Genomic DNA, 1,016,963 nt, shown 5'->3' on the forward strand with positions numbered 1-1,016,963 from the left:
CAATTGGTACAGTTTCAGGCAAGTGGCGAGATGATAACTGACCGCCCCGCTCTGCCCTGCTGGCAAAGAAAGAAAGAGCAAACATGGCGTTTGAGACTTGAGACTTGTGGAAGGTTCGCCCAAGTTGGTTACTGACTGGAGAAAAACGAGAGGAGAATCCATTGCCACGAGCCACCCTCTCCGCGGCCACGAGCTACACTAACTAAAACCATCGCCCGTTTTCTTCGGAGAATTTTAAAAAAGAGAAACCGCCCCCCTGCCTTGCCCACGAGGAGCAAACCTAATGCAGATTCCCCCGCAGTCAGTTGATCGAGACCTCGTTGGCCTGGATTGTTTTAGTGCGCCCAATTCAGACTCGAGAGTTGGGATTTATCCAGTTCGGTCATGTAGCTAACCAGAGCCGTACTTTATTAGTGCGGCCCATGTCCCACCCACCATCAAGCACACCTCCCGACCTACTTTGTCTACATGTATGTGCACAGTACGTATGTATGTACGTACATAACTTACAGGACTCTGCAGACACAACACGAGCGAGAGCGAAGGCGGGAGCGTGCCGCGCCTGTTGTCCCCCCCTCCGTCTGATGGATGGATGTCACCTCAGGATGACGGTCTCAAGCCTCGCCGCCCGCCCCGGCTTCTGTCGGTCACTGGCACAGGAAGTGATCCTGCATCTGCTGCTGTCTGCATGGGACTTACCGTGCACGGGCACCATACGCCGTTTTCGGGCAAGCTAGGCGCCGTTGCGAGTCGACAACCCCGGAACGTGCATTCAGCCGACCGCGAACCCAAGTGAATGGGTCACTGAAGCCACCCGCAAGGATCAACACGGTCCGGCTCGCTGGGTCCCCGGGGCTGCGATGTGGTTAATCAAGAAAGACAATGGCCGCGCAACAATGAACCCCACCCTCCGATCTCGAGAAACTACGGGAGCTGGGACATGCTCGATCCGGCAGCTATCAGCAGCGAAACAAGCAAGAAATCCAAGTAAACGACGACCTTTAACGAGATTGAACGAGCTGCTGGATCGACCCCCTCCGCTGAGTGAGCCCTTGACCCTCGAGGAGATGAAGGGCGCTACAGCCGAGCATGTGCGACTCGACCGAGCAGCTGAACATTTACCGATTATGCGTCCCATTCCCAGTCCCAAGTTGCGCGGGGGAGCTGGCCGGTTGGCTGGATGGGCCCAGAGAGAGGGAATGCGACCCGACAGCGTGTTTCGCTAGTCGTTGCCGTCTCGGTGCCCCTGTCCAAAGGGCTGTCGAGCAGTCCACCCTGCCTATAATACGCTTATCATATATGCCCTAAGGCATGGATGAATAGATCAGCTCGTGGTCTTGCGACTGATCTGAAAGTGCCATACAGAAGCGAGGGTGCTTTGCATGCCGTCTTCAATGCGGTTCAGGTGCGACGAACTGAACAGCCTAACAGCGTACCATTCACGCTGCTGTTTTTGTTGTTGGAATTGCCGAAGGGGGGTTCGACACCAATTTTGCTGTCCCATGTTTATGACCTGCAACCAGGGGGGCATCGTTCCCGGCAGCATGGCTCCTAGGGCCGGGTTGTTCGCACGGCTAGATTGCACCTTCATCGCCCGGATGCAAGATATCGCTGACGGAATGAGAAAAACCCGCCGGGCTCCTCGACATCGATACAAATCCGCGGAATTGACAAACATTTGGTTCGGGGATCTGACCTGCGCAGTCCATAACGACTTACACGGAGGAGAGGTAATCACCGTTCTCCTTGGAATGGGAGATTACGTTCATAGCTTCAGGAAGAGCGATGACCGTCGGCGTCGCAAAATTCATTTACTTGGTGCTGCGGAGCCAAGGCGAGTCACCTGGGTTTTCGTTGCATTTTGAGTCTCCCATGTTGTTTCTAACTTGGCTGGTCGTTCGTACTCGGATTGCGGTTATCCAAAGAAATGCCCGGTTCGACGGGGCTAGCCGTGTGGCATGGGCCTGGATGGGATGTACATACGGCAGCGGTACGTGTGTACGCTGTAATACGGGTATCTAACGTGCATCCAGGGGGGGTTGTAACGTGTTCCCTCCATCTCTCCCATCCCTCCCCCCCCAGAGTTGCTTGGCAGCACTCGCCTGGGGGGCCCCTGTCGGGTTCAACCAGGCCCACATCCCGGGCGAAGTCGACAGGGCCCGCGTTAACCTAACGCCCTAGGTACTTGCTGCCCACCCCTCGGGCGTCGACCCTAGCAGCCGATCGTCTGGACATGGACCGCCTTGCACTCACTGACTGATCACTATTGCTCTCCCCACGCCATGCAGATTGCCTTGGTGTACTTGGTATATGACCCCCCCCGCCCCCCTCACACCCCTCCGTCTCATCAACTCTGTCCAGTCCATCGGTAACCCGTACACACTACTTGAACTCGACATCCACAACTCAGTTCTGTCTTGGATATTTTTACCATCATCAGCATTAACACCCACACGTACATTCCCACAACATCAACCTCCTCCCTCTGTGTTAGCCTCGCAGAGACGCACATCTCGACCCGGCTCTTGAACTCCTGGACCTCCCCAGGTTAACAACATCTTGAATCAACAACCCCACCACCACAGCATCAATGTTATCGGAACAGGCTCTCAACAAGCGGAACTGGGAGGGGAAAGAGGATGTTCTCCTCCTAGAACTGCACTCCGCTTATGGGCCGAACTGGACTCGCATCGCAGGGGGGATGGGCATCCGGTCGGCCAAGCAGTGCCGGGAACGGTACACACAGCACCTCAAGCCTGGGCTCAACCGGTCTCCCATCTCAGATGACGAAGGGCGGCAGATCATGAGGATGGTCAGCGAGAGCGGACAGCGATGGGCACAGATCGCCAGGAGTCTGGGCACCAACCGCAGCGACAACCAGATCAAGAACTGGTGGAACGGAGCGAAACGCAAGGAGACGTCCAAGAGACAAGAAGCGGGCCAAGAGCAACACAGCCAACGTCCTCCATATCCTCAAGATCTCTCGCCATCGCTAGGGCTCGCTGCCCTTCCCGAGCGCCGCGGGATCCTTCCCCCGGTGCCTCTCGACCTCCCCTTCGAAGTTGCCCGCTCCCGGTCCTCGCCAGCTCGCTCCTACGACTCGGAACGGCCCCCGTCCCTTGTGTCGGACAACGGGTCATCCTGGAGCATCTCCCAGCCTGCTTCGGCATCGTGCTCGCCCACCACTTTCTCGCTACCGCCCCTTCTCTTCGCCCCTCCGACACCACCAGCAGGCAGCTGCCTCCCCGCTCCTGCCCTCCTGAGCCACGGCTTTGGGCCGGGGCCCATTCGCCGGTCATCCGAGGTCTTGCAGTCCAGCAACTACTCCCCTCGGTGCCACTACGTCACCACCGCACCCAACACACCCATCGGCCGGGCTTCAATCTCCTCTTCTTCACGCTGGGAGCCGTACCCAACCAAGGGGCGGAGGCCAAGCACGGGGTATTCCTACCAAGAGCACGAGCACGACAGCGAGGGCGAGAGGAGGGACAAGGGTTCACTCTCGTTCCTGCTTAACTAAGAGGATCTACCACATCGTGGTCCTTTTTCCTACTCGGGCTCTTCTGCTAGATGGCGTACACGGGTGGCATCGGCGTTTGTGTTTCCCTTTTCTCTTTTGGGCTTTGGTTTTCGGGGGACGGTTTATCACGAGCGGATACCTCTCACAGGGAGTGAAAGACAAGGGGCATATGTCGGGTTGGTTTACTGTTTCGTTTTAGGATACCCAGTTTCTGTTTTTGTTTTCTTTCTGGTTTTGGTACATCTGGTCCAAGCAAACGTCGGTCCTTACCACCCAGCATCCTCGTCTTTCTTGGATGACCTTTTTCCTTTGTCCTATATCATGGGGTATATGTGGATGGGCAGGCGGCAATGTTACGGAAAATCGGGTACGAAAGTGGACATGCCTTGTACAATAATAATTGGGACTCAGTGCTAGTGCCCAGTAGGGAAGAATAACCTACCTACCTAATAACCAGCGGCTGACAACCGCGCATTTCTGATGCAAGAACGATATTACATTGCAGGCGGTGGATGTAGACCATGTAACTTTGCTCAGCTGTCAGTGGAGTGCCAGTTGTTCGGATGCATTTTGTTGGGCGACAGAAGACGGTGACGACTGCCCTCGTTCAAGGCGGTGTCAGAAAAAGCAAGACCCTCGAGTTTCTCTCCTCGAAGCGAAGGCAGCAAAATGTTCGCTTCAGCCAGCCAGCAAAACTGGAATGGAAGGTGGCACTCATGCGCATGAAACTGGGAAGGGCCGACCTGACCGAGTTTGCCGCCTCCCGTCTGAACCCGGGTTCATCCCGAATTCACAAATGCTTTCTTGGGAAAGAGCAGTGGATGCCAACCTGGACGCCAACCTGGACGCCAACCTGGATGCACCAGGGCTTCTTCGAATTTGATTGGGGCCTCGGCCTCAGTGACCGAGGTATCAGACACTGAACTGAACATGGGAAATCCCAAGAATACCATCATCAATACTTCGTACAGCAGTAACATGGAAGCGATCGTAAACAAATCTTCAATGGTTATTTTTATTTATTTTTATTCTAGTGGCCGTCGTGACCACCTGGATTTTCACTCCGTCTAAATTTGCAGCGTTACTTACTATTTTCCACTCCCTACTGGTAACTTACCGCCTCACCTCTCACAACCCACCACGACTCGAAAGGCAAACAAACGGCCATGATCGAACCAAGGTACGGAATGCTACCCACGATCAACGCACACTCGATGACATCGTACCTGGGTCACACGAGCTGAGCCAGCCGAAAAGCAAGAGCTCCCAACCACCCATCGAGACGATCAGATGCCTTGCAGAAGAAGATCGCTACCACTTCAACAAGCCTGCAAGCCTTGTTGCTGTCTTATGCTATTCGTTACACAAGGGTAATATTCCCGTAACACCACCACGTCAGAGCCGAGCTGGCGGATCAGACCCGTGTTCCGTTGTTCCGTTTCGGCGCCGCCCAAGGATGATCGCCGGTATCCTCGCCGGCTGCCCCGTCTTTGAAAAATTCACTCTGCATCGCTGCGAACGCCCAAACTCCCGTCCCTCCCTTCCCAGACAGCTGGGGCGAGCTGAAAAGCGGTTCCAGGGAACGAGATCACCCGCGCCTCGACATGACATCCAAGGACATGAATGGCTGAAACTTGCCAGTCCCGCCCACGATCCGCAGCCCTGACGCAGCGATACCCCGGCATTGGGGACCGGGGCCACAGGGGGGGGGGGGGGGGGGGGGCCGTGGTTGATCTCAACGGCCCTGGTCAAGACTTGCTAGCGCTGCTCCACCGAAACCGCCTTGCCCTTTCAAAATCCCGGAACAGCGGAGATCGGGGCCAGTGTGACGCCCGCACTATCCGCTTCTTGCTCCCAAACGCTGCCATCTTTTGGAACGAAACAGCCCAGGCCTCCCCGCGGAAGCAACGCGGGGTGGTATTTACTTTACCAATGCAACCTCGGGAACTACCAGGTCGGCGACCTCGCAACGCACGGGTTCGAATACTTTATACCGTCTGTGCAACCCAAGTTGCAGATCCCGCGATTGCGACAGAGCACGCTCTGTTGTCACACCCGGCAGAGGAAAATGCTGCGAGAGCGAGTGTTTGCGGGGAACTGTCGCCCACTAACCAGGCGGAGATATCGTGACCGATACCTCGATTCAATTTGCTTTGCGCCGGGGGCGACGCCATGGCGCACAAGGCCGTCGTCGTCCGGTTTCCTGCAGGGTAAAAGAAAAACCAGCACTTTGGCCGTTCGGATAGTTACATGGTTACTGTGTAAGAAGAGCCTCAGCGGAGGAAGACGACGGAACATTTGTTTGGCTTTCCCGAATCCTTCCAACGCCCCAAAACACCGGGGCAAAGAAGCCACGGCAACGCCCCCGAGATCCAATTCGATTTCACTGCAGGCCCCGCATCGTTTGCAGGCGATGAAGCAAAAGCCTGCATCCGTCGAGATCACGGAGACCGATTCCCGGGGTGAAACAAACCCATTCGCAGAAGAGCGGAGAAGCATGACGGAATGGGACCGCCGACACGGAACCAGCAGAACTCGGCGCCAATCTGTTCTTGAAGAAGGATCTGCGCGAGGATTCCACAATCGTTGGGTCCCTTGTTGACAGAGATCGATCCGGATAAGTCCACGGCTCACCGGATACTCACACGGCCTCTAGCCGGATCCAGAAAGTATAACAAGGCCACAGCCGTGTCAAAATTGCAGTGGGAAGATCATCCCGCGATGGGACTGTGTGCATGGCATTTCACTCCCCCAGGGATTCGCTCAGCTCGCGGCAACTTCCGGCCGATTCATGGGAGTGCTTCTTCCCCCGACCCCCCTCCCCCGGCGCAACGAACCGTGGATATATCACCTGAGACGCTGCTAACTCCGGATCAAGCACAAATGGCATTGTACTTGGTAGTTAACGAGGGGCCTGTATCCATTGTGGGCTTGGTCGGGCCCACGGGCCTCGACTAGGGCCCGGGTTCCCTCACACAGACTTTGAAATCCCTGTGTGCTTACCAGAAAGTTGACCCGACCACAGCTTGTCGTTACACCAGAAGGATCATGAATCCGGCAGCGCAACAAAATTGGTGACACGGCCGCTGAACCCCGCCGATCAGCTTTGCGACTGTCTGTCTCAAGAAATCCCCCGAGATGTTGTCCCTTGCACGATGAAACAAAACCATCAAGCCAACGGTTCATCATGTTTTAACTAACTACTACACTAACTAACTAGTATCCACAGGCAAACCGTTACCAACGAGAGCATGCTATTGGTCAAAATACGAGCACTCGACGAGTCGTGACGCTAGGCAGCGCCGTTCTATTGTGAATGTCTCGCCGACATGAAAAATCCCCGTCGCCATGTGCGCACTGAACACAACGGTGGCCCGTTTCCCCACCTCCGAACGCCGTTTTCTTCAATAGCGCGCCGATAGCGTCCCGGGCCGGAGCCAGACAGCATACGCACGGAAGACCGTTGGGCCGGTTCTGACCCCTGTTCTCTTTTGTCTGGACCCACCACACTCTCAAATGGGGGGGAGGGGGGGAGAGGGGCGGGAGAAGTTTCGGCCCTGAGCGGGCACCATCCGGGCGAACCCCTTTTCAGCACCGCAGGGAACAAGCTTGCAACTAAAAACATCACAACAACTTCTCCGATGAATGAATGCAAAATGGGGGAGGGTCTTGCTTGGCGATCCTTGTCTGTGGGGCGCGCTCTGTTTCTCCTCGGCTGTCTGGCTGGGTTCAGAGAGCGCACCAGCCACCAGCCAGCCCCATTCGGCACATAACTAGTGTACTGTCTCCTTTTTGGGGGCCAACGGCAACGACGCCAATAACCGGGGGTGCCGATCGACGATTACACAGGATCTCCTCGGCGTGGTGGTGAGAAGGGCCGATCGGTTGGGAGTCGGTGCCAGAATCGCACGCGGTGTGGCTTGTGCCAATCACCCGCGCAAACCGCGCGATCGGGTCGGGGGGGGGGGGGAGACTGTGAAGTGCGATCGTCATGCTTGCGTTCTCGTTGGAACGGGGAGCCGTTTGCCCAACAGAGGGTCACAAGTCAACAAACCGCTCAGGGGAGTGGCTCGAGTCGGGCAGGTGGAGTCCCGCCATTTTTCGGAGTTCGGCCAAAAGGGCGTTGGGGGTTTCCACTGATGCACGGCTGAACGAACTGCAGGCGGGACCCCCAGAGAGTTTTTTATTCTTTCCTCCCGCTGGTTGAGCATACTCCGATGCCATGGCGCAGTCCTCTGTTTACGGACGGCATCGGCTCCGGACGATTACTCATAGAAATGGTTGACTATGGACGACTAGTCTTTGGTAGTCATGTCTAGGAACGCCGCCGCTCACGTGGAGGAGATGACCGCAGTTCACTCCGATGCCCCCCGGCAATACAGAGACATACAGGCAAAACACAGAACCGAGCCCAGTTTTCCGGCAAGTGCCGTGTCAACAACCCCTTGCCTCACTTCACGGTCATTCACCGGCGTCTGACTCGGGGAACAGGAAAAGAGACGAAATGAAGATGGTCTCGAGATTTCAAGCACGACAACTTCCTAAGAGTTGGCGTATACCATAGCACGGAAGCAAACAAGGATGAGATTTTGAACAGCGCACACGAAAACGGGGAGACCGGATATTTTGACAGCCCAGATCGGAACCCCAACGCAGCCAATCAGACAACATACCCTCCATACCCACGCGCTTGCTGGACCCCCCGACCCGGCGATCTGGGCCCCAAAACGGCTTTTCGCGTATCGGGCCTACCAGCGACCCAGCCGGTCCCCCGAAACTGACGGCCACCGGTGGGCGAGCGATGTCGGATTGGCGGGACCGGCATGGGGGGATGGGGTTGGATGAAGTCGCAGATCCCGGATCGAAGAAAAGTTTCTCTTTTTGACGGGGTTTTAGTTATCACCTGCCTTTTATGGTATTTTTTACGAATACTACATACGGGAGAAATACCCCATCGTCATTCATCTCGCCTTGCGCATGGGCGTTGATCGGCTGATGAACTGTCAAGTGCCGTCGGAAGCTAATCCCCAAGCGCGAGGCGGCTAACAATGTAGTGTATTGTGTATTATTTATTGTGTTCCTAGTTTGTACATTCATACATACATACATAGCTATTATATTGTGTATGCATGCAACGTGCCGTCCCGCGCCGGGGATGCCGGGGACGGGGGCCTCGGGTGACTCGGGGCACACACGGACAGGACACAATACAAACAAACAAATATCTCTCTTCACAATTCCATAGTTGGTTACGAAGTACATGACATATGACATGGTTCCGAAATGTGATAGCGATAACTAGCGCCCGGCAGTAGACGCCCCGTGAAGCACACCGGTCGCCATCGTGGCGCGGAATGATCGGCCCGGGGTTAGTTTAGTTAGTCTACTTACCCTTATTCGTACCGTACATACCTCACCTATCATGTCATTCCCCCATTCCCCTCATGGCACATGGCGCTTGTTTGATGCGGTTTGCGTGATGCGCCATGCGCCATGCGTGGGTGATGGATGTGATGGCGATGGCTGTATGCATGTGTAGGTGTCTGTGATGTGTGATATGTGATGCCGGGCGCGTGCCGATGATGATGATGATGACAATGACAATGACAATGTAGAATACATACATGTGTGCTCTGCGCTACCGCTACCGCTGCCGCTGCCGTGGGGCGCCGCTCGTTCCGGTTTGGGACGGCGATGTCGATCTTGGGGCGCCCCGATCGTAAACTATATTGGCTTTGCCGCGCGGGAACGTGCAGGTGCGATGGGTGATTTGGGAAATCGGTCGGCGGTGCGGGGGTGGGCTGGTGGTTGTTGGTGTTTGCCCATCCCATCCTGGTCATCCCCTCCCATTGTCTCGGCCCGGGGACAGGTCCTCGGGAATGGGGAGGTGGAAGATGGGCGATGGACGGGCACGCCGACGGGTAGGGGCAGTTCGATGAGGGTTGGGGGGCTGGGATCGGCTGGGTTGGGTCGGGTTGGGTTAGCTTGTCTTGCCTGCCCTCGCTTGAATATCGTGACTTGGCTGTTGTTGGGTAGGTATCGTCCGGAAGGAAGTCACTTGACTTGGTGTTTTCGGCCCGGCGGTCTTCGGAGTTGGGCTCCGGGGGGGGAGGGTTGATGTGATATAACGCTGGGAGGACGGTTTAGGATAGTCAAACTAGCATGGCCGTCGCTTATTGCGGCTATCCTCGCCGGCTGGTATGATGTATCGAGGACTTGTGAGTCAGGGGCTCATGTGAGCAGGATAGGGGTTCTGTTTGTACGGCGGTGGCCGGTGGCCTTGGAGGATCCCGGTTAGGATGCATGCAATGCGGGTGAGACGAATTAACCAAATGTAGTGAGCCGCGCACTAAGCATCTCAAGGGAAGCCACAGGAGTACAATGGGTTTGTGTATTGTATCACCGTTTCTAAATATTGGTAAGGCCTGCTAGGAACCACTTCCGCGTAATATCACACCCCGAGATGAGGAACAAGACGAAACTAGAAGGTCACTGTCCTCCCGTTGCACACACACTGTTGATGAAGTGACGAGTGTGATGGAGGAAGTTAACTTGTGTCGCTATACCTCCCTTCTAGAAACAGAACACTCAATTACAGGACAACAAGTCATTAGATGGGGTATTAAGGGGGGGCAAAACTCCAGCGTCGGCATAAACGGTCATGGAGTCCGTTGTTTAGATAAGCACCGTGATGTTGCAACTATCCATAGGCAGAGAACCTCAGGAAACCTCTTCTTACTGCTTGTTTGCTTCCAATGCCATCAATAAATAATGTCCAAAAGCATAAGACAGCCGGGTTGGCAAGACCAAAGTCGGGCCAAGTCGAAGAAGTTCTGGCACAAGACGCCGAAGACACCAGAACACATCATTAGAACTGTCGTCGTGCAAAGGAGTTGCTGAGAATAGTATCGCAACCATCGCCATATCATAAGGCCTCCCCATCCCGCAGAATCCATTCTTCTCCCTCATGCCAGCGATTCCTATCCATATGTTCGTCAGCATGCCACTTATAGAATTGCTATGTTGGCAAACCTGCTGTATTCCCTCCTTAAATCGGGCCCAGCCTAACATTGATGCTCCTACATGTTTTATAACACATCAAGCTGCCCGCCAGAACGAGTAACCTGAGTAGTGATGATCCCATGGTATGTACACATCACGCAGCCACTCAGGCTGTCACTCACATCCCATTGCAACAGCTGAACCGATAGGCGCAGGAGGAGAAGGGAGTATATATCACCAACAAGCCAACAAATCGGTATCTACCTCCGTATCCCACCCTATCCCATCCCGCTGTTGCAACCCATCCCAACCCACCACGCCGGCCCTTCACTCCGTAGAGCCAAACCAAGGCCAGTCGCACCACCCACTCTACCCTTAGAGAAGCCGCCCAGTAACAGCGGTCGGGGGAACAAGAAACACACTCTCGCTTGCCCATGCTATGATAGTCGCGCTATACATAAACCCAACATAACCCTCCGCCCATCCGGGCCGGGCCAGTCCATACCATGCTATGCCATGTGCACTACAATATACGCCTTTCCTCCTCTCCGTGAGAGAGCCCATCATACCAACAGAGATTCAACGCCAACACCAACATAAACACCGACATCAACACCAGACATGGCAACTCAACGCGAGGCAGAATCGGCCCCAAAAAAGCCCGGGGGGAGCAAAATAAGCTAAGAGGGGGGAATAGAGCATGGTCCAAAATCGCAGCTCGCGCTTCGATCGGACTTCCCGCCCGCAAGCAGATCTTTCTCAGCAGCGAAAGGCGCCGTGGCATAACACAACCTCAACAACAACCTGAAAAAAAAATCACCGCAAAACGCAACCGGCAAAACCCAGGTCTAAAGTAACCCCGTCCGTCCATCCATCGCCCGGGCATGCCAGCCCAATGGATCCCCCAAAAGCCCAAGTCTTCCACCCAGCGCTTCCCTTTTTCGTCATCGCATGCCATCCATCGCATTCCCATGATATGATGATCATTAAAGCCAAAACAGGAGCCAAGGCCAAAAGCCAGCACCAAAGCCAAAGCCAGAAGCCATTAACGCCGCATGGCTCAAAGGTATATATCGCCCCCTTCTCCTCTCTCCCACCTGCCCCAAGCAATGTCATATGCCTCCTCCAAGTCCTTGACCCACCGCCGCGTGTCAAACAGCGCACAGGTCCACTTGCTCTCGAACAACAACCTCCTCAGATCGGATAGCCTCCCGACCCCCTCTCTGTACCCTGCACGTGGCTGATACGCCAGCCCGTTAACAAGCTGCACCGCAAACTCCTCATACTCGGCCTCGTCACGCGCGATCAGCTCCTGAGCCGCTCGCTCGCCTTCCGGCCCCTTGGGAAGCGCCCCCTTGAGGATCGAGGCCGCCATGCGCGAGCACATCTTATACTCGTACCGTGGCAGCGTTAAAAGCGGCGTGTTGGACCAGAGGATGTCGGCAGCGGTGGTGTGGGCATTGCACTCGGGCGTGTCCAGGAACAGGTCGCAGACGCGCGCTCGCGAGATGTGCTGCAGCTTGGGCGCGACGTCGGTGAAAATGATGCGGCTAGCGACGCCCTCGCCGCTCCAGTCGCGCGCGGTGCGACGTAGGTGGGTCTCGCCGAGTTCTGGGAAACGAAGGAGCCACAGGTAGGCTTTTGGCGCGGCTGCGAGGATGCGTAACCAGGAGCGGAAGGTTGTCGGGTCGATCTAGATGTGGTTAGTCGGGTGATAACGCACGGTGACACAGAGTTATGGGCATACCTTGTAGAGCTGATTGAAGTTCCCGAGAAGGATAGCATCGTCCGGGAGACTCGGGAACAGCTCCTTACGCATTTTCCACCGCCTTTGTTGATCCTGTTCCCACGTCACGTCCCGCTCATTGTACCCGTCGGCAGACTGTGCGTGGTCGCAACAGAAAAAGGTGTCGCGGCAGAAGATGATGTTCTCCGAGTAGATCCAGTCCTCGGCGTCGGCATCTTTCTCATCGCGGAAGACGTCCTCTAACGTCAGGTTGCTCCGGTGCGGCCGCAGCGTTGATGGCGGGATGGCGGTCGCATCAGCCAAGAGATAGTCGCACCACTCGGCGCCCAGTGTGCCCGCAAAGCCCATAAACGACATCTGGATCGGGGCGGGGCGAGCGGCAAAAACCTCGTTACGGGCACCGCGCGTGTAGCCGTTGAGGTTGACCAAGATATGGATCTTGTCCTGGACGATCTGCTGGACCAGCTTGTCCGGGGAGAAGGCACTGACATCGCGGAAGACCGGCGCTTCTCGCTCGATTTGCTGACGGTGAATGGACCTATCACTCGCCGTCGTGGCATAGCAAAACGCTTTCACACGTTTCGGATTGTGCATGCCAAAGACAGATTGCATCCTAGGGGTGTTAGCTAAAGGACAATCAATGCATCTTTTGAGGACTTACAAATGCGCCAAGGGATGGTTATTGAAGTCAGAAGAAACGTATCCCACGTTCAGATGCGGGCTCGGCGGATCTGGGGGTTCGTAAACGACTGACGGGATCCAGGGCGACCTGAGGGTCAAAAACGATATTCTCAGAGCGTTCCTTTGCGATATCGTTCGGACATCCTTCGCCGGCAATGGGCACGTGAATGTGTGGAAGGGCAGGACTGTCGGAGCTGACGGGACCGACAGGCTTGCTGGAGGCTTTGGGCGGCGATACCCGGTGGGTGATGGGGTGCCGTTGATGTGCTTATCTTGGTACCACGAACGCATGGCAGCGATCGTGGACCGTTCGATGAGGCGAAGGATCCGGTAACCCTCACTCGGTTTCCCAGCCCATTTCTGGAGTTCGGCTTCCAAGTCGAGGAAAGCGTCTGTGATACCGGCTCCGGCATCTCGTAGTTCGGTTGCCAGCTGAAGGATCGACCGCTCCTGCAAAACCCCACAGCCCCATGTCGACGACTCTTTGAGCTGGCGACCGACCATGTCCACAACGCGCTTCATCAAACCGCTTCCCTGGCCCTGGCCCTTGGCGTCCTGGAGCATGCCCTTGTCGTCCACATGCCACCGATCATACTTGCCATTGGCAAGCAAGACGCCACCGCGCCCTCTCCAATCACAAACCGAGTTGAGGGCAGTCGAGAGACCGCAGACTGCCTCGGCAAAATCTGGATTCGCCGCCACGGCCCGTTGGTAATATCTGATAGCATCGTTGACCCGACCCCTGTCCTTGACCGCGTTTGCAAGATTGGTTAGGGCAATGTCGAACGACCCGTCACACGCCACAGCCTGCTCGTACATCGAGATAGCCATGTCTAGCTGACCAATGTCCTTGAGAAGACTGCCTAGATTCGTATGGAGATGGACATGTTTCGGATCCAACGTGAGTCCATACTGGTAATAGGCGAGTGCGAGCGACAGGCCACTTCCGGGAACGATTCCGGGAACGCTGGCAGCAAGGCCCATGTCGGAAACCGAGATGTATTGTATCGGCGCTGTTTGCTGGACACCGGCGAGAAGTATCCCCACATTGTTGGCGGTCGACGGGCTTTCCTGCAGTGACAAGGATAGGTAGTAAAGGGATAGGATGTCGCCGACACCAGCAGGCTGGCGGATCAAGCCGGAAGTTGGACCGCCATTCGACATCGCGTCTTGGTAGATCTTAGCCAGAGACAAAAGCGAATTGCTTGTTGTCGCCACCACCGATCTTTTGTGAGCCCCTTCGGCCATATGCTGGAGTCCGGGTAACTGACCGCCGGTGGGAGCAAAGACGTATTGAGCCGTGAGCTTCGCTTTATCCGGAGGGAGCAGCAGGGGGATGGAAAGATTGCTCCCCGCAGAGCCCTGGCGATGTCCTGACCGAGGATCACGGGGCGCTAGAACTGTTTGTATCCTCCTGATGAGCGGCTTGACTCCCTGAACCTGTTTCCCAGCACTGATCATCACAACCTCCTCAAAGGCCTCGGAAGCACGGTCGATATCCTTCAACGAGTATAGCATGTTCCCCTTGGCGTGAATGAGGAGAACCATGCGGCCATTCTCGCTCCCCGGAATGCGGTAGCCGCTGGAACCGAAGCCGGGTGACTTGCGGTCCTCGGCCATGGAAGCGAATCGTTGCTCTGGGCTATCGGTGCTGTCGACGTCTAGCACATATGGATCGGGGGTTGACTCGGCGAGTGTCATTGGCGAAGCAAGATCGGCCTCGCTGGCGGTCTCGCTGGCCTGATCCCGAGGCAGATCTGGCCCCGGCATTCTCAAGGATCGTTGGATGAACTCGATGGCGTTCACTGCCGCGCCGTTCCTGTGCAACGAGCAGAGCAAACTGACGAGATGCTCAACCGCTTCCAGGTAGCTCGGGCGCAGCTTGATAGCTTTAATCCAATGCTGCTCTGCCTCCTCGTGCCTATTCAAGCAGTACAGGGTCGCGGCTATGTTAGAGATCGCTTCCACATGGCTGGCAAAAGGAGTTAGTGTCCTGTACGTATCACCAGGCGGTGGGGAATGTTGAATTACCTTGGGTCTAGGTTCACAATCCGCTTGAACCACTCCAGGGCCTCCTCATAGCGCTCCAGGCCATAGTGAAGACACCCTCCCAGGAGCATGCCCTCGACCCACTTCCAACCGCTTTGCTCACAAAGTGTAGATAGCATGTCGAGTGAAGCTCTAGCGTTGAGGACAGGCGAGCCCATCTCATGATATCCGCGCTGCTGGTGGTTGTGGGTAAATATCCGTGCAGCCACCTCCTTCTGGACCATTTGCTGCATGTAGCCTCCCGCTGGGTCCGCAAAGGCGGACGACGGCCGTGACTTGTTTTCGCTGCTGCTGCTGCTGCTGGTAGAGGGCTTTGGGTAGACCATAATCTTCGAAGATGGCCTAGAGATGGAGCCGTTGCGTCCATGGTGCGCCTTTTTGGCGTGGGTCAGATGGAGCAGCAGGTCATTATACGCCTTATGCGCACTTTGAAGCGCCCTTTCCTTGAATCGGGTTGGTGACCCCGGTTCCCCGGCGCTGACCCCTTTGGCGAAATGTCCTGCACCAGACATCATCGGCATGAAATTCCGTCCAGCATTGGCAGCATAGTGTGCCATGTGGTTGGCACCATAGCGAGCAAAGCCATCGTCGAGAGGCTGACTCGGCAGGGGTAGGCCAAAATGGTTTGCCTGCCCTAGTCCCGGGGCATTGAGCAGGCCGTGGTGTATTGTGGATTGAGGCCCCATGAATGCGCTGTCAACCGAATTTTGCGGTGTGTAGTTATTCGCAAGGGGGATCATCGTCTGGTAGCCAAAGTTTCCATCCCTCCATACCGCAGGCTGCTGGAAGCTTCCAGGACTGTAGACTGTTTGCGACAATGACTGTTGATACCCCGGACCAAAGAGCTGCTGTTGCAAGTTGGGCGCGCCGTGTTGGTTATGCTGGGGAATAGGCTGGAGAAAGTTGAGCTGATCTCCCATGCCTGGATCCAACGCTGGATTCGGCGCTTTCAACCCCCATCCGCTCGGAGTTCCAGAGAGGCCGTTCATGGTTGCTATCCCGGGATCAAAGTTGGCTGCAGGCATAGGTGCTGAATACCCCCAAGGGCCCGGGCCCGCTGGAGGCTGTTGCAGCATACCAACGGGTTGGTTAGGCGCTCGATGAACGACGGCAGTTGGGAAAATTTTGGACGAAGCAGGCACAATCATGTGCTTCAGAGGCGGGGGACCAGAAGCCAGGTGAGTTAATGACCCATCGTACCCGTTGTCGATGGTTCCACTGGGGGTCTTCCGCCGAAGAGAGTGCTCGGCCTGGTCGTGCCCGTGCAACCTCGTGAAGCTGGTCGTGATGCGGTGGAGGGCTGGGACATGTTGGGCGCTGCGGATGGCGAATGCTCGGGGCGTTGAGTTGTGCGGATGATGAGATTGTGATTGTTGTTGTGTAAAATAGGATCCGTGATGATGTGACGGATAGTCTGGCTTTGGGTGGCCATGATGGTGATGAGGCCCCAGAAAATCGAGCGGGGGTTGCACCATCTGGTGCATCTGTACTAGAGGTAACATCGTGAAATGCTCATCAAGTCGGCGAATTGGATGTTGAAAGAAAAGAACCGAGGGATGAAATGGTGAATCGAAAATCAAACTAAGGAGCGACAGTAAGTACGATTCGCAACCGGATGTGAGGTTAGGCAGTATTCGTCATCGCCCTATGCTGCCGGGTCTAGCCAGAGCGTAGGTAGGTAGGTAGGTAGGTAGGTCTGTCTCGTGGTACTGGCGGTTATTGCTGTGGTTGTCGGCGACGAGTACGATGTCATAATCGAGCCCTCAGCCTTGAAGATACCAGTGCTCCATCTGGGCAAAAGCCAGAGAACAAAGTAGGGCGTTGTCCCAGCCAATGCCGCCCGGCACCCCCTTGACCATGCAGCACGCAACACGCGTGTCGGCTCTGGTGAGTCTGATTCGCGCTCGAGATGGTCGCAATCGTTGAAGTTCGCAAAGAGAAAAGGCCCCGCTTAGTTGCTGTCGATGGCAGCAACAACCAACACCTCAGCTCCACCTCAGGTCGATTCCACCGGTTTGTTTTCTTTAAAGCTGAGAAGATCCGGCGGGGTTGGGAGTGGAGTTTGTGTTGTTGAAACCGGTCGAAGAGGTAGGTCGGGAAGGAGGGGTGCAGTAGAGGGCGGGGAACTTGCAAGTCGCTGCCGATCGGGGCGTGCCTGGGAAGAAAGCGGGAAGGTGCAAAATGTGATGCACCCAATTATAGCCAGGGGCCCTTTTCCTATTGAATTCTTTTCTCCTCTTTTGATTTCTGATTCCGAATTCACTGGAATCTCCGATGTTGATGTCGATATCCACCATGCCCAGCTCAAACACAACAAGACGGGGCGTCCCAAGAGGTTCAAAAGTGGAACAGCGCCAGTCGAAAGCCAGGCGGTGCACGACAGGCTGCGGGCTTGCCCGGGCCGTGCAGGGCAGGCACAGGGCATGCGTGTGTTTTATACGGGACGCCCCCTCCATACCGAACCCAGACCCGTGGGGGCGCTAGGGCCCATGCTGCAGCACCATGCAGCACCACCTGGCTACCGGCCGAACAATCACAGCGGGCCTTGCGCCTAACACCAATCTTGGTGGGTGTCAACCATCTCCAGTTAAAGTGTGTTGGGCAACGCCATGTCACCCTCTCGAACATGGGTTGCATCCTGGGGTGTGCTTCCTTTCATTAATATTGGTACCACCAATCCAGTTTTTAAACCTGATTCTCAACCCTGCCGCCCCGTTACAAGTCAGATGTGATAGGCAGAGGGTGAGCAGGACAGAAGGGAGCCCAGCCTCGGAAAGCTTCTTCGCTTTCTGCCACGCCAGTTGTGCGACACGGCGAGGCAGATCATAACGGGCCTTGGGCGTGGTGTTTTGCGGTGTGTGTGTGTGTGTCGCAGTGCTGCACAGCGTGTGGCTGCCGCCAGCCAAGAGGCCCCCTCCCCCAATGGCACCGCAAGGGTCACAGTCAGATAGGCAGTCAGACATGCAGCACAGCAGATCTGTTCCTCCTCGGGGAACATGGGAGTAATTTACGCATGAGTTTTAACACCTAGGCAACCCCCGATAATCAGACACATCTCGTACACTGGTCGTTCGAATGTTCTCTAACTAGCTCTCTGTCTCTAAACAACTGATCCCTCATCTTTTGGACCGACAGAACAGTCGATTACTCCCTTCCACAGCCAACTTAACCCATAACAGGAACAATCATGCCCTGTTGCATGAGCAGATCACCAACAGACTATCTCTTGACCCCACGGCTAACCCTCCCGCAGCTGGTCGATCAGAAACATGCATGCGCACACCAACAAGCCTGACCAGTCGCCCCGCGGATTGTCAGATCAGCACGCCCAGTGGCTGAAGCCACCCTCGCTCGGCCAGCCTCTCATGCCTCGCAAGCTCCAAGTCACACTTCTTTTGGCCCGAAGCGTGACAGCCAGGCCATGCAGCCAGCCAGCCCGTGCCAGCCAGACGTGCCCTATGGGGGACTAGGAACGGCAGGCCGAGCGAGCAATCACTTTCTTTTCTTGGGGGGACGTTGGGAGTGGACCGACCGGTAGGGCCGGCACGCCGCTGGCTCGCCGCTTGCCCCCCCTTGGCCACAGGCCGACCTGAACGGCTGGCCGGCATGAGATGGGGCTCCACTCGGCTGTCCGCTTGCTTTGCTTTGGCTGCTTGCGTTGCCTCTCCATCCCGCTTTTCCCCAATCTCATTCCTCCCTTGCAGAACCCCATCCCGAGCCGCCTTTGCTGTGACGAAATGGGGCCAAAAAGGAAAGAAGAAAAAGGAGAAAAGAGGCGAGTTGTTATGCGCGAAATGGAGCAGACGACAGCTGTCATTTCGGCGTCTATCCCCTCCAATCCCATCAACACCCGTGAAGCTGACTCGGGGGGTTGCGACAACAACCCCCCTCCGTCCCCTCTAAACATCAAATGAATCCCAGCAACTACCCCTGCTGCGGGAAAGGATGGTGTGGGGACGCAAACGGCTGCAACGCCGTGACGCCGCAGCCCAAGCGGCAGCCAAGACACCAAGAAAAGTTCCAAGGATGAAAGGGCCCTGGCGGGAGACCAAGTTTGTTGGACAGGTTGATTCAACATTCGTCGACGCTTCAAGATGATGCCATGTGTCCTCATTACCCGCGACCGTTCTCTCATCATGCCCTGACGCCTACTATGTATTGGGCCCCCCTCTCGAATGAGAAGCCAGAAAGAAAAACAAAAGAAAAAAAAAGAAAAACAAGCTCCCTGACGTGAACACGAGCGACCTCCTTCGTAGTCAGCAAGAAGCGATCTGCGGCTGTCTGGCACATGGCGTGCCGAGCGACCAAACTGACGACGATCTCCAAACCCCCCGAGCAACGGGCACACGACGGGCGCAACGGGCACCAAAAACCACCACCGTTGGAAGAAAGCAGCCGCTCCACGTTGCAGCAGCACCGGCGATCCGAGTCAAAATGAACTTCAGCACATGTGCCCGGCCAACCAAGGTGATGTGATGTCAATCAAGACAGGGCCGAAAATAAATAAAAAGCGAGGTGTGACTCTGGGAGAGGTAGCCGTGACGGACGGGCGAACGAACGCATCGAACCAACCCCAGCACAAGTTGAAACACAACTACCTAACTACCCCCTCGTTCATCAACCAAAAACTCTCTCATTCCGAGGTAGCAAACCCCGTCCTCCGAATACATACCCAGTAGTTATTCCTAGAAGAAGTGTTGCGTACCCTCCAGCTCCAGAGCTTCCAATCCATGCCCCATGCCCCCTTCCCCCGTCTCACGCTCACTCTCACTCTCACCCCCCTCTCCCCCCCAGGATGCTGCAGCAACGAGCGGTCCAGCACCACAAGCGAGGGCGATCAACCACTGCGCCGACCCGCGTCATTCATGCGCCCAACCATGGAAGGCCAGTCAGCCCGCCAGCCAGCCAGCCCTCCTCGGCAAGGCGAGGCGGTACATACCAACACAGTTATGAATGACCATACATAACTGCCCAAGTTTTTTAACCTACCGTGCCTACCTACACAGTAGCTCTCTATGCAGGCGGCTGCAGTCGGTTACATGGACATACATACATATAATGCACGTCGCCGTTCTAAAAGAAGTAATATCGTAAATTGTGTTTAAATAAGCCGGGGAGAACAAGGCGAGCAGCAGCAGGGAGTGACCTCTCGGGAAGGTGGATTTCGAGTTTCCACTGCCTTGGCCTTGTGTTATCTACACATGCCTTACTTGGCCCGCCTCGGTCTCCTGCTGCCGCAAAGCTGTGCCACTGGATGAGACCCGAGACATACGTTGCTGTGTTGTACAAGGACGACATACGAACACAACCGGGGGATCCAGCGACGAAAATACCTCTTAGCTTCGCGGGAAACTCTTCAGCAAGGTCAAAAACCACAATAAAACTGAATACATTGGGTTATTTGGGTTTGGAAAACCGGCTGTGGTGCACAACTGGGATAAGACTTAAGACACATGACAAGGCGGGATCGCCGCTAGGAACATTCGGAAACACAGATCATGCGTCCCAGCCCTATCCGCCTATGGTGGGTAGCTCGGGAGGTTTGAGCAGCCCGATCCGCGATCCAAAACCATGGCAGGGCTGTCGCACAGCAGCCAACGGCGGTTCGGGAAAAAGGGAAATGTCGACCTGAAATATGGACCTCAACTTCCATAGCACAAAGTGCCAACGAAAGCCGTGGTGAGTAATCGGACGCTAGACTTTGATCTCCCTGCGCACAAAGAGCCGAAAGGACCATGGGAGAGCAGGTCGTTTCCGGAGTGAACAGCCAGGGGCAACTCGGTTGGAGTTTCTTGGGGGATGGGGTGGGGGAGGGGGGTTGATGTATGGATCGGATACCGTGTCGAGTTAGAATCTGCAGCAAAACCTCGATCCACGCAGCCAGGAGCCGAGTTTTGACAGGACACCCACACTCGGCCATGAAATCGTTCTTTTGATTTGTATTGCCGTTGTTGGCAAGCCTGGTCGAAAGCAAGCCCTGAACTCCTAAACACATGCCAAGAATCCCAAACCGACCTTCATTGATGACGAGTTTATTCCTCAGGAACTGCGATATGGTTAGCGAATCGTTTCCCATTTGATAGACAACCACCCAACAAGCGCTCTCGTGCCCCAAAGGAGAAGTAGGCGTAGGAACAGAGGAAACATACTGTCGATCTCGCCCTCCTCAATGGCGTCGCTGATGGCCCTCGGGCTCTTGCCGTCTACCTGGCAGCCGACGCTGAAAGCAGTACCCAGAATCTCCTTGACACACCCCTTCAGGTCCTTGGAGAAGGACTTGTACTTCATCGTCCTCGCAATGTCGATGATCTCATCGAGGGAAACCGACTTGTTGTGCTTGATGTTCTTCTCCTTCTTCCGGTCACGGGGGGGCTCCTTGAGCGCCCGGATGATGAGGGACGACGCTGTGGGAACGACCGAGACGGCGGCTTGACGGTTCTGGATCGTCAACTTGACGGTCACGCGGAGACCCTTCTGTACATTGTCGTGCGAAAATCGCGATCGTCAGAAAACCCGTAATTCTTTCCAAGCTCGTTCGGGGGTTGCGGAGGGGTATTCATACCCAGTCACCAGTGGCCTTTGCGATGTCTTCGCCCACCTTCTTGGGCGAAAGACCGAGGGGACCGATCTTGGGGGCGAGCGCCGAGGAAGCACCGACCTCACCACCGGTTGCCCGGAGGTGGCTGTGAGCGGAACCATTGTCAGTTTCCTGGTCGTTCTCGTCTTTTCTCTCGGGAGAAACGCGTTCGCGAATAGGCATGATTGGGAGCTCGGAAGCCATTGGAGCTTACATGATCTTGATCTCGTTGGGGTCGACCTTGGGAGCTGCACAATTGCGCAAATTAGCAATCCGGACAATTCCAGAAATAACGACCAGCGGGCAATGACTTACGCATGGTGACGGCCGGTTGTGAGAAGAATGGACTTGTTGGTGGTGTTCAAAGGGTGGCAGCCGTATCAAGACAGCGAAATCAAAAAAATCGCAGTTGTGGGTTTTCCCTGGCTGCCCTAAGATTTTGGAGTGTGTGGCTGGAATTTTTTGGGCAAGCGGGGCGACTGGAGGGGCAGCCACAGTGTGATTGGAGGGGAACACCTCTAGCCACACCGTTGGAGGATCTTGGCTTCTCGCCAAGTGTTGACCGAGGATCCCCCTGCGCAATGAACACGCTCAGAGTCCCGTCACATTAATAAGATGGAAAGCAACGACATTTGGGGGAAGCCGTTTATTCTTTGGTAATATCGGTTTTGACATATAACACTGACGCTGGATAGTCACACAGAACCTTCTCTAAACACGCCCTCAACCGCCACACTCATTCGCATCCCATCTTTCCCTCTTTCTTAGCCCCCCTGGCTCTTTCTACTCCCCATCACATCCAGACCCAGGGCATCTAGTTCGTGCCACTAACAGCCAGCTTCATGAGATGCTCCATAAATGTTTGCAAGGACACATCGTCTGTGAAAATGGTCTGTGCACTCTGCGCTCCAACGCCGCCGTAGGCCCCGGCACCCGAGGTATGTGTCGTGGACGGGTTGAGCTTGGAGAGCAGGAAACGCGCCTGCGAGCCGCCGTGGTCGCAGACGATGAAACGGGGGAGGGGGAAGCGGTCGGTGATGAGATCCTAGGCGATATTGTCAGTAGCAAATTCGTCGGTTAAACCAAGTCAATGGGTGAGAACATACCCTGGCATCTTCCTTTGGCTGCTCCAGGAGAGAGGCAAAGTTCTCGTATCCCTCTTGCTCCTGGTAGCCTGCCTTCCGCCATTCGGCAACGGTCTCGCCGTGGAAGATAAGGATGTGGAAAAAGGTGTCGAGAAGGAGGATGTGGGTTGGCTGAATAGAGGAAGAGTCCAAGAGCACCGGCTGCCCACCCTCCTGGTCAAAGGTGTAGGAGTCGAGTGTGGGTTGGATCATGACCAGGGAGTTGCTGACATCTTCGTGGTCGAGTACGTGCCTGTAGAAGGCGGTCTCGTCTGGCGAGTTGTTGAAAACTTGCAAGAACTGACTCCTCCGCAAGTGGAACATGAACTGCGGGTATAATGTGAAGTTCTTTTCCAGGCGGAAGGATGACGGGTCGTCCTTGCGGTAATCCGCAAACCTCGAGCAGAGCCTGATGAGCATCCTATCAACCCAGCGAAGCACATCCGGCCCATCGTCAACCTCAGCCTTGAAGACAGCGATCCTGGACATGAGAACGGCGGCTGCTTCTTGGTCGAATGAATGGGCGACCGCTGGATCGCCGGCCGGCCCACTGAGGTCCCGCGCAATTGTGGTGACGCGGAGATGGAACTGACCGGACGAGTGTTGATAGTATGTCAGGAATTGGATCATACCCTTTTGGCTGTGCTGGTGCTGGGATGGGCCGCCCTGGGCAATTTCGAAGTAGACGCCGTAGCTAGCCTTGGGGTCAATACCACACATCTTCCAGGAGCAGGTATTGCCGATACCGCATTCTGTCTCGCCCACTGAGGTCGATTTCTTGTTGAGGGACACCGCATGGCCGATGAGACCGGTGACCTTGAGCTCCTTGGTGGTTAGCACCTCAAGAACAGCGTTGAAGCCCATCAACAAATTGTCATCTCCGTCCTTCTCGAAAACGCGGATGAAGGATTGTTTGAACATGGACGAAGTGAAGCTGTCCGTCAGGATCATGTGGCCTCCGGTCGAGTTGCAGAGACCCTTCATCTCCAAAAGACCGACCTGGTCGAGACAGCCGGCGAAGATGTCGATTGTGTGGCCATTGTGGGCGGTCCTCTTGGCGAGATTATCGTAAAACTGCCGTCGTGTTAGTTACCCCCGTACTCCTCCAGTTTCGGTTCTAGCATGGTTGTACACATACCTTGAGCGCCTTCTTGTAATACTTGACGTTATCACGATCAATGTCGTGATGCGATCGGATAGGCTCCCTCAACTCGGGGCCGACAACCATACCGGGCCCTTCGGTGGCGGGGCCGCCGGCGAAGAGCATGATGCGGCCGCCGGCGTTCTGGAACGAGGTCTCGAGCAGTCCAACGGCGACGGAAAGAGCAACGCCCGTGCAGCGCAGGTTTCTGCGGTCGCTGGAGATGGGCCAGGGGTCCTTTTGCAGCTGCTCGAGCGCCTTGGTGAGCTGGAACTCGGCCTGGGTAACTGGGAGCAGGAACCGAGAGGCGGGTCCCATGGGCATGGGCCTGCCTGGCTGATGCGCGGGCATACCCGGGCGCATGGCGGGCTGTATGAGACCCAGCATCTCCTGAACCTGCTTGGCGGCGTATTCTTTGCTGCCCCGGAAAACGTACGACTTGGCACACTCGGTGTAGCCAATCTCGTGCACCTGTGCCATCGTTCCGTAGGTGATCAGCCCGACCAGCGCATTCTCGGGCAGGAGACTGAGGCTCATGATGAGCGACTCCTTCAGGGCAGCCAAGCTGTCCTCCTCCTGGCACGTATCCACGACATAGAGGAAGATGGGCGGGCTCGGTGCCGGTCGCGACAGCCTGTACTCGATGGTCGTATTGGAGGGGTGCAGCTCAGGAGGGATGGCCTGGGCTGTGATATCCTTATAGTGCGGCGGAAGCGGGTTCCTCGAGAGGCAGAAGGGGCAGATCCAAAGGCGAGCGCGCACATCGACCTGGCTGTGGGGGTTGTCAGCACCATCACCCCGGTGATATTGGGCAGGGGATATGCCTACCAAAAGGGGTTCAGGACCGAGCGGCAGGGCTGCTTGCAGGTGACGGGCTCGAACTGCAGCAGGGGCGTGTCGGGCTTCTCCTTCAGAGGGGTGTAGAGGGCTCCAATGGGAACGACCAGTCTCGACGCTTCCTAAAGATGCATCAGTTTCCGAGAAAAGAGGTATCGCTATATCATGGGATCGGTCGGACTAACCATGCGAGTGCTTGGGAAGACGTTCCAGCTCAGGCGGACTCCATCGCGATCCTCGACCTCACCCCACTGCTCCTTCAAATTGTCGTAGTCCATTGCGAGGGATGACGTCGACGCAGTCTCGGGTAGTTGATCTCTGGATCACGGCTATGCGAAGGCCTTGAAGAAGTCGAAGAGGCTAGGAACGGAGATGTGGCTGGTGGGCTATATGCAAGCTGTCATCAGCGCCGATCCGGAATGTTGAACTCAAAGTGGCGGCGCACCTTGCGAAACTGCGAAACTGACCAACCTGGAAAGTACGAATACCAGGCACCAGGCGCTCGTGATTTATCGGTAACCTCAAAATTAGGATGCCAATCAAGCACGGCCGCAGCTTCACTGACTGGTGTCCAGAGGAGAGTCGCTCGAATGGCGGGATATGGTGGTGAAGTTCGTGCGCCGCTTCGCTTCCGCAACCTAGCTTCGGGCGCCGGATTGTTGTCCCCTCACTGAAAAGGACAAGTTCCAGGTCCCAGGTCCTCCCTCGCCTCGTGGCGCGTGCTGTGGCTGAACAGGTAGGCCTTGGCGAGGCCTGGAATTGATCCACAAGCCCCACAATCCCCCCACTCCCAACTTCTCAACACCAATTCATGAGCTTCACGAAGATCACGAGAATTTGAACCATGAACAAACCGGCGGCAAATGCGATTTTTTTACTTGTACTTTATTTTATATTTCACTCAACATCATCTGGACCCGTGTTGTTTAAGATTGACCGCCTTGTTCTACGTTAAATCCGCTGGCTGCCATGCGTATATTTTATTTCCATTTACCAACCAAAGCCCCTAATGGAAAACTAGCGTACCTACTGTATTCCGCGCTCCAACTCGCTTTTCCGGTACAGGCTAGCCCCACATTCACTTTGTGGCTCGATGCCGGAGCTTAGTTTTTGGTTGGCACCATCTGACCAAGTTGGCATCAGAAACAGAAACAGACGCAGCTACAGACGAACCGTCATGGCCTACACGGTATACTATTAGGTCCCACCCCAGGGCCTGAGCTCCGGTTTTGGACAGCCCGTGTATGCGTTTTTCTCGCCGGTCGAGCTTGGGGCCTAATTGTTACAACTTGACGATTATCCGCAACCGCCAGACTGTAATTCTTACAGACACTACTACTATGAGACGGCACTCGTGAACATCAGCATGTGAATCATAAGATGTGGCAAGACTTGTCTTTCCTAGCTGTGGCTATCTGTAGCCCCTTTTGACCTACTAAGGGCCGGTCCGTGATGACCGCCAGTCCAGGAATCAGCCAACGGGTGCTGGCGAGATCCGTGACGTACATCCGTACGTCGGCTCCTTGGGATTGTATGTCCACCTCGAGCAGTTCGCAAAATAGGACGCCGTGGACGCTTTCCCATAATGGGCTCATAGAGGCGTTCGCGGGCGACGAGGCGACCTCGCACGCCACTGGGCTCAGCACATACCGGATCAGCACTGCTTTGGGATATATCTGCCTGTCTCTTGCTGTCTGGTACGCCAGCATCATCAATTGTTGCATGCATACCAAAACTATGCGCATGTAGCTGGTGGGAGGGCCCATGCCAGGAGCACGGCATCGACGGGGTTGGTGGTCGGGAGATTGGCCGCGGGCGAGGGAGGGAGAGTTCTTGTCCTTGCGGTCGCACATGCAAGAGATGGAGGTTAGTGAGGAGGGAATCTCGGGAGTGCGGGCGAGGGGTCTTCAGCTCCCGTTCCATTCGCCCATTATTGGCCTTGGTCTCCCGCGCTCGCCGGTTCCTGCAACCACTGGCCAAGTAAGTCCTCCCCTTGCCCTCCCGTCTACCTACCGTGGAATACCAACCCCTCCGCGTCGCCACCATTAGGGGCCCCCTCCTACGAGCTGCATGCGTCAGCCTGCTTGTGGCTGGGCGTGCGCCGGCAGAAAGGCAGCCCAAGCAGCAGCGACTGGGGCAGCGAGGAGGAGGATGAGGAGGATTGGTGGTCCTCTTCGTCGCAGTCTCTATGATTCCGGCAATTAGCGCATCAATCCTGTCGCCGTTGGGGAGAGCCGTGGCGAAAGTAGTGGATGGAAGGTGCAACGGGGGAAGGGGGAGGACGAGGATGGTTGGTTCTCCCGTTAGCGTTGTCGACGATGCGGTTGATATCTCTATCTACTTCATCACCGTCAAGGAGAGCCATGGCGAAAGTGGTGGATGAAATGTGCAGAGGAAGCTTGGTACATAGCTCTCTCGAAAGACGACGAGTCGATGGCAGGCTAATCGCCGGCTCACGGGTGTAAGCCAAACCCCCCCAGGTTTGAACCCATTAGAGGACTTGAGCAGGGCCTGGGATTTATACAACCTAGGTGGGAGTACAAATGTTGTCGCTTGGCTGGACGATGTATTGCTCGTTGGTGGTAGTCGAGATGGAACTTGCGTGAAAGGGATTGCTTTGGCTGTGGTTGGCGTGACGGGTAGTGGGAGTGGAAACGACAGCGTGCACGATAGCGATGGGTAGGCTGAGTGGTGGATTTTTAATGCGGCAGTGTGTCGGGTGGGAGATTTTGATGTCGTTGCTTTGGCGGGAAGGGGTAGTTGATTGGGGTGGGTCGGTTTGTTTAGTCAGTGGGACATAACTACATTCATGTCTTTAGAAGAGGGAAGTTATAGCCATAGCGGCGCATGGATGGAATGAAATGTTGGATAACTTTTGGGTATGAAGTTAACAGTCTAATAAGTCGCCGCGGTCATATCTGTACATCGCCAAAGCCAGAACGCTTCCCCCTCCAATCTACCATCACTCTCTACCAGTTGAGGGCAAAGCCCAGAGCAGTGTACACAGATGTACCGATCAGGGTGAGGTTGATCAACGACCCAAGCGCCGAGCCACTAGAAAATATAGGTTAGCAAGGTAAACCACGATTCCCAGAAAGAAAATAACTTACACAATCCTGCCCTGGGGCCCGTTAGAGGTGTAGCCCACGGCGAACAGGACGCGGGCGAAGGACCAGGCGCCACCGAGGCTGGCGGCGAAGACGGGGTACTTGAGCCCCGCAACGAGGAGGGCGCCAAGGAAGGGGGTCAGGTTCTCGGTGAAGTTGTTGTGGGCACGTTGGGCTGTTTCCTTGTGTCAGAGTGTGTTCCCATGGTAAATGTGACAAGAGAAAAAGGGGGTTAAGTACCGCAGTTGAAGGCATACGCCCGGGGGTCCTTCTCAGCCACCTCAGCCGAGGCATAGCTGGTGGGGTACTTGATGCCGGCGGCCTTGCGGGTCCTGCTGGTCAAGAAGCCGTGCACGATGTTGACGAAGAAGGTAGAGGTGGTGGCCAGGAGGACGTAGCTGGGTCGTGTTAGTGTGGGTTTTGAGATGAGAGTATGAGGTGTGATATTCCTTACCCGTAGTCGCTGGGGAGAGTGATGGACATGTTGGCGGTAGGTGGAGTGATGGTGATAAAGTTGAGTTTGAAGTTGAGTTTGAAGTTGAGTTTGAAGTTGAGTTTGAAGTCGAGTTTAGTAGTGTTTGTTTGTTTGGTGTTTGTTCGGTATTCGTTGAGAGGTTGTATTTGCACGAAACGATGAGATGAATGAGGAGTTGAGTAGTGATGATGAGAGAGCTTCTTTAGATGAAATTTGACCAGTTCAAATAGAAAAGCCAGATCATGCCTTAGTCTTCTGTTCGTTTCGACTTGGAAATCATTACTACGTAACTCGATCGCCTGGCTCCATTTCAGCGACCCCGAGCGGGCTTTTTGGGGTGGATTGGCCAATGAGATGGCGACCACGGAGCTTAGACTGCCCGACGCCGATCAGAAAGTGTCCGCGATTTAAGTGAAGCCAGTGCCGAAAGTTAGCGTATTCACCCGACGGGCAGCAAATCTGACGGAATATAGTCTCCATTGCTCTTCCGAAGGCCGAGTCCGGCGGCGCCACGGCTTGATGAGTGAGGCAAGGTAAGGCGAGGTGAGGCAGTGGTGATGCGGTCAATTTAAGGTCGTTGGGGGGGATGGATGGTGGATGCAACTGTGCCGTGCAGCACCGGGCGGCTCTTTCGGTTGGGCGGCGGCAAGTCTCACTTCAGCGCATCAGAACCAACCATCAACGATCACGATATGCACCCCCCGATTACACCATCGCCAAAACGGGGTATATTTCCAACTAATACACATCCAAACACCCTTATATCTTCACCTTCACCCAGTGCACCTTTCCTCAGGCGGCCGCCACTCCAAGCCCAACCCCTCAAACACCCTCCGCTCCGCCGTCAACATATCCGGCGCCGGGCTACCATCTGGACCACTCTCCAAATCTACCCACGCCCCATCCCGCCGACTGCGCACGCCACTACTATCAAACTTAAGCATCCGCTCCCGCTTACAGTACCGCCTCAGATCCCTCTGAAACGTCGTCCCGCTCGTCCACCCCAGCACCGCGCAACCCGCCGTCTTCCACGGACTCACAATGATATCGACGCGGCGGTGCGGGTTGGGGTTGCGCGGCTCGCCCGCCCCCCAGACCGGGTCCTGCCAGACGACCAGCGCCTTGTCGAGGGTATCAAACCCCGCGCCGCCGGCCCTCCCACCACCACCACCGCCGTGGCGCGGGGCATTGCCCTTCCACGCGACGGGCGCCTGGCCGCGCTCCGAGTTGGTCGTGGCGAGCGAGAGGGTGTGGGTGATGTAGCGGGCGCGCTCCAGGGCGACGACGACGCGGCCGACCACGTCGTGCGTGGCGCGCTCGTCGCGGTGGCTCAGCACGACGTCGGCGTCGCCGCTGAAGGCCTTGCCGCGCCGGTAGCCGCCCACGATGACCATCTCGAACCCGGGCCGGATCTGGTTGGCGTGCGCGAGGATGACGCCCGCGATGGACTCGACTTCGGTGCGTGGGATGGGGAGCTGGAGCTCGTCGTAGTACTTGACGCCGATTTGTTGGACGCGCGTGAGCGTCTCCCACCCGTACTCGACGATGCCGTCCAGGTCGCGCCAGCCGCGGTTGTAGAAGTCTCGCGCGGTGGTCTCGGCCACGCCCCAGATGTTGTAGAAGAGCTTGAGCACGGCGAGTTTGGGGTTTGATTCGTCCTCGCGCGCTTCCCTGATCTGGCCGGTTTCGCGGAACTCCTGGAAGAGAACGGCAATCTTACTGCCGCATCCGGGGAGCCTGGCTACTTCTGTGAGGCGCTCAGCGGTTGGGCTTGCTATCCAGATGGAATTGGGTACATACCCTGTGCTGTTTGGAAACTGTAGGGGTACGCTGCGATGGTGGCGATCGCACTCGAGTACGCTCGTACCCCTATCTTGTCCCCGGTCAATGTTCGAGCCGTCTTGATCTTGGTGAGCTCCTCGATGAACGTCTCGTTGGGTGGATGGTTACGAGTCGGACGTTGGCACGAGTAAGTGGAGTGGAGGTAGTCCGGTACTGGCGGCAGCTGTGTCTCTATCTCGTGCTCGGATGTGGTCTCCCGGAGTAGGGCGGGCCGGACGGGATGGCTGACGTAGGTCTCACCCCTTCTCGCTTGCGATGATCTGGGCCGCGGGCTCTTTAGCAGGCTGCCACCAGCATCCGCAAGAGCGCGCTGCATGATTTCTGCTGCCTTCTCGGCAGGCCCGGGTTGCGGTGCTTCCACGGGCGCCTTTGGCACCTTGCGGCCTTGGTAGACAACATAGTCGTCGATTGGGACTACCTCCCCGGCTTTGATCGACTCGGTGAACCAGGTAAGCTTGACCACCTTGACCGTAGGCGCGACAGGAGATGGCCCTACCAGGCGCCGCTGGATTTCACCATCCGATGCCGTGTCCGAGTCGATATCGGAGCTGGCCAGGGCCGGCGTTTGCAGCCTGGCCCGTTTCCGGTCAGGGGTCGCAGACGGGGTGCGCTCTGCCGGATCGATTTCCTCGGTGACGAGCCTGTGTTTTCTGAGTTCAAACAACGCCCGTTCCTTACGGGATATCTTGCCCAAAACAACCTCGGCTTCGTTGATGTCGTACGTGAGTGTGGGTATTTGTTCCTCGAGGTCCTGCAATTCCTTCGATCCGAGGTTGGCAGATAGAAGAAATATGATGGGGAAATTGAGGGTCATGTGGCTAGCCGACCTCTTCCGGGAGGGCGTATTCGAGTCCATAGTCACAAACCCAATCCTGTTTCGCTTGTAGTAGAGCAACGAGGTTATTGCCAGTGGCTAAGTTGGACCTCGTCATCTCAGCTGCGGTGTTTTAAAAACCGGCCACAGCATGAGGCATTTGGGCGCATTAAGCAAGGGAGCAAAATTAAACCATGCAAAACTGCAGAACTGCAAAACTGAAAAATGGGCATTGGGAACAATAGCTTCAAGCTACGAGTGTGACAAAACCGCCGTTAATGGATGAAAACCGACAATGATGCGGGTCATCATGCAAGAACCAGAAAGTCAAGAACCACCATGGCCATTGTGTGCACCATCCCTACCGGTTTCAGTGACGTGCATGTCGAAAGCGGATGGATGCAGCCGCAAGAAGGCGGGGAAATCCTCGGATTCGAGAAGTCCTGGAGAAGCTTTCACCTCTGGTAACCAGGAAATGCAACAATGCGGCGGCGCCTGCAATGACGGCAGGAGAAGAACACCAGCGCCGTGTGGAAATAACGTCTGTTGTCCGGAGCACACTGTGTACGCCGAAGCATGAACTCAATGTAACTGCCTAGTAAGTTATCAGAGCACAGATATCCGAGAAAAAATAACATAGTAGCTAGAGATAATAAACTTCCAAGTCGCATTGCATTAAATATCTAACCTCCCTATCATCAGAACCTAACGCACGGTGCTGCCAACTGCCTCTCGCTACACAGTACCTTGGCTCGCCTTTCCGCCTTACTAATAAGGCCGCAGAACAAGAACCTTCTGTGCCCACCGTTTCTCAGCCCAATTCCTGTTCAGCTCGTTTTCTTGGCAAGCCAACCAGGCAAGCCAGGCTGATAGACCCCTGTTCTTTGACAGACGTCTCACTTCCACATCTTCCTCGCACTCTTCAACCTACCTTAGCACACACACCTCCGGCTCATCAAGAGTCAAGAGAAGTCTCTCGTTGGTATGACCTTCGTCAATATCGAACGCTCCAAATGAAATAAAACCGAAAGACGAAAAGAAAAAGTGATCTCACACCTCGCGAACCCTCTCCTTCTTCCCTCCTCCTTCCTCCTCCTCCTCTTTCACGACTCGCTCTCATAACCACCACTCCCTTCTTCCATAGCACTCCCATTCCGCCATCGAAGTGAAATCAATATCGCAACGATGGAAATCGCCCAGACACTCGTCCGCGCCGTCATGCGCGCCTTCTACAGCACCCAGGAAATCTTGGTGGTCGAGGCGCTGGTGACGCATTCCGCCCTCCGCGATGACGAACTCGCCTACCTCATGAAGATGAACCTAAAAGACCTACACCGGCTCTGCGCCTCCCTACGAGACGCCCGGTTCCTGACCGTACACACGCGACCCGAGTCCCAGGATGGCAAGACGCGCGCGGTCAACCGGACGCACTATTACATCGACTACCGCCAGACCATCGACGCCATCAAGTGGCGCGTGTACAAGTCCGACAAGGACATGCAGGGCAGCGTGCAGCCGGCGGACGAGTCCAAAGAGTACTCGTGCCCCCGCTGCAAGGCCCAGTGGACGCAGCTGGACGTGCTGGACTCAGTATCCGCCGACGGGCGCTTCACGTGCCGGCGGTGCGGGGCCTTCCTCGAGCGATCCCAAGAAAAAGAAGCCCCCGGTCACCAACAACTCTCACGCATGAACAACCAATTCAAATTCATGACCGACATGCTGCAACAGGTCGACCGCGTCGTCGTGCCCGAGTGCGACTTCGACAAGGCCATGCTCACCAAGCGGCCCATCGTGCGCGCCGCGACCCACGAGGTGCTCCCCAGCCTGCCCGTCGACATGGCGGGCCTGGGCAAGCCCTCGGCCGTCAAGGGCCTCGCCAACGTCGGCCCGCGCGCCATGCACGTGACCATCTCGGACAACAACGAGCAGGAGCGCAACGAGGAGCGCATGCGCAAGGAGCGGCTGCTTAAGGAGAACGCTTTACCTTCCTGGATGACCGAGAGCTCCGTGCCGACCAACGGCATCAGCAGCAGTAGCAACGGCCCGACTTCGGCGGTGGCGTCGTTCGAGGCTGACCCGCAGGACACCGACATGATGCCGGCCAAGCGCGTCAAGCTGGAGACGGGCGACATGGCTGACGGTGGGAGCGGCATCAAGGTGGAGGATGAGGAGGAGTCAGACTTTGAATTTGAGGATGTTGTCTGAGCGTTGAGTCGAGTGTTGAGCATGGGGAGACAACAACGACGACGAACAAGCACAAGGACAAGGCAGGAAGAGTGGGGGGGGAGGGTTCGAAAAACAAAAAGACAAAGTAGGAAGTCGAAACGACTTGGGTCCATTTCGGCAAACCAACGCCGGGCACAGCAGGGTGATACCTTTGGCCTATGGTGTGGCTTGTCCGTTCTCTCCGACAGGGCATGCAACTGCAACTGCGACTGGGACTAGGACTGCGACGGGGTTTTGACAATGAGCTGTGTGCATCAACCGCACCGCATTGAAAGAGGGACATCTAAGGGGATGACAATACCCGGAGAAGAGGTGGACGGGCAAAAAGTATGGCAGAACGCCACGGCCCAACATACAAAGCGGAATAACTTTATCTGGTAGGGAGAGACTTTGTATATACGTGACGCTTGGCCTTATCATCCACGGCAGCCACAAATATTTCGGGTGCGAAAGGGCTGCTGGTCTTGTTATACATGGAAACCAAACACTTATGGCGTTAAAGGACGGCAAAAAAAGCTGCTCGTTGGGATAGAATAATAAAATAGAGCTTAATAAACCGTAACCAGTCCATATTCGCCATGTCAACCCCCGTCCCAGAAGGAAGAAAACAACTGCTACCTGCCTACAAATACCCCCCTCGCACCCACTTCCCTTAGCTCCAAACCCCACCCCCCCTTCGCAACAACCACCGTTTACCGCCCATCCCCAGCACGTTTCCATCATACATAGTTCCGCAGCTGCATCACACCGGTTAGCAAACCCACAACATACCATGACCGCATGGCCAGGAGACGGGACGGGGGGGGGGGGGGGTACTTACATCCAACGTCAACGCCCGCGAGCTATTCACCTCCTGGTCACGATAGACGCCCACCAAGCTCTCACTGTCCTGAAACAGCGTCGGCTTCAGACTGATAACAATAAACTGCATGCCGGGCCCCGCATGCTCCCGGATATACTTCTTGATCTTCTCGACGTTCGCATTATCCAGCGCGGCATCGACCTCGTCCAGCACGAAGAACGGACTCGGCTGGTAGCTGTGGATGGCGAACAGCAGGGCGAGGGCGGCCATGGTCTTCTCGCCGCCGCTGAGGTGCTCCATGTCGCGGAAGCGCTTGAGCGGCGGCATGGCGTGGTACTTGATGCCCGACAGGTAGGGGGTGTCGGTGTCCTCCTCGATGTCCAGGTAGGCCTGCCCGCCGAGCGGGTAGGCGTCGGACCGGGTTAGGTCCTTGTACACGTGCGTGATCTGCTCCTGGATGTGCGCGAAGGCCCTGTTGAAGAGGTCGAAGCGCTTTTCTTTGACCTGCGTGAAGGCGTCCCGCGCGGAGCGGAGGGCGGCGCGTGAGTCTTCGAAGTCTTGCTCGGTGGACTCGAGGCGTGATTTGACGGACTCGAGGCGCTCCATGGCGCGCATGTTGGGGTTGAGCTTCTCGAGTTCGGTGGTGAGGGAGGTGATCTTGTCTTGGAGCTTGTCTTCGAGGTCGTCGTCGGGCTGGGGGAGTTTGTTAGCTGTTTGGATGGTTAGGGAAGAAAAGAGAGAGAGAGAGACATACATTCTTGAGATCTTCGTCTAGACCGTCAAAGTCAATCTCGATGCCGTAGTCGTCCATGGCGGCCTCGAGCACTTCGTCTTCATCGGCTTCGCCGTCGACATCCATGGCGTCCTGGTCCTTGCGGAGCAGCACATCCTCGTTGGGGATGTTGTCGAGCGAGCCCTCGCTCATCGGCAGCTGAATCTGCTCTAGCTTGCAGCGCCGAAGCAAGGCGAATTTCTGGGCGCTGTTCTTCTGCACCGTGCCCTCGAGGTTGCTGATCTCCTTTAACCTTGACTCTATGTCCTTGGTCTTCTTCTGTAGATCCAGTTTCGCATCGGCCACCTTCTTTGACTTCTCGGCGTGGCTGGCCTTGACCTCCTCTACAGACTCCTGAAGCGCCTCGAGCTCGTCCTGGTCCTGCGCCTTGGCTTCCTCGATGTCTTCCTTCTCCTGCTGGAAGGCCCCGAGGTCTTTTTGGTGCCTCTTCAGGGTTGTCTCCATGGCCCGCACCCGCTCGTTGGCCCCGTCATGTTGTGACGTCTCCCAAGACAGGTTGTTCTGGATCCGCTGTTTCTGGAGGTCAAAGTCCTGACGCTTCTGTGCCGCCTCCTGCTCGAGGCTCCCCTGTTGGGCTTCGTAGGCGCGGATCGTTTCGTACCCGAGACGCTTGCAGAAGGAGCTGAATATCTTGTCCTCGACATCCGAGATGGCCTTCTCGAATTTCTCGACGGTAGCCCGTGTCCTCTGCAGTTCGCCCTCCTTGTCGGCGTACTTGGGCTGGTAATCGCGGAGCTCCCGCTTTGCGTGGTCGAGCTCCTTTTGTTTGCTCTTGAGGTTCTTCTCAAACGCAGCCAGTTCGCTCTGTTGAAGTAGAAGGCGCTGTTCGAGCGCACCAATCTCGATTTGCAGACTTTCTTCCGCAGCACCTCGTCTCCCTGGCCTGGGCAATTTGGCAATCTCGTCCCGGAACTTCTCGGCCAACCGCTGCAGATTCTGGACGTCATGCTCCTCGAATCGTCGTTTCCCACCCTTATCCTCTGGTAGCCGGCCACCAGACATGGTGCCACCCTTGTGAATTACGTAGCCCTGTACGGTCACCGCCTTAACCTGGATCTTCCTGCCGTACACAATATCTTTGGCGACCTCCAAAGTGTCGCAGACCACGGAACCGCCGCAGGCATAGGCGATGGCCCGCTCCAAAGATGAGTCGAAATCGATCGTGTCGATGGTTAGCCGTGCCCCCGGGATCCCCTTGATCGCAGAGTTGGAGGTGTTGACCTTGATGTTGTCGAGCGGAATAAAAGTGACTGGGGGGAACCGCTGGTCTTTGAGGTACTGGACGCAATCCATGCCGGTCTTCTCCGAGTCCACTACAACTGCGTCGAAGTCGCGGCCCAGCGCAGTGATGACGGCCTCGTCAAATTTCTTTTGTTTGGGCTTGCACAGCTCGCCCACTCGGCCGCGCACTCCCGGGTAGATGCGCTTCAGATCGCTAATCATGTTCCTCATCCTGGTCTCCTTCTCGTTTTGTCGCCGCCCCATATCGGCATCGTCGAGTTTCCTGAGCACATCACGGAGTTTCTCTTCCAGCTCGGTGTGAGTGTTGTTAATCCTAATACGCTCAGACTGAACGCTGTTGAACTCCTTCTTCTTCGCATCGATGTCGCTGGTTATTTGGCGAACCGAGTCCTGGCTGCCATTGCGGCGATCCTTAATCACTTGGACCTCGCTCTGCAGCTTCTCGGCGGCGGCCTCGAAGTTGTCGATCTTGCCCTTGAGACTATTTACCGTTACTTCATCGCCTTTTAGTTGGCGTTCGAGGTTGGCCAGTTTTGCGCGGTTATCCGACGTCTTCCTCATAGCCTCGGCCTGCAGTGTGGTGTACTCCTTGCGGTCTGCGTCACTCAGCTCCTTGCCCTGCTTCTTCAGCGTCTCGGACCATTGCTTCTCGAATTGCTGGTGTGCTTTCTCGACCGTTGCCAGGTCCTTCTTCAGCTTCTGGATGTTTGTCGCCTTCTCGTCACGGTCCTTCTTGACATCAGAGATCCGTTTCCGCAAAACTGTCATATCCTGCGAGCTTTGTGTGATCTTCTCGTCGATCGGAACAAGGCTGTTGTCACGATCTTCGATGCTCTTCTCTTTGTTCTTGATGCTCTTCTCAATCTTGCTGACCTCGCGGCCAACGGTCGCTTGCTCCTTACGCGCTGTCTCGAGTTTCTTCTCAAAGGTTTCCACGTTACGGCGGAACTCCTTCAGGTTCTCGTGATGTTCCTGGATCTGGGCGCTGGACTCGTCCATGACACGTTGGAAATGGTACAACTTCCACAGGATATGGCTGATGACAGCCTCGTCCCGTTCCTCCGTCTTCTTTTGGAAGTTTTCCGCTTCCTTTTTCTGCTCCTGGTATTGCTTGATTTCCGAGTTGATGCCTCGCCTTCTGTGAAGCTGGAAATTTTGGTTCTCTGCGGCCTGCTCGGCGTCCGCTTGGAGCTTCTCGTATTCCGCCTTGTACTCGAGGCTCCCCGAGATCTGCTCAATTAAGCGCGTTAGGTCCTGGGGAGACTGGGACGCGATGGCCTCGACGTCTCCTTGGAAGACCAGGAAATTCCGCGCCTTGATAAGGATGTTCTCTTCCTCGAGGGCGTTATTGTACTGTTGGGCGGTAACAGCGCGGTCGTTAATACGGTATTCGCTAGTGCCGTTGCTGGTGATGCTCCGTTTCCACCTTTGCTCGTCCCCCGCGTCGTCCTCGTAGACCGCCATCACCCATGCCGTTTTGGGGTCGTTCCTCGACGCCCGTTGTGAGGAATCCTCGTCATCGCCATCTTGGTGCCCGTTGACTTGTCCGTTGGTTGCCGGTGCCGCGGTTCCGTCATCCTGGATTTTGGACGTTTTCATTACCCTCCCGCGGTAGACTAGGTCGCGGAGATGTGATGATCGTAGTTGTGAAGACTTGATTCCCAGGACGAACGAGATGGCGTCCATGCTAAATAAGAGACAGGTGCGTTAGAGCCGGACAATATGCTGTGCATAGTTAACAACAGGTACTCACGAATTAGACTTTCCCGAGCCATTAGGACCGATGATAGAGGTGAAATAGGAGTCGCCAAACAACAGGGTATGGTGGCCCTTGTAGGACTTGAAGTCTATCACCCATGTAAGCTTCAAAACTACGACAACGATTGATTGGAATAGCTGTGGCACGCACTGAAGAGCTCGAGACGAATGAGCTTCCCCATGATTTCGATTTACTCCTTCGCGCGGAGCCTTGTCTCGGTCCGTCGCGTTCAGAATCAATCGGTAAAAATGGGATAGTACGATGAACGGAAGTCCCCAGAATTCCACGCGATCATAGGCATAGAAACGCGCTTGGATTTAAAAACAAATTAAATCTGTAGTTGCTCGTACTGCCTCCTCGGTCGCGCCAGGTCCCGCCTCGCAGATGTCGCGACCAGTCCCGAATTTACGCGACACCGGCGTTCTGGTGGTGGGGGGAAGTGCACGGGCCTAGAAATCAGGCAGACTGTCAATTTGGGGTTAGGGTTGTCGTAAGAAAGAGTGGGAGGCACCCAAAGGTCACAAACCAGGAGCTTGCCTTGTTGGCCCAAAAGTGAGGGCTTCCTGAAACGGACCTTATCTTTTTTGCCCTTTTTGGCCATTTGTCCACTTCGCCGCTGGCTCACCACGGTGGCCAATATCTGGCCAGTCATCCTGTAAAAAGTTGGAGGCAGGCACCGGGCACATTAACTACTAGGTAACTACACTAGTTGTGTACTTTGTTAGTTTGAGGTCGTAGTTAGTTAAACGCCAATGCTCGTCTCAAATGTTCACGTTGCCGAAACAAGGGATCCAGAACACGATTTTCAAAAGTCTGATACAGATTAGCCAACTCCCGAGACCCCCTCCGATCACTCCGATATCAGCAGATCCCGATCTAGACGTGGTGACTGAGCTGCAAATGCGAGACTTCCCCAGGTTGTCGCAGCAATTCTCGTCCAGTAAAAGCGGCGGATTTAGACACGCCAAGTTGCGAGCCAGTCGCAAGGGTTCTTTGACACGCTAAAACCTGCAGCAAGAAGCTCAACACCTTTTTCTGGTCAGTGGTCAGCTGGGCACTCCCTGCCTGGCATCACAAGCTCGTGCTGCCTCGACTCATGCGCCAAAAAGGATGGGATACAACCGATAACCCCCCAATATCTCAAAGTGTGACAGTTTACCGAGTCCTCCTGACCATTCAACTGTTCCTCGCATGATTCATTCCGTCAGCGTAGCCTCGAACCGAACACTTTTAAAAAGCAGACAGCTTCCTTGAAGCTTCAAGACTTGCTTTTGTGCAAAGCTGGCTCGAGCCACCCACCGCCCCCCGGTCCAAAGATCGCACATCATCGGCCGCATTGAGCAATCTTTTCGACGCACCGAACTCAAAGCCGCGACACTCGAGCCGAACAAGGGGATCTAGTCCGAATTTCAGCTTTCAGTGCACTTGGGCTGCATCCGATCACCTTTGTTTCGCGAATCTGTGTAAGTCTAGCGTCCCACCGCTTCTTGATGATCGGTTTCCTTTGAAGAAGTGGTTCTGTGCACATCAATGACGTTAGATACCCACCACCTTACGCGCCCGTCTTTTGTTTATAATAATCTAAACCTTGTTTGTCAGTTTTTAGCAGTTGACTAACGTTCCTCCTTCCACAGCTCATCCCGACTCCGATCTCCCCTCGTGTATTACAAGCTTCTTTTAATCGGAATTGGCCGACGACCCTGACAAGGCAACATGGCGGACTCGGAAGACCGCAGCAAGCCTATATCAATCCCAGGCAACAACAATAGGTGGGAGGGCGCTTCCACCGACAGCGAAGCGATCCTTACTCCAGAACTTAGCGGCTCACCCCCCGACGACGACTCGCACGAACATGCCGTCGTCACGCCCACCTTGGGCCCGACTGTCCCCACCAGCCCACGCCTCTCTCGCAACCCATCCTTCTCGGGGAGTAGCTCCTATCAGGAAGACTGGGACCCATTTCCGCCGCTGGACCGTTTGACGGTGCTCGACATCCTCGATAATTTCGCGCTGTCGCAGCAGCTTGAGAAGCTCCAGAAGGGTATATCCGCCCAGACAGAGAAGGTGCGCAAGTCGCGTCAAGCGTTTGGGAACAAGAGCCGTATCGCCCGCGAGCGGATGGTAGACGAATGGCGGCGACGGGTGCCCTCGGCTGAGGAGCAGCTGGATCGGTACCGGAAGCGTATGCGCACGAGCGTCGAGAAGCTCGGTTCGCGATGGAACGACACTAAGGCCATCACCCTGCGTGAGAAGATCTCCTTCATCTGCGGCGTCATGAACATCTTCGTCAGCGGTTACCTGATCGGCGGCTACCCGGAATACTTCCACCTTTGGTACACGATACAGGTCCTCTACTTCATGCCCATCCGCTTTTACACGTACCACAAGCGCGGCTACCACTACTTCCTTGCCGACCTCTGCTACTTCGTCAACTTCCTCCTCATGCTCAGCATCTGGGTCTTCCCCAACTCCAAACGCCTCTTTACCGCCGTCTACTGCCTCGCCTTCGGGAACAACGCCGTCGCCATCATCATGTGGCGCAACTCGCTGGTCTTCCACTCCTTCGACAAGGTCACCTCCCTCTTCATCCACATCATGCCGTGCGCCACCCTGCACTGCATCGTGCACCTCATCGACCCCGCCGCCCAGCAAGCCCGATTCCCGGCCATCTGGACCATCAAGACCTCCCCCGCGGGCTCCTCCACCGCCTACGCCAACGTCTTCTCCATGCTCGCCTGGTCCTCCATCCCCTACGCCGCCTGGCAACTGATGTACTACTTCTTCATCACCGTCCGCCGGCGCGAGAAGATCGCCGCGGGCCGCCCCACCTCCTTCACCTGGCTGCGCAAATCCTACAGCAAAGTCTGGATCGGCAAGATCGTGCTGGGCCTCCCCTCCGCCCTGCAAGAACCAGCCTTCATGCTGATCCAGTACATCTACGCCGTGCTGACCATGCTGCCCTGCACGCTGTGGTTCTTCAGCCGCTGGGCGTCGTCCCTCTTCCTCATCGTCGTCTTCGCCTGGAGCGTCTACAACGGCAGCACCTACTACATCGACGTCTTTGGCAAGCGCTTCCAGAAGGAGCTCGAGGCCATGAAGGCCGAGGTCGCCAAGTGGCAGCAGAGCCCGGACGTCTGGCCCCACGAGGACGGCTCCGGCACCGCGGTCGTGTCGCCTGTGGCATCCCCCGCCGCTGGTGCGAGCACGGCCGGCTCGCTGGCTGATGGTATCTCCGGGAAGAGGCTGGATGATGATGGCATGCGTGGGGTGAGTGGGGTGGATAACATCCCGCTGCTGAATGATGAGCGGCCCGCGGCGGTGCTGGCGACGGGGGCGGATATGGATATGGATGGGGGCGCGAGGGATGTCGCCCGCGAGAGGCGGACGGGGAGCGGAGAGTCCCGGTGATGGTTTACTTTTACTTTGGTTTTTTTTCCCTTTTATGTAATACATGGCATGGTAACGATATCCCGGCTTGTTTTTGTTAGCGGGCCTTGAACGATTGATTTGTATAAGGGGGAGGGGTGGAGGGGTCGCGGGTGGGGAGGGCGCTGGATAATAGAGGTCAAGTCACTCACCTTTGGGAGGTGGATTTTGGCCATCCGCTCGTTTTCTTTTTACATACCCCGCGTTTTCTATGCTAGGTGGTATGGTATAGTATGATATGGCCTGCTGTTGGATACAGACATGTGGCGAGATTGCCAGTCCATGGTAGATATGAGGAAGGATGGGGGAGAACAGGACCAGATTATTGCACCTCTTATGATACCCCCTGCTTAGCACGATTGTTTCGGTTGTTTTTACTTGGAAGTGTCCCCTCCTGTTTTTGAGTGTATGAGGTCGTTTACTCCGGCTGTTGTTTGCTCATGCGCTCTTGCCTACTAGGACCGCTCTTTTCTGTCCGACGGTGGCTCAGATGGGATTTGTTTATACCTATGCGTTGCGCGGTAGGCATCAAGGATTCCCTTAACATGAGACTGACGAACACCGGGATGAAATCAAGATGGTACCTGCACCCCTTCTTTTTGTCCTAAAGCGGTGGTTGAGCTAAGCCATGCCCAGCTGCCTTCTGTCCGAAGATCTGATGGTGAAACGTATATGTTGGATGGAGGGCTAAACCGCAAACTACTTCACTCACAACAAACACAAACGTAAAACCACCCCAACAAACTTACGGTTGATGTCATCATAGCAATCACCACAGAGCACGTCAAAACGGCAAACAAAAGTGCGTCAAGAGGTTGGCATTAACAGAGTCCTCGACCAGGGACGAAGCCCCAGCCATCCCACCCTCACCCCCTTGAAGGCCATAGCCACAGTCCATAACCACCCGGATGCCCAACCTCTGACGCCCACCCAATCAATAACCCAACACAAACAATTACCAAGCCGGCTTCGCTATCGCCATCGCGGAGGCCAATCCCTTTATGTACACACCAAAAAGCAATCCACCCATTGATTGATGAGACTCCCAAACGCCTCCCCAAAAAAACACCATTTCGATTCGATCCCAAACACAAGCAGAATTCCCCAAGCCGCCATGCCGCTGAAAGCCTCCCCCCCCCCATCCCAAGGCGCAAAAATCCCCGTGTCCCAGATCGCATCCCATTTCCCGCTGTCCAGTGCCGTTCAACCAACCAGCCGACCAACTCCCAACTCCAGCCCCGTTCCTATATCATCCCGCTCCCATGCCTAGCTCGCTCGCTGTTAAATCCCACAAAATGCAAATCATCGCTGAATTCTCCTCCTCCTCCTCCCCCTCCTCCTCCCCCTCCTCCTCCCCAGCCACGAAATAAAAGGGTGGCTAGCCCCCCCCAAAACTACCGAATAACCGGCAAGTCGATACTCCCACCCAGCAACCTGATCGGCTGCTTCGGCTTAAACACCTCCCAGAACCGCAGCGTCTCATCCCCCGCCCCCGTGACCACCTGCGTGCCGTCGGGGCTCATGGCCAGATAGAGGACACGGTAGGTGTGTCCCGTGAGGCTGGCGACGCGGGTCATGGAGGGGTACTTCCAGACGACGAGGTTGTTCTGGATGTAGCCGTGGGTGGAGACGAGCTCGTTGGAGTTCTTGGACCACATGAGGTTGCAGACCTGGCTGCCGGTGTCGATGTCGTTGCGGACGGTGCCGCGGACCGTGTCGTGGAAGATGATCCGGCGGTCGGCCGTACCGCCGCCGGAGGCCAGTAGTCCACGTTGGTGCGGCGACCAGGCGAGGGCCTTGACGGCGGCGATGTGCTCGTTGAAGGTCCAGAGAGGCTTTTGATCCATGACTTTGTCCCAGACCAGGACTGTGTTGTCGTTGGATCCGCTGGCTAATTGACCATCCTGGCAGTTCCATTTCAGGCCGCACACTTCTTGCTTGTGCCCTGTTAGCTGCTTTACCCACTGGTCCGGCGCGCGGACGTCGCGGTGTAGGATCGACCGATCGCGTGACCCGGTGGAAAGAATGTGAGCATTCCACGCCAGTGAGCCAACCCGCGCAGTGTGGCCCGTCATTGTTCGGAGCCTCTTGAACTTCTGCGCATCCCAGATTTGTACTAGCCCCTTCTTGGTGCCGACGGCGATGTGAGTTCCCTTCTGGATCCAGGATACACTAGTCACCTTGTCGTCCTCGAGGGTGCACAGCTTCGCCACTTTGCCGTTCTGCGCGTTATACATGAAGACGCCAGTGCCGAGGCCGACGGCTAGCACATCCGAGCTGCCCCAGTCCATCAGGTTAAGATAGAAATCCTCGGCCAGGTTCGGTGCATCTAGGACTTTGATCGGCACTTTAGCAACTGTCCTGTGTTGGCGTCGCGGGGCAAGCAGCATCTGTTGGCTGTTATATGAGATAGGGGTCGTGCTATAGGTGTCTAGGCGCGGATCAGGGATTAGGTTGTGCGCCCTTTGTGGTGTCTTCCTAGGTGTGGAAAGACCGATGAGATGTTGATGTCGTGGTGAGACATAGGAAAATAGGTTCTTCTGCGGAGTTGCTGGGAGGGAAGGCGAATTCCTGGGCGGTGTGCGCATCCGGTCATCAGACGTCCACCTTGGAGAAACCTGTGGGATACTAGCATCATCAAAAAGCTCCGCGCGCAGTAGCTCCCTGAAGGTCTCGTCCGCTTCCTCGCCTGCAGCATGTTAGGTACACATGAAACACCAGCTCTCGAGAAAAACCACTTACTCTTTTGGGAGCGGTAACCCCTTGGCGGGCTTCTCGGCCTGCCCCGCTCCGGAGTCGGTCGCGGTGGCGGAGGTATCAGGTGAAAGCCGGATTGCAAATCGCGTCCTGATCGCGCCGGAATGAAACTGCGCAAGGTTAGCATCGATCCGTAGACAATGGAAAAAAGGTTAGCCATACCGGTCGGCATCTATCCTCTGCCGTTTCCTACGCGGGCTTCCATAGAGTCGACTCCCCTGTGAGTCGAGCGATCGCATGGTGGCAGGGTCGTTGTGACTGGTGTCGGCATTTGTTGGACGGACCTGTCCAATGGTTGTGCCGTTTCTAGATGATGGTGTGCTACAGGGCAGGAGGCCTGAGGGCGGCCTCGCGGCAGCAGGGTGAATAAACTTTGCATTAGATGATCCGGCGCCGGCGCCAGAGGCAGACGCCTCGCCCTCTCGGGCGATGTTGAATGACATTTCGATTGAAGCCAATCAAAAAGTGACGAATGCGAAGTAGGTGTGCATGCGTTTGAGGGTGGGTGGTTGATTGGGGCGGATAGTTGCGGAAAAGCGCGTGCTGATATCTTAAATCGCGAAGGCAACCGAAAACAGTAACTGTTGGTTTGTTCAACGGACTAGACTATTGTGTGCGCCAAATAGTGGAATGTAGAGCGAACGAGACTCGAGAGCGCGTAGGTCCACAAGCGATTGTTCGTCCCGAATGACCCTCCGAAATGACTGTGTGTTCGCCAGACGCCTGGTTGCCAAATGAATCCAAGGAATGGTGTCCGTGGGAGTTGCGGGGGCCGTTGAGGTAAGCAGGGGGTTATCGGCGGAGCGACGCGACGAGGGATAAAGGCGCGCAATCGTTGGGCTCGCTGAGGTCTGCGCTCGATCGATGGCGGGGCAACGGCACAGGGCAAGGGCCCAAGCACTTGCTGCTGATAGGGGTTATCCTGAGGATCGCGATGTCATGTCAATCGCGCAGTTTCGTAGGGAGTTCGGTCGGGTATCGCGGGGGGCGAGGATCTCGAGATATCGACGGCGACGGTGATGATGTGTGTCAAGGCGGAGAAGTGTGGTTGAGAGAAGGAATGAGGTTGGAAGGACATGGGGAGGGTACCTGCCGCCCCCTGCTTGGACCTTGGCTAATGTGGTGGGCCCCGTACAACCGCGACCTGTTGTGCTGGCGATTTCTATTGTCTTACCGTATTAACCGCCGGTATGTTATTGTTCTCCTCAGAGTTGCTATTCTTGGCGGAAACTTTCCGTCCCAATTCCAGTCCCTTACACCAGTTTGCAGGTGGATTCCACCATTCCAGAACCGCGAACAGCGGGCCTGTCGTCGCGCTCCACCGCTCATTCGCCCTTTTGGGCCGGCCATCCTGGAATGCACGAGCCATCAACAAAACATCTACAACTCGCGGCTGCAACGTGCTGTTCGAGGGCCGGCGCTGTGCAACTTGGCGGCAGCCAGCTCCAGCCGCACCTAACCCAGGACCCTTCCCGCCATGGTGTTTCCTGTTCCCTGTTTCGGAACCCATTTCTGCACATCATGTATCCAACACAGACAAGCTGGACCCTAGAATCAATCATGTATGTGTGTTGGAATATAGGAGGTGCGAGGACACACAGCTCCTCCACCATAATTATTTATCCCTGATCAATATGAGATGATTTCTCCTAACACAACTAGATTATTAAACGCTGCTGTCGTTTCGAGTCGCAATGTGGGGCATCACTTGGCTTTGTGTGTTTGGAAACTCCCGGTCGCAGCCAAAAGCGGCCATCCTCATCAAGTGCGTCTCATAACCGCCGTAAACACAATGGGCATCTCTCCCTCATTATCTTTTCCCCTGCAGTCACGAGCCGCGGTATTTGTTGTCCCCTTATCCGACAAGTGCATGGGGTGAGGAGGTTGCGGCCAACCTGAGTGGACGGTCGTGCATGGCAGCAAACCCAAACCCCCTCATTTGGTTCGCCAGCGGCCGTCGGTTTTGTTGATTTGTTTTGATTTCTGCCCAGCGGCACAAGCCCATGTGCCCCATGTGCCCATCAAAGGTGGGGGTCAATCGAGTGGCTGAGAACCCTTGGCCGAACCAAACGTGTGCCTGTTGCACGGGACCTGCCTTCCCTTGCGTTGGCCAATCTGCGGCGCGTCTCGTTCACGGGTCGCCCCGCGTCGGGTTCGCGTTCCCAATTAAACACAACCCCAGCCCAGGTGCCTAGCCTCCTTTCGAACACTCACCCCGCACGCCACACCTAACTCCTGACCCCTCCCCCTGCGTTCGATCCAGCGTGTCCCGCATCCGCATCCCTCGATCTCAAAAGGCGCAAAGGGAAAGGGCGCGTATCTGCGTGCATGACATGTAGGTACCTACCGTTGAATGTCGGGCAGCGTAAGAAATGCAAAACATGCAGTGGCATGACGGTGTCGTGACATCGGTCGTGGTCACCTCCGAGGACATACACCATCACGACCGAATCCAAAAGAGGCATACTTTGAGACGGTAAAGACGTCGAGTGGATTGCACGGGCACGTAGCTATTCCTCCCTTACGACAGGCAGGTGGGGGTTCGCCTAGTTCATCCATGTCGTGATTCTTCGCAACAAACTACACTGTTGAGGGATTCGGGCGCTCATGTTGTTTGTTGGTTGTCTACATACGATTCAGAAGGAGGACAAAAAGCCAGCACCCGAGTCCAGAATGCTTGTTCCAGCCCCGGCCACATGATTAAAGGCCCCATCTATTCGTACTACTAAATCCACATGGAGCGTGCCGAAGCCGGAGTTCATCGCCCCTCATGACGTTGGTGCGGCTGGCCATTCTATAAAGAAACCAATGACGTCGGGGCACGAGAATGGGCTTACTTCGCCTGGTTTTGCAAGCACGGCATTGTTTTTATTGTCCCTTTTTCTTTGCAGGAAAAGGGGTATTTGTTGACCCTTGGCACGGTGCCCCTATCCTCGATTTAGTGTTGCTGTACTCCCTGTCTCAAAAGGAGAACCGCAATTATATAGTCTCGAACCAACGACAAGTGGAAAGACGAGGGAGCCACTCGACACAACAATGGGCAATCGGATGCTCGGTCATAGCAAAGGAGTAGAATGCGCAAGCATGGCTTGCCGCCATGTCATCAATGATGGCGGGGAAGAAGGTGCATTTCGACGGTGCGAGAGAGCCTGGAGGGTATCTAAAAGAAAGCCAGGCGCCCGAATGAAAAGCAGAAGAGACCCTTATTAAATACAAATCCAGGAGGTGGAGCTCCTGAGTGCAATAGGAATGCAAGCTCCTGAGTGGCAGCCAATCCGAACCAACCAACCAACATACCACGCAGATGCATGTCCAACATTGAGCGTTTCCCCAGATCCTTAGGCCGAGCCGGGCCCGGTGCTGATGCCGGCCTTCTCCATGAGCGGAGGGGGCTTGGGAATATCCTGGCGGAAGATGTGTCGCTTGAAGAAGTAAGGGACCGAAACCTTGAGCTCATGGCTAATGAACTGGCTGGTTGGGACGGAGAAGACCTCTGTCGAGAGAGTTAGCATCAAAATTTTGTCGCCAAGATAAAACAGTGGGCGGAATGTAGTTGACTTACGGTCGATTTCTTCTAGCGTAAGCTGCTTGGTTTCTCGGACAAAGCAGAAGATCATGAACCAGGCAATAAGATTCAGGGCAGCGTAAAACCCGACTGTCGATCATTGTTAGCGACCGGGCGACGACATAGCGCTAGAGCAAGGAGGAACTTACAAGCACCCGTGGGAGTCATGACAGTTTGCATACGAGGGAATGTAAGGCCAAGGACACCAGCTGTTGAAGATTAGGGTTAGCAGAATGCACTGATGGATATCGAAGCAGGATAAGCTTACCGAAGGTGTTATTGATGCACACGGCCCAGGCCATGCCCTGCTCACGCTGGATGGTAGGGAACACCTCGGCAGAATACTGGAAAGCAACCGGTCCTTCACCCAGGGAGTAGGCAATCGTGAAGAGATAGACAAACAAAACGACGGGGCCGAGTTTGGCTGCCCTGTCGTCCGTGGGGTTGAGCAGAGAGAGGCCGCCCGCAAGCAAAAAGACACACATGAATGGGAACGTCTGAATGGTGTGGGGAAGTGCAACGGTTAGCTCTCTACTACAGTATCAGGGGGGGTTCCAAGGAGTGGGAGTTTACGATCATGCACAGAGTGCGGCGCCCCTTGGTATCAATTAGGAATAGTGTGGGGATGGTAGCCAAGACCTGAACGGCACCATAGCCCAGAGAGGCGTAAAGGGCGTCTTGAGGAGAGTAGCCGACGTTCTCGAAGATGCTGGAGCTGTAGAAAGAGATGACTGCGAAGTGTCAGCAGATCTGTCTGCATGCGAAGCCGGGGCAGAAAAGGGAAAAACACACTGTTAATGCCACACATTTGCTGGGCAATCATGACTGTCGAGGCACCGTAGTTGGAGCGTCTGATCCTAGGAACGGCAAAGCAGTCCCAGAGACGAGTAAAGTAGGTGGAGCCGGCGGCCAGACGGGCTTCCTCCTCATAGATGACCCAGGAGTAGTAGTAGTCCCTGACGCCGATGATATCGTGAGCACGAAGGCGACACATGGCCTTGAATGCCTCAGCCTGCTTGCCGTGCTTCATGAGCCAACGCGGGGACTCGGGGCAAAAGAAGATGCCAACGGCGAGGATCAACGAGGGAATGAAGGCAGAGCCGAGCTGCAGGCGCCACTCGAGATCGTCGTCGACGCCCAGGACGGCGATATTAGCAAGAAGACCGAAAAAGATACCTAATCAAAAAAGTTAAAGATGCGTTCAGACGAAGCTAGAACCGATGTGATGAACAAGGAAGCTTACCGATAACGACCCAAAGTTGCCAGAACATCACGAGAGCACCTCGGATACGGGCAGGAGCCATCTCAGCGGAATAGATGGGAACCGTAGCGTTCTTTGCACCAATACCGATACCCATGATGAAACGGGCAGCAAAGAGACCTTGCCAAGACTGCGCGCAAGCAGATCCGATCGGGGTAAGGGTGAGACAGACAGCGGTAATGAAGATTTCTCCACGTCGGCCGAAGTATTTGTTAAGAGGATCAACGATAAAGGCACCACTGTTGTGACGGTGTCAGTCGCATTGTTCTGTTGGGAAAGGTCTTGCAGTGGGCAAGAGGAACTTACATGAGACCAGCCGTCAGGAAGATGATAGAGTTGATGAGGCCCTGGATCCACTGGTCCGTGGCCGAGTTCACAACATCAAGGCCAAGTGACTTAGGAAAGGTCAGGTTGGCGCCGTTGGTACCGGTTTGATCCCAGCCTTGGGTGGCGGCGCCCATGGCGCACAAGCCGATGGCGTACCAGAGCATTCTGGGGCCGTGCCATTTGTGATCTCTCTCGTACTCCAGGGCTGCGAGTTCCTCTGGGGTGAGGCCGGGGACGTTTTGGAAGTTATCCATGTCACGGGCGACGAGGACACCACGCCCGAACAGATCGGCATGCTCGGCCATGCCATGTTCCTCGGCGAACCGCCTGGCGTCAGCGACCGCCTGCTCGGCAGAAACGCGCTGTTTGGTTTTGTAAGCGGCTGTACTACCGGGGAAGGGACAATTGCAGTTTGGTGTCACGGGCAATGGGTAATGAATGGCCTGGGGTGAGAGGACGGCCGGGGACTTGAACCTACAGTGAGCGGATTCTCAATCACATTGAGGGCGACTGAGCTGCGACGGCCGCCCGTAGCCTTCGGGTCTTCCTGCGTAGAGACCACTGCCTCCTCAGAGGACACCGGCTTCTCGACATGCGAGGCCGGGGGATCGGCCGCGGTAGCGTCTTTGGCCATTGTTACTCTGCTTCTTCTTCTTCTTCTTCTTCTTCTTCTTCTTCTTGGGCGTGGAATACCCTATGGGCCTCGAGATTGTGGAGGTGGAGGAGGAGGATGACGGAACATGATCGAGGCTGGAATGACGGGTCATTAAAAGCTTAAGAAGGCTCGGACTTGAGCGCGTGGCAATGGAGCATTCGGAGCGGGCGTTTGGCTGGGTATGGCTGGGTATGGATTCGAAGGTGCATGCGGATGCTTGCTGATGCATGCTGATGCTTGACAGTGCTTGACAATTGGAGTGCCGATTAACCGCACCTTCCAAGGCTGGCAAGCATACCCGCCTTGGAAGAGATCCTTCCCCTCAGATCGTCGCACCAAGATGCTCCTTCTGGTCGGCAACATGCCATGAATGAAACCATACAACGAATCAACAGTCATCCCAAAGCATGGGGCCCCGCCGTTTCCCCGGAACCCCGTCTGTTTTTCCCAGTTTCTTCTCCATCCTGTGGGAATCCTTCGTCTTGGCGATTTCGAGGCTCCAGGCCTCTCCAACAATCCGAGCCTCGCGCCCCAGGGAAAGACGAACAGGATAATTTATAGGTATGGTTTTGTGTCCATGAGTACAGATCACATGGGTTCGGTTAGACGAGTGAGACAGGCGAGAACAAGCGAGACAGGGTGATGAAGAACTAACGGCCGCCGTTAATCGGCCCATCGCCAACCTTATTTTCAACCGGGAGAGCCTTGGATCGTGCCGGTCAACGGTTCGGGCGATGATGTGACATTGTGTTCCTGCGAAGGACCCCTCGCAGCCTCGCACTTGTTCTGGCCAATCTTTCATTTTACTCGTCAGGATTCGATACAACGTTCGACATTCCGACAAGTACAACCCCGAATAAAAACACAATTCCCTTTGTTGAGTTTGGGGTATCATGACAACCCAACCAAGCCTCATCTTCCCGTCTCAAGCTTTTTCTTGTCATCCCAAGCATCCCAAGCATCGCCCCCAAGAAGCCACTGCCGGTGCCAATCCCGATCCCAAGGAATTTTTACCCATGCCCAGGACAGAAGACCAGGGTTACCAAGCGAGTACCGAGCGCGCCAAGCACAGGCATTATCCCATAACTCCACAGGTACCGTCCAGACCCCAAGCCCATCGCACCCCGCACCCCACATCCCCTAAACCCCATTGACAGAAGTTCCCCAAACCCCAAACCCCAACCCCACCACACACGCGACACTGACACCGACACCGACACCAACCCCCCCCCCCTCAATCAAGCAATCCATCAATCCATCAACCCATGAATTCAATCATACTGAAACAGCATACTCACACTCTCCCCATGATGCACCCTCCTAATCGCCTCCGCAAACGTCGCACTAACATCCAGCACCTCCAGCTTCGGACACATCTTCCTCCTCCGCGGGTCCTGCGGCACCGTATCGGTAACAACGACCGCATCGAGAGCAGACGCGTTGATGCGGGCGATGGCGTCGCCGCTGAGCACGCCGTGGGTGAGCAGGGCGACGACGCGCACGGCGCCCTCGCGCTTGAGCAGCTTGGCCGCGCGCGTGATGGTGTTGGCCGTGTCGGCCAGGTCGTCGATCAGGATGCATACGCGAGAGGAGACGTTGCCGACGAGCATCATGGTGGCTTTGGGGGCTTGGGAGATTTTGGGGGGGCGGCGTTCTGGGAGGGAAGAGATGTTATTGTTAGCATGATGGTGCGGTGTGGCGTGAGGTGAGGAGGGAAGTGAATATACTCACCCTTGTGGATGAGCGCAAAGGCGAGCCCGAGGCTGTCGGCGATGGCGGTGGCGCGTTTGGCACCGCCCGCGTCTGGGCTGACGATAACGGCGTCGCGATAGTTGGGGATGTTTTGCTGGATGTAGCGCTTCAGGAGAGGTCGAGCGTAGAGGTTGTCCACTGGAAGGTAAGTCAGGATTCTCCTCAGGAGTGAGCTTCGTGGGGTAGGGGGAGAAGACATACCGGGAATATCAAAGAACCCCTGGTAGGCACTCTCGTGGAGATCACAGGTAAGAATCCGGTCAGCTCCGGCGCACGTCAACAAGTCCGCGACCAGCGACCCAGACTGAGCCATGAACTGCTTATGTCCCGGCTTGGCCTGTAACGCCATCATCAACGCCGGATTCTCGTAGTCATGCGTGGTGTAGCTGTTAAGTTGTTGCTGTTGCTGCTGTTGCGGTGCTGATGTCGGTGCCGACGTCGGCGCCGGCGAAACCCGCCCACTCCCTCCCTTGGACCGCAGAGACCCCATCATCTCAACCATATCAACGCCAGCAGTGCTCAGCCCCACCGTCCTAGGGATATTGGGCCCCGGCGTAGCAGGGACACTCTCAAACGTGTACTGGACCGTCGCCCCCTTCCCCTGCTGTTGCTGCTGCTGGGCCGGCGGCGTCGGCATTCCAACCAACGGCGCGCCGACCTTGGAGAACGGCAGGTCCGGCTGCCGCGAGTAAGGGAACAGCGGCAGCACCGCGGTGACCCTCTTTGCGCTGCCCGTCTTGCAGGCCGAGATCATGATGCACAGCTCGATGAAGTAGTCGTTGACCGTGTGTTTCTGCCCGGTCGGCTGCTGGCCCTCCCCCGATTCCAGTCCCTGGTCCACCCCATTGGTGCTGCCGTCGCCATCGTTACCTGTCCCAAAACTCTGCACGATGTAGACATCCTTGCCCCGGACTGAGTCGCGGATCTCGCACCGCGTCTCGCCGCTCGCAAACTTGGTGAGCACCCTGCTGGAGGGCGCGACGCCAAGAACACTGGCGACCTTGTCGACGAAGGCCGGGTGGGAGGAGCCCGCGAGGATGACGATGTTGCGGACCATGGTTGCGTTGCAAGTCGCTGGCCTTACCTCGTCTGGATTTTGAAGATGCCGGTTGCTTGGGTTTTTGATGGTGGTTGATGGCTGGGCGATTGTGGTGTTGACTGCGTTTGCTTCGTCTTCCCAGTCAATGGATGATCAGGTTGGCATGGTAGGAGGTATCTATGTAATTATTCCTCTGGGGACAGTACCCGAGCAAGGTGTTGTTGGGCCGCGTCAGGTCAGCACACAGCCCGGACGATCAAACTAAAAGAAGGTATCGATCTGTTTGCTCAAACGAAGAAGGGAAGCAGGAAGTGAATGAAGGAAGTATGTAGTAGAAGTTCGGTAAGCACAAACACACAAATGATTGGATTGGGCGCCGAGACAGTTTCACCCAAAAGGAGAGAGCCAGGTGAGGGGCACACAAGATAGGGAGACTCGCACACGCACGCACAAACGGAAACTCGCACACGACCAGAAGACTAAATGGTGTGTGGTGAGTGAGTGTGTGGCACGGCGTTTCTAGTCCTTTCCCAATCCCGGGTTCAGCTCAGCCCATTCTGGTCCGGTCGTACAAAGAAGGAAGCGGATGAGCGGATCACGGACAACTAAGTCAGATCATGCCAGAACTGGCCAAGGAGCGTCTGGAATGGTGGAATGACATAGCAAAAGCGAAGACAAGACAAAAAAAAGAAAGGAGCAACTTAAAAGCAAGTCATGAAAGCTAACCCCTACCAGCAAAATCAAAATAACAGAAGAGAATGGAAGGTGCTGGGGCTACTCTTCGTCAAGTACTTATGCATCTCGGTGCCGGAAAGGGAAGGGAAGACGCCCTAGCGGTCAAATGGGGCGTTAGATGGTGCGGGACTGGCCGAGATGCTCGGCGTGGGGGACCAACCACTTAATCGATGCGGTCATTCGCCGTCGTGGAACCCGGTCTTCTTGTGTTCGTCACACTGGTTACCCACAGATGATTATTATTGTTACTGTACCCCTGACCTCCAATGAAGTCAGGTAACCAACACCGAGGAGATCACCCCTGACAGATACCCCAATATTGTATCACAGGTTTTCAGGTTGCTTGGTTGTCTCAAAAACATACCAGGGAATGGATAATGTCTTCAATAATCGATCAATATTACAGGAGGCACCAATTCCAGGAACAGACATGTCTCTATTCGTCGTTTCTATCTATTCTCAATCGAAGGCTCTGCCTCAAACACCATTTTTCTAAAGCAACGGGAAGAATTGAAAGCACCGCGACATCGGTCCCCAAGGACCCTCCGAAGCCTTTAGACGATCATTTCAATCAAGGCCGAGCAGAGCCTTCGCACCCGGCTCGCTGCACACGTAGATGACGTCATGGCTGTTGGTGAACCCGTTGAACGTGGTGGCCGAGCACTTGGTATAGGCTCCCATGTCCTCAAAGTACAGCCAGTCGCCCACATCCAGCAGCCGGGGGAACCTGATGCTCTCGGTGATGCGATCAATACCATCGCAAGTGGGGCCCCAGATGCTGTATTCGATGCCGTCGTCAGTGGCATCGGCGGCAGGGGTGTTGTACATGGTGCGGCCACCAGAGCGCAGCACCTTGGCGATGGGGTGCTGGTGGTCGAACATGATGCTGCTGAAGTTGCCGTACAAACCGTCGTTGACGTACACCATGTAGCTGGCGGCCGACACGTCCTCAATGGTACGGCGGGCAATGACGTTGCAGGCCAGGGTAAAGGCCGTGGAGGCGTAGTAGCGACCGGGCTCCGCAATGAGGCTGATCCCCAAGTGAGCGGGGAAGTACTCGTCGAGAGCGGCACGGAGCACACCGGCCATCTGTTCAAAGGTGTTGTCGCTGCAGAAACCACCACCCACGTCCAGAGTCCGGAGCGAGAATCCGTGAGAAGCAGCCTGCTGGAAAACCTCGTGGGCATCCCGAACGGCCTTCAAGAATGCACCGGGATCAGAGGCGCCCGAGCCGACGTGGAAGCTGACGCCCACAACATTGAGTCCTAGTTCGCTTGCCAGAGCCAGGAGGCTGTCGGTGGAATCGAGCGAAGCTCCGAACTTGAGGCTGAGACGGCACAGCGAGGAAGAGTCGTCGGTGAGGATCCGTAGGAAGAGCTCCGCATCGGGATATAAACGGGCGATCTTGTGAAGCTCGTCGGCGTTGTCGAAGGTCATCTGGCGCACGCCTTTCTGGGCGACATAGCGCACATACGAGTTGGTTTTGCAGGGCTGGGCATAGATAATGCGAGAGGGGTCAACGCCCAGGTTTAGGACCTGTTCGATTTCGGACTTGGAGGCGCAGTCGAAACCGGTGCCGAGGGCGGATAGCAGCTCCAGGAGTCTCGTGTCGGGGTTGCACTTGACGGCTGTGAATAGTTAGTACGGAAGTCAGGATCAAGTTCAGGGAAACGGGTGGGTCGTACCATAGAACGGCCTGACCCGCGGCAAGTTCAGTTTCCAGCGCAGATGCTGGCGATAAACCTCACCGAGGTCGGCCACGAAAAAGGTGTCCTCCTCGCCGGGTTCGCAAAATTCGTGATCAACGTTTTCGACGCGCTCCCGAAGCGCGTCGCCAATCAGCTGCTTGGCTGAGTTGAGCCTGTCCCCGTCATCATGATGGCCGGGGTGGCCATGCTGGTTGTATCCAAAGACGCCATTGTTGTAGCTCTTCATAAACACATGATTATTCGTCAAGTCCGTATAATCAAGTGGTGTAAATCGATCGGTGATGAGCGTTGGCATAACCATATCCCTCGATTTCGCGAGTGAACGATGTATCGAAGGTGTGTGTGGTGTGTTTAGCGGGTGGAGACTGGTTGTCTGGTTCGCGTTGGCTGTGGTAGGCTAGAGCGCGAAATCGAGTCTGTGGGAAGACAGGAGCGAGATTTATAGCACGGGTGCTCAAGCAGGTTTTAGGGAGGTCGAAAGCGGAAGCAGACGGTTCCCTGGTCGGTCTGACGAGACTTCGTCGACTCTTCCCCGGTTAGAGGAAGAACCGCACAACTCGTCCTATGCGGCAGCTGGTTGGGGGAGTCGAACTCGGGGTTCTGGTGGCAAAGGAAGTCGAACAAGGAAATCTCGAGTTCCTTAGGCGTCCTCAGCAGGCGGTGGTAGTACGTTGATGATATGGAAGGTTTTTTGGAGGCTGAAATCTTCGTCCGAGGTAACGGCTACGGCCAAGAAAGCCGTAGTCGAGCAGGTGCCTTTGTGGAGACCAAAGGCAGTCGAGGTGTGACGGAGCAAGAGCCGATCCTGTGAACAACCCACGTCAGCATTCTGAACAATGCGCTATTGTACTGCATAGACTCGTTTTGTTGAAGAACAAGGCCCCTCTCCAACACGTGACGGGGGTGAGGTCAGAAGATCCGGGGAGAGAGAGGCACGCGACGTTGTGTAGCCGATTCCGACCCTCTGGGTTGTACCTCGTGTGGCGCTCCTTGCGAGACCTTGACCAAAGAAATGCTTAAATCGATGTCGAACTTACACAAGAAGCAGAGTATGAGAATCGCAATTGTTTCGGGATTCGAAATAGGCGGAAATCGATGGAGAGAGGGAGGCTGGAGAGACGATGCGAGACAAAATGTCGGAAAACCGTTGTGAGTGGAAAGGTGAAAGTTTGGAAGCTGGGTCGGAGCTTCTTATTAATTGAGGGGCGTGCAATGGGTGTGCAATCAGTGTGGGGATCAGAGGGTTCTGCTCAATTTTTTCCTTGATTTCCATGGCCAGTGCACAAAAAAAAGGCTCCACACCAAGCTTGTGAACGGGGATAAGGCGGGGCCACCATGATGAAGGGTACTTCCATCAACACGAGGATGACCATCACATCGCGATGAGCCAATGGATTGGGATGCGAAAGGTCCAAGGCCGTGATAAGCTAATGTTTTTTTACTTGCATTTTTACTCTCTCTCTATGGCGAGTGGAACTCTGTAGCACATAAGGTTTAACACCCAAAATTTCAAATTCGAGATCACACCGACCTGTCAGAGCCGCCTGCGGTTACTTGTTGTGGGCCAACGGCGTTGTAGACATCGCGGGGCCAGGTAACGGGGTCGGCAACGGGTCGATAACGGCAAGGACCCGGAGTGGCTTGTAGAGAGGCCGCCCACCCCTCTGTTCCTTCAAGGACACGAATCGCAGTCTCTGAAGGTACCTGTCTGTTGGTGGCCATGCGAGCCATGCGAGCCATGCGAGCCATGGCAGTTTCAAGCCGCAACTTGCGGTCAGCGGCAGAGGAAAAAAAAAACGGAATGCGGGTCTTGCCCTTCCCCGCTAGACACCGCTAGACATCTCGATCCTACCCGACCGAGGAAGAGGAGGGAGGGGGACGGTGAGCGGGTCGCGCGGCCGCGGCAGCAAAACCACCGATATTTCGATAGCCAGCGACACCGCGTCAGTCATAAAAAAATCGCGCACCGACGCCGTCCTCAACATTAGCCTGTTTCCCTATTCGTGCCCGAGGTGTGATAAAAGCAGTGTGCCCTAACAAATTACACCATCGGAGAGTGACCGACAACTGGCATGAGTCGCGGCCCTGACGAAGCACTGCATGATGGTGCGCATTCAGGATGCCCGGGGTCCTGCGTCGAAGCTGCATGCCATGGCTACCTAGCTGCCGCTGACTCCATTTCGCACTTCTCGTCGTGGGACCTGAAGGGAGGGCGGAAATCGCTCAACATCCCATCCGTCAGCTGGGTCGAGAGAGGGTCGATGCACCTCGAAGCTTCGCGACGGCTTGTCTTGTCGCCACCCTGGCCGCCGATGAAAACTCAGCATCGAGGTTTTGACACCTCCATGTACCTGCGCCGGTTGCCGGCATGAACTCAATGGGGATTGGCCACCATTGTTCCCAGCACTGCAAAGCTGATTGAGAGCCAGTCGGATCTGGACCGTACCTACATGATGTAAGCAGGGGCGGCAAGATATCCAATCGCCAACCGCAAGTCACATGTGAAAATAGAGGATCAACAATCACAGCATGTACTCTGTTCTTTAGTCCGCGAGTCCAAAGCTGTGGAGAGCGGTTCTGAGAGAACGAGCCCAGGCCGATGCTAGACCGGTGCCTGTGATCTTGATCTCGCGCCATGTTGTGGTCTCAAAGCTATCGACTGAAGCAGTGAGACGTATCGTATCTGGACGCTGCTACGGGGAAGCTACCGAGGTAGCACGGTAGTGGATAAATCGTTGTTGGGCATGGAGGGGCAGAAGGCTTTGCGACTGTGGCAGCACTGGTGAAGCGTGATTTGAACGGGCGGGGAGCCTGCGAGGTTAGAGAAGGGTATCATCAGTTAATGTTGTACATGTTTTTAAGAATACATCCACTTCTAGGCAGATCCGTTGATGTCCATCTCGTTGATGGTCCAGGACTTGTCGACAAAGTCGCGCTTCTCGCCCAAGAAGACGAGGCGTTCCGACTCTTTGCTCAATGCGTTGACAATATACTTCTGGGCGACGTCGCGGACCTGGTCCTTGGTGACATCGAGGAGTTGCTCACGGCGAGCTTGCTTCATCTCTTCGGTGATGCCGTAGACGAAGGTGCTCATGCCCTCTTGGTTAACAGCTTTGGGGGCATCAACTCCTTGGAAAATCGAGATCTTGGCGTCTTCAAGATCACGGTCCGACCACTTCTTGTCAACGGCCCACTGGCCGGCGTTCCGCATGATCTTGATAGTGTTGAGCGGGTTCGGGTCGCGGTACGAGTAAAAGCCAAAAATGCCGTCGATCGCCCGCGAGTATGCGCCCCCACCATACGCCCCGCCCTTCTCGCGGATCTCGTGATGCAGGTGCTTGTGAGTCAGGAGAGAGGACAGGACCTGGAGAGGGGCATTGTCAGGCGACGTGTAAGAAACGGTTGGCAAGGCAAGCGCGCCATAGTAGACCTGGTAGGGCAAGGGGTAGAACGATTTGATGTTCCTGGCGAAGTCCCGGTTTTGGCGTGCTGGGAAGTTGACCTTATGGGACGGGAGCGAGCCCAGGAAGCTTGAAAGGGCGCCTGTGTTGTTGGCGGTGCTCTCGCTATCGCATGTGATGGAAGCCCGCATGGTGCCGGCGAAGGCGAACTGCTGAATCAGCTTCAGCTTTCCGATCACATCTTCTAGCTTGTCAGACTCCGGCCGGTTTGCCAGGCTTGTCACCAGCTTCACTTGTGATAAGCCGTTGACCTGCTCCCTGACGAAGGCGTCCCACGTCAGGCCGGCTTCAGCGGCCCTTCGAGCATAAGCATGCCCCGATGAGGCAATATCATTTACGACGCCGTCCGAGGCGGCCTGCAGAAGCTGCCGGATCTGCTGGGCAGCCTCTGGGCTATCGAAATTTGTGTCGAGGATCAGTTTGCGCAGGAGGTCAAACATGACTGGAACGTTGCGATCCAGAGCCATCCCGGAGAAAACAAGACCCTCCTTTGCTTGCGTGTAATCTGTCGGCTGCGATGCCGAGTGGTAACCGACTGACACGCCGCCAGTCTTGAGCTTGATGAGGTCCTCGAGCTGCTCCATGGTCATGTCCTTGGTGCCGAGGCGCATAATGGCATCGGTGAAGAGCGGAATGAGAGAGCGCAGTTCATCGGGAAGGTTCTCTAGCGTGTTGATCGCCCGGAAGTAAGTCAGGCCATTGGTTGGCGCCTCGCGCAACTGGAGCTTGACCTCGCCCACGGTCTCGTTTCGCAAAACGATAGGCTCTTTCTGGCGCGGAATATCTTGGACATGAACGCTTGGTAGGCAGCTCAGATCTTCAGTATTCGATTTGCCCTGCTCGGCCAAGAGCGCCAATTCCCGCGTTTCCAGAGCGGCCTGAGCCTGCTCCTCGCCGCCTGCAGTCTCGACAGCCTTAGAAATCTTGGCTTTGAGGCGGGCTTCCTCCTCCTTGGCAAGTTCCTGCACGAACTCGGCGGCTGGGGCCATGGTGAACGTCAACGTGTTGTCGTTCATCAAGTACTTCTCCATCAACCCCTCGAGATAGCCTTTCTTGGCATACTCGGCCTCAAACGCAGCAAGCGTGTCGTTCCAGGCAAGTGAGTCAAATGGATCGACCCCCGTGAACCACTTCGGCTTCAGCCGGTGCAACAAAGACATGCCGAAGTTGGCCGTCTTGTGCTTGAGGCCCAGTTCGAGCTGATGCAGATAGCCGTCGATCTTGGATCGATCAAAGCCCTTCTCCCTCACGCCGCGGAGAATGTCTTGGATGGCGGGTTTCAACTTGGACACATCTGCCTCTGCCACGCCTGTCAAGCCGATTGAGAATATCCCGACCTTACCTGAGCTGTCGTGACCTGAATTAGGACTCCAATCGGTGCCAAGGCCGGTCTCAATGAGACCCTTATACAAGGGTGAACCGTAGCCATCCGTCAGCAGGGCGGAGATCAACGCCAGAGAGAATGATTCGACAACGTCGGAAGTATCGCCTAGAACCCAAGACACAGATGTCTTCACCTGCTTGTTCAAGTCGACTAGGGGGTCGATGGGGCCCTGCAACCGCACTTCCTGCGGGCCGTTGCTGAGATCAATGGGGCGGTGTATCGCCATATCACCCTTGATCCGTTCGAAGACGCCAAGCTGGGCGTCAATTTCCTTCAAATGGTCTGCCAGCGGCATGTCGCCGTATGTGAAAACCTTGGCGTTGCTCGGGTGGTAGTGCTCGGCATGGAACTGCTTGAGCTGCTCGTAGGTTAGGTCGGTGATCTTCTGGGGGTCGCCGCCCGAGTTGTTGATGTCGGGGAAGATGTGGTCTTGAAATCTGATATAATACAGATAGCCAGCGTCCGACATCTGACCCTTCATCTCGTTGTACACGACACCCTTGAAAACGAGCTTCCGATCCTCCGGTTTCACTTCGCCGCCAGCGGCAAGAGCCTGGGGGTTCTCGGGGCCAATCCGCCATCCCTCCTGGGTAAAGTCCGACTCTTTCAACAAGGGTTTGAGGGTCGCATCGAGGTATACGGACATTAAATTTTTGAAATCCTGGGCATTGGTGGTGGCGAACGGGTAGAAGGTGTGGTCCGAGGCGGTAAAGGCGTTCATGAAGTTGGACAGGGTACGCGGCAGCATCTTGAAAAAGGGATCCCGGATTGGGTACCTGCAGGGTGTTAAAAATGTACAAAGGCCGGGACTCGAGCAAGCACGAACTTCTCACTTCCACAGAGCGTGGTATGCTCCAGGATATGTGGGATGCCGGTATCATCTGGGGGGTTAGTCTTGAACCCAATAGAGAAGACATTGTTGCTATCGTCGCGAGCGATGTGGAGATGTTCGGCGCCTGTCTTGTCGTGCCGCAGGTGCAGCGCCGTCAACTCGAGCTCGGGGACATGCTTCGTTCGGAGAAGGGTGAAACCATGGAGTTTCTCGCCGGTCTTCGGAAGCTGGGAGAGGTCGGTCGCAGCTCTTGCGGCGCGTGTAGCCGTGCTACGAAACATCTTGAGAGGGCCGGCCGGGGGTAGCGAAGGGGAACTCGTCGCTGGGTCGGGTCGGTTTGGCGACGGCTAGGTTGGCATAGGACCTGTGATAGCTTGTCTTGATACAGCTTGTCGAAATCCGGATACTTTTGGAAGTGGAGCGGAAAGCGACCGAAGCCGAAATTGGGCTCGGCTTGGTCGGAAAGTGGAGCGGCAGAGGGGTGTTATCGAAGCACCACGCAGCACGTCACAGATTGCCGCATTTGGAACTAGTCTGGAGGTACCGTCATATCTGCCAAGCAAGAGTTTTGCCCGCCACTTCCCCCACCGAGGACAAACCCGACTCGATGGAAGGGGCAGGGCCGAGTGCTGTGAGTCGCCGCGGGTGAATGCACCGATTGTCTTGTCCACGCTCTGCCACGGCATGAATTGGTACTGCTCCACACCTGAGTTTTAGCAGCGGTTCCAGGTTTCCCCAGGGCTGGACGAGGCTAATGCAATTGCGACGACATTCTGGAGACGCAGGAGCAATCTCTGCAGTTGCTCGCCTGCTCAACCACCAGCACCTACCTAGTGCGACCCTAACACTCATTCTCCTCTACTCTCGGGACCCCTGCTCAACTGCAGACGGCGCAGTATTGTAACTAACGCGCTGAGGGTTTTGGTTAACTATAACCCACACACGTTCCCCTTCGCAGCGGAGCATCCATAGCCTGCATTCCGTCCCGAGTGTGCATCACTAGGTACCTGAGGGACACATGACGCCCCCCGCTGTCGTCTGATTGAATAATCCGTCCGCAGTGCTTTCATCAGGGTCCTTTCGTCTGTAGACGACGTCGGGACTCTCAGAGCGACTGGCAGTTACGAGGAGGAGGACGCTCGGTCGCTGTCCCCCGCGCCCAGGCTACATCGCCACTACCAAGGTTAAATAGCGTATGGGATACCGGATTTCCCCACGACAACGGTTCTTTTACTCACCACTTGTTACTTTGTATATTAGGCCTCGCACAGGCAGCTATCAATGTCCTTGGCCAACCCCACGATGGCTTCAGCAACTGTGGTACCCCGACCCGCGACCCCCGTGGCGACTGGAACCCCGAATCAACCACCGCCGTCCGACCCTGCCCATGCGACTAGGCATAATGTTCCCGGCCATGACAACCGACCCGCTCCGGCACCGCCTGCCGTTGTCCCTGGAAAGAAGGGGAGGCAGAAAAAGACACCCGAGCCGAACGAAGCGTCCAAGCTCATTGCGCAAAGAATTTCTCAGCTCGAGCACGATGCCGCCGGCGAAAAAGACCAGGAGGCTGATATCGGTGGGTACAGGTCCCTATTTTTACTGCAGCTGCTGGGTTAAAAGGGCCTTGAGCTGCTTTCTTTTTGACCCCTCGTCTTGGGTGGGGTTATGAGGCGGGGAAGTTGTTGCCGACGTAATGCTCTCATGGAGCATTGATGGTAGAATGACGCGGGGAGGGGGCTCACTTTGGGATTTGACAACTGACTAGTGGCAGAGCGGGAGGTTAAAAAGGCGAATCGGGAGCTGCACAGCCAGACGGCGAAAATGAGCGAGCTCCAAAAAATCGATCACCTAACGAAGCGATGTTCCGATCTTCTCTCGGATATGAAACGACACGAGCGCGAGAGTATCAAAAACAAAAAACGAGGGGACCAGTTGCAAAAAGACAAGGACACCAGCAGGAACGAACTTAACAAGACCGTGTCTCTCAAGGAGAAGCTGGAGAAGCTCTGCCGCGAGCTTCAAAGGGAGAATAACAAGTTAAAGGTGCGCTCCCCTGCCGGAGGGTTGGTTGTTGGAAGCCGGTGTGCTGATGGAATGGCTCGGGCAGAACGAGAACAAGACTCTTTCCGACACTCAGGTGCGAAGCCAGAATACCTGGGACGAAAGATATTCGGGCATTCTTAGGCGGATGGACGACTATCAGGAGGAAAAGGACAATCCGCGCAAGCAGGTGGTGGACATGGAGATGGAGGAGCTGTACGTCGGCCCTGTGTGCTCCCCTGACTCACAGCTCACGGTTCCTAGGTTCTGTCAGCGCTTCAAATCCTTCATCGACCAGTACGAGCTCCGGGAGCTGCATTTCCACTCGCAGATGCGCACCAAGGAACTCGAGGTTCAGTACAACCTGGCGAGGTACGAGCGGGAGAAGAAGAATTATGAGGCGGAACTTGGGCGGTCGAGGCAACTCAACGCGCAGGTGCAGACGTTCTCCAAGACAGAGACGGAACTGAGGCAACAGCTCAACGTCTATGTGGACAAGTTCAAACAGGTCTGTCCTGTCCGCCGCCGCCAGCCGAGCGCGCAGACTGACGCGCGGGCACAGGTCGAGGATACGCTCAACAACAGCAACGACCTATTCATGACGTTCCGAAAAGAGATGGAGGACATGTCTAAGAAGACAAAACGACTCGAGCGCGAGAACGAGAACCTCAAGCGGAAGCACGACCAGGTCAACGGCAACATCCTCAAAATGGCGGAAGAACGGAATAAGAACCTGGGCGAGATCGACGAGCTGAAGAAGAAGCTCGAGAAGCTCAACGGCATCATCAAGCAGATGCAGCAGCAGGGTCGGGGCATCCCGCCGGGGTTGACGGGCACGGTCGATAACGGGTATGTGGAGGGAGATCTGGACGGAGACGAGAGCGAGTATGAGGACGATGAGTACGACGAAGGCGAAGACGAGGAGGTTAGTGACGATGCCGACGAGTACGACGACGAGACCGAGGACGAGCTGCACCAGCAGCCCCAGCCCCAGCCGTACGGGCCCGAACGACCCCCTCCCGCGCCGGTCGCCGCTACTAATGGCCATCGTTAAGACGCTTTTGGGGAATGTATGATTTGCGGAATAAATAAGTTACGAGCATGCGGCTTGCGGTCCAATTTGTTGGCGAAGCGAAGGATATCCTGGCGTCGGCGTCCACTCAAATATTTTCTTCGCCTGATCTCACTCACCTCACCACTGGGCCATTACCCATGACAGACCCTTGATCGAGCTCACCAGCGGGTATCCTAGGTAGAGCCACCTAGTTACTGTACTAGGTAGCTACATAGCGTGACCCAGTATATTTTGCAAATACTGAACCCCATGTTCTTCAGGCCGTGCGCTGTGCCACCTGGCTCTCTGGGATTTTGGTCGATCTGTTGTGATGCTGTTTGAGCGTTGCGATGATCTCATCGCCAGGTGGCCCCGCAAGGATGCTCCGATTTACCTACGATCCGCCTTCCGAATCCAGCTGGCAACCAGTGATATAGCGGGGCTTCCCCAGTGTCTCACCTCGGGCTATGCATCAATCCATGATTAGAACGGCGCAGCCCGACCGGACCTTCTTTTGCCGGCATATGGGAATGCGGCCCTGAAACAATCCAGTTGCGGCGGGCAACCTCTAACGACGAATGACCCATCATCGATTGCGCCGCACGCCACGACTCATTTACGTTCTTGTACATTCCTTTCGCCGTCGGATTTTACTGCCCGGACCAGATGCCGACTCCCTGGCCATCGCGTCCGCTCACTCCAACTCGACCGCGGGCACTAGCTCCAGCGCATTTCATCCCATTCCATTGAACAGCCGTCGCCGGTTTTCTTTCCTCCAGATCCGAACACTGTCACCACTCGTCAACAACGGGCGCACCCCAACTGACGCAACAAATCGATATCTCGAATGTCGCCCCTCCAGCGGCTCCAACGTCAAAGCGACCGCTAGCTACATAGCTACCACCCGACGACAGCTACGCCCGAGTCCATCGTCCCAACCACCGACCGCAAACCCACCAATTCACCCACACAACCACAACCACACTCCCAAACCAACTTAATACCCCCCAAACAACTCAACCACAACCCATCCCACACACCCCCCCTCTAAAAAAAAAACAATGGCCTTCATCCAAGACCCGCGCCTCCGCCAGACCTGGAACCAATTCTCGCACACCACCGAAGCGGTAACCTCGGACGCCGCGGCCGGCATCTGGACCTTTGGGCACCGCTACATCAACCCCTGCCTGGCGTCGCTGGCGGGGGCCGTCGACTCGTGCACCGCCGTGTGTCTGGGCGATCGCGACGAGCGGGCGCGGCGCGCGAGGGAACGGGATAGGGGGGCGAGGGGGTCGCGGAGGAGTGTTGGTGTAGGTGGTGGGGTGGCGCCGGAGTATAGTTTTGATTTTTATGATGATTGGGAGGAGGATTTTGCGGATGAGTTTGAGGTTGGGGTTGGTGGTGGGGGGGAGGATGGGGGGAGGGGTGGTGGTGGTGGGGGGAGGGGGATATTGGGGGGGGATTGGGATCGGTTGTTGGCTGGGACGGGGTCGGGGAATAGGGGGGGTTCTGGGGGAGGGGGAGGGGGGGATGTGGTGGATCAGCCGCGGCGGAAGAGGGGGATGAGTTATGGGACGAGGGGTGCGGTGGGGAGGAAGAGCTCCGGCGAGGAGGATCCGAATGTTATTCCCAGGACGGCGCCGTTAGGGTTTCTGGGGAGGCTGCCGTTTAAGATTGTGGGAAGTTTGAGGTACAAGCCGTCGGCGGCGAATTTGAGGGAGCATCCTGGTGGCGGCGGGGGGACGGAGCAGGGGTATCACGGGGAAGGGCTGAGGGATGATGAACATCAGCCGTTGTTAGGAGGGGGCGATGAGAGGAGCCCAAGGCCTCAGCCAGGGAAGAGGCCGAGGAGCGATACCACGAATTCAGGGGATACGTCAAGCTCTTATCGGTCAAGGGGAGACTTATTCCCGAGCGACGGGGAAGGGGATGAGGACGCGGTGCCACTAGATGACGAATTTACGGTGGCCCTGGAACGAGTCGACGACCGGGGTAGTACGAAAACCCGCAGCAGCAAGGGGAAACGACCGGCCGATAGGGATAGGGGCTTATCAAGGACAGTTTCCCGAACTACACTATCGTCAACAACTACACCGGATGAAAGCAAGTGGGATAGCAACCCGGTATCTCCCGTTCAGGAAGTGGAAGCCGTGGAACGAGTCCCCTCGCTAGAGGATCTCCGGCGGGAAGAGGAACAAGCCGCGAAGGAAGAATATGAAGAGATCGAGAGGAGGCGGAGGGCCGCGGCGCAATTGGCCATGCAGAAAGGGCTAGGCAAAGAGGATGCCGAAGCTCTGAATAAGTCCGATGAGGCGGCAGACGACGCCCCGATTAATCAACTTCAACATATCCCGGCAGAGGACCTCGCCCCGAAGAGACGCCGACCCACGATGGAGAATGATGAGCTCGAAGAATTCGAATTTAAAGCACCACAAACAGCAATCCGGGAACCCAGCCCCATACCAACGAAGGAGGCTAACGGCAAGCTACAAAATGAAAACACCTTTGTGCCAGCACGGTTGCCGCATTTTGGTTGACTCCTTTCGACTAATGAAGGGGTGTTTAAAAAAGGACCTGGGACGAGTATCTTTATGAGATGGCTAATGGTTGCAACGCTTTACGACACCGGCCACACTCTCTCTCCCTTGAGTTTAAAGGGGTCAAAGGAGGGGAAAATGCTATGATACCTTTCGGGGATGTGTAACTTTGACTTGGTTTGATATCCCGGCGTCGGTCTTCTAGATGGGTGAATGGTGAATGGTTTATGATAGACGCTGCATGATTACCATGCGCCCGGCTGGCAGCATCATTGGGATTAAATTGGATGATTTGTATATATATATAACATATCAAAGGCTGAATACTACCGGAAGCCATCAAATTTCAGCGCCAGTTCCTGATATCGAAGATTGAGGTACCCAGTTGCACCGTAGTTGACTTGCAGCTGGGAGAGTAGATGCCAAGGCCCCAGCCGGTGACTTGCAGTTGCCTCGGCTCCTCCCCGCTCCCCGCATCTTGGCTTCTCGGTTCGAGCCCGGGTGCCAGGTTGCGGACTCCACTCAGTGGGCCACAGGGGCATCTTCCCCTGGTCTTGGTTGCTTGTTGGGGAAAGATGAGGGACAGAACTCGGTTTGATGTGTTGTATCGAAATTGCTTGTGATTCCGACCGTTTGGTATTTCTATCTTGTTGGCTTTTTCTTTCTTTCCTTTTTACCATCAACCCACTTCCCTCGCTCTTGTTCTTTTAAGCGCTCGGCATAGCTACCCTTTCACCACTAGGCCAGCCATCGGCTTTCATTCTCGCTTCCACCCTCCTCTCACTTACACCCCAATCAACCTCCGAACAACCCGCGAACCACAACCACAACCACAACCACAACTACAACCACAACTACAGCCGCTACCACAACCACAACCACAACCACAACCACCCCAAACCGCCCACCATGCCCACCACCACCACCCCTAACGCCCCCACCGGCCCCATCACCACCCCCCTAACCATCCTCCTCGGTATCCGCCACCCCATCCTCCTCGCCGGCATGGCACGAACCTCCAACGGCCGCCTGGCCGCCGCCGTCTCCAACGCCGGCGGCCTCGGCGTAATCGGCGGATTCATGTACACGCCCCCCCAACTGCGCGAAATCGTGGCCGAGCTCAAAGCCCACCTCGCCTCGCCCGACCTACCCTTCGGGATCGACCTCGCGCTGCCGCAGGTCGGGGGCGGGGCGCGCAAGACGAATCACGATTATACGGGGGGCCGGCTGGAGGAGCTGATCGACATTACGGTGGAGAGCGGGGCGAAGTTGTTTGTGAGTGCGGTGGGGGTGCCGCCCGCCGGGGTGATTGAGCGGTTGCATGGGGCGGGGATTTTGGTCATGAATATGGTGGGGCATCCGAAGCATGCGGTGAAGGCGCTTGAGTTGGGGGTGGATATGATTTGTGCGCAGGGAGGGGAGGGCGGTGGGCATACGGGGGATGTGGCGAATAGTGTGTTGATTCCGGCGGTGGTGGATGTTGCGAGGCAGTATAGGCCGAAGATGCTGGGTGGGGAGCAGACGGCGCTGGTGGTTGCGGCGGGCGGGATCTCAAACGGGCGGGGGTTGGCCAGCTCGCTGATGCAGGGCGCGGCGGGTGTGTGGGTGGGTACGAGGTTCGTGGCGAGTGTCGAAGCTGGGTGCAGCGAGGAGCATAAGAAGGAGGTGGTGAGTTGCGGGTTTGAGGGGACCGAGCGGACGCTGGTGCTCAGTGGGCGGCCGCTGCGGATGAAGACGAATGACTACATCCGGAAGTGGCACGCGCAGCCGGACAAGATCCAGGAGCTCTGCAGCAAGGGGGTGGTGCCGATTGAGCATGACCTTGAGGAGGGAAAGGAGATTGATGTGCCCCATCTCATGGGGCAAGTGGCCGGAGCCATTCAGAAGATCCAGCCGGCTGGGGAGATTGTGGACGAGATGGTGGCCGAGGCCGTCGACATGCTCAAGCTGGCTAACGTATACTTGAGTGGGGGGAAGGGGAGCAAGTTGTAAGCTATTTGTGTGTACATGGTTGAAGTATCGCTCTAGGCAGTTTAATGGGAGTTATGGGAATATCATGTTTGTTGTCTACTCTGGTATAACCTAAATATGGGCTGTCCCAGCTCGGAATCGCACTCGCAAGTCCAACGATGGTCTACTATCCAAGAGCGCCATGTTAACATAGTAGGCGAGGCCGGTTAGCAACCCCCTAAGCCCAGAGTGAATGCACATAGCGCAAATCAACGCCAACATCGTCTTCAGCTTAGTAAAACCGTTGCGGCTCGACGGCCAGGAACGTCCCGTGACATTCAAGGCTGAATCTCGAGCGACGGGTGAGGTCAACACACCTTCTGTTGTCTGGGGGATGGTATCGTGGTGCTTCGTCCGATTGCGATGGCGGGCCCCCGAAAATCGGAAATATGGGGAAGTTCAGGCAGTCCCTTGAACGCAGATCGTGGAGGGTTTAAACATCGTTTGGGAAGCCATTTGCCTGCTAGCCGTCTTCTCGTCTGTCGGCTTCATAGAATGCCGTGGGTATTTCATATACCAAGATCACGGCTGCATCATATGGTGCCCCAGTCGACTCTCCACTTCGAGGCGTATCTCAATGGCAGCTTGGGCGACGAGCCAGAGCAGCTCTCACCACACATCGCTGGGGTCCACCTCGTGCTTCTCGCCGTCGTCCCTCACATGTTGCCGCTTTACGTCCCTCTTCATGGGCTTGCGCATGTCGTAAGCGTCCTCGCTCGACAGATTCGGGTCGGTTGAGTGCTCGCCATAGTAGTCCTTGACCACCCGAAAGACGCTGTAGCCCATGTTCTTATAGAAAGTGATCGCCTTGTGGTTGCTGACGCGCACAAACAGGTCGACGAACCAGGCATCGTTGGCATCGGCAGCCACCTCGAGCTGCTCCGTCAGCAGCTTCCCGATGCCGAGACGGCGAGCCTCCGGAGCGACGGTGACGGCGGTGATGTGGGCGTGCCAAGGAAGGTAGTGCTCCGAGAACTGATAAATCTCGGGCGAGGACTCAAGCTTCCCCATGACTGTAGCGATCAGCGGTCAGCGGCCTGAAGAGCAAGCGCAACAAAATGGCCTATCCCTACTATAACCGATGATGTTGCCGTGCTGGTCCTCGGCGACCTGGAAGAGTGACGGCCATTTCGCGTAGTACTGCAGGTAGAAGCCGAGCTCATACGTTTCCGTAAATGGATCGAGGTTGCATTTTGAGAGCTTGTTCAGGTCGTCGGGCCTGAACCTACGGAAGTTGGCCATGGCACGAGCAGAGGCTGCGTTGTGGGAGTTGTCGGCCTGGTTCGAGGGGAGCCTGCGGATATTTTGTTAACGAGGGTCCGCAAGCGTTTGAGCGCACGAGGAGGGGCAGTGATCATGGAAGGTCATTGTGGGGTCTTACAGCAGTTCTTGCTAGTTCCTTCATTGGTCAGCTCCTTGATTAACCCTGCATCTGCCCGCCCCTCCATCGACCTGTTCCTGAAGACCTGAAGAGGCTGAATCCGGTCATTCCGACTTTATTGCCCGTTCCTGGAAATAATATCGAAACCGGCATGGGGTCTGTAATTTTGAGCTTTGAGCTGCTTCGTGTTTTTGTTATTTCTTCTCATTTTTTCTCAGCTCTTGATCTGAAGTGCAGAATCGGAAGGCTTAGTGCAGTAATTTGTACCACGCAAATTCATGCGAACCGTGGTCGTCGTCTCGTTAGAGGTGGGGACCCTGCCCATCTCGGTCCTGTAATCCCATCCCCTGGTCACCCCCCACCGTCAGGCCGCTGTGCCGGCCCAGAAACGGGATTTGGAGTCTTGGACGCGGAATGCTGCATGGCTTTTGAAGAAAATAAAAACTGCGGCCCGACGACCGACCGCTCACCGCGGGATCTGGAGCAAACACTCTCTGCTATTTTAAATCCCATTGCTTTGTCGACGTGACGACTACAACACGACGTTCCTTGCCTTGCGTTAACCACCTCAACTCGCTGGCCCAGTCATTGAAACAATCCGGGGTCAACTTCTGACACCAGCCCGTAATTTTCTTTCCATTAACACCCGGGACCGCCTGTCTATTATTGTATTCGCCCGCCCAGCTATAGACCGCCTGGTCTGATATACCATCGGTTTTCTACGAGTGTTTCTTCGCGGCTCACCGGCGATTCGTCATTCCTGCGCATAACCACGGCAACGAACGACTCCAAACGTCGACTCACTCTACTATCCCGCGAATCCATCATTACATCAACCCATCATTACACCGCGGTTGGGACATCGGCGTACGGAGTGACGGGTAGATAATACCTTGACAACCGTGGCAGCGACTGTTTAATTCGCAAGCTCAGCTCCCCGAACGCAACAATCTTCGATACAGGCAGACCGCCAAAATGTCCTCCCCACGGACACCGCACCACTCGCCCCACCCTTCTCTCGACCACTCGGCCGCCTCCTTCGCTTCGTACTCTCCACAAGAGCGCCGCCAGTCCAAAGCTTCTTCATTCAACGAATCATCCGTGGACCTGGCACTGCCTAGTGGCGGCGGGATCAACGATGCGGGGGGCGGAGGGCTGGGCAATCTGGCCGACGAACTAGCCGCTTTCTCCGACGAGGAGGATTACGACGGGTATGAAGAGGGGGACTACGATGAGGATGCGGCAGATGAGCAAGGCAGCGAAGGGGGGGCACCAGGGATAAGCCTCGATACTGCCGTGGACGACGCCAAGAAAGAGGAGGGGATCAGGGACAGCGGCGTGGACGTCGAGAGTCTATCAGGCTCTGGGAAAGGGCACAGCTCCAAGGGGAGTCTAGCTCTCCCAACGCCGAACGGGAGGGGGCATCGGAGGAAGGGCAGCGAGTACGACGGCAGCGAGTACGGGAGCGAGTCTGACCTCGAGTCACCCGGGATGCCATCCAAACTCGTAGAGCAGATGGACGAGGTCGAGTCGCTTGCCCGCCGGGGGACAGAAAAGAACGGCTCCTCCACCGACGGCACATTCAAGCGCGTAACCGACGGCCTCCGCGACCTCGGCTCCCAAGCCAACGTCGAAGGCGGCGCCACCCGGTAAGCCAGCCCCATCCCCTTCTCTCACCCACCCCTCCCATTCCACCCCCCACTAACCCACCACCCCCCCTCACCAGACTAATAACCGCGCACACCGCCCTCACCACCCACCTCACCCACCAAACCCGGCAACTGCACAACCTCACCTTCCCCCTCCTATCCCCCCTCGCCGCCCCCCCCACCGAAGAAACCCTCGAGACCCTCCTCCCCATGCTCCTGACCCTCACCGACAGCATGCCGCGCCCCAGCACCAGCGCCCTGCAATCCCTCTCCTCGCTGCACACCCTCACCGCCGACCTCGTGCAGACCCTCAACTACCTCTCCGACACGCTGCACATGTCGCGCCAGACGACCACCACCGCCACCCGCCGCCTGCGCGCCGCCCGCGAGACCGTCGCCGAGCTGCGCCGCGACGAAGAGCTGCGCGAGGAAGGGGAGCGTTGGCTGGACCGTGGGGGGTGGGGTGAGCGCCTGCAGCGAAGGGAGTGCGCGCTCGTGTGTGGGGATGTCGTGGGGGGGTTTGAGAAGGTGTGTGATGATTGGCGGGAGAGGCTGGTTAGTCGGCTGCAGCTGGAGGAGGCGGGGCAGGCTTGATCTTGATTTTTGGACGGTCGAGTTGTTGCGAGTTGGGAGGGGGTGAAAAGGGGGTTTGGGATGGATTGAGGGAGGGAAGCGTCGTCGTCTTCTTTGTTTTTGTTTTGTTTGTGGTGCTCTTTTGGGCGGATGGGATGCATATACGACGTTGCGATGCGAGCGGCCGCGGCGGGGGTGGGATAACGAATGGTCTGATACACACACATATACATATACCATAACGGCGTTTTGGGAAGGTCGATGGAGCGAAGGGAGACATGGCGATGGCACAGGTCTGGTGGGATCAAGAACGAGGGTTATCGCGTCCTTGTGGACGGATGGCTGTTGGGTTGGCATAGAGTGGCAGGGTTAGATTTCACTACTGTGTTATTGGCAGGCCAAGTTGGCTGCGCTGGACACTTGGGCAGATGAGTGATGAGATTACAGATGTGGCCGTTGACATCCTACGATGCGTATCTGTGGCCGGGACGGTTCACTACTGACCCTATTTCGTGGTATTTCTCGCGTCTGGCAGGTGGGAAAAACTGGAACTACAAGTCCATGACAGACAACCAAACCTAACCACACATCGAATGAATCAAGCATGCAATTGCGAAAGAGATCTATGCGATATCTACGACAAGCCTAAGCCGGTCCAAGATTTACCCATCTCAATCAATCCGAATCTTCACCCGACTCTGACCCCTCGGATCCATCCTCCATCTCCTCGTCTTCGTCATCTTCCTCCTCCTCCTCCTCTTCCTCCTCATCCGCCTTCAGCCCATAGTCGTTATGGAAATGCGACAGCGTCTGCACCTGGGTCTTGTACCCAGCGGTGCCCAGCGCCTTGACCATGTTCTGTATCATCAAACTGTTAGCCGTTTCTCTCCTAACCACCACAAATCTCAAGAGCAGGGACTCACCTCCTCCATAATCGGCGCGCACGTCACCACCACGTTACTCTTCCCCGGCTCAAACACCGGCATGATAACCTCCCTCATAACAGCGCGGATCTCATCCTCAGTCACATCCCTCACCCGCGCCAGGATCTTGCGATTCCATCCCGGCTCCAAACCCCTCACAACACCCACAACATAATTCTGCTGCGCGGCCGCCGCCATAGTCGCCTGCTCATCCGCCGCGCCAAACACAACCCCACTCACAGCACCCTCCACCAAATGCCTATCCAGCGGCACCTCGCCGGCGGCCAGCTTGGCGACGGTGGCGCGGCTGGCCTCGATGGCCTTGCTGGCGTCGGGGGAGCGGTAGACGCGGAACTGGATGTAGCCGGCGTCGACCTCGCGCGAGAAGGACACGCCGTAGGCGAGGCCGTTGCCGCGCACCGCGTTCCACAGCGGGCCCTCGACCGCCTCGAGGTAGCCGAGCGCGACGAGGTACGCCGGCAGCCGCGGGTCCGAGTAGGATGTGAAGCCTGACGCGGTGCTGACGCTGTAGGAGCTGTCGAGGGTCGTCATGGGGATGACCACGCTGCCGAAGGTGCCGGGCTTTTGGCCCTCCGGGTTGAGGAGGGAGAAGAGCTTGGTGAGGGGGATGATGTCTTTGGTTGGGTTGAGGTGGGGGTTTTTGGTGAGGGTGTCCCAGGCGGCGACGGGGTTGTCGAGTTTGGCGATGTCCGCGGTCACGAGGACGCGCATGTTGTCGAAGGTGAAGAGGCTCTTGCGCAGCTCTTCGAACCACGAGACCACGGTTTCGGGCTCCTTCTCGATGAGCTTCTTTAGGCGGCGCAGATACACGGCCTTGACTAGGGTCCGCTTCGCCGCGAGGTATGACTCGGGCTCGAAGTGGATGGCTATCTCGACCTCGTGAGCCATGATGCGTCCATCTCGCTTCGCCTCCGGGATATCCGCAAGCGCCTTGACAATGGCCGCCTTGATCCTGACAGGGTCAAAGATGATGTCGAACATCAGGGTCCGCAGCCAGCTGATGATGGTAGTGTATTTTTCGCGGTCGAGCCGGAACTGGATGGCCACACCCTCGTAGTCGCCCAACCGGGAAGACGAACTGATGTGGTAGCTGATCGTATCCTTCTCGAGTTGCTTGACCACTTCCTCGAACTCGATACGCTGGCCGTCCCTTGTCACCGGGGAGTTGAAGAAGATATCGGCAAACAGAGGTAGGAGCGGCTTGTACTTGATAGGGGTCTGCGACATGCCTAGGTGGACAGTAAGGTGCACAAAACCGGTGGGGACATCCTCGAATTGCACAAACAGCGGCAGTCCTTGAGGTGCTGCGTCGATGGCTTTCTGCGCGGCGTTATCCAACACGCCCAAATTCCGAGCATTGCCCGACCTCGCCGTTTCCGACTCGATGAAGTGGATAGATGTGGTGCCTGGAACTGGCCACTGATCGAGCACATCGGGCGGAATCGGCTTGTCGTTGTTCTTCTTAGCGTTCTCGAGCTTCTCGCTCAGCTTCTCTAGACCCTCTTTCCCGAGCTCCTCTTTCCTCTTGGCTAGCCGCGCCTCCTCGTTTGCTTTGAGGGTTTTGGCGAGCTCCATGGACGGTTTACCCAAGATGGAGATGTGATGGGCATCCGAGATCCATTTCTTCAAGAATGCTCGCCATTGATCCTCGGTCCAGCCATCGAGGATATCGTACTCGCTCAGTGAAGATAGTTCCTTCAGGGTGGCGCCATTACGCTTTCCAAAGAGGTAGTCGGTAATAATATTAGTGGCGTAGAACCCCTCCGAGCCTTCAGCTTGAAGCTTCACTTGGCGTTTCTCGCGCTGCAGGCACTCTTTGATGTAACCCATGTCCAGGGGCTTCGATGCGACCTCCTTGAGAAGATTGATGAGACGCTGCTCAACAAAGGCGAGCTTCTCGGTAGCAACACCGGTTGGCTGGAACCAGATAACCGAGTTTGGCCTGCTGTCCCACCAGTATGAAACTGAGCTCGCAAGGTGCTCCTTCTCGACCATGACGTTCTCGATGACCGACACGGACGACCCGCAAAGATATGTCATGATAATGTTCACGGCTGTCCCCTCGATCTGGTCGATGCAGCTGGGGCCGAAGAAAGCCACCACAATCTCACCCGTCGACTCGTCTTCTTCCGGAAACTCGACTGTCTCGACGATGGTCCTCTCTAGTGGCGGCGGCTGGGCGGAATCCACAAAAGGACGTTTGAACTGGGGATCCGGAGGTGGGATGTCATCCTTGATGCTCTCCTCGAAGTCGTCCAGTATCTTCAAGAGGTCGTCGTGATCAGCTTCGCCGATGATAACGATGGCAAGGTTCTGAGGCTGGTACATGGCCTTGTGGAACTCTCGGATACGCTGTGGGGTCAGAACTCTGAGTGCTTCCATCATGCCACCGGTCTCGTATCTAAACCCGATGTTTTCCGGGTATAGTAGCCGGCGAGCCCGGAGATCCATGAGCTCGTTGCTGCTGTATTGCAGAGCCTGCATCTCGGAGTAGACGACACCAGCATCATTGCCCTCGCCGTCGATATGGTGGACCTCGGTCACGCAGGCATCGTCGGTGATGTTGGGGACGACAACATGTTCGAGGTAGACGGGGAGAATCTGAGCAAAGCCCTCCCATCCGGCCGTCTCGAGCGTGTAGGCGGTGTGGTCGACGGCAGTCCAGGCGTTGGTGTTGGAATAGGCCCGACCGGCCAACTTATCCAGCAGTCCCTTGTATTTGTAGCTCTTGGAGCCCATAAAGACAAGATGCTCGAGGGTGTGGGGAGCGCCTGAGTCGTCGAAGATCTCGGTGGCTAGGGTGAAATAGCCGTTGATCTTGGGCCCTTTGCGGTCGGCCACAATGACCTGCATGCCGCTTCTCTCCGACTCATACTGGGTGATGGTCGTCGGGGCATAGTCGGTGCTGAAGCTCTGGACCTTGCGGAACCGGGGTCTCTGTTGGGTGGTCATGTTCCGGCCTGTCACTAATTGCATGAGACCCTGAAGGTAACTAGGGGATATGTTAGCAGTTGAGCAGCAGGGTTGCATTTTGTGTCTGCTAGGAATCTGCCCATCCGATGGCTATGGTTGACATATCATCGCCGGGGTTTAAGTGACAACAACAGCAAAAGTTCGCTGTAAAGCATACCCAAAGTCCAACGACTGCTCCGGGGTATCCCGTGCCGAGACGACTCTGCTGATCGTGAACGCGAACCACAGGAGCAGTGTCCCTAATATGAAACTCCGGGAAGGCATCTCGCCGTGGTATAGGAGATGATAGGCAGTATGGTCATCGGAGAAGGTGAGGCAGGAGAACGGGGGGATGAGGCTTTGGGGTTGACAAGTGCCTCATGCCATGAAGAGTTGACGATAATGATTCTGCCGGGGAACCACAGATATCCTTGTCTCACCAAATGTGGTACGCTATTGCGACATGATGTGGATAGATAGATGGATAGATGCTGACAGACAGACGTACGTACCGGGTTGGTGAATGCAGGCTGCCAGCAAAGGGTCGCCTTGCTGCCTGGCCGAGGAGTTGAAGACCAATAGCGGTGTAGCTGCGTCCTTGCAGCTGATCGCTCTGGGGGTAGTGGGATATGGGAAATTGTCGGGGGCCAAGGTTTAGGTCTGGCGGGCTCTCGGTCGATTAGTTGTTGTGTGCGGGGAGTTGTGTGGTTTTGGTAGTTTTCTCTCTCTCTCTTTTTTTTTTTCCTTTTTCCTTTTTCGGAGACTAGAATAAACGTGGAAACACAGTAATGGTTTCAAGTTTTCGTCACAATTCCCATTTCTGTAAGACGCCGTAAAAAGTCTTACCGAGCACGGCAGTTGTAGCTCATGGACAGCCAACAGAAGGCGCACCTATCCACAACCCAGTTGCAGCCCTGTTGGTTGTTGTACGGTGTAATCGTGAATCCCTGAATGGCGGGGCAGCGGCCGCCCGGGTGTGTGCCCCGCAGTGTCAGCTCACAGTGAGGGTCCACAACCACGGCGTCGGTGGGCACAGAGTTAGGCTGCGATGGTATCTGATAGAGGACTGGTTCCCGATTGGCGCCGGATCCGAGGCGAAAAGTGGCAGGCCGGATGAGGGTCGGTATAGTGCGCCCCAAAACGACTTGCTATTGCGACGGCCGTTGATGACTAGGTAGCGATGGCTACCTACGTAATGGGTGACAGTGCTAGGGTATATTCACATTCGCAGACAAGAATATGCAAGTCACTTGGGCAAGGTTCGTAAAATTCACCACACATTTAACATGTTAAATAGGGTATCAAGACAACCACGAGGCCGATTTTGGCCTGGTCTAGATAGCGAGCTCTTTCTGAGAGCAAGGCTAAGGGCGCTCGTCGGGAGAGCAGAGCTCTCTACACCGCTGTCCCTCCCCAGGATCTGTCGTCAAATCCCTCGGCGTCCACCTTATGATGGCATCCCAGAGTAGCGGACGGCACTTAGTGGCCGGCACGGCGAGACTCGGCGATGACACGGTTCATGTCCTCGACCTTCGCCTTGGCACGGCCGAAGGTGCCCAGCTGGTAGGTGGTTAGCGGTAATTCGGCAAAGGAAGCCATCGAGCACGCCTACCTTCTTCTTGGCGAGCTTACGGGCACGCTTGTCCTTGCTGTTGCGGAGAAGTTCGATGATGCGGCGCTCATAGGGAGCAAGGCTATTGAGTCGTCGTTAGTCCCTGTTCAATTCACCCATGAAATGCTATAGAAAAGAAAACGTACCCAGCGACCTCCTTGACGAGCTCGCGGACGAAAGAAGTCCGCTTGCTGAGGTGGCCCTTGGTGCGGCTCACACGCGGCTTGCTGACGCGGGCGGTGGTCTTCTGTATTCGGGGAAGAGCGAACATATCAGCCAAGGTCCATCATCCGCGGATATGCTTCGATATATCCCCGAGAGGATGAAGCAAGTGCGGAGATCCTCCACGAGGTGAGACAAGAAAGGCTTATCTTACGTGGCCCTTGTTGAGACCCTGTGAAATCGCGAGTTAGCATTTTTGCGGTTTGGAGATGTGCAAAACCACCAGCGACAATTGAAGCCGCGCAAGATCGCGCAACTCCGAATTGCGAGGGGAAAAGGGAACAAAACTTACGGTTGCCAGCCCGGTGCGGGGAGTCTCGTTCTTAGAAGCGGCCATTGTGACTGGTGATGCCGTGGTGATTGTCGTCGTGACGCTGAGCGGAAAAAGAGAGGAACAGAATTCGAGGTTTAGTTTTGTGGGTGCAGGGCAAAAGTTCGAATAAAGTGGAGCTACAAAACCAGCTGGCATCAGCTGTAGCTTTTGCAGTGTCGGCCCAAGCTTGGTGGGGCTTCTCCAACGGCCCAGAGCAGGAAGGGCAGGGATTCGGTTCGACAAGGGTCGAAGCTTTGACGCCGACTTCCAATTGGAGACAGCTTTGAACTTTGGAACCTTGGAACCTTGGAACCTTTGACAGGAACAACAACTTGACCTACTTGGACTTACCTCGCCAACGTTAACACGAAGCTCTTGCGAAACGGTCGGCTGCACGGCAGTAATATATGGGTATCTGTTACCGAAGTTACAACCAACTGCGGAACGCCGCAACTTGGTCGAGATCGCCAACTCTACAACGGTAGTCAGGTGTAAAGTTGGAGGGGCCTGGCTTAAAGTGGCCTCAACTCGACAAGTTATCCTGGGTTTCGCTGGCGCCACGCTCCAAACATCATACCTCCTGAACTAGCCATGGCAACTCCCGATCCGCCAGCCGCGCATATGGCGCAAGCCCTCATCGATTTCTCCCTTCTCGGCGCGTTCCCCGAAGACGCTGTCTCGTCACTGCCCATCAACGCCGAATCCCTACCCACGGCCATCAAGGCACTCGCAGACGCCAAGGCAAAGCTTCAGGTACGAGCCTATACATATTGGGAGCTGGGCGCTTGCTAAGCACCCTCTTGCGTAGGCCGAAATACATGCCATCAACGAGGAGACAGCCGACGACGTGAAAACCTGGCAGACGAATGCGCAATCCGTCCAGGACGACATTCTACGATCCAAAGCTCTCGCAGCCGAAATAGTCAAGGCCTCCGAGACCCCTGCCGTGTCAGGACGTACGGTAGACGAGATCGAAGCGAAAGCCGACTTCCTGATTCGCGAGCTGAACTACAATGCCCAAGTCCACGAGACACTCAAGGGCATCAAAACCGTGAATCGGACCCTCGACGAGGTTGAGCAGGCGCGGGATGAACGGCGCATTTTAGATGCACTACACCTACTTGAAAGTGAGCAATGCGCCTATGAGCTTCGCTGGGCGCTGCTAATGTCCCCTAGAGTCCTGGAAGCAACTAGATGTCGTAGGAGTGAACAGGACCTGCCGTGCCGTCAAGCTCCTCGACATCAGGGCGTTCGAACTGAAATCAGATGTGCATGATGTGTTTGATCATGTGTGGAACGCACTTATCAATGTCGATGCGGAGAGCCAGAGGGTCTCAATAAGTAGTAGTCGAGAAGGTGAGTCTTGCCGATGCTGAGTTGTTCGTAGACGGCTCTGACCTGTGTAGATGAGCCAATGAGCCTTGAAGACGCCGTAATAGGCTTGAGGGCATACAATGAGGTGGATGAACGCATGAGCCGCCTCTGGCAGGACATCAACAAAGCGATCCTGCTTCCGAGGATGGACATTAGCAAGGAAACTTTGCCTAGCATCCACATTCAAGATGTGAGTGGACCGATGTCTTTCAATCATCACCTACTCACGTCAGTACAGGGCGCACTTGAACTACGAGGCACGTCAGACAAAACCTTCCAATCTCTCTTCGCAGACCTCGAGCAGGCCTTCTCTTTCCTAGTCCAGCGGCTACCTCCTGACCTTATCGATACTATATCAGCCACCCTACTACCGGAAACAATACACAATATTACGAGTGTCTGGCTCGACTCAGCCGTACCATCATCTCTCCGGGACATGGACAAGTTCCAAGAGGTTATTGAAGCTGCCAAAGCTTTCTGCGCAAGGTTAAAAGCACTTGGCTTCACTAACCTCGGTGGTTTGCAAGAGTGGGCGGACAATGCACCGAAGGTCTGGCTCGCAAAATGCAGAGAAGCTGCGCTAGATTCTATGCGGGTCAAACTTTCTCGGGGTCTCGGGGCCCCGAAGCGGGTGGAAAAGGTAGAGAAGCAGATGGTTTCGAAGTCAGAAGGCCAGCAACTCGTCGCTAATGGCGCTGTCGCTTCTGCCGACGACCACGGCTGGGACGCTTGGGATGATGGCGAGCAGGCGGCCCCAGGAGAAACAGCAACTGGCAAAGCCGACGAGGCCCCGGATGGTGATGACGACGGTGCCGATGCGTGGGGTTGGGGAGAGGAGGAGGCCGCAGCGGAGGAACCGAGCGTGGAAGCTGCGGCGGCACCTAGCGAGAAAAAACCAGACGAGGAAGAAGACCCGGGGGAAGCTTGGGGATGGGGTGACGAGGGCGGCGCCGAAGAAGCCGAAACTGCAGGCAACCCTACAGCGGCCCGATCAGAACCACAGACCAGAGAGTTGGTCCTGAAAGAGACTTACAGCATCTCTTCCCTGCCGCAACCAGTTCTAGACTTGATATTCGCGATAGTTGAGGACGGTGCCGCCTTGACGCACGACAGCCACGCGAGCAGCCCGGTCGCAGCTCAAGCAGCAGGATTATTCAGTCTCCCCACGCTCGTCCTGGCCATATTCCGGGCCATTTCGCCTCACTATTACTCTCCGGGGATCGGCGGAAACATGTAAGTCGGACCCTAACGAACGACGAAACCACGCTAATGGTCCTAGGTATCTCTACAACGACGCAGCCTACCTGGCAGAACAGCTCTCTGAATTTGCCACGACCTGGAAGACACGCAGCGACATCAGCACGCGAGCCCAAAATATGCTGCGGCTAGACAACGACATCAAATCCCTCCAATCCTTCGCCAACCGCGCCTACACCAACGAACTATCCATCCAAAAAACGGTCCTACGTGACCTGTTAGGGGGTAAGCTTCCCTCCCCCCTATCCTCTCCATCCCACCCCCACCTCCCCAAGTGCTAACCTCCCACCCCCCCACACCCAGGCGAACAAAACCTCCTCCACCAACCCGACACCGCCTCCGCCGTCTCCTCCGCCACCGCCCACGCCCGCTCCCTCGCCACGGCCTGGGAGGCCATCCTCGCGCGCTCCGTCTGGCAGCAGGCCGTCGGCAGCCTGGTCGACGCCGTCGCCGCCAAGATGATCGCCGACGTCATGGACCTGCCCTCCATCGGCCAGGACGAGGCCTACAACATCGCTGGGCTGATCTCGTCTGTGGAGGAGTTGGACGATCTGTTCCTGCCGAGTCGGTTGGCGGCGGATTCCCAGGGGGGGGAGGTGAAGAAAGAGGGGGGGGAGGTGCCGGTGACGGCGCAGTTCGCGGGGAATTGGCTGCGGTTGAAGTATCTTAGTGAGGTGCTGCAGAGTAACTTGAAGGATGTGCGGTTTTTGTGGGTGGAGGGGGAGCTGAGTCTGTATTTTACGGCGGAGGAGGTGGTGGATTTGGTGAAGGTGAGCTTTGAGGATAACGTGAGGACGAGGGAGGTCATTCGCGAGATTAGAGGGAATGTGCAGCCGTTGGGGGTGTGAAGGGGGTGGTGGATGGGGTGTTGTTGATGGGGTTGTGGGTTTGGACGGCAATGGATCTTTTACAGCAATTGCGTGGATATAATCGCGGTTGGATTGAGTCGTTTCGCTTGGAGTTTTGTTTTTTGGTGTCGCCAGTCATTCAAGTCCTGCCGAATGCGGTTTGTTTACTTACCCCTGAATCCAGAGCCTCGGCTAGCTATTCCCGAGCCTCAGCTGTTTGTTTCCACCACAACTGCTTCGGGGTGTCCTGCACTACAACAGCACGCGACCTCCTGCAGAGAGAAAGAGAATTGGCAATATCCGGCCTCATTTTTTCCACTACCGCGGTTACCGCGACTCGACAACGCAGCAATCCCCGAATACAGAGAAGACCGCATCCCCAATACGACGTTGCAGCTGTATGTCTCGCGGTCGCCCTGTCCGTGGCCTGCAGACGGCACAGTCCGGAATGCACACGGCGAGGCAAATGGAAATGCGGTCTGCCACACTCAGTCTCTCGCCGGTCTCAATCCTTGGCCTCGTTTGTTTACACACATACAAAGTACGCACCTCCTCTGCAGGGTTGCCTTCTTCTGGCCTCCTACGCAGGGGGCGTGCATATGGCTTTTCCCTGTTTCCATCCAAGTTGATAGGCAACGGCGCATCAAGCATTTGATTGCAGCTTTTTTTTTTTATTGCGGCCGCCCCTCGCCGGCTTCCATCGCCCGCTATTGTGGCGGCGCCAAGTCATGCACGGCTGTCGCCTCATCCCTCGTGTCGGGATGCAGAGGAAGGGGGTCAGGCCATGCTCACGGTACCTGGCTGTACATACGTGGACAAGTACCCGGTTTGCGAGGGCGAGGTGGGGATGGGGAAGGCGGAGCCGAGGCTGGAACGCCGATGCTGTCAGGTACTTTCGGTGATCGGGCCGGGCTGATGGGGAGAAGCAAGGTCTGTCTTGGTTTCTGCGGCTCGGATTGGGTATGATCGGTGATGGGATTCTGCACGGCATATTAAGGCGTAGCGTGGCATGGTGGACTAATGGTCTCGGAGGGCCGGGGGAGGTTTTGGGGAGACCGGTGAGGCGTGGTGGCGTGTGGTCTGGGCTCTGGGCAAACTACATGTACGGTAGGGGCGTGGAGCAGGGGTTGGGGGTGGTTGTTTGCTTTGCCTAGCAGTCTGTTTCCGTTCTCCCGCTTCGGCTGCCTGTACAGTATCCGCCCACAACCGAGTCTTCGGGTCAAGTAGCTTGAGGAGCGTTTTGATGGCGGGTTTCTTGGCTTCTCACATTTCTTGTCTATCAAAAATACCAATTGTGGTGGCTAAGCTAGTGTAGAGTCATTGTTCGCCTCGGAACCGAGACTAAGAATAGAAGACTCAACCGACGCCCCCTACTTTTGGTCCTTGACTATTGGATCAACAAACACCACTTCTAGTGTACGCAGACCTCGCCGATCAACAAGCCACATTCAACAGATCGGGCAAACTGTTCAGAGCCAAGGCTTGTGCGACCCGGGACAACGGGGCAACGAGACGACGTTGGCTCCTGCATCCAAGAAATAGGCGAAGGATTGGACTAGAGAACCGAGACACGGACTAAGCTGGCATGTGAGCAAGGGGCTAAACGTATTCGTCACGAGCAAGAGGGGCTGAGGGGGCTCTCGTGAGACAAAACCACTGGATTCGGAAGCACATGGATATGTGTATATGCGATGGATCGGACATCGAGAAGTCGTCTTTTGCCGTGACGGTGATGGAATGTAGTGGGCCTGATCAAAAGCATGCTCCTGCGTCATGTCTCAACGCTAGTCCTTCTAGGGTCGGCTCAGCCTGGCTGATGCCATGTTAGACGGCGCAGAAAAAAGGAGCCGTGTCTCACTTGTGCGTACAGCATTGGCTAAGGGGAATACAAGCGCATTTCTCCCACGCCCGACTCCTGTGTCGGTTCCCGCAACCCCTGTCCTTGTACATACGCCTTGCTATTGTGTTCCCTCGACAGGACTGGGAGTGGCGCCAGACGAGTTCAGTATATTGATGTCTCACCCTGCTTTGGCTTCTCAACTCTTCTATTATGGACACTGCATGTGCATGTACATACCAAAAGAACCTTGGCTCAAAGCGGGCTCTTCTCGCTCACCGGTCTCTGACCGACCAAATTTACAACACGAAAAGTCAAACATTGATCGATCCTTGCCTATATCAATGAGCTGTTCATTTGTTGCGTGCTGGCCGGTGAGGCGCCCACTTTATGGGCGTCGAGTGTCTCAATGTTGTGTAAGCAAGCAGTGTAATTGACCCGTCAATGACACCGATCTCCAATATGGAAGCTGTACAGTGTTACTGACGCTGCCCTTTCTCCTAAATCCCGCATGTTGTGATCTGGAAAAGGGGGTTGTTGTCTTACACGATGCTCGGTTGGAAACTAACGGATAATACACATCAGATGAAGGCTTGTCAAAGTCTTGCTCCCTGCCATGCCAAGTTCTGAGACGTCAACACTGATGTCGAGAAACGTGACTTATCACGCCACTTCGCCACCACACATACGTGGACATGCTAGGTCGGAGATCGTCCAGGACGGAAATATCAATCCGGCTGATCACCCCCAAAAGAGGCAGACTAGGGCAACACGAGATGCAGATGCAGCACCAGCACGCCGATGAGGCAGGAAAGCCCAGACGAGGCAACCAAATCTCACGAAACACCTGAGGAGTGCATGACATCTGCACTTGACACAGGCCGTGATAGGTCTTGCACTGCCAAAAACCCCCGAGGCAACCGACTGTGTCCGGGTTGTCCCTTGTTACCTCTCGCTTATCTGAAGCTCTTTTCCAAAGTGCAGCAATACTAACCGTGTATGTCCAAGCACCAGCTGATCCTCAACGATCCCCAACTCTCGGCGACAAGATGCCGTATGCGACTGAGTGACAGGGCCAAGACGGATAACTGCAGATAGGCCACACATCGAGGCGGCAGGCGGCGTGTCAGTTGCAGCCAAGCAAGCAGGAGGAGCTGGCAATGCCGTGGTACATGACGCCTTCACACGTCTCCCATCAAACTGCTTTCTGCTGTCACCCAAAGCTCTCGGCGAACTCGGCGAGACGGGGGTCGAGTTTGCTTGGCCGCCGGCCCTAGTCGGGTTTGTTAACGATTCTCTTATCGACGCGGAACGGCGGTGTGTAGTTGTATACCCCAAGTCGACGACAATCCCCGTCCCGAATCCAGGGCAGGTCACCAGGATAGGATCGGGCACGATCATGAAATGCACAACCACATACCTCCCACCCACTCACTCTACTTACCTTGACGGCCACACCGCCAAGGTCCCACCGTCTGCAGAGTCTCTGCATATCATCACATCCCCCCTCCATCCCCTCCTGCTATCCACATGCCGGTATATAACACACTAACACACAGCATAACACGCCCCATCGGGGTAGGTTACACTCTTCACACTCCATACTCATTCCCGGCCCGACTACACACTGAGCCTCCAACCTCGTCAGATGACGCGTCCAGTGACCAAGTTGCGTGACATCCATCCAACTTACTGAGGGCGAACAGAATCCGATATCATATCAGCCCCAAATAACACTAACACTAGCACTAACACTAACACCATCACGGGAATGATGGCGCTTGTTATAGCTCACTCCTGCCTGGCCCTTGTGACACCCCAGTCAGCCCAACCAGTGCCGTGACCCAAACCCCAGCAGTTATCGGTACCGAATGAAATTGGGAGGGGGGGGGCTCATGGTCTGGGGTAAACAAGCCATACTGTGTAAGCCACGAGAAGTGTGTGTGCGAGAAAAAGAAGAGGGCGGGTGCACAAAGAGGCCCGGCTCGGAAGTAGCCGAGCGTGGGAGCCATGGAAGCAGGGGGGGGGCAGGGAGGGGAGGTCCATGGACGGGGCCCGGCCAGGGCCAGCCAGGGGCATGTTGGGGATTCGAGGTTTCTGTTGTTGTTTGATGTCAAACTCTTCTCCAGGTGGTGTGCTGTGTATTGTGCTGTCGTACCATTAGAGTGTACGAATACCCAGAGACAAGGCAGCCGAATAAGCCGGTTGCGAGGCACGGCGCGGCTTAGATCGAGTCAGATAGGCAGACACGGGTTTCTATTTTCCGATTTTCCACTCCCCCCATGTGCGCAACCTATCTGCTCATGTGTGCGCGTGCGTGCGTTCATGCGTTGCGTGTGTTATCGTCTTGCGTGGCTGCCATGGCAGAGTCGTATCATCGTATCACATTATCAGCTATCTGAAAAAACGTACTGGCTGGATGGGGTTGACTGTCAGGTTAGGTCAGGTTGGGAAGCTGACAATGCGGGCAAGTCGTCGGCCGGAAGGAGATGCCCCATCCATTTCCATTCAGCCCAATCTTGGTTGCCCAGCAGGGTGAGGTACCCGTACCACCATCTACTGACAGCGTACGAACCAGCCAACCAACTGCCCAACCAACCAGCCAGCCAACCATTCACCCCGCCGGCCAGCCAGCCACGCAGACGGCTTTGCATATGTCACCCAGTCATCGCCGATAGAGGGAAGCCGCTCCATAAGCAGAAGCAGAGGGCAGGGTGGCATTGTGAGAGCATAAAAAAACTGCGCTTTTGCGATATGCATGGCTGAAAGGGCCGACCGAGCGGGCAAACCAACCGACTGACTGACTGACTGACTCCTGACTGACTGGCAGATGAGACTGCAGGCTGACTGACACTCGGGTATCCCACCAATGTGCCAGAGGGTACACATACCAACCGCCGACGTCACCCCGTTGGCGGCGCAGTCAGGCTTCAGCCGTGGAAGCGGGTAAAGAACGAAAAGAAGCCCTCACTCCCTCCTTAGATCGACGAGCTGTGCCATGGGAGTGGAGCGATTGGTATGGGTTAGTTATCCTATTGTTCGGGATTCCCAAGGATCCGGATTGGGAAGAATTGAGTGAAAAAAAGGGGGAGGGGTGGAATCGGGAGGGGCGGGTGATGGGCGGAAGGTATGGAAGCACCTCATCAACCCTGCCTCATGTGATCTCTCCCCGCCTTATTTTCTTATCTTCCTTTCTTCCTTTCCTTCTTCTCTCGTCATCACGGAGGCTTCCTCCCGTCTGATACCGCTCTGGAATGGTTTGTGATATCCTGGGGGGGCGCGAGTGAGAATTTGCTGATTCTTTTGATGGGGCTGCGAAAGTCCGAGTTGAAGGTTTGCAATGAAACCCAGCCAGCCAGCCAGCCATGCAGATGCAGCTGGTAATCTGTGCGTTGCGTGCTCGGGTTACACAAAGACAAGGTCTGAGTGGCGGTTATTGGGCGTTGGGTTTCGGTGAAGGGGAGAGAACTCAGCTGAAATGGAGTTGCGGTGAACGGGACTGGTTCACAGTCGAGGAGTTAGATTGAGCAATTGATAGTTTCTCTCCCGTGATCGCCATTGCCACCCAGGGGGAATGAGAGCGAGATGTGGTTGTTTCACTTGGGAGTACAAAGTTGGGATGGGAGCGCCACCAACAACATGCTTACAGCAACATCAACGCGCTTATGGGCCACTCAGCACTCACGAGAAATAGCCCCCAAAAAGGGCCAAACAATAGCAGGGATCGACCTCGAGGTTGTTTCGAAAAGTCCAGTACATATCAATAGCACCAAAAGATCCATCTCCAAAAGAAAAAGCGAGGCTTGCCAAGATGTAGGTCCCGCCAAGGGGTGTGTGTGTAGGTGGTGAGCATGCATGCCGAGGCAGCGACCTACCTGGGTACTATAGGTCCACGGACAAGTAGCGTCACTCTTCGGTACAAAAGGTAGATATGTAGGTCTGATTTGTAAAAGTTCGACGCAGTCAGCCGTCAAGCCACGTCCGCATGGGCGATCGGAGGGTCAGGGGGCTGAGGTAGGCGACCCTAAGCAGCCGTGAATGCTTGGAGTCGTTGCCGTTTTGGGGCTGGCGCAGGAAGGAAAAGGGTACATGTACGTTCGAGGTGACGAGCCCCCCCTTCGGTTGTCCGAGAAGGTTTGAACGCCCGGTCGGCCCGGCTTAGGGCTGGAAAGTCTTGTGAGCTGTCACTCGCTGACCCGAGCACACCCACGACATATGCACGGTCTTGCATGGGAGGTGGGGAAGACCGCGTCCTTGGGGTTGAATTCTTCGGCCCGCAGACTAACTGGCTTATAAGCGAAGCCGGCGAGGGTTTTAATTTGGGACCTTGTCTTTTTGTGGCCGGCTGTTGGGGTGGGGTGAGGCGTTGAGAGATTGGTTTGCTTTACGTCCTCGAAAAAAGGTTAGAGGGAGTGTTGTGTGCGCAGATGACAGATTTTGAGCTGTGTATATGTGACTTGACCTCCGTCTCCGTCTCGGCTTCGGAAAGGGAAATTGTCGGTTGAAGTTTTAAACCACCTGATATGTACCTGGATGGGTATCGCCAAGTAACTGCGGCGATGTTAGCAGACATGGTAGGTACGGTACGGTACTTGGTATTTCGGTAGAACCTGAGCTAGGCATCTCTAGTCTCTTGTGCCCTCGGGGTTGCCTCGATCCTCGATCGGTCTCCGGGTCCTGGAGGGCCCGAGAAGGAGAGGATCGGGTTACGCACCCAGAACCAAATTAAGCTCGTGCATCTTCACCACCTCCGCGTGTTTGGTCACACCATAGCTACCGTCGTCAGAAAGGTGAGGAGAAGGCGGTCCAAGGTGTGGGGTAGGTGAGGTTCGTGTAACACGAGGCTGCGGCGGGGGTTAGAGATTGAGTTGCAAATGAAACATGACTGCAGCCGAAGTTGGCGTTGCTATGCGTGCGTGCTTATTTTCGTCCCATTGTCAAATCACCGGAGCAAGCACATGACCTCTGTGCATATACTGAAAAGACAAAAGGCTGCATCAGTTTTGGCCAATTCGGGCCAATTTGATGGGTCGTCTTATTACCCGGGGAGGGGTCAGCGCGGGCACGGTTGGGTAAGTAGGCATGTCAGGCAGGTCAGGTTGTTTTTGAAGAAGCGAGGAATTGAAGCGAGCTCAGCAAGGGAGGCCGGAAAAATTGTGGTGGTTCTGCTGGGCCGTTGCTGAGCCGTTCCTTCTCTTCCAATCCCCTGGCGCAGACTCGGCAAGAAAGGAAGGAAGGGGACAGTGCATGTAGGAAGCCCACTGTGCATGCGTATGCTTGCTCCTTCATTATTGATGCCTGAGGTGGCTCACGCCAGGAGGAAGAGGCAAGCACAGGCAAGCTCAGGCAAGCCAGGCTCTTTCCCACGTGCGCCGACGTCATATTACCGGCCCCACACACTCTGCAACAGCGAAACAGAGCGTCTTGGCTTCCTTCCGACACAGCCGAACTGGCGGGTTTTTGGTGCGATGCAGGGATGTCTTTTGCGGAGGCGGAGCCCTGCCAGGATGGAAGGATTCTAGAAAATCGCCCCTTTTGTTAGGTTTTTTTTTCTTCGTTTCCTGCTCCTCGCTTCTCGGCTCCGAAGTGATTGCATTCGCTGGTTGGCTCCGTCGTTAGTCATTGGCCAGTTCATCCAGGACGCGTTGACCTGTACGAATCCCCATCGGTGCATTTGATCGCTAACTTCATGGAGCGAAGGCCCCAATCAACAGCCCTCCCAGAGAACATCCAATGTCCTCTGAAACATGGTGCCTCGATTTTCCTGGACACGGCCGACAGCTGTGCCTGGGGATATCAGGGGCTTTCCCTGTGGTTGGTTGACGGATTGGGAAGTTCTCCTGTCTCCTGATGGGCAATCCCGCCTTTTGGCATTGAATTTGGAGATTTGGATTGACCCTCTGTATTTCTCAAATCTCTGGGGGAGATGATGGTTTCGACCTGGTGAAACGGATCTCTGTCTCTCCCCCGCCTCCCTCGTCCCGTGCGGATGATCCTCACCCACCCATGCTCGCTGCAACGGAAATGATGTGCAGCAAGCCAGAGGGGGGTTCGCGGGGGGGTTGGGGTTGGGGGTTTAAAGACATGGTTGTTAAGCTATGGTGCGGGGGTTCCATTGGCTATGTTTTGGCTGCCCACGCGATAACTACTACAATGGCTCGCAGTCAAGGGCTCGAAGGGCAAGGACAAGGACGAGGACTTTCCCTTCGCGCCCCTTTCGAGGGATCTTCTTGAGCCAGAGCCCCTGACCAAAGCGGCATCTCCTTGCCGATACGAGCTGCTGCATTCTGCAGTATGCGCGACACACCTTTGTCCGTCCACGAGGGCAGTGCGTAATCGAGATCGTCTCGCCCGATGGGGTCATACTCGCAGTAACTCTGCCACGTAGACAAAATTTAGGGCTCAAAACACAGGGCGAAGGAGGCAGCTCGTGACCGACCTCCCTTTGCCGAATTGAGCTCTCTGCAGCCCATGCTCGTCTGGCTGCGGGGGACGGGCCCAATTGAAGGGTGCCGATGCGACCCCTCGCGATGCTTCCTCAACGTGCCGGAAACCCCTCTTCGGCCTGGTGCAGCCCTGCTTCTGGGTAGCAATCGAGGAATCGAGAGTTCAAAGGCCTCTTCCTGCAACTGGATAACGTCATGATGGCCGAGATATCGTGGGGTGCTTGAAGCCCACAGACCGTCCGTCGCGAATGATCGAGCTGGAGGGGCGGGGGGAGCGCGGGTGTAACGGGGGCCTCCATCGCCGTCCTGGCTGGAAATCTCGATATTCTGCGTTGGGAGGCCGATCGGCGTCGTTAAATCCATCCTGCGAGCTGGTATCATGGGCCCATGCGCGGCAGCGGCCGGCACCGGCACCGGTCCGCGGTTGAACCATTGCAACTGCCGCGGGGGGAGGAGAGGAGGGAGGGGGGAGCAACAGGAAACCGTCAAGTTCTAATCATGGGCCGGGGCAGTTGGCCTCCTGAGATGTTGAGTTGCTTTGCATATTTCATGCGTGGTGGGCGCGGGCGGAACCTTGGGGAGGTTCCGCGAGGTTGCAAGAGATCAATTTCGATCCAAGCTTCGCTTCTCAACTCACCCCGGGCTCTGCTGATAGAGGGGTAAAAAGACGATGCGCCTGCAACCTGCAGACGTTGATGGCGCGCGCACGCAACGGGCCCTCCCGTGGAGGTTGCCGTGTGGCGACGGCCGTGGCCAGTAAGTACCCTTATGTAGTTATTCCGTGGGCAAAAAAAAAGCCGAACTAAAATGTTGGTAGGGTAAAAGAAGTAGGGACGTGATAGTGAATGAGATGTCGACTAAGCGAGCTGGCCTCGATTGTAGAAACAGAACAAGAAACAAAAAAAACTATTACTGCGTCCGACTCTCTCTTCTTTTACTCAATTTCTTTTCCTTGATTTCTCTGCCTGATTTATTTTGCCCTTTTTATTTTGCCCGTTTTATTTTGCTCGTTCGTTTTTCCTGCTTGGGGCTTGGGTCCGGCTTTTTTTTTTTTTGGCTAGAGGGTGGTAGTCTATGTTGCGGCCCGGCACCAGCCCGCTCATCCCCGGCGCCGCTGCGGCAGCAGGACGAACCTACCAGACACCCCGCGCGACGCGGGGATTCAATAGCGAAAACAAAAAGGTGCGAAAATCGGTCCCAAAAGCCCGGGCTAGCTAAAAGCAGGCTGTGTTTCCGCGTCGGGTCGCAGAACGGGTTGAGCTCCTCGCGATGCCACGACATTTGGGGTCCTGCCGTGGGATGACCAAGTTCCCGCACCAAGCTGCCAAGCCATGTGCAATGTATGCGTGCATGGGGAGGAGCTTTCGATGGCGGAGGAGAGGAGACAAGAGGAGACTCGGTGCCGAAGCCGTCCAAAGGGGAGAGAGTGAGGGGGATGATGTTCTCTTCTACCCAATTGCCGTCATCCAGCGGCGGCGGGCGGGCGGCGGCGAAGAGCGGAGCCCTTGGGTTTTTCGCCCGGATTGCCCGATGGATGGATAAATCTGGCACTTTTTGGACCAATATCCAAAGAATTGGTTGACCTGGTCGCGCGAGTGACGAAATGGGAATAAAGGGTCCATGACACAGAGCCCTGTTCCCAAAGGACGTCATATCCAAGCCTGGGGACCCTAGGGATCACAGACATGAAACAACACAGGGCCGGGCAACGGCGCCTAAGAGCGCAATCATCGCCGATCCGTAGTGGGTCCCCGGGTTTGACGGCCACTCAAAGCCGGGGCTGACTACATAGTTACACAGCCATGACAGGAGGGAGCGGAAGGGCTGGTGGTGTTCGGCATCTCTAGGTCTGATGGTGAAAGCGGATCAGGATCTTTGAGGATGCCAATCTGTCATTCCTCGTTTCCCTTCTGACCAAGGATCTGCGTGGCCGCCGTTTCATAACAGGAACATCACCGTGGTCGTGGTACCTAGCGCCCGGCTGGCAACGAAACGGGAATGAGCACGTGGAGATGCCCCGGCTCCGTGCTGGCTTCCGGCGGCCACCAAGGCTGTTGCGCCATTTGCCAGTATCCAACGTCGGCGCGTTACACTCGCAAGAAAAACATGAGAAGGTTGTTGGGATCGTCTGTGTCGCCCACGGGGCCTTCTCGGAGAGGGGGCAATGGGACGGTAGCGGGTCGATACCAATCACAAAATGGAATCCGCTCTGCTGGAAAAGACGGCACTCGGTTTGCTGGAAAGAGCTCTGCCGAGACGGCGTCAGTCGCCTGTTAGGTCGCCATCATTGGTGGGGGTTCGGGATAACGTTCAGATCCAAACTGCTCAGCTCCTCCGCGGCAGCAGGGGCTTCGCTATCGCCCTCAGATAACTGGCGCCGAGGGTTCGAATTCTGTCCTCGTGATGATGCAGTCCGAGGCGACCCTTGCCCCGTCAAACTGCCCGAGACCCCCAGGCGTCCAATCACGACATGATCTGTATATAGAAAGTGCCCACATTCCTACGGTGCCACGGCTTGCTCCCGCCGCTCGCGACTTGGAAGAAAGGAGGACACTCCTGGCGACGCAGTTTGTGATCAGACGAATGGAAAGCCTTGATAGTCAGACGTTGGGAAAACACGATCTTCGCCTTGGTCGAGCCTGACACATGTTAGTAGCCGGGGTGTCGGAAACAGATCACCGTTTGTACCCGATATTCCGGCTTGGGAGTTGAGAGGAGGGGGGGGCTCTTTTTTCCCCATGAGAGATGGGGGGTCGATTTTGATGCGATGCGATGCCGTGCATCATGCCGATTGTGTGCGTCGCGTTGCGCTGGCAAGGGCGGTTGGTCTTCTTGGCAGGCAACAAAAGCGCTTCAATGAAACCGAGGCTCTACGCAACCGTCGTCTGTGCCTGGCAACAATTTTGACCAGATCCACGGGCCCAAGCTTTGGGTTTTTGTGGCTGACCCGGAAATGTCGGTGAATGTGATGTGTTGCATGGATACAATGGCAGGTGTCCAAGGTAAACCGATGTTCTTTGTTGCTGAAAATCCAAATCCACTTGCGAGATGTGAGTTTTCAGAGCGGGAACCCCGAGAAATCCGACCACCCGCATTTCAATTTGGGCATAGTTGGAATGACCATCAGGGATTAGAGCCACGTCAAAATGGTGCACCAGCAAGGAAATATGTACCATGTAACGTTAACATACCGAGTTCCTATGTGAAGGTGTTTACGCAGTACCTATTTTGCGACCTGTCGGTGTGCTAGCGAGCCGTGTTGCCGGGTTCTTGGAGCGATCCTGCCGGCCAAGGAATTCATCCCGATGCGGATTGATGCAACCACGGTATTGTGTATCTACGTAATCCGTAATGTGTATTGGCCCAGTTCAGGGCCAACCCGTAATTATACATACCAAGTATACGTGACGCCCTTTGAGCTCTGCCACCGTTCGGCTTCCCGGCACAGGCGGCTGGGTGCCTTTTTGTCGTATGCATGTATGTACATATGTACTTCGCAGCGGGTTGGAAACGAGGGGTAGAAACAAACCCGGGCCATGTGGGCAGCATCCAGGGTGTGTGGGGAGGAGGGACATGAACAAACCACCCAACAGCTTGGATCCGCTTCCCGTGTCCCTCCAGTTGCCCAGCAGCAGGCTCATGACGGCATGAGGTAAACCTCGTCGGGTGCCTGCGGTGAAGAGCCGGGATGAGAGTACCGCAATAAGAAATTGCGGTAAATTAGGTGATTATTCACTGTGGTGGCTTGCATTTCTTTGTTGACGTCGCCCTGCCCCGCTGGCGTCAGAGCTGTCGTCCGCTTGTCGCTTCTTGTGGAGCGGGGTTCTTTGAACTGTCGTCGGCCAACAAAGGATTTCGCGGGCGTATCCATACCCTAGCAAAAAGTGCCAGCCTGTCAGAATTCCGTCTTCTAGCACCATCCATGGGGGTAATTAAAAAAGGCGAAAAAAGGGATTGCTGGAAGGGACGTGACAGCTAGACCCCCGCTGTTTGGTCGTCCCTGCTGGAACGTTGGCATTCCGATATGTCCGGATCAGGCAGGCTCGATGCGGAATTCCCGTCGCAGAGGGGACAACTTCAAAGTTTCGACCCACAGAATATTCCTGTCTCCTATGATCTCATCCCGTCCCCCATTCCACCCCCCCATCGACCGTTGGCGAAAGAGAACGATAGCGAATGAATGAGAATGAGTTGTGGGGACAGTTCGTGGGGAGTGATATGGAGCTGGCTGCAAGAATAGCATCGTATTGACATGGACCGGGGCCTGAGAACGCGAAAATACGTGTAACAAAGTATCTTGGACAAGGTAACTTCAAGGTTTGAGAGCTTGCCTGATTCGGGCGGTCTGACCTCACCCCACAGAAGCGAGCTGGGCCGACTCGGGGTGAGGCCGAGGGACCACTGGCAGTTGTCAAGGTGCTTTCCGTATGTACCACAGCTCCGCCGATTGGTGACCCATTGAAAATTTGCGCCTGGGTTGAATTTCCCAGACGTCCCCCGTAGCAGTCCGTTCCAATCGACGCCGCTCTTCAAAGAACCGCCCCGTTCAGATCAGCGGCCAACAGGTCTCATGTGGTCTTTGAACTGGGAACAGCATTGGAGTATCCGGTACCTCGGATGCCGGGCTCCCAGGCGCTCCCAGGCTAACTGCTGGGCAGTCCTGCCCAAATCTGCCCAAGGTGAAACAAACCGTTACGGCACGTCACGGGGGGTACTTGTATTTCACACCCGACCGACACTGGCATTTTTCTCTGGAGTTCAACATGGAAGTTGGAAGGTGCGGTGTAGGCAGGCAGGTAGGGCCAAGCTGCCGCCTGCCCACTTCTCTATGCCCGCTTGCCCGAGGGGCTCCGCCCAGACGCGGAACGGGGTGTAGGTTGTGCTGAGCAGTTGCAGTTTTTCCCAGAAAAGGGAAGGAGTAGGTTGGGGGGACACGAAATCCCAGCTGAGCCAGGCTTGCACGGCTTGCCAGTGCCAGGCTGGGTTCCATGCCGGGCTTGCCAGGCTTGCCAGGACAGCGCCCCAAGGTGCCCAAGTTCCCGTCTCCCTTGGGTCTGCCCGTTTGCCTCCTGCCAAGAACATCCACCACGCTTTGGCCCGTTGGTTGTGGTGACGGCAGTGCTGGCTGTACGTATAGTACCTATAATAATAAGTACGGATGACACAATTTTCACCTTGTCCCTGACCGTTGTTTCTCCTGTCGATGATCGACCTTGCACCAAGCGCCCCAACCGCCCTTGTCCTGGCCATGACTCCCGCACCGCCCACACCGTCGACCTCCACACTAAATATTTCCGGGCATTGCATTCTGGGACGCGGCGAGACAAAAGGACCATCCGCCCTCCACCACAGCCCTGAAATAAAGTTTATAAGCAGACGCACGCATCACCCTTGAATCCAGCTTCCCTCTTTCGGACCAACGACTGCGCATCTGTCTGTACTCTCGTACCACGCACGTCATTACCTATTACAAGTTACAGCACACGCACACGCACACGCACATAAACCACTTTTCGACAGGGAGAGCGAGAGAAAAGAAGGAGGCGAAAAAGATCAGACGAAATCGAAGCAGCAGCAGCAGCAACAGCACTGCCGCATTGGCCATCCACCACTGATCCCGGCCGTCATATCCGTTGCCAACCCTGCAGGTCCATCACAACGCGGCCGAGTCATTCACCATCAAACCAGCAGCATTCCTCTCGACAACATTGTCGACTCACCCACACACACACACACGCACGCACACCACCGAAAAGCAACGCGCATCCTGCTAGATTCGCCCCCGCTTTCGCAAGCTCATTTTTATCAATTTTTAACCCATTTTTCATCAATTCGACAGCCGCATTCGTGGGTGGACACCGTTTTAGCAGGCCCTGCAAAAATACGGACATCCCGCGGTACAAAAGTACAAATCATTGTTCGGTTGTCTCTGCCAAGCAAGCAGCTACCCGGGACAGCTGCAACTCGAGGCGCCCGAAAAACCCGGAGACGGACGGACGGACGGCTTGCAGCGAGACGCCGGCCGCCTTCGTCCCAAACCGCCAAGAAGCACGCAGCAACGAGGGACACGGGAGGTCGCCTTTTTGCTGCTCGATCTGAACCGAGCTGGACTGGACTGGGAGTGCATTGGGGACTGCATTGGGACTGCACTGGGACTGCACTTGCACTGGACTTGCTGCTACTCGTGACACGCCGCCCGACTCGCTTCTCCCCATCGGCACCACTGTGGATTATTTCGACAGGTCAACAGGTCGACAGGCAACCTCAAAAGCTCCCCTTCCATTTTCTGGCTGGTTCCTCTGGCCTGCGCCTAGTTTTTGTGGATCTCTTGAGCAACCTGCCACCCCCAGAACCGGCATCCTGGGAATGCCAGTGCCCTAAACAGCCACTTGCATACGGCCTGCCACCTCATCTTCTGCCGTGAGCGACCCGGGCTGTCACCACACGGGCCACTCCCGACCCATCCTCCCCAGGAAATCGACGCAGCAAAATCGTACGTACATGTCGGTACCTGGGTCGTCCTTCGTACCTGTACCCACAGATACACCTGCACGACCAAAGGCCGACTGGCTCGGTTGCGCCCCTGCGGCTTGCTGATCTCGCGTCGACTCGTCCTGCTGGTCATCCATCGACTTGCGTCTACAGCCCCGGCGGCCACTCTCCTCCTTTAGACACATCTACCCCCAAGGGACCCGCCTCTGCCGGAATCATAGGCTCGTCTATAACTTTCCCCGCATTTTTGATCGCCAGAAAGGAAGGCCGGCTTTCTTAGACACCACTTGGGAAAAATGCGGCGGAAGGCGCTTCGTCCCATATAATATTCAGCATTTCTCTTCCCAAGAGCAGCCGTGGTGCTCCACACCCACACGCTCAGGCCCACTCTATCACTCGACCTGATCCACCAGCACGGCCCTCACGTTATCCGGGGGGGCCTTCTTTCTTCTCTTTCAACCGACACCATGACAGTTACTATCGACTCCAATTCATCATTACCACCTGGCGCCCCGGTCATGGCGTCCGAATCACTTCAGACGCGTCGGGCACGTCCCAGCCAGGTCAAGACGGACCTGCTACCGCAAACACAACTGGTCTTGATACCACCCTCGGCCCTCAGCAATTCTTCTGTATCACCCGCCTCGCAACATGGCTCACCCGCCGAGACCGTCGGGACCGGTATCACCACCAGCAGTTCTCTTCAAGCGTCCCCCGAGACACTGGTGGCTTGCCAAGAACAGGGGCTAGACGACCTCTACCAGATGGTCGCGCCTTTCCAACTCCCCGAGTCCATTATCGCCAAGCACCAGCCTGAACAGACCATCACTCAGATGTCCAGGAGGACTAGCACTGCCTCGCTCAGCCAACCCACCTTCAAGACGGCTGGCACCCTAGCCATGGGGAATATCGTCCGGCGCGCCTCGATGACGGTTCGCAAGGCCGCCGGCTTGATGAACAGGCGGCCGTCCTCAACTCACCCGAGGAGCCGCGACGGGAGTGTGGGTCCCGGTGTAATACGCCGAAGAGGCAGCGTGAGCAACCCGAACACGCCCTATGAGAACATCAGCCCCTTTGACAGCGAGTCGGACAACGAGGCCGCCGTTGTCGTAGAAGATCGTCCCGGTGACGATGCGACGCTCCAGGAGACGGGATCGATCCGTTCGTCGACCTCGTCCGATGGTTTTGGGTTGATCCCGCTCTCCCTCCGCCAAGGCATGAGCCTGACCAAGGTCTCCAAGAAGAAGAGCACCAAGCGGATCACCTTATACCTCGATCCCGATACGGCTAAGATCTGGTGGGACAGGAACAAGTACCTCTACATCGACGACATCAGAGAGATTCGCACTGCCGAGGACATTCGGCAATACCGGCTCGACTCGGCGCTCCCCGAGTCTGTAGAGCCTCGCTTCTTCTCGCTAATCTACACGCTCCCCAACAAGACAAACACCAAGCTGTTGCACCTTATCGCCGACAGCGACGAGTCCTTCCAGCAGTGGATTGTGGCCCTCGAGACCATCTCCAAGCACCGTCAAGATTTCGCTACAAGCCTGATGTCCTTCAACGACAAGGCTGTCCGCGCGTACTGGGGGATGGAGATGGAGAGGCAGTTGGGGAAGATGCGTTCCGCTGAGGACGAGCACATCGATTTCGCCGGCGTCGAACGCGTGTGCCGCAGCCTACACATCCACGTGTCCGTCGATGAATTACGTAGGAAGTTTGACATGGCCAAGGGTCGACGGGGCAGCTCCGACGACCTGCCGTCCAGCCCGAATCACGGGTCTCGGCTCAACTTTGACGAGTTCATCGAATTTGTGCGCCTCATGAAGGCCCGCAGGGACATCCGACGCATTTACCACACCCACGCGAAAGACACCGCATCTGGCATGACGAAGGACGAATTTCTCCAATTTCTGCGCCGCGTGCAGCGCGAGGCTGTCGACGACGATCTAGCCTTTTGGGAGCTTGCCTTTGCGCGATTCGCCCGCAAGGGGAAGCTGAGGGACACCGATAAGCAAGGAATCACGGGCGAGGAGCGGTTGACCATGTCAGAAACGTCATTTGCCGGCTTTCTGACGTCCACCTCGAACGAGGCCATCCCCAAGGAGCCCCAGGACTACGTGCTCGACCGGCCCATGAACGAGTACTACATCTCGAGCTCGCATAACACGTACTTGATCGGCCGCCAGGTGGCCAGCATTTCCAGCCACGAAGGTTACATCTCGGCTCTGCTGCGGGGTTGCCGCTGCATCGAAGTCGACTGTTGGGACGGAGAGGGCAATCAGCCAGTCGTGACGCACGGCCACACCTTGACGACGAGCATCTCGTTCCTCGAAGTCATCAAGACCATCAACAAATACGCTTTCGCCAAGTCACACTTCCCTCTGTGGATCTCGCTCGAAGTGCGCTGCAGCCCGAACACGCAAATCAACATGGCCAAGATCATGATCGACATCTTCGGCGACAAGCTGGTGCGGACGCCCCTGGACCCATCCTCTGACCGCCTGCCGTCACCGTCGGAGCTGATGGACCGTATCCTCATCAAAGTCAAGAAGTCGGACGAGTCTGTCAGGAACACTGACCGGCCCACCGGGCGGCGGCGTGGCAACAGCGTGCCTTCGCCGTATCTACGAGCGCTGGCCATGGATAACGTCCCTGTGCCGGTCCCGTCGAGTCCCCTTCTTAGCCCGTCCCCGGCTTCGAGGTCCAACCGGCAGATCAACACCATCACCGAGGGCTTGGTCCACGAAGCCGTCAGTAGCAGTCCGAGCGAGTGCGATAGCGAAGGCGAACTGGGCGCCGCCAAAAAGGCCAACAGCAAGATCCATCCCGTGTTGGGGGAGCTGGGCGTGTACTGCATGGGCATCCACTTCGATGGCTTCGACAGTCCCGACGCCAAGAAGTTCAACCACATCTTCTCTTTCAAGGAGAAGACGTTTGCGGAGAAGAACCAGCTGAGCGAAGGGAAGAGAGCTCTGTACCGCCATAACATGCGCCATCTGATGCGCGTCTATCCCAACGGCGGGCGCATCTCATCGAGCAATTTCGATCCTCTCATCTATTGGAAGCGCGGAGTGCAGATGGCGGCCCTCAACTGGCAGACTTTTGACACGGGCATGCAGCTGAACCAAGCCATGTTTGACGGCGGCACAGCCCAGTCAGGCTATGTCCTCAAGCCCATCGAGGGGCGCAAAATCCAAGTGAGGCCTAACCTGTCCCCCGACGAGTGTGTCGGCAGGCGCGTGCGGAAGAAGATCGCCTTCGAGATCAAGGTCATCTCTGCGCAGCAACTGATGCGACCCTCGAACCTGGGTGAAAGGCGCACGGTAGACCCCTACATTGAGGTCGAGGTGCTGATGGCCGACGACAAGCGGAACAAGGCGGATGCGGCTGCGTATGCCGCAGCTCAACAAATGCAGCTCAAACAACGCACCAAAGTCGTGCGCGACAATGGCTTCAACCCCGAGTTCAATAAGGCCTGTACCTTCGATGTCACCACCAAATATCCCGACTTGATCTTCGTGCGGTTCAGCGTCAAGCTCGCGGACAAGGGCGGATACAACGACAAGGCCCCCTTTGCTACTTACACGGTCAAGCTCTGCGACCTCAAGCAAGGCTATCGCACGATCCCACTGTACAACCACAGAGGGGAGCGTTTCCTATTCTCGACCCTCTTCTGTAACATCAAGAAGGGCCCGGTCACCGAAATCCTGGTCTCGTACCAGGAAGAAGCGCCGCTCAAGAACGGCAACAAGCTCAAGAACATTGGCAGGAATGTTTTTGCCAACACGAGCCCGAGCCCTAAGTCCAGCATGGACAGCGGCCGAACAACATGATTACCCCGCCTCGAAACATCTGTAACAACACTTTGGCTGCGAGTGGAAGATTCTGCGGGCATGTACCAACACCATATTTTTGCAGCTTTCTATCACATTTCTCCGGTTCAAGTCCACCTCGCACCCTCCCCATCGGCAAGGGAATGGATAAAGGAGGGGAGGGGCATCATCACCGTGGCAAGACCCGGACACCATTTTTTTCATTTGTTATTCATCACCGGAGGCGTTTTTTGGGTGAAACAGGAGGCATTGCCGAGGGGATTCGAGAGCATTTGCATGCGCCGTCGACACGTCCTGGCGACCCACACGGACGGCCTCTGATACCACCATGATACCCGCATTGCGAGGCTTACATTTACGAACTGGCGCGAAAGGGCTTATAGACAGGGAAGAAGCGCGAAAAAATTAGGCGGGCTGTTGGTTTGATGATTTGCAATTTTCTTCTCTTCTGCTTTCCTCCCTCTTCATGTCACCGAGGGCTTTCACTTGTTTCATCTTTTCAAAAAGGGGGGGCGATGGTGGCCATCTGGTTTGGCGGCGGATGAAGGATCATGGCGACCTCTCCGGCGAGGCTCCTACATTACATGGAACAAAATAAGGGACGGATAAGACATCATAAACAAGGACTGGGATGGGGACCGCAGAGTGTGCATCGATCTCCCTGGACGGCGGGACCTGGGCATGTTCATGTACATCGGAGGGTTGGCTTGGGTTTCGGCGGCGCATCTCGGCACGGCAGGGCAGGGCAGGCTCGCTGCTGGGCACCTTTTCCTTCTATTTTTCTCGCTGCTAGTCAGCACGTCAACTTCGCCTTCGATGAACACATTTTCTCTCTTGTGGATACTGAAAGGGGTTTTGGGCGGCTCTTGCATCCTTGCGCCATGTTCGGTGGGCGCCAGGCGTTTGTCATGATCTGTTTTCTCTGGGACTCCGCGGCATCTACCTGTTCTTGGGGGCCGTCTCTTTCGGCGGCATTCATTGAAATTGCATTTGCGGCTGGGTACGCCGGTGGTGTAGGCATTTTGCCTTTGCGTTTTTTACAGGAGTTCTACTGCATACATCCCCGTCGACGGCGGGTGATTGATGGGATCTGTACACTGCTTACTACCAGCGACTCGCGCTGGGAAAATCGAGACATATCTCCTCGCTTGTTCTGTGCTCTGTCCCTGGTTGACCGTGACATGATGGTGTGAAACCTGCCCTTCTCACACCTTGCCACTTTGACCTTCTCGTTGCGTTACGCCGACATTGCTTCATATCGCGATGCCCCCCCCTATATCGCGCACCATTAATCAACATTGGTACTTTTCGATCCTACACACCAGATCGGGTACGGGACCAACCTAGCCATTCAAACCCCAGAGTCAAATCAAGCCTCCCAAAGCCACCCGCAATCTCGGCCTTAGGAGTAACAGCGCGAGTGCTACCGCCGCTTACCACATCACATCAACCACACTGCCCACCACCACACACCATCCCCCTTCCCCCACGCCACATTACGCACCATCCACAGATGGCAAGCCGGCCCCTTCGAGATAAGTCAGAGCCGGCAGTGATGGGAGGGTACGGGACGGGATGGAACGGTGCGATCAGCTGACCCCCCCCATCCCCCCATCCTGTGACACCACACCTGTCGGATGATGGGAAAGGGGGGTGGGTATGCTACCCGACGTGCCACAAGACAAGAGGTAAGCAAGATAGGCTTACTTGCACGGTTGTTTGGGGTTGTTGGATGTCGTTATCAGGGTGGGTTATGTCGAGTTGTAGTTGGTGTTCGTTTGTTTGCCTCCTTCCTACCTGGGGAGGAGGATATAAGCGGGTTGAAACTGCTTAAGGGGTGGGATGGTAACAAGAAGAGAGAAGATAGGGAAGGGCACCAGAGAGTTGGAATCGCTAACTGAAGACCTAGCCTCGGTCTTCATCCACCATCTATACATATAATATAACGTTATTACTAGAGCAAAAATTACCACCCAAAAAGTCCGCTTCAGGAGCCCGCTTTGAGAACCCGCGTTTTACCACCGCTTGTTGAAACGCTTGCTAAAAGCAACAATCCACCTCCCACCTCCCCTCCCACCGGAAAAAGGAAAGCAAGGCCGGGTTAACATAGGTAACCAAGAGTAACACAACCAGCCAACCAACCACCCCTTCCTGCCTCTACCCCACTCACAGCCACCACCCATACCCCATACCCCATACCCCATCCCCCCAAAACTACCCCCCAACCACAAACCAACCAACCACCCACCCAATCACAAAACAAACAAACCACCCAATCAATCAACCCCATCATCATCCCCATCATCCTCCTCCCCACCGGACCCACTCCGACTGCTCAGCATCGCCGGCGACACAGGCGACGCCGCCCCCCGGAGCAGGGTGCTCGCGCTGGGGCTGGGGCCCGGGCCGGGACTCCGGCTCCCCCAGCGGGCGTTGGTCACGACGTTCAGGGCGCGGCGTTCCGCTTCGGCGCGGGGGTGTCGTTGGTTTTGTTGTGATCGTGGTTGTTGTTGTGGTTGTATTTGGTGTCGCTGTTGCTGATTTTGCTGTTGCTGCCCTACCGCACCTCTTCCATTCCTCGCGCCATCATCGTTGCCATTATTATCATCATTAGCATCATCATCATCACCGTCATCAGCGCGGTCAATCTCGTCCAGCTCGTCCTCGATGGTCCGCCCCGTGGCGGGGCTCAGCCGCCGGAGCGAGACTGACTCGCCGTTGCCGCCGCCGTCGGCGTAGAGGTTCGGGTCGCGGCCGAGGATGCGGTCGGCTTTGCTGGGGGTTCTGCGGCCGGCTGCTGTGCTCGTCGCGGAGGAGGAAGGGAGCGGCGAAAGGCTGTTGTTTCTGGCCGGGTTGTAGTTTCGCCCGTTGGGTTGTTGTTGTTGATGGTGGTGGTGTTGTTGTTGTGGAGGGCGAGGGTGGAGGTAATGTCTCCCTGCGCCTCCCTGCACGCCAAGCAAGCCATTGCCCTCCCCGTTATTATTGCCATGGTCATCGTCGTCATCATCCTCGCCGTCATCCCCCGCGCCCCACCCGGCGACCCTCTCCCGCTCGGCCTGCTGCTCCCTCTCGCGCGCCAGGCGCTCCCGCGCACCCACCCACGCCGGGTTCGGCTCCCAGCTCCAGCCGTCGCCCGTGGTGTTACTCACGGGGACGGGCCACAGCCACGGGTTGTGGCCGAACAGGTGCAGCAGGTTGCGGCGGGGGCCCAGGTCGAAGGCGTTAGGCAGGCGGGTTGAGTCCTGCTCGTCCAGGTACTCCTCGTAGCGCTTGCGGGCGCGGTAGCGTTCCATCTCGTCCGGCGTAAAGCGCCGCGTGCCAGCTTGTAGGTCGGGCTCCATCCCTGTTCGCCGAGACGGAGAGCCGTACTCAATGTCAGGGGCGTGGTTCCGCCGCGGGCTGCGTGACGGCTCCGGGCGCAGTTCCTCTCCTTCTTCCGGGCGGGTTATGCCCGGTAGGGCGTTCTGGTGGATGTCGAGGAGCTGTTGGCCGTAGGAGGGTAGGGCGACACCCTGCCCGGGAGTGTGCTGGTTGATGTAGGTCCGGTGCATGCTCTGGCGCAGGGGCGAGAGGTAGCGCGTCTTCTCGAGGCACTCGATGGTGGTCTGCCCCTTGGAGGCCAGGTACACGTGCCATCCGGAAAAGGCGCCAATAACTATCCCGATGATGCCGGAGATGATGGACAGCATGATGTAGTTGACAGGCATCAGACTCTCGACGGTAGTGGTGTTGGTAGCGAAGATCTCCTCCCACACCCAGGCGCCGGACGCGACGAAGCAGTAGAAGCAGTAGAGTGTGGTGTATATGAGGAAGAGTAGGAAAGATTTGTGGTTGCGCAAGCCGACGCAGGTGGCTAGCCAGGGACAGTGGTGGTCCATCTTCAGCACGCAGCGGCGGCAGGTGGAGCAGTGGTGGGCGCGGTCGGGCTTGCGGGCCTGGCACTTCTTGCAGAAGCGCAGCTCGCCATTGGACTTAACAGTGAAGGAGGTGGCGGTCGGGGCAGCGTGGGTTGGGAGCGTGCTGTAGCCATTGTCGTTGGTGGTGCTGCCCGGGGGGGTGAAGACAGCGGTTGTGTAGCACCAGTTGAGGAGGAGGTAGAGGGTGATGCCACCTACGGCAGTGGGTGTGCCTGGATTGGGGAAAAGAAGGTCGGTTAGCAGGCGGAAAACAAAAAAAACACACAAAGTAAAAAAAAAGAAGGGGGCAGGGGTAGGGTTGGCCGAGAGAACTCACCAAGCCAAGTCACCTTGGACGGATTGGAGCAGAGCATGATCAGGACATAAGCGGCCCAGGTAGTCAACCCGTAGACGAAAACCAAGGGAAAGTATTTTGCGCAGGTACAGCATGACCGCTCAAGCCTACGGGCCCAGCGGCGAACCGAGCCCATAGTGTTTGTGTTGATGTTATTGTCGGTGATGTTGGTGTTGGAGTTGGTGTTGTTGGTGGCCGCGTAAGGATAAGAATAGGAGGGGTCGTCGGAGGGGTCGGAGGGATCGAACCGTGTTAATGGCGTCGCATCCATTAGTCGATAGGTGTAGCGGGTCCGGGAGGTCGGTGCGCGTTGTCGTTATCGATCCATTATTATCGTCAGGGTGTCATGTCGTGGGTTTGTGAAGGGGAGAGAAGGAGGTCCAGCAGAAATCCCGAGCCCATGGAACCCCAAACTCGGTACAGGGGTTCTAGGTCGCCGTTAGCTCAGCCTCAACAACCCTCAAACTTCCCCAGACCAATGGCGCTGCATTGCGGGAAGAATTGCTGCTTCCGCGGAACGCTCGGACCAGGAAGACCCTGTAATTATGCAACAGACTGCCCGTGGTGAGTTATTCATTGCTCACTGTGCATCAAAACATGAAGGGCAAATAGCATCAGCTACCTACTGTGTATTAAAACAGAAAAATTGAGCGCTATTTACTCAAACAAAACAAATAGGGACCTATCCCCCCCGAATTTGGTCCTTGGCTCCTTTCTTCTGATCATAGGTCGCTTGGCTCTAGATCCCACGCGGCTTTACCATTCCACTAGTCTTGCTTCGGAGCTTGCTCGTCACTTCCACCCTCCGCCTTGTTGGAGCCCCAGCCGTCCTGCTGGTTGCGTTGTTCCGCAGCCCACTTTCCCTGCGAGGTGCCGAAGTACTGGCGAGCAGTGTCGGGGACTGTGTATTTTACCGTCCCATCCTCGTGCTTGCCCGCCGTGTCGACGATACCCGCCGTCATTTGGTCGATCAACTCGCGGTAGCCGTTCGTCGAGCGGAGGTCGCACCGCGCGCTCTGCGACTCGGCGTGCGCCGTAATGGCCGCCATGGTGTTGAACCATTTGAAGCATCGGGGGCACTGCACCTTGTGCTGGCCGATGTGCGACGACGAGAGGTGGTTGCGAAGACCTCCCTCCCTCGGAAACGACTTGCTGTGGAACTGTCAGTGCGCTTCTTCTCATCTGCACCAGTGGCTGATATGATGCTTACGGGCAGCGGTCATGTGGACACTTGTACTTGTTAAGGTATGTCACATAATACTTGCGGGCATCCCAGCCCGGATTGCGAGGATCATGTTCCGACCATTTCGGCTTCTTTGCCTCAACCGGCTGCTGAGCATCTTGTCTCCCTTGAGCCGGGCGGACCGGAGCGGGTGCCTCTGGGAAGAGGTTCTTCTTCGTAGCCCATGCGCTTGCGGGCTGTTTCTCTGCTTTGCCACCAGGGCCGCTGATGGACAGATCGGCTAGTTTGTTACCCAATTGAGGAAACTCGGTCTTCTTCGTGAGCAATCCGGAAACCTTCGGCCGCACGGTGTTCCTTGTCTCCGGTGAAGGGGTTGCGGGACCGGAAGGGGTCGCGGGACCGGACGGGGTGGAAGGGGTTCTTGTATCGACATCCTTGGCCAGGGAGAGATACTGCGTGAAGTTGTACGGCGCCTTCCGGACGGCTGGAATATTAGCTACCCCGGGACCCCCTGGAACCGGCAGAGTAGGGTTTTTGAATTCGCGACGTTGCAACTCTCGCGTAAAGGCGAGTTTTTCTTCGCGGCGGGCGACAAAGTCATCGTTCCCAATTCTCGTGCAGCGGTTTTTCTCGATATGCCCAACCAGAGAGCTGACCGACTGGAATCGCTCATTGCAACCAGGGCATTCGAGGTCCTGCTTGGCCGCGTGGAACTCGAAAAGGTCAGCTTGGAATGGTTTCCGACGGGAATGATTTCGACGAGCCTACCTCCCTCTGGTGGCGATCCGCAGTCACCGAGGCGTGGAATACCATCATGCACTGGGTGCAATGGTAATGCTCTTTACCCTGCTCCCGCTGCCCCTGCCAGTGTTCCACGAGAGCAGCCCTGCTAGCCACCTTGAGGTCGCATTGTTTGCAGGTGAAGGTCATGATGTCGGCAAGGCGCGGTTGATTCAAATAAGGTAGGTATCAGAGGATATCAAGTCGAGCAGTCGGGATCGTAGAGACCGCCCAAAAAGGGGGACCGCTTGAATGAGGAGGGATACCAAATAGGGAGAGAGATGTAGGAAATAATTCAATCGGGTATGATTTAGGATTTTGGGAATATGTGTGAGTAAAAGAACACATCGGGGCTTGACGACTAAGCACGACTAAGCACAGTTCGCACAATACCCCGTCGCCAGGAAAGAACGACTAAGCTAACTTCTTTACATGGCCCAAGGAGAGGGAAGGAGTACGTTGTGACATCTTAAACCAGACACATGGCACTATCTTGAGTACGTTATGTGCCTTAGATAATTCCAGGAGAATGTTAATCTATAATAAAGTTTATCGGCATATAAAGGGGGAACATCCACGAGTTTCGTTTATAGTGTCACTAGTTAACGTCCCAGTCATATTAAACTGTGAGCTCAGTGCCCATGTTGTTTGATTCCTTTTGAGCTGAAGCTAAAGAAATAATCTTGAGGATCCATCTTTGATTAGTTTTCGAAGTTAAGCCTGCCCATATGTGGTTGGGCACTTCTCTGGGTAGACGGCATGGTCTCGGGGTAAAGAACCTTGATGGTTCCGGTGTGGGTCCGGGAGATGGTGCCAAGCACGGGGCAGCCCGAGTCCCACCTCCGGCCGGCCCGCAGTCACCGATAAGGCCTGGAAGGTGATCTGTCACAGATAAAGCATTACTTGGTGGGATGAATGCCAGCTAGCTTGACATGAGCATGTGCATCTTTGGCTAAATGTACAAAATCATTTACAAATTCCAGTTTACATCTTGCTTGACTACATTTGTACCCAGCCTTTCAGAAATCTTTGTTTCCAGGCGCCTTCAGGCTCGGTAGTGTCGCATCCTTGCTGGAGCTGGGCCGCTTTGTCCCTCCTTCGTCATCAGCCGCGATTGCCCACGCGCCGCATCGGAGAACTTGACAGATCAACAACTTTACACTCTAACTATTTTCCGCAATCATATCATTGACTTCAACCCACCACAACCTAGATACCCAACAAATCAACCACCCCACGACGGACACCACCTCCCGATCCAAACCCCCATTTCTTCCCTTCGCAATCCATCACATTGCGCGCAATGTCAACCGCAACCCCAACACCAAAATTCAACTCCAAATCCCCCACCATCCGCCGCATCCGTACGTTTTACCCGCCCATCCAGCCCTCCCCCCCCCCCTCTTCCCTCACCACGCCATCCCCAGACCAAACCACCCAAACCAAACCACACCAAACTAACCACCCCACCAACCCCCAGTCCGCGAAGCCCACGAACTCACGACCACCCCCTCCGCCGACTACCACGCCGAGCCGCTCGAAACCGACCTCTTCGAATGGCACTTCACGCTGCGCGGGCCCCCCACCTCCCCCTTCGAACAAGGCATCTACCACGGGCGCATCGTCCTCCCGCCCAGCTACCCGCTGCGCCCGCCCTCCTTCCGCTTCCTGACCCCCTCGGGCCGCTTCGAGACCAACCGGGAGATCTGCCTCAGCATCTCGGGCCACCACGAGGAGACGTGGCAGCCGGCGTGGGGGATCCGCACGGCGCTGGTGGCGCTGCGGACGTTTATGGAGACGGATGTGAAGGGCCAGTTGGGGGGGATGGAGGCCGCGGAAGGGGTGAGGAGGAGGATGGCGGGGGAGAGTAGAGCGTGGAGGTGTGGGGTTTGTGGGGGCGGGAAGAGTAATGGGGAGATTTTGGGGGAGTGTGAGGAGAGGGCGAGGGAGTTGGGGGGGGAGGCGGGGAAGGCGGAGGAGGTGGTTGTGCCGGAGGAGTTGAAGATGGGGTGGCGGGATGAGATGGAGGCGAAGGGGGGGAAGGGGAAGGAGGGGGACGAGAAGGGGGGTGGGGATGGGGAGAGTGAGAGTGCGGCGCTGGCGGAGGGGTTTGTGCAGACTGCGCCTATGCTGTCGGCGTCGGCGTCGTCGTCGTCGGGCAGTGCGCAACGCCAACAGCAGGCGGTAAGAAGAGGGGGCGCGGTACCGCAGCCGACAAGGACGGTACCGTCGCCCAGCCCGCTTCCCGTGGCGGCTGGTCCGCCGTTGCAGCAGATCCAGCGAAGGGCGGTGGACGAAGGCGCAGTGTGGCTGGACCGGTTGATTGTCGCCGTCGCTCTCTTGCTGGGCGCCGTGATTGCCAAGGTCATGTTCGCGTGAGTTGATGGGAAGGGGCCGAGTAGTCTATTTCCTACTATGCACTGAACTCACGGCCGGCATGGGCATTGGGACGGAGTTCAGGCGTTGGATAGACAATCATTATCCGTATTCTAACTTGGATGTCACTAGGTTGTCAGCCCAGGACAGCGGCTTATAACAAGCCGTTGGTAAGAGGGCAGCGTTGGTTACAGCACCACGCATAGCACAGGTCAAGGTGCAAGGCCTTGGGTTTCTCGGGTACTCTATCTGACGCTCGTACCATGATGGAATTTTGTAAATAACAAGGTCTCCGCATGACTTCCGCTACCCTAACTCCTGGTTATGCGATGTACACGAAAAGGGTATCGCACTCCAACCTTTGACCCAATCACTTTTCCCCCCCTTGGTAACCATCTCGGGGTACCCCAAAGGCCAGCCACTCAAAAGCCAAACTCCAAAGCAACACCCGCTTCTTCGCATGATCTTATCATACAATGCGCTCTCCGCACACCCTCACCCTAGACCCCTCTTCCCCCTCAAGCCTGCAGCTCCCCGCCGTTTTCAGCACCCCTCACTGGCCTCCCCGAGGGTAAAGCCTTCCTCTGCCTTCCCCCATATCCATTTCCACTCCTACTCCCACCCGGCATGCCCATACCCGCCCCCCTACCACTACCACCAACAGTGGCAGCAAAAGCAGTCGCCGCCGCCGCCGCCGCCGCCGCCGCCTCAGTCGCCTCCATCCCCCGCAACCCCTCACGCTGCATCTCGACCGCAATCCACCACCACTCCATCACCGCCGGCGCCATGCCCCGCAGCTGGGATTTCAGCAACCCCAACTGGCCAGCCCACTCCATGATAAGCTCGGCCTCAAACACCATGATGACCGGCTTCAGGGTGCGCGCGAGCTCCTCGGCGCGCATCGAGCCGCGCGACGCCAGCGTGATCAGCACCGCGCTAAGGTACTTGAGCCAGCGCTCCGCGTCGACGCGGCCGAACACGTCGCACCACACGGGCACCGCGCCGCCGGGGCCCTTGGTGGGTGGCCGGCTGGCCCGGATGCGCGCGCGCAGGTCGGTGAGGGTCGTGTCTTCTTCTTCTTTTTGCTCATCGCCGTGGTTCTCTGTCTCTTCCTGGTTGTCGCTCTTCTTGGTGGGCGCGACGGGTTCGTCGTAGAGGTAGGCGTCGGTCGGGAGGACGTCGAGGCGGAAATGCATGTATTTCTTGGTGTATTTGCGGGTTTCGTAGTTGCCCGGCTCGTGGCCCATGGGCACATTCCGCTGGCCTGTCGTTTCGACACGGACACGGCCGTTGGCCTGCAGGTTCAGGAGGGCCATGATCATGCCGTCGTTGGTGATGTAGGTCACGCGCTTCTTCGTCTCACCCGCGCGGAAGGCCTGGTCGAGCTCCTTCTTGAATTCGACTGCCCTGGCAAACTTTTGCTGCTGCGCAGATTTCTCAAGGGAGTCAAGAACCCGCGTGTTGAAGCGCCACCGGCGCCCGTTGGACCATTTCGACGACGACTTCGAGATGACGCCCTGGCGCTGGAGCTGGTCGACGCCCTTAATCATCAACTCAGTAATCTCCGTTTTGATCCGCGCCGGGAACAACATGTTGCGCCTATGGAGGACGGCATCGGCCGTGTACGCATCGACCGGTGTCACGCAGAGCGACCGCGTCCAGGACATGGCAATGATCATGTCGGTGCTCAGCTTGTGATCGCCGCTATTATCAACGGACAGTGCCAGTGCTTCAGAGGTGGCGTCCTGGAACTTGTTGAAGATGGACCGTTGTGGGTGATAGAAAGCCTCCCTCCATGGGCGGTTGCCGTGTTTGAACTTGGACACGGTGACGGTTTTATCCAGCGTCTTACGCGTAGATGGCAGCATCCGCCACTCGGCCATGTCGAGCTTGGTTGTCCACTTGATCAAGGCTTTCCAGTCATAGGCCAGCACGTTGTCGAAGTCAATGGGCGGGACTTCGTTGTTCTCGTACGCCCTGAGAAAAGCCCGCCTGAACTTTTCTGTCAGACCGACGATGGTCGACAACCGATCCTTCTTCAAGGCACACCAGTAGTGACGGAGCTGGCTAATACTGTTGATTGTTAGCCAAAGCACATATCAAAACAGCTGGTAGTTAACTCACGTCAGATCAGGCACAAGCCTCAGCATCAACCCCCAATCCACAACCCGGTCCACTCCACCAAGCAAAGTAGTCGTCACAATGAACGCCGCGAGCCGGACGTTCTCGCTCGACCAATCGAGGTCCTCTTTATCGTACCGCAGGAATTCGTCCGCCGTCCTCGGGTATGCCGTGTGCTCGCGTATCGTCTTGATGGCCGCAAGCTTGAGCTTGGGCGGCCTGCCCGGTAACCGTTTGACCTGGACCCCATTGGCCTTCTGCAGACGACGCTTCTTGGGCGACGCCTCGTCTTCCCTGGCGGCCCTCTCTGCGTCATCGACGTAGATGACATCATCATAATCGTCGTCTTCGAGGTCTTCGTATGGTAGAGTCTCGAGGTTGTACTGGGTGTCATCCGACCAGCCTAAAGTGATCGGCCGAGCGTTCGTCCTCGACAGAGGCGAGGACACGTTAATAAAATTGTAGTCAGGGTACAGATTGCTGCCCAGCATCACCGCGGTGCCAGCCTTTGATTGTTCCCATGCTGCACACTGGTTGACAGTCGAACAGAATCTGGCATAATCCCGGTCGACCCAGTCGCGCAGTCGGATCCTATCAGCCTTCTGCTTCTCGGCCATGTCCTCTGCGCTGGCTGGGAAGTTCTGACGCTGGAGCCACTTGAGGCTAGGCATCCAGCCGTTGAGAGTAAAGCTGCCTTCGTAGTGCTCGAAGAAGCCAAGGGGTTGGTCAGGCCAGGCGCCCTTGGAGACGGGCTCGAGAACGGCGGGCCATGCGAATCGGAACGTCTTGGGCGTCTCGATTACTTCCCCGGAACCATCCTCAGTGCTAGCCTCGTCAAGCGGATCCTCGGTGCTCTCCCGACTCGTAGTCTGGCTCCGGTCTTGGTCTTCCCCAGCCTCTTCCGCTTCGTTCTCTAGGCCGGTGTTGGGATCCAGGATCAAAACTACGGGCGAAGCAAACTGGATCGTCGTCAGAGCTGAATCCCCGCCAAAGAACCCGCCAGGCAAACTTCCCAGCCCAGGGTTCCTGATTCTACCAAGCTCGGGGGGTAGTTTAGCCAATGGCTTGTACGGGTACGACAAGCGTCGCCGGCCGCCGCGCGGGCCCAGTTTCGCCGGCATTAAGCTGTACGCCTTGATTGCTTCAAGCACCGAAGGGCCGTCTCGCTGTTCGTATTGTGGCTGTGACATGGAGTCTCCCAGAATGCTAGGATCCACTGGTATGTCGTCGTATCCATCCTGGAAGCCATTCCTTGCCTTCTTCTGCGAAGGTCGCAAGAAGTCGTCGTCGGCTGGCCGTTTTTCTCTTCGAGGAATGAAACCATCGTCAACCAACCGCTCGGTATCTCGGATCCAGAGAGGATCTCTCTTGGGCCCGACGACAGGAGCGGTGTCCATGTAGTAAGGAGCATCAAAAACTTCGATTTCCTCGATCTTGCGCCTACTTCGGAACTTCTGGCCATTGGCATTCGGCTTGACATTGTCCCTGTCGGTAGATTTCCTATCGAGTTCCTGCAACAGGACCAGCTCTTCCTGTGTTGGAGAGAAGGCAGGCGGGATGAAGATGGCCGGGTAGGTCTCTCGCATCTTCTGCTTCATCTTGGTTGCGACGATTCCGTTCGGGTCCACGCCGGTTTTGATGAGCAAGGTGCATGTTTGTAGCCTGCCCCTTTCGGTTTTGAGCATGTGGGTATGTAGGGCCGCGAGCTTGCGAGTCTCAAGTGCCTTGACCGCACTGGTGCAATTTTTCCAGGTAGGCGGCATCTGTTTCCTAAACTCTTTCAAGAACACGTTGGTCAGAGCGTAGAACAGAGCCTTATCGCCCGGGAATACGCCATAGTTGTTCTCCAGGAGGTAGTGAATGATGTCGAAAGCCTGAGCGGTTCTCCTCTTCGCATCGCTGGTCATGCGGCCATAGTTTGACGAGGGGGCGAATGGTTTGTAGCGGTTTTGGTCGCCCTGTGGTGCTAACGCCTCTGGCCCCAAACTTCTTCCAAATTCCTGCCCATTCTGTTGATAGGGAATGTCTGGGTATTCACTCTGGGCTACCTCTGACTGACTCGCCGCGGGGGACTGTCTCGACGGCGAGACATCTTCGTATCGGTTGGAGCGAGGTGTTTCGTTCGTCGGTCGCAATGTGAAGCCCTCAAGGAAGCTCTGAGGGGATCGCTTGTCGTTGTACACATCATTAATCGCCGGGGCATCCTCGGGAGCCCGGGAACGCGAGGGCGTAGCGGGGGCGGTTGGCAGGGAAGGTATTTGATCTAAAGCCTCGCCGGCAGTAGTCATATTGATAGTATCCTCCCCAACCGCCGCTGGCTTGTTTTGAGTGGCGACATTCTTGACGGCGAGCGAGGCTTTAGGACATGGGCTATCGCCGATTGAGGGAGGGTGAGGTTCAACGCTAGGGAGCATCAAGGTATGTGACGGGGCCGTGAGGAGAACGCTCTTCCCGATCGAACCGTGCCCTTCGAATCCAGAGGGTCCCATAAGTATCCGCTTGGGACGCTCTGACTCCCAGTCTGCCGACCCCTCCCCGTCCTCGACAGTAGGGATTTTGAGGCCACGGAACTTGTGGGCTGGGTCCTGTGTAGAGCGCATAGCAGCGCGGACTCTGTGTTGCACCCGAGGGCCTCTCTTCTCGCTCTTCTTTCCACCCTTCGCTTTGCGCGTGCGTTCCGGGCGCTCTTCATCACAGACTTCAGAACCGACAACGGACGGAGGGGCTGGAGAAGGTTTGCGACGTTTCCGGGATCGCTCAAGTAATATCGTAGGGTCGAAGCTCGGGTTACAAGGGACTTGGGCCTTTTGTTGGTGGTACTTGAGACCCAGGTCGTTCTTCCAGGCGCCGCCACATAGTTCACAAACGTATGGCTTTGCTCCAGCAGCTAGGGCTTGTCCCTTCTTGCCTTTGCCTCGGCCACCCCCACGCCCTTTACCGCGAGCGGCTCCGGATGAAGCAGCCGCAGCTGTGATTTCCGCGGAGGCGGCTGTAATCTCCTCGGGAGTGGGCGGCTGGTAATCGGGGGATCTCAATTTGATGACTTCTTCCTGTATCCAAACAGCGTTGTTGTCTTGGCCTTCGTTGTTAAAGACGAAGACAAATGCCTGGACTTGTGCCCCATCTCCTTGCCCAGTATTGATCACCAGGCTTTTCTCATCGGATTCTGGAACATCTTGTATCATTGGTTCGGCGAGGCCCTCGTCGACGGGAATGATGACGGGTTTTTTCATGCCTCGTCCAGATCTCAAGAAAGTGAGCTTACGGTCTTGACGGTGGACCTGTAGCTTCCCGGCAATGCCGTTGTACTGTACGTTCAATATCAACTCTTCGTTTGTTCGCACCCTGGCGGTTTCGTTGACCGCTGTGGGATTTGGCGAGGGGGCTTGTTCATGGTCATCTGTTGGCTCAACCGCGCTATACTCGATACTCTCAGCACCGGTCTCTATTTCATCGAAGCGACGTTTTGTAGGGCCATTGCCATTGGCCTCGGCTGACTGGCTGCCTGAGTCGACAACAGCGGCGTTCTCTCCGGTGGCAATCTCGGGAGCGGCTTCGGCGGCAACGTCGGGAACAGTTTCGGTGGCAGCCTCAGGAACAATTTCGGGGGTAGCTTCGGTCGTAGCTTCAGCGGCAACCTCAGCAGCAACTTCGGCTGCAATCTCAGCAGCGGCTTCGGCGGCAGCTTCGGCGGCTGCAGCCTCGGCGGCAGCCAAATGTTGAGGTCTGATGCGAGGCAGAAGTTTCCGCTTCGATGAAGGCTTCGATCTCCTGGCGGCCCGCGACATATCCGCCAGCGAGAAGCCCTTGTTTGCATTGAAAGCCTTGGGCCGAATCTGGCCAAAGCCGTATGGGCTAGTTGATGTCGCGTTGGAAGAGCTCTCAGCAGCTCCTTGATCCTGTACCAGTTCCCCCACCTCGTCAATCTGAGGAAGAGCGGTCTGGCCTATTGCATTGGGGGCAGAGAACATGTAGGCGGAAGTTTTACCGGTGCGAACAAGCTTGCTGACGACTTGGAACTTTTTGAGATGCAGAGGTTGCTGGGTTTCGGCAACCTTGGTAAGATAGCTCGAAAGATACCGACGATGCTGGTAGCCGACTGTGGCCACGCTAACCTGGGGGTTGGAGGCGCCTCCGGAGCCGGCGCTCTGGATGACTTCAAAGACAGTCTGAGCGAGAGGCTTCTCGGGGATCCAACCGTTGAAGATTCGTTTTGCTTTGGAACGGGCATCGCCGCTTCCCTGGCCGTTCTCTCCCGATTTTCCGTAGAGAGCAAGCGCATTCGGTTTCGGCTCACGATGCCTCGTCGGGTCCGAATACAGAGACGTCTTCTTTCCAGTCGCAAGAAACTTGTCCCACTCCTCGGCATTAGGCTCTCGCACAAATTTGAGGCAGTCTTTGAAGACCTTGCGTGTGCCGGGGAAAGAGGCGGCTGTGTATTTCAGCACACCGACATCAACCAAGCGCTGGCAGTTCTTGGCCAGCGTCTTCATCTGCCACCTTTTCCCCGAGACACCCATCTTGAGCCGTAGATCCGCGTACCGTATAACGTTGAAAGCCTTGACGACACCCACGGCGGTCCTGCCGAGTGCGTCCATGTCAATGTTATTCCCAGTCCAACGCTGGTGCCAGGGGACGGGTTCAAGATTTTTGCTGAGCGTTTCCGGGGTCAAGTCAAGGCCGCATGTTTCTGCCTCGACAAGGGGAGGGGCGAAGTCAATCAACCACAATCTGCTCGTCTTCATCTTCTGCACAACGACCGTCCGCTTAGCGATGTAGCCCTTCCGAGCAAGTGAATCTGTTCGCTTCGGCAAGGACCGTTTGTCTTGATCAACAAGTCGCCGGAGATCGCTCTGGAGGATGCCCTCAGCCCTAGCTGATGCCACTCCTTGCAAGCAGGCCCATTCCAGAGCCGGAACCCGCTTATAGTCGACGCCATGGCGAGTAAGAGTCTGCCAGACAAGATCCTCGGCAGGGTGAATTCTGGGTCTGGTGGTGAGAACCTTTTTGGGCTTTTTTCCCTTGGTTTGTTGGGTTCCTTGGGGTTCGCTCGGAACAGAGGCAATCGCAGGGTCGATAGAGCCGGCATCTGGCAGAGCTAGGGCCTCGCTCAGCTCGAGCCGATTCCACCGCTTGTTTCCGTTGATGAGAACTTGTGGTCGAGAACGCAGCCAGTCCCAGGCCCAACGGGCCGATGCCATTTCGGCATCTGTAAGTGATTTCTCAAAGTCGGCGTCGCTGACTGGCGCCTGCAACCCCCCGGCTGTGTCGCCTTCTGTTGACGCATCTTTTCCCTCAAGGCTAAGGTGATACTGCCGTACAATTTTCAACAGCTCGGTTATCGAAACTCCTGCAGTTGAGTTAGCACGGGTGTTTCGCCTCGAAGACCGTTACAAAAATAGGGCATCCGGCACAAGATTGAACTTGATACATGAGACATTTGCCAATGTAGCATCTCTAACTCAATATCGGTGTGCAACTAAGGGTGTTGGAGGGCCCCGGTCAAGAGCATGCGACTCACCTTTCTCTCCAGAATATGCGATCTCAGGAATGAGGTCCTCCAGGAGAACCTCGAGACCAATTCCGCTCATGATGGCGGTATACCGTGTCTCATTATCGATAAGCGAAAATTTAGCGATTTGCGAGTCGATGCGGGGATTGAACGCTGATGCTCGTCGTTCTTGTCGCGGATTTTGAGGAAAAGTCGCGATGATGCGGGAGGATTTTTGGAGGGGCAGAGGCGAGGTGGGGTGCGTCAGATGCTTGAAAGGTACGTACCGCGCCGCCTCCGAGTGCGTTGCACAATGAAACCTGGGACGCCACTTTTGAAGTTCTTGAACGGCACGGGCCTGCGCTGGGCAAACCGCAGCAAAATAATGTAGATGCAGGCAAAGCGTCCCACCCTCTCCACGACTTACACCCAATAATAAATCACAAATAAGGCTTCTCCGGGGGGCTCGTGGGTTCTAATTTTCAATTCAGCGACCCCCATACTCACTCGTATCGACCTACCGAAAAGTATATTATTTAGGTACCCACGGCAGGTCTCCTCTCGCTCATCATCTTCCTATACGAAGCCACCACCTCATCCCGAATCCCCTGCAACTCTTCTCTCTGCCGCAAGCTGCCCGCCGCCTTGGGAATATTTTCCACGGCCACGGCCGCCCCACGGACAAGCAGATTCTTCTTGGGCAGCTTCAACTCTGGCGGTGCCTGCGCGACCTCGTTAATCCCAACCTTAGCTTCCCCCCTCTTCCTTTTGATCTCCTCCCAAGGATCCCTCTCCGGGCCGCCCTCTTCGCCAATATACTTCCCCCTCTTCCCCTTCTTGCCCTTCTTCTTCCCCTGTGTCTCCAAATCCAGCTTCCACGACACGCCCGCCGCCTCGTTGTCCATTTCCTTCTCTTCGGCCAGCTCGCGCTCCTCCTCGCGGCGCTCCTTCACCTTGCGGTCCATCTCGCGCCACTCGGCGTACATGTTGTGCATCTTGCGCTCCTTCTTGGTGCGCTTCACCTTGAGGCCGAGCGGGTCCTTGCCGTTCTTCACCGTCTTGTTCACCAGGCCGCTGATGGGCAAGGCGGCGTCGACGCGCTGGTTGAATTCGGAGATGCGCTCGCCGGGGCGGATTTTGAGGTCCTCTCTCGGGGTCGGGTCGGAGGCTGGTGGTTTGGCCGTTGTCGCTGCCGCCGTTGCTGTGGTTTTTGTTGTGTCTGTAGGCTTGGCTTCCGACTGGTTCTTATTCTTCTTCTTCCCCTTGCCTTTTACCGGGGCATCGCCGTTGTCGAGACCGGACCGTTGTGGTTTGCCGCTGGCGAATGCCATTAGGCGCTTGAACGCGCGGGGCGCATCGTCGCCGTCTTTCCCCCCCCGTTTCCTCTTTTGGCCATTTTTCTTTTGGGCGTCGTCGGACTTCTTTTCGGCTGCCTTCTTCTTGGAGATAGTTGTTGGGGGGAGCGGTTTCGCGAGTTGCGTTGGAGGGAGGTCGAAACTGCACGTTGTTAGGTACGGAGGAGCATAGCTCCGGGTGAGGCAAGAGCTCCTTACGTCGACTCGTCCTGGTCTCGCCGTGTATGCTTATGCGGCATTGTGGGCAAGTGATGCTGCTTGGCTAGGCCTCTGTGCTGGAAACTTGATGCTGGGTTGAGACAGAAGGCCATTGATTCCAATGGGAAAAAATTCCCCACACGCCGCCGATAAGATAAAGCCCTCCAAGAGACGATCGATCTCAATCCAGATGTTCGCATAACTACCTAGGGTTAGGGTCAGGCAATCACCTCTCTGTCTCTTACAAGACCGAGCAAGATCAAGTTAGGAAGTGGTTAGAAGTGGTTAGACTGTTTGAAAAAGAAGAAATCGATATAATCAAGGGTATTCTAAAAAAATCCTCTTTCTTGTTAAGCAGTTAATTTTTACACTTCCCGGACCCAAATAATGAAGTGTTCAGTTAAAATCATACATAATTTACGTCTCAGTTGACTTTTACTAGAATTCAACCTCTAGACAGTAAATGATGCGAATTGCAATGCCTATAGGTAGGGTCTTAGGATTGTTTCTCGCCAATTATGGTGCCGTTATTTAGCCCAGATATCTTCCTTTTTTGGTCATCTGCATCATTCCAACCGTCCCATCTACCTTCAACTTGTTGAGGACCGAACTTGGCACAACGCCGTTGAGCTGGCACTTCTAGTCCATCTCGGAACCGATAGGATTACCTTGGTACCTGTATGCTATGCCGGCGTAACGTCTAGATTCATGGATGGACTGAACAAATAATTCCGCCGTATCAGCCAACGTCACGGATCCTTCGTCCCGTTACCCACCTGACACCAGACACTTCGCTTCCCGAGCAACTAGCTCTGAGCTTACGTGCATGTAGCCGGACAATTATTGACTCCTTCAAAATAGGTATCAACTGGCAGAAGAGCCTGGGAGTCAATATTCAATCATTACATACAATAGAATTCAAAATCCCTTTAACAGTGAGAGCCGAGTACCAGACAACAACACTCCCCCTGACAGAGCCAACACCAAACAATCACATCACCACACACCCACCGCCCTCATTCCTCTCCCTCGCCTCCGCCGCCTCCCTTTCCAACCGCTTATTATCAGCCTCCTTCACCGCCAACTGCAGCTTCAACTCCATCAACGACTCATTCGCCTGGTTCGTCGCCTTCTCCCGATCCAGCTGCGCCTGATACATCTGATTCGACAGCTGCATCTCGCGCTCATGCGCAGCCGCGCGCTCGTTGGCCAGCTCCTCGGCGCGCTGCTGGCGCAGCTCCTCCAGGGTGACCCGCATCTTATCACGGTCGGCGCGGTCCTTCTTGAGCTTCTCCTCGAGGTCGGCGCGGACGGCGGCGATCTCGCGCTGGGCGCGCACGTCGTGGTCGCGGCGCGCCTCCTCCATCTCGCGCCGCAGCTCGGCCATCTCGGCCTCGTGCTTGCGCCGCATCGTCTCCATGTTGGACTGCACCTCGCGGCCGGCGGAAGTTTCGTCGAGGGTCTTGCCGCTGGCCATTTCCTTCTGGATGTCGAGGTCGATGCGCCGCCGCTGCGACATGATGTAGCGCATGATCTCCATGGCGGAGACGGCGCCGTTGTCCTGCCGGAGCACCTTACTGCCGCGCTCGACCATGCCGGCCCAGAACTCGGGCTTGGTGATGAGCTCGTGCTCGCGCTTGGCGCCGTCTTCCGGGGAGGGGATGACGTTCCACATGGTGGTGGCGAGCACGACGCAGGAGAGGGCCTCGTCGCCGCAGAGCCGCTTGAACATGCGCAGGTTCTTCATGGCCGAGCCGCTCATGCGGTTGTCGGCGATGCGGTGCAGGTAGATGATGCCCGAGAGCTTGATGCGGCTTTGGTAGGCCGAGTTGAGCCAGTTGGCAACCTCGCGGAGGATGTCCGTGTCGGAGCGGTGCGTGTCGTCGAAGCCGGGTGTGTCGATCAGGTAGACGGTGCCCTGGCCGATGGTGGCTTTGTGGATGTTGACGGTGGAAGTGCCTGTGACTTGTTAATTCTTCCCGTCCCTCCTGGAAGGGCGGTTATGATCGGTTCCGGCTTACATGATTCCAGCCCGTGGCCGATCCGTGCACTCGGGGCAAAGTGGGAGATGAAGGTGGTCTTGCCCGACCCGGTGACCCCCATCACCGCGATGACAACATCGTTCGGCCTGGATAGCTGTTAGGGTGTATACTTTTGGTTACGCTGGTAAGGGGGACGTGGGTACTGACGTCAGGGCAGGGAGTTCTGCGGTATCTGAAGGGGGGTTATCGTTGGGGACCCCATTTTGAGGCCGAGTTGGCGGGTGTCCGTCATATCCGGTCATCTCGGTGATTTTGGGGTATTTGGTAACAATAATCGCTAGAACACCGACAGGATGCTTCGTCCCAGTTTCCTGACTGCACGATACGATCGGATCACACCGTGGTAAGACGCGGAGGAGATTGCAAGTCGATGAAAAGGAGGGGGGAGCGGCCACGTTCTCAGATATATCACCCACCGGGTGGAGGCAGTCCGGGGAAGATTCCGTTATCTTTCGAGCAAACAAGGGTCAACGCATATGGCTTGGGACTCGTGTCGTTCTGTTTGTCATTTCCCGCCCTGCAACGAGGCCTACCGTTGCCAGGAGGCCTACCTCTGCCAGCTGGTGTGCGTGGATACCCTGTTGGGTTTCAATTCTGAGCTGTACATCCGATGACCAAAACCGAAGCCCAACAACGGAGCCTCGCCTTGTTTGGGCCTGAAACCCTTCCCTCGGCATCTCGATTGGCTCTATCGAGTAACGTGAACATGACTAGCATGACAGGGCCTAGATCTGGGGGAGCGTGGGGAGCAAATCACAAACGCAATCTCGAATCTAACTTGGCTCCAACGGGTCCACGGTGTTACGCTTCAGGGCGACAACCGACAGGCCAAGAGGTCTCCACATGGCGTTTGCTGTACAACAGGGCGGCAAGCCACATCAGCGAATCATCGTCAGCATGGAAAGCAAGGCTCTTGGTATGGGCAGTTGTCCCAGCCTTGGGTCTCGTTAGATCAGTGCGCACATGCTTAGGCATTAGCAGGACCCTCGGGGTTTGGGCTGCGAGAGTTTACCGAGCAATCTGGCTTATCACTCATTGATTCACTCGTCAAACTAAAGCCAACCACCACAATCAATCCCCCCTTGATGAATCTTTGAATTATCTCGTCTTTTTCGTCACAACCCCCTCCCGACAGGATGGACGTGGATAACGACGTCTACGTTGACGCTGCCGAAACGCAACTTGGGCAGGAAAATGATGAAGCGCATTATTCGAGACTCGAACCACCCGTGGCTGTGGCCTCGACGGGCCCAGATATGGACCTGGACGAGAATACGGAGGCAAGAGATGTTGTCTCTCTGAGGTACGCTGAACGGTTACTCCTTCTCTGCGGGCCAGTGATGCTGATAGCACTCATGCCACAGTGACGATGACATTGTGATTGCTCTCATGGGCGTCACCGGCTCCGGGAAGAGTACTTTCATCTCGCTGCTGGCGGAGCAGTCGGTCCAGATTGGCCACTCCTTGAATTCTTGTATTATGCCCCCCTCCCCCGCACCACCACAGACAAGAGGATATTCTTCTCAAATCACGACGGACAGAAACTTACCATGTTCTTGCAGGCACCGCCGATATTGGCATCTACAGTTTTCAATACGGCGACCGGACGGTCTACCTTATTGATACCCCGGGATTCGACGACACCTCGCGTTCTGATACCGAGATCCTCAAAGAGATCGCCTTCTTCCTTGCGGCCATTTACTCAAAGAAGGTCCGGCTTGCAGGGATCGTCTATCTCCACCGCATCACCGATCCGAGGATGCAAGGGTCGGCGCTCAAGAACCTGCACATGTTCCAGAAGCTGTGCGGAGATCGCGGCCTCTCGAGCGTGGTGCTCGCCACCACCATGTGGAAGGGCCTCGACGCCACGGAGGAGGGCCGACAGATTGGCCAGCAGCGGTCGGAGGATCTTCAGAAACCCGAGTTCTGGGGTGTCATGATCAAGCGTGGCAGCCGTATCGTGAAGCACGACGGCAGTCCCGAATCAGCCAAATCGATCGTTGGCAGCCTCATCGACGGCGCAACGAATGGCGCCGAGGGTCAAGGTTCTCGAGGTGCCGTGCTAGACATCCAGGTTCAAATGGTGGACGAAGGGAAAACCCTCGACGAGACGGCTGCTGGCCAATTCGTCCAAGCCGAGATGCTTGAGGCCCGGCGCCGCTTTGAGGCCGATCTGGTCGAATACCAAGCTAGCATGGAGATGGCCCTCCAGGAGAAAGACACCCAGATGTTTGAGCTCCTCCGCAAAGAGAAGGAGGATGCCGAGCGGCGAGCTGCCCAGCTCAACACCGACCGCGACCAACTGCGTGTCTCGCTACAGCAGCTGGCGCGCGAAAAGGACGCTAAATACCAGGCGTTGGCAGCAGAGGTCCAGGCGGAACAGGCACGACAGAGTCGGGACCTCGATGACACCGTTACCGCCGTCCCCTCATCGGATCTTCTCCGGCTCGAACAAGAGATGGCCACTATCCGCCGTGAGCTCAGAGAGACCGAAGCCCGTCATCGTCACAATATCGAGCGGCAGCGATTGGCGCTTGAGCACCAGCTGGAAAGCGGCGTCCATCAGGAGCGCGTGCGCGGCACAGAACGCGAGGTTGCCCTTGTTAAGCAATTAGCTGAGCTCGAGAGCAAGTTCGCGGCCGAAAAGCGCCGTAGCAAGAAGAAGAGCCGGGTACACCCAATCGTTGCCATATGCCAAACGGTGGTCAGCAGTGTCGTTGGGGGTGGCAGTCAGGACCTCGGCAGTCTGGCATATGGCGCGTTCAGCCAAGCTTCCAGAGGAGAAAGGGAATCTGGCCGCTCTCATGGTCGCCATTGATGGGCATTATAGCTGCTTGTGTATCTAGGGAGGGTCGGAATACCAGTTGGGAATGGTTGTAATTAGTTCGTTTCGTCCTTGTTTCCATCACATTGTCTGCCTGCCTTGATGGAGGGTAATCGAGAAGGGGTCAAGTGGTATCGCCTCTGCTAAGGTCTTAGACAGTTCAGGTCTCCTGACCCTCGTCTTCTTGAAAGCCAGTCCCCCTCAGTCCATTCCAAAGCTCTCCAATGGAAGCCGCGGTCTTCTGATGATGGATGGCCTACGTTGCAGTGACGCGGGGCCGTGGGCGGGAGACTAAGATTGGAACTTCATCTTGGGCGTATATGCGTTTGGAAGCGCAGCAAGGAGAAGATTAGAGATTTCAGGTATCGATTTATCTGAACTTGTGGTTACAGTGCAGAGGAGAGAGAGAAAGAAAGAGGAGGAGAGACAGCTGGCGGGGTCATTCCCGATGCAGCTAGCTAAAATGGGGCCCCACACCTGTCCTTGCCCGAGGCTACCTTCCTATGTTTTGACACGCACAGTATGCGGATATTCTGAGCGTATTTCACAAAAGAATGTCAGCGGCAATACGCCTCGATGGTTGAGATAAAACCAATTGGGTCGTTGCTAGTCATAAATTACCACCTTACGTGCCGGCGAATTAACCCTAGCGTGACTTCCGAGGGCTTTCTACCAGGGAGCCAGCATGCTGTTCAACGTTTACACAGTGCATATAGCAAGGCCGTTTTCCCAAGGAGCGCCCTGGCAAGGTTTGGGTCCAGGTGCGGTTCACAGTTTCCCTCTTTCTTGATTTCTGCCTTTGGTTCAGACGAATCATCGGGGATATTTTCCGCACGCACGGCAGCATTTGAGAGGAAGCGAAGGACAGCTCCTTTTTCTCAACCACCACACCCTAATGTTAAAAATATTACATAGATTGCTAGCGCTCTCAGAAGGGAAAGTGATCGAGCGGAGCGGATCGGCAGGCTTGCTCTCCGTTGGCGTTGGACAGCTGGGCTGACAGTCCAGGCCGCTCTTTTGGCGTTCACTGACGTTTCATCCCCCATGTCAGCAACTGAACGAACTGCGCTTATGCCGGAGCCGGAGCCAACTCGACTACGAAGTAGATATTAGTTATATAATTCCGTGCCCGTCTCCGTCCTGCTTTCCTTTTATTGTTGTTGGCCTCTCTTCCTTTTGCATCTGCATCGGACCTGCTCGTCGCAAGCAATTGACGCGCCGCAATTTGCCCAAGTAGAACGACGCGTCCCTAAGACACACCTCCCAACGATTTCCGACCTTGACATCGAACGTGATCTCTCTCGGCGCAACCCACCCAGACACGCTTCGGATCATGCGGCCGGAGTCTGTGGGTCCAGTGGAGGGGAGGGACCGGGACTCGGCGGAAGTAACACAAGTGGGGGTCACAATCCTCGGGGACCGTCCGTCTTCTTCTTCAGGGGCGCGCCCACCAAGCGCCCTCCATAACGCTCAAGACAGGAGGGACTCTGACATTTTTTCGACTTTCTGGTCAAACATGGTTCCATGGAGGACGGAAAAGCCAAGGCCGGCAGCGACCGACGAATATCTCTCCGTCGTGGGGGACGAGGAAACCGAGGACGGTGTAAATGGTGACAGGATTCGGGGCGGGAAGCATAAGTCGGGGATACAATGGACATGGCCGACATGTTTCTTCGGCTTGATCTTGGTGTAAGCCAGCCAACCTTACATCACATCACATCCCCTCCACACACTGACCTCCCCAAAGAACGGTAACATATCTCCTTGTGAGATCTGCCGAGGCAATGGCACATCGCTTCCTTGGAGTGCGCAGCAGCAGCGGCGATCCATTCGTGAACTGGGGCAAACCAGGCACCGGCACCGAAGAACTCGCCTGGTACCCAACGGACTTCCTCCGAGACGTCTTACCCGTCGCCTGCCACTCACACAACGATTACTGGCGCGAGATCCCCCTGTTCACGGCCATCTACGCCGGCTGCACCGGCGTTGAGTCCGACGTCTGGCTACGCGATGGCGATCTCCTGGTCGGCCACGACACGGCCAGTCTACAACGCAACCGGACCTTCCAGAGCCTGTACGTCAACCCCCTGGTCGAGATCCTCACTCACCAAAACCCGTCGACGTCGTACTACAACGGCAAAACCAACGGCGTCTTCGACACCGACCCGGACCAGCCGCTGGTACTGCTCGTCGACATCAAAACCGACGGCTCAGAAACCTGGCCGTGGGTCATGAAGCAGCTCGCCCCGCTGCGCGAGAAGGGCTGGCTCAGCTACTACGAGAACGACCAGTTCCACCAGCGGCCCATCACCGTCGTCGGTACGGGCAATGCGCCGTTCGACCAGATCCTGGGGAACTCCAGCCGTCGCGAGGCCTTCTTTGATGCGCCCCTAGACAAGCTGGAGAACTCGGGGTATAACTTAACCAACTCTTATTATGCAAGCGCCGACTTCTGGAAGGCCATCGGCGCGGTGTGGTGGACGCAGGGGCCGAGCAAGAGCCAGCTGGAGAAGATCCGGAGTCACATTCGCGAGGCGAAGAACAGGGGGCTGGTGTCGCGGTATTGGGGGCTGCCGTGGTGGCCGATCCATGCGAGGAATCAGGTTTGGAAGGTGCTGGTTGATGAGGGGATTGGGATGCTGAATGTGGATGATTTAGAGGCGGCGACGAAGAAGGATTGGACGAAGCGAGGGAAGTTTTAGAGGACAGCAGTTGATGGGTTCGTTCATGGATAGAAGAGGCTAGGAAAGACTTTGGATGGTGATGGCAAACTATTACTAATAACAGAGAGAAGCCCGATAGGATAGGGTTGGTTATGACACACAAGAAAGAACTGGATATCAGATTCCGTATCATCTGATGTTAGCCCCGCTCCCCCGAGTTTCCGGTTGATCTCCTGCGGGGGATAGGGTCCTTGTGCATTCATCCACCTGAATGTGGGGTTAGTGAGCTCATACGTCCCATCCACCAGCAATATGCGGCCACAGCAGAGGAGGGGTTCGAGGGGTCCATGGGTCCATGGGAGTCGTACATGTAGAGGGGTCGTGTTATAAAGTGCCAGACTACTGCGTCAACACATTTCGGTCAACACCAGCCGAGACACACATCTGCATCACAAGCACGCAAGCAGCAAGACAGTCACTCATCACTCCTCGTCACTCCTCAACCATCCTATCACCATGGCAGACCCACGACCCCGCCGCGGATCCATCATCGATATCGCCGAGCAACGACAGAATCTCGCTTCCCTCGATGTAAGCCTCACCCCGCCACGCATCCCCATCACGCATCTTCATCACACATCCTCATCACGCAACTCACCTATCTCTCCCTCCTCACATCACATCTCACCAATCATTTACCAAACCCCCCCCAAACCCCAAGAACCAAATCCCGACTAACACCACCCCCCCTAGTCCTCCATCATCGACCGCCTCCCAGCCTACTCCGCCACGCTCTTCGACGCCAAAACCCAAAAACGGCTCACCTTCGAAGCCATCGCCGCGCACCTCGGCCGCAGCGAAGTCGCCGTGGCCGCCATCTTCTACGGGCAGGCCCGCGCCTCCCCGGAGGACGCCGAGAAGCTCAGCCGCCTGCTCGGCCTGTCGGCCGAGTCCCCCATCGCGGCCCAGATGATGGGCTTTCCTGATAGGGGGAGGGCCGGGCCGATGCCGCCGGTGGAGCCGTTGATTTATAGGCTGTACGAGGTGGTGCAGAATTATGGGTATGCGTTTAAGGCGGTGATGAATGAGAAGTTTGGGGATGGGATTATGAGTGCTATCTGCTTTAATAGTAAGGTGGAGAAGGAAGTGGTACGTTTTTTGAAATATTTTTCTTTTTCTTTTTCTTCTTCTTATTCTGGCGGCTAAGATCGGATTGTGTCGTCGGATGGCGGCCGTTCCGTCTCTGGCTGGTGTGGAGGTGGGTGTCGGATAGGGGGAGGCTTCGGGCCCTGGGCTATCTTGGGCCGATGGGGATTGTGTGAAAGGCGGGTGACGTGGCTGACGCTATTGGGCAGGATGAGACTGGCGCTGCGTGGGTGGTGATTACGCTCAAGGGAAAATGGTGAGTTATCATCCTTTTCTTGTTATTGTTCCTCGGCTCTGGGGTGTGATGTGAGTGTGGATGTGGGTGAGGAACTTTGCTTCACTGGTGTGAGGCAGGTATGCATCCTGCCTGCTGCGCTCTCCACGGTAACGGCATACCGAGTCTTGTCGGCTCCTATCATGTTGCCTCGGGAGAGCTGTGGCCTCGGGATATCTGTCGCCTCATTGCAGGTCATGCCGCTCCGCTCACCTCGCTTCCGAGCCGTGTGGTCCGGTCTGCCGTGATTCTGCAACTCGATGCATCCAGACACCTTTGCTGATTACTGGCTGGATGACTAGGCTCCCTTTCAGTCGGTTCTAGATGCCCAGTCGGGAACATTGCTGCGTGGGGCATTGGCGAAAGCCGTTTAATTGCTTGGAACGGGCCATTCAAAGGGGCCCAAGGTGGTCTCAGACGCGGTAACGGTTTTTTTGAGGCGGTAATGTCCGAACGGCAAACACCAGTTGTTTTTCCTCTGTCGGAAATACAGTAGAAGGCGAATTGGGTGTCGCTAGTTTCCTTAGTTAATTATTTTAGGGACTGCGGGGTAGGCCTGTGGCTGATGTGGCTTCGGGATGTGACTGTCGTAGGGAGGTACTCAGCGAGCAAGTCCTAACAATTTCTCGGCGCATGGGGCTTGCGTTATCTTTGGCGCCGACACCGTCTGCGTTTTTTTGGGCCGCCCATAGACAAATCAGAGCACGGCCCCACATTTGCTGGTCATTTTCCGACCACCAAAATCCTTGATTGATGATGTCGTTGGCCTGCCTTCCAGCACTGTCCCTCTTTCCTGTGTGTATGTCCGACTTCTTGACCTGTTTGTGTTTAATAGACCTGTTGATGCGAGAACACCAAAGCCAAAGAATTCGACGCTTCTTAACCATGTTCATTTACGATCTGCTCGATGTTTTTTGACCAGGAGCGCCACGCGGCTCGCCGCACAAGGTGAGTGGCTGCCCAGTCTGGCGCCCAACGAAACGCTTCGTTAACCTCGCAAATCGACAGTTCGCTTGACGACCATACATTTTAGATCGTGACGCCATGGAGGCGGTGGGATCCGCAGCGAGCATCATCGCTGTGATCGATCTGTCCACAAAAGTCGCAGCTCTTTGCTTCCAGTACTACTCCGCTGTCAAGAACGCCAGGTCTGATGTCGAAAGGCTACAAGGAGAACTTGAGAGGTTGAAAACGACCCTGCAAGGTGCGCAACGGCTTCTTGAAAGCCCAAACGGCAAGAGGCTTCAAACCTCGCAACGCTTGTCGGATGGACTCAACGGTTGTTTTTCCCAGCTGTCACAGCTGCGATCGAGGCTGGAGAAGAAACTCAATCCTGGGCCTGCGTGTAAGGCGATGAGAAAGTTCGGGCTTCGCGCTCTCAAGTGGCCCTTCGAGAGCAAAGAGATCGACAGTATCATCAACAACTTAGAACGGTATCGAGACACACTGTCTGCGGGTCTCGCCGTCGATGGAACGTAAGTTACAGCTGTATTTCTCCTTCGTTTTCTTCAGTCTTACATAGATGTAGTACGCAGCTCCTCCATGTCGGCCAGACACTCGTCCTTTCCAAGCTCCCGACCGCAAGCAATGCAGCCTTCGATTCTCATGCGGACGAGCACGACGCACGTTGTTACCCCGGAACGCGAACCGACCTCCTCGAGCGTATAACGAAATGGGCCGGCAATCCTCACGGCGAGATCATCTTCTGGCTTAACGGCATGGCAGGGACCGGGAAGTCTACTATATCACGAACGGTTGCGCAATCTTTTGCCGACCGAGGACTTCTCGGTGCCAGCTTCTTCTTCAAGAGAGGCGAACGAGACAGGGGTAACGCGGCCCTGTTGTTTACAACCATCGCCGCACAACTTGTTGCTAAAGAACCTGACCTGGCGCCGCACGTTAGGGCCGCCATCGAAGATGACCCTTCCGTCACGAGCAAGACATTGAGAGAGCAGTTTGAGAAGCTTATCCTGAAGCCGTTGGGAAATTTGAAGGGCGGAACGGACGACGTCAAAGAAGTCGTCCTAGTGATTGACGCTCTTGACGAGTGCGAGCGGGATGACGACATTAGAGCCATCATCTACCTGTTGTCACAGGCAAAGGCTCCGAGTTCGATGTCGCTAAAAGCCTTCCTCACGAGCAGACCCGAGCTGCCGGTCCGGCTCGGCTTCGGCGACATCAAAGGCAAATACCGCGACCTAGTCTTACACGAGATCCCAAAGCCAATTATTGAGCACGATATCGCTGCATTTCTGGACTTTGAGCTCGCAAGAATCCGAAACGACCATAATTCTCTATCTCCCGCCGACCGACAGCTCCCACCGGATTGGCCTGGCTGCGATATCACCCAGGCCCTTGTCGAGATGGCAGTTCCGCTCTTTATTTTCGCGGCCACTGTCTGTCGGTTCATCCGGGATCCAGCATGGCGCGACCCCGGTGGCCAACTAGCAAAAGTCTTGAAATACCAGTCGAGGACCCAGCAATCTGAGATCGACAAGCTGGATGCGACTTATCGCCCGGTCCTTGATCAGTTGCTACCGGATTCTAAAGCAGCCAAGAGATCCATTGTCAATGAGTTTCGTACCGTTGTAGGTCCGATTGTTCTCCTTGCCGAACCGATCTCGATCCGATCCCTGGCCCGTCTTCTTGGTATTGCTGAGAATGTTGTGTTTCGTCGGCTCGAGCCACTCCGCTCTGTTCTGAACGTACCAGCCTCCCCTGAATCTCCCGTCAGGATACTCCATCTATCGTTCCGCGACTTCCTCGTCGATCCCGAAAAGGCCGATGAATTGGAAAAGTACCCATTCTGGGTTGACGAAGGAGAAACTCATAAACGTCTGGCGGCTCGGTGTCTGGAACTGCTATCGACAGAAGATAGACTCAAGAAAGATGTCTGTGGGCTCCGCCTGCCAGGGACGTGCCGGTCGGAGATCGACCAGAAGACCATCGACACCAGCTTGCCGCCCGACGTGCAGTACGCCTGTCGGTATTGGGTCTACCACTGGAAGGAGAGTAAGTGCTTGATACGGGACGGCGACCTTGTCGAGCATTTTTTGAACCGCCATCTCCTGCACTGGCTCGAAGTGCTGGGTCTTCTAGGATGGATCTCGGAGAGTATCAGCATGGTGGACGACTTGCTGGGCTTGCTTGATGTACGTTGCTGTTTTAGCTATTCTCTTGGATGATGTATTGACTTTTCCATAGCGAGAAGGAAGCGACAAGGTCTCGGCGTTTCTGTCTGATACCAGGCGGGTCATTCGAAGTCATTGCTCTGTTCTCGATATATGGCCTCTTCAAGTCTACTATTCGGCTATCGTATTTGCGCCAACGCAGAGCGTCGTCCGAAAGACGTTCGAAGATCAATTTCCCGCATGGCTTGCTCTACCGCCGAAACTTAATTTAGATTGGGATGCATGCATCCAAACACTCGAAGGGCATAGGCGCTCCGTCTACTCGGTCGCATTCTCCCACGACTCGAAGACGCTCGCGTCAGCGTCGGACGATAACACGGTCAAGGTCTGGGACGCGGCAACGGGCACTTGCACGGCAACACTCAAAGGGCATAGCAGCTCCGTCGCCTCGGTCGCATTCTCCCACGACTCGAAGACGCTCGCGTCAGCGTCGGACGATAACACGGTCAAGGTCTGGGACGCGGCAACGGGCACTTGCACGGCAACACTCGAAGGGCATAGCCGCTTCGTCAACTCGGTCGCATTCTCCCACGACTCGAAGACGCTCGCGTCAGCGTCGTACGATGACACGGTCAAGGTCTGGGACGCGGCAACGGGCACTTGCACGGCAACACTCGAAGGGCATAGGAGCTTCGTCAACTCGGTCGCATTCTCCCACGACTCGAAGACGCTCGCGTCAGCGTCGAACGATAAGACGGTCAAGGTCTGGGACGCGGCAACGGGCACTTGCACGGCAACACTCGAAGGGCATAGCCGCTCCGTCCGCTCGGTCGCATTCTCCCACGACTCGAAGACGCTCGCGTCAGCGTCGCACGATAACACGGTCAAGGTCTGGGACGCGGCAACGGGCACTTGCACGGCAACACTCGAAGGGCATAGCCGCTCCGTCAACTCGGTCGCATTCTCCCACGACTCGAAGACGCTCGCGTCAGCGTCGAACGATAACACGGTCAAGGTCTGGGACGCGGCAACGGGCACTTGCACGGCAACACTCGAAGGGCATAGCCGCTCCGTCAACTCGGTCGCATTCTCCCACGACTCGAAGACGCTCGCGTCAGCGTCGAACGATAACACGGTCAAGGTCTGGGACGCGGCAACGGGCACTTGCACGGCAACACTCGAAGGGCATAGCAGCTTCGTCAACTCGGTCGCATTCTCCCACGACTCGAAGACGCTCGCGTCAGCGTCGTACGATGACACGGTCAAGGTCTGGGACGCGGCAACGGGCACTTGCACGGCAACACTCGAAGGGCATAGCAGCTCCGTCAACGCGGTCGCATTCTCCCACGACTCGAAGACGCTCGCGTCAGCGTCGGACGATAACACGGTCAAGGTCTGGGACGCGGCAACGGGCACTTGCACGGCAACACTCGAAGGGCATAGCCGCTTCGTCAACTCGGTCGCATTCTCCCACGACTCGAAGACGCTCGCGTCAGCGTCGTACGATGACACGGTCAAGGTCTGGGACGCGGCAACGGGCACTTGCACGGCAACACTCGAAGGGCATAGGAGCTTCGTCAACTCGGTCGCATTCTCCCACGACTCGAAGACGCTCGCGTCAGCGTCGAACGATAAGACGGTCAAGGTCTGGGACGCGGCAACGGGCACTTGCACGGCAACACTCGAAGGGCATAGCCGCTCCGTCCGCTCGGTCGCATTCTCCCACGACTCGAAGACGCTCGCGTCAGCGTCGCACGATAAGACGGTCAAGGTCTGGGACGCGGCAACGGGCACTTGCACGGCAACGCTGGAGGTAGGCAGGGTAGTCAAATACCTCGCATTTGACACCACCGGTTTTTCTCTCCTCACAAACATCGGCGCTTTCACACTAAACAACCTGTCATTATCGCCAATGGCTTCGACAGATACGCCAGCGCTTGAAATATCAAAGGCAATAACTAGTCCCCTTCCGCAACACGTCAAACGTTGGGGCATTGGCCTCAGCGAGGACAATGCATGGGTTACCTGGGGTTCGCACAAGGTACTATGGTTGCCGCCGACATACCGGCCAGGAACGTCGAATACAGCAGCGTCGACAGTGGCTGTCGGATGCCCTTTAGGACAAGTTTTGCTTTTAGCGTTCTCGTTCAGTTACGACCTTCTTATGTAGCTCGTTATTCTTTATGTAGGATGGTTCTCGCCATAGCTAATTGTCCCTTCTTTTTTTTTTTTTTCTCTTTGCCTTTTCAGGGTCCAAGGGGCTGCACTGAATATATATCCATTGGTGGCGACTTGGAATGTTCCGGATCTCTATACTATAAATACTGAGTAATCGTTCGCCTCTCCCTTGCCTGAGATCGGTGGTGTCACGACTTAAGGGGTGGGTCATAAGGAAAGCCAGGTTTGGGCAGGCTCTAGAATTAGCCAACCGAGGACCAAATCAAAGCCTGTGGAAGCCAGTAGAAACCCAGAGGAACTCCGCGGTGGTCATGTGGACACCTTTGTCGCCAGCGGCAAGCGAGGCAGCAATGCAGCGACCGACGCGGCTTGTTCTTCTGGTGGGCATTTCGCACTGTTGTCTCTCCTTACGGATTCTCTGGACGGCGCGCATGGTGCACGAGGTTTCTAATGCTATTGGCTTGGTCTCAAATCCTTCCATTAGCAAAGTTCTGATCAGAATACGTTGTGTAGCATCCAGTTGCGGCGCCATGATCGTAGTGGCATAAAAGCGCTAGGGATAGAAGAGGGGCAAGAAAGGACAGAAGGGGGAGAGGGCAGATGGTGAGAGGGACTCTTTGGACGAGTGGGGCAACAGCCAGTTCTGGCTCTGTTAGGTATTGCTCCTGAAGTAATCTGTACTTCTCCGCTACAGGTGTATACGCAAAGCCACATCAGCCACAGGCCTACCCCGCAGTCCTTAAAATAGTTAACTAAGAAAACTAGCGACACCCGATTCGCCTTTTACTGTATGAGTATGGGATAGGGCTAGTCGAACTTGGACGATGGAGGTCGCCTCAGCGGATTTGATGTTTTTTGCGGGCCGGGGTTGCACATGACAAACAAGGACCGGGGTCAACAATACTAAGGGGTTCAGGGGGGAACAATACTAAGCCCCACGCCACCACGACTTCAACCTTGGCAACCTGCAAGGCATGTGGCAGCTTCTCAAATCCGAATCCACCATTATGGGCAATCAAGCAGATCGAGGAATGTAAACTAATGGCGACTCGTGCTTCAAACGCTGTGCATGTTCTCGGGAGAGAGGTCTAGAGGCTTCCTATCGCATCACCGGCACCGACGTCACCTTGTTTCGAGGGGACAATACTAAGCGCACAATACTAGGACCTTCGCCCCTCACGGGGGGGTCTCTTTCTGCATGTTTGTCCTCCGGAACACCAAAGAGAGGGGTGTCAAAGAATGCGATCGGGTCGAGAACGCTTGCCATTATCCGCGTAACGTAGGACAACGGGAGGGATAGTAGCGATGGCCATCGGAGCGAGGGAGGGAGGGACTTTCGAGTGTGGTCTCAATGTTCTCGAGATAAAGATATAAATTTCCTCTTCGTCCTCGACCCAATATCAGACTTCTCCTTGTTCATCAGAGCATCATCACAAACATTCAAGACATCAAGACAACTACAACTCTTCAAACAACCCCCCCCAAACAACAATCAACATGCCTTCCACCACCACCCAGACCAAGGTTCCCCAGACCTCCACCAACTTCAACGGCTACTGCGTTGTCATGTAAATGACAACCAGGGGCAACCCGGTACTGGCGGCCGTGTATGAGCCGCATCTCCTGCCTTTCACCACAAGAGGGTCCTTATGACCTCTTTTAACCACCAAAACGCAACCCATCCCTCGCTCAGCACAAGATCACAACCACCACAACCCCAAGGGAACAGTCCTTCGATACTCCAGGACCTTTCCCCAGCCCGCTGAGCCCCAGGGAACCAGGAGATGCCCTCGTCACGCCCGACCACCACCACCCACCACGTCAAACCGGCTTCAACAAAACCCAAAACGTCAAACCCGCGACCCACCAACCAACCATCAACCCACCGCCCATGCCGCCATTCTCTTTTTTCTTCTTCTTCGGACTTTTTACTTTTTTATTATACCACTACGGCGACCAGACCTCACCCGTCTCGCCTTCCTCTCTTCTCTTGAGCCCCTTGCTCTTGACAGCCTCGGCCACGACCCACAACCGGTTATTCATCAGCACCCTTTCGTCACTACTCTACCTGCCAGCGGGGCTAGTTCGCGATGTCGTCTCGCGGGCGGGTGGAAGATGGGGATGAGGAGATTCGCGCCCTCCTTGTTCTCGTTCTGAAGTGCTGGATGGCCTCTCTTTTTGCCTTGGGATGACTGGGGGGAGGGGATGAGGGACAGGGGGAGATGGTTTGCTTTTTTTTCTCCCTGGTATGTGGAGGAGGAATGGTATCTAGTAAATTGAAGCCGGTTTTGACACATTTTTGGTTTGCTGCGCTGTGAGTGAGTGACTGTTTGCGATGAGTGACTTAGAGGTGAGGTTGAGGGATGTGGTCGCCCACGATCGGAAATACCACCACAAACAGCAATAGTAATCCAATTCTTCTTATCACAGATGGAGCATCTTGGCCTTGATTAGCACCAGAGTAAAACATTTTGGCAGGCCACGGATCTGTAAAACAATTGGCCATCTGGAGGCTGCATGCCAACTATTCGAGCGACATTATTCTCACCATCATCGCCCTGCACTATGACCAACATGGCGTGAACCATCCATGGATCTCCCCGACACTGCATAATCACCCTCTTCCCCTCTTGTTCACGACGGCCAAGTCCGACCATATCCCTGAGCCCCGGAGAGCGAGCCTTGACTTCGAGGGGTCCGGGAGTGTGGAGACTATATAGGTTTTGCTTTTCAGTCCTGCTTTCACAGTTAAATGCAAGCCCGCATGGCTCAGTGGTAGAGCGTGTCACTAGTAAATTCTCTATGACAAGGTCACTAGTTCGATTCTGGTTGTGGGCAGTAAACTCCGGAAGGAGTTCGCATAACTTTTTCCACATGTCTTTTTTTTAGTCAAATTTCACGCATACCTGTGCTCGGTGTCCCTTTTTTAGCCAGCCGGTTGCTCTTTACCCCCGGCGCAGGATCTACCAATGGTCGGTTTAATGCACGGGCCAAACTTCGGTTTATCTTGACACCAGAGCACGGCTGCAGCCAACCCACAATCCCCGACAAAGAACGACAGACAGTGGGCAGGACCCAGTTAGATAGTCGACTTAACATCTCAACGGTCTCTACTCACCCCCTAACCCAATTCTTGAACCTGTCAGGCTTTTAGACAGCTCGAAATGAGCGGCCCGGGTGGTCACTTGCACAGCGAACATCGAATAGTTGGTTAGGGGTTAGGGTTGGAGCTGTGTTGGAGAGTGCCGGCCGGCCTTTGCCTGCCCCACCATTCCAGGTTGTAACTATCTTATCTTATCGCTCAATCGCAGCAGCCAGCCAAAAAAAGTTTCAGAGGCTGGCTTCTCTGCAGATTGCAGGTGCATCAATCCATCGTCCCCACCATCATCACCAGCAAAATGGCGAAGAAAGGCGCGACACAGTCCCCCAAGGCCGGGCCGAAGTCCAAGTCGCAAGTCACGAACAGCAAGTCAAACAAGCAAAAGGGCAACAGGAGAAAGTCCAATGAGCCGGCTGTGGAGAAGGTAGTCGAGGAGGAGTGGGAGGACGACAGTGACGAGGAGGAGCTCGAGGTCAATGGCAGCGGCGCAAACAAGAGGAAGGCTGAGGATGAAGCCGACGTAGATAGCGACTCAGATGAGAGCGGAGACGACCTGCACGGAGGTATCGACCTGGCGGGGATAGACGACTCCGACTCGGAATCGGAACTCGATTCGGATGGAGGCCCCGAGAACCGCGACGACGATGATGACGAAGAGGAGGAGGATGAGGAGGAGGAGGATATTGACGTCGACGAGCTCTCAGAGCTTGATGAGGAAGATGAGGAACAAATTGCCGCCGGCACTCGCGTCCGCCAAACAATCAATAACAAGGAAGGGCTCCTCGCCGCGCTCCGGCGCTTCGCCCTCGATACAAACCCCAAGACCGTCCCCTTCGCCTTCCACCAATCGGTAGTTTCCTCCAAGATTACCGAAGAATCTATCCCCTCCGTCGAAGACGACCTGCAGCGCGAGTTGGCCTTCATGAACCAGTCGCTCGAAGCCGCGCGGCAGGCTCGCACACTGCTCCGCAAGGAGGGTGTGCCCTTCACGCGGCCGACCGACTTCTTCGCCGAGACGGTGCGCAGCGACGAGACGATGCAGAAGGTCAAGGCCAAGATGGTCGAGGAGGCGACCGCGAAGAAGGCGTCGGCCGAGGCGCGCAAGCAGCGCGACCTCAAGAAGTTTGGCAAGCAGGTTCAGGTACAGAAGCAACAGGAGCGCGCCAAGCAGAAGCGCGACACCCTCGAGAAGATCAACCTGCTCAAGCGGAGTACGTGCCCCCCTATTCCCTCGCCCAAACACTCCCACTCTCAAATACTAACATGGCTCCCCTTTTACAGAACGACAAGAAGGCGGCTCCTCCGCCCTCGGCCCGACCGAAGCGGACGACCTCTTTGACGTCGCCGTCGACAACGAGCTCAAGTCGGCCGGCAACAGCAAGAAGCGCTCCGCCGGCGGCGACAGCCGGGGCCCGCCCAACGCCAAGCGGCAAAAGAAGGACGCCAAGTTCGGCTTCGGTGGCAAGAAGCGCCACGCCAAGTCCGGCGACGCCATGTCCTCGGGCGACCTGAGCGGGTTCAACGCCAAGCGCATGAAGAGTGGCGGCCGGAGTGGTGGCCCCGGTGGCAGGCCGGGTGGTGGTGGCGGTTCCGGTGGGCCTAAGGGCTCGAAGCCGAGGTTGGGGAAGAGCCGGAGGCAGGCGGGGAAGAGGTGAACGGAACGGTGATGACGGGGTTGGTTAGGTGGCCGGAGGGGAAGGGGGGGAGAAATATTGTGGATGTAACAAATACTGCTTAGCTGTCTAAATAGCGGGCTGGTAATGTTCGAGGTAGCTGCTCTGAATGGCGCCCGGTGTTTTGATGGAGTAGGAAAATTTAGTTTCAATACCCGCCTGTGATGTGTGTGCTCAAGGGTGTGCTCGTTGCCTTGTCCTGACTCAGTGGCCCTTTGTAAGCCTGACAAAGAGGAACTGGAAGCGTTGGATGGTTCTCGATAACAAAGGCATCTACCCCATTGTCTGGCTCCCGCTCTTTCAGCCAGGGACACCTCGAGGCAATAAAGAAGGGCTGTAACAATGCCAGGGGCATACCAGGCCCAAGTTGGTCACGAGGCATCGGGGACAGGAATGGCCCGGCAACTTCAGAAAAGAGGAGTCATTTGGAGATGCCCGTGATAGCTCACTCCCATCGTATATACACGTTGAGCCACCTGGGCTCCCGTAGCCCTGCTTACCTTAACTGCCTGAACGCTAGCCAAGTAGCTACTCGTCCAGAGCAACCCAACACAATGTAGGCGGCAGCGTTCCCATTCTCGCCAGCCACGGTATCCAACGCCCGCCCACCTTCGACAGCCGAAACCAGTCTCTGGCTAGTAATCACGACGCAGGTATCCCATCCAGCCGCGCGCCCAAAGCACACTCGCACCTCGGGGTATCTGTAATTTTGCATGCAACAAGCAATCGCATCCCCGCATCAACCCCAAATATTTTCCAATCATCCCATCCTATCCCCGCCCTCACTAGCGTACTGTGTGTAGAGGGGCCCAACCATGTGTTCATCCTATCTCTTCACCCACCCTCGGAAGCAACCCCGACCGTTCCCAGCCCGCAAATAGGAGACCTACAGCGGGCAGAGCCTGGTATCTTGGGCTCCCAGTCCCAAGCGATGACGCGTTAAACAAAAACGCCTCAAGTCGCAAAACCAACCAACAACAACACACTTTTCCATGCCACCACCCAGTTGGCAACGGGAGTTCATCAAGAAAATGAAGAAAGAAAAGGGAGAAAAGGAGAAGGGGAGTGGGTCAGAGATTTCACCGTTAGGCCATGCACTTAGTCATATCATAGGGGTAGAAAAGAAAGCAAGCAAAACAGACCGGGAAAAGTGAAAGAGAAAGAAATAAGACGAACGCCGCGCTAGTGTTGCTCCCGCCCAAGATAATAATAATGCCATATACCTCCAGCCCCCATCGATCCAACTAACCGTCCCATACTTCCATACCCCTCCCCGAGTTAAAGTTAAGAGAGCACAATTTTACCACATCACACAGACACACACAGACACACACAAGAGATCACCCCATGATATAAAAAGGTAAGCACCCGTAGTAGGTTGGGAAAAAAAAACAAGAGGGATTCGTTCGTTTCGTGCCTGGCTACGGTACGGTACCAAGGTATGATGAATTCCATGCGCGCCCTGCCATTGACTCAAAAAAAGCTCAAGTCGAGTTTGCTAATAGGGAAAACCAAAAACCAAAACCAGAAAAAAGAAAGAAAAAAAAAGCGGCGTCTGCCTGCCTGCAAAAGCCTGAAAAAGCCTAGACGGAAAAGAAATCCTCGTGGTATCGTGCAACGCCAACCATGCTCGCGGAGGTAGCCGTCCGTGTGTGTGAGTGTGGACTGATAGAGAGAGAGATATGATATGTTGTGTTGTGCTGAGTTGTGTTCGCCATGAACCGCCATGCTGCTTTGTTTTGCCGGAGTGCCCGCTCAAAAAAGAGATGGCCAGATAGATAGACATTATGAGGATAACGCCATGAAAGGTGAAGGCTTGTTGTATCCCGGCGAGAATGACTCGAAAAACGAACCGGGGGGTATCAATAGAACGGCCATCATGCCCGATACCGGATAGAAGCGACAGCTTCGTGTGCTGCTCCGGCTCCGGCTCTGGGTCTACGTAGTTTTCCGACTCTGCGTAGTGTCCCAAATCTGTAGAATGCTCAGAATCTGTAGAATGCTCCGAATCTGCGTAGTGCGCCGGCTCTGGGTGCTGCTCCCGGCCTGCGTACTGCTCTGGCTGTGGTCCCGGTTCTACCTAGCGTCCTGACTTCGCTTGCCCCTTTATCATTGCGTAGCGGCGATGCACCAGTGGCGATGGAACGCCCAGGCGCTCTTCTGGCACTCCTTGCTGCAGTATTTGGTTCGGCGGCAGCGGCGGCACTTTGCGAATTGGCGGGTGAACTCCTCCCACTTGCCACATTGGTAGTAGGCGCACTGCCGGATCCCCCCCCGCGTGTCGTCCTTGCGGCACAGGTTCCTCATAACCACCCCCGCCCAATATTGCATGTCGGTGCTGTGATACCTGACAGTGAACTTCTCCACCAGCGGGAAGATGTTTAGGTCGTTGGGCAGGCAGTACTCCTCCTCGAGGGGTTCGTCGTCCTGCTCTAGTTCGGCCTCGAGGGCGGCAGGGTCGGCGCCATCCAAAAGCTGAATCTCTTTCCCAATCTTGAGCTTGGGGACGAGATGGCTCCTCTGAAAATATTTCCTTAAGTTGCAGTACTTGGAAACGTATGCAAGAAGTTGTAGTGACATCAAGACGTCTTCTTCCCGCGGCATGGCGGCAAGCACTTGCGGGTTGGGGCTGACCTGACGATCGAGGAGATAGCGCGGCACGCTCGCGTTCGGCATAGCTGGTTGCGGCGGGGTCACCAGGGTTGGCCTGTTCGGGGACAAGCCAATGTTGGGCACAGGCGTCGGGGTAGTGTTTGTGGGGACACTGCCGTCGACCGGGCCCTGATGTGTGATGTTGAAAGTACCGGTGTCCTGAGCCTCGGACGCCGTTGGAGTTGTTAGGTCAATAGCCCCGCCTGCCATGATGCTGTCTCCATCTTCCACTGCGACATCCTGAACGTTGACTTCCGGTTGCATGTCGTTCGTGCCAGACATCTCGGCATCTGGCGAGTCTTCCGAGGTGATGCTCTCCGCATTCATATCATCGGGCTCGGCGGCCGTCGAGTGTTGGTGGCGAATAGAAGGTCTCCTCCTAGACCGAGCCGTGGCAGCCAACATGGAGGTGGGCCGCACGGTCGGAGACCGAATTTGTGGAGGCGGGAGGGGTGTTGTGGGAGAAGCTGGCTGGGAGGTGATGGCGGATCGGGAAAATGGAAGCATGCTGCCCAGACGGTCGGCGTCTCTGATGGGCCTAGCGAAGCCGTCGGCAGCATCCATAGACGGGACAATCGGGGCGAGCGGTGCGGTCTGAGGCCCCGGAGAGGCAACGCGATGGCGGTGGTGGCGGTGGGCGGTCAAAGGAGCGCGGTCGGCGGGAGGCGTCACTTGGAATTGGGGAGCGGTGGGTGTCGGGTCGGCATTAGAATGAACCACCCCCGTGGACGGCCCGGCCAGGGCCGCAGACACATCGATGGATGGGGGAGGCGCTTGCCTGCGGAAAGTCCGTTGGTCCACATCCAGTGTCCCCGATCGGGAGGAAAAGCTGGATGATTTGTGCACGCGACTGCTCCCGCCTATCCGGTGGCGGTGATGGTCCTTTTGCTTGGCTTCCTCTGCCTTTTCCCGGACCTTCTCGATGACCTTGATGTAGTTGTCGAGAATAGTCGCAATGACCGGGACCATGTCGGCCTCCACGACACGGGTCCGGACGGCCTCAGTGCCCCTAACTCCGATGTTGACGACACATTGGAAAGCCAGATTCCACTTCCACATGTCCATCATATCCTTGCTCCGCCCCTCTTTCAGGATGCAGACCAGCCTTTCAATGCCGCCATCGACGGTAAGGATGTCGCGGATTCTAGCCGAAGATGTGGTGAGGTAGGCGAGATGGTTGAGGGAGTTGATCAGCGGGAGGGTCGAGGTGCAGTCGAGGGCCCGTCGGTCATACAAGGCCGTGGTGATGCCCACGGATGCCTTGTTGACATTGGGTATGCTAAAGTTGGCTTCCCTCATATTGGCTTGCCTCTACGAAGCACGAGGTAGGCGCCGGGGTAGGGAGAGGGGGGTAGGTGGACGGCCGACGAAGAGGAGGCGGCCGTGTCGTTTTTGATCACCAAGAACGTGTTTGTCGCGGTCGGGGAGCGGCCGAGATGGGTTGCCCTGTCTGTTATTAAAGAAAGGTTAGAAATGAAACGCATTTCCCAATATTATGCGCCTGTGGATGACGGGGGGGCGATCGTACCCGGCTCTGGCCCCAGCGGACTTGTGGAAGGGCGGAAACTCGCTCGATGTGTCGATACCGAGAACGCTCGGGCAGACAAATTGACTGCAACGGGCAAACGCAAATAGGTCGGAAAGGAGAAGGAAGTATTTGTTGAATATAACGGTATGAGGGAGAGAGAGATGGAAAGCCAGGGGCTTTTGTTGGAATTGTCCGTCGGCCGGGTGCGGGCTGGGTCGATTGATGGGCGGCGGATCGAGTCAGGGTCCTCCCCAAATGCCTCAGCAGCGCGGCAGGCAATCGATAATGCGTGGATTCAAACAACGATTGTGATGGGATGCAGGTAAATAGGGCTCCCCCAAAAGGCGCAGATGGCAAATGCAGAAACCGGTCGCTGCAAGGAGGCGGTGGGATGGAGAAGAGGAGATAACCGGTGCTCGCCGTGCCTGATGCAGGTAGTATGAGAGGCTGGGTGAATGGGGTTTGAACAGCAGGCAGAGCGGCTGGTTTTTTGCGTCCAAAGCCGGCCCTGACCCCCGTCTTCAACACCGTTCCAGCTGCACAGTGGGTGGATCAGTTGCTGCCTGAGGCTGCAGCAGGGGTTCGTCTGTTCGATCTTGGAGTCTTGGACCCTGAGGGTACTTTTTCTAGTGCATGGAACAGTAATATAAGTTCTCAGCCCACTTTTTAGACGACATGCATTTTATTTGAACTGAATTCATGAGATGCGACGAGGCAAGAGTTGAATTAATACCTCCGTGGTAAGGAAATCCTAAGCTTCCCGCAACCCCGATTTGATGACGGATGTGTCTCCCGAGGCAAGAGCGGAGACCACAAGTTTGAGGTTGGGCTCAACCGTCCAAGAAACGTTGGAAGGGGCAAATTCACAGCTGCGGGGGTAACCCGAAGGGAGCGCGATCACCCACCGATTCTTGAAGAACAAGAGGCAAGCACATGATGAGTATGTACACTAAGCTAGTTTCATGGGCCTTTTGTTCAAGCAGATTGCAAATTGCAAGGCCATTAATGGCTTGCTCGCCGACCTAAGCAATCCGGCGTGTACTAGGTAACTTGAGTTTGGGCGAGGCCGCTTTCCGTTCCCTCTGTAGCCAGATTCCGGGCCTCTTGTCCTCCTCAACGACCGCGATCGCCGTCTAAGTGGCCACAGATCACGCGTGCAACATACCGATGGCGGCCGAAGGGCCAAGGAAGCTGACCTCCAGCTCCAGCACCGTATGGGCTGGCATTTCCCGGGCCGTTTTATATCCACCGCTGTTCTGGTTCGCTGGTGGTGCTGTTTCGCGAGACAGCGCTGAACACCCGCTCGCTTCTGACAAATTCAAGGGTTTGGCGAGTCTTGGCGCTTCGTGCTTGCAGCATCCCCTCTTGCCGAGTGGCGCGTCTCTCCACTGGCCACGAGAGGGCCGACGCTGTGTGACCTTGACCAACCGGCTCAGTCGGTTGCTAGACACTGGCAGTTTGAGTTAAACCTCCCCTCAAGTGGTAGGTAACCTTGATGGCCTGCAGAGGCTCGGAACTGGGCAAGCGGTCAACGGCCGTCTGAATCTCAAAAGGTCGATCTTCCGCTCTGGAACCTGGCAAAGCCTGGGTCCCCACCACAACCTATTCACGCCACGAGCCCGTGCGCACCATGGATACCCTCGCAGGCCGAAGAGGTCCGCCCGCTCTTCAAACCAACCCCCACTCCGGAAACCCTTGGCGACCTGGCGACGTCCGAAATCGCCATCCCACTGAAGCCTGGACCTCCTTGCCTTTTCAAAATTGCCCCTGACAGCGTGAAGGCTGATCCCAGGTTCAGTTTTGCAAAAATAAATGCAAAATTTCCATCGTCGCGCCACCTCGGGAGGACGCCTCGAAGGAGTCACGCTATCACAAAGTGTAATCTGTACGAATAAGTTCTGGAGCAAAGTTGCTTGTTGTCTCAGCTCAGCCCTCTCGGAAAGATTAAAATACTCGGCCACCCCGTTGCAGATCACGGTCAAGGCGAGCCCGAGCCCCGTCCCAGTACGGGCCTACAGGGTAAAAATAATTAGCTATGTCTCTACCTGAAGCATAGTTCATCACCACACACTCGACAAGTAATCAAAACATCGAACATCGGTTCATGTGTGTGAAATGGCCTCCATCACACAATTGATATCGACGGACTTGTCATCAACAATCGCCTCCTCCGGGCTGGCCAAAACGGATATGACGTAACGGCCAGATCCAGTCAGCGTCCAGGTGAGTGTACCTCAGCGGATACCTCCACCGAACGCCACGCATGGGGTCACCTCACCCACCAAGGCCACCCACCAAGGCCACCCGGCCGGGATCGCCCCCAGCACGGCAGCGGCTCAGACTCGCATCAAACTCCAAGTTCGCCTTGTCGCCTTGTCAGCAAGCAACAAGCGCGCGCACACGCGCCAAAGGCGTTCCTCCAGGCCACCAAACCCCGGGATTTGTCACGGGAAGAAGCCACAAAACATCACAAAGCACAATTCCAACTATTTCGACAGCCGCGCCCAAATTAGCAATCACCTAACTCGCTGAGAGATGGTGACAAGAGCAGTCACTAAGTGAGCTTTAGCTCTGGGGGCGAAACCCCTGCATGTCCCACAGCGCTTAAATCGACAGCATCGGGCCCAATCAACGGTCTGTTTCAAGGTCAGCAGTGACTTGGGTCGGGGTGCACTGCAGCACCCCAATCGCGGAATGTATGCAAGGGAGAACAGGACGGGACCGGGCATGCGGAATTCACAGCTCGGTTCCATTGCTGGGAGGGTACAAAGTACCTCCCAACCTAACGCCGGCCCAGCCAGCCACACGCAACGACGACGATGGACATGGTGTGTGTGGCTGACGACAAACAAACAAACAGAGTGCAGACTCAAGCCTACCAGGGCTACATTGTGCTAACTATCTGATAGAACCAGCTATAACTAACCAACTAAGTAGGTAGGGAAGTACTAAAATAAACCATCATCACCAACCCCCTCACCGCCGATACTCCCCCCGATACTCCCCCCGATACACCATCTGCACCGGCTCCGCCACCACCGCCTGCTGCCTTGTCGAAACCGACCCGCGCCGCTGCCGATACTGTTCCACCGGCACCGGCACCGGCTGCTGCTGCTGCTGCTGTTGTTGCTGGGGCACGGCGGTGGCGCCGGGCACGTAGTGGGTGATTCCGAAGGCGTCGGTGCTGATGGTGCCTCGGCGCTGACGCTGGGGCTGGGGATGCGGCTGGGGCGCCGCTACTGCTGCTGCTGCTGGTGCGGCTTCCGTGTAGCGCTGCGCGGCGGCTTTGTAGGCGAGCCAGGGGTCGTCGGCGTCGGCGTTGGGGTCGGGGAGGCGGCGCGCGTGGGCGTTGGCGTTTGGGTTTGCGCTGGTTGCGGCCAGGTACGCCGCGCGCTGCTTCTTGGTGAGCGTGGCGCCCGGCCGCGATCCGGGACCCTGCGCGTCTTGGGCCGCCCGCCGCTTCTGCCGCTCCAGGACGGTGGTCCATCGCGCGTGTTCCTGCTCGCGCGCCTTCGTGGCGGCCCGGTCGCGGTGTTGCGCCTCCTCCGCCATGTACTTCCGGGCCTGCTCGCGGTCGAAGTCGGCCTTGGCCTTTCGGAGGCTCCCGTGCTTGGCGATGAAGGCCTTTGTCCAGTCGCAGTTGAGGACCCAATCGCGTTCGGCGACCCAGAGCTCGTACAGCGAGTTGACGACTGAGTGGGAGGAGGGGCGCTCGCGAGGGTCCCACGCGAGGCACTCGTCGAGGACGGCCTGGAGGTTCGGGCTGTAGATGGTCGGTATCCGGGGGAAGGCGGCGGCCCCCTGCGGCGCGCCTTGGAAGGAGCAGAGCGAGAACATGACCACGCCGATGCTGTAGACGTCCGCCATGGGCGACTGGTGGTTGTGGAAGAACAGCTCCGGTGCCGAGGTGCCGACCGTCCACCTGGCGCCCGGGGCCATCGAGTACGCCGATCTATTGACCTCGTCCTCCTCTATTCGGCTGAGGCCGAAGTCGGTGAGGACGACGAGTCGGTCGTCTTTTTGGAATATCAGTCGAAGAAACGCCTTCATGTGGGACTCCATATCTGGGCTGACCCTTCTCGTATTTCTCAGCTCCCACAGGGCCAGGTTCATACGGGGCGTGATCTTCATCGTCAGAAGGGCGTTGTCAGGCTTGATGTCCCTGTGGAGGATGCCGCGCTCTTGGATCTCGGAGAGTCCCCAGGCCAGCTGCAGGGATATGAGGTAGACGATGGCCGGATGGAGTCGCTTCGGAAGCTTGTAGGTTTCTATGCTGCATATGAGACGGTACAGGTCGCCGCCCTCGAGCAGTTCCGTGTAAATACGGATCTCTTTGGTTCTTGGATTTATCGAAGCGTCGTACACCCTCGCCACGTAATTTGTCCCCTCACATGCCTTGCGCCAGACATCGAGCTCCCGCTTTCTAGACCAGTCTTGATTCGTGGTGGTCACTATTTGTAGCTTGCATGCCATAAGCTAGAATGGGAATGGCAGTGTGTGTCAGTTTGTTCAAGTCATAGTTACCTATGTTCAGAGTTTGGAGAGGTTACCGAGTTGTCTCTATAGTAGGTTACCTTGAAAACCTCGCCGTAGCTGCCCTTGCCCAGGGTCTCTCCTCTCTGGTAGTACCTGGAGTCATCGTCTTGGATCACCCTCAGAAAGTCATCATTGGAAGCCCCAGCCGACATGGTAGGGAAACTGGGATTGAGGGGGGTGAATGAGATTGTAGAGTAAGAAGTGCCCGACTTCTGTTGTGTTGCGTAGCTGGAGTAACTTAAAGAATAGATGAAGAGGAAAAGAGCAAAAGTTTGCGGTGCCAGACCACGAATTGTTCAACGGATTGAATGAGGGCGAGTGACGAGAAGAGTGACACAGTACCTATTTCAGTTCACTCGAATCACGCCCTCTTTATACCTTCTTGCCCACCGTACCGCCAACCTAGAACGTCTTCTAGCTGCTCGTAAAAGGTTGTGAATTAGAAGTTTAGGTCAGTTTCATGGGCTGGCCGGGCCATCTTCGCAAGACGAAAGTAGCATGAAGCTCGGGTGCATCTATAGAGATATCTGGAATCGAAGCATTTCGCTTTCTATATCTGTCAAGCGGATTTGTGGGGCAGAGTCATCATCGATGCGTAGTTGTTGTATCTCACATCGAGGTTGGCGCCGGGACATGAAATCTGACAACAGGCCTAGGCCGTGGAATGCGAGACAGTCGATGCGGCAGCTTGAATAACAGTTGAGTGTACATGTTATGTTGGGGTTTGATGTTGGAAAGATCGTAATTGAAAAACACCAAGTGTTTGTTAGGAAGTCAATTAAAGTCAAGCAAAACAAAACAATGACGGTTGATGGCTGGCAAGGGGAATTGACACTGTCAAACCATCCCCCGGGCTTATAAGTTTGGTTTCGGCAACCAGCCTTCAAGTTAGCCTTTACCAGGGGCCGCCTGGTCGAGTGGAATTGCGTTGCGCTCAACGCAGTACGGTTGCCCAGAAACTGTCGGGTGCCCATGCGCGGTATGGCAGACAAGACGGTTTCGTAGGTCGCCTGGTTCTGAGTTCGATTCGGATTTGGGCCAGGGGACTGAGCTTTTGCCCTCCCGAGCTTTTTGTAACCAATTCTTTCCGCACTGGGTGGAAGGGGCTGGGTGGACGAGAAGGGATGGAAGAGAAGGACTCCCGTTCTTGTAGATAGGCTCTCACAACCTCTGTCGACTGGCATGTTTTCTATCCCCCAACCAGCAGTAGTAGCCCGAGTGATGAGAACACCATCATTAGTCCATATTAGATCGTAGAAGCCACGACTCATGGGGTATATCTAGTCATAACAGCGCACACCGACGCCAAATTAATAGTCCCGTGAAACCCAACACGCTTCCATTAAGCCCCAAACCAAAACACCAAAACCCCCAACTTCTATGTAGCGTAGTATGTATATCCACCCCCAACCCTCACTCTCAATCCCCACTAACCTGCGCATGCCTAAAATACTTCATCCCCGTCCACGCCACCACCACCCACACCCAGGCCATGACGCCGGTCAAGATCATCAGGGCCGGGTAGTACCCCACAATGGGCAGGGTGGGATCGTCCTCGAGCTCGGGCGGGGCGTAGGGGGTGGTGCCGACGTCCCAGGCCCAGCTCCAGACGCCGAGGCACGAGCCCATGCCGATGACGAACACCGTCCAGGTCACCACCAGGATGATCCAGCCCCACCACTCCGTTTCCGCGTAGTCCCAGTCCGCGTCGGCTTGGGGTAGCGGCGCCGCGAGCGAGCTGAGCCCCAGCGGGGACTTGGCCCGCTGGATGGTCGCGCTGCGCCGGCGTTGGAGGGATGGTAAGGTGCCGATCGCGCTGGAGGCGCTGCTGAGCCCGGGCGGCCGGGTGAGGTAGTAGGACTCGGAGCCTGAGGAGAGGGAGGCGCGGTCTGGGCGGAGGAGGCTGATGGCTGATGAGGAGGAGAGTGAGAGCGAGGGGGTGGTGGCGCGCGGGATGGCGAGGGAGGGTGGGCTGGGCCGGGCCATGTGTAGGGTGTCTTCGTCGTCGGTGGTGCTGTAGCTTATGCTGGGCCGCTTGTCGGCGGCAGTGATGATGGGAGGGGTGGAGGCTGTGGTACCTAGGTGGTTGGGTGCTAACGCAGCGGTGGGTGTTGCGTCGGGGTCCGAGGTCGAGGTGTGCCCGTCCATGCTGGAACGAGTTTTCTGGCCCGTGATACCAAGTCCGTATGGTTGACCGGCCCCGTCGCTCTTTGGAATCGGAGTGGCGTTGGGGCGTCCGTCAATGGGCCCAGGACTTGATGTGATGGGCCCTGTGCCTGTAGCAATGATCTCGTAGGGTGTCCCGTTGCTCCCGTCGTCGAGTGTAGTATCAATTGTTAACCCCCGTCCCTCGCGCCGCTCGCGCTGGGCGCCCCTTCCGAGTAACGCAACTTTCCGCAATGACCCCCTACGTCGTCGTGTTTTTTGTTGCGCGGTTTGGTGTTGAAGTATATGAGGCAGCGGTGCCGTCGCGGGGGAGGATGCAGGGACGTGGCTCTCGGGTGCGTCGGCAGGGATCGAAGTGAAGGATGGTATCGGCAGTGTCGGGGCCGGGACAGCCGGGTCTGTCTCGATGGTATTGCGTCGGGATCTCGGTCGGTGTTCCCCTGTGGAGCGCATGAAGGGAAGCTTGGACAGCAGCCCACCTGCCCCAGACGAGCTCCGCTTCCTCCCCGGAGCTGGTGGGCGGTTTGAGTTGGAGGCGGGAGGCGCATCGGGTGTGGTGGGCGCTGACGTAGGTTGTTCCATGGCGAATGGAATTTGGAGGTCGCGGTGATGGGGTACATCCAATGTACCTTACGTATCCGTACTCCTCTTGCTTGGTGCGCCGGTGTGTACAGATTTCGTCTGTACCAGTTGAGCACCTGAGACACACTGGTCCCTCAATTCCCGAGCACTCTTGCTTGCAGTTTACGCCTCCAAACGGCCACTGCAAAGCGCTTGAGGCTGGGACACCCCTGACTCCGGCGATCGAGGATGGAAGGTGTTGTTGACGGAGTCGTGAGGCGGCATGACGTGAGTGAGTGAGGTGCCAAGTGCCTTGCAGAAGAATATCTAACCCCTGCATTCGCGAATGCCCATTGAAGTGGATCCTGCAAGAAGGGGGCGGACCTCGACTCCGGTACGGCAAGCGAGCCAAGACCACACCCCTTGTCACGGCCCGCTCTGGTGCCCCTCACGCCCCACGAGGAACATGGCCGCAATTGTTGGCCAACGGCTCGAGGGTGCTTCGCATTTTATGAGGTTTACGGAAAACGCCGTGCTAATCTTACAAGATGTCGCCTGTTAAGATAGGTACGTAGGTAATTATAGCCACACGGGATGGGCAATCTTCTTTGTAGGTCAATTAAAAAGACAAGACCAGTCCTCAAGGTATGAAATAGTTTTTTTTGGGACTCGGCAAAAGTCCAGCTTCTCCAGATGCACTAGGCGCAAAACGGAACCCCCTGTTCTTCAAGATCCACGCCTGGCTCCGCACCCACCTTGACGATTGCCCGCCGACAACGACGGCGCGCAGGGGTAGACGGCACAACCATTGAGCGACGTGGGATCAAACAAGCACATGGCTCCCAGCCAGCTTCTTCCCAAACCCCAAGGGACACCGCCAACACCGGCCATTGTCGCGCCGGACGACAATCACGGCGAACCCTCGTTCCAATTCACTTGCGACGACTACGACGGCGATAACGACCAAGATCACCATCACGATCACGATCAAGACGAGCAAATCATTGAACTGTCAGCCGCGAATCCCCCGGAGCGCAAACATTCTCTTAGCCCGGCTACCCTCCTCCACCCCCACCACTCGCCTTCATTGCGCCCACCGGCACCCGAGTCTACCTTCGCCATGGCCACCGAGGATGGGCTTGCCGATGGGGGTTCAAATGGGCCTACCCCGAAGAACCCGTTCAACTTTCAAACCCAATTTATCTCCTCGGGCCCAGTCAAATCAGTACGTGAACGTCTTTCTCTCCCAGGGTCCTACAATTGGATGCAGCTATTGGAGATGGGGTGTTGGGAGCCTTGAGAACAGGCCAGCTAACACCTTCTTTCTGGTCTAGAACATTGGGCAACGACGAGGCCACCGTTACAAACACAGCTCGATAAGCGCACAGCACCAGATCTTCCAAGAACCACCTCCGCGACCACCTCCCGTACTGCCGGCTTCCCTTCCCATACCAACACTTCGAGAGGCATGGGCTAGCATGCAGCGCGGCCAGCGCGCCCGCCTCTGGTGGTGCTGTTGCCACGCGGCCATCGCTATGTACGTCTTTTTCGGCGCCGAAGGCTCCCTCGCCATGACGGCGCTGTCGCACCTTGTCTTCTTTGACGTCGGGTCGGCTGCCGTGTGCGTTGCGGTCGACGTGCTGGGTAACTTCGAAGTGTGGCGGCGCTCCAGCATCCGCCACCCCTTCGGCCTGCAGCGCGCCGAGGTTCTCGCGGGCTTTGCCATGTCCGTGTTCCTCGTCTTCGGCGGCTTCGACCTCATATCGCACAACCTCAAACACTTTCTCGAGACCGTCGGCGACCACACCCCGCACCACCCCCCCACCACCTCACACGCCAGCGACGGCGAAGCCCCCTTAGACAGCCACGGCCACACCCACGGTGTGCGCTACATCACCCCCGGCACCGTCGACTTCACTTGCCTAGCAGCAGTAGTAAGCACGCTCGTCAGCGCATACGGGCTGCGCAACCACGGGCGGATCCGGCGGGTGATGCGGGTGCCCTTCCCCTACCTGGCACGACTCCTGCCCGGGGCCGGGATCCTCGCCAACCCCTTCCACTTCCTCACCCTCTGCTTCTCCTTCCTGATGCTCCTCCTCCCCCTCCTCAGCGTGCCCCACCTCGTCTGGCTCGACCGCCTGCTCTGCGCGGCCATCGCCGCCAGCATGTTCGTCCTCGGCACCCGCCTAGCCGTCGCCCAGGGCCTCATGCTGCTCATGAGCTACAGCGAGCTGTCCGCCTCCCCGGCCGCCGCCGCCGCCATCAACAACAACCCCAACAACCCCACCAAACCCGCTCTCATTTCCAGCAACAACACCACCAACATGAAACTCCACAAACCCGACCCCGACACCGCCACCGTCTCCTCCGTAGTCCGCGAAATCGAGTCCGAGCCGCACGTCGCGCGCGTCGAGGAGGCCCAGTTCTGGCAGGTACACTACGGGCTGGGGATGGCCAACCTCAAGGTGCGGGTGGTGGGGGCCAACGGCAAGGGAGGAGGGGTTGGGGGGGGGAGTAGTGGTGTTGTCAGCAGCCACGCGGGGACAGACGACGACGGGGCGCTGAGCCAGCTGCGGGCGCGGCTGGCACGGGTGGTGCAGAATCGGCTGGGGGAGGGGTATGGGCGGGGAGGGAACCTGCGGTGGGAGGTTACGGTGCAGACGTGTAGTGATGGGTAGGGGTAGGGGTGGGAGTTGGGTAGCTAGCTAGGGTGTTTTTGTTGGATGGTTTAATATCACATCACGGGTTCTTGATCATTATTCTGAGCGCATCCATGAGTGGTCTAACCATGCGCTGGTCTTCGGCGCAAGAGATGGTCAAAATCTGGAATCGACATGCTTTATGCGATGCTATGAACAGCCAATCTGCCCGTATCTAGGCAAGGATTTTTTTCTCAAGCAGAGTACATCACTGATGAGGAACCCCCTGAACCCCGATAACAAACAACAAGACATGCAACTTGACAAAAGGCACTCCGCCTGCTACTATGCTGCGGCCATCCCATGCCTGCGCCAAACGCCCAACAATCTAGTAGCCCATAAACAACAACGCCCGTAATGCTAAGAAACGTCCGGCCAACTACCTCATTGCAAAGCCAACTCAGGAAACATGCGCGCGATCTTGTCGGGGGTCCCAAACTCGGTCCGCACCGGCTCCGGCGTGATCGGGCTCGTATCGAAGTACTGCACCAATCCAGCCGAGCCCCCACCGTGTACTGCTTCCACCGCGCTTAGCGAGGCCCTCTTCTTCTTGATATTGCCCTGCGACGGCGGCTGTTGTGACGTGGCCCGAAGGAGAGGCGGCGCCGTAAGCGCCCTGACGTCCGTGGGCGGTGGCTGTAGGGATGCCGGTTCTGGGGCGACGGTCTCGGCGTGGGAGAGCGGCGTCCGGGAGCGCGGCAGGGTCGAGGTAGAAGAGAAGGTGTCGAGCACGCGAGGTGCGGAAAGGCTGGCGGGAATGGATGGGATAGTTGGTCCACGGAAACGCTGTTTGAGCGGTTCCGGGTGGTCGGGGAGGTGCGCTGCAGCAGAAACGGCCGGGATGCCCGCCGGAAGACCAAAGGGTGTGCCGGCCCTGGAGGTACCTTTCTCGTTGGCCGAAAGCCCCTTTGTGCTAACAAAGGCGGTCGAGCGGCGGTGTTGCGGGTTGCGGTCGTAGTACTGGTCCATAATCGGATGCACCATGACCGTCTGGTTGTGGATTGTGAGGATCGAGTTGGTTGGCACGTTTACCCAGTTTTCTAGAAACGGTCAGTATTAAACCCCATCGGCTTGCTTTGGCTTGAGTGGACGTACCTCGCTCGAAGGTCAGAGGCTCGCTCGCCACTAGGACCACGTCTGCGCCCTTGTCACTTCGCTCCATCTGATAGTCCCGGCTATCGGGAGTTGGTGCCCTCGTTTCCCACAGAGTGCCGGACGAATAATACAGACTGGCAGCCTCATCTGAGGAGCTTCCGATGTACCGAGTGCAGATGATGGTGTGGCCATCCGAGACGGAGAAGTTTAGGAGACTCCTGGTGTCGACGTTCTCGGCGTGAATGACGCTCTCGGGAATGTTGTCGATGAGCTCGTTGATCAGCGCAATCGTCTTGAGCATTGCCTTCCTGAGGACTGTCGGCCCAAATCCGCTCTCGGGCTGTGAGCTGGGATCGTGACCCATCCGTTCCAGTGTGTCCAAGAACAGCGCAAACGCCCACTCGCTGTCGGTACCGCCCACCACATTCAGATACCACTTGTCGGCCAACCGCTCACCAAGCCTTCGCTTGATCTGCTTCCAACCGCCTAGACCACCATTGTGCATCCACATTAAGCTGCCGTGGCAGAACGGGTGACAATTGTCCTCGCTGAGGGACCCTTCGGTGGTGGCTCGCACATGGGCAAAGATCAATCTCGACGCAGTTTTGGAGGCAATTCGCTGCAGGTTTACGCAGTTCCAGGCCGGTGTGGTCGAGGTAAAGAGGCACGGGGCGGCGCCCAGTCTTGCGTCGGTGTAGAAACCAAGGCCGAAGCCGTCGGCATTGTTCTGTCCGCGGCGAGTATCCTGCAATCCGAGACAAATTTATTAGTCACGAATCATAGACACATGCGGAATCGTGCCGACTCACCAGTCGTAGGCGCGAGTCAAACGACTGCTTGAGGATGGAATGCGCCGGGTCGAGGACGAGCTTCGAGAGGAGGATCTCGTCGCTGCCCTTGTAGACCTGGATAATGCGAACAACTCTTAGTAACCATAATTCCAAATGCTACGTAGACGTTGGCGTAGCCATCTTACCAAAAACCGGCACATGGCGGTCGGTGACGATGGTGCCCAAGATCAAGCGGTCCGAGAACGGGCGGTGGAGTCGAATGGGCTGTGTCCAGAAGTTCGGAAATGGTCTGCAAAAAGAGTAACTTCCGCCTTTCGAATATTCGAGTAAATTCCAGTTAAATCCCGAACCTGTCCCCGATGTTTGCGATCGTGTGACAGATTAGCGCATGGGATAACTGCAGCAAAGTGTTCGTAGTTTGGGTGTTGAAGGTGTTGTTGGTCCACTTAAAGAAGGAGTCAGGAACGGACAAGGGCATGGCTCGAGGCAAGTTCCCGGCGGCAGGGCTGACGGAATCGGCTGAGCGAATGGCGGAAGTGCCTTTGTTAAAAGTCGAGTGCTTGGTATGCCACTTTGGAAAGAGACGATCGAAATCAGTTTGCAACCCTGTAGGGTAAATTAAGGTTAATTGTGTTGGTTTAATCCCTCGCAACGAAGAGTGACATCCCATGTCAATGCATCTGGTCCTTTTGCAACGCCTTGCTTGACCTTACCTAAAGTTGCCTCGAGTCGTCTGCCAGTGCCTCAGCTGTGCTGCACTAACGTCAGTTGGGCACCCTGCAGCCGAGACCGGGCCAAGCTGGATGCAGCAATGAGCTGGATCTCAAGAATGTGGAGAGACCCACAGCTGGCCCGGACGGGAGCACACTGTTTCATCGGACGACAACCTCGCAAACACAACGTTATTCCGTCCGATCAGGTAGGTATATGACGTGGTTTTGGATACCTACCTTACATGCCCTGGCTGCCCAACGCAGAGCATCCCTCCCGGAACTTCATTCCGTAAATTTGATCGTGATCGTGATCCCTATTCAGTTTGACGGCTTAGCTTAGCGATAACTACCATTCCAACGCCGCGGACAAACACTCGTTCTCACATCTTAGGAAATGGAGATTCTGCTCACTTAAACCCTGTAAAATTATCTGGACCCCTGAACTGGAACTCCTGTGTCTCGAATTTTGCACATCGTCTAAGATATTAATTCGTTGGACCTTGGATAGTTATGCAATTAAACCGTAGATTAAGCTTGAAGGTGGGGCACAACTCCCGGTTTATTCCTAAGAGGGAAAACGAGCAGAGTCCTTGTCATCCCACTGATGCACGCTGCCCGCCAAAAGCACTGCCCGATTAACAAACGCACTGACGATTTCGACTCCCCCACCCTTATTTGCTCGACAACAGTGTCGACGTCCATGCTGCCGTATGACGCCTAGATCCTCGCTGCTCGGTTCACCACCATGAGCGCGCAGCTCCGTGCAGTCGGGGCGATGGCCCCCCTCCCCCGCCGCCTTGCCGTTCGGGCAGTTCGACATTTCCACCAGCTCCCGACCGGCGGCATCCAGCGGGCCGACCTTGCCGCTCGTAGCTTTAGGAGATCGTTGCAGTTTCCGTCGAACGCCTACCACAATGCCGTCATCGTTCGAAATGCCTCCTTTGCTCGCATGCTGCCCAAGCTGGCCCTCAAGTTTGTTAGGATCCCCGCCCTGTTCGGCGGCGTAATGATCGGCACCGTGGGTTGGGTCCAGTATCAGGCCATTCGTAAGGCAGACCTGGCCACTACCTAGGCTTGGATGGGTCTTGCTAACGGGACGCAGAGGTCAGCAACTCTGCTCAGGAGATGTACAGCAACATGAAAAACACCGTCACTTCTACCGCCTCAACCCTGTGGGGAGGCGCCAAGGATATCGCCGGACAAACGAAACAAGGGTGGGACAACACGAAAGAGAACTTCGAGATACCGGAATGGCTGGACAAGATTATGAAAGGGGAGGGCGATGCTGCTTCTAGCAAAGGAGGGCCAGGCGGGCAGGGCGGGCCGGAACCGCCCAAGCAGAGCAGGTCTGGAGTTGCCGCCGTAGCAGGAGCCTCGGCCGCCGCCTATGGCCTTGACCAGTCTGACGAAAACGACGAACGGACACCCGAGGAGGTTATCAAGGACGACCAGATGATGTTCATCACCAAGAAGATGATCGAAATCCGGAACCTGCTACAAAAGGTCGGCCAATCCAACACCGTCACGCTGCCGTCTATTGTTGTTATTGGCTCGCAGTCGTCAGGAAAGAGCTCCGTGCTAGAAGCCATCGTTGGCCATGAATTTCTGCCCAAGGGAAGCAACATGATCACCCGGCGGCCGATCGAGCTCACTCTTGTGAACGACCCCGAAGCACGGGTCGACTATGGCGAATTCCCCGATCTCGGCCTTACCAGGGTTACCGACTTCTCCCTGATCCAGAAGACCCTCACAGAACTCAACCAGTCGGTTCCCGAGTCTCTGTGTGTTTCGGACGACCCGATCCGACTTACGATCCACTCGCCAGGGATACCGGACCTGTCACTTATCGACCTCCCCGGTTACATCCAAGTGGCCGGAGAGAATCAACCCCGGGAGCTGAAGCGCAAGATCTCGGAACTGTGTGACAAGTATATCCGGGGCCCCAACATTATCCTCGCCATCTCGGCCGCCGACACCGATCTGGCGAACTCGACCGCTTTGCAAGCCAGCCGTAGAGTGGACCCGCGGGGAGAAAGGACTATCGGTGTTATCACTAAGATGGACTTGGTTGAGCCGGACAAGGGCGCTGATATTCTGAGCGATCGGAAATACCCGCTGAGGCTCGGCTATGTTGGCGTCATCTCCAAACTGCCGACCCAGACAGGTCTCTTTAGGAGGGAGACCGGCAATCTCTTGGCGGGTATCACCCGGAACGAGAGATCCTTCTTCAACACATACCCTGCCCAGTTCGGGCCGGAGGCCGGGGTCAACACAGGCACAATAACGCTTCGAAAGAAGCTTATGCAGGTCCTGGAACAAACCATGTCCTCCAAATTGCACGAGACCACCGAGTCTATCCAGCGAGAGCTCGAGGAAACCACTTATCAGTTCAAGGTTCAGTACAACGAGCAACCTATGAGCGCCGAGGCGTACCTGGCCGCGAGCTTGGATGAGTTCAAGCACCAATTCCATGCTTTCTCGTCGTCTTTTGGCCGGGCCCAGCTGCAAAGTTTGCTCAAGGATGCACTCGACCAGAAGGTTCTTGACCAGCTTGCCGCCAGATACTGGAACAGGCCGGTCGAGGATCTCTCCGTGGCTCTGCCTGAGCCGGACAACATTGCCGACCTCCCCACCGCTGACCCGAAGTCGCCCTACTGGCACCGGCAGCTCGACACCGCCTTATCCGGTCTTACTAGGCTCGGCGTGGGCCGTCTCGCAGCAACGGTAGCCGCCACAGCCGTGCAGTCCAACATTGACAAGCTCCTCGACAAGTCATCCTTCTCCAAGCACCCGTCAGCCCGCAAGGCCATTAGCGAGGCCGCCTCTACCGTCCTCGCTGACCGATCATACGCCACAAGCGACGGCATTGAGATCTCCCTCAAACCCTACAAGTTTGACCCTGATATCCAGCCCAACGAGTGGGCCCAAGGGCGCGAGCACGTCGTTGGCGTGCTCCAGGGCGAGCTGGAACAGTGCCAGTCGGCCTTGAAAAGCCTTGAGAGCGCGGTCGGCGGGAGAAAGAAGCTCAAGGAGGTGATGACCTTCGTCGACAAAGCCCGCCGCGGTGAGGTCATTGTCGAGGGCGACCACCACCCCAGTGGGGCAGGCGGATTTAGCGCCGCTCTCCTCGCACGAGGTATGTTCTTCCCCCTTTAGCATACCCCCCCTCCCTTCTGCGTCACAATACTAACAGCACCAACCAACCAACCAGGCCGCGAAGCCGCCTTCCTGCGCGACCGCGCCGACATCATCAACATGCGCATCACCGCTGCCAAGTCGCGCAAGTGCAAGGACCCCGAGAACAAGTACTACTGCCCGGAAGTGTTCCTCGACGCGGTCGCCACCAAGCTCTCCCAGACGGCCGTGCTGTTCCTCAACGTCGAGATGCTCAACGACTTCTACTCGCGCTTCCCCCGCGAGGTCGAGAGCAAGCTGCACGAGCATATGGCCGCGGGGGGACTCGAGCGCTTCGCCCGCGAGGACCCCAAGGTCCGCAGGCACCTCGACTTGATCCATCGCAAGGAGCTGCTCGAGCTGGTCCTGACCAAGATCGAGGACCTGAACCGGTTTGGTGGCGGCGCGGGGTCGGGCCGTGGTGCGGCGGGGGGCCGGGAGCTGGCGGAGGCGGGGAAGAAGAGGAGGCGGTTCTTTTAGAGAGGGTAGAGAGGGGGGGTGGATGGGTGGAAGCTGAAAAATGTGGTGAGGGAGGAAGGGAAGGGGGGGGGACGGGGAGGAGAAAGAGGAGGGGCAGGGTTTGCATAGCTGCTTACTTGGTTGGTCTTGAGGGTCATGGCGTTTGTTGTTGGGTTGGCTGGGCTGGCTGGGGCTGTATGGGTGTTGGTTGTGTGGCAGGCAGCGCTTTCTGGGATTCACTCGTTTATACATCTCTCTCTCATTACATTCCTTGTCTTGTGATGAAAAAAATGATCGGCTTGGCTTGTTGGACTGCTTGCTGGGCAAGGTAGACGCGGTTGCGGTGTACACCCCCTCTCGATCCTTCCAATGCAGTGTTAAATAAACGCTAGATGCGCGTGGCGTAGCGCAGAGTGAGAAGATTTTCAAAGCGTACATGTCGTGTTCGATATTAACGATATGGCGCGTTATACACAGTACATACAACGTTGGTTAACCAGCTGGTCGGGGTAGACAAAATCAATGGCGATGTAGAAGATGGAAACTCCAAGAGGACGAGACGCCTTAAATTGACAGTTATATCAAGTCGCTTTCCGTTCCCATCCTTTATCCCCAGCCGAACCACTAGATGTACAGGACGAATTACACGTATGATTTTAAAACAAGCGGCGAATTACGCAACGCGTCCTTTCTCCTCCTTTTTCCTTGAGGCCAGCCAACGCGGCGCGCGCCGTCAACCAATTCCACCCCCCAATCATCATTCAGCCAACTTCGTTACACGAAACCCAACCCATCGTCCAAACCCACACACACAACCTGGCGCGGCACGCGACACTAGAGAACACGACACGACGGGAGCTCTATTTCGTCTTGCCGCTAGCGCTGCTCTTGACGCGGCGCGCCACGGGGCGGTTGATGTGGTGGTTGGGGATCCAGCTCTCATCGTAGCTCTTGGAGCCGTCGCCGCCGCTGGTGGCGCCGGCCGAGTCGTAGCCGGACTGGGGCTCGGGCTCGACGATGGCGGCCTTGCGCGCGGCCTTCTTGCCGCCCGTCGGCGCCACCTTGGCCTGCGGGAAGAGGGCCTCGATCCAGGTCTTGTAGACGAAGTAGAGGGTCGCGCCGAACGCGCCGGTGAGGAAGAGGTAGAGGAAGATACTGCAAGGGGGTGGTTCGTTAGTGGTTGTTTTTGGGTGTGTGGATGGGTACGGAACGGGCGGGTGGAGCAGAGCTTACATTTGGGGGTCAAACAGGCTGGTAGGCGGCTCGACAATGCTCGCGGCGCCGCTGTGGGCCTGGACCTGGAAGATCTGGCTAGAGGCCGAGTTGGTGATGATGGCGACCAGCTCAACGAGGACGTCCTGCGGCATCATGTCGAGGACGAACTGGAAGGGAAGCTGGTGCTTCTCACCAGCGGCGATCGAGACGTCGTACCGGACGGCCGTCAGGTTGCGGATGATGGCGGCGGAGGCCGGGGCATCCTCTGGCAGTGGCTTGGTGGTCTTGAGCATGCCGCCGACAAAGGCCACGTCAATTGGCGTGTCCTCATGGTTGGTGATCTCGATCAGCGCCTTGGTGACACGGCCATTGACGATCTTGACGCCGAAGATGTCGGCATCGGGGAAGGTCGTCTCGATCTCGGCCTTGAGCTCGGGCTGCTCGACCGGAACGGCGGTGACGGGCTCGGAGTCGACCTGGAGAGGTTGCACGTGAGCAATTGGGCTTCTAGAAGCTGCAGTCGAAAAGGGGTTGCTCGTGATGATGCATGAGGCAACTTACATCTTCCGCAGCGAAGGCGGTGGCGACGCGCAGGGCGAGCAAGGCGAGAGAAGACCACTTGAGATTGACCATGATGCCGGTTTCCAAAAGGAGAAAGGGGGTTTTGATGAAGAAGAGAAAGAGAGGCAGAGATGGGAATTCAGGAGAAGTCCAAATCCCAACTCGAGCTTGGAAGGAATCGATGTCGTAAAAACGTGGTGTGTGCAATCTGGCAACTGGCACTAGCGCCTCAGCTCCTGTGGTTCGTGCTTGAGCTGTTGGGGTCAAGTGTGGCGTTACCCCAAATATGCAGGTAACAAATACTTGGAGCGAGTGGGGTTTGTTAGCGAAAATACGGTATCCAGATGGACGGCGGAGACAGTCAGGTAATTTACCGAACCCGTTTCTCCAATCACTGCCGGTCCGTTACCAACGCTTGCCAAATTTCATTCAAGACGTCCAAAAGCGCTCCCCTAACCCGCGACAGCCAAACACTTCCAGCACATGCCAAGGCACCTTGCTTACAACCTCAAAAACACAGCTCGGAATCCGAAGCACATGCTGCATCCATTAACAAACACCCGTTCTACAATTTCATATTCTACTTAAGGCGTCGCAGTGCTTATTTACCCTGCATGTCCAATCCTCATCTAAAAATATGAAAGCGGATGGCCGTTCTCGTTGAGAGTCGTCCCGTCCGTGGGGGTTTTGGCAACCAAATTTGAAGCATACACAGCAGATGCAGCATCGTTACTCGTGAGCCTTCTCGGAGGCTAAGGAGAAACATGGCTTACTAAGTGAGCGTTTGTCATGGCCAAACCTTGAGGGGGTACTCTAAACCATTGACTATCATACATTCTCCTCTCTATTTTCGGGAAGGTGTCAGCAGTCAGTGACTGAGACAACAGGGTAGATTTAGGACGGCCCTCGGCTTTCCGTTCACCTAGTGTAAACATATGCCATGAGACAAGTGCCGATCTTGCACCACCCCCGGTCTCATCCAACTGATGTCGTGGGTGGCTTGTTAGTGAGGTCGTGCATGGTCAACGCTCCTTGCCCCTTCGAAGCAGTCCACAATTCTGACTCAGATCGCTAACACGTTGGGCAACCGGAGAAAGCATGGAGCAATCCGCCGGGCGAGCAGTTGCTCATTGCTCACGGGCTACCACCCAAGGATTCCTGGGAGGCATCGACATTGGCTTGCCACCTGAGGCGGTTCGTCCTGTGGGAGTATGCACGGCTTCAAGCAGCGGCCACGATCGGCGATCTGGCGCCACTCTGAGACAATCTCGAGAGAATTGCCATGGCAGTGTGCGCACTTGGAGTTGGGGCTGGGCAAGCCAAGGCAGGCATGCAGGATTGGCGTTGAGGGCGCTCGCGGAACATCGGGAAGCCCGTCAACTTGCTCCATGAATTCAACGGATGTCCAGGTATACCTGACGCCGTTGGCCGGGTCATTCACAAAACGGTTAAAGGATCCGCGAGTTACCCCTGTCTCCCACCCACTTACCCCAGTACACAGTATTGTAGACGATGCTATGCCACAGTACGGAGACGGCCGCTGATCTCGGACCCAAATAGAGACCACGGTCTTGACGTACCCCAGATTCAGCCAATGTCCATCTAGCGCGGTGGCTGGGGTTATGTACGTGCAACGGTCGTACCGCGTGTTGTTCTCGGGGGGTTGAAGACAACCTGAGGTCTTGGTTTTCGCCTTCGCCTTCTTCGACCCCCGGCAGGGCCGCGGCGGCAATGCGTAGGTGGCAGCCGAGATGTCGTCGTGGTAGGTGATCTGGCCGACCACAATAGGTGCGTGATAAACGGCGTGTCGTGGGAGGCGTACTTCAAGACGGATGGAAACGTAAGGGGGGCTGTTCGAACGTGTGTTGGGTGTGAGTGTACCGGGAAAACTAGTAGAATACCAAACAAAGTACCTTATTTATTATTGACAAAACCACAAGAAAGGCCCAGTTAAGCATAGCGAAATGAGAAAGATTGTGTGGCATCATCTATATCGGATTTTATCTGTTCGCATGAGGAGGATCGTATGGATTCGGTTGTCATCAGACTAAGGCAGATTGTGCCTGGTAGGGTCGATGTCCGAAAAGGGGACGCATATAGAGACGTACTCAAGATCTGGTAACTTATAGCTGGCATATTCAACAACAGACCGGAATAACTCTCGTGTTATCGGGCAAAGACGGTTGTCTCGGCCCTCTACCCCAGCGTTGGACAGCCCCTTATTCATAGTCATGCGTCCATCTTTATAGTGGCGGAGGATTTCACATATCTGTACAACTTCGCTTGGGCGCTGTTGGGAATCGGGAATGCCTTCCCGGGGCGACGGAATGGCAACGAGCCCACTCACCCCAAACACCAAGGCATCTTCGTGCTCGAACATACTCTCAATGGGGGAACCGTCACGGGGAACATCATCTGGAACCATGATTACCAAATTGGCAAGCGGCCCGCCCGCCAAGATCCAGCCGACTGCCCCCAGCTTTTTTCCCTGCTCCCCACTAAGGTACGCACCCTGTGTCTGCGCTGAGGGAATCCACTTGGCTCTCTCCAAGTGATTTTCATCCGTTAGATGAATTCGCCGTACTTTGGTTCCAAACAAACGGCTGATCGTAGAAAACAGATCGCCCAATCTAAAGTTGAACCTAAAGTCGTGGCCTAGCGTTTGCAAGACTAAGTCCTGTGTAGCGCCCTCAAAAAGCAGCAGCTGCGGGCCGTCTTGTTCGAACTGTTTATACTGTTGGCGGGATTGACGACCTGAGGTTTTCTCGAAAACGAGCCAAAATACCTCGGTACCCAAAACTGCCGCTCGAGTCATCTTACAGGCCTCCAAGAACGGTTCAAGGGATTCGCGTTGCGGGACACTGCGGTCAGTCTCAGCCCAGGACCACGTCTTAGGCAGATCGTACGGGTTCTTAGGATCCTTGACTTGCTGAATCGAAACCAAGACACGGGTTGTTGGTGTTGGATATCGCCAAGCAAGTCTTTCCGTCGCTGCTTGGATAATGCTAAGCCGAACTTCTGCGGGAAGTCGACGAATCCATGAATATGGTGCTTCCATGGATTTCTGGTTACGAGTAGGAGATGCCATGAGTACAAAGAAAGCATTGATGGTTGTATAATAGAGATTGCGGTGATGGTGATAGGGCCCAATGTGGCTGATAACCGCAGTGATGGGTGTTAAGTAGGGCCAGGGGTTCTGGGTAAAGGGAACTGTGTTGTAGGTTCTGGTCCCCTATACGGAGAACATTGTCCGTCTTTACAAGGCATTTGTCATGGTAGATTTGGGATCAAAGAAAGCGATTTGATTCTTTTCCAACCGACGACACCAGACGGCAATCCCAGATATCGACGTGACCCCCACTCATCACCTCACCTTTTTTTTTTCAAGATCAAGTACATACCGCGGCGGTGAGCAATCGGGACAGCCGTGCATCGAATGGGCGTTTGTGGCTCCCGAGGCGCCATCCTCTCCGGGAAAGACCGCAGCCGATCTCTCGTCATGTGGCCTCCCTGCGAGGTTAATTCTGGAGGCGTGAATGCTACCGCGAATCCTCCTCGTGGTACCTGTTTTCCTGGCCCGGCCATCGTTGAGCTTGCAGCAACGGCGTCAGAAAAAGTGGCCATCAATCATAAAAGCAAATGAAGCGAGACGTCAAGGTTCGTTTAGTTCCGGCATGATCCTCAAGAGTTATCGAGCAAGTCGTGGAAGCCAGTCGAGGCACGACTTGGGGAAGTTTCGAGGTTGAACCACGCCACGAGGCTAAGTCTAGAACCAATGTGTTGATCGCTGACTGCTAGGCTCGAAGAAGTTGTGAATGGAAGCGACGTCCTGGGGTTGGCCGTTGACGCTTGGCAGACCGAGTGTTTTCTGACTCCACTTCTTTCCTTGCCTGGTTGAGCCATTGGCCAATCATTCTACACGACCGCAAGGCTTTGCAAGTCAAGTCCCCACAGCGGACACAAACCTTGAACCGCCGAGGCCTCTTTCTCTTTCCCGCCTTGTAACTTCGGCTCTAAGAAATCGGTCAAGACTGCCAACAACAAGCGGCGAACAACTCGGCATGTCCTCACAAGTCGTCTTCAGGACAGATGTACGTTGCTTGCTACCCTGACCAACTAACCAGTCAATTGTTGCCGCCCTGGAGTCACGCAGTTGCGACCCAAGCATCTGTGCACTTGCAGAGTTGAGACGAAGAAGAGACCATCCATCCACACGCACACATAACATGGCTCAGCGGGATCCATTTTCTGCGGATTTCTGACAGATGTTTGATGATCTTTCCGTTCGAACAAGAAGCCAGCTTTCGCGGTAGCCCCCCATTCGTAGAGCAGGAGATGCCAGATGGCTCGGCTACGTTATCGCCTGCTTTGATGGATGGAATCGAGGATTATCAAGCTTCCGGCAGGCCTGTCAAGCTGAGCAGATCCGACCGATCGGCCGAGCCGCCCGATGAGGTGCCGAACATTCCAGCCCCTGCTTTCGCCCTCCATTGCCATTTTGACTCGCGCAGGGGTTCGAAAGCAGCCGCGCCTGTCCCGTTAGGAACATGCCCCCCTCCCAAGACGCCCAAATAAGCGAGACGGGAATACTCGACAGATTCGAAATTCCAGAAATCTTTTGGCTCCTAGACATAGGTACATACTGTGCGTCCCGTTACCGAGTCCGGGATAGTTACTGCCATGGATGCAAACAGGCGCAAAGCGCCGACGAAGATCGCCACCAGGGGGCTTCCACTAGCACGGGTCACCCTCGGTGGCATCACACTAGCCTGGTCCGGCCCAAGTACATACTGTGTACATCTCCAAGAGTGCCGGCGTTGGCCATGGCATTCCATGTGTTGACGGCCGGGTTGGTTGCGAACAAAGGCTCGGCCAGCTAAGACGTCCGCTTGTCTCGCAACAAATCGGGAGCAGTCCGGCTGTTGCCACCTCTCAGCGGTTGCCTCAAGTATAGAAGCATGGTGGAATTACACACCTTTTGGAACCTGGGGTCGCTGAAGCCCGAACCGTCTTGAGCCTGCCGAATCGGGCGTCACGGTGGCCGATACTCCCGGCGGCTGATCCCAGCAGAACCCAGAAGAACCCAGCGGATGTGGCGCGTCACCTGCATTCCCAGGGTTGCACCCCGTTGAAGACCGCGGGGCAGCGAGCCAAGGCTGGCTGTGGTGGGAGCCCTCTGAGGACTGCTTCAGGCCGGCAGTAGTCCTGTTTTTTTTTTTGTTTTTTTTTTTAACCTTTCCAACTTCCGTGTAATGTTCCGTGCTCGAAGGAGCAAGGTCACAGCTCGAGAAAGCTGAATCGCGCGCGCCTCGGCATCTCGACATTCCATCCGGGCACAGCTGGCCGCAACAATGGGGTCCAGCGGGCCGGGCGAGGTTATCCCTGTCGGCGACGGATCTGCGGAAAGGCCGTGCTGGATCTTGATTTGCGGCCAGGTCCCGGACCCTAGCCCCTGGACACTTGGCGGAAGCCCATCTTTCAGGGTGAGAACCAGACCTCCGTCCCACTCCGGCTCGGCAACGATCCGCACATGTCGAGATGGGATGGGATTCCGGGGCCGGCTGCCGTCATGTCTCGCTGCGCAGGTCGATTTGCCCATCCAAGGTCAGCGGGAGCGGTGTTACGACCCCTGCCCGCCTGTTCTCTCATATCCCTCTCCTCGTTCTTAGCGGAGGCAGCTAAGTCTCACTATCATGGACCCTTCATCCACTGGGACACCTCTGGCACGTTGACACGGCCAATGGAAAGCCGATGGGCCGCCATCTACGTTCCGATGGACCCTTCTCTATCTGAGTTGCTGAGATCGGGTGTCGGATAGGAGATCGTAGGAACCAATGTGGTCGTTCCCTACCCCCTCCCTACCCCTGTTCACCTCACGTTCTTCATGGCCCACCGAACAATACCTACCCTGCTACCCAGCCTTGATGATCACCATCCCCACAACCATGGCAGCAAGGTACCGCGGCCCTTCCATGCCCATCAGACTCAGTTCAGCTGCACACTGCAGCCGCATCCTCACCTTACCGTCCGGCGTGGCCCCGGCCGGGGTTCCTTAGCTATCATGGTACTATGTAGACAACACATGTTCGCCCCTGGCTACCACGTACTTTCTATTTTTTTCCCCGACCCGGCAGATGCACATCATCCCAGGCCCCGTCGAGGTGGACGGCTATATGAAAGTGCTCTGGCCCCGGTTGTCTCTCCATTCGAGTACTTCATGACCTTCCTCACTAATGTCACTCCTTCGTGTTATTATTGTGGCGGTTGGAGCGAAGCACACACACACCGCTTGACCATTCCGTTCATCTCCGCGGATAGTACGTTTTGGCACCTGAATAAAGGAGAACGAACAGGCCGGCCAGTGCTCGCTCTGTAACCGGGCAGGAGATCTTCAAAACTGGGCGCTCCTCTAGTTGTAACTCTCCAGTTGTTTCCCGCCGTTTCCACTTCCGCCAACCCACCGGTGTAGAAGCAACGCCAGCTGTCCGTCGAGGGAGGAAAACACCATCTACCGTCAACGTCCTCTTGCTTCGCCGTCGACACCATGGCAGCAGCCCCGGGAGGCGGAGGCCACCACCCCTTCCAAGAGCAACAGGTACGCCTTCCCCCGAGGCTACCCGCGGCTCTAGCCCACCCTCCCCAATATTGACCTCCCATTCTCCCCAGTCCTTCGTAGACGACCAATTCGACCTCTTCGACTGGCACCCCTACTTCCTCTCCTGCGTCCGCTACTTCGTCGACCACGCCCAATACAACGGCCCCGTCCAGGCCCTCGCCGCCTTCATCAACATCCAACTGCCCTTCCAGCGCGCCCAGGCCCAACCCACCGCCCCCCTCCGCGGCCCGCCCAACCCCAGCGGCGCAGCCACCCAACCCCACCACCACCACCAGCCGCAGCAACCCGTCTCACTCCAACCCTACCTCCGGCGCCTCGTCGCCACGGGGTTCGACATACCGCCCGTGCTGCACGGCTTCTTCGGCGACGACTGGAAGCTGGGCCTGGCGCCGCTGCACGAGCAGGAGCGGCGGAATTTCCTGTTTGCGGCCAAGAGTGCGTCGTGGCTGGAGGTCAAGCGCGCGTATGACATGGGCCCGGACGAGGCGCTGCCGTTTTTGAAACCGTTGCGGAATGTGACCGAGGCGGAGATTGTGAATGCTGAGGTGGGGTGGAGTGAGTGGTTGGCGATGCAGGATTGGTGAGTTCGTTCCCCGGGGTGGGTTGGTTGGGTTGTTTGTTGGTTTGGGGGGAGGGGGGTTATGGTGCGGTTGGGTGAGGTTGGGTTGGGTTGAAGAAGGGATATCTTGCTGACTTTTGTTTCCGTGGTGGTAGGATGCTGGGGCCGAGGTCGGTCGAGGAGGCCAGGGGGAGTGAAGCGGGGCCGTCGAGATCGGGGTCGGGCGGTGGGGTGAGGATCAAGAGGGAGGAGGAGTGAAAGGGGCTATGGATGATGGTTGCGGGGGTTGTATGTGGCTGGGACCGTTGGAACGGGAGCCAGGCGTCCGGGCTGGATACCGGCGTGCCTGTGGGACTGGGGATAGGTACGGAGATAGGGGTAGGGGTTCGTGACATCTGCATGGCTTTGGGAGGTAGGTCTCGGAGGGAGGTCTTTTCTTTCAGCGTGCATGTTTTTTATGTACAACTCTGTATCATCTAGGGGGGGTATTTGATGTATGGGAAAACCTTGATGAATGGATGGGGTTGTGGGAGGGGAAGTGAATAGGATGGCGGAGTTTATAGGTAGGTTGATATCATGATGCCGAGATACCTGCCTGCCTTACATAAATAACTAGGAAAGGTTAGGCACGCAAAGGAGCAATCTACACAGTAATGAAACAGTTTCCATCTCATAGATGACGATTCTAGGTGAAGTACCTACCTAGGTAATGGCGGTATGACCACAGCCATTAGTTAGATACCCAGGTTCTAACATGGAATGAGAACATAAATACCAACATGCTGCTGTTCACCTCAGCAATGTGTGTGCCGCATGCCTAGTTCCCCAAGCCCTTTTATCATGTATGGGGGACTTTGCTGCATAAGTCCCCATTGTCTGGGGTCGGTTACGGAGGTATTCGCTGTAATTACGCCCGAGCGCTGAGCGCATTCCCCAGCGCCCCACTCTTTGCCAGGGTTACTCGGGCCCATCTTCCGGCGCGTTGCAGCTTGAGGTCATCACATCTTCGTCCTCCTCTCTTTTCCTAGTTATCGCTTTCAACACCAACACCACAAACATGTAACACCCTTAACAATTGCTTAGCTACCATATTCAACCTACAGAATAGTGATACCGAACGACGTCAATGCCCCAACCATGGACGCAGGCACCAAGAAACCAAGCCTGTCGGCCGCCATAGCCGCATGGTCAACCTTTCTCCAGCGCGTCCTCGTCAAGCGCCTCGATCAGGACCGATTCGCCGACCTTATCCCCATCCACTTCGACAGATTCCCTCTGCCGGCCGTCATTATCGCCGACGAACTCCTGCGCCCGGCCGAGCGCCAGCGCTACTGCCTCGACCCCCGCGTGCACCTCTACCTTGACGCCCTACTTAAACAACATCGCGTCGATCCCGCCGCCGTCCTGCGCGCGCTGTTGAAGTACTCGTCCGCGAATTCCAAGGTGCAACCGCCGGACGCCGACACTCTAGCCGGGGATGGCGTCGAGAAGGGGAAGGGGGGAGAGGGAGAGGGACAGCAAGTCCGAAAGCTCATCAGGTGGCAAAACTCGTACGATGACGAGGAGAGGATATTCTGGCGTCTGGCCCAGGCGGTACACCACAAGTCTGGGATCAGGACGGTCCGGAATGTGGTGCAGGTGGCCAAGATGTTGGCCAAATGGGCGCGCATGTTCGCCGAGGCCGCGGCCGTCCTCTCCAGGGAGGCTTTTGGCTCAATACACGGCTTGCAGGCGAGAGACGAATTGGCAGACGCGAGGACCGCATTTGTTCTGTTACTCATTGCGTTCAGCGAGAACCGGCTGGCTCGATTGACGTTGAGCAGGCGGCTCTGCAAAGGTAGGCACGCGACCCTGGCCAGCATCGGGGTTGAGGTCTAGAGCTGGGGCTGACGACGGCGTAGATCTTTGCAAGGAGCTCTCTGACGCCTTGCAAACTTTCATTCCCTGCGTGATGCAAGTCCTGCCTGAGATGGCCGGCCGACTGGAGCAATTCCGTACCGAAACGCTCGGCCAATATCTGCCTGCGGAGAAGAAAGACGTCGAAGTAAACAGTTACGTGGACAATCTCATCGACATGGACAACTTTCAGATACCCGAGATTCCCCTCGTTAACTCGCGAGCCGGCCTCTACATCTATCTCAGCGCAGCGGTAAGCCTTTACGTCCAGGAGAATACCTTGGTTCATACTGACAGCCTCCAGCTTGTGGGCCGGCCCATGGTTGACGATAGCGCCCTTTTTACATACTTACAAAACAGATATCAGGGAGACATACAATCTACAGCAGTACAACTTATCTTAGCATCCTTCGACCTCCTGGCAAACGCTGTCTTCCGCAACGAGAGCCCCAAGACTGGCCACTTGCTTAAGTCCTTCGTGGTTAACAAAGTCCCCCTAATCCTCGTCTCGCTCACGAACTCGCCGACTATGTATCCTTTCAACTCGGAGATGTGCATCAAGGAAGCCCTGGCGCAGGTGGACACCAACGTTTTCCCTACCCTATCCGGCATGTTCGAAATGTCCAACACGAGTTCCTCCTTTCACGACTCTGTTCGCCAAGACTTTTGTTTTTCCTGCCAGCTGCACGGCCTGCTCTCCCAGACGGCTATCGAGAACTTGCTCGGCGATATTACGTATCAGTCTCTACCGGACGAGGGCCGTTACGTAAAGGATAATCTGGTCCAGGCGTGCCTCCTCGACGTGGACAGGACCCAGAGACTGATCGGAGAGCTGGACAACATGAACGGGAATGTGGGTGCTGCCGCCCAGGCCATCATTGAGGTATGTGGATTTTGATATCGCTGTTCGATATTGTACTGACTCGCCTAGGTCATCGGAAGCCTGTGCCGGGGTAAGGAGACCATGACTCTCAAACAGCTTTGCAGTCAACTTGCGGCCAAGCCTTTGGCCTTGGATGTCTTGTTGCTCTTCGACAAGCCACAAAAGATCTTGCATCCATTATGTGATCTGCTCGATAACTGGGGCGGGTACGACGAGGACCAGGGCGAGTACCACCCGGTGTACGAAGAATTCGGGTCCATCCTCATTCTTTTGCTGGCCTTTGTCTACCGGTACGATCTGTCACCCGCCGATCTGGGCATCCGCTCGCCGGACTCCTTCATAGGGAGGCTATTGGGCGGCGGCAATCGTTGCCGGCCATTGGAGGGCTTAAATGAGCAGGAGAAGGCACACCTGAACGGCTGGGTCCATGGACTTTTCGATACAGACGCTGGCGGTCTCGGGGACGACCTCATGGCTTTGTGTACACCGCAGGACTTCTACCTCCTTATGCCTACGCTGTTCCACCAAATCGTCGTTGGCTTGAGCGCGGGGTACCTCACGGACGACGTGCTTAAGGGCGGTCTCGAGTGTAAGTTCTTCTGCCCTGTGGAAAGGAATCGATACTAACCGTCATAGACCTGGTCGATGTTCTCCTGTTGCCGTCTCTGGTCCCCGCGATACTGTTCCTTTCCAACCAGCTTTGGGTCACCAACCCGCCGATGCAATCGGCCATCATCAAGATACTCCAGATCATCATCCGGCCCAGCTCCATGTCCAACGAGGCAGCTAGCATGCTCTCGTCGGTGCTCAACATCGTGGCCAAGCCGCTAGAATACGCACTGCGGTCCTACCAGCGGCAAGATCCCAAGTGTCAGGAGGTCGAGCCTCTCCTCCGAGCCATCAAGGAGAACCTCGCGCTGTCCCGCCGAACGGGCGGCGCGGGCCACACCGAGCTCGAGTCCTGGTGCACCACGCACGCCAGCAACGGCGCGGTCGGGACCACCCTGCACAGTGGCCTCTCTACCGCGATCCGGCACACAGCCCAGAACCTCATACAATGGGCCCAACACCCGCCCCTAAACGGCATGCCAGCCACCTACACCCACCGCCAGACCCTCGCAGCCGTCAAAATCCTCGGCGCCAAACACCTCCTCGCCATCCTCCTCGACGAGCTCAAAGCCGCCACCGACCTCTCCCAAGCCAGCATCGCCTACGACGTCGCCACCGCCCTCATCTGCGCCCCCGACGTCACCAACGACCCCTCCCTAGCCCCTCCCCCCTCCCAACCCTCCATCTCCACCACCACCCCGCAAATCACCGCCCCCGACGACCCCATCACCCCACCACCACCACAACGCGACATCTCCCTCCGCGACGCCCTCAAAGCCGAAGCCGACGACTGGAAGAACACCCGCAAAACCGACCCCGCCCTCGCCGAGGCCATCGTCCGCCTCTACCGCCGCGTCGAGGCCCAGATGACCCCGCCCCCGCCCTCCGACGCCGAGGCCGCTGCTGCGGCCGCCGCCGCCGCGATGCTGCAGCCGGAGCTGGGCGATGTGGGCGTGTTGGGGGATGCGATTGCCGCGGCGGCCGCTGTGGCCGGGGATCATCATCATCATGGGCTGCATGGGCATCATGAGGGGATGATGGATGTGGGGGGGTTGGAGGCCGAGTTGGGTGGGCTTGGGGGGGGAGGAGGGGATGGGGTTGCGGGGGGGTCGGGGTTGGATGCGGATGGGCTGTTTGGCGGGTTGAGTACGGGGAGTGAGTTTGGCGCGGACTTTGCGTCGTGGGATATGGATTTGTCTTGAGGAGGTGGAGGGGGATGGGGTTAGGGTGGGATGGGGACATATTCTGGAGTCACATATCGGCGATCGGGGTTTGGATTCAGCGCACTGTCGCTTTGTTTTTTTTTGGTGTTTTTTTTTGGATTATGTATTCTGTGTGTATAAAGATGAGACGCAGCCTCACCACACCACGTGTTGGTGATGTCGCACAGAAACGTGGTGGGTATGAGCTACCTCGCTACAAAATCAACCCGCAGGTCTCAGTTTCACGGGATCTCTTGGCTGGCCATGATCTCTGCAGCACACCACGTGTATGGACATTCGTACGAGCGTCACAAACTTATTAACTACACTACCTGAGGATCTTGTGTCCCACAGCAGTGACGAATCCAGGTCCACTTTCCTCTCGTTTATCTTTTCCCCTCTCGCAACCAACACGGCCTCGCCAGGCTCGGATCTTAAACCCGATCACTCACAGTTCTCTCGCGCTACTCTCCATTTTCAGCCTCCCGCCGGTGCAACGTCGAGATTCAGCCAAGCGGGCGTGACAGGCGGCTTGTTTGGTGCCAAGGCGCCATCCGTCCCGAGCTGGGTGCCATTGGCGTCCGCGTTGGGTTTGGCGCTTCAATAATCCACGCAGCTTTCACTGATCAAAGTCCCCCCCAGACTCGAACCCCGGGTCGTTGCTTACGGCTGATCGGCGGTGTTTGCTTGCGGGGGTGGGTGGCACGGCGGGTTTTGGGGGATGGGGGTGATGGAATTTGCAGATATTCAAGAGAGATCTGGGCGACGAGGTCATATTCAGGGGGTGTTCGAGAGGGAGAGTCAGAGAGAGTGTGACGAAAACATCAGGAATGACAACAAACCTTTTCTCTCTCTCTTTCTCTTGACTATTTGAGCTGTCACTGCCACGCTGTTGCTCGTGACCCCGCGCCACCGACTTTCCTGGCCTCGGTCCCCAGCAAGCCACCATCCGCCAATAACACCGGTTTGCCCCATGAGAAGACTGGGCCCAATCTTCAGCTGGCCGCCGAGTCTGGAACCACAGAGCCTCATGGCGCCAGCGCTCAAAACCGGGACGCGGCCGTTGCCCTCCGCCTGGTCCCTGGCTCCCCCGTGAATTATTTTGATCGAAGTATTCCGGTGGAGAAGCTTGCCAATTACCTCCCCCAGGACTCTTTCATGTTGTTGAGTTGATCTGCTACTGCCAACACCCTCGTTTTTCGCATACCATCATCCCCTAGGCATGAAGAAGGCCGTCGGTTGCGCGGCCTTGAGCTGTGCTTTCGGCCTGGCCCACGCCAAAGCGCTGAAATGGAGTGAAGATGGCCCGAGATGGGCTCCCGCCCAGGAGACGGGTGCTATCCACATGCTCGCGCTGACCATGGACCCGCCAATCCCAACGCCTGCGCCAAAGCCGTCGAGGGTGAAGGCCGTTCTGCAGGCCCGTGATTCGACGGACAATACCTGCGGCTACGTGAGCGGGATTCCCAGTAAGCCGGTCTCTTAGTCCCTGAGGTTGAGGTGCATGTATGTATGTCTACACACTTGGACTAACACGGCATAGCATCGTCCCTGTGGTGTGCCCCGACCGCTCAGTGCGTTTACAACTCGTTGAACTCCCACATCGGCTGCTGCGATGACACGACGACCAACTGCCCTGTCTGGACAACATGCTACGACTCGACGGAGCGCGAGAGCTTCACCACCGACAACGGCCTCACTCTGTGGTGGTAAGTGTGGCCCGGACCCAAGCCGCATAGACAGGCGCTGTTAACACACACCCCTCACAGCGGAAGCGCCTCCTACCCGCACTGCTACACACATGTCTACCAAGACTCGAACATCATCAGTGGCTACAAACTCCTTGGCTGCGCGGTAGCCGCCGGCACAGGTCAGGTGTGGTACTCGTCGACGCCAACGAAATCGAGCACGAGCACAACCCCCATCACCGACTCGACCAGCACCACCTCAGACGATCCCACCTCCACCACAGCCAGCAGCAGCGGCAGCACCACCACCACCGCGCCCCCACCCCCCGCCGAGTCCTCCACCAACATCGGCGCCATCGTAGGCGGCGTAGTCGGCGGTGTCGCCGCCCTCGGCCTCATCGCCCTCGGCGTCTGGCTACTAATGCGCATGAACGACAAGCAAAAGAAGAAAGACGCCGCCACCGCCGCCGCCGCTGCAGCCGGCACCCAACACCACCAACCCCCTCCACCCCACCCCAACAACGGCGGCGACCCGCACATGTCCCAACTCCACCAGCAACAACAACAACCCCCCTACTACGGCGCCGCCGCCACCAACCCCGGCTACGGCAAGCCCCACCACTCGGTCGCGTACAGCACCACCACGGCCGGCGGCTACGACCAGTCCACCATCGTCGGCTCCTCACCCCCGGGGTCCCCGCCGCTGTCGGGGCCGTACCAGAATATCCAGGGCACGCCGTCGCCGCCGCCGCAGCAGCAGCAGCATCAGCAGCAACAGCAGTTTGGGCAGTTTGCTGGGTTTGGCGAGCAGGGTCAGCAGGGGTATCAGGGACAGCAGGAGTATGGGCAGCAGTTTGGCGGTGGGTCGCCGGGGGCGGTGTCGCCGGGCACGCAGGTCGGGTATGGGGGGCAGCCGCAGGGGCAGGGGCAGGGGCAGCAGGGGGGGCAGGGGTTTGTGGCGGAGTTGCCGGCGCAGAGGGGGGATGGGGAGTTGAGGGAGTTGGGTGGTTAGTGGTTGGTAGTTAATGGGGAGGAGAGGGTGATGGGATGGGGTGGGGTGGAATGGGGGTGTGGGTTGTGTTGGCTTTTGGGGATAGGAGAATTAAGGAGGGGGGGTTAGTTTATATATGACGGTATGATCTGGGTAGGGTATGGTTTAAAGCGGTCTCTTGTGTGTATACTTGGATCTCGGTCAGGGTTTCTACAACATGCATCATGGTAATAGATGAATTCTTGCACAGGTACATCCAGCTGCCTGTCTCACACATTTAGCATGGGGTGTCCGAACGACCTCTAGGCTCCGTAAATTAATGGACTTATATAACTCAGCCCATCCCAGACTCAGAGCTTGCTTCTCCTCCACTTGGCGTATGGATGCTCCTCGCTCAGGCTGTCCGGCACAAGGTGGTCGATGGCCCTCGTATTCAACAGCCCCGGGTGTAGCTGGTCCAGGCTGGTCACACCGCACATCTTCATTGTCGTGACCAGCTCGTCGTTGAGTACTGTCTCGTCAGCCTCGGGCGGGGAAAAGGGGCACGCAGACTAGACACCACTTACTCTCCAACACCCTCTTAACACCCTCCTTGCCATATCCCAACCCTAAACCACCAAATTGTCAGCTTCAGCCTCCAAACAACAACAAAACAAACAAACAACTCACCATACAACACCGCCCTCCCCACCCCCACACCCCTCGCCCCCAAACACAACGCCTTAAACACATCCACCCCCCTCCCCACCCCCCCATCCACAAAAACCTCCACCCTCCCAAACACCCACGGACAACACCTCTGCAACTCCAACAACACCACCACCACCGCCGGCGCCGTATCCAGACTCCTCCCCCCATGATTCGACAACAGAATCCCATCCGCCCCCGCCTCCACCGCGCGCACCGCGTCGGCCGCCGTCTGGATGCCCTTGATGACCAGCGGGGTTTGGGGGGGCAGGTGGCGGCGGAGCCAGGGGATGGTGGTGGCCCAGGTGAGGGAGGGGGATATGTAGGAGGCCATGAGCCGGCCGAGGGCGGAGCCGTGCGCATCGGTGGTGGGGGTGACTTGCGTGGCCATGGGGGTGGTGGTTTCGGGGGATGGGGTTGGGGGGTTGGTGGTGTAGGCTGGGGTAGGGGGTGCAGGGGCGGAGGGCACGCGTTCGTCGGCTTCGCGCTTGCCGGGGACGGGGGCGTCGACGGTGAGGAAGACGCCTTTGATCTTGGGCCCGTTGTTGGCGCCGCTGGGCGAGGTGAGGGAGTGCAGCAGGGCTTCGGTGTTGGGGGCGTGCTTGTCGACGTAGAGCTGGAGGAAGACGGGGACGTTGTCCGCGTCCGGTCCCGCCGGTGACGGGTGGTCGAGCGCGGCCTGCACGACGTCCGCCACGGAGAAGCTTGCGCTTGTGCTGATGATCTGGGCGACGCCGCCGAGCTCCCGGCAGGCCCGCGCTATCTCGCGCTCGCCCTCCGGGTGGACCGTCTTGCCGAGGGAGGTGGGCGAGACAAAGATCGGGGAGGACACGCGCTGGCCGAGAATCGTGGTCGTTAAGGATACCGGCGAGGAGACGTCAATGAGCACACGCGGGCGGAGGGTGATCTCGGAGTAGGTGGTGCTGTTACGGCGGTGGGTGTGGCAGTCCGTGGCGGCCGACGAGACGAAGGCGAGGGTCTTGGGCGGGAGGAAAGTGTGGGCGGCCAGACGGAAGTCGTCGACTGAGATTAGGCTGGATAAAGGGGGCTTGCGGGTCATAGATGACTGTGAGGTGGGGGGACGAGGAAGCGGGAGAGGCGAGGAGAGTGGGCCGAGGTGTTTAGATGCCGGGAGCATGGACTTGAGCAGAGAAGGGGAATGGACGGCCAGATATGGCTTTGTCCCATCTTTTCCTGCGTTCTCAAGAAGAACAGACAGACCGCCGGGATGGGTCGGGGCAAACTCGGTAAAGTCATACACCACGCCGTCGATGGCGATCCACAGGGAGCCGAGCGTGTTGTGGCCGGCGAGCTCGGAGGGTGATATTATTGGTGACATCGTAAGATATGGGTGCAAGGGCGATTGGAAAGCAAAAGGAATCATGCAACCAACCTTTGCCCCGGTTGGCCCTTCTCTTTTATCAACCCCGGTGCCCGAGACTCCGGCCGGGGCACCGGAGCCGAGAGTGGGGCGATTCGGGGCGGATTGCACCGAGAAGTGGAGCCACATCCCGCTCGTTGATTCCGGCGCTTCAAGTTAGCGTCCTTAGAGGGCCGGGGCAAATCATGACAGACAACAACCGGTCGAGTGTCACAAATCCATATTACCCCTTATTCGGCATCCCCCTCTGCCATGATGCGGTATGGCTGCGTTCCTTATTTAAACAAATGTCGGAGTTCTTCTTTGTAGCTCTGATGCTCTTCTACCTTAGTTTGGACGACCTGGCTCGCGTCTTCAGACCAAAACTGGCCCAGCAATTCTTCCTCTTTAAACCGAAGGCGGTGAGGTAAAAACCTGGGACGGATGTGATGCGTGAAAAGAGGATACATGGCATTCGTGGACATAATACTGTACCAGAACCACACGCCCCCTGATTCCCAAGATCCGCGAATAAGCTCTGTAAGCGAGAGACGGTGCTCGGCGGCGACGGACTTGCGCTCTTCCTCCTCAAACGCCTCCATAAACTCGGTGCGAACAGTGTCGTACTCGGCAAATTCCTTCCGTATCCTCTCGATGGCACACCCGCTTAGCCAGTCGGGCGCAGCCAGCATTTCTCCAGGCAAGGCACATATCCATTCTAGGTCGATGAGGCAAGTGATGTTCCACTGGTCGTCGACAAAGAGATTGCTCGCGTGGAGGTCGGTGAGCTGGAGGAGGAAAGGCCCGTACCGAAGATCCCGCCGGATATACTTGTGTGCAAGGGCGCGGAACATTACCTTGGCGGTCATCTCGCCATGGCAATCTTTCTCATCATAGATTGCGTTTGGGTGGCTGAGAAGCCGTGCATCGTGGAAATGCAGCATGTCCGCCACAAAGGGCCCCATACACTGATAGGTATCGTCCGGCTGCATTGTTCTCGGTGTGCCGTCGTTCTCGAGTATCATGGTGGTGCAACTCAGCGGCCTATTTGTTAAAGAGACTGTACCGTTATCATGAAATCGAAACGAACCGATCCGAGGCTGGGGGATGCGAGCAAGGGAGAGCATCACCCGAGCGATGCCTCGAAATAGATTTTGCCTCCGGGCCGGGTCCCCTCGCTGTTTCTGGAACGTTTTCGAAAGCATCTCGGAAGTACCGTCGGAACCGACATGCTCGAGGAGCATGTACGCTGTGGGGAGACGGTGGGCAGTTGGCTGGCTGGTATAACAAGAGACAAGCGTCGGAGACCCGAGGAAGCTATGCAGCAGGCGGCGGAGTCTGCACACAAGGCGGGTATACCAGGGGCGATACGCCTCGTGCGTGAACTGCCAATCTTCAGTGTGAGTATCCCGGTGGCAGAGGCCTGTGACGGAAAACGAGGTTTTCTTACATGACGGTGGTCGGAGAAGCCAAACCCGTAGAGAAACGGGATGCGAATATCACGGCATTTGTCTTGCATCCATGCATAGGTCCCCACTTCACAGCTGACCTTCTCATCAACGGTGCCTGGGTGGCCCGCTTCGGCAAGCTTGTAAGGCATGGCGCAACGAAACATGAGCTTCCGACTCTGGCCATGCGATTGCACCTCAATTGGAATGCAGACATTAAAGCTACCTCGCAGCCACCGACAGGTCGGGGCGACGACACAGACATCCCCACGGCCAAGGCCTAGATGATGTTTGGTCAGAGCTGCAATCGCGTCTCTCGCTTCCCAGAGCCGAGCATCTAGGGCCGCGTTCGACGCAACGTATGTCGCCTCATGAATGATGTTCTGATCATTGTGGATGGCCGACTGGTAAGAGATGGGGCCGCGGAGCAGCTCGATGGTGGCTTCCTTGGATCTTGCCCGAGTGCCCATGGTGAGAAACGCGGCTTCCGTCAGTGTTACTAAGTCACCGCGCTCACATAGTTGTTGGGTGGAGCCGGATTGAGATTACTCAAGCGTCCTCGGAAGGAACGCCGAGCGGGCAGTCCGGTCAGTAACGTAATGCGTAATTCACGACAACGCATTGAATCAATCACTGTGTACCATACGAAGTATGCCATGGAAGGCAGGCTCAAACACACCAAAGACAGCAAGAGGACTCCCGTCGAGGAGACAAATAGAAGATCAACAATAATAAAACAACAGCAAAACGGAAGAAGACTTATTATGGGCTCTCACCTCACCTGAGCCCTGTGTTAGGTACCTCCAAATCAACGCCAATGTTTTCCGTTAACGATAATTACCGTTTCCTATTTCATTCGTATTACATGCTTCGTAACTAGCACGTTGCCATGCCCGAAGAGACGGAAGTTGTGCCATTGGAGGTTCTGCCGTTGGAGGTGCTTCTCCTAGTCGTCGAAAAGGTGAGTCTCAGTTAGACCACTCTTTCTCCCCAACAAAAATCAAAAATCACACAAAAATTAATCATGCGAATCTCGAGCAGTTAAACACAGCGGACCTAAGACAGCTCACCCTCGCCTCCCGACGATGGCGCCAGATCACGCTTAAACCGCTCTGGGAGTCAGTCACGGTCACCTCCAATGAAGAAGTGCAGTTGTACCGCAACAACGCTGCACGCCTACCGAGAGGACGACTCCAGTTTACGGAGGAACTCTGTTTTGACGCTGAGTTTTATCGCTGTGCCGTCCAAGGTCGATGTCCCCATGGAGTACATCCCTGGAACTGGAACTGGATTGACCAGGACGCCCCCGAGGATCGAACGCGGCCCTTCGACCGCCTTGCCCTGGCGGCCGAGTCGGTCCTCGAACAGTTCCGGGACAGCCCGTTGAAAACCTTCAGGTGCTTCCGCCCTCGGCATTGCCAGTCTCAACCTCGAACTATGCACTGACTTCACGTAACGCAGCTGGGGCTTGGGCGCCTGTGTGCCCCCCAGCATTCTTGGGCCGCGCGGGCTCGTCACGCGAAGGTATCCCTCGTTGCAATCCCTGAGCTTGATAACTCAAACCCATTGCACCTATGGACTGAACGCGGGCTGGTGTAGTGTGGACTTGTCGGCATTCTCTCAGCTCCAGAGTCTATGCTGGATAGCCCCTAATGCTGTTGCCCTCGATACCTTGTCCAGCGCTATCCGGAGAAACTCGGAGCGGCTGCGGCGCCTCGAGTTGGACTTTGTCTGCTAGGAAACTCTTTGGATGGACTTGCGTAGGAATGAGGGGGTGCAGTGGGAAGTTTGGTGTGACAAATTCTTTGGCCTGACAACCCAACAACCATCACGGCTTATCTTCCCGGTCATTCGTGAGCTGTCCCTTACCGACGTGCCCCTCGCGGCGGGCATGGCACGCGCCGTCAACTTTGGCACCCTCAGATCCCTCACACTGCTAAGGTGTCAGGGCTGGTATGTTTTTCTGGCCTGGGCCATTAAGCTCAAGCTTCCGATACGGCTCAAGACATTCGGGATTCACATTATCGATAATACATCCCTTGTTTCGAACCGTCTCCTCATTGGAGCTTTTCTGAGCAGTTTCAAAGGACTCGAAAATCTATTTATTGACGAACCGGAGAGACAGGGACTCCTCGTATTCTGGGACGCTGTCGCCTGTCACCAGCCAGCTCTCAAGAAGTTTGTACACCAGCAGCGGACGTGTCCGTCCGACAGGTATGCATTCAGTTCAGCACGGGTTGTGCCCAGGCTTCCCCTCCTTAATCTTGAGATGCTTCAGTTACAACGTGGACCTTTTGCAGCCCAACTCTGCGATCTCGATCTCGAGTTCGTGGGCCTGCCGTGCCGCCCGTTGCTGCTGGTAAGGAGTCCAGCTCAATATCCACTTGCCCGGGGCCACAGTTATAAGCTGACGATAATATCTGTTCGGCAGGTACCTGTCCTCTCCCTTTGCACGCGCAAGACTTCACTTAAGGTTCTCCACATCCGCCAGCCAGCTCCGGTGCGTTCTGGGGTTCAACCCTGCTGGGCCCTGCATGACCGATTCGTGGGCCGCCACCCGAGCCTTGAACTTCGAAGCACCCCCAGTGAGATAAACAACGTCATCTCAGGATGCCGTGACGAGACTGCCGCAGCCAGCCTGTTCCGATCAGGGCTGCGGTCCGAATTCCGCGACTTTGCCGAGTGGGTGTTCGGCCAGCATGGGATCGGCTCGCTTCAGTTCCTGGTGTTCGGAGACTATAGCTTTGGCGGCCGCAAGTCTGATAACAGGCTCATTCTCTGCCGGAACCCCATGCTGGAAAAGAAGAGCAACTTCCAGATCCTCACCCGGAGCGACACGGACGTATATCATCTCGACGAGTACCGCGACGCGCTGCGGGCGTGCCCCACACATGCATTTTTTGACCATGTCTTTGGGTTATAAGGACAACATTGGCTGTAGGGTTGTGACCTTTGAGAGTCCTAGTTGACCGGAGCGAGGGGTTGTTTTGGAATCATAGCTATAGAACTGCGTTTGAAGCGAGCAATAGTGGTCAAAATGTTCTCCGTTGATGTCTCGCCGTGTAAAAGTGACAAATGACGGTTTCCGATGAGAATGCAAGGTCATCCTCCATTCCCACACACAGAAAAATTAAACGGATTTGAAACAAACCCTCCATTTAACACGACCTCAACCCCAAACCAAAGTTCAACCTGACCCCCCCTCCCCTCGCCCCAGCCATCAACCCTCTCCTAAACTCCCCTCCCCACCCCCTCCTCCTTCAAACCCCTCAACTCTCACCCTCCCCCTCCCCCTCCCCCTCCAACGCCTTCCCCACCAACACCCGCGCCCTCTCCCCCAACTCCATCCCCAACGCCAGCTCCCGCCCCCTCTCGCTCATCTTCCCCCACGTCTTCCGCAAAATCCCCACCAGCTTCGCCTCCTCCACCCCGCTCTCCCGCTCAAACCCCTCCAGCTGCCCGTCCAGAAACACCAGGCAGGCGACATCCTCCAGGATCTGTGTCTCCTCGTTGGCGTTGGCGCCCGAGAGGCCGTCTTTGCGGATCAGGGCGGCGATGCGGTCGATGGTGGTGAGGGGTAGGGGGGGTTGGATGGTGGGGGTGCTGGTAAGGAGGGTGGTGAGTTGCGTGGCGGCTTGGGATTTTTGTTTGGCGCGCCAGGTTAGGTAGCCGGGGCGGGTGGGGGGGTGGGAGGTGCGCGGGAGTTCCCAGCTAGGGGGGGTTAGTGGTGGTTTTGAAGAAAGGGAGGGGGGAGGGAGGTAAGGGGAAAGGGGGTGGGTGGGTTAAGGGTCAAGGGGGGATCGCATACCGACGGAAGTGCTGGGCGCGGCAGGCAAGTTGCAAGGCGGGCGAGGCGTTGGGTTCCCGGACGGCGAGCCAGCGCGTCATTTTGCGGGCGTAGTCGAGCTCGAAGGGGATGGGGGTGTCATCGTCGGGGTTGTTGCTGGGGACGGTGCGTGGGTCTGCGGCGTGCGCTTCGTCGATCAGCTGGAGGGCTGTGGCGTAGTTTGGTTCGAGGGGTGGTAGGGAGGTCATGGTGGTGAGGTTGTTTGGTGGTTTGGTGGTGAGTCGGTGGTGAGTGGTGAGTGGTGAGTGGTAAGTGATAAATGAGTGAGTGAGTGAGTGAGGTTAATAATGATAAATGATAGGCCGGTGTCGGTTGAGATAAGGAGGCGGCCAGCAGAAACTACCCCCATCTGCTGAGTCAGCAGCATCATGATAACGAGCTTCAGTTCAGGGCAACCGCAGGCTTTGAACTGCCTTCGCTGTCAAGGATGCCAAGCTCAAGCCCTTTTTGGTAGTGGATTATGCTGTTCTCTCCCTAATACGAGCCACAACAGCAAGCTACACGCCAAGTCGGAGGCCAGTTTCGGGTCAAGGCAGCACCTCATAGAGCATGGGCGTCTTGAGAGACTTGAGGGCTTTTTTATTTTATTTTATTATTATTATTTTTATTTGCATCTTGGCGATGGCCTGAAGATGGCTATAGTCTCAGTCTTGAAGTTGATTAGCTCTTCCTTTGTGCTTTCCAGGATGAAACGAACCACTCGACCAAGTCACTCTTGCCTCCTCCCAGTTGGTCCATTGGTCCATTGCTCCATCTTCTTCATCGACCCCAAACAGAATGTGAGTGATCATCTTCTAAGCCTAAACTGAGAATTCATTCCGCAGGAAATATCACCAACATAGCATTTCAAAACATGTGCCACGCAATCATCTGGGAACTCCCCTGCGGCCACCGCCGTGTCCTGCGCACCAACTGCGACGACTACTCTTCCGAGTCAACCCCGCTGGGCTCGTCCTCCTCCTGCCCCACGTTGTTCAAAACCTACGGCGACCTTGACAATAAAGGCGCCTTCTGTACCGAACCCAAGTGTCAGTACCAGGGACGAGGCTGGTGGTGCTGTAGCTGCCTGGGCCGGAACGTCGGACACTCAGGGGTCGTCTGCCGGAATTCCCAACCCCCTGCCCTCGTCGGCAACCCGCTTCCCGGCCCTTCTAGGGATGAGCCCCGCCCTTCTACAGAGCCCGGCCCTTCTACGGTCGCATGTGACCATCGTCGTTGCGCCGGGTGCACAAGCGACCGTCTGCAGTAAGCTTCCCCTGTATCGTCGGTGGGTCTCCACGACTTGTGTTCAAGTTTGACTTACATGAGTTTGCCTGGTGCGTTCTAGTCATCGGGTAGTGAGCAAAATTGAAGAGATGGTGGCAGCGCATAAAATCGACGACAATGGAAACGTAAATGAGAATGAGGATGATGGCCAGGCAGGCAGTAAAGAGGGCGGATCAAACGACGACAATGAAGGCGTGGATGAGGATAGGGATGATGGTCAGGAAGACAGTAAAGAGGGCGGGGCAAACGACGACAGTGGAGGCATAAGTGAGGATAAGGATGATGGTCAGGAAGGCAGCAAGGAGGGCGGGACAAATAACGAAAAGAAGAAGGGTAGGAGGCAGAGAAAATGAGGAGAAGAGGCAAGAAAGCGAAGGGCAAAAAGGCGAAGGGAAAAAAAAGCAGCAAAAAAGAGGTTAGAAAAGGGAAGCAAAGAGACAACAGTGGCGGGAAGTCAACCGTAAAGACAACACGGCATATTAAAAAACGACGACAGAGGAGCGAAGGAGTAGCAGTTAAGAGATTGCTGGGGCTAAGTAGCCAGGCAAGGCATTGGGAGCACAATAGAACAAGTAGCAAAATGGATAGTATGTGTTAGGCACGCTACCTTATATATCATCCCATGGTGTGAACACAGGAGAACCAGGAACTGGACCGACGTTTTCCAAACCCCTCATGTATCATAACTATGTCTGCTGTACCTTACTCACTAGGAGGAGGTATACCTACTATGTAAAGTAGGCATATATTGGAGACAGATACAGAGCTAAACACGTTATGGCTTCTCTCCCGGCAGGCACGGAACCAGGGTTACATTGGCGCTCCCGGCATCTCAATATTCCACACCGTAAATAAGCTCAGAGCTGTCTCACAATATTCACCGCACTGTATGATGCTGCTTCGTCCCGTCTAGTCTTGACCCCCTACCCGGATGTCTGCGACATACATCCAATACTATGCGCCGTATAGCTGAGGTGACACAAGACAAGCTCGGTGACTCGGAAAGATACAGCAACCTGTATAATTGTTTTCAATACCCATAAAACCTGTCTCTTGGCAACTCTTTTCGGACCTTTCTGCATCAGGAGCACAGCAAGGGGCTCTCGATTTCATCATACACAAATTATTTCCGTCAAATAGTACGTTGCCCTGGCGGTAAACCACTTCTCACAAACGACACAACATGCCTTCCAGGACTCTCAAGCAAAGCACACAAAACGACATGTCATCCAGGGGCTGGGCCTGTTGCAAGTGTTTATACTTGAATTCTGGCGGCCGCCACGTTTGTCAAGGGGCCCTCCCTCTTGAGGGAGTTTATGACGAAGCCTGCAACCACTGGCACTGCCCTAGTTGCCGAGGAGCAGGCAACGGTGCGTTCTCCATTGGGTCCTACCTAGCTTCACCATCCACATGGCGGAACCACTGACCTCCTATCAGCCCCTCCCAGCCATACCGAAGACTTGCATCCAACAGCTACAAAGCACCTCCCCTTCGCCAACCCCTACCGCCCCTCTGGACCCTCGGAACCACCCCCACAGTTCGAACCACACTCTCACTCCCGCTCTCACTCCCACTCCTCCCACTCTCATTCACATCCGCACTCACACCCACCACATGCACACACCCACTCCAACCCTCGATACCCACCCCAACGACCCTCCAACCCTCGACCCCTCTCCCAACCACACTACCACCCCCAACCACACTCACACTCACACTCCCACTCACCCCCCCACGCAAACACACACCCACCACCCTCCCACCAGCAACAGCAACAAACCCCCCACCACCACCACCACCACCACCACGCACCCTTCGCTCCCTTCTCCCACACAACAGCCTACCTCCAGTCCGCCGCCCGCCCCTCCACCATAACCTTTGCCGAGGTCTTCCCCGCCCCCGTCTCCCTGCCCTGTGTCGAACCGGTGTTAGCGCTGGCGGGGCTGCGGTTGGATTACTCTGTGGGGAGGGGGGGTGTGGGTGGTTTTGAAGGGGTTGAGGGGATTGGGGAGGGGGGGGATAGGGATGGGTGTTTTGGTGAGGGTTGGGGTGAGGGTGCGGATGGAGGTGCGGAGGGGGATGGGGATGGGGATGGGGAGAGGGATGGGGACGGGGGTGAGGATGGAGGGGGGGTCGGTGGGGGGTTATATTGGGGTGGGGGCGGGAGTGCGAATGGGGATGGGGGTGGGTATTGTGGGGGCAATAATCATGGATGTGGTCAAGATGGCAATAGGGATACAGAGGGTGGGTGGTGGCACGAAACGCAAGACGGAGAGAAAGGCAAGGGGAGGGAGCAGGAGAGGGGCGGAGAGCGTGAAAAGGAAAGTGTCGGGGGGAGAAACGAAAAAAAGCGAAAGGCCGAGAAGGAAAAAGGCAAGAACGGGGGAATGTGCAAAAAACTGGACAAGGGAAAGGGAAAAGGCCGTGAAATCGTGGGCCGCAAAGTAAAGGGGAAGGAGAAGGAAACGAGACGCTGCCCGGGAGTAACCTCCGTGCGCTATCCTGCGGGGTACCAACCTGCGAGTGTGGAAGATGTATTTGATGCTGGCCGAGAGGATGGGTACGAGTATGACCACGGATACGGAAGGTGGGACGAGATGGAGAGGGAGTGGTAGCACGGTTTGTTGACATTCAGTTCATTCAGGGGTAAAGGGTTAGGGTTGTTGGTGTTGGTGTTGCCGGTGATGCCCTCTTTGTACGAATTACTTGGTGTGGTTCAATCCTGCTTCGATATCTTGGCTTGATTGACTGCATCTGGCCACTCTTACCGTATTCGACAAGCTCCCTTCCCTACCGCACCACACCAGCAAGCCGACCTAACGGCGCCTGCCTAGAACACAACACACACCTGCCCCTTAGACGTAACATACGAGGAGTGCAAGGAGTCGCGACACAAGCGCCGCCGTCCATTCATAAGTAGCTAGATAAATTTCCCACTTCTTTGAAACATTTTTGAACTCTCCAACCCCTAAATTCTAGTCTAGCTTAAATCCTGTCTTCACCATTTGAAGCATAACCCTCCTGAGCGCGCCTTCTATCTTCATTCACCGCTATGCGCATTCACCGCTTGACGCACTCATGGATGGCGGCGAACAGACCTAGATGTTCCAACGCACCATTCCTGCTCAAAATCGAGCTGATTCTGGGGAATCCGCTGCATCGAGCACTCCGGTAACCTATGAACGAGGCGACCTGCCAGGGCCCTTGCGGTCGTAAAAGAGACCGGCAGTTCTTCAGCATGGGACTTTTGTGAGTTTTCCGTGCAAGTTCCGACACCTGGTTGTGTTTCTTAATTACGTCATGTAGTCGGGGGTGTCTCCATTGCATGGAGTGGAAGCCCAGAGGATGAGGGAGACTGGGGAGTCGCTGCCGGCTCCAGGCGCCCAGTTGTCAATCGAGGAAGTCGCCCTTCCGTTGAGAAACAATTCGACGTTCACAGCTATGGCGCGGCCGGCGGCAGAATTTAGCGGCGATCATGCGCTTCGTGGAGTCATCTCGGCGACTCGGCGGAGTTGCTTGGTCTCGGTATCAAGCGCAGCTTGATAAGAGGTGTCCGATCATAATGAAGGAAGCGGTGGTCGCATTCCATGCTGCACAGGGCGTCGCGGGGCCAGCTACCTAGTTAGTGGGCTCGTCTGGAGCCGAGGCCGGACCTTGCAGATATCACCCTAGGACTCCTCGGCCGGTGTCAGCACGATGATGTTCACCAGCGAAGCCATTGATTACCAGTGGCATTTTTATTTGTTATACTTGGGTTGGCGTGATGGTGGGAATTCTATTCCGTGCCAGGGGATCAGCGTGTGCAATCTGGGAGGTGGACGAGCTGAAAAACAAGTCGCCATTAAAAAGATCACCGGCGCGCATGAGAAGGCCGTCGCGGTCGCCTAATCTCGAAAAGCTGGCCCAAAGACGGCGGTGGGCCGGGAATTCAAGATAACGGTGGTCTTCTCTAGTCCCGGTCAATGTTACTGCGGTGTTCCGTTTGGGTCGCTGGTGGCATTGTGTTGGTCCTCTTCGGCTTACTACCCTCATTATTGCCATCGACAGCATCCCGGCGCTGTATCCCCAGACGGACGCCACCGAGAGCGACAGACGACTCGGTCGAGGAGGTGGTGGACGCAACGACAGGCGTCGCAATTTAGGAGCCGACAATGTCGACCCTGAGAGGAGAGCCTTGGGCTGGGTCCTCATCAATACACGAATGGCGCGGCGCAGAAAAGGAACGGCAGGCTCAAGTCCATTGACACAGCCAACAGGAAGCTTAAGAATGAAGAAGCCGAGCCGATTCAGGATCAATAGATTCCCAAAATCTGTTCCGGAAGCATAAGGACCAGACTCCGCCGATGTAGTCACTACCCTGCGCACCTACGCCACGGCCGCGATCACCGAGAGACAAACGGGTCGCTCGAGGATGTGGCGGAGGCGATGGCTCGCTTCGACATATTAGCATCAGCAATGCCGACCCAGGAGGAAGGCCTCAGGTTGGGTCCCCTTCCCGACGGTTGCGGTCTGGGTGAGGAGATGTCAGGGATGGTCGATTACGCCCCTCTGGTAACGAAGGTCACCGCCTCTACATATCGCTTTTACATCAGTGACTCTAGATAGGGAGCGCCGCCAAATGCTATCAACTCGACCCCACATATGATGCTGTTGTATGTTCTTTACCCGCTACGAGCGTGTGACAAAGCCGCTTCGGCAGAGCCGCCAGTTCCCAGTGGCCTCGGTTTCAGTGTGACTAGATGCGTAGAATGATACACTGTTTGCGACGACGATTATCACAGTGAAGCGGGTGAAATGACTGCTAGGAAGATTAACACGGGAGGCATAACAACGGCAACACCACAGCCATGATAAAAACGAGGGCGGTTCACTCTCGGAGCCTCAACGGTAGGTAGAGTTTGGTCTTGTATATCAAAGGCGACAGCCCCAGCCTTAAACAACAGCACCTGTCCCGAGGCGGGAGGCCCGCAGATTAAAAGAAAAAAGTAAAAACCAAGAATATAATATCCCCGTTTACACACACACAGGCCCCCAAACCCTCCAAAGCCTCCCCTCAAAAAACCCCGCTCGCCTAGAGCTTGTTTAAATAACCACAAGTACATACAGACAACCCAAGCCAGGCAAAAAAAGACACCGTCGCCTTGCTATTGACGTTCCGGGTATCATTGAAGAAAGAGAAACGAAGAAATGGTCCTGTCCTCAGAGAGGCGACGACGCAGGATATGGAACTCCCATAAACGGAGGGGATATGCAAAACATTAAATGACATGGCGGTGATGCGGCACGGTGGGTTGGGCCGTGTAGAGCGACGGTAATGGTGGTGTCGGTGGTGATGGTGGTGGTGGGTATATACAGTGTCCGGGAACTGGAGTGTGAGTGTTCCTGGGATCTAAGGGGGTGTGAGGTCGATGCTGCCGCGTGACTGGGCGGCGGGTGGGTGGATGGGTGGATATATAACGGTGTTGGTGTCGGTGTTGGGGGAGGGACGACTCAATCATTGCCTGGTTGGTGTGGATAGGCGTGGAAGATGGTCATTATCGGGGTTGGCGGTATATGTATGAACGGTCGTTTCGAGAGGAACTATTAGTGGTTCAGGCGCTGTTGATTGAGTCGGGGTGGTTGTTGGTGGACCGACGGCTGGCTGGTGCTATATCATGCCTGGCGGCGCGCTCGCCTCGGTCTGCTCCGTCCGCGGCGTCCCCTGAGTTCCCTGTGTCCCCTGCGTCCCTATGCTCGACCCGTGCGCCTTGCTCCGCAGGGTTGTGTTGGACCCCAGCCCGCGCTTCATCATCTTCCCCAGCACCGTCACCAGCTCGCACGCGTCGTTGAACATGTCGTTGTCGATGCCCTCGGTGGCCTCGTAGACCTCCGCGATGGTCTCCTTCGCGATCTGCCGGCTGCTCTCGACGTCGTGGACGCATTCGTACAGGAAGGCCGCGTACTCAGTTTTGACGGACAGCCGGAGCGAATGCGACCCCCATAATAATTCGTCGGCGAGGTGAACGGCCTCTCGGAAGTATTGGTGCGCTTCTGGGAGATAGTCACCTGGCCTCATGAGGAAGGCTGTTGGTGGTGTGGGTCCGAATCCCGGTGGAGGGCCGACTGGCCCGCCCTTGGACGTACTCCCGTCCTCGTCCCTCGCGACCCCTTTTCCCTTATCGACGCGTGCTGATGAGCCCGGTGCGGTGGTTGACGAGGTTTCCGGGGTGTTAGGGCCCATGGCGGGGACGGGTGGTGAGTTGTGGAAGAGGACAAAAATGTGGTAAAACGAAGCACGCAGTTTGTACGCCAGTACTTTGAGCTCGACGTAGTTCCCGACCATGGGCAAAACGTATTGTTGGAGCAAGACCAATCCTTCACGCGAAAGCCATACGATATGGTAAGTTAGGTCCAAACTGGATTCTGCTTGGGCGGCATCTTGTCGCCGCTGTTTCCGCGCCTTGATCAACTGAGCGGAGAGGTTGATGGAGAGGCCCAGGATCCTAAACAAGACGGACGCCAAAAGGGGGTTGTCGGGTTCGACTGCCTTGGCGAGCTTCCCAAGGAACTTCTGGTCGATCTCCGAGGAAGCCATGAAGACACCACGCCGGAGGGCGGTCCGGACTGTCGCGTGGTGTTGCCGGATGAAGCTGGGGACGGCGGAGGGATGGGGATGGGGGCGACCAGGGATGCCGCGGATCGACCAACTTCACCGTGCGCAACAAAGCTAATCTCCACCCCGCGCAAACGCAACTTGAACGAATGAATATCGGTCGGTATCCTCGCCGGCTACACCGGTGTTGCCAAATGAGCGGGAGACACGGCAGCCTAAAAATGAGGCCTGTCGGTGTCTTGGGCTTCAACGGTCCCCGGCTCGGGCCTCTCGACGGAGTGGTTTTGTGCCGTTTTGATTACACAAGACTGCAATCGAGGCATCAGAATATTGGACAGGGCCGAGGACTGGAGCCATTGGAGGAGTACTGACCAATATGATACAGCGAAGAAAGTAACGTTGAAAGCGGCAATTTGTACAGGGCAGAGGGACGAGCCGATGGCGAATCAGCAGCCGCGGAGGACACGGGTGGACTAATAAAATGAGGACCCGAAGGAGAGTTGAGGCTCGGAGTTTGAGGTGGGCTCGCGGATGGTGACGCAGGGCATGGCGGCGGCCTCGTGGTGCGAGCGGGCGGGCGAGCGAGCGAACGAGCGACTTGAGTGAGCGGGTGAGAGTGAGGGTGGTTGGTGTTGACTCTGCTCGGATGAGATGAAACGAGCACCCTCTTCCCCCCGGGTTTCTGCAGCACAGAACACGAGACCTTCTGGAAAACCGCCGGCAACGCGCGTGGTCGGTCGGGACCACCTGGACACTTGGACAATGCTCGACCGGGGGTCCTGCACTTGTTTTTTAGGGGAAACACAGCAGATTCGGATCTGTCGCAGTGGAATCGGTGAGGCCAAGCTATGCAGCCCTGGGGGCTGGGAGATGTGCGCGGCGGTGGAGCACGGGAGTTCGGGAGCTGCGACAGGCGTCTGACCGCAGGCCTGAAGCCGATTCGAGGCTACGGGTGGGTCAATTGGCGGAATTGGCGGTGCGGGTTGTGCCCGGAGCCGGGTTCGGAGCGAGATCTCGATGGTAGGGTGCCCTTGTGCCCTTGATGCCGTGGTGCCGGGGTGGTTAAGGGGACCAGGGAAAGTAAACAAGGTCAAGATTCGGGCGGGCTGGATTTGGGGTCTGAGGATGTCTTAAAGGACGTGCGAGAGTAGCTGCCGCAGCAGCAGGAGCAGCAGCAGAGACAGCAGTAGTGGCAGAAACAGAAACAAAAAGTAGAAGCAGCAGAAACAGCGAAAGGAGCAGAAGCAAGGCACAGCGAAGGTCTCATGCATGAACGAGCAAAGGCACCTAGTGGATCCGCTGGCCTGGATTCGGCCTGAGAAAGGCTTTGACGATGCTAGAACAAATCAACAACGACCCGACTCGGCGGCCAGCCTAGTGCATCGGATGACGCAGACGCACAATGCAAGGCAAGGCAAGCAAGAAGTGCAGCTCGCCGTCGACGACCTGATTCGAGTATGGCACGCTAGATGACTGGATCGGAAAAGGAGCGACAATGCCATAGGATAGACAAAGAGAGTGATGACGGGGGGTCCTGGTTGTCCACCTGGGTCTGGCGAGTCTGGATTGGAAAACGAAGGGAAGCCGTTGGAGGACTTGCAGATGGCGCGCTGCAAGGTGAGTTGTCCACCACCACCCTCAATCACTGGGCCGAGTGGGCTGCCGCGAGAGACTGGGGATGCAAAGCCGCAAAGCCCCACGGCTCCATTCGGGCGGGGACAAGACCGGCGATTGAAGTTGCAATGAAGCAGGGCCCGAACAGGGCTCAAACAGGGCAGCCTGGCCAGGACGAACAATCGAGACGCGCGAGACGCATCAGGCGCGATGCATGGCGTTAGTGAATCCGGGGACCCGCACGTGTTTCGGCACCCGCCGGTTTTGTCTGGAGTTGAGAGACGGACGAAAGTGAGAGTGGCTGTTGAAGAGACAATCCGAATTCAAGGATGGAAGGAGGCTGCTGGCCCCCAATCCCAAGGCGGTCCCCTCGATGAGGGCCCGGGGTGCATCGGTACCGAGGTCAAGGCAAAGCATTCAAATCGGGAAAGGGCGGCTTCAGATGGAGCTGGAGATGCTTACCTAAGTCTGGATAAGAATTAAAGAACTTGGAATAAGGGTCGGGTGCACGAGCGCAAAAGCACTTTGGCACTTCAGGTTCATCCCAGCGCGACGACCTGCCCTGGAAGTTGCTGCCGGATCGCCTGAACCTGGAACCCTGCCTCTCTGCCCGATTTGAACCTTGTCCAGCGCCACAGGGCTCATCAAAAAGACCCCGGCCACGGACCGGACCATGGATTGTTTCTGTTTCCAGTCAGCCAGTTTCCCAGCCATCGCATTTCTTGCGCAAATGGCAGCCAAACGACCCAAACGACCCAAACGACCCCTAATTGGTGCCAGCATCAACCACCCACCATCCCACCATCCCACCATGACCGGGGCGACGCATCGCGCCTGGTCTTTAACATGCGGCCACCCTCCCACAACAGACCTCGCAGCGTGTCGAATTTTACACAACAGCCCGGATGGTGGCCGCTCGCCCATGACAGCCCCGCGCGGCCTGCCGTTTCCGTGCTCTCGAAACAAACAGAAATGAACTGGCGGTGAGCCGAGTCCGAGGTCCCCTGAAGCTTGCAAGTTGCCACCGACACCGACAAAAGTCCCCAATCCGATCGCCCCAGTTCGTCTGAAAAGGGGACCGATATCCGTTTGCCTCATCAGCCGCTCGACAGCCCCAGCAGCCTCGACAGCCTCAACCCGGGAAGGTTAGCGAGTGTAATAACGAAATACGGGGGTACCTTGGCTATCGAAAGCCCACAAGCTCAACACGGTCGACTCTGCGATTCAAGTCCTCAAGAAGAAAATGACCGACAGATAACAACTGGCCCGGTCGTCGACAGTCGAGTCCACGCGGCCCGATCACAAGGATGATCACCATGACCATTACACGGCGTCATCTGCTCTCACCCTGCAGCCCTATAAGAGCAGCGCGCTGTTTCGGTATCCTGGGAGTCGGTTCTTGGCGCACGCCCATCTCTTGCGCGTTGGGGTCCATGCAGGCGCTGGATGATTAGGTTGGTTGCACAACTGACAACCCAGCTCTTGCTCTCTCCGAGTCGTATTCCTGTCTCGGAACTTGACCAGCGACAAGTGAAGTTGAGAAAAGTTGACAACTAGCTACACGCACCTCTGAGGCACATCGCATGGGTTGAGCCGCTCGGTTTGGCGAAATCGTACATCTCGCGAGTCGGGGCACACCGGGCGCAATATGATGGTCGTATTTTCCTCCGACTCTCCCCGTCCGATTGTGGTAGGTTACCACCAGTAGCGTGCGCGCGCTGTCATAAATAGCATCACCAAGCAGCCGGGCTCACCTGTGCTCTCGCACTCGGTGTCACGGAGATTGGTCACCCGCAAAGTTGACTCGGCCCGCGGGGTCCGCGTGTCGCCTGAGATGAGGTGTGGTGGTGTGAGGCTGCACGGGTTCTGCTGTATCATATCGCAGCGCAGTTGAGAGCTGAGCTGAGCTTGTCAGATTTATACGCAACCGACTAGCAGCTGGAATGCGGATCTGCGCTGCACAGGTAAGGCGAGACTTGTTATCGTTCAACTTCAGCTGCGACCATTTTACGTTTGCAGATATGATCACTTCGTTTTCTGTCTTTGCGATTTGTGAGTAATCGCCTGCCCCGTGGTATAAGAGTCAGCCTCGCCCGTGAGCCTCAAGTCAGCACGGGGTTGAGATATCATTCAAGTGGCCAGTTGACCGAGGGTTCTCTTAATCCAAGCCAACAACAAACTGCTGCCTGCTCCTTGGGTATTTCTTGTTAGATTCCTCTTGGAACAACACAGTTTTGTTCATCACCTACGCATTTACCTCTTTTCCACCCCTCTGGCAGTCAGATCAATACATTATAATACCATCATCGCCAAACCCATTATCCAAAACCCTATAAGCACCACCTCAACTCAAGCCAACCCAGCTGGGCTCAACACCAACTCAACTCAGCCCGACACCACCAACCACCCATACCAACAACCCCCTAAAACACACCAAACAAAAACAAACCCCAAGAAATAAGGAGAAGAAAAAAAAAACCCCCCCCCAAAAAATGTGCCGCTACTACGCCCACCAGCACACGTGCAAGCACACGTCGCTCTCCTTCGCCGCCTTCTGCCCCCCGGCCTCCCTGATCCAGAACCCGTGTGCCGAGCGCCACATCTGGCACACCATTTCCGTGGGCGAGCTGTGCGAGGACTGCAAGGCCGTGGTCGTGGCGGTGGCATTTCAGGGTCAGGGTCAGGGTTGGGGGGGGCAGTATTAGTGTTGATTGATGGGTGGGGGTGATGGGGGGAGGGTGGATGGATGGGGGGATGACGGTTTGCGTTGGGAGAGGGTGGAGAAGTGTTAGGGAGGGGACGGTAGGGAGGCTGTTTACTTTAGGTCGGGGATGGAGTGAGGGTTGGGTTTAGAAGGGTTTTCTTTTCTCCTTGGGAAGAGGTTGCGGAGGTTGGTTTCATTGCTTTTACTTCAATGCGCTGTATTTCCCTTTTCACGTCTCTCTCTCTCTCCCTCCCCCTCCCCCCCCCGGCGGAACGGTCAAAATCCCAAACTGCGTACAAGTTTACGAAGGTTACGAATGGGCATAGCGAAGGTCACGAAGGAATGGGGATACATACGGACATTATCTAGGAGAAGGTCTCACGACCATGTTTGTTGTTTTTGTTTGTTAAGAGTTGGTCGGGTAGAGGCACATAGGTATATCACATTTTGTATGGGAAGAAATTCTTTGCGCAGGACTAGGTAGTCTCGGGCGCATGGAAACGCCAGAGTTTGATGAACACTTGGAAGACACACGGAACGGTGGATTTGTTCTTACTGGTAGTTAGAATACGCCACACAGCTCTTTTCCATCTCACCTGCACAATGGTATACCTTCTCAATGCTAGGATGGCGAGCGGTTGAATCTGCGGGGCGTGAGGGTGCTTAGGCGGAATTGGGTTCCCAGTTTGATACTGCGGCCGAGGCTATTAGCGGAGTGCCTACCTGCAGAGTTATATCTGCCTCCTATCGAGTGATATCCTAATTCGTGAGCTTTCTGTGTTTCCGCACGACATGGCCATACATAGAGCTGCTGTAAACCAGCGTCGAGGCTTGTTGGATGCTTCATGTTGCTTCCGCAGCAGAGAGGGGGTGGCATTGTGCGAGCTGCAACCCTTACTGGTCAACCGAAGGGGTACGACGGACAAGGCAACCAGAAGGCAGAGTTGCCGGCTGACGCCCTGCGGCCCACGCAACAGAACAATCGGGATATATACATCGGCGTGCCAGCGTCGCAAAGTCCATTGAAACAATGGCTGGAGCCCGCTGCTGAGCGGAAGGATCAGGGGACCATTGACTCAACCGCGACTCCAAGTCTACGTCCGGAAATGTGAGTTTGAGACAGGATGGCCCTTGAAACGGTTGCTAGCGTCCTCACACTTTGGGACTTCGTCCTAAAAATCAACAAATTACGCCTGGATATCAAGGACGCACCCGAGGAATCGCAGCGGTACAAGGATGGTCTGCGTGGGATTGCTTGTGTACGTTGACAGCTTCTTGACCATCCATCAGCTCCGTACATCTAACTAATTGGTTATACAGATTCAGACAGTGCTAGAAACCACTATCAACAGGCGCCCTGATATTCGCAGCCTTGACGTCGAAGACGACGGGAAGCAACGCCCCTTCGTCGACTTCATCAATGCAAAGTCGAAAGGGTGAGAAACGATGCAAGCGATCTGCTCAACCGATTTGATATGACGTCTACAAGCAAGTCTGGCAAGGCAAGAGGGTTTATAAACCGGGTCTTCCGTCGAAGCAAGAATGCTTGCGGTTTTCTTCTGAATAAGGATCAGATCAGTGGCATGGTTCGTGACGTTGAACACGCCCAAAAGCAACTCTCCATGGCGCTCACGCTCGCGTCGATCAATGCTTCCGAGTCATGGTAAGATCCTTTCTGACAGCTACATTGGGAGTGCGGCACGGATCGAACTGACTCCCGTGTGTCCTCAAAGGCGATCAAATGCAAACCAGGTTCTCGGCACCATAAAGGCCGAGATGGTAAACCACGGGAAGACGCTTGAGAAGATTGAAGAAAACGGGAGACTGCGGCGTGCAGTCCTAGAAGTCGACCCTCAGACAATTCAAATACTCGGGGGGAATGCACCCCCAATTCCAGCGTCAACAAAACAGCCCGGTAACCCGGTTGACTTTGTCAAGGGGTTTGGGAACGCTATCAAAAGGAAACTTACCAGGCAGCCCCCCAAGCACCCACTTAATCCCAATGGCTCTGTGAATCGAGCCACGGGCGGTACAGGCGACGACACATACGAGGCGGACAACGAGTCAGACGACGACTGCGAGCCTCCCGCCCGACAGCCGACAGCCGCAACTGTTCCAGCAGGGGACCCGTGTGGTAGGGGCCCAAATGTTGTGGAATACGGGCTCATACTAAGGGATGGAAAATATTTCCAAGTGCCTCTCGATTCGGAGGAGTACAACGCAGCCGCCGGGCCTTCTGGGAACGCTGGTCTTGGCCTCGACCATTCACCAGCGGCTATTCGAGTTGACGAGGTTGTCGAGTCCATGTCGGACAAAGAACTGGATCGCGCACAACACCGGCCGCTTGAAGAGCTCATGTCGGGCTTCGTGACCTCAGCCCCCATCACCTCGTACCCCTCGGACGCGGAAACGGCTACGGACGAGCCCCCCGCGGTTACGATCAACATCCGGCCCCCAACGTACGTTCTCGTTGCCGAGAATGTGAGCCTTGCGTCGTGTAGAGACGGGGAAGGCGCAAAGCTTAGCGTTTGTATTGCCGATGCTTGGGTTGAAGGGGTCTTTTGCATTGTCGAACCCTGTTCGGCCGAACTCAAGGACAAATGCAGGCATATCACTCTCGAGCTTGAGGACGGGCCCGGCTTTGCTGAATCACCACCTTGCAAGATCGGGTTGGACGGCATGCGTTTTCTGGATGAGGCCGCCGGGAATGTGTCCAGCAGTGGCCAGTCAGCGCCCCCCAGTTCGGTGCTGCCGTCGACTCGCCAATGCTTCCGGGGCCCATGCTACCACACCAAGCTCCTTGATGCGCAGCACAACCGAACCCGGTGCGCTTTGCCCATCAGACTCTCTGCTCGTGCCGTCTCCTCAGAACTCGCCGCCCCCCCCGTCACGCCCGAACCCCCGGCAGAAGCCGGCAACTTCGAGTGGTGGCTCCGAAACGCAGACAACCTGGATGTCGCCGTGCGGAGAAAAGCCAGGGAAGTATCTCCAGGATCCAAATCTAGCCGATTTGGACCGTCGGACGAATCTGACGACGATGAATACGTATGCGAACTGCTGCAGGAGGTGATACAAGACGAAGCAGCTGAGATACCAGACAAGATTGAGTGGCATACATTCGTTCAGTTCCTGGTTCTGGCTCACAAGCGCGGATGGCAAATGCCAGAAAGACCCTGTGTGCAAGCGCGGCGCTGGGTGTCTTTGTTCAAACCGCCTAGTTCCTTCGACGCCGACAACAACAACAATAACAACGACGACGGCGACGACGACGATGACGGCAGCGGCGATGCACTGGCGTGGCTTTGGGTAATGTGGAAACTACAGATGGTAAAGGAGTTCAGAGTGCTCTCGTCAATTGTACAACGGCAAGCCCGGAACCCAATCTCACATTGCTGGCAAGCCGGCCCGGGAAGTAGGTTTGGCATCGAGCTGCCAGACACCGTTATAAGTATGTTGAAACCCATGTTTCGTTCTGCCGATGATTGACTGACACCGGCATGTTCTTAGGACCCCTCGATCAGAAACGACTAGAAGCCTTATCTAGAGTCAGAGACATGGTGTCAAGAGAGATAGAGCAGCAGCGGCAGACTTACTTGCAGGTGACGGCGGCGCCTAGGTCCTTGCCTCAAGACATACGGACGTTGACCTCCTCGCTTTCATTCGGCTACCTGACCCTAGAAGGCGAGAGATGGCTGCCGGGAGATGATCCAACCCGCAGTCTGCCCGAATTCTCCGGGGTGAGCTTTGACGGTGTCAGCGCAGCGGTTCGGTCAATGATCGACTTGCGCGGCTGGGCCGTTGATTGGGTTCTACCGGGGGGGATGCCTAACCGCGCGGCCGCGTTGAGCATCTTGGTTTCGGTGGCAAGCCCGCTTCTACACACATTAACAGGCCCAAACCGGGACACGACTAGCCATCAGGTTATAGTGCAATATCCGGAAAGCTCCCCTGTTAGGTTTGCCGCACTCGTCGAGCAGGTCGAAAACGAGGAGTGGGGAGTCGACCTCACTGCGACTGGAAGCTGAGAGCTTAGCATTGCTCGCGGAAGAGGTTGTTATTTGCTTGAAAAGATCTTCAACGCGTTGGTAAAGCGAGTGGTTATGGTTCATAAGCCTGGGTTAGGGCCATGGGGTAGTACAACTGGGAACGGGGTTGGAATAGGCTACCGTAATTATGCCCATATATGTATATATAGTAAGAACCAGCTCTCCTCAATTAGGTAGAGAGTAATTTGGACCGCGAAAATACCAAGGTACAAACCGAACCTAGATTCACATGTTCGTTCTTGTTCGAAGCTCGCGGTCCCTTGTCGTTGTGCCTACTAGTTCTAGCCCTGACCCACGGCACCAACGCTAGATTGACTTCAGTCATGTGGTATTCAATCATTTCAACTCCCTAATAGTCACTACAAACCCAACCGTTCATGAATCCTGACCAGCCCATCTAATAACAAACACCCCCCCCCCCTCCCTTACTATAACTCATCCAGGATTCCCATTCGCATCCCCATTCGCATTCGCACTCTCCCTCCTCCCCCCAGCACCGCCCCTCCCCAACCCAGCACCACTCCCCTTCTTCCTCCTCCCTCCCATACCCATAACCTGCTGCAACTGCAGCCCGTCACCACCGATCCCCAACCCCAAACCCACGCCCATGCCCATCCCGCCCAACGACCCAGCCCGCCCCTGATCAAAGTACTCGTGCCCGGCGCTAACCACCTTCACGACGTCGCCTAGCCCGACGGCAACACTCATCGTGCCTAGCCGCGTCATGGGGCCGAGTTCGGAGATCATCAGATGCGGGCTGCTTGTGCTGGCGTCGTCGTTAAGGGGGCGAGTCTCGAAGTCGGATTTGGCGTCCGGGCGCAGGTTGAGGACCCAGGCTTCCCAGGCTTGGCATTGGGCGTGTGTTTCTGGGGGTGTGTTTGTATGTTGTGTGTTATCTGAGTTGGAGCGGCCGGCGGTTCGTCTGCGCAGCGAGTTGATGGAGGGTGGTGTTTTTGTTAGAGGTGAGGGGGTGGTTTGTTTCTTGTGGACGCCGACGATACTTCCCGAGGGGAGTGCTTCCCACACACCTGGGTTTGTGATATGTCTGGTAACTTTCCTTGTTTGGCTCCATGGGTTGTGCGAGCCCGATTCAACTGGGCTAAAGGGGGGTATTATGTCGGTTTCTATATCGGGGAGATACGTATCAACGACGAGGTCGCCGCTCTCGGCGCTGGTGTATGCTAGCGTAAGGGATGCGAGTCCGGGTTGTTGCGCTGGCGTGAGGGAGATTTGCTTCAGTGTCCGCGGCTGCATCATCTCTGTGTGGAAGGTGTGGATGACTGTTGACGAGTCAAGGTCGACTAGATCGACGGATTGAGGCCGGCCGATCAGGTACTTGAATAGTGCGGGAATGGGAAGCAGGGAATGGATGTTCCTTGTCCCTGTACTACCCTCAAGCTTTACTTCGGTCGATACCCACCCACTGTCTTGCTGCCTGACAAGGTGAACGCAACTCTTACGCGAGACGGTGAGGATGGCAACAGGGGGGGGTTGCTGCTGGGGGTTGTCTGCTGAGAACTATGAGAAAGGGGAACTTGCGGCGGGGTGTTTGGACTTACGCTTCTCGGTAAAGGATACCACCCAGATTAACGGCGTCTTGCAGATCAGAAAGTCCCGGGGACTCTCAGCCGTCATTGGCACCTCGAGGCCCATACCATTTCTCCTCACTAGAATCAGGGACGGTGCTGCATCCGGGGATTTCGCCACGAAGAACACCGCCTCGGGCCTGTGGCCGCCTAGATCAGCATCTCTAACATCCGCCCACTGCTTCTCCGCCACATTCCAGATAAACACCCTCTGCCACGATACCAGCGCCAACCACTTCGACCTGTCGTCGAGCGCTACGTTCAATACGGGAAACGGATTCTCCAGTGGCACCTCGGGGTCGGATGGAACCAGGTTCCTTGAACCCGTCGGCACATCCCAAATCTGAATGGCGCGATCAAGCCCGACGGAAACTAGCTTGCCCCCGGGCGATGCAGCCAGCATGGCAACGTCCAGCGTGTGCCCTTTGGTCAGGGATCGGACTGACAGCAATGGCTCGTCATCCGGGTGGTCGGATCTAGCGTCATCCTTGAATTGGTCCTTAATAAGATGGTTCGTGAACAGACGCAGCGCCGCCACCATCGTCAATAGTGAGGCAATAAACAGCGGGATTTGGTGGTGAAGGAAGTCGTAAACAGCGGGCAAAAATCTCGAGTCTTTCGTGTCGGGGGTGCGGTCAGCCCCCCTCAGCACGAATATGACGGGGTCGTAGACGCGGGCCACGTAGCTGTGCGCCCACGGCTTGATGGCCTTGATGACCTCCCGCGCCGTCTCGTGGTCCTGCATGCGGAGCCAGGAGGCCGCGCTCCTGACCTGATGGATATCGATCAGCAGTGACGATTTCGGGGTGCTTCCAGCATCCCACCAGGACCAGCCGGAAAGCTGGTTCAGCCATTGATGGCTGCCTTCGGAGGTGTAATGGGCCTGTGCGATGAGAACGAAACCTATCAAGACAATGGATCCTGCGATCCTCGTCGAGATGGCCGTATCGGTCAGGCGAAATGGGTAGATACCGCTGATCCAAGGTTGCTTGGGCAGCCCGCCCTGGGAGGTCTTGGCCCGTTTTAGCGAAGCCTTCTCGAGCTCACAGAGCTCTCTTTGGCGTACATCGACGCTAAGAACGGCGAGGAAGAAGGTGGCAAGGTAGAAGAAGTCGAAAAAGGTCGCAATGGTGGCAAAGGCACAGAAGCTCGAGACACCTAGCGAACCGGTCTTGGACAGACCGTAGAGAATGAGCGAGTTTTGAATGGGGCTGGCAATGGCGATGTGAGCAGTGGTACCAAAGGCTTCCCCGATCCTATCGCTGATGCTGATAGCGGAGGACGTCATAATAACAGCGTTTATCAACCGGAATGAGTTTTCCATACTGATGGCAAGAATAACGAACGGATAGGTCTGTAGAGGGACGTGCGAAAGATCGACCTTGAAGATGGCGCAGACGGTGAAACTGGAGACGATGGATGCTGTGATCTGTGCCAGCATGGTGACCATCAGGCCGACCCTCGACTTGACGGCGCGCAGTTTGGACAGGCGGTACAACAGGTAGTAGATGGGGATGCCGTAGGCAGGTACCAACATGGCCCAGTCATACCATGTCATTGGCTGAAACTGGAACTGGTACAGTTGGTTCCCGATGCTTCTGCCGTCGGGTGGGATGATCTGCCACTTGCTGTCCTGTTTCGCGCCCTGTGCTAGGGCTTCGAGCCTTTTGACCCATTGCCTGCCCACTGGAGACCGGAGCTTGTGGATTAGGGTGATGACGAGCGCATCGGCAGCCACTATCTGGCGTTCCTGGAACCGCTTGCCGCTGAACACGATGGAGTGTCGCAGAGTCGTATTGACAAAAGTCGACTGCGTCTTCTTTTTGTTGACGGTAGAGACAAGGTCCTGGTCCGAGGCGATGTTTTCGGCAGAGCCTGACCAGTACTGCAACGGGGAGTGGAAGAACCACGATTGGTTGGTCAGGCCGTTGCTGATGTGGAAGGCGTCCCGTTGCTGGCGGTCCAGGTCAACGTCAAGTTCAGGGTCCGGGTTGGGCAGCGGCGGAGTGCCATGCGGCTGGCGGGGGTAAAAGTCGGTCGTCGGGCCGAGGATGGCGTCTTGTAGCTCGAGGGCGCCGAGCAAGACATTGCGGTCAAGGGCCTTCATGTAACTGCCATGTACCCAGATCGAGCGCATCACAACATCGGGCTCGACAAGGCTGCCATCCCTCAGGGGCCGGGCATCGGTCCAAACATGATGAGGGAGGGGTGAGGCGCCATTCGTAATGTTGGCGGAATCGAAGGTGTACAGAAAGGGAACGAGATAGAGGAATATGAAGACCACGGCGCCGGACAGGGGCAAGACGGTTTTGACATGACGGGCGACCCAGGTTCCATATTGCGTGAAGAGTCTTCGGAGAGGATGACTGGGTGCCAACACAGGGGCCTCGGTCGTGCTGTAATAACCGTGTTAGTGCTGGGGCTATGAGCGGATTGGTAGTAACTAGTAAAGCAGCAGCACACACCCTCTCAGCGGGTAAAGAAGATACCACAACATAATATCTGGGGGTCTAGGTGACCATGTGTGGTGTCTTGATAGGGTTCAGCGGCACTCCGGATTTAGAGCCACTGATGTAAAAGCGATATATACAAAATAGGCGACCCTCAATACGGGAGATGTCTGATCGAACGAGGCGGGCCACCTCCAAGAGAAGGACAGCGGAGCTAGCTGCAGAACATTGTTCTCGGCCGGGGTCGTCCGCCAGTGTGTCTTGATAAGTGGGAGAGGTGGCGATGAGACGGTGCCAGAGCAATTGACTAAAAATCTTGATGTCGCAAAGAGATTCTTTAATGGCCTACCTGGCCTTGTCAAGAATGAAAAATAGAAAAGGAGGTTGCCTAACGCGCGTCACAGTGGTGATGGTGATGGTGATGGTGATGATGTCGACGATGGAACGGCTCAGATAGTCAAAATGACGACGGCCCGAGAGCCCGGCAAGCACGCGACTCTTCGGGTATCTTAATTAGGTGGTATGTTAAAGGTTTGTGCTTCGGCGATGTCCATGTACGTGGAAATGGGGTACCTCGGCCAGGGGTTGATGGAGTACCGCTCCGGCGTTGAAGTGACGGGCATGTGCTTCGTTTGATGATGCTGGTGGTTGTGACTGATGCAAGAATCATCCAAGTTTCTCGAGACATGGAATAAGTCGATGATGAAATGGACTGATGGTGACCAGGAGCTTCCAGGTTGTGGGTGGAGCCTGCCTGGTGCAGCGATGCGCTAACGATGATGGCCCATTTTAGGAAACGAAGTCTTGGGATCGATTGAAGCAGTGGCGCTGTTAGACGCCACGCAACTGTGCGACTCGACTAGCAATCGGAGCTCCTATAAGTGTTTTAGGTGACAGATTGCCAATGTATGCAGTTGCCAAAAACAGACAATTTTGCGGCAGCTGGGCTTTGATTTGAGTTATGCTTGGAGACATGGAGGAAGGAGCTTGGGCCGCTGCCGCTCTTGGGAGACCCCCTGAAACTGGCCGAGTGTTTTGCAGCATGCACCTCAGTGTTGGTTAGGGTTAGGGTTTAATTAACCGTATCTTTAGGCAAGTAGAGCAGGAAAAGTGCAATCATGAGAATAACCACAAACCATCTCACAATATCAGAATGGAGGACCTCGAACCCAACGATCCAATTGCAGAGCTCATTACAAACTACCATGAGCTCAACAGTTCCATCATCGAAGAGCTCGACGAGGAGCCGAGCGCACTCGAATTCATGAGATATGTTGCTCGAAACACCCCTTTCGTAGTGAGAGGCGGTGCGGCCGACTGGCAAGCAACACGGACATGGACAGTGGATTATCTGAAGGACTTCCTCGGCGATGAGCTAGTCAACGTTGCTGTAACTCCAACTGGGTACGCCAGTTCTCACCCCTCCTCCCTCCACCTCCCCTCTTCACACCCAAACCACTGATAAGACATTAACACCCCCCCAGCAACGCCGACGCCCCAACCCTCTACACCTCCCCCACCTCCCCCACCCCCACCCTCGTCTTCGCCAAACCCCACGAAGAAGACCAACCCTTCAGCAGCTTCCTCACCTACCTCACCACCCCAACACCCACCACCACCAACCCCCCAACAACAACCCCCTCCCCCGAAGTCCGCTACGCCCAAACGCAAAACAACAACCTGCACCACGAATACCTCCCCCTCCTCTCCCACCGCGACATCCCGTCCTCCATCCCCTGGGCGCGCGTGGCGCTGGCGCGCGACCCGGACGCCGTCAACCTGTGGATCGGCAACGGGCGGTCGGTGACGGCGCTGCACCGCGACAACTACGAGAACGTGTACGTGCAGGTCGCCGGGCGCAAGCACTTTGTGCTGCTGCCGCCGGCGTGTCAGGCGGGGGTGGGGGAGAGGGGGTTGAGGGGGGCGGTTTGGGTTCGGAGGGGTGGCGATCTGGAGAAGGAGGGGGATGGGGATGGGGATGGGGAAGGGGGTGGTGGTGGTGGTGGGTTGGAGTTGGTGCTGGAGGAAGGGGGGGAGATGGTGCCCTTTGCGACGTGGGATCCGGATAGGCCAGAGGAGAATGCCACGCCGTATTCGCACCTGGTGCAGCCCATGAGGGTGACGCTGGAGCCGGGCGATATGCTGTATTTGCCTTGCATGTGGTGAGTTACATATTGCTTCGGAGGATGATAGATCCTTGCTTTATTCAGGGGTAAACTGACAGATGATAGGTACCACAAGGTGTCGCAAAGTTGCCCGCCCGACGGGGTGTGTATCGCCGTCAACTACTGGTATGCCCTCGCCAACATCTTATTCACTCACCCATAATGCTGACTCGGTCTGGGTAGGTATGATATGGACTTCACCGGGCCTCTCTACCCACTGAGCACATTCGTCAGGTCAGTGTCAAACCAGAAAAAGTAGCGAGCAAACCAACGCAATGCCGACTTTGCATCGTTGATATTCCAACCCAAGGCATTGTGAGCCCCATGATACAGCCCATATACTATAACACCCCAAATCGTCCACCGCCCATCTACTTCTTCTTCGCGATCCTCTTCAGCGCCCGCATCTCCTTCTTCATGCGCGGGTCCACCATCTTATACCTGCCCTTGACACCCTTGGGTCTACCCGACAACCCGCGGTTCATGCCCGCGGCCTTGACCACCTTGACAGGCGCCTTCCTCTTCTTCCGCCCGGCCGCAGACATGAGCTTGGCGATGCTAGAAGCCTTCTCCTTCTCAGACATTCCCTGTGGCGGACAGTTAGCAACAAAACTCGGAATTAAGAAAGGGCGTGTAACAAACCTCGTCGCCAGCCAGCAGATCAGCCTTCTTCTTGAGCTTCTCGAGCTTCTGGGCCTGCTTGAACTTCTTCCGCGCCCGTGCCTCGGCGACCTTCTTGATCGGCCTGGCGTTGTACGCCCGCAGCTTCTCCTTGATGGCCGCCGCCGCCTCCTTGCTGATGGGCTTGTGGGGCTTGTCGTGCTGGCCCTCATCGTCGAGGAACCAGTCGGGCAGCCCGTCCCGGTCCTTAAAGGCATGCTTGTTGTACCCTTCGTCGATGATATCGTAGGCCGACTTTTCGCCGCGCGCCAGCTGGTGGGCTAGCGTCATGGCCTCGGCGGTGATGATGTCGATGTCTGTCCCCGTTAGTATCGGAATGAGCTCGCTCAAAAGAGGTAACTTACTGGGCCTGCCGTCCTTGTTCTTCTTCTCTGTCTCCTCCCAGTCGTCCTCCTCATCATCATCTTTTTGTTTGACCACTTCAAAACCCTTCTCCTTCTCCTTGCGCGCGGAATTCTCTTTGCGCATCTTCCTTTGCTCCTCAATAGTCGGCAGTTCGTCTTCAGATTCTTCGATGTCGGAGGTCACTATCTCGTCGACATCCATCGTGTCATCTTCGCTCGCTTCCTCACTCTCCTCCTCTTCTGGAACGTCCAATATCCCGGGGATACTCTGGAAGATTTCCTGGCTGAAGAAACCGCGGGCCCGCTTTGACAGCCCGGCCTCGTCCTGGGGTGTGTTGTCGAGGTCTCGCAGAAGCGGCTTGTTGGTGTCACCGCCCTCGTCCGAATCGGAGTCGTCGCTGCTGTCCTCCTCGAGCAACTCGTCGTCGTCGTCGCTCTCCTCCTTCTCGCTCGCCGACACGCCCTCCCACTCATCATCCTTGTGCTCTTTCCTAGCCTTCTTCGCCCGGTACTTAGCGTCGGCGGCCGCCTTCTTCTCCCGGTAGTTGTCGTACATGTTGTCCAGCTCCCGCTCCAGCCTATCCTCTTCCTCGTCGGTTTCGTCATCCGTCTCGCCCGAGGAGCCGATGCCTGAATCACGGTTCCTCGCTTCTTCGGCCGCAGTGATCTTGGTCATCTTGCCCTTGGCTATCCTCCGCAGAGCGTCGGTCTGATCGATCGCCTTGAGACGGAACATGGAGTCCGCGCCCCTGGGACCCTCCTGCTCCATACCGATATCCATGGGTGCCGTCATGTTCATCTGCATGCGCACAATGTCTTTTTGCTTCTTCTCGTTCTCCTTCCGCCGCTCCTTCTTCTTCTTGGATGACTCCTTGTCCTTGATCTTTTGCAGCTCCTCCTGAATCTTGAGCTCCTCGTCCATATTTTCCACCTCGGCCACCTCCTCTGAAAGTGGCGTCTTGGTGGTCTTCTTGGTGGGGAACCCAAAGATCTCCCGAACCTTTAAACGCCATTTTAGGAGGAGTTTGAACTCTTTCCTTCCGAGAACTTTCAGATCAGCGCAGCAAAGCCGGATTTCTTCTGTTGTCCCGGGTAACTTGTCCAAGGCAGCTAGCGCTACATCGCCGTTCTTCGGTTGGTCGAACGTGAGCCGGTTGTACTGTCCAAGAATGGCGATTGGGTCGATTGTCTGGATGAACTCGCTTGCAGCAATTTCTTTGTATTGCGTGTCTATATCCGGTCAGCAACGTTGAGCGAGGAGTGAAACAGGACCACGTACAGTCTCCCTCCTCATAACCCTCTCTCTTCCTCTTCTTCACCTCTGGGTTGTACACCTTGGCCTCGTTGTTCGGCGCCGGGTCTGCCAGGTCTTCGAAAACCGAGCGAGGGTCGAGCAGGCGTGGGTCAATGCGCTTTGGCGCCTTGAAACCGAGACATACGACGAAGATTTCGGCCGAAACGTTACGAGAGGAGGGCGGCTTTGTCGCATGGACCTTGGTGAACAGCTGGTTGAGAACCCACAACAGGGAGTTGTAATCCTTGGACCTGAAGACCTTGGTCTGTTGAATGATCAGTATCGCCCAACGACTGACCCCTCATCCCTTTTCTCAAACATACCACAAAGGCTCCTCCTTCGATCAAGAACTCGGTCGCCAGCTTCAGTGAATGGAGGGCGAGCTCGGCCTGGTTGTACGAATCCTGCACCCACGCAGTACCGACGTTGGGCGCACCGTCGTGGAGCACGCAGTCGGCCTTCCAGGTCTTTAGGTGTGTCCGGATGGTCGCGCGGCACTTCTCGGTGGTGATATCGCTCTGGAAGGTGATAACCTTGGGAATCGGCTTGATCGGGGCGAGATCGACACCGACGATGATGCTGTCCTTCGGCATCGTCTCGGCGCACACTTGACACCATGACTGGGCTTGTTAGCTCAGGGAACACTTGCGACCACAGACCCAATTGCAATTGCACATACCCCTGGCGCAGCGCAAAGATCGAGCACGACTTTGCTTTTCTCGAGGAAGCCATACTTCTTGTTGAGTTGGATCAACTTGAAAGCGGCACGCGCACGATATCCCTTTTCCTTGGCGAGCTTGTACCACTTGTCGAGACGGCCTTTGCCGTGCTTCTTTTGGATCGCCATGGTATGGGCTGTTTTGTCGCAAGCGATGCAACCCCTGGCGTGCTGGCTGGACCCTCCTTCTGTCGATGGCTTCCCGTCTTCAGCGCTTCTGCGGTTCTGCCCTCTGGAAATTTTTGGCGGAGAACCAGGCCGATAACCGATAAGGCGAAATTGTTAAGCTCACCTGAAAGTGGGGTGCTGTTCGTTGTTTGGTTTGGGGTTCTTCAACGCCAAGCGCCAAGCGTTATTGGGAGGCTGGCGGCTTCGGCCCCGCCCTAGGCGCGATTGGGATGACTGATTGGCCCAACACGTCGCTAGATCGGCAAGCCAGCATCTTATAGGGCGCCCAGCCTCAACCACTTAAAGACCCCTGCACGCCTAGCGCGTCACTACACCGCGAACCGCGTCTTGCAGCAAATTCCAGGTTCTGGCAGGGGCAGTGAGCGGCGGGGATTCCAGGTTGATAGACCCTTTTTCTCCCTCTCTTAAGTGCTCACCGCGGGACCTCTCCAGCAGACAGCAGACAACGAACGGACAAACCTAGAATTACACTAGACCTGACATGATTGGAGTCTGCAGGGTGTAATACTTTCTCGATTCCATTCTCGATTCGATCCTCGAGTCTTGCCATCTTTCGCTTTCGATAATCTCTAATTCCTATTTCTATTCTTCCTCGGCAAGGCTTATTACCTAGGGATCCACGATCCCTCAGGGCCAAAAGACGGCCATTGACCTGACCCATTGACCCATTGACCATGGCGGACAAGATCCCTTCCTCCCCTGCCAGAAGGTCGGCCACTTTGAACGCCACTCTCCTATCATCACCCCCGAGGGCGCCGTCAACCCACGGCAAGGAGCGAAGAAACCCGTCAATTACACCTAGGAAGTTTCAGCGATTCTTCACTCCCCGATCCCGAGTCTCGTCCAAGCCAAGCGCTGCCCGGAAAGCCCTCTGCGACCTCACGGCCCCGGCCCTGAACCGCTGCCAGACACCGTCGAGCCCACTCAAGCCCATCTCGGAGGAACTCTACCTGCCCCTGCCCCAGGAAGCCCACCGGGGAAAGCGCCGCAAGTTCAACCATTCCACCCCAGAGAAACAGACAAGTTATTTGCCGTCACCGCTACAGTCATCACCACTTCTTCCAACCGCAGACGTGAGGCCCGGCTTGGCGAGCCCCATCCAGTCTCTAAGGTCCCGGCAGGCTTTGCAAGACGTTGTCTACAGGGATGATGATGTTTTGGAAGACGAGGACGAGGTGCCCGAGGTTATGGCAGCACCATTGAAGGCGCCTGTACCGTTGCATCGCCGGGGGTTGGGGGCTCAGCTGGTGCAGAGGATGACGGGTGCTATGCGCTTTGCTAGCGAGAAGGCTCTGGAGTGTCCTGTTGCTGGTGAGTACTTTACCGGCATTTTTCACTCCGAGATGCGTTCTAACCCGTTCATTTAGACTGGAGGACGGAGACGGCCGACTTCCAGAGCCGGCCAGAAGATGCCCATTTCTCGTCCAGCCACGAGGGAGCACCGCGTGCCATCCCTTTCTGTACAACTACCTGCCATAGTGAGTCTATGGAACCAAGTATCTCAGTGTCCGGTTGGCTAACTCGTTGTAGAAAGCAGTCTTGTGGCAGTTGGTGATGAGGAAGGCTATGTACGCCTACTGGACTCGAGTGGAGACTTCTCGAAAATCCACCTGTCGTTCCAGGCCCACGGTAACGCCATTATCGACCTGGATTTCTCCGAAGATGACCAACTGTTGGCCACCGCATCGGGAGATCAGACCGGCAGAGTTATTGATATGCAAACACAACGACCCGTCTCCATTCTCGGCCACCACACAGCGTCCCTGAAGCAGGTGCGTTTTCAGCCCGGCCGCGGCTCTAGTTGCGTTCTCGCAACCTCTGGTCGTGACGGTAGCGTTCAGATCTGGGATCTGCGGTGTCGAGGTGGTCCCGTGCAAGACTTGGGTATTGTTTCCGAGGCGGGTTTACGTCACCGTATACCAAAGCCGCTCAACCCTGGTTGCGTCGTCAACAGCATTTACGACGCGCACGCACGAACGACTAGACAGGGCAAAGGTCACCTGTCCTCTTCCAACCCCGGCGACGTTGCCCGTCTAGGTGAAGTGCCAGGCCGCTTCGGCGAGGTCTCGGTCACGGCAATGCAATTTCTCCCTCCCGGCCGCGAGCACCTCCTCCTCACCGCCTGCGAAGCCGACGCGAGCATCAAGCTCTGGGACATCCGCGCAGTCCACACCAGCCGGCACCACAAAGCCAGCACCCCCGTCTCCTACACAGCACCGCCCCCGAGCCACGTCGCCTTCCGCCCCTTCGGCATCTGCTCCATGACCCTCGGCGGCGACGGCACGCGCCTGTACGCCCTTTGCAAAGACAACACCGTCTACGCCTACAGCACCGCCCACCTCGTGCTCGGCCACGCCTCCGAACTGACCCCCGCCCTCCCGGGCACCGAACCCCCGCGCCGCCGCCACCACCCGCACGGCACCGCCCACGAGGGGCTCGGCCCGCTCTACGGCTTCCGCCACCCCCTCTTCCACGCAACCAGCTTCTACGTCAAGACAGCCATCCGGCCCGCCGCCGAGGGCCGCCCGGAGCTCCTCGCTGTCGGCAGCTCCGACGGCGCCGCCGTGCTCTTCCCCACCGACGAGCGCTACCTGCGCGACGCCTGGTCGTCATCATCATCATCATCATCATCATCATCCCCCGACAACAATGAAACGTACTACGTCGGCGCCCCCACCGACAAAACCCCCTCGACGCGGTCGCGGCCGGGGCTCCGGTCCGCATCGGCCGCGGCATCGGCACCGGCATCGGCACCGGCACCACCGCTGGCGCTCAAGCGCACGAATAGCATGAGCCAGCTTTTTGCGCGGCAGGCGGACGGCGCCACGCCCGTCGTGCGCAGGGGCACGCCGCTGGTGCGCGGGCATGGGAAGGAGGTGGGCGCGGTGGCGTGGACGAGCGGCGGGAAGCTGGTTACCGTGGGAGATGATTTTATCGTGCGTTGCTGGAGTGAGGATAGGGAGAGGGCGGCGGATTTGAGGACTGGGGGGGAGGGTGAGGGCAGGAGGTGGGGGTGTGGGTGGGCGGATGTGGGCGATCAGTGGGAGGGGGATGTGGATGATTGGTGATTGTTTGAGGCGGTAGGCTGGGGTGGAAGAAGGTGGTATGGGTTTAAGGTGCTGGGAAAGGGTGTTCGGTGTTTTGTTGGATTTTGTCCAGGTTTGGCTTGGGTCGTTGTTTGTTGGGTTATTGGGTTGCTTCTATCATACCACGGGAACAGCGGTTATGGCGTATGGGGCGGCATTGTTTTTGTTTGTTCTAGCATTACAGGTGTTCAGGTAGCTGGGCCGTGCCATACCAAGAGCAGCTAGCATGTGTTGTAAGCCATGGAAATAGTTAGTCGTATCATTCTATGAGTGTTTACTGCTCAGGGCATTACGGAACCTTGAGCCCTTCCATCCGCACATCACTTCCAAGCATGTCTCGCCCACAATCCAACAAGGGCGAGTAGGGTTCCCACAACCAGGTACCACGCTCCGAACCCAGTGGCTGGCTCGACACCTTTCCATCCCGTTTTACCTGCTAGTTCATCATCCACGGTGGGTGTCCCTCCCCTCCGCTTGACAGCTCCCAGACGATCCGAAGGCTTATTCTGCCCGAGCATGCCGTCAAGCTCCTCCACAAGCAGTATCATATCCTCGAATATCGCCCCCGCCTCCCTAACCACCTCATCCCTCTCCTCGCTCGTCAACACCCACCCCGCCTCCCCAAACCTCTCCTTAAACTCTACCTTCAGATCCTCCCCATCCCTCGGCGTCTCAAACCTGAAAAACCCCAACGGCAACCCCTTTTTCTTCGTTTCCAGCCCAGACCCAGCCTCAACAAACCCCCCATTCTCAGCACTACCCCCAACACCCCCAACATTACTACCAACACTCAAACCACCGCTTTCACCACCCTCAACATCCCCCCCAAAACCACTCCAAAACCCCTCCCCCGCCCCCTCCAACAACCCCCTGAGCACACGACCCCCAGAAAACAGCGCCATGTAAAACACCCACGCATACGCCAGCAACACGTGTGGACGAGCGCGTACCGACTGTCGGATGCGGGCGAGGAAGACGGCTTGCTGAGTGGTGGCTTGGTGAGTGGTTGGTGGGAGGGATTGCTGGTTATTGCCGTTCGGCTGGCGGGTGATCTGCTCCTGCTGGTAAGAGGAAAGGGTGGCGAGTTCGGCTAGGAGGTTGGTCGTGGTGAGGGTAGGGGTGGTAGTGGTAGGGAGTTGCTGGTTGGTGAGAGCGTGGATGTCGGTTAGGAGGGGGGTGGTGCGGCTTAGAAGGGGGTGATGCAGGGTTTGGAGGAGGGCGAGGATTCGTGGTTCGCATGATGGAGGGTTGGGAATGGTTGGTGGTGAGGGTGTGGCGTTGGTTCCGGGTTGGGAAGAGGGGGTATCGAGGGACGGAGGTCTGCTTTCGGGGCTGGGGTTGACACCGCCGCGGTTGTCGATGAGGTCTTTCCAGAGAGATTCGAAGGTGAAGTAGATCGGGGCGATGCGAAGGAGACCCGTAGCGTAGATGGACGGGTTGGTGGCGTGAGGAGGTAGGGCTAGCGGGAAATGCTGGAGAATTGCCTTGTTCAGCTTGGCGTGAAGCGCCCTGGTGGCGGTGTTGATGCTATCCCCAAGATAGGGTTGGCCTTGAGGCCCGTGGACGTTATCTTGGGAGTTCATGGCAGGATCTATCCAAGTTCGGAAGCGTGGTAGCTTGGTATCTAGGATAGAAGAGGGGGAGTCCTGCTGTTGAAGGAATATCGTACGGTTTGTAAGAGTCACCGAACACTGGGCGGGAGATTTATGACAGTAGCAAACTGGGCAAACTATGATTAAGCAAGCGACCCCGATAACATATTCTACTCTTATGGAACACATGTGACTCGGACCAAACAGTAACGAAAGTTGGGAAAACAAAGCAGGGCTGTCTTATCTCATCTAGCTTTATTTACTCCTTGAACCCGCCAACCAAACTTTGTCCACCCTCGGAACAAAAACAGCACTTGTGTCCCAAAGGTGCTGGTCGTTCCACTACAGCAAAGCAAGGCGAAGGAGTACTAGGTCGGATACGGGAGCAGTTGTCGTGGCTCTACGGCCATGTGGAAGTTGCTTGCCGGGTTGGCGAGCTGCAACGTACCTAGTGAAACCTTGGGAAGCTTCAAGGCAACAGGAGTCTCAGGAGCAGCTCCTAGTAGGACGTTGATCGTGAGCGAGCGCTGGTAACCTAGGTCTATTTTCCTCTAGGTTTCAACTTCGTGTAGAGCACAAGGCTAAAGGTAGCCTCAAGGTTCCCCGATTCTCGTGCTATGCTTCAAGTTGAAACCACGCTAATTTGATAATTGGTAGACTCGGCCACCACTGGCGGCCTGCGGTGGGCATCCTAAATTACCATCTATGCTCTAAAATGGTAGCCTGCGAAGAACTCTGCGTCCTCTAATGAAGTACCAAGAATCTAATGCTATACCGCTGACCTCTCGGCTCCCGGAGCCAGGTCATCTTTCCCGTCTGCGCCATCTTCATGGCTCTCGTTGTTAACAAACAAAAACGATATGAACACCACCCCAGCACCCACCCAGTAAAGCCAGCTTGAATACTGAGAGTACTGGATCATCTCGCCGATGAGCGAGAGGGGGATGTTCAGGGACAAGCCCACCGTGACAACAAGCGGCGTTGTGAGCAACATGGCGTATGCCCACAGGATATCGCTGAAGAAGGACGCGGCAGAATTCACCTGAGATGCGTCAGTAGGCTTCCCTTCGTACGTTACTCGTAAAACTTACCGCGATAATGGTCCACACACTGGCGGTGGGGGGGAGTTCGAACGGCTCGATGCCGGTGTAGTGCAAGATGAAGAAGCCCGGCCAGAGAAACAAGACGTTAAACAGGCCAACCAAGCCAAAGAACAGCGGCATATTCACCCGCTCCTCGTTCCCGACCCTCCGCTTCATAACCGTGACGTAGACACCATAGATAATGGCACTAAAAAAAGCCATGGCATCCCCGATCGCGATCTGCGCCGTCGTCTTGTGGGGGAAACTCCCCCGGTTGTCGTCGTTCGCCCCAGACAAGTCCACCGACGAGATAAGCACCACACCCACCAGCGACGCCAACACCCCCACCAACTTCCGCACCGTAAACCCCTCCACCTTGGTGATGGCACAGAAGATCAGCGTCCAAATGCTGCTCGTAGACGTCAAGATGGTCACGCTCCCCACGCTCGTGTACTCCAGGCACGCCGACGCAAAGTAATTCGCGGCAAACCACAGCATGGAGAACTCCAGGCTCAGCCGCGCCGTCTCGCCCACGCTCAGCTTGTCGTCCCCACCCCCCGGCGGCACCATGTCCAGCGCCTCCATGCTCCCCTCGTCGTCCACCAACAACCGCTCCCCGGCGTCGTCATCACCATCACCACCGCCACGGCGGCCATCAATGCCCTCTCCATCCCGTGCCCTTAGTAGCGTGAAGCCCGACCTCCGCTCCCGCCACAGCTGTAGAGCGGAAGCCAGCAGCGCGTCCACGCCGTTCTGCATGACATAGCGAATGGTGAGCGGGATGAGGGAGATGGCGAAGCACGAGGTGTTGACGTAGACGAGGAAGAAGGGCTTGTTGTAGGTGCCGTCGGAGAATATGTACTGCGGGCACCATGTCTTCGTTAGTAACCCGACTCCGAACCTATCTGCTCTCCACCACCCTGTCATGGTGGGGGGAGGGGTATGGGGAGGGGTATGGAGAACTCACGCTCGCCAGGAAGTTGGACGTCGTCCACAGAAACACCACAACCAGCAGCAGCCCTATCCCGAGGGTGCGCCGCGCGACACCGCCGAGGCCGAGCTTCTCGCGTAGATTGCTGATGCTTCCTCGTGACACTGTTGTCCCTGAACCGGAAGTCCTTGCTGTGGACGGGGAGCGGGAGAGGGGAGGTTCGGAGTCTGTTGCGGATAGCATGCCCGCGGTGACTGAATGCGACCTGCGCCGGGACGAAGAAGAGGGGTGTGTCTGGGTGGAGTGCTGGGCGGTCTCGTCTTTCTGTTTATGATCCGGCGCTAGCTCCCCCGGGAGGAGCGGCTCGATGGGCGCCATGCTGTGTAGTCGTGTAGTCGTGTAGATAGCGTCTCTCGCGGTTCCCGTAGATCAACCCCCGGCTTATAGCACCAGGCAGCCAGAGTATGGAGAGGGGTATGGAGAGGTATACGGGTCGGTCGGTAAGCCGAGTGTCGTGATGCTATCTTATCGTCGCCCTAGGCGTGAAATCAACCCCGCGAAGAAACAAACGTGCGCGGACCGGCGGACGGAGACGGCCTTGACGGGTGCTGCATCTCCGGGCAAAATAAAACCGAGGATGCCGAGTTCAAGCGGGTCAACAAATTGAAGTCAGGTTTGAAACGGCAAGAGGCCGATGGATGAGGTATGCATTTGTACTTCGCAAAGGCAATAGAAAGCAAAAGGAGCGCAGATCCTAAGTATAAGCGAAGGAACGTCGTCGCACAGACTACCGCGACACCCGACAGCAATGTCTCAAAACACCGGGGCTTTTGGAGGAGCCAAGTTAGGGACTGGACTTTGCGGGTTGCAAGCTTGCTTCTGGTGCACGCGACTGCGACTGACCAAGAACAGAACATCGACGCCAAGACTGCCCCTGACCATCCCTAAAATGGCGCGAATTCGTGATGCGGGGTTAGGGTTAGCTATAGCAGACAACACTGTGTATTGAAATGGCGTAACTTTCATGTTAAGCTGTTACGTCTTCATGTGGCTTCTCGTTCGAAGCATGTGCCCAGTCGAAATATTAGATGAGCCTGCCACGGTGTGGCACACTTGTACAAAGTACTTGATACCATATACCATTTACACCAAGGCTTCCACCTTTATGAGGCATCCCAACAACGCTCTCCCTGGGACAGAAATGACAACCCGACTCTCCCGTTTGGGACAAAAGCAGCCAGACACACCGGGCATGATATCATACAAAGCACATAACCAGTAAAAAAGTGAAATCCGAATCAATTTTAGTTTCCTCCCTGCTCAGCACGCGCAACCGTCCCGGTCGTTCTCGATGTGGATGTTGATAGGGTCCTGGAAGTCCCCGCTGAATTCCTCCGACTCTTCTTGAAGCAGCGCATTCCTTGCGATAACTATGGGCGGTCAGCTGTAGCTCTCTCTCGCTGGTGCCGATGGCAACCTACCTTCGAACGCCTGCTCTACGTTGATCGCCTCCTTTGCGCTGGTCTCAAAGTAGGGGATGCCTCCTTTGGACTGGCAGAAGGTCATAGCCCTCTTAGTTGAGATCTGAACTTGGTCAGCCCCGCTCTCGCTCCCGTCCACTCCGGCAGACCCCCAGCCGAACTCACCACTCTTTTGCTCTCCTCCACATCGATCTTGTTTCCAAGCACCACGAACGGGAAGTTATCCGGGTCTCGTGGGGATGCTTGGATTAAGAACTCGTCCCGCCAGCTGTCGAGTGCGTCGAAGCTCTTGGAGTTGTTGACGTCGTACACCAACACGCAGCAATCGGCTCCGCGGTAGAAGGCCACGCCGAGCGACTGGAACCGTTCCTGGCCTGCTGTATCCCAGAGCTGTCATCAAAACCTTATGTTAGCGCCCACGCCCACCACGAATAAGCCAAGCTCTTGGGCCGAGATCGTCTGCGCACCTGCATCGTAACCCGACGGTCATCCACCATCACTTCCCGCGTCAGGAAATCAGCCCCGATTGTGGCCTTGTAGCTGGCGCTGAACTTCTTGTTGACCTGTGATTCGAGACAAAGTCAGACATTGGATCCGTGAGCGTCGAGTAGCGGTCGGGTAGGGGCATCGGCAGCGTACATATTGGTTCATCAGACTCGTCTTGCCGACACCGCTGTCGCCCAAGATGATGACCTAAAATCCCATGCCATTAGCAAGCGGCGCAAGCGCTGTAGTCATCTCGGCGCATCCAACCTTCAAAAGGACCTTCTTTTTGCTAGACATAGCGCCGGTGTCTTCGCTAGATCGACGATGATGTGGGGAAGGCGATCCGGAGAGTTGAGTAACGTCGGACTGGAACACTGCTGATGCTAGGATGTGCTCTCAGATAAAGCGATAATAGGTGGTGCTGGCGTTCTAGAATTCACTTAATTCAAGGGCGCGAACAGCGTATCGCTAGGAATGAACAGTTGCAGCACTGACGAACGATGGGGCTTGTTGTTGGGGACTCGAGGGTTGGAGGAGTGACGCTGGCAAAGAGCGGAGCCAGATGGCTGGCAAGCTGCAAGGCAGGGCAGGCAGGCATGACCGGATTGAAGCGAGGGCCAATCATCGGTCTGTAATGTTGGTCCGCTGATGAAACCAGGCAACTTTTGGCCTAGCGGTGATGCGCACATGGGGAATGCCCCATTGCCTGTTCCCGTTCCCGCTGAATTGGCCTGAGCTCCCCCAAGCGGCACAGCGCTGAGCCGAGCTTCGGTGGCAACCAAGCCGAGACAGAAGCACACGAGCGAGCAGCCACGACGACAATTCGAGCCGGAAACCCAACACCGTCATCCACGCGGGGAAAGACCAGAGATGGCAATACAGCATATGAATTATCAGGCCATCGACGACAAGGTGTGAAAAAGCGGCAAGGTGCGGCAGGATTGGGGCGACTGGGCGAAAGCTTTGGCGACGCCTGGCTGTAGCTATCTGCACTTCCCAACCTTGGGCTGCCGTCATTGCGGCTTGTTAAGGGCTGGGTTGAGACCTTGGAAGTCGGCAGATCTCTAGGAAATGGCGGATGAACAGCTCCTCGACAAAATCCACAATCTCAGCGACCTGGAGCTCGCAGCCCTCCTCGGCCTCATCGCCCGCGAGCACTGCCTCGTCAGCACCGAACCGGACAGCGTCGACGAACTCGCCGAGGAGTTGCGCCTGATCGCATCCAAAACCTTCAACCTTAGCTCCGCCATAATCAGCTGCCACGCCCACACCACACTCGACGAGTTTGCGACAGGTCTATGCGTCCCTCCGAACCGAGCACCGCCGTCGCCCGGCAACACGCGCTCCGTGTCCCCGTACCGACCGCGTCATGAGCAGTCGCAGCTCTCCGTGGGAGGCTCTGGGCCTTCATCCGGGTCCTACTTTCCGCTAACGTCATCTCCTCGAATCGGTGGCGGCGTAAGCCCAATTTCGCCCGGAAGCAGCTCACAAACCCCACAACCGCGAATCGCCAACGTTATCCTGGCGAAGGACCTAGACCGTGCTCCTCGGGCCATCCAAATTCAAGCCCTCGAGCTTCTCCGCACGCGCCGCATATTCACAAGAACAAGCGTACAGACAGCGCCAAAGCAGTTCCTCTTCATTGCTGTAGTTGGCGCCAACGGCGTGGGACAGGCGCGGGTCACCCCCCATCTGAATGATTTCTTCTACCTCAGCCACTGGCATGACCCGGAAGAGGATGGTTTCCCCTATCTCGACGAGGAATACAGCCCTCAACCCCAACCCTCACACGACGACAACCAGGACGACGCCGCCTCCACGAGATCTAGCACTAGCGTTGTAAAGCTCAACCGGCACGCCTCCCTGGCCATAACAGGCCTCGGCATCCCAGCCGTCGACCACCAAGACCACTGGCGCCCTCGCAAAGACAGTACCGCTAGCAGCGTCCGAAGCGGCGGCATGCCCTCCCTCCAACCCCAACAACACCAACACCAACAACACCCCCCAACCCAACCAATCCCCCAACACACCCTCACCGAAACCGAAATCTCCCACCTCTCCCAACTCTCCCGCACCACGCACACCTCCATCGCCCTCACGCGCTACCAATCCAACCTGATCTCCTTCCTGCGCACCCACCGCGCCGTCGCACCGGGGTGCGTCTCCCCGACCGCCACGCAGCACCTCGCGCGGCTGAGCGCGTCGCTGGCGCCGCTGCACGGGCTGGATTACGTGACGCCCGCGCTGGTGGCGCTGGCGCTGCGGAAGGTGTACGCGCACCGGGTGAGGGTGGTGGGGGCGGAGGCAGGGGAAGGGGGGGAGGGGGTGGAGAGGGAGAGGAGCGTGCAGTGGGGGAGTGAGGTTGGGGTGGTGAGGGGGTTGTTGGAGGGGGTGGGGGTGGAGGAGGTGTTGGAGGAGGTGTTGGGGGCGGTGAGGGTGCCTGCGTAGTTATCTCTGCGTAGGTGGTTTGGTTGATTTGGTTTGATTTGGGAGTGGAAGGGGATATGGTGTAAAGCAAGGGCATGGATGAGTGGGTGTGGATAGGGTATATCACTGTAATAAGACCAGTAGAAAATAATTGGGAGACCACCGTTGGTCAATACCATACCCACACTGCATTAGAATAAATAACGTTGTCTACCCCTTCGTTTCCGTGATGGTTCTTATTCAGCCGTACAAAATCAGAGCATTACGCCTTGTCGAGCCCGATGTTCTATTTGAACACATAATCATGTTTCCCTCTGGACCCAACCCACCGGCCAAATCATGTTCTTCTCGCTAATGTGTCTCAGTAATTCTGCACTCCCATCCCGATCCCTTTGAAAGCAGCGGCAAGCTATACGCAAACGAGTTAGTAATCATAAATCAAGAAGCAACTCCACAACGATAGGAACGGGGACAAAAAAAAAGGGCTTACCTGGCGCCCAAGCACCATCCCAGCTCCTTATCCTTAATCTTCTTAGCAATGCGCACCTCCCGGTCCAGCGGCATCTCGTAGCCGGTATGCGACAAGGCCAGCATAAAGCTGAGGTCGAGGCAGTGCTCGGGGCGGCCGCGCAGCTCGTCGACGGCGCCCGGCACGCTGGCGAAGACGTCCCAGGTCTCCTCGCCGCCGCACACGCTCCTAGTGAGGTCAGCCAGCTCGCGCAGGGTGAAGGACTCGGGCATGCCGAGCGGCTGGGTGCGGTCGTAGAAGTAGGACAGAAAGAAGATGTCCTCGCGCGCGAAGGTCTTGGCGATGGACGGCTGGTGCACGCCGTTGAAGGAGCACGGCGCCAGCTTGCACTCGGCTTCCTTCTTGAGGATGCGCTCCGCCAGGCTGCGGCACTGGCTCGCCCCCGCGGTAGACGGCGCCGTCATGGTCAAATCGATGGTCGTGCCGAGCGGGTGCTTGTCGCCGAGCTTGACGGTGACGTTCTTGGACGTTCCGACCGAAAGGCAGGGGTTGACGACGGCGTTTTTGGTCCAGGCGGCGTCGTCCTTGTTCTGCTCGTGGAGATCATCGACGAGCGTGAGGTGGATGGCCTCGCGCGCCGCCATCAGGCCGTATCCCAAGTGAGAGTGCTGGTACAGACTGAACTTTTGCCCGCCGAAGTTGAGATCGTACTTGTGGTCGCCCTCGGCCAGCTTCTCGGGCATGCCGCCGGAGCTGAGACCCTCGAAGGTCGGCTGGAAGACGATCTGAGTGGAACCGCCGCCGAGGTCGAACACGGCAGCTGTCTCGCTGCGGTCGGGACCGCCAATCTTGCCTAGGAGATAGTTCACCGTGACCCAGGCATAAACACCTTCGTCGGCGCCGTCCATCATGGACACGCCGCCCTCCTGCTGGGAGACCACGGGGAAGGGATACTTGGTCTCCAGGCGGTGCCGGACGGCCTCCAAAATCTTTGTGCTCTTTTCAGTGCCGATCACGCGCAAGCCGGCAGTCGCCTTCACGGCGATCGGGCTGCAACCCTTCAGCTTGTCCGGAATGACCTTGAGAGCTGCGTCGAGGAGAGGTTCCAGGCTCCCGGCGGCAGCCTCAGGGTCGTCCTTATACTCACTCAGCCCGCTGCTCTTGCCCTCGATCTTCTCGGTCATCTTGAAGAGGACTTCGCCCTCAATCTCGGGGGTGGCGCCGCAGTTGTTGAACTTGTAGACGTGGATGCGCGAGCCAGTGCTGCCAGCGTCGATCATGGAGACGTACTGCACGATAGGCTTGTCCTTAGAGAAGGACTTGGTGCATTTGTCGGTGCCATAGGAAGAGTCGGAAGGTGTTTGGCCTTGAGATGGCGATCCGGCATGTCCTACAATGTCTGATCCTTAAACCCCAGGTTAGCTCAACCTCGCGCAAAGTATACCCCTTCAGAGCCAAACCTACCATTGTAGATATCCACCCCTGACGGTGAGAAAAAGTAGAAGATCAAAAACACTGTAAAAATGATGGCGCCGGTCTTGATGTAGCGCGCCCGCTGGGACTGCGATACCCAAGCAGATTGCATCTTCATGATTAGGCTCTCGTCCCGGTTTCTGTCGTATCGGTCAGGTTTCTCGTGAGGATCGTAGGCAATGTGCTTCGTCGGCAGCGACACCGACGTGCGTCGCATAGGGACGGGTTTCGGATCCCTGAGGAGGCGAAAGCTGAACGGGGGCTTCGAGGATCAAGGGCTCGAGGCCAAGTCGCACATGCCAGCCAAGTGGCGATTAATCGAATTGAAAGGGCGTTAAACGAGAGACATGAAGACAGTTGCGGGCAAACACAGGCACTGCAAAATCAAATCGCAGTGGCCGCTCAGGAAGTGCAACAAACAGCAAAACCTCCAAGTGAAAAACGTGGAGGTTGTGGTAGATGAATAGGGGTTGGTTGTCCAAGATTTTGGAGATTTGGCTTTCCAGACCCGGCAATCCATGGATGGATGGATCTCGATTTTCTGACAGCCCGTTGGGTGAAACGGTCCTACAAGGAATGACGCGACAGGCCACAAGACACCCCTGCCATTGGGTGGGTCAGTGGTTCTTTACAGCTCTGATAGGGTGAGCTTCAGTTCCATGACCAAATCTTTCCACTTTTCATTCAACCTTTCCACCCGCAGCGTCAACAACGGGAGTGGCTATTTGCACGGAGTGCCTGGCTAACTGCACGGAGTAACTAGACCTTATTACCCAGCAGTAGGATAAGCGCACCAAAATCTTGCGGCGCCCCCAAGTTGGCCTACCCGGTGGTCAGGTGATTTAAATTTAAATCACCTGACTACCGGGTACCTCACCACCAAATTCAAAAGTTCATCGCACCACCAACATCATTACCCACAGCCCCCGTTGAGGTTATCGCCATCCAGCATATAGGACTTTTCTAGGCTTAGGAGTTGGCCACCTTCTATACAGGTAAACCCGCGCACAGTTCACCTTTAAGCCTTTGAACTAGGCCAATATAAGGTAGCGAGGCCGGTGCGGATAGCGATGGTTAGCTTCAATTGAGGCTGTTGGTGATGTTTGTGGTGGGATTGACTGTTGAATTTGGTGGCGAGGCAGGTCGACTGAGTGATAAGACTGTAAAATTTTGCGAGTGACGGTTCCCTGACCTGCCGGCTACCACGACAATTCAGCAGCTGAGAGGAAGCATCCGAAACGCTCTGCCATCGAGACCGACAATTTATCACGTGAGACCCATTAAATATGGTAAATGTGGCCCACTATTGGTTATTCCCTTCGCCTAGACTGGGGTTCCAGGCTACGCGGTGCAAATAGGTAGCCAGGCACACTCCGTGCAATTAGCCACTCCCTCAACAACAACAACAACAACAACAACAACAACAACAACAACAACAACAGCACTTCATCCCATCTCTACATTCTCTGTCGTTGCACCCACCACCAGCTTTTGTCTTGAAAACCAGCATGGCGAGTTTAAACACTTTCACCTGCTTTCCTAGCCTCCCCTTCGAAATTCGAGACCTCATCTGAAAAGAAGCGCTCTCGGTTCCAGCTGTCTGGGCCACACATTCGGACTGGGACGACCATCCCCCGGCAATGACCTTCATCGGCTCCGCGCCCTTCTTGGTAGGCCTCTCCTGCAAAGAAGCTCGGCGGGTCATGGAGAGATCCTATATTCAGTTTGACTGTTTAAGAGGCGGCCCATCGACATACCATTGGGTCAACCTGGACAAAACACTTGTCTATTTCGGCAACGGCATTGATATCAAGGAGACCTTCAGCCCGGAGGAGCGCGCTAAGTTCAAAATTGTTGCGTTGGACTGGTTGACTGTGACGAACCTACTTCAGGATCCTATCCTGTTAGGGTTCAGCTTCGTTGAAGGTAATCTCTCGAGGATGCTTAGGTTCGGTGCAGCCAAGGGGTGCACAACAATAGACTTGTCTCAACAGTAGGCTTGCGAGCTTGTAGCGAACTGTAGTTGTGATTGCTAACTGGAGAACTCCCAGAGCTCTCCAGAACGGGTGACTATATACCTATCTAATTCCTGGGTGCTCAGTCTGCTCAGTCGTCGAGCACACTGAGCACGCTGCTCACCTTGCTCAGTTGCTGAGCGTACTGAGCAACTGCTAATTGGTTATACTAACGATTGGCTCGGGGCGTCCCGCGCCCCACTTCATCCGGCACAGTGGTTGTGACATTGACCCTGTCGAGCCAATCACTCCCTCTTTTCCCAAATCTAGAAAGCATAACCGTTGGACGGACTGGGATGGTGCGGACCACGCGACCACTCTACCCATCGGTTCAAGATACAATTACTGACGACATACTTACGGTACGTTTTGTGTGTACTTGGCCGGCTTACCTCTCAAAATACCTATAGTTACCTGTGTACGGTGCTGACGGGATCGGATCAGCGAGATGACCGACCTCAAAGCCGACGGGACATCAGTGAGCCGCGTACGATTTATCCCGCTGAGGAGTGGTTGTCTACCTTAATTTTGTGAATATTTTCAGGATGCACCTAATGATTGATCAAGGCTTTGGTGGTCATCTTCGGACTTCGACTATGAGTTCATACACGACCGACACCTACACGGACATGTATGTATCTTACATAGGTAATTACCATGCAATTTCATAGGCGTAACATACCTACCAGTGGCAATGCCAGCCTAGAGGCTTCCAGAAGCGGTAGGCTGGCCTCGTAACCTCTCGCTGCCTTTCGAACCGGACGACCTCTGATCTAAAACTCGACCACCACTCTTTCTAACCTTCATCCAAACCAAACTTGACCCAACTTCGCTTTTTTTAAGGTGTCCCGCCCTAGACCACGAGGAAGGACGCGCCTCATCGCGGTAATCAGACTGTTTGTTGTATCGCACGAACCCGTATAACATCACCGTCGTCATGGACATACACCTTCTTGTTTATGACCTTTCAAGAGGCCTCGCGCGTCAGATGTCTCTTGGCCTACTTGGATTTCACCTCGATGCCATCTACCACACGTCAATACAGTTAGACGGGCGAGAATACGTGTACGATGGCAACATCGTTGCCATTAGACCAGGATCATCGCACCTCGGGCAACCCATGCAGAAACTCCATCTTGGGAGGAGCGAGCGTATGTATTCACGATTACTCTTCGGGCATCCTTCGAAATGGTGCTGACCCAAGTTATAAGTTCCTATGGACGTGATTGAAGAGTATCTAGACTCGCTGCGGGAAATTTACACGGTCGAGGTAAGTTGGCCAACGCCTTCTCGTGGCTTCGGACATGAGAGAGCTAACACTGACGACTCCAGGCCTACGACCTGTGGAGGCACAACTGCAACAATTTCTCAAACGACTTCGCCACGTTCCTCTTGGGCAAAGGAATCCCTAACCACATCACCAACATGCCTCAGGCCGTTTTGTATGTCTCCAGCCGCCCGGCCCAGCGTCTTAGGCGAGCCGAACCGATAGACTACCTAAGGTACTAACTTGTGGCAGAGATTCGCCATTTGGCCAGATGATCATGCCTACACTAACACAGCAAATCAACGCCAACAAGCGCGGAGGCAACATTCTCGGCATCGAGCAGCAGACCCCGGGCAGCTCGGTCAAGCCTCAGTCGGAGCTCCACCGGCCTCTCGGAAAAGTCCACACTGTCTCGAGCATAGGGCAACTCGACGAGCTGTTAGGAAAGTTCGATAAAGCGTGCGCCGTCGTTTTCTTCACTTCGGCCACGTGCCCTCCTTGCAAAACCCTCTATCCACTCTATGACGAGCTCGCGGGCGAGATCGGGGAGAAGGGCGTCCTAATCAAAGTTGATACTTCGCAAGCCTTTGACGTTGGCAGCCGGTACTCCATCTCGGCGACGCCGACATTTATTACCTTTTTAAGAGGTCAGCAGGAGAACCGCTGGAGCGGTGCGGACCCGAGTGCGTTGCGAGGCAACGTGCAACTCCTCGTTCAGATGGCATGGCCACCACACCCGCACCAAACCCTTGACCTACCGACCTTCTCCAATCCCAGTGCCGATTACGTTACCTTCACCAAAACCCCGCCGCTGCCGAAGCTCCTCGCAAAGATGGGCGCAACTGCAGCCCATCCCGCAGTACAGAGCATCAAGGCCTTCATCGAGTCCCGCGCCTCCGACGGACCAGCCGAGACGACCCTCCCTGACCTAGCCGCCTTCACGGCCCTCATCCGCTCCTCTCTAACCACGCTCCCCACCGACCTCCTCTTCACCATCATCGACCTCCTCCGCTGCGCCCTCATCGACCCGCGCGTGAGCGGCTACCTAGCCGAGGAACAGCCCACCCCCCACCACACCATCACCTCCATCCTCAACCACGTCACCACCACCCTCTCCCCGACCACCTGCCCGTACGCCCTGCGCCTGGTCACCCTCCAGCTCGCCTGCAACCTCTTCACCACCCCGCTCTACCCGCCCGAGATCCTGACCCACCCGCCGCTGCGCACCGCCATCACGCAGCTGCTCTCGTCCAGCTTCCTCGACGACGCCCACACCAACACGCGCGTCGCCGCCGCCGGCCTGCTGTTCAACGTCGCCCTCGCCAACAGCAGGAAGCGCCGGGGCGGGCCCGGCGACCTGCTGCCCGAACACGACCAGGTCGAGCTGGCTGCGTCCGTGCTCGAGGCGATTGGGCAGGAGGAGGCGTCTGTGGAGGCGCTGGAGGGTATGTTGCTGGGTCTGGGCTGGCTGGTGTACTGCGCGCCGCTAGACGGGGAGGTGGCGGATCTGTTGAGGATTATGGAGGCGGGTGGGCTGGTGCTGGGGAAGGGGAAGGGAGAGGGGGTGGGGAAGGGGCTGGGGTTGGTGAGTGAGGTTGGAGGGGTGTTGTTGGGGAAGGGGTTGTTAGAGCGCTGATGAGGACGGGGTAGTCGGATAGAGGGTGTTGGTGGTTTTGGGGAATGGGGGAGTTGGGTTTGTTTTTAAAGGTAGAGAGGGTATTGCATGCATGAACTGCACGGTAGATATATTGGATCTTATGACTGAGGTAGACAACCTATTTCGATAGGAATTCTCAGCAACACTTTCAGGGAGAAAGTACTGTTTAGGTAGCTAGAACTCTCCTCTTTTGATTGCTGTGCTCTGTTTCCCTGTGTTGTTTAACCACTGTGTAACCAATAACCTCGCGAACTCGATTCACTCTCGACGGTTCCTTGCATCGAAGACTCTGGTTCGGCATCCAAGAATACCAGGGAGAGCGGTGATGTGCATGGATTGAGTGCTGCCAGCGCATCACAGCGACCCACGCCTGGCGGTGAAATGGCCCACCTTTCCCCTGTTTTAGCGCAGCAGCTTGTCGCCAAGATGCAACTGCCAGCCCACTGAGCGCCCAGCCAACCCCTGCACATGCGACCGCCCGCATCTGCTCACCCCAGCAACTGCAACCCCCCAGCCAATGTAAACAATCGCCAGGAGGAACCGACCCCGTCCAGGCAAGCCACCGAGCAAGCGCCAGCTGGCGATCCACAGTCGCTTCCCAGGGCCCTGCGCATCAGTACTAAATAACTTAATGTACAGCAACCTCGAACAACGCTTCCGAGACGTCGTCGGCGATATCCATGACACCTTGATTGGCATTTCGCTGGACCCGCGCCTGATGCCGAACTCTGCAGGTTACCTCGACGTCGCCCAGCGGCACGTCCACTCGGGCGCGAGCACGCCTTCGTTGCGATCTCGCGATGGCACGGTTCCGCCGCATGCTCGGGTGGATGGGGGAGGGAATGTGAGGGTTGTTGTGAGGGTGCGGGCGTTTCTGCCGCGGGGTACGTTTCTCCCTCTCTAATGCTCTGCTTTGCGTAGTGACGCTCTGTTGCTCTGTCTCTCTTGTTCGACAATTGGAATTTGGCGGATTGCGATGGCTGACTCCAGCAATACACAGAAATTCATCGCGAAGCAGAATGCCTCATCCACATGGACCCAATTTCGCAGGAGACGACACTCCTAGTCCCTAACGACTTCGACCCGGCCAATGCACGCGCGCGCGCGCGCAAGGTCCTGGAGGAAAAGTCTTTCACCTTCGACAACAGTTTCTGGAGCCACGATCCAGAAGACGAGCACTATGCGACACAGGAAGATGTCTACGATAGCTTGGGTGAGGAATTTCTGGATCACAACTTCGAGGGGTACCACACATGCATCTTCGCCTACGGCCAGACAGGCTCTGGCAAGTCTTACACCATGATGGGCACGCCAGACCACCCGGGTTTGATACCACGGACATGTGAAGACCTGTTCGAGCGCATTGCGGCGGCCCAAGACGAAACGCCCAACATCAGTTACAACGTGCGCGTCTCCTACTTCGAAGTCTACAACGAGCACGTGCGCGACCTCCTCGTCCCCATCATCCCGCACCAGCCCCCATACTACCTCAAAATCCGCGAGTCCCCCACCGAGGGCCCTTACGTCAAAGACCTTACCGAAGTCCCGGTACGCAGCTTGCACGAGATCATCCGGTACATGCGCGTCGGCGACAACAACCGCACGACGGCCAGCACCAAGATGAACGACACCAGTTCGCGCAGCCACGCCGTTTTCACTATCATGCTCAAGCAGATTCACCACGACCTCGAGACCGACGAAACCACCGAGCGCTCCAGCCGCATCCGCCTGGTCGATCTCGCGGGCTCCGAGCGCGCCAAGTCCACCGAGGCCACCGGCCAGCGCCTGCGCGAGGGCAGCAACATCAATAAATCCCTGACCACCCTCGGGCGGGTCATCGCCGCGCTCGCCGATCCCAAGCAGCAACGCCGGCCAGGCAGCTCCCGCAAGGACACCACCGTCGTGCCCTACCGCGACAGCATCCTCACCTGGCTCCTCAAAGACTCACTCGGCGGCAACTCCAAAACAGCCATGATCGCATGCATCGCTCCCTCCGACTACGAAGAGACCCTCTCCACGCTCCGCTACGCCGACCAAGCCAAGCGGATCCGCACGCGGGCGGTGGTCAACCAGATCGACGCGGTGTCGGCCGCCGAGCGCGACGCGCAGATCCAGGCGATGGAGGCGGAGATCCGGGCGCTGCAGCTCGTGGTGGGCGACTCGCGGCGGCGCGAGAAGGACGCGCGCGAGGCCGAGGAGCGCCTCGAGGAGTACCAGGCCCGCGTCCGCGGCCTCCAGCTCGCCATGGCCGAGCGCTCCCTCCTCGCCGAGGGCAAGATCCGCTCCCTGCAGACGGAGAACGAGGCCCTGCGGCTGCATCTGAAGTTGGCGTTGGAGAGTTTAAGGAATCCGATTCCGGCGATTCCGGAGCCCGTTGCCGGTGATGACGACACTAATAAGGAGGATGCTGGTGCGGATACGAACGATGATGATGATAATGATGATGGGTATGCGTCGGGCGGGCCGGAGAGTGAAGAGGAGGAAGGACGGAAAGAGGAGGAGGAGGAAGCGGCCAAGTATGAGCGCAATGCGGATGACATGCATGAGCACATGAGCGGCCTGCTGAAGGACCTGGATATGTTCCGGCGCAAGATTGGGGACGACAAGACGCGCTTTGTGGATGAGCTGAGTCGCCGGAAGCCGTTGGGGCTGAGGTCGAATATTATTTGAGCGGCGAAGGGGCGGGGAAGGAGGTGTGTTTTGATGAATGTGACGAGGAGGAGGAGTGTGTTTTGGGTGTATGGGGTGGGGATATTGTTATGGCCAAGGCCTTTCTCGTATGTTTTGGTTTTTTTTCTCTTTGATTTATCATGTTTTCTTTTTATGACAGACACGTCGGATGGGAGCGGACGAGCTTTGTTACTGTACCGTTACTGCGCTGCTGCATGGAGTTTGGGCGGTCGGGGGTTGGTTAGGATAGGGCAGGTTACGTCAAGAAGGATGATTAGGTATTATGAGTAGATGGGTTTAGGATTAGGGAACTACTATGAACGAGACAACTGCTGGTTATCACACACGTAGCATGGATCGGTGATTTGTTTTGAATGAGGTATTGTGTGCTCTTCTATCGCCCTGGGTGTTCTAATGCAATGCGCCTCCCATGTCGGTTCTGGTGCCCGTGTCTATCTATCTGTGCCCATGTCCATGCCGTTGACTGGACGTAAACCTAAGAAGGAAAAGGAAGATGCCACAAAAGAAACGACGCAGGTAATGTCTAGGGTATATCCGCCCTGACCCAATGCCAATCAATCTCAATGCCGCCAGCTCCATAGCAAACTGCCGCCCGATCAGGCCCCGTGTTCCCTGTGTACCATGCAACGCCGGCTCCAAGCCAAAGCCGTAAGTGAACTAGTACTCGCCATATAGCCATCCATAACGCCTCATTGTTGGGAATGTGTCAACCGATACCATGCCAAAAGAAAAGAAATGGCGTGACAAGTCGAGATATGCTTTGTCCATCAATCGAGGTCGAGAAGTTCACTCCACTTCCTCGATCAACGTCTTCCTCTCCGCCCGTCGCTCCCTTTGGACCATCTTGATTTTAGTCCGACGACTGGAAGATGGGTTCGGCTCCTGGCTATTTTCGCGCGAGCCCGCCTCCGACGTCAGCACGGGGTGCCGCAGCATGATGATCCTATCGGGCGAATTGGACCGCGAGCCGTCGGGGCTGCGGCTCGAGACGCGGATTCTGGTGATCGGCACTCGGCCGCCGCTGGATGAAGAAGAGGCGCTGATGTTGCTGCCGCGGCTAGTCGGCCTGTCATCTGTGGCCACAGTGATGGAGTCCTTGTGGGCGGCGGCTGCGGGCATGTCGGGCAGGGACTCGAACGGGTCGTTGGCAACGGCATCCGGGTTCGGCCGGCTCACGAGCTTGCGCCGCTTCATGTCGAAGTGTCGGATCTTGGGGGTGGGGTAGCGGTACTGGAGGCGGATCTTGTTGGGCGGGCTGGCAGCCTCGGAGTCGTCGTCCTCTACCGACTCTGACGCCTTGCGCTTCCTGAGGTTGGCGTGCAGGCTGGCGGTTGTGGATGTTGAGGCATCGGTCTCGTCACCGCTGTCCTCGTCGGTGTCCTCCTGGCTGGTGTGTCGCGCACCGCCAATGCTGCCCTCATACTCGCTGCTGCCTTGCTGGGGGGTGTCCAGAGGCTTGACGGCGAGGTCACCGGGGAGGATGATGCGCTTTTGATGTCTCCGTTTCTGAGCCTCAACCAACCCGGAATACAGGTTCATCTCGACGTGCTGCTGGGTGGCAGCCTCGTCATCGTCAAGCTCAAAGCGGACGGCGTCTGGGTTGGTGGCCAGCGCTGTCTCGGTCTCGAGGTTGGCCCGCGCCAGCTGGCCGAGGAACTCGGGTAGCGTGCTCATCAAGCCTGAGCCGCGAAGCATGGAAGCGTCGACCCGCATCGTCGGCTTGGTGGTAGGCGCAGTGCGGCGATTCGGGAGGTCGATGATTCGGTCGATCTCAGCATCCGAGGCAAGAGTGGGCTCGGCGAACTCGGGGAAGACCTCAGAGTTCATGGCTTTCCGCTCAGCGCGGCGGAGTTCTCGAGGGCTGGCGCCCTCGGGCTCGGGAGAGGACGGCGGGGACATGATCTTTGGTACCAGTCGAAGATGGGCTGCAAGGTTGTTAGTGAGGGGGCCAAGTTCGCAGGTGGAAAAACGCGTACGCTCGATGCTCAAGTTGAAGAGGTTGGGAAAGGTTCGCAAAAGGGCAGTTGGCCTCTTCGATGCGTACGGGTACCCTTTGAAGTACCGGTCCGCCCAGAGTCTGGCCTTAGTTGTTAGCGACGAAATGGGCACGCTGCCGTCGCTATTGAAATATTCGAGAGCGATGTCAAGCCCCAGCCGGAGCATGGCCAGATCGCCCCTTTTCGAGCGAGGAGGCTGCACCGACTGAACCGCCTTGACGGCGGAAAAGGGCTTGACAGGCGCCCCCGTCGCGAAGAGCCCTCTGTCCTTCACCACGATCCTGATGTGGGGAGCCATGGCGGAAGGAGGATGACCAAGGGTGGGAGGTGGAGATGGGGGAAGAGAGACACAGAAAGATGGATTCCCAGACGAGCGTTGAAGAGTGCTGTGAAGTTTGACAGACGGAGAAAGGAATCTGAAGTGTCGATTGACGGACGGAGGGGATATATGGGAAAGTCGAGCGATGCGCCCGGGAACGCTAGGAAATAGAGAGCCAGTAAAGGTCAAGGCATACCTGGTAGTGTCGTTATTGTCCACGTGCGAACAATGACGTTTGGATTTTGAATAACGCTAATCAAGGGGGAGAATTAACGTCGTGGTGCCCAATGCCAGCTGGCAGGTGATCTGGTGGTCTGGGGTGTGAAGGTTGCAAGGCAAGGCGAGGCGGAGGGCGACGTGGTGGTCTTGCGTGGCCCAGATTGTGGGAGCTGCAGGTTGCGTTTTGAGGGTCGAGGAAAGGTCGAGGCAAGAAAAAAAAATGACCAAACGGAATAAAAGCTGGTTCGGTCTTTGATCAAAAAAGAATCAAGAGTTTTTTCTCTTGCGGTACTGTACGGACTCGTGGGGCAGAGAAAATAACGGACCAAGCAAATGATGGGAGATGGCGATTGAATGAGATTGAATGCAGATTGGAGCTGGCCGGGGGGCGCTGAAAAGAGACTGCAAGTGCTGGAATTCCCAGGTAACTGGAACCAAGCAGCTCCCTACCTGCGCAGGAAGCTAGGTCTGGCAACTGGCCAACTTCAGATGAACCTAGAAACCCCGCCCCCACTTCCTGAAAAAGGTCACGGTCGGGTCAGGTGTGTGTTTGAGATGTCTCGCACTTTGGCAATTCGTTCCCTGTATTTCCGGGCAACATTCTCTGGTCGGCCATCTTTTGCTGCCCTCATTGATTCAGTGTAGGGCTCGAAGGTGGTCGGCGTGACCCACTATGTCAGGCACCTTGCATCCCGGCCGGCAAAGCCTCACTCGGTCAGCTCGAGCGCCAAGACCCAGTTCCGTTATCTCCCCAGTTTTGTTTCTTGCCCTCTCACCTGCGTTCTGCCCACACTTGCGCGACCACAGCCCCAGGCTCTGCCAGTCTGGGCAAATCAAATAGGAAAGATGCAAAGGCGAAAAAAACAAACAGAAAAACAACAGCCCAACTATGCGAGTCATCGACAAGCCAACAAAGGTTGACACGAAACTCTGATGGAACCCTGGAAGGATCACGGGCAGGGCACAGGCAGCCCGACCCGGCCCGAGGCCGACAATCCACAGAATGCATGGGACCTTCGTTCCTCGCCCCGTGCATAACGCCATCGCTGGCAACTCTATATTCCCTTTCAGCCAGCTTGGAACACCCAAACTGGAACCTTTGGTAGAGGGCCAAACCACGTCACCATGAGCACGAAGAAACGGTCCTAGCGACAAAGGAAATAGCGCCGCCAAGCCACCCCGCAGTCAAGTGCCACTCCCATGTCTGCCCCTTTGTGACGAGAGCTTGATGGAATTGTGTAATCTGTACGAAGTACTGTGTAGCTGTCGAGAGATGTCATGCCGCGATTGTGCATGGCGGGTAGAATGCCGAGCGACCCGAGCCTGACGTGGGTACGAGAGCTGCAAGGAGCAGGGCCAAACGGAGAAACAACACACCAACAAGCGAGGAGGGTACCTTAGAAGCTTGGGTAGAGGTCCCTCATCAGACCCCTCTGCTGGCAGTTAGCCCCACAGCGCCTCACTCAGCTGCCGGCCTCAGTTGAAACACACACGATGCCCCACCATGCCTGTTTCAGCTTGGGGTCCGACAGGGGAACAAGCCCGCTGAGAGGTGGGGGATTGCTCCACGTTCCCCGGCCTGGGATTCCCTTCTCAACCATTCAACCGCCATTCACCAGGCCGGTTGTCTCGGTCGTCACCCCAACCGCTCATCGCTTCTAATTGTGTAGCAATTGACGCCCTCGTATTGTTGCCTCTTTCTTTGTGTGTGACGGCCGTGATCCCATAGGGCAGCAGACCGACGAACACACCTGACCACCTAGCAAGAAGGGCAAATTACCGAGTTGGGTCGTTCCCCCACGCGCCCACCACCACACCTTGGCCCTGCCCCTCGTTTCGTTGTCTTCCCTCACCTGACAATCGACGTTCCATCGCAGCGTCACAACCCCTGACTAGCCAAAACGACAACGTACCTAGACGAAGCACCTTCGCTTCGGATGCAGCATATGATTTCGGCAAACACTTGCTAAGCCGACTAGTTTTGAATATTTTATCTCCTTGGGTTGTTTGCGGCTCTGCGTCGTCGTCCCATCTTTTTGCCCATCTGTTGAAACAAACCGGGAACAAGACCGGCCATCGCCAACCCGCCGCAGTCACGCAGGCCAACGTTGCTCTCGCCCACACGGCCGCTGACGGACGAACTCTGATGACGTGTATCCTCCGCGTTCGTTCCACTCGTGCCTCAGCCTCAACGGGTAGCTACATCTCGGTAGATATTCTACCCGACTCTGCCCTTCGATTCACTCTCTTACCTCTATCCCTTCCTCCAGGCGCAGCGCAGTAGGGCCGCCACCTCCCTACCAACGACAAGACAAAGAAACCCCCACCCCCCCCGCCGCCGCCACCATGTCGATGCGCCCTTCCCTCTTCACGCGCGGCCTCTCGGGGCTGTCGCAGTCCTCCGACCCCAACTCGCCCATGAGCGGCGTGTCGTCGCCCGCCGAGCAGCGCAACGACGCCAAGCACAACTTCCTCAAGGCAATGCGCCCGCTACCCACCCAGCACTACTGGAATGTGTGGTTCGATCGGCAGCAGAGCAAAGACCAGCAGCAGCAACAGCAGTCGGGCGACGGCAACAATGGGGAATACCATGCGGAGCTGGAGCAGCTGGGCGCGCCGATTGAGAGCGTGCAGGACTTTTGGCGGTACAACAACAACACGCCGGTAGACCAGATCAAGATGCGCGAGAGCATCTACCTGTTCAAGGCCGGGTTCAAGCCCATCTGGGAGGACCGCCGGAACGTGCTGGGCGGCAGCTGGACGTTCCGCGTGCCCAAGAGCAACGGGCCGGACGTGTGGAACCGGGTGCAGTTGTTGGCCATCGGGGAGAAGCTGCAGAGCGTGTTGGAAGACGGTATGTTCATTCATTCAACCCTTGTGATTCCTGTATATCGGTACCGGCCACTAACCTCGGGGGATATGCAGGCGACCAAATCTGTGGCGTCGGTCTCTCGGTCCGCTTCAACTCGCACCTCATCTCCATCTGGCACCGCGATGCGTCCCGCAAGGCGTCCATCGACGCCATCGTGCAGTGTGTGCTCGAAGAGCTCCCCGCTGAACTTCGTCCGAAGCCGGACAACTACTTTTATAAGAAGCACTCGGACCACGCCGGGTTCAAGGTCCCGCCCGAGCTGCAGGTCGTGATTGACTCACAGCGCGCGTGGGAGGCCGCTGCGGCGAAGACGGCAGAGGAGTCAACGACTGACTCCAAGCAAGGGCAAGCGCCCGAGATCGTGGAGGTGCCGCCTGCGGAAGACCAATGAGTATAGGGGAAGAAGCCATTTCATTATTAAAGGCTCGTCTTTTTCACAACCTCAGCCATTTATCGGATCTGGAAAATATGGTCTGCATATGGCGGCGTTGCGTTGCATGTCGACGGCTGTATGGCCGCAGTGGATATGTCCACTTGATTACAGAGAGCAGTTATATAAATAACTAGGGACCACCCCGTCCTCTCATGTATTCTCATTCTGACGGCAAATGTGAACACGTGGCCCTGTCGTAGCGTTGTCTGTGATTTACTCGTTCATTCAACCTGGTTAATAGGAAGTACCTCACTGGGTATCCATCCGCCTAAAGAGTGATCTCTCCACGGTCTTGTTGCGCATCCTCCCCGCCTTCAACTCGCGGCCAGCCTTATGCCGGTATTCGATCCGTAACAACACTGCCACGCCGACATGCCGCAGTTTATTCTTGGCTTCATCCTCCCCGTCGCCGTCCCAGTATATACCCGCTTGGTCGCCACAGACCATACCCCAGCCCCCCAACCGCGGCGCGTCATTGAATCATCCATTTGCGTCCCTTATATCCGTCCATCATCACTGCACCATCACCACCATCGTCACCGCCAAACCCCCGCCCTCCTCATCACCCCATCAAACTCCTCCTTTTTCACTCCCCTCCCCACCCCAGCACCCCCATTCGCCTCCAAAATCATATCCCTCAACACCTCCTCCGTAACCACCAACCCATCCCCCTTCCCCTTCCCCCCACCTCCACCACCACCACCACCCCCCTCCTTCCCCTGCCCCTTAGCATCCAACCTCAACAACGCCGCCACCCTCCTCAAATCCCCCAACGTAATCACCTCCCCCCCCTCCCCCTCCCTCCCACCCGTAAACAACCCATACGCCTCCTCCAACTCCCTCCTATGCCCCTCCCCACCACCCCCCTCCCCCTCCTCCTCCTCCTCCTCCTCAAACCGCCTCACCTGCATCTGCAGCGCACAAACGCCCACAAACGCCTCGTACGTCGCGAACCCCTCCTCGTCCGGGTCCAGCGCCGCGGTCAGGTCGGCGAGCTGCGCGGGCGAGGACGGCGGGATGCCGAGGGCGATCAGCGCGCGCCGCACGTCGCTGATGGGGATCACGCCGAGCGGTTCGGTGGCGAGCGGCTCGGCGAAGAGGCTGAAGGCTTCGTGGATTTCGGATTCTTCGAGCGCGGTGAGGTGGTGTTCTTTGGCGAGTTTGGAGGGGCGGGGGGTGCTGGTGGGTTTGGGGGTGGTGGTGGGTGGTGCGCGGCGTCGGGGTGGCTGTTGGGGAGGAAAGGGGGAGGGGGGTTAGTTGGTGCGGTGGTGGTTGGCAGGACAAGGGGGGGGGGGTTGCTTACCATTGTGGGTGGTTTGGTTTGGTTTGGTTTATACAAGTTAAGACTGATTTCAATGTCTTGCGATGGGATGCGACGGCGCGCAGGGTGGATGGAGGTGGAGTTGATCTCCCAAGGTGGGGCGGTCATCGCCAAGTGGGCGCCTGGCCACGTGAGGGCCGAGTTTAAATACTGGTCCCGCTGCATTGAAATTTTCCTCTTTCCAACACAAACTTCGACGGAACCAAAAGGGCGTGAACCACACCGAAAGCTGTCTGTATCAAGCCGCTCCCTCTCCCTCGCTGCTGAAAAATGCTGGCAGGTTGTTTTTACAGAGAAAGGCATACAAGGTAGGTCGGTAGACAGACATCGGTGGTATCATGTTCCGTGTTCGAAGTTTTTGTGCCTTCCCACGGTACTGGACATTTCAGTCAACCGCTTCAAAATTTGCTAGAGCTTGCCGCCTCCATTCAAACCCAGGGCGAGCAAGTGTGGACAGTGAAGCAATATTAAAAACCCCGTGCCTCTCTGAGACGCGTCCGCGAGTTCACTGCGCCTGGATCCTGTCGGATTCTGGTGGTATGGGCTCGTGGAGACATTCCAACATGCTGGACTATGATTTATTGGGAGTTTGGCCACTCAAATGTGCCAAATGTATCGATTCATAACTAGAACGACGTTTGTCATGCCCATGACATGCTCGCGGCTGTTTTTACAGGTTGGGCTTCTCCACAACCACCTCCCTGATCACGCCCCCGACTCTTGATCAACCTCGTGTCCAGTATCTGGGCACTTCCCAAGCAGGCCCGGGACAGCCGACTCACTTGAAGTTGTTCTTCATCTCACGCAGCTTGGTCATGATGGCAATGGGATCCGTCTCGCCTGTTGCCTTCTGGATCTCAGGGTCCTGTCTTGGGGTCAGCCGCCAGAGCCGCCAATGTTCACCCGGTTTCCTTACCTGAGGCCGCATAAACACATTGTGGTTCTTCTCGTCGCCAATTGTGAACTTTCCCTGCGTTTCCTTGTTATCCTCGGCGAACGACTGGAGGGCCTTGACCGCCCCGCTGGGGAGGACCGAGACGCCGAATTTGGCATTGGCCCCGGTGTACTCGTGGCCGGGCTTAAAAACGATTAGTATTGTGGCCGGTAGGTTGTGTAACTCAACTCACAAAGACCCGGGTGTCGTCAGGGAGCGAACCCAGCGTCACGTTCAGCGCCTTGTGCATCTCCTCGCCGTTGCCCTCAAAGAACCTGCCGCAGCCTGTCGACAGTCAGGAAAGGTTGATCATAAGGGTCAGGAGCAAAACAAGGACTCACCTCCATGGAACAGAGTATCTCCCGTAAATACGACCTTGTCGTTGCCGTCCTGCATGAAAAAGCAGATGCTGTCCTGAGTATGGCACGGCGTGTGCAGCGCCTTGACGGCGATGTCGCCGATGTTGAAGGTCGCGCCGTGGGGAGGCGTCTTGGTTACCTTCTTGCAGTCCTTGCCGCCGATGATCTCGAGGGGTTGGCCGAGCTCGGAAAGCTGCAACGGTCAGGACACAGTCAGTCCGCTTGATGGTGAGTGGACAACTCACGAGCTCCTCGTTTCCACCAGCATGGTCCCAGTGACTGGAGGGTCAGCTTCCCATTCTGTGTATCCGGATCCTATGGATACTCACTGGTGGGTATTGATGATGGCTGTGAGCTTGATTGACCCGTCTTGGATGGCCTTCTTCAATACTGGGGCGACCCTAACAACGTAAGTTCCTCCTGCCTAACACATCTCATACGGGGCCACTCACTCAGCCGGGTGTGCCGGATCAATGACAACGGCCTCTTTAGACTTCTCATCGACAACAATATAAGCATAGTTGTCACTCTTCCCCACCCCTTCAATGATATATTAGTTTTGAGTTCACTTTCAATTGCAATGGGCCACCGCTGAGACAGACTTACACATAGGAATCGATTGGATATGCATTCTGCGAACGGTAACCGGCTGGGTCTCACAATTCAGTTTAGCATCAAGGTGAAATGCGGAGTACAAAGTGCAGAAGCTCACGCTGGCAGTTAATGAAGAGAATCTGTTTTGGAAGAGACGTCTTGCAGCAGTGAAGGCGGACATGCTCTGTGAAATGCGGAGTATGGGCACAGTGACACCGGAACAGTTACGCCGGAATGACATGGAAACTACCACTGCTTGTATAAGCGGGGAGTTAAACCTAACAAATCCGGGTCATGACAACCGCCGACGGACAGAACAGGGCAGCTCGGCAAACAAAACGACGTGACATTATCATTGGACGGCTCACTCCACAATCACATGACCACCCATATCATGACTATTTGTGCCCCTGGACAAACTCAGGGGCAATGGGTAAACAGTGCCTTGAACTGCTTGGATGTGCTGTCGAGCTGCAGATAATTGCTGCAGCACAAGCTATGCCGCCTAGACCACCCCAATAGGCTTCGGCACCCAAGCCTCCTCCTGATACAGCATCCAAGCCGGCTGTAGCTCAACCGTCGTAGCCTCATCCACACCAACCTCGCCTTCCTCTATATCTTCCTCGTCCTCCATCACCACTCTCCCCTCCACCTCATCCACCTCAACATCTGACGATCCCTGCTTTCCAGGCACCTCATCTTCCTCCATTCGGTCCCCACCCATTCCGTTTAGCAAAATATCCCGCTGTAACGCCAACGCCCGGCGCATCACCGTGCTATCCCTCGTGCTCCCCGATATAGAATCTAACACACTCAGAACCAACCCCTCGCTGAACTTCCCAATCTGCCCCTTGAGGTCCTCTTCCCCGCCCTCGAGATACCTCCCCAAGAGTACCTGTAGTTCCGCCTCCCCACCGCTGACCTCCGTGGCCATCCCGGCCCCCTGCCCTTCCCTCTCTGCTCTGACCCGGCCTCCTTTTGTCCGCTGTAATGATGGTGCTGCCGCTGCCGGTCCAGTACGCCCTGTCCCAACTCGAGTGGGCTGTCCACCCCCAACCGCAGCCGCAGGCACCGGCCTAGACAAAGGCAACCGCCCAAACTCCCTCTCCCCCTCCACTTCCTCTTCCTCCTCCACCTCCACCTCCCCCCCTTCCCCGTCCTCTTCCTCTAAACCCCGCCAGTAATACTCCCAGATCCACTGCAGGGCGCTGGCAGCGGCGGCGCGCAGGCGGGGCAGCGAGGGCAGCTGCTCGTGGGTGGCCTGGTGGCGGAGCTCGACGAAGGTGGCGGGCAGGCCGACGCTCTTGGCGACGTCGTACATGGACATCTTGCGCTGCTTGTCCTGATGGGAGTCGAGGAGGCCTGTGACGAAGCTGTGGGGGGAGGGGGTGTTAGTTGAGTTATTAGGAGGGAAGGGGGAGGTTGGGTTGGGGTGATGGTGGAAATGGGGATGTGGTTGATGAGAAGTAGACCCTTTCATCCCTCGTAGCCCATGCATAACATGCTCCTCCCCCTTTCTCCCGACCTCAACCCCTTGTTCATCTCCGTTGAACCACCCCCACCAAGTCACCCCTCAAACCACCCTCCGAACAACACAAAACTGCCCAACCCACCCCAAGACAAGGAACAAACTCGAGTGAAAAAAAAACCCAAACAACTCACCGACTAAAAGCAGCCGAGTACGCCGCACGCACGGCATACGCCCTCGAAGCCGCCGCCGCCCCCCTACCACCACCACCACCACCATCCCCAAACCCACCCTCCTTCCCTTTCCCACTCTCATTCCTATTCCCAAACCCATACCCCTCATCACTCAGCATAGCCGCCATCAACAGCGCCGTCGACTCAACCATGTGCGGGCACCCGCCGCGGTGCATCCACATGGACACGTGGGCGACAGCCTGCTGTTTCGCTGCGGCGGTGGCGGCAGTTCCTGACGGGTGGGATTGAGCTTGGGTTTGAGATTGAGATTGCGATTGAGATTGTGATGGTGGCTGTGACTGAGTTTGAGACCAGGGTCGAGAACGGAGGCGGGTTTGCGGTTTCGATTGAGATGGGGTTTGTGGTGTTTGGGGGCCGCGGGCATGTTCATGGTGGTGATGCTCCGGGTAGAACTGCGCCCGCACGGCGAGCAGCTCGTGGCGGTTGCGCCAGGGGGTGAAGATGTATTGTACCATTAGGAAGGAAGGAATTTTAGGTGGAGGGTAGGTTTGGCTTGACTGGTTTGGGGCAAAAAGAAATATCGAGGGTGAGTGTGATGATGAATTTAAGTACAAAGTCAAGTGTTGATGTAAAAGTTGTAATTACACTGTAACAATAACTGCTAGTTTAGCACTAGTGTGTTAACAAATATGGGTCTATTTTTGCCAACATTGGCGGATCAATCTTCTTTTACTGTTAGCGCACAACAGTCAAGGGCACGGCAACCTTGCTCAAGTTACGGTAACAGTACAGCGATCAAAAGTGAAGAGAACAGACAATACATGCTCATCTGCTGCCAAAACAGAAAGTTTGAATACGAGAATCATTTTATCTATCCTCACGCATTTATTTTAACCATTTATCCTAGCAACCAGATCACTCACGAGATGGTCTTCTCGACCATGGTGATCCCGTACTTCTCCTTGAGCTCCTTCATCAGCGGGTCGTTGATCCGCGAGCTCATGGGCGCCAGGATGCCCTTGTCCTGCAGCTGGCCGCTGAGGACCTGCTTGACGGCGACGGCACAGGGCACGCCGACCAGCTTGGCCATGGCGGAGTAGCCCTTGGGGTCGCCGTACTCGCACAGGGTCGAGGTGCGCGTCTCGCGCGAGCCGTCCTTGTGCTCAATCTCGAACTTGTGCTGCAGCATGACCAAGTCGCGCTCCGACTCCTCGTACTGCATCTTGCGCTCGAGCGTCGCGCACAGCGTGTCGAGCGGGTTGCCCTTGGGCGTGACGACCTCGTCCGAGAACAGGCCGATCCAGCGGAGCCCCGACAGGATGCGCTGCTTGTCCTCCTCCGACTCGAAGGTCGCCTTGGCGAGGATAGTCGCCTCGAGGTCAGCGGCCGAGGACGACGGCGCGCCGATGACGGCCTGCGTGGCCTCCTTCCAGGCCACCGGCTGCGACAGAATGCCAAGCGGGGCGTCCTCGAGGAAGCCGATGTCTACGAGCACCTTGATGAACTGGGGGAAACCTTGGTAGCGCAGGGTGCCGCGGACGATGGTCTGCGCCTCGGGGATAGCGTAGCGCTCTTTGTAGGGGGTGGAGTCGCGGTTCGGGTACGCGACGAAGGCGAAGCCCGGGTAGATGAAGTAGGGCTTGGCCGTGTTCATCAGGTCCTTGCCGGCCACCTCGACGACGGAGCCGCCGTGCCACCACTTGCCCGCGTTGCGCAGGGCCAGCAGCACGCCGCGCGACGACCACGAGAACTTGTAGCCGAGCGGGTTGTCCGAGTCCTCCGGGGCGGGCTTTCGTACAGGGTTAGTCTTGGTTTTGTTCTAACCCCCTCTACAAGATAAAAACCTACCAGACCGCCGCAGTACGACAGGAAGCTGAGGATCTTGCCGCCCTCCTTGTGCACCTCGTCGATGGTCTTGATGGCGTACAGGTGGTCGATGCCCGGATCCAAGCCGATCTCGTTCATGACGGTGATGCCGGCGGCCTTGGCCTCGGCATCGAGCTCGAGCATGGCCGGCGAGACGTAGCTGGTGGTAACGACATTCTTCTTGTTACGGATGGCCGACTTGATGACGGTGGCGTGGAAGGTGTAGGGGATCAGGCTAATGACCAGGTCGTGCTTGGCCACCTCGGCGTCCAACGCCTTGTCGTCGGTCACGTCGAGCGAGATGGGGTGCGCATTCTTGACGCCCTCGGATAGCTGCTGGGCTGAGGCCAGAGTGCGGCAGGCTGTGTGTTACACAGTTAATGGGATGATTACCCTCAGAGAAATAGAGAGGCTAGACAGAGGGTGTGCTTACCAACCGTCACGGGGATGCCAGCATCGCTGAGGATATCAAGGGTAGGCCGCGTCACGAAGCCCGCGCCGAGCATCAGCACCTTGCTAGAGGCGGGAAGTCCATGTCAGCCGCCGTCTGAAAGGTGGTGTCCCTGTGTGCCAATGTTTGGGCGTGGTGGATGGTGGATGGTGACATGGCAAGTGCGTGGTGGGAGGGAGGCAGGGAGGTGGGAGCAAGGTGGGGGCAGTTTACTGTTGCGAAGCCATCTTGGTTGTGTGCAGGCTGTACGACTAAGGTAATCTCTGGGTCTGCCGGGAAATTCCTGCTCTCGCCTGGCAAAATATGGTCAACAAAGTGACGATTGATTTTTGTGTTTGTGGTTCTTGCCGCTACTTGCTTGACTCACTCCTGCCAGGACTGCCCACTTGCTCCATCGCTCTTTCCCTCCCGTGTTCCGATAACGGCCCAAGATTTTACTGTTTGGCAAACAATTTCGATGAGGGGTACGGCGGGTATGGCGGGGTACGAAGGGAAAAAGTATGGGGGGGGAATGGGGGATGGTTCGGCACGGTTCGGCGGGTTCCCGTTCGACTTAGGCTGAGGTTTGCGAGGTACAAAGCTGCAAGTACTCAACCAGCACACTCAACTCATGGAACCTGCGTTTGCGCAATCTTACCGCAGCAATAACAGCAATAACAGAAAATAGCGGCAGGTGCCCCGGTTTCTTTGGTGGCCTCTCCCGTTTGAAGAGGCCACCATCCATCCATCCATCCATCCATCAGAGATGCATGCATGCATGTGGCCAAGTCACTGTCACTGTCACTGTCACGGGCAATATTGGAGGCAGATGAGAGACAACCAAGCAACCTCTATCGGGTTGAGTTGGCAGGAGCCGCTAATTAAATGTTAGGCATATTTATGCCAAGTCATATTTCTTTATGTAGTTAATGGGCCTTCGGGCGCTTCCCCGGGTTGTGAAACCCACATGCGTTGGCTCTGCTTCTCTACATGTACACAGTAGTGTCATCTCCGAGAAACGCCAACCTTTTTCTCGCCGTCCCGTTTTATCCGTTTGATGAGTTGCCTGTCTCGTATCCATACCCGTACCCGTACCCAATGCCCATGCCCGTGTCCCTGTCCCCATCCATTCCATGACCATGCTGTACGCCCGTAAAAACACCTCGCTTGTATGCATTAAACACAATAATAAAAATCAGAAAAGTACGGGAGAAAGTGGGACAAGCCCAGTCACGTAGCCAGCGTGCTGTTCAGTCATCCTGTCCCTCCCCGTCGTCGTCTTCGTCGTCCTCCTCCTCTTCATTCTCATCATCGCTGGCGGGCGGCTCCCAGGCATCCTCGAGCTTGAGGCCCAGCCCCTTGCCCGTGTCTACCTCTTCCTTGTAGTCCCTTGTACCCCCAAGTAGGGAGTGGACCACGGATTGGTGCAGAGAAGATTCCTTGCCTTGAACAGGCGCATCGTAAAGCCCCATGCCGTAGAGAATTTCGCCTTCAGGCTCGTCATCGTTCTCGTCGTCATGGATGAGCGGCTGATACGCCTGCTGAGCGGCTTCCGACTTTGTCTGCTGCTTTTGTTGTGCAGTAGCCTCCGTCATTTGGTTAGGATCAAGGCTGTAAGCAAAATCCTCGGGCGTAGGGGGCGCTGTTTGCCGGCTAAACAGGGCTGTGGTGTCCTGGTGATGATCCCACACGATCGTGTCGTCTGTTGTGTGGGTGAGGGGTAGGTAGGGGATGTCGGAAGATGCTACAACCGCGGCATAGTCGGAGGAGCAGGTAGTCGATGCGAAGGCATCAGCCTGTTGTTGATGCACCGACGGTAGAGGCTGGCTCGCAGGCGAGTAGATCTGTTGTTGTGATGTGCTGAAGCTCGAGTAGGGAAGCGAGAGCGGCGAGAAGGACTCCATCGGCGACGTGTAGCCCGAACCGGGCCCCGGTGTGGGAGGGAACTGTTCCAGGCTTGCCAGGAAGTCGCCGTAAGTCCCACAGGGGTAAACGTTCGCGTCTTGCTGGGCATAGAAGGGCTGTTGTACGTTTTGTGAAGACGGATGCCAGCTCACAGGGCGTGCCGGTCTCGGGGTTTCCTGCTCGTAGAAGTACTGGTCTGGGAGTACTGAGTCGGGAGTAGGGAGCTGTGTCTGGTGAACCGCTGGAGATAAGGTGGGAAGTCCGCCTCGCAAAGCATCCCCAATTAGCGTCCTCCTCCGGGCCTGCAGTGTTGATGATCTCGGGCTGTTGCTGGCGCTGCTGGGTTTGGATATCCTCATGGCATTCCCGCCTCTTTGCTGCCCGTTTGCGGCCCTTGAGTACCTCCTGGTATGCCCCATGAGTTGCCTCGAGAGTTCGTTAAGCATCGTATCGACGGTGTATGTGCCGCTGTTGGAGACTTGCTGGGAGACTTGCTGGTGAGGCACGCCGACCATGTTGGTGCCGACGAGTGATGGCATCATCTTGATGTAGGCAAAATGGGTGCTACAGTCCGAGCATGGACTGAGAAAACTGAGAGGTGGAAGAGGCAAAGACTTTTTTGCCGGACACTGGGTGGTATATCAAGCCGGGGGTGGGTTGATATTGAGGTATGTGGTGGTTGTAATATGTAGAGGTCGAGGCCTCGAGAAAAGAAGACGGGCTTCTTGCCGGGGATAAAGGGAAAACAAAAAAAGGTCAATCAAACCTTGTCTGTAAACGTAGTCTCCCTGGTCATGTTGGACGCGGAAAGGGAGACAATAAGACATGCTCATCTGGGTGATGGGGAAGCCTCCTGTTGCCGCTTTGGCATGCTAAGGACGGAGCGTGTCAACGGGAGCTGTTCCATGACTCTGGGGCTCTGGAGACCTGCGTCATATGCATGTGCAGGGATTGTTTAGCCTGCCCGACCCTTGGGACGGGGATCTGGTGAAGTGGTTTCGGGCCTCTGGTCTGCACCACAGTGTGCTCAGGTCATGTACTTCGTAGTGTACTTCGTACATTTCGATCTGTGGTCCTGCAAGGCCCAAGGCGACAGGGATGGGTGGGGCCCCACCATCCATCATCGCTGAAAAGGGGCGTGCTGGCGCAGGGTTGCAGGGGCGAAAAGTCAAACCGATCTCCTCGCAGTGGGCTGCCCGTGGCTGGTTGTGGATAGCGCGATGTTGCTGTTGGAGGATTGGGGTGTCGGGGGAACAGTGGGCGGTCAAGCGGAGGCAGGTGGATGAGGCGGCTTGGTTTTGCAAGGTTGGTTTGAAAGTCATGCCGCTGCCTGTGTAGTGCGTGTGTGGTCACGGTCGCGAGCAGACGAACCCCCCCTTGACCTGCAGGTCCTTCCGAGCATGGGCTGGCGCCTCAAATTGAGCCCCATGGCACGCAGACCGAGACCAACCCGCCCTGCGATGCGGGCAAGCGGCTGTGTCACTGGAGGGCAGGTACTGTCCAGTACGGGGTCACCTAACCGGTGCTGAACAGAGGATGCAAGGTATGTAGGTAGGAAACAAGGGGGTGGGGAGCGACGTTTTAGCGCACGAGGGACATCACTCGCTCGCTCAAGTCGAGATTAGCGCGAGCTCACTGGTACGCGCTGGCAGAAAGGGCCCGCTCCGCATGGGGTGTGCGAGGCGTGTCGAACTGATGGGGTGTGGCAGGGAATCATTTTCCTTCGGTGCTGTGGAGGCAGGGAGCCGACCGTCCAGAACCAAGGGGGCGTGTCCGAGGCCGTGATCGTCCACCAGAGGGCAAGGTGTGTGTGGATAATCTGAAAGTATCCTCTTCGGCCTTGCCAAGGATCAACGATGGCGGTTGCAGCATGAATCCAGAGATGCACAAGTCCAGAGTACACAAGGTGCATGAGCCTACTCTATTGCCGACTGAGGTACCGAGTACGGGCCACGGACAGGGGTGTGAAATCTCGCTCGACGGCTTGGTGCAGCATCAACGGCCTGGCATGGCTCGGGCTCGGGTCGGCCTCAAACGGCACATTCCTTGCTGGCCTGGAATCTGCGGGATGCCAGATATCAGACATCTGTGCCACGGACTCCACTGACGATCACGACTTTTTGGTGACAAGAACTGGCAAACGCTGCGCCACCCTGGGTTGGGTTCCGATCGGCTCCACGGCGAAGTTGCCATCGTCGTGAGGAGCTCCGAAATGTTCACTCCGCAGTTCGATAGTCAATCAACGCTAGCGTGGGAGTGGTTGCGTAGGCCACTCCATCTCTTGTTCACAAGAACTCGTCCCGCTGTTTCCCAGGACATTTCGAAGCTGTTGGTTGTGTCACCCCAACACTCAAATTCGGACTGAAACGCCAGAACGAAGGCCGGGCGCAAGGCAGAGTAACTGGTCAGAGCGGGAATAAAATAAAAAATAAAAAAGAAACGAAGAAAGAGACTGCTTACTTAGCAGAGGGATTTGTGCTGATCCTTACTGGGTGTATTAGTTAGTGCCGCTCTGTGTCGAAAATTTGAAAAGTGGACAACCTGGAAGAGAGGAGGTACGAAGTACTTTTCGTGCCTCTTGCGGATGCTCGCCGCTGGTTTTTTTTTTTTCTCTCGCTCACAACGGAGTTGCAAGCGGGCAGGTACCCCGGGCCATGCGCAACCAAGAAACCTCGACCCACCGCCGGGATCCTTGATCAGATCGCATCTTCCCCACGTCTTGCCTTCTTGTGGTTAAATGTTGCTTATTGGTCCAACAAAGTGGGACTCCAACCGAAATGCCAGGCCCTCTTTTTCCTCAAAGCCCGCCAAGCTTCTATCCCAGCATCCGGCTGCGGGCTGGAACTATTTTAATCGGGTGCCGCAAACCCCCATCCCACTTTTTCCCTTCGTCGCCAATACCGCATGACGGCAATGCACCGTCCGGTTTCCCGCCTGTCTTTTTGGGGGTCATCATTTCCAACGGAGGTGCGACAATTGTCATCAACACCCTGGTTTCGGGAATCTTGCGACCCTGCAGCTTCCTCTTTCCGCAAATGCGTGTCCATCCGATGCACACAGGAGGTATGTACCGATGTGCCGATGGACCAAGAGAAAGCAAAAAATGTGTTTGACGTACATATTACAACATGATGAACCCGGCTGTGGGTGGCCCTCCAGTGTTTCGCCGCGACGCAGTAGGATTCGCCGCTTTGCGACTCGTTTGTTGGTGATGGTGACCCAGCAGGCCCCCGGGGATCGTCAGACAGAATTGGTGCTTGACAGGAACAACCTAACTAGCCCGCCGCCGCCTCGCGAAAAGGTCTCATTGGCGGTCCCGCGCTGCAATGGAAATGCCGGTTGTTCTCCGTCATCCTGACCCAGCGGGATCAGGAGATGACGCCGCAAACCACGCCCCGGCCGAGTCATGATGGCCACCCGTCTGCGCTTTGGGCTCTTTCGCAGCGTCCGCACGAAAGAAGTCCGGGCCTCCACAAGCTCTCTCCACCTGGCACCGGAGATATCCATGCGCGGCTCCCCTGCAGCACACTGGGTCAGGGGAACGCTAACCGCCAAGACCTTCCCAAACGGGGCGCACATTGAGGAACGCGAATCCCGTGGAAGCCGCCGAAGCGACCGGCGAAACAGCCCTGTGCATGAGCATCCCAACGATGGCTTCCGGGGTCCCATGTGATGACAGGATGCAAACGGGAAGAGCTCGATGGTCTCTTCGGTGACGGTTCCGCCCAATGGCCGGTAATCACCACTTCTTGGCTTGGCTTGGCCTGGCAAGCCTGGCTGGCACGGCTGGGGACGCATCGGCAACAGGGAGCTTGGAATTCACACGAACGCCACGACGCCTGGCTCATTCCTCCTCCAATACAACAACATGCATGGGCTGATGGGGAAGCGCGAGCGGCTGAACTCCGGCTTGTTTCGACCGCCAATCTGCCTGGAACCTCATGACGCTAGTTAACTAATGAGAGGATGGGATGAGCCTTTTCTCTCGAGCGAGCATGCTGGCATGCTGGCAAGCTGGCAAGCTAGTTGCCTGATTCAGACGCAATTTTCGAGGCCCAAGCGGCAGAGACCAGCGGTGGATGTTCGCCTCTCCCGAGGTGTCGAGGATGAACGAACGAGACGTTGTGCCACTTTCAAAATCTGCCAAGCCGCCTCCGACTTTCATCGAACGTCCACCGCAGGGAAGTGAGCAATTCGATCATGTCTTTCCGTCAACAGTGGGGGTTCACAGAGGGTGACCAAGACAACACCCCTGCAGGTACTTTATTACTTGTAAACGCCAAGCAACAGGCATCGTTATTTGCATGCAAGTCCGAGAGAGCCCCGGGTGAGACTCGCGTATCACATCCCTGGTCACCAAGGGCCGTGGATGGAACGAGGTTGGGACTCAGCTCGACGGCCCGGGTTGCAGCAGCACGCCCGCTGGTCTTCCTCCCAGCGGCAATCGGGCCTGGTGCAAAGGAGCATGCTCCTCGGGCATTGGAACCACTCCACACACGAACAGTCCACTGCTGGGCCTGGTAGTCCCCCCTCCCCCGAGCGCCCCTGTGACGGCCAATCCATGGATCCCGTCGGGGCCCGGAACGCACGATCCATGAATGAGCAATCAGCTTGTCGCCCACACACCCAGAGCCTGCGAAACATTCCCACTCGTTGGTTTTTCTAAACGGGATGCAACAACAGAAAAACTGCTCGGCGGTATTGCCCGCCTCGACGGAGCCAGAGAGAGTCGTACGTCACCCTTGGCCCATGCCAAAACAGGCAGTCCATGGTCCACTCCCTCCACCGCTCGCGCCCCGTTCAACGTGCTCATCAAAGCACCCACTCATCCTCCACAAACGGGCGTGGCACAGAAAAAAGGAAGCTTGCCGAGAACGCCAGCGCAGTGCTGGGCTTGCCCATGCCTCCTCCGTTCCATCGTCAGGATGCATCAGGCTCCGAGGCTCGCCGTTCCATCGCTGCCACTTCATTTCACCGAGATGGCTGAGCTCACATTGCCGATCCGGTCATGCCTTGTGCCCCCTCCTCTGCCGCCTCCGTTCTCACAATCTCCCTGGTCCGGTTGCGCGTCTCTCTTGGTGGCTCTTTGAGTGTTCAGGAGAGCCTCGGCTACTGCCCGACATGCGACAGGTCGTATCAGACCAAGGGACCGCAGTTGCCTTGACCGGTTTTTCCACTCACATACACGCATACACACACCCACGCACCCACGCACCCACCCGTGCTCTTCCCTTCAGGGCAGCCGGATGGGGTGTTGAAAACGCAACCCTGAGCTTCCGCCTCTTCCAGGTGTGGCTATTTGCTATCTGCAGCGGCATGGGTCGCCCGTTGTTCTGAACTCCACAGGCTAAAAAACTTTCCCGTGTGGAACTGAGGGGAGGGCACACAAGGGAACCTAACCTCTGTCCAGCGCCTGCGTGTGGGCGCCGTTGCCCGAAGGATAGCCAATTTTTATGCAGGGTGAGTGCCGCGGACCAGTGTCCAGGCTAACACACCCACTAATTTCACCGCCTTTTCCCAGCACAACACAGACAGTTTGCAGTCATCGGCGGGTTACTTTCGGCGCTTGGCCGTGTGTTTTTGCCTTCTGACCCGTCTTCACTCAGCTCTGGGAACCCCGCGGCGGGGACCGCTTCCGGACGGTTGATCACGAGAGCCGTCAGATTGCCCCTTTTCTTTTCGACGGTCCGTCCAGGCCCTTTCACAGCACAGCGCACATCTTCTCCCCCTGCCGTCTGCCACCTGCCCGATTCCGATACCTTGCCTCTCGGCCCCGTTGACTCGCCGGCGATGCGGAACTGGGACTTTCCACGTCATCACGAGGGCACTGACAGTCAAAGTGAGCCCAAAAACCAGACTTGCAGCGCGCTAGGTTACCAGTCCTGCAAAGCCCTCCGTTTGGACCTTCTTGGTGGCCAGTCCTACACCGAAGGCGAGCTTTGTCTCACGGCTCCAAGCGTCAGCATGCAGGCCATACAGCATCGCAGCGATGAACGTATCACCCGCGCCGATAGTGCTGAAACCACACCACCCAACGGTTAGCACAGCAATTTGAGCTTCGGCGGCAGCTTTCGACGGACGAAATGCAAGGCGGCTGCAAGCCCCGCCGTCCGCCCCCAACTGCTCGCAGTCTGTTGTGCTTGGTCTCACTTGCAGCAGCAGCAGCAGCAGCAGCAGCAGCAGGAGGAGGAGCAGCAGCTCACAGCAACGCTCTGCTCGTGCGCCACCAACCACAAGCGGGGATGGATGGCCACTTACTCGACCACTGATATCTTCTCCCCAGGCGGAGCTGCAGGACGGTGCATGTATTCGCCACTTGGGAGCGCAAGAGCCCCGGCGCCCTGTTCTCCCCACGTGCACAACATGATTGAGCTTTTGTAGGTGTTCACGACGTGTCAACAAGCTGCAGCACACCCCAAGCGGCGAAGGGCACGACTCACGCCTTTGACGATGATGCCGCCTCGGCTCTGAGACAAGATTCCGGAGTTGTGTATCCTCGGCTCTGAGATGTTGTTAGCTAGCCGACTCGCGACCCGCTTCGCGCGAAGTGTCACAAGACGTCAAACACATGCAACGCGGGGACACGGGAACCGACTCACCTCAGCCCAGCTTCTCGAGTAAAAGACGGCGTCGGCCTCAGCGGCAAGCTCGACCAGGCCTTGCCGGCCAGGCTTCTCGACCTCAACGCTGATCGTGCTCCCCGGCGTAACGCGGCGAAGGTAGCGGATGCAACGGAGCGTTGTCTCTGGAAGTCGGCCCTTGTCTGGGTCAGCAGCAATGCCACGGCACGCCCTTTGTACTCCGAGACAGACAGAGCAGAGGGGTCCATCGTGAGATGTTTTCCCGCACCTCGAAATGCCACCAGCACTCGTCCCCGTGTTCCGTAAAAGCGTCGGCAATCTCCTCAAACTCGCCCACGGTCATCTCCGGCAGCTCGCTGAAGTTCACAATCGTCCGACTGCCCGTCTCACCGCTACGGATAATGTAGCTGCTCGCCGGCTCCTCGTAGCCCTCGCGGTACAGGCAATGACTGAAATCGATGCTGTCGCAGCCGGTGCCATCCACATCGCCGTTGCCGAACGACGATAGAATCTTGCGCGTGGCGACCGACCCCGCGTCGGGCAGGCATGATACTAGGTGCAGCTTGAGCGGGAGCCGCTGCGGGCCCGCGGCCACGAGCTGCGCGAGCACCTCGAGCGAGTTGGGACAGTTGCCACCGCGCCGCACCTGCAGCGCTGTCGCGCGCAGCTTGGAGTCTTCGTCAGGGAAGTGGGGGACCCTGTGTCGTTTGTGCGTGAGATTGTGAGATTCATGTTTGTTCATCTAATTATGTGCTCTAGTGTGTTGTGCTGCTCATTATGCCGCCCCAACCCCCTTCAAACGTGGATGAAGATGCTCTCCAGATTATTTGCGTATGCAGGCAAGTTTAGGCCACTCACGTCAGGATCGTATCCAAGTAACATGCGCCTACGAGGATGAGGTGCTTCATCTTGTCGCTTGCCGCTGGTCCCTGGGTCATAGCGGTTCTTCGAGGTTGATATGGTACGTACGAAGTCTACGTGACGAGATTTGGTGTTTACCTGAGGCCGCCGCTGTAATGACCTGGGTGCGTTGAGGAGATTGACAAATCGTCTGAGGAGTGCCCGCTCGGCTCTAGCTAGGTCGTACGATCGTGAGCTTCAAACATCGGCTTCTGGTAACCAGGAAGTGATCTCAATCTTTCTGTTATCTTTCATTTTTTATTTGCTTTTCGATTTCATCTTATCTACCGGATATCATGCAGTCTTGTCATCACTCTCAACCTGCCTACCATTTCCGTTTCTCCCGTTTTTCACGCCTCTCCGTCTCTCATCCGCAAGGAGTGGCATGGTCCAGAACAAAGAGGCGAACCTTTCTCCTCACGCCTCCATCTCCGCTTTTGGGCGGGCCACAAGCAAGCAGGAACCTCCCAGGCAATTGCAGTAGGTATAAAGAAGGCGGGGTAGCTTTCGAGAGCTCACGGTATCGATTAGTAGCCACCCCGCTATGACGCAGTGTACCGAAACCCCCAGGGTACCTCTTTTCTCTGACGTCGTCGCCTCATGCTTCCCGCTCCAACACGCATCACGCCATGATTATTACCTGGGGGATACATACAGGAACAACCTGGCATTACCATAACAACACCACAGTAATGAGTCAGCCTACCTTTCGATGAGCGATCAGCAAGGGCAACGACCAGTTATGAAAAGATTGGGTGAATTGGATGACAGTCTCTGAATTGCCGTAACCACAGGGCCACACTTTACCTACTCTTACTGTACTGTATCATCAATTAAATACTTCAATACTCTTGCACTGCATATCGCATTCCATCTATCGAACTCCATCAATCCAATTGCCTGGGAATACCGATCATGGATAACCCAAGCCCTTCAAAACGAGTCTCGTTTGAGGAACCGGCCCCGTCGTCGGGAAGTGACGAGGACCGGTATCCAGTCGAGGTAAGAAGCAATCCTACCTCTACCACGACACGGTATCTAATTTCTGAATAGGTTGTCTTTGATGAAGCAAACCCATACCGCCGCAAGAGCTCCCTGGTTGCGAGCGACGCAGTTCCCCCACACCTTCGCCGGGTACCACCACCACTACACCACAAGACGGAATGTCTCGTCCACCAGTTTCTAGCCAACCAGCAGAAGGCCAAGGCCCATATTCCAACACGTCACCGACACGAGCACCACGATCACCATGGCCACCATGACCACCATGACCACCATGATCATCACGATATTAGCGACGAAGCCGGACCAAGTCGTGCTGTCGAGCCCAAGAACGGCCATGCCAACGACCAGACTGCCGAAAGGGATTTTGGTAGCCACCTCACACCTGGAAATAAACAGCAACCACCACAACAGCAACAGCCAGAGAAGATAGAAGAAGACGAAGAAGACGTGTGCAACGAACAGCCAAACCGCCCTTGCGCCACCATCCTCCGCGACTCACACACCGCCAGCGAGGCCGAAACCCCCCACCCACGCACCTACCCCGACGACGGCGACGAAAACGCCGACAGCGCCGGAAGCAACGCCCCATCCCACGGCAGCGGCAGCGGCAGCGGCAGCGGCGGCCCCGGCCAAGCAGACGAAAAACAATGGCGGCGATCGATGGTAGGCCCGGTACCCATGCCGATGCCGCCCACACCCGCGCAACTAGACCGGCAGACGGCGTCGCTGGATGCGCCCAACTCACGCCTGCTCACCAAGAAGCAGCTGAGCGAGATGGCGTGGGGCGTGCGCGAGCTCAGCCGGCGGCTGGGGTCCATGCGCCTCAAGTTCCGCGTGCGCACCATCTTCGTGCTGACCAAGATCTATGACCCGGAGCTGATTGGGAAGACGAGGGAGTTGTGCCGGTGGTTGTTGGATCGGGAGAGGGATGTCAGGTATACGGTGTATGTGGATCGGGAGTTGAAGGAGAATAAGAGGTTTGATGCGGCGGGGTTGGTGGAGGAGGTGAGAAGGGATTATGTTGCGGAGGGGGAGGTCAGTGAGGAGGCGAGTTGGGACGTGGCGAAGCGGTTGCGGTTTTGGACCGAGGAGATGTGCAGGGCTCGGCCGCATACCTTTGATTTTGTGATTACCCTGGGCGGGGACGGGACGGTGCTGTACGCCAGCTGGCTGTTTCAGCGCATTGTTCCGCCCGTGTTGAGCTTTGCGCTCGGGAGTCTGGGGTTCTTGACCAAGTTTGACTTTGAGGATTACCGGAAGACGCTGACGAACGGGTTCAGCGAGGGGATCACGGTTAGTTTGAGGCTGCGCTTTGAGGCGACCGTCATGCGCAGCCGGAAGACGGGGTCAAGGCTGAAAGAAGACGGGGAGCACGCGGAGCATGTGCTGGATGGGGATCATGATGGGCCGCCGCGGGATCTGGTGGAGGAGTTGATTGGGGAGGAGAAGGACGATGAGCACACCCATCGACCGGATGGGACGTATGAGGTGCTGAATGAAGTGGTGGTCGACCGCGGGCCGAATCCAAGTGAGCCTCTCCAGCCCTCTTGCTTCTGTGCACTTACTAACACAACCCAGCAATGTCCAACGTCGACATCTTCGGCGACGACGAGCACTTCACCTCCGTCTCAGCCGACGGCATCTGCGTCAGCACCCCCACGGGCTCCACCGCCTACAACCTCGCAGCAGGCGGCTCCCTCTGCCACCCCGAAAACCCCGTCATGCTGGTCACCGCCATCTGCGCGCACACGCTCTCCTTCCGGCCCGTGATCCTGCCCGACACCATCGTGCTGCGCATCGGTGTGCCGTACGATGCGCGGGCCAGCTCGTGGGCGAGCTTCGACGGCCGCGAGCGCCTGGAGCTGACCCCCGGCGACTACGTGACAGTCAGCGCCAGCCGCTACCCCTTCGCCTGCGTGCAGCCGCACGGCCGCCGCAGCGAGGACTGGATCAACAGCATCAGCGCCAAGTTGGGCTGGAATACCCGCCAAAGGCAGAAGGCCTACAAGGAGTGGGAGAAGTAGGACTTTTCTTCCCACGGGGGGGCTGTTGGGTCGGCGTCGTCACCGTCGACGTCGCAGGGTAGTAGCTCGGTGGGGGTTGGGCCGTCGCGGACGCCTTCGTCTGGGTCGGATCCCGAGGCGCGGCATGAGGACTTGATGGCGGTGAGGGAGATGCTGCGGGTCGTTGGCTTGGATTTGGATCATGCGTCGCGGGCGGAACCGGCGGGCTGGCGTTGTGATTGTTAACGTTATACATACTTTTTGGGCCGGTTGGTCACCGGGAGCCGGGCTAGGAATCGTGGCCTGGCGGTCCTAAACATTGGAGTTATTATATCATAGTGTACGCTTGGAATACCGCAGCGTAACTACTTCACAATTCCATCACTAGTGCTCCTCTGTTTTGAACTGAGAGAGACGCCCTCGATGCGCACCTCCCGGTATGGGTCTCACTTTCTCCATCGTCATTGAGTTTCTATTTCCGCAATCTGAACAAGTCGGATCCCCAAAAGAAGAGGAAGCCCTTCTAGATTTCCACAGCTGGTACCTCTCTCGACTGAACATTTCCACCTTTCCACACGCCTATAGCCCTTCCAAATTTGTGATTTTTCTGTATTTTTCTCTTCTCCCGCTCGACACCCTAAACTCCATAACTCCCAATCACAAAATCAACCAGCCCAAAACCAACGCAGGACGACGCAGCCAAAGCAAAACACATCTAAAAACAGCAGATCCCAACCAAAGCAACCTAACCACGCCTCTCCAGCCCTTACTAACCACCCCCCATTCACTCAGCATCTTCATCTTCATCATCATCCTCATCCACCTCCTCCCCTTCGTCATCAAAAGACTCAACCACAGTCATGGTAACGCCCGCGTCACCGTCGACATTCAAGTTGACCTCGTCAAAAGAGCTGACGTCGCGCTTGGAGAGGACGACGGGCGGGGCAGCCTGGGCGGCGGCGGCAACGGCGGCGGCTGCTGCGAGAGTGCTTTCGTCGGAGCGGGAGTTGAGGGCTGGTTTGGGAAGGGCGGGTTGTTAGTATGGAACTTGGTGTCTATGATCCGTCTAATCGTGGTGGGGCTAGGTAGGTGGGAAGAGGGAAGGAAGGGAAACCCAGGTGGGTGAGGAGGGACTCACATGCGGGGATGCCGCGGCGGATGTACATGGTCGTTACTTTCGCGCGGCGCCTTGGAGCGGTGACCTCGTCCGTGTCGCGTTTTCTAGCCGCACCGGCTGCTGTGTTTGAGGTTAGCGCTAGTTGGATTATTTTGTGGTAGGGCTTGGTGAGTAAAGGGTGGTGACGGTATTCATGTTGGTGGGCAACTAGGGAGCTGGCGACATACCAGGGTGCTCGACGATGATGCCAACACCAGAGCCCTCAGCACCGGTGCCCAGCTCGACCTTGGGCCCCTTAACCAAGGCAGCTTCGGCGTAGGTAAGAGCCCGGTCAAATCCGGCAAGGTCTCTCTTGCCGACTTTCTCGGCCTCCGTACCAACACGGGGCGCGATAGCCTTGCCCAACCCTTGGAGACCAGCTATTTGCTGGGCCTATGAAACCGGATCAGTGGCTGACACTCGTACTCGGGAAGTCCGGGTATGACTGACCTGCTCGGTGAGGACCGGGTCCGTTGACGCCTGCTCGACGGTGTTCGGCACCGGTGCCGGGGCGGAAGCGGCGGCGACCGCTGCGTTGTTGGCAACACCAGCTGCCTCGCTAGCTCCGCCGGCTGCATTGGCTGCGCCTGCGGCTGCGTTAACCGCAGCGCCTTCGAGCGCAGTGATCAAGTTCGACACGTCCTGCCTACCTCCAAAGCTGATTTCACCATCACCTGTTGACTTGTCAGATCTTGTCCTTGGAGAACACGGCTGAGTGGGAGAACATACCAACAACCAGGGCTGGTGAGTAAGCCCCGAGGTTGATATTCAGCGGCAACGCTGCGGCCAGACCGGCAAAGGCAACAATAGCGTACCTGACCATCTTGAAGAAAGACAGACGAGGCTATGGAGACGGATTAAAAAATACAAAAAAGCGACCAGCGACTCGACCAGCGGTTGAAGCGAAGATAAGAAACAACACGGAAACGGAACCGCAAGATAGGCGATGATTAACGAGCACAGCTCATGAGTGAGAAGGAGGGAAACGAAAAAGGACAACTACCACAGACATGTCTATATAGACTATCAGACGGAGTTGTACCCCCAGGCAAGGAGAAGTTGAAGTTTCCTTCTTTGGGGGACCCAACGCTGGCTGCTTCACGGAAACTCGGGAGAGGCTTGGCAGGAGAAGAGAAAGGGAGATATCAAGCTGTTGAAACGGACGTGACACTTGCCGGGACAGTCCAGCGAGAAACGACGGCGGCAGTAGCTGAGTGTATCTGTCCTGGGGCTCTCAGATGCCGGCGGCGTGGTCTTGGCATGTTGGAGTGCATGGGGTTGGTGTAAGTGAACATGGCTGAGGAGAGGCAAGTTCAGGCGAGCGTATCGGGAAATGTAACCCTTAGACAAGGGTTACCCCGCGTAGACATGCCCTGGTCTTGTTGAATGCCGATTTAAGGTGGGCGGTCATGGCTCAATCGCACATGAGACTCTGCCAAGCTCTTCGATGTTCCAGGTAGCCAAGCCATGCCGAGAACAGCCTTGTGCTTCCCGCTTCTGGGCAGCGCTCGGGCGTGAGCTTGATCTCGAGATCTCCTGGTTTAAGCTTCCTTGGCCAACGAGAATCGCAACTGGGCTGGCCATGGTCGCGGGGTTGCAGGGGCATGAAGCATGGTCGTGTTGCCCCCCACTAGAGGGGACTGCGGAGTGTATCCCCACGGGCTTCGTCTCAGAACCAGCCGCAGATCTTGAAGTCCAGTGCGAGTTCGTGTCTCGAGCATGGCGAGACGAAGCTGATAACGCATTGCCGCGATCGAAACCGCCGTTGGCAGTGTTACGTCAGATAAGGAAGCGAAAAGCGAAGGGCGCTCTAAGAACTATCGGGTTGATGACTGATGGCGCAACCTTGACGAGAGAAGTTGATCTTATTGTGGTCTTAATGTTTGGTCAGCACCGTTGGTCATATTTATCCCCCCATAAAGGGTCGTGCGGTGTGGTCGACGGAACGGCCTTGTGATTCCTATCGGCATCGTCGCCCCGAGATGCCTTTACTACTTTGAAGCGTGCCCCTGGGCTCAGAGGTCTGTACGAGTAGGTGTGACAAGGGCCCATATTCTCGCCCAAACCGGAGGGATTCATGCATCAAGCACAAACTTGGATAATTCTGAAAGAGTGAGACATCGCTGGAGTGGGACTAGACTCGGCATACCGATGTTCTAGCCCCTCCCGATTTAGCACATGGCCAGCGACAGGGCAAGGTGTTCTTCGCCGAGGGGTCTGCAAGCGCGACGTCTCACCATCCGAGTGGTTGTCCATTGATAAGAATATCGCCGACCGGCATTCTAGGGTTCCGGCTTTGGGCAATAAGGCTTGTTTGGATCCCTTGCTTGTGAGCCTAGCCACATCCTCCCATGTCTGGTTCTTAGTGGGGTTGGACTGGTTGTCGTCCACGATGACCCAAGGCATGGGCTCGGGCTGTATTATCATGTTGCAAGACGGGTAGCATTACCATTATGAGGATCACAGCGTGGTGGGCAGCCCTAGCCGGATCTTAGGTCGCGTGCCGCCGTGCCTTCGCGAGCACTTGCCATCTCTTGCCGGATAAATGAGTACCGTAATGTTATTTTTGGGACATCGACGCCTTGATCGATCCCTTAAGAGCGAGGCATGGTGATAGCATTATCGAATTTGGCGATCCAAGGCGACGATTCGCTCAAATCTTCGGTGCCACCTCGAGATTGTAAACCGGATCGCCACCGCTGATTTATCGCTGCGCTTCAGCTTTTTTTAACTTCTCTAAGCGAGGCTATAATCCCCTGGCGACTGGATCATCAGACGACAATTGGATTGTTTTGCGACGAAGACACTCGATATGTTGGTTTGGAGCTAGCTTCACCTAAAGGGTTGTTAAGAGAAACGCTTAAGTAGCTGAGCGGTGCTGAACTGGGAAACATCAATGTTTCCCATGTTGGTAAAAAAAAAAAAAAAAAAAAAAAAAAAAAGGAAAAGAGACAGAGAGCCAGATACCTCTATGAATTGGAACTCGCTAACTGCTGCTAAGGGAATGCGGGGTATCCTCGTGGATAAGCACTCGTTCAATTCATTGACGCAGTCCAGCCGCATGTCATCAAGCAGAATCATAGCCCAAAAGAGTACCTCTAGGTAAATAACGAGGCTTGATTACTTACCTACTTAAGTCTCTTGAGGGACGCGGATTGAATCGCGTTTCTTTGGACGGTCAATTCCAGGTCACCTATCTTTGCGCGAGAGCACGTGAAGACGGAAGCTTGGTGCCCGCTTTGGTGCAGCACGAGACGGAAGGCGATCCGTGCTGACCCTTGCCAGTTGCCGAATTTTTGGCACAGCCAAATTTTCCGCTTGGATGCTCCGAGTCCCTTCAACAGCTCGACAACTGTTGATTCCACATATCTGCTCCCTCCACTCTTTCGGTGTTTTTGCGAGCGATTCTCAAAATGCCTGCCCTACGGACCTTTGCCCCGCTCCTGCGGGCGGCTCGCCTTTCTCTCCGTCAAAACCAGAACCCTCTAGTCTCGCTGCAACGGGAGACGAGGACACCAGCCCTCAACTTCGCTCGCAACTACGCCGTCTACGAGCGCACCAAGCCCCACGTCAACATCGGTATGCCATTGCGGGATCCCATTGGAGTTCGGTTGCTAACGGTGGTGGCTTTCCAGGCACAATTGGTCACGTCGATCACGGAAAGGTCCGCCAAACCAGATACCCCGCCGCAACCTGCGCTTCAAGCTAACGAGGCTTTTGCAGACAACTCTCTCCGCCGCCATCACCAAGAGGCAAGCCGAGAAGGGCTTGGCCAGCTACCTCGACTATGGCGCCATCGACAAGGCCCCAGAGGAGCGGAAGCGTGGTATCACCATCTCGACCTCTCACATCGAGTACTCGACCGAGAACAGGCACTACTCCCACGTCGACTGCCCTGGTCACGCCGATTACATCAAGAACATGATTACCGGTGCCGCTTCTATGGATGGTGCTATTATTGTCGTCGCCGCCTCCGACGGTCAGATGCCCCAGACTCGTGAGCATTTGCTCCTCGCCCGCCAGGTCGGTGTCCAGAGGATTGTCGTCTTCGTCAACAAGGTCGACGCCCTCGAGGACGCTGAGATGTTGGAGCTCGTCGAGATGGAGATGCGCGAGCTGCTTACCTCGTACGGTTTCGACGGCGACAACACTCCCGTCGTCCTCGGTTCCGCCCTCTGCGCTCTTGACGGCAAGCGCCCCGAAATCGGCGAGTCCAAGATCGACGAACTCATGAAGGCCGTCGACGAGTGGATCCCGACCCCCGAGCGTGACACCGACAAGCCCTTCCTCCTCTCCATCGAGGATGTCTTCACCATTGGCGGCCGTGGTACCGTCGTTTCGGGCCGTGCGGAGCGGGGTACCCTCAAGAAGGACTCGGACGTCGAGATTATCGGCAAGGGCACCGAGATCATCAAGACCAAGGTCACCGACATCGAGACCTTTAAGAAGTCGTGCGACGAGTCGCGCGCCGGCGACAACTCGGGTCTCCTGCTCCGTGGTGTCCGCCGCGAGGACATCCGCCGCGGCATGGTCGTTGCTAAGCCCGGCAGCGTCACCGCCCACAAGAAGTTCCTCCTCTCGCTTTACGCGCTCACCAAGGAGGAAGGCGGCCGCCACACCGGTTTCCACCAGAACTACCGCCCGCAGATGTTCATCCGCTCGGCTGACGAGGCCTGCACACTCCACTTCCCCCCGGGCACCGAGGACGCCGACTCCAAGATGGTCATGCCCGGCGACAACGTCGAGATGGTGGCCGAGATCAACCACCCCATCGCCATCGAGGCCGGTATGCGTGTCACCATCCGCGAGGGTGGCCGCACCGTCGCCACCGCCCTGGTGACCCGCATCGTCGAGTAAAGCGAGACATGAGCTAGCCTACGGCTACGGCCACGGCAGGAATGTACGATTGCGATGACCTCGAGGGTTGGGCTGTGGCAGGATAGACACGGGGGCAAGAGGATACCCCTGCTGGGTCTGGGCCCCTTCGTCCCGAAGGGCGGTGGGCGGGCAGGCGCCGTGGAGTCGGAGAAACCACTCCTGTACAAACTTGTGATGATGTATTTATGAGGCGCCACTTCTGGGAGCCGTTTGACTCACTCAAGGGCCCGCTGATCTCCCCTCCCCTTCTCAAGTTGTCTTAATCCTGTACTATAGAGATATATGAGGCAATAATGAAGGTTGATGATGTATGTTGGAATCAGCTGGTGGTCGGTTACTGTGAAGGGTGCTGAAGGGCGCTGGGAGGAAGATACTCCGGCCGGCAGGATACATTTATACGTAGCTCGGACGCCTTCGACCATGCAGCGGAACTCGGATATCTGGAATACGCCGTCTCGCAAACCTACCGCCGAATTTTACAAGCAGCAAGGAAAAGCAGGAACTAAACATGGGAATCGATGAACGTAGCAAGAAGTTGCTGTCCCGTAGACTACCCCTGGCAACGCCGGTCAAAGTTTAGTCCAGTTCCCGAGCCAAACCTGCCTCCTTCTCTCCATCACATGTCAAAACGCTCTCAACACGACAAACGACAGGACCAAAGCCAGCGGGCGTGTAGTGAGTGGTGGATGGTGGATGGATTTGTGGATTCGTTTTTTGCATTCCCCCTTGGCCCAAAGTCATGCAAGATGAAGACTGCCCCCAAATATGAACTCCAAAGTTCGCCGTGGTTCCTGTTCGTCGGAATCGGAATCGGGTTTCCTCGCAAACCACCCCCGCCCTTGCTCCTCCTCCATCCATCCGTCCATCCATTCCTCCTCCCATCAGACTCGACAACTGACTGTCATGATTCGTTTACCGGTACTGTGGAGAATCGGGAGTTAGAAAATGGGGTCCCTCGATGTGGATAGTGTAATAGTGTATGGTGTTGTGGCTGTCGCCCCGGGGTCGGGTTGCGTCGTATGTGGGACGGGGGCTCGGGCATACCTTGACGAAGCCAATGTCGGCGGCCTTCTCGCGGAAGCACTGACGGCAGATGTTGAGGCCGTACTTGCGGATGAGACCGGCCTGGTGGGTGCAGACGCGGCTATTCGTTCCCGAAGAAAAAAACCGTCAGCATTTCTGTTCTTTTTTCGGTGCCTATCCCTCGTCCTCCAGCTCTATTCCCTCTTTTTAACCCCCCCCCCGCGGACTGCGATCCGCCCCCCTCCTCCGTTGGGTTGGGTGATGGCCTACCAAGCGCGGGAGCCCTTGCCGTAGGTGCGCGGGCGCGAGTTCCAGACGGATTCGTGAGCCATTTTGATGATTGGTTTTTTTGCTTGCGTGAGCAGGAAAAATCCGGTGATGGCTTGGGTTAGGCGGAGTTTGGCTGTCGTCGTGGGAATGGTCGGCCGAAATTTCAATCTACAAGGAGCTGGTCGAAATTGGCGGAGACTTTTTTGTGCGGGAGGGCTTGCCGGTTGGTGGCTGGTGTGGGGTGTGGCGCGTGGAGCGTGGCTGATAAAACTTAGTTATTGGGCTGAGCCGCTTCCATGCCGTGTCGTTGGCTGAGACAGTGTGAGGAAGCGTATCACACGGTGGTTTCGCAGCGGGGATGCAATGCAGGGGCTCAAGGGGCAAGAACAACGGCAGGGGTGAGCTCATGCTTGTCAGCCTGTTGCTGGGGCGCAAAGTGGCATCTTTTGGCTGCGATTTCAAAGCATTGCCTTGTCTGCTGCCACACCGTTTGTTTGCTTCAGATTTATCCATATTTCTTCTTGGTGACTTTCTGCTGTTGTTATACCATCTTGAAAATTGCATTGAGGTCGCCTGCGCCGAATCCGTCCACTTCACATCGAACACAACTAGACACCATCACCATGGTGCTCATCAAGAGCTTCGTGCTCGCCAGCCTCGCGGCCGCCGCTGCCGCCAAATCGGCGGTCCTCGACCTCATCCCCGACAACTTCGATAACGTTGTCCTGAAGTCTGGCAAGCCGACCCTCGTCGAGTTCTTCGCTCCCTGGTGCGGCCACTGCAAGACCCTCGCTCCCGTCTACGAGGAACTCGCCCTGGCCTTCGAGCACTCCAAGGACAAGGTTCAGATCGCGAAGGTCGACGCCGATGCCGAAAAGGCGCTCGGGAAGCGTTTTGGCGTGCAGGGCTTCCCCACGCTAAAGTTTTTTGATGGCAAGAGCGACAAGCCGACCGATTACAATGGCGGGCGGGACCTGGAGTCTCTGTCCGCCTTCATTACCGAGAAGACGGGTGTTCGGTCGAAGAAGAAGGCGGTCAAGCCCAGCAGCGTGGCCATGCTCACGGATTCGAACTTCAAGGAGCAAATTGGCGGCGACAAGAACGTCCTGGTGGCGTTCACCGCCCCGTGGTGCGGACGTAGGTCTTCCTCATAACCCGCGGTAGAGAGGACCGTGCTAACCATTTACAGACTGCAAGAGTCTCGCGCCGACCTGGGAGACGATCGCCGAGAACTTCGCCACCGAGTCCAATGTTTTGATTGCCAAGGTCGACGCTGACGCTGAGACCGGCAAGCGCACCGCGGCCGAGTATGGCGTCACCGGCTACCCGACGATCAAGTTCTTCCCCGCCGGCAGCACCACTCCCGAGGACTACAACGGTGGGCGATCCGAGGAGGCGCTCGTTGCGTTCCTGAACGGAAAGGCGGGCACCCACCGCGCTGTCGGTGGCGGTGTTGACTCCACGGCCGGCACCATTGAGGCGCTCGATGCCATCGTGGCCAAGCTGGTCGGCGGAACCACGCTGTCGGAGGCTGCGGCGGAGGCGAAGAAGACAGCTGAGGAGCTCAAGGACCAGGTGCAGGCCAAGTGGGCCGAGTACTACCTGCGCGTGTTTGAGAAGCTGAGCAAGGCCGAGGGGTATGTGACCAAGGAGCTGGCGCGCCTGGAGGGCATCATCAAGAAGGGTGGGCTGGCTCCCACCAAGCAGGATGAGCTGGCGAGCAAGGCGAATGTTCTCCGCAAGTTTGCCGAGAAGGCGACGGGCGGCGAGGAGAAGGAGGAGCTGTAAACCAGGCGTGCATCTTGTGGCGTAGGTAAAGCAACAATGTATGGATAATGACGGTCTCATCAATCATGGTTTCCCCGAGTTTTCAGGTTCATAGTTAAGAGAGGTCTTGTTTCCTGATATGTCCCCCAATCTGACCCAACTCCCATTACCGCTTAAAACGCACGCTCACTGACCGCCTGTCTTGCACCCCAACATCAGTTGGGCCCAGAGTTTTTGTTCTTACTCGCCGACAATTGCGATTCCAGGTTGTCAAGACGGCGGGACATCTCATCCACTTCTCACTGTCAGCTTCACCCAACTCACTCTCTACCTTGTAAGTTTAAGGGGAACCTACTTTTGGCGAAGATTTCGCTCGATACTCCGGCAAACTTGTTGGACAAGGTGTTAAGAAGGTCCTCAACCTGGGCCGTCAACTCGGCGCGGGGGTCTTCGTTCGTCTGTGGCTAGCCATTAGAGATCGGTGAGTGAGCTGGGATGGAATGAATGTCTGTCGTTTCGAGGTTTATAAACTCACGTTTGCTGTCTGCGCCGCAGTTGAATCGTTGTTTGAGGCCATGGTCGCCAGTGTCCCAGATTTGACCTGGTGTACCCTTTTTGTTTGTAGCTGAGCTCTAGGTAGTTAAGACCACAGCTTACTTGCTGTAAGGACTCGAAGGGACAGCACAGTGCTGTTGCGAGGCTACGGCCAAGCACAACAACAGAAGCTAGAAGCGGGCGGTTGGGGGCGGTGTGCCAAGCATTTGACAGCAGCGCGGCACTGTGTGGTTGTGATGGAACGACACTGTGACAGGGAGCAAGGCCCGGCGTGACAGTTGCCGCAACATCTCGAGGATGCAAACACTTACTTGATTGAGATGACTTAACTACCAGCAAACCATCAGATGTCAAACGTACATAGACTCATAATCTCGATAAAACCCGCCCCACACAACAGAGAACAACGTCAGAGTTTAAACCGATGAGGTAACCGAGTCACTAGGTTCCCGAATCCGGGCTCAGCTTCGTCATCTCATGATACTTGAACCTTACTTTCGACCTCTTCTTGTCTCATCGATAATTCAACATGATTCTATCAGTTTAAACCCGAAAACATCACGCACAAATTTTACGGGTTGATAGGCCCTACCTCTGCCCATCATGCCTACGGTATCGCGGGAAAATGCGCGCGTATGGCTACTATTCGTCATCCTCTTCATGACCCTCATGTCGCGGAATGACGCCCCCGGCTTGATCACAGGTCCTTTCTTCGGCGGATCCCGCTTCGGTCGCTTACGAGACGCCCACGGCATATTAAACAGCACCAAATGGGGCGACTTCTCACCCGGAAAGGCGAAGGACGGTGCCCCGCCGTGGCAGACACCACGCTACCTCAACCTGACGGGCTTCCGCCACGTCGACGGCTACGCTTGGGACGATCTCGCCTACTTCAAGGACCGCTGTCACCAGTGGAGCCGGCACGCCTATCCACCGCCGAAGGGGTCCGGGGATTGGGAGCACGGCCCGGTTAGCAAGACGTGGCAGAATGCCACCGGCACGGTGCACGGCAAGTGGGTGCGTCGCCCGGGTTCGGTGGTGAAGCACGCGGGGAGCTACAATCTGAGCGCGATTGCGCCGGGGGTGCACTGGCTGGATGATGACGCCGAATGGGGCTGGAACGTCACGGGCTCGCATGGGAATATCTTTATGCGGCTGTCAGAGGATGCCAAGGATGCCGTGTATGAGGAAGAGACGGCTGAGGGGAAGCAGCCGTCGTCAGGGGGGCTGGCGAGGGAGATATCGGCCGTGGCTAATATCCAGGACGAGGAACACTCGGCGTCCAGCTTTGCCGTCCGACTCCACGGCGTGCATTGGCCGAAGCAAGGCTCGATCCTCATGACCACGACGAGCGAGAAATTCGATGGTGTCTTCGGCCTACCCCATCTCGTCCCCAGCTCCGAGTTTTACCATACGGGCCAGAACCTTCTAAATCGTACCCTAGGTGAGGTCCTTACCAAGAAGGAGCAAAGCAGGTTTTCCGACGCAAGCAACCCCTGGACGCCTGTGGTCGAAGAACAGCTATCCATTCCATTGCCGCGCTGCGAGTACATTATGTATCTGCAGCTACATCCGCTAGACCCCCTCTACATTGGGGAAGACGGACTTGACGGCCAGTTGGCACCGATAATCGACCAGTGGGAGAATGAGCTCCGGTTCCCCACCGGCGCCCCCTTGAAGGGGAAGCCAGACCTCCGCATGTCGCTCGTCGCCTGGTCTCCCGACTGCGGCTACTACCTCGAGTCCAAGGGGCCGCCGCTCTTTCCTTCGGTCGAGGGGAACCACCTCGTTGGTGTCAAAACAGAGATCTTGCTCTCACGGACGAAGTCGTGGATGTTTGGGTTCGCTGCCGTCCTGATGGCGCAACTGTGGCTTCTGAAGACCCAGATGAAGGAGTCTAATACACCCTCTACTCTTGGGCGTATCAGCTTCCACACCGCCGGCATGATGCTCCTTGCGGACGGATTAGTGTTTGCCTGCTCGTCAGCCTGGAGTCTCTCAGCAACCAACACATTTCTACCGTCCCTCATGCTCACCTTCGCCGCATTCATGTCCATGTCACTCGGCGCGGGCTTCCTATCCGAGATCTACAAACACCAAGAACCCGAACGGCGGCGCGAACAAGCCGGCCCCCGAACAACCCCACGAACAACCACCCCAGCCGCCGTCCCTACTCCCACCCCCCCTCCAACCAACCCCCCCGCCCCAGGCACCCTCCCCCTCCCCGCCACCGCCACCCCCCCTCGCCCTCCCTCCCCACCCATCATCATCCCCTCCGACCAAGACATCGACGCCGAAATCGCCGAAAACACCGCCCGCACCGGCGCCGCCGCCCTCCCCCTCCCCGCCACCACCACCACCACCACCCCACCCCCGAGCGGCCCCCGCGTCGGCGCCTTCGCCTCCATCACGGGCACCTTCGTGCTCCTCGGCATCGGCATCCTGCTCCTCACCGCCATGTCCCTCTCCTGGCCCCCCCACGCGCGCTCCATCTTCTTCCACGTGCTGGCCTTCGCCTACCTGTCCCTCTGGACCCCGCAGATCCGCCGCAACATCTGGCGCAACAGCCGGCGGGCCTTCGCCTGGCGCTTCATGGCGGGGCAGTCGGTGCTAAGGCTGGTGCCGTTTGCGTATTTTTATCTAAGGCCGGATAATGTCCTGTTTGTGGATACGGATCCGAATGCGTTTTTGGGGTTGGTCGCGTGGGTGTGGTGTCAGTTGTTGGTGCTGGCGGTGCAGGATGTGTTGGGGCCAAGGTTTGGGCTGCCCGTGGGGTGGATGCCGGCGGTGTGGGAGTATCATCCGGTTTTGAGGGAGGGGGATGTGGAGGCTGGCGGGTTGCCGATTGGGTTGGTGTCGTCGTTGGAGGGGGTGTTGGCGTCGCCGGAGGAGGAGGAGGAGTCGCCGGTTGTGACGAGGCGGCGCTCGAGGAGTTGGTCGAGGGGGTCTGCTGCTGGTGGGGGTGGGGAGGATAGTAGGAGGAGGAGGGAGCGGGAGAAGGAGCTGCAGAGGCATGGGATGGTGGTGAGGGAGATTGATTGTGCGATTTGTACGGAGGTGCTGGAGGTGCCGGTGGTGAGGGCCAATGCGAAGGATCCGGCCGCTGCGGGGGGGTTGGTGGGTGTGTTGGCGAGGCGTACGTACATGGTCACGCCGTGCCGGCATATCTTTCATACGAAGTGTTTGGAGGGGTGGTTTAGGTACAAGTTGCAGTGTCCGATTTGTCGGGAGGAATTACCGCCTTTGTAAGATGAGGCTGGGCTGGATGTGGTAAGAGATACTTAGGGTATGTAGGGGATAGGTAGGGGGTTGAGAGTGTATATTTATTAGGCGTTGATTGTTACGAAGCGGCTACTAACCGGTATACTAATGGACTGTGCCACGGAAAGGAGCGTGGATTTAGGTTGAACAAAATCTAATAAAAACCAAATGACAATCAAGGTGCTCTGTTATGACGAAAGTGATCATGTGGAGCATCACGTTATGTCGGTGGTCTGAGGTATCTAGGACAGGGTTGGTTGGTGTGAGCAACATGACGGAGTGATTCTGGCAGGCTGGGAGCCTTGCCTTACTTACATAATGAACAACGAGGCTGATCAACATCAAGCAGGCTGCCTAAGTACCTAGTTACGTCCGTTCGTCATCCAATCCCGGCTTTTGGTTTCTTAACCCATTTGCCAATTCCGCATCTCACAATCCTCTTTTCATCGCCCGCTCCCTTGCTACGCCAAGTCAACTCCCCCAGTGTATGCCAATCCGCGAGGCACAGCGAATATACCGACCTATGGCGGAACCAAGTTCAAACCCCGACACGGAAAACGCCCCACCAAGCACGGCGGACTCCTACAGCGTACGTCATGAAAGCATGAGACCTCAAACGCACACTTGAAGCCCCAAGTACCTAACAGCCCACAGCAACCGCTTCCAAAAGAATTCCCCCCAGGCTACGACCTAGTGGCCTGTTCATATCGACACGAGATACTGGCCATGGTGCCCCAGGCCGGCGAGGCGGATGTTGTTCCCGTTGCGCTGTGCCACTGGGACCCGCCAACCGTCTCACACGTAGAGGTCATGGCCGAGTTGTCGCCGCGCCTGTTCTCAGTCATCAAAGACTTCAAACCCCTGGGCACATTTATCTTCCCAGAGTACCTCGACATCGCCACGACGCTCTCTGACCTCCTGGCGGCCCTCCACGAGGGTTCAGAGCCGGCGGCGGGGTCAGAACCAACGTCCCAATTACTAGCGGACCTGATTGGCGGGCTGGAGGGACTTGACGAAGGAACTTCTTTGCAATTCTTCTCCTTTCCCCTGTACAGCGAGAGTCCACGCCAAATTCTTGGCCATGGCCTTTCTCCCATCTGGAAGTGGGCCAAGCCCGAGAGCATCTACCGCAAGGAGGGTCCCTGGGAGACGTCACTGCACCAATCCCTATATGACGGGGAGTGGAATGGTGGCAGAAATCTGCTCTTGCTGACAAGAGGGGTGTCGGAAGAGGAACTGAAGGCCATGGAATCGAAGGACGACGAGCCTAGTAGTCCGGGATCTTCTTAAAGGGGTAGGAGTACCTGTCTGTTGTAGGGGTAGTCGGTGCTGGTGGGAGGATCGGCCTTCGGTTATCTGAACAAGATCTTGAGTTCCACAGGCCAAGCTCATGAGAACCCGGGCGTGCCTGGGAACCTGGCCTGTCTGGAACGATTGCGGCGTGGGTGGCGTTGCTTCCAGGTTGTTTTTTTGATCCAACAAACCTTGAGCCTTGTTCCAGTGTTACGAGTTGAGTTGCACTGTCAGATTTAGAGGCTGAGCCGGTCCTTCTAGGAAGACCATTTCTTCTCTCAGCCCTTCTCGGGGTCGTTTATTGTTTATTTCTGGCTTGTGACTGAAAAAGCCGCTGCATATTCGCGAAATAAGCGACATGATTGCCCGGCTCTCACGGCACGAAAACGGAAAGACATTGTGTTGAAAGAGGGGTCCTTGAGATGCAAGTTCATTGCCTCCCCTCCAGTGCCCCACCACAACGGCATCGCTAATTCTGGGCGCTATTCAGGCCCCCTGATAGGCTGCCGCCGGGCCCGTTTCAAGGTTCCCAGGGGCCGCCCCACTAATGACGACACAGGATCGACAGGCGGGCCTGGGCAATGGAGGGGTTTGTCGACGAAACGGGCACGGCAAAGTGTTGGGTTTCGCATTCGGCGTCGTTTTTTGACCCAGGCACAGTCCGGGAAGGAGGGTATTTCCAGGAGGGGCCAGGAACCAGCGAGGTATTTATTTGACCAGTTTTAGACTCAATTGACTCATTTCCACTACTTTTGTCTCCTTCAACTCGCAGCCTCAACAGCCAGATCAAAAACGAGAACCAAAACTCGACGACATTGACCATCGACGACCCTATTTGTCAATAAACAAACACTACAATAATTGTCAAGAACACCTCCTCCAACCGTCACAATGTCTAAGGTAAATAAACCACCTATTTATTTACCTTTCTTTGGCTTTCCCAACTGACACCCGCCCCAGATCAACACCATCCTCCTCGACTGCGACAACACGCTTGTCCTGTCCGAGGAACTCGCTTTCGAGGGTTGCGCGGACCTGATCAACGAGATCGCCGCGGCCAAGAAGGTGCCCCTCGACAAGCCCTTCACGGGCGAGTCGCTCATCATCGAGTTCGTCGGCCAGAACTTCCGCGGCATGATGGTGTCGCTGCAGAAGCGCTTCGGCTTCACCATGACCGACGACGAGCTGAACGAGTACGTGCGCCGCGAGGAGGACGTCGTCATCGCCAAGCTCGAGGAGAAGCTCGTGTCGTGCCCCGGCGCCGACGACGTGCTCGCCAAGCTGGCCGCCTCGGGCAAGTACAAGCTCGCCGTCGTCAGCAGCTCCGCCCTTCGCCGCGTCAAGGCCAGCGTCGACAAGGTCGGCCAGTCCAAGTACTTTGGCGGCGACATCTACTCCGCCGCCACCAGCCTGCCCAAGCCCACCAGCAAGCCCGACCCGGCCATCTACCTGCACGCCATGGAGAAGCTCGGCAAGAAGGCCGAGGAGTGCGTGGCTGTCGAGGACAGCAAGAGCGGGACGCTCAGCGGTGCGCGCGCCGGCCTCAAGGTCATCGGCTACGTCGGGCCCTATAAGGAGGCCGAGAGGGAGAAGATGGTCAAGGTCTTGACCGAGGCTGGTGCTGTCATCATTATGGAGGACTGGAGTGAGTTCGAGGAGTGCTTGGCCAAGGTCGAGCGCGGGGAGGTTTAGACTGTTGGTGATAATTACTGGCGGGAAATGGGCGCTCAAAGACGCTTGCTTGGGATCTTTTAGCAAGCTTTTGGTTACACATTTGGTTTTAGCATGATAGACTTAGCGCAGAGTTGGGGTAATCTTATTTATTTTCTTCATTTTCGCCAGTCCATCAAAAAGCTGTTTACACTTTGTAGTGTTGCTCTGCTGGGGTTGGCTTCAGGGAGTGCCGTGACGATGTGTCCCAACCTGACCCGGATGGCGGCCTTGTTAAACGACACCTCCTCATCACCCTGCCGCACGTTCCCGGCGTCGTCAAAACACCAACAGTAGATCGCCAGAGCGACGCCAACCGACAAGTCCTTCCCAGACTCGCACAGCACCACCACCTTTTTGTCCAACGCGCCAACCTCCTCCGCCGCGGGGGGCCGCCTCAAGAACGCCAACACAAACTCACAAACCTGCGGCAGCGCATCCCTCAACAACCGACTCGCCGTCTTGCTCTTCCCCAACCCGACCTCCAAACACCCCTTCCCCCTCACCCACTCCTTGCTCTCCATAACCCTCGGCACCACTCTCACCACACACACCCCCTCCCCCAGCTCCCCAAACTCCGCAGGAGAAGAAGAAACATCGGCCCCCAACCCCCCCACAAACACCACCCCCCTCCCCTTCCCACTCACCACCTCCTTCACCCCTGCCCTCCCGCCCTCCCTCTCCGCCATCTCCCCCCTCACCACCTCCTCAATCACCCCCCTCACCTCCCCCTCCCCCACCCCCAACAACACCCCCTTCCACCGCCAAAACCCCCCCGGCGTCAACCCCCCCGCCCAATTCTCCGTATCGTCCCCCGCCCCCTGCACATACCCACCCCCCCCTCCCTCACTCACCTCCCCTGCCCCGGCTCTCCTCGACGCCGTGCAGCACACCACCGGCAGGAACCCCGCCTCGCGCAGCCGCGCGATGCCCGCCGCTGCCAAGGAGAGGTCGGGGTCGGTGGCGAGGTTGTCCGGGGTGAGGAAGAAGGGGCGGAGGGGGAGGTGGTGGGTGGCGGTGAGGAGGGGGGCGGGGTTGATTTGGAGGGCGTGGAAGGTGGTGAGGAATGTGGGGAGGAGGGTGGTGATTTGGGAGGATTCGGAGGGGGAGACGGTGGAGGGGGGCGTGTAGAGGGCGTGGATGGGGGAGGGGGTGGTTGTGGTTGTGGTTGTGGTTGTTTGGGGGGAGGGGGTGGGGAAGAGGGCGCGGTTGAGGACGGTGCACCAGGTGGGGACCGTTTTGCTGAGCGCGTCGGGCATGCCTGGGAGGGGTGGGTTAGAAGGGGGTGTTGGGGAGGGGGGGAGGGGGAGAGACGCGGAGGGGGGTTGGGGAGGGTAATAAATAAAAGGTGTGAAAAAGGGGGAGGGATAAGTTGATCTGTTTGGGGGGGGGGGGGGGGGGGTACGTACGTTTTCCTCTGCGGGTCGAGTCGACTATAATGCAGCTATGGGTGCTGTTAGTGGTTGTTTGTTTATCCTTCCATGCAAGCATTTGAATAGGGGTGGCTGCAGAACGGAAACAAAAAAAAGAACGGGCGAAAACAGATGACTTGGTAACATAAGAGAAAACAACTACAAATCCAAACTCGACAAAGTAAACAAAACCTCACCCATTATTTTCCCCAATCAACTCCAACAAGTGCAGGTTCAGCCTCCTCGAACTAAACTTCCACTGCCCGGTATGCCCGTCCGTACTCTTAAAGTACGCCGAACCGGCTTTCCGGGCTGGGTCAATATACCAACTCCCACATCGCTCGTTCGCTACGAGCGGTAGCTTCAACGCATCGGCAACCTTCTCGACAAAAGCCGCGTCCTGGGATATCGACGCAAGCCTGTTGGTGATGAAGTTGGACCGCTTGAGGTCGCCAAGAATGTGCGAGAAGTTCTGGCTAGCCTGTTCGGGGAAGATGATCTGGTCTAGTGTCGGTGGTGGCATATTGACACTTGCTTATGAGGGTTGCGAGTTGTGATGGAAACTTCTTTGGAATCTTGGTTACCGGATATCTCGATCTGGAAGAAAGTGGAGGTTCGAGACTTGTGGTTGGCGGTTAGGGCGGGTTTAGTGGGGGCACCTAACCCATAGGGCTGCCGGAATGACTTGCAGGCCCGGGCCGGGGCCCGACACCCGAAATGACGGAAATGGAGAGGCGGACCAATGGTATACACGAACTCCCCTCAAGAAAGGACTGAGGATTCTCTTCATCTCGCAACTTTCATCTGCCTACCTACACAGTAATGTCGTGAGTCCATTGTAGCCTGAGCTACGAAGTACAGCCTTGGTATTGCCATGTTGTTCCCCTTTGAGATAAAAAAGTTGGTTCGCTCATATTAAAATTCTGCGCCAAGATCTTACTGCCGACTGCAGTGATCTGACGCTGTAATTTGCTACCGGCTCGACAGGAAGGATTCAGCCATCCCGCAGCGGTTAGGGAGGACTCCAAGATGTCGGTATCCCGTCTGGGGGTTACATACCACGTTGCGTCTAGGGTTACCAGGCAGCAGAAGCCCTGACTCGTGTCCGTGGTTTTCGGAAGGTTCCGGCAAGGGATAAATAACATCATCATCTGAAGAGGCCGGAAGGTCCAGTCCCCGAGAAATAAAGGATTATTTCCGCCATGGAGATCATTAATTGTGTAATTGTGTCGACTCTCATCGTGACCCCCATTGTTCGCATCAGTCGAAGTCAAAGAAGCGGGACCTGTGAACAGCCACCACACAGCACAGCCCAACCCCACAACAGGACTGCAAGCGACAACAAGCATGAGTCCCAAAGGGAGCTCTCGCAGGCTTGGCGTCGTCGGATTGCTTCAGGTTCTCTGTGGCTAACGTGAGAGAGAGCTTGACGCAGCTTGTCGACGTTGTCACGCTTCTCGGCTAGGAGGTCATTAGTAACCTTGATATCGAATGTTTTGTTGTTTGACAACGCATCGGCGATAACTGAGTGTGGAGCTTGGTAGGTGCACCGTTGGCCGCTTGCCGCGGGAAGGACTTCCGTGGGGCTGTTCCAGAATTCCTCCGCCGCTAAACCCCAAATCATCCCGCGCTTCTGGGACTCACCGCCCTTCCCCTGCCGAAAGGAAGCACAGGATAACCTCCAGAATGTCACCCCGTTTCCAGTTTGTGGCGCAGCGGGTTCTGGACACTGAGGCCGCCGCCGAATGATGCTCATGAGAACTAGACTAGTGTAGTTGACTAGACGTAGTGTAGACTCAGAGCAGGACGCTTTTGTGGGGAAGACTCGGGGAAAACGAGCCAAGAATGGATCGCTAGACTAATACCTAGCAGCCCTGTCCATGAAACATGCTTGGGGTCCCAGCGTCGCGACCGCAGAGGCCAAAACCCGCGGTGCCGCGTTAAACAGACAAAAATGCCCCGTTTGGGCATCAAGTTTCGATCCTGGCGACGGGACAACTTGTTCCCGTTCGCCGCGAGTCAAAAGCCACGCCGCCGTTCGGCCGGGGGGTGAGACGGCGATGGCCGACCCGAAGGGCCAGGGTGGGTGCCAGTCGCTTGGCAGGGCTGAGTTCGCGACTGCGAGAATCCCTCCGCCCATCTGCCTGGGGCAGCAAATGATGTCTGGTTGCTGGATTGAAGGATGCTTCTGCGTCGATCGACCGCACGCGGGAGGCGGCGGGGATTTGGTCGGGTCTGTAATAAGGACCAATTAGCACGGCAGAACCGAGACGCAGATGGCCACCCCCAGATGCGGGCCACCTCGTAGGGCTGATGAGATGGAGGGGTATCGGTGTCCTCCAGAAGAACCATGCTGTGTGCGTCTCTTTTTGGACCCCGCAGATCCAGACTCCCGAGGACGGCCTCCTGTATTCTCCTACAAGGGATTGCCTCGGTACCTAGGTACTGGCGGGAAGGGCGCGCCATCGACGCGTGTTTCGCAGAGAGCGGCCTCGGGGGAGGTCAAGCCAGACAAGCAAGGGAGCGGCACATGGTGCTGTGTGTAACCACTGACAACATCGAGGGCCGGAGTCAGCGGCCAGGCCAAGAAGGTGTGGTGGAAACCGGGGTAACGGTTCCGCGCACATCACGGCGGCTCCAGCAAATTACCAGGCTGCAAAATATACAAGGTGGGGAGTTGTGATCGCACAGTTGGAGGGGTCGTTACAAGACGTGGATGACTTTTGCGTCATTGCCGGTGATGGCTCACGGTCTACACCGGGTGGCGTTGCGGATTACCGCGGAGGCCAGCAATGTCTCTCCCAAGGCACCAAATACGAGATGCCTTCTTTTTTGTCTTAGTCGGGCCAGAAAAGAGTCATTTTGCCGAGCTTGCCTTCTACCTAGTTTGGAGCCGCAAAGTTGGGCGGAGTTCACTAGCCTAACATTTTGTGGCCTTGATTCTCGTGCGGCCTCTCCGTCCGGGATGGATACACCTTCCCAGACGAGACAAACTAACACACAGAGTGCAGCAGCCGCCAGTGAGAATCTCGGCAATCAACCACACCAACGTCAGCCAATCCGTGTCGCACCGTGCGGCCACCAGAAGTACGCAACAGCACACTTTTGGAGTGGTACTTTGCATGCTAGGTTCAATTTTTATATTATCGCGCGGTTCGGCGACGGAAAAGACTGGAAAAAATGACCTGGACCCTCAAGTTCTCAGCACTAGTCACCTACCTAGTCTGCGAGAATAATCGTTGTGGTTTTCTTCGGCTCCCACCAATCTCACGATCGCATCCTAGCAGCTTGGAAATCTGCATGTGCAGCCAGGGTGTGCCCAGACCCCTGCGCTAAAAGCGACCGGGGCCCTGGAAAAAGTGGGGGCACCCTCCCGTCACAGGGGACCAACAACTCGTGCTTAAGGCCAGCCTCGCCCCGGATCGGCCCTTTACGCCCCATGTCCCATCCTCCGACGAGTTCCCCTCCATTACTGACTCGAGCTCCTAGCTAGAGGACTGCTTCGGTTCTACCTGACCTGACATTGATTGCTGGATTCAGATTCATTGTCTGACGACTCCCGACTCTCAACGCCCGCATACATCATCCGAACCCTGAGCCAGGGAGCCACACCAACGTTTTTTTTTCATCTCAACTTCCGGACGAACTCCCATTGTTGCCCACAAAGACACGAAATAGTCACGAAATAGTCACGGCGCAATTCGGTTGTGGGGTGAACTGTCGCGGGGTAGGATAGAGACAGAGAGCGTGCTGGTGTGCCGCAATTGAACCCCCGAGTATGGCGTCGACAACACGCGCAACGCCGCCTCAAACCTCATCCGCCAATGGCTCTGGCGATGCTCCACCGCCGAGGACGAGGAAATCACTCCCAAAGGTAGGATTCTCGGGAACTATTTCAAATAGCCGCTAACAATTCTTTCAAGGTAAAAACGGGTTGTAGCAACTGCAAAAAGCGGAGAATCAAGTGCGACGAGCAAAGACCAGCTGTATGTCAAACTACACGCCCTGGTTCTAGCAATTAACTAGCTGACACGTCGCGAACACAGTGCCGCCGCTGTGTCCTTTCCGGAAAGATATGTTCTGGCTACCCGCCCCCGCCTCGGAGCGCAAGGCCCTCCGAGGCGATTAGGATCGCACCAAAACCCCTCGTGGCCATGGCCGCGGGTGCGCCACCACCCAACCATGAGCCCGTCCAGCTTCCCCCGAGACGAGTCGCGAAATACCAGCGACGTACCACCCCGCCGATGACGCCGAGCACGCCGAATCCCATGACTGTACTGTACCACCCCTCAATGGACCTCCCGTTCAGTGACCAGGAAGGCCAGTATTTCCACTTGTTTCGTGAGCATACGGCGAATGAGCTCTCTGGCTTCTTTGATTCGGCCTTTTGGACTCGGAGTGTTCTGCAGGAGTGTCATTCGGCAACAGCAATTCGCCATGCCGTTGTCGCGCTGGGCGCGTTATACAAGACCCTGGAAAAGTCGAACGAATCGCCGCCGACATCGCCGTACCCGGATAGAGACCCCACGGATTCCGCAATACGGCACTGGGAGATGGCGTTTAGGCAGTATTCCAACGCCTGCAATGCGTTGGTGAAGACCGAGACGGCCGAGTCCACCTCGCACCGTACCAGGTTAATGGCAAGTGTCCTATTGGCCTGTTTCGATTCCTTCGTTGGCGACCACAGACAAGCCATTGTCCAGATCCAGACCGGGCTAGGGTTACTGGAACAGCTGCGTGCTGAGAGGAGGCGGGCCTTTCTCTCTTCATCTGACGAGCCCGTCGAGGAGGAGCTGACGCAGATGTTCACCCGGCTCGCGATTCAGGCCAAATCCTACGACATGGCCTTCCACTTTCCTCAACCCTGGGTCGTGCGCTTAACTGCAAGCCAGGGGCAAGACCCCGCCTCCCCTGCATCGGATGCCGCGTCGCCGATAAGCATCAACCAAGACCCCTTCCCGGACCGCTTCGCATCCGTCATGGAAGCCCGACTGGCCTGGGACAAGCTGTGCGAGCGCATCTTCCGCTTTACCGAAACCATGTTCGCCCATGCCCAGAACGGCGTCATGGGCGTCCTACCCACGTCTCTACAACACTATGGCATCTCATTCAAAAAAGATATCGAGGCTTGGTCCCAGGCTTTCGACCACATCCTCGCGTCCAGGACAGCCCCCGGCGTAAGCAGCCAGGAGAAGGCCGCCATTGCGGTACTCAAGATGTTCCAAATAATGAGCAAAATCCTCTTCCTCATGACCTTTAGCGACAGCGAGATGCATTTTGACAACTTCACCCCTTACTTTAAGGGTATCATTGACCTCGCGCTCGAGGTAGTCGGCGACGAGGAACGGAGAGCCGCAGCGAGGAGGTGCCCCGACGGCACATTCTGCCGTCACCAAGACCGCTGCGAGCCCGACATCTTTGGTGGTCACGAGTACGCCGCTCGCCACATCAAGCCCAGCTTTAGTGCCGACTTGGGCATTGTCCCGCCGCTCTATGTCGTCGCCACCAAGTGCCGCGAACCGCACATTCGCCGGCAAGCCATCCAGCTGCTGCGGAGTAGTGCCCGTAGGGAGGGCATGTGGGACAGCGAGCTGACGGCTCGGATCGGCATCTGGATTGCCGAGACCGAGGAGGAGGACGTCGACCTGTTCAGTGGCGGCTACGGTAACAACATCCCCACACCCGGTTCCAGCCCCGTCCAGACCCACTCTCGCCCGATCAACGGCGGCGAGAGCCCCCAGTCACAAACGCACTCGGAATACAGCAATGGCCGTTGGGAGAAGTCTGTGTCCCCCGGTGCGAGCTCAGCCCGCACCTCTTTCTCCTCCGTCCGCTCCCCGGAACAGCAACGCAAGATGATACCCATCCCTGAAGAGAAGCGGGTCATGGTCAGAGCCGTCGAGTTCGATCTGCGGGAGCGTTCCGCCGTCATCCAACTCGGGTCAAGGAACCTCAAGACAGGGACACCAGACCTGAAGACGAAAGTGACCAAGATTACGTGGTAACGGCGAACTATCACCATCCACCGTTCCGTTCTTTGTTGATATTGACTTTTTATGCTTGAACATTTATTTTCTCATATACCCAAAGATGGTGGATATTGGGGTTGGAGACGAGGGCGGGCTGTATCAGGCCTGGATTTGCCTTTACACCTTGTTTCCCGAATACACAAGAAATCAGCACTTTTTAGACTGCTCGAGTTCTAACAAAAAGTGGCCTTTCGGCCCAAAACAACCTACACAACACAACACTATAAAACGAGCTTGGATCTCGGTTGGGTAGCTTCGCTTCTATATTTCTTTCTACCTGTGGTCGCGCATGGCGAGACAAACTTGACAGCGAAGCTGGCGCGCTTCGTCCCTTCTCGAAACGGATCTGGAATCTGGGCAGAATGGAACGAGAGATGATGGAACAAAGGCGTGGGACGGCGCGGATGGCGTCGGTATGGTGCGTTACGCACCCCATGCACTCTATGCACCACGAGTTGCCGCGCAAGGAAGAGAAGGGGTTTTGGACTCTGGAAAGAAGAAAACCTTGTCTGGGAGCAATCCTCGGAAATGAACATAGTGTGTAATGGAAGTAAATAAAGCAATTCCCATCAGCCACTGCCTTGACTTTCCATCTCCAGGGGTCCTCTTCACCCACATCGCCCACCTCATGGCCTAGGTGAGCTACCCAGCCATATAAACATGAGTCTGCCACTGAGACGCCAAATCGCCCTATCGTTGTCAGGCCATATGTCATCCAAAGCTAGCTCTGTGGCATGATACCCCAGCATTTAGTAGACGGCAAAGGGGCTTTTCCCACACATGTCAGTCAACCAGAGGATATCAGCACAAATTCTTGCAAGTTAGCTGCATCACAAATGAGGCTCTTTACAACTAGCGTACATATTTGTATTTCTTCTATCCGGGAAACCAGCGTCATATTTCACTCTTGTTTCATTAACCAAGCAAACAGCGGGAGTCACACCACCACCCTCACACAACCCCCAAGTCAGCCAGTGGATGGGGCCATCTCATCTCATCTTCATTGATCATCAATCTTCGTACTCGTAAAACGAACGGCCGTTAACTCGAACCCAACGCACTCTTTCATCTCTCTCTTTGGTCGTTCAAATTTAACCCTCCCACCCCAATCCATCCCCCCGATCCATCCCTCCGATCCATTCTTCCGTTCCATCCCACCGACCCATCCCCCAGGTTCCATCCCCATCCCCTCCATTCCGTCCCTAGACTCCCCCCTCCACCTCACTCAGCACCAAAAAAAGCACACGAAACAAAGGGAAAAAAAAGAGAGCATGCTCACGACACCCAAACGCCCCTTCATGATATGATGTAATATACTACGACGCACAAACACACAAAAACAAAGCCTAAAAAAAAAAAAAAAAAAAACCCCGATTCAACTCCAAGAAACAGCCTACTACAAAATCTCCCTCAACGCCTGCTTCTGGGTCGGGCTCAGCGTCATGGGAAACCGGACATGGTACTTGACGACAAAGTTGCCGCGCTGGCCGGGCTTCTTGGAGATGGGCATGCCGAGGGCCGGGTAGGCGTCGGAGGAGCCGGGCTGCGTGGGGCCGGCCTTGTCGATTTCCAGGGTCCGGCCGTCGATGGTGGTCACGGTGCGCTTCCAGCCCGTCAGGGCTTCCTTCAGGTCTAGGTCGACCGTGTGTACGATGTCGTCCCCGTCGCGGGTGAAGAGCGCGTGTGGTTTCTGTGCGTGGTGGGTGGCCGGGTTAGTGGGGGTGGTGGATAATTGGATGGGGGGAGGGGGGTGTGGTGGGCTTACCTCTTCGACGATGAATACCAAGTCTTGTTGGCCGCCTTCTTCCTGGTCCCCGACGCCCTTGAAGCGGATCTTGCTCCCCTTCTTGAGACCGGGCTTGATGGGTACCTCCAGGACGGTGTCTGTCGTGGTGCGCTTGCCGTTCTCGTCGAACATCTTACGCTTGATCTTCATCTTCTTGGTGACGCCGGAGAAGAGGTCCTCGAGCGACAGCGGCAGCGGCCGCTCGACCGTCGTCACCTCGGGCGTGGGCGCGCGCGGGGGCCGCATGCCCTCGCCGAACGAATTCCGCATGCGCCGCCCGCCCGAGCCCGAGGACGCGGCCGACCGCGGCCCGGTGAAGCCATCATCAAACATGTCGCCCAGGCCGCTGTCGCGGAAGGTGGTGCGGAAGAGGTTTTCGGGGTCGGTGAAGCTGTAGCTGGCCGAGAATCGCGTGCCACCGCCCGCCCCGGGGCCCCCACCAGAGAAGAAGGAGGCGAACCCATCGGGCATGCCACCAGCACCAGCCCCGGCGCTGGCAAAGGGATTTGGGCCGGCGCTGGCACTCTCTGGTGGCGGGACGCCACCGCGCAAGATGAATTCGAGCCCATATTGATCATAGACCTTGCGCTTGTCCGGGTCGGATAGGATCTCGTAGGCTTGGGAGCATTCCTTGAACTTTTCGGCGGCGTCCGGGTTGTCCTTGTTCTTGTCGGGGTGCCATTTGAGGGCTGCTTTCCTGTTGAGGGTTAGCAGTGGGTTTTAGGATACATGATGACGATGGAGTGGGAGGAAACAAGGCGGGGTGAAGCGGGAATGGGGCGGTGAACTTACCTGTATGCCTTCTTGACCTCGTCTGCCGTAGCACTGGGGCTGATGTTCAACTGGTCGTAGAGATTAGTCTCCTTGACCATCTTGGATGGCTTCTTGCAACGGCGAGGTTTGTTTTGGGCAGGATCACTTGGTGTTTCGTCGCCGTGGTGTTGTTGTCACTATTCTTGCGGGCGTTCTAGCAGTAGGTCGGGGTCATGCGTGGAGTGAAGTGTCCTACGTCTGTCTGGCGGGTCGGGTCGCAGCAAGCTGCAGGTGAGCTGTCGATGTCGAATTGGAAGGTCCTAAGTGTGGAGAGGTGATCTAGCTGCTGCACGTCGCTCCTTGCGGCGAATAGCCGGTATCGCTCGACAGGAGGGTCTAGGTCTAGTCTCGAGCTTCGTGGGGGTTTCGATTTCCAAGCGGCCACGACACTCGATCTCGGGTTGCAAAAAAAGGCGAGAAGGTGTGGTGTGAATGATGGAAGAGGCTATCACTGGCACGGCTGGAGGCGAACGGCGAGGCTCTGATCTTCAGGTGCCTTGGCAGATGTCGTGTGCTCTCGTCGCTTGTGGAAGATTCGATACAGCCTATGACGCAGTGCAGCGCTCAGCGTTCTCGCTCGAGTCGAGTCGTCAAAGCTCACTTCTACAACTAAGTCGGACACCTAGGTTTAAATTTTACAGGTGCGAGGCCTGTATAATGGTAAATAATGTATAAAGGTCCTTTGTAGATACTTTCTGGACATGTTCTGGTTTTTCAAGGCATCAAAGACAAATAACGTTACCTCGTTACCCCGTTCCTTTTGTCTTGTCCCTCTTGCCCCTCGGTACCCCACGAAGGCGGTGAATCGAGAAGGGCCAAGCTGTTGCTTGGGTGGGGGTGGGGTACAAGTGGGCCCTGTGCGTGACTGCAGCGCTTGACTCGCCTGCCCCTCTCGTAGGATGGAAGAGGGGGATTCTTCGAACCGAGTCTCATGTTCAATGAAAGCATCATCTCTCCAATACTTAATCAAACACTCGTTCTCTATCTGTTACTCTGGGCCAGTCCGTTATTAATATTCTTCATCTTACTCTACTTCTGTTTGTCATCCTACCTTAGGCACGTCCTGTATGTAGACAGAGCCTGGAGGTTTTAATCACTGGTAGATAACGTAGACAGCGGGGATGATTGACATACGAGCACAACAAACCCATGGTAAAATGCAACTATCAGACACCCGTAATCACCACCCCTCACCCCTCAACCTCGGACGTAAGGGCGCCTGACCTCGCTTTAATCAAACGCCAAAGGCGAAGTGGAGGGCTAGGTTAGAAGATTAGGATGCTAGGCGGCTACGGCGGTTCGGCGGAAGTGGCCCCACGGCTGTCTCAGAAGGGATAACCGGCAATAACACAGCTTGCCCGTAGATGTTTACGGCCAAAACTTGACCCCCAACCGCATGAAATCCGCTAGCTCAACACTGGTAGGTGGCCCTCTACGAGTAGCCAAAAGTGTACTTGGCGGAGAATGATGGTGGCCGTGGTAGCAGTCTTGAACCACACAATACTCTCCTCGTTCTCGTAGAGGCCATCGGCGACGCATGCTAGCCCAAAACCTGGCGCTAGCGCCTTCAATGATCTCGCCGATAAAATCATCAACCAGGTCGCTACACCCGATCTTCTTGGTATGATCTCGGCCGGGCAGTTGGCAAGCCCCTTACGAACTGAGAAGACAGGGTCGCTAGGAAGGAGCTGCCACGACGGGACTTGGAAGGCGGTGGTCTTTAACGGTGGAGATCCCCGCTGTATGTTGTTTGCAGCTCTTTAATAAACTTGCCCACAAGGGCTTTCTACTCGGTAGTGTTGGCCCGGGTCTTAACGATCGAGGACTAGGTCAATGCTGTTTGTGTCCTCGGGGTGTACAACGCTTACTATCCGCATCGCACTAGATGGTCACCCAAGCTAAGTTCTGAAGGCCCAGTGCGATCAAACTCTGCTCAAAGACAGACTGAGAGCTTAGAGACGAAGATTGGGGAAAAAAAGGCTCTGAGGCTCCACAGCGGCGCGGACATCTCATGCGGGGCCAGCAGGCTCGTAAACGTAGAGCGTCGAATTCCATTCGTCGGGCAGAAAGAAGAGCCGTAGCTTGCCGTCAACGATGGCGACGTCCATCGGGTTCTTGGTGACCAAGACACCGTGGTCGGACACCATCGTCAGCGGCACTTCATACAAAGGAACCATGGTCCGCATGTCGACCAAGGCCACGCCGCCGATAGTCGTGCCGTAGAGGCTCGTGATGCCAGAGCACAGCATGACAGGCCGGAACTCATATCGCTGAGAGTGGCCCAGGAACTTGCAGTCCTGGTAGTCGGTGTAGTGGCTGGGGTTCTTGATCACGGCGCGTGGGGCAGTGAAGGCGGGTGGGGTGGCGGGCTTGTAGTTCAAATTCCAGAGAGACGCACTGCGGGCGCCCCAGTTGAGGGTCAGAATGTCCCCGGTGGAGAGATCGTGGACCACGGCTCCCATGTGGTCAGCGATTCGAAGCATGGGCTCTGGCTGCAAGGTGTCCGGACGCATCCGGACGAGGGTGGCGGTCGAGTCGGGGCGGTATTGAGCCAGGGTCGTCCATATGTACGTCCCGTCGTATTCGATACCACCACCGTGGTACTCGAGCGCCCCGGGTTCCGTGATCACGGCATCCGCGAGACGTCGGCCGTTTCCATCGAAAACCAGCATATGAGCAAATCCCTCCCCGTGGGTGTCTGCCGTCCTCGGGACGGTCCATTCGCCAGCAGAAACAAAATACCGGGCGCCATCCAAATCGTCGGCCGAGTTGCCAGCTATGCGCGCGATACCCTCGGGCTCAAAGGTATCTCCTTCAAACTTGACCCGCTGGGTAAGACGCCATTCCGTCGACCGGCCGAGTTCAACAAACTGGCGAATAATCTCCTCGCCTTGGGAGGAAGCGGCGGGCGCAGGGAGAGGAGACGGTGCAATAGAGATCCCAGGATGGTACAGCGTGACGTTAGCGACAGCTGGAACGGCGGAAGTGACCGATGAAAGCAAAGCCAGCAGCGCCGACGCGTTGATAATCTTGTTGCTTGGGGATCCCAGCACCCATTGCTCCGAAGCGGCGGGCAGGGCTGCCAACGCGTCTCGAATCCGGTCGGTTAAGGATGTGAATGTCTCCATTACGCTCAGAATCTCGCATGAGCCGTTCGCTCAATTCAACGTAAAATTAGGTAACCTACCTAATTGCGCTTGATTGATCTGATCAATTTTCTTTGAACGGAAACTACGAGGGCCCCAGAAAAAGATGAGACCGACCCACTCCAGCTGCCATTTCATTTCTCCCCCCCTGGCCGCAATGAACTCTTCCTCCATCGATCGGATGAACACATCGACTCGAAGATGAACCCAAACTACAGACATAATTTCAGAGCCTACAGATCGGGCTTCCCCCATAGAAGGTTTCTAGAAGAAAAGCAAGAAAAGGGCCACGAAAAACAGGTGTCTGAAGCTCGGGTCACTCGGCCTTGGCAATTCCGGGGGCACCGTCCGAGTGCCGTCTCCAACCCGTGGCATCGACTCCGGGACCCACTCTGTCCCCGGATTGATACGGCATGGTCCGTAAAGGTGCTCCGGGCCTCAATTATCGAATTATTCCTTGGGTAAAATGGCAATATTGTGCAACGGTTGGTTTTGTGTCTTCGGCAGTAATTCCTTGCCTATGGGATTTGCAAGAGTCCCATTTCACGGTTGTAGGGAGAGGCATCATTAGCCAGCTTTAGCAGCTGACTCGGAGAGATATGGACGGGTACCCTCTTTTTTGGTAGCTACCTACCTACCCAGGCTACGCCGGGGCTTTCGAGAAGCTGCCTTGTCGTAGCACACTCGGCTCCGCTGGCTGGGTACAACGGCTTCAGCTGGACACAAGGTCACGAGGATTACGACTCTGTGGTAGGGAGACAGCTCGAGATGAAACAGGGACGGACACATGGCGAGTCACTCGTAACACGACAGTTGTTTATGGGTTTTTTTTTACGGGCTTAGGGTATTCTATTCTCCTTCCTCAGAGTCATCAACCACAAGACACGTCGTCGGCTAAGGGGCCAGACGGGCACGCGGAACCAGCACTGCGAACCGTGGTACCAAAAAACAAGCAATCGGATCATGGCGAGCCCCGAAGTTTGGCAAGGACGGGCCGGTGGGCAGATTACGCAAGACGTGGAACTGCAAAGGCCGAGAAGGACGAACACGGTGGCAGCCGCACAGACGGTCATGAGATTGCCGCGGTTAGGTTCAGACGGTTGCGGTAAGTAAGTGGGTAACAAAGCTGATATTGGGACGGTGACATCCGCAATATCGAGGTTTTTGTTTGCCTCTTCCAAGTGTTCTCGAGGTCCCAGGAGGGATGTTGCCCGGTCACTTCCGGGTTACCCACCCATCACATGTGAAGTGGTGAAGTATTGAGGTTGTATACTACCGAAAAGAAAAGTCCGTCGCGGCCCGTCGCGCGGATACTGTTGCATTACACCGGCGCAACCAGGTCCATAGTCGTGTAGTGTATAACCAGCAATTTTGCGCCACAGCCGCAATGGTTCTCGGCCCAAGTGAGCGGTACCCTGGTGTGGCAGTGTGGTGTTCGATAATTGAAGATGGCGTCAGTCTGCAGGGGAAGCTGTCAGATTAACCAATAATGCGTCTTCCCCTGTGCGTTAAAAGACCCACATTGCGTCACCTTTTCCAGTTCAGGAGCTGAAGACCGGAGAGTTGTGTCCGGTTGAATGCGGCTTGCGGCCCCACCTGCCGGACGTCATCTATGGCCTTTATGTTAGATGGCAGGCAAGAGCTGTGATTCGGCCATCAGGGTTGGTACAGGTTAGGAAGGGGCGAGAATCGATGCTCGAACTTGGAAGTAACCCCATCAACCAATCACTCCACCATGTCAATGCAAGTTGCAAACTTCATCCATCAGATGCCTTTGAACGTGCTTGTATGACGTAGTTGATTGTACGCAAGCACCCCTCTTTCCATGTGAACATGGCTGGAACATGACTTCGAACAGGCAGGAACCCAGGGCTCAATGAGGACCAGATTGTCTATATAACATCCCTCCTCCCACCACTCAAGCCATCTCTCTTTCTTCATCACCATCATCACACTCACACAACTCCAATCTTCTCAAACAACCACAACTTTCCACACAAACCAATCTTCAAAAACCCCCAACTCAACCAAAATGGATACCATCAAGCAGGCCGGCAACTACGTCTCGGACAAGATCTCGGGCACTACCCACGAGGCTTCCAAGGAGGCCAACAAGGAGGTCGCCAAGGACAACAACGCCGGCGTCGGCACTCGGTAAGCACATTCTTCCCCTGGTGTCACAGCCACACATCTCGACCTTTACCTACTAACACCACTAAATAGCCTCGAAGCCGCCGGTGATGCCATCGGGGACAAGGCCAAGCAGCACAAGTCTGAGGCTTCGGCCGAGGCCAACAAGCAGGCCGCCACCCACTAAAGGAGATATCCGAAAATATCATTTTCCTCTCCGCTCGCCAAACCAAACCGGTCACGGTTCAGATCTCCCATCATGATGGTTCCGATCGGGGCTTGATTTGAGGGGAAAGGGGGCGGAAGCAGGGACAGGCGTTGCTTTGGAGGATGGAGGGATAGGTCTTGATTTGCAGATTCCAATTCCACCACCCCTTGGTTTCTTCTCTTTTTCTTTGTTCGGGTTTTCGGGCTGGGAGAGAGGAAAGGAGGATCGCGATTACCAACACAATACCCCCCAGATCGAACTGGCTTTTTAGCTAGCCAAAATCGATACTCGCTGTCAACCAAACACTTCTGAGTGCCTTGAAAATGCTGTGATTTGTGCTGTGTTTTGTGTCTGTACTATCGAAACTTCATGGCGTGGAAAAGTCAAAAAGCGGCTTCTGTCTCTCGCGACCAGGTGTCGGCTCTGGCGTCGGTGGAAGCGTCCCCCGCATACTCTCCATGGAAAAGATACTCGTACTCCGCCCGGCAGATGGACTACCGGGACAGTCCAAATTTACCCCTCCCGGTCTCCAGAAGGCCCCTGTCATATTGTTATTCCCGAGTGACGGCGGGGTAGGCGGCATGGTAGCTCCCTGAGCGACGCTGGTTGGTGGCCATGTCGGGGGCGTGCCAGGTGCGGCGAAGCTGAAGCGGAATGGGGACGGCTCGAGCTCGACTGGCTTGACGTTGGCCGACTTGAATTCGAATCGTGTGTTGGTGAGCTGGTCGTCGTCGCCGCCTCTCGTCGGGGGGTAGATCCATGACCGGGCCACGGATTCGAAGCGTGTGAGTCCCGGGGGGGTTGGTGCCGGTGCGGCTGGCGGCGGCACTGGGATATTGTATTTGCTTTCGGGGTCTGGGAGCTTCACCTTGATCCTTCCCCCCCGTACCCAGGCGTACGGTAGGTAAATTCCCTTCTTGAATACCTCCCTATGCCTTAGTGGAGGGTGGGTGCCGCCAATCCATGTGGTAGTCTCTGGAAACGGCCCGGGTTGGGCCCAATGATGACCGAGACCGGTGTTTTGGTGAGTTACCCTTAGCACCCTTGCTCCAGACGCTAAATCCTGGAGGACCCGGCTCGCAGGAATCTGAGGTTTGGGGCTCGTTCTGCGCTGTGGGCGTGGAGGAGTCGATGGCGGTTCCTCTACTACAGGTTCTTCGTGTGTTCTGGGCTCTCCCGGTACCGGTGATTCCTCTGCTGCCGGTTGCTCCTCCATTGACAGTTCTCCCTCGATCGTTTGGGGTCCCCAGGTCAAGGCCCCCGTCCATGTTAATGGTTCGTCATCCGTTAAATCTTCACCTATTGACTCCTCTTCCTCAGTGAGCTCCTCCGGTCCTGGGGATCCTTCCCATGTTGATTCGTCTCCAGCACCCAGACCCTCTTCCCTACCAGAATGCTCTTCAACACCATGGGACTCTTCGTCTGACACCTCCTCTTCGCTCTCCACATCCTCTTCGCTCTCTACGTTGTCTTCCCTTCCCACACCCTCTTCACTTTCCACATCCCCGTCATTCTCCACATCATCTTCGTCCTCCACATCCTCTGAACAACCCAAACCCTCCTCGGCGTCCAAACCGTCTTCACTCTCCAGCTCATCCTCACTCCCCAACTCATCCCCACCATCCGACTCTTCACTCCCCAACTCCGGCGTCGACATCCCATCATCCAACAACGCCAGAACCGCCTCCCTCACCTGCTCACCCACAGGCGGGGCCGGGACCAGATCACCAGGCCGCGCATCCAGGGTCAAGTGAGCGAGCGACGGAGCCAGACTCGCAGTCGTGGCCTGATCATCCTCGACTTCGCCCTGCCCCGTCGTTGCCGTCGCCGTCGTCGTCGTCGGGTATTTGTATTTCCACAGGTCTATGTACGCCGAGATGCGAGGGCGCTGCTCGCGCATGGCCCACGTGTGCGTGTTCTCGAGGATGGCGCGCAGCTTGATCAGGTCCGAGACGAGGGTCATGTCGCCGCGCCAGATGCAGGCCATTTTCTGAACACGTCCAGTCGATTAGTGGGAGGGAGATCTCTTGGGAGGGGGTAACACAGGGGCTACTGACGTATTTCGTGGTGTCGTTGTTGTTGTTGTGGTCGTCTGACTGCTGCTCGCAGCAGTACGTGATCCACACCCGGACAATCTTATCCACTGTTGTCATGGTCACGACGGGCGGGATGTACTCGTTGGCGGTGTGCTCTTCGACCCCGGGGACAATCCTGGCTAGGGTTTCGAGCATCATGACGGCGGCTGTCCCCGCGTTGGCTGCCTGGCAGTGGCACTTTTCTTCGAGCGCCATCTCACCTGCCTTTTTGTGCTCGACTATCAGCCAAGGGAAGCAGAGGCAATCGGACATGATGATGTTTTTCAGCGTTTGGTCTTTTCGGAAGATGTTAGCCGTGTTCGATTGTACCCCGTGCCGAGCCAGGTGCTGGAGGGTTGCGGGGGAGAAGTTCTCAACCAGGGCTGGCTTCGGGTCTCTCATCAGCTGCCATCGTGTCGATGTCGGTATCCTCTCGCCTGGGAAGTTGTAGATAGGGAAGAAGGCAACCCAGTCGGGCTTGGGTTCAGTCAGATTCTCCCGGTCATCTTGCCGGAATCCTTTCTCTCTGTTTTCGTCCGAGTCCTCCTTTTTCTTCCTGAAGAGGGTCCAGGGCCGGGATTGTGCGCTGGGTAAGTAAGTAGTGTTAGCTCGGTGCTATATCATACCCTTTCTCGCGTTTGACACCGTCTCATTTCTCACAAAGGTAACAAAAAAGGTGAAGAACTAGTGCCGGGGTGGTGGTAGAAGCAAAGCTCACCGGCCAGATCCCTGAAGGGAGGTAACCGGTTACGAAACCCGTTAGGGTTTTCTTTCGGGGAAGTCCTTAAGGGGTACCAGGCCCCCGTCGCTTTGATATGGGCTCATAAGCTCACCTTTCGAAAAACTCGTAGTAGAATTTGGCACGCGCCACACTTGTAGATGTCAGAATCAATACCATTGTGGTGGAATTCAATAAACCCAGACTTACTTCCGTGTATCTTCATCCCTCACTCTCGCCTCCTTCACCAGCGGGCGGAAGAAGTTCATCAGAAAGAAGGTCTGCCATTCTGCCTCCCTGTCTCTTCCCCAATGCAGTATCCTAGCATCACTCCGAATGGTTTTATATTCCTCACGGAGCTTCCTGTCAGCATATTCAAGATCCCGACGTTCGAGAACATAGTCCTCGATACAAACATCGCCGTCCTCGTCTAGGCCGTCGACAAGCGTGCAAGCAAAATCCAATAAGAAGGCCCGCACCCTCTCGATGTGCCGGGGCAGATCCCCTTTGCGGGCTGGCACTTCGGAAAGGGCGATGCCGTTTTGTTCGAGATCCTCGATCTTCATTTTCTTCGTTATTAGCGGTTGAATTACTTACATGAGATACGAATAGGAGATGCCAAACTAGAACTACCACATTTCCTCAAGCAAAGCGAACACCCCGCTTTTGAGCTTCCCAAAGCTCAAGGCTGTGAAGCCGGCGGCCTTCAGCTGGGGGCTGGCGGTTCACATCGCGCCTTGGCAGGTCTACCTCATGCATGTTGGTGGCTCAGATCACAGCTAACAAATGTATGGACATGGGGTTCGGGCCGCTGCGGCGGGCTGCTTTTGTCCCAACCACCCACACCGAAAGGGTCTGGGGAAACGTGAGCGAATAAAAGCCGCTCAATCCACCCCGACTCGAAGCTGCAACAACTTCCTGGCGGTAAGTGTGGCACACGCCTCTCGCCCACCCCTGAATCAACTCCCTTCAGGATCAACCCTCAACCCTAACCCTGTTATTCTTCCACACAATCACCGGTGCCCTCATGCCGTTTGTTCAACTACGTAGTTTGCCCATCTTTCTGCAGCCGGTAAGCGATTCTCATGTGGCCTTGTGATCCGTGTTAGTTCCCTAGCGTAGGTCCTACAGCCTCATGCCGAGAGCTTGACCAGTACTCTGCCCCTGATTTCGGGACTGTACTAGTTATGGCCAACCAGTAGCGAAATGAATTGTATCTTCTAGCTCACAAACTTAGTTTGGCTTTGGGCCTAGAGTGTGGGCTTAGAGTGTGGGGAGGGATGGGAATGTCTAAAGGAGTAAGCAGATGATGCCCATCAACCCATGTAAGACGTGTGTCGTGAAGACGTCATGAGAATGTGATGTGCAGGCGGTTGCGTCTGTAGATGGTTGCCCCTGGTATATGATAATACTTGAACGAATCGCTCCAGCCCAAGCCACAGCCACAATCACTCTTAACCCAAGCCCCCGGGGCAACCACTCTCGGGGAGAACGTGGCTTGACCTTGACTGGCCAACACAAAAGAGAGGCAACCCACGGACCGCAGAACTTGGTTGCTCTCTAAGGATTTCGTAATCTCGGAACGATCAGCTTCCAGGTTTTCCGGCCATGCCCTGAAGCTTGGTCCTCTCCTCCACGGGTGGGTAGTGGCGGCCGCTAAGGAACCTGATTAGGAAGTCCTGTCAACCTTGTTGGCCAAGATGGTGGGTTCTCAGACCCGACCGTGCGCTTGTTCATATTCTCCGACGAACTCCCCTCGGTCACTTCCGGCCGAGCTGGTATTTTGGGTGGTTGCTGGGGGCCGGCCGTTGTTGCGATAGGCTCTGGTATGTCAGTTTCGAGTCGTCTCCAACTTGTACAATCTCGTTGAGATGTGGTCCGGAATACATAGAACCGATCTGGGAAGAGGCCCGATTCTTGACCTCCTCCGCGAGGAACTTGCAAGACAACGCCGATAGCAGCGTACTATGTACATTGGTATGTGAAGCCGAGTGTTGACGAGTGGCAACCCCCCCTGAACGGGGTCGAGCCCTTGCCCACCAATCCATGGGAAGTGGGCTTTCCGAGAGTTTGATACCAGGGGTCGTATTGCCATGTCATGGTGGAGGGGCAAAGCCGAGTGGACGCTAAACTCCGAAGAGAGGGACAAAGTACCCGTGGGACAACGCCTTGGTCTGTCAAGTAGGGTCAGTGGGCACCGGAAATATTTTCTTATCGGACGGTTTCCCATGGGAATGTTTCTCCAAGGTGGACCAAAAGACGGAAAGCCGTCGGGAGCCCGTGGAAGTGGATGGGGCTAGGCCTCTATGGTAGGTCATCCATCGACGCCGAGAACGCTATCTTGAGACGAGGATGGCCCTTTACACACGTGGATCGGCGGCCGTATGCCACTTCGGTGCTCGCCGGATTTTGTTTCGATTCTTCAGGATTGTGTGATACAGTCAGTGTCATGTTTGAGGGCTCTGCCATCTCCTCGTCGAGACCGACTTTAACATACTCTGCCTACGTATTGGAGGCAAAATAAGTTCGATCAGCCGATTCCACTGAAAGCATAAAGAATCTCAGAATGACTGACTCTGTGGCAGAATTTGTGTTTTTCTAAGGAAACCATCACCTTTGACTTGGGTGTTGAGGTTTGACGTGGAAGGAAGGTTCGCTGTTTGATGCGCGACCAGGGCCATCCCTGCATGAGCTCCAGAAGCTTGGCGTTGAAGGATGCGGTCCCACCCAGGAGCTTGAGCCAAGGGTGGTTCCTGCAGGAAAGCGAAACCTGGGGCTGTCACAGGTCTGCCTCAACCGCACGGTGCAACTCATGCCTGGCACTTTCCCCGCCAATGCCCGTCGAGCTTGCCGAGCTGACTGAGCTTGCACCCCGAGAGGTCGAACCTGCCCGGTGTAGACTCGACACCGGATCGAGCTCTTTCCATCGCATCCTAGAAAATCACACTCCTAGCACTGCCCCGCCAAGAAGGCACGATGTTGCTCGCCACTCCCCAGAACGTTGCGTTCCTTGCCAACTTTGGCCGTGCCGTTCCCACACTCTCCAAACCGCCATCTTCGTATCCCATCTCAAGACGGGCTTCATGCCATCCACCTGCCGTCTCGGCACCTATGGATGCGCCTGAGTGATGGCTTCTCAGAGGCCGTGTGTTCGTCTGGTGTAGGAGGGTGAATGGGACCAACCTCGATGTTGGGATTGACTCCGTCTCATCTCAACAACAACAGGAACATATCCCAAGAACCAAGTTTCTACACAATGGCTTCTCCATCATAATATCATGAGACATCCGGTTCTCCCAAAATGCTTGGGTAGAGCGTGGCACAGCAACGCCACCGCGGGGAAAGCAAGTGCTGGACCTGCTCGTGCTTGTCTCAAGCTTCATGCATCTTGACCCTTGACCGGCACTAGTATCCGGCGACTTCTGGAAGGGGACTCCACTGTCAGGGGGGCTACATGCTTCCCGTTCTCGACCCAGCCGTCCTCCCCTGGCCCTTGTCACAGTCCCCAGGTGGAGGGCGAGCAGGCGAGTTCTGGGTTGCTCAGGCATTGTTTCGTCTGGCCCGTGGTTGAGCTCAAGGTGTGCCAACCCCTGCTCAGCCATGGCATCGCCCTTGGGATGGATGATACCATTAACGTTACTGTGCCCTGCACCTCCTCTCTCTGTTTACCGCACTCTCTCCCTTCCCTTCCTTACCCATCGGACGACGACGACAACGACGACGACGTGTCTATGAGATCGACGTGGTTTAGATGAGTTAACGACAGGAGAGTTGTAAGGCGCTACCACGGCTTCATCGCCATCGCCAGCCTCGTGGCCGCCCGCCGAATCAGCCCAATGTCGCCATATCCATATACCGGAGTCGCGGGGGGTGCCGGGTGGTTGGAGTCGCGGGACGACAACACGGGGTTCATGCCGCAGGGCAACTTCAACAGGTCGAGGACTGCCTTCAACTCAACCCAATTCGCCAACCAGCGAATGTTCTTCAACGAACTGAAGTTTTCCGCCGCCAAATCCATCAGGACCTCGGCCATCATTCTGGCCTCTTTCAACATCATAGCTGCCTTCGCTACCGCTCTAGGTATTTTGTGCGAATCGTACTTCCGGAAGAAGAGGAACGACAGGAATTTTAGGTTCTGGTAGGATCCCGGCTGGTTGTTCTTGGGTCGAGGCGGTCGCTCACAAATCCTAGGCGTAATGGCTTCAACTTTGTTACCGAGGCCGAAACCTTCCCCCTCGTGTTATCCGTCGGCATCTTCTTTCAAGGCTTCATCTTCGCTGGCGTTCAGTCTAGGGGATTGGACAGCTTCCTAGGCAGGGGATGCATATGGATCGCGCAACTCATGCTACCTGGTAAGCGAACTGCCGCTGCTAGCGGATCGAGGGCCTGCCTGCTGACACTCTGGCAGCCGTGTTTATTGTCCCCTACTCGCAGCTTGTCTTCGGCGCCGAGATCGCCATCAGAGCCCTTCAAAAGAAACCCTTCGCGCCCAGAGGCAAATACAACGTTTCCATCTGCTTCTCTATCCTCGCGATGCTTCTCCTCGCCAACTTTCTCGTCGCCGACTTCGACCAACCTGCTGATTTCTGCATAACTTCCCTCTTTTGGTTTATTTCTCATTATTCAGTCATGTGTTTCGGCCTCCTCGTCGCTATAGTGTCGACTGTGCTGGCATCTGCCGTCACCGTGTTTCTTCGTCTGCACCGCAGCATCAACGTCGAAGTGACCGCCAGAGTTGCCGCATCCAGAATGGTATACTTTCTGGCCCTCGGAGTCATCTCAAACGTATGTTACCCACTGGTCACCCACATTTAGCCTTCGTCGCTTACCTGTTGCAGTCGTTCCTGATTCCGTTCTTTTTTGTCCAAGGTTTCAGGGATACGCCTAGAGAACCTGGGCACAACGCCCCGACTCTCGCCATGATCGCCTCGGTAGCGGCCAACGTCTCGGGGCTGATGAACGGCGGGCTTTATCTGTTCCTCAAATCTAGCACCTCGTCGACTGTTGGGCCCAGGAATAAGGCCGGAGAGTACGAAAACAGAAGGGCTCGGTACAAGGTCGAGCGCCAGGATTCCAACGACCCCGATGACGATTTTGATGGCCAGTTGATGAATCCAGTGGCTGGCCCGCGGGGCCTGCGCCGAATGGGCAGCGAAGCGAGCCTGATCACCACCGAGAAGGAGGAGGAAGCACTTGATGGCAGGAGCATAAACTCGACCTCGTTTAGAAATGGCAGACGAAGCCCGGACTCCATGCGCTCTAACAGGCTGGTTTCGGCCGTGGCATCAGTCCTGATGCCCAAGGCGCCAGAGCCCGCACGCATCCCTCAGACAACTGCGGGCCCCCACATGCGCAAACGCTCATATTCATTATTCCCAAGAGGTACCATTTCTTCAAAGGCGTCGTTGCTACTGCCCGCTACCACGTACTCACCCGCCGACAACCTCAAACCTCCACCGTCGATGGCCAACCTCTCAAACATGCGTCACCGAAGAGACTCGTCACTAGTCTCTTCGGCCACTGTTCAGATTGGAATTCGTCTTTCTTCAGTTGACGACATGCCTCCGCTGTCCCAAAACAAGATTGTGGGTAGCGATCATGTTGTCCACACCCTCGGTTGTCCCAATGCACCCCCGGGCCTTGACACGCAAAGTCCCAAACGCGCCGGAGCCGTTGGTGCTTCTGCCTCTTTTGCCGAACCGGCAGACCAAGAGCCCCAAAGAGACCCCGTCAAAGCCGTCAAGATGAAGACCCTCCCGCCCGTCCCGAAAATCAACAGCCAAGTCCCCGCAGCCGAGCCAGCGGAGGAGGAATTCACCCTGAGTCCAAAAGTCTATAGCCCTAGTTCACCGTCCAAGGCGAGGTTGCCGAGCCCGAAGGGTGTCGGCTTCAGCGTGCCGGAACCTAAGGGGCCCGGCAGCCCTCCCCGGAGCCCACCACGGCGCCGTGGGACCGGCGAGACTACGCCGCCGATGATGAACGCCAAGGGCGACTGGATATAAGCCTGGCCGGCAACCAGGCATAAAAATAGTGCGGTCTCGTGTGCGAAGCATTTCTTAGGTGTTAAGGGGGTTGGTCATCTGATAGACAGCGCCGCTTGGTACGGCCGATTGATGCATATACCCTACCAACCACCTGATACCATATAGTGCCAGCGGCATTGGAGCTTGGGATTAATCCTCCTTTTTTTTTGCAAGGCGTTGTTGAGGAGTTGGGGAACCAGTCTGTCTCGAGACGACTACTTTTATTTCTTTTTCTTTTTCTTTTTCTGTTTCTCCCCATTTTCTTTATTCTTCGGTGTTGAAGGGGGCATTACTTTCTTTTCAACTTACCCATTGCGCAAGCCGCATGTATTGGCAGCAGTTGCTGCCGCTGTTGGATATATCACGGGACATTGTCAGTTTCACTTCCACGGTCACTTTCACACCTGCTCTGAGCAGCGGTGTTTTTTCTTTCCTTTTACGAAGCCACACCCGCGTGACGGGAAACATGGAGAACAAGCGGGTGTTGCCAGCCATGCTTTGACGAGCTCTGCCACTGCTGCAGATGCTCGTCATGAATGAGTTGCCTCCCTTATAAAGATAGGGGGGGGGGGGAGAGGAAGGATATGTATGATGAGATGGATCATGAGGCAAATGAAGCAAATAAATGGATATCCTTTCTTCACCATCCAACCTCAGTCCCACTGTCGATCCTGTGTGTTGAGTACAAGGAGTGGGCGTTCGCTGATGCGCTACAATGGCTGACGGAGTGACTAACAGTATCTGGTTCACTATTCCCGGTCATGCAGAGGACTCTGTCCCAGGGAATGGCTTGCGCCTGTATACTGACATAGCGCAACGCTACCAAAACAATTACTACATCTAGCCAGCCAAACCCATACCCCTCTCTACCACCCCCTAGGTACCAGCATTAACTAACCTACTAACCCACTACCAACCGCTCTCCTCCCACCCCATCCCCCCCTCCCCACCACTCTCCTCCCCCCCACCGCCATTCCCCCCACCCCCCCCCTCCGCCAGCCAGCTCCAATCCGCCTTCTCCAACTCCCGCACAAAAAAGTCCTGCTCCTCCCTCATCGCCTGGCGCATCAGCGCCGCCCCGCCGGGCCCATTGCCCCCCGTGGTCATCTGGTCCGGGTAGCGGCGCAGGTTGGACCAGTGCGTCAGCGAGCGCAGCGCCTGTTCCAGCGGCACGGCGTCATCGACCTGGTCCTCGACGGCGGAGCCGACCAGCCACTCGTCGCGCAGCTCCGGGCGGCAGTGCAGGTAGACGGCGGTGATGACGCGCATGTTGGACTGGCGCCACTTGCGGCCGGTGTAGGGGACTTGGTTTTTGAAGAGTTTGAGGGTGTAGAGGCGGAGTTCGTGCTGCGGGACTTTGAGGGACTTGCGCAGGATGTTGGAGGACTTGTAATTCACCATGAGGAGGTTGCGGTGGGCGCGGTTTTTGCAGACTTTTTGCATGATGCGGAGGTAGTTGATGAGGGAGAAGAAGTTGCGGCGGGAGAAGTCGGTGATGGGTTCGGTTGGGAGCGGGTTGATGGGGTAGCCGAGCTCGTCGACCTCCGGTCGGGGAGGGGGGTCGGTTGTTGTTTCTGTCGTTTCCGAGGTGGCGGTGGTGGATGGGTCGGATGATCCGGGGGGGGAGGAGTCGGAGGTGGCCTCGCCTTTGGAGGGTGCATTGGGGGGTGAGCGCTTGCGTTTTATGGGAGGCGGCGCGGCGTCATCGTCGCTCATGTCCTCGAATTCGGTTGCGGTTGGGTTAGGCACGCTGTGCTGCGGGGGTATGACACCCGCGCGGGAACCGCAGAAGTAGAAAAAGCTGCTTCTGTTAGCATCGCTAACCGTTGCGAGAGGGGCGAACGAAACTAACCTATGCTCCAGTCGGTCCGTCCTGCTCTCGACGACCTGCTGAACATCGTACATGCCAAAGATCTTAAGTGCCATTGGGAGATAGTTGAGGTCCAGCAAGAGCTGGGTCATGTACTCGAACTTGAGGACATGGGAGAGCTTGAGCCACTTTAGCAGCAGTATCAAGGTACCAGTCACGGCTTTGGCAGCGATTTCTCGGCTCCGCAGCTCGTCGACGTCCGCGTCCAGCGGCGAAGACGGATCACCCTTAGGAGCACCGTTCTGGCCATTGGGTGCGTTTTGCTGGCCTCCATTTGGGCGCGCGCTGGGTGGTCCTTGGGGCGCAGCAGTCTGCGGCGAGGCTAAGTTACTAGTCATTGCCGTGATCTGCCTCAGGAGGACAATGACCAGCGACTGAAGTTGCGGCAGTGCTTCTTTCTGCGGGGCTGTTAGCTTGGGGGAGCAGTGTGAAGCATTCGGTCAACTCACGTAGAATTCCTCCACGGCATCCAACCGCCCCTTTACTTCTTGACTGACCCCGCGCGGTCCATAGTCTGGCCCAAGGGTGGACGGGGCACGGGGCCTGTCATCAACGGACCTGATCAAGCCCAGTTCCTCCTTCTCTTCGAGGGTCAACGACGACAGGTCAAGCTCATCGATGATGTCGTTGTCCGCGTCGTAGCCTCGTTCGAACTTGAGGAACTCCTCGCGTTCATCCCACAGCTGTCGAGTAGCGCGGCTCATGCGCACTCGCTTCGAGAAGAGCTCACCAGCCTCCAAAATGGAAGCCGGCACATCGCTGCCCTCCCATTTCCTGCCAACCAACAAGTCCTGTAGCCCAGCACCGCCCTTGCCGCCCGCGCTGTTGCTCGAGGCATCGAGGGGTGGGTACATGAAGGGAAAGTTCTGGTTCGTTTGGTAGTTCTGCTTCTTACCGCCTTTACCACCAACGCCAGGGCTAGGTGGCGGCGACGGAGCAGGGGTGGCGATGTGGACTGGCTGGTGCAGGATGGAGGCACCCCCTCCCGGGCCAGGGGCGGCCGGGTGGACCCCGTTTGATCCGTTGTTTCTTACCGGGTGGTTCTGTAGCGGGGGGATGATGGTATTTTGTTCTGGTTCCAGAGGTAGGAGAGGCTGGGGAGGAATGTAGGCGGGATACTTGGAGGTGATCTCCTGGCGGAACGCGTGGTAATCAAGGGGTGACGCCGTGATGGTAGCCTTGTCCTCGCAACCCGTCTGCTCGCTAGTGGCCTTCTTTGCCTCCGCAATTTCTTCAGAGCCGCCGAACACTAGCAAGAGAGACTTCCAAAAGAGGAGGAATATCTAAACGGTCAGCATCACGAGTGTCACAGGGCGCGTGAGAAGTACCTGAGTCTGCGGGAGGATATTCGTCTCGTCCCATCGTAATTTCATGATGACCTGAAGCATGAAGCTAATCAGGCCGGGATTAAGTGCAACTATTGGGGGTTAGCAGTTGGCATCCGCGGCGGGAGTCTGCAACATACGTAGTCTGTGCCGGACATCGGCCATCCCCTCGGGATTATCCAGCACCTCTTGGATGGCCATATACAGGACGGTCATCAGATGGATAAGCTCCTCGGCGGCCATCTGCACGTTCTGCGGGAGTTCATCGGACCTGTAAAGTCAGTACCCAGCCCCCATATTCCCACCCTCCGCGCTCGGCACTCACCAGAACAGCTCAAAGACGCCCCTCAATACCTCCCACACGATCTCTAACCCGCCGCACTCAGCCACCAACTTTACCCCCTCTTTCATCGCCGCTAGCTGTTCATCAGTCGCAGCCGACTTCGCCTTTCCCTCGAGCACATCAGCGTCGAGCACACCGGCGCCCTTGACCGTCTCAGTCCACCTCCCCAGCACCAAATACACCACAGCACCAACCGCCTCAGCCCTAGCAATCCTATCCCCCCCTTTAACACCCTCCAACAACGCCGTAACAAACGTCCTCCTTCTCTCCGCCGCCGCCTCCACCCCACCACCCCCCTCACCCTCCTCCTCCAACCCATCCCAACTCGGCCCACCACCACCCCCCTCCACCGACGCCGCCGCCGCAGCCGCCGCGGTGTCGGGCGGGGCGAACAGGCGGACCCAGGCTGTGTAGAAGGCGCGGTTGGCGGCGTTGAGGCGCACCCACTGCCAGAAGTTGTACATGAACCACTCGTCGATCTCCTCGCGCAGCGGAGACGTGTCGGCGTAGACGTAGTCGTAGGCGATGGGCTCGGCGCGCGGGAACTCGGCGACCACGCGCCGGAGCTGGGCCAGGGAGAGCGAGTCTTGTGGTTGGGTGGGTGGTTGGTCTTGTTGTTGTTGGTTTAGCTGCTGCTGTTGCTGTTGCTGTTGGTTTCGAGGGGGGCCGGGGGGGAGGCCGAGGGGTACTTGGACTTGGAGTTGGGGTGGGGGGCCATTGTTGTCGGCGGGGTTGGTTTGGAGCTGGAAGTTCGGGGGTTCTGGGGCGGAGGGTGCAGCTGGCACTGGGGGAGGCGGGACGGAGGGATGGTTTCGTTGGAGAAGTGGTCGCTTGGGTGGTTCGGGTTCGGGGTTCGAGTCAGTCATGATCGTGTCTTCGGTGGTAGAGGCTGTCGTTTCTGTCATCTGTTCTGTCGTCTGTTCTGCCGTCGTTTCTGCCATAGTTTCGTCTGTTTGGTTATCGGTTGACGGCTTGTCGCTTGCGGCGGCGCCCCCATCGGGCGAGGCACGCGATGACCACAGCGCGTTCATGGTTGTTTGGCGGGGAGCTCAACCGCTTCTTGGCGGGCGGCAGCGGGCGAACAGTGGAGGTCGAGAGTTACTTCGTCGAGGTTGCAGGGTTCCATGTCAAGAGCCAAGAACTTGGGTACCCCCACACCTAACCCAGACCCACCTAGAGCCACCAACCTGACCCGTGTTAGCGCACCGTGAAACCCGAGTACCGACAACACAGTGTGATGAAATCAAGTAAGACCAGGGAGCTTTCTGTGACTGTGGCGTGTTAAGATGGAAGTAGATTTAACATGTCTCATTTTTTGTACTGAGAGGGCGCATAAATCTCCCTTAAAAACATCCTCTCATTGTAGACCATTCCCTAAGGGCTAGCAACTATGGGAACGAGGGTTATACACATCTCATTATGACCCTTACTGCATAGCTGCGGTTCCTCCTGTTTCTCGTACACCGTCTGTTTACACCACGACTCTAGCCTTCGTCCATCATTCCCCGCCGCTCCCTTCCGAGTCCGACCCGGCCGTAGCCCCCTCCCCTCCCGCCGCCCCCTTCGCCCCCAACTTCTTCTCCTTCTCCTTCATCCTCCGCTTCAGCTTCTTCTCCCTATTCAACCGCTTCTTCTTCTCCTTCAAATGCTCCTCCTTACTCATCTTCTTCTCCGCCGCCGCCACACTCTCCTTCCTCGCTTTCTCCCTCTTCCTCAACACAATCCTCCCCTTCTTCCCCAACCGCTTCCTCTTCTTCACCCCCTCCCCAACCTTCCCCTCCCCCCCTTTACCCACCCCCTTACCCTCCCCCATCCCCTTCCCACCCGCCAAAACCCCACCCCTTATAACCCCACCAACCCTCACAACCCTCCACGGCACCTCCAACCCCCACGCCCTCCACCCCGCCCACTCACGCACCTCCCGCCCGGCCACCGCCACCGCACGGAACTGCTCCCGCTCGCGCGCCGTCAGCTCCCCGCGCAGGTAGTGCGAGAGCGGTCGTTGGGAGAGAGCCGGGCCGTCATGCCGCATCTCGGCGTCGTCGGGGAGGAGGATTACTTTGGGTGGTGGTGCGGTTGGGTTGGTGGTGCTGGGGGTGGCGAAGAGGCGGAAGGCGAAGGAGGCTCCTTCTTCTGCTTCTGCTTCTGCTTCTTTGAAGGGGGTGGGGTGGGTTTGGTGGGTGGTGGTGTCGTCGTCGTCGCTGTCGCTGTTGCTGTTGCTGTTGCTGTCATTGTCGCTGTCACTGTCGCCGTCGTTGTTGTTCCTAGCAGGTTTGGCTTGGGATGTGGATGGTTGTGTCGTCGCCGGGGCTGGTGCTGGCGTGGTGTGTGTTGGGGCGACCCCTAGGTCCAATGAGAGGAGGCTGGAGAGGCGGGCGTTGAGTTTCGCCCTCAGGGCTGCGGCCGCTTCATCGTCTGCCTCTGGGCTGGAGTGACGATCCGAGGATGAATCGTAGAGATCCTCTCGTCGGACGCTGGAGGGTTGAGTCAGTTGATTGGCTTTGTGGTGGCATTGGGTGGCGAAACTTGCCGTTTTGCGTCTGGGAGGTCAAACATGGTGAATGAATCAAATGAAGGTAAATTCTAGAATTGAAATCGAGATGCTGGTGAGTGAGTTCGGGATGTGAAGCTTGGTGTTGAGGATTGACATCGCATGCAAGGGTTGGCAATTTTCGGCAGCTGGCAAGCAGATGTCTGCCGGCTTGAGGCAAGGCCAAGCTAAACATCTGATATTAACCCTAACCCTGTATATCTGATGTTCCCAGCCCTGGATCCAAGCCCCTGAACTCAAAAGTAACTATATCCTCCTGCCCACAATGAGCGATTCGGAGATGGCCTTCCGTCATTTACTTCCGCCATAACTTGCACACCGCTATGGTCCGTTTTCGGAGGCTCGCCCGAACGGCTCGGGAATAGCACCAACAAGGACAAGTCGAATGGCCTCGTGATGTTTCCCGGAAACAGGCTAGAGCAAGAGGTTGAGCCCCTGTGGGTAACCGGGTTGAGTCCCGCATAGCATAGTCATTTCCAGTGAAACCACGCCGTCGTATACCCAAGGTTGTAATAACATCGGTAGTTGAGGTTGACGGCTGAAGGCAATCTCTGCGGAGAACCTGGGAAGATATAAATAGATTTCCAAGCCCTTGAGCCCCATCGGAGCACGTTTTGAACAAAATGCACAAAAGCTATGAAACAACGCTTCGCAGAATTCGTGACTCAATATGTTTCAATTTTAGCTCGCTATGTACAACGCCGTGCAAGCGATGGGTACACGGCAATGCTAATTTCGCCCACCCCTTTCCTCCAGCCAGTACATACACGCCAATGAAAGTGGCAAGGAGTATCAACGTGGTTTGACCCAAGCGACAGACAGTGAAGGGGAATCCACTCAAAACTCATCAGTCGTAAATGCAATGTAACAGTAAAGTAGAAGTGTGAATGGGGTAACATAACAGGTGGTATCAATCCAAACAGCCGCTGCTTTGCTCTCCATGAAGTGTAAATGTAGACATCACGAGTAAAACGAAGGAATGGGGGTAGATCGGGTAATGGACAGAGCCGGTGATGAAACATGTCGGAACAGATGAAAGGAAACAAGAATAGGAGAATAAACGATCACAACCTCCCCGCCCCCCCCCGAGCGCAAACCAAGGTATTCTGCCTGCCATGCGAAACGAAACAAAACAGCAAACAGAAAACTCAAACACGGCAACAGTTGTTTTTCGAAACCGAACCGAGCCGAACCCCCCCAATGTACCGCCAAAAAAACACACGACCCGATTCTGTGTGTTATCGGTACCGTAGCCCCCCTTTTGTACTCCCCCCATCCGTTTTCCAATTGTATCTTCGAATCGCATCGGTTCGAATGTGTTGAATGTTTTAGGGCAGCAGCTGCGGGGAAAGACGAGCTGCTGATCGGAGCGACGGTGGTGTTCTCCTTTTAATAGTGTACAAATCTGTCGGCAAGTGATATGTTGATATGTCATGTTGACCGATTACGCGGGAGTGCCCGAGTGTGTGCGCGTGTGCCCTTATGCCGTGTTCCACGCGTAGCCATACCCACCCTGCGGTGCGGCCTGCGCAGCACCCGCACCCGCATGGGGGTGCGTCTCCGCCTTCACCCCGTGGTGATGCCCGCTGGCGCCACTCCCGGCAGTAGCAGTGGGATATCCGTACGGCCTCTCCACGCCCTGCCCGGGCCCGCCAGCCGCGTCTCCGCTGCCGCCCGCGGTTGTTGTCCAACCCTGTGACGTGGGGAAGTAGTCCCGAGGCGGCGGCGCCTGCCCGCCGGGTCCGGCCGCCGCCGACTGCGAGGCCCCTCCGTCTTGGGCGTAAGCCCCTTGCTGTCCTGCCCCGATCTGCGGAGGCGGGGGAAGCGCGGGGTGTTGGCTCTGCGGGCTTGTTTCCGGGGCTGGGTAGCCGCCGCCCTGCGTTTGGGGAGGTGGCGGGCCGTAGCGGTACTCGCCCGACGCGGTTTCGTTCGAAATGGACGAGGTGACCGACTGGTGGCTCGCATGGCGCGGCGACTTGGATGGCCGCGGGTTGGTATCGCCAATGTAGCGGGGCACTGCGAGCGAGTTGTCCGGGGAGGTGGTGCCCGTTGTTGATGAGAGGGAGAGGTGGTGCGGCGGGGCTGAGGTGTAGGTTGCGAATTGGGTGCGGATCGGGGGTTGAGGTTGTTGTTGGTGGGGATGCTGGTGGTGTTGGTGTTGGTGTGGATCGTGGGATGCCGAGAGCGGGAGCTGGACTGAAGGCCCCATCGAGGTCGGTTGCATAGGCATTTCTTGGGGTTCGGCCGTGAAGGTTTGAGCCCCGGATAGGGGCATCTTCGGGTATGGATCTGCGGGTATTGTCGAGGCTGGGTAGGTAGCCGACCCGGGAGTGTGCGGCATCGAGACTTGCGGGGGAGGGTTCCATGTTGTTGGGTAAGAGCTACGCGTGTTTTGTTAGTTGATTGCCCCCTTCTCTCTCCCGCCGTCGCTCATCCTGCTCCAGCGTAAGACTTGGGGTGAAAACTCACTTGGACCGCATCTGCATCGGGCTCTGCGGCATTTGCTTCGGCGCGGTAAATGTGAAGGCAGACCGGGGTACATCCAAGCTAGACAGCCGCGGGCGCGAGTCGTATGGGGGCTTGTTGAGGATAACAGCCTGCGCGACGATACCATGGCCCGTCTCGACTAATGTTTGCCCCCGCGAACCCGCACTCGACCCAAGGAGCGGGATCTCCTTCCTTGCCTGGAAATTCCTCGGACTCCGCCCACGCACAACAATCGGCGCTGTTGTCATCTCGGAGAGCACTAGTTTCTGCCCGTTGGCCAGGGTCCCGTGCAGCTTCAGGTGTAGCACAAAGTGCTGTTGGAGCTCCTTCCTCCTCCCATTGTTTGCCGTCGCTCTGGAGTCACGAGTTAGCAGTTATCTTTTGAAACCTGGTCGGTGCATGCAACTTACATCCTGAACTGCAGCCGCCTCCAGCCGATCGGGTAAATGGCGTAATGGTCACCCCCATTTTCCTCCTCCTCCTCGGACGGCGGAATCAGGGGTAGCGTCGGGGGCTCTTGGTCCGGCGCCTGGTTCGTCTCGGGCGAGTTCGGCGGCGGCGTCTTCCACGGGATCACGATAAGGCGCACAGGGTGACCGTCGACGGATTCAATCGCCGAGATGCTGACCTCCATGTTCTTGATCTGGCTGGTCTCGCCCGACTCGAGCAGCACCGAGAGTGGGATCTGCGGGAAGCATAGGCTGCCGCTGATCTGGAAAAGGTTACGCCGGTAGCACGTCAACTCGGCGTTGAGCGCGTTGCCGTCACCAGCTCCGGAGGGGAACTCGGAGAGAAAGAACATGCCGTGCAGCTGCGCGTCAATCTCCATCTCATGGATCCGGCCCTTTGCGTCGACGATGGTGTGCTTGTCCCCAACCTTCTTGAACGACAGGAGCTTTTGGTCGTGGTTTGGCGGCTTGTAGTCATCCCGCAGGTCCTGGACCATCTCGGTGTACGGGGCCTGGTCTACTTGCGAGTATGGCCGCTTGAGGCTGTTGATACTGGGGATGTTCATTGATGGGTGCGGGTATCGGTCGTACGGCTCGCCCTCCTCTTGGCCGGGCCGGCCAGGCTGGTATTGCGGGTAGTCCATGGTGTGGTGGCTCCTAGGACGCACAAGATGCGATGATGATGGTGGTGGCACCGATGCTGATGGGTCCTGCGGGTTAAAACGGCCGGCCATTTGTACCGGATTTCCATAGTTGGACCACAGGTTGCCGTGTTGCGACTCAGCCCTCAGCTCTGCCATCGTGTAAGTCGCTGTGGCTGACATGGAAGCATTCCCTTATCCCCAGGAGCAGTCAACTCTATCGCCGCAAGACTCGGATGGAACAAGCAGCTAAACTGTGACAGGACCTGCCCTACGCCTCCTCTCCTGTGTTCAACAGTACGGCGTATTGTTAGTAAGCGTGGAAAGGTGGACCACTCTGAGATCAAAACAGGTCGGGTTTTGGTCTGGCGGTCGAGGGGAAGAAATGGCAAGAATGGACCGCAAGCCACGACCGGGTTGTAGGGGCAGCGTGTATGTACTTGTATGTATAAGCTAATACTGCCAGGCGCTGGACGGGGCCGTTTTTATGAGAGGCTTCGGCACTGGCCCGAGGGGGTGCGGCAAGGACACAGAGAGGCGAGGCCAAGGCTCCCCGAGCGGCTTCTCATGGGTGGGCTCCGAGGGGAGTGTTCAACACCGCTTGCAGGGCCGGTGCAGAAGCGTTCCAACCATACAGGGAAGGAGGTTGAGAAACGGGGGCGATCTGGCAGGCATGCCCGAGGCCCCTTGCTCTTTCAGATGGGGCAAGATACCGGCCGGGGCCCTGACCCCATCAAGGACCGGGGTGTGATTGCACACCTTCTCAGGCATTAACTGCTATGGTTTGTTTCTCCTGGGCTGATGAGACAAAGAGGTCCACGGCATAGGATAGCATCATCTTGATCTCGGGCCAAGCAGTCCAGTCCCAGAGATCTCATAACTCACGATCCCCGGGCAGTGCTTAGAAACAGTACCGACCACCAGCTTCGAGGTGACGGGCGAACCTTGAAAGGCAAGGGCAAGGGTGGAGGGGTGTAGCTAGGTACCTCGATGACCATGCAAGACAAGGTCAGAGATGTTCAAGACAGCCCTGCCCTGCCTGACCTCTGCCGAGCGAGAAGCAACATCAGCAGCAGCAGGGCCTTCGGACACTCAGTGCGCGGGCTGGATGAGGAATGGCCCGCCGAGCAGAACCATAACCAGCAGCAGGAGGATGGGGGTACTGTGAATGGCTGCGAAAAGGGGGGGCGCATCTTGCTACGCCAAGCGATCAGAGGGGGGGGATGGCGGACAAAACGGCACGTCCGCCCTCGGCCCCTCCTCCATCCAATCCTGGTTCAGGCAGCAGGGTCCCGGTTCGACCTCCAGGTTCGGCCGAGGAAACAGGGGCATCTGATTAGCACGAGAATCCTCCGAGGGACTCTGGGTGGGCAGCTTTCGACCCGCAATTTTCTAGAAGACCGTTGGGTGATAAACGCGCCGACGAAGGGCCCCGTCCTTGAGAGGGGGGAAAAAGTCGGTTCACGAGATTGCTCTCGACCAGGGTAGACAACGACGAAACCGACTGACCCCAGCAAAACTCGGCTGGCGGAGATGCGCACAGTCCACCCTTGCCCTCCCCCGCTCTATCGACATCACAGAGGCAATATCGGAGTCGCTATAGATGGGTTCAACCGCCGTTGCGAACGCCTCTTTGACATCGCAATTGGTAGGAGAGGCTTAAACGAAATCACCACTACACACAAAGTAGCCGCCACTCTTGTACGCCAGGATATCGCCGTGGTTTGGTCATGACCCGCAACGTCCAGACCGAGCCAAATGACGGGCTCTCGCGGCAGAAAGAGGAAGTTGGGGCCGTTGTGGACCGAGGCAAAGTCTCGAGTCTGCTCCGCGTGCACGACGCGTTGTCTTTCGCTTCCTCTCAAGCAGGAAGGACACACAAGCGATCGGCGGAATCATTTGTTCAAGGAAAAACGAGGAACGAGAGTTGATGTGTCAGGACTTGGTCCTGTTGTGCGCGTGCCCCTAAAAAGACAGTCGACGAGCGAGTCGTGCAAGAGTCGTATCCGCATGTTAGTTATGGTTGTCCCAAGCAGCTGGGTGAGAGTGCACCGTTGCTCGCCTGGTTACCGCTGTAACTTCATTGATGATGTGCGTTTCCTGCTGATGATTCTTGCCCAGGGGGGCTCACAGCGGGAGCCGAGTTCCCACAGCCGGTGGGGGGCAAGCTAGGGGGGGCCCGGGCTGCGCCGCCCGATCCGGTCGTAGCGCGGGCAGGGAAGACGCGCTTCAGCATCCGAAAGTCTCTCATGACAAAAGCAAAAAAGTGCGGAGGAAGCAAAACGGCGCCGCTTGACGACATTCCCGAATGGGAACTTGGTGCCTGGGCCCGCTTGCGCCATGACTCCGTGGAGACAGTGCATCCCGGTCCGCTCACAAGGTGGCTCGCGGCGAGACAAATCCACAAATCGACGTCGACCTCAAATCGAACTGCCATTGCGTTGCAGGTGTGGTGGCACGGCATCCCCATACATGTACGAAGACGGCAAGACGAGTTGCAAATGTCTTGGGTGCCGGCATCTTCAGGTGGCTTGTCGAACCACCGCCACTCCCCGATTATCAGCCGCGTCGAGCCCGGTGTGTGGTCGCTCCTCGTCTCTCCCTTGCCACGGCCGCCGGTCAGCCTGGCGATAATGATGATAATGATGATGATGATGGGCGAGGTCACGCCACAGCGGATGCAGGCCATGGCTTGTTGAATGGGTTGCTTGCTGCGTCCTGCACGGCCAGCACGACCTCGCTCTGATTGGACCAGGCGCGCGGAACCGAAGGTACTGGCCAGCAAAGTTGACCTCTCAGACCCTGTTCAACAGCATGCCCCGTGCCGCATCGTGCATAGAGACAATGGAGCAGTGGTGCAACTGGCTGTCGTGGCAGGGAGTGTACTCCGCGGCATCTCGATCTGCGCAAGCTGCGTCGAGTCGCTCTATCGAGTTGAAGCCCCGAGGACTGCCTGCTCGATCAAAACGGCTGGCCCGCCGCAGGCAGTCACTGTTCGTCAAAGTTCCGGATTGCAGGGCTCGTCAGCTCGTCGTTCTTGGCGGCGGTTGACGGTGTTGAGCACTGAAATGGATATCGCTCGGTCACAATTTGGTCTTCCGGGGGCCACACGTGCAGCATTGAGGTGTGCGATTCAATGAATTTTAAATTACCCTGCAGGCTGGGGAAGGGAGGGGGGGAGGAAGGGAAGGTGTCCAGCCGCCGCTGTTTCTAAAAACGGACTCGGCAACGGGTGACGGGCAACGGCGTGTGGGTGACTGTCGACCTCAGTTGCGACTGCCGCCGCCGCACCTTCCAGGAGTTAGCCCCATCGCCGCACCTTCTCAAATCTGGAATTTAGGTACGAAGCGTGGTACGGTGTGGAGGGGGAGGAAGTCACGCCCATCTCACGGCAGTCTTTTCTCGCAATCGCCGAACCTGGAAGGACCAGTCATCTCTCCTTTCCCCGTCCTCTCCCACTTCCTCAGCTCTCAAATTCTGACAAGTCACTCCTCGCAACTCGTCACCCGACTGCAGCTCCCCCCAAAAAACAATCCACAACCACGGTCCGCGCGAAGCGAACCTCAAAAAGCCCAGCGCAGGCTTCGGAAATACCGTATTTCTCACATCCGGCCGTCTTCGTCCGGATGTGGCGACGCTAGTGGTTGCTTGGCCTCCGGGATGGAGTGTGGGTGAGCGGGTCCCGTCACACCAGGATTTAAACTTTCCACTCCTCGTTCTCCTCTCTCGTCATTGTTGGTCGGCTGCTCGACACACACGGGGAGCAGGTCGAGAAACGGCGGGCCCCACCCACGTCAAGGACAACCCCGTCCGGCTGTTACCGGTGGCTGTCCGTTGCAATTGCAACTGTCTGAGCTTGTTGGTGCGTGGGCGGACGTTGCAATCGCGATCGCATCGGGCAAAGTCAGGGGACTGGCGCGGAGGATTTTGTGAGATCTGCCCAGGGCAGCTACGGATGTGACCTCTGTTCCCGCGCGCACCTCTCTGGCGCAGCCAGATCCTCTGTTGCTGGAAACATCGCGATAAGCACGACGTCTTGGGAGGAAACAAAACGCAACGGCATGGGACATGGGACAGGGGCAACTGGCCGTGCGTGCACTGCAAAGGGGGGATGCCACGTTCTGAGCAAGTCCCTTAGTGAACCATGTGGCATGTGCGGCCAAACGGTTGCCCGTCGAGTCCGCGCCAATTGCTTGCCAGCTGCCCTGGCGTGCCTGGATAACGAAGGTGACTGGGTTCGCCCCTCGCATCTTTTCAAGGGTCGGCGTGTCTCATTTCATCCTTCAAGCCGCCCAGGTTCTCGGAAAAGGAAGCGAGGCTCGCGTTCACACAGGCTGTCAAGCTTAACAACGCGGAATCAACTCCGTGGGGTCAAGGGGCCTCGGTGTGGGGCTTGGACAGGACGCAGGAGAAATTTACCTTCTTCAGAACCAATACTCAAAAGCCGACGGCACCAAGGCCCGCTGACACTTCGCCTACCTACCTCAGCACGCGACAGGGTACAAGATGCAGACCAGCGTTTCTACAAGCACGAGGCTAGTTTTGTATCTCGTTTTCCCACACCTGGCATCACGCAGCCAGCCGCGCCAGCGAAGGGCCAGGGTTCGAAGGACTGTGTAACACTTGCCCGGAACTTCAGCGACCCAGAATCTTCATGCGCCTCGATCTTCTCACAGCCGGTTTAAGGCTATATTTGCTGGCTAATATAGTGGCCGCCACACAGCTCTCCTTGCCATTCGTCCTCGCCCGGCCGAGCCAGGCTTGCAATGCTCTGGGCCGCCTGCTGCCTTGTTTGCAAAACAATCGCATCTTGACAATGGGGAAAAACTATGCTACACTATCTGTCGGTCACGATGCACTCCGCAACAGCTACAAGTGATATCTAGCATTGGTGACCGATGTGACATCTTGTTGCTTGCTTCGACAATGATTTGACGTTGCAGTGAGCCCGGCTGTCAACTCTCGGCTACACTTATCCCCCGCACAACGCACCCCAGCACAATTCCCACCAGAGTCGCAAGATCGACTACTAGCCTTCTTTCTTCTCCGGACCGATGGTGGGGAAGCGAAAGACATCTGACGCAAAGACATGGTCAGAGTTGTCAAAGAAGAGCTGGGGCAATTCAGTACGGGTGGCAAACCAGCGGCGGCACCTCAAGCGCTCAGAAAGGGCAATCGCACCACGATACCAAGACGCCCTTCATGACATCGCGTTCGACCGACGGAAGGATTCGGACGGCAGCTCAAATCTCTCGGTTGACCAGGCGGATGGTGCGCTAACCTCCTTTTGGCAACATCCTCCGGTTCGCCGAGCAAACGAAGATCTCGGTCCCCACCCTCAACACAGGAGCTTGCTCGATCGAGCAACGCCTCCTGCGGCGGACATGGCTGAATCATCGATGTCCGTCTCGAAACGCGCCAGCCGATGGAAAGTGCTAGCAGCGACTTTGATCTTGGCCGGACGGATTATTGGCGGCTTTGCAGCTTCTTCTGCTTCCCGGCCAACAAATTAAGCCTTCGCAGCTTCTCCTCCTCACAGTTGGCAAGAATGGCGTGCAGCAACCCTCTACCCCACTTTCACAAGCTTTCGAGCTGCCTGCTCAGCCCGGATCACCAAATTGCCCACCCCAGGGAGCCCGTCTTTCGATATTGAGGGCCTTCTAAGTAAAGAAACTCGATATTATCACGCATCGGCCGTCTCTACTGTCGATAGAGGAGGGGGGGCGGGCTGCAGCCCTACCCATCCCAAAATCCCAGCTGCCGAGTTATCGCGAGTTCTCTGGAACGCCGGCCGCCTGGTCTCAATCTACTTGCCACAGATTCATGTCGTCGATCTTGGATTGAGGCGTTTCTGGGAGTAACAGAATGATAACGAAGCCTTCTAGAAACATGGCTACAATATCCCACTGTCACCCGAATATCGAACCTAGAGTTAACTTGGTAAGAGCCTCCTCGATCGCCAACCATCACGATGTCCACATGCACCCCGCAATTGGAGGCCCAACACAATGATATGCAGCCGAACTCGCCCGGAACGGCCGACCGAGACATGGCGCACTTCCAGGTCTTGCGCCAAGATTTGGACGGCGCCAGACGGAAGGAAGAGGAGTCGGCAAATTTTAAACAGAGGGCCCGTGGTCGTCAGCTCAGTGTCAAGCCTGGCCGGCTGCGAAACACACTGGTTGTTGACCACAATAACTATCCAGGGTTCCGGGAGGCTGGTGTTTCCCCAGCGGTGACAACGTTACTTGCGAAGTGCCAGTGGGTGCGGGAAGCCATCGGCGCCATGCAAAACTCCCTCACGGGATGATACCCTGCCAATCGAATCCGGGGGTGTCTGCCGTAGGCTATACAAGAGGGGCGCCGTTATGACCGAGCTAACGAGTTTAGCCTGGAAGGGCCGATTCGGCGGCACTGGCAATTTCCCAACCAATGGCAGTTATCAATTACCCAGCTGGAGAAACAAGGTGCGGCTGCGTGGATCGTGGCGCACATTCGCTCCCACTCTCCAGGCCCCGTCCCCTTGCCTTTTCTGTCAACCACCTGTCTTCTTTCGCTTGAAGGCTATCCGCAGCAATGATTGGGCTCGTCCGCCTCGCTTGCGCACTCCTCGCAACCGCCATGCTTGGGTGGTTGTCGACAAGCAAGCAACCCTAGTAACTATTCCCTTGACAATCGACATACATACTAACGATGACGCCCCCTTTACGAAATAGACACCCCTCCCCCACACCACGAAATGATTGAGGGATTGCGTCTGGGCCGGAATCTACTAACTAGCGTTGAGGAGGATTTCGCGCTGAAGGGGTTCGTTATCTCGCAAGCTGACCTCGCAGCAGCGGAGCCTGTGGCTTGTGCTCGCTCGCCTGGCCCTGGTTTGCCGTGGTTCCGACGAAATTCGTCCAAACTCCATGCTAACTAGCTAGACCCCGGTTCGTGTTCCTGGCGGCAACCCGAGCTTATCCGTCTCCGTCCAAACTCTTTTTGTCAACTGACAAAGCCGATACTAGTTGCCAAGTTGGGCACTCCGATGCTGACCAAGAAGGATTTCGATGACGGACAGCGTGCAGACACTCCCGGCCTGCCGAGACCGGAGCCAACTTGCACACCACATACTTGTTGTGGTAACTGAGTCTTTGCCTTCACATCGCTCCTCCGTTTGATAAGCAACCGGTTCAATGCTTGAACATCACATGGGTTCTGTCAACCGAGGACTGGGTCGACTTGTCCTGTTCCTCAAACAGGCATGGCGCTCCATGGATCGAGAAATGAGACAATGCGGGCAAAAAGGACTTTTCAGATGGCCCTTTTCCAGTTCCACATCCATTATGACATGGATTTCCACTACCCTCTCCACCAGAACTTTTGACTCTTGTTTTAAAAGAGGTCGCTTAACGTTAGGGAGTTGATCATGGAGTAATAATTTCGGCACTGATCCGAGACATGAGGAGCCGCCGTCGTTGGAACCGTGTCATCACAGGGGGGCGATCGGGACGTCACTACACAGCTATCTTGCGATTCTGCGGCTGGGACTCTTGGTGGGCTTCCAACGTGAAACATTGGCGAGGTTCGAAACGCTCGAAACACTCGCGGCAATGGGCGCGCGCTGCCTGCTTGTTTCCAGTTTCCCCAACCGGCGACAGGGCTCTCTCCTTGCCCTGACCGTTCGTCTTCCATTTGCGGAGACAATGCCGGTCGAGTGCAACGCTAACTCAAACCCATGCCCTGGTTGTTCAAGCTCGAGTCGAGGTTGCAGCGCCAGCGACGGGCAAAACTGTCACACAATAACTACACTCCACTCGCGGCGTACCTTGCAGCCCAGGAGGGCATGTCTAAACGGTGCCTAGGGGCAGAAAGAACGGGGCCCAATTCAACATCCGTGATTCGCGACCCGCATAACCCATTCTTCCCTCATCACGGTCGCCGTCCCATTTTGAACGTCAACTCCGAGAAGAGATGGGCCACCACGACAGAAAAGGCAAGCAGCGACAGAAAGTCATGACGATGGAGATCGATGGAAATCGCATCTGCATCATCTGCTCACCCCCTCTCCCGGGCCGAATGTACCCAAGTTAACGCCCAGGGCCCCCTGGTTGGCTTGCGGAAAAGAGTACCGAAAGGGCGCCATCCGTGCCCCCTTTGTGCCCCGACCGCGTCTGAAAGTGTCAAAGACAGGCTTGTTGATGGTCACACCGACAAAAGGAAATCAACAAACTCGAAAAAGGTTCCCCAGAAACTCGGTACCGGTCAATATGGTCGAGGAATCATGGATGGAAAAGGGCGCCCGGGCCTGGCTCGTCCGCCTCGCGTCTAGGTCCGTGGGAACGGCCGACCATGCAATCTGTCTAACTTGGCTTGTGTCTGAATAACTGACTACTGAATAGCAAGCAAGTGGAAGGCGGACGCCGGTTTTTGTTTTTTGTTTTGTTTTGTTTTTTTGGTCAGTTCCCACGCCCAGCCAGAAACGAGATCGTCGTCTGTATGGACGTCAGTCCAGACGCAGTGCAGTTACATACATACGGACTGTTTGGCACATCGCACGATCTGTGGGGAATGTCGCAACCCCGTCGGGTACCACCCGAGCATGCTCCAGCATGCTCCCATCCGACCCTGTCCATGATGGCCATCAGGGTTGCTTCGCGAGGTCAAGAGCCGGAATTACACCACCACCGGCAGGCAATGCCGCGGGGTGAAGGGAGTAAGGTAAACAGACTGCGGACGCAAACGAAGGGCCGCAAACGACAAGAGACACACGAGCTCTATCGTCCCTTTTGTTGACCGACCACTCGCCGCATCCAATTACACAGCATGCATGCTCTTTGCATGGGCATCGGATGCCGGGGCAAGGCCAAATCGGCGCATCTCGCAGGCCGTTGAACTGCTTGCTTTCCGCACAACTCGGCATGTAACGCTTTCTCTCGCGATTATCGCAGGGGGCGCCGCAGTATCGCGACAGGGTACGCCCGGGGGCGGCAAGGGAGGGGACGGGGTCTTCATTGGAAGGAGGTGCCAGAGACAGCGGTGGAAAAGCGGTGGGTGAGGGCCCGCTCTTGCGCCGCCGTTGATTCCCTCCCGTCCGGTTCTTCCTTGCCACTAAACTACCACTCTGTTTCTTGTCTCCCTGGATGGATGGGGCAAGACGCGAGACAAGAAGAGAAGGTGCCCTGTTTCTGGGCGGTGGGGAGGCGGCCGAAAGGGGCAATACACCTCCTGCGCGTGAGATTAATCGAGCCGTTCGGTGGGCGGGGATCGAGCGGAGGTGATAGAGGCCGAACTTGGCCCGTCTGTGTCGAGCGTCTCTCTGTGGGTGGATGTGGCGGATGCAGGGAGGGGGGGAGGAGGGGGGTGGAGGGAAAAGTCTGGGACGAACTGCGTAGGTGGCTCAGGGCGGATGGAACGGTGGAGGAGACGGTGGTATTGCAGGTCTGCTCGTCCGCGCGTTTGTTTGGCTGGTTGGATGGCTGGCTGGCTCTGTGTTTTTTGAACTTGACTTTTTGATTCCGGCCGACTCAGCACCGATCCACCACATGATGGGGTCTGGCTGATGAGGCCGTTGATTTGCCGCCCCAGAGCGAAACCTGCCAACAAAAACCGGCTGGCCAGTATGGTCATCGTCGATGGTGCGCGGAAGGGGCAAAGCTCAGCCCCCCTCACCTGTCGAGGAAATCTGGACCACATTCTCTTGCATATCTCGCAGATGCTGACAAACGTGAGGGGAAACAGCTCCCATTTCCTTCAGTCTCTAGGGCCAAGGAATTCGGCATCTACGAACGAATCGCGGAGCACTATGTACAGCGGAACAAGACTTGATAGAACAGAAAATCAGACTAAACACAGACTAACAAAGTACGGTCCCATATCAGCCAGCAGAGACGAAGTAACACCGCAGAGCATCCCATTTATCCCCTCGTGGGGAAGCCAATGTCACCCAGCCATTGCAGAAGGATTATATTTCCCGAATCTCTTTTTTGGGATACTACGCTAGGTCAAGCAGAGCACAGGATGCTCGCCGAGGAGCGGAAAGGGCAAGAAGGCGCCAACCTCATAGGTTGTAACCAGACAATGAGTCCAGATGGGCGATATCCCCAACGTGCCCGGCAAGCAGCAATGTTGGGAATCCCCCTGACTGGCGCGCCTTGTAAAATCCCAGCAAACTAAGCAGTTAGCTACCTTCCTCACACACGCAAGAATAGAAACAATAAAACACAAAACAGGGCAGAAACCCAAAACCATCCCAAAACGAGTTATGCGCCTCGCAACCTCCCCCCCAGCCAGCTCAAACCAGACTGGATATGCACAGGACGAGCAAGAGCCGGATGCTACTCGTAGATCAACCACGGCTCCTTTGTGGCACCGACGTACATACCTATCTAGTTACGTACTAGGTAACTAACTACACTATGTGACCAGACGGACAGCAGCCTACCTGCGGCCCCCGGAACCAAAGACCGCTGTATGCAGGTTGTGGTGGAGGGAGGGGGCGGGCGGGCGAGGCAACTACACTCCAAACAGTCGAGACAGGCTGTGTGATGAGCGCTCCCTTCCCTGCTTCGCCTGCCTGTCCTTCCCTGCAGAATGCGGGCAGGCTTCTCTGCAACTGCAGTGTCCCTACAAATACAGTACATACATACATACCTACATGCCTACTACATACATGCCTGCTCGCTGCTGCGGCTGCGTGCGCTATGGTCGTCCTTCCGTGGCTGGTTTGTGGATGGAGGAGATTAGAGATACATTGCAAGAGAATAGAGTGCTTACACAGTATGGGGGTGTGCGCTGTGTTTGCGTGCCCATGCAAGTTCCGTGGTGTCCGTTTCTGAGGGCACGGTGGCAGCGGAACCTGCAGCGCAGCGTAGCTGGGGTGGGTGGGCTTAGCCCCAAAAGCTGGAGGGAGGTGATGACCGCCACGGCGCAATATTCCGCGTTTTGACAGAATTGGGTGATACTGCCGTAATAGTGTGCGCCGTGGTAGCGTAGTGTGGCAGTAGAGGGGAAGGGGGTTGACGAGCCACGTTGCGCTGTTGCGCCGGGCGCAAGGGGAGCGAGTGTCACGGTGGGCGTCTCTTCGTATGAAGTTCCATCTATCCATTCTTTATGCTAGAGAAACTTGTGTGTGTCCGGTTGTATCCTGTATATTTTTGATGTCTGAGAACTTTGTCTCTACGTATCATCTCATCATCCATGGGTATCTTAGTGGTGTAGTAAGCAACCCGCTCGCCCTGTGACATGAAAGGAAGTTGCTAAGATCAGATGTTATTGCTGAAATCTCCTCCTCAAAAGAGTATATCCTCCTCGTCGTTTAGGGCGAGCCTGACGAACTGTCTCACCCACGCTTGCTGGGCTGCATCCAGCTCGTCGTCCCCTTCATTTGCTGGATGATTGTTATTTTGCCGAGGAGCAGGCCTTGCGCCGCCGCCGCCTCGTCTCCGTCCTCTCTGATTCCCGGCGGCAGCACCTCCTTGGCGCTGACCTTGCTGCGCTGCTCCCCCTCCTAGACCCTGAGCGGCTTGTTGGGGTCTTCCGCCTCGTGCCGCGGGTTGCTGGTTCCGTGCTGCTCTCGCTGCCCCTCCTCTCGCTGGCCCTGGTGCTGGAGGGGCTGGGGGTTGCGGCACTGGAGCCGCTGGTTGTCGCCCACGGGGCCCGCCACGTCCAGGGGCGGCGGGCTGGTTGGCAGCTATGCGAAGAACCAATGGACCTTCCCGCGCAATGCCGACTTGACCGCCGTTGGCGTGTGCATCATGCTGTCTTGCTGCTGCATCTCTAGCAGCGCGGAGTTCTTCCTCATCCTCCTCAGGCTCCTCGATCTCGGGGATGAGCTCTTGGGCAGGCATGATCGGAGCGGGAGGTTGGCCGACGCCCCCACCAGCACCTCCCGCAAAGCCGATACCGACATCATCACCGTCCCCTTGTTCCAGCTCCCAGAGACGCATATAACACCCCGTAACACGACCGTCAGGGGCTTCGTTGAAGTGCTGATATGGGTTGCCGGGGTCGAGCCAAGACGAGCAGAGATAACAGAAGTGAGACTGGCAGCGGTTGCAAATCATGTGGTTGCAGCCATGCGTCTTCTGTGCCGGCACTCCACACGTAGGGCAGGGCGTGGTGTGCATCCTCATGTATTCGAGCGAAGCCAGTTCATCGGCCGTGAGCTCTACCTTGTCGCGCCGCGGGACGCAGCGGAAGAAATCACCGTGCCATGACTGGTAGCAGCGACTGCAAAAGGCAAAGCTGCATTCCTCGCAAATGGCCAGCAAATCATCGACCGGTTTGTAGGGCTTAGACTTTCCCTCTCCATCAGGATGATCGTCATCCTCGTCCTCGTCGTCCTCATCAGATATTGACTCGTCCGGGGTTTCGGCCAACTCCAGACCCTGGGGTTTCTTGTGCTTTTTGGACCTTGCCGCGCCGTTGCACCACTGCCGTGGACAGTAGATTGTGTTTTTGTCGGACTCCAGCTCAATCTTGTACTTAAGCGTCACGTAACGTTTGACTGTCTCCTGATCCAGTGGGATCTGCAATAGCTCACTGGGGTTGATAAAGGTCTTGGGCTTCTTGCGTTTGCGACCTGAAGAAGAGGCAGCCGTTGCGCGTTCTTTTGCGCAGTTGGGCGCCAGGCATTTTACCGCCGTGATATCTCCTTCTTTGATGGCATTATTGTAGAAATCCTGCAGGCATTGGACACAAAAAACGTGCCCGCAGTCCAGCATTCGGTGGCAAACGGTGCCCTTCTTGGGTTCTGGTATTTGTCAGTAAAATATAACGGGCTGGAAGAAACAGACCAACAAGTTTACGGGTTCGGGGACTCAAAGAAAGCCAGATTCTCTGCCAACCGGAAGAGATGTCTGACAAAGACGGCAGTACATACCTAAACACACCCCACAATCAAAAGTCTCCTTTTCAAATGCCGCCCTTCTCGCCTTGATATCGTAGTCCAGAATCGCAATCTTGTGGCTCGGGTCGACTTCGAGAGAGCCCTTGCTGTCCACGAGCCCGAAAACACCGTCGGCTGCTTGTTGCACATGGTCGATGTACGTGAAGCCAACCATATCCCGACCCATCTCCTCCCATAAACGGGCCGCATCGCCTTCCAAGCGTTTGATCGTGTCGGTTGGAATCCATGGGGGGTTGGTCGAGATACTAACTTGCGGCGGTTGTTCGGCGGGATATTGGGGGCCCAGCGTGATCTCGAGGTGCACCGAGGGCAAATGTGCTAGCTCGTGGGAGTCGACGCCACCCTGCTGCCCGAGGCCAGCGGCAGCGTCGCCATTCTGTGCGCCATTTGCACCGGGGAGTAGCCCGTCGTCGGTGGCGGCGGGGAAAAATACGGTTACGGCTTCTGATGGATTGACGGGAACGTCGAGGGCGACGGTATACGGGTCGTTAGGATCGAGTTGTTGGATCTCGGGGTAGATCGCGGAGAGGGAGCTAAGCTCAACGTCGCGAGGATTATCGAGGTCGTCGACGTCGGCCATTTCCCTGTCAAATCTTCACGCTGCCCCCCGCACGCTTTCCAAGGTCAAGGCGAGACAAGTCGCAGTCGTTGGCAGTATGTGCCCCGTGTGCTGCTACCTAAACCCGTAGTCCCAACGCGACAGCGTAACAGCAATGCGCAAGGTTTCCATGCGCAAAGGTGCTCTAGCGGCGTGGTTCGTTTTCGTTTTATGCCGAACAAATTTCGTTGGATTCTGCAAATCGTCGATTGTTGATAGCTGCATGTAGTCAAACTCGCCCCCCGCTTCGAAAAGAATTTGCCAGAAAGGCGTAAAATAGGAGCTAGTTCTGTAATGTCATGGTGGCATTTCGGAGACAGGAAACTGGAGCCAGACCGAAGAGGGGCAAACCAGACCTTCACTCTTCAACTGCTGACTTGTCATTGATGTTGCCAATCTCAAGTTTGAGCGAGACCTGCAGCCGATGACTCGTCTCGGCCGCTGCGGGATGCTGGAGTTTCTCCACATGGCCCACTCAACTAACGAGTTGTAGTGGAAAGCTGCAATTATGGAGCCGAAGCAAGCGGCCTGAACCGATTGGCAGCTGCAGGCCGCTGCGACCAAGGACCCCAGAACTGAAAGCTGTACTTCGTAGTTTTTGTTGCATGTGCTACCAACATCAGCTCATAACCACGACAACTTTGGCGCAAAGTCACGATATCGCCCTAGGAAACCGACCGAATGGAAAACCCCTCGAATAGCAATGCGTTGATAATATCATAAAACCTCACCTCGCGCCCCCAAACCGACGTCCTCACCCATCATCGACACCGGCGCATTCTCTCCAAGTCTCGACTCAAGTTGCCCGCACCCAAAGTCTCGACCAAATCCACAGCCCAACAGCCTCGCAACCATGGCCGACGACATAACACCGCTCGCCTCCCTCTCCATAACCCACGTCTACTACGTTAGTAGCCCCCCCCCTTTTTCCCCCTCCCTCTCTCCACACCCAACCCACAAAACTAACCACCCCCCCCTTTCCCCCCAAAACAGGACCCCACCGACCCGCTCTCCACCCTCGCCGCGCTCCTCTCCCTCCTCCCACAAGGCCTCTGCGTCGTGTACGCCACGCTCCTCTGGTCGACGCGCGAGGCCGAGGTGCTCCTGCTGTTCGCGGGCCAGCTGGCCTGCGAGGCCGTCAACCTGGTCCTCAAGCGCCTCATCAAGGAGGAGCGCCCGCCCCACCGCCTCATGGGCCCCGCGGCCGGGCGCGGGTACGGCATGCCCAGCTCGCATGCCCAGTTTGTGTTTTTTTGGGCGGTGGCGGCCGGGTTGTTTTTGTGCGTGAGGCATCGGCCGAGGCCGTTGAAGGCGGTCGGTGGTACCGGTGGTGGTGGTGGTGGTGGTAATGGTGCGGGTGTCGGGGATGTGCACCGCGCGTATAGGGTGGGTGGGCTGTCGGCGGCGGCGGCCTCGATCGAGGCGTACTCGCACTCGCACTGGACGCTGGGGCAGCGTGTTGTGGTGAGCGGCGGTGGGCTGTTCGTGGCTGGGCTGGTGGCGTGGAGCCGGGTGTACTTGGGGTATCACAGCGTGCGGCAGGTGCTGGCGGGGTGCGCGGCCGGGGCCGGGTGCGCGGTGGCTTGGTTCGCGGTGACGTACCTGATGCGGGAGATGGGGCTGGTTGCGTGGGCGCTGGACATGCCGCTGGCGAGGTGGCTCCGGATGAGGGATCTGGTCGTGGTGGAGGATCTGTGCCAGGCTGGGTGGGAGAAGTGGGAGGAGAGGCGGAGAATGGTGCTGGAGAAGGATCGGGCGAGGGAGAAGGCGAAGGCGGGGAAACGCCAGTGAGGTTACCGAACATAAAATAGAAATCCTATGCATATTCGACAGGTCGGCGTGTGGTTAGAGGCAAGTGCTCGCTTGGCTTCTATTCTCTTGAAAGGTAAGGTCTAATTCAAACTCGTTCGGTAAACTACATGTAAAGCCATTCACCATCTTACACCTCCGATCGCTAACTCGGCTCAGATTATCGCTGCGACCTATTTCCCCCCTATCAATATCAATACGTCCTGTCCGCTTTTATAAACCCCTACCGATACACACCACCATTGTTTTCGTACCGATACCCCGTGCCCGTGTTCGGATAGCTCTCAAGGGGGATGCTGTCACCGTACTTGCTCGTGCCGTTGCCCAGCCCACCATATCCGCCGCCGCCGCCGGTGGTGCTGCCCACCCGGGTCTGCTCAGTCGCGTAGCTATGGCGCAAGTCGTCCGGGGTGGAGTGCTCCGGCAAAATGTTGGGGTTATGAGCGGCGTCCGCGTCCGCCGCGCGCTTGCGGCCGAGGCCGAAGAAGTTGAAGCGCTTGCGTCCCCCGTATCCCTCGGTATAGTCGTTGGCAGGGGACGGGCCGATCCGCATCTCCTTGCGGCGGTGGCGGACGAGGGCAAGGCTGACGAAGGGGGAGAGGGCGAAGAAGATGCTGTGGTGAAAATCACACGTCAGTTTAAGGGTTGCATAGTATACAAGGGCATGTGGTACAAGCTTACACAGCGACAATCGATACGGCCAAGCACGCCGTCTCCATTTTGCACGCCTGTCTCAAGCTGGGCAGCGCCGTGAACCCACCACTCCCGTTATCCACCACGTTGGTATCTGCGTTCCCCTTCCCAAACGCCGTGTCGACCTCTCCGCTGCAGGACGATGCCCCGCCACGGTTGACAGCGGCAATGTAGATGAAGCCGCCGATGAAGGCCACGTCGAGGACCATCATGACAAAGGACGGGAACGAGCGGCCGGGTATGCAGCAGAGCATGAGCAGGGCGAGGATGGTGTAGAGGACGCCGACGCCCGATATGCCTTCGACGGCCCTCACCCACACGCCTATCGGCATGTTGTGGTTGTGGAGGGTGGCCAGGAAGTAGGAGAAGAGAGCTAGCACGATGGCGGCGCAGCAGAACTGTATGAAGCGGATAAAGAATTGTAGGCCCCGTAGGGCCATGCCTGCGCCCGCGCCCATAGTATGGGTTGCTGTTGTTGTATTGCTTTCGAGGTCCTGGTATTCGATATTCGAGGTTTCGGGAAGACCGGAATGTAGCGTGAGCCCGGGGGATGGTTACGTCGTTATTCGAGAGTGTAGGTTGTAAAAACCAAAAATCAGCATTTCACGAAAGTTGATGATCAAGTGCAAATAAGAAAAGGAAAGAGTTCCAAGTTCCGGTTGAGTTTAGGAAACAAATGGCTTCCCCACACCACAACTAAAGGAAAGCGGCCACATGGATACGGTGTGGGGAGGGCCTCAATTACGGGCATGGCTGCAGCGTTTGCGGCCTGTTGCATCACTGTCAAAGAACCACGGATTGGCCGTCTTGAGACCATCAAAGGCCGCGTTCGGGGGCCCACCAAGTCGCCCATTCGCATTGCGATCTGCCTTGCTGTTTCCATCCCCCTTGGAGTCATCCTGTCACATTGCGAGATTCCCACAAGCACAGCGGGCCATCCACAACCATCGCAGATCTGATCGCTGAAACGCCGCCGTTTCCCGTCCGCTGCGCCTGATCCATGACGAATCTTTTCCATTGTTTCGTTGATCTGGGCGACTTGAGGTCCAGTTCAGGGTCCACGGTGACGTAAGTTCCCATTCCAATTCTTGGCATGTGGTGGGGCAGGGAAAGGAACGCCACTCTTGTGCGCACAGCCACTGTGGCGCAATCTGAACCACGAGCCTGAGCCTTTGAAAGAACACTTGCCAAAGTCTGACAAGGGAATGTTTTAAAGAAATGTTCGAGGCAGAATCTAATGTCCCTTACAAGCTTCCCTTTGGTCCCTTTGGTTTGAAATAAGATAACGAAAGTTTGAATTTGGAATCCCCCATTCAAATCTTGGTTAGGTGGTCAGATAACTTACGGGAATGCACTATTCTGTGCCAGTACTACTTTCATAAATCTAATATCTAATGTGTTATTTGGAAGTTCCTAGGTTGTTGATTTGTCGAAGTGTAGGGTTTATTGACTCGGGCTATGTGGCCTCTTGGGGGACTAGTAGGGTGCTTCTGGTTATACCGACTACAGCACATCAATGTCATGTATGATCGGCAATCCATGAGTAGGCGTTAGAATGAATTTTAACAGGAGGTTCCTATTTCCAAGTGGTGCAATGACTAGCTGCCTAGTGTGAGCTTTGCAGGTCCGGTAAAAAAGGGAGAGCTTAACAGGTGCTATCTGTAGTGATGAGGTAGCAAAATGTTCATAACAATGTCGTGAATGAAAGAAACACTGCGCAAGAAAAAGGGGTGGATCGTATCTAAAGAAGTCCCAAGTAAATACCTAGTACCCTTCAACCAGGCTGTAATGTTGGGAGATTGGGTTGTCGTTAAGACGAGCGACGTTGATATGAATCGTAGGGAGCAAAATCTAGGGGTGAAGTCGAGCTTGAAACACTGAGCTAAGTTATTCGGGACATAATGTGAGAATTCAACAAAAAGAAACACCCCTCCGGGGAGTCGAACCCCGGGCAACGGAATTCGAAATGAGAATCCGCTATGTTAACCGCTACACCAGAGGGGTCTTTGTTATTTGTTGGAGATGGGAGCAGGAGCCCTAATCATGAAGACCGGAGAGGAAGGAAGGTGGTGCTCGTTGCCTGGCTGCCTGAGGAGAGTTGGGTGGGAAGGAGGGAGGTGGGGGGGGGCAGGGCACCTGCCGCTTCCCGAGAGCAAAGGGCCAGAATGGGAGAGGGGTAGAAGTACTTGCCTTTGGGTATCACTCAAACAAACCTCTGAGTTCTTTTGTTCCAGCGGGAGTGTGACATGCCATATTCGACGGGCGATAGGCTCAGCATGATAGCATGTACACCCCTGGGCAGCTTTGTGTCCTTTTATGTTTTCATGTCTCCCATATTTGGTAGTCATGAAACTGGGTTGCCCGAAACGAGAGCCATGTCACTTGCAGCTTCTAGTGGCCGTCACTGGAGACAGGCGTCGCCTACCTATCTGTAAAGTAAGTCAACAGCAGTTAGGTTCATTTCCCGGACGTCCCACAGTAAATTCAGCTTTGTATCTGAGGGTTCGACCATTTACGCCGTCCTCTAGGACGCCACGAGTGCTACACTCCTAACCTACAAGCTTGTCTCGTGGGGCTGGAAGAAAATGAAGAGGAGAATTATGACCGGAAAATAGGCTCTTCTGATACATTGCCTCGACATCTAGGCCTCGGTCGTCGGCGAAGCCCGTTTCGTGCGACTCACTCTCGTTCTCTAACGTGGTCGACAACCTGACAAGGAGCCAGGGAAGTCCGGAGGTAACTGTAGATCCCACCTAGTCCATCAAGTTTTTATATTTGACACACCTGGCAGTTTTGCCTCACCTTCTACATAGAACCCGTCCAGTTACACATACCAGCCTACACGCCAGTCGAGACATGTCTTGCAAGACCCCGTTTCGGCACGGCGCGGCACGACTCCCACGTGGGATCGGGCGGGACATGAGAACCGGAGCGTGCCAAGCCCGCCAGAACCAAGATCGGATGGATACGTTGCGGCGTGGGGGAGGGAGATCGGCGTCGATCAGGAAGGAGGATCTGGAAAACCCCTCTCCGTGCGACATCCTTCAGCTGCATCCCAAACCACGACACCATGCAGATTGCGAACACGAGCAGCGGTGGAATCTTCATTGGAGATTGCCAACAACTTTGACAACTCCCATGTGGGCCCATTGGCCCCCCCCCCCCCCCTTCGGATGCCGGTACTGCTGAGAAGAGAGACAGAGGTGATTCGCCGACCGTTGGAGTGGGACGAGAAACGCATTGATCCAAGACCTGTCGACGTGGCTTGTCAAAGAAAAACGACGACAGCCCACTGAGCCCACAGCGCTGCAGCCCAGAACAGCCGCCGTTCAATAGTGTCGGGTTTGGTGACTATCCGTCAATGCCCAGACCGCAAGCTCCACAAGGCACCACGAACCCCAAAAAAAGAATGGAATGCGGCTGGAGCTGGAATCGATAAGCTGGTGTTCAGCCCAATCAGACGAACTGTATTTGGGTGGACGCAGGGCTTGGCGTCTATTTGGACCTGGAAACATCGAGCCGAGACCCCTGTGGAAATACGAGTGACAGGGGGGATGTGATGGGATTGGATGCAAGGGGGTCACATCGTCCCGCCGAGACACTCTCACGCCGAGCTGAGCCCTAAACGGCCATGATGAAAAACACATCAACGCCCAACACGCGTGTTGTTCCAAGATGCAACCAGCGGTAGCCATCTCTCCTCGACCTTGACCGTCTCGGTCCCCAACTCTCGCTTTGCCCTAACGCCAGCAGTTTGCCTTGCCCTATGGATTCGTTCCTCTAGAGTAACGTCTCGATACATTGTCCGGATCACACCACCCAGACCGCCAGGTTAGGGGTTGCACAACCGGGTTCTGTCCGCTCGTTTTGATTCCTCGAGAGCCCCTTTACGATTATACACCTATCCGTAATCTAATGTTTTGAATCCTCGTCCAATATGAGAACAAAAGCGCCTGTCTTTGCCAGTCTGCTGTCCCTCGCGGCCCAGACTGGCAGGGCTGATCCGACATGGCCCGCCACCACCGACCACATGGAGGAGATCATCTACCAGCTCCAGGGAGTTCAGGGCAGCCTGTTTAACGACGTCATCACGCCTTGCAACAACGAAGCTGCCGGTCCTGGGCGCGTAACCGCTAGCGAATGGCTGCGCGTGGGTTTTCAGTACGTGATGTTCATTTTGCAGGGAATCAGGAGGTGGATAAGACCGAAATGCTGGGGGAGCCACGCAGTGCTTGGGGCGATATAGAGGCCGCGGCCAAGTAGTGATATCGGGGCGTCAGGCAACTGGTTGCGCCGTTGATTTTACGGGAATGCTAACGGGAGTAGTGACATGGCACCGCACAACAAATACTTCGGCACCGGTGGAGTTGACGGCTCGTTGCAATTCGAGCTCAACAATGGCGAAAATACCGGACCTGGCCACCGTACGACGCTCCAGTTTTACGCCAACTACTTGACGTCCCGGTCCCCTATGGCCGACCTGATCGCCACTGGGGTGTACGCTTCTGTCCGCTCCTGCGGTGGTCCCGTCGTCCCCCTCAGACTTGGGCGGAAGGACGCAACCTCAGCTGGAAGCGCTGGCGTCCCGCAGCCCCAGAACTCCATTGTCTCTTTTAGACAACAGTTTGACCGCATGGGCTTCACAGCCACCGAGATGATCCAATTGGTCGCCTGCGGCCATACTCTCGGCTCTGTCCACAGCACCGAGTTCCCCCAGATCGTCCCCGAGTCTGTTGGACAGGCTCCTTTTGATACGACCAACGCCCAGTTTGACAACAAGGTGGCCACTGAATACGTTGCCGGGACCACGAAAAATGCACTTGTCGTTGGCGCCTCTATCGCTGTTGGCCGAAACTCCGACTTCAAGGTCTACAGCTCGGACGGGAATGCTACCATCAGCACTTTTACTGACGCCGCCGTCTTCCGTAACACGTGCCAAGCCATGCTCCAGAGGATGATTGAGGTTGTCCCCGAGGGCGTCACCCTTACCGAGCCCATCGCCCCCTATGCCGTCAAGCCGGTCGATATGCAATTGACCCTGAACACCGGCGGCACCAGCTTCCGTTTGACCGGTTTCATTAGAGTTAGGACCACCGAGGTTCCGGCGAGCTCCATTGAGAATGTTGTTCTTACCTGGAAGGACCGGAGCGGCGGGAACAGCTGCGGATCGTCTGCTACCTGCTCCACCACGGCTACGCTGCAGGGTGTGTCAACTGGCTTCGATGATACCTTTGGCGTACGTACCAGCCCCGCCCATATTCCCTGGTGGTGATGCTGACAGCACCAGTTCTTCCCGATTGATGCCACGATTCCGACCGCAGCCGGCATCTCATCGTTCACCATTGTGGTGAACTACGAGGACGGGTCAAGCGAGGAATACGATAACAACGGAAATTCTTATCCCATGTCTGATGCCGTTGTCCTGCAGAAGCCGCAGAGCTGCCTGCTCCAAGGGCCCGGCGATCTCACTGTTTCTGCCCTGGTATGTTTTACCCAGGAACGATAGTTGGCCGCGGTATTAACCAAGGTATAGGTCCGTAATGACCACAAGGACCTCCCGGTGAACCTTGGCGTTTCGTATTTGACGCCTCGTAACACAGCCGACGGCAACCCGGTCCCGGCCCTGAACGAGGCCACCGTCGAGATGGTGGAGGGTGACTGTGTTGGCCAGTACACGTTCTTTTCGGCCAGCTTCAACATCCCCGGCGGTCTTAGCTTTAACTCCAGAATCAGCGTGACTGCTGGCTCGGGCGCCACCGCCTACACGGACGACTTCAACAAGGCCAGCGACCTGGGCGGTACTTGCGGCACCTTCACAGGGGGCGCCACCTGCGCTGTTGTTACCACCCCACCCACCCCTTCGTCGACATCCGTTCCTGTTTCAAGCTCGACCAGCGTTCCTGCCACCACCACTAGCTCCAGCAGCTCCACCGCCGAGCCGACGCCCGCCATCAAGCCTACCGTTGGCGGTTATGTATTCGCTAACTGCTGGACCGAAGGAACGGGCACGCGTGCCCTCAGCGGTGCCGCGTTCGCCTACGACGAGATGACGCTCGAGTCTTGCATGACCAACTGCACTGGCTTCGACTACTGGGCCACCGAGTACGGCCGAGAATGCTACTGCGGCAACAACCTCCACTCCAGCAGCACCGAGGCGCCCGTCGAGGAGTGCAACATGGCCTGCGGTGGTGACCCGACCGAGTTCTGCGGCGCCGGAAACCGCCTTGAGCTGTACTCGACGACCGCGACCCGGACCACGTCTGCCACCCCCACTCCGACGGGAAGCCTGGCTGTCAAGCCGACCGTGGGCGACTACACGTTTGTTGGATGCCAAACGGAGGCGACTGGGAGCAGGGCGCTTTCCGGCAAGGATGTGTACGCGGACGATGCCATGACCCTGGAACTGTGCGCGACGTACTGCGCTGGGTACACCTACTTTGGCACTGAGTACGGCCGCGAATGTGAGTGATACTACTGAACCGTAACCCCTTGAAACGTAGTGACTAACTTGTATGCTAGGCTACTGTGGAAACAGCCTCAACACCGGGAGCGTCTCGGCCCCTGTGACGGAGTGCAACATGGTTTGCGGCGGCGACCCGTATGAATACTGCGGTGCAGGCAACCGTCTGGAACTCTACAGACTATCGAGCGTTTCCACCACGGGAAGCCCGTCCTCAGAAGGTGAGCGACGGCGTAGATTGGCTTAACAAACAAAAAATTACCACCCACCCGCAACGATTTCCTAACGTCAGTCTCTCTCTCTCTCAAGCCGCCACGACGACCACCAGCTCCACCCCGACCGCCACCCTCTCCCGCACCCCCACCGTCTCCCCCTACACCCACGTCGGCTGCTGGACCGAGGGCACGGGCGCGCGCGCGCTCGGCGCCAAAACCTACGCCTCCGGCGACGACATGACCCTCGAGAACTGCGCCGCCTTCTGCGTCGGCTACCGCTACTTCGGCACCGAGTACGCCGCCGAGTGCTACTGCGGCAACGTGCTGCACGCCTCCTCCGCCAACGCCTCCCTCGCCGACTGCGCCATGCCCTGCTCCGGCAACCCGGCCCAGTACTGCGGCGGGCCCGACCGCCTCGAGCTCTACGAGAACGACGCCGCCTCAACCACCACCACCAGCACCACCAACCCCGACCCCCCCGCGCCGACACCAACCCAGCCCGCCACTGTATCCGCGACTACGCAAGGCGGGAGCCAGTGGGAATTCCACGGGTGCGTGACGGAGGCGACGGGCGTGCGGGCCCTGGGCGCCGCGACCCTCGCGTCGGACGAGCTGACGCTTGAGGCGTGTGCCGAGTTCTGTGCGGCGCACCAGTTCTTTGGTGCCGAGTATGGGCGCGAGTGCTACTGCGGGGACGAGCTGGCTGAGGGCGCGGTTGAGGTGTCCGCGGCGGAGTGCTCGATGGCGTGCGCGGGGGATGGGGGGGTGCTGTGTGGGAGTGGGAATCGGTTGAGTGTGTATGAGAAGGTGGTGGTGTGAGGGTGAGGGTGGTTGGTGGTGTTGTGGTGGGTGTGGGTTTGGGGTGTTTCGTTGTATGTATATAGTAGGGGAGGATACTTTTAACCTTGGGGCTTGGGTAATGGCTTTAGCGGTGTTGGAGATGATGAATTATTATCTCAACGCCCTTGATGTATATGATCGGTGTCATGTTAACATCTAGCCATCGCGTAAACACTACTCATAGCCCTTGCCCACACGGATCGAGAGCAATGGGCTCGTTATTACTCAACGCCGAAGCCATTCGCCTAACACACACATGTTACCAACGTCCGGCTGGCATGTGATAGGAGGGGACACCCATCAGAACCCCATTGCCATCCTCTCCTTCCACAACGTCGGAAATCCAAGCCTGTGAAGGGAACCCAAGTCGAAGCTTGATTTTCAACGGCCTGTCATCTCTTACGAACCGTCATTGTCACGAACGCCACCCGGCTTCTTCTACACCCCTCCTTTCCCATCATCACATCCCCCAAGAATCTAGAACCACTAGCCTCGGCCAAGACCACCTCCCACCTCCCACCTGCGGGGTGCCCCTCTCTCGTCTCCATCAGTCCCAATCTCCGAGGCCAAGCATCCAAACGGCACGTTCCTTGGCGGCTCTTGGGACCAGACCCCGGATTCTGGGTGCTGGGACGAGACGGAGTGATGATGATGTCCAAGGCATCCCTTCCCTCACCTTTTGGTGATGGGGGCACGATTCCCAGCCCCTTTCTTGTAAAGCTACCTACACCAGATACGAATACTCACAACACACCCTCGAGTGTCACCTTTCGATCTCCATTCAAAAACCACCGAGAAGTGAACTAGTCACGGCATTCCTGCGTTTTGGGCTCTGACCAGATCCACTCTACTGCATTGGTCCTGCGGGCAGCCCATCTCGGTGAAGCATTGAATCCTTGGCAGCCGTTCAAGTTTTTGGTAAAGTCGCGAGCAGGCCGAGGCAGGGCGTGTAATTGTAAAAAAGATTTCGCAAAATAATCCAGAAAAGAAAAAACCTGATTTGTGTATGCACGCCAAGAGGAGCCGGCCGTTCACAGGCGAAGTGTCATCATGAAGTGGACGGAAGAACCCACCAGTCTGCTAGTTAGTTAGCGTCGTTGTCGTCTGAAGACCGAACTCCTTGTTTAGATCCGTCGATGTCCGCGTGATGGTCAAGGACTTCACCGCAGACGGAACCTTCCTTCACCGCACACCTCCGTTTGGTGTAAGTGTGTATGTACCTGGCGACGGCAGGCATATCGACGATACATACCACAGACCCTTAAGCCATGAATTGCCGTGCCTGCCCTGTCTGCCACGAGGGACTCGGGAGCAACAATTGACATGCAAGTTACACAACAGGACGCATAGGCATCAGACCACACAGCCTTCCCGCCTCCGAGTTACACCGTAGACTCACAAGTGCATGAATCCCATCTCACAACCAACCTAACCAACGACATCGGCACATCCGCCCTAACTCCGGCCCAGCCAATCCCAAACCCGACCGACAGCCAGGAGGTGCTAAGCAACTCCCGTTCCCGACGGCCGGGAAAGGACGGAGCTTGCACCCTTTTTTTTCTTGTTGTTGGCTGGCGCGTCCCCGCTGCCGCTGCCGCTTGGGCTGGGGGGAAAAACCCGGGGGCCGGCTCTCACCTTTCTGGGGTTGACGAGGGAGGGAGGGGCCGGCGGGGTGGCGGTGGGCAAACGCGGAGATGGAGGGGTTAGCAAAGTGGAGTGGCATGAGCCTGGCGTCGTGTTGATGGCGGGGAAGGTTTTGAACTAGCGTGTTAGTCGTGGCTAGTAAAAAGGGAGGTGGATGAGGATATTTCCTGCGCCCCTTTGTTTGGTGTGAGATCAGCGGCGTTTTCCGATCGTTGTCTTTATTTACATCTTTAGTTACAGTCTTGCATACGTGGAAGGTGCTGTACGAATGCAGACTATGGACCTCGGCTGTGACGGCGGTTGGAGGGTGCCCTTCCTTCCTTCCTTCCCGTATGCCCGTCTCATTCCCGCAGACATCCCAATATAGTGTATGTGTGCTTTAAAACACGGCAAGATAATGCACAACGACGATTTCGCCATCGTCGAGGATGGCCATGAAGGTACCTACATATGCGGGTCTATCACAGCCCAGGCCAGGGACGGACGTACCAGGCCGGCACAGGAAGGAGTCAGTGAGTGGGGATGTGGAGTGTTGAGGCTTTCACGAACTGCCCCACCTCAGACCGAGGTGGCCCTGAACTGACTCGAGATCGGAACAGGGGCGGTTTGAACTTTTTAACAAAAGCTGTAATTTCAGGAGAGATACCAACGTTGACAGTGACGTAGCCTGGCGAAGCATAAGACGATGGCTCTTGCCCCTTTATGTGGCGGGCTGAAAGCTTCGATCGATGATGTTGTTACTCTGCCACTCTCGAGCCACTCTTTCTGGACCCGACGTTTGTTATCCTTGTCAATGCCGCTCGGGGGAAAGAAATGCGACGGAGAAAAGTGCAGCCAAGTGGCCAGGGTTCGGGATAACCCCGAAGAAAGAGCCCGCTGCATCGATTTAGGACCTCCCCTCCAGTTCCGAATTTCGCCGACCTGTTTCCGGTTTTGGTAATTTCAACGAAGGTGTTACTCTTGCCCTGCAGTAGTTTTTCGATCTCATTCGAGGTATTGGTGATGAAGCTCGTCGTCCAACACTCAGCGAGGTGAAGTTGGAAGTGAAAGGCAGGATCAACCCTGGCTCGAGAAAAGAGACTGCAGGAGCGAATCGACTTCGGACCAACGGCCGGGATGTGATTCGCCATCTCGCCTTTTCGCCTCAAGGACGAAAGCAGGCGTCTCGCCGACCACATCTGCCGGGCTTTCGCTTCCGGAATTCCTACATACAAGCACAAAGATATGTTGCCTATTTGCGCGCCTTTTTTGTTTGACACGACTGCGATCAATTGATCCCCCGTTGCCGGACATTTGTCAATTTGTCTCGCCTGCCCCCTGGAGTGTACATTTCTCATGACTGACATGTGCTCGCGTGTTGCCAAACAGCATGCCGACACGGCGACACGGAATTCCTATCGACCATCCTGCTCCGTCCCGCCGATCCAGTTTGACCAGGGGGGTTTTCAAGGTGAGAAGGCGGCGGCGAGAGCAGCGTCAGTTCCTGACCGATCATCGCCTCCGTCGCCAACCCCTGACGCTGGACTGGGACTGGCAAACTGGGTCCGGGTTGCGACGGCGGGAATTCACACGTGTGGTCGCGGGCTCGGCGATGAAAGTGAACCGCGCTGATTGGTTTCCCCACATGCCGCTTGGCGGAATGAGGCATGGGGCGCTTCTCACGAATCTGTGGAGGGAGAACTTGGTTTTGTGCGGGTGTGCGGTGGGTCTCGTGCTAGAACCAGGGTCGGGTGAAGGGCTCGATTCGGGCAGCTCCAGGCCCAGCTGACAGCATGCATTCTTTTGCGATGAACAAGGGGGAAGAATGTTGTCTCTGGCTGGTGCCTCGCTGACGAACAATCCTCGTGATCCATGTGAGACTCTTGGCGAGGCTTGGGTCGGTGTCTGTATGTAATCAGTACAGGGGCACCAACAACTTGTGCGTTTTAAAACCCTCGCCGGCGTCAACATTGATGAATCCCCTTCCCCATGGAGAGGGCACAGGAGGGACACAAATGTCAGGCCAGAGATCAGCAATGTTTCATGCATCCTGCGTTTCTCGCTGCTTGGCCCTTGGCCCAGCTCGCCACAGGGGAATGCACTCGTTTCTTCTCGACGAGGGCGTTGCTGTTTTGACGGTGGCTCATCCGCCAAGGGCCCACGCTTCCTAAACAGGACATCCATGTCCCCAGGCTTGGCCCCTTGACGTTTCCCCCAAAGGGTTCCATCGTACCTAACGCTGCGGGTACGGTACGTATCGCGTTCGCGAACAGCAATGACTGTCTGGGGAATTCGCCATGGCTTGATATAATGGCCAGGCCCCTCCCTCCCCACCGAGGACTCGTGCCAATTGCCTCCTCCTAAATACATAGCATGCCCTTGTGACGTGTTGGGACCTTTTTTTAAATTCTCCTTTTTGGATCTTGACATCAAGAAACTTCCTCGACACCACCCCACCACCAGACATTCACGGATACTCGCGGGATACGCTTAGGAGCCGTTTACACCCCGCTGCCCAAACAAGTCATCAGCCGACCAAGACGAATCCCACGAGCTGGACTGGGTTACGACAATCTGGATCCTACAAGACCATTGTCTCTAGGCTTCGGCCGCCGTCTGAATACCAATTCATGTTCCTCGAATTACACACCACTTCACCATGTCTGAGCACGGAGATACACCTTCACCGCGGTCCTCGTCGGGCCCGGCCAGTTCCATGTCACCCCCTCCGGCACCTGCCTCAGTCACCGAGACGGCATCGTCACCGAAGAAGCGGGCGTCAGTAACGGCCGCCGAGGGCAAGATCACGAAACGGCGAGCCGCCAGGGCCTGCGTGTCATGCCGAGCTCGCAAGGTGCGCTGCGATGTGGTAGAGGGTGCACCATGTGGTAACTGCCGTTGGGACGACGTGGAATGCGTCGTACAAGAAAGTCGCAGGCGAAAGTAAGTTTCGGCCTTTTTTTTCTCTACCGGGAATAAGGGAAGCAATTGGAGTTGGGTTGAACTCGAAACGATCCCGCCGTCAGTTTGAGATGGGACGACTGTTCTCTCGTCCGATTCTTTTCCCTTCAAATTGCGTCATTTTCAAATGCGTGTACACGCAAACGGCGGCGGAAATCGACTGGCTAACCTTCGGCACCCCTGCCGCGCTGTTTCTAGAAAGAACCTCCCTTACAATTGCGCCCCGGCATCGGTGGGGGCACGCACTGGAACTGCCGAGGCATTGCGCTCAAAGAGCATCGGCGCCGCTCCCCCAATCATCACGGCCAATCTTGCGAAACAAGCATTCTCATCAAATGGATCATTCTCTCTCCCCATGAACGGGGTTAACGGTGGACAGGCGGCCACTAATCTGCTGTGTATGTCTTGGATTGGTTTTCCATGTTTTTTTTCTCCCTTTTTTCCCCAACTCCAAATCCCCAATGTCACCCTGTTTCTCCGCGTGACCCACCCAAACCCAAACCCAAGAATCACATGTCAGAACAAAGGCAGCGTCATGGGAAAAAAAAAGGAGAAAGGAAGAAGCCGTTGGCTTGTGACAGAGAGCTGACATTTGACATCTGACAGACCAACAATCCCCTGGTGGATTCAGTACCCCGGTCTCTGCGGCGGCCCTGACCGGGTTCCCTCCGATGACCCCCGGGATACCGCCGTCCCCGGCCTTGGTGCATCCGTTGCTCCGATCTGCTCTCGAGCAGGTCAACGAATGGCCTGCTTTCATTAGGCCTATCCCGGACCGCATCCTGCTCGAGGACAGGCAGTATCTCGCCCGGAAGCAGGTCTTCACCCTGCCGCCCCTGCGTCTGCAGAATGCCCTGCTCGCCGCCTACGTTGAGTATGTGCACCCTTACATGCCGCTCATGGAGCTGCATGACTTCCTCAGGGTGGTCAGCGACCGGTCCGGGACGTCCGGCAAGATCAGCCTGTTTTTGTACCATGCCGTCATGTTCTCGGCCACGGCCTTTGTCGATGAGAGTCTCTTGAGGGATGCCGGTTATGACAGCCGGAGGGAAGCAAGGAGGGCATTTTTCTCCAGGACAAGGGTGAGTTCTCTCGGCGATGAAAATAGCCAGAAGTGTGTGTGTGCGTGTGATTGTGTGTTCTAACAAGAAGGTTAGCTCCTCTACGACTTCGACTATGAGACGGACCGCCTTGTCCTCGTCCAGGGCTTGCTCTTGATGACGTATTGGTATGAGACGCCCGACGACCAGAAGGACACCTGGCACTGGATGGGCGTCGCCATCTCACTCGCCCACACGATCGGCCTCCACCGCGACCCGGCCAAGACACCCATGATTCCGCAGAAGCAGAAGCTATGGAAGCGCGTGTGGTGGTCCTGCCTCATGCGAGACCGCCTCGTCGCCCTCGGTATGCGGCGGCCGACCCGGATAAAGAGCGAGGACTTCGACGTGCCTGTGCTGAACGAGGACGACTTCGAAATCGAGGCGCTTCCGGAGGAAAACCAGCTTCTAGGACCAGAATGCGTATTAATACGCGACGTCGAGATGCAGCGCGGGCTCGCCATAATGTGCATCGAGAAAGCTAAACTATGCATGCTCATTGGCGACATGCTCAAGGTTCAATACTCGGTCCTCAGCCGCAGTGGCATGCGGCCCGAGCACACCACCAACAGCACGCACATGCTGCTGCCAAACAAGGGCGCCGAGAACATGGAAGACGTCGAGAACGTCGACCACCACCTGCAGAACTGGTTCGCGAGCCTGCCCGAAGCCTGCCAGCACCGCACACTCGACGCCGCCAGCACCAGCAACGGAAACCAGGTGTTGGCCGTCCAGCGCAACCTCCTCCACATGATCTACCACACAACCATCTCGGCGCTGCACCGACCACTGTTCCTCCCAGCATCGCCCACCGAAGGTCCCAGCACGCCCGTCGAGGTGCAAGAGACGGCACGGCAGCGCGTGCGTGAGGCGGCCGAGCATATCACGCGCATGGCCGCCGACCTGCGAGAGCACGGGCTAGAGCGCTTCCTCCCCACCACAGGCGTAACAGTCATCCTGCCGGCCATGATCGTGCACATGCTCGACACCAAGAGCCCCGACGCCGAGACGCGCGCGGGCGCCATCCTGGGGCTCAAGGAGTGCCTCGTCGTCATGAGCAACCTACGCAACATCTACGCGGCGGCCGACTTCGCCACGGGCTTCCTCGACGCCCTGCTGCGGAAGGGCATGCTTGGCCAGCAACCCCAACCCGCCCAGCCCACAAGAACCCCGCTCGGCGCCCGCCCCGGCGGCAAGATGCTCAACCGCGTCCTCGCACCGGCGCTCAACCTCACACCGCAGGGTCCCCTATCCACACGCCCGACCACCCCGCCACCCGAGAACGTCTTCCTCAACCTACGCACCGTCAACAACAACACCAGCCTCCGAAACAGACACAACAGCCTCTTCTCCTCCACCGGCTCCCTCCAGCAACAGCAGAATCACCATCACATGTCTTCCGCCGCGGCGCAGCCCTTCCTGCCCGACGGCGACGACACCCCCGACCTGAGCGCCCTCAGCGCGGCGGTTGGCGCGACGACCCCGCCGCATACGGATAGCGAGGATGTCGATATGGAGATGGCTATGGTCGATGGCATCATGGGTAGTCTCGGTGGCGCCGGGCTGGAGTACACCGGCGCTGCGGCGGCGGCGGCGGCGGCTGCTGCTGCTGCTGCGGCTGCGGTTGGGGATGGTGCCGCTGGTGGTCTTGGTGGTGGTGGTGTTCCGGCGGGGAATAACTTTGACTTTGACCAGTGGCTGCAGTTTCCCGCTGAGGGCGGGCTGACCACGTCGGATGACTCGTTTATGGGGGGGATGTTTGCTGGGGCGGCGGAGCATCATCACCTTCATCAGGGGGGGTTGGAGCTGGGCGGGGAGGGCGCGATTGATTGGATGAGTTTGGGGGAGGGGATTAGCCATTAGGTGCAGATGGTGGTACCTTACCTTACGTTACGTTATGTTGTGTTGTGTTGCTGTGTGTTTGGGTTTGGGGTTATGATGTCCCCGTCCCCGTCACGGGGAGTTGTTATTCTTTCTTCCTCACTTCTGGATTGGCAGCTTGGATTGGCTGGCCAGCCGGCTTGATGATATGGATGAGTTGGATGGGTTTGGTTTGGTTCAAGGCGGAATGGCGTCGCCAGGCTTTACTTTCTTTACTTTTTGCCATCCATGGTGGATGGATATATATGGGTTGGATTGGATTGGGTTGGGTAGGGCCGGAAAACAAAAGCTCGAATGGGTCACTGTTATTCACTAGTACATAACTAGAGTAGATAATGGTTGGGAATGGTACTTCCTGAATTGTTACTTCATGGTTACCTATCTGGTGCTTCGTAACATGTGTTGTGTAGTGGAGGTTGAGGGCCGATTGAACCGGCTGGATGTGGACTGGTGGTATCTATGACGCTAACAACTACCACCATAACTACCTACTGTAGAACACCAACTTGACTCTACACAGCTAGCTGGTATTTACACTTCCTTGTCAACGGTCTCATGGGTTTACAGATCGACCCTAGTCTTCTTTCCTCTGACCTCCCCGGATGTCTCGTTTCTGCCCATCATCTTTGGCCAGGTCCCCAGTTGCTCCCCAGTTGCTCCCCAGCTTCCAAACGCCCCGATCGGTTGCCTGGCCAGCGCGTTCGAGGTCCGAAGATGCCGGCGAAACGAAAAAAGCAGTTCGGTTATCGTAGAGTTGCTTTCGTCATTTGCCCTCGTGTGGAGCATCGCAATCTGAATGTCAAACTTAGGCCAATATGGTCCGTGTTGCCCCTGTCGCTCCTTCGTAAACGGCCATGACGCGCCTTAGCGCGACTGCTGTCGACGTGTGTGCTATCTCCCAGCCACCAGAATTACGCGGTCCAGCTGTTAGGGGGCCCTTGCTGCATCGCCTCTTTGGGATAGCTGTCTGGTCGCCAAGACGCCAAAACAGCTTAGCTCCACGCCTCGACCTTTCCCCGAAATCTAATCTCCCGGTGGCCGATCCGGCCGCACGCCAGATGCTCATCCGTGTTCGCGTCGACGGGTCCCAATTTAATGAGGTCTGGTTCCTCGTTTGGGTCATTTCTCGAAATCACACAACTTTGCATCTCTCTTTTACCACAAGTTGTTGATTCTTTCCTAGCCGTGTTTTTTACGGCGCGACCCTCGTTTGTTTCAACTCCACATCAGATCAAATTCAATTGATTACGAATACCCTGCCGCCAACTGCAGAGGTTTCATAATTCTAGTCACTCTCTCTCCGCACTGCATTGACATTAAACATTGTACAGCGGCGCGCGCACTTACACGTCGCATTACTCCAACACTCGCTTCACGTTTCACAGTGCCCAACCTTCCGGCACCCGCGCGCATACTCGCCTCATTCTTTCTTTATCCGATCAGCTGCACCTACCCGCCAGCTCAGACACAGCGCCTTACTTATCGTGTCTTGTGTGTCAACTCCTCAGCGAATCAATCCGCTGCGGGCTAAGCACGGAGCAAGCGGGGAGCAGCAGCGAACGCTTCAGAGGCCGCCGCGCAGCGAATCACAAGCAGGCCCCCAGCCTCGCCCAACACCGTCGTCCTTCTTTTACCGACTATGGGAACCCCCGAGAGGCTTCTTTGTACTGTTTCGCCAGGCTCATAGGAAAGAAAAAGGGCCATTATGCTGGGCGCCGCCCGTTCCCTCAACCACTGACTTACCAACACCACACCAGCTTACAACAACCATCACCATGAACGAATCCCCGCCGCCCCGGACTCCCGCGCACCTTGCGCCCGCCCGGGGCCGCCAGCTCCACTCCGCCATGTCCGACTCGTCGCCCGCCCGCCAACGGAGCACGGACGACCTTCTCGCGAACTTGAACCCGCGGACCGTCGTCAATGCCTTCCGGAACCCCTCGGGGGGACTGAAAGCTTGCCTGGCGGCAGCAACCCCGGCCGAGCAGGCCTTTGCGCTGAGGGTTGCGATTGCATCGGATAATATCTACGCATGGCTCGGCGAGCTCTCCGCCTGGCCATGGCCGGCTGGTGGGGGCTCTGCGGGCTTTGAGATGCCTAGGAGTAGAAGATCTAAACTGTGGGACACCCTCTCCCCCACACAACACGAATCCCTGGGTACACCAGACCAGGGATACAATGGAAGCCTCCCGACCGCCGACGTTGCGAGATACGAGCGGCGCATCGACGAAATCGCCCAGGGGCTGGAGGAGCTCGAGATAGAAGAGATCAAGAGCCAGGTTTTGAACAACCACATCATGCCCTTGTCCAGGCCGGGGACACCAGTAATGGGCTCTGGGCGCTCTACCATGTCGCTGTCGAGCTTTGCGATGCTAGATGACTTGACTGCCATAGTCACGGCCACCACCGTGCAAGCGCTGCCGAACCTTTCCAAACTCACCAGGCTCATGAGTGCTTGGAATTTCCGCCTCCTAGTGCTGCGTAAGATCCCGGTCTTTTTGACGTCAATTGCCGACGCCGAGGTCGCTCTTCAGTCGGGCTGGAATGCGATCAGCACCGCCAATCGCCAGAACGGGGCCACATCCGCGCCCTTGTCTCGGGAAGCCTTTGGCGTGATGAAGTCTGTCCTTGGGCGCAAGGTGGCCAAGGCAGGCCGCGACTTGGATGCCATGTTGGACATCCTCGAAGGCCAGCCCGACACCCTGCCGGAAGACTGGATCGACCGGATGGATACTTTGGAGCATGCATATGGCGAATGGACTGTGGCCTGCGACAGGAAAGTCCAGGAGACCGACTTGGCGGGGATGGCCCAGCAGGTTGTCCCGCCCAAGGCCGCGCCCGAGCAGCCATTGCGCGAGGGCACGGATGGAAGCGCTGTCAGCGTGTCGCCCGCCTCCAACGGATCCCCGGCATTAGCATCTTCAGGGGAAGCACAGCCGCCGGCGAATGCGTCTTCCCCGGATAGCTACAGTGCACGGGGTCTCAGTCCCACGCCGGAGGTCCGGCCTCCCGTTATCAAGATCCACCCAACCATTGAGGAAGAGGAGACATCCGAAACGGAGGGTGTCTACCCCGATACCGACAACGAATTTGATCAAAGCGCATCCGACGGATCGGCCAGCGCTGAACCTTTTGTGAGAGCCATCTCGGAGCCGCTGTCAACTGCCCCTAGCAACCGGAGGATACTCGGGGATGCGGTGGGCTTCTCCTCAACTTCTGACTCTGAGCTGTCGGACATTTCGGAGAATGACGTGTTTCAGGTGGAGGACCATGACAGACGCGCTAGCACCGCCTCGGAGTCCTCGACGGTCCTGCACGAAGCTCCCAGCGCATTCGGGGATTCGTTCTCTAGCGATCTTGTCGATCAGGGAACTCCCGAACGCCCTCGCCTCAGGCACATGGACAGCACAGACCTCTCGGGTCTCGGATCCTTCCGGTCGAGCACAAGGTCCATGTCAGTAACCTTCAACGACAAGCCCACCGTCACGGAACTGCCGAGCTTTGTTAGCCCTCCTGGCACCCCGACGAGATCCATGCTGGAGGATGATGATGATGTGACGCAGCCCAACACTCCGGCTGAAAAAGTCATCCCCGGCATGGACGACCAGCTCCAGCGCCAGATCGGCCAGATCCTGGAGTCGGTGCCAGCTAAGATCCGACTGACTGCGGAGCCCCCAGCCGTCAACCTCAACCCGCCCGACTTCAAAATGCCAATCCCGCGCAAGAGCTCCAGGGGAGACGCCATCCCCCGGACCCAATCCAACATGTCGATGCGCTCTGCCTACTCCCGCTCCGCGACACCCTCATTCACCCTAGCGCCCGCCCGCAACTCTCGCCCGCGTCACCGCGGCAGCAACCAGGAGATCAAGCTCTACCACCTCTCCCGCTCCAACGGCGAGGCCCCGATCAAGCTCTTCATCCGCTGCGTAGGCGAGCACGGCGAGCGCGTCATGGTGCGCGTGGGCGGCGGCTGGGCCGACCTAGGCGAGTACCTCAAAGAATACGCCACGCACCACCTCCGGCGCTCCGTCGCCGCCGGCGCAGACGGCAAGATCGAGGTCAAGGACATACCGCGCACCGGCGCGGTACGCCCCGTCGCCGCCTCCGACGCCACCCCTCCCAGCCGGCCCTCCTCAGCCATGGACTCCCACTCCCCCATCTCCCCCCTCAAACTACGCAAGACACGCCGCCCCACCGCCAGCGCCAGCCCATCCAACAACACCAACGAACCGCACCACCACTCCCCCGCCTCGCGCCCCAAAACCCCGCTCGCCAGCGTCAGCCGCCTCGAGGCCACCCCGCCCTCGGGGAACTCGTCGCTGCGCTCGCGCTCCAGCTCGCGGGTCAGCTGGGACGAGGACGAGGGCGCCGTGGCCCTGGGCATGGCGGGGCCGCGCGCCAAGCAGATCGAGATGAGCGAGGAGAGCAGGGCCTGGGTCGAGAGCATCAAGGAGAAGGTGCGCATTGCTAGTGGCGAGCGCAAACCTTCGGGGTCGATGCCGCCGATGCCGAGTATTGCGGGGACGGTGGCGGGGGGGAGGGAAAGTGTGGGTGGGAGGAGGGGGAGTGTGGGTGTGGGCGTGGTGGGTAGTGGTGGTGGTGGTGATGAGGGGGGGTTGGAGGCGAGTTTGATGGATCGTGGGGGGGAGGCGAGGAAGGGGATGTTTGGGGAGATTGGGAAGGTGGGGAGTACGAAGAGGCTTTTTAGGCGGGGGTGAATGTGGGAGTAAGAGGGGGAGGATAAGGAGGGAGGGATAGGTTGCGGTGTCTTGGGCATGGGAGTAAGGGAGAAACAGATATGTTGTGGCGTGGTGGAGGCATGTTTTGGGCAGGGTGTTTGTTTGCTCGGTTTTTTTGTTGGGATGGCCGCGATCTTTAACTCGGGGAGGCGTGTTATTATTGGCCATGGCGCTACCTGCTCACCTTACGGCGCATGGATTTGGGGGTTCGGGGAAAACGGACATTGGCGGTGCGGCGTGCCTGGCTGGGTATCGGTATGGCATTGTACGGTACGGTGGTCCCTTTGTAAAAAAGGGTGATTTGGCGCCGGAGAGAGTATGGTGCATGGTATGGATGGATGGATGGATGATACCCCTTGGGAATGGGGCCTGGTGTTGGTGAGGAGGGGGGAAAAACTATGGGCTGGGTTTGTCGGCTGTCTCCCTCTCTCTCTCTTGTTTGGCATCATCATCGGGTTTCCCGGCTTAGACAGTGCATTGCATATTTGTTATACCCCCTTTTCGATTGTTTACTTCTTGTGGTGGAGTCGCTTAGAGCCGGAGTTTAGACAGGCTGTTAGACAAGAGTGGGGGAGTCTTTTATGTATTGTAGCTCACTAAGAGAATGAGGGTGCCCCAGCTTGGAGCCTTCGGTCAAAAAAACTTCATACTAGCTTCGGTGTCCCGTAAATGGATTGTGATTGTGACCCTTGTTGAGCCGAGGAAGAAGCCTGTTCCACCATCCCAAGTGACTAATTCAGTGGTGTTTGGGCCTCGCATCTAGCACGCGAGAATCAAAGTAGCATTGATTCAAGGAGCGCGAGTTATTTTTAATGGATAATGAGCGTGTCAATCAAAACGAACGGTTAGCTAGAGGCGTTCCTTGTAAAAGAAAGCCGAGTGTTGATAGTTCCTCGACTTCCTGCTATTGAGTCGAATTTTCCAACTCTAGTTTTTCCGGACCACAATCCCACGATTCAATATACGAGATAAGTATCACCTCTAACAATTCAATTCAGTGCGATAATTGCTTCACTTAGTAGATCTAAGGAAACAAAGAAAGTATATAGATAGCAGAGGGTCACCGAGGAGGAATTCGGGAAACAAACAGGCCTCCACACAGTCGATAAAGTGAAGTTCAGAGTGCCGAGACACAGGGAGGCGACCCGGGCAACAGTGCTGGTTGCTTTAACCTCCCAGGAGGAAGCACGCAAGGCGTGCGACGAGGGAGTGATCTGGAAGGCTCAACTACTGGACTGCGAGCCTTACTGGGCTGCCCTCAGCCCAACACAGTGCTACAAGTGCTGGAAGTGGGGACACACACAACATCATTGCAAGGCTACCCCATTGTGCCCGCGCTGCGGGACGAAAGCCCATGGAGAGGGCGGCAGGGACGGCGAGAACCAGTGCCCTACTCACAAAAACGAAATCCCGCTCCGATGCCCGGCCTGCGGAGGAAGGCATCCGGCGTGGTCAGGAGAGTGCCCGGAGAAGTCGAGGACCCTCGCCAAGGCCAAGGAGGCCTACCAGTTCCGGCCACGGACTTATGAGATCGCAGCGGCGAACTCTGCCAGCACGGCCCCTACGAGCGCTCCGGCGTTTAACTTCGAGGGCGAGGAGAGGGACGACAACAGCTATCAGGTGGTAGGCAGGAAGAGGTTGAGAGGAAGACCGACGAATGCGGCTGCGGCCCAACGTCAGGCTCTCTTAGACCCCCAGCAGACCAGGATCAACTTCGAGGCTCCGAGGGTGCAGTTCGCAAACCCGGTAGTCAACGGTGTCTACACCGCCGCTCCGCCGCCCCGGGCGCCCGAACCGGCTATCGGACCAACGCCTGCCGTCGCCGCCAACCCTGCGGTCACTGCTACTCCGAACCAACGCGACCCCGAGGGGGACACTACGATGGACTCGATCACCGTCGCAGGCGATGAAAATTAAAATTTTACTCTGGAACACCGAAGGAATCAAGCAAACACTGGAAGTGTTGCTGGAAGAGGCCAAATACGACCTCTTGGCTGTGCAAGAACCGTGGATTAATAAGGCGACGAAGTCTACATACTGCCCCCGGAGCAGCAGATACCACCTGGTACACAAACTCGAGGGGCGGGCAGCGATATATGTAAGCAAAAGATTTGAAATCAGGCAGTGGGACTCCGAAGCCACGGAGAATTGGTGCCGCGTGTGGTTTCCAGAGGCGGACCTCGGAAGGGAAGACCCCGGATTCGAGCTTTGGTCCATATACAACCCTCCCGGCGGCGAGAACGTACCGAGAGCCCTGCAAGGGCGGCCAAGGCCAAGCCACCCGGTGGTTCTGGCAGGAGACTTCAACCTAAAGAACCCACTGTGGGACAAGTTCGGACGCTACGATAGGAAATCGGAAGACCTACTGCAGCTGGGTTCCTTGTGGGACCTCACCATCAGAACTCCAAGGGGGGCGACAACGCGAGCTCCTCAGGGGCGACAGCGGGGCCGTCCGTCAACCATCGACCACTTCTGGACTTCGGAAAACCTCCAAACAGTATACTACGGGGAAGAATGCCGTGGAAAGTCAGACCACTACCCACAAGTGCTCGAGGTCGGGGAAGGGCATGGGCCGAGACCAACCCAACCGGATGGCTGGGCCTGGAAGAAGATGGACAGGGAGAGGGTGAAGGCTGAATCAGAGCTGCTATGCAAGGCCATGGGACTTACAGACCCGGGACCGGACGGGCTGCTGGCCAGGACCCGAACAGTCGAGGGTCTTGATAAAGCTTTCGGCAGCCTAGTCGAGTGGCTCACCTGGGTCGCGGGGGAAAGCACTCCAAGGAAGAAGGCGAGCTGTGGCTACAGCTCTCCCTGGTGGACTGTGGAGGTGCAGCAGGCCGCCCGGGAGGCTAGGAGAGCCGAGAGGTTGGCGAAGGAGACTAGGGCAGAGTACTGTTGGGAGGAGCTCAGCGAAAGGCTCAAGGACCTTGCCAGAACAACGCGCGAAGCACGGACGAGGGCTTGGAGAAACAGCCTACAGGAAGCAAGCGAGGCAAAGAAGCCCGATCAGATGTGGAGCTTGGAAAGATGGGCTAGGCTGCGGAGCTTTTTGCCGCCGGAACCACCGAGACTACCGGCATTCAAGGACTCTTCCGGACAGGTAACGGCCGAAACGCACGACCAGAAGGCTAGCGCACTGGCCGAGAGGTTCTTCCCGGATCCACCGGCCAACCTAACGGACGTGGAAGATCAAACCTTTTTGGGCAGCTGGAACCCGGGCTTCGACGTTGTACAAGCAGTGACGCCGACCGAGATCACGGAAGCGATAGGAAGAGCAAGCCCCTGGAAGGCGCCAGGCGAGGATTTGCTCCCGATGGGCCTTCTGAAGGCGTGCGGAGCACCGTTAGCTGAAGTGCTGGCCCTTCTGGCGACAAGGTGTCTGGAGCTAGGATGGTTCCCGAACCGTTTCAAGAGGGCGAAGACTGTAGTACTACCGAAACCAGGAAAGGCTCCGCCGGTGTATCAGACCCCGGGGGGATACAGGCCCATTGCTCTGCTGCCAACCCTAGGGAAGGTAATAGAGTCAGTGGTCGCCAGGAAGGTCACTCAAACTGCAGAAGTCAACGGCCTCGTACCAGATGAACAAATGGGGAACAGGGCACACCGCTCCACAGAGCTGGCTGTCCGGCTAGTAGTAGCCCAGGTCCAGGAGGCGTGGAGACAGAAGGGTGCGGCGTCCCTATTGCAACTGGACATCTCAGGAGCCTTTGACACGGTCAACCACACCCGACTGCTAGCAACTTTGCGAGAAATGGGCTACCCGAGGTGGCTGGTCCTCTGGACGAGAGACTGGTTGACTGGTCGAGAGGCCACCCTCCTTTTTAACGGCAAAACGGCGGCACCGACAGCAATTCGGGCAGGAGTCCCCCAAGGCTCACCGCTTTCCCCTGTTCTCTTCATTCTCTACATTTCCTCATTATACAAGCAGCTACAAGACGAGCACCCTCACTTGGCTATAACGGGGTTTGCGGATGACACCAACCTCCTGGTATTTGGTCGAAACCCCGAGGCCAATGTCCGGCAACTGGAGGCGGCGTGGGAAACATGCATGCGATGGGCGGACAGTCGGGGGATGAAGTTCGCCCCGGAAAAGAGCGAACTGATCCATTTCAACAAGGGACGACGGCAGTGGACAAACCAGCTGGAACTCACTAACCCAGGGGGAGGCACCAGCCCCGTCAGACCGAAGGAGTCTGCCAGGTTCCTGGGAGTCTGGCTGGACCGGAAGCTCAACTGGAAAGCCCACCTTGCGGCGGTGGAGAAGAAGCTGAGGACCCAGAGCTATGCCCTGTCGAGGCTAGCGGCATCGACGTGGGGACTGGGTCTAGCCAAAGCGCGAGAAGTGTACACAAAGTGCATCCGGTCAGCGCTGGCCTATGGCGCATCGTCGTTCCACATTCCCACGGATGTGGGAGGCGAACCGGCGAAGAAAGGCATCACCAAGGCCCTCGGGAAGGCCCAGAACAAGAGCCTGAGGATTGTGGCGGGAGCCTTTAAGTCTACCCCCATCCGTAACCTCGAGACAGAGACGTGGGTACCACCGTTGGACTTATACCTAAACAAACGGCTTGCAGATTTCGAAAACCGACTCCAACAACCCGATCTGGACGACGGCCAAGGCGGCAAAAAGACGGCGGGGAGCGTTATCCTTACCGCCTGCCGCAAGATACAGCAGAGACTCAGCTCGAGGAGGGGCAACAGGGGCCGACCGCGAACCTTGAGACCTCAAGGGCCCACGGCGGTAGAGAGAGCCGCGGGCACGATCATGCGCTGGACGGGGGGAACCATAGACACGGACAAGGCAGTAGAAGAGGCCTGGAGAGCGAGGTGGTCAAAGGAACGGGACGGCAGAGCAATCACCAGGCCGGCGGACGACTTTGACCATCAGCGGGAGACGCTATTCCGGAACGAAACCCTAAGGAGGCATGACGGTCTCAGCAAGGCGAAAAGCTCACTGCTCATTCAAATCCGGACGGGAGCAATAGGCTTACGGGACTACTTGTTTACACGGGAAGTCCCGGAGGTTCTGACGCCTGCCTGCGAGTGTGGCGAGGGACGAGAGACTACCGAACACCTGGTAGTGTGGTGTTTGGCCCCACCGTTGACTCGAAGATGGGAGAGAACTGGAATTCGGACACGACGGGACTTTTACTCAGTTCTACACGGTATCAATCCCACGACTGTACGGCTTGCGAGGAGGATCCTCGACTGGCTGATGGACTCGGGGAGGCTGCCGATGTACAGCTTGGCCAGGAGGCTCGAGCTGGAAACGGCGGCCTGAAGCGCCCCCGTTCGGAGGCCAGGAGGCCTCCTCTCTTTGTATACGTAGACTCACCAGAACGCATCGTTCCTTGATTGTTGGTAGGGGTTTCTCACCCGGCCCGGGAGGGCACGGTTTTCCTGTACACTAAATAGCAGAGGGTCCGGCACGCCCTAGGGCATAGCGGAGTATGAATAATAATAATAATATATAGATAGCAGAAACCGAGAGGGATATTTAGGGCCACCACCAGCCTAGTGATGACAACTTTCTGAATATAAAAACAACACACGGTGTAGGTATATTACCCTCTGAAACTCCAGCAAAAGCTCACCGGCTAGCTCCCTTCGCGGTCGAAGAGAGGTAGCCGGTTACGAAACCCTCCGGGGGGGTTTACTCCGTGGTGCAGCTCCGTGATACCCCGTCGGGCCGATGGGAGCTGCTCGTTTCTAGATTTGGAGGACTCCGCCAGCGTCCCGGCGCCCCCTAAGAAAATCCGTGCTGGCATCATGATTCGAACCTATAGCCTCCCTTACGTCCGGGTACCTTTCAAGGTGAACTAGACAGCACGGTCGAGGGGCCACCGCCAGTAACCGTTAGGCTACCCGGTCCGTGGCCCCGTTGGAATTCAACTGCGAGTTCCTTCCTTATATTGTGCGGAAGGGCCGTCTGATCTGTTCAGGCACAGGCGCCCTCTTTACCAGGCCAACTTAAACGTGAACGGTCAACTCACACGCGACCCGGTCCCCCCAAAAAGTTGTGGTGTTTATTCCGCGATCTATCTGATCATGACCGATCTTGAACAGTGGTGTTTCAACCACTTCCTCGACTCAACGCTCGCTCATCACGCTCAGCCGCCCTCCCGAATAAAAATGTCAACCGACCAATGCCACAACCCAGCACCTCCCGTCCGGTGAGCGAACCTTTCTCACTTGCCTTTTGTATCCACACCACCCGCGTCGGACGCCGACCTCGATCCCCGAGTCGGGGTTCAAATGCCGATCCCCATTGGTCTCGACGAATATTCTCTTTGGCATGATGACGTGAAAGATACCGACCCAGCAGCCAAACCAATGATGGTTATTAAATGGGCATCATTTACTGGCCTTAGACGGACTGCGGCTGATGTCGGCGGCGGTTCAAAGCCAGCTCTCGGTTTACTGTGTTAAGATCCGAAGGAACCGATAATGTTCCTTGATTTCGCTGCTGGGCCATGCGACGACTTCCTCGCCCTACCCCAACTCACGCAACACACACACCAGATATCAGATGTCGTTGGCGGTGGAGAAGGCTGGAGGCCTTGGCGTAACCAGACAGCATGTACTAGTTGGAGTCGGGGGTCGCTCGGGGGACAGTTTTTGGGGATACACGAAGGGTACAAGCACAGGCACTTCTCTGGTATCAGTTGGTTTACGGATGGTCCAAGGGTCTGGACATAATAAGAGCAGGTGTAAACCGCCTGACGTTGCAACGAACGGGCACATTGTGGAGTTCTCGACGAGTGTGTTGCGGAGGGGGATGATGCTGGGTTGGGAAATATTCAACAAGGTCGTGGAAAACAGCGGTGAAAAGTAAATACAGAGTTATATACGCAGTATGTACATGCATCAGGCACCTGCAACCACCCAACACCATCCCCTCATCCAACCGGGACCATACATCCAACTACGACTGCCCCTCCGCGTGCAGGTTCTTGGCGACCTCAATATCCAAGTCCACATACAAATTCAGCATCGCCACGAGCTCCTCGTCACTTTTCTCGGCCCTCCTGAACGGCGTGCCCTCCCCAGACTTGCACCCCTCCAACTGCTGGAAGTAATACCCATGCGCCTCCATATTCAGCCCCTTGGTACCACCATTACACTTGACATTCGAGTACCCCGCGCAGTAATCCACCTCATCCAGCGCCACCACATCATCCGTGCCGGGATCAATCCAGTACTCGGGGCTGACGTGGCGGTAGTTCAACAAAATTGGCGGCAGGCGGGGGACGGGGTCGTCGGCGTGGGTGATGCGGTACTCGGCGCCGGCCTGCTTGGTGACGTACTCGACAAAGGGCAGGTTGCCGACGCGCGGTGAGCCGTACGTGTACAGGTCGGCTGCGATGCCCGCCTTGCGGATGTAGGCCGTGGCCAGCGTGGCCACGGCGCCGCCGAGCGAGTGGCCCGTCACGACGACCTTGTAGCTCGGGTTGGCGGCCACGGCGGCCCGGACGCCGGCTAGCACTCGTGTGGAGACCTCGCCCCAGGAGGCGTAGAAGCCCGTGTGCGCGAGGCAGCCGAGGCCGAGGTCGCAGGGGACTTGGACGAAGATGAAGCTGGGGGAGGGGGGTTAGTGGGGGAGGCAGACATGGGAGAGGTTAAGCTTAGTTATGGTTTGGTCTTACTCGGCGATCCAGTTACGGACGGAGGTCGAACCCCTGAAGGAGACGACGATCTGCTTGTCGACAGGGTCCACACCGATGAACCCCCTAGTGTCTAATGCAGTCCCGCTGATGGCGTGTTAGACAACTGAGAACGCAAGACACAAGGGGTCCTAAAGGGCTTGGAAACACTTACATGAACGAGGCGGCGACCGTCGCGTTGTGGGACGCGAAGATAGAACACTGATCCTCGAAGCAGGTGACCGGCTCGTTGGCGGCCTTGTCACTGTTGCAAGAGGCCGCGGAGGACCACTGGGCGAAGAGCTTGAAGTCCTTCAGCTGCTGGGAAGTGACGCCATCTTGATATTGTTAGGCAAAGGTCCGTCTTGAGCTAATAGTGTTCGGCTGCAGGCTTACCTTGTCTTCTCGAGCTTGGCGCTCCGACGGCGAGAGACGCCAGCGAGAGGCAAGTGAGGAGAAGGCCCTTCATGGTTGCTTGCTAGGTGGGATCCGGCGGGGAGAGGTTTGGCCAAGAAGGGTATATTGCTAGACGTAGCACCTACGCCCTGAACGACGAGACAAGAAGGTCTCAGAATGTTGACAACTCCGCCACAGGACTCAGGAAGAGACTGTGAGACCGTATGACGGAGCGCCAACCTTTATAATGGGCATCGTCTACGGCGCGGGAGGGGCAGACGGAGCAAGGGAGGCCGGTGTGCAGGGCGCCATGGCAACCCCCGCATATGTGGACAAGATGGTTCACATCTCTCTTGGAGCGATCCCCATCAGAAAAGGGCTTCCGTGCCCCCCGTAGCGGCCATGGCCAGGGGGGTGGGGGCTGGGCTGGCTCCAATAAGACAACGACAGAGGCGCCATCACAGGTTGACTAATGGCCCGAGTACGGCACATCTTAGGAGCGGGTGCATGTGGAGGGCATCGCCGACTTCGCGATGGTGGTGTGGACTCTCGGTGTGGAGAGAGGGCCTCCTGCAGACTCACATCTCACAGCCTGTACCCGGTTTGACAGGATCTGTCCGAGCTGACAGCCTTCCAGAAGACGAGCAGGGCGATGAGGCCGTCAGCGGCACGGGATGACCCGGTTCGATGCGGCACGGACAGCGAGAGATCTCAGCAAGGATTATGCAAGTGAGAGTGACCATCCATTCAGCTCATCAGGCGAGCGTGCGTCCTGTGCATTTCGAATTCTTACGTTAGAGAAGTTGTTGCACAAGAAAAAGGAGGATGCGCCAAGGTCAGAAATTGGCTGTGGCTGGCTTGGTTGACGAAGTTGGGAATCAAACAAGGCCATCTCCATTTCCCATTTCCCCTTGCCCACTTCCCGCACTCACCAGCGCTGCTCAGCTTCTTGGTTCTCTTTCTTCTTCCACTTGCTTGCTTTTGCTTGTCACTAGCCGCTCTGCAATGTGATGATGCACTCCGCAATATCATATGCCGTGATGGATCTCCCAAGCCACGCGACAGGTCACGATCGAGGAGGGAATGCCGGAATTTGCACTGACTGCCGCGTCGGGTTACATGGCGAGTGCTGGATCTGCGGTAGGGCACTCGTGCCTCGTGGGGCACAAGCAGTCGACGGGGAATGCCAGTCTCGAGCCAGTGAAAAAGAAGAAAAAGAAGGGAAGGGATGGGAAAGGGAAGGCCCCCGGGAAAGTGCCGCCTTGGCAGACAACCCACAGCCCTGAACCTGCCCTTTCGAGAAGCTGCGGGCTGGGACATTGGCCGAGGCTGCCGAATGAGTTTGGTGCGATTGGTGGACGTTCCCATTGCTCTCTTTTTTCGGAGTGAACCCGGCCCACATCTTGTTTTCAGCTCTCCATTCCCAACATTTCCGTCTTCGCTTTCGCTGTCCGTGTAACAAAATCGCTGTTCCCACGTTGCCGGCCGGCATTTAAAAATACTACGAAACATGGATACTCGTTCTCTCGGGCGGTACGAGTTACTTACCTAACTTGGGGGAACACAAGCAGTCCGTTCCTCCGCAGGTTCCTCCGTTCCTTCGTCCGACTGGGTCTCTCTCAAAGTCAAAACCTGCTTTGTGCCACATGCCATCCGCACATGATCCTTTCTGGCAGTCAACGATACCACTCTCTCCTCTTTTGCGACTTGGCTTGCGAACCTGCAGGCGCCGAGTCCCTCGCACACTAACCCGTGTCTATATAGGTATTAAGCTTCGGGCTCGTTAGCGAGCTTCTAATGCACGGCTCATGATCCAGCTAGAGGTTTCGCGGGGTACTTATCCGGGGAGTTGGCGGCCCAGGGCGATGAACGAGCACTCAAAAGCGAAGCATCTACAGCGAGAGTCGAGCTCCGGGCGAGTGGGCGGTCGTGGTCTGTTTAGAGATCTGAGGAAACTCATTGCCGGCACGCCCTTCAAGCGAAGACGGCCTGTACTTGCACGGGCTGAATTGAACCCTGGTTCGGGCAGCGACAGCGAATGGTGAACGGCATGGCGCGCGTCCTTGCAGGTTGTCTTGCCGGGAACGCGGGGGCGGGGGTTACAGTTCGGTTGCGGCCCCAGGCCTTGAAATGGCCGAAACCCGTCCCTCCTCGTCGCTTTTGGGCTATAGCCCGCTTCTTGGCTGTCTCCTAACAGGTGCGGCTCCTTTTCCCCGATCGCCGTGGATGCCATGTACCTGGAATTCAGATCTGCAGTCGGGGAGCCGACGTCACATCGTTGATTAAACGGCCCCCGGCGCGTCTGCCCTACGCGCCCCGGGCTTTAAGACATCGAGACGGCATCTTGAATGACCTCACTCTGCTCCCGTGTTTCCTCGTGCTTTTGGTGTTCCGTTGGTGTCTAATCTGGAGACTTTGGAGTTTCGACGAACCTACTATTACCAAGTCCGCGAGGGCTGAGACGACGCGGCCACTATGGTCTACCACGCGAGTACCGCGTGGCTCTCGCTCGCCTTGAGTCTTTTTGCTTCACCCGCCCTTGCTCGTAGTGTTGGCCCAAGGGACCCGGTCCCTGAGGGATACCATGCTGCCCCTTACTATCCCACGCCACATGGAGGCTGGCTTGATACATGGCAGGATGCATACACCAAGGCCCAAGACTTGGTGTCGCAGATGACCCTGGCCGAGAAAGTAAACATCACGTCGGGGGTCGGGATTTATATGGGTAGGCCATTCCCCGGACACTGCTAGCAGTGTACACGCTAACATTGTGAACAGGGTCAGTATCAGACAACCCAGACGTATCGCCCTTTACTAATCTTTCAGGCCTTGTGTGGGAAACTCCGGAAGTGCCGACCGTCTAGGCTTCCCTCAACTCTGTCTCCAGGACTCGGCTCTCGGCGTGTCGTCTGCCGACAATGTGACGGCGTTCCCTGCGGGCATCACCACGGGCGCGACCTGGGATAAAGCCCTGATGTATGCCCGCGGAGTTGCCATGGGCAAAGAATTCCGGGGCAAGGGAGCTAACGTCCACCTTGGCCCGTCAGTTGGCCCATTGGGACGGAAACCCCTGGGCGGGCGTAACTGGGAAGGATTCGGTTCCGACCCGGTGCTTCAGGCGAAGGCCGCCGCGCAGCATATCAAGGGCATCCAGGAGCAGGGTGTCATCGCCACGATCAAGCACTACATTGGCAACGAACAGGAGATGTTCCGCATGTATAACCCCTTCCAACCGGGGTACAGCGCCAACATTGGTAAGATGTCCTGGCCGTAAGCCGTCGCGCGATAGATATACTAACCAAGGGCAGACGACCGGACTCTTCACGAGCTGTACCTGTGGCCGTTCGCCGAGGCTGTGCACGCCGGCGTTGGTGCTGTGATGACGGCATACAATGCTGTGAACGGCTCTGCTTGCTCCCAACACAGCAACCTCGTCAATGGCATCCTCAAGGACGAGCTTGGATTCCAGGGCATGGTCATGTCCGACTGGCTGAGCCACATCTCGGGTGTTGATTCGGCTTTGGCCGGTCTCGATATGAACATGCCAGGCGACACCAACATCCCGCTTTTTGGTTTTAGCTTGTGGCAGTATGAGTTGACTCGGTCTGTGCTGAATGGCTCGGTGCCCGTGGACAGGCTGAACGACATGGCTACCCGAGTCGTGGCCTCTTGGTATAAGATGAAGCAGGACAAAGACCACCCGCGGCCTAACTTTTCGTCTAACACGCGAGACCGGAACGGGCTTCTGTATCCGGCGGCTGTCTTCTCCCCTATCGGGCAGGTTAACTGGTTCGTCAACGTCCAAGAAGACCACAACCTGGTCGCTCGCCAGGTGGCCCAGGACGCCATCACGCTTCTGAAGAACAACGGCAGCCTTCTCCCGCTATCCACCTCGAGCAAACTCACAGTCTTCGGCACCGATGCGCAGGTCAACTCCGCAGGGCCGAATGCTTGTCTCAACAGAGCGTGCAACACCGGCACACTTGGCATGGGCTGGGGGTCTGGTGTGGCGGATTACCCCTATTTCGATGACCCCATCTCGGCCATCAGAAGGAGAGTCCCGGACGTCAAGTTCCACAACTCGGACAACTTCCCTCTCATCATTGATACGCCCGCCGCGGACGACATTGCCGTGGTCTTCATCAGCTCCGACGCAGGAGAAAACAGCTTCACCGTCGAAAACAACCACGGAGATCGCGACTCGGCCAAGCTGGCGGCCTGGCACGGCGGCGACAAGCTCGTGCAGAAAGCCGCCGAGAAATTCAAGAACGTCGTCGTCGTCGTGCACACCGTCGGCCCTCTCATCCTCGAGTCTTGGATCGACCACCCCTCCGTCAAGGCCGTCCTCTTCGCCCACCTCCCCGGCCAAGAAGCAGGCGAGTCCCTCACCAACATCCTCTTCGGCGACGTCTCCCCCAGCGGCCACCTCCCCTACTCCATCACCAAAGCCGCCACCGACTTCCCCGACAGCATCGCCAACCTCAAAGGCTTCGCCCTCGGCCAAGTCCAAGACACCTACTCCGAAGGCCTCTACATCGACTACCGCTCGCTCCACCACCAATCCATCCCACCCCGCTTCGCCTTCGGCCACGGCCTCAGCTACACCACCTTCACCCTCACCAACGCCACCATCCGCCCCATCACCACCCCGCTAACCCTCCTCCCCCCACCCCGCACCCCCAAAACCCCACCCCCCATCCTCCCCACCACCCTCCCCCCCGCCTCCGAAGCCTACACCCCCGCCAACTTCCCCAAAATCTGGCGCTACCTCTACCCCTGGCTCTCCCAACACGACGCCGACGCCGCCCACACCGTCGGCGCCGAGGGCAAGAAGAAGTACGCCTACCCGGCGGGGTACTCCACGACCCAGCGCCCGGGGCCCGCGGCCGGCGGCGGCGAGGGCGGCAACCCCGCGCTGTGGGACGTGGTGTGGGAGGTGGGCGTGACGGTGACGAACGTGGGAAGGGAGTTTGCGGGGAAGGCGTCGGTGCAGGGGTATGTGGAGTACCCCGAGGGGGGCGTGTATGAGACGCCGAAGGTGCAGTTGAGGGATTTTGAGAAGACGGCGGTGTTGGAGCCGGGGGAGAGTGAGAGGGTGGTGTTGAGGCTGACGCGGAAGGATGTGAGTGTGTGGGATGTGGAGTTGCAGAATTGGGTGGCGCCGGGGGCGGAGGAGTTGGGGGGTGGGAGGTATACGGTGTGGATTGGGGAGGGGAGTGATAAGTTGTTTTTGGCGTGCTATACGGATAGTGGGGAGTGTGAGGGTGGGTTGGAGCCGCCGGTTTGAAGGGGGTGGTGATTTGTTTCTGTGGTTGTGCTTCTTCTTTCTTTATGGAGACGGTAGTAGTGTTTGGTGGTCGGCTTTTGAATAGTGGTATTATGATTAATTGTAGTATTTATTAACGCGAAGGAAGAGGGCCCCAGATGAAGTGATGCGTTTGATAGTGTAGAAGGGAGTCAATATCGCAATGATATGTGAGAAGACCTGGAGATTACGCTCGCCTATAAATATGAGGCTATCCTTCGACAGCCCGGCCGCCTCCCCGAAAAAAGGTTGACCGGCGAGCTTTTGCCCTCACGATGAACTAGCTCAATGTTCCGTTTGTTCAATTTCTCTTCGATATTTGATGTGATGAAAATAGTTGTGTAGCGAGCGGTTTAGGGTTTTAATGCCTCAACTTCATTACACTTGCGTCTGTCTTAGGGGAGTAGGACCGACTTTCTAAGAGTGATAGCAATATATGACTCGAGATATTCATTCTCTTGGTGATCATCGAGATAGCCAGCGCCGTAGATTAGGAGAAGGCGCAGATCAATTAACTCAGTGTCCACCGAACTGGCCAGTTAGTATACGACTGTCTCGCCGATTGCCGCTTCTTTTCTAGCAACACTGGGCGGACATACGGTGATAACACATACGCCAATGGGCTTCAGTTGCTGGTTTTCAAGATTATTCCACAAGTCACCTTTGTATATGTTTTCATAACATTCACCAACACCTGCTTTGGCCAACCTGCTGAAATATCGTCGGAGATGAGCCCAACCCTGGCCCACTGGGAGCAGGAACACACACAAGCGCTCAATCTGCGCCCAGTTGTCCGACCTGACAAGAGATGGACCATTTCAGGAAACCTCTAACCCAGTATGATACATTTTACACCCCCTGAGGTATAATACACAATCCCCGCCATCCTCCCCCAACCAACCACCCCCTCCACAATCCCAAATCCCATCCCCAGCACCCACCCTCCCTAACACCACCCTAATGCCCCAACTTCTTCCTCCCCTTCGCCCTCCTCCGCGAAATCATCTTCTGCCCGCCCTTACACCGCAGGCGATTAAGAAACCCATGACGGCGCTTCTGGATCAGGCGGCTGGCGCCGGACATGTTGGGGCGGGGCCCGCAGCGGATCTGGCTGGCGCAGCCCGCGAGCGCCGGGTGCGCCGTCACGGCCGTCTTGGCCAGCACGTCCGCTACCTCGCCCGTCGTCGTCGTTGTCGTTTCCGGCATTGTTGTGGGTGTGAAGCGCTGGGCGTTGGCGGCGCGGAAGAGGGGGGAGGGGGTGGTGAGGGTTGGGCGCAGGGTGGGCAGGTGGGAGATGCTGCTGGATTGGGGGGAGGAGGTGGGTTAGTTTGGTTGTTTGTTGGTCTGGTTGCGGAAGAGGAGGGGAGGGATATGGTGACATACCGGGCAATGGTGGGTTTTGTGGTCGCCAGAGTGCAGCGCGGAATTAGCTGGGCGGTCGGCCGCCGCAGCACCGCCTGGAGGAGCGGGGATTGGAGGCTGACTCTGGACATTGTGCCGCGACTTCTCAGCCCTCTTTGCGCGTTTCGAAAGGTCGATCGAGTGTTCGTGGTGCTGTCGGAATGCGCCGCCGACTCTGGCAAGTCCCGTCCAAAGTTTTGGCGAGGTTCGTTCGAGGTGCCAAGCGGGCCTTCGGAGTGGTTGGCGGCTGGCAGAGGTGGCCCCACAGTTGTCAATATCCCAACCGACGGAACAACAAAAGGTTTGAGGAAGGCGACAGGTCGCCCACGAAACTTATTGGGTGACTGCATTGATCAAGATAGGGCAGCGATGAAGTTAGCCGTACGTACTCCCACAGTAAACTTTATTTACGTTAAACACAGGGGCTTGTGAGTTGGTTCCACCCCAGCCCGGAGGTGGGGTTAGGGTTGATTATAGAGCGAAATAGTCGTGAAGCGCTACAAGGTATTAGAGGTAGATGGCACTCAATATAGTTTCACATTCTCGCTTGTCTAGCGTATACTACAGCAAAAAACATCACATTCCCGATTTACAACTCGTCTCTGCCAGTTGTAGTCGCAACACCCTCCTTGGCCGCCTCCTTCTCACCACCCTTCACCTCCACTTTCTCGGTAGGTTGCCAGTTCAGGGCCTTCAAGCGCTCCGATAGGATAGGGTGCGAGAAGTGGTAACTAGCAAACATCCAGTCGGCATCCATGGTGCTCAGGTTCTGAATCTGCAGCTTGATCAGCGAGCGAGCCAGCTCGGTGTTGTACCCGAGGCTGTTGGCAAAAGCGTCAGCCTCAAACTCGAATTTGCGGCTCAGGATGTTCATCAATAGCTTGATGACGTTGTCCAGGGGGCCGAGAATGTCCGAAAAGAGGAGGAACCCCACGATGATAGGGTGTTGGTTGGTGAAGCCAAAGTCCGAGTAGAGAGAGTTGTTGTTGACAAAGACCGAGAAGAGAGCAAAGATGTAGAAGAAGTGCGCCTGTAGGCCGTTAGCATACAAGATAAGCAAGAACACAGCCGTTATGTTGACTGACCTGAGAGATACCGAACAGCTTGGTGGTGTGGCCCAGGCTCCAGTGGCCAAGCTCATGGGCCAGGACGGCGACAACCTCGTCGTTCTCGCTCTTCTCAATCAGCGTGTCATAGATGACAATGTGCTTCTTCCAGGGGAGTCCAAAGAAATAGGCATTGCTGTGAGCGCTGCGCTTGCTGCCGTCAATGACGTACAGCTCCCGAAGCGGAAACTTGAGCTTCTTGGCCAGGTCCTCGACATCCGTCTTCAGCTTGCCCTCCTCCAAGGGTGACAGCTTGTTGAACAGCGGCAGAATGACAATCGGGTAAATGGTAATCATGAAAACCTGCAGGCCAGCGCCAAACATCCATAGGTAGTAGAAGAACCGGCTACCAGTCTTCTGGATGATCGCGAGGAAACCGGAGAGAATGGGAGGAGTCAGGACGAAAGCCAGGAGGTTGGTCTTGATCATATCGACGACGAACAGCTTGGGAGTCTGTTTGTTGAAGCCGAATTTCTCTTCCAGAACGAATGTGTTGTAGATGTTAGACGGCAGCGAGAGGACCTGGTTGATGAGGATGAACGACAGAATGAAGACGATCGAGTGCGAGATCTCGCCAGTGAAACCCTTGGGCGCGAATCGGAGAAGAAGATCGCCTGTCCATGACCAGAGTTTCGGGAGTACGTCGAAGTGGTAGAATGCGAGATTTTGAAGTTGTCCGTAGAGACCGTTGAAGCCGGTGAACTTTGCCTTGGCGCGGCCGTAGGCCTGGCTCTTGTCGAAGACCTCCTGCGACACCTCATGCTCCAGGACCTTGGGCGGCTTCGTCTTTTGTAGGATCTTATATTGCCGGTAACCAAGGAGCGCCTCAAAGACGTATTGGCCGACAGAGAAGCCGATGATTAGCTTCTTCCACGGAAACAGCGGGCGGTCCAGGAACCGCGCAAGGCGCTATGCGACGAGGGCGGTTAGTTTCATCGGATTTGAAGCAGAACATGGCGAACGGCGTACCTGAAGAAAATCCATCGTGGTGAGAAGGTCGCGACTATCCGGCCGTCGCGATCCAATTCAACGATGGGTTGACAATTGGGTGTTGATGAAAGAAGGGGCCGAGTCTTCGGAGGAACAAGCTGTCCTTGCGCGCGGGATGCCGTTGCCTGCGGCCCCAGATCTTATCGAGGGGAAGCTGTCTGATTGGCTAAAATGTCCCTGGCGCGTTCTGTCATCAGAACCCCCCACCGGGACAATCCGATGCCCGTTTGAGCTGTCGCATGTGTGAAACCGCTTCTTGTCTTTTAACTGACCACGAAGGCCTCTTGGTATCTCAATCATGACGTACAGATATCCTCCAGCAATTCCGAATATGCATTCTAAAAGCCGACTCCACGTTCAATGTGCCATTTGGCCCTGGTGTCCGGATCGCTAAAAACCGCGACAGCTTGTTTCCAACACTTAGAGGGGAGGATCTCATGTGGATAGGGAACGCCAGCTGGGCCGAATCGTCTAGCTGCTTTGAGGGTGGAATGATTAATTCCTAGGAATCCTCAGATTCGCCCGCACCCTCTCGAGCAGCTGGTCTCTGCTGTCCGACTCTTGAGGATGGAGGTTCCGCTGGCCAACTGGTTAGTATCGGCTCGTGCCAGGAAGCCGGGAAACATACCGCAGCTAGCCATCGGCGAAGCTCTTCTCTAGACCAAGTTTCCGGGTCGCCTTTGGGGTCTGGCTCTTGCGGAAACATGTCGCCTCCCCAGATTGCCCATATGGCAACGCCAGTCACCAAACCGCCGAAGGCTTCAAAAGTCAACACAGAACACCGAAAAGATTTCGCTAACCATCTTACCAAGGACGGCGTTCTAGTGATATCATTAGGCCAATATGTGGATTGTCAAGAGTTCAGGATCAAATACTAACCTTGGATTTCATTGCTCGGTCTAATGGTGTCGGCATCTTGATTGCTGCAAGCTTGAGTGTGTATGAGCAGTGTCGAGAATACTAAAGATTTTGAAACCGAATTTAAGCTTGTCCACTTTATATGAGTAGAAATGCTGTCGACGGCATTATCTGTCAACATCTAGATGGTCACATATCAGAAGGCTCAACTTACTAGTTAGCGCCACAGGCCGCGTCACTCAGCCACACAGCGAAGCTCACCCCTGCCACTTCCCAAACCCATGTAATGCAGCTGTCGGGGTGCCACCCCACTGCCAAACCCACAGAAAATAATTTCGAGAAATCCAATCCCGACCTTGAAACCGAGAACCCTTCGACCAGTACAGGACCTCGACAAAGACCGACAAAATGCCTCAAGAAATCGGCGATATCAAGAAGGTGAGATTTGAAGTGCCGAGCTTTTTCTGCGCGGTTCGGGCGGCATGCTGACATTTTTGGCGTAGTTCATCGAGATCTGCCGGCGGGGAGACGCCTCCTGTACGTTCCACACGAGATGATTGACGAGCTAGGAGATGGCGCAAGGAGATTCTGACAATGGGTTTTGTTTGCAGCCGCCCGGATCAAGAAGAACAACAAGAGCCAGCAGATCAAGTTCAAGGTCCGCTGCCAGAGGTTCCTCTACACCTTGGTCCTGAAGGACTCGGAGAAGGCCGAGAAGCTCAAGCAGAGCCTGCCGCCCAGTAGGTTTTCCGTGGCGAAAAGGGACGATACGAAGACGGGCATCGGCTGACGGTGGATTTCGCAACAGACCTCCAGATCAAGGACGTCCCCAAGAGGAACAAGCAGAAGGCGACATGAGTTAATGGATCCTGAAGGGGGAATACTGGTCCGGCTCTGAGCGCGGGCATTGGTACGATGGAGGCACATGCATTTGCCGGTTCGGGTTGGACTGAACTCACACACGGCGTCTCGGAATGGGAAACGTAGGAGGAACTGGTGCTTGGCTTGCTATGATTAGCCTCGAAGGGGCGATGTAGTTGGCGAGGTTCTCCAGAAATGAATCGCATTCATCGGCCAAGGCCCAAACCCAGAATCAACGTCCCACTTGCAAGGCCTCAAAGTGGACAAGCAGCTACTCCAGCGGCAACGGCTTATAGTGCTTCAGATCAACCCGCGCAATCAACTCTCGGAGCTCACCATACCGGGCAAACTCTTCGGTCTCGGCAAACGCGAAGTGTTGCTCGACGCTATCCCACCCACACACAACCACGAACTCCTCCTCCTCCGCCCCCTCCTCAACATCCTCCCGCCACCCGAACCGAACCAGATGAGGACGGGCATACTCCTCCAGAATCCCCCTAACCTCCTCAAACTTGGCCTCGAACCCCCCTCTCTCCGCCCGCTTCACAAACATCCTCCCCACACTAATAACCGCACTCTCCAGCAACGACCCCAACCCACCACCCTCACCACCCCCCCTATCCTCACCACCAAAAAGCCCCCCCACCACATGAAACAACACCGTATCCCCCGGCACAATCCCCTCCTCCAACCCACCCATGACGCGCTGGTTCTCCTCGCTGCGGATCCAGTCCCAGTGCGCGGCCACGGACTCCCACCGCGCCGTGGTCAGCAGCCACGCCGGGTCTTCGACCTGCCTGAACCAGACTGCGGCGCGCGCCGCGGCGGAGGACGGGAGGCTTGGGAAGGCGGCTGCGTGCCAGGTGTCTTGGTCGCGCATGGCGGAGGCGAGCGCGGAAAGGAAGTTGGGGGGGATGGGGGTGGTGGTTGCGGCGGTGGTGGTGGTGTTTTGGTTGGTGTTGTCGGTGGTGTGGGGGGAGGGGTTGGGGAGGAGGTGGATGAGGGCGAATTCGGTTACGGGTGGCATTTTGGCGGCTTTTTTGGGGTTGGTATTGGTTTTGGTAGAGGTAGTGGATGTGTTGATATTGCTGTTTTACATGTCCGGGTTGTGATGTTGTTGAATAACTACCCATCACTTGTGAGGGCATTTGACTCACGGCCGAAGGTGGTAGGCCGGCGATGTGGCTTAAACCCGGCTAGCTACCTAACTTACCCGGTGCCGTTCTGAAAGAGGTTATAGATGGACATAACTACATCCATCGATGCACATCCGGTATGAACAAATGCAGTCAGCTTCACCTACATCATCCTTTGACCAGGATGATGATTAAGCGTCTGTAAAACTGTCTCTTCGTCTGCTGTATCGGATCTCTGGGCCGTGGTCTCGTTCAAGTGCAGGGTGATTGCTTGCAAGTCTTCGGTTTTAAGACGGACCACGGGTTCCAACCATTGGACCCGCCGTGCAGCAGGACATGACTTCCGAATCGGCATGGCCGTTATGCCGTGCTTTCTGACTGGCTTATCAGACAGATAGATATCTCAGATTCAGACGCGGTGGTCAAAGCAAAGAAGGATGGCAACAGGATTAGCGGCGTCAAGAAGGCTGAATCCCGTGACCTTTCTTGGGCATTTCGACTCGCCTCGAGCATGGCGACGGGATCACGGGGCCAGTGGAGTTTTGGGAGCGGAAATTGCTCGCCGCTGACAATCTGGTCCGTGACCACTGGGCAGTTGCGGCAGAACTTCCCTGATGCAAGAGGCTACGAGTAAAAGCGGGCCCCAAGTGGTCCCGGCCTGTATCGGCCCCTTGGCTTTTCGCTCCCAGCTCGCCGGAAATGGGCGATGGCGCCAATCAGGAGCTTCCAAGGTTCCAGAACGCCAAAATGCAACCCCGTGGACAGAACAAGGGAAACTGAGCCGGGAATCCACTTGTAATTGCCCCTGTTCGTCATCAGAGTTGGTGGGCAGTGCCGCAGCGCGTTCCCGGCCACTATTTTTCTCGGAGCTGTGCCCCCAACACCACGTTCTTCGTGTTACCTACCGACAGTGCCGCTGTAGCTAATTCTCAACTAAGTACCTACCTAATAACGACGGGAGTTTTCGACATTGCAGCAGGAACAGCGACCTTTGCCATCCGATCTCCGAATTGCTTTAGCTTCTGAACTCCACTCGCCTTAATATTACGTCTCCTGCCTATCTTGGCACATAATATCCTTTTCAGCTTCACTCCTTGCACCACCCCGTTTGTTCGGTTGCTTCTTCGTCCTTCATCCCCGCAACACCACGGCCTCGATCGCAGCCAGTGTTAGTTCAAGCCAATCGCAACGGTACCGCAGCATATCCTCGAAGCAGCACGCCGTCTGCCGTGTACCGACACCACCACGAGTCGTCTTTGTCCTACGGCCGTAGAACGTAGCCATTGACCAACGAATCGCCTTGATATTGTCTTCGACCAGCCGTCTCGGCCCCTTTTCCCCTTCGCTTCTCAACTTCCAACCAGCCGTGAGAGAGTTCTCGGCGCATGAATACCATGGCGACACAGCGCGCATCCAACGGCATCGCCAACGGGCACAACGGGCAGAATGGGCAGAACGGCCACAACGGCACCAATGGCCACAATGGCTTCCACAGCGACTCAGAACCCGACAGCATCAGCACAGATGCCAGCGACGTGAGCCTGGAGAGCATCGACAGCGTCAATGGCACGACGACCAACGGGACAAGTAGCTCAAAAGTCAACCCGCGGAGGAGAAAGCGCAAACAGTCCAGCCCGATGATGCCGGCGTTCATGGTGTCGGCACCGGGCAAGGTGATTGTGTTTGGCGAACATTCCGTTGTGCACGGCAAGGTGAGTGCGGATAGGAGGTGGTTGAGAGTGGGGAATTGGTGCTGATATGTTGGTTTCATAGGCCGCAATAGCTGCCGCCATCTCGTTACGGTCTTACCTCCTCGTCACAACACTCTCCAAGTCCAAGCGCACAGTAACGCTCAAATTCCCCGATATCGACTTCGACCACTGCTGGAACATCGATGAGCTTCCCTGGGCGACTTTCCAACAACCGTCCAAAAAGAAGTATTACTATTCGCTGGTTACGGAACTCGATCTCGAGCTGGTCGCCGCAATCCAGCCCTTCCTCGCCAATGTTTCCCCCGACAAGCCCGCTGGCATACGCAAGGTACATCAGAACTCGGCCGGCTCCTTCCTCTACATGTTCCTATCGCTTGGCTCCCAATCGTTCCCCGGCTGCCAGTACACACTACGGTCAACAATCCCAATAGGCGCCGGTCTCGGCAGCAGCGCCACCATCGCCGTGTGCATGTCTGCTGCACTCCTCTTGCAGCTGCGAACGCTAGCCGGCCCGCATCCGGATCAGCCGGCCGACGAGGCGCGCATGCAGATCGAGCGCATCAACCGCTGGGCCTACGTTTACGAAATGTTCATCCACGGGAATCCGTCGGGCGTCGACAACACGGTCGCAACACAAGGCAAGGCCGTCGTCTTCCAGCGCACCGACTACGGCAAGCCGCCGTCGGTACGGCCGCTCTGGGACTTCCCGGAGCTGCCGCTCCTGCTGGTCGACACGCGGGTGCCCAAGTCGACGGCGCACGAGGTGGCCAAGGTCGGCAAGCTCAAGAACACGCACCCGGTGCTGGTGGGCAGCATCCTCGACGCCATGGACAAGGTCGCCGACGCGTCGGCCGCGGTGCTGACCGAGGACGGGTTCGACACGCAGTCCGAGGCCAGCCTGGCGCGCGTCGGCGAACTCATGACCGTCAACCACGGCCTGCTCGTCTCGCTGGGCGTCTCGCACCCGCGCCTGGAGCGCGTGCGCGAGCTGGTCGACCACGAGGGCATCGGCTGGACCAAGCTCACGGGCGCCGGCGGTGGCGGCTGCTGCATCACGCTGCTGAAGCCTGGTGTTGAGAGGAAGAAGTTGCGTAAGCTGCAGGCGCAGTTGGATGAGGAAGGGTTTGAGAAGTTTGAGACTACGCTTGGTGGCGATGGTGTCGGTGTTCTCTGGCCGGCGGTGCTTAAGAACGGGATGGATGAGGATGACCAGGGTGGGATGGAGATCGATCTGGAGAGGTTCCTCAGTGCGGAGGGGAATGAGGGTGTTGAGAAGTTGGTGGGTGTGCATGGAGGGGCTGGCGAGAGGGAAGGGTGGAATTTCTGGAGGGTGGAGAGCTAGTAGTGTATGGCTACGGGGGGGAGCTGAACTGGAGGTTGGACTTGGTTGATAATATTTAGAGACAAATATTTCCTGGAGATTGTGGGATAGGAGTTCTTTTGGCGAATTGCGGCTTGGTATCTTCACATCACGGGTTTCTTCTTTCCAGGGGGCGGCGGCGGAAAAGGGATGGGTTGGTAGCCGCTGGCTTCTACTTTACTTCTATATTTGATTCTATGTAGAACATCTCTCACCTTGCGGTGTTTACAGACTACCTTAGGTCTCTTACCCGATGTAATAATCTCCGTAAAACCTGCAAGCAGCTTATAAGAGAAAAACAATTGAACGAACGCGGGGTACGGTTCAAGAAGAATCGCAAGTACAAAGTAAGGGAGCTAATGCTTAGCATTGTGCATTGTGCTTTCACACACGTTATAATTGTTCATCCCTGTCTGCCCCGCTTACTGAAGCTTCCTGCGCGAGCTTCCTCGGGCAGCTTCCATTGACGATCAACCAACCGTCAATTCTTGGCTGCACTTTAAAATCCACCCCGCCATCTTCGGGCCTCAAAGAAGCAGCCCACCATGCCGGCCAAAGGCAAAGCAGCGAACAGGACCAAAACGTCCGAAAGTGAGCGGACCCCATCCATCTCCCTACCATTGCTCATCGGGCCTTCCCTCGCCTACTTTTACCCTCCGCCGCAGCAACAGCTGAGCTGAGCTCCCCATCCCATCCCGCAATCCCGAGCTAACCATTCCACCCCTCCCCCTCCTCACAGCATCCAAACCCACACACACCACCAACAATAACAGTACCACCACACCCCCAACAACCAAGAAGCCACCACCGCCACCACCCTCCACCAAAAACGCCACCCCCCCAACAACAACCCCGCCCGAAACCGTCCTCGCCCGCTCCGAAGCGCGCTACGCCGCCGCCCGGCCCCACGAAGCCCGCCTCCGCCAGAAAGGCGGCTCCAGCGGCTCGCTCTCCACACTCTCCCACCCGGAACAAACCGCCTGGCTAGCCGCGCGCATCGCGTCCCGCATCGCCGCCCGTCCGGCGCTCGCTTCGTCGTCGACGACCGCCGCGTCTTCGGGTGCGGCCGCGAAGCTCGCGTGTGGTGGTGGGGTGAAGACGTTGAAGGAGGTGTGGAAGGTTGTGAACGAGGGTGGGGTTGCGTTGAGGGTTGCAAGGGTTAGGAAGGAGGGTAAGGGTGCTGCTGCTGCTGCTGGTGCTGGAGTGGGCGTGAGGGAGTACGAGGCGAAGTGGGAGCGCAAAGTGGTGTTGGGGTGCTTGGAGGTGGAGAGTCGCTGTTTTCGGACGAGGAGAGAGCGTGAAAGGAGGGGAGAGGTTGAGGCTTTGACTGGGGAGCCGGTTGTTGTGACGGAGCAGGAGGTTTTTGAGGAGACGAGACGGCGCAAGGAGATGGCTGCGCTGAAGAAGGAGTTGTATGGCGGTGGTGTGGGTAAGGAGGGGAAGTTGGCGATGGATCCGGAGTGGGATGATGTTGAGCCCGTGGTGTTGGAGGAGCCCGAGGGCGCGCTGGCGGCGATATCGTACTCCGCTGATTATGCTGAAGGTGAGTTCTCTTTCTGGTGGGCGGGGGGAAGGGGGTTACGGTGACTGACATACTCAGCTATGGCCTATCTCCGCGCGGTGATGCAGGCCAAAGAGCACTCGCCACGCTGCCTGCGTCTGACCGAGCACATCATCGGCATGAATCCGGCACATTATACTGTCTGGCTGTTCCGCGCGGCCAACGTGTTCGCCCTGAAGCTCCCCATCCCAGATGAGATGGAGTGGCTGAACGGTGTAGCCCTAGAAAACCTCAAGAATTATCAGATTTGGCACCACCGCCACCTCCTCGTGGAAAACTACCACCCCATTATCGCGGGCGACCCAGACGCCATTGCTTCCTTCGCCGCCCAAGAGCGCAACTTCCTGCAGCAGATCCTCGCCGAGGACACCAAGAACTACCACGTCTGGTCGTACCGCTCGTACCTGGTCGGCAAGTTCAGCCTGTTTAACGACGGCGAGGAGCTGGCAGCGATGGAGGCCATGATCGACGACGACGTGCGCAACAACTCGGCCTGGTCGCATCGCTTCTTCCTCGTCTTTTCCAACCCGGACTACGCCACCCCCGGCAGCGCCGCCACCGAGGCCGATCCCGGCGTGCCCGCCGCCGTCATCGACCGGGAGGTCGAGTACGCGCAGGAGAAGATCCGGCTGGCGCCGCAGAACCAGAGCGGGTGGAACTACCTGCGCGGCGTGCTGGTCAAGGGTGGGCGGAAGCTGGCGACGGTCGAGGAGTTTGCGAGCGGGTTCGTGAAGGGACTCGGGGAGGGTGAGGAGGCCGAGGACGTCCAGAGCACGCACGCGCTGGACCTGCTGGCCGAGGTTTACGCCGAGAAGGGGGAAAAGGAGAAGGCGGAGTTGAGCTTGACGAGGCTGGGGCAGAAGTGGGATCGCATCCGGGTTGGATATTGGGAGTGGCGCCGCAAGTGCTTGGAGGTGCCGGCACAGGGGTAAGGGGACAACGTGCTTCTGTTTGATATCCCTATGTTTCTCTTCAGGGTATTTTGCTGCTTGATGCTATGTAGGGCATGCGCGCAAAAGGTTTTTGGGCGGATGAGTACTCAAGGTTATAGCAAGCGGTGGGGTGGAGGAGCAACGGGAGGCGATCACTCGTTTATCATAGCTGGAAAGCGCCAAGTTATACTCTGAGATACAATTAATGTCAAGTATTATGGTAACATACAATTTTCTTATAACCGCCCAAATCAAATGAGGCCGACCTTGGCCGCTGATAGTATACCAAACGCCTCTTCCATAGCCCCCCCTAGATGAAGACCCAGATAACCGCCGCTATGCTTTCTTTCAATCACGCCATCGCCACCTCCTCATCGTCCAAATGCCCAGCCGAGGCCAAGCCACGTGACTAAACAAAATGGCTTCGTCGGACTCGGGGTTTCCGTTCGATTTCCCGGCCAATCCCCCTAGTTTGCCCGGTAGTTGTGAGACATGATCAGATATCTCCTTCCGTATTTGGGCCCGGACTTCTCGAGCACATCCCAGTTCGGCACCAGAATGAACCTGTCGTGGAACGTCTGCTTCTCCCAGTAGTCGTCCCCTGCGTTCTTGCTCGTCCCAAAGTACACCGTGCCGGAAACGGTCAAGGCCATCATCATGCGCACACCGTCGGTTGGGGAGTGCAGGTCGAGCATCTTCTGCGATGCGCCGAAGCGGTAGTCTGCGTTGATCACGTGCACGTTGTAGCCCTCGACGTCGTACCGCACGCGCCGCTTGTTCGGGTCGGGCTGCTTGGGGGCATGTTCTTGTTGCTTGAGCAGCGCCTCCCATTCTTGTGGCGTCGCGACTACCAGGCCATTGATGCAGATGTCGGCGGGCGGGTGGCCTGCCCTGTCGTAGGCTCCGTGGTTGTTGACGTAACCTGAGGAGATCGACTTGGTATCGTTGATCTGGCGGTAGTACCAGTCGACAAAGCTCTTAGCGGCTAGAGGGGAGTTAGCTTGTGGGGGAATCTGAGGCCGCATAATGGGAAAAGGTTTGAGGGCCCGGAACCATGCGCTGTATTGCCGTACCTTCACATGAACACCGGACATTCGTCTCGTGGGAATTGGCCGACATGATGACAGAAAACGCTTGCGGCTGCTAAGTATGAGAATGAGAACTGGTGTAGGCTGTCGCGGGTTGTTGGGATGCTGATTGCTTGTCGGTGACAGTCTGAGATAGATAGGTTGTAAGGACGAAAATTGAAGCCGAATTGGTGCTCAAGAGTGGTGCGAATATATGTCGCAGGCTGCTCGTTGCCTGTTCTTTGAAGCATGAAATTGTCAAAGAGCAGACAGGCAGGCAGACAGGCGGGTGGGCTATGGTGGGGGCATAACTGCCAAGCCGCGCATGGATATAAACCGGTTAGTCACATATTCGTATAAGCGATTCAATACCTCCAGGATTGATGGTAACTGTTAACCCTTACTCACCACCTAGGTAGGAAATAGTTTGATGCATTGGTGGCCAGTGTGGTTACAGATTAATTTCCATAGAAGCAGCTTATATCCAAGCCTATTAGTTACTCTATATGACGTCCATACACATCAGCCGTTGTTCATTCCTTCACCAAGAACTCCTCAATATCCTTATCCTCCAATTCCTCCTGGTTTTCCCGCAGCCGTTGTTCCTCGACCTCCAAAAGCTTCTTGATCATATCGCGTTGCCTCCTCCGCGCCTTCTTGCCCCAGTCGGGCCCAGACGCCTCGGCCGTGGCCTCGTCCTCGTCGTCGGTGTCATCGGGGATGTTGACCCTCCCACGCAGCTCGTTGGCCGAAATCTTAGCTTGGTGTTCCGCCTCCGCTCGGGCTTCTTCTTCCTCGTGGGAGTTCATCTGAGCCTTCATTCCGAGCTTGACAAGGTACGGTCTCAAGAGCATATCTGTTACCGCTCGTTAGTCTCACCCCTATCGCGCCCCTGGGCGATATAACTCACAAGCTCCGGCAATGATGACGAGCCGAATAATCTGTTCCGGGGTCATGTTGGTGAATGACCCCTTCAAGTTGGTCGCAAAGCGGTTGCCTATCGTCGAGGCAAGGCCGGCGATGTTGTCCATATTGGGTGGCGGGTGATTCTCGAACGCTAACGAGGTAATTGTTTGTTGCTGCGAATTTTGACCACGGGAAAAGGCAGTGAAAGCGCTTTTTGACGAAACAAGTGTACAAATATCCAAAGATCACAGTTTTGGGGCACGCCGTAATGGGAAGCGAGGCTGAGAGAGTTGGAGATGGGAAGATTGCATTTGCGCGAAAATCTTCAATTGCCGCTCGACTTCGTTACGTAGCAGGCTATTTATGCCAAGCCAAGACCCCACTATGAGCTGCCGCCGGCATCTTCGGCATTCGTCCTTCGTGCTCGCTTTTTTTATATTTGCCTTTCGATTTCTTGCAAGATTGATTACAGAGCTTGGCTGCTGAGGTGGTAGGTAACGCATCTGTCAATCCAATGCTTTAAATATCTGCCATTGCCGGTTACCAATGCTACTTTCCCATTTTTGAGAATGAAGCTTAAAGTGACAGGGGTCTCGGCATGTCTTCCGTAGATATGCGCTAGTCCCAAAGTAGAATAGACCGGCCATCAATGAGCATCACTTAACTGCATAGTTGAGACGCGTCAAGACGCGTCTCCCTCTAACCACCAGCAACCATCCATCACTGAGTGCCAAGACCCACAAGAACCGTGATGGCCGACCTTCAAGATGAAGAGGTGCAAGAGGTAAGCACATACAAGACACTCCCATTTTGCCTCTCTTTCCTAGCCATTTCTCAAATTCTGCCATTTTCCTTTTCAACCTGGGCAATCAAACCCACCTTAATAACAATCCCCCATCGCCCCTCACCCAAAGTCCATCCCCGCTAACACTACACCACACCACCCAGCGCCTCAAAGCCGCCCTCTGGTTCTCCATCGGCAAGATTGTCGACCAAGAATCCCTCCAGCGCAACCGCAACGCCACCCCGCAGTTCATCGGCGCCCTGACCGACATGATCTGGCACCAGATAGGTAAGCAAGCAAGCCCCCATCAACATGCACCCACCCCACTCCAGCGCTGTAGCAGTGGGGTCTAATGCATATACCGTGTTGTAGAGAACGTAGCCACAGACCTGGAGAGTTTCAGCCAGCATGCAGGCCGCACCACCGTCACGACCGACGATGTGCTCCTGTTGGCGCGGCGTAACTCGGACCTGTACTCGGTGATCAAGGATGTTGTTGACAAGGAGAAGGCGGCGAAGGCGAAGGGGAAGGGCAAGGCGAGGAGCTGAGGGATTTACTGGCCGGGGGGTGTCTGTGATGTGCTATGATATCTCTACTTCACTGCGCTGTATCTAATGCTGTGATGATGAATGACGACCTACAATTATGCAATAAATTCCACATAGCAGTCCCAACACCACGCAGCAACCTCTGGCCTGAAATAGCAGTATATAACTGATCCGAGCAACCCTCCCCAGCACACGCATCAACCAAACATCACATCCAACTAACAGCACGACAACGGCACGTCCCAACCCCCTTCCACACCCCACCCTCCTGAATCTCCTAGTTCATCTCCATCTCCCTCTCCTCCTCCCCCTCACCCTCCCCCCCCAACCCCTCCTTCTCATTCCACTCCTCCGCCGTAAACCGAAACTGCTCCGCCGCCAGCATAATAACCGCCCACGCCTCACACTGCATCACCGCCAACAACAGCTCCAAGCCCAGCATATTCACCATGCCCCTGGCCCCCCTCAGCCCCCACCACCAACCCGCACCCCCCACAACCCCCTCCATCGGCATCCCCATCCGCCGCATGTACGGCCGCGCCAGGGCCCCCCACACCAGCGACGCCAGCGGCGTCATCAGCAGCCGCGCCGGCGTGATGGCCAGCACGTCGGTGGCCAGGATGGCGGGCAGCCGCGTGAGCACGTTCTCGCGGTACACGCGGTTGTCGTGGGCCGCGCTGCTGCTGCCGTTGGCGCCGTCGCCCTCGCCGGGGAAGCCGTAGTCGCCGCCGCCGCCGCCGCGGTTGGCGTCGCCGAGGTTGGGGTTGGGCCGCAGCTCGGCGGACCAGGCGCCGGGGGTGGCGTCGTCGCCGCCGCCGTTGTGGGCGGCGGAGTGGGTGGAGGTGGGGTCTAGGGGGGTGGTGGGGTCGGTGGCTTCGACGTCGAAGCTGATGAGCGTGGCGCTGATTATCTCGTTGTCTTCGTCGTCCGAGGCGAAGTCGTCCTGCGTGCCCTGGGTGGAACTGCCGAAGGGGGGTTGGTCGGCGCTGTTGTCACCGCGGAGGGAGACAGTGCTTTGTCGCCGGTGGGCGGGGGTGGCGGATGGGTTGGGTGTGGTTGTTGGTGTTGGTGCCGTGGGGGAAGCGGGTGATTCATCAGTTCTGTGTTCCACAGAGCCAACCTCGGCGCCTGTGGGAAAGTGTCGCCGCTTGTGCGGGTTGTGTGGCCGTGGAAGTAGTTGGTGGATCTTGTACCGCAGCGTTTTGGTTATGACGGTGTGGAACTTGGTATAGAGGTAGAAACCGGCGAACGGCGCTACCCCAAGTGCGAAGGTGCCAAACCACCCGAGAAGGGTTCGGGGGCGATATGAGATGGGAGTCGGCGGGATGGGGATAGGTGATATGCTAGTTCCCGGGATAAAGAACCGCCAGTTGGGGACCCAGCTATTGTAAGGAATGATTCCTGTCCGCTGCAAGAAGGCGTAAATGGCTAAATGTAGACGGATGTATGTCGTCGCATATCGAAATCTTTCTCGGTTAGCGAGGTGTCGGCTGATAAAAGGAGGACAACGTACAAGGTGGTTTTCTTTAGCTCAGGGGCCGGTAGCTGCTCTAGGAGAGTGCTCGCCAGAAACGATGGTAAGCCGCCGAAGAAGTAAGAGCCCACGGACTGTTGGCTCCAGGCGAGTTGGAACATGCCATAGAAGGTTGTTTGCGAGTATGGTTTATAGAGCTAGGTACCGGGTTAGTTTTTGAGTGGGATAGTTGGGGTAAGCAGTCAACGTACCAAGATGCGCTGCCTCATACCATTCACGCCCCAAATGGCCGCCGACTCTAGCACACCCCCAGCCAAAAGCAGCCTCCTGCCGATGCGGTCCTCATACTGGTGATGCCTGCGGGCCGCCTCGAGCTGTGCATCAGCGGCGCTATTCTCTGGTTCGGCAACACCAATAACCATCATCACTTCATTGTGAGAGCGAATGACGTCCCGATTGATACGTTTAGTCTCCGGGTTGATAGGGCGGCCTCGCTCGTCATACAGCTGCTGGGGAGAACGCGAGTCCTCTGGGCCTTCGCCCGGAACCACTTCATCATATGGTGACCGCCCCTGGGAAGACTGTCAGATTCTAAAACACAGTAAAATTTTACTTGGAATCAACCAAGCCTTACGAGTCCTAGCGATGTGATGGGCCCCAATCTGCCCATGATTGCATTTCGCCTCTGCTTATGAAGGTGCAAGAGTCATTTGGTGATCGGATTGAGTCTTAAATGGTGAATCCGATAACCCTCAGGTCGCACAGCGTAGTTCGGTATCCAGAGCGACGCGGGCTAATATATCGGGCTTTGATGGATGAGTTTCGTAGTTGTACTGTAGGTATTATTAGCTGCCAACAGGCGGCTGGTCGTGGGCCTGTGGTGGCCTTGCGCCGGCCCCCTGACCAAAAAGGCCGAACTTGAAAGGGGAGCAAGAAATCAAGAAAAAAGAAAGAAGTAGAGGGAATCAAGAAAACAGAAAAAGGTTGAAAAGTCTGAGCAGAATGTATTAGAATGAAAAATACTTGAGTTAACAAAAGGCAAAACGTAGACTCTGGGCTTCTGAATGGCTTTCTTTTCGTTCCTCGACTCCAAGGTTTCGGCGGCACCTACATGTGAAGTTCGGCTTTTTTTGGCCAGAGAGTGCCCTGTAATGGTGCTTGATGGGATGGGCATGTGGCTGTAGGGATGCGGAGAGCACGGGCTCCACAGGTTCAATTGCGCTAAGATAACCTTGTTTCCCGCTCCTTATCGGCGCCGCAAACCAAAAAGTTTAGGGAAAAATTGGAATCGCGAAAGTGCATCTCGGTCGCTCGGCACATCACCCACCGCAAGCCATGGCTACACGACAAGCGCCTAAGACGACCTTCGAGGTCGACAATGTCATCCAGCCAATCTTCACCGGAGGATCTGTTGCGCTCGAGAATGGCGCACGGATCCTCGCCTCGACGCTGGGCGAAGTCGCCGTTTTGACCGAGTTGAACACGGGGAAGCGCCTGGCCGAGATTGAAGGGGATGGCGAGCCGATTTCGACATTGACGATTACGCCCTCGGCTTCCCACCTCGTGGTCTGCTCCCGGTCTTTGACTATGCGCATCTACTCCCTCAAGGTATCTTCCGAATTCGACTCGGTGGAGGCCACCCTCGTGCGAACTTCGAAGCCCCACGCGACACCCGTTGTAGTGCTCGCCGTCGACAAAACCAGCACGCTTTTGGCCACCGGCGCGGCGGATGGGGCGATCAAAATCTGGGATATCGTCGGCGGCTATGTGACCCACACGGTCAGCGGCCAAAGCGTCCTGGTATCGGCTCTGCACTTCTTCGAGATCGCAGCAACCGCCGAGACTACGTCCGAGCGGAAGTCGAAAAAGGGGTCGCGGAAAGGGCAGGACGGGCAAGGTCAGGAAACGGATGTGGCATCCAGGTTCCGGCTTGCGTGGGGTTGCCAGGACGGCAGGATTCGCATTTTTGACCTCCACAAGCGCACGACAGTCCCTGTCTACGCCGATGCGAAGCGGAGGAAAGAGGCGCACGAGTCGAATGTTCAGAGCATTCAATACTCGCCCGAACAGCACGCGCTTTTGAGCGGCAGCAGAGACAAGACGATGACTCTGTGGCTGTGGAGGGAAGGCGGTTGGCACGGAACCCCTATGTTGCGCCATGAGCTGGTTGAATCTGTGGGCTTCCTGAACGAGGGCAGGTGGATGTACTCAGCCGGGTCTAGCGGGTTGCTCAGGATCTGGGATACGACAACACATCACGAAATTACCACAGAACAAGAGGCCAAATCAGAGCCCGAGTCGATTCTATCCGCCATCTCTCTCCCTCACAAGTCTCTGGTTCTTTGCGCACAGTCCGATTCCACTCTTGCCATGTATCGAGTACCTTCGCAGGCCGACGTTGCTTCGAGCGGGGCTGTGCTCATGGAGCCGTTTAGACGCATTTCTGGCACGCACGACGAGATTTTGGATTTCGCATACGTTCTACCCGACCAGTCCTTGATGGCTCTCGCCACCAACTCAGAGGATATCAGGCTCGTTTCCGTTGCCGATACTGAGACTCAAACCGACGGGCAAGAGGGCGGCGCATACTTTGGACACGATGTTGCGTTACTAAAAGGCCACGAGGACATCGTCATGTCTTTGGACGTGGATTGGTCGGGCCACTGGCTTGCCAGTGGTGCAAAAGACAATACAACACGGCTCTGGCGCATCGACCGAGAAAACAACTCATACACCTGCTACGCGGTGTTCACTGGTCACCTTGAGTCAGTTGGAGCTGTTGCTCTCCCAAAGGTGGTTCCTCCAGAAAACTCGGAAGCCTTCAAGAACCCGCTCGACCACCCACCAGCATTTATGATTTCCGGCTCGCAAGATAGATTCGTCCAAAAGAGAGATATCCCGCGCCAGTCACAAAAAGCGAACGTGTCTGCGAGTCTGAAGCGGTTAGCTCACGATAAGGACATCAACGCGCTGGATGTTAGCCCTACAGGGCGGTTATTCGCGTCTGCTTCGCAGGACAAGACTGTCAAGATCTGGGATTCCGAGAGATTGGAGGTACAAGGTATCCTCAAGGGCCACAAGCGAGGTGTCTGGACAGTCAGATTCGCCCCTCTCCATACACCGGCCATCCAAGGGGAGCAAGGGTCGGTCTCAGGGAAAGGCGTTATTCTGACCGGAAGCGGTGACAAGACGATCAAACTGTGGAACCTCACAGACTATACCTGCCTGAGAACCTTCGAGGGCCACTCCCACAATGTCCTTAAGGTCGTATGGCTGCACATTCCCACCGATGAAACCGCTGCCAAGAAGAGGATCCAGTTTGCCAGCGCAGGCGCCGACAGTCTGGTCAAGGTCTGGGACGCTCAACTCGGTGAAACAGAGTGCACGCTTGACAACCACGAGGACAGACTCTGGACTCTTGCGGTCCACCCCAAGACGAACACCCTCGTCTCGGGTGGCAGCGATTCCAAGGTCACGTTCTGGAAAGACACAACTTCCGAAACACAAGCCGCCGCAACCTCAGCGGCCCTCAAGCTCGTCGAGCAGGAGCAAGAACTCGAAAACTACATTCATGCGGGTGCCTACCGCGACGCCATCGTCCTGGCGCTGCAGCTCAACCACCCTGGCCGCTTGCTTAACCTCTTCACCAATGTTGTCACCAGCACCACCCCGGAGGAGGGCAGCCTGACAGGTGTCAAGGCCGTCGACGACGTCCTAGCCAGGCTCTCGGACGAGCAGATCTTCCTGCTGCTGCTCCGGCTGCGCGACTGGAACACCAACGCCCGCACGGCTCCGGTTGCCCAAAGGATCCTCTGGGTTCTGGTCAAGAGCTACCCAGCCGGCAAGTTCTCCAACCTATCAGTCAAGGGGGCCAGGGGCCAGAAGAGCCTCAGCGAGGTGCTGAATGCGCTGAAGGTATATACCGAGCGGCATTATAAGCGAATGGAGGAGCTGGTGGATGAGAGTTACTTAGTCGAGTACACCCTTCAGGAAATGGACAGCTTGGCTCCGCCGTCACTGGAGGCCCTAGAGGATGGGGATGCGGTTATGGCTGGGGCGTAAGCTGTCAGAGCTGTATAAGTGGAAGGGTTAGGGTTGTATGAGGCCAGGAGGCTCATGTTGATATTTCCATGAGAGAAGCCCATGTTGAGAATCATTTTAGAAAAAGAAGCGTTGTTCAAATTTATTCAGTTGGTCTCGACCACTTTTGATATTCTTATTTTCAGATAGATATGGTTATAAATTGTTATTTCTCGTTTGAGTTTGAGGCTGCTTCTGTGCCAAGCTTTCGTAGCTCAGGTGGGGCATCAATTGGAGGCGCGAAGCTGGGGCTGCCCATGGCGTCGCTCCTTGAAATTTCCTAGACATCAACAACACCCGACGTAGCAACGGCAGCACCCCCCGATATCCGGAACCGTCTCCATCCGCCCAGATTCAAGGTCGCTTCCCCTGCAGCAATCAATAGGCATGTCGAAACGCCAGGCATCAGAGGCCCTAGACGACCTCTCGGGCATCGAGTCGCCCGCATCCAAAAAGTCGAGATTCGACGACTACAACAAGAGCCTAACCCCGGCCAGCGTAGTCGAAAATGGCGACGAGCAGAGGAACCTAGCACACGAGGATGGGGCGATAGGGGACGAGTTTTCCGACGAGGACGAAGTCGAAGAGAAGGCGCCGATTAGGCAATCCGCACCGACAGCAGGCTACGACGATCTCTATCTTGACACCATCGACCGCAACGTACTCGATTTTGACTTCGAAAAACTGTGCTCGATCACACTATCCAACATCAACGTCTATGCATGTTTGGTGTGCGGGAAATACTTCCAGGGCCGGGGGCCGAAATCACACGCCTACTTCCACGCGCTCGAGGAGGATCACCACGTCTTCATCAACATGAGCACCCAGAAGGTTTATGTGCTGCCGGAGGGTTATGAGGTTACGAGCAAGTCCCTCGACGACATAAAATACGTGTCAGACCCGCGGTACACGCGACAAGAAGTGACGGAGCTCGATCGCAAGCCGCACACATCCTGGACGCTGGGGGGCAAGGAGTACGCCCCCGGCTTCGTGGGCATGAATAACATCAAGGAGAACGATTACCTAAACGTCGTAGTGCAAGCGCTCTCCCACGTGGCGCCGCTACGGAACTACTTCCTCCTAGAGGATTTCACTTCCGCCCCCGAACTCGTCAAGCGCACATCCATCCTCTTCCGCAAGATCTGGAACCCGCGCGCCTTCAAATCCCACGTCTCGCCCCACGAGCTCCTCCAAGAAATCTCCCTCCGCTCTAACAAGCGCTTCACCCTGACAGCGCAATCCGACCCCGTCGAATTCCTCTCCTGGTTCCTCAACCATCTCCACCTCGGCCTCGGCGGCAGCAAAACCAAACCCGGCTCCTCCCCGATCCAGCGCATCTTCCAAGGCAAGCTCAAAGTCGAGTCCCAATCCATCACAGCGCGCGGCGACGGGCTCAGCGACCGGCTCCGGTTCGAGGAAGCGTCAGACGCCAAGACCGACATCGCGCGCTTCCTCCTCCTGACCCTCGACCTCCCGCCCGCACCCCTCTTCCAGGACGAGCAGGAGCGCAACATCATCCCGCAAGTACCACTAGCCACCATCCTGGCCAAGTACAACGGCGTCACCGGCCAGGAGCTGAACGCGCAGCGCAAGCGGTACCGGCTGATGCACCCGCTACCCCCCTTCCTCGTGCTGCACATCAAGCGCTTCAGCCAGAACAAGTTCGTGTCGGAGCGCAACCCGACCATCGTGACCTTCGACCCGCGCAACCTGGACGTGTCCCCTTACGTTGAGCCCGACCCGGCCCACTGCCCGCCGGGCGAGCCCGTGTGGTACGACCTGGTGGCCAACGTGGTGCACGAGGCGGTGCGCGCCAAGGAGGACGTCGCCGACAGCGCCGTCGGCGAGGAGCGCAAGACCTGGAAGGTCCAGCTGCGTGACAAGGCCACCGACGAGTGGGTCGTGGCCCAGGATTTGTTTGTGGATAAGATCCGTAGTGAGTTGCTGTATCTGGGCGAGAGCTACCTGCAGATTTGGGAGAGGCGTAGGGGGCCGCCCCCGCGGCACCAGAATATTGTGATTGGGAAGGGGAAGGGGAGGGATTGATGAGGGAAAGAGATACCAATAGGAGTGGTTGTTGGATGAAGCCGGAAATGGACCCGACGACCCTACGATAGGGCAAAAGACAAAGTTGTAGGTGGTTACAATAAAGTACTACATACACCCCCATCCCAACCCGACCCCTTTCCCATTCACCGTGAGTTCATTCACCCATGCCTGCCATGCCGTTCATCCCCCGAAATCCCATTCAACGCTCCTTCCTCCCAGTGTGGTTTTCATTAAGACCATGCCGTACCGTGACCAATGTCCAAGGAGAAACGAGAACAAATCAAGAGGCGAATCACGCCCTCGAGACCCAAACCGAACCGAACCCCAGATACTTCGGACGCTTCAGGATTTCAAATATGGCAAATGCTTGCTGATTCGGTAATGTACAATCGTGGAAACAAGACAACGCTTGCTTTCATCGCCATGCCTTGACAATGTTTGATTTTCTTTTTTTCGTTTTCCGCTTATGAATTGAGGGAGTTCTTGTGCTCCTCGGCCTGCTGCTGTGAATGTTGCTGGTGCTGATGTTGCTTGTTCGACGACCGCTTGTCGCTGTGGTGATTGGCTTTTTCTCGCCGTGACTCCTCGATGGCTGTGCGCTGCTGGAGGCTCGAGTCGTGACTCTTCCACTCGAGCTTGGTGTCCGGGGGGAAGGACAAGATTCGCCGCATTGTCTCACTGGGATATGTTAGTGGGGTGAGGGCTCGGCGGGAGTGGGAGAGGACAAACGTACCGAACCTTGAGGACCCGCTGTCCGTTAGCACGAGCCCAGATGCTGAGGATGTCCTCGCCATTCCGGACGCTGAGCACCACCCCACACACCTCCTCACTGGCCTCGCCGAACTGATCGCCAATAACGGCAAACAGCAGGTCCTCCCAATACCGGTCGGCGACGCCTTTTCTCAGACGCACCACCCACTTCCCTCCATTCTTGTTCTCCTCGTCCTCCCATATTGGCCGAATGCCTTTCTTGAACAGGTGGTAGTCCGATACCAACGGCAACGTTGAAGGCCGCTTCAGGTGCCGGTAGACGCCGAAGAACTGCTCGATCGAGTCGACCGTGGCGATGGGGTGCAGCGTCTTTTCGTACTCGATAAACCCGTTCGCCTTGGAGATGGGCGGGCGGAACCAAAACACCCAGTTGTTACGCAGCGGGTGGGTTAACGGCCCTGCCGGCCGGGCCGCCGCCTTCCCCGCTTCCCCCAACGAGGCGAGCGAGGCCGGCTTGCTAATTGCCCTGCCACCCAAAACCCCGTCTTTTGCCGATTTCTCAGCGGTCGGGGTCTTTGCGGCGGCGCCCAAGGCTGCCTCGAACGGATTCCCCGGCGACTTGGGAGTCTTGGCCGAGCCGAACGAGGCAAAGGCGCCCGAGCCCAGGGCAAAGGCGCTCGACGCCGCCCCGATCGGAGACGCCAGACTGCCGCCTGGTGTTGTTGCCGAGCTGAGCGAGTGTTTTCCGTGCGACGTGCTATCACCGCCAAATCGCTTGACGGAGGGGTTGCGTCCCGACGGGCTTTCTTGGCCGGAACCTGTTGAGAGAGAGAGCTTGCTCGAGCTAGCGCAGGGGGTACTAGAGTTAGAATAGGACGGCGCACGACGATGAGACGGCGGAACCGGACTCACTTGGCACGGCGACTCCATAGATTATCCATGAAGGCGTCGGAAACCGTAACTCAACGGGAAAGCAAGCTCAGCAGGGAAAGCGAAGCCGTCGGGCAGGGCACCGGGAACACCAAAGACGGAAGGCGACGGCGCAATCACTAATGTGTCCCGATCGGCAGAGGTGAGGGGTGGGCGGCGGTTGTCCGGGGTATTATTGTAGGGTTGTTGTGGTGGGGGGTGGAAGCTGTGTCAAAACGGCTGGCGATTTTCGAGCCGGGGCAGAAGGTGATGTCAGGAGGGCTGTGGAATTTCCGAGTCGTCAAATGTCGTATTAGTCGGGATTCTTGTTGATGTCGATTTGGCTGGCAATGAAGCTATGAGTATGAGATCTAATCTCGAGGGTATTGTGGATGATTTGGTCTTTCTGGGCGTGTCTAAAACTGTATGTGTGCTCGATTGGCAGGACGGGATCCCTTCGAACTGGATTCTCAATCATGAAAAGAACAAAACTTGAAAGCCAGAGGCAGAGTGGCGGAAGGGGTCGCCGACTCCACCACAGTGCTGCAGCCAAAAAAAAAACATGACTGGTTTCGAACCCACCCAATGCATGGTCCGTGCTGTGGAACAGGCAAGAACAGGCCACTGTGAAGCTCGCCATGGAAATCGGGAGGGGCCCAACGTTGTGGGCGGTGAATGCTGTCGCAAAACTACGGTAGGCTTGGCAATCCTTTTCAAGAGGAGATTTCTCGGAAGGGGTCGGTTTCGCTTCTTTTTTTCTTCTTTTCCACAAACTAAGACCACAGTTCATCAAAACATTGCCAGTCTGCCACCAAATCGCACCACGCTGCTGGCAATTCCGAACAATGTGTCGAGATTGACTCTATCAATGCCCTTGCTTAAAACCATCATCACGAGTGCCCCATTTGCGCGGCGTCCATGATGCGGTGATGACCTGAAGCAAGATCTGGACATCTATCTGCCTTCCTACCACGTACATGTAGACTCGGCGAGACGCGCGCTGGGCCACCGGCACGGCCGCCGTCGATGATTAGTTTTTGATCAACCATGTTATGTTTTGGCTCCCCGGGGCTCCTCGATTCGTAAGTCGTCTTCTTGTGCGTTTTGCTTTTCCGACTGCCCTGATGACCTGCAAACTTTCCGGTAAACCAACTCAGCAACGACAGGCATTCCTCGACCTTAACGGGAGGGGAATCCGCAGTCGTGAGTTGAGCATGACGATACCTGGCTTTACCTGAGCTTTCCTTCCAGCCATGGAATTCACCCACTCTCCAAGATTGCCCAGCTCAGAGCTAATTGTCCAGGGGGCACAGACACAAGCGAGGGCTGCCCACCTTGTGAAATGCAAAATCTACGGTCGAGTCAAGGGCCCCGTCCGTTGTATAGGTATTTATTGGTTCATAGCGAGCTGCGCGGCGTGTAATATCTCGGCTCGTCGAGTCTTCCAGTTAGATCTGGTTGCTCGGTTGCACACATCGACACTGCAGCGGGAAGACGGCAGCGGTATGACGGACAAGGTGAATGCAGAAGGTTATACCGAGCTACCCCACGCATTGCGAGGTCGTCGGCATCCCGGTTTCGATATCGCATAGCTTCAAGATTGCAACCTCCCGAGCACGTTCTCTTCCTGCCACGCCGAGGAGTGGGGGTTTGGCTGCTCGCCTGGGTCGCAGCTTTCCCTTGCAGCTGTAAATCACAGTCGATGCGGTACAGGCATCTCCGGGTACACTACCACATGATCCAATCTCACCAATCAGACTGCCGCTTGTTAGGTTCGGGCTGTATCTCACCGTGGCAGCCCGAGGTCTTGAGGCGGCCCGAGGAAACCTGGCGTGGCTGTTTCGACCGCAAGTCCCGCCGCAGAACACAGCTGCCGGCCCCACTATTTCCGCCCCGCGTAAAATACAGTGCGTTACCCCACTGCTGCCCACGCACACGCTCTCCAACGCTACGTAAAAGGTGGGGTTGACTTCTGCCGGTGACCGCACAGCGTGTAACTGCCCGATAAAGAGAATTTCCAGGCGAGCCAGGTAAGCATCTGAACCAGTTGACCTTAGCAATCGTCTCAACTCGTTCAACGTCGAAAAATTAGAAAAGGGCCCATCTCCCGCCCCAATTGTTGTTGTTGTTGCAAATCAAGCCTCATTCATCCCAACTATCTGTCAGTACCCGACTGTTTTGCCTGACGTCCTCCAAGTGCCCCTCTACCCCGCTACCGGATCCTTGTGTCACTGACAAGTTCCATTTCCGATTTCGTCAAGTCAGCAGTACCTCGAACCTATACCATCAAAAACCAGAGCCCATGGGCGACCTCGTTCCCAGTCTGGAATTGCCTCCAGAGGCCGCTAAGAGCCACGCCATGGATAAAATCACAGACAAGATCGCGGCCTTGCCCGCCGGGCAGGACTACTTTTCGCTCGAATTCTTCCCGCCCAAGACCGCCATGGGCTTCTCCAACCTTCGCAGCCGCCTCGACCGCATGGCCCGGGCTCTGCGGCCGTTATTTGTCAATGTTACATGGGGAGCAGGAGGGTCGACAGCCACCAAGTCGCTCGAGCTGGCTGAGATTTGCCAGCGGGAGCTAGGCCTCACAACATGCCTGCACCTCACCTGCACCAACATGAGCCGTCGCTTGATCGACAAGGCTCTTGACGATGCAAAGGCGCTCGGAATCCGCAACATCCTTGCCCTGAGGGGAGACCCCCCGCGAAGGGCCGAGTACCGCGACGCCAATGAACCCGAACCCGAGGAAGAGGAGGAATTTTCTTGGGCCGTCGACCTTGTCCGCTACATTCGCAAGACACATGGTGACTACTTCTGCATCGGCGTTGCCGCATACCCGGAGGGCCACGCCGATGAGAGCCACCCGCTGGGACAGAGTTTGGAGCATGACCTGCCATATCTGGTTGAAAAGACACAGGCGGGCGCCGACTTCATCATGACCCAGCTATTCTTCGATGTCCAGGCGTACAACCAATTCGAAAAGACATTGAGGGAGCATCCTAGTGGGGCCTTTAAGAATATCACCATCCTTCCTGGTCTCATGCCGATTCAGAGCTACCAAATGATCAAGCGGACAACAAAGCTCAGCCACGCCAACATCCCCGACTCTCTCATGGCTCGGTTAGACGCGGTCAAGGGCGACGATGAGAAGGTGAAGGAGGTGGGCGTGGATATTCTCAGCGAGATCGTCGAGCAGATCAAGGAGGTCAAGAGCAGGACCGATGAGCCGAGAGGCTTCCACTTCTACACGCTGAACCTAGAAAAAGCCGTGTCGTTTATCGTCGAACGAACCGGGCTGATCTCGCCCATCACCCCCGAAGAGGAAAGCGCCGTCATCGACCAGGGCCCGCTCCCAGATATCCGCCTCCTACGCATCAACGGATCTACCCCCGACCCGTCCTCGCACGACCCCATGCGGCGGAAACCCTCAGTCGGCTCCGACCCCCGCGACCGAGTCATCGTGCAGGGCCGGTCCACTTCCTACCCCGACTGGGAAGCCACCGCTCTCGAAGCCAGCGTGCCGGCAGAGCCCATCAATTCCCGCGCCAACACGCTCGCCATCTCCGAGGGCGAGGGCGTGCTCGGCCGGGAGGCGACGTGGGACGACTTCCCCAACGGGAGGTGGGGTGACGCGCGGTCGCCGGCGTACGGGCAGATCGACGGCTACGGCGTCAGCCTGCACGTCACGGTGGCACAGGCGCGGCAGCTCTGGGGCGCGCCCGTCTCGGCGCAGGACATCAGCGCCATCTTCATCCGCCACCTGCGCGGCGAGCTGCAGACCATCCCCTGGAGCGAGGAGAGCTTCAGCGCCGAGACGGACAAGATCCGCGACCAGCTCGTCGCGCTCAACTCCAAGGGCTGGTGGACGCTGGCGTCGCAGCCCGCCGTCAACGGCCTGCGCTCCAGCGACCCCACCTTCGGCTGGGGCCCGCAGAACGGCTTCGTCTTCCAGAAGGCCTTTGTCGAGTTCTTCCTGCCGTCGGCCGACTGGGCGGCGCTCGAGAAGCGGCTCAACCGGCCCGAGATGAAGGACGTCGTGTGCTTCTACGCGGCCAACGGCAAGGGCGACTTTGTCAGCTCCGACACGGCGCTGCCCCCGCCCGCCTCCGAGGCCGAGGAGCGCGAGGCCAGCACCAACGCCGTCACCTGGGGCGTCTTCCCCGGCAAGGAGATCGTCACCCCGACCATCATCGAGGAGGTCAGCTTCCGCGCGTGGAGCGAGGAGGCCTTTGGCATCTGGGGGGAGTGGGCGAAGATCTATGAGAAGGGGTCGGAGAGCGAGCGGTTCTTGGAGCGGGTGCGCGCGGATACCTGGTTGGTGAATATCATTCATCATGATTTTGTGGAGACGGATGCGCTGTGGGATTTGCTGCTTGGCTGAGCGAGGTGTAGGTGAATATAGGGGCGGGTAGCGAGCCCAGGTTGGGGGGGGTCATGACAACGAGCATTGGGTTGCGTGCGAAAAGCGGTACCGGGTCGTATCGAGGGCAGGCAACTGCGTGGAATGGGCGGGTTGTACGTAGTAGTTCGTGGTGATGGAGGAACATGTCGGGAATTTTACCTATCCCGAATCTAGCAAGGAAGGACAACTATGGAGCTGGATGGTCGAACCTCGATGTGATCTAGCCTGAGAGGGTGTGTAACCACCACTATCACAAAGCTTTCAACAGCCCCCACATTGCAATCACATGTTGACCATCAGGCGCTCGCTGGCGCATCAACCAGCTTTTACGCAGATAATAACACGGCAAGTTTAGATATATGATTTGATTTGCTCGGTCCAGATCCGCGACCGGCGACGTATTAGAGTACATGGAACCTCGGAACTCATTAAAAACTTCAAAAACAAAGGGGAAAAAAACCCATGCCCAATCCATCCATCCCCTTCCCTTTCACCCATGGCCATGTTGAGCCCCCTTCCGCTGATCCGATAACCGAGATCTGAGCATGGAGACCCCCAACCAAGTCGAAACCATTGAAGCCACCGAGTGAGCCACCCTGCCAGGCAAGTCCCGTCAGCCTGAGTGACTGAACCCGGTCCTTGTTAACCCCCCGCCCGATTATTCGGTGATGGTGCTCACTTCGTTGCCGTCTCCTCCCTCCATGCATACGAGATGCGGGGAGACGAGCCGGTGGCTGTCTGATCAAGAACCCTGGCGCCTTTTCTCCGTTACTGGGTAATGAATGCCCACGCCGCCGGCCGACCGATGAATTGACCGATCGATCAACCGTTTTTGGTTTGATGTGATGAATGAAGCTTGGGAAGGGAAGATTGGGGGCTGTGAAAAAATCAGGCAGAACAAACGTGAGAAAAAAAAAGGCAGCGAGCATGGTTTGCTGCAGTGCCGCGACTGGATGGTGGATGTTGGATTGTCGCGTTCCGAATTGACGTGGCCGGCTTGCCCTGACTGAACTGACTGGCCTGGTCGGAAAGACGAAGCGCAGAGTCGGGAGAAGCGGTTGGTGAGATACGTATGTATGGGTTGGCTGGGTTGTCGCGGTGTGATCCTTCAGGGAGCATCCAAGGTAGCTCGCTGAGGGAGTTGAGATGTTGTGTACACGCCTGGAAATTGCCGCCGCTGCCGTTGTGGCAGAGAGGTGGGTTGGATCAATGTCAATAATGCTGGCTTCTTCTTGTAGATGAGCCGCTTGTGGTTGGGTGTGATAAGTATGTTGTGGTGAACAGATGGTTGTGGAAAAAGGAGAGGTGGGTAGGTCAGTGAGTACCCATCTCGAGGTCAGGCCGTTGCCGCATCCTTTGTGAGCGGCCTCCATGGCTGACCGAGTCGCTGGGCTGATTTAAACATCACCTGCGTCCCACACGTCTTCCTCGTCGCCCTGGTCCTCGAATCCACCAAAATCGATATCAGCGGCAAGCTTGGCCTCGTCTTGGTCGAAGCTCGTGTACAACGGGTTGCGGATGGGTGCGTACAGATTAGAAGCAGGATAGCCGGTGAACGCGGGAGTGAAGGTGCCCTCGTACTCAAACGAGGTTGTAGTAGCATCCACGTTGTTGGCGGAGGCGGTCGTCTGAGGGATGGTCATGTCCTGGATAGACGGGGTGGGGGATGGCATGGAGTTGAACATGTTGGTGTTGAAGGACGGCGTGGTGGTGGCAGCGCTAATGCCCATACCGGCGTTGTTCATCGTCATGTTGCCCATGTGCATGGTCTGAGCAGAAGTCGTGTCCAAGTAGGATAGGTTCGGAGTGGCCGGGCTGCTGTCGGCGGTGTAGCTGCCGCTGGAATAAGCGGAGCCACGGCGGGAGCTGGTCATACCCATGGCCGGGGCGTTGGCAACAGACGGAGAGGCGCTGGTCCTGGTAGGGGGAGGGGCGACGTTGTAACCGAAGCCGGTGGCAGGGTCGGTGTACCCGTTGGGCAGGTTAGACGACGAACTGAGGCCCGGGATGGGCGCCAGAGTGTACGAGGGACCCGTAGGTTGGGTCACGGCGGGACGAGGGGGGGCCGGGGCAATGGCGATAAGGCGGGGGCGCTTCGGCTTCTCGGCGGGTTTGGCCCAGGCAGAGCGAGGAACCAACTGGCCGGCGTTGCCTTGGGACTTGGGCTTGATCTTGGTGGGCGTGCTGTCAAGCTCCGAGTAGTCGACCTCGGGCGAATCCTCGTCGTCGTCAAACTCGGCCTCGGGCTCGATCTTGACGGCCTTGCGCCGCTTGCTGGTGGGGGTGGCGCCCGAGCCGGACTCGGTGGCCTTGGTAGACCGAGACCGTTTCGCCGTGCTCGGCGTGGCCGGCACACTGCCAGCGGCACGCGCGCCGCCCTTCAGGTGGGCACCAAAGGCGCCGACGAGGTCCTCGCCCTTCTGGGCAGCCGCCTTGAGAACATCGCCGCCCTTCTTGATGTTGCGGAACTGGAAAGCCAGCCCGTCTGCGGTGCTCTCCCCGAAGTACTTTTGGATGTCTATACTCAAGTCAGCATCTGTTCCTCAACTCGAGGCTCGCTTCCAACACGAATCCAGCAACTCGTCGTGGTTGTTGTGGTGGCGGCAAAGACGGTGACGGCGGCAACGGCGACGGCGGCTGGCTGGGAGAGGCAACTGGTCTTACCGGACTCCTGCTTCAGGACCAGGATATCGTGGTCCCCAGGATCCAACCCCTCGTTCACCATGGCGGTGATAACCTTGGCCTGGGCCCTAGCGGCCCGGAACTTGTGCTCCATGGAGGAGACGGTAACCCCTCCGCCATGGAACTTGGCGATGTCTGGGGAGTTCGGACAGTGCCATGGTCAGTTCCAAATTCCGGAGGTACAAGGTTCCACGAACAAGTCGAATGGGCAAGAGACGGGTGCCCTCGTCGCGGTCTCTCTCGTCGCTCCTGCCAGCCCGCCGTGGTCTAAGCATTCAAATTGATCAAGTGAGTCCGACCAGTGGCCGGGAGCAGCGAGAGAGGACGAAGGGGCGCTAGTAATGAGAGAATATGGTTTGCATACCGTTGTAGTTGAAGCGATGGCTGCCCAACGAGGCAACCAACGCGGAAAGCAGGCGCGCTTGCGCCTCGTACGACTTGAACTGAGCCGTCCTCTCCTTCTTCTCCTTGACCGGAGTTCCTTTGGGCGGCATTGTCTTTTTTTTTGGCGTTTTTAAACGCGGGAGGCAGGGAGAGACGTTGGGAGAAGAGACTGTAGGCGTGAGGTCAGCAATCAAAGTCAAACTTGCGAAGGCTTCGCGGGCCAAGGTTGGAATAACGGGTAGAAAAAAATCCCTTCGCGAGGGTTTGCGGTCAACTGCTGAAAAGTGAAAGTGGGAGAGAATAAAAATGGAGGCAAGCCGAGTTGGCTGAAGTATCGCTCGCAGCCCTCGAGAAAGGAGGAGAAGGATTTCTCAAGCAGAATTCAGATGAGGCAGCTCTCAAGTCCCTGGTAGGAGCGCTTCAAATCTGAGCCCAACTTGAACATGACAAGGAAGGACTAGTAATCGGTGTGAGGGGGAAACGGCGCCCGCCTGGGTCGACTTCGAGGTCGAGTCGGGGCGACCAACTCGACGGACTCGATCATCGCCGCCAAACTCGTGGGCGCCGTCGTTTAAAAAACAAACCACAACATAAAGAACAGTGGTTTACATACCTTTGATGGTCGCGAGAGTGATGTGAGCTGCTAAGCTGGCCGAAATGCGGTGTTTGTGGTGGAAGAAAGGAAGAAGATCGATCGGTCGAGCTGAGAGAGTTGTGGAAAAGAGAAAGAGAGAGGAAGAGGAAAGGATTGCAATTTGAAAGCATGGGAAAGAATAAATAAACGTGGGCTGGGCTATCTGGAAGGACCCGCGCGCGGATCCCAGAACTGGCGAGCTGAATTGACGCCGGTGAGCCTGTTGACGGGAGCACAGGCCGGCCTGTAAATCGACCGGGGCGTTGTGAGGATGTGAAATAGGCCGTGGGGAAATTCTGTTGAGGATCTGGTTAGTTGTCAGCATGATCACGATGAGACAAAAAGATCGTGACTTGGTGTTGAGAGATAAAATCCAGAGAACGTTTATCTAGTCTCGTTCAGGGGTAATCAATAAAAGGGGTTGTGAGCAGGAGAGTTCAAGAGGGAGGTTGCCTGGGAAACAAGGTAGGCAAAGTAAAGAGTGATTATGCTTAGAGTACTCGAACAGGATTGAACAAAATAAAACATAAAGAGGAATTGTAAGCTCTGATGGTCGATTCAATGGGAAAAGTGAACTGAATCACACTGGCTTATGCTGGGTTTGGGGCACGAAGAAGGGGGAAAGAAAAGGGGTTAACAAGAACTCAACTTGAAGTCAAATTTGGTCGAAATAACCTGAGGTCAAGTACACACGTGCACGCACGTGTAAATGAATGTACTTAGCACAATACAAACTTACAATTAACAGGCAAACGACCTTAATATCTTCAAGCAGACTAGCTTCCCCTAAGCCGGCTTCCCAGCTCCCCCCAACCTGACCCTCCCACCGGGCGCAAACGGGCGAGATAGGACGGCCGGGGTAACTATGTAGAGCAGGCCATGTATAGTGTTGGAATTGGCCACCAACGATATGAAGGGATGGATGTATTTGTGGTTGTGATTGTTGTTGTCCTTGTCATTGAGCAACTGTTGCATACAGCCTTGTTATCAAGGGTTGAAAGGGGAAGAAAATGCAACTTGCAAGGCTGAAAGTCAGCATTGACTGTCTCCATCCTACGCTGAAGACAGTTTAGTGTGTTAGTCATAGTTTGTTATGGACTCCCAGTAGCTTTGGCAAGCCCCAGTCATTGGTGTCATATTACAGGCAACCGGTAAAAGACTACACTGCAGGAGGCTCCGATGCTATAGGGATACCTTGAAGACATTAGCTCTCTGGTATTTTCCCAATCAATGCATTGGTTCATGGGTAGATTATTGCGATCAGAAGTAGCTTGCTAACGTTCTTTCACCATCTTGGCAAAGTCCAATGGAACCCCAGGCTCGTCAACAAACAATCCGACCTTATCACTGACCCCTGTAAGTTCAATGGATTCCTCGCAAACGCTTCTTTTCCCAATAAATAGTCAATCCATTGCAAGTCTATCATGGCAAGACCCATCTCTAGTTCCGGGTCTCTATTAAATCTTCTAAATCTATCCAAGCGAATTTTTGGCTTATCATCATACTTCATATCGTCTTCTCTGTCGTTGATGTCCTCCGGCCTGGCGCGTTGCTATGGCCACTTGCCGTGGTAAAACCGTTCGGCTGCAGCTCATGTTGCCAGTTGGCGCTCAGAGGCTCCTTCGCAGCTGGCCCGCCGTCACCGTACATCATATATTGCACGCCTAGGAATGAGTCGCATGCAGCCTGGAACATGCCGCAAATCTTGAACGCCGGAGGGATCGACGTCGAGGAAGTGAAGAACCAGAACATCTTCATGCTGTCACCAATCAGCCAGCTGGCCAGCACCGAGACTCGAAATCCCTTGCAGGACCGAGATCGCATATTCGCCAAGATTTGCGGAATAGGCAGCGTCGCCTCGACGGAGAGGCCAATGACCCCAATCATAGACGAGTACGACTGGTACACCCACGGGACGGGTGCCAGCAGCAGTTCGAAAACTACAAGGCCAACAAACAGACCCAGAAGGCACTGCCAATATCTACTCCCAGCGTCAGCACCTCCTCATCTCCGATATTGGATTGCGTGCGAGTAACCCACGGCTTCGGTGACCTCCACTGCCAAAAGTTGAATGGCCTCTGAGACTCGTTTACCCGAGCGAACGGGACCGCAGCGTCACCCCCCTTTGAGTACGGTGCCGGCCGGTGATCCAGGCCGATCTTCAACAGTATCACCTGCATGGCAACCATAACGCAGGACTGGACGAGAAGCGCACTGTCGTATTTCGCACCGGGGTAGTAGAATATCCTGAAGTGGAAGCGCGTGTGTCAGTTAGCCGATGCTAGAAGGGGGCGTTGGTAGGCCTGGCCCGGCTATCACTAACCTGAGCAACGATGCGACAAGCATGATAAGGGGGATGTCCAGAGAGAAGCCGGCGCTAGACCTCGTCCGATGCATTGAGTAGGCCTGGTCGCTGTACGAGAGCACCGGCGACAATATTAGGAATGCCGGGGTAAGGTACCCCGACAGCGTCGTCAACCAGCTCATGTTGCCGATGGGACCGTGCAGATAGAAGTCGTTCGTTGGCGGTCTAATGTCACCAGGAAGGGGCCCGGTGACGGAAGCGGTCTCGGGAAAGGGCAATTGACACGGAAGAGGAACGTATTCTCATCTACAGGTCATTCCGGAAGTGTTGTCGTTAGCTACGGCGATGCGACAAGCGAAGGGCGGTCGCGGCGGTTGCGCGATGCAAAATTTCAGGTTTCGAGGTCAAGTCCAAAACGACCCTGTGGACCAAACCAGCACACCAACAACGCGGCGGGATCGACGGGAAGCTCCAGAATTGCGGAGTCCGTCTCAAGTGCCGGCAGGTCCCAAGCAATTTTGATGCAGCTGTCGACAGTTGCCTGGCCAAGTCCTATCTGCTTTGGGCAAGTGGAAACAACGGTTGCCAGGTTCACCACCGCGGTTTTAAACAACATCAATTCAATCAAAAAGGGGAAGGAGCAGACGTCAATTCCTGCTTGACAGGACCTGTAGCCTGTGAAGAAATTACCCCGATATTAAATCTTAACATTTCAAGTTTCTAGAATCGCCACTTGGATGGTTTAAGTTCGATTACGCTTCCACCGGTCTCCTGCATTAAGCCACACGAAAAGCGGCATTCGAGACCACCCCTCTCAATTTTGTTCACTGATGCTTTTACATCCAGCCAGAAGCCGTCCGGTGTGTAACGATGTCACATTCCCGATAATTGGCTTGTAAGATCCATCCGACGTTCGTTTCTGAATAGGGAGTGCTTGCGGGTCGAGCCTCTGTGGTTTTGAGACAACACCAACACGAGGAGGGGGTGATTAACTCTATGCTAACTCTATTCTCGAGATAGGTTTTGGACCATGCCTGGAAAAAAAATGTCGTTTGCATTGCCGATACCGAGCATAACCGATGGCTTGCGGAGAGAATGCGTTTTTGACAGATTCTTCGGTGTTCTGTCATGACCTAGTTCCCCTTCGGTTCGTTCGTTCGGTATCTTCACGGCACCGACTCAGGCCCGAACGTCTGAGGCATTCGGTGGGCGTGGCTCGTTCATTGCCCGGCCGGTATTTTAACGGCTCTCGAGAGATCAGGGATGCCGGCGGGCAAGCGCATACGTGGCTAAAGCCCGTGAAGCCCCCTTAACTCGCTCGTCAGGCCCGCAGTGATTCGGGGTCAAGAGAACCCGGGGAGGCAAATAATCTCAAGCAGCTCACAACCAGCAGCTTCCGGCGATCGGCCAGCAACCTCGGGCCCAGCTTATCAACTTGCGCAAATGTGACCCGTAGGGCACGATCAACTTGTGCGGGGATTACGGAAAACCAAGTCGGTAACGGGACTTTCTCCTCGTTACAGGAGAAAAGACAGTGAAGTCAACGGCGATGGGTGAGCAGTTTGCCTCCAAGGCTGGAACAAAAGCTTTGCGGAACACCACACCAATAATAACCGCCTGATAGATACCTATCCCGTTGGGCGATCGGTTGCCTTCTCCAAGGCTCACTGCTTCGCTATGACCAAATGGGATCTGAACAACATCGGCAAGGACGAAACTCAGATTGCGCCGTTCGACAGCGGATTGCTGACGCCAAAACTAGTCTGAGATGTGGCTTTGATCATGTCTAGCATCTTCCATGATACTGACAGTATTTCGACATCCAACCTGGGCATGAACCACACCTCTTCGCCGTACAACCTCGCGTGACGTACATATCATCTAAGAATACAACAACTAAAATGCCGGTTAACCGCCACAGTCTAGACCGAACTCCGATTGAGGTCGGGGGGAAGGATTGGTCGTGCGATTTTGTTGTGGCGAGACAATGAGCAAACGCCGTCGGATCCGAGCCCCTTTGAGCTTTCTAAAGAGCGACTTCGTCTCTATCAAGCCGATCATCCGGGCCAAATTTACACGCGACTCAAGAGGACTCAATGCAATGTACGATTTGAAGGACCTATGCAACGTCAGTTCTGCAAGGACCGCCGCAACTTCTCCCTGCTGCGATGAAGGCGAAGAGGAAGCATGGGTCATGCCATGTCGTTTCCGAAACCACGTTGGTTGTTGCCCAGGGTCCTTAGGACCTTGAAGAGAGTGGTGAGATGGCTGGCTCGAACGTTGCCGGAAACTCGCTCCGCCGTGCACAGTAGAAGGACGTTTTGAGGGGGTGAAATTAGTTAAACATCCAGCCGGGGAAGTCCTGCAGGAGGCGGTTATCCAACTCGGCGACCAGACACAATTGCCCCGCTCCATCACAGGTCACGCGGCGAAGAGACCTGCAGTGCCGGCTCTTGGATGGGCAAACTGCCGGTGCAGCTCGTGGATGGGCAAACTGCCGGTGCAGCTCGTGAGCCATCCTCCTCAGACCTTCGAGAACAGGTGCGTCCTCGACGGGTGGCGGCACCTCTGCATGCTCGGAAAGACGGCCCTGGAGCCCCAGTTGGATCAAAAGCCTGGTCCAACAGGGGACTTGGCGCAGCCAGTGTCACGAAATGTCTGTCGGTAGTCGTCTGCGTGCTCCTCAACCTTATTTCCGAAGCATGTGTTGCTGGTGAATCGCTTTCGGCCGATTGCTGTGCTGTTGGAAGGAGCAAAAGAACCTTGCCTTTCAGGAACCGTTTTCCCACGGCGTTACTGCGGACACATGCTCGAAAAATGGCCGATCGCCTCAATACTCGGGCCGCACTCGGCGGCTTTTTCGTTGGAACGGTGCGGACACTTCGCCTATCAACACCCTCTTGGCTTACACTCCGCATGATGTTACACCGCGGATTGTTGACTTTCAATGAACTCTGGCTTCCAGAAGATCTGCCACCGCAGAAGAAGCAATGAGCCCGGGATCCTGCACGCTGTTTAAGAAAGGAAGCTCGATAAACCGACCAGGATCGGCTTTACCACTGCATTAGCTTGAGCCGATGGGGTCAATTCGATTGAACCCCTTGAGCCGCCGCTGACCTTGGCTCGACTTGCTCGTTCACAAAATCCAAAGCGTCAGGCACTTTGTGCACAGAGAGACAGGGAATTCAAGAACTCTCGCCAACCTGCTGCTGCTGGTGAGAGAAATGCGGTTTGGTTTCATCATGAGTTGAGCGATAGTTCGGTAACTAACTCGTCGGTTAATGACTCAAGAACGCCGAGACAAGTCTTGAGACAAGACAGAGCAATCATGTTTTGCTGGCTTTGACTCTTGATGCCCACCAACATCCGGTCCCGAGTCGGGGCTCCGGCTCCGAGAGATACCTGTTTCCGCCCGGGAACAGAGCAAACACTTTGCTGAGGGCGTGGGTCCTCCGAGATATGTCTCCACCGACTTGCGCGCCCAAACGCGAGCCATTGACCTGCGAGTCAGGGGAGCAGAGCAGCTTTCACATCGCTCGACAGATTATCCTCGTCAATCCCCCGTCAACCCCCATCCACCGGTTACCGAGACGTCGGCGAAGGAACCACAACGGCCGCCCGCGATTGGAGTCTATTTTGAGCGCGATTCCACACTGAGTACAACTCCGGCTGCCATTCCCGGTGACAAGCCGGTGCGGAGCCGTGCTGCACAATTTTTCCATTGGTCCCAACCGAATCCCGTCGACGGGGGTCTATCCTTGGGACGATGGTCGCTTTCACGGGGATCCTCCTCAAAGCGAGAGTTCGCTGTCGCAGTACAAGTATGTTTGCCGAGGCCGTCGCCCTGCATGCACGTTGCCGAGATTGCAGATGCTGGCACGAGGGGCATGCGGCCTGCCATCCGATCTCGTTCGAGAACCCCGAAAGCTCTGGAAGGAGGCAGCTGTTCGTCCCGATGTCCCGCAACTATTGAATGCTCTTTATCCATTTGGTACTTTCCTTTGGGGGCGACGACACAATGCTGCGATACGAAGACAACAATGGGAACTCGAGCTCAAGGATCAGTCGATTGTCTGCCTTGGGCTTTCCCGCATGACGATCCGACGCTTGTCTTAATTGTCCGGTATATGGAAGTCATTATTTTCATCTCGGGTGATGGCACTTACTATCAAACAAATAAGGTTGGCACGGGATCGAAGAGCAGATCCGGCCTGCATCTTAAGTGCTTTGTTTTTATAGCAGGACCCTCAGACGGGCCAGCTCTGCCGAATTCCCCAGATCCGGGACGATGTCTAGTTCTTTTATTAGAAGCCGGGTGGGATAGGAGTGTGCCCAGTCGTCGCGACAAGGCTGGTTCTCCAATGGACAAATCTTCCGTTGGAGGCCAATTCATCTCGACCAAGCAGACTACCTGCTTTCCCGAGGCTGGGCAACAGGCGATACTGCAGGAACATCGGTTCATCCAATCTACGTATGCCCCTCCTCAATGGAGAGAGAGAATTTGAGTCGGTATTGGGGATGCAGCGCTTTCAACAACCGACCAATCGGACGTATGGTTTTCCCCGCCTCGCCCTCGGTACTGCAAAGGCTGCGCGAGTTAACGAGCAAAATGGAGTCTGCGGGGCCTACGATACACGGGGAACGGAACGGAGGTTGGAAGTGCCGCCAACGACCCCGAGCGAGAGTGGAAAGAATCGAAGCGGGAGAAAAGGCCGGAACAGCGGCCAAGACGCTGCGGGGCTCGGCAAAGTTGGAGATGGCAAAGTTGAGGCCATTGAGCTGGGGCATTGCCTTCACTTTCACGGAGCGCAATGCCGAGTTCAACACAGATGCGGCGCAACCAGCCATTGCCAGCCCAATGACATCCCTGCCGAGGCGAGAGCTGGGATCTTTCAGGTCAGAGCTGACCAGGTCAACCTATGGGCGGGCCCGTTCCATGTGAACAGGCTAATTGCCGCTTCGATATTGCCGGACAAGCACAAGGGGGCTTCGAGAAGCGCAAGACCCAGAATGCGACCGACCAAAATTCTGGTACCGAAACGCAGCAACAGATGCCAATGTTCCGTGCCTCGGCGGACACTCTCCTTTTGATACCTTACTGGGACGAAGTCTGCGGCGCGAACACGCAAGGTGCTAGGGAAGCTGGAAGCAAGCCTTGAGCATTCGCTGTTCTCGAAGCCGGAGGAAACCCCATGCCATCCATGCCTCCTAGGGTCGGGGGCCTTTCACCCCCCGGCTTCCATGGGGTCACCCCACGAGCCAATGTCTCGGCCAAAGTCCCGCGGCGCGCTGATTGGGCAGATGACGAAGTCGTCGTCCACGTTCAAAATGACACGGACCACATCACAAATTACCGTGTGGTGCCCGCCCCTAAAAATAGGACACGCTTTTGGACATATCAAGCTAGCTGCCGTTTGGTCCTCGCGATGGCGCCAAGGTGGCTTGAGATCATCGTCCCGACAGCCCCGAAAGCCTGCCGCGGCAGTGGTAAAGCCAAGGGGGAGCACGGGGCAAGTCCCCTCCAGAAGCGTCCCTGGATTGATGCGCGGACGTCGTCTGCCGCCTTGATTCTTCGCAAGCCAGCAAGTGAATGTTGGTAGCGAAGATGATTGTCGACGGGGGAGCTTCAGGCAAGAGAGACGGAACGAGTTGACTTGTTTGATGACACTCAGGGACCCCACTCCTGTCCCAGACAACGGCAACCTGCATCGCTTTCGGGTTCCGTGCTTGTCTTCTTATTCGCCCGCCAGACACACGCTGGCACCCGCCCCATCGATCAACATGCCAAAACCACGGCACTTGCGGCGGCGATCTCCCATCACGCTCCCGCTTGACAACCTTTTCCCACTTGGTGATGCTTTGTGGAACTCGGGGCTGACACACCGCTTCATTTACTGGCCGCCTTCGGAAACGGAAGCCAGGTTACGAATTGTCCGTCCATAGGACAAATTAATCCGATGGAGAGGAGCAAGCCAACGCCGGCCAACCTGCCCCCATGCGGTTCGATTGTCTCAGCCACCGAAGAGGTACCTTTTGTGTCCTCGCCTCATCGGGACTAGATCCACTCCGGGGTCCGGGGGCTTCGGCAGTCGAGAGAGGAAGTTGGACGCCCAGTGGGTTTCTCGATCGCTGACGGCTGGAGAAGTCCGGTGTCGATTATAGTTATTTTGTTTGACCGAAGCTCCCCCTCACAATTGGCAGCGAGTGTTATGAAATACCGATGCAGGGTAGCGACCCAGCGACACGGCTTCAGGAGACAAGCGTCGATCTTATCGAAGTTCCCTGCGCATTATCACGGCGCGACATGACGGAACGTTCAATGTTAATTGCCCAGGAACTATCGAAAACAAAACCATCCCAACAGGAGCAAGATGCGACGCTACTGCGTACATGCCATACGACGCCAGCGGCGGAGGGTTACAACAATACAACAAAACCACCCATCTCGGCAATGCGAAGGATCCCCGGCACGTGGAGTTTCGCTACCTTCCCCCCACTCGGGCCTGGCGTCGTCCCAAAACCGCGTCCTTGACGTTACAAGCTGCCGTATTTCCGGATCTGACGAGCAGGCGTCGTGTCGTGATCTGTACCCCCACTCGATAGACCCCCTTTTTCGGATCTCGTCCCTCATTGACCCGACCAGTAGATACCATGTCGCTGTCGACCAAGCAACTCCTGGCCGCGATATGGTGCGTGCTTTGACAGCCGGGGATGGGGATGTCGGAGACAGCGAGGCAATCCACCCGGCTCTTTTCTTAGGGTGGAGTCGTCGATTGATAGTGGCTCGCTTGATAAATCCTTGGGCTGGGGAACGGAACCCAGATCTGCGCTTGACAACCCCTGCACCATCCCCCAACCCCGGCATCTGTTTCTCGGCTGTTCACGTTGAGAATCCCCATGACTTTTACCGCATCATCGCATCATCATCGCTGGAGCCGGACTTCGTTCATCAACCTTGCTATTGTGCGGAGGGACATGATGATCAGTTGTTACCCCTGAATTTCTCGAAGCAAGGAAGCATGGGGATGCTTGTTACCTGCGGTGCTACCCCTCGCGGCAGTTCAACTTCCCCCATCTCCACCATGTTGGAGCCCTTTGAGGAACTGGTGTAAAAATCAAGGTCACAACAATGAACAGGGGGAAGGTAAAAAAAACCGACACTGCGGCTCCAACGTCTCGAAACTCCGCAGTGGCCAAGACCGCGACTATCCCCATCACCCGCACCATTGAGAGGGCCACGTGAGGTTCCATCTCTGATGAAGGGAAAAAAAAAAAAAAACCTCACACGTGAAAATCGTTCGTCTCATAGTTACGTTACAAGACAGAAGGACGCGTATCGCACAGTGCGGTCCGGGGTTCGCATATCGACCTCCCTTCACGGGCCTAGCCCCGAGATTCAATTCTTGCGCGGCCCGCGGCGGAGCGTCGTTCCTCGCCGTTCGACGAGGGCTGGTGGTTGCATCGTCATCATCGCCGTTGTCCGCCGCCGTCAACTACCAACAGGTAACTACCCAACTCCACACTCCGACCAGCAACGGAACGGGGAGGCTGCCTTCCCGGCTTCTCGCTTCTGTGGCCAGATCTCGGTTCCCCGTCGAGGATTCCACAACCAAGAGGTTGCGCTGCATCCCCGAGGCGCCAACAAAATTAGGTTTTTCTACACTACACGACACCACGCTGCAGGAGCCTGATCAGCACCCCGGCAGATGTAACCTTGTTTCAGGTGGGATGAACAGCAGCAGCCCTCCCGGGCTCGGCTATGTTTACGCAGTCTGGACGGACGGACGGCAGTAGCCAGAACAGAGGGTTGCAAGTGCACCCTTCCTGCGGTAACGCAGGAGGCTCAAGGCAAAACAGGACCGGGTTCCGTCCAAGACACACACAAACAGACAACGGGGAGAGACGACGTATACAGTAGTTACCGTGGTGGTGGTGGCAAAAGGGGGTTGGAACCAACAGGCCCAACGCAAGCATGCGACCTGCACCATGTTCCGCGAATGGAAATGGGTGGGATCCATCCATACGACTCTACACAACTGAACCGGGTCCAGATTCACATGTCGACACACGCCATTCGTTTTTTTCTTTCTCTTTTTTTCCTTTTTTGTGTTGCGGGCCGTTCATCTGAGAGACAGGGCCGGAACCGTTCGTCCCATCTCTTCGAAGGAGAAGAGTCAACGGTTGTCTTGCACAGCGGGCCGGTTGCTCCCGTCTTGTTCGTTGCAGTCCCAAACTTGGTACACATTCTATGGCCGCATCGCTGCGTCGGTGATGGCACCGGCTGCAAGGTAGGAGGTGTCTGTTGTAACCTCAGTCTGACTGCCCCTTCCCTCATATGCAGTGTTCTGTTTGAAAAGCCGAGTGTTCATCATCCCCCCTGACCGAACCCCCAGGCAAAAGGCTGACCCCCGACTGGCACTTACACATCCAAGTGGACGTGGTGCGACGGACGATCGGGGTTGTTCTGTAAATCGTCACTCGTCCGCGGGAAAGCCACAGCCGGTTAGCTCGCCAGCAGCCAAATAAAAGACCAGGGGGTGCGGGGGGAGGAAGCGCAGCTCGCAGTTCGTTTGTCCCTCACACCGAGTCTCAAGAAGAAGTCTCCGATGTCCAAGTGCCAACGGGCTTGGGATTGCCGGTGTGGCGGCCAATGATGGCTCGACGTCGTCACAGAAATGCTACCGTTTGGGATAAACTCCCGAGACACGGGCATGCACGTTGTGAGTCGATGCGGGAGTTCCCCGAGATGTCGACGTCGATCCAGACGCTTCCTTGTCTTGTACCGTGACTTTCCGCCAACTGGCGCGAGAATGTGACCAAGTCACTCGTTGCTGCCATCAGGCTTTTCTTTCACGTGTCCGAAAGAGTGAACGTCTGCTAGGGTGCGCGGGCCTGCGCAATTTTCCCCTTCTCGACGAGACTAGTGTTTGCATTTGGCTCAAGCGGGTTAGCTCCTGAGATTTCCATCACGCAAGATGTCCCGCCGGTGTGTCTTTCGAGAGCTCGGTCTTGCCTCGTTGCAGTTAGCGTTGTTCCGGTAGCCTGGGCGTCACCCTGCAATTCGATCAGTTGTGGACCTCCTACTGTCGAGGGCTGAGTTGGAGTTGGTACGAATAAGACCTCCAAGCTAGGAGAGAAAATCGTTCGATTTTCGATTTTTTTACGGAGGCTTTTCGGACAACGAAATGACGCCATGCAACTAGCCATTTTCGGAGGGGTGTCGACGAGAAACCATTTTGCGCGCTGTGGATATGAGGAGACGGGTAGATGTTCCTTTCATCTCACAAATGTGTTTGTAGACGAAGGCTCGCTGACGATACGCTCATCCACCTCAACGGTCAACCTAGCGCTCGGCGGGCCGACGACCGCGGGTGCACGAGGCCCCGGAAGATCTGCGTCACGGGCCCGCGTGCTGGCGCGGCTGAACCCGTGTCTGGCGCCGTTGGTTCTGCCATGTATGCACGGTAATTTACGCACACGGAATGTATTGGACGGTCCAGTAATGCCTGGCTGGCGAGCCGGTTCCAAAGAAGAGACATGCAGGTCCTCGATGAGAGAGGGATATTAAGCCATCTTGAGTCGAATCTCGGATGATTTGTTGTCCTGTGGCCGGTCTCGAGCTAGCAGTGATATCCAGCTATGCACCATTTGGTGTGTTGGTCTGCAGAGGTCTGGCGGGTTGGGGATTTCTCCACTGTACCGCCTCGGTCTGCCTGCGAGGTATCGGTCTCATCATAGCCCGGCCGGCTACGGCAGTGGCAGTGGCAGTGAAAAGATCAGCTGGATCGGGGTCAGATGGGGAGTTCAGTTCACAACAAGCCGAGCACGGGGGGCCAACCAGGGCTCGTTTCTGGACTGCCGCAATGTTCCCACGTGTCTTGAGCTCGGCTGTTGCTCTGCCCGTTGATGGAGCCTCCCTCTGGCCAAAAAAAGCCGAACTCGAAATGAGAGAAAGAAATCACGAAAAAAAAAGAAGTTCAAAAGAAGCCGAGAAAAGAAAAGGTGCCAAAGGCAACCGAGCAAAATTAATCAAATAAGGAAAATCGAGTAAAATAAAAAGATACTTTAGTCTTCCGAATGCTTCCTTTTCTTTCCTCTCGTCAAAGGTTTCGTCGGCGCCTACAAGTACACTTGGAGTTCGGCTTTTTTTGTCCACGGGGCGGGAGCGAGCTCAGCTCCTGCACCTCGTGTCTTGGCGACTGCACACAGATGGGCCGCGGGCCCCCGTCTTATTTTACTCGGGCGGCGGAATGGCGGGTTGATGAATGGGGGGAAGGGCGAAATCAGCCGGACGATATGCTGGATGGCGGCAGCAGTGGCCGGTATTGCATAGAAGCGAGCATGTGGCGTTCTTCGGAGGCGAGATGTGACTGGCGACGACGCACTGCGAGGCCTGCCCATCTGGTACGAATAAACGAGGAGCTGTTCGTTTGGATTCGGTAGCGTTCTCCGCGCTCTGGCGCAAACCAGCGATCCTTCATGCATCATGACGCGACGGGGTGATGGGAGAGCCCGTGGGCGAATGGTGGAGAAACTGTTTTGTGTCAGAAGAAGAGAGGAACTTTCGTCAGGGCCGCTCCTTCTCGTCTCTCTCGTCAAACGATAGGGTCTGAGCGTCCTTGGGGATCCCCACTCCTCCAATAACCCCACCCACAGACGCTTGGGCCATAGGCCCCTCGGCATTCGATTCCTTTTCGATGTCGGTTTTTTTCCCTGGCAGTCGCGCTGGCTGGCTGGGATGGGAAGGTGCACGAATCAGTGGTGGATAGTGTCCGCTGTTCCACATGAGCGATCCAGGGAGTTGGGATCGAGCCAGCGATGTCCGACCCTGTCATCCCATCTGCCTATATTAGCCTTTTCTCATTTGTCTCCAGTCGTTGCAGGGTTGGGCCTTCTAGAGGCCAACGAGCACACATGCATGCACTGTATTTCTGGTTGGCCCGGAGTTCGAGATGACCTCAGACGAGAGCTAGCACCCGCATCCCGTTTGTAGATAATAAGCATTATTTGGCTTGGAAATAGAGATACATAGAAGCCGTCCCGGGTCTTTAATTAAGGTATGTTGGTAACCACTCTACAGTTGGAACAAACAGCACGGCCTCAAGCATGGCCGCCGGTAAAATTAATCATGGGCCCGCACATGGCCGAGGAGGTCTTCCTTCAACCCCGCAAACTGCCCTGAAGGGATAGATGGCCGCTAGGCAGAGGTGGGTAACTGTATCGTAGAATAACGAGAGAGGAAGGAGCCGATTGGGAAGACCAATCGTCATGATCGCAAAAGAGAATGAATGAGGCAGGCACATGGGGGAGCCCATGTTTGAGTTGCCAAGTTTGCCGTGCCGTCGAGCCCCGCCGAGTCCGCCTGAATCTCCCCAGCTCCGAACTTTCGAGATGGGCCGAAAATACACTACAACTTTGCGCGGTGCTGGCTCCGGGACGTTGGCGGACGTCGGCGTGTCCCAATGGCGGCTTTTCTTGACGACATTACCGTACGATACAAATTACACTGTTGCAACGCGGCGACCGGGACTAACTATGCCTTGTTGGGTTAAGTTTCTCGCCTCCAAAAGTTCAGGCGAGAAGACAGCGTTGCACTAGAACGGTCGCCCTGCGCCCGCCTACCTCCACCGAGTTAACAGCGCGCGAGTTCCAGAACAAAACGCGGCACGGCTGGCCGATGAGAATTGAGGCTACTCGGCACACACCATCTGGCGTCAAGCGCCGCCTGCACGGTTTTATGCAAAGGACAATTCGAGTCTCTTCGACTTGGCTCTGTCACTGACTCCCGGGCCCTCAGCCGTAACGCTCCCTGCACAATACATACGCAAGACAGCAGCGACAGAGTATCGCAAAGCGGCCCGACTTTCCCCAGCGTGGCCAGCCATCCTGCTCACAAAACCCTGAGCACAGGACACTCTTCCCGATCTGGGCGGCGCCATTCGCCGTTCTTGGCGCCTATGTTCCTGGGGTTCTTCACTTTGGGCCCCTGTCCCTGCCCCTGACTGGCAGTCCCGGTTCATCACACACGCTCCCTTTCCAGCCTCTTATCTTCCCGAACCCTCTTTGCCTCGTGGTAGCCATCCATCGGTCAACCACTCGGAGCGTCTTGCAAGGGGTCCAAATCTCAAGACCACACCCTGCTCGCATCCTCCAGCATATTCCCTGATGACCACCCACCCCGTGTGCCGTGTCGCCGCAAGTCGCTGGGATGCTCAACCAGGCCAACTGCGTGTTTGGGTGGAATGGGCCTGCGGCATGAAGTCAGAGAGCAGTGGGCAACAATGTCATTTTGACAACTTTCACTCGCGGTAACGGTAACCACGGGAGGATTCTCCTTGCCCAGGTTGCAGGATCTCTGGGACCCGCTTGCCTAGCCCGCTTTCACTTCCCGTTTCGCTCACCACTGCATGCAGCGTCTGAAGTCCGCAACGCCATGCCGCACTGCCGAAAGCCAGGGTTCGGAGCCACGCTTGTCTTCCTTGCTGGAAAAGTGTCGCCAAGCTAGCCCACGGGGGTGTGGGTAGGAGGAACCTGCGGCAAGCGTGTGTGTCCCTGGGGACTGATGAGCAGCATCCATCGGGCCGGGTTGGCCTGCATCGTACACTAATCGGGACGCTAGCTTGCCAATACCGTGTGCACGAGCAACCCAGTCCTCGAACCCCCGTCAAAGGGGGGTCATTCCCCGGGCGGGCCTCTGTCTCCAGCTGTTGACTTTCGACCGGGTCAGCAGCCTGTGTTGGTGGTATCCGGAGTCTGGCCGACAGAAGGCCCGGCTGTTCTGTAATGTACTTGCAGCGTTGAGCCGGCATACTAAGAGTCCCGATACCCAATCCCGTCTCCCTCGCAGCACATCCATAACCAGCATTGTCGCCTCTCAGCCTCCAGAGACCCCCCCCCCCCCCTCTCTCCCCTCTTCTCTCCGGCTCGTACAACCCAGGCAAACTGCCCCCCGACGCACAGCAACCCGGTCAGTATCTGTACGTTGCTGGCTGCACCCTGTCAACCCGGTCCCCCTGCTTCCCCGAGGCACACTGAGACCACCAACAGATCGCTTGCGCATCTCGCAGCTGTTGCTCAATTATCCGGGGATCGGTACCCTTCTCCTTCTTAGCCTTGGCAGTAGGCTTGTCTACACGGGGTTGCCCTGAGTCGACTGCGCCGCCTGAGTACTGCGCACGTTTACCCGGGCGAATATCTACTGCCACTCACCCTCGAGGCCCTCGCCTCACTGTTGCCAACCACTACACACCGTTTCAAGAGACTGTGCGTGCCTGTGTGCCGCCAACCTGAACCAAGAATTGCTTTTCCTTTCCTCACCCGGAGAGCACCACCACACAGACACACAACCCACAAACAGCCTCAGGTCACACCAACCAACACCGCTCTCAATGGGGTTTACCACAGTTCTCGAACCTCGATTCCGTTCGGCCATCCCAGACACACCACCCGAGGTGCTTACACCGGACTCGGCCTCCTTTCCCTTACGCCAGTCAGAGGAGAAATCCTGGAACTTGCGTGCTCCTCCATCCCCCCCTATGTCAAACTATGACCCGACCGTCAAGGCAAGCGACATGTCGTCGTCTGGCAAGGAGTCAGAGGATACGCCGAACCGCAGAGACTCTTCCCCAGACCAGAGTGCACCACGGCAACAGCTTCCTTCCTTGAGCAGCCTCTTTGGACCGCCCTCGCAAATCGCCCCGCTCCACTCGCCCTTCTCAGAACGTCCGGGACACTATTCTGCCTCGTCACCACTTGATCATCCCCTCAGGCCAACCGTGGGCTCGTCCTCGTACTTCCCCTCGTCGGCACCATCCGCATCACAACCTAGGAGCTTGTTGGAGTCGAGGTTGCCCGAGCGTCCTCAAATACCGTCGCTATCGCGAGTGTTTCCGGGACCACTCTCGCCCGCGCCACGACAGGAGCAACGACAAGAAGTGTACAGTTCCGGGAGTCAGTGGCCGGCACAGCACGAAACGACCCGGGAGTACTCTTTCGGCAGCCGTGAGCACCACCAGTTTTACCAACCAGCTGTGGATCGGTACCCCTCTCACATGTCGGGTGGCCGGGATGACGGGCGAAGGACGGCTTTCCGGGAACCTCAAACGCCAATCCTCAACCCGCCCGCGACCCCGACAAGCAGCGTTGGCTCGGAAGCGCCTCCAGCGAAGGACGGGCTAGGACCCAAGATCTGGACGGGGACGCACTTTTTGCCGCGGTTTGTCCGGGCAGCCGAAGTGCCCGGCGAGGGAATGTGCTATTTCTACGACGATGGGAGCCACTGCAAGACGGTCATCGACGGAGAGGCAGTCAACGCGCATTGGGGTGTGACGAAGGCCGGGAAGCCGAGGAAGAGGTTGGCGATCGCGTGCGTCACCTGTCGCGAGAAGAAGATCAAGTGCGACCCCGACTATCCGCGATGCGTGCAATGCGAGAAGTTTGGCCGGGTTTGCAAGTTTAAGAATGCGTAAGTGCTGGTTGGGAACAACCCCTGGCCAAAGATCCAATACTAAAACCCCATGCTATAGTCCCCGAGGCGGTCATAACACATCCCCCTCCACCCCTCCGGCTGAGGTCGAAGATTTGCGCCGGCTAGGCGGAATGATCTCGCGGCCACCGACGGACCATCACCACCACCATCACCACGCCAGACCGAGCAGCCACTCGAGCGGGTCAATCTCGCCGCGGACAACGCTCCGGCCAGCGAGCCCCGACATGTCGAGTTCGGGGCCACGCAAGCTCGCTCGCGTGGGTTACGAGCACTACAGCCCGACGACTGGGCGGCAATCGCCACTGGCGCCGACGCCTGACTCAGCGCGGTCCGCTACTACTTTCTCATGGCGGCAGCCGGAGACGTTGCCGCGGCTTCATGATGATGTTTTGCGGCGGGCTTGGCAAACGGAACCGTATGTGACCAAGAGCTATCGTTAGGGCTGGACACCGCTGACACGTTTTCCAGACGACCTGATGCTCGTGTATGACACTCCCATCGTTGACGACCTGGGTGAATGATTGATGGCCTCAATACCGAATCAACTTGTTTGTCGATGCAGCTACCCGGTCTTCCCTTCCGACCGGAGCGGCCAACCACAGACGGCGAAGTTGGAGGGCACTAGCAAGAGTGTTTGATCTGGACTGGCTGCCTTGCGAGCCACACCCAACGACGGCTGGACGGGCACCCAGTTCAAGGGACAACCCTTCGGCATCTACCGGAAAATAACACGATGCATCAAACGCCCACCTTACCGGCCAACCTTACCGGCCAGCTTGAGAGCTCGACCCGGGATGGAGGTATACGAGATACGAGAAGGGGCGACAGAAAGGAGGAGCCGCAGTTGCCGGTGGAGCGAGTCTACGAGCGGGGACACCCGATAGAAACGGTGTGCGTCGGCTTACAGCTACGACGACATCGTCGGTGATGCAACGGCCCAAACCACGTGCGCACGACGAAACGGCCAACCATTTGCGAACCGGATCTAGGTCAAGATACCCGGAGGAATAATTTGGAGGCACGAGTCATTTTCACGTTATATGACATGGACGAGGGACAGGATAGGCGGCTATTTTTGTTTTCATTTTTCTTTTCCTTTTCTTTTTTGTTATCTATATCTGCTATATTGCTATGGGGTTTCGGCGGTTGAGCATCATTGCATTGTCAGTCTGGCGCTGGTTGGCTTTTGGCTTTTTTTACTCTTGGGCCTCAAAAGAGGGAGACGGCGGGAGACGAGGGAGGGATTTCACATTTCTCGGATTCTTGTCTATACTTTATCTTACATCCGTGTTTTGGATGCCTGTATTTATCTCTCTATACCCTGTTTACTTCTCTTTCGCTGCCTCGGCGGCTCAACTACAAATGTATCCCACCATTCATACTCGGTTGGACCTCCTGGCGTGACACAACTGTATCCTGACCGTTCATACGCAACTCCGACCAGGCGAAATGACAAACCAAAAAATTGTTGAGGCCGGTGAAGCCAACCGATTACCGTTTTGGGGGACATTCTTCGTTTCATCAACTCACCCACTCACCCACCCCAGCCCTACCGCGCAACAATCCACCCTCACCCACCCACCACAACTACCCGACGACAGTGCCGAGATGGTACCCAATCTCGGGGGCCCTTGACGAGGCAGGGAAATCATTACGCGTTGGGATGCAAAGGTCGTTTTCGGATTTATTGGCATGCAGTGCTGCGATTGAGTGACGTGGAAAAGGGAGGGGGGAGCGTATCGGCAGGTTTGCGGCGCGGAACGCAGCATTTGCTTCTTTGGACTTTTTCCAGACGCATCTGATCTTTGTCCTGCCTCGTGCCCTGGTTCTGGTTCGTCCGAGCCTTGTCAATGGTTCCGTCCCTCGCCGGCGCGTGGTTGCGGCGTGGTTTTTTGCGGCGTGGGTTTCGGCTTGGCGTTCGGGGTTGCGGTGTTGAGGTTTGTAGGTTTCTAGCGGCCTTCTGGAAGGATGTCGTTTCCTGGTTCCGATGGATGGGTGTGCAACGGCAAACTGCGCGTGGGGTGGGGTTAACATTAAATACTTTGGTACGGGATTCCGAACGCACCCACACCGAAACTGCGTCCCGTCCGTTTATTCAACGGCCGCCGTTAACGCTAACTCACTCAAGTCAGTGTTGTCGATCAAGCTTTGTCACTTTTTGAGACAAACTAACAATAGCAGCACGATCGAGGAGAGCAAAAAAAAAAGAAGCAAAAATAATCGTCTTATCACCTAAAAAAACAACGAACCCGAGTGGTGGGGATTGTGCACAATTCCCAGTCAGCCGCCACTCCTCAAGCCATCTCTTCCGGTCACACGCATTGCATCGACCCGAGAGCGAGAGGTATTTCGGGTTATCTCAGAAACTGATATCTGATTTTCTGAGGCTCCAAGGGCCGTGTGCTCGCGCGAAGGAGCGCCGGCAGAGAATCGAGCGCGTCGAGCGCCGTCGCGACTGGCTGGGAAACCGTTGTGGTGGTCGGTCCTTCGGCAGCTTACACGGCGCCAGTCGGGTCACATTTCTGAGTTGTGGGGACAAGAGGATGGACGGTTACCTGCGGGACTCTTACTCCAGTTCATGACACCGCCCGCAGGAGGGATCGGGTGTGAGACGATTTCGAGATAGCCGCCGCAGTCGACCAAGATGACCCAGCGTGCGCCAAAGTTCCCCACACGCCCGGTGGCCCAGCTGCTTGGGTCGAATGGTACGTTTCTTTGCTTGTTGCGAGGACTGTTGGGTCCCTTCTGTTTCCTATTTCTTGCATGAAACTCCGCGATCCTGTGCACGCGGGAGGGGGGTTGGGGTGCTACGCTCACTGGCTGATGAGGTCCCTCGGCGTCTCTAGCCAGCATTAGCTTCCCTCATCCAAGCCCCCCAAGCTGACATGCCGGGCCGGCCACCCAAAGCCCAACGGCTATCTCAAGCTCCAGACTGGCCGCCCCCAACAACCCAGCCCTACGCCCTACCACCATCCCAGACGCGCAGGCCAGCAGCAGCAGCAGCAGCAAGCTAACACCCTCCTCCCAGGCCCCGTCCACGCCCTCGCCTACTCCGCCTCCCCGGGGACCTACATCCTCACAGGCTCCTCCGACCGCTCCATCCGGCTGTACAACCCCTCCAACACCACCCCTGCCCCATCCACCACCACCACCAGCAACACTATCACCACCCCCACAGCCAACCCCCCCGCAAAACCACCACCCCCCCTCCCCATCGGCAAACAAATCCAGACCTACACCTCGCACGCCTACGCCGTGCTCTCCCTCGCCATCTCCCCCTCCAACGCCCACTTCTGCTCCGGCGGCGGCGACCGCGCCGTGCTGTTGTGGGACGTCGCCACGGCACAGACGCTGCGGCGGTTCGGGTCGGCGTCGACGGCGCACTCCCATGCGGGGAGGGTGAATGCGGTTTGTTTTGCGGGTTCTACTGCGGGGGGTGGTGGTGGTGGGAGTGGTGGGTTGGGGGTGAGTGGGGGGGATAGTTTGGTTATTTCGGGGGGGCTGGACTGTACGGTGCGGGTGTGGGATGTGCGGGCGGGCGGGGCGCGGCCGGTGCAGGTGCTGAGCGAGGCGAGGGATAGCGTGACGGCGCTGGCGGTGGATGGGGAGGTGATTCTTGCGGGGAGCGTGGACGGGCGGGTGAGGGGCTATGATGTGCGCTTGGGGAAGTGTGTGACGGATGTGTTTCCCGGGAGCGTTACGAGTCTGTGTTTGGCGAGGGATGGGCGGACGTTGCTTGTTGGGACGCTAGATAGCAAGATCCGGTTGATGGATCGGCGGGATGGGACGTGTCTGAGGACGTACGCTGCTGAGGGGTGGCGGAATGAGGAGTTGAGGGTGCAAAGTGTTCTTGGTGGGGGAGAGAGGTTCGTGGTGGCGGGGGATGAGATGACGGTTACGAAGGAGGGGACGGGCGATGAGGGGAGGGTATGGGCGTGGGATTTGCTGACGGGCAAGCTGGTGGCTACGATACCCGTCCCCTGGGGAAGCGGAAGTGAGAACCGCAAGAAGGCGATCGGGAGAGACGGGAAGGAAAAGGAGCGGAAGAACGTGGTGAGCTGCATCGCGTGGAAAGAAGACGGTTTCGGGAACCAGTTCTGCGTGGGCGGCACATCCGGGGTGGTAACGGTGTTCGGTCAATGAAGGCGCCTTGTTCGTGTCAGGGATTCGGCCCTGAATGTCATAAAAATATAGAATAGATATCCTGCCCCGAGATCCCCCGAGCTGCCGAATCCAACCATCTAGAGCCTGCCGGCCACTTCCAGAAGCGTTATTCTAGCGCACCAAAAACTAAGCATACCGCCTGCGCCGAACACCTCAGCCCCCCATGTGTGTAGTCCAAAAACCTGCCGCGTCACCAAACGATATACATATGAAGCTAACGCCTCGTTTTGACCATAACTTGACTTAGCCCATGCCGACATACTGGAACCAGTTGGGCCGGCAGTCCTCCCTATGAAGCCAGGCCTCGCCGTCGGTGAAGCGGCCAGTCACGCAACCCTTGCATTTGGGCGAGTTGGGGCAGTTGAAGAAGGGGATGTGCTGGTAGCCGATGTCGCGGAACCTGAACCCGTTAGTTAGTGCCTATGCCAATATCTTAGATTTAGGGAAACGTACCAGTGAATACGGTTCTTGTCCTCCAACAGGCCGAGAGCGATACTGTGAACAGGGGCGTCGCCCCAACGTTCATAATAAAAGCCGCCGGCTCGGTCGAGGTGGTTAAAGTAGTCCTCATACGGCTTGCTTCGCCAGAAGTTCATGTCGGCAATCTCAAAGTTACTCCAGAAGTGGCAGGTTGAGTAGCCGTTCGCCTTCTTGTTGTGCTCCGGTCGGCGAATTGAGTCCGTCAGCCAGTTCATGGCGTTGTTCTTGTGAACATGTTCCGGGTGCTCGGCGATGAACTTTTCCGTCTCGGGCCACAACGTGGGGATCGATTCGGGCGAGTCGTACAGGTTGATGGTGAAGCCATACGTCTTGTTGTTGTCCTGCATGTAACGGAAGACATCGTAGTCGACGTCGCAGAAAAAGTGGACGTTGGGTTCGACGCGCCAGTAGTACTGCGTGTTGGCCAGGGCGGGGTGCTTGTAGAAGAGGCCGCTGTTCCAGCGACACATCTGATGGTACGACACCTTATCGGCATATTGCACCTCTTGCTCTTTGAGAATCTTGGTCGACTCAAGGAACAAGTCGTTATTGATCCACGACGGCACGTCCCAGTGCTCCTTAGGTATGAGTTCTGCATTGGTCAGCTCCATCGCTCAAGCAGCACGCATGCCCCGCAATAACGTACCGTATCGGCACTCGGCCTTCGTCTCGGCTTGTGTCTTCTTCTTGAACTCTTCTGAGAACGGGACGTCGTTGAAAAATGTCCACGGGTAGTTGAATTTGTTGTTCCATGTCCTCTCGAGGTCGCGCATCGCCTGTACCATCCCATCCAGCTCCTCGTTCCTCACAAGCGCCAGCAGGGTGGCATCGATTCGTGCGGTGCCGGCCGGGCCTGGGGCGTATTCCCCGGATGCATATGTCAAGACGCCCTCGGGCTCGCCGGTAGCTGTCGATGTTAGCGGACCATGTTTCGGATATAGCCATTGCTTTATCGTGGTGTGTGCTTACGGTCGAGGTTGGGGTCTCGCTCTTTGGGCAAAAAGCTGTTGGCGCCGGGGCCCGCGGGCGCTGCTATCGGCCTGAAGAGCTGCCATACGAAGAAGCACCACAACACCACGGCGGTTAACCCCAGGGCCCTCACGGGGCGAGCAATCGCCATGATGGGTGGTTTGGTCGATCGTGGTTTGGCTTGGTATCCTTGTCCAATCACGTCTCTGTTCGCGCGGATGGCCGACGTCCAACATCCGCTATTCGGGTCTCGTCATTTACAGATGTGTCGTCTCCGTTTGAGATGTGTGTGTCGTCGTGATTGTCGATTCTAGAGGTGCGCGTCGTTCTTCCTGCCAGCGGCGGCGCGTTGGTCTAGGTTAATTAAACTGGGGCAAGAGGATTGGAGGCACCACCTTACGAATATGCAGGCCAAAATTTCGATGGAATAGGGGCCCGTAAGAAGCCTTGATGTCATCTGATATGCCAAGGGTTGCGATTGGAAGTTGAACTGGCCCGTGCGTATTTTAGCATTTTAGCAGGTTGGTTGCTTCTGACATCTCAAACCAGAGCTTTAACTATTTCTTGGCAAAAGCATTGCTTGTTCTCCCCACCAACAAATACAGTACCACCTTGCAAAGGGTACTAAAGGGGATTATTTAGCTACGATTTGCTACAGCCTTTGAGGAAACCTAAGGATCCGTGTTTTTTTGTCATTTGTTTTTGGGGCATGTAGTTCCTCCTGTTATGTCTTGACGCGTCGACGGAGCGCGTGTTACAACCACATAACTACAGTGCCTGGGCTATTTGCAGGCCACGACTGTGGAGCCAGCCACTAACTATACCGACCCGAAAGCTCTCAATCACCCTGGCCCTTACCTACCCACCTACCTAGTTTGAGGAGGTAGGGTTGATCACGGCCCCGATTTCCTAGCAGAATGCTCGGGCTGGTAGCCTTGACAACATGGCACACCTTGCGCAGCTGGCGGCGTTGACAGACGAACTTGTTGCGGCCATCCTTGCCATCCCTGGGGTGTGAATCCAGTTCCATCACTCCCTCTCTCACTTTTGGGCCCGCTAACGATCCTAGACTCAACATGAAAAGCGAATTTCTTACCGCGATTCTGTCTTGCGCAGTCTACGCAGTCATACTTTCACTCGCACAAACCAATTCGAGGTTGAGGACCGCCTAAATGGGCTCGAGGAGCGGTTCTCTGTCGTCGGCCGAGATGGTTTGTCAGAGGCTTTACGCACACGACGGAACGCATTTGAAGCCCACCAAAATCAGTTCACACCCGAAGTTCTACATTTCCTCTTAGAGCTCGCTGATCAGCCGGCGCAAAACTCCAATCTCAGCGACTTGGACGCCCTCATCGAACCCGAAGAGGACGCCCCACCACCACTAACCTGGCGTGACATTGCTAGGGAAGATGGTTGGAAAGAGGAAAGGGACATTTGGAGATCCATCGACTATTCTCTTGGCTCCAGCGACGAAGAGGAAGTGGACCGACAGTCCGAGGCATCTATCGAGTCCCTCACCACTTCCTCCTCCATAGACGACCAGCACCGCCGCACAGCACAAGACCTGGCCACCAAGCCGCAAGGAATCGAACCGTTGAAGCAAGCCCAAGAGGCCCAGGCTTGGAGGCATGCCTCTGCACAGGATGGCGATGGAAGATCTAGGAAGATCCCCATCTCAACGATTCAATTGCTTCGTGAGGCCCTCTTTATGCTGGCCGGCCTTGAAACCAGCTTATTCGATTTCGAATGCAACCCAATCACGAGATACCAGCTCCGGGGCATCTCATGGGATTCTTACAAGGCGCTCGTTACGTCCTTTTCTGAATGCGGCCGGAAACTCGCACCCTTGCGGGTCTATGTGGAAACTAGGGAGCAGTCCCCCCTCTTGCAAGTCTTCCAAGCCTGCCTACAGAAAGCACTGCATGATCTTGACTTGGAGCTGTCTTTGATCCAGACCGGCCTTGTCGCCATCAAAGAAGACGTTGTCGTTAGCCTAATCGGGGTGCTCGGGGATCTAGGCCCGAAACTAGCGCCACTTTATGGACTGGCAGATATTGTACGCCAGGTCCAACAAGAGCGGAACCCCCATGCTTTTCGGTACCTCGAACTTTTATACGACGCAGCGGGGATAGCCCAGTTGCAAGGCAGCACTGCCACCTACCGATTACTCGGAACCATTTTCTTTGATTGCTTTCAGGTCTACCTGAAACCCATCCGGCTATGGATGGAGGAAGGGAAGCTTCTGCCTGGCGACCGGACTTTCTTCGTCTCGGAGTCGCCAGCAAAGCTACCGCTGTCCCAAATATGGAAAGGCCAGTTCAACTTGCTGCGCTCTCCCGAGGGCAAACTTCACGCTCCCCGGTTCCTTGACCCCTCGATCCACCAGATCTTTGAAGCAGGCAAGAGTATTGTCGTGTTGAAGCACATGAAGCAACATGAGTCGACCAAGAAATACCGAGCCACGGCTGAACCGAGTATGGACTTTGCAGCAATTTGTCCGGATGAGCTTGAATTCGCGCCCTTCGGCGAGCTATTCGGCGCTGCTTTTCAGGCATGGATCCAGAGCAAACACCACTCTGCAGCAGCAACACTCCGTGGGTTGCTCTTCAGCTCGTACGGCCTATTCGAAAGTTTAGATGCTCTACAGCACATATACTTAATGTCAGACGGGTCAATGTCGAATTCTTTTGCCTCGTCCGTCTTCCGACGTCTCGACGCGCTGAACAACAGCTGGCAGGACCGCTTCACTCTAACCGAGGTTGCCCAGGAGGCCTTCTCGACTTGTCTAGACAACTACCGACTCTCCGCCAACATCGACCCACGCGGCCTCGGGCGCAACGCACTCGTCGCTCGAAGTTCCGTCCGCCACAGCCTCCCTTTCATCCGACTGAACTACCGCCTCAACTGGCCGGTACAGATCGTGGTCCCAGAAGAGGACATCCAGGGCTACCAGACCCTCTTCACCTTCCAGCTCCAAACCCAACGAGCGCTCTCCCTCCTCCAATACCCCATCCTCCCCTCCCAACGCGGCGGCGCCGACATGGCGCGCTACTACCTCCTGCGCAGCAAACTCCTCTGGTTCGGCAACACCATCAAAACCTACCTAACCACCCTCGTCCTGGCGCCCAACACCGCCCGGCTGCGCGCGGACCTCAGCGACGCCGCCGCGGACGTCGACGACATGGTAGCCGCCCATGCCGCCTTCATCGCGCGTCTCATCAGCGAGTCGTGCCAGGGCCCCAAGCTGCAGCCCATCCGCGACGCCGTGCTCGACGTCTTCGACCTGGCCATCCGGCTGGAGGACGCGCAGCGTGTGGAGTCGGCGCGCCGCGAGGAGGAGGCTATGGAGGTCTCGCGGCTGTCGGTCATGAGCTCGCCGTATAAGGCGTCGCCTGCCAAGGTGGGGGGGAGGCCGGCGAAGCGGAGGAGGGTGGATGAGGATGATGAGGAGGAGGATGAGGATGGGGGGGAGGGGAGGACTGGTGGGGAGATGGCGCGGAGGGGAGGGTGGGGTGATGACGCGGGGAAGCCGTATGCGACAGTGTTGAGGGAGTTACGTGGGGATTTTGAGCGGCACTTGAGGTTTGTTGCGGGGGGTCTGAGAGGGGTGGCTAGGGCGAGTAGGGACGAGGCGGCTGCGAAATGGGATTTGCTAGCTGAGATGCTTGAGGTTGGGATCAAGGAGTAGAGTGTTAGTAAGAATCATGTTCAGAACTCACTGGGACCGGAGATGGCACCTTATCAATGCAAAGATTCATCTTGTTTTCGAGACTCAGAGGGTCGTAGTATAACCCTAACCCTAAAGCGGGCACCCTATTGGCCCGGCGGCTTGGCGAACCCGAATCCTGTGGCGATAACTAACTGGTCGCTCGGCCGCCATCGCTTCCTTTACACAACACACCGAACCATCACCGATCGCAAACCTCGAGCCCATCGACGGCGCCTACAAAACCTCACCACAACTCCAACGCTCGTACATTGCGATCGTAGCAGAACCAATCAACCCCGATCCCTAACTCAAACCACCCGCCGCCACCATGTCCGAACGCAAAGTTCTAACGTACGTTCTTCCCTACTCTACTCCCCGCCATGCGACTCTCCCTCCCCTCCCCTACCCCCCCTCACTAACGCCCCCCCCCTCCCGCACAGCAAATACTACCCCCCCGACTTCGACCCGTCCCTCGTCGGGCGCGCGCGCAAACCCAAAGGCAGCGCCGCGCAGCAAGGCCCCAAAGTACAAACCGTGCGCCTCATGGCGCCCTTCTCGCTGCGCTGCGTGGCCTGCGGCGAGTACATGTACCGGGGGCGCAAGTTCAACGCGCGCAAAGAGACACCCCCCGGCGAGCGCTACCTCGGCATCCAGCTGTACCGCTTCTACATCCGCTGCACGCGCTGCTCGGGCGAGATTGTGTTTCGGACGGATCCGAAGAATCAGGATTATGTGGTGGAGAAGGGGGCGAAGAGGAATACGGATCCGTGGAAGAGGGGGTTGAGTGAGGGGGAGGGGGGGGTGGGTGGTGCTGGGGAGGAGACGGATGAGCAGAGGTTGGATCGGTTGGAGAGGGAGATGGCCGAGGCGGAGGGGGAGGAGGAGCGGAATGCGATGGCGGAGTTGGAGGCGAAGACGGAGGATGCGAAGAGGGAGATGGCGGTGGCGGATGCGTTGGATGAGATTAGGAGTCGGAATGCGAGGTTAGAGAAGGCGAATCGGGAGGGGGGCGGGGATGTGTTGGATGCGGTGGTGGCGGGGGTGGTGAGGCCGGAGGAGGAGGAGAGGAGGAGGCAGGAGGAGGAGGATGCCGAGGCGGCGAGGAGGGCGTTTGCGTTTGTGAGGAGGCAGGATATGCTGGAGGAGGTGATGGAGGAGGATGGGGAGGGGGAGGATGCGGTGAATGGGGTTGGTGGTGTGATGAATGGGAACGGGGTTGCCTCGGGGTCTGGCTCAAGTTCGGCGACCGTATCAACGTCTGATTCAAAACCACCCTCGGCCGCGGCGACCCCGGAGATGCCGCCGCCGCCGCCTCCGAGCTTCAAGCGGCAGGTCAAGAAGAAGAAGGACCACGCTGCGTTACTGGGCATCAAGAAGAAAAAGCCGCTAGTCTGAGTAGATCCGGATCGACAGAGCAGCGTTACGAGGAGCGTTTTGGAGAATATTCGCATGTGGGCCGCCGAGTTACGGTTACTTTTTGCAGGGGAGGGGAGTTGTTGCTTGGCCCAGGCTAAGCAACGGGAACATCACGGGTTAGTAGATATAAATCCACCCAAACATATATCAACATCACGACACTAGCAAGGTTCGTCGGAGTCGCGCCGCGTATATTCAGGTGCGACCAAACAAACGGATGTTTGTTGCCTATCATCCCTCGTCCTTGAACGCCATGCTGAAAAGCCAAACCCAAACCAAATACCTCCCGCAACAAGAATGCCAATCGGTTAACCCGACCAAAAAATACGCCGGCTCGTGATATATGCACATGATGCATATCGTGCTTCTCGTCACCCCGTCCATTCTTCGTGTGCTCCTGGACGTCTCTGCATCTGTTGAAACGTACTAATCCTCGCAGTTTCTTGGGTTTCGTTTTGTTTTTTCTTGCGCCAAACTGAACTTGGCTCGGCGCATATCATTGCCAGATACGGTTGCTGTGAAGTCGACTAGCTGTATTGGCTGGAATTCCGACTCCTCCCTGAGAGGCCGTCGGGGAGGCCCGTCGGCGCGGACTGGCTGCCGTGCTGGCTACCCCTTGGGGTTGATGATTGTGAGATAGACTCCATCTGCCGCTTGGTGTGCTGGTGCATGGTGCGGGCGTAGCTGCCCAGGTCGGCGGGGGGTGGTGGCATCGGCATGGAAACCGCATACGCGTTTTGGGCGGTCGGCATGATGGAAGGAGTTTTTGTGTGTTATGTGTGTGTGTGTCGTGAGTCTTGAGGAGGTTTAAAAACTGTATGGAAAGGGGTAAGAAAGAGATCTCCAAGAAACCGGTTTGGTAGTTTTGGGTGCTACGAACCGACCAGGGGTTGTCGACAGGGTAAGAGAAGCGCGTGACTGATTTTAGTTGGGACGTTGTAGAAACGGTAACTAACAGATGACAGAGGGGGGGGAGGCAGTCTTTATAACGGAGAAGGCGGCCGACATCAGAGTCATTCCATCTGTGCTCCCAAGGCGAGTGTGGTGGGCCGGCGTTCGCGGGTAATCACCCCACAGAGGGGCGGGAACCAAAAGCCGTAGGGTGTCCCCGTCGTGTTTCGTGGGAGCGAGAAGGCTCGAACGGTCGAAAGGGAAGGGTCCTGCCCTGCTGCAGTCACTTGAAGATCTGCGCCCTTTCGACACCAATCTCACAGAGGCACGACATGCAGACCCCGTCGACAAAGCCCACGGGGGGTGCGCTAGCGTTACAACGTTCCCGGCTACAATCTTTCCCATTACATAGCAGATCGGCCATGGGTATGCCGTCTGAGCAGGGGCTGTCCATGTCTGAGGGGTTGGCAGCGGCGGTATGGCCTGAGATGGCGTAGGTATCCACTAGGTACTTTCGTCTCGTCATCCAAAACGGCCGGAAGACTCTCGCCCGGGCTGACAATGACGGCTAGTACTTGGTAGGTCTTGTCTGGTGGCACAGCGTGGAGGTTGGTGACGGAGGAAGGCAACGTCAGTGGGTCCGGCCCGGAAAGACGAGAGAGGCAAGACCCTGCTGATCCCGCCCAGAGGGCGAGTGAGATCAGGGCTCAGGTCCCTCCAGCTCTCTCCACCCGTTTGCCCCCGTTTCTCCGTGGCCATTACGCCAGAACAAGGAAAAGAAACGGAGGCGAGTAGTGACGATGCTTAGGAGCCACCGACAACGTCAGAGCAGCCACCCGCCCTGCGATTTTCCACTGAGAAGACATTGGCAAGATTGGGAACTGCGAAGCAAGCTGAATAGGCACGGTAGGCACGCGAAGCACGAGGGAATTCGCGGCCATCTCAAGCCGGTAGTTTGGAATGTCGAAGTACCGTTGACGATCACAACGATCCAGTACACTACCGTAGTGTACCATAGTACATACGAAGTACAAGACGGCGCATCTGTGGTGTGGGGGATCAGACAACCGAACCAACAGCAAGCGGTGATTTGCCTCCCTAGCGGGAATGGCGAACACTTTCCCATGATGTCAGTGGCCGCCGAATAATTTAAGTGATGTATGTTTTCGGCCATGCTACTCGCCCCGTACGTGCTCAAGGTACTCTACCGCTAGTGTACATACACTAGAGAGAGAAATAGGGGACCTTGGTACCGTATCGTTCTCGCCCATCCCAAGGCGACCCTGTTCGTCCCCATGCGAATCAGTATGACAAGGGCTTCCTTGTCCGTGCAGAAATAGGAACCAATGGGCGGAAGAGGCTGGCTGTGACCTGGAGTTTAAACTTGGCAGACGAGCAGGCCCTCGCGCACTCAACCATGGCAATTCCAGGAAATGCCAGCCCGGCAACGCGCTTCCGAGACGCCGAATGCTGAGGTAATTAAAGAATCCCATCTCTGCCCTGCCGCGCGCCTGCCGATGGGATGGATTTCAGGGTCTACACGGAGAGGGAAAGGGTCCAACCAGGCACGAGTTGTGGTTTCTCGACAAAAAGTGACAGGAGAGACCAAGGTCGAGAGTGACAAAGGTAGGTCAGGGCTGGGCGAGGCAGCCACGCCGTCCAATTACGGATAACAGGCTGTCCTCGAGACGCTCGTAATTTCCCTTTGCACTCGGTGAGGAAAGAATCAAGTGCACAAGCTGACAAGGAAGGAGTGATGTTGTGGATGGTGCCACCCAGAAAAAGAGGGACCCTGTGACGTCACCGTGCTTCTGGTCGCAGCAGGAAAGAGCAGGGGTCCGTTTCCTCCCCCACAGGGTCACTTCCGGTTCAAGATTGAGAACTTGGAGTATGCATTCCTAAATGGAAGGCAGGCTCGGCGTCACAGGCCAGGGAAGGAATTAAGCTCAGCATGCAGCTAATGCCTGGACCTGGAATGGCCGAGAATGGGTTTTCAAAGACGGTCTGAGGGTCTGGAATATAGATCGATCTCTCATATCACTACCGGTTTCTTACAGCCAAAACAAACATCACGCCAGAATTGATCATCTTCAGGGAAAGAGAGACAACTGTTCCTGCCTTTGCCCCCATCTTGTGGAGAGTTTGAGATCGTGGCAGTTGTTGAAGGTTCCAAGCGATCTCAGAGAACCGAGAACCGCCACTTCATCATCCGAGGCCCTTACCGTTCCGCTATCGTGGCATTGCATCCATGGCATCTCGGCAACCTCTGTTGTTGTCTTCCTAGACGGCGATGACGACAGTGACGGCATAGGAGCCGCTAATGCCACACGCAAAAGGTAGCGTTGGGGGGTTTCTATCTCGGACTTCATCTGCTGCTTGACGTATTGGTCGCCGACTGCATTCCACGCCGTTCTGCGCGAAATCAAGTCTGACATGAGTGAGACCCTGTTACATCATCCGGGCCGTGCTTCGCAGGGGCGTGCTGCGCCCAGTCACCAAGTCTGTAGCCGAACACAGTCGCAGGCCCGGCTCTTGCGATGAGGACATGATCCCGTCGTATCGTCGGAGTATTAGTCAACGATCGTCAAGCCCGATTCCATGATGGGAGGAGACACCAATACTAGCTGCAGGTTAGCGTCGCGTTGGAGATACAGGGCGAGCGAGCAAGAGGAGAGGTCTATCGTGCGATGACTTCATTATGGTCCGACGGGGGTCACCAACGCCATGCAAAAGTGCGAAGCTTGCATCCCCCTCACGCCTCCACCCCATTTTCGGTTCCCATTGCGCTGGCTGGCTGGCCACCGTTCGGCTGTCCCACTCCTACCTCTCGTCTGAATAGCCTGCTGGCCTGCGTGGCACAAGGTTCCCCACGGAATGACGATCGAGGGGGTTCGGATCGAGGTAAGATCAAACATGGGTTGGCAAGCGACTGTCAATATACTTCCGACTTCATAGAATGTTTTGACCGCAAGCAAGTAGCGATGCCGCCGGGGAGCTGCGAGGTACTTTGTAACTCACCCCTAGATCCGACCAACAGAGGCAGATACGACTCCTATTCGCCTTCCCTTTCTCCATCGGAGTGATACTGGAACTCCTGGGGCACCGGCACCACATCCCCTTTCCCGCCCTCGTCAGGATCGATCTCCACCTTCGTGTCCGCTACCGTCCTCCTTCCCCTCAGCAGCGCCGTCATCGCCTGCGCCCACTCCCACGGCTTCTCCTCACCGCCGGGGAGGCTATTGAAATACTCCCACCCCATGACCCCGCCAAAGCGCGGGTGCCTGCCCACCAACAGCGGCAGGACAGTGCCCAGCATGTTCCAGGGCACCCAACCCGCGCCATTCCGCGGGGTCGTGACGAGCCCCACGACGATCTTCTCGGGCGGCCACCCCTTGGCCAGCAGCATCTCGTACATGGCCGGGTTGCTGCAATCACCCCAACCACAATAAAACTGCGCGTTATACCACGCGATCTCGCGCCCGCGCAGCACCTCGAGCGCCTCGTAGTCGAACCCGCTTAGGTTGCGCCGCGCATCCAGCAGCGCCGCCGCCACGGGCGCCAGCGTGATCAGGAACCCTGCCCCAAAATCCGCCCGCAGCCGGTCGATCAGCCGCACCACCCCCCCGAGCGACATGGGCTCCTCCACGTCCAGGTCCAGCCCGTCCAGCGCCCGCGCGCGGATCAGCTCGGCCACGGGCCCGTAGTACCGCTCGAAGGTCGCCTCGTCGTCCGTGTCCAGCCGCGTGAAGCTGCCGGGCGCGGCCCCGCCCAGCATCCCGAGCACCTTGACGCCGCTGGCTTGCAGGATGCGCAGTTCGGCCCAGAGGGTGGCGAAGCGTGGGTGGGAGGGGTGGTGGTCGTTGAGGGTGATGGCCGTCGGGTCTTCGTTGATGTGGATGGCGGCGAGGATCACGTGGGTGAGGGCGATGTTGGGTTGTTGGAGGAGGGGGAGGACTGAGATGGGGGCGCCGGAGGGGGTGTGGTGTGTTTGGTAGTAGGTTATGAGCCGCGGGAGCTCGGGGTGGGGGAGGGGAGGCATGGTGGGTGGGTGTTTGTTTGGGGAGGTGGTGAGTGGTGAGTTGTGAGTGAGATAGATGACTGATGCCTGGTGGTGGTGTTCGAGAGGGGAGGTTGACCAACAGACAGCTGGCACCAACTGCCAAGGTTATTCACCTTCATTTAAATTCACTGACTGCCAGCTTTAACTTTCAACACACTTCTCTTCATCGACTAAGTTTTGGCTAGGCTACTGAAACATTATTTCGAAGAATAGAAATTAAAAGAAGGTCTCAAATCCGAGTCAACAAAGAAAATAGAATGTCAATCTTCATCACACCCTCAGCCCCGATGGGCTCACTCCCCTTACCGGCGACGCTGAGATCAAGAATCCCTGGCGATCATACAAACCCAAGCTTTCCACACTCCTTATGCTCTGCCTTGACGGACTGCCGTTAAACCTCACCGGTGAGCCATTCCTCGAGGCACCCCCTTCCGCTGGCCTCCACGCAAGGGATAGCCTCTGCGAGTCCTTGTGCTGCGGCATCACCAGCGCATTCACGCTCCCGCTGCTGCCCTCCCTCAACCCAAGCCCGCCCTTCCCCGAGACATTAGGATTACTCACTTCAAAAGTAAACTCCCCCGCCGCCACCTTAAACCCACCCATCCCCGTGCTATTCTCCTTCCCCTCCTCACCGGCAGCCGCAAACTCGGACTGCGACAGCCTCAACACAGCACTCGACCTCCGCTGGTGATGGTGATGATGCATGCTCCCCGGCCGCCGCCTCTTAGACGGCGGTCCGCCGGCACCACTCCCACCCACACCCACACCCCCACCACCACTAGGCGACTTCACAATCCCGCCCACCCCACCACCACCGCCACCACCACAGCTCACAACCCGACTCCCCCTCCGCGACGACACCCCGTTCCCACCCCCCAGAATATGATAATTCCTCGCCCCAATACTCTTCCGCCTCGACCGGGGACTCTCCCCTTCAAAACCACCAAACCCACCACCCCGCCCCGGCGAACCACCACCACCACCACCCTCCTCACCAACCGCCCCCCTCACCGCCACCCCCGACACCCTATCCGGACTCGGGCTCGGACTCGGACTAGGACTCAGATCCCGGTCCGCAATGCTCAGCAGGCTGGACACAGTGCTCAGGCCGCTGTTCATGCGCCGCAGGGAGGCGATGGTGGCGGTTAGGGCGAGGGGGGTGTCTTCGTCTTCTTCGTCGTTGTCTGGGGTGGCGGTGGTTGGTGGGGTGGTGTGGGTGGTGGTGGTGGTGGTGTTGTCTAGGGGGAGGACGGAGGAGAGGTTGGATGGGGAGGGGTTGCGGCCGTGGATGTGGTTGGGGTTGTTTTGTTGGGGGCGGGGGGAGAGGGGGGCGGGGTAGAGGGAGGAGTTGGCGCGGAAGTTGGCGCGGTTGAGTTCGATTGCTGTTTGGGCGGTTGTGGCGGTGGTGGTGGGGCTGGCTTCCTGTGAGTAGACTGACGAGGAGGCGCTGGTGCGCTGGTGTTGGAGGTTTTGTAGTGGTTTGGGCGGCAGGATGAGAGATAGGCGCAGTTCCCCGCCTACGCGTCGGGTGGGGGAGGCGGGCGCGCTGGAGCGTTCCGTGGATGGGAGCTGTAGGACTTTGGAGCGGCGTTCTGGCTGCTGCTGCTGCTGCTGCTCGGCTGTGGGGCTTGTTTTGCTCGGTGAGTACTGCTTGGAGTCTGCCTTGCTGAATATGTCGATGCTTGGGGCTGATGGCGGTGGGAGCAGGGGGATGGTGCTCAGCGTGCTGGTCTTGGTTACTCGGAGGAAGAGCGGCCCATTAGGGCTGTTTCCCGTAAATGACTGTCTAGTTGGAGATGGCGGCGGTTCCGAAGCCCTCGACACGATGTACGGCTGCATAAATGAAGGGATGGTCACCGATGCCTTGCGCGAGGGCGAGATACTCGGCAGCGCTCCCGCCTTTGGCCCATAAATCACAGGACCAGGTGCCAGGATTAGGCCCTGAGACTGAGCGCGGGTGTGGCCAACCGTCATACTGCGAAGGCGTTGTGATCGCTGCACGCTTTGCCGTAGGAGGTCTTGGGACTTGCTATGCTTGGTTGGCCAGCCGCCGACTGATGCCGCCCGGGAGACTGACAACGGGGGCGGCGCGCTGACGAACGGGTCGTTCATCGACGGGGGACGAACTTTGGCGGCTTGTTGGGGCTGCACCACGAGGCCCTCGAGGGGCATGATGGCCCGCTTGACCTCGTCTGGCATCTCATCCTCGCTATAAAGCGTGGAGAGCTCAGACGAGAGCGAGGTGCGGGTTGACTGCGCCGGAAGCAGTTGTCTTTCGGGTTCTTGCTTCTTCTGCGCCCGGCTCGGGCTTGTGAGTCCTGACGGAACATCCGAGACTGGGCGTTGCTCGCCCACAAGGCTGTCACTATCTGAAGAAACAGACTGCTGCGATGCTTGCCGTCTGTGACCAGGGGTGAAGGGCTCCCCGGTGGCGATCTTGCTTGGGCTCGGGGTCCTCGCGCGAGATACCGGCACCCCGTATTCCCTGGGGCCATAGACCTTGCCGGGTGACGCCCTGGTAGGTGATGCGGTAGCCCTGCGGATCCTGTTTGTTCCAGAAACGCTCCCTTCTCGTAGCCGCTCTTCAGTCGATCTCAAGATATCAGTCAAGGTCGAATCAGTCGACCGCTGCCGACCCCTGTGCCTTTGTGGCGTGGTCGGGGCAGACTGAACCGGGCTAGCAGGAGGACTCAAGATTGGTGTCGGGATCTTCGAGGCGCCATACACATACCCCATGGTAACCGACGGCCTGATGGCGCGCCTCTCCCTGTTAGAAACGAGAGCAGGCTTGGGCGGCTGAGGAAGATCCCTCGAGGATGCCCGTAGCTGGGCATACTCCAACCCAGTCGCTGTCTTCGGTCGACTCTCACCCAGCAAAGCCTCCGACGACTCACCCCTCGCACCCGACATCAGGTACGGATACCCATGAACAGTATGATGCACCCTCGGGAGAGTCGGCGTGCGGTTCCTCAACGGCCACGACCCGCGCCCCTTATTCTTCTTCTTCCCCCCACCACTAACCTTTGGCCCGTGCAACGCATCCTCATCAATCCACGCCGGCTTCCACTTCCCAACAACCCCCTTCACCTCCCCCATCTCCACCCCCCCCCTCCCCGGCCACCGACACGACGAACCCCCACCCCCACCACCCCCCACCCCAAATTGAAAATGCCCCTTACTACACGCCCTCGGAATCAACGGCATACTCACATGCCTCCTCGGCCACCCCCTCCCCTCCCCATCCTCATCATCACTCAACAACCCACTGCCCCCCTCCCTCGCCCACCACCCGGGCCCCGCCCCCACCGAACACGCCTTCTGCAACTTCCTCCTCGCCGACCCGCCCAACCCACCCAGTCCACCCAACCCACCCCCCCCTTTATCATCATCACCCTCCCCCGACGGCCGCGCGCTGCTACCCTCTTGACTGAGCAGCACCGCGTCGTCTCCCTTGCGGGGTGTCTGGGTGCGGAGGCGGCGCCGCCGCCGCGTGAACCAGATGATGAGGAAGGCGAGGATCAGGCTGAGCACGCAGGCGCCGGCGATGACGAGGGGGAAGAGCGTGGGGAAGGAGTCGATGATGGAACCACCGCCGCCGCTGTTGTTGTTGGGTTGGTTTGGGGTGTTGGGTAGTGGGGGGTCGGTGGTGAAGGTGGTGGTGGTGGAGGGGAGGGAGTTTGGGTTGGTCATTGTGTTTGTTGGGTTGGGTTGTGTTGGGTGGTGTTGGTGGTTGGGGTGAGGGTGTTTTGCTGTCTGCTTGTTGCTGTTGGGTCGGTTGGTTGTTGCTGAGGTCAATGTTGTCGTCTTTCTTTAAGGGCTCCCGCGTTGTCGATGAGTTGTTGGTGGAGTGGTTAGCCCCCGACGACCCTGCATGGATGTGTTGGTCGAAGCGGATTCAAACGCTGTGAAGTTAGTTGGGAATGGTTGGACAGGGACAGCGGAAGACGAGGGGACCAAGATATTTGGAGTCGGGTCATAACACCATCTTGCTCAGCGTGACTGGAATTTTGCATGGCGGGTGGTATGGCCGGCTGGCCCGTGGACCAGTCTGGGTTGGAATGGGTTGTGATGAGTGACCCCATTCCAGCCCGGTCGTACTGTACTCACTTATCCTGTTGAGTAATGTGGATGTTAGAATGTCTCAATTACCGAGGGCTCGGCAATATCCTCATTGTTTTGTTTGTTGACATGGATGGGGATAGAGCTGGCTAGTTTGGTAAGATGCTGTTACTTTGAGGTTGTGAAAGGTCATAGTCACTGACGGGGGCATTGCTCATTGGTAACCACACTTAGAAGAGATATAAACCTCGAAACGTAATCACGAGAACTTGAGTGAAAGCTTGGGGACCGAGGACCTGTGATAGAGGTGGTATCTTGAATCACTTCCGAGTAACACCTGAACACCGATGCACGATCCGTAACGCGCAGGCGGCAGCAGTCAATGCATTGCCGCAAATGCAATTCTGGAGAGATGATAAAAGACTCCCTTTCATTCAATACCCCCGGGCCATCGATCCACGACACACAACCTGGGCCGGTATGACACACCTCCACTAACCCTCCACTAACCCCCAACCGGCCGTCAACCTCCCAAGCCCAAACGCCAAGGTCGAATCAAGATGCCCGAGGGCAAAGAAGTAGAATGGGAACAAGAAAAAGAAACATAGCCATGAGCTCATCCCATATGTGCAATGAAGAGTGTCCTAGAGAGGACCGGCTGCACCAGGCAAACCAGGGGCTTCACCTGCACGTTTAGTGGTGCACGCCATGGCGGTGGCGTTGCAGGTGCTGGTGCTGGTGCTTGTGCTGGTTGAGCTCACGGCGAGCCTTGTCAGCACCAGGGGTGGCCGTGACGGTGACCGTCTCAGTGGCCATCATGACGTACTCGATCGTCTCGATGACAACGATCTTGCTGACCACGTTGCCCTTGGTAACGTAGTCGGTGCGGACAAGCTCATAGCCCTTGGGGATAGGAGGGTCCGACGGGATCGGGGTCGGGGTAGGAGTGGGGGTAGAGGTGGAGGAAGGAGTGGTGGTGGACTCGGCCTCGGGGCTCGAGGTAGGCTCCTCCTTGAACACGCCGCCAGGGAGCACATTAGGCACCGGCACCGAGATAACGGGGAGCGGGATCGGGTCCGGCTTGGGCTGGTTGTGGTTCGCGGGGGCAGGGCCGAGGCTGATCTTGACATTTCCAGGGAGGATGTCACCAATCAGGCCGGAGAGCTTCTCGCTGGCAATCATGGGGGGAGTCTTAATCTTGCACTTCCGCTGGTCATCAGCGCTGAGGATGGTGAAGAGGGGGCAGTCGGAGATTTGTCCACTGGCGTTGGTGCATTGGTCAACGGCGGACTGAAGGAAGTTTTCTTCCCAGCCGCTGATGAAGTCAGCGTGGTAGCCGAAACCTAGCAAATCTGAGTTAGTATGCAAATCGACTCAGAAATTAACTTGCTTTACACACCTTCGACATCACCGTTGGAGATGACAAACTCGCCCGGGACACCGACAAAGTCGTGGGTCCTCCAGATGGTCTCAAAAAAGAGACCGGGCAGCTTCACATCGAAACCCTCAGGGCAGTTTCCATTAAGAACTGTGTCAGGGTACGCGACGTGAGACTTGTGGTCCGGAGAGCTGGTGTCCTTGCCGTTCCAGCAAGAGGGGAACGACAGCTCGAAGCGAACTCCGTGCTTGCACTTGGAGTCCAGGAAGGCCTTGTCAGGCAGATAGTGGCGGAACAAAGCAGGCTCGGGGTCGGCATCATAGTTGAGGCAGTTGAAACCAAGAGCCCGCTGGGCGAGATCGTGCTGGTTGGTCTGGCCCATGCGACCCCAGTCTGACTTGGGCGGGTCGGGCTGGCGATAGTCGAGGCCGCCGACCGAGTAGTTGCGGCGGTTGGCGTCACCAGCGACCATGCGGAAATCGTTAGGGAACGCCTTGATTCCCTTCTTGGTATCCTTCAGGTCGTAGTTCAGGAAGTAGTAGCTAGGTATCGATCAGCGCGAAGTGTTCTCAAAATTCTGCGGCATTGAAACTCACGCAAGCATGCCGCCGTCCTGCTGAACCTCCTGGTAGGTGCCATTGAGATGCTTGAAGTAAACAGCCGGAGCCCAATACACCGACATGTCTTCAGACACAGCGCATGAGGTGCAGTCGGCATTGCGAAGGTCTTCGAACGTCGAGCTCGCGCTGAAACCTGCAGGTGAATTGATGTTAACGACAACCACAATTGAATATACGGTTTTTTTATTCGGCTTTTTCCCTTCTTTTTTTTTCATTAAAAATAATTCCATGATCATTACATACCAGAGGAGCCGTGAATCGCATGGGCATGCTTGGACGGGACGCCAGGGTCGATCAGAGGGTCAAGGCGGGCGAGGCCGACTTGGCCACGGCATTCCATGCGCCAAAAGGCGTGAGCGCCGCCCAGCGATGCGAGGATCGCGGCGAGCGAAGTGCCGGTCTTCATGTTAAAGGTTGTAAAGGAGTGACTCGATGGTTAAATTCAATGTGGGAGAATGATCATGGAACGGTTGGAATTGATCCTGGCGCAACTTTGTTTCGGTAAAATCGCCAACTAGTAAAAAGAGTGAGTGTGCTGTTTTTTTTTTGTGAAAGTCGGGGTGATCGCTGGTCTGGCAGGAAAGAAGTTGTTAGCCCTACTGCCACCCTCGATTTAAATCATTGTTTGAGTTGGTGGGAGCGAGAGATCGAGAAAAAGAGAAAGTGGGGTTGTTGCCGTTGTGACCACCAAGGTTGGTTGACTTGGGATGGGGAAAAAAGAAGGGAAACAGCGCCAGCTCGCTGCTTGTGGAATAAGAGAAGACAAGGAGAAAGTGGTGGGGTTATTTTATTGTTCATTTTCCGAGGGCTCAACGTACCAGTTTGGCCAGACGACCTGAGGCGAGCGTAAATTGTCACGAACCACAGGCACAGGCCTCGCAACCCGACCACGGATGACAGTTTACAGCCGTCTGGTTCACAAGACCAACCAAGCTGTGACCCGGGAGCCTCCTCGCGTACCTGATATGCTGCTTGCGCACACAAAACCCAATCCCCCTATTCTCGATTCGGTGGAGTATCGGTAGTTGCGATGCTTGAAGTCGGGCGGATAACCTCGTTGAGCGGCAGATTACGATCGCACCAAGAAACGAAAGTTGGCGATCAACACAAACGCGAAATGAATGATCGATATCGTCGTCGCCGAAAAGTAAGGAACGTGGGCCCCGAGTTGGGGAGTCGAAAAACCGCGAAAGTGAGTGTTGCGGGTTGGAAGACTCGGAGTCAAAAGAAGGGTTGGGGAAAGCAGACAAGGCGCAAAAAGCGAGAAAAGGGAGTGGAAGGGAGGAGTGTGACATGCGCCCAAAGATAACCCAAATTGGTACCCTGTGGATTTGCTGCGGTGCCCCTCTGTGTTCTGCCATGGCATTCTGCAGGACGGGGAAGGGCAGCCAAGGGCAGCCAAGGAAACGCCCCTTGCCGGGGTTCTGCAGGACGCTCTTTCCCGAAGCAGCACCTGGCTAGAAAAAGAAGGCCTCTGGTTGGCCAGCTGCGTCTGACCTCGATTAAGGGGACGCTCCAGGGATGTGTTTTGTGGGGGCCGGTTCCTGGCTAACGCAGGAACAGCACTTCAACTGAGCCGCTTTTCCGAGGAAGTAGCCGCCACACCACTTGGGGTTAGGGAGACCCTTGCCAACCCGCACCGGGTATGAATGATGAATGACACCGCCGATGGATGCTCCAAGAAATAAAATGATTTGCGCTCGCCCGCTCGCGCTGTTGGTTCATCTCGTTGGTCCATCTCTGCGTGGGACGAATAATCTCGAGGGATGCGCGAACCACTCCACCCGCGACCATCTGCATCTCACCACTCGGTCGCACTTCACCATCATGGTGTGGCTTGTTCAACGGGGCCTCCTGTCACGGCAGGCCGTGTCCGGCAAACTCACCCTGTCGCCCTCGGCCAGCGCCTCGGATGCGTTCGCTTTCTCCAAGGCGGGTGAGGGACGGCCGAGTATGGACGGCAATTCGGTTGTGTACCTAAGCATGTCAAACGTGGAGGTGAGCAACGGGAAGTGAGGTGACTTCATCAGTGGCGCGACGGACCGCCGTTGGGGAGCGGGGTATGCACATGGTGAAATGGGAAGGGGCTCCCCAGGATCGGACGAGCGCCAATGCCGCCTGAAACTGTTTCAGGCTTGGTCTGCGCTAACATCTTTCAGGGTGAAATCCCACCCAAATGCTCGGTGAGCCAATCGTGGTGCCAAACACAAATTGCTGGGCGCTGCTGGGCATTGCCGGGGGACCCTGACATCCATTGGCCCCTTTCCGCAGTTCTGGAAAATGTTGCGACTGATGCGCCAGCAGCCTTGCAGAGTTTGGAGAGAGCCAAGCGCATCTCTGAACATGGCACATGCTCCGCGACGGAATCCGGCTCCTGAAGCACTCCATTTTATCCCGCTTCGCCTTGCGTCATGCTTGTGGTTGACGTCCCAACAGCAACGTTTGGCGACCGAAAACCGGCACAATAATTAACCTTATTAAACGGATCATCCGATCGGCAACTCGCAAACATGGCGCCCCAGGTCAGGCGGGCAGAAAACATCATGCGCTCTCGGCGCATTTAAAGAACCGGGCACAAGAGTGACTCGCGCGAGCTTCCACCGTTAGCATGGATGAAGATCGACCATTGCCAGTTCTCTTGGCTCTGGCTGCATTGCGATGGGCACATGTTCCCCTGTTTGCGGGTGGGGAGGACAGTTTCCAGATTGCCATGCACGTGCCATGCAAATGTTGAATTCTGAAGGGGAGGCTTGGCACACTCGGTGTCAAGCTCGGCAAGCGTTGTTGACGCCACACTTCAAGATGGAGACGGCACTGTGCCACACTTGGGCTTCCATTCAGTCACTCCACAATCTGAACCCTTGCAACCCTGAACCTCAGATTAGCGTCAGGCCCCTGTGGCGCGCGACATCAACCTTCCCCTTCTTTCGAAACAAAAGCTCCAATTCCAAATCCAGTGGCCGTAAGACCCGCCTGGGCGATTCACCCATTCATTTCCTAATGCGGTGCTGGCATTTCCTACTGCCGACCACACAATGGACGATCTCGCCGGTCTAAACTGGTCGGCCCCCAGCCAAGGGAAGCCTGCCATTGCGCAATCGGCGCCGACAAACCCCGCGGTAACAGCCTACCCTTCCCTGCGGCCGTCCCCGTCTCCGTTCGCATCCGGCCGCAATACCCCGCTGTCCACTCAAGGTTCTGGTAACATCGGCGCCAAACCACCAGCTCCCAAGGTTGCACAAGACAGCTTCGGCAACTTGCTCAGCTTCGGGGCCGGAAAGACCAACGCGAATCTCAGTCTCCGCGAGCGGCAAGACCAGCTGGAGGCCGAGAAGAGAAGAAAAGAGGAGGAGCGACGGAAGCAAGCACAGGCACACTATGGAGACGGGCGCTTCTTTGACTCCCTCGGCCAGAATCAATCTGGGTCATTGAGGACGTCGTCTCCTGCAACACCGGCGTCGCCATATGTGCAGGGACCCAGTGCAGGATCACTGCAGGGGAAGCCGCCAGCCGAGTCAGATGACGATTTATTCGCAGCGTTCAGTGCTAGCACGAAAGTCGACAACTCGAGCCACTTTCCGCCGCCTGCGCCGCCCAGCAACCCACCTGCGAACGCACCTAAGCTAGATCTCGGTAATCCGCAGTCCTGGAGCCAGCCTGCGGCATCTGGCGGCGGAGGTCCCAGCGGCGGCGACGACGATGACGATCCGTTTGGGCTCAGCCAATTCCAAACGAGAACCAGCCAACCTCCTCCACAGGCTGTCGGGGATGAGGACGAGGATGACGACCTACTGGGCGACCTCGGTAAACCCGTGGATCAAGTCAGGAAGAAGGCGGCCCCGACTTTTGCGCGGGAGCCTGAACCAGGAAAGCCAATCGAAGATTCCTCTTCGGACTCCGAGGTTGAACCGCCAGCCACATCGGATGATCCATTCGACAAGGCTGTCGCTCAACTCGTAGACTACGGCTTCACCCCAGAAAATGCGAGGAGAGGGCTTACGGAGAGCGGCGGGGGGTTAGATGTCCAAGCTGCCGTCAATTGGTTGCTGGATGACGCCCACAGGCAGGCGAAGGAAAAGACAAAAGGCCGGGGCAGCGCGAGGGAACAGCCCAGGGAGAGGGGTGAACGAGCCCCGAGCCAGTCTCGAAATGGAGCACCATCATGGATGAGGGAGGGCGACGACGAGATGAGGCGTAACGACAACCGATCGCCAGCTCCCATGGATGGTGATTTCGCCAAGACAGCGGCGGCTGTGGGCTCGAGTTTCCTCAAGTCGGCGAACAGCTTGTGGAAAACGGGGCAAAAGAAAGTCCAGAAAGCTGTGGCCGAGTTCCAGCAGGACGGTGACCCGAGCCAGCCAAAGTGGATGCGGCCCAACCAGGATCATGGTGCCAGTGGAGGCACCAGGAGACAGGTGCCCGACGTTACTGACGAAGCTCTGATGTTGGAGTCGGGAGGCCGGCCGGAAGCAAGACCAGGGAGGCTAGCACCCCAGAGCCGGGACTCTAGCGGTGCCCCGTCCCGTGAACGCTCGCCGGCTTTGCCGGCTCGGCCAGGAAAGGGGAGTCAGGTTCCAAAATGGCAGCAGGCTTCACAGCCCCCCTTGAATGCGCGGGCCCGGGTGAGCAAACAAGCAGCCGAGGAAAAGAGCTTCCAAGCATACGTTAGCCCAGCCCGGAGGAAAAAGGCGACCCCACAGCCGCAGCCAGAAGCCAGGTTCGATGAACCAGAGCCGGACCTGCTTTTTGGCGCAACCCCTTCGACGTCCCGACCTACACCACCGGCCCGATCCCCACAAGCATCTCTAGCCCCTCGGCCCGCAGCTCGGCCGTCTCCTGCTCCCAAACCTGCACCGCCTCGCCCTGTTCGCCAGATACCCAATGTCTCACCTATTGCTTTACAAAATTCGACAAAATGCCGCCTAGAGGGCACCGCGCATTTCAAGCGCGGCGACTTCGCGGCCGCTCACGCTTCATACACCTCCTCCATGACTGCCATTCCACAAGATCACCCCCTAAGCATCCTCCTGCTCTGCAACCGTGCCTTGACGGCACTCAAGACGGGCGAGCCGCGCCAAGCGGTCGAGGACGCCGACACAGCCATCCGCCTGATTGGCCCAGGTAAAGGCGAAGGCGAGCAGGTCGAACTCCAAGGAGAGAACGGCGCACCCGGCGAGAAGCGCGACATGCGTGACCTCTACGGCAAAGCGCTCAGCCGCAAGGCCGAAGCGCTCGAGCAAATGGAGAAGTGGGCCGACGCCGCCGCCGTCTGGCAGCTCTGCGTCGAGGCGGGCCTGGGTGGAGCGACTGCTGCGGCCGGAAGGCAGCGTTGCCAGAAAGCCCTCGCGCCCAAGCCCGCGCCAACACCTAGGCCCGCTTCGACGCGGCCGGCGGCCACCCCACGTCCCCGACCGTCTACCAACCCGCAGAAGAGCTTCGAGGCCGTGGAGCGTCTGCGCGCGACGCACCAGGCGGCCGAGCGGGAAGGCGACGAGAAGCTCGCGCTGACCGACAAGGTCGACGCGCGCATCGCGGCCTGGCGGGACGGTAAGCGTGACAACCTACGCGCGCTGCTCGGCAGTTTGGATGCTGTCCTGTGGGAGGGCAGCGGATGGACGAAGGTTGGGTTGCATGAGCTAGTAGTGGCGAAGAAGGTCAAGATTATATACATGAAGGCCATTGCTAAGACGCATCCTGACAAGGTGAGTTCTTATCAGTGTTGTACATGGCAAGGGGCACGGTTGCTAACTGATTGTCAGATTTCCCAAGATGCTACAACTGAGGTGCGCATGATTGCCGGGACAGTGTTCAGCACGCTTAACGAGGCGTGGGATAAATTCAAAGCGGAGAACAACATGTGAGGGGGCTTGTAGCCATGATCATGGGTGGGTTAGCGCAGCGATAAGCAAGCGGGTGTTTGAAGAATTGGTGTGGGTGCATCCCAGGCCTCGGATTTTATCTAGGGTCATCAAATACCGAGAATTGGTTACTCCAGTTGGTTGTGCCCAACTACGTCCATGCTGCCTGCCAATGTAGACTCCACGCCATGCAAAATCGACTCAAAAATGAAACCCCAGCAACACCATGTCCCCCGTAACCACACCCCCAATCACAGCCCCAGCATCCGCTTCACCCCATCCCGCACCCTGTTCTCGTACTCCTCCCTGCGCTCCCGCCACATCTTGGCCGCCTCCACGTTCGCGGGGCTCTCGTCATTGGGCTCGGCCAGCATGCTCATGACCGAGATGAGAATCTTCTCGACGCTTTGGATCGGCGACCACCGCTCCGACGCGTGCTCGTAGTGGTTCGGGTCGTCGCCGGGCGGGTGCAGGATCGAGATGCACACGAGTCCGCTGGGGTAGACTAGGTAAACGGCGTTCCGTCAGCACACCTCCCTCCAGAATAAACAAAACAATAGTGATGAGGATGTATGCAGAACGTACCATTCGGATGCCAGATCTCCCCCAGGAACTTCATGGTCGGCGGCGCCAGCGGGTAGTCCTTGGGGAAGCGCAGCTCGGCCGGGAAGATGCCGCCCTCGAACGGCGTGCCCTCGGGCCCCTGGATCAGCGCCTCCCAGTGCAGCAGGTCGTCCTCCGACACGGGGCCCGCCGTGATGCCCTCGGGCGGGTTGTTAGTCAGCGCCCGGTACTCTTGTAGGAGCCGGCGGTGGGCGGTCGATTGGGCCATTCTGGAGGTGGTCTAAGGGGGGTGGTTCGGGGTTATGGTTTGTAGTTGAGGGTGGTGGGATGGATGCCCGTGCTGTTGGCGCGCGCGGGTGTTTGGAGGGTGAGCTGGGGACTTTTAGGTGCGCTGGTTCGCTTGGTTCGCTAATGATGAATGATGATGGATGTCGGAATCGGGATGGTGGGGGTTGAACGTCTGGGGCGGACCCCCCTGCTACGTACCCTGCATTGAGCGGCCCAGTCCGTGCGTGCCGGCACTGGGCCCAGTGGAAGCTACCGGATCTTTCCGGCAAAAAGCTCAGAGCTCAACCCACTTCGTCTTCGTTCCATCTTGCATCTTGAAGTTCCCACCCAACGATAGGTAAAGCTGGCGCTTTGAACCAGCTTGCCCGCCATGCCGCCAGCAATGGCCCTTGGAAGGGTGCTGAATCGGAGTCAGGGCCTCCAATCAGCAAAAACAAAAACCCCGCCAATATGTCTCTTCTGCTCCCATTCCCCTCAACGCCTTTTCTCGGCCCCATTATCAACAACGGTCCTCCGCCCACGAAGACAACAACAGCAACAACCCCTTAAACGCTACCAATCCACCACCACCCCCTCCTCACCCAACAGCAACCCCCGCACCGACCTCCACCGCGCCCTCCTCGACCTCCAAACCCACGCACCCAACCACATCTCCCTCCCCCGCCTGCAACTCGCCCTGCGTAACCTGACCGAACCACCCGGCCACGAATCCGTGCGCGTCGCCATCCTCAGCCTCACCGACAACCAACCCCCCCAAACCAAACCCGCCACATCAACAACAACAGCAACACGCCTCCTCCGCCTAGCCCTCGCCGACCCGCTCCAGCCCGCCCCGGCGTGGGAAGCCCAGCTGGAGGAGCACGATGCAGCCGGCCAGCCGCTCGTTGTGCGTGTTGCGGCGGCGGCTGGGGAAGCGAAAATGGAAGCCGAGGAGGGATTGCGCACGGGGCGGCGGGACCAGCGACATGTGATCCCCGAGCTGCGCGTCACCACGCCGCTGCTGCCGCGCGGGGCGGAGCTGGAAATGCTCGTTACCGGGGCGGGGGCGGCGCTGGCGACGGCGGCTGCTGGTGCTGCGGGGGGTGTGGTGGACGAGGCGGTGCTGGTGCCGGCGGCGGGGGTGGCTGCGACGACGGCGGGGCATGTGGCGCCGGTGGGGACGCCGGTGCATATGGCGCTGTTGGTGGGGGAGGGGGTGCGCGGGGCGGCGGCGATTTTGTCGCTGCCGGTTGTGGAGGGGAGGGAGGTGATTAAGGGGGTGGTGAATTTTGGGAAGGTGGGGAGGGAGGATTTGGAGGGCTGTCCGCTTGTCGCGGTCAATATCGATACTGCGAGGGAAGGTCTGGAGGCTTTCCGCGCTGATACTGGCAATGCGAGGAAGTACGAGACTCTGTGGACGGAGGCCAACGTCGGCCCTGTCAGCGAGTGGCTGAGGAAGAGCGCGCTTCCGAGTGACGAAGGGGTTATGAAAGCGCCTGTCCGGAACTTGATCGGCTCGCTCTTGCGGAATGCCAGGGCAGCCGTGCAGCAGGAGGAGGCCAGCGATTTGACGGCGGAACTTCGCACAAGGGTTCCACTGGGGTCTATTACCCACCTAGACAAGGTTCTGGCGGAGTGGGCGCAAAACGCCCACCAGGAGCTACAGCAGCAGTTGGATGTCGCGTTTGCTACGCCACCCTGGAGTAAGCTTGGCTGGTGGAAGCTCTTCTGGCGAGCCGACGACGTAGGCATGGTTACATCGGAACTGATCGCCCTGCGCTTTCTCCCAGAGGCGGAAAAGGGGGTGATTTACCTTGCCGGCCGTATTCAGGAGGCTGGCGTTGGGACGGGGCAGCAAGGACCTCTATACACTGGTCCGGCTTTGCCCCAGGCTGGGTATCAGAGGCAGGACACGGCCACGCCCGGCGTGGTCAACAGCTGGCCGTCACACATCCCATTCACCAGGAATTATTTACAGCAGAAGACAGTGCCGGCCCTACAGGCCTTGGCACAGAAGCTTGTTGTACAGTCTGCGAGCTTGGCCGGGCTGAGCACGGCTCTAGCGGGCCTCTCATATCTCTCGGCGCTCGGGACCTACGAGTGCGGGGCGATCGCGGCGCTGGGCATCGTGTTCAGCTTCAAACGCTTCCAACAGAAGTGGGACTCTGCCAGGGAGTATTGGGAGGGGGAGGTGCGCGAGGAGGGCCGCAAAGCGATCCGCGCAACGGAGACTAGCATTGCCGAGGTCTTGGACAAGGCGGGCAAGACACTTGATCCCCAGGCGGACCAGAGTGCGCAGCTGAATGAGCTGTCGAAGATCGAGGAGATCATCACGCGAGCGGAGGAAGCATACGCGCGGATAAAATAGATTTGGCGGGCGTGGCTCGCCGTGTATAACATGTAATTTTTGCATGCAGATTTGTCTAGATGGGAGAGACTTGCAGATTTGCCGAGTCTCGAGGCGGCCCGAGCTTGACTGGCTGGCGTCAGCCCCGAACGAAGAGATACCATATCCGAAGAGAAGACATGATACGTACCCTCAGCGCTCAGGGCCAAACCTCACATCACGTCCGTAGCGGGCGGCGCTGCCTCATGCCGGCCATCCCGCCGGAGCTAGGTCTCTTTCCCCCACCTTCCATCCCCCATTTTCCCAAAACCGCCCGGGCTCCTGCTGCTGTGTAACCCCGAACGCCAAATATGTCGGCCATTACGACGCCCCTCCCTGTAACCGTCTTGATCCCACACAACCACCAGCAAACCAAAGTCCCCTTTTTACCTCCCACCACGACCACCAGCCCTCGCCCTGCTAACCGTCGCCCTTCCTCGGGCGAGACCGACACCCCTGCCGCGGACGTTGCGGCTCCGGAACATGGGAGCATTCCTACAAAACAACAAGCGCATGTCAGCTATCCCGTATCCGTAACAATCTCGTTGCAGCTCTGTAATCGAGGGCGGGAACAGGGGGGAAGCGCACCTCAACATGTCCGGGACGATAAAGAAGCGCACGTGGCTTCCGCGGATGTACACCTGCTCCAGATGGCTGACGCGCCCGTCGCGCGCCGTCACCGTGATGTCCTTGAGCTGCACGTTCATGTTGTCCTCGGCTGTTTTGTTTGGAGTTCATTCTTAGCATGGTTGATTCGGTTGCGGGAGGGGGGAGCGGGGAGGGGAGGCGAGGAACGCACCTTCGATCAGCTTGCCTCGGTAGGTCTGGCCGGAGGTGATTTCGAGGGTGACGATGTGGCCCTGTGATGTGGTGGCGCATCGTTAGCTGGGTTGCTTGGGGGTTGCGGTGGGGTGGGAGGGATGGGAAATTGCGCAACGCACCTGGGCTTCGTTCAGGAGCTTGATTGGGATACCGATTGTGGACGTCATTTTGATGGTGGTGTATTAGAGTGCGGTGGAAAATCGGGTGGTAAGGATGTCGTCGATTCGCCGTTGTTGTTTGGCGGTGGATTGGCTGAACTGATGCTGTGGTTTGAGTTGAAGCGCGATGCTGCCGTTGATTTTCCGTAGCTCGCGGCAAGGCTTGGCGCGGGTAAGGGGACCCACTCTTCCGGGTTTGGCGCTCAGTCGCGGCCCTCGTTCCACACATGCTTCCATCCATTCTTCATCTTCCATCTTCAACACCACCGGAAACCGTTTAATCGACCAACCTCAGTGCCTGTATTGAGCCTCATCGCGTAACACGGGCTGGCTGGGAAGACGCCACGAATTTCCATACAAGACCGCTCCGAGTCATCATCCGATCCCTTTCTCGCCTTTATTGATCAATGCAACCGATTGAAAACTGTTGAGAGGGCCGGGCCAAGCGGGTTAGGGCATAAGTATGCCGGTGGCAGCGGCCCGGGGCTCGAGAAGACGGGAACGGAGAGATGCCGTTTGCTCAAGGCATGGGTTGGCCGAAATTCTCCGGTTTGGCAGTTCCTGGTCATGTGAAACCGGGTTGGGCGCCGTGATAGGTGCCCGGCGCTGCAGTCATAAATTTCCGGTGTGTATGCTGGCACCGTTGGGCAGCAAGCCCTACGCACCGCCGCAGCGTGAGACCGCCATGATAGGTTGACGTCAGAGTTGGCAATTCTGCTCGCTTTTCCAGGGTCAACGAACAGGTGTAAACGTCTTTCCTTAAAGAGGCTTGGGTCGCTCCCTGTGCTTGATTGGGAGTCAAGGTCGGCAGTGCCGCATAATGTTCGCTCCAATTACTGGCCTTGCCACTTTCAATCACCTTGTGTGTCATGAGGCTGCTGATGTCCTTGGTTTTCATTCTGTCGTGAGGCCACCACCCCATATAGACTGCAGCTCCGTCTTAGACCCTGCAGTAAGGCTTGGTCCTCAAGCTTTCTCGCTGTTGTAAACCGACCCACACACCTGCCTTTAAACAAGAAACCATCTTGCGAGGCTATAGCTACCTGCCCTTCACATCCTGCCGGCGCTGTTAAGGAGCCGATCCAAATACCCTGGCGCGGCATACCACGCCGTGAAAACATACTTCAGGGGTAACTCATTGCCCCCCCGCCAGCCCCCTACCCGTAGTCCACCCGGGGCCCTCTCTAATCCGCCATGCCTGCAAAGACCCGCGAGTATTACATGACGACTAGCCCAAACCGGGACTTCACCTGGTTCTTCTTCAGGACTCCCACACCCCAGCCGCCAAGGCGTGCGCCAAAACCACCACCACCCAGCAAGGTTCCTCAGATACATCTCGAGAAGATGGCACCGATGACGGAGGGGCTAGGGCAGGCACTGATGACACCTGCCCATGTCAAACCGAGAGGCAAAGTCAGATTGGAACCCAGCAAACCGAAGAAGCCAAACTCGAAACAGACTGGAGTCAAGAATGGAAACCCATGGTCAGAATGGTATGTGAGCGATGACGGCAACTACTTCTGGCGGGCCAGGGAAGCCCGGAATGGTATGTTAGATCGGAAAACCTTCCTAGGGACCAAACACTAACATGCAGCCAGGAACCTGGGAGTACCAGTTTACTCCAGGCCATCAAGAGCCCGCTCCAACCCAAGACAGTACTCCGACATCATCCATCGGTGAACTCAACCGACCTCTCTCTCCTATCGCAGAGCAGTCGCCCCTAGGAAGCCCAACCCCCAGCCTGATTCCGGACCCGACGTCCCCCAAGAACTCCTGGCCAACAATATTAACAGCTTCGACCGGCCACCCAACAGAGGACATGTCAGCTTCCAGCGGCAGGACACTGGTCACTCTCCCCAGAGAGGTAGACGACGGCAACCAGTTTGAAACAACACTTGTACTGCTTGACCTGGCAACCGATTTCCCTCGCACCAAAAACAACGACACCAAAAGAAGCACCAACAAGAGGCCAGTCGGCCCGGTAATGCGTCTCCTCCAAGAGAGCCGCAGCCGCAAAAACCGGGCCAAGACGGAGGCAACCAAATCCACGGCCAACAACAACATCCCATGGACGGCAGAGATGAACGGTGACCAACCGCAGCAAGGGGCGGACCATAACAACACCGGAAGCATGCCCGTGGCCAAGAACAAGATGACATTAACACTCGCTAAGAAGCTGCATGCCAGGGTCAGAGCGGAGAAGGAGCTCAGGGTCGATCCGAAGAGGAGGGTGAAGAATTGGTTGAAGGGAGTTGAGCTTGATCTGGAGCCGATACCGTTGGACGCGGAGGGATTTCCTCTTTATTATTGATGCCCGCACTAGTGATACCCTTTCCTTTTGATACCCCGTTTGATACCCATTCTTTTGATACCCCCTTTCATTTGTTGACATGGGCTGTGTCCCATGATGGTGATCTCCGTCGAGATGGTGGAATGGCGGTTTGTTGACAACACTGTTCCTATCCTTTGTACTTGCGCGGTTGGGGCCAGAATGTAAAACAGGGATGGATTGGAGTTTACGTGCAGCCTGCTGCTACCGTGGCTGCTAGATTCAAAATACAGAGTCTATGAGATAATACGATGCTGATAACAAAAAAACCCTTTAATGATGCTTTATCCTCCAGCGCCTCGCCAAAATAAGCAGATCGTCTATCCCTAACCAAGGACCTCATTTTTCCGTACCAACTAACTCCTTAGCAGCATGCACGGCCGCCCCCTCGGCCACATTCTCCAACGAAGGCTCAATCTCGCCTTGCATCTCTTTCTCCCCCTCTTCCGCCTTAACGTCGCGCTCATCCTTCCCTTTCTCCCTGATCTCCAACTCAGACGGCCCCGCCTTTGCCCCCAGCCCGACAACATCAATCCACTTCCATGCATCCACCTTCTCCTCCCCCTCCTTACACCTCTCAAGAATAACCTCATCCTTCTCCGTCCACTCCCCCTTCATACTAGGATGGCCGCCATCCATCAACGCGGCCCTCCCCGTCGCTGCCACCGGCACGTTGTTCTCCCTCAAGAACTGCAACACCGCGCGCACGTTCAGCCGCAGCACGCGCTCGGGGTTGTCCGACTTGAACACACGCTTCGTCAGCCAGGGAAACAGCACGCCAAAGTCGCTCTGGCTGAGGTGGGCCGACGACTCGACGTAAAAGAAGTGCGGCCGGGCCCAGGACCCCTTCTCCCCCTTTTCACCCTCCTCGCCCTCCCCCCCCTCCTGCCCCCCCTCCTCCCCATCCCCCCCACCCAGACTCTCATCCTTCCGAAACACCCCCTCAGTAACCACCCCCCTCCCCCCCGGCCTTGGCGACAAAATCCTCGCCTTCGCATGCAAATGCTCCGTCCACTTGAAAAACGCGCGCGACTCCACCGCCAGCACCGCCTTCCCCCCCGGCGACGACGACCCTTTTCCCCCCTCTCCCCCACCCCCTTCCACGCCAGAAGAAGAAGGGGACGAGGAGTAACACGGCAACGGAAGCCTTGCCAACGCATCCCCCTCGGCCGCCACCAGCGGGAAGCACCACATGTCGAGCAAAACAGAGGGCGTGTGGGCGGTTACCTGGTGCGCGATGGCGCTGGTGGGGTGGGGTGCGAAGAGCGCCCCGATGCTGGGCGCGTCTGTCTCGGTATCGGTCTCTGTGTCGGTGTCGGTGTCGCTGTCGGCGTCGGCAGTCTTAGCGTTGGTGTTGGCGAGGGGGGCGTAAAACGCCGATTTGAGCAGCTGCACCATGGTGGCGGCGCCGAAGGAGTGGCCGGCGAAGAGCACGCGGCCGGGGGTGTGGATGTCGAGGGAGTGGGCGAACTGGGCGAGGGCGGAGGGGGGTGCGGTGGTGAGGTTGGTGAGTTTGGGTTTGGCGGAGGGGGTGGCGGCGCCGCAGTCGAGGGTGGTCAGGGCTTCGAAGATCAGGCCGAGTTCCCAGAGGCGGATGCGCAGCTGCTTGGTGCGGGCGGACCAGGCGTCGGGGGTCTGGGTGTGGGCGATGCGCAGGTAGGGCACGGCGTGTTGGGTGGTTTGCGGGGCGCGGCTTTGGGGGTCGCGCACGAGGGAGAGGGCGGCGCTGCCGTCGCGGTGCTCGGGGCAGACGACCACGACGCCGTGCGAGGCGAGTGAGCCGGCCAGGTGGCTGTAGGCGTTGCGGTTGCCGCCGAGGCCGTGGGAGAAGATCATGGTGGGCCATCTTGCCGTGGGTCGGTCGGTTGGGGGAGGGAGGAGCGTGGCGTTCTTGTGGGCTGGGATGGAGGTCCAGTGGAGGTGTCGGGGGAGAAAGCTGCTCTCTGTTAGCAATCCGTGCGGGAGGCTAGGAATGTGTTGAGCTTACGAGAGGAGGGATGCTAGGGTATTTCCTGCGCCTAGGAACTGCGCATAGGAAGCGATATGGAGGCGCTGCGGTGCTGGCAGCCAGGATACCCGTTTCCCCTGAGATTCGGGCACGGCAGGGTAGAATATCCTGAACAGAACGGTATGAATATGGGAGGAGCCATCTGGCACAGAGCTCGGGGACTCAAGCTCAGAGATGGGTATCTCGACGTCGACTGTGCCCACTTTGTAGGGACCTAGATATTCTGGGAAGGCGGGTACCGGACTGAGGCTGGACACGAACGACGCCATTGTGTGTGCTACTCGCGAACCCGAGACCTGGGGCCGTCTTGGGACTGTATAGATGAAGGATCCTGACTTCAATGTTAGTGATGAGAAACTAAGATGAATCAAACACATTTTTCTTGGATATGCGACCTACCGCAACAGCTCACGCGACCAAATTCAAGGACTGATTTACAGTCTTCCACTCCACCAAAACGGGGTATAGACTAGAAGAAATAAATGGATTATATATCTGGAATATAAATTGTAGGAGTAGCTATTTGACAAAAACAAGATTCTAGAAAACGCTATATTTACGGCATTCTTGGTGAATATTTGCTTTTGAATCAAAAGAATGTGCCTCGGCAGAAAGCCAAGTCGAGAATTTCCAGGGGCATTTTGAGGTTCCGGTGAGCCCGGGACTCTGGGAATGCTGCGTCATCCTTTCACTGCCCCCCTAGCCCCCCTGAGCTGAACGTTACAGCGGTTGGTTCCAAGTGCAATGGCCCCCCACATCCACCTCGGCGCACGGAGCATGGGTATGCGTGGCATGACGGCGCGGGAGAAGATGGCCCGTTTGCCGTTCACTGCCAAGAGATCCACTTGCGTCGGCCCTGCGTCTGCCTTGACGGCCCGCGCCAGGCCAGGTCCCTCTGATGTTTGCGGCGGCTGCCCTGAGAACGCAAATGCCCGTGCGATCGGTGGCAAAAAGCTCTAACTAAAATCGTAGAGACCCTTAATTGTATAATAGTCAATATTCAGAAACGTAGAATAGGAAATCCCAACTGCAATCTCCATTCCAACGATTGTACAGATCTCGATGCCACAGCAACAGATCCTTGGCGCACATCAGCACAATCGCCACAACTCCAATGATCGACCAACCCTCCTACCCCAGCACTCCCAGCTCCCCCCCCAGGGCCCCAGCACAGCGGTCAGCAGACCACTCCACCCAGAGCTAGTCAGCCACTCTCCCATTGTAACCAGCATCCCCCGATGGCCTTCCTTCCGTCTTCGGCATCACCAAGTCTCCCTCACTCCCTCACCTCCAGCTCTCCTCAACACGACACGTTTCCATTGCTCCGCGCCAGTCCTCGAACCTAATAACCAACAACCATCCCAACAAGCGCAACCATGACTCGTCACACCCCCGAGTTCCTACGGGCACGCAGCTCCAACCTCTCGCTGCGGTCTATAGCTATGGAGCAGTCGATGACGATGCGCGCCGAAGTCGTCGACAACAAGGTCGATGCGAAGGACCTTAGACCCGAGGCTTTCACTAAGCCGTATCTCGACTTCATGACCGAGAACCCCACCGTCTTCCACGCCGTCGACTACTTCAAGGAGAAGCTACTCAAGTCTGGCTATAAGGAGGTTAGTCACCCATACCCAATTGCTTCTTTTCAGCTTGTTCCTGTCTAATACGTTGTTGTGAACAGCTCTCCAGCCGTGACAACTGGGCCGGGAAGCTCGAGCCCGGTGGCAAGTACTACACCACCCGCAATGGCAGCTCCATCATCGCCTTTGCCGTCGGTGAAGCCTACAAGCCCGGCAATGGCGTCGCCATGGTCGCTGGTCACATCGACGCCCTCACCGCCCGCCTCAAGCCCACAAGCAAGAAGCCAAACACACACGGCTATGTCCAGCTGGGTGTCGCGCAGTACGCTGGCGCCCTGAACGAGACGTGGTGGGATCGGGATCTGAGCATTGGCGGCCGCGTCATTGTGCGCGACCCCGAGACGGGCAAGACGACGGCGAAGCTGGTCAAGCTTGATTGGCCCAGTATGTTGATCCGCCCCCAAGTTGACGGATGGTGACCACCCTACTAACACGTATTAGTCGCCCGCATCCCGACCCTCGCTCCCCACTTCGGTCTCAGCATGACCGGCCACAACAACCGCGAGACCGAGATGGTGCCCATCATTGGCCTCGACAACAGCGACATCAACGGCGCAACTTCTTCGTCAACCGCACAGCCCCTCGGTGGGCAGGGTTCCTTCGCCTCTACGCAACCCCCCAAACTCGTGAAGCTCATTAGCAAGGAGCTCTCCATTAGCGACCCCAGCACCATCCTCAACTGGGAGCTCGAGCTGTTCGACAGCCAGCCCGCCGCCGTCGGCGGTCTCGATAAGGAGTTCATCTTTGCCGGCCGCATCGACGACAAGCTCTGCTCCTGGGCGGCCTTCATGGCCCTCCTGCACGCCAAGTCGGACCCCTCCGAGAGCAACATCAAGCTGGTCGCCCTCTTCGACGACGAGGAGATCGGCTCGCTGCTCCGCCAGGGCGCGCGCGGCAACTTCCTGCCCATCACCATCGAGCGCGCCGTCGAGAGCTTGGCCAACAAAGCCGAGAACGCGTCCTTCGGGCCGGGGCTGATGGGGCAGACCTATGCCGGATCCTTCCTCGTCTCCTCGGACGTGACGCACGCGGCGCACCCCAACTTCCCGCAAACCAACCTCTCGGAGCACTCGCCGCGGCTCAACGTGGGCGTGGCGCTGTGCGTGGACGCGTCGGCGCACATGACGACCGACAGCGTGAGCATGGCCATCCTGGACCGCGTGGCGGCGCTCGCCGGCTGCGTCAACCAGCGCCACATGATCCGCAACGACTCCCGCGGCGGCGGCACCGTCGGCCCCATGCTCAGCGCCGCCATGGGCTGCAAGGCCGCCGACGTCGGCATCCCCCAGCTGAGCATGCACAGCATCCGCGCCACCACGGGGAGTCTGGACCCGGGGCTGGGCATCAAGTTCTATAAGGGCTTCTTGGATCACTGGGATGCTGTTGATAAGGAGTGGCGCAAGTAGGTGGTGGTTTGTTGGGATGGGGATAGGGGCGGTGATTTCAAATCGATTCAGAGGATAGATACCATGGACGTGTAAGCTAAGGTGGTAGATACGGTATGGTACGGTACAGTACCTATGGTATGGATGACAGATAGCACGAGCGGTCTTAGACTGTAGCATATGAACAAGACCTTTAATAGACGCCGTTTCTCAGATGTTAAAAATATAAGTAACCGCGTTCGGTATGTATCCATGGGCCCGCCCTGTAATATCCTAAAACCAAAACAGATGCTCGCGTATTCTCTGAACAACAAAACACCCTCGTGTCCGTGTATACCCACCACTCTATTTTCTCTCCAAACGCTCAGCTGTTGTTGGTCCTGCCTCTTGGGCCCTTTGTACCCAATCCCCAGTGCCATTACCCACCGCACACCCGTGTACACACCTATTACTTACTAGCACTTACTTCCGCAACCCCCTCTCGGCCTCCCCTCTGCTCGCCCCCCTCCCCGCCCTTAACCCCCTCCTCTCCTCCTCCTCCTCATCATCATCACTCTTCAACACCCCCTCATCCACCCCACTATCCCCCCCCTCCTCCTCCACCTCACTATCCTCCTCCTCCTCATCCTCACTCCCCAGCACATCGCCCACCTCCTCCCCATCCCCGACCTCCACCGCCTTATCCTTCCCGCCACCCCCCACCACCGGCCGCCTCTTCTCAAAGTCCTGCTTATGCGCCTCCGCCATGGCCTGGCGAATCGACATCTTGCCGAGCGTGTCGGCGCGCCGCCGGCGGAACGTGCCGCCCGGCCGGATCGCGCCGCCGCCTTCTTCGAGCGCCGTCGCCGTCGCCGTGCCGGGGGAGGGGGATGGTGGCATCCCTCCTGCATCGCTGCGCGGGGTGCGTGCCGCGGCTGTGGGTAGCATCAGGGTGTCGGCGGTGCCGGCGGTGCCCGGGCGTCCCGCGGTGCTGGGGTGTGGTGTGGACGGTGCGGCTGGTTTGGATGTGGTGGTGGTGGGGATGGGTGTGCCGTCGAGGGTGGCCACCGGTGCGGTGGCGGCGGCAGTTGCCTCTTCGAGGCTGGGGCGCTGGACGAACAGCTCGAGGGAGTAGGGGAGCGGGGTGTCGCGGGCGGCCTTGTACTGGGCGACATTGGCGCAGTGCTCGTTCTCGACGCGCAGCAGGGTCCACATGCCGCGGCGGACGACCTCGGCGAGGGCGACGAGGAAGGAGACGATGGTGCTGTGTTGGGTGTTGTGGGTGAAGATGGCGTAGAAGATCCAGGAAAAGCGCAGGATGGGGTCGACTACCATGATGACGTAGTAAATCCAGACGGGGCGGATCGCCGTGATGTCGCGGAGATACCTTCGCCGGGCGTTGGCCTGCAGAAGAGAGAAATCCATGAACAGATCCCAGATTGCTGGCGCCTTGTTAGTGGTAAATCCCAGAGTTCAAGTAGGAGGCACCTTACAGCAGTACACAGCGTTGATGGACGCAAAGGCGATGAAGAAGCTCAGGTTGGTGTGCGTGTCACTGATTCGGTAGAGGCTGAGCCAGACAGCGGTCAGGATTGTCATGGTGTACTTTCCGCAGTTGACGAGGTGCGGGAACACATTCCGTGTGTCGCGGTAACGCCTGACGCATTGCAGGGCACGCCATATTGGGGGAAGAGCGGCAAAGAAGCCGAGGAGACGCGAATGCGACGAGTTGCATTGCTCTGGGTCACCCCAACGGTTCGCGTACAAGCAAAAGAAGAGCTCGATGTTCTAGGGAGAGGTCAGCCGATCTGCGAAGTGATTTGGGGTTTGGCCAGCGGAGGGAAGCGGGTGGCTACGTACACAAGTTGCGTAGGTTAACGAACACCAGATATCGCCCAGAAAAAAGTCCCGGAACTCTACTGGGTACAAACCAGACAGAAGCAAGCGATACTGTAGAGATCGTCAGCCAAGTCGGAACAATTGGGGTTTTCGATTGGAGCGGGCGCGTACATGAGAGTACAGGAACCACCTCCTGGCCTTGTGGTGCAAGATTGGGGCCGGAAAAAAGATGATGACCAGCGAGATACCTATCAAGACAACGGGGTAATAAAGATATAACCCCTGCCAATCCCCCAGCCTCGAGAAGTTGAGCCAGATGAACACGCCAAACAGCGCAAAGAAGAAGCTGGGAAACTCGGCCACCTGTTTCCAGTCCAGGAAGTTCCTCGCATCAAACTCGAAGATGAACGGATAGTTGACCTTGTTCTTCGCCCACATCCGGCAATCCAGGGTGAAGAGGGTGAATAGGAGGAGCGCGAGGAAATACCCGCCGTATAGCTGCAGTAAGTAGCTCGTCTGTTCGACTAGGTTATCGTCCTCCTCACTAAACAGAAACTCGGAGCCGTAGATGAGCCCCTGGACGGTAAAGACTGCGCCGATGCCGATCATCAGGCCGCTCCGGAATGCGCTGTCCGACGAATCCCCGTGGCGCTTCTGTAGAGCTCGAAGCTTTCCAGCAGCGATTTTGTGGTTGCCCTTCTCGAAGTATCTGGCATACAAGTCTTCCACGGTACGTATGTGGCCGTCTAGAATGTCGCTATTGACGAACCAGGACTTGTTTACCTTTTCGTTCATGTAGCGGTAAGGCGGGCGGGCGTTTACCGCCTTGTCGTACTTCTTGTTGAGTTTGCGAAACGCCGTCCGGTTCAATAGAGCATATGATTTCAGCAATTCAAGGCCGCGGTAGAATTCCTGCATGGCCAGCTTGAGCTTCCGCTTTGCCGTCCGGTACGGAACATCGTCGCCCTGGGGTTGCCGCACGTAGTCTCGGCCCTCGTCCATTGCCTGACCGGCCATGACGGGAGTCCGTGTCATTTTCTGAAGGGCCTTCGAATTAGGACCGGTCCTGGAGAACCTATCCTTGATCGGACTGATCCAATCGCGATTATCATTTTTGGGTAGCCGTCCTCCAGTATCATCGTCATCGCTGCGACCAATGTTGTGGCCCTGCTTTTTTCTCGCCTTCGACTCGGCGATTTCAGCGGTCCTCCTATTGCGCATCTCGTGCAGCTGTGCTCGAAGCGCAGTCAGACGCTCGGTTGCTTGGTCCTCCTTCTCCTTGTAAAAGGTCTCAGTCTTGTCCAACTCGCTGTCGAGAAAGTTGAAGAAGTCGCGTTCAGCCGAACGAACGTAGTCCAAATTCTGCATCCCGATCTCGGTTTTGTTGGGCGTTTGCCGGGGGGCCGTGGAGCCCGCGGAGAAAAGTCGAGTGACGCGCATGCGGGGTGTCGTAGCTGTTCCGCCGCCGGATGGAAGGGTGAACAACGAAGGGGAGCGGTGGTCCGGCCGTGGGGTTGTCATCGTAGCGCTACGCGGAAAGGGGCTACGGTCGCCCGTGTTCGATGGGACCCTAATCGCGGGGGCGGGGAGTTCGAAATCGTGTCTGTCGCTCGCGCGCGACGGCGTTGGCCCGATGCTGCCATATTGTACGCCGCTTCCTGGTGTTCTGGCGAGCCCCGACCGTTCATCTCCATGACCGGTGCTCCTCCCTTGCTGGACAGCCGTAGACCCGGGTCGTAACGAAGTCGGTTCGCCAACAAGGCCAGCGTTTGGCCCATCTGTTTTCCGCCGGGGCGGTGTGAAACTATGGTTTATCCCGAAAAAGGTGGCCGGAGTATTGGCCTGAGGTGCCTCGGTCCCCCTCCTCGTCAATATCGGCGTAGCATTGGCGCGGTGGATAGCTCGCGTGACGGCTTTGACATGTTTTTTACCGGCCTTGTAGTCGAGGTACTTGACGCGCCATTCTGTTGGTGGGATGGAATGTCAGCTTGCTGCCAGGGCACCTTTCCAAGCCGACGTGTCTGAAACATGCTGGCGATCGCCCAACATCTGCTCCTGTAAATACCCACCACCCAATCGTGCAGGTGGGACAGCCGGTGATCCAGCGCACACTTGTCTCGGCACACGCGAAGGGGAACTGCATATTCGTACCTGGGACGGCGTCTTGATCAAGCTCTTTTGCGAATCTTGGCGGTCGTGTCAGTTCCAAATACGGTCGCCGTGTGCGATAGAGTTATGTTCAGCTAGATTCTTACTTCATGACGTCAAACCGGGCATTGCGGGAGAACCATGTGCGATCAGACGCGTTGGCATGTGCGGTTGCCGAGAGTGCAGAGAGGGCGTCGGAAAACGGATGTGTGGTAGAGCAATTGCAAATTTCTGTGTAATTCGTCCCTTCTCGAGAAAGGAATAGAAAGAAAACCACGCCAATTCGCTTTTCTTCTTGTGGTTTTTCCAGTTTTCCTCTCAACTTTTGGGTAAGAGGCCTTGGCAAGGAACGGTACCTGGCAGCGCCGCTGTAACAGGCATCCGCAGGTGAACCAACAGCCCAAGTCGTGAACTTAGCTCGACCCACAGTGGGGACAGCACAGGTTTGGGGCGATTGGGGTTTCTGTGGCTTTTGAGACCTTGCTGCGGTGGCTGCTGCTGTGTTCCTTCCTTGCAGGACGGACGGACTTTGACGTTCAAGATATATCTCATCCAAGGTTGCTCAGTCGGACTCGGTGATCTCAGCTTCCAAAGCGAGCAAGACACAAAGCTGACCATCACCACCAAGCTGAGTCGGGTAGCGGGAACCAAGCAGTCTCCGAAAGTCCATCCCCGACACAGTGATGAGTTCATAGGTTTGATGAGAGGAAGCCATGTCTCATTCACCGCACCTGAGAGCTCGAACTGGGGACGGACTAACGAAATATAAAGTACGTAAGCAGTTACTGCCCGTATAGTTAGTTGAAACGGCCTTTAGTCGAAACCTTTCCTCCACCGCCTAGCGCGGCCGGTCAAGATAATCTTCCTCTCAGTGTCAACGGGCTCGCCCATCTTCCAAAGGTAAAATCCTTCGTCATCTTGGAGTGTTACAACCTTGATGTGTAGTGTCAGGCTGGTGGCACCAGCAGCTCGCCGCCTGGGCCCCGGTCATGACCGAATGCGCCGGTCCTAATCTGAGTATACCGAGACCCTCGGTACTACGGACGTCTTAACGTCCTTTCCTGTAACCCCACGCTGGCACCACTTCAACTACATAGAACGAATTGAAACTGGAACAAGGCGCACGCGCGATTTCGTGCCTGGCTACCGAACCGGGACGACCCTCGCACGCCTCGCAATGAATAACTTATCGGATGAGGGACCAGAGCGGAGCAGAGACAATCTCCACACAAGGCCCCACAAGCCCCGATGCCCCGCAAGGCCCTCGCTTACATGCACCACGCCCGAAACTGGGAAGCATCATCATTGGCTAGTACCCGTTCAAACTCGCCGATCAGCCCCGACCGATCAGCCGTTTTGTGGCTGGCGCATGTCGCTCGCCAGCGCTGTGATGGCGTTTGGTGGTGACTTGCGATATTTTGTCTCATGGCAGCGCCTTATTTCCACATCAAAGTGGTGGCAGCTTCATGCTCGTTGCCCGATGATGGCGCCAAGCTTGATTTTTCCCGCGCGAGCGCCGGGGAGAGCGGCATCGGCAACAAGGAGGAGATGCTCCTCGGTTGCACTGTCGCCCCCCACGGTAGCAGCGAGCGGGTTCCAATGAGATGCCCCAACCGGACACACGCCCCTGGTCGACCAACCAGTGGGCGGATAAGACGGCTGTGTTGACCACCTGCAAGGCTGGCCTGAGCGGCAAACCAGAACCGCCATTGTTTGTCAATGGCAAACCAGACTTGAGCCTGAAAAAATGACAGTGTTGTGCAATAGGCGAGTGCGACTCTAGGTGCAACAGTCCAATGTGCGAAACTGATGACGGAGCGTTTTGCCGCCTGGGTCGGTTTTGATGTTGGTTTCGCGAAACAAAGGTACGTTGCATCTGTGCCTCAGCGACCATGTTTCGGAGCTGCCATAAATACTATGACGGATGCTTGTAGAGGATGTCAATGCGATGCTGAGCCATAGCCTGCGTAGGCTGCAATTCCAATCATAAACTAAAACGCCGCGTCAATTTCGTCACTTCGACCGGTCAATGATAAATTTTCGATGAAAGTGGACGGCAACGGATTTGGCATCCCGCCAGCAGAGCTACCCCACCTCCGCATGGCCTAACCCCACCCAGGTTCAGCTCATATCGTCAACCAGGCTGATCGTAGCCCGATCTGAGCCCATGTCGATGGTCTGATATCAGTCCCGCCCGCTACGCTGAGCAGAGAAAAAAAAAGTACTGCTCAATTCATCTCGGTCTACGGATAGTTATTGCTTTGTCCTGGCGGGCAGAGTTTCGTCCGTTGGCGACGCGCTCACCTTGCAAACGGCCTGTTGGTTGACGGTCGACGACGACGCTGCCTGATTCGGAAACCCAAAGTCTACTTTTCATTTTAGGTAGGTACTTGGTTTCCTTTTTTTTTTCTTTTTTTTTCACTCAGTTTTCTTTTATTTTATTTTCCTTCTTTTTCGTTTACTCGGTTTCTGTTATTTGATTTCCTTTGCCCGGTTTACCTCTTTCTCTTTGCTGGGTTTTTTTTTGACTTCTTTCCCTTTTCTTGGCTCGGATCATCTCCACACATCACATCATCGAACAAGGGCCGTGAACAGGGCCGGGCATGCAACGTGGGAGCCGCCAAGTCTGACCGGGCGCTTTTGATTTCAGGTCACATCCACATCCTTTCTCCTCTTTGAACAAACAACCTGAACTCTCCCCCTTCGCAACTCCTCAAAACCTGGCCACACTCGTCGTGCCAGAATTATTCCCAATTTCCAATCACTGATCAACGCGAAGCGAAGCGACCAAACTTTACTGCGCCCGCAGCCTATTACCTGCGTCAATCGTTCGATCACTGCATACTTAGCGTGATCTGCGCTGGCCGGAACCTCCGTGCACACAACTCAAATTCGTCAGTCGACCTATAACCCCGACCAACGACCGCCCACCCGATACAGAAACCGACCGTTGCTGTCGGCGTTTGAATTGAGGCCCATTTACCAGTGGTCGTCTCCAAAATGTCGCACGGCTGGCCGGCCGAGCCGGCGTACGACGCCCAATATACTCGCCGGCGCCCGTCGCCCATGGATCGTCCTGCGAATGTGTCTTACACTCATAGCCGCACCAGAACAACATCTTCGAATACATTTCCGGCTGGCATGCAGGGACCGTACCAGCCAAATCCATACCAACAGCAGACGCATCTCGCACAACCCCCGGTGAACCACCAAAGGCGCTCGCCGAGCGTCAATACTTTCAGCACCGTTTCGAGCGGCGGTGGGATGGCGCCGCCGGCAGCATACAGGACATCACCGACGTTAGACGTCAGGAGATCCACGTCGGGCCGCTCTGGAGGAGCATCAAGTTCACCACAGTCTAGCTACGTCGCGCTCCTCCGGAAACAAAAGGCCACGGTCTGGTGCGATCGCGCACAATATGAAGACCCCAGGTTACAAGCGCAGCAGAAGGCGGCAAGAATGCGTGCGAATCGCGAGATCGTGGGAGCCGGCAGTGGCCTCGGTCTCGGACTTGTCAACGCGGGACGCACTTCGACCGGTCTTAGCTCTACCGGTGGGAAGGTGGCCGCTAAGATCAGGCATCACGGCAAGCCCACCGTCATCGGTTACTCGCCGGGGAGCAACCTCAACGGCGTGGGTGGCGTTCCTCTCCGTCTCAGCGCGACCGAGGTGGAGGGCGAGGAGAGCGAAGAGGACGAGGTAGCCATTCAGAAGCTGCACCATCGGAGAACCGGCAGCTCCGGGCGAAATAGCACAGCTAGTGGCAGGAGGGCCATGGCGTACCGCTCGTCTGGAGGCATCGGGCCCGCAGGTGGAGCTACGAAGTGGAGCCCTGGCGGTACCCCGGAGCGGACGGGATCCATGGTTGAGGACAGGCCGGTTGATCGAACGCCCCCGGTGGACGACTCGGCCAGCGGGAAGGCGAGGAGCTTTGCCAGCGGCAGCAGTGGCGAACGGCTGGACAACGTCCCTGAGCTCAGTGGCAACTCGGCCCACCTGGCCAACAACAGCATGAAGCACGCTACGGTGACGCGTGAGAAGAGCGTGAAGAGCGTCGACGAACTGAAGCGACGAGGGAGTGTGGACGAGCGCACCATGACGCTGTCCGCTGGCCGACTTTACATCGCAAACCCCGATTAAGAGGCCGCCGGCAAGCGTCAAGAAGCCGAGGGGGTCCGGAATATCTTCGGCCGCCCGTTGACTGCCCCGCCTTTCTTTTTTTTCATGCCTCTACATCAGGCATCTAATCCGGCCATTTCAGGCCGTGCATATTCTGGCGTTGGAAGGGTTTAGCTGGGCATCACGATCGTTTCGACCCTGTCATTACCACTTTTAGGTGTTTTTTTTTTTCCACTCAGCCGCTCGCTACTCGGATGCGGCTTTCCTGTCTGATAATACCCGACGGATTCAAGGGGTCATGAACTGGGGGCATGTTCAAAATGGCTCATATGCATGGGATGCCGGATGGGGGAGGTTATCTGGACTTGAGATACCAATCAATGCCGAGAATTTGATATTGTCTTCATCCTCATCATCACCAACAAGCAACGGTCACGGTGTTCTGCAGTGACTGACTCGGATTTCGTGGAGGCTCTGTATTTCCTGAGAATGATCCAGAAATCGATGACGACAAAGAACTGGTTTGTTCCCGGTATTCGTGATAGCGAACCCTTGCAAGTTTGGAGTTGACCTTCTGATTTGGGCGCACTGGCCTTGGAAGTCGATCCTACATATATGTCCGCCTGTTAAGTGTCCGGCCACAAACTGGAAGTGGTCTTATTGCCGAGATCCAGTGAGCAGACCTCCACGGTAACTATGCTCCCTAAGGACAAAAAAGCCGACCTCCAAGTGTCATCGCCGACGAAGCCTTCGACGAGAGGAACGAAAAAAGCCATTGGGAAGCCCAAAGTCGACCTTTTATTTAATGTAGTTCCTTTTAATTTCCTCTGCTAGGTTTTCCTGACTTCTTTCTCTTCTCTTGATTTCTTGCTCGGTTTTCGAGTTTCTCTTTTTTTGGCCAGCGGGTGCTATGCAATAGTAGAGTCATTAATGCACAAGGCCATTGAGTCTTCTCTCGGACATGCTACGTTCCATGCGTCCTTTCACGCCGCATCAATGACGAGACAAGACTGCATGGGAAGTACCAGAACCGTGCTCAATTGATATCCACATGACGTAGTCCCAGCTAGTGAGCACTGTTAGGCTGGAATTGGATCAAATCACAGGACACATGCAGCACTTACTGTGCAGAACAAATAGCAGTGATTAAGAAACTTGACATTGGAGAGGGAACTTGTGCCCAAATTCAGATTAGATGTGAGAATGGATTAGAGATTAGCTCTGATGTAACGAAACAGGTGCAAGCCCGGCTCTGGCCGAGGATGTGCGTAGAGATCAAGGTGAAAACAGCTTCATGACTTGGGCCATATGGGAGCCCCAGAACATGTTATTATCTCAATTTTGGTTTATTTCCTGAGAAAGTGAATGTAAAGTCTGTGCTTGTGGTAGTCAATGTAATGTTCTGGTTGAGAGGTGTAAGCCAACCCGATTGAGCCGGTTTGTGGATTGAGCCACATCATGCGCCACACTGGGAATAACGCGAGATTTGCACGGTTTAATAAAGGAGGCGCGAACGAGACGCGTTTCCCCAGGCTTGCACCGCAGCTCAATTTACCAATCGTTGCCTACCAAAGCAATGTAACTCCACATTCAACCCCCAAACAGCGAATGGCCCGTTGAGTTTAGTTCACGACAACATCATCGACGACGACCCGTGGCTATGATCTAGCCAATTTCTTAGTTTTATTCGCATTAGACTCTTTGATCAACCTATCGAATTTCACTTACACCATCTATCGCGGGGAACCATTCTCGATGTCTCTTGTCTCCATGTCCACCGAAGCCCAAGACCGGGAACTGGCGGGCAGAAAAAGATCCCATGGTGATTTCCTTAACCCGGAGTCATGCGGGCCCACGGCATTCAGGGACTCAGATCACTTCCAGACCGACCATTCATTGAGCGACAGTAAACAGTACCCATCCCTCCTTGAGACGATGTAGACTAACCCTGGGTTTTCTGACAGAAGAAAATGATGTCCAAGGCACCCCCTTTGAGGGTTTGGCTTCACCCCACGCAAAATCGAGTTCTAGTTTGAGTGAACCAGCGAGCAGTCCACTCAACCCCAGATCCCCCTCTCCTAGCCCAGCCCCGGCGAATCCCTCGACACCAGCACAATCTACTTCAGCCACAGTCAAATCATCAGCACAAAAAGCGACAGCCGGTGAGCCGCCAAAAAAGAAGCGGCTAACCACCGAAGAGAAGGCGGCCAGGGATGCTGAGAAGCGCAAACGGGACGAGGAGCGGGAGAAGAAGAAGCGAGAGAAGGACGAAGCCGAGAAGCTAAAAACACAACAAAAGGCCGCAAAGGCGGAAGCTGAGAAGCTGAAGGCGCAACAAAAGGCTGAGGAGAAAGCCGCCAAAGCCGCTGACAAGGCAGAAAAGGAACAAGAAAAAAAGCAGCGAGCCGAGGAGCGTGAGAAAAAGAAGCGGGAGAAAGAGGAAGAAGAGGCTAAAAAGGCACGCAGCCAGATGAGGCTCACCAGCATGTTCAACCGCACGGCAATAACCCCGAAAAAGGAGGCTGCTTCCAAATCCGACAATGGCCAGTCAACCGGTGCTACGGCGAAGAACGAAGCGAGGGAGGCGTCACTTTACGATCAAATGTTCAAACCATTCTTCATCAAAGAACATGTCAAACTGGCCAGGCACTCCCTAGAGATGGACGAAGAGACAAGAGAGGCCAAAACCAAGATTTTGGACGAGTACCTCTCGGGGAAACGCCAACATCCAACAACAACCTTTGAGCCGCTAGAGGCACTGCAGATCCCATACAAGGTCTGCCGTGGGCGTGTCTATCCGAGCGTCAAGAAAATCATGAGCGAGTTCGAAAGTCTTTCTACCAGCAATCCCTCCGATCAAACCACAGAATCGCAGAACGCGCAGATGAGACACACCCTCGAGGTTCTGAAGTCGGTGCCGATTAAGTCCATCAAATTTAGGGAAGACGTGAGGCCGCCATACATCGGCACCATCAGCGGCCTACCACCAGGTGTAAAGAGCCTCCAGAAACTTGCCCGAAACCCAGTCTCCAAAATTCTTCCCCTGAACTACGACTATGATTCGGAGGCAGAGTGGCAAGAAGAGGAGGGCGAGGACGTGGATGACTTGGACGACGACGAGGAGGATGTGGAGTTGGACGAAGACATGGATGATTTCTTGGATGACTCCGAAGACGCGGGCCCAGCGAGGAGGGTTTTCTCTGGGGGCATGGAGCCCGAGAGCTATGGGCCATGCTGGGAGAACCGCAATCGGAGCTTGACCGAGCCGAAACTGTACAAATACCGCTTGGAATTTGTTCTAGGTATGCCGCAGAATATTGTGCTTCCCCTGAAACAACCCACTAACATAATGTAGAACCACTCGAACACCATCACAGCATCGACCCTTTCTCGACCAGCTACTGGGAGTCGCCCAAGCCGAAGGCCGGCGCAAGTAACGAACCCTCTGCCGCGTCCGCATCCACGACCACACCTGCCACGACTGCTTCTGCTTCCTCGAGTTCAGCCCAGGACGCCCGTACCAACCCGATGGCACCACCCCCCGCCCCGGCAGATGCTTTCCAAGCTCTTAACCCTGGAGCAGCGGCGGCGGGTTCTAAGAAGTCGCAGCAGCCGCTGCCATTAGACATGCAACAGAAACTGAAGGACCTTGTGCGCTCCATGCCAAACCTCAGCAAGGTCGGCGTGATCGAGCTGTTCGCGGCAAGTCACGCGGGTTGCTCAAGGAACCAGATCAAGACCTCGTTTGATGCGATATTCGAGAAATCGGGCAAGGTGTTCAAGGTCAAGGGAGAATAAACGGCTCAGCCGTCATGCCACGCGAGCGTGGATGCTTTGCTCTTGGGGGTTACTGCGTCAGAGGAGTTGGGCATGTTTATAGCGGATGGCGTTTGGTGGGTTGGTGAGGTTGCTCTTTATTTGCGGGATAGAGTCCCGGGCGCAAAATACTCGGTAGAATGGGAGGCCTGTGGAGAGGGAGAAGTGGGTGAGCCACGTGCCACCGAAAAGTATATGGCATAACAACCGGACGGACGCATCGGTGTCCTCGAGGAGGGATATATACAGCGATAGCAAAGGGGCTCATTCATTTTCCCTGGGGCCGTTCTGGCTGGAGTTTTTTGCTGGCTACACGGTTACATATGGCGGAGAAGATATACTTCCCCTTTTAACGAATTCTTTTCTTCATGTCTACTAGAGTTCGCTGTCCAAGCCCGATACTCACTAGCGAAGGGCGGTTGCAAGAGGTCACTAAGAATATACATAGGCAGGGGTGAACCGTGATATTTTCTCTGCTATCAATACTTGCGCTGCGGTTTCTTCTCCGCGTTAGAACCATTAGCTGATCTATTCATACTCCCAAAGTCATACACAGTAATCACGTCGTCACCGATCTGGTTATCATACAGAAGAGACCAAGCTGGAAGCTCCAGCCCACCACTAGGAAAAAAGGACCCCGGGTATCAAGTCATTAATTTCCATCCGATTCTCAACGCCTGGCACCAAAAAGCCATCTATGCCCCCTCCGGTCATTCAGCCACGGGGACCTGTTTTCATCTGGAAACCCAACCAATGCCTCCCTCTCTCTCAAAAGGAAAACGAACCGGCCTAGAACTTGGTCGGGATAAAATGCTGCGAGTCCTCTCTCTGCTGGGCAGCGGACTGTGGGAAGGCGGCGATGCCGGCCACGATGCCGGCGGCCATGAAGCCCAGGGAGATGATGGACCAGATGACGCCCCAGCACTGCGAGGATCCGCCGTAGCGTTGGGCGAAGACGCTCGCGTCCGAACTGTTGACTTTGCGGAGGATGAGGTCGTCGCACTGTGTGTTAAGGGTTAGTATCGCCCGCAGCACTCGGATGGAAGAAAAGGGGGCGGAGGGGAGGGATGAAAATGAATGTGAAGGTGGGGGGAAGGGCGAAAAACTCACGATATCCCAAACGCTATACAGCGACGACATAACCCCAATAAACAACACCACGAACCGCAACGCCTCCGCATGCGCAATAAACCAACACCCCACCAACAGTCCCACCGCCGCCAGCACCGTCCCAATCGTCAACCAATCCCTGCGCCCCCACCACAGCGTCAACAAGAAACACACCCCGACCACGATACTCGCGATCTTGCTCGCGTTGATGTTGAACCCGGCGAAGGTCAGCAGCGCGCCGATCAGCGACGACCCCAGGTAGCCCGCGGGGAGCGTGATGGCGTTGCGCCCGCCCTGCATGTGCGTCACGCCGCCCTCGCGCGGGTCCAGGCTGATGGACTTGACCCGGCCGCCGGTGAGCACGCACGCGAAGGCGTGCCCGAATTCGTGGAAGGCGATTACAAGCATCTGTGAAAGGGGGGGTTAGTGGTTGTTGGGAGGGGGGTTTGGCGGGGTAGGGGTGTGGTGGTGGGGAGAAGTAGCGGGCATACCTTGAATGGCCAGAGAATCCACTTGATGTAGGGGAGGTTCCATAGGAGGGCGATGGCGACGACGTAGGCGGCGATGACGCCGAGGGTGACCTTTTGGGCGTCGTTGACGGTCAGGTCCCGGCGGGAGAGGGCCGCAGAGGAGGCTGCGACGGAGGCACGGGCGATGTGTGGGGCGGCAGCATGCCAGGCCCGAGAGGCTATCGCAGGACGGAGGGCCGGAGGGGCCATCGTGGTGGTCGGTTCGTTATCGGGGGGTTTTGAGGTACGGATGTGGCTTGTGTAACTTTGCGTATTGATGGGACGGTGGTATTGATGGGATGGTGTAAGCACTTTTAGTGGATCGAGGTTTTGGTTATAATTGACCAAGGTTGACGATGGGTTGCGCGGTAAACGTAAACGAGCGTCGCCGAGGTCGTTGGTGTTTTGGTGAGTCCAGGAACAAAGGGTAAGCGCATTCGAGAAACAATCAAAAACAGCTGACACGGCGGAGTTTTGTTGCTGGTTGTCGAGCTGGGCTGCTGGGATGCTTGCGCGTCCAAGGAGGCCGTGCTGAGAGGCTGCGCTGCCGATCGGATCTGTTGGCGGGTCCTTCGTGGTCGCATGGGCCGGGGGTGTTTTAGCGTGTCTCGGCTAACTTGGCAAGTACCGCATCCTTTCTTGGGGCGGCAAGGCACGTGCAAGGGGCCTTCATTCGATTTAACTTTGTGGGGACCCCTGGTATAGCGGGGATGATGCCGGAGTCAGGCACAGTTTCTATTCTCCATTTCGACGCCATTGATAGAAGATACGGAGTATTCGTGTATTGCACACGCCGAGACCTTTACAAAGAAAGCCGGCGTCATTGTGACCTCGAAGATCACCTGAAACTCAACCAACCATGGCACTTGCTGCAGCCCACATCCGCATTGCACGGCCAACAGATGACATCGACAAACTGCTGCCTTTCTACCGTGATGGTCTCGGGTTTGAGACCCTCGGCAGCTTTGCCGACCACCAAGGTTTTGACGGGGTCATGCTAGGCCACAAGTCGGCTGGCTATCACCTCGAGTTCACACGAAGCCAAGGTCACGTCGTTGGAAGGGCGCCTACCCAAGACAACCTCCTCATTTTCTATCTCCCAGAGACCGACAGCTACGCCAGGGCAGTGGCGCAGATGGAAGGAAGTGGCTTCTCGGCCGTTACGAGCTTTAATCCTTACTGGGACAAATGCGGCAAGACTTTTGAGGACCCGGACGGATACAGAGTAGTGCTTGCCAACATGGCCCCTCCGCACCTGCCTTCCGTCTGATGTTCGCCGATTTCGAACGGGGTCTGTACATACAATTGTAAAATTCAGATGAATGACGCCCAATATTTGTCGAGAGCTTCCCCGCGGCTTTTACCGAGTCATGTCTCAAACCGTCTTTCTACATTGCGGATAAAGTGGGTGCTTGCAGCAACGTCGAGATGAGCGCGGGGTCTCAAGGGATGGAAAACCCCAACTTCAAAAATCGAGTAACCCCGTTTCTTCCGATCCTTCTGGCCAACACAATCACAGCCATGGGGCGGTTCCGGCTCTGGTGGCTCTGCTTGACGGCAGTCATTGCCACCGTTAGTAGTCAACAAACAGGGCAGCATCCAGACTGGCCGCGATGGTGCGGGAAGGTTTATCAGCCTGGGTGAGTATAATCCAGCTCTAAATACTTGGGATATCTCTCTTAACTGGCTCAGATACCCAAATTTTGACCCCGGCGGCCAGACTTTCCCACCTTCAAGCCCCCTTGTCCCGGGACAGCCGCTCCTCCACCTCCTCTTCCGTCCGCGGTACAGCCTCTACCTAGATAGTGAAGAGTACGGCGAGTTCGTGGTGAATGCCGAATTCTCACTGTATCACGGCACGCCCTGGCCAAACACACCAAGCTCATCCAAGTGGGCCAACCGGTTGATTTTCTCCATCAACGTTGTCGAGGACGATGAACCCCTTGTGCAAAACACAGTTCTCGTCAACACCACCGGCAACGTCTTTTGCTTCGAGCTTGCCCGTCTAAAGCCGAGCCTCACTCCCATCGAAGTAGTTCTCTACGGCGCCCCAGAGGATGGCACCCCAGCTTGGACTGCCACCACCACCCTCCTCTACCTACCCTCCAAGCCCAATGGTAGCGTGACGCGCATCGACAACCTCCGTGGCGGCCTCTACTTTAGTAACCCGTCCACAAACCACACTTTTACGCCGTTCTTCCCTTACGGATTCTACGCCTCTTATGATGGCTTCCTCCGGCACAATGACACATCCTTGATCGACCAGTACGCCGCGCTCGGCCTAAATGCCATGACGCCCCTAACCAGCTTCAACGACTCGGGCCCAATGTTGGACTACATGTCTCGTATGTCAACCCACTCCCCTCCTAAAAATCCCACTTTGCTTCCAAACCCCACCACCAACTCCCCATAGCCACCCCTCAAAGAACCAACTAACCCCCCCTCAGAAACCAACCTCCCCTACATGTACTCCCTCCGCGACATCTACCGCAACACCACCCTCATCGCCCCCAACCTCCCCCCACCTACCAGCCCCGCCACCACCGGCCTCTTCGCCTACTGGACCGCCGACGAGCCCGACGGCTGGCAAGACCCCTTCACCCTCCCGGCAGCCGCCCAGTCCCTCCTCCACGCGCTCGACCCCTACCACCCCGTCGCCGTCACCCTCAACTGCGCCGACTACTACTTCGGCCCCTACTCGGCATCCGCCGACCTGCTCATGGCGGATGTCTACCCGATCGGGATTAACGCGACGTGGTCTAAGTGGGGGACGGCCTGTAATGCGACGTATGGGGATTGTGGGTGTGATGGCTGTGAGGGGGTGGTGCAGGATGTGCCGTGGAGGTTGGAGCGGTGGAAGAGGTTGGGGGTGTGGTTGGGGCGGTGGCCGAAGACGGTGTTGGTGAATCCGCAGGCGTTTCATGGCGAGGATTATTGGTTGAGGGATCCGGGGGTGGGGGAGAGTTGGGTGATGGTGTTGTTGGCGGTGAATCATGGCGTGAAGGGGGTCATTTCGTGGGTGTGGCCGACGAGTGAGGTACTGGCGGTGGCGCATGGGGAATTGGCGAGGGTGTTGACGAGGGGGGAGGTTTTGGGGTTTGTGGTGGGTGGGGAGGGGCCGGTGGTGTTGGGGGTGGAGGTGGAGGGGACGGAGGTGGTGGATGTGGCGGGCTGGGTGGTGGACGGGAAGATGTTGGTGAGCGTGGTTAACGGGGGTTATGTGGATGTGGAAGAGGTGGCGGTTCTGGTACCGAATGCCACCGTCATTGAGAGCACGCCGTGGGGAACTGTCAAGTGGAAGTTGGAAGGGGGCAGGTTGTCGGTTCCGCTGCTGCCGGCTCTGGCGACAAGTCTGGTAATCCTGGATTTGCGAGGGGAGGGAGTGTGAAGTAATGTGCATGTTGAACGCTATCTAGGGTATCCGTTGAACTCAGTTTCACTTTCCACACCTCACCCATCTTCCACATTAACAACCCCAGCTCCCATCTCCATTCCCCTTTCCCTTCCACCCCTTCCCTTCCACCCCTTCCCTTCCACCCCTTCCCTTCCACCCCTTCCCTTCCACCTCATCACCTCCCCGCCCACCGCTTCTCCATCCACCTCAATGGCAGATACAACAACCCCGACACCACAAAAGCCAACTCAAACCCAATATCCCCCGTCGTCTCGGCGATCGGCCCCGTCCACCACACCTGCGCCATACTCGGCACGACCAACCCAAAGCTCAACACCCCCGCCCCCAGTGCCGCCACCCCCCACGGCAACCTCCCCGCATCATTCCACGCCTCAATATCATACCTCGCACAATCCCCCCCCCGAAACACAAAATGCTCCACCAGCACCACCGCCAAAAACGCCGAGCTCCAATACCCAATCAACGCCACAAAATTCTCCAAATTCACAAAAAAGTCCCCCGCCGCCCGGATCCCCACCGGAATCACCACCGCCGCAAACACCAACGAAAACACATACCGCGGCACCCGCGCCAGCACCCGCGGCGGCAGCAGCAACAGCTGCAGATTCAGCGTCACGCTATACGACGTCGCCGCCAGGTTGCCCAGCAGCGAGAAGGACAGCAGCACGACCAGGAACTTGCCGAACCCGCCCGCGGGGGCGAGCATGGCGGCGAGCACGCCGCCGACGAGGGTTTGGTCGTAGGCGGCTTGCCAGTGCGGGGTGTTGGGGATGGCGTTGCCGATGGCGGAGCCGAGCGTCATGAGGAGGATGGTGGGCGTGGCGAGGCCGAGGTAGGAGTAGGTGAAGATTTTGAGGCTGTTTAAGGGGGAGGGGTTAGAGGGGGTTGGTTATAAGGGGGGAGAAGGTGAGGGAACAAGAAAAGAAAGAAAGGTCGTGGGGGGACATACGAGGAGGTATCCGGCTTCATGTAGGTCGTGAAATCCGACGACAGACACGCCCACGGCACCATGTAGGAGGCAACGATCATGCCGTACGACAGCACGGACGAGGCGGGCGGGGGCGCGTCGTAGGTGACCTGGTTGCGCAGCTCCTTGCCGCCGGTGCCGACGGCGACGATGATGGAGATGATGGCGGGGATCCAGGCGTAGCGCTCGTACATGTGCAGCACCGTGTACCCGCAGAAGGAGATGCCCAGCGTCAGGATGGCGGTGATCACGATGCCCACCGTCACGCTGAGGTTGCCGTCCGCCACGGACGAGAGGCACTGCCCGCCGATGACGGCCATGATGACGCAGAAGCCTGTGAGGGTTGCGAGGTTGAGCAGGACGGGGATCGTGACGAGGTAGCGACTAGGGAGTGTCAACAATGGTCCGCCAATGGTTGATGGTCAGTGGGCAAACGGCCAACCTACCCGAAGCTGTACCGCGCCTGCAGCATCTGCCGCATGCCGGTTTTGGGGCCCAGCGTGCACAGATAGGCGGGAAGGAGAGTAGCCAACAGCGTAAAGAACAGGATGATCAGTGCGCTGTCCCTCAAATTGAGGCCATAAACCGGGGCAAGCATGCCGAAGGTGATGCTGTCGACTGTTAGCCACCACACCCCGTTTGACCCACACACCCAATGTTGCTCACCCCAGAATATTCGTATTCATAGACCACCACAGCGTAAAGATATTCACCGTCCTCTCCACAGTCCGCTCCTTGGCCGGGATTGGTGTGATACCCCGGACCTCAACGCGGCCAAGGGTGATGAGCTTGTGGAGGAGATGCCGGGAGCGGGCCCATCGGCCGGCGGGGGCATCGGCAGCGGCGCCATGAACGGAGTTCCGTTCCGGGTCGCTCCCCGGGGCCATGTCGTCAATCTTGGCCTCCGAAGCCATGGTGGAAGAGAGCGTTTGTAGGTCTCCCGCCGGGAGGTTGAAAAAATTGTCTCACAGTCACCGCTTGGTGGGTTTGGTAATCTGTAAAGAACGGCCACAACAAAAAAAAGAGAAAGAAGGGATAGTGACACAGGAACCCGTTTGGTTAATGAGAAAAAAAAAAGGCATCGGCTCAGCTCCGAGTCGGCGAGTGTGATAGAGTTGTGCCGGACCCACCTGCGGCCCCCCGCGGGAATCGACATGGTCGCCGGGGGGAAGGCCTAGATCGGCGCAGGCCTGGATCGAGGGGGGGAGATGGACGATCTCCTGGACATTTAAGGGCACTACTATATCTATGTAGTTTATAAACGAAGTCGGCGATGGTCATGTTCTACTCTTGCGCGCGAGGCCACACCATCTTGTGGATGGAGAGAGACAAACGGTCAATTGCGATGAGAATGTCGAAGCTATCACACCCAGGGTTGCTTGCTTGTGACTCCTCTCTTTCGGCCCGTAGGTCTGATACATGGATTGGCACACTAGTAACCCGGCCTAAACTGCCTGAGGAAGACACACGCTTGAGATGCTCTTCCAGTTGCAAAATAATTGCGAGCGCCTGAGTTGAGGAAGGGTGTGATAAGCAAACAGAAATTCATGCCCCGCGGCTATCCGCCCCCACGCGACCACTGCCCAGGGCGCCAAGCCGGTTCTGGCCGAAGCTTCGCTCCATCCATCACCAACACGTACCCAGGGTTAGGGTCAAACCTCATCCTCAACCACCCCCGTGCCCCCCCATGTGCGCTTTCACCTAAGCCAGCCCAACCCAGAACTTCCTCCAAATGCTCGACGCATCGTTCAGATCAAATCGATCACCAGGCGCCTGACCACTGCCACGAAGCTTCTTCTCCTCGACATAAATCTCCTCCAGCACGCGCCAGTCGTAGATAGGCACGTACTCGCGCTCGCCGTTGCGGCGCTTCAGCCCCGCCGCCTCGACCGAGTACAGGAAATCGACGGTGGCCTTCTTGCGGCGGCGGTCGACGATGATGATCTTCTCTCGGCGGCGGGGACCGCCGGAGCTGCCGGTGCTGGAGGGTGCAGGGGTCGTCGACGTGCCGCCGCTCGGAGCAGGCGTGGTGCCCGGGTTGGTGGTGCTGAGCCACTCCTTGGGGTCGCGTAGGAACTCGGTCACGCCGTGGCTCCCGAGCAGGTTGTCCGTGACCCAGGGGAAGTCGGCGACGCAGGGCGAGACGAGGATCGAGTAGGTCGGGAACTTGCATGTGTCGGGGAGGAATTGGCACCTGGCAGATGCCGTCTCGACGGTGATGTTGTTGGCAGCCTGCTCGGTGGACTGGTCGGGTTGGGCGGGTTGGTTGGGATGGTCGGCGGCTTGTTCGGCGGGCTGCTCGGACGACTGGGGGTCTGCCTCCTGGGCTTCTGCAGGATCGCTCCCGGCCATCGTCGCAAGGGACCGGGCAGCAAACGACCGCAGTCTGGCCTCGTGGAACGAGAGCGATGCCTGTAGGGAAGGCCGGGGCTCTTCCCGCCTGCTGCCCGTGTTGGCCTGGTGCGCCGGCGCCGAGCTCGAAGGCACGACCGCCTCGGCACGCGACGACGGCCGCAGCATGGGTAGCACCGTAGCGGCGCTGCGGCGCGACGGGCTCATTTGGGTGCCCAGGGAGGGCTCCGGCTGGCTCGCCGAGAGGACCGCCCCGTTGTTGCCGGGCGGAGGGGCCAAGGAGGCGACCTGGTCGCTGGAGCGGCGCTGGATCTTGCTCCGCTCGGGGATGCTGCTCTGCGGCGCCAGCTCGAGGGGTCTCTTTCGGCCCAGCGTGGCCACGAATTGGTCGTCGGTTCGGGCCGAAGCTGTCGGCTCGGGCTCTTGGGCGACAGTCGATGTCGCTGGGGTCAGCTGCACACCGACGTGCGCGCTTTGGGACTGTCTAGTAAAATCGACCATGCCCTCCGTCGTCAAATTCTGAGCAGCTAAGTGCTGCTGGTGCGGCTGGGGTGACTGGGCCACAGAGTCGGCGACAGTGGAAATGGTTGCCTGGCTTGCTGTGTCGGCAGTGCGTCTAGATTCCGAGTTCTCCAGAGCTGCAATCCAGCCCAGGAGCTCCTGGCTGTCTTCCGGGGGAGGTGACTTTCGTTCGTTCGCCGCCATCTCTTGGAGTTCTTCAAAGGAGATGGTGTCGTGATAAGTTCGGTCGCAGTGAATCTTGCTGACGGTGGGGAATCTTGGGCTCCAGAAACCAGTGTTGCCTTCTTTGTCAAAAGAAAAACAGCGGAGATCGAACACCGGGGGTGTGGGAAAAACAAACGAGGGGCGCTTTCCGCAATCAACCCCGGGCTCGATTCGCAGAGAGATAGCCCTGTTTTCCTCTGGCCTGATAGACTCCGGGTTCACAGATGAGACAAACGCAGCAAGCTGGTTGGCATTCAGCTCGACAACATTTGTGACGACAAACACTGGCTGCTTCCCAAACCGCTGCACCTCGTCTTTATTCTCCAGGCAACCCACATAGAAGTGCGTCCATTTGAGGCCCGGGATGCTGTATGTGCGGGCCTTTGCCACATCAAAGCGAGCACCGACAACCGCAAAGTCGCCAATGTCCCCAAAATGCCCGATGTACTCCTTCTTGAGCCTTATTGGGCAGCAGTGGTAGGGCTGCCACCGAGCGTTAAAGTCAAAATAGGGGTCATCCGCTTTGAGAACAAGGCCCTCTCCTCGTGCAGTGATGCACTTGGCAAAAACCCGGCGTAGGTCTGAGACGGCAGACGGCCTGCCACAGTCAATGAGCTCTCGCTTCACCAACGAGGATCGGCCGGGAACTTGGGTGATAACACTTTTGAGACGTTGGAACCTCTCCGAATGCTTGACGGCAAGAAGCGATTCGTTGTCTACCATGAGCAGGTCGTAGTAGACGATCATGAGATGCTCCCAGGGGTGAGCCTGCGAGTCCTTGTCGGTCCCTAGGAAAGAACCAGACCGAGAGACATGTTTCCTGATCTTGTGGAAACCCAGGACCTTGTGGTGCTTGTCACTGTAAACCACAAGCTCACCCTCTAGAATGCAACCGTGTCTCAAAGGGCAAGACGGCTGCCCCAGCTGCAACGACTTTCGAATTGAGCTGCGTTCGTCAGTACACCCAAGCTCATATGACATTGAACGCAACCTACTCATGCAGGGCCATGCGGTCCCTTGTGCTGTCTTTGCCACTCTTTGAGAAGATCTGGATACAGTCCCGGCCTTTGCTGAGATCGATGTGGATCTGGCAATATTCTCCATCCATCTTCTCCTCACAACTGATCCGTCCCTGGACCATGGACAAGCAGTGTTTGATGCTCCTCCCTTTCATCCACATCTGGCGACCAATCTTGACTCCTAGAGTAGGCTTCAAATACTCTGCCAACTCGCTCTTGCCGGTGACAGTCCGGTCCAACTTGAGGGTGTCGAGGATGCGTCCAGCAACAGCCAGATCATCTTGGACTTTCAAGATAGTGGGGAGTAGGGGGTGGTAGCCTGCGCAGACGACTCGCTGGTCGAGAACAACAGGTTCGTAGTTCTTCAGGAGCAGCCGGGTGAGCCATTTTGCGTCTCTGGCCGACAACCGCCGGTACAGCTCTCCAAGGGAGAGCTCCTGGTCAGCGGGCCGGTTTTCGGCTGAGCTACGCACAGCAGGTGAGCTGAAACGGCAAGCAGCAGCTATGCTATGGAGGAGCCCATCAATCTCCTCAACCGTCACAGACCTGTCTGTGGGTGAAATGGGATTTGGCTAAAACTTGTCAATCTGATGTATTCCAAATAAACAACAAGCTGAAGAAGACACTCACCGTCTGCTTCAGGGTCCCTTCAACACAGTCGGCCAAATCAACGGCAGCCTCAGGGTTGGTCCATCTTCCCAGTTCTGCGATACGAGACCGGCCCAGGCCGAGCGCACGGCCGATGATGGCCTGGAGCTTCTTTTCTCGGATGAAGTAGACCCTGTCAGTCCTTTTCTCCGGTAGAAGGGCGGAGAGGAGCGGGGCGCTCTTGTGGTCGTCACGGTGGAGCAATCCGTGGTGTCCTCTGAACCATTCCTGGATGATGACTGCGTTGCTCCTCAACCCTGATCGAGCAAGTCGATTATCTTCAAGACGTTGCAGCAGGTCGCAAACATAAGAAAAGGAAAAGGGCATGATTTCCTGCCACCATGTGTCGAAGTCGGAAGAACAAAGATGGGCATTGAGTTTGGTTGAGGAGTCGGTGTCTCTGTCAGGTTATATTTGGGGGCTGCTCGCAGGCAGCAGACCTCTCAGCTGAAGGAGCAACATCTAATAGGAGCCAGGTGAGGCCTTGAGGCCAATTCGCTTGCCAGGCTGTGCACTGAATTCGCTCAAGGCAGGCGTGATCAAGTCGCGTTGGATCCGATCAAAGGACTTGGCACGGGAGGCGTTGTAACACGTGGGCACGTGAGGGGGTGTACACCGTGCGTATGAGGTCACTGGCATACTGTGACTATATCTGTGAGCTACTCTATCGTTAACCAGAATTCATTTTAAATATCCAGCTCTGTGATGTCTTTTTGCTGTTATTGGTATGATCCACTTACAAAACTCCTATTTTAATCCCATGTTGTGCTACCTGGAGTCAGTGCCAAACCCGCTCTCCTGACACAGACCGTGCGACATGAGGGATATGGCACTGTCACTCTTTTTCCTCCTTTGTGTTTTCACTGGTTCATCATTGTTGAGTCTTAGCCAACCATGAGCTAACCATGACACTCTTTCACGCTTTAATTCGGACCCACCACATCACCTCCCGAAAGAAGGTTGCTCATCTCCGCAAGGCAGCAGGCAAATTTGACTGCTATGCTCTTCTTCGGAGCGGAGGTTGTCCGGGCATCATGTACTGCAAGGGCGGCGAGGAAAGTGTGAAGGAATGGGTAGGGGCCGTCCAAGTAAGCTATCGAAAACACAGAGTGAAGAGGGTTGTCCACTGACTTCAATGCAGAGACTTCGCTATAAAGACTTTCAGCTGGTATCAAAACCTGCTCCGATAGAGTCGAAGGTAGTTGAGCCGGAAGAACGGATTGGTCTGTTTGAAGTCGAGTCTGTCAAGGAATTTGCAGCCGCCATGGAGAACAGAGGCCTATCGGAGTGGTGGAAGCGAGGAATGGAATTCGCATGACCTGCGTTTTCAAGCGTTCTCAAACCTATCACCACCAGCCGGCCGGACATCGCCCCTTAGAGGGCCCGAGTTTATTGCTACAGTCCAACCTCTAGAATACATTCCCCCAACACGGAATTACCCCCTCCTCACAACCCTCCTCAGCCGCCCCAGCACCCCAGCAAACCACGGCGTCGCCCACACGCTCGCCACAATCCGAACCGGCAGCAGCACCTTGGTCAGCGCGTACGCCAGCCCAACCTCCACAAGAATACGATACTTCGGATCCGCCTCCCACCGCGACAACACCGCATCCGCACCCACCACCCCCTGCCCATCCCCCTTCCCCCCACCCTCTCCCTCCACATCCCCCCCCTCCCCCTCCGTAACCCCTACATCCCCAAACCCAAACAACCCCCTCCTCCAAAACCACCTCTCAAACCTCCCCACCCCCTCCCTCACATACCCCCCACAGTGCGCGACCATCCACGCGACGGGAACCTGCTCGGTGTAGTGGAACAGCGCAAACAGGCCCGCCAGCGGCACCACGGCGGTCAGCTCGTGCAGCAGCAGGAAGGCGACGACGTGCGTGGTGGGGGCGCTGCGCAGGCGCGTGGTGTAGTGCTGGAGGGGTGGGGGCAGGCGGGTGAGGATGCGGTGGAGGCGGGTGGTTGGTTTTTGGGGGGATGGGGAGGGGTTTGGGGGTGTGGGTGGGGGGTTGGTATTGCTGCTGCTGTAGGGTTGGCGTTTTGGTGTTCTGGTTTTGGAGGGGAGGGGGTTGCGGAGTGGTGGTTGGCGCGGCGGCGTGGGACGGCGGAGGATGCGCGCCGCGAGGGATGGGAATTGGAGTGGGAGGGGTTGGTGGGGGGGCATGCTGGCGGATGTATCGTCGTGGCGAAAGTACCGAGGGGCGTTTGAAAGCCGAATGGCGGGCGGAGGGCTGTGGTCTGCGCCGGAATTCGTGATAGCTGTGATGGTCGTGTGTTTTATGCATGTACAGTAGGTAGTTACAGAGCTGGGGCCCGGCACCACCGGCAGGCATCGCAAGATTGGTGGGGTTGGCGTCTCGATGCACGGGCCACATGCTCGTTGCCCTTAACAACTGGGTCCCTGAGCTTGCAGGAAGCCCCTGAATTGGGTCAACGAGATCGATTGTCTATACACAGAATCCACACTCATGGCGAGACCTAAGAGGATAAGGAAAATGGCAGAATTGGCCATCGATAAAGAAAAGAAAGGAATAATAATACTAGCTATCACAGTAAGAAAACTCGGCAAAAGCTCACCAGCTACCCCCCTTTGGGATTTCTCTAGGAAAGATCTAAGGGAACATGGCACTTGAATGTCTTTTTTTTTTTTTTTGCCCTGGCTTGAATCTGCAACGTATTGGGCGGTGTTTCTTGTTGGGAATTGACAGGAATGACCTTGCATACCTATGCTCCTAGTGTTGACCAACGGGTAGTTTACAATTGAGGGTGCCGCCCATCTGAGATTCGACTCCCATCGTAGCGGTATAGGCAAATCACCTGTCTTTACCAAACCCTGTTTAGCAGAAGTGACTTCATGTAGTTGGGAGCCGCACAACGAACACAATTAAGGTAGTTATTGCTCGCTAGGTTTCCATTACCATAATAGCAAGTTAAAAAAATGGTTTCGCTCTTTGACTTCTCCTGTCCCCATCATGAGGACCGATGCTGAGTAATTTGTTCCAGGCTATCGCTCACATCTGCTACCCCTGACCCTCTCCCCTTCTCAGAGCGATTACCACACCAAGCAAAACCCCCGAGTTTGGACGGGTCTTTGTCCATGGAGTAGTTCTATAGTTCAAGAGCCCCTTGATTCTTGAGAAACGCCTCAGAGTCGAACATGCCTTGGTGCATGCCGTCGCTCGTTTGCCCAAGGCCATCTTGGCCAATCTCATCAAAAAACGCCTCCCAGTCGAACACGTCTTGGTGCTTCCCATCGTTTGTTTGTCCAAGACCCTCTTGGCCAATCCCGTCGAGAAACGTCTCCTAGTCGAACACGTCTTCTTGGCCACCTGCATCGAGAAACGCCTCCCAGCCAAACGGGTCTTCACATCCGTGACTATTGGTTACTTCGTTGGTCGAGGGTGCCGGCCGAACTAAATCGTTGCATTGAGACTCCGAATGTAAATCCTGGGCTTGGATTGTCGAGGTTGGCGTTTTCGAACTTTGGGTCTGAGGTGGCGATGCTGGAATGTGCATTTGGGCTGTTGGCATATAGCAAGCGTTCATGATTTCGTTACTCCAAGCCCGAATCCGAGAATCGCTCCTAGAGTTGATGTACGGTGGCTGCATACGGAATATTGGGAGATAGAAGCAATCCACGTTCCGGACTCTATAGAGTTTACCCGATCTGTTGCTGGGGCCTAGCCAAGCAAATAGATTTGCTCTGAAAGGCCTCGACTTGACAACCTTTGCCACCGCCATAAAGACTTGTTTTGACGCAAGGTCGGGGATAGGAGCAGGGTCGCATATCCACGGCCCCTTGTGGTCCGGTTCGTGGCTCGCCTACTGCCGCCGAACAGGTGGCGCTGGAGACTGCTTGTAATGTTCCGGACTAAGGTCCGTTACCCCGAAGCCGACGAGGACACAGTGGCATTTCTTGGCACTCTCCGGAGCCACCTAGGGCTCCTTGACGGTTGAGGAAAACGGGGTCTTCCAAGGCACTATTCCGGCCTCCAACAGGTCCTCGGATCCCCACTGCCACGAATTAACTGAGCCCCAAGTTTCAGCAGTCAAATAGGTTAAGTTGTGTTTGTCAATGCCCGCAGGGATTGGTATGGACCAGCCGTAGCGATTGATGGCGAGGTCCTGAAGATATTCGTATCCTGGTGGATAAGAAGCGGCTGCAATCTTCGGAGTTGCTGCCTCGATTACGTCGCTTTCGTTCGACTCCATAATGTCCGCTCGATGCGTGGATCGTGAAAATAGTTGAATACGAAACAGAATTTAAACTGAACGCTGCCGTTGGTTTTGCCCGGCTGATAGATGCGAAAAGAACGGATGTGTATCCGATGGTAAAAAAATGGTGGAATTGGGAGACACAATATGAGGATGGGCGGCGTAGGTTACGAGAGAAAAGAAAAGAAAGCCTCGAAAGCTTTAGATTTGAGGACGGGTAATCTGAAGCCTCCCGAGTCCCCTTCCATGTTTGTGGATTTGATTTGGTGCAGCGCACTTTCCCCATACTACTATTTAGAATAGACAACCTCCAGTTTCGCGAGGCGTGATTGAATACCCAGTTTCAAACCTTCCTTCCTCCTTCCTCAATCCGCTTTCTCTCAAACAGCTGGTTCCTGGTTGTTTGTTAGAAGCTCCACACTTCGTTAAGTTTCCCAGGACTCCATAAAACCACCCCCTAGAGCAAAACAACCAGCATTTACACCTCAGCTTGGAATAGAGCAGCGCAAAATTATCGGCTTGTTCAATGTGATGTATTGAAAGAAAGCAGAAAGCCCCTGGACGTCTGAAGACCTTCTTAAAGCCATGCCGTCACCAGTTCGCCAGTCTTCAATGGGGGCGGGGAGAGCCGCTGAGCTAACCACCTTCAAGAGAGGCTTGCTGCCGATTGCCCCGCCCAATGGCCGCTCATACATATTAAAACGTGGTTGGCATAACATCTTAAGCGGTCCAAACCGCGAAATCCCCCGGTGCCCAACGGCTGCTGATTCAGGGTCTTGCCAGACCAAGACCGACAAGATGTTTAAAGCACCAAGAGGCCGCATGGGGCAACCATTGACCAACGACGAGGAGGGAAGGCCGCAGACCTCGTGATGCATTCAAGTCTTCCGAGGCCAAGGCAAATTCATCACAACATGCTTCTCTTGAACTGAGTTGGCCTTCACAGGGGCTGTTTTTGTTCTGTATTGGATTAACGAGTTCAAGAAGAGGTAGTCTTCAAAAAGAAACCGAAATCTCTATCCTCGCTTCCCTAACCAGTTCTTATGATGGTCCCAGTTTACTCGTAGATCCAGGCCTTCTGGGCAGAGTCCCACTGGACGAGGTCCTCGTCCTTGAACCACAGAGCAATCTCCTTGTTGGCGCTCTCGACGCTGTCGGAGCCGTGGCAGACGTTGCGGCCCATTTGCAGGCACAGGTCGCCGCGGATCGTACCGGGGGCCGAGGAGAGGGGGTTGGTGGCACCGAGCATGGCTGGGAGTGGTCATGTTAGCTTTGGTTTCGTGAGCGTTAGGGGAGGAGGGTGGGTCCATACCGCGGCCAGTCTTGACGGCATCAAGGCCCTCCCAAACCATAGCGACAATGGGGCCGCTGTTCATGTCTATAAAAAGAGTCAGTATGGTGAAGGTCGGGGGACCGTATGGGGCAACATACAGGTGACAAGGTCCTTGAAGAAAGGCTTGGACGACAGGTCGGAGTCTGGAGCCATTAGTGTGCTGCCATTGTGGCTGAAAAGGGGGACAGAATCCTACAGTGCTGCTCGAGGTGCTCCTTGCCGGGGGAGACAAGCTTCAGGGCAACGAGCTTGAAGCTGCATTTCCGGGTTAGCACAGATTGACGGGCCGGACACAGTATCCAAGCTTTCTTACCCGCGAGTCTCGAAGCGGCCGATGATGTTGCCGACCAGCCCACGCTAAGAAAATGTTAGACAAATTGTCTGAAGGTTGGGAGCCGAGGGCTGCATACCTGGACGCCATCGGGCTTGATGGCAATGAAGCTGTCGCCGTGTTAGTCCATGGTCGACCCAAATGGCGGGGTAAAGTGGTCGAGAGAGTGGATGGCGGGGTAATCCAGGGGGAGAAATCTCGCGAACGGCGAGGGTTTGGGAGTAAACAGCGAGGGAAACTTACGTCCGCTCGGAAGTCGACATGGTGGCTGGTTTTGGGGGGTTTGAAGTTGGTTTGGAAATGGGTTGAGCTTGTGGATGTTGCGGAGAGAGGGAGAGCGGAGGATTTTGTTGCGGGAGGAGGGTCGGACAAGTAGGTCGGCCACAGAGGAGCTCGAGTGTGGGGTTGCGGAAAAAATAAACGAACATGCAGAGGACCAGGCCCAGGCTCGCCAGGGTTAGGTATCCATACATGAAGCTGGACGAGAAGCCCCGAGCTGGCGCCCGATCTCTTCCCTTCTGCTGCTGTTCATCTGACTGCCCAACTGGACCCTTTCTCCTCTCTCTCATCTGTTGCTCCACCTCCATCTCTGCGGCTACCCTCGGACGACCTGATACACAGCAACGATGCAGTGCCGACGTGTCTATACCCAACCGTCCAGTCGAGAACGAGTGAGTTGTTGAAGGGATCGGTGAGCTGTAGCTTGTGTTTGAAGGTAATCAGAACTCAATTGATCTTGGCGATGGACAATTACAAGTCTCTGAGGAAAACGTTGGCCTGGATCGGTAGATTGGGCGTTGTTCAGTCCTGAAGGTGCTTTTGGCGGCTCTTAGCGAACCACGATGCCTTCTTCCAGCACATGTTTTTGCCAGCGCGCAGAGAGTTACCTGGGTAACTGGTACCTTAGGTATTCAATTCTGCCAGGTACAAGGTGCAGTACGGTATTGAACGATGTTGCAACCCCTCTCAATTATCAAATCAGGATTTGCTTTCCCAACTTGCGGGTGCGGCAGCTTAGGGACCCCGACCCTCCCCTCGTTTACCACCCATCCTACAACAGCCTTGCAATTATGTTTTCGCGTTTGGGTGTTGTTCCTCAAACACTCGATAATTTGTTGCGGGTTGCAAAATATTCATTTATAGGGGCATTGACCGGATAAAAGAGTGCCGCTGAGCAGGGGTGAATAGCGTTGCGGGGCTCACGGCCGGTGCAAGGTGGCCAATCTGGGGTGCCAGCTTTCAATGGAGATGGGACAGCTTCCACTGATCCTCTTGTGGAAAGCGGATGCTTCGAAACAAACATTGGTTTTCAAGCTAGCCATTGAGTACCTCTACGGCCCTGGAGGTCTCTCGATGAACACGACAGTGATATAGACGTCTTTTCTCTTTTTGCTTTTGTTTTTGTTTGTTTTGGTATTCCCCAGTCCACAGCCACAGGCGGGCGCGAGTTGAAGATGCACGTCGCAGGGCCGCTGTCGTCGACATGGACGGCCTACCTCGGCCTGCTATCTGCGCTTTCGGCAGCATTTGCCCCTGCAGGTAAGTCCTTATATGTCCACTGTGGCATCGGACGATGCAATTGACAAGTATAGTCGCCGTCAAGGAGCACGACTTCAAAAAGTGTCACCAGTCCGGCTTCTGCAAGCGTAACCGGGCATTCGCAGACCACGCCCTCGGCTCGAGCTCATGGGAATCACCATACAACGTCGCGGCCGACTCCGGGTCATTCAACAATGGCCAGTACCAGGCCGTAATTGTGAAGACCATCAATGACAGCGGCGAGACCGTCCGGCTGCCCATCACCGTATCCTTCCTCGAATCCGGGACGGCGCGGGTCACGGTCGACGAGGAGAAGCGCCAAAAGGGGGAGATTGAGTTGCGCCATGACAGCAAGACGAGGAAAGAGCGTTATAACGAGGCGGAACAATGGGCGATTGTTGGAGGCTTGACTCTCGACAAGGCCGCCAAGGTTGATTTTCAGGACAAGACGCAGCTCACCGTCAAGTACGGCCCGGCTTCCAAGTTCGAGGCCATCATCAAGCTTTCTCCGTTTAGCATCGACTTCAAGAGGGATGACGCTAGTCAGATCAAGTTTAACGACCAGGGCCTTTTGAACGTTGAGCACTGGAGGCCAAAGATTGAAAAGCCCGAACCCGAAAAGAAGGAGGGCGAGGAGGACAAGGCAGAGGAGACAAAGGAGGAGGAGCCCAAGGGCGAGGACGAATCGACGTGGTGGGACGAGACTTTTGGTGGAAACACCGACACCAAGCCTCGCGGCCCGGAGAGTGTTGGGCTTGACATATCGTTTGTCGGATACGAGCATGTCTTCGGCATCCCATCACACGCTAGCTCCCTTTCGCTCAAGCAGACCCGCGGCGGCGAGGGCAACTACGAGGAGCCGTACAGGATGTACAACGCTGACGTTTTTGAGTACATCCTCGACAGCCCCATGACCCTCTACGGCTCCATTCCCTTCATGCAGGCCCACCGCAAGGATTCTAGCGTTGGCGTCTTTTGGTTGAACGCCGCTGAGACGTGGGTTGACATCACCAAGGGCAAAGACGCCAAGAACCCTCTTTCTCTGGGCAGCGAGTCAAACACCAACACGCACACGCACTGGTTTTCCGAGAGCGGCCTGCTGGACGTGTTTGTCTTGCTTGGCCCTACGCCCAAGGACTTAACCGCCAAGTACGGTGAGCTCACCGGCACCACTGCTATGCCCCAGGAGTTCTCCCTTGGCTACCATCAGTGCCGCTGGAACTACGTCTCGGACGACGACGTCAAGGATGTGGACCGCAAGATGGACAAGGCCAAGCTGCCCTACGACGTTATCTGGCTCGATATCGAGTACACCGACGAGAAGAAGTATTTCACCTGGGACAAGCACATGTTCGCGGATCCCATCGGTATGGGCGAGCAGCTAGACAGCCACGGCCGGAAGCTGGTGACCATCATTGACCCGCACATCAAGAATGTCGACAAGTACCCTGTCGTGGAGGAGCTGAAGTCTAAGGAGTTCGGCGTCATGAATAAGGAGGGTAAACTCTTCGAGGGCTGGTGCTGGCCCGGTTCGTCGCACTGGATTGACGCGTTCAGCCCTGCTGCACGCGAGTGGTGGTCGTCGCTCTTCAAGTACGACACATTCAAGGGCACCATGGAGAACACGTGGATCTGGAACGACATGAACGAGCCGTCTGTCTTCAACGGGCCCGAGACAACCATGCCCAAGGACAACCTCCACATCGGGAACTGGGAGCACCGCGACGTGCACAACCTGAACGGCATGACGTTCCAGAACGCCACCTACCATGCCCTCATCACCCGGAAGCCCGGCGAGCTCCGCCGCCCGTTCGTGCTGACCCGCTCGTTCTTCGCCGGCTCGCAGCGCGTCGGCGCCATGTGGACGGGCGACAACCAAGCCGAGTGGGGTCACCTCAAGGCGTCGATCCCCATGGTCCTCAGCCAAGGCATCGCCGGGTTCCCCTTTTCGGGTGCCGACGTCGGTGGTTTCTTCGGCAACCCCGGGAAGGAGCTGCTAACGAGGTGGTACCAAGCCGGTGCCTTCTACCCCTTCTTCCGCGCGCACGCGCACATTGACGCGCGCCGACGTGAGCCGTACCTTGCCGGCGAGCCCTACACGACCATCATCGGGGGCGCACTCCGCCTACGCTACAGCCTGCTGCCGTCGTGGTACACGGCCTTCCGGCAGGCTCACCTCGACGGCACCCCCGTCCTCAAGCCCATGTTCTACACGCACCCGTCCGAGGAGGCCGGCCTCGCCCTCGACGACCAGTTCTTCGTCGGCAACACAGGCCTGCTCGTCAAGCCCGTCACCGAGGAGGGCCAGACCTCGGTCGACATCTGGATCCCCGACGCCGAGGTCTACTACGACTACTTCACCTACGACATCATCCCCACCACCAAGGGCAAGACCACCACACTGGAGGCACCCCTGGAGAAAATCCCACTACTCATGCGCGGCGGGCACATCTTCGCGCGGCGCGACGTGCCCCGCCGATCGACGCAGCTCATGCGCTGGGACGACTACACGCTTGTCGTGACCGTCCCCCGCGACGCCAAGGCCCCCGCCGCTGAGGGCGACCTGTACGTCGACGACGGCGACTCCTTCGACTTCCAGCACGGCCAGTACCTCCACCGCCGCTTCGTCTTTGACGGCCGCGCCGGCAGCCTCGTCTCGGTTGATGCTGAGGGCCGTGACCCTGCTGCTGTGGTGGAGGGCCCCTGGATGCAGCAGATGCGCTCTGTTGGGGTTGATCGTATTGTTATTGTGGGTGCGCCGGCGAGCTGGGCGGGGAAGAAGACTGTTACTGTTGGGAGTGAGGGCAAGACCTGGGAGGCGAAGGTGGAGTTTACGCCGGCTGCCAAGGGCAGGGCGGCGTTTGCGGTGGTCAAGAAGGTGGGTGTGCGGATTGGTGCGGATTGGAGGATTGGGTTTTGAGGGGTTTGAGGGGAGGGCAGGGGAGGGGCTAGGGGGTGATTGGGTTGGGGAACCATCCGCACCGCACCTGTGCCTGTGGGGAATGGGGTTCGCGCCTGCTATACTGTGTGATATGGGGAGCAAATTTTATGTGTGTGTTTGTTTGTGTACGCAACCGGCATATAGACTTGTTGGATCCATGCTATTTCTTGATTTTTACGTGTTGTGTCGGGATGTTTGTCTGGGCTTGCGTCGTTTTTGCTGTGTCACCTCGTACCGGTGGTGGCTTTTCGCTGTCTGCCACCAGCAAACGGCGACGTGCAGGATGAAAGTATCACGCGTCGTGGCTTGGAATGCCGTGGCTGGCCAATTGTTTGGCCAAAGCGATACGAAGCAGTTGTCAACTCTCCGACGGCCTTTCGGACCTAGCCGTGTATGCCGTGTTGCCCCTTGGCTGCATGGCGTGTGGTTTCACAGGGCTGGACCCGCCCTGCCGCCTTGCTTGGGAGATTAGCGTGGATGGGCAGCGGAATGGGAGGCTGTTGTCCTGTTTGCCGGCTCGGATCTCATTCCCAGGGTAGAGTGCGATGGGGCTGCATCCTGTGAGATGGGCTTGGCGTGGTGTGGAATGGTGATCGAGAGCCTGGCTGGCGACGCGAGAAGAAGTCAACTACCAATTGCGAACCTATGGATGGAGTTGCCCCTGAATTTGTCTTTCGTGGAAGTGTTGGACAAGTCAGCGTGATGCGGTGCGACCTGGGCGACGTTACCTTGCTGCATGGGTATTGAGACAACCTATCCTATGCTTGCTTCCATTTGTTCTGGACCGTGGCTTCGCGAGGTTGGATTGGATGCTGTGCTTCCGGTACCTGACGCTTGCCGCGACTAGGATCGGGATGATTGGTTCAGGGTGGGATTCTTTCGGTTTGCGTCTGCCTTAAGCGGGGACTTATAAGGGGCTTTTAACCGCCATTCTTGTTTGTCTTTGGGTATTCTTGTTTCCTGGGATCCACGAAACGGACGATCTCTTCCTTTTGGGCATTCACTCTTTTCCCCTCCATCCGATACCACCGGACGGACAGGTTCTCTTTCTTTTCGAACCTCTGACTTCCTCCCCGTTTCTCACGACGTTGTCAAACTCGGGATCTCAACCCTCACTCTGTTCGGTTTCCATCCATACATTCATTCATTCATCCACCGTAATAAAAGTCCCCCAAAATGAAAGCCACAACCCTCCTTACTCTCCTCGCCACGGTGACGGGCACCACCACCGCCGCCCGCCTCCCCCAGCGCGCAACAACCCGCGGCAACACCCAACAACAACACCCACCCTACCGCCTCCTCCACACCCTCCCCAACACCACCCCCGGCAACGCCCGCCTCCTCGCCACCAGCGATGAATCCACTCAAGGCGGCGCCATCCTCACCCTTCCCCCCTCCTCCGGCGGCAACACCACCACCAGCCCCAACACCACCACCCCCCTCCTCACCTCCATCTCAGGCACCTTCCGCGTCCCCCCAGCACGCATGCCCACCAGCGGCCCGACCGCCAACAACCCCGCCACGCTGTACGCGGCGTCCTTCTGGATCGGCGTGGACAGCGCGTCCGCCTCCGCATCTGCTGACTGCGGTGGCGGGTCGCTGCGCGCGGGCGTGGACATCTTCTGGGACGGCACGCTGGGCGGGGCGCAGACGCCGGTGGCGTGGTTCCAGGGGCCGGGGCAGGTGGTGGAGGAGGGGTTTTATGCGGGGGAGTTGGAGGTGGGGGAGGGGGATTTGGTGCGGTTTACGTTGGAGGGTTTGGGGGGGGAAGGGGGGGAGGTGGTGGTGGTGGGGGAGAATTTTGGGGGGAATGTTACTTGTGATGGGGGCGCGCCGGCGCAGAGGGTGAGGAAGGTGTTGCCGGCGGTGGGGGGCAAGGGCCAGAAGCTGTGTCGGCGGGAGGCGGCGTGGGTGGTGGAGGATTTTCCGCTGGAGGGGAGGCCCGAGTTTCCGGTGGCGTTGGCGGATTTTGGGGGGGTGACTTTTGGGGCGGGGGTGAAGCTGGAGGATGGGAGTGAGAGGGATTTGGCGGGCGCGGAGGTGCGGGATGTGAGGCTCGCGCCGCAGGGTGGGAGGTTGACGAGCTGTGAGGTTGTGGATGGGAAGAAGGTTAAGTGCGCGAGGGTTGTGGGCGAGAACTAAGCTAGTGTATGAGTGGTGGTGTAATTCTATCTAAAATAGAGTGGAAATGGTGTGTGGGCAGATAAAGGGCAAATAATGGATCTCAAGACGTATGGTTTACTTCATTGATATGGTTTATTTCGAGCAAAAAAACAGTCTAATATTAAAGCCGTAACAGTGATCTCTAGTTCCCCATGGGCACATCACACGACATTGCTCATCGACCCCCTATTAGTGGACCGGCTCCTAGGCCTCCACGCCCTCCGCGACGACGAGCTATCCAGGCTCTGCCGCTTCTCCGTCTTCTCGTTAAACTGCTCGTCCATATCGGTGACCCTATCCTCGTCCTCCTCTCTCGGCGACTGCCTAATCGAAGCCAGCCGGGTCATGCTATTATCCGGTCGCCTGTTGTGATAGATATCCTGGAAATCCATACCTGCCTCCACAACCGCCGCCCTGCTGTTTGCTCGCCTACGCATGGCCGGGCTGGAAACCGGCGGCAAAGGATCTTGGCCGGGACCGAGGGCGGGGCCAGGGGCGGGGGCGGGGGCGGTGGCCTGATACCCCGGAGGCGGCTGGACCTGAGTCCAGTACAACGGCATGTCCCGCATGCCGCCGGGCTGGACGAGGTGTGGCGTCTCGAGACCCATATCGTGCATCTGGTGCATGAGCTCGACGGCGAACTTGTTGTGCCGGTTCAGGCGGAGTAGCTCGTTCTGGTAGTTGCTCTTGTGGAAGAAAATGATGTTCATAGTGATGCTGCTGACTTCATCGATGGTCTGGACCTCGGAGATGATGCGCGGCGCGTAGTCTCGCTTGTTCTGGAGGCAGAAATCTAGCATCCGGGATTTGAGCTCCTCGATCTGTGCCTCGGACGTGCCGAAGCGGAGCTTCAAGTTGATCGGGTCCGCTAGACCCTGACTGCGCCTCTGGTTGAGGATGAAGAGCGTGTTCAACACAGAGTTGGGGGCCTGTACCACGTGGCCTTCCATCTTTTTGAACTCGGTGTACAGGAGCGAGACCTCGAGGACGTAGTAGTCGTCGCCCCTCATCATTGAGCCTGTGTTGCCGTAGATGGTGACGCGATCGCCAACATCAAAGGGGTGCTTGACAAAGACGAAGATGATGGACTATCTACGTTAGCATATAGGCAGTGCAAAAAGAGGGAGAGGCAACATACCTGAAGGAATTCCTGGGCGGTGGCCTGCAGCAACCATGACAGACCCAGAATCACGGTACCCGTTGAGGTCAACGCAGCAGCCGCCGAGTTCGAAATGATGCTGATAAAGACAATAATGACGATGACCACGATAAGGAACATAAAGACTTCATCCAGTTTCTTAATGACGGAATCCAAGTCCTTGAGCGAGGCCGCGATAGCCTTCTTTTCCAAGTGGATCTCGTTGCACACCATCTCGAGCTCCTCCATGGAGATATCGCCGTTCAGATCCTTGTCAAAAACGCCAAAACACGCCTCGGCATCTTCCTGGGCCGGGAACGCCGGGAACAGATCCTCAACCGCCACAGTCGACTTCTCCGGCTGGACAAATGTCCGGTAGAAAACGCGGGCGAGCGTGTAGCTCGACTCGGAGTTCCGGAGGAGCTCCATCACGACCTTTCGGGGGTGGTTGCCCTTGAGGAACTTGCGGCCGGTAAAGTCGCCGGCCACGCGGTTGGCGGCGTTCCCGACCTTGCTCCAGACCTGGCGGGCATTGTTCTGGATGTTCTTGAGCGGCGACGGATACTGGCCGGAACCTCGTCTGCTAGACGGAGAGTCCCAGACCGGATCCTGATCCTCAAGGCGGGTTTTGGCGTACGCGTATAAGGTGACGAGATACTCGATGTGCAGCGTGTTCTCACGGATGCGGTGAGAGTATGTCCGCAGGTGGAAGGAGGTTGCGATCCACTTGATGAGGACCTTCTCCACCAGGTTCAGCGTCGCGAGGACAAACAGGGCAATGATGACCTTGAAGACGACGTCGATCCAGGTGACGTAGGGTGTCTTGTTGTCGTCGTCGGGATCGACAACACGATGGTTCAGGATGGGCTTGTATGACACCAAGACGGCCAATAGCCACAAAAATAAAGCCGTGGGGAATTCGAGCTGGCGCCCGATATCCCGCCACTTCTTGTGGTTTGTTGATCCGACGGTATCGGCAGCGAAGGCGACAATGGGAGGCAGAACAGAGGTGACGATACGAGCAGCCCAAAGGGTGAGCCAGAGTACCTCGAGCCAGATACCGAACCACAGGAGCTGGACACCACCAGGTCCCCCAACCGGATCCCCCTTGCGATCGTAGGCGTATAAGTCGAGAAAAACAGGAACGAGGATGATGATGGCAGGGGGGATGGCGTAGAGGATGTAGCGTAGGACACGAGGGAACTTTTTGAGCCATCGCCACAGCTTGGTGAGCCAAGTTGTCTTCGCGGCCACGGGGGCGGCAACGACTGTCGGGGCTGTGGTTGTGTTGAAGGCATCCTCAACCCCTTCCCGATGGCTTCTTGTCTTTGACCTGGGCCGATTTGAGTCGCGCTCCTGTGTCGACACAACGCGCTCAGCACGAAGGAGTTCTAGGTCATCGTGTAGCCTATTTGCGGCCTCCCTGGAGTCGCGCGGGCTAAGCGGTGCCGTCTCGGGGGCTAGATGATCGGGGTCAACTTTGGATTTGATCACATCGTCGGTCTCGGGGCTCGGGTTGGAGTATGACGGCATCTGTACATGCAACGACGGCCTCACGGGCGGAGGCGGCGGCGACTCTGCGGATGAAGCCATGGTTACCGCATTGAAGAGAGTGACTGGGTGGAAGTAACTATGGCTCTTTGGGACGGCACGAGAAGAAAAGGAGAAGGCAGAGAACACGCTCCACGCTCCCCACGTGCAGTGAAGCAAGCACCACAACTTTGATGTATCGACTCCGCGGGGTCTGACGGGTTTCCGATATCCCCGGTTCACAGGGTGATCGGCACAGCGACCCACCAACTACCACCCACCCATAGATTGTAGGACGGGTTCGGATCAAGCACGTCAAGGTTTGGTGGTGGTGTTGGCTCCAGTCAGTTGCCAGTTTCCCGGCCTAGTATTCCACGACGCGGGATGGTTCCATGGCCCGGCTGTGATCGGCAGCCGGTTCATCCAACGGTTTTTCTCCTCCATTGTTTTGTTCGCCATCTGCGATGTGAAAACCCTTTGGTAAAACGAAACATCCCTTCAAGTTGCCAGGTTGCGCAGAGTTGGAGTGCGAAATCCCTGCCGCAGGAAAATGCAACTCGAACTCGGCACAGAATTTCCGATTGCTTTCGCAAAAGTCACTGCCCGGTGTGTAGGAAGTTGTCTTGGCCGAGCCTCGGAACCACGAATCAGGTGTTACCCACGGCTCAAGGGAACTGACAGAGATTGCCATGCTCTGTGACGGCAAACAACATTGAGTCCCTGGCCCGCAAAATCTGTTGGCTGACTCGTGTTGCTGCATCTCGAACGGTTCCCACTGGCCCACGAGGAAACCGGAAGGAGCGGGGGGGAGCGGAATCGGGAGAGCTGCAGATGCGGATGAGGATCCTTACCCCACGCTCTTGTGTCTCTTCCACGTCTTTCCGTGCGCCCCAGATATTTGCCTTGTTTTCCCTTCGAACGCTTTCGGCGAAAGGCATTCTTCGAGGACTGGGCTTGTGAATTGGGAGTGGATGAGGTTTCGCTGTCGCTGGAGATTCCCCTGAAATTTGCAGGGACTGTGACGTCATACTGGGTCGGTATCAGCTTGGCGCCAAGTTCGGTTGCCCCTTGGAACATTTGCTCCCATCGAAGAAGCCGAGAGGCCCCAAACTTATCACCCGTAAAGTTAACTAACTACCCGCCGGAGCCTCCCCTCGCCGTTTCGACCTCGGGCTCGGCTGTCAAAACCAAGTGGTGTTGGTACTAATAATAACTCCCGATGAACACGGACAAATGGCGATGTGGACCCTGAATCTGTTGAAATCGCTCCATCCCTGCAGAACCGCGCTCAAATGATTGAAACAGGCCATCGTCCCAAATTTGAAGGGCGGTTCCTTGCGGCAACCCTCCCGTCGGGTTCAGGAGCGGTCTAGATTCGTCCGATTGTTTCAAGATGGGGAGAAAATCATGTTCGTGATAGTCGCACACTCAAGTCCACTGGAGCGGCATTAGGAGTTACACGAGACTACTGTCCCATATTCTCTGAATATTCGGGAGCGTGGGGAGAAACACGGCAAGTCTTTAGGGCCGGGGCGGGGGTCTCACAACCACGTGGTTTTGCGACTGCCTGATTCGGTCTTGGTTGAGTTTGTGGAAAGTCTCTTCAATTTCCCCAACGCCTGACTTTCTAGAGGAATCCCAGTACCAACGGCTGTGGAAATGCGTCGCGGAACATATTTGGAAATGAAAGCAACAGGCTTATCCATTTTTAGTTTTGTTTTGCTCGTAAGATGAGAGCGCAACAGAGTAATCGCCGGCGGCTGAGCTGAATTCATGAGTTATCGAGGACGGGAGGATTCATCACTCATGAACCCATGCAACACAAGCTTCGGCAGGCACTGTAGCATCGGGGCGGGCAGCATTCTGAGTGGTTTCACAAGCCCGACCAAGGATAGAAGAGCGCCATGTCTTGCTCTTTGTATACAAATAATATTCTTGTTGGCAACCTATCAGGAAGCTACCTCGATCCCTATCTAGGTAGTTATCAGTTTTACCAAGGGCCTGAATAGTTATTGGATCAAGCAATCCCACCATTTTCGCCCCGGATCGATTGGTCTGACTCCCTCGTTACCTACCTGGGTACCTAGCTGCTCCTCCTGCACGCCTGTCAGTTGGGCACGTTTTGATGCCAGAGCCTAAACCCGAGAGCCAACGATGGTCTCATGGGTCGCGAAATATCATGGCGTTCATTGGCCCCCGCTCTCTTCGACAAGGTGCTCAGCCGCACTTTCCTCCTTCGAGGAAAGCGTGCTGGCTGGTTTGACGCCATGCGAATAGCTCTTGTTTCGGCATGTTGGGGCTTCCTGTCCAACCGCGGGACAATTCAGCACCGGCCCTGACGCCCATATCTTCCCCATCTGCACTGGCGCAGCGCATCGGAGCCTCCTCCCCGTGACCCCATCTTCCGAGTCGAGTCCCTCATCCGTGATTTGTGACGGGTTCTCGTTTGCGATGCATCTCATGAGCGGGATCGCGACGACCTTTGCTGCTTAAGCGCCTTGAGGTCTTTTTCCCCTCCCACTTCCCGTCTCTAACTCGGCGCGATCTGCACAAGCCTCAGAAGTATCACCACCACGAGGCTGCGCCGCCTCAACTTGTCAACATCCTGCCCCTCGGCCACCTGAACCCCACCAAATTTGTTTTCGGCGAGCGCGCCAGCGCATTTCACAGAGATGTCTGGTCTGCCAGAAAACTGGGAATGGGACTATGACGGGAAGCGCTGGTTTTACCGCTATAAACCCACTGGCCTGATCCAGTTCACCTTCCCAAAGCCTGGCGATGAGTTTCCCGAATTTGTCGACGACACCTCGGGCCCCCCCGATCTTCCACCCGAAGAGAAGCTCGTTAGCCAGCAACAGATCAAGAGGAGGAGTACGCTGGGCGAATCGCAATCCAAACAAACCTCCGCGACCACTCGGAGAGACCGGGCACCCTCGAATGCTGTCTCGGATATAGATGATGGTGGCGGCCCTTTTTGGCTCCAGCCTGACGGCCTCATGTATATGGGGCCCGGCGCGTACAATGACATCAGCCCTTTGCAGGAGGAAGAGGAGGAGCGCGGTTTGGGAGGTGGTAGCGGTGGCGAGGTTTCAAACATCCCAACACCTTCAACTGTTGCGATCAACATGGCGGCTACGGCGACTGCGTCGACAACTGAGGTGGCCCCTAACGAAAGCCCCGTGCCACCAACGCGCACACAGATATCACCAGTTGCGAGCGTGAACACCACACCACCGGCTATCGACAGCGTCCCCGCCGTGGCAACTCCTGAACTGGACAGCGGCGTAGTCGTCACAGCCGGCGAGCCTGCCCCAGCCGATGTTGTCGAAGCACCGCCCGAGATCCCCCTTCTGGACAGTCGACAGATCCCTTACAACCCGATTGGCTTTATGGCGGAACTTGCCAGCGAGTTTACGGCGCAGTGTGACGACGAAATTAACCCGGCCCCCGTGGAGTTGCCCAGTAATGAAGTCATGGTCGACGCATCAGAACCTGCCCCCTACGCCAACGCTTTCCACTTCGCCCCGGTCGAGCTTCCATTGACCGAAGCCCGCCCCGGACGTAACTCCCTAGGTAACGCCGCCGAGGAAAAGTCGCTAGCCACGCAGGTCCCATTGCGGGAAGAGCAAGAACAACAGCGGAAGGCACACCAAGCTGTACAGGAGTTGCTCAAACGGCCATATAAGCCTGCTCGTCAGAGCTCTCTGCCTCAGTCTGTAAGCGCTATCGACCAACCCTCGAATCCTGCCGCCTCTGGCCCGACACCCGAAAAGTATCAGGCATATAACCCTGCGAAACATGCCCTGCTCGGAGCTGCCACTGGGAGCCGGTCTTCGACCGTTGAGCCGCGGGGTCGTCAGCCCTTGCCAGCTGACGATAATAAACGACACACCTTGGCGGGACCGCCACCACTGCCTTTTTCAATGTCCGAAGACACCCCCCCGCCGCAGCCGGGCCATGTGCGGCCCCTTAAGTCGCCCGACAGTGGCGCGCGGACCACGGCTCCCGGTTCTGGGCCACGCCCTGACAGCACCTCCGGCCCCATCGCCCAAGCAAACCCCGGCGGCCTCGCGCATTTTCCTTCAGTCCTCCAACCCGCCCGCGGCCGTCCTGTCCTACGCAATCAGACGCCTCCCCAAAGCCAAGGGGCCAGCCCAGCCCGGTCCTATCAGGCTTATAAGCCATATCGTGACCTACAGCGGGACATCGAGGATACGGTTCAGCTTTTATCCAAGGGCGGATATGGCCAAGGGACCACAGCAACCCCGGAAACACCCGACCCCGCGAGGCCTCGAGTTTCTAGGACAAGCACCCTGCCGGCCCATCTTCCCGCACTCCCATTCATGGGCGTCCGTCCGCATCTACCGCACTCGGTCACAAGCGAGCCAACTACTTTACGAGATGTACAACCCGGCCAAGCACCTTCCAGCGAGTCCCCACAGTCATACCCTATCTCTCTACCGCCCCCGGGCTCGGACGTTCCTCCGCCCCTGAATCTATCTCGCAAGTCACCACCACCCCAGAACGGCGCTCCAATCTCTACCAGTATAGTTGAGCTAGCAGTCACAGCCAAGCCGGACGTCGTATCACGGGAGATCACCCCTGCGCCGTCCGGTGCGATAATTGCTTCTGCTCCGGTAGCCAGCTCGATTTCTGAAATGAATCCAGGCCGGCCTAGTTTACCTGCTCAGGTCAAGGCCGGTGACCATCCTGAGCAAAGCGGTGCCGTGGTTCAGCCTGATCCCCTCCCTATTTCAGACCGGCCTCGCCAAAGCTCACCGGACACAGCTGGTGATGCTAAACAAGCCATTGCAGGCGGGTTTGGTGTCACGGTCGAACCCACCACGTCACCTCCTCGGGGCCTTGCCTCGGTTCCGCCTGTTGCTGTGAAGTCTGAGGCCAGCACCAACCAGTCAACCCCGGCAAATTCATTACCCCCACAGGCCATCCATTCTCTACCAGAGACGGCCAGCGCACAAAACTCATCGCTCATCTCGGGTGTTTCTGGCCTGGGAATTAAGTCACAGACATCGATAGGCGGCCCGCAAACAGTCGCCGCCCAGAAGCTAGTGCTCTCAAAGTCTGAAGGCGGGGGGCGGGAAACTAGCGATGCCTCTTCTCGTCATGGTTCGGTTTTATCTGACGCTCACCATCCCTCCCATGCCATTTCGGGCTACCAGCCAATCGCCCAAGTCCATACCCAGCCCGTACTGCAGCCTACCAACATGACGATGGACCCAGCTGTCCAAACCCAGGGTTCATACTTTCCAGCTGCCTCAACTACTCCGCTAGCGTCTACGGTGGACGAACCTAGGAATCCCACTCATGGGCAGGCTGTGGCACCCACACCGTCATCGGTCACACCTAAACCGCCTAGCCCCCGGACTCCTAGCCCTGTGTCGCGCGCTTCGTCGCCGCCGACTCGAGTCGACTCCACGCAGGGCTTCCCAGTCTTGACACCACCCGTGCCAACCTCGAACAACCTTCCGCAGCATCCAGTAGCTGCAACCCAGACCACACCAGGCCAATCTGGCTTCCAAACCCCCGGAGTTGGATCCGGTGCCATGGCGACACCCTCTTCATCTGGGCCGCCTATTGGCATGCCAGTGGCAAGTTCGGGCGCACATCCGCTTGGTTTCCATCCGGTGAATACACCCCCAGCTTCTTCACCGGGGCGCGAGCAATCCGCCTCTCAGCAAAACGCCGTTGCATCTCCGCAACCCGCCCCAACGGCCCAGAACAATGCCGGAGCTTTCCAGCCCGGAGGGACCTCGAACCAGAAACAATCTGGAGCAGTGCCAGTTTCTATGCCCACCCCACCGCCGGCACAAAACTCCCCCAACCGGGGCCCGCCTATGCCAGTTTCTCCATCCTCCCATCACCAGCCAACGGCCGTATCCTCTCCCACGCCAACACCGAATCAGGGGCAGAAGACAAGTCAGGCGACTGTGCCGCAAGTGCTCCCGATTACTGGGCACGGTCAGGTTCCTGTACCACCAAACGGCCAAATGCCACCCATGCAGCTTTCCCAGGGGCCAGCTGCAACGCCCCCTAACCCGCAACAAGCACCCCAGAACATGCCCTCGAGAACCTCCACACTCCCGATGGTTTCGCAGTCAGGCCCGCCCGCTCGTCCTCCGGGTCCGGGAACAGCGCCTCCACAAATGCCCATGATGTTTGCCCCGCCGGGAATGGCTCCGGGGATACAACCACAGGGTGTCCAGCCCGGGATGCCGCCGCAGCAGTACCATTATGGCTTCCAGCCTGGTATGTTGCCCTTTCAACCAGGCCAGCAGCAGCCGCAACAGCAGCAGCATCACATGCCGCCCCACATGATGCAGCCAAACCAAATGCACGGCGGGCCTTACGTCATGCACCCCCAGGCCGCGCAACCTGTCAAGGAAGAAAAGGGCTGGTTCGGCCGCCTGTGGAGAGGCGATACTGTCAAAAAGGCAAACCCAATACCAGCGAACAGACTACAAAAGGGGCCGCCTCATCAAGGGCAGCTCGCGTTTCCGCCGCAATTCCATCCGAACCACCACCAGCAGCAGCAGCAGCAGCAGCAGCAGTTTGCCCATCCCGGCCCTCCGCATATGATGATGATGCCCGGCCACCCTTCTCAGCAACCACAGCCACAACAGGGTCCTAATATGTTGCAGCAGCAGCAACAACAGCAACAGCCGCAGCACCCGCAACAACAGTCGCAGCACCCGCAGCAACAGCAACAACAGCAACCTCTAACGTGGAAGCCCAACAACGGAAACGGCCAACACCCGCAGTTCCCGGCCGTGAACCACAACAGCCAAAACCAATCAACCATGCCCCCGCCCGAGGTTCTACAGGCGATTAAGCAGAAGGAGCAGCGGCTATCGCAAGGACAGGCACCTCAGGGGGCGGCGGAGGGTGCCAGCAGTGGTGGTGGTTGGGGCAAGACGAGTGGTACTGCACCTGCGCCAGCAGATTCTTCTGGGTATGATGGGTCTGGATGGGGAGATGATGATGGAGACTTCAAATAAGTCAGGGGGAAAAGGGGGAGTTGGATGGATGGATTCAGCTTGGTGGTATTGTTGCGAGGGGGATGTTGTCTCCTGACCTGGATTTGCACAAGTTCTAAGAAGTAGCAAGGGGCCGTTTCTGGATGGATATTGGGTATGATACCATTATATGTCTGGAGAGGTAATTGATTGTTTACGCTTGAGTTGGCAGCCATGGAATATCATAATCTCAAAGTAGGTACCTTACCTATTACCTAGGGACTCGGCCACATCTGCCTGCCCATCTGCCAAGCAAACCCCAGCCTTGGCAAACTTTAAATCACTGGAGTGCAGTGGCCCCACCATCCTTCGCCCAGCCACTACAGTGACTTCCACAGGCCACCCCCACCCACTGTGGCTCACAATTTTCAAGCTCTGGTCCATGTGGAATCTTTTTTGCGACGGGTCGATGAATGCCGAAGGTACTTCATGTACATAGAAATGCCCAAGATCCTCACAAAACACGCCTCTCGACACTCATAACCCCAATCATGACACCGACAACAAGAAATATCTCACCGTTTCTGGACCCAGGTCCGCGCACCAAGGCCAATTCGCTCGCGATCCTCCAACTTTCCCGCGACAACCTCCTGCCCGTCTACCTCCAGTCCCCAACCGGAAACCACGACGGCTATGCCGAAGGCGCCGTTGTCAACACGCGCTATGGGTCGTTCCCCCACTCGACCATGCTGAACGTGCCCTGGGGCTCCCAGATCCGAGCTTCCAAGGTCGACACCGGATCGCGGGGTCGCAAGCGGAAGCGCGAAGGGGCCGATGATGCCTGCCGGGACGCCACAGCCGCCAGCGAGAAGGACAACGAAGACTCGCCCGCCGCCACCAACGAAGAGAGCGCCGCCGTCAAGAAAGCCGTCGCCGACTCGAGCGGCTTCATCCACGTTCTGCCCCCGACCCCCGAGCTCTGGACGACGAGCTTGCCCCACCGAACCCAAGTCGTCTACACCCCCGATTACAGCTACATTCTGCACAGGATACGTGCGCGGCCGGGGTCTGTGCTGATCGAGGCAGGCGCCGGGAGTGGAAGTTTCACCCATGCGTCGGTGCGGGCTGTTTATAATGGGTGTCCGGCTGAGGGGCGGCGGAAGGGCAAGGTGTTCAGCTTCGAGTTTCATGAGCAGCGCTACCACAAGATGAAGGAGGAGCTTTCAGGCCACGGTATGGACGGGCTGGTCCACCTGACGCACCGCGACGTCTACAATGGGGGGTTCCTGGTCGACGGCAACAGCCCGGAGGCCGACGCCGTGTTCCTTGACCTGCCCGCGCCGTGGGAAGCCCTCCCCCATTTGTCTAGGCGGAGACCCCAGCCCCCCTTCGACGCCAAAGCCGCCGCCTCCGAGAATGACCAGGCCGAATGGGTGTCGCCGCTGAACCCCAAGAAGACCGTCTACATCTGCACCTTCTCGCCATGCATCGAGCAAGTCACCAAAACAGTATCCGCCATGCGCCGCCTCGGCTGGGTCGACATCGACATGGTCGAGATTGCCAACAGGAAGTTGCACACCTCACGTGAGCGCGTGGGGCTAAACCTCAACTTCGACCGCGGCGTCAACAACTCAGCACGCGACGTCGACGAGGCCATCGCCCGGCTCACCGACATCGAGAACCGCTTCCGGGAGCACGCCGCCAAACCCCGAGACGGTGATGAGGACATGGACTCGGCCGACGAAGGAGACGAGCCCCCCACCCCAGCGCGCGGCATTCCCACCAACGTCGAAGCCCCCCCGGCGGCGGCGGCGGAAGAGCCCTCCGGAACAACAACAACACCCCCCTGGCTGGAGGGCCGCCTGATCACGCGCGGCGAGCCCGAGATCAAGACGCACACGTCGTACCTCGTCTTTGCCGTGCTGCCCATGGAGTGGACCGAGGCGGATGAGGCGGCGGCCGCGGCGCGGTATCCGCTCGGCAAGGAACAGAGGGTGATTGGCGCGATTGATAAGGTTGCGCGGAAGCAGGAGCGGAGGGAGCAGCTGCAGAAGGTGCAGGGGAGTGGGAATCGGAAGGCGAGGCGGAAGGAGAGGGATGAGAAGATGGGGCAGGTGGCTGCTGCGTAAGGGGGGTTGTGTGGTTGGGAGGGCGGGAGAGGGGGTTGATTGGGGGCAAGTTGTGTCCCATATTGAGAGGCGTTTGGGAAGCCGGGTGCCCAATAAATAGCATTAGATTTGGTGAAAGCGAGTATACCCACGAGGTGGTATAATTTGTATGAGACATGGACATCAAGACTAGAAAGTACGAGTGTATACCCGTTCTACCACCCATTACTTTGCCATCTCAGTAAGCCTTTAAAACCTGACGTATCGGTCACCAACGCTGAGCCGCAGTGAGATTCGCAAGGGAAATTTCAACATTTGAACAGAACAGATACCGGCTCAGATCAAGACTGGTATTCCCAACATGTCCAGCAAGAGGTGCCCGTGAGCTCAAGCCGCCATCCGCCCTTGCGAACCCGGGGTGTTTTGGCCAAAGGATTGTTTACAAGACCCCGTCGCCTGCACCGTGAAGCCGGCTTCGAGCTCCTGCCTGCCACCAACACCTCGCTTTCCGTCCCATCTCGGGCACAGTACGAGCTCAACACCTGCCCACCCGCTAGCCAGTGCCAGGCCCTAATAAACAGGATTCACGCCGCCGATTAATAACTCCCCTTCGAAGACGCCGGTGGCCGAGCGGGGGAGTGCGGCACTCACCGCGGTCACCACTCTATAGTACGGGAGGTTACCAGTTCGAGCCCTTGAAAAATACCCACAGGGGGTTTTCGTAGCCCGCCACGATGGTGGCCGGTGAGCTTTTTTGTGTTTTTTTCTAGGTTTTCTTTTTTTGCACTTGCGCACTCCCCGTCTTCTGTCTTTTTCGTTTTTGCCCATCACAAAAAATGCGTTGGTTGAACGTGTTTGCATTCGAATATCAACGTTGTAAAAAACAACTCGCCCCAACGCAAGACGAGCGACATCACGCCTCCTCCTTCGCCTTGTCCTTCTCCTCGTACAACTGGGCGTAACTCGCCTTCAATCTGTCATCATAGTCAGCAACACACCCTCTAGCAACACCAAAAGAAAAGAAAAAAGAAACAACAAACCTCATCTTCAAATGCTCATCCGCCGTCATCACCCTCCTCTCCGCATACGGATTCCCCTCCGCCAACCCCCCCTTATACCCCCTCACCCTCTCACTCGGCACCGGCCCCAACTCAGCCCCCCCAAACGGATGACAAAAATACGCAATCGAATACCTCATCGCCGCGCCATCCCCCTCCCCCTCCACCACCACCCCCCCGTCACCCTCCCTCTCCCCCCTCGGAAAAACAACCCGATGCACCGTACTCCTCAGCAAACCCCCCGTCCAATACGACAACAAATCCCCCACATTGACCAACACCGGCGGCGCCGCATCCCCCTCCGCCCCCGGCGGCACCACCGGCACGGGCGCCCACGTGGCCCCATCCGCCAGCAGCACCTCCAGCCCCGGCTGCCCCCTTAACCGAAACAGCAACGTCAGCGACCCATAATCCGAATGCGCACCCGCGCGCACGTCCTCCGCCGTCGCGGCGGCGGTGCTGGGGAGGGCGGAACGGGGCGGGTAGCGCAGGAAGCGCAGGATGGTGCCGGAGGGTCCGCGGGCGCGTTCGTGTGCCGAGGTGAAGAAGGTGGGGGGGTCGACGGCCAGGCCGTGGCCGAGGAGGGTGGTTAGTTTGAGCGAGAGCTGGTAGCAGAGGTCGCGGAAGGCGCTGATGCGGGCTTCGTCGGCGGTGATGCTGGGGGGGAGGGGTTGTTGTGCGCGGTGGTGGAGGAAGGAGCCGAAGTTGAAGGCTCTGTTGTTGGTGGTGTTGCGGGTTAGGGGGGTGGGTGGGGATGGGGAGGTTTGTTTTGTTTGTTTGGGTTTGGGGGAAAGGGGGTTGTTGTTGTTGGGGTGGTGGAGGGAGGGGGGTGGTACTTACTCCTTGAAGTCGCCTACCTGTGAGGGGGTCAGCGATGTTGAGCTCCGTTAAGAGGTGTTGCATGAATGACTTACACGCTGGTTCGCGGGGTCAAGGGTCTCGTAGTTCATCCCGGACCACTGAAAAGGGGTAAGTTGTTAGAGTAATGCAAGTGGAAATAGTGATGAGTCTGATTTACTCCTCGGTTGTTCTTCTGGATCGTGCATGCTTGCTTCTCGCTCAGGGGCGCTTCAAAAAGCCTCTTGGACTGCGCAATGTCAGGGGCTTGTCATCTTCAGTTGGGGAGCTGGGAGAGTATGTTACGATCTCGAATGCCCCATCTATCGCCTCGGCGGGAATGTCCTCGCCCGTGTTCTTGATGTAGACAAAGCCATGCTCGATAGCGGCCTCGACCAAGTCCTTGGCCACCCGAGTCTGGTCGTCTCCGGAGATGTCAATGATGGGGATGTTTGCAATTTTGGCCATTTTTGAGTGGGTTTCTTTTCCAGTCACTTGTTGTCAGGCTTCTCAACGGTGGAATAATTGTAGATCTCAAAGCAGAAGGGGCTTGTGTTTTTATCTGTTAACTAGCGTTTCTCCGCTCCTCGAGGGTTGTGTCACCAAATGAACGCCCTAATTAGGTTGCTAGTCTATGAGAAGGTCGGTACTTATCAAAACGATGAAACCTGGCAAATGATTGTAAACAAAAAAATTTATATTTACCATCATCACATGGCAAAACCATCTGATATGAATTGATGCTTAAACAAACCTTCCTGGGAGCGGGTGATCAAGTACATACATGCCTTAGGTGAAGCATCTCATCACCTACAGGTAAATTTACTGAGTGTGTATTTCTCTGACCAACCCCGTTAAAAGCAAGGCCCGCCTACCTACCTAAAATCACGCAGGACCCTGTAAATGTGCCCCGTCGCAGCACTGCGCGGGCCAATGCACCCTCCCGCGTCACCCGCGAGTCTCTGATCGCCAAACGGGGATAATTTGATGAGCCCGGCGACAGCTCCTGACGCGATGCCTTCGGCGACCGTGGGCCAAGCTGCGGCAGGCATCCGCGCCTCTCCATCCATCCCAACCCAAAATTCCTCGCCCACTTAATTGCAAACCAGCCACCTAAGTCACATTATCGTGGCAGCCACCCTCGCGACATTTTCTTTCTTCCTTGTGGCCCCGAACAAGGCCGGAATTTAATTGTTGTTCGCTTCGTCGCGTGCATTTCCCGTTTCCGTGCACCTGACTTGACCCTTTGCGCCCTTCGACCTGGCCACGCACCTGCACCCGCCTCCGTCTCGACGACCATCACTGTTTCACCGGAAGCCGCCAACAGGTGAAACTCGCCAACACCACCTACGAAGCACACCATTGATTGCCCCCCAATTCGGGGTATTTAGCCCTTGCCATGGCCGCAACCCCGAGCTCGGCGGCCCTAATGTCCGACGTCGAGCCACCCAGCTCGCCTGTCCATGTCGAAAAATCATTTATGACAGCTGTTACCGAAGACGACGACACGAGGATGATGGCGACCCCAGAGCCTTCCGAGCGCCAATCCCGCGGCAAGAAGCGCGGTCGCGACGATGGCGCCAACGGCAATCCCATCGGCAAGATCCGACATCTCAAGAAGGACGACGGCGAGCCGCTCTGGCGCAAGGACATTCAATACGACTTCCTCAAAGCCGTCTTCGATAATGAGGCAAAGGTATTCACCAACAGCTACGAGAAGGATCGCATTGGCAGCCAGTGCTTCGCCGACCTCTACATCGACACCATGTCCCGGAGCAGCAAGACCAGTAAGGTCCTCCGAGACAAGCTGCTGAGTGATCGCGAGGCTGCTAAGGGCATGGCCATGGTCTGTCTCCTGGTCAACGTAGGCCGCATGAACACCACCCTCAACTGTAGGTCCTTGGTCCCTGTCCCGTCCCTTTCCCGCCTGGCGATGAGATGCTGACCGCAGCCCCAGTCTTCCCCGAGATGCGAGCCCAGCTGCGCACCTACCACGCAATCCCTTGCCTGCAGGCCCGGCAAGACCCCCATGCCTACAAACAACTGCAAGACGCCCCCAGGTTGAAGTCCATTTTGAAGGGAGGATCCGATGACCGGCCCGAGCCGACGTCGCTTGACGAGATAAAAGGGATCGATGTTCCACGCACAAATCCGGTCAACCTCCTCTTCCTCATCTGCCAGGCTGCCACCAAGATTGCGGAGCTGCACTTCCCCCCAGGGCAGGAGTTCCACGACCTTATCATGAAAACCAACTACAGCAGCGAGAGCCGTGCCCGCGCCTTTCTCTGGCTCATGTGGTTCTATCTCGAATCCGACTTCACCGAGGAAGGGTGCGAGGAGAACCCCTTCGGCGCTGGCGTGGATTACAACGTCGACGTTGCGAACCAGGGAGTTCCTCGCATAGATCCGCTTACCGAGGAGGAGGCGGCGTTGGAGAACGTCGACACCCAGGAGGAGATTGACTTTGGGTTCACGAAGCAAAAGATGCGTGCTAAGATCATCGAGGCCGACCAGCAGTTCATGGCCGAGAGCCAAGGCAAGCGAGGCGGCGGCCGTGGCCGGGGTTTCCCCGCTGGTGACGAAGTCGGGCCGACGACAGGCATCCTCCCACGAATTCGCCCCTCCAAAAACGAAAGTGACCTGGATAGCGTCCGGTCGACGCCGCCACCCCGTGCCCTTGGCCGGCAGAGCGGCGTTTTTGGGAGCATTGGTCGTAGAGGGCCGCATTCGCTTAAATACCAAGTTCTGGATGGCTCGTCCCCTGGCGGTGATAGGATGATTGAGGGTGTAATGGCGCGTAAGCCTCGCCCACCAACCGCCCACCAGCTCGCAGTGGAGCGCAACCGCTCCCAGCGCGTCGAGCACATACTCGACCGGGGCCTGCGCCGCGGCCGCCACCGCGCCCGCAAAGAACACCGCGACGAGGGAGCCGTCCTCCGCGCCCTCCCCCGGCTCGCCCAGATGGACAACCCCTTCGACGATAGCGAGGACGAGGAAGTCGCCGCCATCCTCGGCAAGCACGCGGCATCCGCTCCCAGCGACGGGAGCAAGCGCATGCGCGAGAGGGGCTACGGCGGCCTGGCCCAGCTCAAGGACGAGCCCGACGACTTCGGCGAGCAAGTTAGCTCCTACGCCGCCGCATTCCGCCGCACCAATCGCCGCCTGGCCCGCTGGGAGAACCACCAAGGGCCGCCGTTGGGTGTCATTCGGCCGGTCAAGCGGCCGAAGCTCAACGGCGCCGGCCATGGCGACGACGATGACGATGACGACGAGGAGGGCGAGGGCGAAGGCGAGGGCGAGCACTCGCCCTCCAAGGAGATGATCGACCCCGCCGAGACCGAGGACGAGAACGAGGTCATCCACGCTCGGCGCACGCAAGCCGGCCGGGGGCGCGGGCAGACCAATGGCCTACACCGCAGCGAGACGGTCGAGGATACGCCTATGGATGACGCCGATGATCTGGACGATGTGGATAAGGGACTGCTTGGCCTTGGTGATGATGACGAGGGCGAAGGGGAAGGGGAAGCGGAGGGTGAGGGGGAGGGCGAGGGGGAGGGCGAGGACGAGCTGGATGACGTCGACAAGACACTGCTGGGTATGGATGGCGACTCCGACTCGGATTGATAAATCTTTATTAGAATGAGTGGTGGAAGTGCGAGGCTAGTTCCGTTGCTCTGGGTTTCGGGCGCAGAGGGTCAAAACGGTGCCTGCCCCATCGTTGTTTCGGGGTAGACCACATAGACTGGAGTTATACTCTATGATGTATTGTATTGTTTACAGGGAAAGGCAAGGGGTTCGCTATGTGCGTGGAGTTTAGGTGCCGCGGAGTTGGCGCTGTTAGGATTAAGCGGTTGCAATTTGTCGGCACGGAATACGTTACAGAAGATGATGTGCTAGTTATTGCCCCTGCAATTGTTTTTGAAAAATCCCAAATTTCATGCTACCAGTGTAGTCAAGGGGTATATAACCTATATAAGCATCTATCATCCCCACACCTTCGACAGCCATCCCGTTCCTACCAAACAACCTTACCCCAGACTAGAAACCCCAGACTAGGACATACATACTCTTCTCTCCCTTTCCCGCAACTTACCCCGACCCAGCCCCCTGTCCCGCCCCCGCCGCCGGCCCCGGCGCCCCAACCAACCAGCCCACGCCCGAGACCAGCGTGCCCATCGCCGCCTCCCGCAGCTGATCCCTCTTCCTTACCCGCCCATCCCCGCCCCCCTCAACCCCACTCCCCACCGACGCCACCGACCCCGCCGCCGAAAGCGGCCGCCGTATGTCCATGCTCCCTCGCCCACCATTGTTGCTGGCATTGTCATCGCCGCCAGAAAGAGAGGGGGGGGAGGTGATTCCGGCTGCGGCTCCGGCCCCCCTGCTCCTGCCTCCGGAGTGGGCGCCGCCGCCGCCGCCGCCGCCGGCTAGCCGGCCCAGCCCGGCCGTGGCGGACCGCTGCAGGCCGGATAGGGCGGAGAGGTTGCGCTGGGCGGAGAGGACGCTCGCGCGGCTGAGGTCGAACAGCGACATGGGCGCGGCGTCTTCTTCCGCGGCGGCGGCGGCGGCTGCAGCGGCGGTTTTCCCAGGCCGGGCAGGGGCGTAGTGGGTGTGGGCGGGGGTGTCGTCGAACGCGCCCGGCACGGTTTGGTGGGGGTGGGGGTGGTGGTGGTTGTGGCGGACGCGACGCAGCTGCTCGCCGCGGGCGTCCCAGGCGTCGGCCTGGGCGTCGTCCTCGCGGGCGAGCACGTCGAGTTCTTCCTCGGCGCGGCGGAAGGCGTTGGCGATTTCTTGGAGGGTGGATGGGGGCGCGATGCGCAAAGCGGTGGCGAGGCATTCGATGCGTTGTTCGAGGTGGCGCACGGCCGGGTTGGCGCTGCCGCCGAGGCCGCCCAGGCCTGTGGTCGCGTGGGGGTTGGTGGTCGGGCTGTTGGGGGGCTGGCGGTAGCGGCCTGCCTGGAGGGCCGCGCGCCAGGAGTAGTCGTCGTCGTTGTTGGTGTTGTTCTTGTGATCTGGGGTTGGTGAGGGGAGGCGGTTGACGACGTAGGAGTAGGCGGTCTCGAAGTCGTCTTCTTTCAGGGCCGCGTCGATGCACATGGCTGTGATGCGCCGTTGCGCAGTGAGGCGATGGGTGGCTTCTTCCTCGGGGGTGAGAGGGGTTTTGGACTGGGCTGTGAGGCCGGCTTCGACCATGTCGGTGCCGAGAGAGACGAGATCGTGGAGCTGCGTGTAGCTCTTGGGGTTCTGCTCGAGGATTTTGCCGATGATGGAGACAGGGTCGGTGTGGATCCGGAGAACGACGGGTGTAAATGGCTCGCCTTGTTTGAGGACGAGCCGGTAGTCGCTGAGGGAGTGTGTCGCCCGGAGAAGGGCTTCAACCTGTTTAGCTTGTGGAGACGATGCCCCAGTAGCCGTGGGGAGAGCTTTCATTCTGAATATCTTTTGTCAGCCGCGCACGACACATGATACACTGGTCAGACTCACATGTCATTGCATTTCTTAAGCCCGCCGCGGGTACGATTGGGGTTAGAGGCATTATCATAGGCAGTCATAGCGGCGGCGTAGATGGTGTCTTGCAAAAGCTTCCGTTCTAGAGGGTCACCCAGGTTTTCATCGTATATTGACCGCGCAAGTTCGTAGCCTTTGATCGTCAGCACGTCGCTTTTGCGCGGCAGCAACAAACTTACGGGTGTTAGCAAGCAAGGCTCTTAGGATCTCGACCTCCAAGAAATCCTGCTTGACCTGGGCGAATATGCCACAAGAGGGTTCCTCGGGGGACCAGCTGGTTATCCCCCAATCTCTGAGCCACAGGATTTCGTCTCTCGCCTTCCGCCAAAACACATCATCCGTTTTCGGCCCATTGTTACTAATGGCGTGGATAAGTTTTGCTGCCTCGGCCTTCTGCTCTCTCTCGTCCCGAAGCAGGGCGAGCTCGCCGGCTCTGCGTATTGTGCAAGGGCAACCAGCCTTGGTAAGAATGTGCGCGCTCAGAATAAGCGCCTGAAGTAACGCCACAGAGGCGTCGATGGGAGAAGTCAGGGGGTTTGACGGGGCAAGCAGATTATTGCGCAAGTGGGCCATATTTTTGGCCGACATGATATCGTCGGGAACCCTTCCTGTCAGTGATGGCAACTCGGCCAGTGCTGAGGCAAGCGGAAAGACGGGCTCCAGGTCACGTAACTTGGCAACTCTAACGATGAGGCTGTATGCGCCATCCAGCGCTTTTAGGGATGTGTCGGGGATGAGGTAGGCAGATGCTAGGGCCGCTTGGGCATAGCTCCGCTCCAAGTAGTCCCGTTGGCCATCACTCAGTTCCATGGAACCCCAACCATCAAGATCAGCATCCTCCGGGCCGTCCCATTGCTGGACTGCGCTGACGGCCACTTGCCAATTCCTTGACGCTTGCGTGGTGAGCCAACGGAGAAGCTCATCCCAGCCAGGACATAGGTCTTCGCCCGCCCCACTCGGGTCTGGCGAGTGTGCTTTATGTGTTCCCTGCTTCCACCTCCTTTTCTCTGATAACCACGGCCCGACTAATCCCCGTAGATCTCGCCCGACGTGGGGGAGGTCGGCCTCCTGATTGCCGGTTTGGGCGAGGAGTAGGTTCACGGCAACGCGGTCGGGGAGCTGCTGGAACCCCTGGAGGGTGTATGATACGGGCGCCTGAGGGTAGTATTCACAATTCCGCCGCAGGAGTGGTAATATTGTGGAAACCAGCAACGTGCGCACGGATGGGGAGTGATCGACAAAGGGCAACAGCAGTGCCGGCAGTTCGTCGAGCAACCCGGCCTCCTCGTCCACCTTGTATGACCGGCGCAGCAAGAAGAGCGATAAACCGTCGGCGGATGAAACTTCGGGGGATTCGGGCGACGCTAATGGAAGCAGACGGAGCTTCCTGACCTTCTTCGCGGCGGCGTCCTCGGTGAGGTCTTCGACAGACGAGCAGTCGACGTCTGGGTTCGCTGTGTCTGGGAACACGCCGGATTCGAGCTGGCCGATAAGTGCGGCGTACTGGCTCGAGGGTAGCGTCTCGGGAAGGTAGGTGAGGAGGATGCGCAGCAGTAGGTCTTTTCGAAGTACGGTGCCGTGGCGGGCAGCGAGAGTGGTCAAGCTGTCGATGTCGCTATTGACGGCGCAGTGCACGGCCAGCAGCACAAGCTTTGCTGGAGAAAGCAGGAGGGCCATCGTCGCAGTCTCTGTCGCTGGAGATTGGCACAAAATTATGGGGGCATCGACGGGATGGCGGCCGAGATCATGGCTATTTCAAGGTCAGTTCAAGTTGTTGGAGCTTGGAGAAGCAGTTGACACATTCCGACTTGGCAATTATTTGGCCAAGTTGCAAGGATCCATGCCACCCTGCAGGTGGAGAGATCGGGGCCGGTAAAGTGGGACAGGCCGTGCCAAGCCCCGGTATCAAAGCCAGCAGACCCGCTTTTATCACTTACACGCCTTTGTCTCCTCCCAACTGCCGCTCCCAGGCGGGCAATGTCCATTTCGCCATCAACCAGCATGCTTGTGGTAAATCTCAAGTCAACACATCACCGCTCAGCACCGTCGCAAGTTCTAAAACAATCTAGTCATTGGTTCAATCTCGAGATAAAAACAGCCAAACGACCCCTTTTTGTAAGTAAACAAAAACAAAAGAAACGACAATCTACCCAACAACCATCTCCGTAGGCCACCCCCAAATCTACCTGCTTCTTCTAGCCACAATCTAATCTCTCGCCAACTCCCACCAACCCCCCTACTCCCTACTCAAACTCCGTGCCCTCACCCGCGGGCTGCGCCTCACCGCAGGGCGCCCAGCCCCGTCCCCCTCCCCAGCCCCGTCTGCGTCCCCCTCCCGGAGCGCGGCGCTGGCCGCCCGCTTCCGGCTCTTACCGGCCTTGGGGGCCAGAGGCAGGGGCTTGGTGGCTTGTTTCTTGGTGTTGGCTTTGGTCTCGGTGTTGGGTTCTGTTTCTGGTTTGGGGTTGGGTTCGGTGGTGGGGTTGGTGAGAGGGGGGGTGGGAATGGTGGGGATGGGGATGGTGATGGGGTTGGGTTGTGCCGTGTTTGAGGGCTCGGCTTGGGGTGAGGTGTGGGGCGGGGGGTTGGTGGTGGTGGTGGTGGTGTCGTCAATGGTGAGGCTGTGGTTGGTATCGCTGCCGGTCTCTGGCACTGCGGTGGCATCGCTTGGCTTGGGATCGGGATCGGCATTGCTCATGGTGGCAGCCGGCACCGGCACCGAAACCTTCTCCTGGCCTGCCTTGTCGTCCTTGAGACGGGCTTCCGTAACGGGATTCTCACCCTCCCAGCCTGGTCCGCTGGTGCCAGAGGGGTCGTCGGCGTACCTACCCGTGGCGAGTAGCCGGCGGGAGCGGTCGAGGTGTGCCTCTCGCGGGCGGGACCACTCGATAAACGGCCAGCCGTGCTTCTCAGCCTTGTTGCGGTCGTAGTTGATTTCATTCTCCTCTGGGTTGTTCTCGTCGCGGAATCTGCGGGGCCACTCCAGGGGATCGGACGCCTGGGTGTACACCGTGATGGGGCGCTCGCGACGGGCTTCCACCCAGCGCATAAGCTCGTTGTAGTAGTGGACAGCGTCGACACCAGATTCCAGCTGCACCTCCGGGTGCTTAACCCACTTCTCGGGCCCGGCGAGGAGGTCTGTCTCGTCAAGGTAATGCAGCGACACGCCCTCGTAGCGTGGGTCTCTAGTGAGCAGCTCGTGCACCGTCATCACCACCCCCTTGACGTCGTTGCGCTCCACGATGGCTGCCACCATGCCCCTCTCCGTGGGAGCCACCTTGTAGCCGATCTTTGCAGACACGTTGAAGTCAAACAAGATGAGGTCGTCGGTGTGTGGATCGATCAAGAGGTTGCGGGGAGCCATGTCATTATGGACGATGCCAAGATTGTAGTTCAGGAAGTCGACAACCTATTGCACACTAGGTCAGTGCTGCTAAAGGCGAGAGGGAGGGGCAGAAAGGGGTATTTACCTCCATCAGTTGCTTGAGATGCTTGAGCTTGAACAGCCGATTCTTGTTGGTACCAAGGTCGCCGCCTTCAATGAACGGGGTAGTGAAGCCAATGAAACGCTTCCCAGTCTGCTCGTCGAGAACGAGGCAGTCCACGGGCAGGATGTTTGGGTGCTTGGGAAGGCGGGCTTCAATCTGGAATGACATCCATGTTTCGCCGAAACCGTTAGGGTGATAGGCGGCGTACTTGAACACGCCCTTTTCCATTCCAGCATATGAAACCAGGTCGACTCCGGGAGAGAGACGGTCAAGCTCCGTGATGTCTGACCGGAGAATGGTCATAAACGTGCCCTGGGGCAGCTGGTACGATTCAAGGCGCGGATATAGAGGCGAACTGTCGTTGAAGTATTCAATGCCAGTGCAGCTTTTCTTGACGAATCTCAACTTGCCCGAGGTCTCGACAACAATTCCCTTGACACCAGCTGCTACAGTGTCAATGTGCTCTGCTACCAGCTCTTCGGCCTGGATGCCAAGTGCCTCCCATGCGTCGTCAAACGCATCGTCATGATCATGGCGCATCAGGGGCGAGTCCCAGGGAGTGGTTGTAGAAACAGTGATCCATTGTCTCTGGTCGATATCGTACACACAGTGATGGGCGTCGCCGTCGGCCAATCCACAGAGCAGCCCCCCGTGGCGGTAGAATCTCAAAAACTTTGGTAACATTTTTTATGAGTGTTGAATGCCTCTTTCCGGCCGTGGACGAGTGTGTGTGCGTTGAGGGAGGATGGGGGGCCTTCATGGGCAGAAGAAATCAAGCGGGGGATTTGTGAAAAGTCAAGAACAAAAAGGGGTGTGTTGAGTTCTCATGTGGCCTACCAAGTTTCTGGGCGAGCCTTTCTCCGGGCAAGTGATCTTTGTTGCTTCGCTCCGGTCACACCGCTGCCGCCTGGCGCGGCCTTTACCCCCTTTTACCTAACTTTATTGGCGGCTATCTCAGAAATTCTTATCTTTTCGGAAATCCAGTTCCAGCCTCCTTTGTCCGTTTTGGTGTTGGTCGGTTTGTGACAGCTCTCATTGCTGCCGTCCTCAGCCCCCTCGCTAGAGGGTGCTTGCATCAAATGAGTTTGCACCGGTGAGCCATGCTTTGTCCCTCCCATCCCTACCCCGCTGCAGAGCGAGCCCGGTGTGTTTGTTTCCCACCCCTCCCGGCAAGGTAGCATGCAATATCGGGTTGATCTGGGCCAGTCCACTGCTATAAATAACCCAAATTATTGGGATATAGCGAGCAAGTTCCTGACGTGTCTCAAAGGCCCAAAGAAAACGCCAAATCTGATACATCATTTGCTCCCGCTAGCCCCGCCAACCTCCATGCCCACTCTGGTGTGAGCCTTTGATCAGGTGTCAGAGCAGGGCTCCATTGGGGGAAGGTGTGGGCAATCTCAACCTTCACTGCCTTGACGCCATGTTTGGCTAGTGTTGCAATTCCAGGCCCAGCAGCCCCCTGAATCACATATCACATATTCCAACTGGTCGCAGTCACACCGCCAGTAAACTGGATCAACATTTGCATTGACATACATGACTTATGGGATGTGATTTGTGATAATTCCCTTATCTCGCTGCTGCCCAGCGAAGATAGCAATGACACTGGCTGTGCGGTGGCCCACGGATCTGGACATTTAACAACAGCTTGCCCCTTTCGTTTGGAGCGGCCTCGTTTGTCCCTCAGCAAATTGATCAGGTTCGCCTATGCACCTACCTGAATCTGATTCAACTCATCCATTGGGCATCTCAAATTCTACCATCATCATGCTTCCCAACCAGATTCCCAAAAACGTGGCAGTGCCAAGGATCAGCAGCGCCATCACCAGCCTTCCAGAGCCTTCAGAAGGCTGTAAATGCGGATGGTATGGTTACAAGTCGGTTGCGTGTCCACACCACGGTACCGAAACACCCTACAAGTGCGGCCGGACGACTTCCGAGATCAGAGATCACCGGCCGTCCAGTCTTCTGCATGCCCAAGGCTCCGAGTTTTACCCTGCCCGAGCACACCATCACTGAACCATGCAAACCATCACTGAACCATGCAAACCGTGCCAGTCCATCGGCTCTGTAAGTACAAGAGACCATTTGATATGCTCACTACCCTAGTAAAGTTGCTGACTGTCCCTTGATTGTTAGTTTGCCGGTGCTTCAGGTGCCGCGAGCACCCAGGGCGCAGCTCCGGGCACAGCCGGGGCTTCTTCAAACAACAACACTACGACGTCCACCGGGACTTCTTCAAACAACAACACTGCAGCGTCCACCGGGACTCCGTGGTTTACCTAAATCGTGGTGGATCTGAAATACAAGTTGGCCGGTGGGGGTGGGGTTGTCTTGTCTGAGAAAGAGAGGTGGTGTCTGCACTTTGGGCCTGTGGTGGTGACATTTCTAGCTTTCCTTGTTTCCTAGTGTATCGGGTTGAAGATGGCATCCAGATTGTTAAACAGATGGTTTTCGGGCATAAAGAACAGAAAGAGGGGAGGAAACTTCTTTGTAGCGCTGGTGACTGTTGTGCATAATACACGGATGTTTTCTTGAGAACCACGCAGCCTCAAAATGACGACACACCTGTGTTGCTCCAAACGACATTGATGAAAATTGTTTGTTTGACTTTGCGAGTGGAAAAGGATGTCAAACAGAAGGCTTGGCAATCCCAACTCGGTTTGTATGCACATGCATATGCACAGCAGGCACCTTGTCAGCTGTCTTATCTACCCAGGTAGGTAAGCACCACTGGCTAAAAAAGCTAGACTCGAAAGGGGAGCAAGAAATCAAGAGAGAAATACTTGTAAAAGGAATTAGGAAAAGAGAAAGAAGTAAAGGAAACCAAGAAAAGAACAACAAGTAAAGGAAACTGGGCAAAAAAAAGGTTAAAGAAAACCGAGAAAGATAAATTCAGTAAAGGAAACCAAGTCAAATAAAAAGAAGATTTTGGGCTCCCGAATGTGTTTTTTTTTCGTTCCTCCTAGAGTTCAGCTTTTGTTGTCTAGAGAGTGCTGGTCAAGGTATTTGTGGCTTGGTGAAACTTTGTGCTGCCAGCTGTGGCGTTGCTTTCTGTGCCAAGACCACCCAGTAGCTCCAGTTTGGTCCGTGCACTCAACTTCATCGCCGACAACACCAGCAAGTGACATCGGCATTGGCGGCGCACCTTGACTGCCAAATTGCACCCAAGCTTCGACATAGCCCACCATGGCCTCTGGATACGGCTTGAACGGGGGTGAGTATTATCGGATGCACCAATAACCCAATTTCCAGCCTCAATTGGCATGACTCTAACCTTGCGCTGACCCAATTCTGTCCCTTTACAGGCCCGTCCCGATGCTTTCCCTTCTGGCAGGAGCTTCTCTCGTGCTACGTTGTCAACAGTTCCGATGAAGACGCCTCGGGCAAGAAGAAGTGCGTGCCCGCCATGGAGGACTACTACGAATGCCTACACCACAGGAAGGAGGTGCGTCGACCCCCCATGTCCTTGTCGCAAAACCCCTCGGACCATCCCAGCTGACCCGGATTGCTTGCTCTACAGGCTGCGAGAGTGAAGATGCTCCAGGCTGCTTACCGACAATCCGAGGCCAAGAAACTGCAGGAGAACCCCCCAACGGCTGGCCAAATACGGAATCTCGGGTTGCTAGACAAGGAGGACGACACCAAGAAAGTACTGGGGACGAACTAGAGCAGGGCTACCGACAGTGGTACCTCGACCCAATTCTGTGTATGTCCGGTTACTATGTGGAAACTGCCGTGAAATAAGCAGAGAGGTTGGCGGAGTTGAATGACCGTCTTTTTGAGCAAGCCATGCGGGTCCATTGTTGTGCTTCTGAACATTGGCCGGGGTACTAAGTGCTTCGCGATAGAGCCTGGCAAACAACCCGCTCACTCCATTCCAACTCGTTCATTTATTTGTCTAGGTGAGGCAGTCGTGGAGACGCCATCTTGACAGGAAACTTAGGTCAACTGGCGCACTCGACAACAATTTGCAGAAGGCGGGATCAGGATATTTTGTTCCTTCCCATTTCCAACCTAATGCACCTGACCCTCTATCGTTTATTCCTCGGCGTCAACTTGTTTTGGCGACCTGCCCCCCCACCAATCTCGCTTCAGAGTTTGATCAGGTCTCTCAGCAACAGTCAACCTTTTCTCGTTAAAGCTGGCTAAAATGCCGTGCCTTCGAGGCATTGAAGTGTCCCTAACCACCAAACCCGAAGACGAGCAGATACCCGAATACCCGCACCCAGAAGGCACATCGGCTCGGCTTCTGGGCGTTCCATCGTCTTGTTCGAATGGCCAGCTATCGCAACCCAAGGCTGGTCCGACAGTGGCAGTTTACATACCGTCGGTTCCAGGTCAGCTTGTCCCCCCACCAACACAACATACACCGCGCATCATTTCAGACTGACAACTCAGGTACCCCATTTTCTATCAATTACAGCGTGAATACCACGCCAGCTACTCCTTGCAAGTACATTTTCTTTCGGCTATACATGAACGCTCGACCCATCGCTGCATGGGGCATTGATCCGACCGTCCGTCCGAAGGGAAAGGTTGTCAAGTCGCTGTGGTCGCCCTGTAGGCTTTATACCGACCGGATCGGGTTCGAGGGCCGTAACTTTGTGTTTTTGCCTGGCCAAGAGTTCAAGTCCGTGGCCGAGGACGGCGGCCTCATCGAGATACAAGTCTTCCGAGCCAAGGAACGACGTGTTCGTGCGCCAAAGTTGGAGGAGTTCAAGTTTCAGGAGAATTACGGTATCGCGTTGGTGTTTTCGCTACTGTATTTCATGTTGTTTCGCCCACTAACAACCCAATCAGCTCGCCTAGCATTGGCCTTCTCGACCAGCCGCAGGATGCGTGCTTTTACGATTGGCATCTCCTAGATGCAAAGGACTCACCCTTCGCTACATTTCGGCTTCACTACCGTTCGCTGCAGAACCTCGAACGACTGAATCTCATTCCCGCGACTGAACTTGAGCTTCTCTGCTCGATCTCACCGAAAGTGCTTCGGACTATTGCTCAAGCGGAAGCGGCCTCAAGGCTGCTAAATAACATATCGGGGGAGCAGTTATCGCTTTCATGGGACCGCAGCTCAGACGAAGCCGTGTTTCACGACTGCAGGGCGCACAGAGAAGAGCCATATGAGGGCGACGAACGGGAAGAAGAAACAGAGTTTTACTTCCTCAAGAGCCCGCCCGAGCGCTTCCCCGCGGTGCCGTCCAATTCCGGAAGAGTTCCCCAGCCAAGCAAGGCGCTCCGCGATGCGTCTCTCGAGTCGTATCTGCAACGCCCTTTACCGGAACTCCCCGTAGGCGCGCACGGCAAGCGTTCAAGACGATCTTCTGCGGCATCAGTCATGTCAGCCACTTTGTCGATAACCCCGTCACTCCAAAAATACGCCGAAGAGGGATCTCTCAACCCCGAGGAGGTTGAAGTCGGCGTCGCCCAGCTGGTTCAGCTTCCACCCTCGGAGTCGACTTTCAGTTTTGTTCCGGACGGCGAGCCCAATCCAGCCGACTCTTCTGTCTCGGACTACGAGGCGTCCCCAAAGTCTCCAGGCGACTTCTCCTCGGAAGAGAAGCTCTCCCCCGGTCGCTATTTGCCCACAACCGGGAGCGGACTCGAACGCGGCATTGCCCTCCTCACATCACCCAAGTGGGCAATGTTTTCCACGGGGGCGAGATCCCGGCAGTCTCTGCCGAGCGATATGCATTCTTACCGTGATCTCCCACAGCTCGAGACCACAACGTCGAGTGAGTCGGAGTGGGCGGTCGCGAATCCATCGCCGGGCCGGGCAAGCCTTGCTGAGAATTTCGCTCCTCGCGAGTCTAATCCCCAGACCATTAAGAAGACTGGTCGGTCGATACTCGCGGGGCTTCGTAAGAAGAAAATCAGCGGGTCGCCGGGGAAACTGGCAGCTATGGTTTTCGGTCGTGAGGGGCCGAAACCAGACGATGGCGGTGACGTTGGCCAGAGGGCTGGGAGTGGCCAGCTCTAAGGGTGTTTCGTTGTTGTTTGATGCGCAGATGGTGCTGTTGGAGTAGGAAATTTGTCGGAACACGGGTCTTTTTATCATGGGCGTAGCAGAGTGGTTGTAGCTGCCGCATCAGTCACGGAGGTGGTCAAGCGACGACCAGAGAATGAGGGTTTATGTGTAAAACTTAGGGATGAAGTTAGATAGATGTAAATTATACATGTACAAACACATGAAGTAGCAGGCAAAGTCAGCTCCTAAAATCGCCAGTATACCCCGTGTAGATCCTCCCGAAAACGAGGTCACCACCATTTCTCAAACAAAACCCTCTTCGGGTCCATACCAAACCCTTCCGGCGCCACCAGCGCCTGTACGAACTCGTCCGTCATGCCCGGCACTCCGCACACATACACCACCGCAGCGTCCTTCTCCTCCCCAACCGCCTCCTCCACATCCCTCACCGTCATCCTCCGCCTCAGACACGGCACCTTAATAACCTCCTCACCACCACTCCCTACCTCTCCTACCCCCCACCATCCACTCCCCACCCCACCACCACCATCACCACCACCCGTCACAAAAAGCCGCACCCCGCCCCGGAGAACCCGGCCCCTCGCAAACAGACCCGCTATCCGCTCCAGGAAGAGGATCGCCCCGCCGCCACCATCCCCACCACCGGGGTCTTTAACGCCGTAGAGCACGCGCACCTCCGGCCCCTCCTCCTCCTCCCCTTCCTCATACATACTCTCGCTCTCTTCGGCAATCCGGATGAGCATGCTCATCAGCGGGTTGATGCCCATGCCGCCGGCGACGAGGACGATTTTGGGGAGGGGGGTGGCGGTGGTGGTGTGGTTTGGGTTTGTGGTGGTGGTGTGACGGAGAAAAGGGGGTGGGAAGACGAAACTGCCGCCGATGCGGACTTGGACGGGCGTGTGCAGGAGGCGGGGGGTGGGTTGGAAGAGGTAGGCTGCGGGGGGGTTGTGCGGGGAGGATTGGATGGCGAGTTCGAGGTAGGGGGCTGGGGGGTTGGTGGGGGGTGGTTGCTTGGTGGAGGAAGGGGAGGGGGTGGAATGGGGGAGGGCCAGGGTGGGCGAGGAGGTGATGGTGAAACCGCCTGCTTTGGGGACTTGGGCTTCGGGTGGTGGGTGGAGATCTACCCATTGGCCGGGGAGGAACTGGGAGCCGGGCGCTGGCGTGTAAATAGGGGGTTTGTTTAGGGGGGTTCAGGGGTGGAGAGGGGACTTGCAGTTATGTTGTCATTTGGGGGGATGGCGAGGCGGATGACCCGGATGGTAGGAGATACTTGCTCGATGTGGGCGATTGTGAGCGTGTGGAGGGTCTGGAACGGGAGTTAGGTCACGGGGATCTATTTGAGGGTTGAAAAGGGGACAAACCGCTTCACGGGGCTCATGGGCTGTTCGTTCGATATGGCTCTGTTTGTTCATGGTTGAAGAAATACACAGTACCTAGGGAGGCAGACTAGGACGGGTTGGTGGTTGCCGGTGAACTGGGTTTCGCACGATTGTTTTCTTGTTGACGGCTTACACGGAAAGCAGGTTAGGTACTTCCTGGTCCGTTGGTAGTCGGGGAGTGCCCGAGCCGTTCCCGCGCCCAGCCCAGCTTGCCGATTGCTCCACCCGAATCGAAAAGGGAACAATTCAGAAGATGCGACAGTCAAACAGAGTTTCCAGACTTCTAATTCAGCTGTTATCAATATTTTCGCTGAGCAATAAAGTCTCGGCAAAATGGGCATAAATTATGGCAAAGGTTTCAACTGGGTAACCCCTTATCAAACGTTCCGCGGTGTCATCATCCTCTAGGCGGCGTGCAACAAATATAGGTACAACCACCACACGATCCGTGCTACAATAAGATCGCGGATGGAAGGATGAATCTGTATTCGTATTTTGGGTTGTCAACCTCGTAAGAAGGTGAGAAGAGGCTCTGGAAGATGCAGCTTTCATGTTTCGTTGGCCATATCCCGGGAGCCCGGCTCGACCCGGTTTCCATTGGCTTTTGGAGAGGTGGGCATGAGCGTCACTGCCCATCCTCAGGTTGGTTGGTTGATGTTGAAGGCGGCAGGCAGCGGGACAGGGGGGTAAAGTTCCAGGCCGTCGCATGGCGATTGACACGCCCAGCGGCTCTAAACCCGACTCGGAACCCTGGCAAGTGCCGCCGCATCGGAGCTTGTGATTGCAGCCTCGTGACGTTGATCGACTTTGCGTTTGGATAGGTACATGTACCTACACTACCTCATTTTTGGTGCCGTTGCTGCTTCTCTTCGATAGGCAAGGACATAACTTACGTCCCTTTTACACTTTTAAGCTTCCTTATTCCCAACTTAGACAAGTGGCAGCATGTTGGCGTTGCGGCTGTTCTTTGGCTGAATGCCCCACAATAACGTTTACTGGTGAAATGGCCCACCACACTTTGGCGAGAGACCCACCCGATTCCTCGTTTCGCGATGCAGATGCAAGAAACTTGTTCGCAACCAGAGCCGAACAGGAGCCGACGCCTGCCCATGCGCCCGGCGCTCACAATGCGCAAGGTTCGAAAAACCGTATGCCACCACGAGCGACCAACTCCAGCGAAAATACAGCTAGTCGCGCAAGTAGGAGTCGTCTCGAATTCCACAAAACGGCACACTCGTTTCCAGATTATGGGTATGGGAACCGCCTTTTTTTCTTCTTTTTTTCACTTTTCTTTTCAGTATTTTTGGCCGGCCGACGAAAAGGAAGCTGACGATATAGATCTGTGAAGGGAGCAGTCAGGATGCGGTTGCCGGGCTTACTGGTGCGTTGTTCCATGACGAGCGGCTACACAACGACATGCTGATCAGAGTTAGAAAGCCATCGCGCCTCAGACGCACATAAACACGCTCGACTCTGGTCCCAGTGTTCCTCCAGGTCCTCTTCAAACGCCGAACACCTTCCAACCAACCGACGAAGCTCCCCCTCCAAAACGACAAAAGATCCGTTCCGATACCCGTCGACGGAGTCCAATTGAGGATATCACAGATATTGACCAGGATGCGGTGTCATGGACGGAGCGGCACGGCAGCCAGACGAGCCTTGCCCACTCAGTATCCCCCGGGATTCCAGAATACCAGGTCGTGCAAGAGTCTACCAAGGGAACAGGGCGCTCACACAGGCGCAGCCGTCGGCCGCAGACGAACCACCCTTCTGCCATGCCTGCCATGACCAGCCAGGCTAGCCGAGTCCGGATATCTCGCCAGGACCCTATCGCTGACGATTTTGACGTGCTTATCCCGGCTCAGAAGCCTGCTCTACGTGAGCAACGGACCGCTCGTCTGATTTCCGTCAATGCGACCCGCGACCCTGCAGATGCTTGCATCCTCAGCAAACCGACCCGGCCAGGTCTAAGCCCTCGAAGCAAAAAGCGCCTAAACCACGAGATCGTCGATGACCAAGATGAACTGGCGGGGGGGACGAGCGGTAGAGAACCACCTGCAGCCAGCGAAAGGCAGGCAATTGAGGGCTCACCGAAGAATAAATCCCCGAGTCTGTCCCGACGGGGGGATATGAAATCAACCAAGTGGGCGGACAACCGAGGAGATCACATTCCTCCTGGCGTCGACGTGATAGCAGCTGTGTGCCAGCCAAATTTCAGATTTGTGGCAAGCAATGGCCAGAACAACTGCTTCCTCCGACCGACCGATGGCGCAGAATTGCGTGTGTTTACTCACGAGAGCCTCCCTGCGGAGCCATATCAATGGCTCAAGATTACAGGGAAAGCGAATACCTTGTTTTACCATCCGGACTCCAACCTCATCAAGCTCAACCAATCAATGGACCAAACCTCGATACGAATTGGGGGTCTGATGGTCATCAAGCTTCGTAGCAATGCGGACGCATTATGGGTCGTCGACTGGGTTCGCGAGCACCTTACGGTGCGCGTCGCTCTGGAAGAAGAAAAGTACTATTGCCCAAAGAGCCTTGCTTACTGTTCGTGCCACGCTGACGGTATTTAGGAATAAGCTGGCCTCGTCGTACGAAAAGCTGCATACTGATGTAGCCCATAGTCGCAGTCAGGCATCAAACAGGCGTTTGCCTGACGGCACCCCGGTCCGCTTGACGCAGGCAAACGAAGCATCACCCAGAGCAAATGCGGCTCTCACCGAAAGTGCGCCGGCCAGTTCTCGGACCCCCATTCGACACCAGATGCAAGTCTCAGCTCAGCACACAGAAACTCCGCTTCCCCCGTTCGGTACTGCTAGTGAGCACGCCCCGGTTGCGTCGCGCTCCTTGAGGACGAGGGACATTTTCCAACAGGGGCCAACGCTTGGAACGCCGCGTGTATCTACCGTCCGTCGCTGGTCTGACGAGAATCGGGACTGGGCACAGGGCTGGGATATGCCACTGATCCGTCGGCGCACAACCGTGGACAAAGAAGACATACCCAGGCTCGACGAAGGCCAGTGCCTGAACGACAATCTCATCGGCTATGGTCTCCGCTATCTCTTTGACGTGTTCGGCGCGAGGAATAAGGATTTACACAAGCGCGTTTACCTCCACAACTCCTTCTTCTACGAGAAACTCAAGGCGGGCAGGGGCGCGATCAACTACGATGGTGTCAAGAATTGGACTACAAAGGTCGACTTGTTGTCATTCGATTACATCATCGTACCCGTCAACGAACACTACCATTGGTGGGTGGCCATCATATGCAACCCCGGGAAGCTTGACCCAGCCTCGAGACGGGCTTCGGGCGATACTCGAGATCCGGCCCAAGTGATGGAGGGCAAAGTCAACGGCGCGGCATCCGACGTGGAAATGACGGGCGTGACTGAAAAGCGGCCGCCGCGATCACCGAGAGACAAAACTGACATGGTCAAGTCTGACCTCGTTGACTTGGTGTCTGACGATAAGAACGTCAGCATAGACCTGACTTCGACGTTTCGGGCAAAGCAAACCAAAAAGGCAAAGGCTGGCGCAAGGACATACAGCCCTGACGATCCGAGGATCATCACTCTTGATTCTTTAGGCTCAACCCATCCCCAGGCTATCTCCCACCTCAGGAAGTATCTTCTTGCCGAGTTTGAGGACAAGCGCAAAACGGTGATTACTGACCCCCCTACGACGCTGGGCATGAAGGCCGTCAACATACCGGAACAGAACAATTTATGTGACTGCGGCGTCTACCTCCTCGGATACATTCAAGAATTCGTGAAGGACCCAGATCAGTTCATTCGAACCTTGCTCCAAAAAGAGTCTCCGGATTGGAAATTCGACCCTTCGGATCTGCGTAATCTATGGCGCGAAACGATATTCGAGGAGCGAAAGCAACATTTGAAACCGCAGCGGGGGCTTAAACCAAAGCTCGAGGCATCCGCCGCTACATCTCCTCCCAAGTCAAGCGTGGAGCCAAGCCGCCACCCATCGCGGGACAATTCTACTGAAGACACCAAGGACACCGACACATTAAACGGCAAACTAGGAAACGAGACAAATTCCTCGGGACACTTCGTCCCTAACAGCAACTCTGGTAGCCCGATGAACGTGGATACCCCTCAGGTAGATGGTCCTAGCACGGAGCCTACACGTTGCGCCACACAGCCAACGAGAACGAGCGGCAGCGAACAGCCGCAGGTTTCAGAGATGGTGCGCGCGCCACTATCCCCTCGGCCGCCGGTCTCACAGCAAGACAACCTTGATGAGGCCATAGTCCCCATCCCTACCGTGGAAGGCGACCCTGTCTTCCTAACCATCGAGGCACCCGACGCGGAGGAACTTCCCGGCCCGCCGTCTCCGTCACGAAACGATCCCTTGCTTCTCTCCCCGCTCTCCTCCACATCGCCGAGCGGGCCGGCCGAGGATGGGGAGACAACCGCCGAAGTCCTGCCCGCTTCGTTCCACTCCCCCAACACCGCGAAGTCGAGGGCCAGACAAGGGAGACCGGCACCCTCGTCCCCCGCGAGCGTGAGGCGCCGTCGGGCGGCTAAGGCCCGCCCGAAGCACACCACCAGCCATTTTGTGGTTGACGAGGGTCCGATTGTGATGAGCGCTGATCTGGTGCGGAACTCGGACCCCATCGATCTTACGGATGATTGAACGGTTCCTTTACCTGGCTGGGGCCACAGAGTTGGTTTGGCCGTCATGCTTGGCTGCGCATTCCGTGCTCAGAACGTTTGCCGAACTATCTACCGCTCTTGCCATATGCCCCTAAGGTTTCTCGACCTCGGTCTCATCGCTTCATGGGTTTAACAACCTGGGTGGCCGCAGCATCGGATCGAAGATGACAGCATAGTTTCCGGGCGTGGTGATGGCATTTTAATGACATGACATCGTATCTGGTGTCGGGGGTGGATTTGTTTTTGTTTTGTTTTACACGTACTCAAACATTTGTTTTCAATGTGGTCGGTTATCCGAGCTACTCAAGCCAGTTTTATGAGCTTTATCCTGCAGTACTTGTCACTGCTAGCAAATATCACCACGGTGCATTGAGAGATAGAGGGCAGATGGGGGACTGATCGGAAACTCGCGGCAATCATCCGCCGGATGGGGGGAGGCGGGGTTGGTTGTAATGGTAGATGAGACCTCGAATGAATGATAACAAAAAACGTCTCGCTTTGCGTGCGCAGATTCCATTCCGCGGGATTATTTTGTACATCATCTGACTGAGGAGGGTTGCCAATGCCTGCCTGCCTCGGGTATAGACCAGCCCCAGATCCGAGCTCTGCCTCCCATGTCTCGCTACAAGTCTACAACAACAAACTAATCGTCCTCCTCGCCGTCTAACCCGGCCGATCCCCCGTTCAACTCGGCCTCATCCTGCTTCTTCACAACCGCCTTCGGCACCTCGAAGATGACAGCGCCGCACCGGCCCTCCTTCATGTTCTTCCACCTGCCGAGCCGCAGCTCCTTGCCCGTGACCGCCACCACGCAAAGCCCGTCCCGGCCCCTCTCACCCCGCTCAAACATGGCAATGTCGTTGATTATGCCACGAACCAGATCCTGGCTGGGCATTTTCTTCTTGTCTTTGCTGTCAGCGTGTACCCCATTGGGCAGCGCGGGCGGTGCACCGCCCAGCACGCCCACGACCTCGATCTTGCGCTTGTCGTCGCTCAGGCGCCACACGCGCACGCAGCCATCCCAGCTGCCGCTGAGGATGACGTCCGAGTAGGGGACGGTGCGCAGGGCGGTGATGGCGCGCGGCTGGGGCGCGGGGACGACGCGCGGGTCGGGGACCTCGTCGGCGGAGGACTGGGACGGGTCCAGGGGCGGCTCGATGCCGTGGGCGCGCGGGACGACGTGCAGGGCCTTCTTGCGCTGGATGCTCCACAGGGCGAGGTCGCCGTTGTCGCTGCCCGTCACGAAGATCTCGTCGTCGAGCATGGCCACGCGGTCCATGCTGCCCTCGTGCGCCGCCGACGCCGGGTCCACGCCGGCCGGCACCCGGCTCTTCTTGCCGCCCTCGCCCGCCCCGCCGCGGAACACCAGCTGCGACTCCTCGGGCACCTTCCAGTAGCGCGCGGTGCGGTCGCGGGCGCCGACGCTGACGCACCGCTCCTGCGCGAGCGCGTCCACGTCGAGGATCTCGTCCTGGTGGCCGAAGAGGGTCTCGACATAGGCCAGCTCGTCGAGTGACCAGACCTTGACGGTGCGGTCTTTGGAGCAGGAGAAGAGTTGGTTGGTGCCGCGGCGGAAGGCGAGGCCCGTCACGGCGTCGCGGTGCTGCGTGAAGGCGCGGATGGGTTTGAGATCGGCGGCGTTGTAGACAACTAGGCGGCGGTCGACACCTCCGGTTACGACGTACTTGCCGTCTTGCGAGGCCTTGACGGTGAGTGGTGCCCCTGTGTGGCCTTGGTAGCTCTTGTCCTTGGTCTTCCCCGGGTTGGATTTGGCGAAACATATCCTCTCGGGTTTCCGCTTGGGCGGCGCGGGGGGCTTCTTTGGTTTCCTCCGTGTTGTCTGTGGCCATTGATCCTTAGGCAGGTCTTGCAATCTCCATTTTGTGAGGTAGCCGTCCTTTGTCGTTGTGTACGCGTAGGGAGCGCACACGGCAACGGAGGTTACCGAACCCGAGTTCCAACGGAATTGGGTATGCGATGCCTCTTCGAAGTTTAATTCTGTGGCCAACCGCCGGTAGACTTTGCCCTTCGATTCGGCCACGTCCTCTTGTAGCCGCTCCGCAAGAAGATCTCTGTCAATCTCCTCTGCATCGAACGCGTACTCATCCTCTAATTCCACCTCCTTTCGCGTCTTCTCAAGATACCGCTGTGCTAACCTCAACCGCTTCTCTGCTGCCGTCTCCCCTCCACTATCCGACTCGTCTGAAGAACCCTCAGAGCCGCTTCGGTCCCGAACATCGTCTCCGCTTTCGTCGCTCTCGATGTCGCTTCCTGAGATCGACTCGTCTCGTTCAATGGCCTTTTTCTTCGGGGCGACAGAGGATTTGGCGGGGCCCCTGCTCGGTGGTTTCGATGATGGTTTAGTTGTTGCTAGTCGCTTCTTTGGTGCTTCTGTTGCCGCCGTGCGCTTCCTCTTCTTTTGGGCCCCGGGTGTCGTAAAAAAAGACGACATGGTGGCGGTTGCGACCCGTTTCCCTGGGCGTTGTCGCTGTCGTCTGCCTTTTTTTTGGTCGCCTTTCTTGACTGATCTGCGGGCTGCTCTCAAAATTTCTGAGCGGGTCCAGAAAAAAAGTTAGCCTGCATCGGTGGAGAAAGATACCGACGCCGCCAGGCCACGCCGCCACATTCAGCCTCAGCGGGGCGATGCCGACCAGGGTGATTGTGGGGCACGCCTTGTCCCCACCACCGCCGTTGGCGGGCTGGAGGGCAGGCGGGGAGTGTCCGTGCGCTCAGGCTGAAGCTCCAAGTGCGCGTTCCCTCCTGCCTGCCTGAGCTCCAACGAGGAAGCAAGCTGAGGAAGGGAAGCTTGCCAAAGACCAGCAACATCAACAACCACCACATCGCCCGACACCTAAAACGCAAAGATGTATGGTAGTACTCAGGTGGATTTAAATTACTTAGCTAACTAGATTCTCAGGGAGGTTCTGCTCGGCATCACAGGCAAGGACTTTACCTTGATCGCGGCCTCCAAGGCCGCGATGCGCGGGGCGACTATCCTGAAGGTTTCCGACGACAAGACGAGGCAGCTTAACAAGCACACATTGATGGCATTCTCTGGCGAGGCCGGCGACACGGGTTGGTGACCAGAAACTGGGAGCGATACGCACATTCACCCCGCTTACCCCCGCAATAGTACAGTTCGCCGAATACATTCAAGCCAACGCCCAGCTCTACTCGATGCGGAATGAGACCGATCTTTCCCCCTCGGCTCTAGCCAACTTTGTGCGCGGCGAGCTAGCATCTAGTCTTCGGTCGCGGAAGCCCTACAACGTCAACCTCCTCCTCGGCGGGGTTGACCCCATCACACACAAGCCGAGCTTGTACTGGCTAGATTATCTTGCGTCGTTGGCCTCAGTGCCATACGCAGCGCACGGCTACGCACAGTAGGTTACAGAAGCTCGTTTGGTTTAGAGTATGGATTGCCGAGTGCTGATTGTTCCAGATACTACTGCCTGTCCCTCCTCGACAAACACCATCAGCCCGACATCTCCCTTGAGCGCGGCATGGAGCTTCTCAGGCTTTGCGCAGACGAACTGAAGAGGAGGTTACCGATAGACTTCAAAGGCTTGGTGGTCAAGGCCGTTACAAAGGACGGGATCGAGGTCATGCCATTTGATGAAGATGAAGTGGTGAAGGGCACTTGATTATCAGAGTCGGCGGGGACTCTGACAAGAATAAATTGTGTATGATACCTGGCAAGAGGCGTCGGTATGCATTTGGCGCCGACTGGGTTTCTTCTCGGTATCATGTCCGCGTTTTGGCCAAGTGGTGCCCCTGCGAGCTCTGTTGCTGCCTCGGTTTCAGCCCTTGAATGGCTACACCAGGAAGACTTGCGGTCGATCATACTTGGCTTCGCTGTTGTGGTAAGGATTCTTGATTGGCCTCAGCACCGACCCCCAATTGCCCACGTACGTGTTATTTTCACTTTCGTTGTCCGTCATCCGCCTGCGCACCTTAGCCAAACGACAGAAACAGTGTCGAACCACTGCAACTCATCTAGGGTACTGCTCCCATCTTTCTCCCACCTCGCTAAGCCACATTGCCATATCAGAAGTGACCCAAGTAGAACAGAGATCTTGGGACGGGAGTTACCGAGGACCATGGATAGATTTGGTGCGTTACTTATCGGCCATTTGATGACATCGTTGTTGTCTCGGGAGGCGGTCGCCTTCCAAGGCGGAGCCCCTTGTCTGCCCCATTGCGACCAACCCTGCCATTCGTATTGGGACTGTCTCTAACCGGATTCAGCATGTGCACATTGTCCCACGTCTCCTGCGTCCTACACGCCCTATCAATCGACGGGAGCCCTGCGAGGCGGTGAGCTGAGAGTCATACACAACGTGCTGCGATTTGAGTTGTCATGCAGTGGTGCGCAAACGAAGACTAGGTCAGAAACCTCGCTTTCAATGCCGGGAATGGTGAAATTCCCGGCTTCTGTTCCCCGGGGCGAATGTGATTGTGTTTTGCTCCGTCGAGTATTCGAGTATGAGAAGGCCAGACTCCCTCGAGGCTCGTTGGTAAGTAACCTCGTTGGATACACGGACGGTTTAGGGCCACTCATGGGCCAATAAGAAGAAGAGGGACTCGGGTGCCGAGGGCGATAATGGCTCTCGTCTTAAAACACCGCCCGCTCCTCTGGTTCCCTCGGGGTTTCCGAGGGTTGTTTGGTACCCGTACGAAGAGATAAATGCCACGTGCGAGTTGGAATATCGCCTCCCATCCCTCGCCTTTCGTACCGACGTCAATCCTGACCACCTTGTCAGGCCTTTCGCCCATGGGCCTTCGCACATGAAATTCTGACATGAACAACGAAACAATGTAATGTGAACATGAACAGCTGCCCAGGATATGCCCGGACAGCTGACCCGCCTTGCCACAGGAGTAAAGCACTAGCACAAACTGTGATCTTCTTTCGCCATCAAGTCGCCCTTTCCCCAAAATAGTGCGGGGGGTTTGGACAGCATCAGCCAAGGAAGGAGAAGCGTGGGTGGCCAGAGACACCAAACCGAGAAAATCCGTGCAGGGGTCTTGTGGCACACGGCTTTGCTGAGTTCGCCTTGCCAGAACAGAACCGCTCTTGTAAAGTGGGTCCGACACCCGATCCAAAACTCTTCTTTTTCTGCGCCCTCCATCCTCTCTTCTTCCTGAAAAATTCTTCCTCCTTCCTCCCACCACACAAGGATTCTTGAATCCAACCCCTTGAATCACATTTCTCTTTACAATCGTCCTTCGTTTTCCTTTTTAAGAATCTGCATTTCGGGTTCTTCGAAAGGATCGTAGGAGAAACGCTCCCTCTTAATAATTCGTTATTTGAGACGAGCGACCCCAAGCAACATCGTAGAACGCGACCTTGAAGCGACGCCAGTTTCGTTTTCTTTTCGCTTTTTAATCCGGTTTCCCCGCGTTCTTTCCGAGTCCTACCGACTTCGTTACTCGACCACTCTCATTTGAACAACGCGTTCTTTTCGAGAGACGAAAAATACAACCGACCTACCAGATTTCGGCCGATCCTTCCTCGACTACAATCATGGCGGACCAACTCAACGGCGACATGGGCAACTTGTCCCTTGGCTCTCCCCAGCCGGGCCAGCACCCTGGCCAGCAGCCCACGGCTCGTTCCTACATTCCTCCCCACATGCGCGGCAAGATGAGCGCCCCCGGCTCTCCGGGCGGCCCCATTGCGTCCCCTCCCATGAACTCTCCCCCTCAGCCGGGTCCGGGCGCTAGCCCCATGGGTGGCCTCAACAACAGCGCTTGGGCTGGGTAAGTCATAAAAAAAAACTTTCCCCGCAGCACACCTGCAGCGGTATAACATTCAATTCTAACTCGTCAGTAGCAATAACAACTTCGATGCCCGCGCTGGTGGCGGCGGCAACTGGAACGGCGGATACGAAAATGGCCCTGGCCCTCAGGCTCAGCCTTGGGGCGGCCCCCGGGGCGGCGGCGGCGGTGGCTTCAACCGCAATGCTTACCGCGGACCTAACGCTGGCGGCGGCGGCGGCGGCGGTAACATGGGTGGTGGTGTTGGCCGCGGCGAAGGCCGGTGGATCGAGGGCAAGCACGTCATTGGTAACAGCGACCCTCGCCTGGAGCGTGATCTCTTTGGCACTGCCGACGACCCGAGCAAGCAGCACACCGGCATCAACTTCGAGAAGTACGACGATATCCCGGTCAACCCCTCCGGCCGTGACGTGCCTGAGCCGGTCCTGACTTTCAGCAACCCCCCGCTGGATGCTCACCTGCTCTCCAACATTGAGCTCGCTCGCTACCAGATCCCCACTCCGGTTCAAAAGTACTCCATCCCCATTGTCATCAACGGCCGTGATCTGATGGCTTGCGCCCAGACCGGCTCTGGCAAGACCGGTGGTTTCTTGTTCCCCATCATGCACCAGTCTTTCACCCAAGGCCCTTCGCCTGTTCCCGCTCAGAGCGGCGGCGGCTACCGCCAGCGCAAGGCCTACCCTACTGCCTTGATCCTGGCCCCTACCCGTGAGCTGGTTTCGCAGATTTACGAGGAAGCTCGCAAGTTTGCTTACCGCTCCTGGGTGCGCCCTTGCGTCGTCTACGGTGGTGCCGATATCGGCTCCCAGCTCCGCCAGATGGAGCGCGGCTGCGATCTTCTTGTTGCTACCCCTGGTAGACTTGTCGACCTCATAGAGCGTGGTCGCATCTCGCTCTGCAACATCAAGTACCTCGTGCTTGACGAGGCTGATCGCATGTTGGACATGGGTTTCGAGCCCCAGATTCGCCGCATTGTTCAGGGTGAAGACATGCCTACCACCGGCCAGCGCCAGACGCTCATGTTTTCGGCCACTTTCCCCCGCGACATTCAGATGCTTGCCCAGGACTTCCTCAGCGACTACGTTTTCCTTTCTGTCGGCCGTGTTGGTTCGACTTCAGAAAACATCACGCAGAAGGTCGAATACGTCGAGGACGTCGACAAGCGTTCCGTCCTCCTCGACATTCTGCACACCCACGCCGGCGGTCTCACGCTTATCTTCGTCGAGACCAAGCGCATGGCTGATTCCCTGTCGGATTTCCTCATCAACCAAAACTTCCCCGCCACCTCGATTCACGGTGACCGCACCCAACGTGAGCGTGAGCGCGCTCTAGAGCTGTTCCGCAACGGCAAGTGCCCCATCCTGGTCGCCACCGCTGTTGCTGCTCGTGGACTCGATATTCCCAACGTCACCCACGTCATCAACTACGACCTTCCCACCGACGTTGACGACTATGTGCACCGGATTGGTCGTACTGGTCGTGCCGGTAACACGGGTATCGCTACTGCCTTCTTCAACCGTGGCAACCGCGGTATCGTGCGGGAGCTTCTCGACCTCCTCAAGGAAGCCAACCAGGAGGTTCCTGCCTTCCTTGAGACCATCGCCCGCGAGTCGTCCTTTGGTGGCGGTGGCGGCCGTGGCCGTGGTGGCGGCGGTCGTGGTCGCGGTGGTCGCGGCGGCAACACCGATTTCCGCAAGTATGGCGGCGGTGGTGGTGGTGGAGGCTTCGGCGGCGGCGGCGGCGGCTTCGGTGGCGGTCAGCACGGCTCTGGCGGTGGTGGCGGCTTTGGTGGCGGCGGTGGCTATGGCGGTGCCCCCCCGAGCGGCGGTTACGGCGGCGGATACAGCGGCGGCTACGGCGGTGGTGGCTACGGCAACCCCGGTGGTGCCGGTGGCCAGTCCTGGTGGTAAACCACCCTCGGGACCATACCACGGCCCCGCTCTTTACGCGGCGCATCGACTTTTCTTTTTTTTCTCATCGTTTCTCGCATATGTCGCCTTGCTTTCGGTTTCACGTTCGGAATTTCCGGAATTTCTAATGCGGCGAACACGGCTTATCATTTCCGACTAGAGCCCAACAGGACTCGATGCCAAGGTTCTCTCTGGCTTTGACGATAGACTGGGTTTTCCTGTTTACTGAAACGGGACGACTCTATTCGACGATTTGATACCCTTAGACCAGAAGGCTTGGGACGTCAACAACGCCCTGCGCGCTCATGCTACGGATGGCATGCATTGCAGGCACGGTTGATTTGATCTGGACACTAGATCTTTTATCAACCTTCACGATCGTCATGTTTCTGCCCTTGGCCTGCTTTTGCGGAGAGGGCTCAACGCGTTCACATAGAAATGGGGGTCATGGCACGCCGCAGGCTCTTTTCATCTGTTTTCAGTTTTTCCTTTTCACGACATCATCTCATAGACAAAAGTGGATTTCTCGGCTTTATCTCTGGTCGGCACAGCGATCCGACTTTGGCCAGGTGGTCTCAGGTCTAGGGAGGATTACAGGAGGCATTCCTGAAGTGCCTGAGAGATGGACTGGTAATTTTTCGGCAGTCCTGTTGAGGACTGGGAGCGGTTGACGGAGCATGATACCCCTTTGATGATTTCGGCCGGAAGAGGGGAAAATGCTTCTTGGCTCTCATCGTTGGCACTGGGACACAGCCGATGATCTGCGAAGGACGGGCAGCGCGCAGGAAAATGGGTGCGCAATGGGTCAGGCTTTTGCAGGGCCTCGGTTTTCTCGACCGAGCGAATTATTCGAGCAGTGGCTTCGGTTCTTCGTGGCTTCAAACCACAGTCCGTACTGAGGAGTCCGACCAAAAAAACCACTTTACTATTATCTTGTGAGCCCGATAGGGCTGTCGTCTTGATCCGTGCTATGTGCTATGTTTCCATCGTGTCTTGGTGCTGCCTGACGAGTAAACCTAAACCAACCGAAACTTGCCATGTCTCCTACAGCCATGTCTCCTACAGCCATGTCTCCTACAACATGCAAGGGTTTTGCGGTGTCCAATAGTTCCCTGGATGCAATGGGATGATGAGAACTCTGCTAGTGAACCTTAAGGCTGGGCATTTTTCGCTCCAGCCTTTCACACAGCGGATACGAGCAAGCCGACCTTCTTCAAGCTGTCATCGGGTTGGTTGTGTTAGTTGATATAGTTTGTTCTGAAGCTGGAGAGGTCAGCCAACATGATCTATTGCACTAGGCAAATACGATAATAAGCAGCACCTTACGACGCAGACCCGACATACAACTTTTCTTTGAGTCAAAGTGACCAGCATTGTGGTTTTCGATAGACATCCATCACGCACTGAATCAGATAAATATATGCATCGTGGACAATGACATGCCATGTCTCTCTAATGGTCTGTGACCCTACACCCTTTACTCTACATGATATCCAAGCAGTGCACGCCCCTAAAACTCCGTCCATAGTGCAGCTGCTACAACCATTCAAATCTATACATCCCATCATGTCGTCAACTCTTCCAGAATGGATTCAAGCTCGTCTCCCCGGAACGGGAGACTGAGCAGTTCCGTGCCAATGGAGTCCTTGTGGCTGGTGATGATCTGATGGTCGTGGAACCTGCGGCGCGAGTTAGCCCTTATCCTTCTGCTTTACACAACCAGGGAGTATAGCCAGCCGGTCAAATGGGGGGGCGGGACGACTTACTCCTTCAACAGCGTGCGAAACGCCATCTCCGAACTGCAAATAAACTCCTCCACCGCCTTGTTATACACCATCCGATACTCCACCGCCACCTCCCCATCCCCAGCACCACCACCAGCACCACCCCCTCCCCCACCACCCTGCTCCTCCGCCGCCACCAACACCTCCCCGACCAACAACCGAAACAACGCGCGCGCATTCTCGGGCAAACTGCGCAGGACGAAGGCGATGCCCTCCTTGCCGCCGGCGCGGCGGGCCTTGCGGCCCAGGAGCTCGTGGACCTCGTCGACGACGTCGAGCTCGCAGGGGGCGCGCGGGGCGAAGGTCGTGCAGTCGTGGAAGACCAGGTTGAGGGACGCGCGCAGGGCCGCGTCCCAGAGCAGCGCGAAGTCGGCCGTGTCGGCCGTGCAGGCGAGGTGGATCTGGGGGTGGGAGGCGAGGGTGGCGAGGAGGGATTGGAGCGCGGGTTTGGTGCGGAGGGTGGGGGAGTCGATGGAGTTGAGGAGGATTGTGAGTGTGGTGGGGGGGGTGTCAGCTGAGGTGGGGAGGTTGGTGAGGTTGGTGAGGAGGGTTTGGAGGGCCGTGGAGGGGTTGCCTGTGCCTCCTCCGCCTCCGGGGGTAAGAGAGGGGAGGGCGGAGGTGAGGGTGGTGAGGATGTCGCGGGCTGTGAGGGTGCGGACGTAGCCGTTGATGATGACGATTTTGTGTGAAGGGTTTTGGGAAGAGAGGTAGGTGGCGAAGTTATAGAGTAGACGGCGTTTGGAGCCGTAGCCGTAGAGGCAGGTACTGAACCCTTGGGAGAGTTCGAAGGTCCATTGGGGGAAGGACTCGGCGTGGAGAGACTGGAGGAAGTTGACGTCTGCAGCGTGGGGGTCTTCGAGTTGACGGAGGATAGAGAAGTATTCTTCGTGTTTCAGGAGGTCCAGTGAGGATAGGGTGTTGTGGGATGTCTTGGCCAAGCCGGCTTTGTTTTGGTAAAAGTACTGCTCGTGAGGAGGCAGATCGCGAGGAGGGGTTGGCGATTTCTTCCGCCCCGTGGCCCTGCGCTTTCTCCCTGGGGTTTTTGAAGGTGTTGTAGGTTCTTGGCCTTCCTCTGCCCCAGGTTGCCCCTCTGTCTCAGCCTCCTCATCCTCGCTCGATTCGTAGATTTCTCGTGCAATATCCCCTTCTTCCACCTCGTCATCGCTAACGGTCCCCCCTAGCACACGGTCGATCAAGGCCCTGGCGCTTTTCCTTCTGGCCGACCTGTCGGCAATGTTCCGTCTACTAGGCGTGTTGATGCCAGTCAACTTCACCGGGGTCTCGGCGACCGTTTTCTGTCGCTTGGTCGAAGGGGTCGTCGCTTGAGCTTTTGGCGTTCCCGTGGCTGCAGATTTCGGAGGGCGCCCTCGCCGTTTGGCGGGTGTCAACTCGATAGTGGACTCGGCCCCCTCAACATCGATATTTTCTTCCTCGACATCCTCGAGGTTAACCGCAACGCTGTTTTCGAGGCGTCTTCGTCGTCTTGGGGTCTCAGCTTCGTCAGGGACTTCGTATGGGTCGGCGGGCAGATCGCGCTTTCGAGAAACAGGGGGCGCCGCCTCTGTTGTGGTTTTCCTACGCGGCATCTTGTCACCTAAGCTCGAGGTTTGAATCGTGGCCAAAACAGTCCATCTTCTAATGATGCAAGGCAGGGACTTGTAAAGGAGTGGATTCCATTAATCAAGACGCGCCCAGGCCCAAGAACGCGACTGCCCCAGATTCCTAGGGTGGCCCAAGCTCCTACAACTTCAACTCTTCTTACAGTGAGCAAGTCAGTGCAAGCAGTCACGAACAACTTAGGTTCCTTCCCACCAAAATCGGGTTTTCTCTCTTTAACTTGCATACATTTTCCCATTCTTCTCAATTAGACCACTTTGGCTCGATTAGAGCCCTTTTGGCGGTGCAATATGAACTTGAATCTGTCGGCATCGCTCAACATTTTCAAGCTTTTAGCGAAGCCTTCGCTGTGCCTTCCTCATACCACAGTCGCAACTTTTGATGACTTGCCCATACCACTCAACAAAGCCTTTTCTAAAAATGGCAGGCAGGTCGAGATCAGGGCTGTGGTGTTGGACAAGGACGATTGTTTTGCAATCCCAGACCACAATGAGGTCCACGAGCCATACAAGGTAATATTGCCCATCGTGCTCTGCCTCTCCAATTTGCTCTCCCAACATGCTTTATTGTATTATTCCTAGTTTTTTATATCTTATATCTTGAGAATTGTAAAATAATACTAAGACTGAAAAGGGTCGGTTCGAGGCCTTGCGAGCAGCCTACCCAGGTCGCCGTCTCCTAATTGTATCAAACACCGCCGGTGCGACAAGCTACGATGTCAAGGGCAAGCTAGCCTCAGCGGTTGAGGCATCCACTGGAGTCAGTGTCCTTGCCCACGCGTTGAAGAAGCCTGGGTGTGGTGACGAGATCATGTCGTACTTTCGCCAGCACCCGGAAACCGGAGTGACGGGCCCCCACCAGATCGCGATTGTGGGCGATCGACTGGCGACTGACATGATGCTGGCCAACATGATGGGCAGCTGGGGCGTCTGGGTCAGGAACGGGATTGTACCGCTAGAGAAAAAGAGCATTGTGAGCATCAAATGGCTTCGTGGCTTCTTAGACCCCCCCACTGACGCCATGTTTAGTTCTCCAGGATCGAAAGGAGGCTCGGGCCCCACCTCATCTCTCGAGGATACTCGGCGCCCGAGCCCTCAAATCCCTTTGAGTAAGAGTGCGATGGCAAACATCGGATTTTATCAGTCATGGGTGGCCAGTACTCCCGGTGCGAGTGGGTCACTGAACAGCAGCAGTGGTAGGACTGCTAGAACGCGTAAGCCCTATGTGGCCGCTGAACAAGGGATTGTTCAAAGGGCCCTCGGCCGCGTGGGCCCTACTGCCCGTGGTGCTACCTTTGGAATGATAAATTCTTGGCCCCGCGGCCTTTGAGGCTCGAGTTTGCTGGGGGTTATGGGCACAAGCTGGCTGTTTATAGGATAGGCTTCAGCCCCGAGCCTGGGGACCTGGAGCCCCTGGAGTTCGGACGGCATGGCCAGTCACCGCCTTTGGCATGGGCTCTCTTCCATTGATAGGGCTCGCACAATCGCTGGCCCAGGTGACTGTGGCCATTCACTCCAGCACACGTCGCTATTGTGATCAGAAGAAAGATCGGACGGCTGTTCACTGAGGTGGCTGCTCAGCTACTTAAACCCTAGCAGTTTTCTCCATCACACTTGTTCTTCTTCCCTCTCCAATCGCACACTTTTTCTGAGCAATCAGCAGCGACTGCTCCCTTCGATCTTCACCCAGATAACACAAAACACTACTACTTTTTCATCTCCTTTTCCCCCCAACCACCACCATGGGTGGTAAAACTTGGTCCCGCGAGGAGGAACTCCTCTACTGGGAGAAGTTGATCCCCAACTCTCCGAAGCGCCTTGGCCGCGACATCAAGGGTCGCGAGGAGAAGTCTTGGGGTTGGATCGCTCAGGGCATGACTAAGGGTATGGGCGTCAACGCTCGTCGCAAGTACACTCCTCTGTGTGTCTGTAAGTCTTGATCTCTCGTGTTGTCGACAGCAACCCGCGCCGCGGTGAGGTTAGCCACCACAAACTAACTAGCTTTCGCCAGTTGAGCATTATTTTCAAAATACCTACCTTGGTCGCCTGTCGCCGAACATCGGTAAGCTAGCCAACAAGTACTACTGGCATGGTATAGACCCAACCTCCCGCAGACGGCATGCCACCTAACAGACCAGCGACTAACTGATGCGTGCAGAGCAGGGCTTGAAGAAGCAGAAGGAGGAGGAACGCACCCGTAGCCTGAAGCTCAAGGAGGATGGCAAGTCCGACACTTCTTCCAAGACGGACGCTACCGGCGGTTCCGACTCTCCTATCGAGATCGATTCCAACGACGGCGTGAAGCCCGAACCCATCGTCATCAACTGTCAGTACCCCACGGCCCCATCCCACCGCACGCACGCCCCGGCTCCCCAGTCGACGGTCCCATCGGCGGGCGCGAGCTTCGCTCCCCCTAGATTCCTGCCGCCGCCGCCCCAGTACCACCACAACCAGTTCATGGCTAACCACGACCGTTCGGCCCCCGCAGAGACAGTAGATGGCAGCCTGTTCATGGCCCAGCCGCCTCCTCCTCAGATGGGTGATGCTGTGGCTCCCCACCAAGGCTACAGCTACCCCTATTACTGAGCGGCGCTGGCCATGATGCACCGGGCACTCGGCAGCGTACTTGCTTTTTTGGCAGACAAATGGGAGGAAACGGGTACAGTCAAACGTCAACACTGATCGCTGCGGTGATTTGCTGGAGGACACCCTTGCTTGTCCGACGGGAGTGGCTCTAGGACATCTAGCATACTTTCACTTCTAGTCTTTAAGGGGGAGGGAATGAATCCAAGTCGCTGCTTTCACTGGACTCCTGTTCCATTGCTGTAACCCTATGGTGCTGTGACTAGTTTTGGAGTTTGGTTTTACGTAGTTTGTTTGATCCTTGATTCCTGATTGAGTTTATGGCTGGGAGTTCACACGGTGCTTGCTAAGGACCGCGAATTTTCGTGACTCACCTTGACGCGTGTAGTGGTTGTTTTACTATCATGAGTCCCGTCGCGACTTTACGTGGTCGAGATAAGCTTTGTGGAAGATCGGATCGTGCATGCCGAGAACCGGGTGTGATGCGGGTCATTCCCTGCGGGGTAATCAGATGGCGAGGATCATGTCCAGGGCAATGACATCGTTGCCGAGATCATGGGATGGCGATCTGATGTAACAAGTTAACAACACTACGATCCGAAGGACAGGTTTACACAAGAATCATGTCAGTGTGACAAGTGCGAGTGTCGGAATCACGCCATCGTCACAACCTTTACTTCTTTGACGCTGCCAATTCTTTGTTTGGTGTCATTGACCAACGGCCAGATCACAACCCTCACCAACTGTTAACATGTCCTCTGGAGCTCGTGCCAGGCTGGAGGTGCCCATATTCGGCCCTGATGACGGCCCATTAGCAGTGTCACTCGGAGCCAGCCGCCTCGAGCTCAACCGAGCCGGGTCCTACGGTACGCAACGGCCCGCCACCCTCCCCACAGCCTTCACCCTTTTTTCACCACGCTACTACTCCCACACCATACACACATCCACGCCGCTACCTCGTACCCCCCCAGAAAGCTAACCTTCCCCCTTCACCACAGCCCTCGGCGGAACAACCCCCACCCTCGACGAACTCACCACCCTCCTCGCCTCCCTCACCACCAACCAAACCCAACCCCAAACCCAACCCCAAACCCAAACCTCAACCCCCTCTCTCCCCCGCCGCATCCCAATCCGCATCATGATCCGCCCCCGCGGCCCCCCTCCCCCTGCCCTTCCCCAATCCACCACCACCACCACCCCCCACCCTCCAGAGCAACCCCAACCCCAACCCCAAGACTTCATCTACACCCACTCGGAACACACCCACATGGCTGCCTCCATCCACGCTTTCAGCACCTCCGGCCTGCTGTCGCCCGCGCTCGGCGACGGGTTTGTGTTGGGCGTGCTGCGCCACAGTGGGGGGGATGGTGGTGGTGGTGGTGGTGGTGGGGAGGTCGTGCTGGATGGGGAGCGGAATCGGGAGTTGGTGAGGTTGGCGGGTGGGTTTGGTTTGGCGTGCGTGTTGCATCGGGCGGTGGATGATGCTCTTTCTGCTAGTGCTGGTGGTGATGGTGGGAGTGGGGGTGAGGGTGAGGGTGGGGTGGAAGGGGTAGTGGAAGGGGTGGTGGAGGAGATGAGGGAGATTGGGTTTGATGGGGTGTTGACTTCGGGGGGGCGGGGTGATGCGGTGGGGAATGTTGGGCGGTTGGGGGAGGTGGTGAGAGTTGCTGGGCGGGAGGGGGTCGAGGTGGTTGTTGGGGGAGGGGTTAGAAGGGGGAATTTGGTGGGGTTGGTTGAGGGGTTGGGAGGGGAAGGGAGAGGCGGGTTGGGGGATGGGGTGTGGTTTCATTCTTCTTGTTTACGGGATGGGAAGTTTGATGTCGAGGAGGCGAGGGGGCTCGCGGAGGGGTTAAGGGAGCTGGGAGTGGTGTTGTCGGGTTAGGGACGATGGCCCCGGCACTTCAACGGAACCTCTCTTCGTTGCAGTCAGGAATAGCGTGGATATTCTCTCCTTGGCAAGGTCACAATTGCCGACCGACATAACACAGGTTGACATACAGCTGTCGAGGGGTAGGTGCCCGGAAGTTCTTCAGATACCGGCTCCAACCAAGGGCCGTTGTCTCGGCTCCCTACTAAAACCCCAAATGTCTTGCTATTTGACCTGGTGATTATGGATGAGGTAAATGGATGATGACCCCTGTTTGCACGACCACAATGATATCCCAACGAGTGCTTACCGCTATGCGAATGTTGCCATTGAAACTACTCTGACCCAATGTTTGATCGTGTGACTCTTAGGCATGATGATTACGTACCCGGACCGGCTGTCCTGGCAGATCATCTCGACGGGCCGCAGTTAACACTCCTCTTACGATGGCCACTCAGACCTCTTTGGCTACCTTCGAGACGCCGGCTGTACTCAATATGACGCCACAGCCGGCACTGGGCATGTTCAGTTGGAGACCCCGGCTCATCCACACGGTGCCGTCTGCCGCGAGCGTCCGATTCGTATGGGCGAAAACGTGTCTGCTGCAGGAGCGAAGCGGAACGGCGGGCTGTCCAGCAAGACCCTCAGCAATAGATGACGGACCAGCAACCAGCCTCTGCCACCCCTGTCCTCAACCAGATGTCGAGGGGAAGGGCTGGGTCGCCCTTCCAGGCGAAGCTCAACTCTAACAGCACATCGCATTTCTGCGGCCGGACCCGCGGATACGCCGATGGAGGTTCCGCCGCATCGCAGCATGCCCAGAATCTGGACTGGTGGCCGCGCAAATGCCCGAGGCGTGGGTTTTGTGGGTGTACTGTAAGACGATTAATGTTTTGCTAAACCAAGTTTATGCCGATGATGAGAGTTCATACCTGGGTGTGGAGAAGTCATCACACTTCGCTGCCCGTCTCTTCCCACATCCTCCGCGGAAATGCAACTTCAAACCCTACCGCGCAAGTGGCGATCACTTGGTTGCGCGGGCTTTGTGGTGTTTAGGTCCGAGTTTCTTTTTGTTCCGATCCTTCCTGGGGCGTTTGGGTCCTTCTTGGCCTTTCCCCTTTTGTCCCTTGGAACGTTTCGATGGCGGCTTCGATGCAGCCTCCTTCTTTCGTTGGGCCTCCAAGCGCCAGCTCCGAACCCTCCCGGTCGGACTCCGTTTTAAGCCATGATCTGGGAACGGGTTTGCGAGGCCAACCAACATCTGCCTCGTCCGCCGCTGCTTCGGCTGTTTGGGGTTGGGGCTAGGTGGCGGCCACAGAATACGGCCGGCATACATGCCATCAGTCCGCTCTTCGTGTATTTTCTGCAGCTCGGCCAGCTGTTCCTTAGCTAAGACGTGATCAAAAGGGTCGGTATCAATCGATGTGCCATCATCATCATCATTGTCCAACATTATGAGGTGGGGCGGGCACGGCGTTGGAGAATTAATTCTGTTCCAGGGTGTTTGATGCACGATTTGGCGCTCGTCGTGTATGGAAAACGCGATTGATCAGGAAGATGCGCGTGAGTGATGTAAATATTGAGAGGTTGATACAGAAGCGAGGGCGCATGATTGGATTTTTCGTCTCATGGATGGTGTAATTACGTTTCATTACCACCAAACTTACACAGATCGTGTGGCCTCTCAACCCTTCAATGTCACCCGACACACTTACCACTTACATATTACTGTGGGGCGTGACACGAGAAACGCCAACAGCCCGAGGCCCAGAGAATGCCCGATCTAGAAGGAAGCATGTGTGGTGGGCGGCTGCCTGGAAAGCGGCCTAAATAGGATCTCCTCTGGACACCACATACACCACCTACCTAGGCATTCACTCGTCACTCCCGGTTCTTGACCATTCTTCGACCTTGCCGCTCTCATCCACTGAAAATGCCGGCGTTATGGGAGACTGACACTGAGACTGGGCGACGGTTGATGAAAGCGTGGGAAGGCGAAGGTTCGGTCTTCGTTGTCACCAAAAACTTGGAGATATACCAGGAATTGTCGAGACTCAACGACCCTTCCATGTGTCGTTGGCTCTCAGCATTGACCCCCTGTGGTGTGGACACAGGCGACGGAGACGGCGAGGACGAGGACGATTCAAAATCTACTTCGACCGTACAGACGAACGATGCCTCCCCTGATATTGGAGTTATCTGTTTAGTGACGCCACAACTTTCTTATGAGAAAACCAAAGCCGGATTGCCTACCTGCTTCCTCTTCGGTCGCGACTCCGCCAGGCGCAAAATCGATGTTTGTCTTGGTCGAAAAAACAAGACCAGTCTCAGTCGCGTTCACTTTGCTCTCGGTCTCAAGAACGACACCTGGGCTGTTAAAAACATGTTCGGCTCTGGTACGCTGGTCAACCGAGACACAATGCTAGGCCCTGACATGCCGAGCTATGCTTTATGGCCTGGGAGGGTCAACCACATCCTCGTCGCCGGTATTGAGCTGGATCTTTATTGCCGTAATAGCCGTGATGCAGCGACCTACCTGATGGACCACCGCTACCCCCCGTCAGTTCCGCCAGACAGCAGGACCGAGTCCAGCGGCACCTCTCTGACTACCACGGGGACTGTTTCGCTCCCCAGCGTGCCGCCGGAACTGGCCAACCGGTTGTACCTTTTGAGGAACAGGTGTTACCAACCCGTACGGCGGTCAAAAAGTTTCTCGCCATGGATGGGTGGACTTGTGCTCGATATGTCTTCAAAAAGTACCCATCTTCCATGACACAACAGGATGCTCTCAACAAGCGCCTTACACTCCTGCGCCCGCTCCCCGTGAGTAACTGACGAGAAACACTCGATGTTTACTTAGCTTCGCTCCGTTCTTTATTTCCTCTTGTTTTCGTCTCGACCTCCACTTCTTTTTTCCTCTCTTAGTCTCAGCCCCCCTCCCCCCCCCCTCTTCTTGTTTCAATTCTTTGCATCATTCCTTGAGGTCTGATTCTTTTTCTTTCTTTCCTTTCTTTCTTTCTTTTTTCTTTCTTTTTTTTCTTTTCTTTTTCTTTTTTCTTTTCCCTTTGTCTTTCTTTTTATATAAAAAAGACTTCCCGCCCAGCTATACCTAGCTACTGCTCGTACTAATACGGCAACCCTACAACCCCAGGTCGATGGCCCTTTCATACCTGACGAATCTGTTCGCGTGATCGGGGGCGCGCTGGGTTTAGTTAGTCGGTACCAAGAAGACATTTTCTCGATCGAAGAGGTTTGCGAACTGGCCACGCCGCAAGTAGCTCGTAGGCTTCTTTGAACCCTCCTGAGAATTGTTGCGCAGCTCCACCAGTTCGGTGTCGTTCACAACGATATCTGCCTATCCACCGTGTTTGTCTCTGGGCCCTTCGACCCGGATTCCGACATTCTCCTTGCGGGTTTCTCTGAGGCTACCGGAGACATGACGCGGGCCAGAAACGACTGCTTCCAGGTTTTTCAGACTGTTCAGGAATTCCTGGGACAAAGGGTAAAATTGCCCAAATTCTGGACGGGAGACGAGCACCTGGACGGCCTCTGGCAGCACCTCTCAGAATTCAGCGGCGACAACTGGCCTTGTACCGCGCAAGAGGTATGCAGTCGCTCGGACATCAGCCTATCCCCTGATATGGATGAGCCCAAGGTCATATCGGTATCCAAAGGCTTCGAGTTCAGACACACTTCTCAGCAGGACGTATCGTACCTGGATGTCAGGGATGTCAAGGAGTACTTGACCAAGGACGCAGTCCGTAGCGCAGGTAGGGCACCGTCCACCGCCCAGGTCAAGTCCTTAATCAAAACGGCGTTCGCGGCCCTTGAGCCTTGCATACGTGACGGTACGGTCACCGCCAAAGATTACTCGTACTTCAAGGACCACATGTGGGAACGGCACGCCAACTATAACCTCGGGCTCAGGTTGTTCCTCGCCCTGCCATCCGAGTACTATATCAAAAAGCCGATCCAGTTCAGCCTCAGCTTCCCCGTACCATACCTTTCTCGTTACGGCCTGGTGAACTTCGAATACCTACGAAACCTTGCTTCCACAGAGTTCGACCCCAACATCCTCAAACACCTTCTCCCCTTCTGCGTCGAGATCCGCGGCTTCCCCGAAGCCCGCGGCGTCTATATCTCCGTCACCCACCTAGATGTCATTGCAGAACACCTCGGCCTGCGCATCGAGGACGACAACTACTACGACGCCATCGACCCCCTAGACACCTCCCTAGACGAGTACACCTACCAGGAATGGTACCTCCTCGCGCCCCACCCCCTGTCACGCATCTTCCCCGTGCAGCGCGCCACAAACCAAGTCCTCACCTCGCCCACCCCACCAACCTACACCCCACTAGGCCATTTCCTCACCGACCACTTCGACGCCAAAACCTACCTGGACGCGGACGTCGTCCACAACCCGGAGCACCTCTTCATCATCAACAACAACAACACACCCCAACCGCTCCCCAACTCATGCGGCGGCTCGGTCGAGGCGACCAGCGACGACTGGCTCTTCGGGCGGTTCCGGCCGTCGGCGCTGCCGCCGCCGAGCTTGCTGCTGGAGACGAAGGCGAAGCGGAAGGCGGAGGAGACGGATGCGTGGATACGCGAGCAGGAGGAGGCGAGGAGGGCGAGGAGGCGGGGCAGGAAGAGGGGGGATATGGTGATGACGGAGTTTGGGAGTAAGGGTTAGCTACCTAGGTAGTTAGCTGGCTGGCTTGTTGATGGGGATGGATCGGGTTGGGTGGGTAGTTGGTTAGCGGAGGGAAGGGGTTGTTGGATTGGGAGCGTGGCGTTGGTGGTGGCGTGAGTTTGGAGGGGTGAGACCGCCGTGGACAGATTTGTGTTCGGCGTGGCTTGATGGCGTTCCTGGGGAATGTCTCGGGAGGACGATCGAAGGGGAGATATCGTGGGGGCCCGAATTGGCCTTTGAGAGTCAGCTCGGGGGTTTATTTACCCTTCCCTCCCTCCCTCCCATTTGTGGTTCGTCTTGTCACCCTCGGTTTTCTGGTTTATGGTTTTGTTGGTTTTGTTGGTTTCCTGCTGGTTGTGCCTTCCTCCCCCTTCACTTCTCTTCCGACCTCATTCTCCTTACCACCCGTCTCACACACATACCGTTCGCTCCCTTGGTTGACACCAAACACAACACAACACAACACAAGCAAGGCCCAATCGCCCGGATACCCGCGAGAGATGGACCCGCATCCCGTGCGACGGCGGCCGACATCCGGGGGTGGCTGAATTGCTCGCGCATGCATGCAACCCACCCATTACTACCATGCCCACCTCTTCATCAAAACCCGCAGGACGCCTGAAGTTGGGTTCCTGCAGGCTGGGGGCCGGTGGTGAGCGGCCGGGAGTGGCTGTCGCCAATCAGACTTGCGGGCCGGAGCACGTTCAGGATCGGGGCCGGGAAGACGTCTTGGCAACTTGGCAATCGAGGAAGGCACATGGGACGGGAACACGCGAGGAGGAGCTGTTGACAATTCGACCCCGCTGTGCCTGCCTCGACAATGCCAGCCGGGATCTATTTTTTTCAAGATTGTGGTTCGTGGGGGAAGGCCGGGAATCGGAAATAGGCCTAGCATTCCCCAATTGCTCCCAGTTGCCCCCGGCCGTCCCCAGTCAGCTCCAGTTGGAGGATTGCTTCGAGCACCACGTGCCTCAGATGCTCGTCGTGATTTCCCGTGCGGTTGGACCGTGTAAGTGATGGCTCGGTTTCCATTTGCGGAAGGTCGCGGTCGACACGCTTCCAGTCGGGCGATCGACCATCCCCCCGTGGCTCTGGGTAATGGTAAGACATGTGGGCGATCCAATGTGGAGTACCAATGGGAAGGCACGTTGTTTGGGTACACTGCAGAATTGCAGCACTGCTGCTGCACTCGATATAAACAGGGCGGGCCTTGCCGATCTGCGTTGCTCCAGCTGGCTGTCCCAGCTCTCGTGAGGTTTGCTCGCTCTTGTTCCCAACTGTCACGGTCACTACAGCGTCACCGCCAAGATGATGTTCAAGGCCAACGCCGCCGCCCTGTGCCTGGCAGCTTCGCTGTCTGCCGTCTCGGCCCAGACCTTCCAGAGACTCGGCACATGCCCCGATCTCGGCTGCGTGCTGCCCCCCGACCAGCAGGACTTCCTCCCCGGCCAGGAATTCGACATCCGCTTCGAGATCCACGCGCCCAAGAACGGCTCCGAGGCCTTCAACGACGGCGTGCCGGACGAGAAGTTCACCGCCACCATTGCGAAGGACGGCCAGAGGACTAAGAGCATCGCCGACTTCTTCAAGCACAGCGAGCCCGAGTTGGAGAAATGGACCTTCTCCTGGTTCGAGGACCTGTTCGCCGAGGACGCTAACACCCCCTCGGTCGTCAACGTCGCGTCCAAGGCCTACCGCCGCGTCGCCTTGTACGAGCCGGGCGAGTACACCGTCACCCTCAAGTACTACGATGGCAAGACGACGACCGCCAAGTGGACTGTCCGTCCCCTGGCCACGAAGAAGAAGGCCAAGAACGTCATCTTCTTCATCGGTGACGGCATGACCACCAACATGATCACTGCCGCCCGCCTGCTCGCCCACAAGACCGTCAACGGCCGGTACCAGTCCCTGCTTGCCCTCGACAAGTTCCCTGTCCTGGGCCACCAGATGGTGAGTCGGCAAATGCCAGTCTAAAAGTTAGGAATTGATTGAGCTGACATATGCGCAACAGTCTCACTCGATCGACACCTACATCACTGACAGCGCCAACTCGGCCTCGGCCCTGTACACTGGCCACAAGAGCTCCGTGAACGCCATGGGGTGAGTCAGGTCCAGGATGACGCATGCCTGGCGCGCCAGAACTGACCGGCTTTCGCAGTGTTTATGCCGACTCGTCGCCTGACCCGCAGGACGACCCCAAGGTCGAGACCATTGTCGAGCTTCTGTTCCGTATCTGGGTAGGCAACATTCTCCTGCTGCCTCGGGGAGCGTGCTGTTTGCTAATGTCAATACATAGGGTTCCGCCTGGGGCGCCGTCTCGACTGCTTTCATCGCCGATGCTACTCCGATCGCGCTCAGCGGCCACACCCGCCGCCGTGCCGAGTACGGTATTCTGATTGACCAGGCGCTCAACGGCGTCAGCAACTACTCGTGGACCAAGACCAACGGCCCCGACGCCTACTTTGGTGGTGGCGCCGAGCAGTTCATCCCCGGCTCCGGCTCGCTGAACGGCAAGGACTACTACGCCGAGTTCGCCAAGAAGGGCTATTCGGTCAGCTGGAACAAGACGGCCCTGCTGGCGGCCCCTAATGATCAGAAGGCGTTGGGCATTTTCTGCAGGAGTAACCTTCCTGTATGGCTTGACCGCAACATCTACACTGATAACTTGGCCTCGCTCAAGAACAACCCGTCCGGCGGCGAGGGCCCCGCCACCGACCTGCCCGGCCAGAAGGAGATGACGCTCAAGGCCATCGACGTCCTGCACGAGCGCGGCGGCAAGAAGGGCTTCTTCCTCATGTCCGAGGCTGCCTCGATCGATAAGCAGATGCACGCCCTCGACTACGACCGCGCCCTCGGTGACCTGCTCGAGCTGGACGACACCGTCCGCGCCACCCTTGCGAAGCTGGAGGAGCTCGGTATCCTAGACGAGACCCTGGTTGTCGTCTCGGCCGACCACGGCCACGGTTTTGGTGAGCAGAACTCAACCCCCTCCCCCACTGATGCCCTCACTTGACTAACCAGCCCGCGCGCAGACGTCTTTGGCAACTCGGATACTAAGTACGCCGCTGAGCAAGACGACGACCGGTCCAAGCGCAACGCCGTTGGCGTGTACGAGCGGTCGGGCCTGTCGCAGTACACGCAACCCAAGGAGGGCGTCAGCTACGGCACGGGAGCCAACTTCCCGCTCAACTGGGACCCGCGCTACGTGATCGCCGCCGGGCTCGGCGCCAACCCGGACCACCGCGAGTCGTACGGCGTGGGCGAGAAGCCGCGCACCCCGGCTGCCGTCGGCGCCGACGGCACCGTTTACGTCAACAACTCGGACCGCCCCAACGGCTTCGTCGTCAACGGCACCCTGCCCACCGACCAGTCCCAGGGCGTGCACTCGCTCACCGACGTGCCCGTCTACGCCATGGGCCCTTGCCAGGAGACCTTTGGCGGCACCTACAACAACATTGATGTCTTTTTCAAGATTGCTAGCTGCCTGGGCCTGGGTCAGCCGCGTAACAGGACGCAGGAGGACACCGGGTGCAAGAAGCCCAAGTTGTAATTTTAGAGTATGGGGGTTAATAGAGAAAGGGGGTAATTCAGTAATTCGTTAGAATTGGGGGTTGACGAGAATATGAAAACGGAATGTAATACCAAATGTGGGGATGAATTGGAGAAGAAAAGTACGAGATTTGAGATTCGAGATGAGGATGCAGAATGCGGAATGCTTGTGCCGGTTTGGTGTTTTGGAAGGAAAGCCGCTGATGGCGGGGGCTACCTAGTGGACCTGACTGCCAAGTCCTATAAATGCCAAGCTTACTGAACTTCCAACGCCCCGCCTTTAGCGCCGCGTCCCACCGTTGCTTTCTCCCTTGGCAACCGCGTCTCCAAATCCGACTTCTTCTGGAGTGTTGACTTTCAGAAAGGGCTCGAGTGGACCTGCCCCCCATTGTCAAAACCCCGTACCATCGCCAGGCCGCCTCAATTCAACACTCCACGTAGCTCAGTGACCCCCGATAGCTCTGCCTTGACTCCGTCACGCCGATGCGACACAACCATGGTTTCTCCGCAGCCCAACATGGAGAGGTTTCTCCGTGACTGGCGCCAGGATGCCCTCAACAAGGCGCAGTACGAGTCGGCCATCTTTATCGGAGACAAGCTGTTGGCAATGACAAGTAGGACAAAACCCCCGGTTCTCGAACCCTCGAACCCCGCGCTGAACCAAACTTCCGAACCATAGAAGACGATAACGACGCCTTTTGGCTTGCCCAAGTCCACTTCGCCGCCGGCAACTACACGCGCGCCCACGATCTGCTGAGCAAACACAACCTGATCAGCTCGAACCCGTCCTGCCGTTATCTCGCCGCCCACTGCCTAATCCGCCAGAGCAACTTTTCTGACGCCCTCGCCCTGCTGGGGGAGCTCACCCCGGCTCACCTCTTCACCTCGAACACCAAGCGCAAGACACACCGGACGACAGCGTCAAGGGGCACACGGGCAGGGTCCAAGAACCCCGAGCGGCAGCCGGACCACCTCAGCGAGGAGGAGTGGTCGACCAGGCGGTACGAGGCCGGCATGTGCTACCTCCGGGGGCTCTGCTACGCTAAAGAGAATGCCTTTGACCGGGCCAAGGAGGCGTACAAGGACGCGCTGCGCATAGACGTGCAGTGCTACGAGGCGTTTACCCAGCTGGTGCGCAACTCGCTGATGTCGCCCGACGAGGAAGCCGAGTTCATGCAGTCGCTCGACTTCAACACGGCGCGGGCACCTAAAGGGGGCGACGACCCAGAGCTGAGGACGGAGCCAGGGGATTACGTGCACATGCTCTACCAGACCCAGCTCTCCAAGTACGGCAGCCCCCGCGCCTTCAACGCCGCCGTCGAGTCCCTCTCCACCCACTACGGGCTCGAGGACAACGCCGACCTCCTCCTCGCCCGCGCCGACCTGCTCTACACCCAGTGCCGCTTCCGGGACGCGCTGGCCATCACCGCCACCGTCCTCCAGGAAGACAAATCCAACTTCCCAGCCTACCCCGTCCACCTCGCCTGCCTGTATGAGCTGAAGCAGACGAACGAGCTCTTCCTCGTGGCGCACGACCTCGCCGACAACCACCCGGAACACGCCTGCACCTGGCTCGCCGTCGGCACCTACTACCTCGCCACCTCCAAGATCGCCGACGCCCGGCGCTACTTCAGCAAATCCTCCATGATGGACGCGACCTTCGGCCCCGCCTGGATCGGATTCGCGCACACCTTCGCCGCCGAAGGCGAGCACGACCAGGCCATCACGGCCTACTCCACCGCCGCCCGCCTCTTCACCGGCACCCACCTCCCGCAAGTCTTCCTCGGCATGCAGAACCACGCCATGAACAACATGACGGCCGCCGAAGAATACCTCAAATCCGCCTACCAGCTCTGCCGCGCGGACCCCCTCCTCCTCAACGAGATGGGCATCGTGCTCTACCACCAGGACCGCCTCAAGGACGCCGCCAAGTTCTTCCGCCAGGCCCTTCTCGTCGCCGACGACACCGGCGCCGACCCCCACGCCTGGCTCGGCGCCCGCACCAACCTGGGCCACGCCTACCGCCGGCTACGGTTGCTTGACGAGGCCCTCGATGAGTTTGATACCGTGCTGCGGGATGGCGGGAAGAACGCGGCGGTGTTTTGTGCCAAGGCGCTGATCCTGCTGGATAAGGGTCTGCCTGATGATGCGGCGCGCGTGCTGCATGAGGCGCTGGCGGTGAATCCGCAGGATGCGATTGCCACGGAGCTGTTGAATAAGGCGCTGGAGGAGTCGGCTGTGGGGGATGTGGCGGGGTTGATGGGGGGGTTGAGCACGGGGTTGGATTTGGCGGGTGGGGAGGGGGAGGGGGAGGGGACGGAGAGGGATGGGGGTGCTGGGGGTGCTGGGGGGGCGGAGATGGATCGGTTTGAGCTGGAGTTGGAGGAGAAGAAGGTGGCGGCGAGGATGCGGATGGAGAGGAGGGCGAGGTGGACTGAGGCCGGGTTGGGTGGGAAGGGGAAGTCGGTTATGAGGGGGAATGCGAGGGGTGCGGGTGGGAAACGTGGTGGTGGGGGTGCTGGTGAGGGGGGGTTTGAGGGGGATGAGAAGGGGGATGCGATGATGGATATGAGCGATGATTATTGAGGTGAGAAGAAGGGGTATTTGTTTCAGCGACGGACGGATACTGCATTATCTTTTGTATCGGCCTCGGTCTAGGATGGATGGATGGATACGATATTGCCGTTGGGGTTACTACGGCATGGCATGCATAGCGATGGCGCCGGGCATTTATGGGATCGATTACTTACTATACGGGGGGTTGTTAAGGGGCAGTAGTAGATTGGGAAGAGCAAGGTAAAATATGACCACGGGTCTAATGTCTACGCTACCGAATACCAGGGCCCCGCCCCGTCTCCCAACTGACTGCAAACATCTAATCGTTACAGCTTCTCCTTGGGCCCGACCAACTCCTCCACCTTGGCGAACTGGTAATAGTACTCCAAGCTCTGCGGGTTGGCCAGCGTGCCGCTTGCTTTGATGGTCCGCCCCGAAACGATCTGTTTAACGGGCAGCTCGACTTTCTTGAGGTTGATCGTTGTCTGCATGCCGTTGTTAGTACCCAACCACTTGAATGCTTCAGAAGATAAAAGAACCAAACCTACCGGAATCTCAGGCGTCCGAAAGATATACTTCGGCACATGCCTTTTACTCAAATCCACCTCAATCGCCCGCCTAATCTCATTCACCAACCCCCTCTCAAACCGCACCCCGGGCTTCATCAACAAAAACAGCATCACCGCCTCGTCCGCATCCTGCGGCCGCCGCTGCCCGACGCACAGCGAGTCCTGCACGCGGTCGGCAAACCGCCGCTCCACCACCGAGTAGATCTCGGCCGACCCGAACCGCACCCCGGACGGGTTCAGCACCCCGTCGGCCCGGCCCAGGAAGGTAATGTTGCCCGTGGTCGGGTGCACCACGCAGAAATCGCCGTGTGCCCAGACGTGTTGGAAACGCGCGAAGTAGGCGGAGTGGTACTTGGTGCCGGGTGCGGCGGGGCTGGTATCCTTGGTGGTGTTGGTGGGGGGGTTGTCGCCCCAGAAGAAGCAGGGGATGTTGGGGAAGGGATTGGCCGCGACGAGCTCGCCGGGGGTGCCGTGGGGGACTTCCTCGCCCTTGACGCCGTCTGGCTGCAGGGAGTCGTAGATGGCGACGTGCAGGCCGAGCGAGGGGCCCTGGGTGCCGCCGACGTAGACGGGCTCGAGCGGGTTCATGATGCCGAAGCAGCCCGCGATGTCGGTGCCGCCTGAGATGTTGGCCAGGTGCACGTGGGCGGGGAAGCCGACGTCGTAGAACCACTCGAAGAGTTGCTCTGATAGCACCATGCCCGTGCAGGTGACGGTGCGCAGGCGCGAGAGATCGAACATGTCGCGCGGGCGGAGGCCGGCCTTGGCTAGCTCGAACATCCACCGCGGGCTGATGCCCAGCTTGGTGACCTGCTGCTCGGCGGCGATCCGCAGGAGGATGGTGGCGTCCGGCTGGAACGGCGAGCCGTCGTAGAAGATGGTGCGTCCGCCGAGAAGGAGGATGGAACAGTTGGCCAGGTACATGATCCAGCCCGTGGTGGTGTACTGCAGTGTAACGCTGTCCGAGCTAAGCCCTTCGTGCAGGACGCCCTCCTTGTAGTAGTTGACGAGGATGCCGCCGATCGAGTGGACGATGGCCTTGGGAGTGCCGGTGGTGCCGGACGAGTAGCAGATGAGGAAGGGCTCGTGGAAGGGGACGCGGACGAACTCGGGCAGCGGGGCGTTCTTGGGCGCAGCAGAGAGGAACGACGCCAGCATTTCTGCCTTGGGGACGCGCGAGATATCCCTGGGCTCTTCGTAGCGCGGGATGGATACCACGCCCTCAAAGTTGGAGCACCCCTTCAACCCCTCCACGATCTCGCCCATCTTTTGCCTGAGGTCGACCACCTTGCCGTTGTACAACGCGGCATCGTCCATGAACAGAAACTGCCTCCGTAATTAGCATATCCCCTCCTACACAGCAGAGCAGAAACCAGCAGCACCCCCATACTCACCTTCGGATCAACCTGCACCGCCCGCTGCAAAATCCCCTTCACGCCCATATCCGTCGAACTGCTACTAAACACCGCCCCCAACCACGCCGCCCCCAGCCAAACCACCAACGTCTCGACACTATTCGCAGCCACCACCACAATGCGATCCCCCCTCTTGACCCCCCTCGCCCGCATGGCCTTCACCATCCCCCCCACCAACACCCTCAACTCCCCATACGTCACGCTCCTTACCGCACTCCCCCCCTCCCTCACCTCCGTAACCGCCACTTTCCCATCCTCCTTCCCCCACACCCCCCTCAGCCCACCACCACCACCCCCATCAGCAGAAGAAGAAGAGGAGGAGGAAGACCCCCTCGAAAAAAGCGCGTTCTCCGCAAAATTGAGCCGCACCCCCTCAAACCAGCGGGGGACGGCGTCGAGGGGGAGAGATTCGTCGACGACAGTGGTGTAGGTGCCTTCGTGCAGGAGGTTGGCGGCGCGGAAGATGGCGTCCCAGAAGAGGGTGCGGTGGGCGAGGGAGAAGGCGTGCAGGTCGCGGAAGGTCTTTTGGGGGGGGGAAAGGAGGGTTAGTTAGTGTTGATGTTGGGCTGGGGGTGGAGGTGGGGATAGGGGGTTATGGATTATGGGTTATGGGTTATGAGTGAGTGAGGTGTGGGTGTGTGTGAGTACGAACCTTGAGCTGGAGGTTGTGTTGGCGGTTGAGATCCTGCATGAAGTGGTACATCTGTGTGCTTTCGGGGCCTGGATGCTGCCTGTGTGTATATGGCGGTGAGGGTCAGCCACCGTGAGAGTTGATGATGTGAGGCCGTGAGTGAACATACCACAGCTTCCGAGGCACCGACACCGCTTGATGTTCCTGGTTCGCCATCTCGGAGTTCGGTGGAGATGTAACTTTTTGGAAGTAAACAAACGTCTTCTACTCTGCGTGTTTTCTTGAAACTGCAGGAACTCTTGCAGGGCGCCGGGTTCAACTCCGTATTAATAGTAAAGGGAACGCCGCAATGGTCAAACGTGATGGCTGGAAGAATAAAGAAAGGAAAGAGTGACCGCAACTGGGGCCGAGGCAGGCGATTCCCGAATACTCCGAGAAACTCCTTGTGTAGCACCAAGACCTGCAACACTAACCATTTCGTTCTAGCCACCGATGCGGGGTTGGGGAAACAGGTACCCGGACCCCGGTTCGGCGCCGATCACCCTCGGCCCGGCTACACCGGTCCGTTCTATGTAACCACCTTTGATCGGATCGGAACACATATAGGAACACATATCACAGGCCCATGCGCTGCGCTGGTGTATAAATCAACGATGAGAGCTCCATTTTATGAGCAATAGATAATAAAGCTAACTAAACCAGTGACAACAGTAACACCTTTTGATCCATGGCCCCCTTGTCCCCAACCCCAGCCCCTTTTCCTACCCTGTCACTGCCTGCCACCCCAAACCGTTGGCATGCACATGTAGTATTACGAAAACATCATCCCCAACGCCATCACACCCAAGGAAGAAACCACGGCTCCCCTCAACAAAGACCAACCAAAGCAGCCCCTCTCGAAACCCATCACACCCCCACTCCCCACTTCCCCCTCCATCTTACAGATACGGCATCCACAACGCGTCACACATGGCCAAGTTCATGGGATTGACGGCCTTCGCTATCAGGTCAATAACGGTCTGATGTGCGGGCAGGTTGCCCGCGGGAGCCTGCGCAAGCGAGACGGCCTTCTTGACGATCATATCGCTGTTGGCCTGGACGGTCTCGCGCAGCTGGTTCTCGGTGAGGGGCTGGGAGCGGTGGGAGCTGGTGAACCAGAACATCATCTCGTCGCGCACAAAGAGCGTCAGGGCGTGCTCGAGCTGGAACTCGGGCTCCGTCAGGCAGCGCGCGATGGCCATGACCGACGACGCGAAGATGCCCTCGGTCGCGAGCGGGCCCATCAGCATCTGCAGGTTGGGCGTGAGCCGGAAGGGGACCGGCTCCTGGTTGTGGAAGTACGGCCGGTTGGCCGCCATGAACGAGATGAGCTCCGACGCCCAGATGTTGCCCGACCCGCGCGCGATGTTGATCTTGTGCGGGTACCGCTTATCGATGTGTAGGATGTACGTCATGAACGTCACCGCCGCCAGCTGGTACGAGAAGCGCCGGCGGAAGAGCCAGAACTCGGAGAATTCGGGGAACGCGCCCTGGAAGTACTCGAGCGCCACCGAGCTGTCCACGTACTTCTCCTGGATAGCCCGCATCACCTCCAGCCGCGCCGTGACTGCGTGCTCTGCCGGTTTCTGCAAGTCATGATTGGTTAGTCCGCGTTCGTGGGTAGGGCCAAGCGCGCAACTCACGGGTCCCTTAGAGTCCACCAGCCCCCGCAGCTTCTCCATCGTGTACAACACCGGCTCGTCCTTGGGAATGCCGTTCCGACGGCAGTGATCCTCGTAGATGCCCTGCAGCGTAATGTACGTCGTATCCTCCTGCACGATTCTTATGTGTGGCGCCAACGGCACCATCAGCGGCAGGGTGAACTGCAGATCCCGCCGACGACTCTCCTTCTTACTGCTGAGCGTCTGGTTGAGCTGCCGGAAGAGCTGCAGAATCCGTTCTTCCCTACGGCAGTGCCGTGCTGCGGGATGCTGCACCGCAAACGGATGCACGCTGCCGTCGTGGCCGCGGATCTTGAGGCGCCGGTGGGACGCGCCGATCGTCCGCACCAGATCGACGTTGGGGAGGAACCTGTCAATGCGGACGAAGTCCTGGTTCTTGTCCTTGTGTTGCAGGTACTGGCCCGGAACCTCGACGTCGTCAAACTTCTGGTACCGGAATTCGCTGAGGTGCGGCGAGTAATGGGCAAAGCTTTCGAGTGGCACCGGCGTCGTCCGCCGGTCGAGCTTCTCCTCGAACTTGTCGCGCCACTTGCGGAGGTTGTGGATGTACTCGTACATGGTCGGTTTGACTTTAACAAAGTCCGCCTCGAACGTGCCGCGAATGTGACTCGGCAGGATCGTCTCGGCGAAACGAGTGATGTTGTTCTCCGTCGCAGGCGGAAGCTTCACATCCCGGGCGTACGAAGTCGGCATACGACTGACATACGCAAGGCCGTCGTTGAGCAGCGCGACGATCAACCTGTAGGCGTCCTCGTCAGGCGGGCATTTGAAATGCTTCTGGATTTGGTCCACCATGGTCTCCATCGACAACGCGAGCAAGGGGAAGGCGGTCTTGAGGACGCTCATGATCTCCTCCGTGAGCTCCCAAGGCTTCTTTTGCGAGCCGCCCGTCTGCTCGCCCTGTGCCGGCCCGGTCGTTGCCGAAGGCGGCCCTGTAGGAGTGCTCGCAACGTCGCCTTCGGCCTTGGGCTCCGTTTTGGCTTGTCCGGCCGCGTCTCCGTTAGCGGTCGCGGGTCGGGAATCGCTACCGCCGGCCGCCGCGTCTTTCTTAGTCAGTTGGGGAGAGCCGGCGGGCTTGTTGCCCGCGGCCTGCCCACGCCTTGCCTTTTCTTTGGCGTCCTGGTTCTTCTTCATCACGAGCATGTCTTCGCGGTTGGTCCTAAGCTGGAAGTATAACGCTTGTGGGTAGGTCTTTGCGATCTTGAGCAGGATGCTCTGCAACCGCGGCGCTTCCTTGTGCCCGAGGCCGATCAGGAGCTGCGGGATGTATGTGATCCACCACCAGACGAGAACTTCACCCTTAAAGTCGTCGAAGCCTTGTGAGATCGTGCCGCTTGCGTCGTCGAGGCTCAGCAGCCACAACACCCGCGCAATCAGCTTCCTCGACTTGTGGTTCTTGTAGCTGGACGCAGCTTGGAGGTAGCTGGTGACGGCTTGCTTGGCCGCCGACAGGTCGGTCGGATTCTCCTTGAACCTCCTGTCGTTGAAGTAACCCCATTCTGCCCACGCCTTTGCCGCCGTTATGTCAAAGTAGAGAGCAGTGCCGTACGCGCCGTCGGCCTCCTCCTTTTGGTTGAGCTTTTCCAAGAACATGCCCTTCAGGGTGTAGAACTCGGCCTTTTGCGGCGCGCTGAAGTAGTTCAGGTTCGTGTTGTTAATCACGTCCAGCCCACTTGTCAGTTCCTCGGGGTTCTGGTAATGGCACTTGGCTTGTTCCCTCAGTTTGAGGAATGCTTCTTGGATCTCAATGTTCGGCAGCGTGTAGATGCGGCTCAGCTGGCTGATGCAGACATCCGGCAGCGCATGCTTCCTGGCGACGTGAGCAAACCGGTTGATGATCCACGCCGTCTCGTGGTATCCTCGGTACGCAAAAGAGACGCCCCCGGGGTTTTGCGACTGTGCAGGCACAAGCTGCAGGTACGTTCCGTTGATGAGGCCGAAGATGTGCTGCCTCCACGTTACCAGATCTTGCCATGCGACAATGTCGTCCCAGGTATTCGGAAGCCTGTCCCTCCAAGAGCCAAGAAGTAACTTGAGCTCGCCCGACTTGATATCAAGATTATTCGCGTTGGTGCTGTTCAGACTCTGAGAGATGACGCTAGCGTCGTGGAGCTCGACAAGCTGCTGGAAGTTCTGGAGAACCGGGATGTGAGCCGATGTGAGTCGCTTCGGCAGCTGGTGCCATTTCCTAATTGACAGCTGAATTGCTTCATCGACCACGCGGTTGAAGTCTGGCATGTTCTCCTGCTTGTTGTGCAACTTCAAAAGGGACATGAACGCCTGGAAGAATGACCTCCTCGGCGTCGGCGCGTCCATGACACCCTTGATGAGCGTATCTAGCTGGTCGCGGTTGTCCTGGTTCTGCCAGTACTCCGGGTTCCGCCATGCGCACTCTAGGAGGAGATCCTGGAAATTCTCGTGCTTCGCAAAATCTTGCAGGACCTCCCATTGCTGGAGCTTCTGCGCGCAGAGGACCCAATGGTCTTCCCAGAGCATGTATTCCGACTCGGAGAAGGGAATCACGCCAGTCCTGGCCTTGATCTGAGCAGTCTCGTACATGCGCTGGGCCTTTTCCCACATGCCATGTTGCTCGTAGGATAGCGCGGCGTTCGTTTCCACAAACTGACAACGGCGGCGCCAAGTTCCGTAAAACAGATCATCTTCGCCCAGAGAGGCGTAGAGATCGAGCAGCGCGTCTAGGTTACTCTCCCGAACGGCTGCCGAGTCGATCTGCGGTTTCATCGCCGAGTTCTCCAACTGGCACAGCGCCGTGTACCAGACGTCGTATGTCTTGGCCTCAAACTTGAGAACATGCGGCGGGATCTTGAGGTGCGGCCATGTCTTCACGGCCGCGGTTACGAGTGACTGAACCACATTCGGCCGCTTTTCCATCTGGCGCGCGTGGTAGTCCTTCATAAGCAGCGCTACTAACCCGCGCTCGAGCTCGTCCCGCTCTTCCTTGGCCGTTGCGGACCAAAACATGGGGAAAAGCGTCACCCAGAGCTCATTCGCAAAGTTGGAGTCGATATGTTGCAGCTGTGTCAGGGGATCAAGGATGTCCCGCACCCTCACGTCGCCGAGCTCCGCCACAAAGCGCCGATGATTTGCCATGAAGGCCTCGTATTTGTCGTCGCTCATGCTGGTCGGCTCGCGGCTGTCCTTGGAATAGGTGCTAAGGAGTTGTGAGGCTTGCAGGGTCCGGAAATCTTCATGATGCAGTTGGATGACGGGGTTCATGTCGACACCGCCCAAGAGAAGTTGGGACGCTTGCGCCAACCAATATGAATCCGCCAACGTGTCCCAGTTCTGCCGGACAAGGACATAGTCCAACCTGAGGCTCGCCGTTTTTGACAAGGACTTGTCAAAAATGGTCATGAATTTGTTGCGCATTTCGACGTCTTGAGCGCGAGTGCCGATGAGGAAGGCGTGCTCCATGCGCACCGTGAGTTCAGTTCTGGCAATCTTGGGGTCCTCGTAGATGCGGAGGACAAGCTCGAGGAATTTCATCAACATGGTTTGGTCAGTGCGGTGCTCGAACGATATCATCTTGTGGAGGACTGCCGTCTTCTCTTTAAGCGTCGGCCATGTACCTTCGGATCGGAAGACCCAACCCTCCACCATCTCCAGGATCTTCTCGCAAAGACCCACATGAAGTGACTTCTCGACGATGGTTGCCAGGACGCTGAGGAAAGGCCGCCTATTGTCGCCGAGAATCTCCATGCGCATCGCGGTGACCTCGATCGCCTTGAGGATTAAACCCGTCTGGATCTCGAGGTCATAGGGGTTCATCTCGGTCGCTGCACTCGGGTCTTGTTGCGGACGGATGCCACTGATTTGAGCCACTGCCGCGTAATGCGAGACGTGGTCCCGGGCGAGCTTTGATTGTAGCGACTTCATGATGGCGGGGATGTGCTGGTCAATAGTGGACGGTTTGCGGGATCCAAGCGACCACAAGATGTTGATACCAGAGACATAATTCGACGCAGCCATGCTCTCCGTAGCGATGCCCGAGAGGAAGGTGATAACTTCCGAGGTTTGCGCTTCCGACTCACCATCGGCATCGGCATCCTCCATAGGAACGTCCTCCGGCACCGCCTCTAGGATACGTTTGACGATCGGCTTGATGTCGCGACCGCCGTCGTGGTCCTTGTCGGCCATGTTCAGGCAGTCTTGGATCTCTGGATGTTCCGACTTCAGGCACTTCTCCAAGATCTTTTGTATGTGGGTCGTGTGCTTCAGAATCCATTCGTCGGACTTGAAGTTGAGAATGATACGGACCACCTGCAAAGTGTTGATGATGTTGGTGATGAATTTCTCGTCTCGCGCCTTGTCCGCCTCCGTAGGACGTGGCTTCTCAGCGTCCGGAGGATCGGCTGACAAGAGGCCTGCAGACTTGGGGCTGGCCAGGACCACGTCGGTAACGTTGGGGAACAGATCCACGTCCAAGTCGCCCCAGTACTGCGGCTGGAGGAGATTGTATAACAAAGCCATGGCTCTCTTGCAGAGCTCCGTCGTCGGCGACGGCAGCGCCGGCGCGGTCGAGTCGCGTGGTTTAGCGGAAGGAAGTTGGTACCGCTCGTTCAGTTGGGCGATGAACTCAACGAGGTACTTAACCATCTTGAGGCGTACCAACTGAGGGATCTGGAACTCTGCCTTCTCTGGTTGACGCGCGGCCAAAGGAGAAGATGCCTGCGGGTCCTCCAGCTTTCGCTTCGTTATGCCGGGTGACTCGGTGACGGCGCGGTAAGGCTCGCTCATCTTCCCCTCCACGCGTCGCTCCTCCCACTGCCAGATCAGCCACATCATGTTGAGCGCGAGCTTCCGACTTTCGTTAGATGGGTTGGGCGGCGATGCCACTTTGCGAAGGCACTGGATGATCAAGATGGCAAACTTGTCCCGCGTATGGTAGAACAAGTCCGGGTGCCGCACGAGAAAGTGGAATATGCATGTCATCTGCTGTACGTTCTGGCTTTCCTCGGAGAGAATACGGCGCGGCGCCACTGCCCAAACGGGATTACGTTCAGTCAGTGCCGTGTTGCACCTCTTAGGCATGACTGGCGCCATCAACTCCAGCGCTTGTGTAACAAGGGCCCGGCCCTCGTTCTGGTTAGTTTTGAGGAGGGAGAAGTAGATTTGGGTGACAATCTTGGCTGGTGTCTCATAGTGTGCGATGAAGTACCCTATGACCACGTACGCCGCATGTTTGTTGATGACGTCGTCGAGTCGAATGTAAGTCCAACCGAACTTAATGAAGTCCTTACGGGCATCAATGAAGTCCTTACGAGTATCCTGGAGAATAGCGTGGTGGTACTTGACGATCATGGCCGAGAGCTGAAGCACCTCCATGCGGGTGTGGTCGATACGCGGATGCGACAGGTCTTCCTGCGGATCAGGCAAGTTGACCTTCCAGATCTTGGTGTTGATCGAGTCAATGATGGACTTGTCGAGGAATCGGGGGCCGTTGCTCGGCTCGCCGCGATTCCAGTGCCGCATCACGTCCATGGCGACGATGGGGTTGACGATGTTGTGGAGCAGATACCACTTTGTTCGCTGTGAGGCGCTCCTCCCCGCGTAGATCTCAAGACAACGAAGCACAGTGGTCCTCCAGAACTCAATGGAGTCGCTGCAAATGATGTGCTTGTAGATGTGGGAGAGCAAGGCCGGCGTTTCACGGAAGTCATCCGCTGTGATGGACTCGACAAGGCCAAAGAGCGGGTCCAGGTCCTTGGCGTTCCGGGCCAGCGCCTTGGTCAGGATGGCCATGAGCTGTTCGGAGGCCTGGTCGGCCGGGAGCCGGAGATTCGGCGGTAAAGTGTTGGCTTTCAGGTTCTGTTCGAGTTCCTTACCAACCTGCTTCAGCCAATCAATGTAGTCTTTGTTGTCTAACCATGACAAGGTGTTGGGAAACTGGCAGAGGGCGTCCAGCATGTTGATGGTGTTGATGGTGGCGATGAATTTGGTGTCTTTGCCCTGGTTGATGGAGTTGTTGCAAGTCTTGATGATGAATTCGACATTCGCAGCACCATAGTCCCGGAGAACTTGGCTGTCTTGGTGCCGCAGTACCTGGGAGAGGAACCGGCCATACTTCAACTCCTCCAGCTTGCCAAGAGTGAAAGCCCAAACGTCGGACGGGTATTTGTTGAGGTACTTGTACAGGGGGACGCGGAACGGGCTATGATGCGTCCTACGCAGTTTCTCCTCGAGGTCCAGGACGTTATCGATCACTCGTTCCTTGAACTGCTTGGCGGCTTCCGGGAGCAGATGGAAGATGTTAAAGACGGCAGCAATCACCTTCAGAGAGTTGTGCTGCTCGAAGAAGGTGAATGAAACTTGTTGGAGGAAGCCTGGCTCCGCAATCTGCTTCACATGTTCGAGAAGACGCGCGCCGATCTCTACCTTGAAGTAGGTCGTCAGAAGCCGCAGAAGCCGGCCGAGGTTGTCCAAGCTATGAACAGTCAGGCGCTTGGCATCCTGTAAACTAGCGAGGACGGGTCGGAGGCCGGACTGGAGGAGATCCTTAGGCAGTTTGCTAGTCTGCTGCAAGACTGACCGCAGCGCGTCGTTGGCGGCTTCAATTGTCGGCGGGGAATCGGAGTATAAGCACTTGAAGAACACGGACACAACCTTGACCCTAGTAGGATTGTTCACGCTGCCACCGAACTCGTCGAAGCCCATCGCACTGCGGAGGATGTTGATGCAAGAGACGCGGAGATTCACGATGAAGTCGTGCGTCCGAAATTCGAGCATCTTCCCTGCCAGTGACTCGTCACTTGCATCTGCCAACGCCAACGATTCCATCAAGAGTCGGTTGAGATTTTCATCGAAGGCAACAAAGTCTCGCTTCAACGACATGTAGTAGGTGACCGCATCGATGAAGCCGATCTGGATGGCGAAAGGTAGAGCCCGAAGGGGCTTGGCGTAAATAGGTTGCAGCAGGTGCTTGCGATGAGGCTCGAGGAGCTCCCATACCTCGGCTCCGGCTGCTTTGGCAATCAACTCCAAGGATCTCCTCGCGGTGTCTCGAACGTGCCGGTTCATATGCGAAAGTTCTCCGTTGAATATAATGATGATTTGGGCGACGCGGGAGAGTTTTGGCGGCGCTTGTGGTGGCTGCGGTGCTGCTGACGGCGGTGCAGGTAAGCAGTCCGCTTTCGTGATGTTCTTTGTGAGCCTCGTCAAGAGGATTTCGAGTGTCACCTGCGCCGACCTCCTCGTTTTTTCGGGGAGGTCTAGGGGCATGTCCTTGACGACATAGATCAGGGCGCGGACAAACTCGATCTGTTTTGTCGCGATCCAGGCGTCGCCGAGCTCGATGTCAGTCAGCAGGGCCTTAATCCCCAAGGTTCCGCCTGTTTTGGTAAACCACTCCTCTTCGTAGCAGCCGTGGCAGAAGGCAGATGCTAGGCTGTTGAAAAGGGTCAGGCGGGCGACATGTTGGGGTGATCCGAAGATGATGACTGCCGAGTTGTACATCTCTTTCACCAGACGCTCAGCGGCATCGCGGACGTCCGGACTGTCGGAGGCCATGGATTCCAAGATGGCGTCCGAGAGTACCCGATTATCTAGGAAAAGAAGGCCTTCTCCCAGCTTTGTATCAAAGGGGCTGTAAGCCCTCTTCATGTCGGCTAGGGCTCGCCCCACCTCGAGGATGGTGAAGTGGCGAGCGAGATTCAGGAGCAGCGCATCCACCTCAGTCTTGAAATCAGGTATTGACTGGGCAAACATGACAGCCTTAATCAGGCGCTTGAGCAGGTGTTCTTCGTCGTCCTTCTTGGCGGTTGAGCGCTCCCGATCGGAGGTTTCAAAGATGGAGACATCGACAGCCTTGTTGCGGTTGACAAGGTCCTGGGCTTGGAGGCGGACGAGGCGGGGGAAATCATCGGGCAGGCTATCAAAGCCGACCCTCAGCTTGACCTGAGCGATGATGAGGTTCAAGGCCTGCCTCTTATAATAGGGGTCATATTGCTTCGACAGCGACGGTGACGGTCCCTTGGCTGGCCTCGGCACCTCCATCAGGTTTTGGATGGCCAGATCAATCCCGAGGTGGGCCGGGAAGGCCCTGTCCCGCTTCGAGCCGGTGAGCCGCACATCGAAACTGGCCCGGTCATCGACGTATTGTTGGAATGTGACTGGCAGGGCATCTGTCATGAACTTTCGATTTCGACCACCCAGCTTCCCGAGAATCCGAAGGGTAGTGTGGGCGTGGAAATGACTGTATGGATGAGGCTTCAAGTGGTCAAAAAGAGCTGTCATGAGCTCGTCAATCACCGGGGCCATAATGGGGTCCAGGTAGTCGGCAGTGAGATTGTCGACGCACAACTCGAGAGTCCGGAGGCCTTGGCCAACTAGTTCCGTACCTGCTCGCAACGCCACTACCAAGGGGCGCATCAAGAAGCTGAGATGCGGCAGAAGGTTACTTAGCCGGGCCGGAACGGTAAGACAGAGCTCGACATAGAGATCCCGTTCGGCAGGCTTGCGGGCGGCCAAGAGAAGGTTGTTGAGGACGTCAAGCAGCATCTCCAAGAGAGGCAGAATCTGCTTGTAAAGGTGCTCGAACTTCCCGCCCCCTATGCTCCTGAACAATGATCTGAGTAAAAGGAAGTAGTTCATTGGTTCCTCTGCTTTAGTCGACAACTCAATCGACTTGGTCACGATGTCGACGACATGTGGCAGAAGCACCTGCTCGTTCTGGGAGGCGAAAAGGGTGACGGCCATAAAGGCCAGCTTGAAGAGCCGGAGGAGGATGGATGACTTTTTGATGTCGGCGGAGCCCACGTCCTCAATGCGCTCCATCAAGAAGCGCAGCAACATGCCGCAGAAGCTAGGTGAGGTCGCCTCGCTAGCGAGGAAAAATTGGGGGATATGAAGAAGGGCGGTATGCTCATGAATCATGTCATAAAGTCGTGGAATCTCCTGCTGGAACACCTCGTGGAATGTGGCAGGGTCAATACAGTGAAAGACTGTCGCGAAGTTTTCGAGGAGCTCCTTCTCCTCCTTGCTGCTTGAAATCATGTAGAAGTTGGCCATGTATTCGACGGGCGAGCTGTATGGCGACTCGGCCGCCGGCTTCTCAATCTCATAGTACCGAAATACGTAAGCACCTTCGCGGAATAGCTTGACGATAACCTTGACCTCCTCAGCTGTGAAGCCGTACGCCACATCGGTCCAGTGGGCGGGGGCACCAGCCAAATCCACCGCACCTGGTTGATTGCAGCTCTTCAGCTGGTAGAAGGTGTTCTTGAGGCCATTCATCAAATTGCGAAAGAGGAATTTGTTGTCCACAACCGGGTCGGCGGCGCGGTCCCGGGGGTTGGAAGCCTTGATCGGCATAGCGTTGAAGATGTCGACCTCGTCCCATTCCGGCGGGCACTCCTTGTCGGATAGGTAAGTCTCCGGTGCGTTTTCGGCCGCCTGCTGAGCATACTGTTTCGAAAGCTTGACCGCGTTCGGATATTGCCTGTTCATGGCGGCGAACTTGTCGCCGATGGCATTGAGAATCATGATCAGGTAGTGGCGCGCATCAACCTTGTTGGGCATTCGAGCGATGAACTCAGCCATGTTTAGAAGGAGCTTGGCACTCATGGTCTGGAAGCTGGTCCCCGGAAAATTGTCCTGGAGGTTTCGTGTGTAGACCTCGACCGTCTTCCGGATCTGGTCGGGGGTGAGGCTCTCACGGACATGGTGGATGAGGTCGGCCAGCATGCTGTACGCAAGGGGCCGCATGGTCTCGTGGACCGTCAGGCCGTCCCCGATGAGCGTCCTCTCATCTAACAAGGCATCAATCTTGGGAAGGAAGATTTTCCGAAAGTTGAAGTTGATGATGTGCCGAATCGCTACCAGCAGCTCCTTCCTGGCTCCTGACTTTTCTCTAGGGCAGTCTTTCAGGAGGCGGACCGTGATTTCAGGTAGTGAGGGTAGAAAGTCTGTGAGATTGCCCGAGTATTGCCGGAGCAAGTAGGCCAGGAAACTCATGGTCTTGACCTGAGCCGTGATGAATTCTCCAAACGCAGCTCGGTTCTTGATATTGGGGCTGACGCCAGTGTGGATGGTACCGCGAGCCGCGGCGTCCTTGTGCGCTTGGTCCTGTGCCCTGGCTTGGCAGAGCAGAGCCTGTTTGATCAAGGGCACGAATGCCTTGACATTGTTCGTGACACTCGGCCGGTGGACCTGAAATATCGAAACGACAATGATCGGGCACTCGGCCAAGACCTTGAAGGATTGCATCCCCCGTAACAGGGTGCGGTTTGACTGCTGGCCAGGATCTACGCTGAAATCGGGGGCTCCTGCGGCAATCGGCGACCCAGCCCTAGGAGATTGCTGGTGTGGCAGGAATGTAGTCTGCGTGCTACCTGGCGTGGATGGGGGCACCGGTGCCGCGGCCGGGGAAATGTTGTCGAGCTGTTCGCGGACAACCTTATCAACCTGTTCAAACAATTCCTGAATCAAGGACAGGAATGCCTGGACCTTGTTGCCCATTATCTTGTGTTGGTGCCGCATAATGTCCGAGATGATCTTGACGCACAAGACAGCATTGTCCTCGTTGTCGTTACGGACCAGTTGCATCAAGAGGTCCACGACCTCCTCGGCGTAAGGTTCGAACGGCTCGGTGGGGGATAGTGCGGTCGGCAACCGGTGCAAGATCTCGAGCACACAGTTTCGCAACTTTTGGGCGTTGGCCTGATCGGGGGCGGAGGTCTGGAGTACGCATGGCTGGCGAAGAATGTTGACGAAGGAGGGCATTAATCGTTTGAGGAAGGTCGCGTAGCCGGGGCCGGCTGTGTAATGGTCGAGGCTGTCGCGCAGCGCAGATGCTGCCTCAACCTTGAGCCGAAGCTCTACAAAACGCACTATGGTTAGTATCGGGGGCGGGCAAGCAATTGCCGCATCGGCGGCACGAATTGGTCGCGAGGGTTCAACCTACCGGTCTCCGGGACACTCAGCTTCCTCACTACATCCTCGATAAGACTGCTCGCCATGATTGCGTCATCCACCCTCACGGGCAGTATAGCGACAGCTTATCTCGCTCTCGCCGTTGTATTAGGTGTCGCCAACTTCAAAATAGGCCGGGGGAACGGGGGTCGTTGCAGTTGTGGCAGGATGTGGATGGTACAACCGCCGAGCTGTTGACGGAGAGATCGCGTTTAATGTATCGTCACTCAATCGCTCGATAAGGGAGGTAGGTGCTTCGTGGGGCGCAGAACTGGCCGGAGCATTAAAGAAAAATTAGGGTCTTAAAATGTGTCCCTGGAAAGAACGTAGAATGGAAATGATATCTGCTGCCGGTGGGGGGTACAGGTGCCGAAGCATGTGTACCTGATGACCATAGAGGTATGTTCACTGCAGGGCAAGGCTGCGCTTCGCGCTGCGCGTAGATCAGATCGAAAATTCCCAAGAACCGTCGGGGGATGGCTGCCGCGAAATCAAAATGCGCTAGGCAAGCAACATTTATTTTCCGGCCAGCCAAGACAAAAAAAAAGCTGTCCCATTGGTCGCCCGACAGGGGCTTGACCAGGCTGGGCCAAGAGCCGAAGCCAATGGCTTTCGAGGTGCTCGGATCACTTATCTTATCAAAGCTCAATGCCCCACCTACAGTGGAGCTATTCAATGTGGAGCTCAAGCTTTGGTGAACCTGGAACCTAGTAAACCCTTGATTGCCCAGAGCCGCAGTTCCAACGTCAACAAGAACAAAGTACGTCACAAGAGTCTATCAGTCGGCCCAAAAAAAAACATAACCAAAAAGACACACCTTAAACAACCATGTTACAAATCAAGAATTTGCGTGCATGTGTTCAAAGGAATGTATTGTTTATTCTGAAGGAATGACTGTCCTCAACCACCTCCCACTCTAGCCTCTACCCAGGCTCTATTTAAAGGAATGTCTAGCTCGAAAGCTGCTCCACCGTCTATCTCTCTGAAATCTGTATTGTCCAAACGAATGTCCCTTTGCCTTGCTGAAGCGAGTGTATCCCCCTTATTCCCATGCCCACCTAAGCAAGCATGAGGGCCCATCCCCCACCAGGTTAACGAATGTGTTCTTGAACGAGTGACCTAACCCTGACTGTGCTGGAAGGTAACGACTGTCCCCGGGTATGAAAAATACCCGTGTTCTTATCTCTCCGCTCTGTGGCATTGGAAGAAAGCAAATCCGCGCTGTGTTACTTAGACGCGGAAGTGAACGCCACGGCGGACGCGGGCAGCGGGAGTGGCGCCGCCAGCGGGGGCAGCAGTAGCAGAGCCGCCGCTGCCGGAGCCGCCGCCGGAGCCGCCAGAGGCAGCGCACTCGCCGGTCGGGGGAGCGAGCTTAACGTCACCCTCGGCCGTCTCGACATCGGCGCCAGGGTTGGGGAACTTGACATCGGTGTTCGCCTCGGTGGCGCAGGTTCCCATGGAGGCGATGTTGGCGACCAGCATGTCAGGCAGCGCGGCAAGACCAGCCTCGCTACCACCGCTGCCAGTGATCTCGACAGGCGCGCAGTTCATGTAGAACTCGCGGTTACCGACCTTGTTGAACCAGCTCCAGGCGATGGTGGCCTTGCCGCTGGGGATATCCTCGGGAATGATGAACTCGTAGGTGTCCGGGGCGTCACCGCTCGGGTTGTCGGGAAGGTTGCCGGGGGTGTTCCTGGCAGGGCAGCCACCCTGAATCGACTTGATAACCTTGAACGAGCTCTTCTTGTCGGGCTTCTCGTCGTAGGTGATGGAAACCTGGCAGGAACCACCACCGTGGACGGCGGAACCGGTGAAGCCCAACTGCTGCTTGGAGCCCTTCTCCATCTGAGTCGGCGTGCCCTCGTAGGCGCCGCCGGTGCTCTGGCACGGGAAGTTGGCACCGCCAGCGTCGATGGGGCTGGACGAGATGGCGGGGGAAGTGTAAGGGGCGGGGATCCGCATCATCATGTGAGCGTCAGCGAGGGCGGCAAGGCCACCCGCGAGAACGAAAGACTTGAGGGAGAACATCTTGACGGATGTATTGGACTGGAAGTTTCAGAGAAAGACTGGAGCTAGTTTGATGCTAGAGTATCCAAGAAGGAATGTGGTACAGGCTCGATCAACGAGTACTGCGATTAGAAAGGAGTGTGAATGAAGGAAAGATATTGCACCTGGCAAATCAAGAAAACAAAGCCTAAAAGGAAGGACTGGAGTGGTTGGTGAGTGAGTGTGAGGATGAGGAATCCAAAACCCCAGAGGAGGGCTCGACAACTTCCTTATATCCTTTGACGACAGTGGTTGTCGACCTCCTCCATGGGGCGCAGGCAATGGGCCATCCCCACTGGAGGCGACGAAAAGCGGCGTGAAGCCGTTGGGGAACATGTCTTCAGACACAAGACGCCCCTGGCGGGCAGAACCAAAACGAGATGTGCCGCAGCCCAGTACTGTGAAAGTCTGCTTAGACGGGGGCTTCCTGTGGGCCTTGAAGATGGCGACTGGTGATCAAATGGGGTTGTCGTGTTACGGCTACGCCCGTCAAAACGGGGTTGTAAGGGGCAGATGAAGCCGCTTAGAGCTGAGACGTGAGGCGGGTGGTCACATCCTAGGCCATCCAGCTCGGACGATAAGGCGGGAGCTAGTACAGCCCAGTCTCTTGGACCAGATCATGACCCCGGCCGTATTCAGGTTGGTCGTCGTGTGTTGGGGGGGGCTGTTCGAAACCATCGAGTTTCTTACCAACGCCCACAAATTCGCCCAGCCCGGCTTCGAGAATGGTGCGGCCCGCCTCCATGCCTGACCTTCAGGTAGACGATACAAACTAAGTTCCGGCCGACTGATCTTGCGCAGCGACCGACTGAACGACTTGCTGACAGAGGGGCGGCACAGACGCCAATACGAAAGGGACGTTGGTGGCGGTAAGCCACGAAAGCATGAGTGGGGGCGGGTTTGTCTGTGACGACTTAGTATTTGGTACGAAGGTGATGTCAGACGTGAGACTCGAGGCCAAAGCGAAGGCCGAGGGCCGTGACAGGCATCAAACAACATCCCATCTGCGTGACGCGACGGTGGCCGACTTTGTGTTCGCCATGGAAATGTGAAAGAAATAAAAAAATGCTAGTATTCCCATTTTACTGCCACTGAATGGAGAATGTTATGCAACCGCAAACCATTCCTGAACAGAATTGGCCATTGATGCGGGTTCGATTACGAAATGGATCATGGAATTCTGTCGCAGGCATCGGGCCCTGTGAGCTGCGAAGCGAAGCGGCAGATCTCCATGCCAAGGGGCCCGGATTCATGGATGGATCTGCCAAGCGAGGGCACGGCCCACTGTGCCGCTCCTTCCAGCCTACCAGCCCGCACAACAGGGATTCTCCTGACCCACATTAACCACAGTCCCTGTCGATGCTTCGTACACGCTAGCGTTCAGGCCCAAGCTCGACTCGTCAAATCCCTTCTCTAAGGTACTGTATAATTTACATACAACAGTCAACTCGAATGGCGTGATCATCGTTTCCTCTCTTAAGAGTGCGTCACCTGGATTTTGACCATCGTATTTTTATTAACCATAGAACCGACCACTTTGTCGGCACGAAGCTCGTCCCGTGTTCTGCCACGAGGCCGCAGCCAGGCCCGCCGCGCAGCAAGAAAAACGGGCCTTCCACTGTCGCAGCCTCCAAGAGTCGAAACCAACTAACGGACATAAGGAGATTGTGTCTGGCGCATTGCCAGGACCTCGCAGATGACGGATCCTGTGCTCTTTCGGGTGACTTAACACTTGCGGCCAAGCCCCCACGGACACCTTGTTTCGTACATTTCTCCAAAAATAACTAGGGCATTAGCAAGGCCGCCCAGCCCCCGGTTTGGGTGTTCTGCCAACTGTTGCCGACGGCATTCGGAGGGATGAGAGGATGGGAAAATCGGGGTTCATGGGCAGTTGCGCATCAATTTGCGACCGTCTTCACACTCCACCTTACAACTCCTTCGCCGGATCCTCAATCTCACTGAGTGCGATGCGGTATGTATAACAATGGAACCGCAGTTGCGGCTCCAAGTTGGCTTCCTCTTCCAATCCCCAAACACATCCATTAGGCTTCCTCACTCAGCACCCCTCCATCTTACGACTCCTTGAACAGCAAAACCAGCAAAAAGCTCACTGCCGCAGAGTTGTGTTGTCATTGGGCTTTCTCGTGTTGCCAACTCTTAACCTAATCTTCTGGATCACGATATGCACGCCATGGTTTCTAGCTCAAAGCCCCCTTCTACCCTCAGGTCTCGCCGTTATATCCGCCTCCCTGCCCGGCATCGAAGCCAAATCTGCTACCGCCTATCCATGAACCAGCCGAACCTACGATACTACCGGTCAGAATTTCCCTGCCCTTTTCATCGCCCTCTTGCCGCCTATGACAACCTAAGGATGCACGAGTCAACGGCCCCTGGCTCCCTGAGCGCCCTAAGATTGCCACCGCTCCGAACAACCGCCATCCTCAACCGCATGCCGCCTGCGGTTGTTGGAAACCTGTCGATACATTCTCCCAACCTCGCTAAATCGTTCCCCTTTTTGATATCGTCGCCCGCTCCGTACTTTCATTTTCCCTATCCCAGTGCCCGTTCAGATCTAACCTTTCCGGCGTTTCCGTTGACAATAGAAACGGCCTCGGACACGGTCACACCGAACGAGTGTTTTCCCCTAGGCATCCCCTGCCACCAAGCAGTTGCGTCCTGGAAACCCTCCCCCCCTCGACTACGCTTCTCGCCCTCAACCGATAACGATGGCCCTTAAACCCTCCCTCCAAAAGATCGACCCACGCCCTATAAAACCCCAAGGCTATCCATCCCCTGCACTCTCTAGACACCCCACCCCAACAACAGCTCCTCCTCCTTCCGCAAAGTGCCCAACACCTTCATTACCGCCACTGACAAACCCCAGGCAGCGACCACACATGCATGTGGCAAAGGCAGTGGAATCCGGCCCGGTGAGTATTCTGCTGACGAGCGAGCGTGGCCCCGCCCGGAGTGTAAGCAGTCCTCGGCCACTTCCGCGGAAGGTATAAGGGGCGGGGCCGGCTGCGATGTCAAGCTGCCGGTAGTTCCCGTGCCAGCTGCGATGTGCGTCGGGCCGGGGAGTTGCCGGCAAAGGTAAGATCGTTGCCGTTTCGGTGGTAAGCCGGTGGCTGTATCTCGACAACTGTTGACCATCATCGATGGCCTGCGTCGAGCCAGTCTTTATTACCGGCGCCAGATTGTGAGGTATAGCGCGGGCTGGCACCGTTGACAATGGTGAGATGGTTCCCAGGAAGACTGATGGCACAGTTGCCATGGCGCCAGGTCTGGTTTGCTATCGTTGGCCTTGTCCACCTGCTCCTCCCCCGGCCGAGAGTTCAGTCATCATATTGTTGCTGCCGTTGCCACTTTGCCCCGACGGCTGGTTTGTTAGCTGCTCATGCATGCTTGCGCAATCTTCGTATATCGTAAGTGGGAGGCTAACTCCTCCGTTCTTGAAGTGAATCAAAGGTGGGCTTTAGGTGTTGGTTAACCTTCGGCCGGTGGCGAATGGGCTATATGATATGTTTATGATTAGAAGGGTTAGTTTATGCGAGTGAGCATGGAGAGAGAGGCGGAGATACCATTCGAGAGGATGATCAGAGCAAATGGATCCTTAAATTAAAGATTCAGTAGGTACTGTTTAGGAGGGCCTTGGTTGTTTACTCAAGTATGTGCTTAGAGTTACACATCTGGGCCATGTCCAGCAATGATAAAATGCCCTCATTCATATTGTTGAAAGTCACATGGGATGCCAGGCTATCCGTTAGATTGGATAAACGGGGCTACGCTGCCAAATATTATGGGTGTGGAGATTTACATGCACCAGGGACACATGGGCATCAGCGCGGTCAGTACTGCTTCCTCATGGCCCTCGACAGAATGTTAAGTTTGATGTGAATTTGTATTATTGGGATGGGGTCGCTACACTCTCTCCAACTAACGGTTCCTGTCCGTGACCAAAAGCTGAATGCTCTCAAGAGTCGGCATCCACTTCTCCGCGTTGCTTGGGTGATGGTCAAGGATATCAAAGCCAGATGTTGGTAACGCTGTGGCAGTATCGCTGATCATCATCTCTAGTCCGACTTAGCGTGTCCATCTCTGCATCTTCTCACGGCGGAATTCTTCCAGATCCCTAATGGTTGTGTCAGTCTCCTGCCCCAAGATCGCTTCAAAATCAAACAGGGGGAGGATTTGGGCGATAGCTAGAAACCCGGGTTGCTTACCACTCCCTCGACTCAAGGTCGCGCTTGTTCAAGAAGATGTAGGTCTCGCCCTCCACCTTGGTGCCCTCGACGAGCTTCCCGTTTGCGAGCTTCTTAAGCAGGCTGACGGTGACGGGTCGGCGCTCGTATTGGCTGCCCTCGAAGTGGTCCAGCCTGGCCATGTTCGCGTTGGTGAGCCCCGTGACAAAGGTGCCGACAACGTTGTGGTCCTTGTCCTCGATGATACCTGGGTAGTCGGCGTACTTGACGCGGCGGCGGCAGAAGCCATGGAGGACGGCGGGGTAAGAATTGTGGAGGTTGCTGATTTCCTCGGGGACGTCTTTGGTTCCGTAGCAGACGGTATGGAAGACGTCGGCCGCCATCTGCGCCATGGTGGTTGGTTAGCAGTGTCCCGCTTAAGGCCTAAGAGTCATGATTTTCAGGCTGCCATACCAGTGTGCCTATCGATTGAAATGGTTAGCAGCTGCATCCCGGCGGAAATCAATGTTGAAAACGAAAGGGACGAAGAGTTGCATAGCTTACCATAAAAGAAAGCACAGTGCGTGCCATCGTCGCTTGGCATGCTGGCCTGAGTGCTAGCTTGGGCGTCGTTATCAGAAGTGGCCATTTTGCGAGTAGAACGAGGAGGAGGCCGTTTGACACGTCGCATGGGGTCGTTTGCAGTGGGGGGTTGTTGGCTTTTGGATGACTTTTTGTACCACTTGGGAAGGGAACAAGGAATTATGAGTCATAAAATGTCAGGTGCTCAAAATTGGTAAGTGTTGTGCGGCGAAAAGGGCAACTTATCGGGCGAGATTGGGAGTCTTTAATATTCAGTGAGCGTGGTCTATCCGTTTGCCTGCTGGGCTGCTGCATGGCCGGCGCCAAGCAAGCCCGGATCGGAAGGAGGCACACTCAGCTGAGGCAAACATGCACTTGGTCCCATATCGGTTTCTTCTCGGCAGCTGACCAACATAAAGGATGAAACACTCAAGCGGCAATGGTGAATCTCTAATCAGAAATATCGGCACATATCGACCATTGACCGCCCGAAAATGGAAGTGGGACCTACCTAACTATACCTGGGGGTAAGAAGAAGATATGTGTACGGAGTATGTAAATACAGGGGGGCAGTGACCGGGTTTCGGCTTGGCTCTCTACCAGGCCGTTATCCCGGGGTTTATCTCGACAACTATCTTCCGTGTTTTTCTGTCCTTGTTAAAAAAGAGAAATGATAGTAAAAGCAACCATAATTCGATTAATAGATCTATTGGCATGGAGTGCTCTAGGTACTTAGAAGGATAGAATGGCATTTTAGCAGCCTATATCTTCGATGTGCTAGTCTCCAGTTAGCTTTAGGTGGGTTGAGCCCGCAATGCGATTCATCCGAAAACGTGCTCCACCCATTTCTCAACCGCAAACACTCAAATCATCAACCACTCACAGGTCACCACACCCTCGACTCGGGTTGGCCTTCCAAAGGACCAAAACCAGCCCCACACCCGACCTTCAAAAATGTCAGAAGCGCTCGCCGACGAAATAGAAGCCATCAATTCCATCTACGGGGATAACACACTCACCCCCTCCTCTCAGGACCAAGACTCATCCATCTTCATCCTCACTCTTCCTGGGGAAACAGCTTCTTTGCGACTGCAGTTCCCTCAAACATACCCAGACATACCTCCCACGGTCCTCGGCACCCATAGTTCCGGTTCCGCAGGAAAACATGGGGCTGCCGCAAGGGATTTGGCCCTCTTCCGGGATGCGGTCAGTGAGGTGTACGAGCCGGGGCAAGTATGCCTGTTTGACGCCATAGAGAAAGTCCAGGAGTTGTTATCAGCCGTCAGAGAGGGCGAAGGAGAGGATGAGGCCCCGGCTTCCCCTGCGAGCGACGACACCCCCACTCTCAACCCTTCGACGGAACCCAGCGCCGGTGACCTGGGCCCACAGCCCCCCTGGATCCTCTCCGTCCCCTTCATAGAAAACAAATCCACCTTCGTCGCCCGCTATGCGCCCGTCACGTCTCCCGCCCAGGCAGCCACCTTCCTCGCCCACCTTCTCGCGTCAGACAAGCGGGTCCGCACGGCCACGCACAACATCACGGCCTGGCGCATACGGGGCCCGAACGGAGCCAGCTTCCAGGACTGCGACGACGACGGGGAGACGGCGGCGGGTGGGCGGCTGTTACATCTCATGCAGCTTATGGATCTGTGGGATGCCATGGTCGTCGTGACGCGCTGGTACGGGGGGCAGAAGCTCGGTCCGCGCCGGTTTGCGCTCATCAACCAGACCGCGAGGGACGCCTTCGTGCGGGCGGGGTTGGTGAAGGAGGAGGTCCCGGCTGGGGGCGGGAAGAAGAAAGGGGGGAAGTGAAGTGGTGGCACGTTGGGTGATCCTGTCTGCGGTGAAATGTGAATGGAGAGGAGAACTTGGTCTGTGACATTTACACTCCCATCACCGTTGAGGGTATGACTACAACCTTGGAACAAACCTATATAACACCCCACCCCCATATCAGCAACCACTGTTTTTCATCACCACCATCCCCTTTCAACGCTTTTTCATTACCACCCCCTTTTCACCACCCCCCAACCAGAATTCGCCCCCTCAACCCCCCACCCCCTTCCCTCCCTCCTCCTTCTCCCTCTCCGCAGCAGCAGCCGCCGTCTCATCCAACAACCTTCCCAGCACCCTTAACGCAACCTTCGCCCCCGCCCTCCCCAAAATCACCGCCCCCGCCCTCGCCGTCGACAAATACGACAACTCCACCCCCCCTCCCCCGACCACTCCCACCCCCATCTCACTCACCAACCGCCCCGCCACCCCCGACACAATCCCCGCCGCCTCAAAAGGCAAGTCCGCCAAATCCAAAAAGATCGGCACCAGCGCCCCATCATCTTCACCATCACCACCCCCCTCCCCATCCCCCCCATCATCGTCATCACCATCCCCACCATACTCCACCCCCAACGGCCCCACCAAACTATCCCCAAACACCCCCAACAACCCCCGATCCACCAACAACGCCGGCGGATCATCCGGCGCCAGCGTGACGCTCAAAAACCGCGGCGCGGCAGCCAGCGCCGTCACGATGCTCGTGTACAGCTTTGTATCAATAGTGTCGACCCACGCGGGGGCTCTGGGTTGTTGTTGGGCCCTGGCTTGGGGGTTGGGTTTGGGCTTGGCGGAAGGTTGGTGGGAGGGGGTGACGGCGCCGCGGATGCCGCTGCATTGCACGAGGGTCAGGCCGGGGGAGAGGTAGGGGGTGATGTGGCGTTTTTGGAGGAGGGTGAAGGTGCGTTGTTGGAGGGTGGTGATGGTGGCGGGGTCGGTGGTTTGCGGGGCGGGGGGTTGGGTTTGGGGGGTGGGTGGTGGTGCGTGGGTGTGGCGGGTGGTTGGGGTTGTGGTTGCGGTTGCTGTGGTAGGTGAGGTGCCGCATACGAGGTTGGTTTGGCCGTCGTCGTCGGAAAAGACAAAGTCTCGCGCGAGGAGCGTCTCGACGACGGCTTGGCGGTCTTTGGTGGGGACGAGGATGAAGTCGGAGTCTAGGTGATGGTCAGTTCTGGGTTCTTGAATAGGGGCAGGGGTTGGGGAAAGGTGTAATTGGCACTTGTTGCTCTGGTGATACAGCAGGAGCGGCTGGGGATACCCACAATATGTCGTTATGAAAAAGATGGAGATATTCGCTAAAGCCAGCGGTGACGTTAGGTCCGCAACCCGCGAACCTGCGTCCATGCCTGAGCCGTACACGCTCAGGGCAATGTATGTGTCCTTGGAGATGGTGACAGCCTTGGCCTGGCTCTCGGGCAGCCGCTTGATGGCAGGCTCGAAGACAGACGCCGCCCAGGCCGAGTTGCACACGATGGAGCACTCAATGGGCGTGACGCTGATGTTGAGGAAGCCATGGCGGTGGTCCTCGATGGTCAGGCTACCCGCCCTGCTCTGCCTGGGGTCTTGGCTGGGAGGGAGGAGGACCTTGAGGATCGGCTGGAGGAGGCTGGGGTAGAGCTCGAGAGGGATATGGATCAGGCTCAGGGTGCCGTCCTAGAGATGTTGTTAGCAAGGGAAGAATTGTTGTTGTGAGAAGTGAGTTGCCAGTTATGGCTAGATAAGACATCATGGAAGCACCATGACGGTATGTGATCTTTTGTCGATCGACAATGGCCGGGAAGTGGGAAGCTTACCAGAAACGAGACCTGCGCGCTCATGACTCGGTCAGGTGCCTTCCAGCAACGGGCGCACCCTGAATTTACAGTAGCTCAATGCTTCAGCATCCAATTGATGCAAGGCGGCTGAGTGTTGGCAGCCAAGCGTGGTAAATGATTGAGGTTGCAGGGTGAGGCGAGGTTCGGGTAAGATCTCCCGCTTCTTTGTTCTTCCCGCACAATAGAAAGGGGTTCGAAACCGGCGAGTTTAGGAGCTACTGCGTAAATACAAAGACGACACTCAACTAAACTGCAGTGACCCAAGATGAGCTCCCAGCTGGGAACCAAGCGGAGTTGTCACTTATCAACGGCGGTGGACCTGCTCTACTTGATGACTAGGTACCCCGGTAACCCGAGGGTGTCCAAAATGGATTACTAGAGATAACGTGACTCACGGATGCTGTTTGAGTGTTTGCAAAGACCCGAAATACAAATCACAGCATAACATGCGTCTGGAAGTATGTACAGATGGTAAAAAGGAAAGGTAAGGGAATAGATAAGAGACGGATTTTGATGGGTCCCGGATGAGCTCCGCAGATAGCAGAGACGATCGGATCGGATCAGCAAACCTTACAAGAACACAGCTCCATCCGTATTGGAGATCAGGAGACGGCAGAAGGCAAAAACAACCGTTGGCCTATCATTGAGGCTTTGTACTTGGGATGGACTCGTGACCTCGAGGGTGCCAAGGCATGGAGCAAGCTGAAGTATCTCGGATGCTAATTTAGGTTGCAGCTTGTCTGCAGAGGTGGGGAGGGGCGTGGGGGCACAGCACCAGATCAATGGGGAACGAGAAGGGTCTGGATGTCCTTTCCAACCAAGTTCCTGACAGGGAAATGTCTTGAAAACGAGCAAGAGTATGGTCGATGATGAGACATGCATTTGTCAGAGAGGAATATGTGCCTGCCGCCCGCTGGAGCTGAAGCAACACGTAGCATCGACGAGACACTGGTTCCCTGCGACCTGCAGGTGGTTCCTGGAGCACCCCGCATTTGCACTTTGCTCCCCTCCCTCGACCGCCCACCATGCCGCCAGGTACCGCGTTGAAGTTCGTGTTGCTGGCAGGGTATAAAGATAAATGAGCAGGGGCATCAAAGGCCAGGGCGCTCTTCGATGTACAGAAGAGAACGGGACAAGAGATACATGAGGGAATCACGGCACGGATCCAACTGATGTACCAATGAGAAACACGATAGTTCATGCCCTTCTCTTAGGGTGCATCTGGCACACCAAGGATGCGTGGACATGCCGTGGTACAACCCAACTTCCGCTGCTCTCGCACACCAGGGACTCGGCTGGCTCGGTATCGACATGCATGAGGGGGTTGCTGTCCTGGAGCAGTACACTTGTCTCATTCGGTTTCCCCAGACTGGTCAGTCTTCTAGCGCAGGGCCCGACCAACAACTCTCAGCTCCCAGAAGGAGTCGCGATTGTGACGCCAAAGTGGCAGAGCTTGGATATAACGCGCCCCCACAGAATGGCCATCCTGCAAGGGGTGTGTATTGCATTGTCTTTACCAGCATCAGCATCGTCAATGCTAGGTGGCGGGGCCGTGGAGGGAATGGGAGTTGTCTTCGACGACAGTATGCCGAGCCTACGGCTAGAGTCTGGTTGCGTCGAATTGGTCCGCTTGTATGTCGCCGCCCTTGTTGCTGCTCGCATGCCTCATACGCCAGGCTCCGTGTCCCGCGATATGCTAGGCTGTGGCAGATACTCGACTTGGGAGCAGTCGTCGTGGTTGGCTGGACGTGGGGTGGTTGCTGCTGTGCAAGGCCAGCGATATCCCGCTCCTGGGAAGCCATCCGCCGACACTATCCGACTGCAACCAAGGGTGGGTGCAACTTCCGACCGTGATCATCCCTTAGTTTTTGCTTTACTTTTTTATGCCGACGACAACCAGATTCCGAGGGCTCTCGCGGTAGTCGAAAACCGTCTCAACCCAGCAGTCGCGGACAATATCAGAATGCTCGCGGAGGAAAAGCCAGCGATCCGTCACGATAAGTGACTCTACCACACAGGCACTGAATGCCATCAAGCTCCATACGGCGCTTAATTCTCGCTTCCGAGGCTGGAATGTCTCCTCGTATCGGGCAATCTCCTCATCTGTGATGTCGCCCAGCTTCTCCTTGATGGTTTGGCTGTATTGGCTGAAATCAGAGTTGGTGGTCAACTTGGCGATGGCGCCTCGCACGTAGGCAGAAAGGGAGGTGTAGCACTGCTTGCGCAGTGACCCAATAATAACCGGATTGGTGCTCGAGTTGAAAGGGGTCTCTTCGCCAGCCTCTTCGCCATGGTAGACTCTGGAGATAACGCCCCTGTCGAGGAAGATTTTCTGTAGGACGGCACGATAAAAATGGCGCGTAAAGAAAGCACCGCTCTCCTCTTCGGTCCAGTTCTGTGGGGCCTGGCACGCCATCATGCGGGCGGTGATGTTGAGTCGGATGCCGTCACCTCCATACGTCGAAACCCGCTCACTCATCGGGAAACCTTGGGGGTCCCGTCTTTCTGATTCCCTGGCAACCCGCGCATTGATGGGTTGCAGGGTCGGGCGGCTGAAGGGAGGCTTGTAAGTCGGCGGGCCCAGCTTCTCGGTGAGGAGATTGTAGCAGCAGCCGACAATGGCAACAGCCCGAATGCACGGATTCAGGATCATGGAACGAATCCCGTAGTGCGATAGGTTCCCGCAGGAGTGGATCGAGACGGCCATCATACGAAGGTCTTCCTGCCGCACTTCGTCTTCCTGGCCGCGCAGCTGAGAGAGCACATCGGTCAAGTCGGCATGCTCGAGGCGGCCGACGACGTACTCGATGGTGCCCTTTCCCTTCTCTACGGCGTATGTTGCCTGCAGCTCTTTCCGAGGTCTGACGTCGATGGTGGCGATGTCCTCGTCGGATATGCCAAGTTCCTTTGCCGCGCGCTTCAAAGCCTCCTCGTCGTTGTGGAGTGATGGATCTACGGTCTCGCAAATCCGGTGATAGAGCTTCTTGTTGCGCACACGCTTCTCCAGCTCAGCCAGCCCCGAGAGAATATCGAGGTCCCTGGCGCCGGCCATGTTGGCCTCCTTGCTCTCCACGGCAACGATATGCTTGTTGTAGGGCGGGCTAGCCAGTGTCCGACCGAGATAATTTTGCCCGCTCCCGAAGTCTACAAAGTGAGTAAACTCGGCGCCCAAGGCACGAGCCGCATCCTCAGCCAACCTATCAATGTATCCGGCGAAGTGCGTGACTTCGTGGACTTTTTTCGTCTTCATCCCCAACGCCACCTGCCTTGGGAGAACAGGCAGTTTTGGCCTGCTGGGGTGGAATGTCCGATTTAGAGAAAGTTTCCTGATGTCCTTGACATATTGGATAAGCGACTCGGGGGGTGTGCATGTGGCCCCTGTTGGAGAAACCGAAGAGAGGTCATCCCGCATCATAAAATCGAGGAGCCCCATTGGGGTGGTCTGCACCAGATAGTCCTGCCATTCTTTGGGCACGGCCACAGCAAATACTCCTGGGTCGGTGGTGAAGAAATCGAGAATGTGGACGCCGCCGCAGAGAAACCGGAAAAGGTCCGAGTTGGTAGCGAAGTGCAAGAGGCTTTCCACGTACTCTTCTGTTGAGGAGAACTCGTCAGAGTGTGGGAGCGGCCGCGTTGGCCTCGTTTCAAAGTGAGCCATGATTTGCTGGCGGCATGTGTGGTGTGTGACGAGGTGGTTTTGTTTTCAAGCAGGTGTTTTGGGGGGAAATTCACTTTAGGGCAGTGGACAGTACAAGGAAAAACGCATGAGTCTGAATGAGTAACAGCAGAAACCAACCATGAATTACCTGCATTGGGTTTTCTTTTTATCGATCAAATTTCCTTATCTCTATTCTGATTTTATTCAATCTATTTCACAGAATCTATTCGATTTATTTTCTTTTCCACCAATTTCCTTTGCTTGTCATCCATACGAAGTAACTAGTTTTCGACTCAATCCTTGCCCTTGAGTGCCTTGGTGGTTGTCAGGTAAAGGCTTGGCAAGCTGTCAGTTGTTGCCAAGCGGGTGCACCTGTCACATTCTCTTGGATTTTTATCGGCAACATCCGGTGGAGCTTGCATCTCGACCCGCGGCCGCGACGTTGATGCTGATCCCGAATGCGCTGTTGACGAAAATTTGGCTGAGGGTGTCCGGCCGCAATAGACAAGATGGTACGGGCATTTTTCTACTACACAAGTAAATCAAACTGACCATGATCGACAGGTGTTCATCTTCGGAGTTAACTTCAACGAGCAGAAGCTCGTCAAGGTGCGCTGAATCACACCACCCTTTCCTCTAGCCCGCGCACTCATGCCCCCTCAGAAAGCGCTTCAGTCCTTCTACGCCCTCGGGCCACAAACAGCGGATCGCATTTTGGCGAAATATTCGATTTATCCCGGGGCGAAGATAGGCACGCTGCCGCCCAAAACTCTCACAGCCTTGACGGCCGAACTGTCGACGATGAATATCGAAAGCGACGCCAGGAGAGTGCTCCAAGACAACATCAAGCGGCTACGTGACATGGGGACATACCGCGGTAGGCGGCACGCCATGGGGCTACCGGTACGCGGCCAACGGACAAGAAACCAGATCGAGACGGCCAGGAAACTCAACAAGGTCGAGCGGCGGGGTTAGAGAGGGGAGGGGTCGGCTTCAGGGTATTGGTTGGGATTGCAGGTTGGGGCGAGATATTCGACATGGTGTTTGTCTCTCCCCGGGCCGGGCAGGAGAGTCCGGGTTCGCGGGCGCATTGGGACTGATAGACAACGGGGTTGGTCGTCCCGGCCGAGCAACGGCGCACCGGCGTGTGTTTCTATGTACAATACGGAATATACATACTGGAAACTGGGCTACAAAGCCCTTGGTCAACACTCATCCTTTTGGAGCGGGCCCCACCGGTTCTCCGGCTCACAATTCCCTCTCCGTACCCCGATACCCTGCCGCAAACAGGCGGGGCAAGTCATCTTCCAACACCGGCTCGCCCTTCTTCTGCATCTCCCTGGCCACGGCCTCAACCTCCCCCCAAACACGGAGAATATTCCCCCCCACCACCTTCGCGGCATCCCGATCACTCACTCCCTGCCTCAGCAACTCGGCGATCAAGTCCGGGAACTTGGACACATCCTCCAACCCCTCCGGAACATCCACAATCCCCGCAAAGTCACTCCCCAACCCAACATGATCAAACCCGATGCGCTCCCCAATATACAACACATGCCTCACCACCTGGTGCAGCGTCGCGTTCGCGGGATAAAACTCCGGCAACCCATCCCCCCTCCCCGGCGCCTCCACACACGAAATAAACCCCGGATTAAAATTCACCATCACCAGCCCCCCCCTCCTCCCCACCAAATCCAGCACCCCATCCGGCACGTTCCTCGGATGCGGACACAACGCATACACACTCGAATGGCTAAACACCACCGGCGCCGCACTCCCCTCCCACCCACTCCCCCCACCACCAAGAACATCCCTCATCGTATCCACACTCGCATGCGCCAAATCCACCATCATGCCCAACCTGTTCATCTCGCGCACCATCCTCCTCCCGGCCGGACTGACACCATGCCAGACCGGCTCGGCGCGGCGCAGCGGGTGCTCGTGCAGGGCGGCGTCGGCGAAGCGGTTGCCGCAGTTGTGGGTGAGGGTGGCGTAGCGCACGCCCAGCGCGTGGAATTGGCGGAGGATGGCCACGGAGTTGCCGATTTGGTGCAGCCCTTCGACGCCGAGGGGGCCGATTAGTTTGGGGGGTTGGCGTTGGGGGGGTTGGGTGTGGTGGTGGGTGTCGAGGAAGCGGTCGAGGGCTTCGGTGCTGGTGAGGGTGGGGGGGGCGAAGATGGAGGGATGGGAGTGGCGGAGGCGGGCGAGGAGGTCGATTTGTTGGAGGGTTTGTTGGACGACTTTTGGTGGGGGTGGTTAGTGAGTGGTTGACCGCGGGGGAGGGGGTGTTGGGATGGGAGGGAGGGAGGTTACTGGAGTGGTAGTTTTCGTCCGAGTAGTCGCTTCCGTTGGCTGGGCAGGGCCAGAAGACGCTCCAGAAAGCGCCGCCGTTCATGCCGGCTTGGAGACGGGGAATGTCGACGTGGCCGCGGAGACCGCCCTCGGCGAAGGGCTCGCTGAAGGTCTCATTGTAGATGTGGTTGTTGTAGAATGCCCGGATGAAGATGGCCAGGTCGTTGTGTCCGTCTGTCAGTGGTGTAAGCTGGAGGAGACTATGGCATCACGAGGGTTCCGAGGGAAGTTACCGATCAAGGGCGTCGTCCGCAAGATATGCTCGACACGTTCTTCGATAGTCCTAGGTTTGGTTGAGCGGAGCCTGCCAATGCACACCGAATGGATAGGGAATAGTCGAATCAACGACCCAAAAAACACCAATGGCAATATCACGTATAAAGCGGCCTTCGAGGACCCCCGCCGCGGTTGTCCGGCAACCGCCGGGTTATCACCGCCTTTGGGCTCGGCGCGGCCGACGGGCCCCGGGAGTTCCGGGCTAGACTTCATGGGTCCCGATTACTGTGTCACCAGGTGAGGCAATATCGGAGGTTGTTAATCGTTCTTTTGATTGATTCTGGAAATCACCGGTTTTGGCTTCACCGGTGGTAGTGGAGGAGGATAAGGTGAAGTGGGCCTGGAACGGGGGATTGCCATTGATACGATGACAAATGTGGAAATACCAAGTCGCTCAAGTCCGTCAGGGTTCTTGTCAATCAATGCTCTTTCAGCGGATTCTTCTTCGGCGCAAATTCTCAACGTTGACAACCCCAAAACTGCGTGAATAGGGCGTTATGCTCTCTTTAACTCAACACAAAATCACTTATTAGGATTCAATAACTGCTTGGGACTAAAAGTAACATCTCAACACGAGTCTTTCCAAAACACCTGGCCGTTTCCCTTGGCTCTCGCTGGTATACTCCAAGGATTGTTGTCAAATATCACAAGACATTTCACGATAGCTGGCACTTTGACGGGGCCCAAGCCTCGTACGTGTGGTGTAAGTCAGCGCCAATCATTAATGGCTTTTTTCAGCCTCGTCATTCCTCCCATGTTGTCTGTTGTGTAACACTCACTCGAACAGTCGACCCCACTATTCGTAAAGTCTGTACCATACGTAATGTTTCAAGTATATTTCATGGTGGGGTAAAGAACGTCTCGAATTCATCAGCACAAGTCAAGACAGTCAGTTGGTGCCAAGGAATTTCTGGCTCGGCTTCTCCTGCAGCGTTCCATGGATTCCATCCACTGTGTGTTCTGCACGACGAAGAGTCCTTTCACCTGCAGTTGGCTCTGCATCTTGGTTCTGCACTGCACCTTGGGTGACGCTGCGTGGGAGGCTTTGCGGCCCTGGCACAAAGGCACTCCTGTTGACGCAAGAGAAAGCCGAAAGGCTGAGATCAGAACATGAAAGTACCTATCATTCCGAGACTGCATTTTCGCGCCTTGCCTGCGCTTCAAATTTGTAAAAGCTACCTACCTTACCTATTTCCGCTGTGGATCACCCCAGCGCCGCTGACCCTACGCCCCTTCAACCTCGTCACCCGGGCCCTGGAAGGGCATATTTCTCCCGCAAAACTCCATCCACACGCCCGTCACCTTCGTCAAATCCAGCCCGTCATTATCACCCTCACGGACCTCAATCCGCCACTCGGCGAGCGGGCCGACCGGCGCCACTGTGCTCTCGGTAACCTCCCCGCCGCCGGTGTAGTCACGCTCAATAGCTTGGCGCCCAAAGACGACATTGGTGGTGCACGAGGCAATCGTGTCGATGCCGGCCGTGTCGTACGTGAACTGGAGATCGACAGGCTCGTGGACAAAGTCGTACGAGGTCCTGTTCGGCCCCCAGAGGGTCTCGTGTCCGAGGTGGCAGATGGATATCTGCAGGAGTTGCCGCGAGCCGCCGGCTTCGGGGCTACGTCTTGCGCCTGTTGGTGTGAATGAGGGAAGACCCGCCATGTTAGTTGAGGTTGGCAAAGGGCGGTGGGGATAATAAGGGGGCGAGAACGAGGGAAAGGGGGGCGGGGGCAGACTGAGAACATCTTAACGCACCGGGAAGCCACACGCGAACTTGATTCAGGCGAATGTTGGCCATGCCAGCAAAGGTCTGATTTCCCGTAATGGGGGGGAATGTCACGGCCGTTTCATAGACCCGCTTTCCATTGGAATCCATCCTCGGATTCTGCAGGAGCCTCTGGACTTCGGTGTCGGAGAGCTGGTACCGAAGCCCCGGATCCTGACGCTTGCTGGGCCACACAGACCAGGTGGAAGATGCAAACGTCTCGAGGCACTTCTGGAACTCTCGCTCGAGCGACTGCTGGTTGGCACGCAGATGTGAGTATCCCTGTAGCGGCCCCGACTCGGCGAAGGAGAGTGGGCTCCGCGGACCCCAGAAGCAGATGGCGCGGCCCTGGTAGTTGAGCTGCTGCATGACGTCTAACCGGAGGGTGTCACGGAGGCGCGTCATCCAGAAGAAGATGATGGGAATCTGGGGGTTGAGGTTGAGGAGCTCCGAGCCGAGCTTCGGGTTCTGTTCTCTGTAGTACGCCAGCTCCGCGACGGCCTCGCCGACGACCTGCACCGCTCCGTTGTAGCTCAATACGGCGCTGTTACGCCGTAAGACGGTGCTGACGTAGTCGTCGAGGAGCTTTTCGAGGCTTTTGGCGTGGTCGGGGATGGCGGCTTTGAACTGTTTGACGAGAGCTTTTACGCTATCTATCGCAGCGACAACCTTGATGCCTCCGGGGTCTTCGAGTTTGATCTTGCCGTCGTTGCCCAGGTCGAGGGCTTCTTCCAGGGATTTCAACGTGTCCGAGCACGAGACAAACTTCTCAATGATGTTAGCCTTCTCAAACTTCTCTCCCGTCTCGTCCTCAATAGTGGTCAGCTCCTTCTTGGCCGTTTTGGCAAAATCGCTCAGGTCGCTCAAGGATCGTGAGACGACCAAGAGGGTGAGCGCGTCTAGCATCTTCCAGACGTCAACCTGGAGCGCTAGCTCGATTTCCCGCTTCACCTTCTCAAGCTCGCTTGTGATCTCTGCACGCCTCTGAGTTAGAAACTATGTGACCTGCTTGATCTGCAAAGCTGCCACCGAGATGACTCCATCGCTACCGCATTGCGAAGAAATACGACTCTGGATCTTCTCCTCGTTTTCTTTTCCCGCCTTCAGACTGCGCCTAAGGTAGTCGCCGACTTTGGCGTCATCCTTCAGGGCCTGCTGATATCCGGATGCTATGTCTTCGGCTTCTTTGAGCAAAGGGAGGAGCACCTCGGCCCTCTGAGAATACACCTTGATGGACAGCCTCGGCACCCAGGATGGGTCATGGCCAAACATATCCTGCCCGGCAAGGATTCGAAGTCGTCGTGAGCTGGCCTGCGAAAGGACCGATTTTAGCTGGGGCAACGCGGCTACCGTCAGCTTCAGGTTGGACTCCATGTGGGAATATGCTGTCGATAAGGAGCAATCCGGCTGTTGGGCCAGCTTCGGTACGAATGAAAGGCGCTGAACCAGACGAGTGTAGAGCGTAGCGGCCTTGGACCGCGAATCCGGTGTATTGACGAAGAACAAGTTGTCGGCTTCGTTCAGTAGCATCTGGCATTGCTCTGGGAAAACGCAGACTTGATCCAATTTCAGGTACTCGGCGTTTCGGTCGAGCGACAGCGCCGTCGATGTGCGTGAGCCGTCCTCCCCTTTCTTGCCGGGCTGGCCTGTTTTGGAGTCGGAGTGAAGCCCAACACCTCCCGCGCCTCCCCTGCCTTGGGTGAGAGTTAGCATCCTAGACACACACAGCGGGGTATTTATGTGCTTAGACTGTGCGATGAGAAAAGAGAAGAGGACCAGGCAAGAGTATTAAATAGGGACCTACCGCCGGTGGAGCTAGCAATCTGTCGACTGGTCAAGGTTGCAAGCCTTATGGTGACCGCCCGGAGATCACCAGTGACGCCTTGGAGCTTGGTAGAGAAGCCGGAGTCGTCCGAAGTATCGTTGACGGTCTGGGTCAGCAGCCTGATTTGCTCGAGAATTTCTTGCTTTCTTTCTTCGCCTCCCTCATCCATCCACTTGACTATGGACGCCGATAAAGAGTCAGTCGCAAGAATGTTCGATGGGCTCACGCTAACAGGAAACTCGTCTGACTTCAACATGGTTCCAATGGCGCGGCGGCAGCTGTCCACCAACGCCGTGTCGCTACTTGAAGCAAACTCCAAGGTTTCCAGGAGCCGCACCAGCCTTGTCATGGACGTGTGATACCCAAGATGCAACTCGGCTTCGTCTTTCAACGCTTCAACTCGCACTGGATTGACGTTGCCCGGGGGGAGGCTCTCGCAGCCAGGGATGAACGAGCGTAGGATCGATGCGGCCTTTTGAGGCCAAGTGTAATCCTTCAACTCTCGCAGGCTGAGGAGAAGGTCACCGGCTGCAGTTCCATACGCAATACTGATGCTGCCTGTTTAGGTAGGTAGATTTGTTAGTCTAAGCCATTGCAGCACTGCACAAGAGGAATACATACCGGCATTGCCCCCGTTGCCGCCATTACCACCAATGCCTTTCTCATCCAGAGTATCACCACCTCGTCCTGCATTTCCTCCATTGGCAATGATATTGAGCTCGAAGGGAGAGTTGTTCGTGTTTTCGACGTAGAGCCACATGTTACCCCCCTGTTGACCATCGCCGCCAGGTTTCCCATCTCCCTTGGGAGAGGTACTCATGTCCTCCCCACCTCTCCCGGCAAGGTCGACAGATTGGGAGGGGCCGACGACATTCAACTGCGAGCAGAAAATTCCGAGAGACTTTCCCGGAGCCGATACGTCCTTCGAAATGGTGACTGACTCGGCATAGATGAGCGCCGTGTCTTCAGCGAAGGTGAGTTCGCCGAGGTCCACATGGCCAGTGCTAAGGACGAGTATCGTATTGTTACTGGAATAGCAGGCGTATGATTCCGAGGCCGGAGACGGCTTGAATGTGTTGGTAGGGGACATGATAGGGATAAGGAACTCAGGACGCTGGTTGCGGCCTGCGTTTGTCTGCGCTCAGTAGTTCTCAGAGAAGACAAAAGACGGGCAGTGAGAACCCGGCCGTTTCTTTTCACTGAGTGTTAAACTTATTGGGCCTCTCACTCCTTGTGCGCCCGGTAGCTGTCATGCTAGTACGGTACTTATCTGAGCGAGTTCTCGGCGAGCTGGATCATGGCCTGCCAGATCACACGTTAGGCGGCTGGATCTGGCATCACGGGATTGTTCATGATCCTTCGAATTACGAATTACTATTATGCATTTGTAGATCTCCTTCGGGTTATCGCGTGTTGTTCAGTGCCTATGTCGATACATATAGTCTGAGACAAATAAGTCGACTATGCAGCAACACATGCATTAGGAATGGTAAGGGTGACGTTGGAGCTTCAGTTCAGCTGTCAGGGTACAGCTGAGGTTGAGGCGCTATACTCGACTAAACCCCCCGTCCGGTCTAGCATTGGCTACTACCGCCAGATCTCCAATGCACATTGCAGAGTCGGCACAGCGGGGTGGGGACCCCAGTTTGATCCCTGCTGCAGAGCGTCTCGAAAGCGGCGGTCAGCTGCTGTCTGTGTGGTGATCCCGTCCTCAAAATGGAATCCTGCCTTATCTCTCAGTTTCTCCTTTCCCTAGTCAACATGAATTGGGCTCACCGTGCTGAGACACCAGGTTGTGATGGTCAGACCATTTCAGGAAGATATCTGTCTCCTTTCGCCAAGAAAGTTGTTGCTATTGGCGGACATCGTGTGATGCGGAGGAATTGGCCTCATCAGCGACGGACTAGAGGTGATACCGACCGAAAAGCATCCATGCCTACGTCACCTCGTCATTGCACCAGCATGACCAGCACGGCAATGCTTAGGCGCCTAAGTGTTCCGCTTCCATGCCGAGCACCTGTCGCAAGTGTGGGTCAGCGAGATGGCTCATAGCAATATGAAGCCGCCCAGACTTGGGTATATATGTCACGGATGAGTGATATCGTTTTAACTATCACCAAGGTTGCCAGTCCTCCATTCTCCATCCGCCCTCACCTCCCTCGGAACGTACCAGTGCAAAGAGGACTTACTCGACAAGCCAGACCAGCCCAGGCCCCGCCACAACATGGCTTACAACACCCCTCAGAAGAAGCTCGCGCAGCTTGCCGAGCAGATGCAGGGCGAAAATTCACTGCGTGACTACGATGTTCTCGTGTCCTACAACCAAACGGAGTTGAACAAGATTTTGCTCGAAAGAGCGGCCGAGCCCGGGAGTCCATTGGCAGAGGGACTAAGCTGGTCTGAGGAGACTGAAGGTAAGTACCTATCTAAGTAACTTGGGTTGTTGATTCCTAAGAGTTGGTTATCTATATACTAACCCGATGCCGACTCAACCAGATGAATTTGGTGATAAGCGCACCAACACGGTTGTGGTGAACCTGGGACGGCCATCCCTCCAGATCCTAGACCATGATGGAAACATCACCTTCAGTGCACCCTTCACAGGTTCCAACACCATCACACGTAAATCAGACGGCAGGACAGCGATAAAGACATTCGAAAATGTCAAGATCGTCATCACGGCAAATCTGTCAGTGGTGCAAGGGACCACCGACGCAGCCAGCAGATTTACCCCTGGTGCCTCCCCGAACCCGTCTCGCGCAGGTGCCGTGAGGATCGTTGAGCAGGGAGGCGATGCCGCTCTTGGAATCTGTATCGACTTTCCGGCACTCCTCTCCGTCGTTATCGAGGATGACGGGCAAGGAGGGAATACCCCTAACGAGCTAGACCGCATTGCGGAGGTCGTGAAGGCAAGTCTTGAACGGAAGTTTAGGACGGCTGGCTTCCAGTACTGCCTTGCGGGTGTGAATAACAAAGCCCCGGCCAATTCTGGTGATTCCTTTGTTCTCCGGCCCGCGAGGTTCAGTTTCAGTGTGATCCATGGCGACGATGACACAAGCGCCATCTGCATGGGCATCCTGCTCGAGGACAACCACAATGCTGGATCCACCCCGCCGCCGATAGAATTTACCCCGAAGGACAGCCATGTGAATCCGATCCCGACTGGGCGGACAGCAAGTGTCATCTTCGGCCACCGCGTTATGGCAAACTCATTCATCGTCGTGAGTCCCCTCGGCCCATTGCGTCCCTGTCGCTCCCCTCTCGATTGTCAATGAAGTGCTAAGTTATTTTTTTTTTTTTTAATAATCAGCCCGGCTTGATAAAGAGTCTCTCCAATGTGAAGTGTGTATCTGAGAAAGGCGACGGTAAGAGCTTCGAGTCACCACTCCCTTTTTTACAAACCCCCAGGACAAAAGATCTGACTCGGCGCGTCTTGTATAGCCGGAATGCGGTTCGAATTCAAGCTGCCATCGCACCAAATCATGGCTCGAAAGTATGAAGAAATAAGCGGGGAAATGCTTTTCAACATGGATGGTTTCTCCTTCAACCTCGATAGTCCGGTTTCGAACCTCGTCTTCTCTCCAACCAACTCGAGTCCAACGCCACCGGTCAAGCTATCGTATACCAGCCCACCCCAGACAATGGAATGGAATAGTACCGATAAAATCGGTCTCCACGTGGTAAGTAAGTCGGGCGTCGTGGAAGCCGAGTTCTCCCTCACGGGGACCGCTAGTTGGGGTCGCGGCCCGAACCCAGAGCGGTATCCGAACCAGCTCCAGCTCCTCTTCACCTTCGCACCGCAGCTGGGAGTCAAGATCGAGGCCAAGAAGCAGGAGTGGTGGAAGTCCTTCTTCGGCGGGACGAACGCGCTACCGCCACATGCTCGCGACATGGACCTGAAAACGCCCGCGATATCCATCGACATGACGCCGATGGATTACTTCCTGACCACGAACTTGCTGTTTCCTGGGGAGCACATCTTCCACGTCGATGACCCAAGCCAGACGACCGAGATGCAGGGGTTGATGACCCCGAGGGATACGATCCTGACGGGCATGGTGAGGAGGAAGTAGATAGCACACCAAAGCCCGGCATCCGTCTCCTGGGCTCGTCATGTATTGATTGTCATCTCACAGGTAGGTCATGGGATCACCCAACTGGTTGTTGTGGCTTAACGTTCGTATGCATAATTATCACTGTCCATGTCTCCGTCGCGCCTTCAGATAGCTAGCTACAGCCTGCAAGGTCGATTTTGTCGGAGTGATATCATTCGAGGCCGAGAGTTCGTCCAAGCACAAAATGTGTGGGGGTGCGCTGTAAAAGGGCGCAAATGGAGATGGTCGTGTAATACGCGCAATTAGGTCTACAGATAAGTTAGGTAGGTACCTAACAAGACAGTTGATTTCCAGCACGGATGCCCACTCCCGCACAGTTCTCCCAGTGGTGACATCGGGTTGGCAGTTGTCGTTGGCGGTTGTTGGCGGTTGTCGTTGGCTCGAGGTTGGCTTGTTGGAGAAGGCGGCAGAAGCAGGGTTGAGAAGTTTCCAACAGTCCAATTGGCCGCCTGGGATTCTGCAGGGGGCTGAGACAGTTTGTCGCCGACAACTGGAAAGGGCAGGCTATGCGCCCCATCCAATGAGACGTGGGGTTTGGCTGGGCACCTGCCTCTCCAGGGTCGGGTGCCTTGGGAGGGTCGGACGGTTTCCAACTTCAAGACGGAATTCCTTTTTTTTTCTTGTACGGCCTTGCTTTGCGTTCGGCCTCCTTTTTGGCGACATCATCGCCGTTTGCGACCTGCTTTATGTCCATCCAAAGACCCTCCGATTTCAACGATCTTCCCGTCACACCCGTGAACCCTTTGCGCGCGCTCTGACTTCCAAGTCCCTGTCCCACCTTCAAAGCCAAGATTTCGGCCAGCCTCAGCCTCAATCATCCCAACACAAACTCTGGCCTCCCCTGTAAGCCGCCAGGTCCGGAGCCGTGCCACGACTGGTTCGCGGGAATTCAGCAACTGTCCCAATAAACATCCGAAACGACCTCACTCTCGATTTCCGTTTGCGCCGGCCAGAGAGGGCTGAAAACAACAGCGACCAACCCAAGGTGTGATCGGCACTCCTCGTAAAGATGCCGGGCTTCGCAGACTCGTTCTGGTCCAACGACTACGCCGCAGGTGAGTTGCTGCTCCAAGTGTTGATCGCATGGACCCCATCTCGCTGACAGAACCCGAGGACTTGGTGTCCTGTTCGGCAAGCTCCAGCAAGGCGTTGTCGAGAACCGCCAAGTCCTGACGATCGCCCGAATGCGCGCCGAGGCCGAGGAGATCTACGGTCAACGCCTCTCCGAGATTGCCCCCGCAGTCGACAAGATCCAAGGCGGGTTTGGCCGCGACGATGGCGCCAGCGTGCGCAAGGCGTACGACGGCGTACGAACCGAGATGGAGGATGCCTCCAAGAACCACAAGAAGATTGCCCAGAACATCCGCGACCTGGTCGTCAACCCCTTCTCTCGCTGGTGCGATGCGCATGAAACCCGGATACAGGACTCCCACGAGGAACTGCAGGGACGGATCAAAGCCCACGACAAGCAGGCCGAGGCCGTCAAGAAGCTGAGGAGCAGCTACTTCAACAAATGCCGTCTTGTCGAGGATATCGAGGAAGAGAACAAGCTCGCATTCCAGGACCCCGAGGGCAGCCCAAAGCAGCTGCAGAATATTCCAGAAATCAAGGTGGACCAGGAACCAGCAGAGGAGGAGGAACCCCTCGAGATCGGCGACCAGATATACTCCCCTGAACAGGTGAAGAAGATCCTGTCGCACATGATCGCAACCGTCAAGATGGGCGAGACCAAGGTTCCAATCCTCGGGACATACCAGAACACCTCGGCTGGCTCCGATATCGTGGAATACATCCAACAGAATATGGGAAGCTCGAGCGTGAGTTATGCGGAGCGGATTGGCCAGGATCTGGTTACCCACGGCTTCCTGCGCTTGGTCGGCAACGTCGGGAACACCTTCGCCAACAGCTCCAAGCTGTTCTACCAATGGCGACCGCAGGCATTTGAGACCGCTGGTGTCCCTGAAAAGAAGGCGATCGCGAGGACCTTCTCGATCCCGGTTGGCGGGTCCGATGGTGGTGACTCTCCGGTGGTTGGCGCCGTGACCGAATACCTGGCCAAATGGGACGTCCTAAACACATCGCGGCCGAACGAGACGCCCGCTGAGCGCATGCGCCGGGAGGCTAGGGAAGCGGACGACCGGTACAAGGCTGCAGTTCAGAAGCTGGACGAAATGCGCTGCGAGCTGGAGGAGGCCATCCACGTACATCTCAAGTTTCTTGAGCGGTGCGAGCTGGACCGGCTGAAGGCCACCAAGACGGTCATTCTGGACTTCTCTGGGACCATTAGCAATGTGATTCCCAGCTTGCAGTCCACTGTTGACAACATGATGCTGTACCAGGAGACTGTGCAGCCGCTTGGAGACCTCCGCTACCTCCTGGAGAACTACCGAACTGGCAGCTTTACCCCGAAGGTGGTGGTGTACGAGAACTATTACAACAAGGTCGACGAGCAGACCTTTGGTGTGGACCTCGAGGCCCGTGCCAGGGCCGATCGGAAGCGTGTTCCCGTCATCATCACGACACTCCTCACCTATCTGGATCATCACTACCCTGACCTTGAGGGCGATGAAGCCCGCAGGGGAGTGTGGCTGCACGAGGTACCGCTTGCCCAGACACACAAGCTGAGGGCCAGGGTCAACAACGGGAAAGCGCCAGCCCTCGAAACGTTTGCTGAATTCGATATACCCACGGTCGCGAGTCTGTTGAAGCTCTATCTCCTTGAACTTCCTGGTATGTCCCATCTAAGAGGTGCTTGTCAGGGCCGAGTTGTATGCTAACAATGATTGTCAGATTCTCTTGTCTCGTCGCACGTCTATGAAATCATCCGGACCATTTACACCACCCCGACGGCAGATGGCGGCGATGCGGCCCGTGTCCCCGTTCTCCAGCAGACACTCTCCCAGCTGCGGCTCACTAACATTGCGTCCCTGGATGCCTGCATGAACCACTTCACGCGCCTGATCGACCTCACATCAGCCGACGAGGAGTACATCGCCAAGCTCGCGACCTCCCTCGCCCCCTGCGTCCTGCGCCCGCGCTCGGAGACGTCGCTCACGATGGAGGAGAAGCATGCCTACCGGCTTGTCCGCGACCTCTTTGCGCATAAGGACTCCATCTTCAACGAACTGAAGCGCCTGTCGACCGCGAACTCTTCTGGCTCTATTAAGGGTAACCAGAACCGGCCACGGGCCATCTCCACCGACGAAAGCAACCGCAAGGCACACATGGAAGAGCGCAACCGCGCGCTCCTAGAGAAGGCCACCGGCAGCCGGAGCAGGGCAACCTCCCCGGCACCCAGCCCCCGCGCCTCCCACCGCCGCGACCGGAGCGTCGGAGGCCCCGAGACGCGCTTCCCCATCTCAACGAACCTCACCAGCCCCACCAGCGAGCCCCGGAAGCGCACCAGCCTCGGCCCCAACCTCCCCAAGCGCACCAGCCTCGAAGTCCCCGGCGAGTCCGACACCCCCACCACCACCAACACCGCCAACCTCAGCCACCCCGCCGACGGCAACTTCATCATGAACGGCATCAGCGCCATGACCGCCGCCGCCTCCGCCGGTCCCCCGGGCACACCACCGTCCCAAACCCCCATCGCCACCGCCACCGACCCCCACCTCGCCAAGGTCGGCGAGCAGGACCACCACATGGTCGAGAAGCGCAACAGCCTCGGCCGCAGCGGCGCGCGCTTCTCGTCCGGTCGCCGCGTGACGCCCGCGTCGGCGGCGGCGGCGGCGGCGCGCACGGCTACCCCGCCCCCGAATCATCATCCGGAGAGGGGGACGCCGCAGCAGGGGCAGCATGGGCATGGGCAGCAGCATGGGCATGGGCAGCAGCATAGTGTGACGCTGGTGGATGCGCCGATGGATTATTAGTAGTGGTCTGTTGGGCGGTTGGTGGGGGGTGGGGTGGAATGTGGTGGGTTGGGGGTGTGATGGGGGTTGGCTTATGATGGGGGTTTGATGCTGTGGGGGTGGTGATAGGGGTGATGATGGAATGTAGTTATGGGGTATGATGAGGGGTGTGTGTTTGTGGAGTCGATATGACAGGGAGGGGACGAGGGTTAAGAAAGACAAAGACATGATATCATGATGGCGGGGCAGGCGGAAACGGGGCGGAGCGAGTGAGTTGGGTTTCGGTTTCGTGTATCTGTGCTACACTTACTTGTACCAGTCCAGTTCTGGAGGGTGGCTTTGCTTCCTTTCTTTTGTTTCAAACTTGATGGTTCGTTCCTTGCTATCTATCCTTACCTGTTGGTGGTGTTTTGAGGTCCCATGCCAGACTTGTGAGATTCCCAGGCCGTTGTGAGAAGGTAGGTGTTTGTTCTCTCGCAGACAGTTGTCGAAGGGTCCTGAATGAAACGGTTTTAGTAATCACTTATACGGTGCTTTTTATTTGGGTTGATAGCTAACGGCCATCTGGCCATTCCATAGTAAATATTCTCCTCTATCTTTTTTCTTCTTTTACTTCTCATTTTAACTTTTCTGATTATATTGGTCATTCTTCTTTTTTTCTACTCTACTTTTTCCTTTCAAACCCAAGGCCGTCCTCGAATCCCTCTCGTGCATGGTTTGAGTCACCCGGCGTCATTTCACCCGTCCTCACTTGCGGTCAGCAATCGCGCGCATGTCCTCAACTCAACTCGATTTTTGCAATCAAGCTTGTTGATCACACACATAACACAACCCGTCCTCATTGTTTGCACGAATGAGGTTCCACCGTTCGCCACAGTTATTGCGCCGCTCACTGCGATCCCCGCTATAAAATGGAACGCACTCTCGCCCAAAGATGTCGTTGGGAGGCATCGCATTCTGCACTCTCCAGAATATCGTCAATCCGCAAACCCTTCATTGCTTCTTCTTTTCTGGTATCCCATCGACCCCGACTCAATCCTCTACACATCACTTCCATTACCCACATTGCTCAGATCCACGACCGAGCCATGGCTTCCACCGAGGTCCTCTCCCAGACCCTCTCCTCCATCACGGCCATCAAACTTGACCAACTCCAGCAACAAAAGGAGGCTTACGGTAACAAGAAGAGGTCTCTGCTTGAAGCAGTTGGTGCCGAGACCGACACAGCGGTACGAGCCAAGAAGCTGCTCAAGGGCTGCAAGGAGCTTCAGTCTCTCGGCCTGAAGAGGAACAGGGCCCTTTCCAGCCTGGGCGAGTTCCTTAACCAAGCCGAATATGACCCCTCCATCACCGAGCCCTTCCTGAAGGAGTACGAGGCCGCGATCAACCAGCACATGGACGCGCAGACCAACAAGTACGAATTTGCGTCGCTCTACGGCAAGCTTGTTGAGGAATGGATCGCGTCCGGTAACTCTGATGCCGCGTCAGCGGCCGAGGGATCCAACTTTGTCGTCGTCGGTCGCGAGGAGATGCATGAGCAGCGCGCCACTTGGGAAGAGTACGTCTTCAAGGCCAAGGACACCGACCCAAAGGCTATCAAGACATACCTGGACGACGTGTTCTCCTCGAAAGAGGCGAAGCGCTACCTGGAGATCGTCAGGAAAACCCTGGAGCGTTTCCAAAAGAGCTGGAAGACAATGAACCACTTCAACGTGGACAACCTGGAAGCCGTCATTCAGGGTATGCTGAGGAGCGACATTCTGACCGAAGAGAAGCGCACCACCCTTCGTGACTTCAAAGCGAACAAGGTGATCCTCTCGGAGATTGCAGATGTGCTCAACATGCGCATGTCCACCATGGCGACCTGGTCATGGGGCACGCCCCTCGTCGTCGATCAACGGCGGAACATCAACGGTCGATACCGGTTCTACACGGACGAGGATTTGCTGCACTCCATTTTGGTGTATTACGTGGGTCTACGATGGTCGGTCCAGCTTCGCGAGGCTCTGACCATGTTCACCAAAGGCGACGGCGTCTGGAAGCCTGACACCAAGCCCATTTCCAAGGCTGACGCGCGCCGCCACCACTTCTTTCTCGACAAGGAATTGGTGTTGAACTCGGACTCGGTTCAAAAGCTACGTGACGTTCACTTCCACAGCATTCTCCTTGACCAGCTTCCCAGGTCTTTCGACGAGGTCAGGGATACCTATGGCGGCTCCGGGGACAGGGCGGGCGATACGAAGAAGAGCCCTGTCAAGGTCGTCCAGGAGCTGCTGCAGCGCCTCCAAGCCGAAATCATCATGCAGACGAAGCTGGGGCAGGACGTCGCCGTCATCCGCTCCGACTTCAAGTGGTTCGGGCCGTCTATCCCCCACTCGACCATCCATGCTGTTCTCGAGTTCTTTGGCGTGCAATCACAATGGATCGACTTTTTTAGGCGCGTTCTCGAGGCGGAGATACGGTTCAAGCAGGACTCGCCGGACGCTCCTGTGCAGGTCCGGAAACGTGGCACGCCCATGTCAACCCCCATCACCGACCTTTTCGGGGAGTCTATCCTGTTCTGCTTGGACTATGCCGTAAACCAGAAGGCCGCCGGCACGCGCCTGTATCGGCTGCACGACGACATGTGGCTCTGGGGCAACTCGGGGACTTGCGCCGACGCCTGGAAGGTCATCACCCAATTCACCGACACCATGGGCCTGGAGCTCAACTCGGAAAAGACGGGCTCCGTACAGATCAAGAGCGGCAACGGGACCGCGGCATCGACGACCTCGTCGGGGGCACTTCCCGAAGGCGACGTGAAGTGGGGTTTCCTAAAGCTGGACCCTGCCACGGGCCGCTTCCTGATCAACCAGGACGAAGTGGACAAGCACATCGACGAGCTCCGCATCCAACTGTCAGCGTGCCGCAGCATCCTGGACTACATCCAAGCGTGGAACATCTACGGACACCGCTTCTTCGCCAACAACTTCGGCAAGCCCGCCAACTGCTACGGGCGCGCCCACATCGACAGCATGCTCGCCACCTTCCGGCGCATCCAAGAGAAGCTCTTCCCCGACCACCCCGGCGGCGTCGGCGAGCACCTCAAACTCACCATCGCCGCGCGCTTCCATATCCCCCCCTCCAGCATCCCCGACGGCTACCTCTACTGGCCCTCCTCCCACGGCGGCCTGGGCCTCAAAAACCCCTTCATCTCGCTGCTCCTCTTCCGCCGCCAGGTCGAGAAAGACCCCGCCAAGCTCATGACCAAGTACCTCGAGGAGGAAGAATTCGTCTACGCGCGCGCCAAGGCCCGCTTCGAAGCGGGCTTCACCATCCCCGCGCTGCGGGACGACGCCTCGGTGGTCATGTCGTACAACGACGACAACGATGACGACGATGACGACGACGACGACACCTCAATGTCCACGTCGGACGACTCCGACTCCGACTCCTCCTCCTCCTCGGTGGTCATGTCAGACGCCGGCGGCGAGGGCACCCGCCTCGGCACCCACCGGTGGGGGGCGACCAGCTGGCGCGACAAGCCCGAGTGGGCGGACCTGCGCGACCAGCCGTTCATGCCGGCGGCCGAGTTCTCGCGCTACCGCGAGCGCACCGATGCGCGGCTAGGGCGACTGTATCGGAAGTTGATGGCGGCGCCGGAGGTCACGGCGCTGGGGCCGACGGGGGAGGTGAAAGCGGCGCTGCCGGATATGCCGACGTGGAGCGCGCTGGACGAGTATGAGCGGTGGGTGGTGCAGCTGTATCATAAGGATATTGTGGCGCGGTTTGGGGGGGTGGATGTGGTGGATCAGGGGCTGTTGCCGACGGGGTTGATGTCGATGTTGAGGGAGAGCCGGTTCCGGTGGCAGGGGTGAGGGATTGGATTGGAGTTGTGGGGGTGTAGGATATGGGGTGTATGATAGTTGAGTTGTATGATAGATAGGTGGTTGGAGAATTTTACGGAGTCGCCACTCAGACTATTATTGTAATCGGTTCGGTTCATTCTTGTTGGAGTTGGTTCGATGAGAAGTGGTTGCCTTGCAGGAGGGTCTATTTTCTTTTGTGTTTTCTTTTCTGTTTTTATTTTTTTGAGGTGATCTAAACGAGGGTAGCCTAATATTATTTCAAATTCCTTGACAAATTTAGTTCATCGGCGTCCGTAGGTAGGTAGGTAGTTATGTTAGCACCGGGCTAGATTGCTGGACTCCCACGATGCCAAGGCCTGTAGGAAGAAGAAGTAAGAGTCAACAAGAATAGAGGATTCATTTAGCCACTTGTATACACAAGCCGTCGGGCATTTGAACTCTGGTAGATTTAACCACCGACTTGAACTAGTTGGAATCGTTTTTTCTTATATTTTTGTTATGGGCTGCAAGGACGGAAGGTTTCGGGCGTTCTGATCGCGATTAGTGGCGAATGTATGACGTAAAGAAGGATGTTTAAAAGACACTCGCCAACTGGATCCTTGGGGTGATCCCCAAGGACTAGTTCCTCCTCCCTGAGACCTGTCGTTCTCACCAGTTAATGGGATTAACTAGGTAGGAATTGATTGAAGTCTCGCCGGTGATTCACCTCTAGTGTCCCCCTTCTCTCTTGTTTAACGTTGGATTCAGTTTCTAGATAACATTCCCTGATAATTTTTCAATCACCTGAAGAAGGGTAGATGTCCCGGATGAGATACAAGAGTTATTCGGCAAGGCGACCACTATTCCGACGGGGGCACCTCCCTATCCCGACTGGGGCATGCTTGTGACGGCCCGCCAACAGTTTTTGCCAGCTGATATCAGCTGCCAAGCCACACCGCCTTTCAACAACACCTCCTGGGCATCGCCTGCTTCCCATAATGTTAACTCTCTTACACCCATCAACATTGTACATTCAATATCGCCAGTTTTTTTGTCCATTTCCCTGCAACAGCAAGTGCACTCTTATTGACCACAATCCGCCTAGGCCCGCCATCGACCCTCGAGATGGCGATACCACCACCTTCATTCTTGGCTCCAGGGTACGACAGCTTTGAAGAACTCCTCTCAGACGCCAACGACCACGCCAAACTCCATGGGTATGCTATCGCCATCAGGCGTTCGACCAACCTCGCGAAGGATGGCACCTATCGGCGCAAAGACCTTTCGTGCGATCGCGGTGGCAGTATGAGAGAGTCTATCGCTACCGGCCAACGATTTAGCACCAGCACGAAGAAAACCGCCTGTCCCTTCTCTATCAAGACCAACCAGGTCAATGGGAGATGGTTTGGCACTGTTCTGGATCCCTCGCACAACCATGGCCCATCGCTCGATAGTGCCGCCCATCCTATCCACCGCAAGAGGACTTGGACTGAGATGCAGACATCGGAAATTCGGCAGCAGTTTAAGACTACCCTTGCGTCGGCCCGCGACATCACAGCCCTGATGCGGGAGAAATACCCTGACCAAGTCTGGGTAGTCAAGGATGTCGAAAACGAGATTCACGCAGCCCGTGAAGAATCACTTCAAGGATACACGCCGACCCAAGCTCTCGTCAAGGAATTCGACACCCGTGGCATCAAGCATTTCTTCCGGCAGCTCGGAGGGCATGTCACAGCGGTTATCTGGACCTACCCCTGGTGCCTTGAGACATGGAAGAAGAATCCAGAGGTGCTTCTCTTCGACAATACGTACAAGACCAACCGTTTCAAACTGCCCTTTGTCAACATCTGTGGGACCACTAATCTCCATACGACATTCGATATCATGTTTGGGCTTGTGAACAAAGAAGACGAGGCAGCCTATACTTGGGTTCTCGAGCGTATCGAGGAGCTCCGTATCGACCAGAACATCAAGCCGCCCCTAGTTCTTATTTCCGATTTCGACAAAGCATTCAAGAACGCAGCTGGCTGTGTGTGGACTCATACAGACCAACAGATCTGCGTGTGGCATGTCAACAAGAACGTTCAAGGCAAGGTGAAGGAGAAGTGGTTCTAGGACGGCAACGAACATGGACGTCAGCACTAGCAACAAGAGTTTGGGATCCATAAGAAGGATGCTATTATCTGGGGTGACCTTGCACCACCGGCTGAAGCTACCCCTGATGTCTCCCTTGCAAAGCGCAACGATATCACGCACGACCCGAGAGGCTTCCTCATGGTCTGGAAAGCGCTTGTCTACGCTAAAACGTCCGAAGATTTTGACAGAGCATGGCTTTTTATCCTCGAAGAGTTCTCCGAACAAGACGCTGTGATCCAATACATCAAGGAAACCTGGATTCCATGGCGCCAGCAGTTCGTACACTGCTGGATACAACAGAATCGGAACTGGGGCGTACGTGTGACCTCGCGCACCGAGGCTAGCCATAGGGAGATCAAGAGCTACCTCTTGAACTCGACAGCCGACCTCAAATTCCTTGCAGACCGTGTCGAGCAGATGGTCAAGAACAACCAAGCCAGGTACATCAAGATGGAGGCCGAGGAAGCCGCGCGCCAAATCCGGGATTACAGAACACGTCACTGGATGGGAGACTGCCGTCATAAATGCAGCAGGTTCTCCTTGGACCTCCTTTTGACACAATACCGACTTGCCGTCAGTGTTCGACAGGGTAAACACCCAACCACAACATGCACAGGCAACTTCAACCGGCAGTACGGCGTTCCCTGCAGTCACGAACTTCATGCTCGCAGCGAGGGTGCAAATCCTGAGCCGCTTACATACTTGGATCTTCACCCTCACTAGCATCTGGGGCGTGATTTAGCTGCAGAGGATAAGCTCCGGGCAGTCCTTGACCCCTTGGTAGTGCTAACAAGCCGAGGCCGCCCGCGTATCGCGCCTGAAGGGATTCTACTGGCCCTGATTCCTCGTGGATCAAACTTACGCCATCAGGGGTCCGAGACTCGAGCACGTGACCCATCCTACTGGGAGATCGTCGACGCCCAAGGGCGCGTTCGTCAAGATGAAGTTACGACGCAGCAAACACAGGAGGAAGCGGAAGAGTTCACGCAAACCTGTGGACGGGGTCCGGGCCAGCCGGCTCCGGCTACCTCGACGCGTCGAGGTCGGGGTCGAGGCCAGGGTCGGGGTCGAGGCCAGGGTCGAGGCCAAGGTCAAGGCCGACCACCAGGAGGCACGCAGGCCCGCAGGGTAGTAGAGCCGTCACAGGGAATTACCGGAGCTGGGTCCAGCACAATCATACGGTTAGGGACGCCAGTACCAGATACACCTATAGAGAATTGATTCCAAATGCGTTGTCCGCCGGATGGGCCTCAATTCCTCGAGTACTTGTTGGCGAGATATAAATTGTGTTTCTGCCGGCAGAATTCCTGATTTGGTAGGCGGTCAGTTTTGTCCCAGTCGGGATAGGGAGGTGCCCCCGTCGGAATAGTGGTCGCCTTCGGCAAAATAGGGGAGATTGGAGCAGGTGAAGGTGCAGCAACCGTTTGTGCAAGTAGATAAGAACCTACCTTACCTAGATACTAATAAATTACTGGGGCATATGTCTGGTTATTTTAGAAAATTAATTACCACAAAAGTCTTAGATTGCTTTCTTAACTTGATTCGAACCTTGTAATATTCACTAACGTGGTTGATCACCGAGCGGTCCATATCACCGAGCGGTCCACTTTCCCTCCGCATCGCAACCTCTTCAGGCAATTAATCCACCACAATACAAGAAAATCAGTTGCACTCAATGCTACTCTCCTCAGCTGACGTCGCCTCATCTTCCTGGCAGGTTCGTACGTTGTGCCCAGTCTTGCCGCATCTTCCGCAGCGCCGCAAAGTCGATAGCCCAGTCTCCGACGTACCCCCTTCCGCCAACCTCCTACCCGATTGCCGTCTACCAGTTTCCTTCTCCGCGATCAAAACCTGTCCTTCCTCTATAGTAAGTGCTCCTCCAGCCCGGAGACGTGTACGCTTAGCCCTCCGGCGCTTTGAAAGGGCCTCGTTCGCCTTCTCAAGAGTTCGGACTCGGTCTTGAGAAGGGTCATTTCGTGGACAATTAGCTCTGTACCCTTCGCCAGTTGCTTTACAGCAGAAAACATGCTAGTTGGAGAGCTTCCTTGATGATTGGCAATCCGGGTCCGTACATGTTCAGACTGTAAAATAGCCTCGCCAGGTTTATGCGGTGTCTGAGAGACCCATAGGTTGGCCTCTGGGAGGGGGGTGTCCAGTCGGTGTTGGTGTCCGTAGCTTGACGTCAAGCTTCGACAAAACGGCCTGGGGGTTATCCGGCACTAGGCCAGCGCCTCGGAAGCCAGCCCTGATATTTTCAGCTTTCATTGTAGCGAGGTGAGCGGCTTTGAACGCGATGAAGAACTCGGTCTTGGTAATGTGATTGATGTGCGCCTTGATGAAGGCCTCGAGTTCGCGGCCGTACATCCGCTTCAACACGCTAAAACAACCGACATCTAGAGGCTGGGTGATGTGCGAGGGGTGAGCAGGGAGGCAGAGGGTAATAATATTTTGCTCCTTGCAGAACTCCTCAAACTGGGCTGATAGGTGGCTCTCGTGACCATCTAGGACTATCATCCGATACACCCCCTGCCGCTGGGTCTCCGTGTGCTTATGGAAGTGCTTGATCCATTCCAAGCCCGTATCATTGTCTGTCCAGCCGTTGGGGGAGGTCTTGATAACCCAGGAGGGGGGAAGATCGCACTCGGTGTACCAGGAGGCGAGGTGGTTGACGCCCTGTACAATCAAGAATGGTGGCAGCACAAAGCCGTCGCTGCTCACGCACTCAATCGCTGTTGCCCATTCCCGGTTGCCAGGCTGAAGTTGCTTGCCTCGACCGCGTCGATCGGAACGCGTAACAATCATGTTGCTACAGATAATGCCCATCATAAAGCCTGTCTCGTCGAAGTTGTAAAAATCGGCGTCTTGGATGCTGTACTTCGCGCGCATGTTGGCCACCAACCGGAACCAGTCCCCAATAATCTTTGGATCTTCGCAGAGGGCTCTCTGGAAGTCGTACGTACGCGAAAAGCGCGTCTTGAGCTCCGGGCGGCGCCGTATGAACCGGTATGCCCACTGCTTGCCAGTTGGTCGCGCGTGACGCGTCGCGAGGAGGAGATCGGCCATATCTTTCACCCCATCAATCCGAGGCAGGAACCCTCGCGAATCTAGATCGAGGATATATCGTACAAGGGTCTCTTCTTCAGCCAAGGTCAGATTGTGCTGTACGTCGCGTTTCTCAGGCTTTGCGACGCGGCCCTTCATCCGGGCGATGAGGGTCGACTTCGGCATATTATACGTCTGCGCAGCACGTCGGATCGACATTTTTTTGCGCATACGAATTGCTTCGATGGCAAGGATGATTCTGGCTTCTTGCATTTGCATAGACATGGTGTTTGTTGTAGTGTGGTGGAGTTTGAAGGTGGAAGGTCGCGACACGGATGGAAAGTTGTGACGAACCTACTTCAGGATCCTATCCTGTTAGGGTTCAGCTTCGTTGAAGGTAATCTCTCGAGGATGCTTAGGTTCGGTGCAGCCAAAGGGTGCACAACAATAGACTTGTCTCAACAGTAGGCTTGTGAGCTTGTAGCGAACTGTAGTTGTGATTGCTAACTGGAGAACTCCCAGAGCTCTCCAGAACAAGTGACTATATACTGCTATCTGAGCTGTTGATCCCAGTGCTCCCTATGCTCCCAGGGAGCATTGGGAGCGTTGGGAGTGTAGATGCTCCCCGTGCTCCCGGGCCCTGAAGGGAGCGCCGGGAGCACTCCCTTCTGGTGCTATGATTGGTCCTATGTTTCCGTGAATGATTGGACGGGACGTCCCGCGTCCTGCAAGCCAAGACCGTACGGGTCCTAATCCGTGACAAAAGTGGACCGCTCGGTGATCAACCACGTTAATATAATTCTAAATATGATAACGTGGTCCACCCCCAAGCGGCGCACTTTTCCACAACCACACGACAAGAAACATTAATTACACCACCACAACGCCTATAATACACCGAAACTATACAGAGTTATATACATCAGATATTACCACATCTCCCTGACACGTGCGCGCATTGTGCCCAGGCTTTCCACACTTGCTACAACGCCGTGGAGCCGTCTCTGTTCGACCTCGCCGACCACGATTTTCCCGCGTTTCACGCTCTACCTGTTCCTGCACCTCTCTCTGGCTTAATAGATCACGTGCATCTCCTACAGTAAGTGATCCTCCAAGACGCACACGTGTTTTTTTGGCCCTTCGCCGCTTGCTCAGTGCCTCATTTGCCTTCTGTAAGGTACGTATCTCACCCGTCATTAGGGCAACCGAGTGCGCCAACGCCTGCGTCCCCTTCGCAAGCTGGTCGACAGCAGTGAGAATTTGCGTCGGCGAGCTTCCCTGGTGACGGGCAATCCGACTTTTGATGTACTCGGATTGCGAGACAGCCTCTGTTAGGTTCCGTGGTGTCTGGGAGGACCAAGGATCGGCAGCGGCGGAGGGGGGACCAGTTGGTGTTAGCATCCGTAACTTGACATCCAGCTTGGATATCACTGAATCGGGGTCAAAAGGTACTAGACCTGCACCTCTGAAACCCCCTTTGTTGCTCTCGGTCATGGCGGAAAAGTGGGCGGCTTTGAAGGCGAGGAAGAACTCGACCTTGGTGATGTGGTTGATATGCGCTCTGACGAAGTGCTCGATTTGCCGACCGTACGCCGTTTTCAGGATACTAAAACACCCAACATCGAGTGGCTGGGTTATATGGGATGAGTGAGCCGGCAGGCTGATGGTGACAATGTTGTTCTGCTTGCAAAAGGCTTCGAATTCGGCTGACAGGTGACTCTCATGCCCATCAAGCACAATCAGCCGATACACACCCTGCGTACGAGACTTTGTGTGCTTATCGAAGTGTTTGATCCATTCTAGGCCGGTCTCGTTGTCGGTCCACCCATTGGAAGTTGGTTTGATAGCCCAGTCGAGCGGAAGGTTGCTCTCTGTGTACCAGTTTGCGAGGTGGTACATGCCTTGCACGATCAGAAACGGCGGGAGGCACCACCCTTCGCCATTGATGCACTCAATCGCCGTTGCCCATTCCCTATTGCCAGGCTGAACTGATTTGCCCCTTCCACGTCGATCAGCGCGTGTCACTACCATAGACGCGCAGATAACGCCCATCATGAAGCCGGTCTCGTCGAAGTTGTAGAAGTCGCAGTCGTGGATGCCGTACTTCGCTCTCATGTTGTGCACAAGCTTGAACCACGCACCAATAAGCTCTGGATCTTCGCAGAGGGCTCTCTGAAAGTCGTATGCGCGATTGAAACGCGTCTTGAGTTTTGGTTGTCGCTTGACGAACTTTTCGGCCCAGTGCTTACCGACACGTCCGCCGTCGCGTTGCGCGAGTAGCAAATTGGCCATATCTTCAACACCGGCGTATTGGGGCGCTAATCCTCGCGTATCTAGGTCTAGTATGTAATGGACAACTGCTTCTTCCTCGGTGATTGTCAATCTATGGGCTGCAGGACGCGACTCTAGCTTTGGCGTTCGTCCGTTCATTCTGTAGCGGAGAGTACTTTCAGGCACATTGTAGATTGTCGCGGCTTTCCGACGGCTAAGCTTTTTATCTTGCCGGATGGCTTCAATCGCCAAGATTATCTGGCTTTCTTTAGAAGGGATTGCCATTTTTGGTTGGGGAGAAAAGTTGTGTAGAAGATAGGAAGGTGTGTCGCGTAAAAAGATGCGCCGCTTGGGGGTGTGCGCCGCTTGGGGGTGGACCACGTTACAGCTTATATCTTTATAGATTATCAAGTTCCCAAACCTCGTCAGCGCTCGTCAAGGTCGCAGCCAAAATGCCGCAGGTCGGGGTTCTCGCACAAATGGCGCGGGGTCCAGACGTGTTCCTCGGGGTCGTTGTAGTCGTCCACGGTCCTCAGTGATGGGACCTCGGGCAGCATCCTCCCGTTCGTCCAGGGTGACGGCTGCCCTATCTCATACCACGTTGGCCCTTGTACGGGCTTGCCAAGGTGCCCATTAACCAAGGGCGGGCCCTCCCTCTTCGCCACGACCATCAACTCCTTGCCTTTCTCACCCTTGCCCATCGGGTAGGTGTCTTTGGGGGCGACGTCGGGATACCAACCGGGAAGTTGGCGAACTGGTTTTCGTTTGTACTCGACACATTCGTTGGGTTGGGGTATCAGGCCGCGATGGCCTGATTCCCTGGCATGGTAGACGGTCATGGAGAGGCCTAACTCCCAGCCATTGCGAAACCCCGGCACAGTTTGCCCGGGCTCAAACTGCAACGCCCTCCAAGTGTTCCGTTGGCGGACGTAATCTCCGAGAATTGAAAGAAGGTTGCTTAAGTCTTTTGGGGAACTAACAACAGCGGCGGTGGGGTGCACGAAACGAAGCGTCTTCCATCCACGGCCGCGCAAGACGAGTTGGCAGAACGTGTGGTAGCTAGCTATCTTATCGGCCGTACAGACCACGGTGAGCTGGTCCAAACACAGGCCTGGGAGGACCTCCAGTGCCTCGCCGAGAGTATAGAACACCTCCCTCCTCTGAATTATCCAGTCGAGCGCCTCACCACTAACCCTCATATGGCGAATTTTAGAGAGCGTTTCGAGAGGTATAGCGGAGAGCTTGTCGAGCATGGTGCGAGGGTCCTCAAAAGAAAAGAGGACATATTGTAACCACGAACCAGCAATCTCGAAATGAGCTCGTCGACAGGTCCGAAGTAATGCGAGGCCGTGGGGCGCAGGCTTGACGATAACTTTGGTGGTGCAACTAGTCCACCGGGACCCGAACGTGAATCTTGTCGAAGAGAAGAGGTAGGCGTGGATCTGGTCCCGGAGCTCCTGGGGCAACCGCCCGAATAGCGAGCTCTCGCCTTGTCTATCGATTTGGAAAATCGAGTTGTCTGATTTAATTGTTTTTCCATGTCGGCACAGGTAACCACAGAGGGGGAGGGGAGGGAGCGAAGGGGGGAGAGGGCGATGGGGGGAAGAGCGAAGAGGGGGGGGAGAGTGAAAGGGAGGAGAGGGTACCTTATGTACTACCAGTTAGTGGGTGAGTCGGTGTGAAGTGGTGACGCATAGGTGGCGAAAAACGATCGATCGATCCTAACATCGGACGAGCCAAAAGTGGTGACGCCTCTCCAATTTGACTACCTACCTTGCGCCTTTTGGAGCACACCCCGACAGAGAGGGCGGAGATGATTCTCAGGCACAGGACGGAGCGTGCTACCGGAGGATCGGCGAGCACAAAGAAATCAACCTTTCATCACACGTTCAGTCTGCATAGCACCTTTCCACGTTACAGCTGGTAGCGATTAAGGATACGGGCAGATCTCTCCACGACAGCTCGTACTCGAGATCTCGAGAAATCGTTGACAAACACGGGAAACGACTCGCTGTCGATGATGTGGATGCGACGACGAGGAATGCGGTCGGCAAATCGGCGCGAGTCGATGCTGCCGTCAAGGATCTGACCGGGCAGGTGATGGCGCTCAACAGTCAGCACAATGCGGTCGAAAGCCTGGCGACCAAGATCGATAATCTACAGGCCACAGTCGACTAGATGACAAGTGACAAACACGCGGACGACAAGCTAGCCGACACAGTCAACCGGATCATGCAAAATACCTGGTTGAAATGGCAACGGGCCCGTCTTGAATACATTGGTGGTGGTATACATCGGATGTATAGGCTTGACCCCAGAATCTCCTCTCCTTATTCGTGGGTCTTTAGCACGGAAGACAGTTTGGGCATAAGCATTCCAAGATGCCTTGGTGTCTAGGGAATCAGGAACCCATCACGAAATCCGCCAAGTTAGGCCGGGACTGGGACTCCGGTGCGTCGGCCGCAATGATGCCCGATTACGGGACCGGGCACAGCCGGGCTAGTGGTTCCCCGGAGAGCCCAGACGAGGCGGACACCGGCCTGGTTCGGGGCAGGTTCGGTGGCGATCGGGCTGTTTCTATTTTTGGCGCTTAGTTAATGTGGGCGGGATTGATTGCGGTCGTCGTCAGCGGATGTGGACCGTGGCCCGTGGTTGCTGGGCCAGCCAGCGCGACCTCACTCCGTAAACCGACGAAAATCCTACATACTGTATGTACAAAGCACCCAAAAGAGCAAGCAGTCTTTACAGATCACCGACACTGCGCCCCACCCAAGTGCAAGCTCCTCTACTGTGTAGATTTTATACACTTGTGGTTAATACGCAGGAGAGTCTGCAAATGGGAGTTGACGCTGGTGGGTAGCATGCCGGCCCGGCAGTTGAAATTGCAGCGGCCTTTCTAAAACGAACGTCGCTCCTCAATTGCTTCAGGCCACCTTGGCCACTACATGCAAATTAGGAGTTTCGATGCCGGATAAACCCATGAAAGCCTCGGAGAAGCAACGTCGGGCAACAAGATGCGATTTTGGCGATACCCGTTTGCTCTGAACGGCTAGGGCTTCAAGGTCTTGAGATGATATGTCAAGAGACGATTTGGAAACACTGTCTCACTCTCCCACTTTCCTTCCCAGTCTCATGCACAATGCCACGCAGGTCTCCACCAGGTGAGCCTGTCATCTTGGATTGATTGGCTGACCCGATGGCTCAGGGTGTCAGTGGCTTCTCCGGAGGCGTCATTCGTGTGGCTCGGCACTGTGCAACCCACCGCCAAGCCCTGGGCTCTCCGTCGCCTGGGCAAAGAGCAGCGGCTGTGTTGGGATCCATTTTCTTGCGAGCTGACCCTGTTTTAGGATGCAAACCGCGCGGCTCTGTTTAGTTCCTTTTTCCTGACAATACACCTGTGATTATTCGCCTGTGAGCGCTTTGTTGCCGTTTTGTTTTGCTTCTGTTATTTTTTTACGGTTGACGAGCACCGGGTTCCTAAGGTTTCTAAGGATCTCGCACTTTTTAACCTTGCCCTAGCGTTTGCGCCTGCGACTCCCAAAAGTCAACATCGACGGATCGCCAAAACCCCTCCCTTTCCGAGACAAGCAGCCCCCTCCCCCCGCACACAGCAAACCGCCAGACAAGATGTGGGAGGACCTCGAATTCGATCCGGAGCGGATCCCAATGTTCAAGCTGATCTTCCACTCGGTACAAATCCTCTTCGGTTTTGTGTCCTGGGCGCTGGGGATCGCTGTGTTCAGAGCAGATGGATCAAGAGTCGTTGGTAACAATGGCTGGACATTCGGAGTGGTAAGGAACACACCATTTGGCCTTCCAAGGCTAAAAAACAGGAGCGCTAACTTGGCTTGCTCGACAGTTTCTACTCTCAGTACCGGCTTGGATCTACCTGATGATGGCCCCGCGGTTCCCACGCACACGAAAGCTCGCCGAGCCCCACGCCATGCTGGTTGTCGACGCCGTCTTCGCCATCATCTGGCTCTCGGCCTTCTCGACCCAGGCCGCTTACAACACAGCAAACCTCTGCGGGACAGCCTGCGGCCTCAGCAAGGCCGTCGTTGCCATGGCCGTATTCGTCTTGTACGTTTGCGCCCCGCCTACCCCCCACTCCCCACCCCAAACATCCGCTCCCTCCTTGTCAATAGTCACCCCCCGCAACTAACACAACCCCACCCCAAACAGCCTCTTCTTCTGCGTAACGACCTTCTTCAGCATCTGGACCCTCAAATACTACCAGTGGAACAACCGGCTGCCGGGCTACGACCGCGCGCAGCTCAATAGCCAGAACATCGACCCGGACAAGGCCGCCTTCTCGCTGGCGCCGCACGACGAGGAGTCGTACGCGCCCGTCAACGCCGCCGACCACGACCACGACCACGACACCGACCACGACGACCGCCACGACGGCTCCAGCTACGGCGGCGGCGGTGCTTACGGCGGCGGTGCCCGCTCCGACTACTCGGACCCGTACGGCGGCTCCGGCGTGGGCGCCGCCACAGCCAGCCATGTCGGTGGTGCCAGCACCGTCAGCAGCTACCATGATAACCCCTTCCGCCAGCAGGAGGCCAACCCCTTTGATGGCCACGACACTGAGTACCACTCTGGGAGCGTGTCGGCGGCGGGTCGTTATGCCACGCCCGCGCCGACGGATGGGTTTGAGGATGCGAGGTTTCCCCGTGCTGATTATGACCGGATTGAGAGGCTTTAATTATTGAGGAGGTTTGTTTGTTGGTCGGTTGAAAAGCGGAGAGAGAGAGTATAGGTTGATGTGAGGTTGGAAGATGTTGGTTGGGAGGTGGGCGGATCGCTCTTGTATGGCTTCGGGTCTGTTCTGGGATGGTTCAACAGTTGGTGCATTTTTGGGCTTCCTCTCCTGGTCGGGGGATTATAGGGATAGCGTTGGCTTGGCTTAGCTTTTGGTGTTGCCGGCGTCTTAGAGGGTAGATCAACAAGAGATACCATGAACATGCAAACTTTGTTTCAATTTTCATGTTTCGATTTCTAGACTGTGTTGGTGTAGATTTTTGTTTGTTACCTCTTCCCCTCGGACAACGCCAAACGCCAGTTACGACAAATATGCTGCAGCCCTTTTGGTCCCCTTCAACACTGCAAAGAACAGCCCACACCACATAACCTCATAGTCATCTCCCTTGACCTCTGGAATGATGGTCACCCCTTAATTTATCACCCAACCCTTCACGCCTCCAACAACCCAGCCTTCTTCAACCGCCTCCGAATATCCGCCGCGGTCTGTTGCATCGGGTTCAGCCTGGCATCCCTCGCCATCGCCGCGGTATCATCCCCATGCTTCTCCGCCAACCGCCTCAACCACTCCACCTCGCGCTCACTCTGATGCCGCACAGCCTTCTCCGTGGGCCTGTTCGCCTCGCGCTCCAGCGCCCGCAACACCTCCGGCCGCTCCCCCTCCGCATTCCCATTTGCATCCCCAAACCCACTCCACTCCTCATACCCCCCGCGCCTCGCCTGCGCCTGCGCCTGCTCCCTCCGCAACTGCCTCCCCGCCTCCCCCCCCTCACCCTCCTCCCCATCATCACCATCCTCATCCTCGTCAGAATCCAACGCATTCAGCGGATCGCCCAGCGGGTTCTCGTCGCGCAGCACGCGCGTGATGCGGCCGTCCGCGTCGCGCTCCACGCGCACCTCGCCCACCCGCAGCAGGCCGTGGGCGCGGTCGGCGGATGCGGCCGCGAGCGGGTCGGTGGTGTTGCTGGAGAGCGTCGAGCGGTTGCTGGGTGCCGCGCCGCCGGTGGCTTTGCCCAGCTTGGCGACCAGCCCGAAGCGCGTGTAGTTTTGCGAGAGGGTCTCTTTTTTGTTCCTGGGAGGGGGAGAAGTTAGGGTTGGGTTGGGGGTTGGGGGGGACGGTGAGGGGAGGGGAGGGTCGGTGAGAGTTGGGGGGGAGGCGACATACCAGGCCTTTGCGATAATGTCGTTGCCGAGGGGGTTCAGCGCTTTTTTGCGCCGGTTCGGCATGGTGACCTTGGCGCGCGACGAGCGCCGCTTGCGCTTCTGTAGTTCGCGACCCATTGTGTGTGGTGTAGATGAGGGATTGGTTCGGGTTGGTGTTGGCGACAGCAACCTTCCTTCACCTTGTTGCTGTGGTGGACTGCCGTTTCGAAATTTCCCAGCCGTCGAGCGATAAGATGGATTTTCGGTGGGGTTGGCTGCTTATCGCGATTGGTAGCTGGCAGCTGGCACGCCAATGCCAGCCTGCCAGCCAACTTGATCCTGCCATCCTTGCACAGTCCGATTAACTAATTATTTTGTAGGCTTTGACATTTCACTTGTCTTTTCTCTTCTCACAGTCCGATTAACTAATTATTTTGTAGCTTCGACATCTCACTTGTCTTTTCTCTTCTCTTCTGTTCTTTTTTTTTCTACCCCTGCCTGGCTATTTACATTACTAGGAAACAGGGCCCATTCGCAGCCAGGCCATGCTCGCTCCATTCCATTAGTTACTTGGCTGTCACATGCCCTCAAACTGTTGCCGGTCCTTGAGTCTTGGCATCAAATCTTAGCTTGCTCGCCGGCGGCACCTGGGAACTATCCCCCAAAAGGGCAACCACGACACACGTCCCAATCCTCTCACTACTCCCCCAAACTACCCAAGCCGGCAAACCCCGGACTTTAACAACTCATCAAGGCCGGAAACTTGAATTACACTAATCACATTGCCCTTCCTTCCGCGCACAATTCCGTGAAGCCCAGAGCCGAAGCCGATGCAAACCACTCCATCCTTCCCGTGGCCAAGCGATGTCAACCCCGCGTTTTTCCTCCCCAACAAAGCACACACACTTGATTTCCTTCCTTCCTGAGCCTAGTATGCGTATGATCGGTTCATGTGGGTGAGACCACTTATGGGAGAACGGCAGTCCAACCACCTGCAACCCCCGTCGCATTCGGCACCCGTCAACCCTGACCCCCAATAGTTATCCATTTGTTGCGCACCTCCTCTCACCCACCCAACCAACCAGTAGGTGAGTAGGTAAGTAAGCCTAAGGCGCTTGGCTCGTCGACCTGCGCCATGGCAATGCGGGGGAGGGGGGGGGGGAGAGTAGCGTGGTGATGAGCCGCAGAAGAGGGTGTGCGACACGCATTGCACTGCCCCAGAAACTCACCTTCTAGAAGCTGTCTAGAAGGTGCTCCCGTCCGGTCAACTGGAGCTGTCGATCTGAGACTCGATAGTCAGAACGGGCAGCGGCAGCGGGATACAATCGGAGATGGCTTACCCGCTCCCTGTTGACTCTCCCTCCCTTCCACCCCCTGTGCTGGTCCCCGACAGATCGACGATAACAAAAATATCCATGAGCTTCTTCACTACCCGACTAAACCAACCCCCCTACCCCCCCCCCGGGCTGCTACCAGAACCAGCAAGGCACCCGAGTTTCAACACGGCACATCTCGGCTATCCTCTACCCACCACGGCACGTTCAACAGGGGTACGTGTGTCGGACGGGCAGGGAAGCAGGGGGGAGAGAGAGAGGGTATGAAGCACAAGTGCACACACATCGCGGGTGAGAGATATCGGCTCAGCAGCCAAGACTTTGTTTCGGGAAGCTCGTCAAGAGGTAGGTGATAGATGGGCAACACCATTACGCCAGGGGGTAGGTACATACATACCATACCTCTGTGGTGTGGTGTATGCAGGAGGAAATCTCCTCTCACTTCCCTCCCCTCCCCCCCACGAGCCTTTCCCTCCCGGGCTAGACTCTCCGATCGCTCGGGCAACAGTGCATAGAATCGCGGTGCCTGGCGTCGGTACCAACGCGGTACCATCTGCGACGTGCTTGGACGTACATATGTCTACTTGTATAGGAGTGGGGGGGAGAGTGAAAAAAAAAATCGAGCAAGCCGGGGAGATGGCGCAAGAGTTCCACTCGGTTACCGAGATGCAGTCGATTCGCAAGAACGGTCTGGGCCGGATTGGGGTTGCTAGCCGTGACTGGCTTGTTTGGTGGAACGTCGTTTACATGTCACTGTGAGGGAAATATTCGAGCGAGGGAGTGAATCGTGAGTAGTGACCAACATGGACTATTTCCTCGTGTCCCCTAGGAGCCAACCTGCCTAACTAGCTACTATAGACTATGACAGACGTAGATACCGGCGCCTCAGCGCCCGTGAATGCCCCATTTCCCAAAACTACCACCCAGGGTATGCATACATATACATGGGGAAAAAAAGAAGACCAGTCGTAGACCGCTCTGCCATGAATGGTGATGATATAAAAAAGAAGAAACGCAACAGAGGACCCGCTCCAAGTGCCAGAAACCCGAACCCAAACAAAGCAAAAAGACCACCGATGCATGTATGTGCTGTGCAACCACGCCGTGTACTGTGTATCCATCCCCATGATATACCCATAACGACCTCATCATCCATCCCTCAACAGCTCATGAACCAATCCATTAAAACATAATCCACTCCACCTCCACCCCCGGCCCGCCAATACACTTCGCCCAGTTAAACGGTCCACCCTTGCCATTCCCTCCCATCCTCCCCTGGTGATGGTGCGGATGATGTTGATGATGATCGCGCCAACCCCCTTCACCCGCCCACAACCGCTCCAGCACCTCCAGCGCGGCCAGGTTATTCATATACCCACTGCGGGCCATGATCTCCCTGCACTTGGAGCGGACGATGCCCTGCTGCAGCTCATTAACACACTCACTCCCAGCCACAAACAGCGGCCAGAGCAAAAACTTCTCGGCGGCGCTGCCGGACTCGAGGCTGGTGGCGTAGTAGACGACCTGGCTGACGAGGTTGCGGAAGTTGTTGTGGTTGGAGGGCACGTTGGGGCTGGCGAGCCGCTCCGTGTACAGCAGCGCCGCGTAGCGGAACGCCTCGCTGAGCGAGCCGAGGTCCCGCACCTGCCCACTCGTCGGAGGAGCCGCCGTGAGGAGGGACGAGGACCCGACCGGCGACGGCGAGGAGGGTGATGATTGTGACGGTGCGGTGAGGGAGGCGCGCACGCGGCCCGCGTCGAATTCCCAGCTTTGGAGGGCCTGCCGCGCTTCTTTCCACTCGCGCCAGAACATGCTGCGGGGGTCGTCGTAGGTGGTCGGGGACTGGAGATGGGTTGGGTTCATCATGTCGTCGTCTTCGATGTTGGGGGTGTTGAAGCCGTTGCCGTCGAATCGCACGCTGCTGTTGACGGGGTGGGGTAGGCCCCCGAAGATGCTGTGGTGGTCTGAGCCGGTGTGGAGGGGAGGGGATTTGAATGGAGTATCGAGGGGGGATTCTGATCGGGAGGTGGTGATGCGAGGTAGTGGTGAGGAGGCGAGGAGTTGTTGTACGGGGCGGTGCTGTGATAGTAGGTTCAACCGGCCAAGCTTGCTGATCGTTTTGAATAGTTCGCGGTCGCAACCGACCAGGTTCTCAGCTCCTGGAGGTAATAATTGCGTATCCGGTGGAACACCGTAAAAGGAGGTGGTGAGCTGCGGTTCTCTATCGTTGACGCTTGCGGATATTGAGTCGAAGTAGGTGAATAAGGCTTCCATCCATCCCGAGTCTCTCGATGCCGGGTATGGTGACATCCTCCGTAGCCCCAGAATCTTTCTCACACCTGCGAACTGCGTTTGGAATTTTGCTACGCCTGATTCGGCCATCCGGTAGTGACACAACAAAAGAATAGTGGCGAGTACAGAATCGTGCATAGACTTCTCGGCGTCGTTGAGCTGCTCGTTGAGGAGGCGGACGGCTAGATTCCGGTGTTGGTACTCTTCGGCAAGGGACTGGTCGCTGGGCTGCACACCGGATCCGCTGTCAATCGGGCTCATGTCCAATTGCCTCTCGCCAGCATCCCTGCCATGGTGGCCGCCACGGCTAAGCCTCCTCTTCATTCTCAAGTTGCATGCTGCGAGCGCGCAGATGGCGTGTTGTAAGCTCCTGCTGCTGGTTCCGAGCCGGAGGATTTGTTCCCGGAAGGGGTTGTTGGGGCCATCGATAAATACCATGCTGGGACACATGGTCTTCTCGTAGTAGTCCATGAAGAATGGCATTTTGGTGATCAGGTCCGAGCTAACCTGCAGGACTGGTGAAGGGGACTGTGACGGGAACGAGCCTGGCCATGGTGCTGGGTTTCTGTCGGGGACGCTTTGCGACACAGACTCGTCATCCGCATTTGAAGAAGTCCAGAAGGGACCGTGTGACTGAACGCTGGAGCTGTACGCGTCCAGGTCTGGTGTGCCAGGGACTTGAGCAGGGGGTTAGAGTTTGTTGCACGGGGGTTATAGGTGGTGTAACTCACCCAGGACATCGCAGTCCTGAGGCATCTTGCGACTCAACTGCACCTCCATGCTCTCAACATGAGAAAGATGAGAGTGGAGGCTGGACGCGGGTTCTGATGGCGTGTAGACGAGGCTGGGACACGGAGCCGGTGCCCGTGAGTGCTCGATCATCATGCCCGCTACCGGGCTTTGGGGAACGGGCGACGCATGGCTGGGGAAGCCTTCGTAGACGATCGGGCTATGGATGAAGGTCGGGACGTCTTCCCTCGGAAACGAGTGGCCGAGAGGCGACATGTAATCCACGTCGCTCATCGAGTCGATTGGTGTCTGGATCATTTCTCGCTGCATCATGTCCCCGGGAGACGAAATCGGGATGTGCAGGGGGCGTGGAAATCTCGATGCATCGTTCGCGGTCATGCTTGATGAGAAAGGGATGTGAGTCCAGCCTGGCGGCGCCGTTTCGGTTGGGGATAAGTGTGTCATGTCGTAAGGGTGAAAGTGAGGCGTGGCCTGTGATACCGATGGGTTCCGCCTGTGGCCCATTTCCATCTTCACTTCCACCTCTTCCCTGATCACTCGGTCATCCTGCTCTGCTGGCCATTGTCCAGTCGAGGCGACAGATCCAGTCCGGGCCCGCACCGTTGCCGCCGACTTCGCCTTTCCTGAACTCACGGGCGGCGCCTTCGCAATGGGCAACGACAAGCCGCGCAACTTGCCCCGGCTCGCCACGCCGACGCCCCACGTTAGTTGAGTCTTGTAACCAGAGCATTCGTTGCCAATCTCCAAGCATTGCGAGCAATAAGGCCTCCTCCTGTCGCACTTGACATTCCGCTTGGCGCAAGTGAAGCAGTCATCCGCGGCTCCACCAGCGGGAGCCCTTCTCCTACGCTTCCTCGCAGAAGCAGCATCCTTTGCCGTCGAGGTCGCCGGTGTGTTGATTGGGGCGGTCATGGCGAAGTGTCTCGTCAGAACCGGTGTCCAGGGTAATCCTTCGTCCGCCTTCGCTTCTGCAGATACCGGGCTCCGGGTTTCCAAAGTCCAGTGTTATTATGAGAAGGCAAATCCAGGGTATCGGGGCGACAAAAGTCAACGCTATCCAAGAAAAAGCCTGGCTTCCAATGGACAGCAGCTGACTGATGTGGGTAAATGGGCGGGAATATGGAGAAACTGACGGCCCATAGCACTGTGGTTGAGTGACAATGAGACTTGCTGGTGTGGCAAAGGGGAAGTCAAGAAGGTTCAACACCTGGGTCAAGCAGGGTTTGCGGGCAGAAGCAGAAGGGCATGTTTTAATCAGAATGTGGGTGTTTCTCACTGACCACCGCGGCAGACGCTTGTGGTGCGGCCCCATGTCCAGCCCAGAGCAGCAGCACCCCCCTCCCTTTCCTTTTCGTGGGCAAGGCCTGGGGTACTCTGAGGTACATCCACACCAAGATTCCCTCGGTACCCCCCAAGCGCAAAATAGCCCCCGATGTGGAGGCGGCCCTTCAGTGGGTGAGTGGTGCAACGGCTGGGAATCGGGAATTGGGGCGGCGACAGGTGGACGGGGGGGTGTGCAGGTCCGCACCGCAAGGGCAGGGGGTCTCAAGGGCTGCCGAGGCCCACACCCCATCCATCGATGCAATCCCTGGCCACCTCGACCAGGGCGATGGCGGATGGCGCCAGGGGCGGGACGGTACCGCGATTGCGCGGTCAACAAGTCGGAACAGACAAGCAAAAGCTTACAGAAAGGATTTGAAACTGCAGCTGGGGGTTGCAAGAGAACACACGGGACGAGATACAACGTAAAAGTGCCGTGCGGAATTCAGACCAAATAGCTGCCGGCTTCCAGGTTCCTTCCTTGACGTGATTTCGGGGAACCCGCAACTTTCTGAAGAAAAAAGCGTTCGGGCACGCATCGGTATCCTTGCCAGAAACGGGGCTCGAAAGCCGCGCAGGGTTTTTGCGAACTTGTTGGAGGGAGTTGCTGATTGCAGGGTCTTGGGTCTTCCGTGAGAGCAGCACGAGTTTCTCGTAGCGGATTCCATCATCCGAAGCGCTCCTTCCATCTGAAAAGTGGGCGACTAGGAGCGGGGACCACAGGGCTTCCAGGAGGCAGGCGCCGCCAGGCACGCAGGTATGAAGCTGAAGAAATGGCAGGCATGATTCCTGGGGAACAATACAAACAGGATGCTCATTGGATGGGGGGGTCATTTCAAGCCCTGGCCAATTGCAACCACTGTGCCCCTCGACTTTCCTTCCTTGCTCACACATCACAATGGGATCTTCCTCCCCATCTTCAAAGAAATCCCATCCCAAACCTCCACAGGAGAACGAACACCTGTTTCAAGTCCTCTTCGCCCTAGAGCAACTCGCATTTCGCTAAACCCACTAGACAGCCATCGCGAGTAGTTTTTGTACCTTTTCGGCTGGCTGCAGTTTCGGCAGGTGAGGTTTAGCGCTCCAACCCGAGGTCAACGTTGAGTGGGTTTGCAGTGCCCTGGCCCGCCTACCGCCGTCTCCGAGTATCAGACTCCAGCACCCCACCTGGTTATCAGACAAACTCTAGAGGATCCATTAGATAATATTCGTATCAGCGTTGTTCAAAGCAAAGGAGCCAGCATCTGTCTCTGCCAATGTTGCCGTTCCGCTCGCCTTCGATTAACTATCAGGACTAGAAGAGTCTCGGGACGGCGACGTCATTCACAGTTGGCGAGCGAAACCTCTCGGGCATTGCTTGGCTAGTGGTGAACCATTAGCCAGGCCGTAGGCATTTTTACTACTCCACTTCTCACAAAGCAGCGGAAGCACGCGAAACGACGCCATGAGCCGGGCGTGGGGGTTCGTAGTTACATATCGTTGTTCTCGCGGAGCTCATAGTCGAGGGGGCCGCTTATCTCGGTTTGCTGGGCCAGAAAACCAACGATAATACATGCAAGACCGGCCTTGTGAAGCGGCGAAACACCTGCCCCATGAGGCCGTCTGGGGGGGAACTTCATTTGATAAGCTTCTCTTGATTGCCCTCTCACTCGCCTACGCGCTGCTCTGGGGACCGACACTCGCAAACGCATGACCCCCAAAACCGACGAACCCTCGCGAGCTGTTAACCTTCGATGGCAAGCAGCCGGTCAGCGGACCACCCCGCCGTTTGCCCTTTGACGTACTCATGCAGTGTCCATAGCCCCCACCGAAGGCTTCTACGCGGGCTTCCACCGACCTTCTGTGCGGGCAGATGAGGAGGGTTGCTTATCGATCACCCGGTGAACGCAAGGGGCAGGATATGTCGTGGCGAAGGTCGAGATACGACGCCGAGGATTCCGGAGCCCACCGAAATTGCCAGCCGCTTCGGCGCTGGGCTATCGACAGAGCAGCTGAGCCTTTGGACGCTTACCCAACAACCGCAATATGGCCGGACAGCCGTGATTATTGTCATATCCGCTCGCGATAACTACTCCGGAACCAAGCCGGAAGCCGGGGGCAGGTGGTGACGGAGAACGGAGTTTGTCGGGGTTCCCAGTTCCGGGTCGCCAAGCACGTCGCAGGCCGCTGATGAAGGGCCGACCGACCGCTTGTCACGCCAACCGAAAAGATTCCACTTCCCAGGACTCCATCTCAAATCCACAAGGTACCCCAGTTTCTTAGCGTTCAACAGCCCTCGTTTCTTCTCTGGCCATTGGCCAGTGATTTTAGCATAAAACATTCCAACCGATTAGCGTCTTCACTCGAAGATTCCCCGTCTCCAGACGGAGATTGTGTGGTGTTGATCCGTCTTGGTCTCAACCGCCAAGCTACCGGATTCATGCCTCGTCAGACGCCGAAAAGACATCGAATCATGCCTGTTCAACACTCATCAAACGGCGAAGCAACGCGCTAGTTAGTGCGAACAACGCTAGACAACCACGGGAAACAAACTCGTGTCCGAGCAGTCCCTCGGCAGCATCTCAGTCGACCACCCGGTGACGGATTTGGGTTGTCTCATTGTGCCTCCGCCGTTTCAGCATCTCAAAAACATCGATGGGGGTCACTTTTTACACCCACAAGCCATCTTGGCTTTACATCAACACTAGCGCGGGTCCTAGGCTCAGCATTTTTCTCCTCCAGCCGCGAGAACGTGCTTGGATTGCGGAGCAGAGACGACCTCGGCCGAAACCAGGAGATGCCTGATCTACTGCCCGCCTTCATCGCGGCCATCTGCTGGAACGATTTGTTGGCCATGCCATCGCGTCCTCCGAGGTGTCGGTTGGCTTTGTTAGGTATCTAAACTTCTCGCTAACTCCCTCCGCTCCACACGGGAGCGCAAGATATGCCGGTCGGGGGTCGTTCTCCTTCACGTGCTCGCGTGGACAAGAAACTGCTTGCGGCTTCGGCGCCGGCCGCAGACCAAAAAGCCCACTTCATCAGCTGCAGGGCGATGCCGATCCCTGAGATACAGGCGGCGAATCACTATTCGTACTAACAACCGTGTCTCTGTCATCAAGCACTGTTGAACTGATCGTCGTTTGAGACAGGCGCCGTATTTCAGCCTGCCAGTGAGCCGCTTCTGCTGAATCGACCTGTCTTGAACAGCCTTTGGGTTGTGTGAACAACCACTGACCGCTGCCGGCTGCCCTCTCCTTGAGCCCAGCGCCGGTCGGCTCCACCGATTTTGGCAATGGCCGAGAGTCGGATGCACCTGTCATTGGCCGCACGCGACACCCAAGCTTTGCACGGGTTCCTTGAAGTAGCCAGTGGGATGCCGGGGACGCGGATGCAAGCCCAGAGATGTGGCTGGAGAAAACGGCCCTTTTCCTGACGCCGCTTCACGGCACCGCGTCTTGGCTTCCGCCTAACCATCTGCGCAACAAACTTGGAGGGCGCCTCGGCAGCGACGCGGGCCTCGTCTCGCCAGCTCGACTTCAGCTGGTAATCACAAAAGCCAGACCGGAGGCCAAGCCACTTATCATCACCCGGCTTATAACTTACCAAGTAAAGCTCGCAGATGCCTTTTCGCCGACTGGTTGACCGCGCTCCCATCGGATATTTGCGCCAGGCAAGAGCCGCGAGACGGAAAACAAGAAGCATTGTCCAAGTTTGCAGCACTTGTGCATCACATCGGAAGCACTGCATCATGCAGCTGAAGCTTGCGCCATCAAGCACCAACCCGTCACCAAGCCGCCCTCTACCAGTCGGCTTCACAGTATTCCAAATTAATTGTCCCCTCTCAACACCCACGAGGTCATCTTCACCCTCTTGACCCTGTTTCAAAATCCAGTAGCTTCGGGTATCACTTCAAGCCTCTGGCACCTGCTCGGGGCGATGACCTCTTATCACAAGCTCATCGCAAGCGCCCGCTGCTTGTCTTCTCTGTGATTGCCCTCACGGCTCTCTCCGACCGTTGGGACGGATGAAACGTTGCAATCGCTCTGGCAGCGCCTTGCCGCGTCCGGCAAGGTTCCGATTCCTAGCTGATCGTGCACGGTCTCCCCGCGTCTTGGCCCTGCCCTAACCCCCTTTCTGTCACCGAAGCCCAGGTCCCAAAAGCGTGGCGTCGTTGCAGTCGCACGCTCAGACAGTTCAGGCCCAGGAAACAGGGGGTTCTTGTGCGCTGCGTACCGCCTTGTCTCTCCCATGGCTTGCCTGTAACGCCAAGGTGTCAATGTATCCGGCAGTCGACCCGATGCTGAGAAATCAGGCTGAGTGTTTTGGACGACAGACTATTCGCAACATTCAGACTTCGTACACTTTGTGGCTTTTGCCTTCCTGACTCGTCTGGGTTCTTCAAAGTTGGAAAACACTCGGGGGTCATGACGCTGTTGGTGCCGCATTCCCGTCAGGTCCTCTTTTCTTTCATCATCATTCGCCCGACCCTCAAGCTGGCGCCTACGATGCCTCGCAGCAGATCATGTCGATCTCTCGCCACGAACAGGCCGATCCCCGATGGGTTGGTGTGCGCGGTGTGGCTGGCGGAGGGGAGGCGGAGGGGGAAGCGGATACACGCGGGGCCAGGTCAGCCATCCCGCCCGCTTGGAACCAATCTCGACTGCAACCTCCAATGTCTCACCATGTACCCCGTGCCCATGGAACTTCCATGGAGAAGGGGTCCTTTGTTCGTCTGACCCCTTTTCGTTGTCCAGACCCGCTCAACTCAGACACCACGCCGCATGGCAAGCGTCGATATCTTCGAGCCCGAACTGAGACAGGCTCACTCTCCGTCAACCCCAGCAACCAACGGACATTGAGCCTTGCCTACAATGGTTATGCTTTCCACGGCTCTTGACTCAGTCCCGCGCCCGCTCCTGGGCAATGCCCATCGGGATGCCCCCTTGACTCCCCTATTCATGACTCGGCGATGAAAATAGCGTTCGTCTTGTCAAACCGTGCACGCAAGTAGCCCTACGCACATCCATAACGCATTAAACAGCCGCGGCCAATCTCGACCCGTGTCCTGGCCCGTCCCTCTTGCGCGCCAGGCGCACAAAGAAAGTGACGAAAGTAAAGGGGCATGGGCCACCCGACTCTTTCCATGTGTGACGGATGACCTCACGTGGAGGCGACTCCGGGTAGCGATGGGGTACTGGGGCTTACGATGTCTCCTCGCTTGTCGGAAACTATATATTGCTTTGCTTATTCTTTGGAGAACACTGCATGCTGCACTGCAAGGTGAAGAAGAACTGCTGCTGTCGCTGTCCCACGCGGTCTGATCATATACCAGTCCCACAAAGCCCTTACCCAGCAGTGGGTGTAAAGCAAGCCGGTAAGGGAGGTCTCTTCATATAATGCATAGGCTCTCTGACTTCTTGGGTCGCTACTTTTGGGTACTTGACGTGGTGTTTCGAAGCTTGGTGGTGATACACAGAGGCAAACACTTGCCCGTTGCGGCGTAAACCTTATCCCACTCGGGAAAATGAAGACATCTTTTCTCGGGGTTGTCGATGTTTACCCTCCTCCTCGGATATCCAATATCCCTTGCATTGCTTTCATCACCCACACCGGTTTCTATTTCTTGCGCTGCGGTGGGTGATACTGCTTTGACTCGACGGCCCCCACGTGAAATGGGAAGGAAGGCAATGTCGCAGTGAAGCAACCAAAAGCCGGAGCAGAGATGGACCGAGCCACATCCCACTCTCACGGCCTACATACGTCCCCTCTGTGCTACCAGTAAGGTAAGCGTTTGGTCATCCCGAGCGGTGAACATCCAAGATGTTTTTCCTAAATAGAATGGAACGCTTCTCGTGACCAATACCGGCCAGCGTCGCGTAGTTGTACGGCGCTCGAAGGCGCACGCGGTACTGCATCTCGTGTGACGCTGCATATTCAGCCCAGGGCAACGGGAGCGCGGATCCCGATGCATGGCTCTTTTTCTTTTCGTTCCGTGACTCGGGAGTCTTCTTGCCCTTCACATTTGACCGACCCCGATGGATTCCGAGACGGCTCAAGCCCGCAGGACAAGCCACCTTGGGTGGCCTCTTTCACCCGTGGTGACATCGATATCGGTCAGTGAGGAGAGCAAACTTGGATTTAGGTCTCCTCCGTAAACCATCGCACTCGTACAACCCCCCCCTTCCCGGACCCATGAGGCTTAAACAATGCTGTCATCGTTCGTATTCCCATCGCGATCCTGATTTACCAAAGGAGTAATCTTTCCTAGACAATACGAACCGAGGGTGACACGTCGGATCCGGGCTCCGAGAACGCCACTTGTCGTACGGACCCGGAACTGGACGGCGGATTTACGGACGGAATCTGAGATCTGACGGGTTGCTTTCGGCTGGGCCGATCATCAATTCGGCGATGGCTACTCTTTAGCTGAGTTGCTGCCTATCTATGGATGATGAGTACCGCTCTGTACTCGATCAATGTTGAGGGAGAGCGTGTAGACGATGCCGCCGCTCATCGGCAGCGTCCAGGAATTACGTTGTACGATTGTTAAGCCTTAGCCAAGATTGTCTGTACATGGTGAGTTCAGGATGCACGACGGAACACTGCTGGGTCACCGAGACACCCGATATCACACTTACCCCTTTCACCCGAGGGCTTGGTGGAAGGGATGACGTAGGTTAGATAATATCATTGAAGTTGGTCTTGACAGATCCATGTCAGTGACTTGGCTGTGAGCAATACAGGGTGGGTTGATGGTGGTTTCCTGCAAAGCCGTTCCTGCCCTAGCAATTGCCCTTGCACTTGTAGGTTGTATTATCTTGCTAGTAGGGTACCCGTGCTTGTTCCGGGCAAGAAACTACACAAACTATTGGTATGAAGTAGTTACTAGTATTGGTTGGTAACATCGACATTGGTAACACATAGGGGACGGAGAGTGCCTAGTTTGGGTTCAAGTGATAGCTATGTGGGTAAGCCAGTACAGAGACAAACCTGCCACGTTGCTAGTTTGATGTTAACTGTTGTTATGAGCAAAGTAAGTACCTTAGTTAACCACGCTGAGCATGGTTGTCATGGAAGTCATGTGTTAGTCCGGCCAGCCCCCTTCTCCCAGTTAGAGAGAGTGTGAGGCGCACCAGAAAGCCGAGGAAACTAAGTGGTGTATCAAGAAACATGTACATTTCAAAATTATCCCTCAATCCACCTTTCTCAGTCACTCGTTTGAGAGCCCGAGTGGGTTGTAGTTCGGCGGACTTTAAGGGAAGTCGAGATATTAATAGGTGTTTGTCTAACATGAAGGTGATGGCAACGGCGCCATTTTAAGTCTCCTAATTTATTACCGGGGGTAATCCGAGCAGCGAAAGAAGGATGGTGTAGCTAAGGGCTCTTTTCAGGAATTTTTACCGGTTTCAGGGGTATGGTTGAAGAGTCCTGGGTTGAATCGTGAGGCAACTAACAAGGCTTCAAGTTCGTTTATGGCCCAGTGGAGGTACATATAAAGTTAGTCTTGTGAGTTCTCTTAATGCAACCATATTGTATAAATGTACGATTCAAGAGGAACTGTCATCGAAGTTTCCGGTGCTTCTAACATCTCTGACTTCCGCCGATAAACTGCCTTAGGGCTACAGATGAACCGTGGAAGATATGCAAGGTCTTAGTGAGGATTCTAGGATGGGCTGGGCTGCAACATTGACATTGGGGGGGCGGATATTGTAACGTTGACTTCTTTACTCGAATAATATCTACGGTGACGGGGAGCACGGAGGTTAATTCCGACATCCGTTGTCGGGCTACTGCAGCACCACCCTATTTACTGGTGGCTTATCGTCACTCAAAGGTCGTTCATGGATCGATGACATGACCGTGACTTTGATGTTGCCAAGAGAGTAAAGATGGGGGTAGTTGTAAGAGTGTTGTGTTGAGTATAAACTTCATCTTCTTCACTTGTGCTTCAGAAACAATCGCAAACATCTGCCAATAAACCAACCTTAACACTTCATCCCCAGTTCCTATACTCAATAACCATCCTTGGATCTAACTCCGTCGCAAAAACCCTCGCCACAAATCGTACAAACTGGGTATAAGCACTGGCACTCGCTCTCCACCAAAACCCGAACCACCACCTACCGCCAGCTCACTGCTTAGCCAACTCAGCCAGGATCACACTCTCCAGCGACTCCGGCTTCGTAGTCGACGCCCAGCGCCCCTTCACGGCACCATCCTTGCCCACGAGGAACTTCTCAAAGTTCCACTTGACCCGCTTCATGCCCAGCAGGCCGGGCTTCTCGGCCTTGAGCCACTCAAAGACGGGGCTGGCGTTGTCGCCGTTGACGTCGACCTTGCCGAGGACGGGGAAGGTGACGCCATAGTTGATCTGGCAGAACTCCTGGATCTCCTCGTTGCTGCCGGGGTCCTGGCCGCCGAACTGGTTGCAGGGGAAGCCCAGGATGACAAAGTCGTCCGGGTGCGTCTCGCGCACCGTCTTCCACAGCTTCTCCAGGCCGGCGAACTGCGGGGTGAAGCCGCACTTGGAGGCTGTGTTGACGACGAGGACGACCTTGCCCTTGTAGTCCTCGAGGGGGACCTCGGCGCCGGTTTCTGGGGGGGCAGGGTTAGTGAGTGGGGTGCTTGGGAGATGAGGTGGAATTAGTTTAGTGAGGGGGAATCACATACTGTCGAGGGGCTTGAAGTCGTAGAAGGTTGTAGCTGAAGCCATTGTTGCGAATGATCTATGGAGGGGGAGCTTGTGGTTCAACGGTGTAATGGTGGGTGTGGATCTGAGGCGTTGTGGAGGCGACGAGTGGAAATGGCGTAAACTGTATGACGTAGTTGTTGTTGATAGTCTTGTTGGCGATGAGCAAATGCACGGAAGGCGAGTTATCAGACGGCGGGAGATGGGCATTGATGATGAGAGAAGCATCGGTCTGGATATCGGGGAGAAACCGATAAGGAAAGAGGTGCATTTAAGAAGGGGAGAAGGAGGCTCGGACCGAGAGGCAAGCTTGTGTGGGGTCCAGCTTCTTGTTCCAGACTGTGTTCACGCAACTTGCCGGGCTATCCTATTGGCTGGTTTGCTTCGGTTCGAGGGCCGCAGGCGGTTTGCTCCTTCTCTGGTCATGCTCCGGGACAGTCACGGCGTGCTCCGGACCTGAGTGTGCACAGTAATCGTGCCTACAATTAGTCATGCCTCGGGCCACTCTCCTTTCCGCTCCCCACTCCGATGTTTGACCGCGAACTCTGACGCAAAATACTACCACTTGGAGTTCCAGAAGCGTCGTCTGATCTTGAATGAAGTTTGGACCAGGGACTTGCGCCGAGGTTGCTGCAGGGGCATTTTGTCGAACCCCACTGTTGCTGCCCCTCGTTATCCACTGTCTGGGCATTTGCCTTGCCTCCAGTTGCATCAAGATTCAAGACAAGAGATTCCAGCATCGATTTATTAATAAGACCTGGCTGGGCGATACAAGGCTTGGAGCATCGCCGAGACTTATTAATGATCATGGAAGTCCATTGTTCGATCCGATCGTCTGGGCTCGAACAAAGAAATACTCGGTCCCCCGCCACGTGGGTGCCCCACCTGTCAGAACCTTGAGCCAGGCAAACCCAAGATGACGGCACCAACAGCGGGCCGTCTGGGCGCTGCGACCAGCAACCAAGCAACTGCCAGAGCATCATCGCGCCAGAGAGAAGTTGCTTTGGTCCCAATTCGCATTCGACAAATCGGTGCTCTACCACATGGCTGGGGAGCTAAAAGAAACTGCTGATATTTATCGCTTAATTCATTCTAAGATTTAGCTTTGTATCCTGCGATACAGCCGCGGTTACCAGCGCAGCAAGCATGGATGCGCAGCAGAAGAGGAACATTGTCATTGTTGGTACGTCAATTCAAGTCCCCCCTCGAACCCTGCCAGATGCGCGGGAAAAAGACAAAAACAAGTAAAGCTCATGCAGTCTAACCGGCAGGCGGCGGCATCATCGGATGCACAACGGCCTATTACCTCACACGCCATCCCAACTTCAATCCCGCCTTGCATACCATCACACTCCTCGAAGCGACCGCCATCGCCTCGGGCGCATCTGGCAAAGCCGGCGGCCTGTTGGGGCTATGGGCCTACCCGACCTGCCTCGTACCGCTATCATACCGTCTACACAGAGAACTCGCAGCCGAACACAATGGGGCAAAGCGATGGGGTTACCGCCGTCTTGGATGCGGTAGCATCGCTGCGGTAGTTAAAGCGAATGATTTACAACAGAGGGCATCGAAACCCCTACCACCTGCGGCGAACAACGGTACCAATGGAGACCTTCCTATACAAAGCGCCGTTTCAGATGATACGACGAAGGATTGGGAGAAACTTCCAAAACAAGACGGCAGGGCGACAGATTTACTACAAGACTCCCCATTGCCCTCTGATCTAGACTGGATCAACAGCAGGCTAGTCCATAGCTACGAAGAAATGGGCTCCCCAGGGTCGACCGAAACATCTCAAGTCCACCCCTTCTACTTCACCAACGCCATGGCCGATCTAGCAAAGGAGAAAGGGGCCGACATCCGGCTGCGGGCTAAAGTCACCAAAATCCACGACACTAGGATAGCTGGCGTACACAGCGTCGCTTATCAGGACCGCGATACAGGGGAATTGCATACCATCACCAGCGTAACTGATGTCATCGTTGCGGCGGGGCCGTGGACGGGGAAGCTCATCCCGCGGACTAGAATCGAAGGCCTGCGTGCCCACAGCGTGGTCTACGAAGCCGACGTCAGCCCCTACGCAGTTTTCACCGATATCCAATTACCAGCAGACTACACCCCCGACCACCGCGCCAACCAGGGCCAAAAACGGCGCCATAAGGGGAATGTCGACCCAGAGATATACGCCCGCCCGTTTGGGGAAGTGTACGCATGTGGTAAGACATCACTATACTCTGGGAAGAAAGAAGGAGACAACAAGACGGACTAACACGCAAATAAAGGCGAAACCGACACAACGATCCCCCTCCCCGCCACCACCGACGAAGTCTCGGTCGACCAGTCCCAATGTGACGACCTCGTCGCCTATATAGCCACTGTCTCGCCCGCTCTGGCCGCCGCCCCCGTCAAGGCCCGCCAGGCCTGTTACCTACCGCAACACGTCCGCTTCGGTGAGCAGCGCGGCCCGCTGATCGGCCCGACATCGGTGCCAGGCTTGTGGGTCGCCGCGGGGCATACCTGCTGGGGGATACAGAACGGCCCGGGGACGGGCTACCTCATGGCGGGTATGATCTTTGGGGACGAGACGGATAAGGAGGTGGAGCGGTTGGATCCGAGGAAGTTTAAGGTTTGAGGTTGGGGGGTGGGGTTGTTAACATGGTTTAAAGGCGTCATCTATTGGCATTAGGGGCGGAAAGCAAGGATTTAGCGGGGAAAGGAAGCCTCTTTTCTTTACGGTTCTTTCTCATGAAATTTTCTTGGTCTTCACAGCCACTTATATAGACGTTATGATCCACCCGCCGTTGGCCTACCGGCCTTTTCGTACAGCTCACCAATTCCCTCTGATCTTGCGTGGTAATTGCCTTGTTTGTTCACTACTTTGCTTTGCCCTTGATTTGATGCCTGGTGCTCGCCAGAGTAAGGTGGTCTTGGGTGCATACTTGGCGATGACTGCTTGGCGTAGTTGAACCGACATACATACAAGCTGCATATATCCCTTGATATACCGTTCAACAATACCCAGATGCCATTTACTACCTCTGTGCAATGCATTAGCTAAACCGCCAGTTCTTATATCTGGCATGATAGATCCTTCCTAAATAACACCCCCCGCCAACGGCTGCACCCCTTTTACACATCCAAAATATACAGCACCCCACCACCCACCCCCTCAAACCAACCCCCTCACAACCCACCCACCCTATAACGACTTCTCCACCTCCATCACCTCCCTCACCCCCTCCTCAATCGCCGCCACCCTCGCCTTATCCAACCTCTTCAACGGCCGTCTCGGAAACCCCCCATAGCCAAAATAGCTCTGAATCGCCTGCTTCGTCCCCGCAATCGCCGCCTTGGTCAGCACCCAATCCCCCTTGGACAACGTCCGCTGCAGCGCGACCGCCTCCTCCGTTTTACCCGCCGCATACAAATCCCACACGCGCACGCACACCTTGGGCATCACGTTGGCGCCCCCCGCGATGATGCCGCTGCCGCCACTGGCGAGGGTTTGGACAGTGAAGTCGCACATGCCGCCGAAGGCCATGTAGCCGGACCCGGGGGAGGATGGGGTCTTGGCGTCGGTGGCGAGGGCGACGCGGGTGAGTTTTCCCGTGTTGCCGCAGGTGAATTTGGTGCCGGCGATGTTGGGGTGGGCGGCGAGGCGGATGAGCAGGTCGGAGTCCATGTCGATGCCGGCGACGGCGCCGGGGTAGTTGTATAGGATGAGGGGGAGGGGGCTGGCGTCGGCGACTTGGGTGAAGTAGTCGTGGATGGATTGCTCGTCCATGAGGGCGCGGAAGTAGGAGGGCGGGAGGAGGAGGGCGTAGTCCGCGCCAGAGGAGGCGGCTTGTGTGCAGAGCTCGATGGTGCCGCGCACGCTGCCTTCCGTGGCGCCGATGATGATGGGGGTTTGGGTGAAGCCCGCTGCGTCGAGGGCTTCTCGTGTGGCTTGGGTGACGGCGAGCTTTTCTTCTCGTGTGCAGTGGATGGCTTCGCCGTTGGAGCCCATGGTGACTAGGCCTACGAGGCCGTCCCGGACCAGGCGCTCGGCGTGCTTCTTGATGGTGGGGATGTCGAGGTCTTCGGTTTCTGGGTCGAAGAAGGTCATGGTGGGGGCGTAGATGCCGCATGGGAGCGGCCGCCGGGTAGCCTGGCCGCCATTGGCGGTGCCGTTGCCAACAGTCATGATGGTTCGAAGTAGCGGGACGTGGGAGCGTGTATGAATGGGAAGGAAGAAACGGTGGGAGGTCAATACACGGTGGGAAGCAAGGGCACGTGGGGGAGGACGCGAATGGAGGGCAGAGGAAGACGAGACGGTAAAGGCGGACAGATGACGGCTTATGAAGGAAAATGGGGGTCGCAACGCGAACAAAGGTTCCATGACCTAAGCTCAACCAGGGCCGGTGGGGTCCCGGACTGTGTCGGGATAGTTGGACGTCTATAGCCTGCGAGGAGCCCGAATGAGATACTGGGACAAACGGGGGCGGTGGAGGTCGTGGGGCCGGCCTTTGTGGGCGAGACCTGGCCAAACGCCCACGCCATGAGCCGACGGGGCTGAAACTCTGGGGAAGAAGCGGGAAAACATGGATCTCCGCGACCACCACTCCACGCAGGGTGGTGGGCTCGGCAGGTTTACTTCTGGGCTGCTATATCGGGGTAATATATTGCTCGATTGGACCAGAAATCACGCACCGAAGTACCATTGACAGCCGTGGGATAGGCATCGAGACTCGGTAGACCGGCAGAAGACACGGCGGATAACAGATTACCAGAACTAACTAGTCCCGGCAGCCGGGTCCAGCCAAGCAGCTCTTGATTGAGGTCCAACGCTCAAGACAACAGTCTGGGAGACCCAGAAGAAGGGAACCAGAGTCTTGGGACAGGGTCATCCCCATGGATCACCAGGAGGCATCCCACTGGCAACTGGGGGTACGAGCCAGGATTCGGGTGCCGGTCGCGGTGATCTGCGGGTATACCTGATTGGCCCGGGATTCAAGCCACGGAAAAGGTGTAAGTGGGCGCTTTGGCTGCCACGTTGCGGAGCCCATGGAAGACCAACGTTTGGTCAACTTATGGCTCCGTCGTGTATGGGGTGGCCTGGAAGCTTCGAAAGCAGAGGCGAGCGCATGAGCCTACAAGCCGCCAAAGCCATTGATAGCCCTTGGAGTAGAACTTGGTAACAGAGATTCTGACTTAAGGCTGGTCCGGCTTCGCGATGATGTCGCCGGAGGGAGGTGCGGGATGGCGGCGGAGTGGCGGGGTATCGGCTGGGGTAATCTACATACATACCCCACATGACACACACGGATGCCGGTAATAAACATGCGGAAAGAAGCCACGCTCCACGGAGGCGAAGGCCACGGAAGAACGAGAACTAGGCTCGGAAAGACGGACAACAAGTCGAAGGGAAGCGTGTCCGGGCCGCGAGAACTGCTGAGGTGAGTCGCCGGGAGGATACGTAAGAGTGGTACCGTGTTAGCTCCCCCATTCTCCCCGCATCCATTGGGGTGAGGATGGATCTCGACAACAACTCGGGTGATGTGAAGTCGAGGAGCGACACGGGTTCAAGCTCGTTTGCTCGGTGTGAGACGGAAAAATGGATTCCGCCAATCATGGCAAGCGCTCCATTCTGCGAGTTCTCGGCTTCGAAAATGTCGTGATTCAAGGAAAAAAAAGGGAGAAGTGGATGGCAACATTTAGACGATGAGGAAAAAGGACCGTAGTTAGTATAACCCGATATTTGGTGTTATTCTACTCATGGTCGTCGTAGCAAAAAGAAGATGGAAAACGCGTCCAGAAGGAAGCGAAGTTGACATTCCTCGACTCGCCTGATTAACTGCAGCGGAAGCTTTGATGCGGGGAAGAAACGTGGGGGTGGGTCCAACTCAAGGGTGGATCCAGCCGTCTTGGCAGTTTGGACTTGGCTTCCCCAACGCCCCGCAATCCGCCGATCAGGGCTTGCGATCCCCTGAATTGAACTTCCCAACGGCTCTCCAGCAGCTCCAACTTGAACCGCTGTGTGATCTTCAAGGGCGGAGACGGGACCTGAGGACTTTTCACAACACGGGCAGGCTGAAAACATTCCACAAATGAACGAGCTGAGAGAACAGTGGGAACAGTCTGTGACAGTACCTCACATGTCCCTCAATGCCCCTCCATTGCCCCTCCAAAGCCCCAACTGGCCCCTCTTTCCACCCATTGTTACATGTACCCCTCATCACGAATTCTTCCGGAACGGCTCCAAGCAGCGTGTTCCCGGCGATGCTTGTGCATGAGGCCGTTCCATCCTGGGGATGAATTGAATTGGCAATCAAGGTGAGATGCCGACGGCGCTGTGCTCGGCTCTCCAATAATTGGGCTCTTCTCCCTCGGGGGTTTCCACGGTATTTCCCTCCCCAAGCTGTCTACGCCTCTCCACAACAGCTTCACTCACCCGAAATTCGATACCCAGATACCCTCCAATTGCAGTCACAATGGCGGCCCTCAATGTGTTGATGGTAAGCGCAGAGAACTTGATGCCATTGATGTGCGCGGGCTGACGACGGCCAAGGTCGGGACCGGCGAGTATACCACCGGCTTTGTCGGCGGTGGAGCGTCTGGTTCGGATAAGAAAGTCGGCGTCGTGGGCCTGACCCTGTTCGACCTTCGGAGGAGAGGCAAGGTGGGCGAGCTGTCGATGGTGGGTGTCAATGGGACGAAATACCCAGCAATCCGTAAGCTGCAACATATCCCATCCCGCCGTGACACAACATCTGATGACGGTATCTCGCAGGGGAGCACCTCCACAAGAACATTACGCTGGCTTATAACAACTTGGACACATCGTTCAAATCGTACCCGGCAGACGATGCCAAAGACCCCGATGCGTACAAGGCGGCAATTGACGCCCTCTCGCCCGGCGATGCCATCACCATCTTTACTCCCGATACCACGCATTACCCCATCGCCCTCTATGCCATCGAACGGGGCATCCACGTCATGATCACTAAGCCAGCTGTGAAGTTGCTGGAGCACCACCTGGCCCTCCTCGACGCGGCCGAGAAACGCGGCGTCTATGTGTACATCGAACACCACAAGCGGTTCGACCCAGCCTACTGGGATGCGAAAGCCCGGGCCTTGAAGCTCGGGGACTTCAACTACTTCTATAGCTACATGTCGCAGCCCAAGTTTCAGCTCGAGACTTTCAAGGCATGGGCCGGGATCGACTCGGACATTTCGTATTACCTCAACAGCCACCACGTCGACATCTGCGACTCCATGGTTTCCCAGCTGGGGTACGTCCCGACCAAGGTCTCGGCCTCGGCGTCCAAAGGCGTTGCGGTAAGCATGGGATGCCATGAATCAACCGAGGATACCATCTCGCTGCTGGTGCACTGGGAGAAGAAGGACGACCCGTCCAAGCGGGCCACTGGCGTGTACACGGCCTCGTGGACGGCGCCGCACAAGGCAGGAGTGCACTCCAACCAGTACTTTCACTACCTCGCCAAGGACGGTGAGATTACCATCAACCAAGCCAAGCGCGGCTACGATGTGGCCGACGACGCCGCTGGGCAGCTGGTGTGGTACAACCCCTTTTACATGCGGTACGCCCCGGATGAAGATGGCAACTTCAATGGCCAGAGCGGGTACGGCTATGTCTCGTTTGAGAAGTTTGTAGACGGCTGCCGGGCCGTTAATGCCCGAGAGCTGAAGCCGGCGGATTTGGACGCGAAGGGACTTCCGACTCTGAGAAATACGATTGCCACCACGGCCATTCTCGAGGCCGGGCGGCGGAGTATCGACGAGAACAGGGAGGTGAGAATCGAGAGCAAGGATGGGATCTGGAAGCTGGTTTGAGGTAGCCGAAGCATTGTAATCTTTCCAATTTATTAGCCTTTCTTACGCTTTTTGCCACGGACGCCGCATTCTTGATGATGATAGTAAAATGGTGGCCTAGAGGGATCACCTTGAGGCGCGCAGCCTTGCCAATAAGCATCCCTGATTACCTGCGCCGCCCCGCGCGACTCCGCACATGAGAGGCGCCCGAAGCGGCTGAGCCCCAGTAAAGGCACCACATCTAACGTTACCATGAGTAATGAGGCTTCTTCTTATGAGGTCTTTTCATCCCGATAGCTCTTTGCCTTTTTATGCGTACGTCACTTTGAACCCACCAAGTACTGTAACTAACCCACGATGGCCGATGTCGGGACCATTGTGGGAATCATCTCACTCGGCATCCAAGTTGCGGATGGCCTAGTGAAGTATTACACGACATATAAGGATCGAGAATCGGAGACGGCTCATACGGTAAAACGGCTGACACATCTTCTGGGCATCCTGGAGGTTCTACGCAAGAACTTGGTCGACCGTAGCTTCCAACCCGACGAGACGTCCTTGCTTGAGACCATCAAAAACTCAGTAGGCGACTGCGAGGATCTCATCAAGGAACTTCAGAAAGAGACGGAAAAGTTCACAGAATTACCCTCCGGCAGCGTTGCGGCGGCAGTACGTGTGACAGGCCGTCGGCTGGCCTACCCCTTCCGCCAGAGCACCCTACAGAAACTCGACGAGGACATCGCCGAGATATGCGCAAACCTCACACTCGCCCTGCAGGTCCTGCAGCAACAGGACATCAGCAGTGTCCAGGATGAGATCCAAGACACCAAGGCCCTGCTCGAGCTGGTCCGGGCCGACCAGATATCGGCCGAGATCAAAAGCTGGCTGAACGCCCCAGACGCCTCCATCAACTACAACGACGCCTGCAAGAAGAAATACCCCGGCACCGGACTCTGGTTCATCAAAAGCCCCCAGTTCAGCACCTGGCTCCGAACCCCCAACTCCTTCCTCTGGCTCAAAGGCTTCGCCGGCTGCGGCAAATCGGTCCTCTCATCCACCATCATCCAACACACCCTCCGCCACCGCCGCTCCAACCCCTCCATCGGCATCGCCTTCTTCTACTTCACCTTCAACGACGACGCCAAGCAAGACACCTCCGCCATGCTGCGCGCCCTGATCCTGCAACTCACCCCCCAACTCCAACTCCACACCACCACCAGCATCACCAACACCACCAACAACAAAGACGCCCTCCTCCCGCGCCTGCACCAGAACTACCGCGGCGGCACCCCGCCCGACCCCGCCCTCCTCGAAACCCTCCACCAGCTCATCACGCGCTTCGACGACGTCTACATCATCCTCGACGCACTAGACGAGAGCCCGCGCCACAAGCACCGCGAGGACCTGCTGCAGGCGCTGGGCGAGATGCGCGGCTGGCCGGGGCCGGAGCTGCATCTGTTGGTGACGAGCAGGGATGAGCAGGATATTAGGGAGGAGTTGGTGGCGCTGGGGGAGGGGGAGGAGGAGGGGGAGGTTGTGGTGTTGAGGGGGGGGGAGGTGGACGCGGATATTGCGGCTTTTGTGGCGGGGCATTTGAAGGATAATAGGAGGTTGCGGAAGTGGGAGAGGTTTCATGGGAGGATTGAGGAGGCTTTGACGGAGGGGGCGAAGGGAGTGTGAGTTCTTTTTACTTTTTGCTTTGTTTTGTTTTGAGTGGTGGGGTGTGTGAGAAAGGGGATCACAATGGCTTACTGGAGATAGGTTCCGCTGGGTCGAGTGCCAGTTCGCTGCGTTGGAGGCTTGCCCCGGGAGTAAGACTCGGCTTGATGCCCTGCTCGGATCACTACCGCGGACATTGGACAAGACCTACGAACGCATGCTGTATAACATCGAGGAGGAATCAGTGGACGACGCCAGGAGAATCCTGACCCTGTTGTGCACAGCGAAGCGGCCCTTAAAGGTGGAGGAGCTCATCGACGGGATTGCGGTCGAACTCGGAGACGACGCCAAGTTCAACGAGGATAGCAGGCTGATGAACCAGGACGACATCCGCCACATCTGCCCGGGGTTTATCGAAGTGGACTTGAACAATGAGGACAAGCAGCCGACGGTACGCATCGCGCATTACTCGGTCCAGGAGTATCTGGAATCCGACCGCATCGCTGCTTCGGGAATGGCTCGATTCAGCGTCAGGCGCAAGGAAGCCAACACCGAAGTCGCCTCCATCTGCCTAGTCTACCTCATGGACGACGGGCTGTGCAAAGCGTGCATGACAGAAACCTGGGTCTTCGGATACGACGCCAAATACCCCCTAGCCGCGTACGCCGCCAGCAGCTGGGCAGACCACTACCACGAAGGCGACCCCCTCGACCCGCAACTCCACCGCCTCGCCCTGGCCCTCTTCCACGACGACGAAAACGCCCTCGTTAGCTGGGCCAACATCTACAAATGGGCCGGCTACAAGCGCAACGGGCTCGGCGACCGCATCCTCACCCCACTCTACCTCGCCGCGCGCCTGGGGCTCGACCCCGTCGTGCGCGTCCTCACCGACGAAGCCACCTCCTCCCCCACCAAGCCCCGCAAGTACTACTTCGAATCCGCCCTCATAACCGCCGCCACCTTCGGGCACGCCAGCACGGTCACCCTCCTCCTGACGCACTCCACCGCCGCCATCAACCACCTCGGCTTCGAAGGCACCGCGCTGCATCTGGCCGCGCGGCACGGCCACCTCGCCGTGGTCGACGCGCTCCTCGCGCACGGCGCCGACATCGAAGCGCGCGACTACCGCGGCAAGAGCGCGCTGTACGACGCCGCGGCGACGGGCAAGGACGAGATCGTGCGGCTGCTGCTGGAGCGCGGCGCCGAGATCGAGCCGGCGGGGACTTATGATACGCCGCTGGAGTGCGCGGCGGCGGGGGGGCGGGAGGCCGTCGTGGCGATGTTGCTGGATAGGGGGGTGGATCCGAATAGGGGGAGGTATGCGCGGCCGTTGGAGGCGGCAAGGGAGCATCCGGCGGTGGTGAGGTTGTTGTTGGATCGCGGGGCGGATGTGGATTTGGGGACGCCTTCGCGGCCGCTGGCGTTCGCGTGTAGTGGCGGGGCGGTGGGGGTGGTGGCGGCGTTGTTGGAGAGGGGGGCGGATGTGGAGAAGGCGGGGGGGTGGGCGGATTTGATGGAGAGGGCGGTGGGGAACTCGGATCCGAAGGTGGTTGATCTGTTGCTGGAGCATGGTGCTGATGCGAAGGGGGAGGAGGGTTGTCATGTGACGCCCCTCGAGGCGGCGGCGGGGTTGTGGGATGCGACAGCTGTCTTGGGACGCCTGCTTGACGCCGGTGCTGGTGTTAATGTCGGTAAGGAGATGACGCCGCTGGAGAAGGCTGCGAAGAAGTCGTCCCTGCCGAACGCGAAGCTGCTGCTTGAGCGTGGCGCGGATCCAAACCTGGGGATTCAGATGACGCCGTTGGAGGCGGCGGCGGACGAGATATCGGACAACATGATGACCCTGCTGATTGAGCACGGCGCCGACGTGAACAAGGGGCTTCAGATGACGCCGCTTGAGGTAGTGGTGCAAAAGGAGGTCATTCCTTTCCGGTTGGTGGAGCTACTGGTGCAGATGGGAGCGGACGTGAATAAGGGACTGAAGATCAACCCATCGGAAGTGGCGAAGCGTAATGGGATTGATCTCGAGGATATAGTGGTCATAGGGCAGGAAACGGAAGTGGAGAGCGTTGAAGGGGCCGATATGTGGGGAGAGAAGAAAGAAACGATTCTTCTCGTTGGTTCTTAGGGGGGGAATACCATATTTCAAGCGTCAAGACCATAACGGCATATAATCCCAGCCTCGCCTAGCACTTTTAAAGACTTTTGGAATGAACGATCCCGAAGATGAGAGAGGCGGGCACCTAGGGGAAGTTCCTGATAACGGGTTGGAATTGAGTAGTCAGGTTGTCGAACTGAGCTTTCTGCCTTGACTCTATCCTCTCTTAAAACACTTGGCAAGAAGACCCCTCAAAAGCTACTCAAGGCCGCCATGGGCTGAGTGACTGCTTATTTCGTGTACTTATCTCAGAAGCGTATCTGGGGGGCTGCTATCGTGTGGTGTTGTTGTTCAGGGGTAGATTGGTAGTTTAGAGGTAAGGGTTAGGGTCATCGGCTCTCCAACACCAGAGCCAGTGTAATGGCGCGAACCTCTTCATAAAAGAGTTTCAAGCATGAGCCAGTACCACCATGCCACCGTTTTATACCTTAACTCCTAACCGATGCATATGCACGGCGCTGGTGCAAAAGTCAAAGCTGCTGACCACCCACCACGAGTTATCACACAGCCCATGCATGTCCAGATTACATGTTTACATGTAAATACAGCGCAATCATGACCCCCACAATCCCTGCCGGCGCTATATCCGGCCCCTGTCAAATCAGTCTCCGTTGCCGCTGGACAAAGCCGAAGCCGTCAGCTTTAGCACCGAGCAGCACCGAGCAAGGCAAGCACGCAAGACGACCTCTTTCCTCCGGCGTCGTTAATGTTTTGGCTGTTGAGTCACAAATTTGACCACGAAATCTCACTTTTTTTAAGTCATTGGCTAATAAAATTACAGTCACATCCCTTCAATATTTTCCAATTCCTCTCATCTCTTCCAACTAAGCCCAAAACAATCTTCCCTCCAGACAAATTCACCGCCAACCAAAAATGAGCTCCGGCCACCCCGACCCGGAGCCGGCGCGCTCCGGGTCTTCACACACTCCCCACGAAACAACCCCCCTCCTACAGCACATCCCTCCCGATCCCATCTCACCCCACTCCACCACCCATCCCTCCCAAGGCACCGAAGCCGAAGCAGCACCCTCCCCCTCACCCTCCGACGAAACCACGCTCCTCCCCAACACCACCACCCTCACCCCCACCCGCCTCTGGCTGACCCTCTGCGCAACATGGGTCGGCGTCTTCCTCGGCGCGGTGGACGCCTCCATCATGGCGACGCTGTCGGCCCCCATCGCCAGCGAGTTCCGCTCGCTGAGCCTGCTGTCGTGGCTGGCCACCGCCTACCTGATCGCCAACGCCACCTTCCAGCCGCTGTCGGGCCGCCTGACCGACATTTTTGGCCGGGGCCCCGGGCTGGTGTTCAGCAATGTTATGTTTGGGGTGGGGAATTTGGTGTGTGGCCTGGCGCGGGATGAGGGGGTTATGATTCTGGGGCGGGTGATCGCGGGGATTGGGGGTGGGGGGTTGATGAGCATTAGCACGTTTTTGGGGTCCGATTTGGTGCCGTTGAAGAAGAGGGGGGTGGTGCAGGGGCTGGGGAATATTGCGTACGGGACGGGGGCGATGATGGGGGGTGTGTTGGGCGGGTTCATCAACGATACCTCGTCGTGGGGCTGGCGGTTGGCGTTTCTCATCCAGGTGCCCGTTATCGCCGCGTCGGGCCTGCTGGTGTGGTACCTTGTTGATGTCCCGCCCAAGGTCTCCAACAAGTCGATGCTTGCGCGTATAGATTACGGCGGCTCCTTCTTGACTGTCGGCTTTCTCGTTCTGGTGTTGCTTGGTCTGAACGCCGGCGGCAACTTCCTGCCCTGGACCGATCCCCTGGTTCTGACCACTATCCCCCTGGGTGTGGTCATGCTGGGTGCCTTGATATGGTGGGAGAGCAAGGCGAAGCAGCCTATTGTCCCGGTCCGCTTGCTTCTTGACCGGACCGTTCTCAATGCCTGCATAACCAGCTTCTTGTGGTATGTATCACCCCTATCCCATCTTTCCGAAACGAGACTTGGGACTAACCGTAAACCAGCACAATGGTGATGATGATGACCATGTACTACCTACCGCTCTATCTCCAGGTCCTCGGCTACTCCCCAACCCAAGCCGCCTTGCGCATCCTGTCATCCTCCCTCGGCGTCTCCTTCTCCTCCATCGGCTGCGGCTTCATCATGAAAAAGACCGGGCGATACGTCGGGCTCGGCATCGCCACGCTCCTGATCTTCAACACCGCCATAGCACTCAACACCACCCTCGACGAAAGCGCCCCAGCCTGGATCCCCTTCCTCTCTATGGTCCTCCACGGCGTCGGCTACGGCGGCATGCTGACGGTCACGCTGCTGGCGTGCATAGCGGCAGTCGACCACACGCACCAGGCCGTCATCACGTCCTCGACCTACCTGTTCCGCTCCGTGGGCGCCACCCTGGGCATCACCGCCGCGTCGGCCGTCTACCAGAACATACTCAAGATGCAGCTGTGGGCGCGCTTTGGCCACCTGCCGGGCGCGGCGGAGGAGATCGCGCGCATTCGGGATGATCTGAGTGAGCTTACGAGACTGCCCGAGGGCTGGCATGACGGTGTGATCCAGTCGTTTATGGAGGCGTTTAGGGGCGTGTGGCTTCTCGCGCTGGCGTTGGCGGTGGCGGCGTTGGTCAGCATTTCGTTCATGAAGCAGCATAAGTTGCATTCGAATCTGGCTCGGCAGGAGGAGTAAACAAAAGGGGGGCGGAGATGGCGTTTGAAGGGAGTGCTAGTGCGCGAAGACAGCAGCGTGTGTATTGATTGATGTATGTACATACAAGGATACAAGCGAAGTCGAAGGATTCACTGGGCACTGAAGCAGTTGCTCAGTTGACTGATATTTTGTTATTGACCACCTTGCAGTGTGCCCACCAGTGGAGAATAATATTAAGATGACTGAACGTGTAACGGAGGACAACTCCAGAGTTCTAGCACCACAAGTCCATCATCGCATGTATCACCGGGTAATTTCCCTGACCGTCACAGATTCTAACCCAACGTCTCTTGATGCTCAATGCCATGTGTACAAACCCACCCATGACTACCAAACGCCATGCTATACCCATCCACAACAACCTGAAACCCCGCCGATACAATGCCCTTTCACCCATCCCGTCTCCCCATCATGCCATACAAAACAACAGTCACTTACTCCTCATCACTACTCTCAACAATGAACCCCGCCCTCGCCCTCGGCCGAGCCCTAGCAACCGGCTTTGCCGCCGGCATATCCTCATCCTCATCCTCCCCACCCCCCTTGTCTCCAGACCCCTCAGCAGCGAGTTTGGCCGTCCGGCTAGGATCAGACGACAGAGGCGTGTCATTCGTGACCGCGCCGTCCTTGCTAGACTGCGTGAAGTCCATAGCATCCGCGTCCGCGTCCACGTCCACATCCATATCCACATCATCATCATCCTCGCCACTACTAACATCAACCACCCTCTTCTTCTTCTGAGCAGGCTTCCTCCTCTTATTCGGCCTTCTCGCAGCAGCAGCAGGTGCCTCCGCCTCCGACACCTCACTCCCATCCTCCTCCGACCTACTCTCATCATCCTCAACCCCCTCCTCACTCTCCTCCCCATCCAAATCAGCCAGATTCGCAACCCCCGACTTCCTCTTCCTCCCCCCCACCTTCCCCTTCCCCCCCTCCCCCACCACCACATCCTCCCCCTCTCCATCATCCCCATCCCCCCCCATCACCCCCACCAACGCCTCCCACGCCCCCTCCCCAACCCCCTCCATCCGACCACCCAACCCAAACGTAGCATCCTTCGCGGCCTGGCGCTCCTCCTCGCGCGCAAAGAACAGCCGATCGCGCTCCTTATTCCCCTCATAATCCGAATCGTCCTCGCGCGGATCGACATACATCTCGGATTTGATCTTGCGCGCCTTCTCCAGCTCCTTCTTGCGGCGCGCGCGCGCGCGGGCTTCCGCTTGCGCGTCCGTTTCTGCCGCGTCGGGGTCGTCTGAATTCCCGCGGCGGTGGCGTTGGAGGCGCTTTTTGGGCGGGGCTTGGTCGTCGGCGGTGCGTTTGCGCGCGGTGGGGCCGCCGGCGGGGAAGAGGATGCCTGTTCCGTCGTCGTCGTCGTCGTCGGAGCCGTCGTTGATGAGGTCGTTGATTCCATCGTCATCGTTGTTGTCGTCGTCATAAGCGACGCGTTTGCGGGGGGCGGTTTTGCGGCGGAGTTGGTCCTCGGCGAGTTCGCCGTCGTCAAAGGTTGGTGGGGTGAACTCGGCTTTGTTGATGAGGGAGATGGTTTCCTTGAGGGCGTCGGCGGTGAGGGTGCCCGGGATGATCCAGATTGCGTCGGGGGTTTCGTCGAGGGTGGGGGTGAGGCGCTCTAGGCCGACAAGTTTCATGAGGAGGCGGAGATGCGGGTTCTTGAACATGGCGGTGCGGCGCGCATCAGTGTCTGGCCGCATGGTGACGTGATCGGGCGTTTTGGCGGCGATTGCCTCGGCAGACCCGGCCATTACTTCATCGTCTGGCCGTTCGGCCGCCAGGGCCCTCTCGGCGTTTTCCCACGCTCGCCGCTCGCTCTCTGCATCGGAAAGCTGCTTCTTCATCCACCCCAGGTGATCAGTCTGGCTCCTGTCGATCAGAACGCCGACGACAATCGCAATCTGCTGCTCCCGTTCCACCTCACGTTTGAATTCGAGCTCAGCGGCCGGCCTGGGGTTGGAGATGGTCTGCTTCTCATGGCCGTATTCGAGATAGTGGGCTGTGCTGGTGATTTTGGAGAACAGCAGCTCCGTAAACAGTGCTGGCCGTTCTTCAAGCTTCTTCACACATTTCCGGATGGTTTGCATCGCGAGATCTTCCCACTCTTTGTACATGGACGAGCTCTTATCGAGCGGCTCCGGGCCTTTGATCATGTTGTAAAACAGGTGGATGATGTCCAAGCGGAACAGCATGACGCCCATGTCTTGCTTGAAGGCAAGCTTAAAGAAGTACCGATGGGCTCGCTTCAGCTGGGAGTCGTCGAGGTCCCGGTAGTATTTGGTGAAGGTGACGAATGTATCGACCACGCCCTGGGGCGCGAACCTCAAGGAAAATCGCTTGAAGTCAAACTTCCTCTCTTGGCTAGTCTTCTCGGCTTGCCTCTCATCATCTGCCGAGTCATCTTCTGCATCTCCTTGGCCTTCGTCGTCCTCCTGGCCCCCCGCAGCCCTGGCCGCCTTCTTCTTCCGCCGTGTCCTCTTCCGGGAACGGACTTGCAGGTCGACGTTCTCCTTTGAGTATGCCTCGAGGATGCGGACGAAGGTATGTGTGAGTTCGGTGCAGGCATCAAGGTATTCGAAACCCTGGTCTTTGTACGTGCGAACAATATTTGCGATCAGATCGTGTGTTGTCTCCTCGTAGAAGAGACGGCTGAGGATGTTGTCTGCGATCTCCTCGTTTTCTTCGTTACCCGAGCTAGCCATTTCTTGTATGGTCAGGAGAATCTGGGTAAAGCAGCGCATGACCGTGGTCAATAACCGCCAATCCTTGTCACCATAGGCGCGATCCAAGGTACGGCTCATGGTGATGAACATTTCCTGGTTGAGCACCTCGGCAACGAGGTTGAAGCTCCCCACGTCTTCTGCTGTTGAGGCTTGATTCTTAGAATCCTTTGCCGCTTTTTTGCGCATCCGTTCCGCTTCCAGGAACCATGCTACTAGGTAAAAGAATTGGCTGTGGTGGGATTGCAGCACATGCGGCGCTTCACGGTCGAGTGATTTCCTCACGTGCGAGAATAACGGGTTGAAGCCGGAGTCGAGGAACTCGGACACAAAGGACTGAAGTTGCTGGCGGGCTCTCTCATCGAGAGATACTCGAGGGCCAAGGTCCTTGGGTTCCATATCCTCTTTCCTAGCACGCCTAGGCGGCTTAAAGCTTTTGCTGCTGTCCATCTTCCTCTCGCGCGTGGCAGCGTCCAGCAACGCATCCTGGCCCGAAACTGTCGCAAGCTTGCCGCTCTCTCGCTTGACCCAAATCATGGTCCCAAAACGGCTGTGTCGAGTTGGCGCATTTTTGCTGTACGATTTCAGCATGGCCGCCTCCTTCCTCATGGCTGCCGTCAGCTCGTCCTCCTTTATCTTGTGTAGCCGCTTCTCGCTCACGAAGAGCTTGCTCGAGTCGACCCGTTTTACAATGTGGAAAATGATGTCCAGAATGATCACGTCCTCGGTCCGGAAGTCCTCGCCCATGTTGGAAGCGATGGTGAGTATCGTAAGGAAGATGTCTTGGAAGGTAAAGGCGTCGATGACGGTCGACCGGGAGACCTGGGTCTCATCGCCCTCGTACTTGATGCCCGGTGGAGGGGCAATCATGGCAATATTTCGCAAGAAGTATAGGATGAGCTTGATGATAGCCTGGTCGCGAGACGACCGATCACCGTTTGGGATCGCCATGCAGGGCAGGGCTATCCTGACAGCGGTGCTGAGGATTGGCGCGGCGTCAAAGTTTATGATGGCGCGTTTGTAGCCCAGCTGGGCAAGTTGTAGGACGGGCAGGTGGCGATGGTGGTTGACGGTCATGGTCTCGCTGTCTCGCTCGATGGGCCAGGTGAGCGGCACCATGATCTCCAAGCAGGCAAAGGCAATTCGCTCCATGTACTTGCTACTATTTTCATTTGACACCCACTTGGCCATAATTTGTAGGAGGTCGGAGGTGACAAGATTCGATTCGGCCAAGCATCGAGCGACGTCCATTCGGTTCGTTCTTTCGTCGTAGAAACGGACCCATCTTTTAAGGTCGCGCAGCACCTCCAGGGCGTCGTCTCCGAGAGTATAGCCACCATCATCGTCGACGCCGTAGCCACCGAGCTAGAGGAAGGAATAAAGAGTCAGTGGGGTCCCAATTCCAAGTTCAAAAAGTCTAGAGCATGGGTAGCAACTTACTGCAGACACCAAGCTGGTGATGTATGCCCGCGCCTCGGGATGCACCGTGTCGTTGATGACCCCGACGTCCTCCATGTTGGACAAATATCACAAAAACCGCATAGAGCGTGGGCACTCCAACATGTGCAACCCAGTGTCAGAAAGCTCACAATCGGGCCGTGGTGTTGACGAGTGTTGACCGATGATAGTGGGTTAAGCGTTTGCTTGGCATGGGCGCGCAAACGCGTCGAAATCAATCAATCAATCAATCAGCGCGACGCGTTCCACCAAGCTCACTCGCAAATCCACAGTGTTTATGACGGTGTGCCTCTTAGCATTTCTAGTAGTATTTGGTTTGTTTCGCACTGTATTTAATTGGAGGGGTCCCCCTGTCCAGACTCACCACATGTAAGTGTGTTCCCTCCAGAACGGTTTACCTCTCTTGTCAAGACTGAGCGGCACGGTTCATACAAGGCATGCTTATTCGTCACGACCTACTCAGAGCTCCCTCAGGAGCGTGCCCGCTTTATTTTCCGGTCCGAAAACGCTGCATGGTAAAAGACGGAGAGCAAAAAAGGGGGAGAGGGGGGTGGCCGAACGCTTGCGCCACAAAGGCCGAGACCCAGGCGCCGACAGCGAGATCATGATCGAGGCCGTGACAGGCGGCCAAAGTATCCATCTGCAGCCGGCCTATGGGGGCCATTGTGCTGTGTAAGTGCTCCATTATTGACGCGGGTGTGCAAACCGGCAATATATTTTGATTGCCCTAGGTCATTTTTGACGGATCTTGGGCGGCAGGGGCAAAATCTTGCCTGGTGCTCGGCACTGAGTTTCTCGGCGTGTCAGACGGCTGGAATCTGTCATCAATCATATTTGCGATCCGTCAGTCTCGAATCGCCGCTTGAAAGCTTGCTAACGGATGACGAAGCTGGCGAGAAGGACCGCTATGGTATAGGGGTATAGCCGCCGTGGAGTCAGGGGAAGTTGGAGCAGATGTTGTTGGTACATAGCCGCCCATCTCTGCCGCAGGCATGCTCGCAAGCCTGATGCGTGGTGGCGGCTCGGGTGCGCATCCGCGAGCTATACTGCCCCGCATACGGAAGCAGGAGCTTGTTTCCTGAACCGGGAGGTCGTTCAAGAATCGCGGCCTGCTAACCATCAGCTGACGATAGAGATGGGTCCGCCTGACGCAGAAGGGTTAAGCCACACCCCAGCCCGCGTTCTGGGGGCGGCCGGCCACATCCCGCGTGTCCAAGGAAGCCGAAAGACGCATGTTGTTCCTGCGTGAAACCCGGCCGCATGCGGGGAAGAGAAGACGCAGGACGGCATCTCCTCTTCATGCAGCAGCATGGCTCGCACACTGGGGCCCGGATCTTGGGTCGCTGGCGCCAACTGCCGCGGCGTGGTTAAGCGGTAGTGCTGGGACGTGACGAGAAGTGGTGATCTGAGCCAATGGTTTCGCCAGCTGTGGAAGGTCAACCAGACAAACCCAGACAGTAACGAGGAACCTCAGGAGGAAAGCTTTCCTATGGTGACGAATAGAACCAAGTTGAAACTTGGAAGACCCAGCGGTTCTGTCTCCATTTTATCCGCCGGGATGTTCCAAAACCAGAACGGCGGCATGGCCGGCATGCCGATATCGAAACTTCTCCAAGAATAGAGCCCCCTCGCATTCGGCCGCTGGAGGGCCCTCGATTCGATGCATACGGAAAATATAACAGCGAAGGCGGCTTTCATGGGCGAAATGTTTCCGGTCATCCCAGGCATGAGGTGTCTGACAGCGTGTTGTAGAACTGTGGGCAGGATACGGCCATCTGAGCCTGGCGTGGGCCATGAACCGGGATTCACACTTTCTTGGTCGTTCCTTTGCGATACTTTCCGTGACGTGGTTGCGGTATTCTTGCTAGAGACTTGCATCGAGGCCGCCTGGCTGAGAGGCGGGCTGGTTGAGAAGCGCAGAGGAGCGCTATCCCCCCTGGGTTTTGAGCCGGCTAGCAGTGCCTGCAACGAAATACAGCCGATAACTGATGGCGCGCGGCTGTAAGCCCAAGAAGTTAGCCGTGTGCATGGGAAGTGGTTCAGAATCTGTTTCCAGCACCCAACCGGACGGTCAGGCTGGATATCAAAACGGAGAATTGAGACGTCGTCCACTCCCATATCACGGCCATGCCCGCCCTACTTCTTGGCTCTCGTCGAAAGTTATTAGTCGCCACAGATCAAAGGAGATTGTCCGCAACTTCTGTCGTGCTTCACGCCACGCAGTATCGATCGCGCATGCCGATGGAGTCAAGGCCTGGCCGGGGCCAGACTGGGCCTGGCGTGCTCCACCAAAAAGAGTGATGCCGGTGATGCCGGTGTGATGCTAGAGAAACTCCTTGCCGGATCGACTTCGGCGTGGAGGCCATATCACACAACACATAACATCCCTCTCCTCACTGAACGGCCGGGCACACCTAACCAAGCCGCCATACCCTTAAGGGAAGGTCATATGTGGTGAAGCGTGGGGAAGAGCACGCATTGTTCAGAGTGTTACACCACAAGGTGTGCTCAGAGACGAAGGCCCGACTGCCCACCAGCTCCAGACCAGCGCCGCCGAGTCTTGCCCCCAGCCTTTGGAGCCGATAGCCCCATGTACCCGTATGGGCTGCGGCTTTTCCGATTGCCCAATGGGCGCATCGAGGTGTATTGCCGTCAACCCGACCTCTCGCCATGCAATCCACGCGGGTTGATATTAATATGTGCCTAGTGTGCTGACCGGGCCGGTCTCGTGGTCAGTGGAACTTCAACACCATGCATTTCAGCGGTATCATGCACCTAAGAGCAACAAACTTACCAGGCCTCAGAGTGCGTCCCTAAACCATCCTGGTTTAGCTGTGTCACGGTTGGTGGCCCAGCTGTGCAGCCCTGCAGCCCCCGTTGAAGGATACGGCACACGGATTCCACCGCAAGATGATGGAGTTAGGCGGCCGGGCCATTGCCTCGTCGACCACGCCGCGCGAGCTGCACGCCGCCAACCGCGCCTACACAATGTCGCACATTGGAAACAGATGCGGGTTGTGGTTGGCCCTAGAGCTCAGATGGTGCTGCCACGCCGAGGATACGGCTGCAGCTTGCCTCCTGACAACCCGCAGTAACATTGAATAACGCGGATACGCTTAGACTTGAGATACCTGGCCGCAAAAAAACATATGGCTTTGCGTCACCGTACTGCTCATAGAGCTACTCGCTCGGCGACGGGAACAGGCCCATCGTTTGTTTGGCGGAAAGAGACGAGTTTGCCTCCCGGGGTGAACCGCGCGCATGGGTCTTTGACCGTGGTAGAATGCGGTAGGGCGCCGAGTATAGCAACCAGACGGCCCGTGGCCTGCTACCGAATCGGTTCACAACTAACTCCAGACGGGAGGAATCGTAAGATGCGAGGTTTTTGAATGCAGCGCTCCCTCAAAAAACATTACGCCAGATTCGAAACGAGGCACGGGGGAGCTTGGACTACCGCAGTCGGAGTATGAGTCAAGGTTCTGACGGATGGGGTGCGCGGGAGGTGTGGTTGTGCGTCTGTTCGCATCCCGCCGTGGACCATGCTCTGGCCCCTGAGAACTGATCCGGGCGCTCCTCCTCCTCCGGCCTCGTCTCGGAGCACCGCGGGGCGCAGTAGATAGGTAGATATACCAGCTGATTGGAGAACCCGACGGGAAAGTGCATTGTCAAGGGCAGCTGCCCATCACAGGGGCTCCTAGATCTCGTCCGACCTGCTACGCTTGTGTCCCCATTAACGCAGCTCGGAAACCACAATGGCGGTGCAACTCTCGTATTGGTGCAACCGAAGCATGTAGCTGGGTGCCAGGGGTTTCGTTCACTGTCAGGCGCTGCAATAACTCGGGAAGGCGGCTCTGGGAGTTCTTGCACGAGAAGACCAGGCCGCTTCTTTCTTCAGCCGCGAGGACTTGGCTCCTCTGATTTGCTCGTACCTGAAATCCCGTCTCGCCACACATGGTGGTGCCGTGTCTTGTCTCTGGCGAGGAACCGGATTCCAAGAATCACGATTACAATAGCCTATTCAGTCAGGGCACGTCCAGGGCCTTATGGCTGGAGCCATCACTCACAGCATTGTACCACCATAGACTCTCCCAAAAGCCGAGTGGAAACTTCAAGGTTACCAGGGGTATCGATGAAATTGGCGGCTGTGAGCAAACAACTCAGCACGCGGACCGTTTTGAAAGGACGTGTATCAACAATCATTCATCCATCATGATACATCCAAGGAGGTGCCGAGAACCGGGGCCGAGAGGACGGGATCTCTGCAGAGGCATTTCGGGCCCTCGGGTGCCGAGATCTCAGGCCCGCAGACTTGCAAACAAGCTGCCGAGCATTTTGATACCCCGCATCTATTCGTGGGAATGCGCACACTCCGTGATTGAACTTGGGTCGAATCGGTTGTGTATTGTGCTGGCCAAACAGGTGAACTCGATGGCGCAGTCGATAGCCGGGTTGAATCTGATACGCAAAGGGGGCAAGCCGACGAGCTGCAGCTGCATCTGGATCCTCACGCCAAAGCCGTGGTTTACTGCGTCTGCAAGACAAGGCCTGCTGAGTGAGACAAGAACTTGATGGATGTATGTCCCATCGGCGAGATATGGAGGCCGAGTTTCGGTATCTGATCGCCCATCAGCAAGACCGAAGTGACTGGGTGGTGAGTTAGCGCCGTTGCTGGACCCTGACCGACGCTTCAAACGCGACACCCCTTTTTTCTGCGCTTCGCTCGGACGGCTGCATCTTGTCAAAACCTGAAGAAATGCTCGACAAGATGGAAGTCAAGCTCAAAGCGGAACTCGCATCCTAAAGCTCCGGCCCTTGTTGTCATGATCATCGCAACCAGGGCAGCTTTGGGAATAGGCCAGGGGTCATTCCCGGCACAGGATCAGATCTCAGTGGCTGTTCCACAGGGAAATGGCGTTGTTTCGGCCACCAACCATCCGCCTTCCCGTCGCGCCATCCCAAATTCGGACATGCTTCCAGAATCTTACGGGAATCCAATCGGCATCGCTGGCATTGGATTCACCAGCCCCAGCACGTGCAGAGGCAGTTCCTGCCGAGCGGGACCGCAACTGTTTGACGTCCATCCGAGGCCACCTCCCGAGCTTGAAGATGTGATGCCGACCCAAAGCGATGTCCGTTGATGGAGGTTTGCTTAGACGTGGGAGAGTCCGGTAGTTATTCACTGCCGGTGTCCTCCCGCGGATATTTTGCTTTATTGTATGTCCACACATACTCCGGGCTAGTCGACTAGTCCCCCAACATGCCTCGATTCTCGACGGGGGTCGGGGCCACGGATTCAGCGAACAAACACGGTCGGGGATGTGTTGTAACACAGTGCGATGCAGGAAACGCGATTCCTAAGCTGGTGACGGTTAGCTGCAATAAGCCGGTCACTCCAGTGCACTTTACAAGGACGTCTGCTTAGTTTTGCGAAAAAGGGCCTTTTTCTCGCTCTTAAGCCAAAAATCTGCAAAGCGCATCCGTCCATCTTGACCCTACTTGGTATGGAAATTGGTTCCGGTGGTTTGTGGGATGATGCCTGTGTCGAGTCGCGGGTTGAAACCGGCAGTCCTGGTATTTCTTGGAAATGAACCGAGTTAGGTGATGGGTCGAGAGTTGTCAGGTTGGTTGCCATGGTCCAAGACTCAAATTACATTCTGAAATGCGCCTTCCGTATCGGTTGAGAGCTCTTTCCTTCTCCCCCGCTAGGTAGTAAGCGAATTCTGCATCACACATTCCACCAAATCGGATTTGGAATGTTTTCCGTCTTTGCGCAACTCACAAGTTGAAGCTTCGTCACCAACTGATTTCCATGCCAACCTGAACTCGAATCCTTAGCTCAGATATCGATGCCAGGGTCCCCCCACTTACCTGCGGCAATCTGGACAAGCGCCCACACCAAACTCAAATTCTTCTTGTTCACTCACATACTAACAAATAAGCGCATATAGGTTGTAGATACCGAGCTACGCGTTCCGCAACCGCTGTCAGTGAGCGAGACTCGGCTTTTCATTGTTCGTTTTTCCATCGCCATGTGCCATCGAAAGCCACGGTCACACAGCATCTTCCATACAGCAGGCAATCCTTTCGTGGCGGGTCTAACCGTCAGTGCCCCGCCTTGTAACGATCGCCTCCCGACGCGGCTCCCTTTTTTTACGCAATACTTCATACATACATAATGTACGAAGTATATGTACTTTTCTTCACTCCAACACATGCTTCAGATGCGTCATCGCCAGGGCCAGCTTGAGGCACGGCATCGAACATGAGGGCTACTGGGCTGATTGACCCTGCAAAAGTGATTCCAGGGCGCACAAGCCCACATGGACAAGAAAGCAGTCGCAAGCGAAAACAAGCGAAAGCAAACGGGTTGCGTCGCCCGACGATCTGATGCAGCAGCGGCAGCGGAGCCTGGTCTGGCGTTCTGTGCGCTCCCGTGGAAGACGCCTGGAAGGGCACGCATGGTTGGGCGGGATCTCACCCCAGCAAGCCGCTTCTCCACCTGTCACTCCTGGCATCTCGCGGCTGCGCCGGTCGTGTGGGTTGTTGTTCTGCTGGTGCGCTCTGCGGTGCCTTCTCATGGACGCGTCGTCGCCTTCTTTGCTGGCCCCCAACCGAACCCCCTTGATGAAACTGTCGGTGCCACCCCTGCTGGAAAAGAAGGCTCAAACGATGCACTGTCTCTGATCTCGGCTGCGCTAAGAGGCTAGTTGGCTAGCTAGTCACACCCCCCAAACCTTGAGACACATTGATCGAACCGTGGAAAAGCTTCCACCGTTGGGAGCCACACTCAAGCCCAGGGCGCCCTGGCCCGGCTTGTCGCGACGCACGTCGCGCCCACCACCCTCTCTCAATGCGACCCTCTCGATGCACGACACCTTGCCCTTGGCCCGCTTACCACAGCAGTGCTCCTGTGTTTCCCACCACCCCGTCGCACCAAACCCCACTGGGATCCGTACTCGCTGCTGTTTGGGCGCCTGGGTGGAGATCAGCCTGCGGCTTGTTCGGCGCTGCTTCCCACCTCTCCGAAGGCCCCTGTTTTCCGGCGAGATGCGATGCCATCACAGCTCTTCCCCAGACGCCTCGCTCCCCTGCCGGGTCGGCACTCGTTTCGAGAAGGCGCGCACACAGGAATGGTGCGGCGGCGCAGCTTGTCCAAATGCCGCGCCCATGTCAGGGTAACCCGCTCACCACTGCCGCGACCCGTCAGTCTAGACAGACATATTCGTAGTTACCCTGGAGAGCGGGCTGCCGCCACCATCACGCCAGTCCGTCCTCGGTGGTTGGATAGAAATAGCTAGACAAGGTCGCCTGTGTGTCTCGCTCGCCTCGCCCAAGCCCGAATCTGCGAACTTCACAATCCGCAGACATGGAGGATATCGGCCTTCTGGGTCATTCCCCTCCCACAACAAGTCGCTCCTCGAACTTGGGCGGCGCCCGTTCACAGTCGCTCGATGCAGGGCTATCTACCCCAGGCTAAATCCTCAGGCATTGAGCGCTACCGTTCGGAGCTGAGCACATCCAAGCCGGTTAACCTCCTTCCTAATCGGCACAGTACACGGCTGCATACCACCGTCGCCGCCGCTGCTACACAACCTCACCACAACTTCAAGCAGGCCTCAACTGCGTAGCCACTTCCTTGGTTCAGATGCGGCGAAGACAGAAGAGATCTGCTCGTCCGTGCTGTTCCATCTTCCCTCGTCCTTTTCCGTCCAAGCTGGCCAGGGCTAAACACCACAAACTCGCGCTCCCCACCTCCAACACCACCATCACAGGCCAGCGTTGCCGTTTCGAGACTACTACCACCAAACATGGACCGCCTGTTAGTCGCACTGTCAGCACCAGCTTGTGCAGCTCTCCTGTCATTTTGTTGCCCGATCTGCATCCACACCCCTGTCGACGTTGCCTTCACTCCCCTCTCCGCAGACCAAGCAACAGGCACCGCACACACCCCCGAACCTTGCTTCGAGATCAAGGTCCGCGATTGGCTAAGGCCGACTGGGAACTCAACAACGGTCATGCTTTCCGTGGAGTCGACACAGATGTAATGTGGACCAAGGGCCAATCAGCCACCCCTCAATGCTCGAGCCGAGATGCCATGCCACCTCTCCATGCATCTCTGCAAGCTCTCGTTGAGGGTTTTTGTTTCTTGCCACACTCCTCCTGCCCGCCAGAAGTTGCGGCTGCATCGAGGCGGCTGCGCGGTTAGGCTGTCAGATCGGTGCGGGCGCGCCCCGGTCAAGAGAGTCTGTGTTGCTCCCGGACGGCGACCACACGGGTTCCTCATGTATGGCGTGTGGTTTGATGGACCGTCTCTCTCGCCTGCCTCACTGTCTGTATCGGATGTATGCGTGGGCGTCACTGCGCCAAATAGGCCCTCGCCTCTTCTCACGTCTCTTCATACATGCGGACATGCAGTCCGCCCTCGCAACTCACACCCTGAACCCAAGCCCGCTGCGTGTGTGCTACTCCTCCCCTCCTCTTCGTTCTGCTCCTCAAACCCTTGCCCTTCGTTGCTTGTCACCGGTCTTGCCATCAACGTTTCCCATCCGTTTTTCGGCTTCCTCTTTGCGTGCGAGCGGTGACTTCGGTTGGTTCCATCAACGCCCTAGCACAGCATTAGCCATTCAGCCGAGATCTTGTGTGGTCCAGCAGCTTCTCACTATAGCCCTGCTGCTCGCCTCTGCCCTTGACCACAGAGGAGTGGCCCCGATCACTGGATGGTGTGGCTCAGCCAGCCGGCAGACCACCTGTGCCAAACCCGATATTATTATAGCGGAGTTCATAGCTCGCGGCTTTTGTCTAATCGAGGCACCCGCCCCCAGACGCCACCCCTGGACAAGCCGCCGTTATAGCAGCCGTCTGCTGTCAGGTACCAGGTACCCCCCCCCCCCCCCCCCCCCAGTTCCCCCAGCCAGTCAGTCCCATCCATTCTTGCGGTTGCCCGTGCAGACCCTGGCCTGATTTCGAATGCGGCCTCGGCGCTCCTCCGTTGTGGACTGGGTTCTCCGCCGGTATTGATCCCACCTCCATCCCACCTTGGGGACAGGGGACCAAGGGAGCGGGCCTTAATACCACCAAGGACAGCCCTCGAGAACCATAACTCCCGGATCTATTCCGTTCTCGAGGATATCCACCAGCAGACCGGCCCCGCCGTGAATTGGCTAAAACACCCAACCTCACCCAAGATATCTTACTGCCTCCAGGCTCCTCAGGCCAGGGCCAACCTTTTCTCCTGCGTGTTCTTCGATCATCCTCACTGCCAAACCGACGACCACGGCCGATAACAACCCGGCTTACCATAGGACGAAGACTACTGGACTAGGGACGACGACACTGGTGGATTCGTCTGATCTTTGTTCTAACTGGCGGGAATCTGTCTTGCTGGTACGACACTCATCGTTCCGAGGGATTTATCTCTTCATCCGACGCCGCAGCTGTCTAGTTTCATCCACGGAAAGGCCCTGGAAGGCCGGCCACAGACAAATCTTCAACGATCGCCGTCAACTCCCAGCACGTCTCGTCCCCCCTGCCTCTACATAGATCGTGGGGATCGACTGAGATCAGCAACCAAGGCCGTGATTTTGGAGGTAGCAGACCCGCCCATCCGGTGTTGCCGTCGGTGATGTGCACCCGTGGCTTTTGATCTTTCGTACACCAACACCAGCACTCACTCGCTTCTATCGCCACCCCGTCATTCGCTTTTCCACCTGCCTCGTGGACATCAACTTGCGTTACTGGGGCGACCCTCAGCCCTCCTTGACAACCGCCAGAGACACCTTTACCCTCGTCGATCACCGACAAACAATTCCAAATGCTTGTTACCAGGCACAGCGCTACGGAGCAGAGTTCTTGGTCCATAAGCAAGTTCGAGAACGCCTTTCGCAAGTCTGCGGAGAAATTACGCATGTCGAACAACTTCGACACGGTGACGCAGTCGGACTGGCAGGGCCAGTACTCGTTCCTCCCACCAGGCGACAACACCATCTTTTCGCAGCCATACGAACATGTGACAGGCTCGGCCGAGAACGCAGAGTCGCAGGCGCAGCCACGGACGGTGGTTTCGCCGAGCGAGGGGCCTAAGCCGGAGGACTCGCCCCTGGACCATCGCCTCGACCCTCTCGGTCTGCGCCAGCCAAAGCAACCGTCGCCTATCCCAGAGCAACCGGAAAACCAAGGAGACCAGTATCCACCCAAGGCGCCCGAGTTGGCACACGAAGAGTCATCGACCTCGACAGAGACCCGGGGCATGTCCCTAGGGTCGAACCCCCTGAGCTCGGTATCCTCGGCGGGACAAGGTTCCGAGACGGCACCGAGCCACTCGGGAAACGAGGGGCAGGCCGTCATCAAAGAGGAGGATGAAGAGGTGGTCGAGGACGAGGATATGATCGAAGGCGAGGTAGATGGAGACGCACAAGCCCAGCCGCAGACGGCCGCAGAGAGGACCGCGCAGCGACGGAAGATGAAGCGCTTCAGGTACGTCACTCAGCAGGTGTTCATTAAAGAAAAGCAAGCAATGGCTAATACTCCCCAGGCTCACTCACCAGCAAACGAGATTCCTAATGAGCGAATTCGCAAAGCAGCCGCATCCCGATGCCGCTCACCGCGAACGACTCTCGCGAGAGATCCCCGGATTGAGCCCACGGCAAGTGCAGGTGTGGTTCCAGAACCGGTAAGCCCCCGATCCGAGGTTGCCGTCTTGGACGCGAGCACAGCAAGCGGCGGACTGACTGGTAGCTAGCCGTGCCAAAATCAAGCGTTTGACCGCGGACGATCGCGAGCGGATGATGAAGATGAGGGCAGTCCCGGAAGATTTCGACAGCCTGAGCGCACTCCACTCCCCATACGGCGCTGTCCATGGCCTAGGAACACCCATCACCTCGCCAGTTGATCTCGGCGGTTCTTCATACGCGGACCATATGATGCGGCCTCTCATGGTGGATGTAAGGCGGCATGAGGGTGACGAGCATCTGTCGCCCACCGGCCTCAGCCCGGCGTTTGGCAGCATAGGCTTCAACCCGTCGGCTGGACTCAGCACTCCGGATATTCTCTCACCTATTTCACCCACCTCTACCGACCGATACGGCTACCCGAACCATCTTTCAAATCCGCCGTTGAGCGCCGGGCCAAGGACGTCGAACCCATTCGCGCGGCAGTCGAGCCTCGACTCGGGGATGCAAATGCACAACCACCACTCCAGGCAACAAATCCGCCCGCTACAGCCGCTACAGCTCCGCGAAACCATGACCAGGTCGCGGTCAGACAGCCTCCAGTCGCCGCTGCGTTCGAGCATGTCGTGGAAGGGCGACGCAATCGACTACACCACCTACCATGGTGGTAACTCTTCCCCTCACATAGGAGGCCGCCAACATGGCCTCTATCATCAGGATCAAGTGGGCGGGAGTTCTGCTGGCGGCATGGGTGGCTACGACTCTGGGAACTACTCAGGTAGGTTTTAAGAGCGAGGGAGAGCCTCGGGGCCGAACAGAGCGAGAACGGAGGACTAACCAACCACGACTAGCAGGCTCTACCGTCCAATCACCAACGCACTATTCAGGCTTCCAATCCTCCAGCCTCCAGGCCAACCAACAACGCAACTCCCGACTGAGGGCCGCGTCCGCCTCCCTCCCCCTAGGCCTCGACCTACGAACACAGTTCCGATCCGCCATCGGATCCGGCGGCATGCCAAACTCGACGCACTCCCCCGGACCCCGTACCGCCTCAACCCCCCAACTCGGCGGCGTCTCGTCCAGCTACACGGGGAGTTTCCCCTCCGCACCGCTCGCCGCCCCCGTCGATTTCTCCCTGCCCCGGTCATCCGGCTACCGGACCTCGACCAGCGACTACTCGATACCGCAAATGAGCGCCCCGATCGCGCCGCCCAACGATTTCTCGCAGGCCTTCCAGGCCAGCATGTCGAGCTCGAGCTCGCGGACGCCGATGCGGGACTCCTTCGGGGGCGGGCCGCTGGGCCTGGGAGGGCAGGGCCAGGGCTCCGGGGACCGCGGCGACGAGTACTCAGACCCGCTGGGCATGAAGCGCAAGCGCAGCTTCACGGGCCCGGCCTCCGCCACGACCACCGGCGCCGGCGCCTACGGCAGCACCGCATAACCTGGCGCCACGTGCGGACGGCGGACGACAAACCTTGTTTACGAAAACAGGGCACTATAAACTACGATTCTTTCTTCTTTGTTGTTCTCAGGGGAGATGGAAATACCCAACCAACTTCACCCCCTGTTTTTGGCTCGTCAAAACGCATATTCATTTTTACTTCTTCGCGTGCGGCAGCATCGCCCCCCTTTTTGACCGGCCTCTTCTATACGATGGATCGACGACACACCTCCGACATACAACCTCTCCTCTCGCCATACTCGAAGAAGGAGGGTCTCGGATCGGAGGGATGTTTCAGGAAACCCGAGCGGTCCATTACATTACCCTGGCGCGGCTACTTCGATTCTTGGCTCTACACTTTTTTTGTTGCGCTGTTTTGTTACGATTTGATATTTTGATCGGGTACGATCTGTTGTGGGCGGCTCGATTCCATGATATCATTGGTGTTGGTTGCGACAGGAAAGATCAGTTTTGTGTTTTGTTTTTTGGAACTATGGATGGGATAACACTATTACTACGTTTCTACGACCGGCGAACGGGAGGGTTGATGATTACTGGCGAATTTGACAAGGCTGTTTCACGGAAAAGAAAACCCAATTTCAACGGCGGAATGGTTAGGTTGATTTGCTGGTGGTGGTGGGGTTTGCATTGGGTGGCTGGGTGGTTGCTTTGCGGATGGGTTATGTGAGTGTGGGTATGTGTGTGTGTGTGTGTGTGTGTTACCATTTGTCTGGTAGGGATAGGGGCTAGCCGGCTGGCGTGTTCTCTCCCCTTTGTCTTCTCTACTAGCCGTGTACATAGATAGACGAACAAACTGAGGACGTTTACAATTGTGTCCATTCCGGGTCTCCGCGGTCCCTACCTCGTCGTCTTTCTCGACCGTGTTGCGGTCTTCGGGTCGTGGCCCAAGTTTCCGGTTCCTTTAAACGACCTTTACCGTTTGACGCAGACCCAGCGAAAACTGCCGTGGGCGCAAGACATACGTTGGGTTGCAACCGCTTGGAAGGAGCCTTGATCCGACAGCAAGAGGAGTGCACCGGTCGAGGTGTACAAAGCAAGATGGGAGAGGGGTCTGTTGACGGGATCTGCCGGGCTGGGTTCAGGGTTGCGTGCCTCAACCAGTCAGGTCGGAAGGGGTGAGGAGAGATGTGAGGTGAGACATGAGATGCGATGACATCCACATCGAGCCTTGCATTGCAGCATACTCCACAACTTGATGCATAACATGGCACCTTGAGTCTGCATCTCGCCCGCGCAGCAAATGGGAGCCGCGTCCTATTCGCTGCGGCCCCCTTCATTGCCGGACAAGAAAGAGGAGAAGAGACAGGTACATGGCACCTTGGTTATGGCCAACCCCGGTTGGGATCGCCTGTGAAACGGAGCCACATCTGCCTTCCTTTCCCCATTCACTCCCACAGCAAGTGAGGAGGCGTGTGAGGGCTGTGGCTGGGTCTTGGCTGCTGCTGGTTGCAGCGCGGTCAATCCCGTCTTCGTTAGCTTCGGTGGTTTACTCGGGCACAGCGAAATAACTGGCTTGCCAAACAGCACCGTGGATTTGGTGTGGCCTCGGTGGTTCGCTGTTGTCGGGAGCTCTTGCCGGGGAGTGGTCTGTCTGGTAGCGGATGTGGTTGGCTGCCACTGGCGACGGCCTCATTTCGGCCAACGTTTCGTCGACCGTCCCGCATCCTTGAGTGAAATCATTACGCAGGTACCGGACGGAGGGGCAAAACGCGTTCCGGTATGCAACCGGCTTCGACATACGAATATGCAATAATCCAGCCGAATGCCTTCGCACAGGTGGGAAGCACAATATTCCACCGTTGTGTCCTGCCAGAAGTTGTGGAAGAGGCGCAGATCTGTTACCCCGCCCCAAAGCTTAACAGTCTGGTTGAGATGGGGTACCTAAGCCAAGCAGTGACAAATGACATGGGCGTGTCGTCACTCCCCGGTCTTCGACGGAGCATCTCGAAGGTTTCCGTGTTCGGAAGTGCTTGCTCGACCAACCATCAATGATCATCAGCGGCCGCCGTTGCAGCCGGCCGACCGTCCCGTCCGCAAACTGTGGCCGGGCGTCATGGCGCCTCCTGCTCATCTTCCAAGCAGCTACCTACCGTGGTAGTATCGCCTACTTTCCTCTGAAACCGCGGGGAAACGGTCGGCTTGGCCCCAGAGTCCGGGGAAAGGCTTGATCGGAAAATAAGACAGATTAAAAAAACGTGCGCCGTCATTAACTGCGGAATGGAACGCCGCCGCCACCTCTGATTGGGAGATCTCTCGAGAGCCATCTTGGAGATGCAGCTTAACACGGACGATGTTGTGATGTTGCGACGTCGAATACAGCCTGTTACTCATCAGCCTGCTTTGGCCCTGGCCGGGATGACAGGATCGAGGTCACTTACACCAAGAGCCGGGAATATGGAGAGGCATTCTGGAGTTCTCCAGGCCATTTATGCAATTGCCGGCTGATCTTGCCCACTCCAGAGTAGGCTGGCGTTCGGGTCCTGTGCGGCCATGCCATGTTTGTCGAAACTCTCCGGGGACGGGGCGGCGCCAGGAATCTTCTTTGCATGGTAGCCAGAGGTGATCTTCAATGGACTAGACATGTCGGGACAAGGCGCTCGGAATCAGACATCCCAGTATCCCAATCCGTCCAACGTTCCTCCAAGCCGTGGGATGCCTCTCTGCGCGAACATTGTCCACATGTGCTTGCATCCCGCTCAACCATGCCGACCATTTCTGTAGGTCTGTGGGAGACGGAGTGAGTGTGGATCAGGAGCCGGTTACGAGGGGTTTGCGCCACTAGTGTCAGTTGATGTTGGCCAGTGTTTTGGAGGTGAGAAGCCGTGGGCCAGAGCAGGGCAGTTACGGGAACCAGCATTAGCGGGCATTTGCGCATTCCTTCTGGAGGCATCTACAACGGTTCCTGCGTAACCCCTCCCTCGCTTCTTACACACACCCATACGCAGAAGCAAGAGGGGCAAGATTGCCGTCCCCCAAGTCGAGGAAGCGCCGTGGTGAGGTTTTAGGGCCAAGGAAGCGGCTATCTCCGCGGCTATCGTTCCTCGAAATAGTTTAGACGGGCGAAAGGGTGAGCGGTGCCGCCGGTGTATCTGAGGGCGAGCCGCGCTGAACCCTGAACCGCTCTGCGCCTCCGTGCACCCAACCACAGACCAGGTTAGGTGTGGTGCGGGCTGCAGTGGCACAGTCTGGGGATTGAGTTGACAAGAATATCTCTGCATGTCTTCTGCGAGTGCACGGAAGGTTGTGCAGATCAGCTTCGAATGGTGGCTGGTGTTGAACTCGTGTCACGTCGATGATCATCGGCTGCCCGCTTGTCTCCAGGGGACGAGGTCAGCCTGCAGGGTGAGTGTTGATGTAACTTTGTTTGGCAAACAGGCGAGAAGCTAGATGCGCTTGACCTCACCCCGATCCCAAGCCAAAACGGAATGCGAGGAGAGGAGGCCCCCTGGGGACAAGAAGCCCGGTCCTTCAGCCTTGTGTCACAACAACGGTATCGTCACCACCAAACCAGTAGGGCTAGCCGGGCCGACTTGATTGAGTTGAAAACGGCCGTGCCCGGGCGTAGTAACTCTGTCAGAAGAGAGGATGAAAGCGGCGCGCTCTGCGGCATGTCTCATCTGGCACGATGTCACGGGGGGGGTGAGTGCGCAACGAGATCCCTGCCCAAATAGGGTTCGCATCTCAGAGTCCGCACCGGGCGATCGAATGGGCCTGCAGAATGGTGGGTTGGATTTTGTCCGTTGCGTTGACCATCGGTCCCAACCACGGCAGATCGAAACGGTTCCGACTGCCGGAAAATTGTCGAGCGCGATCCGGTGCGGGAATCTCGCGCCCCAGACCCGGACGGCGAGATTGAAGGCCTATTGCAGCAGCGTCGAAGCCGTCGATATGAGACATTTCGAGACGGATACATGAACCTGGAACCCGACAACCAAGGACGGCACGGCATCGAGAGCAGCATCGATCCGGTCGAGATAGACTTGGGACGGGTTGAACTTGGGGTTGTGAGCCGACGAGTCCGTCATGTCCAAGACTCCAGATGCAACGTCTGTGTGGGTTGCAGCAAGGGAGTTTAGGTCGGTTGCAACTCTGGGGAGGAGGAAAATGGTGCAGGAAAAGCTCCTTCGAGTGGCACTGGCTCACTGGCTCACTCGGTCCTCTGGGGAAGGAGGCAGGCTGCCATGGACTGAGAGAAAGCCGACACAGCACCACGGTACCGAGAGGTGAAGGTGCGAGGGGTGCGAGGGTACGAGGGGTGGAAACGAAACAATTGGCAAGCGCGAACTTCGATAAGATGATCTGGACCCACTCGACATCGTTCGACCATCACTGCCAGGGTCCCTGTTATCACTTGCGCCTTCCTTGCCAGCTTCCATGCCTGCCGGATCACGCACTGACCAGGGCAACGGAGTGGGCAGTCCGGCCCTAACGCCATTGCCTAAAACGGTAAGAGCGAAGCTTGACAGGAGGAGCCAAGGCAGTTGCTGTCAGGGGCCATCCTCTTCACCACCACTTCATCACCTTCCTCCACCACGGTACCAGATCCAATACTCCGGCGTTGCACTTCACGATACACGCTTCGATTAAACCAGTGGCACCCGGCACTTCCAAATTGCCAATGGCTTGAAGGCTGGGCGGATGAAACAATTCCTATGCCTATTCTATCTCTGTCTTTTTTTTTTTTTTTGTTCTCACAGCGCCTATGGAGGTTCAGACCTTGTTTTCCGGGTGTGCAGCTCCAACTAACGAGGCAGAAACACCTTGATGCCCTGAAGATTCAGTATAGTTACGTGAATTCGACCCGTACTCAACGCCCTCGATGAGCCGGTGGGACCGCCTGTCACAGCCGAACCTTAGGCCTGCAACGTCACCCCGCGACCCCCGAACGCCGGTACCGAAGAGACGTCGTGGTGCCTGACCCGCCTATCGGGGTCATTATTTGCAAGCCGAGACGACTAGGCGGGTTTGCGGCAGAGGATTCGATGCTCAACAAACAATAAGAGCTATTCGAAGGAAACCCACAGCGAGATGCTGCAGGCGGGCGTGCGAGTACCCGGCCTGCCTTGGCCATTTCTGCCGTATCCCGTTTTTCGCGCAGCCGCAATACTCCCATTCCAGGCTCTCCTGCGCTTCCCCTTGGCCCATGACCTGGTTGAGCGGTCTGGTGGTTCAGATTCAATATACGCTTCATTCGGCTAAATTACCTGCGTCCTTGTTGATTTGGAGGCGAGCTGCCTTCCCCATGGGACAAGTCCGATACTCAGAGCCTCGCATCTCTTGGCCTAGTCGACAGGAACCCCGACTTGTCCGAGGTGCCGCGGTTGTCCGCGGCCTGCTGCTAGTGGCTCTGTTCAATCTAACCCTCGGGTTTGGTGTGTCTGGCATGCCAGGGGTCGGCCCCTCTGGAGGGTGCCACGGTCCGGTAAACATCAAGTGTCAAAATCGAGCCACCGGAACTTGGCCGGACTCCCAAGATGGGCGGACGAACCATAGGCGACGGAAGTTAAGCCTGGGATGACACCAGTGCAGTTCGTTCACGACACGGCATCTCGTCTCCACCGGCTCAATCCATCACGGCACCATGCACAATGGCACCGGATGTCGTCGAGAGAATAAAAAACGTGCCGTGGTCTCAGTCTCCGCTAGCTCATCCTTGGCCGGGAAGAACTGGATGCTGCCGGGCGGAGCGAGAACACCCAGGAGCCGGTGATGGGGTGTCTCGCTTGTGTCAACCACCTGCCTTCTTGAGAAGACAGGCGCGCATCTCCAGGGCTCAGCCCATCAAAGCTGACAACACCGAGCACCTTCAAGCTTCCATTGAGCCGTATCTAACATGGCATTATTTCGCGTTGCGGTGACGATCCGAGCATCGCGGTAGATGGTCTGGCTGCCGACTTTGGTTGGTCTCTTCTTGTCTGTGTATGCCGTTGATGTGAGCGATCAGGTCAACGGCCAGTTGCGACCCGCGGCACAACGCTTCCCAGCACGGCCTTTGGAACTACAGCAAGTGCCAACCTTGGGCGTTTTGAGGAGCCTAGACGCGATGCATTTGCCAACCAACAGGAGCACAGCACGAGGGGCCCGTCGGCTCCGGGTTCCTGCCGCTTCGCAGCGGCCTCTCTCCAGGGTTTGCATTTTCGCCATTCGGGACTATGTAGGTGCGCGAGTGATGAGATGTCGCCGCCGGCAGCGAGACCGTCATGGGGGCTGGGGTGATCACATCGGAACAAGAAGCCGGCACAGTGCAGTGAGGAGTTCAGCCACCCGATTGAGCTGGTTGGTGCTGTTGATGGGCTGGCCAGGCCGCGGCCATTGTTTGTTCCTCACAGGGTTGCATTCCGCCCGGCTGGAGATGGGTTGATGAACTGTCGAGGCGAGAAGTACCAGCAACCTCCCACGACTGCCTGGCCTAACCCAAGGCCCCTGTGGGGCGTGGCGAGCGGGTAGTCGCAGTATCGACTGCGGTTGCCAGTTTTCCTCTTTACAACTATCAGGTTTGGCGCTGGGGGCAACAAGCCCCTTGATGTTTTGCTCAGAATGGGTTCCCACCACCAGTCCACGGGGAGGCCGGAGTGATCGTCTCGGGCTTCTGGAGAGAGACAGGTTCATCTACGAAGGGTTCTTCTGTAGATGAAGAGAGCCCAGTACCCTCTGCTGTATTGATGACCTTTGATTGTTGATGCAAATTAAGCCAATGTCCGTGTTCCTGGTTGACGAGGCATAGGCGGCGCGGGTAATCGGCCTTGCCGCCCGTGTAAGACGCCAACATGCCTCGACGCAATGAAGGACAGGCCACGATTCGCGGTTGTTCATGTATCAAGTCATGAGGATCAGCGGTTTCGAAAGATTGTAAAGTAGGCGAATATCTAGGCCGCTATATACGTGCTTTCTGGGCGCAGTGCCAACATGGTATACTTTGTGCCCGACCCGTCTTGCTCCTGGCCTTCTGGGGGATAATGGAGAGATTTGGCCAGATGAAACGCGAGATTGTCTCGCTCGTTGCCGCCTAGGGGGAATGGAGTTACTTACTCGTCGTTGTCTTTCTTTTATACGAGTGTTTCCCCGATCTATTCGCGCTGAAGCCCCAGCGTCAGAACTCTAGGGGTATGGGAAGGAAGTATTGGCGGACGATGATGTTGGGCAACGAGTCGTTGCTAACCTCCAACACATCGGGCACTAGACATGGATCGACAACGAACGTTTGAGCCTCGTGGCTATGGATGTTGAGCAATGAACGGCCTGTCCAGTGGCGCGAAACGCCTTCCGATGCCCTCCAACCACTCGAGAACCGACCGACGACGGACCCGTCCGAAACAACGACGCCGATGAAGAACAGGTCTACCGATCTACACACTCCCCTCGCGATGTAGCGTGCTCAACCGCCGCCTCACAGCTCCCGACCGACTCTCCCCAAGCTCAGCGAGCTCCTCGTCGCTCCGCCCCTCACGAGCCCGACTACCCTCGCCCTCCTTCTTCCTCCCAACCCGCTCCGTCTCCTCCCCCGACTCCCCACTAAACACATTCCCGCCATCATCACGATCATCCAACACGCCACCACCACCACCACCCCCTACCGGCCCACCAAACGACCCCCCCACACTCTCCATCGTAAACGGGCTCGCCGTCGGCCCATCCAACACCGCCAACTCCTCCGCCGTCAACCACCGCGGCAACACCAACGCCCTTACAGGAATCAACGCAAAGATCACCACCGGAAACCCCACCGCCGCCACCGTCTGCGTAATCGCGAACGTCGCCGCAAACCCCACCACCTCCACCCCGACAAACGCCCACACCGCACCCCTCCTCACCCCCCCACCACTACCAAGAAGCGGATGCTCCCCCTCCGTCAACGCCGCATCCCTCGCCAGGAACAACGCCTTCGCCGTGATGCCATTCCCCGCCAGCGCCTGGAACCCCATGATGAAGAACAGCCCCGCCAGCACGCCCTGCGGGATCAGGTGCAGCACGGTCAGCAGCGGGCCGGTCATGGCGACCAGGGTGAGCAGGCCCTGGGTGAGGTTGGACACGCGCTGCTCGACGACGTGCGTGGTGCGGATGGTGAAGCCGCCGGGTGTGTGCTTGGGGTGCTGTTTGGTTTCGGGTTGGGGGTTGTTGGAGATGGTGGAGGAGGAGGAGGGGGAGGTGGAGGTGGGGACGGCTTCCGTGACGCAGAGGGATTCGGTGTGGAAGGGGGCTTGCGGGATGAGGCCGTTGGGGAAGGGGAGCCCGAGGAGGCCGGCGATGCCGGTGGTTAGGCCGAGCAGGAAGAGATCCCAGTGGAAGCCGGCGGGTTTGCGGAGGGGGAATTCGGTGCCTTGGGCGATGAGGGAGGATACTATGGTTGGTTGGTTAGAGGGGTGGGGATAGAGGGGTGGAAGGGGAGGGGGGAGGGGGACGGACCGTTGTGGTCGAACCAGAAGAGGATGGTTAGCAGGATGGCGAAGGGGATGGCGATGAAGATGTCGCCGACGGGGATGTCCCAGAAATGGACGAACCAGCCGCGCTCGGCGACGGTCGGCATGAAGGCGATCCCCGTCGGCAGGGTCTCGAGCGGGATGTGCTTCATCTTGCCCATGTGGGCGAAGCCGGTGAAGAAGACGACGGTCAGGGGGGTGCCGTAGTCCTTGAGGAAGACGCGCACGGGGTGCTTGAACAGGCTGCTCTGGCCAAGCTCGCCGCAGATGTAGGCGATGGCGAAGACGAGCAGGGCCACGACGACAGACAGGTAAAAGGGCTCGTTGTCGCCGAGCGTCTCGAGGATCTGGATCCCCTTCTGCAGGTAGATGAAGGCGACGTAGAAGCCGAAGATGTCGCAGGGGAAGCGTGTCACGTAGCGCAGCCAGTTGCACGAGTTGGTGACGGCCAGGATCCAATGAAAGATGAGGGACCATCTGGTAGCAGTCAGTACCTCTCTTGTACACGACCCTGGTTGCGAGTTGCGGATGACTTACATCCCAATCCAGCACATAAAGGCCAGGTAATTAGTGCCAGTCGGCATCATGATATCGTAGACGGTACTTCGGCAGGTCAGTCCACCACCCTAAAAACCAAACCAAGTCCAGGCAGAAAACATACTAGTTAAACACAGTAATCGGCCCCGTCACACCGACAATGACCAACGGCTGACAGGCGAGCACAGAAAACACGACGGCGCCGAGGACCGACGCCAGCAGCACCTCGTTGACGCCGTATTGCATGCCCGTCTTGTTGAACATGTCCAGCGAGAAGGCCAGCGCAGGCAAGATGCTACACGAGGGGAAGATTCACGGTCAGCTTTCACCATACCAACAACCCTCCACCCAGCCAAAAGCCAGAAAGGAGATACACCAACCACCAACACCCCCCCCCCCCCCAAAAACAAAAACCAAGAAAGAAAAAAGAAAAGAAAAACGAACTTCGCAAAAAACATATACACCGTCGCCGGCACAACGCGATAATTCCACGCATCCCTCCAGTCACTCCAATAGAAGGGCGCCCTCTTCCGGACATCATTGACCATGCCACGAAAGAGGTGGATCTTCCACCAGGGGTCGTGGCGCGGTGCCCGGTGCCGTTCCGGAGCCGGGTCCGGGTGCGGTCCGGCAGCGGCGGAGGCGGTTACGGGGGCGGTGGCGGCGGGGTCATGCTGCTGGTGGTGGGGGTGAGGATGGCGGGTTTCGTTGGATGTGGGCGAGCGTGTCCAGTCGCGGATGCGGAGGCCTGTGCGGGTTTTGGGGTGGGAGGTGTTGGGAGGGCTTTGGTCCTGGTTCTGGTTCTGGTGGTGGTAGGAGAGGCCGCCGTCTCCGGGTCCCGGGATGGAGCCGCCGGTGCCGGTGGTGGGTTTCTCGGAGGTCGAGGCCATGGTCTTTTGTGGTTTGCGGTGTGCTGTTGCTTCCCGGATTTTCACTTTTTGGGTCCGACGCGATTCATCATCGATCCTCTTTCGTTTGGGGCGGTCCGTCCTGTGGATAGGAATGTTTGCTGGGCCTCAATGGAAGGGAGGCTGAGAAACACTACAGCGACAAAAAATATCCAAGGTTATCATATTCCGAAAAGAAATGCAAGATCAGATGGACCCTTCGCTTCCCGGCAACGGCGAAGAAGAACGGGTAGAGCAGGGGTGAGTGGACCCACGACGGGAACGGGACCGAGTGCAAAGGCGGCATGGCGCCAAACTAACACACCGTCAGGAACAATGTGCAGATCTGGTGCCGGTTTTCCGGTATGGTGGGAGAACAAAGGGCTGGATGACCGAGTGCCATGTATCATGCTTATAATACCGAATGCTAGGTAGCAAGACTTTATCTTCAGAAAGAAAGGATCATGGAGACATTGTGGGTGATCTCAACTTGTCTCAGTGACTCAAGCCCATTCCCGATGATCATTTTGGAGCCGGCTCCGGCCCGGGCCGGGGCGGAATCGATCACCTTGAGTATCGTCCAAGTCGAGTTCGGCCACAACCAACCTCCCCATAACATATACATACTCTACACAATACATACAAACAAAAAATCATCGCCAACGGCAGTTATCGTACAACACACTTGCTGATGCAACTAGTCTATCCACGTCCCGCATTGCCTGCCCCGGCCGTCGCTTTGCCCTTGCTGCTGCTGATGCTGCTGCTAACGGGAGAAACAAGAGAGGAGGGAAATAACAAAAAACCAAAGGCCTTCTTTCTAGCAGCTTGCTCTTCCCTTTCCCTCCCCGTTGCAATGCGCCATACCTATTGATACAAACATGTATACGAGTTGAGTAGTTTTATGAAGACAGGGGGTCAGGGAATCAGGGATCCGTCCGACCGACCGCAGCACGGGTAGGTAGTGCCTCTCTCCGTCACCTATTTGGCTCTCTCTCCTTCATCCCTTCTCGCCTCTCACCCCCTCACCTCTTATCATCAGTCGGGGGCTTCTTCTCATCAAACAGCGCCGGCTCCGCCTCATCAGGCGTGTCGGTGCTCTCGGTGGGGAACGGGGGCGGGGCGCTCTTCTTGCCGTGGCGGTTATCAAAGAACTTGGCAAACTCCTCCTTCTCGGGCCACTCGCGGGGGCCGAGCAGGCGGACGAGGTCGTCGCGGGTGAGCATCTCCTTGCGCAGCAGCTCCTCGGCGACGATGGCGATCTCCTTCTTGCGCGCGACCAGCAGGTCCTTGCACTGCTTGTAGGCCTCGTCGACGATGCGGCGCACCTCGCCGTCGATGGCCTGCGCCGTCGACTCGGCGAACGGCTTGTGCAGCTGGTTCTGGTCGTTCTCAAAGTGCAGCGGGCCCAGCTTCTCCGACATGCCCCACTGCGTGACCATGGTCGTGGCCATGCGCGTGACCTTCTTGAAGTCGTCGCTCGCGCCCGTGGTGACGGTCGGGAAGTGGAGCTCCTCCGACACGCGCCCGCCCAGCGTCATGGCCATGCGGTCCATGAGCTGGTTGGTGTTCATCAGGTAGGCGTCGCCCGCGGGCAGGTACTGCGCGTACCCGAGCGCGCCCTGCCCGCGCGGGATGATGGACACCTTGAGCAGCGGGTCCGCCCACCGGAAGTACCAGCCGCAGATGGCGTGCCCGGCCTCGTGGTAGGCCACTGTGCGCTTCTCTTCGGGGCTGAGGACGAGCGACTTGCGCTCGAGACCGCCGACGACACGTTCGATCGCCTGCTCGAAGTGGATCATCTCGACGGTGGACGCGTTGGCTCTGGCAGCTAGGGGGCCGTTAGTACCTAAGGAAATTTAAACTTCAAAAGCAAGGGGAAATAAAAGCATACCAATAAGCGCAGCTTCGTTGACGGCATTGGCAATGTCAGCGCCAGCGAAGCCCGGTGTCAGAGCAGCGAGACGGCCCGTCAGGTAGTCCATGTCCTCCTTGGTTAGGATCTTTTGCAGATGAACCTTGAAGATGGACTTGCGGCCCTTCATGGTCGGCCTGTCGATGTGGATGTGCCTGTCGAAGCGCCCGGGCCGCATCAGCGCCTTGTCCAGAATGTCGGGCCTGTTGGTGCCAGCAAGGACCACGACCTGCTCCGAGGTGTTGAAGCCGTCCATCTCCGTAAGAATCTGGTTCAGCGTGGCCTCGCGCTCGTCGTTGCCGCCGCCCTTGAAGCCGCCGCCATCGGCACGAGACTTGCCGACCGCGTCGATTTCGTCGATGAAGATGATGCAGGGCGCATTCTTGCGCGCCGTGGCGAAGAGATCCCTGACACGGGAGGCGCCCACGCCGACAAACATCTCGACGAACTCGGAACCGCTGACGCTGTAGAAGGGCACCTGCGACTCGCCGGCCGTCGCCTTGGCGAGGAGCGTCTTACCAGTACCAGGAGGACCAGAGAGGATGGCACCGCGGGGGATCTTGGCGCCTAGCCTCTGGAACCGCTCGGGTGTCCTGAGGAAGCTGACGAACTCCATAATCTCCGTCTTGGCCTCGTCCATGCCCGCTACGTCGGCGAACTTAACCTTGACCGCCGAGTCGTGGTTGAACATCTTGGCCTTGCTCTTCCCGAAACCAAACATGTTGCTGGAACCTCCGCCCACGCCGCCAGCCCGACGCGATATCCAGGCGAGCAGACCGACAATCAGGATGGTCGGCCCGAACGCCATCAGGAGGTTGGCGGCCATGCCCTCCTGGGCATAGCTCACCGGTATCCTCTCGGAGGTTGGGACGCCAAGCTCCTGCTGGGCCTCATCTAGCCTCCGTTCAAAGGCGTCGACGGAACCGATAGAGAAGTAGTAGACGAAGTTGGGGTTTGCGGCCTGGGAGTCGGGGTACATGTTCCGTACGGCATCGCGGTTGAGCTCCACCCGCACGCGCCTGTCCACAACGACGAGCTTCTCGACCAGGCCCCGGTCTAAGAAGTTCTTGCGCAGCTCCTGCCAGGTGATCTCGCGCGACGACTCGGAGGAGAAAAACATGGTGTAGAATGGGTACAGCATGACGGTCGCGATAACCCACGTGATGGGGTCGGATCCGTCGAACCGGCGCGGCGGTGGTGTTTGGTTGGCCCCCCCTTGCTGCTTTTGCCCTTTCTGACTTGACTGACCTGACTGCTTCTTCTTCTGCTGTTTTTGTTGTTGCGCCTGCTGTGACCGCTGCTGCTGCTCCCCTTCCTGCTCTTGCGCATTATCCCAATCTTGCTCCTTTCCCTCCCCCGGTTTGTTCGATGTAAAGTCCGGCGCCTTCCTTTCCTGTTCTGCTGCCTCGAATTCCGACGCCATCTTGTATGCAATTTTTGGAACCTTCAGAGCATCCATCATGCTGAGCTGCCCGTTCATCTTGCGTCGCAGAATCTCCCGAAGCTCCTCCGGGACACCCAGATCCCTAAACTCGTAGAATATCTCCCGTATTTCGGCCCGTTGGCTTTCCGACGGAAAAGAGTCCGCAAGCCGGTTGAGCTCGTCCTGTTCTTCCTTGGTAAGGCGCACAAACCCCGGAGCGAGTGGCCGTCGCGGCGCGGGGGGTTCCTCCTTCGCATCGGTGGCATCGTTCTGTTTCTTTGGCGGCTGGTCTGGGGTCTCGTTCTCGTCTTCGGGTTTCCGCGAGTTGGTCGACTTGAATCTGGCGGCGAGGAGGGTGGTTGCGGTGGGCGTGACGTGGGGAAAGCGGGCCACACGGAATGCCGGTCGTGCTAATGGCCGTAATGGCAGCCTTGAACAGCGCGCCAGTTGGCGGGCTGAGGTGCGAAACATGGTCGCTGTGGTGGTGGGAGGAAGGGAGAGGGGGAGGGGGGGGAACCCGGCTGAAGGCGACGTGGGTTGCGAATGCAAAGGTATCTGATGAAGATTGCGGGTCTTCTTTTCGAATCTGGGTCCCGTTACACCAACCCACCCTGGAAGTCTCCGAGCTACGGCAGGGCACTGGAACCTTCTTTTCCCCTGCTTTTCTCGGCTCAATGCTCAATCTTCCTTGGTATCGTTTTCCCTGCTGCCGCACTTCCTGGCGATCGCTTTGTCGCCGCCGAAATCGTCAATGTCCACCGGTGGATGGTGTGCGTCTCGTGAGTCCGACAAGGCCGAGCCGGAAAAACCAAGCCCTGCAACAGTCCAATGGATGACGCCTGGCAAGCAGCGGGAAACATGCTGCCAGGCCAATGCGCTAGTCCCTAGACAGCTAGCGTGTGGTCACGTGTCTCTAAAATCAACCTCTTCCGGCTGACTGATGGTGGTTTGCGCTTCACCTGCTCGGGCCGGGCAACCCATTGCACCGTGCCGGACATGTTGACTCCTTAACGCCGGCCCTGCCGACCTAGGCAGTTGAGGTTGACGTGTACGAGTTTCAGCAGCACCAAAGAGCGTATTGTTTCAATACCTTGCTTACAATAGGTACTTTGCTTGACTTGCCTCAGGCAGGCATTCGTCTGAACAGGAGTCTGTCTTGGAAACAAAATGGATTTCATCCTAACATGTTTTGTCGTACGAGGTCAGATAGGGTACTGTCTTGCATCTGAACATCAGCCCACTCCCATCGTAAGCCTCAGCTCTAAGTGGAGCAACCACACGCCACCTCTTGGCTAGCAGTTTGGCAGTTCAATCCTAAGGAACTCTAGCAGTTTGCGCATCTCAAAATAGCCCCGCCACACTTCCTTCCTTTCATCCCGCTCATCACCCACCCACCAATAAGTCAGACTCCCGCACGGCATTTCCCAAGAATAGCCCAGCAAACGCAACGCTGTCAGTATGTTGTGTCACCCTCCCCTGTCCCGTCCCATCTCATCTCTGAACTTTGCATCGTGATTCGACCCTGGGGATGGGCCATTCCCTAATCTGGCTTGACATCGGTCAAGCTGGACAGAAATAAGCATCGGTTAAAGTATTCGCATTCGATGTCCTCAGCTTGAACTGCCCTACTCAACGTACCAAGACGGCACTAGTAATCTATACAAACCATCCACCAGACATATAGGACAGGAGATTTACAACGGTGTACCCATAGCTAAGTATAACATGATCAGAAAAGAAATGGAAGTCATAAATCCCTATAAAGACATATATCGTAGAAAAGAAAAAAAAAAAGAGAAACACAAATCCACCCCAAAAGACAAGAATACCTGCGCCCCGCTGTAACCCAACAGAAACCGACCCATCCATTAACCAGTCTAGTTGACACTCCCCCTCATACACGCACCCACTCCCACTTCCACCTTTCACTTCACACCTACACCCGTCACAGATATCTCCCTCACAGAAGTCACCTCCCCATCGGCCCCTGCCCTTGCCCTTGGCCCTGCGCATCCTGCCCCCCTCCCCCAACACCACCACCACCACCGCCCCCACTCAAATCCATATCCCCAAAATTCCCATTCTCCACGCTCGGATACGCCCCCCCACTCATCTCCGCCCAATTCCAATCCAGCGTCATCGGCAGACTAAACAGATCCTGCGGCAGCATCGGCTGCTGGTACAGCGCCCCTCCCAGGCCACCACCCAGCGGGGGGCTGCCCAGCCCCCCGCTCGTGTCCATGGCGCCGAACGCGGCCATGTCGGCAAAGGTGTTGTACTCGGAGCTGTCGGGCGTGAACTCGCCGTGCCAGCCGGTGGGGGCGAGGCCGGGGGACGGGGACTGGCTCATGGTGCCGTTCATGGGGCTGTAGCTGTTGGGGTTGTTGGGTGGGGAGCGGCGGTCGTTGGGGAGTGGGGAGAGGTGGTTTTGGTTGTTGTTGCTGTTGTGGGCGGCGTGCATCCCGTTCGCCTGGGGGGTTGCGGAGCGTGCTGTGGTGGGTCGGGAGGTGGGCGGGATCGGGTTCGGGTTGAAGGAGGGGGAATCGGCCGCGTTGGTGTTGGTGTTGTTGGGGTTAGCTGCTGGTTTGCTCAAGGATTGGTCCTGGTTCTTCCGCTTCCGTCGTGAGGCATGGTCCTTCTCTGCCTTGTCGATCACCACCTTGGCGATCCGGTCAAACTCGGAGCATACGCCGAGCATGCGGTGGACGCCGCCTGTTTCCGCCTCGTGCCCAAGCATTGATAGGAAGTTGACGACCACATTTAACAGCTTGGTGTCGGAGCGTGCCCTGGGGTCGAGGGGATTCTGTAAGATGTGCCCAAATAACGTAACTAGTGCGGACACTGGGAAATACAACACCATCCTGCAGCGGGTTAGGAACGGAGGTCGGCTAGGGCAAGAGAGGGGGTCGGCTTACCAGACGCAGGAGAAGTCGCCCTGAGGAATGTACTTGAGCAGAGATATCGATGCTCTGGCGGCTGAGGTGCACAACGCCGCCGAGGAGAAAATGCGGGGATTCAGTGGCCTCGCGTTGAGCCCCTTAATAGCAAAGTTGGATAGACGACTAGTCCAGTACCCGTGATGGATCGACATGCGGTGGATCGTGGTGAGGCAATTGTAGTAGTTAAAATGCAGCATGACGATGTGGAGAATCAGTGGTGTATGCGACGCTTTAATCTCGTGTTCTGGGCGGAAATCAATCGGGATGTGGTCCTTCCAGTCCTCCAGCTCCTTGTCGAGTTCCCCGATGGTGTTCAGCAGTTCGCCATCCGATTGTTTCGTTGCCTTGGTCGAGTACAATTTGTTGTACACTCTGCTTTCCACGATAGAGAGCTCGCACATGACCCGGAAAAGGTTCATCTTACCCTTTCCGTCCGCCAATGGAATGTTGCCGATACCGTCCGCAGGGTCGGCATCGGGAAGTTCGACGTTCATGTCGTCGTCGTCTTGCGCAGGTGGCCTCCCGGAACGAAGACACAAATCCTTGTCCAACATGTAGGCTATCCAGAATACCCGCTTCCGCTGCTCGATCTCGATGGGATTGAGGTTGAATCCTGTCCCTCGCTTGTGCAGGCCGATGGTGTGCGAAAGTCGAATCGCCGTGGCAATGAGGAGGAAGGATGGTTGCGGGTTTGGAGTCCCCTGCATGAACAAAGACATACCCAGCAGGGCCTGGACGCTAAGCAGGTCAGTGTTGCGCATCGCCAACTCAGAAAAGACGGCCATGGCGTTCTTGATGTAAGCCCATGCCTTGTCATCTTCCTCTTGCGGCACCAGGTTGCTCATGACGCGCAGGCGGTGTGCGATAGCCAGAGCCACGTTCAAGCTCGCCCACCATCCGGATCCGGTATAGGGGTCATCCGAGTACTGCCTCTCTACCAGATGCATAAAGGTCGGCTGGTGGAATAACGGAAACATGCAGTTGAAGTTCTCGAAATAGTCCTTGAGCAGCGACAGCGCCTCCGGCTTCGGGGGCAAATCTCTGAAGACAGTGCGGCGGAAGAGATCCCCGAAGACATCGGGCTTCCAAGCCGTCCACTTGTGATCGTCAATCGAGACATCCGAAATCATCTGCTGGAACGATGAATCCCCCATTTTCTCGTTTACCCACTGAACTCCTTTGGGTGAAAAGATGGAGAACCCGGAGGATGAACCTTTTGTATGTTAGCGGCCAGGGGACGACACAGGGAGGGCTTGATCCGTACCGATATATCGCGTTTCGCCGTTGGTATTCGTGACCAATGAGCACATCATTTCAGAAAGTTCGGCAACCTCTTCCCGCTCGTCGTCCTGACTGTCTTTTTCCAGCGTGACAGAGCTCATTTTATCGCTGTCTTTAACAGGCTCGGGGGATGCCAACGAGCTATGGGGTGTTGAGGCGCGAGCCTCTTGACCCGGCACTGGTGGGGAGGACGTTGGGTCGGAAACCGCCTGGGAAGCCTGCCTCGATTGTTGGTGCTTCTCGACAAGCTTCTTCTCCAAGGTTCCGAGGTTGTCGTCTTCGCCGAGAAGGCCTGCGCCAACGACGTTAGCGGGGGATGGCTGCAGGTACCCATTTGGGATGCGAAACACCAGGCATACCTGATAACCTCAACAGGGACTCCATGCGCTCCAAGCGATTCTCGAGCCCCTCAATGTACTTGGCGCTGTTTCCACGTGTAAGTCGAGGATCTACAGAATGTCGACAACGGACACTCACCCCTTGGGAGGACTCCGCTTCTTTTCTACTTGGGTGAAGACACAGTCGGTCTTGTAGTTATTGCAGTGCGTGCAAGCTGGGAGCTTTCCATCGCACTTGATCTTCTTCTTCCGGCACATGTCGCATGCCTAGTAGCATCCGCGGTCAGCATGTCGGCCGCCCTATGTCATCCAAGCACAGCGGTAACCCCTCCAACTCACCCTCGCAATCCTCCTCCTCTTTGCCTCGTTTGTGTCGTCCAACAATCCCTGGTCCCCGAACATTTGCGCGGTGATCAATTCAGGCGGTAACTGGGGCATTTGGATCCCATGCTCATTGTAGCCGCCGAATATCTGGGGGGGCGGGTTCATGAGTGGTGGTGGCGGGATGGGCATCTGGAAGCCCGAATGCATGTGGTGGTCCATGGCGACAAGCGGTCAAAACTCGGTCGTTGCGGAATGGAATCCAAGGCTCGATGGGTGACGGTTGGAGAGAAACCTGGGCCCTTTGATCAAAGGTCAATGGGATCAGGTTATTTCGAGGCGGCGGGGGTCCTGCTTGTGTAGCAGTGTAGCCGCTGACTGGAAGCTGCTATTATTACCGTCCACTCCGAGGACAGGATGCGCCGGAACAACCGGGAATAGAGGCTGAGCAGCCGTGCAAAGAAAAAGGTTCAGTAGAAGGACGCCTAGTTATCGCTAGGGCATGCTGGATGTCACAAGATATCGTCCGGTTCCACAGCGGTTTGTTGGTTGTATTCCGTGGCAGAGCAGAGTTGTGGATGTCTAGGCGATCCTTGGTGGTCGTCAGTGTGGAGAGACGGGAAGCCACCTCCCGGGAGCGGATGCAAGTGGCGAGAAATTCGAAGTAGGGCTGATAGGCGGCCACGGGAATCAAGACGGCGAAGTGTGCCGTTGCATCCAGGATTGATCCCAACTTTTGTTTATCACAGAATCCCAGGTCGACAGGGAATCGCAGAAAGAGACCGGACGAAGGTCGTTGATACGGGGAAAGTGCCAGTTGATGACGGGCAGTGCTTGACGCGTCTTATGGCGGGGCCGTGGCCCACCTAATTCAATGCAGTCGAGGCCCCAGGAGACCAAGCCAGTGTGCCAGAAGCATGTGGGGGAGCGGAAAACCGTCCGAGCGCACGGACGGCAGCCCAAAATTCAGGGCGTTTTTTCTCCCCTTAAACTGCTTGGTAAGCTCCTCTGGCGGAAGCAACCGAACGGACTCTGCCGATGTGAAATGCCTTCCTGGGTTGAAGATCTGATGACCACAACGGACCTGGGATGTATTTGACGGCCATACTTGTGTAATTACTGCCAGATGCTAACTATGAACTATCCATCTATTTTATCGTTTTCGTTCCTCTGACTCGAGTTTACGGAGGGGCTTGCCTCACCACACACTCAACCTACCTTCACGGCACCCGCACTGCGGAACCCTAAAATTTAACGAATGATGCCCGGAATCACAATCAGTGACACCTGAATCTCATGTTCGGGGTCCGGCGAAAACAGAGCAAATCAAGCGCAAGACCATGTTCCTGACCCGGGCTCCGGCGTTTGGGAACGGCCAAGCGCGTGGCAGGGGTTCCAGCCTTGCAGCTTGCATCATCGGAGACAAAGACCAGTTCCCATCGTAAGGACTCCCGTCTCAAGGATCTATCTAACATGGGCTCATGTCGGGCCGGGAGATGTTATGTCTCGCTGCGCTTGGCTCGAGGCCCTTTAAAGAGTGCGCATGGTATTCGGTGGGATTCTAGGATGCAGCTAGTAGATGTTTCTAGAACTCGTTCATGCAAACCGATTGCGGCCTCCAAGGTTTCTATCATTGTCTTTGCTGCCATCTCATGTCGCGGCGGTCGTGCGCATCTTCAGGCCGCAGGTGGCCGGCCCCTCGCTTCCATGTCCCTAACTTGCAGGGGTGTGGTTGTGAGACAATCTTGAAACGGACAAGGTTGGGTTGAGAGCAACCACGGCCCACCGCTGTGACGCCATCATGGACAATGACAAATTCCATGCTTGTCGGCGCAATATCACTACGATTTGGATCCCACAAAAAAGGGGAACAACGAAAATTGAATGAAAAATTGGGAAAAAGAAAAAGAACTAAGAAAGGAGTAAAGTGTTGAAGTAAGAAAAGAAAAAAAAAGCGAGGACAAGCCAACAAAAAAAACCAAGACAAAGGGGGACAATAAAGAAGAAGGCAGAACGAATCGACATAGATTTCATTAATGGAGCGTTCAAAGGGAAACGGGATCTGGTAGTCCTTGCGACGAATTCCGGGAGCGAAGGAGGTTGCATCTGACATTCGATGATATAACTCAAGCCTGAAGTGAGTTGACGGGGACAGGGCAACCAGAAAATACGCAAAAGAACCATGAAAACGAAGTGCGGAGGTTTAGTAGTTAGTAGAACATTAAGTTAATCGGTTGACGCAGTTTGAAAATTAAAAAGGGTTTGAGACCTCGACATGGCCGCCACCATTCAACCTTCAGGAAAGGGGCATGCCAGAGTGTTGAAGAATTATATATTTCCGGTTGCAACTGAAGCAGCCTACGGGTGTATCCAAATAACGGAGAAGTATAAGTGAAACGACCTGGAGCGGACCGCATTGCCCATCTGGAGGATGTTTATTCCCCGTGCAGTTCTTATATCTTCAAGCAGTCCCCTTCCTAGATCACTGGTTCCTACTGCTCGCTCCACAAGGAGAGTGCTGTCGATATGCGAAAGATTGGTGCAGGTAGGCCCTCCTGTGCAATCCATGAGGTTACTACGGGTTGAGCAGCCATTACATTGCCAGAACTAGAGTAACAGATGATCTGCCCCATGGGTACGCATTCGGTTTCAACATAGGTGCCGTATAGCCGGCCCAGGACTAGGGATGTGATGAGCGAGAACTTCGGAGTTGGCCTGGAGGCCCATTCATGAAGTACAAATTACTCCATTTTGCTAGCTTGAACTCGGTCTCCCCGAGGTTAACGCAATTGTAGGCTTCCCTACGTGATGCTAGGAGCACACTCGAATGGTAGAAATGTTGTCATGGATGAGACGAGCGTTACATATCAAAGAGATAAGCAAGGTCCGTTCATTACCAAACACGGAGCTTTCGGGTTACCCTATGAGGTTGCTCAATCTACATGAGCTGAGAATTTATCGAATATGAACCGTGAATAGGATATTACTGTAGACTTGCCTTTCTCTAACGTGTGGACTACAACGATTCAGCACTGAGAGAAAATCTGATTTCCTTCCCACTTATCCACGGTTTATTTGTCACCTCCATCATAAGCTGCTCTACTGCGTAAGTTACATGGATACTTGTTGTCTACCTACATTGGATCTGTTAAACTTAATAGCGGTTCGCGCGTTAGCTTAATCTATCTATATCTACTCCAACTGCAAAGCTTCTCTGCTGCGCCCACGTGCAGTCCCTGGAATGGACGGAGATCTTGCTCATATGTGGTTAAGTGTTCACCAGCGGCTAAATGCCGAACGGGGCCCCGGGTTAATATATTCTCGACTACGGCGAAAGCCGGCGGTTGCATGATATTTACCCATGAGCAACCCGGGAGCTGGTCCGCACTCATGCGGCCTTGGCGTTAAATACCCCAGACTTTCATGTTCCCATGATTTCGGGCGGATCCCCAAATGGTTGTTTTCAGACTTGATTCCGCTCCTTTGCTCCGAGGTACAACTCCTTCCCCACACCAGACGGAGAAACTAGATGAACGGGGACGTGTCCCGGGCTGGAGGGTCTGATGGCAGGGTGATATTGAAGCGGGGATGGTTGGAATTCCCCGGACATATATAGTTGGGGCTGATGGGCCACATTCTTGTTTGCACGCCGCCAACCTTCACCCTACTCCAGAGACACCTCAAGATGCTCGCCGAAACTGTCATCGCCGGCCTCCTGCTGGCTTCCGGCGCGGTTGCCGCTCCGGCACCAAGCCCGCTCGAGTTCGTCAAGCGGGCTCCGAGCCCCGGCGTGGTCATCCAAAAGTGCAGCAACCCCGGGATGCTCGCCCTTGCGTATGACGATGGCCCGTACCAGTACACCTCTGAGCTGGTGGACATCCTCGATGCGGCCGGTGCCAAGGCCACCTTCTTCTGGACCGGCACGCTCTATGGGTGCATCTACAACCAGGCCGCCGCGGTCAAAAAGACCTTCGCCTCGGGCCACCAGATTGCCTCTCACACATGGTGGGCCGCCCTATCTCTGATCTTCCCTCACACTTATTTACACGCAACAGGACCCACGGCCACATGGGCAGTATGAGCGCGCAACAGATCCGCACCGAGATGACCAGGGTTGAGGACGCCATGGTCAACTTGATCGGCAAGAAACCGGCCTACATGCGCCCCCCTTACCTTGAGACGAGCGGCCAGTTCCTGCCGACCATGGCCTCCATGGGCTACAAGGTCATCACCGACGATGTCGACTCAGGTGACTGGAACAACCAGTCGCCGCAGCAGAGCCAGCAGGTCTTCCAGCGTGCTGGCGCCGGCGGCAACGGCCACATTCCCCTCATGCACGAGACCTACGCCGGCACCGTCCGCACGCTCACCCCGTGGTTGATCAACTGGGCAAAGCAGAACAACCTCAAGCTGGTTACCGTTGGTAAGTTGTACTGGGTATCGTGTGAGCGAAGGACTATGCTGACTCTTTACAGCCGAATGCCTCGGCGATGCCAACGGCGCGTACCAGTCCGGAACCTTTACGCCCAACGGCCAGAACTCCTGTTAAATGGAGGCCGTCAAAGGAACCGATGAAGGTTAATGCTGTGGAACGAGCAGTACAAAAACACGTATATAGTACCTGGTTTTAGTACATAAATCAATCCAGGCAAATTATAAGCTTCATATCATCCCAAACTGATATTTTGTTTGACATACAAAGAACCGCGCTTCCCGGTTAGCTAGTTACCTACAGTCTTCTACCCCTGAACCAGAGCGAGCAGCTCTCTCTCGACAACCTCTAGTGGGTTTCCCTTGGCCACTTCGACCGCCAACTCTTTGACTCTCGTGCTGTACTTGCCCTCACTATCCAAGATCCGATCAACAGCCGAAGCGACCGCTGAAGGTGATGGCCTTCCAGTGCGCAAATTTATGCCGACGCCGGTCCACTCGACCCGAGCAGCCACCTCACACTTGTCCTCGGTGAGGCCCGCCGCCACCATCGGGACGCCGTTGACGACGCAGTGCATGAACCCGCCATACCCGGCGTTGAATACCATGACATCGGCGTATGAAAGGAGGGAGTCATACGGGAAGAAGTCGACGACGTGGATGTTGTCAAGGCTCACTGCCTCTTCAGGGGCTGGGAGAAGTCCAGGCGGAACCTCCAGCCCCTGTTTTCCCAGCAGCGCAATAACCAACACATCCTTCCTCCCAGCCAATGCTCTGATCGTGGGGGCCAGCAGCATGCTGTAGTCTCTGGCCAGCGTACCCTGCGAGACCACCACAACTTTTGGTCTCGCCGGACTCTCCACCACCTCCCGCTTCCACCACTCCGGAAACACAAACCCCACCGGCACCACCTTACTCGGCGGCAAGCAGCCCGCAAACTTGACATGCGCCGGCAGGTCCGGCCGCGGGTACTCCAACACCGGATGACACAGCTGCAGCGTGGTATCATGGGCCGTGACACTCAGATTGATCATCCACTCATCCGGCACGTCCACCCCACCCGCCTCCCTCATCCTCTCCCTAAACCCATCATACGCCTCCCTCACCACATACTCATACAACCACTCCCTCAACAACCCATCCCTCTCCTCCACCATCTCCCCCTCCCCCGGCAACAACCCCAACGGAAACGGCGGCACCCCCTCCCCATCCAACATCAACGGCGTGACATTCACCCCCAAGCTCCTCGGCATCACCTCCCCCTCCCCCCATCCCGCAGGCCTCTCCGCCCCCCACTTCCACGGCAAATACCCAAACCACATCGTCTCGCACACCACCACCACCCCCCTCCCACCAACCGCCCCCCCCACAACCTCCCTCTTCACATATTCCAACGCCCTCCTCGTACTCTCCACCTGCCCCCGCACCTGCCCCACAAAGAACGTCCTAAAATCCTGCACCATCCGCGGCAACCCTTCCGCATAGCGCGCGCGCGCTGCCCCCCACTCCCGGTAGGGCCCGTGCTCGAGGGTCAGGGCGTCGCACACGGGGAAGAAGGTCGCGCCCGAGGCTTCGATGAGGGCGCGGTGCTGGGGCGCGCCGACAAAGGTTACCGGGTAGTGGTGGGCGGTGAGGTGGCGGGCGATGGAGGTGAGCGGGAGGACGTGGCCGGGGGCGGTGGAGGTGGTGCAGAGGATGAGGATTGCGGGGGGGAGGGGGGTTTGGTTTTCAGTGGACATGGTGGTGATGTTGTAGTTGCTGGGGGAAAGCGCCGTGATGGAGGTTGGATATGACGGTGTGCGTGTGTTGCCTTAGGATGGTATTGGGCGAGACATGGTTTCCTCAGAGCGGAGTAGAGGCTTGGATGGTGAACCGGGATATAACGCAGGATGTCCGGAATGAGGTTTGGAGTGTTGCGACGCTTGGCTCCGGACTCCCCCGGCCGCGGGGCCGGACATGTGGCGGGCCGATGCAGTTCCTAAAGTTCGGTAGGTATTACCATCACTTTATTGTTTAGCCGTCATGCTTTTTGCAGCGGGCCGCTGTGTCTTGTACTCTTGTGACGGGCGGTCTGGACCCGGACTTCATAAACCGGTTCCTTCGCGAGCATGCCGAGCCAAAAGCTCGGGACCGATAAAGGTACAAAGACCCGAGAGATGATAATCCAAGTTGCTGTGTTGTGATGGTCGCGCTGAATGACTCGGTACCTTTCTCGTATGTCTTTTTCACAAGGATCTTTTCTGTATCGAATGTCTCGCACGGTAAGATGAAGCAAGCCCATAGAATCCGGTTAGGGAAACGATAGCTCGCTGTCAGTTGCTATAACTGTTTCTATAAAGCGAGATATGTAAATACTTCGGAAGGAGAGAGTCGACCGGGATGAAGATAGGTATTGTTCATGACGTGTTGCTTCAAGGCTAGTAGAGAAGGCCGTAAAGTTCGAGTCATCTTTAGGTAGAACTTAGTACGTGGAGACCTGTGAGTGAATACCGGAACCATCTGTAGAATACTTCGAGATACCTATGCACGTGCTAACCAAGCTCGGTGTTGACGATGGCAAAGCTCGCACCAAGGAGGGGAAGCTCGTCGACTCTAGCTTACTAGTATATTTCGTATCTAGGTAGTGGTCCGAGGCAGAGATTCCGGGTAATAGATTCAAGTAGTGAGTTCGACCAAGGACCAAAAGCTGCTATCTGGACACCTAAAAAGCACTCTTCCCACAACAGGCAATACGAAAATAGGGGCTTATCACAAATGATAAAAAAGGCAAAAACATATCAAACGACAACTACAAGATTCGAACTTGTGAGGGCGAACCCAACAGATGGCTCGAACGTGGAAATTCAAGTCTGTCGCCTTAACCACTCGGCCAAGTTGTCATTAAAAAGATATTGGTGGTCTTCCGGCTTAAGAGGCCAACCGTTGTCGGCGTGACAGCGAAACAGGGGAACAAATAAAACATTCTTTCCAGTAAACAAGAAACCCAATTCGCAATTACCAGTACCTGGACTCGGCAAAATGTAACGTCAATTATAAGGAGGCCAAATATGAAGTCGTCAAATCCAGGGACTCGCAGCCCAAGCTTAGCCCGACATTTCATTCCACACACCCGACGCCCCCCAATCATCCCCCGCCATCAACGACTCCAACGCCGCCACCAACACCCTCGCATACTGTCTCCGATACGCCACCGCAAGCCTCTGATTCTCCGTCCTCGGCGGCGGCAACCTATCCCCACCCTCCCCCTCCCCCTCTTCCTCGTCCTCCTCCCCCAACCCAACCTCCACCAACCTCCCATAATCACCCTGCAACTTCCCCCCCAGCGCCGCCCTCACCATCTCCACCACCCCCGCCACCTCGCGCGGCGGCGGCGGCCTTACCACCACCTCCGTCTCTGCACCCTCGCCCATACCCACCCCAACCTGCCCCGCCCCCGCCCCCGCCCCCGCCTCTCGCAGCCACTGCTCCGTCATCTGCACCTGCGCGGGGGTTGCCAGCGTCAAGGCCAGGTCGGACAGCAGCGCGGGCTCGAAGTGCGCGAAGCAGGGGAGTAACGCGAGACCCCTGCTGGTGGTGGTGGTGGCGGTGGCGCCCTCCGGCGTTGTCGTCGTCGCCGTGGGGGACTGGTCGTCGGAGGGGTGTGGGTTCAGGGGTTGCTGCGCTCGGTAGACGACGAGAGAGCTGGGGTGGGTGACGGGGCGGAGGGAGACGAGGAAGGTTTGCGGGAGGAGGGGGTTGTGGTTGGTGGCTGTTGGGGTGGTGGTTGAGCCGGTGGCTGGGTCGGAGGTGGGCGGGCGCTGGGTCTTGCGCAGGTGCACGTAGTCGTTGTGCAGGGCGGGAGTGGGCGGCAGGATGAAGCCGTAGCCGAGGAGGAGCTCGCTGTTGGTTTTGAGGCCGTAGTTGTTGAAGACCTGCGCGCCGGGCGGGTAGTGCTCCCCGCACACGAGCGTGCAGGCGTTTGGGGGGGAGGTGGTGTTCCAGGAGTAGGCGGCGGTGGGGGAGTGGTTGGCGATGTCCAGGAGGGGCTGCAGGATGGAGAAGTCGTCGAGCTCGACGCCTTGGGGGAGGAGGGTGGATACGTGCTGTTTTGTGGTATCGGATAGGATGAGGGAGGGGCGGAAACTGCGGCTGGTGAAGATGGTGAAGGCCCATTTGTACATCAGAGAGGTGTAAGCAGCGACGTCAGGGAAGTTCTCGTTTTTTAAGAGCTTCCGGGCTTGCTTGAACTCTCCCTTGACGTTGGCCTGGATCTCTTGGATGGCGACATGGGCGTTGGTGCACTCCAGATATGCGATGTCGTCCTCGGGCCAGAATGCCGGCAGAACCCAGGCGTTGACTTGGTCTGGGGCGGGTAGGGTTGCGAGGTACGGCCACCAGAACGAGTCCTTCCCCTTTAGGTACTCCTTGATCAGAAAGAAGCGGCCGAGGACATGGGGCGGGACGAATTGGGTGAAGCTGGGAGGGAATGCCCCAGTCCGCGGGCTCGGTGGAGAATCGGCGGGATTGATGGCGGCATCATCGGTGAGTTTGATGGGACCATCGATGAGGGCGTTCAGGTAGCTGAGGGTTGTTGCAGCGGGGCAAGTAACTGCCTTGAAACCCGGTTGCAGGGCATCGCCGGTTGACGGTTTGACGCGCAGGGAATATTTGGTGACATTATCGTTGTAGATTTCGAGAGACGGATGCAGTTTTCCGCCGTGTTTCTCGGACCACTCAAGGAGCGTGTCGAAGCGGGCTTGTTCTGAGGGCTTCATCTTGAATTTGGACTGATTTGGAAGGAGGGGTTGTCGGGAATAAGAAGAACACAACTTAGTGCTTTGGAAGGGATTAGTCAACCTCGCATCTCGCCGTCACTCAGTCGAAAAACTGCCCCGGCTTGGCGATACCGGCCCGACTCTTGGTTCGGGCCCGCATAATTAAGCGGAGCGGAGCCGACGTAACCCGAGAGCAAAATCTGTGAGCTGCGCACAAGGGCTTCATTTCCGAGTTATGGTTTGATCTCTGACGCTCATTTTTATGTAAATGTTTATCATGGTTTCCAGTTTCCTTTCAATAATTTTTCCAGTTTTTTACCGGTTTGTTACGAATAAGAAAAGACGATGTTTTGTGGTTTAGAGGTTTCCTCGGCCAACTGCGGGTCTCCGGTCCCTGCCGATCTCAGGGATGACGTCTTGACTCGGCGGCGCCGATGCAGGACATGATACTCCACACAAACTTCTTCAATAAGAAGATCGCCTCTGTCTCACCTGCACGCCATTCCCAAGGAACGCTCAACATGGCTTATTTCCAAGATGGCCGATCCCACCCCCAAGTCCGACTTATACCAACAAGCATCGGGTCCCTTTCAACAACCCGAGGGTAGCTCGTCCCATGCCCACCCCAGTCCCACCACCGACGAGAAGGACATCACCACCACAGACGACGACGACGATGACAACCCCTCCTCCGACACAGAAGCCGACTATGACGGCCACCGACCCACCCCGCTCGAGATCCGCCTCTCGCGCACCCGCACCGCCAACACCGCCCGCTCCGCCAGCACCGTGACCACGGTGACGAGCAACAGCCCCAGCATCACCGGCGGCCGAGGGGAAGATGGCCCAGGCCGCACCACCAGCGGCCGCAACAACAGCACAACCACCGGTCCCACGCTCGCCCGCCGCACCACCACCACCATCCTCTCGCGCATCCGCTCCCGCCCGCAACCGACCTTCACGCACCCCCTCTCGCACATCCCCACGACCCCCACCCAACTCGTCGACTTCGACGGCCCCACCGACCCCTACCGCCCGGCCAACTGGCCGCTGCACAAAAAGGTCACCACCACGCTCCTCTACGGCCTGGTGACCATGTCCGCGACGTGGGCGTCCTCCTGCTACAGCGCGGGCACGGCGCAGGTGGCGGCGGAGTTTGGGGTGGGCGGGCAGACGGCGGTGCTGGGGACGTCGTTGTTTCTGGTGGGGTTTGGGGTGGGCCCGTTGCTGTGGGCGCCGTTGAGTGAGGTGTATGGGAGGAGGCTAGCGGTGTTTGTGCCGATGTTTGTGGCGGCGTGTTTTAGTTTTGGGAGCGCGGCGAGTAAGGATTTTCAGACGTTGATGTTGACGAGGTTTTGGGGGGCGTTCTTTGCGAGTGCGCCGGTGACGAATACGGGCGGGGTGTTGGGGGATTTGTTTGGGCCTGAGGCGAGGGGGGTGGCGATGGCGGGGTATGCGATGGCCGTTGTGGCTGGGCCGGCGTTGGGTATGTTTGTTTTGTTTCGTGGTGTCGGTTTTGTTGTCTTTGAGAGTGTTGCTGGGGGGTTGTGCTGACAGACATAGGTCCTATTGTCTCGACTGCGTTGGTCGTGCAGCCCGGTCTGGGCTGGCGCTGGACCGAGCACCTCGCGGGGATCCTTCAGGCCGTCATCTTGCTGCTGGCCGTGATCTTCATCGACGAGACGTACCCGCCGAAACTGCTCGTGTACAAGGCCCGCCGGCTGCGCATCGAGAGCGGCAACTGGGCGCTGCATGCCAAGTTTGAGGAGTGGGACGTCAGCGTCGCTGAACTGGCCCGCAAGTTCCTGGTGCGTCCCATCCAGCTGCTGTGCACTCCGATCTGCTTTCTCGTTGCGTTGTATGCGAGCTTCTGCTACGGAATCCTGTACATGCAGCTCGGCTCTATCCCCATCATCTTTGGCGAGGTGCGCGGCTGGTCGCAGCTGGTCGCGGCCCTACCCTTCGTGTGCGTCTTCATCGGTGCTATCCTTGGCTGTGGAGCGAACGTCTACAACCAGGTACTGTACAACAAGGCGTACCGCGCCGCTGGCAACAGGGCCGTCCCGGAGAGGCGTTTGCCGCCTATGATGCTTGGGTCGGTACTGTTCGCCGGCGGGCAGTTCATGACAGGCTGGACAGCCGGTCCCAACCTACACTGGATTGTCCCCTGTCTCGGGCTGGTGATGCTTGGAACGGGCTTCTTTACCATCTTCCAGGCGGCCCTGAATTACCTCGTCGACACTTTCACCGAGTATGCCGCCTCAGCTGTGGCTGCCAACACATTCTTGCGTTCTTGCTTTGCGTGTGCCTTCCCGTTAGTGGTTGGGCCCATGTACCACAATCTTGGAGTCGGTCCGGGGTCGTCGATCCCGGCTGGGTTTTCTGTCTTGTTGATACCCGTTCCGTTTGTGTTTTTTGTTTACGGGAAGCGGATACGGGCCGGGTCTAAGTGGTCTCGGGCGTCTGTTCATGATGGGGCCAAGGAGAAAAGAAGGACGTAGCGATAGCGATAGTGATACCCATAGACTTAGATTGAGTATACTTAATAATGTGCATATCAGCACTAATATCATCTGACCGGGGACACCGAAGCAGAGTGTTAAGAAGCGGCTTTTGTTGTTAAGACGTAGCATAACTCTGTCTCCAGAAAACGAGGGGTGATATCAAGGCTGTGTCAAGGGAACTAGGGAGAAGGAGGCCGGGGAAAAAAAAAAAGGAAAAAATGAAAAAAAGACAAAAGAATATGTCCCCTCGACCGGAATCGAGCCGGTGACCTTTCGGTATCAATAAATGCCTTTACAGCCGAACGTGATAGCCAACTACACCACAAGGGGATTTCTTGGTTGTTGGGTTGCGGGGCTTGGGGCGGGGTTCATCAGGATGACTCCAGCCGAGCCCCGCCAAGACGTCATCCTTGTGACTGAACTCCGAGAACCGGAGCCACTCGTCTCACTAAACGAAGTTGTCCACATGCATCGAAACAAATGTCGACCATTAGGTAAACAAACTTGGCAATTTAACTAGACACCGCGCGTGATCCTCGCGTATACCTATGCAGTACTTGAAGGAAGGAAAATGACCCCCGCCAAGCAGGCAAGTTTCTAAACAAACTTGGTTACCTACCCGCTGAACAAGTGGAAGAAATAGGCCCGCCCAGCAAGCCCATAAACACAAGCCCCTGCCCCTGAAGCTGTCTCGCTGTTTACATGTATCACATCACCCCATGTACCTACACCCGCCACACCACATCCCTCAACCACCTGCCCACCTCCGCCATATACGCCCCCGTCTTCAACTCCGCATCCCTCATGGCCTCCCTCCCCCCCACCAAGCTCCGAATATGCACATTATCAAACCCATGCAACACATCCGGCACCAACAACCACTTGACCCCCCCCCCCTCCCAACTCTCCTCCCACGCAAACCTCTCATCCTCCCTCCCCCCCCTCAACCCCACCAACTCCCCCCTCCCCGTCGTCACGCCGCCCCACGAATTCCCACAAACCCTCCACCTCGCCTCCGCACTCCCCCTCTCCGGCACCACCCTTTTCCCCCTCCCCGCCCCACCCCCCTCCCTCGACAACCGACACGCAAACCGCCAGCTCTCGTGCGCGAGCATATCCAGCTCCGCCGCGACCACGCACACATAGGGCGGCAGCGACTCCCGCGCCGCGTGGTGCGGGCTGAGCAGCGGGTCGCGTAGCGCCTGGCCGTACGGGATGTAGCTCCAGTCGAAGGCGGGCGCGAGGGAGATGAGGCCGTCGGTGGGGGCGTTGCGTGGCGGGGGGAGGGCGGTTTTCCAGGGGCGGTTGGGGAGCTTTTCGTGCGGGGGGTAGCTGACGTCGAGGCAGCCGTAGATGGTGAGGGCGGCGGCGGGGGTGAGGGGGTGGGTGTGGATGGTGGGGAGCTCTGTTGATGAGAAGGGGGGGATTAGTAGGTGGGTGGGGGTGGGGGTTGTTCGGGGTGGTTTGGGGGTGGACGTACGGGATACGGAGAGGGCGAGGTTGGCGCCGGCGGAGAAGCCTAGGATGGCCGTGCGGCTTGTGGGACCGTCGGTGCTTCGGTCGATGGGGAGGGAGGTGTCGGCGAGGACGGCGAGCAGGAGAGCTTCGAGGTCGTACAGGCCGGTGGGGAAGGGGTGGGCTGGCGCCTTGGAGTAGTTGAGGGAGATGACCAGGACGGACTGGGTGTTGGCGAAGGCCCGGTTCCATTCGTCGTCGTCGCGCTGGTGGCCGATGCAGAAGCCGCCGCCGTGGATGGTGAAGAGGGTGGGGAGCGTGGCCTGCGAATTCTTGTTATAAGCGCGCGGCAAGAAGATGCTGGATTGTGCCCGGTCAGACTGTGAACGTTGGAGTCCATATCGTAGGTTTGGCTCACCGCACGGGTAAGTGTGGTCGGCAATCGTAGGTCTTGATCATGTCGGGCCAGCCCATGGGAGGGGCTCGGGATTCCTGCCAGTCGCGCAGCCAGAGCACAGGTCCCAGGATGCTCTTCAAGCCGTACATGTAGCCGGCATACATGAGCTTCGTGAGGAAAGGCGGCGGTTCTCGCCGCAGAACCACCTCCTTGTCATGGTCGGTTTTGGGGCTCGTGTCATTTCGCTGCTTTCGTTGGGTGAGGTTCGTCATGGTGAGCCTCTGTCAGAAGTAAGAATGTAAGCAATATCGCAATTGCAACATCGAAACTGCAATATCACAAGTGAAGGCGCATGTGGTCAAGGTGGTCAAGTTTGGAGGTGCGGCTGCTCAAATACGCACACAGTCAATTAACACTTGGGTGGTAGAGCGATAATAGATGAACGATCGACCGGGAAAACGACGTGACAAGTGGCAATGCGAACGACACGCGTTTCGAGACGGCAGAAGATATCGGCAGCATTGATTGCGAGTTATTGGCTTTACCCGGCTTCGGATCAGCACTCGATGCTATATACAATACCTAACCTCTGACCAAAAGATGCCGAGTTTTCCGATAACGCCTGCCTGCTGGAGGTCCACTAGTTGCGCGGTTTTGACGCACTCCGGAAATGGCTTCAAAAAACGAAGGCGCGCCCGCGTACCTCGCAGGTGCGTGTCTGGCGCAGTTGATGCGCCGGAAATTGAGTTCATGGAAGTTACCGACACAGAAGTCGGCGTTTTGGCGCCACAGGCGGTGAACTTGCTGAGCCCCAGAAGCCTCGGTCCCTGCCGTGGGTTGTGGGCCCGTAAACGGCGCCTTGGCCCCGCTGCCTTACGTCAGCTGAGACTCGGGCGGTCGAGGTCCATGGTGCATGGATGGATGGCCGAGGTTAACCGCTCTCGACCTTGAATCTCCGGCACAAGTCGAGCTTCGGTTCAACTTCACATCTTGCAATTCTTCCTGTAAACAATGGCTGCTTCAATGATGGCGGCACGACAGGCGCTACGGCTCTCGAGCCGAGTGAGATACTTCAGCTCAACAGCTGCAAGGCCGGCTGCGGAAGTGAAGCGGTTGGGTGTGATTGGCGCAGGTCAGATGGTAGGAAGCGATGAACCCATCAACATCATCATGTTGTCCGAGCTGCGAACCGAGATTCTGACATTGTGTTGCGTTAAAAATAGGGCCTTGGTATTGCCTTGGTGGCGGCTCAAAAGGCGCAGGTGCCGGTGACGTTGGTTGACTCGTCCCAGGCCTCCCTCGACAAAGGCTTGGCTTTTGCAGGTTGGGGAACCAATTCTCACAGCATCCGAGAACTTGTTGACTAAATAATCTTAACCCCCTTTTTAGAGAAGCTCCTTGTCAAAGACGTCGCCAAGCAGCGCCTTACCCAGGAGCAAGCTGACGCCGCCCGCGCCCTGCTTCAGCCCACCACCTCCATCGATGACCTCTCATCGGCCGACTTCGTCATCGAGGCCGTACCCGAGATCCCCCAGCTCAAGTTTGACATTTTCTCCAAGCTCGCCCAGATCTGCCCCAAGCATGCCATCCTCGCCACCAACACCTCTTCCATCTCCATCACCCGCATCGCCGCTGCCACCACCGGCGGCAACCCCACCGACACCTCCAACAGCTCGCGCGTCGTCTCCACCCATTTCATGAACCCGGTGCCCGTGCAAAAGGGCGTCGAGATCATCTCGGGGCTCCAGACCTCGGCCGAGACCCTCGAGGCCGCCGTGGCCTTTTGTAAGCGCCTCGGCAAGGTGACGTCGGTGTCGGCGGACTCGCCGGGCTTCCTGGCCAACCGCATCCTGATGCCCTACATCAACGAGGCCGTCATCTGCCTGGAGACGGGCGTGGGCGACCGCGACTCCATCGACGCCATCATGAAGAACGGCACCAACGTGCCCATGGGCCCGCTGCAGCTCGCCGACTTCATCGGCCTCGACACCTGCCTCGCCATCATGAAGGTGCTGCACACCGAGACGGGCGACTCCAAGTACCGCCCCAGCGTCCTGCTGCGGAACATGGTCGACGCCGGCTGGCTGGGGAAGAAGAGCGGGAAGGGCTTTTATGACTATTAGACGCGATACAAGGTGTTTTGTAATGATACAATTATCTATGGCTTGATGTACACAAAAAGACCCCAAAATAGGGGGAGCCATTGTTACCCAGTCAAATCCGTCACGGGGTTGACGGAATACCACCGAAGCCATTTCACCCATATTGCACCCGCAATCCCGCCCGCAGCTCCTCCCGCAAACCATCGGTAGTCGAGAGATTAAATGATATTGAGGGCATGCCACAAACCGGGAAGCCCATATTACGAACGATTGCTCCCCACAGGTTAATTTGTAGCGATTTGCACCAGCTATCTGGAGTGAGGTCAGTAGTGCTGAAGATGATACGCTCGGTCTTTCCATCCTTGGTTTCTGGTTGATGATTTCCTCTTAGTTTAGCAGAGGGTAGGTATCTAGAATGACAATTGTTCAGGTCAATGACCGTTCTGCCCTTGCGTACCCCCCCGGACGACAAATACCGGACATCATCTCTTATGTCGACGCGCACTCGACAAAGTATCTACCGTACCAGGGCTTGCACAGCGCCGCTTGCTGGTAGGAAAGCTGCTATATATGAGCAGCGTCAACGGCCCGAACTCTTACATTTGAAGAGCCATATCGATGGTGATCCCTGGGTTTGACCACCCCCCCACATGCCCGGCGCCAGTACGAACCATTCTCTCGATGCATGCCCACTATGCAGAGCAAACTACTGCTTTGCGTCGTATAGTTGCCCACGAAATGCGGCGAGACCACCTAGATATACCACCCTCCAACCAAACCACCAACAAACCTTGCCCTCCGATATAACTCCAGGAGGAGCTACCTTTCCACCATCTCCATCTACATCACCCCACACCACCTCACCCCACCACATCACCCTACACCCCCCTAGCCGCAACCTTCAACTGCCTACCCCTCCGCCGCCACTCCTCCAGCAGACTCACCCCGACCAGAGCCACCCGCCCGCCCCAGGCGAGAAATCCTCCCTTCCACCCAGCCACGCTAGCTCTTCAACCTATTAGCCTCCCCGGCGGCCCCCCCCAAGACAGGCAGATATCCACCTCAGACCCATGGACCACCCACCCACCCGTCGCCATCTTCCTCAGCCAACCCCCCACTCGGGCCGCGCAACCACCGCCGCGGCGAACAGCGAAGCCGCTTGACAGGGTATACTACCACCCATCCCCCTCGCTCCGCCCAGCGTATGAGGCGGCGACGAGCCAGCGCGGCGCTCGCTCAAGTTGGCGCTCGCTTTCTTCCGTCGGAATGAATGGGATCGTCTCTGGCTCGGCGAGGTGCACGGGGCCCGCGGCGGCGGCGTTGCATTATGTTGGAGCAGCGGGGGGGAGGGGGGGAGGTGTTGTCCCCATCCCCCGCCGCCGCCGAGGCCCAGCCCTCGCCGTACCCGACGACGCGCTTTGTCGGGTTGGTGCTGTCGACGGGCGCACGACGGGGCGCTTGCTGAACCTTTCTTGTTGGTGCAGAATTCGGCCGTCGCGCCGCAGTGAGCTGCAGAGTCGGAATGGAGTCGGGAGCGGCGGGGGGGGTATCGCCTCGGCCCTTGCTGCGCCCGCGGCGAGGTGGTAGTCTCCGTTCTCGTCGCCGCTGCTACGGACTGACGACGACGGGGTAGCGATCAGGTTCGCGGAGTAGTGTGGGAGGCTCCGAGGGGCTGCTTGGAGATAGGGGGCGAGGGTGTGAGGTATGGCTGGGGTCCGTGGATAAGGTAGGGCGATGTGTGTTGGCTCATGGCTAGAGATGGCGGGGAGGGGGGGAGGGAGAGGTGCGTTGAGGAAAGTGTGGTGCACCATCGCTTCGTGAGACGGATTTGGTGTTGGCGTGGGAGCGGTGGGTTACTGCTGTTGAGGGGGCACGGTGTTGTAAGTTGGTATAGGGTGTTATAGGCGTGGCTCGTCCCCCGTAGCGGCGTCAGTGACGGCGAGGCTGAGGAACCATGACTTCCCTCGCTTCCTCGAGCGAGGAAAATGTTGTGACTGGGTAGGATGTAGTTGTTGGTGGTGGGCATGGTTTCGGGGGTAACCGGTCTCCATCATATCCCCTTAGGTGGTGTGCTGGGTAGGGGAAATGGATATTAGACAATACACAAGGCATGGACACTGAAAGCTAGATTTGAAGCTTCAGGATGGTATCGACAAGACCCACAAAGATGTAGACTGAGAGAACCATGTTAAGGATTGAGTTGTTGCCAGACCCAGATCCATGAGACGGGAAATCACCGCAACACCCAGCCCAAATTCCAGTCCATCCGAACCCTCCCCCCCTAACCGCGTTCCTTCCTGGAACCCTCAACCGGCAGCCCACGGTATATATACCAGTTCCGCATCACACACTGTCACCGACCCCCCCAATTCGAGCAAACACCGGTTGGCTCAACGGCATTGGGGGGGACCCGGGTGGAACGCCAACCGAAAGAGGCCGTGGGTTCGACTCCCTCCTCGCGAAGAAAAAACCCAAACAGGGTTTTTCGTAGCCTATAGCCCTCATCCGACCGGCGGATGGGGCCTGTGGGTGAGCTTTTTTATTTGTTATTTATTTTTAATTTGTAATTTTTCCACCTCCCAGCTCGGATATGTGATGTTACAGAAGTTGTTATCACCTTCTCGAAATAATGCCCCCCCCCAGCTTCAGTCCTTCGATCACCTGGATGCTGTTGCCCGGCCACGGTGATTCGAGTGGACTAAGGAGAAATGGAAGCTGCTCTACAGTGTACGTCCGGTATTAGCTCGGCCGAGTATAGAGCAACGACGACGAAGGGGCTTTCGTTATCGTACTAGGCTGGTGATGGCTGCGTCCACCGAACCTTGTTGTTTAGTGGGCGGTTGTTGTCACAAAGCGTGGATTGAGACACCCACGAAAAACACACAAACATGAACAAGCCAACGTCAAAACCAACACGCATCCATAGCTAACGTAGACTACAAGTACAGATACACCCACCCCCTTCCAAACCCGCTCAGACATGTAACCCTCTCTAAATCGGACTCCAAAGTTACCCATCGCTCATCCCACATACCATCCTCACACCCCACAACCGCCATCACCCCCCAACACTCCACGACGCAGCAACAACCCGCTTCTAGCGGACCCCGGCACCGCGACGCACAATGATCTCCTCCCCAACATCCACCTCATCGTCGTCCGGATCCTCGATGCTCGTCCGCCGCGTCGCTTCCACGGCACGGTTGATCTTCTTCCCGTCCTCGCTGATCATGGCCTCCTCCTCCCTCGTCAGCTCCACCGGCTCCTCCGTGATCCCCTCAGGCCCCATAGCCCCCGCCGGCGTGCTGGTGTTCGATCCCTCGCCCTGCGAGGCCAACAAGTCGCCCTCTCTCTTCTCCCGCGAGAACGGCCACAAGCTGCTGAACGGGCTGATGGTGCTGCTCTTGAGGGTTGTGGTGGTGGGGTGCAGAGCCATGGGCTTGACAAGGATGCTTTCCCGCGCGGGGTCAATCCCCGACACGGTGACGCGGTCTTCCACCTCGGGCATGGCAAAGTCGCCAAACTCTTCGTCTTCGACATCATCCACGTCGCCCAATCGCCGACCACTATCATCATCGCTGCTGTCATCATCTCTCCCGTCACCGAACCGCTCAATCCCGGCGTCTCGGCTATCGCTGCCACCTGTTCTCCCGCCCCGCCGGGCGCCAGGAACGACGCCGCGCCACCACGACCCGCGGTCCCAGGATGAATTGGTCTCCATCCCCAGGCTGCCGCCGCCTTCCACAGCTTCAACTTCGCCGTCGTCACTGCCGCTGCCTGAGTTGTCCTCGTCGTCATCATCGTAGTCGGCAAAGGGGTTCCGCAGGCGTGATTCACTTGACGTTGTGGTGGGGGGACTGAAGACGCCGGAGCTGGGAGCGTCTTCTGCTGTCGGTGGAGAGCTGCCTTCTTGTTCGCCGTTGGAAACAGCAGCGGCGGCGGCGTTACGCTTGTTCATAGCTAGCCGTGCGGCAAGTTGGAGGCGCGCTCGCGAGGGGGGCACATTGAGAGGTGGGGGTGGGGGTGGAGGGGGCGGAATGGATGGCGGATTCAAGGCGTTGGAGTTGGCGTTTAGGGGGTCGGTGTAGGCTCGGAACTGATAGAGACGTTAGCCGGCTGGTTTGATACCGCGGACGATAAATAACAGGCAAGAGCGAATTCCCCCATGCGCCGGGGATGGATGAGCTGAAAATTCGCAAGAGGGAACAAGTATAACAGGGGAGACATTGCGCGCCCGCGGAAAGGGGCGCTCATCCCAAGGAAAGAGTGGCTGCCCACTGGGCATCTGATGGCCGGGAAGGAAACAACAGAACAGAACCACTCAACACCTTCCCTGCAAATCGCCAAGAACGAAAGTGTAGCTTGCGATTTATTGAGAAGCTGCGGGTATCAGTTCTTGGTATGTCTCATACCACGAAGCCATGCTGCGTAGAAAATGATCGCTGTTGAGCCTCGACTTCGAGACTTATCTGTGGTGGTTGTCTCCAACCTCAAAACCGCTCGCCTAATCGACACACCATCCTAGAAAACCTGCGAGGAACGCTGGTTGGGACCTGTTCTGGGGATGGAGCCAACCCGGCCCAGGCATCTGGGAGGTCGTAGTCCGGTTTGCCGATAACGGTGCCGCTCTGAACGGGACCGTCACTCTCTCCCAAAAACCCTGTCACAACCTCCAGGTACTCCTGTCCATCGTCGGAAAGCAAGAAGTCAATGAAAGCATCGGCACGAACCTCGTTGTTAACATCCTCCTCGGTGTCCTGTTCTTCGTCTTCGTCCTCATCACTAGAGCTGCCGAATCCGCTCATAAGAGTTCCCGCGCTGATAGCGAACGGACCGATCCCGCCGCCACCAGAGCTCTCAGCAACGTCCGAGCCTCCATTTAGCCCGGCGTCCGCGAGAGCGTTGGACGCTCCGGCACCGAGACCGATCGAATTGAGACCAGAAAACCCTGCGCCCATCAGGCCCTGCGCACCGGCGCGGCTCATAGCTACCTCTGGGCGGACGCCGCCGAGGATTGCGTTGTCGCGCTCGCGGGTCTCTGCTAGAGCGCCCTCGACATAGTTGACCCAGTCTTGGGCCATCACCTTTTCCAGGACGACCTCGCTCAGAAGCTCGGGAGAGTGGCGCTCGGTAAACTTCACAACTTCCTCCGCAATGAGGGTGAGGTGGCCCATGTATCCCATCCGCGTCTTGTTCTCGGCCTGGGACTTCTCGCTGGCAAGCTGGCCATTGATGATCTGGTTTGTGATATCGGCGGCCTCGAAGAGGCTGATAGCGAGGGTCGGGTTGTAACCCCTATCCATAGGTCCGTTGAAAACCTGTTGGACGATGTCATATACCACGTTATGGAGGAAGTTGTTCCACGGGTACCGGAAGAAGAAACCGAGGATGGTCGGGACAACACGATGCTCGACAAACTGCATCTTGAGATAGTCTCCGACCACGGGCTTGGACTGGGCCGGGGCGTCGGCAGTTGGTTTCGGTGCCTCAGAGGTAACGATGGACGCGTCGCCGGGGCCTTCCGCTGGCGGTTGGGTCGGGGTCTCTGCTTCTGCAGTTTCCTGGGGCGGAACAGCTGTCAGCGCCGGGGCATCGGTCATTGGCGAGTCGCCTGCTTCTTCGGCGGGCGGCGATGGCTTCTTTGATGGCTCTGTGGCACTCTCCTTGGAGAACAACGGGGCAGGGGTGTCCTCCGGATGGGGGGACATGAGTGTTGGAGCCTTGGCCTCGACTTCCGTTGTTGAGATTTCCGGCCTTGGCTTTTCCGCAGGCGACACAGCTGACGTTGAAGTATCAGCTGGGATGGCTGCTTGCTCTGGTTCGTTCGTGTCGCCGGTCTTCGTATCTACTGATGCCTCCTCCGGCTTCGGTGAGGGGTTCCCTGTTTCTGGGACAGCTGTCCCGCTCGGCGTTTCCTTTGTGGCCTCAGCACCCTCTGCCGTCGGTACGGTCTTCTTGGTAGGCGAGAGAGGAGCAACGACCAAGTCGGCATCTTCGAATGCTGGTGGTTCTTTAACAACGCTGCTCTCCAGCTCAGCTACGGCCGTCGGGGGCGAGCTGAGAGGCTCGTCGACGAAATCATCCTCGTCCTTGTCGAGGGAAGAGGACTCAGGCGGGTGAGTGGGCGCATCTGGAAGCTCTAGAACGCCGTGGGTGTTTTCCTCGTCTGCGGTATGTGACACTTCTTCAAAGCCATCATCATCCGCGGAAACGTTCATAACCTCAAGTTTACGGCCCAGGTCTGGAGCCGACACTTGCGAGGCCCGCATTGAGAGATCTTCAACTGATGTAGGGTCAGGACCGCTGGCGGGCAGCAGATGGCCTTCTGCCCGAAGTCGTTGTCGTTGCTCGTCGCGGGCGGCGATCAAATCCTCGGCGCCGTTTTCGTTCAGCAACATCATATTACTGCAGTGTAGGAGCTCCGCCATAAGCTCGCACGTCTTGAAGCGGTCAAAGCCTAGGGGCTCAATCTTGTCCTTGAAGGTGGAAGAGAGGCGCTGCCTCTGAACCGGCACATTGAGGATGAGGTTCATGAAGTCGGGGACGTGCTGGGCAAATAGGCGCAGGAGCGTCCCCAGATAAATGGGATCTCGGCTTGAGGGGGCTGCATTGATGTCCACTCCTTCCGGATCGTAATCGGAGTTGTTCTTCCGGATGACTTCGATGATGATGCCAACGCCACAGGTCAGGGCGTTGCCGCCGCCGAGCATGTACTGGATCAGCTGCTCGACACAGGGCTCCGATACCAGTTGCCGTGTAAGTTCGTTTGGCCCGATACATGTTTGCTCGTTTTGCGACGCGTTGGCAGAAACGGTAATGATTGCTTTGATAAAATCCGCCGCGGATGTCTGGGTGGCCCAGCTATGGTCTGATCCAAGAAAGGAGATGAGGGATGTCATAACATTTTGCGTGTAGAGCCACTGCAAAAAGAAATATTAGTTTCGCCATACCAACGAAGCGAGGGGGTTACGTACCTCAACGATGCCCTGCCCGCTCTCGGTACGTTCTAGGCTTATAATTTTGAGCAAGAGATCCATGATCATAGGACAGTCTACATGTCTCAAAATGTCTGACACGGCGCCGTCCATAGACTTGAGCAGCTCGAGCATTTCCTCCGTCTTTTTGTCAAAGAGCGATTCGTTGACCTTGGTGAAATAGCTCGCTTGAAGCGGGTCGAGGGGGGTTTGGCGCTTTAAAAACTGCCAAAAATTCCGGAGAAGCTGTTTGCTTTCCATGAGCGCGTCGTACATTGACCAAGTCTCTGACGACAAAATTTCGGTTGAAACGAAGGCATATCGATTACGCTTCTTCTCGTTGTCCTCCTGACTCGTGTCCTCCGCTCTTGAGGAGGTCTGGGATGCAGTCGATGTCCGCAAAACAGACTTTCCTTTCTCGTCGTCATCTTCCTCGTCGTCGTCGGCCGAGGCGACTGGTTCAAGCTTGGGCGCAACGACATAGTTGAGGAGTTTCTCGAGCACCTGCGGGTCTCGAAGGTACTCGACAAGCCTTGCATTGTGTTGCTTCAGTTCCTGCACCAGGTCGCTTTCGTCGAGGAGCTCCTCGAGCTGGAAGTTGTCCCTCTCGAGGATGGTGTCGATGGTGGAGACATTGGCGTAACCGCCAAACCTCCAGAACATGATGGGCGGCAGCCGACGGGGTTTCTACCACGGCGCTGGTGGTGGGATGTTGGCCTTAAGCCGTGGTGTCGTGATTCCGAGACTTTTTCGCAAGTTTTCGGCAATCACACAAGTGGGCTGCTGTGCGTGGCAGAAGCGGTCGGGCGGCGACTCCCGCGGGCGGCCAGGGGCAGTGGTAATAGGTAGAGCGCTTGGCCTAGTCGAACGTAAGGTGCATGAATTTTGTGTCAAAGACGCCGCAAATGCTGAAATTGGTCCGTAGCAACGGATGGGTATCTCAATGTCTAAGTAAGGTATCTGGCGGGGTCGAAATGATTAGCTAGGGAGTTGGTGGGGAGCTGGTCTCGACTAGAAAGTGGGGGTGACGCAGCGAGCGGCCGGGCCGAAGCGCAAGCAACAAGCAGAGCAACTCCGGACGAAAACCAGGGCAACAACGCTAGCAGTTCAACGGGAGCCTGGGGACTCGCCGGCGAAGGTACTGAGCAATAGCACGGGGTGTGCGGTACTCGGCGGGCTGCCCGGTCGGACCAAAGATGGATCGGAGATGGAAGGGCAACGTACAACAGAAACCTCGGCCGAATGCAAATAATGCTACAATTACAACACGGCCGCGCAGGGCCGAAGAGGAAAAGAAGAGACGTCTACTGTCATGGAGCCGTGGGCGAGACAGCCAGTGATGGCGTGAGGTCGGTTCGTGGTTGCGTCTCGAGATGATGCGAAGCCTCGAGCAGCGTGGAAATGATGTTGATTGCGGGTTGTTCGTCCAGTCCAGCCCTCACAGGTCCCCTCCCAGCCGCTCTCCGGGCAGGCGCCTAGGCGGCCAGGGTGCCTGTTTATTACGTGAGACCCACTAAATGTGGCCGGCCATTGGTTCTTCCCAAAGCCCAGGCTGGGGTTCTTGCTTCGAGACGCTCGGACCAGCCTTGCCCACGCACTCTCCTTTCTTCCATCCCAAGGACCCCCTGAAATTGGGCTGCAATGCCCTTCCAGCTTGGTCCTCTCAGAGCAGCAGCCCAAACGATATCTGAAATCACTCAAATTATGACATCAGGACCCATTTGACTCTCAAACAACCACTGGTCAAATGTTGCCCCCACGGAATATGTTTAGATTTGCGCGAATTGCCAAGTGTCGACCCCGCACGCGGTTGTTGGGACTCGACCGACATCGAGTTTCGCGCTGCTGCAGATTGCTGAAACAAAGAAAGGAACGGTTTCATGGAGTTGAGCGGTAGCCTGCCAAGATCGTCGATCCATCCCGCCGCAACCCGTGCTGGCCACGTTTTACCCCCGTCGCGGCACGTGTATAAGCAAACCACCTATTTCTGTCAACATGTCTTATGAAACACAGTGTATTTTGATGACGAGGGGTGGTTTGGCAAGTGAAGAGAGCAAGAGGGCCATGTTCTTCATTCCAGAAACTACATTACATGCAAGTCTCCGCCAACCTAACACCCCACGAGCCCAACCACCCTTCAGGTATACCACGTCGGCTCCGGCGCCTGCCCCAACAAAAAGAACCTCCCCAACTCCCTATTCTTATACGCCACGGGATCATGCAGCGTATGCGTGCGGAGATCGCGCCAGAAACGATCCAAACCAACCTTGCTCGCCGTCGCGCGCGCCCCCGTCACCTCGAACACCCCCGACGTCACCCGCAGGCCCGTGTCGGTGGCGACCACCTTCACGCTGGCCACCCACTCGGCCCAGTCGCCCCGCTCCTGCGGCGTGAGCCCGGCCCGGTTGGGTGCGTACGTGCCGTACAGGCGGTCCGCTTCCGCGCCGGCCCGGTCGGCGAGCGCTTCCGCGGCGCGCAGGTGCGCGTGGAAGTTGCCGTAGGTGGAGAGGATGTGGAATTCGTCCGTGGCGGATTCTTTGGGCTGTGGATGGTTAGTCAGTGTGTGATCGGTAGGTATGAGGGGGTGGGATGGGTTGGCTTACATCGCCGCCGAATGGCCAGGCTCTGGTGTGGGCAACGGTGTACTGCTTGGCAAAGTCGAGAGCGCCGAGGGCAATGCCAAGGTAGAAGTTGCTGAAGACTAGCTGGATGCTGTTCGGATGTTAGCAGGGTACTCACACGAACTGGCCTTACAGGGACGCATACCTGGGTAGCAGCAGCGACGGAAACGGAATCCCCAGCACCGCCGGGTCGGGCTTCTTGGTCTTCGCATCCCACCCCAGGGCATCCGCCCACGGTGCGGACACATTCTCGACCTTGGCAGCCCCCGACTCGGTCAACCGCAACCCGATGTTGTCCCAGTTATAGCTGAAGACGATGCCCGCCTGGGCCGTCGGCACGATGGCAAAGATGTGCTCCTCAGGCGGGCGGCCGTCGACGGCACCCTCGAGCACGATCAGGTCCGAAACCGCGGCGCCTGTCGTGAAGTTCTTGAAGCCGCTGTATGTGATCTTCTCATCGTCGTACGTGATCTTGAGGTTGCTGTCGCGCGGGTTGACGGCGCCGCCAACGTAGTAGTTGTTCTCGATGATGAGTTTCTGGAGACGATCGGCCTGCTCGTCGCTGCCAACGACGTTGGCGGTGCGGGACCAGAGAAGGTGGTAGCCTAGAAGCATGCCGATGGAGCTGGCAAATGTCAGTTTCTGAAGTCGCTGCTATGGATTATTGGCGCAAAGGCTTGAGGACATACCCATCACCCTTGGCAACCTCGCGGATTGCCTTGTAGCCTACGCTCCACGGCTGCTCGCCGCCTCCATACTTCTTTGGGCCAAGAAGCTTTAGCAGGCCGGAGTGTTTGAGCAACGCCACTTCTGCCCTGGGAGACTTGTTCGCCTTCTCACGGGCGGCGGCGTCCACGACCAGAACGGCGGCGACATCTCGCGCCCGCTGCAACCAACCCTCAGTGTCTGTAGGATACGTGGACCATTTTGACTCGTAATCCTGGTAGACTGCGGGATCGGAGCTTGAAGGGGCTTTGCTGTTCACAGGCAGCGTGCTGGTCGCCATGATGGGCAGTCAGATTTCTGCTAGAAGCAGCTTGTGATCAAGACAGACTCTAGGGTGTGTTTTGGGGGGCGTATATGGCTGGGTGATGTTACAACTGCTACACGATAGTCCTGAGCGCGCTCTGGCGCATTCATATGCTTTCTCCTTCCCCCATCCTCGAGGCGCTTGGCTTAGATGATGGGCATTGCGCACAAAGCCACCGCGATTTCATCACCAAACTCGCCGACTACAATTGGGGTTTGAAGCAGAGCTCTCCGGCCATACGGCCCCTCTTTTGGAAACTAGCTGAGTAGGCTAAGCGTGTGATATCTCCTCGTGTGCTACCCCGCCGCCAGCATACAGCCCTCCTCCGCCTTGCGGGTCGATGGACTATCTTCGTGTGCTCGAGCTCCATCGCGATTGGGCAGAAGAAGGGAGCTGCACCATCACGCAAGCCGCAATGGTGATGGCTGAATCTAGCTGCTTTATGATTGCGTAACATCTCAGCTCTGGGAGGAGGATGAAGCTGCCGGGAGGGGTCATGATGAAGACGCCATCCCGCAGCCCCACCAACAACCGGGCGATCAAACAGGTCCCAAGTGCAATAACTATCATGGGACTTCAAAAGCAGCCTCCGGATCTGTGTAATCTCAATCTGGTTTGGGATAGCTCCGGGATTGCGTGATCCCCGTCCCGCATCCCCCACGCCAAGGGCACCGATCGACCGGAGGAGGTGGATGGCATCATCGAGCTCAGCGATGGCGGGATACGCGGTTCGACGTCAACGCCAAACAACGACGAGTACTTACAACTACGACAAATGTGTCTAAGAAAGGGAACATTAAGCCTGCTTTATACACACGTGCCCCAATCATCAAACCCAGAGACCCAGCACAACGACGAAAGCCCTCCTTCACGACAAACCAAGACAGATCACCAACACCATGGCGACCGCCAACCCCCATCCGCTCAACAGCGACCCGGACCGGCTCCTATTTGCGTACGCCCCCTCTATCTTCCCAATCCAACCCAGCCCAAACCCCCACTTACTCCAACCACCATCCCATCCCACGCAGCACCACAACTAACCATCCTGCCCCTCCACCGCAGCTACTGGGTACCCAACGTATCCGGCGGGCTGGTGATCTCCAAGATCCCGCAGCGCACCTCATGGGACCTGCAGTCCAACCTGCGGTACGCGCGTGCGGCCGAGGCGGCCGGCTTCGAGTACGCGCTGACCCAGATCCGCTTCACCGCGTCCTACGGCGCGTCTGGTAAGTCTGACACCTCACCGCCGTTCTGCTCCGGTCCTCGATCCCGGGAGCATGTTGGGTCCGGGGCCGGGTCGGGTCCAACCCCTTGGGGATAGAGCACGATACAATCCATCACAGACCGCAACTAACACGCCCCCTTTAGACCAACACGAATCCGTCTCCTTCTCCCAGGCCCTCCTGCAGGGAACCACCACCCTCCGCGTCATCGCAGCCATCCTCCCCGGCCCCTGGGCCCCCGCCGTCGTCGCCAAACAGATCGCCAGCATCGACCACTACAGCAACGGCCGCATCGCCGTGAACATCGTCTCGGGGTGGTTCAAGGGCGAGTTCACCGCCATCGGCGAGTGGTGGCTGGACCACGCGGAGCGGTACCGGCGGTCGGCCGAGTTCATGCGCTGTCTGCGCGGGATCTGGACGGCGCCCGCGGAAGAAGGGTTTACGTTCGGGGGGGACTTTTATCGGTTCCGTGGGTATAAGCTGAGTCCGAAGCCGGTGCAGAAGCCGCATCCGGAGATTTTTCAGGGGGGGAATAGTGATGATGCGAGGGAGAATGGGGCGAAGGTGGCGGATTGGTATTTTATGAATGGGAATGATTTGGAGGGGTTTCGGACGCAGATTGAGGATGTGAAGAGCCGGGCGAGGGCGGCGGGGAGGGAGGGGCAGGTGAGGTTTGCGGTGAATGGGTTTGTGATCGTGCGTGAGACGGAGGAGGAGGCGGTGAGGGTGCTGCAGGAGATTCAGGGGAAGGCGGATGCCGAGGCGGTGGAGGCGTTTGCGGGGGAGGTGAAGAATGCTGGGGCGAGCACGGCGAACAAGACCGGCATGTGGGCCACCAGCACGTTCAACGATTTGGTGCAGTATAATGATGGCTTCAAGACCAAGCTGGTCGGGACCAAGGAGCAGGTCGCCGAGCGGATCGTGCTGCTCAAGAGCCTCGGGGTCAACCAGGTGCTCACGGCGTTTCTGCACTATGAGGAGGAGGTCGAGCAGTTCGGTAGGGAGGTACTGCCGTTGGTCCGCCAGCTCGAGGCGCAGGGAAGAGGCAAGGATGCGGCGTTCGAGATTGAGCGGACCGGCGACGTGTATAGGAAACGGAGCTCGTAGGCAGGTAAAAGTGATATCCATGGAGAAGATTCATCCTTGACGAAGGTGAATGTGCATGGCCGCGTCCTCGGACACTGTGACTTCCTCGCAATCGGAACGCGGCGGCGCCACCCATTCAGAGTAACGAGATGAGCCATTGTGGTTGAAAGCTCTAACGGCGAATTCGGATTGCCAGACAGGAACCGGAGCCCAAATCTCCGTCTTCTCGCGCCGAGGTTCTGAGGGAACCGCATCCTGTACGGTAGGGTCCACCGATGAATAGAATGTGGGCGGTGTTTCCTCACGGTGTCGAGCCCAGATACCGTAACCGGTGGCACCAACGACCGGTAGCCAACTAAGCTCGAGGGAATGGCAGTCGAAGGTTTTGATGCGGACATCTTTGGGGGTGGAGGGGATCCCTTCGCCCACAACCACCGAGGGTGCGCCGCCGGGAGGCCCTGGGCCTACAGTAGACCAAGTCTCCATGGCTATAGCATAACGGTGGCCGAGAGTGAGGTCCTTCAACTCGGCCCTGTTTCCCCTGACGCCCACAATACCGGGAAAGGCGCCAGGCTGGTCGCAGTCGAAGTAGATGAGGCCATAACGGTCAATCTCACCGGTATACGAAGATGGCGGAGGGGGGTCCCAGGTAATCTTGAAGCCCGTCGCAGTCGCGCGTGTGACCATATTGCTAGGCGGCGGTGGCGTCTCCGGTTTGGCAACGGCTGCAGAAACGTGGCTCCAGGGAGACTTGAAGTTGTCCCCCCCGCTGGTGCGGACCCGGCATTCCACCACTTGGCCCTTCTGCAAGGGCGGCCAGTAGTATCGGTTGCAGTCCATGTGGGTGGTCGCCCACTCGTCATCGCCGACAAGCCTATGCTGAAAGTCATATCCGAGGGCGCCGTAGACATGATCCCAACTAACGACGATACCGCCCGGGGTTGAGGCGGCCCCGAACCGAACGGGGGTGGGGAGGGGCCGAGGCGGCACGGGCTCCGGGATCACAAGGGGGTTGCGGCCGAGGGAGAAGTTTGACACCAGGGTACGCGAGAAGGCCTGGGCGAGCTGGTATTCGCCGAGGGCATTGGGGTGAAGGCCATCATAGGCAGCGTCCGAGTTGGAGCCGCCGCCTGCCCATGTCAGATGTGTGGTCAGGGGGCAAGGTTTACAATAGTTCGACTTACACGAGTAGTTTTCGCAGAAGCATACAAGCGCGACGGGTGATTTGACCGTGTTCCAATACTGAATGGCCTGCGCAAGCATGCGGTTGTACAGGTCCGTGTCTCTCGGCAAGTCTTCACGGCCCGGTATGTCTGTCCTCTGTGGTACATTCGCAACAGCAAACTTCAGATCTGGCTTCGCAGACCTTGCCTCTTCCAGAAGCTCTTTTATGCTGGCGAGGGTCACGACGGGCCCGCACATCCGCCAGCCGAGATCATTAAACCCTAGCTGGACCAAGCAAAGATCTGGCTGGTAGGCGGCCACCTGCTCGGCGACGAGGTCCTTGGCCACATACGCCTGCTGTCCACTGGCGGCGAAGTGATGGCAGTTGGAGAGGAAGTCCGGATGGACTCCGGCAGCGTAACCTCCATCGGTGCGAAGGGGTGCTGGCAGCTGGAGAGGCTCATCTTGCAACCTGGGTGGGTATGGCGGATGGGGTTCATCGGGAGGAACGGTGCCTTTGTAGGGTCCCACAAAGCGAACGTCGATGTCTTCTTGGCCGAACCACTCCCAGATTCGGTATCGCCAGGTCCAATCTCCTTCTCTTCCATGCGAAATCGAGTCGCCCACTATCATCACCTTGATTGCATTTTTCTCTATTTCGGGGGTGGCCATGGTTGGCGGTTGTTTTAACAAATGATGCTGGCGCTGTGCATTCGGATAGCCAAAACCCGAGTTGTCATTGTTCTTGACATCCGAACCCTTGAATCCGGATTTGGGATGAACTGCGAAATCGAATGGATCGCGAATCAATGGACCGAGGACTCCGGTGCGGGGTCTGCAATGGGGTTTCTTGCATCTGATCGGCGCAAACAATTGCCCAATTGCAGGGTTAGGGTCGGATTGCAACTTTTACACGCTCACCCCTGCTGCTGCAATTTCGCCTTCTCCGGCGCATTTTGAGTCGGCTCTTTTTTTGAACGCTTCCAAAGTTCGCGTTGAGTTGTGTCGGGGGCGTTAAGAGAACTCTTCGTAAACAACGCCAACACACATCAACTATCGCCAAATCCGTCAATTCTCAAGCCACAAATAATAATTATCCCAGGCAATGCACAGGGTCGAGCCTACCTTCATTTCCGAGCTTACCAAAATATTCCCGCGTCCATGTCAAAATGCGGCGCCGTCACAGTGAAAAGCCCAAGCGGGCGTAAGTTGGGTGTGTCTTGCAGATCTCTCTGATTGCCAGGCCCTGTCATTGGATCGTTGACTGCGCAGAGAGCCCCCAAAAGTGCTCAACCCCTGAACTCAATCGCCGTGCCGCACGGTTGCCGGCATTCCTGCAGAACAATGTTGCATTCTGCCCTGGATCCAGGCACCACTTCAACTCCTCGGCGGATCGATGACCCCAGAAGGCCCGTTCAAGTACAAGATGGCCTGGGAGGGCTGATCCTCTGAGGATTTCACTCTTTTTCCTCTTCCACCGTTCCACCGGGCATCTCACAACACTCACCGTCTTCTTCAAGACACAGTCACTCTTTACAGTCCTTCGGGACCACTACGTTCTTTTGAATTTACAAATAATCACATTCTTTCAAAAATGCAAAAGTTTATCCTCCTGGGCCTTCTGCCCTCTCTTGCTCTTGCCGGCAGAATCTCGTCCCCGTTCGTGCTCCGTCGGACCGATGGTGGTGGTGGATATGATGAGGAGAGCTGCGAGGACTTGGGCATGCAAGACTGCGGCGGCTGTATCCCGTTGGACTACACTTGCTGCCCTGCGCAAACCGGAGGTTGCCCGCCTGATCAAAAGTGCGTTGTTGGGGATGATGGCGAGGACGGCTGCTGCCCGGAGGGCTACACTTGCACCGGCAACGGCGGCGTGAGCTCGACCACCTTCTCCCTCACCACCTCGACCTCGGCCGCTGTTGAGGTCCCGTCCCCGACTCCCACTGGCGGTGCCGACGAGGAGACTCCCCCGGATTACGGCGAGATCCCGGGCCCCACGCTCGTCGACCCCAATCCGGAGGAGACACCCACTCCCACGCCTGAGCCCACTCCTGAGCCCAGCCCCGAGCCCTCAAGCTCGGAGGAGGCCGAGAGCTCCACCACAACCGAGGACGCCGCCGAGTCCACCACCACCGAGAAAGCTGCCGAGTCCACCACTACTGAGGAGGCTACGGAGCCCACCACCACCGAGTCCGCCAGCGCCAGCGAGACGGCATCCGAAGACGCGAGCTCCACCTCAGCAGCCGCCTCCCTCTCCACCCCCTACGGCAACTCCACCACGACCGCGGCGCCGACCCTCTCGGCCGCCAGCAGCACCTTCTCCTTCGCCAACGGCACCTTCACCACGGCCTCCACCACCGCCTACACCACCTCCACCGTCTACACAACCACCACCAGAACCATCACCTCCTGCCCGCCCTCCCACCCCTGCCAATCCGGCACCGGCGTCGGCACCGTCACCGTCATCACCGAAACCATCGCCGTCTCCACCACCATCTGCCCCGTGGTCGAGACCCCGCCCCTCCCCACCCCCACCTCGGCCACCCCAGCCACCATCACCCCCCCGGTGATCGGCGGCACAACCACCACCATCGCCCCCGTCAACCCGCCCGTGGTCGTCTGCCCCGGCAACGGCCAAGCCTGCGGCCCCGTCGACAACGGCGGTGACGATGATGATGAGGAGGAGACGAGCGCGGTCCCGCCGCCGCCGTCGCACACGCACGGCGGCGCCCACCCGACCGGGTCGGTGCCCAAGCCGCCCATGACGACGGGCCATGTGCCGGTGACGGCGGGGGCGGCGCGGGTGGGCCAGGCGGTGAGCGGGGTGGTGGCGGTGTTGGGGTTTGCGGTGGCGTTTTTGTAAAGGGGAGTAGAGTAGAGTAGAGTAGAGAGGTGATGATGGGGATGTCTCGATCATGTCATGTCTCGATGAGGTGTGTGTGGTGGGGATTTAATGTCGGGGTTAATGAGTGGCTAGCCCAGAGTAGATGAGACATGGTGATAGATGCTGAATCTTTAATTCTTGATACAAGTTGTTGCTATACACAAAGATGCATGGTCCATAGGAATGTGTTGAGAAAGAGTCAGTTCTCGTCTCGGCGGCTTTACTCTCCTGTATCTACCACTTGCTGTGGTGCTCACGCAGGTCAAACCCCCGCGTCCGGGACATGGTCGAACACTGTTGAAATCTTACCGTGATATCGCAGATCCCGAAACGCTGCCGGAACGAATGTGACCCGATGTGGACGTACGCCATATTCCTCAATGGTTGGCGAAGTGACAAACACGGTCTGAAGCGCTTCTCCGTCAAACAGTTTATTTTATGAATAAACCCAGTATTCAATCCAATGGGGGAAGCACCGAGATCAAGGTCAGCCCATAATTCACACAGGCAGAAACACACAGGAGCCTGGATTCTGCTGTGTGTGTTGACGCGAGCCGGCGGCAGTATCATAGGCAAAGTCTTCCGTAGTCCCAGCAGACTGGTATCGGTGCCACCTTGGGGACTCGGTCAGCCCGGAATTCACATAGACACAATCGTCATCACAAACTCCAAGCAGTCAACACAAAGCCACCGTCACGTTTTCTGGACCAACTTGTATTTCTCCCCAGTATAAAAAGCCGGCCTCCTAACCATTCCCATCGTACCTCCAACTTCGACTGTCCTTCTATCAGTTATCACTCATCCCCAAAAGCAATACCGCAGGAGTCTCAAAAAGTTTCATAAAACAACCATGTGAAGTGAAACCCCGTCCATACTCGTTCACATGCAAGCAGCGCCATCGATGCCGATGACCTTGCCGTTTACCCACTCGCCGTCCTGGGACGCCAGGAAGCACACGACACGAGCGATGTCGATGGGGAGACCAACGCGGTGAAACGGAGACCAGCCGGCAGCGTACTGGGGCAATTAGCACAAATACCTAAACAAACCTTAGAATACGGAATCACCATACCTCATCAACACCCTCGTCATCCAGCTGGTCGCCGTTGGGGATGTACTCGCGGCACACGGCATGGTACATGTCGGTCTTGATGCCGCCGGGCGCAACAGCATTGACGGTGATCTTCTTGTCACCGAAGTCTGCATCGCATCAGTCAGTCAAACAAAACCCCAACAGTCAGCCACCCACCCACACCACCTACCAACAGCCATGCACCGCACAAACGTCTCAATCGCGCCCTTGCTCCCCGAGTAGAGAGAATGCCTGGGGACCGCCTTGGCCTGGCCGGTGATGGAGCCCATCAAGATCAAGCGACCACCAACCTCCAGATGCTTGTACGCCTCGCGGGCAACAAAGAACTGGCCACGGGTGTTGATATTGAACACACGATCAAACTCCTCAGGCGTAACATCCTTGACGTGGCCAAACGAGACCACGCCGCTGTTGGAGCAGACAATGTCGAGGCGGCCAAACTTCTTGTGGCCCTCCTCAAACAGCCGCACAATGTCGTCGACGACGCTCACGTTGGCCTTGACGCTGGCCGCGTCCGACCCGTTCTTCTTGATCTGGTTGACAACCTCCTGAGCGGCCGCGTCGCTGTTGGCGTAGTTGACGATCACCTTGGCGCCGCGACGTCCCAGCTCGAGAGCCATCTCGCGGCCGATTCCGCGGCCTGGGTACGTGGTATCCCCGGAGGGGGGGAGGTTAGCTTGCTATTTCTCATGCTCGGTGTTTGGGGATGGATGGGGTCCGTCATGGAAATGCCACGGGTAAAGCAAGCCGTGACCACAGTGCTTTGCTTTTCCAGTGCAAAGCCAAAGCCACAGGCGATCCGGGATGTAAGTGGTGAGTGGGGGTAGGGGTTGGGGGTTGGCCGGACATCAGTTGGGGTAAACCACCCACAGGTCCGGCACGAGGAAACATCGCTTTGTGGCACCTCCAAATGCAGGGCCACCAAGCAACCGGATGGCCGGGTCCAGAACACCTGTCAAACAAGAAGATTCGGACTTACCGGCGCCCGTCACGAGAGCCACCTTGCCCTGCAGCGAAGCCGATGCCAGCCCGAGGGGACCCGGGATCTGGTCATACTTGCTGCTGGTGCCGTAGTCGGATGTAGCGCTAGGCATGGTTGCTAGAGTGCCGGTAACTGTGGTAGTGGTTGGGAGTTTGGGGATTGTTGTTCCTGACGAAGGTGGCGATTGGGACGCGTATTGTTGTTGGGTCTCTTTGGTTTTTGTGGTAGATTGGGTTGAAGAGAAATGAGAGAAGAGGCGGCGGAAGATGTCAGAGAGTCTCATTCGGTGGGCTGCGCTGGGGCAGGATCGAGGGCATTAAAAGCAGGATCTGTGCGATGGGAGGAACATCCACCGGCAGCTGATGATGGCTCTTGCTTCATCTTATATCCCGGGGAGGAAACCACGCGGCTCAAATTGGCATGCTTTTGTGGCCCCTTCCGCCCTGGGCCAGTCCGTCGGACGAGGTTGGAGGAAGGCCGGGCTGGGCGTTACGGACATGATATGGTGGTCACGGTGCAAGGTAGCAGGCACGGATGCGGACATTTTGGCGAAACGGCTGGCAGTACTGGCACGGGATGATTTAGGATGCACAATCCAGGTCGAATTTGCACCCGTGTTGCCCAAAAGTCCTATCCTGTCGATTGCTTCGCAGGTCTGGTAGGGCGGGAGAGGAAGCGAGGCTGACACTTGATTCATCGGCTGCGGTTTCCGTGTTTCAGGTGTCACAACTTTTAATTCTTCTAATTCACGCTCAAGTCCGCCACTTCTAGCCGGGCAGTCGGCACAGAGGGAATCTCCGGGCCGAGAACGACCGCCGAGGTTACCTATGTACCTCTGCTCCCCGAGTTTGGCAAGAACGCCACGGATCAGCTCGGCTCATTCTTTTTACTGAAAGTCCGTTGCCATCCCTGTGATCTGTTACTTCCGTCTCTTGCTCTGTCAAACGTACTGCGGTCGGGGTGGATTCTAATGGGTATATAAACTAACAGACAGTATGTTCAAAATATACCATGCCATTCGGCTGGATAGTCTAGATTTGAGAACGCCGACAGCAGTAGCTCCAAGAATATAGGTATTTGCATTTTTGCAAACTTCCCTACAACTAATACCGTGTGCAAGCACTTGTATCGTGCATGCATTTGGTCATGATTTTTAGTTTAGGAAACTGCTTGATCCAACATATCCCTTTCTGTGATATCAACTTCTCGGGCATTCCCCGCAATCGAGTATTTTTATCCAGCACCCCAACGAGCAACCCCAACAGCGGGAATCGATACCCGATCTGCCGAGTTCAACCCCGACTTGAAGCTCCGATTACTCGTCTACGGAATTCAACATTTGGCGCTTCGAACCGGTGCGAGACTTAACAGTACTGGAACAGCATTTCGCCGTTGCCAGCGAAACCAAGAGTTTGCCTCTGCCCCGGGGGCACCCGGGTCAAGCCCGGAGCTCCGGCCCCACTCGACCCCGGACCGGACCTCCGGGCATCGGCAACCGGTGCCAGATCCGTCAAATAGACCTCGTAATCAACACTTCGGGAGGATGCAATTAGTGGGACGTTATAGCGGGACTGCCTGACCACGTTTTCTTTTGTTAATGCAAGTTTGAGATATTGGCAGTTGCTTTTGCGGCCCCAGCCCCCGACCATTGAATGTGGTGCAGAGCGGTCAAGACAATCAATCTCAGGCCCAGAACCTGATTAGCTGACCTGAGACTCGGACTCCCGCTTATGGATACGAACCAGCAGGTGAATACGCGAGATCATACGATTCGGCCAACCAACTCGTTTTTGGATCGGCATCAGAATTCTGACTGAAGCGGTGACTGAGCCTTCCGCTAGTCTGAACTCTGAACAATGTGCGTGTCGACTTAGTGACCTGTCACTGGCCTTTCGGGCTCGGCTTTGGCGGAACAGCGCTGGTTTGTCTCGGGCACGGAACTCGGACCAAAACGGCTAACGAGGGCCTTTGCAGCTGTGTCTAAATCTAGAAATCGGAAATCTTCCGCTGTTCATACGTCTCGAAACTCGTGTGAGGTAAAGCCGGGCGGGCCGACATGCACGCTAGGAAGGCGGCACGTGGGGAAGGCGGTGGGTTAATTACTTGATAAGGCCGCTCGCTGGGCGCCGTTTCTTTCTGGAAAGTGGAAACTCTCAAACACATCGCAACCCTGGGGAAGCACCTACGATTCGTGCAGCTCACCTCACGTCTTCACGCATCAATCATATCGACAATGAACGGCAAAGAACATGGCGTTCCGCATGCATCTGCTGCTTATTTGGAGTGGGCTGCGTTGCAAAATAGGCGTCATTCCGGGGAGCACGTATTAGTCAATGGTCGGGAGTTGACCATCGCCGATGTCCTGGCCGTCTCGCTGTGAGTAACTTAGTCTTTTTTCTTTTTTTTTCTTTTTTTTTTTTCGTTATTTTGTTTTCTATTTTAGAAACAGGGCGACCTCTGACATGTTTTAGGCACAATGGGGCCGCTAAGCTGACGGATGATCCGTCGGATCTGGAGCTCGTTGACGAAAGTGTTGCGTTTTTAGAGCGGGAGCTAGCGGCCGGCAACGTCATCTATGGCGTCAACACCGGCTTTGGCGGCAGCGCAGACACCAGAACACAAGAGTTTGAGCGCCTCCAGAGCTCAGCCATCCAGCACCTCAACGTTGGAATCTTGCTAAAGACCGACAAGGCGGTTACTGACCCAGACTCGGATTCGGGCCCTCGAGACAATGGCATGCTGCGAAGCCACGCCCTCCCGACTCCCATTGTCAGGGCGGCCATGCTGATCCGCTGCAATTCGTTGATGCGGGGTCACTCCGGTGTGCGAGTCAGCGTTATTGAGACCATCATGAAGCTGTTGTCTCTCAATGTGACCCCCATTGTGCCCCTACGAGGCAGCATTTCGGCGTCAGGAGATCTGTCCACCCTCTCGTACATCGCTGGTGCGATTGAGGGCAGCCCGGACATTTTCGTCAAGGTTATCGGCCCTCAGGGCAAGACAGCCATTGCCTCAGCAGACGAGACTCTGAAAGTTGCCAAACTTGGCCCGGTGCGCCTCCAAGCGAAAGAAGGCCTCGGAATCACCAACGGCACTGCGCCCAGCTGCGCAGCCGCATGTCTCGCCATCGACCAAGCCAATCAACTCGCCCTCCTCGTCCAGCTCCTCACCGCCATGGGCACCGAGGCCCTCAACGGCAACGCCAACAACTACCACCCCTTCATCTCCGCCATCCGCCCACACCCCGGCCAAGCCGAAGTGGCCACCAACATCCTCCACTTCCTCTCCGGCTCCAAGATCTGCCCGCCGCCCACCGCCCCCCACTCCATCGCCCACGTCGGCCTCGCCCAAGACCGCTACTCCCTGCGCACCGCCCCACAATGGCTCGGCCCCCAGCTCGAAGACCTCCTGCTCGCCACCCGCCAGGTCACCACCGAACTCAACTCCACCACCGACAACCCCCTCATCCAAGTCAACGGCACTGCCAGCCGCATGCACCACGGCGGCAACTTCCAAGCCATGGCGCTCACCTCCGCCATGGAAAAGACCCTCCTCGCCCTGCAAAACATCGGCCGCCTGCTGTACGCCCAATCCGCCGAGCTCATCAACAACACCACCAACAAGGGCCTGCCCCCCAACCTGTCCCTCGACAACCCCAGCGCCAGCTTCACCTGCAAGGGCTTCGACGTCAACATGGCCGCCTACGCCGCCGAGCTGGCCTACCTGGCGAAGCCCGTCAGCGCGCACGTCCATGTGGCGGAGATGGCGAACCAGAGCGTCAATAGCATGGCGTTGGTGGCCGCGCGGTATGCGCTGGAGGCCGGGGAGGTGGTGGGGTTGATGGCGGCGACGTATGTGTATGTGTTGTGTCAGGCGCTGGATTTGAGGTGCGTGCGGGTGGTGTTTGGGGAGAGGGTTGGCGGGGTGGTGAGGAAGGTGGTGGGGGGTTGCTTTTTTGGTGGCGAGGCTGAGGCGGGGGATGGGGTGGATAAGGTGGCTGCGGCTGTGGTCGACGCGGTGATGGCGTGCTGGGATCGGCTGTCGCATTTGGATTTGGCGGACCGTTGTTGTACTGCTGTGGACGAGTCGCTGGGTACGGTGCTGACGTGCTTGGTGGAGGCGGGGGGCTCGATGGAGGGCGTGCGTGACTTCCAGCGGAGGTTGAAGGAGGGGTTGGAGGGCTGTTACAACGAGGTCCGGGCGGACTTTCTGGCTGGGAAGGTCCAGACGACGGATTATATCAGTGATGCGTCGAGGGTCGTGTATGACTTTGTAAGGAAGGATCTGAATATCCCGGTTAACCGCGGTGTAGAAGATCACCCGCCGCTGCTGTTACGCAAGGTGGAGGAGGCTAGGAGGGCCGTTGATGGCGCCGATGGGCATGTTACTAATGGTGATGCCGTACACGGGGATCTGGCGACGGCGGAAGCGGACTTGGCGTTGAGGGGGAGGACGCTGGGGAGCATGGCCAGCGAGATTTACGAGGCGGTGCGCGCTGGGGAGTTGCATGATCGGATTATGAGGTTTGGGGAGGGGTCGGGGATTTGGGTGGCGGGGAAAAGTGCGGTTTAGACTGGAGGCTGGGTAGATAATATATGTGGGTGGGAGGGAGGAGGGCATCGCGATGTGTTGGGAGGGAAAAGAATGATGGGATTTATAGGTCGTTAGAGGTAGACAAAATACCACTCCTGTTATTTATGTCAATTATTTCAATGTCAAGGGGCTCGGGACAGGAAGAATAGCGTCACATGCAACCGAGAAGTTGATGGGACTTGAACCTCCGTAGGGTTGCAGCGCGAGTGTTTATTATTAGCAGCGCCACAAGACCAAGAGACCGGTTGAAGGAACTTTACGGAACGGCACCGAGTTAGGCACCCAGTCACTCCAAGACATGGCAGGCTTTGGGGCTACAAGATAAAGTTGAAAAGGTCCTTCCATTTGGATCTGAGAATTGTCAGCTTTCGGCCTCCAATGGGAAAAGTCACGGTGGTGCAACCAGTGTCCTCCCTCTCAAACCCGCGTACGGGCCACCGCAGCCAAGGAAGAACGGCATCTTCCTGAGTACATCTCTCACAATCATCCATCCCAACCCCTGGGAGATGCCCCCCCCCCCCCCCCCCTTCATGGTAATCATGGGCCAGCCATCCTCATCGCGAACACGGAAGACGAGGGCATGATCCGCACGGGCACAGCGGAGGTTCCGGCTAAGGTAGAATAGGAGAGGATAGGGAACCAACGGCAGAGGGCGGTAAATAGTCAACGCATGCAGCAGCGGGCAGGCAAGTACAGGTCAGCGGGGCGAGCCGGGAAGGTCAACAGCTGTTGGGACTCTTGGGAGTGTTGCGATACGCCTGCGGCTATGCAGGTACATAAGGTACCTTTGGTAGTCCCATAGGTAGGTACTGATCTAGGGCGTATCCCTGATTTGTTTTGTCAGACCGCTAGCAATCTGGTCAGGGGGGGGGGCGGGGGGGGACTTGTGTTTTCCGTTTCCCGAATGGCCTTGCGTTGCATTTATTTTCAGGAGTTTAGCAGACGATTTTAGTTAGGAGGTCAGACAGGAAGACAAGAGACGTCCAAACCACTAAGTTTGCCCACAGCGACGCGTGCGGTCGACAAAATGACTGCTATCTGAAACCATGCGGGCTCGCGTGATCAGAGGGCGCCGCCAATTTGTGTTATGAAGAGGAAGTCTGGAAGAGTGGTTTATGCCCCCGTCAAAACTAACAACAGTGCTTACCGAACTTGTAATCATGCACATACCGCAGTCTCGGAAGTCCACAGGTCAAGCCGTGTAATCACCAGTTCAGTATATCCTAAGGTTTAAGTATAGTTAAGTGTTTTTCATAATTATAAAGTTTTACCGAGAATGCTCGCAGCGAGGTCTGACCCTTCGCTCAGAGCCCCCTCGCTGAGAGCCCAACCCCTCGCTAAGAGCCCAACCCCTCGCTGAGAGCCCAACCCCGAAGATGAATGTCTTAATATCTATCTCATTTGAAATCCTCTAGACATGGGCCTCCGAAAGGGAAGGGCTCCCAAGCACCCACGAAATACTATCAAGCACCCAGCTATACCTAATCGGGATAACCGTTTTTTTCCATACGTCCGAGTGAATCACCAATACCAAAATTTCGGGCCGCTGTCACCTGGCCAGCTTACCATACCGTTGCGTGACTTCCGCAAAGTCGCTTCGAGATCAACAGCGCCGAAGCAGCAGCAAAATTGTCGACGACCCAGTCACATCGACAACCCGATCTCTTCATGTAATGCCCTCACGCCGGTACGCTGCCATTTCTTTTATGCTTAGGGGCTCAAACTGACCCTCTCGATGCACTTCTAGGTACCTTTGCCATGACAGAGCATTCCACGGAACCGATCCCTCGACCGTGCGGCCCGCCGCCACCCGTCAAGATCTACGAGAGCCTAGACGACCTGTTTCAAGATACCTGCACTCACGGACAGGCACACGGCTATAGCATCGTCAAGAATGGGAAAAACGGACTCAAATACAAGTTCAGATGTGCCAAGGCTCGCAAGTACAAGGATCAACGCTCCTCCGAAATTCACGAGAGCAAGCGGAGGAAGTCTAGCAACCAGATGACCGGCTGCAAGTTCCGACTGACAGCCAAGCCGCTACCTGACGGCAAGTGGCTGTTAGAGGTGCCTGAAGGGGAGTTCTCAAGTCACAATCACGGCTGGAATGAAGCGACTTCGTTTGCTTTGAACCGCACCCGAGTTTTGGCTGTCTATCAGGAAGAGGTCATCTAGATGGCCAACGCTGGTAGTAGACCTTCTCAGATCCTTGCTGCGATAGATGCTGCCCGCGTTGGAGTCATGGGCAAGGACATAAGGAATCTTCTTCAAAAACATCGCCGCCAGGAGCTCCGGGGCCGTTCGCCACTCCAAACCTTGTACGAGGATTTCCTTGTACCTGCTGAGAGCCAGTACGAGTACATCGACGCCCGGGACAACCAAAATCGCATTACCTCTCTTACCATCGCTCCCAAGAGCGGCCTGGAGCTCTTCAAACAGAATCCCGACCTCCTTTTACTGGATTCCACCTACAAAACCGATTGCCACGGGATGCCAATGTTTAACGCCTGCGGCCTTACACAGGAAAACAAGACTTTTAACTGGTCGATCACGTTCATGAGCGGGGAGAAGCAGGATCATTACGAAGGCGCTCTGGATGCCCAGCTGAGGATCCTGACGAAGCACAACATTCGCCTGCCTGGTCTGATTGTTACAGATCGTGAACTAGCCCTGCTCAATGCCCTCGAAGCTAGCGATGCGTGGCGCCCGATTCCACACCTCCTCTGCCGCTGGCACGTTAATATGAACGTGCTTGCCAAGACCCGACGATTCTTTCCAGCAGCAATCAAGCAGGGCAGCGAATACCACCGTCACCCTAAGTTCAAGGAATTCCTGAAGGAATGGAACGCTCTCCTGTCCGCCAGTACTCCCAAAGCGTACGAGCAATCGCTTGCCAGCTTCAGATTGGCTGGGAAGCATCCAGAGGAAGCGGTCAAATATGCCGTGAATGTGTGGCTAACACCTTGGAAGGTAAGGATCTTTTTGGGCGCTTGCTAATCTTCGCTGGCATCGAGAAGGAGAAACTAGTGAGCTGCTGGACCAACCAGGTGCCTCACATGGGCCACGTTACTACTTCAGTAGTTGAATCATCCCATTCTTCCATCAAGAAATACCTGGTCACATCCAGGGGTGACCTCAAGAGCGTCTTCGAGCGCCTCATGCTGTTCTAGAAGAACCAACGCAGCGCCCTTGACCACAACACTTCCTAGAACACGAACAAGGTCCCTACTCGCTGTCATGGCGTCATCTACAGCTACATCCGGGGCCAGATTTCAACTTACGCGTTGCATTTGCTTGCTACTGAAGTGGCAAAGCTACCCGCGAAAGACGCGCCGGGTGGGGAGGGCGATATTTGCACATGTCCGCTGCCGGCTACCCATGGGCTTCCCTGCCGCCACACTCTCTATAAGCATCTTACCGGTGATGGCCCCGTTGAGCTGAAGCAAATCCACAAGCATTGGTGGAATTACCGGCCTGTGACCGACGGAGAGGAGCAGCAGATAGTCAACGTCGTGCCAAATATTCCCGTTGAGCCCGTCAAGGTCAAGGGTAAAGGCTGCCCTGCTGGGGCCATCGCCTCGGTCCCTGCTTCGAAGAAGAAGGGTGAGGGAATTACTGGTACCAAGCGGCTGCCTTCGGCGTTCGAATATGAGCTCGAGAATGAACCAGCTACGGCTGTTCCCCCGTCAACTGCTCCTCCCATAATGAAGGGAGCATCGGCGGGCAAGCCACGCGGACGCCCTCGCAAACAACAGCCGCAGCTACAAGCTCAGCGGCAAACTCAGGAAGCTGACTGCATTGTGGTAGCAGTTACATCAGAGACGGAGGCAGCCACATCAACTCCTGCAGTCACAACTACAAAGCTGGGGTTACTGCGGCTGCAGGAAGTTGAAGAAGATCTATACGAGCCTGGAACGGCACCGCCGCGAGCGTATCAGCGCATCATTGATGCCCTCGATTCTGTTGATCCCGAGGTCGAGGATACACATGATGCGTTGCTTGCTGACGGAGAGGCTGATGCTCGGCTGGCTCGTGAGGATGCTGCAGCTCTTGAGGAAGACGACGAAGGCGAGGAAGAAGACAGTACTATAGAGGATTGAGGTCCCTCAAGAGTATCCTTCCCATGTAAACAATATTGTTGGAACAACGTCCATTGACATGATGATTTTGCTGTGCCATTGGGGGAATCTCGGAACTTTTGGCGCTGTTAGCCCTGTTTTACGTGAATTACATACGTTACGCGAGCTGACGGCCCGTCACTGGTAAAAGAAAAACGATTATCCCGATTAGGTATAGCTGGGTGCTTGATAGTATTTCGTGGGTGTTTGGGAGCCCTTCCCCCTCCGAAAATGCTAACGAGGATAGCAGTTATCGTGGACTACCATGACGTCCATTAAGCGTTCCAGCCGGTTGCCTTGCCATGGACAACAGCCCTCAAGTTCAAGCCAGACAACATTCCGTTTGTCTTATACGATAGTGTACAGATATTTTTCTCTTGTGTCTTCGAGGACCATACAATTCTTAAGCAGGCTACCAAGGCTGCTATACTATGGGGCCGGGAGGATCTTGAAATCCCCCTAGGTCTTCCAATACCGCCACCCATCATCGGTAGGTTTTCACCCTAACTCACAACGAATAAGCTGACATATATGGATTATATAAATCAATGCCGTAAAGACTCCCTCAATGCGATTGCTGCCGGCCTCTACGGCCTGGAACAAGACTATGTTGAGGGCCGCCAGGGGCCTCCGGGCTATAACTTTGAGCGTGGCTTTGCGGAACACGTTGCCTTGGCTAAGATTATGTTCGACCTTAACCTCGATGGCCATTCTGCGGAAACACCATTCGGGCTGCACGACTGTGTCGCAGAGGTTGTGGAGAAAATCAACACTGGGGGATATACAACCTGGGATACTGTATTCCTCAGTGAACGTATTAAGGGCAGGATTGTAGGGGTACAGTTAAAGGATTTCAAATCAGATAGATATTAATACATTAATCTTCGAGGTTAGACTCTAAGCGAGGGGTTAGACTCCGCTGCGAGCATTCTGGGTAAAACCGAATATTTATGAAAGAGTCTCTCTAATTGTACGGGGTCGCCAACCTAATTGTACGGGGTCCGCATAGACTACCTGGATTGCGCCACACCTGAGACGGGCTGAGCCTCGGCACCACCTTAATGGGAGCCTCCCCCTTTTTTCGTGGCCTCTGAGCAACGGCCCCATCATGCTTGCCCCTGTACCTATCGTCCCTACCCAGACAGCGAGAATCCATCACCGCTCGTCGGCTAGTCTTAGGGCCTGCAGTGTCTTATATTCTTACTACCTACTTTCCTTGGCGGAAGCATTTCTGCGTCTGCTATACAAGTCAGAATAGGAACCTCGGCATCCGCGTCACGTCGCGCACCGAGTCAAGCCACAAAGAGATCAAGTCTTACCTTCTCAACTCTACCGCTGAGCTCAGATTTCTCGCCACTCGTGTCGAGCAACTCATCAAGGACCAGCAGGCGCGATACGCCGCTGCTGAGGCAGAGCAAGCTACGCGCCAGCTTGAGCAATATTGGGGGAAGAGGTGGCTTGGGGATCTACGGTTCAAGATCAGGAGGAAGGCCCTAGGTCTCGTGAGCCAACAACACCAGCTCTGCCACCGTCGCGTCGAGGCTTTCTCCAAGCTTACAGAGGAACAACGACGTGCCCGGCCACCCGACGAAGACTCCTGTACAGGGTCGTTCCGACGACAGTTTGGCCTGCCTTGTTCCCACGAGATTGAGGAGAGGCTCCGCGCTAACGAGGAGCTTACAATCCAAGATACCCACGTGCATTGGAGGCTCGGCAAGGACCTTGCTTCTGGGGACCTCTATCTCCCTATCCTCGAGCCCCTCGCAGTTGTGGTACGTCGTGGAAGACCAGTTATTGGACCCGAGCAGATCCCCATTGCTGCCATCCCACGTGGAGATAACTATCGTCGACGAGCCGCTGCAAGCCGCCAACGTGATCCCTCTCAATGGGAGCTTGTGGACCAGGCGGAGATCCAGGGAGACCTCTATCAAGGACGGGATATCGAAATGTCGACACCGACGCCGGCAAGAGGACGTGGACGGGGCTCGGGGGCTCGGGGGACTACAGGAAGACTGGGAAGAGGTCGCGGACGGGGACGAGGCCAGCAAAATAGAGTAGACGAGACCCAAGGACGTACAGGTCCAGCGTCTAGCGCAGCCATACAGCTCGGGACGCCAGAACCGGACACCCCCTTGGCTAGTTGACAGATAGCAATGGATGCCTGAGTTCCCTGCAATAGATCCCCAAGGTCCCAAACTCCAATTATCCCTAATCGCTCAAACCAATCTTTTTCGGTCCGTCTCAGGTGTGGCGCAATCCAGGTAGTCTATGCGGACCCCGTACAATTAGGTTGGCGACCCCGTACAATTAGGTTGGCGACCCCGTACAATTAGGTTGGCGACCCCGTACAATTAGGTTGGCGACCCCGTACAATTAGGTTGGCGACCCCGTACAATTAGAGAGACTCTTTATGAAAATACATAGACTTTACTTAACACCTTACGTACAGGTACCTCAGTACTCGGAACGACATCGCGATTACAGGACAGATCTGAATCGCTATTAGTATCCTGCTCCTGTTTTCCCCTCCAATAAAGGATTTTACTATGGACGCTCTCGAAAAACGTCACAGGCAAGGGTCAGAGTCTGGTTCGGACCAGAGAACTCTGAGCAACTACTGCCACTGAGTAACACAGCTAAATTTACGATCAACACACCGTTGCGCTACGAGGGCTCTATCACGGGTGGAATCGCCGTGGTAGGGGATCTCTGGTATATTGTGTGGTTGCACGAGCAACCGAATGTAGGAGGCGCGGCGCGCCCAGGGAAAACCCTGTCTGTGTGGGCCGCGCACAGACCACACTAGCAGGACCCCACTACCAGGGGTCCTGCCCTGCAACCCTAACCCTGACTAACTACAACCCTAACCCGTATATGGAACGGGCTGTGCCCGTGACACCGGGTATGTGTAGGGTGCCGGTGTAGGGCCGGGTGTGGGTGCCGGGTACCTATCGGGCGCTGGGTGCGGGTATAGGCGGGGGCGCTGAGTATAGGGCGCTGGGTGCCGGGTCTAGGGTACCTATTGGGTGCGGGTACCGGGTACAGGGCGCTGGGTGTAGGTGCCGGGTCTAGGGTACTGGGTGCGGGTGCTGAAGGATGTGCTGTAAATTTTCAATCCAGTGGATGGGTGCCTTACGAAAAGAATAAGCCCAACAGCCCCCTGCAGAACCCCGCTGCGGTAGGTATTTTATCATAACCTTTAATACCCTCGCCTCATGGCGCGATGGGGGGGCCCGACGATGAAACGACCAGGGCGGCGAGGATCCGGAAAACGCCAGCGGCGTGGGCAATGCCGGCTGGCGAGCACAACTGAGGCGCCCCCGGGAGTAAGTGCACCGGCGCTGGGCCCGGTAACCCCCACACTCATGGAGCCGGGCATGACCCGGGTACCAGACACCACAGGCACAGACGATCCGTATCCACGTACACATCTTGGCGTTTTTTGGGTGGGTGGTGGTGGACTGGTGGTAGGGATGTAGTCGGGTATACAAACCAAACAAACAAACAATTTATTCCGCCCGGCGGGTTTAACCCGAAAGGGCAACTAATACTAACTCAACCATACATTTCCAAAGATATGCCTTGATCTCCTTAAAGCCCATGCAAGTCCATTCTAGCGTGTTCGCTCCGTTCTACCATTCTTCTTCGGATTCTCGTGGGTTGGTAGGATTAGTAGTGGGCTGGCTTGAAGGCGATTCTCCAAGTGTTCAACGTCCTATCTTCGGCGGCTGAAGCGGTGCCTGCTGTCCGGGGTACGAGGTGATGGGGGGGGGGGGGGGGGGGGGGATTCGGTCATGGAGAGTAGTGGGTGGTCACTTAGGTGTTTTAGTCGGTCTGCGGCGAGTTTGCGTCAAGTCGACCCGTGGCCATTGCGAACCGTATCGTCGTCCGAACGGCCTCTAGGTTCGGAGTCCAGTCTTTGCCATCCGAGGGTGATTTGCCTCCTAGATAAAAGGAAATGTTGCCTCTGTGCGTATCTGTGCATCGGAGCATCTCTGTTCTGAGCGTGGTCCATGTTCTGCATCGGAAGAGAAAGTGTTCTACTGTCTCTGCTGCTTGTCCACATGCGCACTGATCTGACGGTGCTGCTTTGATGCGATGCAGGTATGTGTTGAGCTTGGCCATGCCTGTTCTAAGCTGAGCCAGCACGCCAGCCTCGCTTCGAGACAGGTCGTCGTATAATAGTCGCGTATGCTTCCCTGGTAACGCTATATCGACTCTCTTGGAATGTCCGCCCACTTTGTCAGGTAAGGACGTGGGCGCTGCCCGCTTTGCCCATGCGATACGGAGGGCTGTTGGCCGCATGGCCGGATCCTGGGTTTGCGGCGTAGCGTCTCGCCGCGTGGCTTCCTTTGCTTTCGCTTTGGCTGTGTTTAGGAGCTCGTTTTTTGTACCCGCTTGGATCCAGACGACCGAGATCGTGTTTCCCGCGTTGCGTAAGGCACTTATCGCATCGTACGCCTGACAGAGATATTGTTGCCCTGATTGCCGGTGTGGTCGCTCCAAGGCCATCACGGCTGCCTTGTTGCTGGTGGCCAGGATGATCTTCCGGTACCTAACATTTCGAATCAACCTCAACGCGCACCCAACAGCCGCAAGCTCGCCTGAGAACGGGTTTTGCTCCGACCTAGAGCCCAGCGTCACACTGAAGGCTTCGTTCCTTGAGTCATCTCGTATCGGTAGCGGGAGACGGACGACTCCTCCGATCCCTACCACGTTGTTCCGCGCGGAGCTGCTTACGGCGATCCGGACCGCCCACTCTGTTTCTTTTTGCTGCTTGCCTGTTCCGTCAACCGTAGTGCGGACTCGCCTCTCCCACGGTGCTAATACGACTGGAGCGATGGTTTCGAGGCTGTCCAATGGGACGTCCTTGAGGAGATCTGCTACCTGAAAGAAAGGCGAGCGGTAGGATCTCCGGAACTTGCGCATCCGGGAAGTGGTGTTGCGTAGTGGATTCGTGTCCGGTAGGGTGTGGATGACCGTCCACATTTTGATCGACCTCTTCCAGAACCGATCTTGGGCCGTGGGGATGTGAGCTTCTGCTTCTGCTACGCTTGTTGCTACCTTGCTGAACGTTCCTATGATCCCTTGCGCCGCGACCCTCTGCACTCTGTGTATGGCCGGCGCAGTCTTCCAATTGCATTGGTGCATAGTCGTGTGTTGTGTGTGGGGTGGGATCACGTGTGGTTGGCTGGGGTAGTCTGGTAAAGGTAGACGGTGGTTGTGTCTGGTATGGTAGTACTGCGACTGGAGGTTGAGACTCAAAACTGAAAAGCGACAACGAACAAATAGGCCATCTCCTCCCGCTCGGACCTCCCGAGTGAGTCACAATTTGGCCTCGCCACGCTCACGTAAAGCGTGCTCACGTGCAAGCAGGAGCAGGAGCTGCTAGCTGCTCGACCAGACTCTGCGGGCGCCCGGAGCCGGAACTTACATGTATCGTATAAGACCGGGTTGGGAAATGGAGGAGATAGTAGCTTTAATGGTTCAGATATCGTGGTATAACTCCGCTGCGGCAATTCGCCGGGAAGGAATGGGAGGTAAATACAGGTGTTGCTAAAGCTGGAGTGGATCTGCTTCATGGAGAGCGCGCTCCCAACCTTGGTGTTTCCCGTAAGCCCCTTACGGGCTGTAAACTCATAATCGTCTATGAAGGAGCACAAGGCCCGGAACGAAGCAGGAAAAAAATACTCGCCCAAGTCAGATGCCCAAATTAACGACCCCGCGAACCCGATGCCGTCTGTCCATTCGATCTTCTGTCTCAATGTCTCGGCATCGTCGTACGAGATCCACTGGTCGTTGTCTCATGTCATATATTATATTTGACCGCTGCTGTCTTTTCATATGCCAGGACCAAGCCTCGCTTCTTGTTTTTGTTAATGATGTCTTCGATCTCGTAGTGGGCGAGGTCTGTCTGCAAGTTAGTATACTTCATGTCCGTGGTCTGGGCACACTGCCGGCTTGGCGCCGCCGCTAAAGGGACAACCAGGTGTGGTACAGCTCGGGTCTGCCAACGTGAAGGCTCTCCCATGGAAGCCGAAGCCGAAGGCAAGCTTGAATGCAGGGATATTGACGCGCCAGAAGAGTTCGGCGGCAAGTTTGATCTCGGTGGTTCGTGTGGGCTTGGACAATGGATCCGAGGAGATTGTTGCTATCCCACACGCCGTAAATCATATGACATCTGAGGAACTGTGTATTAGTACCCAACCACGGGCATCTATATGAAAGTCCCTGGGTGTACAACCTGTGGCTCGGCTACGCCTACTGCGTCAAGGTTGTCGGAAACATCCAGACTTACCCGGGCTACCCGGTGGTGGTGCCATCCACAATCTTCACCTGGCCCCCGGTGGCCACCGAGACCTCGGCCCCGCCGGTATTTGACCTCCCTGCGCTCAACCCCCGCGCTCCAGGCACAGCCGACGGATGTGACAGCTATGAGAATGCCTGGCCGGAGGCCATCACGGCTCAGAACCCCAACGCAAACGCGTGTGCGGCGTGGGCCAACATGGGCGACGGCTGCTGGGATATTTGCGGACCACTACGGTATCTCGCTGGATGACTTTTACAAATGGAACCCCGGCGTCGGATCCGGCTGCGAGTCCTTGTGGCTGGGCTATGCGGTTTGCGTGGGGATCTAGGGTTACAAGTAGCGGGGTGAATGAACAGGGGACGAGTTCTTCCGGAAGGCTAGGTATGTCCAGTCCCGTCCTTAGGATCTCAATGCTCATCTGAGAAATGCCATGGTTTGCCCAGACGCGGAGCAATTCTCCTTCTTCTTGTTTTGGACCTAAACCAATGGTAGTTCCAGCTTTTAGCATAAGTCTTGACCGTGACTCTGTGCCTGTGACTGCGCATGTTTGCTGTCTGCTGTGATTACATGTATCCCGGTGAGATTGGGACGCCGTGCCGTGGGTCACTCTGTGCCAGAGACGACATAGAGCGTGGACGTGGTATACCTGACGGCTATGACCTGAACGGGAAGATATCCTCCACGGCGATCAACACGGGATTCGAGGTAGGGGTGCGGGTGCTGTTGCAGTTCGGGTCGGTGTACGGCCCGGCCGACATAAGGGTGAAAAGCTATCCTCGGTTGCTCAAAGTCGTTGAGCCCTGCTCAAAGTCGTTGAGCTCTGCTCCCGCTCCCAACTAACCTACCCTATACCTCTCAACCGACCTACCCTACACCTCACCTCCTACCTCCCAGCTCGCCTACCCTGCACCTACCCACCGCATCCCAACTGATCTACCCTGCACCCATCCTCCCTCTCCCCAGGTAGCTTCATTCACCTGAATCTTGTACACCTTAACTTACGTTGACAGAAAGGTGTATGGATATCGACGTCGCGAGTCTGCCGGTCAAGCCCTCTTAAATAGGCTTTGCTCCACAAACGCGACTGCCGAGTCGGCGTCCTTTTCCCACTTGAGCCAGTTGTAGGCGCTCGGAAAGTTTCTGTAGTAGGCACTGTGCCTCGCGCAGAACGCGTCGAGGTCTTGAGGGATGTCGATCCCTTCTGACGCTAAAGTGTTCTTCAGATCATAGTAGTTGTCCTGCAGCTTCTGCAGCTCTTCCAACATCATATTCTGCAATTCCCGCAGCTTCTGCAGCTCTCCCAACATGATCTCCTGGAATGTATCGCCGTGGACCGGGATCAAAGCCGGATGGTACATAGTCAACGCGCGGCTGAAGTCAACGAGCTTCCCGCCCAGGTAGTTGCCGCCGTGCGTGTCTCCCACGAAAATGCCCAGCGAGTGGATGGCTTGCAGGTCCGGCCACATGCCCTGGACTTCGTTGGCAGTGGGCCATTTCTGGGAGACGAGTTCCTTGACGATGGCGCGAACGGGCAGTTCGCGGTGCTGCTCATACCGCCCCCAGAAATTGTTGCCATACAACTCGCCGACGTTGGCATCGGGAAGATCACCGAGCTCACCCGTCACCTTGAAGGCCAAATGGGCCTCCTGCTGCGGGGTGAGAAGGAGATAGCCCAAGGCCTTGACGGCCAAGTCCTCGCGCTTCTCGTCCTTGAGACGACCATATACACGGCACTCGCAGTTGAACGGGTCAAAGTAGTCGGCATAGAGCTGCGGGTTGGCGAGCGGCAGGGCAAGATCCCCGGGATGATTCGCAACGAGGTAGTCCGAGTTGCGGAAGTAAAACTGATTAGAGAGTAAACTTCGAGTCAGAATCCCACAATTAAAGCGGGCAGAGGCCAAGGCTCCAAGCAGACACGGGCGCACTGCATCGTCACGTACCATCTTGAGTGCAAAGAAGCCAGCTCCGTTGACATTGACCTTCCACACTTGGGAGTCCACGTCGTTCTCCCGGCCGAGGAACTCGACGAATTCGATATCGGCGCGGGCAGTCGGGGTGAAAGGAGCCAGTTTGGGGCCCAAGACGCGGGGAAGCGGCAGCGGCGGATTGGGAAGGGAGGCGAAGCGGAAGTCCGAGGAAGTCATCTTGGTGTGGCAGACAAGTCGGAGTCGTCAGCATTTAGAAATCAGAGTTGAGAACTCGAGAACTGGAGTGGCAATCCGATGGTGAACTGTCGCGGATACCGACGAGAGGCCACCAGTGCCCCACCATCAATCTTTGACCAATTCGGCCCCCAAAACAGTGTTGGGCAGGAGCCGACCCAAAAATGTTAAAGTCACAAACTCGACAGGCGACCACGGGCGACCACGGTTTCAATTTTCAAGCTGCAGTGTTCCGCCAACCAACACAACCTCATCTATGCCGTTCTTAATCCGTCGGTTCCAGGTTCGTTCAACCGTTGAAACAGGACTTCCCGGCCGATGACTCGGCAGCCCGCGGTCTGAGCAATGCCTCGAAGCATCGAAGTGAGAACCGAGCCCACCTACCTACCAAGGTAGGTACCTTGCTGAGGATATGATGCCGCCGCGTCGTCGCCTCGGCGGTGCCCTCGACATGTCTTTGCCCCTCGCTGTCCGGAGCCGTCATGGTCTACGACGGGACTTTTACTCAGTTCTACACGGTATCAATCCCACGACTGCACGGCTTGCGAGGAGGATCCTCGACTGGCTGATGGACTCAGGGAGGCTGCCGATGTACAGCTTGGCCAGGAGGCTCGAGCTGGGAACGGCGGCCTGAAGCGCCCCCGTTCGGAGGCCAGGAGGCCTCCTCTCTTTGTATACGTAGACTCACCAGAACGCATCGTTCCTTGATTGTTGGTAGGGGTTTTTCACCCGGCCCGGGAGGGCACGGTTTTCCTGTACACTAAATAGCAGAGGGTCCGGCACGCCCTAGGGCATAGCGGAGTATGAATAATAATATTTTGGGCCCTTCCGGTGCTATTGGAGCCGGGCGGCGGCGAGCGGTCAGCAATTCCTGCACCGGGCTTCCCAGCCAGTTTGATAACGCACCTAAGGTAACCGTTCAGCTAGCTCTTCTGATTCTCTCCAGCAACCGAACTGAACAGACTTACAACTGTCCGGAACCCAGTTATTTCCCTAGGTGTCTCTTACTCGATATTCCCAAGTAATTACCTACACATCTCGAATACTCGACGACCGTCACTATGGTAGCGCGAGAACCCAAGCATTATCCATCATGGTCTTCCAAATGTTTTTACATGTTCCCATCATTTGCTGCTTGGTTTAACGAGGTGGTCGCCTAGGGTATCCCTACCTATCAACCGGCCTGCATGAATTAGTCTCGACGCCTTCGTCAGTCGGCCTATCTATCCGCCGAACCCTGCAATAACTACCAGAGTCCTTGCAGCCGCTCAGCAAATCTGGGTGTCGTTGAACGTGGAGCCCAATGTCGAACTGCCAAACCTTCACACAACTCCCTCATCGACGCGCCACCATGTCTCGATACGGCAGCCACGTGCAGATGCCCACGTCGGCAGGCGACCCCAACTGCGGCCTTTGCGTCGCACAGTTTCGGGAGCGGTGGTCCTCCCTGCCCGAAATTCAGGGCCACGCAGAGGATGGCTGCCCTTACTGCGCCAACATGCTTGAGGGACTCCTCTATCTCATCCCCGACTTGGAGACGCGCTTCGGCGAAGATGCAAGTTTCCGGTTCCAGCGCAGCCACAACATGACCGTGTATGCCGACCCGAACGGCTCTCTCAGCCATGCGTGCCCGGAGGAGAAGATCAACTTGCGTTACCGCTGGTTCAAGGTAGATCAGCCACAGCCATATGAGCCGGGGGGGGACACAGCAGCGGAGAGCAGCTTCACGCAGGCAAATGCCTGGATCCAAGAGTGTCTGGCGAACCACAAACTCTGCGGGAAGGATGAGCCCTCTGCACTCCCTACGCGGGTGCTTGATCTCGGCGAGCTCGACGGCGAAGAGAATGGCGAAAGGCCGGATATCCGACTGATGGAGTCCTCGGGCCAGGCCGGGCGCTACATCTCGTTGTCCCACAGCTGGGGAGGCGAGCACCCGATTATCACCACGACGGCCACTATCGACCAGCACAAGGCGGGGATACCGCTCGACAGCCTGCCGGCGACCTTCCGCGACGCCTGCCACATCGCGCGGCGGCTGGGCATCCGGTACCTGTGGATCGACTCGCTGTGCATCATCCAGGACAGCCCATCCGACTGGGAGCTGGAAGCCAGCCGCATGGCGAGCGTCTACCGCAACTCATGGCTAACCGTGTACGCGACCGCATCATCCTCCCCCAGCAGCGGCATCTTCCGCAGCAAACAAGCCGTCTGGATCGCAGCCGACGACCCGGAGGACGACACGCTCGACATACTCTTCCCCGAAGCCGCGCAACTGCGCCGAGATCTCCGCCTATCCCTGCGCTTCGCCCCGTCGCACCCAGACTTCTCCCGCTACGCCAACCCCGCCAAACAACAAGCCACCCTCCCACTGCTGGCGCGCGCGTGGGCGTACCAGGAGCGGCTGCTGGCGCCGCGCGTGCTGCACTTCGGCCCGCACGAGGTCTTTTGGGAGTGCATGCAGCGCCTGGCCTGCGACTGCGGCGGCATCGACGCGGCCTCCTCGCGCCCCGCCCACATGGGCGTCTACGCCAGCCGCGACACCACCGGTCAGCTGCCGCCCAAGGTCTCGCACTACGCCGCGCTGCACGTCGGCACCTCCACCTCCACCGCGGCCGCTAAGGCGAAGAGCAAGAGCAAGACTGGTGAAGGGAAGCGCCAGAAGAAGCTGCTCGCGCGCTGGGAGGAGATGGTGGAGGAGTACACGAACCGGGCGCTGACGTTTTCGGCCGACCGGCTGCCGGCGTTTTCGGGGGTGGCCGCGGAGATGGTGGCCGCGCTGGGGATGCGGTACCGCGCTGGGCAGTGGGAGGAGACGTTGCCCGAGGCGTTGTTGTTTGAGCGGACTAGCGTCAATGCCGTGGCAAGGCTGGCCATTAACGATGTGCGCCCGGCGCCGTCGTGGTCGTGGGCGTCGCCCGATGCGCCCGTGAATTTTCTGATTCCGCTGGCGGGGCCACCGGAGTGGGCTGGCGCGGTTGTTCATGCTAGCGTGTTGGAGGTGCACAGTGTGCCGGCGGGGAGGGATGAGCGCGGGCAGGTGAAGCGGGGGGAGTCGTACGTGATGCTGTCGGCGAAGGTGGTGGATGCGTCGTTGTGCTTCGCGGACGATCCGTACCTCGTTCCGAACAAGCCGTGGACGGATATCCGGGATGCAGTGGTTAAGGGGATCAAGGGCCCACAGACTGCCTTGGACCAGCTCGGGCCCGGGACGTTCATGGTCCGGGTGGGCAAGCAAGAGCCGGCGTGGTTTGTCCCGGACGTGGCGCTGTGTGATAAGGACGGTGAGTGGCTGTGGAAGGGTGAGGACAAGATTTGCTGTGCGAAGATTATGGAGTCGCAGGAGACTGGTTATTGGCTTGTTTTGAGACGGATTGAGGAGGAGGGCCCGACTTATGAGAGGATCGGGGTCGTCAAGAACTACGAGGCCACATGGCAATCGAAGGGCAGCAAGACCTCGATCAAGATCGTGTGATGCACGACAGTGCTTATGCTCCAGCGGCTATCTTTTTAGATACCTCGTCGATTTCCGGTCGGTGGGTGCAACTTGTCGAGGCACCCGAAAATACCGGCACGGCCCAGGCAAATTCGACGGCCAAAACAGCAAGTTGTACATGCATTTAATATCGAATCAACAATGCTACTTCTTAAATACGCGCCACGTCGGGCCTCTCTCATCACCATCAGACATGAAATAATGGCATGTTTCGCATGGCAGGCCTTTACTGTCATCTTCAATAGCAAACAAACAGCCACACGCGTTAATTATCACATATTTGATACATGCGTGTTAGGAAGGGTTGTAAAAATTGTGGTCGTCCGATTCAAGTCGTCGACTTCCTTATGTTACTACAGTAAGTCAACCGAACCAATTGCCAGCTTCAGTTTAGAAGCTGTAATCCGTCACGTCAGGGTCGGTTAAGGAACTGAACTTCATTAAGAGAGATTTTGCATCCCCAGTGCCGTCTACGTATGTCACAGCCGTACCATGGTCTCTGTGAAGACTTGACATGAGTAGACCTAGTGTAATTGGACCGATCGAGCACTCAACCGCGGTAGGCTTAATTGTTTGGTTCGGAATTCTGACTCGTTCGGTCTCTCCGGCAAATGTTGATCAGGTGAGATATTTCACCCGGTATTGAGGGAACTGTTATGTGGTGAGGTGTGTAGGACATGATAGTTGTTACTCTTTTTGAACATCGGCCAACACATCATAGCCTACCATAGGTAGGTAGTCTGCTTGACATCACAACCAATCCCCGCTGTCGCGTTCGCACGGGAGGCGGTGAGAGGCAGGCCTGAGAAATTTGAGCGGGATGACCGTGCCGCGACTCCATTCCTCCGTCTTACTCTCACCACCATTGGATCTACACCAGCTCATATCTTCCCGTGCCCAACCTCTGAACCATGACCAGCGGATCCCGCGGCAAGTTGTCGGAGCCTTGAGCGATCTATTATTCAACACTTACCGGAAAGTCGGGTGCTTCATGCAGTCGTAGCGCGACCAAAGACGCGCTACAGGGCTGAGGACCCGGTCGGTTCCCGCGTCCCGCTGCCAACGGACGCTGCAGCGGCTTCTGTCGAATCATATTAACCGTATCCAGCCGATCTAGGGTCAGCTGCTGTGTTGTTTCCAGCGCCACAACAGGGATGCCAAGCCCCAACTTCGTATTACCTTGGGTAGCACACGGTTCCCGAAAACAGCGTGACATCGTGGATGGTTAGATTGAGAACTGGTGATATCTGCGTGGCGTGCCTCGCATGGGTCTGCCTTGGCTGACGAAAATAACCCAAGATGTCTTTGGATGGTAGCTGGGGCCTGGACGCCACGTTCGGCTAATGTGGGGGTGGGCGAATATAAAAGAGACGGCCCAACGTCGAGTTGTTTGTTCACTTGACCGAGCTGTTGACATCAATCCGCTTCATTGCAACATATCATCTCGTCCAAAGACTCAACGGATAACATTCCCAACCAGCACCATGAAGTACCTCAGCATCCTCGCCCCGGCCCTCGGCCTCTTGGCCACCACTTCTGCCATGCCCCTCGAGGAGCGTGACGATGTCCAGACCGTCCACCTCACCTTCCACGGCGGCCCGGCCGAGTACTCCCTCGCCATCCCCGCCGACGGCACCATCCACCCAACCAGTACGCAACCCCCTTCTCCCCCTTCACCCACATAAACATGCAGCACACCCCCCACTAACACCACCTTCCTTCACACAGACAACAACATCGCCGTCAACATCATCGACGCGCCCGACTACAACGCCTACTACCAGTGCCAGTTCCACATCAACGGCGACGCCACCCTGGCCAGCAGCATCTCGTCCACGGGCGTCAACCAGATCCTCGTCGGGCCCCCCTCGCCCATCACCGGCGTCAGCTGCCAGGGCATGTGCGTGCCCACCTACAGCGACTGCTACCGCAACGGCCAGTTTGTGGGTGTTTGTTGTGCGGGCTACTGCGCGGCGAACAAGTGCAGGCCGTGGGTTAGCCCTTATTGAGGGGTGGGTTGGTGAGGTTCAATGAGGGTTGAGGGAGTTGGTTGGGGGGATGGGTTTGGGCTTCTGCTGTACATATTTTGGGCTTAGGAGGTTACCACTTCCCTGTTGGCGGACTTCTCACAGGGAAGCCAGCTCCGGAAACATTTAAATTGTTCGGTTATTCAATCGATCCTCGGCCTTGGTCTCTTTCGTCGACGCACTCAGTTGGTGTAATCCCATCGCATGCGGATATGCTGTTCTTGATTTGCATGACCACAGGGACATCCATGAAAGTGTGCCCGGAACAGCCAAAGTCCCTAATATGTATCTGGTACGGTAGCGGCTTCTCAATTTTGAACAATCGAGTCTCTCTGCCGCTCTATACAGCATTGCCGAAACCCTCCTAGTGTTTCACGCTCTCTCCATCCGCAGAAGACGTCGCTTAAGGGGCTTGGGCGTCTCGTACACTGCCAGAGTGACTGCCAGTGAGCCTGGGCCACTGTTTTAACAACACATGTAGGTAGTCAATTCCAGTCCAGACACGTTTGTAAGGCAATACTATCACACAGTCCAGCCCCGTAAATTCCACCCAATACAATTCCGGTCCAGACACGTTTGTAAGGCAATCCTATCACACGGTTCCAGTCCCGTAAATTCCACCCAATACAGGGTGCCACGCTCCTGACACCATCGTAGGGACTTGTTTACCATAACCATCTCTTGATATTTAGACTCGGGAACCAAGAGCCCCTGTTTGCCAGGTCCATTGACTCTTGATGCTCAGCCATCGGCTCGTGATGCTCAGTCATCGACCCCTGGAGCTGCCGCGTCCGGTACTCAGCCATCAACTCTTGAAGCTGCCGCGTCTGGTCACTTCCGAATATCATCTCTAAAGCACTCTCGGCCGTGAACGGAGCATTTATGTGACTCAGCTGTGCCTGCGGATCTGCACCATACCGGCAAAGCAACGCCGTCGCCTGGTACCACGACTCCCTCAAGGCCGCGGTGGGTCCACGACCTGTCAACTTCTCAACGCATGACAATAGGAAAAGCACCCACACAGTCATCCCATCACTGCTATATACCTTCTGGTTCGGGTCTGCCTTGTGCTCCAGCAGCAAACGAACCATATCAACATCCACCGGCGTGTGGCTCCCATAATAGCTGAACACGCCCCCCGGATTAAGAGCAGAATCCAACGGCGGCGGGTCTTGCTTCTGCAGTAGCCCGGGGTCCGCCACGACCTTGGCCCGGACGTACCTCACCAACCGTGCCTGGAGGGCGCGCGAGAGAAATCTGACCTCGTCGAAGGACCGCCGCTGCTGTGAGTCGTCCGTTCCTCCGCCGGAGATGTCGACTGCGTGCTTGCTGTGGACCCGGACTAGTTCATTGAGGAGGTCGGCGATGGGGCAGGGGGCGGTGACAGGTTCGACGCTGCGGTTTTCGATTTCATGCGCGTAGTAGAGGAGTTGGTTCGTGAGGTAGGACATGATGTTTCCCTCGTCGACGGCTTTGATTGAGAAGAGCAGCATTCGACAGATGGATACGAGGGGGTCGAAGTTTGGTAGGGGCGCGACTATTTCTTTGAGTTGGCTGGAGTAGCAGTCTCGGAGGAAGTCTCGGACCGTGCGGTGGAGGAAGTCTACCTCAGTGCAGCGGACGTTGCCGAGGATATAGGAGGCGTAAACTTCTTTGAGGACCAGGAGGTCGCCGCATCTGTTCTGGATCCGAGCTTTCCACTGCTCCTCCGTCTTCAAGACTTCCCCGCGGTTGAATGGACGTATCGGTGCCTTGATGGCATAGTCAGGGTCACAGTTCTCCAGGCCGAGCATGGAGAAGAAGAACAATTGCCGCGGATGGTCATTCTCGGTCATTATAAGGAAGATTTGAGCCATCTCAACGCGATGTACTGGCTTGATACGTTTGATAACGTGCTCGAAGTAGGCTTCCAAGTCTGGTGGGAATTGGCGGACAATTTCCCTTAACGTATCGAGTCCTTCGTCGCGGTTCACCGCATGAACCAGGTCGCGGGTCACAAGGTAAACCCAGAGCCATACCCCCTGTGATTGCCGGGAAATCGCGGTGATGATCTGCTCGCAGCCGGCCTTTGGAAGATTGTTGAACTTGCCATTCATTTGGAGCCTGGCCCGAACATGGGTTCTCATGTCTTCTGCGGTGAAGTGTTGGACGATAAGCGAATTGGCGCTCTGTTCAAAGGATCTGAACAAGGCCCGTGGCCGGCTCGACACGCAGATCTTGATATCTGCCAATTTGGAATCGGAGAAGTATGACAAGAAACTGAGAACGGTCTCTTCGTCGCCGTTATATTCGTCAAGCCCGTCGATGAAGAAACAGTACTTCGTGGACAGTCCGCTCCGCGCCGCGATAGATTCAAATGCTTTCTTGAGGTCACCCAACTCCCATCTCTCGTGGTCCAAGCGGGCGTCCGAGCAGAGAGGCTGAGCTAGCTCGGGGGCCTGTTTTAGAATCTGGTAAAGCAGCGACTGAAAAAGCCCGATTTGAGACTTTTGCATCTCATATCCTTGGTTCCAGAAGTAGAAGCTAGCGGTGTGTAGCTGCGCGGAGCCAGCCCACTCTTTGAGAGCGGCGGCCGTTCGGTCGTGCTTAGCTGCGAACTTGACCAGGGTTGACTTGCCACTCCCTGCCTTCAATCGTATGGCGAGACGATGTCAGTGTTTGGATATACTTGAATTATAGCGGGGGCACTTCATCATACTTTACCGCTTATCCAGTATATGCCCTTCCCATCCTTGAGCCACGCCAGAAAGTTTGTCTTCGTTGAGTCGAAGAGCCAGTCATTTGTGAAATTGTCGGCATTGGTTATGTCGGACCATCGGCGTAACAACTCGGGGAAGTACAGGCTTTTGATGACTCGGTATTGCTTCTGGCAGACTGCGCTTTCCTGGACCAGTGAGTCGAGATGCTCCTTTAATGCGACCAATTGCCCATCTCGCACCTGCTCGCTCTCGAAAAGCTGCAGGATATTCTCATGGATTCTATCCAGCTTGGAGTTGTACTTGATTCCCAGCTCTTCCTGGGACCTTTTCAGGGCAGAAAGCTTCGAGAGGGTTTCTGAGCCACTTCTCCTATCCAAAATCATCTGCACGTTGCTCCTGATACGACCATCCAAGTTCAGGATACGGCGGTGGAGTTCCTCGATTTCTTTTTCCTTCCTGTACATCCGCAACGCCAATCGCGCACTCTGTATCGTCCTGGATCTCGAGGCGCCGTTGATCTTAAGCTTTTCAACTACACCTCGAAGTTCCTGTTCCAATCTGGCGCACTCGGTCGCCATAGCCATGATGTGTCGTTCTGCTTCGGAAAGTGAACCGCCCTGAACAGCCGCTTGTATCACTCTGAGGTTGGAGAGGCGAACATCTTCTAGAACAACCCCGATCTCATGCGCCCTGGGGAGTGTCCCGTGGCCCGAGTCTCGAACCGACTTGGCGGCGGCGATAATCTTGAGACTGAAATCAACGAATGCTACAATGCTCGATGCGAGGCCGACAAGCGCCAATGCCTCGGCCATCTCCGGGTGGTGGCCCAGCCGAGAATCGGGATCCTACCCGGGTGGCGACTGGGGTTTGGCTGGCTTTTAATGAAGGGCTGCTATGGTTTTCAGCTCTTACTCTAAACAAGGTAGGTACTGTCTGAGAAAAGGGAGGATGATGTGAGAAACGAAAACGCCAAACAGTGATGGAATCAAGCATCATTGAACCCCGCTTCCCGCGCTGCAGCCTGGCTTAAGTGTAACATCAGGTAGGTACCTGATAACAGGGTCTTACGGAGGCACCTCCCGACGTTGCTGCAGGCTCAGCCAATTGGTCGCAGACAGATGGTATGGTCCGGACCAACCACCGCCATCCGATGCTCTCGCCCCCAGTTAAACCGATTAACCGGGTCAGTAAGTTCGCAGACCCTGAGAAACTGTTCCCGTATCCAGACGCCTTGGCCCTCACGCAGCCCACGACAGATGAGCTCTCCTCCCTCCTTTGACAGCACTTTGATCAGGCTGTTCAAGTGAAGCAGTGCGTGCGAAGGGCCTTGAACCAGGATATGTCGCTTGCAATCCAGGGCACTCATCGCCTGATCCCCGCGGAGATACTGCGTACGCACGGCTTCGTCCAGGTCTTGGTCGTGGTAGTTGGGGATTCTGATGGCTGGGTCCGCCAAGTCGTGTATGCCTCCGTGATGTTGGCGGTTGCCCAGATAAAACGGCATGGACCAGCAGATGGAGTCCACCAACTCCCTGCCGCGATTGGGATCTGGGAAACTACATTCCTTGGTGGCAATCGATATGGTTTGCTGCAGCGCCTCGGGGGGCGCTTTCGCGAGTAGATAAAGCTGCATCCGTAAGACCATGAGCCGGCAAACGCGCCATACATTCCAGATGGTGGCAATCTGGACGGTCGGGTATATATCGCAGAATCCCAAGTAAGCAAATGTGTCCTCTTCGGGTTTTGCATAAGGCTGCCATGAGGCCGGCACCAACTGAACCCAATCCAAGAGTTGTGCGTCAACGGACGCAGCGTCCTGCCACCAAGTGGCGAGGGCCAGACCATCCTGGTTAGTATTCTTGGCCAGCCCGCACATGAAAGTAGATAGTCTCTTTTGCAAACCCGCAATCGAGAGCCCGATCAGGTCCAAGACTGCATTGGGGGTAACTGGCATAGAATCGTCCCACCCCGCATCGAACCAAACATCGAGGTCCGAGGTGTCGTCCGGTTGCACTTCCATGTATGTCGACACATCACAGTGCCGCAGGTAGCCCCTCAAGTATGCGCGGCACTCCGAGTCCGGGACGCGCCCCGCGCCATGTTCGAGCAGAGCACGAGCCCCGTCTTGGTGGACGCGCACGGTACGCTGGTGCGTCGATCGAGAAGCGAGGCTCTCGTAGAAATGCATCAAGATAGCGCCGAGGACGGTACTGTCCTTGGACCGCTCGAGGGGATCGTTGAGAGCTGCTCGCAGGCGACTCAACGCCCTGGTGAACGGAGGATGAGGCGTTCGATAGCTGTTTGTTGGGGTTTTCCACATACTCCAGAGCTTCGTTGCTACGGCGGTCAGGACGGCCGAGAGGACAGAATCTGGATGCTCCTTGGCTACGACAGGGAAAAGAGGCTCCAGGAAGCCCTGGGTCGAGTGAATGCTGCGTCCTAAACCCGCGATCGAGGTGAGGAAGAAGCAGACAGCGGATGATTCGTCGCTGGGGGTAATCGTTGCTGGTATGACACGGGCAGCCTGCCTTGTCCATTCTGGCGTTGTCGACATGCGAGGGCTCCTGGACCGCCCGCGGCGCGATGTCGCCGAAAGGAGCCTTCCACCAGTGCCGTGGTCCTTGAACCGAATCCCGCCTGTCTTTTCCCCTGACCCGTAACCCCCACACACCCGTCGCAGCCGGAGGCATTCACGACAGCTTGGCCTGTCCTCGTCGCATTTGACGCGTCGTTTGCGACATGTCGAGCAGCCCTTTGAGGGGCCATGGTTGACCATGTCTGCTGCACATCAAAATAACCACGAGGACCGATGTCGTTTTCTGGTTGAGAGTTGCCACGCGGCTGGTTCTGTTTGCGATTCGCCGCATCCAGGATTGGGCGGTTGCTTCAATGGAGTTGAGGTGGTTTCATGTTATTAGGCAGGTACCCTGGGTACCGAGGCAGGAACGCGCACGCACAGTGCAGATTTACAGATGATCCTACCAAAAGAATTAGCCCCGCCGCCTCCCAGGTTCCAGTGGTTCTGCTTGGCAGAAAAGGGCCCAAAGACACCAGCACTTTAACGGGCGGTGAGCAAATTCTTTTGGTAACGTCATCTGTGATGGTCCAGGGCTTCTCATCCGCCGAACTTGCGTTGCTCGGTCTTAGTTATGGGCTGAGTTATGCTGTTGTGGCAGTGTTTGCGATGGGAGTTGCGAAAACCGTGGGGCAGAGGATTTCAAGGGGACCAATCGCAAAGAAATTACCTTTTCCGTCCTAGTCGTCGATGAACACACCAATCGCAAACACTCGACGCACGGCTGGTGCAGAGCGTAGGTGTAAGTTGATTGTTGGCTGCTCTCGCTGGAACAGATTGAGAGGACAAGCAAATGAAGATAAAAGGCAGTGCATCGCCGAGAACATTGTGTCCGGTGTCTTGATTAATACCGTCACCAGCAACTCTACTGGGTCTACCCAATGTCCCAATCTTCTCTACTATACACTTCCTTCTGAGTGCCTTTCAAAATGAAGTCAACTTCCCTGTTCAGCGCTGTTCTGCTGGGGGCAACAGTAGCCTCAAGCTCCATTCTCTCCCGCGACCCTGGGCCATCATCGTCAAAAGAGCCGGAGGATCCCATCATCCTCTTGAGCGAAGATGAAACCTTCCATTTCGAGCTGCTCTTCAACCTCGGAAACACCATATTCGGGGCTGGCGACGTCAACGACGCCTTAGCAGCAGCGAAAGACATCGAGGCCGGGAACTTCACAAGCTGGCTTGAGACCTTCCACGCGTTGGCCGAATACACCAAGAAGCAAGCCGAGGATGCGGACAATGCCTACGATCCATTGAACGTCCGGGAAGCCTGGTTCGCCGCATCGAGCTACTACCGCCAGGCCGACTTCTACAACCATGCGAACTGGACGGACCCTCGCATCAACAGCTTCTGGCTCGAGCAACGCGCTGCCTTCGACAAGGCACTTGCTGCACTGCCCGTTCCTGGCGAACGTATCCAGATCCCGACCGACAACTTCACCATTGAAGCAATCTGGTACGCAGCCGCAGCCGACCGGGTCAAGCGGCCGACCTTGGTGATCGGCAACGGATACGATGCCGGCCAGGAAGATTCCTACCACTCGTTCGTCGTACCAGCCTTGGCCCGGGGCTGGAATGTCATGACCTACGAAGGGCCAGGGCAGCCCACGGTTCGCCGCAATGATGACACTGGCTTCATCCCCGATTGGGAGAAGGTTCTCACGCCAGTGATCGACGAGTTGATGAAGCGCAAAGGCTGCGTCGTCGATAAAGACCGGCTGGTGCTTGTTGGCATTTCAATGGGTGGCTATCTAGCCGCTCGTGCCGCTGCGTTTGAGCCTCGGATCAAGGCCCTGATTGTCAATGGCGGGGTGTGGGATGTCTACGAGGGATACGCCGGTCAGCTGACCCCGGACCTGAAGGAACTTCTCGAAGCGGGCAAGCAAGAGGAGTTTGACCAGGCTGTCTTGCCGCTCTTGGATAGCCCACAGGTGCCTACACTCACGCGCTGGGGTCTAGGACACGGTCTGTGGTGCTTCAAACACCATTCCCCGTACCTATGGCTCGAATCGCTCAAGCAGTACACTCTCAAGGACGTTGTCGACAAGATCAACGTACCCGTCCTTGTCGTCGATTCCGTGTTCGAGGGGTTCTTCGCTGGCCAGCCCGAGGTTGTCAAGGACGCACTCGGCGATAAGGCAACTTACAAGTTCTTCAATGGAACAGCTGGATATCACGTCCAAGTCGGAGCTGGGCAGGAGTGGAGCAGGTACCAGTTTGCCTGGCTGCACAAAACACTAGGGTGAGCAGGATCAACACCAATGTGTCCATATTGCGACCCGGCCTGGAGGTTAGCCAAGAATTTCATGTGTATTAGACTGCAATAGATAGATGTATGTAGTGTATGTATATTGGGCGAACCGTACCCCTGGCTGACAACACATCCCTAACCCTGAATTCTTTTCCTTGGTCGCATTGCATCGCATCAATTTGAACTGCATTGCATTACATTTAAATCCATCAAATCTATCATTTTGAGCGCATTTGCATCGCTCTGTTGACAGCCCACTCGCTCAAAAATGCAATAAAATCGAGATGGCATCAATTGTGTCTTTCTCTGACATGATCCATACATAGCCCTAACCCTCCTACCCGCCGCCTGCTAGAGACCACCTGACAAACGCGTCCCAGTTGTTGACTTGCTTCGCGTTAATTTCACGAAATTCCATCTTCCAGGCACTTAGCAATCACACCAAGCTACCTTGTTGTTTCTCTCACAATGGCACCCAAACGTGCGGCCACGGCGGCGGCCGCTCCTGGCCGGCCATCCAAAAAGTCAAATTCATCAACCAGCAGCCAAAATGACACCAATGACGCGCCAACTCCGACAATCCCGCGGAGCAAACGTTGGACTCCCATCCTCTCGTGCTCCGCGAATGTGGACATGGAGTACAAGATAGCTACCCAGGACCCTGAGACAGCCTACCGGTTTGTCTGCATCTGCCGCCCTCCTTTTCACAACGGCGAGAACGAACCGGACCAGGCCGAGGACCGGACTGCAAAGTGCGACGGCGGTGACACTTGTCTCTGCAATAAACCTGCATCCGAACACCCTGGTCACATCTGGAAGCTCTCGAGTGCTGGGAAGCACAGGTTTCATGCACAAGAAATCTACGCCGACATGAGATGCCCCGACTATTTTGACATGTACACATTCAACAGGCATGAAGCGTATGGTATCCTCGAGGTCCTGCAGAACCTCATCCTTGACTTCGAGGAGGCCAAGGATAACCTCAAGGAGCGGTGGGCTATCTGCGAGGCTCTGGCTTTTTTTCTCAACACAGATACCGCAATGGACGTGGTTAGGTATGTCCTTCTGGTCACATCATTTGGGGAACAATATAATGACACAGGGCTGATGGGCTCGCATAGGGTCGACGGGACTACCGTTACCGAAACCTACCTGATCATCGGTCGCCTCTTCTTGACCGCCCTTGCCCAGCTGGAGCGCGAGAATTTCTGAAGGAGGACTCGGAAATTGAAAACATTGGCCTGGTCATGGCACTATTCATGGCCTTTTCCCGCACTGCGAAACAATGCAGTGAACTGATCGACGACGAGTACGGGCGGCAGTCGCTCGGACCGGCCAAGGACAAGCGGAAATGGGATCCACGGGATTTCCATCATCAAATTGCTTCATACGCATCCAAGTACGGCATCAGCCTGGTTGGGCCGCATGACATCGACGATCTCGTTGCCGAAGCCAAGAGTGACGCGGACCTACCCCTACCGGCATCAAACACGCCCAAAGCCGATGTTTTCGGCTTTGCTAAGAACTTGAAAAGGTACAAGGCGGAGCAAAACGGCTTGACAGCTTGGATGGCCCTGACCGGGTACTGCTTCACACCGATTGGCGGGGACACCCTCGATATCACCACCTGGGACAGTGACAAGCGCAAGGAGAAACACTTTGACCATAAGGACCCGCTGAAACCGGAGCATATTCAGGCGCTTGCGCAAGGGAAGGTGATATCCGTTGGCTCGGCAGGGTTATGGTTGAGGAATCTTGCAAGATAGGGGGGGTGGGGTTGGATGTTGGATGTTAACTTCAAGCTGAAAGATTATGTTAAATGTATAGGATTTGTAATTTAGGCCATAACAGCGACGGGTACGACGGAAGCAAGGTTAGGTATTCTTTACGCCTCCATGCTGCGTGGCAGGCATCGCGATATACCAGACCCAATCGACTCGCTTGTTCTCCCGAACGACGTTCCGACCGCACCTCAGGTCGAGATCCCACTCGACACACGAGAAAGGATGGCTACCAAGGTCTCTAATCGTGAGGGTATCTGGAGCACTGAGAGGGCGGGCATTCGCCCGACTGGTAGTACCTGGCGTTGGCGGCAGGAAGGATGTCGCAACTAAGGCACTCACTCATTCGAATCAAGATTCAAGGCGCATGGACTTTGATGCAGGAGCAAATGCAGTTTCTTAGATCTTGGCATTTCTTAGCGACGTAAGTCAAGCGAGGCCACCGAGTTAACGGATTATTAGACCCCCATAGTCGCATAGCATTAGTTAAGCGGAACTGTGCACCGATATTGGACATATCGGGGTCGACTCCTGCACGTGCCTTTTTTGTGACGTTTATCGCAGCAAGTCGTCGCGCCACTGCCGTCAAGGTGCTTGAAGCAAACCGATCAAAAAAGGAAAACTGCAACGTACTCCCCACAACCACAACGACGCCATCATGGCACGACTCGACGAGATGCGATTCGATCCAGCTAGTCTGAACAAAGCGACCGCAGCAGACTACTCGTCTTCCGAATCCGATGCCGAGGAAGACGAATACTTGATGCCCTCGCGCAATCCCCACGAAAGCGAATTCGCCGACTTCAACCCCCGCAAACGGCGCCGTACAGGGCGTGACGCAAAGGAGAGCGCGGCGCTAGGGATATTTGGGTCCGAGAGCGAGGATGAGGGCTCGGGCAAACAGTGGAAGCACAAGAGCCTCCGGAACAAGGGCGTCAGCTTTGTTTCGTCTGCGAAGGCCAAGGCCGATTCTGACGATGAGTTTGACGAGGAGGAGGCGGAATACGATGACGCAAACCCTGGCGCCGTCCCAAGCGATGCGGAAGAGGACGAGGAGGAAGACGAAGAGATGGGCGGCGTAGGTTTAGGGTTCAAGGGCGCCCCTGCCGCTGCAGCGCAAGGCCTGGGGTGGACGCCCCCCACCCAACAAGCAGCTCCCTCAAAACCAACGGCACCTCCTCCGCGATTCGTGAAGTCAAAGGTCGACGGCGCAAACCCCCTCGGCAATGGGTTCACGCCCACGTCGGAGCGGGGCCCGACGCTCCTGGCAAAAGACGAGGAGCCGGCTGCACCCCGCGCCGCGTTACCGAGTGCGTTTAGCAAGACAAGAGGAGGCAAGACAAAAATCAATACCAATTCCTTTGGCGCCCGGATGATGGCCAGGATGGGATACGTCGAGGGTCAGGGTCTCGGAAAGGAGGCACAAGGTCGGAATGTCATCATCGAGGCGAACCTCCGGCCCCAAGGAGCCGGATTAGGTGCAGTTAAGGAAAAGACCAAACAGGAGAGGGAGGAGGAGAAGCGACAGGCACGTTTGCGCGGAGAGGAAGTGGTAGACTCGGAAGAGGAGGAGAAAAAGAAGAAGGCCGCCCGGAGGAAGAAGGCTTTGACTGGCGGCATCAGCAGCGGAGGTGGCAGCGGTGTCAGCACGCCAAAACGCCAGAAACCGAGATACTTGACCATGGACGAGATCAAGAAGGCTGCCCCTGGGCTCAACATACCAGATGCCTTCACCCCCATTCTCGACATGACAGGGCCCGGGAAGAAACTGCTCACCACATCGTCAGGACTGATGACCCCGACTGGAGGCGCCGCTCCCGCCGAGTCTACGGAGGCAGTGGAAAACCGGAAACTCGTCAAGCGTGCCCAGAATGACTTTATGGCTATTCTGGAGGAATGGCAGGGCCTGCAAGAACGGAAGGCTTTCCTGGATCTGCAGTTGAAGCAGGAGCAGCAGGAACTGGAGGAGCTCTCGGCGAGTTTGCAAGGGAACAAGTCTGTGACGGGAGCTTGCACAGCGGCTTCCCGGCCAGCGGAAAGTGGCGAGGCGGACAGAAAAGCCGACTTAAGCTACCGGCTTGGACGAGTCATCGCCGGACTCCGAGATGCGAGCAACTCTCTCTCCGACTCCATGCTCCCACAGATCAAGGATGAGCTCGGCTCCCTAGCCGTGGCAGCAATCCACCCCCTGTTCAACCAATTCCGCCAACTCTGGGACCCGCTCGAAGAACCCAAGCCCGCCTTCGTAGACAGCCTGAACTCCATCCGCGGCTTACTCGGCCTCGACCACCAATCCAAGAAAACCTACCGCAAACCCACCGCCACCCCCTACGAAACCATGATGTACGAGCTCTGGCTCCGCACCCTCACCACCACCGTCCGCGAGTGGAACGTGCGCGACCCCGACCCGCTCATCGCGGTCCTCGACGCCTGGGCCCCTCTCCTCCCTCCTTTCGTACGCGCCCAGCTCCTCCAAGCCATCACGCGCAAGCTCGAAGAAGCCCTGCAGAAATGGCACCCCAAAAAACACACCACCCACAACCTCCCCCACCGCTGGATCTTCCCCTGGCTGCCCCACCTCCCGCCCACCCACCTCGACCCCCGAAGCACCACCGGTCTGGTCGCCGACGTCCGCCGCAAGTTCCGCCACCTCATCGACGCATGGGACTTCGCCCGCGGCGTCATCCCCGGCCTGAAACAGTGGAAGGATATCCTACGCCCTTCTAGTGGGAGTAGCAGCCGAGACCGCGACATGTGGACCCCGCTCGTCATGAACCACCTCCTCCCCGGCATGGCGCGCTACCTGCGCGAGCACTTCCGCGTCGAGCCGCAGGACCAGGCGCCGTATATGGAGGCGCTGGATAAGCTGCTGGAGTGGGGGGAGGTGGTGCGGCCGAGCATGCTGGCGGAGGTGTTGGTGGCGGAGGTGTTCCCCGCGTGGCATGCCGCGTTGTATCGGTGGTTGTTGTTGGAGGAGGCGGATTATAATGAGATTGGGGGGTGGTTTCAGTGGTGGCAGGATGATGTGTTGCCGGAGGAGATTAAGGCGTTGCCGTCGGTGGCGGCGGAGTTTGATAAGGGGTCGGCGATGATTGAGAGGGCGTTGGATTTGGGGGGGAGGGTGAGGGCGGAGTTGAGGGCGCCGGAGGAGGGGCCGGCGTTGAAGACGGCGAGGGAGCGGGGAAGGGAGGAGAGGGAGAAGGAGAGGGAGAAAGAGAGGGTGCAGGAACCGGTGGTGGACGCTGCTGCTGCTAAGAAACCGGAGGAGGTTACCTTTAAGGAGGCTATTGAAGCGTGGTGTCCGGAAAATGACCTGCAGTTCATGCCGGAACGGAATAAACTGCATGCTGAGGGGCCTGTGTACAGGATCTCGGGTATGGACGGGAAGAGGGGCGTGTCGGTCTACTTCAAGGGCAATAGTCTGTTTGCTCTGGTCAAGGACCAGACTCCGCTGGAGATTAAGAGGGATAACGTGGATGATTGGGGCACGTTGTTCACGTTGACCTCGTAGTTGGACGCCGTGGGACGATGCACTGGTTAATGGTACGTCAATACATAACATCATTGAATGGTTAGGTCATGCGGCTGTACCCGTGTTCGAAGGCCGCTTGTATGGCGGAGAATCAAGGCCGATGGGGGTGGGCCCTCGCATGGCCTTTGTTGTGGTCTGGTCGTCCCGAGGCACCTCTACGAGCCAGTTCCCGGCCAATACTTCGGGACCGAGTGATGGACCGCACATTTTAGCTCGTCGATATAGTTGTCGTCTCCGCTCAGTAGAGCCCCAGTTTAGCCAACTCAAAAATCCTATCAGCTGGTTACCCCACGTCGCGGTCGCCGACTAGGGCCGAGGTGAAACATTCAGGATTGCGCCATGAACGCAGAGCAGTTGGCAACTTCTCCACAATACCGCCGGGCCCAACGAAGAGTCGGCGAATTAATTCAGGGGCTGCTCAAGGCAACTGCTATTCTTGACCCTTTAATTATCCCTGTCTTGTCCTTTTACTTACTGATATCAGCTCAGCAGTCAGGATGGTGTGTTGAAACAACAAGTCGTTACAATGCGGAGTATAGCGCTATCTTCTGGCTCTGAGCTTTAAATTAATGGATTGTTTCGAGGTCTTGGGCTGGCCAAACGCGGCGGCCAAGGCAAAGCAAACATGCCGGTTTTTCCGTTGGGTTCACCAGCACTTGAGATAGACCGATTGGGACACCGCGCAGTTTAGCTATAACATCTACCTTACGCTACACTTGTTGTCCTCAGAGCCACCACTCACATGCTTCACTGTCCAGATGCTTGAAGCTCCGTTGTGAACAACGCGATCAACATGTCATCTTTCATCCGCCTCGTTGCGGCAGTATGCCTTGCCGTATTCTTTACCGGTAGGGCCCATGCTAAGGTCCACGGCGTTTTCGCCCATTACATGGTAAGAAATCTCACCACGCAGACATCCAAACAACGCACTAACATCACCAGGTCGGCGGCATGTCCACCATCGACCAAGCCCTCGCCGACGTCAAGGAAGCACAATCCCTCGGCCTCGACGCCTTTGCTCTCAACGTCCAACAACCCGACGCTTGGTGGACCCGCGCCTCCCTCGATTTCCTCTTCAAAGCCGCCTCCCAACAAGACTTCAAGCTCTTCTTCTCCATGGACATGGCCGTGATCCCCTCCCCCTCCAACTGCACCTCCCTCCTCACCAAATACATCACCCACCCCGCCTACTACCACCACGCCAACCGCCCTTTCCTCAGCACCTTCCGCGGCGGCGCCCACTCCAACGCCAACACCCAATGGACCACCGTCTTCCAATCCCTCCCCGCCACCAAAAACAACCCCTACTTCATCCCCAACTTCGAAGACCACCCCTCCGTCACCGACGGCACCTACCCCCCCAGCATCTTCACCACCTTCCCCGCCACCGCCGGCCTCATGGCCTGGGAAACCGCCTGGCCGCCCTCCGGCTCCCCGCCCTCCACCGTCAACCACACCCTCTCCACCGACGAAACCAACCTCGCCGTCACGCGCGACGCAAAAAGGAGCTACATGCTCCCGCTGTCCACCTTCCAATGCAAGCACCACCCGGAGCATGGGAACTGGTTCCGGGTCGGGGGGCTGACGCTCCCGCGGCGGTTTTTGGGAGCGCTGGCGCTACAGCCGGAGTTTGTGGAGGTGTTGACGTGGAATGATGCCGGGGAGGGGCATTATCTCGGGAATTTGTGGCCGGAGGCGATGCCGGATGAGGTGATGAGTGGGATGGTGGAGGGGTGGGGGCATAAGGCGTGGGGGGTGGTGTTGAAGCCGATGGTGAGGGCGTTGAAGGGGGGGGTGGCGGGGGCCAGGGGGGTGGTGCCGACGGGGGGGAGGGGGTTTGAGGGGGCGTTTTGGTATAGGCCGTTGTTGAAGGGCGCGGAGTGTTGGGGGGATAAGTTGGGGTTGGGGGCGCCCGGGGGGTTGGAGGCGGATGATGATGTGGTGAATTTGGTGGTTATGTTGGAGGAGGAGAGTCGGTGGGTGAGGATTAGGGTGCTGAGTGGGGGGAGTGTGGTGGGTGAGTTTGAGGGGGAGGTGGGGATGAATATGCATCAGGTGGATGTGAAGAAGGGGGAGCAGGTGGTGCAGTTGTTGGGGAAGGATGGGAAGGTTATCGGGGAGGGCAAGGGGAAGATGCCAGTCACGGATCGGATGCAGGATGTTGGGGGTATCTGTAACTTCAACTACCAGGTGGTCAAGATCGAGTAGGGGTTCTGAGCGAGCAACGCAAGAAAAAGAAGGACTGAAAGAGGTAGACCCAACGCTCCTATTGACGCTTTGCACCGTCCACGCTTCTCTATGCTCCTGCCAATCCGTCACGCCGCTCTATTTCATGATCTCGGCGAACTCGCGGTCTGCGGCAAAGTCAGCATGCAAACATCGCCCAGGGCATTCCGAAGCTTACAGTCAATGGTGCCATCGCCGTTGCGGTCGGCCAGCTTGATCATCTCGTCGACCTCCTCGTCGGTCAGGTCCTCCCCAAGGGACTTGAGCACATTGCGCAACTCGTCGCTAGAGATGGTGCCGCTGCCGTCCTTGTCGAAGACCTTGAACGCGTTGTAGAGTTCCTGCTCCGTGTCCAGCTCCCTAACCGATTGAGACATGAGGGCTAGGAATTCTGTGCGTGAAGCCCGTCAGGAACCAGTATTGTAGGACGTGGGGGAGGGCAAGGTCCTTACCATCAAACGAGATGACGCCATCGCTATTGAGGTCGGCCTCGCTGACGAGATCGTTGAGCTCAGCGTCGCTGGGGTTGAGGCCCAGCTCGCGCATGACCTCACCTAGCTCATCGGCGGTGATATCACCTGGAATACCCCTGTTAGGAACACAGTGAAGATAACGAGAAACTTGACGTCGGAAACTTACCTGTCGCATCCTTGTCCTGCATCGGCACAGCCACACAAACACGGGTTAGCCATTGTCACGGTGCCATGCCATGTCGTGCACGCAGTTGAAGCGGGTCGCGTGACTTGAATTCAGTATCAAAACCAACGTACAAATATCTGGAAAACCTCCCTGTACTGGGCAATCTGGTCCGCTGACAGCTTGTGTGAGGCCTAAAGTCAAGGCAGCAGAAAGTCAGCATCGATTACTTAACGCCGACGGGCAGCGAAGATCGAATTTGGTTGATTCAGATGATTTCATCTATTTCTGAAAGGAGCGTACCATGATGTTATATTCCGCTGGTATGTTTATGATTTTCAAATATTTTTGATGATATCGTGAGGTGGAGATGGTCAGCGAGCTCAAACGGAAGGGTATTTCGAGCTTGGGACCTAGATGAGGGGGAGGGGTCAATCTCGAACAGGCCCAGCATGAAACACGTGCCTCTGTTGGCTCAGATACGCGGCCTGCGGCTTGGCAAGTTCCGACGGCCGTGCGCGCCATGGAGGCTGATCAAGTTCTGATTTGGTGGTGGGCAAAGCTGCAACAAGGGGCAAATACCCTAACCCTATCATCTCATTATTGACCCCCTTTCACCCCCTTTTACCACCATGGTGCGCACATGGACAAGAAGGGGGGTTCAAGCACGTCTCACATTCACTATGTATGAATGATGTTTTAACGTATTTGGATCCCAAACTGACAAAGGGCCGCCAAGTGGGACGACAACCACCAAAGGCCCTTGACCATGTGTGGGCACAGCTGCGCCAGCAGTACAGATAGTTCTGTACCACTATTAATGGAGGTTGGCGGTGGTTACAACAGTCTCTCGGTATGTACAATGGGAAACTCACTTCTGCCAGGTCGTCTGTTGACTTTGCAGGCGTTACACATGCCACTTGCGGGTTGCACAGCTGGCTCAAAATAACCTGCAGACTGTATATAAGTCAGTATCCCACCCACCTCTCTTCCTCGATCAACTTCCTGCTTGCACTTTGCACTTGACGTCCATACTTTGCAATATCCCTTGGTCAGAAGTATTTTGAGTCCATCACTCTGTCAACAATGGCTTCGGAACCCAAAACTGGGGGTGAGAGACCCAGTGAGTAACGGTTTCTCTATTATCTTTCTGCGTCATAGTAACTCGTTTCTCGCATTTGTCACCACGCTGACGGACTCAGCAACCCCCGTATCAGCTCAAATTCCTGAGATCATTAACTGGCCAGTTCAGAGTAAGTTTTGGTAGCTCACGGATCCAACCATCATCCCTAACACTAAACTACCCTCACTAGAACGCAAGATGTGGCATGACAAGGGCCATCTCCCTCCTTGGATCGAAGTCCGCCGGGTGGTAAGCGCAGCCGTCGATGAAGGACTCAGGACACATTCTCTTGAAGAACTGGTCGACATCGTCAAGCAACCCTGCAGAGAGGCCGGGTTCAAGGCTGCGAGGAACAAGCGCGACAAGGACGCCCAGCTTAAGCGGGAATACTACAACATGGTCATGGATCTTTTGCAGCGTGGGTAAAGTCGCAAACAATGGCGTACAAGATATTTACTGACCAACTTTGATGGGTAGAAGCCCGACTGAGACAGGCTGAGCGGAGGCGGGTGGAAAGATTCGCGAGGAGTCTAGCGGATAATACTTTGGCTGATCGCGGCCGTTCTTGTGGTGAAGGGGTTGACAGAACTAACAGAGCCGACGCAACTGCAGGGAGGGCCCTGCAGCAGTCAAATTTGTTACGAAATGCGGGCTTAACTAGAGGTACAATCCAGTTTTATGCCCCTCGAAATAGCACATCTGACTAACGAGGATTTCTATAGGCGATGAGAAAGAGCCAACAGTGACAGCCGAATACCCGCATACCGATCGCCAAGAGCAATCTTACGTGAAGGTAAACACGCCGGACCGACCCGTTATCGACATCCCCCAAAACACCGGTTTTTATGCCAACTTCTTCAACAGCTTGTTTGTTCCTCCCATCTTACAAACACCCGTCCCGGAGGCAGACGACGGCCTCTGGGCGTCTGAAGACGACTGGTCAGAAGTAACGTCACAAATAACGAAGAGCCCTGGACGCACGCTAGACGAGGAGAGGCCTGATGACTACTCGGAGGGGTGGGTGGATGTAGAAAGAGAGCTGGACTCGGAGGAGGGTGTGGCAAACCAGGGGAAGCACAAGAAGTAGATCCCCATGATGCCATTTGCAATTTACACTACGAAGATTTTGACTTCTCTAAAACCTTAACACCATATATTTGCGCCTACCTAGTCACTTTATCCCCATCTCTCTACATACCTTCCTTACGCGGGTCCTGCCCACTGTAACCCACCTCGCCACCAAATGTTTACCCTCCCGCATCAACACCTCCACCACCTCCCTCACCACAACATCCACCAAACAAACCAACAAGCACACACAACCCAAACACCCATGAAACCCATCATCCTCTATCTCCCCCACACTCTCCACCCCCTCACACTCCCCCTCTACCGATAAGGATACCCCGGCCCCCCCTGCGGCTGCTGCTGGTAATACCCCCCCTGCGGCTGCTGCTGCGGCGGCAGCGCATAGATATTGCTCGTCGGCTGGCGCACCGGCGCGCGCACCACGGGCTGCGCGTAGATGTTGTTGACTGGCGGGCGCGGCGGCGCCGGCGCCTGGGTGTAGATGTTGGTCGAGGGCTGGCGCACCGGCAGCGGCGCCGGCACGTAGGAGGGGTTTGGGTAGCGGGTGGGGATTACGGGGGGCTCCGGGTCCGGGTGCCAGACCTCATAGGGGTTGGAGGAGCTGGCGACGGGGGGTGGGGGGATGTAGGAGTTGCTGCGCTGTTGGAGGGGGGGTGAGGAGGGTTAGTAAGCTGGTTGGGTGGGTTGGGTTTGGGGGAGGTTTCAGGTTTGAGAGCGGGGGGGGGGGGTGCAGTGGTGATGGGGGTAGAGAGGGGAAGGGGAAAGGGGCCGGTTCACGTTGGGGGGGGGGGGGGGGGGGGGCTGAGGTGGCTTTCACTTACTCCGCGTGGTTGGCGCACCGGCTGCGCTGGTTGCGTCGGTGCCATAGTGGGTTGTCGGGATGGCGTCACGCGCGGATTGCGAGTCACCGTAGCTGGCGCAGTTGGTTGCGCAGGGGGGCGGACGCTGGATGCCGAGCGCTGTCGTCCGTTCCGGGAGGTAGTGGGAGCCGGAGCTGGAGCCGGAGGCGGCAGCGGCATGTCTGGAGCATGCAACTTATGCTCACGTTGGTTCACCTCCTTCTCGGTGAAGGCCCTCTGGTTGGCTGCGTAGTCTTTTGCACAGTCCTCAAACCATTTCAAGAAGCGGTCGCCACGGCATGACGCGGGCAGCTTTTTGATAGCCGCAGAAAGCTCAGTTTTGAGCTCGGCCTGGGTGGGATAGTCTCTCCGCGAAGCTGCCGCTCCAAAATCGTACTGGAGGGCGCTGACATGCAGCGTGAGGGCAAGAAGGGCCCGCTGGATGGCGCTATGGGCTGAGGCAACTCCAGCCTGGCGACGAAGTTCAATGGTACCCAGATCAGGTAGCGGCAGAAAGTTGCTCGACAGATATCTCTCAGCGGTCTCGGATGGATCCGGGTCTGTGACCTTCGCCCCTGCCATCAGACAGGCAAACATGGCTAACGCATTTTGGTGTCTATCCGCCGGGGCAAACTGTCCTGCCCACTTTTGGGCTGTTCCCACTGCGTTTTTGATTGACTGGAAGACGGGGCCCCAGGTGTAATGCGAAACAGATTTATACTCGGCCGTTGCAAACACCATGTTGTTCGGGTTCGCGTATCTGTTTTTCTTGCGCTCCTCTGGGAGGATGGTCTTGAACGCTTCTTCCCAGAAGTGGCTGGCACAGGCAATCTGGACGATCTGATCAAAGTTGTACTTGCTCGACTTGAGGGGGCCAGGCGAGACATGGACATGGCAGGCGCAAAAGGTGGTGGTCCAGAGCTCAAACTCCTCGGACACGGCCGCGAAGACCTCGTGAATCTCTTGTCGCCACTGCCGCGCCGCTGACATGGGCGGAGAGATAATCTCAATCCCCCCTACAACGGTTGCAATTAGTCCGTCAGCTATGCGAGAGAATAAGGGATGTGGCGAGTATGAACATACACCACTTGCGAGGCTCCGGGGGCTCTGTCAGCGCCCACTCCTTCAGACTAGCGTCGGGCTCGCATTTCCAGCCGTGGCTGGGGCCTAGGGCACCTTCGATTAACGCTTCGATGGCCTGGCCAACGCATTCTCGTTGCTCATCCTTCAGGGTCTGGTTGCCCTTTTCGTTACTGAGCGTAAAGTTCCAATTCCTCCAATACACCTCGTCAAGCTGCTCTCCTTGTCGGCGCCGGTTATAGATAGCCTTCTCGAGTTCGGGACGGAGCTTGACAAAGATCTCGATCTCGACTCCAAAGAGGGGCTTCGGTCCGTTTACAGCCACAGATGACGACGACGCGGCTGCGTTTGACGAGGACCGCGGTCTTCGCGTTGCCTGCGTCGAAGGCGTGGCTCTGCCGCTAGCGACATTAACGGGAGCTGCTGTGGGCGGTGCCCGTCTGCTGGATGTCCCTCCTGTCGCTGTAGTTCTCGAACTCATGACTACCTAGATAGAGGTAAGCAACTGCGAGAATTGAAGAAGAAGATGTATTCAAAGGGCCAGTGCTTGAGGACGAGATTGGTGAAGATCTAAGCTTGGGGCTCGTAGGGATTAAAGGATAAAGATGTGAAGTCAGGGCAGAGCTGAGACGCCTGCAACAACCAGTGTTGAGACGCGGGGAGGTGAGATAGGTATGGAATGGGAAATGGCTATGATTGCTGTCGTGAAGGTGTGGTGATCCAGCTCCTCTTGTCCCGCAGTCCTTATCTGTCAGTTGCGAGGGAAGGGTCGGACCTTTATACTAATGGCTCATCGAGCAGCCTCTTCATGTTTTTGGACAAGGAGGCCGCATGGTGGTCACATCTCGTACTGAGCCCACATTGACCACAATAGCCGGTATGCAATATTGACTGGAAACTAGATGGTAACCGCCATTTGTCAAACATGCGGCCCTGGGCCATGTTGCTCACCTGCGCCGGCCAGGCTATCCATCTCATCTCAAAATAACCCGCGACGTGAAGGAGAAAACCGGGCACTTTTCAGTGCTTCTAAGCGGCCACTTGCCCCGGCCCGCCTTGATGGTGAGAGACCGTGCTAGTAGAGTAACAGGATGATGGTTATGTAATATGTTACGGCGTCGACTCACTCTGTGTGGCAGTGTGCGGCAAACGCCAGGGCCGTCTTGGCGTGCGGCGTGTGGTGTGGGACACTGACAGGAGAAAAGAAACAAGAAAATAGTAACACTCATGTCAGTTGCCCTACCGCATGCACGGGATTTCCAGGTATACATTCTAGTAAATTTAACGGTGCAGTATCTAGCTACCTAGACAGTTCTACTACGCGATTGGAAATGGGGATAATATGCGTTGAGATATTGATGGAGTTATCTCATTTTCTGACAAAGTTTCATGGTAAAGGATATCGATCAACATCATTTCTCCAACTTACATACCCATCAGCTTCTTGACGCGCATTCTCCACATCACCAATTGTAAAGTAGAATGCGATACTATATAGTTTAGATGTACTACGATACATATATAAGGCCCGCATATCTACCTAGTAGAGCGACTGGTATTGCCATTTCCATTTTTCTCTTCGTCTTCTCCTTTCCAGCCACGCAAAAGCAAACAAAGTGGTGTGCCACCCGTGCGCGCGACGAGAGGGCCCTGTCGATTGTTATCATCAAGATTATATAATCATTTTTCTAGTGTTGTTACAGATTGGAGACCAAGGCGTCCAAGACTGTTTGTGTGTGCCCCTTCAATCAAAGACTGATTCGTGATAGGGCTCTTCGTATGATGACGGCTCGTAAAGACTATCATCATGCTTTCTGTGGCGCGGCCGCGCTAGTTTCAACAATGTGGCGCCTGCTGACTGAAGTGCTTCAAATTGGACTGTCACACGCAAGCTTACAACCGTGATACGACCAGTGTACCGCGATGAGCGTCCCCATCTGCAGTTCTCATGAGGGTATAAGAGTAAAAGGCATCCTCTTCCAAATCAGGAATCCATAGTTGCTACAAGCCCCGTATCAGTTAGTCCAGTGCCGGCATCAAATCTCATTACTCGGTACATTGCCGTGACCTCAACCGACTATCGTATATTGCTGTCCCAAAGCTGTCTTATACCCATCCGCCTCCCTCAACGATATAGAAATTCCCAGCCGAGGTCCGAATTCTTCACCATTTCATCATGGCCGACGCACTCCGCAAGAAGCAGGCTGCTCCCACCTCCGAGACTCCCTCCAACACCGTCAAACCAGGGCCCACCAAGGCAAATGTCACAAAGTCGACCGGGGCCCCTACCACTCCCGCTAGGACGGTGCCAGGCCCTTCTCCCTCCGCCAAACCTACTACTGCGACTTCCACTCCCGCCAAATCAACTCCAACTTCGACTTCTTCTGGCAATACCACCAAACCTACCCCCACCACGGCCTCCACCAGTTCTACCAAATCAGGCTCGACTTCCGCAACATCCGGCAACCATGGAACCGCGGCCCCCTCCGCCACCGGCGGCGCCAAATCAGCTTCCGGGGCCCCGGCCCCAGTCAAGCGAGCAACTGGTTCATCGGAAAACGGTGACACCGACAGGCAGCAGGAGAAGAAGGACACCTGGATGGAGGCGCACTGGAAGCGATGGTCGCCCCAGGCGGACAAGGACCGCTCCTACCCGGTGGTGTTTGACAAGTCGCCGCCGGCCGTCAAGGCCAAGCTGATCGCCCTCCTCGGCGGCACCGAGCCCAAGCTCACCACCATGGCCACCGCGCTCAGCTACCTGGAGGCCGCGTCCGGCAAGGCCAACCCCGGCCCCGTCCAGGTCGCGCTCGTGGAGGCCGACGACTTTGACAAGATCTGCGAGGCGCTGGACGGGGATCGGATCACGATCAAGGTGCCCATCAAGGATAGCAAGGCTACGAAGAAGCGCAGGGCGTTTGTGCCGACTAAGGAGATCAAGAAGGCGTAGACATATCGCTGCTGGTCGGGAATAAACTGGGAGCAAGGGGTAACTAGGGGGCGGTGGAATGTCGTCGTGGATTCCGGTTCTCTCCCCTTCACGTCTGTCTGGAACGGGGCTGAGGGCGGGTAGGGGAGCAACTAGGGAATGAGGTTATTGCGGTGCAGGCATTGCTCAGGAGGATAGTTTAGAGACAAATACAATGGGAATTGGTCTAACAAGTTGGTCTAAGAACTAAGCTTTCCCTTTCACTAATCCACGGTATTGATATGACCCGTCGTCGGTCATCCCCAATGGGAAAGCGAGAATATGCACGAGGCACACGTGTTGAACAAGGGTCTTCACGGGTAGCCTGGATCATTTTAGTGCCGATTACTGATACGATCTGATTTCTGGTCATGCCAACTGCTACGTTGTCCACTCCCGTGTGCTTCCAGGTGTGGGTGGTCGGCAATCCGCGGGTATCCGGCGAGTAAGCGATTTCTAGTTGATCAAGAAATTAATAGCTTTTGAAAGGAAGATTGCCCCGTTGATTACCAAGATATGGACGTGAGTTAACCTAAACCTTGGCAACCACTGCTGTTACACAGACATACATGTAGGCATCTTCAATGTCGCCATCCAACGCAGACCGGGTGATTCGGCTTGACTCATAGGTACCTATAATATTGATCAATTCCAAGATCAACATCGGTCCTATCCCCGCCAACTTGCTTCAGAAACTAGCCTTATTAGGGGTAGACCGCCTTGATTTCGCGGGACCTGAGCCCTTGGCGTCAGCAAAGGTGGATGCATTGTTAATCCTCCCTGACAAATCCACCCCTGCATGCTGTGAGCGCCAGACATTGCCTTTTACAGCCAGATGTAAACAGTACAGGTTAGGGAGGTCTCACTTTGAAGTGCTGTATTGCTGCAATTATAAAAGCCTCGTCACCCCCCAAAGACCATGGGATTTGGCAGCCAACCGAACAGTATCTCCCGCTCCAAAATACCTACGGCGACATACCACAGCACCAAAAATGGTCAACGCTGGCTTCGGGCTCGTGCCGGCCGGCATCCCTGGCACGCCGGTCCCCTTTAGCCTGCATATTCCCAACAAGGACATCAACCAACTAACCACCCTCGTCAAGCATTCCGTCATCCCGGAGCCCTCGTTTTACAACACGCGCAACTTCACAGACGGGGCCGAGTATGCCTTCGGCGCCTCGAGGGAGTGGTTTGCCCATGCGGCCAATGTCTGGACCAACGACTTCGACTGGCGCGCCCACGAGAAGTACTGGAACACGTTCCCCCAGTTCACCATCAACGTGACGGCGCCCTCGGACGGCCAGGTGTTCAACCTGCATTTTGCGGGCCTGTTCTCCAGCAAGGCGGACGCCACCCCCATCATCCTCTCCCACGGCTGGCCCAGCTCGTGGCTGGACTTCATCCCCATCTTTGAGCTACTCGCCGAAAAGTACACCCCCGAGACACTGCCGTACCACGTCATCACGCCGTCCATCCCGGATTATGGCCTCTCCACCCGCAGCGGGTTGACGGAAACGGAACTGGACTTTGCCAAGGCCGGCGAGGCGCTCAACGAGCTGATGAAGGCGCTGGGCTTTGACGCGTACATTGCGCAGGGCGGCGATGTGGGATCGGGCATCACGGCCGCGATCGCCACGCACGACGAGTGCAAGGCTGTTCACTGTGAGCCGGCATTCTTTCCTTCTGGAGATCTTTCATGGTGCTGACGGACTGCAGTCAACAACTTCCTCCTCACGGCCTCGGAACGGGCAGCCGTCGCAGACCTGCCCGTCACGCCCGAGGAGGAGCAGACAATCGCGCTCGCCGCGAGCTATCTATATTCGGGTACCGGCTACATGCTGGAGCAGGGGACCAAGCCGAGCACGATTTCGCTGGTGCTGATGTCAAACCCGCTCGCCATGCTGGGATGGTGGGTTGCCCCCCGGAGAGGCCGATGTCATCTCAAACTAACGTCGCAATAGGATCGGCGCCATGTACGCCGAAGGCACCAACACCCCGCTCAACGTAATCCTCCAGCAGGTCTCCTGGTACTGGTACACCAAGTCTTTCGGCCGCGCCATGTGGGCGTACCGCAACGGCTGGGAGGCGCTGCTGCGCGACGTGAAGGACAAGATTCCGTCCCCTCTGGCGATCACCAACAAGCCCATCGGGTATTCGTCTTATCCGCAGGAGGTGTTGACCGTGGCGAAGTCGTGGCTGGAGCATTGGTTCCCGGAGAATCTGGTTTTCTTCCGGGCTCATGATAAGGTACGTCAACTTTGTGAATTGAAGTATTCTCGAGTTCTGGGCTAATTTGGAATAGGGTGGCCACTTTGCGGCCTTTGAGCTGCCCGAAGTGTTTTGGCAGGATTTGGAGGACTTTGTTACTGCTGTCAAGGCCAAAATTGAGATTTAAGGGGCTTGGTTTAGTGAGAGGGTGAGGTTAGCTATCGGGTGCCAGTGAAATAGAGAATCCAAGACAAACACCCCCTTCATTGAGGAATCAAGAACAGCTTTCCCACATCATCCGATTCACTCACATTTTTGATGTTGTTACCGTTAAGATCTAACCCCGGGTAAACATGTGCGTTATCTGGATTAGAACATCCCTGGATAGGTACCTAGGTACAAACGTAGGACCGACTGAGTTTACAGGGTATTCCTATACAAACAGGAACGGTACGGAGTCAATACTTTAGCTAGAACGGTTGGTATAGTCAGTGCCTGGCGCGGACCCAAGTTTTGATAACTACATGGGGAGGGATATGGGCACCAGGGCACCAGTTTAGAGTGGCATTAAGAGCCCAGTGTGTGGTTTACCGGACTATCCCTCCCCCAGGAGTGATTTTGGGGACATCTGCATCAAGGCTAAGTCTGTATGTATAAATAGACTATCGATTACGTGTTGTTTATCTTAGCATTAAATTACTAGTACATTTATATATAGTTATGTGTCTTTGAAACGTAGCGACGCGGAGAATTCCAAATATGCGAGGCGGTCATCGTTCAAGCCCGAGCTTGTTTCCGTTGGTCATCCCACTCTTTGGATAGGTACTCTTCGCTGATCTCGTCGGGCAATGAAGTTGATCCAAATTATCGCACCGACTTTACCTCTATTTCCCAAGAGTAACCAATGACTCTTATACAAGTCGGTCTAGGTGGGTAGATTCGAACCTCAAGGACCCTATCTCGTTTATCCTATTTATTTAAATATATATTATTCATACTCCGCTATGCCCTAGGGCGTGCCGGACCCTCTGCTATTTAGTGTACAGGAAAACCGTGCCCTCCCGGGCCGGGTGAAAAACCCCTACCAACAATCAAGGAACGATGCGTTCTGGTGAGTCTACGTATACAAAGAGAGGAGGCCTCCTGGCCTCCGAACGGGGGCGCTTCAGGCCGCCGTTTCCAGCTCGAGCCTCCTGGCCAAGCTGTACATCGGCAGCCTCCCCGAGTCCATCAGCCAGTCGAGGATCCTCCTCGCAAGCCGTGCAGTCGTGGGATTGATACCGTGTAGAACTGAGTAAAAGTCCCGTCGTGTCCGAATTCCAGTTCTCTCCCATCTTCGAGTCAACGGTGGGGCCAAACACCACACTACCAGGTGTTCGGCAGTCTCTCGTCCCTCGCCACACTCGCAGGCAGGCGTCAGAACCTCCGGGACTTCCCGTGTAAACAAGTAGTCCCGTAGGCCTATTGCTCCCGTCCGGATTTGAATGAGCAGTGAGCTTTTCGCCTTGCTGAGACCGTCATGCCTCCTTAGGGTTTCGTTCCGGAATAGCGTCTCCCGCTGATGATAAAATAATATAACGTGAAAATATCGCCCTCCATGCTTCCAACTGGGGCATCTCAGGGGCACCGCGCAGCCCAGTAGAACTGGAATGCCTCAGAAGCTTCCACGTCACGCTCGGATGGTTGGAACACAATGTCGAGCCATCCACTCTCCATCCATCCACCACCGTAGGGTCCCACGATCATGGCCTTGCAGTATTCCCAATAATCAGGGTACCAACCGGCTTGTTCCCAGTCCACAATCCCTGACACGGTGAGTCGGTCTCCCTCTGGTAACCTGACGACGAGAATATTGCAAAGATTCAAGTCCCCATGGGTTAAAAGGATTGGCGCCGTATCTGGCAACAGGGGCCGGTATGGGTCTAGGCCTCTTTCTTCTAAGGGCATCCAAGGCCCCCATATGAACTGCACAAAGTCGTGGAACTCTCGGGCGCTTGCAAAGGGGCCTTTGTGGAACTGGGGGCTGAAATAGAGATCCTGGACCGGGCCTCGACTGAGAGAACCTACTCTTGGATTCAGCGAGGTCAAGAACAACTACAGGGTCAGGACTCACAAATAGCCTGGTCCCCAGGACCTTGCTTTACTGATCTCAGGCATTTCACGACGGCGGCGAGCTGGTGAGAAACAGAAGTCTTGTCCTCATGGCTGAGTGTGCCCCATTCACCTCGAAGGGTCTGACCCGGGAGGAGGCTCATGTAGATGAAGTTCGACCGGCGGCCTGGGCTATCGGTCGACTTCCAGCCAAACACCTCGGGGGCGGGAACTTGGTTGGCTGGGAGCATTCGGTTGATGGCCCGCAAGGTCAAGGCTTCTTCGAGGCGGAGTTTGGAGGGGTCGCCAAACTTGACCAACACGCCCAGCTCCTGGAAGCGCCAGACACCCTTGTCGCCCCATGGTTTTCCGGCTGCTTCCAACACGGCTTGGGGGCTCGGCAGCTTGCGGCAAGTGTCAGCGCCGCTCTGGCGGCGGAAAAACGAGGAATCTAAAAAGTCAAACTCCGGAAGAGATATATCTGGGAGCTGGAACAAGATGGTATCGAGGGTTTCGAAGTTCTCCATGGCAATTGTTGAGGCACCAAAATTGGTCCCTGACGAGTGAATGGAGGAGAACCGAATTCGCATACGGCTCATGTTGGTTCACAGTAAGCACACGGTGTGATTGTTCATTCAAGAGCCAATCCCGCAAGAGGGCACTATTATTCAGGGAATATATGATGATAACAGTCTTCAATCTTGGACCCGCAATTGTTATACTAAAAATAAGGAAGGAAATCGAAAATCGACCTGCACCAGCGCAACCATTCCCGACACCAACAAACGCCCGACATACGAAAAAGAAACAAACCTCAAATTCAGCCCGTGCGCCAATCCCAATCCCAATCCCAATCCCAATCACCGAACCTCAACAACGACAACACCAACCATCTTATCTCTTAACGCCTCGACACAATCTTGCGGCCCTCCTCATCATCAACCACCAAATGCTGCGCCGTCAACAACCACTCAAACAAGCCCGCCCGCTTCGCCAACCCAACCCAATGCAGCGCCGGCACCGTCGGCAATCCCTTCACAGCCTCCGCCTCCGCACCCCCATTCTCAAGCAACCCCTCCGCATACTCCGTCAACTCCCGAATCTGCACGCTTGCCATCCCCGGATACTCCACCACCCCCATCCCCTCCTCACCAGCACCCAACCCAAACGCCCCCGTAACCTCACCCACCACCGCCGCCGCCACATCCTCCAACCGGCCCACATCAAACGACCCCGACAACCGCGCATAATCCGGCCGCACGCCCAGGCTCGCCGACAACCTTAACATATCACCCGCCATGGCGGCCAGCACTTCCTTGCCCTCCCGCTCCGACGCCGGCACCGCTCCGCTCGGCCGGTGCGCCGTCGCGCGGAGACCCGCTTCGCGCACCGCGCGTGCGAGGTAGCGCTCGGCGACCCATTTGGAGGCGAGGTAGCCGTCGGTGGGGGAGGGGCGCGGGAGCGTGATGGTGGTGGATTGGGTGGATTGGGTGGTGGTGTTGGGGTCCTCGAAGGCGCCGAGCGCGCCGGAGCTGAGGGTGTGGAGGTGGGCGCCGGCGGTGAGGGAGAGGGAGGCCAGGGCCTTGAGCGCGTCGACGTTGACGGGTTTGACGGCGCTGTAGCCGTCCCAGAAGGAGCGGTCGGCGGCGCAGTGGATGACCGCGTCGATGGTGGCGGGTTCGAGGTCCGGGTGGGTGGTGGGGATGGTGGGCAGGTCGGCGAGGATGGTGCGGATCTTGGCGTTGTCCGCTTGGCCGGCCGCGAAGAACAGGGTGGACGGGTCGCGGCCCTCGGTTGGCCGGACAAGGCAGACGACGGTCGCGACGCGGTTGTCGCCCACCAGTCGGCGCACGATGCGCTTGCCTAGGGATCCGGAGGCGCCGGTAACGAGCACGCGCAGGCCAGCACCGCTCTCCCGGGCCTTGACCGGCGCTGCCACGCCCTGCGGCAGGTCGAGGGCGGTCTCGCGGTCCCAGTCCAGGGCGGTCGCGCCGGCTTGCTCCAGCAGCGCCGCCATGCTACCCAGCTCGGTCGCGCTCATCAGCTTGCTCAGGCGCGGCGCGTCGCCAAACTCCCGCTTGATGGCCGCCTGCAGCTTGACCAGCAGCAGCGAGTTGCCGCCGGCCGTGAAGAAATCGGACCGCGGCTGCAGCGCGCCACCGCCCCGTTGGGGGAGCACGCCGGCCCAGAGGGTCGCGAGGCGCGATTCAGTGGGGGTTAGGGGCTGGGCGGGCTGGGTGCCGTCGGTGGGGTTGGTGGTGGTGGTGTTCTCGGGAAGGGGCAGGGCCTGGACGGCGCGCCGGTCGACTTTGTCGTTGGATGTTAGGGGTACCTTGGCGAGCGGGACGATGATGGCCGGGCACATGTATTGCGGCAGGCTGAGGGGGAGGCGAGAGCGGAGGCGGTCGATGACCTTGGCGGCGGCCGCGGCGTCGGTGGTTTGCGGCTCGAGCACCACGTGCGCGGCGAGGAAGCCCTCTGCCTCCCCGTCATCCACCCCGCGTGCTGTGACGACGACCTGGGCGAGCTGGCCGTCAGACTCCCGGAGCATGACGCGCTCGATCTCGGCTAGCTCGATGCGGAAGCCGCGCAACTTGACTTGGGTGTCGCCGGCGATGCGGCCCTCGATGGCCAGGAAGCCGGACTTGTCCAGCCGGCCGTAGTCGCCGGTGCGGTACAGCCGCGCGGGCTTGCCACCGTCACCAGGCACCGCAAAGGGGCTGGAGAGGAACGCCTGCGCGGTCAGGTCCGGCCGGCCGAGGTACTCGTTCTTGCCGACTCCCGCACCGCCGAGCAGGATCTCACCCGGCACGCCGATGGGCAGCGGGCGCATCTCGTCGTCGACGAGGTAGGCCGTGTAGTTAGGCAGCAGGCGGCCGGGGACGGGGACGGTCAGGTTCGGGTTGTTGCGCACGTCAGCGACACCCTTCATGGCCGAGATGGTCGACTCGGTCGGGCCGTAGCTGGTGTACACGTTCAGGTTAGGCAGGGCCACGCACAGGTCGCGGAAGCTGCGGACGAGACCGGGAGCGGCACGCTCGCCGCCGAACCAGGCCGCCTTCCAGGAAGTGCAGCGGCGCAGCTGGTCAGGGGCGAAGCGCAGCCACATCTCGTACTCGGAGGGGGTGGCCTGGGTCATGGTCACGCCGTGGTCGACCATGAGGCGAGTCACCTCCGCAGGGTCGCCGCGGGCATCGGCAGGCACGACGAGTAGGCAGCCGCCGGTGGTTAGGGCGGCGTACACCTGGAGCAGGGAGGCGTCGAAGCCGAAGGAGGCTTGTTGGAGGACGACACCGGCGAGCGAGGGGATGTTCCACGCCTTGTGGTAGCCCTCGAGGTTGTTACGTAGGCCGGCGTGGGTCACGACGATGCCCTTGGGCTCACCAGTCGAACCGCTGGTGAAGATGATGTAGGCGGGCTGGTCGGGACGGGCGGCGGCGGTGTCCGTGGGTCTCTTGCCCTTGGTGCTGGCGGCGAGGCGGGACACGTCAATGGCGGGGATGGCGTCCTTGATTTCAAGCTCGCCGACGCGGCTTGCGGTTTCAGCATCGACGAGGAGGGCAGCCGGGCGAGCCACGGCGACGTTGCTCTTCAGGCGCGGGATCGAGTTGCGGAGATCCAGCGGCAGGTATACGGCGCCGACACGGTGGATGGCGACCAGGGAGCAGATCCAGTCTGCAGAGGGGGCCTGGAAGACGCCGACCACGGGGGCCTTGCCGTCAACGCTGTTGGGGAGGCGGACGTTCAAGGCGTTGGCAATGCTCTCAACGCGGGCGTCCATCTGGGCGTATGTTAGGACGTTTCCGAGGCCGTCCTTGAGGGCGACGGCCGTGGGGTTCTGTGCGATGACCTCGTCGATGCGGTGGGCGACGGTCGCGGGCCATTCGAGGTTGAGGGCGGGACCTGCAGAGGTGTTAGCAGGCAAATACTCAAAGGTCTCCCGCTAGAGACACTCTGAAGCGGACCGTGATGGTGGGGAAAGGGGATAAAGGGGCACCACCACACATACCAGTTCCAATCTCCAACGCCTTCTCAACATCCACCTTATCCCACTTCTGCAATTTCCCCGTCTCCATGGCATCTCCCTTCGCGGCAAACTCCTTCACCGCGTTTGCAAAGCTCCTCACCAACAAGTCCGCAGCATCAGCATCATACAGCGACTGCTGCACATGCATCGCCAGCGTGGCACCATCATGATCCTCCACAATCTCCAACGCCACATCATACCCAGTCCGCGCCGTATGCCAGCGCTCCTCACCAATCCGGCACCCGATCCACTGCTTATCCGCATGCTCCTTCACCACCAACCGGTAGTTCATAAACACCTGGAACACCGGCGCCCAGGCATTCGACCTCGGCACACCAACCTCATCCAGCAGCAAATCGAACGGCAGCGCCGAGTGCTTGAGCGCATCCCTTGCCTTATCCCTCGCCGTCTCGATCGCCTGCCCAAACGTCGCCGCATCACGGTCAAACCGCAACGGCAGCACGTTCAAGAAATTTCCCACGCTCGCCGCGAACCGGCTATCCAACCGATTCGCGTCCGCAATACCAATGTACACCCGCTCGGTGGTATCCGCCGGCAGCAGGCGGAACAGCAGCGCCTGCAGGGCGCCCAGGTACGCGTGGAAGGAGGTGGCGCGGCGGCCGCGCGCGAGCGTCTTGAGCTTGGCCGTCGTGTCCGGGCCGAGGTGCGCGCGGGCTACGTGGGTGCCGTAGCGGTCGAGCGGCGGGCGCACTTTGGTGCGCGCGAAGGGGAAGAGTTCGATGGGGCGGGCGAGGTCGGCTGCGGGGAGGGTCCCCTTGTAGTGCTCGATGGCGGGGCGCAGCTGGCCGCTTTCGTAGGCGGCGATTTGGTGCGCGCCGAAGGCCCGCGCTTGGGAGGTGGAGGGCATGGGGGGGAGGGGGCGGGCTGGGTTGTTGTAGGCTTGGTGGATGTCCAGCAGGAAGACGCTGAAGCTGTGGCCGTCCATGGAGATGTGGTGCGAGCCGAGGATCAGGTAGTGCGAGGTCTCGGACAGCGTGAGCAGCTTGATGCGCAGCGGCACCCAGTCGCCGAGGTTCCACTCGTACTTGCGCATGGCCTCGAGCTCTTCGGAGGCCTGCGCCTCGGTCTCGATGGTGGCGGTTTCCAGGCGCACGAGGGTCTGCGACAGGATACCCTGCATGGGGGTGCGGCTATCATCGGTGGACCAGAAGAAGCGCGTGCGCAGGGTCTCGTGGCGCTGAGCGGCCTTCTCGATGGCTTTGGCGAGGTCGTTGACGCGGAGCCGGCCGGTGAGTTTGCCGAGGTAGGCAATGTTGAAGGTCGTGGGCTCGTCGACGTAGTGGCTCAGGAACCAGAAGCGTCTCTGACCGAAGGTCATGTGCTCGACATGTTCGGTGGATGCGCGGGCGATGTCCTTGCGCCAGCTGTCGGCGTCTTGCTGGATGCCCGCGGCAACCTTGGGCCTCGGGGGAGGCTGGAACAGCTGCTTGTCTTCCTCCTGGTCGGGTCTCTCCAGGGAGGTACCCGGGGTAGAGACCAGGGCAGGGGAGCTGCTCGCGTCTGTCTCGGCACGCGTGGAGGGTGTGGTGGCGCTGACACCGCTGGCCTCGCTCACCTGGTCAATGGCCTTTTTGGTAATAGGGACCGGGGCAGGCTGGACGGGCTGAACCGTAGCAGGAGCCGGTGCACTGCTGACCTCGGCGGACCCCTCTGCGAGCTTGCTGAGGTCAACGATCTCGGTGGGGATCTTCGCCATGGCCTCCTCGGCGAGCGACTTGACCGTCTCACCGGGGCTCAGGATCTTTAGCACAGGCACATCAACGTCCAGCTCCTTGAGGAACCAGGTGCGGAGGTCGACAGCCATGATGGAATCGATACCGAGCTCGACCAACGACATCATGGGATCGACGGTCTCGGTGGCCGGCATCATGAGGATGCGCTTCAAGTTCTCGGTCAGCGAGTCTTGGACCACAGCAAACACCTCGGCCTGCGAGGTGACGTTGGCGAGGCGGGCGCGCGGGCGGACCATCTTGCCGCTGCCTGCGCCGGCACCACCCTTGGCGCCACCGGCGCCGTCTTCGGCCTGCTGCAGGATATAGTGGCGGAACTTGGGGTCGAAACGCAAGTTGGGCTGGATCTCGACGCTGTCGCGGAACGGAGACATGCTGGTGACGACCTCGGCAATGCCCGGGGCCCCTGGGCGACCGGCGAGCACGGCCTCGGCGAAGAGCAGATGCAGATCCTGCTCAGAGATGTTGCGGTAACCCCAGCGGACGAGGCGGTCCTTGTCAATGTCGGAGTGCTCGAGGTAGCCCAATCCCTGAACGGAGCTGATGGCGATGGTTGAGCCGGGCACACCGCGAATGTCACGGCGCTGGGCGGCCAGGGCCGTCATGAACTGGTTGGCAATGACGTAGGCCGACTGACCCGTGTTACCCGTGATGTTGGCGACGGAGGTGAAAAGGATGAAGAAGTCCAGCGGGGTGTCGTAGAACAGCTCGTCGAGCAGGGCACTACCCTCAACCTTAGGCGGCGCCGTGCGCTGGAGGGTCTCGAACTGAACCATGTCGAACAAGGCATCCTCGAGCAGCAGCGCACCGTTGGCAACACCGATAATAGGGGGCATCTCAGCGCGAATGGTATCGTAGCACGCCCGGAGAGCCTCGCGGTTGGTGATGTCCAGTGCCATGACGCGGACCTCAGCCCCTAGTGCGGCAAGGTCTTCGATGTACCGCGGGTGCACCTTGGGCCGACGACTGCTCAGCACAATGTGGCGCGCTCCGTGGGCGATCATCCACTGGCAGAGGGACTGGCCAACCTCACCCGACAGGCCGACGAGGAAGTAGGTGCCGTCGGGCCGGAAGATGGTGCCGGCGTCGATCGGCCGCAGGGCCACCGAGACCGAGTCGGTGTTCCAGTCGACCACGGTCAGGGGCGCGTGGCGGGCACCAGAGCGGGCGACATCCTGGAGCGGGAGGACAGGGATAGCGTTGGTCTGAGATTTGTTGCCCAATCCCTTGCGCTTCCGGCTGGCCGCTTGCCACGCTGCCTTCAGAGCGGCGCCGACGTCTTGAGGAGCGGCATCGGGGAACGCGCCAGCCTGGGCGCGCATAACGTCCTTGGCAGTCGTGATGGGGGTATACACGGGCAGGGAGTGGACGATCAGCTGGGCACTGGCCGAGCCTTCGGAGTGGGAGAGGTCAGCGAAGCTGGAGATGTCATGCGGGAGGAGCTTCTGGGCCAAACGGCCAGGGAGCTTCTCATGAACAAGGAGCCAGTCAGCACCGGCCCTCGCCTTTAACTTGTTTGCAGTGGTAAACACCACATTGGCACCGTGCCCAGCGGCTTCCCGGGCGAACGCCTCCTTGAGAGACTCCTCGGCCTCGTGAATCAAAAGCGAGCCGAAGCCCGGAGCGCCGGCGAGGATGGCGCTAGCCACAAGATGGCTCGCCACATCTCTCAGGGAGAAAGTCCCGGTACGAGACAGCGGCTCGCGGAGCGACACGGTCCACTCAACCGGCACACGGAGGCGAGACTCAACCGGCGAGTCCACCAGCGCCAGCAGCGGCCGGCCGGCCGCGGCATCCGTACCCGCACACAGCGAAAAGAACCCAGCATCAGGAACCTTGACCGCATGCAACACCGACTGCTCCACCAGAATCTCCACCGTCTTCTCGGCGCCCGGCCTTGCCGCCGGCGCCACGCGCAGCGGCGAAGGCGCGCACAGCTCCAGCGCACCCCCCACGGGGCCCGCGGGCTCCAGCACGACGCTGGTCTCGCGGGGGTCGACCTCGCGCGCGACGGTGCGGCGCTGGGTGTTGTAGCGGGCGTTGGCGTCGCGGTCGGGATACATGCGCGGGATGAACAGCGCGCCGTTCTCGTAGTGCGCCTCGGGCTCCACGCTGTACAGGATGTTGGCGCCCTCCTCCTTCCAGTGCCGGCCCATCTCGAGGCGGACCAGGTCGGCCGCGAGCGTGGCCGCGTCCGGCGCGGTGTCGAAGTCGAGGATTTGGAGGTTGATGTTGGGGTATTCGAAGCGCACGACGCGCGCCAGGCCCAGGATCATGGCCGAGTAGGGCGAGGCGTCGCGCACGCCGCGCGTGGCCCAGATGATGCTCCCGCCCGCGCGCCAGAGGGCCTTGAGGGCTTCGAGCTTGGCGGCCGTGCGGTGCTCGAAGAATTGGTGGTCGAGTTCGGTCAGGGAGAGGACTGAGCTGCCGAGGGGGAGGCCGCGCTGGTCGAGTTCTTCGAGGGTGGCAACGCGGGAGATGGTGCTGTAGCGGGAGGCGAGTAGGGTCGAGGCCTCGTCGATGAGCTTGGAGACGGCGGCTGTGGTGCCGCCAACGATGACCAGCTCGGCGGGGGGCGGAGCGAGGGTGGCTGCGGACTCGAGAGATGCGAGCGGGTCGCGGAGGGCGAGAACGCGGTCGTCGACGGCCTGGCACAGGTGGACGGTGTACCACTGCAGGTGCTTCTCGACGGGGCAGTGGGTGTCGACACCACCGAAGCCGTGACGGCGCACGAGCTCGTCCCACTGAGCCGGGGTCAGGCAGGGTCCGTCGCCACGGGCCGGGTCGACGATGCCGTTACCCCACCAGCCGGGGAGACCACCCATGCAGGCGGTGATGCCGGTGCGGTCGTTGCTGACGAACTCCAGCATCATCAGGTAACCGCCCGGCCGCAGCAGGCGGCGCGTGTTGGCCATCATGTCGTCCAGGCGGCCGGTGGCGTGCAGCACGTTGGACGCGAGAACGACATCGTAGGTGCCCTCCTCGAAGCCCTGCTCTTCAGGGGTCAGCTCCATGTTGTAGGTCGCAAACACCATGCGGTCGGCGTAGGTGCGGAATCGTTCCTGGGCGCTTCCGAAAAAGCCCGCCGAGATATCGGTGAAGGTGTAGCTCTGGAAAGCGTCTCCTAGCATCGGGAGCACGGTACGCGTGGTACCACCAGTGCCGGCACCGATCTCGAGAATGCGGAGGTGAGGGTGGCGATGGGCGACCTGGGCGACCATGCGGGCGATCCAGACGTTGGCCACGTCCAGGCCGGCGAGCTCCTCGTAGAAACGGTCCAGGATGCCGTCCTTCATCATGTGCTCCAGCATGATACCGTTGCGGCGGATCTCGCCCACCAGGTTCTCACCCACGGCCTCGAGCAGCTGGATGTCAGCGCGGTCGTGGTACCGGGCGATGAGAGAGCGAATGTACGACGCCGAATCGTTGATGGCCTCGCGCGGCACATGCGGGTGTTCGCCGGCGGCCACCAGGGGCACCACACGGCCACACAGATCAATAAGGTGGCGGAAGTGCGGCAGCGTGGCCTCGCGCTCGGCCGGGGTAACCGTCTCGTGTACGCGGCGGAGGTAGTAAAAGCCGACGCGCTCGATGGTCTCAACCACGGCTTCGGTCTTGGGCGGCAGCAGGTCGTCGCCCTCGACGGCTGCGATCGCATCCGGGTTGGCCAGACGGTAGTCGAAACGCGCGAACAGAAGCGCATCGTCGCGCGCGGTCGCCGCGGCGAACGGCTTGACCTGCACCGCCTCCAGTTGGATGAAGGCGTGGCCCTCTTCCTCGCCGGCAGCAAAAACATCGATATCGGCCGCCACGGGCGCTCCCAGTCCCTCACGTGCGGTGGATTGGTACTGGAGCTGCCTTGTGCGTCCACCGGCTCCGCGCTCGGTGAAATAGGGGTTGATGGACACGGTGCGGATCTCGGTGGGGACATGCAGCGCCCAGAGGCGGTTATCATGCGGGTAGGAGTAAGCTGCGAAGGCGGTCTGCAGAGCCGAGTCGAGCCAGCCCGGGTGCACGATGAGCTGGTCCTCCCAGCCCTCGCCCGAGATGTCCTCGATGTCACCCGTCGCGAAGCCCCGCTTGCGCTGGATCGCCTTGACGCCGGTGAAGGGCGGGCTGTAGTTGTAGCCGAGCTGGGTGAATTGCGAGTAGAGGCGACCGGGGTCAGTCTTGACGAGACTGATCTCGTCGGTGCGGACGGCGGGGAGGGTGTCGGCGCGGGGCTCGTGGAAGCGCACGAGGAGGGTGGCGCTGAAGTTGAGGACGAGCGGCGCCGCGCTGTCGAAGGGCAGGCCGGAGTGGCAGGCGATGTGGCCGCGGAGTTCGTCGTCGCTGGTGTGGTCGATCTTGACTGTGACCTTGGACTCCATGCCGACGCTCTCGTTCTGGAAGGCGAGCGCGCGGCCGATGATGACGTCCTCCAGCGTGACCAGGCCGAGGGGGCGGTCGGGGCCCGCGAGGACCGCCGCGGCCTCGACGCACATGGCGATGTAGCCCATGGCGGGGAAGACGGTCTGTCCCTGCAGCTGATGGCCCTGGAGCCAGCTGATCTCGCCGGACTTGAGGATATTGCGCCAGGAGACCTCGTCCGCCGTCTCCGTCTCGACGCACCGCCGGCCAAGGATCGGGTTGGGCGGGGCGTGCATGTTACGATGGGCGCCCGAGAAACGCGTGAGCGTGTAGAAGGAGCGGGAGTGGTCGAAGGGGTATGTCGGCAGGTCGTCGACCACCTTCTTGGGGTACGGGTTGCCGGAGATCGCCCTCTCGAGGCGGTCGAAGTCGACCGAGGCGGCACCCAGCTGTGTCCAAATGAAGCCAAGGGCCGACGACAGCTCCACAACATCGTTCTTGTTGCGGCCCAGCAGGCCCGTGTAGGGGATGCGGTGGCCCGCCGCTTCCTCAACGGTGTCCAGGCAAGGTCCCTTCAGCGCCGGGTGCGGGCCAACCTCCAGGCCAAGGTCGAACGGTCCACCCTCCGCGACGGCGTGGGCCACGGCGGGGGAGAAGAGGACCGCGCTAGTCATGTTGTCGACCCAGTATTGCGGCGACACGTCGGTCGGGGCCATGACATGCCCCTCAATGACGCTAGAGTACCAGGGGATGCCGTTCCCCTCACCTACCTTGATCTCGCACCGGGTCAGCGCATCACGGTACGGCACCGCGCACGGCTCCATGTGGTGCGAGTGGTACGCGGTATCAACGCGAAGCTGGCGGGCAAAGCGGCCTTCGTCCTTATAAATCTCAAGGGCCTCCTCGATAGCATCCTCGTCACCAGACAGCGTCACGCTGTTGGACGAGTTGCGCGCGGCCACCTTGATGCGGCCCTCGAACTCCTCAAGCTCGCAGAACTCAAGCGCATCCTCAAACGAGGTCCCAACAGCCAGCATAGACCCGCGGCCCGCGGGCGAACCAGCCAGCTTCGCATACAAACCACGGTAATAAGCCACGCGGATCGCATCCGTCGCCGACAAGTACCCCGACGCATACGCCGCAGCAATCTCACCCGACGAGTGGCCGACCACACCACGCAGCTTGACCCCCGCCAGGCCCAGCAAATCCACCAACACAATCTGCACCGCGGTACACAACGGCTGCGAAATCGCCGCCTCCGACAGCCGCGACTGTTTGGCCTCCGCCAGGATCTGCTCGCGCAGCGTCCAGTCCGGCCTGTCCCCCTCGGGCAGCGTCGCGAGCGCCTGATCAAGCTGCGTCAGCTGCTCCCCCACATAGGGCGACTGCTCGAGCAGCAGGGCGCCCATGCGCGGCCACTGCGCGCCCTGGCCCGTGAACACGCCCAGGACCTTGGGGTCGGGCGAGTCAAAGTAGCGCGCGGTGAGGCCGCCGTCGCCCGCGCCGCTCTCGCTAAGCAGCGCGTCGATGGTGCCGACCAGCGCGTCGCGGTTGTCGGTGGCGATGGCCTTGCGGAAGGCGAGCGTGGAGCGCCGGTGTTGGAACGTGTAGGCGAGGTCGCGCAGGTCGGTGTCGGGGTGGGAGAGCACGTACGCGCTGAGGTCGGAGAGGGTGGTGCGCAGCGCGGAGGCGGAGGCAGCCGAGATGGTGAGCGGCGTGAAGGCGGGGATGGTGCTCACGGTGCGCTGCTCCGTGGGAGCCGGCTCGTAGCTCTCGATGATGGCGTGGGCGTTGGTGCCACCGAAGCCTGTTGTGAAAAATCTGGTCAGCAAAGGTGTCTGTGTGTCAGCTGGGCCGGGACGGTGACTTACCGAAACTGTTGACACTGGCACGGCGCGGCTGGCCGGCCACCGGGGTCGGCCAGGGCAGGGCCTTGGTGGGTATGCGGAGGTTGTCGCAGAACTCCGCCACTCTGGGGCTCAGAGTGTTGAAGTGAAGGTTGGGAGGGATGGTGTTGTTTTGCATGGCCAGTGCAGTGCCGATTAGACTGGCCAGACCAGCGGTGCCCTCGGTGTGCCTGGAGGTGAGTTCGTGTCAGCACGATCCATCCTGATAACACGAACAGTAGTAACAGCAGAAAGCGTACCCGATGACGGTTTTGATGGACCCAACAAAGAGGGGATCCTTCACAGCCCCTCCGTCATAAAACGCCCGCGAGATAGCTTCGGCCTCCTGCGGGTCACCCGCCGGCGTACCAGTGCCGTGGGCGTGGAAGAACTGTGGGCGGTCCTTCGGGTCCTGGATGTTGAGCCCGGCGCGCTCGTATGTGTCGCGGATGAGGTCCGCCTGGGCGACGTTGTTGGGCATCGTCAAGCCGGGGGTCCTGCCGTCCTGGTTGACTACATGGTCTAAGTCAGCCTTGCCGATGATAGCCAACGAACATAGGAAACCTGGGAGAGTGTGTACGTACCACCGGTGCCACGGATCACGCAGTTGATGGGATCTCCGTCTCGCAGCGCAGCGCTCAGCGGCTTCAACACAACCGCCGCAATACCCTCACCACGGGCATAACCGTCGGCGGAGGCATCCCACATCTTACTCCGCCCCGTGGGCGACAACATGTGCAGGTTGCTCTCGGCGATCATCATTCCTGTGGGCAGCCCGTCAGTACCAGTACCGTAACCACGTAGTCGAGATAAGCCGCCATTGTAAAAGCAAGGTAAGACACTCACCAGGCGACAGAATCATATTCGCGCCCGCAGCCACCACAATCGGGCACTCGCCCCTGCGCAGGGCATTCACGCCCTCGTGGACCGCCACCAGCGACGAGGAGCAGGCCGTGTCGATGGTCATGCTGGGGCCGTGCCAGTCAAAAAAGTAGGAGACGCGGTTGGAGACGACGGCACGGCTCGTGCCCGTCGCCGCGTACGTGGGCACCAGGTCCCAGTCGCGGCCGTTCATCTGCGACCAGTCGTCGCACATCAGGCCCACGTACACGGACGCGCGCGAGCCGCGCAGGCCTTCGATGGTTTGGCCGGCGGAGCAGCTGGGTGGTGTGAGATTTGTTAGCGGACTTGAGTCATTTCTTTTCAGGGGAGCATATCCAGGGGTTCAGGGGAGCATACAGCGAATCGTAGATGGTCTCCATCAGGAAACGCTGTTGGGGGTCGAGGGCCTCGGCCTCGCCCGGCTGGACGTTGAAAAAGGCATTGTCAAAGCGCGTGACGTCCTCATCGAGGAAATACGCCTCGCGGCAGTCAGTGGCTCCGTGGTGCGAGCCGTTCTTGTGGAAGAAGCCTGTCGAGTCGAAGCGGTCGTCGGGGATGGGCTTTGCAATGTCGTGGGGTGCCTTGAGCAGCTCCCAGAGCTTCGACGGAGAGTTCGAGCCTCCTGGGAAGCGGCATGCCATGCCGATGACGGCGATGGGCTCCTGGTCTGCGGCGCTCATGATGGCGGTTTGGGTGAGTTGCTGTCACGTCTTTGGAAAAAAGGTAAGAAAGAGTGACTAGACGGTGTGGGCGGCAAGAATACAGACAAGAGGTTAAGCTCCTGACATGTAAAGAGCTCGAATGAGTGCCAGATAGCGGTGTTGGCTATATCCCTGGTGTACAACAATATCCTACTACGCTACCACGCAAAGACACAAGCAGTTATATATCGAACACCATAATAGCACTGCATATCGGCTTCCCGCCACAGTAAGCGCTATTAGCCCATGTTCCATGTTTCCGGGTCGGAAAAGGCCTGGCCAAGCGCGATGGGGCTTCAGCTCGGTGTCAGCCATCGCCGGCGAGCTGTTTCGGATCTCTCGCCTCAATGTCGGAATGGTGCCATTGCTCGGGCTGGTAGCCGGGGAGGGTTGCGGCCTGCTACTTTCCGGGGTCTCCCGAACAACGCCGAGTTGTTGCGAAGCAGTAGGTGGTATTACCGATTCCGCCCGGGCTTTTGGCTGACAGTTACAATCGGCGCTTGTTTACTCGGGAGAGAGATACTGGAAATTATGAGGCTAGGAAGTGATTTTGTGCATTGTACCGCGTCTGAAGACCCCGCGCCGAATTGCAAAGTCGTGCTCGGGGACTGGTTTAGTCCCAGGAGACAACCATGATAGGGGTGATTCAAGGGCCGCTTTTCTTCTGCAAAACGTCGTGGGTTTCAGCACAACTGCAGGAGGATTCACTCTAATTTCTCACCAAGAGTAACCGTTTCAAGAGAAAATGTCTGTGTAGCGGCCGAATTAAGGACTAGAAACATATTCGAGTTACGCGTTGGACTTCAGTCATAGACCTTCTGCTAATTAGAAGGGCGTATTGTGAACCTATTCAGGTACTTTTTGTGACCTTCGCCCGCCCACTTCCAATACTATTTTACGCAGCCACGTCCTGAGGGGCGTAACTTGCATTTTCTAGCGTTTCTATGATTAGTAGTCTGGTGTCTACGTGGATGCGGCGTCACTCCCGCCAGGTGAGCTAGCTCGTGTATTTCCGCCCCCCCCTGAGTTGAGTCATCCACAAAAAGACCATAAATCCATGCTCAAGCACTACACGCCCACTGTCCTTTAACCCCTCCTTATTATTCAAAGGAGCAAGAAATCCCCCACTCTCGTCTCCCTGCTAGCCGTGGAACGAGACCCCGTTCCATCCCAAATTCCCACTAAACATGGACGAGGTGTGGTTTTCGCCTTCTAAACCCGGGTCCAGTCAGCATTTGTTTCCCTAGAACGGTTGCACTCCATATCTCCAAACATCGCATCCAGGGCGCGCGCATGCCTACCCGTACCGTGGAAGATATCCCAACAAGCCGGAACCCCCAACCCGGGACTCTCCTGCGCAGACGACTGGCCCTCAACATCTAGCAGCAAGCCCTGCAGATCCGGAAGCTGGCGCAGCCGCTCCGCAGCCTCCCTCGCATCCCTCGACACCGCGCTACAGCGCAGCCAAAGCGGATACGTATCCCGTAGCCGATCCCGGATCCTCTCCCGCATCTCCGTGTCTTGCTCCGCTCCCGGGAGCACCGTCCTCGTCAGCTGCATATAATAACACGCCACACTCATACCCAACAAAAACGTCGACTGCATCAGCGACGACTGCATCCAGCGCATCTGGTGCAGCTGCCCGCCCGGGCGCGTCTCCTCGTGCAGCAACAACTGAAACTCAGCAATCTCCAGCGCCGCGCGCGCGCACGCCGTGCGGGAGTACGCGTAGGGCGCGGCGGCGCTGTAGGCCGGGGCGAGGTATTTGCGGTGCAGCCAGATGACGAGGCGGAGCACGGCGAGCCGCAGCCAGAGGCGGAACATGAGGATCTGGCCGGGGACCATGAAGGATTGGCTGAGGGGCTGCCAGCGGAAGATGGGTGGGAGCGTGGTCTCGATGGTTTGGAGTTGTTTGTCGAGGGCGAGGATCTCGGGGTAGGGGGGGTTGTGGGCGGAGGCGGCGAGGTCGGCGATGGGGGCGCCGATTTTGTCGATGCGGTTTTTGGCGAGCGAGTAGAGGACGGGGGTGACTTCGGTTTCGGGGCGTGAAGGTGGTAGTTCGAGGGTGTCCTCGTCGAAGTCGGTGTCGAAGAGGTTGCGTGGCTCGGCGGTGTTGCATTGTGTTGATTTCAGGAGGTGCGGTAATCCCATCTGGCTGGAAAGCCGGAGGTCCATCTGCACGACCGCAGCCCACACGCGGCGCCGCATCTCGCCGGCGAAGGGGGAGATGTTGGGGAAGCCCGCTGGATCTCGGTGGTAGCCCCGGCTCACGGCGAGCGGCACCATGATGCCGAGGGGGAGCCAGGGGCCGACGTCGGTGTCTTTCGTAATGCAGAGCTCACTGGCGCAATAGTTGATCATGGTTTCGACCACGTAGGGTCCGCCCCGGGTGTATTGGCCGAGGACCAGGCATTGGACGATTCGGTCGTGGAACTGGCGAATGCGCATGAGTGAGGAGCACTCAGCGGCTTCTTCACCTGGCTGTTGGAATTGTACGGCCAGGCAGATGACGCTGAACAAAAGGCCAATCCAGACAAAGGGCGTAGCCTCTGGGTCCTTCCAGAAGCTCTCATACTTTTAAGGACATTGGCGTCAGCAAACATCTAGCCACTCAGGGGAACCAGGGGTGGTGGTTGGTGGTGGCCGTACCTCTCGAAGAAATTGGGCGCTGTGGAGAATAGCTATGTGCTCTATCTGTCAGCCCTATCTAGTGTCGAGTACGGATATTCGAGCTAAAGTCGTACCCGGCGCTATGCCCAGTGCATTAAAGTAACGCGCAACCATGCGGTCTACCACGGGACGGGCCGGCATCGACGTCAATATGTCGACTTTGGTCTTCTTAACAGGCTCATACAGCAGACGCGGGCCGGGTATTTGCGGCGCTATGGCGCCGTCATTTGGGACTGACTTTCTCTCTCTCTCCTTCTCCTTCTCTTGACACTGGTCGATGAGCTCAGAGATGCTGTCTAGCACGGCCGCCCAGTGGACGCTGCTGACGTAGTTGGCGCCGTGTGAGTTCTCCCGCATTTTCCCATGCTCAGCTGACTCAGGGTGGCTGGCCACATTGTATCGGCTGTTCGACGGGGCTAAGGGGGTGGGAGATAATATGGACGGGACCGAAGACACCGAAGGTGTTGGCCAGGCATCGGGTACCTCTTGCGGAGGATGATTCTGCTGGGGCTGTGGGTGTTGCTGCATAAAGGAAAGGACCAAGGTCTCAAGTTGCTGCAAGCGTTCGCTGACGCTGACGCTTACGGCTACGGGGTTCGGCTCCTGTGGGCGAGTGGTGTAGGAGCACGATAGCTCGAGGCCCTTGGTCACGCACACCGTACACGGAAGCCGACGATCACATCGTATCCTGCGAAGGACAAGTCAGAAGCCAGAGCCACCTCCCCATGGGGTAGGAGGGAATCGAGACGGTCATGGTGGAGTGAATGCCGGGTCACAAGAGTGGTCTTTGTTGAAAAGGCCATCAGGAATGTAGCCGGTCTGGGTAGGTAGTTTCGGATGTGCCTACTTTCGACGTTTGCAGTAGTTACACGACAGCTGAGGTTTCTCACGCCGACGATCCCGGGGTTGCAGCTGCGGCATGCCTGCGGCCACGCGTTGCATCGGGGGTTCGGGCGAGTCGGTGGAGTCGTCGTTGGTCGGGGACGCCTCCATGGCCGTGGGTTGAACCGTCGGTGACGGATCAGTTGGCGGCGATAATATTCGGACGGGCCATTCGACGGGGCAATCGAAGGAGGAAGCGAGCTTTACATAGCTTTGACAAGGACGGGGGGCGGCTCGCGTAGGGATAAGGGTAGGGAGGTCCAATCCATCCGCTTACTACACGAATAAAACCACCCCCCCTTCCCCCTCCCTCCCTTTTCTTTTCCTCGTGTCCTCGATACGCACAACATGAATGTGCCATACTAATCCAATAATAAGAAAGAACCCAACATGAGGTGTGTGCGGTACTATCCCATGAGCCTCAAATCAAAAACCATACCGTCCTTTTTGTGTTTTGGTACGGCGATCACTGTGCTAAGCTTTAAATTCGCCGACGGCGGTGAAGGCAACAACATATGTCTACATCCAGTTGTTGGTGAAACCATTGAAACGTTGCGTGCTGGCGTGTTTGGTGTTTTCGCCTTCCCTACCACCGGTCTGCACGCCAAGAGTAAGACAGATAGAGAGGGCGCCACATGGAGACAGAGGCGATGGGATGTAGTACCGACTCACAAGCGACGGGACTCGTAGGCAGCTAGCACTCCGGCAGATCCGCGCGCTAGGGCTCCTAACCGACTAGCAAGGCAGGGAGTAGAACTTGATTCTGGGCACGTTTACCCGCCAATGACGAGGGGTTCTCGAAACATGTATCTTGTTTTGAACGCCATCCAACAGACTGTGGTCAATTTAGAGTAAGTATACCTGAGACGTCCGTTAGAATTCTCGTGCTTGCTGACACAGCATGTTTGGCGCTGGGTGACGTGGGCCGGCCCGGTATCATGTTGCACAACAGGAGGCGCGCTGCCAACAGCTCGCAGGACAGGGTAAAAAGTGGCAGGAGCTGAAAAGCAGCAGAACGTGGGCCGAGACTCGAATCTTAAGTCTTGGCCAGCTCTGTAATGTGCCATCGAGGAAGCGGATAGGAGGTCGACGTTCCGTGTGGTTGCTGTCGGCACAACCTTCATGGTAACCCTCGTGGCCAGTCAACAAGTGTCAAGATGATGTGCGAGAACAGTCGACAGGGGATAGGGGCTCTGTTGCAGGTGGCTTGCCTCATCTCGTCTCCGCTTTCCCTCTTTAGCCCACCTGCAGAGGAAATTAATTCAGACAGGGGAACGGCCCCCGAAGGGAGCCCTGTCAAGCTAGAGCCGGAGGGTGTCTTTGTCAGCGCCGTGGCGTTATTAGCGTGGCCTGATCGTCTGGGATTTGGGTGCCGATGGCAGTTGGCTGTAATAGCGAAACCACGTGCGTCAACAAAGTGGACGGCGATACGCCCCGGGGAGAAGGGAACGAGGCGGGTGGGGGAGACAAGAAAAGATTGAAACCGACAGGGAAGATCTCGGCGAATTGTCTTTATTGACCAGACAAACGATTGGCCCTCAAGTTCCTCCTTTTTCTTCCGCATTATCAACAGGACGAGCCGAACTGTTTGGGGCTCGGTGTACGTTTGCAGACGGGAGCAAAACAAGGTCCTAGCCGCAACATCGAGGGCGGATGGTTGACGCCACTGCGACGGAACTGGTCGGCTGTATGTCAGTCGGTATGTCTGTGTATGTCGATGTCGAGTTTGACGTCCAGTGAAAGGCGCCCAGCCCGAGCTAACAACGCTGGCTTGGCCAGGGTTGTATCCCGGCAGTGTTTTGGGCACGATAAGCCCGGGGATCCACAGCGGAGGAGGCCGCTATGCCCAAGGACAAGCTTCAGTTCAGGGGTCCCTCCCTTGGCTTGTGCGATCGGTCGAGGGGACCGTGGAGAGGTGGGGGGTTTCTATCCCGCCACGTTGTGCTGGGTAGGCATGCAGGCCGAGACCTGACGAAGCTTCCAACAGGAGATCAACCACCCCCTGCCCCCACCCAGCCTTTACCCGGTCCCTTGGTGCCTTGCGCGAAGCACACCTTTTTTTGGCATCGTTGTCGGGGCCTAGAGCGTAGATATGATCTTCGTCACCCTGTATCGAATCTCTAGATCGTTAACCCCCATCATACATCGCGTGGCTCGTAGGGCTGAGTGGCTTCTTGTGGCACTAGACTAATGCCTGGTGTGGTGCGTAGCGTCGGAGAGCCGTTAAGCGACCCCTTAGTCTCGAAGCCAGGGAACAATGAGGGGGGGTTCCCGCCTGCATTCCCATCCGATCCCATCGGCCCGTCTGTGTGGCTGGTCGAGTGGGTGTGGTCTGCCGTTGCGGCAACGAAGGGAGCGGGGAGTTGACAGAGGTGTAATGGGGCGGGACTCTGGAGAGGTACCGAGGTAGTGTATGCTGTGAGGCAGGGTAAGCTGACTTGACAGTTAACCCGACGGTGCACCCACCCCACCCCCCTAACCGCCGCGGGACAGAGGCGTGCTTCGCTTGGTATGCATGGCATGAGGGCATTTCAGGAGGATCAAAAAGATCGGCATTGAATGCAACCTCGCGCCACGCCTCGTCCGAAGCTGCACCATATGGCCTGTGTAGAAACTCAAGATGTAGAAGAGCTGGGAGGAGAGATAACAATGTCGCCATATATCGAAACACCGCACTCACCTGGACCTGGACAAGCACAGGCAACACCCTCTCCACCACCATTCTCTATCCACAATGTTTCAGACCGAGTCCCACCCCGCGGGCGGCAGCCCTCTCCAGTCCATACGATCATCATGCGATCGTTGCCGGCTTCAGAAACTGAAGTGCACCGTCCAGTCGATGGAGTCGGACGGCCGCATGGTATGCGAGCGCTGCGTGCGGGCCAAGGTGCCATGCGCCTTTGGTCGTCGACGGCGCGCAAGCCGGCCCAACGACACCAAGAAGCAAGGAGACACGTCGACGAGACGATCCACGGCCCCGCGCACCACCAACCAAGAACCAACAGTCCTCACCCCTCCCCTCTCCACAACCTCATCCACCAGTGAGCAAGCCCTCGGAGGGGCTACACCGCCTCCCACAATCGCAACAACCTCCGCCCTCGAAGCGCCACTCGAAACCCTAGCCGAGTGCGAGCCCGACACAACAGCGCCCACATACTCCTACCACCACTATCACCATGATCCTCACCAGCCAGGGGGGAGCCCACCAACCCCCTTCCACAACCCCACAACCACCAGCGGCGGCGGCAGCATGATGGACTGGGACTGGCTGGAGCAAGACTTCCACCCCAACGACCTATACTGCCTCGACCCGGAACTGCTCGCCTCCGCCCCACCCTCCACCTCCACGGGCTCCCCGACCGCGCACCACCGCCACCTCCCCGACGGCAGCAGCAGCACCATCACCATGGGCCCAGGAGGCGGGGCAGACACCCCCTTCAGCACCACGGCCTCGGTCGCCGGGCGACGCCTGCCCGCGCTGATCGCCGAGATGCAGCAGCGGCTGGAGGCGCTCGAGAACGGCGCCTGGCTGCACGACAGCGCGCAGAGCTTCGACCACTACCCGATCGGCGCCGTGCTGCGGCTCTCGCAGGAGTTTGGCGCGCTGGCGGGCCAGGTGCTGGGCATGGCGGCGACGTACGGGGGGCCGCCGCCGGATCTGCAGATGATGGCGGCGGTGGGGGGTGTGGCTGGGGGTGGGGGTGCTGGTTTGTATGAGTTGGGTCGGGGTGGTGGGATGGCTGAGGGCGGCAGTAGCACGGCGACGGTGTTGCTGGTCCTGGGTGGGTACGTGTTCCTGGTAAGGCTGTATGGCTTGGTGCTGGGGCACTTTCATGCGCACCTCAACCGCATCCCGTCTGGGAGCCTCCACGGCGGGCACATGCACTCGACGCCGGCTCCTACCACCAGCCCGACGCTTCAGCTGGGTGAGCTCCCGAGTGGGGGCGCCATGCCCGATGTGAGCCGGATCCACGCCGCGCTTGGGATGTTGCTGGCTGCGCTTCACAGTGTGGAGGAGCAGTTGGGGCAAGGGGGGGAGGTGGCGCGGGAGATGGTGGTGTCGATTCTGACGCAGGGCTCCGGGTTGGAGCCGGCGAAACTACAGGATGGGTTCGGAGACTTGGGCGAAAAGGTGCGGTCGGTTAAGGAACTATTGCGGGAGAAAATGGGTCTTTGAATGGGAATAGTTATACGGCAACGGCGGATGGCTGGATAGACTCGATGGATCGATCGGTAGGGCTCGGGAGCGGAGCCGGATTCTAGCAAGGCACGACATGTCCGTCGACCGTTGCAATGCGATGTGACGGTGTTTGGCCGTTGGGCATACGAGTGAGACATCCACGCAAGCGAGGAGGTTTACTTGGTTCATCAAGGGAGACAGCGAATCCTGCATATTCTTTATGTCGATCACTTCTTAGATGCGAATACGCACATTGGTTCGTCGTGGTGGAGCAGCAACAACAAGCCGTGCGGTAATAACGAAGTGATACCCGTCATGGGAGTTGTTTGCGACGTTGTACTTGAGGATTGCAACACATGGGGGTCGAGGCCTCTACCGCGTGGTTCCTTCGATCCTATACAACCTGGGCAGGGGTTTCAAGGGGTAGCTGTCTGTCCTCGCCGTCCATGTGACTCATGTCTCCCAAAGCTTCATGAGATCGGGGGCGTCCTTAGCCTACATACATAGGTGCCTACCCAAGCTATGAACTTGCTCGCCCCAAGTCCATAGACATCGAGGCACAGCACGCGACTCAAGAATTCACTTATCATTGATCTCTACCCGACTGCCTATAACTACACCGATATCCCCCTCGCAGAGCCAGTCGCACGGGTCTTACTGCATCGTCCATCGCTTAGGCTCTCCAGGGTTCCTCTCATGGTATTCCGCAGGGCGTCCGCGCAAGCATTATGGGCACTGCCACTTTAGCTTACTACCTTCCTTCTTTGATTCCGGCTTTTCCCGCTCCCGGCCAGTCGTAAGGACAGGACGGATAGCGAAGTAAACGGACCGCGAAGTGACACCTGCAGCTTAGTCAAACGCGAGACCGGAGCGGCCAAGTTCGGACATTTTCGGCCAACCGGCCCTACCCACCATGGATGCAACTTGCACATGAAACGGTTACGGAGCTTACAAGGGCGTCAGAATCAACCGACAGACACAAATCCGAGATACTCCAGAGACGTTGACAGCTTGGGGCACCGGTTACCGGTAAGAAGTAGAATAAGAATACAAAGGTTGTGAAGACGAGTAAGGGGTTAGAGAAATTCAATGTCAAGTTGTTGAGTAAAGAAACACCAAAATACATAACTCGAGACCAAAACTAAAATGGCTATCTCTGCTACCACCCAATCCGCTCTCGTCGGCGGCTCCAACGACGACATCATCTTGTCCACCTCAGCGCCGATCCCCCCGCGGCTCGAGGATGACCAAGTCGCAGTGGCCATCAAGGCCATCGCACTCAACCCGGTAGACACCAAAATGCTCGGAGACTTCCACACCCCCGGCGCCGTCCTCGGGTGCGAGTTCTCGGGCGTCATCACCTCCGCCGGCCCCGTCGCCACCTCGGAATGGGGCCTCCGCGAGGGCGACCGCGTCAGCGGCGCCATCATGGGCATGAACCCCCTGCGCCCCCAAGTCGGCGCCTTCGCCCAGCACACCGTCGCCCCCGCCCACGTCGTCCTCAAAGTCCGCGAGGACTGGGACTTCGCCCAGGGCGCCGGCATGGGCAACGCCTGGTACACCTCCGGCTGGGCGCTCTTCCACACCATGGGCCTGCCCGCGGGCCCGCAGCTCGAGCCCCTCCACACACTGGTCCCCCCACCCCCCGGCAACGCCGGCAAACTCCCAAGTAGCACCACCAGCACCAAACCCATCACAGTCCTCGTCAGCGGCGGCTCCAGCTCCACGGGCACCACGGCCGTCCAACTCCTCAAACTCGCCGGCTACCACGTCATCGCGACGTGCTCGGCGCGCAACTTCGACCTGGCGCGCCAATACGGCGCCGACGAGGTCTTTGACCACAGCTCGCCCACCTGCGCGGCCGACATCCGCGAGCGCACGCGCAACGGCCTGCGCTTTGCGCTGGACTGCATTACGACCCCCGAGACCACGCGGCTGTGCTATGCCGCGCTGGGCCGCTCCGGCGGGCGCTACGTGTCGCTGGACCCGTTTAGTGAAGCGGTGGCGGCGACCCGCGGTGTGGTGCGTCCTGATTGGGTGCTGGGTCCGGAGTTGGTGGGCGAGGATATTGCCTGGCCGGAGCCCCATGGGCGGAAGGGGAATCCCGAGGCGAGGGTTTTCTGTGAGGCGTGGACGAGGACGCTGCAGCGGTTGGTGGATCAGGGGTTGGTGCGGACGCACCCGCAGCTGGTGAGGGATACGGGGTTGAAGGGGGCGTTGGGTGGGCTGGATGATATTAGGGCTAAGAAGGTCTCGGGGCAGAAGTTGGTTTACTTGTTGTGAGGGGGGTGCATGTAGGTGTGGCTTATCGGGGGGGTTGTCGACTGGTTTGAGAGGGTTTCCTAGGTTAGTGGCTTGAAGGGTACATGTAGAGCACGCGAGGAATTTCCAGGACGGTCAGGTCAGGGGTTCAGTCCAGCTGGTCCTCAGGTGGCTCTAGCAAAACATCTTGATCGTCGTCTGCCGGTACCCAGGTACATTCTCGCTTGCAACGTAGATTATACCGAGCAAAGACTTGTATCTCATCTCCAACAATGGACCAACGGCTGAGAGCCAAGCTGAGGCCTCGCGTACTTTCTCGGTGCCTTCACCATGCTCACTGTTCTCCATTTCCCGGGTCCCATACGGAGTAATTCGGTGCAACGAGACCGCAGAGTGCCAAAGGTTAGAGGTGTGGTTCCGCGGCCCCGTCTAAGGGGCACACCTCCATTTCCCCGGTAAAATGAGAAAAGGGGAGAAGGAGGGCTCACCAGCCAAGTGCCATGCCGTGATTGATTACGTAGTATATATCCGCCGGTGATCCGTTCAAGTTGCTACGTTTCGGCGTGTGTATTCCTGGTTCACTCCAAACCTGGCGTCCTCCGAGTCTTTCTGATCCACCCCACGCACACGTTCCGAATTCCACGCATTCGCTGGCAAGATGGCATCTTTCAACAATGTCTTGACCAAAGCTTCCGCTGGACGCCTCTGCAAGGTATGTTCATGGTTTTCTCTCCTTGTCTTCTGTGTCCCTTAACCCTAGAACAGACGAGAGAGGAAAGGAGTGCACCAAATGTGTCCATAATAAGAACAGGGCTAACATGGCCACAGGCTATGGGCGTGCGGATGGTGGCCAACCCGCTCGTGGTGCAGCTGGCTGCCAACGCCGGCTTCGAAGCGCTGTTCATCGACCTCGAACACTCAACTTTGTCCCTCGCCGACGCCAGCGCCATCGCCTGCGCGGGCCTGCTCAGCGGGCTGACCCCCCTCGTCCGCGTGCCCTACCAGTGCGGCATCGGGTTCGTGCAGCAGGCGCTCGACGGGGGCGCCATGGGCATCGTGTTCCCGCACATCCACACGGCGGCGGACGCGCGCGCGGCGGTGCAGACGTGCAAGTTCCCGCCGCTCGGGGTGCGGTCCATGTGGGGGCAGCAGCCGGCGCTGGGGATGCGCGTCACGGCCATCGGGCGCATCGTCGAGGTGTGCAACGCGGCGGCGTCGTCCGTCATCGTCATGATCGAGGCCGCCTCCAGCATCGAGAACATCGAGGCCATCGCGGCCGTGGAGGGGGTCGACGTGCTCCTGGTCGGCTGCCTCGACCTGTCCACCGACATGGGCATGCCCGGCCGCTTCGAGACGAGGGCGTTCCGCACGGCGCTGGAGAAGGTCAGCGCGGCGTGCCGGCACAGCGGGAAGACCATGGGCCTGGCGGGCATCTACAACAACCGCGAGCTGCACGAGTGGGCCATCAACACGTTGAATGTCCGGTTCATGCTCTGCCAGCAGGACTCGAACCTTCTCGCACTGGCTGCTGTGGATTGTGCATCGGCGGTGGCTAAAATTGACAGGGCACGGTTGCTAAACTGAGGAGTTGTGATGAATCGGAGGCTAATTTGTGTTATAAGGGCGGAAGTTTCTTTACGGTTTCGGCGTCAGTAGCGAAGGATATTAGAACATCTCCCTATCAAGAATTTCTGCGAATATCCCGATGAGACTGGAGTAGCTCACACTGCCTGTGAGGTTATGTCTTCTGGTTAGGCAAAATGTACGCAAAATCACTTAGGTGAGCAGCTTAATTCAGTTCCTGTGAGGTTCCAGTGTAGTAGCGACGGCACGCCACGAACCCCTATTCCCAAACGACATGTTCAATACTGCTTAGGGGACCTTAACTTGTAGAATGCTTCGACAAACAATCAACGATACCCATAATTAACGAAAGCATGATGACTACGAGGCAAGAAATAAGATGTTACCGAAGCATCAACAGTAGCTGAAATGACAGTAACATCAAGGATTATGCTGCCATTGATGGTGAATTGGGTTGAAAGACGGCGGAGCTAAACTACGGGGTATCTGGGGAGTAGTTAGGTACCTATTACCTACCTAGGCAGGTAAAGAATGGTTACAGCTGCATCCAATGAGACCTTACAATGCTATTCACGGTGACGATGGCCTTCAACACCTTCCAACTTGAGCATGGGAGATGCTGGGCCGACACGGACTACACCGGAAACCGCCCCGGAGGCGAACGCTAAAAACCCACATAGGTATTCTACGGAGCTGCTCGGTGTTGTACGCGTCGGAGACGTCTCGAAAGCTCGGCCAAACTCGCGGCCGTATTCCGCCGGGGAGGCTATGTTACTTGGACCGGATTTATCCCTCCCGCATCCGATGGTATTTCCGATGCGTATGTTCTAAGCTTTCAGGTTCCGTTCGGTACTTTTCGGTGTAGAGCATCCAGGCAGCCAAACATGCGTTTCAATACGACTTTAATTTCCGAGTTAGCCAAACCCCTTTATGCCGCTACCGAAGTATCCCGGCTAGAAACCCAATTAACTCCGTACGGAGTCGGTACCCAGGTTTAGTGGTAAGCATCTTGAGGGGTATTCCAGAGGGACGGCAGTACTTCAGGGGTCTTTGCATGTAGATTTGTCTTACTCCATTGAACCAAGCAAAAAGTGAGTGTTTCCTGGGGCCCTCGTTCACGAGTACAAATCTTGCCCCTGTAGTTAGTTGGTTACCGTCTTCCTGCTTCTTCCAAAATAACGCTTTCTTGGCCCGTAGTCACAGGGCTATCGTTCCAATCTTCACCACTTGTATCTGACCGCTGCTATGGCGGCAGCTCCCTTCACGTCGCTGCTCCAGGGGGATCAGTTCCTCGCCGATACACCAATTCCGGGGTCGGCTGTTATTCCCAACAGCGGGAACCTGTTCCCAAAATGGGCAGACAAGTTGAGCCCGACAGCCGTGGAAACATGGCTGTTTGATGCCATGGCAGAGGATGGCAGCGCCGCCTTCACCGTTTCCTTCTTCCGCGACGGCTCGCAAGCCCCTGCCAGCTTCAGAGCTGCCATCAATGCCGCCTGGTCCGATGGCACCGTGTGGTCCCAGCATCTCGTGGTCCCAGTGTCCGTAGTCACTTCAGACGGCCCTGACGTCGGCCATGGCCACGTAACTGGCGTCTGGCGCACCGAAGAGTCCCAGAACAACGGCACGACTCGCACGACCGCTAGCTTCGATGTCGCGGCCGATCTATCGACCACCACTGTCGTTTTCGACGCTCCCGGCAGAATCACTGGCAACTTGACTCACCGATCCCTGGGGTATCCCACGCTGCCCCAATCCGACCGGGAAGCCGAGGTCGCGCCGGGAGCGTACTGGTTCCGCCCCATCGCCATGGCCAACGCCACGCTCGACCTCACCTTCCACATCGACGACCCCACAAACCCAGACAAAAAGACCGAAAAGCGCATGGTGCTCGGACCAGAGCAGGGGGCCTTTGGCGGCATGGATCGGTCCTGGCTGCCCATGGTGTGGGGCAAGGAGGCGACCGACGCCTTGTTCGTGCGGGCCCAGGCCGGGCCCTACGTAATGGCCGTGATGCGCCTGGTGAGCAAGCCGCACAAGTACTACCAGAACACGGTCAACGCGGCGCTGTACCGCGACGGCAAGCTCGTGTCCAACGCCCTGCGCTCGCTGCCGCCGGACCGTCGCGATACGGCGGCCACGGCGGATGCGGTGCGCACGGAGAAGCTGTATGAGGGTGACGGCCTGGTGGCAAAGTACCGCGATAAGAACGTTGGCTATCGTCTGGAGTTTCGCTCGGCGGGGCCGGGAAGGGAAAAGTGGTCATTTGACCTGCGTCATCATCAGGCTTGGTGGGCCAAGCCTACGAGTCGGCCGGGCCCCGATGGGACGGGGAATTCGGGGTTTGTTGTCGAAGTCACTGGCGGGTTGGTGGGTTCTGATGAGTCTGTCCACGGTTGGGGCATGACGGGGGAGGTTGAGTTGTCTGATTAAAAGGGTCACGCGCTTGTGTCTGAATCATCTACAACCTACTTTCACCAGGAAATCCATGGGAATAGAACTATCTTAGAGTTGAGGATGGCGTGATGTGGGCTGACACTAGTGGGTAGTATATGATTCACAATTCACTCGACTCAGTTGATTGTGCTCATGACGTACGTGACTACACACTAACACCTAGTACCGCCCCCGCAGCTGCTGTAATGACCTAGTTGATTGTATCCATGACGTAGAAACCGCGCCATCAAGAGCATCCCCGTCGCTGGTGTAGTGACCTCTCCGCTGCTTAAAAACCCCCGATTTCCATCTCACCCACCGTTCCCACATTTCCTTCCACATCATTCACAAATACCACAACCACACCCGACCACAACCACACCCGACCACGACCGCGGCGCCACCAAACCAACAGCAGCAATGGCCGCCAACGCGACCGTCATACTCTCGCCCGAAAGCGCCGCCGCCTTGACATCCGAGTTCACAATACGATGTCACTACACCAGGCCGTTGACGCCCCAGCTGCGGACACACCAAGCCGCCTACAGGTATGCCCAGCAATTCGTCGCGCAGATTGCCGGCGGCGTCGCCGCGACATACGACCACCCTTCGCGACCGGACGCCCCTCCCCCACACCCACCCAACCCACCACCACGCGCCAGCATCGACTTCGACCAGGCCCAGGACCGGTGGCTACCCGTCCGACCACGGGCAACCACCACCACCACCACGCACACCACCCCTCCCCGCCGCCCACCACCACCCCCCTCCGCCATCCCCCCGCCGCACTGCCCCACCACGGAAGCGCACCTCCGCTCCCTCACCATCCACGACGCGCACGACCGCATAGGCATCGAGTTCGATCTCTTCCTGCGCGGCTGTCCGCTCGCGGCGCGGCGCGACGCCGAGCTGAGCAATGCCGCGCGCCCCATCCATGACGTGCTGCGGAATGGGACGCCGGGGGCTGGGCGGGATGCGTTCCGGATACGGAAGCGGTTGCCGCCGCGGCCGGTGGGGGAGAGTGGGGTTTTGGGGCGGTTGGGGGTGGGGTTGGGGGTGGTGATGCAGGGGGGGTTGCCGGTGGTGGTGAAGGAGGGGGGGGAGGTGGTGGTGAAGGGGGGGGAGGAGGTGAAGGCGAAGGGGGGGGGGTCAACGGCGGTGAAGGGGGAGGAGGGGGGTATGAAGGTTGGGGATGGGGATGTGAAGATGGTGGATGCGGGAGTTCAGGCTGGGGATGGGGGCGTTCAGGCTGGGGATGGAGGCGTTCAGGCTGGGGATGCGGGAGTTCAGGCTGGGGATGCGGGAGTTCAGGCTGGGGATGGGAATGTTCAGGCTGGGGATGGGGATGTCCAGGCTGGGGATGGGAATGGGCCTGATGGGGATGGGGATGGTGAGTGGGTGGGGGTGGATGACGAGGCTGAGGCGAAAGAAGACTGGGTGACGTTGTTGTCACGCTTGCGCACTTCGGCTCAGGAGGATGATGATGTTGATGATATTGCTGATTGGGAAATGGTGGAGAAGTGCCCTCTTGGGCCGCCGGTTGACGGCTTCGGCTTCGAGCTTACGGCAGTGGGCGGGGGCCTACATTGGCTTTGGGACGTGGATTAAACGGAAGCGGAGACACCAGCTAGAGCGGTATAAACGTGTACATGGAAAGGTTATCGTATTAGACGCCTGGGTACGGTTTAAATCTCGAAGACGCTGAGCCGGAGGAAGTGAAATTTAAATGTTGTGTCACAACTCACTTGTAAATCTACCTCGGTAGCCAGGAATTTAACCAAATGGCAGGTGGCAATGCCGAGATTCTTGCAGGCAAACCCTCCTAAGTAGGCAGCCTTCGTTCCTTCGTTGTACAACCCCGAAGAGCAAATTTCTGACCAGATTTCCAAGTGACTGTTCGACAAAAGCATAGCCAGCCCTAACCCTGTAATATATTCCTTCGCAAAGCGCCAAGACAGGCCCCGGGCCCTTACACTCCAGCACACGCGGCGCCGCCGACACGAACCCAAAACACCATACCGGTTCGAACCGACAAGCACACCCAACCCTCCACTTTGCTCCTTTTTTTGGGTCCCAAGGAGTCACGCTGTTCATCGCAATGGCTAACTCAAATGATGAATACGAAGTTGGCGAGATAAAATATCCTACAGGGTTCGGTTTGAAGGATATTGCCGGCTGGGGCTCAACGGGCCTTGTGGTACTCGACAAGGCTTCGGGTACGGTGGTAAAAACGGCCCACGATAACGACGAGCTTGTCGAGAGGGAGCGGCGCGTCTATGAACGCTTCACTGAGCGTGGTGGTCACCCCAATATCCTGCGTTACTACGGCACCTTCGAACGAGGCATCCGCCTGGAGCATGCGCCGCGGTATAACATCAGCTCACTCATCCAAAATCCAGGTGATGGGGACGGGAAGGGGGAGGCGACACCCGAGCGGCGGTTGCGCTGGGCCGCCCAAGTGGCCGATGCGCTTGGCTTTGTCCACGACTCTAGCGTCATTCACGGCGATGTTAAGCTGGCTAACGTCCTGCTGGGCGCCGAACTTGACGCGAAACTCACAGATTTTGCCGGGTCCTCCATTGATGGCAGCCCCCTTCTTGTCGGGGTCGCGCAGAGCCACCAGTACCCAGGCGAGTTGGTGTCCACCAAGGCCGACATCTTTTCCCTCGGCTGTCTCATCTACGAGCTTATGACTGGAACTTCTCCTTACGAAGGGCGATCCGACAAGGACATCAAGAAATGGTATTCTAGGGGAATCTTTCCGGACGTTAAAGCACTAGGTCCTGTTGGTTCGGTCATTGCCGAATGCTGGCAAGGAAAATACGCAACGTGCCGAGAAGTTGTCCAAGATTTGAAACGATGTCGGGAATCTACACTTTCTCCCGTTTCAACAATTCCTATTTGATCCCGCTCATACAAACGGCCTGAATTAGCCCCTGACGTCCATACCTCGACGGCAGTCCAAAACACAGCTCTCCGATCTCCACTCCCTGTCAAGTAGTTCTTGGTCCAGTCAGTCGTCTTGACGATTTATGACGGGTATGTGGTGGGACACTCCCGAGGAAACCACATCCTCCATGGAGGAGGGCCATTGGGGAGTAAGGGGGTTCTTGGCCAGCCCGGGAGCCTTGTGCAGCAGCTGCATGGCCGGGCGGGGGAGCACTAAGGTACTTCTCGACGCACGCTGCCAGAGTCGCGGTTGGCGCGTTTGCCTGATGCAGGCCTTGGAAACCCGAACTGTGGGATGAGTCAACGTGTAGTGGGTGTTGCGATCCATTTGCCTTGCCCAAGGTAGATCTGGATGTCGGCGTGGCCAACGTAAATGGCAAAGCTGCTGGGTCGGCAGCTAATGACTGAGGACATGTCTAAAGCGACAGATGTGACTATGCCAGCAATGAGGACAAGTCCAAGAGAGCTTCCAATGTACGACATTTGCTCGCGGCGCACATGGGCGATCACAGCCACATTGGGAGACCAAGCCGCAATGCACCGAGCTGGAGTACTAAGATGTGTTTGGCCACTTACCCTTACCACTAGCATTCCTGGATGCTCCTCAAGCCAATGACCGTCGGAGTAGGTTCGAATTTGCAGCAATAGGCTTCAAGCTTGGCGGGTGGTTACACAGCAAAGTCCTACGCTCAGAAACCTTCCAGTGAAGGATTCCCGCTGAAGGATGCGCCATGCAAGGTTGCGTCAGATGAAGATCAAGGCTGACCAGATCGCCACCAGCCGGTTACTTAGACAGCAAGACAGCGTCGCGCCCGCAACGCATAAGATATTCATGGCCACTTTCGTGAGATGTTTGGAATATCGGGTTATTACCTGTCTCATCACTTACTAAGCTCCTCGGTATCCAGGAGACCCCTTATTTACTATTTTGAGCAGCTAAACGTTTGGCTTCGCCCATGATGCGGCCAGGCCTATTATCAAACCTGATTGCCTGCGATGGGCTCGGTAAATACATCTCTCTTAGCGACACCGTGGCGCGTGATCAATGCTGCTACCTCAACGAGCAGAACTCCACGGCGTGTAGGAGGATCTTCGCGCCAAACACCGGCTTATTCGACAGCGCCTGCCTCGGAAACCCCGAGACATGCCGTCTCTACGACCGCTGCCGGTCAGCTGAGAGTCTCTACACATCAGCCGAGCAGAACAACCAGGTGGGAAACGGCTCGTTACTCCTCGCCCGGTACAAAGCCTGTGCCAATCTCCCCATCATCGCCTCATTTTCCTCGCAAGGCCTACTCAACTCCACAATCGAACAAGTAGTGCAGAAGCACCTACGGTACGGGCCCAACGAAAGCGAGTTTGAGGCCAGCCAGGAGGAGATCACCCTCGCGGTGACCGACTGCTTGTCAGCCACCTGCAGTAGTGCGCGGGACAACAGCGACTGTTACAGCACCGCCTGCTCGCCAGTGAAACTGATTACCAACAACACAATCCCGAATATCTGGGGAATCAACGAATGTCTTAACAATGTTTGCAATGCCGGCACGGGGGCTTTGCCCTGGGCTGATGCGGATATCGTGGGGGTTGGGGTGAGTTGAGCCGTCACTTACATGCCCGAATCGTAGGACCTGAGCTGCATCGGGCAACCCTGAAGGAACCCAGTAAAAAGAAAAGAAAACAGAAAACGTTAACATACCTCCCCAGGTCTTCTCATCCTACGTGATGCAATGCGCGCTGGTCGTCATACTCTGGGCCGGCCTCGCCCTCTTCTCCTGGCACCACGCCCGCAAAGGCCAACCCAACCGACCACCCGCCAAACCCGACCTCCTCCTCCCCTCCCAAGAACCACCCTCCCAAGAACCACCCTCCCACCCCCCCACCACCGACCCCCCAATCAACCGGCACTTCACCGCCTGGATCTCCCTCCTCCTCGAATGCCACAAAGCACAATGCTACTTCGGCGGCACGCTCATGATCGCCGCCATCGCCTCGAACCTCTCCACCGCCGACTTCGTGACCACCTTCCTAGTCACCCCGCTCGCCACCAACAGCATCCTCCCCATCATCTTCAGCTACCTCCTCCTGATCTACCACGGCGCCTCCTCCCCCGCCATCACCGTCCTCACCACCGTCGTCTACGCCCTTTCCTCCCTCGTCTACTGGACCCTCTACATGCACCTGCAACTGACCCCCGGCATGACGCGCGGCGACATGTACAAGCGGTACCGGCTGAAAATCTCGGCCGTGGCGCAGTGCGGGCAGTATTCCGGGCTGGCGGTGTGTCCCGTGGTGGACACGGACTCGGGGGAGTTTGCGGAGGGGATTGCGGCGAGGACGGCGCTGCGCGTGCTGACGCCGCTGGTGTGGACGTGGTCGACGTTTGTGTTGGTGGTGGTGGTGCTGGGGCCGGTGGGGGCGAGGCTGCTGCTGCGGGCGCGGGCGCGGCGCGCGGCGGGGGAGAAGGCCCGTCCGGAGGGGAGGGGGGGGTTGGAGGGGAGGGTGCGGATGGTACTGGGGCCGTGGTTAAGGGTGGGGTTTTGGGGGGCGACGTTGGTGTTTTTGGCAGGGGTGGGGATGCAGTTCTCGGTGTTGGCGACGGCGATTAGGTTGGATATGGTGGATGCGCGGGGCTGGAGCTTTGGGCAGGTGGTGGCGGTGACGGTTTGGATTCCGCCGTTGTTGGAGTATGTCTGTGGGGAGATTAGCTGGTGAAAGGGGGGCGTATGTACTGGTACAAGGCTTGTATTATGCAGTTGTGGCTCGAATTGGAGGGCGCCGTGTGTTGGCCGGTGTACATGTCGCCGGAATAGGATCGTGTTTCGACGTCGGCGCGGGAGCGAACCATGGTTCTACAGCCGGATGCAGAGGACTTGCGTGTGCCGACGATTACGAATCAATATATCCACGCATCATGCGGAGTAACTGCCTCGTAAAGCCTTACAATTCCGATGTACGACATCCGAGTCCGAACTTGTGCGAGCCGCTTAGAAACGGCACATTATTGCACTTTGGTGGCAAAATACGATTCCTAAGGTCCAGCGGAAAGAGTCATCTGTGGTTGGGAAAGGGTTGGGAATATGAGGCGATAAGGTCCAGCCTGTTCACTGGTGTGGTTTTGTCTATGGTCCCCCGATGCCACCTCACGGCCGCACCGGGGCGCCAGAACGCTGTGATAACATGTTCAAAGCCATGGGGCTTTCTTCTTCGTCCTCGGAGTTCCACATTTCCTCGGCACTCCCACTCTCCGAGGCGTCGTTGTACTCGGACACCTCGCCGTCCGCATCAGTCAAAGTCCCCGAAGCGTCTCCCGCGGATTGCTTCTGTAACAAGTCCATCCACTCGTCAGACGAAGTTCTCTGACAGTCCATGATATTCAGCAGCAACGCATCCCCTCGGGATACTATGTAACGGCCCGGCAGGGGTTGGGGCATAGCCGGGTTCATGTTCGTGACGCCGTTGTCTGGACCTCCAATAGACAAATCCTGCGGGGTCCAGAGTGGCATTATCTCCATTTCCGTGTCGGACATCGAATATACCGGGCTGTCAACGGCAGAACTGAACTCGCCCTCCGTTCCCGGTCCAGTTGCTGGAATTTGGTGCGTTGAGAGCGGGAACAACCTCGGAACCGAGCGAGCCGGACGCCTGGCCAGTAACCAGAACGGCTTCTGGTCAGGCTCTGTTGGTTCCTTTACTCCTAGAACTATCAATTTGACTGTCGGTGGAGATTGGAGAGTGAAAAGAGAACTCACCAAGAAACCTCTCATCAATGAGGCTCGTCATATTGGGCAAATAATCAGTGTGATGAGCCTCCTCGCTCTCAACCCATGGGGAAGTGTGTGGTGTGGAGTGTAGGGCGTCACGGTGCTTTTCGCCATCTGTAGGTTTTGCGGGTTCATACATTTTGAAGGGAATTGGGTGATATGAGCCTTGTTCAGGAGTCCGCTCAGAAATGCTGGGACGTAGCCTCAGTATAAGCCTGTGGGTGGTGGAGGCTGAACATGAAAGTGTAGGTAGGTATGTACCTATCTACCAAAACGGGGGTTACATAGTTATTCCCCGTCAGCCGCGAGTGCCGATCGGAAGCTAATACACACCGTGTGATTGGGCTTTGTGGCTTGACTGAGACTTGATTTCGTCCTGTTTCGTAATCAGCAAGGCCGCGCAGTCATTGAACCGCAGTGTGATCTTTGGCGGGCATGGGAACAGGGCTTACATGCATCAGGGCCTAAGGAAGGGTGTGCCCGGCTACAGTGGCCAGCTCATTTAGGATGGAAAGAAAGACATCGGGATGGCCCACCACCCACATACCCACTCTTGGAGCCTCGTTCACAAGCCTGCGCCGTAATGACAGGTTCGGATTTCCGTTGTTGTCGGCCATGCTTTACCAATTATTACTCCTTAAATAGCCCAACCTCAGGATGCCAAGCAAATAACTTCCTGACCTGTAGGAAGTCCTAAGGGGGTTTCTGCTAAGCTCTCGAGTGGGCTGTGAAATGTATGCTCCCGCGAGCTAACAGGGCGGTGCAGCTGGGTACCTATTGAGACCTTAAAGGCACCCCTCCTCCAGCTCATGTACATACCTCGGTATCCCACATCTGAGGCTCCCTCACCCACATACATGCCCACCAATGGGGTTACGATTGAACCCCCTGCGGACCGTAGGGCTTGAAAACAGCACTCTAACAACAGATAGCAAGCGTGGTAGCCCAAAAATACCTTGAGATCGCCCGCAGCTTGCCGCGTAGATCCCGCGACCGCACTGTTACTTTTACCTACCAGCACCCCCTGAGCAGACTTGAGCCGCATGCACGTCATCGGTTGGGCACCCAGGCCGATACCCAGCTCCTTAGTGATGTTTGCTGTGGGGCACACTAGGAAAATTTTGAGCGGTTAACGAGTGGTAGAAATAAACTCGACAAAAAAGTCCAAACTCAGAAAAGGTAGGATACATGTGCCGGTCTTAGAAGTTGAGAGCTGCCAGGGAGAACGCCCAGGACTGGAGAGAACATTAAGCAACTAACAATAGACCAACCACGGCATCCCTTGAACAACAAGCTTCCATAACCGCAACCTGACTATGCCGCACGTTGTTCCCACAAACATGCTCGCGTCTACTGAGATTCCCCTACGCATACATGCAACCACTGAACACCGACCCCAAACCGTGCCTATCCTCATAGGTCTGAAAGAACGAGAGGACGGCTTCTGTAGATGCATCTGAAGAAGGAAGTCCATGTGCCAGAAGTGGCATCGCGTCACCGGGGGCAAGTTGGGTGACATCAGTGGGGCCAGTGCCGATGAAGTCTGCGGTGGTGGAAGGACACGGCAGCAGACGACTGACCTCGCGGCCCACGCCGCGGCCCTTGATTCCCTTGTTAGCAAAATTGTGCACCTCGGCAATGTACCTCGCTATGTCTCTCTCTTCCTCCGATATCATGCTTGCGTCCTCGATGACAACAAGCCTCGCGTGCAACGCCTCGAGTGCAAGGGCATGGTGCCTGTTTTGGTGGTACTGTGCCACGAGAGTAGAGTTAGTGACCATGCTATTGGGAGTCGTTTGTGTGAAAAAGGGGGTTCCCAGCCGGGTCGGCACTTACCTTGAGGTTGCCCTTCCATGAGAACGATCTCTTACAGCCCTGCAACTTGCAAATCCAACGCGCTCTTAGTTCCTTCGTCTCGTGGGTCTTCAAGTGCGCACTGATATTCGACTTTTGACAGAAGGTCATTGGGCATTGCGAGCACTTGTAAGGTTTGTCTCCGAGATGACGGCGTATGTGTGTCTTGAATCATGGATGTCAGACCAGCGAGGTTCCTGCCGAACGTACCTTGCTTGGGTTGCTATAAACTTACCCTAAGGTTAACACCTTGTGTAAAGTGAGCCCAGCAAATCGGGCAGACCTAGAGACAGTTAACAAAGCCGAACTGGTTGCACTATCATGTCTTTCTCAGAGAAGTGTGACCACACGCACATGGGGACTTTCGTCCGTGTGTACTCGGAGATGCCTATCGAGGGTCTCCTTCCGAGCACACGACCTAGAACACCCAGGCATGTGGCAATGAAAGCGCACCCGCTTCGCTCTTCCGTCGCTTTCCCCGGACACCTCCCCACTCACCGCCTCACCCCCCCGCGGTTCTTGTTCCAGTACGCCGATGATCCCACGCTTCGCATCGATGATTCTGGCAAGTCTGTCGATAGCTGTGTTGGGTTCGTACACGGGTGCCTCCGACACCTGCACGTTGGGGCAAACGCTTTCGGCGAGACTGATACAGGAAGGATGGATACAGCCGACCAAGCATCACTGTTACTGGGCGGACCGGCGTTCTCTCAGTTGGCAAACGATGAATTCCCTGGAAGCCTTCTCCTCCAGCCCGCGCGTTGGCGGAATCATGAGGTATCGGGTCTTGGAGAGAGCCATAGAGCCCGGGAGGCCCATCTTTTGGCGATGGAGCGTAATGGCTACACCCCAAGTCGACCATTGGTACCGGGTCCAAGGAAACATGAGGGGGTTCGAGACGCTCAATCTGGCTGAGCGGCGGAGGGTGGCCGTCATGCGGCATGACACCTGGAGTGATGGGTAGCGTTAGGAGTCCAGGATACGGTAGGGATTTGGAGAGCGCGATCTGCGGGCACAAGTGCGCTTGCTGGCCAGAAGCCTGAGTAGGATGGGAGGCCATGAAGGAGTCGAGGTGGTGTATCAGAGGGCAACCAACGCGGAGGCCGGCAGAGAATAGCAAGTGACGGAATGGTCTTTCAACGTGGATGGGATTCAGTCTAAGAGGAAATGGAAAGAACAATATATACTCCCGAGATGTTTGGGACTCGCCGAAATCGAGGGGCCCCTGGGGGTAAGAGCACAGTTCAGTGTATCGCCAGGGTGACTGGGTGGGCGCGGTACCCGGAAATAAAGCTTTGCAAAGAACGGCATTGATCAGGGAGAATGATGTTAGCGCGGGCAAAGAAGCTCCCTGTCTTCGCGGCTATCGATCGACGGTTATCCGGGGAGAACCCTTCCAATAGTGTTCCGTAGCAATAAGCTTGACCAGCCAAGTGTATGTTCACAAATTGTACTTGCCGCTCGTAACAGTCGGCGGGCCGTTCGTCATTCTAACCATGATTCATTGAAGTTAGCTAAAACTTTAGTACCGTTGTGCCCTCATGGCATGAGGCTCGGGTCGTTGGTGTGGGTTGCAGTTCAACAACTTGAGGCTGATGACGGGCCTTTCGGGCCAGACGTCGCCCAATTTCTTCGGGTTTGCTTTTTCGGGATTTGTTTGTGATTATGGGAGAAATCTCTTGAGATCTTGGAGACAATCTCCCTCCCCAAAACGTTAGATCGATGATCAAGATTCCCCTGGGGCGATAGGTACCTTGCACAAGCGCGGCCGCCTCCCCGATCACCCCGGACCCAATCGCCCATGTTTCAGACTTGAGCTGGGGAACTCGGCAGTAAATATCAGGAATTAGATACCCAGATCCCTCCCTCCGCCTCCCCCCCCCCCAGCAAGGACGGTACATACCTCCTTAACACAACACATGCTTTGGCCGTCTCCTCCAGCTCGTGGTAGGTCATTGGTCTGCCTATTGGGATCCTGGCTGCTGATTCGCATCATTGGTTTCGATTATTTGAGCATACGATTAATCGGAAGCAATAGTCCCAAAACCGGATCCATTCCGGCTCACCCATCGTCTTGCAGACGCGCACGCAGCCCCTGCTTCGGTCTTGCAGCTCTTGCCCCCCCCCCCCCCCCCCCCTCAGTCCGGCCATTCACCATTGGTTTTCCTGGCATCATGACCACCCAGCAAATGATCGGCGGGACTGCGCGATTCCTAAAAACGCAAGTCTATCCATCGGAGGAGGTTCCAGATCTAGCTCGAGACCTCGGGACTCTGTGCCATGCCCCCAAGGGTCGAAACATCGGGCCCACAGAACCCCAAACTTGGACGCCGCTTCGCTAGAAGCACGTCTTTGTATTCCAAACGAGGCGGCCTGCATCACCTTTGCGATGCTTGTCCCCAGTCCGCCTCCCCCTTGGCTTGCTCATGCATGGCCAGGTCCTAACGACAGGGATCACAATTTCGTGGACCTTCCAGAGTCATTAGTATCCCTGCATCTATTCGTATTGCCAAATCCTGCCAGGATGAAAATATGTACTATGCAAGGCCCAGGGTATGTTGCTGATGTTTGTAAAGAGAAAAGTGCCAACACGCCGCCGAGCAGAAATGGGCCCATGGGGCAAAATTGGCCTTGTGGGGACATGGGATCGGCCCGCTCCGGCTAGAAGTGGTTGAGTAGTCCTTATGGGATCGTGGAGCTGAAGTCAGGCTGTGGGGTCTACATGGAACCATGGGCCTCGACTCTGCCTTACAGACGCTGCCTTGACAGCCTTGCTGGCAAGTCGTCTCGCGCTAATGCATTCGATCGACGATCAGAAGCGCGTATAGTGACTGATATTTGTTCTTGTCTCGTTTCTGGGTAACGGGGCTTGGTGGCAAGCCCCCCGGGTGGTACACTGGATACGTACTTCTGAAAGCTATCGGGTACGTAGGTACCCTGGCAGCAAGAAGAAAGCGTCCATTGAGCTACCGGGGAAGTACTCCTCGATCTTGGGACAAAAGAATGTTTGCAAAAGCCGTCATCTGTCCCAAAGCAGGAGCAGAAGGAATTACGCAATGTAAACGGCATCTCTCCGCCAGTCCTTGATCAGGGTTCGACAAGATCGCCCCCCTCCCTGATAGCTGCGTCCAGGCAGCGTCCTTGTCGTCAAAAAGGGCATGCAGGTCGAGAAATGTGAGTCGCCTCGGATACCAACAATCCAACCCATGGCCTCTCCCAACGCTGCACCCCCCGGGTATGCCCGCACAAGTAACATGAGCCAGGTTTTACCCACTGTTTCCGAGTTGACGACGACTCACTAACACCTCCAAAGCATCCCGAGGTCTCCAGTTTGGACGATTTGTTTAAAACATGCGAGGAAGCCGGTGTGCAGGTTGGGATAACTGGTGAAGGGCCCAGTCGAACCATATGTGGGGGGAGAAGGTTTCGGGTGGAAGGGGGGGACGAGTCTCTTAATGTTGACGAGGCTGTTCTCCATTCGACACAACGAGGAAGGGAGCTACTCCGCACCTATTGGGAGGGACAACAGACGCCATCAAGTGCAGGAAATTGTACGTGGTGGACGGTTTTGACATGGTGGGCATGTATCAATTAGGGACAGGAGAAAAACAAGGGGTCATGCTTGCGCAGAAAACAAAACCATCCTGTGATTTCGGCAAATTGTCCAGTTCGCATACTGTATCCTTTCTCGGCTGCATACTTGACTGGCGATGCGTGATTTTGTCTTTAAAGTGCCAGATTAACTGCCAAAATACCAGCCTTGAGATCCCACGACCTGTCAGCTATTGATTGGGAGGAAACACAAGCTCTGGAAACATCTGGTCGAGGAACCAACTGGTGCCGCTCTCTGGCCAGGCGAACGTACAAATCCATGCACTACTGGCTCTCACAATTTCAAAACGTGTATGTGGTGGGGAAACTGGCGGTTCTATTCTCCTAGCTTCGAACTGGGACAGAGAAGAGAGGAGACAAGAAAAAACAGAGATGATGAAGGGAATATTGATGTCTCCGGGCGGCCCATGAATCTACCCATCTTCTCTAGCACAGACCCCCAAACCATCCGCAGTGCCACAACCTTCCAATCGCCAAAAGCATATTCCCGGTATCGTCATCGGCAAGGGCTAGCTGGAGCCGCCGGGACTAGTCGGTTCGCTGCTTGGATCGTCTGATGAGGTTTTCCCACGGAGGGTATTCCTTCGGCTTGCATTCGCCTTCGCAAAATTGTTAGAATCATGTTCACGGTGGGGTTGGCATTGGGTGGGTATCCATACCGCAAACCTCCTCTGCCCTGTACTCAAAGTCGGCGACGTTCGGTTTGCACCTCTTGTGGCTGATGGTGTAGTCTCGGCACCACTTAGAAGCGATCCACCGAAGGTGTCCGCAGGAGTACTCTCGCTGAGTGTAGTCGCACATTTTGATGGTGAGGGGAGCAAAGGTTGAGGTGATGATCAACAGTATCCGACTCTCGTCTTTTGCGGTGGCAGGTTAATGAGAAAAGGTAGGTTTGAAGGAGAAAAGTTAAGATGGGAAGATGGGGTATCCAAATGGAAAATAACGGGGGGGCTGCGTGTTCATAACAGAAAACAGAGGCCGCGAGGTTTGGGGTTGGTTTATCTCAAGTACCTACGAGATGGCGAGACCCCTGCCCCTGCCGCACGCATGTGTATCTAGGTACCGAGGAACTACCATCCTCCCCTTCATCCCGACACCAGGTTAAACTCATTGTCTCGGCTGGGGCCATCTCCAAGATCCTGTGATCGACGGTTGTTGCCGCTCGCTAGAGCACATGCACCTCTAATTGGCAAGTCAGACTTGGCTTGGATTGCAGCTTGCTCCCCCCTTCTTTGCATTTCAATTCCCATTTCAGACCCACAGGCCCATTCTTCATCGTGTCCAACCACCAAACAAATCCCTGGCAAACCATCCTCTTCCAACTCAACCGCCTTCTCTCAAGCCCACAGTCTCTTTTCGAGCCCACAGTCCTCTGACGATTTCCTTCTTCCTATCCTCCCCGCTCTCCCCCTCTCCCCCCCCAAAATAGCATTCTCAAGTTCCCCCCATGGATGATGACCACCCTGACGACAGGGCCCAGAAACTTGTCGACAAAGGATTCGAAGGTCACCCAGCGGACCATCCTGCAAAGCAAAGCGACATCACAAGGGCATGCACATTTCTCGGATATGTATTTAACGAGGACGAAGACGAGACCGACAGCCAAAAGAGACTTCTCTTCAGAAAGGTAGACTCGGCGGCTCTCCTTGCCCTCGGGGTCCTCTTTCGGCTCCGGGAGATCAGACGCTGCGCCGTGTCTACTATCAAGGCACTTTGTGCCCGGATACCGAGCTTCATCCAGTCGACTTGCTGGTATGAAGACAAAGAACTCTGGAAAGCCTCTCTCGGGGTTCCCAACAGCACCGACGCGTATTTGAGGTTCCGCAAAGGTACAACCTCGTCTTCTTGTGCCGCGCGTACTGACGATGACTCAGTTGCCGTTGATGCTTTGCAACTTTCGACTGTCCCTCGAAACCCCCCTCCGTCGGTGCCGGCAGAAGCGGAGGGTCAGCTAAGGTTGGGCCCATTCGCACCCACCCCACCGCCAGCAGTTGGAGAACGGTCCAGTACGAGCACTGGTTCCAGTTTAATCCCCGCCGTCCAGCGATTCTTGGGTGAAGTGGCGAGACTCCAGCACATAACGTGCCCTTCCTGCGGCGGAGACTTGGACGGGGGGCTGCTACTCGGACAGGACCGCTCAGCGTCAAAAAAGCGCCCTAGAGTAAACGAGGGTAGGCTTCATATTGCGATGTACCCTGAATGCCCCAGCTGACATGAACATCTCCTTCTAGATGCAGCCTCCAATGCCTCCCTTCCGGTATCGATATCGGGTTCCACCACCACCGTCCCGCGGCTTCATGAGTTAAGCGGCTCAACCCTCGGCCACAGCCCAGCAGTTTGGTCATATACCTCGGCGCTTCAAGATACAATTTCCGGCGTGTCCCTTCCGCCAACCCGGCCGCTCATAGACATTCCATCCGGCCAATCTGAATACCACTTGTCGTTAAGCAATCACGGGGGACCACAGCGGAAAAGACGGAACCTTGTAGAAGGCGGGCAACGAGAATGGAGTTCTATGAGTATGTCTTTTGCTAACACGGATTCCGCCTTCCAAATCGATGGAATGTGCTACAATAGATGTCCCCTCTTGCTGACCACCGCTTTTGATCCATCAGAGCCTCTCCAAGCGCCTCCCGCCGACCATGCCGTTACGCCGCACTCTATCAGCCTAGGCTTGAACATCTCACATCACAACCTCTTAGCACCGAGGGTGAACTCTCGCATCTTGTCCCAGCCATCCCGCGTAGATCGCAATGGCCTAACGCAAATGAAGCCTTTTCAAGCCAGCCCAGCGCGTCCCGCGCTGACGATGAGCGTATCCTCATTGGGGTGATGCGCATGTTCAGCGTGGGCATGTACGAGCCCACGGTCTTAACTGAGGTATTCCGTGCCGCTCCGGGCCCCATCTTGTTTGTGCTGCGGCACCCGGGGAATTACTATGAAACAGATCCGATTCCCGGCTTGAATGTTTGCGTTGCGATACGAGAGAGATCCAAAGAGATTTTCCCCGTTGACAAGCGTATGCCCATCTTCCCACCCAAACCTGATGCCCCAGGGCTGACCTTTTGTGCAGCAAACATTTTGGAAATTCAACCTTCCTTGATCTTAAACGAACTCGAAAAGATGAACGGCCTAGTCGTTTTGACTATGCGCCGGCTGGGGAGGAGGATTGATGTCACTGTTGTTGGGGATTTCGAGTTCCGGTGGCAAGGGGTACCGGGGGGAGAGCTCAAGATCCTAACGCTGTATCACTTTCTCTCCGAAATACACCGTCCGCCGTCGCTTCCCGGGCCTTGGACTCCTCAAATGGAAGTTCTGGATTCGACCCATTTTTAGAAAAGCACCTTATGTTCGCGCGGAGTGGAACGGATGTGTACGGAGACTGTCTTCGTCACGCTCATGACGTCGTTAGTCCTCCGTTATTCCAATCCCTTGTGGAATTAGCTCTCAGTATAGTCAAGACAAACCTTGGTTCTTGAAATATTAAGATGTTAAGCACGAACGGGGAGAAAACAGGCGTAATCCTACATCGTTTCCTTGGGTACTACTCACGTTGGACAAGACTGAGTTGTACATGAACATAGAACTCCATATACGGGCAGGAAATCACAGGGCGTGAATGGGAACGGCTTCCGAAAACTCAAGGGTGTTGAAGGAGGTAAAGAGGGGGTGAACAAGTACAGGGGCTCCGGTAATAGGGGGTATGTTGAAGGTGAGGAATTATAACAGGGTAGAAAATTGGGTTGGCTTTCAAGTATTAGAAGCATAAGAACAAAAACTACCTACCTATTGACGGAAAGTGTCCTATACGACGCATCGATCCTTTTTTGCTTTGTCAAGCCCCCAAGCCAACAGAAAAGGCATATGAAGAGCCCTTATGCGGGCTCTGAAGCTAAAAGCCTGCAGTCTGCCTCCCGCTTCGCCTTGCAGGGCGGTGGCGTCGATGTAACCAGTCCCAGCTCATCGTTTCAGAGCATCTGTTTAGTGTGTGCCCCAGCCTCCGTTGGGCGCCACACAGTTGGGCACCAGATAACACGAACTCTTCCTAACAACTAACAATCGACTCCAGTTCCTATCAACTTCCATCTAAGAGCGCGGCGTCTCTGGACATCATTATGTCCTTTGGCTTTTCGGTCGGGGATTTTCTAGCAGCGATTGAACTTGTCCACGATCTTGCGGTCGCTCTGAGCGATGGCCGTGGATCAAGTGTCAAGTTCCAGGGCTTGATCCAAGAGCTCTATTCCATCGAACGAGTCATGATCGAAATTAAAAACCTCCAAGTGCCAAAAGAGTTGGAACAGAGGCTCTGGATGATTCAGCAAGCGACATCTCACTGCCAAACGATCATCAGCAATTTCCTTCGAAGAAACGACAGCTATATGCGGTGCCTTCGTGAAGGAGGTTCGAAAGCCTGGTGGAAAGATGCATATTACAAGATCAAATGGGCTGTCTACAAAGTAAAGGACGTGGATGAGCTGAGAGCCTCTCTTCGTGGACACGCGACAGCGATGGGCTTCATGTTTCAACTACTGCAGATGTAAGTTGTCTTTCCTCCCAAAGATCGTAAGGGATTAGGATTCTTTATATGGGGCATTACTAATAGACGGGAAAAGTGAATCCAGGGAAGTCACAATAACGCAAATAGAAAGTCAGGTTCAATCCCAGGCATCATCAGCCCGGTCGTCTCTCAAGCAGCTTGTCTTGAGTCTCCAGAACAACTTGATACAGGAGATCACCAAAGCAACGTCGGAGTAGGGATCTCAACACGCCTCTCCTCCCTAACCATGTATTTACTGACAAATCATACTGTAGGGTAACCACAAACCAAACGCAAGGCAACTCGGACTTGCGGTTGCTTATGGTTCAAATGCTGTAAGACGTCGGGAGAAAAGGAAAGGTTTATTCTATGACATTGACAACATACTCACAGCCAGGCGACGATGGAGATCCACCAGATGATGTCCCAAGCGCAGACCGAGATCCCAGGGCAGGTGCTTCGGCAACAACCCGTCTACCTGGAAGACGCCCGTGGCGTTTTGGCTCCCTTTCACCTCGAATTTGTCACCAGTGCCCAGGTCAGCTCTACCATTGCGTTCTCGAGTGAGGACATCGCTAATAAAGCCTAGATTCTGATTCACGCGCTGAAAGAACGGTATAGCGAGGACGGCGCCCGGAAGGTTGACCAGGGCAAATTTGCCATCACAGACGCGAAAACGTCTCGCGACATAGACCTCAGGCGTGAGTGGAAACTGTGCTTCCGACCGGGCCAGCGCGTCAACATGAGCTTGTTCTTTGAGGGCATATTCGGCAAAACGACTACTTGCCCGAGCTGTCACGCGGAATGCGCGGGGGATCAGGATAGGGAGATTGAGTGGTAAGTCTGATATCCAGTCGTCCGGGAAGCACTCCTATTGTTGACCCTGAACTGGCAAAGTGGAAACTGCGCCATGATATTCCGGAGGATCGAGATTATCCAGCCCCAAAACGATAGCCCATCAAACCGCGATGACCAGACTCGCAACGGCAGTTCGAATATATCGGAGCGATCCGAAGACACCAGGCATGATCCGGCTCAAGTGTCCCATGTCACTGATTCTCCATCAGAAGACGAAGAGCCCTTGGATGGGGCGATATCCGAGTATAAACGGGTCAGACTGCTAGATTATGGTAGAGTTCGCTGGGACCCTTCAACATGTGCTCAGGAATTACGCATCAGCAAAACAGGATTAGGGGTAACCTTTCCCGGTCCTCGAACGTCCGCCGACCATACCACGCTTGCGTTCGTTAAGACAACGCCCTGGCCAGAAGAGAACAGAGTATACTCTCCGAGGCACTTTAACTTGAACGGCGAACAATTTTGTGAGTTTATGGCTTCGCGTGAGAATCTGGGCTACCTAAGGTAGTCAAGTAGGTAGGCTTACTAATAATATTCCAGTTGAGTTTGAAATCAGCCAAAACCACCCGTCTTCTCTATTCCCTATGGTCGGATTGAGGGACGGGGCAGGCGTGGTGGCAAGCTTCGGTGCTAGACCCTTTTCGATGATAACAGAGGTGAGGCCCCCGAGGTCGGTTATTCTCTTCCTCGGTATGCTGACCTTAGTAAGGTCAAACTTTGGGTTTGCTGCAATTGCAAGTGGACATCTTCCTGGCGGTCCACTAACATATGTATTAATTGCCATCACGGGTTTGGTCACGGACATTGCACGATAGAGAAACATGGCGTACCGGCATATAGGTAGGCACAGCGTGTTTGGTTTTGCATAAGGTTAGGTGCCTGTCAAGGAAAAGCAAACGAACGTGGTGAACTAGCGTCGTGGTAAGCGGCAATGCTAGCGTAGGAAGTCCCAGAATACAACTTCCAACAGGTCAACCATTCGCTTTTCAACTCCCGATATAATGATAACGCAAAGTGTACCCAGCCCCTTATTGCGCCTTGACCCGCGTCTCGCACAGCTGCAGATCGCCAAAAGCCCCCTTCATCTCAGGCACCTCCATCACCCGCTTCACATACGCCTCCACACCCGGCAGGTTCTTCCGCATCTCCTTATCAATGAAGAACCTCCCCGCCACCTGCAACACACCCACCACCATGATATCCGCCAACGTCAGCTGGCCACCCACCAGAAACTGCCTCCCATCCTTCAGCTCCGCCTCCACCCGGCCCAGGGCACGCTCCAGCGCAGCCAGGTGCTGGTTGCAGCGCTTCTCGTCGTAGGGGTACTGCTCGAGCTTGGCAACAAGCATGAGCACGGGCGGGAGGGCGTTGGCGGCGAGCTCCTGCTCGGCGAAGCACGACCACTGCTCGATCAGCGCGCGCGTCTTGACGTCCTCGCCCACCAGCTGGCCCGCCTTGGGCCCGCTCTCGGCCACGAACCGCGCGATGGCATGCCCCTCCGTTAGGTGGAGGCTGCCGTCGCTCGTCTCGAAGGCGGGCACCTTGCCGAGCGGGAACTTGGTTAGGAATTCAGGGGTGCGGTTGGTCACGCCCATTTGGAAGTCCGGGACGATTTCGACGGTCAGGCCGTTGATGGCGGCGATGGCTTGGGCCTGGGGAGGAGGGTGAGCAAGTGGCGAGTTGGTTGGAGGGGTGGAAGGAAGGGGTGGAGATGGAACTTACCCGCTGGACACGGTAGTTGTCCGCGTAAGTGTAGAACCTGCCGAAGGGAGCCATGGTGACGGATAAATGTGGATTTAGTTGGTTGAGTGGTTTGAAGAGAGTTGCGGGCTGGATTGCGTGCTCTTAAGAGGAAATGACAACAGCAGAATGTATTGAGGCGACTTGAATACACCAAGTAGAAGGGCATAGAACCGGGTGGCAACCCCCCTTTTAAGTCACGGTTGCCCCTCGGAACTTGTCCCCCAACGCTACTACCACTTGGCAACCTCACCATCCTCTCATCAGCGAGCTCCATCCCACCCACGTAAAATCTGATCGAACCCAGACTCCACCCGGTGCCACGGTACAGTCGTCACTCGTGCGTAGCTCGGCACTCACGGCCAGTACCGTGCACCGTGATTCATGACCAATCCATGTTTCACCAAGCTGCCCTTAACCGCGAAACACTTTGTGTGCGGGTATATCTCCGCTCCGCAACTAGCTCTCCACTAGTGGCGGGAAGGTCTCACGGCTCCAGTGGGGAGAAATAAATTGCCGTCGGTGTGGACCGTGAGCGACACGATGCTTGGTAACGACGGGACAAACAGTGAGCCGCCTGACAAATCAAGAACCCGCAACACACACCCCTTGACCATGGCGGTGAGGGAAAAAGCAGAGCCGCACAACGCGCCAAAAGTGGCCCCGAAAAAAAAGGCAAAAAAGGCAAAAGGAGAACCGGACACATTCTGGTGTTCCTGATCTTGCATTGGACGAGCTGGGAATCGAACCCAGGACCTTTCGCATACAGTGAAGCATGCTAAGCGAACGCTCTACCAACTGAGCCACACGCCCTTGATGATGTTGTTGAGATTCGAGGTCCGGGGGGACGCGTCTTGACGCGCCGCCGCTGTGCTCGGCAAGGGGGTCCCAACTGGCAGGAGACCACCAGTGTTAGCAATATACACACACACAACAACGTCCACCCACCACCAGAACCGTATTTACACATCCCTCCCAAATATGCCAATTACCCATCCCCATTACCCCCCAAAGGCCCCAAACTACCACCGCCCCTCCTCCCTCTCCCTATCCCCACAAACCGGACACCCGCCCGCAACCCGATCCCTCAACAACCTCGCATGCGTGACCTTCGCCGCAATCAGATGCGCCGCCGACGCCCTCTGCTCGGCGCCACCGCCACCACCACCACCCAACCCCCCATCCACCCCCTTCCCCTTCCCCTTGCCCTCCCCCCCCTTCTGATCCAACGCCTCAAGCAAATGCGTCAGGTGAAAGACATGCCCACACGCAAACCCCACCAGCGTCTCCACCTCCCACTCGCCAAACGCCTTCCCGCACCCGGCGCAGTGGCCCGGCGTGCATTTGCGAGCTTTTCTTGCTGTTGTGTGGTCCGGCGCGCCGTGGGCGGGGGTCCCGTCGTTGGGGTGGTGATGAACGTGGCCGTTTTGGGCGTCGGCGGGTGCCTCGGCGGTATGTGCTGGTGGTGGTGGGGGTTGTTGTGGCGCGTCTTTCTCCTTCGACGCCGGGTAGTGCGTGATCTCGAAGCGCACGCCTCTCCGCTGGCCCATGCGCAAGCGTCCCTGCGCGGCGGCCACCTCGCTCCGCAGCACGCGGGCCACGCCCTCGCAGATGCTGAACTGGATCTCGTGCTCCTTCATGATGTGCTTGAGCCCCTCGCGGAGGCCCTCGATCTCGAGCCCCTCGGGGATGCGGCGCACGAGCGTGATGGGGTTGATGGCGGTGCCGACCTCTTCCAGGAGGGCGCGGATGAAGCGCGGCTTGTCCATGCTGTAGGTTAAGAGGTCCTCCCAGAGGTCCGGGTCGTCCTGCTCCTTGGCGAAGGCGATGGCCCGGCTGACGTCGGCGAGCCGGTCGATGATGAGGTAGAGCGCGCGTTTGGTCTCGCCGGTTTTGGAGTACAGGTAGACCAGCTCGGGGATGTAGTTGTGCGTCTCACATTCTTGGGCGGCCTGGGAGGACAAGTCAGAGGGGGAAGTTACAGATTGGGGAGGGGGGAGGATGTACCTTCTCAAATGCGTATGCGGTCGAGGTCTTCAGAAAGTCCATTAGTAGGGATTGGTCGTGCGCGGCGAAAAGGTGCACGGCAAGGTCGGCGAATTGGTCAACTAGAGACTTGCTGTCGGTTACGAGACGCGCGCGGGACTCGTCCGAGTGCTCGTGGATGCCCTCTCCCCGCCACAAACCGCGGAGGTAGAAGAAGGTGTACAGGTCCAACTTCTTCGCCAGCAGTTGGTTGATGACGACCTCGGGCTTCACTAATCCGTGTTGTGCCTCGTCGACCAGTAAAGTGACCGCCTCAGCTGTGGCATCCTCAAGCTCAGCCTGGCTCATTTTGCCAGCTTGACCTTGGGGCACACGCAAGCCAATGAAGCTCGGTATGTCATCAGCCACCGCGTCAGCAAGGTGGCCCTCCTTGATCAACCGCATGGCTGAGTCTGCGTCTTGGAGTTTGATGTGGCACCTGAGAGCCTCCCGGTTTCTGCCGTTTGCCTCGTGCAGCTTGGCAAGACTCTCCATGACGATTCGCCAGTCACGGCCAACTTCACCATCTTCAACGCTGTCCTCCCGCACATCCCGGTACTTGAGCTGATCCTCCAGCGCGGTCGTGATGGTACCCACATCGTACAAGTCTGGAGCCCATCGATCCAACAACCCGCGGAACTTGGGTTTGTTTGCTTGGAGGTAGTGCCCTAGCATGACCTCGTACAAGGTTCCCGGCATGGGCGGTCGCGTCCGCTCCGGGGGTATGTAGTTCACAATATCATCAAACTTGTTCGCGCCAGCAAACGTCCACACCCACTTCTCCCATCGATCAGGCGTGCCGAGGACCTTGCCACATATTTGCCCTGCCCTTGACCAGTCCCCAGTCTCAATGACGTCTTGTATCCATAGCTCCCCGATCCGCCGCTTCTCCTTTTCGGCCGACGAGTAGAAGGACCGCATGCCTTCAGCAACCGATGCCGTGTCGTCATAAAAGTCATCTGTGCTTTGCGTGTTCTGGGGGGTGGTTGGGCTAAGCTCGGAAACCCCGGACATGACCTCAGGATGCCGGTCCACCAGCTCCCATGCCTGTTGGTACTGGTTGTGGTCCAAAAGCCACGCCAGGTGATCGCTCAAATCTCGCCGCGTCGCAAGAATGCAGTCATACGGACTGTGGATGAAGATCTTGACGCCTGGCTTGATGAGATGTGGGTGCACAGAGGTGCGGCCGGCCCGGGTCCCCGAGGCAGGCACATTGGCTCCGGAGGCTCCGTCGCTATTCTTGCTCATGACACTGGCCGCGGAGCTAAAGAGCGCCATGGGGTTCAGCGCAGCGTTCAGCACGTCCGTCCCAAGTCCTGCGAGCGTCTCCAAAGCACCCCGGGACGACACGGCCGCCGCCGCATTTTGCGCGGGAAGGATGCCGAGGTGGTAGTCGTTGGATGATAGCCTCTCAAAACGGCTGATGGTGAGCCCATCCTTGTCCACTTCCGCCTGGGACGAGAGATCGATGAGGCGTAACTCTGGGGGTTGGTTGTTTTGCCTCCGCGGGATGCCGCCCGAAGGCCTACTTTCGGTAGAAGTTTCCGATAGCGAGCGACCATGGCCCTGTGAGTGCTGGCCGCCTTCCTCTTCCTCCTCTTGGTCTGGTAAACAGTAAGCAAGAACTAACAACAGGTTCTGGGTATATAACGAAATTCCAGAAATAATGCAATCCATGCGAAGTCTAGAAAGTCAGCAGACACCCGGATGCCGAGGTACCGGGACGAACTTACATCTTTACAATCTCCGCCCGCCCAGCGGACCTCTCTCCGGCATTCTTCCCTGTACCGATGGCGCCAGGATGGACATGAATGATCCAAATGGTGCCACCCCACCCCACAAGCAACCGCTCAATCTTCTTGGTGTTCTTGAGTTGCTGTTGCTTTAGGCTCTCGGCTGCGGGTGACAAGGCAACCTCGTTGTGGTCCGAACTAATCTCGTCAGGCTCAACCGCCTGCTCGTCAACCCACTCAACCCTGCCCTTCCACACGCTGGCCATCGTCTCCCACTCTTCCGTCTGGGGCCTATCAATGTGTCCGATACGTTTCCAGGCATCCTCGGCGTCGGCATGGTCCAGGTGGAGCTTCGTGCGCATAATCTTGATACCATGCTCATTCAACCAAACCACGTATCGCCCAGACAAAGACCATTTGATTATGTTGATGGTGCCTTCACCCGAATGTAGCACTGTGTCCTTGCCGCTGCCGGCCCCGACCATGCCGCCGAGCCAACCAGCGGCCTGCGCGGTCGCGCCCGCTGTCATAGCCGTTGATCTTCCCGTCGGCGCGCCGACAGTCAGAATGAGCTGACCGGAAAGCCCACCAGACAAGTACGTCCTATCGCTCTTGTACTCGGGCGAAAGCGCGACTGCCTGCACAGGGCGGGCAAAGTTCCGCAGCTGCACATCCTTGGGATCCACCAAGGACTGCACGCAAATGTTGCCATCCAGAGAGGATGTTGCAATGTAAATGTTGTTGGATGGAGTATTTAGCACCGTTGGAGACTCCTTCATCCTCCGAGCGGCGGCGGCTGGGGAGGCATGGCTCTCGTTCGTTGCGGTCGCTGGTCGTAGAGGACTGTTTGGGACAGACCTAAGAACGCTGTCTATCTTGATACTCGGGAGCGGAGGAGGGAATGGGGAAATCGAAACGGCGGTAACCGAGGCGGAGTGGGCGTGGTAGACGCGCAAAGACTGGAACGCCGGCAATTGAACTACGTGCTGCGACAGGGAGAGAAGTCAGCAAGACATGCGACACAAGAATGGGCTCGCAAGACTGACGATGTTTCCGTTGTGAGTCCCGACGATCTATGCACAGAGTCAACGGCTACAACGGTCGGCACTAATCGGGGGCTGGGGAATCCAAACCATCTTGTCTCCGGCCACAAGAAATGCGCTTGTAGCATCGCCGTTCCGATAAACCGGTCCGAGGTGTTGCGTGAGGCGCGCATACTTGAGCTTCGGCTCATCATCGTCTTCCTCGTCCTCGTCGTCCTCGTCATTGTCGTCGCCATCGTTGTCGCCCTCCTCCTCGTCGCTTTCATCTTCATCCCCACTCGACTGTGCTCCAGACGCCCCGGTGCCATCTTCGGTCCCTGTGCTGGCGCCAGATGAAGCTCGGACACGGGCGGAACCCTCTACTCCTACGGCGCCGGTGCCATGATCGGGTACGGATTCGTGACTCGACTTTGGTTCTATCGTCTTATCGTGTGTATCATTGTCGCCGGGCTGTGGCGAGCTTTCGGTCATGTTGATTCGGGCAATGGAAGTATCTTCATGGCGTTTTAGCGTCGCGGTCGAGCGAAGACGGTGTGTGAATGCAGGGGTCGAAGAGTGAGTTGACCGTTGTGTTGTTGCGACCTCGGGAGCTTCCACCTCATTCCAGGGTTGGGCGTGAGGCTAAGCGCTACGTCAGAGCTCAGACGACCCCAAAGCTGCCTAGCACCCAACTGCTGCCCCAACTGCTGCAGGGGCCCGATGAGCTCTGGCCAATTGGAGCTTGCCCCTCATTCAGTGGGGTATCAGCCTTGCCAGACCGTCGCGCCCCAAACGCGCCTGCCACCGTCAAGGTGCACACCGAAAGGGGACTCGAAGCTCGAATGAAAGAATTGCTGCAGGTAATCGGACGGGATTTATTGACATTTTTGGCAACTACCTTAGCTAAACAAACACCGCGGCCCCCCGAGGACTCGACCGGCATGGAATCGCCCAATTGTCTCGCAACACCAAATTCCCGGCCTTTGGTGTAGCTTGAAGAAGCAATAATTAATTGCAGCCGCATTCGTCAACTGCCTTGATCATGGCCACGGTCACATCGCTCGGGGTACACGAACCCATTGGGCTACGACATGCCGTCAACGAGAAGATTCTACCACCAAACCCGCCCGCTTCTTCCTATTCTTGGGAGGTCATCATCAGTAAAGAAGACGGCCGAGAATACGAGGACGAGCTCTTCACCACCGAGAACTGCGTGATCTGGTCCCGCGGGGGCATCTTTCGAAAGAGCTTCAGTTTCGATCCAGAGAAGGAACCAGTAACCCAAGCCCTCCTCGCCTACTTCCCCGCTTCTTCCGACAGCCCGGGAGCCACCTCGAAGACCGAACATACCACTCCGAACCGTCCCGACAAACGCCCCCTTTCTCGAGCCCTCGTCATTTTCCTCCGATCTCAAGCACATATATACTTCCTCTCCGGTACCAGCCATGTAGTCCACATGCCTTTCGAGGTCGAATCGGCCTGTGCCGGCCCCCGGGGCGTCATCATACAACGCAAACTACGAGTCGACAGCACACCAGTCTCCCTGAAGCTGCCAAAAGTACCCCCCGCCTCTTTCGTGTCCTCCCAACCACTCGGCCCCCGCCATTCTCATGGCCACAGACTCACCGAGTTCTCAACCGAGGGCTTGGGTAACCCCCAGGTCCTACCCTTACGGCTGAGCTTAACACTAGAAAATATGTGGCAACAGCCCATGGAGGCCAGCGAAAGCCATTGGCCGCGCTTGGTGTGCCTGAGCGACCCTTTGCTCGAGATTGGCTTGGTGGTAACGCACCCTGAAGCACCACCGACAGGGAAGGGCCGGAAAAGCCCACCTGCCCCCGTGTTTCTCGCTCGCTCCGAAGAGATCCTTCACATCCAGGCGGTCCATATCCCCCGCGCCTCTGCAACGGGTTGCTGTGAACTCATAATTGTAGTCACGGTCAACCGGGAGGTCAACATGTACACAATATGGCGTTTGACCTACCCTGAATACGAAGATTCTGTTCTAGATCCACAGCAAAAGGAAAAGCCCAAACCATCGCGGCGACGGAGTTCGATGGCACCAGGACTAGCAAGTGGCGCGGCGACACCCATCCACCCATCGACGAGAGAAAGCTTTGGTGCACCACTCCCCGGCAAGAAGACCAGGAAAAGCGTCAAGGCGGAAGGCAAGGAAAAGACCCTTGAGAATGCTTTGAGCTCGCTGGTGGACGCGGAGAAGGGCAATGATGCCACCCGCAGGCAGTCCCGGCGGGTGAGCTCTCTGCTGGCCCGCGCTGATTTGTCTGCTTCACAGGACAGAGCTACCTTTGCCGAGCAGCCATTAGTTGGTAACCATGGAGGGAGGCGGGCTGAGTCGCACGGTAGCCAGCGGCTCCGGCTGAGCAGCGGCTACGGCGCACCAAGTTTCGGCGCGACCTTCAACTACAATCGTATCAATCAGCTACCCGAGGCACCGGTTGACAACCTGCTTGAAGAGCTACGTGCTGGAGGTGATTTCGAAGGGTTCCACAACATGGGCCTTGATGATCATGATTTTGACGGGCTTGTACGCGAGATGTTGCTCACCAAGATCCAGAGTGTCAGCATGGATAACGCAAACGTGCGATACTCACTATCTGGGAAACCGGCCAGGACGCAGGCCAAGGTGTTCATTCTTGCAGGCCCCCCAACGGCGACGGACGAGCATGGTCGATCACAGCTGTTGATCGCTATTCAAGATCCAGTCGACAAAAGACTCCAGCTCCTTACCCTCCACGTTCAGCATTTAGAGAGCCAAACTCCCAAGAAAAATAAAGCAAAGCAATCCCCAGATCCTGGCGACTTCGATATCATCCCTGGCGAACCCCGGAGGGTCCAAAGCGTAGTCGACTCCTGCAAGATCTCTGATGGGATCGAGTCCATCATGATCCTTTCAGAGGATAGGCGTGGCGGCAGAGAACTCAGCTTGCAGTCACCATGGGGCAAAGTTACAACAGCTACGCTACCTCCACTTCTAGTTAACAACATTAGCAGCCTCCAGTTTTCTGGCAGCTACAGAGTTGATGGAGTACCCCAAGAGCAACGCTCCCCTCACATTAACCTCACGGGAACTCAAATCGACACGATCTGTCACCCCAACTCCCAGGGTGCCGTTGACCTTCGGGACAAAAACGGAAAATACCATCGGATAAAAATTCAGCTACAGCCTTCTTCACCCCAGGTACGCATGGTTCTGGATGTCTGCCGCAGCGTTCTCCACCCTTCATACGCAGATAGGTTCGTTGCTGGGTGGTGGCATGCCATGCAATGGCTCCGCGATGCGAAACGCCGAGGGCTCGAGCATGCAATCGCCGACGTGGAGTGGTCGGCCGCTGTGATCCTCATTCTGTCGAGTTTTCTAGCGCTGGGCCACAACAGTGAAACCTCGCTGCGGACGCTTGCCAGTGAAACGGTGAAGCCGGCCGCCAGGAACAAATGGGAGGCGATGCAGTTGCGTGAGACACCAAACTCGTCCCCCTGTCCCCAGTGGATGCGGACCAAGGCGTGGCAATGGGCCCTCGACGACCTGCCGGAAACACCTAGCGCCGCTGGTACAAGATCATGGCCATCAAGTAGCTTTGTTGCTTTTCACATAACCCTTGCTAAGAGATGGATGGCCTCGCCAGACGGGCTATCAGCGTTCGGTTTTGATGGATATCTCCCTACGGCCCTGAATAGGACTGGCGAACCCCGTAACATGGCGGCTTGGAGTATGCTACTTGCTCTGCACCTCCTCGTCGAAGAGCAAAAGCTCAACATTGCCACCTCGGAGCATTCATCACCTGGCCAAACCGATACCAAGGCACTCCTCTACCAACTAGCCAGATGGCTCGGGTGGCACCGCTACGCGGCTGTCTACGCGTTGGGCGCTCAGGCGGAGCCAGATTCCGCGGACAGCCTTGGTACGTTCTCCCCGGGCCAATTCATGCAACCGAAACACTAACTTTGTTTAGTCCCATGCGTTGTGGCCGATTTGACCGAGCCCCCGTTCGATTACTGCATCTTGACCTGGATCCAGGGGCACCTCGCAACAGACCACGGCACGGAATATCCCACATTATCGGACTTGTATGCAAATGCCACTCGGGACACTTTGGGCAGGAAGTTGAGGCAACAGCTGTGGGCGGACCTCACACCCCGTACGCTAATGTTTGAGAAACTTTTCGGGCGTCTCGGTTCGACCACCCACCGCATAGAAGCGGTTGTGACCATGCATGAGTGTGGCTTCACCCCTCAAATCCTTGAGACATTACCAGAAGGGATTCTCACGGCCCTACAAGATGTCATCTCCATCTGCCAGCCAAACCCTCCCCCTTCATGGCCGAAGGATCTCCTTGCGCTCGTCGGGAGGACAGACGTGAGCGGTGTGTTACAGCCAGCCAAGACATGGCGACCCCTTGGGTTTGACATCGATGTGAGCGCGGGAAAGATTTCATGCATGAACATCTGCTAACCCCTGTCTAGTCTCCTTCCCATGAAGCAAAGCGGGACTTCCGCGAGCTATGTCAGAATCTCGACGGGTCCAACGACCATGTCGAGGATGCCGGCGCGGCCGAGCGCCAGGCTATTGTGCGTTCCTTGTTCAGAGAGGATAGGAGACTGAACGAGGCACAGGGCATGCTATCGACCAGTAAGCATCGTGTTGTACGGCTGGACCAAAAGACGGAATGGACCGAGGCCGAATATTTGGAGAAACAGAAGGAACTGGTTGCGACCATTGCCACGAGCACTCTGGCCATCGCGGCCGGCCGGGGCCTTCTGCACTTCTCCCTTCGGTACCCGCTCCTCACGCAAAAGTACCAGATTTCGGCGTTCAACCTAAATTGTCTTGTCAAGCCCGCCAACAACACGGTGAGCGTCGACAAGAGCATGTTCCCCGAAGAGAAGATCAGTTGGGCTTTCTTCCACCAGGGAGTCTCCGGTGGTCTGGCCATATCACCACAGGCCAAGGGTATTGACACATCCTGGATCTTGTACAACAAACCGGGGCAGGACCTTAGCAACCGTCACGCAGGCTTCCTGCTCGCGCTCGGGCTGAATGGTCATCTCAAGTCGGTTGCTAGATGGGTTGCGTTTAAGTACCTCACCCCCAAGCACACCATGACAACCATCGGCCTTCTTCTAGGCCTAGCAGCGTCGTACATCGGAACCATGGACGCGCTTATGACCCGCCTCCTGTCTGTCCACATCACGCGCATGCTACCCCGTGGGGCGGCCGACCTCAACCTCTCGACGGCCACCCAAACCACGGGCGTCATGGGCATCGGGCTGGTTTACTGCAACAGCCAACACCGGCGCATGAGCGAGATCATGCTCTCCGAGATTGAGCACGTCGGTAGTGGGGAGGAAGAGGAGGAGGATGGGTCAATTCGTGATGAAAGTTACCGGCTCGCGGCTGGGTTTGCGCTCGGCTTCATCAACCTCGGCAAGGGTGGCGACCTTAAGGGCCTGAGGGATATGCAGCTCACTGAAAAGCTGCTCACGGTGGCGACGGCGACCAAGAGAATGGAACTTGTCCACGTCCTCGACTGGTCAGCTGCTGGCGCCGTGGTGGCCATTGCGCTCATTTACATGAAGTCGGAGGACCAGATTGTGGCGCGCAAGATTGACGTCCCTGACGCCCTCTTGCAATTCGACTACGTCCGGCCAGATATTCTTCTCTTGCGGACAGTTGCGAAGAACTTGATTCTCTGGAATGAGATGGATCCCACGTTTGAGTGGATCCAGGATAGCCTGCCCCTCGAGTACCGGCCGCGGTATCAACTGACAGCAGTGACCGAGCTGCGAAGTCGGGACCTACCTTTCTTCTCAATCCTTGCTGGCCTTTGCTTTTCGTTGGGCTTGCGCTTCGCTGGATCGGCCAACGTCAGGGTCCGAGACCTGCTCGTGCATTATCTCGACCAGTTCATCCGCATCGGGCAGATCCCCGTCAGCAACTACGACAATGAGCTCGCGCGAAACAACGCCCGCATGTGCATGGACTCGCTGGCGCTGTCTTGCGCCATGGTGATGGCCGGAACAGGCGACATCATCGTCCTCCGCCGTCTCCGCGCCCTCCACGGCCGCGACGACACCACCACCTCCTACGGCAGCCACCTCGCGGCCCACCTCGCCATCGGCGCCCTCTTCCTCGGCTCGGGGACCGCCACATTCGGCACCACCGACCTCGCCGTCGCCGCCCTCCTCGTCGCCTTCTACCCCCTCTTCCCCGCCAACGTCCAAGACAACCGCTCCCACCTCCAAGCCTTCCGCCACTTCTGGGTCCTAGCCACCGAACCGCGCTGCCTCGTCACCAAGGACCTCGTCACCAACCAGCCCCTCAACCTCCCCATCCTCATCCGCCTGCACCCCAACTCCCCCTCCGCCGCCGCCGCCGCCTCCCAGACCCCCGCCAACGACCCCGCCGACCCGGACGCCATCACCCTGCGCCGCCAGACCCCCTGCCTGCTCCCGCCGCTCGACGACATCGCCCGTGTCGACACCGACGCCAAGGCCGCCGGCTACTGGGACCTGGCTATCCCCTTCGCCGAGAACCCGGCGCTCAAGGCCGCCTTCCGCCGTTGTCAGACCGTGTATCTGCGCCGGCGGCCGGCGGACGAGGGGACGTTTCCTGCGACGCTGCGCGCGCTGGCGGATGGGGCGGTGGGGGATGCTGCTGCTGCTGGGGAGCAGAGACTGCGGGAGCCGCCGCTGCGGTGGGTGTTTGGGCTGGGCGCGCTGGCGGACTTGTCGCTTGCTGAGAGGGGAGTGGTGTTGGATTTGTTTGGGTCGGGAGGGGGGGTTGGGGAGGGCGAGGGGGCGAGCACGGCGGTCGATGCGAGGTTGGTGTTGAGGGCGGGGATGGAAGGCGTGGGGGGGTGGTCGATGGATCGGTTGTTGGGGTTGAGGCTGCTGTTTGAGTGGGCGGAGAGGAAGGGTTTGTTTGCGGAGGGGAAGAGTGCTACTCCTGTTGGTGGTGGTGCTGGTGGTGGTGGTGCTGTTGGTGAGGGGGGGAAGGGGAGGAAGGAGAAGGGGAAGGGGAAGAAGACTGCGTCGGGGAGGGGGAAGAAAAAGGTTTCGATGGGGGCGGCGCTGCTGCAGGAGGATGGGTCTGTGGAGAAGAAGGCTGATGAGGTTGGGCCGGTCGAGGCGGCGTGGTGGTTGAGGGATAGCGCTATTGATGAGCTGAAGGGGGGGACTTGGCTTGCTGGGAGGGAGGGATGAACTGTCAGGGGGGGAGGCGGGGTAGGTTAGAGCATGTATTTCGGCTGGTATCCTGGGAGGCATGGGAGGTAGTCTTATCGATGTTACCCAGCGTGTTGATCATCCCGTGATGGTTGGGTATGTGCTGCTGGTGATTGACAGAGGTTTAACTTCTGGCTCAGCCGCGAACCGCCTGTACCACTCAGTTCCGTGACTTGCCCTCAGCTGAGATTCATGCCTTTTCCTCGTGTACACGCACCCATTTTTATCTCCTTTTCCAAAACACCCTTGAGTTCTTTAAACCCTGTTCTAAGTCCATTCTAGCCCACACGACACCCAGTCACGAAAACAGACTCAGGCGAATCAACTCCCATGAGCATGAAATTGGGGATTCTGCAGGCGCCATGCTTGCTATCCAGGGCCTTGTCGACAGCCTCAAGCCTCATTACCATCCAAATCCACAGCTACCCCAATCAAGGCGGCCACCATCCTCCAATTCCGATGAAATGGTGTGTCGCCCAGACTTGTATATCCAATCAAGCGCTTTGCCAACCCAACTAACGTTTCTACTTTATGCAGCCATAACGCAACGCCATATCTATAAACGGCACAGCTCGCTTGTCAAGTTGTCCCTGGTTACCCCCCGTGCCGGCGTTGCTTTGCCAGCTGAGCGGAAGTGACCTGATAAAGAAAGCCCTCGCCCACTAACTTCCCTAAAAGTTATGCCACCACGCGGTGTCCCAACAACACAACTACCTGCCTAGGGTATTGTTCGAACATCGGCGAGCCGGGCAAACGCCTACTTACACCCATCCGTTGACCCCAAGATGGCTCTCAAGGAGGGGTTACTTGGCCGGCTCCTATCCCTCCTCCTCCTCTACCCTCAGGCACTTCTCGCCGTCGAAACCGTCAGCGAATTCGGGGCGGACTGGCCCCATTCCTGCGTCCAGTACTGCCTCGGCCGATGGCCCAGCCTCTACGACAATATCGGAGGCGCGCTACAGTGCGGCCGGCCCTTCTACAATGAATGTTACTGCGCCACGGCAGCAGCGTCCGCATCCAGGGCCACCTCCTTTCTAGCATCATGCGCCTCGACGTCGTGCGAAGGCGGCGACGTCACCCTGGATCTCTCGGCGATGCAGTCCATCTACGCGTCGTATTGCATGGAGAACGGCTTCACGCAGCCGGGAGCTACCGCCTGGTACAAGCCCGCCGCGGAAACGGGTGCCCCGGCGCCGGGCAGCACTGGGGAGACCGACTCGGCTCCGCTCACCACGACACGGGTCTCGGTGGTCACGCAGACGACGGCGTCTGATTCTGGTGCCGACTCTTCTTCACAGTCGTGGGGTAAGTGCCTGCTCCCACTTGTGGCGGTGGTGGCTGCAATTCTCCTGCAGGTACTGTACTCCCCTGGGTGTTGCTCCGCTCCCTGCCAGAGAACATGAGCCAGGGCATCGGTTACTTTCAAATTGTATAGCGGTTCTAACTCGAAGGGCACCACACTCTAGTGACCGTCGACGCCACCTCCACAGTCTGGGTCAACGCCGCCGGCTCTCCCGTTCCCGCTCCATCCTCCAACAACAACCAGGCCACTCTCAAACTCGGCCTTGGCCTTGGCCTGGGACTCGGCATCCCCCTCGCGCTCGCTATCGCAGGCCTCGCAATATGGATCTGCATCCACAACAACCGACCGCCCAAACCCAACGACCAACCCCTCCCACCACCCATGGCCGCCGACATAGAACCAGCGGGACCCTCCCCCTCCCCCCTCCCCCGCAAACCCGTCGCGGCGGAGGCAGCAACCACAAACCCAACCCCTCCAACCCTATCCAGCACGCCTGCCACTGCCACGCGGGAGCTGGAAGGCGGCCGGGGCATACACCGGGAGCTGGGCGGGACGGGGGTGCACCCGTTTCCGGATGTTGCTCCTGGCCCGCCGGTGTTGGTCCCGGGGCAGCATGAGCTGTACGGTGTGGGCAGGCAGCCGGAGCTTCCGGGCCAGTCGGGCAGTCCGCCGCCGCAGTATTATTATCAGGGGGCGGGGGGGGCTGGGATGCAGGGGGGGAATGAGCGGTGGGAGATGCCGTGAAGGGGTAAGGACGGGGAGTCCCGGGGAGGGGGGGTTCTTGGGGTAGGAGTGCGCGAGTGGTTGGTTGTCGTCTAAGCTGTTGTTGTCGAAACCATGGAGGTTTTAATGGAATGTAGAAATATTAGTGGGATGTATTATTTTAATTCACCAGCGATATCATGTACTAATATTGTAGCGCACATATCTCAAATGCCTGGGCCCCAATTATCACTGCTTAAGTATTGAAATGAAGGATAAGTAATGGCGGCAAAGAAGATATTACCTCGATAATGTTTAGTTACATCTAAGGTAGAGTGATATGGCGTATTGGAGGACAATGATGAAGAGAAACCAGGTTTGGGTCCTTGGATTTGTGAGAACGGTCACGCCTGATAATGAGAAGCAGAGTCAAGATACTTGGGCATGCGAAACAAATCGATGAGCAAGATGGTCACGGGTAAATTATTGCTGACCCTGAGCAAGTATATCACGCAGATCTCAAACGCAGGACATGTCGGGTGTGAATTTCTTGCATTGAACCATTAACCATAACCTTTTCATGCGCCGCCGAGGTATATGTACATCGCTGCTCGTCTCTCGCTGTCGCGGCATAGTAATATGGCCGCCGCCATCGCACGATGTCTACCACCGCCAGCCCCCGGGATGCCTTTACCAAGCCACACACACGATCCGCCGGGGAGTTCCAATTCCCAAAGCCAAGCCCCTTAAGGTCTTTCACGTGGCGGCGGACTCCCCGGCACTTGCTCCGGTTCAGGGCTGCCAACCCGTTTGGGCGGACCGCCTGGGGAGGTCGCAGCTCCCGATTTCACACGCTAGGGGACGGGCCGCCGGTTCCCCCCCTTGGTTTTTGATTGCTCTTCCTATTTCGCAATCGCCGCAGTCAGGACCTGGGTCCTGAAGAAACCGCCCTTAGTTTTCTCAATGACCTGTTGATATACGGAGCTTGGCGGGTGATTCATGACGACTGTGCCCTCCTTATAGTCAATCTTTGCGTCAAGCCGGGTGTCGCGAATGAGGTTAACAATCCACTTCTCGGCGGCGTCCGCATTGAGGCCCAGCCGCGCGCTGAGGTCCTTCAGCGAGATGCGGGCGTGGATCTTGCAGTAGCTCTCGAAGATCAGGTGCCTCGCCGAGTCGACGAAATCATCGGCATGGGCGAGCAAGAAAAAGTCGCTGCGGAGGACCTCCTCGGCCAGCACGAGCTGCCGCTGGGCCTCCTCGAAGTCGAAGTCGATGGCCAGGGCGTGCACGAAGCGGGTGATGGGGTCCTGGTACTCGTACGCCTCCTGCTTAACAATGCGCACAACATCCTTCATCTGCTTCTGGTGGATGCCAGGGTTCTTAGCGCGCCCACGGTTTGTGATGACGGCGACGGCGAGATACCGCAGAATCCAGGGGCAGTTGGCCTGGATGGTGTTGATGTAGCCGGCGTTGAAGAACAACTCGAGGATCGGCTCGCGGGCCTTCTCGAAGTTAAAGAGAGGAAACAGGGCCCAGTGGGTGAGGGCGGTCCGGTGTTGCAGTTGAGCAAGCGGGTTCTGCGACAACTTGGTGTCGATGGTCTCGCGCACTTTTCCGAGCTCCTCCATTGCCGACTCCCAGTGCATGTTGAGGATCTCGCAGGCCAGCCGACCCCATGTCGCAAACGCTACCTTGTCGTTATCAGTCGAGAGAACGCGGAATCGATACAGCATCTCGGATGCATCGCCGTAGTTGCCGCAGCTGTATTGGAGGTTGCCGAGATCAAAGAGGGCGTTGACCATATCCATGGTAACCTGTTCACCTCGAGCGTCAGCGTCCTGCCCCGCAAACATCAAAAAAAGGCAGCCCCACCTGATGCTCCCGCTTCAGAAACTCCAAGTTGGCAACTTTGTCGCTCCTTAGGTTGTTGACCACGTCCTCCCGCTCCAATAGCTCGATAATCTTGCTGGTCTGCTGCTCTAAGTTCTGGAGCTGGCTGAACACCTTTTGTTTCTTGTCGGCAAACTCCGCGGGGGCCTCCTCGACGCCAGCGAGCTCGCAGTAGAGGTTGGCAACGTAATCGGTCATGTTGGAGTTCTTGAGAAGCGAGTATTTGGCCTGTGAGATCTCGCGCGCCTTGGCCTCATCTCTGACAACGCCGTTCTCCTCGTCGACTAGCTGGGCGGCGCTGAACTCCAGGAGGGGGAAGATCATGTGACGATCGAGATTCTGGGCGAGCTTGAGCATCAGGTCGTAGTCGGCCACGGCGGCATCGCCGTTGGCGTTTGGTGCGGAAGCCATGATTGCGCTGTGGTAATGTGTGGATGTTCGGTAGTGGTCGTATCGAAGAAAACTATCTCGGATAACCGATTTAAGGCGGGGTTCTCTAGATTAATCGGGCACGGCCGAGCGAGACTCCGATGTCGAGTTTGCAGGGGAATGAAGAGGCCCAAGAAGCAGCGCGCAAAACCGCCAATTTTCCGATTGAGGGCGTCTTTTGATCTTTGGTGGGGTCAAAATTTGGAAAGTACGAATCCAACCGTGGGCTGAAGCGGGCAGCCAGTGCGCGGTCCCAAGCTCCAGGCCCAGCCCACATTTGGCATGAACAGAAGACATGTGGGACCGGCGAATCATTCTGCCGCAGCCCGACAATTTTTCGAGAGCTGGGATGCCGGATTGGGAAAGCGGTCCAGTTTGACTCGAGACCTCGAGAAGAATCCTGAGCAGCGCGATACCACAGCCGACCGATCGACCGCGCCAACACACCACAAATCACAATGCTGCGCCCAACAACCCTCCGTCGGGCATTCGTAGCCTCGCCACGGCTAGCCCTCCCGAAAGCCACTCCTCAATCCACAACCCTCGCCGCGCGCAACTACTCAACACCCACCGAACCCGCATCCCCAGCAGCGACACCAACCTCAACCTCAACCCCCGCACCACCAGCACCCCCCGCCTCAACCCCCTCCACAACCCCCACCACGACCTCCCACCCCTACACCGTCCACCGCACGCCCTCCAACCAGCTCGCCGTGTACCACCTGTCCAAGCGCGGCGGCAACATGAAGCTGACGGCGATCAAGAAGGTGGAGGGGGACCGGGCGCGGTTCCGGGCGGCGCTGGCGCAGGAGCTGGGGGTGGAGGAGAAGACGGTGGTGGTGAATAACCTGACGGGGCACGTTATTGTGAAGGTGAGTGAGTGAATCTTTGTTGGGAGGGGTGGGGGGCGGGGCGGGGGGGGGGGTTGTGTGGTGTGGTGTTGTTTGTGCGAGTGGGAAGGGGGGTTGGATGGGTGGGGAGTGACTGTGTGAGTGACTGTCTGAGTGACTGTGTGCTGACATGGTGGTGATGTTGGTAGGGCCATCAGAAGAATGCGGTGACGGGGTGGTTGGAGAAGCAGGGGTTTTGAAGACTCGGTTTTGAGCAGGGACGAGTTGCAGACACTCCGTTTCAGGGGACACAGTACGGATTGGGATGTGTGGGCGTGTCCATCTCGCCGCTTCGTAGAGGACAAGGCACTTCATGGCGGGGGGCGGGGGCGGAGTGTATGCGATAGGACTATGGGCCAATGTTGCGGCCGAGATTGGGATTACAACGCCCAATGAGGCACGCATGGGTGGTGATAGGGATGTAGGGCAAGATTGTTGGTTTGACCTCCACCGGCCAGGGACAGTCACCGACTTATTGTACAATTACACCTGTATAAACTACTGTGTAAACCGCCACCCACCCGCTCGCTCAGGCACGGTGGAAGGCCCTTCGTTGAAATATACACCCCATACCAACCCATCGATATACCATAAGTGCTATGAAACTACCAGAGCCGATAAACACCAGCCCCTTGCGCGACCCGCGCCTGGTCTAGTATACTGCTACGTCCCCGCCACCACGCTCCCATTCTATGTCATCCAACTCGTCATTTTCCAACAACAGCACTCGTACAGCAGCGACCAGCCAGGCGGGAAAAACCACCCATCCAAGGACACGCTTGCACCACCCTCTCGAGGAACCGAAGCCTGAAATTAGCCTCAATTGCACAAATACATGCTCGCTTGCTAAACGAACGCCAAACGCCAACCCTTTAGTCTCGCGCCCCATCACTCATGACCGTCGACGCAAGGTCCTGTCCGCCATGCTTGTGTACTCGACCAGATCTGCCAATACCCCTTCCTTTGCCCACTCCTGCGCCTGCATCTGCAGGGCGTCGAGGACGCTTTCCTTCGCGGGAAGTACCTCGGGTGGAATACCGCTTTCTCCGGTGGGGTCGCTGGGATCTAGCGCCTTCTCGGCAAGCCGCTTGAGGACGCTCACGGCCAGACCGATAATGTAGACCAGGTCTGGGTCCCGTTTTGGCTGTCCTCTTGCTGGGCCGCCGCCGGGTCGGACAGCTGTAGTCTCGTATTGGCCGCTCAGGTAGCGAGAAAGAAGGTAGAGGTTCTGGGCGAACCCAGTACCGGACGCGAGCCAAGCGCGCGTGACGCCGCTCTCAAAGCCAGGCGCCAGTCCGGCCGTGATGTCGGCGGAAAGGAGACCCTGCATTAGCAGCGGCTTGCGGGCCTCGACTAGGCGGGGGATGTGTACGGGGCGAGGCTCGCGTGAATAGTCAGGGATTGGGGATATTGCCAGGCAGAAAGTGCGTGTGAGGAGTTCGCAAGGTGGCGAGGTCGTCACTGCAGCCTCAGCAGCAAAGATGTTACGGTAATATGTTCTGTTGGGCTCATCCCGAGCAAGAAGCTTGGCAAGAGCGTCGACCGCGTTGGGAAGATATGGATGTTGAGATGGTTCGTAAGCGGGGAAGAAGAGCTTGTCACCAGATATGGTCGGGCCAGGCGTTGGGCCGAAGGCGAGGAGGAATTGGAGTAGGCAAAATGCTTGCTCGCGCCCGGGTATTTCCACTGAGCTCGCCGTGTTCGACAGCAGGGTCACCAGATCCTTCATCAGATCAAGCGTGTTGACGTGGGTTCGGAGGAGCATCTCGCGTGTGCCCAGGTACCTAATCAAAACGCAGACGAACTTAATGACGGTCTCGTCGGCAAGGGACGCGTGGTTCTCTTCGCGCCAGGAGAAGTTGCGCAGGATGGTCGTAATGCAGATGAGGCGGTCGGCCGCGCGGTCGAGATCGTAGGCTTCGGACCCGAAACCATTCACGGTACGCATGCCGTACCGCTCAGCACGACAGGCGCGCACGACCTCCTCGTACGGCGAGATCGTAATCTCGTTCGACGCTTCCTCCGAGTTCTCTGCCAAGAGGTCGATCTGATCCTCGGCGCACTCAATCAAAGCGTCGACCAACTCATCACACTGCCTGAGATCGATCTGCGGGATAGGGATGGGCTGGGTCGGGCTGATGAAGTGGTAATCGTTGGACGATAATGACGCGAGCGTGTCCAGCGCCAGCCGGACCTCACCATGGATGCCGCTTTGGATGCTCTTTGTGAGTGCGTGAATGTCGACGTTTCCAAAGTCGATAGGCAGGGGGACGTCGATTTTCGTTCTTTGCAGTTCCTCGCCAATCTTCTTCAAAGCGCCCACGTCAAGACCGCCGTACGTTGTGATCTCACGCGAACAAGGCACGTACTCATCCGGATTTGTCGAGAACGGGGCTGGAAACTTCAACGAGCTCCCAGCGTCGTCTGCCGCTCCCACATTCTCCGGATGGGCAGAGCCAGGGAGCGATACTGGTCCCGTTTTGCTTTGGGCAGGGGACGGCAGGGGAAACTCATCGGCCGTCGGCGTGGCTTGCACACTCCTTGACAGGCTGTTACGAGTGTGGGCTTGACTGGATAGCACCGGCTGCTGGCCGTGGAGCGGTTGCCCACCGGGAAAACCATTGATGCCTTGTTGCTGCAGTTGCAGTTGTTGTGGTGTTTGTTGTTGTTGCTGCTGCCCGTGGGGCTTGACGGGGGACTGCATCTGGCCTTGCAATTGCGCTTGCTGACCGGGTTGCATCATGTGAGGTGGCTGTTGCTGCATTTGTTTCGTTGGTGTCCCCTGTTGCATTGCCTGGGCATTGGCTACCCCCCCGGGCTGTTGCGTACGCATCTTCTGTTGCGTCGTCCACAGTTCCTCAAACTTGAGCAAGTTCCGCTCGTAGACGCTTTTGATCTGTGGCGTTGCCGAAGGCAATTGATGAGGTTGGAAGCCCATGATTTGGGAAACTTGTACCCAGCCGTTTGACTGTGTTGCGTTTCGATAACCCCCTAACTTGTTGTACACGATCTGGAACAAGTTGTAAAGAGGCACCGGGCGGCCATCAACAACCGGATGCTGGTCGAATGGGAGGGATTTCGAACTCATGAACGCCATCAGATGTTTCATAAACTGTTCCGGAGGAGGAAGCCGCGCCATGGCCTGCTGGGGGCCGCCCTGCTGCGGCCTCATGCCCCCAGGCGGCATCTGGCCGTTGGGGCCGCCCTGCCTGGCTGTCATCATGTTCCGAGCCTGGGCTTGAGCCTGAGCCTGTGCTTGAGCTTGCGCTTGCGACTGACTCTGAGCCTGAGCATGGTTCTGCCCTTGGTTGGAGCCTTGCTGTGGTTGCATCATATTTTGGGCGTTCATCTGCTGCATTTGCATGTTGTTGCGCTGCTGTTGCATTTGCATCTGGTAAATCAGCTTCTGCTGTTCCATGGCGTTCCGAGCCTGGCCCATCTGTTGCTGAAACATCATGTTCGGCATCTGGCCGCCCATTTGCCCATGCATCTGACCGGCCATTTGACCTTGCATCATCTGGCCCGGCATCTGTCCTGGCATCTGGCCTGCCAATTGACCCATTTGCTGCATCTGTTGCATCTGCGGCGGTAGCTGTCCCATCTGCATTTGTCCCATTTGTTGCGGCATCATCTGCCCGGCCATTGGGTTGGGCGAGGGAGACGGTCTGGCCGGTGATTGCGCGGCGCTGAACTGTGGATTAAAATTGTGTGGAAAAGCGTTCTGCTGCATAAAAGACTGAGGCGTGCCGCCGTGTTCTGTCGGTATGGGAGACGCCTGGGGGAACTGTTGCGCGGCAGGCGAGAAGGGGTGTGGCGAGGTAGAGGCGACCCTTTGAGGAACACTCCCGGGGCGCATCTGGTTGGCCATGATGGGCGACGGCGTTGCATTCGTGGAGCCATTCGGTTGTAGATGCGGGTACGGCGACGGTTGGCCAGATTGTTGCGGCATCCCTGGTTGTTGAAAGCCTGCGAATGCGGATTGCTGAGGCGTTTCGGCGCGCGACGCTGGGAGCATGCCGGGCGCCGGGCGCGGCGACTGGCCCATATTATCATCCCTTGGCCTCGGGCGCTTCGACGGGACGACCGAGTTGGTTTGATACATCGGGTTTGTGAACGAGGACGAGGAATTGCGCATTTGGCCATTGGGCATGACCATTTGCTGTGGGTTTGCGAACTGCGTATTAAATTGGGCGGAATTGCCCATGAACGCGGAGGGATCCATCATGGACCCGGCGCCTGCAGAGGGGTCGGTGATATGAGGGAAGCCGTTGCCATTGTGGTTCGGGACAGCGGCCTCGTTGATCCAGGAGCTCATGTCGATCGGGGGCGAGGGTGGCAGCGGCAATGGTCGCGCCCATCAGGTGAATTCCTTGCAGCGCCGTTAGCGACCACGAGACTCGTGCAAAACAAATATCGTTCACTAAGCGAGAGATAAAATGGAGATGTGTAGGGGCGCGGCGGCGGCTTGTCGCGATGGAGCAGTCGCGTCGCGGTTGTGTCGGGGAGGGCAGGTGCAGTGGTTTAACGGGGCAAAAAGACGGGTTTCTGGCTTTGGGGGCGCTCGCCTGCGCTGCTGCGGTCGGGTGGTGGGATCCACTCCTAGCGCGAGCAGTGACAACCAAGAGCCGCCGCCCAAAAAAGGGCCCGCCGCAACAATGCCCACGGAAGGAAAACGGGGCAAGAGCCAGGTGCAGTGAATCGTGTGCATCGCGACGCCCGGCACCGGCACCGATCCGGAGACGAGGGCAGCAACGGCCCAGGCACTGGCCGGCCGGTCACCGGGAACGGCGGAGTGGAGGCGATCAGGCTCGGGGTATTAGACATACAATCAAAAAAAAAAAAAGGGCTAGGCGAACGGCCGGCGAGCGACGGGGATGCGAGGCCGCGTGGAGCGCGCCGCGAGAAAATTTCGCAGGCAGGTTCCCGGCGTCGCTAACCTCCAACCAACGATCAGTACTCGCGCAGCCCCGATGGCATCGAGCTGAGTAGCCCAAGCCCAGCGGAAATCACGAGACCGAATATGTAGGGGAACCTCAGCGGCAGGCCGGGGTGGATAAGGTGGGAAACTGGAGGAACGACGGGCAGGTCTTACCTCTCTCTGTACCGATTGCGTCGGGTCGGGGCGGGCGCGTGTTGCTTGTCGGATTCCACTGGGCGTTGTGCTGCGACGAGCGCCGAGTGATCTGGTCCTTTCAGCCGGACAAGACCATGTACCCAAATATAGACTAGCGCAGTGGGTCCCAAAACAAAGACCTAGCCAATGGGGAGCGTGCTACGGCGCAACTTCTGCGATCCTCTGTTTCTGATCGCTCTGTCGAAAAGCAGGCTTCAGCGGACTTCCAGCCGACCCAGCCATGAGACTGAAAGCTTCGCCCGACCTGAAGATGCGCCTACAAGGCGACACTCAGGCGGTACTCAGGCTTTGGTTAGTGAAGAAGACCATTCCCATGGCATCCAAAACCTGAGAATGAGCCTTTCGACTCCGGTTGGATGACAATGAGGAGAAGCAGCATGGAGGTCGCGGACCCTGTGTCCCCGCTGCCTGCCAGGCTCCCAATCGCCCCGAGTCAGTCGATCTCATCTTGGCCATCACCCGACCGTTGTGTCGTAGAGACAGGAAGCCAGCAAGCAGCCGACTCAATCTCCGGGGAGGCGTTCGCAATGCTGGATGGAATGCTGCGTTTTGATTCCGCGGCCTGACCGCTGGATAGGCTTCCAGCCGTGCCCCACCTACCATGGCACCAGGCATCGTGTCCCTCCCACACACGTAATGGTGGCACTGATGAGCTCTGAGCCTGCGATGTTTGGCCAGGCGGCTGCCCTCAAACAGATGTTCCCGCAAAACCGTCGAATTTCCAAAGAAACACTCTCGGCGTCCATGGAAAGTCTGGTCGGGTGGGTGCTGTGAGTCTGGAGTCCCCGGGCTGTTCCACATGGCTTGCCGAGCGTGGTGGGGACCCCGGCACCACCCACAAGCATGAGCCATGAGCCAGCGGGCCGGCCGCCGCCAATAACCCAAAAGCCGTTGCTGGCGAGAGGGAGCGCCAGATTTGTCGCAGGATTGCGTTCATTTTCGACCCGTTTGTCCTTGCTCATCCAAGGCGTCAAGTTGGTGTATTTTGTTGTGAAAGGCTTTCCAAACGCTCTTGTCGGGTCGCTTCAAGCCCAGTCGCCATTGGGACGAGCACCGTTGCGACGATCCGGCGACAAGTGACTTGTTCAGCGATAGCGGTCATCGCTAGAATCGGCCGACAGGGGCCACAACAATGATTATTGAAAGAAAATACGGTATATATGGGAAGAAGCGACAGTGAATGAGGTTTAAGAGGACGAAAATGGATGGGAAACGACGGGGAGGTGGGCAGTTGGGCCCTTTTAAATGTCCCCCGGGTTCAGGAGCAAAGTCACTTTTACACCAGGCACTAAAAATTCTCCGGCCAGCCATTTGCCAGGCATTCGTCCGGCCACCACACAGCAAACGCAAACGCCTGGTTTCGTCTTTGCCTTTTCTGTGCTTCCCAAACCACGCGATAACTGCGAATTCGTCATGTTGGTTACAGAAACAAGATGCAGCATCAGTATTTACATCCTCAAATATTCCAAGGGCAGACAAATGTGCCCTCAAATTCCTCCGTCTCAACCACAACCATCGACGCCCAATTCGGCCCTGCCCTGTCCCCATCCATTGATCACATTACATGACGGTGCATCCCGCCCACGTCAATGAAAACGGCTAAGCTTCCGTGTGTCACAAAGACAAAGCCGACACATCGAATCGCTCGCATCCCTCCATGCGTTCCACCCCAAACATCTTTCTTTCCCTCCCCGCTCCGCTCGGGGTTATCGATTGATCGCATTCTTTCTCCTCGCCTCGATGACGGCTCCGCAGTGTGCGGGTGAAGGCCTGCGACCCTGTCTGCGTCTTTTTCTGCCATTCCGTGGGACTGGCCGGTGATCGGGCCTCCCGCTCGATGGGCTGTGTGAACATCAGGTTGCCTGCCAACCTCCGCCTCTTCGCCCTCCTTGTGATAACGTCTTTCCTTCTTTGATCCCTGCCCCGTGTCGGTCGTCGTTTCCACGAGTGGGGTAAACCAATCAAGCGTCAGGCCACCGGGCATGGTCGCCTTGTTGAACTCACTTGAGATGGTTTGGGATTGTCGGCAATGACAGCTCAATGCAGTCCTGCTACCGACCACAAACTCGCGTAACCAACACACACTTCCCTGGCCATTGGCCCGTCCACCTTGACAGCGGCAATGTGCCCAACTGGTCTTCTATCCGAGTGAAGTAGAGGGTTGTTCCCTCCAGCTTCTCCGGTGTATCACCGCGCCCTTTTAGGGATTTGATCTCCATTAGGATCTGGGGCCGTGTCATTATCGCAACAGGCATAACTCGAAATGACAACCGAAGTCGCGATAATCTTGAGCATTTCACGGCGATGGGGAGGTATTTTAAGGAGGGAAGACAGTGCCAAGATGAGGCCTGCCCAAAACGGAACATCCGACCAGCTCCAGGTCAATCTCTCTCTCATCCACACTGTGTTTGGTTCGTCTTGGCGAGCCATACCGACTTGGTGCTCACCAACAATAATTCCTCCGCGTCTTGGGCTTTAGAACGCGACATTGCGAAATCGATTCGTCATGGCAAAGAGGAAATCACCACCCGAAGATGACTCATTGGTTGAACCAGCACGGCGACGCTCAGTGCGACTCCAGAAACCAACTGATGCAACGCCTCCAGCGACACAGCCAGAACCGAGGAAAGACAAAGTGAAAGCTTCAGCGAAGACAGCAGTAGCAAAACCAGTGGCTAAAAAGGTGGGAATCCCGTAAAAAGCCACACAGCTTGTCGGCCATTCCCTGGATGGCGTCGTGGCCGAGGTTCATCTTTCTCCACGCGATCACCGAGCTCCATCAGAACTACGTCTAACATATAACAAGCAGCCGGCCACGGTCAAAAAGGGGGCACCTGTAGGAAAAGCAACCGGCACCCCGGAGGCAGACTCAAACGGTGATGTTACAATCTCCAGCGAAACTGCAGCCCCGGGGGGAGAGAGGAACTACTGGCTCTTGAAAGCTGAGCCGGAGTCGCGTTTCGAGAATGGCGTCGATGTCAAGTTCTCCATCGATGATCTGGCGGCCAAGAAAGAGCCAGAGCCGTGGGACGGTAAAGCCATCCCTCCTTGGCCACACCATCCTGTAACATAATCTAACCCTAACGCAGGCATTCGCGCCTACGCCGCCCGGAACAATCTGCGGGCCATGAAGAAAGGGGAGCTGGCTTTCTTCTACCATTCCAACTGCAAGGAGCCCGGCATCGTAGGGACCATGGAAATTGTGCGAGAGCACTCGCCCGACCGTAAGCCCATCGACCTCTGTTCAAGTAGCCCGCCGAAATCTAACGAAACCCAGTGTCTGCACACGATCCAAAGGCGCCTTACTACGACCCAAAGTCCAAACCGGACGATCCCAAGTGGAGCGTCGTGCACGTCAAGTTCCGGAGCAAGTTCTCGGCTTCGATTGGGCTCAAGGAACTGCGAGAGATGGGAGGACCCGGCAAGCCGCTCGAGAATATGCAAATGCTCAAGCAGTCGCGGCTGAGCGTCAGCAGAGTCAGTCCGGCCGAGTGGGAGTACCTAATGGGCGTGGCAGAGCAGAAAGCTTAGACGCAATAGCCATGGAGATAGATGAGAGATTTGGAGACACTGCCACGGGCTGTTGTATTGTATGTAGGTATTGTATGTAGGGTAATGCGCTGGAAATATGGGTATCAAGATGTGGACTCCTCCAACGACCGCTTCGTATGCTCCAGCACCGTCTTGACGGCCGCATCCAAACCTTCAATTGCCAGGATAATGTCGATCCAAGCAACGACCTTGTTTGCCAGCTCCTTCTTGCCCTGTGTCGTCTCCATGCCAACCTTCAATCTAGCCAACGACTCGCGCAACGCCTTGGGGAACGCAGCGGTAAGAACATCCACCCCAACGAGCGGCTGGCGGATCTGGCAGCTGCACGTGCATGGGTGGTTGGGGAACAACTCAACCATCGTGTCAACGACATGCTGGATGATCTTCGCCTGCGATGAGACGTGACCAAACCCAGCAAAGGCGTCGAAAAACGTCTCGGCCGCGGCCGGCCCAAAGAAGGGTTGTTTCTTCGCAATGCCAAAAATGGCCATTGGTATGGCGCCGCTCAGCGCAGGGCTCTGCTCCATCTTCTTGGTCGCCTCCTCGTCGAAAACCTCGGCCTTCGCCATCTTCCCGCCCTGCGCATCCGGATCCGGAAGCATCAACCCGCCCTCATCCCCACTATCATCCTCATCCTCCTCACCAAACAGCACAATATCCCCCTCCTGCACCGCCTCCGTCGCCTTCACCGCCTCCATAACATTCACCCCCTTCCTGACCCCCTTCCCGGCCTTCTTCGCCTCCACCCGCGCCAACCACTCCATCTCACACCGCGCATACTCCACCCACAGCACCACATCCCCCGTACAGAACCGACACCCCCTCAAAAAATGCGCCCTCGCCCTCTCCATATCCCCCGCCAGCGCGGCCCTCCGCCCCGCCAGCACCCACAGCCCCGCATCCGTCGGGTGCAGCCTCAACGCCCTTGTACAGATCCGGCGCCAGCGCTTGGCCGCGCCGGCCTCGTGCGCCGCGAAGTCCAGGTAGGCGCGCCACAGGGGCACGCTGCCCGGGTGCTTGAGCACGGCGCGCTCGAAGATGCCGAAGGTGCGCGCGTGGCTGGCGCGCGAGGAGGAGGAGCGGGACAGGTTGAGGCGCCGGCAGCGTTTTGCGCGGAGTCGGTCGAGGGAGCGCTCCCAGGAGATGTAGGTGAGGAAGTCGGTGGGCTTGGTGCCCGGGGAGAGGATCAGGTGTTCGAAGTCGGAGCGCTTGGTGACGAGGGAGCGGATCTCGTCCTGGGGTTGGGGGGTGGGGAGGTTAGTTGTTGTTGTTGTTGTTGGTGGTGGTGGTGGGAGGGGAGGGGGTGGAGGGAATGGGAAGAGCATACCTTGGTGAAGATTTCCTTTTCTTCAAATTCGCGCAGCTCAGGGGCTGCGCGTTCGAGGTGGAAACGGGCTTTGTCCGAAACTCCGGCCATTGTTGCGGTCAATTAAGGAAGGGGGCCGCTGAGGTTATTGGAGGGTCGATCATGCCATGAGGCTATGGAATCAACTTTGGCGAACGACAGACATTGGGACTTTTTAGTGGATCTTGAATTTACTGCCCTTCTTCACCGCCCAACACACCCCTGGCTGTCAGCACACCCCCAAAACGCAGGGAGCTCCCAGAATTGCATGCGATGGACGGGCAGGGAAGTGGGGTCCATGCCGGAATGATTTCGAGGTCCGGCATTCCAAGATCATCCTCTCGCGCCGAGGCTTCCGCCAGCTTCGCGCTGTTTCAGTGGTCGAGCAAACGCCTTTTTCCCTGACACGCGCTCGGCGACGGTCTCGGCGAAGGTCTTAGTTTTTTCATTGTTTTGAAGGCCACCAAGAGTCGGCGCTCTTGTTGGTCGTTTGGAATGTGCACCCGCGTGTCATTCGTTGCAGCTCTCTCTCAACATCAACAATAATTAATTTTTGGTCCCAATTCCCATCTTCCCGTCTTTCCTCCGGCAGCTCCGCAACCATGGCGGCTCCTCGCTACAAAGACAAGGACGCCGGCGTCGTGCTCTCCTTCAGCGGCCAGTGGGTGAGCTGGTCGCACACTACCGTTGCCTATCGTGGGTAGCACGCATGGTCATGCCCGGGGCCTAATTCAACACGGAGCACCGACATGTGATCGAGATGTTGACGCCGTTGCAGTTGCTTTCTTCAGCGCCCTCATCGTGGGTTCCGCGCTGCACTACCACAAGATTGTCCAGAACGAGTGGTATGGCTACCCGGACGAGTGGTTTCCCTCCGTCTCGGCCACCATTGGCGACCGCTATCCCGAACGCTCCATCTTTATGATCTTTATCGCCATTACCTCCGGTACGCCCGTCGCGAACCCCTGCTTGTCCTTCGCCGCGATAGCATTGCTGACGACCAACCCACGACAGGGCCAAGATTTGCGCTCGTCGGGCTATGGTATCTTCTCACCGCGAAACCCGGCCGCACCCTCCCGAAAGCGGTCGCCATTTCTGGCGTGATCCGCACCTTGACATGTGGCGGGTGGACTTACATCACTTCGACCGACGACCATGACTGGCACGACATCTTGATGATTGCGTACATCGTCTTCACGATTCCCTGGACGACCGGGTGCATTGCCCTGAGCCCAGCCAACGCCAAGGCTATTAAGTACAGGAAATACTTGGCCGGTGGTTTCTTCGGCACCCTCGTACCGTTGGTGTACTTCTTTATCCAGCACAAGGTCCACCGTGTGGCAGGGGGTAAGTTGGATATCACCCAGGGCAAGACGTGTTGTAATGTTGACGTTGAGCCTAGCCTACACGATTTACGCCTTTTTCGAATGGAGCTTGATCCTCCTCGACGTCGCCTTCGACGCCGTGACGGCGCTTGACTTTGACACGTTCGAGGTGGTTATCAGGGACGTCAAGGGCGCGAGCAAGGGGTACGTGCAATGGCTTCCGCGGTAGCCCCAGCTCCGCACATTTGTGAGCTGGGGCTTGTACATACAACGACGTGTTGAATGACATTATGAGACCATGTTCTAAAACCGGGTTCATTAGTGCCAACAAGTCCTCTGTGCCTGCTGCCGTACTTGAGAAGGAGTAAGTGGCCCTAGTCCCTCTGCACAATCAAGTATTGGCGGGTAGCTAATAAGCTGGGTAGGAAGGAGAAGGCTACGGCAGCCGTCTTTTCGGCGGGCTTCCGCTTGAGCGAGGCTCTTGACATCGCGGCCGATGTTTACCACGGGGTATGTGCTCCGACGACAGAAAGGGGAAACCCCCAGGCTAACGTTTGGTAGTTCGTCTTCTGGTCTATCCTGACCAGCTTGGGCGTCACCGTTTGGTGTAAGTGGGCCTCCCCTATCTACTCGACTAGCCTAACCTTAGCTAGACTTCCCCCTCTGGCACATGGGCATCTCAGGCTTCGAGGCGCTCATCATGACCACGGTGGCTCCAGCATTCCTTGCCATCAAATCATTCCGTTCTCTTGTCGTCAAGAACCAACGTGTTGTCCACCTTCTCTCGCTCTCTGGTCTAGTCGCCTACTTGATCGAGGATCCTACCTGCCGGCTTTTCGCCGTCGGTTTCGGCGTCTCCCTAACGTGCCTTGGATGGGCGGCCACCCTGTTCTCCGACTCGGTACAGCCTGCGAGGCTGGAGATGCGTGTTCTCGCTTGGGTTATCGGTCTCCTCATGTCCTCTGTGGCCAAGTTTGCCTGGTACACCAACAACCCCATTTGGCCCATCATGCACGCTGCGAACGGCGGCTGGAATGGCACCGGCTTAGTCCTTGCCGTCCTTGCGACTCTTCGGTTCACTCGCCGCGCACCCCTGCAGGGCGGAAACCCCGTTGAGGCGAAGGGCGGGTCGGCACTACTCTCCGCCTTCGGTATTGGCGGCCTGTTCTTCGGCCTGCACTCGTTGCTCTCCGACACTAGCACCATGATCCTTTGGGTCTGGGACGGCTACCCGATCAGGGGACCTGTTTCCAACGTTCACGCCTGGTACACCATTGCCGCCATGACTGCCGGCGTCTTTGCGGGGTTCTCGAGGCCCGCGCTCGTCACGACATGGACTGCTTACGGCGTGGGTTGCGTGGGTGCCGCGGTTCTCACCCTCTACCATCAGTGGCTTGGCTACTACGGCGCTCTAACGCTGGCTGCTTACCTTATGGCAATCTCGGTCCCCCTCATCAGCAGCGCTTCAAAGAAGAGCCCCGCCGTCGTCTTCGGTCTTGGCTTCCTGATCTACAACTTCGTGGTCCTCTTCCATGTTTGGGTTGTCGCTTACGCCTTTGTGCCTGGCGGCCCCCTCGTCCGCGAACGTACGGACTGGGTCAACATGACTATGATGCTTCTGATTGGCGCCGGCGTCTTCGACCTCATCTCGCAGCAAGCCAAATCCAAGCAGGCTGCCCCTCGTCGCGCCACCAACACCAACCATCGCAAGTATCACCTCGGCGCGCTGGGCATCCTCAATGTTCTCTTCCTCTGCGCCAACTTCCTCCGCTTCCCCACCAACGACTACAAGCCGTACCACGCAGAGGACCGGGTCTTGACCGCCGGGATTTGGACCATCCACTTCTCACTTGACAACGACATGTGGTCGTCCGAGTACCGCATGCGCGACCTCATCAAAGAGCTGGAAGTTGACGTGGTCGGTCTGCTCGAGTCAGACTTGCAGCGCATCATTATGGGCAACCGTGACACGACTCAATTCCTCGCCGAAGATCTCGGCATGTACGTCGATTACGGCCCGGGCCCCAACAAGCACACGTGGGGCGCCGCTCTCCTGTCCAAGTTCCCCATCCTCAACTCGACCCACCACCTCCTCCCCAGCCCCGTCGGCGAGCTCGCCCCCGCCATCCACGCCACGCTGGACGTGTACGGCTCCCTCGTCGACGTCTTCGTCTTCCACTCGGGCCAAGAAGAGGACCCCGAAGACCGTCGTCTCCAGTCGGAGTACCTCGCCAAGCTGATGGGCTCATCGCCGCGGCCGAGCATCCTACTCTCCTACCTGGTGACGAACCCGCTCGAGGGCAACTACAACACGTACGTGTCCGACACCAGCGGCATGCACGACGTCGACCCCACCGACGACGACCGCTGGTGCGAGTACATCCTGTTCAAGGGCCTGCGGCGCACGGGGTACGCCCGCGTCAGCAGGAGCACCATCACCGACACGGAGCTGCAGGTCGCCAAGTTTGTGGTGCCCGCGACCGACTCCGACAGCGCGTCGACTTGGAACGCGCCCAAGACGCTGCGGAACCGCCGCATCCCCGAGGAGGAGGTCTCGGAGGGGCTGCGCTTCCCCGCCATGTTCAAGGGTGAAGGCGTCCGGGGTCACCAGTACCATGTCTTTGATGAGCCGAGGTACTATAATTTTTAAAAGCACGGGAAGGTGTGATGAAGGGTGATGATGATGGGTGGAGGGATGGGGTTGTTGCTTCTGGTAAGGGGTACGGGGCTGGTAGGGGGCGGAGTTTGCTTTGGTTAATGTAATACCGGGGGTTGGTTTGAACGGTGCAACGATACGAATGTAGGAACTAGGGCAGTATAATGATTTGCTGTGTCCAATGCCCTCGATGAGCTGCATCGCGAGCTACCGTGCGCAGTGAGGGAACATACCAACGACCAGAGAAACGAAACCAACTCTGAATGAAGCCCAACACCCCCAGCTCAATCAACCCTCACAACCAGTTTTCCGCCACTAATCTCCCCTCTCCTCATCCGATCCAACCCCTGGTTCACACTCCCCAACCCCCGCTGGACATCAATAATATTCGGCGGCGTCACAAGCCCCTCTTGCAGCAGCCTCTCCAACCACTCAACCAGCGCCTGGCCCACAGCCGGCACCTCATGGAACAGCTTGATCGGCACGGTATGATACACCACGCCGTCCGGGGCGGGCTGCTTGGGCAGGCCCGTCAGGCCGATCAGATGCGCAGACAACCGAGTCGGTGGCTGTTCGGAGGCGTCCTCGCCCCCAATTTCACGACCTGTAACCGGCGGCGAACTGTCCAGCCCCTTCCCCTTCCCCTCCTCCCCCACCACCCCCCCTCCCTCCCCCTCATCCCCTTGCAACGCCTCCAACAACCACCCCGCGGACTCCCGTCCCCTCGTATCCGCCGCAAACCGCAACCTCCCCGTCGACGTCCCCTTCTGAACGTTCGCCCGGATGATGGCCACCGCGCGCGCCGGGTCGTGGCTGTCGACGAGCAGATCCGGGCGCACGGTCTTGTGGCTGGACAGCCAGAGCCCGTGCTTGGCTTTGTCGGCGACGGCGATGGTGCGCAGGCCGGCCAGGCGCGCGAGTTGGAGGGTCAGGTTCGCGGAGGTGGATGAGCCTTTTGGTGGAGGAGGGGTTAGCTTGCTGGGGGGTTGAGGTTATGGGGGTGGGGTGGGTGGAGGGGAGGCTTACCACCCCAGATGGCGAGCCAGTCGCCTGGTTGGGCGCGCTCGTGGGTTGGGAGGCTGTGGAGGGCTTCTTTTTGGATGTCCTGCGCGATGGTGTCGGGTGGGAGCTGGCGGATGAGGGTGTACAGGTCGGGGCCGTTGAGGACCGAGGTGAAGTCCAGCCCGATGCACACGCCGAGGGAGATGGCGGCGACGACGAAGGCTACTCCGAGGGAGGAGCCCTCTTCGGGGGAGAGGGTCGGTGGGAGGCGGACCGTGTTGTAATCGGGGGCTACGACGTATTGTTGGTAGGCTGCTTTGCGGAGGTCTCGGTAGTCGGTTGATATGACAATGACCTAAGGGTTTGTTTGGTAAGCAGGAGTGAACAAGGGGTTACATCATACATGAAGCATGTCCTCCTTACCCTGTCTCCTACTTTGTGTCGACTAGACCGACCCAGCTTTGCTACGTTGCCGGCCAACTCCCGGCCAGAGATGTAGGGCACTTCTGGGATGCCAAAGTTCAAGTCACTTTTTGCGGTGTCAGAACAAGGGATGAGCTTGAAAGAGGCGGGGCAAAAGCGAAAGAAGGTACTCACGGAGCCTTCCAATCCATCGGGTTCAGGCCGATGGCCTGCGTTCGGACGAGTATTTCTCGATCATCCTTGAAAGAAGGAATCGGATGGTTCTCCGTCAACTGATACGGCTGACGTGCTCCATGTAACAAGAGGACAGTCTGGGTCTCTGGGGTTGCTGGGGCGGTATCCGATATCTGCTCGTCGATTTCACGCTTTGGCTCGTCAAGTTTCTGGTTCGAGCTTGATCCTCGAAACCCGTGTAAGGAAACACGGCGAAGGAAGGATGTGCCGCCCATGGTTTTGGCTTGCGGATGAATAATTCCATCCCAGCCGGCCTCGAATTCTTTGCCAACCACCCCAAGATAAACCATAAAGGCAACAGGTGGCAACCATCTCTGACCCCCTTCAACCTACCTTAGCTCCTCCTGACAACCCACTTCTGATGAGACACAAAACGCCGCTCATATTGCGCCATCATAGTTCATTGAACTCATTGGTCTCGTTCTTGACCTGCAGGCACAGCTCTCGACGCCGCCCCAGCCCTTGGGAACCCCCACGCAGGTTTCGAGATGTCATGGTCGCCGATGGCCGGGATGCACGTCCTTGGCTTCCCTCTCTAGAAGATGTATTGCTCGTCAGGTGGCGAATCAATGTGGGAGATCACGACCCGGGTTAATTTGGGTTAGCCGAGGGGGTTTGACCTGGGGACGGTGGGCATCATCCGCTCCGTTGATCACGCCATCGACTAATACTGGGCAGCTACCCGGGATGAGCACTAACGAAGCCTCGAGTTGATTTTTCAACCTACACCAGAGCGGCAAAGCATGTTAAATTTCACTTTTATGCCCTTTGTCCTTTTCCTTCTGGTCGCTGTAAACGTGCCTTGTTGGCTATTACAATTGAATCAAGGTCATCTATATTTACTACCCCCTATTCATCCCCAACAGCGCCAGTTACGCATTACCCGTCGAATGCAAGGCTTAACACATTGCATTCGTGGTAGAAATTTGAGGTAAGGTTGTCTACCGATGTATTACTTCCTATATTTATAGAAATATCTATTATGTTTCTGAATATGGTGAGGCATCCCAGCCTCACCAGTCTTCACTGTCCCATCTTCAAGAAAACGCTCACAGTCAGTTGGTGGCAAGAGGGTTGCCTCATGGACGTTTAACATGTAAAATGTCAACAATTTCAAGAATTTGATTTGATAAAATGACTTTTAAGCACCAGCACCAGTGCGGGATATTGTTGTTCGCTCACTCCTCCTCCCCATCCTCATACATACTTAGTGCCTGGGGTGAGTGGTGAAACCCTCCATGTCCCAGTCTGCGTCCCATCCCCCATCGGGACCATATTATTGTCCGCCAGTTCATACTGCGGTTCCTGTCTCCACTTCGTGTCATGTATCTCTGTCACCGTTGGCGAGTCGATCCTCCCATCCTGCATTGGTATCTTCCACACGGGGGCCGAGGACGAGGCCGACCGTAGGGAGCCATCCATCTCGATGGCCGCCATGTTCTGTGCCGGAAGCTCGACCTTACCGGTGGGATACCAGTAGCTCCGCGGCCGCTTGAAGTGCTCAACGACCTGCATACCCTCCCCCTCGCTCGGCGGTTGAGGTCCTCCCCTCCGCCGTCGAAGACAAACTAACACACCAGTCACCAACGCCAACACCCCAATCACACACCCAACCGTGATCCCCGCAATCGCCCCCGTCGACAACTGCCCCCCATCATCACCACCACCACCACCAACCTGCCCCTGCCCTCCCCCCTGCCCGTCACCAACCCCACCCGTCGCCCTCCCACCCCCCGCCGTAACCACCGTCGTCTTAACCGTCACCGTCCCAATCTGCAATCCCTCAATCGTCGGCAACGGCGCTTCCCCATCCACCAACCACCCCGCATCCACATCCAGCGTCGGACACGCCAACCCCTCCCCCCCAGCAGTCGGCGTATACCTTCCCGCCACCGTCCCCGTCACCCTCGTCCTCGCCTCATTATACACGCTCGACAGCGCCGTATACGCCGCCAACACCTCCGTCGGCGCGCCATTCCCCCCCTCCACCCCCTCCCCGCCCTCAACATCATACTTGACCAGCCCAAACCCATGCCCCTCCCCTTCCTCCGCCCACTGGAAGACACTAGCGCCGGAAAAGACCTGCTCGAAGGACGGCCCGCCCAGCAGGACCTGTGAGAGGTCGCTGAAGGCGCGCTTGCCGGAGGCGGGCAGGCAGCCGGACTCGGAGATGACGACGGGGATGGGGAGGGGCAGGGCGTGCAGCTGGTCGCGGAGGGTGGTCCAGGCGGTGGTGGTGCAGGAGATGGGGTTGAAGATGTTGAGGCCGAGGAGGTCGATTGAGGTGGGGTTGGAGTTGGAGTTGGTGGCGGCGTCAGAGGAGGAGGAGGAGGGGTTCGGGTCGCAGGTGAGGTACTGCGCGGTGAGGAGACGGAGTTCGGGTACGTCGGCGGCGGAGTAGGCGAGCGGGATGGCGCGGTAGCCGCGCGCGGTGCGGAAGGCGCGGAGGTCGCGGGCGGCGGCTTTGAGGGCGGGGGCGACGCGGGTGGAGGTTGCTGGGGGGTGTTAGGGGGTTATCATTGCTTTGCATGGGAGGGGGGGGAGGGGGGCGGACAGTTTTCGTTGATGGTCTCTTGGCCGATGCCGAAGGCGAGCGTGTTGTTGTAGACGGCGAATGCGTCGAGCACTTCGGTCCACGCCGCGAAGAGAGACAGGGTCCATTGGGGAGCCTTTGCGTCCTGTTGATCTGGTTAATATGAGGGGACAGACTGAACTGGGGACATTCGGCGTACCTCGCTGGTGACGCGGGGGAAGTCGCCTAGTTGAAGCCAGACGTAGATGCCCTGGTCCGCAAAGACTCTCATGCAAGCATCATGGTCTTCCGCGGCGTCGGCTGTGTAGACGTAGATTGTGTTGATCCCGGCCTTGCTCATCAACGCTGCGTCTGTCCGGCATTGTTCAACATGCAACAGGGGATCGTAGTCGCCATCGGTGGGAATGTAGGAAACACCTAGATGTGGGAGTGGTGAGTGAGGTTCGGCATGAGCTACGCCGTAAAGGGGTCGGCACCTTTGACAAAAAATTGGTTTCCGTCATCGTCATACAGCTTCGTGCCCTTCACTGAGATGGGCGACAGGGCTTCGACGAAGCTGTATGAGACTAACAGAAGACATGGTAGAAGAAATGTCAACATGATGGGAGCGGTACCCATGCAACCATGCTGGCTAGGACAAAAAATTGAGACGACCGAAGGAGGACCTCGTCAAGAGGCACCGCGGGACGGGTGCTCACGGCACTTGTGGTCGAGGCCCTTCGGTTGTTGTTCCTGGGAAGTCTAAACTAACCGCGGCCAGGACGAGACAAGGACGCCTAGAGTGCCCTGGATCCCTCGTGGAGAGAGAAGCGGCAGACAGGGATTCAAGCGCGGCGCGGTGTGGGTCAGATGAGATTACCTGGGAGCCTGGTGCCAGTCTGGGCTGGGCATGTGAAACGCACGGCGACGGCGGTGCTGGCTAGTTTGTGGGTGACGCCGCCACGGCGGATTCGGACTTGTCGCACTGGAACATTGAGTCTTCATTCGGTTTCTTTAGGTAATAGTGTGGTCATGGTTTTCCTGATGCCTTGTCCAGACGCCTCCCACTTTCCGAGCTTCCATGACCCGAGATAGTCCGGACCGGTCTCATCCGCGGCATCGTTGGATCACGAGGAAAAGATTCGCATCGATGAGGGAGCAAACATTTGGGAAGACCGAGCTAGTCCAGGAACAGGAGGAGGGGAGCAGCCACGAATCCACCGACTACGCCGCAAAACCCGCCAAGAGAGACCATCTTGATGTTTCTCGGCGCGCTAAGACTTAAAAGTTCCAGATAAGGCAAGCTGTGAGCAGGGGAAGCCTTGCGGGTGGAAAGAATAAGCACACATGCACACCCAGCACATGTTACTGCCCAAGATGGAATGCGATGTTTACCACTTTGTATACATAGGGGTAACTGACATAGTACTTTTTCGTCCATACGTTCGACAACGTGGTAGCAGCAGTTACAAGCATCATGGAAACCTTACTGTCCAGGAATCATCAGTCTCCGAGTCTGTGATCAACTGAAAAGGGGAACAAAATTCCAATCCACCTTGGCACAGAGGGGGTGAGATGGGGGCGAAGAATGTCCATCGTTATTCGTGCTCGTAATGCCCCTCGTCCCCTCCATGTCCCGAATATGTCTCCGTTGGGAAATTTATTTTGTGCACTGTCTTATCTGTATTCGCCAATGTTTGCTGTGACTCGTGTTCGGCACCTTTCTCAGATCTTTTCTTCTTTGGGTTCTACCATGGCATTTCGGTGACTGCACAAAACTTCCTGGTTTCGACTTTTGGGCGTAAAGCAGTCAACTCAACTGAAATTCTGAACTATTGATTTCCAACTACCTAATCCTATCTTCCTCTCAACTCAAAGTATTCCTCACCATGGCCTTCAACGCCCCATCCACATAACTCTGACTCCGCCAACCACTCCAATCATGATTCAACAACCCCCAATTCTCATCATAATCCTGCGTCCCCGAACGCACATAATAGCTCCCCGCCAGTACCCAAATCGTCCAACCAGCCTTGCGCGCCGGCAGGTACTGCGCCAAGCAGCTCGCATACACCCCCCGCCAGGTGCTGGCGTCCATCTGAAAGCCAAACTCGGTCATCATAACCGGGAACGCGCCCGCGCCCGAGGCCTGCAGCGCCTCGAAGCCGTTGCGGTCCAGGTTGCCCTGCAGCGTGCTGCAGCTGCCGATGCCCGTCTCGTAGTTGTGCAGCTCCAGCACGAGCTTGCTGTCGCCGTACCCGGCGAAGTCGTTGCGGTTGAACCGTCCGTTGCCCGGGGTGAGGGCTGTGCCCTGGACGACGGGCGTGAGGTAGGTGTCGAAGGAGAGGCCGGAGAGGAAGATCAGCAGGGAGGGGTTGGCCGCGTGCACGGCGTCGGCGCCTTGTCGCATGAAGCCGTACCAGGCTTGCCAGTTGTAGGAGGACCGGCTGAGCGAGGGGTTGTTGGTGGGCTCGCGTGGCTCGTTGCGCAGGCCGATGGAGGTTAGCGCCGGCCAGGATTTGCCCTGATATGGTTAATCAGTATCGTGTTTATTGGTGGTCAGAAAGAGAAAGGGGTACTGGGAGGAACACAGACGTGTTCTGCCATGTAGGACAGCCCGCGCACCCAGTTGGAGGTCGAAAAGTAGGTGTCGCCCCACCAGCTGTTGCCGTCGGTGCTGCCGCAGCACCACATGCCCTTGGAGATGTGGTTGTCGAGGTGGACGTAGATCTGCTGCTTGTTGAGTTCCTCGGCGACGGCGTCAAACACCTGCAGCCGCGTCGTCGTGGCGCTGAAGCGGGGGTTCTTGGCCAGCACCTGGTTGAGCACCTTCGCGCCGTTGGTCTGTCCCAAGGCCTGCACAAAGGCTTTTTGGATGGTGATGTCCTGGCCGCCATTGGCGTAGATCTCGTCGACCATCTGGATGGCGAACGTCAGGCGCACGGCGTTCATGCCGAGGCTTTTGACCTTCTGAACGATGGTTTCAATGGATTGGTACTGGAGGCCTTCCGGGATCATTACGTCGGCGTGTCCGGGCCAGTTGGTGCCTGCGTAGGTCAGGTTGTTGCCGGACGCATCGTGGATCCAGCGGCCCGAGGTCACGAAAGGGCCGTTGGGCCATGCCGCACGCTTGGACATATCATCCTGCGTGGATTCTAGGCTTGGAGCAGCACTGCCGATGCTGAACAGCGCTAGAAGCGCTAGAACGGGCTTCATATTGGACACAATAGCGTGGTGATGCTCACCACTGAGCTGAAATAAGCGTGAATTGAACCATCCCGAACGGCAGGTTGCACAACAACAGACTTTATGAGGTTTCTTCAGTATGAGGGGAAAGACGGAAAGTAACGCTTAATCTGGGAGGTCTCATCGGCATCTTAGATGGGATAGATTAAGTTGGGCGGCTAGGCTACCAAAGGTGGCTAATTATTGTACCGGCCGGTATTTCGGTAAATGAGATGCCGAAAGTGACATAACCATGATACCCGAGGGTATATAGGTACATGTAGGTAGGTAGTATGAGCACAGACGTGAGGAGTAGATGGGGGTTCCCAACCAGTAAACAACCCCGGTTTTGATGCACTTCGTCTTAGTCTCGACACCTCACTCGTCTACCTCTGAATTTGCCGCATCATCCTCGCCCTCTTCGTCACCTTCTGCTTCCCTCTCTAGCCTCCGGTGGTCTGTCCATGCCTCGGTTATCCACGATGAGGCCACATTAGCCCCCACCCTCTTCTCCGGCTCGTACTGCAAAAGGCCCAGAATGACCCGCTTCAGGCACTCGAGCCCCTCGTAGTCGTGGGGTGTATGCTCATCTTCCTCGTACTCGTTTTGTTCATCATTGGCGCACGCCGACATGATGGCGCGGCGACGCGGCTCAAAGGTTTCCGTTACTAGGTCCGGTGGAACGACGGATGCTAGATGTTCCCGTTAGTCATAATGTCAGGTAGGAACCCACTCAGATAACATACCATCTTCTCCTGCGTCTGGGTCGTCTTTTAGCATCTCGTCCCACTTGGCTTGCCAGCTCGCAGGGAGCGGCCCAAGCCTCATGACCAGCTCATGAATGAGCAAGTTCTCCCTGCCGCCATACCGGCAAAGCTCCTTCTGGTAGAACAACCCATAAATCTAACCCAAACACACGTCAGAAACCCAGCAAGATCAAACAAATCATCACTTAGAGAAAAAAGAAAAGAAGAAAAAAAGAAACCACTCACCACACACCCCACCCTCCACAAATCCACCCCCCACCCAAACCCCCCCTCCCCAAAAAACGTCTCCGGCACCCTCAACATCTTCGGCTGCGCCAACTCCGCCAACCGCTCCCCCTTGGGAAACACCAAGCCCCAGTCCAGCACGCAAATATCCTCATCGACATCCTCAAACCACGAGGGCCAGCCGGTGACCTGCACCATGTGGCGCGGCAGGTTGGGCGGCAGGGGCGCGTCGGCGCCGGCCTCGGCTTCGACCGTCGCCGGCTCGCCGCCCATGGCGTCGATCAGGTCTTCTTCGGAGAGGGAGGCGGCTTTGCAGGTGAAGGCGACGTTGGTGTAGGAGAGGTCTGGTCGAGAGGGGAAGGGGGCGGTTAGTTAACTTGGTTTGGGGGAGGGTGGGGGTGGGAGTGATTTAAGGGAGGGGGGTGCATACCACCGTGTGCGAGTCCTGCTTGGTGGATGAAGTCGACTGCATCGAGGAGTTGTCGGGATGCTCGCAGGATAGTGTCGGGCCGGAGCGTGAGGTTGTTTTCTTTGAAGGTCTCAAGCACTTCGTCGACGGTGGGGCCGAGGAGCTCGGTGACGAGGCAGTTGTGGGTGCCGTTGGGGCCGGTGACGCGGAAGCAGTCGAGGAGGCGTGCAAAACATCTCGGCTTCTCTTCGGCCTGGGCTGATGAGGTGTAGTGGCGTTCTAGGTCCAGGCTGATCTTGGCTTCTGCGTCTTCTTCTGGTGTCTCGGTCGACGCCTCGGCCGTCTTGATTTTGATCGAGACCCATTGGCTGTGTGGGCTTGTCAGAATCCAGGTTCGGACTGTTTTGTGAGACGGGATACATACTCCTCCTGCGTGTCTCGCGCAAGCCAGACAGTTGAAAATCCACCGTACCCGAGCTTGTGGCGGACCACGTAACGGCCATCCTGAAGCGTGTCGCCGAGGTTTACGGGGTGGAAGCCTCCTGGCCGATAGTTGTAGAGGCTTTCATGAACCATGTACGCGGCATAGGGATCGGGATAGAAGTAATATGGATTCTTTCCCCAGGGCTCTGAGCTCTTGGCCGCCATGGTGGACTGGGCCTCGGGCGTCGTGCTGCTACTCATTTTGCCAACTGCGTGGGTGATGCTGGAATATGCAACGTTTCGCAATGGAATGAAGGTGCTAGCTTGATTGGGGATGATTAACTTTTGGATGAATGCGCCGAGGAAGCAAGGCGACCACAGCTTGGCCACTCGTTGAGACCGAATCATGAACCTGTTTTGAACTATTTTGCCCTGAAAAACGGTGCATATTAGAATTGGTCAAAGATGTAGGTTGGCTCTATTTTTAGGTACCTTCAACTGTTCTTGTTGACGCCTGTTCGGAATATTTCCAGGCTGCTTGGGCAATGGGGGACGTTGGGTCTTGGGAAGCGGCACGGTGACCAGTGCTCCATCCCTTACCCCTGACGAACTTCCCGAGCCATGGGGGTGGGAATTTAGGGTGGTTCCGAATTCGCCCCTCTACCGAGCTCTCGGACCGGCACTAGGCTACCGGAATTAGGCTACCGGAATTGTGTGCGAGATTAAACAATGTGTGCTACCTGAACCTGGTTGTTGGTCATCACGGGCCGTGGTTCGGGAAAAAGTCCGAAACAGCAAATCGCCGATGCGGCACAGAGAGGTATACTACCGGCCCCACAACTCCGTATGGCACATCCGGCTACCTATCGGACAAAGCATTCGTTGACCCGCCAAGTCTGGCCTTCAAGCAGCATCCTTCAGGTTTCCACCGCATCCGTCCGCCGCTTTCACCTTGATATTGTGTCACCCATCCGTGCACAGTAGGGATCAAGGATCTAACTTTACCACTTCCGTGTACGTCACGAGTCTCACTATCTCGGGTCGGCCTGGTTTGGGCAGCCTAGCGGCAGGACTGGTGTAACTTGTTTCATTCTTAGACAAATTGCATGGCAATGATGGCATAGATTCCTGCCTGCGTAACCCTGGGTTTCGGGTCTTTTGGCCGACTCGAGCCAGAAGGATAACACCTTGTCTATGATATGGCAGTTCTACCAGGCTATGCAGCCCTAACCGGCTCTCAAGTTCGAGGCTTATGGGCCCAGGTTCCGGCAGGTTGAAACAAAATACCTAATTAGTCCTGCCGCACCTCCCGCCTCGCTAAAGACTAGGGACCAGACGATACCAGGGGTTGACCCAGCCTCGGTCAGAACGTGGTCAACCAAGCCTCTAGGGCGTGAACAGGACCCGGCCTCCGTGGGCCCAGTCGCCTCATGTTTTCCGCACTACTGCTCATCCTGAGACGGATCTTCTCGCTATGAATAGCGGCTATGATGGGGCACGGTTGAGCACGCAGCCGACCTAGGGCGCTTCTAGGTAAGCCTTGATGCACCAAGACGGTAGAGAGGCACAGCTAAGTCCCGCGGCAATGGATCATGTCCGCAGCCCTACCTGACGTCCGTACAACTTCCGACGGTCTTTATGGCACGGCAACCTGGAGGCCGCGGGCGGGCGGTTTCAGGTCCCTAAAAGGCAAACTTGAGAAGGGCCTTAAAATATGGCCATCAACAGCGGAGATACCCTTTGGGTAATTCAAGTATATAACTAGGACAGTCTTTGAGTCTAGGGCCTCGAATCACTCATTCACATCTCATTCACTTCAACAACCTCCTCCTACTCCTCCTTCTTCATTCCCTACCTCTTTATTAGATTATTCGGCCGGCCCGTTTATCAACATGTCTTCAGCAGCTGGTAAGAAGAAGGCGGCTGCCCCTCCGGCACCGGTGTACGTGCCTGCCGGCAATGGCTACTACAGGCTCCAGGGCGGAGACGCAGACCAACTGTACTTCCTCGGTAGCGACAACCAGTATCACCCGGTCCTCCGCGTCCGCGTTGCCGCCGGCGCCGTGATGCCCCAGGCCGACCGGGATGCGCTCGTCCAGTACCTCATGGCGCACAACAACGTCATCGCAAACTCGGCGAACCAGGGCGTTCGCATCACCTCGGTGATCGTCACGTATGGAAACCTCTTCCTCCCCCCTTTCCCCCTGCCTCACAGCCAGACCTTTCTAACCACTCGACACAGCGAGTCCCTGCACAAGTCCAAGAGCACCGACAGCAAGTTGACGGACCACTACTCGGTGCAGCTGTCCAACTCGACGCTGCAGGCCAACGACGGCAGCTCTCACCTGCTGCACTTCCGGCCCGGCGATGGCAACGACCAGTTCTACTACCGCGACGCCATGACCCGCACCCAGATCACGAACCTCCAGGCCAAGCGCAACGCCAACCGCCACCGCAAGAAGGGCGGCGGCGCCGGCGGCAACAACAACAACAAGAAGCCCCCCCCGTCGGGCGGCGGCTCCAAGAAGAAGGTTGTCGTCCAGAAGTAGAGGGATGGCGCGGGATAGCCTGGGTGGGTTTGGGTTCGGCTGGACCAAGCAGGGCCTGTCGTCCTGGTGGCTGCGGCTCGGAGGCAGTGGCCGAGGGCAGGGGTTGGGATGATCATGGATGGCCGGGGGTGTTGCTGGCGGGGTGCAGTGTGGCTGCTTGAAAGTGGTAGCTAGACCTTGCTCGAGGAATACCGAAGAGGGCGGGCCTTCTTTTGCCAAAATGTGTTGTGCGATATGGAGCCTGATGTTGTGACTTGACCGTAACTCACTGCCATGGATAGGAGGATTCAATCGTCAAGGTCATGATTTTTCCGCTATAGACACGCGGGATATACGCTTCTCAAAACTCAATACGCCAAAAGTGTCAGTCTCCTTCCCCCGGCTTACACCCCAAAGTGCCAACGACAGTTCAATCCCACTCCCCCATCTTACACCCGCCTTGCTTCTACCATACCGTACCACACCACCCTACCGCCCTCTCCCCCCCTCTCCTCACAACTCACCCACACTCAGATACTCCTCTTCGCAAACTCCACCACCGGCCCATCCTTCAAACTCGTAAACGTATCCCGCAACTGAAACTCGCCCACCTTCTCCCTCCCCCACTCCGCCCCCGGCATGCCCCCCTCCCCCTGCGTCGCCCCCCTGGCCGCCCGCAAATCATACATAAACAGCATCCTCGCCAGCGCAATCCCCATCTCCACATACGCCAGCCCCTTGCCAATACACCCGCGCGGGCCGATCGAGAACGGACAGAACGCGCTCTGCGCCAGCGCCACCCGCGCCAGCGCCTTCTCATCACCCTCACCACCCTCACCACCCTCACCACCAGCAACAAGCCAGCGCTCGGGCACAAAGCGGAACGGCTCCGCGAAATACGCCGCGTTGTGATGAATCGCATAGTGCGGCACGCCCAGCACCGTGCCCTCCGGCAGCAGCTCGCCGTCGACGGTGATCCCCCCCTGGAGGACCTCGCGGGGCAGGAGCCCGCCCACCGACGGGGAGAGACGCATGGCCTCGTCGATGCAGGCGCGGAGGTAGGCGCAGTTGTTGAGGGCGGGCCCTTGGTGGATGTCCTCGACGGATTGGAAGGCGGCGCGGACTTCGGTCGTGGCGCGGTGCAGGGTGGGTGGGTTGCGGACCAGGTAGAAGAGGGTGGCGGCCATGGCGGTGGAGGTGGTGTCGGAGCCGGCGATGATCAGCAGGTTGGACTCGCCCCAGAGCTCGGGGGTGCTGAAGCCCTGGCCGGTTTCGGGGTCGCGCGCCTTGAGCAGGTGGTAGAAGAAGTCGCGGCGGTCGGTTTCGTCGCCGAGGGCGGTGCGTTCGGTGAGTTGTTGGCGGCTGTAGGCCATGTATTTGGCGCGGCCGGCGGAGATTTTGTGGAAGAGGATCTTGTCGAGGCTGAGTTTGTTGATGATGGGCATGGTGCCGCACTGGGAGGGGTGGGTTAGTCTGTGTCTGGCGGGTTTGCTGGTTATGGTTCGTGGTGGGTTCTTACCAGGAGATGACGCTGGGCCGCGATACCGACTAGGTCGACGGCGTACCGGTTGTCCGGTCGGTCGAGCATGTGGAAGGCTTTACCGAAGCAGAGATCACCTAGGATATCCATGGCGAGCCAGTTGCACCAGTCTGACATGTTCTTGGGCGAGCTCCATCCCTTGTTCTCGTGGTTGACGCGCCCATAGTCGCCGAGGCCTTCGCAAAACGTCCGGATGTTGCCAAGGATGTACCGTTCGACCTCCTTGATGGCACCGTCGGAGAAGGCGTGTGACAGGACACGACGCTTGCGGGCGTGCAGGTCCTTGTCCCGGGCGTTGTGGGTGTTGGGTGCTGGGTGCACAAAGGCATCGTAGAACTCGGCCTTGCGTACGTTGGCCCGGAAGCCGTAGATCTCCTTCAAAGCCGTGTTGGAGTTGATGGAGAGTGAATTGGGTCCAAAACGGACAAACTTCCCGTATCGCTCGTGCATGCGCCAAAACTCCAAGTGGCGGTCACCCCTCCAGGCATAGTAGAGCATGTATGCATCGGTGAGTTTCGCTAGGAGAGGACCTGGGTATTTGGCTAGCGGATGAAAGAAAAGGCGGTAGACGACGAGACATGTTGTGTAGAGGATGCCCGCGGCCGCTAGCAACGCCAGCCAGACCTGGAGGTGGGCTGCGTTGAACGACATCGTGAAATTAACAGACTAGTTAAAATCGAAAATGACGATGCAATTTAGTTCGATTGGGAGAGGTTGAGGATGGAGGAGAGCTCATTTTAAGGAAGTACGGTCAGGATCATGTTCACGATTACCGGGTACGTTACGCAATGCAGCCAGGGGCCAGTGCCGTCCAGGTGAACGGCTTGAGCCCGAGCCCGAGACGGTGATGCGCCATGGATGTCAAAGCCAACTTCGTAACGGTTATTGGGCAATTGCCTTGATCTCGAGACCTCCTGCCCTTTCCCCGGTGCACTTGTTGCAGAAGAGCTCGGCTTTCCGCGGCACAAACGGTGAGATCGCATTCCTTATCGGCTTATCGCTGGCCGAGATGCCCGCCACATGATGTCGAGGTTTGCCGTTTCGGGTTTTACAGCCATGCTTCGGGATTACTCAGACCTCATTCTCCAATCGATGACAATACGGAATGCCCCATTGGAAAAGCGATTGTGCGGAAAGGGCGGAAAGGGGTGCGGCTCGGTGACAAGCGGCTCTGGGCGGGCCGGAGGGTTGTGACTTACCCAAACCCCATAAAAGGGAGGGGCAGATGGAACCCCGGATGCGAAAAAAGCTGGAGTCGGTCACTGGAGAGCCGGGGTGAGAATGCCTTGGCTTAATTCCCAGTTGGCGATGAGAGAGGAAGATGCCGGGCCCGCGAGGGCGAAGGAGCGTCCAGTTATTGTGTAGCGAGGAAGAAGAGGGAGGATCGTGCCGAGAATTGCAACGTCGAATAGTTAGCGATTTGTTCTGCTAACAGGCTCACAGGCCATAACTACCTGACTGTTCATAGAACTTTGACGCGACAGATCTTCAAAATTGAAAACAAACACGTCAGACACAAGACCAAGCGTTCCCGGGCAGGTTCGGCATGCCACGGCGTTCATTGTGCCAGGGACTCGATGCGGCAAGTGGGTCCGACCAGCCACTTATTATCCCTTGTGTCGATCTCAGGTTGGAATCGATATGTGGCTCAGCCTGTGGCTGTCCTGCAAGGCTGAAAGGCCGAAAACCAACCTCCGTCGCGATTGTTGGTCGCGATCAGAACACGGCATGCTGCCTTGCAGCTTCACACAACAACAATAACATCGCCAACCAAAACAAGCCAATATGCCGGTCTGCCGGTATTACCAGCAGGGCTACTGCCGTTTCGGAAGTACGAAGGTTGCCTTTTCCTTTTCCTTTTCCTTGGCCCCCCAAGAGAACATTGAAGATTGGCCTGTCGCCAATGGGAACCATCATGCGAACCGATGCGTCGCCGTCTGCCTATCAAATCCCGCCATGGTCACGGCCAATTCTGCATCGCCTCGATAAGATCATGCCCAACGGAGCACCGAGCTGACGGTTTCTGCCTTCGAACTCTAGATGCCTGTAAATACGAGCACCCTCCAAAGGGAGGGCAGCAACAGAACTACAACAACAACAACCGCTTCGGGCCACTTTCCGGCCAATCGAGCCAAGGGATGAGTGGGCGACCTGCGGGTACGTGTGACATTCACGGCTCCCGCCGCGCATTGTTAACGGATCGCCATGTTTAGATACGCCGCCGTACCCCGGCTTAACAGTCGAGGCGATTGAGCGGGACCTGAGGAACGAGTTGCCGGGATGGATCTTGTCGTGTTACGGTCCGGGGAGGGATGCGCCCGAGCAGCTCTGGGGTGGCTATCCCCGGGAACAAAGCGTCGAGGAGATCCGCCTACACTTCATGATGGGGGCCATGGCTGGGAACCCCCAGGGTGCCGTGGGTTGCCCGCCGTTCGGAGTCCCTGCGGACAGCTGCTAACGCCCCATAGCTCAACGACATCCAGATGCTGCACCAAAATGCCCAACAGCAGATTCAACACACCCTCAGCAACGTCCCGATGGCGATACAGTACATCGTCGAGGCGGGGAAAAACCACCCTAACCGGATAGACATATGCAAGGGGGCAGAGGGGGGTTCTACCACCGGCACCGCATTTGGGGGCTCGACAAACGCCTTTCAGCAGCCAGCCCCGCCGGCAAACCCATTCGGGACACCAGCGGCCCCGGGAACCACCGGCGGCGCTTTTGGCCAACCTGCCGCGCTGGGCCAGAAGCCGAATCCGTTTGGGGGCCCTGCGCCCGCCCCTGCTTTTGGTCAACCCACACAGCCAGCAGCGTCGGGGTTTGGGCAGCCTGCGGCGTCAGCATTCGGGCAGCCGGCCGCCCTGGGGGGATCAACCCCTTTTGGCGGGTCTACCCAACCGACGAGCGCCTTTGGCCAGACCGCCACGTTAGGAGCGAAGCCGAATCCATTTGGAGCGCCGGCACAAACATCTGCCCCGGCTTTTGGCCAGTCGGGATTTGGACAGCCGGCAGCACTTGGGGCGAAGCCTAACCCCTTCGGAGTCCCGGCAGGGGGAGGAGGGGCTTTCTCTTCCGCCTCACAATCGGCTCCGACCAGCAGCCCGTTCGGTCAGCCAGCACAGCAGCCGCAGCAAGCCCAAAGTACATCTCTCCCGTTTGGTCAAGCCGCAAACAACCAGCCTGCAGCCAACCCTTTCGGGCAGCCGGCCGCACAACCCGCAGCCGCAAACCCGTTTGGGCAGCCAGCGACTGTTGGGCAACCAGCAACTGCCCCCGCGAACCCCTTCGGTCAGCCTCCCCAGCAACAACAACCGCAGCAGCAGCAGCCTGCCACCAACCCGTTTGGAGCACCGGCCGCTCCCGCCGCCCCCGCCAATCCCTTCGGGAAACCGGCTGCTGCCTCCCCATTCAACACACTAGCCGCCACCACCTCCGCGGCCGCTCCAGCTCCCAACCCTTTCAGCCAACCCAGCACCTCGGCGCCCGCCCCCAGACCACCAGGGGCCAACGGCACGGGGCCGTACGGCCCAGACGCCACGCGCCAACACCCCGACCTCTCCACGTACGCCGCGCAGAACCCGGACAAGACGCTGCGCATGTTCAAGGGCAAGCCCGTGCTCTACGAGGAGCTGAAGCCCGGGACGCGGCCGGTGCCGGTGCTGCGCAATTTCGACGGGAGCATGGTCCGCATCTGGATGCCCAACGGCGCCCCCGCCTACACGACGCAGACCGAGGCTGAGCCTGAAAAGTACCAGGACCCGGTTGTTATGCAGCAGTGGAGGGCTTTTGTGGAGACGGGGAAGTTTGCGGGAGGGGTCATGCCGGAGGTGCCGCCGAAGAGAGAGTTTTGCGCGTGGGACTTTTAGAAGGTTGTCGCGTGTGATGTTGGAGATTGAAGGGGCCGATGTTGGGGTCGAGAGTCGATGTTTGTAGACTACCGAGCATGGTTTGGCGTTGGGACTTTGGGAATATTTGTGAATTTCTGGCTCTAGCGGGATGGTATCCCAAATCTAAATGCAAGACAGCGGCATGGCTATGCTGATCATGAACCCTTCCCCGTCCTTTCTCAATAACTAGCTATTGTTTGTGTAACATCCTTCCACACCGTTACCCAGCAAACCCACCCCTGGCCATCTTCCTCGCCCGCTGGTCCCGCCGGTTATGGTTCGCCCGACTCCCCTTATTCGCCTCCTTCCGCCGCCTCGCAGCCTCCGAGTCCGGAGCAGCCGGCGGCGCACCACCACCCCTCCCTCCCCTCCCTCTCCCCATCCCCCGTCCCCTACCACCACCCGAACCACCAGCATCACCACCTCTCCCCCTCGCACCAGCAGCACCACCGCCCGCCCCACCATCACTTCCCCCCTCTTCCCCCTCCTCCTCTCCCGCCCGCCACGCCGTACTCCCCAACACCGTCTGCTCCCCACTCCACTCCCCATACCTTGCCATCAACCGCCTCTTCATCCCCGCATCCCGCCCCAATATCACCGCCCACCCCTCCACCACCTCATCCGTCAACCCCGTCTCCAGCCTCAACCGCGCCCTCTCCGCACTCCTCCTCGCCCCCCCATCCCTCGCAAACACCGCCGCCCCCCCGGGGGGGCCCGACAGCCACGCCCGGAAGAGCACGCCCTCCGCCGCGTCCGTCAACACCCCACTCCCTTCTTCGTTGGTACCGCTTAGCGCGGGGGTGTTGTCGACGGTGCCGCCGACGTCGGCCGCGTCGTAGGTGTCGTCGCGCTCGTCGTCGTCGGAGTCGAAGGCGGCGAGCGCGGAGAGGATGGCGGATTTGGCGGTGGCGGTCGAGCCGTGGGTGAGGAGGGCGTCGGCGTTGCCGGGGCGCTTGCCGATGTGGAGGTGCGTGGTGGAGGTGGGGAGGAGGGGGGATTCGTCTTCGGAGGAGGGGGAGTCTTCGTGGGGGAGGTTGTTGCGTTGGGGGTGGAGGGGTGGGGTGGGGCGGGGGAGGAGGGAGGTGCGTCGTGGTTGTTGTTGTTGTGGTTGGGTGAGTTCTTCGGCGCGGTTGGCGGTTTGGAGGTGTGGTGGGAGGGAGTCGTCGAGGAGGTGCGCGATTACTTCTTCGGGGTTGGAGTCGTACTCGTCGAGGAGCTTGGCTACGAAGCCGGTGCCGAGATCGGGGAAAAGGTCCTGCACTTGGGAGATCTGGCTCATGCGGTGGATGTGTATTTCCTGTTGGGCTTGCGCCTCGTCGAACTCGGCGAGCCCCTTGCCTTTGTCGACCTTGCGCCTGATGAGGCGCTTGGGCTTGGACATGCCGCCGCCGGGCTTCTTGAAGGTGGCCAGTTCGGTCAGCACCGACTTGGCCCTGTTGGAGGCGGTGGCGGTTTCATCTAGCTTGCGCTGGAGTCGTTGGAGCAAGGGGGTGGATGTGACAAGCTCGGCAACAAGAGAGTCGTTCACGTTGAGGGTGCTGGCCTTGTGGGTGTCTGCAGCTGCTTTGAGGGAGTAGAGTTGATCCGTCAGAGCTGACATTTTTTGCCCCTCTGCAAGACCGGAGAGGCAGAGGTACGTTGTTGCAATTAGGGCTCTTCTCAGCGGAGGGTTGGTGATCCTGTAGCAGCTGATGAGGGCGTCCACAAAGTCGCTCCCCGCAAGAAAGAACTCAGCGACAGATGGAGACACGAGAATTAAGTCGTTTACCCTCTCCAACCGCTCTTCGATGCCCTTGAGATCTCCTCCGTTGAGACCGGCATCAAGGTTCTTGGTAAGGAACCTTTTGATTGCAGCCAGTGACGAGTCCAGGCCTTCCTTCGACCCTGTTGACAAGCTCTGGAGCAAAGGGTCAACCTTTTTCTTGCCATAGACATGGCTCAAGTCGGCGAGAAACTCCCACTGTGCCAGTCCACTCGGTGGCGACGGTGACTGAAGAAGTCTGGTCGCAAGTCTAAAGCAGTCCTTCAGAAGCTTCTTTGCCGAAGAAGATGAACCTAAAATTGCCACGCCGCCCCGTGCAACTTCCCGCGTGAAGGAAGTGAGAAAGCCTTGGAGACTCTCATCCTTGACTGAGGTGGCGCCGAAATCCGAGTCGGAGAGTGAAAGATGGCTGTCGATGAGAGCCAACCAAGCGTTGAGACAAGCGACCCATTCATCGGGTGGGAGTTGGTCCCGCCATGCTGATATGGGGAAGAGTGCAAAGGCGGGGAGCCGGGAAGAAGCCATGGTGTTGACAGCCTTCAGGGGTTATAAACCGAAGCAACCAACAGTGGGAAATGGAGAAATAGGGAAGTTGGAGTTGCTGTATTGGGCCTGTCCTCGCAGGCTTGTGATGACTGGAAAAACTCCCAAAAAAGAAAAACGCCGCTGCTACATGCGAACAAGCACACTTCTAACGAGAAAACAATCTTGAAGCTGAAGGGGAATGGTGATTTATGGTTGTTGATGTTGATGAGAGCGCCTAAGCTTCATGGATGTTGCCCCTCCAAAAGCTGACAAGCTGGGGAGCTCACCGAATGTGTCATTGACCGTGGGGTAAATGCAGGGACCAGGAAACGTCAAGCCACATTACAGTCCATCAGCGCCACAAAGCTGTGGGGCTCAGCCATGCCCTCGCCAAGGCGGCACCCCACCACAATGAGAATCGCAAAAATGTGGAAAATGGAAAAAAGTTCGCGATCGTGAATTCTCCGCCAGACAACTCAGCAACCGCTTCTTCGCCTTCATCACTTTGCCGAACCGGTATGTCGCCCTGTTTACGTCCAATGGAACTCGCCGCTCGATCGAAATGCGCAAGCAGGCGGGAGGACATGTGTGAAGGGTGCAACAGAGCTAGGACTAACCCAGTTGTAGTGACCATCGCGTTCGAGTCGTGAAGGAACTCTCAGCAGTCAACCGACAACCCGAAACCAATCCGTCAAGATGTCTTACAACAAGCCCGAGAAGGAGTTCGGCGAGGCCCCCAAGGTCCACAAGATCCGTACGTCGCCTCCCAACGCCCATCTCACGAACAAGAACCTCCCGACTGACTGGAAACCACAGGCATCACCCTGACCTCCCGCAAGGTGCAGGCTCTCGAGAAGGTCTGCCAGGAGCTCATTGAGCGCGCCAAGACCAAGGACCTCCGCGCCAAGGGCCCCGTTCGCCTGCCCACCAAGACCCTCAAGATCATGGTGCGTAACAATCCATCCGGCTTGCATTCGGAGACGAAGAGACGCTGACACAGAATTCGCAAAACAGACCCGCAAGACCCCCTGCGGTGAGGGTTCCAAGACCTGGGACTTGTACGAGATGCGCATCCACAAGCGCCTGATCGACCTGACTGCCCCCACCGAGGTTGTCAAGCAGATCATCATCAACATCGAGGCCGGTGTCGAGGTTGAGGTTACCATTGCTGCTTAAGCAGAGAGAAGGAGCCCAAGAAAAAAAGGAGAAGGAATACCGGGCATGGTAGTTAACCGCTAGCATGAGGTGACAATATATTGCGCTGTCCCGGGCCAAGTGTTGTGTGCAAGTTGCGTGGTGAATAACGGTTGAGAGGTGCGGTATGGTCACTTGAAGACGACGGGCAGTGATTATTGTGACGAACACCTCTCTATTCCGGCAACCGTCTAAAGAGCACAACCTGCCCTGGGGCGTAATCTTTGGGATGTGTCGATCCTTGATTCACTCTGAACCCATGGGCCATCGACGTCTCGGAGGGTCCTGCCGGCCTTCTCAAATCTACAGTTGAAACTTCGTGGAGTGTAAAGCCTATGCAGCCTCCCTGTCCAACTTAAACCGCCGAGGTCCCCCCATCAACTTTGCGCTCCTGCGCGAGCAAGACTCCCTCCATAGCGGCTTCCTCCTCCCACATGCTGTACGGCGCACCACGGGCGGGGAGTACGTGCTTAGACTGCCGCTCCGCCGCCGCGGCGTAGTCCTGGCGCGAGACGTAGGTGCCCTTGAGCCAGCGGCTGCCCTGGCCCGCAGCAAACTGGCGCCGCCCGTGGAGGATCTGGCGGTTATCAAAGATAACACACTCGCCCTCCTTCAGCTTGACCTCGAGCATGTTCTCCTCAGCCTCCGCAATGGCCTGGAACGCAGCCGCGGCTTTCTTCCAATCCGCCATGCTCTTACTCGACACCTCCCCCGACGCCAGCGGAAACGTCGCCTGAAACGGCGGCGCCCACCGCGTCTCGCGCGGCAGCCCATTCGGCGCCGTCACAATGGTCTTCTGCATCTTGAAGCAATGCTGCCCGCCCTTCTCATACCCAAAATACACCCCCAGCCCCGCCAAATCCTCATACCTCCTCCTCTGCGTCAGCCTCAACTCGTACGCCGCGCGCACCGCATGACTGAACAGCGACTCCCCCCCCTCGCAGGTATTCGCGAGGCAGTGCAGCAGCTGCAGGCCCGGCACGGGGTCGTGGTACATGAGGTCCTGGTGCAGGCACAGGAACTTGTCGGTGTAGGCGACGTTCTCGGCGCGCGGTTTGCTGCGCACGTCCCACGTGCGCCCGTAGAAGGTCTCCTGCACGGGGCCGATGCGGCGCGCGATGCGCTCCACCGCGCCCTCGTCGTCCGCGGGGACGTTGGTGATGAAGATGAGACCGGTGCGTCGGAGGTCGGTGAGCGCGGATTGGAAGGCTGCGTTAGTATTATCGGAGCTAGCGTTCATCCAGTCCTCGTAGCTCACGCGGCAGCGGCCGGCGGAGAGGAGGGCTTCGTAGCCGGCGCGGTCCCAGAGGATGCGCCTCGGGTCGCTGTGGCCCATGCTTCCGCGCTGCCAGGCCGAGTTCATTTGCCAGGCTCGGAGCTCGGCGGCGGGGTAAAGGCTCTGGTGCTGGCCGCCGCCGCTGGGGCCGTCGTTCGCCCAGATGATTTCGAGCGAACCGTCATGGTGGAGTTTGGCGTTCTCGATTGTCGGGTTGTCGTGTAAATCGGTGGTCGAGAAGTTCTTTTGGCCCGAGTCTGGGTCGACGCAGCTGTGGCAGGGGCACGAGTCGCGCAGCCAGAGATGGGACACGGCGAGTTCATCCCATTCCTGGTCCTGGAAACGGAACCTGAGCTTGTCCTCGGACCATTCGACAATGCCACCGTTGGATTGCGCCCGATTCCAATCTTTTTTGTGGTGGCTCAGTGGGTTGTTGGCGTTGACATCCTTGTGGTTGGTGGCAGATGATGCAGCTGATGCATGGTTGGCGGGGGATGTCTGGACCCCGCGGTGCTGCTGCCACAATCGAGCCGAAGCCACTGCCGGCGGCACCACCGGCAAACAACGTGCAGTTAAGATCTGCGCAGACCGTGCGATACGGAGTGCTCTCCCCATAGTGACCAACTGCGAGCGCAGGATTGTGGCTTTACGATGAAGGGACAACTGGCAGTAAGTCGTTAGGGGAGAGCGATTTGTTGGAGGAATTTCATGCCAGCGTCGGTAAACCACACCCACATGTTATGGACCGCGGCTGTGTGCGGCAAAGGCATCGTGAAATTATTGCAGGGATCTTTTACTTCTAGCTCCGCATTTGGCCATACGACCGGGGCTCACATGGCCCCCCTGTACCTTTTTAGGAAGTACCTCCGCGCAACAACACCAAACCAGAAATCACCAACAATATTCCGCATCCAAACCAAGACCTAACCCTGATAATCCGTAAGTAGAAAAGGTTGGGTTCTAAGTGTAAAGAGCAGATAGCAACCCACCTCGACTTTAGGAACGGGCATGAAGGAAAGCTATCAGAACCTACATACACGTAACGCGATCCCCAACTCAGAGTCTGGTCCCAGCGTTGCTAGGGGCCCGTACACGTAGGCTGTTACTGTCTTGGTCCCAACCTTTAACTCAGTGTTCGGAACTGATGAAACTCGTGCCTTGAGATGGAAACCTAGGTACGTTACCTTATGTTAGCATCGGCGGTGAAAGGACAGGGCCACAGGCATGGAAGCATCCATCGTCAGTCATACCAAGAGTTGCGGTTAGCAACCGGGCGGTGCTGGTCCTATTTTGGTCCCATATGTTCTGGTCGCCGCTCGGGGTGATTGGCAGGGAGCAGTGCCACAACCATGAATCAAACGCAAGGCCTCTCACAAGCAGCCTCAGGAAAGGAAATACGGTCAAGTATTCAGTCCCAAACGGCCATACCTGACGAATCAAGTGGTCGTGCGCCGGCACTGGCTCTGGTCCCGGTGCATAGCATTCTCCAAACCATAGAAAATGGCACTCACCTGCGGGCAATGAAAATATTCTCGTCGAGACAATAACAACAACAACAACGGGCCGTCAATTTGCACGACCTCCGTTGCAGCTGGCTTCAAATACCAACGTGAACCTTGAGAAAGACCTGTACCAAGCCTAAGTCCAGCGCCCCTTAGGAACGCTTTTCCCACCGCTAAGCACACCATGTCGCCCACCATTCTTCCCGACATGCCGTCCGAGGCCGCCCTCCAGTCCCTCCGCGACGAGCTGGACGGCAACGTGTTCCGGGGCGTCGACGGGTTCTTCGCCAAATATTTCGAGAACAGGCCCTGGTCCGCTGCTCTCGAGGAGAAGCTCCAAGAAACGAAGGCGGCCGACAAGCTCTCCACAGACGCGCTCGGCCTCACTCACTTCGACGCGCTGGTAGAATGGCTTGCGGCGTTCGGGTCGCTGATCTTTGTCGCCGACCAGTCCAGTCTCCGCTTCCGCACCCAGTCGCTCAGCAGCACCCCAACCGGTCCTCTGAGCGCCAGCATCTACATCGAGACCTCCGACCTTCCGTTTGTTGCAGGGAGCACCCGCGTGTTCGGCGAATACCACCACGCCGACGCCACTGTCGCCGTAGACGACTACGACGACCTCATGCGCTTTTACGGGCGTGCGCTGGCCGTGTTTCAGGCCCAGCCGGCTCGGCTTTTCCTGCACGGCTTCCGAGTTTGCGGAAGCACCCTCAAGCTCTGGGTCTTTGATAGATCCGGGGCGTACAGCAGCGGTAAACTCGACCTCGCGCAGCGTCCCGGCCTACTGGTGCAAACTCTGGCCAGCTACGCCATGATGGATGATAAGGAAGCCGGCTTTAACACCTTTGTGAAACGTCTCGGACCGGGATCGGAGGGCTGCGTCACGTTTGGCCAGGACAACAAGTTACTACATCTTCGGCCAGAGCTGATTGCGGTACCGGATTACCTGGTCGGGTTGGGGACAACTTGCTATGCGGCGTCGACATCGACGACCGGGGAGCCAACTGATGTCGTCAAGTTCTCCTGGAGGGAGGGCGAGGCGCATGCCGAGATCCGGCGGCTGGAACAGGCGCGTGAGCGCAAAGTCTGGGCGTCCTCCAGCTTCTTGGCTCGCAAGACCTAGGCAGCACTGCCGATCTCCGCTCTGGGTTGCAGTTTCCCCAGCCGTTTGTGAACCGCGTCTTCTCGTGCGTGGCAACCGCCCCTCTCGGCCGCCCGATCCAGAAGTTCACGTCCATTGCCGAGCTTCTGGAAACCCTCCGCGACCTTGTCAAGGCCCTCCGATCTCTCTATTTGGATGCGAGGATCATCCATCGTGACATCGCCATCAAGAACCTGGTTATCGCCCCGCAGAGCAGCGCCGACAACCCCAAGGGCGTGCTGATCGATTTCGACCAGGCGTTGGATGTGGACAACGCCCGTGCTATGGAGCCGATGGTTGGATCCGACGGCTTCATGGCTATCGGCATCCTCACCGGGAAGCGGCACACGTACCGGCACGACCTCGAGTCCCTGTTCTATGTGTTTTTGTGGTTTGCGATCGCAAATGACCACGAGAACGACAATGCTTATGATATCTTGGAGGGCCTTCCCAAAACATCCCGGCTCTGGAAATGGTGCTCAATGGACTTCGGCGCTGTTGGGCGCGAAAAGGCGGCCGACATGACCCCTGAAGGCTTCTCCGCCCTTCTGGACGAGTTCTCGGCTGATTTCGCCCCTCTCCGCGGCCTGGCCAAGGAGCTACACGCCCCAATTTTTTCTTTGCGTGATGGGAAGATTTTCACGGGGACCGAGACGGACCAAGCGGCTGTCGAGCGGCTCTACGATGAGATGGAGGACGCTTTCAACAAAGGTGCCTCGGCACTCCAGAACTAAGGGGGTCGGTGACTTCGCTTGTCAGGGGTCCATAGATACTGGAAATCAGAGCACAGTAACCACTAACTACCTACGATAAAAGTGCAGTCTATTCCTGGTTGTTAATTTGTTTCTGCTGAAGCGACAGGGTTTGCAACTTCGATTCCTCAAAGCCTAACGAACAGAATAGGTATCCAAGTGTTATGGAGCAACCCAATATGTGGCCTAGAAAACGCCTCTCCCAGCAGCGGGCAAGTGTTGTCATCAAGTGCCTTTGGTGGCGTTCTTGCAAGGGTCTCGATTGGCGGAGGTGCCGAGATGATGCATGCCAGGAGGGTCGGCTTATGGCTGCAAGTCCAGCATGAGGCTCAGCCTTGAGCCTTGAGCCTCCTCCAACCCCCCATTGTCAACGACGAACAGTTATCCCGACTGACCCGACACCGCCAATACTTCCCTGGATGCAAGCAAATCTTCTAGCTGCCCGTTGCTTCGATTAATCACTCCCCCGACGCCGGTCAGGCCATCTTTTTAGCGACCATCATCCTCTTCAGTCTTCACGCTTGTAGCTGCTCGGTGGCTCATCTGTGGGCGCGCGCAGTCGGCAGCAGACATGAAATCTACGCGCCCGGATCAGCGGCCCCTGAAAGATGGCAAGACGTTTCGTGTTTGCGGTGTGCCTCCCCACTGAGACGCCGAAGCTTTGAGAGCATTTTTAGCAGAGCATTATCAACCAGCCAACCCAACCGTAAAGTCTCTCGCCTCCGAGATTGATGGCCGGTCCCGCACTGGCACAGTTATGTTCCAGACCGCCGCCTCACTACCCAGGACGCGTATCTTGTTGCCAAAGCCGAACGAGAGCCAACTTACCCCGGACGAGTACCTCGTACTTGACGGTGACTTCCACGGCATTACGACTCTTTTTGCACCGCCTCCTGACGACCACAAGGTGGAGTGAGTGACTGAGCAAGCCATACCACAAACGGGACAGAGACGGACGAATGCTGATCGTTCTAGTATCATTGCAATATCAGGTCTCGGCGGCCACGCTTTTGGGTCGTTCAAGGAGAAAGACGGGCCCCATATGTGGCTTCGAGATTCACTTCCATATCACCTCACCCACGGGGACACCAACCGTTCGATGGCACGAGTTATGACGTACGGCTATGAATCGACTGTTGCGCAAAGCAGGAACATGCAGAATTTGGAGGACCTCGCCACATCATTCCATCATAGCTTACTACCATTAATCGGTGTTCGCAACGCCAAACCGATCGTTCTGGTTGCTCACAGCTTGGGAGGGTTAATCGTTAAACAGGTGGGTGCATGGTCATATCCCCAAAGAAAAGATCTCTAATACACAAGGCAGACCATGATCACTTTGTCGAAATCGAAGCAAGACGACGACCTGAAGCTCATTCGAGCAGTGTATGGCATTGCATTCTTTGGCGTCCCACATGAGGGCATGGACATCAGTTCGCTTATCCCGATGGTTGGGGTTGGCCCGAACGTTCCCCTGATTCGGTCCATCGATCGTATCAACTCATACGTCCTCACCGCCCAACAACGGGAATTCCACCTGGCGCTGGGTGAGAAGGGCTATTCCGAGATTGTATGCTTTTATGAAACGCTTGAATCGCCCACTGCACAGTTCAAAGACGGCAAGTGGGAGATGGGGGAACCCACTGCTGTCCTGGTCACCAAGTTCTCTGCAACGAATTGCCGGCCTTGGGAGGATGGTGCTGAGCACATATGTGCCATCGCACGAACACATTCCAACATGGTCAAGTTTGGCCCACGGGATCACGAGTATGACAAAGTTTGCGAGAAGTTGAAGGGTCTCGCGCGACGGGCGCTCACGATACGGCGTCAAATTCAGGGGTTAAAGTCAAAGTGTAAGACGCAAGCTTGCTGCTTGGATGACTGGATTTGCGCTAATAAACTGCTTAGTTCTTGTCCCGTACAATCCGAACCCGAGTTTCGTAGAGCGGACGAGCGTTCTGGAAGATCTCAAACAGCAACTGGGCTTTGGCCAGGGGCGAGAAACGCCAGGGCTAAGAGTGGCGTTGTATGGTCTCGGCGGTGTTGGGTAGGTATCACTTATGATATCACGGGAGCGTTGCAAAGTCTAACACGTTGCAGCAAAACTCAAATTGCGCTGGCCTACGTGCACTGGCTTCAACAAGAGTGCCCCGAGGTGTCTGTGTTTTGGGTCCACGCAAGTAGCGCAGAACGGTTCCGTCGAGATTACGCTTCTATCGCACAAGAGTGCCAGATCCCTGGTTACGATGACTCAGAAGACGAACAGCTAAGTTTAGTGATGACATGGTTGCAAAACAAGGACCGCGGCCGGTGGCTGATGGTTATCGACAATGCCGACGATGCTGAGCTCTTCAGCCGGCCTGGAAATCTCGGGCAGTGGGTTCCCGAATGCGCACACGGATCAGTACTCATAACGACGAGAAACAAGGTGGCCGCTTCGAGGCTTACTCGAGTCGGGCATTTGATTCATGTAAGAGAGATGACCGAAAGCGAGTCGGACCAGCTATTAGCAGAGGCACTCAAAGGACACGACCCAGATCTGAACGACTTCCCGAGACTTGCGTCGAGGATGGAACGCCTACCCCTCGCCTTAGTCCAGGCTGCGGCTTTCATCCAAGAACAGAGTATATCAGTGATGGAGTACTTGCGGCTACTGGACATGAGCCACCACAACCTCGTGTCTCTACTCAGCGAAACGTTTGAGACAGTTGGCAGGGACCCAGAGATCCCTAATGCGGTAGTTGAAACTTGGATTCTTTTCTTCGAGCAGATTCAACGGCAGAACACCTTCGCAGGCGAGCTTCTCTCGCTGATGAGCTTCTTCGACAAGCAGGCCATCCCAAAGAAATTTCTATCTGATTACGGCGAACGGCAAAAAGCGCAAGAGCTAAGAGGGGAGATGCAACTGGTCAAGTCACTGGGAATCTTGAAAGCCTTTTCGTTCATCACGGAAGACAAGGACCACAGCTTCAATATGCACCGGCTTGTGCAACTTGTGACTCGGAAGTGGCTCGATAAGAAATACACGATGCACTAGTTTGCGGAGAACGCACTGTTAGTCGTGTCGGGTAATTATCCATACGGTAATCATAAAAGCCGGGCAATATGCATCGCGTATCTTCCACACGCGTATGCTGTGCTGGCATATGAAGGCATGGGATCGAGAGGCGAGAGGCTAGCAAGGGCGACGCTTCTGGTCCGTGCTGCAGGGCTTTTCCACTACCAAGCCCAATGGGAGGAAGCAGAGAGATTCCTCGTACAGGCGACGGGAGTACGGAAGGAACTGCTGGGAGAGGAGCACCCAAACACGGTGATCAGCATGAACAACTTGGCGATAGTATATATGAATCAGGGCCGGTGGAAGGAAGCCGAACAGCTACAGACATACGGCATGCAGACAAATCTGAGTGTATTGGGAGAGGAGCATCCTAGTACGTTAGGTGTTATGGATAACCTCGCGGGAACGTACTTGGGTCAAGGCCGATGGAAAGAAGCCGAGGAGCTCCAGGTACAGGTGTCGGATAGAAGAAAAAGGCTATTCGGAGAGGAACACCTCGACACGCTGAAGGGAATGAGTAATTTGGTATGGACATACTAGAGACAAGGCCGCTGGAAAGAAGCAGAGGAGCTTGAGGTACGAGTAATGGAGAAGAGAAAGGAGATATTAGGAGAGGAACACCCGGGTATACTGGCTGGAATGGGTAGATTGGGATTTACCTACAGAAAGCAAGGGCGTTGGAAGGAGGCTGAGAAGTTGGTGAAGATGGTATACGAGCTTCGTTCCAAGGTGCTGGGGGAGATACATGACTCTACCCTAACTAGCATGGGCCAGCTCGCTATCATTTGGTGGAACCAGGGTCGTCTTGACGAAGCCCTGGAGTTGATGCGGCGGCGTGTCAAGTTTTATCAGCAAACACTCAGCCCGGATCATCCCCGAACGTCGAAGAAGTACCATTCTTCCTTATTGCGTCGATGGGAAGGATGGAAGGAAGAGTAGGGGTTTCGGCAATGAAACGGTTGGCATATCGGAATAATGGGCAATGATTATCAAGTTCTCAATATTATAGCCCAACGATTGCACGGCAAGACAAAATCGGTGTCCGTGACCTCACACTCGTGTTGGAGGCACTGGAGTTCGTCTGCATTGGTGTCTGAATCTAAAATCTTAGCTCGACTAAAGTTTGCGACCGTCCAGCCCCTGATGTCCCAGAGGAAGTCCATCTTGTTCATAGTGACTGGGATAAAAAACCCATATATACAAACCTCAGCCAACCCTTTAACTGTGCACAAAGAAGCGTGAGCCAACCTGCAGTGGCGATCCCACAAAACACCCCCCTCTCCTAACACCCTCCTTTCCTAGCAAAGCCCATCTCAAATCTTGCCAAAGCCCGCCGTATTAACCACATTCTTCGCCGTATTATAATCCGTCGCCGGCGCAATATTCTTCCCCGAAAAGTAGCTCAAAAACGACGTATCCGACCCCGTCAGCGCGCCCGAGCTGCCAAACCCATTCGCCTGGCACGAGCGGCCGAGGTACTGGGAGCAGGCGGAGCTGCTGCTGCCGCTGGCGAACAGCCGGCCCGAGCCACCGGCCTCGAGCGGCGCCTGCACGTTCTGGAACACGCTGCCCTCCACGAGCACCTTGGCGTCGCCGCTGAGCTCGAAAGAGTGGCCCTGGCTGTCGTGCCAGTAGTTGTTGACCGCGTGCAGCAGCGTGTTGCCGGCCACCTTGGGCGAGCGGCCCGACATGTGGTAGATGTAGTTCTTTTGGAAGGTGATCATCTGGTGGGGGTGGGTGTGTTAGGGTGGAAAACCTTATGTGGGGTTGATGTGAAGGGGGGTGACACTTACGTCGTTGGAACCGGTGAAGTACATGCCCCAGTAGTGGTAGCCGTTGCAGGTGGCGGACCAGGAGGTCTGGCCGTCGAACTTGCAGTTGGAGACGGTCACACGACCGCTGGGGTTGCTGCCGAGGACTAGGTGCTGGCGGCCGACGAGCGAGGTGGTAACGTGGTCGATCCAGATCAGGTCCGTATTGTCCAGCGTGATGGCGTCGCCGCCCCAGACGTACTGAGGGTTGAGGTTGGTGATGTGCACGTTCTGGATGATGACGTTCTTGGTGCCGCTGACCATGCGGATGCCCTTGCCCTTGATGATGCCCTTGTTACCGACTCCGATGAGGGACTTGTTGGATTTAACGGTGATGCCGAGGACGCCGGCCTTATCGTACTTGATGTTCACCTTGGGCGCGTTGGGTTGCTCGGTACTGCACCAGTTGTTCTTGTTGATGGCAGTCTGGCAGCCGGACCCGGTACCCCAGGGAGCGCAGCCGCCCTCGGTAGCAGTGCCCTCGGTCCCGGTGAAGTCGAAAGTCCGGTCAAGCATGATGACGCGGGCCTGGGAGTCGCCGAGGTATGACACCAATTCAGAAGTGCTCTGAGGGTACACGGGGCTGGCGTTACCACCACCCGTGACACCCTTGGCAAAGCCCTCGGCAGCACCAGTGACAGCGGCCACGGTGTGTGCCAACGCCGCAACGGCGGACACAAGGGTGAAAGACCGCATGGTGTTTAGACTGACGAATTAGCAAAGAAAGAGTGTAGGCTACTGAGAGCGGTTGGGACGGGGCACATACCAAGGAACGACCGTCAACAAGGGAGCTGATTAAAGACGAATTCTTCGACGATCCAACGGTCGCCCCAACAAGGTTGAGATCATCGAGTCTTATACCTTCCCACGTGTCTCCGTAGCACCGATAGGCGGATAGTTCCGGCCACCAGCTCCGCCCGTCAGCCCTTCATCGACGTCAGCTCCGCCTCCATGGATCGCCCAAACGGTAGGCTGGGGTGCATCCTGCACCATTCGGCACATCATCTTGGCTGTCGGCCGACCTAGCCGGGACATACGAGATCAAACTCTCCGTCGGGTCGTGGCTAGTGGGAAACAGGGCCGGCTGTGATTCGTGGACCCTCTTGAGCTAGCTTTCCGGGCTGGGTTTCATCACTCCACGTGCGGGTCCACCGATGGGCTTCAGGGGTTGATTAAGGAGTGTTTGTGGGCATTTACACCTTCGGCTAACGCCATATGTAGTTATTTTCGGCGCAACTACCGGAATCGTTACGGAGGAAACGAGTCTAAGAGATCTCAAACCCGTCGGCGCTGGATGCTCCGACCCCCCCCCCCGTGGTTGGGTAGGATAAACAATGCTCCCCGGCTCCAGTCCTGGCCCAAGCTTTCGTGACCAAGACTTATATGCTTTTATTCAAGTACAAAATGAAAAGGGGCAACCGAGGTACATTTCTTATACCAACTTTGGTTCCTGTTAAGGATTTGAAGGCGAGAGAAACCCGAAAAATGACCAAAGAAACTTGGCTGGATAATACCCGCGTATGTGTTTCATACCTAGGACCCCTGCACGCGCGTCGGCGGATTCTTATTTTGTCGTGATTGGGGCGCTTCTTGCCTCGGTCCTTGGACTCCCGCTTTTCGAAGCGTATGTTGGGGAAACTTTGCGAGTTGAAGCCAGCTCTAGTGCAAAAATGACTTATTGGTCATGTAAGAGTGACTATTGTAGCAAGCATAATTATTGGTGTAAAAGGAGTCGGCCAGTCTCGTGTACCCTCCCTTCATTTTTTCTTTCTTCTCGTCCTCCTCTTTTTCTCTTCTGTTCGTGTACTGCTAATCCTCCTTTCGCTTCTTCGGCGCTTCCCTTTCTCCCTTATTTTTCATTGTCTCTTTTTCTCTTATTTGTCCTTTGTTCTTCTGTTTCTTCTTCTTTTTTTTGTTTTCTTTCTCTTTCTTTTTTTATTTGAGTTTAGTTTTAGATTCAACTATAAATCTTCTCTATTACCAAGGTGCCTACGTAGCCACCTACCTACTACTACTGATCTACCTATGTGCGTGGGTAACCACGATACCCCAACACTGCCCTTCATGTTCTCCCTTGATCCATCCTTCTTGTCGATAATATTGATACGGACATGACTGTGCGTGTGACAAACCATTGTTGCCCAACTGGTGGCCCAAGGAGTGGGCCTTGATTGTATGACGCGGGGGGTCTCAAATCCGGCGGAGAAGTCACTTGATACTGGCCGTCTAGAACAACGGCATTGCACCTGGCTGCGACGTACCCCGCACGATTCTCGGCGTTTAGAGGCCAATGGCTTGAGCAGGATTTAACGTCCATGATTCTGTTGGCGGGCGTGGTCCCGAGCTGCTGCCGCTTCGACCCGACCCGGAGAGGTGCAGGATGCACAACCCTATTTGGAGCTCACTACTGGGTGAGCTACACTGATCGACTGAGGAGGCCCTGAGACATCCCATGCCGCCGAGTGGAATATCTGCACATCTTTGTAGTGGATCGGGAGACAATTTACATTGGGTCGGGGAAGAATATGTATTCGAGTCGTCAAGGTTCAGCCCCATGGCGGCGTGCAAGAGGCACTTCTTTGAAAGAGCGTGCACTCAGCGTTTACTGAAAACGGGAAAGCCAAGTCTCAAGTACATGTAGGCGCGTGCGTACGCCCCAGACACAGTCTGGATGATACTATCAGCGGGGTACGGATGGGGATTGTCATGGCCTGTGTTGAGAATCATGATGTTAACCAGAACTTGAACAACTGTCAATCTATCACGCCCGAAGTCAGCTAGCCACCGGGATGTATGAGTACAGATCGGGAAAGTGGTGCTGCGAGTTAGCAGCTGAAGCGCAGTTTCCGCTCGCCATATGCATAATTATATGCAGGGCCGACGCATGTTGCTTCAGCTCGCCGCTAGAGGCGCCTTCTTCGGTGTCCGCTGGTGCTTACGGGAGCTTCGATAGGTTACACATCCCCGTTCCCCGCTTCCACAACGTTATGGTCGGCTATGGCGGGTTGACGAAAAGAAGTTTGAGGGCATGAGGTGACTGAGGATGAATCGTAGCCTGGGGCTGCAGGAAAGCCAGCAGTCATAAATAGGGGAACGGCCATCCCTTTCCCTCTCGACCCGAACCTCCCACTATCCCAGACTGATAGTTCACTCTAGCCGGTCAGGTACCTTGGCTCTTCACGTCTCGACATTTCTCGTTTGAATTAGCTATGGCGGCGAAGACTAGCCGGCTCGATGACGCCCTACTGGGTGCCCAACGCGGTCTGCTCATGCGGGCCGTGTTCGGGCAGGCCCTGACCCTCTACCTCAAGGATAAGGGGCAAGAGACCTACAAGGCAATCGTCGGTATTATTGCCGAGCTGAGCAAAAACATTGTCGACAACTACCCTGGGAGCGGCCTCGTTGCTGCTTTCTCCCCTGAGTTATGGGGCACATGGCAGACTCGGTCGATCCCCATTAGCACGAAGAACATCGACCGGTTCAAAAAGTTCACCCTTGACCAAGGAGATGTCCTGATTTTTGTCAAGGCCCCTAGCCACAAGATAGCGGAGGCCATTGTCGGTTCCGTGCATCAAAAGCTTCATGACCTGTCAACAAAGATGGAAGAGGTCAAGATGGGCAAGCGCAAAGACACCAGGATCATGGGCGGCCGCTATCTGGACGGCATCACCAACCCCAACGACCCCATCAGCCTGGCCGAGGACATCATCGTCGACCAGATAGATACGCGGGGTGGACTCGCCGGGTCGTGCTTCGGATTCACCCAAAAGTTCGAGTTCGACTGGCCGGGCATCGCCACCCAGGCCGCCGACACGCAGGACGAGATGATCGGCCGCAACCCGGACGGGGCCGCCCTGCCCCAGCATGCCGTCCACTCGCACGTACACCGTGCAGCGATCCGCAACGACAACGGCGACCAGCTCAAGCTCCTCCGGCAAGCTCTGCCGTACGGCTCGGACCGTGAACACGCCGGCCGGGAGAAGGGCATCATGTTTGTCGCCTTTTGCAACGACCAGCAGCGTTTCGAGGACATCCTCCAGAACCTGATCGGCGACGTTCCCGAAAGGCCAGTCGACAAGCTCATGTCGGTGGTGCACGGAGTCTCGGGGGGTTACTGGTACGTGCCCTCCGCCGAGGAGCTGAAGGTGGCTGCCGTCACTGGGCCCGAGGATGTCTACGAGGACCCCCATTGGGAGGTGACCAGTCCCAACAACGACTACCTCTTCTACAACTCGCAAGACTACCTTCATAGGATGGCCGAGGGCAGGTACAAGGAGGGAGACCCCCCCAGCCGGCGCTTGCTCAGCTTGATGGCCAGGACCTTCTCGCACTGGCGCGACTCCTGGATGAAGAAACAGGTCTTTCCACGGCTGCCACACCTGGACACACTGGTTTCGGACGATCAAAAGGGCAAGTTGGCCACGATTCCGATCGCCGTGCGCAAGGGCATGGCGAACCAAAAGACCTTGGCCGAGTTGCTCTCGGACCCAAAGAGCCAGATCGCGCGAGACAACGGTTTGCTCCGAATCGAGGCCAAGGAACTCATCGTCGGCGTCATCCCGGATTTCACCCTCGGCCGCGGTAAAGAAGTGGTCCCCTATCTTTCCGACGACGAGACCATGGCCGCCTGGCTGAAGTGCTCGCTCAACGAGTGGTCTGCCATGGGTCACATCGTACCAGGATACGAGCTTCTTGTCCAGGACGGGCTGAAGAAGATGATTGCAGACATAAAGGGCAAGCTGGCCAAGGTGTCAGACCAAGCAAGTGCCACAGCAAGCTTCTATCAGTCTTGCATCATCTCTCTCGAGGGCGTACAGGGCTACTTGCGAAACTGGGCCAAGATCGCGGAGCAGGCAGCCGCCGCAGCAGCAACGGCAGCGCCGGATGATGCGGCCAACATGAAAGACGTGGCAGCCAGACTCAACCGCCTGGCCGACGATGCGCCGTCCAGCTTCCACGACGCTGTTCAACTCATCTACTCGTTCCACTGCTGCCTACACCTGGTGGGTGAGCTCACGCCGTTTGGACGTCTCGATCAGATCCTGTACCCCTTCCTAGCCAAGGAGCATGACACAGCGCTTGAAAGTGCGCAGGAGATCATTGACTGCCTCTGGGTCAAGATTGGCGAGAACGCCTTTGTCAACCGCGCCTTCATCTACGACTACGTGACCTACGGCACCACGTCGGTCTGCGGGGTCGGCGGCAACTTCCCACAGGGTGGCGGCATCAACCAGTGGGTGCAGCAGATCACCGTCGGAGGCTACAAGGCCACGGACAGCGCAACACCTGAGTGCGGGGCGAACGCCGTGACGATGCTCTGCCTGAAGGCGGCCCGGCGTATCCCCGTCAACGCGCCGACCTTGTCCCTGCGCGTACACAAGGACATTCCCCACGAGTACCTTGACGAGGCAGCCAAGGGGATCTTGTCCGGCGGTGCCCAGCCGATCCTGTACAACGACGACAAGCTCTGCCCTGCACTTAAGGACTCCGCCACAGCCAACGTGGTCGACTTGAAGTGGTCGCGTGACTACGCCGCCGACGGCTGCTACGAGCCCATGCTGGCGGGGGCTTCCGAGTTCACCTTCAACAACGTGGCGCCGCTGCTGGCGCTAGAGCAGACCCTCAACGAGGGTTCCACATACGGCGCGGCCGGGCCGGAGCAGCTGCGCGGGCTGAAGCAGACGTTCCGGTCTAAGCGGGCCAAGGAGTTCAAGTCCTTTGAGGACCTGAAGGACACGTTTGTGAAGCAGCTCGAGTGGCTCGTCGTCCAGTGCTACAACACCATGCTCGACAATTACGGCAACCTCGCTAACGTCTGCCCTTCGCCGCTGCTCTCGGTCCTAATCCAGGGCTGCGTCGAGAAGGGCCGGGACCTGACCAACGGCGGGTCCAAGTTCCACATCATGGCGCCGCTGTGTGTGGGCATCTCCAACACGATCGACTCGCTGTACGCCATCCAAAAGCTGGTATTTGAAGACGAGACGGCGCGCGTCACGCTCCAGGAGCTGGTCAAGTGCCTCATCTGCGACTGGGGCCACAACATGATCGAGCCGTTCGAGAACCAGCTCTCTGGCACGGCCGACGCCTCAGAACGCGGGCTGCGCTACTCTGAGCTCCGCAACGCCGCCCTGGCACTGCCCAAGTGGGGGAGCGGTGACGAGGAGGTCAACAAGCTCGGCGACTGGCTGGTGCAGACCTGCGTCGACCTCTGCGTCAAGGCCATCCGCCAGCCCAACGCCACCATCAAGGCGCACCTCGACAGCATCAAAAAGACGTACGGCGAGGACTTCGAGTTCGTCATCTGCCCCGGCATCGGCACCTTCGAGGGCTACGTCGGCGACGGCATCCCCTGCGGCGCCTCCGCCGACGGCCGACGCAGCGGCATGCCCATCGCCTCGGACCTGTCCCCCGTCCCAGCGGCACAAGACCTCCCCGCCAGCCCGGCCTTCCGCAACATCTACCAAGCCATGAAATCCACCAAGTACAACAGCATCGAGCACGGCCTATCCAACGCCTCCCCCGTCGACATGAACATCCCCGAATCCTTCCCGCTCCCCGAACTCCAAGAATTCGTCAAGAAATACGCGGCCGGCGAAGTCGGCAGCAACCTGATCACGCTGACGTGCGCGGACCTGGACACGTACCAGCAGTCGGTGCGGGACCCGGAGAAGTACAACCTGGTGCGCGTGCGCATGGGCGGCTGGACCGAGTTCTACGCGACTATGTTCCCGGCCCACCAGGACCAGCAGCAGCGCCGGCAGTACTTCACCCCGTGGGAATCGGGCAAGACGCACGCCGATGGGAAGGCCGTGGAGGTGGTGTGGAAGGATGAGCATGCGAGGGAGGGGGCCGCGCCGAATCCGAGGGTGATGCTGAATGAGTTGGAGGTGAGGAGTTAAAGGGGGAAGTGGAGATCGGAAGCTGTTGTTTTATTTCTAGTGGCCATTTATCTTGATCTTGTCCTTTACCGAAGACATACTTTGGTGTTCTAGCTTGTGTGCTTGTATATGGGTGGCAAAGAGCGATCGGCTGCAACCAGGAACCATCCAATTCGCTTCCGAAGTAGAAACCCCTTAATTGGAGCTGTGTTGAACCTTTCCTTACTGGTCTACCCCACACCATCGTGCCGTCATAATGAATCAACATGAATCATAGTGGGTACCACCTCAGCTGCGGGTGCCGTTGGGCACAAACCAGTCGCCACCCAGTTGAGTTGCTTTTCACAGATTGGGTTACATCGAACTCTCTTGACTTCATAACAAGAGCTGACTTCCTGTCTCTTTAACTGATCCTTTATTCAAGCACAACTTCCACACTCCAAAGCACGCAATCTCAGATCTGCCACTTACAGCAACCACCCAAATAAACCTCAACCCCTGATAGGCCACATACAGTCCAATCCACACCAGACCCCTTTCACCATGTCCACCCCCAAGTCCTCCCAACCCATAACCTTCTACGACATCGGCTCAGGCCCCTCCAGCTTCCCCTTCGCCCCCAACCCCTGGAAGACCCGCCTCGCCCTCAGCTTCTCCTCCGCCCCCCACACCACCACCTTCATCCCCCTCCCCTCCATCCCCTCCACCCGCGCCGCCCTCCACCTCCCCCCCAACCGCAAACACCCCGACGGCAGCGCCTTCCCCACCCTCCCCATCATCCACGACCACACCACCAACACCCTCCTCGGCGACTCCTTCGACATCGCGCTCCACCTGCACACCCACTACCCGTCCACCCCGCCGCTCTTCCCCCCGCACACCGTCGCGCTGCACCGCGCGTTCAATGCCCAGGTGGATGCGGTGTTCGCCGCGCATGGCGCGCCGCTCGTCGGGTATTACATGCCGTTTGACCCGGCGACGGCGGAGCAGTCGAAGAGGGAGATGTTGGCAAGGTATGGGCTGGGGGAGGATTGGGAGGTGTTGAAGGTGGTGGGGGAGGAGAGGGTGGGGAAGATGGGGGAGTTTGAGAAGGCTTTGGAGGGGTTGGCGGGGTGGTTTGGGAAGGGTGGTGATGGGGAGGGGCCGTTTTTGGAGGGGGCGGTGCCGATGTATGCGGATTTGGTGGTGGGTGCGTGGTTGATGTGGTTGAGGTTGTTGTTGCCGGAGGGGGAGTGGGAGGTGGTGAGGGGGTGGAATGGGGGGGTGTGGGGGCGGTTGGCGGATGCGTTGGAGAAGTGGACGAGTGTGTCGTGAGTTTGGCTGGGAGGGAAGTTGGTGGTTTGTTGCTGTTAGTTTGAGAGAGATGGAAGGAATTGGGGCGGCTGTAGGAGCTTGCGAGGTTTGGTGGTTGAGAAGTCTCAGGGGTTGTTTACTGACGAGCGGAAAGAGGGTTGTAAAAGGGGTTATCAAAACTGGGTTCAATTGCCAGTGAAATCAATACTTCAAATCGCTTTCAAGAAATGAAACGGTCTACTCTACGCAAGTCTAAACCAAAGCCCCTTACAGCGCGCCACCGGCCCAAGCATTGAACCACCGAACCGCCTGGTAAAAAGCGGTCTCCTTACCAAACTTCTGCTGGGGATCGGAAACATTCCCTCGTACACCGAATCCGTGAGAGGTGCCGCCGTACAGGGTGAATTGGTACGGCTGAGCGGCGGTAAGCAACAGAGCCTCCATCTCCGGGCGCCTCTCGGGCGGCATCATCACGTCGGTTTCTATGGGAGGGGATGTTAACAAGGGAGCTCATAGCATAGACAACTAGAAGGATAAACGGTGAATAAAAGTCTTACCAGCGGCAGCAACACTGATCGGACCTGTGATAGCCAAAATCTCAGGATCCTCCAGCAGACTCGGGTGGGCAGCAAAGCCCACGTCAACGCCGCCAGCAGCGAGCACGCGGAAGGTGTACCGGCCGCCGTAGCAGTAACCGGTGGCCGCGATCTTCTCCACGCCGGTGGTCTTGAGGTAAGCCACTGCCTTGGCGAGGATGGGATCCGTCGCGTTGGGCCCGTGCTTGAGGGTGAACTCGGTCGCGTTGAAGCCGGGGGTGTCAAAGTCCAAGGGGGCCGGCTCGCCGTCGAACATGTCCGGCGCAACGACCAAGAAACCCGCTCGGGCGAACGAGTCCGCTAGGCTGTGATGATGAAGATGATGCTTAGTCACTATTTTCTCCGGTTGATACTCTTACGACGAGGCTTGACGGTGGCACCCACGGCGTCCTACAGTCTGCCTGTTCGATTGGACCACTTACAGCTTGTTCTCGGCCAATTGGATGCCAAAGACATCTGTGAGATACAAGACACCCACTTTGGGGCTCTTACACGACGGCTTGGAGATGTAGAGATTCACTGTGGAAGAGAGCAGCCCGTGTTAGCGCGCTGCTTCGGCTCTTCCCGACTCGGCAAGGAAGCACGGTAGAATCTGACCTCCGTTGTACATCTTCTCGGTTCCCACTGGCACGCCCGTGTGGGCGATGATTTGAGGATCATCCCCGTACGAGCAGCTCTTGGCACACACAACCGAGGCAACCGAGCCTGCGCCCCAGAGGAACAGCGTTGTCAGGGATGTTCGCATTCTGGGTGTTGATTGGGGGGGGATGTCTCGGAAGAGAGAGTGCAAATAAGTCAACGATGGGAAAGGTGTTTGTTTTTTTGCGCACAACCCCGCGATGGAATCACGATCTCAGAAGGCAAAGCAACGGTTCAAATTACCATGTCCCACCCGTTCGTTGCCGTGGGGGGACATCCGTGAATTATACCCCGACCCCCCCTGTTGGTTGTTGGTTGATGCCTCCCTTGTTCATCGCGAAACTAGACAGGCCTCGTCGATAGCGGCGTTGCAATACCAGCAATATTGTTTCCCGCGAAGACCAGATGCACAAAAACGTGCTGACGGATGCAACAGCCTCAACTCCGCGGAGCGGGGTTTGAGGAGGACGAACCCGGCGTTGGTGCGTCGACTTAGAAGCGGACCAATTATCATCTTTTTTCGCCCTCCACTTCCCGCCCCTTGCGCTCGTTCCCCCTGCCGCCCCATGTCGAGCTTTGAAGGTTCGGTCTCGGCAAGCGAGAGAACTTTCGAGAGAGCAACTGGGGTCCATGAGAATGGCGATGTTGCCTTGAGGGTCTGGGGAAAGTTTGTCCCGAATCGTTGACATGCAGCTGAGAAGACAGGGCGGCAGGGTTGCGATGGAGCGACAGCTGGGGGATAATATGGAACTTCAGCAGATCTGTCGCTCGCTGCTTGGTTACCGGGTAAGCAGCCTGTGTGGAGAGAGGGTTGCTCGGCTCTGCGGTTCGCCACATCAGCCGCATCCGAGCGAGATTGCACACCCTTTCTAGCAGACACACAGGCCCAGGCCTTCTTCACCGGTCCGATGCGATGCAGTTGGTTGAGTCCGTGTTCTTGTCTATGAATACACGTCTCGCCATGTGAATCCGGGATCCCCACTCAGCTCGAATCTCTCCATGATCAGATCTTCGCTAACTAGGTACCTACGGTTCCCTCGGTCGATTCGACGCTCCGGTTACGGGCCACGCATCCTGTTGAAAACCACACGGTCGGAATCTCGCAAGCCGGCCGTTGAGGCCACGAGACAATCATGGCCTCTCAAGGACCTCCGCCAGACCCAGACGTCCCCGCTGGTACCGTCTTCGAAGCGTACCCGCTCGCCCCCGTTGGCACATTCCTGGGCATCGCATGCATCACGACGGGGCTCCGCATCTACTGGAGGATTAGGCCAACGTGGCGGATTGGCGCTGATGACTACACGCTCGTTTTCGCTCTGGTAAGACCCACTCATCCCCGAAGCTAAGCATTGCAGCGGTTGCTGGTTCCGTCTTGGGTTCGAGGACAAGCCGGGTCAAGAACGTCCCGTTGTGGAATCGATATATGTAGCTAACACATCTTGGCAGGTCCTGACTATTGCTTGGTATGGGATTGACGTGGCAATGTACCATTACGGCCGGGGCATCGAGGGGTTTGTCCCAGACCCTTGGACTATGGGCCCATTGATCGTGGCAGACGGAGTGCTCTGGGTGTGGGGGCTCAACGTGATCCGTATCTCGGCCGCCTTGCTGCTCCTCCGTCTCAAGAACTCGCTGCCGTGGAAGCTGGCGCTCGGGACCGTCATCACCGTTCAAGCGTGCATGCTTGTCGTGGGCACCACCATGCACCTTGTCATGTGCCAACCCATCTCGGCTCGGTGGGCGCCGACACCAACAGCAAAGTGTATCCCTGTGCCAAACTTTATGATCTATGGCTATGTCTACAGCGGTAAGTCTAGTTACCATGTTTTATCTTTGCGATCCTGAGTTTATCCTCTTCCACGGCGTGACTTCTTACTGACCCTGGCTCGCCCCCTATCGCTAGCCTTCACAATAGCGTCCGACTTCACCATCTCGATCCTCCCCATCACCTTCATCCGCAACCTCCGCCGACCATTCTACGAGAAATTCCTCATTGGATGTCTCATGACCGCTGGGATGGGTGCCACGGGTATCGCCATCGCGCGTTTACTCCTGATCATGGGCTATCTTGGCAAAGGAACGGCCAGGATCAACGCCTTGCAGGACTTCCTCTGGGGCATGGAACTGACCATTGGCGTGTTGGCGACCTCCCTCCCAACGCTCAAGGCGCCTGTACACGGCTTGCTGCAGTCGTGGGGTGTGCTGCGGTCCACCAGCAGCAGCAGCGACATGTCACCCGACAGTTTTCTTGACGACCTTACCAACGGGACGCACGTCGAGAATCAGATGCGGCAGTGGAATTCGCTGGTTAATGGTCTTTCTCCCCGAGTACCGGACGAAGGGGAATCCGGGAGCTCGTTGGAGAAGAATGCATCTGTGCAGAGGGGGGATCTCGGCTCGGCAGGGCGATGACATGGAGGAGAGCATCTTACGAATCATGACTTACCTGTTAATAATTGCATATCGCATTCCTTCTGTGTTTAAATGGACCACACAGGAATTACCTGTGGCTGACTTGCACGCGGCCTCGGCACCCTTCAAGTTTATACATGTGCCCACCAGAGTTCGAAGTTCCCCGCAAAAGCTGGAACAAACAGGTCTTCGTCATGGAACCAACAGCGGAAATCGTATTTCCTAATTCACGTGATGGCAATGTCGATTGGCTAGGGCACATCCCCGCGACCCGCGTTCCCTTTCTTCACGTCAACCTTCACAAAGCTGACAGAGATGTGTCAAATGCGACGAGCTCCACGCACAGTTCTTACCAAATGCCGGAAGAATATGCAGACGACGATATCCGATATCCTCGGGATTCGGACTGACCGACGTTGTCAGCTGGGGAACTACGGGCCTGGTTGTTCTCGACGAGTCCTCCAACACCGTGATTAAAGCCCCCTTCAACCATACCAACAACGAATGTCTTCAGCGTCTGCAGAGAGAGCGCGAGGTATACGAGAGGTTTAAAGAGCGCGGTGGTCATCGAGGGCTCCTTTCATACCACGGCATCTTCGAGTCTGGCATTCGCTCTGAGTACGCCCCGAACCACAACTTGCGATTGCACCTTGGAGAGAACCAAGTCAGTTCTGAACAACGGCTGCGCTGGGCTATGCAGGTTGCCGAAACAATCGGATTCATTCATGACGCCGGTATCATCCACGGGGACTTGACCTGCGCAAACATTTTCCTCGATGGCAACCTTGACGCCAGAGTGGCCGACTTTGCCGGGTCGTCGATAGATGGCTCCCCGATGCTGGTCGTCGTTACCGAGAACCACGAATTTCCAGGGCCTCTGTTGTCGATCCGGGCTGATCTCTTCGCCCTCGGCTGCGTGCTTTATGAGATAACAACCGGCCACCCCCCTTACAAAGGGTTGGAGGACACGGAAATCCGTGCTCGGTACCTAAAGCAGCATTTTCCAGAAACAACATCCCTCGGGGCAGTTGGGGCCGTTATTGAGAAATGCTGGACAGGGGTGTTTCCTGAGGCCCGGGCAGTTATTGAGGCTTTAAAAAGCACTCCGAGCAGCGTAACCAAGGCGTGGGAATCTGGACATCAAACAGCACAAAGTAGCTAGGTATCTGTACAAATATATCCTGATCTCTTTGTTTCTTAGCTACTCGGACGATCTCCGTTGCGAGTTTCTGTAGGGGAAGTTGAAACCAAAGGCGGCTACTATGGTACTCGGGTTCGTGCCAGGCCGGCCAAAACAGTCCATGGTTGGGATTGAAGCTTGGAGAATATCACATGGGTCTCGGAGGCTGTTATCCTTCCAAGCAGTAATGCATGGTGGTTCCAAGTAACCGACAATGACATCATCTGGACCCCCTCACCTTCACCCAAATGCCAGGCCTTGTTCAGCCGGAGTTTGTGCCCAACTCCAACCCAAGAAAGGCCTCCACTAGAATTTAACAATCCCAGTCACTCACCAACCTAGGACTTTCACAGCAAAACCACCGTGACACCCTCAACTTATCACCCGCCAGTTTCACCGTTTCTGTTCTCAAAGTCTCAAGATGAACCCGAACCCCCTTTCGGATCGTGAAAAGGCGCTCGAGGACCAATGGATCAGAGACAAAGAGTGGGCCTATCCACCCCTTTTTTGTCTTCACATTTGAAGCTGACAAGTCGTAGAAAGCAAATGGCTAAGGATAGAGCTGCAAAGAGGCAACAGGAGGCCAAGGATAGTACGGGTACTGGCAGCAAGCCTGAAGGGCAGCAGCAGGCAGGACAGGGGCAGAGCTGAGGACGATAGTAGAGGGGCATCTTTCGGTTAATCGATGAAGAATTCTAGTAATTAGGCCTTCCATTAGTGGAACCGAACCAAACACGTTGCTCCATTCTCATTTTCATCATTAGCATCAGTAGATTCACAAAGCCTCAAGCATTTGCGGTCAAACAACCGAAGATATCCCTACTGGCGTCTGACAACATCACATCGCCCCCCCAACCTCAATTCTGCCCATTTCATAACCCCCTGAACTTCCACTCCGGGGCCTTCTTCCCTCGTACTTGATCTCAATCTCCTGTGTCTGCACGATCACCCCCTCTGTTGCGGCGCCCTCGGGTGGTGTACTTCGGCCCGAGACACACACTAACACCCTCTGACTGCTATCATCGGGCTGAACACCGGGTGCCGCTGGAGCTGCGTTATCTGGCGGCGATCCTCTTGTCAAAGACTTGGTTCGTGGCCTGACACTTTCCCCAACGTCCCACACAGCTCTCCAGGTTTTGGGGGTCGTCTGACTACGCCTTAAGTCGGACTGGTTTGGGGCTTGTGTGTTTTCGTCATGCCCGTTTTCGACAGGGGCGGCTGCCTCAATCGCAATTGGGCTGTGGGCAACCTTTTTCGCTGTCACGCCGGTGCTGTCAGACTTGGGATAGTGGTAGTGCTCCAGGCCGAAGGTTCCGCTGATCTCGGTGGGCGTGGCGTCCCGCAGGTCGCGGAAGAGGACGCGCAAAACCGGGATACAGGACGCCATTATGGTCGTGGCGATCTCGGCCGTGGCCAAGGCTAGCAAGTAGCAGCCGTCATCTACGAGACGATTAAAACCATTAGAACTCGTTGAAGATGCAGAAAATGGAGATGGGGAAACTCACGAGTAAAGTTCTTGGACCCCATTTCACGAATATGTCCCGACTTGACAAATGAAGTGATCCCGGCACTGCAAACCACTTTTGTTAGTCAAGAAACCATTCACACTCCAGAGCAACAGCGATGTGAAGAAAACCAGAACTCACAAAACCCCCATACTCATCGCCACCACCACCCCCACCTTCTCCTTCTTCCGCATCCTCAACCTCCACACCAAAAACCACGGCAACAACGCAAACACCACATCACACACCCCCGACAACACCGCCGAGAACACCGCATACCCATTACTCACCCCCAACTCCCAACACCTGCCCTCCACCCCGGGCCGCCAATTCTTCTCCACCGGCCTACAGCGCACCCACACAAACACGGCCTGCAGCCCCATGGCCACGTTCATCGCGATCACCACGCACGCCAGCGCCCAGCGCAGCCGGTCGCGCGCCAGCCGCAGCAGGGTGATGCCGAAGGCCGTCTTGCTCCACACGATGGCCAGCACGGTGAAGGTGGAGCCGAGCCCGCCGCCTTGGAAGGCGATCAGGGGGTGGGAGGCGGGGGGGATGTCGCAGGGGAAGTGCCCGAAGCCGAGGTTGATCACGAGTTGGCAGAGGGTGCTGGAGGCGAGAAACATGATCTGGTTTTGATGAGGGTGGGGGGTTAGTTTGGGTTTGGGGGGAGGTTTAGGAGAGGGGGCTAGGTTGGGGAGTGAGACAGGTTTGGGGTGGTTGATAACTCGGAAAAAGGAAAAAGGGGGGAACATACCCAGCTGATGATCAGGACCAGATCATCCCACCATATCCCGCGCGACCGCCATATCTTGCAGTAGATGCGCAAGACGATAAAGGAGGTCGCGAGGGCGAAGAGGGCCCAGATGGAGGCTGCGGTGCCGGGCCCGATGGTGGGTGCCGGACCGGTCTCGAGCCCGGCGAGGCGGCGGGCGCAGTAGTCATTCGGGTCAAATCCACCGTTTGCGGGAAGGCCGGGAGGTGACGGTGTGGGATTGGGTTCCTGGCGCGGGAGGAGGAATCTCATCACTCTTGTGGTGTTTGGAGTGAGTGTTAAATGTGCTAGGTTACATTAGGACGGGCCGTAAGTGAGCAGAACGAGCCGGCCTCGCACGTACTTGACTGTATCAAACTTCACTACAGCTCAATAGCATGACGTAGACAGGCACAAGATCATCCGCACCATTGGCGGGTAGTTGAGATCTGCCTGTGTGGAATTGGGCTCCACCAAGTTGTCTCACTCAAGAACGCACAGCGACCAGCCTGTGTTGAGTACCGAGGGCATATATCCCGGTGATTTGCAGGAAGATGTTTCAGTATCAACCAAGCTGATGGAGCGGCGCTGAGTGGCTGAAGGCTGTGGAGTTGGAAGCTTATTTCGACACGAGTGGATGGGGCATGAGAACGCGGAGAGAGAACACCAAGATCAAAAGTTGGCGGGTGATACTAGCGGAATTGTCTCATATCAAAGTTGCCCGAGTCTAAGTATGCTGCATGGTGGCATCACAGACACGGGCCGACATGGCCATGCAAGCCGAAAAACCGATAGTTCCACCAACAGCGCCGGAGTCGAGACCGTTTCGTGGGGATGGTGTTGTTTGTGGCCCTCGGCTGACCGCCATGGAAACCTTGTCCTTGCATTCCATCGAATTGCAGGCGAATATGCCGAAGCCATAGCTCCCTGGGGCGATGTGGCGTCAAACATACAGACCATCTTGCCCACAATTGGCTCACGGCAGTTGAGTTTGCTCATTTAGGCTTCCGTCAAGTTTTTCTCTCGATCTGGGATCGACGATCGTGCTGATTGTCTGCCAAAAAGGGGCAGAGCTGCAGAAGATTCGCAACGGCATGTCCGAGTTGGTGAAGAAAGGCATGATGTTTCCAGCCATGCAACCCTCCATGCTATGCTTCACAGCGCTGTTTCCCAACGTGGCACGGCAGGCCGCCCGGTTTTAAGTTGCAGGCAAGCCAGTGCCGGATGCATGGCTTCTTGCATCATGCCGTCCAAGTGCCGAACCAGCATCAGCAAACCCGCCAGTGACCTCGATGAGCTTGGCGTTATCTGCGTCAGATAACCCAACAGTTGACGCGCGGAGTTGTTTGACATTGAGTTGAACTCTCCGGGGAAGACGACGCCAAAACAGGGAGTTGCCCGCCTTTTTACCATTACTAGCTCCGTTGCTCGCGAGCATTAAACCGCTGCAGGGAAGATGTCCGTCTTGATCAACCTCACAAGCTCCTCCACGCCGTTGACACCCGGAGGCCCTCCGCTGAGACTTGATCCACGCCCCCTCGTTATTACAACCACGGGCCGGGCCGAGCTCGGATACCCGGCATGCCCCTGAAGCCCGCAAAGTTGATATCTACACGTACAGGACTAGCAGACAGGTAGCTAACTATTGGTATGATCTCCCCACGCACCACAGCACGAAGGAATACGATCGGGCCGCCTTCCACTCGCCGTGTGCACGAGCATGGCACAGGCATCGAAATTTCTCTATGGACACTGGTGGCTTTGCTATTTATTATCCACTCTGCACCCTCTCTCCCCAGAGTGATTTGCTTCTTATTTTCTCTTTGGGGCCGCCAAGTCCTTCCGAGTACCAGGTCCCCTCGAAGGATGGCGCAGATCTTCCGCGGTTTCGCTTGGAGGATTACTTTATCGGCCCACTTGGTTGCAAAATGATTGGCTCGGGATTTCTGTCTCCTGTATCTCAAACCACATTTCCAGGAACATCGGCAGTCCGGTCGACAGCACCGTCGGCTGAGTGTCGTCTTGGGTTACACTTGATCCTGGGCTGACGACGTCCTAGCCGCGTGGCATTGCCGCATGGATAATTGCGTAGAATGTTCCGTGTGGGGGCCCAGAGCCGAGGAAAGCTAATAAAGGCATCCAACTTAATAGGCTCCCGAGTCCCTCTGCTCCCCAGGGCTCGCCCAAGCAGCGTACCAGCTTCCAAAGTAGGGTTACGTTACTCGGCCTGCACATCACCACCATGCGGCTCACACTCGCTCTCTCTACCACGGCAGCCGTCTTGGCCGCCGCCGCCCCGCATGCCAAGTCCAAGAGAGCCGCGCTCGACGAATGCCTCGAGGCCGCCAAGGTCCCGGTTGACGAGCCGGATTCGGAAGACTGGGAGCTCGACGTCAACCCCTTCAACCAGCGACTGCCCTACCTGCCCGCGGCCATCGCCGTCCCGACCACGGTCGAGCAGATCCAGGCTGCCGTCCTGTGCGCCGCCGAGGCGGGCGTCAAGGTGAACCCCAAGTCGGGCGGGCACAGCTATGCGTCGTTCGGCCTTGGCGGCGAGGACGGCCATCTGGTCGTGCAACTCGACCGCATGAACAATGTCACGCTCGACACCGAGACTCAGATTGCGACGGTCCAGCCTGGCGCGCGCCTTGGCCACGTTGCGACGTTGATCTATGAGCAGGGCAAGAGGGCTTTCAGCCACGGAACCTGCCCTGGGTACGTTTACCAGCGCCTGACGAAGTTTGTTTTACACCGTTGGTCTCTAGTGCTAACCTCATTACCATAGTGTGGGTGTGGGCGGGCACTCGCTGCACGGTGGTTTTGGCTTCAGCTCCCACTCTCACGGCCTGGCGGTGGACTGGATCTCCGGCGCGAGCGTTGTCCTCGCCAACGGCACTGCAGTAAACACATCCGAAACTGAGAACCCGGACATCTACTGGGCTCTCAAGGGTGCCGGATCCAACTTCGGCATTGTCACATCCTTCCAGTTCAAGACCTTCGCCGCGCCGACCAATGTCACCGTGTACCAGATCCGGTTGCCCTGGTCGAACTCATCGGCGATCGTGAAGGGCTGGGGCGACATCCAGGAATGGCTTGGAGCTGGTGGCATGCCGGAGGAGATGAACATGCGCGTTCTTGGCGATCGCTCCGGCACCCAGCTGCAAGGACAGTATTTCGGTAACGCTACTTCGCTGAGGGCCGCCATCAAGCCACTCCTCGAGACCATGAACGTGACTCTGTCGGATGTCAAGGAGACAGACTGGATGGGAGCGTTCAAGAACTACGCCTACAGCGCCGAGATTGACATCACCCGCCCGTACAACCAGGTATGGGCCGTCCTTTTGATCAATATTGCACACCGAGAACAACACTAACACGCGCAAACAGGTTGAGACCTTCTACTCCAAGAGCCTGGTGACCCCCGCACTCCCCAAGGACGTGCTCCAAAACGTGGCCGACTACTGGACCAAGGTGGCGCGGCTGAACACGCGCTCCTGGTTCATCATCATCGACCTGTACGGCGGGCCCAACTCAGCCATCACCAAGGTGCCCAAGGAGGCAGGCTCGTACGCGTACCGCGACCCCAAGAAGAACCTGTTCCTGTACGAGCTGTACGACCGCAGCTTCTTCGGCGACTACCCGGCCAACGGCTTCTCCTTCCTCGACGGCTGGGTTGGCAACTTCACGCAGGGCCTCGGCAACGACTGGGGCATGTACGTCAACTACGCCGACCCGCGCATGAACCGCACCGAGGCCCAGGACGTCTACTACCGCCAGAGCCTGCCGCGCCTGAGGGAGATCAAGAAGCAGATCGATCCCACCGATCTCTTCTACTACCCGCAGGCTGTCGAGCCCGCCGGTCCGTAGAGGACGATTGGGGGGTTATCGGGAGGATGGGTGTGGGTGCCTAGATATTCCGGGTATATGTTGAGGAAAGATGTATATAAGATTACAAGACTGTATCTATGTAGATTGTACAAGGCATAGATTCGACGCTACTCAGAATAAATGTTTTGAAGTTGTTATGTTCCTATTATGTTCCACGACCCACGGTTGGAACACGCCGCTCCCCGTACGATCCAACATTGAAGTTTACTTCGGTCGCGCACCTAATGAGCCCGCTTCCTGTCAGTTAGCTTCGAAGTGCTCCACGGTTTCTTATTTTCCCATGTTGTGAGTTGTAGTGCGTATTACCTACCGCCGGGAAATCGATGGCACCCGTGACGCTCCGGCGAGCCCGCATCAGTTCGGCTGGTAACCCCCGGCAAGGCTTGCCTCTGTGGGATGGCCAGGCACCAGTGCAATGCTTTAGAATTTCCTCAGAACCAGTGCAGTGAAGTCAATCACGGCCGGCAAATTGGGAAAAAGTAAGAAGCTCGTTCGCCTCGATGCTATTTCCCTTCGCCACGTACCCGGCGATATGGGGGGTAGGTATATGAAGAACAAATGGACAATGGAACCATTCCCTGGACAAGACTGTGCCGCGCGGCGGTTTAACACGGAAGCATGCCGCCGGCACAATTTTAGGAGGGTAAGGTGTGGCTGGATGGAGTTTGTGCCACAGTTCAGGGGCTTTCACCTGACTGTTTTGTTTGTGTTGAGAGAAAACCAGCGGCCAAAAGTGGCGGCAAAATGGAGCAGAACTGCATTGTAAATGCGGCTGTAAAGTGAAAAAAAAAAAAAAAAGTTTTACGCTGTTGAACGGGAGCCTTTCGCTAGAAAGCGCTGCGCTCTACCGATCTGGAAAATCAACGCTAGTGCCCGAAGGCGAAAGTACCTTTTGGAATTCTTCTTTATAAAGAGGTCCCCCTACGCACAGAGCGCGCGGACGGACAGCTGGACTTGGCCTCCTGTTGCATGTCGCCGAATTACACTTCTGAGGGTTAGGGTTAGCCAATCCCCTCCCCTGAACCGTTGTTTGGGCAATACGAGATTTGGGACGGCGGTGATAATTTGAAGGTTATTTCCTCCCTTTCTCGAATTCATGTCTATCACGCACACTTGCAACTTCTAGCATTTTTTTTTTTTAAATACAACCGCCTGTTGAGTTCATCAGCAACCGTGATTTGTCGGTCCAACCCCTTCTGCCCCTCCCGCTCTGTCACGGTTATGGCCGCATGCAGGTCCCGATGGAGGGCGCGTGGGAAGCGTCCCCAGCCAATCATTAAAGATGGGTCCCGGACCAATCAGCAGAGGAACGAGGGGAACGGCTACCGTTCCTGAGGTTCCTCTATAAGGAACGAGAAGAACGACCACCGTTCCTCACGTTCCCAAGGGAAGAGGTACGAAGGTACCTAGGGGCCTAGATAGTATATAGTCACTCGTTCTGGAGAGCTCTGGGAGTTCTCCAGTTAGCAATCACAACTACAGTTCGCTACAAGCTCGCAAGCCTACTGTTGAGACAAGTCTATTGTTGTGCACCTTTTGGCTGCACCGAACCTAAGCATCCTTTGCAAGATTACCTTCACTGAACCCTAACAGGATAGGATCCTAGGCAGGTTCGTCACACGCTCCTCTTGGTACTACCCGCATGTTCACCTTAGGTACCTGATGCAACATCATCCCAAGCAGTCCCTCCCTCCCCAGGCACCTCTCCCCAACGCCCACCCCCAACCCCCCTAACAATCCCCCCCCACGCCCCCCCTCAACACCGCCACCTGCCCCTTACACGGACACAGCACCGTCCCATCCCTCAACACGCGGCCCATGCGCAGGCCCTCGGCCGTGACCCAGTCGTGGGGCAGGAAGAAGTGGCGCTTGACGTCCGCGACGGTGCCCCCCCCCGACGGCGCGAGCGACGATGACGGCGAGACCGTTGTCGTGCATACCCAGAGTTGGCGGTCGATGAATACGAGTCGGCCGTCGGGGAGGATGCCGAGGGCGCGGGCGAGGGTGTTGTTGCTGGGGAGGGATGGTGGTAGAGGGAGGGGTTTGATGGGGGGGGAGGTGGTGGTGGTGGTGGGGTTGGGTTGGCCGCTTGGGGTGGGGGACGGGGTGCGGGCGTAGATGGATTGGGTGGGGAGGACGGTGACGTTGTAGATGGGGCGGTTGTGGTGCATGGTTGTTGTGCGCAGGAGTAGGTAGCGCGGGGAGTGGCTATCGAGGATGGTGTCGAGTGTGGCAGCTGGGAGGGTGTTGTCGGGTGTGGCTGAGGAGGGTTGGGATAGGTCGAAGGGAATCGAAGCCCGCTTCTCGAGGTTGCCCCAGGAGAAAACTGACGCTGAGCCCGCGGAGACGCAGATGAGGCTATCAGGCTCGGAGGGATGTTGCTGCCACTTGGTCGGCTCATCGTTGTCGGGAAGCTGGCAGTCGGCCAGGACCTCACCCCCTGGTATGCTGAGGACCTGACATTTCTTCACCCCACATATGAAGAGCCGGGTACCTGTGCCGTCGAAAAGAAGATCCCGGGACCGCCCACGTTCCGCGGAAGATCTCTTTTCGACATAGACAGCCTCGGTCACGACCGTCCTTTCGCCAGTATAGTCAATTCGCACAGATCTGACGGTTGTGGCCCCGTTGGTCAGCGAGTAGGCCAAATGATCCTGCTTCGGGCTCCAAGCAAGGTGCTCAACCCTCATCTTAAACATGGTCTTGGCGATTTCCTTCTTCCTCTTTCCGACGGTGTCGTATATGTTGATGGAACCATCTTCGTTTGCGTGCGCGATCAAAAGCCCACGGGGCGCTTGGCTGGGCTCAACCGCTGTTATTGCCGGCTTACTCTCCGCGTGGCTCTCGGAAGCCGGGAACGAGATGGAAGTGCTCAGAGTATCGCCCGTGTCGGACCAGAAGTCGTCGGATAGCATTGCGCTGTCGGTGTCACTAAGTTGCTCAGCCGCTGAATCGGCAAGCCTTAATAGGCAGTTCGGCTCCCAGACGTTGCAGTATGACCCGCGGAGATCGTAGAACCTGAGATTGTCGGGGCTGAAAGTGATTTGGTTGATGCGATCCTCAGAGCTCAGTTTGTAGATGAGAGACATGGAAGCGACATCAAAGATCTTGATAGAGCCCCCAACGTCCATGGTAACGAACACCTGGCCGTCCGGGCTGCATGCGAGCCCGTGTGGAGCAAGCCCGGCTTCGTCCTTGACCTCGTCGTAACTGTCGTCTTCGGGGCTCCATTTGAAAATCTGGCCATAGATACCGATGACCTCGGTCCCGGAAGGGTGCCAGACAACCTTATTGTCCCCCGTGTACGAGTTTGCGGAACCGTGCCCGTGTCTAGACTTTTTCCTGAGCCGTGCGACCATTTGGGGGGGATCGACGGTCCATATGGAAAGAGGGAATGAACGATAGGCGACAGCGATTTGTGTACAGTCGTTGTTAAATGCGACGCAGGACGGTGTGCTAAGAAACGTGCCCTCGGGAACCCCTGGCTCATCGAGTAATGTCGGGTCGAGCTGTTCCCACATGGGCGATGTTCCCGTTTGGCGCGTCCGGAGCGTGTACACCCTTCTTTGCTCCGAGATCATCATTAGGGCGTCCTGTTCATCAAATCTGAAGTCGATGGCGCGCTCCTGCCGCGGATTCTCCTTCGAAATTTGGGGCGACCAATCTGCCACCTTCCAGACGAATGTTTTAGAAAGAGAATAGCACGCTAGGAGCGAGCCCGAGTTGTTGAAAGCCAGCTCCCAGACGTGCTCACCCAAGAAGAAAGCTTTGTGCTCTTCGAAGAGCTTCGTGTCCCAAATGTTGATGGTTCCCCTGGGCTCGTCACTTACCACGGCGAGATATAGCGGTGAAGCGGCAAAGCGAAGGGCCCTGCCAGATCCTCCTGACACGCGCGCAAGGCAGTCATCCCATTCTTCGTTTGAAACTCCGGAAACCGAAAGTGTTGATGCGGGATTTCCATTGAACTTTTGGTGAACGATGGAGGAAGTTGGACTCAAGGCGGGAATGCACTGATAGATCAGAGCTGGTGACTCGGAAAGATGGCGGCCAAACTTTGCCGCTAGCTTCGTTAGGTCGACAGCCCATGTTTCAAGTAGGGGCAGGCGTGTTAGCCGATGGACCATGGGCGACTTGTCAGAGTCGGCCTTTCTACGCTTTCTTACGTACGCGGTGAGTCTTCTAGAGGCACCAAAAAGCTCCGAAAGATGGCCGCTCATGGCCAAATATTGGACCCAAGCGAGTGGATAGGGGCCGCCAAAAAACCTGACAAGTGCGTCGAGGACGTTGTCAGATTCTGGGGAGCTGCTTTCGAGGTGCAATGCCCACGATGTAGATGCGTACAGGAGGAATCGGGGAACCTTTAGCATCTGAAGCTTGCGCCTCAACCCCTTGTCGCAAAGTGTTGTGAGGCATTTGATAAAAAGATCCTCATTACTGCTCTCGGCGTCTAGTGTGAAGAGGCGTCGTTTGGTCTTTTCCAGATACTGACGAGCAGAATGGTGGACTAGCGTTACTCGTCCCTGTGGATTGACCACAACGAATTGCCCGCATACTTGGCTGACGGTGTGATTCAGGTCCATAATTGAGCTCAGCTCTTGAGGATAAATCTCCCGGAGTTCTTCGACAGTGATGGGAGACTTTGAGTGCATAGCCCAGGTGAGCAGGACTTTTGCAAGTGCCTTGTCTTCGTCCAGCTCAAGGTCGAAGATGGCATCTGCCATGCGATCGTAAAACTCCTGCATGCCATCTGGCGTCGATTCGAGAACTTGCTTGACTTGCTTTTCCCGATGGCAGTTTACCACACGTTGAATGACAAGGCTAGCCCAAAGGAAATTGCCTTGTGCCCGGGAGACGATTTCATCAACGGCTGCGGCTTTGAAATCGTCACCCGCCACGAGGTAGTCGATCTCTTGTGTCACCATAAGACGAATATCGTTCCGATTGTCTGGCAAGGGCATGTCGATAATGTGCATCCTCTTCTTGGCTAGATGAAAAGCTTGGTTAATACTGGCGAGCGGTCGGCTGAAGACGAGGACCCGTATTTTCGACTTGAAATCCGCAACGCGGGAGATAAGTTCGATGACGCGTTTGCTTGATTCTGCTTCATCCAGTCCGTCAAACGCCCAGAAGATGCTCCGTTCCGTCTTAATGCTCGCGAAGATGGAGGTAAAAAGCTTATCCCATGCCGTAGAGGAGTCTGCGCTGGAGAGCTTAACCCCGGACACGGCGAGACCGACTAGGGCTTTGCGGAATTCGGGCAACTGAAGAGCAGTCTGATACGCCAAGGAGCGCACCATGTTGCTTGTCAATTCCTTGGCACGCTGGCCGTGCTTGAAGAAGAAATATGAGCAGTAGTGGCCGTCTTCAAGGAGACGCTCAATGACAAAGGAGCATAGCGTGGACTTGCCACCGCCCGGCTGTGCATGCGCCCACAATACCCGCTGCGATTTTGAGTTGAGCCAATTTATCGCCTTGTCACTACCCAGGAACCCCTCGCAAGTGCCTTGTTTTCTGGCAGAGGTACCAAAGTTGAGGTCCTCTTCGGGTGGCCCGGTTACGCCCAGAAGGCTGGTTAAATGCCGGAGATCCTCCTTGGAAGCGACATGATCGACTGGTGTAAGGACCGAATCGGCAATGCTGCGAAGTGCCCCGACTACCGAAATATAATTCGGGTCTTTGGGGCTGGTGAATTTGCAGACGTTGTGATGGTTCGCGGTGAGTGGTGTTGGCGTCTCATTGGGATATCCCATGACAGCGGTTGGCTTGTCAACGACCATGAGAGAGACTGGGCCGGCGGTGGTGGAGAGAGTCTCGTAAAAGGAGAATATTTGCAACTTTGAGGCATAATGCCGGAAGGAGTCATTCAACTCATCAATTGTCGGACTTTTCCTTGCCAACTGCGTAACGTACTCCTTGGGGGAGTGGCCGAAGACCGAACTCGAAAGTAGTTTGTTTAGCGTTTCGGCCAGATCGGTCCCGCGGTGGGGGGTTGCTAGGAACAAGACGGTTTTGATCATGGAGACAATCTCACTGAACTCATCGTTCAGGTGCCCTTGCACAAAGGCCTTCTTGAAAACCAGACCACCCATGGAATGTGCAACGATAACGATAGGCACTTGACCCAACCGCTCAGCTGTACTTTGGCCATACTTCATGCGGAACAGGAGGTCGTTGGCAAAATCACCAATCGTAGAAGAGGCCTGCTCCTTTTTAGACGAGAAATGGGTGTTATAACCAAACGTGAGAATCCGGGCAGTCGGCAACTCGACTGGGAGCCACAGCTTCGGCCAAAGGTTATTGAGATCTCGATCGCGGCACCACGTTCGTAAGCTTGTGCCTCCGAGACCATGAATGAAAATCACATCGATCGTGCGTTCTGGTGGAGTGTGTAGAACGACGAGCCCGAATGGGTCTTCTCTACGGTCCTGCGAACGTTGTCGCCGGTGAGGTGAGTACAGTTGGGCATGAATGTCGGAGAGTGCGGCCCGGCGACGCGCTGGCGCAGGATCATCGGTGTCCACCTGGAGGGTCCGGTCGGGGAATGAATACTCTTGAGGCCGGTCCGATGCTGGTGGTGGCTCTACCGGAGTCGAGGTTGATCGTTCATCAACGTATGTTGGTGCGGAAGACGTCTGAGACAGCACGTCATTCGAACTGGCGGATCTGCTTGACCTGAAACGTTTCCACTAGAGGTAGGCTGTCATCAGCAATGCCCACCAACGGCTAAGGGGCCAAGAGAACGGTGCGGCTACCATGATGAATCCGTCGGAGGCTGACTGCCTTCACATGAAGGACCAGACGCTACTGGCTACAAGTAGGCCGGCGTGGCGGGACTATTCATGTGTCCAGGGTTAAAGTCAGGAGGATCCGGCGGGGAATCCGCCTGGCGGCAACGGGCTTCGTTAGGCGCTGGTGTCAAAATCCAGCCTGGTGCCCCTGTCCTGCATATTCTACAATCCAACCAGCCTGTCACAAACGCTGCCGAAGCGCCAACAGATGCACGTCTCCGCACTGGTTACTTTGACTCCTCGCGGCGTTGATAATTTCAGAGACCTCAGAGATTCAGGGTATTCTTCTGTACCTGCCGAGTTCTTTTTCCTTCGTCCATCATTAAGTCTCACAGTCTCACACCCGCTTATTAACCAGCAAGCCCGCCCCGGTTATTAAATGAAGCTGCTCCAACCATATAAACCGTAAAACAACGGTAAGTTACCGGCTATCATTTTCTTAACGATGGCTCTGCCGAGTGTCCTTCCTCGAGCTATCACCTAACGACCTTTCCCTACCTCTGCCATGATCCTGTAGGCTCAGGGAGCAGCCGTTGTCTTGAGTATGGCGACCGGCCATCGCCAGTTACCTAAGTGGATGACTCGTGAATCTTCATTTTGTGCGCAGCTACCAAAGTTAACACCGACAGCCAGAAAGACACATGGCTGCGAAGCTAGACAGCGCGATCATCAACGGTACGTGAAGCCTTGACAGAGTCCTACTAGTTAGTCCATAATGTTAACCGGGAACTGTAGCTCGAAGTACTCCCAAAGGAGAGCAAGGTTCTTTCCGTTGAGCAGTATAGCACATCCAGCTGGGAATTGACCGCGCGAGTAGACACCGAAACCGTGTAGTTACTTCCGTATGCAACCAGAACTATGGCAGTGCCGGGATTTCGAAGCAGTTTAAGGGCGGCCAGTGGATTCGGCATCTTTCGGTGTCCTTCCCGCGTTAGGGCATCAGAGCTACTTTCGACCAATCGCTCCGTCTTCGGCGCAACGAGAGGGACCAGGGGCTTGTTGATGCCTTTTGCCGAGCGACTTCCGTTACCAACAATGCTTCGGGCAGTTTCTGGTAGGAGGAGGGCCATCGTGATTAGGCAGAGCCCGGATGCAGCAGTGAGGAGCCAGAAGATAGATCGCCAGGTCCAGCGAAGCAGGAGCAGACCGCTGATAACTGGACCCAGGCTTGGGGGGGGTGTTGAGGCTGCGAATACAAGTTTGTTTAGCGGTTACCATCTCTTGAACATCGGGCGGGCGACGTACAAGAACGAAATGATGCCAGAGTAACCCCCTCTCTCAGCAGGCGTAAACAAATCCCCAAGCACCCCATAGGCGATGGAAAAGGTACCCGAGATCCCGGCACTCTGTAGCATTCGAAGCACAAAGAGTAAAACAAAATGGGATTGTAAGGCAAGACCAATGTTTGCGCCAAAATAGACGGCTAAGGCCACCAAGAACACCGGGCGTCGCCCAAATCGATCAGCGGCATCGCCCATGATAGATGGGAAGATACCGGACATGATGAGGTAGGATGTGACGGTCAAATTGACTTGTTGGACGCTCACATGGAGATCGGCTGCGAGGAAAGGGATAGCTGGGAAATAAATGAAGCTGCTGATGCTTGAGAACCAACCGCCGAGGGCCGCTAAGCCGATGATGGTGTTTTGTTGCCATGGCAGGAAGACAGAATATGGTTCAGTACCTTCGTCAATCGGGAGTGTGATTGCGGATTCTGATATGGGGTGATTATCGGCCGTCTTCATATCGTCAGTGGCGCAGTGTTTTGCAAAAGAAAGCTCGATTTCGTCGTGGTTTGTTTACAAGTAAAGGAGGTTGGCATCATTCCAAACGAGGGGAACATGCATGATCCCAGCTTAACAGTCCACTCTTGCGCGGTTGGCTCCGCCCAGGCTCCGGGTGAGCAAATGCAGAGAGGCAGCTCACCCTTAAATCCAGTCGCGAGAGCCTGGGTGAGCAGCCTGAGCAGCCGAGCTGCAGGGGCCAAGGCAAACCCGTCCAACCACCTCTCGCCACCACCCTCCGTTTCCTCTCCCTCACCCCAAGCAACCAAAAGACATCAGCTCCCGACATGGAGCATGAGGAGGTCACAGTTTATTCCACAATTTTGCAGAGTCACTTGATTTTAGTTTTCCTCATGGCCGCAATGTGTTGTGACACGGCTAGGGGTACGCAGCCCACATAGGTATAGGAAGTTAGTCAGGTACGTAGTCGTATGGAACATTGAATAAGACGTTGATTATCGCCTTCCTTCAAGTACACCATACCAGTGTCTCGGGGTGCCGCCCTAGTGGACCTCCTCGCCTCGGTGCTCTGAGGTAGAGGTGTTTAAAAGTCCCGTCGGTCTGTCTTGTTTCCCAATGCATTCCTCCCTTTGAGGGATTGTCCGGCTCCACATGTCGTGAATCCACATACTCTTACTTGCCGACGAAGACAGTTCTTGAATTGGGTGACATATTCAAGTCTTCTGCTGCCCTTTTCAGCGTGTTCGATCACAAATGTAGAATGAAAAAGCCCTTGGATTCGGAGCATCATATTATAGCTACAGACCTAGAACGCCCCTATTAGGTACATGTACTGTCCGCTCAATGTACAAGTTATATCCAAGTCACCGCACTCCTCCTATCTAAATCGAGTCCTCGCTCCTCGCCAGGCTGTCCCGAGGACCCATCCCCCGCGGAACCAGTTACACTGATGACTTGTGACGACGCCCTCCTCTCGCCCACGCTATCGCCACAGATGCTCATAGACCCAAGCGACGTACTCACGTCGCCGGGAGCTACAGCATATTCCGATCTGGCCCCTGACCTGCTCCGGGATGATACAGATAACGAGTCCCGTGCCAGACGAAGCAGCACACTAACCCCAGTTTTCCTAAAAGCAGAGAAATCCGAAGATTTACTCGAGCTTGCAAGGGTGGGTGACATCTGTTGTGCTTTATTAACAGCAAGGAAAGTACTCGTATCTTGTGGAGTCTGAAGCAGTGAACCCTCTCCCAGCACAGCCCCTGGCGGGATCAGCACAGAGTTGATCAGATCCCTCGTGACGCCAAGTCGGGGAAACCGTACCAGTAACACGTTCTCAAAACATGCCATCATGCGAGCCTTCTCGAGCCGTTGCACGGCGCTCCGCCACGAAGGCCACAGGGTGACGGTGTTCCGCGAGATGTACTGCATCAAGATTCGCCTTGCCAGCTTGATATCGGTCTCCTGGACCAACTCTTCAGCCTTTTTACGCAGGCGTCGAATCAGCTCGTCGGCGGACCTCGCCGGCGTGTTCCAGGGGTAGTACGAGTTGTGAATGGCTCGACAGACGAGCAGGAGCAGTTCGGTCGAGCTGATACCCATTCTCTCTTGCGTTTCCGTCATCCAAACGGCCTCAGTGGGTGAAGTGGGGGCGTAAGATGTCACCGAGACCTCCCAGAGAACGATGAAGAGTGCATTCGCCTCCGCCCAGGCCCTGCCAGCTTTGTCCGTGCAGAATTCCACAATACCAGGAGTGACGGGTATCGAATGTAGCAGCGGAAGGGTCCTCTCGCACCAGGAGAGGCAGGATCGAATGCAAGGATTAGCCATGCGGCCATCTTTGTGGAGCTCAAAGGGCCCGGGTGTTTGTGAGAGTATCCAGTCATCGAGGGGCATTTTGTCTCGCCTGCTGAGGCCAAATGGGGCGAACTCGAAGGGAACGGGCGACGTGAGATCGCAGGACTCGCCGGCGTGAAGACGAAGAATGTTCCTATAGACAGCCAGGTCGAGAGATCGATCACTAGGAGAGAGGTGCTGGAAAATCAGCGCCATGCTTTTCTGGCCTCGATACCAGGCACGTGCCTTGGTCATTTCGCGGTCGACTTCCTCAACATTGCCAGTTCTGCTGGAGGTGAAAGCCAGTAGCATATGTAATAACAGGTTGGTTGCAGCGATGCTACCTCTTGACGGGTCGGCTGAAGGAGGTTGTCGAAGACGTGACAGCTCCGCTCGGATGATATTCTGAATAACCTCGACGTGCTCTGGGGTGCTCGCCGTGTGGGCGCATTGGATGACGAGATACCAGAAAGTGTTGTCGCGGCATGCATCATCTGAAAGTTGGCGTTTGAGAAGGGTGGTATAGAGCTCGAAGGCCTCTCGATTGTAGCAGAACATGGAGAGATATTCTGCTGCGTGCTTGATATCGGCAATGTCCTGAACAGAAAATGTCTCCACGGGCCGATTGCGGTCGATGGTGCGAACTGGCGGTGACAACGCCAGGGAGATAGGTGACGGGTTGGGGGAGGTAGTGGGTTTTTTCCCCAGCAAGCTGCTTGATTGAGGAGGAACCTTTGGGGGCATCAGGGGGGGCAGCAGGCGGCCCGGGGAAACGGCGGGGATGGGCGGCAGCGGCCGTTGAGGTCCCAAGACCTGTGACGGTATTTCCACCCGAGTGTGGATTTCGGCTTCGAGGCCTGGATAGACACCGACGCCATCAAGGGAGGTTTTGCGAACAGAGTCTGGCGCTGTCGCGGGAGTGCCCAGGGTTTCGGTGCTAGCGTAGCTGGTTGCGATTGTGGACGCCGGTGACGTCGACGCTGGTCCAGAAGAGCTGCTCTTGTCCTCGGCCCAGCCGTGTCCAGAGTCTGCATCTCGCTCGATTCTCTTCTTTGGCGGCCTTGACAATGTTGAGTCGGCACTGGAGACGCTGCGGATGCTTGCAGAATGCCTGCGGCGCTTAAGAGAGAAGAGAGGGTCTCGGCGGACTAGACCGGATGTGTCGTCCCACAGGGCGGCTAACGGCGTTGCAGTTGCAGTTGTTGCGCCGCGCGGCCCGCGCCCCTGCTTGTTCACGCCCCATTTCTGGAGATGGTGTGTATATTGACGCTCGCTGCTAGCTGTTAGACGCCAAACTCCGTGATGGACGGGATTGGACCTACTACCTACTTTGCAAAAAAACCGTGCAATTGCATGCGGGTGATGACTTGGGCTAGCGTGAATTCGAGATACAGCTCGATGATGAGAGGTCTCCACCTTTCCCACTCTTCGGGCTCGATGCGTTTCGTGCGAGGTCTGGCCGGGCCATTGATGAACTCGAAGCTCCCATTTGGCGTCGCCATGGTTTTTTCATCCTCGGGAGAGAATATGGCAAGTAAGATTCCGCCCCGTGGTCGGGACAAAGACTTTATTGAAGAATTATTGAAGAATGGCTTGGAGAGGTGAAGAAGGCTCTGAAGAAAGTGACTAAGTGAGAGGTTCTGGCAGGCAGTTGGCCCCGTGAATCTTCAAAGAACATATCAGGTTAGCGCATGCCACGCGACACCTCCGAAATTGCGATCTCGATAGCTTTCGGCACCTCCCGGCAAACTAAACCGAATTTGGTCTTTGAAGCTGCAGGCCAAATTGAAAACAATGCGTTTCAGCTTTCTCTGTTCGCCACACCCTATCGACAACATGACTGAAAGCGTGCCAGACTCGTATTCCAAGCCGATCCCGCAAACCCCATCCCCAAGATGCGCACCCAAGATGCGCACCCAAGATGCGTACCCCGTAGGTACCTTAGTGGCGGGACGGACGTCTAGCTGAATACGGACTTTGTCAACTCGTCGCACGGTTCTCGCACACACCTGCTCCACCTAGGCTCACAACTACCAGTAACCGGTCGAGAGGAGTCAGATGACTACTAGTGACAGGTCAATATCGACGAACTTACAATGTCCAAACCGGGAAATTGGCACCTCGAGTGAGGCTGTCGAACGGGATATATGAAGGCTGAGGATTTTCGAGAACGGTTAGGTTTTGACATCCAACTACCTACAGTTGCCAAGCACAGCGGGCACCTTCAAACTCATCTCCCCTTTTTCAACCCACGTCTTGTTCGGTAGCAACAGTACCTCAGCGATGTTTGAGACCCCCACGAACAGCCGAGAAGAGAATATCGCCCACGTTGGAGCATGGGCCTCTCAAGTGCTACCAATTCCGACCCACGTAAGCTCCCTCTGGCCCTCTTGATCATCGAACTAAAGATCTCACATATGCGAGATTGACCATCTTGTGACATCGACACCAGCCCAGCCACCTCAACAGCATCGCAGCCTACTAGGACTCTCTGCACACACCAACGGAAGTCAAGTCAAGCCACCCTCTAGTGGCATGAGTCGGTGGTTGCGGGAGACTCGCGAGCAAGGGCCTTGGTCAGCGCCTTAGAGGACCGAGACTTTTGTGTCGTCTACCTCTTGTTCGATTCTCGGGAAAGGGAGAATTCCAGTGTAGTTGGTCAGGCATGTCGGATTGAGCTTGGAGGAAACGCTGGTGGTGATATTATCCATGTACTTATTTCCACCCCGGCAGAAGCCGTGTGCACATCACTGGCTTCTCTCACCCTGACCGCCGCCATCCAAACTCCTTCAAAGTGTGCCATCGTATACCCCCACACCTTCACCGCGTGTTGTTGGTCCTCTGCGTACCTCTAGGTTACTGTACGCGCCCTTCAATCTTCTTCATCTCCATCACAACGGGACCATCTCCCTTTGATGTTGCAGCTACCTGATTCACCTTGCCTACCTCTGTGCGCACCAATTGACAGCATCTTCTCTGCATTTGCGTTTTATCAGTATCCTCAAGATCTCGTAAGTTATTATCGAGAGGGGGGGAGCTCTGCTTGCTGGTCGGGCTTCGGACTTTTTGCGAATACTTGGTACATTACTCGAGATCCTAAGTCAACTGGTGATCTAGCCCCTGACCACCATACTGCCTCGGGTTGCTTTTTGTTTACCTTTCCATCTGACAGTCACAAAAGCCGAATCACGCAACACACCACAAACGCAGGGGTTAAGACGAAGCCCCCAACAGCCTTCAGGCCCTATGTTAGTCAACCGCACGAATGACAACGAAGACACTAACATTCCATAATGTGCATGGCTCTGGCTTTCAGCACCACCACCATTCAGCCGCGAACGAGGCGGGGCTCTGACCTTCCCACCAGTTAGCCATCTGCAATCTGCCGGGGCTATGCATGGCAAACGGGCTGCACGGCGATGATGGTAAATGATTAAATATTACGCTTGATTCAGGCATTCTACCGTCTTTCTATCCCTGGCCAAATAAACCTAGCCGCTGGTGTCTGACAAGTTAATACAAACTCGCTCTAGGATAACATGGAACTATCGAAGCTCGGCCCTGACTCTTTCAGCCTCTTGGTCCCTCTAGTCCATGCCAATGTTTCTCGCGCCCCGGTCCCCAAACATCCGAACGACAGGTAGAAATTGTCTGGGCCAATGCGCGTGTGGTATCGGCAATCGTCCTTGTCCGTAATCTTGGCAAATCGTCTTTTGTTTTGTCAGGTAATAATCTACTGATCCTGTTGATTGTTGAATCGTACTGCATCGTCTCTTCCAAGCCGGCCCGATGCATCATGTGAGCCGTCAGAGGGCTGTAGTCAGGGTAGAACGCGGGAACCTCGTGGGGCAACATGAGATTGTGATACCCGGCCCGCCCTAACCATCTCGGGGCAACGTAGCGCGACTCATCGAAGTAAACCAAGGGCTCGTGGTAGATGTTTACCAGCAAACACCGATTACATGGTTGTCTTGCGATACCAGGGGGGCATCGATTGCAGCCTCCGTGGGCTGTGGCCAGAGGCATTGGGGTCTGGGACCCTAAATGTTGGCAACAAGACCAGCGGGTGGGTGTGAGGCGTTGTACATCGAAGGATAGCCCACCGAGCAGTCCCAAAGGAGTTTTGTCGTGTTTGTATAGAATGCTTGTGTGATCCTGGCGGCACTTGCAAGCGTCTTTGGTGGAGGCCTTCTCTGGGAAGATCAAACATTGCCCCCTAGATGGTAACGCGTAATAATGCGCATCACCGCCGTGAGGGACATGTATTTCGTACCACTGCCGCGGATTGCCGTGACTAAAATTTGTGAAGCTCAATCGTGTCTGGTAATGAGGTGAAATATAACAAGCGGTGTTCCCTAGGCGGTTGTCCCTCCCGACACCCTCAAGCCCGACGCTACTAAGGCCCTGGATCTCCCTCAACCACCCCTGAGTACCATCTGGGTTGCATTCGGTCTTGCTACACCGCCAGTACACCGGTTCGATGTAAGACATCCTTTCTTCAATTTGCGGTTTCCCTGGTTCGGGATTTGGGGCTGGGGGCGGCCCGTGGTGTCGTCTTCTTCTTCTGGCGGGCGCCATCGCCGTTGGGGACGTGGAAGTCGAGAGTTCTGGAGGCGATAAGTTTATTGTCGTACAAGAAAGGCGGCCTGGATTCCAATGTGATATTGTCTAATGCGTTGATTCTTGATACTTGGCGGGGGTGGTGTACGGACTTTGATGACTCCATGCGCCTAGCGGTCTGAGATTGTTGTGAAGTTCAAGAGATTCCGCCTCAATATATTGAAAGAAATTGCTTTGCTCTACCCTCGATAGCAGAAGCGGCAACCCTCGAAGTAATTGGAAGCAGTTACAACCCCCTACCTGAGCAAACAGTCAACGTCACCCGCCAGGTTAGGTGCGACTGCTCACAATCTCCCGCGCCAGCGCTTCTGCCACGCCGCCTCCACCCCCCATGGCGGTTTCCAGTTGGTCTGATCCCAGACTGACGTTGACTCAAGACCCTACGCACGGAGAAACCCGCTATAGAGCGCTGCGGAGGTTCAGCATTCTGATGGTAGGAAAAAGAAAACTGCCTCTCAAGGTTTCCTCTTTGGTCGGTAATGTGGTAGGTAGGCCTGATGTACGGCCTCCGTGCAACCCGACGGTAAGTACCTAGGTAGGTACCTAAGTTATCTCCCCCGTGACTTGACAGGTTCCACGAAAAGCCGGCGCACGTCATCGTATGCCCCCATCTGAGCTGGTTGTAGACCTCACCACTTCGACTTTGGTGGTGGGTTTCGGTGAAAACTGACTTGTTGCAGAATTCGACTCAGGGGCCTCATTGGCGAGTTTCTCAAAACAGGAGGCAGTCGGCAGCCAACACATTCCCGATTGGTCGGACCCAGAAACAATGCGCCCAGCCCTGCTTAGTGTCCGCTCTTTCCTGCCGTGGGCCTCACTGCCCCTAGGCCTCACTGCAGATCTGAATCCCAGATGGGGCTGCGCGCCGTATTGCCTCGTTATCGGCCTCCAGGAGTCTTACGAGGGACCTGGAGGCTGTAGACCGCGCTCATGGGGATGCCTCCAACATGGCGCCTACGGCCTCATTGGCGAGGTGACGGCGTCTTTGTATTTGAGTTGCGCTTCTCGCAGTCATGTTGGTATCCGAAGCTGCTGTTGCCAAGGGCCACCGGGGAGAGACAGGCCGTCCCGCTCTTGTTGTTTGTTTGACTGTGTCAGCCTGGCCCGGCATCGAAAAGGTATGCTCCCTTGCCTCCACTGTGCTGTGGCTATTGTAAAGTACCAGTCACAGACGCGTATTGAGACAGACCTAACTCGCCTAAGACTTTTGCCACTGCCGTCTAGGGGCGCATCAGTTCTGGAAAGCACCTCGGGTACCCAAGCTCCTAGCCACTCGGAGGATAGCTACCCACCACCCTTGTCAGGAAAGTGGTGAAGATGCCTCCCCACTCATCCTCTCACGGGAGGTCCAGACATGGGTCTCGGGCTCCTCGAGCATCCAATCCCGTTACCGCGGGTTGGAACCCAGACCAAGGGACCATCGACCCGCGGCTCTTAATTCCGCAACACCCCCCCGCGGATTTCTCAGAGGGTGCCTTGGCAGAACCCTCTTATTATGTTAGTACGCCGTTTCCGGTATCTTACCGAGATCCATCTTCCTCGCCTTGGTCTTTCCCCACCCAACAGCCTTACCAGGGGCCGGACCAGCAGCACCCTTGTTTATCGGTCTCAGGGGTCACCAGTCTCGCCGCAAGTGTTTAGCTACCTCAACATAGAGACATGGGTGGCTCGGATGCCAACGATACGGGGGCCAACCCGGACTTCGATGGTCGCTTTCCTGATCTCGCCATGTCCACCGCCCCAAACAGCGACACGCCTGCGCTGTGGCCCGACCAAAACGCCTCGATCCCCCCTCAGCCCGCCCTAACTGGTTTTGGAGCCGCCCAGCCGCCAGACTTTACTAACCCTCTTGCGGCTCAGGTCAACATCAACCCACAACCTCTCGAGTACGGTCAATACCATTATGATCCGGCAAGCCAGTCATACTGGACGCCAGACGGCGGCTCTGGCCAGCCGGGACCATCGTCCGGCCCCCCTGCTCCCGACATGCCCTTTGTGTGCGATGAGGATGGCTGCACGAGAGCGTTCGAGCGTCAATGCGATCTCGAGTGAGTCAAATTTTCCCTTCCTCCCTCTACTACCGCCGGAATTTCCTGTGCCCAAAAAGAAGCTAACATGCCCCTCCCATCCCAGCAAACATCAGAACAACCATTCGAAACGTCGAAGGTGCGACATCTGCGGGGCAGGCGGTGCCGAGAACAAGGACCTCTTCCGACACATGTGGACGCACCATCCCGACGAAGCGAGGAGGCGTGGGCTGCCCAAAGAGGAGGACCGGTGCTATTGTGGCTATGCGGGAAGGAAGGATAATGTGAAGCGGCATAGGGATACCCTCGGCCACCATTAGCGTTGGGAGGCAGAGCATCATCCCCACAGGCCGGGCATAGCGTGCGTTTGTGTGTTTGCCTTTTTTGGTTTACATTTCTTTTAGCCCCCCTCCTGACGTCGGCTTCCGTTGTGGAGGAGTAAGGTTAAATGGTGGGCGGGTTAGACTACTGGCATAATTATGACGATATGACGATATGACGAGGTCCCCGCCGAACCGCTAGATGAAACTAACGGGGAAGTTGGCGCAGCTATCCTTAGGGTTACATGCTCGGTCACTTCATCCTCCAGGATGTGTAGAGGGTGGAACAGATGATAGGATATGGTATTGTAGTGACAAGGAGCCTTGCTTTCGACACCTCAAGGCGGCCACGCGACCCCCAACTTGCCTACAGGTAGGAAAGGTTTCTCATTATCCCCGTTCATTTCCACCTCTATTCTCTCTCTCAGTCTCTCCCTTTTCACATACACACACTTGCATCACTTTCTCGCTTTATCCATCCGCTACCAACATTTCGTGGCTGCTCCCTTTGGGTCACATCCCCGTCCTCCCCCACCAAACTTGTACGCCAATTCAGGTTAAGACCCGCTTACATCCATGTTTCCACGTGTTGGCGCTGGCTGGAGGGTGTCAAAGCGGCTACCACCACGAGATCTGCCCCCCTACCTCCTCTGGGGGCCTTGAAGCACTTGTGGAGCTCATACACAAATTTGCGCTTGTCTCAAGCTGGGGCAAGGCAGATCTCCAGCGCTGCCCACCGCTTGAGATACTGCTGGGCGTGGCCGAGAAGGTCTGAGAGTTCGGTGAACACCACGGCGGGGTTCCGTCTGGCTCCAAGGACGTCTGGGGCTTGGAATTGTGTTCTCTGAGTTATGACATACATGCTTCCGCAGCTTTGTCTCGGGTAGGAACTGGCGGTCGTTCAGGCACCTACTGTACTTGGTTGGATGGTAGAGCAGGGAACGCAAGACAAGTCGTTCTTGTATTTACAGTTATCTGGGTTACCAACGGCTGCAGGGTTCTCTGGCTATAAATAAGTTGCATTGCTTGTTAATGATCGCCGATATAAAACTGGCCCAAAAGCTTGCCACGTATTTATCCACCCCGTTATTCTCTGGGGATATCTCACGGCTTGATCTTCACGGTCACCACAACTCCCCACCCTGTCATACTCTCCCATACGCCAAAGTCGTTCTCCCACCGGAATGTCACTTCCTCGGCCCTCACCATCATCTTGATCTGGTCATCATCGTCAACCGACCCCGGACTCGACAACGCAGGGGAGATAGGCGGCGACAGGGCGGGTGACGCCTGCTCGGCGGCCTTCTTACGGCTCCCTCCCAGGCCAAAGCGCCCCCACCCCGTCTTTTCCTTCTCAACCACCTTCCTCTCCACCACACTCGCCTGGACATGCCGCCTCTGGAGGTTGGGTTCCGGCCTGAGGTACGTCGCCAGCCGGCGCGCCATGTCCTCGTCCGTGAACCACCACTCACTCCCCGTCCCGGCCACCTTGGTATTATCAAACGTCTCAAACCGCCCCCACTCCCCAAACGCCGTATCAACCCGCTCCCTCAAACTACTCGTACTCTCCCCCTCTCTCCCCCCCTTGCTATCACCACCACCAACACTCCCACCACCCTTCCCATCCCCCCCTTTTCTATCCCCCACCCCCACGCCAGTACCAATCCCCCCCAAATCCACCCACCCCATCGCCACAACCTCCCCCTCCCCCTCCCTCTCCCTCGCCCCACTCAGCCCCGCCCCCTCAGGCACCACCCCCGCCGGCACCAGCGTCAGCTCCGCCAGCGGCGGCACGCGGGCGCGCGTGGTCAGGTCGGCCAGAAAGGCCTCGACGTGTGGAACCACGCGCGCGGTCAGCTCGAACTCGTCGGCGGCTTGCGCGGTGCGCTGCGCGAGTTGGGTTGCGCGGAGGCGGGAGGGGAGCGTGCGGAGGTGGGTGGTGAGGGGGGAGGGGAGGGGGAGGCCGGTTTGTTGGGGGGTGGGGGAGAGGGGGTTTGTTGTGTTGGTGGTGGTGGGGGAGATGGGGGAGGCGAAGGGTCGGGAGGGGGGTGCGGTGGTGGTGGTGGTGGTGGTGGCTTCGAAGTAGGAGGGGGGCGCGAAATCGTCGGTGGGGTCGCCCATCTTGAGGGTGGGTTGGGTTTGGTTCGGTGGTGATCGGTGGGTTGTGTGTTGTTGGTGAGGTGGTTGTGGATGATGTCGAGCTGTAACCGGAACAGAGGTCAGTTTGGGGATGGACATCAAAGAGCAAGAATCGGGGCCCACATACGTGGTATTGTCCGTGCCCCGTGTTGTTCAAGACTGTTCTCGGCCTCGCGTTTGAGAACTTGGAGAGCGCGAATATTTCCAGGTATAGTTGGAAAGATCTCCGAGGGAGCCGCGGCGATGTGACTCCTGGAGGATGGCGAAGAAAGGGTTGATCTCGGTTGTTCTGGAGTCAGAGAGCCTTGTGATGTTGAAAATGGCCGTTTGAACCCCGCAGATGCCCACAAGCCATGCAGTGCAGTGCCTTGCAGATGGCCCATGGGGGCCGGGATCCGGGGGCTGTGCAGGGGCACCCCGCGGAGTTACACAGTAGGGATAGCAGTGCGAATCCAGTCTTCGCCAAGTCAGTGGGGGCCCCGTGCAATCCGCTGAGAAAGCATGGGAACCCAGGCGCTTCGTGCTTCGCTTCTTTGTACCACATCTGGAGACCGGCGACCAGGCACTGCAGGGCAATGCAAGGCAGTCCAAACACAAGGCAGATATGACCGTTGCAGCTACTCTGCTTGAAGCTTTGGCGATTACAGGTGATTAATCCAGGTTTGAGACCGAGCGGCGGAGCTCTTGATGTTTCTAGTTCCGCATTGGGAGGATGATACAGCAGCTGGAGCAACATGTGGCCGAGCCTGAGGTGCTGTGGTACTTCAACCTGCATCCATCAACTCCACTGGCTGCTCCAATGTGCTTGTGTCCTTGTTGGTGTCCCACTTGTTCGTTTCCAAGGTGAAGTTTGCGAGAGCATCATGGAGAGATGGCGGGAGTTGAGGGATTCTGAGCGACAATCATCCTGACTTCAGCCCAAGGCGCATTCTCCGGGCTGACACCTGATTTTCGGTGTCTGAATCGATAGCGCTCGGTCTGGGCTGGGCGACGCACGGAACATTTCGGGTGCCGTCTGATGTTCTCCCTGGCGTCGAACCGATCCCTACCTGGAAATGACGGCTGCATTTGCTGCTTGCCCAGGCTTTATCCCTTTCCGTATTATTCCCACAACAACAAAAGGCCCAATGCAGTTTATCCGTGATTGGGACATCAAGGTTGGGCGTCAAATGGCGGGCAAACTGTGCTCAGCCACAATGGCCGTGATCCCCCAGAACCACAAGGCAGATCCATTTGTCCAGCGCTTCCGTCATAGCCGTCACCCGGTCAGGTGAGGGGCTGTTCAGGGCTCAATAACGTTCATGTGGGGAAAGCCAAGCACAGCCAAGCAGTCCAAGCAGACCAGGGTGTAGTTCAAGGCTGTGCTTGCAAGTTGCGGCTCCGGGTGGTACGAACAGACATCTGGCATCGGATGTGATCAAAGACAAACATACATTTAAAGAGCCATCACCTCCGCTCTGTTGTCTCTCCGGCCACAGCATCGTAATATCCGCTTTACCATTGCATCCTCCTGTCAGGTCTCGCGAGATTCTGACCACACTCCAGCTCTTCGTTGCACCATCTTCGTTGTCGACCTCCCTTCGGTCGACTTTGCTTCCGCGCTTGACTCGCCGTTTGCTCTCCGCGTTTGGCACCGTCCATCGCCCAACTTCGACCAAAAAGTCATCACCCTTTCATCACACCAACAGTCAAGATGGCCTCCTACAGGGTAGCAGCTCCCAATGAGTACCTTGCCATTACTGGCATGGGAGTCAAGACTGTCAAAATCACCAAGGCAGCATGGGTTTGGCCCTTCCAGCGCTGCATGCGCTTCAGCGTGCAGCCGCACGATTATGCCATGAACCTGCAGGCCATGACCAAGGAGAAGCTGCAATTCCTGCTTCCTGTCGTCTTCACCATCGGCCCCGACGTCAACCAACGCGGCGCCAACTCGAGGCTCGTCAACCAAGATCCACACAACGCGGGTGCCGGTAGCGAGGGCGCCCCCGTCGCCGACGACCATGTCTTTGACCACCGCCGCGAAGACCAAGGGGACTCGCTGATGAAGTACGCCATGCTGCTGGCCGATTCCGGCTCATCCAAGAATAACGACCGCCAGTTCCTCGAGAACATCGCCAAGGGCATCATCGAGGGTGAGACCCGTGTCCTGGTGTCCAGCATGACCATGGAGGAGATCTTCACCGAGCGCGAGGTCTTCAAGCGCCGCATTTTCCGCAACATCCAGGGCGAACTGGACCAGTTCGGCCTCAAGATTTACAACGCCAACGTCAAGGAGCTCAAGGACGCACCCAGCTCGAACTACTTCGAGTCCCTCAGCCGCAAGGCCCACGAGGGCGCCAGCAACCAAGCCAGGATCGACGTCGCCGAGGCGCAGCTGCGCGGTAACGTCGGTGAGGCCCAGCGCAAGGGCGAGCAGGAGCGTGAGATCGCCAAGATCCACGCCGAGACGGCCGTCCGCAAGACCGAGCGGGACATCGAGCGCGCCTCGGCCGAGGCGGTCCTCGCCACCCGCAAGACGGAGCTCAACCGCGATGTCGATATCTCGCGCATCGCGGCCACGCGCCGGACCGAAGCCCAGGACGAAGACCTCAAGCGCGAGGTGCAGATCAAGCGCGCCGCCGCCGAGATGGAACGCCTGCGCGCCAGCGACGTCGTCAAGGCCACCATCGCCCGTGAGGCCAAGCAGCAGGCGGCCGACGCGCACGCGTACGAGGTCGAGGCCGAGGCCAAGGCCAACTTCGAGAAGGAGAAGCAGCACGCCGAGGCGGGCGTGTACAAGCTCAAGATCGACACGGACGCGGCCGCCTACAAGACCAAGCAGGACGCCGAGGCCTGGAGCTACGCCGCCATCAAGAACGCCGACGCCAACCTGCAGAAGAAGCTCAAGGAGGCCGAGGGTATGGCCGCCATGGCCGACGCCTACGCCAAGATGAGCGCCGCCCTCGGTGGCCCCGCTGGCTTCCTGCAGTACATGATGATCGAGAAGGGCACCTACGTCGAGCTGGCCAAGGCCAACGCCGAGGCCATCCGCGGCCTGCAGCCCAAGATCAGCGTGTGGAACACGGGCGCCGAGGCCGGTTCCGGTGGTGCTGGTGGCGAGGGTGGCAGCAACCAGAGCGGCGCCGCCGCCATGCGCAACATCTACCAGATGCTGCCCCCGCTCATGACCACCATCAACGAGCAGACCGGCATCACCCTACCCGAGTGGCAGTTTGGTCGCCTCGCCGGCCAGATGTCCGAGGTTGAGCGCGCCCAGGATGTCAAGCCCGCCGCCAAGAAGTGAGTTGAGGATTAGGGATAGGGATAGGGATAGGATCGAGACTACGGACAGTGGATGTGATTCCGCCAAACCATCATTTGTACTTAATATCAGATTGTGCTTTTTGTTTGTTGGTGGGTGGCATAGACTGGGCATACCGGTAATGGAGGGGTGGGGTGGACGGCGTTGATGGACTGGCACGCATACCCCTGAGTTTTTGTTTGTCTTGATCTTTGAGTTACCTGGAGTTAGCACTCCGCCACATACTTCCATATGTTGAATTTATCACAGAATGATAGTTCCCATTGCACTTAACATCTCCGAACTCCATTGTGACTAGCCGTGGATTGCCCGCTGAGAACTGGAACCATCTACATTGCATGGAACGGCAAAGAGCGTCCCAGGTCGAGCAGTTTTTGGAATTATCCCACCGTGACTATGACTTCTCATCCTTATTGTAACTACCTACCTACGCTAGCCATGCCCTGTCCATGCTCCTCGCTGGTTACCTGCACCAGCCGTACCCTCTCCATTAAATATCCCTGCTAACTACCAGAGCAAGCTTTATTCCCCTGTGGCACACCATGTCCGCCGCCATCTATTTCCTGCCGAAAAGCGAAGGGACCTCGTACTGAGTACGGATTCTGAGCACAAAAAGCTGATCGCAGTTGGCAACAATGGGCTTGCGCAGTTCCACCTTCCAGGTAGAGCGGCCACCGTTGCCCTGATCCCCTTCGTGGCTGGAGATCAATAAATAGGATTAGTATGTACAGCAATAAAACCCCCCAGTCCCGGAGTCAGATTCACGTACCTAAGACAAGCAGCAGTAACCTTGCCAGTCATCCCCAACTTAGCCGCCGCCTCCTCGATGATCCCGATAAGGTCTCCCATCTGGTAGTCGCGGTACACCACACGGTTGGCAAGGAACTCCACTTCAACGCTGGAGTTGCCCCTGGAGGGCTTCGCGGGGGCGGCCGTCTCCGTGTTCTTCGAGGTCACGGCGGCCTTCAGGGCCGCCGCAGCCTTCGAGGTGCCGTTAGCGGCAGTCACGGCTTGCGCGGTCCTTGAGTTGCCAGAGGTGGTGGCCTTGGCGGCACCAGTGCCATTGGTCTTAGCAGCGCCAGCGCCAGTGGTCTTAGCAGCGCCATTGCCGGTATTCTTAGTGCTGTTCATGGTGAATGAAGTCTTGAAGTAAATGTACTTAGCGGACGAAGAGATGATATTAAAAATGAAGCTGGTGATGCAGTTGTTGATTGTGTTCTGTGGGATGGTGGAAAGGCGAACCTGAGGAGAAAGCGGGCTTCTTATACCTTTGTTCGATCCCATTTCCAAGACGTGTATCTCAAGTCGTTGGGATAGGCATTCAGGAATCCACCTTTCCGGCAACTACTACCCGGGGCCCGGTCCGGATCCGGCTCCGTTCCCATACTTCAAGCTGGTTTGAGCTTTCTGACGAAGTCTCAGATGCCGCTTAGATTCAGTGGATGGCAGCTGGGGACACGAAACTTTCCACCTTAGTCTGACCTCACGTCAAGGTGAGCTGTTCAATGAACCCTGGGCTCTCTAGGCAAGGCGTTTCAAATTCGGTAGGCAACCGGGAAAGCTTGGTGTTTCCGATAGCTCGGACCGTGGTGGAGCCATCTAGCCGTGGGGGTTTGCTGCGCCGTTCGTCTATGGCCGCCTAACTTGGCATGCTATTGCCCGTCATCCCCGTCAACCATGTCAGCATCTTGTATTTAGTTAACTACCTACCTAGCTGTACACTAGGTATGTAGCCCTGGTCTGATGACAAATCCAGACCCAGAACTCTTATGTGTCAGGCTTGTAGCAAAGGCCGCACGGCCCGCACCATATCCCAGACCATCACACCCCCAACAAAACCCATCCCCCCTCACTCCGAAAACCTCTCCTCCCAAAACCTCACCACCACCCCCCGTCTCGCCAAACCCACCACCACCCCCCTCACCTCATCCGCCATCCCCCCTTGAATCTTCTCCGCCCTCTCCCCCTTCTCCCTAACCAACTCCCCCTCCAACACCCCCCTCACATCTAACCTCTCACCACCCAACATCACCAACCAACCCCTCCACCGCCCTCACGAACCCCACCGACCTCACCCCCCAAAACAACTTCACTTTCCCCCCGACCCAGAAACAACCGGTCATACAGCAGCAGGGGAAGCAGCGCGGTGATGCCGACGCCGCCGGCGATGAGGATGATGTTGGGGGTGGTGGGGGTGGGCCGACGGGAGAAATACACGATTACTTCAGGGATGTGTCCATGAAAATAACCTTGCTTCTGCGCCAACTGCGACGCTGTGTCTAAACCCGAGAAAAGACGATGAAATACCAATTTACACATTGAATAGTATTACCCCCATTCTAACTTGACCTCGGTGTGGGCTTGCTCCACCATCCCTGAATATACCTGACTCGACCTAGTTGCTTTTGCCAGGACCTCTCCCACACAACGGCGTGGCCGGGTCATTCATCCAGCTACAATACGAAATCCACACCTGCAATGCTCCCAGTGCAGTGGCGGCCATGCCAAAAAGGATAGCAATGGTTAGAGAAACAGCGGTGCACCAGTACGTAAACCGGGGGTTCCTTCTTGCTTCGGACCATCGATCAATGGATGTGATGGGCGCGGGATCATCGGCCTCCCTCCAGAGAGCGTAGAGGCGGTCGGCCCAGTATGGGTATTTCTTGTACAGGCCGCGTACATCCTCGGGATCAAGGGTGTCCTGGGGGTGCTCGTGGACGCCGTAGTCCGAGGGAAAAGGTTGGAGGAGAAGCGGGTCAAGGTGATGCTTGGAAACCTCTCGTTCGAGGATCGCACGGGATGTCTCGTCCCCGGGCTCGGGAAAGAGCAGGTTGTATGATGCGAGGGTCTCGCGCAGAAGTTGGCTTGGGAGACAGCCGCTACGACGGTTAGCCGGTCAGAGTAGGCTCGCAAACAAGTTCTGGTGGAATGGGGGATCTCACAGTGACAAGGCCCCGGAGATACTTTGACCCAGAGCAGGATCACTTGCTTCAAGGGTGTCGAGTGATACCCTAAGGAATGCCGGGTGACGAAAAACGTAAAGAATCTTGCGGTTGGCCTTCTTCAAAAGGAGAAGATGGTCGGTCAGGCGATGCGTCCAGTAAAGCTCTAGACTTGCATATCGAGTGAGATAACTCATGGCGAGTTTGTCCACGCGGAGGGGCCGAACATCCTGAGGCGGGGTGTCGTCGTGGGGATAGACACGAGAAATGTAGGCTGTTAGTGATTCGTTTGCCTGCCACCGAGGGCGAAACAGATCGCCACCAAACGTCTCCTCAGATGCTGCTGCGCAAGCCGTCATGAAAGCCACTCTGACAGCCAGGTCAAGAGCAGCCAACTGGCCCTGGATGCTAGATTCCGAGGCTCGATTGAGCAGTTCATTCTTCCGTTTGTCTCGTTCCAGCTTTATAGTGTTGATGAGTGCTGAAAGAGGAGTTTCATCCAACAGGTGAGAGCTTCGACTCAGTGCAAGGCCCTTTTCGCCGTTGCAGCACTTGAGATACGATCGTAGGGTCAGAGCCCTCTCTGCGTCCGCGTTCTTATGAGCCGCCGGCCCCCATACCGCGTCTGTAATGTTTGCGATATCGGTCATGGGGACAGCATCGGGACTCTGAGAAGGATTCATTTCGTAAGCTTCAGGTCCTCAAGGTCTTGAGCTGTCTGCAAAATACCAGCACCTCGAGCCTCGTGCTCGATCATGGTTGTACCCAGCTCTTTCCTATCCCCGGTCGTGTGGTGAAAGCCAAACCCGATCTGGCCCTTCAGCCGAAATCCTGGCGCCAATCATATGGTTAAGATAGGTATGTACATACACAGCCACCAGCCACCAGATACGCCTGGAGGTCTCATCTTGGTTCCAAACTTGCTCAACTGATTCCCCGCATTCGAAAGATCCCAGACTGGTAGCAGTCGCAAAGTGAAGGAATATCCATCGGCCCGCGATGATTACTCCCAGAAGTCATCAGCCGAAGAAGGTGAAATGACGACGGTTACGAGCACTCTACAACAAGTCCAAATGCAGGCAACGATTGAGACCAGTCATCTTAAGCGGGGGGCTCCTACACTCACGTCCTTGTGGAAATGGACGGCCACGTTGCGAACACTACAGCAGCAAGAGATCAAACTGAAAGGTCACCCTGTGCGCCAACCCCCTACTCGCGAAGCCAAAGGGAAGGGGATAGACCGGACGCCATGTCGGGATCGCGTCGAACTATCATCCACCGAGGCTTCGCGTAGCGAAGCAACTAATTCAAGCTCTATCGTGACAGAGGCAGCGACAACGGCGAAAGCCATCGAACCACCCACGAGGAAGCCCCCTGAGCCACCCTCAGCCCAGACAACCGTGGTCCCGGCGGCCACGACAGTCCCAACCATTCCAGTTCAGGTGCCGGTCAGCAAGTTGGAGCGGGTCCGAACGTTGAAGTTCAGATCTCGGCTCGAGCTCAACGCTCAAGAAATTGGCTTGTCGACGGCGGAGTTCAACAAACTTCGGGCATTTTCGGCCTTCGTTGGCACGGCCAACCAACGCACCCTTTTTGGTCGTCAACTGCCTCCTTGCCATCGATATGCCGTCAGTATTGAACTGGACGGCTCTGGCGCCCAGACATACATTTGTATTGATGGTCTTACCCGTGAAGAGGATATCCGAGACTTTCATGCGGTTATGTCACAACGGAAATATCGCAAGTACTACGAACCGTGGAAGCTGTGTTTCAAGATGGTCGAAATATCCTACACTTCCGGGGAAGACGTTGACTTGGATCTGGGGCATGATGAGCTCACGCTCTGTGGAACGCTGCTCCGCGAAGTGCGTTTTGGAGAAACTCGCATCTCGACAATCGGCGGGCTCCTAGAAGTGGACGGTTGCTTGGTGGCCTTGACAACCTCGTTCGCTCCGTGTCGTTTGCCCTTCGGCTCAGAGCAAGACGGAGAGGGCGATGTAACGGTCTCGTCCGTGGCAACAACTCTCAACGATATCGACTTTCCCGAGGATATCGCCGAGGCTCTTGTGTTCAAGGGCGAGAAATCAGCCACCTATCTAGTTACCCCTCCCACGATTAACGACGAAAAGGCCAAAGATAGTGATGCAAACCCGGCATCAATGTTCCAGCCCAATATTGCAGCGCGCATCTCTCCCGCACACGTACATGGAAAGTTGGGACACAAAGCGGACTGCTGGTTGATTCCTGTTCGTAGCCAGTACGCACTGCCAAACATGGTGTGGTTCGATAACCCTGTTGACAAGGACCAACAGCCGTCACGGCATTACATCACAGATTTCTGTCGAAATCCTTCCCTAGCCTCCGTCAAGGTAAGGGCTGGCGCCAGCGGCGCCCATTCTGGGACCATGTCAGTGGGGCCATCACTGATCGACGGAGAGGACGAGCCCCTCGAGGTCTGGACGCTGCATCTGGATGATGGAACAGGTGTGGCAAAATTCAACTCGGTTGGACTGCGGCTTGCTGACCTGTGTTATTGAACCAGACCTAATCCCCGGTGATTCCGGATCATGGGTTGTCGTTACGCCCACCCAGGCTCGCTGCGAGGTAGTCGGGTCCGTCGTCGCTCGTTCACCAGGAAAGGCATATATCGTCTTGCTGTCACACCAGCTCGAGGCTATTCGAGGCGATTATGCCGCTGGCCTGGATGAACACTCCGGTTTATCCCGGGATAGGACAACTGCGTTCCTACCATCCCCTCTTCGTCCCCTTCTAGGCCGAGCCCAAGACTTTTATATGGTTGGCGACGTAGTCAACTATGAGAGGAGCCTCCGGATGATCATATCTATAGCCAAGGAAAACGTTTTGCCCCATGATCCGCTTGCCGTTGCATTCAGGGGAGTCCTTGGCAATCAGAGTGGCTCAGTTCAACAGACAGATCTCGAGAAACTCATTGCCATCCATGGGCTAGGTCTTGAACGGGTCCTCCAGTCCACGCTGCGGGCAGACAATGGATCTGATCTCGCGCTAGTCTCACTCGGAGCGCTGTACAAAACAGTTGAAAAAGCGCTGAGAGACAAGAATGACGCCGAGCCTTCCCGGGTTGCCGCATATAGCGGCGGTCTCCCGCCCCATTTCTCCGAATCGTCCACCGCTTGGGAGTCCGCAACCACGAAGGTAGCTTTCACGGGACGGTCATCATTTTCAGCCCCAACAAAGGAACCGCCTCCAACACAGCTCGGTACGCTCCCTTCACTTCATCTTCTGAGAAACATACCGTTACATATTTTTTAAGGTTTCGCTGACTTTGATTCTGACATACACTGCAGATTTAACCCCGATACAAGACGCAACCACGCCACACCAAACTTCTCAGAGGCCCCTTCCTTTTCAAGCCCGGCCTACTCAACGCCGCCGGCGGACTGGAAGCGGCTTTAGCGCCAATACTGTTTTGTTGCTTAGCTTTCTAACTGGAGTCGTGGCGGGCGCCGGAGCCGGCCTATGGCAGCTAGGAGTGAGCGACCTCTCAACCGCCGAAAAGATTGGCATAGGTGTTGCTGTCGCTACTTGTTTGATATTCATAGGTTCTGGGTTTCTCCTTTACCGCCGACGCCGTTTTCTGAAGTATGCGAACGAGGAGCCGTTTGACAACCATGACAGGCTGCTAAACTGGATGCAAGAGGGTACAACACAAGGGGCCACAAAATCAGTTAACACAAGCACCGCAACGCCAAACACCGCCCTACAAGTGTAACGAAGAATCCCGGGAACTCTTACGGGGGGTTGAACTTCAGGGGGTTCAATTTCCTTCTTGGTTGTCGGTTTTTCAATCCTAGGAGTTTAACTGCTAGGTTTACCTCCGGCCACACGGAGGAGAGGAATATGCAGTGTAGAAACCGCGGACTTTGGGGTGTAAGAAGTTGGTTGCTGTTGGGGGCTAGGGCGGATGCACAAGTAGGGGATATGATGGGAGGGGCCTATAGTAAAGATGCAGGTGGAGACGGAAGTTTGTTCGCCGCTCGTTCGCACCCGGAACAGGAGATGGGATTACGGGGTATGTCTCTCTACCGCGACTGATGCCTGGCGCGAAACTTAGGCGTTCTTTGCGCGAAGCAAAATCTCGTGCCGGCAAAATATCCGGAGGGCAATTGCCAAATTTGCCGGGTCGATACGAGTCGTGATCACAGTCGTATCAAACGGGATTTTGCCCAACAGCAACTTGTATTGTACCTAGGTAGTTTTCGTTGTGGTTCAAAGAATGCCGTCGGTTTCTCGGCTTGATTCCCTATCAGTTTTGTGCATCGAACAGGGTGGAGACTCCAATGAGCAAGCAACCCTTAAAGCAACCCTCAAATCGAAGTTGAATCGCTCAGCAAAACCCTGTTCCAACCCGCCAACCCAGCGCCCCCAACCTCAGTCCTCAGCATCCCTCCCAAGCAACCCAACCCCCAAAAACAAAAACAAAACAAAACAAAACCAACAACCTCCCCCCCAAAAATGAGCACCTTCCTCAACCTCCCCTCGCCCCCCCTCCCCCCGCACCTCGCCACCCTCCGCGCCGCCGCCCTCCGCCAAGAGCCTAACTCCGGCTTCTCAACCAACATGCGGCCGCTCCGCACCCGACGCACCGCCGCCGCCACCTCCCCCGGACCCGACCCGCCCACCAACGAGACCATGCTGCAGGGCTTCGAGTGGTACGTGCCCGCGGACGGCGCCCACTGGCGGCGGCTGGCGCGCGTGCTCCCCGCGCTGGCAGGGCTGGGGGTGAGCAAGCTGTGGATTCCGCCGGCGTGTAAGGCGGCGCACAGGGAGGGGAATGGGTATGATGTGTATGATTTGTGGGATTTGGGGGAGTTTGAGCAGAAGGGGGGGGTGGCGACGAAGTGGGGGACGAGGGGGGAGTTGGAGGGGTTGGTGGAGGTTGCGCGGGGGGTGGGGGTGGGGGTGCTGTTTGATGCGGTGTTGAATCATAAGACGGGGGCGGATTATTATGAGATTGTGAGGGCGGCGAGGGTTGATGAGAAAGATCGGAGGAGGGTGGTGGATGAGGAAGGGAGGGGGGTAGATGAGGAAGGGTGGTGGGAGGGGATTAGCGCGTGGACGGGGTTTGACTTTCCGGGTAGGGAGGGGAGGTATAGCAGGATGAGGTGGACGCACGATCATTTTACTGGGGTGGATTATGATTATGACACAGAGAAGCATGGGATATGGAAATTTGACGGGAAAGAATGGGCTGATGATGTTGATGAAGAGCTGGGGAACTATGACTTTCTGTGGGTTTCACCCCCTCCCCGATCCCGATGTAAGACTGACACCGTGAACAAAGAATGTTTGCGGACGTCGACCACAATCACCCGGACGTCAGGGCGGACCTCTTTCGGTGGGTGGAATGGCTCCTCCAGCAGATGAGATTTGGTGGCTTGCGCCTTGACGCCATCAAACACTACAGCTTCCGCTTCCTCCGGGACTTCGTAACTCACATCAGGGAACATGTGGACCCAGACTGGTTCATTGTGGGCGAGTACTGGCGTGAAGACTCTGAATACCTCGCCAGATTCATCGAGTTCATGGGACACCAGATATCGTTGTTTGATGTGCAGCTGGTGTCAAATTTCAGCAAGGTTTCCAGCCTGGGGGAGCAAGGGGATCTGACCAAGGTGTTGGACGATTCCCTGGCCTTGTGGAAACCAGATAACGCTGTGGTGAGCAAGTTATTCTGCCCCTGGCTGGTTTAAATACTAATAATGCCCCCCGAACTTCTCAGACCTTTGTTGTCAATCATGATACTGTAAGTCTCTGAAACCGACCAAATCAACAAGCAGTGTGTCCCGCTAATTTATCCTTCGTGCAGCAAGCAGGGCAGTCCCTAGAGGTGCGTATATTTCCAGAGCACCGCCAACACCACTAACAACTCTCCTAGCTCCCGGTCGCTCCTTTCTTCATCCCTCTCGCCTACGCCCTCATCCTCCTGCGCGCCAACTCCGGCCTCCCCTGCGTCTTCTACGCCGACCTCTTCGGCTCCGTCGGGCAGCACCCCGAACCCGGCTTCACCAACCTCATCCCCCCCACTTCCGGAGGCCTCGCCTTGCCCAAAATGATGATGGCTCGCAAGCTCTGGGCATACGGCGCACAGTATGACTATTTCGACGACCCCCGCTGTGTGGGGTTCACACGTCTGGGACACCACTCCAAGTCCGGTGGCCACGGCCTGGCTGTGGTCATGACGAATGCCTGGGAGTACGCGACCAAGTCCATGTTTGTGGGCCGGCACCATGCGGGAGAGGCGTGGACGGACTTGCTCAGGTGGTGTCCAGGCCAGGTGGTCATTCGTGACGATGGCTGGGGGGATTTTCCCGTCGGCCATCGTAGTGTTGCCGTTTGGGTGAATACTCAGGCCGATGGCAGGGCGGAAGTGGATACGCTTGTGTTGTGAGTGTGGCCTCTCTAATGCGTCTATCCGCGCTTTGCGTTGAAATATCTAATGGCATCTAATTTTTAGTGACTTCAACATTTATGGCGACGACCACGCCCAAGGGGCTGCGCCGAGAGAAGCTACACCGGATGAAACTTCGTAGGCAGCTGCCGCCGAAACAATCCTCATGTGTTGGCGGGGCCTTTTCGGGTGTTTCACCGATAGGTGGTCTGGGACCGGGGCAGGCAGGACATGTATCTTTTGGGCACCCGGGTTGCGGTGACAAGCATTATGGAAGTAGTGTATGAAGATCGGGTTCCCGCCTCAAGAGTTCACAGGAATGGAATCGAGTTCCGTCGCAGTCAAGTCAAGGCCCATACTAAACGTTAGATCGATGCGAGGTCATGGGTTGTTTTGAGTACCTAGCTTGTTCCCCTCTCCAGGATTGTTCATGCCGAACCATGCAACGTGTCCTAGGCCCCCGGCCCTCCTTTAGTTGACAGTTAGGAAAGTCATGTTGGTAAAGAAATACCCATTCCATGCTTATTCCAGCCGATTTGGCTTTTAACACGAACTGAATCATGGCGGATTCTCTGGGTACGTCATCGTCCGATTACCAACATGCTTATACCTGGGTGTCCAATGTTCCTGGTTCTCACCCCTCACGGTAACCCCTCATGCGGCATGCGACGGCGAGTTCCGCCCGTCCGTGCATTCATCTGAGATCTGAGCCGCAGGGTCGTCCCAACTTTCATCTCGCCGTTGGCCAACTTCGATCTCTAATTACAACCCAATTTGGCTGGCCCTCGCCCAAGTCTCTCAAAGCCACGTCTGCCCGGCTGTTGGGGAGGGTGCCACCCGGGATCGCGTGCAGGAATGCAAAACGGATTTGCCTGTGAATGTTGTGGAATCATTGGGACTCACGGAAAGACCACTGGATTCCGTGGTGGTTGAGGCAGCGACTTTGTTCAGTCAGTCGGGCCATCATTATTCTTAGGCACGTATGGGACGTCGGGTCAAGTCGGGGTTTGGGCACGGATGCAGGAGCCGCGGTGCGGTGAGGGAGTGCCCGGGAGTCGCCTGCGGAGGTTGTTCAAAGGAAGCACATCACGATATAAAGTCGAGAACATATGTGTAACACGGCGGTCGTTGCCACATCACGCGACTTCATTGACGTCGACCTCGATCATTTACGTGTCCTGAAGCTGCTCTCTTCGCCTCAAGAAGCTCCGCATCGGTGAGATGCCGTGCTCCTCGCTCCGCGCCGAGGTTGCAGCAGCTCGACGAAGGAGGAAAGGGCAAGGGGAAGCTCAGGGAAGAGACAAGGGATGGAAGGCAGCGATTGACCAATGGCTAGCTCGCCCCGCAAGCCAGCCGAGATTGGCCGCCCATCAAGTCTCGTGCGCTTCCTTTCCCCATTTCCCCATGGAGAAATGGCACAGTGGCTTGGCTTGGCTCGTCAGGGTCAGCACCACTCCAGCGCTCAAAAGTCTCAGGACTCCCCAAACCTCGGGATCTTGTGAGCGGGAATGGAAAAGCAATTGGCGTCAAACAAACCAGTTCGGTTTTTGGAAGCATGCTTTCGGGATAAAAACATGCACCGAGTCAAGCCGAGTCTTTGATTCGAACCGTTTTGGATGGGGAAATGGACTCGCGATTTCCCCAGGTTTCCTCCTCGCACGGCTCCTGCCGGAACAAAACAAGTCTGGTACGCCCCTTCCTGCGATTGGTTAGCTTGATTGCCTTTTCCTTGTCATTGCATTTCTGTTGTGACACCTTGATGCCTCAGGAACCAGTCCCCGCACGAGACTGCCACCCCCTCTCGTTCCCGCCCTCTTCTTCCTCCTTTCTATTTTATCCAACATCCGACCATCGCTGTCACACACTTTCCTCCCATCAATTCCATCCAACAACCTCCAAAAATGTTCGCCTCAAGCCGGTTGCCCGGCGTCGTCGCCCGTATGGGCATGAAGCAGCCTACTCGTTTGATGTCAACGGCACAAGGACAGGGTACGTTCTCCACTGAGTGGGCCGACCGTCAGCTCCACTGGCCCAGAATGCGTTATTTACCAGTGCCATCTCAACTCTAGCTCGCGTCCCAAGCTCCATCATCTCCACAATCTCCACTGCTCGCCAGGCGGCTGGGCGTAACGGACTGCTGCTGAATGGCGGCCGGAACACTTTTGCCTCGACCATGATCCGTGGCACGATGCAATCCCGAAACGTCGTCGTTGAGTCGACCGCCGCCGCGATTGTCACGGCTGCCAAGGTCCACGGTGCCGGAGCTGCCACTATCGGCCTCGCGGGTGCCGGTGTTGGAATTGGCACAGTTTTCGGTTCGCTCATCAGCGGTGTTGCTCGCAACCCGGCCATGAGAGGTAAGACGACTTGACTGACAGCCCTCAGCCGCACCCCACAACCCTATTCCCCGGCGCAGCGGGGACGCAAGCTGACAGATCTTGGCAATTGCAGGTCAACTTTTCTCGTACGCCGTTTTGGGCTTTGCCTTCGCCGAAGCCACCGGCCTGTTCGCCCTGATGGTTGCTTTCCTCCTCCTCTACGCCTACTAAACAAAGTCCCGGGCACCCGCGAATTGCGACTCGCGTTCGTCTGATCGGGGGAAATGGGTGGCAGACATGGGGTCCTCGAGCAGGTGGAGACAAAGCCGTTAACCACGCGAGCGGCTGCCGTTTTAGCGCTGGTCCACCCACGATCCCGCTGGAGTCAGCCAGGCCCCCTGGTCCCCCGCAATTTTGGTGGATCAGGTCTCCGGAATGGAGACCAGCGGTGATTTGTAGCATAGAAAGACGATAAAGATGGCTTGTAATTGAGGCTATAAAATGGGTTGACTGCAATAATTTTTCCCCTTCTGTGTGCATCGAGTGGTCAGCGCCCGATTGGGCGGGGAGCAGAGCTCTCAAATTTTTTTCCCGCACAAATGACGCGTTCCACATTTGGTAATGCAACATGAGCAACACCCAACTCACAGAAAAATCGAACTTATCGAAGTGGCATCACCAGCATCAACCACCAACACTGGGACGCCTGCAAAAAGCGCACCCAACTGGATAGTTTCAAGATGCAGCCTATTGGATATCCGTGAGCATGGCCCCCGAAACGCCACGCTTTGTGCCCTGAACCGGCAAACAACACAACCCACGACCAGCCAGGAGGCTATTCACAACGTGGTTATCATTGGATATTCTGTACGAATCAGTGAATTTACTAAAGTCAGACCCAGGATGTCTATTGCATGCCGACAGGCCGGTGCAACCCGGGAACTGTTTTACCTTCCAGAGGGAAGAGAGCTGTAGGTGAAGGTAGTGGAAGTGGGCACACCCCCCTTACCAGCTCGACGACTGGCCAGCGAGGTTCGGTCCTCCAATTTACTAGACCATCTATTCACAGAGGACGATCTCTGTTTTTGGCATTGCATTCACTCTGCGGGTATGAGGCTGCCGCGGCTGTCAGATTTCGGGCCCCAACGCCCAGTACCATGAGCTCAACAACCTCGAGGCCAAGGAGCAACTTAGGTGCTTTCCTTAATCTTGAATTTTTGAGACGGAGGCACCAGTCAGAACCGGATGCGGCGATGTGGTGTTTAAGATAGGGGGCACGGCGTCGGCTGAACAAGGCGTGGCTGTTCGTGTTGCTGTGGCCTCGCCGGCAGCCTTCAATTACTACAGAGGCTTGGTCTGGCTTTTTGGCTTCTACAAGGTAATCCGGCTATGGTAGAGTACTCCAGTGCTCTGGCTTAGAGGTGCGCGTATACTTGTCTAATACCAGACGATGGTAGCGCTGGTAACAGTAGGAAGGCGAGGAGTAGTTGCAATGGACAAGGCTCTTTGGGAAGGACTCGTTTTATATCTGCATTACCGAAGCGCCTCCACGCAGGGGACGGGGCCATTCCCACTTTGCAAGTTGAGTCTGCCGAGTCTTGTCTAGATGGAGGATGCTTTAGTCTTTCCGTTTCCGCGTTGCATTTCGCGATTATACAGTCAGACTCAGGGGCAATCTCAGTTCGGAGGTCTGACAACAGAACCGCCACTTTTTCTGGTCACACATGACTGTAGCACACATGAGAGCTGGAAGTCCATTAGAGCTTGCGGTTACGCCTGAGCAGAGGGCGACACTAGTTGGCTTCTTGATCAAGCGTATTATAAGTTTGTGTTTCCTTACCGTATCTAAAAGGCAGTTAGATTTGAAAGAGGGCGTTTTGCATATGCTCCGGCAGTTTTGCAATCCAGTTCTGGCACCACAGGTTGGTTGGCAAGGGAAGTCCACAACACAACGTCCGCTGGGCTGGGAATGCGAGTCAAAGGTACTGTGCTGTCCTTCCGCTAAATGCCTATACTACACGCAAAGATTTCTCTTGGATACCATTTCATCCACCATCCCACAAGGGGTGGGTACGGGGATGGAGGGAAGGATGGAGGTGAGGTCTCCGAGTCTACTTGTGACTGCCAGTCCCTAGGCCGCCCGAGACTTGCAATCCGAGATGCCTTTGGCCGGTATTGCCGAGGTGACATACCAGCACAGGATCATACGTTCTGGGTGGCCCTTAGAACTATGAGTAAATCGATGGCGACTGACCACGCCAAAGAATGGAGAGCTTTTGGCATTGTCTACCTGGCCAAGTTTCAAGCTGTCTCGGCAACACGTTGCATGTGAAGCGCAATAGCCTTCGGCTTCGGAACTGCAACAAAACCAGCAAGTAGGAGAATGGTCATGTTTCTTCGACAGGTAATTGGCTCTGCAGCGTGCTAAGTTTAACCCTTCTGTTGGTAAGGGTGTTTGTGGTCCGTATAGAGGATTGACTGATCATCTAGGGCTGGCTCTAGAGTTAGGGTTTAAGAATGAAAAGCTATTAGCTTTTGAGCATCAATTTCCTTCGCGCTTTGGTGCCAGGTGGTAAGCCACCTTGTCACCTTGTGGTATCTTTCATAGAACCCCTGTATCAAAGTAGTCGCTAGGCACGAGGATATATACACAGAGTTTGTCATGAAGGTGGAAGTCCATGACCCCCCCACCTATCGGCTTTAGATTCATTTCCTCATGTTCAAGTTTATATGAGGCAGGTCGATGGTTAGACCCGATAGTACCTAGGCTGATGAAAATCGTGATACTATGTCTACTAACATTTCTACGGCTACCGCAACCGTTGCTATAACTCCTATTGTGTCTCTATCCCCAATCCTTGTTCGGCCATTTAAATTCTACATATAAGGCCGCTGGCGGAAATTCTGGCTTCTTCTCCAGTCGCCAACAACTTGAACGTTCTAGGCAAAAAGCACCACCCAAGCACCTCTGGTGAGACTTTTATAAATGGGCCCAGATCTCAGACATCATATTAAGGGAAATGGGCCGCTGAGGTTGCCGGGACGACTGCCAGAAAAAGTGTAAACAGACACCTGGTACCTAGGTACCCGAGGCTAACGCAGTAGCCAGCCCATCCACCGAAACCATACAAGCAATGCCGGCTCGGTTTCCAGTTATGGAATTGACAGAGTAAGGGCAGCTCAGGTTTTAATATTGTTTACCAAGTCAAGGACCTGGGCTACTGTCCGTACCGTGACTCACGGAGCAAGAGGGTCTTGGTCTGAGTACAAGACATCAACAGCCACCAAAGCGCTTTTATTCATTCCTGAGAAGGGAAATCGTTAAGACGCTCACGCAAATAATGCATTGCACCCACCTCCCTGCATCGTAGGCCTTAGATCTATTATTGTTCTCTCATATTTAGGGGTCGGTGAGCTTGACGGTGTACACGCATCATTGGCTACGAGCACGACGGAGACAAATGCGTATACATGTACGTACCACTAATTTAAGGATTGGAATCCCACAACTTCATGGTTGGATTTCGAGAAAGGATGCAGACCGGGAGACCGACACTGGGTCACTGCTGACGCGGTGCCGAATTCTTGAGGGGCTTCCTCATCAATGACGCAAAGACTGATCCTCCAATCGTTCAGGGGAGCTCTTTTGCCGATCATAAATGCCCGCTGGAGTACGTAGCGTGTGTACATAGCTAGCTACTGTGATTGCGCTGTTCGCCACTTGGTACCTGTTGCGAGGGAAGTACACGGGCGTCTCGCCCGCATCAACTTTGACGATTCGATGTAGCTATACTGACATGGAGCTTTGCCAGGCATTGTACCATCGTGTATATTCAGATCATCGGCTTGAAGTTCAGACCCCTTCCCCGATACTATCCCCACTACCACCGCCACGCCTTGGGGGCGGCCCCAGCCTTCTGCAGGCAGCAGCTCCTGGTGACAGGGACTGGAAAGCTCGAGGCTAGGATTCGGCTACCTCACAGTGCTTCCCCGGATTTACTACCTTTGCGCCGCGTTTATGATATCTATTTTTATACAATGCCCACGTCTTCCCGCATTGTTCACATCCACTTCGACGTTCACTAACATGATGCAGTGATAAGTCCTATCCATGGGATTGAACCTTTCACCAACATTCCGTCCCATCGCTGTCTCCCTGGAACATTGGATATCAGGTGCCAAACCCGGCCGTTGTTTCTTGATCAGTCGCAGATGCACCTATCGCTCGACGAGGAACAAGAAGTGACTATCACAGCCTCTGGGTCCCGTGCCCAAATTTCAGGCGCTCCATTGCATCAAGCTACTGCTGCTGCTCGTCCATCCTTCACGCCAAGATCCGTCCGCGTGCTAAGTCCAGCACCGAGGAACGACTGCCTCATTTGCTACCGAGTATTATGCGGGGAGTAGCGCGCTGTTCTTCTCTTGTCCACGGCCCGTTTCCTAGAGCCAGGGATCTTGGTTGAAGGGGTTATTCGGCAGCAGTGCGGCTCGGGTTGTGACTGGATTCAAAAAAAGAACGAGGGAAAAAAGCTTCAATTGTATTACTCATGGTTCGGAATGCCCTTTCGGTTTCCCCCGACACGCACGTACAGCACCCCTATCACTGAAGGAAGGCCGGTTGTTTGATTGATTTATTTGACAAAAGATCCGTGCATGAGAGGGGAAAACTCGGTTGAGGTGCTGCTGTGGAGTGGAGCTGCCGCGTACTCTTATGCCTTTTATGCGCCAAGTCACCTCTTTCGACTTCACTTTGTTACCAAGCGTGCTATACATGTAGGTACGTAGTCGGGTGATTATTAAATTCCTTCTCAACCAACCATCCGGCACGTTTATTCACTCCGGAAATGTTTGAATCAACTGTGACACGAACGGGTAAAATGCTTCAGGCATGCCGAAGGCCCCTTGCTGACAGTTGGGTTGCCGTGTTGCCGGCCCACCGCCCGTCCATTGGGGGCTGAGTCGTTATCACCATGGGCAAACTTATCCCTTGCCGGCGGCAACTCGATGCTGCTAATTGAAAGTGAGACTCGCAATCCAGGCGGGCCGTCAAGTAGGTACCAATTACGCGTCATGGGTGCTTGGGGACGCGTCGCATCCCAAAGTCTCTGAGCTGTAAACCCATGGGCAATTTTTCAAGTTCGGTAGATGGAGGCATCATCACGGCCAGGCTCGACGATGTTGCATTGGGAGACTGGGTGTGTTGGACAAAACAGCCACAGTGAACGTCGGCGGCGCCGCAGCTCAGACAATGGTTCGGTGGGATTGGCTCTTTCGCCCAGTAGGATGCAAGGGAGTGGGATCGTATCCGTTTCGGGAAGCATCTTGGCAAAATTAGTTCAGGGCGGTGGGTTGGCGGTGGGCTTGCGGTGGGGGCTTACCTGCGTTCGCTGCCTTCTGGAAATGAGAGCGCCCGTCCCGTCTCTTTTGGTCGTTCGCCGCCTCCTTTCAATTCTCCAATTCTTAATTCTCTCCACTCTTTTCTTTTTCATCAGGCGAGGTTTTCGCGCGCCTCCCTGACCACGACGACTGCTGTTTAATATCACATTACACCATGTATCGGTAGCGGACTACTCTCATTTTTTGGCTTCCGGCAATTTTTTTGCCATGTCTTCCAGGGGCTTCAAGATCCCCCTCTCTATGCACTGGGTTGCCGTCTATGCTTTTGCCCTGGTCTCTCTCTTCGGCGTTTACCTCCTTTCCTTCAGCGACATCGGCTACTTCCGCGACGACCACACGCCCGTTGAAGGTTCCCAGAATGTTCCCGTCGCGCAACCACCCCCGGCAGCGGTGCCCTTGAACCCAACATTAAACTCTCCAAACGCCCCATCGACATCGACGACACCCGCGTACGATTCCAACAAAGGCGCGGGGGATCATGTGGAGACCCTGGACCCCCCCCAGCCCGGCCAAGTCAAGATCGTCGGCCTTGTCTTTTTTGGTCGCAGAGACCTGGTCCGCGTGTTGGATTGCTACCTAAAGGTTACCTCGACTCCCATCCCACTCGGAGCGCCGGTCGCGATGGTGTTGGCTAACCCCGTATAGCGCAATCTTAGGATCAACGGCGGCCTCTTAGACGAAGTGGTTTTCGCCATCAATACCGACATCAAAGAAGACCTCGACTATCTCAACAACGAGCTCCTCTCCTTCCCTTACTACCGCAAGTTTCAGGCCAACGAACACGGTTACCTAGGCCAGTGGTTGGCCGTCGACGAGCGCGACACCATCTATGTCAAGATTGACGACGACGTCGTCTTCCTCGAGGATCATACGATAGCCAGTGTCGTCCAGCCCCTCGTCGATAACCCTTCCTACTTCGCCGTCTCGGCCAATGTGATCAACAACCCCGCACTCTCATGGGTGCACTACCATTTAGGCGTTTTCGAGCCCTACTGGCCGGAAATGAAGAAGCCTTGGTCCCCTTCACCGGAGTCCTCCTGGCGCGCTTCCGAGCTCCCGTCGTACAAGGGTCCCGCTGACGGCCCCGACGGCTTCAAGATCGACGGCTCGACCCCAGCTCCCTTTCCCGGTCATCGATGGCTCCCGGTTCGCCACAAGAATAAGGACGAATATGAAGACCCGACAAAATTTCCCGCTGCGACACTCACATATGACGCTCATGGCCCCTCGTTGGACAACTGGGCTACCGCCGCCCAACTCCATTATTCCTTCTTCCAACATCTCGAAAACAACGAAACTTCGCTTTACAAATTTGCGATCTGGGATTATCACTACGCCCGCATCAGTATCAACTTCATCGCTTTCCGCGGAGGTGACATCATGGATGCGTATCCGTTCCCCCATAGCGACGATGAGAAGTTCTTGACGGTGGAACATTCCAAGAAGCTTGGCAAGCACGTCGTCGTGGCGGGTGACGGTCTTGCGGTGCACTATGCGTTCCGCCCACAGCGGAGGGCGCACGACGGACACGGCATCACGGATACCGACATACTGAGGCGATACACGGCATATGCCAAGGAGCTGGTTTGCCCGTTCCCAAAGAGGGAGGTGAAGGCGTCGCCGCTGCTGAGGACAGAACAAAAGAGAAGGAGGAAAGGGCCAGGGAGGGGCAGGTGATGGTGGTATTTCTTTTTCTTTTTTTAGGGATATGATAAACTAATTGGATAACCGTGGAGTCGAAGGTCATGTACAACATGTAGAAAGGAAGATGATGTTCTAGAGCTAACCACATGCCAAGCCGTTGCAACTGCACTAAGTTCTGTTAGGGAGCTGCTCAACTACCTGAGACTATTTTCTGTCCTCCTGACGCTGGCCGATGGACCCTCATTGTTGCCCACTGTTGTCCATCCATACCCCAACATGTGACGCAGCGTCGCTGCACCGACTCTGCCCCGCACAATGCTGACCCCTCCCTTGCCAATCGTTGCCCACTGCTCGCGTGCCCCCCTGCGGCCATCCGCCGTGACCGGGTCACCGGTGCTTCCCCAGATTTTGTTGTTTCACATTCCGAAGCTTTATTTATACAACATTCTTTTCACCGCAACGCCGGCCTCACCTCTCCTCCGGGTTTTTGGATGACCAGAATCCTGGGGATTGGCATTCTCCCTTCCCTTCTCCCATTTTGGTCTCTTTTCCCTCCTTTTTACGAATTCACTAGGTAGCCAACCATGAAACCCCGGTTTTCCGCCTCCCTCGCCCTGGCAGCGGCAACCGCCCTCCTTTACCCTCCCGCTGCCGGCGCGCAAAACAACCGGCAACGTACGTCCTTTTCCCCCAACCCCCAACCAATCACCGCCCCCCCCATACACTGCATATTACCACAACCATCCCATAACCACACACCATCCATTCCACCCCCAACCAAACCAAACTAACCTCCCCCATCCACAGTCCTCCCCCTCGCCATCCCGCCCCTCCCCCTCGGCAGCATCACCCCCACCGGCTGGCTCCTGGGCGAGCTCCAGACCATGGCCGCGGGCCTCGCCGGCCACGAACACGACTTCTACCCCTACGTCGCGGACTCCAAGTGGCTGGGCGGCGGCACCGACTACAGCGTGCTCAACGAGGCGCTGCCGTACTGGTTCAACGGCCTGGTGCCGCTGGCGTATGTTTTGGACGATGAGCGGTTGAAGAGCCAGGTGCATGGGGTGGCGGCGGAGGTGTTGAGGAGGCAGGGGAAGGATGGGTGGATTGGGCCCGAGGGGGAGGGGGTGGATCGGAATTTTTGGGGGAGGACGCCGTTTTTGTTGGGGTTGACGCAGTTGGCGGAGGGGAATGCGACGGGCTGGTATGGGGTGGTGGTGGATGCGGCGGTGAGGTATTTTCGGTTGGCGCATGGGATGTTGAGGAATGATGGGGAGGGGTATACGGAGTGTGAGTGGAATCCGGTGGATTGCTCGTGGGGGCAGGTGAGGGTGCAGGATACGATTTTGGTGGTGCAGTGGTTGTTGGAGCATGCGGAGTTGAAGGAGGAGGATGAGGTGTTGTTGTGGGAGACGATGGATATGCTTTATGAGATGTCCAAGTTTAAGTGGGAGGATTGGTATAATGAGGGGAAGTATGAGAAGGTTATTGCGGACCCGACGACGAATAACCCCTTGTTTCCTTATCTTCATGGGGTGAACGTTGGGCAGGGTAAGTCATTGATATCCCCCTTTATGTGGCTGAATGTGTGTTGACAAAACGCAGGTCTCAAATCGACGGCAGTCATTCGACGGTTCACCCACAGCGAGTCACTCCTTAACACAACCTTCAACGCTGTGGACTGGACCTTCAAGTACAAGGGCGCCGCTTCTGGCACCATCCTCGCCGATGAGATCCAGCGGGACCTTGCGCCTTTCATGGGCTCCGAGTTGTGCACTGCCGTCGAAACAGGCTACTCCCTCGCCTATCTCTATCACGCCTTGGGTACCAACTCCTTTGCTGACCGCGCCGAGCTCGTCATCTTCAACGCCCTTCCTACCATGATAGGCCACGATATGTGGTCGCATCAGTACATGACACGGCCCAACGGACCATGGGCCCTCAACCAAAACCGACTGCCATCGTTATTCACTACTGCCAACGGCGTTGCCACCATCTTTGGCCTGGAGCCACAGTACCCTTGCTGCACCGTCAACTTCCCTCAGGGCTACCCCAAATTCCTGGCCAACAGCTGGGGGAGAGCCGACAGCGGGCTCGTTCACGCCTTGCTGAGTCCATCGAAAGTGGACACGACCATCCCAAAAGTCGGCAGGGTGGTGGTCAAGTGTGAGACGGAGTACCCCTTTTCCAACCGCCTGAGGTACATCGTCGACGCCGAGTCAGACTTTGATCTCTACCTGCGGTTTCCATCGTGGGGCATGCTCTCCAAGTCGTTCTTGTCGCTTGCGGCCGATGGCGCCTCGGTGGAAAGCCTTCCCATGTCGCCGAATGCGGATACCGGGTTGCTTCGCGTGTCGGTACCGAAGGGGCACTCGATGTTGGAGTATTACATTGACTCCGCAGTCCGGGTGGAACAGAGAGAAAGGGCGGATGGCGCCGTGTCGGTTTATGTTGGGAACGTTTTGTATGCCTTGGATGTCGGGGGAAGTGTGACCACCACCCTCCCTCACAGGTATTGGGACGTCCGCGGGAAAGGCACAGATGAGTTCTCGAAGTATGAGAACGTCAAGGACAACTACTACAACTTTACGAAGCCGGTAAGTGGCGAGTCGTTTACCTATCTTTGGGGTCTGCTTACTGATTGTAACAGTGGAACATCGCCATCGACCCTTCAACTCTCGAATATCACCGCGGCGATGCCGACACCGGCATACAACGAGGATTCAGCGCTCTTGAAGCCGACAGGGGACCCACCAACTACCTCACCGTCCAGGGATGCGAAATCGACTGGCCGGTCCGAGAGGGTGTCGCGCCAGATGTGCCCCCAAAGAATCCCACGTGTGTGACCGAGAGGCAGACGTACAGGATGATCCCGTATGGGCTTGCAAAGATTCATATGTCAGAGCTGCCAGTGATCAAGCCTGCGAGGCGGCGGGGCCCTAGAGTGGTATCAGCCAACATGCGGGTTACCGAGGAGCCGGTTGGCTTTGACGGTCTGGATGATCTCTAGAGATTTAGAGGGGGTTCTTCAATCTAGAATTAATATATTTACCATCATAACCTTTATCTCCCTTCGTGGCACAAGAGGGCAGCGATTGCTACGGTGTCCAAGCTCTCGCTATGGGCGGGTAGTGAGACATCTGTCCAATGGGGCCAAGCAAGGTATAGCAGCTAAAGGTCGGACGAGACGCTTCATGACCTACGACCAAGTCGGAATTAGTCTTCCATTCCACAAACCTTCGCTGTCCCACCCTCGGACTTTTAGCGCTCCAACGACGGTGATGCAACGGCACGGCAGGTGGTTATCCACGGATACGACCCTTGAACCGCACCAATACCCCAACTTCAACCTCCTGGCCAGGCTTAATTGCCGGCTTCCAGCGCCCCCGGCCCACTGTTGACGCCGATCCCGCTACTTCCGCTGATCGATGCAACATCTGAGCACCGAAGCTCTGCGGGGAAGCCCTAAGAGGAAGGTAAACTCAACACCAAAGCTTACCTTTCCCAGTTTACCCCGGTCCCTTGGATGAGGTGATTGGTGGAATCCTTCAGAAGCCCCATCACGAATCGACGCAGTCGCCATCCCATACGCAAAGGGTAACCACTGGCAAGGAGCCAAGGTCGCAGCGTCATTGGCATCGTGCGACTCAAACTGCCCAGCCCCCTGGACAGGCACGACAGCCGATCGTCGGTGTGTCCAATGCCCCGAGAAAGCACCGTTATGCGCGGGGAACATGGGCCTTCGGCGAGCAGGTCCCGAGGCAACGGTTTCCCCCAAATATGCATGTCTATCCCTTTTCCCCCGAGAACGTCACAAACTGGGTAGTACATCACTACTGTGGAAAGTGAAACCGCCACACGATGGCGGCGAAAGGATTTTGGAAGAGGCGCTCCCTGCGGGTGCCCGACGACCAGCGGACTAAAGCGGCGGAGCTGACCCTGCGAGAGTCGATATACCCCATCGGCCTGGTCACCATCCTCTTCTTCCTGTGGGGATTCAGTTACGGCCTGCTCGACACCCTCAACAAGCATTTCCAGGAGACGCTCGACATTGACAAGACGCGATCATCCGGGCTACAGGCAGCTTACTTTGGGTGCGTATTCCGTGCTGGAGGGGTCATTAATAACTGCTGACTTCGACCGACCAGCGCATACCCTCTCGCTTCCCTCGGCCACGCAGCATGGATCCTCCGACACTTTGGCTACCGCGCCGTCTTCATCTGGGGCCTGTTTCTGTACGGCCTCGGGGCGCTGCTCGCGATCCCCGCCATCATCAGTAAATCGTTTGCCGGCTTCTGCGTGTGCATCTTCATCATTGGCAACGGGCTGGGCTCGCTTGAGACAGCAGCCAACCCATACATCACCGGTAATTACCACCTCGCCCACCCCCCCCTCTTGCTCACCTTTTACCACCCCAAAATGTCTCAAGCCAATATCCGGAACTAACAAGCGCCCCCCTCCACCCCCAGTCTGCGGCCCCCCCAAATTCTCCGAAATCCGCATCAACATCGCGCAAGCCTTCAACGGCATCGGCACCGTGGTGGCCCCCGTCCTCGGCTCCTACGTCTTCTTCAACTTCGACGACGAGGTGGCCCTGCGCAACGTACAATGGGTCTACCTCGCCATCGCGTGCTTCGTGTACCTCCTGGCCACCGTCTTCTTCTTCTCCACCATCCCCGAGATCACCGACGCCGACATGGCCTTCCAGGCCGCGGAAACCCACGCGGGGGCCCAGGACAAGCCGTTCCGCAAACAGTATAGGTTGTTTCATGCGGCGTTTGCGCAGTTTTGCTATACGGGCGCGCAGGTGGCGATCGCGGGGTATTTCATTAATTACGCGACGGAGACGAGGCCGGATACGGACTCGGCGTTGGCGTCCAAGTTTTTGGCGGGCTCGCAGGCGGGGTTTGCGGTGGGGAGGTTTGGTGGCGCTGCGCTGATGCATTTTGTGAAGCCGCGGAAGGTGTTTTTGGTGTTTATGGCGATGTGTGTGGTGTTTGCGGCGCCGGCGATCACGCAGCGCGGGAATACGGGCATGAGTATGTTGTTTGTGGTGATGCTGTTCGAGTCGATTTGCTTTCCGACCATTGTGGCGTTGGGTATGCGTGGCCTGGGGAGGCATACCAAGCGCGGGTCGGGCTGGATCGTGGGGGGTGTGCTGGGCGGTGCGTGCGTGCCGCCGCTGATGGGCGTGGCTGCTGATCGGCATGGGACGGGGTTCGCGATGGTGGTGCCGACTATGTTCTTTGTGGCGGCCGGGACGTATGCCGTGGCGGTCAACTTTGTGCCGGCGTATCGGGATACTGTTGATGCATTCTCGACTACGGAGGTTGGGTTGCAGGAGCGGGGTGAGGATGTGGTGGTGGGTGAGGGGAGCGGAGGGGATACCAAGGCTGCGAGCGGGGAGAACCCCGATGTGGCCAACGTGGAGAAGGTTTGATGTGTCGTGAGAGATACCTTGTTGGGGCATAGTTGGCGGCTTATGGAATCGTGAATGGCAGTTGCCTTTCCATCAGGATATTCCATAAGACCCAATCGAATACGAATTAACAAAGCGTTGGGAAAGTCACATATTTGATCTATGAATCCGGAACTCCCTGGTGATTTACCGGGGGCATCCAACGTGGACTCCTTGGCCATCCCGCTGCCAACTCCGTGCTCGAGGTGCAACTCAAAACTGAATGATCGGTTTGATGACCTAGGTACACGTGTTAGTCACAACTCGGTGCAAGAAACCCCGAAACCGGCCCTTACCGTTCCGTCTTTCATGTCAGAGACCGCCTTCTCAAAATCGGCAACAGGATAAACCTTGCTGATTTTCTCGATCGGGAACTTGCCCTGCTTGTGAAGGTCGATGAGCTTTGGGATGAACTGTTGGCCGTTAGCATGGGCGGATCCGAGAACATGGTAGAGTTCCAACCTCGGGGGGATGCGAGTCCCCTTCGGAAACGCTGATCCACGTCTTTTTGAACCCAAAGAAAAGCCCAACATCAACGGTGATTTTCTCCTCTCTTGGTGGCGCCCCAACTGACGCCGCTGTTCCACTGTAGGCCAGACAGTCAAGCATCTTCTCGACAACCGAAGACACCCCGGTGGTGTCAACGGCGAAGTCCACCCCCTGCCCCCCAGTCAGCCTCTTGAGCTCGTCAACAACGCTGCCTTGAATCGTTGAAGAGTTTATGGTATCTGTGGCGCCCAGCTCTTTCGCCAGTGCCAGCTTTCTCTCCACGATGTCGATCGCGATGATTTGCTTGACCGGAATGGTTGCGGCAGCCATGATCGCCGCAAACCCGACACTGCCTGCTCCAAACACAGCCACTGTTTGACCCGGCTTGGGCTTGAAGATGTTGAGAATGGTCCCCGCGCCGGTCTGGTACCCGCACCCCATCGGAGAGTAAATACCCATGTCCTGTGGGTGCGGGCATTTGACCAGACAGTTTTCATGTACCGCCGAGAACCGGGAAAACGACGACTGCCCGAAGAACTGGCTTCGAACGGGCCGGCCGTCGGAAAGTTTGGCGGGGGTGCTCCCATCAGGCCGTGTAATACCGGTCAGGTTGAGCGGTACGAACTGGGTGCATCGGCTGAACTGGTCCTCTTGGCAATGAAAGCACCCTGCACAAGCGGCAAAGGAAAGCAATACAGAGTCCCCGACTTGTAGTGATTTGTCCTTGACGCTCGAGCCGATGGCTCGTATAACCCCTGCTCCTTCGTGCCCGGCAATGGCCGGAAACTCCGTAAGAGGACCGAAACCACCCTGTTGGAGGTAGAAGTCCTGGTTTGGCAGCAGTCAGTGAGGGCGGTTGGGAGCATGTGACCCTTGAACACATACGGTGTGGCAGATGCCCGAGTACTTCATCTCGACGAGTACCTCGTCCGGCCTTAAGTCGTGTATGGTAATCGGGGTCATCACAAAGCCGCCTCCGGCTGTGTCAACCACGAGGGCCTCCGTTTGGAGAGGGAATTGCATTTTGGCGGCGAGTATTGAGCTTGTGATGTTGATTGGAGACTTTCCAGTTAGAGCGCCGTGGGAGGAGGAGATCAGTGAGGGGAGCGTCTTGCACCTGATGCTACAGGAGGGAACACTGCAGGAAGAAGTTCTCCGTTGTTATAATTGCTCGGGAACCGTCCTTGTCCGGGTCTTGGCTGTTCCACAGACGCCCCTGAGTCCCTTTGGTTGTATTGCATGGGCCCACACAAACATGCTTGCATCACCTGTGAGCTGTCACGAGTTGAATCGAGATTAGGAAAAGCAGATATGATGCGTTACTATGGCTTGCCGCACGTGTTACGGCCGGTTCCTGTCTGGATGATCAGCTCCTGCGCTTGACCATTCACGCATTGAGGATCTGTACTAAGCCAGTCCGCCTATCTCAAACAACGACGGTTACCGTTTTCCGCCGCTGCCACCAGACTATTGCGAACCAACCATTGAAAAGTTACAATGCCAATTCCGAGACCTGCGAGTATGGGCACTCGGCTACGTGGGGTTCGATAGTGCGATGACAACAGAACAATAACCTCGTCACGTTGCAGTGAATTGTTTGACTGAAACAGCAGATCCCTCAACTCCAAGACCAGATGGAACTTGCGTACAATTGGACAAGCATCAGAAGGCAGCGGTGACTAGCAGCCCATGAGGCGGTATACCCGAAACTAAGGCAACCCTGTTCGGGTTCGTGGACACCGCCTTTACCTATCACACCATGGTCATGCATCTTATACAGTATCAAATTGTGTTGCCGACAGATCTCGGGTCTTACAGCCCAAGCCCTGTCGAGTTTAAACACCAAACAAAGTAAGTGCCATTTAGGAACCGAAACTCGCGTGTCGTCGGTCATTATTTTAGCAATCGGGATCGTGTCACAACGTGAAGGTGTTGGGTGAATCCCGATGCAATTAAGTTCCCTTAAGCATAAGCCAGCGCAAGTTCGTCCCCCGCCTTTTTAATTTAGGGCTATCACGCCACCATCACCGTCCCGCGGTCTTCCGGCGGTGCCCCTAGCTATATGCAAAGGTCCCCACGACAACAACCAGAGCATATAAACAGTAAAGCCCCACCGCTATCGAAATAATTGCCGCAACTCTCAGGACGTGAACATCAGAACCGCTCGTGCCCCACGGCAAAAAGGGGCCAAGAAGCACCATGAAGACGTAACCCGTATGGATGACCGCTACCAGCAACAACATCACCACATGCTTCCCCGGCCTGCTGCCCGGCGCCTGCAACCACTTATCCATCCCCAAGCCGACAAGGAAAGTCGCAAAACACGCCAGCGGCACCGTAACCAGGGAATACACACCCGCAAACTCCGAGAACCAGAACTGCAGCAGGTTAAACTGCGACGCAAGACCCATGCCGTCCCCAAAGTTGAAGACCACCGAAAACAGAATAATGCCGTAGGCAAAGATCACGGCGCATTCACCACCGATGCAGTAGTTTGCCCAGAACGAATCGTAGTAGTTCCGGACCAGCCAGTCGGGGGCCCCGTGGGCGGCTGGATCGTCATGGCCATCCGTCATGTCCAGGCTGTCTCTGGACAGCAGCCGTTTTAGATCAGGCGCAGTCGTGCTGGAGCCGGGGTTGCCCTCAGCAGCCGAGACGGAGACATGATCACCCGTCATATCCGTCATCTCCAGACTATCGACAGACAGCTGCCTTCTCAGAAGCCGCACCCCCCGACCCGAGCTGGTGCTATCCCGGGTGGTGGCCGGCGGTTGGGATGGCACCACCACCACCGCGGCGGCGGCGGCGGCGAGCTTGGGCTTGGTCTCGACGGAGAGTGTCCCCGCAACCCCCAGCACGGGCATCACGAGGAGCAGGACGGGCAGGATTTGGCCGTAGGTCCATTGCGTCTCCTCCTCGAGGATCTGAGTGTCGAGGGTGTTGCGCGAGGAGAGGAGTTTGACGGTGCCCCAGGCGAGGATGCACATGAGCCAGAAGAGCTGGGGGATGGAGGGGGTTGGGCGGGGTTAGCGTGGGGTGGGATCGTTGGTTGGTGGGGGGGATTGGATGGAGTGAGAAAAGGTCGCTTACCTCGGAGAGCATCGACGAGAAGAGGTCGACCTGGAGACGTAGCATGAGGAGGAGGGCGAGGACTGGGCGGGTGACCAGACGGAAGAGCAGCTTTTGTCGGAGGAGGGTTGGCCATGCCGCCTGAGACAAGTCTGGGTCACGGCGCTGGGAACGGGACAGCCAGAGGAGAGTCCGGTGGAGCAACCGGCTGACTGGGCGGGTCAGGAATCGGCTTGCAAGCGCGGAAAGAGGGTTGAAAAGCTTGATGGTTCGTGTGACGAAGGTGAAGATGAGGAGCGTAATTGAGAAGACTGCGCTCTGATATGGGCCGTTGTCTCCAAGGAAGCTCGTCTCAAACGTGCATGGCGACGGGTATATGTTGGAGGAAGACCCGTCGGCGGGACAATATTGAGAGTCCCAAAGGAAGGTAGCGGCTGTAGATCGAAGAAAGCAGGCAGCTGGCAGAGCCTGTAGTTCGCTCCTAGTTAGAGTTCCCTTGCGGTCGTCGCTTGTGATACCCATTGATGACCACCGGAAGTATGCCGTTGGGACAATTGCGGTGATCAACATGGCGAGAAGAATCAACGTCAAGAGGAAACGGATGTTCCTTTGCCATGGTCGGGTCGAGAGGTAGTCTCGGACGGATGTAAGGCTGGACATGTGAGCCACGGTCGAAAACCAGGCGAGATATACCATGATCTGCCAGTGATACGATGAGAGACCGCAGTCCATGACCATGAATCCGCTGATTAAGATGGCTAGCCCGGTGACCATTTGGACGTCACAGAGGTTTAGAATGCTCTATATTTCGGTTAGCCCGGTTGAGCACAGGGTTGGTTTCTTGTCCAAGCCCCCACCTTGCGCATGGCGGTAGAAAAGTCGACGTTGATGGTGTACGCTAACCAGGAATTGGGGGCCAAACGTATAAGTCGACGGATCATACCGCGAGCCCAGCCAAGGAACTTGGCATCGATCGGATTCGACTTGAAGCTTGGCTCAATAAAGTAGCGGGACCATCCAACGTGGACATGTCGAGGCATAGGGTCGTAGGCAATAAGGTAGTTCATGAGCAGGACTAAAAGGACGACATATCCTGTGCCTACAAACCCCACCAAGACCTATGTTGAAGAATCAGCATTGTGCAGTGCGACGGCCTCGACCTAGCAGACGCCGGTGTACGGACACCTGTTCCTGATATGTCATTGTTGGCCTCGAGCTCCCTCGGCTCTAAACTCGTACAGTTCAAGGCTGGACATCGGTTAGCCATTGTAGACTTTGTAGTCTAGGTACGGAGCGCCGTAGCTCGATCTAGGGCAAGTACAGGTAGGATCAGAGCGAGACCATTTTGCACAAAAGGTGCCTGGGATTTGGCAAGAAAATGGTGTGGCGAAGGATTCCGAGGACCCTTGGCGGTCCTTATCGTGTTGCCTACATGCGCCACTCAGCTGGGTGTCTGATGTGACATCAACACCTACCCCTGCCTTGGTCCGGGAAAATGAGCTGCACACCAGTTCCGGATTCTGAAAAGTTGGAAGAGGGGTACATTCCTGTGAGAAGGGAGAACCCCATTTAAACCGGTATCAATTGGTGTATCACGTGTTCATAGATTGCTTGGGGAATGCATTATTCTGGTACAGTCCGAATCAGGTCCCTAGCAAAACGGTTGGGAGAGGTTCAAGCAACGGGATGAACTTATCTGTATCGCCGTATAAATTATAGCATGTATTGTAACTAGGGTCGGCTTCACTGATATAGGAACAACCCACCCTTGTTCGAATGTTCATCTGTAGGTCTCCGCCCCTTCCTTCCTGGCCCGCTGAACGTGGCGCTACACAGCGCAACCTGGTTATACATGAAGCTGGTTTATATAGGTACACAGGAGTTACTGGACGTGGCTACGGACCGTCCCTTCCAACCACCTAGAAGGCAAGCAACGTCATCACTTCAAGTCATCACGTGTATCAGCAGTCTAGAGAAATCCGCGCCGCTATACGCGATCTTTAACCCCTAATGGAGTGTGAAGTGACCGTCTAGACAAGGCCCGTTATAAAAACAAGGCCCGTCAAAAAATAGCGAAGTGTCCAGAGATCATAGTCACTACAGTGACATCCATTTCAAAGCGCGGCCACCTATTCAGCCCTCATGGCCTCCATACTCCGACAGACCACAGGCGGCACCGCGCCTTCAACCGATTGTAAAGGCGACAAGTCTAAAGTAGATGCCGTTGTAGATGACCCCAAGAATGAGGCACCGATGAATTTCTAAGTGGGAACGCCCAGCGGCGGATAGCAGTGTGAGTGAGCGGTTGGACTTTTAGAAACGAGGACATTGACTGAACATTGATACCCCCCGCGAAGGGCGACGTTGTGAATTCGGAAACATGTGTCCTTCGACCGGCTGCTGCTGCCTAAAAGATACCTTAGGTACCTAGGTACCATTCGCATTGCGGTGATTCCTTTTCAGTTAATTCTCGACGGTTCTCCCACTTCCCTTGACCCGGAAGCCTGCCTCTTCCAGTCTGCTCCGTTGCACCGTGCATATTATGGTCCACCCTTTCCCTCCGCTCGCCTCGCAAAATTTGAACCTGCACCGCACAACTCACAGAGAATTTACACCGAGGGGGCATTCTGCGGGGCGAAGATCGTCCAGACTGGGCGTCACAACACGGGGATGCGAACATTTGCGAAGCACAACCACTCTATCATCCCCATCCATACGGGCGGGACGCAGCTTTGCTCGTGGAGTCTATCGGCGGCTCAGGACTTTCAGAGTAGGCAGCAGGATGGCAGACCGCTGTCCACGATTGGCGACGATGGACGGCGACAAACGCTCGGTGGTGACGACAAGACGATATGCACAATTTAGCTGCAGGCTTAATTAGGTGACCGTGACTGACATGGCCCCAACGCATCGGAGCCTCGTGCAGAATCGTCCTCTCAGGCAAGGATCTAGGCACGCGAGTGTGCCCATATTTGGGATCGAGGACCGACGAGATGCAACCGGCCGCGGACCGGTCAATAAACTGCTTAGCCCGCCGTTGGGGGGAAAGGCCCATGTCCTTGCAACCCCTCACCCGACGTGTTTGTTTGTCTCATGTGCCTTGGTAGGCAACCCCGAGACTGTGACCGTAACTGCATGTCCCTGCCAGTTGAGGGTTGCCCCGCATTTTCGTGTTGGCTTGGTAGGTCGTGGGCGGGAGTGTTGGCGCTTGACACGCTTGACAGGGCGAACATTACGAGCCCTCCTGAAGAGGGGTGCTTCCATGTTCAGAAGGAGTATTAACTCCATGGCACCAATGATAGCCTGTGCAAGATACATGCCGCTTCGGTTGACCTGTTGTTGGCTCTGAAGATGCGTTCACGCGCCTGAACGGAGAGCCTTGCCACGCACTGAGGCGGCAGAAGCCCCGAGGAAAGCCCTGAACGTCCTTGGCGCTGCAAGAGAGAAGTATGGCTAAGGCCAGTTGGAAGAGCGAGGATCCTCGCGGTGCGAAGTGTCTTTCAACAGCGATGCCAGTGTGGTTTGGTGTATAAAAGCCCGACCATCACCGGCCCATTTCATGAATCCGCTTTCTCTTTACCAGCACTGTCCCGGCTTCCAACTTTCGTCCGCGTCTTGAAAAGATCAATCTCTCTGCCTTGGTATTAACGACAGTAAATACCGCCACGATGTGCACGAAGCACGTCTACACCAAGATTTACGAGTGCGGCAGGCGTGTGAAGGAGGACATCAAGTTTGACTTTTGTGGAAACATGTCGGCGGAAGACCATCAGGTTAAGGAAAACGAGCTCGGGTCGACTAGAACGAAGGGAGTCTGCGGACGCCACGACTGCGCGGTTTGCAACCCAACATAAGCGACATACACTTCAAGCTCCGCGGGCTCCGCCTGATGGTGAGAACTCTTCTTTTTTTTTCTTTTTTTTTTCTTTCTTTTGTTGATAAGGGGATGTCAGGTCGTTAGTAGTGCAGGTACCTAACTGGGAACAGTTCCCGGTTCCGGCATGGTTCTCTATTAACGGTTGGGTCCAACATGTGCTGGATGTGGGCGAGGATGGCTGCCGGGGACATTCTTGGCATTATTGCAACAGGGAACGAGATTGGGGTGATTGGGCACACGTGATTCTCTTGTGCCAGAATGGGATTGGGAAGGCAGGCAGACCGTTTTGTGTATCCCTTACCTAATGTCATTCGTATCCCTATAAATAATAGTCGTGGCTTCCCACCCTCGCCCTTCAAAATATTGCAGCCGTACACCTGCTTCATTGTTAGTTCGCCTTCCAACCGATCCATCCCCGGCAATGCCCCTTTACGGCTCGACCTGCAGTATCGAACCCGCTTTTCCGGGTGCCGTTTTGAAGAAACCGCACCAGGTGACAAATGAAGGCATAGAGAAACGGATTGCGAACAATTTCTTCGTGGAGCGGCAAATTCTCAAGAGGCTGGGCCAGCACCCTAGGATCGTCAGGTAATTCCGATGCCCAGTACAGGCCCTTTAATCGGGTACTAACTCCGCGATCTTATCGTTCGGCTTACTTAGACACCTCGGTCAACAAGAAGACGGCATCCTTCTGGGCGAGGCCAGCCACGGCAATCTCCAAGCCTACCTCGACGAGCACCACGCATCGACCTCACTAGCCCAGCGGCTACTCTGGTGCCGGCAGCTTGCCGAGGCCCTAAGCTATGTCCACGCCCATGGTGTCCTGCACTCAGACCTCCGCCCAGCCAACCTCCTCGTCCACGAGACCACCCCAGGCGCGCGGGATCTGCTCCTCGCCGACTTTGGCGGCTCCGTGTGTGAGGAGCTCGGGGTAGACGGGCTGTCCCTCCCCGATGGCCCCTTTTACAGCCCCGTTTTTGGTTGGCGGTCGAGCGTCGCGCTGGACCTATTCGGTATGGCTTCGACGTTCTACACGATCCATACCGGTCGGTGGCCGTACAAGGCCACGCCGGGACGGTTCGAGACCTTTGATGAGCGGGTGGAGTGGGAGGAGAATGTTGCCTATCCCAATTTTAAGGAGGATAGGTTTCCTGAGGATGTTGACTCTCTGCCGGCGGGAGATGTGATCTTGAAGTGCTGGAGGCGGGAGTTCGCGACAGCGAAGGAGGCGTTGGCTGCTTTGGATAAGTCTCTTGAAGAACAGGGGTATAGGGGCGTTGGGTCAACAGCTGTAGGAACAAAAGGGGGAGTGTCAATGGCCACCGGGGCTCGATAGCAGACTGATAGAGTGGATGGGTAACGACTAGAACGTTAGGGGTAGGTTGACCGGTCCGAAGCGATCCCCACCAAGCATATGCTTCCAACAGGACACGATTGTGGTACCGGATGCTGTGTCAAACCCCCCGTCTGCCACACTACCTTGGACGTTTGGGCCTGTATCCGTAAGATTCGAGGATGACTGAACCTGAAATAGGACCCACCGCGACCTGAACGGGTTGCCATGAGGCGAGTATGATAAATCTTATATCGTGAATGTATTCGGTGGGTTCAATGCAATTCCGCTGGGTACAAGTTGGAATCTGGGCCTCACCACCTCCGGGACACGACATGGCGGTTCTGATTGACCTTCGGGTCGCAGGTAGGTAGTGCCCCTCCTTGACGGAATTTTGAACCAACAGCTTTATAGTTCCCCATTAAAGCTATGTTACTCCCGGCTCGCATACCCAGGTGCCAGCTACATGGCACAAGACTTCACTCCCGCACAAGCCTGGCCCAACCCGGAAGCCGTGCAATTATGAGGCATCGCAACAATGGTTGAGCCACAAATCCGCCCGATGTCCTGATAGAGCTTGTTGGCGGGGTACGGAGGCCGACCGACAACTGAGAGCTGGCGTCAAGCTTTCCGTTTGGTGACGCGATTGGACCTTCCTCTCTTGAGGGCACCTTGTTTCGGGCGTGATCGGGCTGGTGACAAACGCTGCAATAAAGAAGCAACGTAACCGGGGGGGCGCTTCGCCTCTTGAAGATTGATCCTGTGTTCGCTGAGCATTGTGTAGGCCCGGAACTCTTCAAAGCTCCCCCATATCTTGACGGGCTTGCCCGTCCGCCGCGTATCAATGAGGTCGACAATGTTGACAAGAGTGTTCTTGAGTTGTTTCTTGCATACTGCGACCAAGTCACTCGGATCAATGCCGACTTCTTGACAGAGGGCCTGGTAGCCGCGGAGTCTTATCTCTTCGGCGGTGAGTTCTTGTTCTTGTTCCTCTTCATCGTTAAAGTCGCCGAGTTGTTCCGGCGGGGAGAAGAAGTGGAGCTCGAGTTCCTCTCTCATGGTGATAGTGCGCTGTTTGGTATATTGTTGGGAACCTGGCGCCCAGTTCTGCGACGAGGCCAGTCGACCAAACTCATCGTCAAATGATGCCGCGTCGTTGGGTGTGAAATGCTTGTACTTGGAAAAGTGAGATTGCGAGGGCGGTGGAGCACCCTCGTCTCCCTCATCTGCTGAGATGCCGGACGTTGGCGGAATGATATTTGAAAGGCTGGGGGTTGTCAATTGTTTAAGAGAACACATCCACGTACTATGCCATCTGTCTCACTTGTACTATGACCCCACCAAATCCGCGAATATAGTTAACCCTAGCCCTGTGACATCTGGAAGTCAACCCGGGTGTAGCCAAAGTCCTTGACCTTGTTGACCGAACGTAGCTTAATAACGGAGAATTTGGCCTGGGCGCAATACTCGTGGAGGTCGGCGAGTAGGCCCTCCAGCGAGTCATAGCCGTGAGAATTGAGCTTGTGGTGCGGTGGAGGGTTCGAGAACGGAAGTGCATCGCCATTGACAGCATCGACATCGGAATCGAGATCTGAGAAGCCGCGCTAAGTGCTAGAGGTGTCCGATTCGGACGCGGACAACGTTAATCTACGCAGAATTAGCAAGCGATTCGAATGAGGGTAGTTGCAGCCTACTCAGACGACATCTTGGTTGTTTTGTTGCGGTTGGTGGTGGTGATGCGGTGGCTTGGCTGGATGCCGCGAATGTGGTGGGGGTTGGGGGCTGAATGCGCACTGAAATGCGGCTGCAATTACAGGGCTTCCGTGTATTGGCACCTGGCAAGGCTTTCATGGCATTGACAAAAATTCCAGATGTCACAGGGCTAGGGTTAACTATATTCGCGGATTTGGTGGGGTCATAGTACAAGTGAGACAGATGGCATAGTACGTGGATGTGTTCTCTTGTTTAAGGAACGTGACACGCGACGTGAATGTGCCCCTCAACTTATGGGCACAAATTTTTGACAAGATGGAAAATAAGACGGAAAACAAAATGCAAAACAAGATGGAGAACAAGATGGAGAACAAGAAAGATGGGTCAAAGAAAATGTTGAAACTTGAAAGGAAAGAGCGAAAGAAAGGAAGGAAGGAAGGAAAGCGAAATTGACCTAATTAGCCCCCAACTAATACCCAAGGCAGTCGTGATCGACCCAAAATTACCTACTTGCCATCACAGTTCTTCAATTCTGTCCGAGCCATTCGAGGAATCCCGAACCCCGAGTACAATACCTATTGTGTATTATGCAATTCCGCCATGCTGCACACGAGCCAGGAGCTCCAAACAACAACCCTGCGGCATTTCGGCCTCGCCGAATCAAGTTTCTCCATCCTGGATACCGTCAAGGAAACGCGGTGTTTCTGTCGTTGCTGGCACTCGATGATGGTGGCGGCAACAACGGCGGCGGAGGTATCGATTTCGACACAGCTCTGGCGGCATGCGGCCTCATCGCCGGCAACCGGTGGAGCGATGGCTTCTTCTCGTCAGACCGCGGGACCGTGATCGTGGAGCGCCCAGGAGACGGTATCTTGCGCGAACCGCAGTACTTCTTAAGTTCTTCCAACTCCCCGGCCGGCTCGATCCTCCATACCCCATCATACCGCGTTTTTTTGACTGGCCCTTTCCACATCATGATTTGCCGCCTCTCTGGCAGGGATGGGCGGCGATGAAAGCCGCGGGAGGACAGCGCTGCGTGCTCTCCAATTACGGTAACGGTGTGGAAACGGCGCATCTGCTACCGGCCGCCGAAGACGACTGGTAGGTGGGAGTACTAGGGTTAGGGCTATATATGAGGAAACTCGCGTGTCATACAAAGATTCCGTCTTGCCATTTGGGGGCCTGGGGGTTCACAGCCATCGTCATTGCCGCGAGAATTCCGCTGGCCAAAACCCAGTCCGTCATGCTGGCAACGGCGTGGGGGCTGTCAAAGGCTGGGTCGTTGAACCGCGCGTTGCTCAGCCCCTGAGAGAGGTCGGTAAGGCTCCAGAGCTGAAGCCCAGCCCCAGCCCCCGATTCCCCGACCCTTTTTCCGCCTGTTTCTCCCACATGGACGTACCTATGTACATACTCCCCGCACAGCACCTGCAGCCTGGCGGGGTTAACCGCCCATTTTCAGCACCCAACTCTGACCGCCGTACCCAACGCTAAGGGGAGCTGTTTGTCTTGCTGTCTGTCTTGATATATCCATGCTCAACTCGGCTCCCAGAGACAATGTCTGGCCTCGAGCCCCTTGTGGCACTCTCTCTAGCGTGCAATATTTTTCAGCTCCTCGGCGCCGCACGCGACACAATCCGTACTGTGAGGCAGGTGTACCAGTATGGCGAGCTCGACCCCGCCCTCACCGACCACGCGACACGCCTAGACGACCTCTCCAAGCGCATCCGGCCAACGACGATGTCGACGACAACGACGCAGACTGCTGCGCTCGGCGCCGGCCAACGGAACGCCGGCCAACCAAGGCTGACAGATCAGGACACGCAGCTCCTGGGGCTCGCGAACAGGTGCCTGAATGCAGCACGGGACTTGCGCGAGGAAGTCAACTTCTTAAAGGGCCCTGATACCAAGTCCAAGCTCGTGGCGATGCTGAAGACCGCGGTTAAAACAGCGTGGCGGCATAGGCGGCTCGACCGGCTGGGAAAGGAGATGCTGGATGCGGAGCAACTACTGCAGACGGGCCTCTTGACGAGAATTTTTGAGCAGACCGAAAAGGCTATTGGCGGCCTGGAGAATCTCGATTCGACCCTACGATTGTTCGTGGAAGAGTACCGTGCAGGTCGTTTAGGAACGGTCGAACTCGTACGCACCGAGGCGACCCAGACGAGGAAGAACGTTGCCATCCAGATCAAGCGCAGTATCCACGCGGTAACGAAATCCACCATACAAGAGACTACGCGGGTCGAGGGCTCCTTGAAGAGGCACATCACGCAAGAAACGGCCCAGGCTCAGAGGTTGCTAGGGAAGCACATTTCAACGGCGATTAGGAGCAGGGATGCGCGAGAGCGAGCTATTCAGTTGGAAGCTCGCAGGGAGCGGCTCCTACAGAGTCTCAAGTTTGATCGCATGAACGAACGCAGGAGCATGGTTGCCAAGTCGCACCCCGAGACATACGAGTGGGTGTTGAGAGACGGGAGCGATGCTAAAGAACCCGCGGCGGCCGATGCCGACCACTCCTGGGACAGCTTTTCGGATTGGCTTCGGTCTACGGAGCCGGTATACTGGATTAGCGGTAAGCCCGGATCAGGGAAAACGACGCTGGTCAAATATCTCCTAGACCACTCGCAGACGCGAGCCTTTTTGGAGCAATGGAGCCCTGGTACTATCATAGTCTCGCACTTCTTCTGGCGACCCGGTACCCAGATGCAGCAGAGCATCAGAGGCCTCTTTTGCTCCCTCCTCCACCAACTACTCGACAAGGACAAGGCATTCCTCGACGGTACCCTTTCAAACAACATCAACACGTTGGATAAGGATGTGGAGACAGACTGGTCCTACAACGAACTTCAATCGACCCTTCTCGACGTGATGGTACATTACCCGAGGCCGATGGCTCTTTTCTTGGACGGGCTCGACGAGGTGCTTCCTGCGGACGGCACCCTTGCGCTTCTGGATGTTGTCGATATCCTTCAACAATCCCAGGGGCTCCAAGGGAAGATCAAGCTGTGCCTAGGTGCTCGTAGGGAGCCTTTGATACAGCGGAAACTCTGGGCATGTCCACACCTACGCCTGGAGTACCTCAACTATGCCGACCTTCGCCAATACGCCGAGGGCACACTTTCAATCTCGGCTCAATACGAAATCTGCGTCCCTCCAGGCTGGAAACTATCCATGCACGATGGCGATGCAAATGGCCACTGGGTCGATTTCAGCTTCGAGAAGCCACCGACTCCACCTGCGATACGATACTGGCTCATTGCTGAGCTTGTCAGAAAGGCCGAGGGAGTCTTTTTATGGCTCTGTCTGACAACCAAAACGGTCATGGAGGCTCTCTGGCAAGGCCAGATGTTCACCGATCTGCAAGACCGAATTGACAGCCTGCCGAGCGACCTCAGTAAGCTGTACGCGGACATGTGGGCCAGGGCAAACGGTGACAGCGAGCATCCCGAGCATCAAAAACGAGCTGCCCTGTACTTCCAGCTAGCCATCAAAGGTCTGTTTAGGGATCGTTTGACTCCAACAATCGCCACAACCACGGATATGGCCAGTCAAATCCTAGACCGAAACTCGTATGACGCCGGATTCGCGACGTCGTTAGTTGAGTTATGCAAGGCTAAAATGCGGGACGTCGAAATCAGATGCGCTGGTCTCCTCCAAGTCGACCCAATTCCGGAAACAGCTGATCTCTCTGGGCTGATGCCTTGGTATGGCGACGAGTATTACAAATTGATTCCTTACGCTACACAAGAGCCAGGCCCGAACCCGGTGGAGTTCGTCCATCGGACTGCCTCCGACTTCTTGACCGACTCGGCGGAAGGCTTGATGATACTGGGGAAGCACGAGATCTCGGAATGGTATCTCCGCCAGAGGATTGTCGCGGCAGGCCTCGCGCGCTGCCGGTTGTTCCGGGTGGGCCCGTTGGTCCGGTATCTCCCTGAGGATGAGCGCTCGGTGAAACCTCCACATTCTGTGTACAGTTACCACAACCGCCTTTGGCACCATTTGGCATTGATCGATTTTCTACTTCATACATTACCCGATGGAGACGAAGAAAATGCGAGAGGCGAGTGTGATAAACTGCTCCGATTCTGTGAGCAGCTCTTCGAATCTGGCCAGCTTTTCAGACACTACAGACTACTCCGCAGTAGCGAGGACTTCTGGGAACAGGGTCAACAGCCGGATGGCCTTCAGATACTACATGTATACGAAGGGATTGTCAACCGGGAGCATGAGTTCCTCCTTGAGGCCGCATCACTGAACCTGAACATCTGGTCCTTCATCTGGGCCAAGGTCCAGAATTTGCAATTGAACAAGGAGACACTTTCCGAGCTTCTTCTACACGTTTGCAACATGGAGCTTCCAGCTTTTCCCTACCTGAATTATCTTCGGGTCGACGTTGGGGGACATTTTTCCCCAAAATGGTTGCACCACATAAAACCCGGCTCTTACAGCACCTTGGCTATCGATTCAGGTCTGAATCTCGCTAGGTTACTCCTCGGACGGGGTGCTTGTCCTTCAGGCAAATGGCCTCGACGGATCGGCAATCAATACAGGACCAGTCTTGACGCGGTATACGTTCTTGAGACACCTCTCAAAGGCCTCATCTCTAGTATTTGGCAGGTGGACCGTGATACGTCTTTGGCGGATTCGAACCTCGCCAGCGCTTTCCTTACCTTTATCCGACTCTTACTGTCAAATGGGGCTGATGCTGATGGCGAGGAGTTCAGAGTCGCCTACCAGGTCCAGGACGGACACCTGTTTGAGAGGCCACTCCAGTTTCGTGACTAGGGCGGCAGGAGAACTTCGGTGCAGGGAATCGAAGGTATGCGCTTCGTCCTTGTTTACCCCCTCTCGGTGATCCTCGCTCGAATGCTCCAGAGCTGGAAGAGCCGGTTTCCAGAGATCGGCTCCTTTCCGGAAACGCGAGATACCATTCAGGATGCGACGATTCTGGGACGTTTGACTCTCATACTGCACTCTAGAGGCACACCCGCACGAATGTGCTTTGTGGAGGCAAATGAAGAGTTGGATGAGGAGCTGATGTGGGTAACCCGAGAAGCTGAGCGAATACTCCAGGCCCAAGATCGAAAGTCTTGTGGGGTTCCTATTCCTCTCGAGATTCAACAAGGTTTGTCCCGGGTTCTTGAGCGCAGGGATCCCGGGGGGGCGGAGGAATGGCAGGCATCACGGCGGCTCTTCGAGGTGTTTCAAAAGGCGGGCATGACTTCAATATACTGGGGAGAATGGGAGGACGGGTGTTCGATAGAAAAAGCGTGTACAATGGGGAACTGAGTCTGACCTTGTTTTACGTATCAAGTACCATACACTTTCTGTTGCCCAAACGGAACTTTCCCTGAACAATCGAGTTGTGAAACGGAATCAAGTTTGTGATAGATGCAACTGAGTGGAAGACATAAAAGAAGCAGCAAACAGTTCGGATAACAGGTTTCGGCTGGAAGGGAATCTGTCAACCAACAAGAAAACATGGTACTCTAATCGAGTAATTACTCTCCGAGGGCGTAAGGGAATGTGACCTGGAGTGTTAGTATATATTTGTGCTAAACAAACTGCCGCCGTCATGCTGGTAGCGGAGGTAGCTAGCACAGCACCCGCCACGCGATCAAGCACCTCCGGCGAGCCTCGTGTCTCTATCCTCATTTAAACTTCTTCTAGCTATTCCCCCTCAACCCGGGCTAGTTCGAATCCCTTTTTACTTTTTATTTTTCTTTTTTCAAAGAAAGCCAAATTTCACGCACCACTCCCATCACCATGTCGCTCTCGCAATCCATAACCACAGCGACCGCGCGTCATCTTTCCTGCAGAGCCCTAGCCTTGCTCTTTGAGCTCGCAGTCCAAATCATCCTCTTCTATATCCACGCGACCGAGGGCGGTATCAATGATATCAAGTTTCTAGGCGTAAGCCCCCTCATATCCCAACTTCCCACCCGACCTCCCCTTCCTCAGACCAGCCCGACTAATTACAATCCCCTTCTAGCTTTGGTTCGGCCTCATGCTCAATGGAAACCAAGTGCTTACCTTGGTGGATCTTCGCCATCGCCTGCGCCGTCTCCCTCCTCTGTTTATCATCTTCTCTGACCTCGTCATCTCAATCCTAATGGGCGCGAGCCTGTTACACGACTACCTCAATTGTTGGTCTCACTTCGAAGCGGGCCGCCCGTTTCGATACACCAAGCTTTTCACCGCCCAGTTTTACTTGGTATACACGGTTCTGTAAGCCTCCCGCCCACCTCACTTTATCTCGCCCAAACAACTAACCTTCTCGCTGGGCGATGCATGCCATCCTGATATTTTTCTCGGCATACGACTTTTTCCTTTCTGAACGCCTTGAGCAGAGGCCCAGACATGGGGAACAGGTCACGGGGGATTACTTGGCCTGATTTTGCTTTGATACTGTGATCTTGCCCGACGGCCCAAGCTCAAGACAACATCACGGTCCGAGGAACACGTCAATAGTGATAGCCATTTGTATACAATTAATAAACACACTCCTCTAATGTTCTGCCCGTAGTTGAAGAAAATGATCGATAGACAAAACATTTCGGGGTGGTGCGGACAGGGAAAAAGGTACCTAAACAAACGGTCGAGTTGTGCACGTGTTGTTTCGGAACAAGATGTGTTTGAAGGTTGAATAGGTACCTATGTCCAAGGATCGGACGAGTAGGTACCGTAGTAGGCACGAATATTGGGATATGCTTGTTGTCTGTTATGTGACTTGCTTTGTGGCTCGCTTGAACAACAAGCTTATGTTCCCAAATCGCTTCCACTTAGCTCTGGCTTTATTGCTGTTCTCACCTTCTCCTCAGTCTCGGCGCCTCCCAGTCCCATTTATGATTTAAGGCTGTACCGAGCGATTCCGAGCCACATTTTCTAACGTCCTACATCCCAATCCACGACCTCGGCCCACGATTCTCGCGTCACTGCCACAGCGTCATTCAACCAACACCCCTCCCGCCGTCTTGGATATCTACGCTCATCCCTTTCCGCAAACCTCATTCTCAAGACGCTAAGGTTTCCGTCCATCGTTCGCATCACCACATCCGTTACCATGTTGCACCGGCAACTTGTCGAAACCGTGGCTGAGGCTCATATTTACTGCCGAATCCTCGCCCTTCTAGCCAACTTCAGCTTCTTCTTCGTTCTCCGTCATGTCGGGATCGACGGGGGTATAAAAGTCGCGGAGTACTGTCATGTAAGTCCTTAAGTCCATTCATCGCCCCCCACCCTCAAATCAATGAGCCCAGTGTTAACAATGCTGTTTTAGGTCCTAAGTGCTATCATATCCAGTATCCGCGAGTTGATTTTGCTGGCTCGTCGCCGTCATCGACTTTATTATACGGAAGCGTATTATAATACCGGCATCATATTTGACAATCTCTGCCTCATCATCGTCACTGGGGTGATTTTACGCGATTACAAAAACGCTTTGGGCCCCCCAAACATCGAAGAGAGTCTTCCAGCCCGCTATATCGATCTTCTTACCGAGCACGGTTACCTCGTGTAGTTATGCATTTACGTAAGTTTCCATTCCCCCCACGTTCGTTTTATCTGGCTAAAGAAACTGACACATCGATGATTTTGAAGTATCATACAGGTCACCCTTATCCTGGTTGCCTGCCTCGACTTTCACCTCCGGAGACGCCCCGCGGGTCGGTCAGGCGCTGAGCATGAGGGAGAACTGCAGTAGTGACGGTGGACGCGTTGCCCTAACTTCGCTAGCCTGAATCTAATTGCTCGGTGATTTAAGTTGTCGGAAAACTTGACGGATCGGCAATTGTCGGTTGGTAAAGGCGGAAAAGGTTGTCCGAGCCAGCGCCATCAAATCTCGATGAGCATGTCCATAGCCACAGTCATTTATAGACCATCATTGCACTTCTTATCCCATGTTGTATTCATAGTTCAATGCCTACCTGTTGATTACTAAAGTGTGATAGCCTCCACGTCTGGCCATGGGCTAATTCTAGACCCTGGAGAATAGCCATATGTTATTCGCGGCCATGACGCGATGCGGTTTTACACAGCTCCTAGCCTCCTAGCACCTGATACGACAATCTGTGCGTGCCAGAGCCACTCCGCAAGGCCTCCAAGGGTCTCAAACTCGTTCGATCAAGGTCAGACATGGCGCACTAGGCCCCGTTATACCATTCCCTGTCAGTGACACCTCGGACTTCAACCCAGACATTTCGTACGAGGTGGGGCGGACCGCAAATCACACAAGATCTCACGGAGGGGACAAGTTTGAGGCGTTGTGGACTTGTGGACTCAGGTCACGTAAACACGAGATAGTTATCTCAATCAAGTACAATTGATGGATAGACTGACATCCGGCTTTCACTACGCAGAACCCATGGTCCTAGAGGCCGAATATAACCATCGCGAGATCAACGAACAAATTGAGCAAAGACAGAAAAGACGCTCAAAGCAAAGAATACTTCTAGTGCCACCCGCCGTGATATCGCGCTATCAACCTCATTCCCCGTCCTGCAGTCAGTTGTATTGAATCCCCGGCCCCAGCCAGCCAAGCACATTATCCACTGTCTGTGTCCCCTTCAACCTCCCAGCCAGCAACCCCCACCCACCACCACCCAACACCCCCCCCACCTCAATCATACCCTCAACTCCCCCATCACCTCCCGATACCCCTCCAACACCAACCCCCCCTTCCCCTCCCCCCTCACCGTAATCCCAATCTGAAACGGACTCGGCTCCAAAATCACATGACTATTCGTCGCCTGCGTATCAATGGGCACCTGCACCCCGGTACGCGGACACACCTTTGGACCCAAATTGAACGCCCACAGCACCGCGGCCGCGAACACAAAGGTCTCGTCGTCGACAATGTTCTGCCCCAGGCAGGTGCGCCGGCCCCACCCGAAACTGTGCATGCCCTGGCCCTCGCGGAAGTTGGGGTACCGTGTGAGGGGCGCTTGGAAGGTTGGCCAGGAGGGGTCGAGCCAGCGCTCGGGCCGGAAGTGCTCGCCGTCGGGGTATTTGCTGGGGACGCGGTTGAGGGACCTGGTGGGGGGTGGAGGAGGGTGGTTAGCTTGGGGGGGGGGGGGGGGGGGGTTGTGGGTTGTGGGCCGGGGGGTGGGTTGGTTGTGTGTAACCCGAGGGGGTGGTTGAGGTGGGGGTGAGGACATACCATTCGCAGGCGAGGACGATCGTGCCCTTCTTGATCTTGACACCCCGGTATTCGTCGTCTTGTTCTGCTTGATGCGGCACGCCTGTGTGGTTGGCGGTCTGCCGTCAGCTTATTGCGCAACAACAGGCCCGAAAGGGGACGGGGAGGATGTGGCGTTGCGTTACTCACCCAGTGGCACCCCTGACCTCCACCGCACCGTCTCCTTCATGCATGCCCTGACGGTGGGCAGGTCGGCAAAGTCCTGCATGGTCGGCATGCGGTCGCCGCATACGCGGTCGATCTCTTCCTGGGCCTTCTTTTGCCACTCCGGGTGCAGCGCCATGGCCATGAGGAAGAATTTGAGCGGCCCGCTGATGGTCACCACCCCAACCAGATTCAAAAACCCAATCATGCAGCTTGCAAACACCTCCTGTTCCTCCTCCTGCTCCAACTCCCCATTCCCCTCCTTCCTCACCTGCTCAAAATACCGATACGCCCACGTATCCCCGGGCAGCTCCCCCCTCCTCATCCGCTCCTTCGCCAACCGAAAATTGTTCAACCACCACGCCCGCTGCACCCGCTCCCTTTGCACCTCATAATTAAACCACGGATTCACCACCGCAGGCAGGTACCACAGCGGGGTGAGGGTGTTAGTGATTGGGCCCGACACGCTCATGCAGTGCAGGGTCTGGTCGGCGCTGTCGCCGTTAGCACGCCCTTGCGTGGCGTCGTCCCACGCCAGCCGCGACATGACGCGCCCGCAGTACTCGCGCGTGTAGTCGAGGAAGCGCGCCGGGTCGAGCAGCAGCAGGCCCAGGTAGCGCTTCATCTCGCGCTCGACGTGCCCGTAGAAGTGGTGCTTGTACGCCTCTGCCATGGCGGCGTGCGCCCATTTGCGTTGGGCTTTCCAGATGTCTAGGTTGGGGGGGTTCGGTGTGAGTGGCCCGTGGGTGGGAGGTTGGATTAGAGTTGGGGGGCGGGACTTACCATGGCGGTCCATTAGTGCTGAGTAGGCGGGGCCCTCCTTGTGGCGGATGAGGGAGCGGATCTGCGGCCGGCCCGAGTAGATATGGCCTCTCTTTACCAGCAGTTCCTCGGCGATCTTCTCATCTGAGATGATGAGGAATGGCTGGTTCAGCATCTTGGTGTAGTAGATGGGCCCATGTTCGTCGGCCCATTCCTTGAATTTTAACCAAAGTGAGAATCGGGGGAGGTCATGAACACGGCCCACGATGGGAAACAGTTGTGGCCCCGGGAACTTGGCCTTGGATCCGACACTTTTCCTCCATGATACGATCTGCCTGATGGCCGAGTAGAGAAGGCTCGGGATAGCGAGGTAGAGTAGAACGAGTGTAAGACCTTGCATCTTGGCGGTCTAGAAATTCACCGGTGGGGAAATGGCCTGAGAATGACGAGCAAATGGGTCGGTAGAGGGGGGAAGGGGGTTCTGACCGAGACCGCGAAGGTACTAATAAGATCCACGGTCCCCTATGGCCCCATAAATAAATAACAGCGAGGCATCCCATCTTAGTGGGATGTGCCCTGGCCTGGTTCATAAGTGTCTCACTAGCCTGATCTTTCCGAGATGCGCAGCTGGACCCTGGCTCGTGGCGTGGACCCAGTGCCCGAATAAGCAAGTTTGTCACTCGGGAGCACTGTTGTACATGCTCTGGCTCTCGGCACCAAGCCAAACCCTCTTCGGACCAGTGACCACCTAGCAAGGCGGCCTCGCCTACTGGGAACCCGACGTGGAGAGAGTCCGTAAAGGAGGGGCACCATCGTTAAGTCGGCGGATGAGACGGAAGCGAAGTGGAGTGGTATCCTGGTAGGTGGAATCCCGGTTGTTGAAAGGAGGATGCAGTTCTGCTGGCCAATTCTGAACCTGTCATAGTCGGTGCGAGGATTCAGTTGCTAAAGTGCCCGGGATGCTGGCGGTGATTCAGCCTATAGTGTGCAAGGAAAGAAATGCTGTGTAGCGCGCCCCAAGAGTCAGCAACCGGGCATGGAGGGGGAGGTTTCCTGGCACTAACCATGTGCCCACAATGCCGGGCTCCCACATCTCGGGCCTGCAAGGTACTATCGATTAGGTCTCCCCTGGGTGACTTCCCGTTCCCCACGGTGCAAGACCGCTTCAACCCGGATTTCTTTGCCATCCTGAGTGGTGGTACGGACCCCATGATGTCAACTTGACAATCTGGCTTCACATGTTCCCGTTTCGGCTAGTGGTGGCTTATTTAGTAAATTACCGGTAAGGTTATTTCGGCACTAGGTCTCAGATTTTGCGCCACAATTCCCCATTGACAAGTACTGTGTAGTTTGGCGCTGAGATTCTGTGTGCAGTCCTGTCGAACTCGTCGGCGAGAAGCGCGGAACGGTAAAATGTGCTGAAATGTGCTGAATTATCCCGTTCCCGCACAAGCCAAGTCTCACAACATAGACGACACCCGACAAGGATAATTTGTGGACATTGGCATGGGGATGTCCGGCCTGTGGCCGCCTGACAAGCAAATAGAGTGCCGTGCCGTATCCAGCCTTTACTGTGCATGGTTGCATTGCCGAAGCTGCGGGCCTCGCAACCGCGGCGTTGGGACGAGAAAAGTCCGAAATCTAATAATACGGGCCAGTCCCCGTTGCATGGACTGGGCCAAAAGGGGCGAGGACAACTTCCCTTCTATTCGGATCAGGAACGGCCAGTCCGGGTCCGGCGACAGACGAGAGGTGTGATAGCAGCCGGCTAAGTGAATCGCCAGTGGAGCTTGTCCTGAGTCGCGGTGAGAAAAGTAGCTGTTCTGTGGTTGCGCCGGGGGTGTTGTGCAACGATGCACAAGACCTGCGGTGATGCTGTCTCATCGAGCTGACAAGGTAAACCTGACACCATGAGGCTTAACACCCAGGCCATTTTCAGGTCTTGGACAAACGGGCCGGGAATCGGAGTTTCCACAGCAGGGTCGTCCTTGCGTCGTCCTTGCTTGGTGATTACCCGTATACGACGAATGTTGTGAAAAGCACAACAGAATACTACGGGGGATCATCTGAGACCACAACGGATCATTTATGCGCGTGATTGACGGTGTGGATGGACCACCATGGTCTCGGGTCTTCAAGATGAGTCGGAGAGCCGATCCGGTCGGTCGAGTTCCTAGCAAACCCACTGGGCGGGCCGCAGACCGCTGTGCCGGGCACGGTTAGCTTCACCGCAAAATACCTATGTGTAGTAAAGGCAATTCAGATGGCAGGGCTTGATGGCAGCAAGCTGAGGTACAACTTGAAAGGCACCACGCTGGTAGGACAGCTTGTACAAAACCCAACCTTGTGCTGTGCTGCCCGGCGGATACGCAGCCCAACTAGAAGAGCCAGACGCAATGGCCAAAAAAAACCCGAGGTCTCGCCAGCATGCAGCCCTTGGACCGGACTTGAAATCGGGAATTTGGAAATCGGTTGCGATGTCGGGGTGTGATCGGGCATCTTCGACTGTCCACGGTCTCTGGCATCAAGTTTGCAACAGTTGAAACGAGTGGTAACACCAGGGTAATTCGGAAGTCGGGACCGAAAGAAGCATTGAAAACCGAGAGCATTCCCGACCCTGATCCCTGGAAATCCGGTGATATCGAAGGCGAGTGGTGGGCAGTTCTCGTTGGGTTGCTGCAAGGTCTCAACAAAGGATGCCGTCGCCTTGCGCGCATTTCATGGATTGCATCTTGGGGGAGATCCGACGTACATCCAAGTGGAGGATGAAGCGGATCTTGCGCGTGTATGGCTGCGTTGTCCGGGCATGGTGTCGGGTTAATTTGAAGGCAGCCGAAAGGTGACCGGCCGAGACAAGGAAGTCAGGGTCACTGCATCAGCCGGGCTGGAGCGAGTGACAGAACGCCTCAAGGACGCTGCATGACAGATGGAGGTTGCACGGCAGGTTGGAAGCTCGTTGAATCATCAAACAAGAAAATGGTGGAAACCATCTAACGATAGGAAAGAAGGTGGCATCGTCTCGGCTGAAAAGCCAGCTGCTGGATGGCTTCTCGCGATGATGGGAGAAACCGGGTGCCGATGCAACCGGCGCACCCGATGGACCTGGTGAATATGTCGTGATGCGGTGGTGTTGTCGAATCCCACGCTTTCGATTCCTTTTTCTTCTTTTTGGCCAGCTCCGAATCTTTTTCGCCGGGGCGCCCAGCCCTAGGTAATTAATAGGTCCCGTTTGTGAACAAGAAAAGTACCAAAAGTCACCGTGGCCTCCTGCGGCCAAGCGGTATTAAGCTAGACATTCGTTGAGAAAACCCGGGGACTCAGTCCTCGGCTTTGTGGGGGTCGTGTTGTGCCTTGAGAGTGAAGTGAGAATGGCAAGATGATGGTGAGCTTGACTGAGACGGAATGGAAAGATTGGCCCAATTGGGCAGTTGTTTACGGTGCCTTGAATACGAGGCATCAACAAACCCGCTGCATGGGTGTGGGTTGCGCTGGATCTGAAACACCCCGCCAAACAATCGTCCCATCAGAACAGACTCCTGAAGGGCCAGGCGGTGCCTGATGACATCAGCCCATGCTAGCTTTGAGTTTTGACACTTAGGCGGCTCTGCAAGCTTCCTAGGCACGAGGTTATTCCCAAACAAGCACTGCGGTGCGCAACCGCAGTCAAAATGACGACGTGAGTGTACCCCGACACCCCGCCGCGACCTCGGCTCCCTCCATCCCACCATCTCCCCCAATCTTGCTGACTTCGATGGCTACAGCTCCAACATCTTGTCGCTTCCTTTTCGGAAGTCGACTCAGCTCTCGCTCGCCTCGTCGATCCGCCAGTACATCTCGAAGAAGTACGACCAGCACCCGGACATGTTTCGCCATGACCTCGAGGTCATCGACTTCTTGCGCCGCGACGCCGTCAACTCGCGCGACGCCCACCCCAGCGGGATTAAAAAGTTGCAGACATACGCCGGGCAGCTCGTGGGGATGAATGGGAAATTCCCTGTCGATGTAAGCACTCCTGCCACGTGTTCTGGTTTTTGGGGATCGGCGGGCTGACAGGAACTGGGGATTGCATCACAGATCGGCGTCGACTTCACATGGTATCCCGCGCTGGGCTACCACACCGAACACCCCCTAGTCCAGAACAACCTCACATACGAACTCATGAACATCCTCTACAACTTGGCCGCATTATACTCGCAGCTTGCCATGTCATCCAACCGGGGCAGCACCGAGGGTCTAAAAACAGCAGCGAGCTACTTCTCCCAAGCCGCCGGGGTGCTAAAACACATCAGGACCGAAGTACTCCCTGAGCTGCGCATGCCCAACCCGCCGGACGATATGGATGACGCGACGCTGGAGTCCCTGACGGAGTTGTTCCTGGCCCAGAGCCAAGAATGCTTTTGGCAGAAAGCCGTGATGGATGGATACAAGGACGCCTCGATCGCCAAGTTGGCCGCGCGGGTGTCGGATCTTTACAACCTGGCCGGGGAGGCGGCGATGCGCAGCGAGGCCATTAGCTCTGCTTGGATCCACCACATGAGCGCGAAGCACCACCACTTCGCAGCCGCCGCTCAGTACCGCGCTGCTTGCGATTGTTTGGAGAAGAAGAGGTACGGCGAGGAGGTTGCGAGGCTGACTGATGCTGTCGCTTGCGTCAACGAGGGGTTGAAGGAATGCAGGGGAGGGTACATCAACAAGGCCGTGGTGGACGATCTTCAGGGGCTGAAGAGACGAGTGGAGGATGACCTTAAACGGGCCGATAAAGACAACGACATTCTCTACCTCCGTGAGTCTATTACACAAACCTCTCTCTCCGCCATACTGACTATCAGCAGAGATCGTTCCACCAAAGTCCGAACTGAAGATTCTTGAACGCGCGAACATGGCCGTGGCTCGTGTCCCGCCGCAGGTTGCAAGCCCGCACGAGTACATGGGGGACCAGGCCGAATTTGGGCCTGCCCTGTTCACCAAGCTGGTTCCATTTTCCGTTCATCTGGCCGTTTCCATTTACGAGGAGCGGAGGGATCGTCTCGTCAACAATAAGATTGTCGTGGAGCTCGAGACCATGACCGACAAGCTGCACGAGATCATCTCCAGCTTAAACCTCCCCGGCTCACTTCAGGCACTTGAGAAGCCGCTAGGGCTGCCTGGCACCCTTACCCAGCACGCCGACGAAATTCGGCAGGCCGATGCCATCGATCGACTTCAACGTGGCCTCACGGACATTGAGAAGCTTTGCGCAAGTGATAAGGCGGTGTTTGACGAGGGCCGATCGCTGCTGGCAGCCGAGGAGGAGGAGGACAACAGTATGCGGCTGAAACATGGCACGCAGCGATGGGCGCGGCCAGAGTCTCGGCTCGATCCGAGCCGCGATGGTGGTTCCAGGCTGTGGAACCAAGCCACCGAGATCGACGGTTACTTTGCGTCAAGTACGTCGAGTGATGCGGTGGTCCGCGAGAAGTTCGCAGCGGTGAAGGACACGCTAGCCATCCTCGCCGGCCCTGACCGAGGCTTGATGGACTACATCCCGAATAGCAGGAAGACCGAGATCCCCGAGCTCCTGAAACCAGCCATCGGAAGGCTGAGAGGTGCTTACAACGACGTCCTGCGTCTCGAATCCCGGAGGAGAAAGCGCATCGAGTCTCTTCGGGCCAGAAGCCGTGCCGATGAGATCAAAACGGATATCCTTGGCGAAGCTGCGCGCCTAGAACGGCTATATCCCAACACTCCGATTGTCCCAGCACATTTTGAAGAGTTCTTCGACAGGCGTCTCGACAGCCTGTACGAACCCGAACTCGAGGTTGTGGAGAAGGAACTGGCGGATCAAGAGAAGACCATTGAGGATCTCCAACGGGCCAACCGAGATTTCGAGGCGCAGAAGAGGAGCATCGGCGAGAAGGGGAGTCACGAGAGGGAGAAAGCACTGCAGCGGCTCGATAACGCGTACTATAAGTACAAGGAGATCGTCAGCAATGTGGAGGTCGGGAGGAAGTTCTACAACGACCTCAGCAGGATAGTCGAGGGGTTCCGGAACCAGGCGCGCCAATGGGTCAACGAGCGGAGGAAGGAGGCGCGCGCCCTCGAAGAGTAAGCCAACCACCCCCCTCAATCTTGGTTCAATACTGACCTTGTACAGTGAAATTTCCATGCCACCGTTATCGTCCCTCTCGCTCAACCCCACATCACCGCCCGCCCAGTCTTACCAAGCCCCAAACCCAGCGTCCTACTACACGCAACCCCAGCCTCAGTCTAATCGGCAAACCATCCATGCCCCACCGCCGGTTGAGGCGCAGATCCAGAGTTGGGCCGACAACGTCCAGCCGCAGCAACCCCGGCCAATGCCCCCCGTCGCTCCCGTCGCCAGTATGCAGGGCGCATGGACCCCTGAGATGGGGATACGATTCAGCGGGTCGCCTGCTACCGGCGGGAGTAACAAGCCTCAGTCGGGAAGACAGGGGGCAGCGAAGCCGCCTGCGAGAGGGCCGTGGGACCCGAATACCGGGATTCGGTTTGGCTAGGGTTGGGAGCTTGGAGTTTGGGAGCTTGTAAGGGATAGAAAAGAAGAGTCGCCAGTCAACCCGTTAGTCGCGCTGGTGGGAACCGAAACCAACCGTAAAAGGTGCCGATGCCTCAGGAGCGCATGATCCGACCTCGGGCACACCCACCGAACACCCAAAGATGAGAAGTGGCATGAAGGGCAGCACTGGACGTCCTAGTCTCGCCCCACCCATGGACAAAGTCATTTCCCGTGGATGGTTGAGCATAACCACCTATCGCAGACCTCTGAGCATTGTTCCTGTCCCAGAGAGGCCTATCTCGGGATCCCAAATATGTCGCTCTTCACGTGCAAGACCACATCACGCACGCTTGTTGTGTGAACAGGATACCTCGGCGGCCAAATGGGAATCGTTTTATCGCAATATTTGGCTCCAGTGAACGCAACACTCGGTAATGGCAGAGCCTATCTTGGTCGCCCCCGTTGTTTTGGCGGGGGCCCAAGATTGACGACGCCATCGCATTCGTCGGATTCGGATACGTCTCCAGGAACGGAGTCAGGGGCTAGCACGACCCACACCAAGAAACATGTCGTACCCTGCGTCAGCTCGGTTTTGATCCGAGAGATGTCGCGCGGCCGTCGTGGACAAATCTTAATGAAGTACTTGATAATGATACAAGATGAAGACCTTAGACATATATAGCCGCCTTGCTGGGGCAACCTTTGGCCGTACTGCACCACATCAAGTTTTCAACAGTCTGCCACGTTGCCCTACGCTTGCGCTTTCGTCTCCTTGCTTGAGTACGACTTCTTCTCTGGTCGAAACCGCGCCGAACGCGTGAAATCCCCCCATACAAGATGGCGGACGAAGTGGTCTCCATCTGGCCATACAACCCATCCTTCCCGGTCACCGTTCTCGCCACCGCCCTCTACGGCATTATCCTCCTCGCCATCTTCTACCTCACCATCATCAAGTACCGCGCCTGGTTCTTCACCACCGTCGTCGTCGGCACCGCCGTCGAAGTCCTCGGCTATGCCCTCCGCTGTTACTCCATCAAACAACCAACCCAAGTCGTACGTCCACGCCCTCCAATGCCTCCAGCCCCCCCCCCCCCCCCCCCTTCTGTTCCCACCCCCTTCCCACCCCTCCCCACTCCATAACTTACCGACTAACCCCCTCCCCTCACCCCCCAGGCTCCCTTCGCCGCCTCGCACAGCCTCATCGTCCTCGCCCCCATCCTCATCGCCGCCGGCAACTACCTGCTCATCGGGCGTCTCATCCGCGCCGTCCTCGACCCTGAGCGCACCCGCCACCGCGTGCTGGGCATCCCCGCGCGCTGGCTCACCCGTGTCTTTGTGTGCTGTGATGTGGTGTCCTGCTTGGTGCAGGCGAGCGGGTCGGGGCTGGCGGCGGCGCAGAACTGGGTGGGGAGGATGGCGGAGGTGGGGGTGGGCGTGTTGATTGGGGGGTTGGTGCTGCAGACGGTGGCGTTTGCGGTGTTTTTGGGGGTTTTGGGGAGGTTTTGGGGGATGGCTACAGGCACGGGGGGGGAGTTGGTGAGGGGGGATGCGCCGGGGGGGTGGCGAAGGGTGGTGGGCGCGGTGGTGGTGTCGAGTGTGTTGATTATGGTATGTGTGTCCCTTTTGGTTGTGGTGATGGGCTCTGTTGGGCTGGGGAGAGGGGTGGCTGTGTGATAGGGGTTGTTGTGCTGACTTGGACACTGCAGATACGCTGCATCTACCGCGTGGCCGAGTTCGCTGAAGGCATGGAAGGATATTCGTTCAACCATGAGTGGTTGTTCTGGGTGTTTGAGTCGGCGCCGATGCTCATTGCCATTGGGGTATTCTGTGTCTTCCACCCAAGTGCCTACCTCGGCCCTGATGGAGCTTCCTACAAGGTTGGTGAGTTCGGTGACTCGGAGGGGGCTACCGAGCTACGCACAAGTTACGACAGCGGCCACGGTCTCCGTTGAAGGAGCCCATGTCCTCTGGCTCACGGTCTAAAGCGGCTCGCCGACAACGTGGCTGCGTTGTTGGTGCACGATGTCAGTGTCACGAAATCAGCATCATCAAGTGCATTATGGTATGGGTTCCCAGTATAGAAGGTATTAGATTGGTAATAAAGAAGATATCATCCAAAGCCTCACTCCATTTACCCATGCCTCCACTTGACACGCATCTCGGCTGTTTCTGGCGGTAGCATAAAGTTCAGCAACGACTGGCGCTTCCCCGGCCTCTTGGTCACCTCAACATCATAGTTGAGAAGTACATAAGCAGTGGCCTGTTTAACCATTTGTGCCACAAACCACCGCCCCGGGCAAGCATGTCTGCCGTATCCAAGGGGCAGGAAAGTGGCGGTTATGCTGGTCACGAGCTCTCTCTTTCCGGCCGGCAGGGGGCGGCCTGCATCCTCCGCCTCGTCGAAATCCCGAGAGAAGCGAAAAGCATCAAACTTCTCTGGCTCCTTGTAATTACTCGGATCCATGTGGACCATCTGGGCAGGGAAGACGGTGCGGACCCCCGAACCCGCTGTGATCCGGACGCCGCCTCCGAGATCGATGCCCTCGCCGCTCCAAACGTCCAGGGGCATCAGATGGACCATTACATCGTTTAGTCGCATCGATTCGCGCACGGCCGAGTCAAGTCGGTAGAGGGCGTCGACGGCCTCCTTAGTGGCGAGCCCCTTATGCTCGCTAGAGACGCGGGCGCATTCTTCTTCCAGGCCACTGACGAACTCTTCGCGAGACGGACTGCAGTAGATGTCCAATACAACGTGCGCAAACACCCAACCGATGGCGAAGACAAACATGGATGTCAGCGCCAGGATGCGCGTGGCGATCTTGGGGGCTGTCATCTGCTCCGGGCCGTGGTTTTCGGCTACGGCTATCAACCATTGGATCACATCGCCCTGGAACAGGTTAGACCAAGTCGAAAACGTGATGATCGTTGTAGTTACATACCGGGCGGTCATCGTTATCTTGGCCCTTCTTCTCCCTATGCCGCTGCAGCCGCTCCTCCACCATCGGCACCAGGATCTTCATCAACCGGCGTTGATGGTATCGGGCCCGCATTGCCATCACCGGCGCCAAAGCCGGCCTAATCGCAGGAGGAACGCAGTTGATGAAGCAAGCATCCACCAGCACGGCATTGGCATACAGCCTCGACCGTTCCAGGTACTCCTCGTCCCGGCACCCGGGTAGCCCAACCATGATCCGCAGGGCCGCACGAGCAATGATCTTCACCATCGAGTCCCATGCATTTACCACGGTCCCCTCCCTGGAGTTCCCCCAATGCACCCGGAACGCAGCGTCCCATTCCTCGGCCATGATCCCAGCAAGAGCGCCCATGTTCTTGGGGGCCAGGTTCTTCCGGACAATGTCGAAGTGGATCGTGTTTGCGTACACATCCTTGTCCGTCATCAAGTACTGGAATTGGGCATTCTCAAGCAGGGCGTCGAAGCTGGACACCTCGTCCCGCGGCCGGTTGAGTAGGTGCAGCATGGATGGCGGCAGCACGACCACGGCGCCGCCAATCCACATAGTAGGGAGGGCGAACGGCTTGCCGAGCTTGGAGAACTTCTCGTAGCCCTCACGGACGACGACTTGCATTGAGGTTATTGACCTCATGATACCCAGTCCCCATGCGAGCATGCCGCCCCCTGGGGCAACACCCACGGTGTCGAGTTTGGCCCATATCTGTTTGTTGCGCTGACTCCGCCGGAAGTATGTCACTGCTAGCTGGAAGAGTAACCCAGCTGCGGCAAGCACTAACACCGATGTTTGAGTTACCCACGCCATGGTGATGGGATTGACGAAGACACTGGAGTGAGACAGTTTGCTGGGTTCCGATATTACCTACCCAACTCCAATGCAGAAAGATCAACGGGTTTCGGGCGAGTCCGCTCCCATGTGCGGCTGTCTCTAAGTCTGCATATCAGAATTTGTGTGGCTGGCACAGTCAGCATCATCTGGAGGGGGGGTCAGCGTGTCTCGGTCAAGGCCCCCAAGGGGGTGTGTACCGAGCCTGAGCGGGATCATCAGAGCCTTCGGCTCCTGGCCGGCGCTTCTTCCTCCTGCAGCCCTACGGCGAAGCTATTCCTGTCGTCCGGCTCTTTCACAATCATCACCGTCTCCAGGACCAATAGGATGAGGAGGCCAAAATTCCCACGATCGACAAGCGCTGAATGTAACCAAGGTCGGAAGGGCGAAAGCAAGACCCTCCCCGTTAGATACATGCTCACTAAACCAAGAGCAGTGCCACGGCCCGTGCATGCCGAAAGACGTGGCATCTTTCTTTCAATGTAACGTCAATATCAGACGAACCAACCGCTTATGGCTAATCATGACCCAACCAAGGTCCAGAACGCGGCGTAGACTCAGCAGTCCGAGTCACCCGCGAGTTAGGAAAGATTTGTCGTTTTTGTTTAATGGTTCAAAACGACGTCACAGACCCTAAGCCTCAACCGCTGTTTCATGGGGAGGGGTACCGTGTGGCACAGGACAAGGAACTAGAGTGCCGTGGGGTGATCTCCCCTTTTCCTTGTCCATCCCCCAGCCGTTGAATTGTGGCTTACGGCGCGGCCCGGGGTGTGATTGCCCAGGCCAAAGATGTGCCGAGATCAAAACGCCATGATATGCATGAATCGAGGCCCAAGTACCGGTACCTGGATCCAATTTCTGCTTAGAGCCGACTCCCCCCGGAATCATGTCCTTCACATGCCGGGTTCTGATTGGGACCCCAATCCAACCCTGCAGTGCCCTGCCATACCATACAACATCACTATCGCAAGAGGTGTGACATTACCCACGGCCAAGCGGCGTGCTTCTCCGGTTACGAGGGAAGTTGGAACGCCGTTGGTTGAGGAGCGGTTGGGGGGATTGCCTGTCCAGCCGTGCGTGATAGGATTGTTTTCATAAAATGATCTGTCACACGGTAACCTGGGGCTGAGCCGTCCGAAACATCACTGCTCGTGCATGATGTCGGACTGGCACAGCTGCTGGGCGGAGCTGCAGGACGAAAACCGGCCCATCCAAGCAAGGCACATGCATTACGACCTCGGCCCTACACTGCCTACAGTTGATACCGTGTCGGGCTGTCATCCACCCGATCAGGTAGGTGGTGACCGCATCACCTGTTTGTCGCACAGCATTTTGTCGAAAATGAGTTTGCGCATGGTAACGTCCAATCTGCATGGTTCTACCCTGACCCGCATCGGTAACAGCCTGTTGATGATCACCCCAGACTGTACGGGCTGCCGTTGGGCAGGGAAATCATGGATGAGACCCCAGCCCGGCAAATGACACCATTCTCCCCGCGCGGGGACAAAAAAAAAGAAACAATAGACAAGCGAGAGGGTCATCTGGTAAACGCGGTTCTGCCTAAGTGAACTTTTGCTGTAGAAACACGGCGTCCGAGACCACACTAAGTAACCGACGACACAGGTGTCAACAGCATGGAGTGAGTGCCGCTAACCGCTTTGCGTCAAGTTCGCCATCCTCTGACAGGTGAATAATAGCCGTGAAAAAGAACCAAGTACGGTGACCGCGATGCCTTCCGGTAACACGCCGCCGGCCCGGGACGGCCCCGAGGCCGGGACACCGCCGTCCGAAGGCCCATCCGTGCCGGACAAAGAGGTCATCCAGCCAGATGAACAGGAATACGTTACGGGCTTCAAATTGGCTATTATTGTCGCCAGTGTTGCCCTTACTTGTTTTCTTATGCTCCTGGATACCATGATTATCAGCACGGTGAGTCTCACCGAGTCACTTCTTCAACTCTCCCGTCGCTCATATCGTGTTTGTGTGCTTTCTTTCCAGGCAATCCCACGCATCACAGATACCTTCAACTCGCTCCCCGATGTTGGGTGGTATGCTAGCGCGTACCAGTTTGGCAGGTAAGCTCTAGAACCTATCCCCATCTTTAAGCAGTGGACTAAACCGCCCCCAGCGCCGCGCCGCAGCCCCTCACGGGAAAAATATACACACACTTCAACACTAAGGTTTGTCCACTAACCGGAGCCGCCTTGGGCCGGGCCCTGGGTTGCTAATGACAACACAGTGGTCATTCTTTGTCTTCTTCGGCATCTTCGAGATTGGCTCCGTCCTCTGTGGCGCCGCCGTCTCATCCGCCATGCTCATCGTCGGCCGTGCCGTCGCCGGATTCGGTGCGGCTGGCATCATCAACGGAGCCATCACCATCATCTCGAGCTGTGCTCCGTTGGAGAAACGCCCTGGTAAGAGACCCCGCCTGGTGAGGCTGTTTGTCGAGGGAAGACGCTAATAGGAGTTAATATGTAGCCTTGATCGGTATCACCATGGGATGTAAGACTCGCTCCAATGTTGTTATTAATGGCCCCCAAACACTTACTGATAGCATCCGGTAGTAAACCAGCTTGGCCTAGTCGCCGGACCCCTGATCGGGGGCGCGTTTACCTCGTACACAACATGGCGGTGGTGTAAGTAATTACCCCTGGGTTTCTCGCTAAGCCCACATAACCTACCGAACCCCCGGAGGTACTAACCCAGGGCCCCCCTAGGCTTCTACGTCAACCTACCCGTTGGCGCGGTCGCTGTGATAGCCCTCCTCATCCTACGCATCCCCGAGCAGACGAAAAAGCAGAACCCGTTGGTGGTGCTCCGGAATCTGCACCACTACCTCGATCTCCTCGGGTTCGTTCTCTTCGCCCCCGCCGTTCTGCAGCTCCTCCTCGCGCTCCAATACGGAGGCAGCGAGTACCCGTGGAACTCGTCTCGCGTGATCGGTCTGTTCTGCGGCTCGGCTGCCAACTTCGTGGTGTGGCTCTTCTGGAATCGGTACAAGGGTGACGATGCACTGCTTCCGCCCTCCATGGTCAAGCAGACGGCGGTATGGGCGTCGGGGCTCTACCAGGCGTTCATGATCTCAGCCGTGTACGGTGCTACGTTCTTCCTTCCGATTTACTTCCAGGCTATCAACGACGCTAGCCCGATGATGAGCGGCGTGTACCTTCTCCCCACCATCCTGCCCCAGCTGTTTGCGGCCGGTGCTTCGGGTGTTTTGTGTAAGTTCGAGCCACCCCTTTTCGCTCTCCGGAAGCCAGCCTGTTTCGGTGCTAACTATAACCCAGTGCAAAAGATAGGATACGTCATCTACCTCGCCATCCCCGGCACCATTCTCCTCTCCATCGGCTCCGGCCTCTACTCAATCCTCAGACCCGGCAGCCCAACCGGATGGTGGGTCGGCTTCCAGATCATCGCAGGTTTTGGTTCCGGCCTCAGCATGCAACTGGTTCGTCCCCCCCCCCCCCCCACCAAAACAAATTCACCCCTATGACACTGACTAACACCACCACCCTTTCAACAAGGCCATCCTCGCCGTCCAAGCCGCCGTCGGTGCCGACAGCCTCGCCACCGGCATGGCCTTCGTGATCTTCGCGCAATCCCTCGGGCCCGCCATCATGCTCGCGCTGTGCGACGTCATCTTCGACGCCAGCCTACGTTCCGGGCTGCAGGCGCGCGTGGGCCATCTCGACACGGAAGCCATCATCCGGGCGGGGGCGACAGGGTTCCGCGCGATCGTGCCGGCGGTGGATCTGCCCGAGATTGTGACGGTGATTGCGGATAGTGTGGATCGGGTGTTTTATTTGGTGGCGGCGGTGGCGGCGGTGTGTGGGGTGGTGTTGTGGGGGATGGGGTGGACGGATTTGAGGCAGCAGCAGGAGGGGGGGGATGTGGAGGAGGGTGGGAAGGGGGATGGGAACTTGAAGGGAGGCGAGAAGAGGTCGGCTGAGCTGGAGTAGGGTGGCCGAGGAGGGCGAGGGTGTTTGATATACGTGTAATGTGTTCTAATTAGGCCTCGTTTTAGCGTTATTGATTTGGTAGGTTTCTTTTGCTTGTGTACGGAACAAAAGTCAGGAGAGAGAAAGGAGAACGTAGAGGAGAAGGATGGATCTGGTACTGGATGCTTGATATACACAAATGAGAGCGGATTTTACGACTGAGGGGCTCACTCTTCATCGTGACTGATTGAACGTAATGTATGAATCATTATTATCATAATCGTAGCAGCAAAGGAGAAGGTATCTCGGCGGTATATACGTCGTCCCAGCGACCTGCCACACGTAACGTACGCGACGTGAACCGTTTGTTACTTCATCCATTCCAAAACCTCCATGCCCCTGTCCCATACTTAAGGAAAGAAGAAGTACACACATTAATACAGTAAATACAATGCTCGTTCCTTCATCCCTGTCGTACATTTCCATCATACCTGTGGCTGTACGACACACTGTACTCATTAGCCTGCATGATCGTGCCATTCCCCTTCACCAGGTCCTGTTGGCTGTCCCATGTCCCCTGCCCATGCATGGCCACGGCGGAGGAACCACCCAGCCGGCCGAGCTGATCAGGACGCATCTCCAAATCGGCATACCCAGATCCGCTGTGCTTGTACTCCTTGCTCGAAGAGGTCTGGGACGGCTTGGCACGACGGAGGAGACTGCTCAGCGAGGCCGACAGGGCGCGTGTGGATTCCAGCCTCATGAGCGACCGCAGCGGCGGGACGCAGCCCATGATGATGACGCAGGCTTGTTCGAGGCACGACCAGAGGATCTGTAGCGAGGCATTGTACAGAACGTCCGTTGCGGTAGGGTCGTTTTGTTGGTCGGCGATGGTCTGGAGGCCGATGGTCTTGAGGATGGACATGACCATGGTGAACAGGGATACGCCGAGGAGGAAGATGAGAGCCACCCGCTGGGTCAGGGCCATCCTCAGCCGCCAGATGATGATGACCGGGAAGAGGACGAAGGTCAGGTCGGAGAAGGTTATGAAGGCTGTGAGTTGTCGTTAAGAGGAATTACTTTCACGTAATAGTCGGGATGATGACTTACCCTGACCGACGAAAGCCATGGTGATGTAAATCTTCGGGTTCCAGCGCGTGACGGTTGGATCAAACGGGTTCCAATTCCCGCTAACCGGTGTCGTTTGCAAGTACGTGCATGGGATGATGACGATGATCATGATAGAGCACGCGGCGGTGACGACGATGACGAACCACTTGAACCATTCGTGGACGCCGAAGAGCCGCACCAGCAGGATGGCGATGGAGATACGGGCCGTGATAGACACCAGGAGACCCGGCGTGTTGGCGAGCCATGACCATTTTAGGACACCGCCTATCTGGTCCATGGTCAAGCTGGCATCATGCTTGCCCAGACCGTAGTAGTAGGCGGTGGAAACAAAGCCCATGGAGATCATATGAAACACCTGTAGAGGTACCGGGTCAGCGCCTGGTTGTCGAATCATAATGATAAGTATCATGCATCCCACAGGGACTTACCAAGGCGAGACACATGAGCCAGTCATCACTGGAGAGGCGCTTCGCCAGTGACTGGCGAACATAGGCGCGGAGCCCGACGGCGACGATGGCGAAGACGGTGAAGGTCCAGGCCAGCCCCATCTCCATGGGGCCATACCCGGGGTCCTCCGGGTTAACCGGCGGCGGAAAGTTCATGATTTTGATGGCTCTTCAGTAACGGGACCAGACTCAAAACCAACTGCTGGGGAAACACAGGAACAGCCGTGAATTCCAGGCTCGCTCCAGGGGTTGGTCGAGTCGGCACATTTAAACGCTCACGCCAGGAACGAAAAGCGTGCGCACGATCTCTTCTCAGCACCGAGGCGAGTAAGCGGCGCGGGCATCACTCCTCGTGGCACAAGGTGCCGAATCTACGACACATGGTCGCATCGTGGTTCGACTGCGCCGCATTTTACAGGCGCTCGCCACTGCCGCCGAGTCTCGCGTCTAAGGATCGGGGGCCGTCTTCCAGGCCCGGGTGCTGCTCAATGCTGCTTCAACGGCGTATGGGTGGGTGGGGGATAGAGGCACAGGCGGGACCGAGATGGGGCCGGGATACAACTTGAGCCAGCACGAGAATCGAGATCAGCCAGCCAGACCTCCACGGTCTGGACAGACTACGCCACAAATGCAACCCTCCCTGTATGCACGGGGGTGGAGGAAGCGAGATTCGACCAATCACCACCCCCATCTTCAGGGGCGTTGTATCAGTCGAACTTAAGATAGGCCGCGGGAGGAGGGAATTCCCGTTACACGGCATTGGAGCGAGAAAACGAGCTTCGGGGGAGGCTTGAAGAATGGCAGCTGCCTGGGACTTTGGCGCTGCGAGTGTCTCATTGTCTCAGTTGACCCTTAATCACCCTCCCGCGTTGTGGCGGGGCATCGGGCATGCAGGAAGACCGGACGGAGAGATTCCCGCAGCTTCCAGGCCCCCAGTAATCTAATCTGTACACAGTATACCCCAGCACAAGCACCCGAACCCCCCCTCCCCTTCCTCCTTCGGCTTTTGCCGTCACCGAACGCCGTGTGGTGGGGAGGATTCCTGCCGCTGATGCATGCATCGCGAATCGTTCCCTTGATGGCTCACTGGTCGCGCGACAAACATTTCGGTGAGAATCTCGCCATTGCTCTGTTCAGAGCCTTTTGTAATCCTGGTGTCGTTTTCGGTTTTCGGTGTTTGTGAGGGGTTCCATGTAACTTTCGTAGTGCTGTTGGTTTGCTCCCTGCAGCACGAACCCCTGGATTTATTAAGCCAGCCGAAGCCACAGGCCAACCTTAAAAGTGACTGTTGGTGCCAACGACCAACCGTCAACTCGTTCGTCTGCCCCTCCCTTTTTCGCCCTCACGCGAGCAATGGAGTACATCAACAGCTTGAGAAGCCTCCTCGGCTGGCGCAACGTGGCTGGGGCGGCCATCACCTACTACGCAACACTCGCTTTTTACCGCCTGTTCCTGCACCCTCTCGCGCGATTCCCGGGACCCAAGCTTGCTGCCGTTTCGCGGTGGTACGAAGCCTACTACGATGTCATCCAGAACGGACAGTATACCAAGAAAATTGCTGAATTGCACCAACAATACGGTTAGGCATTCCGCTTTATCGGTGAACTGCAGCCAGCTCTGGAATTTGTATCCCTGACTCCATGTTCGAGCAGGCCCCATTATTCGCATTAGTCCGTTCGAGTTGCATGTGATCGACCCGGCGTTTTATGACAAGATTTACCGCAACGATGGCCGCTGGGACAAGTACCGCTTCATGTACGATGCTTTTGGGGCGAAGAGCTCCACTGTCTTTGGCGCAGGTATGACTGCCTCGTTTCCCAATGGGTGCCGTTATTCGGCATGGCCCATGTCCCCTGACTCGCATAACTAAGTACCCGGCTTGTAGACCACGATGCCCACAAAGCCCACCGCGCCGCGATAGCCCCCCTATTTTCCAAAGCCAAGGTTGCCTCTCGGCAAGATCTCATCCGCAAGAATGTGGACAAGCTCAGCAAACGGATCAAGAGTCTCGCTGCCAGCGGAACCACGTTCAACCTCGGCGCCGCGGCCAGCGCCTTCACCCGGGATATCGCAAATGAGTACATTACGGGCAAGGAATACAAGGAGCTGGAACTCGAGGACTGGGGCATCGGCCTTTCCATTTCGTCTCAGGGTGCAGGCGTGTTCTGGCGTACGACGAAGCACGTCCGCTGGTTCGGCCCGACCCTGAGGTCCATCCCGATCGACTGGGTCATGAAGACGGCCGACGAAGGCACTCAGCAGTTCCTTCGATACCTCCAGGTAAGACGCCATGTGTGCCAGGGGCTCAAAGTGTGTGACTAACACTCTCTATCAGCAATCTGAAGCGGACACCAAAGCAACCCTGGCTGCGGCCAACTCTTCCGATCCCACCGAAAACTCCCAAAACACCGTAATCCACGAGATTGTGCGCTCCAAGCTCCCGCCCTCCGAAAAGACCTTCGAGCGAGTGTTTGAAGAAATCGCCACCCTGACAGGCGCGGCCTTCGAAACGACCGCCAACGCTCTGCGTCTCATCCTATTCAACGTCTACAGCAACCCCGACATCCTCCGACGCGTCCGAGCCGAGATCGTGGCCGCCGCAGCTACCTCGCCCGACCCGATCCCGCTGACAACGCTCGAGAAGCTGCCGTACCTCACCGCGGTCCTCATGGAGGGCATGCGCTTGAGCCCGGCCATCGGCACGCGGTCGCCGCGCCAGACCGACAAGGACCTGGTGTATGGGGAGTGGCGTATCCCTGCGGGCACGCCGGTTGGCATGACTACGCTGCTGATGCATACTGATGAGAAGTTCTATCCTGATCCGCTGCGCTTCAACCCGGACCGGTGGATGGATCCTGCGGATAGGAAGGCGCTGGATAAGGTGTATGCGCCGTTTTCGAAGGGGACGAGGATTTGTGTTGGGATGCAGTAAGTGATGCTTGTCTTTGTGGTGGGTTCCTTTGCTAACAGATCAAGCCTTGCCTGGGCTGAGTTGTACCAGCTGCTCTCCACGCTCGTTCGCCGTTTCGATTTCGAGATTGAGGGCGCCACGGCCGAGGACTTCCTCTTTGAAACGGACAACTTTGGTATTGGCACGAAGGCGGGATGCAACCTGTTGGTTCGTGCGACAGCGGTGCACGAGGGTTAATGTATGAAGTATTTGTATTGTTCGAATGGTCAAGGATGTATTATTTTCTCCCTCGATGCTGCATGCCCCGTAGGTCAAGATGTGAACCCACGATGCTGGAAGTGTTTGATATCAGACTGGCCACCCGCAAGAAGTAAACACGGACTCAGGCAGGCAGCGGCAATGCATCATCCATCCCCCTCCATCAACACCAACACCCAACCCACCTCATAACACCGCCTTCCCCCCCGCCGACCGCCCAAGTCACTCCTGCACCGTCATCCCCTCCATAAACGGCGCCACATAATCCATCTTGCCCACCTCCACCCCCACACTCCTCAAGATCGAATACGCCATACACAAATGAAACATAAAATTCGGCAGTCCATACCCCAACAAATACCCCTTCCCCCCCCACACAAACACTCTCTCCCCAAACCTCAACACCACCCTCCTCCCCTCCACCCCCTCCCCCAGATCCTGTTCCCCCACCCCCTCCAACAACCCCACCACCCCATCCACCAACGCCCCCAACCTCTCCAAACTCACATTCTCCTCATCCATCCCCACCCCCGCCTCCTCCGTCTCGGCCGGCTGCGTCGCGGGCACCAGACGGTCGGGCGCGCCGCGCGCGAGGGCCGCGCAGGACTGCACGTGGAAAGCGAAGGGCATCATGTCGTCGCAGCCTTGGAGCTTGGCGAAAGGGAGGGTGGATGCGGAGGGGTGGGCCGCGGCTTTGGTGAGCAGGGTTTGGAGGGCGCGCAGGCCGCGGAGGGGGGTGGAGATGGCGATGTCGTGGGGGGTGAGGGGGGCGGTGGCCATTTTGGGGGGTTGTGGTGATGGTTGTGGTTGTTGTTGTTGAGGGTTGGGTGTGGTGTGGAAGTTGCGGGGTTGGGGTTGCGGTGGTGTTGTTTTTGGTGGCGTTGATTTTGGTGGCGTTGATTTTGGTGGTGTTGTTCTTGATAGTAAGGATCGCTTGCGTGCTGCTGCTTGAGCTGAGACTGAGAATGAAATGGCTTGTCTTGATGATGGAAAACCGTGGTAGGCAAGACGCAAAGACGCGGGCTTTATAATGAGAGGCCGAGTCCCCCGCATGTTGTGCGTGGGGAATCGATCACACCTGCCGAGGAGCTGCAACTGTGGTCTGTTGGCAGGTTCAGGTCTCCTCAGGTGCTGGAATCTTGCTGGTCCTTGGTTGATTCGGGGGGATTATGTAAGTAAGTCTCCGGAGGGAGGGACAGATCTGTACGAAATACCCAGGATGCCCCGCGGGGTTGGCGGCACAGCAGATGAACGAACACAAGTGGTGTTGGTTTGACGCCGCGGTATTTCGCGGAGCGAGCGTTAAGTCTGCTGACTTGGTCCTAAATCCCAGGCCCGAACACCTCCGAGCCCCTTATTCCCAGGTCTCCCCCACCACCGTTTTCGGGGCATGTTTGTACAGTGGCTGACAAAGCTTCCCACTGTTGGTGCTGCATGACAGAACACACAAAATGGACTGACACACGCGGAAATGCAAATCACTCAACGCTCAAATTTCTGATGCCTAGATTTTGTCAAGCAAACCAACAGGCTTTGTTGCTAGCGTTACATTTGGGTCCATCTTCCGCCCCCTCCGATGCCCTTCACTTGGTGTTCGTCTTCAGGGGTACCTCTCACTGAAGCACCTTGGGTACCTCCTTAGTTCTCACCAGTCCAGACGGCCGGCCCGGGAATGGTGTAGTTCTGGTTTTGGTTTCAGTATCTGAGCCTGCTTCACGGGGGCTCCTACACTTACATAAGTGGAGTGTCCCTTTTGAGAGTACAAATCACCGCTGAGGGCGAGCCCAGGGTCTAGAGACATGTATCAGCTTCATCCCTGTTCCGTTTATTTCAAGAACAGGGATCACGTACCTTCCAGCGAGTAAGCCCCGGGGAAAGACACCAGATACTCTTCACCGGGAAGCTCGGTTCCGTCCCCAGTCACCTCAAGATTAGCACACTCGGGGTAGAACTGAGGGGGCATCAGCTCGATCATGATGATCTCGTGCCGGATGAGGTAGTTCCCCGGCTTCAGGTTCTTGGGGATCGTGATGCTCCATCCGTTGTTGGCAAAGCGGATCTGGTCCCAGCCCTCGCTGGAAGCCACGTCGATCTTCTGTCCCCATTCGTTCACCATGCCGCCGTTCTTCAGGCCAGACTCATAGACCTTGAACCACACTTTCTTACCCTCCGGGTGGAACTGGTCGCACGGCCCGTTGCAAGCGGCCATGTAGACAAGGATCGGGCCCGTGGCGTGCACCCACGAGTACTCCGGTCCGGCACACCGCATGGGCGGGTGGGGGTCCTGGAACTCGGGGGCCAGGACCTCCGTGGGCTGGTTGTAGCCGGGCGGGCATTTCGGTGGGACGTAGCGCACCGTGATGTTGGTGCCGGCCTCGATCGGGGCATGCATCGTGGGAAGGTTCTTCTCCAGCGGGTTTCCGCGGTTGCAAGAGAGTTGGGGGTGGTCCACAGACTGGATCGGGTCCGGCCACCAGCGGCGCTGGATGCCCTTCGCCTGCTGATCCTCGAGTAGCCATGGGTATGAACTGGGTTGTCTGCTGTTAGTTGGAGCCAGAATGTGGGGCGTGGGAATCACGAACCCGGCGTATGAAACGTCTCCGATGGTGTAGTTGTAAACTCCTCCGTGGCCCAGAACACCCACAACGGAGATCGCCCCAGCAACGAGGTGTGAAAGCCGCATCTTAACACTCAAGAACTTCGGGTTTGTAAAGTCAGTGGGGTTCAAAGCTATTACTGGGAAACAGTGAAAGCTTGGAGGGTTGAGGAGACTTGAGGCTGGAGTTATGAGCTCTTTACAACCTGGGAACAAACGTTGAGTCCCTGCCTTCTTCCTCAGGAACTTTCAAGTCCGAGACTGTCCGAGCTCGAGGTTATTTTGCGCTGCCTCCGGTAAGTATATTGCTAAATGTAACCACGGGTTGCTTTGACAGTTAACTTTCGGCCTCCCTGGTTACCCGCCCGCCGCCCAATTGAGTTTTGTGTGGTCAAGCACATATAGCACGGGCTCGAAGACGAGCACACCTCGTCGATCTACACCCTTTCCGGCACAGGCAAACGTACTCTAATTATGCACGTTACTTCCGCCCAGCTCTTCGGAACAACTGTCAAAGCAGCGGTTTTGGGCATTCTGGGCATCGGGATCGAGTGTGTCAAACAGGCTGAATTGGATATCGTCCATTGGTCGAGCTGGAGTTGCAACTAAGAGGCAGGACCCGAAAGCCCGTGAAAGACTGGGCACCGGAGGGCGATTGTGCCTTTCCCCGTGCTATCCTGCCGTCAAGATCTAGACACTATCTCCTGATGGTGTTCGGGGAGCACCCGCACCGGCACTTGGACCCCGCCAACCCGGGCCGGGATCGACATGGAACCATAATGTGTGTACCTTACCTACACGCTAAGGAACCTTAATTCTTATTGCTTTGGGCGTAGCCAACTGGATGTTAATGGCAAGTCAAGACAACTGACTGGACCGTAGATCAAGACATAGACTCACTCAAACCAAAAAGACATGTCCGTATCTACAGCGGTCACTACCTGCACCGACACGATCAAATGTTGTAGGTTATTCAGGCGTAAAAGGGGAAGCCAGCTAGTATTGGCTTCAGAATATGAACAACGGGGACGGTATACGTGTAGCTAAACGAACGCATCTCGTAGGAACAGGAAGAAAACATGCGTACTAGGAGATATTATGACGAAGCTAAAGGTAGAAGCCATCACACGTATGTCTTCTTTACACCCTCCTTCTCCCTTTCCAAGAAATCCCTAAACGAAGTAGGCCGGATCACCGACGCAACCTCCTCCATGTCAATATACTTGGCAGCGTACCGCAACGACACCTGCGAGTTCGTGAAAACATTGGACGTCCTCTGTTTCTCAGCAATCTCCTCATCCGTCATGAACACCGCCTTCAGCGACCTCCCCGCCGCCTCCCCCAACGCATCCAGCGTCTCCTGCACCGTCAACATCTCACTCGCCAGCCCAAACGCCCGATCATGGAACCTCTCCGGCTGCTGAAACACCGCCGCCGCAAACGCCGCAATATCCACATGATCGATCAACGCCAGCGGCGCCTCAGCCGTCATCGCCGTCGTCCACGTCCCCCGCTCCCTCGGCTCCGGATACCTTGCCACCTTCGGCTCCAAGAAATTCGCCATAAAAAACGCCGGCCTCAAAAACGCCCACCTCTCAAACCCGCCCCCCCTCACCACCTCCTCAATCCCCTTCTTATTCGCCAAATGCCCCGCCATCACCGACCCCGACGCCACCCCCCCTCCAACCCCCTCCTCCTCCAACGTAAACACCCCCAACGAAGTCGACGCCACCACCTGCCTGACCCCCACCTCCCGCGCAACCCTTACCATCACCCCCGCCTGCCGCAACTCACGCGTCGGGTCCCCAAAGTCCGGCAGCAGACACAGAAACATCTTGTCACAGCCCGCCATGGCGGCCGCCAGTGCGGTTTCGTCGTCCCAGTCGCCGGGGGTGAGTTGCACGCCGATGGCGGTGAGGGCTTGGGCCGCGGGGGAGGAGGGGTTGCGCGCGGTGCTGTGGACGCGCCAGTTGAGGCGGCGGAGGTGGTGCGCGAGGGCGGAGCCTTGGCTGCCGGTGACGCCGGTGATGAAGACGGTTGGGGTGGTCATGGTGAGGGGGTGGTGGTGTTTGGTGTTGTTGGGGCGGTGGGTATGTCGTGTATCGCTCAGTGTGTTGTGGACTTGACTTGTGGTTGGGGTGGGAAGCTTGGGGTGAGTGTGTCCCGCCTCGTGTGTTGTCTGCGGATTGGGATGTTGGCTCGGGGGGACTGGGGCTGCAGTGAGAAGGGAGGGTGGGGTGCTCGGGAACTGGCTGGGTGTAGCTGTATCCCCCGTGCCTCTGCTGCCTCTGCGTGGTAGCATCCGGGACTCCGGGAGTGCGGGGGGTGCCCACACCACGATGCAGGATCGGGCCACCAACGTCGGTGAGCGTTTCTCTTGCTTATGACGTGGGAGGGTGCAATTTGCTTCACATGTGAAAATGCATGATCGAGTACATGTACATACGGCTTTAAAACAGGGAGATATGGTAAGCCCGGTGAATCTGTTGCGCGGATCGTTACCCAGAGACCACATATCTTACCCTTTCGTGTCACCCCGATGTCTCGACAGTGGTCCGAGTATTACTCCTACTTGTGTCACTTGTTAGTGCATCGATCGCAACATCCAACCGTCCAAACCTTGGTAGACATGCACCTATGTATCTTTTCCTGATAGTACAGCGGCCTTTTACTTTGTGTATGGGTACTGGGTTTGATAGGAGGGCCAGGGGTACGGGTTCCATGGAAGCCACTCAGTTGTGACAGTGTCTGGCAGGTCGGGCCTTTTGCAGAAGGACCCTGACGATGGGATCATCCAGTGGCGGTCACAATTCACAGGAACGTAAAGTGGCGGAACCGTTATGGCAGAAGAACATGAAATTGAACTCGAGGCCAGAAGAAGACCCATGCCCCTGAAACCTGGCGTTTCATGGAGTCATTATTTCCCTCCAACAGACCAAGTCCATCAGAAGGACAACCATACAAAATCCCTTCCTTTAATACTCGCCCCGCATCCTGCGCGCTCTCTGGCAACCACCAGCTTTGCAGCCCTCGCAAAGCTCCTCTTTATGTGGCGGCCCAAACCCCTCCCCGTGATCCGGTGTGTCCACCGAGATACCAGCCCACTTCTTCACCCAGTACGTGACCCTCTCGATGTACGTGTTCTCGTTGATCTTCATCGTCCCCAGATTGTCGCAGGTTTTGCAGCGCTGCTTGAACACGATGCCATTGTAGCCATTGTCCGGGAACCCTTGGATCTCGATGTAAATCTTCTTGCTGCCCCAGCCCTTTTGTCGACACTTTCGGTTGCTGCATTGGAACCTGCCCATGATGTACGTTTCACGCAGGTTTGTGCGTGTTTCGTCGCGTTCGATAGGATTGAACCACGGCTTGGGCGTGATGGTAGTGTCCTCGCTCGAAAGGACGTTCTCGATGTCCTCGTGGAGGGATGGGAACATTGCGGTTATGGCGGGTGGCTGCTTTGCCGTCGTTGGCATCTGCTTCTGGGGCTGCTTGGTGGACGCCATTTTGAGGAGGGACGGAGCCCGTGAGGCTAATCTAAGTGTCCGAAGCATGAGATGTTGAGTTTTAAAGCTGAAATTGCAGGAGTGTCTCACTCAGTGGATCATGGATGTGTTGAGTGAAGCAAGAAGGAAGAAGGGTCACGGCCATCTTTCCCACCACATCTTCCAACGTTGTTTGTTTGTTTGCTGTCGAGCGGGGACTCGACGGCTTCATGCATATTGAACGGCGCTCCTCTCCAATCCGGACCACTTACAGCCCAACATCGGCATCGGCATTACGTGGATGGCTGGGACATTGTTGCCTGGAGATTGTGGCAACGGTAGGCCTCAATGCGTCATCCACCGCAAGCATCTGGCACGTTACGAACTGCGTTGATTGGCGAAAACACATCCAACCCATCCAACCCATCCTCGTGTTGACAAGACGGCTACATCACCAAGTCAAGAAGAAGACGGGAAAGGAGCACAAATAGCCATTTTAACAAGCATTCATCTCCGTCCCATGCTCACCCCGAATCCTAATCCTCGCCCCAGTATCGATCATTGGTTGGTAATACATGCCTTGTAAGATCATCATCCACAACCCAGCCGAGTCCTCACTTCCCCACTCCGGGCAGCCGCACATGCATCACGCCCTCGTAATTGCTCGGGTTGTACACATAAGTCTTGACCAGCTCCAGTCCAACCTCGTCAAAGATCTCGCGCCACTGCGCCTCGGTCCGCTCCAGACCGGCCAACGCTGTGAGCATAGTCATGTCGATGGAGGCCGCCGCGAGGTTGACGCCCGTCTCCGGGAAGATCATCTCATCGACCAGCAGAACCGACTCTGGCCCCATAGCCGCCTTGGTCTGCTCCAGGATGGTGCGCGCCTTGTGGTGCGGGTGGTCGTGCAGCACGCCACGGAGGAAGTAGAATTTGGCGTCTGTTGGTTGAGTCAGTTGGACATCCAAAAGAAGAGATCTGGGGTCTGCAGGATCTACTCACCCTTGATCGGCTGCGGCTCGAAGAAGTTATGCGCAAGGTTCTCAACCCCGGCCGTCGGCAAAGCCTGGGCAATGGAGTGCGGAAGATCCTGTAGGATTACCCTCCCTGGCAGGTCCGGGTACCGTTCCCTGAACTGCGCGCACTGATGCCCGATGCCGCCGCCGATGTTGACGTAGATCGCCCGGCTGTTATCCTTGGCATCCCAGTCCTTGGCCTCCTCGGCCACGGGGTATACTGTCAGCCAGGACAGCTGGGGCTTGCGGCGGAGGGCCATGTAGTCGTTGAAGTAGCCAAGATGTTTGGGGTTTTCGCCAAACCACGCGAAGGAGTGCAATGACGTCTTCCAAGCCTCTTGGAAAGCCGTCTCTAGCTCGGAGTTGGGGGTTTTGTAGTTTGTTTTCTTCAGAAACTCAGGCAGAGCTTCGTACTGCGGCCCGGCTGTGAAAAAGCTGGCACCCCGTGTTAGGAAATTTGTGATCCAAGGATCGTTCTGTAAAGACCTACTAATGGTGCAAACCCGCCACAACCACCTTCTCGGTGAGGTTCCGAGTGACGTTGTTGGCAGCATACTCGTTGGCCGAAACCTGGCTAACTGCGTTAATAGCAGCAAGATATCTCAAGATACGGCCTGTGACCGAGGTCAGCATTATCCTAACACGGCTCAATGGCGGTCCATCCATCTTACTTATCAGCGCAGTCTCAGTATTGGTCTTTGCAGCCACTTCTTCCACTGTCAAGGGGCCTTTGGCATCGGCCAGTAGTTTGAATAGGTCAAGGTTGAAGCCGATCCTGATCGCGGCTGTTTGCAGCGACTACAAGGGGGTTAGCGCGACAAAGACGGCCAAGGTCAGATGCATCAACTTACCATGTGCCCGTATCTGTGGATGGTGTCGCCGGGGCTCTCTAGCGAATGAGCCAGGCTGCTCAGCGAAGCCACGAGCTTCCGTCGGGTTGTTTCGTCGGCGGCTGCCGCCAATCCCTTGATGGTTTCGAGAGCTGCTTCCATCATGAATGAGTGGTGATGTTGTGATCCGGGTAATCCAGGGGTTGCGTCCGGGGTGACTGTTCAGTATTCTCGATTCCAGTCTCGGTGTACTAACAAGAAAAATGCAAGTGTGCAAAGTGCATTTGTACAAGTACATCAAACCCGGAGCTAACGAAGCAAGCCCCCAGGCTTACCACATGTGATCCTGCAGCCACCAATTTCCAGCCTCAAGATGACCTCCCGACCGCGGACACTGTGTGTTTGACAGTGAATCCGGAACCGAGCGGTGGTGGTGTGAGCCTAGGGTAGCTTTGGGGGCCGCCAATGCAAGTCCACAGACGGAGCAGGTGGAGGTGTGGGCGTATCAGATCGGAAGGATTCAAGATCCGTCGGACTCGATAAATGAATACAGACTAAGCCACCATGTATCCCACCCCTGACTCTACACTACAAGGATTACGAAAAAGCAGTACCCGTACCTGTACACAGAAATCCCCCAACCCTTACCCCCTAACCCCTGAATGACCCCATCCATCCCACCCCAAATCCCAACGCACCCGCGTCAAACTCAAACCCCCCTCGCAGCCAAAGCGCCCTTCAGCTTCGCCGCAAAGCCGACGACGTGCGCCGGCCCAATCATGGTGTAGTGCGCACCCCCAACGGCGTGAAGCCTCGGCTCCGAGCGGGCAAAGTCGCGCCACTTGCTCAGATGCTCGCCCACCCACTCCTCGCGCGACGCGGCCGCCACCTTGAGCGGCACGGCGTGGAACACATCAATACCCGCCACCTGCCCGTCCGGGTCATAATCCGCCGCCATGCTCTGCAGGCCAAAGGCCACGTCCGCCCACCGCGCCAGCGCCCCGCCCTCCAGCCCCAGCTCCGCGAGGCGACTGCCGTCCGCGGCGGCGAGCACCGTCTCCAGCGCCGCGCCGCGCGCTGCGCCGCGGTAGGGGCCCGCCTCCCCCTCGTCGTGGATCCCCTCCACAAAGGCCTCCGTTGTCAAGCCGAGGAACTGGGTGAGGTGCAGCAGGCACATGTTCCAGCTCAGCTGCCGCATGCGCGACTTGATGTGCGGCGGGAGGTTGAAGCTGCCGAGGAAGCCCACGGCCGAGCCGACGCCGCCCTCTAGCGCGTCGAGCCGCTTGGATACCTCGAACGCGAGCATCGTGCCGTAGCTGTACCCCGCCAGCGCGTAGGGACCGCGGGGCTGCCGGCGCCGTATCGCTTCCACGTAGGTGTCGACGGCTTCGGAGATGGAGCTGAAGCGTGTTTGGCCGGTTTCGAAGCCCCGAGCCCGCAGTGCGTAGATTGGCCGGTCGTCGTCGGCGAGGTGTTCGGCTAGACCGACGAAGACGAGCACTTCGCCGACGCCGGGGTGGATGAGCCAGAGGGGGGTCTTGGTGCCGTTGGGTTTGAAGGTTACTACCGGGTCGTACTCTATCATTGAAATGGCTGAATCCCCGCTGAGCCCCAGAGCAGTTGCTAATGCCCGTGCCGTGGGGTTCTTCATGAGTGTGATAACCGGCATTGTGATTCCCAGACGTGTGTCGATGCGGTGCTTCAGGCGGATGAGGTCCATCGATGTGAAGCCCAGCTCGAAGACGCGGGTTTCGGGCCCAATTCGATGGCTGTCGATGTTGAGGGTCTGCGCAAAGTCGGCTATGAGACCGGCTTCTGCTTCGGTGACGCTCTCCATAGAAAGGTCTCCCTGGTTCTCTAGGATGCGGGCAGCGAGTGCTTGCCCATACAATGCGACGTCCTCGCTGAAGACCCCCGCTTCAAACAAGGACTGCATCTTCGCCCGAGATATCTTGCCCAAGGTTGATGTTGGCAGCAGCGGTAACGATTCCTCTCTCAGAGAAAACACCAGCGGCCGGGCAGATGCACTGGTGATGCACACTCGGGCCGCCAGGTCGTCAATCGCAGCCATATCCTCGACGGTGTGCGGCCAGAAGGGAGGGACATAACAGATGGTAATTTGTTCCGTATGGGCCGCCCTCGTGGGAAAGACCACGAAGCGCGCCACCCGAGAACCGAGCGTCTGTTCCAGCAGCGAGTCGAGATCTGCCGCCACAACCTTGACTCCGTTGATGTTGATCACCTCGCTAGCCCGCCCGATGAGACACAAGTTGCCGCGCCCATCAATGCAAGCTTGATCCCCCGTCCGGAACCAACCTCCCGGAGAAGGGAAGGCATCCGCCGTGGCCTTCTCGTTGCGATAATACCCGTCAAACACCACCTCCCCACGCACCTCCAAATCCCCCGGCTCGTCCGCAGCCGCCAGCCTCGAGCCCAGCATAACGCGCATCTCAATCCCCTTCATGCACTTCCCCACCGATGCCACCGCCCGATCCCCACGTTGGATGTCATAGTCCGGACAAGCCATGTTATAGATGGCACCGGCACACGTCTCAGTCATGCCAAACCCGGGGGTGATGACATTCCGGCGGGCGCCGTACCTCTCAAACAACGCCGAGGCCGCGGCCGCCGTCTTCACATCATTGGCCTCGCCGCCGGAAGCCACCACCGTGAGACTAGACAAATCCCAGCGCTTCTTGTTCTGTCCCTGTCCCCCCTCAGAAGCCGTCGATACAAGCCTTGCAAGAAAGAAGTTCGGCGCAAACGTCCGGGCCACCCCATGGCGGCTAAGCAGCTCAAGAAAGGTCTGCGGAGCGGACACCACATCGGCGGCATGCACGTGGATCTGGTCGACGCCCAGCCACAGCGCCTGGATGTGCATCTCGACGAGGCTGGCCACGTGGTCGAGGCCGATCCAGTTGAGGAAGGGTTTGTTGGGGGGTAAGGGGCGGACTGAGGCTTTGCCGGCGATGGCGGCGAGGATTTGGCGGTGTGTGATTCGGACGGCTTTGGCGTTGCCCGTGCTGCCGGAGGTTAGCATGAGGATGGCGAGGGTTGGGCTGTCGGGCCATTTTGTTGGGGGTGGTGGTTCGTTGGTGGGGGTGGGGGAGGTTGTTGTGAGGGCGTCTAGGGATTCGATCGTGTGGAGATCGAGGTTGTGTGGCCCGTCAAATAGGTGCAAGAGTCTGCTTGCGGTGATGCAGATGGGTGATTCGAGAAGGTTTGATAACCCCTGGATGTGCCGGTGTCGGTGCTCATCGACGTTGCTGAAAGGAGACGACAACACTGGGACGCCGTTTGCGAGCAAAATAGCCCAAAACCATAGGATGGTATCGCGATGTTCGTCGAGATGCAGAAGCACCGGATGGCCTTCTTTGAAAGCGGGAAGCCGTCGAATGACCCTGCTGTAGTCACAAGCGCGAGCATGCAGCTCCTGGTATGACAGCTTTGTGGGGGTGGAGGTGTTGCCCCGCGGGTAAAAGAGGACGCTTCCCCGTCCCGCTGCGGCTCTCGCCTTTAAAATGTCTTGAATGCAGACATCAGCCTGCTCTGGAACTGGTGATGAGCGTTTTACGAAGTAATGTGACCGTGGCGAGAGAAAAGACCACGGCTTAGCGGAAGTCGTGGCCCACGACGATATGACGTCCAGTATGTCAAGAAGAGGCATCGTGAAATATCACGAAAGCATTAATGGGAGTACGTATGGTGGCTACAAGCCAAACAACTTGATTTGGTTTGGTGTTTTGCTGTCCTGTGTCATGGTGCAAGTTTATCTCCCCTAATATCCGTGACAGGTTTCCTCCCAAACAACCGGAGCAGGCGGCAGCAGGGCCCGAATGCTCTCCTGCACACAAAACCACTGCCAGTCTTTTTTACTGTGGGAAAGGCAAGTAAGCTTGCATTGTCAGCCGGCATGGTACCGAGAAGCAATCTTGTGGCTCCGACGTCGAGTGCCCAGAAGGAAATTCGAAGTGGAGGTACATCCATTCCGTCGGTAGCGTATGCAAGTAACGGGATATCGTCGGTGACCAAAAACAATGCAGGGGGGATGGGGCGTATGTACGACGACCCAGGGGGGTACCACTCGGCCGCATGGGGGGTCCACTGCCGTTGGTAATCCAGGTCTCCAACTGCTTTGCCCTCGTTTGGTGTGTGCCCCGCGTCTACGCCGCAGACGGGAGACGAAGACGGCGGCTAAGCGCCACTACGGCACGCTAGGCTAGACCAACGCGCGGATCCTCGGTTGGTTAGGAAGGAAACAAGCAAGACCGTTTTGCGGCGCGGGTCCTCGAGGTGTGCCAAATTCGGTCCGAAGGGTCACAGTGTCACTAGGCGAGACAATGTCGTGTTTGTCCGTTGCACTACAGCTAGGCAGACGAGTGACGGAAAACCAGGACGAGCAGATTCCACGTTCCTCGTCCAACCAGAGCCAGAAACGATGGCGGGGTTTCGCTCAGCTGTTGCATTCGTGTGTACCCTGCCCACGACCCACGCCGCGGCAGAATGATCAAAAAATAGGCTGTTTGTGGTCGTGGCATTGGCCACCGGCCGCAGAAACGACGGGACGGGCGGGCCAAGTCCCCGGGTTGTGCATGAAGGACTCTCGATTACACAGAATGGGCGTTATTGCTTTCCGGGTCGGGTTAGGGCTGCGCTGGCTACCCCTGGCTATCTTCAATGTCCGGCTGCTGCCGGCATCTATGACCCTTCGTCGTTAGAGAGGCGGAGTAACCCCGACGACTGCCGACGCAGGGGCAGCGACTCCCCTGACCTGACCACGATGTTGAGAGCTTGGCAAAGGAAATGTTGCTGAAGAGTTGACTGCTGCGCTGGTTGTAACTTAGCGAACCCAAGACTCAGTATTGCCCCTGTCTAACGTGGCCCCCCTGCTTCGGCAAGCAATCCAACATGGCATCAAGCACGTCCCTTCCAAAGCTTCGGCAGCTTGCCGCCACCATCGAGCTCGCGGTAGCCAAGATCCAAGAAGCATTGGATGCTCAAGGTATCCCGTCACCTTCGTTTGACGAGGACGCGCCGCCTCTGCCCTCGGACGTCGGGGAGGCTCGAGATGTGGTTCTCGATGCTACGGCAGAGCTCCAGGACCTGCTCACAGAACCCCTGAACATGATCCACCGTGCTTCCAGAGTATGTATTTTGTCCCACATTACCTATCACTTGAATAAAGCACAAAGTTGACGGAAGCAACCTTTGCCCTGACAGAGCGACAAATCAGCATGCATCCAAGTCATATCCCGCTTTGGCATCGCCGGCCTAGTACCCCCCGGCGGTCGGGTTTCTTTCAGGGACATCGCCGCTCAGACGCCTTTGACGGAGCAGATGGTGGGCCGCATCGTCCGGCACGCTGCGACGATGCGCATTTTCTACGAGCCCGAACCTGGAATGGTAGCACATACGAAGGCGTCGAAGTTGCTGGCTAGCGAGGACATGAGAGACTGGGCGCGAGCCGGAACCGAGGAATTGGGCTCCGCGGCGGGAAAGGTGAGACTCTTATGAGTCGTACGTGAAAACAACGTTAACATATCTTAATTACAGCTGGCGCATGCTCTTGAACGATGGCCCGGGTCGCAAGAGCCGAATGAGACGGTAAAGATACATCATCCCTTGGACTCTCCTGCTCATACCCCTAACTGACAACCAACTGCAGGGCTTTTCCATCGCAAACGACACAACAGACTCCATCTACCAAGTCATCGCCAAGAGCCCTGAGCGAGCCGTCCGGTTCGCAAACGCAATGAAAGTGATGACAGGAAGACCGGAGTTCGACCTGTCCTACGCCCTGGACCACTACGACTGGGCGTCTCTCGGCAACGCTCAAATCGTCGATGTCGGCGGAGCCAAGGGCCATTTCTCACTTGCGCTCGCCAAACAGTACAGCAACTTGCAGATCGTTGTGCAGGACATGGGTTTTGTGGTGCAGGACGCTGACGCCGGCGATTTGGGCGACAGAGTCCGTTTCATGGCCCACGACCTGTTTGAGCAGCAAACCGTAGCCGCCGATGTCTTTTTCTTCCGGTGGATATTCCACAACTGGCCCGACAAGTACTGCATCCGGATACTGAGAGCACAAATACCGCTGTTGAAAGCTGGGGTAAAGCTCATCGTGCAGGAGGCCGTCATGCCTGAGACTGGAACGGTGGCCCAGTGGAAGGAGAAGGACTTTAGGTAAATCCTCTATTCCCTGGAAACCTAACAATGGGTGGAAGCCAACTTGAAGTTAGATCGATGGACCTCGAAATGGCGTTCACCTTCAATGCCCGAGAGCGGACCCTGGCGGACTGGGAGGCACTCTTCAAGGAAGCGGACCCTTCATTCGTGCTCAAGCGTGTGGTTGAGCCGCAAGGGTCCGCCATGTCGATCCTAGAGTTTGTATGGGAGGGCGGAAAAGGGTCGGAAACATGATGTTCGGTTTGTAGGTGAGGAGGCAGGGGGTAAGGCGTGCATCTTTATTCAGGAAGTTGATATTAGGATTGGGTTATCTATCATGCAATCCTTCATGTGGTTTATCTGGGGGAGCACCGCTGCTGGGCGGTGATCATGGGGTATTATTATTATTATAGTTGCGCAAAGGTTTCCTTGTATTGCTGCAGCGGCATTCTTTTCTTTTGCGCCTCCAACTCGAGTTCCTGCTCTGTAGTTGTTTTCAAGTCATGGCGAGGCGCCGGCAACCGGTTCGTACCACGGAAGAGGTCGTCCAGCAGACCTAACAACATATCATCCGCCACACCACTGATATGCGCGCCCGCCATTACGTATCTGCGTAAATCTCCAATCTCGGGCGTGTCGGCGGGATCCAGGGTCGTGTTTGCGCGCTCAGAGGCCCACTGGGCAAAGGACACAGCCAAGATAATCCACGTCATTGTTTCGCGGGCGTTCTTGGACGCTGGAGGTTGTCGAAACTCGATGGTTCTTGTTCTCTCGGTAAGGGTGGTAAAGTTCCACCGGAAATGCGGGTGCACAAAGTCCTCCTCGCGCATCGTGTTTTGGGCGTGTATTGAGTCCTTGGAACAGGTGCACATGCGGTCTCCCAAATCGAGCTTGTCGTCTGCTTGGGATATGTCGTCGAAGACCAGTGGTATGGAAAGTTCGTTGTATTCTGGGTTCCAGCGATTGCTCATGCAGTAAGGGTTGATACGCCGGTGGCCCGGCATCAGGGCATCGATACATCGTTCGAAGAAAATAGCGGCTTTTGCAACCCCCTTAGCTTCATTCAAGCTCCAGGGTCCATTTGATGGGGATAAGTGAACATGCGTACTACACTCATTGGTAGAGTGCACCTCAAACTCGCGCTCAAGTACCCTCCATGTCTGCTGCACTTGGCTGATCCATATGTGCTTTTGCTGGATGTGGAAAATTGGTGACACCAGTTCAACACCAACTAGGGCAGACTCAGCATACGTAGTTCCAAATATTGAAACGAGCTTATGTCACTTACACTTGTTTTCTGTCGCGTTTGACGGAAGGGTAGAGTCCTGAATGATAGTCCATTCTTGGTAGGTTTCAGTGGCGCCCGTCTTCTGAAGAAGGTTGCCGATGTGGCTCGGAACCTGTGCTTCCTTGAGGCGCTGGCAGATCTCGGAAGCTAGACTGGTGAATGTTGTATGCTTTTGGTATCTGCTCCTCAGCACAAGCTCAATTTCCACGCCAAACCGTAGCCCGGTATGTTCTGATGTTCTACCGGAGGACATCAGCGGGACCTTTGTAACAAGAAACAACGAAGGTAAATGGAAAGAAGCTCAACTAACGACAACAAACCCAAAGTAGAGAGAGGTTGGCGTTCTTTTGACAAGAGTTACACTTATATTCCATCAATTTGTATGCAACACACTGGCCTGGCGGTCAGGTCCGTGGTGGCCGGGGCCCGGGCCATGCCGAACCGGACATCACACACCTAGATGGATGAGGAGAGGATGATCACGGCGTCGATTCTGCACCTCCGAGTACTCGTATGCACAACATGCCTCCATCTTATTTGCCATGGGATCATGGTATCAGCTTATGAAATGGTGTATCATCCCCGGCAGTTTACAAGGACTGATATTGGGTAGATGGGATGGCCGTTGGCGGCCGAACCTTTTGACCACCGGTTACATGTCAGACGGCCGCCATCATGGGCCTGCTTCTTTTTTTTAGCTAATTTATCACACACACGTCGTTGCCATACGAAGAAAACAGCGTCGAACTCGTTGCCATCAGGGTAAAATTCGTTCCTTGCATGACTTGACGCCAATTTCATAAATAAGTGAAGTCAGGACTGTCTCCTTGGCATATTATATCGTTGTCACCAGAAACGGATTCCTTGAATAGCTATCTAGATTTAACACACCCAAGAAAATGCCCCCATACCTAGAGAGGCCTTGTACGATTTGCTTGGGATGGAGAAACATGGGCTGGTCAAATGCAGACATCATCAACCGAAACCACCATTGGGAGTTACAACCCCGCTTGAACCGTCCGTCCACAACCCAGACACACTACCTCTCCTACGCGGTGTCACCCAACTGCGCATCCTCTCCTCCCCAAACACGTCCGATCCAGAACTGAACATGATCCACATGCGACCCGTATCCCCCGGACTGCCCCTCGAAGTCGCCACCCGTCTCCCCGACCTCCGCACGCTCGACTGCCCTTACCTATGGGAGCACCTCCCCGCCCCCTTCACGTCCCGCGCCCTTCGCCAAACCGCCCGCGTCTGGGAAGGCCTTGGCGCGATGCCCGCATGGAGTTCTGTCGGACCGTACGTCGCGTCCGGCTGCAGCTCCCCATCTCGTTTAAAAAGGCGCGGCTCTGGTTCTGGAAGCCCAGTCCCTGCGGCGAGGACGCTGACCAAGCGGCGCCGATGCCTGACCTTGTGTGTGCAATGCAGTGGCACGAGTTTGGAGGTGGTGACCCCCTGTCGCTGGGGCTGCGCGACCTGGCGACTTGCCTGGAGGAATTGGACGTCCGCGCGCTGATCACGCACGCCTGATATTTTCCCGAGTGTGGGCCGTCCTCTGGTGTGGCCTCACATGCGGCGTCTCAAGATCGAGTTCCACCCGTGTGCGCCTGACGGCAGGTGGTACTTTTCTGGCCCGCGAGGCGAGGATCCTCACCCTGAGGGGTATTTCATAACGAAGGAGCACTACCCGCCCGGTCTGGAAAGCGACCAGGAAGATGAGCACGGCGACGAAGACGACGTGTGCCTGGAACGGCAGCCAGACATGTTCCGGATACGCCCCATCGCGGAGCGCATCAACCCTTTGTTGTTGGGGTTTGCGTCATCTCTCAAGCGACGGATCCTCCCCATGCGAGACGCTGAGTTCATGCTGTTTACTTGGCTCACATGGCGGCCCTCTGAGGAGCGGGCCCGGGAGTATCTCGGGAGTGATGACGCGCCGCCGTCGGCTAAGAATGGACCCGTTATGTTTCGGTGGGGAGTGAAATACGAGGCGTCTAACATACGGGGGCAAGGAAGAGTGACGTGGCAAGTCAGCGAAGGTTGGAGGCCGGCGGAGGAGGTCATGAGCGCGTTCGAGTACCTCATGGGCGGGGATGGGGGGAACATGGAATGGAAAGCGCTGAAGTTTGTGAGGGAACGGGAGCAGGACCCGTCGGATTTTATGTGATAGGGTTTCCAATCCAAATCCACCCGGCAAACAATCTGGCCGGGCTCACTCAGCTTCAGCTCCCTTGCAGATACTGACGAATCCGAAATAAAACATGTTTTTAATATGTTGTTGCTCACATTGGTCAAACTACCAAGAAATCTGCCCATCATGGTTGGTGCAGAACGCGTAGGCTTTGCCATCGTCTTTGTTCCCGAGGGGCTCGTAGCCGTTGCCGCGGTCTTGGTCGTGGATCAGCCCCGTCCAGCGTCACCAGTACAGTACGCGCTCTCCAGCCGGTCGGTCTTGGTGGTGTTGGGATGTTGGATCGATCGTTGATTGGAGTTGATGTGGTTGTGGCGACGTGTGGGCTTTCTTGATCTAGGTACCAACGAGTCGCGGATGCCTTTCTTAAATGTGCAGGCCGGGACTGTGATTCTACAAGGAAAGGCTGAGGTCCAGGTTGTGGGCGATTGCGAGCAACGGGTAGTTGTTGGCGAAATGGGAGTCGGTGACTGAAGATCGTACGGCGACGAAGATGAGTTTGGTGCCCCCTCGCTGCGCCGGTACCGTTCGAGGCCGGTTCAAAACGGGATAAAGGGAAAAGAGCAAGGAAAGAATGTCAAAAAGCTCACCGCCTAACCTCCGCCTTTAATTGACGGAAGGTAGAGGGCTACGAAAACTCCTCGAGGGAGTTTTACTTCGGTGGGATTCGAACCCGCACCCTCCTAGAAGGGTGTACCATTGCGCTTTACAGATTTACGAGTCTACGCTCCCCCCGCTTCGCCAAACCAGCTGTGCGTCTCTTTGCGGGGGGAAGTTGCTGTGGGGAGCACAGGGTGTGTATATTAAGGGCCAATGGGCACTGTGGAGGGAGAGGGGCATGTGAGAGTTGGGATGGAAGACGGTGATGGGGGGTGGCGGATGGGGAGTGGTGTAAGTTGGCACTCGAAGTTCAACGGCGCCGGAAAGATCATGAAGGCGGTGCGGGCCATCCCTGAATCGCAGTTGTATCACACCGACTCGCAGCCGAAGTGGAACCGGGGGCACGGGGGCAAAGGCTGGTTGACAGTATTGACGGGTTGACGAAGATGAGCGTGTTTCGGCGCGGGAGTGGGAATGGCTTCTTCCCACGTCAAGTCAAGGAGGCTCGCCAGAGGACTGAACGTGTTTTTGGGGATCATGAAAAGGTCACGCCATATCAAGAAGGCGACTTCAGGTTAATCGTAATAAACCCCCGGTCCTCTCCCTGCGGGCATCATGGCTGCCTTCCCTCGCCAGAGACCACACCTCTAGATACTGAGGTACCCATCAACCCGCCATCACGAACTACCAGCGTTATCCAACGCCCGCACAATGCCATAGCTCGTCCCAGCGGCCAACACGCCCACCACCAACGTCTGCATGGCACCCCAAACGCCAGCCTTGCGCGTCCGAATGGCAACCCAGTTCTTCAAAAACCCAAACACCAACAAAATAACCACCGTAATCGCGCACGACACCAACAGCGCATAATCGGTCCGCTCCAGAAAGAAATACGGCAGCATGGGGATCAGGCCGCCCACGAAATAGCTCAGCCCCATGGTCGCGGCCGACACCCACGCGCGGCCGGCATCGGGCTCCGGCAGGCGCAGCTCAAACTCCATCATGAAGCGCACCCACTGCTCCTTGGACACCGTCAGCTCCCGCACGAGCGGCTCGCTGGCGGCCCGGCTGATGCCGTACCCGGCGAGGATGTCGTGGATCTCGGCGCGCTCCATCGCCGGCATCGTGTCGACTTCGGCGGATTCGCGCGCGTACTCGGCTTCCCTGTCATGGGGAGGGGTATTAGTAAGGACGCAATGGATGATGGCGAGGGGCCACGCACCAATGCTGCCGCTCCGTATCGGCGGCCAGATACGCGCCCAAACCCATGCTGATCATGCCACTGCACAACTCAGCCAGCCCTCCCATGATGACAATCTTGGAGTTGCCGAGCGACGACAGGCCCGCCGTCAGGGCAAACGGCACGGTCAGGCCATCGGAGAAGCCGATGATGACATCGCGCAGAATAGCGTCGTACTGGCCCGTGTGGGTTTCGATGTGAGGGCGCTCCGGCTGCGGCGTGCCGGAGGAGATGCGGTTGGCGATCTTGGGGCGGAGACGCGTCGGCGAGGAGGGCGGCGGCGAGGCGAGGTCGCGAGAGAGGAGAGGGGTTTCGGAGGAGGATTGAGACATGATGGCGGGGGATTGGAACTGAGGATGGGAAAGTGTGGGATAATGGGAGTGTGGAATCGCCGCGATGCGATGGCGATGTATTTGATTGAGATGTTATTAATCCATCGATCTCACATCCCAGCTGTGCAGCGTGATGCCAGGTTGAGGCTGTTGAGTTCTGCAAACGAAGCAGCCCTCAGTTTTCAGCCGACAAAAATGCGGGCCAGTATTGGGGGCCTCCAATTTTAGTTCACAAAAAAGGAATTTATTTGTGAATTCTGTGCTGTAAAGCAACGCTTATTCATCGACGACAACCATGTTGATGCTGTGTTTGATGTGCTTTGGGATGGTGTGATGTTCACACAGTGGAGCAAGCTCTCCAAGAATGTGTGGGGATGGCAAAGAGGTGAATAGCTAGGGTTAGGGTGCCTCTTTTTTTGGTGTGGCTCGCCTAAGGATTTGCTGTTGAGTCGGGTTTTCAGCTCCAATCTCAACCGATCACGACGCAAAACTCAAAAAATGTATTTTGACAAGGACGAGATTCGAACTCGCGCGGTTTCCCACTGGTGGTAAATAACCTAAAACCAGCGCCTTAACCACTCGGCCACCTTGCCATATCCTATAAAATGCCAAGAATGGGTCTTGAATGACACGCTCCGGGATGCCATTGACTGCCGGATCTAGAGAGGCAGTGTACGACTCGTGCATTGTATTGGATAGCGATATTGATACCGTTTAGGGGTTCAGTTCGTTCCTTGCGTCTAGTTTCAGCCCCCTATCTTTGTTCAACTCCAACGTCGCGCCGGAAACGACTAGCTCGACTGCCTCCCCTGGAAACAAAGGAGCTTGAGTGCAAGTTTGGCAGCTCTGTTGAGGTTTGCTCTGGCATATTTGACCAGCTTTTTGCATTTACATGAATAAATTAGGTCGACGCCTTGAGCAGCCCAATTATTGCGAGGGAGATCCCTTTTCTTGTCACACCTGCTGCCGGCTCCCAGACAAATCGCAGCCTTTGATAGGATCTAAAGAATTTCGTTAACCAGATAACGCGGATAATATGGCTGCCATGTCGAATAGTTGAATACTGCCTTCATTTCCCTTACCGCCCGTGGCCTCAATGGAGCCATTAAACAAGGAAGTTTAACCAGCAATTAGTACCGAGGGGGAGCCGCTCTCACGAAAACCGAGGAAACCTCAATACTCTCCTCCGCCTCGACATACTGCAATACTAAAACCAGCAAGCCTCAACGCCAAAAAGGCTGCGCAGCAGAGAGAAACGAAGAAGTCGGGAGGAGAGACCAAAGCGATGGTTACTCATGAGTCCGTGGGTAGGCGGATGACCAGGTCCATGACAGCCTCACAAGCAGCGAGTTCCCAGCCACAAGAGGATCCTTCCGCCGGGGATATCCAACCTGGTAGCTCTCACCCTACTGAAGACCCCAAGCCCGCCACTAAAGCTAGAAAAAAGCCAACAGCCGTCCCAAAGGCCAAGGGGTCTCAGACAGCAGCGACGATGACCAAGACCGGGATGAAGACGAAACGGCAGCTCCCTGTAGAAGAGCAGGCGTCGCCAGCATCGGGCCTGCAAGAAGTAGCCGGTTCTCCGTCACAACCGAACAACCCGCCCACAGGTGGCGGGATCGGACCCGTCCGACCCTCGGCCAAGAAACCGGCGTCCCGGCGCCAACGCCCTAAAGCTATCGACTTCTACGAAAGCCCAGAGGGAACAAAAACGCCAGAATCTACCGCAGGTCCACTGCCACCAAAGACCCCCCCCGAGAACATCGTGAAGCCCGAACCAGCTGCCCCGGCACCGGAAACACCTGCAATCCCATGGGATATATATGGCATTGCTGGCTCAGCTGGGGATGCACAAGCCCAGTCTAGGCCAGTGGAGGTCACGCGGAAGAAGGAAGCCCCAAGCATCAACAAGACGGCGACCAAGGCTATGCAAAAGCCCTCTGCCCAAAATGTGTCCGTCGATTTGGTCAAGGAGGCGGCTGCGAGCCTTTCCTTGCCGGCGCCTGATACGGCTGTGACAAGCGAAGAAGAGCTCAGCGAAAACCAAGAAGCCGACCCTCACGACAAGTCAATGGACGCGGATTACATTGATACCGGCCCTGGGCCCTATCCCAAACACACGAAGCTCCGAAAGGCCGCGAAAAAGCGCCCCAAAAAGCAGCAGCCTGCCCCGAAAGAGCCCGAACCCAATGTTGTCGTTGACCGAGCCGTTGCCGACACGCCGTACCCGTTCCCGCCATCACCGCCCAAACAGCCAGCCGGGACTTCACGGCTGATTCCACCACCACCGCCACCACCGCCGCTTTCTCCTCCTGTTCCCCTCCCTCCTGTCATAGACAACGCACCCGAACCCGACCCCGCCATCTGGAACGTGGGAACAAACGCGCCGCCACTCCACGCCACACCGCGCGGCCCTGCGCGCCCAGGGAGCGTCTACTGCGAAACATGCTTTCGTGATGATGTGGCTCGGTGGATCCGAATCCGCGACGGTGTCGTGCGCGTTCTGCACTTGCTCGGTGGTGACACGGCGCTGGAGGAATTGCGGATACTTGCTCTGGAGGTTGAGGAGGCGGAGCTCTCTTCAACAGAAGAATACCAAGCGAGTCGCGTAACTGGCAAGGGTTTGAGAAGTCCGCCGCCGCCGGCGTATGCCTCGTCCAGCTCAGCGCCCGAGGATGAAGCAGAAGGGCCCGCTGAGGGAGCGGTGGCAGCTAAAAAGATTACTGTCATGTCGGACTATGGGTACAGCTGGGAAGCGCCGCATTTCAACGAGTACCCGTCAGATACCGTCGGCATTGTGCTGCTTCGGATCCTGGCGGAGCGGCCTACGTCTGGTCTAAACAGATCTCAAAAAGACCAGGTAAACGGACTACTCGACAGTTTGCGGCGGGATGTCGACATCTCACCCAGGTTCTTTCAAGCCATGACGACTGTGGGTAGAAGCCTGGTTGTTCGTTGGCGGATGAAGACATTACCCAAAGACGAGCCCGGGCAACAAAACATCCCAGGCAAAGCAGGTCACTGGTGGTGGGATTTCGACAACACGCTGCAGGCCGCCCACGAGGAGATATCCGCGGACACGCACTTACCATCGTTATTCGTGAGCACCCTGGCCACCAAGGCCCATCATGCATCGCTTGGGGTGTTTATCGCCAAGGAGGCCACCACGGCCCAAAAGCTCGCGGAGACCCGTAATGAAAACAACACGCCTCACCCGGCCCTAAGCCTCGCCGAGGTCGAGAAAGCCCTGCTCATGACCACCCTAAGCAACGCCTTCCTCAAATCCATCGGCGACAAGCTCGCTCTCGCAAAGCACCAACTCACGCACCCCGCCTCACCACCCACCCCAACCAGCCCCAAGCAAAAGCGCGCCCTCTCCCCCGATCCCAACCCCGACTCCTCTTCTCCGCCCCCAAAACGCCGCAAACCCAACACCACCACCACCACCACCACCCCTCCCATCCACGTCACCACTACCCCTCCAGCCCCCATCCACGTCACCCCCCCCGCCCCCAATGAACCCCTCCCCCTCCCCTGCACCTACTGCTCCGAATCCACCGCCTCGCACCACCAGCGCGCGCGCCACTCGCGGCCCTGGGCCGTCAACCACGACGACGCGGACCCGCTGCACCGCGACACCCACAGGACTGCCCCGCCGTGGGCCAAGCCGCTGGCTTGGGCGTTTCCGCATCTGTCGGCGGCGGTGAAGGAGGAGGTGCGGACGGCGGGGGAGTGGTGGGGGTTGGTGGAGGGGGAGTGGTGGGGGTTGGTGGAGGGGGAGAGGGGGGGGAAGGTGGTGGTAGTGAGGGGGGGGGGGATTGGGGATGGGGATGGGGATGGGGATGGGGAGGGGGAGGGTGAGAGGGGGCAGGAACGGGATGTGGTGTTGAGGTTTATGGTGGATGTGGCGGGGGGGAGGACGCGGGTGGTGTTGGAGCGGATTAGGGGGGTTTTTGAAGTGTTGCTGGGTCGGGGTGGCGTGAGTGCTGGGGGGAGCGGGAGTGGCAGCAGGGTGCGGTTTGCTCCGGCGCCGGTGGTGGTGCGCGAGACGACTGGGGCGGTGTTGCAGGCCGCGGGATCGGTGGGGATGTGGGAGGATTGGAGGGGTGGGAGGTTGGAAGGGTCGAGGTTGGTGTGAATTTGGGGTGAATTTGGGGTCCAAAAAACATCGAAACTCAAGGGATGGCCGAGTGGTCGAAGGCGCTGTGTTGTGGTACCGATAAGATAAGTGGCCGATAAGATAAGCAGTGAGGGCTTGGCACCAAAGCGGCAAGTGAGAGCAGCACAACCAAATCCCAATCGGGCACCCCTTTGTGTTTTACGACTTACGAGTCGTTGTCTCACTTTCCGTCTCACTGCGGTTTGGCGAGACTTGTCTCACCATTGGTCTGTGGCGCCGTAACAGTTTCAGAGGGCGCACTTGCTTGTATTTCTGAGATTTTTCGTATTGGTTTAGCGTGCAAAGGCGAATCGCAAGTCAAGGCTTCTTTGCATCCTTTTCGCGGGGTGTCAGATCGTGAGACCAATGCCAAGCGACGGCAGCGGGAGCTTAGGTGCTTAGTGCTCGGCACTTGGCACACGTCGATCCAGACCGCCGCCTTCTTCATCGGTCAAGCAGCTTCAAGGAGAAAGTCCATGTACTGGTGCAACATCGCGGTATTGGATCGGGTGCTACCTTGTTCGCTTGGGAAAATATACACAGACGTTGGAGGGCTATAGATTGCTGCATCCTTGACCTCTACCCTTCTCCCGTCTTCGACTTGCATCTCGCTCCAAGCGACTGGAGGAAAAAACTGACCCTAGTCGCCAGCATCGCAGATCCCAACGGCACTTTTGATCGACAGCTTCGAGATCGACACCTCTTTTACCGAACCATGGACCACCACTGCACTGCCTGACTGCCATTCTGTTTCTCACAAGGGACCCCACACATCTGAAACGGCTCTCGAAGGGGCTCCAGGAATCCCCGCTGATGACCTCATTGTCAAACCCGAGAAATACCACATCCCAAGTAAAAGCTTACGAGGCTTTGGGGGCGGAGTCAACTTGCGAAATGCACGGTGCTTTTTTCTTGCTGCAAGAAAGAAATAAGTCGCAAAAAATACCAGTTAATTATTGATTTCCCGAGCGGTCTGCAGAAAATGACCGGATTGAAGGGGGGCCCTTCCTGCCAATCCTCGCAACCAATCCCCGCCAGGAATCAAGGACGCAGTTGAAGATCTGCTGATCTCAAACCCGGTTGTGGCATGGTCGTACCGCGGACCCTGAACGGGTGGACATACCGAACGTCGTGAGCTCGGGCGGGTTGTTTGACTGTTGCATGCTCCGCGCAGCCAAGTAAGCGCCCATTCTCTATTGGCACGTACTCGGTGATCATCAAGGACGCTTTCAACCTGTCACGTTCCAAAGGACTGATCCTCAACCGTCCTTCTATTCTTTTTGATGAGAGAAGTTGTCCTCCTTCCGAGCCCCTAATCTGGTTGGGGGCGGCTGATCCCCATGTTCAACTTGACCTTGTGTTCCCCTCGGCTACGCCGTGTTGGACGGTACTTGATGACCCGATGGGGGTTTTTATGACAAGTCAAGTCACTGTTAACATTGCATTGGTCGACACCGTGCGGACGCGTCATATTGTCTCGCCAGGGTGGGTGAACATAAGTGCCCTCGTTTCCTCATGCGCGACCACGTTTCCACGCTTCCCCTGACAATCATCCATCATCCTTGTTGTGTATGCTCGCCCCTCGCTGTTCCTGAATAAGTTTTCAAGACCGTCACACCCGTTCTGTTGTACCGTGTCTCACCGCCGTCCTTTGTTCCGTTCGTTTTGTTTCATCTTCCCGATATCCTATCTTCTTATCCTTTTATTTTTTGGACCGTTTCTGCAAGTTAAGACTTTTAGGAGTTCCCCTCCTCAGTTCAAAAATCTTGCCATCACTTTGGAGCAAGACCCTTTCCCGAAACCTGAACGCGGTTGCCGTTGTCGGGTGCTTGGGTCGCGCCTTCCCCACGACTTGAAAGTGCCACGCCATTGCACAGATCTTCTGGTGGCAGGTGCAGGCTGGCCAACTCGGCCCCCAACTTTGCCCTCCAGCAGCTTCTCTCGCCCTCTAACCGAGATCACACGCCATCGGCAATAACTTCACGATGGGCGCCACAATACCCCGGCACCGCCTCTTCAGTATGCGGAACACCTTGGTAAGGGCACTCATACTCGCCGTCGCCATGTTCGCCATCGGTGGGATATTCCTTCCACCCGATGTCGACGTCAGAGCAGCCATTCTCAAAACAGCTGCCTCTGCGCGGGAAGCGATGACGCTGCAAACTCCCATGGGCCGCCCCGAATCTGCTGGCTGGGGGCCAGATGGAGAGCCAGGCGAGCAAGATGTGGCCGTCGCGGGGGATGAAGTCCAGCCAACAATATCCAACTCATCCCATGTCATGACCTGCGGGTACGACATGGAACGTCTCAAGAGGTGGCAGGAACTCTACGGCCTTGAGGAAATATTTGAGTACACGAAACGCTACGTGCAGGCCCGCCGAGAGGACATCCCGAGAAAATCAGTCACGCGCCTTGACCAGGACTTCCTCGCCGACGCCGTCAAGGTGGTGGATGTGAACAAGCAGTACCAGGCGGAATCCTGCCCGGAACCTCTCATCGCCCCAGTCACCATGTCCCCCTTCCCGAGCACGGCCAACGCCTCCGACTTCATGTTTGGCGTATCAACTACCTACAAGCGATTCATTGACCCGCGGACGAGCTCGATTAACGAGTGGACCTACTGGCTCACGGACGGCAAGGGCAAGTCTAACGGTGGGAAGCTCGTGTTGCTTCTACTAGACGCCTCGGATGATCAGCTGGAGGATGCTCACAGCAAGCTCGCCAATGTCGGCATCGACGTGGACGTCTACCGCTCGGACCCGAGCCTCATCATGGCGGTCCGCTACCTGGATCTCGCGCCCAAACTGTACAACCACCCCGAGCGCGTCAACAAGAAGTGGCTCGTTATTTGTGACGACGACACTTTCTTCCCATCGTTCAATGGTCTCGCCGACCGGTTCGCCCAATACGATCACGAAAAGCCCATGTACATTGGTACCTTCTCGGAAGACGTCAACAACATTCAACGGCATGGGTCGCAGGCATTTGGCGGCGCCGGCGTGTTCCTCAGTGTGCCCATGGCCGCCATCATTGCCGACAGGTTCGAGAGCTGCAGCAGCGACCACAAGATCCGCCAGTCCGACTCGGGTTGGGGCCCGCAGGGCGATATCATGCTGCGGCTGTGTATCTACGACAACTCCGAGGTCAGGCTCACGCTCCTCAACGACCTGTGGCAGCTCGACTTCCTCGGCGACCCGTCGGGCTTCTACGAATCCGGCGTCAAGCCACTGTCCCTCCACCACTACCGCGGCGGCATCTGGCACGTTGCCTACCCGTGGCACTACACCAAGGTGGCGCATGCCTGCGGTGAGGACTGCACGATGCAGCGGTTCCGGACGGCCGACGACTTTGTCATTGCCAACGGCTACAGCATCGCGTACTACCCACGCGGCATCGACTTCGACCTGAACCAGATCGAGGCGACGTTCCGCCCGGCGCCGGACGACAAAGGGTGGAACCTCGACTTCATGATGGGCCCGCAGCGGCCGCCGCTCCGTAAGTCGGGGCGCAAGATCGCCTGGGAGCTGCTCGAGGCGAACGTCAACGAGGACGGTAGTGTCAGTCAGGTGTACGTGAGCAAGCGGAAGGATTCGCGGTGGACAAACGGGGATGGGTCGCCGATGAATAACCGGGATGGCATTATCGAGCTCGTGTGGTTGCCAGAATAGTTAGGGAGTGTTTCTTTTGTTTTCATTTCCATGTCGATGTCAAGCATCATCATTCAGTTGTCTTCAATACCATTTTTCTTAGCTTTGGGGGATTAGGGGACGGTGGCGTAGGAAGGCGAAAAGGCATTAGAGGCGTTTACATGCGGTTCATGTTGGGCAGGTAGCCTTGATGAGTGTTTGCTGTCGAGTGCTGCCGAGGAGGCATGCCATTCTTGATTTGGAGCCACGTGTATTTATACAGGCGAAAAGGGGGGATTGGTTTATCATCTATCATCTTGCACCAGTGAGCCGGTTGTATACCCGGACGACCCACCAATCTTGTTTATGTCTGCGTTTACATCGTAGCCGAAGATCAACAACCACCACCACAAGGAAGCACACCCGCTTCTCTTACTACCTCCCTCCCATCAACAACCTCCTCCCCCACATAAACACCAGCACACACTTCCCTATCACATGCCCCAGCGCCAACGGCAGCCCAAACCGAAACCACGTCCCCGGCGCCCACAACCTCGCCCCCGGCGCCACCACCACCTTCCCATCCACATCCGCCCCCGTCAACCTCCCCCCCCTAAACACCCCCACCGCCTCCGCCACCACCCTCACCGTCTCCTCGGGCCTGCTCAAAAACAACGAATGACTCGCCCTCACCTCGCGATGCTCCGCCCCCACCCCCATCGCCCGCACCATCCCCACCTGCATCCTTTGCACCACCACCGGCAACCCCTGATCCTCCACCGTGCCCACATACCACACCCCGCCCCGTCCCCTAGCCGGCAGGTCCCGCCACCCGGCGTAGGCGTACTCGGCGCCCTCGAAGAGCGAGCGCAGGCTCTGCGGGCGCAGCTGCGAGGTCCAGTAGCTGGCTTCGGGGGGGGGGAGGTCGTGGTAGAAGAATTGGGTCGGGGGGTAGGTCAGTTCGGCGAAGCCGGTGGTGCGGTTGACGCGGAAGAAGGGGGGGGGGATGTTGAAGAGGGGCGCCATGAAGGTGAGGCCTGTGAAGGAGAAGCCCGAGGCGAGGAGGATGAGGCCGGTTACGTGGCCGTGGGTGGGGTTTGATTTGGTGGTGGGGGAGGAGGTGGTGGTGGCGGTGCTGAGGGGGGTGTTGGGTTGGGGGAGGGTGAGGCCTTTGATGGCGCTGTTGCCGACGAGGCCGCCGTAGGAGTGGGCGAGCACGACGACGTCGCGGCCGGCGGTGGTTTCATGGGTGATGGCGTTGCGGGCGGCGTCGTAGTCGTCTTTGAAGGTGATGTTGGGGTCGCCGGTGGTGGAGGGGAGGGTGATGGCCACGCATTTGAGGTGGTGCTGCTCCTCGAGGAGCTTGATGATCTTGTCGTAGCAGTTCGGCTGGTGCCAGGCACCGGGGATGAAGACCAGTGTGGGTGCGTCGTACATTGTGAAGATGACTGACGGTGTCAGATGGATTTCCCAGTGCAGTGCGGCAATGTTTACGGGGTGTTTCCTGTTTAAGGGGTGAGTGAGGTGACGTTGAAATACGGCAGGCAAGCTTTTCGAGCTTGGCCCGATCAGGCGCTTCGGAGTTCGGACCAGTGCGCATGCCGAGGGGCGAAAGCGGCCCGGCTGGTCCTTGCACCCCGCTGTTAGACTAACATATTGAGAAAGACGTGAATAGGCTTGGAATATCTGCAATACCGCGCTAGAAGGTATTCTACTTTGCAAGACAATGTCGAAAATCATCAGTGCCGCATTAGATCATGAATCGTGCCTCCTCATCAGAGCCCTCGCATCAACACCCCTTTCCACTAAACAACCGCTAACACGCCCTGCATGAACACAATCCCCCCTCAATGCAGCCCCGTCTTGCTATCCCCGCCCACATGCCGATACCTCTCATCCTCGACATACGCCGGCGGCAGGTCGTCCGCCGCACTATGGGGCTCCGAGTACGACGGCGGCGGCGCCTCAGCCGAGTCCTGCGGAGCGCGCGCCGCTTCAGCAGCAGCCTCAGCCGCCTTGGCCGCGGCACCGGAAGTAGCCGGCGCCGTACCCGGAGGCGGCCCCGACGCAGACGAAGCCCCGACACCCAGATCGCGCACCCCGGCCGTGACACCCGCCACACCGCCCTGCGCACCCGCGCCCGCACCGGGAGGCGGAACCCACGTCCCAGGCGGCGCACCCCCAGTCCCGGCCGGAGCACCGAACGCGGGGCTGGGGCCGCGATGCCCGGCACTCCCCGGCCTGCCACCCTGGGGGTGACCCTGCCACAGCCCCGGCTGGCCCTGTGCTGATGCCGGCTGGCCCCCCTGCGCGGGCTTCCCCGCCTCCGCGCCCCGCAACACCTCAAACAACCCCTTGGCACCGCCCGGCCACAGCCCAGCCGCCTGCGTGGTCTGCGCGGCTGGGACGTCGCCCTTAAGGATCTTGTCCACGGATACTGCGCGGCCGTAGAACTTGGCGTTGGCGGTCTCGCGCGCTGCAATAACGGTCCCGTCGATCTGTATGCCGGCGTAGAAGCCGCGCGACTTGACGTAGCTGTAGACCGGTTTGAGGGCGTCGCGGAAGGGGCTGGCCTTGCCCTTGCCCTTGCCCTTGCTGTCGTCCTCTTCTTCCTCGGTCATGCCCTGCTTGTTTTCCGGGACCGGGCCTGTTTGGAAATGTGTGTTGTCTGCGGAGAGCGGGGGTGCGGTGTTCGGGGTGGGGTTGGGCTTTGCGTCGGCGTCTTTCGCCGGTTGTTTCTTGTCGCTGCCTGCGGGCACGCCCCAGTCCAATGCGCCGCCCGCGCCGAAGGGGCCTGCCGTGACGGCAAGGTCGGACCCCAGGCTCAGGCGCATCTTGGTGAACATTTCGAGGGCCTCGCGCGTGTTGATCACGATGACGCAGTCGTAGATGTCGACGCCCGCGACGAAGCCCGCGCCGATCGAGGTGATTTGGATGCCTGAGGGCGGGGACCAGCTGCCATCGGGGAGGCGCGCGACGAGGATGCCGCTGCCGCTGGACCCAGCCGCCTGGAAGCCTACGCGGACGGCCGTGAAGATGGCTAGGCCCTGAGCGCGAGCGATGACCTTGGAGGGGATAGTGAGCAGGACGCGCGACTTTTTAGCTTTCCCGGAAGGCGACGGCGGCGGCTTATCGGCGGTTGTCGGGGTGCTCGTCGCCGCAGGGGCGAGCGCGGGGGGGGGGACTGCATCGCTGTAGACACCGTCCTCTGGGGAAGAAAGGTCAGTCTGTGTTCAAAAGAAACGACAGTGTGACACATGTAAACTCACTGCAGAAACCCCTCAGAATCCTGGCGGCCTTCTCGCATTCCTTATCCAATGCCTCGGGTAGGAACCCCTCGGACCCGAACTTATTCGCCAGAGCATTCACAGGACCAGCAACCTTGTTCGTGAAGGCTTCGCCAAACGCGGATAATCGGTGCGACTTCTTCTTTGTCTCTCCATCGCTGCCCTGAGCTTGGTGATGGCCCCACCTCGGCGGTTGTTCGTTAACCGGAGACGCGTTGTAGAGGTCGTCGTCGGCATCTAGCGGCGGGGCCGCAAACTGCGGGTTGGCAGGTTGGTATGCGGGAATGTTGTAGTCGGGAAGGGGCGTCTCGTTCGTATGCTTCGGGGGTTGGGTCCCTTGCGGGTGCATTTGCGCGGTCTGTGCCGGCGGCGGGCCGGGCGGTGGAGGAGGAAAGTACTGTTGCTGGTTCTGCTGCCCAGCCGGTTGGATCGGCGGCTGTTTCTCGTTGGAGCTCATCTTTCTCGACGCAATCCTCAAGTGCTTGGTTGTTTTACTTCGACTTTGGTAAGTGCTGGTGGAAGGTGCGGGTGCCCCGCACTAATATGTTGGCGGGATGGAGGGGCGCAGCGGGGGGCGGGGTCGGGTTGTTGCGCAAGCTTCAGCGTAGAGCATCCACCCCACGACGCATCTCACATCAAACACAGCCACTGACGCAGATGGCAAAATAAACCGGATTCGAGGCTGGCGTGGCCCCTGACGTAGGCCATCGGCCACTGACTATTACCTAGAAATCTACACGATTAACTAAGTATTGTATCTCTATGTACCCAACGCGTCCTCAAGCAGCCGCAGCAATCCACGCCTTGTCCCCAGGGAACCTTGAACAATTCGGCGGCCGCGCTTATTTTATGGCATCAATCCTAACTCCATTAATAATAACATACGCTACGTTCCACCCTCATAAACTAGCTCAGGGTTTACATTTACCTGATCAGGGTCACTTATTTACATTCCCCTGCTGGTCGGCCCGGGAACTGCACACTTCCTGGCTCTCACCCATGACATCATTTTTTCCCCTGTGAGGTGCAAACGCCTGGACATCTTGGCGCGCGCGCGCGGGCTGCACACCACTTTTAATTTTTTTGACGGCTGGAAAGGGGGGCGAACGAACTGCAAAATAGAAATGGCTATACCAGTCTCCCTACTAGATGCGCGGACTACCTGTTCATATAATTTGATAGATATTACTCTGTAGTATCTGATTCTACCATGCGATCGGTGATGCGGATAACGCGCATTGAGATATTGATGGATTTATCTCTGTTTCCAAACTTTTTCGAACTTTTGCAAAATTTCTTGGCAAAAACTATCAATCAACATCATCTTCAACATACATCTATCAATATCTCAACGCGTATTATCCGCATTGCCAATCGCGTAGCGGAATTAGATACTACCAAGCTAGATCTATCAGAATATATAAACAGGTAGTCCGCGCATCTACTAGGGCGATTGGTATAGCTATTTCTATTTTGCAGTTCGTTTTCTACTTTCCAGCCGACCCAAAAAATTAAAAGTGGTGTGCAGCCCACGCGCAACGCAGCCCCTTTTCAGAAGGGTGACCCACCGCTTTACCAATAACAACACTGCCCTACACTACTGTGTAAGACGACTGTCAAGACTTCGCACTGCTGGGTCCTAAGAAATAAGAACCCCCATGCTCCTAACTGTGATTTGCCTTCCTGATGTTTGTTGGCTAGCGCTGAGAGTGCTGGCACCCTTGACTAGCCTCCTAGCCTTTGAACCTTTCCCCAAATGGCTATGAGCTGTCGTATGTCTCAGGTTCTTCCCTCACCGTCCCCTCAAGGCGCCGTACTTGTAGATCACGACCACAAATCGGCAGTTCTTTTCGAGCCCCGTGACAATGATAGGCAGTTATATTCGTTTGCTCCGCACATAAAAAGAGAGCCTCCAGCTGCCCAACATTGAGCCCTCCCTTTTGCTCACCATAACACTCACCAATTAATTGCATTCATTCTCGTCTTTCCGACCACAGCAACTAAGAGAGCCGACATCGACAAGATGTTATCCCGCATCATTTTGGTCCTTCTCCTCCCATCCGCTCTCGCTTTACCCAATTCGGGAACAGCCGCCGTCGCCGGGCGTCAAGAGGTGGATATTTATGGTTGCGAGTGCGAGAAGGTGAAGGGCACTGATGATAACGTCTGGTCTGTCGAGCCAGCCCACAGGATTGGGGAGATATGCGAGCAGGGTTACGGAGACGATGAGGTGTGTGACGACGGGGAATATGGGACGGTCTGCATTGGGTCCGAGGATTATTCGAGCTGCGAATGCCTGATCAAAAGCGCAGTGGACTGGCAGACGTGGGTCGAAGAAACCCATTGGTCTCTAGTAAGTCACGGCCTGCCTTCTCTCCCTCCCTATACCCCCCCTACCGTTTCTGTCCCTGAGAGCGTAGATCTAACCTGGACAAACAGCCGGACCTCAGCTGCAAGAATGCCAACCTTACCGGCTCTGTATGAGTTGACGCAGTACATTATGAATTGATAGTAGGCTCTCTGGACATTGCCCCAGAGGGCCACATTGCATCGTTCGTGGTTTTCCATGAGTTTCAGAAGCCATGAAGGCCCTATATTCAAACTATTCAAACCCCAACCGTGGCCCTCTCCGGGGGTTTAGGGGTAGGCATCCTGCAAGTCTGTTCCACACTCGTGGGCGTTGCTGTAATTGTCATCGCTGGGACCGTCTTTGTCTATCAAACCCGCTAGACACACGCGTTGGCGCCCGCAGCCTTCATTGAGATACAGACCGGAGGTTCTCCCAGCATTAACATCTCTGTCTTCTCGACGGCACGCTCCTGTCACTTACCATACCGTGCTGGGGCGCATGTGTGGTCTGGGGATTTCATTGTTTGTACAACATAACTCGCACGACAGGCAACAGTCGGAGCCCGGCACCCGCTTCATAGAGTTGATGATGGAATTCGTGATTGGCAGTAGGAAGGAACATCATCAAGTAGCCCTCTGTAGCTCTGCCCCATTGAAGACCTGTCAGGGCCTGCCGTGTTCCCTGTGTCCCGATTAAGGCAGCAAAATCAGGGGCAACAACCGGACCTGACCCACATTACCCATATGCCCATCATTACCCCAGGCCGCTAAACAACTTCAGGGGCTTTCTGGATGCCGTTCCTGGCTATAAAAGCATTTCCTTAATTCCATTCCTCATCCATCCTCTTAAAACAAACTGTTGATAGCCATCATTGCCACATAACACGCAACAGTGGCGCCAACATAGCCAATGGCTGGCACTGCAGTTAGGAATACGCAGCTGAGCCACACAAATGTGCCGTAGAAATAAAGGGCAGAGCCGAGGATCTCGATAATCAAGTCGTAAACCAGCCAACTCCGGAAACCGGACGTGTAAGGCATAGTGATTACCACCCGGATGCACCGCATGCGATCCTGCTCTTCCGCCGAAAGCCCCCCCATTTCGTCTTCCATCCGCGGGCGAAACCTCTGAGTGTATGGCAACAGGAAAACCTGGGGCCATGTATACTTGGTTTGGGGGTACAGACAGTTGATGAATTCAATATTGTCGGACATGACATGGAGCAGTGGCAACACGAGCGCCATCCAGAAAAGACATCCAACCGGCCTGTGCCAAAAACGCCTGTTAGATGGCAGTCAACAAAATGAAAGAATGGGGCCAGAACTTACCAAGCAAACTGGAGGATGGATGATTCGCACTTCCAAGGGACCATGACCCATGAACTGACCGCCCAAGTTCTCCACAACATAACACCAGCACATGCCAACACCACAAAGTCGGTAAATACCCTAGAAGCGAACGGTAGAAAAGGGCGCTTAGTGGGAATTGGCACCGGTATCTCCAACACTCGGGTTCTGTTCGCTTCCTTGCCCTCCAACTTCCAGAAACCAGGCAAGACAGGCCTAAGTTTGCTAAACATCTGCTGGGGTAGACCAATGGAGAAGCAGGCCATTGCAAGGGCCCGATGTGGCGAAATCAATCCTTGTTGAACGAGATCCATCGGGGGCTTTGCTATCAGCAAAAGGATGGTGGGGAGGAGACTAACGAGTGTAGTCCCGACGGCCATGTCGGCTTTCAACACCTCGCTAGTGTTGTGGAGGAAGCAGTTGATGAATTCCGAGCATTGATGATACAGGAACTGAGCAGGGTCGTTGCCATGACATGTATCCGATACCTCCTTGAGGACATCGCCGCCTGGAGACCTTGGGATGTGCCCTCTCGGGGGGTTGGTGAAATTGATTCCAAGCATAAGACCCAAAAGTGCCAGCAGAATGACAACCAGAACACCGGCTGAATACCCCCTGGTCCAGTTCCATTTCATGATGACAACAATTGAGGCTCGGTTGATGGTCGAGTGGGGAGAGTTTGTTGCAGTGAGGGAACACCGTTCATGGGCAGTCGCTCGATGTCAACTTAGGGTTGAGGGAGATGGCCCTTTGTATCAACCGGGCTCTGACAACTTTGGGGAGGGAGAGACAGCCTCGTCCACCACATGCAACACATGCAAGTGTTCGGGGTACTCCAAGCGCGCGTCTGCTGGACAAATTTATTTCTCGGCGGCGTGCGGCTGAGACAAGGTGTTTGCAGGATGTGTTACAATTGGCTGCTGGAAGCACGCTGAATCGGCCGGCGATCCCTGGGCTGCGCGAGTTATGATCAATGGTCTGCATTCTTCCCCTAACCTGGGACTTTTTGGCCAACCGCAGGGCTCATCATGGTGTTGGAAGACCAACAGCCACGATTTCAAAGTTATTGCACATATGATGAGAGCTTACAACAATAATTTGAGGTGCTCATAAGCCATTCAGAAGTGATTAATTGATCTCTGGTTCTATCTTTTTCTCCTCTCAGAGCTCTTGAGAGCAGGTGGCTTTATCCTAAATCTCTCCTTTGTCTCCTTAAGTTAACCCGTGGTTATCCGGATCTTTGTGGTGCCAGATGCCATGAATCCGTTTCCGGTACCTGTCCGTTTCCGGGTGTCATGACCGTTTCCGGTGCCATGACTTTCCAACACATGGTACCACCCTTCAAGCCATCAGACAACCTGAACGAGTATTTGCGGCTAGATAGGCGCCGGCCTATTATTGTTCGATTAGGTAGTTGGTTTCACTGCTGCCAAACCGATTCCTGCCAAGTGCCGGGGTGGCCGAGCCTTGTTTGAGGTCAAGCCAGCTTAATTTTCCCGCACCCGCCGTCTCTGCCAGCGTGAACGGCATGGTGGATCTCTGGTCTTATCCGACTGTGCCAACACCTCTACAGGTACGCTCCGCTAGTCAACAAACACCTCGGCCGGCGAGCTCCCATCACGCCTACTATTTCCAATAACATTCCTGCATCTCTACCAGGGGATATCGCCTAGTCATTTGTCCAAGACATGACAGTTGGCGGGACCTTGTCTCAAAGGCTAGTACCGCTAGAGGCGGGGAGGGAGACCGTGGTGCTTCCGCGAGAGGCGGGCCGGGAGGTGGTGTTGCTGTCGCGGGAGACAGGGCGCGCGTCTCCTGCGTCAGAAGAGGAAGACGAGGAAGGGCGCAAGGCCACGGCCTTCATGGAGAGAAGCAGTGCGACAATGTCCAACTCGTGCGTCTGAAACTCCAGCAGGGCACCCTTGGTGCTCGGATGGTCCATGAGCGTGTCTTGGTAGGGCTCCATGATATAGAAGCGTGAGTAGCGGCCCACGGTCACGATGCCGAACATGGTTTCGGACGCCTGCCCTGTAGGTACCAGATTCCGTCGAGAAAGGATCATGTCGTCGGTAAGCTCAGCGACAGCATCCCGCCAGCTCACATCTTTAGTCTCCTCCGACGCTCGCTTGTTCTTGATGAGGATCAGCGGCTTTGGCTCCGTTCTTTCGTTTTTGATGTATCGGATTGCGACACCAGTGCTCTTCTTGCTCACACCCGGCACATGGGGTGCCTGTACCATGAGGAGCAGGAAGCCCTCCCTGTTCATAAAATAGTCGCGGAGGATGTTGCTCCAGAGATTGTCCACGACATTTTCCGGGGGGTTCTGGGTCAGCTGCTCATAGTAATCCCGGATGCCCTTATATTGCATATACTGCTAAGACAGTTAGCCCAGATCCATGCGTTCATTTAAGAACAGGCTTACACCATTGGGGTCGTAATGGGACATTTTGGCAGCGTGTTGTTGGGGGTTGTAGCCACTAAACAGATGTAATTAAAGAATGGCACAGTATTTGGTGACTGATGGGATGTATTGTATTGTTTTGATGCCAAGAGAGCAGGCGGTATGGAGGTCGGAAATGTATTTTGGCCCGCCGGGTCAGCCTGGACCCGGCGGTGTAACATGGGGGCCGTCCAAGGATTATTTTGGGATTTGGGACTGCTTGGGCCTTGTATTTTAGTTGCCGTCCTTGCCGTTTCTAAACCAATGGCCAGCATTAAGTTCTCCTCCAATCTTTCTCCCGTCGGTGGCGGAATTGTCCATTCTTTGATCTGTTTACAAGACTTTTGAAAGAGAACCGGGAAAAAAAAAAAAGAAAAGAAATGACCATCCCCGTTCGCTCCTGTGCTCTCTGCGGATGGGTTGTTGAAGACGGCGAGGCGTCTACCTCGTGGCTGAATCAGTTCCGTGGTTGTAAGTGGTCGCTGAGATCTACCCCATCTCAAGAACAACTACATGTACTGACTGGGTCTTAGTGTGCTCATCCCCAAAAGGTATCATTTTGACTGGAGTCGGTCGTTATAGCGATCGGCGCCGCGGGGCCTTCTTTGCGCCCCCAGACCCCAACGCGCGATGGGATGACCCCGGCTATGAGCATCCGGACGAAGACGAGTTTGCTGTTATGAGGCCGCAGGATATCAACGGAAAGCGTGGCTTCATTTTTCACGATCCATGCTGGTCGCTTTTGGAACAAGCATATCATCCTGCTCCGGTCCCGCGCGAGAGGCTTTTTGAAGTCTGCGACTCGCTCCCGCTCGTTGTGGGGGGGTTTCGCATCAACTGGGGCCGCGAATATGGGGGAGCTATCGTCATGCGGGTCGACGACTGTTTCCCCTGGGAAAACCAGATTGGAAACCGATTTGGCGGTGGGTATACCGCCGATCCACTTGCGGCCGCTGAGGTCGGTAACCTTCTGGCTGACACTCCGCGCGCCTCTTCTGAGCCTGAGCATCCACTTTTGCCCCTGAGACCGCTCAGGCGAACCGGACAAGACCCATTTAACTCGCTTCCTCTGGAGCTGTGCTCTGTTGTTGCCGAATATCTGCCGACCTCGGATGTGCTGAACGCTCGGCATGCGTCGAGGTCGTTCTGGCACGTGTTCCACGACCAGCAGTTTTGGGCATCGCGGTTTCGGGGAGGCTTGGATCGCTCGTGGTTGTTCGAGGTTCGAGATGACAAGACAGCTAGCAGAAACTGGTGCTCCCTGTACCGTCGTACCATCGATAGCCACATCGAAGTGGGTCTCCGGGAGAGGAAACGAATATGGGCCTTCATCCAGCACATTGCACCTATTTTGGAACTGAAATGGGGTGAAGTCCCTTCTGAGTCACTCCCGGAGGAGCGCAGAGATTGGGCGCTTGCGGCAGGGAGTATGCCGGATCAACAGCCCGAGAGCTTCTGCCATTTAGAGAAGGCTTGTCGGCGCGTTCGAAGTAAACAGGTGGCTATCCCGGATGGCATATCGCAAGTTGCTACATCGACTATCCGTGTTGGCGATTCGGAATATATCGCCGGGATAACATTTAGCACTCCGTCCGGAGAAGCCTTACGACTAGGTTATAACACCGGCCGCTGGCATTCTGTGGACATTTCCGGGCTGGCGGGCTTCAACCTCGCAGTAGGATCAGGTGGTATCCACGCGCTTCAATGCATTGATGGCAGGACCAAGAAGCCTTCGGCCTGGCTCGGGTGTCCAGATGACGTGCCCCGGACTGAAAGGCTCGCGCTGGGACACCGGATCACAGCACTGGATGTTGGATTTGATGTAGGAACACACTCATTCCCTCTAATGATTCTTCTTTCCAGTCCGCTAACCTTGGTGTCATTCAAAATAAACAGGCGTTTAGAATTGTCAGTCTTTCCATTGCCCGAGAGACGAATACGACAACAGAAGACCGAGAGAGCACGCTGAGAAGTTCGGCAATCTGGTATCCGGACGTCCCATCGCCGGGCCTTGACCTGAACGAAGCCTTTTTCGTACCATTGAAATCGTACACTTGGGGATACAAGCCAGTCTTTTGGACTTGCTTTGGGGGTCCCGGTGGAGCCTATCTCCCAAACCTCACCAAGGTCATGGTCAGTATGTATGGAATCCTCCTCCGGATCGATTTCTCCTTTGACAAGGAAGTACCGGTTGAGTGCCGGATGTTTGGTCGGAATAAACTTCCGGAGGACAAACCACCCGTCATATTTCAAATTGACGGCCCCGGCGGTGAAGTCATTGACAAAGTTGAGGTCTGCCAGCAATTCCCTGGCGAGAGTCAATCCAATGCTGGATGGTTAGGCGAAGAAGGGAGATTGGTCTGGCTCAAGATGGGCACGAACCGCGGAAGGGAATGTAAATTTGGCACCAGGTCCAAATTGAGGAGCAGGCCTATTGTGACAAGGAAGATCTCGGCCGCGCCGGGAACGGCAATTATCGGCTTTTTTGGTGCTCGGGTATGTGATACGTTGGGTCTCAGTCGGCCCCAGAGGGAAGAAAAAGCTAACCTTTCTTTGCCATTTACGCATAGTACCGCGATTTCGGCACTGGCATAAACACGCTTGGCGTGGTAACTGCGCCCCTTGGGAGCAGCTGAGCAGGACACAGCACAAGGTCGCGGTTTCTGGGCGAGGTCGCCCGAGGAGTTGCGGCGAGGAGGGGGGCATCTAGGGAACATCAAGCTCACCGATTAACGCCATACCTGCCAAAGACGTTATTCCCATACATACAAACAAAACGGCCTTGTGTCAGCCAAAACCCGAGGCCATCCATCCACGGATGTTAAACGCGCAGGTCCCCTTCCGGAGGAACTCCGAGCTCGTGATACACGTTGCAGCCCGTGATTGAGTAGATTTTAGGTGGAAGAGATATAAATCCGATGATGATCCAGGAAGGGTACGAGAACTAGAGTTCGTATCTGTAGGGTTGGCGACCAAGCTGATCAATACGTTATCCCCGACTGCCCATGTACACAATCCCCGTTGCCGTCACCGAGCCCCTTTACTCGGAACCCTCCTTGCAAAGAGATTGGATGTGGCTAAACGCGATTACCCTTGGTAGCTAAGTAGAAAGCAAGCGGTACTAAACAGCGTCTCAAACTTTATGTGCTTCATGCACCTCGTCCTTTGGGTCCTCCACCGGCCTGAACTGGACGATCACGTCCACCATGACCGCCTTCCGGTCGCTGCCAATGACGGGCATCCAAAGATATTCCAGCGGGGCGCGATGGTGCGGTACCTGCATCATGCGAACAACCTTCCGCGTTTCCATGTCCTCGAAGTCAAACGACAGCAACCCATCTTTTTCTGCATCCTGTTCCGGCAGTACCGTGAGGAAAGGGCCAGCCACGATCCTCGCCCGATCATCAAGCCGGGGCTTTTCCAGACAATAGGCGCGAAACTGTGGCGACACCACCGAGCACGCCTTCCAGGTATCGTAGTCGACAAAGTCAAGAATCCGGAGGTAGAGCTCCGCTGGCAGGACGCCCGGATGCTTGCAAGCTGCGCGGCGGCTCGCGGCAACGTTGAAGAAGTTGACGAGCGCCGCGAGACCGGGGAAGTGCTCGAGCATTTTCGACGTCGTGCCGGCGCAGTTCGTCTTTATGATTACCTCACCCCGATAGTATTGAATCAACCCCCCCTTGTTCTCAGGTCTCTCGCGCGGATGTGAGCTCAGACAGTATTCCGGGCGCAGAGGTGAGATGTCCATCGGTGCGGTCAGCGTAACAAATGGCTCTCCGTCCGCCCCGGCGCCAGGGACGACTTCGGCGAACGCCATCTCGAAGAGCGACAGGATGACGACCTGAAAGGTGGTGCGCCCTTGTTCAAGGCCCCAAGTAACGGCGTTTGTGACGGCCTTTCCGTCAACTCTTAGCGCCAGACTGACGAGGACGCCTTCGAACCAATACATTGTTTCCGTAGGCGATGCTCCTGCAGGATCACCTGGCCGATGAGACGGGGAGCCGAACTCCAGCAACGGAGCGCTATCGCAGGACTTGCCAATCCATCCTGGTGACGTGGGGAAATGGCGTGAAGGGCAAAAGTTGCCAGAGCAAGTTCGGGGGTTGCACCGCTGTTTGGGGAAGGAGTAGAAATCGAAGTGTCCAGAAGCGATGGGTATTAAGGCGAAGGCCAGCTCGCGGAAAGGTAACGCGCCTGGAGCCCACTCCCTGCCGAACCGAAGGATCTCGATGTGGTATTCGATAAGCGTCCTCGCTAGAACGAATGTGAGGAATGCCTTGCGCGTCGTTTCGATGTCTGTGTTTGGTGTTACGACATTGAATGGATAGTCCATCGTTTTGTCGTGTTTGGGCATTCTCAAAGCTGGCGAGGCCATATGCTGTTCAGGACAAGTTTCAAAGGAGATGGTGAGCTTGTCCCGGTAGATGCTGTCTGCAATAGCGCGAATCCACAAATTGTCCTCCCGTGGGATGTTGCCCAGGTTCCAATGGATACTGTGGTTCATGGTGAGAACCTCCTTGTCGAGGTTGATAATGTAGAAGTATTCAGCATCGTACCCATCAAGCCGGGGCAACTCTGATGGCAGTGCCTCAAACTCCTCGAGGAGCAATGAATAATCGGGCTTGGACTCGTCGCGGATCTCGTATACATGTTTCTCGAATAAGCGTTCTTTGGCCGTATACTCGGCTCGCATCGCCTCCAGCCATTCTTTAGTCGTCAGTGTCCAATACACACAGCATTACGGTGATCATTTCGATAGCATACTCTCGTAGTTCTCGCGGTCAGAGGGAATGCTGGCGACGATTTTGGCCCCCAGGCCCTTAAAGCAGCTGTCGTACGGATTGTATCGAATGTAATAGCGGCCGTGGAAGCGCACTATCTCCAGGCCTCGAGTTCCCATGATTGCAATTTGGCCGAGGCATGCGAGATTTCGCTGGCGGTTGACTTTTACAAAAAGGAGAATGGTTGATGGTTGCCTGGAAGCCTGGAGACTTAAGGAATAAGGTCAGGCGGCCCCGCGTGGCGTGTATGTGTGAATGTACTTCGGTAGATGTACTTAATGGACCGTGCGAGGAGCTCACGTCCTTCCGCTGGAACGCCCAGTGACTACCGAATAAGAAAGGGCAAAGGCTTGCCAACCGGTCCAACCCTGGGAAACCCCGAACAATATTTTGGACTCCTGCCGTGGTAGATACTGCCACGGGCTCCCTTTTACGGAACCCAGTACGGAGCTGTCTACCTAGGTACCCAGTATTTGAGAAAGACCAAAGACGTATATCACTTACACGTAAGGTATGCGTTTTCCATCACGGTCTAAGGATACTCCTCCCGTTTATGTGGGCGATGATTCGTCATCAGCCAAGAACAACCGTCCCCTTGCGCTTTGCCCCTTGGAGCGGGGCCACGCTCGTTTTGGGAGTCCCGGCTGCCAGGAAAGACTACGGGCAGCAATATGCGGCTTTTCATCATGTATCATGCAAACTTAAGTTATGAGAACACATCCACGTACTATGCCATCTGTCTCACTTGTACTATGACCCCACCAAATCCGCGAATATAGTTAACCCTAGCCCTGTGACATCTGGAATTTTTGTCAATGCCATGAAAGCCTTGCCAGGTGCCAATACACGGAAGCCCTGTAATTGCAGCCGCATTTCAGTGCGCATTCAGCCCCCAACCCCCACCACATTCGCGGCATCCAGCCAAGCCACCGCATCACCACCACCAACCGCAACAAAACAACCAAGATGTCGTCTGAGTAGGCTGCAACTACCCTCATTCGAATCGCTTGCTAATTCTGCGTAGATTAACGTTGTCCGCGTCCGAATCGGACACCTCTAGCACTTAGCGCGGCTTCTCAGATCTCGATTCCGATGTCGATGCTGTCAATGGCGATGCACTTCCGTTCTCGAACCCTCCACCGCACCACAAGCTCAATTCTCACGGCTATGACTCGCTGGAGGGCCTACTCGCCGACCTCCACGAGTATTGCGCCCAGGCCAAATTCTCCGTTATTAAGCTACGTTCGGTCAACAAGGTCAAGGACTTTGGCTACACCCGGGTTGACTTCCAGATGTCACAGGGCTAGGGTTAACTATATTCGCGGATTTGGTGGGGTCATAGTACAAGTGAGACAGATGGCATAGTACGTGGATGTGTTCTCTAAGTTATAGAAGTCATACAGTCGGCGGCTGGATATTAGTATCAATGGCGGTGTGGAAGCGGTCCAAACAGGCGATCCTGCAGGCGGATCTTGGAACGCTATCAGATCCAGGGCTTCGTGTGTCTTGGTTTGTCAACTGCCATCGAGATTGGATCTGCATTCCGCGGCTCCTTCATGTGCGCCAAAGCCGCCGGGTTGGGATTGGACAACTCATTTTTTCGCCTATAATAGTTCAGGACTTATATAGGTACCAATGTTTCCCACCCGGAACTTGCAACGGGGGCATTTCCTGGACGCGGACTTTCGGGAATTGTTGCACACACCTCTTGAATTAAGCTGGTATTGGTTGAATATGGCACCTGCTTACCTACATTCGTTCCCTGTCCGAACTCTCAGTGTTAGAGAAAGGCTCATCACACATAGGTATGATGCGAGGGAGTGCCGATGTTACCCAAAACGTACGAAAGTATCTCGACACGTGCATAAGAGATCAGTGATCACACAGAAGCCAAGCAGGCAGTGAAGCAGGGGAGGTTCGACGCTGGTCACTGTGTTTGGCCGGAAGGAGACTAAGACCCGGCCGCCTTGGGCTTTAGGCTCACGCGTCACAAATTATATTACCAATTCTCAACTCAGCAGATCCTGACCGTACCTTCTGATTGAGAATCAACATCACATCACAACGGAGTGCTAGTTGCATCACAATGTTCTACCGTGTCGAGCAAGGCAAAGTGTGTGAGAGGGGGGGGGGTGGTGAGGCGCAAGTTAACATGTGGACTGTTTGGGTTGGCCCTGATAACTGCCGAGATTGAGGAATTCGATAGTCGCCAGTCAGAAACGTGATGCTGAATCAACGCAGAATTGGGAATTTCCACCTCTACTTCCGGAACGGTGCGCCTGAGGAGTAATTGTTGCGCATATGCAGGTCCCATGCCAGTCAGTTGTGTGACACAGCGGGTAACGGCTCTGCGGATGAGGCTGAATAACGGGTTTGTCAAGTTCATTATTGGTTTCATGGTGTCACGGTGCGGCACTCCCACACCCATACTTCATGAATCATCAAATGTCCGACACTGGATTGGGCTGGGAATGTGCCGAGAGAGCGAATGTTATGAGTCGGTCACTTTCACGGCGATGGCGCGCACAATACAACACCTGTACTTGATGCATGGCCCACTGGGGCGTGTCTGTCACAATGTCCCTTGGATCTTCCAACCTGTTCCCAAGACTTTTGCCTCCCTGCCTTCAAGTCACTCCCCTCTCCCCCCTCCAACATTTTAGTCCGAGTCATGTCAACCTATCGCTCCCTACTTGAGTAAGAGGGCGGCGGAGTGTGGGGCGGAAAGCCACGGCGCATGGAGAACGTGGAAGAGGTCGGGTGTTGCAGACCTTACATAACGTGGCGTCCTCAACTCCGGTTCCTACATGAGACTATCCCCTCGTGTGCTTCTTCTTAATTGAGATCCCCCCCTCATCCCGAAACGTCGGGAGATCTTGGCTCCCATGTGTTGATGTGTGAATGTGATATCGTATGTTGCCGAATTTCTTCATCCGCGCCAGTCAGCATTCAATCTGACACATCGGTGGCTGATCTGATGGCTGACCGCCTTCCGCCGCTATTTCCGGGGAACTCGGAGCAGGATGAAGTCGCGAAGGCTGTGGTCTGAAATCCCGAGCGAACCTGGCTTTTGGGGTGCCACATGCCTGCTTCCTCCACTCAATGGTCCCACGCTCGCGTGGCTATTGCCGCCGATCACTCCCACATCTGGGCGTCACCCGGCAGCCCTGCAGCGCTGAAATATTTCGCTTTCCCTGGAGTAGCACGTGGTGGGGATTGGAGAAGGCCGCGGATGCCGCCCGTATCTGCTAAGATTGGTGGGACAAGCGGGAAGGTGCGATGCGCCCGACATATTAGCGCGAAAGGGCCGCAAGGAGGAAGGGAAGGAACAAGCGACGTCCAAACCGGCATCCTGCCCCGTGAACGAGATCACGAACGATGGCGCTTGCCAAGCAGCCAAGTGGCCAAATCCCTGGAGTAGATCCTAGCCCCTGTCGCTCAGCTTTCACGTCGCCCCACCATACCAACCAATCATTCAACCGGAACAGCCGGGCCCTGCCCGAAACCCCACCTTCCGGATTCTTCTGCTCTGCTTCGCAGCTTCCAGCGGACTGCAATGCTTCCTCCAACAAAACCTCGAGAGGAAGGTGGTGCGAAAAACATTGTCAACCCGAGCCCCCAAGGTTACCTACAACAACTCCCGGGCCTAATCTGACGGCATGGAAGTCTGCAAGGCACTTGACCAAACTCACCGTTCCATTCGGCACTGTAGTTTTTGTTCCATTTCTTCTCTGTATTTTCTTCCCTTTTTCCTCCCATCGGACGTCGGACAAGGCATTTCCCGTGGCTTGGACACCAAACGCCAAGGTCGCCCCCCATAAGCCGCAGCTGCATGTGGCATGCCAAAGACGGGAACTTGGGAAGTGCGAGAGTGCGAATTGGGGTCGATGACCACCACCGCGACGCACTTCGGCCTGGCTCTGGGATTGCCGAGTACGATGCATGCTGCAGCTTTCGAAGCAGGCCGTGTGCGCCTCGCCCGACGCCCCCTGGGTGCTCGGATATCGTATCGGCAGATGCTTACGGGACCCAATCCACGGAATAACACATTTCACCGTGTGTGTTCATTTCCATAAACTCAACTTATTGTCTCACTTTCCTCGTCGTCGCGGGTGTCGTTGCAATGGCACTTGTCAGAGTTGAATTACCGGCAGGAATCCACTCCGGCGGAAACCTTCCGGTGAATAAACCCCCGCTTTGAACGACAAGTCTCCGCCGAACTACCGGCGCCATGACACAAGCGAGCAGATAGTCTACTTGGCGAGATGCTGGGTCTGTCAAAATCGAAGGGACGTCACAACGCCGAGCTTGGACAGCCTGTAGTTGGCCGTCACGGAAAGTCTTTCGAGTCATGACTCAAGGGATTCTGATTTACAACTCTCGCCATTGGGTAAACAATGGGCTATGTGCAGCATGTGGCCAATAGTTTGGGGGGGATGGCTTTATTTAGCAACCAAGCGCGGCTCGGGACCGGACCTGGGTTGGGGCATACATCCCGGGCGAACATGCAACCTTTACCAGCAGTCCTGGTTTCTCGTCCCCCGACTGGCTCGATTGTGTCAAGCCTCCACCCGAGGCGATCTGAGTCCCCGACACGCTGGGATCCCACCCGATAGAACCGCAAATCCCCGCTTCCTGGTCAAACGGTTGAGTTTCAGCCCCCAGAAGTGGTGACATCGGCCGCGCCTGGGGGGACACCAAATCCCCTCGTGGACGTCAAAAGCAAGCACATCACGAAATTAAATCCGCAGCGGACACGGTCCTATACCTGCCGTTACCCTGTCAGCAAAAATAAAGCACGCCGCAGCCGGCTAAGTTCGAACGTAGAACCTGGGGTTGGAAGCTTGGGCTGCCGCGTCCGCAAGCCTACCTTACTTAAGTTACTTATTTCTGCTTGCTAACCAAATAGAAGTTAGGTTGACGCCACCGGGTAGCCTCAAGCCTTGCTGACTTGCTTGGTACTGGACGGGCCAACATCGTGCCAACTGGAGGTTGACTGGCCAATGACGGTGTCCCCTTTCCCCCTCGCGCACTCGAAGCCGCAAGCTTATACACATTCGGATGTAAGAACCAGACCCTGCGCCCGTGTTTTGACCCATTACCGAACTCCACATGACCTCCATTTGTCCCGCAGGGTGTAGATAATTCAGGAAGCCGCATCCAATCGATCGGGGAGATACGTGACGTTATCCTAGGCTTACCCTCGATACCTGCCTGTGTGGCCAGCCCTTCACTGTCGGTGTGGTTGCCGGCACTCTGGACAGGAAAAAGTGATTTCCTACTCGCGCTTGACAAAAATGCCGTCATAGCCGAGCCAAGTAAGCCAGAAACCGTCGTCGGTTTCCTCCGAGGCTGAGGGACGCCTGGAAGTGATAGGAACTTTTAATACTCACTGTCACGCCGTGATCTTCCTGCTCCTGGCTTCCCTCGTCAAGATAAGATCCCTAACCAATGAATGCTTGTTCCAGAGAAGGGGAGACGAGCGGCATGCCAATCTAAATACCATACCGGTAGGGCAGAACTCTCCGCTAGCAGCGCGGCAGTGCGGCAGGAATGGTACCCTGAGCGTGACATCCCCCCAAAAGCGATATAATGGCGCAATCCACACGCCATGTTACCCTACACGGCAGGTTGCGTCCCTCTACACGGGCGTCACCACAATGGACCCCTGACGATCCTGAAAATCGATCTTCCTTCAGCTGGAGTTTCCGCATTTGTTCCCCCTTGCTCAGCGCCTGGGGTTCCTTGAGCTACCCGTTAATGTTCACTGCTACCCTCACTCGATAGAATCCATCAATACTACACCTTCATGCAAATCATATTGGTCTGGTAGGTCAGTTTGTTTTCGGCTCTCCGTCGTATGCCCGATGTTCTAGAAATGTTCTCAGTAGGTGGCGCATGCTTGGCTGTCACCGAGCAATGTCCACTTGACGCCGCAAGCCACCACACTCAGCGCCGTAATTAGTCGGGTACACTCAAGTTGCCGTCTAGGTCACCTTGGTTTTGCATCTTCCTAACCCGCGTGGCTTTGCCCCTGCCAAGACCTCCCGGGCTGATCACGAGATGCTTGGACACCTGTCCCGTATGCAGCTACACATCAGATGAACACGGTTTAGAGGATGGGAGATACCCAGGAACTTTTCTTATCCCGTCCCGCTGTTGGCCGCCCTTCCCTCCAAGCGGTATGTCCGCGTCCGGTTCCATGATGGCCACAGAGGTCTGAGCACCACGGGCGGCCAAGCCAATACATGCTGCAGGACCGAAGCTTTTGGCCCCTTTGTTGTTTTACAGCTGTTTTCCTCACTTTGTCATCCTCTCGGGGCTAGGGAAGTGGAATTCGAGGCTTCACCTCCACAACCCGGTCCCATACTGAACTCCTTCCTCGACTTGAACCCCCGGCCTAGCTGCAGATGTGGGCGAACTATCGATCTCGGTTACACCTTTCACACCCTCACGCCTCAAGGGGAGCTCCTCCAAAGCAGCCACTACCGCGAGCGGGCGTTCTCTTCTGAATGGAGACAGTCACATGTGGGTTGCTTCCCTTCAGATGACCAAGCACTGCCGGCAAGGCTCACTGCCGCTCCGAGGACAATTTCCACGGAGATTAAGGGCGAGGTGGGATCCAACATGGCCCAAAGCGGTCGCCATCCCTAGTATCAACTCCTTAGTCAACGTCGTTCCCCTACACCATTACCATTCCATCCACTCTCTCGTAGCCGCCGAACCCGCGTCCCCCAGCGTCACGAGAGATGCAAGGCACCAACCAACATCACCAGTACCCGAGCCACCCTCACCATCGTGGTGATTTCTAACCCCATCCTCCCCTAGCGTCACATTCCTCCACCTCGGCCTATTCATCGCTCGGGGAACTTTCACGGATGTCCCCTCATCTACGGGCAGGGTTGGTTAGCCCACGTTATCTTGTGTGTGGGATGGTATCTCGGAAAGGGGGGAGAGAAGATGCTATCCCGAATCAGACCAAAGGTGTTGTGAACCCCCCCACGAGATGACTGCGTGATGGTCTATAAAGGGGGCGGGTTATCCTGTCGACCAGTTTGCATTCTCAGCTTCACCAGGACACACAGGATTCCCTGACAAGCTTCCTACTTTTATTCTTCCTCTCTCATCAGGCAGCGCGCCAGTATCCCGAGGATGAAGTTTTTCTTTGGTACTTTGGCGCTCACCGTGGGCCTTCTGGTTCCCGGCGGAGTAGCCGCACCCCCTTCCGCCGCTTCTCAGAGGGACCTTCTTGTCCCCATCGCGGAAAGACAGGAAGCGGCTGTACTGCCTCGCCAGACAAGTTGCCACACTCCCAGCAACCGGGCGTGCTGGACCACCGGCTACAACATCAACACGGACTACGAAGTCAACAGCCCTGATACAGGGGTCGTTCGGCCTGTAAGTGCCCCTTTTGAATTCCAGACCGGAGAGGGAGGTTAACGCGAGACAGTACACTTTTACCCTCACTGAGGAGGAGAACTGGACCGGCCCTGATGGAGTCGTCAAGAACAAGGTCATGCTGATTAACAGTATGTTATGCCAAAGTGTTTCTTCAAGTTGTGTATTCCAAGCTAACGGATACGGTCACAGACAAGATCATGGGTATGTCACTCTTTGGTTTCAGGCCTCACCAATGCGTTCCTGAAGACGAATGCTGACCACCACAGGACCCACCATCTTCGCTGATTGGGGCGATACGATCCAGGTCACGGTCATCAACAACCTTGATACCAACGGGTATGTTCTTAACTTCCAAAGTGATCCATAGGCACTAACACTCGTAGCACTTCCATCCACTGGCACGGCATGCATCAAAAGGACACCAACCTGCACGACGGTGCCAACGGTGTCACCGAATGCCCTATTCCGCCCGGAGGCCAGAGGGTCTATCGGTTCAAGGCCCAGCAATACGGCACGAGCTGGTATCACTCCCACTTTTCAGCGCAATACGGCAACGGCGTGGTCGGCACAATCCAGATCAACGGCCCGGCGTCGCTCCCCTACGACATCGATCTGGGCGTGTTCCCCCTGATGGACTACTACTACGCCAGCGCCGACGAGCTCGTCCACTTTACCATGAACAACGGCGCGCCATTCAGCGACAACGTGCTCTTCAACGGCACGGCCAAGCACCCCACCACCGGCGCCGGCCAGTGGGCCAACGTGACCCTCACCCCAGGCAAGCGGCACCGTCTGCGCATCATCAACACCTCCACCGAGAACCACTTCCAGGTCTCGCTCGTCAACCACAGCATGACCGTCATCGCCTCGGACATGGTCCCTGTCAACGCCATGACCGTCGACAGCCTGTTCCTAGCCGTCGGCCAGCGCTACGACGTGACCATCGACGCGAACCGCACCCCGGGCAACTACTGGTTCAACGTCACCTTTGGCGGACAGGCTTTCTGCGGCGGCTCGCTCAACCCCACGCCCGCGGCCATCTTCCACTACGCCGGCGCCCCCGGCGGACTGCCGACGAACAAGGGTGTCCCGCCTACCGACCACCAATGCTTGGACCTCCCCAACCTGACCCCTGTGGTGACTCGCAATGTGCCCGTCAGCGGCTTTGTGAAGAGGCCCGGCAACACCCTGCCCGTGAACATTGACCTGTCTGGCACCCCGCTGTTTGTGTGGAAGGTCAACGGCAGCTCCATCAACGTCGACTGGGGCAAGCCGGTGGCCGACTATGTCATGACCCAGAACACGAGCTACCCAACGAGCGACAATATCGTGCAGGTTGATGGTGCTAACCAGGTGAGTTGCTAACTCACCCTGCAAGATACTCTCACCATACTAAGACTTCTGGGTTGTAGTGGACATACTGGCTCGTCGAGAACGACCCCGACGGACCCTTCAGTCTCCCGCACCCCATGCACCTCCACGTAAGTCCACCCCCTCCCCCCCCATCTCCCACCCCACAAAACTCACCACCCTTCCCCCATCACCAGGGCCACGATTTCCTCGTGCTCGGCCGCTCCCCCGACGTCTCCCCCGCCTCCCAACAACGCTTCGTATTCGACCCCGCCGTGGACCTGCCCCGGCTCCGCGGCACCAACCCCGTCCGGCGCGACGTAACCATGCTCCCGCCGCGCGGCTGGCTGCTCCTCGCCTTCCGCGCGGATAACCCCGGCGCGTGGCTGTTCCATTGCCACATCGCGTGGCACGTGTCGGGGGGGCTGAGCGTGACCTTCCTGGAGCGGCCGAACGAGCTGAGGCAAAGGATTACGCCGGCGGATCGGGCGGATTTTAATCGGGTGTGTGGGGAGTGGCGGGAGTATTGGCCGACGAATCCGTTTCCGAAGGTGGATTCGGGGTTGAGGCATCGGATGGTGGAGGAGAGTGAGTGGATGGTTAAGGCTTGAGGGGTTTGAGATGGGGCGAGGGGGGGGGTTGTCGTTGTTGAAGGGGGGGGGGGGGGGGGGGGGGCTTGGCCTATTTCTTGTGAGGAGAGTAGGGATGTATCGATGGAGGCAGTGACTTTAGTGATGGAAGTGCGAATTATAGTCGGGTTCTGATACAACAATGCCTTCAATGATTGTGTGTGGCGCATGGAGACAGGGCTCTGACCTCCCGGGCCTTTAACGACCCCTTGTTAAAGGTCACAGTGATAGCCGGTTAAAGATGCCGAGAGTCATGCGGGGAATTATGGGTGCCCATTTCGATAGACGACGGGGGAGAAACAAGAAGTTATAAATGGACAGTTAAGGTGATCTTGGGCATGTTCGTTATTTCAGGACTGAGTTGACCGGAAGCTATCATGAGGTCGCGACGGACAACTCACACCATTCCATTAGCGTCTCCCCATGTAGGAGGGCTCCGGCGACATTTTGCACCTACACATACGGGCAATCAAGGTCGAAAGGCCCCGTCTCAGTTCTGAGGACCGTCTGGGAGCTTGAGCAGATTTGTCACATCAAGAGCGAGAAAGTGTTTGTTTGCCACCTATTTTCCTTCTAAGGGTAGTGCACAGCCAGAAGGTTGCATCCCCGGGTTCAGAGCGGACAAATTCCCGGGGAAAAAGCTTCCTAGATAAGTGTGCTTTTCGTACCCCTGAGCGGCAACGGTTTCTGTAGGCCTCTTAACAGGCACCATCCTTCGCGCCAGGGCCGCTGTAGTTCTGGCACGGCGTCTTGGCGTCAGTGCAGACGTTGACCAGGGTGGCCTTATCGCCGTTGGACTTGGTGATACCGGCGACCTCGCCACCTTTGCGGGCGGTGACTCCCTCGATGTAGACCTCGCGGGCACATTTCGCGCACTGGGGGCTATTAGCTTGCGGGACGGATACTAAGTAGAAATAACCCTCGGGCTCCAACTTACAGTTCCGCACGAGCGGTAAACCTTTCCGTAGTCTTCGGCGTAGAAGTTAATGATCTGGTAATTGTGTTAGACTCTGGCAAGCTACAGTTACACGGGGTTGCAAGGGGCACAGACGTTCACACGACCGCAGCCGTTATGCTGGATGATCTTGTCCGAGGCATGGTAGGCACCACCACCAATGATGTTGGTCACATCCCCCGGCCTGTCATCTTTCTATAATCCCGTTAGATGACACAAACTCTGCTTTGACGTTTGGTTCAATGGCTCTACTTACGATGGAGATAGCATCCTCACAAACGTCCTCAAACCAGAGGAACTCGAGGTTGCAACCGCCTCCTTTGCAGTAAACACCCTCTCCGGCGGTCTTGCCGATGATGACGTTGCGCAGGGTGCCGCCGCGCTCGACAACAAACGCCGTGTCGCTTTCACCTGCGTAACAGTTTCAGCATCCTAGGCTTACTTCCCAAGAGCATTGATCAGCAGAAACACACCTCCCTCTCCCTGCTCCTTGCAGGTGGTGGGGCTCCGGTCGAATTTGCGCCAGCCACCGTCGTAAACCTCGCCGGCCTTCACGTAGATGGGCGCGGAGAGGGGCACGTTTCCAGTCGCCTTTGGAACGCCGCCCTCGTACCCCAGGCAAGCCAACGCCGTAGGCGCGGCGGCAAGAAGGGCGAGAGTGACGTGTTGGGCTTTGGCGAGCATGGTGAAAGGCAAAAGGAGCAGATCGGAGTCAGTGACTGACAAATGTCATGGGGCACTCGTCATCCTCGAAGGGCAGCAACAAATGTCGAGGACCTTTAATAGACACTGGTAATGACGATGCTCGTGCCTTGGCGTACCGAGCCCGGGAGAATCATGTCGACGCTCTCCCTCATGATCCATGCCGGCATTGCTGGGCATGTTTCTGCTGCTCGCGCGCCCAGCTAAGTGGTGGATTTTGTGGAACGTTAGTCAGTATTGGCACTCGGCGATGCTACCCGTTTTGAGCTTACGGAAAGACAGTGAGCGCCCAGAGACGGAGAATTCCTCGGAACGCGCTCCAATGAACTCCGAATCAGGGAATGCAATCGTAGATCACCCCCTTCGGACCTTGAGGTTTCGTTTTGTGTTCGGCATGAGATCGAGTCTCAACACGTGGCCGAGCCCCCCGTTCATTTCGCACCCTTCCCTCATGGAGACGCCGTTCACATGTTTGGGGCGCGGCCTATCGTGCCTCTCCTAGTGTAGTGTGGGTTGGTGTTGGCATCCCTCATAGCAATTTCTCCGCGTTTCTAGATTCTTTACGGGAGGTTTTCCCGTCCACTGCCAACGACTGCAACTTCGGTAGACACTTCTCCGGGGTTGTCGTTAGGGCATCATGGATGGAGGTGTGGGTTCATCCTGGGCTGGTCCTATCCTTGGCGCCCTGTGTTTTCGGTGGTATAGTTGGTATGTACATGTGCTCACAGAGATCACTACCTAGGTGGTGTTTGAGAGGATCAATAACGGGTGTTTATCGTGTAGGTTGTCCGCGGCATGTCACCATGTGTACCTAGGTACCTACCTAGGTACTTAACTAATACAGAGATGCCACCGAAGCCCACGGCGCCAAGAGACACATGGTGAATGAGACGGGAGCACAAACAGGAAACCCTGCCTAATTCTCGCGGCTGCTGAAGAGCCAATTTCATGTGTCTCACTCACTCATATACACACCACCTCATGAACCTCCCATGCCCCGCCGGTCCTCTGTTCGATTTCCCCAGCTACCTTCTCCTAATCACGAATCCTAGTAGCAGCTACCGCGTGAAGCGGGCTGCGGCCGGCCTCCAGTTATGCGGCGTACCCAATGAAACCCCCCAACGCACACACAGGCAACGACACAGTACGTTATAGGACTGGAGTGTACCGTCAAGAAGGGAGAAGCTGGCTCAAGCAAAACCTTCAATTGCGCCATGACTTCGGCCTTACCACCTCTCAGTGGACGTCGCGGGTGCCAACGCGTAGACCGTTTTTTACGGACGAAAACGGCCACAGCGATGATGTATAAGGTACACTCATGCACCGACGGTAACGTTACCATATGCACAATGTATGTCCATCTACCCAAGAAGAGTAAGCCTGCCGCAATGCAAGGAGTAGAAATGGTTGCGAGGATATGGAGCGGGATAGAATTGAGGCGGATACTTACCAGAGTCCAATTGCCTTCTTCGGCCTGACTCTCCCACTTGATCGCGCTTTGGACCACGCATTCGCAACTGGTACGGTCCTCCGACCCGACGCAGACTTGCCCAAACTCCTCTGTGATACACGCGTCAGGCTGCCCAGAGCCCTCGTCACACATGCTCCGAATCATACTAGATGGCTGGATTGTCCACATTGCTCCGTTGTCCAACGACATCTGGCACTTGCAATTCTCATCTTCTTGACGCCCGGCAATGGCGGCCGCCCCCGGATTTGTGAGAGCGAGAGCGGGTGGGAGGAGAAGCGCTACGATCAGGGGGGATAGCATCTTGGCGATGGCTATTCTCTTGGTCGTTTGGTGGTTTTTTGGTAGTTGTTTGGCTAGATACTAGCGTCGAAGATGAAGGGAATCGGTGAGTGTTCTTGGTGAGCGAGAGAAAGGGTTGGAGCATTTGGGTTCAGGAGGCTTCCTTCTTATGTGCGGAGCAATGGAAGAGGACTGTTTAGGTATACATACCTACACCAGGTAATTGCATTGTAAGGCCGCGCAGGTTGCCGGTCTGTACTCATGACTTGTCATGATCTGCAAGCGCCTTGTGGGGGGACCTGAGACAAACGACAACTTATAGCGATTTGGGAGGAGGAGGTAGGTGCCCAGGGCTGCCAGCAATTTTGGCATTGGCCAACAAAGCCCGGAAACCCAATCACGGATTACGCCACCTTGCAAGGCATAGCTGAGTGATGATCCAAACTCTAAGACAACGCCGATCTATCCCTTGGTGTTGAAGATACGCGTATCGGAAGACGACGGAACGTATGTACATGTGTCGGTGTGAGGGAGTCAGATCACACCGCCAAAAACCTTCCTCCCTAAAAGGGAAGCAATTCTCATCAATGCCGAGGCAATGGGGAATGAGGACCTCTAGCGTGCGTTGACGGAAGCAAGGGTCATTTTACATACTTCACTAGTTATTAGATCCAAGCTTTCTGGATGTTTACATACACCGGTGTGAAGCTGGATTTGGAGCCTGGGACCGTGGGCAAGAAACCCGAGCCCAAGATCCCCGGCGCCCTGCAGTTTGTATTTATTAATCCGCGTTGCTCCAAACGCGATCCGCCAGCAGCAGGCGGTTCCCCTTTTCCAAACCGTCACAGGGAAGAAAATCTAACATTATGTACTCGCAACGCAGCCACAACTGATTCGTAGCTTATCAAGTTGGGACTGCCCAAAAGCGCGACTTTAATCTTGAAGGAGAACCAGATGATCAGATCAGTAGGTTCGTTGAACGACACATCGTCGGGCCACCCCCAATATCCTCTACGACTTCGAAAAGAGACGAGACGGCGGCTGGCAGTCGAGGTGTGTGATGGCCCTGTCACCTTGGGCCCTTGTGCTTTTAGGGACATAGTTATTGCTGAAGATAGTTACCTAGGCGGCGATGAGAGGATATAAGACTATGGTGTATGAAGTTGGTTACTCGCAACATGTATAACTCCTACAAAGATGTCGCCAAAAACAGGGAAAGTTGATCAATTCTTTGGGCGGGCAAAGCGCCAGCTTGTCAGGCCTTCACTGGCTCTCGTCACATACACGACCACACAGCATGTTAGGTGACGGAAGCGTGTCGTCGAAAAGGGAGAAGTTGGCGGAGGGAGCTAGGGAGAGCCTTCGTTCCGTAACTTTCGGCCTTCCAACGAGTGCCGCGGACGCCAACGCGCGTGTGCTCTTGAATGGAGGAAGACGGTCACAATAATCACAATCAACACTGTTGCGAGTGCAGAGCGAATTGATAGGCCCCTTGAACCCTTTAAGAAAGCTGAGCGTAGAGTGTGAATATAAGGTCTGCCACGAGAGAAAACCACGGACAAGCGCAAAAGCTGCATTGCAACCCCTTGAGGAAACTTGACCGTGATCAGGGAGCTAGGTACTCTCGGTGCATATAACATGCCGTGTGCACTCTTCATTCGACGATGGTGGCGTTGCCCCTCTTGCACGTTATGTCCGGCTGCTCAACCAGGTTAAATCTGCCGTGCTCCAAGGGAGGGAAGAGAGGCAGGGGTGGGCTGGGACGTACCATATACCAGCCGCCACTTTCCACGGGAAACTCCCACTTCTCCGCTGCTTGGGCCACGCAACTGCAGGCCGCTTGATCCTCTGAGAAGACGCAGAGTAACTTGTCCGCTATCGGCGGGGAGCAATACTGACCCCCGTAAAGCTCTCGGCATACCTCGATGCCAATTATCCAGGATGGCCGGTCACCCCAGCGTCCTCCTTTGTCCGCCGATCGCTCGCACCCGCAATCGTCTACTTCTTGACGCCCGATAACACCGGCAGCTCTCGGAGTCGCGAAGGCGAGAGCGGATGGAAGGAGGAGCGCTAAAATCATGGAGGATAACATTTTGGCGATGGCGGCTCTCTCAGTCGTTTGGTAGCTGTTTGGTTGGAGAGTCGAAGATGAATGGAACTTGGGAATATTCTTGGGGAGAGAAAGGAAGGGCTGGAGCAGCTGGTGGCTTCCTTCTTATGTTGGGAGCAAAGGAAGATAGCTGTTGAGGTAGATGCATGCACTAGGCAAGTAGTTGCATTGTCAGAGAGCGAGCGAGTGCCGGTTTGTGCTCATGATCTGCGAGGGCCTAGTGGGGGGATCTGAGACAAACAACAACTCAACAGCCGCTTGGGGGAAGGCGTTGTGGACGTCCAGGGGTGCCAGCAATCTCGGCACTAGGTAGCCAACAAAACCAAGAAGCCCAATTACGGATCGCACCATGCTGTGAGGTATGAGCTGAATGATGATCCGCTCGAAGACAACGCATGCGGGTGCCGATCCAGTACCTTGGTGTTGGAATACCCGCACTTCGCGTGCTGAATATTGAAAACAACAGAAGGACCTTCGTCTGTGTGACGGAGCTGGAGCACAAATCACACCGCCAAAAAACTTCCTCCACAGCAGGAAGATTAAGACGACTTGGTAATGAGGATCTCCAGATGGAAGAGATGTGCACCATGTATGCATGGAGACGCTAGGGAGCACCAGCTGACCTTGGCACTAGATCCAACCTGTCGAGATCTAAGGTACCTACCTAAGCTAGGCTAGGAACCCGCAATCTGGAACGGAAAGCCTCAATATGAGATCGCCTGAGGTGTGTATTCGACCATTAGGGTTGTTCTAGTTATGTCCAAGTGCGATCTGCCAGAAGCAGGTACATGTAACTCTCCTTACGCACACTGTCACAGGAACACAAATCCCAAAGCCGAGTACTCGCTACTCGGCCGCCACGTGTAGTAACAACTCCATGCAACCATTGTAGTTCAAGTTAGGACCGCCCAGAACAGTGGTCTTTTCGGCGAGCTGGGCTCAAACTGGCTCAGGCTGCTAAGATTAAGGTACAACAGCTGGGTGCATCCAACAAACCATGGCATCTCTCCGACAACCATAAACCCCCCATACTCAGGTCCTAAACGACCCCTCATAGACCATATCCCGCCTCGCACCCGCACCACCCCCCGCCATCACCGCCGTCACATTCCCCACCACCGTCCCCTGCTCATCCGCAGACCCCGCCCAAGCACTCTTCAGCGCCCACACCGCAACGCTCACCGTCGCCCCGGGGGGCAGGGCGCGCGCGGCCAGCGAGACGGTCGTCAGCGGCTGCGTGGGGTAGAACAGCACGGTAGCGGCCTGGACGCCGCCGTCGGCGAACCACTCGCAGATGGAGCGGTCGAAGAGCGCCTGCATGCGCCAGGAGGCGAGGCCGGTTTCGCTGTCGGTGTGGGGCACGTTGGCGGCGCTGAACTTGTCGGTGAAGAAGATGTTGTCGAAGCCGCGCACCAGGCCGCGGTCGATCCAGAAGGGGTTGTCGCCGCCGAAGAAGAAGCCCGAGCGGAGGGCTTCGCCGGAGGAGGGCGAGGAGAAGGTCAGGTTGAGGGTCGCGTCGCCGGTGATCAGGGTTGTGTTGAGGCTGGTGACGTTGGCTTCGATGTAGAGGGCGTTGGAGGCGATGTGGGAGAAGTCGAGGGTGAGGGAGGAGTTGCCGAAGGTTGTGGCCTCGAGGCGCTCGTCGAGCACTGGTGCCGGGTCGATAAGCTTGTTGATCATGGTCTTGCCGATGCGGGCCGCCTTCTGCAGGTAGTTGGCCCGCGGCGCTGTCATGGCGCTTCGCCAGCCCT

General features: G+C 56.7%; 352 protein-coding genes and 6 non-coding genes across 358 annotated transcripts in view; 175 read left to right on the top strand and 183 right to left on the bottom strand.

Annotated features, from left to right (window-relative positions):
* Positions 1-2,147: 2,147 nt before the first annotated feature.
* On the top strand, positions 2,148-3,787 carry F5144DRAFT_198113 (Homeodomain-like protein). Its single transcript, XM_066782878.1, has 3 exons — positions 2,148-2,181; positions 2,289-2,306; positions 2,362-3,787. The coding sequence occupies exon 3, from the start codon at positions 2,591-2,593 to the stop codon at positions 3,518-3,520; it is 930 nt and encodes a 309-aa protein (XP_066645138.1). The 5' UTR covers positions 2,148-2,181; positions 2,289-2,306; positions 2,362-2,590; the 3' UTR covers positions 3,521-3,787.
* Positions 3,788-11,444: 7,657 nt separating this feature from the next.
* F5144DRAFT_198284 (glycosyltransferase family 41 protein) lies at positions 11,445-16,732 on the bottom strand. The gene is made up of 4 exons (XM_066782879.1): positions 14,982-16,732; positions 12,931-14,922; positions 12,270-12,882; positions 11,445-12,215 (listed from the first exon to the last, which is right to left on the bottom strand). Exons 1-4 carry the CDS (start codon positions 16,499-16,501, stop codon positions 11,583-11,585), a joined length of 4,758 nt encoding a protein of 1,585 aa, XP_066645139.1. The 5' UTR covers positions 16,502-16,732; the 3' UTR covers positions 11,445-11,582.
* Positions 16,733-18,036: 1,304 nt separating this feature from the next.
* On the bottom strand, positions 18,037-19,601 carry F5144DRAFT_620008 (uncharacterized protein). The gene has a single exon (XM_066791996.1). The coding sequence runs from the start codon at positions 19,135-19,137 to the stop codon at positions 18,466-18,468; it is 672 nt and encodes a 223-aa protein (XP_066645140.1). The 5' UTR covers positions 19,138-19,601; the 3' UTR covers positions 18,037-18,465.
* A 1,430-nt stretch (positions 19,602-21,031) lies between these two features.
* F5144DRAFT_546913 (60S ribosomal protein uL11) lies at positions 21,032-21,895 on the bottom strand (the record flags this gene model as incomplete). Its single annotated transcript, XM_066787445.1, has 5 exons — positions 21,032-21,045; positions 21,149-21,473; positions 21,562-21,682; positions 21,791-21,824; positions 21,892-21,895. 5 exons carry the CDS (start codon positions 21,893-21,895, stop codon positions 21,032-21,034), a joined length of 498 nt encoding a protein of 165 aa, XP_066645141.1.
* Positions 21,896-22,043: 148 nt separating this feature from the next.
* On the bottom strand, positions 22,044-25,328 carry F5144DRAFT_568943 (uncharacterized protein). Its single transcript, XM_066788671.1, has 6 exons — positions 25,150-25,328; positions 24,864-25,064; positions 24,670-24,800; positions 23,839-24,613; positions 22,683-23,774; positions 22,044-22,621 (listed from the first exon to the last, which is right to left on the bottom strand). The coding sequence occupies exons 2-6, from the start codon at positions 24,954-24,956 to the stop codon at positions 22,391-22,393; spliced, it is 2,322 nt and encodes a 773-aa protein (XP_066645142.1). The 5' UTR covers positions 24,957-25,064; positions 25,150-25,328; the 3' UTR covers positions 22,044-22,390.
* A 515-nt stretch (positions 25,329-25,843) lies between these two features.
* On the bottom strand, positions 25,844-26,827 carry F5144DRAFT_198533 (uncharacterized protein). The gene has a single exon (XM_066782880.1). The coding sequence runs from the start codon at positions 26,722-26,724 to the stop codon at positions 26,080-26,082; it is 645 nt and encodes a 214-aa protein (XP_066645143.1). The 5' UTR covers positions 26,725-26,827; the 3' UTR covers positions 25,844-26,079.
* Positions 26,828-27,535: 708 nt separating this feature from the next.
* F5144DRAFT_568953 (uncharacterized protein) lies at positions 27,536-28,355 on the bottom strand. Its single transcript, XM_066788672.1, has 4 exons — positions 28,240-28,355; positions 28,026-28,183; positions 27,789-27,960; positions 27,536-27,732 (listed from the first exon to the last, which is right to left on the bottom strand). Exons 1-4 carry the CDS (start codon positions 28,266-28,268, stop codon positions 27,648-27,650), a joined length of 444 nt encoding a protein of 147 aa, XP_066645144.1. The 5' UTR covers positions 28,269-28,355; the 3' UTR covers positions 27,536-27,647.
* Positions 28,356-29,033: 678 nt separating this feature from the next.
* Positions 29,034-30,916, bottom strand: F5144DRAFT_487625 (uncharacterized protein; the record flags this gene model as incomplete). Its single annotated transcript, XM_066785621.1, has 2 exons — positions 29,034-30,034; positions 30,112-30,916. The coding sequence occupies 2 exons, from the start codon at positions 30,914-30,916 to the stop codon at positions 29,034-29,036; spliced, it is 1,806 nt and encodes a 601-aa protein (XP_066645145.1).
* An 825-nt stretch (positions 30,917-31,741) lies between these two features.
* On the top strand, positions 31,742-33,210 carry F5144DRAFT_198650 (uncharacterized protein). The gene is made up of 2 exons (XM_066782881.1): positions 31,742-31,960; positions 32,061-33,210. Exon 2 carries the CDS (start codon positions 32,102-32,104, stop codon positions 33,119-33,121), a length of 1,020 nt encoding a protein of 339 aa, XP_066645146.1. The 5' UTR covers positions 31,742-31,960; positions 32,061-32,101; the 3' UTR covers positions 33,122-33,210.
* Positions 33,211-39,012: 5,802 nt separating this feature from the next.
* On the top strand, positions 39,013-41,162 carry F5144DRAFT_198667 (uncharacterized protein). Its single transcript, XM_066782882.1, has 2 exons — positions 39,013-39,201; positions 39,373-41,162. Exon 2 carries the CDS (start codon positions 39,452-39,454, stop codon positions 41,144-41,146), a length of 1,695 nt encoding a protein of 564 aa, XP_066645147.1. The 5' UTR covers positions 39,013-39,201; positions 39,373-39,451; the 3' UTR covers positions 41,147-41,162.
* Positions 41,163-42,558: 1,396 nt separating this feature from the next.
* F5144DRAFT_485782 (quinon protein alcohol dehydrogenase-like superfamily) lies at positions 42,559-44,364 on the bottom strand (the record flags this gene model as incomplete). Its single annotated transcript, XM_066785516.1, has 3 exons — positions 42,559-43,853; positions 43,907-44,031; positions 44,084-44,364. The coding sequence occupies 3 exons, from the start codon at positions 44,362-44,364 to the stop codon at positions 42,559-42,561; spliced, it is 1,701 nt and encodes a 566-aa protein (XP_066645148.1).
* A 2,895-nt stretch (positions 44,365-47,259) lies between these two features.
* F5144DRAFT_486338 (uncharacterized protein) lies at positions 47,260-49,708 on the bottom strand (the record flags this gene model as incomplete). Its single annotated transcript, XM_066785544.1, has 9 exons — positions 47,260-47,414; positions 47,484-47,576; positions 47,636-47,695; positions 47,800-47,818; positions 48,060-48,217; positions 48,279-48,662; positions 48,730-48,986; positions 49,054-49,436; positions 49,553-49,708. The coding sequence occupies 9 exons, from the start codon at positions 49,706-49,708 to the stop codon at positions 47,260-47,262; spliced, it is 1,665 nt and encodes a 554-aa protein (XP_066645149.1).
* Positions 49,709-50,822: 1,114 nt separating this feature from the next.
* F5144DRAFT_198697 (phosphoribosyltransferase-like protein) lies at positions 50,823-52,886 on the bottom strand. The gene is made up of 3 exons (XM_066782883.1): positions 51,683-52,886; positions 51,461-51,619; positions 50,823-51,383 (listed from the first exon to the last, which is right to left on the bottom strand). Exons 1-3 carry the CDS (start codon positions 52,536-52,538, stop codon positions 51,001-51,003), a joined length of 1,398 nt encoding a protein of 465 aa, XP_066645150.1. The 5' UTR covers positions 52,539-52,886; the 3' UTR covers positions 50,823-51,000.
* Positions 52,887-53,678: 792 nt separating this feature from the next.
* F5144DRAFT_198732 (pyridoxal-dependent decarboxylase) lies at positions 53,679-55,622 on the bottom strand. Its single transcript, XM_066782884.1, has 2 exons — positions 54,941-55,622; positions 53,679-54,883 (listed from the first exon to the last, which is right to left on the bottom strand). The coding sequence occupies exons 1-2, from the start codon at positions 55,263-55,265 to the stop codon at positions 53,823-53,825; spliced, it is 1,386 nt and encodes a 461-aa protein (XP_066645151.1). The 5' UTR covers positions 55,266-55,622; the 3' UTR covers positions 53,679-53,822.
* Positions 55,623-57,720: 2,098 nt separating this feature from the next.
* On the bottom strand, positions 57,721-61,081 carry F5144DRAFT_198816 (Metalloenzyme, LuxS/M16 peptidase-like protein). The gene is made up of 2 exons (XM_066782885.1): positions 60,636-61,081; positions 57,721-60,585 (listed from the first exon to the last, which is right to left on the bottom strand). Exons 1-2 carry the CDS (start codon positions 60,920-60,922, stop codon positions 57,840-57,842), a joined length of 3,033 nt encoding a protein of 1,010 aa, XP_066645152.1. The 5' UTR covers positions 60,923-61,081; the 3' UTR covers positions 57,721-57,839.
* An 862-nt stretch (positions 61,082-61,943) lies between these two features.
* On the top strand, positions 61,944-63,735 carry F5144DRAFT_487096 (myosin-like coiled-coil protein-domain-containing protein; the record flags this gene model as incomplete). The annotated part of the gene is made up of 3 exons (XM_066785588.1): positions 61,944-62,217; positions 62,413-62,684; positions 62,749-63,735. 3 exons carry the CDS (start codon positions 61,944-61,946, stop codon positions 63,733-63,735), a joined length of 1,533 nt encoding a protein of 510 aa, XP_066645153.1.
* A 1,008-nt stretch (positions 63,736-64,743) lies between these two features.
* On the top strand, positions 64,744-66,272 carry F5144DRAFT_646478 (uncharacterized protein; the record flags this gene model as incomplete). The annotated part of the gene is made up of 2 exons (XM_066792893.1): positions 64,744-65,166; positions 65,536-66,272. The coding sequence occupies exons 1-2, from the start codon at positions 64,797-64,799 to the stop codon at positions 66,270-66,272; spliced, it is 1,107 nt and encodes a 368-aa protein (XP_066645154.1). The 5' UTR covers positions 64,744-64,796.
* An 871-nt stretch (positions 66,273-67,143) lies between these two features.
* Positions 67,144-68,316, top strand: F5144DRAFT_568992 (2-nitropropane dioxygenase). The gene has a single exon (XM_066788673.1). It carries the CDS (start codon positions 67,182-67,184, stop codon positions 68,262-68,264), a length of 1,083 nt encoding a protein of 360 aa, XP_066645155.1. The 5' UTR covers positions 67,144-67,181; the 3' UTR covers positions 68,265-68,316.
* Positions 68,317-68,369: 53 nt separating this feature from the next.
* F5144DRAFT_198954 (uncharacterized protein) lies at positions 68,370-68,794 on the top strand. The gene has a single exon (XM_066782887.1). It carries the CDS (start codon positions 68,476-68,478, stop codon positions 68,695-68,697), a length of 222 nt encoding a protein of 73 aa, XP_066645156.1. The 5' UTR covers positions 68,370-68,475; the 3' UTR covers positions 68,698-68,794.
* F5144DRAFT_198953 (acyl-CoA N-acyltransferase) lies at positions 68,795-69,712 on the bottom strand. Its single transcript, XM_066782886.1, has 3 exons — positions 69,664-69,712; positions 69,356-69,576; positions 68,795-69,295 (listed from the first exon to the last, which is right to left on the bottom strand). The coding sequence occupies exons 2-3, from the start codon at positions 69,522-69,524 to the stop codon at positions 68,892-68,894; spliced, it is 573 nt and encodes a 190-aa protein (XP_066645157.1). The 5' UTR covers positions 69,525-69,576; positions 69,664-69,712; the 3' UTR covers positions 68,795-68,891.
* Positions 69,713-70,415: 703 nt separating this feature from the next.
* Positions 70,416-72,116, top strand: F5144DRAFT_198959 (uncharacterized protein). The gene is made up of 2 exons (XM_066782888.1): positions 70,416-71,312; positions 71,390-72,116. The coding sequence occupies exons 1-2, from the start codon at positions 70,639-70,641 to the stop codon at positions 71,904-71,906; spliced, it is 1,191 nt and encodes a 396-aa protein (XP_066645158.1). The 5' UTR covers positions 70,416-70,638; the 3' UTR covers positions 71,907-72,116.
* Positions 72,117-72,560: 444 nt separating this feature from the next.
* F5144DRAFT_487725 (Metalloenzyme, LuxS/M16 peptidase-like protein) lies at positions 72,561-75,781 on the bottom strand (the record flags this gene model as incomplete). Its single annotated transcript, XM_066785626.1, has 2 exons — positions 72,561-72,743; positions 72,809-75,781. The coding sequence occupies 2 exons, from the start codon at positions 75,779-75,781 to the stop codon at positions 72,561-72,563; spliced, it is 3,156 nt and encodes a 1,051-aa protein (XP_066645159.1).
* Positions 75,782-76,954: 1,173 nt separating this feature from the next.
* F5144DRAFT_569000 (60S ribosomal protein eL36) lies at positions 76,955-78,019 on the bottom strand. Its single transcript, XM_066788674.1, has 5 exons — positions 77,908-78,019; positions 77,770-77,787; positions 77,540-77,640; positions 77,394-77,475; positions 76,955-77,341 (listed from the first exon to the last, which is right to left on the bottom strand). Exons 1-5 carry the CDS (start codon positions 77,950-77,952, stop codon positions 77,261-77,263), a joined length of 327 nt encoding a protein of 108 aa, XP_066645160.1. The 5' UTR covers positions 77,953-78,019; the 3' UTR covers positions 76,955-77,260.
* A 196-nt stretch (positions 78,020-78,215) lies between these two features.
* On the top strand, positions 78,216-81,512 carry F5144DRAFT_199080 (uncharacterized protein). Its single transcript, XM_066782889.1, has 7 exons — positions 78,216-78,681; positions 78,737-79,055; positions 79,105-79,284; positions 79,335-79,492; positions 79,541-80,535; positions 80,582-80,784; positions 80,863-81,512. Exons 1-7 carry the CDS (start codon positions 78,520-78,522, stop codon positions 81,405-81,407), a joined length of 2,562 nt encoding a protein of 853 aa, XP_066645161.1. The 5' UTR covers positions 78,216-78,519; the 3' UTR covers positions 81,408-81,512.
* Positions 81,448-82,801, top strand: F5144DRAFT_199092 (uncharacterized protein). The gene has a single exon (XM_066782890.1). The coding sequence runs from the start codon at positions 81,561-81,563 to the stop codon at positions 82,371-82,373; it is 813 nt and encodes a 270-aa protein (XP_066645162.1). The 5' UTR covers positions 81,448-81,560; the 3' UTR covers positions 82,374-82,801.
* Positions 82,802-84,949: 2,148 nt separating this feature from the next.
* On the top strand, positions 84,950-86,204 carry F5144DRAFT_199146 (uncharacterized protein). The gene has a single exon (XM_066782891.1). The coding sequence runs from the start codon at positions 85,255-85,257 to the stop codon at positions 86,008-86,010; it is 756 nt and encodes a 251-aa protein (XP_066645163.1). The 5' UTR covers positions 84,950-85,254; the 3' UTR covers positions 86,011-86,204.
* Positions 86,205-90,372: 4,168 nt separating this feature from the next.
* F5144DRAFT_199203 (uncharacterized protein) lies at positions 90,373-91,522 on the bottom strand. Its single transcript, XM_066782892.1, has one exon. The coding sequence runs from the start codon at positions 91,341-91,343 to the stop codon at positions 90,675-90,677; it is 669 nt and encodes a 222-aa protein (XP_066645164.1). The 5' UTR covers positions 91,344-91,522; the 3' UTR covers positions 90,373-90,674.
* A 4,960-nt stretch (positions 91,523-96,482) lies between these two features.
* Positions 96,483-100,294, top strand: F5144DRAFT_199255 (PLC-like phosphodiesterase). The gene has a single exon (XM_066782893.1). The coding sequence runs from the start codon at positions 96,650-96,652 to the stop codon at positions 100,016-100,018; it is 3,369 nt and encodes a 1,122-aa protein (XP_066645165.1). The 5' UTR covers positions 96,483-96,649; the 3' UTR covers positions 100,019-100,294.
* On the top strand, positions 100,295-101,558 carry F5144DRAFT_199256 (uncharacterized protein). Its single transcript, XM_066782894.1, has one exon. It carries the CDS (start codon positions 100,570-100,572, stop codon positions 101,209-101,211), a length of 642 nt encoding a protein of 213 aa, XP_066645166.1. The 5' UTR covers positions 100,295-100,569; the 3' UTR covers positions 101,212-101,558.
* Positions 101,559-102,234: 676 nt separating this feature from the next.
* Positions 102,235-104,648, bottom strand: F5144DRAFT_509618 (DHHC palmitoyltransferase-domain-containing protein). The gene is made up of 2 exons (XM_066786519.1): positions 104,252-104,648; positions 102,235-104,147 (listed from the first exon to the last, which is right to left on the bottom strand). The coding sequence occupies exons 1-2, from the start codon at positions 104,538-104,540 to the stop codon at positions 102,295-102,297; spliced, it is 2,142 nt and encodes a 713-aa protein (XP_066645167.1). The 5' UTR covers positions 104,541-104,648; the 3' UTR covers positions 102,235-102,294.
* Positions 104,649-104,862: 214 nt separating this feature from the next.
* Positions 104,863-106,382, bottom strand: F5144DRAFT_530788 (uncharacterized protein; the record flags this gene model as incomplete). Its single annotated transcript, XM_066786926.1, has 4 exons — positions 104,863-105,421; positions 105,480-105,688; positions 105,788-106,216; positions 106,263-106,382. 4 exons carry the CDS (start codon positions 106,380-106,382, stop codon positions 105,037-105,039), a joined length of 1,143 nt encoding a protein of 380 aa, XP_066645168.1. The 3' UTR covers positions 104,863-105,036.
* A 739-nt stretch (positions 106,383-107,121) lies between these two features.
* Positions 107,122-108,898, top strand: F5144DRAFT_628866 (ubiquitin-conjugating enzyme/RWD-like protein). The gene is made up of 2 exons (XM_066792356.1): positions 107,122-107,596; positions 107,713-108,898. The coding sequence occupies exons 1-2, from the start codon at positions 107,536-107,538 to the stop codon at positions 108,609-108,611; spliced, it is 960 nt and encodes a 319-aa protein (XP_066645169.1). The 5' UTR covers positions 107,122-107,535; the 3' UTR covers positions 108,612-108,898.
* Positions 108,899-116,428, bottom strand: F5144DRAFT_509624 (uncharacterized protein). The gene is made up of 3 exons (XM_066786520.1): positions 116,251-116,428; positions 110,733-116,079; positions 108,899-110,681 (listed from the first exon to the last, which is right to left on the bottom strand). Exons 1-3 carry the CDS (start codon positions 116,318-116,320, stop codon positions 109,127-109,129), a joined length of 6,972 nt encoding a protein of 2,323 aa, XP_066645170.1. The 5' UTR covers positions 116,321-116,428; the 3' UTR covers positions 108,899-109,126.
* Positions 116,429-116,593: 165 nt separating this feature from the next.
* F5144DRAFT_569026 (uncharacterized protein) lies at positions 116,594-118,062 on the bottom strand. The gene is made up of 2 exons (XM_066788675.1): positions 117,774-118,062; positions 116,594-117,717 (listed from the first exon to the last, which is right to left on the bottom strand). Exons 1-2 carry the CDS (start codon positions 117,971-117,973, stop codon positions 116,757-116,759), a joined length of 1,161 nt encoding a protein of 386 aa, XP_066645171.1. The 5' UTR covers positions 117,974-118,062; the 3' UTR covers positions 116,594-116,756.
* A 544-nt stretch (positions 118,063-118,606) lies between these two features.
* On the bottom strand, positions 118,607-120,169 carry F5144DRAFT_199306 (P-loop containing nucleoside triphosphate hydrolase protein). Its single transcript, XM_066782895.1, has 3 exons — positions 119,963-120,169; positions 119,795-119,901; positions 118,607-119,732 (listed from the first exon to the last, which is right to left on the bottom strand). Exons 1-3 carry the CDS (start codon positions 120,055-120,057, stop codon positions 118,765-118,767), a joined length of 1,170 nt encoding a protein of 389 aa, XP_066645172.1. The 5' UTR covers positions 120,058-120,169; the 3' UTR covers positions 118,607-118,764.
* Positions 120,170-120,715: 546 nt separating this feature from the next.
* F5144DRAFT_569028 (P-loop containing nucleoside triphosphate hydrolase protein) lies at positions 120,716-123,061 on the top strand. The gene is made up of 3 exons (XM_066788676.1): positions 120,716-121,118; positions 121,180-121,289; positions 121,378-123,061. Exons 1-3 carry the CDS (start codon positions 120,952-120,954, stop codon positions 122,631-122,633), a joined length of 1,533 nt encoding a protein of 510 aa, XP_066645173.1. The 5' UTR covers positions 120,716-120,951; the 3' UTR covers positions 122,634-123,061.
* Positions 123,062-124,155: 1,094 nt separating this feature from the next.
* Positions 124,156-125,341, top strand: F5144DRAFT_485364 (PLC-like phosphodiesterase; the record flags this gene model as incomplete). The annotated part of the gene is made up of 2 exons (XM_066785494.1): positions 124,156-124,328; positions 124,387-125,341. 2 exons carry the CDS (start codon positions 124,156-124,158, stop codon positions 125,339-125,341), a joined length of 1,128 nt encoding a protein of 375 aa, XP_066645174.1.
* Positions 125,342-125,680: 339 nt separating this feature from the next.
* Positions 125,681-127,393, top strand: F5144DRAFT_199343 (cyanate lyase C-terminal domain-containing protein). The gene is made up of 4 exons (XM_066782896.1): positions 125,681-125,893; positions 126,056-126,451; positions 126,658-126,704; positions 127,025-127,393. Exons 1-4 carry the CDS (start codon positions 125,819-125,821, stop codon positions 127,044-127,046), a joined length of 540 nt encoding a protein of 179 aa, XP_066645175.1. The 5' UTR covers positions 125,681-125,818; the 3' UTR covers positions 127,047-127,393.
* F5144DRAFT_199344 (uncharacterized protein) lies at positions 127,394-131,616 on the top strand. Its single transcript, XM_066782897.1, has 6 exons — positions 127,394-127,670; positions 127,731-128,197; positions 128,251-129,874; positions 129,927-130,468; positions 131,224-131,246; positions 131,373-131,616. Exons 2-5 carry the CDS (start codon positions 127,767-127,769, stop codon positions 131,234-131,236), a joined length of 2,610 nt encoding a protein of 869 aa, XP_066645176.1. The 5' UTR covers positions 127,394-127,670; positions 127,731-127,766; the 3' UTR covers positions 131,237-131,246; positions 131,373-131,616.
* Positions 131,617-134,789: 3,173 nt separating this feature from the next.
* On the top strand, positions 134,790-134,869 carry F5144DRAFT_t74. Its single transcript has one exon. It is a non-coding gene; the product is annotated as a tRNA-Thr (tRNA).
* A 455-nt stretch (positions 134,870-135,324) lies between these two features.
* On the top strand, positions 135,325-136,965 carry F5144DRAFT_530810 (eukaryotic rRNA processing protein EBP2-domain-containing protein). Its single transcript, XM_066786927.1, has 2 exons — positions 135,325-136,342; positions 136,413-136,965. The coding sequence occupies exons 1-2, from the start codon at positions 135,430-135,432 to the stop codon at positions 136,784-136,786; spliced, it is 1,287 nt and encodes a 428-aa protein (XP_066645177.1). The 5' UTR covers positions 135,325-135,429; the 3' UTR covers positions 136,787-136,965.
* A 1,787-nt stretch (positions 136,966-138,752) lies between these two features.
* F5144DRAFT_199946 (uncharacterized protein) lies at positions 138,753-140,943 on the bottom strand. The gene has a single exon (XM_066782898.1). The coding sequence runs from the start codon at positions 140,753-140,755 to the stop codon at positions 138,914-138,916; it is 1,842 nt and encodes a 613-aa protein (XP_066645178.1). The 5' UTR covers positions 140,756-140,943; the 3' UTR covers positions 138,753-138,913.
* A 3,277-nt stretch (positions 140,944-144,220) lies between these two features.
* F5144DRAFT_591898 (kinase-like domain-containing protein) lies at positions 144,221-145,672 on the bottom strand (the record flags this gene model as incomplete). Its single annotated transcript, XM_066790311.1, has 3 exons — positions 144,221-144,351; positions 144,419-145,460; positions 145,559-145,672. The coding sequence occupies 3 exons, from the start codon at positions 145,670-145,672 to the stop codon at positions 144,221-144,223; spliced, it is 1,287 nt and encodes a 428-aa protein (XP_066645179.1).
* Positions 145,673-146,530: 858 nt separating this feature from the next.
* Positions 146,531-148,706, bottom strand: F5144DRAFT_569053 (uncharacterized protein). The gene has a single exon (XM_066788677.1). The coding sequence runs from the start codon at positions 148,266-148,268 to the stop codon at positions 146,940-146,942; it is 1,329 nt and encodes a 442-aa protein (XP_066645180.1). The 5' UTR covers positions 148,269-148,706; the 3' UTR covers positions 146,531-146,939.
* An 18-nt stretch (positions 148,707-148,724) lies between these two features.
* Positions 148,725-150,928, top strand: F5144DRAFT_509654 (cation efflux family-domain-containing protein; the record flags this gene model as incomplete). The annotated part of the gene is made up of 2 exons (XM_066786521.1): positions 148,725-149,472; positions 149,582-150,928. Exons 1-2 carry the CDS (start codon positions 149,083-149,085, stop codon positions 150,923-150,925), a joined length of 1,734 nt encoding a protein of 577 aa, XP_066645181.1. The 5' UTR covers positions 148,725-149,082.
* A 402-nt stretch (positions 150,929-151,330) lies between these two features.
* F5144DRAFT_546948 (nucleophile aminohydrolase) lies at positions 151,331-153,032 on the bottom strand (the record flags this gene model as incomplete). Its single annotated transcript, XM_066787446.1, has 4 exons — positions 151,331-151,986; positions 152,042-152,786; positions 152,851-152,946; positions 153,018-153,032. The coding sequence occupies 4 exons, from the start codon at positions 153,030-153,032 to the stop codon at positions 151,331-151,333; spliced, it is 1,512 nt and encodes a 503-aa protein (XP_066645182.1).
* A 1,109-nt stretch (positions 153,033-154,141) lies between these two features.
* F5144DRAFT_569062 (P-loop containing nucleoside triphosphate hydrolase protein) lies at positions 154,142-157,256 on the top strand. Its single transcript, XM_066788678.1, has 3 exons — positions 154,142-154,591; positions 154,648-156,681; positions 156,757-157,256. The coding sequence occupies exons 1-3, from the start codon at positions 154,291-154,293 to the stop codon at positions 157,197-157,199; spliced, it is 2,778 nt and encodes a 925-aa protein (XP_066645183.1). The 5' UTR covers positions 154,142-154,290; the 3' UTR covers positions 157,200-157,256.
* A 782-nt stretch (positions 157,257-158,038) lies between these two features.
* F5144DRAFT_485523 (uncharacterized protein) lies at positions 158,039-159,026 on the bottom strand (the record flags this gene model as incomplete). The annotated part of the gene is made up of 3 exons (XM_066785506.1): positions 158,039-158,333; positions 158,412-158,869; positions 158,955-159,026. 3 exons carry the CDS (start codon positions 159,024-159,026, stop codon positions 158,039-158,041), a joined length of 825 nt encoding a protein of 274 aa, XP_066645184.1.
* Positions 159,027-163,345: 4,319 nt separating this feature from the next.
* Positions 163,346-164,553, bottom strand: F5144DRAFT_546951 (uncharacterized protein; the record flags this gene model as incomplete). Its single annotated transcript, XM_066787447.1, has 3 exons — positions 163,346-163,485; positions 163,930-164,159; positions 164,189-164,553. The coding sequence occupies 3 exons, from the start codon at positions 164,551-164,553 to the stop codon at positions 163,346-163,348; spliced, it is 735 nt and encodes a 244-aa protein (XP_066645185.1).
* Positions 164,554-165,498: 945 nt separating this feature from the next.
* On the top strand, positions 165,499-166,154 carry F5144DRAFT_485759 (uncharacterized protein; the record flags this gene model as incomplete). The annotated part of the gene is made up of 2 exons (XM_066785514.1): positions 165,499-165,549; positions 165,621-166,154. 2 exons carry the CDS (start codon positions 165,499-165,501, stop codon positions 166,152-166,154), a joined length of 585 nt encoding a protein of 194 aa, XP_066645186.1.
* A 976-nt stretch (positions 166,155-167,130) lies between these two features.
* Positions 167,131-175,031, top strand: F5144DRAFT_620043 (mediator complex subunit Med5-domain-containing protein; the record flags this gene model as incomplete). The annotated part of the gene is made up of 18 exons (XM_066791997.1): positions 167,131-167,966; positions 168,031-168,278; positions 168,330-168,908; positions 168,957-169,497; positions 169,733-169,872; positions 169,955-170,672; positions 170,874-170,918; positions 171,057-171,075; positions 171,174-171,233; positions 171,595-171,882; positions 172,121-172,188; positions 172,263-172,428; positions 172,489-173,414; positions 173,747-173,844; positions 174,243-174,501; positions 174,550-174,728; positions 174,759-174,939; positions 175,003-175,031. Coding segments are annotated over exons 1-18 (5,244 nt in total), but the record flags the coding sequence as incomplete, so codon positions are not given.
* A 213-nt stretch (positions 175,032-175,244) lies between these two features.
* Positions 175,245-175,424, bottom strand: F5144DRAFT_487740 (cytochrome b5-like heme/steroid binding domain-containing protein; the record flags this gene model as incomplete). Its single annotated transcript, XM_066785627.1, has 1 exon — positions 175,245-175,424. A coding segment is annotated over one exon (180 nt), but the record flags the coding sequence as incomplete, so codon positions are not given.
* Positions 175,425-175,683: 259 nt separating this feature from the next.
* Positions 175,684-177,417, bottom strand: F5144DRAFT_200235 (uncharacterized protein). The gene is made up of 2 exons (XM_066782899.1): positions 176,896-177,417; positions 175,684-176,830 (listed from the first exon to the last, which is right to left on the bottom strand). The coding sequence occupies exons 1-2, from the start codon at positions 177,361-177,363 to the stop codon at positions 175,742-175,744; spliced, it is 1,557 nt and encodes a 518-aa protein (XP_066645189.1). The 5' UTR covers positions 177,364-177,417; the 3' UTR covers positions 175,684-175,741.
* Positions 177,418-178,724: 1,307 nt separating this feature from the next.
* F5144DRAFT_469631 (uncharacterized protein) lies at positions 178,725-179,789 on the top strand (the record flags this gene model as incomplete). The annotated part of the gene is made up of 2 exons (XM_066785005.1): positions 178,725-179,252; positions 179,325-179,789. Coding segments are annotated over 2 exons (993 nt in total), but the record flags the coding sequence as incomplete, so codon positions are not given.
* A 373-nt stretch (positions 179,790-180,162) lies between these two features.
* F5144DRAFT_530843 (uncharacterized protein) lies at positions 180,163-181,048 on the bottom strand (the record flags this gene model as incomplete). Its single annotated transcript, XM_066786928.1, has 2 exons — positions 180,702-181,048; positions 180,163-180,604 (listed from the first exon to the last, which is right to left on the bottom strand). Exons 1-2 carry the CDS (start codon positions 180,926-180,928, stop codon positions 180,163-180,165), a joined length of 669 nt encoding a protein of 222 aa, XP_066645191.1. The 5' UTR covers positions 180,929-181,048.
* A 545-nt stretch (positions 181,049-181,593) lies between these two features.
* Positions 181,594-182,359, top strand: F5144DRAFT_486384 (uncharacterized protein; the record flags this gene model as incomplete). Its single annotated transcript, XM_066785547.1, has 2 exons — positions 181,594-181,985; positions 182,068-182,359. The coding sequence occupies 2 exons, from the start codon at positions 181,594-181,596 to the stop codon at positions 182,357-182,359; spliced, it is 684 nt and encodes a 227-aa protein (XP_066645192.1).
* A 723-nt stretch (positions 182,360-183,082) lies between these two features.
* F5144DRAFT_200291 (uncharacterized protein) lies at positions 183,083-184,844 on the top strand. Its single transcript, XM_066782900.1, has 2 exons — positions 183,083-183,376; positions 183,444-184,844. The coding sequence occupies exons 1-2, from the start codon at positions 183,190-183,192 to the stop codon at positions 184,619-184,621; spliced, it is 1,365 nt and encodes a 454-aa protein (XP_066645193.1). The 5' UTR covers positions 183,083-183,189; the 3' UTR covers positions 184,622-184,844.
* Positions 184,845-187,381: 2,537 nt separating this feature from the next.
* Positions 187,382-188,918, bottom strand: F5144DRAFT_200341 (14-3-3 domain-containing protein). The gene has a single exon (XM_066782901.1). The coding sequence runs from the start codon at positions 188,578-188,580 to the stop codon at positions 187,654-187,656; it is 927 nt and encodes a 308-aa protein (XP_066645194.1). The 5' UTR covers positions 188,581-188,918; the 3' UTR covers positions 187,382-187,653.
* A 1,637-nt stretch (positions 188,919-190,555) lies between these two features.
* On the bottom strand, positions 190,556-191,609 carry F5144DRAFT_200345 (uncharacterized protein). The gene has a single exon (XM_066782902.1). It carries the CDS (start codon positions 191,308-191,310, stop codon positions 190,675-190,677), a length of 636 nt encoding a protein of 211 aa, XP_066645195.1. The 5' UTR covers positions 191,311-191,609; the 3' UTR covers positions 190,556-190,674.
* A 1,095-nt stretch (positions 191,610-192,704) lies between these two features.
* F5144DRAFT_486041 (uncharacterized protein) lies at positions 192,705-192,917 on the top strand (the record flags this gene model as incomplete). Its single annotated transcript, XM_066785525.1, has 1 exon — positions 192,705-192,917. The coding sequence occupies one exon, from the start codon at positions 192,705-192,707 to the stop codon at positions 192,915-192,917; it is 213 nt and encodes a 70-aa protein (XP_066645196.1).
* Positions 192,918-194,136: 1,219 nt separating this feature from the next.
* F5144DRAFT_200402 (uncharacterized protein) lies at positions 194,137-197,424 on the top strand. Its single transcript, XM_066782903.1, has 4 exons — positions 194,137-194,175; positions 194,237-194,579; positions 194,650-196,364; positions 196,424-197,424. The coding sequence occupies exons 2-4, from the start codon at positions 194,392-194,394 to the stop codon at positions 196,939-196,941; spliced, it is 2,421 nt and encodes an 806-aa protein (XP_066645197.1). The 5' UTR covers positions 194,137-194,175; positions 194,237-194,391; the 3' UTR covers positions 196,942-197,424.
* On the bottom strand, positions 197,398-201,621 carry F5144DRAFT_628893 (sterol-sensing domain of SREBP cleavage-activation-domain-containing protein; the record flags this gene model as incomplete). Its single annotated transcript, XM_066792357.1, has 4 exons — positions 197,398-198,470; positions 198,522-200,944; positions 201,348-201,506; positions 201,572-201,621. The coding sequence occupies 4 exons, from the start codon at positions 201,619-201,621 to the stop codon at positions 197,398-197,400; spliced, it is 3,705 nt and encodes a 1,234-aa protein (XP_066645198.1).
* A 298-nt stretch (positions 201,622-201,919) lies between these two features.
* Positions 201,920-203,593, top strand: F5144DRAFT_200440 (cupin-like domain-containing protein). The gene is made up of 4 exons (XM_066782905.1): positions 201,920-202,402; positions 202,483-203,160; positions 203,230-203,289; positions 203,347-203,593. Exons 1-4 carry the CDS (start codon positions 202,152-202,154, stop codon positions 203,420-203,422), a joined length of 1,065 nt encoding a protein of 354 aa, XP_066645199.1. The 5' UTR covers positions 201,920-202,151; the 3' UTR covers positions 203,423-203,593.
* Positions 203,460-206,696, bottom strand: F5144DRAFT_200420 (Spb1 C-terminal domain-containing protein). Its single transcript, XM_066782904.1, has 6 exons — positions 206,162-206,696; positions 205,806-206,102; positions 205,468-205,747; positions 204,189-205,418; positions 203,806-204,140; positions 203,460-203,750 (listed from the first exon to the last, which is right to left on the bottom strand). Exons 1-6 carry the CDS (start codon positions 206,327-206,329, stop codon positions 203,535-203,537), a joined length of 2,526 nt encoding a protein of 841 aa, XP_066645200.1. The 5' UTR covers positions 206,330-206,696; the 3' UTR covers positions 203,460-203,534.
* Positions 206,697-207,063: 367 nt separating this feature from the next.
* On the top strand, positions 207,064-209,457 carry F5144DRAFT_601623 (WD40-repeat-containing domain protein; the record flags this gene model as incomplete). Its single annotated transcript, XM_066791158.1, has 3 exons — positions 207,064-207,700; positions 207,757-207,867; positions 207,920-209,457. 3 exons carry the CDS (start codon positions 207,064-207,066, stop codon positions 209,455-209,457), a joined length of 2,286 nt encoding a protein of 761 aa, XP_066645201.1.
* F5144DRAFT_569104 (uncharacterized protein) lies at positions 209,409-209,782 on the top strand. Its single transcript, XM_066788679.1, has one exon. It carries the CDS (start codon positions 209,495-209,497, stop codon positions 209,669-209,671), a length of 177 nt encoding a protein of 58 aa, XP_066645202.1. The 5' UTR covers positions 209,409-209,494; the 3' UTR covers positions 209,672-209,782.
* A 13-nt stretch (positions 209,783-209,795) lies between these two features.
* On the bottom strand, positions 209,796-211,219 carry F5144DRAFT_628897 (uncharacterized protein; the record flags this gene model as incomplete). The annotated part of the gene is made up of 1 exon (XM_066792358.1): positions 209,796-211,219. The coding sequence occupies exon 1, from the start codon at positions 211,056-211,058 to the stop codon at positions 209,796-209,798; it is 1,263 nt and encodes a 420-aa protein (XP_066645203.1). The 5' UTR covers positions 211,059-211,219.
* Positions 211,220-211,767: 548 nt separating this feature from the next.
* On the bottom strand, positions 211,768-213,543 carry F5144DRAFT_200482 (uncharacterized protein). The gene is made up of 3 exons (XM_066782906.1): positions 213,117-213,543; positions 212,159-213,010; positions 211,768-212,109 (listed from the first exon to the last, which is right to left on the bottom strand). The coding sequence occupies exons 1-3, from the start codon at positions 213,456-213,458 to the stop codon at positions 211,837-211,839; spliced, it is 1,467 nt and encodes a 488-aa protein (XP_066645204.1). The 5' UTR covers positions 213,459-213,543; the 3' UTR covers positions 211,768-211,836.
* A 524-nt stretch (positions 213,544-214,067) lies between these two features.
* On the top strand, positions 214,068-214,572 carry F5144DRAFT_200535 (uncharacterized protein). The gene has a single exon (XM_066782908.1). The coding sequence runs from the start codon at positions 214,105-214,107 to the stop codon at positions 214,360-214,362; it is 258 nt and encodes an 85-aa protein (XP_066645205.1). The 5' UTR covers positions 214,068-214,104; the 3' UTR covers positions 214,363-214,572.
* On the bottom strand, positions 214,382-215,752 carry F5144DRAFT_200498 (small GTPase superfamily). Its single transcript, XM_066782907.1, has 6 exons — positions 215,315-215,752; positions 215,201-215,254; positions 215,029-215,124; positions 214,727-214,951; positions 214,562-214,664; positions 214,382-214,510 (listed from the first exon to the last, which is right to left on the bottom strand). The coding sequence occupies exons 1-6, from the start codon at positions 215,342-215,344 to the stop codon at positions 214,401-214,403; spliced, it is 618 nt and encodes a 205-aa protein (XP_066645206.1). The 5' UTR covers positions 215,345-215,752; the 3' UTR covers positions 214,382-214,400.
* Positions 215,753-216,118: 366 nt separating this feature from the next.
* Positions 216,119-217,495, top strand: F5144DRAFT_601627 (uncharacterized protein; the record flags this gene model as incomplete). Its single annotated transcript, XM_066791159.1, has 1 exon — positions 216,119-217,495. The coding sequence occupies one exon, from the start codon at positions 216,119-216,121 to the stop codon at positions 217,493-217,495; it is 1,377 nt and encodes a 458-aa protein (XP_066645207.1).
* Positions 217,496-217,632: 137 nt separating this feature from the next.
* On the bottom strand, positions 217,633-219,970 carry F5144DRAFT_569111 (nucleoside phosphatase family-domain-containing protein). Its single transcript, XM_066788680.1, has 3 exons — positions 219,408-219,970; positions 217,965-219,342; positions 217,633-217,883 (listed from the first exon to the last, which is right to left on the bottom strand). Exons 1-3 carry the CDS (start codon positions 219,631-219,633, stop codon positions 217,826-217,828), a joined length of 1,662 nt encoding a protein of 553 aa, XP_066645208.1. The 5' UTR covers positions 219,634-219,970; the 3' UTR covers positions 217,633-217,825.
* An 822-nt stretch (positions 219,971-220,792) lies between these two features.
* Positions 220,793-221,534, top strand: F5144DRAFT_200583 (uncharacterized protein). The gene is made up of 2 exons (XM_066782909.1): positions 220,793-221,342; positions 221,468-221,534. The coding sequence occupies exons 1-2, from the start codon at positions 221,057-221,059 to the stop codon at positions 221,500-221,502; spliced, it is 321 nt and encodes a 106-aa protein (XP_066645209.1). The 5' UTR covers positions 220,793-221,056; the 3' UTR covers positions 221,503-221,534.
* A 621-nt stretch (positions 221,535-222,155) lies between these two features.
* F5144DRAFT_530869 (P-loop containing nucleoside triphosphate hydrolase protein) lies at positions 222,156-227,400 on the top strand. Its single transcript, XM_066786929.1, has 6 exons — positions 222,156-222,582; positions 222,643-222,701; positions 222,764-222,873; positions 222,951-224,287; positions 224,973-225,239; positions 225,356-227,400. Exons 1-6 carry the CDS (start codon positions 222,369-222,371, stop codon positions 227,023-227,025), a joined length of 3,657 nt encoding a protein of 1,218 aa, XP_066645210.1. The 5' UTR covers positions 222,156-222,368; the 3' UTR covers positions 227,026-227,400.
* On the bottom strand, positions 227,376-229,542 carry F5144DRAFT_200615 (uncharacterized protein). Its single transcript, XM_066782910.1, has 2 exons — positions 229,023-229,542; positions 227,376-228,971 (listed from the first exon to the last, which is right to left on the bottom strand). The coding sequence occupies exons 1-2, from the start codon at positions 229,339-229,341 to the stop codon at positions 227,833-227,835; spliced, it is 1,458 nt and encodes a 485-aa protein (XP_066645211.1). The 5' UTR covers positions 229,342-229,542; the 3' UTR covers positions 227,376-227,832.
* A 2,043-nt stretch (positions 229,543-231,585) lies between these two features.
* F5144DRAFT_200638 (translation initiation factor eIF 4e-like domain-containing protein) lies at positions 231,586-233,051 on the top strand. Its single transcript, XM_066782911.1, has 2 exons — positions 231,586-232,435; positions 232,507-233,051. The coding sequence occupies exons 1-2, from the start codon at positions 231,928-231,930 to the stop codon at positions 232,842-232,844; spliced, it is 846 nt and encodes a 281-aa protein (XP_066645212.1). The 5' UTR covers positions 231,586-231,927; the 3' UTR covers positions 232,845-233,051.
* Positions 233,052-233,422: 371 nt separating this feature from the next.
* F5144DRAFT_530878 (uncharacterized protein) lies at positions 233,423-234,305 on the bottom strand (the record flags this gene model as incomplete). Its single annotated transcript, XM_066786930.1, has 2 exons — positions 234,190-234,305; positions 233,423-234,112 (listed from the first exon to the last, which is right to left on the bottom strand). Exons 1-2 carry the CDS (start codon positions 234,190-234,192, stop codon positions 233,423-233,425), a joined length of 693 nt encoding a protein of 230 aa, XP_066645213.1. The 5' UTR covers positions 234,193-234,305.
* A 680-nt stretch (positions 234,306-234,985) lies between these two features.
* F5144DRAFT_620060 (Las1-like-domain-containing protein) lies at positions 234,986-238,367 on the bottom strand (the record flags this gene model as incomplete). The annotated part of the gene is made up of 10 exons (XM_066791998.1): positions 237,757-238,367; positions 236,692-237,467; positions 236,549-236,659; positions 236,213-236,278; positions 235,953-236,040; positions 235,830-235,901; positions 235,746-235,779; positions 235,483-235,693; positions 235,335-235,426; positions 234,986-235,273 (listed from the first exon to the last, which is right to left on the bottom strand). The coding sequence occupies exons 1-10, from the start codon at positions 238,269-238,271 to the stop codon at positions 234,986-234,988; spliced, it is 2,253 nt and encodes a 750-aa protein (XP_066645214.1). The 5' UTR covers positions 238,272-238,367.
* A 4-nt stretch (positions 238,368-238,371) lies between these two features.
* F5144DRAFT_200846 (Saccharopine dehydrogenase) lies at positions 238,372-240,500 on the bottom strand. The gene is made up of 5 exons (XM_066782912.1): positions 240,441-240,500; positions 240,287-240,366; positions 240,056-240,138; positions 239,605-239,984; positions 238,372-239,545 (listed from the first exon to the last, which is right to left on the bottom strand). The coding sequence occupies exons 2-5, from the start codon at positions 240,298-240,300 to the stop codon at positions 238,676-238,678; spliced, it is 1,347 nt and encodes a 448-aa protein (XP_066645215.1). The 5' UTR covers positions 240,301-240,366; positions 240,441-240,500; the 3' UTR covers positions 238,372-238,675.
* Positions 240,501-241,302: 802 nt separating this feature from the next.
* On the bottom strand, positions 241,303-242,753 carry F5144DRAFT_486210 (uncharacterized protein; the record flags this gene model as incomplete). The annotated part of the gene is made up of 2 exons (XM_066785537.1): positions 241,303-242,499; positions 242,724-242,753. 2 exons carry the CDS (start codon positions 242,751-242,753, stop codon positions 241,303-241,305), a joined length of 1,227 nt encoding a protein of 408 aa, XP_066645216.1.
* A 2,380-nt stretch (positions 242,754-245,133) lies between these two features.
* Positions 245,134-246,191, bottom strand: F5144DRAFT_201179 (uncharacterized protein). The gene has a single exon (XM_066782913.1). It carries the CDS (start codon positions 245,753-245,755, stop codon positions 245,198-245,200), a length of 558 nt encoding a protein of 185 aa, XP_066645217.1. The 5' UTR covers positions 245,756-246,191; the 3' UTR covers positions 245,134-245,197.
* A 221-nt stretch (positions 246,192-246,412) lies between these two features.
* Positions 246,413-247,698, top strand: F5144DRAFT_201185 (uncharacterized protein). The gene is made up of 2 exons (XM_066782914.1): positions 246,413-247,417; positions 247,479-247,698. Exon 1 carries the CDS (start codon positions 246,629-246,631, stop codon positions 247,292-247,294), a length of 666 nt encoding a protein of 221 aa, XP_066645218.1. The 5' UTR covers positions 246,413-246,628; the 3' UTR covers positions 247,295-247,417; positions 247,479-247,698.
* A 127-nt stretch (positions 247,699-247,825) lies between these two features.
* On the bottom strand, positions 247,826-249,446 carry F5144DRAFT_487282 (Ribokinase-like protein; the record flags this gene model as incomplete). Its single annotated transcript, XM_066785601.1, has 6 exons — positions 247,826-247,973; positions 248,216-248,298; positions 248,398-248,493; positions 248,557-248,715; positions 248,807-249,236; positions 249,397-249,446. The coding sequence occupies 6 exons, from the start codon at positions 249,444-249,446 to the stop codon at positions 247,826-247,828; spliced, it is 966 nt and encodes a 321-aa protein (XP_066645219.1).
* A 907-nt stretch (positions 249,447-250,353) lies between these two features.
* Positions 250,354-252,467, top strand: F5144DRAFT_546977 (ATP-NAD kinase-like domain-containing protein; the record flags this gene model as incomplete). Its single annotated transcript, XM_066787448.1, has 3 exons — positions 250,354-250,440; positions 250,492-251,971; positions 252,022-252,467. The coding sequence occupies 3 exons, from the start codon at positions 250,354-250,356 to the stop codon at positions 252,465-252,467; spliced, it is 2,013 nt and encodes a 670-aa protein (XP_066645220.1).
* Positions 252,468-253,393: 926 nt separating this feature from the next.
* On the bottom strand, positions 253,394-254,737 carry F5144DRAFT_201437 (uncharacterized protein). The gene is made up of 4 exons (XM_066782916.1): positions 254,332-254,737; positions 254,053-254,276; positions 253,791-253,995; positions 253,394-253,683 (listed from the first exon to the last, which is right to left on the bottom strand). Exons 1-4 carry the CDS (start codon positions 254,423-254,425, stop codon positions 253,502-253,504), a joined length of 705 nt encoding a protein of 234 aa, XP_066645221.1. The 5' UTR covers positions 254,426-254,737; the 3' UTR covers positions 253,394-253,501.
* A 2,112-nt stretch (positions 254,738-256,849) lies between these two features.
* F5144DRAFT_201357 (elongation factor Tu GTP binding domain-containing protein) lies at positions 256,850-258,729 on the top strand. Its single transcript, XM_066782915.1, has 3 exons — positions 256,850-257,181; positions 257,238-257,266; positions 257,326-258,729. The coding sequence occupies exons 1-3, from the start codon at positions 257,016-257,018 to the stop codon at positions 258,457-258,459; spliced, it is 1,329 nt and encodes a 442-aa protein (XP_066645222.1). The 5' UTR covers positions 256,850-257,015; the 3' UTR covers positions 258,460-258,729.
* A 663-nt stretch (positions 258,730-259,392) lies between these two features.
* On the bottom strand, positions 259,393-259,835 carry F5144DRAFT_601640 (40S ribosomal protein uS14; the record flags this gene model as incomplete). The annotated part of the gene is made up of 3 exons (XM_066791160.1): positions 259,393-259,401; positions 259,525-259,624; positions 259,774-259,835. 3 exons carry the CDS (start codon positions 259,833-259,835, stop codon positions 259,393-259,395), a joined length of 171 nt encoding a protein of 56 aa, XP_066645223.1.
* A 297-nt stretch (positions 259,836-260,132) lies between these two features.
* On the top strand, positions 260,133-261,666 carry F5144DRAFT_569174 (thioredoxin-like protein). Its single transcript, XM_066788681.1, has 2 exons — positions 260,133-260,910; positions 260,963-261,666. The coding sequence occupies exons 1-2, from the start codon at positions 260,397-260,399 to the stop codon at positions 261,559-261,561; spliced, it is 1,113 nt and encodes a 370-aa protein (XP_066645224.1). The 5' UTR covers positions 260,133-260,396; the 3' UTR covers positions 261,562-261,666.
* F5144DRAFT_569177 (heat shock factor binding protein 1-domain-containing protein) lies at positions 261,667-262,365 on the bottom strand. Its single transcript, XM_066788682.1, has 3 exons — positions 262,076-262,365; positions 261,896-261,998; positions 261,667-261,835 (listed from the first exon to the last, which is right to left on the bottom strand). Exons 1-3 carry the CDS (start codon positions 262,115-262,117, stop codon positions 261,756-261,758), a joined length of 225 nt encoding a protein of 74 aa, XP_066645225.1. The 5' UTR covers positions 262,118-262,365; the 3' UTR covers positions 261,667-261,755.
* A 333-nt stretch (positions 262,366-262,698) lies between these two features.
* Positions 262,699-266,646, top strand: F5144DRAFT_591931 (uncharacterized protein; the record flags this gene model as incomplete). Its single annotated transcript, XM_066790312.1, has 4 exons — positions 262,699-264,063; positions 264,835-265,212; positions 265,865-265,945; positions 266,011-266,646. 4 exons carry the CDS (start codon positions 262,699-262,701, stop codon positions 266,644-266,646), a joined length of 2,460 nt encoding a protein of 819 aa, XP_066645226.1.
* Positions 266,647-267,258: 612 nt separating this feature from the next.
* Positions 267,259-268,461, top strand: F5144DRAFT_569185 (HAD-like domain-containing protein). Its single transcript, XM_066788683.1, has 2 exons — positions 267,259-267,549; positions 267,610-268,461. Exons 1-2 carry the CDS (start codon positions 267,541-267,543, stop codon positions 268,339-268,341), a joined length of 741 nt encoding a protein of 246 aa, XP_066645227.1. The 5' UTR covers positions 267,259-267,540; the 3' UTR covers positions 268,342-268,461.
* On the bottom strand, positions 268,352-270,294 carry F5144DRAFT_646605 (initiator tRNA phosphoribosyl transferase-domain-containing protein; the record flags this gene model as incomplete). Its single annotated transcript, XM_066792895.1, has 4 exons — positions 268,352-269,055; positions 269,131-269,296; positions 269,769-269,803; positions 269,969-270,294. The coding sequence occupies 4 exons, from the start codon at positions 270,292-270,294 to the stop codon at positions 268,479-268,481; spliced, it is 1,104 nt and encodes a 367-aa protein (XP_066645228.1). The 3' UTR covers positions 268,352-268,478.
* A 162-nt stretch (positions 270,295-270,456) lies between these two features.
* F5144DRAFT_201576 (uncharacterized protein) lies at positions 270,457-271,455 on the bottom strand. The gene has a single exon (XM_066782917.1). The coding sequence runs from the start codon at positions 271,118-271,120 to the stop codon at positions 270,620-270,622; it is 501 nt and encodes a 166-aa protein (XP_066645229.1). The 5' UTR covers positions 271,121-271,455; the 3' UTR covers positions 270,457-270,619.
* Positions 271,456-273,381: 1,926 nt separating this feature from the next.
* On the top strand, positions 273,382-275,899 carry F5144DRAFT_201585 (uncharacterized protein). Its single transcript, XM_066782918.1, has 3 exons — positions 273,382-273,645; positions 273,695-273,757; positions 273,818-275,899. Exons 1-3 carry the CDS (start codon positions 273,550-273,552, stop codon positions 275,774-275,776), a joined length of 2,118 nt encoding a protein of 705 aa, XP_066645230.1. The 5' UTR covers positions 273,382-273,549; the 3' UTR covers positions 275,777-275,899.
* Positions 275,900-277,095: 1,196 nt separating this feature from the next.
* On the bottom strand, positions 277,096-278,797 carry F5144DRAFT_201620 (DnaJ domain-containing protein). Its single transcript, XM_066782919.1, has 3 exons — positions 278,379-278,797; positions 277,566-278,283; positions 277,096-277,490 (listed from the first exon to the last, which is right to left on the bottom strand). The coding sequence occupies exons 1-3, from the start codon at positions 278,456-278,458 to the stop codon at positions 277,197-277,199; spliced, it is 1,092 nt and encodes a 363-aa protein (XP_066645231.1). The 5' UTR covers positions 278,459-278,797; the 3' UTR covers positions 277,096-277,196.
* Positions 278,798-280,158: 1,361 nt separating this feature from the next.
* On the bottom strand, positions 280,159-281,770 carry F5144DRAFT_201692 (uncharacterized protein). The gene is made up of 3 exons (XM_066782920.1): positions 281,587-281,770; positions 280,268-281,531; positions 280,159-280,185 (listed from the first exon to the last, which is right to left on the bottom strand). The coding sequence occupies exon 2, from the start codon at positions 281,525-281,527 to the stop codon at positions 280,409-280,411; it is 1,119 nt and encodes a 372-aa protein (XP_066645232.1). The 5' UTR covers positions 281,528-281,531; positions 281,587-281,770; the 3' UTR covers positions 280,159-280,185; positions 280,268-280,408.
* Positions 281,660-282,939, top strand: F5144DRAFT_620075 (uncharacterized protein). Its single transcript, XM_066791999.1, has 3 exons — positions 281,660-282,167; positions 282,211-282,368; positions 282,428-282,939. Exons 1-3 carry the CDS (start codon positions 282,145-282,147, stop codon positions 282,652-282,654), a joined length of 408 nt encoding a protein of 135 aa, XP_066645233.1. The 5' UTR covers positions 281,660-282,144; the 3' UTR covers positions 282,655-282,939.
* Positions 282,940-283,403: 464 nt separating this feature from the next.
* Positions 283,404-284,197, top strand: F5144DRAFT_569207 (glucose-repressible protein Grg1). The gene is made up of 2 exons (XM_066788684.1): positions 283,404-283,699; positions 283,769-284,197. Exons 1-2 carry the CDS (start codon positions 283,578-283,580, stop codon positions 283,860-283,862), a joined length of 216 nt encoding a protein of 71 aa, XP_066645234.1. The 5' UTR covers positions 283,404-283,577; the 3' UTR covers positions 283,863-284,197.
* On the bottom strand, positions 284,198-287,380 carry F5144DRAFT_569209 (uncharacterized protein). The gene is made up of 4 exons (XM_066788685.1): positions 286,887-287,380; positions 286,792-286,830; positions 285,941-286,544; positions 284,198-285,873 (listed from the first exon to the last, which is right to left on the bottom strand). Exons 1-4 carry the CDS (start codon positions 287,240-287,242, stop codon positions 284,251-284,253), a joined length of 2,622 nt encoding a protein of 873 aa, XP_066645235.1. The 5' UTR covers positions 287,243-287,380; the 3' UTR covers positions 284,198-284,250.
* Positions 287,381-290,395: 3,015 nt separating this feature from the next.
* F5144DRAFT_201841 (uncharacterized protein) lies at positions 290,396-292,839 on the top strand. The gene is made up of 4 exons (XM_066782922.1): positions 290,396-290,814; positions 290,868-291,028; positions 291,085-291,461; positions 291,515-292,839. Exons 1-4 carry the CDS (start codon positions 290,513-290,515, stop codon positions 292,676-292,678), a joined length of 2,004 nt encoding a protein of 667 aa, XP_066645236.1. The 5' UTR covers positions 290,396-290,512; the 3' UTR covers positions 292,679-292,839.
* Positions 292,840-293,608: 769 nt separating this feature from the next.
* On the bottom strand, positions 293,609-298,948 carry F5144DRAFT_620079 (uncharacterized protein; the record flags this gene model as incomplete). The annotated part of the gene is made up of 8 exons (XM_066792000.1): positions 298,768-298,948; positions 298,092-298,711; positions 296,220-297,159; positions 296,035-296,165; positions 295,898-295,986; positions 295,019-295,852; positions 294,552-294,967; positions 293,609-294,500 (listed from the first exon to the last, which is right to left on the bottom strand). The coding sequence occupies exons 1-8, from the start codon at positions 298,791-298,793 to the stop codon at positions 293,609-293,611; spliced, it is 3,948 nt and encodes a 1,315-aa protein (XP_066645237.1). The 5' UTR covers positions 298,794-298,948.
* A 1,158-nt stretch (positions 298,949-300,106) lies between these two features.
* Positions 300,107-302,678, bottom strand: F5144DRAFT_201881 (uncharacterized protein). Its single transcript, XM_066782923.1, has 3 exons — positions 301,686-302,678; positions 301,258-301,629; positions 300,107-301,169 (listed from the first exon to the last, which is right to left on the bottom strand). The coding sequence occupies exons 1-3, from the start codon at positions 302,546-302,548 to the stop codon at positions 300,269-300,271; spliced, it is 2,136 nt and encodes a 711-aa protein (XP_066645238.1). The 5' UTR covers positions 302,549-302,678; the 3' UTR covers positions 300,107-300,268.
* A 1,767-nt stretch (positions 302,679-304,445) lies between these two features.
* Positions 304,446-305,054, bottom strand: F5144DRAFT_591943 (uncharacterized protein; the record flags this gene model as incomplete). Its single annotated transcript, XM_066790313.1, has 2 exons — positions 304,446-304,961; positions 305,034-305,054. 2 exons carry the CDS (start codon positions 305,052-305,054, stop codon positions 304,446-304,448), a joined length of 537 nt encoding a protein of 178 aa, XP_066645239.1.
* A 2,181-nt stretch (positions 305,055-307,235) lies between these two features.
* Positions 307,236-308,107, top strand: F5144DRAFT_201942 (uncharacterized protein). The gene has a single exon (XM_066782924.1). The coding sequence runs from the start codon at positions 307,420-307,422 to the stop codon at positions 307,876-307,878; it is 459 nt and encodes a 152-aa protein (XP_066645240.1). The 5' UTR covers positions 307,236-307,419; the 3' UTR covers positions 307,879-308,107.
* Positions 308,108-313,428: 5,321 nt separating this feature from the next.
* On the bottom strand, positions 313,429-316,297 carry F5144DRAFT_530937 (RWD domain-containing protein). The gene is made up of 2 exons (XM_066786931.1): positions 315,231-316,297; positions 313,429-315,101 (listed from the first exon to the last, which is right to left on the bottom strand). Exons 1-2 carry the CDS (start codon positions 315,835-315,837, stop codon positions 313,639-313,641), a joined length of 2,070 nt encoding a protein of 689 aa, XP_066645241.1. The 5' UTR covers positions 315,838-316,297; the 3' UTR covers positions 313,429-313,638.
* Positions 316,298-316,708: 411 nt separating this feature from the next.
* On the top strand, positions 316,709-317,646 carry F5144DRAFT_591945 (PAP2 superfamily-domain-containing protein; the record flags this gene model as incomplete). Its single annotated transcript, XM_066790314.1, has 2 exons — positions 316,709-316,762; positions 316,849-317,646. The coding sequence occupies 2 exons, from the start codon at positions 316,709-316,711 to the stop codon at positions 317,644-317,646; spliced, it is 852 nt and encodes a 283-aa protein (XP_066645242.1).
* A 241-nt stretch (positions 317,647-317,887) lies between these two features.
* Positions 317,888-318,689, bottom strand: F5144DRAFT_591948 (uncharacterized protein; the record flags this gene model as incomplete). Its single annotated transcript, XM_066790315.1, has 2 exons — positions 317,888-318,278; positions 318,346-318,689. 2 exons carry the CDS (start codon positions 318,687-318,689, stop codon positions 317,888-317,890), a joined length of 735 nt encoding a protein of 244 aa, XP_066645243.1.
* A 1,593-nt stretch (positions 318,690-320,282) lies between these two features.
* Positions 320,283-320,361, bottom strand: F5144DRAFT_t80. The gene has a single exon. It is a non-coding gene; the product is annotated as a tRNA-Glu (tRNA).
* Positions 320,362-322,683: 2,322 nt separating this feature from the next.
* On the top strand, positions 322,684-326,341 carry F5144DRAFT_569248 (uncharacterized protein). Its single transcript, XM_066788686.1, has 5 exons — positions 322,684-323,593; positions 323,645-323,839; positions 323,891-324,818; positions 324,877-325,038; positions 325,127-326,341. The coding sequence occupies exons 1-5, from the start codon at positions 322,688-322,690 to the stop codon at positions 325,849-325,851; spliced, it is 2,916 nt and encodes a 971-aa protein (XP_066645244.1). The 5' UTR covers positions 322,684-322,687; the 3' UTR covers positions 325,852-326,341.
* Positions 326,342-328,176: 1,835 nt separating this feature from the next.
* Positions 328,177-329,091, bottom strand: F5144DRAFT_202069 (uncharacterized protein). The gene has a single exon (XM_066782925.1). It carries the CDS (start codon positions 328,860-328,862, stop codon positions 328,254-328,256), a length of 609 nt encoding a protein of 202 aa, XP_066645245.1. The 5' UTR covers positions 328,863-329,091; the 3' UTR covers positions 328,177-328,253.
* A 1,063-nt stretch (positions 329,092-330,154) lies between these two features.
* On the top strand, positions 330,155-333,419 carry F5144DRAFT_487997 (fungal-specific transcription factor domain-containing protein; the record flags this gene model as incomplete). The annotated part of the gene is made up of 4 exons (XM_066785636.1): positions 330,155-330,425; positions 330,528-330,854; positions 331,063-331,538; positions 331,614-333,419. The coding sequence occupies 4 exons, from the start codon at positions 330,155-330,157 to the stop codon at positions 333,417-333,419; spliced, it is 2,880 nt and encodes a 959-aa protein (XP_066645246.1).
* Positions 333,420-335,212: 1,793 nt separating this feature from the next.
* F5144DRAFT_546999 (uncharacterized protein) lies at positions 335,213-338,043 on the top strand (the record flags this gene model as incomplete). The annotated part of the gene is made up of 2 exons (XM_066787449.1): positions 335,213-337,984; positions 338,029-338,043. 2 exons carry the CDS (start codon positions 335,213-335,215, stop codon positions 338,041-338,043), a joined length of 2,787 nt encoding a protein of 928 aa, XP_066645247.1.
* Positions 338,044-338,063: 20 nt separating this feature from the next.
* F5144DRAFT_569259 (uncharacterized protein) lies at positions 338,064-338,829 on the top strand. Its single transcript, XM_066788687.1, has one exon. It carries the CDS (start codon positions 338,495-338,497, stop codon positions 338,774-338,776), a length of 282 nt encoding a protein of 93 aa, XP_066645248.1. The 5' UTR covers positions 338,064-338,494; the 3' UTR covers positions 338,777-338,829.
* Positions 338,830-344,987: 6,158 nt separating this feature from the next.
* On the bottom strand, positions 344,988-346,632 carry F5144DRAFT_202182 (Alpha/Beta hydrolase protein). The gene is made up of 4 exons (XM_066782926.1): positions 346,219-346,632; positions 345,998-346,160; positions 345,826-345,930; positions 344,988-345,756 (listed from the first exon to the last, which is right to left on the bottom strand). The coding sequence occupies exons 1-4, from the start codon at positions 346,289-346,291 to the stop codon at positions 345,105-345,107; spliced, it is 993 nt and encodes a 330-aa protein (XP_066645249.1). The 5' UTR covers positions 346,292-346,632; the 3' UTR covers positions 344,988-345,104.
* Positions 346,633-346,649: 17 nt separating this feature from the next.
* F5144DRAFT_202184 (uncharacterized protein) lies at positions 346,650-347,570 on the bottom strand. Its single transcript, XM_066782927.1, has one exon. The coding sequence runs from the start codon at positions 347,536-347,538 to the stop codon at positions 347,008-347,010; it is 531 nt and encodes a 176-aa protein (XP_066645250.1). The 5' UTR covers positions 347,539-347,570; the 3' UTR covers positions 346,650-347,007.
* Positions 347,571-348,693: 1,123 nt separating this feature from the next.
* Positions 348,694-351,505, top strand: F5144DRAFT_591953 (glycoside hydrolase family 3 protein; the record flags this gene model as incomplete). Its single annotated transcript, XM_066790316.1, has 4 exons — positions 348,694-348,943; position 348,997; positions 349,045-349,472; positions 349,527-351,505. 4 exons carry the CDS (start codon positions 348,694-348,696, stop codon positions 351,503-351,505), a joined length of 2,658 nt encoding a protein of 885 aa, XP_066645251.1.
* A 950-nt stretch (positions 351,506-352,455) lies between these two features.
* Positions 352,456-353,215, bottom strand: F5144DRAFT_569275 (uncharacterized protein). Its single transcript, XM_066788688.1, has 2 exons — positions 352,907-353,215; positions 352,456-352,823 (listed from the first exon to the last, which is right to left on the bottom strand). Exons 1-2 carry the CDS (start codon positions 353,014-353,016, stop codon positions 352,481-352,483), a joined length of 453 nt encoding a protein of 150 aa, XP_066645252.1. The 5' UTR covers positions 353,017-353,215; the 3' UTR covers positions 352,456-352,480.
* A 227-nt stretch (positions 353,216-353,442) lies between these two features.
* On the bottom strand, positions 353,443-355,120 carry F5144DRAFT_569277 (peptidase family M48-domain-containing protein). Its single transcript, XM_066788689.1, has 3 exons — positions 355,000-355,120; positions 354,010-354,939; positions 353,443-353,954 (listed from the first exon to the last, which is right to left on the bottom strand). Exons 1-3 carry the CDS (start codon positions 355,012-355,014, stop codon positions 353,514-353,516), a joined length of 1,386 nt encoding a protein of 461 aa, XP_066645253.1. The 5' UTR covers positions 355,015-355,120; the 3' UTR covers positions 353,443-353,513.
* F5144DRAFT_569278 (uncharacterized protein) lies at positions 355,121-356,074 on the bottom strand. The gene is made up of 4 exons (XM_066788690.1): positions 355,900-356,074; positions 355,829-355,841; positions 355,649-355,779; positions 355,121-355,599 (listed from the first exon to the last, which is right to left on the bottom strand). Exons 1-4 carry the CDS (start codon positions 355,933-355,935, stop codon positions 355,516-355,518), a joined length of 264 nt encoding a protein of 87 aa, XP_066645254.1. The 5' UTR covers positions 355,936-356,074; the 3' UTR covers positions 355,121-355,515.
* A 71-nt stretch (positions 356,075-356,145) lies between these two features.
* F5144DRAFT_569283 (60S ribosomal protein eL38) lies at positions 356,146-356,972 on the top strand. Its single transcript, XM_066788691.1, has 4 exons — positions 356,146-356,316; positions 356,382-356,415; positions 356,490-356,618; positions 356,687-356,972. The coding sequence occupies exons 1-4, from the start codon at positions 356,287-356,289 to the stop codon at positions 356,734-356,736; spliced, it is 243 nt and encodes an 80-aa protein (XP_066645255.1). The 5' UTR covers positions 356,146-356,286; the 3' UTR covers positions 356,737-356,972.
* Positions 356,973-357,010: 38 nt separating this feature from the next.
* F5144DRAFT_601667 (uncharacterized protein) lies at positions 357,011-357,766 on the bottom strand (the record flags this gene model as incomplete). Its single annotated transcript, XM_066791161.1, has 1 exon — positions 357,011-357,766. The coding sequence occupies one exon, from the start codon at positions 357,764-357,766 to the stop codon at positions 357,011-357,013; it is 756 nt and encodes a 251-aa protein (XP_066645256.1).
* Positions 357,767-359,269: 1,503 nt separating this feature from the next.
* On the top strand, positions 359,270-360,929 carry F5144DRAFT_486318 (ribosomal protein S5 domain 2-type protein; the record flags this gene model as incomplete). The annotated part of the gene is made up of 2 exons (XM_066785543.1): positions 359,270-359,587; positions 359,649-360,929. The coding sequence occupies 2 exons, from the start codon at positions 359,270-359,272 to the stop codon at positions 360,927-360,929; spliced, it is 1,599 nt and encodes a 532-aa protein (XP_066645257.1).
* Positions 360,930-361,211: 282 nt separating this feature from the next.
* F5144DRAFT_202376 (uncharacterized protein) lies at positions 361,212-363,674 on the top strand. Its single transcript, XM_066782928.1, has 3 exons — positions 361,212-361,538; positions 361,687-362,490; positions 362,548-363,674. The coding sequence occupies exons 1-3, from the start codon at positions 361,493-361,495 to the stop codon at positions 363,438-363,440; spliced, it is 1,743 nt and encodes a 580-aa protein (XP_066645258.1). The 5' UTR covers positions 361,212-361,492; the 3' UTR covers positions 363,441-363,674.
* F5144DRAFT_530968 (uncharacterized protein) lies at positions 363,655-364,907 on the bottom strand. The gene is made up of 2 exons (XM_066786932.1): positions 364,514-364,907; positions 363,655-364,425 (listed from the first exon to the last, which is right to left on the bottom strand). The coding sequence occupies exons 1-2, from the start codon at positions 364,557-364,559 to the stop codon at positions 363,908-363,910; spliced, it is 564 nt and encodes a 187-aa protein (XP_066645259.1). The 5' UTR covers positions 364,560-364,907; the 3' UTR covers positions 363,655-363,907.
* A 15-nt stretch (positions 364,908-364,922) lies between these two features.
* On the bottom strand, positions 364,923-365,731 carry F5144DRAFT_569297 (protein trafficking Pga2). The gene is made up of 2 exons (XM_066788692.1): positions 365,418-365,731; positions 364,923-365,363 (listed from the first exon to the last, which is right to left on the bottom strand). The coding sequence occupies exons 1-2, from the start codon at positions 365,536-365,538 to the stop codon at positions 365,041-365,043; spliced, it is 444 nt and encodes a 147-aa protein (XP_066645260.1). The 5' UTR covers positions 365,539-365,731; the 3' UTR covers positions 364,923-365,040.
* Positions 365,732-366,053: 322 nt separating this feature from the next.
* On the top strand, positions 366,054-366,783 carry F5144DRAFT_569298 (kinetochore component CENP-S-domain-containing protein). The gene is made up of 3 exons (XM_066788693.1): positions 366,054-366,197; positions 366,362-366,485; positions 366,570-366,783. The coding sequence occupies exons 1-3, from the start codon at positions 366,165-366,167 to the stop codon at positions 366,743-366,745; spliced, it is 333 nt and encodes a 110-aa protein (XP_066645261.1). The 5' UTR covers positions 366,054-366,164; the 3' UTR covers positions 366,746-366,783.
* A 239-nt stretch (positions 366,784-367,022) lies between these two features.
* Positions 367,023-369,369, bottom strand: F5144DRAFT_620093 (uncharacterized protein; the record flags this gene model as incomplete). Its single annotated transcript, XM_066792001.1, has 4 exons — positions 368,854-369,369; positions 368,471-368,791; positions 368,259-368,416; positions 367,023-368,127 (listed from the first exon to the last, which is right to left on the bottom strand). The coding sequence occupies exons 1-4, from the start codon at positions 368,887-368,889 to the stop codon at positions 367,023-367,025; spliced, it is 1,620 nt and encodes a 539-aa protein (XP_066645262.1). The 5' UTR covers positions 368,890-369,369.
* A 90-nt stretch (positions 369,370-369,459) lies between these two features.
* On the top strand, positions 369,460-372,480 carry F5144DRAFT_569302 (WD40-repeat-containing domain protein). The gene has a single exon (XM_066788694.1). It carries the CDS (start codon positions 369,555-369,557, stop codon positions 372,279-372,281), a length of 2,727 nt encoding a protein of 908 aa, XP_066645263.1. The 5' UTR covers positions 369,460-369,554; the 3' UTR covers positions 372,282-372,480.
* An 87-nt stretch (positions 372,481-372,567) lies between these two features.
* On the top strand, positions 372,568-374,429 carry F5144DRAFT_202476 (uncharacterized protein). Its single transcript, XM_066782929.1, has one exon. It carries the CDS (start codon positions 372,687-372,689, stop codon positions 374,343-374,345), a length of 1,659 nt encoding a protein of 552 aa, XP_066645264.1. The 5' UTR covers positions 372,568-372,686; the 3' UTR covers positions 374,346-374,429.
* Positions 374,430-374,812: 383 nt separating this feature from the next.
* Positions 374,813-377,017, bottom strand: F5144DRAFT_487055 (translation initiation factor eIF 4e-like domain-containing protein; the record flags this gene model as incomplete). Its single annotated transcript, XM_066785584.1, has 5 exons — positions 374,813-375,026; positions 375,082-375,903; positions 375,972-376,020; positions 376,551-376,667; positions 376,954-377,017. 5 exons carry the CDS (start codon positions 377,015-377,017, stop codon positions 374,813-374,815), a joined length of 1,266 nt encoding a protein of 421 aa, XP_066645265.1.
* Positions 377,018-378,270: 1,253 nt separating this feature from the next.
* Positions 378,271-380,352, top strand: F5144DRAFT_487365 (methylenetetrahydrofolate reductase-domain-containing protein; the record flags this gene model as incomplete). Its single annotated transcript, XM_066785605.1, has 3 exons — positions 378,271-379,592; positions 379,647-380,004; positions 380,083-380,352. 3 exons carry the CDS (start codon positions 378,271-378,273, stop codon positions 380,350-380,352), a joined length of 1,950 nt encoding a protein of 649 aa, XP_066645266.1.
* Positions 380,353-380,581: 229 nt separating this feature from the next.
* On the bottom strand, positions 380,582-382,063 carry F5144DRAFT_202493 (uncharacterized protein). The gene has a single exon (XM_066782930.1). The coding sequence runs from the start codon at positions 381,744-381,746 to the stop codon at positions 380,811-380,813; it is 936 nt and encodes a 311-aa protein (XP_066645267.1). The 5' UTR covers positions 381,747-382,063; the 3' UTR covers positions 380,582-380,810.
* Positions 381,771-383,549, bottom strand: F5144DRAFT_487238 (uncharacterized protein; the record flags this gene model as incomplete). The annotated part of the gene is made up of 3 exons (XM_066785597.1): positions 381,771-382,880; positions 382,985-383,190; positions 383,420-383,549. The coding sequence occupies 3 exons, from the start codon at positions 383,547-383,549 to the stop codon at positions 381,771-381,773; spliced, it is 1,446 nt and encodes a 481-aa protein (XP_066645268.1).
* A 126-nt stretch (positions 383,550-383,675) lies between these two features.
* Positions 383,676-384,355, bottom strand: F5144DRAFT_202645 (uncharacterized protein). Its single transcript, XM_066782931.1, has 2 exons — positions 384,053-384,355; positions 383,676-383,857 (listed from the first exon to the last, which is right to left on the bottom strand). Exons 1-2 carry the CDS (start codon positions 384,202-384,204, stop codon positions 383,710-383,712), a joined length of 300 nt encoding a protein of 99 aa, XP_066645269.1. The 5' UTR covers positions 384,205-384,355; the 3' UTR covers positions 383,676-383,709.
* A 973-nt stretch (positions 384,356-385,328) lies between these two features.
* On the bottom strand, positions 385,329-386,940 carry F5144DRAFT_569332 (uncharacterized protein). The gene is made up of 3 exons (XM_066788695.1): positions 386,397-386,940; positions 386,114-386,320; positions 385,329-386,054 (listed from the first exon to the last, which is right to left on the bottom strand). Exons 1-3 carry the CDS (start codon positions 386,558-386,560, stop codon positions 385,580-385,582), a joined length of 846 nt encoding a protein of 281 aa, XP_066645270.1. The 5' UTR covers positions 386,561-386,940; the 3' UTR covers positions 385,329-385,579.
* Positions 386,941-390,009: 3,069 nt separating this feature from the next.
* Positions 390,010-391,090, top strand: F5144DRAFT_202783 (uncharacterized protein). Its single transcript, XM_066782932.1, has 2 exons — positions 390,010-390,199; positions 390,249-391,090. Exons 1-2 carry the CDS (start codon positions 390,145-390,147, stop codon positions 390,881-390,883), a joined length of 690 nt encoding a protein of 229 aa, XP_066645271.1. The 5' UTR covers positions 390,010-390,144; the 3' UTR covers positions 390,884-391,090.
* Positions 391,091-392,159: 1,069 nt separating this feature from the next.
* Positions 392,160-393,621, top strand: F5144DRAFT_591966 (uncharacterized protein; the record flags this gene model as incomplete). The annotated part of the gene is made up of 6 exons (XM_066790317.1): positions 392,160-392,309; positions 392,344-392,404; positions 392,743-392,952; positions 393,022-393,071; positions 393,439-393,462; positions 393,499-393,621. 6 exons carry the CDS (start codon positions 392,160-392,162, stop codon positions 393,619-393,621), a joined length of 618 nt encoding a protein of 205 aa, XP_066645272.1.
* Positions 393,622-398,775: 5,154 nt separating this feature from the next.
* Positions 398,776-399,438, bottom strand: F5144DRAFT_591967 (uncharacterized protein; the record flags this gene model as incomplete). The annotated part of the gene is made up of 4 exons (XM_066790318.1): positions 398,776-399,030; positions 399,098-399,156; positions 399,190-399,249; positions 399,309-399,438. The coding sequence occupies 4 exons, from the start codon at positions 399,436-399,438 to the stop codon at positions 398,776-398,778; spliced, it is 504 nt and encodes a 167-aa protein (XP_066645273.1).
* A 328-nt stretch (positions 399,439-399,766) lies between these two features.
* Positions 399,767-401,877, top strand: F5144DRAFT_486763 (uncharacterized protein; the record flags this gene model as incomplete). The annotated part of the gene is made up of 4 exons (XM_066785569.1): positions 399,767-400,842; positions 400,904-401,281; positions 401,335-401,350; positions 401,650-401,877. 4 exons carry the CDS (start codon positions 399,767-399,769, stop codon positions 401,875-401,877), a joined length of 1,698 nt encoding a protein of 565 aa, XP_066645274.1.
* A 549-nt stretch (positions 401,878-402,426) lies between these two features.
* F5144DRAFT_203271 (uncharacterized protein) lies at positions 402,427-403,539 on the top strand. Its single transcript, XM_066782936.1, has 2 exons — positions 402,427-402,993; positions 403,048-403,539. Exons 1-2 carry the CDS (start codon positions 402,717-402,719, stop codon positions 403,446-403,448), a joined length of 678 nt encoding a protein of 225 aa, XP_066645275.1. The 5' UTR covers positions 402,427-402,716; the 3' UTR covers positions 403,449-403,539.
* On the top strand, positions 403,270-405,226 carry F5144DRAFT_202837 (WD40-repeat-containing domain protein). Its single transcript, XM_066782933.1, has 2 exons — positions 403,270-403,571; positions 403,895-405,226. Exons 1-2 carry the CDS (start codon positions 403,511-403,513, stop codon positions 405,007-405,009), a joined length of 1,176 nt encoding a protein of 391 aa, XP_066645276.1. The 5' UTR covers positions 403,270-403,510; the 3' UTR covers positions 405,010-405,226.
* F5144DRAFT_202879 (glycosyltransferase family 15 protein) lies at positions 405,102-406,950 on the bottom strand. The gene is made up of 4 exons (XM_066782934.1): positions 406,480-406,950; positions 406,157-406,417; positions 405,484-406,102; positions 405,102-405,430 (listed from the first exon to the last, which is right to left on the bottom strand). The coding sequence occupies exons 1-4, from the start codon at positions 406,628-406,630 to the stop codon at positions 405,274-405,276; spliced, it is 1,188 nt and encodes a 395-aa protein (XP_066645277.1). The 5' UTR covers positions 406,631-406,950; the 3' UTR covers positions 405,102-405,273.
* Positions 406,951-407,422: 472 nt separating this feature from the next.
* F5144DRAFT_547017 (uncharacterized protein) lies at positions 407,423-411,583 on the top strand (the record flags this gene model as incomplete). Its single annotated transcript, XM_066787450.1, has 4 exons — positions 407,423-407,491; positions 407,564-407,690; positions 407,778-410,061; positions 410,629-411,583. 4 exons carry the CDS (start codon positions 407,423-407,425, stop codon positions 411,581-411,583), a joined length of 3,435 nt encoding a protein of 1,144 aa, XP_066645278.1.
* A 464-nt stretch (positions 411,584-412,047) lies between these two features.
* On the bottom strand, positions 412,048-412,456 carry F5144DRAFT_203322 (uncharacterized protein). The gene has a single exon (XM_066782937.1). It carries the CDS (start codon positions 412,354-412,356, stop codon positions 412,132-412,134), a length of 225 nt encoding a protein of 74 aa, XP_066645279.1. The 5' UTR covers positions 412,357-412,456; the 3' UTR covers positions 412,048-412,131.
* A 2,782-nt stretch (positions 412,457-415,238) lies between these two features.
* Positions 415,239-416,580, bottom strand: F5144DRAFT_203394 (glycoside hydrolase family 18 protein). Its single transcript, XM_066782938.1, has one exon. The coding sequence runs from the start codon at positions 416,532-416,534 to the stop codon at positions 415,548-415,550; it is 987 nt and encodes a 328-aa protein (XP_066645280.1). The 5' UTR covers positions 416,535-416,580; the 3' UTR covers positions 415,239-415,547.
* Positions 416,581-416,825: 245 nt separating this feature from the next.
* F5144DRAFT_646743 (uncharacterized protein) lies at positions 416,826-420,325 on the bottom strand (the record flags this gene model as incomplete). Its single annotated transcript, XM_066792896.1, has 3 exons — positions 419,842-420,325; positions 417,390-419,784; positions 416,826-417,239 (listed from the first exon to the last, which is right to left on the bottom strand). Exons 1-3 carry the CDS (start codon positions 420,243-420,245, stop codon positions 416,826-416,828), a joined length of 3,213 nt encoding a protein of 1,070 aa, XP_066645281.1. The 5' UTR covers positions 420,246-420,325.
* A 532-nt stretch (positions 420,326-420,857) lies between these two features.
* F5144DRAFT_203483 (uncharacterized protein) lies at positions 420,858-423,164 on the bottom strand. Its single transcript, XM_066782940.1, has 4 exons — positions 422,856-423,164; positions 422,589-422,745; positions 422,014-422,534; positions 420,858-421,957 (listed from the first exon to the last, which is right to left on the bottom strand). Exons 1-4 carry the CDS (start codon positions 423,016-423,018, stop codon positions 421,308-421,310), a joined length of 1,491 nt encoding a protein of 496 aa, XP_066645282.1. The 5' UTR covers positions 423,019-423,164; the 3' UTR covers positions 420,858-421,307.
* On the bottom strand, positions 423,120-424,120 carry F5144DRAFT_203461 (uncharacterized protein). The gene is made up of 2 exons (XM_066782939.1): positions 423,431-424,120; positions 423,120-423,184 (listed from the first exon to the last, which is right to left on the bottom strand). Exon 1 carries the CDS (start codon positions 423,971-423,973, stop codon positions 423,467-423,469), a length of 507 nt encoding a protein of 168 aa, XP_066645283.1. The 5' UTR covers positions 423,974-424,120; the 3' UTR covers positions 423,120-423,184; positions 423,431-423,466.
* Positions 424,121-425,426: 1,306 nt separating this feature from the next.
* F5144DRAFT_509837 (uncharacterized protein) lies at positions 425,427-428,529 on the top strand. Its single transcript, XM_066786522.1, has 2 exons — positions 425,427-428,314; positions 428,372-428,529. Exons 1-2 carry the CDS (start codon positions 425,648-425,650, stop codon positions 428,471-428,473), a joined length of 2,769 nt encoding a protein of 922 aa, XP_066645284.1. The 5' UTR covers positions 425,427-425,647; the 3' UTR covers positions 428,474-428,529.
* F5144DRAFT_531009 (ubiquitin-conjugating enzyme/RWD-like protein) lies at positions 428,530-429,477 on the bottom strand. Its single transcript, XM_066786933.1, has 2 exons — positions 429,056-429,477; positions 428,530-428,975 (listed from the first exon to the last, which is right to left on the bottom strand). The coding sequence occupies exons 1-2, from the start codon at positions 429,300-429,302 to the stop codon at positions 428,722-428,724; spliced, it is 501 nt and encodes a 166-aa protein (XP_066645285.1). The 5' UTR covers positions 429,303-429,477; the 3' UTR covers positions 428,530-428,721.
* A 139-nt stretch (positions 429,478-429,616) lies between these two features.
* On the top strand, positions 429,617-431,785 carry F5144DRAFT_646752 (uncharacterized protein). The gene has a single exon (XM_066792897.1). The coding sequence runs from the start codon at positions 429,693-429,695 to the stop codon at positions 431,667-431,669; it is 1,977 nt and encodes a 658-aa protein (XP_066645286.1). The 5' UTR covers positions 429,617-429,692; the 3' UTR covers positions 431,670-431,785.
* A 288-nt stretch (positions 431,786-432,073) lies between these two features.
* F5144DRAFT_591978 (uncharacterized protein) lies at positions 432,074-432,676 on the bottom strand (the record flags this gene model as incomplete). Its single annotated transcript, XM_066790319.1, has 4 exons — positions 432,074-432,182; positions 432,276-432,405; positions 432,487-432,547; positions 432,629-432,676. The coding sequence occupies 4 exons, from the start codon at positions 432,674-432,676 to the stop codon at positions 432,074-432,076; spliced, it is 348 nt and encodes a 115-aa protein (XP_066645287.1).
* Positions 432,677-433,450: 774 nt separating this feature from the next.
* F5144DRAFT_531017 (uncharacterized protein) lies at positions 433,451-435,172 on the top strand. Its single transcript, XM_066786934.1, has 2 exons — positions 433,451-434,213; positions 434,266-435,172. Exons 1-2 carry the CDS (start codon positions 433,862-433,864, stop codon positions 434,976-434,978), a joined length of 1,065 nt encoding a protein of 354 aa, XP_066645288.1. The 5' UTR covers positions 433,451-433,861; the 3' UTR covers positions 434,979-435,172.
* Positions 435,173-437,634, bottom strand: F5144DRAFT_611637. The gene is made up of 3 exons (XM_066791696.1): positions 437,404-437,634; positions 436,984-437,339; positions 435,173-436,932 (listed from the first exon to the last, which is right to left on the bottom strand). The coding sequence occupies exons 2-3, from the start codon at positions 437,271-437,273 to the stop codon at positions 435,336-435,338; spliced, it is 1,887 nt and encodes a 628-aa protein (XP_066645289.1). The 5' UTR covers positions 437,274-437,339; positions 437,404-437,634; the 3' UTR covers positions 435,173-435,335.
* Positions 437,635-437,980: 346 nt separating this feature from the next.
* F5144DRAFT_531020 (peptidase M18) lies at positions 437,981-440,238 on the top strand. The gene is made up of 3 exons (XM_066786935.1): positions 437,981-438,620; positions 438,686-439,028; positions 439,086-440,238. Exons 1-3 carry the CDS (start codon positions 438,381-438,383, stop codon positions 440,048-440,050), a joined length of 1,548 nt encoding a protein of 515 aa, XP_066645290.1. The 5' UTR covers positions 437,981-438,380; the 3' UTR covers positions 440,051-440,238.
* Positions 440,239-440,491: 253 nt separating this feature from the next.
* F5144DRAFT_486689 (SPX domain-containing protein) lies at positions 440,492-444,065 on the bottom strand (the record flags this gene model as incomplete). The annotated part of the gene is made up of 4 exons (XM_066785565.1): positions 440,492-441,450; positions 441,892-441,958; positions 442,019-443,811; positions 443,999-444,065. Coding segments are annotated over 4 exons (2,886 nt in total), but the record flags the coding sequence as incomplete, so codon positions are not given.
* Positions 444,066-446,995: 2,930 nt separating this feature from the next.
* Positions 446,996-448,135, top strand: F5144DRAFT_601695 (uncharacterized protein; the record flags this gene model as incomplete). Its single annotated transcript, XM_066791162.1, has 1 exon — positions 446,996-448,135. One exon carries the CDS (start codon positions 446,996-446,998, stop codon positions 448,133-448,135), a length of 1,140 nt encoding a protein of 379 aa, XP_066645292.1.
* Positions 448,136-449,661: 1,526 nt separating this feature from the next.
* On the top strand, positions 449,662-452,376 carry F5144DRAFT_509861 (chromatin assembly factor 1 subunit A-domain-containing protein). The gene is made up of 3 exons (XM_066786524.1): positions 449,662-450,020; positions 450,079-451,416; positions 451,470-452,376. The coding sequence occupies exons 1-3, from the start codon at positions 449,870-449,872 to the stop codon at positions 451,910-451,912; spliced, it is 1,932 nt and encodes a 643-aa protein (XP_066645293.1). The 5' UTR covers positions 449,662-449,869; the 3' UTR covers positions 451,913-452,376.
* On the bottom strand, positions 452,377-454,123 carry F5144DRAFT_569425 (peptidase M50B-like-domain-containing protein). Its single transcript, XM_066788696.1, has 3 exons — positions 453,532-454,123; positions 453,041-453,448; positions 452,377-452,932 (listed from the first exon to the last, which is right to left on the bottom strand). The coding sequence occupies exons 1-3, from the start codon at positions 453,757-453,759 to the stop codon at positions 452,720-452,722; spliced, it is 849 nt and encodes a 282-aa protein (XP_066645294.1). The 5' UTR covers positions 453,760-454,123; the 3' UTR covers positions 452,377-452,719.
* Positions 454,124-454,408: 285 nt separating this feature from the next.
* On the top strand, positions 454,409-457,112 carry F5144DRAFT_620118 (uncharacterized protein; the record flags this gene model as incomplete). The annotated part of the gene is made up of 5 exons (XM_066792002.1): positions 454,409-454,774; positions 454,868-454,916; positions 455,027-455,189; positions 455,242-455,894; positions 455,997-457,112. The coding sequence occupies 5 exons, from the start codon at positions 454,409-454,411 to the stop codon at positions 456,935-456,937; spliced, it is 2,172 nt and encodes a 723-aa protein (XP_066645295.1). The 3' UTR covers positions 456,938-457,112.
* Positions 457,099-459,111, bottom strand: F5144DRAFT_531041 (permease for cytosine/purines, uracil, thiamine, allantoin-domain-containing protein). Its single transcript, XM_066786936.1, has 4 exons — positions 458,598-459,111; positions 458,378-458,542; positions 457,914-458,315; positions 457,099-457,821 (listed from the first exon to the last, which is right to left on the bottom strand). Exons 1-4 carry the CDS (start codon positions 458,843-458,845, stop codon positions 457,119-457,121), a joined length of 1,518 nt encoding a protein of 505 aa, XP_066645296.1. The 5' UTR covers positions 458,846-459,111; the 3' UTR covers positions 457,099-457,118.
* Positions 459,112-459,197: 86 nt separating this feature from the next.
* On the bottom strand, positions 459,198-463,335 carry F5144DRAFT_569433 (uncharacterized protein). Its single transcript, XM_066788697.1, has 3 exons — positions 462,659-463,335; positions 462,005-462,600; positions 459,198-461,955 (listed from the first exon to the last, which is right to left on the bottom strand). The coding sequence occupies exons 1-3, from the start codon at positions 463,001-463,003 to the stop codon at positions 459,633-459,635; spliced, it is 3,264 nt and encodes a 1,087-aa protein (XP_066645297.1). The 5' UTR covers positions 463,004-463,335; the 3' UTR covers positions 459,198-459,632.
* Positions 463,336-463,547: 212 nt separating this feature from the next.
* F5144DRAFT_509877 (uncharacterized protein) lies at positions 463,548-464,322 on the top strand. The gene is made up of 2 exons (XM_066786525.1): positions 463,548-463,764; positions 463,818-464,322. Exons 1-2 carry the CDS (start codon positions 463,582-463,584, stop codon positions 463,992-463,994), a joined length of 360 nt encoding a protein of 119 aa, XP_066645298.1. The 5' UTR covers positions 463,548-463,581; the 3' UTR covers positions 463,995-464,322.
* Positions 464,112-465,309, bottom strand: F5144DRAFT_628971 (uncharacterized protein; the record flags this gene model as incomplete). Its single annotated transcript, XM_066792359.1, has 1 exon — positions 464,112-465,309. The coding sequence occupies exon 1, from the start codon at positions 464,844-464,846 to the stop codon at positions 464,112-464,114; it is 735 nt and encodes a 244-aa protein (XP_066645299.1). The 5' UTR covers positions 464,847-465,309.
* A 2,645-nt stretch (positions 465,310-467,954) lies between these two features.
* F5144DRAFT_591991 (nucleoside diphosphate kinase) lies at positions 467,955-468,824 on the bottom strand (the record flags this gene model as incomplete). Its single annotated transcript, XM_066790320.1, has 7 exons — positions 467,955-468,148; positions 468,210-468,275; positions 468,329-468,373; positions 468,427-468,485; positions 468,544-468,587; positions 468,641-468,671; positions 468,805-468,824. 7 exons carry the CDS (start codon positions 468,822-468,824, stop codon positions 467,955-467,957), a joined length of 459 nt encoding a protein of 152 aa, XP_066645300.1.
* A 787-nt stretch (positions 468,825-469,611) lies between these two features.
* F5144DRAFT_569441 (glycosyl hydrolases family 31-domain-containing protein) lies at positions 469,612-473,233 on the top strand. Its single transcript, XM_066788698.1, has 2 exons — positions 469,612-470,100; positions 470,154-473,233. Exons 1-2 carry the CDS (start codon positions 470,016-470,018, stop codon positions 473,018-473,020), a joined length of 2,952 nt encoding a protein of 983 aa, XP_066645301.1. The 5' UTR covers positions 469,612-470,015; the 3' UTR covers positions 473,021-473,233.
* Positions 473,234-474,079: 846 nt separating this feature from the next.
* Positions 474,080-475,270, top strand: F5144DRAFT_203990 (concanavalin A-like lectin/glucanase domain-containing protein). Its single transcript, XM_066782943.1, has 2 exons — positions 474,080-474,724; positions 474,821-475,270. Exons 1-2 carry the CDS (start codon positions 474,218-474,220, stop codon positions 475,181-475,183), a joined length of 870 nt encoding a protein of 289 aa, XP_066645302.1. The 5' UTR covers positions 474,080-474,217; the 3' UTR covers positions 475,184-475,270.
* Positions 475,104-478,085, bottom strand: F5144DRAFT_203968 (Mechanosensitive ion channel-domain-containing protein). The gene is made up of 2 exons (XM_066782942.1): positions 476,343-478,085; positions 475,104-476,292 (listed from the first exon to the last, which is right to left on the bottom strand). The coding sequence occupies exons 1-2, from the start codon at positions 477,933-477,935 to the stop codon at positions 475,366-475,368; spliced, it is 2,520 nt and encodes an 839-aa protein (XP_066645303.1). The 5' UTR covers positions 477,936-478,085; the 3' UTR covers positions 475,104-475,365.
* A 2,459-nt stretch (positions 478,086-480,544) lies between these two features.
* Positions 480,545-482,521, top strand: F5144DRAFT_468749 (uncharacterized protein; the record flags this gene model as incomplete). The annotated part of the gene is made up of 1 exon (XM_066785002.1): positions 480,545-482,521. A coding segment is annotated over one exon (1,977 nt), but the record flags the coding sequence as incomplete, so codon positions are not given.
* Positions 482,522-484,036: 1,515 nt separating this feature from the next.
* Positions 484,037-484,888, top strand: F5144DRAFT_601708 (uncharacterized protein; the record flags this gene model as incomplete). The annotated part of the gene is made up of 1 exon (XM_066791163.1): positions 484,037-484,888. The coding sequence occupies one exon, from the start codon at positions 484,037-484,039 to the stop codon at positions 484,886-484,888; it is 852 nt and encodes a 283-aa protein (XP_066645305.1).
* A 356-nt stretch (positions 484,889-485,244) lies between these two features.
* Positions 485,245-486,983, top strand: F5144DRAFT_569448 (S-adenosyl-L-methionine-dependent methyltransferase). Its single transcript, XM_066788699.1, has one exon. The coding sequence runs from the start codon at positions 485,320-485,322 to the stop codon at positions 486,973-486,975; it is 1,656 nt and encodes a 551-aa protein (XP_066645306.1). The 5' UTR covers positions 485,245-485,319; the 3' UTR covers positions 486,976-486,983.
* An 884-nt stretch (positions 486,984-487,867) lies between these two features.
* F5144DRAFT_646798 (uncharacterized protein) lies at positions 487,868-489,642 on the bottom strand (the record flags this gene model as incomplete). The annotated part of the gene is made up of 6 exons (XM_066792898.1): positions 489,156-489,642; positions 489,031-489,099; positions 488,927-488,971; positions 488,853-488,869; positions 487,995-488,726; positions 487,868-487,928 (listed from the first exon to the last, which is right to left on the bottom strand). Exons 1-6 carry the CDS (start codon positions 489,315-489,317, stop codon positions 487,868-487,870), a joined length of 1,086 nt encoding a protein of 361 aa, XP_066645307.1. The 5' UTR covers positions 489,318-489,642.
* A 140-nt stretch (positions 489,643-489,782) lies between these two features.
* On the top strand, positions 489,783-492,772 carry F5144DRAFT_531066 (uncharacterized protein). The gene is made up of 2 exons (XM_066786937.1): positions 489,783-490,741; positions 490,807-492,772. Exons 1-2 carry the CDS (start codon positions 490,249-490,251, stop codon positions 492,471-492,473), a joined length of 2,160 nt encoding a protein of 719 aa, XP_066645308.1. The 5' UTR covers positions 489,783-490,248; the 3' UTR covers positions 492,474-492,772.
* A 166-nt stretch (positions 492,773-492,938) lies between these two features.
* F5144DRAFT_628981 (secretory pathway protein Sec39-domain-containing protein) lies at positions 492,939-496,031 on the bottom strand (the record flags this gene model as incomplete). The annotated part of the gene is made up of 3 exons (XM_066792360.1): positions 492,939-494,277; positions 494,331-494,487; positions 494,534-496,031. 3 exons carry the CDS (start codon positions 496,029-496,031, stop codon positions 492,939-492,941), a joined length of 2,994 nt encoding a protein of 997 aa, XP_066645309.1.
* A 286-nt stretch (positions 496,032-496,317) lies between these two features.
* F5144DRAFT_628982 (uncharacterized protein) lies at positions 496,318-498,924 on the bottom strand. The gene is made up of 2 exons (XM_066792361.1): positions 497,822-498,924; positions 496,318-497,760 (listed from the first exon to the last, which is right to left on the bottom strand). Exons 1-2 carry the CDS (start codon positions 498,521-498,523, stop codon positions 496,591-496,593), a joined length of 1,872 nt encoding a protein of 623 aa, XP_066645310.1. The 5' UTR covers positions 498,524-498,924; the 3' UTR covers positions 496,318-496,590.
* A 1,913-nt stretch (positions 498,925-500,837) lies between these two features.
* Positions 500,838-501,754, top strand: F5144DRAFT_204128 (uncharacterized protein). Its single transcript, XM_066782944.1, has 3 exons — positions 500,838-501,059; positions 501,151-501,290; positions 501,366-501,754. The coding sequence occupies exons 1-3, from the start codon at positions 501,032-501,034 to the stop codon at positions 501,510-501,512; spliced, it is 315 nt and encodes a 104-aa protein (XP_066645311.1). The 5' UTR covers positions 500,838-501,031; the 3' UTR covers positions 501,513-501,754.
* A 241-nt stretch (positions 501,755-501,995) lies between these two features.
* Positions 501,996-503,825, top strand: F5144DRAFT_486636 (uncharacterized protein; the record flags this gene model as incomplete). Its single annotated transcript, XM_066785559.1, has 3 exons — positions 501,996-502,171; positions 502,269-502,616; positions 502,949-503,825. The coding sequence occupies 3 exons, from the start codon at positions 501,996-501,998 to the stop codon at positions 503,823-503,825; spliced, it is 1,401 nt and encodes a 466-aa protein (XP_066645312.1).
* A 278-nt stretch (positions 503,826-504,103) lies between these two features.
* On the bottom strand, positions 504,104-505,246 carry F5144DRAFT_601716 (uncharacterized protein; the record flags this gene model as incomplete). The annotated part of the gene is made up of 3 exons (XM_066791164.1): positions 504,104-504,990; positions 505,044-505,140; positions 505,196-505,246. The coding sequence occupies 3 exons, from the start codon at positions 505,244-505,246 to the stop codon at positions 504,104-504,106; spliced, it is 1,035 nt and encodes a 344-aa protein (XP_066645313.1).
* A 1,327-nt stretch (positions 505,247-506,573) lies between these two features.
* On the top strand, positions 506,574-509,872 carry F5144DRAFT_601717 (uncharacterized protein; the record flags this gene model as incomplete). The annotated part of the gene is made up of 3 exons (XM_066791165.1): positions 506,574-506,594; positions 506,647-507,737; positions 507,793-509,872. 3 exons carry the CDS (start codon positions 506,574-506,576, stop codon positions 509,870-509,872), a joined length of 3,192 nt encoding a protein of 1,063 aa, XP_066645314.1.
* A 503-nt stretch (positions 509,873-510,375) lies between these two features.
* On the bottom strand, positions 510,376-512,487 carry F5144DRAFT_569470 (WD40-repeat-containing domain protein). Its single transcript, XM_066788700.1, has one exon. The coding sequence runs from the start codon at positions 512,342-512,344 to the stop codon at positions 510,536-510,538; it is 1,809 nt and encodes a 602-aa protein (XP_066645315.1). The 5' UTR covers positions 512,345-512,487; the 3' UTR covers positions 510,376-510,535.
* An 83-nt stretch (positions 512,488-512,570) lies between these two features.
* F5144DRAFT_204282 (nucleophile aminohydrolase) lies at positions 512,571-513,860 on the top strand. The gene is made up of 4 exons (XM_066782946.1): positions 512,571-512,758; positions 512,810-512,967; positions 513,026-513,275; positions 513,335-513,860. Coding segments are annotated over exons 1-4 (612 nt in total). The 5' UTR covers positions 512,571-512,756; the 3' UTR covers positions 513,537-513,860.
* Positions 513,861-514,967: 1,107 nt separating this feature from the next.
* On the top strand, positions 514,968-517,736 carry F5144DRAFT_204279 (P-loop containing nucleoside triphosphate hydrolase protein). The gene is made up of 2 exons (XM_066782945.1): positions 514,968-515,655; positions 515,729-517,736. Exons 1-2 carry the CDS (start codon positions 515,420-515,422, stop codon positions 517,581-517,583), a joined length of 2,091 nt encoding a protein of 696 aa, XP_066645317.1. The 5' UTR covers positions 514,968-515,419; the 3' UTR covers positions 517,584-517,736.
* Positions 517,737-518,770: 1,034 nt separating this feature from the next.
* Positions 518,771-521,042, bottom strand: F5144DRAFT_509923 (origin recognition complex subunit 2-domain-containing protein; the record flags this gene model as incomplete). The annotated part of the gene is made up of 2 exons (XM_066786526.1): positions 519,350-521,042; positions 518,771-518,801 (listed from the first exon to the last, which is right to left on the bottom strand). Coding segments are annotated over exons 1-2 (1,635 nt in total), but the record flags the coding sequence as incomplete, so codon positions are not given.
* A 58-nt stretch (positions 521,043-521,100) lies between these two features.
* F5144DRAFT_204411 (mitochondrial PGP phosphatase) lies at positions 521,101-522,164 on the top strand. The gene is made up of 3 exons (XM_066782948.1): positions 521,101-521,496; positions 521,618-521,956; positions 522,013-522,164. Exons 1-3 carry the CDS (start codon positions 521,275-521,277, stop codon positions 522,094-522,096), a joined length of 645 nt encoding a protein of 214 aa, XP_066645319.1. The 5' UTR covers positions 521,101-521,274; the 3' UTR covers positions 522,097-522,164.
* A 264-nt stretch (positions 522,165-522,428) lies between these two features.
* F5144DRAFT_204432 (uncharacterized protein) lies at positions 522,429-523,993 on the top strand. The gene is made up of 3 exons (XM_066782949.1): positions 522,429-522,912; positions 522,995-523,075; positions 523,142-523,993. The coding sequence occupies exons 1-3, from the start codon at positions 522,726-522,728 to the stop codon at positions 523,567-523,569; spliced, it is 696 nt and encodes a 231-aa protein (XP_066645320.1). The 5' UTR covers positions 522,429-522,725; the 3' UTR covers positions 523,570-523,993.
* A 3,823-nt stretch (positions 523,994-527,816) lies between these two features.
* Positions 527,817-530,132, top strand: F5144DRAFT_547055 (uncharacterized protein; the record flags this gene model as incomplete). The annotated part of the gene is made up of 4 exons (XM_066787451.1): positions 527,817-528,125; positions 528,191-528,256; positions 528,585-528,707; positions 528,753-530,132. The coding sequence occupies 4 exons, from the start codon at positions 527,817-527,819 to the stop codon at positions 530,130-530,132; spliced, it is 1,878 nt and encodes a 625-aa protein (XP_066645321.1).
* Positions 530,133-531,295: 1,163 nt separating this feature from the next.
* Positions 531,296-533,701, top strand: F5144DRAFT_204451 (alkaline-phosphatase-like protein). The gene is made up of 5 exons (XM_066782950.1): positions 531,296-532,082; positions 532,144-532,232; positions 532,291-532,369; positions 532,429-533,101; positions 533,165-533,701. Exons 1-5 carry the CDS (start codon positions 531,441-531,443, stop codon positions 533,680-533,682), a joined length of 2,001 nt encoding a protein of 666 aa, XP_066645322.1. The 5' UTR covers positions 531,296-531,440; the 3' UTR covers positions 533,683-533,701.
* A 276-nt stretch (positions 533,702-533,977) lies between these two features.
* Positions 533,978-536,479, top strand: F5144DRAFT_509932 (uncharacterized protein). Its single transcript, XM_066786527.1, has 2 exons — positions 533,978-534,295; positions 534,361-536,479. Exons 1-2 carry the CDS (start codon positions 534,178-534,180, stop codon positions 536,265-536,267), a joined length of 2,025 nt encoding a protein of 674 aa, XP_066645323.1. The 5' UTR covers positions 533,978-534,177; the 3' UTR covers positions 536,268-536,479.
* F5144DRAFT_611670 (uncharacterized protein) lies at positions 536,480-539,389 on the bottom strand. The gene is made up of 5 exons (XM_066791697.1): positions 539,022-539,389; positions 538,874-538,952; positions 538,201-538,743; positions 536,786-538,132; positions 536,480-536,722 (listed from the first exon to the last, which is right to left on the bottom strand). The coding sequence occupies exons 1-5, from the start codon at positions 539,066-539,068 to the stop codon at positions 536,564-536,566; spliced, it is 2,175 nt and encodes a 724-aa protein (XP_066645324.1). The 5' UTR covers positions 539,069-539,389; the 3' UTR covers positions 536,480-536,563.
* Positions 539,390-539,500: 111 nt separating this feature from the next.
* F5144DRAFT_531101 (uncharacterized protein) lies at positions 539,501-551,937 on the bottom strand. The gene is made up of 3 exons (XM_066786938.1): positions 551,495-551,937; positions 540,535-551,408; positions 539,501-540,477 (listed from the first exon to the last, which is right to left on the bottom strand). Exons 1-3 carry the CDS (start codon positions 551,547-551,549, stop codon positions 539,791-539,793), a joined length of 11,616 nt encoding a protein of 3,871 aa, XP_066645325.1. The 5' UTR covers positions 551,550-551,937; the 3' UTR covers positions 539,501-539,790.
* A 591-nt stretch (positions 551,938-552,528) lies between these two features.
* F5144DRAFT_204571 (uncharacterized protein) lies at positions 552,529-553,672 on the bottom strand. The gene has a single exon (XM_066782951.1). It carries the CDS (start codon positions 553,528-553,530, stop codon positions 552,733-552,735), a length of 798 nt encoding a protein of 265 aa, XP_066645326.1. The 5' UTR covers positions 553,531-553,672; the 3' UTR covers positions 552,529-552,732.
* Positions 553,673-557,430: 3,758 nt separating this feature from the next.
* F5144DRAFT_569512 (AIG2-like family-domain-containing protein) lies at positions 557,431-558,827 on the bottom strand. The gene is made up of 4 exons (XM_066788701.1): positions 558,294-558,827; positions 558,204-558,211; positions 557,772-558,133; positions 557,431-557,680 (listed from the first exon to the last, which is right to left on the bottom strand). Exons 1-4 carry the CDS (start codon positions 558,418-558,420, stop codon positions 557,632-557,634), a joined length of 546 nt encoding a protein of 181 aa, XP_066645327.1. The 5' UTR covers positions 558,421-558,827; the 3' UTR covers positions 557,431-557,631.
* Positions 558,828-558,832: 5 nt separating this feature from the next.
* F5144DRAFT_569515 (ribosomal protein S5 domain 2-type protein) lies at positions 558,833-560,536 on the top strand. Its single transcript, XM_066788702.1, has one exon. It carries the CDS (start codon positions 559,266-559,268, stop codon positions 560,121-560,123), a length of 858 nt encoding a protein of 285 aa, XP_066645328.1. The 5' UTR covers positions 558,833-559,265; the 3' UTR covers positions 560,124-560,536.
* Positions 560,358-561,958, bottom strand: F5144DRAFT_486470 (ACT domain-containing protein; the record flags this gene model as incomplete). Its single annotated transcript, XM_066785551.1, has 4 exons — positions 560,358-560,647; positions 560,705-561,295; positions 561,404-561,794; positions 561,935-561,958. The coding sequence occupies 4 exons, from the start codon at positions 561,956-561,958 to the stop codon at positions 560,358-560,360; spliced, it is 1,296 nt and encodes a 431-aa protein (XP_066645329.1).
* Positions 561,959-563,828: 1,870 nt separating this feature from the next.
* F5144DRAFT_486402 (methyltransferase domain-containing protein) lies at positions 563,829-565,613 on the bottom strand (the record flags this gene model as incomplete). The annotated part of the gene is made up of 1 exon (XM_066785548.1): positions 563,829-565,613. One exon carries the CDS (start codon positions 565,611-565,613, stop codon positions 563,829-563,831), a length of 1,785 nt encoding a protein of 594 aa, XP_066645330.1.
* Positions 565,614-566,174: 561 nt separating this feature from the next.
* Positions 566,175-566,588, top strand: F5144DRAFT_487078 (mitochondrial 37S ribosomal protein uS13m; the record flags this gene model as incomplete). Its single annotated transcript, XM_066785587.1, has 2 exons — positions 566,175-566,222; positions 566,289-566,588. Coding segments are annotated over 2 exons (348 nt in total), but the record flags the coding sequence as incomplete, so codon positions are not given.
* A 136-nt stretch (positions 566,589-566,724) lies between these two features.
* F5144DRAFT_204789 (membrane dipeptidase-domain-containing protein) lies at positions 566,725-568,735 on the bottom strand. The gene is made up of 3 exons (XM_066782952.1): positions 568,199-568,735; positions 567,927-568,139; positions 566,725-567,853 (listed from the first exon to the last, which is right to left on the bottom strand). Exons 1-3 carry the CDS (start codon positions 568,452-568,454, stop codon positions 566,862-566,864), a joined length of 1,461 nt encoding a protein of 486 aa, XP_066645332.1. The 5' UTR covers positions 568,455-568,735; the 3' UTR covers positions 566,725-566,861.
* Positions 568,736-569,465: 730 nt separating this feature from the next.
* Positions 569,466-573,048, bottom strand: F5144DRAFT_611678 (uncharacterized protein; the record flags this gene model as incomplete). Its single annotated transcript, XM_066791698.1, has 5 exons — positions 572,453-573,048; positions 571,811-572,389; positions 571,004-571,700; positions 569,997-570,970; positions 569,466-569,872 (listed from the first exon to the last, which is right to left on the bottom strand). The coding sequence occupies exons 1-5, from the start codon at positions 572,919-572,921 to the stop codon at positions 569,466-569,468; spliced, it is 3,126 nt and encodes a 1,041-aa protein (XP_066645333.1). The 5' UTR covers positions 572,922-573,048.
* Positions 573,049-573,892: 844 nt separating this feature from the next.
* On the top strand, positions 573,893-576,387 carry F5144DRAFT_569522 (uncharacterized protein). The gene is made up of 3 exons (XM_066788703.1): positions 573,893-575,052; positions 575,142-575,196; positions 575,273-576,387. The coding sequence occupies exons 1-3, from the start codon at positions 574,312-574,314 to the stop codon at positions 575,902-575,904; spliced, it is 1,428 nt and encodes a 475-aa protein (XP_066645334.1). The 5' UTR covers positions 573,893-574,311; the 3' UTR covers positions 575,905-576,387.
* Positions 576,388-576,539: 152 nt separating this feature from the next.
* On the top strand, positions 576,540-579,818 carry F5144DRAFT_620148 (uncharacterized protein; the record flags this gene model as incomplete). The annotated part of the gene is made up of 3 exons (XM_066792003.1): positions 576,540-577,001; positions 577,060-578,676; positions 578,737-579,818. Exons 1-3 carry the CDS (start codon positions 576,956-576,958, stop codon positions 579,816-579,818), a joined length of 2,745 nt encoding a protein of 914 aa, XP_066645335.1. The 5' UTR covers positions 576,540-576,955.
* Positions 579,819-591,491: 11,673 nt separating this feature from the next.
* Positions 591,492-592,392, bottom strand: F5144DRAFT_569542 (uncharacterized protein). The gene has a single exon (XM_066788704.1). The coding sequence runs from the start codon at positions 592,324-592,326 to the stop codon at positions 591,499-591,501; it is 828 nt and encodes a 275-aa protein (XP_066645336.1). The 5' UTR covers positions 592,327-592,392; the 3' UTR covers positions 591,492-591,498.
* Positions 592,393-593,633: 1,241 nt separating this feature from the next.
* F5144DRAFT_569544 (uncharacterized protein) lies at positions 593,634-594,144 on the top strand. Its single transcript, XM_066788705.1, has one exon. It carries the CDS (start codon positions 593,671-593,673, stop codon positions 593,971-593,973), a length of 303 nt encoding a protein of 100 aa, XP_066645337.1. The 5' UTR covers positions 593,634-593,670; the 3' UTR covers positions 593,974-594,144.
* A 207-nt stretch (positions 594,145-594,351) lies between these two features.
* On the top strand, positions 594,352-596,048 carry F5144DRAFT_569546 (uncharacterized protein). Its single transcript, XM_066788706.1, has 3 exons — positions 594,352-594,865; positions 594,933-595,153; positions 595,256-596,048. Exons 1-3 carry the CDS (start codon positions 594,701-594,703, stop codon positions 595,779-595,781), a joined length of 912 nt encoding a protein of 303 aa, XP_066645338.1. The 5' UTR covers positions 594,352-594,700; the 3' UTR covers positions 595,782-596,048.
* On the bottom strand, positions 596,049-597,205 carry F5144DRAFT_620152 (ribosome biogenesis protein Nop16). The gene is made up of 2 exons (XM_066792004.1): positions 597,003-597,205; positions 596,049-596,909 (listed from the first exon to the last, which is right to left on the bottom strand). The coding sequence occupies exons 1-2, from the start codon at positions 597,116-597,118 to the stop codon at positions 596,270-596,272; spliced, it is 756 nt and encodes a 251-aa protein (XP_066645339.1). The 5' UTR covers positions 597,119-597,205; the 3' UTR covers positions 596,049-596,269.
* A 1,808-nt stretch (positions 597,206-599,013) lies between these two features.
* On the bottom strand, positions 599,014-599,561 carry F5144DRAFT_204980 (uncharacterized protein). Its single transcript, XM_066782954.1, has one exon. The coding sequence runs from the start codon at positions 599,439-599,441 to the stop codon at positions 599,160-599,162; it is 282 nt and encodes a 93-aa protein (XP_066645340.1). The 5' UTR covers positions 599,442-599,561; the 3' UTR covers positions 599,014-599,159.
* A 116-nt stretch (positions 599,562-599,677) lies between these two features.
* Positions 599,678-602,268, bottom strand: F5144DRAFT_592024 (fungal-specific transcription factor domain-containing protein; the record flags this gene model as incomplete). The annotated part of the gene is made up of 3 exons (XM_066790321.1): positions 599,678-599,710; positions 599,770-601,283; positions 601,338-602,268. The coding sequence occupies 3 exons, from the start codon at positions 602,266-602,268 to the stop codon at positions 599,678-599,680; spliced, it is 2,478 nt and encodes an 825-aa protein (XP_066645341.1).
* A 124-nt stretch (positions 602,269-602,392) lies between these two features.
* Positions 602,393-603,505, top strand: F5144DRAFT_204957 (uncharacterized protein). Its single transcript, XM_066782953.1, has one exon. It carries the CDS (start codon positions 602,517-602,519, stop codon positions 603,132-603,134), a length of 618 nt encoding a protein of 205 aa, XP_066645342.1. The 5' UTR covers positions 602,393-602,516; the 3' UTR covers positions 603,135-603,505.
* A 2,188-nt stretch (positions 603,506-605,693) lies between these two features.
* F5144DRAFT_592025 (uncharacterized protein) lies at positions 605,694-606,383 on the bottom strand (the record flags this gene model as incomplete). Its single annotated transcript, XM_066790322.1, has 3 exons — positions 605,694-605,899; positions 605,937-606,184; positions 606,259-606,383. 3 exons carry the CDS (start codon positions 606,381-606,383, stop codon positions 605,694-605,696), a joined length of 579 nt encoding a protein of 192 aa, XP_066645343.1.
* A 3,971-nt stretch (positions 606,384-610,354) lies between these two features.
* F5144DRAFT_569554 (thioredoxin-like protein) lies at positions 610,355-611,467 on the bottom strand. The gene is made up of 2 exons (XM_066788707.1): positions 611,326-611,467; positions 610,355-611,250 (listed from the first exon to the last, which is right to left on the bottom strand). Exons 1-2 carry the CDS (start codon positions 611,366-611,368, stop codon positions 610,787-610,789), a joined length of 507 nt encoding a protein of 168 aa, XP_066645344.1. The 5' UTR covers positions 611,369-611,467; the 3' UTR covers positions 610,355-610,786.
* A 233-nt stretch (positions 611,468-611,700) lies between these two features.
* Positions 611,701-612,531, bottom strand: F5144DRAFT_205120 (uncharacterized protein). The gene has a single exon (XM_066782955.1). The coding sequence runs from the start codon at positions 612,325-612,327 to the stop codon at positions 611,830-611,832; it is 498 nt and encodes a 165-aa protein (XP_066645345.1). The 5' UTR covers positions 612,328-612,531; the 3' UTR covers positions 611,701-611,829.
* Positions 612,148-613,995, top strand: F5144DRAFT_205161 (FAD dependent oxidoreductase). The gene is made up of 3 exons (XM_066782956.1): positions 612,148-612,527; positions 612,616-613,560; positions 613,627-613,995. Exons 1-3 carry the CDS (start codon positions 612,491-612,493, stop codon positions 613,974-613,976), a joined length of 1,332 nt encoding a protein of 443 aa, XP_066645346.1. The 5' UTR covers positions 612,148-612,490; the 3' UTR covers positions 613,977-613,995.
* Positions 613,996-614,543: 548 nt separating this feature from the next.
* Positions 614,544-615,527, bottom strand: F5144DRAFT_485649 (L-threo-3-deoxy-hexulosonate aldolase; the record flags this gene model as incomplete). The annotated part of the gene is made up of 1 exon (XM_066785513.1): positions 614,544-615,527. The coding sequence occupies one exon, from the start codon at positions 615,525-615,527 to the stop codon at positions 614,544-614,546; it is 984 nt and encodes a 327-aa protein (XP_066645347.1).
* Positions 615,528-617,624: 2,097 nt separating this feature from the next.
* On the top strand, positions 617,625-619,281 carry F5144DRAFT_205220 (uncharacterized protein). Its single transcript, XM_066782957.1, has 3 exons — positions 617,625-617,838; positions 617,892-618,054; positions 618,114-619,281. The coding sequence occupies exons 1-3, from the start codon at positions 617,815-617,817 to the stop codon at positions 619,175-619,177; spliced, it is 1,251 nt and encodes a 416-aa protein (XP_066645348.1). The 5' UTR covers positions 617,625-617,814; the 3' UTR covers positions 619,178-619,281.
* Positions 619,282-619,367: 86 nt separating this feature from the next.
* On the top strand, positions 619,368-623,384 carry F5144DRAFT_531152 (ankyrin repeat-containing domain protein). Its single transcript, XM_066786939.1, has 2 exons — positions 619,368-620,832; positions 620,918-623,384. The coding sequence occupies exons 1-2, from the start codon at positions 619,514-619,516 to the stop codon at positions 622,941-622,943; spliced, it is 3,345 nt and encodes a 1,114-aa protein (XP_066645349.1). The 5' UTR covers positions 619,368-619,513; the 3' UTR covers positions 622,944-623,384.
* Positions 623,385-623,421: 37 nt separating this feature from the next.
* Positions 623,422-625,754, top strand: F5144DRAFT_509993 (major facilitator superfamily domain-containing protein). Its single transcript, XM_066786528.1, has 2 exons — positions 623,422-624,883; positions 624,943-625,754. Exons 1-2 carry the CDS (start codon positions 623,847-623,849, stop codon positions 625,622-625,624), a joined length of 1,719 nt encoding a protein of 572 aa, XP_066645350.1. The 5' UTR covers positions 623,422-623,846; the 3' UTR covers positions 625,625-625,754.
* A 325-nt stretch (positions 625,755-626,079) lies between these two features.
* F5144DRAFT_646880 (topoisomerase 1-associated factor 1) lies at positions 626,080-630,021 on the bottom strand (the record flags this gene model as incomplete). The annotated part of the gene is made up of 3 exons (XM_066792899.1): positions 629,815-630,021; positions 626,638-629,739; positions 626,080-626,505 (listed from the first exon to the last, which is right to left on the bottom strand). The coding sequence occupies exons 1-3, from the start codon at positions 629,887-629,889 to the stop codon at positions 626,080-626,082; spliced, it is 3,603 nt and encodes a 1,200-aa protein (XP_066645351.1). The 5' UTR covers positions 629,890-630,021.
* Positions 630,022-630,695: 674 nt separating this feature from the next.
* F5144DRAFT_205299 (uncharacterized protein) lies at positions 630,696-632,186 on the bottom strand. The gene is made up of 2 exons (XM_066782958.1): positions 631,324-632,186; positions 630,696-631,260 (listed from the first exon to the last, which is right to left on the bottom strand). Exons 1-2 carry the CDS (start codon positions 631,948-631,950, stop codon positions 630,952-630,954), a joined length of 936 nt encoding a protein of 311 aa, XP_066645352.1. The 5' UTR covers positions 631,951-632,186; the 3' UTR covers positions 630,696-630,951.
* Positions 632,187-633,639: 1,453 nt separating this feature from the next.
* Positions 633,640-634,560, top strand: F5144DRAFT_205330 (uncharacterized protein). The gene has a single exon (XM_066782959.1). The coding sequence runs from the start codon at positions 633,784-633,786 to the stop codon at positions 634,399-634,401; it is 618 nt and encodes a 205-aa protein (XP_066645353.1). The 5' UTR covers positions 633,640-633,783; the 3' UTR covers positions 634,402-634,560.
* Positions 634,561-635,994: 1,434 nt separating this feature from the next.
* F5144DRAFT_592033 (uncharacterized protein) lies at positions 635,995-637,090 on the bottom strand (the record flags this gene model as incomplete). The annotated part of the gene is made up of 5 exons (XM_066790323.1): positions 635,995-636,119; positions 636,311-636,480; positions 636,556-636,864; positions 636,957-637,022; positions 637,065-637,090. The coding sequence occupies 5 exons, from the start codon at positions 637,088-637,090 to the stop codon at positions 635,995-635,997; spliced, it is 696 nt and encodes a 231-aa protein (XP_066645354.1).
* Positions 637,091-637,998: 908 nt separating this feature from the next.
* Positions 637,999-639,189, top strand: F5144DRAFT_205416 (uncharacterized protein). Its single transcript, XM_066782962.1, has 2 exons — positions 637,999-638,708; positions 638,769-639,189. Exons 1-2 carry the CDS (start codon positions 638,119-638,121, stop codon positions 638,791-638,793), a joined length of 615 nt encoding a protein of 204 aa, XP_066645355.1. The 5' UTR covers positions 637,999-638,118; the 3' UTR covers positions 638,794-639,189.
* A 547-nt stretch (positions 639,190-639,736) lies between these two features.
* On the top strand, positions 639,737-641,940 carry F5144DRAFT_487600 (uncharacterized protein; the record flags this gene model as incomplete). Its single annotated transcript, XM_066785619.1, has 4 exons — positions 639,737-640,305; positions 640,364-640,501; positions 640,571-641,277; positions 641,354-641,940. The coding sequence occupies 4 exons, from the start codon at positions 639,737-639,739 to the stop codon at positions 641,938-641,940; spliced, it is 2,001 nt and encodes a 666-aa protein (XP_066645356.1).
* A 144-nt stretch (positions 641,941-642,084) lies between these two features.
* F5144DRAFT_205387 (uncharacterized protein) lies at positions 642,085-642,696 on the top strand. The gene has a single exon (XM_066782961.1). It carries the CDS (start codon positions 642,230-642,232, stop codon positions 642,626-642,628), a length of 399 nt encoding a protein of 132 aa, XP_066645357.1. The 5' UTR covers positions 642,085-642,229; the 3' UTR covers positions 642,629-642,696.
* An 894-nt stretch (positions 642,697-643,590) lies between these two features.
* Positions 643,591-644,225, bottom strand: F5144DRAFT_592035 (uncharacterized protein; the record flags this gene model as incomplete). The annotated part of the gene is made up of 4 exons (XM_066790324.1): positions 643,591-643,626; positions 643,759-643,796; positions 643,945-644,047; positions 644,094-644,225. The coding sequence occupies 4 exons, from the start codon at positions 644,223-644,225 to the stop codon at positions 643,591-643,593; spliced, it is 309 nt and encodes a 102-aa protein (XP_066645358.1).
* A 281-nt stretch (positions 644,226-644,506) lies between these two features.
* On the bottom strand, positions 644,507-645,310 carry F5144DRAFT_205470 (uncharacterized protein). Its single transcript, XM_066782963.1, has one exon. The coding sequence runs from the start codon at positions 645,177-645,179 to the stop codon at positions 644,721-644,723; it is 459 nt and encodes a 152-aa protein (XP_066645359.1). The 5' UTR covers positions 645,180-645,310; the 3' UTR covers positions 644,507-644,720.
* A 674-nt stretch (positions 645,311-645,984) lies between these two features.
* F5144DRAFT_592036 (uncharacterized protein) lies at positions 645,985-647,479 on the top strand (the record flags this gene model as incomplete). The annotated part of the gene is made up of 4 exons (XM_066790325.1): positions 645,985-646,041; positions 646,155-646,190; positions 646,748-646,871; positions 646,986-647,479. 4 exons carry the CDS (start codon positions 645,985-645,987, stop codon positions 647,477-647,479), a joined length of 711 nt encoding a protein of 236 aa, XP_066645360.1.
* Positions 647,480-648,823: 1,344 nt separating this feature from the next.
* Positions 648,824-652,227, bottom strand: F5144DRAFT_510001 (HCO3 transporter family-domain-containing protein). The gene is made up of 5 exons (XM_066786529.1): positions 651,360-652,227; positions 651,040-651,210; positions 650,916-650,981; positions 650,365-650,855; positions 648,824-650,299 (listed from the first exon to the last, which is right to left on the bottom strand). The coding sequence occupies exons 1-5, from the start codon at positions 651,803-651,805 to the stop codon at positions 649,308-649,310; spliced, it is 2,166 nt and encodes a 721-aa protein (XP_066645361.1). The 5' UTR covers positions 651,806-652,227; the 3' UTR covers positions 648,824-649,307.
* A 600-nt stretch (positions 652,228-652,827) lies between these two features.
* F5144DRAFT_488410 (peptidase family M41-domain-containing protein) lies at positions 652,828-655,140 on the bottom strand (the record flags this gene model as incomplete). The annotated part of the gene is made up of 2 exons (XM_066785659.1): positions 652,828-653,633; positions 653,697-655,140. The coding sequence occupies 2 exons, from the start codon at positions 655,138-655,140 to the stop codon at positions 652,828-652,830; spliced, it is 2,250 nt and encodes a 749-aa protein (XP_066645362.1).
* A 1,756-nt stretch (positions 655,141-656,896) lies between these two features.
* Positions 656,897-660,384, bottom strand: F5144DRAFT_205672 (fungal-specific transcription factor domain-containing protein). Its single transcript, XM_066782964.1, has 6 exons — positions 660,038-660,384; positions 659,838-659,965; positions 659,720-659,784; positions 659,344-659,652; positions 658,056-659,292; positions 656,897-658,001 (listed from the first exon to the last, which is right to left on the bottom strand). The coding sequence occupies exons 1-6, from the start codon at positions 660,239-660,241 to the stop codon at positions 657,110-657,112; spliced, it is 2,835 nt and encodes a 944-aa protein (XP_066645363.1). The 5' UTR covers positions 660,242-660,384; the 3' UTR covers positions 656,897-657,109.
* A 3,320-nt stretch (positions 660,385-663,704) lies between these two features.
* F5144DRAFT_531173 (carbohydrate esterase family 4 protein) lies at positions 663,705-664,568 on the top strand (the record flags this gene model as incomplete). The annotated part of the gene is made up of 3 exons (XM_066786940.1): positions 663,705-664,024; positions 664,075-664,442; positions 664,495-664,568. 3 exons carry the CDS (start codon positions 663,705-663,707, stop codon positions 664,566-664,568), a joined length of 762 nt encoding a protein of 253 aa, XP_066645364.1.
* A 154-nt stretch (positions 664,569-664,722) lies between these two features.
* Positions 664,723-666,273, bottom strand: F5144DRAFT_646891 (glycosyltransferase family 1 protein). Its single transcript, XM_066792900.1, has one exon. It carries the CDS (start codon positions 666,187-666,189, stop codon positions 664,759-664,761), a length of 1,431 nt encoding a protein of 476 aa, XP_066645365.1. The 5' UTR covers positions 666,190-666,273; the 3' UTR covers positions 664,723-664,758.
* A 959-nt stretch (positions 666,274-667,232) lies between these two features.
* Positions 667,233-667,329, bottom strand: F5144DRAFT_t79. Its single transcript has one exon. It is a non-coding gene; the product is annotated as a tRNA-Ser (tRNA).
* F5144DRAFT_569600 (uncharacterized protein) lies at positions 667,278-667,645 on the bottom strand. The gene has a single exon (XM_066788708.1). It carries the CDS (start codon positions 667,575-667,577, stop codon positions 667,308-667,310), a length of 270 nt encoding a protein of 89 aa, XP_066645366.1. The 5' UTR covers positions 667,578-667,645; the 3' UTR covers positions 667,278-667,307.
* Positions 667,587-669,204, bottom strand: F5144DRAFT_592042 (uncharacterized protein; the record flags this gene model as incomplete). Its single annotated transcript, XM_066790326.1, has 3 exons — positions 667,587-667,593; positions 667,863-668,131; positions 668,269-669,204. The coding sequence occupies 3 exons, from the start codon at positions 669,202-669,204 to the stop codon at positions 667,587-667,589; spliced, it is 1,212 nt and encodes a 403-aa protein (XP_066645367.1).
* Positions 669,205-669,419: 215 nt separating this feature from the next.
* Positions 669,420-672,040, top strand: F5144DRAFT_569606 (major facilitator superfamily domain-containing protein). Its single transcript, XM_066788709.1, has 2 exons — positions 669,420-670,690; positions 670,768-672,040. Exons 1-2 carry the CDS (start codon positions 669,742-669,744, stop codon positions 671,703-671,705), a joined length of 1,887 nt encoding a protein of 628 aa, XP_066645368.1. The 5' UTR covers positions 669,420-669,741; the 3' UTR covers positions 671,706-672,040.
* F5144DRAFT_t78 lies at positions 671,951-672,038 on the bottom strand. The gene has a single exon. It is a non-coding gene; the product is annotated as a tRNA-Tyr (tRNA).
* Positions 672,041-672,323: 283 nt separating the features above from the next.
* F5144DRAFT_488333 (Alpha/Beta hydrolase protein) lies at positions 672,324-673,832 on the bottom strand (the record flags this gene model as incomplete). The annotated part of the gene is made up of 4 exons (XM_066785655.1): positions 672,324-672,536; positions 672,710-673,113; positions 673,189-673,523; positions 673,582-673,832. The coding sequence occupies 4 exons, from the start codon at positions 673,830-673,832 to the stop codon at positions 672,324-672,326; spliced, it is 1,203 nt and encodes a 400-aa protein (XP_066645369.1).
* Positions 673,833-674,583: 751 nt separating this feature from the next.
* F5144DRAFT_592046 (3-hydroxyacyl-CoA dehydrogenase) lies at positions 674,584-675,683 on the top strand (the record flags this gene model as incomplete). The annotated part of the gene is made up of 3 exons (XM_066790327.1): positions 674,584-674,700; positions 674,784-674,883; positions 674,950-675,683. The coding sequence occupies 3 exons, from the start codon at positions 674,584-674,586 to the stop codon at positions 675,681-675,683; spliced, it is 951 nt and encodes a 316-aa protein (XP_066645370.1).
* Positions 675,684-684,773: 9,090 nt separating this feature from the next.
* F5144DRAFT_601765 (acyl-CoA dehydrogenase/oxidase) lies at positions 684,774-686,263 on the bottom strand (the record flags this gene model as incomplete). The annotated part of the gene is made up of 4 exons (XM_066791166.1): positions 684,774-685,178; positions 685,240-685,348; positions 685,403-685,882; positions 685,947-686,263. 4 exons carry the CDS (start codon positions 686,261-686,263, stop codon positions 684,774-684,776), a joined length of 1,311 nt encoding a protein of 436 aa, XP_066645371.1.
* A 702-nt stretch (positions 686,264-686,965) lies between these two features.
* On the top strand, positions 686,966-688,635 carry F5144DRAFT_205835 (luciferase-like domain-containing protein). Its single transcript, XM_066782965.1, has 3 exons — positions 686,966-687,242; positions 687,353-687,516; positions 687,659-688,635. Exons 1-3 carry the CDS (start codon positions 687,187-687,189, stop codon positions 688,618-688,620), a joined length of 1,182 nt encoding a protein of 393 aa, XP_066645372.1. The 5' UTR covers positions 686,966-687,186; the 3' UTR covers positions 688,621-688,635.
* A 319-nt stretch (positions 688,636-688,954) lies between these two features.
* Positions 688,955-690,435, bottom strand: F5144DRAFT_486373 (SGNH hydrolase-type esterase domain-containing protein; the record flags this gene model as incomplete). The annotated part of the gene is made up of 3 exons (XM_066785545.1): positions 688,955-689,057; positions 689,126-689,729; positions 689,784-690,435. The coding sequence occupies 3 exons, from the start codon at positions 690,433-690,435 to the stop codon at positions 688,955-688,957; spliced, it is 1,359 nt and encodes a 452-aa protein (XP_066645373.1).
* Positions 690,436-691,146: 711 nt separating this feature from the next.
* Positions 691,147-693,036, top strand: F5144DRAFT_569617 (uncharacterized protein). Its single transcript, XM_066788710.1, has one exon. It carries the CDS (start codon positions 691,358-691,360, stop codon positions 692,624-692,626), a length of 1,269 nt encoding a protein of 422 aa, XP_066645374.1. The 5' UTR covers positions 691,147-691,357; the 3' UTR covers positions 692,627-693,036.
* A 305-nt stretch (positions 693,037-693,341) lies between these two features.
* F5144DRAFT_569619 (tetrahydroxynaphthalene reductase, variant) lies at positions 693,342-695,500 on the bottom strand. Its single transcript, XM_066788711.1, has 4 exons — positions 694,720-695,500; positions 693,910-694,380; positions 693,720-693,847; positions 693,342-693,664 (listed from the first exon to the last, which is right to left on the bottom strand). The coding sequence occupies exons 1-4, from the start codon at positions 695,003-695,005 to the stop codon at positions 693,527-693,529; spliced, it is 1,023 nt and encodes a 340-aa protein (XP_066645375.1). The 5' UTR covers positions 695,006-695,500; the 3' UTR covers positions 693,342-693,526.
* Positions 695,501-696,628: 1,128 nt separating this feature from the next.
* Positions 696,629-699,462, top strand: F5144DRAFT_206265 (L-Aspartase-like protein). Its single transcript, XM_066782966.1, has 2 exons — positions 696,629-697,098; positions 697,194-699,462. The coding sequence occupies exons 1-2, from the start codon at positions 696,956-696,958 to the stop codon at positions 699,292-699,294; spliced, it is 2,244 nt and encodes a 747-aa protein (XP_066645376.1). The 5' UTR covers positions 696,629-696,955; the 3' UTR covers positions 699,295-699,462.
* Positions 699,463-703,735: 4,273 nt separating this feature from the next.
* F5144DRAFT_611712 (uncharacterized protein) lies at positions 703,736-705,491 on the top strand (the record flags this gene model as incomplete). Its single annotated transcript, XM_066791699.1, has 5 exons — positions 703,736-703,753; positions 703,800-703,923; positions 703,993-704,231; positions 704,660-705,205; positions 705,270-705,491. The coding sequence occupies 5 exons, from the start codon at positions 703,736-703,738 to the stop codon at positions 705,489-705,491; spliced, it is 1,149 nt and encodes a 382-aa protein (XP_066645377.1).
* A 3,971-nt stretch (positions 705,492-709,462) lies between these two features.
* On the top strand, positions 709,463-710,019 carry F5144DRAFT_629038 (uncharacterized protein; the record flags this gene model as incomplete). Its single annotated transcript, XM_066792362.1, has 2 exons — positions 709,463-709,544; positions 709,634-710,019. The coding sequence occupies 2 exons, from the start codon at positions 709,463-709,465 to the stop codon at positions 709,990-709,992; spliced, it is 441 nt and encodes a 146-aa protein (XP_066645378.1). The 3' UTR covers positions 709,993-710,019.
* A 667-nt stretch (positions 710,020-710,686) lies between these two features.
* On the bottom strand, positions 710,687-712,013 carry F5144DRAFT_206303 (kinetochore Sim4 complex subunit FTA2-domain-containing protein). Its single transcript, XM_066782967.1, has 2 exons — positions 711,684-712,013; positions 710,687-711,587 (listed from the first exon to the last, which is right to left on the bottom strand). The coding sequence occupies exons 1-2, from the start codon at positions 711,885-711,887 to the stop codon at positions 710,790-710,792; spliced, it is 1,002 nt and encodes a 333-aa protein (XP_066645379.1). The 5' UTR covers positions 711,888-712,013; the 3' UTR covers positions 710,687-710,789.
* Positions 712,014-713,256: 1,243 nt separating this feature from the next.
* F5144DRAFT_488038 (heterokaryon incompatibility protein-domain-containing protein) lies at positions 713,257-715,377 on the top strand (the record flags this gene model as incomplete). The annotated part of the gene is made up of 1 exon (XM_066785637.1): positions 713,257-715,377. One exon carries the CDS (start codon positions 713,257-713,259, stop codon positions 715,375-715,377), a length of 2,121 nt encoding a protein of 706 aa, XP_066645380.1.
* A 1,505-nt stretch (positions 715,378-716,882) lies between these two features.
* On the top strand, positions 716,883-717,407 carry F5144DRAFT_487046 (uncharacterized protein; the record flags this gene model as incomplete). The annotated part of the gene is made up of 2 exons (XM_066785582.1): positions 716,883-717,048; positions 717,127-717,407. The coding sequence occupies 2 exons, from the start codon at positions 716,883-716,885 to the stop codon at positions 717,405-717,407; spliced, it is 447 nt and encodes a 148-aa protein (XP_066645381.1).
* Positions 717,408-718,090: 683 nt separating this feature from the next.
* Positions 718,091-722,900, bottom strand: F5144DRAFT_592057 (uncharacterized protein; the record flags this gene model as incomplete). Its single annotated transcript, XM_066790328.1, has 7 exons — positions 718,091-718,646; positions 719,048-719,107; positions 719,511-720,052; positions 720,124-720,969; positions 721,326-721,970; position 722,270; positions 722,389-722,900. 7 exons carry the CDS (start codon positions 722,898-722,900, stop codon positions 718,091-718,093), a joined length of 3,162 nt encoding a protein of 1,053 aa, XP_066645382.1.
* A 728-nt stretch (positions 722,901-723,628) lies between these two features.
* Positions 723,629-725,089, top strand: F5144DRAFT_510054 (Alpha/Beta hydrolase protein; the record flags this gene model as incomplete). The annotated part of the gene is made up of 1 exon (XM_066786530.1): positions 723,629-725,089. The coding sequence occupies one exon, from the start codon at positions 723,629-723,631 to the stop codon at positions 724,940-724,942; it is 1,314 nt and encodes a 437-aa protein (XP_066645383.1). The 3' UTR covers positions 724,943-725,089.
* Positions 725,090-725,132: 43 nt separating this feature from the next.
* Positions 725,133-730,555, top strand: F5144DRAFT_611719 (GC-rich sequence DNA-binding factor-like protein-domain-containing protein). The gene is made up of 5 exons (XM_066791700.1): positions 725,133-726,002; positions 726,239-726,685; positions 726,775-726,820; positions 727,149-727,152; positions 727,346-730,555. The coding sequence occupies exons 1-5, from the start codon at positions 725,416-725,418 to the stop codon at positions 730,237-730,239; spliced, it is 3,978 nt and encodes a 1,325-aa protein (XP_066645384.1). The 5' UTR covers positions 725,133-725,415; the 3' UTR covers positions 730,240-730,555.
* A 343-nt stretch (positions 730,556-730,898) lies between these two features.
* Positions 730,899-732,468, top strand: F5144DRAFT_611720 (glycoside hydrolase; the record flags this gene model as incomplete). The annotated part of the gene is made up of 3 exons (XM_066791701.1): positions 730,899-731,152; positions 731,203-732,033; positions 732,316-732,468. The coding sequence occupies exons 1-3, from the start codon at positions 731,054-731,056 to the stop codon at positions 732,466-732,468; spliced, it is 1,083 nt and encodes a 360-aa protein (XP_066645385.1). The 5' UTR covers positions 730,899-731,053.
* On the bottom strand, positions 732,312-733,608 carry F5144DRAFT_629048 (uncharacterized protein). The gene is made up of 6 exons (XM_066792363.1): positions 733,426-733,608; positions 733,257-733,316; positions 733,126-733,141; positions 732,939-733,064; positions 732,665-732,877; positions 732,312-732,614 (listed from the first exon to the last, which is right to left on the bottom strand). Exons 1-6 carry the CDS (start codon positions 733,426-733,428, stop codon positions 732,586-732,588), a joined length of 447 nt encoding a protein of 148 aa, XP_066645386.1. The 5' UTR covers positions 733,429-733,608; the 3' UTR covers positions 732,312-732,585.
* Positions 733,609-734,208: 600 nt separating this feature from the next.
* On the top strand, positions 734,209-735,332 carry F5144DRAFT_592063 (uncharacterized protein; the record flags this gene model as incomplete). Its single annotated transcript, XM_066790329.1, has 5 exons — positions 734,209-734,245; positions 734,325-734,375; positions 734,436-734,663; positions 734,858-734,908; positions 734,968-735,332. 5 exons carry the CDS (start codon positions 734,209-734,211, stop codon positions 735,330-735,332), a joined length of 732 nt encoding a protein of 243 aa, XP_066645387.1.
* An 84-nt stretch (positions 735,333-735,416) lies between these two features.
* On the bottom strand, positions 735,417-738,195 carry F5144DRAFT_620188 (putative amidoligase enzyme-domain-containing protein; the record flags this gene model as incomplete). Its single annotated transcript, XM_066792005.1, has 4 exons — positions 735,417-735,525; positions 736,448-737,189; positions 737,257-737,723; positions 738,179-738,195. The coding sequence occupies 4 exons, from the start codon at positions 738,193-738,195 to the stop codon at positions 735,417-735,419; spliced, it is 1,335 nt and encodes a 444-aa protein (XP_066645388.1).
* A 1,088-nt stretch (positions 738,196-739,283) lies between these two features.
* F5144DRAFT_569647 (uncharacterized protein) lies at positions 739,284-740,475 on the top strand. Its single transcript, XM_066788712.1, has one exon. The coding sequence runs from the start codon at positions 739,430-739,432 to the stop codon at positions 740,198-740,200; it is 771 nt and encodes a 256-aa protein (XP_066645389.1). The 5' UTR covers positions 739,284-739,429; the 3' UTR covers positions 740,201-740,475.
* Positions 740,476-741,210: 735 nt separating this feature from the next.
* Positions 741,211-742,510, top strand: F5144DRAFT_487432 (Alpha/Beta hydrolase protein; the record flags this gene model as incomplete). The annotated part of the gene is made up of 3 exons (XM_066785608.1): positions 741,211-741,880; positions 741,935-742,127; positions 742,180-742,510. 3 exons carry the CDS (start codon positions 741,211-741,213, stop codon positions 742,508-742,510), a joined length of 1,194 nt encoding a protein of 397 aa, XP_066645390.1.
* Positions 742,511-744,043: 1,533 nt separating this feature from the next.
* On the bottom strand, positions 744,044-745,044 carry F5144DRAFT_592067 (kinase-like domain-containing protein; the record flags this gene model as incomplete). Its single annotated transcript, XM_066790330.1, has 2 exons — positions 744,044-744,489; positions 744,540-745,044. 2 exons carry the CDS (start codon positions 745,042-745,044, stop codon positions 744,044-744,046), a joined length of 951 nt encoding a protein of 316 aa, XP_066645391.1.
* Positions 745,045-746,453: 1,409 nt separating this feature from the next.
* On the bottom strand, positions 746,454-756,453 carry F5144DRAFT_569652 (BcPKS5, polyketide synthase; the record flags this gene model as incomplete). Its single annotated transcript, XM_066788713.1, has 2 exons — positions 746,454-748,420; positions 748,527-756,453. Coding segments are annotated over 2 exons (9,894 nt in total), but the record flags the coding sequence as incomplete, so codon positions are not given.
* Positions 756,454-759,326: 2,873 nt separating this feature from the next.
* Positions 759,327-761,141, bottom strand: F5144DRAFT_592069 (uncharacterized protein; the record flags this gene model as incomplete). The annotated part of the gene is made up of 3 exons (XM_066790331.1): positions 759,327-760,688; positions 760,764-760,795; positions 760,859-761,141. 3 exons carry the CDS (start codon positions 761,139-761,141, stop codon positions 759,327-759,329), a joined length of 1,677 nt encoding a protein of 558 aa, XP_066645393.1.
* Positions 761,142-764,095: 2,954 nt separating this feature from the next.
* F5144DRAFT_206568 (uncharacterized protein) lies at positions 764,096-766,002 on the top strand. Its single transcript, XM_066782968.1, has one exon. The coding sequence runs from the start codon at positions 764,401-764,403 to the stop codon at positions 765,841-765,843; it is 1,443 nt and encodes a 480-aa protein (XP_066645394.1). The 5' UTR covers positions 764,096-764,400; the 3' UTR covers positions 765,844-766,002.
* Positions 766,003-766,925: 923 nt separating this feature from the next.
* F5144DRAFT_569670 (uncharacterized protein) lies at positions 766,926-768,463 on the top strand. The gene has a single exon (XM_066788714.1). It carries the CDS (start codon positions 766,993-766,995, stop codon positions 768,127-768,129), a length of 1,137 nt encoding a protein of 378 aa, XP_066645395.1. The 5' UTR covers positions 766,926-766,992; the 3' UTR covers positions 768,130-768,463.
* On the top strand, positions 768,446-770,145 carry F5144DRAFT_620196 (Pyruvate/Phosphoenolpyruvate kinase-like domain-containing protein). The gene is made up of 2 exons (XM_066792006.1): positions 768,446-768,820; positions 768,937-770,145. Exons 1-2 carry the CDS (start codon positions 768,767-768,769, stop codon positions 769,690-769,692), a joined length of 810 nt encoding a protein of 269 aa, XP_066645396.1. The 5' UTR covers positions 768,446-768,766; the 3' UTR covers positions 769,693-770,145.
* Positions 770,146-770,531: 386 nt separating this feature from the next.
* F5144DRAFT_569674 (uncharacterized protein) lies at positions 770,532-772,270 on the top strand. Its single transcript, XM_066788715.1, has one exon. It carries the CDS (start codon positions 770,938-770,940, stop codon positions 772,123-772,125), a length of 1,188 nt encoding a protein of 395 aa, XP_066645397.1. The 5' UTR covers positions 770,532-770,937; the 3' UTR covers positions 772,126-772,270.
* F5144DRAFT_611731 (uncharacterized protein) lies at positions 772,271-774,003 on the top strand. Its single transcript, XM_066791702.1, has 3 exons — positions 772,271-773,139; positions 773,356-773,518; positions 773,561-774,003. Exons 1-3 carry the CDS (start codon positions 772,549-772,551, stop codon positions 773,734-773,736), a joined length of 930 nt encoding a protein of 309 aa, XP_066645398.1. The 5' UTR covers positions 772,271-772,548; the 3' UTR covers positions 773,737-774,003.
* A 14-nt stretch (positions 774,004-774,017) lies between these two features.
* F5144DRAFT_207048 (kinase-like domain-containing protein) lies at positions 774,018-775,205 on the top strand. The gene has a single exon (XM_066782969.1). It carries the CDS (start codon positions 774,227-774,229, stop codon positions 775,031-775,033), a length of 807 nt encoding a protein of 268 aa, XP_066645399.1. The 5' UTR covers positions 774,018-774,226; the 3' UTR covers positions 775,034-775,205.
* Positions 775,206-775,751: 546 nt separating this feature from the next.
* Positions 775,752-778,134, top strand: F5144DRAFT_207058 (uncharacterized protein). The gene is made up of 2 exons (XM_066782970.1): positions 775,752-776,666; positions 776,782-778,134. The coding sequence occupies exons 1-2, from the start codon at positions 776,034-776,036 to the stop codon at positions 777,787-777,789; spliced, it is 1,641 nt and encodes a 546-aa protein (XP_066645400.1). The 5' UTR covers positions 775,752-776,033; the 3' UTR covers positions 777,790-778,134.
* An 83-nt stretch (positions 778,135-778,217) lies between these two features.
* F5144DRAFT_487113 (uncharacterized protein) lies at positions 778,218-778,857 on the bottom strand (the record flags this gene model as incomplete). Its single annotated transcript, XM_066785589.1, has 2 exons — positions 778,218-778,777; positions 778,827-778,857. 2 exons carry the CDS (start codon positions 778,855-778,857, stop codon positions 778,218-778,220), a joined length of 591 nt encoding a protein of 196 aa, XP_066645401.1.
* Positions 778,858-784,510: 5,653 nt separating this feature from the next.
* Positions 784,511-785,463, bottom strand: F5144DRAFT_620200 (uncharacterized protein). The gene is made up of 2 exons (XM_066792007.1): positions 784,964-785,463; positions 784,511-784,903 (listed from the first exon to the last, which is right to left on the bottom strand). Exons 1-2 carry the CDS (start codon positions 785,103-785,105, stop codon positions 784,833-784,835), a joined length of 213 nt encoding a protein of 70 aa, XP_066645402.1. The 5' UTR covers positions 785,106-785,463; the 3' UTR covers positions 784,511-784,832.
* Positions 785,464-785,652: 189 nt separating this feature from the next.
* Positions 785,653-786,783, top strand: F5144DRAFT_207127 (uncharacterized protein). The gene has a single exon (XM_066782971.1). The coding sequence runs from the start codon at positions 785,752-785,754 to the stop codon at positions 786,514-786,516; it is 765 nt and encodes a 254-aa protein (XP_066645403.1). The 5' UTR covers positions 785,653-785,751; the 3' UTR covers positions 786,517-786,783.
* F5144DRAFT_569689 (uncharacterized protein) lies at positions 786,453-787,988 on the top strand. Its single transcript, XM_066788716.1, has 3 exons — positions 786,453-786,823; positions 786,920-787,323; positions 787,378-787,988. Exons 1-3 carry the CDS (start codon positions 786,810-786,812, stop codon positions 787,638-787,640), a joined length of 681 nt encoding a protein of 226 aa, XP_066645404.1. The 5' UTR covers positions 786,453-786,809; the 3' UTR covers positions 787,641-787,988.
* A 322-nt stretch (positions 787,989-788,310) lies between these two features.
* F5144DRAFT_207202 (uncharacterized protein) lies at positions 788,311-789,152 on the top strand. The gene is made up of 2 exons (XM_066782973.1): positions 788,311-788,841; positions 788,918-789,152. The coding sequence occupies exons 1-2, from the start codon at positions 788,420-788,422 to the stop codon at positions 789,057-789,059; spliced, it is 564 nt and encodes a 187-aa protein (XP_066645405.1). The 5' UTR covers positions 788,311-788,419; the 3' UTR covers positions 789,060-789,152.
* On the top strand, positions 789,153-790,635 carry F5144DRAFT_207203 (uncharacterized protein). Its single transcript, XM_066782974.1, has 5 exons — positions 789,153-789,379; positions 789,431-789,678; positions 789,739-790,163; positions 790,240-790,355; positions 790,409-790,635. The coding sequence occupies exons 1-5, from the start codon at positions 789,245-789,247 to the stop codon at positions 790,541-790,543; spliced, it is 1,059 nt and encodes a 352-aa protein (XP_066645406.1). The 5' UTR covers positions 789,153-789,244; the 3' UTR covers positions 790,544-790,635.
* Positions 790,335-791,692, bottom strand: F5144DRAFT_207156 (glutathione S-transferase). The gene is made up of 2 exons (XM_066782972.1): positions 791,422-791,692; positions 790,335-791,351 (listed from the first exon to the last, which is right to left on the bottom strand). Exons 1-2 carry the CDS (start codon positions 791,473-791,475, stop codon positions 790,728-790,730), a joined length of 678 nt encoding a protein of 225 aa, XP_066645407.1. The 5' UTR covers positions 791,476-791,692; the 3' UTR covers positions 790,335-790,727.
* Positions 791,693-792,167: 475 nt separating this feature from the next.
* On the bottom strand, positions 792,168-792,252 carry F5144DRAFT_t77. The gene has a single exon. It is a non-coding gene; the product is annotated as a tRNA-Ala (tRNA).
* A 433-nt stretch (positions 792,253-792,685) lies between these two features.
* On the bottom strand, positions 792,686-796,922 carry F5144DRAFT_620201 (uncharacterized protein; the record flags this gene model as incomplete). Its single annotated transcript, XM_066792008.1, has 6 exons — positions 796,331-796,922; positions 796,244-796,270; positions 795,198-796,183; positions 793,447-795,148; positions 792,858-793,391; positions 792,686-792,790 (listed from the first exon to the last, which is right to left on the bottom strand). The coding sequence occupies exons 1-6, from the start codon at positions 796,709-796,711 to the stop codon at positions 792,686-792,688; spliced, it is 3,735 nt and encodes a 1,244-aa protein (XP_066645408.1). The 5' UTR covers positions 796,712-796,922.
* Positions 796,923-797,036: 114 nt separating this feature from the next.
* F5144DRAFT_531257 (uncharacterized protein) lies at positions 797,037-803,443 on the top strand (the record flags this gene model as incomplete). The annotated part of the gene is made up of 3 exons (XM_066786941.1): positions 797,037-800,142; positions 800,194-800,654; positions 800,705-803,443. The coding sequence occupies exons 1-3, from the start codon at positions 797,262-797,264 to the stop codon at positions 803,441-803,443; spliced, it is 6,081 nt and encodes a 2,026-aa protein (XP_066645409.1). The 5' UTR covers positions 797,037-797,261.
* Positions 803,444-804,116: 673 nt separating this feature from the next.
* Positions 804,117-805,604, top strand: F5144DRAFT_207228 (uncharacterized protein). The gene is made up of 2 exons (XM_066782975.1): positions 804,117-804,769; positions 804,931-805,604. Exons 1-2 carry the CDS (start codon positions 804,250-804,252, stop codon positions 805,509-805,511), a joined length of 1,101 nt encoding a protein of 366 aa, XP_066645410.1. The 5' UTR covers positions 804,117-804,249; the 3' UTR covers positions 805,512-805,604.
* Positions 805,605-805,940: 336 nt separating this feature from the next.
* Positions 805,941-808,099, bottom strand: F5144DRAFT_569699 (eukaryotic translation initiation factor 3 subunit E). The gene is made up of 2 exons (XM_066788717.1): positions 807,345-808,099; positions 805,941-807,286 (listed from the first exon to the last, which is right to left on the bottom strand). Exons 1-2 carry the CDS (start codon positions 807,771-807,773, stop codon positions 806,372-806,374), a joined length of 1,344 nt encoding a protein of 447 aa, XP_066645411.1. The 5' UTR covers positions 807,774-808,099; the 3' UTR covers positions 805,941-806,371.
* Positions 808,100-808,249: 150 nt separating this feature from the next.
* On the top strand, positions 808,250-808,881 carry F5144DRAFT_547132 (mitochondrial 54S ribosomal protein mL49; the record flags this gene model as incomplete). Its single annotated transcript, XM_066787453.1, has 2 exons — positions 808,250-808,663; positions 808,831-808,881. 2 exons carry the CDS (start codon positions 808,250-808,252, stop codon positions 808,879-808,881), a joined length of 465 nt encoding a protein of 154 aa, XP_066645412.1.
* Positions 808,882-809,533: 652 nt separating this feature from the next.
* On the bottom strand, positions 809,534-813,138 carry F5144DRAFT_207250 (uncharacterized protein). The gene has a single exon (XM_066782976.1). It carries the CDS (start codon positions 812,994-812,996, stop codon positions 809,574-809,576), a length of 3,423 nt encoding a protein of 1,140 aa, XP_066645413.1. The 5' UTR covers positions 812,997-813,138; the 3' UTR covers positions 809,534-809,573.
* A 2,704-nt stretch (positions 813,139-815,842) lies between these two features.
* On the top strand, positions 815,843-817,398 carry F5144DRAFT_207254 (PUA-like domain-containing protein). The gene is made up of 4 exons (XM_066782977.1): positions 815,843-816,498; positions 816,622-816,847; positions 816,905-817,039; positions 817,093-817,398. The coding sequence occupies exons 1-4, from the start codon at positions 816,322-816,324 to the stop codon at positions 817,344-817,346; spliced, it is 792 nt and encodes a 263-aa protein (XP_066645414.1). The 5' UTR covers positions 815,843-816,321; the 3' UTR covers positions 817,347-817,398.
* A 52-nt stretch (positions 817,399-817,450) lies between these two features.
* On the bottom strand, positions 817,451-818,840 carry F5144DRAFT_531269 (U3 small nucleolar RNA-associated protein 6-domain-containing protein; the record flags this gene model as incomplete). Its single annotated transcript, XM_066786942.1, has 2 exons — positions 818,695-818,840; positions 817,451-818,602 (listed from the first exon to the last, which is right to left on the bottom strand). The coding sequence occupies exons 1-2, from the start codon at positions 818,782-818,784 to the stop codon at positions 817,451-817,453; spliced, it is 1,242 nt and encodes a 413-aa protein (XP_066645415.1). The 5' UTR covers positions 818,785-818,840.
* Positions 818,841-819,216: 376 nt separating this feature from the next.
* F5144DRAFT_207345 (Frag1/DRAM/Sfk1 family-domain-containing protein) lies at positions 819,217-822,822 on the top strand. The gene is made up of 8 exons (XM_066782978.1): positions 819,217-819,408; positions 819,491-819,658; positions 819,727-820,059; positions 820,115-820,241; positions 820,360-820,401; positions 820,463-820,547; positions 820,599-820,644; positions 820,691-822,822. The coding sequence occupies exons 1-8, from the start codon at positions 819,315-819,317 to the stop codon at positions 822,685-822,687; spliced, it is 2,892 nt and encodes a 963-aa protein (XP_066645416.1). The 5' UTR covers positions 819,217-819,314; the 3' UTR covers positions 822,688-822,822.
* Positions 822,823-822,977: 155 nt separating this feature from the next.
* Positions 822,978-824,567, bottom strand: F5144DRAFT_531274 (uncharacterized protein; the record flags this gene model as incomplete). Its single annotated transcript, XM_066786943.1, has 4 exons — positions 822,978-823,645; positions 823,720-824,050; positions 824,099-824,126; positions 824,293-824,567. 4 exons carry the CDS (start codon positions 824,565-824,567, stop codon positions 822,978-822,980), a joined length of 1,302 nt encoding a protein of 433 aa, XP_066645417.1.
* An 857-nt stretch (positions 824,568-825,424) lies between these two features.
* On the bottom strand, positions 825,425-827,975 carry F5144DRAFT_647063 (Glucanosyltransferase-domain-containing protein). The gene is made up of 4 exons (XM_066792901.1): positions 827,362-827,975; positions 827,085-827,302; positions 826,907-827,030; positions 825,425-826,847 (listed from the first exon to the last, which is right to left on the bottom strand). The coding sequence occupies exons 1-4, from the start codon at positions 827,501-827,503 to the stop codon at positions 825,550-825,552; spliced, it is 1,782 nt and encodes a 593-aa protein (XP_066645418.1). The 5' UTR covers positions 827,504-827,975; the 3' UTR covers positions 825,425-825,549.
* A 609-nt stretch (positions 827,976-828,584) lies between these two features.
* Positions 828,585-830,195, bottom strand: F5144DRAFT_629071 (glycoside hydrolase superfamily). Its single transcript, XM_066792364.1, has 2 exons — positions 829,460-830,195; positions 828,585-829,388 (listed from the first exon to the last, which is right to left on the bottom strand). The coding sequence occupies exons 1-2, from the start codon at positions 830,078-830,080 to the stop codon at positions 828,732-828,734; spliced, it is 1,278 nt and encodes a 425-aa protein (XP_066645419.1). The 5' UTR covers positions 830,081-830,195; the 3' UTR covers positions 828,585-828,731.
* A 272-nt stretch (positions 830,196-830,467) lies between these two features.
* F5144DRAFT_487699 (kinase-like domain-containing protein) lies at positions 830,468-832,138 on the bottom strand (the record flags this gene model as incomplete). Its single annotated transcript, XM_066785623.1, has 5 exons — positions 830,468-830,781; positions 830,836-830,992; positions 831,082-831,425; positions 831,512-831,858; positions 831,915-832,138. The coding sequence occupies 5 exons, from the start codon at positions 832,136-832,138 to the stop codon at positions 830,468-830,470; spliced, it is 1,386 nt and encodes a 461-aa protein (XP_066645420.1).
* A 1,182-nt stretch (positions 832,139-833,320) lies between these two features.
* Positions 833,321-834,664, top strand: F5144DRAFT_207411 (uncharacterized protein). Its single transcript, XM_066782979.1, has 3 exons — positions 833,321-833,446; positions 833,516-834,086; positions 834,156-834,664. Exons 2-3 carry the CDS (start codon positions 833,806-833,808, stop codon positions 834,460-834,462), a joined length of 588 nt encoding a protein of 195 aa, XP_066645421.1. The 5' UTR covers positions 833,321-833,446; positions 833,516-833,805; the 3' UTR covers positions 834,463-834,664.
* A 307-nt stretch (positions 834,665-834,971) lies between these two features.
* F5144DRAFT_601813 (cytochrome P450-like protein) lies at positions 834,972-836,632 on the bottom strand (the record flags this gene model as incomplete). Its single annotated transcript, XM_066791167.1, has 2 exons — positions 834,972-835,895; positions 835,961-836,632. 2 exons carry the CDS (start codon positions 836,630-836,632, stop codon positions 834,972-834,974), a joined length of 1,596 nt encoding a protein of 531 aa, XP_066645422.1.
* A 1,134-nt stretch (positions 836,633-837,766) lies between these two features.
* Positions 837,767-841,861, top strand: F5144DRAFT_592093 (uncharacterized protein; the record flags this gene model as incomplete). The annotated part of the gene is made up of 9 exons (XM_066790332.1): positions 837,767-837,812; positions 838,022-838,138; positions 838,222-838,397; positions 838,450-839,811; positions 840,738-840,953; positions 840,989-841,186; positions 841,334-841,457; positions 841,632-841,703; positions 841,803-841,861. The coding sequence occupies 9 exons, from the start codon at positions 837,767-837,769 to the stop codon at positions 841,859-841,861; spliced, it is 2,370 nt and encodes a 789-aa protein (XP_066645423.1).
* Positions 841,862-842,433: 572 nt separating this feature from the next.
* F5144DRAFT_207481 (40S ribosomal protein uS10) lies at positions 842,434-843,554 on the top strand. The gene is made up of 4 exons (XM_066782980.1): positions 842,434-842,674; positions 842,786-842,912; positions 842,975-843,105; positions 843,173-843,554. Exons 2-4 carry the CDS (start codon positions 842,855-842,857, stop codon positions 843,332-843,334), a joined length of 351 nt encoding a protein of 116 aa, XP_066645424.1. The 5' UTR covers positions 842,434-842,674; positions 842,786-842,854; the 3' UTR covers positions 843,335-843,554.
* Positions 843,339-845,385, bottom strand: F5144DRAFT_569758 (uncharacterized protein). The gene has a single exon (XM_066788718.1). It carries the CDS (start codon positions 845,241-845,243, stop codon positions 843,708-843,710), a length of 1,536 nt encoding a protein of 511 aa, XP_066645425.1. The 5' UTR covers positions 845,244-845,385; the 3' UTR covers positions 843,339-843,707.
* A 929-nt stretch (positions 845,386-846,314) lies between these two features.
* Positions 846,315-848,049, top strand: F5144DRAFT_647085 (uncharacterized protein; the record flags this gene model as incomplete). Its single annotated transcript, XM_066792902.1, has 2 exons — positions 846,315-847,222; positions 847,258-848,049. The coding sequence occupies 2 exons, from the start codon at positions 846,315-846,317 to the stop codon at positions 848,003-848,005; spliced, it is 1,656 nt and encodes a 551-aa protein (XP_066645426.1). The 3' UTR covers positions 848,006-848,049.
* Positions 848,050-848,631: 582 nt separating this feature from the next.
* On the top strand, positions 848,632-851,157 carry F5144DRAFT_207531 (P-loop containing nucleoside triphosphate hydrolase protein). The gene is made up of 5 exons (XM_066782981.1): positions 848,632-848,935; positions 848,999-849,299; positions 849,351-849,876; positions 849,932-850,070; positions 850,124-851,157. Exons 1-5 carry the CDS (start codon positions 848,781-848,783, stop codon positions 851,058-851,060), a joined length of 2,058 nt encoding a protein of 685 aa, XP_066645427.1. The 5' UTR covers positions 848,632-848,780; the 3' UTR covers positions 851,061-851,157.
* Positions 851,158-851,560: 403 nt separating this feature from the next.
* F5144DRAFT_207538 (uncharacterized protein) lies at positions 851,561-852,207 on the top strand. Its single transcript, XM_066782983.1, has one exon. The coding sequence runs from the start codon at positions 851,667-851,669 to the stop codon at positions 852,018-852,020; it is 354 nt and encodes a 117-aa protein (XP_066645428.1). The 5' UTR covers positions 851,561-851,666; the 3' UTR covers positions 852,021-852,207.
* F5144DRAFT_207537 (pectin lyase fold/virulence factor) lies at positions 852,208-853,824 on the bottom strand. Its single transcript, XM_066782982.1, has 3 exons — positions 853,659-853,824; positions 852,875-853,598; positions 852,208-852,805 (listed from the first exon to the last, which is right to left on the bottom strand). The coding sequence occupies exons 2-3, from the start codon at positions 853,586-853,588 to the stop codon at positions 852,395-852,397; spliced, it is 1,125 nt and encodes a 374-aa protein (XP_066645429.1). The 5' UTR covers positions 853,589-853,598; positions 853,659-853,824; the 3' UTR covers positions 852,208-852,394.
* Positions 853,825-856,101: 2,277 nt separating this feature from the next.
* F5144DRAFT_547148 (pyruvate formate lyase-domain-containing protein) lies at positions 856,102-859,791 on the top strand (the record flags this gene model as incomplete). Its single annotated transcript, XM_066787455.1, has 1 exon — positions 856,102-859,791. The coding sequence occupies one exon, from the start codon at positions 856,102-856,104 to the stop codon at positions 859,789-859,791; it is 3,690 nt and encodes a 1,229-aa protein (XP_066645430.1).
* A 229-nt stretch (positions 859,792-860,020) lies between these two features.
* On the top strand, positions 860,021-861,234 carry F5144DRAFT_611756 (uncharacterized protein). The gene is made up of 2 exons (XM_066791703.1): positions 860,021-860,783; positions 860,982-861,234. The coding sequence occupies exons 1-2, from the start codon at positions 860,314-860,316 to the stop codon at positions 861,082-861,084; spliced, it is 573 nt and encodes a 190-aa protein (XP_066645431.1). The 5' UTR covers positions 860,021-860,313; the 3' UTR covers positions 861,085-861,234.
* On the bottom strand, positions 861,230-862,493 carry F5144DRAFT_207598 (dienelactone hydrolase family-domain-containing protein). The gene is made up of 4 exons (XM_066782984.1): positions 862,257-862,493; positions 862,082-862,178; positions 861,621-861,964; positions 861,230-861,545 (listed from the first exon to the last, which is right to left on the bottom strand). The coding sequence occupies exons 1-4, from the start codon at positions 862,402-862,404 to the stop codon at positions 861,331-861,333; spliced, it is 804 nt and encodes a 267-aa protein (XP_066645432.1). The 5' UTR covers positions 862,405-862,493; the 3' UTR covers positions 861,230-861,330.
* Positions 862,494-863,431: 938 nt separating this feature from the next.
* On the top strand, positions 863,432-866,124 carry F5144DRAFT_510149 (uncharacterized protein; the record flags this gene model as incomplete). The annotated part of the gene is made up of 4 exons (XM_066786531.1): positions 863,432-863,617; positions 863,745-864,105; positions 864,214-864,626; positions 865,330-866,124. The coding sequence occupies 4 exons, from the start codon at positions 863,432-863,434 to the stop codon at positions 865,870-865,872; spliced, it is 1,503 nt and encodes a 500-aa protein (XP_066645433.1). The 3' UTR covers positions 865,873-866,124.
* F5144DRAFT_569770 (uncharacterized protein) lies at positions 866,113-866,851 on the top strand. Its single transcript, XM_066788719.1, has 2 exons — positions 866,113-866,376; positions 866,430-866,851. Exons 1-2 carry the CDS (start codon positions 866,312-866,314, stop codon positions 866,539-866,541), a joined length of 177 nt encoding a protein of 58 aa, XP_066645434.1. The 5' UTR covers positions 866,113-866,311; the 3' UTR covers positions 866,542-866,851.
* F5144DRAFT_486774 (uncharacterized protein) lies at positions 866,729-869,017 on the bottom strand (the record flags this gene model as incomplete). The annotated part of the gene is made up of 5 exons (XM_066785570.1): positions 866,729-867,309; positions 867,396-867,460; positions 867,537-868,024; positions 868,171-868,424; positions 868,951-869,017. 5 exons carry the CDS (start codon positions 869,015-869,017, stop codon positions 866,729-866,731), a joined length of 1,455 nt encoding a protein of 484 aa, XP_066645435.1.
* A 1,374-nt stretch (positions 869,018-870,391) lies between these two features.
* On the top strand, positions 870,392-872,016 carry F5144DRAFT_547154 (uncharacterized protein; the record flags this gene model as incomplete). Its single annotated transcript, XM_066787456.1, has 3 exons — positions 870,392-870,864; positions 870,935-871,475; positions 871,537-872,016. The coding sequence occupies 3 exons, from the start codon at positions 870,392-870,394 to the stop codon at positions 872,014-872,016; spliced, it is 1,494 nt and encodes a 497-aa protein (XP_066645436.1).
* Positions 872,017-873,765: 1,749 nt separating this feature from the next.
* On the bottom strand, positions 873,766-878,939 carry F5144DRAFT_569778 (uncharacterized protein; the record flags this gene model as incomplete). Its single annotated transcript, XM_066788720.1, has 2 exons — positions 878,790-878,939; positions 873,766-878,723 (listed from the first exon to the last, which is right to left on the bottom strand). The coding sequence occupies exons 1-2, from the start codon at positions 878,790-878,792 to the stop codon at positions 873,768-873,770; spliced, it is 4,959 nt and encodes a 1,652-aa protein (XP_066645437.1). The 5' UTR covers positions 878,793-878,939.
* A 587-nt stretch (positions 878,940-879,526) lies between these two features.
* Positions 879,527-880,570, bottom strand: F5144DRAFT_485419 (major facilitator superfamily domain-containing protein; the record flags this gene model as incomplete). The annotated part of the gene is made up of 2 exons (XM_066785497.1): positions 879,527-879,992; positions 880,053-880,570. 2 exons carry the CDS (start codon positions 880,568-880,570, stop codon positions 879,527-879,529), a joined length of 984 nt encoding a protein of 327 aa, XP_066645438.1.
* A 769-nt stretch (positions 880,571-881,339) lies between these two features.
* Positions 881,340-884,054, bottom strand: F5144DRAFT_207726 (uncharacterized protein). Its single transcript, XM_066782985.1, has 2 exons — positions 883,736-884,054; positions 881,340-883,679 (listed from the first exon to the last, which is right to left on the bottom strand). Exons 1-2 carry the CDS (start codon positions 883,906-883,908, stop codon positions 881,423-881,425), a joined length of 2,430 nt encoding a protein of 809 aa, XP_066645439.1. The 5' UTR covers positions 883,909-884,054; the 3' UTR covers positions 881,340-881,422.
* A 1,816-nt stretch (positions 884,055-885,870) lies between these two features.
* On the bottom strand, positions 885,871-887,118 carry F5144DRAFT_207761 (uncharacterized protein). Its single transcript, XM_066782986.1, has one exon. The coding sequence runs from the start codon at positions 886,982-886,984 to the stop codon at positions 885,977-885,979; it is 1,008 nt and encodes a 335-aa protein (XP_066645440.1). The 5' UTR covers positions 886,985-887,118; the 3' UTR covers positions 885,871-885,976.
* Positions 887,119-888,454: 1,336 nt separating this feature from the next.
* F5144DRAFT_207774 (uncharacterized protein) lies at positions 888,455-889,474 on the top strand. Its single transcript, XM_066782988.1, has 2 exons — positions 888,455-889,074; positions 889,160-889,474. The coding sequence occupies exons 1-2, from the start codon at positions 888,686-888,688 to the stop codon at positions 889,371-889,373; spliced, it is 603 nt and encodes a 200-aa protein (XP_066645441.1). The 5' UTR covers positions 888,455-888,685; the 3' UTR covers positions 889,374-889,474.
* F5144DRAFT_207770 (uncharacterized protein) lies at positions 889,475-890,313 on the top strand. Its single transcript, XM_066782987.1, has one exon. It carries the CDS (start codon positions 889,576-889,578, stop codon positions 890,146-890,148), a length of 573 nt encoding a protein of 190 aa, XP_066645442.1. The 5' UTR covers positions 889,475-889,575; the 3' UTR covers positions 890,149-890,313.
* F5144DRAFT_569789 (uncharacterized protein) lies at positions 890,272-891,011 on the bottom strand. Its single transcript, XM_066788721.1, has one exon. The coding sequence runs from the start codon at positions 890,817-890,819 to the stop codon at positions 890,478-890,480; it is 342 nt and encodes a 113-aa protein (XP_066645443.1). The 5' UTR covers positions 890,820-891,011; the 3' UTR covers positions 890,272-890,477.
* A 615-nt stretch (positions 891,012-891,626) lies between these two features.
* Positions 891,627-892,427, bottom strand: F5144DRAFT_207802 (uncharacterized protein). Its single transcript, XM_066782989.1, has one exon. It carries the CDS (start codon positions 892,285-892,287, stop codon positions 891,808-891,810), a length of 480 nt encoding a protein of 159 aa, XP_066645444.1. The 5' UTR covers positions 892,288-892,427; the 3' UTR covers positions 891,627-891,807.
* A 485-nt stretch (positions 892,428-892,912) lies between these two features.
* F5144DRAFT_569792 (uncharacterized protein) lies at positions 892,913-895,079 on the top strand. Its single transcript, XM_066788722.1, has one exon. The coding sequence runs from the start codon at positions 893,206-893,208 to the stop codon at positions 894,793-894,795; it is 1,590 nt and encodes a 529-aa protein (XP_066645445.1). The 5' UTR covers positions 892,913-893,205; the 3' UTR covers positions 894,796-895,079.
* Positions 895,080-895,369: 290 nt separating this feature from the next.
* F5144DRAFT_592106 (uncharacterized protein) lies at positions 895,370-895,944 on the bottom strand (the record flags this gene model as incomplete). Its single annotated transcript, XM_066790333.1, has 2 exons — positions 895,370-895,511; positions 895,583-895,944. 2 exons carry the CDS (start codon positions 895,942-895,944, stop codon positions 895,370-895,372), a joined length of 504 nt encoding a protein of 167 aa, XP_066645446.1.
* An 871-nt stretch (positions 895,945-896,815) lies between these two features.
* Positions 896,816-898,438, bottom strand: F5144DRAFT_647123 (uncharacterized protein; the record flags this gene model as incomplete). Its single annotated transcript, XM_066792903.1, has 2 exons — positions 896,816-897,692; positions 897,756-898,438. 2 exons carry the CDS (start codon positions 898,436-898,438, stop codon positions 897,209-897,211), a joined length of 1,167 nt encoding a protein of 388 aa, XP_066645447.1. The 3' UTR covers positions 896,816-897,208.
* A 160-nt stretch (positions 898,439-898,598) lies between these two features.
* F5144DRAFT_611768 (uncharacterized protein) lies at positions 898,599-901,375 on the top strand (the record flags this gene model as incomplete). The annotated part of the gene is made up of 4 exons (XM_066791704.1): positions 898,599-900,239; positions 900,298-900,993; positions 901,082-901,266; positions 901,337-901,375. The coding sequence occupies exons 1-4, from the start codon at positions 898,793-898,795 to the stop codon at positions 901,373-901,375; spliced, it is 2,367 nt and encodes a 788-aa protein (XP_066645448.1). The 5' UTR covers positions 898,599-898,792.
* A 1,467-nt stretch (positions 901,376-902,842) lies between these two features.
* Positions 902,843-904,683, top strand: F5144DRAFT_569803 (glycoside hydrolase superfamily). The gene is made up of 5 exons (XM_066788723.1): positions 902,843-903,025; positions 903,079-903,454; positions 903,517-903,540; positions 903,604-903,624; positions 903,673-904,683. The coding sequence occupies exons 1-5, from the start codon at positions 902,895-902,897 to the stop codon at positions 904,183-904,185; spliced, it is 1,065 nt and encodes a 354-aa protein (XP_066645449.1). The 5' UTR covers positions 902,843-902,894; the 3' UTR covers positions 904,186-904,683.
* A 1,344-nt stretch (positions 904,684-906,027) lies between these two features.
* Positions 906,028-907,140, top strand: F5144DRAFT_207976 (uncharacterized protein). The gene is made up of 3 exons (XM_066782990.1): positions 906,028-906,174; positions 906,255-906,542; positions 906,637-907,140. The coding sequence occupies exons 1-3, from the start codon at positions 906,087-906,089 to the stop codon at positions 906,732-906,734; spliced, it is 474 nt and encodes a 157-aa protein (XP_066645450.1). The 5' UTR covers positions 906,028-906,086; the 3' UTR covers positions 906,735-907,140.
* A 4,767-nt stretch (positions 907,141-911,907) lies between these two features.
* F5144DRAFT_569812 (uncharacterized protein) lies at positions 911,908-913,775 on the top strand. Its single transcript, XM_066788724.1, has 2 exons — positions 911,908-912,482; positions 912,546-913,775. Exons 1-2 carry the CDS (start codon positions 912,108-912,110, stop codon positions 913,575-913,577), a joined length of 1,407 nt encoding a protein of 468 aa, XP_066645451.1. The 5' UTR covers positions 911,908-912,107; the 3' UTR covers positions 913,578-913,775.
* A 1,025-nt stretch (positions 913,776-914,800) lies between these two features.
* On the top strand, positions 914,801-916,554 carry F5144DRAFT_486376 (uncharacterized protein; the record flags this gene model as incomplete). The annotated part of the gene is made up of 3 exons (XM_066785546.1): positions 914,801-915,095; positions 915,168-916,141; positions 916,195-916,554. 3 exons carry the CDS (start codon positions 914,801-914,803, stop codon positions 916,552-916,554), a joined length of 1,629 nt encoding a protein of 542 aa, XP_066645452.1.
* An 851-nt stretch (positions 916,555-917,405) lies between these two features.
* Positions 917,406-918,984, top strand: F5144DRAFT_486749 (major facilitator superfamily domain-containing protein; the record flags this gene model as incomplete). Its single annotated transcript, XM_066785566.1, has 3 exons — positions 917,406-917,638; positions 917,693-917,910; positions 918,014-918,984. 3 exons carry the CDS (start codon positions 917,406-917,408, stop codon positions 918,982-918,984), a joined length of 1,422 nt encoding a protein of 473 aa, XP_066645453.1.
* Positions 918,985-919,114: 130 nt separating this feature from the next.
* On the bottom strand, positions 919,115-920,675 carry F5144DRAFT_208023 (chaperonin 10-like protein). Its single transcript, XM_066782991.1, has 4 exons — positions 920,377-920,675; positions 919,465-920,319; positions 919,299-919,415; positions 919,115-919,242 (listed from the first exon to the last, which is right to left on the bottom strand). Exons 1-4 carry the CDS (start codon positions 920,512-920,514, stop codon positions 919,216-919,218), a joined length of 1,137 nt encoding a protein of 378 aa, XP_066645454.1. The 5' UTR covers positions 920,515-920,675; the 3' UTR covers positions 919,115-919,215.
* Positions 920,676-921,375: 700 nt separating this feature from the next.
* On the bottom strand, positions 921,376-924,061 carry F5144DRAFT_208057 (uncharacterized protein). The gene is made up of 4 exons (XM_066782992.1): positions 923,746-924,061; positions 923,418-923,678; positions 922,582-923,361; positions 921,376-922,490 (listed from the first exon to the last, which is right to left on the bottom strand). The coding sequence occupies exons 1-4, from the start codon at positions 923,761-923,763 to the stop codon at positions 921,546-921,548; spliced, it is 2,004 nt and encodes a 667-aa protein (XP_066645455.1). The 5' UTR covers positions 923,764-924,061; the 3' UTR covers positions 921,376-921,545.
* Positions 924,062-926,667: 2,606 nt separating this feature from the next.
* Positions 926,668-927,843, top strand: F5144DRAFT_208192 (kinase-like domain-containing protein). The gene is made up of 2 exons (XM_066782993.1): positions 926,668-927,025; positions 927,098-927,843. Exons 1-2 carry the CDS (start codon positions 926,859-926,861, stop codon positions 927,771-927,773), a joined length of 843 nt encoding a protein of 280 aa, XP_066645456.1. The 5' UTR covers positions 926,668-926,858; the 3' UTR covers positions 927,774-927,843.
* Positions 927,844-928,391: 548 nt separating this feature from the next.
* On the bottom strand, positions 928,392-929,349 carry F5144DRAFT_592115 (uncharacterized protein; the record flags this gene model as incomplete). Its single annotated transcript, XM_066790334.1, has 2 exons — positions 928,392-928,999; positions 929,238-929,349. The coding sequence occupies 2 exons, from the start codon at positions 929,347-929,349 to the stop codon at positions 928,392-928,394; spliced, it is 720 nt and encodes a 239-aa protein (XP_066645457.1).
* Positions 929,350-929,669: 320 nt separating this feature from the next.
* Positions 929,670-930,913, top strand: F5144DRAFT_569826 (uncharacterized protein). The gene has a single exon (XM_066788725.1). It carries the CDS (start codon positions 930,071-930,073, stop codon positions 930,494-930,496), a length of 426 nt encoding a protein of 141 aa, XP_066645458.1. The 5' UTR covers positions 929,670-930,070; the 3' UTR covers positions 930,497-930,913.
* A 124-nt stretch (positions 930,914-931,037) lies between these two features.
* F5144DRAFT_647151 (uncharacterized protein) lies at positions 931,038-935,015 on the top strand (the record flags this gene model as incomplete). Its single annotated transcript, XM_066792904.1, has 2 exons — positions 931,038-934,237; positions 934,277-935,015. 2 exons carry the CDS (start codon positions 931,038-931,040, stop codon positions 934,770-934,772), a joined length of 3,696 nt encoding a protein of 1,231 aa, XP_066645459.1. The 3' UTR covers positions 934,773-935,015.
* Positions 935,016-935,158: 143 nt separating this feature from the next.
* On the top strand, positions 935,159-935,987 carry F5144DRAFT_629106 (uncharacterized protein). Its single transcript, XM_066792365.1, has 3 exons — positions 935,159-935,396; positions 935,476-935,711; positions 935,767-935,987. Exons 1-3 carry the CDS (start codon positions 935,250-935,252, stop codon positions 935,876-935,878), a joined length of 495 nt encoding a protein of 164 aa, XP_066645460.1. The 5' UTR covers positions 935,159-935,249; the 3' UTR covers positions 935,879-935,987.
* A 2,117-nt stretch (positions 935,988-938,104) lies between these two features.
* On the bottom strand, positions 938,105-940,085 carry F5144DRAFT_647155 (cytochrome P450; the record flags this gene model as incomplete). The annotated part of the gene is made up of 4 exons (XM_066792905.1): positions 939,607-940,085; positions 938,809-939,534; positions 938,641-938,722; positions 938,105-938,513 (listed from the first exon to the last, which is right to left on the bottom strand). Exons 1-4 carry the CDS (start codon positions 939,983-939,985, stop codon positions 938,105-938,107), a joined length of 1,596 nt encoding a protein of 531 aa, XP_066645461.1. The 5' UTR covers positions 939,986-940,085.
* A 3,022-nt stretch (positions 940,086-943,107) lies between these two features.
* On the top strand, positions 943,108-946,291 carry F5144DRAFT_208288 (BRO1-like domain-containing protein). Its single transcript, XM_066782994.1, has 5 exons — positions 943,108-943,261; positions 943,347-943,587; positions 943,660-944,368; positions 944,418-945,669; positions 945,719-946,291. Exons 1-5 carry the CDS (start codon positions 943,254-943,256, stop codon positions 946,098-946,100), a joined length of 2,592 nt encoding a protein of 863 aa, XP_066645462.1. The 5' UTR covers positions 943,108-943,253; the 3' UTR covers positions 946,101-946,291.
* Positions 946,292-946,815: 524 nt separating this feature from the next.
* Positions 946,816-948,284, top strand: F5144DRAFT_647159 (RTA1 like protein-domain-containing protein). The gene is made up of 3 exons (XM_066792906.1): positions 946,816-947,152; positions 947,273-947,707; positions 947,806-948,284. The coding sequence occupies exons 1-3, from the start codon at positions 946,937-946,939 to the stop codon at positions 948,049-948,051; spliced, it is 897 nt and encodes a 298-aa protein (XP_066645463.1). The 5' UTR covers positions 946,816-946,936; the 3' UTR covers positions 948,052-948,284.
* On the bottom strand, positions 948,141-949,994 carry F5144DRAFT_208307 (cytochrome P450). Its single transcript, XM_066782995.1, has 2 exons — positions 949,039-949,994; positions 948,141-948,986 (listed from the first exon to the last, which is right to left on the bottom strand). Exons 1-2 carry the CDS (start codon positions 949,873-949,875, stop codon positions 948,231-948,233), a joined length of 1,593 nt encoding a protein of 530 aa, XP_066645464.1. The 5' UTR covers positions 949,876-949,994; the 3' UTR covers positions 948,141-948,230.
* Positions 949,995-951,262: 1,268 nt separating this feature from the next.
* Positions 951,263-954,076, top strand: F5144DRAFT_208344 (major facilitator superfamily domain-containing protein). Its single transcript, XM_066782996.1, has 10 exons — positions 951,263-951,535; positions 951,594-951,825; positions 951,895-951,971; positions 952,025-952,076; positions 952,136-952,310; positions 952,375-952,398; positions 952,461-952,532; positions 952,614-953,117; positions 953,184-953,344; positions 953,421-954,076. Exons 1-10 carry the CDS (start codon positions 951,531-951,533, stop codon positions 953,853-953,855), a joined length of 1,737 nt encoding a protein of 578 aa, XP_066645465.1. The 5' UTR covers positions 951,263-951,530; the 3' UTR covers positions 953,856-954,076.
* A 221-nt stretch (positions 954,077-954,297) lies between these two features.
* Positions 954,298-955,567, bottom strand: F5144DRAFT_486640 (uncharacterized protein; the record flags this gene model as incomplete). The annotated part of the gene is made up of 3 exons (XM_066785560.1): positions 954,298-954,887; positions 954,945-955,320; positions 955,394-955,567. The coding sequence occupies 3 exons, from the start codon at positions 955,565-955,567 to the stop codon at positions 954,298-954,300; spliced, it is 1,140 nt and encodes a 379-aa protein (XP_066645466.1).
* Positions 955,568-956,618: 1,051 nt separating this feature from the next.
* F5144DRAFT_208569 (cytochrome P450) lies at positions 956,619-958,430 on the top strand. Its single transcript, XM_066782997.1, has 4 exons — positions 956,619-956,990; positions 957,064-957,210; positions 957,297-957,691; positions 957,747-958,430. The coding sequence occupies exons 1-4, from the start codon at positions 956,765-956,767 to the stop codon at positions 958,341-958,343; spliced, it is 1,365 nt and encodes a 454-aa protein (XP_066645467.1). The 5' UTR covers positions 956,619-956,764; the 3' UTR covers positions 958,344-958,430.
* Positions 958,431-958,802: 372 nt separating this feature from the next.
* F5144DRAFT_601853 (uncharacterized protein) lies at positions 958,803-959,360 on the bottom strand (the record flags this gene model as incomplete). Its single annotated transcript, XM_066791168.1, has 1 exon — positions 958,803-959,360. The coding sequence occupies one exon, from the start codon at positions 959,358-959,360 to the stop codon at positions 958,803-958,805; it is 558 nt and encodes a 185-aa protein (XP_066645468.1).
* Positions 959,361-960,218: 858 nt separating this feature from the next.
* On the bottom strand, positions 960,219-964,682 carry F5144DRAFT_592124 (glycosyl hydrolase family 61-domain-containing protein; the record flags this gene model as incomplete). Its single annotated transcript, XM_066790335.1, has 5 exons — positions 960,219-960,263; positions 960,316-960,371; positions 960,432-961,117; positions 962,304-963,281; positions 964,315-964,682. The coding sequence occupies 5 exons, from the start codon at positions 964,680-964,682 to the stop codon at positions 960,219-960,221; spliced, it is 2,133 nt and encodes a 710-aa protein (XP_066645469.1).
* Positions 964,683-965,275: 593 nt separating this feature from the next.
* On the bottom strand, positions 965,276-970,174 carry F5144DRAFT_547183 (uncharacterized protein; the record flags this gene model as incomplete). Its single annotated transcript, XM_066787457.1, has 8 exons — positions 965,276-965,601; positions 965,664-966,112; positions 966,168-966,291; positions 966,349-966,475; positions 966,529-966,725; positions 966,843-966,901; positions 967,128-967,165; positions 967,223-970,174. The coding sequence occupies 8 exons, from the start codon at positions 970,172-970,174 to the stop codon at positions 965,276-965,278; spliced, it is 4,272 nt and encodes a 1,423-aa protein (XP_066645470.1).
* A 1,241-nt stretch (positions 970,175-971,415) lies between these two features.
* F5144DRAFT_601859 (S-adenosyl-L-methionine-dependent methyltransferase) lies at positions 971,416-972,927 on the top strand (the record flags this gene model as incomplete). The annotated part of the gene is made up of 5 exons (XM_066791169.1): positions 971,416-971,652; positions 971,728-972,006; positions 972,061-972,111; positions 972,173-972,690; positions 972,747-972,927. 5 exons carry the CDS (start codon positions 971,416-971,418, stop codon positions 972,925-972,927), a joined length of 1,266 nt encoding a protein of 421 aa, XP_066645471.1.
* Positions 972,928-973,079: 152 nt separating this feature from the next.
* On the bottom strand, positions 973,080-974,213 carry F5144DRAFT_486886 (putative amidoligase enzyme-domain-containing protein; the record flags this gene model as incomplete). Its single annotated transcript, XM_066785576.1, has 2 exons — positions 973,080-973,903; positions 973,961-974,213. The coding sequence occupies 2 exons, from the start codon at positions 974,211-974,213 to the stop codon at positions 973,080-973,082; spliced, it is 1,077 nt and encodes a 358-aa protein (XP_066645472.1).
* A 762-nt stretch (positions 974,214-974,975) lies between these two features.
* On the top strand, positions 974,976-975,493 carry F5144DRAFT_629121 (uncharacterized protein; the record flags this gene model as incomplete). Its single annotated transcript, XM_066792366.1, has 2 exons — positions 974,976-975,262; positions 975,331-975,493. Exons 1-2 carry the CDS (start codon positions 975,072-975,074, stop codon positions 975,491-975,493), a joined length of 354 nt encoding a protein of 117 aa, XP_066645473.1. The 5' UTR covers positions 974,976-975,071.
* Positions 975,302-976,209, top strand: F5144DRAFT_208938 (uncharacterized protein). Its single transcript, XM_066782998.1, has one exon. It carries the CDS (start codon positions 975,534-975,536, stop codon positions 976,128-976,130), a length of 597 nt encoding a protein of 198 aa, XP_066645474.1. The 5' UTR covers positions 975,302-975,533; the 3' UTR covers positions 976,131-976,209.
* Positions 976,210-977,190: 981 nt separating this feature from the next.
* F5144DRAFT_569873 (VIT family-domain-containing protein) lies at positions 977,191-978,662 on the bottom strand. Its single transcript, XM_066788726.1, has 2 exons — positions 977,977-978,662; positions 977,191-977,918 (listed from the first exon to the last, which is right to left on the bottom strand). The coding sequence occupies exons 1-2, from the start codon at positions 978,324-978,326 to the stop codon at positions 977,432-977,434; spliced, it is 837 nt and encodes a 278-aa protein (XP_066645475.1). The 5' UTR covers positions 978,327-978,662; the 3' UTR covers positions 977,191-977,431.
* Positions 978,663-978,832: 170 nt separating this feature from the next.
* On the bottom strand, positions 978,833-978,919 carry F5144DRAFT_t76. The gene has a single exon. It is a non-coding gene; the product is annotated as a tRNA-Leu (tRNA).
* A 503-nt stretch (positions 978,920-979,422) lies between these two features.
* On the top strand, positions 979,423-982,309 carry F5144DRAFT_592129 (uncharacterized protein; the record flags this gene model as incomplete). Its single annotated transcript, XM_066790336.1, has 11 exons — positions 979,423-979,443; positions 979,474-979,896; positions 979,972-980,202; positions 980,239-980,279; positions 980,313-980,826; positions 980,863-980,956; positions 980,993-981,236; positions 981,267-981,276; positions 981,313-981,468; positions 981,505-981,792; positions 982,286-982,309. The coding sequence occupies 11 exons, from the start codon at positions 979,423-979,425 to the stop codon at positions 982,307-982,309; spliced, it is 2,046 nt and encodes a 681-aa protein (XP_066645476.1).
* Positions 982,310-984,087: 1,778 nt separating this feature from the next.
* On the top strand, positions 984,088-986,238 carry F5144DRAFT_208954 (glycosyltransferase family 31 protein). The gene has a single exon (XM_066782999.1). The coding sequence runs from the start codon at positions 984,471-984,473 to the stop codon at positions 986,151-986,153; it is 1,683 nt and encodes a 560-aa protein (XP_066645477.1). The 5' UTR covers positions 984,088-984,470; the 3' UTR covers positions 986,154-986,238.
* F5144DRAFT_647193 (Alpha/beta hydrolase family-domain-containing protein) lies at positions 986,239-987,548 on the bottom strand (the record flags this gene model as incomplete). The annotated part of the gene is made up of 1 exon (XM_066792907.1): positions 986,239-987,548. The coding sequence occupies one exon, from the start codon at positions 987,546-987,548 to the stop codon at positions 986,547-986,549; it is 1,002 nt and encodes a 333-aa protein (XP_066645478.1). The 3' UTR covers positions 986,239-986,546.
* A 204-nt stretch (positions 987,549-987,752) lies between these two features.
* Positions 987,753-990,007, bottom strand: F5144DRAFT_208986 (uncharacterized protein). Its single transcript, XM_066783000.1, has 2 exons — positions 989,381-990,007; positions 987,753-989,319 (listed from the first exon to the last, which is right to left on the bottom strand). Exons 1-2 carry the CDS (start codon positions 989,853-989,855, stop codon positions 987,959-987,961), a joined length of 1,836 nt encoding a protein of 611 aa, XP_066645479.1. The 5' UTR covers positions 989,856-990,007; the 3' UTR covers positions 987,753-987,958.
* A 1,227-nt stretch (positions 990,008-991,234) lies between these two features.
* F5144DRAFT_611796 (uncharacterized protein) lies at positions 991,235-991,882 on the top strand (the record flags this gene model as incomplete). The annotated part of the gene is made up of 2 exons (XM_066791705.1): positions 991,235-991,751; positions 991,838-991,882. Exons 1-2 carry the CDS (start codon positions 991,422-991,424, stop codon positions 991,880-991,882), a joined length of 375 nt encoding a protein of 124 aa, XP_066645480.1. The 5' UTR covers positions 991,235-991,421.
* Positions 991,883-992,335: 453 nt separating this feature from the next.
* Positions 992,336-993,934, bottom strand: F5144DRAFT_569883 (uncharacterized protein). Its single transcript, XM_066788727.1, has 2 exons — positions 993,077-993,934; positions 992,336-993,014 (listed from the first exon to the last, which is right to left on the bottom strand). The coding sequence occupies exons 1-2, from the start codon at positions 993,727-993,729 to the stop codon at positions 992,594-992,596; spliced, it is 1,074 nt and encodes a 357-aa protein (XP_066645481.1). The 5' UTR covers positions 993,730-993,934; the 3' UTR covers positions 992,336-992,593.
* A 753-nt stretch (positions 993,935-994,687) lies between these two features.
* F5144DRAFT_209002 (uncharacterized protein) lies at positions 994,688-995,638 on the bottom strand. The gene is made up of 2 exons (XM_066783001.1): positions 995,517-995,638; positions 994,688-995,465 (listed from the first exon to the last, which is right to left on the bottom strand). The coding sequence occupies exons 1-2, from the start codon at positions 995,538-995,540 to the stop codon at positions 994,806-994,808; spliced, it is 684 nt and encodes a 227-aa protein (XP_066645482.1). The 5' UTR covers positions 995,541-995,638; the 3' UTR covers positions 994,688-994,805.
* A 143-nt stretch (positions 995,639-995,781) lies between these two features.
* On the top strand, positions 995,782-998,429 carry F5144DRAFT_209027 (uncharacterized protein). Its single transcript, XM_066783002.1, has 3 exons — positions 995,782-996,005; positions 996,068-997,356; positions 997,431-998,429. The coding sequence occupies exons 1-3, from the start codon at positions 995,915-995,917 to the stop codon at positions 998,127-998,129; spliced, it is 2,079 nt and encodes a 692-aa protein (XP_066645483.1). The 5' UTR covers positions 995,782-995,914; the 3' UTR covers positions 998,130-998,429.
* On the bottom strand, positions 998,420-1,000,434 carry F5144DRAFT_647199 (uncharacterized protein; the record flags this gene model as incomplete). Its single annotated transcript, XM_066792908.1, has 2 exons — positions 998,420-1,000,241; positions 1,000,299-1,000,434. 2 exons carry the CDS (start codon positions 1,000,432-1,000,434, stop codon positions 998,668-998,670), a joined length of 1,710 nt encoding a protein of 569 aa, XP_066645484.1. The 3' UTR covers positions 998,420-998,667.
* Positions 1,000,435-1,007,337: 6,903 nt separating this feature from the next.
* On the top strand, positions 1,007,338-1,009,677 carry F5144DRAFT_629131 (laccase; the record flags this gene model as incomplete). Its single annotated transcript, XM_066792367.1, has 7 exons — positions 1,007,338-1,007,713; positions 1,007,766-1,007,844; positions 1,007,906-1,007,917; positions 1,007,983-1,008,052; positions 1,008,100-1,009,069; positions 1,009,129-1,009,197; positions 1,009,264-1,009,677. Exons 1-7 carry the CDS (start codon positions 1,007,468-1,007,470, stop codon positions 1,009,675-1,009,677), a joined length of 1,860 nt encoding a protein of 619 aa, XP_066645485.1. The 5' UTR covers positions 1,007,338-1,007,467.
* Positions 1,009,678-1,010,393: 716 nt separating this feature from the next.
* F5144DRAFT_592136 (pectate lyase) lies at positions 1,010,394-1,011,334 on the bottom strand (the record flags this gene model as incomplete). The annotated part of the gene is made up of 5 exons (XM_066790337.1): positions 1,010,394-1,010,577; positions 1,010,633-1,010,703; positions 1,010,747-1,010,845; positions 1,010,907-1,011,061; positions 1,011,124-1,011,334. The coding sequence occupies 5 exons, from the start codon at positions 1,011,332-1,011,334 to the stop codon at positions 1,010,394-1,010,396; spliced, it is 720 nt and encodes a 239-aa protein (XP_066645486.1).
* A 1,334-nt stretch (positions 1,011,335-1,012,668) lies between these two features.
* Positions 1,012,669-1,013,123, bottom strand: F5144DRAFT_547198 (uncharacterized protein; the record flags this gene model as incomplete). Its single annotated transcript, XM_066787458.1, has 2 exons — positions 1,012,669-1,012,713; positions 1,012,803-1,013,123. 2 exons carry the CDS (start codon positions 1,013,121-1,013,123, stop codon positions 1,012,669-1,012,671), a joined length of 366 nt encoding a protein of 121 aa, XP_066645487.1.
* Positions 1,013,124-1,014,613: 1,490 nt separating this feature from the next.
* F5144DRAFT_611801 (uncharacterized protein) lies at positions 1,014,614-1,015,343 on the bottom strand. The gene is made up of 2 exons (XM_066791706.1): positions 1,014,871-1,015,343; positions 1,014,614-1,014,801 (listed from the first exon to the last, which is right to left on the bottom strand). The coding sequence occupies exons 1-2, from the start codon at positions 1,015,192-1,015,194 to the stop codon at positions 1,014,757-1,014,759; spliced, it is 369 nt and encodes a 122-aa protein (XP_066645488.1). The 5' UTR covers positions 1,015,195-1,015,343; the 3' UTR covers positions 1,014,614-1,014,756.
* Positions 1,015,344-1,015,929: 586 nt separating this feature from the next.
* The window catches only part of F5144DRAFT_569900 (glycosyl hydrolase), a 2,512-nt gene continuing 1,478 nt past the window's right edge, over positions 1,015,930-1,016,963 (bottom strand). The window contains exon 1 of the mRNA XM_066788728.1: positions 1,015,930-1,016,963. This exon is cut by the window's right edge and continues 1,478 nt beyond it. Coding sequence (XP_066645489.1) covers positions 1,016,245-1,016,963 — 719 coding nt within the window. The 3' untranslated portion in view covers positions 1,015,930-1,016,244.

Source organism: Chaetomium tenue (genome assembly GCF_020726465.1).
Source record: "Chaetomium tenue strain MPI-SDFR-AT-0079 chromosome Unknown F5144scaffold_3, whole genome shotgun sequence".
Lineage (NCBI taxonomy): Eukaryota > Fungi > Ascomycota > Sordariomycetes > Sordariales > Chaetomiaceae > Chaetomium > Chaetomium tenue.

Coding starts and splice junctions, on each gene's coding strand:
- F5144DRAFT_198113 (XM_066782878.1), top strand. CDS start 2,591: ATGTTATCGGAACAGGCTCTCAACAAGCGGAACTGGGAGGGGAAAGAG.
- F5144DRAFT_198284 (XM_066782879.1), bottom strand. CDS start 16,501: ATGTTACCTCTAGTACAGATGCACCAGATGGTGCAACCCCCGCTCGAT. Junction 14,923..14,981: donor ATTGTGAACCTAGACCCAAG/GTAATTCAACAT, acceptor TCCTTTTGCCAG/CCATGTGGAAGCGATCTCTA. Junction 12,883..12,930: donor AACCATCCCTTGGCGCATTT/GTAAGTCCTCAA, acceptor TAACACCCCTAG/GATGCAATCTGTCTTTGGCA.
- F5144DRAFT_620008 (XM_066791996.1), bottom strand. CDS start 19,137: ATGATGAGAGAACGGTCGCGGGTAATGAGGACACATGGCATCATCTTG.
- F5144DRAFT_568943 (XM_066788671.1), bottom strand. CDS start 24,956: ATGGACTACGACAATTTGAAGGAGCAGTGGGGTGAGGTCGAGGATCGC. Junction 24,614..24,669: donor TCGGTCCTGAACCCCTTTTG/GTAGGCATATCC, acceptor CAACCCCCACAG/CCAGGTCGATGTGCGCGCTC. Junction 23,775..23,838: donor ATTACAAGAAGGCGCTCAAG/GTATGTGTACAA, acceptor ACACGACGGCAG/TTTTACGATAATCTCGCCAA.
- F5144DRAFT_198533 (XM_066782880.1), bottom strand. CDS start 26,724: ATGGTGGCGACGCGGAGGGGTTGGTATTCCACGGTAGGTAGACGGGAG.
- F5144DRAFT_568953 (XM_066788672.1), bottom strand. CDS start 28,268: ATGTCCATCACTCTCCCCAGCGACTACGG. Junction 28,184..28,239: donor ACTCTCCCCAGCGACTACGG/GTAAGGAATATC, acceptor AACACGACCCAG/CTACGTCCTCCTGGCCACCA. Junction 27,733..27,788: donor GGGCCCCAGGGCAGGATTGT/GTAAGTTATTTT, acceptor TATATTTTCTAG/TGGCTCGGCGCTTGGGTCGT.
- F5144DRAFT_198650 (XM_066782881.1), top strand. CDS start 32,102: ATGGAAATCGCCCAGACACTCGTCCGCGCCGTCATGCGCGCCTTCTAC.
- F5144DRAFT_198667 (XM_066782882.1), top strand. CDS start 39,452: ATGGCGGACTCGGAAGACCGCAGCAAGCCTATATCAATCCCAGGCAAC.
- F5144DRAFT_198697 (XM_066782883.1), bottom strand. CDS start 52,538: ATGGTCCGCAACATCGTCATCCTCGCGGGCTCCTCCCACCCGGCCTTC. Junction 51,620..51,682: donor GGGGTTCTTTGATATTCCCG/GTATGTCTTCTC, acceptor CTTACCTTCCAG/TGGACAACCTCTACGCTCGA. Junction 51,384..51,460: donor CTTTGCGCTCATCCACAAGG/GTGAGTATATTC, acceptor CTTCCCTCCCAG/AACGCCGCCCCCCCAAAATC.
- F5144DRAFT_198732 (XM_066782884.1), bottom strand. CDS start 55,265: ATGGTTATGCCAACGCTCATCACCGATCGATTTACACCACTTGATTAT. Junction 54,884..54,940: donor GCGGGTCAGGCCGTTCTATG/GTACGACCCACC, acceptor AACTATTCACAG/CCGTCAAGTGCAACCCCGAC.
- F5144DRAFT_198816 (XM_066782885.1), bottom strand. CDS start 60,922: ATGTTTCGTAGCACGGCTACACGCGCCGCAAGAGCTGCGACCGACCTC. Junction 60,586..60,635: donor ACGCTCTGTGGAAGTGAGAA/GTTCGTGCTTGC, acceptor AACACCCTGCAG/GTACCCAATCCGGGATCCCT.
- F5144DRAFT_568992 (XM_066788673.1), top strand. CDS start 67,182: ATGCCCACCACCACCACCCCTAACGCCCCCACCGGCCCCATCACCACC.
- F5144DRAFT_198954 (XM_066782887.1), top strand. CDS start 68,476: ATGCACATAGCGCAAATCAACGCCAACATCGTCTTCAGCTTAGTAAAA.
- F5144DRAFT_198953 (XM_066782886.1), bottom strand. CDS start 69,524: ATGGCCAACTTCCGTAGGTTCAGGCCCGACGACCTGAACAAGCTCTCA. Junction 69,296..69,355: donor CGGCAACATCATCGGTTATA/GTAGGGATAGGC, acceptor TGATCGCTACAG/TCATGGGGAAGCTTGAGTCC.
- F5144DRAFT_198959 (XM_066782888.1), top strand. CDS start 70,639: ATGTCCTCCCCACGGACACCGCACCACTCGCCCCACCCTTCTCTCGAC. Junction 71,313..71,389: donor GTCGAAGGCGGCGCCACCCG/GTAAGCCAGCCC, acceptor CCCCCTCACCAG/ACTAATAACCGCGCACACCG.
- F5144DRAFT_569000 (XM_066788674.1), bottom strand. CDS start 77,952: ATGGCCGCTTCTAAGAACGAGACTCCCCGCACCGGGCTGGCAACC. Junction 77,476..77,539: donor CTCGTCAAGGAGGTCGCTGG/GTACGTTTTCTT, acceptor ACGACTCAATAG/CCTTGCTCCCTATGAGCGCC. Junction 77,342..77,393: donor GTAAGCTCGCCAAGAAGAAG/GTAGGCGTGCTC, acceptor ACCACCTACCAG/CTGGGCACCTTCGGCCGTGC.
- F5144DRAFT_199080 (XM_066782889.1), top strand. CDS start 78,520: ATGGCAACTCCCGATCCGCCAGCCGCGCATATGGCGCAAGCCCTCATC. Junction 79,285..79,334: donor AATAAGTAGTAGTCGAGAAG/GTGAGTCTTGCC, acceptor TGACCTGTGTAG/ATGAGCCAATGAGCCTTGAA. Junction 80,785..80,862: donor CCTACGTGACCTGTTAGGGG/GTAAGCTTCCCT, acceptor CCCCACACCCAG/GCGAACAAAACCTCCTCCAC.
- F5144DRAFT_199092 (XM_066782890.1), top strand. CDS start 81,561: ATGCGGTTTGTTTACTTACCCCTGAATCCAGAGCCTCGGCTAGCTATT.
- F5144DRAFT_199146 (XM_066782891.1), top strand. CDS start 85,255: ATGGAAGCAGGGGGGGGGCAGGGAGGGGAGGTCCATGGACGGGGCCCG.
- F5144DRAFT_199203 (XM_066782892.1), bottom strand. CDS start 91,343: ATGACGTCCTTTGGGAACAGGGCTCTGTGTCATGGACCCTTTATTCCC.
- F5144DRAFT_199255 (XM_066782893.1), top strand. CDS start 96,650: ATGACAGTTACTATCGACTCCAATTCATCATTACCACCTGGCGCCCCG.
- F5144DRAFT_199256 (XM_066782894.1), top strand. CDS start 100,570: ATGGCGACCTCTCCGGCGAGGCTCCTACATTACATGGAACAAAATAAG.
- F5144DRAFT_509618 (XM_066786519.1), bottom strand. CDS start 104,540: ATGGATGCGACGCCATTAACACGGTTCGATCCCTCCGACCCCTCCGAC. Junction 104,148..104,251: donor GTCCAAGGTGACTTGGCTTG/GTGAGTTCTCTC, acceptor TCCCCAATCCAG/GCACACCCACTGCCGTAGGT.
- F5144DRAFT_628866 (XM_066792356.1), top strand. CDS start 107,536: ATGTCAACCGCAACCCCAACACCAAAATTCAACTCCAAATCCCCCACC. Junction 107,597..107,712: donor CCCCACCATCCGCCGCATCC/GTACGTTTTACC, acceptor ACCAACCCCCAG/TCCGCGAAGCCCACGAACTC.
- F5144DRAFT_509624 (XM_066786520.1), bottom strand. CDS start 116,320: ATGAGCGGAATTGGTCTCGAGGTTCTCCTGGAGGACCTCATTCCTGAG. Junction 116,080..116,250: donor CGCATATTCTGGAGAGAAAG/GTGAGTCGCATG, acceptor ACTCAACTGCAG/GAGTTTCGATAACCGAGCTG. Junction 110,682..110,732: donor AGGCTTGTGCCTGATCTGAC/GTGAGTTAACTA, acceptor AACAATCAACAG/TATTAGCCAGCTCCGTCACT.
- F5144DRAFT_569026 (XM_066788675.1), bottom strand. CDS start 117,973: ATGCGAACATCTGGATTGAGATCGATCGTCTCTTGGAGGGCTTTATCT. Junction 117,718..117,773: donor CGAGACCAGGACGAGTCGAC/GTAAGGAGCTCT, acceptor AACAACGTGCAG/TTTCGACCTCCCTCCAACGC.
- F5144DRAFT_199306 (XM_066782895.1), bottom strand. CDS start 120,057: ATGACCGGATATGACGGACACCCGCCAACTCGGCCTCAAAATGGGGTC. Junction 119,902..119,962: donor GCAGAACTCCCTGCCCTGAC/GTCAGTACCCAC, acceptor ACAGCTATCCAG/GCCGAACGATGTTGTCATCG. Junction 119,733..119,794: donor CGGCCACGGGCTGGAATCAT/GTAAGCCGGAAC, acceptor AACAAGTCACAG/GCACTTCCACCGTCAACATC.
- F5144DRAFT_569028 (XM_066788676.1), top strand. CDS start 120,952: ATGGACGTGGATAACGACGTCTACGTTGACGCTGCCGAAACGCAACTT. Junction 121,119..121,179: donor AGAGATGTTGTCTCTCTGAG/GTACGCTGAACG, acceptor CTCATGCCACAG/TGACGATGACATTGTGATTG. Junction 121,290..121,377: donor TGGCCACTCCTTGAATTCTT/GTATTATGCCCC, acceptor ATGTTCTTGCAG/GCACCGCCGATATTGGCATC.
- F5144DRAFT_199343 (XM_066782896.1), top strand. CDS start 125,819: ATGGCAGACCCACGACCCCGCCGCGGATCCATCATCGATATCGCCGAG. Junction 126,452..126,657: donor GTAAGGTGGAGAAGGAAGTG/GTACGTTTTTTG, acceptor GCTATTGGGCAG/GATGAGACTGGCGCTGCGTG. Junction 126,705..127,024: donor ATTACGCTCAAGGGAAAATG/GTGAGTTATCAT, acceptor CTGGATGACTAG/GCTCCCTTTCAGTCGGTTCT.
- F5144DRAFT_199344 (XM_066782897.1), top strand. CDS start 127,767: ATGGAGGCGGTGGGATCCGCAGCGAGCATCATCGCTGTGATCGATCTG. Junction 128,198..128,250: donor GGTCTCGCCGTCGATGGAAC/GTAAGTTACAGC, acceptor ACATAGATGTAG/TACGCAGCTCCTCCATGTCG. Junction 129,875..129,926: donor ACTTGCTGGGCTTGCTTGAT/GTACGTTGCTGT, acceptor ACTTTTCCATAG/CGAGAAGGAAGCGACAAGGT.
- F5144DRAFT_530810 (XM_066786927.1), top strand. CDS start 135,430: ATGGCGAAGAAAGGCGCGACACAGTCCCCCAAGGCCGGGCCGAAGTCC. Junction 136,343..136,412: donor GATCAACCTGCTCAAGCGGA/GTACGTGCCCCC, acceptor CCCCTTTTACAG/AACGACAAGAAGGCGGCTCC.
- F5144DRAFT_199946 (XM_066782898.1), bottom strand. CDS start 140,755: ATGAGGGAAGCCAACTTTAGCATACCCAATGTCAACAAGGCATCCGTG.
- F5144DRAFT_569053 (XM_066788677.1), bottom strand. CDS start 148,268: ATGGAACAACCTACGTCAGCGCCCACCACACCCGATGCGCCTCCCGCC.
- F5144DRAFT_569062 (XM_066788678.1), top strand. CDS start 154,291: ATGAGCGCGCAGCTCCGTGCAGTCGGGGCGATGGCCCCCCTCCCCCGC. Junction 154,592..154,647: donor GGTCCAGTATCAGGCCATTC/GTAAGGCAGACC, acceptor AACGGGACGCAG/AGGTCAGCAACTCTGCTCAG. Junction 156,682..156,756: donor CGCCGCTCTCCTCGCACGAG/GTATGTTCTTCC, acceptor CCAACCAACCAG/GCCGCGAAGCCGCCTTCCTG.
- F5144DRAFT_200235 (XM_066782899.1), bottom strand. CDS start 177,363: ATGGGCACTCGGGCAAGATCCAAGGAAGCCACCATCGAGCTGCTCCGC. Junction 176,831..176,895: donor GCTTCTCCGACCACCGTCAT/GTAAGAAAACCT, acceptor GAAGATTGGCAG/TTCACGCACGAGGCGTATCG.
- F5144DRAFT_200291 (XM_066782900.1), top strand. CDS start 183,190: ATGCCTTCCAGGACTCTCAAGCAAAGCACACAAAACGACATGTCATCC. Junction 183,377..183,443: donor TTGCCGAGGAGCAGGCAACG/GTGCGTTCTCCA, acceptor ACCTCCTATCAG/CCCCTCCCAGCCATACCGAA.
- F5144DRAFT_200341 (XM_066782901.1), bottom strand. CDS start 188,580: ATGGCTTCCTCGGAGATCGACCAGAAGTTCCTTGGGAAGCTCGCCAAG.
- F5144DRAFT_200345 (XM_066782902.1), bottom strand. CDS start 191,310: ATGAGGCAAACGGATATCGGTCCCCTTTTCAGACGAACTGGGGCGATC.
- F5144DRAFT_200402 (XM_066782903.1), top strand. CDS start 194,392: ATGACGTCTACAAGCAAGTCTGGCAAGGCAAGAGGGTTTATAAACCGG. Junction 194,580..194,649: donor ATCAATGCTTCCGAGTCATG/GTAAGATCCTTT, acceptor GTGTCCTCAAAG/GCGATCAAATGCAAACCAGG. Junction 196,365..196,423: donor GCTGCCAGACACCGTTATAA/GTATGTTGAAAC, acceptor GCATGTTCTTAG/GACCCCTCGATCAGAAACGA.
- F5144DRAFT_200440 (XM_066782905.1), top strand. CDS start 202,152: ATGGAGGACCTCGAACCCAACGATCCAATTGCAGAGCTCATTACAAAC. Junction 202,403..202,482: donor GTTGCTGTAACTCCAACTGG/GTACGCCAGTTC, acceptor ACACCCCCCCAG/CAACGCCGACGCCCCAACCC. Junction 203,161..203,229: donor CTGTATTTGCCTTGCATGTG/GTGAGTTACATA, acceptor GACAGATGATAG/GTACCACAAGGTGTCGCAAA.
- F5144DRAFT_200420 (XM_066782904.1), bottom strand. CDS start 206,329: ATGGCGATCCAAAAGAAGCACGGCAAAGGCCGTCTCGACAAGTGGTAC. Junction 204,141..204,188: donor GAACAAGGACGGCAGGCCCA/GTAAGTTACCTC, acceptor TAACGGGGACAG/ACATCGACATCATCACCGCC. Junction 203,751..203,805: donor ATCTGCTGGCTGGCGACGAG/GTTTGTTACACG, acceptor TGTCCGCCACAG/GGAATGTCTGAGAAGGAGAA.
- F5144DRAFT_569104 (XM_066788679.1), top strand. CDS start 209,495: ATGGGTTTAAGGTGCTGGGAAAGGGTGTTCGGTGTTTTGTTGGATTTT.
- F5144DRAFT_200482 (XM_066782906.1), bottom strand. CDS start 213,458: ATGGCGCCCATCGAGCCGCTCCTCCCGGGGGAGCTAGCGCCGGATCAT. Junction 213,011..213,116: donor CGTCCAACTTCCTGGCGAGC/GTGAGTTCTCCA, acceptor TGGTGCCCGCAG/TACATATTCTCCGACGGCAC. Junction 212,110..212,158: donor GTGTGTGGACCATTATCGCG/GTAAGTTTTACG, acceptor GACGCATCTCAG/GTGAATTCTGCCGCGTCCTT.
- F5144DRAFT_200535 (XM_066782908.1), top strand. CDS start 214,105: ATGTTAAGCTGTTACGTCTTCATGTGGCTTCTCGTTCGAAGCATGTGC.
- F5144DRAFT_200498 (XM_066782907.1), bottom strand. CDS start 215,344: ATGTCTAGCAAAAAGAAGGTCCTTTTGAAG. Junction 214,952..215,028: donor ACCGTCGGGTTACGATGCAG/GTGCGCAGACGA, acceptor TTTTGATGACAG/CTCTGGGATACAGCAGGCCA. Junction 214,511..214,561: donor CGTAGAGCAGGCGTTCGAAG/GTAGGTTGCCAT, acceptor GACCGCCCATAG/TTATCGCAAGGAATGCGCTG.
- F5144DRAFT_569111 (XM_066788680.1), bottom strand. CDS start 219,633: ATGCGACGCACGTCGGTGTCGCTGCCGACGAAGCACATTGCCTACGAT. Junction 219,343..219,407: donor AGGGGTGGATATCTACAATG/GTAGGTTTGGCT, acceptor TTTAAGGATCAG/ACATTGTAGGACATGCCGGA. Junction 217,884..217,964: donor GGATGGTGCTTGGGCGCCAG/GTAAGCCCTTTT, acceptor GTTTGCGTATAG/CTTGCCGCTGCTTTCAAAGG.
- F5144DRAFT_200583 (XM_066782909.1), top strand. CDS start 221,057: ATGACCTTCATCGGCTCCGCGCCCTTCTTGGTAGGCCTCTCCTGCAAA. Junction 221,343..221,467: donor AGGGTTCAGCTTCGTTGAAG/GTAATCTCTCGA, acceptor GAGAACTCCCAG/AGCTCTCCAGAACGGGTGAC.
- F5144DRAFT_530869 (XM_066786929.1), top strand. CDS start 222,369: ATGGACATACACCTTCTTGTTTATGACCTTTCAAGAGGCCTCGCGCGT. Junction 222,583..222,642: donor CCATCTTGGGAGGAGCGAGC/GTATGTATTCAC, acceptor CCAAGTTATAAG/TTCCTATGGACGTGATTGAA. Junction 225,240..225,355: donor GCGGGCGTTTCTGCCGCGGG/GTACGTTTCTCC, acceptor AGCAATACACAG/AAATTCATCGCGAAGCAGAA.
- F5144DRAFT_200615 (XM_066782910.1), bottom strand. CDS start 229,341: ATGGCTCCCCACATCAGGATCGTGGTGAAGGACAGAGGGCTCTTCGCG. Junction 228,972..229,022: donor CTTCAACTTGAGCATCGAGC/GTACGCGTTTTT, acceptor ACAACCTTGCAG/CCCATCTTCGACTGGTACCA.
- F5144DRAFT_200638 (XM_066782911.1), top strand. CDS start 231,928: ATGTCGATGCGCCCTTCCCTCTTCACGCGCGGCCTCTCGGGGCTGTCG. Junction 232,436..232,506: donor GCAGAGCGTGTTGGAAGACG/GTATGTTCATTC, acceptor GGGGATATGCAG/GCGACCAAATCTGTGGCGTC.
- F5144DRAFT_200846 (XM_066782912.1), bottom strand. Junction 239,985..240,055: donor TGGCATCCCCGTGACGGTTG/GTAAGCACACCC, acceptor TGTAACACACAG/CCTGCCGCACTCTGGCCTCA. Junction 239,546..239,604: donor TGTCGTACTGCGGCGGTCTG/GTAGGTTTTTAT, acceptor CCTGTACGAAAG/CCCGCCCCGGAGGACTCGGA.
- F5144DRAFT_201179 (XM_066782913.1), bottom strand. CDS start 245,755: ATGCGTCCCCAGCCGTGCCAGCCAGGCTTGCCAGGCCAAGCCAAGCCA.
- F5144DRAFT_201185 (XM_066782914.1), top strand. CDS start 246,629: ATGCAACAACAGAAAAACTGCTCGGCGGTATTGCCCGCCTCGACGGAG.
- F5144DRAFT_201437 (XM_066782916.1), bottom strand. CDS start 254,425: ATGGTCAGGTACGCTATTGTTGCCTTTGCCGGTCTGGCCGCAGCGTTG. Junction 253,996..254,052: donor ACCCGGTCCTCACCGAGCAG/GTCAGTCATACC, acceptor CCGGTTTCATAG/GCCCAGCAAATAGCTGGTCT. Junction 253,684..253,790: donor CATCATCGTCGAGCACCCTG/GTATGTCGCCAG, acceptor CCTCAAACACAG/CAGCCGGTGCGGCTAGAAAA.
- F5144DRAFT_201357 (XM_066782915.1), top strand. CDS start 257,016: ATGCCTGCCCTACGGACCTTTGCCCCGCTCCTGCGGGCGGCTCGCCTT. Junction 257,182..257,237: donor CAAGCCCCACGTCAACATCG/GTATGCCATTGC, acceptor GTGGCTTTCCAG/GCACAATTGGTCACGTCGAT. Junction 257,267..257,325: donor GTCACGTCGATCACGGAAAG/GTCCGCCAAACC, acceptor AGGCTTTTGCAG/ACAACTCTCTCCGCCGCCAT.
- F5144DRAFT_569174 (XM_066788681.1), top strand. CDS start 260,397: ATGGTGCTCATCAAGAGCTTCGTGCTCGCCAGCCTCGCGGCCGCCGCT. Junction 260,911..260,962: donor CACCGCCCCGTGGTGCGGAC/GTAGGTCTTCCT, acceptor AACCATTTACAG/ACTGCAAGAGTCTCGCGCCG.
- F5144DRAFT_569177 (XM_066788682.1), bottom strand. CDS start 262,117: ATGGCCTCAAACAACGATTCAACTGCGGCGCAGACAGCAAAC. Junction 261,999..262,075: donor CTGCGGCGCAGACAGCAAAC/GTGAGTTTATAA, acceptor GGCTAGCCACAG/ACGAACGAAGACCCCCGCGC. Junction 261,836..261,895: donor GAGCGAAATCTTCGCCAAAA/GTAGGTTCCCCT, acceptor GACAGTGAGAAG/TGGATGAGATGTCCCGCCGT.
- F5144DRAFT_201576 (XM_066782917.1), bottom strand. CDS start 271,120: ATGCTTGTTGTCGCTTGCAGTCCTGTTGTGGGGTTGGGCTGTGCTGTG.
- F5144DRAFT_201585 (XM_066782918.1), top strand. CDS start 273,550: ATGGCGTCGACAACACGCGCAACGCCGCCTCAAACCTCATCCGCCAAT. Junction 273,646..273,694: donor CGAGGAAATCACTCCCAAAG/GTAGGATTCTCG, acceptor AATTCTTTCAAG/GTAAAAACGGGTTGTAGCAA. Junction 273,758..273,817: donor GCGACGAGCAAAGACCAGCT/GTATGTCAAACT, acceptor TCGCGAACACAG/TGCCGCCGCTGTGTCCTTTC.
- F5144DRAFT_201620 (XM_066782919.1), bottom strand. CDS start 278,458: ATGGTCAAGGAGACTAATCTCTACGACCAGTTGAACATCAGCCCCAGT. Junction 278,284..278,378: donor GAGGTCAAGAAGGCATACAG/GTAAGTTCACCG, acceptor AACCCTCAACAG/GAAAGCAGCCCTCAAATGGC. Junction 277,491..277,565: donor TGGTATTCATCGTCGAAGAG/GTAAGCCCACCA, acceptor CACCACGCACAG/AAACCACACGCGCTCTTCAC.
- F5144DRAFT_201692 (XM_066782920.1), bottom strand. CDS start 281,527: ATGGAGACATTCACATCCTTAACCGACCGGATTCGAGACGCGTTGGCA.
- F5144DRAFT_620075 (XM_066791999.1), top strand. CDS start 282,145: ATGGACGGGTACCCTCTTTTTTG. Junction 282,168..282,210: donor GACGGGTACCCTCTTTTTTG/GTAGCTACCTAC, acceptor GCTTTCGAGAAG/CTGCCTTGTCGTAGCACACT. Junction 282,369..282,427: donor AACACGACAGTTGTTTATGG/GTTTTTTTTTAC, acceptor ATCAACCACAAG/ACACGTCGTCGGCTAAGGGG.
- F5144DRAFT_569207 (XM_066788684.1), top strand. CDS start 283,578: ATGGATACCATCAAGCAGGCCGGCAACTACGTCTCGGACAAGATCTCG. Junction 283,700..283,768: donor AACGCCGGCGTCGGCACTCG/GTAAGCACATTC, acceptor ACCACTAAATAG/CCTCGAAGCCGCCGGTGATG.
- F5144DRAFT_569209 (XM_066788685.1), bottom strand. CDS start 287,242: ATGAAGATCGAGGATCTCGAACAAAACGGCATCGCCCTTTCCGAAGTG. Junction 286,545..286,791: donor TACTACGAGTTTTTCGAAAG/GTGAGCTTATGA, acceptor TTACTTACCCAG/CGCACAATCCCGGCCCTGGA. Junction 285,874..285,940: donor ACAACGACACCACGAAATAC/GTCAGTAGCCCC, acceptor GGACGTGTTCAG/AAAATGGCCTGCATCTGGCG.
- F5144DRAFT_201841 (XM_066782922.1), top strand. CDS start 290,513: ATGTCGCCATATCCATATACCGGAGTCGCGGGGGGTGCCGGGTGGTTG. Junction 291,029..291,084: donor CGCGCAACTCATGCTACCTG/GTAAGCGAACTG, acceptor ACACTCTGGCAG/CCGTGTTTATTGTCCCCTAC. Junction 291,462..291,514: donor CCCTCGGAGTCATCTCAAAC/GTATGTTACCCA, acceptor TACCTGTTGCAG/TCGTTCCTGATTCCGTTCTT.
- F5144DRAFT_201881 (XM_066782923.1), bottom strand. CDS start 302,548: ATGTCAGCCACAGCGACTTACACGATGGCAGAGCTGAGGGCTGAGTCG. Junction 301,630..301,685: donor AGGCGGCTGCAGTTCAGGAT/GTAAGTTGCATG, acceptor TCGTGACTCCAG/AGCGACGGCAAACAATGGGA. Junction 301,170..301,257: donor CCGATGCAGATGCGGTCCAA/GTGAGTTTTCAC, acceptor AAACACGCGTAG/CTCTTACCCAACAACATGGA.
- F5144DRAFT_201942 (XM_066782924.1), top strand. CDS start 307,420: ATGGTGGGGAAGCGAAAGACATCTGACGCAAAGACATGGTCAGAGTTG.
- F5144DRAFT_530937 (XM_066786931.1), bottom strand. CDS start 315,837: ATGGCCGACGTCGACGACCTCGATAATCCTCGCGACGTTGAGCTTAGC. Junction 315,102..315,230: donor TGATTGTGGGGTGTGTTTAG/GTATGTACTGCC, acceptor GACAAATACCAG/AACCCAAGAAGGGCACCGTT.
- F5144DRAFT_569248 (XM_066788686.1), top strand. CDS start 322,688: ATGGCACCGCACAACAAATACTTCGGCACCGGTGGAGTTGACGGCTCG. Junction 323,594..323,644: donor GCTTCGATGATACCTTTGGC/GTACGTACCAGC, acceptor TGACAGCACCAG/TTCTTCCCGATTGATGCCAC. Junction 324,819..324,876: donor CACTGAGTACGGCCGCGAAT/GTGAGTGATACT, acceptor CTTGTATGCTAG/GCTACTGTGGAAACAGCCTC.
- F5144DRAFT_202069 (XM_066782925.1), bottom strand. CDS start 328,862: ATGTCAGTCATGAGAAATGTACACTCCAGGGGGCAGGCGAGACAAATT.
- F5144DRAFT_569259 (XM_066788687.1), top strand. CDS start 338,495: ATGGTGCATGGTATGGATGGATGGATGGATGATACCCCTTGGGAATGG.
- F5144DRAFT_202182 (XM_066782926.1), bottom strand. CDS start 346,291: ATGAAGGGCCTTCTCCTCACTTGCCTCTCGCTGGCGTCTCTCGCCGTC. Junction 346,161..346,218: donor GCCAAGCTCGAGAAGACAAG/GTAAGCCTGCAG, acceptor AACAATATCAAG/ATGGCGTCACTTCCCAGCAG. Junction 345,757..345,825: donor GTCCGTAACTGGATCGCCGA/GTAAGACCAAAC, acceptor CCCCTCCCCCAG/CTTCATCTTCGTCCAAGTCC.
- F5144DRAFT_202184 (XM_066782927.1), bottom strand. CDS start 347,538: ATGTCCCAGCCCGCAGCTTCTCGAAAGGGCAGGTTCAGGGCTGTGGGT.
- F5144DRAFT_569275 (XM_066788688.1), bottom strand. CDS start 353,016: ATGTCCAGAGTCAGCCTCCAATCCCCGCTCCTCCAGGCGGTGCTGCGG. Junction 352,824..352,906: donor ACAAAACCCACCATTGCCCG/GTATGTCACCAT, acceptor CCCCCAATCCAG/CAGCATCTCCCACCTGCCCA.
- F5144DRAFT_569277 (XM_066788689.1), bottom strand. Junction 353,955..354,009: donor AGCTGTTCGGTATCTCTCAG/GTCAGTCAACAT, acceptor AACGGCCTACAG/GCGCACTTCTTCTACATCTT.
- F5144DRAFT_569278 (XM_066788690.1), bottom strand. CDS start 355,935: ATGCCGACACCATTAGACCGAGCAATGAAATCCAAG. Junction 355,600..355,648: donor TTCGCCGATGGCTAGCTGCG/GTATGTTTCCCG, acceptor CCAGTTGGCCAG/CGGAACCTCCATCCTCAAGA.
- F5144DRAFT_569283 (XM_066788691.1), top strand. CDS start 356,287: ATGCCTCAAGAAATCGGCGATATCAAGAAG. Junction 356,416..356,489: donor CCGGCGGGGAGACGCCTCCT/GTACGTTCCACA, acceptor TTTTGTTTGCAG/CCGCCCGGATCAAGAAGAAC. Junction 356,619..356,686: donor CAAGCAGAGCCTGCCGCCCA/GTAGGTTTTCCG, acceptor ATTTCGCAACAG/ACCTCCAGATCAAGGACGTC.
- F5144DRAFT_202376 (XM_066782928.1), top strand. CDS start 361,493: ATGCCGGCCAAAGGCAAAGCAGCGAACAGGACCAAAACGTCCGAAA. Junction 361,539..361,686: donor CAGGACCAAAACGTCCGAAA/GTGAGCGGACCC, acceptor CCCTCCTCACAG/CATCCAAACCCACACACACC. Junction 362,491..362,547: donor CTCCGCTGATTATGCTGAAG/GTGAGTTCTCTT, acceptor TGACATACTCAG/CTATGGCCTATCTCCGCGCG.
- F5144DRAFT_530968 (XM_066786932.1), bottom strand. CDS start 364,559: ATGTCGGCCAATTCCCACGAGACGAATGTCCGGTGTTCATGTGAAG. Junction 364,426..364,513: donor TGTCCGGTGTTCATGTGAAG/GTACGGCAATAC, acceptor ACTCCCCTCTAG/CCGCTAAGAGCTTTGTCGAC.
- F5144DRAFT_569297 (XM_066788692.1), bottom strand. CDS start 365,538: ATGGACAACATCGCCGGCCTTGCCTCGACGATAGGCAACCGCTTTGCG. Junction 365,364..365,417: donor CGTCATCATTGCCGGAGCTT/GTGAGTTATATC, acceptor GAGCGGTAACAG/ATATGCTCTTGAGACCGTAC.
- F5144DRAFT_569298 (XM_066788693.1), top strand. CDS start 366,165: ATGGCCGACCTTCAAGATGAAGAGGTGCAAGAG. Junction 366,198..366,361: donor AAGATGAAGAGGTGCAAGAG/GTAAGCACATAC, acceptor CACACCACCCAG/CGCCTCAAAGCCGCCCTCTG. Junction 366,486..366,569: donor CATGATCTGGCACCAGATAG/GTAAGCAAGCAA, acceptor ACCGTGTTGTAG/AGAACGTAGCCACAGACCTG.
- F5144DRAFT_569302 (XM_066788694.1), top strand. CDS start 369,555: ATGGCTACACGACAAGCGCCTAAGACGACCTTCGAGGTCGACAATGTC.
- F5144DRAFT_202476 (XM_066782929.1), top strand. CDS start 372,687: ATGTCGAAACGCCAGGCATCAGAGGCCCTAGACGACCTCTCGGGCATC.
- F5144DRAFT_202493 (XM_066782930.1), bottom strand. CDS start 381,746: ATGGAGGCCGCTCACAAAGGATGCGGCAACGGCCTGACCTCGAGATGG.
- F5144DRAFT_202645 (XM_066782931.1), bottom strand. CDS start 384,204: ATGCTTTCAAATTGCAATCCTTTCCTCTTCCTCTCTCTTTCTCTTTTC. Junction 383,858..384,052: donor CACTCTCGCGACCATCAAAG/GTATGTAAACCA, acceptor TCAGATTTGAAG/CGCTCCTACCAGGGACTTGA.
- F5144DRAFT_569332 (XM_066788695.1), bottom strand. CDS start 386,560: ATGAGCTGGTTGACGACGCTGTCGGGGTACCTTACCCCGGCATTCCTA. Junction 386,321..386,396: donor CTTGTCGCATCGTTGCTCAG/GTTAGTGATAGC, acceptor CTTCCACTTCAG/GATATTCTACTACCCCGGTG. Junction 386,055..386,113: donor CAGTGGAGGTCACCGAAGCC/GTGGGTTACTCG, acceptor CGCTGGGAGTAG/ATATTGGCAGTGCCTTCTGG.
- F5144DRAFT_202783 (XM_066782932.1), top strand. CDS start 390,145: ATGGTCGCTTTCACGGGGATCCTCCTCAAAGCGAGAGTTCGCTGTCGC. Junction 390,200..390,248: donor AGTTCGCTGTCGCAGTACAA/GTATGTTTGCCG, acceptor CCGAGATTGCAG/ATGCTGGCACGAGGGGCATG.
- F5144DRAFT_203271 (XM_066782936.1), top strand. CDS start 402,717: ATGGTTCCGTCCCTCGCCGGCGCGTGGTTGCGGCGTGGTTTTTTGCGG. Junction 402,994..403,047: donor GTTAACGCTAACTCACTCAA/GTCAGTGTTGTC, acceptor TAACAATAGCAG/CACGATCGAGGAGAGCAAAA.
- F5144DRAFT_202837 (XM_066782933.1), top strand. CDS start 403,511: ATGACCCAGCGTGCGCCAAAGTTCCCCACACGCCCGGTGGCCCAGCTG. Junction 403,572..403,894: donor CCAGCTGCTTGGGTCGAATG/GTACGTTTCTTT, acceptor CCCTCCTCCCAG/GCCCCGTCCACGCCCTCGCC.
- F5144DRAFT_202879 (XM_066782934.1), bottom strand. CDS start 406,630: ATGGCGATTGCTCGCCCCGTGAGGGCCCTGGGGTTAACCGCCGTGGTG. Junction 406,103..406,156: donor GAAGGCCGAGTGCCGATACG/GTACGTTATTGC, acceptor TGACCAATGCAG/AACTCATACCTAAGGAGCAC. Junction 405,431..405,483: donor GACAAGAACCGTATTCACTG/GTACGTTTCCCT, acceptor TAACGGGTTCAG/GTTCCGCGACATCGGCTACC.
- F5144DRAFT_203322 (XM_066782937.1), bottom strand. CDS start 412,356: ATGCCGACCGCCCAAAACGCGTATGCGGTTTCCATGCCGATGCCACCA.
- F5144DRAFT_203394 (XM_066782938.1), bottom strand. CDS start 416,534: ATGCCTCCCCTCCCCCACCCCGAGCTCCCGCGGCTCATAACCTACTAC.
- F5144DRAFT_203483 (XM_066782940.1), bottom strand. CDS start 423,018: ATGAAGACCGGCACTTCGCTCGCCGCGATCCTCGCATCGCTGGGCGGC. Junction 422,746..422,855: donor TGCGATTCACGGCTCCTCTG/GTATGTAATGAT, acceptor ATTCACCTGCAG/GTTTCAGCGCGAGCTCGACG. Junction 421,958..422,013: donor CTCCAACGGTGATGTCGAAG/GTGTGTAAAGCA, acceptor CAGATTTGCTAG/GTTTCGGCTACCACGCTGAC.
- F5144DRAFT_203461 (XM_066782939.1), bottom strand. CDS start 423,973: ATGGCAGAACACAGAGGGGCACCGCAGCAAATCCACAGGGTACCAATT.
- F5144DRAFT_509837 (XM_066786522.1), top strand. CDS start 425,648: ATGGACGATCTCGCCGGTCTAAACTGGTCGGCCCCCAGCCAAGGGAAG. Junction 428,315..428,371: donor CTAAGACGCATCCTGACAAG/GTGAGTTCTTAT, acceptor ACTGATTGTCAG/ATTTCCCAAGATGCTACAAC.
- F5144DRAFT_531009 (XM_066786933.1), bottom strand. CDS start 429,302: ATGGCCCAATCGACCGCCCACCGCCGGCTCCTACAAGAGTACCGGGCG. Junction 428,976..429,055: donor GGAGATCTGGCATCCGAATG/GTACGTTCTGCA, acceptor CCGTTTACCTAG/TCTACCCCAGCGGACTCGTG.
- F5144DRAFT_646752 (XM_066792897.1), top strand. CDS start 429,693: ATGCCGCCAGCAATGGCCCTTGGAAGGGTGCTGAATCGGAGTCAGGGC.
- F5144DRAFT_531017 (XM_066786934.1), top strand. CDS start 433,862: ATGCCTGCAAAGACCCGCGAGTATTACATGACGACTAGCCCAAACCGG. Junction 434,214..434,265: donor GGCCAGGGAAGCCCGGAATG/GTATGTTAGATC, acceptor ACATGCAGCCAG/GAACCTGGGAGTACCAGTTT.
- F5144DRAFT_611637 (XM_066791696.1), bottom strand. CDS start 437,273: ATGGCGTCGTTCGTGTCCAGCCTCAGTCCGGTACCCGCCTTCCCAGAA. Junction 436,933..436,983: donor ACCCTAGCATCCCTCCTCTC/GTAAGCTCAACA, acceptor AACAGAGAGCAG/CTTTCTCCCCCGACACCTCC.
- F5144DRAFT_531020 (XM_066786935.1), top strand. CDS start 438,381: ATGACTCGTCACACCCCCGAGTTCCTACGGGCACGCAGCTCCAACCTC. Junction 438,621..438,685: donor TCAAGTCTGGCTATAAGGAG/GTTAGTCACCCA, acceptor TGTTGTGAACAG/CTCTCCAGCCGTGACAACTG. Junction 439,029..439,085: donor GGTCAAGCTTGATTGGCCCA/GTATGTTGATCC, acceptor AACACGTATTAG/TCGCCCGCATCCCGACCCTC.
- F5144DRAFT_509861 (XM_066786524.1), top strand. CDS start 449,870: ATGTCTCTTGTCTCCATGTCCACCGAAGCCCAAGACCGGGAACTGGCG. Junction 450,021..450,078: donor CGACCATTCATTGAGCGACA/GTAAACAGTACC, acceptor GTTTTCTGACAG/AAGAAAATGATGTCCAAGGC. Junction 451,417..451,469: donor CCGCTTGGAATTTGTTCTAG/GTATGCCGCAGA, acceptor AACATAATGTAG/AACCACTCGAACACCATCAC.
- F5144DRAFT_569425 (XM_066788696.1), bottom strand. CDS start 453,759: ATGGCCCCTCCGGCCCTCCGTCCTGCGATAGCCTCTCGGGCCTGGCAT. Junction 453,449..453,531: donor GGATTCTCTGGCCATTCAAG/GTATGCCCGCTA, acceptor CCCCTTTCACAG/ATGCTTGTAATCGCCTTCCA. Junction 452,933..453,040: donor TGTATAGCGTTTGGGATATC/GTGAGTTTTTCG, acceptor CTTAACACACAG/TGCGACGACCTCATCCTCCG.
- F5144DRAFT_531041 (XM_066786936.1), bottom strand. CDS start 458,845: ATGGCTTCGGAGGCCAAGATTGACGACATGGCCCCGGGGAGCGACCCG. Junction 458,543..458,597: donor ATGAATACGAATATTCTGGG/GTGAGCAACATT, acceptor AACAGTCGACAG/CATCACCTTCGGCATGCTTG. Junction 457,822..457,913: donor ATGAAGCCGGATACCTCCTC/GTATGTCCCCCC, acceptor CCCCTTAAACAG/CCTCAAAATCTTCACCTACT.
- F5144DRAFT_569433 (XM_066788697.1), bottom strand. CDS start 463,003: ATGCCCTTTTCCTTTTCTTATGTTTGCGACCTGCTGCAACGTCTTGAA. Junction 462,601..462,658: donor AAGGGACCCTGAAGCAGACG/GTGAGTGTCTTC, acceptor GACAAGTTTTAG/CCAAATCCCATTTCACCCAC. Junction 461,956..462,004: donor GACCGCATGGCCCTGCATGA/GTAGGTTGCGTT, acceptor TGACGAACGCAG/CTCAATTCGAAAGTCGTTGC.
- F5144DRAFT_509877 (XM_066786525.1), top strand. CDS start 463,582: ATGACACTCTTTCACGCTTTAATTCGGACCCACCACATCACCTCCCGA. Junction 463,765..463,817: donor AATGGGTAGGGGCCGTCCAA/GTAAGCTATCGA, acceptor ACTTCAATGCAG/AGACTTCGCTATAAAGACTT.
- F5144DRAFT_569441 (XM_066788698.1), top strand. CDS start 470,016: ATGCACGTCGCAGGGCCGCTGTCGTCGACATGGACGGCCTACCTCGGC. Junction 470,101..470,153: donor GGCAGCATTTGCCCCTGCAG/GTAAGTCCTTAT, acceptor TGACAAGTATAG/TCGCCGTCAAGGAGCACGAC.
- F5144DRAFT_203990 (XM_066782943.1), top strand. CDS start 474,218: ATGAAAGCCACAACCCTCCTTACTCTCCTCGCCACGGTGACGGGCACC. Junction 474,725..474,820: donor GGTTCCAGGGGCCGGGGCAG/GTGGTGGAGGAG, acceptor GAAGGGGGGGAG/GTGGTGGTGGTGGGGGAGAA.
- F5144DRAFT_203968 (XM_066782942.1), bottom strand. CDS start 477,935: ATGGCTTCATCCGCAGAGTCGCCGCCGCCTCCGCCCGTGAGGCCGTCG. Junction 476,293..476,342: donor CCGCCCAGGAATTCCTTCAG/GTATGTTGCCTC, acceptor TAACGTAGATAG/TCCATCATCTTCGTCTTTGT.
- F5144DRAFT_569448 (XM_066788699.1), top strand. CDS start 485,320: ATGCCGAAGGTACTTCATGTACATAGAAATGCCCAAGATCCTCACAAA.
- F5144DRAFT_531066 (XM_066786937.1), top strand. CDS start 490,249: ATGGCCGCAACCCCGAGCTCGGCGGCCCTAATGTCCGACGTCGAGCCA. Junction 490,742..490,806: donor CATGAACACCACCCTCAACT/GTAGGTCCTTGG, acceptor CCGCAGCCCCAG/TCTTCCCCGAGATGCGAGCC.
- F5144DRAFT_628982 (XM_066792361.1), bottom strand. CDS start 498,523: ATGTTACCAAAGTTTTTGAGATTCTACCGCCACGGGGGGCTGCTCTGT. Junction 497,761..497,821: donor ATCTCAAGCAACTGATGGAG/GTAAATACCCCT, acceptor AGTGTGCAATAG/GTTGTCGACTTCCTGAACTA.
- F5144DRAFT_204128 (XM_066782944.1), top strand. CDS start 501,032: ATGGCCTCTGGATACGGCTTGAACGGGG. Junction 501,060..501,150: donor TGGATACGGCTTGAACGGGG/GTGAGTATTATC, acceptor GTCCCTTTACAG/GCCCGTCCCGATGCTTTCCC. Junction 501,291..501,365: donor GCCTACACCACAGGAAGGAG/GTGCGTCGACCC, acceptor CTTGCTCTACAG/GCTGCGAGAGTGAAGATGCT.
- F5144DRAFT_569470 (XM_066788700.1), bottom strand. CDS start 512,344: ATGTCGTCTTTTTTTACGACACCCGGGGCCCAAAAGAAGAGGAAGCGC.
- F5144DRAFT_204282 (XM_066782946.1), top strand. Junction 512,968..513,025: donor TGGCGAGGCCGGCGACACGG/GTTGGTGACCAG, acceptor CCCCCGCAATAG/TACAGTTCGCCGAATACATT. Junction 513,276..513,334: donor GCAGCGCACGGCTACGCACA/GTAGGTTACAGA, acceptor TGATTGTTCCAG/ATACTACTGCCTGTCCCTCC.
- F5144DRAFT_204279 (XM_066782945.1), top strand. CDS start 515,420: ATGGCGGACCAACTCAACGGCGACATGGGCAACTTGTCCCTTGGCTCT. Junction 515,656..515,728: donor AACAACAGCGCTTGGGCTGG/GTAAGTCATAAA, acceptor ACTCGTCAGTAG/CAATAACAACTTCGATGCCC.
- F5144DRAFT_204411 (XM_066782948.1), top strand. CDS start 521,275: ATGAACTTGAATCTGTCGGCATCGCTCAACATTTTCAAGCTTTTAGCG. Junction 521,497..521,617: donor AGGTCCACGAGCCATACAAG/GTAATATTGCCC, acceptor AAGACTGAAAAG/GGTCGGTTCGAGGCCTTGCG. Junction 521,957..522,012: donor CGCTAGAGAAAAAGAGCATT/GTGAGCATCAAA, acceptor CGCCATGTTTAG/TTCTCCAGGATCGAAAGGAG.
- F5144DRAFT_204432 (XM_066782949.1), top strand. CDS start 522,726: ATGGGTGGTAAAACTTGGTCCCGCGAGGAGGAACTCCTCTACTGGGAG. Junction 522,913..522,994: donor GTACACTCCTCTGTGTGTCT/GTAAGTCTTGAT, acceptor AGCTTTCGCCAG/TTGAGCATTATTTTCAAAAT. Junction 523,076..523,141: donor CAACAAGTACTACTGGCATG/GTATAGACCCAA, acceptor TGATGCGTGCAG/AGCAGGGCTTGAAGAAGCAG.
- F5144DRAFT_204451 (XM_066782950.1), top strand. CDS start 531,441: ATGATGTTCAAGGCCAACGCCGCCGCCCTGTGCCTGGCAGCTTCGCTG. Junction 532,083..532,143: donor CTGTCCTGGGCCACCAGATG/GTGAGTCGGCAA, acceptor TATGCGCAACAG/TCTCACTCGATCGACACCTA. Junction 533,102..533,164: donor CGACCACGGCCACGGTTTTG/GTGAGCAGAACT, acceptor GCCCGCGCGCAG/ACGTCTTTGGCAACTCGGAT.
- F5144DRAFT_509932 (XM_066786527.1), top strand. CDS start 534,178: ATGGTTTCTCCGCAGCCCAACATGGAGAGGTTTCTCCGTGACTGGCGC. Junction 534,296..534,360: donor CAAGCTGTTGGCAATGACAA/GTAGGACAAAAC, acceptor TCCGAACCATAG/AAGACGATAACGACGCCTTT.
- F5144DRAFT_611670 (XM_066791697.1), bottom strand. CDS start 539,068: ATGGCGAACCAGGAACATCAAGCGGTGTCGGTGCCTCGGAAGCTGTG. Junction 538,744..538,873: donor AACACAACCTCCAGCTCAAG/GTTCGTACTCAC, acceptor CCCCCCCAAAAG/ACCTTCCGCGACCTGCACGC. Junction 538,133..538,200: donor CGGTGCAGGTTGATCCGAAG/GTGAGTATGGGG, acceptor TTACGGAGGCAG/TTTCTGTTCATGGACGATGC.
- F5144DRAFT_531101 (XM_066786938.1), bottom strand. CDS start 551,549: ATGGCGAGCAGTCTTATCGAGGATGTAGTGAGGAAGCTGAGTGTCCCG. Junction 551,409..551,494: donor GCTGAGTGTCCCGGAGACCG/GTAGGTTGAACC, acceptor TGCGTTTTGTAG/AGCTTCGGCTCAAGGTTGAG. Junction 540,478..540,534: donor TGGTGGACTCTAAGGGACCC/GTGAGTTGCGCG, acceptor CATGACTTGCAG/AAACCGGCAGAGCACGCAGT.
- F5144DRAFT_204571 (XM_066782951.1), bottom strand. CDS start 553,530: ATGTTCTCCCTCAAGTCTTTCGTTCTCGCGGGTGGCCTTGCCGCCCTC.
- F5144DRAFT_569512 (XM_066788701.1), bottom strand. CDS start 558,420: ATGCGACGTGTCAAACGGCCTCCTCCTCGTTCTACTCGCAAAATGGCC. Junction 557,681..557,771: donor GACCTTGAGTCGAGGGAGTG/GTAAGCAACCCG, acceptor CACAACCATTAG/GGATCTGGAAGAATTCCGCC.
- F5144DRAFT_569515 (XM_066788702.1), top strand. CDS start 559,266: ATGTCAGAAGCGCTCGCCGACGAAATAGAAGCCATCAATTCCATCTAC.
- F5144DRAFT_204789 (XM_066782952.1), bottom strand. CDS start 568,454: ATGAAGTCTAGCCCGGAACTCCCGGGGCCCGTCGGCCGCGCCGAGCCC. Junction 568,140..568,198: donor GCGGACGACGCCCTTGATCG/GTAACTTCCCTC, acceptor CACCACTGACAG/ACGGACACAACGACCTGGCC. Junction 567,854..567,926: donor GGACGAAAACTACCACTCCA/GTAACCTCCCTC, acceptor CCCCACCAAAAG/TCGTCCAACAAACCCTCCAA.
- F5144DRAFT_569522 (XM_066788703.1), top strand. CDS start 574,312: ATGCCGACTCAACCAGATGAATTTGGTGATAAGCGCACCAACACGGTT. Junction 575,053..575,141: donor TGGCAAACTCATTCATCGTC/GTGAGTCCCCTC, acceptor TTTAATAATCAG/CCCGGCTTGATAAAGAGTCT. Junction 575,197..575,272: donor TGTATCTGAGAAAGGCGACG/GTAAGAGCTTCG, acceptor CGTCTTGTATAG/CCGGAATGCGGTTCGAATTC.
- F5144DRAFT_569542 (XM_066788704.1), bottom strand. CDS start 592,326: ATGCTCGACAAGCTCTCCGCTATACCTCTCGAAACGCTCTCTAAAATT.
- F5144DRAFT_569544 (XM_066788705.1), top strand. CDS start 593,671: ATGTGGGCGGGATTGATTGCGGTCGTCGTCAGCGGATGTGGACCGTGG.
- F5144DRAFT_569546 (XM_066788706.1), top strand. CDS start 594,701: ATGTGGGAGGACCTCGAATTCGATCCGGAGCGGATCCCAATGTTCAAG. Junction 594,866..594,932: donor ATGGCTGGACATTCGGAGTG/GTAAGGAACACA, acceptor CTTGCTCGACAG/TTTCTACTCTCAGTACCGGC. Junction 595,154..595,255: donor GCCATGGCCGTATTCGTCTT/GTACGTTTGCGC, acceptor CACCCCAAACAG/CCTCTTCTTCTGCGTAACGA.
- F5144DRAFT_620152 (XM_066792004.1), bottom strand. CDS start 597,118: ATGGGTCGCGAACTACAGAAGCGCAAGCGGCGCTCGTCGCGCGCCAAG. Junction 596,910..597,002: donor GACATTATCGCAAAGGCCTG/GTATGTCGCCTC, acceptor TCCCCCTCCCAG/GAACAAAAAAGAGACCCTCT.
- F5144DRAFT_204980 (XM_066782954.1), bottom strand. CDS start 599,441: ATGGGGATGGATACACAGTACACGGCGTGGTTGCACAGCACATACATG.
- F5144DRAFT_204957 (XM_066782953.1), top strand. CDS start 602,517: ATGAGACTTGCTGGTGTGGCAAAGGGGAAGTCAAGAAGGTTCAACACC.
- F5144DRAFT_569554 (XM_066788707.1), bottom strand. CDS start 611,368: ATGGCTTCAGCTACAACCTTCTACGACTTCAAGCCCCTCGACA. Junction 611,251..611,325: donor CGACTTCAAGCCCCTCGACA/GTATGTGATTCC, acceptor CTGCCCCCCCAG/AAACCGGCGCCGAGGTCCCC.
- F5144DRAFT_205120 (XM_066782955.1), bottom strand. CDS start 612,327: ATGATGCTCTGGCAGTTGCTTGGTTGCTGGTCGCAGCGCCCAGACGGC.
- F5144DRAFT_205161 (XM_066782956.1), top strand. CDS start 612,491: ATGGATGCGCAGCAGAAGAGGAACATTGTCATTGTTG. Junction 612,528..612,615: donor GAGGAACATTGTCATTGTTG/GTACGTCAATTC, acceptor TCTAACCGGCAG/GCGGCGGCATCATCGGATGC. Junction 613,561..613,626: donor TGGGGAAGTGTACGCATGTG/GTAAGACATCAC, acceptor ACGCAAATAAAG/GCGAAACCGACACAACGATC.
- F5144DRAFT_205220 (XM_066782957.1), top strand. CDS start 617,815: ATGGCGGCCCTCAATGTGTTGATG. Junction 617,839..617,891: donor CGGCCCTCAATGTGTTGATG/GTAAGCGCAGAG, acceptor ACGACGGCCAAG/GTCGGGACCGGCGAGTATAC. Junction 618,055..618,113: donor GACGAAATACCCAGCAATCC/GTAAGCTGCAAC, acceptor GGTATCTCGCAG/GGGAGCACCTCCACAAGAAC.
- F5144DRAFT_531152 (XM_066786939.1), top strand. CDS start 619,514: ATGGCCGATGTCGGGACCATTGTGGGAATCATCTCACTCGGCATCCAA. Junction 620,833..620,917: donor ACGGAGGGGGCGAAGGGAGT/GTGAGTTCTTTT, acceptor TACTGGAGATAG/GTTCCGCTGGGTCGAGTGCC.
- F5144DRAFT_509993 (XM_066786528.1), top strand. CDS start 623,847: ATGAGCTCCGGCCACCCCGACCCGGAGCCGGCGCGCTCCGGGTCTTCA. Junction 624,884..624,942: donor TGCATAACCAGCTTCTTGTG/GTATGTATCACC, acceptor ACCGTAAACCAG/CACAATGGTGATGATGATGA.
- F5144DRAFT_205299 (XM_066782958.1), bottom strand. CDS start 631,950: ATGGGAGTGGACGACGTCTCAATTCTCCGTTTTGATATCCAGCCTGAC. Junction 631,261..631,323: donor ACTTGGTTCTATTCGTCACC/ATAGGAAAGCTT, acceptor TTGACCTTCCAC/AGCTGGCGAAACCATTGGCT.
- F5144DRAFT_205330 (XM_066782959.1), top strand. CDS start 633,784: ATGGTGGTGCCGTGTCTTGTCTCTGGCGAGGAACCGGATTCCAAGAAT.
- F5144DRAFT_205416 (XM_066782962.1), top strand. CDS start 638,119: ATGGCGTGTGGTTTGATGGACCGTCTCTCTCGCCTGCCTCACTGTCTG. Junction 638,709..638,768: donor CGTCTGCTGTCAGGTACCAG/GTACCCCCCCCC, acceptor TCCATTCTTGCG/GTTGCCCGTGCAGACCCTGG.
- F5144DRAFT_205387 (XM_066782961.1), top strand. CDS start 642,230: ATGTTTCAGGAAACCCGAGCGGTCCATTACATTACCCTGGCGCGGCTA.
- F5144DRAFT_205470 (XM_066782963.1), bottom strand. CDS start 645,179: ATGCAGAGATATTCTTGTCAACTCAATCCCCAGACTGTGCCACTGCAG.
- F5144DRAFT_510001 (XM_066786529.1), bottom strand. CDS start 651,805: ATGGCCTCGACCTCCGAGAAACCCACCACCGGCACCGGCGGCTCCATC. Junction 651,211..651,359: donor GTGTATATGTTTTTTGCGAA/GTTCGTTTTTCT, acceptor CCCCTCGTGTAG/CATCTTGCCTGCGCTGGCCT. Junction 650,300..650,364: donor CTTCTGGTTCGACCACAACG/GTCCGTCCCCCT, acceptor AACCAACCATAG/TATCCTCCCTCATCGCCCAA.
- F5144DRAFT_205672 (XM_066782964.1), bottom strand. CDS start 660,241: ATGGACCACCACATGCATTCGGGCTTCCAGATGCCCATCCCGCCACCA. Junction 659,785..659,837: donor AAGCGGAGTCCTCCCAAGGG/GTGAGTGTCCGT, acceptor ACGTGGAAACAG/CGCCAAGTACATTGAGGGGC. Junction 658,002..658,055: donor GGCGACTTCTCCTGCGTCTG/GTAAGCCGACCC, acceptor AACCCGCTGCAG/GATGGTGTTGTATTTCCCAG.
- F5144DRAFT_646891 (XM_066792900.1), bottom strand. CDS start 666,189: ATGTCCACTGAAAACCAAACCCCCCTCCCCCCCGCAATCCTCATCCTC.
- F5144DRAFT_569600 (XM_066788708.1), bottom strand. CDS start 667,577: ATGATTGGGGGGCGTCGGGTGTGTGGAATGAAATGTCGGGCTAAGCTT.
- F5144DRAFT_569606 (XM_066788709.1), top strand. CDS start 669,742: ATGGCCGATCCCACCCCCAAGTCCGACTTATACCAACAAGCATCGGGT. Junction 670,691..670,767: donor TGTGGCTGGGCCGGCGTTGG/GTATGTTTGTTT, acceptor TGACAGACATAG/GTCCTATTGTCTCGACTGCG.
- F5144DRAFT_205835 (XM_066782965.1), top strand. CDS start 687,187: ATGGCGACCGCCAACCCCCATCCGCTCAACAGCGACCCGGACCGGCTC. Junction 687,243..687,352: donor CCGGACCGGCTCCTATTTGC/GTACGCCCCCTC, acceptor CCTCCACCGCAG/CTACTGGGTACCCAACGTAT. Junction 687,517..687,658: donor CGCGTCCTACGGCGCGTCTG/GTAAGTCTGACA, acceptor CGCCCCCTTTAG/ACCAACACGAATCCGTCTCC.
- F5144DRAFT_569617 (XM_066788710.1), top strand. CDS start 691,358: ATGCAAAAGTTTATCCTCCTGGGCCTTCTGCCCTCTCTTGCTCTTGCC.
- F5144DRAFT_569619 (XM_066788711.1), bottom strand. CDS start 695,005: ATGAGACTCTCTGACATCTTCCGCCGCCTCTTCTCTCATTTCTCTTCA. Junction 694,381..694,719: donor GGCTCTCGTGACGGGCGCCG/GTAAGTCCGAAT, acceptor CCACGTACCCAG/GCCGCGGAATCGGCCGCGAG. Junction 693,665..693,719: donor ATGACGAGGGTGTTGATGAG/GTATGGTGATTC, acceptor TAATTGCCCCAG/TACGCTGCCGGCTGGTCTCC.
- F5144DRAFT_206265 (XM_066782966.1), top strand. CDS start 696,956: ATGAACGGCAAAGAACATGGCGTTCCGCATGCATCTGCTGCTTATTTG. Junction 697,099..697,193: donor GATGTCCTGGCCGTCTCGCT/GTGAGTAACTTA, acceptor GACATGTTTTAG/GCACAATGGGGCCGCTAAGC.
- F5144DRAFT_206303 (XM_066782967.1), bottom strand. CDS start 711,887: ATGACTTCCTCGGACTTCCGCTTCGCCTCCCTTCCCAATCCGCCGCTG. Junction 711,588..711,683: donor GCTTCTTTGCACTCAAGATG/GTACGTGACGAT, acceptor CTCTCTAATCAG/TTTTACTTCCGCAACTCGGA.
- F5144DRAFT_611719 (XM_066791700.1), top strand. CDS start 725,416: ATGGCACCCAAACGTGCGGCCACGGCGGCGGCCGCTCCTGGCCGGCCA. Junction 726,003..726,238: donor ACCGCAATGGACGTGGTTAG/GTATGTCCTTCT, acceptor GAAACAATGCAG/TGAACTGATCGACGACGAGT. Junction 726,686..726,774: donor ATATCCGTTGGCTCGGCAGG/GTTATGGTTGAG, acceptor TTAAATGTATAG/GATTTGTAATTTAGGCCATA.
- F5144DRAFT_629048 (XM_066792363.1), bottom strand. Junction 732,878..732,938: donor TGGCGTCATCTCGTTTGATG/GTAAGGACCTTG, acceptor CTTCACGCACAG/AATTCCTAGCCCTCATGTCT. Junction 732,615..732,664: donor CGGCGATGGCACCATTGACT/GTAAGCTTCGGA, acceptor ACTTTGCCGCAG/ACCGCGAGTTCGCCGAGATC.
- F5144DRAFT_569647 (XM_066788712.1), top strand. CDS start 739,430: ATGGCCGACGCACTCCGCAAGAAGCAGGCTGCTCCCACCTCCGAGACT.
- F5144DRAFT_206568 (XM_066782968.1), top strand. CDS start 764,401: ATGTTTCAGACCGAGTCCCACCCCGCGGGCGGCAGCCCTCTCCAGTCC.
- F5144DRAFT_569670 (XM_066788714.1), top strand. CDS start 766,993: ATGGCTATCTCTGCTACCACCCAATCCGCTCTCGTCGGCGGCTCCAAC.
- F5144DRAFT_620196 (XM_066792006.1), top strand. CDS start 768,767: ATGGCATCTTTCAACAATGTCTTGACCAAAGCTTCCGCTGGACGCCTC. Junction 768,821..768,936: donor CCGCTGGACGCCTCTGCAAG/GTATGTTCATGG, acceptor ACATGGCCACAG/GCTATGGGCGTGCGGATGGT.
- F5144DRAFT_569674 (XM_066788715.1), top strand. CDS start 770,938: ATGGCGGCAGCTCCCTTCACGTCGCTGCTCCAGGGGGATCAGTTCCTC.
- F5144DRAFT_611731 (XM_066791702.1), top strand. CDS start 772,549: ATGGCCGCCAACGCGACCGTCATACTCTCGCCCGAAAGCGCCGCCGCC. Junction 773,140..773,355: donor AGCGGTTGCCGCCGCGGCCG/GTGGGGGAGAGT, acceptor GCGGGAGTTCAG/GCTGGGGATGGGGGCGTTCA. Junction 773,519..773,560: donor GCCTGATGGGGATGGGGATG/GTGAGTGGGTGG, acceptor AGGCGAAAGAAG/ACTGGGTGACGTTGTTGTCA.
- F5144DRAFT_207048 (XM_066782969.1), top strand. CDS start 774,227: ATGGCTAACTCAAATGATGAATACGAAGTTGGCGAGATAAAATATCCT.
- F5144DRAFT_207058 (XM_066782970.1), top strand. CDS start 776,034: ATGATGCGGCCAGGCCTATTATCAAACCTGATTGCCTGCGATGGGCTC. Junction 776,667..776,781: donor CGGATATCGTGGGGGTTGGG/GTGAGTTGAGCC, acceptor ATACCTCCCCAG/GTCTTCTCATCCTACGTGAT.
- F5144DRAFT_620200 (XM_066792007.1), bottom strand. CDS start 785,105: ATGTGCGACTACACTCAGCGAGAGTACTCCTGCGGACACCTTCGGTGG. Junction 784,904..784,963: donor CAGGGCAGAGGAGGTTTGCG/GTATGGATACCC, acceptor AATTTTGCGAAG/GCGAATGCAAGCCGAAGGAA.
- F5144DRAFT_207127 (XM_066782971.1), top strand. CDS start 785,752: ATGGATGATGACCACCCTGACGACAGGGCCCAGAAACTTGTCGACAAA.
- F5144DRAFT_569689 (XM_066788716.1), top strand. Junction 787,324..787,377: donor GATTTTCCCCGTTGACAAGC/GTATGCCCATCT, acceptor CCTTTTGTGCAG/CAAACATTTTGGAAATTCAA.
- F5144DRAFT_207202 (XM_066782973.1), top strand. CDS start 788,420: ATGTCCTTTGGCTTTTCGGTCGGGGATTTTCTAGCAGCGATTGAACTT. Junction 788,842..788,917: donor ATGTTTCAACTACTGCAGAT/GTAAGTTGTCTT, acceptor AGACGGGAAAAG/TGAATCCAGGGAAGTCACAA.
- F5144DRAFT_207203 (XM_066782974.1), top strand. CDS start 789,245: ATGGAGATCCACCAGATGATGTCCCAAGCGCAGACCGAGATCCCAGGG. Junction 789,679..789,738: donor CAGGATAGGGAGATTGAGTG/GTAAGTCTGATA, acceptor GAACTGGCAAAG/TGGAAACTGCGCCATGATAT. Junction 790,164..790,239: donor CTTGAACGGCGAACAATTTT/GTGAGTTTATGG, acceptor ATAATATTCCAG/TTGAGTTTGAAATCAGCCAA.
- F5144DRAFT_207156 (XM_066782972.1), bottom strand. CDS start 791,475: ATGGCTCCCTTCGGCAGGTTCTACACTTACGCGGACAACTACCGTGTC. Junction 791,352..791,421: donor ACAACTACCGTGTCCAGCGG/GTAAGTTCCATC, acceptor CCTCCTCCCCAG/GCCCAAGCCATCGCCGCCAT.
- F5144DRAFT_207228 (XM_066782975.1), top strand. CDS start 804,250: ATGGCTCTCAAGGAGGGGTTACTTGGCCGGCTCCTATCCCTCCTCCTC. Junction 804,770..804,930: donor CTCTTCTTCACAGTCGTGGG/GTAAGTGCCTGC, acceptor ACCACACTCTAG/TGACCGTCGACGCCACCTCC.
- F5144DRAFT_569699 (XM_066788717.1), bottom strand. CDS start 807,773: ATGGCTTCCGCACCAAACGCCAACGGCGATGCCGCCGTGGCCGACTAC. Junction 807,287..807,344: donor TTCTGAAGCGGGAGCATCAG/GTGGGGCTGCCT, acceptor CGAGGTGAACAG/GTTACCATGGATATGGTCAA.
- F5144DRAFT_207250 (XM_066782976.1), bottom strand. CDS start 812,996: ATGAGCTCCTGGATCAACGAGGCCGCTGTCCCGAACCACAATGGCAAC.
- F5144DRAFT_207254 (XM_066782977.1), top strand. CDS start 816,322: ATGGCAAAGAGGAAATCACCACCCGAAGATGACTCATTGGTTGAACCA. Junction 816,499..816,621: donor CAAAACCAGTGGCTAAAAAG/GTGGGAATCCCG, acceptor ACATATAACAAG/CAGCCGGCCACGGTCAAAAA. Junction 816,848..816,904: donor AGAGCCAGAGCCGTGGGACG/GTAAAGCCATCC, acceptor ACCCTAACGCAG/GCATTCGCGCCTACGCCGCC.
- F5144DRAFT_207345 (XM_066782978.1), top strand. CDS start 819,315: ATGGCGGCTCCTCGCTACAAAGACAAGGACGCCGGCGTCGTGCTCTCC. Junction 819,409..819,490: donor GCACACTACCGTTGCCTATC/GTGGGTAGCACG, acceptor ACGCCGTTGCAG/TTGCTTTCTTCAGCGCCCTC. Junction 820,060..820,114: donor GGTCCACCGTGTGGCAGGGG/GTAAGTTGGATA, acceptor CGTTGAGCCTAG/CCTACACGATTTACGCCTTT.
- F5144DRAFT_647063 (XM_066792901.1), bottom strand. CDS start 827,503: ATGGGTACCGCTCCCATCATGTTGACATTTCTTCTACCATGTCTTCTG. Junction 827,303..827,361: donor AAACCAATTTTTTGTCAAAG/GTGCCGACCCCT, acceptor TCCCACATCTAG/GTGTTTCCTACATTCCCACC. Junction 827,031..827,084: donor TCCCCCGCGTCACCAGCGAG/GTACGCCGAATG, acceptor CCAGATCAACAG/GACGCAAAGGCTCCCCAATG.
- F5144DRAFT_629071 (XM_066792364.1), bottom strand. CDS start 830,080: ATGAAGCCCGTTCTAGCGCTTCTAGCGCTGTTCAGCATCGGCAGTGCT. Junction 829,389..829,459: donor TGTCCTACATGGCAGAACAC/GTCTGTGTTCCT, acceptor TAACCATATCAG/GGCAAATCCTGGCCGGCGCT.
- F5144DRAFT_207411 (XM_066782979.1), top strand. CDS start 833,806: ATGTCTTCAGCAGCTGGTAAGAAGAAGGCGGCTGCCCCTCCGGCACCG. Junction 834,087..834,155: donor ATCACCTCGGTGATCGTCAC/GTATGGAAACCT, acceptor CACTCGACACAG/CGAGTCCCTGCACAAGTCCA.
- F5144DRAFT_207481 (XM_066782980.1), top strand. CDS start 842,855: ATGTCTTACAACAAGCCCGAGAAGGAGTTCGGCGAGGCCCCCAAGGTC. Junction 842,913..842,974: donor CCCCAAGGTCCACAAGATCC/GTACGTCGCCTC, acceptor TGGAAACCACAG/GCATCACCCTGACCTCCCGC. Junction 843,106..843,172: donor CCAAGACCCTCAAGATCATG/GTGCGTAACAAT, acceptor TTCGCAAAACAG/ACCCGCAAGACCCCCTGCGG.
- F5144DRAFT_569758 (XM_066788718.1), bottom strand. CDS start 845,243: ATGGGGAGAGCACTCCGTATCGCACGGTCTGCGCAGATCTTAACTGCA.
- F5144DRAFT_207531 (XM_066782981.1), top strand. CDS start 848,781: ATGTTCCAGACCGCCGCCTCACTACCCAGGACGCGTATCTTGTTGCCA. Junction 849,877..849,931: donor TCAGGGGTTAAAGTCAAAGT/GTAAGACGCAAG, acceptor TAAACTGCTTAG/TTCTTGTCCCGTACAATCCG. Junction 850,071..850,123: donor TATGGTCTCGGCGGTGTTGG/GTAGGTATCACT, acceptor AACACGTTGCAG/CAAAACTCAAATTGCGCTGG.
- F5144DRAFT_207538 (XM_066782983.1), top strand. CDS start 851,667: ATGGAGAAGAGAAAGGAGATATTAGGAGAGGAACACCCGGGTATACTG.
- F5144DRAFT_207537 (XM_066782982.1), bottom strand. CDS start 853,588: ATGCGGTCTTTCACCCTTGTGTCCGCCGTTGCGGCGTTGGCACACACC. Junction 852,806..852,874: donor ACTTCACCGGTTCCAACGAC/GTAAGTGTCACC, acceptor CACCCCCACCAG/ATGATCACCTTCCAAAAGAA.
- F5144DRAFT_611756 (XM_066791703.1), top strand. CDS start 860,314: ATGTCCACCCCCAAGTCCTCCCAACCCATAACCTTCTACGACATCGGC. Junction 860,784..860,981: donor AAGAGGGAGATGTTGGCAAG/GTATGGGCTGGG, acceptor GATGTGGTTGAG/GTTGTTGTTGCCGGAGGGGG.
- F5144DRAFT_207598 (XM_066782984.1), bottom strand. CDS start 862,404: ATGCGAACATCCCTGACAACGCTGTTCCTCTGGGGCGCAGGCTCGGTT. Junction 862,179..862,256: donor CGAGAAGATGTACAACGGAG/GTCAGATTCTAC, acceptor TCTCTTCCACAG/TGAATCTCTACATCTCCAAG. Junction 861,546..861,620: donor GATCAGTGTTGCTGCCGCTG/GTAAGACTTTTA, acceptor CCCCTCCCATAG/AAACCGACGTGATGATGCCG.
- F5144DRAFT_569770 (XM_066788719.1), top strand. CDS start 866,312: ATGAACCCGAACCCCCTTTCGGATCGTGAAAAGGCGCTCGAGGACCAA. Junction 866,377..866,429: donor CAATGGATCAGAGACAAAGA/GTGGGCCTATCC, acceptor GACAAGTCGTAG/AAAGCAAATGGCTAAGGATA.
- F5144DRAFT_207726 (XM_066782985.1), bottom strand. CDS start 883,908: ATGGCGACGCCAAATGGGAGCTTCGAGTTCATCAATGGCCCGGCCAGA. Junction 883,680..883,735: donor TTGCACGGTTTTTTTGCAAA/GTAGGTAGTAGG, acceptor AACAGCTAGCAG/CGAGCGTCAATATACACACC.
- F5144DRAFT_207761 (XM_066782986.1), bottom strand. CDS start 886,984: ATGGCGCCCGCCAGAAGAAGAAGACGACACCACGGGCCGCCCCCAGCC.
- F5144DRAFT_207774 (XM_066782988.1), top strand. CDS start 888,686: ATGGGTGGCTCGGATGCCAACGATACGGGGGCCAACCCGGACTTCGAT. Junction 889,075..889,159: donor GAGCGTCAATGCGATCTCGA/GTGAGTCAAATT, acceptor CTCCCATCCCAG/CAAACATCAGAACAACCATT.
- F5144DRAFT_207770 (XM_066782987.1), top strand. CDS start 889,576: ATGAAACTAACGGGGAAGTTGGCGCAGCTATCCTTAGGGTTACATGCT.
- F5144DRAFT_569789 (XM_066788721.1), bottom strand. CDS start 890,819: ATGGCGCGCCGGCTGGCGACGTACCTCAGGCCGGAACCCAACCTCCAG.
- F5144DRAFT_207802 (XM_066782989.1), bottom strand. CDS start 892,287: ATGCAGGTTGAAGTACCACAGCACCTCAGGCTCGGCCACATGTTGCTC.
- F5144DRAFT_569792 (XM_066788722.1), top strand. CDS start 893,206: ATGGCCTCCTACAGGGTAGCAGCTCCCAATGAGTACCTTGCCATTACT.
- F5144DRAFT_569803 (XM_066788723.1), top strand. CDS start 902,895: ATGAGGTGGACGCACGATCATTTTACTGGGGTGGATTATGATTATGAC. Junction 903,541..903,603: donor TTGTTGTCAATCATGATACT/GTAAGTCTCTGA, acceptor TCCTTCGTGCAG/CAAGCAGGGCAGTCCCTAGA. Junction 903,625..903,672: donor AAGCAGGGCAGTCCCTAGAG/GTGCGTATATTT, acceptor CAACTCTCCTAG/CTCCCGGTCGCTCCTTTCTT.
- F5144DRAFT_207976 (XM_066782990.1), top strand. CDS start 906,087: ATGTTCGCCTCAAGCCGGTTGCCCGGCGTCGTCGCCCGTATGGGCATG. Junction 906,175..906,254: donor GTCAACGGCACAAGGACAGG/GTACGTTCTCCA, acceptor TCTCAACTCTAG/CTCGCGTCCCAAGCTCCATC. Junction 906,543..906,636: donor TCGCAACCCGGCCATGAGAG/GTAAGACGACTT, acceptor TGGCAATTGCAG/GTCAACTTTTCTCGTACGCC.
- F5144DRAFT_569812 (XM_066788724.1), top strand. CDS start 912,108: ATGTCTTCCAGGGGCTTCAAGATCCCCCTCTCTATGCACTGGGTTGCC. Junction 912,483..912,545: donor TGTTGGATTGCTACCTAAAG/GTTACCTCGACT, acceptor AACCCCGTATAG/CGCAATCTTAGGATCAACGG.
- F5144DRAFT_208023 (XM_066782991.1), bottom strand. CDS start 920,514: ATGCAATTCCCTCTCCAAACGGAGGCCCTCGTGGTTGACACAGCCGGA. Junction 919,416..919,464: donor GGGACTCGCATCCCCCCGAG/GTTGGAACTCTA, acceptor AACGGCCAACAG/TTCATCCCAAAGCTCATCGA. Junction 919,243..919,298: donor CTGACATGAAAGACGGAACG/GTAAGGGCCGGT, acceptor ACGTGTACCTAG/GTCATCAAACCGATCATTCA.
- F5144DRAFT_208057 (XM_066782992.1), bottom strand. Junction 923,362..923,417: donor TTTCTACCGCCATGCGCAAG/GTGGGGGCTTGG, acceptor ACCGAAATATAG/AGCATTCTAAACCTCTGTGA. Junction 922,491..922,581: donor TCTCGTCGATGCTCTCCGAG/GTAAGCGACCTT, acceptor TCCATCCCCCAG/CTCTTCTGGCTCATGTGCAT.
- F5144DRAFT_208192 (XM_066782993.1), top strand. CDS start 926,859: ATGCCCCTTTACGGCTCGACCTGCAGTATCGAACCCGCTTTTCCGGGT. Junction 927,026..927,097: donor CAGCACCCTAGGATCGTCAG/GTAATTCCGATG, acceptor CGGCTTACTTAG/ACACCTCGGTCAACAAGAAG.
- F5144DRAFT_569826 (XM_066788725.1), top strand. CDS start 930,071: ATGCAATTCCGCCATGCTGCACACGAGCCAGGAGCTCCAAACAACAAC.
- F5144DRAFT_629106 (XM_066792365.1), top strand. CDS start 935,250: ATGTCGCTCTCGCAATCCATAACCACAGCGACCGCGCGTCATCTTTCC. Junction 935,397..935,475: donor ATGATATCAAGTTTCTAGGC/GTAAGCCCCCTC, acceptor ATCCCCTTCTAG/CTTTGGTTCGGCCTCATGCT. Junction 935,712..935,766: donor TACTTGGTATACACGGTTCT/GTAAGCCTCCCG, acceptor ACCTTCTCGCTG/GGCGATGCATGCCATCCTGA.
- F5144DRAFT_208288 (XM_066782994.1), top strand. Junction 943,588..943,659: donor ATGGGAAATTCCCTGTCGAT/GTAAGCACTCCT, acceptor ATTGCATCACAG/ATCGGCGTCGACTTCACATG. Junction 944,369..944,417: donor CAACGACATTCTCTACCTCC/GTGAGTCTATTA, acceptor GACTATCAGCAG/AGATCGTTCCACCAAAGTCC.
- F5144DRAFT_647159 (XM_066792906.1), top strand. CDS start 946,937: ATGGCGGACGAAGTGGTCTCCATCTGGCCATACAACCCATCCTTCCCG. Junction 947,153..947,272: donor TCAAACAACCAACCCAAGTC/GTACGTCCACGC, acceptor CTCACCCCCCAG/GCTCCCTTCGCCGCCTCGCA. Junction 947,708..947,805: donor TGTCGAGTGTGTTGATTATG/GTATGTGTGTCC, acceptor TGGACACTGCAG/ATACGCTGCATCTACCGCGT.
- F5144DRAFT_208307 (XM_066782995.1), bottom strand. CDS start 949,875: ATGGCGTGGGTAACTCAAACATCGGTGTTAGTGCTTGCCGCAGCTGGG. Junction 948,987..949,038: donor AAGATAACGATGACCGCCCG/GTATGTAACTAC, acceptor AACCTGTTCCAG/GGCGATGTGATCCAATGGTT.
- F5144DRAFT_208344 (XM_066782996.1), top strand. Junction 952,533..952,613: donor GTACACAACATGGCGGTGGT/GTAAGTAATTAC, acceptor GGGCCCCCCTAG/GCTTCTACGTCAACCTACCC. Junction 953,345..953,420: donor CCGGCCTCAGCATGCAACTG/GTTCGTCCCCCC, acceptor CCTTTCAACAAG/GCCATCCTCGCCGTCCAAGC.
- F5144DRAFT_208569 (XM_066782997.1), top strand. CDS start 956,765: ATGGAGTACATCAACAGCTTGAGAAGCCTCCTCGGCTGGCGCAACGTG. Junction 956,991..957,063: donor TGAATTGCACCAACAATACG/GTTAGGCATTCC, acceptor ATGTTCGAGCAG/GCCCCATTATTCGCATTAGT. Junction 957,692..957,746: donor AGTTCCTTCGATACCTCCAG/GTAAGACGCCAT, acceptor ACTCTCTATCAG/CAATCTGAAGCGGACACCAA.
- F5144DRAFT_208938 (XM_066782998.1), top strand. CDS start 975,534: ATGCGGCGTCTCAAGATCGAGTTCCACCCGTGTGCGCCTGACGGCAGG.
- F5144DRAFT_569873 (XM_066788726.1), bottom strand. CDS start 978,326: ATGTCTCAATCCTCCTCCGAAACCCCTCTCCTCTCTCGCGACCTCGCC. Junction 977,919..977,976: donor GATACGGAGCGGCAGCATTG/GTGCGTGGCCCC, acceptor TCCCCATGACAG/GGAAGCCGAGTACGCGCGCG.
- F5144DRAFT_208954 (XM_066782999.1), top strand. CDS start 984,471: ATGGGCGCCACAATACCCCGGCACCGCCTCTTCAGTATGCGGAACACC.
- F5144DRAFT_208986 (XM_066783000.1), bottom strand. CDS start 989,855: ATGAGCTCCAACGAGAAACAGCCGCCGATCCAACCGGCTGGGCAGCAG. Junction 989,320..989,380: donor GATTCTGAGGGGTTTCTGCA/GTGAGTTTACAT, acceptor TTTCTTCCCCAG/AGGACGGTGTCTACAGCGAT.
- F5144DRAFT_569883 (XM_066788727.1), bottom strand. CDS start 993,729: ATGAAATGGAACTGGACCAGGGGGTATTCAGCCGGTGTTCTGGTTGTC. Junction 993,015..993,076: donor TCCATCCTCCAGTTTGCTTG/GTAAGTTCTGGC, acceptor TTTTTGGCACAG/GCCGGTTGGATGTCTTTTCT.
- F5144DRAFT_209002 (XM_066783001.1), bottom strand. CDS start 995,540: ATGTCCCATTACGACCCCAATGGT. Junction 995,466..995,516: donor CCCATTACGACCCCAATGGT/GTAAGCCTGTTC, acceptor CTGTCTTAGCAG/TATATGCAATATAAGGGCAT.
- F5144DRAFT_209027 (XM_066783002.1), top strand. CDS start 995,915: ATGACCATCCCCGTTCGCTCCTGTGCTCTCTGCGGATGGGTTGTTGAA. Junction 996,006..996,067: donor GCTGAATCAGTTCCGTGGTT/GTAAGTGGTCGC, acceptor ACTGGGTCTTAG/TGTGCTCATCCCCAAAAGGT. Junction 997,357..997,430: donor CACTGGATGTTGGATTTGAT/GTAGGAACACAC, acceptor CAAAATAAACAG/GCGTTTAGAATTGTCAGTCT.
- F5144DRAFT_611801 (XM_066791706.1), bottom strand. CDS start 1,015,194: ATGTTATCCTCCATGATTTTAGCGCTCCTCCTTCCATCCGCTCTCGCC. Junction 1,014,802..1,014,870: donor AAAGTGGCGGCTGGTATATG/GTACGTCCCAGC, acceptor CTGGTTGAGCAG/CCGGACATAACGTGCAAGAG.